Below are 1,003,353 nucleotides of genomic sequence, written 5' to 3'. Positions count from 1 at the left end.
CCTCTCCTGTGGTTCTTGGCAGCAAGGTGAGAAAGGAACTTAGACAAAGGGCACAGAGTTGGATGAAAGGATAGAGAAAGGGCGAGGGGGAGCAGAAGAGTTGTAATACTACACTACAAACTGTCACTGGTTCCATTATAAACCGTTTTTATAGGTGTTTTATTACTTGGTTGTTAGTTTTTAAAACACAAACCTCTTTAGATTAAATCTTGGCATTCACAGGCTCAGCCTAGGGAAACAAAACACAGCAAACCCCGGCCATCCGCTTGGCTACTTTTGAGTTACATTACTGATAAAACAAACAGCAGGTTGGGTTTCCTCAGACTCTGTCCCAGCCTCTTTTATTTAGTATCTTCAGTAGCTTGCTCAAGGTGAATTTTTAAAGACCATTAGTTGGTTCGTAATTCAGTCTAGTTCATTTAGGTGTTTCGAAGAGAAGGACACTTAGAAGATGTGCTTTTTTATAATGCAGGTGTTGGGATTTTTATTCTCCAAGAAGTTACTAAATAAACTTAAGAATCCTGGCCCACTCTTTATTTAGGCTTTCTGTTCTTTTTTCTTTTTTTCTCCTTATGATCTGCCCAGATGCACTTTATTTTGTAAATTACATTTGTGACCCTCAGACTGCATTTTATCTCAAGCAATAAAAATAAACCATGCCTTAATTAAAAACAAGTTTGAAAACCCCAAATCTGTACAAACTAAAGTACGTTAAAAGAAGCAGCTAAAGACAATAAAAGCCAAAAAGTTCACGTTTAAGATGCCTTCAGCCAACGAACTGTGGGTGATTTGTGAGCACCCAACACTCATCACTAATGTATTCTACAAGGATCTCCAGTGCATCAAGAAGTGAAGAGACACCTCAGAGAGAAATGGGTTATATTTGCCTAAACTTGTGCTCTTGTAACCCCAGGAGCTCAGGAATACAAAAGAGAGAAAGGTCTTCATTCAACATCTTGATATGTTTCTTGAGATTCAATTCTTAGCAAGCATAGTTCTGTAACGGGGGTGTGACAAGGAATTCGTAGCTTTCCCATTGATACTCCCCTCTAGGGTTACTTGTCCTTTGAGAAATCTGGTTCTTCAGATAAGTGGGACTGGAAAGGATAATAAGAGACACAGCCAGAGATATTTAATGCTTACTCCTAAACCGCTCTCTTATCTGTGGTATCTCAGGTCCTCTGCTGAGCTAAATAGCTCAATTAAGAAATTAACCTAGAAATAGCCTGAATTGAAAACCAAGCATGGTGCAAATTTTGCAAGCCTACTGGGCTGGAAGATTATGAATGGAGACGCTTATCTGACCTGTCCCCCACCACCCCAAAACAGCTGCCAACCACCACCACAGACCAGAACCACTGACTAGTTATGCTGCTCCATGCAATCTACAGATCACTGGAATCAGAATAATCTGGGAATGAGTGTTTGAAAGACAGGTTCCTTGGCCCAACCCCAGAGATTCTGATTCAGTAAGTCTGAAGCGAGTCTCCCGAAAATATATTTTTAGCTCATGACTAGTCTTGAAGCTTACAGTCACTAAATTTGAGAACCACTGGCCTAGGCTAAATCTTCTTCCTCCCCAGCCGAGGAAGTTACTTCTGTGAGTGTCTTAGCCAGAAGGTTATAGTCCCTAGTACTGGGCTGATTTTGTGATTTGACCTATTTGTCCTTGAGTTCTGAACGAGAATAATAAAGTGCAGAGGAGCTGCAGGAGCCTCTGGGAACCCAGATGGTTTGATCTTTTGGGTTGTTTACTTGCTCTGAGGCAAGTCAGACAAACAGCCTGATAAGAGGTGCCACATCCACAGAGGCACTACCAAGTCCTTTCTAAAGGAAATTGGGTAAGGAGGCACAGGCAGGGACCCTAAATGTATTTGTCCAGGGTCCAGCCCATGTTGAATTCTATTTACATTCAATTAGTCACTTAAAAAACCTTGATCTACACCTCCTTCCAACTGCCACATGGAATCCTCTCCCTTCATTGACTAGAAACTGACCCCACAAGGTCACAATGTCTGATTACTTCAGTCAAGGGCAGAGGGGATGGGGGATGATCAGTCAAAGCATTAAACTGGTTAGGAAATTCTAGCTACAGCTGCCTTTATGACCAGCTGGGGTTATCTCCAATACCAGTATTCTGCACCCACATCTAATTTGTGCATTCCTGCTTTAAAAGCTTTAACGTCTTTTAAATGCATTCTGGACCAAGCCTAAACCCCTTAGTATTCTAAAGGTATGTGTAGCTGCACCTCACCAGTATCTCATCTCCAGCTTCTCCGAGCCTGCCACTTGTCTGTGGCCAGCACACCCTGTCCTCACTGCCATGCCCTCACTCCCTGCCTTATCTGATAAAGACCTTGACTAAGCACTCCTCCAAATTCCTGCTTGGCTGCTGCCTCCTCTGTGAAGTTTTCCTGGTTTTTGCAGGTAGCCCACAGCACTGGCGCTTGTTAAGTGCTTAGCTAGTATTTATTGAATTATGGAATAAATAAAAGTATCTACCCTACTCTGTTGTCATATTTTGCCTATTTTCTTTTTTTTTTTTGTTACTTCTTTTTTTTTATTTTTTTATTTATTTATTTATTTTTTTTTGAGACGGAGTCTCGCTCTGTCGCCCGGGCTGGAGTGCAGTGGCCGGATCTCAGCTCACTGCAAGCTCCGCCTCCCGGGTTTACGCCATTCTCCTGCCTCAGCCTCCCGAGTAGCTGGGACTACAGGCGCCCGCCACCTCGCCCGGCTCGTTTTTTTGTATTTTTTAGTAGAGACGGGGTTTCACTCTTAGCCAGGATGGTCTCGATCTCCTGACCTCGTGATCCGCCCATCTCGGCCTCCCAAAGTGCTGGGATTACAGGCTTGAGCCACCGCGCCCGGCCAATTGCCTATTTTCTAATTAGCTTTTCTACTGCATGGACGAGCTTGTTCATCTGTGTAACTGCCCTAGTGCCATGAAAGCTACTTAATGAAGACACACCATTCATACCTGTGGTTTGCTTCCCTGGCCACATGTAACAATCACCTGAGGAGCTCTTTTTTTTTTTTGAGACGGAGTCTTGCTCTGCCGCCCAGGCTGGAGTGCAGTGGCCGGCTCTCAGCTCACTGCAAGCTCCGCCTCCCGGGTTCACGCCATTCTCCTGTCTCAGCCTCCCGAGTAGCTGGGACTACAGGCGCCCGCCTCGTCGCCCGGCTAGTTTTTTGTATTTTTTAGTAGAGACGGGGTTTCACCATATTAGCCAGGATGGTCTCGATCTCCTGACCTCGTGATCCGCCCGTCTCGGCCTCCCAAAGTGCTGGGATTACAGGCTTGAGCCACCGCGCCCGGCCAACCTGAGGAGCTCTTGAACCAGCCTAGAGCCTAAGTCCCACGTAAGGCCAATTAAATTAGACTATTTGGGGAGAGGGGCCCTTCATCAGCATTTTTCCAAAGCACCCTGTGCAGTCAGGGTGAACAACCATTTATTTATTTATTTATTTATTTATTTATTTAAAGACAGGGTCTTGTTCCTGTTGCCCACGCTGGAGTGCAGTGGCACGATCATGCCTCACTGCAGCCTCAACTTCCCAGGCTCAGGAGATTCTCCCACCTCAGCCTCTGGTTAGCTGGGACTAAAGGAATATGCCTTCACATCTGGTTAATTTTTTGTATTTTTAATAGAGACGAGGTTTCACCATGTTGCCCAGGCTGGTCTTAAACTCCTGGGTACAAACAGCCTCCCAAAGTGCTGGCATTACAGGGCCCGTAATCCCAGCACTTTGGGAGGCCGCTTGAGCCCAGGAGTTCAAGACCAGCCCGGCCATTGATTTCTATAAAACAGAAACATGCCGCAGCCTCAAGCGAGAGATTCTGAGGAAGACAGGAGAGTGGTAAGAGATTGTAGAATTAGTTAAAGATTGTTGAAGAACAAAATTCTCAGGGATCTTTTGGTTTTTGTTTTGAGACTCAAAGGTGAGGTGGCCTTTCACTAATCATCATATTGATTAGTGATATCCAAATAGTCTTAATAAATACACAGTTTTTAGCACCAGGCTATAGCAAAGAAAATTTGGACAGGATATGGTGGCTCACACCTGTATTCCCAGTGCTTTGGGAGGCTGAGATGGGAGGATGGCTGGAGGCCAGGAGTTTGACACCAGCCTAGGCAAGATAGCCAGACCCCTATCTCTATAAAAAATTTAAATATTAGACAGACATGGTGACACACACCCATAGTCCTAGCTACTGGGGAGGCTGAGGTGGGAGGATCACTTGAGCCTAGGAATTGGAGGCTACAGTGAGCTATGACTCCATCACTGCACTCCAGCCTGGGTGACAGAGTAGAACCCCGTCTCTTAAAAAAAAAAAAAAATTTTTGAACCACCCCAGTGTTTAATGTGATTCACAGTCTTTTGGATTTTGTAGGAGAGTAACACTTCAAAAAGAATTGAGGAAACTGACAGTTGCCAACTTTTTTTTTTTTTTGAGATGGAGTTTCGCTCTTGTTGCCCAGGCTGGAGTACAATGGCACAATCTTGGCTCACTGCAACCTCTGCCTCCTGGGTTCAAGTGATTCTAATGCCTCAGCCTCCCAAGTAGCTGGGATTACAGGCATGCACCACCATGCCTTGCTAATTTTTTATTTTTAGTAGAAACGGGGTTTCTCCATGTTAGGCTGATCTCGAACTCCTGACATCAGGTGATCTGCCCGCCTTGGCCTCCCAAAGTGCTGGGATTACAGGAGTGAGCCACTGTCCCCAGCCACCAACTTTAAATTTTGATAATAAGGACATTTTTAAAAAGAACTAACAGCTATCTCCTCTCAGCATCATTTCATAGAATAAAGGACATTTTATCCCCCAAAATAGTAAGAAGAACATACTCCCTGAATAAAGGATAGCCCTTCCCATAAAAGAAGAGTGGGCGACTTTATATCAACATGTTCATTTTCTCACTTTTTTCTTCTTTTTTTATTTTCCATTTCAATATAGACAAACTATCTTCATGTCTGGTTAACTGACCAGAGTACATTTAAGAATGACTGGACTACTTTATAATTTTCCAAGGGTGGCCGGGCGCGGTGGCTCAAGCCTGTAATCCCAGCACTTTGGGAGGCCAAGACGGGCGGATCACGAGGTCAGGAGATCGAGACCATCCTGGCTAACACGGTGAAACCCCATCTCTACTAAAAATACAAAAACTAGCCGGGCGAGGTGGCGGGCGCCTGTAGTCCCAGCTACTCGGGAGGCTGAGGCAGGAGAATGGCGTAAACCCGGGAGGCGGAGCTTGCAGTGAGCTGAGATCTGGCCACTGCACTCCAGTCCGGGCGACAGAGCGAGACTCTGCCTCAAAAAAAAAAAAAATTTTCCAAGGGTAAGGAAGTATAAATCAAGTTTAACTTAACTACTAACAATTTTCTCCAGTTTGCACAACCTAATGTGCTCATCTAACTGAAAAGCGTTTTTTTTTTTCTTGTTTTTTTTTTTTGAGGTGGAGTCTCACTTTGTCGCCCAGGCTGGAATGCAGTGGCGCGATCTCAGCTCACTGCGACCTCCGCCTCCTGGGTTCGAGTGATTCTCCTGCCTCAGGCCCCCGAGGAGCTGGGACTACAGGCCCATGTCACCACGTCTGGCTAATTTTTGTATTGTTAGTAGAGATGAGGTTTCTCCATGTTGCCCAGGCTGGTCTCAAACTCCTGAGCTCAAAGTGATCCACCTGCCTCGGCCTCCCAAAGCGCTGGGATTATAGGCGTGAGCCACTGTGCCCAGCCTCTTGTTCTGTCTTCAGTACAGAAGGAAAACACACAGCTCAGAAGGCTAGTAGCAAAGGAATGTGGAACAGAGTGCCAAATTAATAGTAGGACACTCAGATTTATTTTTATCCATCTCTGTAACCAACTAATGTGTGTAAGCCTTGAGCAAATCACTGAGTGGCCTTGTCTTACAGCTGGGTTTTCTACGAAGCAGGAAGCCCTATGCAGACAGCTATATCCTCAGAGCCCAGTACAGTGCCTGATATGTAGTCAATGTAGTCAATAAGCAACTGTTAATGACTAGATTTAATCAAGGGAATTGTTTCGTATCATCTTAGCCAGGCCTCAAATCCTACAACGTATTTAAATGGTAAACCACAAATCTCTGCCCTAAGTAATTTATTAATTTACCCTTGGTTCTCAAAAGGTCAATATTTTTGTACTGTGCCTAAAGAATTGATGGTAGAAAACAAAAGAATTGATGAAACAGTGAAACTTCTGAATAACTTCCTTTTCTTATTGCCGCATTTTTTTCTTATTTATTTATTTATTTGTACATGAATACTTTTTTAGTGATGATATCTGAGATTTTGGTGCACCCAACACCTGAGCAGCGTACACTGTACTGATACATAGTCTTTTATCCCTCACCCCCCAACCCTTTCCCCTGAGTCATCAAAGCCATACTGCATTTTATTTTATTTTATTACTATTATTTTTTTTGAGACAGAGTCTCACTCTGTCACCCAGGCTGGAGTGCAGCGGCACAATCTCAGCCCACTGCAAGCTCCACCTCCCGGGTTCACGCCATTCTCCTGCCTCAGCCTCCCAAGTAACTGGGACTACAGGCACCCACCACGTCGCCTGGCTAATTTTTTGTATATTTAGTAGAGACGGGGTTTCACCGTGTTAGCCAGGATGGTCTCGATCTCCTGACCTCGTGATCCACCTGCCTCGGCCTCCCCAAATGCTGGGATTACAGGCATGAGCCACCGTGCCTGATCTGCATTTTTTTTTAATTATAAAATGTTCAAACTTGGCCGGGCACAGTGGCTCACACCTGTAATCCCAGCACTTTGGGAGGCCGAGGTGGGTGGATCATCTGAGGTCAGGAGATCAAGATCAGCCTGGCCAACATGGTGAAACCCTGTCTCTATTAAAATTACAAAATTAGCCAGGCATGGTGGCGCATGCCTGTAATCCCAGCTACTCGGGAGGCTGAGGAAGGAGAATTGCTTGAACCCAGGAGGCGGAGGTTGCAGTGAGTCAAGATGGAGCCATTACACTCCAGCCTGGGCAACAAGAGTGAAACTGTCTCAAAAAAAAAAAAAAAGAAACAAATTTCAAACATATTTGTCATTGAAAGTTTGTATAGCTGGGCACAGTGGCCCATGCCTATAATGCAAGCATTTTGAGAGGCCAAGGCAAGGCAGATCACTTGAGTCCAGGAGCTCAAGACCAGCCTGGGAAACATGGCAAGACCTGATCTCTGCAAAAACTAAAACATTAGCTGAGCATGGTGGCCTATGCCTATAATCTCAGCTACTTGGGAGGCTAAGGTCAGGAATATGGCTTGAGCCCAGGAGTTCAAGACTGCATTGAACTATGATCACACCACTGTACTCCAGCCTTGGACACAGAGCAAGACCCCATATTAAAAAGAAAAAAAAAGTTTGTATAATAAAAAGAAAAGAGGCCAGGCACGGTGGCTCATGCCTGTAATGCCAGCACTTTGGGAGGCCGAGGTGGGTGGATCACCTGAGGTCAAGAGTTTAAGTCCAGCCTGGCCAACATGGTGAAACCCCATCTCTACTAAAAATACAAAAATGAGCCAGCTGTGGTGGCACACACCTGTAATCTCAGCTATTTGGGAGGCTGAGGCAGGAGAATCATTTGAACCCAGAGGCAGAGGTTGCAGTGAGCCGAGATCATGCCACTGCACTCCAGCCTGGGTGACAAGAGCCAGACTCCATCTCAAAAAAAAGAGAGAAGAAGTAGTTGTAGGTACTAATACTGAATGATAATATTTTAGCATGTATTCCAGTTTTTTGCCTCAGTTAATATCTCTCTTGTGGCTGAAGGTTGAACTAAATTTTTCTTTTTTTTTTTTTTTTTTTTTTTTTTTTTTTGAGACGGAGTCTTGCTCTTTCGCCCGGGCTGGAGTGCAGTGGCCGGATCTCAGCTCACTGCAAGCTCCGCCTCCCGGGTTTTTACGCCATTCTCCTGCCTCAGCCTCCGGAGTAGCTGGGACTACAGGCGCCCGCCACCTCGCCCGGCTAGTTTTTTGTATTTTTAGTAGAGACGGGGTTTCACCCTGTTAGCCAGGATGGTCTCGATCTCCTGACCTCGTGATCCGCCCGTCTCGGCCTCCCAAAGTGCTGGGATTACAGGCTTGAGCCACCGCGCCCGGCCTAAATTTTTCAACTAAGGAAACTAGAGTAGTAAAAAAGTAACTTACTAGAACTTACAAGAATGTCAAGTCTCCTTAGATGGTTTGCATGAATTATAATCATTCCACGTCTGGAAATATTCCAATTTTTCTTTCTTTTTTGAAACAGAGTCTCACTCTGTCGCCCAGGCTGGAGTGCAGTGGCGTGATCTCGCTCACTGCAACCTCTGCCTCCCAGATTCAAGTGATCCTCCTGCCTCAGCCTCACGAGTAGCTTTCAGGGATTTCAGGCGTGTGCCACCACACCCAGCTAATTTTTTTGTATTTTTAGTAGAGACCGGGTTTTGCTATGTTGGCTAGGCTGGTCTCAAACTCCTGACCTCAGGTGATCCGCCCGCCTCAGCCTCCCAAAGTGCTGGGATTACAGGCGTGAGCCACCGCGCCTGGCCAATTTTTCACCATAATTGCAGACAGGGGCCCTGAATTTGCCTTTGCAGCTATAAGGTAACCAATGCAGACAGCATCAGGTCATTCAAGTTGGCAAATTCATTATTTCCTCTTTAAATATATATATATATTTTTTTTTTTTTTTTTTTTTTTTTAGGCGGAGTCTCGCGCTCTGTCACCCGGACTGGAGTGCAGTGGCCGGATCTCAGCTCACTGCAAGCTCCGCCTCCCGGGTTCACGCCATTCTCCTGCCTCAGCCTCCTGAGTAGCTGGGACTACAGGCGCCCGCCACCTCGCCGGGCTCGTTTTTTGTATTTTTTGTATTTTTAGTAACACGGTTTCACCGTGTTAGCCAGGATGGTCTCGATCTCCTGACCTCGTGATCCGCCCATCTCGGCCTCCCAAAGTGCTGGGATTACAGGCTTGAGCCACCGCGCCCGGCCAAATATATTTTTTTAAAATGAGATAAGGTTGGCTGAGACAGGAGGATCATGAGGGCAGGAGATCGAGACTATCCTGGCTAACACGGTGAAACCCCATCTCTACTAAAAATACAAAAAAAATTAGCCAGGCGTGATGGCGGGCACCTGTAGTCCCAGTTACTTGGGAGGCTGAGGCAGGAGAATGGCGTGAACCCAGGAGGCGGAGCTTGCAGTGAGCTGAAATCATGCCACTGCACTCCAGCCTGGGCGACAGACCAAGACTCCGGCAAAACAAAAATGAGATAAGGTCTCATTATATTACCCAGGCTGGTCTTGAACTCCTGAGCTCAAGCGATCTTCCTGCCTTGGCCTCCCAAAGTGGCAGGTTCATTATTGAACTTCAGGTTAAAATTCATCTTTCAAGTTGCACCCCAAGGAAGGCCAAGGGGATCAGGCTGGCGAACCATCTCACCAGCTTGATACCTCTCTGATACCTACTGGTATCAGTAACAAGAGACTGCTTGTAGGAGGACATAGCTCAGTTTCATACAACCTTGTCTTTTTTTTTTTTTGAGACTGAGTCTCGCTCTGTTGCCCAGGCTGGAGTGCAGTGGCACAATCTCAGCTCAGTGCAACCTCCACCTCCCGGGTTCAAGCAGTTCTCTGCCTCAGCCTCCCAAGTAGCTGGGACTACAGGTATGCACCACCATACCTGGCTAATTTTTGTGTTTTTAGTAGAGACGGTGTTTCACCATGCTGGCCAGGCTGGTCTTGAACTCCTGACCTTAAGTGATCCGCCCACCTCAGCCTCCCAAAGTGCTGGTATTACAGGAGTGAGCCACTGCACCCAGCCTACAACCTTGTCTATAAATTGCTTCAGGGTTGGAATTGGGGTTGGTTCATCTTTATATTCTCCAAAGTGCCTCGCACATAGTAGTAATAAATAATGTTAAGTAAAATAAAAGGTTAAGGATCTGTTATGTGTTTATCTAAGATCTATCTTTCTAAATTCAGAAACTAGACTGTAAACTTCATATGCTTACAGATTTCTTGTAAGTGTCAAACACATCGTAGACATTCATTAAATACATGAAGATTGGATGAAAACGTTTCCTAACCACTGTACAGTAGTACTTCTGTTACCCAGTCTAAAACCACTTTTTCTACTTTGTGTGTGTTTGTTGAAGAGTGACTTTAAACACGTAACATCTTAGCATTTGACCAATGGAGTGTTCCATTTTTATTACATGTACTACATTTGCTATTTTTTTCTGTGGTATATATGTACATACACACTCTTGGAACTGTTCCCATTGTACCTTTTCTCTTTCCAAGATCAAGTATGATATTTTGAGGACCTCTTATATGAGATGCCCCTTCCGGTGTTTGCAGCCTATTCATCTGCTCCATGTGCCTCACTTCCGTGGCAGATGTGACTTGGCATATCTGTTACTTGAGACTGAGATCTGTTTTCTTCTGATTCCAATGCCACACATGGAGCCATAACCTGTGGTAAACGGTCTGTAATAATTCCTAGATTTCGTTTCTTGAATAGCAACTGATGACACGAAATAACTCTAAGTTCGGCTTATTTGTAATTTGTAATCTTTCTCTGTAGCAGAAAAATTAGTGTTCACCAAATAGTCCCTGTGCACCCCTGCATTTCACAGCCTTCTCCTCCATTAGGTTAGAACTATGTGGCTAGTTTCAGCCAATGGATGAGAAGCTGAAATGATATGTGTTACTTCTGGTTCAAAGAGTTAAGAACCAGAGCGAGTCATTCTCCATTCCTCTCTTCCCCTTTGGTAGCATCTCAGAAGCCATGTGTTCCAGATGACAAGCTACAAGTTAGCAGAGCTGCCATTAGCCTGGACCCCTGAGTAACTACATGGAGCAGACTCCCCCAACTTGTTCTGATATGTAACAGGAGAAATACACCTTATTGTGTTAAGACAAAGAGATGCTGAAGTTTTTCTGCTATAGCAGGTGGTATTACTTAACCTAAATTAATAGACAGTGGCATTCAGGGGCTGTGTTCCAAGGTTCCCAGCGGATGCCTGAAACCACAGATAGTACTGAATCCTACATATACTATTTTTTTCTATATATACATATCTATGATAAAGTTTAATCTATATATTAGGCACAGTAAAAGATTAGCAACAACAATTAATAATAAAATAGAGCCTGGGTAAAAAAATTTCTTGTAGCATCTCTACAAAAAATTTAAAAATTACTTGGTCACATGCCTGTAATCCCAGCTACTTAGCAGGCTGAATTGGGAGAACAGCTTGAGCCTGGAAAGTTGAGGCTGCAGTGAGCATGATCATGTCACTGCACTCCAGCCCAGGTGACAGAGTGAGACTCTATCTCAAAATAATAATAATTAATAATTTAAAAACAGCAAAAATATAATAATATACTGTACTAAAAGTTATGGGAATGTAGTCTCCCTCTCAAAATAGCTTATTGTATTCTTCTTGTGATGAAGAAAGGATGGCGGGGTGGTGTGAGATTTCATCATGCTACTCAAAACAGTGTGTAATTTAAAACATACGAATTGTTTATTTCTGGAATTTTTCATTTAATATTTTTAGAACATGTTGACTTTAGGTAACTGAAACTGCAGAAAGCAAAGCCATGGATGGCAGGGAGAACCACTGTGTTCCCCAAATGCAATATGACCCAAATATATTTCTTTTTCTTTTTTTTGAGATGCAGTCTCGCTCTGTCACCCAGGCTGGAGTGCAGTGGTGTGATCTCGACTCACTGAAACCTCCGCCTCCCAGGTTCCAGTGATTCTCCTGCCTCGGCCTCCCAAGTAGTTGGGATTACAGGCACCCTCCACCACACCCAGCTAATTTTTTGTATTTTCAGTAGAGACAGAGTTTCACCAGTTTGGTCAGGCTGGTATTGAACTCCTGACCTCAGGTAATCCATTTGCCTCAGCCTCCCAAAGTGCTGGGATTACAGGGGTGAACCCCTGCACCTGGCCCAAATATTTTTCTTAAAGCCATACCTTTCTGCCCTTCTGCCTTCTGCCATGTGAGGATGTAGTGCTCCTCCCTGCAGAAGTTGCAGCATTCAAGGTTTCATCTTTATTTTATTTTAGAGATGGAGTCTTGCTCTGTTTCCTAGGCTGGAGTGCAGTGGTGTAATCTTGGCTCACTGTAACCTCTGCCTCCCAGGTTGAAGTGATTCTCCTGCCTCAGCCTCCCGAGTAACTGGGATTACAGGCATGTACCACCATGCCCGGGTAATTTTTGTGTTTTTAGTAGAGACAGGGTTTCACCATGTTTGTCAGGCTGGTCTCAAACTCCTGACCTCAGGTGATCCGCTGGCCTTGGCCTTCCAAAGTGCTGGAATTACAGGCATGAGCCACCTCACCCGGCCAAGGCTTCATCTTGGAAGCAGAGAGCAGTCCTCACCAGATGCCAGCACCTTGATCTTTGACTTCCCAGCCTCTAGAACTGTGAGAAATAAATTTCTGTTCTGTATAAATTACCCAATCCTGGATATTTTGTTATAGCAACACAAAATGGCCTAAGACAGAAATTGGCTTATTGGCTTCCAAATAATTAGCTTTCTCATCAGTGTAAGTTGAATTTTTTGGAAATACAAATGTTGCTTGGGAGTACAGATATATCTGAAGAGAAAGAAATTCTGCCCAGTATCTGTTCAGTGGCCTCTTTGCAGCTTCCTCAGCCTAGTCTGGAGCTCTTAGAAACAGTTAATGACCTATAAGCTGATTTACAGGGTGGCTAGGGAAAGAGCACTATTCCCGCCAATTCAAGGAGTTGGGGACTGATATTGGGGATGGTGTTGTGTAATTCTGTGACTCCACTCAAAACCTCTGAAGAAGATAGTGTGGGACCTCGAGATGCTGAAGTGGACTGAGGTAGCATGTTTGCTGAACATGCCTTTAGTGTTTGGTAGAACAATGTTATTAATAATAGCTAACATTTTTGGATCACTTACAACCTAAGTGAGTTCCCTGATTTGGCTCATGTAATCCTCATAACCATTCTCTTTAAATATTGCTATTATAACCCATTTTACAGACAAGGAAACTGTGCTCTGAGATGTTAAGCAGTTTCAGGGAGGTCAGAAATCCCAACTAGGCAGTTGATCGTTGCACTGCACTTGCCCTTCAGTGAGGTCTGAATTCAGAGTTCAGGCCTGAAGCCACCGTTCTGTGAGGATGGCCCTTGGGGCAGTTCAGGAGTCCAGGCTGGCACTGCCAGGACAGGCCTGTGGAGCCCATGACCTCTCCCAGGCTGGAGAGGAAGCTGGCACCACCAAGGAGGCACAAAGATGGGGAAGCCAGGGAGGGTGAAGTGGCCTTGGGGACAGAAGGCAGGAGTCCTGGCACTTAATGGATGAGAGAGAGAGAAGGTGCTACTAGCAGCGACAGAAAAAGAACTGTCAGGGCCAGGACTTGCAGAAGTCTGCGACCCAACCACCTCCAGCCTGTGAGGACACTGGAAGTACCACTTTTTGGACTGCAAAAGTCTCTCACTTAATTCATAGAAGCATTATATTTAGAGAGAGGTGGAGTGGGCGAGTGGGCACCTCAGGCGGCTGCTGGATGGGGGGGTCCTCAGGGCTGCAAGACTCAGCCATCCCTTGCCATCCCCTGCTGCCACCGGGCCTCCAATGCTCTGCGCCTTTGTCATTCCGCATCCCATGGAGCCAGCTAAGTCACTCAGCTGTCACAATGAGGCCTGGAGCTGCAGGATACAAAATAACTCCGGGAAGACCTCTCAGGCGAGGCGGGGGCGGGAGAAGCGGAAGACAGGGCCCCAGGGGCGCGGAAAGGAGCACCAGCTGGCTCTTCCAAGTTGCTAAGTAAGTCGGGCTGTTGTTTGTCCTTTAGTATTTGTGTGAATTCAAGAATAGGTCGCGGATGTCTTGGAAGCGTGTGAATGAGACCCTTCCTCAAAGAATTCACCTTGCTGAAGGGCTGCTGTCAGGCGCACAAAACTGAGGGAAGCGGGCTTTGCCGGCCGCCTCCTGCTCGCCCTCCCGGCCTGCGCGCTCGGCCTCCTTCCCCGCGCCTGCCTCCCGGACCCCGCACGTCAAGCCGGCTACCCTACCCCGCGGGCCGTGCCCAGCCTGCCCGCTCCCTCCCGGCCTCACCCTGCCGGAGCAGCGACCTGAGCAGGAGGCAGGGGAGGCGGGCGGAGGGCTCTAGAAGCTGCCAGACTCTCTCCTGGCCCCGCGTCTCAGTGGCGAGCCCCGAGGCCACCTTAGGCGCGGACGAGAAGAGGGGCTTTCTGGTGACGGTGGCCCCAGACATTTGTTACCCTTACAGAAGGCAGTGCACAGATGTGAGTATTAGCGTTGGTTTTTGTCTCAGTGGCACATCCAACTCCTTGCTGCCACCGTTCTCCATCTGAGTGCACCCAAGGCCTCCTGGACTTGGGTCTCCAGGGTAAAGCCAAGGACCCGGATCCTCGACAACCCATCTGACGGCCTCAGCTGGTGCTTTTGCCCACGCAAGCGCGCGTTTCTACTGAGATTCATTAAGAATCAACAGGTTACCGGGCACAGTGGCCCGTGCCTGTAATCCTAGCACTTTGGGAGGCCAAGGCAGGAGGATTGCTGGAGCTCAGGAGTTCGAGACCAGCCTGGCCAACATGGTGAAACCCCCCTCTCTACTAAAAATACAAAAATTAGCCAGGCGTGGTGGTGCACACCTGTAGTCCCAGCTACTCAGAAGGCTGAGACACAATAATTGCTTGAACCCGGGAAGCGGAGACTGCAGTGAGCGAGATCGCACAACTGCACTCCAGCCTGGGCGACAGAGCAAGAGTCTGTCTGGGGAGGGGAGGGGAGGGAAGTGGAGGGGAGGGGAATCGACATGTTACAGTTTTCAGAATGTTTTGCATATTTTAAAAATACATAGTCCAACACGAACAGTTAATAAAAGTACAAACATTAAATAAACATATGAAAAATGGTCATATTCATTTGTTACCAAAGACATGATCATCAAAACTATGAAAGGCTATTTTTTTCCCCTCCCAGGTTGGCAGAATGAAAATATTGCCATTCTCCACACTGACCTGAGTGTGGAGAGTTTGGGAATCTCAGTGGGAGTGTCAGGAGCATAAACTGATAACTAGGTTTCTGGAGAGTAATTTGACATTGTTTATGAAGAGCCCCCTACCGGCCTTTTTTTTTTTTTTTTTTTTGAGACGGAGTTTTACTCTTGTTGCCCAGGATGGAGTGTAGTGGCCCACACAATCTTGGCTCACTGCAACCTCCACCACCCAAGTTCAAGTGATTCTCCTGCCTCAGCCTCCTGAGTAGCTGGGATTACAGGCGCGTGCCACTATGCCCAGCTAATTTTGGTGTGTTTTTTTGTTTGTTTGGTTGGTTTTTGAGACCGAGTCTCGCTCTGTTGCCCAGGCTGGAGTGTAGTGTGCGATTCTGGCTCACCACAACCTCTGCCTCCCAAATTCAAGCGATGCAATTCTGCTGCCTCAACCTCCCAAGTAGCTAGGACTACAGGGTCACGCCACCATGCTCGGCTAATTTTTGTATTTTAAGTAGAGACAAGGTTTCACTATGTTGACCAGGCTGGTCTCGAACTCCTGACCTCGTGATCTGCCCACCTCGCCCTCCCAAAGTGCTGGGATTACAGGTGTGAGCCACGGAGCCCGGCCAATTTTTTGTATTTTTAGTAGAGACGGGGTTTCATCATGTTGACCAGGCTGGTGTCAATCTCCTGCCCTCAGGTGATCCACCCACCACGGCCTCCCAAAGTGCAGGGATTACAGTCATGAGCCACCATGTTTGGCCACCAAGAACTTTAAATATACACCAAGTAGGCCCAGTGTGGTGGCTTATGCCAGTAATCCCAGCACTTTGGGAGGCCCAGGTGGGAGGAATGCTTGAGCTCAGCAGACAGAGGCTGCAGTGAGCTGTCATCGCCACTGCACTCCAACCTGTGCAACAGAGCCAGACCCTCTTTCTCTCAAAAAAAGATGAAGGGTCTCTAAAGCAGGGGTTTGGGAACTGTAAACCAAAAATAATTTTTTTTTTTTTTGAGACGGAATTTTTGCTCTTGTTGCCCAGGCTGGAGTGCAATGGTGTGATATCGGCTCACCATAACCTCTGCCTCCTGGATTCAAACAATTCTCCTGCCTCACCCTCCCAAGTAGCTGGGATTACAGGCATGCACCACCATGCCCGGCTAATTTTGTATTTTTAGTAGAGATGGTATTTCTCAATGTTGGTCAGGCTGGTCTGGAACTCCAACCTCAGGTGATCCACCCACCTCAGCCTCCCAAAGTGCTGGATTACAGGCATGAACCATCATGCTTGGCCTCTTTTTTTTTTTTTTTTTTCCTTTTATACAGAGTCGCTCTGTCACTCAGGCTGGAGTGCAAGGGTGCTATCTCCGCTCACTGCAACCTCCACCTCCCGGATCTAAGCCATTCTCCTGCCTCAGCCTCTCGAGTAGCTGGGATCACAGGCATCCACTACCACGCCTGACTAATTTTTGTATTTTTAGTAGAGATGGGGTTTCATCATATTGGCCAGGCTGGTCTCGAACTCCTGACCTCAGGTGATCCACCCGTCTCAGCCTCCCAAAGTGCTGGGATTATAGATGTGAGCCACTACACCTGGCCTGATCCCAGGCCTTCAGACAAACTCAACCAATTGTCAACCAGAAAATGTTTAAATTTACCTACAGCCTGGAAGTACCCCCTCTCCTCCCACCTCTCGCTTCGAATTGTCTGGCCTTTCTGGACCAAATCAATGTATTTCTTAAATGTATTTGATTGATGTCTCATGCCTCCCTAAAATGTATTAAACCAAACTGCGCCCTGACCACCTTGGGCACATGTTCTCAGGACCTCCTGAGGGCTGTGTCATGGACCATGGTCACTCATATTTGGCTCAGAATAAATCCAAATATTTTAAGGAATTTGACTCATTTCATCAACAGAGCCAAGCAGATCTGGGTCTGCTATCACCATTCCAGCTGTGTGCCCTGGAACAAGTCACTTCACCTCCTTTAAACCCCTTTCCTCGACTACAAAATGGAGGTGCTTCTCCGTACCTCACAGGACTGTTGAGAAGATGAAGAGAAAAACAAAACAAAACAAAACAGCCTGCTTAACAGATGGTGATGGTTGCTGCAATGGTTGCTATCGTAAATTCATTTTGCTATCTCCTTGGCCCAGTAATCTGGACTGTCCCAAGTAAACAGCTTTGGGTGTAGACAGAAATTCATGCACAAAAGATGTCTATCACAGCATTGTAATATAATCACAAAAACATGAAAACAACATACCCAACAACAGGAGAAAGTTAAGAAAATTATGACATAACCACAGGATTTTACATATAAATTCAATGGATAGCATATGATATACACTGCTTTGTAGCTTGCTTTTTTCACTTAACAGTGTGACCTGTTGCAAGTTTTTACTGTGTCTGTAGGATAAGTTCCTAGCATTGGAGTTGTTGGGTCATAAGATGTGCATTTTAGATCTTGACAGCTATGGCCAACTCGCCCTGTATGGAGGCTGGCCCAATGCACACTTCCCTCAGTTATAGGGCAGAGCCTGTTTCCCCAGCCCTCCGCAAACATTATCAACATTTTGCTCTTGGCCAATGTGAAAGTAGTATCTTGTTGAAATTTCAATTTGCATTTTTCTTTTCTTCTTTCTTTCTTTCTTTCTTTTTGAGATAGTTTCACTATCCTTGCACAGACTGGAGTGCAATGGCACAATTTGGGCTCACTGCAACCTCCGCCTGCCAGTTCAAGTGATTCTCCTGCCTCAGCCTCCTGAGTAGCTGGGATTACAGGCACCTACCACCATGCCCAGCTAATTTTTGTATTTTTAGTAGAGATGGGGTTTCGCCATGTTGGCCGGGCTGGTCTCAAACTCCTGACCTCAGATGATCTGTCTGCCTTGGCCTCCCGAAGTGCTGGGATTACAGGTGGGAGCCCCCGCACCCGGCTGAATCTAATTTTTAATTGACTTAGCCCTTCAGCTAACACATATGCAATTTTTTTTCCCCACTTGAGCACTTGTCTTTTGACTTTTTGGTCAATTTTTACCAAGGTTTTTTTTTCCCTTTTTTTCTGAGATGGAGTCTTACTCTCACCCAGGCTGGAGTGCAGTGGCGTGATCTCAGCTCACTGCAACCTCCGCCTCCCGGGTTCAAGCAATACTCCTGCCTCAGTCTTCCAAGTAGCTGGGATTACAGGCATGCGCCACCATGCCCGGCTAATTTTTGTATTTTTTAGTAGAGACGGGGTTTCACCATGTTGGACAGGCTGGTCTTGAACTCCTGACCTGAGGTGATCCGCCCACCTCAGCCTCCCAAAGTGCTGGGATTACAGGCATGAGCCACCATGCCCGGCCGCCAAGGTTTTTTTATCAAGAAAAAAATACATATTTTTTCTTTTTTCTTTTATTTATTTATTTTTAAGTGGAGACGAGGTATCACTATGTTGCCCAGGCTGGTCTAGAACTCCTGGGCTCAAGCAATACTCCCACCTCAGCCTCCCAAAGTGCTGGAATTACAGGCATGAGCCACCAGGCGTGGCCAAGAAAAAAATTTCAACTCAAAATACTGTTGTCTAGGGCCTAGGTAATTTCTATTTCTGTCCTTAGAACCTATTGTTGCAATCCATTGACCTTTCTTGCTCTCTACCTCCTTGAGGGGCAGGAACCTTGACGACCTAGTTTACCATTTGAACTCCAGCAGGCACCCAACAGATACTTCACGACTGCACTTCCGTTTTGTAAGTGAGTGCCAAGAACTTCTGGTCTCCTAGGCAAATCTGCATAGTACACAAGGAGAAAACATTCTTGTATTCTATCAAGTTCTGCCACGAAACAGTCATGTTCAGCTGGTGACAAAATGTAGTGAATTTTTGAAGTATTACCCTAGCCTTATGTAATAGGTTTCAAGGGTACATGAGTGAGTGTGGACAAGTTCACCCCCAACCTTGGCCGGGCCCAACCCTACTTCCTAGCCCCATATTCAACACACTCTTCCTGGACTGCCACACCTCCAACCCCTGAGACTCGCTGGGCTCCAGCTCCCCACTGGTGGGCTGACAGGCACGTCCCCACCCATAGGGCCTGGGCAGCTTCAAAAGACCCTCAACTTATCCTCTCAGGAGCCAAGAAAAGTCCCTTTCCAACAGGAAAGAACAGGGTCGCCCAGATTGTTACGCAAATATTAACTTATCTATGGAAACTTTAGAGTATTCCTGGCCTCACCAGCAAGAAACAAAAAAACAAACCAAAAAAAGGTAAAGCGAGAAGGTACAGAATAACTTCCAGCTTCTAACAGAGGAGGATCAGGCCAGGCATTGCTGACATGGTCTCATATGTTCTCATATGTTGCTGGCTATTTAGGGGCAAATTTGGGACAAAGTACAAGGTGAACCCTTGTCCCCCAAACTGATTTCGTTTTGGAGCCCAGCCATTGGCATCATCTAATTTTTTTTGAGACAGAGTTTCGATCTTGTTGCCCAGGCTGGAGTGCAATAGCAATCTTGGTTCACTGCAACCTCCCCCTCCTGGGTTCAAGCCATTCTATCTCAGCCTCCCGAGTAGCTGGGACTACAGGTATGCACCACCATGCCCAGCTAATTTTGTATTTTTAGTAGAAACAAGGTTTCTCCAAGTTGGTCAGGCTGGTCTTGAACTCCCGACCTCAGGTTATCGGCCTGCCTCAGCCTCCCAAAATGCTGGGATTACAGGAGGGAGCCACTGCACCTGGTCCAGTATCATCTTCGAAAGAGGCCCTTTAGGAGTGAGGGACATCAGTGTGGCACTGGAGGGACATCAGTGTGGCTGTGTTCTGGCATACAGTACCACTCTACCGGCATGGTTAGTCCTCGATGGAGCCCCTTTCAACAATCACCCTTACCCTTCCTTTACATATCTTAATGGGCTTTCTTAATTTTAAATTTTTATTTTGAAAAGCACGTCAAATTTACAGAAAAGTTGCAAAAACAGCTTAAGGAACTCCCATACGCACCTCACCTAGGTTCACCATTTCGTATTTTTGCTGCATTTACTTTAGCATTCTATATACAATATATATTGCTATTATCTTTTTTTATCAATCTGCTTACCAAATTATTTTTTATTTTTTACTCTTTTTTTGAAATGGAGTTTCACTCTTGTTGCCTAGGCTGGAGTGCAATGGCACGATCTCTGCTCACTGCAACCTCCACCTCCTGGGTTCAAGTGATTCTCCTGCCTCAGCCTCCTGAGTAGCTGGGTATACAGGTGCCTGCCACCATGCTCGGGTAATTTTTGGGTTTTTTTTGAGACAGAGTCTTACTCTCTCCCAGGCTGGAATGCAGTGGCAGGATCTCGGCTCTCTGCAACCTCTGCCTCCCGGGTTCAAGCTATTCTCCTACCTCAGCCTCCCAAGTAGCTGGGATTACAGGCGTGTGCCACCACATCCGGCTAATTTTTGTATTTTTAGTAGAGACGTGGTTTCACCATGTTGGCCAGACTGGTCTCGAACTCCTGACCCCATGATCCGCCCGCCTCGGGCTCCCAAAGTGATGGGATTACAGGTGTGAGCCACCGCACCTGGCCAATTTTTGTATTTTTTAGTAGAGATGGGGTTTCACCATGTTGACTAGGCTGGTCTCAAACTCCTGATCTCAGGTGATCTGCCCACCTCGGCCTCCCAAAGTATTGGGATTACAGGCATGAACCACTGTGCCCAGCCTAAAATTATAGTTTAAATGAACATTTGAGAGCAAATCATAAATTTTTACCCTTAAATATTTCCATCTTCACTGCTAACACGAAGGACATCCTCTTAAATAATCACTGTACAATTATCAAATGCAGAAAATTTAACATTGTTAAATTGCTGTTATCTAAGCTGAAATTCATATTCAAATTTCACTAATTGTCCAATTAAAGGCCTTTATAGCTTTCTCATTTCCAGACCAGGAGCTGGTCCAGGATCACATGGTGCATTTATTTGTCCTGTTTGCTTAATTTCCTTCTTAATCTGGAAGAATTCCTCAGGCTTTCCTACTCTTTATGAACTTGATGTTTTTAAAGATTTCAGGCGAGTCGTTTTGTAGAATTCCCTTTAGTTTGGGTTTGTCCAATGTTTCCTTATGATTTGATTTAGCTTATGCAATTTTTTTTTTTTTTTTTTGAGACAGGGTCTCCCTCTATCACCCAGGCTGGAGTGTAGTGGCGTGATCTCAGCTCACTGCACCCTCTAACTCCCAGATTCAAGTGATTCTGGTGCCTCAGCCTCCCAAGTAGCTGGGATTACAGGCATACACCACAATGCCTGGCTAATTTCTGTATTTTTAGTAGAGACGGGGTTTTGCCACGTTGGCCAGGGTGGTCTCAAACTCCTGGCCTCAAGTGATCTGCCTGTCTCATCTTCCCAAAGTGGTAGGATTACAGGCTCACGTGAGTCACTATACCTGGTCATGCTTTTGTGTTTTTTTTGAATTGAGGTCTTATTCAGGGAATAATTTAGGTTAATATTACTGTACATACTGAGAAGTATAGGAATTCAGGTATTACTTTGTTTTTTTTTTTTTTTTTTTTTGAGACAGAGTTGTTGCCCAGGATGGAGTGCAGTGGTGTGATCTTGGCTCACTGCAACCTCCTCCTCCTGGGTTTAAGCCATTCTCCTGCCTCAGCCCCCTGAGTAGCTGGGATTACAGGCGCGCACCAGCATGCCCGGCTAATTTTTGTATTTTTAGTAGAGACGGGGTTTCACCGTGTTTGTCAGACTGGTCTCGAACTGCTGACCTCGTGGTCTGCCCGCCTCGGCCTCCCAAAGTGCTGGGATTACAGATGTGAGCCTCTGCGCCAGACCACGTTATTTATTTATTTATTCATTCATTCATTCATTTTTTGAGACAGAGTTTCGCTTTCATTGCCCAGGCTGGAGTGCAATAGTGCAATCTCGGCTCACCGCAACCTCCACCTCCCTGGTTCAAGCGATTCTCCCGTCTCAGCCTCCCGAGTAAACTGGGATTACAGGGATATGCCACCACACCTGTCTAAATTTTGTATTTTTAGTAGAGACGGGGTTTCTCCATGTTGGTCAGGCTGATCTTGAACTCCAGACCTTAGGTGATCCCTCCGCCTCTGCCTCCCAAAGTGCTGGGATTACAGGCATGAGCCACTGCGCCTGGCCATTTTTTATTTATTTTTTTGAGACAGAGTCTCACTCTGTCAGTCAGGCTGGAGAGCAGTGGCGTGATCTCGGCTCACTGTAACCTCTGCCTACTGCAACCTCTGCCACCCGGGTTCAAGTGATTCTCCTACCCCAGCCTCCCAAGTACCTGGGATTACAGACACCCGCCACCACGCCCGGCTAAGTTTTGTATTTTTAGTACAGAGGGGGTTTCACCATGTTGGCCAGGCTGGTCTCAAACTCCTGGCCTTAAGTGATCTGCCCACCTTGGCCTTCCAAAGTGCTGGGATTACAGACGTGAATCACTGCGCCCGGCCCAGGTATTATATTTTTACCAAAAAAAAATTTTTTTTTTTTTTTAAGGCAGGGTTTCGCTTTAACACTCGGTCTGGAGTGCTGGAGTGCAGTGGCATGATCACAGCTTACGGCAGCCTCAACCTCCCTGCCTCAAGTGATCCTCCCACCTCAGCCTCCCAAGTATGTGAGACCACAGGCACGCGTCACTACACCCAGCTAATTTTTATTCTTTTTTTTCAAGTTTTTCTTTTTTTAAAAAAATATATATATTTATAGATTTTTAAATTGAGACAGGGCCTGGCCCTGTTGCCCAGGCTGGTCTTGAACTCTTGGTCCCAAGCGATTCTCCTGCATCTGCAGGAGAGCCACCATGCCCAACCCTGTTTTTATTTTTTTGATAGTAACCATCCAAATGGGGATGCTGTGGTAGGATCGTTTTAAAATACAAAAGTTACAACTATATTGCTCAGTTTGAATTGACTTTCAATTCCAAAGGTTTCCCCCATCTGAAACAGAAAGCATCCGGAAGAACCAGGGTTTGAATTACCTTCTTCCCAGGGGTCTTGTTCCACCATCCTGAATGTAACACATCCAGAGGCTTCAGTTCACTCAGTCCAGGGCTGCTCCTCATCTCAGTTCTTCATCTGTAAAATGATAATAATAATAGTATCTACCTCGTAGAGTTGTTATGAAGATTAAATGAGTTAATATAAAGCACTTACAGTAGGGCCTGACCTGTAAGCCCTGTATAAACACCTGTTAAATAAAATGATCGAAAATATTTTTCCAGTTTTGTAGGTTCTTTGGAGACACTGATGGATTGTGAGAATTGTGTCCTGCAATGGAAAGAACATGGATTTACCAAACCTTTACAGAATGTCCAATACTGTTCTAGGCATTGGGAAAAAACATGGGAGATGCCCCAGGAATCTTTCAGATTCTCCAGAATTAAAAACACAACTGCTCAGCTTCCACAGTCTCTTGTAGTGATACTGCATTCTGGCACTGTCCTGGGCATTTATATGCCACTTCAATCCTTACAACAACCTTGTAATGCAATGACTGTTTGTTTGTTTGTTTGTTTTGCGACAGGGTCTCACTCTGTCACCCAGGCTGGACTGCAGTGGCGCAGTCATGGCTCATTGCAGCCTTGACCTCCTGGGTTCAAGTGATCCTTCCACTTCACCTTCTGCAGTGGCTGGGACTACAGATGTGCACCACCACACTTTGCTAATTTTTTAAAGTTTTTTGTAGAGATAGCGTCTCATTATGTTGCCCAGGCTGGTCTCAAACCCCTGGGCTCAAGCAATCCTCCAGCCTCAGCCTCCCAAAGTGCTGGGATTATAGATGTGAACCACTGTGCCCAGCCAGCAAATTAATGAGTTTACAGATGATGACACTGAGGCTGTGAGGGGTAATGGGACTTGCCCAAGTTCAGGGCACAGTGAGAGACGGTCTAGGAGGGAGGCAGGGCTGGCTCAACCCAGAGCTTGGGACCTCAGGGGTTAAGGAAGGTCCACCGTTTACTGAGTGCCTGACGCATGCAAGGCAGGCTAAACTTTTATATGTGAGAGTCATCGCACTCATCATGGGACTCCCCATTTCCCAGGAGGGACTTTGGCCATCCACTTTTACCAAAGAGGAACCAAGGCAGAGCGAGGCTCAATCACCAGCCAACAAAGAGTAGGTTCATTTTCAAGTTGCCGGACACCTGAGAAGATGGCTTCAGCACTATCAATAATTTAAAAGGAAACCTCTTTCACCTGGGTTTCAAATAAAGCTGCAAGTGCTTGGGTCCTACCACTGGTCCATTAAATAAAAATCTGCCTAGGATTTGGACATTTCAATAAAGCTTTCCTTGCAACCTGTAAATAAGGAGAATAGGACTATCTACAGAGTTAAGCCATGAAGTCAACACCAAAGAATCCCAGTAAGATATGCAAAGCCACCTCTAAAGAGACAGATCAGACTTCCCCTTCCCTCTCGACATAATCCAGATTGATCGTATTAACAAGTTTAAAGGAAGAATGAATATGAGAAAATGTTATGACCTTGATGTAGAGGAACATTTCTTAAACAAAACGCAAAAATCACAAGCCTTGAAAGAAAAAGATTCAAATATTCAACGGCATAAAAAAAGGAAGGGTTCTGTGCAATAAAATATGTCAGTTTTAAAAAATGAAGACGGCCGGGCACGGTGGCTCACGCTTGCAATCCCAGCGCTTTGGGAGACCAAGGCAGGTGGATCATTTGAGGCCAGGAGTTCAAGACCAGCCTGGCCAACATGGTGAAACCCCATATCTGTTAAAAATACAAAAATTAGCCAGGCGTGGTGATGCACGCCTGTAGTCCCAGCTACTTGGGAGGCTGAGACAGAATTGCTTGAACCCGGGAAGCAGAGGATGCAGTGAACCGAGATTGTGCCATTGCGCTTGAGCCTGGGCAATAGGGTGAGACTCCGTCTCAAAAAAAAAAAAAGACAAGCCAGAGAAGGGGAGATGTTTGTATTACATATAATCAACAACGGATTGTGTATAATTAACAAAATATCAGTGTCTAGAATATACACAGAACTTCTAAAAATCAACTTTTAGGCTGGGTGAGGTGGCTCATGCCTGAAATCCCAGCACTTTGGGAAATCCAAGGGGAGTGGATCACTTGAGGCCAGCAGTTCAAGACTAGCCTGGCCAACTTGGTGAAACCCTGTCTCTACTAAAAATACAAAAATTAGCCAGGCGCGGTGGCTCACGCCTGTAATCCCAGCTCTCAGGGAGGCAGAGGCGGGAGGATAGCTTGAGCCCAGGAGTTCGAGACCTGCCTGGGTAATACAGCGAGACCCCGTTCTCCACAAAAAGGAAAAAAAAAAAAAAAAAGACAAAAATTAGTCAGGCGTGGTGGTGCACACTTGTAATCGCAGCTACTCAAGAGGCTAAGGTGGGAGGATCGCTTGAACCAGGGAAAGGGAGGTTGCAGTGAGCTGAGATCGTGCCATTGCACTCCAGCCTGGGCAACAGAGCTCCCGTCTTAAAAAAAAAAAAATTTTTTTTTATTTTTTATTTTTTTTTTTATTTTTTTTTTTATTTTATTTTTTTTTTTTGAGGCGGAGTCTCGCTCTGCCGCCCAGGCTGGAGTGCTGTGGCCGGATCTCGCTCACTGCAAGCTCCGCCTCCCGGGTTCACGCCATTCTCCTGCTCAGCCTCTGAGTAGCTGGGACTACAGGCGCCCGCAACCGCACCCGGCTAATTTTTTTGTATTTTTAGTAGAGACGGGGTTTCACCATGGTCTCGATCTCCTGACTTGTGATCCGCCGCCTCGGCCTCCCAAAGTGCTGGGATTACAGGCGTGAGCCACCGCGCCCGGCCAAAAATTTTTTTTTTTTTTTAAAGTGAGAAATAGTTCAAGACCAGCTTGGCCAACATGGCAAAACCCTGTCTCTACTAAAAATACAAAAATTAGCCAGGCTTAGTCAGGCGTGGTAGCACAGGCTTGTAAGCCCAACTACTAGGGAGGATGAAACATTAGAACTGCTTGAACCTGGGAGATGGAGGTTGCCGTAAGCAGAGATTACACCACTGCACTCTAGCCTATGAGACAGAGGAGGACTCTGTCTCCAAAAAAAGGGGGATGGTGGAGAAATAGCTCCATAGAATAATGATAAAGAACATCAAGAGGCAATCAGAGAAGAAAAGGCCAAACCACAAATACACAAGATAAAGGTGCTCAACTTTACCAGGGATGGGGAAATGCAAATTAAAACCACAAAGAGCTATTTCAAGGTCTGGTGAGGGGCGGGCCGGTGGCTCAAGCCTGTAATCCCAGCACTTTGGTTTTGTTTTTGTTTGTTTTTTATTGTAAAGGAGCCTCGCTACTTTATCGCCTAGGCTGGAGTGCAGTGGCGCGATCTTGGCTCATTGCAACCTCCGCCTCCTGGTTCAAGCAATTCTCCTGCCTCAGCCTCCCGAGCAGTTGGAATTACAGGTGCCTGCCACAGGCACCTGTAGAGACGGGGTTTCACCATATTGGTCAGGCTGGTCTTGAACTCCTGACCCCAAGTGATCTGCCCACCTTGGCCTCCCAAAGCGCTGGGATTGAAATCACTTGAGGTCATGAGTTTGAGACCAGCCTGGCCAACATGGCAAAACCCCGTCTCTACTAAAAATATAAAAATTAGCCGGGCATGGTGGTGCGAGCCTGTAATTCCAGCTACTTGGGAGGTTGAGACAGGAGAATTACTTGAACCTGGGAGGTAGGAGGTTGCAGTGAGCCAAGATCACGCCACTGCACTCCAGCCAGGGTGACAGAGCGAGACCCTGTCTCAAAAAAAAAAGGGCTGGTGAGGCTAGGCAGCAAATGAAACTTCTGTAAATGCTGGTGCCAGTGCAAAGTGGGACATCCTCTTTCTAGAGCAGTTTGGCAATTATCAGTTATTACTAATAATATTACTAATAATTAGTAATAATAGTTATTACAAATAATATTAAAAAGGCACATACCCTCCAATCCAAAGATTCCCTTCTTAGGAAAATTCTCCCACAAGTGCCCTAAAGGACAAATACAAAAGTGTCCACTGCAGCGTTATATATAATGAATATGGAAATAATTGACCACTAATAGGAGAATGAATCAATACTTCAATGTATGATCCTACAATAGAACACTATGCAAAAGTTAAAATTAGTGAACCAGAGCTACATGTATCAGCATTTCAAAAATGTAAGTCAGGTCATATCTCTACTCTGCTCAAAACTCTGCATTTCATTTCAGTGAAAACAAAATCCTCACAATGGCCTACAACCCTCTCTGTGGTCAACATCCCCTAACCCACCCCCACCTACCCAATTATTTTTCTGACATTTCCTGACACACACTTTGATCATAGTCGCAAAGGCTCCTTCTCTTGATGGTCACTAGCTCACTTACCTGGTCCGGTTTTCCTTTTTTTCTAGCCTGATCTCCTTTCAATGAAGGCAGGGATCTTTTTCAGCTTTGTTTATTGTTGCATTCCAAATGCTCAGAGTGAACAAACATGACTAAATCTCAAAATCATAATGTTAACCAGATAAATCATGTTGCAGAAGGATGTTTACGGCATGATATCATCTATGTAAAGTTTTAAGATGTAAAACAATAACATATATATGTTTATATATAACCATTCCCTTATTTTTTTAAATTTATTTATTTACTTACTTATTTTTGAGATGGAGTCTTAGTCTGTTGTCCAAGCTGGAGTGCAGTGGTACCTTCTCAGCTCACTGCAACCTCCGCCTCCTAGGTTCAAGCTATTCTCCTGCCTCAGCCTCCCAAGTAGCTGGGACTACAGGCACATGCCACTACGCCTGGCTAACTTTTGTAATTTTAGTAGAGACAGGGTTGCACCATGTTGACCAGGCTGGTCTTGAACTCTTAACCTCAGGTAATCCACCCGCCTTGGCCTTTCAAAGTGCTGGGATTACAGGTGTGAGCCATTATGCCCGGCCCCCTTATGTTTTTATACTTTTACTACATATAAAGTATAAAAAACTTTTACTATATGTAAAATATATATACTATATAGTATTTTATATAGTATAATTACAAATATTTAATATATATTTTTTTTTTTCTTGAGATGGAGTCTCACTTTGGAGTACAGTGGCGCGATCTCGGCTCACTGCAACCTCTGCCTTCCAGGTCCAAGCAATTCTCTGCCTCAGCCTCCCAAGTAGCTGAAACTACAGGCACCTGCCACCACGTCCAGCTAATTTTTATATTTTTAGTAGAGACAGGGTTTCACCATGTTGGCTAGGCTGGTCTTAAACTCCTGACCTCGTGATACACCCGCCTTGGCCTCCCAAAGTGCTGAGATTACAGGCGTGAGCCACCGTATCCGGCCCACAAATATAATATATTTTATAATATAATATATAATATAAAGTATAATTACAAATACAATATATAGTATTATATATTATATATAGTAAAAAAATATATTATATATAGTAAAAGTATAAAAACATAAGGGAATGGCCAACACCAAATTATCTCTGGCTATTGGGAGTGAGTGGGATAGATTACGATAAATCTTTCATGTTTTGTTTTAAAAAACTGATCTGAGACAAATGAAAAAATCATGAGACTTGGCAAAGCTGAAAGGTTCAATTCTATTGTCTTCAATTCTTTTTTTTTTTAGAGATGGAATCTCCCTCTGTCACCCAGACTGGAGTGCAGTGATGTAATCAGAGCTCACTGCAGCCTCCAACTCCTGGGCTCAATGAATCCTCCTGCCTCAGCCTCTTGAGTAGCTAAGACTACAGGCACACACCATCTTGCCTGGCCAATTTTTGTATTTTTTGTAGAGACAGGGTTTCATCGTGTTGCCCAGGCTGGTCTTGAACTCCTGGGCTCAAGCAATCTGCCTGTCTTGGCCTCCCAAAGGGCTGGGATTACAGGCATGAACCACCACACCTGGACCATCTCTAGTCTTTTAACTCTATTTGTGTCTTTGAATCTGAATTTTGTCTCTTGTAAATAGCACGTAGTTTTATTTTTTAAATCCATTCTGGCCGGGCGCGGTGGCTCATGCCTGTAATCCCAGCATTCTGGGAGGCCGAGGCGGGTGGATCACGAGTTCAGGAGATCGAGACCATCCTGGCTAATACAGTGAAACCCCTTCTCTACTAAAAAATACAAAAAATTAGCCGGGCGTGGTGGTGGGCACCTGTAGTCCCAGCTAATCGGGAGGCTGAGGCAGGAGAATGGCGTGAACCCGGGAGGCGGAGCTTGCAGTGAGCCGAGATCGTGCCACTGCACTCCAGCCTGGGCGACACAGTGAGACTCTGTCTCAAAAAAAAAAAAAAAAAAAATTCCATTCTGAAAATCTCTGCCTATTGGTTGAAGTGTTTAGTCCATTTACATTTAATTACTGATAACATAGGATATATATCTGCCATTTTGCTATTTTAAAATATATTTTAAGTCTTATTTAATACTCCATTACTGCCTTCTTTTCTGTTAAGTAGATATTTTCTAGCATACTATAGTTATTGCCTTGTCATTCTTTTACTGTATATTTTTAGTTATTTTCTTAGTGGTTCCCTGGAGATTGCAATTAACATCTTAACTTAAAACAATAGTTTGGAACCATGCCAATTTAGTTTCAATAGTGTACAAAACTTGCTCCTATAAAGGACCATTCCCTCGACCTTCCTTTGTACTATTATTGACAAGCAAATGCAAGTTTATAGAATATATGACCCTCAATATATATTTCATGTTTTATATTAGTGCTTTATGCAGTTGTCTGAAGTAAGACAGGAGAAAAGAGTCACAAACAAAACATACATGTATACCGTTTTTTATATTTGCCTTTATTTAGTTACCTTTTCCAATGCTCTTCACTTCATGTGGATTTGAGGTAGTGTCACCTGTTCTTTCATTTCAGCCTGAAAGATGGATGTACTAGAGATAAATTATCTTCAGTTGCTGCTTTTATTTAACATTTTATCTTTTCTTGTTGTGGTAAAATATACATAACAGAACATCTACCATTTTAACTTTTTAAAATTTCTTTTTTTTTTTTATTTTGAGCAAAGTCTCATTCTGTCATTCAGGCTGGAGTACAGTGACATGATCTTGGCTCACTGCAACCTCTGCCTCCCAGGTTCAAGCAATTCTTGCGCCTTAGCCTCCTAAGTAGCTGGGACTACAGGTGCATGCCACCATACTTGGTTAATTTTTTGTATTTTTAGTAGAGATGGGGTTTCGCCATGTTGGCTAGGCTGGTATTGAACTAGCCTCAAGTGATTCACCTGCCTTGGCTTCTCAAAGTGCTGGGATTACAAGCGTGAGCCACCGTGCCTGGCCTATCTACTTCTTTATTGATACGTATTACATGTACATATTTTTGGGGTATATGTGATAATTTAATACATTTAATTGAGCTATCCATTGCATTAACTACTTATTTTTATTTATTTATTTATTTATTTTTTGAGATGGAGTCTCACTCTGTTTCCCAGGCTGGAGTGCAGTGTCATGATCTTGGCTCACCACAACCTCTGCTTCAAACGATTATCCTGCCTCAACCTCCAAAGTAACTGGGACTAGAGGCATGCACCACTATGCCTGGCTAATTTTTGTATTTTTAGTAGAGATGGGGTTTCACTATGTTGGCCAGGCTGGTCTTGAACTCCTGACCTCATGATCTGCCCGCCTTGGCCTCCCAAAGTGGTGGGATTACAGGTGTGAGCCACCGTGCCTGGCCTTTTTTTTTTTTTTTGAGACCGAGTTTTCCTCTTATTGCCCAGGGTGAAGCGCAATGGTTTGATCTTGGCATACCACAACTTCCACCTCCCGGGTTCAAGCGATTCTCCTGCCTCAGCCTCCCAAGTAGATGGGATTACAGGCATGCACCACCATGGCCCACTAGGTATGTATTTTTAGTAGAGACCGGGTTTCTCCATGTTGGTCAGGCTGGTCTCGAACTCCTTCAAGTGATCCACCCGCCTCCACCTCCTAAAGTGCTGGAATTACAGGCATAGGTCATCATGCCCGGTGGTCTTGTGTCTTCGTGTGTGCATGTGTGTGTGTGTGTGTGTTTTTGGTAGAGACAGGGTTTCACCATATTGGCCAGGCTGATCTTGAACTTCATGATCTGCTGGCCTCCGCCTCCCAAAGTGCTGGGATAACAGGCGTGAGCCACCAGGCCCGGGCAGGTCTTGTGTCTTCTAAGTGTATATTTGTATGACTCATTTCAACCAGTTTCAAATGTACAGGCATTGAGTACATTCATATTGTTGTGCTACCATTACTGCCTTCCATCCCTAGAAATTTTTCATCTTCTCTAATTAAAAACCCCATACCCATCAAAGATTAGCTTCCTAGTTCTCTCTCCCCTGAGCCCTGGCAATCCCATTCTACTTTCTATCTCTATGAATTTAACTACTCTAGGTACCCCATATAAGTGGGCAGTATTTGTCTTTTTGTGACAGGCTTATTTCACTTAGCATAATGTTCTCAAGGTTCATTCATGTTGTAGCATGTCTCAGAATATCATTCATTTTTACAGCTGAATAATATTCCAGTATATCAATATATCACATTTTGTTTGTCCATTCGTCTGTTGATAGACACTCTGGTTGCTTCCACCTTTTGGCTATTGTAAATAATGCTGCTATGAATATTGGTGCACAAATATCTGTTTAGTTCTCGTGATCATGGTTCACTGTAGCCCCAACCTCTTGGGTTCAAATATCTTCCCACCTCAGCCTACCAAGATGCTGGGACTACAGATGCATGCCACCATGCCCAGCTAATTTTTAAGCTGTTTATAGAGATAGGGTCTCATCTATGTTAACCAGACTAGTCTTGAACTCCTGGACTTAAACCTCCTGCCTTGGCCTTCCAAAGTGCTGGGATTACAGGTGTCAGCCACCACATCTAACCCTTTTTACCATGTTGCCCAGGCTGGTCTCAAACTCCTGAGCTCAAGAAATCTGCCCACCTCAGCCTCCCAAAGTGCTAGGTTTACAGGCCTGAGCCATCATGCCTGGCTCCTGCCCTTAGTTTTTAAAGAATTGCTTTGCTGGATGTAGAAATTTTGGTCGTCAGTTTTGCCCCACTGCTTTTGAACCTCTATAATTTCTTTTCTTTCTTTCTTTCTTTTTTTTTTTGAGACAGAGTCTCCCTCTGTCACCTAGGCTGGAGTACAGTGGCACAATCTCGGCTCACTGCAACCCCTGCCTCCCAGGTTCAAGCAATTCTCCTACCTCAGCCTCCCAAGTAGCTGGGATTACAGGCATGCACCACCATGCCCGGCTAATCTTTGTATTTTTAGTAGAGACGGGGTTTCACCATGTTAGCCAGGCTGGTCTGAAACTCCTGACCTCAGGTGATCTGCAAGTCTCAGCCTCCTAAAGTGCTGGGATTACAGGCATGAGCCACCATGCTGGCCTGTTTTTTGTTTTGTTTTGTTTTGTTTTTGTTTCGCTTTCCTTTTGAGGCAGGGTCTCACTGTGTCATCCAAGCTGGAGTGCAGTGGTGTAATCTCAGTTCACTGGAGCCTTGACCTCCCGGGCTCAAGCAATCCTCCCAGCTCAGCCTCCTCAGTAGCTGGGACTACAGGTGCATGCTAATTTTTAAAAATTATTTTTTGTAGAGACAAGGTCTCACTATGTTGCCCAGGCTGGTCTTGAACTCCTGGACTCAGGCAATCCTCCTGCCTTCGCCTCCCAAAGTGCTGGGATTACCAGCATGAGGCACTGTGCCCGGCTGCCTCTATGATTTCTGATAAATTAGCTGTTAATTTTATTGAGGATCTCTTGTATGTGATGAGTTGCTTCTGTCTTACTGCTTTCCAGATTTTCTTTTTTTTTCTTTCTTTCTTTTTTTGAAACAGAGTTTCCCTCTTGTTGCCCTGGCTGGAATGCAATAACAGGATCTTGGCTCACCACAACCTCTGTCTCCCGGGTTCAAGTGATTCTCCTGCCTCAGCCTCCCGAGTAGCTGGGATTATAGGTATGTACCACCACGCCTGGCTAATTTTGTATTTTTAGTAGAGACGGGGGTTTCTCCATGTTGATCAGGCTGGTCTCGAACTCCTGACCTCAGGTGATCTGCCTGCCTTGGCCTCCCAAAGTGCTGGGATTACAGGTGTGAGCCACCGCGCCCGGCCCAGATTTTCTTTTTGTCTTTGACTTCCAGCAGTTTGATAATGATATGTTTACATTTTGGATCCTTTTGAATTTAACCTTACTGTTAGTTTTTAAGCTTCCTGGATATGTAGATTGGTTTCTCTTCCAAAGTTTGGAAATTTTTGGCCATTATGGATTCAAATTTCTTTCTCTATTTTTCTCTCTGTCCTCTCCTTCTTGTTATGCATCGTTGGTATGTTTGAAGGTTTCCCACAGATCTCTGAGATTCCGTTCCTTATTTTCACCTTTTTTCTTTTTGTTCTGGAAAGAGAGACTGGATAATCTCAATTGACCTATCTTCAAATTCAGTGATGAAAAAAAATTTTTTTTTGGCTGGGTGCAGTGGCTGGGACTATAGACACATGCCACCATGCCCAGCTAATTTTTAAATTTTTTGTAGAGATAGTGTTTCACTATGTTGCCCAACTAGTCTGGGCATACATAGATTGCAGGCATGCAATCCCAGCACTTTGGGAGGCCAGGGCAGGTGGATCACTTGAGGCCAAGAGTTCAAGACCAACCTGGCCAACATGGCAAAACCTTGTCTCTACTAAAAACACAGAACAATTAGCCAACTGTAGCACTCCAGCCTGGGTAACATGGTGAGACTCTGTCTCAAAAAATAAATAAATAAATATTTATATTGACACATAATGATTGTAATATGTATGGGGCACACAGTGATGTTATAACACATAGAATGTATAGTGAGCAAATTAGGTAATTATCATATTCACCATCTGAAACATTTATCATTTCTTTGTGTTGGAAACAATCAATACCCCCTTGGTTTTTAAATTAGCAACTTTATTAAGATATAATTCACATATGTACAATTAATCCACTCCAATTATGCAATTCAGTGGTTTTTAGTATATTCACAAAGTTGTGAAACACTTATATTTGATTATAAAATATTTTCATCACTGAAAAATAAACCCTGTACCCATCAGCAGTCACTACACATTTACTTATAAATCCCCAGTTGTGGACAATCACAAATCTATTCTCTTTCTCGCTATGTTTTTCTATTGTTAACACTCCATGTTTTCTTTATTTTTTTTAGACAGGGTCTTGCTCTGTCACTCAGGCTGGAGTGTAGTCATGCAATCATAGCTCACTGCAGCCTCAGCCTCCTGGGTTCAAGTTATTCTCCTGCCTCAGCCTCCAGAGTAGCCAGAACTACAGGTGCACACCATCATGCCCAGCTAAATATTTACATTTTTTAACAGAAATGGGATTGCACTATGTTGCCCAGGCTGGTCTGGAACTCCTGGCCTCAAGTGATCCTTCCACCATAGCTTTCGAAAGTGCTGGGATTACAGGTGTGAGCCATCATGCCCAACCCCATGTTTTCAATTTAAGGGTTTCTAAGGAATAGATTTATCCTAATCACCAAACCCAGATCATCTGCTGCTCAAACAGAACCAGTTAGCCCACTTTGTGACACCATCTCAAAGACACAAGCTTCTTTTCCCTTCCTTGTTCTCCTTCCTCACCTGCTTCCCTATTAATCTCATCTGTCCCCTCACTTTTTCCTTCTCTCTCTCCCTTCTCTTTACACTTTGCTCCACTTCTCTTTTCTCCCCTTCTCTTCCCGCATCTGCTTCAGTGACACATGCTCAGGCCTTGGCACCAGGAGATCTCAGTTTGAATCCCAGAACTGTTATGTGCATTTGAGCATGTCTTTATGTTTGCTCACCTGTAAAATGGATTTAATAACAATTAGCTTTAGTATTGTAGCGAGGATTAAATGAAATAATATACACAGGCCGGGCATGGTGGCTCACACCTGTAATCCCAGCACTTTGGAAGGCCGAGGCGGGTGGATCACTTGAGGTCAGGAGTTTGAGATCAGCCTGGCCAATATGGAGAAACCCCGTCTCTACCAAAAACACAAAAATAATTAAACGGGCATGGTGGCACCCGCCTGTAGTCCAAGGTACTCAGGAGGCTGAGGCAGGAGAATTGCTGGAACCCGGGAGATGGAGGGTGCAACGAGCCGAGATCATGCCACTGTACTCCAGCCTGGGTGGCAGAGCAAGACTCTGCCTCAAAAAAAAAAAAAAAAGAAAAGAAAAGAAACAAGAAATAACATAAGCAAAGATCAACACATGGTAAATGCTCAATCATTGAAAACTATTATTAATAAAGATATTATACAACATTATTTCTGCGGACTATGTGTTTTGACGAACGGAGGCAAGATGGTGCATTTCCGGGTTTTTCATCACCAACTTTTCCCCGTGTGCGCGAGGATGCAGCTGGCGCCCGGGAAGGTGCAGACCAACCAGGCATGCGCCAGGTGATGTCAATCCGAAGATATCAAGATTTACCTGGTGGCACCTGCGGCGCCTTCCCCCCCTCCCCTGACGCCTCCGTGCCCCGCCTATTGCCCTTCCACTCCTAGAAAAGCCACTCCCGGCAGATGCACGGGGCGGGCTTCCTCAGCCCCTACCTTTGTCGGGACTGCATTAGGAACTGTGCCCGAGAGCTCTACTGGGTGATTCTCTCGGCCTCCTTTGCCGGAGGCCAACAGACTTCACCCCCATACCTTTTTCTCTGGAGCTAGATGACCAAAGAATAAATTTGCAGTTTTGCTTTTAGCCTTGCCTACTCGCTGGTTCTTTTGTGCTCGCTCTGGTGGTCTTAGAAAAACAAATCACTATGTTATTAGTTTTTGTTTGTTTTACAAATATGTGTATAATTTGCTATCCTGTGGGGGGGCAGTGGGGGAGGGGGTGTGTTTTGTTTGTTTGTTTGTTGAGACAGAGTCTCGCTCTGTCCCCCAGGCTGGAGTGCAGTGGCATGATCACTGCAACCTCCACCTTCCGGGCTCAAGCCATCCTTTCACATCAGCCTCCCGTGTAGCTGGAACTACATGCATGTGCCACCATGCCTGGCTAATTTTTGTATTTTTAGTAGAGATGGGGTTTCACTGTGTTGGCCAGGCTGGTCTCGAACTCCTGACCTCATGTCATCTGCCCGCCTCGGCCTCCCAAAGTGTTGGCATTACATGCATGAGCCACTGCACCCAACCCATCTATTGTTTTTAGCCATCTATTTCTTCTGTTGCTTCATGTCTTCGTTTACCATGGTATACCTTTCTTTGTTTACCATGGTATATTGCCTTGTTTCTTGAATTGTCTATATCCCTAGGGCCTTGGACAGTGTCTTGCATAAGACAGAGACCCAATTAAACAGTGGCTAAAAATCAAATAAATGAATGGTTAAATTAAATTTAGCTTAAAGATGCCTCCTTAGATATTTTAAGTTCAGCCTAAAGGTTTCTTCGTACATGGTGATCTGTAACCTAACTGGATGTGTAAACAGGCTGTAACTTACTCTTCTACCAAGCATTCAGTTCCAGCCAATCAAAGGTAGCCACTGTTCAAACTGTGTTTAAATAAGGCAAACACTCAGCTGTAACCAATCCAGCTATTTCTGCACCTTTCTTCCTTCCATTTTCTATACATCACTTGGCTTTTTCTGTTCCTAAATCTTCGGCCACGTGGCAGCACCAGAGTCTCTCTGAACCTATTCTTGTTTCAGGGGCTGTCCAATTTGTGAATTGCTCTTTGGTTAACTAAACTCTTTAAATTCAATTTGTCTAAGGTTTTTCCACTAACAGAATGAACTTCTTCGCATCCTGGGACAGAAGGAAGTGCCCAGCAGGCTTAGAACACCCACCACTGTTTATTGTTTCCTCAACTTCACGACAAAGCATCAGCTTCACTATGTTAGCATTAGCTGAGGTTCAACAGTGCTAGTAGTAGTAGTAGTATTAGTATTAGTAGTAGTAGTAGTAGTAGTATTTTGAGATGGCATCTCACTCTGTCACCTAGGCTGAAGTGCAGTGGCGCTATCTCAGCACACCGCAACCTCCGCCTCCTGGGTTCAAGCGATTCTCCCGCCTCAGCTTCCTGAGTAGCTGGGATTACAGGCGTGCGTCACTATACCTGGCTAATTTTTTTGTATTTTTAGTAGAGACGGGGTTTCACCACGTTGGCCCGGCTGGTCACAAACTCTCGACCTCAGGTGATCTGCCTGCCTCGGTCTCCAAAAGTCCTGGGATTGCAGGAGTGAGCCACTGCACCTGGCCTGTGCTATTATTTTTTAAAAATATGCGGTTAGTTAGGATGAATAAGTGTAGAGATGTAAAGTATAGCTTGAGGACTATAGTTAATAATGTTGTATACTAAATATTTGCAAAGATAGGAGATTTTAGATGCTGTTATCACACAAACACATATACACAAAAAGTAACTACAGAAGGTGATTGTTTGGAAAAACTCGAGCTGTGCTTTCCCTCTGCTCTCACACAACCATGAGAATAACAAACATCAACATGGAAGAAGACTTTTATGACCAAATGTGTATGGGGGGGTCTCCCCACCACCAAGTGAGCAATTAGTCCTGCAGGGAATACCAGTGGAGTGTCCTCCAATTCGATTCTGACATCATGTACCTGGAGATAGTGTCAGATCCCACAGGTTGGGGGCTCAGTCTTCAAAATTGCCCCCCTTCAGACACTAGTGGCAAGTCCAGGCCTCTGCAATTTCTGACTTACTGGCTTCGAGTTGGGGCTCCCATGACCCCATCTTTGGGTTCAATTAATTTGCTAGAGTGGCTGACAGAACTCAGGGAAACACATTTACTGGTTTATTATATAGTATATTACAAATAATGCAGATGAAGAGATGTGTACATTGAGGTGTGAGGGAAGGAGCTTGGAGCCTCCATGCCCTCTCCAGGAGCCTCCATGTGTTCAGCTATCCAGAAGCTCTCTGAAACCTGTCCTCTTGGGGTTTTATGGAGGCTTCATTACACAGGCATGACTGATTAAACCATTGGCCATTGATGATTAACTTGAGCTTCAGCCCCTCTCTTCTTCCTGGAGGTTGAGGGTAGAGCTGAAAGTCCCACCTCTCTAATTATGCTTTGGTCTTCCATCCTGAAACTATCAGTCAACATTAGCATACAGAAAGACAGCACTTCATAGCTGAGCATGGTGTCTCCCACTTGCAGTCCCAGCTATCAGGGAGGCTAAGGCAGGAGGATCCCTTGAGTCCAGGAATTGGAGGCTGCAGTGAGCTATAATCACACCCCTGCACTCTAGCCTGGGCAACAGACTAAGAGTCCATCTTAAAAAAAAAAAAAAAAAGACAGCACTTTGGGGATTTATTTATTTATTTATTTTTCTGAGACGGAGTTTCACTCTTGTTGCCCAGGCTGGAGTGCAATGGCGTGATCTCAGCTCACTGCAACCTCCACCTCCTGAGTTCAAGCAATTCTCCTGCCTCAGCCTCCCAAGTAGCTGGGATTACAGGCAAGCACCACCATGCCCAGCTGATTTTGTATTTTTAGTAGAGACGGGGTTTCAGCATGTTGGTCAGGCTGGTCTCAAACTCCTGACCTCATGTGATTCGCCCTCCTCGGGCTCCCAAAGTGCTGGGATTACAGGTGTGAGCCACTGCGCCCGGCCCACTCACTTTGGGGATTTCAAGGATTGTAAGATTGTATGCCAGGAAATGGGGATGAAGACTGTGAAAGGAAAATAAATCTTAGGCCCCCCCAAATTACTAAACTAAAGGGAAAAGTCAAACTGGGAACTGCTTAAGGCCAACCTGCCTCCCATTCTATTCAAAGTCACCCCTCTGCTCACGGAGAGAAGTGCGTATCTCATTGCTTCGTTTGGAGAGGCTATTCAGAAACTCAAAAGAATGCAGCCATTTGTCACTTATCTACCTATGGCTTGGAAGCCCCTCCCCTCCCTACTTCACATCTTCCTACCTTTGCTTCTAGTTGCCCTGCCTTCCCAGACCAAACCAATGTTCATCTTACATATATTTGACTGATGTCTCATGTCTCCCTAAAATGTGTAAAACCAAACTCTGTTCTAACCACCTTGGGCACATGTCATCAGAACCTCCTGAGGCTGTGTCATGGGCACACATCTTCAACATTGGGAAAATAACCTCTCTAAATTAACCGAGACCTGTCTCCGATTTTCAGGGTTCACATTTTGGTAATCACAAAGGTATTCTGAGTGGAGATGTCCCTGACTTTTGACAAATCTCCTATCGGTGCTTGATACCAGCACAAGCTAATTTTATGACTCAAACCAATAGGACAATTTGCTGAGGTGTGGGAGCATTCCCTCCAGATAATTCCCTTATATCCCAAAATTTGGTCAAGATCTAAAGTTTATTTTGCTATACAACTCCTCTTTTTTTTTCTTTTTTTTCTTTTTTTTCTTTTTCTTTTTTAGTTTTACTTGCTTCCAACAAGAAAGGCAAGATTTCCTGTTTCCATGACGATGGAAGGCAGGTAACTTCTTTATGGAGTTTGAGCTCGCTCCCAGCAGGGAAGACGAGTTCGGGTTTTTTTTTTTTTTTTCCTGCTTCTAGGATGGCAGAGTGCAGTCTTCAGCCTGACACCCATCCCTAAGTAAATATGTGAATTGAGGTTTTGTCTTGGCTAAAGTTTAACAATCAGCTGATCTTAATTTCTCCTTAGATTAGAGGCTCAGTAATCATATAAGTTACGCAGTTAGTTTCTTTTGCTTAACTGTTTTTTTGTTGTTGTTTCTGTTTTTGTTGTTGTTACTGTCTCTTTTTTTGAGACAGAGTCTCGTTCTGTCTCCCAGGTTAGAGTGCAATTGTAGCAGAACGAGCGGCAGACAAAACTCCTCAGACACCGAGTTAAAGAAGGAAGGGGTTAATTTGGGCGGGGGCAACGGCAAGACTCCTGTCTCAAGAGCCCAGCTCCCCCAGTGAGCAATTCCTGTCCCTTTTTAAGGGCTCACAACGCTAAGGGGATGCGTGTGAGAGGGCCGTGATTGACTGAGCAAGCAGAGGGTACGTGACTGGGGGCTGCATACACTGGTAATTAGATCGGAACAAAACAAGATAGGGATTTTCACAGTGCATTTCTATACAATGTCTGTAATCTATAGATAAGATAACTGATTAGATCAGGGGTCGATCTTTAACTACCAGGCCCAGGGTGCGGCGCCGGCTGTCTGCCTGTGGATTTCATTTCTGCCTTTTAGTTTTTACTTCTTCTTTCTTTGGAGGCAGAAATTGGGCATAAGATGATATGAGGGGTGGTCTCCTCCCTTACAATGGTGCGATCTCGGCTCACTGCAACCTCTGCTTCCCGAAGTCAAGCAGTTTTCCTACCTCAGCCTCCCAAGTAGCTGGGATTATAGGCGCCCACCACCACACCCAGCTAATTTTTGTATTTTTAGTAGGGACGGGGTTTCACCGTGTTGGCCAGACTGGTCTTGAACTCCTGACCTCAGGCGATCCATCTGCCTCGGCCTCCCAAAGTGCCGGGATTACAGGCATGAGCCACCTCGCCCGGCTGTTTGGGTCTTTTTCCCACTGGGTTTAACCAACTCTATCCAACTTGATCAAATCTGAAGGAAAGTTCCAAATTATTGTTACAGGAAGTGGGTCCCGATCCAGATCCCAAGAGGGGGTTCTTGGATCTCGCGCAAGAAAGAATTCAGGGTGAGTCCGTAATGCAAAGCAAAAGCAAGTTTATTAAGAAAGTGGGCCGGGTGCGGTGGCTCAGGCCTGTAATCCCAGCACTTTGGGAGTCCCAGGCGGGTGGATCATGAGGTCAGGAGATCAAGACCATCCTGGCTAACATGGTGAAACCCTGTCTCTACTTAAAATATAAAAAATTAGCCGGGCGTGGTGGCAGGCGCCTGTAGTCCCAGCTGCTCGGGAGGCTGAGGCAGGAGAATGGCGTGAACCTGAGAGGTGGAGCTTGCAGTGAGCCGAGATCGCACCACTGCACTCCAGCCTGGGCCACGGAGGGAGATTCCGTCTCAAAAAAAAAAAAAAAAAAAAAGCGAAGTGGTGAAAGGACAGTTACTCCATAGACAGAGCAGGACGTTCCTGAAAGTAAGAGAAGGAACGCATCCACTCCAGGTGCAAAGCCTGTATATGTGGGGAGATGTGCTCTGCTACAAGGGTTTGTGATAAAGGATTACTTTTCTTAATTACTAGATTTTGCAAGAATCAATATAATGATCTTTAAATCAAAATTAGGAATGCCTTTGTTTTCCACATATTGGGGTATCTGGACATCTCCAAGTCTGGGTCTGTTTAGTAAACATTATTAATTTGTTCCCTTAACCATAAACATCTAGAGGCTGGGAAGGCCTAATTTTCTGGGAATGCAGCCCAGCAAATCTCAGCCTTGTTTTCTTAGCCCTCAGTCAAAATGGAGTCGCTCTGGTTCAAATGCCTCCGACATATCTCCCCCTCCCTTTACAAGAGGACCCTTAATCCTAAGGATTGCACAGGGATGAAGATCTATTTTCTGTAACTTCTTCAGGTTGAATGGGGTGATGTCACTCCTAACTATTAGGATCTCTTGCATTCAGGGTAGAGCAAAGCTCAGGCAGAGAACATTGGTATGGTGAAGGTTGTTTATAACTCCGAGTTCTGACAAAAGGTGATATCTATCCCTTTCATTTCTTCTGAACAGGAGTCGGAGGTCACTGATTGGCTCACAGGAATAAACAGGATCAGTCTCTTGTGTTCCATCAGCCTGTTAATTTGAGATAAGTGGACCCAGCTGTTTATTCCCAGAAGTTTAACTGCAGTTGGGGTACTAAGGAGAACTTGATAGGGTCCCTTCCATTTGGGGGGAAGTTGATCTGCTGGGGACCCTTCCTTCCAAGTTTTTAATAGGACCCAGTCTCCTGCTGGGTTGTAACAAGATTCTCTTCCTTAGAAGGGGAAGGGAGTCTTAGATTTCCATATTCAAGGAGTGTGTTTTGCATTTGTCCTAAGTTAATCACATAATTCTTTTTTTTTTTTTTAGACAGAGTGTTACTCTTATTGTCCAGGCTGGAGTGCAATGATGCAATCTCGGCTCACTGCAACCTCCACCTCCTGGGTTCATGCGATTTTCCTGCCTCATCCTCCTGAGCAGCTGGGGTTACAGGTGCCCACCACCACGCCTGGCTAATTTTTGTATTTTTAGTAGAGAAGGGGTTTTGCCATGTTGGCCAGGCTGGTCTCGAACTCCTGACCTTAGGCGATCCACCTGCCTCAGCCTCCCAAAGTGCTGGGATTACAGGTGTGAACCACTGAGTCCAGCCTGATTACGTAATTCTGTAGCTTGAAAGTATCTATCTCTATTAGGAGGTCTGTAGTTAAGAAAGGCCTTCTGTACATTATTTCAAAAGGGCTGAGCTGCAAATTTCTCTCAGGGGCCACTTGAACCCGTAATAAGGCTACAGGTAATAAAGGCAGCCAGGTTTCTGATGTCTCTTGGTATAGTTTAGCAAGGGTCCCTTTTAGAATTTGATTAACTCTTTCTATTTTCCCTGAAGACTGTGGCCTCCATGCCAAGTTAAGCGGTACTGAATTCCTAGGTTGAAGATGTGTTTTGGTTTGGTCATTGTCGCTGTGAAAGATGGGCCATTATTGCTCTGTAAGCTCTTAGGCAACCCCAATCTAGGAGTTATTTCCTTTAGTAGGAGTTTAGAAACTTCAATTGCCTTTTCAGACTGGGTAGGAAAAGCCTCAATCCAACCCCTAAAGGTGTCAACGAATACTAGTAAATATTTAAACCCTTTACATGGGGGCATCTGAGTATAATCTATTAACCAGGGTACGTTCCCCTATGCTGAACAGGCCTTACTAGAGAAGGAGGTAAAGATGGGTTATTTGGGTTATTCCGGGCACATAGTTCACAGGCTCGAGTTACCTGCTTTACTGTTTTAAGTAAGCCGTTTCCAATAAAAAAGCCAAGACTAATTGAAACAGGGAATCTCTTCCCCAGTAAGTAGAGTCATGCAAATGATTAACTATTTCCCACTGATTAGCACCTGGTAGTAACAGTTTGTTGTCCTGCTTCCCTGGTGCACAAAGCTACTTCCATCTGTAATTCATAGACCTCAGGATTATCTAGAGGCTCATCCTTTAAATCTAGAAGGTTGGAGTAAACTTGCTCCATAACTTGGATACAAGAATAATCTGGGTTGCCTGTGGGTTCAGGCAAATGGGTTGCTGGATTCAAAGTTTGGCATACTTTAAGTATTTTTTATTTTAATTAATTAATTCATTAATTGAGACTGAGTTTCACTCTTGTATCCCAGGCTGCAGTGCAATGGCATGATCTCGGCTCACTGCAACCTCTGCCTCCTGGGTTCAAGTAATTCTTCTGCCTCAGCCTCCTAAGCAGCTGGGATTACAGGTGCCCACTACCACATCCAGCTAATTATTGTATTTTTAGTAGAGATGGGGTTTCACCATGTTGGCCAGGCTGGCTTGAACTCCCGATCTCAGGTGATCCACCTGCCTCGGCCTCCCAAAGTACTGGGATTATAGGCGTGAGCCACTGTGCCCAGCCATACTTTAAGTATTATATCAGGATGTTTAGCAACAAAACCTGATAGTGATTCACAGGAGAGGGAGCAATTTTTGTCTGCCTTGTGATTTCCAAAAGATACTACTGTTTGCAGCTGAGTTAACAAATCCCTTCCCAACAAGCGTGGGGCATTCAGGAGAAAACCAAAGTCCCCAAAGAGCTCTTAGAGGAATAGGTAAAATGTCTATGGGCTTGTCCATCTGTCCCTTTGATCATACATTTTTGGGGTGACAGAAGCCCATTATAATGAGCCAAAACAGAGTAAGCATTCCAGAAAGAAGTATATATATATATATATTTTTTTTTTTTTTTTTTTTTTTTTTGAGACAGAGTCTCTCTCTGTTGCCAGTCTGGAGTGCAGTGGCATGATCTCAGCTCAATGCAACCTCTGCCTCCAGGGTTCAAGCGATTCTATTGCCTCAGCCTTCTGAGTAGCTGAGGGCTTACAGGCACGCGCCACCTTGCCCAGCTAATTTTTTTGTATTTTTAGTAGAGATGGGGTTTCACCATGTTGGCCAGGATGATCTCAATCTCTTGACCTTGTGATCCGCCCGCCTCGACCTCCCAAAGAGCTGGGATTACAGGCGTAAGCCATTGCACCCAGCCCAGAAGTTAATATTCTTACCTGCCATGTCATGTTTACCCGAGGCTCCCCTGGAGATACAACTAGTTGTTTGATGGGAGTGTGGTGGAAGGTCTTGAGCCCTGTCACTCTTGAGCTCACCTGGCTATTTTGGCCATCATTGGTTCAGGTGCTGATGGCCCCCTTTGGAACACTGGACAATCCCTCTTCCAATGGCCAGTTTTCTTACAGTGTTCACACTGATTGATGCCCGAGGCACGTTGACTCAGATGCCCAGCTTTGGGCTTCCCACCTTTCAGCTTCCCTTGTTCAGGTCAAGAGCCAGGAGGGCAGCCCCACATGGGAGGTGAGCTTAAGGCTGCAGCCAAGACCTGCACCTTTTGGGAGGTCCTTCTTGCTCTTCCTGCTTCCTCTGCTTTGTCCCTGTTATTAAAACCTAAAAATGTCATATCCAAAAGCTGTTCCTTAGGGGTCTGGGGACCCATAGCTGCTATTTGTAGTTTGCTGCAGATATCAGGGGCAGACTGGGTTACAAAATGTACTCCCAAAAGGGTTCGTCCTTCCCTTGAGGCAGGATCAGTGTTAGTATACTTCCTGATTGCCTCAACAAAAGCTGGATTCTCATCTCTTTGCCCTGAGAAACTTCCTTAACCTTTTCATAGTTAACCGGCTTTTTCATACATTTCTTCATCCCTTCCAACAAACAAGTGACCATATGATCTGTCCTTCCCAAGTCCTCACTACCCCTTTGATCATTGTTAGGTTCATGACTATGCCAAATGTCATGTCCAGGGCTAGGTTCCAGACCCATCTGAGGTCTGAGGGGAGTGAGTCGACAGGGGATAGGGAGCTGAAAGAACATTCGAAGGGCCGTAGGCCGGTGAAATGTAGTTTTATTCAGCAACTCTCTCATGAGCAGCTTTCTCAGACTAGCTCTCACACTGTTCTCTCATCAGCAGCTTACTTACACTGTCCGCCCTGTCTCGGCTGCTTTAGCTGGGCGCTCCCCCAAACAGCTGTGTGGCCAGCCCTCCCTTGCCTTGAGGGTCAGCAGCTTAACTCTTTCTCTCTTTGGGCATGGGCATGAGCATGAGCCGTGCTGTGCCGTGCCGAGCTGTGCCCTGGCTCCCCTCTGTCTTCCAGATGGACAGCTCTGGTTCTTTCTCTGTCTCTCTGGGCGCCAGCACGCCTATCAAGTCGTGCCCAAGAGTGCCTGTACAGTGTTAACAGGGCAGTTACACCTTTCACAGACAATAGTGGCTCCAAGGCAAGTATGAATTTACACAAACAGGTTATATAACAAGTGGAGTATGTGCCTGCACCCTAAACTTGCTGAGTTACTTTGACCCGGATGTCTGCCTCAGCCTATTGCTGACCAAAGCACATCCATGTACCTTACAGTAGTTCCACTCTGGATCTTGATCTGGAACTGCTATACCTCCTGCCTGATATATATTATGGTTTCGGTTGTGAGCCAATACCACATCTCCATGGGTCCTAGCTGTCCCTAGAATGCGTTGTTTCTCTTCCACTGTACAACACAGAGACAACAAAACATGAAGATCCTGCCAAGTTAAACTGTTGGTCAGAGTTAACTTCTCAAACTCATCTGTGAATTTTCCTGGATCTTCAGAGAAATGACCAAACTTCTCTTTACATAGAACCAAATCAGACATAGAAAAGGGGACATGTACTCTCACAGTGCCTTCTTCCCCATTTGCCACCTCTCTAAGTGGACAAAGATTTCCCTTTGGAGGTTGATGGGAGGCTCCACTGTGAGTAGTCCTCACTGGGCTAAGTTCCTCAGGGAGTGGTGGGTATAGAATGGGACTAGACTGGTAAGGAGGAGGAGACGAAGGGTTCTCAATAGAACTTTCAGGTGGACTGAAGGGAGAAAGGACTGACACATCTGAGCCTTCAGAGCTGATTGAAGGAGGTTCTGCTCCACCCAAAACTCCTGGCTGAACCGGGGGACGGCGGGGGCGGTCTTGCATTAAAGGATCATCTAGTATGACTAGCTCTTTTTCCTCTTTTCCTCTCATCAAACATGCACATGGCCTGCTGCAGGGTTTTATCCTGACTGAGCTGCAAAAATGCTTGAACCTGTGGTATTTCATACCATTTTCCTCCCGTTTACAAAAAAATAAGTTGAAGTGTAGTATTAAAGGCCATAGTTCCAGTAGGAGGCAACTTCTCTTGTTTTTCCAAATAGTGCTGAGGCTAAACAGTATTACATAGAAACAACAGTTTTCACCAGGCGTGGTGGCTCACGCCTGTAATCCCAGCACTTTGGGAGGCCGAGGCGGGCGGACCACCTGAGGTCAGGAGTTTGAGACCAGCCTGACTAACATGGTGAAACCCCATCTCTACTAAAAATACAAAAATTAGCTGCGTGTGGTGGTGCATGCCTATAATCCCAGCTATTCAGGAGACTGAGGCAGGAGAATTGTTTGAATCCAGGAGTTGGAGTTTGTGGTGAGCCGAGATTGCGCCATTGTACTCCAGCCTCGGCAACAAGAACAAAACTCCGTCTCAAGACAAACAAACAAACAAACAAAACCACCAGTTTTCTCTTCTTAAGCCCATTCAGTTTAAACTGGTCCCAGTGTTCAAGAATACATCCTAGTGGTGAGTTCTTTGGAATCAATGCCATGGTTCCCACGAAGGAGGCAGGTGATGTTGAAAGAAAAGTTCCAAGCCTGCGAGATTGTATTGCCACTGGCAGAGTTCCACTAAAAAGAGGTTATTAAGGCCAGCTGCATTAATGAGGGGATCCTTGCCGAAAATTGAATTCTCTTATTCACATTTTCCAAATAACATATGTGAGCCGAGCCATGAATCTTAGATAAACCACAACATGGACTTAGACAAAAGTGTCAAATAAGGGAAAGGAAATGAAGAGCATTTAGATGGGAATGACCAGAGCAAACAGGTTCTGGGCAATAGCAGCAGTGTGGATTGGACAAGCAAAGCCAGTTTGCCCAAATCCAAGAAAGGAAAGAAGTTTTTTAGTGTGAAACGAAACAGCAAGGATAAAATTCCCTTGATTTTCATCCTGGTGCTTCTCAATCACAAGCAGATGGATGGAAATTGGGAGGCGTTTAGGAAAAGAGTAAGTTAAAATCCCTAAGACTACTTAAATAAAGTCTGCTGAAAATGACAGTGAAACAGAGACAGCAATTAAGGAATTGATTTATGCAGCAAAGAGGACAAGGCAGATTGATACAAAGAGCATAGCCTGTGGTGCCAAACACATTTTTAGCCAAGAGGGACTTTATTGAGTGGGGCCTCTAACCCCCAAATCATAGAAGGGACTCTAACCCTCCTAAGTCGGGCCTCTAACCTGAGGTTGGTCAAGCGTCCTTGCCTTTTATTGAGAAGGGTTTCTAACCCACTCTTAGGAGAGACTCTAACTCCCCTAAGTTGGGCCTCTAACCCAATCCCATTCTTTACCCAGGTACTCCACCACTTACTCGAAGTCCCCCAATCAGTGCTGCAGTCTATTCCTTTGGATTGGAGGGTTTCTTCAGTATCGTCCCTTCAGGGTTCACCAGAAAGATGTTACAGGACCCCAACACTTACCCAAAGTTAGCCACTGGGTCAGGGTTTCTGCACTATAGTCCCTTCTGTGATCACCAGAAATATGTTACAGGAGAGGGGTCCCAATCCAGACCCCAAGAGAGGGTTATTGGAATGCAAGAAAGAATTCAGGGCAAGCCTGCTGTACAAAGCAAAAGCAAGTTTATTAAGCAAGTGAAGTGGTGAAAGAACAGCTACTCCATAGCTATAGTTACTTGAGGACATTCCTGAAAGTAAGAGGAGGAATGCACCCACCCTAGGTACAATGCTGGTATATATGGGGAGATGTGTTCTGCTACAAGGGTTTGTGATAAAAGATTAATTTTCTGTTTTCTTTTTTGAGATGGAGTCTCACTCTGTCACCCAGGTTCGAGTGCAGTGACGTGATCTTGGCTCACTACAACCTCCGCCTCCTGGGTTCAAGTGGTTCTCTTGCCTCAACTTCCTGAGTAGCTGAGATTACAGGCATATGCCACCATGCCTGGCTAATTTTTTTGTATTTTTAGTAGAGACGGGATTTCTCCATGTTGGTCAGACTGGTCTCGAACTCCTCACCTTGTGATCCACCCGCCTCGGCCTCCCAAAGTGCTGGGATTACAGGCGTGAGCCACTATGCCCAGCCAATTTTCTTAATTACTGTATTTTGCAAGAATCAATATTATTATCTTTAACACTTTTGTCATCCATGGACAATTGTTGTTTTGGTCCTCTTTAGATGGTGGTTTTATAATCATCTATGAAACTCTAACAGGTGCTCTTGAATGCAGGTTTCTGATAACTCTGGAGATTGTGACATCAGAATAGAGGAAAAACTGTAGGACTCATGGAGAGCTGAAATGTTCACGAATATCAAGCAGAATAGGAATTAACTGTATGGACTGAGGTAATAGAAAACTGAAGTAATTTTTTGACTTTTTGCTTAGAATGTTGCTAATCCTTAATTTTTTCAGAGTCAAGAAAACTGCTTTGGAGCCATTGATGGCCTTTAACGATTTAGTATACTGCTATAAACAAAATTTGGAGCATATTTTTTTTCTCTCTACCTGATTTCTACAGAATTTCTAAACTATTTGTGAGTATTCTTAATTTACAGCAATGCAGCTATTTGCATACGTGCCGTAAGAATCTGTTTTCATTTGTAACAGGACACAATTGAAGAAACTAGTTATTTTACCAAAGCTTTGATTGGAATGGTGTGCTTGCCTTTAAGGAACCAAAGTTGACTTATGGAGCCAATAAAAGCCCCTTGAGAAAACTGGCCTCATACCTTGTCTCCACAGTCCCTGTACAGGGTCCCTGACCTGTGCTAAGTAAAGAATGTCTCTTTCTGATAGGCCCAGGAGCCCCAAGTTTGTCTTGGAACCTCTAGAGGAGAGGAATTCACCCAACTCGTAGGTATTTGATGATACAAATCCATCACTGGGCTTTAAAAGTCTTATCTAAGATTCTTTCTGTGGAACAAAGTTCCACTAAAGCCCATTTAAAAGCCTACGTAAAAGAAAACAATTATTCTCGCTGCACTGTTATACAAATAATCAGGCCGAGTACAATAAAGCAAATTAGTCCTAGCATGATTTATCTTTAGTAAAAATGAGAAACTGGAGAAAGAAAAATTATGTTTCAAAAACTATAGTATACTTGTTGTTAGATTCTGGTCTTGCCTAATGTTTTTCAGTTTTTATTATTTTCTACAGTTTGGACCGAATTCTAATTTTTTTTCTTGGCTACAAGTCTGCAAAATAATGCTTTCAATTTTTTTTCCTTCTTTTTTTCCATTTTTCCTAATTTGGAGTCACCAAAAACTCAGCTCTGCTTTTGTAAAGCCCTGTGAACCAAAGCCGGATAACTTAAACTTCAGAAGAAAATAATAGCAACAAATTTTATATATATACATAAGCCGCTTTCATACCTGCCTACTGATGTATGGACTTCAGAGTAATGTGGCCTATATTGATTTTCCAGGATTATTATTTTGTTTGTTGTTGTTTTTCTCTCTTCCTCCCCCTATTTTCTCTTCATAGGACATGAGACTTCACAACCTGCTGAAAAATGAGCTTTCTTAACCCATTTAACTGGGGATCTAGGAATAAACCATCCTAGCCATGAGAAATCAGACAAAACCTGAGATCAGAGACTCATTTTCTTCTAAAATGCTTCAAAAGATTTTTGAAAAGAAAAGGGGGGAAATGTGAAAGGAAAATAAATATTGAGGCTTCTAAATCACTAAGCTAAAGGGAAAAGTCAAGCTAGGAACTGCTTAGGGCCAACCTGCCTCCCATTTTATACAAAGTCACCCTTCTGCTCACTGAGATAAATGCATATCTGATTGCCCACCTTGGAGAGGCTAATCAGAAACTCAAAAGAATGCAACCATTTGTTTCTTATGTACCTATGACCTGGAAGCCCCCTCTCTCACCTTTGCTGTGAGTTGTGCTGCCTTTCCAGACTGAACCAATGTTCATTTTACATATGTTGATTGATGTCTCATGTCTACCTAAAATGTATAAAACCAAACTGCTCTAACCACCTTGGGCACATGTCATCAGAACCTGCTGAGGCTGTGTTATGGGTGCATGTCCTCAATCTTGGCAAAATAAACTTTCTAAATTAACTGCGACCTGTCTCAGATTTCTGGGGTTCACAAGACAAAATATATATGTTTTTCACAGCATCACAGTGATGGATATGTTAACTTTTTTGACTGTAGTAGCCATTTCACTATGTATATGTATATCAAAATGTAATTGCCCAATGAGTTCTTCCTGCCTGCTGCACAGACAAAAATCAATACACTGAGACCATGGCATTGCAGTAAAGAAAGAGTTTAATTGAAGCAAGGCCAGCCACACTACATTACTCAAGGCAATCTCTTCAAAAATTTGAAGGGTAGGGTTTTTCAAGGATAGCAGGTAAGGGGGCTACGGAGTAGGGGCATGCTGATTGGTTGGGGATGCAGTCATACGGGTGTGGAAAATGTTCCTTCTGTGCTGAGCCTGCTTCTAAGTGGGAGCCACCGAAGAGGCCGCTGGTCCTGGTCATGCAGTCTGGTGGGGCCATCTAATCATCAGAAATGCAAAAGACATCTCAAAAGATTCTACAATAGCAATGTTAATTACAAGAGTCATTGGGGAAGTTGTAAATCTTATGATCTCTGGAACAATAAAAAATAATTTGGCCAGGTGCAGTGGATCACGCTTGTAATCCCAGCACTTTGCAAGGCTGAGGGACGCAGATCACTTGAGGTCAGGAGTTCGAGACCAGCCTGGCCAACATGGCGAAACCCTGTTTCTCCTAAAAATATGAAAACTAGCCGGGTGTGTTGGTGTACCTGTAATCCCAGCTACTTAGGAGGCTGAGGCAGGAGAATCACTTGAGCTCGGGAGGCAGAGGTTGCAGTGAGCTGAGATTGTGCCACTGCACTCCAGCCTGGGCAACAGAGCAAGACTCTGTCTCAAAAAAAAAATAAAATCATTTGGCCTGGCTCAGTGTCTCACACCTGTAATGCCAGCACTTTGGGAAGCTGAGGGGGTGGGCAGATGGCTTATCTCAGGAGTTCAAGACCAGCTTGGGCAACATAACAAGACCCCATCTCTACTAAAAGTACAAAGGTTAGCCAAGTGTGGTGGCATATGTCTGTAGTCCCTTTTCTCAGGAGGCTGTGGTGGGAGAATTGCTTGAGCCTGGGGAGCTCAAGGCTGCAGTGAGCCATGATTAAGCCACTGCACTCCAGCCTGGGCAGCAGAGTGAGATCCTGACTTAAAAAAAAAAAAAAATCAGCCGGGCTTGGTGGCTCACTCCTGTAATCCCAGCACTTTTGGAGGCCGAGGTGGGTGGATCATGAGGTCAGGAGTTCAAGACCAGCCTGGCCAACGTAGTGAAACCACATCTCTACTAAAAATACAAAAAATAGCCAGGTGTGGTGGTGGGCGCCTGTAGTCCCAGCTACTTGGAAGGCTGAGGCAGGAGAATTGCTTGAACCCAGGAGGCAGAGGTTGCAGTGAGCTGAGATCATGCCACTGCACTCCAGCCTGGGTGACACAGAAAGATTCTGTCTCAAAAAAAAAAAAAAAAATTATTTATGCCTACATCTTAGCAGAATTCAGGCCCCTCTCACTCTCCTAACCTGGTGGGCTTTCATTAGTTTTATGAAGGCAGCCTAGTTTTGGGGAAGGGTTATTAATTATCATTAAACTAGAAACTAAATTTCAAGGCCTGGCAAGGTGGCTCATGCCTGTAATCCCAACACATTTGGTTGGCAGGCTGAGGTGGGTGCATCACATGAGGCCAGGAGTTCGAGACCAGCTTGGGAAACATGGTGAAACCCCATCTCTATAAAACAGACAGAAATTAACTGAATGTGGTGACGGTGCATGCCTGTAGTCCCAGTTACTCAGGAGGCTGAAGTGGGAAGATGGCTTGAACCCCAGAGACAGAGGCTGTAGTGAGCCACAGTCAAACCACTGCAATCCAGCCTGGACAACTAAGCCAGACCCATTCTCAAAAAACAAAACAAAAAATGGCCAGGCATGGTGGCTCATGTCTGTAATCCAAGGCATGGGGTAGGTGGATCACTTCAGCCTTGGGAGGCTGGGGCAGGTGGATCACTTGAGCTCAGGTGTTTGAGACCAACCTAGCCAACAAGGTCAGATCTCTACTGAAAACACAAAAATTAGCCAGGACTGGTGGCATGCACCTGTGGTCCCAGCTACTCAGCAGGCTGAGGTGGGAAGATCACCTGGGCCTGGGGAGATCAAGGCCACAGTGAACCACGATCACACCCCTGCATTCTAGCCTGGGTGACAGAGTGAGACCCCCTTCTCAAAAAAAAAAAAAAAAAGGCTGGGTGCAGTGGCCCATGCTTTTAATCCCGGCATTTTTTGATTGCTTGTGTCCAGGAGTTCAAGACCAGCCTGGGCAACATAGCAAGACTCCCATCACTCCACAAAAGAAAATTAGCTGGTTGTGGTGGAACATGACTATAGTTCCAGCTACTCAGGAAGCAGAGGTGAGAGGATCTCTTGAGCCTGCCAGTAGAGGCTTCAGTGAGCAATAATTGCACTAATGCACTCTGCCTAGGCAACAGAGAAAGACCCTGTCTCATTAAAAAAAAAAAAAAAAAAAAAAAATATATATATATATATATATATAGTTTTTAAAATGGCTGGATGCAGTGGTTCACACCTATAATCCCAACATTTTGGGAGGATCACTTGATCCCAGGAGTTCAGGACCAGCCTGGGTAAAATAGCGAGGCCTTGTCTTGAAACTGCCTTTGCAAAAGAATTATAACTGAGGAAGTTATGACAGTGAAAGGGATCTGACCTAACCAACTCCACCTTGTCTCTGGCCTCACTGGTTGGCTGTCTGCTCATTCCTGGGCATGGGCCAAGCTCACTTTGGGAGAAATTTAGTTTATAGTTTAAATAATAGCCCTTCCCTAAAACTAAACTGTTCTGGTAAAACTAATGAAAGGCCACCAAATTAGGATGAGAAAAGCTTGAATTCTAAATAATTACCAGTCATTATTCCAGATGTCATAAGATTTACAACTTCTCCAATTACTCTTGAAGATGACATGGTAGAACCTAGGATTGGCCTTTTAAAATGTCTCTTTAGGTTTTTGCATTCCTGACAGCCTGATGGCCCCACCTGGACCTGCCAATCAGTCCTGTGATCCCCACTCAGGAACTGACTCAGCGTAAGAGGACAGCTTTGACTCCCTGTGATTTCATCTGTGAGCCAACCAGTCAGTGCTCCCAAATCACTGGTCCCCTACCCACCAAATTATTAAAAATTGGAATCCCCGAATTCTCAGGGACACTTACTTGAATAATAATAAAACTCCAGTCTTTCATACAGCTGGCTCTGCGTAAATTAAACTCTTTCTCTATTGCAATTAACCTGTCTTAATAAATTGGCTGTGTCTAGGCAGTAGGCAAAGAGAACTCGATGGACAGTTACAGTCTCTACAAATTTTTTTTTTTTTAATTAGCCGGGTATGGTGGCATGTGGCTATAGTCCCAGGTCCTCAGGAAGGTAAGGTGGGAGGATCACTTGGGCCCAGGAGTTCTAGGCTGCAGTGAGTTATGATGATGCTACTGTACTCTAGCCTAGGACAGAGCAAGGCTCTATCTCTAAAAAATTTTGTTTTAATTAAAATAAATTTAATTTAAAAAATTAAAAATTTTATTTAGGCTGGACATGGTGATTTACCCCTGTAATCCCAGCACTTTGGAAGGCTGAGGCAGGCAGATTGCCTGAGGTCGGGAGTTCGAGACCAGTCTGACCAACATGGAGAAACCCCGTCTTTACTAAAAATACAAAAAAAAAAAAAAAAAGCCGGGCATGGTGGCGGCGCATGACTGTAATTCTATCTACTTGGGAGGCTGAGGCAGGAGAATCACTTGAACCCAGTAGGAGGAGGTTGCGGTGAGCCAAGATTGTGCCATTGCACTCCTGCCTGGGCAACAAGAGTGAAACTCTGTCTCAAAAAAAAAAAAAAAAAATTAAAGAAACTTGCTGTTTTACTTAAATGTAATCAAAAGGGAAATTTTTATTCTTTCTTTCTCTCTTTCTTTCTTTATTTATTTTTTGAGATGGAATTTCACTCTTGTTGCCCAGGCTGGAGTGCAACGGCTCCATCTCAGTTCACCGCAACCTCCACCTCCCGGGTTCAAGCAATTCTCCTGTCTCAGCCTCCCACATAGCTGGGATTACAGGCATGTGTCACTATGCCCAGTTGATTTTGTATTTTTAGTAGAGACAGAGTTTCTCCATGTTGGTCAAGCTGGTCTCCAACTCCTGACCTCAGTTGATCCTTCTGCCTCAGCCTCCCAAAGTGCTGGGATTACAGGCATGAGCCACCGTGCCCGGCCCAAAAGGGAAATTTTATATCCATGTTATAAATGGAAAAACCATTGTCACTTGCCTTTATTGACTGAACTAAGCATATTAATATTCCAAATACAAAATATTGTTTTGTGTATCCTTTAGTATGATCTTGGGAACCATATTTTGGGAAACATTACTTCTCATTCAGCACTTTCTTCACCTAATACACTGGCCATTTGCTTGGCATACAGGAATTTCTGATTCTTCCTGTCCTTCCCTTTCTCAAGGGCTGAGATGCTGTGTCCTATGGAAAATGAAATTCCTTCAGTTCTGTTTTTTTGTTTTTTTTTTTTCAGACGGAGTCTCGCTCTGTCGCCCAGGCTGGAGTGCAGTGGCCGGATCTCAGCTCACTGCAAGCTCCACCTCCCGGGTTCACGCCATTCTCCTGCCTCAGCCTACCGAGTAGCTGGGACCACAGGCGCCCGCCACCTCGCCTGGCTAATTTTTTTTTTTTTTTTTTGTATTTTTAGTAGAGACGGGGTTTCACCGTGTTAGGCAGGATGGTCTCGATCTCCTGACTTCGTGATCTGCCCGCCTCGGCCTCCCAAAGTGCTGGGATTACAGGTGTGAGCCACCGCGCCCGGCCCCTTCAGTTCTGTTAAAGCAAACGAAATATGGCCTGAGAAGGACTCCATACTTCTATATGTAAGTCCTTGTGGATGAACTGCAACCTAATTTAATAGGTAGACAAGATTGAAAACCTAACTTAGGAGTATGCCCCTGTAACAATCGCTGAATCTTGTCCAGTCCCAGTGGCCATACTTTAACCAGTCATACACTGATGACTGCTCAAACTGTGTTCAAATAAGGCAAACGCTGAGCTGTAACCAATCCAGCTGTTTCTGCACCTCACTTCCGATTTCTGTCTGTCGCTTTACTTTTTCTATCTGTAAATTTGTTCTGACCATGAGGCACCCCTAGAGTCACTCTGAATCTGCTGTGATTCTGGGGGCTGCCCAATACACCAGTGGTTCATTGTTCAATTAAACTCCTTTAATTCCGCTGAAGTTTTTATTTTAACAGTCCTGGTTAAAATTCACCTTTGGTCAGCTCAGAACGCTCCAGCAGAGCCCATCAGGTTTGGGTACCCAGGTGTGCCCTGGGCTGCTCTTGGGGTGGGGCCTGTGATTGTTCTTATTCCATTGCATTGCTTGGGTGCCCACCCCAGTGTGAGTCCATCATAACCTACCTCTGAGCATAGGCATTCAATTTTTTTCTTTTTTCTTTTAAGATGGAGTCTCGCTCTGTCACACAGGCTGGAGTGCAATGGCTTGATCTTGGCTCACTGCAACCTCTGCCTCCCAGGTTCAAGTGATTCACCCACTTCAGCTTCCCGAGTAGCTGGGACTACAGGTGTTCACCACCATGCCTGGCTAATTTTTGTATTTTTTGGTAGAGACAGGGTTTCACCATGCTGGCCAGGCTGGTCTTGAACTCCTGACCTCTAGTGATTTGCCCGCCTCGGCCTCCCAAAATGCTGGGATTACAGATGTGAGCCATTGCAACCGGTCAGCATTCAATTTTTATTATTTGTAAATTTAACTACCCAGAATACTAGGATAATGACTCAGGTGAATACTCAGACCCATCGGTAAAAGAAAAACACACTGAAACATTTTGTTATTATATACCATGCAATTGTTTCCAATTAGTCCAGGATTCATGTTTCATGTTATAGAACACAAAGTATCTCTAAACAGTCTAGAAAGACTTTTCGTACAATATACTGCATAATTACATCATTGCTGCTGATTTGTGATTTTCATTATAAACAAGTTTGCTGAGAGGTTCACAACTCCGCTTTAGCTTCCATAAAGCGTCTTTTTGGCAGGTACGAGTAGAATTGGATGCAAATCCTCACTCTAAATTAAGTGAGAACTTGTTAAGTCACTTTATTTAGATCAAGGAGGGATTTTGATGAGTTTTTGGAGAGAGTACAGACGCTTTTTGGTCCTGCCACTTCCCATAACTATAGACAGCTATTTTATCAGGAGAAACTGGTTCCCAGGGGTAAGCCCTGCTGAAAACTGGAGGGTGCCTATCCTCTGGGATGCTGAGAGCAGAGCTGCCAGGTGACTGGGAACCTGCTATTCTGCACTCTGCCTGGGGAGAGCTGAAGCTGAGATGTGCCTCGGGCTCCTCCCTGCTCCCTGGCAAGCTCACTGCCGTTCCGTGCTAACATGGGGTGGTCTGAAATGTCAGCAGGCCTGGGTCTCTTGGCCACACACCCTCCAGACTTCCACATCTTTGGTCCTCGACTCCTGCAGAGTTTGGCTAGAAGGATTTTAGGGGCCCTTGTGAGAGGGACACATCATCCCATCCTGGATCCCCCGCAAGGAGCTGAGTTTATCATTTGTGAATTAAACCAAATTGCATTCACTTTTGCTTACTTATTGTTTCCCCATTTGAACCTTCGTTTTGATCGTCACCACTCTGGACTTTCTATTCATTCATTTCTTCATTCATGAAACATGTATTGAATGCTTTCCAAGGGTCAGGCACTGGTCTAGGCACTGGGGAGTTTCCAGTGAACAAAACTCCCAGGTGCCAAGCAGACCCCAGTGCAAGGGGAGCGCCAGGTAGGAGTACAGGGCCCACTGTGGGAGGGGCTGCAGATCCACTGGGAGAAGGCGGGAGGCTTTCCAGGGCAGGCAGTGTCCATGCTGTGACTCCTGGAAGCTGGAGTCTGATCCCCGAGAGGTCCTGTGCCCTCCTGCTCTCCTCTCTCACCCTCCTGCTCTTCTTGGTCTTTTTCAGTGTCAATGACATTGGCAAGGTTTTGTCCTGGACCTTGTCTTCCTCCCCAGCTGGACTCTCACCTCGTTGCAGGTGACTTCTCGCTGTGTCTCTAAGCTCCAGGCTTCTCTTGTAAGGGCCAGGGGTACATTCTACCTGGATCCAGCCGCCTCCAGACGTTCTGCTGTTTCCTCAGAATTCAGCACATCTGAAACAGACTGTGGCATTTCCCTTCTGAGTTCTTGCTCCTGAGACATTCAGGTAACCGTGGTTACGTTCCGGAGCCTGGGTCTGGAATCAGGTAGAAGGCACTGCCACTGGCTTCTGTCTTTTTACACAACCCAGTACAAAGTCTACCTGAGCCATATTCTCTCTATTCACAGACATTCCTTGGTAATAAACATAACCATAGTGTTTGATTATTTGTCTCTGTTTTTCTTGTTTGTTTGTTTTGTTTTTAGGGACAGGGTCTTGCTCTGTCACCCAGGCTGGAGTACAGTGGCGCCATTGTAGCTCACTGTATCCTCCAACCCATGAGCTCAAGCCATTCTCCCATCTCAGCCTCCTGAGCAGCTGGGATCACAGGTGCATGCCACTACACCTGGCTAACATTTTAATTTTTTGTGGAGGTGAGAATCTCACTATGTTGCCCAGGCTGGTCTCAAACGCCTGGTGTCAGGTAATCCTCCCACCTCGTCATCCCAAAGTGCTGGGATTATAGGCTGAGCCACCACACCTGGCCTATTTGTCTCTGTTCTTAGGTCATGGTTTCTATCACGTTATATCAAGAAGTAACCTACTTCTCAGAGCTGGTCTGACAACTGCATGGAGGTGCTGTGGCTGAGCCCTGTTGTCTGGACACCAGTTGCCTATGGCAGTTTAGGAGAGTTGTTCAGATTATTCACCAAGTACTTCCAGCCCCCCGCATCTCCTGGGACGTGGTAGAATTGCATTTTCGACCCTCTTATGGTTGGGTGGAGTGCATCACTTGTTCTGGCCAATGAGTCCTGTGTGGAAGGAAGTACTGTGTGTCCCTGGGCTGTGGCATTTAATTTGCATGCAAGAGCCTTCCAAGACTCCCTTTTCCATGGCGACTGGCAGTGTTTGAGATGACAGCTGCTTCCCCAGCCTGGGTCTCAGAATGAGGAGACGTGACACTGTGGCCCCAGCCAACCAGGATACACACAGAGCTTGAGTGAGAAACAAACCTTTGTTGTTACAAACCACTGAGGCTGGGGCTGTTTGCACCTGACTCCTGCGAAGTGAAGCTCTATTGAGCAACTTTTATATTTCAAGTAGGCATGAGTTTTTATAAGTAAATAGCTGACATACCCATTTCCATAAACATTGTAAATGAAATGCCTGAAAGCAATAGGTTTCTCTTCAAACAATGGTTGAAAATATACGCACATCGATAGCATATTTTACACAAACCTAACCTGGGTGAAAGCAATGTGTGTTCCATACTTAATGAGTAAATAAGTTAGGTTTATTTAAGGGAACACACTGATTGTTCAGTTCACCTTAAGCTCAAGCTGCCTCTGCTGAGACACTGCACTGACTTGACCTACTGAGCCAGTGGGGGGTGGCTGCCCCCAGCCCCATCGTCCCAGGGTCACTCACTCTGATAATTCAGCAGCCTGTTTCAACTGATGTCACCTCTCTGATCTTTCATCTTTCTCTTCCCCGTGCCAGTGTGCCACTGGAGTTTCCAGTTAGAAGGGCCCCTTGCTGTCACATACCCAGAACAGAGGAAGGGAAACTTGTGTGGCCATCATTTAGGGGCAGAGAACAGATGCCTGGAATCTGGGCAAGGAGAGTCTTTGTAGATACTAACATGGACCAGGCCTCATCCCCTCAGCCTGGAGTGTGGCCCCGGCTGCCTGGGCTTCCCCTACCCTTGGGGCTTTGCTCAAATGCAGCCCTTTCTCCCAGCGAGGCCTCCCCTGACCCCCAGATTTAAAACTGCAACTGCTCCCTCACACTGCTTAAGGCTCTGCATCCCCTGCCTTGTGTCTCCTACACAGCACTGTCTCCTGAGCACACACCGTCTCATTTCCTAATTTATTATGATTAGTGTTTCTTTCCCTCCCTCCTAGAACATGAGCACTACAAAAGCAAAAGGAAATTTTGTGGTTTTGTGTCTTGGACCCCAACAGCCTGTGCAGGCTGTTGTCCAAAACAGTGCCTGACACAAAAGAGACACTTAACAAATATTTGTTGAGGCCGGGCACAGTGGCTCATGCCTGTAATCCCAGCACTTTGGGAGGTTGAGGCAGGTGGATCACCTGAGGTCAGGAGTTCAAGACCAGCTTAGCCAACATGGTGAAACCCCATCTCTACTAAAAATACAAAAATTAGCCAGGTATTGTGGCAGGTGCCTGTAATCCCAGCTACTTGGGAGGCTGAGGCAGAAAAAGTGCGTGAACCTGGGAGGCAGAGGCTGTGGTGAGCCAAGATCACGCCATTGCACTCCAACCTGGGTAACGAGAGCGAAACTCCATCCCAAAAATAAATAAATAACATACATACATACATACATACATACATAATAAATATTTGTTGAATGAATAAATAGGGTGGAGCCCAGGCACTGGTGATTTTGATGGGCTCCCCAGGTGGTTCCAGGCAGAGCAGGGTGGAGAGCCACTGCCCCACAGTCCCTCCATCACCTGCAGTGTGCGGAGTGCTTGCTCTTTTCTCGATTTGATCTAAGTGGCCAAGCATTTTCTGGTTTATTCCTGCCAAGCAGGGACAATAACCCTGCCACAGCCTTAGTAGAGCAAGACGATGGAGTCTTTGGGAGGCCCTGAGGGCTTCTGTCTATGTGCTCATACTTTAAATGGACATACACCAAAAAGAAACACAAATTGTGGTGATACGAAACAATTTTTAGTGACTATTAAATTTGGCATTGAAAGTGGAGGACACTTTTCTTTCTCTTTTCTTTCTTTCTTTTTTTTTTTTGAGACAGAGTCTCCTCTGTGGCCCAGGCTGGAGTGCAGTGGTGCGATCTTGGCTCACTGCAACCTCAGCCTCCTGGGTTCAAGTGATTCTCCTGCCTCAGCCTCCCAAGTAGCTGGGACTACAGGCACGTGCCACCACGCCCGGCTAATTTTTGTATTTTTAGTAGAGATGGGGTTTCACCATATTGGCCAGTCTGGTTTCAATCTCCTGACATCATGATCTACCCACTTCGCTTCCCAAAGTTCTGGGATTATAGGTGTGAGCCACCATGCCCAGCTGTGGACACATTTTTTATCTATTATTGCATCTCCAGAGTAGAGGTCTCCCTGGCTGCCCATGGTTGTCAGGGCAGCATCGGATGCCTGGTCTTGTTCTGAACCTTGGAGTAGCAACAGGGAGACACAGCGTCATGACACAGTTTGTCCTTTGGAAGAGAGGACAGACACATCACTGTTGGAAAGCACACAGACTCTTTGCTAAATTTTTATTTTAAAATTTCTTTTATTTAAAGCGTACCATTTGCTGCAGGGCACAGTGGCTCATACCTGTAATCTCAGTACTTTGGGAGGCTGAGGCAAGCAGATCACCTGAGGTCAGGAGTTCGAGACCAGCCTGATCAACATGGTGAAACCTCATCTCTACTAAAAATACAGAATTAGCCAGGTGTGTTGGTGGAAGCTGTAACCCCAGCTACCTGGGAGGCTGAGGCAGGAGAATTACTTGAACCCAGGAGGCAGAGGTTGCAGTGAGCCAAGATCGCACCACTGCACTCCAGCCTGAATAACAGAGTGAGACCCTGTCTCTAAATAAATAAATAAATAAATAAATAGTACCATTTGCTAATAATTTTTTGCCTGATTATGTCACAGTGTTTTATACATATATATATATATATATATATGATTTTTTTGTTTTTTTTTTTTTAGACAGAGTCTTGCTCTATCACCCAGGCTGGAATTTAGTGGTGTGATCTCAGATCACCTGCAATCTCCGGCTCCTGGGTTCAAGCAATTCTCGTGCCTCAGCCTCCCTGAGTAGCTGGGATTACAGGTGTTAGCCACCATGCCCAGGCTGAATCTCATTACTTTCTAAGTAATGTATTTGATTAGTGGATGGCTTGGTAATAATAATAATAACAATTATAACCACTATATTTTGAGCCCTTACATTGTGGTAAGAATATCATCTTCTCCTAACTCTTAACTATCAGAGGGAGTCATTGTTACTCCATTTCGCAGAGAAGCACAGATAAGTTATTTTCTGAAATTCACACAGTTATTTTAACCATGGGATCTAGGTTCAAACTACATCTTCTGACTTCAAAATCTGTGTTACTAATTGCTCTACACTTTCCAGAGATGCTGTTGTCAATAGAGAACAGATTTGGGTCTGGGTGCGGTGACTCATGCCTGTAATCACAGCACTTTGGGAGGCCGAGGCTGGCAGATCACCTGAAGTCAGGAGTTTGAGACCAGCCTGACCAACATGGAAAAACCCCATCTCTACTAAATACAAAATTAGCCGGGCGTGGTGGCACATGCCTGTAATCCCAGCTACTTGGGAGGCTGAGGTAGGAGAATTGCTTGAACCTGGCAGGCAGAGGTTGCGGTGAGCCAAGATGGCACCATTGCACTCCAGCCTGGGCAACAAGAGTGAAACTCCGTACTCAAAACAAAACAAAACAAAACAAAAAACAAAACGAAACAAAAAAACCAGATTTGGTTCTCTTCTTTTCCCTGGTCACAAAGGAGGAACTGCCCTTGTGGGACTATGTTACCATTTCTGGGACTATGCTACCATTTGTAACCAATGGGCTGTGAGTAGAACTTCCAGGCTGAGGCATTTAAAAGCAAGTATGAGTTCTCTATTCTCTCTTTTTCCCTGTTGTAGTAGTTTGAAAGCAGTAATCAGAGATGGTGAAGTTATAAGATGAAAGGTGAGTCGGGTGTGGTGGCTCACGCCTGTAATCCCAGCACTTTGGGAGGCCAAGGCGGGCTGATCACCTGAGGTCAGGAGTTCAAGACCAGCCTGGCCAACGTGGTGAAACCCTGTCTCTACCAAAAATACAAAAAAATTAGTTGGGCGAGGTGGTGGGCACCTGTAATCCCAGCTACTTGGGAGGCTGAGGCAGGAGAATCACTTGAACCTAGGAAGCAGAGGTTGCAGTGAGCTGAGATCCCGCCATTGCACTTCAGCCTGGGTGACAGAGCGAGACTCCGTCTCAAAAAAAAAAAAAAGATGAAAGGTGCCTGAATCCCTGAGTCACCATATGCACCATATGGCAAATAGCTGTCCTGGCCTCTGGCCTGCATTGAAATTTGAATGAACAAGATACACACTTTTATGTGCTAAGCTGCTGAGAGTTCAAGCTCTGTTTGTTCTTGTGGTGTAGACTACCCCATCCTATGAAAGCTGAATATCAGTGCTTCCATTTATTATTATTATTTTTTTCATGTTTATATAGTTTTATTTATTTATTTTTTCTTCAACTTTTCTTTTAAGTTCAGGGGTACGTGTGCAGGATATGCAGGGTTGTTACCTAGGTAAATGTGCGCCATGGTGGTTTGCTGCACAGATGAACCCATCACCTAGGTGTTAAGCCCAGCATCCGTTAGCTGTTCTTCTTGATGCTCTCCCTCTTCCCAACCCCATAGGTGCCCAGTGTGTGTCGTTGCCCCCATGTGTCCATGTGTTCTTATCATTCAGCTCCCACTTATAAGTGAGAACATGCGGTGTTTGGTTCTTTTCTTCCTGCGTTAGTTTGCTGCAGACAATGACTTCCAACTCCATCCGTGTCCCTGCAAAGGACATGATCTCATTCCTTTGTATGGCTACAGTGTCTTCATTTATTTTCCTCTGGATTGGAGTTCTGCCCTCTAGGGCTATACATAAGGATATGCCACATTGTCTTACTGTCAGACACTTGCCAGATTGTTTTATTTGCTGTTATCTCCCATGTGTTAGTCTTGTGGCATCGATTCGTTATGATCTCCTTAGCTGGCCAGATATTTCCTTTCCCTCCCTCCCTCCCTTCCTCCTTCTCTTTCTTTCTTTCTTTCTTCTTTCTTTTTCTTTCTTTCTTTCTTTCTTCTTCTTTCTTTCTCTCTTTCTCTCTTTCTCTCTTTCTCTCTTCTTTCTCTCTTTCTCTCTCTCTCTCTCTTTCTTTCTTGATAGAGTTTTGCTCTTGTTGCCCAGACTGGAGTGCAATGGCGTGATCTCGGCTCTCTGTAACCTCCACCTCCTGAGTTCAAGCAATTCTCCTGCCTCAGCCTCCCGAGTAGCTGGGATTACAGGCATTCACCACCACACCCAGCTAATTTTGTATTTTTAGTAGAGACAGGGTTTCTCCATGTTGGTCAGGCTGGTCTTGAACTCCCGACCTCAGGTGATCCGCCTGCCTCAGCCTCCCAAAGTGCTGGGATTACAGGTGTGAGCCACCGCTCCTGGCTGTGTTTTATATTTCTTTGTTGTTGTTGTATTTATTTATTTATTGAGACATAGTCTCATCTGCCGCCCAGTCTGGAGTGCAGTGGTGTGATCTTAGCTCACTTCAATCTCTGTCTCCCAGGCTCAAGGGATCCTCCCACTTCAGTCTTTAGAGTAGCTAAGACTAGACTGCAGAGGCATGCCACCACACTTGGCTAATTTTTTTTTTAGAGATGGGATCTCACTATGTTACCCAGGCTGGTCGTTAGCCCCTGGCCTCAAGCAATCCTCCTGCCTCAGCCTCTCAAAGATCTGGGATTATAGGCATGAGCCACCATGCCTGGCCTATATTTGTTCTTTATCTTAGAAGCTCTAAGCACAAAGTTAGTGCTATAGCAATGCTGGTGAATTATTGAATCTACATTAGCCAGAAAAAAACTCCAGCCTGGCGCAGTGGCTCATGCCTGTAATTCCAGCACTTTGGGAGGCCGAGGTGGGTGGATCACCTGCGGTCAGGAATTTGAGACCATCCTGGCCAAAATTATGAAACTCTGTCTCTGCTAAAAATACAAAAAATTAGCTGGGCATGGTGGCATGTGCCTGTAATCCCAGCTACTCAGGAGGCTGAGGCAGGAGAATCACTTGAACCTGGGAGGCTGGGGTTGCAGTGAGCCAAGATCGCACCACTGCACCTTGGTCTGGGCAACAAGAGCAAAACCCCATCTCAAAAACAAACAAACAAACAAACAAACAAAAAAAACCAAACCAACCAAACAAACAAAAAAACCCCACAAAACTATTTGGACTTACTCTGATTTTAAAATGTTAATATTCAGTAGACTTTTAAGTTCAGTTGAAAACCATACTCTATTTATAAGTCTAGGTAATTTTAGCAATTACTTTTATCCCATTTACACATTCAGTTAAATGCCTTCAATCATGTAAAACTTCATTTATAAAAGTAATATATTCTATTTCCTTTTAAAAGTACATACTTCAATACAAAAATTAGCCGGGTGTGGTGGCGCATGTCTGTAATCCCAGCTCCTCAGGAGGCTGAGGCAGGAGAATCACTTGAACCCGTGAGTCAGAGGTTGCAGTGAGCCGAGATTGCACCACTGCACTCCAGCCTGGGCGACCGAGCAAGACTCTGTCTTTAAAAAAATAAAATAAAAGGACAAACTTCAGTTGTCTAACTGATAAATGCTCCCAAATACCCAATTTTTATAAATCCAATAAATTAAACATATAGCAGTGTGGTGAACCTAATTTCCCTGAAATGTTTCACTACTGTATATAAATTTAGTAAGGTTTTTACTTAAAAACCACAAATCAATTACTTGGTGACATGTTTTTGATACAAACACAAGCTCATAGAAAAGTTGAAAGTACAATACAAATAACTTTTTTTTGTGAGACAGAATCTCGCTTTGGGCAGTGCATCTTGGCTCATTGCAGCCTCCACTTCCCAAGTTCAAGCAATTCTCCTGCCTCAGCCTCCTGAGTAGCTAGGATTACAGGTGCCCGCCATCACACACAGCTCATTTTTGTATTTTTAGTAGAGATGGGGGTTTCACCATATTGCCTGGGCTGGTCTCGAACTCCTGGACTCAAGTGATCCTCCCACCTCGGCCTCCCAAAATGCTGGGATTACAGGTGTGAGCCACCACGTCCAACCTAGAAAGAACTTTTTATCTGAACCATTTGAGAGGATTGCTTACCTAATACTCCATCACCTGTGACTATATAGTGTGTGTTTTCCTGGAAACAAGGACATTCTCCTGTATAACCACAACACAACCATTAAAATCAGGAGATTAACATGATACGTTACTATCATTAGATCCTAATACCACATCCAAGTTTTACCAGTAGTCCTAACAATGCCCTGTACAGCAGGCAGGTCCAGCTCAGAATCCTATGTAGCATTTAGTTGTCACGTCTCTCCCTTCTCTTTCAGTCTGGAATAGTTCCTCAGCCTCTTGTCCTTGATATTTTTGAAAGTTACAGGCCAATTATTTTGCAGAATATTTCTTGCTTTGGGTATGTCTGATCCTCATGATCAGATTCAGGTTATTCATCGGGCAGAAAAATGACAGAAATGATGCTGTATTCTTTATTGCATCTTATCAACTGGTGCATGATTTCAGTTTTTCTGATTATTAATGATGTTGACTTAGATGATTTAGGATGGTGTCTGTCAGTTCTTTCTGCTGTAAACTTAACTTTTTATTCTCTTTGTAACTAATCAGTATTTTGCAAAGATGTATTTTGAAGTCATGCAAATATCCCATTTTTACTAAAAATTCGAATGAAACTTTCAATGAATTAATCTATGTTTGAGTTATAATCTACTACTATCATTATTTTGAATCTCATATTGTCTCTCATCAAGCTGGCTTGTTCCTTTTTTTCTGAGACAAAGTCTTGCTCTCTCATCCAGGGTGAAGTGTGCTGACATGATCTCGGCTCACTGCAACCTCCGCCTCCCGGTTCCAGCGATTCTTGTGCCTCAGCCTCCTGAGTAGCTGGGATGACAGACGCATGCCACTACGACTGGCTAATTTTTGTATTTTCAGTAGAGACCGTGTTGGCCAGGCTGGTCTTCAACTCCTGACCTCAAGTGATTTACCCGCCTCGGCCTCTCAAAGTGCTGGGATTACAGGTGTGAGCCCCCACACCCAGCTTAGATTGTTCCTTTTGACATGCCCCCATAATTCTTTCTTTTCTAGTCATGGTGTGCTTTCTGGAAAAATAAGGTATTTCAGGTTTATATTGCACTTTGCCTGCCTTAACCCTGGAAGCATCAATTTCTCCGAGGAGCTGTGGAAAATAGGATTTAAAGCCAAGACCTGCGCTCTACAGGGGCCCGTTGTTGTTGGAGTGACAGAAACAGACAGCACCCCGGCTTCCATTGCCCTCAATATGTTTACTTCTTTCTTTTTTTCTTTCCCTTTCTTTTTTCTTTTTTTTTGGGGGGGAAGGAGTTTTGCCATTGTTGCCCAGGCTGGAGTGCAATGGCATGATCTCGGCTTACCACAACCTCTGCCTCCTGGGTTCAAGCGATTCTCCTGCCTCAGCCTCCTGAGTAGCTGGGATTACAGGCGCACCCCACCATGCCCAGCTAATTTTTGTATTTTTAGTAGAGATGGGGTTTCACCATGTTGGCCAGGCTAGTCTCGAACTCCTGACCTCAGGTGATCCGCCCGCCTTGACTTCCCAAAGTGCTGGAGTTACAGGCGTGAGCCACCGTGCCAGGCCATGTTTACTACTTATTTCATCACCACCGATGCCTGTGATGAATCTCCCACCTAGGCTGCCACTGGCTTTTCCCTGTGTGCACTCTGACTCCGTCCCCTGAACCACTGCTGCATGGATTCCCTCCTCCGCTCTTTACCCTGCTTGGGACCTGACACTCTGGGCTGGGCCATGGCAGTTCCTCACTCCCCTTCTGCAGATACAATAGATTTCCATTACTCATAGCAACTGCATTTGATAAGCTCACCATGGACACTGAATTAGTGAATACTGAACCATTGCGCCTAGGGGAGATACAGGACTAGCTTCCTGAGAGCCTCTGGTCACAAGAGTTTTGTCAACTGATTAATATATAACTTTATTTTATGTGTATTTATGATTTTTTTGGTTTTGTTTTACTTTGTGTTTTATTTTTGGAGAAGCAGGGTCTTGCTCTGCTCAGGCTAGAATGCAGTGGTGGCACAATTATGTTCCACTGCCGCCTCAACCGCCCAGGCTCAAATGATTCTCCCACCTCAGCCTCCCGAGTCACTGGGACCACAGGTATGCACCACCATACTCAGCTAATTTTTAAAATTTTTTTGTAGTGATGGAGTCTTTATGTTGCCCAGGCTGGTCCCAAACTCCTGGTCTCAAATAATCCTCTTGCCTTGGCCTCCCGAAATGCTGGCATTAGCGGCATAAGCCATTGCTCCCAGCTGTGTACTTCTGTTTAAAGATGCCTTGTGAATAAACATTGTGGATTCATTAACATTGAATTAAGTCAACCGCACTGTAGCTCTTGCCGAACAAAGTTCATCTAACACATGAATTTTCTCCAGAAGGTACATCACAGTCTTTCTGCACTTAAGATCACTAGACAGCACTTCAGCTGTGTGCGTGGGGACCATTTTAAACAGCACGACCCCCAAGAAAAAGGACAAAAATATGAAAAACCTGGCACTAAATGGACTGTGAAAAGGACATTTCTTCATCAAATGACAGTCGAAACAGGAAGTCAGAGTGTTGCCTTGTTCAGCCTCTGCTGGAAATGTGCTTGTTGGTTGACTCAAATTTTTTGCCACTCTGTGCATGTTGGTGAATATCCGCAAAAGCAGGGTGGGTCGGGCGCAGTGATTCATGCCTATAATCTCAGCACTCGGAGAGGCTGAGGCGAGAGGATTGATTGAGGCCAGGAGTTCAAGACCAGCCTGGTCAACATAGTAAGATTACATTTCTACAAAAAATAAAAAGCTAGCTGGGCATGTTGGCATGAGCCTGTAATCCCTGCTTCCCGGGAGGCTGATGAGGTAGAAACCCTTGAGCCCAGGAGTTTGAGGCTGCAGTGAGCTATGACTGCACCACTGCACTCCAGCCTGGGACAGAGCAAGACCCTGTCTCAAAAAATTAAAATAAATAAATAAATAGGGCATGGTGGCTTATGCCTGTAATCCCAACACTGTGGGAAGCTGAGGCAGGAGGATTGTTTAAGCCCAGGAGTCTGAGACCCGCTTGGATAACGTAGTGAGACCTGTTCTCTATAAAACATAAAAATAAAAAATAAAATAAATAGTAGCAAGTTTGAAAAATGCTTACCCAGTAAGGGAATTATTATATGATCTCACACAATTTTGGGGGTTATTGTCTCATATTATCTTTGAGGTTGCCTCATAGACTTGCACTGCTTGAGGTTGCAAAACTACCAAAGAAGTGGGCTACTGGTAGGATTCTTGCTGGTGACGCTGACAGGCTGCTGGAAATCAGCGTGTACGGGAGCTGGCTTGCCCAGGCTCACAAGAGCTGGCTGTGCTATCTCTTCCCAGCTCTACATTCTGGGCCTAACTTCTGGGTAGTTTGAAATTGGCCATGGTCGGTGTATTTACACCACAGAAATGTGCACATGCCGAAAGACAGGGTTTTCAGTACGCCATTACCGTGAACTCTATTATAGATGCTGCACCAGTAACTTCGTAACCCAAGAAGGGAACGCTCATACAGCCAGAGACCCTTCCAGCCTCTCCTCACATGAGTCTTCACGCCTTATATCACTTGTTTGGATACTGCATTTCTTTGGCTCTTAAGATATGTAACCCCAGCTCTAAAAGCTTAAATTTGATGGCTTCCTGCATGCTTCCTAGGACCACACAACTCTTACAGCTATAGAAATAAAATCTGTCTGAATCTAGGCCCTCTAAGCTTTGTTCAGTTGAATCATGACCCTGAAGGTCACTCTATGTTCCACAGCCCCTACCCCCAACCTCCAAGCCAGCACGCATCCCCCTGCAGCACCCAGCGCCGGATCCTCATGCTGTAAACTTTCATCACCTCTTTTTTTCTGTTTAGGGTCCAGACAAGGGCTTCTTTTGCAGACAAGTCCCCTGGCCTCCCAGCCTGGGGTGCAGGCACCCCTCTCCCCCGCCTGCAGGTCTCCTTGAGCCGGGTAAGTCACTGCAGCCCGTTCCTTCAACACCTGGCAGCAGCATGCGGACAGAGAACTCACGCTGTTGTGCTGAGCCTGGTGATTCAGGCTGTAAAACTGCAGGCCAAGTTGTTAAACCCAGATTCAGGTAGACAGCCAAGCAGGGCCAAGGCTGTCCTACATCTGGGTTTTGGCAGACAGAGCAGTTTCCCCATCTGTGGAGGCCTTGGTGTGGCCTTTCCCTCCAAGAGGCAATGTCGGTATAATTTATTGGGCCATAATTGTTGAAAGGAGCAGTCCTTCAGGCCATTCATTCAAGCCAAAAATATTTCTTTATTGAGCATTCCCAGTGCTCTCAGCCTTGTGCTATGCGGTGGGGGTGGGGTGGGTGTGTGTTGGGGAAGTCACGAAAGGGACCAAGTCCCACTCATTCTGCAGCAACGGAGTGGCAGTGGCAGGCAGGGCTTGCTACAGGCCCCACGCAGAGGCGGCAAGTCCTGCTGGAAAGTCTCAAAGGAAGAGCTCCTCCAGTGGCCTTGAATTTCACCAGGTTTTGCAGGATGAGTGGGATTTAGTCAGTGAAGAGTCTGGCAAGGGCGCCTCCCCTGGGGAATCAAAGCACGGGATGGGTGGGGAAGGGCCCAGGCTGGCCCAGGGAGTGGTGAGTCCTATGTGTGGACAGGCAGGGCCCTGGAGAGGGTCTCCTGAGAGACAAGCTGGAGATGTGGCACGGCCACCTGGGAGAGGACTCTTCAATGACAGCAGAGAGTTTGGACTTCGTTCTGTAAGATACAAGGGACCTCACTGAACGTTTTTGAGGAGAGGAGTGGCATGACACGCTCCATGTCACGCGAAGGCAAGCTGGTGTTTCCACTCTCAGCGCGGGAGGAGTGTTCTCCAAGAAGATCGTAGCGATGTGCCGACGATACCAGGCCGGGGGGCGTGAATGAAGGAAGAGGGTGGGGTGTGTGTTCAGGAGCATCTCTTTTGTACTCACTGGGCTGTTTCCATTGTCCTGCTGCCACCATCTGTAGGTGTCAGAGATAACAGTGTGATTCCTAATAATCACTGTAGCAATGATAATAGTAACCACAAAAACCATCAGTATAGGTGAATTGTATTAAGTAATCCCTATGTGCTAGGCCCTGAGCTAAACACACTACATGAATGATTTTGTAAAATACTTACATCAACCCTATGAAGTAGACATTATTATTTCCCCCATTTTAAAGATGAGAAAAACCAGAGAACAGAGAAGTAAATGCACTTGTGCAATGTCACACAGCCAGGGAGTGGAAAAGAGAGAACCCAGCACTGACTCCAGAGCCTGAGCTCTGTTCCCTCCACTATAGCCCTTTCTGAGATGTAGCACTTCCTCTAGAAAGCACTCCCCAGTGTATCTGGGCAGGATGGGCAGTGAGAGGCTGGATGTCAACCCAGGGAGGTGGTTGAGTAAGGGGTTGGAGGACTGTGTCCAGAGGGTGCTGAAGAAGCCCTCGGGCTTGTCCACCCAGCCCTGGGGGTCTACTTACGTTACTTCCATGGTTTCTATAGGTATTTGATTTTGAGATCCCATCAACACATGCTTCCCTGGCTGGGTGTGGTGGCTCACACCTGTAATCCCAGCACTTTGGGAGGCCAAAGTGGGCTGATCACCTGAGGTCAGAAGTTCGAGACCAGCCTGGCAAACATGGTGAAACCCTTATCTCTACTAAAACTATAAAAATTAGCCGGGCATGGTGGTGGGTGCCTGTAATCCCAGCTACTTGGGAGGTTGTGGTGAGAGAATTGCTTGAGCCTGGAGATGGAGGTTGCAGTGAGCTGAGATTGCACCATTGCACTCCACCTGGGTGACAGAGCGAGACTCTGTCTCGAAACAAAAATAAAGTAAAACACATGCTTCCCTGACTACTCACAGGTAAAGTGAAGGTGAGAGGGATAAAGCAGATGGATCACAGCAACAAGATCCAGGAAGATCCAGTCAACTGATGAGCATCTAGTGAAAGTTTAATAGGAATAATGCGAAATATTGTAATGGTCCATGAAATCACCACTGTAGTAGTGTGGACACAGGGGTATGGCTTAATACTAATTTGACACCAAAAAAAAAAAAAAAAAGAAAAGGAAACAAACTCTTAAGTTTTGGTTGATGAAAATCTCAATATGAATCAACAGTGTTATATGAGTATCAAAAAAAGCTGTGACTGGCACTTTGGGAGGCCGAGGCGGGCAGACACATGAGGTCAGGAGTTTGAGGCCAGCCTGGCCAACATGGTGAAACCCCGTCTCTACTAAAAATACAAAAATTAGCCATGTGTGGTGGCACGTGCCTGTAATCCCAGCTACTCAGTAGGCCAAGGCAGGAGGATCACTTGAATCCAGGAGGTGGAGGTTGCAGTGAGCCAAGATGGCACCACTGTACTCCAGCCTGGGCAACAGAGCAAGACTCCATCAAAAAAAAAAAAAAAAAAAGCTATGACTGCAGGCAATATTATATTAATAGAATTATAAAGCAATTGTTTGGCTTCCACATAGAAGGTATTCGAGGTGTGCTATGCAGCCTCCCACTGTACTCACACTACTCTCACCGAGTAGAGACGAAGGGAAGACAGACTTTGGCACAGGGTAGAGAAGCTGCTCGGAGCTGCCCAGATGAAATAGCAGAAAGAATAGCTGGTGGGAGCCGGTGTGTTCCCTGGAAACTGGAGTGTTTAGGCTCGAACAGGATGGCCCTTGGCAGAAAGATGGAGTAGTGAGGGAACCATCGGAAGACAATTGGGCTCAAAGAACTTCATGTCCATTTTGACCCTCATGTTCTATGATTCCATGTACTAGGATTCTTTTTGGGGAAAGGAAAGTGATAACCTCTGTGTGTCGTTTCAGCTGTGAGAGCTACACCTCCAGTGCTAGTGCAGAAGTGAAGCCTCTGGAGAGAAAGCATTGGTTGATGGTGAAAGCACACGGGGGTATCTCCAAAAGCTGGGGAACCCCACCTCAGTCTCACCATCTGAGCGCCCACCGTGGCATTTCAGACATGGAGAGGGCTGAGGGTGAGGCAGCGAGCCACCCCCTAGGTTTGTGGTTCCACCAAACTTGTAACAGAGACATGGAAATGTAGGCTTTACCGAATTAAGTGACAGCCACTCTGTATAAACAAATTGCCAGCTATTGGGAGTCCCCATGCAGCCACAAACCAAGGCTGGTAGACAGGGCTCCCAGACAGGGTTCTGTAAGCTGGGTTAGCAACGGTTCCATGGTACTGGATGCACATCATCGTGATGCACAGGGGCGATGCTCTGCCATGGAAAGAATACAAGCTCCAGAATCAGGCAGCCTAGGTTCAAATCTCAATTCACCTTTTTTTTTTTTGAGACAGGTTCTCTCTCACTTTGTTACCCAGGCTGGAGTGCAGTGGCACGATCTCGGCTCACTGCAGACTCAACCTCCTGGGCTCAAGCAATCCTCCTGCCTCAGTTCCGGAAGTAGCTGGGGCGATTCACAGCTTCTTAGCACCATGTGGCCTAGAGCCATTTGCTTTCTCTCTTTGAGGCTCAGGTGACTCCTGTGTAAAATGAGGATAATCACATCTACATAAAAGCTAATATACATGAAGTGTTCATGATGGTAGGTGATCGACACAGAAAGCAATCAAAGACCTATTTTTCTTCACAAATATTTTAAAGACCAGACCTTTATATATATATATATATAAATTTTACATTGCCCAGGCTGGCCTTGAACTCCAGGTTCAAGTGATCCTGCCTCCTCAGCTTCCTGAGTAGCTGGGACTACAGGTGCGCACTGCTGTGCCTGGCTCAGACATTTCTTTCTTTCTTTTTTTTGAGACGGAGTTTCGCTCTTGCTGCCCAGGCTGGAGTGCAATGGCACGATCTCGGGTCACCGCAACCTCCGCTTCCCAGGTTCAAGTGATTCTCCTGCCTCAGCCTCCCAACTAGCTAGGATTACAGGCACCTGCCACCACGCCCAGCTAGTTCTGTATTTTAGTAGAGACGGGATTTCTCCGTGTTGGTCAGGCTGGTCTCGAACTCCGGACCTCAGGTGATCTGCCAGCCTCAGCCTCCCAAAGTGCTGGGATTACAGGCGTGAGCCACCGCGCCGGGCCCATTTCTTCCTTTCATCCTGTTGTGGCTTTGCCTGTGGGGCTGCTTGGATTTCAGCAGCTTTGGCCTCTAAGAAAACACATGTGAGCAGACCCCGGGGGAGGGCTTAGAAGACATGAGCTCTAATTATAGGCAGGATCAACAAGTTGTTCACATGGAATGATCATCCCTGGCAGGTTTGTTTTGTTTTGTTTTGTTTGTTTGTTTTTGGAGACAAGGTTTCATTCTGTTGTCCAGGCTGGAGTGCGGTGGTAGGATCACAGCTCACTGAAATCTTGAACTCCTGGGCTGAAGCGATCCTCCTGGTTGGCCTCCCAAAGTACTGGGATTACAGGCATGAACCACCATGTGTGGCCTTCACTAGCAGTTTTATTAGAAAAGCCTCTCATTTGCCATCTCACTCAGTGTCTCCTGGAAGAGGAATTGCTGTCACCAGCTCCTTAAAATGCCACCTGGAGGTCCTTCAAGATGCCGGGCACACCCCAAACCAGGGCCTTTGCATTGCTGTTTCTCCTGCCTGAAGCCCTCCTGCCTCAGGTATTTGTGGGACTCAATCTCTTTCTTCATTCAAATATGGCCTCATCGGAGGAACTGTCCTGAGCAGCCCGTCTAGAACAGCATCTCTCGCTGCCCTGATCACTTCTTCCTCCTTGCCACTTGACATTCCAGGTATTTATCTGCATGTTATCATCATGCCTCGTGGACAGTGAGCTCCAGGAGAGCAGGGACTTGGCTATAAGCAGAGCTCTTTCCTCAGGGCCTAGAATGTGCTGGCGCGTGGTGGGTCTCAATAAACCTTTTTGGATCATGTGATTCACAATGCCTTCCTGGACGGCTCTACTGCTTCCCAGGAAAACTACATCCCAAACATCCTGAGTTCATTCTGAGGAATGGGTCTGTGGCCAGTGGACAACTTCTAGAGAGGTAATGCCTCCCCACCGGGCACTGAGATGGGCAGGTTTTGTGGCTGACTCCCTCTGCCTCTGGCTTCTCTCCTGCCAATAAGGTTAAACAATAACAGCAAGAGACAGAGCAGGAACGGGGGCTCCTAGAATAAAAAGACATTTACTCACACAAAGGGGAAGCAGGACAAAGCACCCTACTTCTACTGAGACACACAGAATAATCCCTGAAAGTGGGGAGCCTTACCAGTCCTGTCTTTCAATGGTGCAATTGTCTGGCACCACAGAGCTGTGAAAGCTGTTTATAGATGGGCTTTCACACTTGAGCAAGGAAAGAGTCTGCTATTGACTGGTGCTGCCCAAGGTAAACCTTTCATACGTCTTCTCTCTGCACAACCATTGCATTTTACTCACATGGAAGATCATGTTTACTCCTTGGGCCCTTAAAGGGCCGATGCTGTTGAAGCAATTATTCACTGACCAGTTCTCATGCTGTCTAAACCTGTATTTCAAAGCTGTGTCTGGCGTTAGAAATAAACTCCATTGGCTTGTGGGGTTTTTTCGTGTTGGCATTTGGCCTTGTTGGGCAGTGGGAATTTTCGGGCTGACAATTCAAACAGTATCTTGTGATGGAAAGTGACCAAATGGATATGGCCATGGATCTGAAATGAGGAATTGGAATACTAGGAATATAATTATGTTTTGCATGACATCAATTTTTAAAAACTTAACTGATAAAATTAAACAACTCATGGGGTGGAGAGCGAGGGCTGAAAAACATTTAGACTTGAGTAAGATAATTAACACAGCAGTTAGCTATATTTTATATTCTGCATTTGTCCTTTGTCACATGCATTGTTTGGCCCTATTGCCAGAGCTTGCCCTATGCAAAGTCTGGCCACATAGGATGACCAGACGCTCCCCCTTGAAACAAACCCCTTAGGGTTAGGGGTGGAAATATGGTGGAAATATGTGTTTGATGATACCTACTATATTCACTGCCCATTTAAAGTCTACAAAAATGGCGTAGGCCCAAATGAGAGCCAGGTGGAGATCATGGCCTGAGTAAAAGGTCTTCAGGCACGTCCAGCTCTGGAACAAGCCCACACATCCCCATCTCCATCTCTGTGCTTCCTGTGCTGGCTCACTCAGTCAGATGGTGGGTCCTTCAATGGTGGGGTCTATGAGTCATTCCCCTTTGCAGCCCCTGGGCCTAGAAAGTGCCTGGCACACGTGCTCAATATAGGACCATTGGCCGGGCGCGGTGGCTCAAGGCCGGGCGCGGTGGCTCAAGCCTGTAATCCCAGCACTTTGGGAGGCCGAGACGGGCGGATCACGAGGTCAGGAGATCGAGACCATCCTGGCTAACACTGTGAAACCCCGTCTCTACTAAAAAAATACAAAAAACTAGCCGGGCGAGGTGGCGGGCGCCTGTAGTCCCAGCTACTCGGGAGGCTGAGGCAGGAGAATGGCGTGAACCCGGGAGGCGGAGCTTGCAGTGAGCTGAGATCCGGCCACTGTACTCCAGCCCGGGCGACAGAGCGAGACTCCGTCTCAAAAAAAAAAAAAAAAAAAAAAAAAAAAAAAAAAAAAATATAGGACCATTGAATGGAATGGAATGATTATAAAACAGAATTTTAGCAATGGAGGGACTTCAGAGATCGTTAGGCCAGAAGCCTGACATTACAGCAAAGGGCCTACAGAGGTGATGCAATTTGCCTGAGATCCCGTAAGCCTGGCAGCCACCAACAACCAGGGCCTTTGCTTCCTCATCAGACCTTTTTCCACTAGAAAAACAGGTGTTTCAGGCCGGGCGCAGTGGCTCACCTCTGTCATCCCAGCACTTTGGGAGGCCAAGGCAGGAGCATCCCTTGAGCCCAGGAGTTTGAGAGCAGCCTGGGCAACATGGCAAGACCTTGTCTCTACTTAAAAGAAATCAAAAGTTAGCTGAGAGCATAGCATCCTGTGCCTGTGGTCCCAGCTATTTGGGAGGCTGAGGTGGGAGAATTCTTGATCCTAGGAGATCAAGGTTGCAGTGAGCTGTGATTGAGCCACTGCACTCCAGCCTGGGTGACAGAGCAATAATTTGTCTCCAAAAAAAAAAAAAAAGACAAAACAACCAAAATCTCCCATGTGTTTCAGGGCGGGAGTGGCCTTGGCATTCGTGAGCAAGTTTTCCAGTTGTGTCCATGTGCGTGTGTTCATGTGTGTGTGTGTGTTTGGTCACAGTGAATTTCTTTCTGGTCACAGGATTAAAAAAAACAAAACCCTAAAGTCATCTGTGTAATGCTCTCATTTCGCAGATGAAGAGCTGAGGCCCAGAACCTCAGCGTAGGTGCCCAGGCTTCACAATTGGGTATGCAGTAGGCACAGCCCGAAGATGCCTCCTTTTCCGGGAGCTGAGCTCAGGGCTGTCCTGGGTGTTTCCAGACCATTAGGAACCTCCCGAGTCGTCCACAGTAGGTGAGACTGCATCACTGTCCCCCATCACAGCCCAGCACTGTCCACAGCGGCAGCTCCGTGGAAGTGCTTAGCCCATCCTACGGGCTCAGAGAGCCTTTGCTGAATAAAGGAAAGGCTGCTCCCAGGGCTGTTTTGAAGTGGGCCACGTAGAGAATGACTGTAAAGTTACCACATAGAAAACAACATACGTTTTGGCTGGGCACGGTGGCTCACACCTGTAATCCCAGCACTTTGGGAGGCTGAGGTGGGTGGATCACCTGAGGTCAGGATTTCAAGACCAGCCTGGCCAACCTGGTGAAACCCCATCTCTACTAAAAATAAAAAAATAAAAAAAATAGCTGGGCGTGGTGGCGGGTGCTTGTAACCGCAGCTACTCGGGAGGCTGAGGCAGGAGAATCACTTGAACTCAGGAGGCAGAGGTTGCAGTGAGACGAGATTGCGCCATTGCACTCCAGCCTGGGCAACAGAGCGAGACTCCATCTAAAAAAAAAAAAAGAAAGAAAAAAAAAAGAAAACAACATACATACTAATAGAACAGTTACATCTATATGCATTTTGTCTTCCAAAGAATTCACCTTGTGAGGCTATATACGTTTATTTCAGTTTGCTGTTACTGTCCAAAACACTTGTAAAAGACATCCTTTGGCATTCCCTCCTGAGTTCATTAATCAGTCATAGAAAACCAGTCTCTTTACTTAATGGTCAAATTTTCTTTTTGACCTAAACACAATTTTCTCAGTGTAATCTCCTATCATATTCATTGTATTTTTTTATTCAAAGATGTTTATTAAATGTCTTTTGCGTGCCAGCATCACTGACTTCAAGATTTAGTATTCTATCATTGTATATATATGCAGTGAATATTTATTGAATGCCGGGCACTGTGTTTATAAGCACACCATAGAAACTGATTTATTTAATCCCACAACTTTAAAAGGTAGCTGGGCAAGGTGGTGCGAGCTGGTGGTCCCAGCTACTCAGAAGGCTGAGGTGGAGAACCGCCAAGGGCAATGTAGCAAACCTTGCCTCTGAAATAAATAAATAAATAAAATAGGTAGGTATGGAAACTGAGGCTTAGAGGGTTAAACGGATTGTTTCACAATACACAGCTAAGAAGAGATGGGTTTAAATCCAGCTCTGACTTCATAGCCTAATAGCTTAAATATTCTAATATTTACCAAGTTAGAACACACTTTTTTTTTTTCTTTAGAGACAAGGTCTTGGCATGTTACCCAGGCTGGAGTGCAGTGGCACAATCATGGCTCACTGTGGCCTCAACCTTGTGGGCTCCAGTGATCCTCCCACCTCAGCCTCCCGAGTAGGTGGGACTACAAGTGCATGCCATCATTCCTTGCTAATTTTCTAGTTTTCCATTTTTCGTAGAGATGGGATCTAATTATATTGCCCAGGCTGGTCTTGAACTCCTGGGCTCAAGTGATCCCCCCAACCTCTGCCTCCAAAAGTGCTGGGATTACATATGGACTATAACCTACCAAAGTAGTCTTCTATTGCCAAACATTTATATATATGTATGCATTGCTTTGAGACAGAGTCTTGCTCTGTCACCCAGCCTGGAGCTCAGTGGTGCAATCTGGACTCACAGCAACCTCTGCCTTCAGGGTTAAAGTGATTCTCGTGCCTCAGCCTCCCAAGTAGCTAGGATTACAGGCATATGCCACCGTGCCCGCTAATTTTAGCATTTTTAGGAGAGACGGGGTTTCGCCATGTTGGAGAACATTTAAGTATTTCCATAAAAAATAAAAAATAAAAAACAATCAGCAGATACATGTAATGAAAAACATAAAAATTTAAAAATGTATTTTAAGGGACAGGTGCTGTGGCTCATGCCTGTAATTCCAGAGTTTTGGGAGGTCAAAGCAGGATGATCGCTTGAGGCCAGGAGTTTGAGATCAGCCTGGCTAACATAGTAAGGCCTCATCTCTCTACAAAAAAAATTAAAAACTTGGCCGGGGATGGTAGTACACACCTATAGTCTCAGCTGCTTAGGAGGCTGAAGCAAGAGAATTGCTTGAGCCCAGGAGTTTGGGCCTGCACTCCAGCCTGGGCAACATAGTGGGATTCTGCCTCTCTCTCTCTCTCTCTCTTTCTCTCTCTCTCTCTCTCTATATATAAAATTCCTGAAAAAAAAATATATTTTTCAGGAATTCTATGATGCACATCCTTGGACATAAATCTTCACATACGTTGCTTGACCTTTTCTCCAGAAAAAAATTCTGCTGCCTACCGAACTGCAGGCTAGTGACCTGGGGGCCTACAAGCAGGTCCAGAAGGGACCCCTGAAGGCAAAAGGCATCGCAGAGCTTGGAGTGACCAAGCAGAAGAAGAAAAAGAAGCACAAAAACAAGGCACAACTCAGGAAGCGATGGGAACAAGCAAAAAGAATGAGGAGGAGAAGTGGTGCGACCTGGACAGGCTGACCCCAGCCCAGGAGAAAGTGCAGGAGAAGCGACAGATGGAAAGGATCCCGAAGAAAGCATCCCAGACCCAGCAGCAGAGAGAGGAAGGCTTCAGCAGACACCCAGACGCACACACGGAGCATCGTAACACCCCAGAGTCAGCTGGACCCCGCAACCACCCACCGCTGGGACAGAGCAGCATCCAGGGGACGCAAAGGCCAAGTCGGGTTGTGTCTGTTTCCTCTGGTGTATTCTAGAAACTTTGCTTTACACACACCCCTGCATCTTCTGCTACAAAGTGCTTTTCAAAGACATGCACCCCATTCTGGAACTTGATTAAAGTAAGCCTGTCCTTTTTGTTTAGGTTCCTTGGTAACACCTAGAAGATATATCCTTTTGGTTTGGATTGGAAGTTTCTAAAAGTCTATCCAGAGGTACAGCCCATTTCTGCATCCGGGCCATGTAAAAATATTTTACCTGCTAGTGGCACCTATAATAATGCTCTGAGGCCAACCAGCTGTCTTTGCCTGGATGAGACGGACCCCAAAGGATTGGGGCTAATGCCAGCGTGGCCGGCAGTGTGCAGACCCCCACGGGACCTAGCATGGGCACCCTTCCAAGCTCCATCCAGCTTGGGGCTTATGCTGTTCCCTGCAGGCCACAGGGAAGCCACTTGCAACTTTGTGGCCTTGACTTCCTCCTCAGCCACCTGGCCAGTGGGACAGCACAGCCGGGGTAGCAGAACAACCATCTAAGGCAAGGATGGGCCACACACCTTGTCCCTTTCTGAGCCCATTCCCCGCAAACACCACACCCTTCCAGGCACCTCTAATGGGCATTGTCAAGGCAGGCATCACTCATGGGTCACGGCATTCTTTGCATTGGAAGCCAGACGTAGATTGTCTCTCAACCCTCAGCCCAGGGCTCCAGGCAGCCTCTTGTATTTACCCAGAGCTGGTACATCACATGGAGCCCGTTTGGCATTCCTGCCCTAAGGACACCTCAGGGTGACAGGACCAGGGCAGAGCCCCAGCACAAACAGGCATGGGTGTGGTCACCTGGGAGGCCCAGGTGGCAGTGCTAGAGGGCTAGGATTTTGAGGGCCTGTGTGTCCTGGATGAGGCTGCATATGCTGTTGGGAGAAACGGTCTCTGTTGACATAGATATTGAAAGAATAACAAAGACAGAAGGAAAACCAAGTGTGGAATTTGGGGTTGTCCTATGTGAACTACAGAATAAAGCAAAAACCAGTTATTGAAAAGAAAAAAAAAAGACAAAAGAAAAAAAGAAAAAATTCTAGACACAGTATTTCCAGGTCATATTTTTAAAGCCTTGACTGTCCTCTACATATATGAAGTCCTTGTTTACAGTGTTTATGTTACCATTATTTAAATTGTTGATAATCTGACCAGGCACAGTGGCTCTCGCCTGTAATCCCAGCACTTAGGGAGGCAGAGGTGGGAGGCTACTTTGAGTCCAGGAGTTTGAGACCTGCCTGGGCAACATGGCGAGATCCCATTCTCCGCAAAAAGGAAAAAGAAAAGACACACAAAAAAGTAAATTGTTGGTAACCCAGGAGATATTAAAAGGTATTTAATTTTTTTCTTATTTTATCTGCATTTCTAGGCTTATTATTGAAAGTAAACCTTTTGGCCGGGTGTGGTGGCTCATGCCTGTAATCCGAGCAGTTTGGGAGGCTGAGGTGGGTGGATCATTTGGGTCAGGAGTTCGAGACCAGCCTAGCCAACATGGTGAAACCCTGTCTCCACCAAAAATACAAAAATTAGCTGGGTGTGGTTGTGCACACCTGTAATCACAGCTACTGGGGCAGCTGAGGCAGGAGAATCACTTGAGCCTGGGAGGCAGAGTTTGCAGTGAGCCAAGATGGAGCCACTATACTCCAGCCTGGGCAACAGAGTGAGATCCTGTCTCAAAAAAGAAAAGAAAAGAAAAGAAAAGAAACATTTCTTTTTTTATTCGTATTCTTCTTTTGTGAATTGCCTTTGTCCATTTTCCAAATGGAATGTATGCCTTTTTCCTTCTGCTTTGCAAGGGTGTTTTCTAAATTAAGGATATTAGGCCAGGTGTGGTGGCTCACACCTATAATCCCACCACTTTGAGAGGCCAAGACAGGTGGATCACCGGAGGTCAGGGGTTCAAAACCAGCCTGGCCAACATGATGAAACCCAGTCTCTACTAAAAATACAAAAATTAGCCAGGCGTGATGGTACATGCCTGTAATTCCAGCTTCTTGGGAGGCCGAGGCAGGAGAATCGCTTGAACTCAGGAGGCAGAAGTTGCAGTGAGCTGAGATCATGCCACTGCACTCCAGCCTGGGCAACAGGAACAAGACTCCATCTCAAAAAAATAAAAAATAAAATTAAGGCTATTAATCTTTTGTCAGGCGTTTACACTGCCAACATCTTGTCCCTGTTTGTGGTTTGCCTTGTTATTTTTTTAAAAATCAAATTTAAGTTTTAAATCTTTATGTAGGCAAATCTATGCATCTCTTATAATTTTTCTTTAGGTATTATGTTTTGAAAAATCTTTACCACTCAAGATTATAGAAACACTTTCTATATTTTCTCGTTATTTTGTTTACAGTATTTCAAAAAATAACTGATCTATTTGGAACTTTACCTTGATGATTGGCATGCAGTGGGGACTCCAGCTTAATTTTCCCCAACAGAGACCAATATTCCAGCACGATTTGCTTGCATAATATTTCCCCTCTCTGATTTTAAATTCTAACTTTATCATATGCAAAATACTGGTGTATATGTGAGTCTGCTTCCAGGTTTTAAATTTTATTTTACTGATCTGTCTATTCTATGCCAAATCTGTTTTAATTACTGTGGTTTTATAACAGATTTTAATAATTAGGCAAAATCCCCTCATATTTCTTTTCTTTCCCAACAATTTACTGACTCTCCCAAAATCGCTTTGAGATTTTAATGGACATTGCACTTCATTTATTAGTTTGAAAAGAACTGACATCTTTTATTATTGCCTTTTCTCACACAGGTATGTGACATGTTTCCCATTTATTTATCTTCTTTTATGTACCTTGGCAAACTTTTGCTCTATTCTTCATTCAGATTTTATATACATTTTTAAAAGTTTATTCCTGGGTGAAATATGTGTGTGTGTGCATACACACACACATAAACATATGTGTGCACACATGTATATATGTATGCACACATGTGTGCGCACACATGCATATGTACATATATGCACCCATGTATGCATATATGCATACATACACATTTATATGCACATGTATGCACACATGTGTATACACACATATATATGCAAATACACATGTGTATGTGTATTTATGTATATGTGCATGCATATGCATATATACATGAATACATATGTGCATATGTATGAATATATATGATGTGTGTATACATACATAGCACACAAACACATGTGTATTAGCTATAATTTCTACTTGCATCAGATCTTTTTCTTCTTATTTTCAAACTGATTATTAACAGTAATATTCAGTCACTCAACAAATACTTACATGCTACTGTGTGCCAGGCACTGTGGCAGACACAAGGACCATGCTAGTGTACAAAACAGACACGGTCTATATATAGTATTGATCATTTATAAAATATTGATCATCCTTGCATTTCTGGAACAGGATCTGCTTGGGTATGAAATATTATCTTAATATATTGTACTAATGAATTAAATTTGCTAGTATTCCATTTAGGATGTGTGTTTATAAATTCCATATAAATAGCCTAAGTGAGACTAACATGCTCTAGCTTGAGTTTGTGTGTGTGTGTGTGCGCGCGTGTGTGCGTGCATGTGGCTGGTTTTGGTAGAAGGGTTATGTTAGCTTGTGAAATAAACTGGAAACTTGCCGTTATTTCTGTATTTTATGTAGCATTGGAATTGTTTCATTCTTACTCCTTAACAATCACATTAAATTATAATGTTCAAACTAGAAGACTCAAACTGAGAAAAGGCCCCAGTTGTTCTACATCTCAAACCTTTGAAAGAATTTACGGAAATGGGATAGAATGGAGGTTTACACAACAAGACACCAGATGACAAGACATGTCTTTCTTGTTTTGGTCCTGTCCCCTCAAAGGGGACCAGCGGCCTTCTATGTTCACTTCTTGAAAGGACTGACTTTTTTCCCAGGGAGGAGAAGTGTGCCCTTGTCTTCCAGCTGTTTAATACTCCTGGAGAATGCAGGACTGGACTGGTGCTGCGAGACAGGGGATAACGGATTGGCTTTGCACAAGGTAGGTAGGAAACTCCAGTGACAGCAAGCTGAGGGCAAGACACAGCACCATTACTGTTCCCGTCTCATAGAACCTGCAGATAGCTGACACAAATGAGAGTCCCATGTCTCCCACTTGTCTTCAGCCTTTGTGTATTTCTGAATTTCTGTAACTACAGCTGAATCTGTCAGGCCAGTTCCATGTCCACGGCAGAGTGCAACGTCAGGGCCAACGTGTGAGCCCCAAAGTCCTGATTCTGTGATCTAATATAATACCTCCCATAATGTTTTTATTTATGTCCCTAAATGTGTCTTCCAATGTTTTTTTTTCCAAGACCAGTTCTTACTCTGTCGCCCAGGCTGGAGTGCAGTGGTGCAATCTCGGCTCACTGAGACCTCTGCCTTTGGGATTCAAGCAATCCTCTTGTCTCAGCCCCCAGAGTAGCTGAGGTTATAGGTGTACACCACCACTCCTGGCTAATTTTTGTATTTTTTGCAGAGATGGGGTTTAGCCATGTTGGCCAGGCTGGTTTTGAACCCCTGGGCTCAAGTGATCTGTCTGCCTCAGCCTTCCAAAGTGCTGGGATTACAGATGTGAGCCACTGTGCCCAGCCCTAATTTTAAAATTTAAGAACCATGCCTCTTACTTCTCTAAGAACCTTTTAAGTATATGGGGTTCCTAGATCTCTACTTGTAAGCAGCTCATATATTAGTTTTCTACTGCTGTGTAACAGATTGCCACAAACTTAGTAGCTTAAAACAGCATCCATTTATTATCTCACAGTTCTACACGCAAAAATGATTTTTATAAATAGAGACAGGTTGTCCAAGCTGGTTTCAAAGTCCTGACCTCAAGTGATTCCCCTACTTTGTCCTCCGAAAATGCAAAATGCAGGGGTTACAGGCGTGAGCCACCGCACCTGGCCTCTCACATTTCTGTAGTCAGAAGTCTGGTGGGTGGGCTTGGCAAGGTACTGTCCTTAGGGTCTCTAAATCCTGAAATCAAGGTGGCAGCAGGGCTTTGTTATTTCCTGGAGGCTCTGGGAAGGAAGCTTATTCAGGCTGTTGGTCAAATTCAGCTCCTTGTGGTGCTAGGGCTGAGGTCCCGTTTCCTTTCTGTTGGCCTCGAGCCTCTTGAGGTTTCCTGTGTGCCTCGTCACATTGCCCCTTCACCTTCAAAGCCAGCAATGGCTCACTGACTCCTTCTCAAGCATCGAATCTCTCCTGCCTCCTGCAGGAGAAAGTTCTCTGCTTTTAAAGGCTCATGTGATTAGACTGGACTCACCAGATCACCCAGAACAATATCTATATTTTAAAAACTGTCACCTTAATTACATCTGCAATGGCCCTTTTGCATGTTACATAATGTACTTACAGGTTTCAGGGATTGGGACATGGATATCTTTGTGGGACCATCATGCCTATCAGATCTTTTATTTCTTTGTTTTCCATATAGAATATTTTAGGATAATTTTTTTCCCTTTATGTTTTTATTTTATTTTTGAAACAGGATTTCCCTCTGTCACCCATCTGGAGTGTAGTGTTACAATCACGGCTCACTGTAACCTCTTCCTTCCAGGCTCAAGAGACCCTCCCACCTCAGCCTCCCAAGTAGCTAGGACTAATACAGGCACATGACACCACGCCTGGCTAATTTTTGTGTTTTTTGTAGAGACGGGGTCTCTCTATGCTGCCCAGGCTAGTCTTGAACTCCTGGGCTCAAGGAATCTGCCAGCCAAAGTGTTGGGATTACTGGCATGAGCCATCGTGCCTGGCCAATTTTTTCCGTTTAAGAGGAAGTAGAAGACAGCTCCATCCTTTTGGAAAAAATGAACTGCCAGACACCATCAGGCCCCAAATTCACACAGCCGTCATGCATTCAGCTTATGACCACAAGTCCTTGATTCTGGCCTCAAACTCAGTAAAATTCATTTGTGCATTTAAGACTTGAGGCAGCCAAATTTTGACACACCATTAGGTGGCACTTGATTAGAAAGCTTGATGCTCTCTGAACTTTCTCAAGGCAGCAATCCAACAAGAGGGCAAGGAAACTGTGACGTCAAGGGGCAGAGTAGGGCTGGGGTTCTTAGTGATCATGGGGAAGTCCTCACAGGCAAAAACTGTCCAAGACTTGAAAGTAATTTGTACTTTCAAGTTAACTTTAGAGAACTTAAATATTACTTAGCAACTGTAAATAGAGCATTTAAAAGCTTTTACACATGATAATTTAAGAAAGCATGGCATCAGCCTGGTGTGGTGGCTCACACCTGTAATCCCAGCACTTTGGGAGGCTGAAGCAGGTCGATTTCCTGAGGTCAGGAGTTCGAGACCAGCTTGGCCAACATGGTGAAACTCCATCTCTACTAAAAATACAAAAAATTAGCTGGGCATGGTGGTGGGCACCTGTAATCCCAGCTACTAGAGAGGCTGAGGCAGGACAATCACTTGAACCCAGGAGGCAGGGGTCGCAGTGAGCTGAGATCTCCAGCCTGGGCAACAAGAGCGAAACTCTGTCTCAAAAAAAAAAGCATGGCATCAAAAAAATCACCATATGTATGTGTGTGTGTTTGTGTGTGTGTGTGTGTATTTTTTTTTTTTTTTTGAGACAGAGTCTTGATCTGTTGCCCAGTCTGGAGGGCACTGGTGCAATCACAGTTCACTGCAGCCTCAACCTCCTGGGCTCAGGTGATCCTCCCACTTCAGTCTCCTGAGTAGCTGGGACTACAGGCACACACCACCACATCTGGCTAATTATTGTATTTTTTGTAGAGACAGTGTTTCACCATGCTCCCTGGGCTGGTTTTGAACTCCTGGGCTCAAGCAATTTACCTGTCTCAGCCTCCCACAGTGCTGCGATTACAGGTGTGAGCCACCATGCCAAGCCACAACATTTCTCCTGTGTTTAAAATGAGCAAATATTCAGGCCGGACGCAGTGGCTCACGCCTGTAATCCCAGCACTTTGGGAGGCCGAAGCGGGCAGATTACCTGAGGTCGGAAGTTTGAGACCAGCCTGACCAACATGGAGAAACCCCGTCTCTAATAAGAATACAAAATTAGCCTGGTGTGGTGGCTCATGCCTGTAATCTCAGTTACTCAGGAGGCTGAGGCAGAAGAATTGCTTGAACCTGGGAGACGGAGGTGGAGACGGAAGTTGCAGTGATCTGAGATCACACCACTGTACTCCAGCCTGGGTGACAGAGCGAGACTCTGTCTCAAAAAAAAGCTGTTATGGAGATTCACGCATGAGTTTATTCTGTGTGTGCACATATGTTTTTATTTCTTCTGAGCCAATATGGAAAGGTGGAATTTCTGGGTTAGATGGCAACTCCACATTTAGCTTTTTGAGGAACCGCTCAACTGTTTGCCAAAGTGGCTGCACCATTTTACATGATCAACACATATGTAATTTTAAAAATGTCTTCATTAGCTTATGATATTAGCATACAATAAAATATACGTATATTCAGTATGTGATTTGGTAAGTTTTGGCTTATGAATACACCCATAAAACCATCACCACAATCGCTTCAAAGTCATCTATCACTCCAAAATTCTCCTTGTACTGATAGAAGTTCCTTGTATTGATACAAGTTTTTTTTTATCAAATATGTACTTTGCAAAAATGTTCTCCTATTCTGTGGCTTATGTTTTCATATTCTTAACAGTTTCTTTTGAATAGCAGAGATTTTTAATTTTTATGAAGTCCAAAATGTCAGTTCATCCTTTTTAGGATTGCATTTTGGTGTCATATCTAAATTTTTTTTTTTTTTTTTGCCTGACGGACAACCAAAATTTTCTCCTGTTTTTGTTTTTGTAGTTTTATAGTTTTAGATTTTTAACAATCAATTGCCACATAATTAAAATTTCAGAAATAAACCCATATATTTACGATCAATTGTTTTTCAAACAGGGTGCCAGGAAATAACCTTTTCAACAAATAATGATGGAAAACTTAGATATTCACATACGAAAGGACTGTGGACCTCTAACTCATAGTATACACAAAAACGAACTCAAAATTACTTATAGATCTAAATTTAAGAGCTAAAACTATAAAACACTTAGAAGAAAATGCAGAATATTTGTGACCTTGGGCTAGGCAATGATTTCTTAGATATGACAAAAACACAAATAACGAAAGAAAAAATGGGTTTATAGCTAAGTTAGAAACTTTTGTGCTACAAATGACACCATCAAAAAACTGAAAAGGCAACTTACAGAACTGGAGAAAACAGTTGCAGATCATATGAAAGAATTGCATCTAGAACATACAAAAATACAATTCAACAATTAAAAGACAAAAAAACCAATTTAAAAATGAGCAAAGGATTTGAAAGTACCTCTGAAGAAGTTATATAAATGGTGAATAACACATGAAATGATGCTCAACGCCATTAGTCATTAGGGAAATGCAAATCATAACCACAATGAGTTACTACTTCATATCCACTATGATGGCTATAATAATTTTTAAAACACAGAAAATTACAAGTGTTTGTTAATGAGGATGTGGAGAAACTGGAAACCTTGTACACTGCTGGGAATGTAAAATGGTGCAGCCATTGTGGAAAACCATTTGGTAGTTCCTCAAAAAGTTAGACATAAAATTACAAGATGACTCTTCAACTCTACTCCTAGACATGTAATCAAAAGAACTGAAAAGAGACTCAAGCAGATATTTATATGCTAATGGTCATTGTAGCACTGTTCACAACAGCCGAACAGTGGAAACAACCCAGTGTCCATCAGCTGATAAATAAACAAAATGTAGTGCGTGCATACAGTGGAATAGTATTCAGCCATAAAAAAGGAATGGCATTCTGATACATGCTACACCATGGGTGAATCTTGAAAACATTATGCTAAGTGAAATAAGCTAGACAATATTGTATTATTTCACTTATAATATCTATAATAGGCAAATTTATAGCAACAGAAAGTAAATAATAGGTTATCAGGGGTTGGGAGTGAGGAAAGATGTGTAGTTAATAGGCACAGAGTTTCTGTTTGGGGTGTTGGAAAAGTCTTGGAAATGGAAATAGTGATGATGATGGCAAAATATTGTGAATGTAATTAGTGCCACTAAATTGTGCTCTTAAAATGGTTAAAATGATGGCCGGGCACGGTAGCTCACGCCTGTAATCCCAGCACTTTGGGAAGCTGAGGCGGGCAGATCACGAGGTCAGGAGATGGAGATCATCCTGACTAACACGGTGAAATCCCATCTGTACTAAAAATACAAAAATTTAGCCAGGCGGCTGAGGCAGGAAAATGGCGTGAACCCAGGAAGTGGAGCTTGCAGTGAGCCAAGATTGCTCCACTGCACTCTAGCCTGGGTGACAGAGCGAGATTCCATCTCAAAAAAAAAAAGAAAAAAGAGGTTAAAATGATATATTTTATGTAACATTTATTTTACCACAATAAGCATATTGACAAACGCATGATGAGATACCATTTCATGTTCACTAGCATGGCTATAATAAAAAAGACAGGCAATAATGAGTGTTGGCAAGGATCTGGAGAAATTGAAAGCTTAGTGAACTTCTGGTGGGAATGTAGCCTTTTGTAGCTGTTTTGAAAAATAGTTTTGCAGTTTCTTAAAAAGTTAAACACGTCATTTTCATACAATCCAGCAATTCCACTCCTACTTATCAACCCAAGAGAAATGAAAACATATGTTCACACAAAAACTTGTACACAAACGTCCCTAGCAGCATTACTGTAATAGACCCAAAGTGGAAATAACCCCAGTATTTATCGACCAATGAATGAATAAACAAAATGTGATATATCCTTACAAAGGAATATTATTTGGCAAGTGAAAGGAATGAAGCACTGATGCACACTACAACATAGATGCATCTTGAACAAATTATACTAAGAGTAAGAAGCCAGTTATAGAAGACTAAATATTGGATGCTTTCATTTTATAAAATATCCGTAAGAACCAAATCTGTAAAGACAGAAAGATTGGCTGTTGCTTAGGGAAATGAGGAGTTATTGTTAATAAGTATAAGGTTTCTTTCTGGGTGGACAAAAATTTTCTATAGATTGTGGTGATGTTTGTCCAACTCAGGGAACTTATTTAAAAAATTTGACTTAGGTTGGGCGAGGTGGCTCATGCTACCTGTAATCCCAGCACTACAGGAGGCAGAGGAGGGAGGATCACTACAAGTCAAGAGTTGGAGACTAGCCTGGCCAACACAGTGAGACCATGTCTCTATTGAAAAATTCAAAAACTAGCTGGGCATGATGGTGCACATGTGTAGTCCTAGCTACACGGGAGGCTGAAGCAAGAGGATCCCTTAAGCCCAGGAGTTTGAGGTTGCAGCAAACTATGATCATGCCACTGCACTCCATTCTGGGCAACAGAGAAAGACCCTGTCTCTAAGGAAAAAAATAAATTAAATAAAATTAAAAATGTAAAAAGTGTACATTTTAAATGGGTGAATAGTTTGGTTTGTAAATTATATCTCATAAAGCTCTTGAAGAGTCACTTGTGCATATTTATGTGGGTCTATTTCTGAACTCTCTATTCTGTTCCACTTCTCTGTTTCTAACTTTATGCTAATGCCACACTGTTTTGATTACTGTGGCTTTATATGTCTTGAATCAAGTAATGTAAATCCTCTGACTTTGCTCTTCTTTTTCAAAGCTGTTTTGGTTATTCTAGGTCCTATGTATTTTCATATGAATTTGAGAATCAGTAGCTTGTCAGTTTTCACAAAAATGCCAGCTAGAATTTTGATTGTGATTGCATAGCATCTGTATTAGTCCATTTTGTGCTGCTACAAAGGAATATTCAAGGCTGGGTAATTTACAGACAGAAGAGGTTTATTTGGCTCACAGTTCTGTAGGCTGTCCAAGCATGGCACCAGCATCCACTTGGCTTCTGGTGAGACCTCAGGAAGCTTTTCATTCATGGTGGAAGGTGAAGGGGGAGCAGGTGTGTTACATGGCAAAAAAAGGAAGCAAATGAGAGATGCCAGACTCCTATAAACAACCAGCTCTCACATGAACGAGAACTCACTCATTACCATAGGAGGATGCCAAGCCATTCATGCAGGGTCTGCCCCATGACCCAAACACCTCCCACCAGGCCCCACCTCCAACAGTGGAAATCACATTTCAACATGAGATATGGAGGGACAGATATCCAAACCAGATAATTCCACCCCTGGCCCCCCAGATCTCATGTCCTTATCATACTGCAAAACATGTCACTCCTCCTTAATAGTCCCCCAAAGTCTTAAGCCATTCTAACATCAACTCAAAAGTCCAAAGTCCAAAGTCTTATCTGAGACTCAAGACAAGTCCCTTCCACCCATGAGCCTGTAAGACCAATAACACGTTATTTACTTCCAAGATACAATGATGGTATAGGCATTGGCAAACATTCCCATTCCAAAAGGGAGAAATTGGCCAAAAGAAGTGGGCAACAGGCCTCATGTGGGTCTGAAACCCAGCAGGGCAAACGTTAAATCTTAAAGCTCCAAAATAATCTCCTTTGGCTCCATGTCCCACATTCTGGGCACACTGGTGTGAAGCATGAACTCCCAAGGTCTCGGGTAGCCCTGGCCCTGGCCCTGGCCCTGTGGCTTTGCTGGGCACAGCCCAAGTGGCTGCTCTCACAGGTTGGAGTTGAGTGCCTGCAGCTTTTCCAGGCTGAGGGTGCAAGCTGCCAGTGACTCTACCATTCTTGGGCCTGGAGGGTGGTAGTTCCATTCCCACAGCTCTACTGCGCAGTGCCTCACTGGGGACTCTCCATGGGGGTTCCAACCCCACATTTTCCCTCAGCACTGCCCTAGTTGTGGCTCTCTGTGGGGGCTCTGCCCCTGTGGCAGGCTTCCGCCTGGGCACCCAGGCTTTCCCACACATCTTCTGAAATCTGGGTGGAAGCTGCCAAGAGTACTTCACTCTTGCATTCTGTGTGCCTACAGACCTAACACCATGTGGAAGTTGCCAAGGTTTACAGCTTGTGCCCTCTGGAGCTGCAGCCTCAGCTGTCCCTGAACCCCTCTGAACCAAGGCTAGAGCTGGAGTGGCTAGAATTGGGGGAGCAGTGTCTTGAGGCAGTACAGGGCAGCAGCGCCCTAGCCTGATCTCTAAAACCAGTTTGCCTGTCTAGGCCACCGGGGCTGTGATGGGAGAAGTGTCCTGGAAGATTTCCGAAATGCCTTCTGAGCCTTTTTCCCATTGTCTCTTGAATATTAGCACCTGGCTCCCTTTTAGACGTGCTAATTGCTTTAGCAAGCAGCCTGCCTGGATTCCCCTCCTGGAAACTCCCTTTCCTCCTCTACCTCATGGCCAGGCTGTGGATTATCCAAACTTTATGCTCTGCTTCCCTTTTAATTGTAAGTTGCAACCTTAGGTCATTCCTCTGCTCCCATATCTGATCACAGGCTTTTAAAAGCAGCCATGGCACTTCTTGAACGCTTAGAAATTTCTTCTGCCAGTTACCCTAAGTCATCACTCTCAAGTTCAGCCCTCCACAAAGCTCTAGGACACGGACACAATGCAGCCAGGTTCTTTGATAGGTGTAACAAGGGTGACTTTTACTCCAGTTCCCACTAAGTTCTTCATTTCTTTTATTTTTTTCTTTTTTCTTTTTGAGACGGAGTCTTACCCTGTTGCCCAGGCTGGAGTGCAGTGGCGCCATCTCAGCTCACTACAGCCTCCGCCTCTCAGGTTCAAGCAATTCTCCTGCCTCAGCCTTCCGAGTAGCTGGGGTTACAGGCACCCACCACCGTGCCTGGCTAATTTTTGTATTTTTAGTAGAGGTGGGGTTTCATCATGTTGGCCAGGCTGGTCTTGAACTCCTGACCTCAGGTGATCCGCCCATCTTGGCCTCCCAAAGTGCTGAGATTACAGGCGTAAGCCACTGCTCCCAGACAAGTTCTTCATTTCTATATGATACCTCCTCAGCCTGGCCTTCACAGTCTGCATTTCTGTCAGCATTTTAGACACAATCATTTCACTAATCTCTAATAAGTTCCAAACTTTCCCTTGTCTTTCTGTCTTCTTCTGAGCCCTCCAAACTCTTCCAACTTCTGCTCATTACCCAGTTCTAAAGCCACTTCCACATCTTCAGGTATCTTTATAGCCAAAAGCACACTGCTGGTATCAATGTTCTGTGTTAGTCTGTTTTGCATTGCTAGGGAGGAAATGCCTTCAGAGTCTTTTCCCTGTTGTCTTGAATTAGCACCTGGCTCCCTTTATTACAAATTTATAAAGACTGGGTAATTTGGCCAGGTGTGGCGGCTCACATCTGTAATCCCAGCACTTTGGGAGGCTGAGGTGGGTGGATCACTTGAGGTCAGGAGTTTGAGGCCACCCTGGCCAATATGGCGAAACTCCTTCTCTATTAAAAATACAAAAATTAGCCAGGCGTGGTGGCTCACACCTGTAGCCGCAACTACTCAAGAGGTTGAGAGGCAGGAGAATCGCTTGAACCCACTGAGTGCAGTGGTGCTGAGATCGTGCAGAACTGTGAGATGGCTCACAGTTCTGTAGGCTGTACAAACATGGCACATCATCTGCTCAGCTTGTGGTGAAGCCTCTGGAAAGTTTTTTTTTTTTTTTTTGAAACAGAGTCTCACTGTGTCACCCAGGCTGGAGTGCAGTGGTACAATCTTGGCTCACTGCAACCTCTGCCTCCTGGATTCAAGCAATTCTCCTGCCTCAGCTTCCCAAGTAGCTGAGACTATCCATGCATGCCACAATGCCTAGCTAATTTTCGTACGGGTCTCACCATGTTGGCCAGGCTGGTCTCAAACTCCTGACCTCAAGTGATCTGCCCACTGTGGCCTCCCAAAGTGCTGGGATTAAAGGTGTGAACCACCATGGTTGGCCAGCCTCAGGAAGATTTTACTCATGGCAGGAGGCAAAGAGGGAGTAGGTGTCTCACGTAGTGACAGAGAGAGCAAGAGAGAGATGGCAAGCTCTTTTAAACAACCAGCTCTTGTGTGACCTAATACAGCAAAAACTCACTCATTACTGCAGAAGGGTGCCAAGCCACTCAGGAGGGATCCACCCCTGTGACCCAAACACCTTTCACTAGGCCCCACCTCCAACATTGGGGATCACATTTCAACATGAGATTGAGAGGGAATAAATATCCAAACCATATCAGCATCTATAGATCAATTCAGGGACAATCGATATCTTAACATTGCTGAGTCTTCTGACCCATGAACAAGGCGTATCTATTGTTTTTTTTTTTTTTAATACAGAGTTTCACTCTGTCACCCAAGCTGGAGTGCAGTGGGATGATCATGGCTCACTGCAGTCTCGACCTCCCACACGCCTGTAGTCCCAGATACTTGGGAGGCTGAGATGGGCTCAGGTGATCCTCCCATCTCAGTAGCTGGGGCCACAGGCGTGTGTCACTGTCAGGCCTTTGAGCCCAAGCCAAGCCATCGCATCCCCTGTGACTTGCACGTATAGGCCCAGATGGCCTGAAGTAACTGAAGAATCACAAAAGAAGTGCAAATGTCCTGCCCCACCTTAACTGATGACATTCCACCACAAAAGAAGTGAAAATGGCTGGTCCTTGCCTTAAGCGATGACATTATCTTCTGCCTGGCTTATCCTGGCTCAAAAAGCTCCCCCACTGATCACCTTGTGACCTCCACTCCTGCCCGCCAGAGAACAACTCCCCCTTTGACAGTAATTTTCCTTTACCTCCCCAAATCCTATAAAACGGCCCCACCCTTATCTCCCTTCGCTGACTCAGCCCGCCTGCGCCCAGGTGAAATAAACAGCCATGTTGCTCACACAAAGCCTGTTTGGTGGTCTTTTCACACGGACGCACATGACAGTCACCATACCTGGCTAATTAAAAAAAATTTTTTTCTGTAGAGACGGGGTTTGCCATGTTGCCCAGGCTGGTCTTGAACTCCTGAGCTCAAGAGATCTGCCCACCTCAGCCTCCTAAGGTGTGGGATTACAGGCATGAGCCACTGTGCTCAGACTATTTATTTCTTTAGATATTATTTAATTTCTTTTAGCAATATTTTATGGTTTCCAGTTAGAGGACTTTACGTATTTTGTCAGATTTATTCCTAAGTATTTTATATTTTTGATGCTATTACAAATGGCATTTTACTAATTTGATAAGTTAGTAAATTTATGACTTTTCACTGTTAGCATATAGAAATACAATTAATTTTTGTGTATTATCTTGTATCCTTCAGCCTTGCTAAACTTGCCTATTAGTTCTAGTTGCTTTTTTCTGGGTTCCATTAGATTTCTACATAGACAGTCATGTTGTCTGAAAATTGAGACAATTTTACTTCTTCAATTTGGCTGTTTGTTTTTTTTTTTTCCCTTTCTTTTTCTGCCTGATTGAGTGGCCAGGACTTCCAGCACAATGTTGAATAGAAAAGGGGAGAGAAGGTGTCTTGTTTCTGATCTTAGGGGAAACTATTCAGTCTTTCACCACCAAGTGTGATGGTAGCTGTGGGGCTTTTGTAGATGCCCATTATTATGTTGAGGACATCCCTTTCTATTCCAGATTTATTTAGTTTTTATCAGGAATGAATATTGGATTTTTTCAAATGCTTTTCTGTGTTTATCAAGATAATCATATGGTTTTCTTTTTTTTACTTTTTTAATAGGATGAATTATAATGAACAATTTTTCCTTTAGAGATGGTATCTTGTGTTGTTGCCCAGGCTGGCCTTAGACTCCTGGGCTCAAATGATCCTCCCACCTTAGCCTCCTGAGTAGCTTGGACTACAGGCATAAATGACTGCAACTTGCTCAATTATTGATTTTGAATATTTTATTTATTTGGAAATGGGGTCTTGCTACATTGCTTAGGCTGATCTTAAACTCTCAGCCTCAAGAGACCCTCCCAGCTTGGCCTCCCAGTGTTGGGATTGCAAGTGACAGCTGCCACGTCTGACCTGATTTTGAAGATTAAACTAGCCCTGTATTCCTGGGATAAACTCCACTTGATCATGATATGTTAACTTCTTTTTTTTGAGACAGGGTCTCGCTCTGTTGTTCAGGCTGGAGTGCAGTAGCACGATCATGGATCACTGCAGCCTTGACCTCCTGGGCTCAAGTGATCTTCCCATCTCAGCCTCCTAAGTAGCCATGACTTACAGGCACACACTACCATGCCCGGTTATTTTTCATATATATTTAATTTAACATTTTTTTGAGATGGAGTCTCATTCTGTCACCCAGGCTGGAGTGTAGTGGAGCAATCTTTGCTCACTGCAACCTCCACATCCTGGGCTCAAGCAATTCTTGTGCCTCAGACTCCCGAGTAGCTGGGATTACAGGCGCCTGCCATCACAGCTGGCCAATTCTTGTATTTTTAATAAAGATGGGATTTCACCATGTTGGCTAGGCTGTTCTCAAACTCCTGACCTCAGATGATCCACCTACCTTGGCCTCCCAAAGTGCTAGGATTACAGGTGTGAGCCACAGTGCTCAGCCAACTTTTTAATATATTGTTGGATTTGGTTTGCTGAGAATTATTTTGAATTTTTAATTACGTTTGTGAGAGATATTGATTTACTTTCTTCTAAATTTTTTTTTTGTTTGAGACAGTCTGTAGTAGCTGGAGTGCAGTGGTGAGATCTCAGCTCATTACAAACTCCGTCTCCTGGGTTCAAGCAATTCTCCTGCCTCAGCCTCCTGAGTAGCTGGGATTACAGGTGTGTGCCACCATACCTGGCTAATTTTTGTATTTTTAGTAGAGACAGGGTTTTGCCATGTTGGCCAGGCTGGTCTGGAACTCCTGACCTCAGGTGATCCACCCGCCTCGACTCCCAAAGTGCTGGAATTCCAGGGTATTTTCTTCTAATGTTTTAATCCGGTTTTGGTTCTAGCCTCAAATAATGAGTTGGAAAGATTTATGTTTTCTTTAATTTATTTTGGAAGAGTGTATGTAGAATTGGATTCTTTCTTCTTTAAATGTTTGGTAGACTTCATGACTAAAGCCATATGGGCCTGAAGGTGTTTTTGTAGGAATGTTTTCAACTTTACAAATTCAGTTTCTTTAATACATACAGGGCAACTCCTGCCATCTTTTTATTTGTTTCAAAGTAATTGCTATTGAGATATAATTCACATACCATAAAACTCAACTTTTAAAGTGTACAATTTAGTTGTTTTTAATATATTCAGGTTGTACAACCACCACCACTAATTCCAGAATATTTCACTACTATCAACTCACCAAGAAGAAACTCCATAACCATTAATAGTCCTCATTTCTCCCATTCTCCCAGTTCCTGGTAATCACTCATCTGCACTTTCTCTGTGATTCAGATTAATACCAATGTAGTTCCGGTAGTATATAAAATATTTGCTCCTATATTGCTTCACCTCCCTCTTTATGCTTTTATTGTCACAAATTATATATTTGTAGGTTATATGCAAATATTTATAATTATTGCTTTATGCAGTTGTCTTTTAAACCAGATAAGAAGAATTACAATAATAATATGTTAACATTGTCTTCTATATTTACTTGTGTGGTTACCCTGACTAGTGATCTTTTCTATTTTTTTTTTTTTTGAGACAGGTTTTTGCTCTTTCGCCCAGGCTGGAGTGCAGTGGTGTGATCTCAGCTCGCTGCAACCTCGGCCCGGCAACCTCGGATCTCAGCTCGCTGCAATCTCGCCCCCTCTCGCAACCTCCGCCCGGCAGGTTCAAGCGATTCTCCTGCCTCCGCCTCCTGAGTAGCTGGGATTATAGGCCTGCACCACCACGCCCGACTGATTTTTGTATTTTTAGTAGAGATGGGTTTCGCCATGTTGGCCAGGCTCGTCTCAAACTCGTGGCCTCAGGTATCTGCCTGCCTCGGCCTCCCAAAGTGCTAGGATTACAGGTGTGAGCCATTGCGCCCCACCTGACTAGTGTTCTTTATTTCTCTGTGTGGATTTGAATTCGTGTCTAACGTCCTTTCCTTTCAGCCCAGAGGATGCCACTTAGCATATGTTTTAGGGAAGTTTCTTCAATAAACTCCTTCTGCTTTTATTTATCTGGGAATATCTCAATTTCTTCATTTTTGAAGGATATTTTAGTTGGAATCTTGGTTTTTTTTCCTGTCAGAGCTTTAAATATGACACCCCACAGCCTTCTTTTAAAATAGACTTGATTTTTTAGAGCAGTTTTACAATTTTTTTTTTTTTTTGAGACGGAGTCTCGCTCTGTCACCCAAGCTGGAGTGCAGTGGCCGGATCTGAGCTCACTGCAAGCTCCGCCTCCTGGGTTTAAGCAATTCTCCTGCCTCAGCCTCCCAAGCAGCTGGTACTACAGGTGTGCACCACCATGCCTGGCTAATTTTTGCATATTTAGTAGAGATGGGGTTTCACCATGTTGGTCAGGCTGGTCTTGACCTCCTGACCTCAGGTGATCTGCCCACCTCAGCCTCTCAAAGTGCTGGGATTACAGGCATGAGCCACCGCACCCAGCCTTTTAGTTGATGTTCTTTAGACGTGTTTTGTTTAGCTGTTTAAACATACTTAAAATAGCTGATTTAACATCTTTGTCTAGTAAGTCTAATGTCTGAGCTACCCCAGTGACAATTTTTTGTTGATTTTTTCCCCCCACATATAGGCCATACTTTCTTGTTTCTTGCATTTCTTGGAAAGTGAGGCATGGAACTAGGGCAGGTTAAAATGCCACAATGCCACTGCACCTGGCTAAGGGACAGACTTCTAAGAATGAAGCTAAATTGAGAAGAAGGAAGAGTTTCAGTACAGAGGATGTGAGCAGAAGTAAAGCCAGATAATACAAAGAGCTAGTTTTTCTGACAGCCAAAATCCCTGGTGACTCTGCCTTTCCTAAGTCTCTAACTCACTACAGAAATCTGGAGAAGTGAGAAAGGTCTTCATTGAGCAAACATTTATTTAGCATCTACTATGTGACAGCAGACAGTTCTGCCTTAGAAGAAGACATATACATTAACAAAAATTATATGATACAATACAATTGCATAAACTATGATAAGGAAATATGCAATGTACTATGAGAGAAAAACAGATGAAGCAGCAACTAACTGCCTGGGTATTATAGAATAAAACATTACAGACGACCTGACTTTTGAACAGCATCTTTAAATATGAGTAGTTGTAGAGGAAAAATGGTAATCCAGTTAGAAGCATGAGTGTAGTTATAAGGTATGTTTAGGTTGAAGGAGGGATGGCTGTAGGAAAGCTGTTAAAGTGGTTAAGGGGTGGATGGTCAAGGGGTTTCAACAGACCAGTGAATGTGACTGAGTTTCCTCTTTAACAAGGCATCTCCATGGTGAGGGAGGACTTACTGGTGATGGGGAAGAATGAGCGTTGGGGAAATATATATGATAATGCTCTAAATTACACCAAAGGAGATGGAGACATGAGGAAGAGATTTAAGAGAGGTATTGCTGACCGAACTTGGTGATCAATTAGATATATAGGAATGAATGATGTCAGCAACATGGTGGAATAGGAATTTCCAGACTCTCCTCCACTCACAGATACACGAAATCAACATCTATTTACAGATCAATTCCCTTTGAGAGAAAGTCAGGGACCAGTTGAGAGACACCCACTGGGCAACTGAGAAAACATCCATATTGAGTGGGTAGGAGAAGCCAAGCCACACTCAGGCACGGATACCATTCTGGGCACTGTGCTATAAAACTGGGAAAGGAATCTCCAACATGTATCTTCTCCATAGTTGGTTTCTTAATCCACGAACTCTGAGAGTAGAGGGAATCAGGCATACACAAGTCTCTCTAGACCACAGGAGAAAAGTGGCAGTTTTATAGATGCACAAGCACTTCTAGAGGCTGCATCTTCCGGGAAGAATACAGAGAAGGGGCTTAAAAAGTGCATCGCTCTTTCTCCCCAGAAGGGGTTTATGACACAGTCTTTCAGTGGCTACTTGACAGCCTTATTTTTAACTAACTTGCATCAGGGAGTTAAAGAGGCAGACAAAATAGAAGCCTGCCGGCAGCCTGATAAGCAGATTGGCACTTCCCAAGCCTTCTTTCCTGGTTTACTCCAGCAATAACTCCAGGTCTATTAATCCCTTCTGGAAGGAGACTGTCCACACAAGCACCCCAGCGTTTACAGTTTCCATCTGAGGAACTGCATCCTAATTTACTAGAGCTAAATCTTCTAGCTCTAGTAACAGAGGGGATCTAAGCATATTTGAGTCTCTCTAGTCCACAGAAAAAAGTAGTGGTTTAATATACAGGCATTACCAGGGGCTTTATCCCCTGGAAGCCGTGCAGAGAAGGGGCTATAGAAATGCAGCTCCGGCTGGGCGCGGTGGCTCAAGCCTGTAATCCCAGCACTTTGGGAGGCCGAGATGGGCGGATCACGAGGTCAGGAGATCGAGACCATCCTGGCTAACACGTTGAAACCCCGTCTCTACTAAAAAAAATACAAAAAACTAGCCGGGCGAGGTGGTGGGCGCCTGTAGTCCCAGCTACTCAGGAGGCTGAGGCAGGAGAATGGCGTAAACCCGGAGGCGGAGCTTGCAGTGAGCTGAGATCCGGCCACTGCACTCCAACCTGGGCGACAGAGCCAGACTCTGTCTCAAAAAAAAAAAAAAAAAAAAAAAAAAAGAAATGCAGCTCCCTGTTTCTCCCCAGAAGAGGCTTATGCCAAGCATCAAGTGCTCCAGTTTTTTACAGTTATCTCCCAAAGGATTCCATCCTAAACCCTCTTAGACCTGGGAGCAGAAGGGACTAGGCATATGTGAGTCTCTGTAGATCACAGAACAAAGAGATGGTTTTAAACAGGTGCACAAACACTTCCAGGGGTTAGACCTGCTTTCGGTAGTGCACAAAATGGGTTGGAATGTACAGTTTCCATTTTCTTTCCAGAGGAGGTTTATGGCACACACTTCCTGTGGCTAATTGATGGCCTGTCTTCTAATGAACTCGACTAGAGAGTTAACGGGGCAGACAAACAGTAGCTCTACAGCAACCTGAGCCAGAGCTTGGCACTTCCTGAGCCTTTCTTTTGGCTCACCCCAGTGATAAATTCAGGCCTATCCAGTCTTCTTGGGAAGGAGTTTTTACATGCACTGAGTGTCAAAAATTCTACGTCTCCTATCAAAGGGACTATCTCCTTAAGAACCTCACTCTAGGCTGGGCACAGTGGCTCGTGGCTATAATCCCAACACTTTGGGAGGTTGAGGTGGGTGGATCACCTGAGGTCATGAATTCAAGACCTGGCCAATATGGTGAAAACCTGTCTCTACTAAAAATCCAAAAATTAGCCAGGTATGGTGGCAGGTGCCTGTAATCCCAGCTACTCAGGAGGCTGAGGCAGGAGAATCGCTTGAACCTGGGAGGTGGAGGTTGCAATGAGCTGAGATGGCACCATTGCACTTCAGCCTGGGCAGCAAGAGCGAAACTCTGTCTCCGAAAAAACAAAACAACAACAACAACAACAAATCCTTACTCTAGGAATTGATGGGACTTTGCATTCCTGGGTGGCCTAGATCACAATAAACAAAGAGGCAGATATACAATGGGCCCACTTCCAGCAGCTATTTCCCCAGGAACAGAAGGGTGCTGCCTGAATGTGAAGACAGACATTTACCACAGATTCTCTCCCCAGTTTTGTGCAGAGAAGGTGGGAGAAAATGCTTGCACTAAGCTTCACTGTGAAGATAGAAGGAACTGGAACACATATGCAACACCTCAACCTTTCCAGCTATATCAAGAGAGTCTGCTTCTACCTTACCAATCTTGGGGTATGGAGAGGACATAGCATATTCTTTTTTTCTCTCTTTATTTTTATGTAATATATTAATATAGAGATAGAGCCTTATTATGTTGTCCAGGCTGGTCTCAAACTCTTGGGCTCAAGTGATCCTCCTGTCTTGGCCTCCCAAAGTACTGGGATTACAGGTGTAAGCTACTGTGCCTGGCCAGGACATGGCACATTCTAATCTCCAAGGGGCCACCAAAACCAGAAAGAGCCATTTGGATGAACATAAAGGTTTCAGAGAAAATTTAAAGTCTCTGGCCAGATGGATTGGTGAGATTCTCTACATGAGGCCAGTCTGACAAGACTAGGAAAGGTGGTTCCTATCTAATGTACAGAAAAAAAGGCAAGGTAAATGGAAAAAATAGGAGAGTATATTTCCAAAAAAAGAACAAGATAAATCTCTAGAATTGATGTGAAGTGGAGATGCACTTTACCCAACAGGGAATAGAAAATAATGGTCATAAAGATGCTCACTGAGGTCAGGAGAGCAATGTAAGAACTCAGAATTTCAACAAAGAGAGAATATTAAAAAGTACCAATCAGGGTGTGGGAGCAGTGGCTCATGCCTGTAATCCCAGCACTTTTGGAGGCTAAGGTGAGAGGATTGCTTGAGCCCAGGAGTTTGAGACCAGCCTGGGCAACACAGGGAGATGTATCTCCATAAAAACTTTTATTAAAAAATTAGCTAGGTGTGGTGGTGCATGCCTTTGTTTCCAGCTACTCAAGGGGCTGAGGTGGGAAGATTGCTTGAACTTAAGAGGTCATGGCTTCAGTGAGCCATGATTGTGCCACTGCACTTCAGCCTGGGCAAAAGAGCAAGAGCCTATCTCAAAAACAAAACAAAACAAAAACCAAAAGAAAACAAAGTACCAAACAGAAATCATAGAGCTGAATAATACTATGACTGAACTGAAAAATTAAATAGAGGGATTCAACAGCCAACTAGATCAAGCAGAAGAAAGGATCATTTAACTTAAAGACGGATCATTAGAAATCATCCAATCTGAGGAACAAAAACAAAAAGAACTTAAAAGAGTAACGATAGCTTAAAAGACTTACGGAACACCACCAAATGTAACAACATAAACATTATTGGTATACCTGAAGGAGAAGGGAGAGAAAAAAGGAGAGAAAACATTTTCTTTTTTTTTTTTTTTTGAGACGGAGTCTGGCTCTGTCACCCAGGCTGGAGTGCAGTGGCGCAATCTCGGCTCACTGCAAGCTCCGCCTCCTGGGTTCCCGCCATTCTCCTGCCTCAGCCTCCTGAGTAGCTGGGACTACAGGCGCCGCCATCACACCCAGCTAATTTTTGTAATTTTTGTAGAGACGGGGTTTCACCATGTTGGTCAGGATGGTCTTGATCTCCTGACCCTGTGATCCGCCCACCTCAGCCTCCCAAAGTGCTGGGATTATAGGCATGAACCACCGCATCCGGCCAGAAAACATTTTCAAAGTAATAATGGCAGAAAACTTCCTAAGCCTGGGTAAAGAACATAGAAATTCAGATTCAGGAAGCCCAAAAGAAACCAAATAGGATGAATCAAAAAGAGAGCCATGTTGAGACACATCATAATCAAACTGGTAAAAGTTAAAATAAAGAGAGAGTTTGGGAAGCAGCAAAGGCAGGCTAGAAGGAAGCAGTATGATACATTCAAAAACCTCAAAGAAAAAAAAACCCGTCAACCCATGATACTATACCCAGCAATCTTGTCTTTCAATAAAGAAGGAGTGATAAACATGTTCTCAGACAAATAAAAGCTGAGAGAGTTTATCACCACTAGACCTGGCTTACAAGAAATGCTAAAGGAACTTCTTCAAGCTGAAGGAAAAGGATGTATTTAGTAACATTAAAACATATAAAAGCATAAAAGTCATTGGTAAAATAAGTATGTTGTGAAATCCAAAACACTCTAATATGGTAAGGGCAGTGAGTAAATCAACTATATCTGTAGTATAAAAGTTAAGAAGCAAAAGTATGAACAATTAGAGTTACAATAATTTGTTAAGATTCAAATAATAAAAGATGTAAATTTTGACAAAAACATAAAACATGGGAGGAGGGGGAGTACAAGTATAGAGTTTATATAAATAATCAAAGTTAAATAGTCAGTAGCTTAAAGTAGCCAGTTATAAGATGTTTTATGTAAGCTTCAGGGTAACTACAAAGCAAAAACTTATAGTAGATACAAAAGAGATAAAAAGAAAAGACTCAGCATACCACTACAGAAAGCCATCAAACCAAAAAGGAAGAAAGCAACAGAGGAAGAAAGGAACAAAGCATCTACAAAGCAATAAGAAAACAATGATCAGTATATATATAAATGGATAAAAGTAAAATAAATGGATTAATTTATCCAATCAAAAGGCACAGAGTGGCTGAATGGATTTTAAAAAACAAAAAACCAAGACCCAACTATATGCAGCCTATGAGAGATTCATATCACCTTAATGGACACTCACAGATGAAAAGTGAAGACATGGGAAAAATATTCTATGCAAATGGAAACCAAAAGAAAGCAGGGGTAGCTACACTTATTTCAGATAAAATATGCTTTTTTTTTGTTTGTTTTTGAGATGGAGTCTTGCTCTGTCCTTCAGGCTGGAGTGTACTGGCATGATCTTGGCTCACTACAACCTCCACCTCCCAGGTTCAGGCAATTCTCTGGCCTCAGCCTCCCGAGTAGCTGGGACTACAGGCATACACCACCATGCCTGGCTAATTTTTGTATTTTAGTAGAGCTGGGGTTTTACTATGTTGGCCAGGTTGATCTCGAATTCCTGACTCAGATGATTCACCTGCCTTGGCCTCCCAAAGTGCTGGGATTATAGATGTGAGCCACCATGCTCAGCCCTGATAAAACAGACTTTAGATAAAAAACTGTAAATAGAGACAAAGAAGGTCATTATATGGTAATAAGGGGTCAATTAATCAAGAGAATATTACAATTGTAAATACATATACACCCAACATCATAGCACCTAAATATATAAAGCAAACATTAAGCGATCTGAAGGAACACATAGACTGGAGGAACACCATAATAGTAGGGGATTTTAATATCTCAATTCCAACAACAGACAGATCATTCAGACAGATAATCAATAAGGAAGCATTCTACTTGAACTATACTTCAGACCAAATAAACCTAACTGACACAAAAAGAACATTCCACCTATTCTTTAAGTCAAATAATACATTACAGGGGAAATTTAAAAAAGTCTTGAGACAAAAATGAAAACAAAACATACCAAAATTTGTGCAATACAGTTCTAAGAGTAAAGTTTATAGGAAAAAATGCCTACCTTCAAAATGAGAAAAGTTATCAAATAAACAAATGTGACACCTCAAGGAACTAGAAGAAGAACAAACTAAGCCCAAAGTTAGCAGAAGGAAGGAAGAAATAAATGATTAGAGACTAGACAATCAATAGAAAAGATCAACAAAATTGGTTTTTGAAAAGCTAAATGAAATGGACTCTTTTTTTTTTTTCTTTTGAGATGGATTCTCACTCTGTCACCCAGGCTGGAGTGCAATGGCACGATCTCAGCTCACTGCAACCTCTGCCTCCCAGGCTCAAGCCATTCTCCTTCCTCAGCCCAAGTAGCTGGGATTACAGTGTCTGCCACCACACCTGGCTAATTTTTGTATTTTTAGTAGAGATGGGGTTTCGCCATGTTGGCCAGGCTGGTCTCAAACTCCTGACGTCAGTTGATCCACCCATCTTGGCCTCCCAGAATGCTGGGATTACAGGCGTGAGCCAGGCATGGTGGCTCATGCCTGTTATTACAGCACTTTGGGAGGTCAAGGTGGGAAGATGAGTTTGAGTTCAGCCTGGGAAACATAGCAGGACCCTGCCTCTAAAAAACAAAAAAAAAAAAAAGGAAAAAAAAAGTTAGCTGGGTGTGGTAGTGAGCACCTGTAGTCCTAGCTGACTGGGAAGCTAATGAAGGGCAGAGGATCACTTGAGCCTAGGAGTTTGAGGTTACAGTGAGTTGTGTCACATCACTCCACTCCAGTCTGGGTGACAAAAAGGAAAATAAAAGTGGAAGAGGAGACATTACAACTGATAACAGACACAGAAATATGAAAGATCATAAAAAAGTACTACGAAACCAAAAAAACTGAACAACCTGGAAGAAATGGTACATTCCTGGAAACATATAACCTACCAAGACCGAATCATGAAGAAATTGGAAATCTGAACAGACCAATAATGAGTAAGTAGATCGAGTCTGTAATTAAAAGTCTCCCATAAAAAAAGCCCAGGATCAGAAGACTTCGTGGCTGAATTCTACCATTTACAGAAGAACTAATACCAATCCTCAAATTCTTCCACCAAATTGAAGAGGAGGGAATATTTCTAAACAAGGTCATTATTAACCTAATACCAATGCCAGTTAAAGACACTACAAGTAAATAAAACTACCAGCCAATATCAATGATGAACATAAATGTAAAAAATCCTCAACAAAATACTAGCAAAGCCTATTCAATAGTATATTCAAGGATTATTTACCATGATCAAATGGGATTTATCCCTGGGATGTAAGGCTGATTAAACATATTCAAATCAATAAATGTGATTCATCATATTAACAGAATGAAAGATAAAAACCATGTGATCATCTCAATAGATGCAGAAAAAAATTTGACAAAATTCAAGATCTATTTATGATAAAAACTCTCAGCAAGTTAGGTATAGAAAGAATGTTCCTCAATACAGTTAAGGCCATATATGACAGGGCCACAGCTAATATTATACTCAGTGACGAAAAGTTGAAGGATTTTTCTCTAAGATCAAGAATAAGACAAAGATGCCCATTCCCACCACTTTGGCTCAAAATATTACTAGAAGTGTCAGCCAGAGGAATTAGGCAAAAAAAGAAAATAAAGGGCATCCAAATAGGAAAGGAAAAAGTGAAATTGTCTGTGTGGATGATAGAATTTTATATACACAAAATCCAAAAGATTCCGCCAAAAAAATATTAGAACTGATAAACGAATGAACTAGTGTTGCAGGATACAAAATCAACATACAAAAGAGTAGTGCTTTCATACACTAACAGTGATCTATCTGAAAAAAAAAAAAAAGAAAACAATCCCATTTACAATAGCAGCAAAAGAACAAATTACTTAGGAGTAAATTTAACCAAGGAAGTAAAAGATCTGTATACTAAAAACTATAAACATTGATGAAAGAAATTTAAGAATCAGTTGGATACATCAAATATATTAAAAAAGAGGACATAAATAAGTGGAAAGATATCCTTTGTTCATGCATTGAAGAATTAATATTTTTAAAATGTCCAACTACCCAAAGTGATGCAATCCCTATCAAAAGTCCAAAAGTCCAGTGGCATTCTTTTTCTTTTTTTTTTTTGAGACAGGGTCTGGCTCTGTTGCCCAGGCAGGAGTGCTCACTGCAATTTCTGCCTCTCAAGCTCAAGCCATTCTCCCACCTCCACCTCCTGAGTAGCTGGGAATATAGGTACATGCCACTACATCTGGCTAATTTTTGTATGTTTTATAGACACGGGGTCTTACTTTGTTGCCCAGGCTGGTCTCAAACTCCTGAGCTCAAGCAATCTGCCTGCCTCAGCTTCCCAAAGTGCCGAGATTACAGGTGTGAATCACTACACCTGGCCTCCAATACCGTTCTTCACAGAAAGAGAAAAAAAGACCTAAAATTTATATAGAAGCACCTAAGACCTGAATAACCAAAGCAATCTTGACTACCAAGAACAAAGGAGGAGGCATCACAATACTGGATTTCAAAATCTATTAGAAAGCCATAGTAACCAAACTGTATGGTACTGGCATTAAAAACAGACATATTGACCAATGGAATAGGATAGAGATTCCAGAAATAAATCCATATATCTATGGTCAATTGATTTATGACAAAGGTGCCAAGAACACACAAAGGGGAAAGGACAGTTTTTTCAATAAATGGTGCTGAAAAAACTTCCATTCTTCCATATGTGGATATCCATAAATGGAAGGATGAAAATAGCTCCTTATCTCACCTCATACAATAAACAACTTTGCCAGGTGCTGTGTAATGCCAGCACTTTGGGGGGCTGAGGTGGGAGGATCACTTGAGCCTAGGAGTTTGAGACCAGCCTGGGAAACATAGGGCGACCCCATCTATACAAAAAAAAAGTAAATTAGCTGGGTGTGGTAGTGCATGCCTGTGGTCTCAGCTACTTGGGAGGCTAAGGTGGGAGGACTGTTTGAGCTTGGGAGGTTGGGGTTGCAGTGAGCCGTGATTGCACTATTGCCCTTCAACCTAGGCAACAGAGTGTAAAGAGTTAAATGTAACATCTGAAACTATAAAACTACTAGAACAGGAGAAAAACTTCATGACACTGATCTGGACAACAGTTTCCTGAATATGACTCCAAAAGCACAGGCAATGAAAACAAAAATAGGATTACATCGAACTAAAAAGCTTCTGCATAGTAAAGAATTAATAAAGTGAAAATACCCCCACGGATTGGAAGAAAATATTTGTAAATCATACATTGCATGAGGGGCTAATATTCAAAATATATAAGGAGCTCAAACTACTCGATAATAAGAAAACAAATAACCCTATTTAAAATGTGAAAAAGACATGAATAGACATTTCGCAAAAGAAGACATATGAATGGCCAACAAATATGTGAAAAAATGTTCAAGATCTCTAGTCATCAGAGAAGTGCAAATTAAAACCACAATGAGGTATCACCTCTCACCTGTTGGATTGGCTATTATCAAAAACACGAAAGATAAGAAATGCTGGTGAGGAGTTGGAGAAAAGGAAACCCTTGCATACTGTTGGTGATACTGTAAATTAGTACAGTCATTTTGGAAAACAGCATGGCGGTTCCTCAAAAAACTAAAAACATAATTACCACATGATCCAACAATCCCACTTCTTGGCATATACCCAAAGGAAATGGAATTGGTATGTCACAGATATGTCTGTTCTCTCATGCTCCCAGCAACATTATTCACAATAGCCAAGATATGGAAACAACTAAAGTGCCCATCAATGGATAAATGAATTTTTAGAATGTGATCTATATACACAATTGAATACTATTCAGCCCTTTAAAAATAGGAAATTGGCTGGGTGCAGTGGCTCTTATCTTTAATCCCGGCACTTTGGGAGGCTGAGGCAGGAGGATCGCTTGAGGCCAGGAGTGAGACCAGCCTGGCCAGCATGGCAAAACCCCATCTCTACTAAAAATAGGAAAATTAGCCAGGCATGGTGACACATGCCTATAATGCCAGCTACTAGGGTGGCTGAGGCATGAGAATTGCTTGAGCCCAGGAGGTGGAAGTTGTGTAGGGAGCTGAGATGGTGCCATTGCACTCCAGCCTGGGCAACAGAGTAAGACCCCGTCTCAAAAAACTTTTTGTTATATTTACCTTATGTATTATTCATCTACTCATCTCCCTCTTTATGTTTCTTATTTCTTGATGCACTTTACCATAGGTTGAAAACCTCAGTACACTTTATCTCTATCAGTATGTATTTTATTTAACTAGAATTCATTATTTGCATATAATTTTTTTTTTTTTTTTTTTTTTGAGGCAGGCTTTCCCTCAGGCTGGAATACAGTTGTGCAATCAAGGCTCACGGCATCCTCAACCTCCGGGAATCAAGTGATCCTCCTATCTCAGCCTCCTGAGTAGCTGGGATCATAGGCATGCACAACCATGCCCAGTTAATTTTTGTATTTTTTTTTTTGGTAGAGATGGGGTTCCACCATGTTGCCCGGCTGGTCTCGAACTCCTGGGCTGAAGTGATCCAACCACCTTGGCCTCCCAAAGTGCTGGGGTAACAGGTGTGAGTCACCACGGCCAGCCTATAATTCTTTTTGTGTGTGTGAGGTAAAACCTAAATATAATGAAATCACAACTTAAGTGGGCTATTTCCTGAGCATTGACAAATGTATATACCCGTGTAATCCTATTATGATGCAGCACATCATCAGCAGTTCAGAAAGTCCCCTCATGACCCTTTCTAGTCAGTTTCCACTTTCCTTCTCCCCTGCAAAAGCAACCACTGCTCTTTTTCACTATAGGTTGGTTTTGCTTGTTATAGACTTTCAAATACATGGAATCTCAGTTTGTATGCTTTTGTATCTGGTTTCCTCAGTAAGGTTTTTTTTTTTTTTTTTTTTTTTTTTTTAATTGTTGAACTGATTCCTGTTGTTTTATCAGCAGTTAATTTCTTCCTTTTGCTATTTTTTCTTTTTGAGACAGGGTCTCCCTCTGTCACCCAGGTTAGAGTGCAGTGACCCAAACATGGCTCACTGCAGTCTTGACCTTCTGGGCTCAAGCAACTCCTACCTCAGCCTCCTGGGTAGCAAATACAGGTGTGCACCACCATATCCAGCTAATTTTGCTTTTCTCTGTAGAGATGGGGGCCTCACTATATTGTCCAGGCTGGTCTTAACTCCTGGGTTCAGGTGATCCTCCCACTTCAGCCTCCCAAATTGCTGGGATTATAGGCATGGGCCACCACACTCAGTCCTCTTTTGCTAAGTATTATTCCACTGTTTGAATATATCAGTTTATCTGCTCTCCTGCTGATGGACAACTATCCCTTTCCAGTTTTTGGCAATGATGAATAAAACTGCTACAAGTCCTTTGGTGGACATATACTTTCACTTCTGTAGGTAAATACCCAGAAGTGAAACAACTGGATGAAAGAATAGGTGTATGTTTACTTTTTTATAAAAAACTTAAGGGCCTTTTCCCAAAGTGGTTGTTCAAGTTTACATCGGCAATGTTCAGTGGTTGTTCAGTCCATCAGCAATGTTGCTGGATGTCCTCTCCAACATTTGGTGTTGCCATTTTAATTTTAGTCATTCTAGTGTAGTAGTACTCTCAATGAGGTCTTTTTTGTTTGTTTGTTTGTTTTTTGAGACGGAGTCTCGCTCCGTCACCCAGGCTGGAGTGCAGTGGCCGGATCTCAGCTCACTGCAAGCTCCGCCTCCCGGGTTTAGGCCATTCTCCTGGCTCAGCCTCCCGAGTAGCTGGGACTACAGGCGCCCGCCACCTCACCCGGCTAGTTTTTTGTACTTTTTAGTAGAGACGGGGTTTCACCGTGTTCGCCAGAATGGTCTCGATCTCCTGATCTCGTGATCTGCCCGTCTCGGCCTCCCAAAGTGCTGGGATTACAGGGTTGAGCCACCACGCCCTGCCTCAATGAGGTCTTAAAATTCATTTCTCCCATGATAACAATGTTGAATACTTTGTCATGTACTTATTAGTGACTCATATATCTTCTTTTGTAAAGTATCTGTATTTTTGAGTATAAGAGTATTAAGATATATTCTGCATATAAATTCAGATATATGTGTTGTGATTATTGTATCCTGGCCTGTGGGGTATCTTAAGAGTGTCTTTTGATGAACATAAAGTTTTTATTTTTTGAAATCTAATTTATCAATATTTTTGTTATATGGTTAGTGCTCTCATGGTTCCTTCCAAGAACTTTTGCTTACCCCAACTTGTGAAAATATTCTCCTGTTTTCTTCTATAAGTCTAATAGTTTTAGCTTTTCTGTTGTGACCATGATTTATCTCTAATTTTTTGTATGGTATGAGGTCAGGGTCAAAGATTCATTTTTTTCCTTATGCATATCGGTTTTTTTTTTTTTTTTTTTTTGAGACGGAGTCTCGCTCTGTCACCCAGGCTGGAGTGCAGTGGCCGGATCTCAGCTCACTGCAAGCTCCGTCTCCCGGGTTCACGCCATTCTCCTGCCTCAGCCTCCCAAGTAGCTGGGACTACAGGCGCCCGCCAACGCGCCCGGCTAGTTTTTTTTTGTATTTTTTAGTAGAGACGGGGTTTCACCATGTTAGCCAGGATGGTCTCGATCTCCTGACCTCGTGATCCGCCCGCCTCGGCCTCCCAAAGTGCTGGGATTACAGGCTTGAGCCACCGCGCCCGGCCTGCATATCAAGTTTTTATAGCATCATCTATTGAAAAGATTTTCCTTTCCCCACTGGATCGCTTTGGCACCACTGTAAAATATCAAACTACTTTATATTTAAATTAATTGCACTACAGATAGTCCTCAACTTTCTATAGGTCAACATACAAGTTTTTGACTTTATATATTTATTCATTTGAGACAAGGTCTTGCTCTGTTGCCCAGGCTGGAGTACAGTGGTGTGATCATGGCTCACTATAGCCTCAGACTCCTGGGCTCAAGCGATCCTCCCAACTCAGCCTCCTGAGTAGCTGAGCCTACAGGTGCAAACCACCATAGCTAATTTTTTTTTTTTTTTTGAGATGGAGTCTCACTCTGTTGCCCAGGCTGGAGTGCAGTGGTGCGATCTTGGCTCACTGCAACCTCCGCCTCCTGGGTTCAAGCAATTCTCCTGTGTCAGCCTCCCAAGTAGTTGGAATTACAGGCACCCACCACCATGCCTGGCTAATTTTTGTGTTTTTAATAGAGATGGAGTTTTACCAACATCGTGGCCGGGCTGGTCTTGAACTCTTGACCTCAAGTGATACCTGCCTCATCCCAAAGTGGTGGAATTACAGGTGTAAGCCACTGTGCCCAGCCTGTGGCTGGATAATTTAAAAAACTTTTTGTAGAGGTGGGGCCTCACTTTGTTACCCAGGCTGGTCTTGAACTCCTGGGCTCAAGTGATCCTCCCACCTTGGCCTCCCAAAGTGTTGGGATTACAGGCGTGAGCCACAGCGCCTGGCCAAATTTTTTCCTATGATTTGAATTCAGTTTTACAAACATTATCTTTTTTTCTTAAAAAAGAAAATAATCATAATGATAATAAGAGCAGCTACTTATTAAGCATTTACAAGGCATTAAAACAAATATCTTATACTTGGTAATCTCTCTCAAATCATCTCAATGACCTTCTATGTAAGGGTTATTATCCCATTTTATGAAAAGGAAACTGAGGTCACATAAAGGTAACTAAGTCTGACTCCAGAAGTCCAATTATACCATTTTGTCTTCCTTTAAAAAATGATTTATTGGTCTCTGATACTAAGTTATTCTTCAGTGTATTATGTTGCTGTTCTTCATAATTCCATTAACAAATTGGGTAACATTTCAGGGCCCAGTATTAAATAATGATCTTTCTTCCTCAGTTTGCTGTACACAGGGAAAAGACAGAAAAAAATTCCTATATGACAAGTTTTTGTTTGTATCAAATTACAGAGTTCCATAAGACTATGACTTGAATATTGTAATACAACTTAAATTTGGCACATTATTTAATTATCCAAAGTTTATTACATGTTTGAGTGCACATTAAAGAGATTATTTGGCATAATTTGACAAGATAAAATTTCTGTACCTTATTTGACTATCAGGTATATATGTGGTATATTTATGTATGTATGTGTATACACACATATACTCCTAAATTAAATATATTTGTATAAAAAGCTAAAGATTACTATGTTAAGATTAATTCATTAAAAAATCTATTATATTAAATTGCATCTGCATTCAAAGCAGAAATGTAAAAAAAGAATCAGTGTACTAAATACACATGAATTTATAAAGTAATTGAAAATGAAATAAAAATTTATATTGAAATGTTATAGTTTTGCTTAATTGGCATTTAAGTGGCACTATCAAACTATGGAAATAAACATCATTTTTTAGATTGTTGAGATAATAAAGATTCTACAAGCATTACCGTACCCTTGAACCCTCTAAATTAAGATTCAGCATTATTATAGTAGGAAAAAATGGCAGATAATTTTCTTCTTTATTAATATGGGAATTCTCAGGAAGCAATCAGGGCAGTGTCTGCACTCCTGGGCTTGAGCTTTTGGCTCTTCCATCAGTGGAAATCTGGCTTCTCAGGAAAGGTGCAGCCAGTCCGTCTAATTATGACGCTTGCTGCATAGTGGCCAGCACGGATACATTCAGTCAGAGGCTTGTCAGAGACCAGTTGAGACAGAAAACCTAGAACACAGGCAAAAAAGAACGTGAGTGTTGTGTGACAGCAGCAGAAATGTCATACTGGGTCAGACCAATATATGATCTAAGCACCTATCTCATTCTTTAGCCTTGACAGTAAGAGAAAGTCTTGAGTGTTGCTGTTAGGGAGGTCTTTTTTTTTTTTTTTCCTCCGAGATGGAATCTTGCTCTGTCACCCAGGCTAGAGTGCAGTGGTATCATCTTGGCCACTGCAACCTCCGCCTCCCAGGTTCAAGCAATTCTCCTGCCTCAGCCTCCTGAGTAGCTGGGACTACAGGCACATACCACCATGCCCGGCTAATTTTTGTAGTTTTAGTAGAGATGGGGTTTCACCATGCTGGCCAGGCTTGTCTTAAACTCCTGACCTCGTCATCTGCCTGCCTCGGCCTGGGATTACAGGCGTGAGCCATTGTGCCTGGCCGGGAGGCCTCTTCCCAAACATCATGAGCTTCCCCTAATATTTATTCTAAAGAGCTCAAGTTGAGACACAACAACTTGCCATCAAGTCAATCTGGTCTTTTTTTTTTTTGAGATGGAGTTTCACTCTTGTTGCCCAGGCTAAAGTGCAATGGCATGACCTCGGCTCACTGCAATCTCTGCCTCCCAGGTTCAAGCGATTCTTCTGCCTCAGCCTCCCGAGTAGCTGAGATTACAGGTGCCTGCCACCACACCCGGCTAATTTTTGTATTTTTAGTAGAGATGGGGGGTTTCACCATGTTGGTCAGGCTAGTCTCAAACTCCTGACCTCGGGTGATCCACCTGCCTTGGCCTCCCAAAGTGCTGGGATTACAGGCGTGAACCACTGCACCTGGACAGGGAAGCATGTGTTGATAGTGTCTCAAAATCAACATGGTGAAACCCCGTCTCCACTAAAAATACAAAAATAAATTATCTATACTGGTAATGTGTATATATAATTATACATACGAGCAATGAACAATTAGAAGTTACTAAGAATAAGCCAGGCATCGTGGCTCATGCCTATAATCCCAGCACTTTGAGAGGCCAAGACAGGTGAGTTGCTTGAGCTCAGGAGTTTGAGACCAACATGGGCAACATGGCGAAATCCTGTCTCTACAAAAAATACAAAAATTAGCCAGGTGTTGTGGTGCATGCCTGTAAACCTAGCTACTCAGGAGGCTGAGGTGAGAGGATTGCTTAAGCCTGGAAGGTTGAGGCTGCGGTCAGCTATGATCACATCACTGCACCCCAACCTGGGCAACAGAGTAGGACCCTGTCTCAACAACGAAAAAATTAACTAAAATTAATATTAAGAATATTTATCCATATTTATTCTAAGGTACTTCACATACTTCAAATATGTGAAGTACCTTAGAATAAATCTGACAGAAGTTGTATAGGGCCTGCACATTGAAAATGACAAAACAATGCTGAGAAATATAAAAGAAGCCTAAATAAATAGAGAGACATAAAGTATTCAAAGGTCAGAAGATTCAATATTATCAGTTCTGCAGGATTTTTTCTATTAATTCATTGGAATACCAATAACAATTCTAGCAGGTTTTTCTTATTGAAACTGACCAGCTGCTTCTAAAATTTATATGAAAATTCAAAGGACCTAGGTTAGTGAAAACTCAACTCTGAAAAAGAAGAATCAGGCCAGAGGATTTATACTATCTGATTTCAAAATTTATTATAGAATGATAATAACGAAGACACTATGGTATTAACATATAGACAAATAGATCAATGGAACTGAACAGAGTCCAGAAATAAACCTACTTCTGTATAGCCAACTGATTTTTGACACAGGTGCCCAAACAATCCCATGGAGAAAGGATACTCTAACAAATTGTATTAGAACAATGGATACCATGTGTGGAAAAAAAAGCATTTCAACCTTTACCTTACACTATCTACAAAAATTCACCTGAAATGAATCACATACATAAATGTAAGGAATAACATTCTAAAACTCTTGAGGAGAAAACATAGGAAAAAATCTTAGTGATCTTGAGTTTGCTAAAGATCACTTAGTAAGATGTAAAAAGTACAAATTTTTCTTTTTTAAAAATTTATTTATTTTTGAGACAGTGTCTCACTATCATTTAGGCTGGAGTACAGTGGCACAGTCATGGCTCACCGTAGCCTCAACCTTCTGGACTGAAAGCTCTTCTCCCACCTCAGCTTTCCTAGTAGCTGGGACTACAGGCGTGTGCCACCATGCCTGGCTGATTCTTGCATTTTTTGTAGAGATGGGGTTTTGCCTAGTTGCTCAGGCTGGCCTTGAACTCGTGAGCTCAAGTCATCTGCCTGCCTTGGCCTCCTAAAGCTCTGGGATTACAGGTGTGAGCTACCGCACCTGGCTAAGGATACAACTTTTATAGAAGAAAAAATAATTTGAACTTTGTCACAATACTTGGTACCTCAATAACAAGAAACAACTCAATACAAAGTAGGCAAAAGTATTTAACATTTTAGCAAAGAAGATAGATGCCAAATACGCACATGAAAAAATGTTTAATATCATTATCCATTTAAAAATGCAAATTAAAATCACAATTAGATACCACTGCACACCCACAGAATGGCTAAAACTGAAAAGACTGACTATAACAAGTGTTAGCAAGGGTGCGATCAACTCTCATACACTAATTGTGGGAATGTAAAATGGTGAGACCACTTTGCAAAACCACTTGTCAGTCTTAAAAAGCTAAACATATGCATATCATATGACCCATTCTATTTCTAGGTATTTACCCAAGGTAGATGAAAGTACACATCCACACAAAGACTTGTAAATGAATGTTCACAGCAGCTTTATTTGTAATAGCCCCAAACTGGAAACAATCCAAAAGGGGATGAGAAGGAGCAGGAAGGCATGATTAGAAAAGGCCATGGGAGCAGTGGCTATGTCCATAGTGATGGTTTCATGGGTGTACACATATGTCCAAAGTTATACAATTGTACACTTTAGATATGTACAGTTTATTGTATGTCTATTATGCCACAATAAAACTGTGAAAGAAGAAAAAAAGGATAATTGCAAATAAGGCAGGTCAAGAGCAGAAGAATCTGGGCTACCTTCCCCTTAGGGGAAACCTGAGCTGCTGCAGTAACTCTCAAATACTCAGAAGAGCAGATGATAATGAGCAACTGTGCTGCAGCTAGGCTTCTGGGCCTTCCCTGAAGCCCTGGGCAGCCTGAGGGGAATGAAGGTTAATTGAGAAGCTGTGGTATAATGACCTGTAGAGAACGTTATAAGTGATTTATGTCCTCCTTCTTCTACCATTCTGACCACACAGACTTTTCCCAGTCAGATTTAGGGAATGCTCTGTATTAGATGAAATAAATAAGTATTCCCAACCAAAGAATAAAATTAATATGGTTAATGGAATGATGTATTTTAAAGACATTTGCTGAGACTGTAAAAATCACTCTCTCGAGAGGTTTAGTAAGAGTATTTTATCACTGAGTTTTCAGGTAACAGTCAAAAGTCAATATTAACTTTTCTGCCAAACTGTGAGGCTAAAATGCTCAGTCCACACAGTGAATGGAGCAGATGCCAAATTCAGAGTCAGATCAGCTTACAATGCAAACATGTCTATTAGACGCCTTATAAGCAACATCTGTTTTCTTCATTCCCCCTGGTATGATCATTGTGAGAAAAAGAAAAAGCTTATGTTTATGAAATATTTTTGTGAAGCAAAACCACCAGCATCCTTTTTCTAAGAAAACTAGATGATGAATGAAGTAAATATTCTGAAGAGTGTTTTGCTTTGACAAGTGGAGAACCTGGATGCTGAAAAAAGCTAAGATCTTTGCCCAAGGTGAATGTCAGTTTTTCAATAATCTATTTTAAAAAACCAACTAAAATGAAATACAGATACTACATAATCAGTTATAAGTGGAGTCTTCAAAAAGGAGCTGATGTGAATCTTGAAAGTTGTATAAAATTGTTTAAATAAACAAAGGGAGCTTATATTTAAAGAATTGTAGGGAATCCTTTTATAATGTAAGTAAACATCCCCAAGATACTTTTATTGTGGAAAAGATACATAACATAAAATTTACTATTTTAACAAATTTTGAATGCACAATTCAGTGACAGTAAGTACATTCAGAATGTGCAACTATTACCTCTATGCATTTTTAGAACTTTTTCATCACCCCAAAAGAAACTCTGTACCCATTAAACAATAACTCCCCACTCCTCTTTACCTCCAGCCCCTGGTAACTGCTACTCTACTTTTTGTCTCTATAAATTTGCCTATTCTAACAATATTTGTCTTTTTGTGTCTAGCTTATTTCACTTAGCATAATGTTTCCCAATATAATTTTAGTTTAGATTTTTAATTATTAGCCTGCTTAAAGTGTATTTTATTTGAAAATAATTCCAAATTCAGAAAAAGTTTGCAGGAATAAAAATAGTACAAAAAGCATCTGTATATCCTTTACCCAGGTGCACAATATTGTTAACATTTTGCACCATTTGCATGTACTCTTTCTCTTTATACAATTTTATTTCCCTGAACTATTTGAGAGCAAGTTACATTTATCATATCTTTTTACTTCTAAAAACTTCAGTGTATCTTTTCTGAGAATAAGGATATTCTCTTACATAGCTACAGTGTGGACATCAACATCAACTTCAGTAACACTGTTATCTAATCTACTGTCCATATTTCAATTTAGTCAATTACCCAATAATGTCCTATATAGAAATTTTCTCCTCTAGAACAGAATCTAGTTTAGGATTTAACTGATGTACCTTTATAGTTTTTAAAAAACTGAAACATTTCCTCAGATTTTGACTTTTGAGATATGGACACTTTTGAAGAATATAGTCATCCCCTACCTCATTTTTAATTTATTTGTTCATTTATTTGAGACAGGGTCTTACTCCAATTGCCCAGGCTGGAGTGCAGTGGTATAATTTTTTTTTGGCTCACTGCAGCCTCAACCTCCCTAGGCTCAGGTGATTCTCCCACCTCTACCTCCCGAGTAGCTGGGACCACAGGTGCACACCACAATGCCTGGCTAATTTTTTTTGTACTTTTAGTAGATGGGGTTTTGCCATGTTGCCCAGCCTGGTCTTGAACTCCTGGACTCAAGCAATCCACCCGCCTCAGTCTCCTAAAGTGCTGGGATTACAGGTGTGAGCCACTGTGTCCGACGCACTTATCCCCTTATTTATTTATTTATTTTCCCATTTTTAATAGACTGATTCTGATTTTGGGTTTGTCTAACATATTCTCATGATTATGCATTCCCAGGCAGACTACTACACATATTATAATGGATCCTTCTCAAAGTGTCCCATTTAGAGGCACATCATGTCCATCTGCTGTTCACTGGTGATAGGAATTTTGATCACCCGATCAAGGTGTTGTCCTGCTTCTCCATTGTATAGTACCTATTTTTTCCCTTGCATCTAACAAGTAGTTTGTGAATAGAGAATTTAAGATCACATAGGCCAGGCGTGTTGGCTCACACGTGTAATCCCAACACTTTGGGAGGCTGAGGCAGGCAGATCATGAGGTCAGGAATTTGAGACCAGCCTGGCCAACATGGTGAAACCCCGTCTCTACTAGCAGTATAAAAATTAGCCAGGTGTGATGTCACGTGCCTGCAATCCCAGCTACTTGGGAGGCTGAGGCAGGAGAATTGCTTGAACCCAGGAGATGGAGGTCGCAGTGAGCCAAGATCATGTCACTGCACACCAGCCTGGGCAACAAATGTGAAACTCCATCTCAAAAAAAAAGAAAGGAAGGGAGGGAGGAAGGGAGGGAGGGAGGGAGGGAGGGAGGAAGGAAGGAAGGAAGGAAGGAAGGAAGGAAGGAAGGAACCAGAGAGAGAGAGAAAGGAAGAAAGAAAGAAAGACTGAGCAAATCCTCAAATCAAATTTGGCTGGGCATGGTGGCTCATGCCTGTAATCTCAGCACTTTGGGAGGCCAAGTGTGGTGGATCACAAGGTCAGGAATTCGAGACCAGCCTGGCCAATATGGTGAAACCTCGTCTCTACTAAAAATACAAAAGTTAGTCAGGCATGGTGGCGGGCGCCTGTAGTCTCAGCTACTTGGGAGGCTGAGGCAGGAGAATCGCTTGAACCTGGGAGGCAGAGGTTACAGTGAGCCAAGTATCACGCCACTGCACTCCAGCCTGGGCGACAGAGTGAGACTCCGTCTCAAAAAAAAAAAGTCACATAAATATTCTGTTCTTTATCAGAAGTTCCAACCTCCTCCCACTCCAGGTGTGAAATGATTTTCACATTTACCAGTCAGCCCTCACCATTCTACCATAAACAAAAGCTTACCTCTTCTCCCATTTATGATTTTAAATCTATTTATTATCAATAAGAATGCACAATTATTTATATTTTATTTGTTTGGTGGAGTCTGGAGCTCCATCACCAAGGCTGGAGTGCAGTGGTATGATCTCAGTTCACTGCAACCTCCACCTCCCAGGATCAAGTGACTCTCCTGCCTCAGTTTCCCAAGTAGCAGCTGGGACTACATGAGCCACCATGTCTGGCTAATTTTTGTATTTTGAGTAGAGATGGGGTTTCACCATGTTGGACAGGCTGGTCTCAAACCCCCGACCTAAGGTGGTCCGCCCACCTCAGCCTCCCAAAGTGCTGGGATTACAGGTGCGAGCCACCACACTCAGTCCACAATTCTTTTTAAATCAATGGTTCAATTCTTTTTAAATCAATGGTTTATAATCCCTTACAGCCCTTAATTAATTTGATCCTTAAAATATTCCAGTTTTTGCCAGTGGGAGCCATTCAGGCTGGTGGCTCCTGTGTCCTTGAATATGCCATCACATTATTTTTGATCACTTCTTTATGTTCTGCCATAATGTTCTGGGCTCTACTATGCCCTGGAATTAGTCATTTATCTGAGGATAACTGGTTCTTTTTAGCATAGAATGGTATTAGGGACTAAGATCTGGGAGGCAGGTGTGCTCTTTGCTTCCAGACTCTGTAAATGAACAGAGCTAGGAAGTATGCATGTATACATAGTCACGCACACACACACTTATATCCCTAACTGTATGTATATATGTGTACAGAGACCTATTTTAGAAATTGAGCTGAAACCAGTACTCCCAATTCTAGTCCATCTCCACAGCGTTCTTTTTTTTTTTATTTATTTTTATTTTTTTATTTTTTTATTATACTTTAAGTTCTAGGGTACATGTGCATAACGTTTATATCATGTATAACTCCCCAATGCAATCCCTCCCTCCTCCCTCCACAGGGTTCTTTCTTGCCTTTCCTCATCCCATTATTTGTATGTTCCTTCTTCTATAGTGAGAATCTATTTCCCAACAATATCAACAAATTTATTTATTTACTTACTTTTGTAATATATCTCAAATAGTTTCAAAGCCACTTTGAAAGTGGCTACTTTCAAAGCCACTTTGAAATCCCTAACTTTAAAAGAAAAAAAAATCCAAATCTACTAAAAAGAGTTTAGGGTTAATTTTCTGTTCTCTGATGTAGTCAAATACTGTGTTCAGCATGTTACTCAGATTGGTTCTCTTTTTTACCCCCTTTGGGGAGCTCATTTTACTTAAGAAAAGATTGGAAAAAGTTGGGTTCATGTTTTTCAGTTTGCTTTCAGTTTTAGTCCCATTTCTTACATTCTATCCTTACTGATTTAATATTTAAAAAATATGTAGAACATTAACATGTTTGTAAAAGTAAAAGCAAAAATTCTATAAAAGATATGCTCAAAGAAGTGTCACTTTCTTTACCATGTCCTCCTCCCCATCCTTTGTAAGTAACCACTTTCATTGTTTTCTGGTTTATCTTCCTGTATTCTTTTAGTAAAGGTAAGCAGATGTATGTATGTTTTCTTCCTTTTTTTCTTTTCTTTTCTTTTTTTTTTTTTTAAACACAAAAGGAGGTAATACAGTATATATGCTCTCTTACCCTTTGCTCTTTTTTTTCACTTAAAACTATCTCTTGGAGGCTGGGTGCCATGGATCACACCTGTAATCCCAGCACTTTGGGAGGCTGAGGCAGGCGGATCACCTGAGGCTGGGAGTTTGAGACCTGCCTGGCCAACATGGTGAAACCCCATCTCTACTAAAAATACAAAAATTAGCCGGGCGTGGTGGCAGGTGCCTGTAATCCCAGTCACTTGGGAGGCTGAGGCAGAAGAATCGCCTGAGCCCAGGAAGCAGAGGTTGCAGTGAGCTGAGATCGTGCCACTGCACTCCAGCCCGGGCGACAGAGCGAGACTCTATCTCAAATAAACAAACAAAGCAAAACAAAAACAAAATCTCCTGGAAATCATTCTACATCAATTGGTAGAGATATTCTTCATTCTTTTTTACAGCTACATAGTACCTCCATGTATAAATACACTGTAGTTTAATCTATCTCCTATGTGTGGACATTTACATGGTTTCCAATGTTTTAAAAATATAAACAATGCTGCAATGAATAACCTTTTACATATGTATTTTTGTGTTGTTAGGGGCGTATCTTCAGGATAAATTTTAGAAGTAGAACTGCTAGGTTAATGAGTAACTATATGGATATATAGTTTTATTAGTGATTCTCCTTCATAGAGGTTTAAGGATTTTATATTTCTACTAGTAATGTAAGAGTGCCCATTTCCCCACAACTTCACCAATATAGTATACTGTCCAGCTTTTGAATTTTTGCCAGTCTGATGGGTTAGAAATATTTCAGTATAATTTTAATCTGGATTTCTCTTATTAAGTGAAGCTGAACATCTTTTTATATATCTTTAAAGAACAAATCTCTCTGTGAATTAATTTTTATCTTTTGTTTATTTTTCTATAGGATGTTTGGTCCTTCACCCTCTATTTTATTATTACTATTTTTGAGACAGAGTCTCCTCTGTCACCCAGGCTGGAGTACAGTGGTGTGATCTTGGCTCACTGCAACCTCCGCCTCCAGCATTCAAGTGATTCTCCTGCTTCAGCCTCCTGAGTAGCTGGGATCACAGATGTGCGCCACCATACCCAGCTAGTTTTTGTATTTTCAGTAGAGACGGGTTTCACCATGTTGGCAAGGCTGGTCTTGAACTCCTGACTGCAGGTGATCCACCTGCTTCAGCCTCCCAAAGTGCTGGGATTACAGGTGTGAGCCACCATGCTTGGCCTCACTCTCTATTTTTAAAAGCTCCCTGCATTTTAGGTATATTATTCAAATAAAGTGTTTTTCAAAAAAAAAAAAATACCAACAATAACAATATGCTATTAATAGATACAAATACTGTACTGTGTCAGCAAGTAAAGAAAGTCCTTTTTAATATTTCATTCACTGAAACACAGCCTCAGGCCCCAGAGTGTTGTTGGTAAACACAATAGCAGATAAATGCGGCTTGCAGGTATTTAAAAAAAAAAAAAAAAAGGCTAGGTGGGGTGGCTCATGCCTCACCTCTAATCTGAGCACTTTGGGAGGCTGAGATGGGAGAATCATCTGAGCTCAGGAAACCAGCCTGGGCAACATAGGGAGACTCATCTCTATAGAAAAAAAAAAAAAATTAGTTGGGTGTGGTGGCACGCACCTGCAATCCCAGCTACCTGAGCTTGAGCTGGGAGGTTGAGGCTGCACTGAGCTGTGATTGAGCCTACTGTACTCTAGTTTGGGCAACAACAACAAAAAAAAACAAAAACAGGTCAGGCATGGTACTTAGTGGGGCTGAGGCATGCAGATCATTTGAGGCCAGGAGTTTGAGACCAGCCTGGGCAATGTGGCAAAATTCTGTCTCTACAGAAAAATTCAAAAATTTAGCCAGGCATGGTGGTGCATACCTGTAGTCTCAGCTACTTACTCAGGAGGCTGAGGTGGGAGGATCACCCAAGCCTGGGAGGTTGGGGCTGCAGTGAGCCGTATTGCACCACTGCACTCCAGCATGGGAGACAGAGTGAGACACTATCTAAAACAAAACAAAACAAAACAAAAACAAAAATATCTGCTCTTTTTAGAACAAGATTTGGGCTTACCAAGAGTCCAAAAAGCGACCATCCTGGCTAACACGGTGAAACCCCGTCTCTACTAAAAAAATACAAAAAATTAGCCGGGCGAGATGGCGGGCGCCTGTAGTCCCAGCTACTCGGGAGGCTGAGGCGAGAGAATGGCGTAAACCCGGGAGGCGGAGCTTGCAGTGAGCTGAGATCCGGCCACTGCACTCCAGCCTGGGCGACAGAGCGAGACTCCGTCTCAACAACAACAACAACAACAACAACAAAAAGAGTCCAAAAAGCAAAATCTTAAAAAATTGACTTTGAATGTGTGTTCAACATGAAAAAGTCTCTTAGGATCCCTTTTTCCCAGTGCCACTGGCATGTGGTCCTCATCAGTACATCATCTTGAAAATGAAGAGCACAGGTCTGTATGTATGCTTTTCAACATAGCCAAGAGAGCGGGCATAGGAGGCATTACACCAGAGAACAAAAACCATCAATGCGGGTTTTGCCAAATCAACAACTCATATGCTGAGGCCGTTGTTGTTGACTTTTTACTTTGGTTCCTTCTCTCTATCCTTTTACAGATAGGCGTATCAAGCTGGACCTCTCAGGCTTTTCCCAGCTTTAGGAGACGTTATAGACTTTAGGTCCTCTAGCTGTCGAGGCATAAAAGGTGAGAATCTCTCATTGACAATAAATTGGGTTCCTAGGGTTATTGTTAGCCGGCTCTGAATCTTGGAACAATCTTTCCAAATGAACCTCTGTTCATTAACAATTGGTATTATCTTCTGGTTGATTTTATTTAGACTTTTACTGATGTTACGAAGTGTGATCAATAAATTGACAAATTATATCTAGTATTTGACATGAGACCTGAAACATATGTTTAAGTTGTACAAAAAGAGGAGATGCTACATTAGTTTCCTCAAAGCACACAGAGGTGGGATTGCTGGTGTGGTCAAAAGGCAATGTAACTTAAGCTGTCTATTCCATGTAGTTACTGTAGAAGAGATATAACATGGAGAATTTTCTTAGTGTCGTTTATAGAGAACTGAGAAATATTGTCAGTGGGTATGGAAGCCTTAATGGAGACACTTAATAAGAGCTAGGGATATTTTAGAAGGAAATGAACAAAGTCTTTATGAGTCCATTTTCTCTTTTCCATTTATAATTCCTTAACAGTTTTTCATGGTAGCTGGAACTTAAAACCCAGTAGACTGTGTACTGTTCATTCTACATTCAGCAGCTTGTCAACAAGTAAGCAAGCTGCACTTAAGAAACTTGGAAGAATAAAGTTTTTTTTGTTTTTGTTTTTGTTTGTACTCCTGGGCTCAAGCAATCCTCCCACTTCAGCTTCCTGCGTAGCTAGAACTACAGGTGTGTGCCATTATGCCTGGCTAACTTTTCTATTTTTTGTAGAAATGGAGGAGTCTCACTATGTGGCCCAGGCTGGTCTGAACTCCTGGGCTCAAGCAATCCTTCTACTTCAGCCTCCCAAAGTGCTGGGATTACAGGTGTGAGCCTCTGTGCCCATTCAGAATACAGTTTTACTAATTCACTTTTTACAAGTATGTATTATGCTGAAATTGTTTTCCCAAGGATACAGTACAAATACATGTCAGTGGCTCTATATTTATCTTCTTAAATAGCTCCCAGAAACCTTTTATATATAGTAGACCACCATATGCCTATGTAGAGTTTAAACATTTTAAAGTTTTTGGAAATATATATATACACACACACACACACACACACACACACACACACACACATATATATATAATTCGTTCTAAAAAAACTCATTTTACACTAAATTTAAGTTATTATACATCTAGGTAGTACACTCTTCACCTGGAAAAATATACAAATGTTTATGTGTTGAAAATATATTTTAAGCCACATAAATTTAAAGGTCAGAGAATACTGTGAATAGATAGCAATACCTCATATATATAAAGCCTGAAGCCATAGCAGTTCCATGGCCATCCATATTACACCTACAAGGACCCCCCAGGCCTTCACTAAGATATTATTTATTTTTAAGAAAGCAAGTAAAAAATTGTTTTTCTGATTATAAAAGTCATACCCAATAACTGTAGAAAATGTGGAAAAAGTGAAACAGTAAAATTAGGAATAAATAGAAAACATACACAGTCCCATTAAAAATAATAATCAGGGCCAGGCGCAGTGGCTCACGTCTGTAATCCCAGCACTTTGGACCCCAGTCACAAAAAAAGCAGGCAGATCACAAGGTCAGGAGATTGAGACCATCCTGGCTAACACGGTGAAACCCTGTCTCTACTAAAAATACAAAACCAAAATTAGTCTGGTATGGTGGCGGGCGCCTGTAGTCCTAACTACTCGGGAGGCTGAGGCAGGAGAATGGCGTGAACCTGGGAAGTGGAGCTTGCAGTGAGCTGAGATTGGGCCACTGCACTCCAGCCTGGGCGACAGAGACTCTGTTTCAAAAAAAAAAAAAACATAATAAACAAAACATAAAATAATAATAATAATAATCAGGCCAGGGGTGATGGCTTGCACCTGTAATCCCAGCACTTTCGGAGGCCGAGATAGGTGGATCACTTGAGGTCAGGAGTTCGAGACCAGCCTGGCCAACATGGTGAAACCCCATTTCTATTAAAAATACAAAAATTAGCCAGGTATGGTGGTGTGCGCCCATAATCCTAGCTATTCGGTTGGCTGAGGGATGAGAATTGCTTGAACCTGGGAGGTGGAGGTTGTGTTGAGCTGAGATTGTGCCACTGTAGTCCAGCCTGAGTGACAGAGTGAGACTCTGTCTCAAAAAATAAAATAAAATAAAATAAAAAATCAATACTATTTAACATAGTATTGGGGAAGTCCTAACAAGAGTAATAAGACTAAAATAATTTAAGAATTGTAAAGGGAGGTTGGGTGCAGTAGTTTGTGCCTGTAATTCCAGCACTTTGGGAGGCTGAGGTGGGCAGATTGCTTGAGCCCAAGAGTTCAAGACCAGCCTGGGTAAGAAGGTGAAACCTCGGCTCTAGAAAAAATACAGAAATTATCTGGGCGTGGTGGCACGTGACTGTAGTCCCAGTTACTTGGGAGGCTGAGGTGGGAGGATTGCTTGAGCCCAGAAGGTCGAGGCTGTAGTGAGCTGTGAACATGCCAATGCACTCATTCTATCCTGGGCAACAGTGCGAGATCTTGACACACACACACAAACACACACACACACACCACATACACAGGAACTGTAAAGGAAGAAATAAATTTGTAAATATTTTCATTGAGAGCAGCTTTGTATATAGACTATACACACACACACACACACACTATATATATATATATATATATATGAGAACAACAGTTTTAAAAATGTAATTTGGTAAAAATACAAATGTGATGCAAGTTATGCCAGCCTCTAATAAAGAAAACTATAGATCTTTATGGAAAGATATTACAAAGGACCTAAATGGAGAGATAAGTTGAGTTATTGGAGAAGAAGATAACATTCAATACAAATTCAATCACAGTCTCAACAATGTTTTGGGGAACCTGAGAAGTTGATTCTAAAATTTATATGAAAAAGCAAAGGATCAAGAACAGGCATATATACTTACTGAAGATAAAAAAGTTAGGAGAGACTAGCCTTACCAGATTAAGCACTTCTAAAAATCTATAATGATAAATGCAATGTTTGTTGGCATAGCTACAAATAAATAGGGAAAAGGTGGAAATTTGAGCTACAACAGAGATGTCACTGCAAATTCATGGGGAAAAGATGGCTTCTTAGAAAAGTAGTGTTTAGGCAACTAGTTTTCAATTTGGAAAAATAACATTACCTCACTCTAAAAAAAAGAATTCCAGATGTGTCAATGAGTTAAATGTAAATGGCAAAATAGTAAGACTTTTAGAAGAAAATAAAAACTATCTTTATGTCCTAGAGGTAGAAAACATTTCTTAAATAAGTCACAAAAAAAGCAGAAAGCAGAAAGTGAAAGATTGATTAAACTGTGCTAAAATGAAAACTTCTGGCCGGGCACAGCAGCTCATGCCTGTAATCCTAGCACTTTGTGAGGCTGAGGCAGGGGAATTGCCTGAGCCCAGGAGTTTTGAGACCAACCCTGGCAACATAGCAAGACCCTGTCTCTACAAAAAATAGGAAAATTAGCTGGGCATGGTGGTGCAAAGCTTTAGTCCTAGCTACTTGGGAGGCTAAGGTAGCAGGGACTGCTTGAGCCCAGGAGTTTGAGGCTGCAATGAGCTATGACTGTGCCACTGTACTCTAGCCTGGACTACAAGTGAGATCCTGTCTCAAAAAAACAAACAAAAAACCCCAAAACCCCCAAACCTTCTGTTTTGCATATGATACCTTTAAAGGGAGGAAATTTAAACAAATAAGTTTCTTTCTTTTCTTTTTTTTTTGGTACAGATGGGGCCTTACTAGGTTGCCCAGGCTGGTCTCCAACTCCTGGTCTCAAGTGATTCTCCCACCTCAGCCTCCCAAGGTTTTCGAATTACAGGCATGAGATACCACACTGGCCTGATCTTGATTTTATAGTTTCTACTTGTGTTTCCTTCCATTTTTAGTCTTTAGTCAGATTCATACAGTACATTTAGAAACATGTTTAGTCAAAATAGTAAACAAACAAACAAACAAAAAAAGGTGTGTTGAAAAAAGTTGTTTTCTAGAGTTGGGATGACTTTTTTCTTGTTTGTTTTCCTTATATAATTATATAATAAGCTACATTACACTTTTAAAATCAGATCTAAGTAATACACCTTTAAAAAAAAAAACATGGGAACTTTATTCAGAAAAATGGTTATTAAGAGCAACCATTCAAGAGTTGCAGCTAAGTGATGTTTTATTTTAATAGTTTCCCACTCATGCCTTTGGATTTAGTTAGTAATTGCAGCCACTGGATGAGTTTTCCACAAGGTAAATCAGTACAAGTATCAGTATAAGTAGAATGAAATTTGTCACTCTTCTTAGGAGATTCCTCAAGCACATAAAAATCATCACTATTTCCTGTATTTTACCCTTAGGCTTAGGGAAACACAAGCAATTTTAGAGAAGGCAATTTAGAAAGTTTCTGAAGGAACTTTAGCACAATCTTTCTTTCCCAAATGAAACTTCCTCTTACAGAAGCTATATCAGTACGCATACAGTATACAGTATACAGAAGTAAATCAGTACGCATCTTTTGAAACGGAAATTCAAGGACTAATACTTCCCTCACAGGGAATGCCGGGGGGATTTCTAACAGAATTAAGAAGGATAATCACACTTAGAATGCCTATCACGTGATAGTAACGAAAACAAGTATTTTGGTAAAAACTGTGAGGTCACTGGCCATCGGGCACATGTCTAAGCCATAGTACTTAAGGCAGTGAAATTGATGCCACTGGGAAACACAGACCATACATACACACCCAAGATGTTGGTAGAATAACATGGATGGAAGAAAGGTTTTTCCACCTGGGTTTTTTTTTTAAAAAAAAATAGACTTTATATTTTTGGGCAGTTTTAGGTTTACAAAACAATTAAGCAGAAAATACAGAGAGTTCCCAAATCTTCCCTCATCCCCTTACTCCCCAGTTCCCCCTATGATTACAATTTTGCATTAGGCAGTGGGTATATTTGTTACAACTGATGAGCCATTATTGACATATTATCATTAAATAATGCCTATAGTTTACATTAGGGCTTACTCTTTGTGTTGTATATTCTGTGGGATTTGACAAATATAATAATATACACCATTAGAGTATCACACAAAACAGTTTTGCTGCTCTAAAAATCCTCAGTGCTCTCTACCTATTCTTCCCTCTCTCCTTGCACCACAGCTCCAGTCCATGGTAGCTACTTACTTTTTTACAGTCTCCATAGTTTTGCCTTTTCCAGAATGTGATATACAGTCATGAGTTGCTTAACAGTGGGTATATGTTCTGAGAAATGGATCACTAGGTGATTCTGTCATTGTGCAAACATCAGAGTGTACTTACACAAACCTAGACGGTATAGCCTATTGTTCCTAGGTTACAATCCTGTATAGCCTGTTACTCTACTGAATACTATAGGTAATTGTAACAAAATGTTAAGTACTTGCGTATCTATACATATCTAAACATAGAAAAGGTACAGTAAAAATAAGGTATTATAATCTTATGAGAGCACTGCCATATATGTGGTCTGTCAATGACCAAAATGTTATGTGGTGCATGACTGTAGTTAGAATCACACAGTATGTAGCCTTTCAGACTGCCTACTGCCTTCTTTCATTTAGCAACATGCATTTAAGGTTCCTTCATGTCTTTTCTTGGCTTAATAGCTCATTTCTTTCTTTCTTTTTTTTTTTTTTTTTGAGACACAGTTTTGCTCTTGTTGCCTAGGCTGGAGTACAATGGCACAATCTCAGCTCACTGCAACCTCTGCCTCCTGGGTTCAAGCAATTCTCCTGCCTCAGCCTCCTGAGTAGCTGGGACTATAGGCGCCTGCCACCACGCCCAGCTAATTTTTGTACTTTTAATAGAGACAGAGTTTCACCATGTTGGCCAGGCTGGTCTTGAACTCCTGGCCTCAAGTGATCTGCTTGCCTTGGCTTCCTAAGTGCTGGTGAATACAGGTGTGAGCCACCATGCCCAGCTGATAGCTCATTACTTTTTGTTGGTTGAATCATATTTCATTGTATGGATAATGTTTATCCATTCACCTAGTGAAAGATATCTAGCTGCTTCCAAGTTTTGTCAATTATGAATAAAACTGCTATCAACATATGCGTGCAGGTTTTTTTTAAGACATAAGTTTTTAAATCATTTGGGCAACCAAGGAGCCTGATTCCTAGATCATATGGTAAGAGTATGTTTAGTTTTGTAAGAGATTGTCAAATTGTCTTCCAAAGTGGTTGTTTACCATTTTGCTTTTTTTTTTTTTTTTTTTACCAGCAATGAATGAGAGTTCCTGGTGCTACACATCCTCGCCACATAGGTTGCACTGGTTGCACAGATAACCTCAGGATGTTGGAAAATAAGATGAGTGAAATATTTTTCAATTAAAAATTTCTTAATATTTACTTAAAAGAAAAACCTCCCCAAATAACAGGAACTGTTTAAAATTACATGCATTATATCCCAAACTCATTGATCTATTCCAGTGCTTTATCAACTTACTCACTTTGTTGTGTGCTTATGGTCTTCAGAAGGCACTGTGACAAGCCATGGAGAATTCACCTTAGACTTGTTTGGTATTCTCCATGGCTTTGGCTCAGATCCCCAAGGACTGGGTGCAATGATCTAATTAACCATTTGCATTCCTGATTGCAATAATCCTATGATTTCCCTGCTGCCTCCATCCCTCACCCCACCCTCGCTCATTCACTTAAATTACCAATGTTCTTTATCCATGAGTAATATCAAACTTCACACTGTATAGTAGTGACAAGCTAATTATATAGTTATTAAGAGATAATATGGGAGTAGTAACATAAGTTATCATGTAATTACCTTTGTTTTTAGAAGCATTACCGTGTAATTAAAGCAAACCTGATATATTTTACAGCAACTAACATTACTAAACTCAATTCTCCCTGCACAAACTTTGTTCTTGGTCATTTCTGGGTCAATCTGGTTTTTCAATTCTTTGTTTATTTTCCATCTTTCTTAGCTATCTGTCCTTTAGTGATGATTTATATGTTGTCTTAAGCTGGCCTGTTCGACTTACTTCCTATACCAGTGATTACCAGATATATGCTGCCACATTATACACGAGGCAGTCAACTTAAAGGTGCTACATTCTTTTTAAAGGTTTTATTTTCATTATCTCTAGCTGATTTAGGAAAGGGAATAAGATACAAATTATAACTTTGGCTAATCTGAATCCTCAATTTACTAGACTCATGCCATGACTGCTTCTATAATACGTTTTTATTATAAGAAACAAAAGAAAGTAAAAACCTGGAATCTATCAGAAGTACCTGGACTCATTCCATCAACCAACAGCTATTGAATGTCTAGGTACTGGGCTTTGGGTGCACCAGAGGAGTCAAAGATGGATAAAACACAGTGTTTGTCCTTGAGGGTTTTATAGCTTTAGGAGAGAAAGCCACATACGCACTTTAAAAATAACATAACACCTCAATTTGGGGACATTTACAAACGCATCTTGGAGAAGGTGACATGAGCTGGGTGTTGAAGGAATAACATTTTGCAGAGATAGACATTATAAGCAGAAAAAAAAAGCTGCTGTTGACAGGACAAAGTTTATTTTGCAATATAGTCAAAGGTCAGCTGAGTTGGGGACACACCGGGAAAGACAAAATGGGGACATATTGTCAAGGATCTTCTATGATGTGATATGGACTTTTTTTGAGACAGGGTCTTATTCTATCACCCAGGTTGGAGAATAGTGGCATGATCTCAGCTCACTGCAACCTCTGCCTTCCAGGCTCAAGCAATCCTCCCACCTCAGCCTCCTGAGTAGCTCGGACCACAGGTGTGTGCCACCATGCCTGGCTAATTTTTTGTATTCTTGGTAGAGATGGGGCTTCCCCATGTTGCCCAGGCTGGTCACAAACTCCTGAGTTCAAGTGATCCACCCATCTCAGCTTCCCAAAATGCTGGGATTACAGGTGTGAGCCACCACACCCGGGCTGATTTGGATTTTATACTATAATAAATGGAGAGCCAACAAAACTCTGATACAGGGGAGGAATATTACATTGCTTTTGGGCAGCTAACCCTGGCAGAAGTGTGGAATATGAACTTACTAGGAAAGAGACTGCTTGCGGAGAGATCAAATGGGAATCTACTGCAAAATTCTTTCCAGAAATGGTTCTCAAAGTGTGTTCCCCGAACCAGCTGCTTCAGTATCACTGAAGCCCCATCACGGACCTACTAAATCTGAAACCCTGGGAGAGGGTCCAGCAATAGATCTTTTAACAAGTGTTCCAGATGATTCTGATGCACACTCAAGTTTCAGAACCACTATTCTGGGTGATAGATAGTAAGGAAAGAAGAAAAATAAGCAAGTTTGTTGATTTGATGTGGGTGTTGACAAAAGTTAAACAGCTAAGAACGATTGTGTGGCTTGAGGTAAAGAAGCTGTGGAAAATGAAACATAGGTTATGTCCCAGGCTCAGTGCCTTCACTAGAGATTTTCACTGCCTCCTTTGTGGAGGAGCTACTTTTATCCCACTCACACCTATAAATGAAGGAATGGCAGCAAAGATCCTAGGTAGGACAGGGCAAGGTTCTATTATCTGCTGAATTAAACCCTTCCCACTGGACATTTTGGCGAACCAAATCTGTAAGTTTGAGAGTGTGATGTGTGTATTAGGGGACTTGAGAGTGATGTCAGCTATCAACTTGGAGATCTACTAGATAACTTTAACACATCTTATGAAATCTTGACTGGAGCCTCTGACCTGTATGTTATTGCCTATTACAGCAGGAACTGTTGTTCAGGATTATGATCCTGAGAATAAATTTTTCATATCTGTACTATAACAACTTAGTGCAATTGTTATTAAATACCACCTTCTTTCCTAACACATGTATTCTCTCCATATAGCATGCTTTATTTTAAGTGATAATAAAGGTAGTATGATCAGTCTCTCTGTTTCTGGATTAGTCACGTACACACCTAGGCTGGAGTGCAGTGGCACGATTACGGCTCATTGTTGCCTTGACCTCCTGGGATCAACAGATCCTCCCATCTCACCAACCTGAGTAACCGGGACTATGGATGTTTGCCACCAGTCTGGCTAATTTTTAATTTTTGATAGAGATAGGGGTCTCACTATATTGCTCTGGTTGGTCTTGAACTCCTGGGCTCAAGTTATTGTCTCATCTCAGTCTCCCAAAGTGCTGGGATTATAGGCGTAAGCCACTGCATCTGGCCTAGCATGGGTTACTCTTAAACCAAGTTGACCTGATCCTCAAGTATGGCCTACTCTATTTCCTGACTCATTCTAACCCCTTCTTATAATATAACTCAATAACCAAATTCCTAGAAATATTGACTAAATGGTCTTTGCTTGATGGTAGGGGCAAATCGGTTTGCAGCTGTACATGTGATTGATATATTCATTTATTTAACTAATATTTACTGAGTGCTCTATTCCAGGAACTGTGCTGGGTCCTGGGGATATGCTGGTGAATAAGACACATAAAGTTCCTGTTCTCCTGAAACATACATTGTAATGGGGGAGATAAACAAAAACAAGTAAACAAATAAGTAAATAAGACAATTCCAGAGTGTTAAGTGCTACTATGAAAAAGAACTGGGTAACAGGAGAGAATAATAGTCAAGGGACCCATTTTAGATAGGATGATTAGAGAAGAGTTGACTTTTAATGAGTAGGGGAGGAACATTCTAGGCAAAGTAAACTCCACTGTACAAAGTGTCTAAGGCCTGAAAGAAGACTGACAGTATAGCTACAGCATGCAGGCAAAGGTGAAAATGGAATGAAATAAAGATACAAGCATAGCAGATCATATAGATTCTTTTAAATCACCATAGGAGCTTGGATTTTTAGGCTAAGTGCAGTGAGAAGCAACAGCAAGGCTGTAAGCAGGGAAATGAAATAATTCAACTTCTTCCTAAAGTGATTATTTTGGCTGCTGTATAGAAAATGGAATGAAGTTCTAGAAAGAGTGAAGGCACAGACATCAGTTAGGAAACTACTACAGTAAGTGGAAAACAGGCCTAAGCTAAAGTCATGACAGAGAAATACAAGTGGACAAATTTGAGATACATCCTTAAAATGGAATCAAAAGAACTCACTGACGGTTTGGAGAGAGGGAATGGAAGGACTCAGGAAGGACGTCTAGGTTTCTAGCTTGAGATACAAGCTGTTTGATGTTCCATGTATTGTATGATAGATGGATCACGTTATAGGGAACATTTTCAGAACTATAAATATGGGAAGAAGGTAGTAGACAAGGCATGCTAGCACAATGTTTACAGAGCCCATCCACGTATTACCCTTTTAAGAAAAACCACTTCCAGCACTGTGGAATGTTTTGTGCACATAAATTCAACCGTTACTATTAAATGGACCAAAAGGTAGGCATCTCGTTCAAGGGCAAACAACTTATGGTTCTCCTAGTGTCCTACTTATGACATTGTATAAAAAGTGAATTGAGTTAATAACCCCATGTCCACTTTTAGGAGCCAGAATGGAAAACAAAGGCTGGGAAGCTGACTGTGAGACAGGAAGATGCAGATACGTAATGCAGCTCAGTAGCATTAATTAGTGAAGCACTGGAGTGAAGATCCAGTATCTGCTGCTGAGGTCTCTAGAACTGACTTGAACCTACAATCACCATCTGGCTATACTCTCAGTGAAAACTTGTCATTCTGGCTCTCGCTTCAGACTTCTTTGAGACCCCTCTTATAATACGTAACACTTAATGAATCCTTATTATGTATCAGGTGTTGTGCTTTATATATATTACTTCATTTAACTTTCATAATAACCCAAATGAGATAGGTACTCATTATCTTCATTTTTATAAATGAGGAAACTGAGGCTTAGAGATATTAAGTAATGACCGGGCGGGGTGGCTGACGTTTATAATCCCAGCACTTTGGGAGGACGAGGCGGGAGGATCATGAGGTCAGGATATAGAGACCATCCTGGCCAACATGGCAAAACCCTGTCTCTACTAAAATACAAAAAATTAGTTGGGTGTGGTGGTGCATGCCTGTAGTCACCAGCTACTTGGGAGGCTGAGGCAGGGGAATCTCTTGAACCCAGGAGGTGGAGGTTGCAGTGAGCCGAGATCGTGCCACTGTACTCCAGCCTGGTGACAGAGCAAGACTCCATCTAAAAAAACCCCCCAAAAAACAAAAAAATAAACAAACAAACAAAAAAGAGAAGTAACTTGTCCATAGTCTCTCTCATAGTCTGTGCTGCTATAACAGAATACTTGAGACTGGGTAATATATAAAGAGCAAAAATTTATTGTCTCACAATTATGGCAGCTTTGAAGTTCAAGATCAAGCTGTTGGCATTTGGTAACTTGTGAGGGTGGAAGGGTAAACCAGAGTGGAAGAGCAAGCTAGCCAAATGCTGCATGAAGCCTCTTCTATAAGGGCCTTAATCCCATTAATGAGAGAGGAGCCATCATGGCCTAATCACCTCTTAAAGTCCCCACTCTTAATACTATTACATTGACAATGCTAGAATTTTACAGGGGACACATTCAAACCACACCAGTCCCACAATTAGTTAATGGTGGTACCAGATTTAAAACCATATCTTTTGACCCAATGTCTTAACCACTATAATATCTTCCTTACAAAAAAAAAAATTCCTTAACCTGAACTAGGTGAAATGGGTTTATGCTCCTTTTGACTGAAGGAGTCAGAGGAAACAGTGCCTTGAAGTTCAAATATGGCTGCCCTACTATATCCTGTCCCTCCTCATCCAACAAGCTCTCTCACATACTGTCATTCTCAAGAAAATTGCATAGAATAAAATAAATTACTGTACTGTGGGCATTTTGAGATGCACATAAAAATGATATAATCATAAATCCATATTCTTTTTGTTTTCTATTTTTGAATACCTTAATATGGAAGAATGATCTAAATACAACCGTGAAAAGTCAATTTCTTCTACCTTTTGAAAAATTAGAAGAGCAAGTTCTAGAGGTGCTCTCTTATGGAACAATGTTTTACAACCTGCAACTTTGTGGCTTAAAGATTCAATTCAGGGTAGAATTTGGCTTAGAACTACAGGCACAGATAAACATGTGACATAGCATTTCAAAGACAAAGAAAACCCAACATCTTTTGCTGTTCTTTCAGACAGAGTCTGTTACCCTTAGGCTTTAGAACTGGTCATTTCAGAGATATCATAATTTTTATTAGTCATTTAGACAGGCCGAGGCAGTAGTGCAAGAAGACATAAAAACTTTACCATAAAGCACTAAATGAATTATTACAGATATGGGAAGATGGACTTTAAATATAATGGTCAAACTTATTTTTCATTTTTGCTTGACTGCAGCATCATGAGAGAAGGTCAAACTTATTTTTAATAAATTTTCAGTTTTCTGTTCATTACCTAGGTGGGAGATTTTTTTCAATTGTGATTTGTTTTTCTAGACATTTGCAAGAGGTCAGGTAGTGTTCATATGAATACTTTTCATGAAGTTCAGTAGCTAATGCAGTTCCTACAGAAGGTAAGCAACTCCTTATTCTGACGCTTGCCTTTTGCACAATGTGCATCAACTTTTATTGTTAAGACAATGACTAACTTAAAGCAAGCCAGAATACTTTAGAATCTGCTTTAATCAAGGTATTTAGAAACAAGGGTGGCATTGACAGTTTTATGTGTTTAGATCACGTTGTGTTACAAAAACATTTAAGTGTAATAAAGATGCAAACTTGATTTTTCTACAAAGACATGTTTTATTTTTATTTTTTGAAACAGGGCTTTGTTTTGTCACTCAGACTGGAGTGCAGTGGTGTGATCACGGCTCACTGCAGCCTTGACCTCCTGAGCTCAAGTGATCCTCCCACTTTGGCCTCCTGAGTAGCTGGAACTACAGGTGTGCACAACCATGCCGGGCTAATTTTTAAATTTTTTGTAGAGACGGGAGTCTCACTATGTTGTCCAGACTCATTTTGAACTCTTAGGCTCACGTGATCTTCCTGCCTTGGCCTCCCAAAGTGCTGAGCTTACAGGTATGAACCACTGCGCCTGGCTTAAATTATTTTATAATTGCTTTACTACTTCTTTTGATTTTTTGGAAAAAAAAATCATGCATTTATTCTGCTGGTATAAGTATATATCACTGTATCTTTACATTGGTTTTGGTTCTAATTGTGTTCTAGTGGTAGCCTAATTATCAGAGTGAGAAAAAGTCTGAAAAACCCTTAGCCATTCAATTCATATATTTAACAAGTCACAACCTTGATATCCTGATCTACCTGGAAATGCCATTAAAAGTGCTTGGCTATTAATACTAGGGAAAGTTTTAATAAAAGCTAATTAAGCTACAAAACTCCCAAGTGGTTAACTGATTTTAGGGGCTAAATTTCTGGTACTTCTAATTATCCTCTGATGGCTTTACTTAGTGTTTCACAACCATGACAGATGACAATGAAAAACTGCAGTGAAATTCATCCACCCTGACACTGTGCTAAGAACTGGCTTCTCCCTCTCCAAGTAAAATCAATACTCTGTTTGAGTAAACACGTTTACAGCTTTATTAGGATGTCTTGCTTGTTCTGTAACAGCTACTTGAAGCTGTGGTAACAAATCGACTCAACTCAGTTAAACCTAGAGAGCTGGGTAAGAGGCTCATCGATAAGGTTGTTATAAAAATAAACTGCAGGAGATCAGAAAGCTGGAGCAAACAGTCTGGTAAATGTCAATATTTTCCCTTACAGAGGACAACAAAACCAGTGAGATCATGTAGAAAGTCTTTTATCCCCCTTAAAAATGTTACTTGTTTCAATTGAATAATGCAGTTCCACTTTTTGTGCACAGCTCTTCTGAATGAAATTTTCACTTCCTAATTCCCATGTGCATCTAGAACAGGAGGTGGATAGAAATACTTGGTCTTTTTCATGTCATTTCAGATTCTTTATTTCCCTCATATTTAGAGACATATTTTGGTCTACACTGACTTTACAAAACGACCCTATCCAAATTATCTGGAATACCTGTGGTGGTTCAGTCTTACCTTCTTTCTATTAATGAAACAAAATTTTTGTCATCTACATTTGGGAGACATTTCAATGCAATGTTCACCCTGGATATAATATCTGTAAGACTGATGTTGTACATTCAAGATGAGGCCTTCAATGTTTTTACATTGAACAAGAGCACATCATATTGACTTCAAATAGGTTGCACAACCTCCTGACTGGTGGTAGTACATATAAAATGTCTGCTGCCTGTTAGGAGCAAGCCTTCAGAGTGGGTATAGCTCTACCCAACAAGGACTCATAACCCCTCACTTACTTAGATGTTCACAGGTTGCTCAAAGAACTTACATCTGGCAGGAAATTCCCACTTCAATTTGGCTAGCTTAAAATATCCAGATGTGACAAAGTAATGGATTCCCCCTGCTGAAAAATGCTCAGATGTAAACTTTTTGTGTTTTCTACATAGTCTAGTTAGTAAAATTTTGTTTTGACTTCATATTGACTACCAAGTAGTCCTGAACTCAAACAACAACTTGTGACCCAAATTTTAGAAAACTGATTTTTCAGGGAAAATAATAAACATTAAATTTTGAAATAACTGAAAAAGCTACTGTGCCTGCCAGGGTAAGGTCTGACCTAGCAGATATTTGCATAATGAAAACCAGGCTGGGCGCAGTGGCTTATGCCTGTAATCTCAGCACTTTGGGAGGCCAAGGTGGGTGGATCATCTGAGGTCAGGAGTTCGAGACCATTCTGGCCAATATGACAAAACCTTGTCTCTACTAAAAATACAAAAATTGGCCAGGTGTGGTGGTGCACACCTGTAGTAGGAGGCTGGAGAATCGCTCGAACCTGGGAGGCAGAGGTTGCAGTGAGCTGAGATTACACTACTACACTCCATCCTGGGTGACACAGCAAGACTCCGTCTCAAAAAAAAAAAAAAAAAAAAGAAAACCAGAGCTTAAGTGGTGTCAGATGGTGTTAATTGTTGACATGTACAGGAAGTCAATTTAGAGTAAAGTTTCCTTTCAGATAGTTCAGCACAACACACCCTCCCACATAAAGTGAGCAACTGAAAAGCAATGTGTAATATACAGGCAAGTGGTCAGTACTGTAGCTATAAGAAAGAATAACTTTATTGTCCTATAGCTACAGCTATGAGAATAACTTCTTACTCCTTTGTGGTGGCTAAAAATGGAAACTTACTGAGTTCCGTTAACATGGTATGGGACATTGTATTTGAATTAAAAACAAAACCAAAAGCCCTTCAATTAAAAAATGATCTTAATTTCAGAAGAAAGCTCTTGAAGAGTACTGCTAAGAGGTATTTTGTACTCATATAGGTAAGATGCCCTTTCACTCCAATCCCTTTCAAAACACTGCTTTAAAAGTCATTCTTCTTCATGGAACATAGATGTACAACATTGAGTCAGAATTTGATTTTAAAGCTAATGTGTGATCTTTTGACATGGTCCCCAAAATAAAAGTTTACCATATACTTCTGTTTAAAGTCAAACATCAAGACAAAAAAAGAAAACAAAACAAAAAACCCCTCCTTCTATGCATTTGGGATATTGACTCTTGACCTATGTATTTCCAAGAGGACTAAATAACAGACGGCTTAACTGACAACTTTTTTTTTTTTGAAATGGGAGTCTCACTCTGTTGCCCAGGCTAGAGTGCAGTGGCACGATCCTGGGTCACTGCAACCTCTGCCTCCCAGGTTCAAGCAATTCTCCCGTCTCAGCCTCTCGAGTAGCCGGGATTACAGGTGTCTACCATCATGCTCGGCTAATTTTTTTGTATTTTTAGTAGAGGTGGGGTTTCACCATGTTGTGTTGCCCGGGCTGGTCTCGAACTCCTGACCTCAAGTGATTTGTCCACCTCGGCCTCTTAAAGTGCTGGGATTACAGGCATGAGCCACCGTGCTCAGCCTTAACCGACAACTTTCGTTTGGATTATGAACATAAGTAACTGCTGTGTCATGAATTCAGTAATCTGGCTTCTAGTCTCGTATTTGCAATTAACTCCCTTGGACAACTCATTTTTTACCTTTCTTTGGGCCTTACTTGCTTCATTCATCAAATGGGGGCTTTTGAATAGATCATGGTTTTCCTACCTGACATCATGAGTCACCAAATAAAATGTGGATAGGGACAAATGGGAGTTTGTTTAATCTCATTTCATTCTTTCTTAAAAACTTTTTAATTTTTAATTTTTTGGGTTCATTTCATTCTGATTCAGATAAGACCTCATTTGAAAAGAGTTTCACTACAGGAAATTGTTTGAAAACCAGAAAATATGATTTTTAAAAATTTTCCTTTCAGCGCGAACACTCTAAACAATATAGTTAAAAACAAAAGATTCATTGGGGCAAAGTAATAGCTGCTGGGATAAGATGATGGTAACATTGTTTATGTGAAGCTGTGCTTATGCCCTAATTCATCAGCAAGATAACTTTGTTATTAAATTTTGTTATTATTTAATTCAATCAAAAATCTGCATTTGATCAACTAAAAATTTATCATAGGATGGTTCTAAAATTTTAAGAGCATTTGATGACAGGAATCAGTTTTTAATTTGCCATTTACTTTGTGGGTGAGAAATATATCTAAACTCTATAAAATGTCAATGTTAACTGGATAATTTAAATGAAAAATAAATTAAAAGACTGTGTTTATACCCCTGGTTTCAGAACTTACATATCTGAAGAGAGAGTAGCTGTTAATTTGACAATCATTCTGCTAATTTTGTTTTATTCAGACCTCTGCTGATAAGTTGCCTTAAAACATCAGAGGTTACGTTTCATATAAATTATCATATAGCTTGAAATGTTGTGTCTGATGACTTATTTACCACAGTGAAGATTTCTGCTAGGTACTAAGGCTGGCTGGGCTCTGCATCAGTGCTACACACATGTGATTTTATTTATTTATTTATTTATTTATTTATTTATTTTTGAGACGGAGTCTCGCTCTGTCGCCCGGGCTGGAGTGCAGTGGCCCGATCTCAGCTCACTGCAAGCTCCGCCTCCTGGGTTTACGCCATTCTCCTGCCTCAGCCTCCCGAGTAGCTGGGACTACAGGCGCCTGCCACCTCGCCCGGCTAGTTTTTTGTAATTTTTAGTAGAGGCAGGGTTTCACCATGTTAGCCAGGATGGTCTTGATCTCCTGACCTCGTGATCCTCCCGTCTTGGCCTCCCAAAGTGCTGGGATTACAGGCTTGAGCCACCGCGCCCGGCCCATGTGATTTTATTTATTTAAAGATTACATTAATTACAAAGCCAACAAGGGCACATTGTAAAAAAAAAATTCAGACATACAGAGTGGAAAGTGATTATTTCATTTATCCACCTCCAAGTACATCCACTGTTAGCTGTTTGGAGTGTTTCTTCTTGGAACTTTTATATGCTTTTATAAGTATACATTCAACATACACACATAAGACCATTTTTAACAAAATACAAATCACATCATATTATACTTATTGCTCTGTACTCATCTGTCAACAGCAAGTATAGAACTTACAGTTCTATACTTGTCTTCTTTACTTTTTATTTTATTTTGTTTTTTGGGATGGAGTCTTGCTCTGTTGCCCAGGCTAGAGTGTAGTGGCACCATCCCAGCTCACTGCAACCTCCACCTCCTGGGTTCAAGCGATTCTCTAGCCTCAGCCTCCCGAGTAGCTGGGATTATAGGCACTCACCACCACACCTTGGTAATTTTTGTATTTTAGTAGAGATAGGATTTCACCATGTTCGTCAGGCTGGTCTTGAACTCCTGACCTCAAGTGATCCACCTGCCTCAGCCTCCCAAAGAGCTGGGATTACAGGCATGAGCCACTGCATCTAGCCTACACTCGTCTTCTTTATATGAAGAAATGGGCCAGATATTAGAAAAACCCAACATGAACAGCATTCAAGTCATCACTAATCTTTTAGTGGCATAAAGAAAAAAAAACTGGCCAAATAATTTTGTAGAATTTATGAAAAAATATGGTTGATCAGTGAATCCCAGACTTTGGGATTTCACAGAACATTGAAACTTGTCCAAAAGATTTTAGGGATAAACACAGAGCTGGCAGACTTTAATTCTGCTAGATAAGAACATTTTTTAAAAATCCAGGCCGGATGTGGTGGCTCACGCCTGTAATCTCAGCACTTTGGGAGGCCAAGGTGGGTGGATCACGAGGTCAGGAGTTCAAGACCAGCCTGGCCCACATGGTGAAACCCTGTCTCTACTAAAAAAATAAGCCGGGCGTGATGGCGGGCGCCTATAATCCCAGCTACTTGGGAGGCTGAGGCAGGAGAATTGCTTGAACCCAGGAGGTGGAGGTTGCAGTGAGCTGAGATTGCACCACTGCACTCCAGCCTGAGTGACAGAGCGGAGACTCAGTCTCAAAAAAAAAAAAAAAATAAATAAATCCACTATTACCAACATTATTCATAAAAAAAGAAAATATAACTCCCTCAAAGTAGGAAGGGCAAGATTTAAAACTGAATATATTTAGTTTTACAGAAGTTTACTTTCTTGCCCCTGCCTTTTTACATTTTGATATTGACTGATGAAAACTCTTATGTCATAGACTGGTACCAGTCTACAGACCAGTGTTTATAAACCCACTTTGGCTATTTCTCCTCCTTTAGAGAGGAAGGTAAGATGATGTAGTAATAAAAGGGAGTATAGCAAAATGGCTAGGGCTAAGAACTTTGAGGCCAAATTTTGAGTTTGAATCTTAGCTTTCAATATGACCTTGGGCAAATTACTTCATCTCTCAACACTCTAAGGCCAGAGGAACTGTCCAGGTAAGCACAGGCCCAGCTGTCAACCCACAGATTTGTGGAGCTAAATAAGTGAGTTGTTATTTTAGGTAACTAGGTTTTGAAAGTTGTTAGTTATGCAGTAAAAGCTAACTGATACATGTTGGATGTGTCAGACAGATATGAGAGGTAAAACTGACCAGATTTATGTAATAGCAGCTGAGAGAATTATACGATTCAAATTACTTCCAATTGGCTCACCAATATTCTAGGTCAGGCAACTAACACACATATATTTTGTTATGTCACAATTCTGTTTAAGAAAATGAACTTCAGAAATTTTACTTATGACATTTCCTGTGGACCTCTGCAACTAAATAAAAATTTCCATATCAACATCATTTTCTTAGAATAAATATTTCTAAAAAATCATCAAATATAAGAAACCTAAGGTTCACATCCAAGCTTTAGAGTCTGATAGCCTACATGGTTCAGACTGTTTGTATCTTATCCACATTCCCAGAAGATAAAGTCCTTTCAATTCCATTATCTATTTACAATTGCTTCTAGATGGAAGTCATTCAGGATATTAGGTCTTTGAGGGAACATTTGTGTTGATGAGAAATTACAGGCTTCACTCTAAAATCATCCTGTATTTCACATGAACTAAAGTGATTTCTCTCTCTCTTTTTTTAAATCATGGCTGGAGAGGATAATCTTTACATTTTTTAACTAATGAAGGCTCAAATAATCATAGACAGTGTTTATGAAATTTGGTGCTGGTCTAGCTTCAGCTTGACTAAGACTTTGGAGGTATAACACTAGTGTAGCATGTAATAAAGCATCCTATCACTGTGCAAGGGCATAGCTCTCTCTTCCTTTCTCTTGCATGAACTTGAACTACTATCTGTGGTGAATGTTTCATATCCTTTTTCTTTTTCTTTTTTTTTGTAGAGACAGGGTCTCCCCCTGTTGCCCAGACTGTATGTAGTGCAGTGGCGTGACCTCAGCTCACTGTAGCCTCAACCTTCTGGGCTCAAGTGATCCTCTCACCTCAGCCTCTTGAGTAGTTGGGACTACAGGCACATGCCACCCTGCTTGGCTATTTATTTATTTGTTTTTGTAGAGACTGTACTGTCCAGGCTGGTCTTGAAATCCTGGCCTCATGTGATCCTTCTGCTTTTGTCTCCCAAAGTGTTGGGATTACAGGTGTGAGCCACCACGCCTGGCCTGTTTCATATTCCTAATGACCAAGCCAATTCCACAGTTCATTTGATGGTTTTAAGAAAAATTTCTGCTCAAGAAATAAAACAGAGGAGATGTCCCATTAGAGCAGAAAGACAAGAAAAAGAGTTGTTGACATCAGGTTGTTTAGCAGTGGGGAGCTGTCATCTTGGTCACCATCAAGTAAATCCTCAGCAGATGTGGGTCATATGAAGGTTTTGGTTTTTGAGTGAAGAAGTGTGAGAAACGATATATTCAACAGTTACCAAGTTGTCTTCTAGTCTTCTGAGATGGAGAGCAAAGGAAGCGTGTAGTGAAAAAAAAAAAAAAAATCCCAAGAATTCTGCACCACTTCTATGCATAGCACAATGAAGCAGCAATTAAGAAGAAGGGGGGAGGAAGCTATAAATGTTTGGGACGAAAAAAACAAGGTGAGGATAGAAAATATGAAGATAATTAGGGAGTCTTTATGGTCCTCAGAAGTATAGATAGGTGCCACATCAAGAGGAAGTGGCATCCTTGTTCTGAAAACAACTCTTTAAAAAAATTTTTTAAACCAATGTTCTTTTCTAAACATGAATTAGAGAATGAAGTTGTTTTTGGTTTGTTTTTGAGACAAGGTCTCACTCTGTCACCCAGTCTGGAGTGCAGGGGTGCAATCACAGTGCACTGCAGCCTCGACTTCCCAGGCTCCAGCAATCCTCCCACCTCAGCCTCCTGAGTAGCTGGAACCACAGTCTCATGCCACCATGCCCAGCTAATTTTTTTATTATTGGTAGAAATGGGGTTTTGCCACGTTGTCCAGGCTGGTCTTGAACTGTTGAGCTCAAGCTATCCACTTGCCTTGGCCTCCCAAAGTGCTGGAATTACAGGTATGAGCCACTGCTCCCAGCCTAGAGAATGAAATTAGTGTTCCTTTTTATTAGATGGGAAACAGGAGAATTATTTGCATTGTGATTGCTAAGTGGTTTTCAGAGTCATTTGCATATTATAGGTAATATTTTTAAGGGTAATACATTTTCCCTGCTGAAGCTGTTGTGAGGATTTTTAAAATAAAGAGTATTCTGGCTGGGGGTGGTGGCTCATGTCTGTAATCCCAAATGAATTGTCATTTTAATGAAATGTAATCCAGCACTTTGGGAGTCCTAGGCAGGAGGACTGCTTGAGGCCAAGAGTTCAAGACCAGACTGGGTAACAGAGTGAGACTCTGTCTCTATAAAAATTTTAAAAAAACCCTATAGTCCCAGCTACTCAGGAGACTGAGGTGGGAGGATGGCTTGAGCCCAGGAGTTTGAGGCTGCAATGAGCTATGATCGTGCTATTGCACTCCAGCCTAGGTGACAGAGTGAGACCCCATCTCCCCCTCCAAAAAATGTATTATGAGGCAGCACAATTACTTTATTATCATTCCAAATAAAATATTCTGGTTAGATGCAGTGGCTCATGCCTGTAAATCCCAGGACTTTGGGAGGCTGAGGCAGGTGGATCACCTTAGGTCAGGAGTTCGAGACCAGCCTGTTCAACATGGCAAAACTCCATCTTTACTAAAAATACAAAAATTAGCCAGGTGTGGTGGCAGATGCCTGTAATTCTAGCTATTTGGGAGGATGAGGCAGGAGAATTGCTTGAACCTGGGAGGCAGAGGTTGCAGTGAGTCAAGATTGTGTCACTGCACTCCAGCCTGGGCGACAGAGCAAGACTCCATCTCAAAACAAAAACAAAACAAAAAAAACCAACAAAATAAAGTTTCCTAATCTGTATGTGGCTCTTAACCATACTTAATGAAGGTTTTTTTTTTTTTTTTTTTAATTCTAAGAATGTTGGTTCTTGGGTGAAGTCTAGTCTTCTATCTGAGAGTTGTATATAAGTGTCTACACATCATCTGTCAAAGGTGTACTCACTTTCAGTCTAAAGATGATTTGTAGGTCCTGTCCATATTCCTACAGCTGCCATAAAACATATGACTAAATCATATTAGATTAACACAGGCTGGTATTGACAGCCCAGTGGGAACATATTGATTAGGTCCTTTTTCATGTTATTTGTTATGATTTTTCTTCTCAGTTTCATTTATCGGGAAGACACAGGGGAAGAGATTTCACTGGGAAAAATGACAGTGCCTGTCACAAAATGTTCTCAATGTTTCCATTTGTTACTATGGCAGTGACAAAGAGGGTTCCAAATGAAAAGGCAGACCTGCTGTGACAAAGCACAGCAGGACAACAGGAAGAAATTTTCTCTTGACCTAGGAAATTAGGAAATCATCCTTAGAGATTATAGAATTGTCTCCATTTCCAAGAGTACAATCCTAGCACTTGGGCTTTTGAGGAAGAATGTGAAAAGATTAGTTCTATCAGGGCTGGCTGGTGACAAAGAGCAAATATCACAAAGCGCTTAAGACCTCCAAATAGAATAGGGAGTGATGCTTGTAGAGGCTGGAGGGATTTGTTACTGTCACTAAACTCGTGAGATGGAACTATGAATTTAATTTAATTTAATTTATGTACATTTGGGTTACTCATTTTTAAATTATACATGAAAATCCATGATGTAGTCATATATCTTTTTAGCTGGCTAAAGGAACACATGGCACTCTGCTACTGATATAGATAATTAGCACATGGTAGCTGGAGTGATACTTTATCCAAAATCTGAAATTTATGCAAAGAAAATTATTGTCCTTCAGAGAGTTAAATTACCACAAAGTGGACTAAAATATAGATATGCAAAGTCACAAAAGACAGAAATACTCTTAGGCCAGCAAAACTTGAAAGTTACAGGATGAATATATTAACCATCCAAAGATAGAATATGTCAATCAGAAAGAAGATATGTTAATTGGGCAAGGAGGCAAAGAAAAATAAACTACATAGTAAATGTAAAAGTTGCCACTGCCTGAGATTCATTTCCAAGGTGGAAGTAGTCAGTGCCTATTATTTTATTAATTAATTAATTAATTTTTTTGAGACAAGGTCTCACTCTGTCACCCAGACTGCAGTGCAGTAGTAAGATCTTGGCTCACTGCAACCTCTGCCTCCTGGGTTCAAGTGATCCTCCTGCCTCAGCCACCCAAGTTGCTGGGACTTTAGGCATGCAACGCCAAGCCCAGCTAATTTTTCTATTTTTAGTAGAGATGGGGTTTTGCTATGCTGGCCAGGCTGGTCTCAAACTCCTGGCCTCAAGTGATCCACCTGCTTCGGCCTCCCAAAGTGCTGGGATTACAGGGATGAGCCACCACACCTGGCTGATTTAGTACTTACATTTAAGTCTTTGATCTATTTTGTTAATTTTTCCATATGGGCAGGGCCTCAGCCTCCTGAGTAGCTGGGACTACAAGTGCATGTTACCTTGCCTGGCTAATTTTTTGTATTTTTAGTAGAGACAGAGTTTTGCCATGTTGGCCAGGCTGGTCTCAAATTCCTGGCCTCAAGTGATCCGCCTGCCTTGGCCTCTCAAAGTGCTAGGATTTCAGGTGTGAGTCACTGTGTGGTGCCAACAGCTGTTGTTTCTAATCCCAGTAGAAAGGCTCTTGCTGGTGTGGAGAGGGAGCAGGGGGTTTTAACCAATGGATCTTTTAGTACTTCCAACTAACAAGAACATTTCTATTGTAAGATGGATGCATCAGTTTGTTAGATGGGTGCTATTGATAGGGACAGGAGGCAGGCAAATTCTGGGCAGAAGAGGGTGGGTCTCTGGTGAGGGCCCCACCCTAAAGCCAAAAAGCCTAATACCACGGCCCAAAGTAAGAACTTACATCCTTGTTTTTCTGCTCAAATGTTGCCTTTTCCAAAACTACCCATGGCCCACCCCACCCACAATCCTGTGCCCATAAAAAACCCAGCCTCAGCTGACAGAGAAAGGAGAAGAGGAGAAGCAGCTGGATGTTGGAGACCACGATTGGACACTGGAGAGAAGCGGCTTGACTTCAGAGGGACAGCTTGATGGCATAGCTTTGGAGAGGAGTCTGACTGGGGACGACCGGACTCCAGGGGATTATCTTCCTGCTCCATCCCCCTTTCAGCTCCCCTTCCTGCTGAGAGCCACTTTCATCAGCAATAAAATCCCCTGCATTTACCATCTCCAATTCGTTTGTGTGACCCCATTTATCCTGGACGCCAGACAAGAACTCAGGTGCCAAGAACTCAGCCCTTTGTGGGTGCAAAGGGCTGTCACACTGGTGACAAAGGAGGGTCACTCCACTGAGCTGTTAATGCTTAAGCTGTCTACGGACAGCAAAGCTAAAAGGGCACTGTAGCGCTTCCTCTGGGGAACCAGAGGTCAAGGGCACCTTCCCTTAGATGCTGCCACTGGGCTGGTATGGAGTTCACTCTTACCAGTGCCCAAAAGTGCTTCGCCCAGTTCCTGCACCTGCTCACCTATGCTCCCCCTCCTGTGAGGGGTGGAGCAGCGAGTGAGTGAAGTTCCCTCCTGCTGGCATCAAAGTGGCCGGCTAGTTCCAGTGCCCATACACTGCAGTTACTGCCTGAGAAGGGCTTAGGGAAATATCTTGCTTCACTATTAAACAGCTGATTCATATAACTCTCTTATTTGGAGTCCATGCTAACCAAGCAAGTTTATCATCTGGCTTTCTGTATCTCTGTAGTGCAATCGATGCTACAGCTTAGCAAAAAGCTCTTGGTTCAAACTCACCAGGGACTACAGTTCTTGGATTTTCTTCCCTTTCAGTTTTTCTTTCTTTTCCTCAACAATCTTACCTTAGAGTCCTCAGAACCCTGTCAGATTACAAAAGATCCTCTTCAATAAATGAAGTCATCTACTCAGATAACAGGAAGATTCTCTGGCAAAACCAGCTTTTGTCAGGAAGGCTGGTCTGTGATTCTCAGTTATAATGGTGAGATTTACATAAATGTTTAGAGAAGCAGTGTTAGTGTGGTCAGTAAAAGCACTGATTTTGGAGACAGACTTTCTGGGTTTGAATCCTGGCTCTGCTACTCTCTAGCCATGAGACTATGGGCACATTATCTCACCTTTCTTTGTCTCTGTTTTTTTCATCAGTAAAATAGGGGTAAAAATAATCTACTCCAAGAAGCTTTTGTGAACACTAAATTAGTTAATATATATAAAGTATTTAAGATATTGGTTGGTTAGTAGGTACCGTATAAAGGTTATCTATTGCTGTTACTTTGTAGCTTGACTCACATTTGACAGAATGTGCTAAAGATGGCAACATAAGTATTCCATTAATAAATTGACATTAGGATTTTCATCTCATTGCATGACCCACTGTTCTGGGATCTGATTACCCTGGGAACTGAGTAGGTTCAAAGTGAGAAAATTGGCTATGTAATTGTATTACCAGTAAAGTCCTGCCTAGTGTCTACTTGCCTTACACTTTCTCTATTCTGATTTCGACAATGTGTAGTGAAATCTAGTGTTTGGAGCTTTGAAATGCTAGAAATGAAGAAAGTGAGGAAGCTGCCTATGAGTAAAAAAGGGTTTGGCAAACTATAGTCTGTAGGCCAACACTGGCCTATGGCATGTTTTTGTACAGCTACAGAGCTAGGAAAGGTTTTTACATATTAAAAGTGCTATTAAAAAAAAAAAAAACAAAGCAAAACCCAAGCAAGCAAACAAAGATATGCAATACAGCCTGTATATGACTTGCAAAGCCTAAAACAGTCACCATTTGGCCTTTTACAAAAAAAAAAAAAAAAAAAAAAAAAAGTTGTGGATCCCTGTTCTATATTTTTCTGTTTTACTTACCTAACTATACCCCAACAATAAATATAATGAAGTAGGATAAAAAGAGGCTGAAAAATCCTCTAACAAAAAATCCCAATTGCTTTGATGAAGTAGTTTATTTATCACTCTAACGACAATACAAATGGTAGCTAGTTGTTCCTACCTGAGTATCCTAAGACTGGCCTCTCCCTCCCTCAAAAAGTCTATATATTCTCACCTAGTATCGGTAGCATTACAGATAGTTAGGTGACTGTAATGGAATCTGCTGTTGCAGGGCCAGGAAGCGTAGTAACTCAAGGCCAGAGGTAGTGGCTATTTAGGTCACCATCAAATCTATGATGCCCTCATTATGCGTCCTACTGAATGTCAAAGAAATAGAAGACTTCGTGTTTTAAAGATTTTAAAGTACTTAAGTAATGTACATACAGTGTATAAGTTTAAAAGTTTCTAGACTAAGATTCCTGGTTTGACCAATTTCTAACCAAGAAATCACTAGGGTTTTCTTAATGTATTACAGAATATGGCTAAATTCAGAATAAAATATTTTTAGCCTACATACATCTATAGCTCTAAAGAGTAAAAAATAGGAAAATTGGCTAAGTACTCTAATATTACCAATAATGAAGACTTTCCAAGCAAGGAAATAAAAAACATAATCATAACAGTGAAGTAGAATGTTGTCTGTGGTACAGACTCTTTCCAAAGAATACAGGGCATGGGGCATCCTAATGGTTAATAGTTCATTTAAGACTGGGCATGACCAGCCTGCCCAACATGGCAAAACCCCATCTCCACTAAAAGTACAAAAATTAGCCAGGTGTGGTGGCATGCGCCTGTGGTCCCAGCTGCTCAGGAGGCCGAGGCAGAAGAATCACTTGAACTGGGAGGCAGAGGTTGCAGTGAGCTGAGATTGCAACACTGCACACCAGCCTGGGAGACAGAGTGAGACTCCATATCAAAAGAAAACAAACAAAAAACTGGGCATGAATAGTTTTAGAGAAAGAAAAATAAAAATTTATGTTGGTAAAAGACCATTAAAATAAAATATTAAGTTAAAACCATCACACAAACTTAAATAAGTTTCCCATGATTCAAATTATCCTCCAGAGAAAAAGGGACAATGATCAGCTCCACTTGCTTGCTTTTTTTTTTTTTTTTTTAATTAACCTGGTCTGACTGGGAAAGACCCCTTTGGGGTATCTTTGAGGAAGCTAAAGTGTTCTAGAGACTATAAACTAGCCTAATTAACTACACTTAGCTAGAAGGAATTTAGACTTATCAAAAGAATTTTTGAATCAGATTTTAGATCAATCTAAGTCACTGAGCCAAAAATCTTCTATTATCTTGATTTTATTTTTGAGTATTCATTACCAAAATCATTAGTTCATATAAAATTTGCCAGTTCTTATAGAGCCTAAAATAGGCAAAAATTGAATTCTTCCTAGTATAACAAACAACCACTATTGTGTTTGAAACAGATGTTTTAACCAAAGGATATCATCCAAAGACATCATCCTTAGTTATTAGCATACTGTTTAATATTCATCACAACTTGTTTTAAAGAACAAAAACGTGTTAACATTTAAGCCTGAAGGGCTACGAATATACTATATACTGTACTTGATGCAGCTTGTTTATGCAATTTTCTGACAGATACAATTAATCTTGTGAAAATGACTGGGGTATAGCACAGTAGCAAATTATCTTTTCCAAACACAGTTTTTCCTGTGGTAAAACCCCTTTATAATACTGACAATGATAGAAGTATACAGAAAGAACTTCATAAGTGAATTACTTAAAAGAAGAAATTAAAAGTTATTAAATGAATAAATCTTGGTTATATGGTAGAAACAAGGGTTAAAATGTTCAACTTGAAAGTAAGAATGAAATAAATTAGTCTGTACCTCCAACAAATGCATCTCCAGCTCCATTGGTATCAATAATTTCTTTCTGGTCTTGATCCAAGACAGCAAAAGCAGTGACTTCACTTTCTGCAATTAGAGCCAAAGAAAGGCAGGCTGACTTCTCTTTGTAACACTCAATACAAGCTCACCCAGTAATGTCTGAAGCTCCTTCATCACTCATCATTCAAAGAGCGACAGGACATAAGCTCCATATTCTGTACAGGGGCACTTGGGAACTATGGTGTAAAATCATATGCAAGTAACACTTTTTTGGTAACTTTCAGCATACAGATGCTGCTGTATATGTCTTATGAGAGTTATACCTAGGTAGTTCACATTTTTTTTTTTTTTTGGAATGACTACAAATAGTAGCAGTACATTTTTGGACAGTGCAAATGAACAGAAGCCATAAACTAAAAGAAGTGTTGGTATGGATTGGATCATGGGTTTCTAATAAAGCTTCAAGCCTGACTATATTCCTAGCAGTGAAATGTTGGGTACAGTTAAAGAGTTGTAAATTAAAAAAAAAAAAAAAAAATGAATATTGGGTGTTTCTTTACAGAAAATCACAATGGCACAATAAAAACATTACTATCATTCTGTTAAAATACTTCATCCCAATGTCAATAATTTTTTTATTTTAGTTGGTTTATTAAAAACAACCTAATCTGGTTATGTTTTGCAAAGAAGTCACTATCTGTCAACTGGCAAAAGGGAAAGCTACTACCGAATGCATGGGCAGAACAAAAGGGACAGTGCAATGGGGTCTTGCCTTAGAGCAGTCTGGACCAGGGCTTGTTTTGACTACAGAGTAACCTAATTTAGTACTTTAAATGTGGCACATGACAGTGGAATGGACTTATCTGTGATGAAATCTGGCTTACAAGACACATCTGCACATGATTGGACAGTGCTTCTTACTGGGGACTGGAACTTCTGAAATCATAAATTTGCATCCCTATGGGGACAGACATGGCTAAAGACTCGTAAACTTCAGTCTCATTTAAGACCAAGAGGGAGGCAAGAGGAGATCTTGAGAAACTTAAGAAAGGTATTAATAAAGAACATAGAGAATCTTCAAAAGCATATTCTGTCTAGCTTTTGCTACCTGCTCTTAATGGAAACTTTCAACAACAGACATAAATATGTTAATGAAAAAGCTCTCCTGGAAAGATTGATATTCAAGAAGAGGACTCAATTACTTAGTCAATCTTTTTAAAAATCTTTTTTTTTTTAGGTCTTGCTCTGTCATCCAGGCTGGAGTGCAGTTGTGAAATCATAACATACTCCAGCCTTGACCTCAAGGGATCAAGGGATTCTCCTGTCTCAGCCTCCCGTGTAGTTGGGACCACAGACACACAGCACCACAGCTGGTTAATTTTTTGCTTTTTTGTGGGGTGGGGGGGGGACAGGGGGGCAGGTGGGTAGATACATGGTCTCGCTTTGCTGCCCAGGCTAGTTTCAAACTCCTGGGCTCAAGCAATCCCCTGTCTTGGTCTCCCAAAGTGCTAGGATTATAGGCATGAGCCACTGCATCTCGCTTAAACTTTTTTTTTTTTGAGACAGAGTCTCATTCTGTTGTCCCAGCTGGAGTGCAGTGGCGTGATCTCAGCTCATTGCAACCTCCGCCTCCTGGTTCAAGTTATTCTCAAGATTTAAGCCTCCCAAGTAGCTGGGATTATAGTCATGCGCCACCACGCCTAGCTAATTTTTGTACTTTTAGTAGAGACAGGATTTTGCCATATTGGCCAGGCTGGTCTCGAACTCCTGACCTCAAGTGATCTGACTGCCTTAGCCTCCCAAAGTGCTGGGATTAGGTGTGAGCCACCATGCCTGGCCAAACTCTTTAAGTAACTGAACTTTCCACTTTTTGTAACATGAGGGCCTACATGGCAGTTGACAAGATTTTGGTTAATTGAAAGTTATGGCACAAATATCCAGACTTATATTTTCTAGAGAGTATATATAGTACATACTACTACACAGGCCAAAAAAAAAAGTAAGCAGACTTTATTAGAAATACTTGGGAAAGGTCTGCAGTCTGATTTAGGAAAAGGTCTGTACCATAAATACTTATAAAGAAATCTGATTTTACTACTTTCAAGTACAAGCTACACTACACAGGGAAATAACAACTATAAACTAAAACCAAACAGGTACTAAAATAAGTAAAATGAGCTAAGTTAATGACACCATTACTATTTATAATACATTTACATTATGTAATAATCTAACATGCCTATAAAACATTTTAGGTAATATAAGAATTAATTACTAGATTTACAGATTGGAAAATAATTATATATAAATGGTAAGTAAACCAAAATTATACAGAATTCCTTGAGCTCCTTGTTTGAAAACAATTATTTATTTTTGACTGCATAAATCTTTATTTATGAACAGAATCTAATCGACAATGGAAGAGATTATTTTGAATTTTATTCTTAAGAATGATGACTTCTGGCCGGGCATTGTGGCTCACACCTGTAATCTCAGCACTTTGGGAGGTGGAGGCGGGTGGATCATGAGGTCAGGAGTTCAACCAGTCTGGGCAACATGGTAAAATCCCGGCTCCACTAAAAATACAAAAAAAAATTAGCTGGGCATGGTGGCGTGTGCCTGAAATCCCAGCTACTCTGGAGGCTGAGGCAGGAGAATTGTTTAAACCCAGGAAGTGGAGGTTGCAGTGAGCCAAGATTGCACCACTGCACTCCTGCCTGGGGATAGAGTGAGACTCCCTCTCGGGAAAAAGAAAAAAAAAAAAAAAAATCATGACTTCTTGATCTAAATTGCTGAAAATTCTACATAAATGCAGCTTTTTTTTTTTTTTTTGAGACAGAGTCTCGCCCTGTCACCCGGGCTGGAGTGCAGTGGCCGGATCTCAGCTCACTGCAAGCTCCGCCTCCTGGGTTTACGCCATTCTCCTGCCTCAGCCTCCGGAGTAGCTGGGATTACAGGCACCCGCCACCTTGCCCAGCTAGTTTTTTGTATTTTTTTTTAGTAGAGACGGGGTTTCACCGTGTTAGCCAGGATGGTCTCGATCTCCTGACCTCGTGATCCGCCCGTCTCGGCCTCCCAAAGTGCTGGGATTACAGGCTTGAGCCACCGCGCCTGGCCTATAAATGCAGCTTTATAATGCTTTTTCTAGATCTATATATACACATACACACACATCATTGAGATACTTTATCCTTAGTTGTCATATGAAGTTCAATTTCCTGAAATACAAAGTATAATCATTTTCTACCTTTTTATACTTATCAGTATAGATAAGTATATAAGAATATCACATATGCAAAAGATGTGTCATAAACTCAGTTTTCATTATTTTCTATTATCTAAAGAACTACAAGAACTCCTTTCAAAATGATGACACTGAAAAATCTTTAAGATCCCAAAATGTGCTCCTTATCACAGAAGACTAAAAAATATTTAATAATATTTATGTTTTATTACGTTTTTAGTATGCTCTGATTTTCAAATGACTTAAGCTGGTTTACAGAGCTATTATGAAAAGTCACGGCCAGGCAGTGTCTCACGCCTGTAATCCCAGCACTTTGGGAGGCCGAGGCGGGTGGATCACTTGAGGTCAGGAATTCAAGACTAGCCTCAGCAACATGGTAAAACCCTGTGTCTATTAAAAATACAAAAATTAGCAGGGCATGGTGGCATGTGCCTGTAATTCTAGCTACTTGGGAGGCTGAGGCACGAGAATCGCTGGAATCTGGGAGGCGGAGGTTGCAGTGAGCAGAGATCATGCCACTGCACTCCAGCCTGGGCGACAGTGAAATTCAGTCTCAAAAAAAAAAAAAGTCACAAAACTAACAGTTTTCACCAGCATGACCTATTCCATGGCTATTCTAGGAAATTTATTATATGAACACAGAAGTACATTCACTAAATCTGAATATACACTTACAGGTATGGATGTTATTCAACCAATGAAGCCTAAGACACTCACATGACTCTCACTGGGTCCTAGTTTTCTTAGGCATGAAATGAGCCTGGAGTAGCTGTCGGAACAATTAGTAAAAACTAGCTTTCTGCCCTAATTGTAAAAAAATGACCCGGTTAGTTTTGATCAAGTACTTCTACCTAAGAGCTTAAGATTATTCATAGCATTTATTTCTCAATTCTTCACAAACTTTTTGTAAAGTGAGAAGGAAAAGGGTTGGGAATAATTATTATTCCTATTTTCTGGATTTCTAAAAAACCACTAAATCGTAAGTTTCCCCAAGTAGACAGGAAACAAACATTAACAATTCAGTTGAAAATAGATTTGTTTTGTGTCATTTATTAGATAAGACTGCAGCATGCCTTCATTCAAAACAATAAAATTTAGCTTACCTAGAATACAAAATAATCAATTTTAGGCATTCTCTAGACACTTCATACAAATAATTTACTCTTCACTTAAATATGAGACAAGCTTCACTATCTAATCACTTAAAAGGCCAATCTAGTTAGAATAAAAACATCTTCATGCATCTATAATGAAAGTCAACTATAGTAGAGATGGTTAAGTTTCTAAAAATGCCACAATATCTAACCGAACAATAATAAAAATCCAGTCATTCAAGTCCAAACAATTAAATGTTTCCTCAGGTTTACCTCCACCAAATTAACTATATATTTCACACAATCTCACAATATCCTTAGAAAATTTTGTTCAAAGTATTTTTTTTTTTTTTTTTTTGTTGAGACGGAGTCTCACTCTGTCCCCGGGGCTGGAGTGCAGTGGCCGGATCTCAGCTCACTGCAAGCTCCGCCTCCCGGGTTCACGCCATTCTCCTGCCTCAGCCTCCCGAGTAGCTGGGACTACAGGCGCCCGCCACCTCGCCCGGCTAGTTTTTTGTAGTTTTTAGTAGAGACGGGGTTTCACCGTGTTAGCCAGGATGGTCTCGATCTCCTGACCTCCTGATCCGCCCGTCTCGGCCTCCCAAAGTGCTGGGATTACAGGCTTGAGCCACCGCGCCCGGCCCAAAGTATTTTTAAAATGCCACATTGTTACTGTTTTGTTAATGTCCTAAACTGTTGAAAAGATACAACTGAAGCTGATCCAGCAGGTTGAAAGGCAGGTAGGCAGGTGTTTTTCTTTCTTTTCTCTTTCTCTTGCTTTTCCTTCCTTTCTTCTCCCTCTCCCTCTCTCTCTCCCTCTCCCTCTCCCTCTCCCTCTCCCTCTCCCTCTCCTCCTCCCCCTCCCCCTCCCTCTCCCTCTCTGTTTTTCAAGAGCTAAGGTCTTGCTCTGCCTCCCAGGCTGGAGTGCAGTGGTGTGATCATGGCTCACTGCAGCCTCAAACTCCTGGGCTAAAATGATCCTCCTGTCTCAGCCTCCTGAGCAGCTAGGACTACAAGTAAAAGCCAACATGCCTGGCTAATTAAAAAAAATCTTTTTTTGTAGAGATGGGGTCTTGCTTTGCTCTCCGGGCTGGTCTTGAGCCCTCGGTTTCAAGTGATCCTCCTGCCTCAGCCTCCTGAACACCAGACATGAGTCACCACACTTGGCCTGGTGTTTTTCAACCTCAAGGTAAAATGCAGTCACTACCCCTGCCACTGCCTCTGACCCAGCATCAATAGGCATGGAAGAAACAGAAAAGTGATGGTAAAAACTTCTCCAGAAAGTGAAAAGTATGACTATGTAAAAACCAGAACACTTCACATTCTTTTAAGAGGCTCCTGTATCTTGGCCATTGTTTATAATAAGGTAATCTCCATAGTATTAAAATGTTTTTGTTTGCTTGTTTTTAAAAACTATTTAGAAATAATTTTACATTAACAGAAAAGTTCCCAGAAAAATACAGACAACATCTATGCAACATTTATCCAGATTTACCATTTTTTAACATTTTGCCACATTTAGTTGATCATTCCTCCCATATATATATATATATATAACATTATTTATTCTTTGAAACTTTTTTAGCATTTGTGGTATATATTATGCCTTTTACCCCTTAATACTTCAGTGTGTATTTCCTAAGAGTAATGATATTCTGTTAGCCAGGTTATAGTTGATAAACACAGAACACAACATTTTAATCTAATCTATAGTCCAGTCCAATTTTCTTAATTGTCCTAATGTATTTTATAGCAGTATTTTTAATCTGGTAGAGAATTCAGTACAGAATCGCATATTACTTTTTTTTTTTTTGAGATGGAGTTGCACTGTGTTGCCCAGGCTGGAGTGCAGTGGCGCGATCCCGGCTCACTGCAACCTTCACCTCCCAGGTTCGAGCGATATTTTTCCTCAGCCTCCTGAGTAGCTGGGACTACAGGTGCGTGCCACAATGCCCGGCTAATTTTTGTATTTTTAGTAGAGACTGGGTTTCACCATGTTGGCCAGGCTGGTCTTGAACTCCTGACCTCAAGTGATCTGCCCACCTTGGCCTCCCAAAGTGCTGGGATTACAGGGCTGAGGTACCACACCTGGCCACATATTACTTTTAGCTGTGCTTGTTTTTAATTTAACTTTTTGAGTAGGTAATGCATTCATATGATTCAAAAATATAAAACATATGAAAAGCTATACTATAAAATCTCTCTCTGCTCATCTCTCCCATTCAGCTGGTTTCTGCTCCTCTACTTCCCAATCTGTTTATCACTGTTATTGCTTTCTTATATATCCTTCCAGAATTTTTCTATGCATATACAATAAACTACATTCTTATTTTTTTCCTCCCCTCACCTACACAAAAAAAGGTATCATACTATCTAGGCTACTCTGGATTATATTTTCAAATACTGGATATCTTTCTATATTGGTAAACAGAGAATGTCCTCATTATTTTTTATTGCAGCATAATAGTCCACTACATGGATATACTATAATTTATTTAACCAATCCTTTACTAATGGACTTTTAGGCTATTTTCAATCTTCTGTTATAAACAACATCACAAAGCACTAATGCTTTTAAGCAGACCTTAAATTTAATTATTTTGCTTAATAGCCAGGTCAATAATATCATTCCAGTTTTATATAGAGAACTGATAGAAGGAAACTAAATTGTTACACTAACAGCATGAAGTACGCCTATATCAAGGAATAGGGAAAAAACGAGAATCCGGAAATGCTTTTCTTTTCACTAGGACACACATATCAGGATATGAGCAAAGACACCCTGCTCAGGCTGCCCTAATAAACAGGGCAATAAAACAGATGATGAACTCTGCTAATAATAGAGATTTATAGAACAATCCTAATTAACAAGGACTTTTGGGGAATAAAGAGCTCTGAGTTAATTTAATTTTCTAGTTAACTAAAGAAAAAGCAGAAAGTCTTTTTATTTGGAAATCTTTCTAAATGTATTAATATAATAATATGCCATGATATCCCTGCTTTAATTAGTTTAGGTTATTGAACTGAATAAAATTTTTCTTTGATAATAGAGAATCCTCCAGCACATCTTAATGTCATTGTTCTGAACATCAATTCTTACTGTAGTTCCAAACGTATAAGTGCTTTCACAAAAAGTAGGAAAAATTAAATGTTCATGGGAAGTACACTGGATTAGGAACAAAAAAGCCATAGTTTTAGTCTAGTTTGGGTTTAGCTATTTTATTTAATAAATATTTATTAAGACTCTACCATGTGTCAGGTACTTTATTAGGGACTGGGAATACAGATGTGAATAGGATAAAAACTCTGGTTGTATGAGACCAACATTCTACCGGGGATAGACAATATACAAGTAACAAATATATAAACAAGCTAATTTGATATAGATATATATTTTTTGAGATAGAATCTTGCTCTGTTGCACAGGCTGGGGTACAGTGGTGCGATCTTGGCTCACTTCAACCTCCACCTCCTGGGTTCAAGCTATTCTTGTGCCTCAGCCTCCAGAGTAGCTGGGATTACAGGCGTGCACCACTACGCCCAGCTAACTTTTTGTACTTTTAGCAGAGATAGGGTTTCATCATGTTGGCCAGGCTTACCTTAAAATTGTGAGCTCAAGTGATCCATGATCCACCTGCCTTGGCCTCCCAAAGTGCTGGGATTATAGGCATGCGCTACCATGTCCGGCCTAACTTGAGATATTAATAGGTGCCATAGAGAAAATAAAACAGGATGATATGATGAAGTGTGACAAGGGAGGAGAGTTAATTTACATAGGTGTTACTTTCTCACTCAGGAGGTGATATTTGAGTTGAGATTTCAAGGGCAAGAAGGAGCAAGCCATGTAAAGTTCCAGGGGTAGAACATTCAAGTGCAGAGGCCCCAGACTAGCAACAAGCTTGGCAAACTAAGACTGCTGAAGCTCAAGAAGGCCACTGTACCTGGAGTATGGTGAATGTGGGGGTTTTGCAGGATTTCATTCTATGTAAAATGGGAAAGTGTTGGAAGGTTTTAAAAAAGGGAGTGATGCAATCTCATCTTTGATTTGAAAATATTACTGGCACACTGGCTCATGTCTGTAATTCCAGCACTTTGGGAGGCTGAGGCGGGAGGACTGGTTGAGTCCAGGAGTTTGAGACCAGACTGGGAACATGGCGAAACTTCGTCTCTACCCAAAATGGAAAAATTAGCTGGGTGTGGTGGTGCATATCTATATTCCCAGCTACTCAGTAGGCTGAGGTGGACTTGAGCCCAGGTGGTCGAGGCTGCAGTGAGCTATGATTGTGCCACTGCTCTCCAGCCTGCGTGACAGAGCAACACCCTGTCTCAAAAGGAAAAAAAAAATATTTTGGCAGCCTGATAGAGAATGGACAATGGACTGGAATGGCAGGGGTTGGGGGTGGGGTCAATAATGCTACTTATCAAGAATCCTTGGGCAAGCCACAATGTAATTTAAACTCAGTGTTATTACCTAAAAAATGAAGATAATATCTGTTCTACCTATTTTCTATGACTATAATATGGATTAAGTATTAACAGTGTTATAAAAACACACTGACAATATAAAGACCTATATAATATTATAAGGTATTTTTAGGAGCTTATTTTCTTCAATCAGGTAATAAGTATTTGTTGAACAATAGCTATGAGCTCATTAGATCTCATAGAACAATAGTTATGATACTCTGTTAGATCCTCTGGGGGAGACACAGGAAAATATTAAGACATGATCTGTCTTCTCAAGGAGCTTAGAATCTAGATGGAAAGAGAAACCTAGCATATATCAAAGAATCTGTGAAATGTCACACAATGTAATATCTATTATAACTTCAACAGGAGTTCAAAAAAGGGAAGAAACAATATGAGTTTAACTGGAGATGCTTTCACGGAGAAGACTGAACTTAAACTAGGTCTTAAAGATGTGGATAATGAAGAAGAGAGGAAAAGAAAGGTGTGTATGTCCCAAGAGGAACAGAGACAGAAGAAAGTTTATATATCAAGTAAGGCAAGAAATAAATCAAGATGAGTGGGATCTAGCCATTTCTAGGGAGACTTTGAAAGCTAGGCAAAAGTTTGGATTTGATACATCAGGCAATGGAATGCAACAGTAGTTATCTGAGTGAAAAAGCACTGCACCAAATGCTTTGTATATTTTATCTCATCTAATTCTCAAATGAGTAAGGTATCACTAATCTTATTTTATAAATGATGACACTGAGGCTCACAGTTTGTCAACTGCTTAGGGTCCCATGGCAAAGGCAGGAATTTGGGACAAATCAATGAAAGAGAAGTAGTAAAATGTGATCCCAAAGTTGTCATTCAAGTAATGTTGCAACTACTTTTCTGAAAAAAAGGTGATCATGGAATAAATAGATTTTGATTCATCGTTATACAGCAGTTAACTGACATTTAAATTTCCATAAGCCTGGTACTGATAACCAAATTTGACTAAATTAAGTTGATAAATTCTCCATAGAGAATAGAGGGAGTATAACCGTGGTTAAGAATATAAGTCAGAATGCTTGGGTTCACATTCCAGATTTGCCATTTACAATCTGGTAATCAAATTAAATTCTCCTTTTTTTCCTTTTATTTTTTTCTTTGAGATGGAGTCTCACTCTGTCACCCAGGCTGGAGTGCAGTGGCACGATCTCGGCTCACTGCAACCTCTGCCTCCTGAGTTGAAGCGATTCTTCTGCCTCAGCCTCCTGAGCAGCTGGGACTATAGGTGTGCACCACCACACCTGGATAATTTTTGTATTTTTAGTAGGGATGGGGTTTCACCATATTGGCCAGGCTGGTCTTGAACTTCTGACCTCATGATCCGCCCGCCTTGGCCTCCCAAAGTGCTGGGATTACAGGCATAAGCCACCGTGCCTGCCCCCCTTTTTTTTTGAAACAGGGTCTCACTTTGTCACCCTGGCTGGAGTGCAGTGGTGCGATCTCGGCTCACTACAGCCTCAACTTCCCTGGCTCAAGTGATCCTCCTACCTCAGCCTCCCAGGTAGTTGGGATTACAGGTGCATGCCACCATGCCCAGCTAATTTTTTGTAGAGATGAGTTTTCGCCATGTTGCCCAGGCTGGTCTCAAACTCCTAGGCTCAAGTAATCTTCCTACCTCGGCCTCCCAAAGTGTTGGGATTATAGGCATGAGCCACTGTGCCAGGCCAATTTTCTCATATTTAAAATAGGAGGCTAGACACGGTGGCGCATGTCTGTAATCCCAGCATTTTGGGAGTCTGAGATGGGCAGATCGTTTGAGCTAACAAGTTCGAGACCAGCCTGGGTAGCATGGCAAAACCCCATCTCTGCAAAAAATACAAAAAAACTAGCTGGATGTGGTAGTGTATTCCTGTAGTCCCAGCTACTCGGGAGGCTGAGGTGGGAGGATGGTTAGAGCCCAGGAGCAGGAAATTGCAGTGAGCCGAGATCATGCCGCTGCACTCCGGCCTGGGTGACAGAGCCAGATGTTATCTCAGAAAGAAAGAAAAAAGGAACAATAATAGCATTTATAGGTACTTATAGGATTTTTGTGAGGAGTAAATCAGTTAATACATATAAAGCACTTAGAGTAAAAGTTGACAGATAATAAGCATTCTTTTTAATGATTAAATGGACAAGGATATTATTAATCTTGAAATGAAACTTGTGATGGTTGATATTGAGTATCAACTTGATTGGCTTGAAGGATGCAAAATATTGACCCTGGGTGTGGCTGTGAGGATGTTGCCAAAGGAGATTAACATTTGAGTCAGTGGGCTGGGGAAGGCAGACCCGCCCTTAATCTGGGTGGGCACCATCTAATCAGCTGTCAGAGAATATAAAGAAGGCAGAAAAACCTGAGAAGTCCAGACTGGCTTAGCCTCCCAGCCTATATCTTTCTCCTGTGCTGGATGCTTCCTGCCCTCGAATATCGGACTCCAGGTTCTTCAGCTTTGAGACTCGGACTGGCTTCCTTGCTCCTAGCTTGTAGATGGTCTATTGTGGGACCTTGTGATTGTATGAGTTAACACTAGTTAATAAACTCATATATATATATGTATGTATGTGTGTGTGTGTGTATATGTATGTATATGTGTATACATACATATGTATATGTATATATACTATTAGTTCTATCCCTCTAGAGAATGCTGACTAATGCGAGACCTTTGAGTATAGGAGATTCAGGTCTCACTTAAAATTGCTGCTTCTGAAGGCATGATTCTGACCTTGCAGACTACCTGCCTCTACATCATTATTTGTGGTAAAATCTCTTAGTTTGTTTATGGTTGCATCTAATTTTCTATAAATGTTTCAAGTTAATTCCAGTTAAGGTCTTCACTTTTGAATGTAAATATATAAGAGAATGAGTGTTCACTTTGAATACAAAAATAGTTTTCCATGGAAAAATGACCAAGAAAACAATGATAGATGGAATTACTGCTCTAAAACCTTATTTCCCCTTGGTTTAGTGTATGTGAGTGCATTTAAGAAATTTTTTAGAGACAGGATCTCTCTCTGTCACCCAGGCTTGGGTGCAGTGGTGCCATCACAGCTCACAGCAGCCTTGAGCTCCGGGTTCAAATGATCTTCCTGCCTCAACCTCCTATGTAGCTGGGACCACAGGCATGTGCCACCATGCCTAGTTAATTTTTTTTTTTTTAATAGAGATAGGGCCTCCCTATGTTGCCTAGGCTGGTTTCAAACTCTTAGACTCAAGTGATCCTCCCACCTTGGCTTCCCGAAGTACTGGGATTATAGGTGTGGGCCACTGTACCTGACTCTCTCTCTCTCTCTAGCTTAGTTTAGTAAACCACGTAAGCAAATAAACTCAAGTTTCTAGTTGTCAATGATCCTGCCATTGGGATTTAATAATTTAGCATTTCAGATGCGCTCTCTCTCTATATAAAATATGAATTAATGAGGTTTCTGTTATTTTTAGTAAGTTCACTAAATGAAGCATATCACTTTAATCTTACTATAAAGCTGTTCATTTCAACCTGGTCTCTACTTCTTTAAATGTTATCTGCTGCACTCTCTTATCTGAAGAACTGGTTACCAGTCAGGCATGGTGGTTCATGCCTGTAATCCCAGAGCCTTGGGAGGCTGAAATGGGAGAATCACTTGAGCCCAGGAGTTTGAGACCAGCCTGCACAACAGGCTGTCTCTACAAAAAAAAAAAAAAAGTCAGCTGGGCATGGTGGTGTGTGCCTATAGTCCCAGTTACTTGGGAGGCTAACTAAGGTAGATGGATTGCTTGAACCCAGGAGGATGGGGCTGTAGTGAGCCACGATAGCACCACTGCACTCCCGCCTGGGTGACAGAGGGACATCCTATCTCAAAAACAGACAAACAAAAAACTGGTTTCCTCTGCTATATTAGCTCATAGTTCACTGACCATCTATGGACTGTCTACCTTTGGTGAGGTTCCTAACCCTGATTCACTCAGTTGAGCACAGGAAAGGAGCTAGGGCTCAGGGCACAAAACTTGGCTGCCTAGGTAAGAGGAGTTATAGAAAAGGCAATACTTTTTTCTGATGATCGCTAGCATTCAGAACTATGCCTGGTATATTATAGGGGCTCAATAAATATATGATGAATAAATGGAGTAATTTTTCATGAATACAAATCTGATATTATTCCCCTGTTAAAAACTCTTCAATGGTTCTATATTGAATAAACTCTTAACTCTAGGATATGAATCCAGCCTATTGTTCAAACTTTACCTTTCTCTGACCAAAAGAGTAACTTTAGTCAAACAGTTACTCTTTGGTCATACTCATGATTTCCCAAATGTGCCATGGTCTTTTATTCTTGTGTATATATCAAGTCTACATTTCAAATTGTTTTTCACTCTTAGTTCCAAATAAGGCACGTCTTCTTGGCTATAGTCCTTGGCCTCCAAGCAGAACTGATTATTCTCTTTTATGCCATCACTTATAACCTTCACATACTTCCAGGAAAGTATCTATCATAGTTATAATTACTTCTTTACAAATGTCTTCTCAACTAAACTTTGAGGTCCTTATGGGTAAGAATTATGACTTAATCTTATTCCCAGCTCTTAGTACTGTATCTGGTAGAGAGTAGGTGCTCAATTAACATTTATTGCTGAATATAATGATTATTCCTACTAGATTTTAAGTTCCTTGAGACTGGTGTATGTTTTACATTTGATTCTCTCTCAGAATCTAGTATAGTATGAACTCATTATACATTTTCTGGTTGATATTAAGTAGTAAATAACTGTACTATATTTCTCTAGCTTAGTTTAGTAAACCACGTAAGCAAATAAACTCAAGTTTCTAGTTGTCAATGATCCTGCCACTGGGATTTCATAATTTAGCATTTCAGATGCTTGTATAAAAGTAAATCATACAATTGCTTGAAATTTAGAAGGAATGAATAAATTCAACCTTGCACAACCTTTCCCAAAAACCTTTCCAGACCTAACTGTGCTGAACACATTCTGGAAATAATGAAAATATGATTGGATTGTTGCTTTCACTTTCTATCATTCCATCATTGTAAAATGAGGACATATTTATGAGTTGATGAATCTAGATTCACACCCTGTTTAAAGATAGAAGGCTGACCAGGTGCAGTGGCTCACACCTGTCGTCTCAGCCAAGGTGGGAGGAACACTTGAGGCCAGGAACTCAAGACTAGCCTGGGCAACAAAGCATGATCCCGTTTTGACAAAAAATTTAAAAAACTGTCCACAGAGGCAGTCTACAGATTAAAAAAAATTAACTAGGTATGGTAGCACATGCTCATAGTTCCAGCTACTCAGGAGGCTGAGGCAGGAGGATCCTTTGAGTCCAGGAATTCGAGGATGCAGTGAGCTGTGATTGTGCCACCGCACTCCAGTCTAGGTGAAATAATGAGACCCTATCTCTAAAACAAAACAAAATGAAAACCCCAAAACATAGAATGCTCTCGTGGAGACTTTGAATTAACACTTGATATTTATTTATTTACTTAAAAGGAAATTAACATTTGTTGAGTGGCTACTGGTTCTGGCCTTGTGCAAGGAGTTTTCATCTATAATATCCCATGTAATCCTCACGTCAACCCTGCGAAGTAGGTATCATCCCCATTTTTGTTAGATGAGGAACAGGAGGCTCAGAAAGGTTAGGTAGTTTGTCCGAGGACACAGAACCAGAAACTGATGAGCTGGGACCCCATGCTTAAGTCTCAGACTCAATCCTTGCTCTCTCTCCTACGCTGCCTCTAGGAGGAAGAAGGGAGCACCAACAAAAGCTGCAGTCCTCACACTTCCTGCCTGATGCCCCAACAGCCACCAAAAGCCTGCACCTTCCCACAGATCCTCCCCCCTCCCTTGGGAGGATGCAGTCAGTTGAAGAGATTAAGACACAAATACAAAAATAAATAGCATGGACAAGTCCCCAGCAGCAAGGATGTGCCATCTCCACACTGTGGGAAGGTCACTGTGCCATTCACAGTTGCTGTGGGATGAAGCCCCGTGGGCCCTGGGGGAAACTGGGACAATGGCTGCCAAACGCTGGAGTGGGTGGGCTCAACTGGCCTCTCCTGGGTTGCAGAGATTCAAGAACAAAATATCTAGAGCAGACAGCAGCCGCCCGCCATCCTCCTCCATCTGATCATTTTACCAGTGTTTGTGATCTAAGAAGGATTCAAAATCAGGGGAACACACAAATTTGTGCTTCACATGTCTCTCTGTTCCTACTTCCAAGGCCCACAGACACCCTCTCCTGCAGGAAAGAGCAGGCGGTTCCCGTGGTCACGTCCAGAGTAACCTTGCCCAGGAGGAGTTGCACTCTTTTGGATCTGTGGATGGGCAGCTTGCCAACCTGACCCTCAGGTCAGCTAGGATAGAAGCAATCTCTGCCAGCCTGGCTTCCTTCTCTTTCTCCTGCTTGATGAGTACCACCGGTCCATCCTCGCCCTGCACCTCTGCCTTGATGGACTGGGTGGTGGGTGGCCAGGGAGAGTTGTCAGGCAGCTGTAGGAACAGCAGTTCCTCCTCCTTGGTGAGGCTCAGCTCCCTGAGCAGCTCTGCCACGGGTATGTCCTTCGGGAGGCCCGGGAGTCTTCCTGGCTGCTCTGGGAGGAGCCTTCATCTTGGCCTCCTCCCCCTCATCTTGTGGCTCCTCTTTCAGTTTCACAGTAGGTACACCTACCTCTTCCTTGGGGCCAGCCAGCCAAGGTTTAACATCTGGTTCATCATTTTCTTCCTTAAAAACCCACCCCGAGTGAGCCAATGACAGCTGCACGGGCATGTTTCGAGTGTCATTCCTCAGCCTGGGGTCATCGATGAAATCGTCCTTCTCCAGCATGGTGAGATGTTTCGTGTCCTCGTCCATCTCTTTCTTCTCTTTTTTGATGATGATACGAGAAGGTCCCATGTCTGACACATCCACTGTCTTATCCCAGTTCCCTTTTTTCTTCATTATTTCAGCTGGGCCTTGCTCAAAGATGGAGTGGGACTGGATCACTTCTGGGCGGCCTCATCCCTGCCCATGAACCTCTCTCTGTCCATCTCTGTCCCTTTCACGTTTCTCCTTCTTGACAGCTACTTCTTCCTTGGGTTCTTCTGATTGATGATATTTGGGGTGAAGGTTTACTTCTTGACCCCCAACTGCAACCCCCAGAGTAAGGTTCCCAGAGTTGATGAAGGGAAGGCGGCCCAGGGTGAAGGGGGTGCCGGTCACTGCCTGTTGAGCTCCTGGGTCCCAGTCAGGAGGGGTCAGGGCCCTAACAGAGTGCTGGGTTCGCTCACCGCATTTCCTTCACCTGTGACTAACCTGCCACCAGCCCTTGGTCTCCACAATAAGTGGAAGTCTGAATGGCAGGCTCTAGGCCCATATTGGCCCTCCCCCCCCCTTTTTTTTTCTATTGAGACAGGGTCTCGCTCTTGTCACCCAGGCTGGAGTGCAGTGGTGCGATCTTGGCTTACTCACTGCAACCTCTGTCTCCCGGGTTCCAGCAATCCTCCTGCCTCAGCCTCCTAAGTTGCTAGAACTACAGGTGCCTGCCATCACATCTGGCTAATTTTTGTATTTTTAGTAGAGATGGGGGTTTCCCCATGTTGGCCAGGCTGGCCTCAAACTCCTGAACTCAGGTGATCTGCCCACCTCAGCCTCCCAAAGTGCGGGGATTATAGGCATGTGCCATTGCACCTGGCCTGAATTAACACTTGAATTGGATCAAACTAGGGCAATCAAATGAATCCTAGTGACATATGTGGGATTCACCTCATGAGGATGCCATATAAATTCAGGTAATATCTATATGTTTATGACTCTTCTTTATAAAGAGACCATGGACTCTTAGCGCTGGGAGAATAGGAAGAAGCATTTATTAGATAATTTGGACCAAGGCATCATAGTTATAGAAAATACTGAAAGGCCAAACATCAGTTGCTTTCTTTTTAGTGGTCTGGTCCCAATTATTGCAGGAGTAGGACATTATTGGTATTCTAAATGTGACCCTTGTTAAAATCATGTATCTTCTTCTGAGCACAATGGTCAAGATTTTCAAAGTGGATATGTACATACAAAGTTCTTTATTTTTGAAGAAGCAGCTATTTCTAATCATGGACTTTCCCTCAGTAAGACTGTTATTTGAATTGTTGATGGTGGCAATGGAAAATATTTAGAGTTTACAAAAAACAAAACAAAACAAAACAAAACAAAAAAACCCAAAACTGCATTAGATAGGAGGGAACCAAAAGTTCCTTTTTTCTCTATGGCATAGAAGAAATCTTAGAGCAAGAAAGCATTTCAGGGATAATAATGCCACAAGGCAATGTCATAGGTTTATACTGAAAGACAAAGATTTTTTTTTTTTTTAACAGGGTATACTGTACAATAAAATTAAAGTTCCCTAAAGTATGAAGTCAATTTCAATGGGCACCCTGACAATCAAACACTGATAAAAGTTCTCAATACTATTTATTGTCCAATAAACTAAACTGGATTCACAGATTACTTGTCTACTTGGAATACAGCAATAAACACCAGTAAACAACCATTTTATCCAATTTAAGCAGAAGTCTTTTCTTTATTGAGTCATTTGCCAATCTCTCTTGCACTTAAAAGCAGATTAAAATGTGTAACATATGGTTAATTACCTGTAAAAACAACAACAACAAAACCTCTCAAGTACAGCAATTTTAAAGCTTGGTTGTATTCCTCACCATTCTTTATGAATAGAAGCTGCAGCACCAGGGGGAAAAAAAAGTTGCAGAAATACTTGAAGGATAATACTCATGTTATTCCTTTTTTTTTTTTTTGGAGACAGATTCTAGATCTGTCACTCAGGCTGGAGAGCAGTGGCATAATCTTGGCTCACTACAACCTCTGCCTCCTAGGTTCAAGCAATTCTCCTGCCTTACCCTCCCATGTAGCTGGGATTACAGGTGCCCACCACCATGCCCAACTAATTTTTGTATTTTTCGTAGAGATAGGGTTTCATCATGTGGTCCAGGCTGGTCTTGAACTCCTGACCTCAAGTGATCTGCCAACCTCAGCCTCCCAAAGTGCTAGGATTATAGGCGTGAGCCACCGCACCCAGGTCCTCATGTTCTTCCTTCTGTTAAAGGATCTAAAGTTGAGGTATAGCTTAGTCAGACATCTGAGGTTCAATAAAGTCTCTGGGCAAAGACACAGCTCTGGGAAAGATTGAATAATCTAAAGAATTAAACTAAAACCAAGAAAATTTAGTCCCTCAATAATAGTGATTGGTAGAAGCAGTTCAGAAATTGAGTTCACACCGGCTTTCGAATTGATCGTACATTTCTCTTCCCAACTCACCATTCAATGCCTTCATCTTGGTAGTTTGAACGGTGAGTCATGGTGGGAGTATTTACACCATGGAAATTAGAAAACACAACAAACTAGGGCTTGGTTTGCTATGAACTGACTGTTAAAAATATACACTAGCATACCGGGTTCCATCTTATAATTAGGCTTTTTTTTTTTTTTGAGACTAAGTCTCACTCTGTCACCCAGGCTGGAGTGCAGTGGCATGATCTCAGCTCACTGCAACCTCTGCCACCCCGGTTCAAGTGATTCTCCTGCCTCAGCCTCCCAAGTAGCCTAGATTGTAGGCACCTGTCACTACAGCTGGCTTATTTTTGTATTTTTAGTAGAGATGGGGTTTCACCATGCTGGCCAGGCTGGTCTCGAACTCCTGACCTCAAGTGATCTGCCCGCCTCGGCCTCCCAAAATGCTAGGATTACAGGTGTGAGCCACTACACCTGGCCTACTAGACTATCTTTAAATTGCTGTTTGGTTTTTTATTTTTCCCAAGCAAGGACTGAAAATACAATTGTTACGTTGATAGTTCTGTAGAAAGTTCTATTGGGTAATGCTGCTATGAATATTTTTATCTAAGAAAGTTCCCGGCCAGGTGCGCTGGCTCATACCTGTTATCTCAGCACTTTGGGAGGCCAAGGTGGGTGGATCATCTGAGGTCCTGAGTTCGAGACCAGCCTGGCCAACATGGTGAAACCCTGTCTCCATTAAAAATACAAAAAGATTAGTTGGGCGTGGTCGTGGGCACCTGTAATACCAGGTACTTGGGAGGCTGAGGCAGGAGAATTGCTTGAACCCGGAGGCAGAGGTTGCAGTGAAACGAGATGGCACTATTGCACTCCAGTCTGGGTGACAAGACCGAGACTCTGTCTCAAAAAAAAAAAAAAAAAAAAAAAAAAAAAAAAAAAAAAAAGAAAGTTCCTTCATATCCCTTCATAGCCAAATTATTTCTCAATAAAACAAAAACCAAAAAGCTACTGATCTGATTTATATCACTGTAAATTAATATTGCCTGTTCTAAATTCAAATAAATGTAAACATACAGTATATGTTCTTTTATATCTGGCTTCTTACCTCAGCACTTTTTTTAGCATAACGTTTTTGACATTCATTCACATGGTTGCTCACATCAGTCATCCACCGCTTTTAACTGTCAGTGGTGTGCTGGAGCCAGATTGGCTAATGAGAATTAATTCTGCATATACAAAGCTCTTCTCAAATCTGCCTTCAGTGACCTCACATTGATGGTGGGAGTATTTAAACCATGACACAATTGCTACTAATCTACGTTATTTTTTCCTGAAAGCCAGTCATAAAACATTTGCTACCACACCACTGATTCTCTTTTAAATAACCTGCATCAACAGTGATAAAAACAGAAAGAAATGTTGGTTTGCAGCATCAGGATCTGTTTAGGCAGGAAAGAACAGGGAAGGCTAACTGTTATCAGTTAAAAAATGTAGCTGCATAATAAAATCCCTTAAGTTTTCTCCTTTGGCTTACAACTAGCTGAAAGGGACAATTTTCCAAACAAGAGAGTAGAATGTCCTTTCTGAAATTTTTCATCTGGGATTTCTTCATTTGACTCAAGTGTCTATCAAAAAATTTTAAAGAAGGAAACATTCTTCCTATAACGTACGGGATGTCACTAGACAAACCAGTTCTCCATAATTCAGGATAGGCAATGCCTATTAGATTAAGAAGAATGGCACAATCTATTAAAAAAAATTCAAGACCCTGTGTCAAAATAGGCCATATTTATTTTCTAATACTATACCTAATTTTGGCAATTCCATTCAGAACTGGTTCTAAACTATTACTAGCTGATGACTCCATTTCCCCTTCACTGCCCTAAATATCATTCTAAATGCCTACAGCTCTTCTTAAGCTACATACTAATTCTAACTCTCAGAGAAAAAAGAAGTCATTAGGTGTCAAGTCTTTATACTTTGCTAGTTATGTTGAACAATTAATAGTGTTCCATCAAACAATACAAGAATCAGTATTTTTGTTTCTGAGAATGAAAGAAGATGGGAGATAATTCATTTTAGGGACATTACATCATATAGCTTTAGAGGATACTATTTATACTCTAGTCTATGCAAATGGCACCTGCTAGACTTGGCCTGTTCACAGATCACAATACTATTTTTACTTCCTCAGATGACCCAGACACCATATACAAACTGGGCATAATATCGCTGTCAGTACTACAAGGTTGGTGTCTTTAATTGTGTGTGGTATGCGAAGTCTCAACACTGGTTACACCTAGGCACAAGAAATTTGTGCTGTGCTAGTTAATCTTGGAAAAACAAAGTAATGCCAAAAAGTCTCTATTTTTAATGTACTGACAAGCTGTGCTAGTGGTACCCCAAGAAATAAAAGAAGAAACAACTCCCTCCCAGTCCAGATATCAGTTTGTTCATCTATTTTAATACCTCATTTTAGATAATACAAGTAAATGTTCTATGTGAGCTGTAAAGTGCAACATTAGACATTGGCAATTACTTTTTTCCTTTTTTTTGAGACAGAGTCTCACTCTGTCGCCCAGACTGGAGTGCAGTGGCGAGATCTTGGCAGCCTCTACCTCCTGGGTTCAAGTGATTCTCCTGTCTCAGCTTCCTGAGTAGCTGGGACTATAAACGCTGGCCACCACACCCGGCTAATTTTTGTATTTTTAGTAGAAGCAGGGTTTCACCATGTTGGCCAGGGTGGTCTCGAACTCCTGACCTCAAACGATCTGCCCGCCTCAGCCTCCCAAAGTGTTGGGACTACAGGCCTGAGCCACTGTGCCTGGCCAACAATTACTTTCCATAATATTTTACCACAGTGGCCTCTGATAAGGAAGGGGAAAAGCCTAAATTCTGATTCGCTCAATCTGAAAATCTAGGATCTGAGGGGCAAGTTCACATTTCTGATAGCAATGGCAATACTCTAAACATGCTTTGAGATTGAAGACAACATACACTGGACCATATAGGAGTTTTCTCCTCCTCACAATCAGGTATCTTGGTTTTGAAGAGATGGAGACAGAAATATCTTTTCGACCTTCAGGAAAGTCACGGGGACAAGTTTTCACATTTTTTGAGTTTAAATGTGGCTGGGGAATCTGAAAATATGAACATTTTATCCAGCATTTCCCAACACTAGAATGTCACTCTAGACTTCAGATAGTTCTTCTTTCTTGACTATACATTAAAAAATTTAGTGGGAAGAAATGGAGACAATTGTTGAAACTTAGCAGGAAGTCTACCATATTAAATACTTAAGTATTAGTTGATTGACTGACAGATTTTTTTTTTTTTTCCCTTTAATAGAGTCTCATTCTGTCGCCCCGGTTGGACTGGTGTAATCAGGACTCACTGCAGCCTCAATCTTTCAGTCTCAAGCGGTCCTCCCACCTCAGCATCCTGAGTACCTAGGACAATAGGTGAATGCCATCATACCTGGCTAATTGTTTTAATTTTTTCTAGACAGGGTTTCCCTATGTTACAGAGGCTGGTCTTGAACTCCAGGGCCCAAGTGATCCTCCTGCCTTGTCCTTCCAAAGTGTTGGAAATATAGGTGTGAGACACTGTGCCTGGCTGAGAGTAGAATTTAAAAGACTTCTAAGCTAGCAATTAAGTATATTTTCTAATAATCTAATTTTTATGTACTACTTTAACAAAAATAGAGAAAACTTCATTATTTCTTATTTTCTTTCTTTTTTTTTATTTTTTGAGAGTCTTTTTTTTTTTTTTTTTGGTCTGTCACCCAGGCTGGAGTGCAGTAGTGCGATCTTGACTCACTGCAACCTCCGCCTCCCGGGTTCAAGTGATTCTCTTGCCTCAGCCTCCTAAGTAGCTGGGACTACAGGCAGTGCTCCACCATGCCCAGCTAATTTTTGCATTTTTAGTAGAGACGGGGTTTCACCATGTTGGCCAGGATGGTCTTGATCTCTTGACCTTGTGATCTGCCTGCCTTGGCCTCCCAAAGTGCTGGGATTATAGGCGTGAGCCACCGTGCCTGACCTATTTCTTATTTTCTTAGTGGTTACTACGGGAATTACAATTAAAATCCTAAATTCATAACAATCTAGTTTGAATTAATACCAACTTAGCCTGGAGAGTATTAAAAGCCTTGCTCTTATACAGTTCTGTTCCCCTCTTTATGTTGTTGTCATAAATTACATATTTTACACGTCTTTCCATTAACATATAATAATTTTTTTAGGCATTTTTCTTCTTTTTTTTTGAGGTGGAGTCTTGCTTTGTCACCAGGCTGGAGTGCAGTGGTGCGATCTCGGCTCACTGCAACCTCCACCTCCCAGGTTCAAGTGATTCTCCTGCCTCAGCCTCCCGAGTAGCTGGGACTACAGGAGCGTGCCACCATGCCCACCTAATTTTTGTATTTTTAGTAGAGATGGGGTTTCACCATGTTGGCCAGGAATGGTCTTGATCTCTTGACCTCATGATCTGCCTGCCTCGGCCTCCCAAAGTGCTGGGATTACAGGAGTGAGCCACTGCACCCAGCCTAGGCATTTTCCTTTCATGAATGAAAGAAGAGTTACAAACCAGCAATACTGGTTTTTATATTTACTTATGTAGATACCTTTACAGGAGTTCTTTATTTCTTCATATGGCTTTGAGTTACTGTCCAGCATTCTTTCATTTAATCCTGAAACATTCCCTTTTAGCATTTCTTGTAGGACAGGTCTATTAGCAATAAACCTCTTTATCTTTTATCTGGAAATGTCTTAATTTCTCCTTCACTTCTTAAGGACAGTTTTGCCAGATTATAGAATTTCTGTATTCTTAAGCCTGTTTTTTCACATGGCAAGATACATACATACATACATACATATATGTGTATATATACATATATGTATTTTTTAAACAAAGAAGCTAACTTACCTAGTAGATTCTCCACAATTCACAATGCATTTTAATCTACTGAAGATGCAAGAAGATAAATTGTAGTGTGGGCTGAGATCAGTGTTGAACTGAAGATAGGAAAGCTTTTCAAGAAATTAGTTGCTGATTGTACCTTGATAATTAAATACACAAACCTATGATCCTTTTAGGCTTATTTAATTAGTATCAAATGAGCTTACTTAATTACAGCTGTAAATTAAATGCATAGGGTTCGCCTCATCTCAAAATAATTATATGTGCATTATAATGTGAATTATGGAACATTAATTTGTAGTTTATCGATTACTCCCTAAACAGAGACTGAAACTCATTAGGACAAAGTTATTATCATAGCAGTTTTGATAAATAGCTCCTAGAAGAGGTTCCTGAATAACGTTTGCATACAAGTTCTTTAAAGGAGAACTATACATGTGTCAGAGTTAGTAGTACACACATTTATTGCAAAGCCCTGGTTCAGAAAAGTGTGCTCCCTGAGGTATTCAGATAACAGGCATATATGCTTATATGTATGTATACAGTAATATCTCCCTGCTCATTCTGCACAGAGTTAGAACAACTTTTTCAAGTTTATAGTAGAGGCTATAATTACCTTTTAAAAAAATCTTTTAACATAAATAACTACAGATCAAACTATTACCTCTAGTAAACCAGTTCTTAGCATTCCCCAATAGAAAAAATAATAGATTATCATATTAAGAAAGCTTCTGTTACGTCTATTATACCCAAGAACCACACAAAGAGGGACATAACTCTATATCATCTGTGGATAGTATACTGTGGGTAGCTATCTTTTTTTTTTCTTCCTTCTGCAATTTAATCTGAGAACAAATATTTGCTGCTAGAAAATGAACAGATAATTATTAAAGGCATAAATACAGACTAATTAGGGAGAGAAAACATTCTAACTCTAGAGGTTGTTTTTTTTTTTTTTTTTTTAAAAAGGAAATGACTATGTTTATCAATTGGGGAGAGCTGAGTACAAACGGAGCTCACTCAATATGCAATTTAATACCTTTTAATTTGGGAAGGAGACTCTAACCGTAAATTAAAATATTTCAAGTGTAATTTCATGAACAGGCCTTAGATTTTTCCTTAAACATAAAATGGATTTAAGTCGAAATGTGAGATTTTCATGATTAAAATAGACAAACTTTTCAGACTAGCCAGTCCTTATCTTACATGCTTTAAATGTACCCACCGGTTTTCACATTTTCCTTTTCCTGCTCTCTGGTGAGACAATTCCCACTGACCACACCAATAACCGTGGCTGAGCTTATATTGTTTTCCTTCATTTTTTCTTCAATATTTTGCACTATGAAACTGCTGCCACAAAGCCTGAAGACTGCACTTGATTGCTTACTGTAATACTAACATTTGCTAATTAGGAGTAGTGGCATTATCAGGCTTCAAAAGCAACAGCAGTGAAGGCTGAGCAGCTATGTCAAGGCTTTCCTCAGCATGTGGTATTTTTAACTTTGGCCACCATAGCTTTTTCCTCACTATATTTGTAGTTTTCTGCCATTTTCTCTTTAACTGCAGAGACTGAAGGGAAGACCTAAGCATAATAATCCTGTTTTAATTCAGCTCAATTTGGGCCTAAAGTAAACACTGAATTACTCATGATTAATTCTAAGGAACATAACCTACTCTCATGTTCAATGGGTCTATGTTTGAATCTAACTAGTGGCTTCCCCTCATCTTTCACTGCCTTTCAGTCTTTCATTTCCCTGTGTTAATCCCCAAAGTGAAAGAAAAATCATAACTTGTCATTCTCCTACTATACAAAACTTTTGTATTCTGCAACTCACATTTCAAGGAACTTATTATCCTTGTATCATGTGTTCAAATTCAAATTAAATTCAGACCACTCTATAATAAGTGACAAGATGCATGAGGGCACTGTGATCTAGGCAACCATAATTATACAATTATTGATAAAGTTGCTGTTGATAAACAATGCAAAAATTAGGAAATACTATTTTGCAATTAAGTGATGAAGAAAGCTGTTTACTGCCTTCCATTCTATCCTCTGTTAATAAGATTGAAGTTGCAGATGTTCATGTATGCTGCATTGATGTTAAATGGTGCATGATGCTCTAGGTGGTTCCCATAACCTTGCTTTGTCTACTCTGAACTGACTCAATTGATATGATAATATAGAAAAATGCGGGGCTGAACTGGCACAGTTTGCATAGCCTTGAAATCTGCCATTAATGGACAGCCAACTGCTTCTAAAAGTTCTTGTTCAGTTGTCACTGACAACAATGTATTAGACAAACAATATTTTGAAATTAACCACACAGGTAGTGATATCACTTACTGAAGCTTTTATCTCATCAAACAAGGTACACATCAATGTATTTACAAAGCTAGCAAATGGGGACTTTGTGATCTTTTTGGGAGTTCAATTACTATTAGAGTAAGTATTAACATAAAGCAAGCAGAAATCATTCAGGGGTCATAAACAGTGGTAGTAGCACTTGCAGCTTTTTGACACAGGTATATATTTAGAGAAATACCTTTCTCCCTTTCACAAATCCTGTATTTCCATCTCATTATTAAATAAACACTATGTTTTAGATTAAGAAATAAAATCTTCAATGTTGCTCAATATTGCACTTTACTCATAAAAAAATCATCATGTAAGAGACTCCACCAATTCTTTCACTTAAGTCAAAGTATGAACAATAAGCTTGTTTTAACTTTTTGTTTATACTTGGCTTAAATCCTAAATTGAGACCTTTCATTCTGAGCATTAGTTTTATTACAAGACTAGAATACAAACATAAAGGAAAATGGGGCCACTGTACACTGTATCCATCGCCCCTCTGAACTGCACTCATCTCTGTGGGAAGACTGAATCTGTTCATAAGGACTGTACTTCCTATCTGATTAATATCAGATTAAACCTTCAAGAGGAGCTCTTAAAGAACATCTGGTTGAATGTGGTACAGACACCCCGGTCAGGGTTATCCCTGCTCTCTAACAGTTTCCCAAGCAATCCAGAAGGACAGAAAAATATTAATATGGATTTAAGTAGGTTGCAGGGACTAATGACAGCCTAGGTAATACAGACCAAGTGTCTTATCAAGAATTAGAACATCTGGACATATTTAAAAAAAATTTGTTTGAAGGCATTGAAGTCCTAACAAAAGAATGAAGAATTACCAGGCTATAATACAGAGGATGACAGAAACCTAGAGAAGTGAGTCTGGTGTTTGATGCTATGAAGACAAAGTCTGGAACTCAGAGTCTGTCAAGAGAAATGGGCCTAGTTAAAATCTCTTTATCTCAGGGTGGGAATCAAAAGGATTAAGGGTGTGTGAACAGGCAGTAGAAAGACCTAGACAAGGGATTGTAGCTTAGCCACTAATAATCTAAATCCTTAAACTTAAGATTAAGATAAATACAGTGTGCCAATGTCCCCATGCCTGCCAAAAGCAAACATGAATCATCCTATACCTCAAATTATTTCTATAAGCAATTTCGCAAATACAACATATCACCCACAATAAAAAATAAACAGTAATATAAAGAGGCAAGCAGGAAGTTAAAACCAGCAGAAATTACAGCTTAATAAAGCAGTTCCAGATATTGAACTTAACAAACAGAAACTTTGAAATAACTATGCTTACTGATCAAGAGTTAAAGATAAAATCGAGAATTTTAACAGAGTACTAGAATATAACAGACAGGTTTAAATGGAAATTGAAAATAAAAATTTAGTGGATAGTTTTAATAGAAGCTTAGACACAACTTAAAAAAGAATTAGTGAACTGGAAGATAGAACAGAAGACAATACCCACAATGAAGCCCAGTGAAGACAGATAAGATGCATTCTATATAGTTCCCCAAAGTAGAACTAGAACCTGTGGGTAAAAGTGATCAAGAAGGCAAATTTATATCCGAGAGAAGGAAAAAGTTTCTAACAATTTAGGGTTTATAAAACCAAATGAAATGGACCTCTCAGGTTATGAATGTTTGAGAGAGGGTTTCTGACTTGAGTTGCGAATGGGATAGATGATCCCTCTGTCCCTTTCAATTTTAAGACCTTAGGATTTAGGTTAAGCATGGTGACTCATGCCTGTAATCCCAGCACCTTAGGAGGCTGAGGTGGGTGGAATGCTTGAGGCCAGGAATTTGAGACCAGCCTGAGCAACATAGTGACATAGTGAGACGCCTGTCTCTACTAAAAATAAAAAAATTAGCCAGGTATGGTGGCACATACGTGTTTAGCTACTTAGGAGGCTGAGGTGAGAGGATCCTTTGAACCCAGGAGTTTGAGGCTGCAGTGAGCTATGATCATGCTACTGTACTCCAGCCTGGGTGATAGTGACAGAGTGAGACCCTGCCTTTAAAAAAAAAAAAACAGAACTTAAGATTTTATAAGAATTCGGAGAGTGATCAGGTAGAAAAATTAAACTCAGGAGAATAAGTTTTGAAAGACCATAGTATGATCCAATGAATGTAAAATTATATAATATGTGTGAATGTAAGCATTCAGTAGAGATGTCTAGAAGTAATCACTAAATTGTTAACAAGTGTTATCTCTGGGGAGAATTTTAGTAAATATTTTATAAGAGGGAATATGGTGAAGATGATATCAGTAACCGTGAGATCAGAGTATTGCAACTAGGGGTATTACATTAGAGGAGGGGTTCTCAAACTTTTTCTCTTAAAAAATTATTGAGGCCAAGTGCAGTGGCTCATACCTGTAATACCAGTACTTTGGAAGGCCAAGGCAGGAGGATTGCTTGAACCCAGAAGTTTGAAACCAGCCTGGGCAACATAGTGAGACCCTCTTTTTAAGTTAAAAAAAAAAAATTGAGTCCATCAAAAAATGTAAGCCAGGAAAAAAAAAAAAAGAAAAAAAAATTGAGGACTCCAAATAGATTTTGTGAGTCATATTTATTAATATTTACTTTATTAGAAATTAAAATGATATTAAAAAATTTCTGAATAAACCTACGTTTTACATATTTTAATAACTATATATTCCAAACAAAAATGTTAGTAAAAAGTATGGCATTTAAGTTTTTGCTTATCTCTTTAATATCCAGTTAACAGAAGTCAGCTGGATTCCTATGTCTTTTTCAGCATTCAATCTGTTGTGATATCATACATTATGTAGTCTCTGGAAAACTCTACTGCCATTGAGAGTCAAAAAGGCAAATAATATATTTGAATTACTGTGAAGTAGTTTTGACTTCATAGAAGAGATTCCTTGAAAAAGCCTCAGAGAGGGCACCCCCAATGAGTCTATACTTTGAGAACCACTGCATTAGATTAAGTGCTGTAGCTGTCACTATGCTGGGAAGGTGGCCTTGTTCACTCTAGATAAGGTATAATTACTAGGAATGTGTCAGTTCTGTTGTGCTCACAGCTGTGGCTAGTGGGATAGGCCAATAAGGAATTCATGTTCTGCAACTTAGAAAAGATCCCAAACACGCCAGGCGCGGTGGCTCACGCCTGTAATCCCAGCATTTTGGGAGGCCGAGGTAGGCGGATCATGAGGTCAGGAGATCAAGACCATCCTGGCTAACACGGTAAAACCCTGTTTCTACTAAAAAAAATACAAAAAATTAGCCGGGCGTGGTGGCGGGTGCCTGTAGTCCCAGCTACTTGGGAGGCTGAGGCAGGAGAATGGCGTGAACCTGGGAGGTGGAGCTTGCAGTGAGCTGAGATAGCACCACTGCAGTCCAGCCTGGGCGACACAGCGAGACTCCGTCTCGGAAAAAAAAAAAGTGAAAGCAAGCTGGCCAACAAACAATATTTTAGACTTCCGTAGTCAGATAAAGTACCACTGTGCTGATCCTTTTATGTAATAATGGGCCTGAATTACATACATACCCCAACCTGTAATTTCTTTTTCATTGTTAGAAACAAGTTTTATATAAATGCATTAGACAAACTATACTAGCTGAAGCCTGACATAGAAGAACCAATAAAGGTCTCCAAAGTGAAGACAGACTTATCTCCATATTAGAATACTAATAACTTAAGACCAAGATAGAAACCCAACCCAAGACAGATGGTCTGAAACCTGCAGAGCATGGCAGCTACCCCTTTCTGGACCACCAAAAAATTATTTATTTATTTTTAATTTTTAAAAAGCTATTTTTTTTTAGTAGAGATGGAATCTTGCTATGTTGCCCAGGGTCGTCTCAAACTCCTGGGCTCAAGGGATCCTTCTGCCTCAGCCTGGGATTTTCGGCATGGGCCATTATGCCTAGCCAACAGAAATTTTAAAAAATAAAATAGTAAAGGGTCCACAGCCTACCTTCTACTATGAAAGGCATGATTTAGCCTATTTGATCACAAAGAAAATTAACAGGCCCTTGAGACTCTCTCCCTAACTTTTGAAGACTTAAAAGAACCCAGTCACAGGTGTTGCAGACACCATTTTCTTCCTTAATTGGGAAGTCAAAGGCTCTATTTCAGATAATTTACTACAACAGTTTGGTGCCAGAGTATTTTTAATCTTTTTCCCATGGTATTACATCCTAGCAGTGAAATAATATTTTATATTTGCCTAGTCTTTAAAAATAAAAAGTCTGAGAGAATGGTCTCTATGAAATAAGAATTATATCCTATTCATCCAATAATTCTTTTAATACGACATTCCTATTACATTAACATCTAGACCTGGGCTTGTTAAAATATGGCCTGTGGGCTACATCTGGCTAGCTGCCTATTTTTATAAATAGAGTTTTATTGGAATACAGCCACACCCATTTGTTTATATAGGGCTATTTTCACGCTACAGAGGGAGAGTTGAGCACTTGGAACAGAGGTAGTATGCCCTGCAAAGCAGACAATAATTACTATTTGTCTCTTTACAAAAAGTTTGCCGACTCTTGATTTAAACATGTAGTCTATTAGAACTGAAAGATACATTAGAGATTCTTTAGCTACTCCTTTCACTTTACAGTTGAATAAAATGAGACCCAGAGAATTGAAAAACGGAGCACACAGAAGACAAGTGGAAGCTTCCTAGCACATGGGATTCCCTCTTTGTTATTTTCCAGCTTACTCATTCCACACAAGGAATGCTCTGCCTAAAGCAAGAGTCCTGCCGAGTCTCTTAAAAGCCACATATGGTGTTGGCACAGAAATTGTTTTTTCAACACCTGGGTAACCAGGCTGTGTGGGTCCCAGGAGTGCACCAGTGCCCTCAGCTTCAGCTTTAGCCAATCCCTGAGGAGTTAGATCTGAGAGAGAGCCACTTTCAAGGCCCTGCCTCATTAGTTCCTGCTGCTACCGATCTAACTCAGAGAAAACTGGTCCTTCCCTCATGGCTACTGCACCAAGGCCAGTCTTGGGTAAAGAGGCTTTGTTCATAGAGGATTTGTTAATTAAGTCATCACTGTACTAATAAAACCCCAGAGCTTCAGCCAGTAGTAGTCTATGCTACTTAAGGGTTGCTGAATTTGTATGTTTGTAACTAAAAGGAATATATTATTTTAGAAACAACTGATATGTTTTTTCAAGTATGAAAATAAGATATGGAAAATACAAGAGTATCTAATATCTTACCCCCAGCACACTGGCATACTCACTCTTGCTACTTTGTTTTTGTTTTTGAGATGGAGTCTCGCTTACTTGCTTGCTCGCTCTGTGGCACAGGCTGGAGTGTAGTCGCAAGATCTCGGCTCACTGCAACCTCTACCTCCCAGGTTCAAGCTATTGTCCTGCCTCAGTCTCCCATGTAGCTGGGATTACAAGCACATGCCACTACGCCTGGCTAATTTTTGTAATTTTAGTGGAGATGGGTTTTACTGTATTGGCCAGGCTGGTCTCGAACTCCTGACCACTCAAGTGATCCACCCGCCTCGGCCTCCCAAAGTGTTGAAATTACAGGTGTGAGCCACTGTGCCCAGACTCTCTTGCTACTTTGTAATAGCAGGTAATTTTATATTCTGATTTGTTTATACTTAAAGTCCTCAAATCCTAAGTAATGAAGTTTCACCATGTTGGTTTATTTTTCATGTAACGTAATATATACAGTTTCAAGTTGCTACATTATTTTTAATGATGGCTTGAGTAAACAACACACTTTACCTATTATTTTTAGTTTTCTTTCATTTTTTTCACTATTATACATAAAAGTGACATGAATATCTTCACATGTAGATGCTCCCAGATTTTTGATTATTTAGATTAAATTCCAAGAGCTGAAATTGCTGGATAAAAGGATATGAAAAGTTTTACCAATTTATACTGTAGCAATATTAAGAGTATATGACTATACCCTAAGCATCAAATAACAATTCTTTTAAAAGATTCTCCTATCTCACATATTCCAATTTGAACTTCTTTATGAAAGTCCCCTATGTCTTCTAACATATCCAGGTTCAACCTATAGAGTAATCTTCAGTAAGTAGAGCTCTGCTGAGTGTGGTGGTTCACGCCTATAATCCCAGCACTTTGGGAGGCTGAGGTGAGTGGATCACTTGAGTCCAGTAGTTCAAGACCAGCTTGGGCAACATGGTGAAACTCTGTTTCTACAAAAAAATAAAAAAATTAGCCAGGTGTGGTGGCGTGCACCTGTAGTCCCAGCTACTCAGAAGGCTGAGGTGGGAGGATCGCTTGAGTCTGGGAGGAAGAAGGGGTTGCAGTGAGCTGTGACTGTGCCACTGTACTCCAGACTTGGCAACAGAGAGAGACCCTGTCTCAAAAAAACAAACAAAAACAATAACAAAAAACACTAACTAGAGCTCATATTAGTCTCACCCACAAGCAGGATGACACTGCCAGAAAGCCATTAAAAGTCTGATTTTAAAAGAAAAGCTCACTAATAAAAGCAAAAATGTACAAAGGTTCAAATAAGTTTGATTGATTGAGACATGGTTTCACTCTACTGCCCAGGCTACAGTGCAAGTGGTATGATCATAGCTCACTGTAACCTCAAGCTCCTCGCCTCATGTGATCAACTGCCTCAGCCTCCTGGGTAGCCAAGACTACAGGTGTGTGCTACCATACCTGGCTAATTTCCATATTTTTTTTTTTGCAGGGTCTCACTATGTTCCCAGGCTGGTCTTGAACTCCTGGTCTCAAGTGATTCTCCAGCCTCAGCCTCTCAAAGTGTTGAGGTTACAGGTGTGAGTCACCCTGCCAGGCCAAAAAAGCTTTATTGAAAGTATTTACTAATGATATGGAGCATGTAAGATATTGATCTTTCTGCATCTCTTACAAAAAAAAAAAAAATCAAGCTAACATGGTATTGATACGTTATATAAAACCTGCTTAAAACCCACTTTAACATTCAGTCCATAGAAATCAACTCAAGAAAAATAATCATTCAGAATTAGCATAAATTTACAAATCTATATCTTAATACAGTGTTTAACGTCAAGACTCTACTTTAAATATCATGACACTCAATTTATTATACCTCAGGTAACCTACATTGCTTCAAGTCCTGTATACATATTTTTAAATGGCCATCTCTCCTTTATATGGATAATGGTGTAGGACTTAAAATAGTATATCTGACCATTCCAAGATGAAAGTCATCTCTTTTGCTAACATCTTTATTGAAGCATGATTGACATAAAATAAACTGTACTATCTAAGTGTACAACTGGAAAAGTTTGAATAGGTATTACTCATGAAGCCATCACCACAATCAAAATAACAAACATACACATCAATTCTAAAAGTTTCTTCTTGTGTCTTTTGTAGGGTCTCATCCCTTCCTGCCCTCTATCCCTAGGCAGTCACTCATCTAGATTCAGCAGTCTCAAGGTTTGATTTGGATTTCTAATCAATTATCCTTTAGTGATTCAGGTAATACTGCCTATACCCAGTGGGTTTTGTCTCCACAAATGACCATCTAATTTGAATGACAGAGGTTACTTTCTAGGAAAATTTCTGAGCTACAGATTCCCTAAACTAAAAGCAGCCTCAACTATTCTGCTAAGCACTGCACCAGTCTTCTGTAGAGACTGACAGCCTTCTCATATATCAATGCATAATTATAGACTTCCAGCATAGCTGATGGTTGGCGGTTCTTGGATCAACAATATTTTAAAACAAATGAAAGAGGAATTAACTTGATTATTTAGAACCAGGTCTTTAGAACATTCACAGCAATTCTGTTTCTTCTTCAGTTATGCTATACGTATTTAAAGATTTTTCTTTTCTTCTGAGTTAAGAAAAACATTCGTTCAAGTCATTTTTTTTCTTTTAAAGTTTGTCATTTTTGAAAAAAAACTGTGCCAATGGTCAGTATCAATTCTTGGTTGTTGACTGGCTTTAAGAAGTTATCATGATTATTTTATATTCAGAATTTCATTGATGAAACACATCTAGTGCTATTCTTCACACACACACACAAAGACCTCCTAAGTATTTTATGTCCAGAGATGAAAAGTGTCTATAAGTTATATAATTCTTAATATTGGGTTTATCATTCTTCTTCTAGTCACTTAAATTCAAAATATTAAGGTCATCCTTGTCTTCTTATAAAGTCACTAAATCCTGTTTCATCTCATATAGTCAACATATCTTTCACGTCTTTTGCCCTTAGTGATGTGATCCTTATCTTTCTAGCTTCTGTACCTATGCTTATCTTGCACATACAGACATACTGAACTATGTCCCCCAACTCACCATGCTCTACTCTTCTTTGCCTATAACTTTATATGTGCTGTTTCTTCTGGCTAGAATGTTGTTCTTTGCCTTCTTTGTTTGGTAAACTGTAATTACTCATGTAAGGTTAAATCTTATCTAAAGCATGTCTTAGACTCCTCTATATTATTGGCTGTTTCCACTTCTTGTGTCCTTAACACCCTAAACATTCATCTATTATAGTTCTTATTACAACAAATTGTCATTATTTTTTCACACTTCTATATTTCATATATTGTGAGTTCCTTGAATACAAAGACAAAAATGTATAGTCCTTTACCAAGTACATAGAACACAGTAGGCCCTCAATCTCTGTAGATGTAGAATCAATAAATTTTATTATCTTTTTTTTTCCATGAGCTTGCTATCATTTTAATTCAATTCCTATTGGTGCTTATCTAAATTGTTTCCAAATTGATCCATTTGATAACAGTCTCTACCTCCTCTAGTCTAATTTGTACACTAGCATGGGATGATATTCCTAAACCACTGTTTTGAACATATCATTCCTCTGCTCAAAACCTTTCAATAGTTTCCCACTTCCCTTCAAATAAGACCCAGCTCTGTAGCCAAGCACTCAAATCTCACTGTAATCTAACCTTAAGTTATCTTTTTTACTTTATCACCTATTAATGTTTCTTATATTAATTCTACACTAGTCACATAGAAATACTTACTTTTCTGGAACACTTTATAATTTCTATTATTATTATTCTATTTTTGTTGGATTTTAACTAAAAAATAATTATCTATTGCCCTTTGAAAGTAGACTTTTCTTTTTTTTTTTGAAACAGGGTCTCACTCTGTTGCCCAGGCTGGAGTGTAATGGTGTGATCACAGTTGACTGTTGCTGCGTTGAACTCCAGGGCTCCACGAACCCCCTTGCCTCAGTCTTCTGAGTAGCTAGGACTACAGGCATGTGCCACTGTGCTCAGTAATTTTTTTTTTTTTTGGTAGAGATGGGGTCTTGCTGTGTTGCCCAGGTTGGTCTCAAACCCCTGGCCTCATACAATTCTTCTGCCTTGGCCACCCAAAGTATTGGGATTACAGGTGTGAACTACTGCACCTGGTCTGAAAGCAGACTTTTAATTGAAATATGACATATACAGAGAAGAGTACAAATTGGAAGTCTGACCTTGGAAGTGTTGGCCTTTAGACTAAATAGAGAGTTCTAGACACCCCTAATGAGTCTAGCTTGCAGCCAACTTACTACCTTAATGTAGCCAAAAAGTGACCACTGTCAAGACCAGTAGAACTACTCAGCTGAGCCTAGCCTTGATTGGAGAATCATGAGAAAATAAACTGCTGTTTTTTATGTTACAAATTTATGGAGTAGTTCATTACGGTGAAAAAGGCCCTCCTTGCAATTACTAATCACCATCAAAAGTAACTTGAGGCCTATTTCCATTGACTTTATACAAATGGAATCACATAGTACATACTCTTATGTTTATATAAAATGTTTTAATGTCACCTTCATCACTGAAGGAAAATATTGCTGGAGATAGAATTCTGGGTTGGCAGTTTCCTTTCAGCATTTCAAAGATGTTCCACTTTCTTTTGATTTCCACTGTTACTGATAAGGAATCTGTAGTTGTTCATATAATTTCCCATTCTATGCAATGTGCTATTTTGCTCTTCAATATCTTCTCTTTATCTTTTGGTTTCAGCAGTAGTCTAACTATATGTTTAGGTGTGGTTCTCTTTGTATTTATTCTGCCTGTGGTTCACAGGGCTTCCCAAATCTGTAAGTTCATGTCTTTCACCAGAAGAGGGAAACCTTACAGCCATTATTCATCAAATATTTATCTTGCCTCATTCTCTAGCTCCTTTCCTTTTAAGACTCCAATTATGGACATGTTAGGCCCTTTGTTACTGTCCTAAAGGTTACAGAAGCTCTGTTCACTGTTTTTTTTTTTTTTTTTCTGAGATGGAGTCTTGCTCTGTTGTTTAGTCTGGAGTGCAGTGGCACTATCTCGGCTTACTGCAACCTCAGCCTGCCAGGTTCAAGTGATTTTCCTGCCTCAGCCTACCAAGTAGCTGGGACTACAGGCGTGTGCCACCATGCCCAGCTAATTTTTGTATTTTTAGTAGAGACAGCATTTCACCATGTTGGCCAAACTGGTCTTGAACTCCTGACGTCAGGAGATCCACCCACCCTGACCTCCAAAAGTGCTGGGATTACAGGTGTGAGCCACTGCATCCTGCCATGTTCATTGTTTTTTCCTCTTCATTTTCCACACTTGATAATTTCTACATACCTTTATTCAAGTTTGCTTCTTGTCATATTTAAATTACTGAAAGAGTACCTAATCTTTTATTTCAAAAATACTTTCAGTTCTACAATTTTCATTTTTTAAAGTTTCTATTTGTCTGATGAGATTTTTCTAATTGTTTATCCATTATGAGCATACTTTCCTCTACATCTTGGAGTATAGTTAAAATGACTATACAGAATTGCTTTAAAGTCCTTGTCTGCTAATTCATACATGAGCATCATTTCAGAGTTAATGTCTATTGATTGCTTTTGTTCTTCAGTATGTGTATTTGTTTGTCTCATAATTTTTGATTGTACCCTGGATACTGTAATTGAGATGCTATAGAGCAGGAACTGTCGAACTATAGCCTGTGGGCTAATCACTTGTTTTTCTAAATAAAGTTTTAATGCTATGCAGCTATGCAGCTACCCCCATTTGTTTACATATTGCCTGTGGATGTTTTTACACTACAACTGCATTGTTGAGTAGTTAGAACAGAGACCACATGCCCTGTGAACCTAAACTATTTATTCTCTGGTCCTTTAAGAAAAAAATGGCGGCCGGCACAGTGGCTCACGCCTGTAATCCCAGCACTTTGGGAGGCTGAGGCGGGTGGATCACGAGGTCAGGAGATGGAGACCATCCTGGCTAACACAGTGAAACCCTGCCTCTACTGAAAATACAAAACCAAAATTAGTCTGGCGTGGTGGCGGGCGCCCCTAGTCGCAGTTACTCGGGAGGCTGAGGTGGGAGAATGGTGTGAACCCGGGAGGCAGAGCTTGCAGTGAACCGAGATCCCGCCACTGCACTCCAGCCTGGGCCACAGAGGGAGACTCGGTCTCAAAAAAAAAAAAAAAAAAAAAAAAAAAAAAAAAAAAAAAAAGATGCTGACTCTGTTGTAGAGTCTAGTCAAATATGTTTCTAAGGAGAGATTATTATTTTTTTAAGTAGACAAGTGAACTTGGCTAGAATTAAATTCTAAACTCTGCAGCCCAGCAATGGACAATGAGACATCTTTACTAAGTTCTTTAAGTCTTAGCTGGGCTGCTAGGAATCCACTCTGCATATGCATAATTCAGGGGTCATCCAGAGATTTGGACAAGGTCTGTATGTAGAATTTAGGGCTACCTCTGTATCGTTTTTCTCCTTTCTGAAATTTCCTTACTCCCTTTTTACCTAAACTCTTCCTCTGGATCTTCAAGTCAGTAAGACCACGTATTTTCTACCAAATTTTAGGCATGCTACTTGGTGCCAACTTGGGCTGGCCCTAGAGAAAGAGTCATAAAAATAGGAAATCTGCTCAAAGCCATTCTCCTCCAAGTATAGACTCTCCTTCAGTTTCTGCCCAATTTTCATTCTTCTCCAGTGTCTCCAGGTAGTTGGTTTTGTAATATTTTGTTAAGAGTTATAATTGCTACCTGAAGAAGGACTGGTCTGACATGAGCTATTCCTACCTTATTTAGTTTGGAATTCTGTATATACTCTTTTGGGTCTGACTTTGTTCCACATTATGTTTGTTATATTCATTCATATTGTTGAGTTGAGTGGTAATCCATTCATTCTCTCTTCATTATGAATGCTATCACATAAATATATAATATATTCAGTTTACTCTTTATGGACCTTTGGGGTTGTTTCCAATTATTTTGGTCATTGCAAATAGTGCTGATATATTTGTTGTAGCAAAAGACTAGAAATACCAAGATGTATATCAAAAGAGGGTTAGTAAAATAAAGTATGATGTGTCAAGAAAATGAAATATTATGCAGCTATAAAAAATGGAACCATCTCTAAGATATATTAAGCAAAAAGGCAAGACATGGAACAATATGTATAGCTGACATTCAGTGGAAGCATTGGTTCACTCTGGGAAAGGGCTGATTAGATGGGGAACATCTAGAAGGAAGAATTTCATACTGTGTGAATATAATGCCTTGAAAACACAGATTAAAAAACCTCTAGACGAAAACATTCCCAATATATTGTGTACATCATTCCATGTTCATAAAAATTAAAATACTAAATCAATTTCCGTCTTACGTATATATTAATTAATTCTCTATGGCTGAACATTTAGATTAGGATGAACTAGACCTCTGTGAAGTGATATGAAAAAACTTCCAGAATATATTATAAAGTGAAAAAAGGAAAAAACATATCAACAGTATGTCACTTTTCAAATAAAAAGGAAGGAGAAATAAGAAAATGCTCATGTATCTACTCATCTGGGCATAAATAAATACAGGAATGAAATTCCATTAACTGAAGAACAGGTAAATAAAATGTTATATGTCTATATGTAGAGAGCTGAATAGTGTTGACCCTGAATTCATGTCCATCTGGAACCTCAGAATGTGATCTTATTTGGAAATAAAGCCTTTGCAGATTAATTAGTTAAGATGAGGTCACACTGGATTAGATTAGGCCCTATATCCAATTATTGGTGTCTTTAAAATAAAAGGAGTGAGCACAGAAAGATACACACGGGGAAGAAGGCCATGTGAAGACAGAGGCAAATACTGAAGTGATACAGCTACAAGCCAAGGAATGCCAACGATTGATTGCCAGGAGCCCAGTAGCTAGTAAGAGACAAGGAACAATTTCCTAGAGTTTTCAGAGGGTGCAAGGCCCTGCTGATACCTTTTATTTTGGACTTCTAGTCTTCAGAACTGTGACATAATACATTTCTGTTCTTTTAAGCCACTTACTTTGTGGTAATTTGTTATGGCAGCCCTAGGAAATGAATAAACATGCAATAGAATGTTATATGGCAACAGAAAGAAGTAAAAAACTGACACATGCTATAATATGGATAAACTTTGAAAACATTATGGTAAGTGAAAGAAGCCTAACAAAGAAAACCATATATTATAAGAGTCCATTTATATGCAATTTCCAGAAAAGGCAAATGCATAGAGGCAGAAAGTAGATTAATGGTTGCTTAAGGTTGGAAGAAGATGGGTGAAGCTGGAGAGAGACAGTTTCTGGGATGATGAAAATGTTCTAAAATTGATTGTGGTGATGGTTGCAAAACCTATGAATATACAAAAAAAAGAATTGTATACTTTAAATAAGGAAATTATATAGTGTCTGAATTGTATCTCAGTGAAGCTGTTAGAAAAAAAAAAAAAAAAAAGAAGAAGAAATACAGAAAAGCCAAAAACTGAGATTGGTTACCTACAAGAGGTAGGTGGGAACAGGGTGGGAAGAACATTAAAACAAGAATGGCGAAAAAGTAATGTCAGGGAAGTGACACTTTCTTTACTATATCTTTGTGGATAGTTCTTGACTTTTAGAACCATGGTAATTTTCTATATACTTAAAAAACTTAATTAAAATTAATCATGACGTGTGGTTGTGTGAGTTCCTCATTTTGCTCTGCTTATATCGTTCCCTGGTCTTGATGGTTCAGACTGCACATACAGAGTTGGGGTAACAGCTCTAAGCCAGTCCTGAACTCTGTGGTGTTGGATTACAATAGGTGATACTACTATGTACTCATGTTTTAAAAATATATACACAGGGCCAGGTGCAGTGGCTCACGCCTGTAATCCCAGCACTTTGGGAGGCCGAGACAGGTGGATCACCTGAGGTCAGGAGTTTGAGACCAGCCTGATCAACATGGAGAAACCCTGTCTCTACCAAAAAAAAAAAAGAAAGAAAAAAAAAAATTAGCCAGGCATGGGAGGCGGAGGCAGGACAATCACTTGAACCTGGGAGGCAGAGGTTGCAGTGAGCTGAGGTTGCGCCATTGCACTCCAGCCTGGGCAACAAGAGTGAAACTCCTTCTCAAAAAAAAAAAAAATTATATATATATACACACACACACACACACGTTAAATATAGACATAGATATAGATAGATATAGATATATGTATAAATTCTTAGTATACAATAAAAGAAACCAGGGCTTCTTGGAGAAATTTCTATTTCATAGCTGGGGCAAGGAAAACACAATATGAACCTGGAGATCTTACGGTGTCAGAATGTAAGGAAGTCAGAAAATAACTGTAGTACATTGCAAGTTCACAAGAACCAACCTGAAGGCACTTCCAATGGTCAAATCTAGGACAATCCGAGGAACACAATAAATAGTTGTAGTGATATATTTTAAATAATAGAATAAAATATTCATGAGTCCATATGATATAAATAAGTAAATGAATAAACAAAAAAATGGGGAAGAAAAAGCTCTTTTCTATTAATAAGTGTAGAATTTTGAATTAAGAAGTTTATAAGGAATAATAAAAGTAAAATATAATTCTTTGGCTAATAGCACAGTAATAATTATTTCAGGCAAGATTAATCAATATATGTATGGAAGACATATCTGGAAGTACCTCCTCATGAGGTATTTATTCATTAAGAAGGGAAAAATACTAACTTTACAATGGAGAAAACGGGCAGGCACCACTTTAACCAAGTAAAGTGAATCAATGTCAACATCACTACTCTCGAGGCTAATTGGTATCATATATCTTTGACTATGATTCACTGAGAAGAGCGTAATATTATTTCTGTGGTATTCTTGCCAAAAATGCATCATGTGAATTTTATCACAGGAAAACATTAGTCAAACAAAAATTGAGAGACATTCTATAAAATAACTAGCCAGTACCCTTCAAAAGTGTTAATGTTAAGGAGGAGAAAAAAAGACTGAAGAATTATGCCAGATAGCAACAGAATAAAAGAATATGATTACCTAGTAAGCACAGAGTAGAATCCTAGACTGTATCCTGGACCAAAAAAAAAAAAAAAAAGTGGGATAATTGGGAACATCTGAAAAAGGTCTGTAGCTTCAATAACAGTATCACATCTATAGTAGTTTGCTGGTTTTAAAATTTTATTATTTATTTATTTGAAAAAAATTCTACCTATTTATTAACTCCTTGGTTTTGATAAATGTACTCTGGTTATATAAAATGCTAATGTTTGGGAAAGCTGGATGAAGGATATATGGAAAATATCTACTATTTTTACAACTTTTTTTTTTTGCTGCAAAATGAGAAGTTAAAAAAAATTAAAAAATTTAAGACCAATGCTATGAAGAAAATTCTTGCATGTAAATCTTTGTGCATATGTTAAATTATTCCATAGGATTAATTTGTAAGTAAAGTTACTGAGTCAAAGGATATGCATATTTTAAGGCTTTTGATATGTATTCTCAAGCTGTCACCAAGAAAAACTGTACACCAACATTTATCCCACTAGTAGTGGGTCTTAATGTTTCTCACATTTCTAAGATGTACCTGCTGATATCTAAGGTCATTTCTAGTTATATTTTGCATCAAAATCTCATTTGTGTTTCACAAACCAGTTTACATGTCACTTTTAAAATACACTGTTTCTCTGATCACCAGTGTGATGTGAAGTCATGCATTATTTCTATAGTACATATTTTGGTAAAATTCACATAATCTTTTCTACATACTGTCTTCTAGTGCACACTTCACAAGTAGCAGCTCTTTGAAGTAAGGGCCATATACCTTTGTATCCAATTATTACTTCAAATATGGTATGCATAGCAGTGGTTTAATTTAGCACTGCAGTAGTTAAGTTGCAACTGGCTTCCTATCATAGACATGTTCAGATACCTTATCTGCTGACATTTCAAGTCTTAATTTTGCTTGCGTGAGCTCCTCATTTTGCTTTGCTCATATCTTTCTTGGGTCTTGATAGTTAAGGCTGCACTTACTTACAGAATTGGGGTAACAGCTCTAAGCTAGTCCTGACAAGGGAAGAATACAAATCAAGAATAGGGTGCTCTGTAATCCCAGTGACTCAGGAGGTCAAAGCAGGAGAATCACTTGAGGCCAGGAGTTTGAGACCAGTCTGGACAACACAGCAAGACCGTCTCTAAAAGAATTTTAAAAAATTAGACAATATGGTGGTGTGTGCCTGTAGTCCTAGCTATATGCGAGGCTGAGGCAGGAGGATTGTTTCAGCCCAAGTGTTCCAGGGTGAAGTGAGCTAAGATCACTCCACTCTACTCTAGCCTGGGAGACAGAGTCTCTTTAACTTAAAAAAAAGGAAAAAAAAAAAAGAGTAGGGTGCAGAATTATTTCTGACATCCAGATGTAAGTTGTGATGATCCAACTGTGACTGCAAAGCTTCTGTTCTAGCTTAATAAATTGTATTCTGCACTAATCCTAGGAACTGGGATGAGCTTTGCTCCAGATTCCCTGTCTTTAGCTATGACTGATTATTTCTCCTAGTCTCTGCCTTCTAAAACTAGACTGCTCTAACTCCGAGGTGTTGGTTAGGCATTTTAATGCTTGCCAGTTCCTGACAACCTTTCTTCTCAGAAGACCAATATAACTCCTTTTATATAAGAATAGACTTCTCCAAGTGACACTGGTTGTCTAAGAAAGAGCTTTTTCCAGTTTTCTTCTGCCACTCTCAGCTCACACAATATCTTGGTTGTATTCATACTAGAAGTGATGAGGTTGTTGTATGCCTTTGGAGTTAGATTAGTGCTCCAAAAAGGATGCATAGTGGTTTGGTTGAATAGCAAAGTCAGTAAAGTGGAGCCAGCAGGACCTGAAAAAAACTTAATCTAGGTGAGACAGGTGAGATACAGAACATCTGCCTCACCTGGATTAAGCTTTTTTCAGGTCCTACTGGCTCCACTTTACAGACTTTCCTATTCAACCAAAGCACTATGCCTCGTTTCTGGACCATTAATCTAATTTCCATAATCCTATTTAGTGCAGCTTTGGCTTGTGAACTACTAAAACAGCACAAGAGGTCAACATCCAAGAACCATGACTGGCATGACTCATCTGAAGAGAAATGATCACTCAATAGAAAACAGGTATTTCTATTTTTCCTTATTAGGTAAAATCTAGAAAAACTAGAAGAAAAAAGCTGATGCTTTGAGCCTGAATTGAGACTGTCAAATACATAGTAACACATGGAAAGCTGAGTTGCAAATAGATCCCAGATTAAACGTCAGAACTGTCAATGGTGACAAATGTCTCTATGTATAGACAGTTTACAAGTGGCATGCTGGGTTGGGTTCTTAATATCACCTGTCAAAGAAACCTAATGATCCCCATTATGATCCACCTCATATGCTCAAATACCAACACATAGGCTTCTAAAAGCTTACTGCAGTCAACTGTTCAGTTAAAAAACATTGTGGTAGGCCGGGTGTGGTGGCTTACGCCTGTAATCTGAGCACTTTGGGAGGCTGAGGCAGGGTGGATCACTTGAGGTCAGGAGTTTGGGACCAGCCTGGCCAACATAGTGAAACCCAACCTCTGCTAACAATACAAAAAAAAAAAAAATTAGCCAGGTGAGGTGGTGTATGCCTGTAATCCTAGCTTCTTGGGAGGCTGAGGTGGGAGGACTGCTTGAACCCGGCGGGGTGGAGGTTGCAGTGAGCTGAGATTGCGCCACTGCACACTCCAGCCTGGGTGACAGAGCAAGACTCCATCTCAAAAAACAAAACACAACAACAACAAAAAATTGTGAATTTCTTTCCCCTGCCCAAAACACTCTTTGTACTTAAAAAAAAAAAAAAAAAAAAGTCAACAAAATAAATCTGAATATGTAGAGCAATGTTAAAGTAAAAATCGATAAACCTGAGGCCATTTCAAAAGAAAGCTTTTTTTCTTTAGATGGGGTCTCACTCTGTCACCCAGGCTGGAGTGCAGTAGCACAATCATAGCTCACTGCAGCCTCAAACTCCCTGGCTCAAGTGATCCTCCCACCTCAGCCTCCTGAGTAGTTGGGACTACAGGTGCGCATCACCATGCTGTGCTAATTTTTTACTATTAGTAGAGATGAGGTCTCGCTATGTTGCTCAGGCTGGTCTCGAACTCCTGAGCTCGAGGGATCCTTCTGCCTTAGCCTCCCAAAATGCTGGGATTACAGGCATGAGCCAAGAAAGCTTTTTTTTGATTACCCTGTGTGCCAAATTCTCAAAGTAGTGAAAGCCAAGTCTCCAAAAAGCTTATATATATATATATGCTATAACGGCCTAAGGTCTAAATGCTTTAACAGATCCCTGAATAGTCAACTGCAAAAATACTGTTTATTTGATCATAACAAATAGCAATGTTGATCCTTCATAGTAATCATGTAATGATCTCTAATTTATGGTAGAAATAAAATGATAAATCTTACTACAAGACACAGAAAATCGAGGCCATGGATTATGTTCCACAATTTATGGGAATATTCAGATTAACCAGCAGTACGGACAGAAATATGAACCTTGCTAGGGATCCATATAACTGTTGCAGGAAACTACCCTTGTTCTCCACTCATTTCCCACATGCAATCTTCCTTAAGCCCTAGATACCCTCTAGATATTTAAACAACATCCAGAGGGAATAAGATAATTTTAAAATAATTCCTTCATTAAAATGCAAGCCACTGAAGGAAAAATGTTCCATAGAAAATTCAATCACAAAGATTTATTTAAATGTTCACAAAAGTCACTTTCAATCATATACATCCTATAAATTTAGACTCTTGGGCCAGGCGCAGTGGCTCATGCTTGTAATCCCAGCACTTTGGGAGGCTGAGGCAGGTGGATCACTTGAGGTCAAGAGTGAAGACCAGCTTGGTAAACATGGTAAAACCCCATCTCTACTAAAAATACAAAAAATTAGCCAGGCGTGGTGGCACACACCTGTAGTACCAGCTACTTGGAAGAGATTGAGGCAGGAGAATTGCTTGAACCCAGGAGGTGGAGGTTGCAGTGGGCCGAGATTCTGCCACTGCACTCCAAACTGGGCACAGAGCAAGACTCCTCCAAAAAAAAAAATTTAGACTCTTTAGTGAAGGCATATTTCTACTGCTTTAAATTTCAGGTGATTCTACCATTGATTTCTGAACCCTTAAACCATGACTACCTCCTGGAAGAGGACACAAGTTTTTAATGTTAACTGCTGCTTCTATGTGGATTTAAAATGGGGTGAATATGATTTTCTTTAAAATATTATTTTAAACATCTATTTCAAACATCTATTTCTGGAGTCTATTATCAGAATTTCTAGAATGTAGTATCAGCTACAGTACCTCCTAATTTAGAATCAACTACACATTTTATTAATGAGTTATCCTTTTTCGTTAAATAAAAAAATGCTTAATAAAAATCCCATCTAGTAGTAATTCTTTTAGCAAACACTATAGTATAAACTTTCTCCATGACTGAATTCATTAGCCTTTTGCATTAGTCTTTATTTACCATCTTTAAACCAAGCCAATCTTTATTAATTTTCTAAGACATTTCCCTAGTGCTTTTACCATAATTTTTCTCTACAATTTTTCTAACCCTATCACATTTGTCTCACTATAACCCCATGGGATTGTTCATCACTAATACTTTTTAGAGGGATTATTGCAGCTTTTATTCTTTAGCATTTAATTAAAAAAAGGATTTTCATCTTTAGTATTTGTTGATCCCTTGAAATAGGACTTTATAAACAAATAGAAATGTGATTCCTTTCTTTTTATGGGATTATGGTAAACTGACCACAAAATGTTTCTCAGTCCAAAGGATGTCTTCTCTCTCTATATATTTTAAGCACTTAATAATGTATTGCCCAGCATAGCATTTAAATCCCATCACAATTACCATTTCAGAGATGCTTGCCCCATATCTCCCTTCTGCCATTTCTTGTAACAAATCATAGGAAAGACTCTGCCTTTTGCTCTTATTACCTCATTAACTTTGAATACCTTTGTAATCTCAACTTGCCAAAATTGTAAGGATTCCTCAAGGCCTAGTTCACACATCACTTGCTTTGAAAAGCTTTCCCCAACTTCTTGTTTCTTTTGTTCTATAAAAGTTAGTTCATGAAAGTAATACCATTTTTTCACATCATATTATTTAAGTATATGTCTCTTCTTCTAGATTTCAAGAAATGGAGTTTTTGTTTTGTTCGTCTTTATAACCACAATTCTTGACATACAATAGCACTCGATAAAACCATAATGAATTGAATTTATTTGTGCTATTACATTACTGCATTAAGTGTCTTGCCTCTCCAACTTGTCCTGCTTGAGATTAGAGATTCTCACTTTCTTTTTTAAGTTCTATATTACCTGGTATATACTTAGCACATGATCAAGAATCTTTTCACTGGAAGAAATGTTAGAAATAAACACAGCCCAAAACCTCAACCAATACACAAATTCATTTTACCAAATATTTTTGTTTAAATATCTGTAACGATTAGTGTGACCATATGGGCTGGTTTGCCCAGAACTGTCCTAGTATTATTAATAGCACCCCCGTCTTTCACTCTCAAAAGCATCTGAGTTTTTCTAATAAGTTATATGGTCATTCCAGTAACGAAAAAACTGCTTACTTCCTCACAAGTACTGACAGCTGAACAGCTCTGATAATTGTACTTTTTGCATACTAAACCACGTGAATTACTTACAAAACACCTGTTTTTTAAACTGCCCCTTCATTATGGTAAGGGGTGAAGTTCTAGGACTAGAGGAAATAATTGAGTATAAGCAAAATTTACCATGATAAATAAATTGAGTAGATGGCTAAGTGCCAAATTATTAACAAAAGAATTTGGATATTTTCTTCAGATTTTACAACCAGAAAGGCTTTAAAAACACAGAAAGGTTTAAAAGCACAAAAATTTAAAATTCAAAATACCTTAACAACAGCAGAGAAAAGCTAAACAAATCTTCTGGGCCAAGACTCAGCAAAGTTGGGGTGGAACCTTAGAAATGATGGCTTCTATTGGGATACTTAAAAAAAAAATAAATGAATCAAAAATGATGTGAGTTCTAAAGCAGTTGAAATAGGATAAGCCAGCTTGGTTAAGACTTAAAAGAAATAGGCAATAGTTAACTATTCTTTTAAATACAGTTTTTAATATTTCACGTGTAACCAGTTTATTCCTTTTAAACAAGGAAAATTTTAGCCATTCAGTTATCTGAATCAGAGTTTTCGGCTATATTTCCACAGATTTTTATCTGAGCCAAAAGCTTGCATGCAGTGTTTCAGCCAAAAGAAAATTTTGCCGCCAAGTTGTAATGCTTTGAAAAACGAATTTTAGAGTCTAATTGAATTTCTGAAAGAAATACTCACTGGTACAAACAATTATTCTGAAAAACATTTGGTAATATACCTTTTTAATTAAATATCTATTTGTATTACATTTTCAAGAGCTTTTGATTATAGAAATTGATCAGAATTATAAACCAAAATGAATACATTTCTCTAAGAACCATTAAGACTAACGTGTATATATATACACATACATATACATGCTTAGAATACATATATATTATGTATATATGTGTATATATATAAATAAAATCTATAAATGTGTAGGTAATGTCACTATCATCTAGATATCCATTCATGCATACAAAATGCATTTATAAGATATGCATGCACAATTCTATACCAGAAAGTTTTCCAGCTCTAACAAATTCTAACTAAAGAGAAGTCTTAGAATTGGAGCTTATTTGGCAAAAGCTTTGAGAAACACAGTTAACCAAGTATGGACTAGAGCATATATGGACATTTTCTTGGGTCAAAGGGCCTCTAGATGTATTTCTGCAAGAAGCTTTATACTACTAAAGCCTATTGGTGTTGACCTTATGATTAAGTGTAAAGAGGAATCAGCCAGTGATCCTGTAAATATATACATTTTGAGAGATACTGTAAGACAGGGCTTTTCTAACCTTGATGCAATTAATAATTTGGGCCAGATAAGTCTTTATTGTTAATTGGCTGTCTTGTGCATTATAGGATATATAGCAGCATCCCTGGCTTTTACCCACAAAATGCCAGTGGAAGACCCAACTCTTCCACACCAGCCAGTTGTCGTAACTGAAAGGAAGGGGGAAAGTTGTTTCTGGTTGAAAACCACAGATGTAAGCAAATGAGTTAACATGGTATAGAACAGATTGGACTAGTCTGAGATTAAGAAGCTGGGTTCTTTTTTTTTTTTTTATAGATGGAGTTTCACTCTTGTTGCCCAGGCTTGGCACGATCTCGGCTCACCGCAATCTCCGCTTCCCGGGTTCAAGCGATTCTCCTGCCTCCGCCTCCCGAGTAGCTGGGATTACAGGCATGTGCCACCACACTCAGCTTATTTTGTATTTTTAGTAAAGACAGGGTTTCTCCATGTTGGTCAGGCTGGTCTCGAATTCTCGACCTCAGGTGATCCTCCCACCTTGGTCTCCCAAAGTGCTGGGATTACAGGCATGAGCCACTGCGCCCGGCCAAGGCTGGGTTGTAATCTAGCAGCTTTTGTTTCTAATTTTGAGACCTTGGGAAAGTGACCTAATCCAGCAGTTCCCAAAGTGTGATATGAAGAACAGTATTCCTAAATCACCTAAGTACCTTACATAATACACATATAAGCCCACTTAACTTTCTCTGGCTATGTATCTATTTAATTAAAAAAAAAATGTATTCAATAGGGACTTTTTGGTTAGGCTCTAAAGCCATAGCTTGTAGTAAACCAATTCCCAGACCATAAAAAGGTAAAAAAGCTTAATTTTTTTTTTTTTTTTTTTTAAAGAAAGGATGAGAGAGTTGACAAGGTAGTCAAAATTTGACAGGAGAAGGTCTCAAGAGAAGAGAATCTTAAAGAGCGAAACTGACATTCAAAAAGTCATTTTCCCCCAGGGCATTTACAAATTCTTGTTTTGGGTAAGAGGCTAAGAATCTGAGCAATGGACTACTAAGAGGCAGAGAAGCCAACATAACTTTTTGTAATCTCTAGTGGGTGGTGAGACAAAAATTCGAGTTTGGGACTGTCAAGACAGACAGAACTGAGGGTTATGTTCCTGAAGAGGAGGGGAAAACAATAAAGTAGGCCTGAAACTCAGGAAATACTCTACTCAAGGTATTTGCAAAATTTGTCAGGAAGCAGGACAAGAGGCAAAGACACCAAGTATAAGGCATCCATAAGGCAGAGTGGTGATTTTACTAGTTGTATGGTACACAAAACATAAAATTTGGAGTTCAGAACCCAATAACGAGTAGGGATCTTGTAAACACATCAGGATTTCAGTTGAGATTCCAGGAGGGCCATGGTATAGAAGTGGAAGCAAATGAGAGGTAGACTGGGTCTACCAAAAACTATAACCCAACCTTGAGTTAGCTTAGTCCTAGATCTAATTTTACTCTACACTAACAGAAGCTCTATAATTTATTATGGACAATGTTTAACATTTGATAAAAAATTATCAGGCAAACCAAGAAACAAGCCCCAAAAGGAAATACAACCAAACAAAAACCAAACAAACCAAAACAAAAAAAAGACCTATATACTACACAAAGTGAAGTGCCAATTCAATACAATCCTTATCAAAATACGAAAGACATTCTTCACAGAAATAGAAAAAAAAAATCCTAAAATTTGTATGGAATCAGAAAAGATCCTAAATGGTAAAAACATCCTCAGCAAGAAGAACAAAGCTAGAGGTATCATACTATCAGACTTCAAAATATATGACAAAGCTATAGTAACCAAAACAGCAGGTTACTGGCATAAAAACAGACACAAAGACCAATGGAACAGAATAGAGAACCCAGAAATTAATCCACATATCTACAGTCAACTGATTTTTGACAAAAGCGCCAAGAATAGTCATTGGAGAAAGTACAGTTTCTTCAATAAATGGTGCTGGGAAAACTAAATATGCATCTAGCCATATGCATAAGAATGGAACTAGGCTCCTAGCTCTAACCCTCTGCAAAAATCAACTCAAAATCGATTAAATGTAAGACCCAAAACAATAAAACTACTACAAGAAAACATAAGGGAAATGCTTCAAAACATTGGTCTGGGAAAATGTTTTACGAGTACAACCTTTAGGAGTACAACCTTTTATGAGCACAGGAAACAAAAGCAAAAGTAAACAAATGGGATATGTTAAACTGAAAAGCTTCTGCATAGCAAAGGAAACAATCAACAGAGTGAAAAGACAACCTACGGAATAGAAAAAAAAATTTACAACCTACTCATCTAATCAGACAGGGAATTAATATCCATAATATACAAGGAACTTAAACATCTCAACAGTAAAAACAAACAAACAAAAAACTACTCTGTTTAAAAAATGGGCAAATGACCTGAACAGGCATTTCTCAAAAGAGGATATACAAATGGCCAAAAAAATGGGGAAAAAAGCTCATTATCACTAATCATCAGGAAAATGCAAATCAAAACCAGTGAGGTATCATCTCACCCCAATAAGAATGGCTATTATTTAAAAAACAAACAAACAAAAAAAGCAAATGCTGGTGAGGATGCAGAGAAAAGAAACAAACAGAACTACCATATGATCCAGCAATCCCACTACTGGGTATTTCTCCAAAGGAAAGGAAATCAGTATGTTAAAGAGATATTTGCACCCCCATGTTTACTGCAGCATTATTCACTATAGTCAAGACATGAAATCAACCCAAATGTCCAACAACAGATAAATGGATAAAGAAAATGTGGTATATATACATGATCGAATACTACTTATCCATAAAGAAGAATGAAATCCTGTCATTCACCATAACATGGGTGGAACTGTAAGACATTATGTTACATGAAATAAGCCAGGAACAGAAAGTTAAACACGATGTGTTCTCACTCGAATTTGGAAGCTAAAAAAAGTTGATCTCACAGAAGTGAAAAGTAGAACAGAGGATATTAGAGGCTAGGAAGGGTAAGAAGAAGGAGAAAATAGGGAGAGATTTTTAAAAGTATTCAAAATTAGAGCTAGATAGGAGGAATAAATTCTAGTGTTCTACAGCACTGCGGGATAACTACAGTTAACAATAATATATTACATAGTTTCAAATAGTGAGAAGGAGGATATTGAATGTTCCCAATACAAAGAAATGATAAATGTTTGAGATGATGGATATGCTAATTGCTCTGCTCTGATCACCATACATTATATATATCAAAACATCATGATGGTCAGGGCGTGGGGGTTCATGCCCATAATCCCAGCAATTTGGGAGGCCAAGGTAAGAAGATCGTTTAAGCTCAGGAGTTTGAGACCAGCCTGGGCAACACAGTGAGACCTCATCTTTAATAAAAATAAAAAAAATTAGCCGGGTGTGGTGGCACGTGCCTGTAGTCCCAGCTACTCAGGAGGCCGAGGTGGGAAAATCGTCTGAGCCTGGAAGATACAGGTTGCAGTGAGCTGTGATCATGACACTGGACTCTGGCCCTCTGGCCTGGGTGACAGAGCAAGACCCTATCTCTTAAAACACCAAACCCATCACTATGTACCCCATAAATATTTGCAATTATTATGTGGAAATTAAAAAAATCTTTAAAAGCCAGACCTACAAATGATGAGATATTGTAGTTTTCAGACACAGAATTTATTACTACCATGATTAATATGCTAGATAAAAACAGATGACAAGGTAGAGGATTATACTATAGAACTAGGATGAATAAGAAATAATCAGATACTTTAGAAAATAAAAAAAGGGACTATTGAAATAAAGTATCCACTAGAATTTTTTTTTTTTTTTCTTTTTTTTGAGACAGACTTGCTCTGTCTCCCAGACCGGAGTGCAGTGGCGCGATCTTGGCTCACTGCAACCTCTGCCTCCTGGGCTCAAGCAGTTCTCCTGCCTCAGCCTCCCAAGTAGCTGGGAGTACAGGCACCTGCCACCATGCCCAGGTAATTTTTTCTACTTTTGGTAGAGACAGGGTTTCACCATGTTGGCCAGGCTGGTCTTGAACTCCTGGCCTCAAGTGATCTGCCCGCCTTGGCCTCCCAAAGTGCTGGGATTACAGGCGTGAGCCACTGCACCCAGCCACACTGGATGTTTTGAAATGCAGATGGACAAAGCAGAAGAGAGAATCAGGGAACTAAATGCCAGGTCAGTGCAAAATATACAGCCTGAAGCTTGGAGAGGAAAAGGGGTAAAAATACAAAAAAAAAAAAAAAAGAGCATAAAAGGCATACGAGATACAATGAAAAGACCTAGTATATGTATAACTAGATTCCCAAGTATAAACAATTCTAGTATCTAAAGAGATAATGGCTGAGAATTTTCCAAATCTGATTAAAGTCATCAATCACAGATTCAAGATGCACTAAAAATCCTAGCAGGATAAATAAAAGGAAAACCAGAACTAAGGATAAAGTTAAAGTTTCACAAATTCTAAAAAGCAGCTAGAGAAAATACAAATACTATATACAAAAGAGCAGGTTAGGAGTAACAGCTGACTTCTCAACAAAAATAAGAGAATCCAAAAGATAACGGAAGGCCATTTATACAGAGCTCAAAAAATATAACTCCCAACATAGAGAATTATACTCATTGAAAGGCAAAAGGAAACATTTTCAGACAAACAAAAACTGAGAATTCAGGATGGGCACAGTGGCTCACACCTGTAATCCCAGCACTTTGGGAGGCCAAGGCGGGCAGATCACTTGAAGCCAGGAGTTAGTGACCAGCCTGGCCAACACGGCAAAAATGTCTCTACTAAAAACACAAAAACTAGCTGGGTGTGATGGCGCATGCCTGTAATCCCAGCTACTCAGGAGGCTGAGGCATGAGAATTACTTGAAACTGGAAGGTGGAGGCTGCAGTGAGCTGAGATGACACCACTGCACTCCAGCCTGGGCAACAGGGAGAGACTGACAAGCTAAAAGAGAAGAAAAAGAAAAAAATACTTGATTAATCCAAAAACAGCAGGAAAGGAGAGAAAAAAGAAGGTACTTATGTGAGACAGAACAAAAAGAGTAAGATGTAAGATATGAACACAAATACAATAGTAACTTATATTAAATATAAACAGGCCAATGAAAATATGAAGATTGTCAGAATGAATTAAAAAACCCAGAAAGATTGAAAATAAAGGAATGAAAAAAGATACATCATGTAAATACTAACCAAAAGAAAGCTGGCATAGATATTAAAGCAAGATGCATCATTAGAGATTAAGAAGGACATTTCATAAGGTAAAAGGTTCAATGCATCAGGAAGACATGAGAATTCTAAATTGATATACACTTAGTAAGATAGCTTTAAAATACATAAAGCGAGGCTGGCATGGTGGCTCACGCCTGTAATCCCAGCATTATGGGAGCCCAAGGTGGGTGAATCGTTTGAGCCCAGGAGTTTGAGATCAGTCTGGGCAAGACGGTGAGACCTCATCTCTTCAAAAAATTTAAAAAATTAGTGTAGTGGTACATGCCTGGATTCCTAGCTACTTGGGAGGCTGAAGTGGGAGGACTGCTTGAGCCCAGGAGGTGAAGGCTGCAGTGAGCCTCGATAGCACCTCTGCACTCCAGCCTGGGTGACAGGACGAGACTCTCTCTCAAAAAAACAAACAGAAAACAAAATAGCATCAGATCAAATGCAATAAGATATTAAAAAGATGTGTCAATGTGGGCATTATTCCAAGAATGCAAAGGTGAATTATCTTTCCATAATCAATCTGTAAGTCACGTATTAAAAGAAAAAAGAGAAAAAATCATATAGTAATTTTACATGCAAAAACATCTGATAAATTCAACAACTATTCATGATTTTAAAAAATCTCTCAAGAACAAAACAAAAACTCTAAGCAAACTATTAATGGAAAGAAATTTCCTTTATCTGATAGAGTATCTACAAAGAGACTATAGCAAACATTATCCTTTTTGATAAAATACTGAAGGTTTTTCAAGTGATATTGGGAATAAGACAAAGGTGCTCACTATAACCATTTCAATTTACTTGTATTCTACATGTCTTACTGTGCTAACTAGTGTAGCAAGAAAAAAAAGTGCTGTATGAGAATTGGAAAAGTAGAAATGCAACTATCTTTACTCACAGATGATATAATTATATGTACAGAAAATCCAAAATACTTATCTGATATGTTATTGCAGTTAATATGTGAAAAGGGTCATTATTTAAAAATCTATATACCAGTAAAAAACAAATAGAAACCTAAAAGGATGCCATTTAAAAATAGATAGCATTGAAAACCTAAGAATCTTACAAAAGATATCCAAGACCTGGGGGGCAGAGCAAGATGGCTGAATAGGAACAGCTCCAGTCTCCAGCTCCCAGTGCGAGCGACACAGAAGATGGGTGATTTCTGCATTTTCAACTGAGGTAATGGGTTCATCTCATTAGGGAGTGCTGGACAATCGGTGCTGGTCAACTGTTGCAGCCCGACCAGTGAAAGGTGAAGCAGGGCGAGGCACCGCCTCACCTAGGAAGCACAAGGGGGAAGGGAATCCCTTTTCCTAGCCAAGGGAACTGAGACACACAACACCTGGAAAATCGGGTAACTCCCACTCCAATACTGCGCTTTACCAAGGGTCTTAGCAAACAGCACACCAGGAGATTATATTCCACACCTGGCTGGGAAGGTCCCACGCCCACGGAGGCTCCCTCATTGCTAGCACAGCAGTCTGAGATCTAACTGCAAGGCAGCAGCGAGGCTGGGGGAGGGGCGCCCGCCATTGCTGAGGCTTAAGTAGGTAAACAAAGCCATTGGGAAGCTCTAACTGGGTGGAGCCCACAGCAGCTCAAGGAGGCCTGCCTGTCTCTGTAGACTCCACCTCTGGGGACAGGGCACAGCTAAACAAACAAACAAAAAGCAGCAGAAACCTCTGCAGACGCAGATGACCCCGTCTGACAGCTTTGAAGAGAGCAGTGGATCTCCCAACATGGAGGTTGAGATCTGAGAACTGACAGACTGCCTGCTCAAGTGGGTCCCCGACCCCTAAGTAGCCTAACTGGGAGACATCCCTCACTAGGGGCAGACCGACACCCCACACCTCACATGGTGAGGTACACCCCTGAGACAAAGCTTCCAAAGCAAGAATCAGACAGGTACACTTGCTGTTCAGCAATATTCTATCTTCTGCAGCCTCTGCTGCTGATACCCAGGCAAACAGGGACTGGAGTGGACCTCAAGCAATCTCCAACAGACTTATAGCTGAGGGTCCTGACTGTTAGAAGGAAAATTAACAAACAGGAAGGACACCCACACCAAAACCCCATCAGTACATCACCATCATCAAAGACCAAAGGCAGATAAAACCACAAAGATGGGGAAAAACAGGGCAGAAAAGCTGGAAATTCAAAAAATAAGAGCACATCTCCCCCTCCAAAGGAATGCAGCTCATCGCCAGCAACGGATGAAAGCTGGATGGAGAATGACTTTGACGAGTTGAGAGAAGGCTTCAGTCCATCAAACTTCTCAGAGCTAAAGGAGGAATTATGTACCCAGTGCAAAGAAACTAAAAATCATGAAAAAAGAATGGAAGAATGGATAACTAGAATAATCAATACAGAGAAGGCCATAAACAAACTGACAGAGATAAAAACCATGACAGAAGAAATACGTGACAAATGCACAAGCTTCAGTAACCGACTTGATTGACTGGAAGAAAGAGTATCAGCGATTGAGGATCAAATGAATGAAATGAAGCAAGAAGAGAAGTCTAAAGAAAAAAGAGGAAAAAGAAATGAACAAAGCCTGCAAGAAGTATGGGATTATGTGAAAAGACCAAATCTACGTCTGATTGGGGTGCCTGAAAGTGAGGGGGAAAATGGAACTGAGTTGGAAAACACTCCTCAGGATATCACCCAGGAGAACTTCCCCAACCTAGTAAGGTAGGCCAACATTTAAATTCAGGAAATACAGAGAATGCCACAAAGATACTCCACAGAAGAGCAACCCCAAGACACATAAGTGTCAGATTCACCAAAGTTGAAATGAAGGAAAAACTGTTAAGGGCAGTCAGAGAGAAAGGTCGGGTTACCCACAAAGGGAAGCCCATCAGACTAACAGCAGATCTCTTGGCAGAAACTCTACAAGCCAGAAGGGAGTGGGGGCCAATATTCAACACTCTTAAAGAAAAGAATTTTCAACCCAGAATTCCATATCCAGCCAAATTAAGTTTCATAAGTGAAGGAGATATAAATTCCTTTACAGATAAGCAAATGCTTAGAGATTTTGTTACCACCAGGCCTGCCTTACAAGAGACCCTGAAGGAAGCACTAAACATGGAAAGGAACAACCGGTACCAGCCATTGCAAAAACATGCCAAAATGTAAAGACCATCGAGGATAGGAAGAAACTGCATCAACTAACGAGCAAAATAATCAGTTAATATCATAATGACAGGATCAAGTTCACACACAACAATATTAACCTTAAATGTAAATGGACTAAATGCTCCAATTAAAAGACACAGACTGGCAAACTGGATAAAGAGTCAAGACCTATCAGTTTGCTGTATTCAGGAGATCCATCTCACATGCAGAGACATACATAAGCTCAAAATAAAGGGATGGAGGAAGATCTACCAAGCAAATGGAGAACAAAAAAAAGCAAGGGTTGCAATCTGAGTCTCTGATAAAACAGACTTTAAACCATCAAAGATCAAAAGAGACAAAGAAGGCCATTACATAATGGTAAAGGGATCAATTCAACAGGAAGAGCTAACTATCCTAAATATATATGCACCCAATACAGGAGCACCCAGATTCATCAAGCAAGTCCTTAGAGACTTACAAAGAGACTTAGACTCCCATACAATAATAATGGGAGACTTCAACACCCCACTGGCAACATTAGATCAACGAGACAGAAAGCTAACAAGGATATCCAGGAATTGAACTCATCTCTGCACCAAGCGGACCTAATAGACATCTATAGAACTCTCCACCCCAAATCAACAGAATATACATTCTTCTCAGTACCACATCGCACTTACTCCAAAATTGACCACATAATTGGAAGTAAAGCACTCCTCAGCAAATGTACAAGAACAGAAATTAAAACAAACTGTCTCTCAGACCACAGTGTAATCAAACTAGAACTCAGGACTAAGAAACTCAATCAAAACCGCTCAACTACATGGAAACTGAACAACCTGCTCCTGAATGACTACTAGGTACATAATGAAATGAAGGCAGAAATAAAGATGTTCTTTGAAACCAATGAGAACAAAGATACAACATACCGGAATCTCTGGGACACATTTAAAGCAGTGTGTACAGGGAAATTTATAGCACTAAATGCCCACAAGAGAAAGCCGGAAAGATCTAAAATAGAGACCCTAACATCCAATTAAAAGAACTAGAGAAGCAAGAGCAAACACATTCAAAAGCTAGCAGGAGGCAAGAAATAACTAAGATCAGAGCAGAACTGAAGGAGATAGAGACACAAAAAACCCTCCAAAAAATCAATAAATCCAGGAGTTGGTTTTTTGAAAAAAATCAACAAAATTGATAGACCGCTAGCAAGACTAATAAGGAAGAAAAGAGAGAAGAATCAACTAGATGCAATAAAAAATGATAAAGAGGCTATCACCACCGACCCCACAGAAATACAAACTACCATCAGAGAATACTATAAACACCTCTATGCAAATCAACTAGAAAATCTAGAAGAAATGGATAATTTCGTGGACACTTACACTCTCCCAAGACTAAACCAGGAAGAAGTTGAAACCCTGAATAGACCAATAGCAGGCTCTGAAATTGAGGCAATAATTAATAGCCTACCCACCAAAAAAAGTCCAAGACCAGATGGATTCACAGCTGAATTCTACCAGAGGTACAAGGAGGAGCTGGTACCATTCCTTCGGAAACTATTCCAATCAATAGAAAAAGAGAATCCTCCCTAACTCATTTTATGAGGCCAACATCATCCTAATACCAAATCCTGGCAGAGACACAACAAAAAAAGAGAATTTTAGACCAATATCCCTGATGAACATTGATGCAAAAATCCTCAATAAAATACTGGCAAACCGAATCCAGCAGCACATCAAAAAGCTTATCCACCATGATCAAGTGGGCTTCATCCCTGGGATGCAAGGCTGGTTCAACATACGCAAATCAATAAACGTAATCCAGCATATAAACAGAACCAAAGACAAAAACCACATGATTATCTCAACAGATGCAGAAAAGGCTTTTGACAAAATTCAACAGCCCTTCATGCTAAAAACGCTCAATAAATTCGGTATTGATGGAACGTATCTCAAAATAATAAGAGCTATTTATGACAAACCGGCAGCCAATATCATACTGAATGGGCAAAAACTGGAAAAATTCCCTTTGAAAACTAGCACAAGACAGGGATGCCCTCTCTCACCACTCCTATTCAACACAGTGTTGGAAGTTCTGGCTAGGGCAATCAGGCAAGAGAAAGAAATCAAGGGTATTCAGTTAGGAAAAGAAGAAGTCAAATTGTCCCTGTTTGCAGATGACATGATTGTATATTTAGAAAACCCCATTGTCTCAGCCCAAAATCTCCTTAAGCTGATAAGCAACTTCAGCAAAGTCTCAGGATACAAAATTAATGTGCAAAAATCACAAGCATTCTTATACACCAGTAACAGACAAACAGAGAGCCAAATCATGAATGAACTTCCATTCACAATTGCTTCAAAGAGAATAAAATACCTAGGAATCCAACTTACAAGGGATGTAAAGGACCTCTTCAAGAAGAAGTACAAACGACTGCTCAGTGAAATAAAAGAGGACACAAACAAATGGAAGAACATACCAATGCTCATGGATAGGAAGAATCAATATCGTGAAAATGGCCATACTGCCCAAGGTTATTTATAGATTCAATGCCATCCCCATCAAGCTACCAATGACTTTCTTCACAGAATTGGAAAAAACGGCTTTAAAGTTCATATGGAACCAAAAAAGAGCCTGCATTGCCAAGACAATCCTAAGTCAAAAGAACAAAGCTGGAGGCATCACGCTACCTGACTTCAAACTATACTACAAGGCTACAGTAACCAAAACAGCATGGTACTGGTACCAAAACAGAGATATAGACCAATGGAACAGAACAGAGTCCTCAGAAATAATACCACACATCTACAGCCATCTGATCTTTGACAAACCTGACAAAAACAAGAAATGGGGAAAGGATTCCCTATTTAATAAATGGTACTGGGAAAAGTGGCTAGCCATAAGTAGAAAGCTGAAACTGGATCCTTTCCTTACTCCTTATACGAAAATTAATTCAAGATGGATTAGAGACTTAAATGTTAGACCTAATACCATAAAAACCCTAGAAGAAAACCTAGGTAATACCATTCAGGACATGGGCATGGGCAAGGACTTCATGTCTAAAACACCAAAAGCAACGGCAGCAAAAGCCAAAATTGACAAATGGGATCTAATTAAACTACAGAGCTTCTGCACAGCAAAAGAAACTACCATCAGAGTGAACAGGCAACCTACAGAATGGGAGAAAATTTTTGCAATCTACTCATCTGACAAAGGGCTAATATCCAGAACCTACAAAGAACTCAAACAAAGTTATGAGAAAAAAACAAACAATCCCATCAAAAAGTGGGCAAAGGATATGAACAGACATTTCTCAAAAGAAGACATTCATACAGCCTACAGACACATGAAAAAATGCTCGTCATCACTGGCCATCAGAGAAATGCAAATCAAAACCACAGTGAGATACCATCTCACACCAGTTAGAATGGCAATCATTAAAAAGTCAGGAAACAACAGGTGCTGGAGAGGATGTGGAGAAATAGGAACACTTTTACACTGTTGGTGGATTGTAAACTAGTTCAACCATTATGGAAAACAGTACGGCGATTCCTCAAGGATCTAGAACTAGAAGTACCATATGACCCAGCCATCCCATTATTGGGTATATACCCAAAGGATTATAAATCATGCTGCTATAAAGACACATGCACACGTATGTTTATTGCGACACTATTCCCAATAGCAAAGACTTGGAATCAATCCAAATGTCCATCAGTGACAGACTGGATTAAGAAAATGTGGCACATATACACCATGGAATACTATGCAGCCATAAAAAAGGATGAGTTTGTGTCCTTTGTAGGGACATGGATGCAGCTGGAAACCATCATTCTCAGTAAACTATCGCAAGAACAGAAAACCAAACACCGCATGTTCTCACTCATAGGTGGGAACTGAACAATGAGATCACTTGGACTTGGGAAGGGGAACACCGGGGCCTATTATGGGGAGGGGGGACGGGGGAGGGATTGCATTGGGAGTGATACCTGATGTAAATGACGAGTTGATGGGTGCTGACGAGTTGATGGGTGCAGCACACCAACATGGCACAAGTATATATATGTAACAAAACTGCACGTTCTGCATACGTACCCTAGAACTTAAAAGTATAATAATAAATAAATAAATAAATAAAGGTATAATGATAAAAAAAAAAAGATATACAAGACCTTTACACTGAAAAGAAAAAAAGTCCTGAGAAAAATTAAAGACTGCATAAATAGAGGAAAATATGGATTGGAAGACAAAATCCTGTAAAGAAATAAGTTCTCTCCAAATTGACTTGCAGATTCAATATAATCTGAAAAAATTCTAGAAAGGGATTTAAAAAAAAATTTCTTTGGTGACAATTAACAGGCCAGTTCTAGAATTTAAGTAGAAATGCAAAGAGCCAAGAAAAGCCAGGATAATCTTGAAGAATAAACTCAGAAGACTGACATTGCCAGATAAAAAGACGGATTATAAACCTAAGCTATCAGGAGAGTGTGCAATTGGTAAAGGATAGAGAATAAGGACAATGAAATAGCCTAGAAAAAGACTCACTGATACAAGGTTATCTGAAATACGACAAAGGTGTCAATGTAATGCAGTTAGGGAAAGGATATTCCTGTCAAGGAATGATGTTGGGTCAATTGGTTATTCATATGGGCAAAATAAATGAATAATTCTCCCTATCCTACACCTTATATATATATAAATTAATCTTAGATGAATTGTGCTAGTTGAAAAAAGTAAAAGAAAAGTTTTAGAAAAAAAACAACAGAAGAATATCTTCACAAGTTTGAGATATGCTATGATTTTCTTTAAAGGGATATGAGAAGCACTAATCATAAGGGGAAAACATTATGAATTGTACTATATTAAAATCAAGAACTTTTGTTTATCAAAAGATACCATGAAGAGAGTGAAAAGGCAAGTCACAGAGTAGCAGGAGATATCTACAATACATTTATCTAACAAAAGACTTGCATACAGGCTGTAAAAATAATTCTAAATCAATAAGACAACTCAATATGGGCAAAAGACCCCAACAGCAATACCATCAAAGAAGATATCCAAATGCCAGTAAGCAAGTCCGGGCATGGTGGCTCATGCCTGTTATCCCAGCATTTTGGGAGGCTGAGGCGGGTGGATCACTTGCGGCCAGGGGTTCAAGACCAGCGTGGCCAACAGGGTGGAACACCCATTTCTACTAAAAAAAAAAAAAAAATGAGCCGGGCGTGATGGTGGGTGCCTGCAGTCCCAACTACTCAGGAGGCCGAGGCAAGGGAATCGCTTGAACCCAGGAGGTGGAGATTGCAGTGAGCCAAGATCGTGCCACTGCATTCCAGCCTGGGTGACAGAGTGAGGCTCCATCTCAAAAGACAAAACAACACAAAACAAAACTACACACAAAAAACCAAATGCCAGTAAGCAGATGAAAAGGAGCTCCATCTCACTACAAATCAGAAAAATTCCAATCAAAATCATTATGAGGTCTATTATATACTCATCAGAATGGCTAAAATTAAAAAGACGGATAGTAGCAAATACTGGTAGAGATGTGGAACAATTAGCGCTGTCTCATAAAATTGGGGGAGTATATATTGGTACCAACCTTGCAAATCTGAAACCAAAAAATGTAACTCTTTGGTATCATGACTATGGTGGTGGTTACATGATCTTATGTATTTGTCAAAACCCACAGAACTTGACACTACAAAAAGTGAATTTTATTTATTGAGAAAATAAAACCCCAATCAGGATGTGAAAAGAAACCAAAATGGAATACTCTTAACAAATGACCCTATCTCTATTACAAATGAATAATATAACCACAATAAGTGGATGAAGTAAAAGAGCTAATTTATTTTGGATAACTATATATTGATTGGACACTACTGGGCTACAGAAAAAAAGAACTGTAAGCAAATACTATACTCTAAAGGGTACATCTCTTTCTCATACAAGGGTATGGGTGAGCAATTCAAAACTGCTTTAGGATAAAACAAATAAGTAAATACATTTTAGATAATGAGAGCCAGAATTTTCAATGTCAAAGGAAGAAGTAAAAAAGGAAGAATGAAGGCTAGAATGAACCTTGTGTTGCTGGACTGAAATAAAAGTTATCAGTATGACTTCATGTTTTAAAAATATATAAATATGCCGGGCGCGGTGGCTCAAGCCTGTAATCCCAGCACTTTGGGAGGCCGAGACGGGCGGATCACGAGGTCAGGAGATCGAGACCATCCTGGCTAACACGGTGAAACCCCGTCTCTACTAAAAATTACAAAAAAACTAGCCTGGCGAGGTGGCGGGCGCCTGTAGTCCCAGCTACTCGGGAGGCTGAGGCAGGAGAATGGCGGGAACCCGGGAGGCGGAGCTTGCAGTGAGCTGAGATCCTGCCACTGCACTCCAGCCTGGGCGACAGAGCGAGACTCCGTCTCAAAAAAAAAAAAAAAAAAAAAAAAAAAAAAAATATATATTATATATATATATATATATATAAATATACAGATATAGACACAAATATAGATGAGTGAGTATACATAGGTTATTGCCAAGTTTTGTTTGCTAAGAGGGCCTAGAAGGAAAGACACTCAGGGAACGAAGAGCATATCTAGAGCACAGTTACAGGTTTCTAAAAACTGTTCTTCAATAAAGGGAACCAGGGTTCTGTGGAGAAATCGTTGATTATAGGACTGAAGGGAGAAAATACAACGTGAGCCTGGGGGATCTTATGTTGTCAAAAAGTAAGAAAGTGCACAAAAATGGATGGAGATAGAGCAGATAAAGTCTACATACTGAGTGGTTCCATTTCAAAAACTGGCAAAGCTAATTGTCAGTAGTAGAAGCTAAGACAATGGTTACCTTCGGTGGGGATAATGATTAGGAGGGGGCACAAGGAGAAGCTTCTAAAGTGCTATAAGTATTGTATTTCCTGATCTGGTTATAGCTACATAGGTCCATCCACTTAATGAAAAGTTGTATCAATTTTGTATGCATATTATACTTCAATACCAACTGTACAAGGTGGTCTACAGTCTGTGGTGGTTGTTATGTGTTACTTGGTAACATATTTGTGGATTTTACTATATGTAATCTATATCTCAACAAATCTGACTTAAACATCCCTCCAGAAATCAGTGCTATAATAGGGTTTATATCTGTTTAGGATAGGCTGCCTCTTATTTTGCCTTCTAGAAGGGTCCTTTTCAATAAAAAGGTGGGAGTTGAAAGAAGTCTCATTTCCTCAGGCCTGAGATCACTGAACTAAATGAACCACATCTCAAAGATATTACTTTGTCAAAAATGTGACAGTTCCACATGTTATTCTAAGTTATTTTTGACCTATTAATTAAAGGAATTTATCTTTTGTGATTACAATAATCTAAAAATGGAACATGAGCTAATAACTTAGTAACTTACATTCATAGGTAAGAAATATATTTTCTCTAAGGTCTTATCTGGTAAGAACTTTTTTCTATGAATGCCATACAAGACATTTTAAAAGAATGCCACTTCGTTTATTCTATCCTTACCATCACCAACCTATGCCAACAAGATTATCATTTAAAATTGATTTGGCTGCAGTAGAGACATTTAAAAAATGATTTATATTAATATTTTGAGTTGGGATCATGTGCTGACATTATTCTTCCAGTGCTGAGATTGTTTTCCTTTAGAGTTTGCATTTTCTAATGCACATTTTCTGAACTTTATGTCTACCAGAATTGCAAATCACACTGACCTTTTCTTGCAGAGTAATGGGCATAGAACATGAAAACTTAACCAGCAGATGAAGTAACACGTTTCTTTAAGGACTCAGGAACATGAAGACAAGTAACATCAATACCCCCATTTACTTAAAATAAAATGACAAAGAGCATTGGGATATAACTATGTTAAATTATAAGCACCTCAAAGGTAGGAGACTATTTAAAGTAAACTGTAGATTGCCTGTAAGTGTGGATGGATTTTGAAGGATCGAAAGAAGAAGCATTTCCCAAGGCCTGAGTTATTGAAGAACTAGACCCTTAGCTGTTAAAAGGTTCTGTTTTCGTTATTCCACCAGATCACGGAACTTGCAGCATTATTAAATCACCTAATCCAGTGATTCTCAAAGTGACAGGTGGAGGATAGACAGCATTGCTATATCACCTAAGGGAACATTTTCAACCATACACAATCCTACACTCCCCTTGCCCCAGACTGTACTGCCTGCATTCTCAAACATCTCCTTGAAGATGTATTTTCTAATACTCCTCACAGGGTTGCATCAGATTGAGGGAAAGGTGCTTTTAAGAAGGCAGGGCAGCTGAATAGCCAAAGCCATCCTAAGCAAAAAACGAAGCCAGAGGCATCAATTGCCTGACTTCAAACTATACTACTAGGGTATAGTAACCAAAATAGCATGGTATTGGCACAAAAATAGACACATAGATCAATGGAACAAAAGAGAGAACCAACCCAGAAATAAAGCCACATACCTACAACCAACTGATCTTAAACAAAGTCAACAAAAATAAACAGTGAGGAAAGGACACTCAATTCAATAAATGATATTGGGAAAACTGGCTAGCCATATGCAGAATAATGAAACTGGACCCCTACACCTCTCACCATATACAACAATTAACTCAAGATAGATTAAAGAACTTACACATAAAACCTCAAACTATAAAAATCCTAGAAAAAACCTAGGAGAAACTATTCTGCACATAGGCCTAGCCAAATAATTTATGACTAAGATCTCAAAAGCAAATGCAACAAAAATAAAATTGACGATTGTAACTTAAGAGTTTCTGCACAACAAAAGAAACTATCAACAAAGTAAACAGACAACCTACAGAATGGGAGAAAATATTTGCAAACTATGCAACCAACAAAGGACTAATATCCAGAATCTATAAGGAACCTAAACAAATTAACAAGAAAAACCCAAATAACTCCATTAAAAAGTAGGCAAGGGACATGAACAAACACTTCTCAAAGTAAGGCATGGTGGCTCATGTCTATAATCTCAGCACTTTGGAAGGCTGAGGCAGGAGGACTGCTTGAGCCTCAAGAAGTATGAGATCAGCCTGAGCAACATAGCAAGACCCTTTCTCTATAAAACACAAATAAATAAAAATTTTAAAAATGGGACATACAAGCAGCCAACAAGCATATGAAAAATGTTCGCATCACTAATAATCAGAGAAATGCAAATTAAAACCACAATGAGATATCATCACATTAGTTAGCACAGCTATTATTAAAAAGTTAAAAAATTACATGTTGGCGAGGATACAGAGAAAAGGAAACACATACTGTTGGTGGGAATGTAAGTTAGTTCAGCCCCTGTGGAAAGCAGTTTGGAACTTTCTTAAAGAACTAAAAACAGGCCGGGCGCGGTGGCTCAAGCCTGTAATCCCAGCACTTTGGGAGGCCGAGACGGGCGGATCACGAGGTCAGGAGATCAAGACCATCCTGGCTAACACGGTGAAACCCCGTCTCTACTAAAAAATACAAAAAACTAGCCGGGCGAGGTGGCGGGCGCCTGTAGTCCCAGCTACTCGGGAGGCTGAGGCAGGAGAATGGCGTAAACCCGGGAGGCGGAGCTTGCAGTGAGCTGAGATCCGGCCACTGCACTCCAGCCTGGGCGGCAGAGCGAGACTCCGTCTCAAAAAAAAAAAAAAAAAAAAAGAACTAAAAACAGGATTACCATTCAACCCAACAACCCCACTACTGGGTATCTACCCAAAGGAAAAGAAATTGTTCTGCCAAAAAGATACCTGCGCTCTTATGTTTATTATATCACTATTCATAATGCCAAAGTCATGGAATCAACCTAAGTGTCCATCAACAGTGGACTGGATAAAGAAAGTGTGGTACATATACATCATGGGATACTATGCAGCCATAACAAAGAAGGAAATAATGTCTTCTGCTGCAGCATGGATGCAGCCAGAGGACATTATCCAAAGTGAATTAACACAGAAACAGAAAACCAAATGCTCCACACTCTCACTTATAAGTGGGAGGTAAACAATGGGTATACATGGACATAAAGGGGGAGGCAGGAACTGGGTGGGGGTGAGTTGAAAAACTACTATTGGATACTGTATTCACTATTTGGGTGATGGGTTCAGTAGAAGCCCAAACCCCAGCCTTATGTAATATATCCATGTAACAACCCTGAAAAAGTATTGCACCCTCCCCTAATTCTAAAATTTAAAAAAAAAAAAAAAAGTTAGGACTGTATTTACCAAAAACTCACTAGGTGATTTTGATGTGATAGCACCAGTCTTCCAGTTGAAAATATCTGACTTAGTACATTTTCTCCCTTTGTGAAAAATTACAATTCAAACAAGAATTCTGAGTGTTCAGAAAAGTCTACAATTTAGGTCGGGTGTGGTGGCTCACGCCTATAATCCTAGCATTTTAGGAGGGAGGCCTAGGAAGGCAGATTACTTGAGCTCAAGAGTTTGAGACTAGCCTGGGCAACATGGCAAAACCCAGTCCCCACCAAAGAAAAAATACAAAAATAATTAGCTGGGCAGGGTGGTATGCGCCTATAGTCCCGGCTACTTAGGAGGTTGGGAAGAGAGGATCGCTTGAGCCTGGCTGAGGTTGTAGTGAGCCATGATTGTACTCCAGCTTTGGCAACAGAGCGAGGCCCTGTCTTAAAACAAACAAAACAGAAAAATCTACAATTTATATTTCAGAGAACCTATTTAATTGGAAACACATTATTTCCAGTTCAGAACAAAAGTTGTATTGCTTTCTCCAATTTTTGGTGATTTATTTAGTATAGAAACTTGGGGAAGTTTAAACTTTCTATAAAGCACTATATATGTATTTACATGCATATAGATATATATTTACTTTTTTACTACAATGCTTAATATAATAAGGTGTTATTGTATGAAGATCTCGTTAGTAGTTGCTCTCCAACAGATAAAGAACACTGTTAGTTTTTCCAGTTTATAAATGCAGAAATGATTTCCTTCACCTGACCGCCATGTAATTCAACTGATTCATTCAACATTTATAAAGAGGATCAAAACGAACAGTCATCTTTTCTGCCTTCATCACCAGCATCTTACTCTTTAGTTTATGTTTAATTTTTTAAAATTGAAAAATAAGTTTAAAAAATAAAAATATACATAAAATTTACCATTTTAAGCATTGTTGAATATACAGCTCAGTGCCATTGTACATTCATATTATTGTGCAATTATCACTACCCATCTTTACAACTTTTTCATCCTGCAAAACTGAAACTTTTTACCCATTAAACAATAACTTCCCATTCACCCCTCCCCAATCCCCTGGCTACCATCATTCTACTTTGTCTATAAAGCTAACTACTCTAGGTATGTCACATAAATGGAATCACACAGTAATTACGCCATTGTGTCTGGCTTATTTCACTTAGCATAATGTCTTCAAGGTTCATTCATGTTGCAGCACACGTTAGGATTTCTTTCTTTTTTAAACCTGAATAATATTCCTTTGTATGTATATATCAATTTTTATTTATCTGTTCATCTGTTGATGGACACTTGGATTGCTTCTACCTTTTGGTTATTGTGAATTATGCTGCTATGAAGATGGGTGGACATATATCTGTTTAGGTTCCTGCTTCAATTATTTTGGACATATACTCAGCTGTGGAATTGCCCAGTCTGTTACCCTTAATATTCTTCAGTGTCCAGCACTCCCTTGAAAATTTTTTTGGAACTCAATTAACCTACAAGGACTGAAACAATGATTGGTATGTGACAGAACCTCTAGGGTAGATGGAAACTCAATCTGAAAGAGGTATGACCCATAAAACAGGTGAGTAGAAAATACTTTAGATTCACTGGCAATTTAAAGAATTAAATTTATAAAATAAGAGAAAGTAGTTTATAGATATCATATCTCAAAAGGAGATAGGTCTGTAGAATAAAATTCCAAGGAAACATTTTGATACATTATCGCTAAGTACTGCAAACTTAACAGTGTGATCATTTAAAAATAAGTTTGGGTAGCTGGCAAGATGGCTGAATAGGAACAGCTTTGGTCTGCACCTCCCAGCAAGATCAACGTAGACGGCGGGTGATTTCTACATTTCCAGCTGAGAGACCTGGCTCATCTCACTGGGACTGATTAGACAGTGGATGCAGCCCACGGAGGGCGAGCGGAAGCAGGGTGGGGCGTCGCCTTACCAGGGAAGTGCAAAGGGTCGGGGATCTCCCTCCCCTAGTCAAGGGAAGCCATGAGGGGCTGTGCCGTGAGAAATGGTGCACTCCGGCCCAGATACTATGCTTTTCCCATGCTCTTCACAACTCACAGACCAGGAGATTCCCTCTGGTGCCTACACCACCAGGGCCCTGGGTTTCAGGCACAAAACTGGGCGGCTCTTTGGGCAGACACCGAGCTAGCTGCAGGAGAGCTTGTTCATACCATAGTGGCGCGTGGAACGCCAGTGAGATACAACTGTTCACTGCCCTGGAAAGGGAGCTAAAGCCAGGGAGCCAAGTGGTTTAGATCAGCAGAGCCCACTCCCACGGAGCCCAGCAAGCTAAGATCCACTGGCTTGAAATTCTTGCTGCCAGCACAGCAGCCAGAAGTTGACCTGGGACACTCAAGCTTGGTGGTGGTGGGGGGTGACCACCATTACTGAGGCTTGAGTAGGTGGTTTTCCCCGAACAGTGTAAACAAAGACACAAAGTTCACAAAAAAAGTTTGAACTGGGTGGAGCCCACTGCAGCTTGGAAAAGCTGCTGTAGCCAGACTGCCTCTCTAGATTCCTCCTCTCTGGGCAGGGCATCTCTGAAAGAAAGGCAGCAGCCCCAGTCAGGGGCTTACAGATAAAACTCCCATCTCTCTGGGACAGAGCACCTGAGGGAAGGAACAGCTGTGGGCACAGCTTCAGCAGACTTAAACTTTCCTGCCTACCAGCTCTGAAGAGAGCAGCAAATCTCCTAGCACAGCGCTCGAGCTCTGCTAAGTGACAGACTGCCTCCTCAAGTGTGTCCCTGACCCTAATGCCTCTTGACTGGGAGATACCTCCTAGCAAGGGTCGACAGACCCTTCATAATGGAGAGCTCTGGCTGGCATCTGGCGGGTGCCTCTTTGGGACGAAGCTTCCAGAGGAAGGAACAGGCAGCAATCTTTGCTGTTCTGCAGCCTCTGCTGGTGATACCCAGGCAAACAGGATCTGGAGTGGACCTCCAGCAAACTCCAGCAGACCTGCAGCAGAGGGGCCTGTCCGTTAGAAGGAAAACTAACAAACAGAAAGGAATAGCACCAACATCAACAAAAAGGATGTCAACACAAAAACCCATCTGAAGGTCACCAGCATCAAAGACCAAAGGTAGATAAATCCACAAAGATGAGGGAAAACCAGTGCAAAAAGGCTGAAAATTCCAAAAACCAGAATGACTCTTCTCCTCCAAAGGATCACTACTCCTCGCCAGCAAGGGAACAAAACTGGACAGAGAATGAGTTTGACAAATTGACAAAAGTTGACTTCAGAAGGTGGGTAATAACAAACTCCACCGAGCTAAAGGAGCATGTTCTAAACCAATGCAAGGAAACTAAGAACCTTGATAAAAGGTTAGAGGAATTGCTAACTAGAATAACCAGTTTAGAGAAGAACATAAATAACCTGATGGAGCTGAAAAACACAGCACGAACACTTCGTGAAGCATACACAAGTATCAATAGAAGAAAGGATATCAGAGATTGAAGATCAACGAAACAAAATAAAGCATGAAGACAAGATTAGAGAAAAAAGAATGGAAAGGAATGAACAAACCTCTAAGAAATACGGGACTATATGAAAAGACCAAACCTACATTTGATTGGTGTACCTGAAAGTGATGGGGAGAATGGAACCAAGTTGGAAAACACTCTTCAGAATATTATCCAAGAGAGCTTCCCCAACCTAGCAAGACAGGCCAACATTCACATTCAGGAAATACACAGAACACCACAAAGATACTCCTTGAGAAGAACGACCCCAAAACACATAATCCTCAGATTCACCAAGATTGAAATGAAGGAGAAAACGTTAAGGGCAGCCAGAGAGAAAGGTTGGGTTACCCACAAAGGGAAGCCCATCAGACTAACAGCGGATCCCTCTGCAGAAACCCTATGAGCCAGAAGAGAGTGGGGGTCAATATTTAATATTCTTAAAGAAAAGAATTTTCAACCCAGAATTTCATATCTAGCCAAACTAAGCTTTATAAGCAAAGGAGAAATAAAATCCTTTACAGACAAGCAAATGCTGAGATTTTGTCACCCCCAGGCCTGCCTTACAAGAGCTCCTGAATGAAGCACTAAATATGGAAAGGAAAAACTGGTACCAGCCACTGCAAAAACATACCAAATTGTAAAGACCATCAAGACTATGAAGAAACTGCATCAACTAATGGGCAAAATAACCAGCTAGCATCATAATGACAGGATCAAATTCACACATAATATATTCACCTTAAATGTAAATGGGCTAAATGCCCCAATTAAAAGACACAGACTGGCAAATTGGATAAAGAATCAAGACCCATCGGTGTGCTGTATTCAGGAGCCCCATCTCACGTGTGAAGACGCACATAGGCTCAAAATAAAGGGATGGAGGAATATTTACAAAGCAAGTGGAAAGAAAAAAAAGCAGGGGTTGTAATCTTAGTCTCTGATAAAACAGACTTTAAACCAACAAAGATAAAAAAACACAAAGAAGGGCATTACATAAGGGTGAAGGGATCAATGCAACAAGAAGAGCGAACTATCCTAAATATACATGCACCCAATACAGGAGCACCCAGATTCATAAAGCAAGTTCTTAGAGATCTACAAAGAGACCTAGACTTCCACACAATAATAGTGGGAGACTTCAACACCCCACTGTCAATATTAGATCAATGAGACTGAAAATTAACAATGATATTCAGGACTTAAATTCAGCTCTGGCCAAGCAGACCTAACAGACATCTACAGAACTCTCCACCCCAAATCAACAGAATATACATTCTTCTCAGCACCACATCGCACTTATTCTAAAATTGACCACATAATTGGAAGTAAAACACTCCTCAGCACATGCAAAATAATGGAAATCATAACAAACAGTCTCTCAGACCACAGTGCAATCATATTAGAACTCAGGACTAAGAAACTCACTCAAAACAACTGCATGGTAACTGAACAATCTGCCCCTGAATGACTACTGGGTAAATAATGAAATTAAGGCAGAAATAAATAAGTTCTTTAAAACCAATGAGAACAGAGACACAATGTACCAGAATCTCTGGGACACAGCTAAAGCAGTGTTAAGAGGGACATTTATAGCACTAAATGCCCACAGGAGAAAGCAGGAAAGATCTAAAATCAAAATCCTAATATCACAATTAAAAGAACTAGAGAAGCAAGAGCAAACAAATTCAAAACCTAGCAGAAGGCAAGAAATAACTAAGATCAGAGCAGAACTGAAGGAGATAGACACAAAAAACCCTTCCAAAACTCAATGAATACAGGAGTTGGTTTTTTGAAAAGGTTAACAAAATAGATAGACTGCTAGCAAGACTAATAAAGAAGAAAAGAGAGTAGAATCAAATAGACATAATAAAAAATGATAAAGGGAGATCACCACTGATCCCACAGAAATATAAACTACCATCAGAGGATACTATAAATATCTCTACACAAATAAACTAGAAAAATCTAGAAGAAATGGATAAATTCCTGGACACATACACTCTCCCAAAACTAAACCAGGAAGGAGTTGAATCCCTGAATAGACCAATAACAGGCTCTGAAATAATGAAAAGTGCAGGTGTAGTTGGATTCACAGCTGAATTCTACCAGAGGTACAAAGAGGAGCTGGTACCATTCCTTCTGAAACTATTCCAAAAAATAGAAAAAGAGGGACTCATCTCTAACTTATTTTATGAGGCCAGCATCATCCTGATACCAAAACCTGGCAGAGACAACAAAAAAAGAAAATTTCAGGCCAATATCTCTGATGAACATTGACGCAAAAGTCCTCAATAAAATTCTGGCAAACTGAATCCAGCAGCACATCAAAAAGCTTATCCATCAGGATCAGGTCGGCTTCATCCCTGGGATGCAAGGCTGGTTCAACATACACAAATTAACAAATGTAATCCATCATATAAACAGAACCAATGACAAAAGCTACATGAGTGTCTCAATAGATGGAGAAAAGGCCTTCGATAAAATTCAACACTCCCTCATGCTAAAAACTCTCAAAAAACTAGGTATTGATGGAACATATCTCAAAATAATAAGAACTATTTATGACAAACCCACAGCCAATATCACACCGAATGGGCAAAAGCTGGAAGGATTGCCTTTGAAAACCAGCACAAGACAAGGATGCCAAAAAAAAAAAAAAAAAAAAAAGACAAGGATGCCTTGTCTCACCACTCCTATTCAAGACAGTATTGGAAGTTCTGACCAGGGCAATCAGGCAAGAGAACGAAATAAAGGGTATTCAAATAGGAAAAGAGGAAGTCAAATTGTCTCTCTCTGCAGATGACATGACTCTATATTTAGAAAACCCCATCGTCTCAGCCCAAAATCTCCTTAAGCTGAGAAGCAATTTCAGCAGTCTCAGGACACAAAATCAGTGTGCTAAAATCACCAGCATTCCTATACACCAATAACAGACAGAGCGCCAAATCATGAGTGAACTCCCATTCACAATTGCTTCAAAGAGAATAAAATAACTAAGAATACAACTTACAAGGGATGTGAAGGACCTCTTCAAGGAGAACTACAAACCATTGCTCAAGGAAATAAGAGAGGACACAAACAAATGGAAAAACATTCCATGCTCACGGATAGGAAGAATCAATATTATGAAAAGAGCCATAATACCCAAAGTAATTTACAGATTCAATGCTATCCCCATCAACCTACCACTGACTTTCTTCACAGGATTAGAAAAAAATAAATTTCATATGGAACCAAAAAAGAGCCTGTATAGCCAAGACAATCCTAAGCAAAAAGAACAAAGCTGGAGGCATCATGCTTCCTGACTTCAAACTATACTACAAGGCAACAGTAACCAAAAGAGCATGGTACTGGTACAAAAACAGACATATAGATCAATGGAACAGAACAGAGGCCTCAGAAATAATGCCACACATTTACAACCATCTGATCTTTGAGAAACCTGACAAAAACAAACAATGGGGAAAGGACTCCCTATTTAATAAATGGTTTTGGGAAAACTGACTAGCCATAGGCAGAAAACTGAAACTGGACCCCTTCTTTACACCTTATACAAAAATTAACTCAAGATGGATTAAAGACTTAAATGTAAGACCTACAACCATAAAAACCCTAGAAGAAAACCTAGGAAATACCATTCAGGACATAGGCATGGGCAAAGACTTCATAACTAAAACACCAAAAGCAATGGCAACAAAAACCGATACTGACAAATGTGATCTAATTAAATTAAGAACTTCTACACAGCAAATGAAACTATCATCAGAGTGAACAGGCAACCTATGGAATGGGAGAAAATTTTTGCAATCTATCCATCTGACAAATGGCTAATATCCAGAATCTACAAAGAACTTAAACAAACTTAGAAGAAACAACCCCATCAAAAAGTGGGCAAAGGATATGAACAGACACTCCTCAAAAGAAGATATTTATGCAGCCAACAAACATATGAAAAAAAGCTCATCATCCCTGGTCATTAGAGAAGTGAAAATCAAAACCACAATGAGATACCATATCACATCAGTTAGAATGGTGATCATTAAAAAGTCAGGAAACAGATGCTGGCGAGGATGTGGAGAAACAGGAATGCTTTTACACTGTTGGTGGGAGTGTAAATTAGTTCAACCATTGTGGAAAACAGTGTGGCGATTCCTCAAGGATCTAGAACCAGAAATACCATTTGACCCAGCAATCCCATTACTGGGTATATACCCAAAGGATTATAAATCATTCTGCTATAAAGGCACATACACACGTATATTCACAATAGCAAAGACTTGGAAACAACCCAAATGCCCATCAAAGATAGACTGGATAAAGAAAATGTGGCACATATACACCATGGAATACTATGCAGCCATAAAAAGGATGAGTTCATGTCCTTTGCAGGGACATGGATGAAGCTGGAAACCATCATTCTCAGCAAACTAACACAGGAATAGAAAACCAAACACCGCATGTTCTCACTCATAAGTAGGAGTTGAACGATGAGAACGCACGGACACAGGGAGGGCAACATCACACACCAGGGCGTGTCAGGAGGTGGCAGGGCGGGGGGTTGGGGAGAGATAGCATTAGGAGAAATAGCTAATGTGGATGATGGGTCGATAGATGTAGGAAATCACCATGGCACATGTATACCTATGTAACCAACATGCACATTCTGTACATGTATCCCAGAACGTAAAGTATAATTTTAAAAAATAGGTTTAAGGCACAATGATTCCTAATTAGTCTTTTAATATGTGTGTCAGCACTGCCTTGTGCCATTCTGGAATGTCACTTACGGTAAATTAAGGGACATTTTCTCTCTCTATCTTCCATTAGTATTTTAATGCTAGGAGGTGGGAAAAAGCTGATCCATATTCAAGAGGAAAGGAGGGAAAACAATAACAAATTGGCATCTCTTTTGTGAATTGCCCCACAGGCCAAGCATTTTTATGTTCTTAATCATTATTAAATGGCTTAACATGACACCCAGAGCCTGGCGAATGACTGCATCCTGACATGAGAACGAATTACAAATGAAATGAAAGATCAAGCCGTATTAGAGGACTGCCTCTGGGAAATGAAAATCTTTAATTCTCTTTTATTATTGACATTTATTTGGCTGCAATGAATAACAACATAGCAAAGAGATTCAGCTACGCTTGTGCACTGAATAGCTTATCCCAGGGCTCAAAACTGCATTAACATTTATCATGTTTGCTTTTGTAGCTGACACCACTGAACAGATTCTCTATCCATCTTGTATTTATCATGCATTGCAGATATAGTGCATCCTCTAATTTAAGTTCATTTTCATATGGTAGGAACAGCAAAGATTAGCCAGTGTCTTTCCTCAAATAAATTCCAGCTTGTAAGCATTCCTAAGAATGGCTTAATAGATTTAATAAAGAATAAAATGAGTTCACAGGAAATACAATCACAGGATGGGGAGGTTAATTTTCAATTTTGGGAAAAACTGCAAACTCACAATGAAGAAGACACTTGTACAGTATGTATATCTAGAATATACAAAGACTTAAAATGAATGTCTCCACAAAGAGCAACCAAAGAATATTTTGTAAATCTGAAGGTAGTACTACAATTCCCATAAGAAGCCTGCATGTTTTTCACTTTTCTCAACTGTTTACTGCTAAGACAGGAATAATCCTTATACTATAGGAAGAAAGCAATTCAGATAGTTTGCATCAATGCAGGGATACCTTTTCATGGTTTCTTTTCTCTCTTGTACAAATTAACAACCTGGTTCTTTTTGCCACCACAATAAAATATTGCTAGTACTTATGCCTTTGCTTACTTGATCCTCTTTGACTCCATTGCTCTCCATCCTTTTTTTTTTGTTTTTTGGAGACAGGGTCTTGATCTGTCACCCATGCTAGGATGCAGTGGAGAGATCATAGCTCAACACAGCCTCGAACTTCTGGGCTCAAGTGATCTTCTTGCATCAGCCTCCCAAGTAGCCAGGACTATGGCATGTGTCACTACTCCCTCAGCTAATTTTTTTAAAAAATTATTTTTTCTAGAGATTAGGTCTTGCTGTTACTAAGGCTGCTCTCCAACTCCTGGGATCAAGCAATCCTCCCATCTTGACTTCCCAAAGTGCTAGAGTTACAGGTGTGAACCACTGTGCCCACCTGTCCTCCTTTCTTTAAATCCTTCCTAGAATTTAAGGATTCGCAAGGATATCAATGTATCTTGGGAAAGCCACTCAACATCTCTGAATCTTGTTTGAAATTTTTTTAAAAAAACTTTTCTTTCTTTTTTTAAGGTTTTAATTATAGATAATTTAAAACATATCCATAAGTGGAGATAACAGCATAATGATGCCCCCATATATCCACTGTCTAGCTTCAACAATTAATTCATTACCAGTCTCATTTCATTTATACCCTCACTTTAACACTCACTGAATTACTTTGAAGCAAGTATTTTTTGAAACAAATCTCTGAATCTTGCTTTTGACTATTCTGAAATAAGAAAGTTGATATATATGTATCTATTTATCCTATAACATCATGTTATAAACCTCAAATATAAACAATAAAATTTATTTTAAAAAAGAAAGAAAATATCTTGACAATAATTTCATCTTTGACCAGTTTCAGGCTTTATATTTAATTCAACACAAATGTACTTCATATTCACTATAACATCTTTTTTCAAGATGTACTGATCTCCTGAGTCAATACAATCCATATAGTTTGCACCAATAGATAAGAACTATAATTATATTTTACTTTGTACTTATATTTTATGAATATTATTTTAATTCCCAATTAGGTCTTTAAGGTTCCTATTTTATATTTCAGTGTTCAACAGAGTACTGAACAAACACATAGGTAATACTAAATTGCTCTGGTTTACAATAATAACTAATCAACTGATTGGTTTTAATCTGAATGGTACAGACAGAATTAAAACATTTATATTTTGGTTTTAATAGTGGGTAGTTCCATATTAACACTATTAATCATTTTAATCAATAACATGTTTGCTTACTAGATGAAATTCCTGTTTTATGAGTGCTGTAAAATAGATGGTAAAATAAAACAAAAAATGAGATTTTCTTCTTGAAGGAAAAATGGAAAATGTAACTTAGTTCTGGATTGTTTTTGTTCATAATTGAGTAAATTTATTTTACTCTAGTGCAGGTATTTTATAAATGAAATGTATCCTTTTTTTTAGGAAAGATATTTCTTGATTGACAAAATCCCCAAAATAATTAAGTAAATTATATCCAAGTGGTTTATTTAACTAAATTTTAATAAATTATCTTCTTGAACATGAAATCTTTTCTACTGAGATACAGGGTAGAAATATTTATTAAAGTAAAATACTTTATTTTATATATATTGTACATGTATAGTGTATATATTATAATAGAAAGAAAACAGAATTCTTTTGTAAATGATTAATCTCCGTAATACTAGATTCATCACAAATTTCCCACATGTACCTGTAGCCATTATAGTGTCATCTCTCCCTTGGGTGAAGATCACGATTCGCTGCCTCTTTGAGTTCATCTTTGGCAGGGCTTGTGTCTTTTTGGCTATCTCTTTAATGTCTTTAGTCTATTAACAGAAGGAAGGAAAAAATTCTCATGACCAATAAAATAAAACAAAACTTTATTAGTAGTTTAACAATTTAGCTTCTGTTGATCAAAATAAGAGACCTGCATATCTATTAAGAGACATTACATTTTTTTAAAACCATATACAAAAGTAAATAGAATAGCACAGTGACTTCCAAGGAACCCGTCAATGATCTACACAAATTTAAAATGTATGATGAATCTTATTTCACCTATATCCTCATCCACTTGCTTTTCGGATTATTCTAAAGTAAACCCCAAGAACTATATATAATTTCATCTATAAATGTTTTAGTATATATCTTTGAAAGGTAATGATAAACATAACCATAAAACTATTATCATACTTCAAAAATTATTAATAATGACTAAGTATCAACAAATATCCAGGCAGTTTTCAAATTCCCAATTAAAGAGAGGTTTTTATAAAGAGGAAAATTTAATTATTTTAGAGGGTTAAAGAACATAATTATGCTGACTTTGGAAAAAATACAGGTCTTATAATGCCAATTTTTCAAAGGACTGATTTGAGAGAAAGAAATGCTAATCCTTTCCTACAAAGACTTAATTTTCTTTAAAAAATATAAAGTTTAAAAAATGACAAACTGCCGGGCGCGGTGGCTCAAGTCTGTAATCCCAGCACTTTGGGAGGCCGAGACGGGTGGATCACGAGGTCAGGAGATCGAGACCATCCTGGCTAACACGGTGAAACCCCATCTCTACTAAAAAATACAAAAAACTAGCTGGGCGAGGTGGTGGGCGCCTGTAGTCCCAGCTGCTCGGGAGGCTGAGGCAGGAGAATGGCGTAAACCCAGGAGGCGGAGCTTGCAGTGGGCTGAGATCCGGCCACTGCACTCCAGCCTGGGCGGCAGAGCGAGACTCCGTCTCAAAAAAAAAAAAAAAAAAAAGACAAACTAATTGTCAAACCCTGATGCTGTTTTTCACGCCACACAGGCCATAAAGTTTTACTGAAATCTTTATTGAACTTTACTGAAATCTTGAAACCTAACTCTTGAGCTAAAGGCAGAAGTTTTAGAATCATCTTTTCAACCATTTTGGATAATTTGAAAATCCATGTCTGTATTCAGTGGGCTTCTAAAACGGTCCATCTTTTGGGCTTTGCTAACAAAACTAATTTATTCTATCACTATGCAAAGTTTCAAATAGTTACAGAGAAAGAAACACCTATCAGAGGGGAAATACAGCTGAGTGGCATAAATGAAGGATATATAAGAGAAAAGATAGAATATATGAGAGAGAAACATTTAGGCAAGCAAAGCAGACAGGTCACAATGGTTTGCAATGGTTACAAACATCACCAGAAACTGGTATTTTTAAAGGGATGACAATCTGTAGTGAAATATTTTTATATTGTTTGTTCACTCAATATTTAATAAATTCCAGATAATACATGAAGCTAAGCTTCTAATATACATAGCAGGATGACTTCTAGAGGACAGTTATTTCTGAAAAGAATAGCCATTTGGAGGAGGACAGCGCTGCTGACTTTTCAAACATGCTGACTATTTCGCTTTCGGTTGCTTATTTTAGAACAGAACTAAGCCTGAACTCTGATAAGATGAGAAGAAATTCCCTCAGTTTCAGGAGACAGACTTTTAGAAATGACTAGTAACAGCTGAAAGGACCGAAAAATGCCATGTAATATCTTCACTCACCTAAATAAATGTAAGCATATAATTAAAACAACTCATGTATATTTTGGCAATTTCCTTAGCACATATTTTACTACTATGGGATTTTTGCTTTTGATTAAGTACAGCTCATATTTAATAAAGATAAGAGACAAACACATTCACTTTATCATCCTGAAAGCAGAATCTTATGACTATACTAGATGTTCTTTAAAAGAAAGTCTTTCTTCAAGGTGGTATAAGGAATACATTAAGAATAAGATTCCGGCCGGATGTAGTGGTAATCCCAGCACTTTGGGAGGCCGAGGCAGGCAGATAATGAGGTCAACAGATCAAGACCATCCTGGTCAACATGGTGAAATTCCGTCTCTACTAAAAATACAAAAATTAGTAGGGCGTAGTGGCATGTGCCTGTAGTCCCAGCTACTCCGGAGGGCTGAGGTAGGAGAATTGCTTGAACCCAGGAGGGAAAGGTTGCAGTGTGCAGAGATTGTGCCACTGCACTCCAGCCTGGTGACAGAGCGAGACAGCATCTCAAAAAAGAAAAAAAAAAAAAAAAAAAGATTCCATGGTTGCTTTCTACCAACCCTTTGAGAAGATATATTTTGTTGAGAGCTTTGGTAATTTAATCAAAGAAATGTTTCTTATGTCTCAAATTAAACCTCATAAAATGGCAATTAAAGGACAAAATAAACTTTCCAAGTACAAAACATAATTCTTCCCAGATGTATGTAAAACTTTATTTCTCTTTCTACAGTAATTCCTCTCCTCTGTCCCCAATAGGTTCTTCTCCCTTACAATTAAGCTCACACATCTTAACAAACAATGAAATTACAAGGACTTTTAGAATATGACAGGCTTGGATTTACTATTTGTATGATTTGGGGCAGGTTAATAAACCTCTCGAAGCTCCATTTCCTCATCTACAAAACTAAGAAAATGTTCACATTAAAAGATTTTGGGGGATAAGTATGCTAAGATTAGTGGGCAAAAGGTTAAAGAAAACAGGATATTTAGTCTCAAAGCATGTCCCCCTAAGATATTCATTACAAAAGAAAAAATAAAAATGTTATAGCAGAGAAAATTGACAGACATCACCTTAACCCAGATAAATCAGTTTAGTGATGCTAAAATTAGTGGATAAAACAGAATGCTTTCATAGCCCCAAAGTAGTATCTCCTCCAAGATATTTATTAAATACAATGGGAAAATAGTAACTTTACAGAGGATAAACTAGCAAACACCACCTAAACCTAGTGATCAAAGTTTAGCATCACCAACAATAAGAAACTGTGAGACCGTGTACCTCCTTGATATGATGCACCAAGAAAGGAATATCACTTCTGTGGTTTCGCTGCCAAAAATGCCTAATCTCAATGTAATCATGAGAAAACATCAGACAAACTCAAATGGAAGGACATTCTACAAAAATGACTGACCAGTACTTTTCAAAAGCATAAAGTTCATGAACAACAAGAGTGAGGAACTATCACAGATTAGAAGAGACTAAGGAGACATGACAAATATGCAAAGTGGGATTTGATTCTGAAACAGAAAAAGGAAATTAGAGAAAAAACAGTTGAAACCAGAATAAAGCCTGTATATAGTTCAGTTATTGTAGTTCAATGTTAATTTTCTGTTATTCATTATACTTTGGTTATGTAAGATGTTAATATTAGGGGAAACTGGGTGAAGGGTATGTGGGAATTCTGTACTATTTTTGTAATTTTTCTAAGACTTAAGTTATTTAAAAATAAAAAGTTAAAAATTATGAGGATGAAAGAAGATGAGGTAAGTGAAATAGCTTAATGCAATATTCAGCATATACTAAGAACTTAAATACTAACTTCTTCCCTCTAATTACTCTCATTTTAATACTCTTTAAAATCGTTACATCCTTAGGTTGCCCCAAAATCTCTAGAAAAGGCTTCAAGAGTTTTGAGTATGGAACATTCAATTATAGTAGCTATAAGGGAGAAGACAAAGACAGGGAGGAGTAAGAAGTATGAGTTGAAAGCTCATAAAATTGAGATATGAGCCATGTATATAGCTTTAAAGTGCTCATTAAATCTTAACTTCTCTAGTCAGTAGGTACTATTATTATCCCTATTTTATAGATGAAGAAACTAAAAGCCATGTATAAAGCTCTAAAGTATTCATTAAGGTAAGGCGTGGTGGCTCATGCCTGTAATCCCAGCACTCTGGAAGGTGGAGGTGGGTGAATTGCTTGAGCCTAGGAATTTGAGACTAGCCTGGGCAACATAGTAAAACTTCATCTCTACAAAAAAATGCAAAAATTTGCTGGGTGTGGTGGCATGCACCTATAGTCCCAGCTACTTAGGAGGCTGAGGTAGAAGGATGGCTTGAGCCTGGGAGACAGAGGTTTCAGGGAGCTGAGATCACACCACTGCACTCCAGCATGGGTGACAAAGCCAGATCCTGTCTCAAAAAAAAAAAAAAAAAAAAAAAAAAAAAAAAAAAAAAGAGAGAGAGAGAGAATGACACTGGAATTTTGATAGGGATTGCACTGAATCTACAGACTGCTTGAGCCCAGGAGGCAGAGGGTGCAGTGAGCTGAGATCGTACCATTGCATTCCAGCCGGGGCAACAGAGTGAGGCTGTATCAAAACAATCAATCAATCAATCAATAAAATAAAGTACTCATTAAATCTGAACTACTCTAGGCAGTAGGTACTCATACATATCCCTTTTTATGAATGAAGAAACTGAGTCACAGACGTTAAGTAATGTGCCTAAGGTCATAAATATAAGCAGTGGAGAACAGACTAGCACCCAGAGTCTGACTCCAAGGATAATACACTTAACCATTATTACAGTGCTTCTATAAATGCTAGCAATGTGCTTTTTGTTGTTTTTATCACAAAACTATAGCATGTTCATCCTAAACCATTTTCCTACCACATTCACAAATCATTCCTGATCTTGTGTTTAAGTCTGCTATTTTTTCTTAATTTGGCTGATATTTTTACTCCAGAGAATTTCAGTGTTTTTTTTTCTTTTTGAGATGGAGTTTCACTCTTGTTGCCCAGGCTGGAGTACAATGGTGTGATCTTGGCTCACTGCAACCTCCGCCTCCCGGGTTCAATCGATTCTCCTGCCTCAGCCTCCCGAGTAACTGGGATTACAGGTGCCCGCCACCCCACCCAGCTAATTTTTGTATTTTTAGTAGAGACAGGGTCTCACCATGTTGGCCAGGCTGGTCTCGAACTCCTGACCTCAGGTGATCAGCCCGCCTCGGCCTCTCAAAGTGCTGGGATTACAGGCATGAGCCACCGTGCCTGGCTGAATTTTAGTTTTTGAGTTTCAAGATATTTTTCATTTCTCTCTGGGGGCGGTGGCTCACGTCTGTAATCCCAGCACTTTGGGAGGCTGAGGCAGGCGGATCACGAGGTCAGGAGATTGAGACCATCCTGGCTAACACGGTGAAACCGCATCTCTACTAAAAATACAAAAAATTAGCTGGGCATGGTGGCGGGCGCCTGTAGTCCCAGCTACTCGGGAGGCTGAGGCAGGAGAATGGCTGAACCCAGGAGGTGGAACTTGCAGTGAGCTGAGATCGCGCTACTGCACTCCAGCCTGGGCGACAGAGTGAGACTCCGTGTCAAAAAAAAAAAAAAAAAAATAATAATAATAAAAAGATATTTTTCATTTCTCAAAGTCATTTTGAAATCTAATCTCCCTTTCCAACATGTTACAATGTGTGAGAGAAAGCTGTGTGGTTTATCGTAAACAGCACTAGACAGAAGAGAACTGAGTTTTGGTTCTGGCTACATAATATATTAGCTATGTGACTTTGAATAAGCCATAGAGCCTTTTTTTTTTTTTTGAGATGGAGTTTCCCTCTTGTTGCCCAGGCTGATGTGCAATGGCGCGATTTCAGCTCACTGCAACCTCTACATCTTGGTACAAGCAATTCTGTCTCAGCCTCCCAAGTACCTGGGATTATAGGTGTTTGCCACCACACCTGGCTAATTTTTTGTATTTTAAGTAGAGATGGGGTTTCACCATGTTGGCCAGGCTGGTCTCGAACTCCTGACCTCAGGTGATCCACCCACTTTGGCCTCCCAAAGTGCTGGGATTACAGGCATGGGAGCCACTGTGCCCGGCCATATAGCCTATTTTTTTTTTTATCTGTTGAACTGATATGGCAATACACACCCTATCTCTCTCTCAAGGTTTGTGCAAGTATGAATGTATTAATGATATGTTGGGAAAGGTTTTATAAACTGTGAAGCATTTTATAAATGTAGAATTATGCTTTTATTGTCATTAGTGATCACATTGTATTCCAAGTCAAAGAACATACTGTCTTCATTCTTTTTTTTTTTTTTTTACCTACTTGTATCTTTGAATTGAAGATACATCTCTTTTAGAAAGCATATAGTTAGACCTTAGTTTTTTTATCCAGTCTGAGAATGTCTGCCTTTTTATCATATTTACTCCAGATTAACATTATTATTAATATAGTTGAATTAATATCTGCCATTAGCTATTTGTTTTCCATATGTCGTATTTTAAAAAATATGTTCTATCCCTTCTTTACTGCCTTGTTTTATATGAAATAGGTATTTTCCAATGCAGCATTTTAATTTCTTTTTTTTTATTTTTTCTGTTACACACAACTTTATTATTTTGGTAGAACTACAAAATTCATTTTAATTACTAGTAGTGTTACTATTACTAGAATTTTTTTTTTTAAATCATACTTTAATTTCTGGGACACGTGCAGAATGTGCAGGTTTGTTACAGAGGTGTACACGTGTCATGGTGGTTTGCTGCAGCCATCAACCTGTCATCTACATTAGTTATTTCTCCTAATGATATCCCTCCTCTAACCCCCCACCCCCTGACAGACGCCAGTGTATGATGCTGCCCTCCCTGTGTCCATGTGTTCTCATTGTTCAGTTCCCACTTATGAGTGAGAACATGTGGTGTTTGGTTTTCTGTTCCTGTGTTAGTTTGCTGAGAATGATGGTTTCTAGCTTCATCCATGTCCGTGCAAAGAACATGAACTGGATTCCTCAAGGATCTAGAACAAGAAATACCATTTGACTCAGCAATCCCACTACTGGGTATATACCCATAGGATTATAAATCATTCTAATATAAAGACACAAGCCCACATATGTTTATCGCAGCACTATTCACAATAGCAAAGACTTGCAACCAACCCAAATGCCCATCAATGATAGGCTGGATAAAGAAAAATCTTCATTCTATTTTTAACCAGCTGATTATACAAAGGTTAAGCAATCCTGTCACAGTCTACCTAGTTCTGTAGAAAACCAGTTGTAGTGTTTCCACACATTGAGTCATCTAGCCATACCATTTTGTTTTGTTTTCCAAATAGAAACTCCTTTAATAGTTATGCTGTTTATATGATGTGTCAGTGCCAGCTTGATCTCATATTCCCTCCCCACTCACTCCATTCCAGTCACACTGGCCTTCTGTCAGTTCCTGGAGTACATAGTACATTAAGTACTCTCTCGTTCAGAGGCTTTTATAGTCCTGTTCTTTCTGTTTGAAATTTGTTTTGCTGTTTGTCTTTTTTTTTTTTTTGTCATTGCTAGATATTCATATTTTTAGGGTCATTCCATAGCCATCATACCTAAAATAGGAACCCTTCCCACATTCTCTTTCATGGTACACTCTCTGGTCACTTCCACCTTGTCTTGGGGTCTATCAAAGTGGTATGGTACTAGCTTATCACTTTCCCTTAACTGAACTGTTCTAAAATTGTCCTCTTTTGGGGTTCAGGTACCTACAAAAAAACACTGCACTCTCTTAGCCAGCAGCGCCTGATTTAGGGTCTTATTTTCAGAAACTCTGAAACTCTGGGTGATCATTCATTGCATTATTTATATTTGTGAAGAACACAGGAATCTAAAAATCACCTAAGGTAATTCTTTGGTAATCAACACCACCTGAATACATTCTCTGTAGACTTTGTATCCATGCTGATCAATGAAACTTTCTGTGATGATGTATATGTTCTACCTTGCATTATCCAATAAAGTAGTCACTAGGTACATAGTCTATAGAGTACTCAATATGTGCCTAGTATGACTGAAGGACTGAATTTAAAATTTTACACTTGATCTTAGTCAAAAGGCTGAGAAGCGATGAATTTTAAATGTTATTTAATTTTAATTAATCCTAATTTAAAAAGCCACGTGGCTAGTAGATGCTGTATTGGATAGCATAATTCCATACTTTTCTCTTTCAGCAGTGTAAGATGAAAGAATCCTCATTGGTCAGAGAAAGACTACAAGTCTAAGATCTTTTGGGTAGTCAGGGGTTATGGAAGAAGTGAAAAAAGGGAAAAGGATTGCATTGTTTCCCCTGTGGGCAGAAGTATTATTCTTAGAGATCTAAAATAAAAAAAAAATGAAAATTTGTTACTTGGAGTAAAATGAAATAAATAATCCAATAGACAAGGTATGAATTCTCATCATTTGGCATTTACTCAGTTGCAGAAACAATGAAAATACAGAGAATATATATATATTTAGGTTTTGAGGTATTTTCTTTTTTTTTAATCAATTTTCAATAGTTTAAAAAAGGTTTTATAATGAAACATGCTTTTGAGTATCTTATTTTTATTTATGTTCTAAAAATACGAACATTAATCAGTTCAGTTCAGCTCAGCTCAAGAAAAGCTAGATTTAAAAACACACTCCAGTCTGAACTGATTTTCTAGAATAATAAAAGGCCTTATAAAACTTTTTACCCCAAGAATTGTCATTTTAAATTCTTAGCAGGTCTGTCATTTAAATCAGGCACTATGCAATTTTCCATATATATATATATATATATATATATAAAATCCTCTCTCTTCTGCTTTGTGTTCTGCCCAGCTCCAGTTTTTATCTCATTCTCCAGTGCCCTCCTAAGCTGCTGCTTCTAACTGAAAATTGCCCAATTCAGTTTAAAGATTTTTTTAAAAAATAAAGATTATCTAAAATTTGCAGAGAAGCTAACCAGAATAATAATAAATAAATAAATAAAAACAATGCCACTGAGAATATTTCCTGATGAATAAACACTGGTTATTTTAAGATGCGCTTGGATTGGTCTGTCAGCAGCCAGATCACTAGTGGCAATACTCAGTGGCTTTTGGAACTGACTGGGATTTATAGTAGAAAATGAGGGTAGGACAACGGCACTGATGGAAGGAAAAAATACTCACCTTTCCTTTCTTTTAATCTTTTCACTTCTTTCTTCTCATTCATGCTCCAAATTTAGAGTCAAAATTAAAGTTAGGAGGGATAAACTGCAGATTTTTGTCTAGTTTGTCATACTAGCCAAGAGTATTAATGCATTTTCACACAGAAAACTATGAAGATAAAGTGATTTACTTTTGTTTTATTCCTTAAGAATACCACGTTTCAAACCTATGCTTTCCCATTTCTGTCTAATGGCCTAGGAAACTTTAGTGACATTATAAAATCATTGAATTTCTCTAGATAGTGTTCCATACATGGATTACATTTGATTAAAAATACCTATTTGAGGGTATCCTGCTCATGGTTCAAATATATTCTGCAATGCTTGTGATGGTTTTGGGAATCTACAAAGAGACACATCAAGACACTATGTGTTTTATTTAATCTAACATATCACTGTCAATATCACTGACAGAGCAGTTTTGCTATGTCAGGAGGTAATAAGGTATGTGATTATAATCATTATCATTTTGCTTATATGCTGTAATCAATTATGGCAGATTTATGGCAAAAACAATTCTAGAATCAGTAAGTAAGAACTAATGGAAAGGTTAATACAGTGCTAGTTAGTAGAAAATAGAAAAAGTAGTTTGTTCCTATGACTGAATGTAAACCAGGCATATGAAAAGCAAGTAGCTCAAGGGGGAAATAAAATATTAATCAGGCTTAATAAACTATTTTTAAAAAATTGCTATGTAGACACTACAGGATCATGATTATTTGTTATACAACAAGTTATATTTCTAAGTATCTACAAAATTGGTTATTTTATAGAACCAAAAATACATTTTTTATGGTAACACAGTAAACTGACAGGATACAAATACATGTTCTGAAAGTTTTTTTCTATGGGGAATTCTGATGTATCAACATATAATATAATTTTTTAAATATTAAAACTTAAAATAAATAAAACCTTAAAAAACTCCTGAAAAGTTTTATTTATATTCTTATGATCAAAACATTTGACTTTTTAATTGAATATTCCCGTGATTACATTTTGTTCTACATATAATTGCCATTTTGGGAAATTAAAACGTGAAACTTAAATTAGAAAAAAACCCACCACTTGGAAATCCTTTTTCTGTATGTGACTTAACCCTAGATTTACTATAATATGGTAAAGCACAAAAAAGCAAACTTGTAAGAAACTATCACAGTTCCTAATAATTGAATACTGAGAAGCAAGGTTCCCTACTCTGGAGTAGTTCTTTTATAGGATCTTTCGAATGGAGTATCTGTATCACATGTTCCTTGTCTTTCTCTATGAAGAGGAAGCTCTAGCTCTGGTTTGTCAAGTCTGATGACATGAATAACATGCACATGTATTACTTTGTTGCTTGATAATCTGCCTTTACTACATTTAAACAAGAGTTTCACAAACTCATATAATATCTTTCTCTAGAGTTCAAAGTGAGCTTACTAGTCCTTACCAATACTATCCAGTCACCACTCACCTCTTCCCTACTTGATACACAATACTGAATAAGCAAATAAAAAGAAAGTTCCTACATTTCGGCTGTGGTTAGATTAAATTTTTAAAAATTACTACCCTGTAACATTTTAAGTTGCTGTAAGAACACAGCATTCTACATAGTTCACTCAGTAAATATCATAGTCATAAAAGACTCCAACTTAGTTAATTCTCTGTCAGTTAACCTGGGTTCATATTAGTCAGTGTTTTCTAACAATCAATTGGAAGAGGGGTATTATACAGATAAAAAACATGGTTATCTCAATTTTGCCAACAACGACCACATGGAGTTTTGAATCTTGACAGGATAATACTTGTATCAGGAAAACAGAATTAGGAACTAGACATTAAATACAATTATTGATATTTTATTTCAGAAAATGTGTGTATATTTTATGCTACCTCCCTCTCCCCAGAAAAAAAGAGGGAGAGAGAAGAAAAGATAGGTTCAAACAGTAAGTTTATAAAAGCAGGATTTAAATTAATCAATTCCTAACAACTGTTAAGTACAACCTTTTAGAAATTAATTTGCATAATGATAATCTACATGTGATGGGGCTGAAATCATTTAAACGACATTATATTTCATTATTTGGTCTTGTTCCACCACTGCTTTAGCAGTGAATCCTTATGAAATGTAATGCAGCTAATGAGGTAGCTTTTTAACTGAACAAACTGACAGGCCCCGTATCTGCAGAGGCAGCTTGAAACCGTGCCCAACCTCTTGGCTTCCCAAGAGGCTTTTCAAAATTCAATAAATAACATCTGTAGGCGATGTTGGGTGCAGACCTAGCAGAGTGCGTCATAACACTGTGCTGGCAGAACAAAGAAACCATGACGACTGCCAAGTTTCCATGGCAACTGCTGCGAGGCTCTGAGAGTATAATAGCACATCAATCACTGTCCAAAAGAACTTCATTATCAGCTAGAAAAAACCTTTAGGATCTGTTTAGTGTGCAATTGTGGGTTAACTCACCTCAAAGCCTTGCTCTCTAGCAAAAGTGGCAGCTTCCTGAAATAAAAAAAAAAGAACAGTTAATTATAAAGTGCTCGGTAATGAAGAAATAATCCATTTTTTGAAACTCATTCAGTCTTCTTTTTTACACAATTATCTCAATATACCCACATAGTTCAATTTTTATTCTTACAGCAATAAAGATTTCTTCTTTCCCTTGGAATAATAATAATAATAAAAAGGCAGCCTAATGTCAACACACTTCACAAGTTGGAATAAAGAAGATGTAGTACATGTTTTTACTGTAGCTGCCACAGTGAGTTCAGGTGTTCTGACCTCAGCAAAGAAAGACAATCCAAGGAATACGCTGGTGGTTGTGTTTTTAATTAAAACAATACCTCTCAAAAAGCTCTTATGTAGAGAAGAATGCCTGCTAATAAATGTATAAATTCAGAAAAATCATCTTTTTGCAATCCTCCTAATGAAACTTATGCAGGCAAGGATCCTCAGTAGACGTTAAATTCACTGGGTAAAAAGGATGATAGGGAACTGGGTATTTCCATGGAATCAAAGTATCTCAGATTTTATGCTGGTCACGGGAGCAAAGCATAACTTTATAATGGAAGGATCAAGCTGTCATCACTTTAACCCAGTGATCGATGCTATCACTTATCATCACTAATAGTGGGATCACCAAATATTCTTTGCCTTCTGTTATGATGCAGTGTGAAGTTCACAGCATCACCTATAAAGTATTCTGACCTAAACACTTAAACATGAATTAATCAAAACCTTAGTCCAGTAACTTGCAGCCTATAAGAAATACAGAGGATAGGGGAACAAGTTAAAGTATATACAGCAAAAGCCATTGGAAAAATTCCTAGGGTAGGACATTTTGTAGGACAACTAGCTTAATGTTTTTAACAAGTCAGTGTAATGATAAAGTAAAAAAGGGAAAATGACCAAGAACAATGTATAAACCTTAATTGGTTTATACAAACTAGCTACAAATGATATTTTTGGGACAAGGGGAGAAATCTGAATCTGAAATGGAAATTAGATAATATTAGGAATTATCAGTTTGATTTTAAAAGTCCTTAATTCTTAAGATGAATCCTGAGGTATTTAGGAATGAAATGTCACTATATATATAATTTATTTTAGAATACTGCAGACAAAAATTAAAGTGAAGCAAAAGTGGCAAAATGTTAACAAGTGTTAAATCTAGGTGTGTGTGCTATGTAGGGGTTCAACGTCTCCTTTTTTGTTTAAATTTTAAAATAATAAACAGTCCAAAAATCCTCTTTAATATAAGATGACAGGGTAACAACAGTTGAGCATTAAAAATACATATGGTTAAAAAATTTTAATACACAAAGTTCTTCCAGATTTTAAATATCTTAAGGACACCATCTGATGATTATTATATACCCTAAGGCTCTTATAACAGGTTACTAAATGACAAAAATACGTACGTGTAATGAAATCCTTTCCTTTTCTTTACTCTTTGTGCATATACTTTAATTTTGGGACTGATAGAAAAGGGAGGCAATATTACTTTTCAACTCTACTTCCCTCTTGAAAAAAAAAAAAACTGCAGACAACTGTCAAGAGTCTCTACATCTTAACTTACATTCTTCCAAAATTATCTTTGCCAAGAGATATTAATAGAAGGATGGGATTTGAGCCTGAGTAGTGAGCAGATCCAACTCAACTAAAACGACTGCAGCATCAAGCCATGTAAGGCAGAAAGTATAGTCAATGTCTTCAGCAGAAATTTGGGAAGACATTGGGAAAAAAATACATGTATGCACCTATGGTCCAATGTACTAATAACCTATAGGTTAGAGAACCATTTTGAGGATTTAGAAAGTTCGAAATGTATGATTACAGCTAAACACTGAAGTCAACAGAAAGTGTTAAGTTGAAAGTACAACTCCTTACGCTATTTACTAGAGAAACATAAGCCTGATCAAGTTAGCCTTAGTTCATGTAGACAAAAATAAGCAAATCAATATTGATCTTGACAACTGGTCAATTTGTGCAAGCAAGGTTAGAGCTTTGTACATCACATAGTCAATAACATTTGCTGGCTGCGATATCAAGGAATAGGATAAGGTTCAGAAGCTATTGATGTAGTGCTTCCCAAGCTGTCACTCTGAACCAAGCAAATTCTTATATGAAAAAGACAGCAAAAAAGCTATACTAGAACCACTTATTTATATGAAACTTCATCAGAGACATGAGAGAACCCCAGGGGACTGTAAGACAAAGTTCAAAGGAAGAATCTGTAGGACTAAAATTGTACTAAGCCATAAACACTCAAAATTCACATATAGTAAAATTTTTTTAATGTCCAGTTTTGCTCATACAAATAAATTAACTGTAAAAAAACTATATATGTCTGTGTGTGTGTGTGCATATATATATATATATATATATATATTTATTTTTTTTTTGAGACGGACTTTTGCTCTGGTAGCCCTGGCTGTAGTGCAGTGGTACAATCTTGGCTCACTGCAACCTCTGTCTCCTGGGTTAAAGCAATTCTCCTGCCTCAGCCTCCCGAGTAGCTGGGACTACCCACCATGCCCAGCTAATTTTGTAATTTTAGCAGAGACGGGGTTTCACCATGTTGGTCAGGCTGGTCTCGAACTCCTGACCTCAGGTGATCCGCCTGCCTTGGCCTCCCAAAGTGCTGGGATTACAGGTGTGAGTTACTGTGCCCAGCCCAAAAAAAAATATTTTTAAAAATTAACTGTGATCTGTTATGGTATGGAGCTAACTGCAAGAAGACACATATATAAATGTCAAATTATTATTTTTTAAGGAAACCAGGCCCTAGGACACTTCCATGTCTGTAAACTATTTCAAGCATCAACATATTTCTGACTGAGGAAAGATGTACTTAAGAAAAGTCAACTCAATTTTCTGTCTTAGTGCCCCCTCACACAGGTTTGCTGAGCTGTGCCCTATCACCAGAAAAGCTAAGCTGCTTGTTCTGTGGCTTAAAATGATCTTATCTTCTGACTTCCTCCCACCTTCCTTTGATCTTGGACTGGTGCCCCAAGTCACTCCATTAGAGAAGGCAGCTGGCTCATATCACTGCAGACTTTCCCACAGCTAACCTCTGATCTGAAGGTGTTTGTAGATACAATGATAGAACAACATTTATTTTTCCCTGTCAGCAAAACAAACAAAACAACACGAGGGAACAGTTTGACCCAGTAAGAATTTTAAGCAGAATTTTAGTTGTCAGATTCATGACATGCAGAGGCAGAAAGAAAAGGCATTAGGTCAGAAAGTAAGCAAGAAAGAAGAGGCATAGATGGTGGGCAGAAGAGTAAGACAGGTTCCAAATATCAGAGGTAATTCCAAGTGAACTGATCGCACTAAATTGAAAAGGACCTTTTTAGTGTGCCTTTGCAGTAAAAGTGAGAAAAGAAAACAAGCAAGTTCCCATCTGTGCTGCCCCAGGGCGCCTTGTACTGAGTTTCACAAATCTAATGAAGCAGTCAGGTTAAAATCCAACCACAGAGTGGATGTGACATGTGGAGAACAGCTCGGGTTAGAATAGAAAAGCAGGGCGGTTCCTAATGCAGGTGATTATCCATGTGATAATCATTATATTTACAGGCTTTCCATTTTAGATCTGACATCAAAAATCACAAAGGAGGAGGGATTAAGGAAATAAACAACCGACACAGAGGCTTTCCTGCTCCCGAGAGTATAGCACTTTCATTCATGCATGACAAGCAACAAAAGCAAAACTAAACAGGCCGGGAAAGAGTATTTCTAAGAAGGCTGGATTTCACATTAACACTTTTTTTCAATTTTGATAACTTTCACTATTATTCAGTTTCTCAGTCAGGTCACATTTTCAGAATCAGTTCTCATTGTTGTCTATACTATAATACAGTATCATTTTTGGTTTACAATGAATGATACTCACATAATATGTCCTTTACAACAACAGAGCCATTTCTTCCTTCCTGGAATTGAGTGTTGTGAATAAAATGACATATAATTAAAGTCTTAGACTCTCATCTATACCACACCACTTAGGTTTTGCAGTAGGCTTGCTGCTTCAGCAACCAGGGTAAAAGGGTGCTGGTAAAACAACCAAATATAGTTTTTGAATGGAGGTTAGGGAAAAACTATGTTAATCAGGTTAATGAAAACTATGGAATACTTACATTAAGAGCTAAAGGGATTAGCAAGCCACTATTAAAAAGCACAATCCTGAGATTACACAGGAAAGGAAAGAAACTCAAGTGTATGTTTGTGTATATGAAAGACAACTATGGAGGAGAAAACTTTCTCTGCATTTCGTCTGATAACGCAAGTTCTTCCTTATAAAGTAGAATTATCTATGATCAATATTAAACTAAAACCATAACTTGCCCATACTCACTGCAATTCCAATTGTTGAAACACAAACAATATAGAAACACAATGATTTCTGTATATTGACAAGCCAAGAGGAAATGGAGCCACCAGACCAGGTCTGTTTTTTTACTTTGCTTGTTCATCTCTCCATGCAACAAACATTTACCTCCTAAGTGTAGTTTTAGGCTGCCAGCATCTGTGTACGGTTGTGTCATTGCTACAGCTGTTGCAGGCCTTATAATGATATTAGACTTTGACTCAGTAATACTATAACTCCTAAATGGAGTGGTATAGGTGAGAGTTTAAGACAGGGGGGTGTCCGTCTCTCTTTCTCTCTCTATATAAAAATCTCTGCATAATAAAAATTCATATAATTGTATATAAATTTAGAGGTATAATATTCTCTTTGAATGGCTTTAAGTGCAACGTAGTACTGGTCAGGAGGCAATCATAGCCAATGGAAAGAGTACAGGATCTAGAATCAAAAGGCCTACACTAAGGTCCCAGTTTTACAGATTATTTGCTATGTAATCTTGAGCCAGTCATTCAGTATATCAATTTCTTCATCAATAAAATTGGGGTTAACAATACCTATTTTGTTGCATTGTTGTTAGGAATAAATGAAATACTTTATGTGAAACTGAAATCATTTTGCCTATTGAATTCAAGTACTTGTTAAGATCTCAGGATAAACAAGAGAGTGTCAGAGCACCTAGAGTACATTTAATGATCTGTCCTATCTGTGGATTATATGTGTAGAAGGCAGTCTTCAAAATGGTTGCCAATGATCCTTGAACCCGGTATTCAAATCCTTCTGCATTCTCCTCCCCTTGAATGTGCTCTAGACCTAATGACTTGCTTTAACAAATATATGACAAAAGTGATGGTATGTTTTGCTCATCTTCTTGATAACCATGCCTTCTCTCTCTGAGCCTTCACTCTAGGAGAAATAAATTGCAGTGTTGTAAGGACTATGGAGAGGTGCATGATCAATAACCAGTGAGGATCTGAAGTCTGTGATCAGACACGGGTGGGCTTGGAAGAAGATCCTCCCCTAGCTGAACAGCGAGATGACTACAAACCTGGTTGACACCTTTATTAAAAGTCTTATGAGAGCCAGAGGCACCAAGTTAAGTGAGCAGTGCCTGGATTCCCTATCCCACATTTTATATATGAGGTTAACAAGAAAAATTCAGATGATTTCACATTCAAATTACATTAATAAAATCTTCAAAGTGGCCAGGTGCAGTGGCTCATGCCTGTAATCCCAACATTTTGGGAGGCTAAGGTGGGAGGATTGCTTGTGTCCAGGAATTTGAGACATGCCTGGGCAACATAGCAAGACCCCATCTCTTCAAAACAACAAAAACCGAAACTTCAAAGCAAGTGTGGTTGGCAGATCAGAGGGTAAGCAAATTCTGGAAAGAAAATTTAGATATATGCTATCTCAATGGCTTTGTATACCTGATTGTGGTCAACCATTTCTTCAACACAGATTAACCAGGAGATATTATCCTTTGCATGAAATTTAAGTTTCAATTCATGATGTCTTCTGTTATTCTGAAACAATGATTGTGTTTCTGACACTAAAATATGAGTATTAAATAGTGCTAGAATCCTCAGCTGAGAAAAACAATACTGAGTCAAAGTCTCCTACCACTAGAATGTCTGCAACAGCTGTAGCAGTGACATAACTCTAAGTCATGCTGAAATTTAACAATAAAGAACTATCCACTGTGTATTTATTTTCATACAATATATACAATATATCATAACATAAAGATTTATATTGCTAAAGCCTCTAAATATTTTCTCATGCTGTCCTTCAAACTATGAGTTACCTTTACTTTATGTTATGTATCAAATCATTTATATACTTTCTTATGATACCACATTAGTATTATACTATTTTAACTTACACATTATTTCTGATAAGGAAAAATTTTAATTTGTAAATAAAGTAACTGAAGGCTGGAGAAAATTGTTGCATAAAATGTGAGTCTGGGAACCCCTTTTAAAATAAATTTCATTCACAAAAGTATCTCTACTAGCTTTTCCAAGGAATATACCATATAACTTTTTGGAGATTTTCAACTTGTGCTCTGACATTTATTACCATATGCTTCCCGTCTACAGAATGCTGAATAAAAATATTATTTAACATTTTATTGAGTGCCAAAAACTCTATGGGGCAATGTATAACTATAAAGACACTCCTGCCTCTATCCAATAGGTTTATAATAAAAATTAGATAGACAGTATATAAATTATACCTCAATAAATGTAACTGAAAAAAACATTAAGCAGCCAAAACACAGGCAAAAAAAAAAAAAAAGTTAGTTTACAAGAAACTTAACTGTTTCATAAAGTGATTTATTAACTGACTTGTCTATTCTAGCAAGGAGAGTTGTTCATTCCCACTTTTAAGCATACTTAATCTGGTAACTGAAGAACAAATTAAGTTAGGAAAAAGTGCTTCATCAGAATGTAAGACAGATGAGTTACTTAGACCAACTTCTTTCAGAACAACCCAAGTTTTTGGTATTAAAGAACAAGAAGAAAGAGGCTAGGATAAGAAAAATGTTAGGATAGTAGCCCTATTATTGGGAATTTTATTTCCATTTTTATTTTTATTTTTTGAGATTGGGTCTCACTCTGGTGCCCAGGCTGGAATACAGTGGCAGGATCATGGCTTATTCCAGCCTCAACCTTCCAGGCTCAGGTGCTCCTCACACCTCAGCCTCCCAAATAGTTGGCACTACCGGTATGCACCACCATGCTCAGCTAATTTTTGTATTTTTTTTGTAGAGACAGGGTTTGGCCATGTTGCCCAGACAGGTTATTTCCATTTTTAATGAGATAATATGTAGTTCGTATAAATAAGACAGTCAACAAATGTCAATTCTTTTCTTTTCTATTATTGGATTCTCACAAAACCCCTAAAAATTAGCATCACTTTTATCTTACAGATGAAAATTTGGAAGGTTCAGAGAGATTCAAGTATGTCCAAGACCATACAGCAGGTAATTGTTATTGGCAGCATTTAGATCTGAGGCTTTCTGAATGGTCTCCTGCTGATGAACTCTTTCAGGTTTTGCACGTCTGAAAAAGTATTCTGCTTTTGTTTTTGAAAGGTATTTTCACTGGGTCTAGAATTCTGGGTTAATAATCTCTTTCCTTCTGTGTTCCAAGATCTAGCTTGCATTGTTTCTGTTGAGGAGACTGCTGCTATTCTTATCTTTGTTTCTCTGTATGTAATTTTTTTTGTTGTTGTTGTTGTTTTAGAAACCTAGCTACTTTAAGGTTTTTTTCTTTATTACTGATCTTAAGCAATTTGATTATGTGCCTTCGTGTAGCTTTTCAGTGTTTCTTCTGCTTTTGGTTTGTTAAGCTTTTTGGATCTGTGGGTTTACAGTTATTATCAAATTTTGAAAAATTTCAGCCCTTATGTCTTCAAATATTTTTTCTGTCACCATCCCTAGTCTCTATATATTTGATCAGCTAAAGTTGTCCCACAGCTCACGGCTACACTGCTAGTTTTTCCAGTCTTTTTTCCCTCTAGGTGTTTCATTTTGAATAGTTTCTATTGCTGTCTTCAAGACCCTTAATCTTTTCTTCTGCAGTGCCACATCTTATCCAGTGTACTTTTCACCTCAGACATGGTATTTTTTATTTCTAGAAATTAGGTCTTTTTTACATTTCCCACATCACTCTTTAATAGGATCATGTTTTTATTTACCTTCTTGAAATACAGAATATATTTAGAAATGCTGTTTTAATATTTTTGTCAACAAATCCTAACATCTGTATCATCTCTGAATCCATTTCTATGAATATTTCTCATTATGGGTTGTATTTTCCTGCTTCTTTGCATGAATGGTTATATATACATATGTGTGTGTGTGTGTGTGTGTGTATTTATTATTGATTGACTGAGACAGGGTCTTGCTATGTTGCACAGGCTGGCCTCAAAATCCTGGGCTCAAGCTATCCTCTTGCTTCCGCCTCTTAAGTAGCTAGAAACTACAAGCATTTGTCATTGTGCCTGGCTTACTTATTTATTTTTTAACAATGCCTTTCTCAGGGAATGAAAGGTAATTTTTGATTGGATGACAGACATTATGAATTTTATGTTTTGGATGTTGAATATTGTATTAGTCCATTTTCATGCTGCTGATAAAGACATACCCAACACTGGGCAATTTACAAAAGAAAGCTTTATTTGGACTTACAGTTCCACGTGGCTGAGGAAGCCTCACAGTGATGGTGGAAGGCAAAGAGGAGCACGTCACATCTTTTGTGGATGGCAGCAGGCAAAGAGAGAGAACTTGTGCAGGGGAACTCCTACTTTTTTTTTACATGGAGTTTTGCTCTCGTTGCCCAGGCTGAAGTACAATGGCACGATCTCAGCCCACTGCAACCTCTGCCTTCTGTGTTCAAGCAATTCTCCTGTCTCAGCCTCTCAAGTAGTTGGGATTACAGGCGTGCACCACCATGCCTGGCTAATTTTGTATTTTTAATAGAGATGGGGTTTTACCATGTTGGTCAGGCTGGTTTTGAATTCCTGACCTCAAGTGATCCACCTGCCTCAGACTCCCAAAGTGCTGGGATTACAGGTGTGAGCCACCGTGCCTGGCCGGGAACTCCTCTTTTCAAAACCATCAGATTTCATGAGACTTATACACTATCATGAGAACAGCACGGGAAAGACTTGCCCCCATGATTCAATTACCTCCCACTGGGTCCCTCCCACATGTGGGAATTCAAGGTGAGATGTGGATGGGGACACAGCCAAACCATCTCAAATAATTTCTCATTATATATTTTTGAGGTTTATTCTGAAATTCAGTTGGTTACTCAAAAACAACTTGATTCTTTACAAGCTTATTTATAAGCTTTGCTAGGTGAGATGAGAGCAGCTCTTAATCTAGAGCTAATCTTGTCCCCAACTGATGTAATATTCTTTTGAGTACTAAAAAAGATGTCCAATTTATTAGAGGTTTTTCCACTGTGATTATTGGGGCTGTAAACTATTATTAATCTTATCTGAGTTCAGGAAATATTCTGCTTATTCCTTTCCAGGGGTTTTATCCCTGTACCTGAGTAGTTTCCTAGCATACTTATGCGGGTCAGTACTCGGCTTAAAAATCAAGGGGGAGCCCTCTGCAGATATCCAGTGTGTGTGCTCTATCTCTGTGAAGCTCTGTCTTCTCTGGCACTGTCTTATGCACATTCTAGCCACCTTGACTTTGTCTCCACTCAGTTGGGCCACTGGGTTCTGCTTTGGATCTCCTTCCTGCAGACTGCAGACTGGAAGCTATCTAGGCAGAATGCTATGGAAATTGTATGGATGCCTCATTCATTTTCTCTCAGGGATCACTGCCCAGTATTGTCTAATGTCTAAAAACTCTTGTGTTATATACTTTGTCTGATTTTTGCATTGTTTGAGGAGGGAGGATAAATCTGGCCACTCTTACTCCATTACATCCTGCAGAAGTTCAGTGTGGATCCATTTTAAAGTATAGATGCTAAAAGATCCTGGCATATTCAATGAGTCTGTAATCATTTATTAGTTTAAAAAAATGTATCAGGCCAAAGACAAGACCAGTTGATCAGATATATTAAATGTGTCTTACCTTGTTCTTATGTATTTTTTTTTTTTAGACAGGGTCTCACTCTGTTGCCCAAGCTGGAGTGCAGTGATATGCTCTCAGCTCACTGCAACCTCTGCCTCCCCGGTTCAAGTAATTCTCATGCCCCAGTCTCCCTAGAAGCTGGGACTACAGACACGTGCCACCACACCCGGCTAATTTTTGTATTTTCAGTAGAGATGGGGTTTCGCCATGGTGGCCAGGTCTTTAACTCCTGATCTCAGGTGATCCACTTGCCTCGGCCTCCCAAAATATTGGATTTACATGCTACCATGAGTCTGTACCAAACATGTACATGTAAAACTATGGTGGCTAAGATGTAGCCACTATGTCCAGCTACATTTTATTTTATGAAGGATATAGTTCTTGATGTACTAAACCATAAGCATTCTACTTTACTATAATCTACATTTGATACCCTCTGAAGAATTACCTACTCAGTTCTGAATCCTCCTTTATTTTACATATTCTATATTACTGTAATTTTCTTGCTTTTTGTCTTACCAACTAGAAAGTTCTGCATAGTTAATACATCTTTACTTTTTTTTCCCTCGTCCTCTCTTTCCAACCAACAGAGGGCTCTACCATAATGTATAATCAATACATTATGCTAGGATCAGCAACCTACAGCCTATAGGACAAATTCATCCTGCCACCTGTTTTTATAAATAAAGTCTTATTGGAACACAGCAAATGCTATTTGTTTCCATATTATCTAAGGTGTTTTTATGCTACCACAGACAGAGTTGAAGTAGAGTAGCTTAACAGAGACCATACTACTTGGACTTTCATTAAAAAAAAAGTTTGCTAGGCTGGACGTGGTGGCTGTTAGCCTTAAGATAAGTAAAATGTGTATCTTTTGATAGGACTTCCTTCATTCATTGGCAAAACAATTTAAAAACCAAATAACTTATATTAATAAAAAGGCACTAAAAGACAAGATAACCAATTTTTATAAGTTTAGATACCTGTTTATGTAGAATAATGAGAAATAATTCACCGATCAGTGCTTAGAATTAGATGAAAAGAAGAAAGAAGACCTCAGTTGGGGAGAGATCAGCACCCTTCTTAAGTGCTTTTCTAATAATTCCTTCTACTTTGTTCAAATGTGAACCAATGTCCTTTATATTTTCCACATCCCATGGTCCTTCCCAAGTTGTCAAGGTGTGATAATCATTGCCACTGTAAGTCTCATCCTCCGGGGCTACTCTAATGGCCCTAACTTACTCTACTCTGGAAGTTTTACAAAATTCACTCTTGAAAAAAAAGTAAAAACAAAATGAAAATGATACATAAAACACAAAAATGAACAAATATACACAGAACAGTTTTATTTTTTTAAACTACTGTGAGTAAAGTGGTAAGAGTAAAGTGTGAGATGTGCTAGATGAATATGAACTTTAAAGAGAGAGCCCTAATTTTTAGCTATTTTGACTAGACCATATCACAAAAGGTCTACTACTCTTTGGCTCTTTTGATTTTCAGAGGGAGAAGAGGGAATAGAACTAGAAATCCCAGTAATATTCACAGTCTAAAATAGTACTGGATAAAATAAAAAAAGAAACTTACAGGACTACATTGTAATTTTTTTTTAATGTAACAAAATATAGTAAAAACAGAGCAGCATCTACTTTCCTACATCTAGTGAAAAATAAAGGTAATTTCCCCCAGGTCAGAATTTTTACCTATCGATAGCACAACCCATCTAAATACTACCAAAAGCCTCTTCAGAGGTAACAATAGAAGAAAGAAAATAAGAGAAAAAAAAACTTTAAAAAAGCTAACATATAAAATCAATAGATATTACCAATAACCAATATTATTTTCTTATTTTTTGCCAGCTGATTCATAGTAATTATGTACAGAGTGTATTGTAATGTGGCTGTCTTAGAAACAAATATAGCATTGACAAGATTTTTCACAATGGCCAGTGGGCGTTAGCAAGGACAACCATAGAAATAATCAATACAGGTCTCTTAAGTAAAAAACAAAACTACCCCACAACTACAAAGAAGTCAGAGAGAAAAATCTAACATGCATGAAAAAGAAATTGGTCAAATGTGCAGGTTAGACTATTCATACACACACACACACACACACACGCACACACAGAAATAATACAAATCTACTACATGCTCTACTGAAGGGTTAGGGTTAGGGTTAGGGTTAGGGTCAGGGTTAGGGTCAGGGTTAGGGTTAGGGTTAGGGTTAGGGTCAGGGTTAGGGTTAGGGTCAGTAGAGCATGTAGTAGATGGTGAATAGATACTAAATTAAAAGTAGATACCACTGCTATATGGAAAAGAAATAGGTTTTAGGAGATACTGAATACTTCTGCAAAGTTCATACTGCATTTAATAATGAAATAGGAGCCAATTATCCTAGGAGTCAATTATCCCAAAACAGAATGAAGAAATGTATCTACCACATAGACCCTCCTTTCCGAATGTGAGATAACATATTATCCAACCTTAGTGCTTGCTTGTGGTATTCTGTAGTCTCCAAGACAAATAATGAGTTCTGCTTGGGTATCAACAACACAATGGGAATTGAAGGTAATACACCATATAGGTAGTTACAAAGTAGTGGCACTTCTACTGTACTGAACATTATACAGCAACTGGGCTGACAGATGAGATGTAAAATTAACTTTTTGTTAACAGCCATTTGACTTATGATAAATAACACTGCAAATTCCACCTACACTTATCTCAGAAACTGTTTTCTCATGGGTCACCAATCTCAGTCTTTCTTCTCGATCTTTTTGAATAGGACTTGATCTCGTTTTTTCCAGGGAAGAAGGATTTCTGCATAGTGTAACATTTAGAAATATTTATTTAAGATATAAATTGAGTATTCATTCCCTTTTATTCTTTCAGAGATTTAATTTCAACTCCCATCCAAATTTCTTAGCATCTCCAATTACTTTTCATTTTGTGGCTATATATTTTCTTTCTTTTAAGTTTGGTCAATTTTCCCCATGCACTGTTGCACATTTAAATTCTCTTTTTTGGATCTTCCAACTCCACTGGATAATTTAACACATGAAAAATGAGACTTTATCGATATTTTAGGGCTTGCATTTCCCTACCCTTTCCTAGGAACTCTCTTCCCTTCTTTTCTGTTGAATATCTTTATTCCCATTATCTCACTTTTATGTTGCTTATCTTATTTGCTACACTCCCTAAATGCAGTCTTTTTCTAAAAATTCAGTTTTTAACTTTCCAATCTTTTCTCTTTACTTTTTTTTCTCTGGGATGGGGGGTAATTTCTATTATTTCTTTCCTTTAACATCATAAGATATCCTGCCTCACTTCCTGCATCCTTTTGACACTTTATCTGTCTTCAAGTTCTGTCAAGTCCATTCTATATGCATAAGCCCTATAATACCTAAAACTCTTGTTTCCAATGCTACTCACTCAAAACTAGGTCAGGCCTGTATTAATTCTTACACAGATTATCATGGTAGTCTCTTAACCAGTCTCCAGTACCAGCCTCACTCAATTTGAAGGCATGCTTGCACACAACTGTTCGATTCATCTTCCTAAATATCAATTCTGATTAGCCTTTGCTTGAAAAAACTAACTACTGCTTCCTGATAAAAGTTCCAGTTCCACAGTCTGACTTTCAGAGGTCCTTCATAACCTGCCTCTTCTTTTCCTTTCTAGCCAGATCTTTTACTATTCCCTTATACATGTACCAGGTGCCACTCAAACTAGAATACTTGCTGTTCTCTGAACGTGCCCCAGGCTTTTTTGCCTTCATGCTGCCTAGCACATGTAGGCACTAAATGAATTAGAATATCTTCAACCACTCTTGTCAAAATCCTAGCCATCCCTCCAGGGTTAGTTCAGCCATCTTTTGCATAACGGAAGCCTTCCTGAATTGTTCATGTTTTCTCCTTTCTCTACCTCCAGGAGTGGCTTTCTGTATTGTACAAGAATTTGACTCAAGTTGTAAAGGCTTCTTTTATAACAATTATGTGCGGACTGCAGACACAGTTATTTGTGTAGATAGCTTATCTCCTCTACTAGATTATACATTCTTGGTGCAGAAGCTCATTTAGTATCCTCACAGCATCTAACATACTACTCTGCACAGAATAGATAATAAATCCCTGCTGATTTACCAAATAGTAAGGATAAAGCACTCAACTACATTAAGCAAAGAAGAAAAGAGAAGCCCTCAAATAAATCTGCATTAGATTGACACTGACTTGATTTTTTGTGGTTCATACTTAATTTTGGGGATCAGAGTTGACTGACTTTACTGGTCTGAATATTCTTCTATTATGCTATTTCTTATGTTGCATTATAATTTATTTACAGTCTGTTTCCCACCCTCACCTAGTTTATCAGCTTCTTGAAAACAAAGTTTTCTATCTCATCCTAAAACTGCCTCACCTATAGTATGAATTAAGTACATGTACATTAGAATGAGTTCATTTGATTATTCTAGTAGTAGAATCTTTGCTTACAAAGGTAAAAAATTTTTCTACTCATATGCTTTAAGATTTTCAGGGATGGTAGCAAAGATTTGGCTAAAAACTTTGGAAAGTGCTGGTCTGATGTGTTCTATAAGAGTATTTATGCAATCCATATTTTGTGCCATACCTGCAGTTGTCCTGCTGTGGGAAGTTATCCTCAAGGATTATGGTATTGTTTCATTCCCAATATCAAACAAAATCAGGGAAAGAGATTTTCCCGAAATAATATTTTATTTAAATCTTTAATTACAGTTGTATTTTCAAAGATGTATGCAGTCCAGACATTACTGATAAATACTGGATATCAAAGAGTACAATAAAGCAGAATAACAAAGCCAAAGCCAAATGTTTTGCTATGAAAGTAGCAAGAATGGCCAGGTGCAGTGGCTCATTCCTGTAATCCCAGCACTTTGGGAGGCCGAGGCAGGTGGATCATGAGGTCAAGAGAGCGAGACCATCCTAGCCAACATGGTGAAACCCCGTCTCTACTAAAAATACAAAAATTAGCAGGGCATGGCAGTGCACGCCTGTAGTCCCAGCTACTCGGGAGGCCAAGGCAGGAGAATCGCTTGAATGCGGGAGGTGGAGGTTGCAGTGAGCTGAGATTGCACCACTGTTCTCCAGCCTGGTGACAGAGCGAGAATCTGTCTCAAAAGAAAAAAAAAAAAAAGAAAGTAGCAAAATAGCAAAAACAAAACCAAACCAAAAATAACTAAACAAAAATTATAAAACACCCTACGTACAGACAAAATAATGAAATAATGGGTAAATAATTAAGTCCTGACTCAGTTTGAGCACTTGGTAAATTATCAACAGAGAGCAATTTTATGACAAGCTACTGTTCTACTGTGCTGACATGCAATATAATTAGAAAATCTACAGCATGTGGGATAGAAATATAAATCTAAATAAGCTTATGATCAGCAATAACCTGCTACAATACACTTTCACAGCTTTAAAATGACTCCTTTTTTTTCCGTCTAGTAAATAAATGCTAGTATGTATCCAGCGTAATCTATGTCATTTTTAAATGCCAGTATACACATCATTATAGACACCACCACAGGTGTAGCTCAAGATGGCACTGCTAAATTTTCTTACTTCAGAAGAAGAGATTATACACAATACATTGATCTTACTGGTTAGGTGTTCAAAGGACAAGACCTCATTCACATAGTAAGCCCCTTGGAGAAGCTAGCAGTTTTTACGGTAATAATCCTAAACATCTTGTGAAAGGAATGATCTGAGTTACATTTCTAATGAACATGAACTTAATCTTACAAACAAGGAAAATCAATTCTTGATTAGTTAGAGCAGATTAATGATGGTTTAGACACAATGTGGGGGACTGAGATGTGCTCACTATCCCAGTAAATTCTGGTAATTAGGCAGTATTGGGTTAGCAGTAACAGGACTGAAGGAAAGGAGTCTGGATTTAGGACTGGGTTGTTGGAGGGAAGGGCTCCATGTCCCCCATCATCACTTCTAATGGAAAAACTCACTATTACTCCAACATGGTTAACCTTCACCTGGACAACCAACACTTAAAAGTGGTTTTGTCATTATAGAGATTTTGATTTGTCAGAAACTTCTCTTTCTCCTCTGCTACCTTCACATTATCTTTTGCTAATCAATAGGTGACAGTAACCTATATAATCTACATTTCTTATCTTGGGAAGAAAACAATAAACCATGCATGTGAGAGAATGCCAACAGTCTCAAGGTCTGTTCTAGCCAAGGTTTTCAGAAGCACCGGGAATCTCCAAATGCTAAAAAATATGGCATAGCTTTCTGTGTAATTACCTAAGAAAATATGTACTGTCATTAGTATGTCAAAGCAAAATGTATACACTGTATATTCTGTAGGTAATGCCTAAATGGTGAGATTTGGTAACTGTGCTAGACCCAAGGTAGGTGTTTAATAGTTAATGGATATCTCCAGTCTCCATGAGACCACTGTAACAATATTATTGAGATACTACTCAGTGCTGGATAGGCATGGGAGTACAGGATTTCTCTTGGTTGTGACGACCTGGACAGATTTTTGATTATTTGATGTAGGAAGAAAAGAGGGTAGCAATAATTATCTTTCACCTGCTTCAAGAATCTTAATAACCAATGATCATATCAGACACTATTTCTTCAGTTATGTTACACTCTTTTTTTTCTTGAGACAGAGTTTCGCTCTCGTTGCCCAGGCTGGAGTGCAATGGCGCAATCATGGCTCACCACAACCTCTGCATCCCAGGTTCAAGTAATTCTCCTGCCTCAGCCTCCTAAGTAGCTGGAATTACAGGCATGCACCACCATGCCCAGCTAATTTTGTATTTTTAGTAGAGACAGTGTTTCTCCATATTGGTCAGGGTGGTCGTGAACTCCCAACCTCAGGTGATCTGCCTCCCTCGGCCTTCCAAAGTGCTGGATTACAGGCGTGAGCCACCGTGTCCGGCCTATGTTGCAGTCTTTTAGGCTCATTTGATTAAACAAAAATAAGGTAAAAAAATTAAGGGGAAAGCAAAATTTAAAGTCAGAATATAGTACATCAAGGATGTCCAATCTTTTGGCTTCCCTGGGTCACAACGAAAGAAAAAGAATTGTCTTGGGCCACACATAAAATGTACAAACACTAACAACAGCTGATGAGCTAAACACATACACACACACCCACCAACACCCACCTCATAATGTTTTAATAAAGTTTATGAATTTGTGTTAGGCTGCATTCAAAGCCATCCAGGGCTGCATGCGGCCCATGGGTTATAATTTGGGCAAGCTGGTAGTACACTGTAATTGGAATTAAAAAGAGAGAGAATAGGGCCGGGCGCAGTGGTTCACGCCTGTACTCCCAGCACTTTGGGAGGCTGAGGCAGGCAGATCATGAGGTCAGGAGATCAAGAACATCCTGGCTAACATGGTGAAACTCTGTCTATACTAAAAATACAGAAAAATTAGCCGAGTGTGGTTGTGAGTGCCTGTAGTCCTAGCTACTTGGGAGGCTGAGGCAGGAGAATGGCGTGAACCTGGGAGGCGGAGGTTGCAGAGAGCTGAGATCATGCCACTGCACTCCAGCCTGGGTGACAGAGCGAGACTCCATCTCAAAAAAAAAAAAAAAAAAAAAAAAAGAGAGAGAACAAAAGAAATGGGAAATGTGAAATTTGATCTAAGTCTCAAAGATGGGCACAATTTTAGGCAAAATTGTTATGTAAAGAAGGATAGAGTGGTATGAAAATTGAGACGTGTGTACTGAGAAGAGCAAGTAAGCAGTCCATTTGGCTGGCCCATAAAAGATGAGCAGAGGAGTGGAAAGTACTAAGATTTGAAAGGTAGATTTAGTCTGTAATGGGTTAAATGATTGGATTTAATTTATTTAACTATGTGGCTGATAGAAGGGGTGAGACATATTATGGTTTTTGAGTGACATAATTAGGACTATATTGTAGAAAGATTATTTAGCAGCAGTATGCAGACTCAATGTTAAAGGGAAGACAATAAGTGAAAATTCTTAGATGGCAGATCAAAAAACAGGTAATAAACATAAAATATTTTAATTTAAATAGTGAAGTACAGAAATGACAAATTCCAAGATACAATGTAATGAACTTTAGATGAACAATCAGCTTGCTCTCCATGTTTCATAAAATAATGAAATAAAAAGAAAGAATCCTGAATTTGGAATCTAGAAACCTGAATTCCAGTTCTTCCTTTGCCTCTTACTTCACCCCTAACGTGACTCTGGGCAAGATAGAAATTCTTTTTCAAAAATGAGAGGCTAATAACATTTTCTAAAGTGTTTTCTAACTCTAAAATTCAATGACCATAAAAATGATTTTTTAGGAGGTCTCCTTAAGCAAAACAGAGATTTACAGAAACAGAGATTCCATTACAAAATAATTGGCCCAAGTCAGTGAGCAGACTTAAATACCTGTTATTTTCTACTGCTATCTTTCTATAAAAAGTAGAGCATCTTTTTAAAAGGTAACAGGAAAAGATTAATTACTTCTTTCTAGAAGCCAAAACTCACATAACCTTTCTCCTCATTCATAGATACTTAAACTCTCATCAAGAACAACAAACTGTAAAAGCACAAATAAGAATTTCTGATTTTATAACTGGCATTTAAATGTATTCAGAAATAGAAACAAAAACCATCAGTAGATAAGGGATTATTATTAGAATGAAAAGAAAGAGAAAACAGGCCCAGGTACGGTGGCTCACGCCTGTAATTTCAGCACTTTAGAAGACTGAGGAGGAAGGACTGCTTGAGCCCAGGAGTGCAAGACCAGCCTCTCACATAGCGAGACCCTGTCTCTACAAGACATCAAAAACGTAGCCAGGCATGGTGGCATGTCTGTGGTCCCAGCTACTCAGGAGGCTGAGGTGGGAGGATCACTTGACCCTAGGAGTTGGAGGCTGCAGTAAGCTGTGATGGTGCCACCGCACTCTAGCCTGGGTGACAGAATGAGACTCTGTTTCCAAAAAAAAAAAAAAAGAGAGAGAAAGAGAAAATAAAAACATGAAGAGGCCAGATGTGAAGTAGAGAAGGAACATAGAAACAAGTTAACAAGTTGAAAGTGAACGTACTATGATAATGATTCTGTGGTTAAATAGGGAGGCAAATGCTTATAAATTTATCTTTTGTATCATGCATTGTCTTATTTGATGGGATTTAGAATTAATATCGCAATAAAAGATAAGGCATCTGTCACTTAAGAGTCAGAAATTATTTCAGCAGCACTTGTATCAAGTTCCTAAGGAATTTTCGAACATATGGAAAGATGCAACATGTGTCTCAAAATAACAATTTGGTCTTCATTATACAACCAATTTGTATTTTATTTAATTGTCTTGATTTTTATTCCATCTTAATTTTAATCATATTCATTAATCTGAAAAATAAAATTGCAAGTGGGGTTATAATACATTGCTCTACTTCCTAAAGGAAGGTTGCTGCATTTTTTTTTTTTTTTTGAGATGGAGTTTTGCTCTTGTTGCCCAGGCTGGAGTGCAATGGCAAGATCTTGGCTCACTGCAACCTCCGCTTCCCAGGTTCAAGCGATTCTCCTGCCTCAGCCTCCCCAGTAGCTGGGATTACAGGCATGTGCCACCATGCCCAGCTCATTTTGTAGTTTTAGTAGAGACAGAGTTTCTCCATGTTGGTCTGGCTGGTCTCGAACTCCTGACCTCAGGTGATCTGCCTGCCTCAGCCTCCCAAAGTGCTGGAATTACAGGCATGAACCACCGTGCCCAGCTAGGTTTATTTATTTATTTTATTGATATGACAACTTGTTTAAAAATCATAAGTATCATAGGCAGCAATCTTGAGTTGTTAAAAGCTTTAACTTTCTCATTAACTTGTTAAGAGAACAGTTATGCCAAAATTGTTTCATGAACTAAAAAAGGACATGTTAAAGATATAGTAGTAATGTCTCAGGAGTGCTACCAGAGTTCGGCTGAATTTGAAGATCTGTGACTTGACTAGGCTCCAACTCCTCCTTTCTGAACACATTTTTAACTTTCACCCAACTTTCCCAGGGCTTTAAAACGATCCTTTATATAATTTAGAGTCCCACAAACTCTACATCCTTTTTTTCTCCATGTTACTAATACTTAGCAATTTTCTTGGGGTCCTTGGGCACAGAATAGGGAAAGAAAAGACTAAAAAGTCTATCTGGAGATGCCAGGAGAAAATATCCAACACAGAAAGCTATTGAAGCCTTGGCCAAGATGCTCATGTTGCATCAAGAAGCAACAGAGCCACTGAACTTCAAGGGATTATGTGGTTTAACAGTGGACAACTCAGGACAGCCAACATGGACAGAAGATTAGGGTGGGGTGGGGCAGGGACAATTAATTCTCTGACTGTTTTACTTTGTGTGAGATTCTGGGGGAGGTGAAGGAAAGCACCCCCAAAATGACTTACATTTAATTCCCCAGGAAAGGGGTTTAAAATTGGATTATTTCATTTAAGAAAAATAAGATTAAAGTGACTTTTTGCACATATAAAATGAGGAAGAATGCAAACACACAAAAAACCTACTTCTAACACAAAATAAAGTTATACATGACTGTAATATAGTATTGTATACAAACGTCAAAAAATACTAAAAACTTTAGAAAATTCAAAGAATTTAAAAAAAGGAAATAGGGTTAGTCAGGAAAGATTTGTTGAGAAAAAGGATTTCTGTGTTGGACCTTGAAAGAGAATTCTAGGAAGAAAAACAGAGTAAAAGGATGCTAAGAAAATCATAGGAATTATGGGCTATCAAAGAGAATAGATGGAAATACCATTAGTTTTCCTGGGTTTGAGGTTTTCAGGTTTTGAAAATTAAAAGTAGAATGTAATATAGAGCTTTTCTTTTTTTAAGCAGCCTTCCTCCAAAGTTTGATGGGTGCATTTAACTTAAATAGTCTTTCTGGGGGATTTCTGAGATTCTGGCTATTGACTCTCAGCAAAGAACTCTTAGAAGCCAAAGATGCAGTCAGCAGGGAGATGTTTGGGGAAATTGGTAAGTAAAACAGGTTGTTTTCTAGACGTGCTTATTTGGAGATTATTATACAACAGTATCCACTAACACAGTGGCTTGCAAGGTTTATGACAGCAATCAGGGTATTCATGTTACTTTGCAAATTGCCATATTCAGACATATGTATACATGCATGTATATAATGTACATGCCTATATTCTTAATTCTATTTCATTAAAAAATGCTGATTTTTTTCCCTAAAGTAAAATTAAGAATATTATTAACAACATGGTTCTTTGGAACTCAGATTTTTATTTTTTTATTATTATACTTTAAGTTCTAGGGTACATGTGCATAACATGCAGGTTTCTTACATATGTATACTTGTGACATGTTGGTGTGCTGCACCCATCAACTCGTCAGCACCCATCAATTCATCATTTATATCAGGTATAACTCCCAATGCAATGCCTCCCCCTCCCCCCTCCCCATGATAGGCCCCAGTATGTGATGTTCCCCTTCCCGGGTCCAAGTGATCTCATTGTTCAGTTCCCACCTATGAGTGAGGACATACGGTGTTTGGTTTTCTGTTCTTGTGATAGTTTCCTAAGAATGATGGTTTCCAGCTGCATCGATGTCCCTACAAAGGATGCAAACTCATCCTTTTTTATGGCTGCATAGTATTCCATGGTGTATATGTGCCACATTTTCTTAATCCAGTCTGTCACAGATGGACATTTGGGTTGATTCCAAGTCTTTGCTATTGTGAATAGTGCCGCAATAAACATACGTGTGCATGTGTCTTTATAGCAGCATGATATATAATCCTTTGGGTATATACCCAGTAGTGGGATGGCTGGGTCATATGGTACATCTAGTTCTAGATCCTTGAGGAATCGCCATACTGTTTTCCATAATAGTTGAACTAGTTTACAATCCCACCAACAGTGTAATAGTGTTCCTATTTCTCCACATCCTCTCCAGCACCTGTTGTTTCCTGACTTTTTAATGATTGCCATTCTAACTGGTGTGAGATGGTATCTCATTGTGGTTTTGATTTGCATCTCTCTGATGGCCAGTGATGATGAGCATTTTTTCATGTGTCTGTTGGCTGTATGAATGTCTTCTTTTGAGAAATGTCTGTTCATATCCTTTGCCCACTTTTTGATGGGGTTGTTTGCTTTTTTCTTGTAAATTTGTTTGAGTTCTTTGTAGGTTCTGGATATCAGCCCTTTGTCAGATGAGTAGATTGCAAAAATTTTCTCCCATTCTGTAGGTTGCCTGTTCACTCTGATGGTAGTTTCTTTTGCTGTGTAGAAGCTCTTTAGTTTAATGAGATCCCATTTGTCAATTTTGGCTTTTGCTGCCGTTGCTTTTGGTGTTTTAGACATGAAGTCCTTGCCCATGCCTATGTCCTGAATGGTACTACCTAGGTTTTCTTCTAGGGTTTTTATGATATTAGGTCTAACATTTAAGTCTCTAATCCATCTTGAATTAATTTTTGTATAAGGAGTAAGGAAAGGATCCAGTTTCAGCTTTCTACTTATGGCTAGCCACTTTTCCCAGTACCATTTATTAAATAGGGAATCCTTTCCCCATTTCTTGTTTCTCTCAGGTTTGTCAAAGATCAGAAGGCTGTAGACGTGTGGTATTATTTCTGAGGGCTCTGTTCTGCTCCATTGGTCTATATCTCTGTTTTGGTACCAGTACCATGCTGTTTTGGTTACTGTAGCCTTGTAGTATAGTTTGAAGTCAGGTAGCGTGATGCCTCCAGCTTTGTTCTTTTGACTTAGAATTGTCTTGACAATGCGGGCTCTTTTTTGGTTCCATATGAACTTTAAAGCAGTTTTTTTCAATTCTGTGAAGAAACTCTTGGTAGCTTGATGGGGATGGCATTGAATCTATAAATAACCTTGGGCAGTATGGCCATTTTCACAATATTGATTCTTCCTATCCATGAGCATTGGTATGTTCTTCCATTTGTTTGTGTCCTCTTTTATTTCACTGAGCAGTGGTTTGTAGTTCTCCTTGAAGAGGTCCTTTACATCCCTTGTAAGTTGGATTCCTAGGTATTTTATTCTCTTTGAAGCAATTGTGAATGGAAGTTCATTCATGATTTGGCTCTCTGTTTGTCTGTTACTGGTGTATAAGAATGCTTGTGATTTTTGCACATTAATTTTGTATCCTGAGACTTTGCTGAAGTTGCTTATCAGCTTAAGGAGATTTTGGGCTGAGACAATGGGGTTTTCTAAATATACAATCATGTCATCTGCAAACAGGGACAATTTGACTTCTTCTTTTCCTAACTGAATACCCTTGATTTCTTTCTCTTGCCTCATTGCCCTAGCCAGAACTTCCAACACTATGTTGAATAGGAACAGTGAGAGAGGGCATCCCTGTCTTGTGCTAGTTTTCAAAGGGAATTTTTCCAGTTTTTGCCCATTCAGTATGATATTGGCTGTGGGTTTGTCATAAATAGCTCTTATTATTTTGAGGTACGTTCCATCAATACCGAATTTATTGAGCGTTTTTAGCATGAAGGGCTGTTGCATTTTGTCAAAAGCCTTTTCTGCATCTATTGAGATAATCATGTGGTTCTTGTCTTTGGTTCTGTTTATATGCTGGATTACGTTTATTGATTTGCTAATGTTGAACCAGCCATGCATCCCAGGGATGAAGCCCACTTGATCATGGTGGATAAGCTTTTTGATGTGCTGCTGAATCCAGTTTGCCAGTATTTTATTGAGGATTTTTGCATCGATGTTCATCAGGGATATTGGTCTAAAATTGTCTTTTTTTGTTGTGTCTCTGCCAGGCTTTGGTATCAGGATGATGTTGGCCTCATAAAATGAGTTAGGGAGGATTCCCTCTTTTTCTATTGATTGGAATAGTTTCCGAAGGAATGGTAACAGCTCCTCCTTGTACCTCTGGTAGAATTCAGCTGTGAATCCATCTGGTCCTGGACTTTTTTTGGTTGGTAGGCTATTAATTATTGCCTCAATTTCAGAGCCTGCTACTGGCCTATTTAGGGATTCAACTTCTTCCTGGTTTAGTCTTGGAAGAGTGTAAGTGTCCAGGAAATTATCCATTTCTTCTAGATTTTCTAGTTGGTTTGCGTAGAGGTGTTTATAGTATTCTCTGATGGTAGTTTGTATTTCTGTGGGGTCGGTGGTGACATCCCCTTTATCATTTTTTATTGTGTTATATGATTCCTCTCTCTTTTCTTCTTTATTAGTCTTGCTAGCGGTCTGTCAATTTTGTTGATCTTTTCAAAAAACCAACTCCTGGATTCCCTGATTTTTTGGAGGGTTTTTTGTGTCTCTGTCTCCTTCAGTTCTGCTCTGATCTTAGTTATTTCTTGCCTTCTGCTAGCTTTTGAATGTGTTTGCTCTTGCCTCTCTAGTTCTTTTAATTGTGATGTTAGAGTGTCAGTTTTAGATCTTTCCAGCTTTCTCTTGTGGGCATTTAGTGCTATAAATTTCCCTCTACACACTGCTTTAAATGTGTCCCAGAGATTCCGGTATGTTGTATCTTTGTTCTCATTGGTTTCAAAGAACATCTTTATTTCTGCCTTCATTTCGTTATGTACCCAGTAGTCATTCAGGAGCAGGTTGTTCAGTTTCCATGTCGTTGAGCGGTTTTGATTGAGTTTCTTAGTCCTGAGTTCTAGTTTGATTACACTGTGGTCTGAGAGACAGTTTGTTATAATTTCTGTTCTTTTACATTTGCTGAGGAGTGCTTTACTTCCAATTATGTGGTCAATTTTGGAATAAGTGCGATGTGGTGCTGAGAAGAATGTATATTCTGTTGATTTGGGGTGGAGAGTTCTATAGATGTCTATTAGGTCCGCTTGGTGCAGAGATGAGTTCAATTCCTGGATATCCTTGTTAACTTTCTGTCTCGTTAATCTGTCTAGTGTTGACAGTGGAGTGTTGAAGTCTCCCATTATTATTGTATGGGAGTCTAAGTCTCTTTGTAAGTCTCTAAGGACTTGCTTGATGAATCTGGGTGCTCCTGTATTGGGTGCATATATATTTAGGAGAGTTAGCTCTTCCTGTTGAATTGATCCCTTTACCATTATGTAATGGCCTTCTTTGTCTCTTTTGATCTTTGATGGTTTAAAGTCTGTTTTATCAGAGACTAGGATTGCAACCCTTGCTTTTTTTTTGTTCTCCATTTGCTTGGTAGATCTTCCTCCATCCCTTTATTTTGAGCCTATGTATGTCTCTGCATGTGAGATGGATCTCCTGAATACAGCAGACTGATGGGTCTTGACTCTTTATCCAGTTTGCCAGTCTGTGTCTTTTAATTGGAGCATTTAGTCCATTTACATTTAAGGTTAATATTGTTATGTGTGAACTTGATCCTGCCATTATGATATTAACTGGTTATTTTGCTCGTTAGTTGATGCAGTTTCTTCCTATCCTCGATGGTCTTTACATTTTGGCATGTTTTTGCAATGGCTGGTACCGGTTGTTCCTTGCCATATTTAGGGCTTCCTTCAGGGTCTCTTGTAAGGCAGGCCTGGTGGTGACAAAATCTCTAAGCATTTGCTTATCTGTAAAGGATTTTATTTCTCCTTCACTTATGAAACTTAGTTTGGCTGGATATGAAATTCTGGGTTTAAAATTCTTTTCTTTAAGAATGTTGAATATTGGCCCCCACTCTCTTCTGGCTTGTAGAATTTCTGCCGAGAGATCTGCTGTTAGTCTGATGGGCTTCCCTTTGTGGGTAACCCGACCTTTCTCTCTGGCTGCCCTTAAGATTTTTTCCTTCATTTCAACTTTGGTGAATCTGGCAATTATGTGTCTTGGAGTTGCTCTTCTGGAGGAGTATCTTTGTGGTGTTCTCTGTATTTCCTGAATTTGAATGTTGGCCTGCCCTATTAGGTTGGGGAAGTTCTCCTGGATGATATCCTGAAGAGTGTTTTCCAACTTGGTTCCATTTTCCCCCTCACTTTCAGGCACCCCAATCAGACGTAGATTTAGTCTTTTTATATAATCCCATACTTCTTGCAGGCTTTGTTCATTTCTTTTTCTTCTTTTTTCTTTTGGTTTCTCTTCTCGCTTTGTTTCATTCATTTGATCCTCAATCGCTGATACTCTTTCTTCCAGTTGATTGAGTCGGTTACTGAAGCTTGTGCATTTGTCACGTATTTCTCGTGTCATGGTTTTCATCTCTGTCAGTTCATTTATGACCTTCTCTGCATTAATTAGTCTAGCTGTCAATTCTTCCACTCTTTTTTCAAGATTTTTAGTTTCTTTGCGCTGGGTACATAATTCCTCCTTTAACTCTGAGAAGTGTGATGGACTGAAGTCTTCTTCTCTCATCTCGTCAAAGTCATTCTCTGACCAGCTTCAATCCGTTGCTGGCGATGAGCTGCGCTCCTTTGCAGGGGGAGATGCGTTCTTATTTTTTGAATTTCCAGCTTTTCTGCCCTGCTTTTTCCCCATCTTTGTGGTTTTATCTGCCTCTCGTCTTTGATGATGGTGATGTACTGATGGGGTTTTGGTATAGGTGTCCTTCCTGTTTGATAGTTTTCCTTTTAACAGTCAGGACCCTCAGCTGCAGGTCTACTGGAGATTGCTTGAGGTCCACTCCAGACCCTGTTTGCCTGGGTATCAGCAGCAGAGGTTGCAGAAGATAGAATATTGCTGAACAGCGAGTGTACCTGTCTGATTCTTACTTTGGAAGCTTCCTCTCGGGTGTGTACTCCACCCTGTGAGGTGTGGGGTGTCAGACTGCCCCTAGTGGGGGATGTCTCCCAGTTAGGCTACTCAGGGGTCAGGGACCCACTTGAGCAGGCTGTCTGTCCCTTCTCATATCTCAAGCTCCATGTTGGGAGATCCACTGCTCTCTTCAAAGCTGTCAGACAGAGTCGTTTGCGTCTGCAGAGGTTTCTGCTGCTTTTTTTGTTGTTGTTGTTTAGCTGTGCCCTCTCCCCAGAGGTGGAGTCTACAGAGACAGGCAGGTTTCCTTGAGCTGTTGTGAGCTCCACCCAGTTCGAGCTTCCCAGCAGCTTTGTTTACCTACTTAAGCCTTAGCAATGGCGGGCGCCCCTCCTCCAGCTTCACTGCTGCCTTGCGGTTAGATTGCAGACTGCTGTGCTAGCAATGAGGGAGGCTCTGTGGCCATGGAACCTTCCTGGCCAGGTGTGGGATATAATCTCCTGGTGTGCCCGTTTGCTTAAAGCGCAGTATTGGGGTGGGAGTTACCCGATTTTCCAGGTGTTGTGTGTCTCAATTCCTCTGGCTAGGAAAAGGGATTCCCTTCCCCCTTGTGCTTCCCAGGTGAGGCGATGCCTCGCCCTGCTTCAGCTCTCGCTGGTCGGGCTGCAGCAGCTGACCAGCACCGACTGTCTGGCACTCCCTAGTGAGATGACCCCAGTACCTCAGTTGAAAATGCAGAAATCACCGGTCTTCTGTGTCACTTGCGCTGGGAGATGGAGACTGGAGCTGTTCCTATTCGGCCATCTTGCTCCGCCTCATTGGAACTCAGATTTAAGAAAGTTCCTTGAGGACATTTTATAATGTCTAGAATATAGTATGTGCTCAATGTGTCAATCCATCCTTTCACTTGCCACACATCCACTATATGCTAGGAACTAGTAATACAGAAGAGATTTTTAAGGGAGATCTAACTGAGATATGGAGGCATAGATGAAGAAAGAATCTCTGAGGAAATATTTGCAACTTAATAAATTAGTAAGAGTAAGCTGGGTGAATAACACTGAACGTGGTGTAAAAATAGGTGAAGGTAGAGGATAGAGCATGTACAAAGAGTTTGAGGGGACAAGTGAAAAAGCTCAATTGTCTTAAAAACAGGAAGAAGTCAGGTGTGGAGGTGCAAGTCTGTAGTCCCAGCGACTTGGGAGGCTGAGGCAGGAGGATGTCTTTAGCCCAGGAATTCAAGGCTGTAGTTGTTCTATGATCATGCCTGAGAATAGCCACTGCACTCCAGCCTGGAGAACACAGTGGGATGCCATCTTTTAAAAAAATTAAAAACAAAAAAATACCAAACTGAAGGCAGGCCAGAGTGGCTAGGTAATATTTAGTAGATTTTGAATTTTGTTCCAAGTGAAAACCAAACCAAAATAAAACAAATACCCACAAGACAACATAACACAAAGAAAAAATGGTACTTGTTTAATGTAAAACTAAACACAAAAACCAAATTTAATTTGACCCTTGTCCTTGTTCACAAGGACAGTTTAAAAGTTACAGAGTACAACAGCTGGTACTTGACACAAAAAACACTGGTTTTATTTTTTGACAAAGTAGGCATTTATTGAAAGCACATGTACTATATTAAAAAATCCTAAATATTTTTGTGCCAGATTTGATAAGGGATCTAATTTATATTCTGGCATTTAGCTGGTAGCCTGAATTAGTGATTCAGCAACATAGTAAAGACTTGATTTTCCCTGTTCTTCTATATGTATATCATATTCACTTGGTCACTGGCAATTCCACTTAGTACAAACTGCTGAACTAATCTGAAGCAAAGGTTAAAAGTTAGGACAAGGAGAGTAAGATTATCCTTAAAGGAAATATGCAAACTGCTAATCAGTGAAAGTGTGTCTGCACCCATCCCAATATACTCTTGAATCCATCCCCAAATCAGAAAATTCTTTGCTTTTCTAACCAGCTCCAGTTACCCTAGTTCTGTAGCAAGACTCAGACTCTAGTCTCTCATCGTCTCTTTCCTTCCCCATATATACATATTTTTAAAGAGGTCCTTACTCCTTTAAAAATGCCCTGTGGTCTTATTTATTAAAAAGGCATTGATTAAGCATCTACTATGTGTCAGGCAGTGGGTCATGAAGAAAAAAACATGACTCATGTCCTTCTCCTTCCCCTGTAACTATGTTTTCCACAGTAACGTTGGTGTTTCCCTGTCTCACTTTTCTACTAGATTGTCTTGGTCACCACTCTATCAAGAGAAGTGCTTGGTACATAGCAGGCATTTAAATATTTTTTGAATTAAGAAATGATTTTTAGGGACCTAGAGAAGGCAAGAAGGTTGTATATGTGCTCAAGAGCACCAGATGTAAACAGTTAAGAATACAATCTCACAACCAAATTTCACTTAAATGTAACTCTAGACCATCTTATCAGTGGGTAAACTCTAGGAATCCATTATAGAAAATTATAAGGCAAAGTTAGGTGAGCCCTTTGAAAGGCAGCTTAGGCTTTTCCTGAGCTGAGGGACTCTAAACAGCTTATGTCCATGGGTTTCTAGCCTGCTTTCCTCTTGACTGGGCTTTGGACTTGCTTAGCCAGCCTCCATACTTTCATCAGCCAGTTCCTTGTAACAAATCTCTAAATCTATATTTTCTACTGGTTCTGCTTCTCTGGTTTAACATGAACTCATATAATGATGTTATAAACAGTGAACATCTTAAAATATTGTAACCGTTCGTATTGAAAGTACTTATCAGTTTCAATGAAATGAATAGATTTGGGGATTAGGAACATATACATTAGACAGATAAAGTCTACATTTAAATAAATGCAGGTTATCTTGATGCCTGATCAAGACCGATAAAGTCTACATTTAAATAAATGAAAGGTTATCTTGATGCCTGATCCCTTGATTCATATTCTTCATCATCTTCCCTCACCTCAGATTTCTAGTCTTTTCATTGTCTCTTTCCTTCCCTATCCAAAACAAATGAACAAAGAATCTTAGCCTATCACACTGTGCTATCAGGTTTGACAACATCTAGCAGGCTAAAATTTCCAGGAGTTACCTCTCTTTAATAATGGTGAAAGCTTTAACAAGAAGGAGTAACTGGTGGAATAAGCAAGAAAATAAATATATTCTGGCAAATTCACAAACTCATAGATGGCCACTTGTTCCATTCGACTAGTGAAACTGGCCACTCTCAGTTTTTTGGATGATTTCATTTTACATTCTAGGAATGACTGCAGCCAAAGCTCTTCGACCAGTAACATGTCCTTAGCAGATAATACTGCTCACAGAAGAGACTGACACTTTTGTTGTTCTGTTTTGTTTTGGTTTGGAGAGGGGGTCTTTACACATTGTTGAGCAATTATCATTTGTTTTATTATTTACGTCTGGATGTACTTATGCCAAATATTCCAAACTAGATCATGAGCTCTTTAAAAATAGGATGATAGCGCACACCTTTTATAGATTCAATGCCATCCCCATCAAGCTACCAATGACTTTCTTCACAGAATTGGAAAAAACTGCTTTAAAGTTCATATGGAACCAAAAAAGAGCCCACATTGCCAAGACAATCCTAAGTCAAAAGGACAAAGCTGGAGGCGTCACGCCACCTGACTTCAAACTATACTACAAGGCTACAGTAACCAAAACAGCATGGTACTGGTACCACAACAGAGAAATAGACCAATGGAACAGAGCAGAGTCCTCAGAAATAATACCACACAGCTACAGCCATCTGATCTTTGACAAACCTGAGAGAAACAAGAAATGGGGAAAGGATTCCCTATTTAATAAATGGTGCTGGAAAAATTGGCTAGCCATAAGTAGAGAGCTGAAACTGGATCCTTTCCTTACCCCTTATACGAAAATTAATTCAAGATGGATTAGAGACTTAAATGTTAGACCTAATACCATAAAAACCCTAGAAGAAAATCTAGGTAGTACCATTCAGGACATAGGCATGGGCAAGGACTTCATGTCTAAAACACCAAAAGCAACGGCAGCAAAAGCCAAAATTGACAAATGGGATCTCATTAAACTAAAGAGCTTCTGCACAGCAAAAGAAACTACCATCAGAGTGAACAGGCAACCTACAGAATGGGAGAAAATTTTTGCAATCTACTCATCTGACAAAGGGCTAATATCCAGAATCTACAAAGAACTCAAACAAATATACAAGAAAAAAACAAACAACCCCATCAAAAAGTGGGCAAAGGATATGAACAGACATTTCTCAAAAGAAGACATCCATACAGCCAACAGACACATGAAAAAATGCTCATCATCACTCGCCATCAGAGAAATGCAAATCAAAACCACAATGAGATACCATCTCACACCAGTTAGAATGGCAATCATTAAGAAGTCAGGAAACAACAGGTGTTGGAGAGGATGTGGAGAAATAGGAACACTATTACACTGTTGGTGGGATTGTAAACTAGTTCAACCATTATGGAAAACAGTATGGCGATTCCTCAAGGATCTAGAACTAGATGTACCATATGACCCAGCCATCCCACTACTGGGTATATACCCAAAGGATTATAAATTACTCTACTACAAAGACACATGCACACGTATGTTTATTGCGGCACTATTCACAATAGCAAAGACTTGGAATCAACCCAAATGTCCATCTGTGACAGACTGGATTAAGAAAATGTGGCACATATACACCATGGAATACTATGCAGCCATCAAAAAGGATGAGTTTGCGTCCTTTGTAGGGACATCGATGCAGCTGGAAACCATCATTCTTAGCAAACTATCACAAGAAGAGAAAACCAAACACCGCATGTTCTCACTCATAGGTGGGAACTGAACAATGAGATCACTTGGACTCGGGAAAGGGAACATCACACACTGGGGCCTATCATGGGGAGGGGGGCGGAGGGAGGGATTGCATTGGGGAGTTATACATGATATAAACGTTATGCACATGTACCCTAGAACTTAAAGTATAATAATAATTAAAAAAAAAAGAATACAATTCAAAATTATAAATGACAAAAAAAAAAAAAAATCCCACCACTCTCTCTTTCTCTTGCAAGAGCTTAGCAATAAAACAGGCACCCAATAAACATTTACTGATTTTTTAATTTATAGAACAGTATGTAGAATGAGGCTAATTGTGATTGGCTTTTAGCTAAAGGAATTTTTTCTTTTGGGTGAAATGCCACTTGCTATGTTTCTCACACTACTATAACTTGGAAAGACGTACACATTTTAGCAACAAAACTAATATTTATAAATATAAGAACATATAAAAGACTAAATTAATAAAATTTTAGGAAGGAACTGTTACATGTGTTTACTATTGCTGTACATATTACATGCTACTATGACTTTACAGCAATATTCAGGAGTAGCTGCTAATCATCCTAGAGAATTTGCTCTGTTGCGAGGCTAAAGCATCATTGTTGCAAATAAGATTCTTCTTAGATTGTACAGTCAGCAATGACCCATCATCTAAGATACTTGGTACACTAAGACTCAAATGATTAGCTTCCGTAAGTAAGTGAATGAATGCATAAATTAGACCCATATGAAACACATCATCTGATATTACCAAATAAGGTAAAAGCTAGAAGGGGTAAAGGACAAGACTAATAAATATGACTAAACACTAATAGATAAAGTTTCATGTACAAAAAAAACACCAAAAATAAAATCAACAGATAGGCAACAGACAGAAAATAAAATCATCAGAAGTCCAGCCCGGCCTCACCAGGGTAAAATCAAGGTGTATGCAGGGTTGATTCCTTTTGAAGCTCCAGGGGATAATCTTTTCTTGCCTTTCCAGCTTCTAGAAGTGCCTGCATCCTTTGGCTCATGGCCCATCCCCACTTCAAAGCCAGTCAAATTACTTTTCAGAAACCAGGTGTATTAGCCTGTTTCCACACGCTATAAATAACTACCGGAGACTGAGCAACTTAAAAAGAAAAGGGTTTTAGTTGACTCATAGTTCCACATGACTGGGGAGACCTCAGGAAACTTATAATCATGGTGGAAGGTGAAGGAGAAGCAAGGTATATCTTACATAGTGGCAGGAGAGAGACAGCATGAGTGGGAAACTGCCACACACTTTTAAACTATCAGATCTTGTGAGAATTCACTCTTATTATCACAACAGCATGGGGAAAACTGCCTCCATGATCCAATCACCTCTCACCAGGTCCTCCCCGCAACATGCCAGGACACCCACCAGATAGAAAATGATAAGCTGGGCACAGTGGCATGTGCCTGCAGTCCTAGCTACTCAGGAGGTTGAGGCAGGAGGATTGCTTGAGGCCAGGAGTTTGAGATTGCAGTGAGCTATGAATGTACCACTGCACTCCAGCCTGGGCAATAGAATGAGAGACACTTCTTTTAAATAAATACATTAAAAAAAAAAAAAGAAGAAAAAAGAAAATGTCAACTGCTGTCACACAGACCTTTGATAAGGGGAAACTGAAGACTGAACTCTGACTGCTGTTCTTTGTTCTAAATTGCTTCCTGAGGGGCCTGGAGAGAGTCACACCTGTGGGCTATCAATTTCCTAAACTGGTCACTCTGACCCAGTGCATCATGGCTTGCTCTCATACCTTGACCCTGACATAGCACCCCATAATGATTAACAGGTTTCCTTATCCTAACTAACCTATGTTAAGGCCAAACCTTAACACTCCTTTCTGCTGACCCCAAGTTTTCAGACAAAGCCTTTCTTCCTTAACCAACTGCAAATCAAAGAATCTCCTAATCCATCGATGACCTGTAAGCCCCTACTTCAAGATTTTCCTCCTTTTTGAGCCAACCCATGTATAACCGCCATGTATTGATTAATAATTTTGCCTGTAACTTCTACTTTCCTGAAATGTACCCCTGCCTTTAAAAACCCATGCTTGTAAGCCAGCGGGGAGGTTGGGTCTTAAGCATCAGCTGCCCATCCTCCTTGCTTGGTGTCCTACAATAAATGCCCTTCTCTCTGTTGCTACAATAAAATAAAGTGAGTATTTTAAATACTTTTTACAATAAAATATGTCTAGAAGGACATATTTTAAAACTAATAACAAAAATTGAGATGTGGTGGAATTATGAAATAATTTTCTTTCTGCATTATCTATTTCTATAATGTCCAGATTTTAAACAATGACCAAGAAAAAAGGAGTAACATTCAAGCATAAGATTACAATAACATTTCTGGCCATTTAATCTACTTTGTTGCAAATTATATAGAGATAGAAGTATACAATATTACATAGTTTATGTAGTATATAAATGGTTTTTAAATTATAACTGAGATGAAAGGGTAGATAAAAATATTACACAATCAACATATTGCCCCCATCAGTAGTCAAATATATATGACTTTTTAGCTTCCTAAGTTTACTAATTTGTGTTTGAAGACCTATGAATCACCTCTTACAAGTTTCAGTCAAGAATATACAGCAATAAGAGAATAAAGCACTGGTTTCCTCTACTATATATAAAACAGTTGTTCCTAGTAGTTTCAAGAAAGAATATTTAAAATTTTGAATTTGTAGTGCCACTTGACAATAGGTGTAGTATAGCCAAAAGCTCAAATTGAAATTTATTTTGCTTATTAATGGTTACAAAGGGTTACATAGTAGCACCACTCCCTGATATGCCATAGTGCTTGGAATGTTTCAAATAAATATCTGGTAAGAGTCACAGTAAGAGGGGTATGTTGCTACTTTATTTCTGGAGGTCTGACAGCCTACAACATACTGTAAATGTGACAGTAAGGCATAAATAGGGCCTGATATCACCAGGCACAGAAATCTGAAGTCCTTTTCTACAGATAAACTGCTATACAACCCATGCATTTTAAAATCTTACATGACAATAATGGACCTAAAAGAAACTAATAGCATGCCTCCAGTTGTGCCTGGCATCTTCCTTTCCTCAAATTCTGAAACAGACTCCTATATTTTTAAAAACTTGAAACATTAAGGGAGACAGTAGGAGAAAAGCTAAGATTGGTTAAGAATTGCTCAATAAGACTTACAAAATGTGTCCATGAATGCTATATATGCCTCTCCCACCAATTGTCTAAGTGGCACTGCTATTCCATAGACGATCTATGGCTAAATATACAACAGCAGAGTCCCTGCTGGTCAAAGCTAGTGAAACTGTTCTTTTAGCTCAGTGGCAAAGAACAGTACAAGAGAAGCTAGAGACCTGAAATATACTACTGCCAATTGCTTTTTACTTTGAAAGCTTTCTAAATCAATGATAAGCTATCTGCACTGAGAAGGTTATGGAATAGCCTCAAGTTGTATATGCAGTCCTTACGTAGAAAATAAGCAGAGCTCATATGGCATATTGCTGTTCTCTGTTTTAGAACTAGCACAGGAACCATGTGATGTGTTCATTGCTATGGTAACTACATTTCAATAGTGAACAGGAGAGCAAATGGGCATGTAAAACATGTATAAGTTGTCAATATATAAGTAATTGCTGTCCCAGAGCTGCAATAACAAATTTCATTGATGTATCACTTATTAGAATAAAAATCTACTATTTATATCTTTAAAAGTGGCATTAATAAACCTTCACTCCCTTTAATGCCTTCCCCATTTAAGAAAATAAGTGAATAATGTCTTTCATCCCAGTTTGCTTCTTAGAGAACTGCTATTATTAGAGACCTAAAAAGTATATGCTATGTCTTACGTGACACAAGAATGAATGGAGTCTCAGATGTAGTCAATAGGAAAATTGCTCTGCTCTGCCTAGTCTTTTCTAAGGGATTGAGTCTACTGTTAGGACCAACTCAAGTTTTGAGGTTGTTTACATGGGGGGAAATCTCTGATTTTGCACCAAATTATCTCAACCTTCTAGGTGCCTTCTGCCCCAAAGCAACTGAGAAACAGGATACTCTCAAGACATGATCATCCCTGATTACTTTTAGATCAGTCTCTGATTATCCTGCATTTTAATAAGATATTTATAACAGTATACATTTAATTTTAAACTTTCTGTATGATGCCACTTAGTATTTTTTTTTTTTTTTTTTTTTGAGACAAGGTCTTGCTCTGTATCCCAGGCTGGAGTGCAATGGGATGATCATAGATCACTGCAGCCTCAAACTCCTGGGTTCCAGGGATCCTTCCACCTTGGCCCTCCAAAATGCTGGAATTACAGGTATAAGCCACCACACCTTGCCAGGATAGGAATCTTAGTAAGTTTTTCTGACAATTCTCTCTCTCCCTCACTTCCATCTATAATTCTGACTTATAGGACTGCTAGCTGGATCTGACACCTATGACATAAAAAACCAGCAAACAATTAATCAGTTTAACCGGTTAAATATAGAAAAAGAAAGATCAGCAGTTTACATAAGTTATTATTATTGAGACATGGTCTTGCTCTGTTGCCCAGGCCGGAGCACAGTGGCATGATGATGGCTCACTGCAGCCTCAACCTCTGGAGAGCTGAGACTACAGGCATGGCCCATGCAGGGCTAATTTTCTTTTTTTGTAAAGATGGGGTCTCCTTATGTTGCCCAGGCTGGTCTTGAACTGGGCTCAAGTGATCCTCCTGCCTTGGACTCCCAAAGTGATGGGATTACCAGGCATGAGTCACCGTGCCTAGCCTAACATAAATTATTTTTTAAAAGTTAAAATCTACTCGAAATTTCACATTATTATATCTGAAATCTGTAGTCACATTAACTGAATTGCTTACCACAAAGACTTATTACAGTATGGTTATATGTAAAATAAGCTACATTTGCATGTATACCAAATTGTATTTTTATAAATAAATACTTTGGGGTTCTTTTATGAAGAACCATATTCTGTGGGAAATAAAACACTGCTGCACTGAAACGATTTTTTTTTTTTTTTTTTTAAATAGAGACAAGGTCTTGCCATGTTGCCCAGGCTGGTCTTGAACTCCTGAGCTCAAGCGATCCATCTGTCTTGGCTTCCCAAAGTGCTAGGAGTTCTGGGCACAACAAGAAATATTAATATCAAAATGGACTAGTGAAAAAAGAAACCAAAAATAGAATTGCAGCTATTATTTATAGTGAATGACAATGTTCTAAGCTTTACCATTCTTGTAATTTGGTATTCATTTTGTCCTGGAACATTTTTTAAAATTGTAATAACGTTCTAATTTAGAAAATATTTTATTGGAACTTAAAGAAATATAGGCCGGGCGCGGTGGCTCAAGCCTGTAATCCCAGCACTTTGGGAGGCCGAGGCGGGTGGATCACAAGGTCAGGAGATCGAGACCATCCTGGCTAACACGGTGAAACCCCGTCTCTACTAAAAAATACAAAAAACGGCCGGGCGCGGTGGCTCAAGCCTGTAATCCCAGCACTTTGGGAGGCCGAGACGGGTGGATCACAAGGTCAGGAGATCGAGACCATCCTGGCTAACACGGTGAAACCCCGTCTCTACTAAAAAATACAAAAAACTAGCCGGGCGAGGTGGCGGGCGCCTGTAGTCTCAGCTACTGGGGAGGCTGAGGCAGGAGAATGGCGTGAACCCAGGAGGTGGAGCTTGCAGTGAGCTGAGATCCAGCCACTGCATTCCAGCCTGGGCGACAGAGCGAGACTCCGTCTCAAAAAAAAAAAAAAAATACAAAAAACTAGCCGGGCGAGGTGGCGGGCGCCTGTAGTCCCAGCTACTCGGGAGGCTGAGGCAGGAGAATGGCGTAAACCCGGGAGGCGGAGCTTGCAGTGAGCTGAGATCCGGCCACTGCACTCCAGCCCGGGCGACAGAGCGAGACTCCGTCTCAAAAAAAAAAAAAAAAAAAAAAAAAAAAGAAATATAACCCATTAAATAAACAGGATATATTTGCAATTATTATATATACAACTATTCATGATATACATATGCATACACCTACTAGGGCTACATATATAAGGGATATATGAAAGGAAATGAAAACCCCAAAGTCAGAATAAGCATTAGCTCTGCAGAGGATTGGCAGGATCTTCAAATGAGGAGGGAGGTAGAGGATATACTTTGTAATATACATATGTTAGACATTCTTTGATATATGAAATATTTCATAAAAAAAGGACAGGAGAGAAAAAGAGTACATTAATATATAATTACCCTTTCATGGGAAGAGCATCAGTTTCCATTTTACCACAAGAAAGAATAAGAGAACAGAGTGTAAGAAGCTACCACGGGAAATCACTTCGGTTTTAGTCAATATAAAAGCATATGCAGTAAGGCAAAAGATTCACCTTCTTCATGAAGTTTCTTTAGCCAATTTGTTTAAATGATCTTTTCACAATTTGTATGTCATATATAAGCATATGTTAAATAGCAATAAATAAAATTATAATATTTTATTTTTTCTCAAAATAAAGATGTAGGATTTACTATTCTTTTAAAAATGGTCAGATTTATTAATAGAGATATTGAGTTGACTTGCAATTGGCTTTTGTAGCATTTTCCATTCTTATTACTGGGGTATGATCACATAAAATATGATGCACAGATCTTAAATGATTATCCAAAACAAAACATAGAACATTTCTATTATCCCAGAAAGTTTTCTACTTCTCTTACAGGTAAATCCCTACATCCCCAACAAAAAGGAAACTATTTTCTGATTTCTATTATAGATTGTTTTTGTTTGTTTGAATGGTATAATGCAGAACACAAATACTGTTTTGCACCTGACTCTTCTGGTTCAACATAGTGTTCCTCAGATTTATCCATGTAGTTGGGGGTAGTAGCAGTTCATTTATTTTTATTGCCTAGTAGCATACTATTAAATGAATACACAGGCCAGGCGTGGTGGCTCATGCCTGTAATCCCAGCACTTTGGGAGGCTGAGGTGGGCAGATCATGAGGTCAAGAGATCAAGACCATCCTGGCCAACATGGTGAAACCCCATCTCTACTACAAATACAAAAATTAGCTGGGCATGGTGGCACGTGCCTGTAGTCTTAGCTACTTGGGAGGCTGAGGCAGGAGAACTGCTTGAACCTGGGAGGTGGAGGTTGCAGTGAGCAGAGATCGTGCCACTACACTCCAGCCTGGTGACAGAGTGAGACTCTGTCTCAAAAAAAAAAAAATACACAATGTGCTGAAAACCTGTCTTGTTAATGAACATCTCTGTTTGCTGCTATGAATCTTCTCGTACAGCTCTTTCTGTGGATATTATGTTTTTGTTCTTCTTAGGTAAATGACTTGCTGGATCATAGGGTAGATGTGCAGTTAATTTTTATTGGGAAAAAAATAAAAAAACTACCATACAGTTTTTCAAATGTGTGGTCCCACTGCATGGTCTCACCAGCAAAGAATGAGAGTTCCAGTTGTTCTGCATCCTTGTCAACAATTAGTAGTCCTTTTTATTTTAACTATTCAAGTGGATGAGTGATGGGTCAGTACCCCACTGTGATGTTAATTTGTGTTTCCTAATGATTACTAATGTTCAGCCTCTTTTAGTGTGCTTATTTGGCCATTAGATTATTTCCCTCTATGAAGTGTCTAAGTCTTTTGCCCAATTTTTAAAATTTATGTTATTTGTCTTACTATTGATTTGTCTCATTATTGATTTCTGGATACAATCCTTTGTCAGATACATGAATTGTAAACGTTTTCTCCTAATCTATGGCTGGACGATTCATTATCTTAATGGTATCCTTAAAAAAAAAAAACTTCATTAAGGCATTCATTTACACACTACAAAATTTAATATGCTTTCAGTGTATAGTTCAATGCTTTTGTGCAAAGTTTGTGCAAACATCACCACAATCAAATTTTAGAACATTTACATCACCCCCAAAATATACCTTTAGGCCTATTTACAGTCAATCCGTCTTCTACCCTCAGTCTACTATTTGAACTGCCCTTAACCGTAGGAGACCTTTTGAATTAACAAACCCTTTTAAATGTAAGGTCATTTAAAAATAAAGAACTACAAAATGTTTTAAAATCTCAAATAAGTGCTGACAGCAGTGGCTTATGAAAACTTTTTTTTTTTTTTTGGTTAGGTTTATCCACCACTTTTTAATCTTTTCTATCCGTATAATCAGCAGAAAGGACTAAGACATTTCACTATTTAATCAGGACAAATGTGGCATATTTCATAGTTGGCTGTGAATTAACAGAAACAGTTGGGGAAAACCAAGTTTTACTACCTACTAAAAAGATCCCAAAATATGTATACAGTTGGCCCACTGTATCTGCGTCCACATGCAACCAACTGTGAACTGAAAATATGAAAAAAATCCAACAATAAAAAATAACAGTAATACAAAATAATACAAAAAACCATGGTATAACAACTATTTACATAGCATTTACATTGTATCAGGTATTATAAAGAATCTAGAGATTATTTAGAGTACGTGTGAGTATATGCATAGGTTATATGCAAATACTTTGCCATTTTATGCAAGGGACTTGAGTACTGGTATCCTGTGTATGTGTGAGAGGGGTCCTAAAACCAATCCCCCGAAGATACCAAGGGAGGACTGTATATTATTTGCATGAATCTGTAAGTCTAAGGTATGTACATTTACTAAGTAAATGGCATAAAATGAGAAAAAATATGGCCTCAAAATATTTTCTGCCTTTAGTTAAATACAGGGTTCTCTATTCTTAGTACTGGTTATAGGGAAAAAATTACGTACAAACATATTTCCTTCCACTAGTCCACTGTGCTGAACTTCTCGTAATTCTCAAGCTCACTTTATATTTTGCCTTTTCACTTTCACAATGTCTTCTGGTGAAAGGTTCTCAATTTTGACATGTCCAATTTATTTTTCCTTAAAAATTGTTTTTTCCTAAGGCTAGTCAAGTAAAGCAGTGGAAGCAGAGAAGGAACAAAGAAATCTGTAACTGGTTGTAATCAATTAGTTGTAAATACCACTGCATTTGGACCAGACTATATTTTCTTTTATTGTTAGCATTTTTAAATTCTTTGTAAGAAAAGTTTTGCCTACCCAAGACCATGATATTTTCCTATGATTTCTTCGAGAGGTGTTATTGTTCTATTTTATATTTATGCACAATCATATAGAATTAATTTTGGTGTGTGGTATAAGGTAGTAGTTAATTTTTTCCATATGAATATCCACTGACCCCAATACTATCCTTTCTCCTCTATATCCCAGTGGCATCTTTGCTGTAACTGTATGACTGTATGTGTGTGGGTCTGTTTTCTATCCTTTGTCTATTAGTACATCCTTGAGTCAGTACCACACTGTCTTAACTACTCTTGCGTACAAGCTTGTCTTCATCTAAAAAAAATTTTACTTAAAAAATAGTTCAGAAATGGGTATGATGGTGCATGCCATGCTTGTAGATCCAACTACTTGGGAGGCTGAAACAGGAGGACTGCTTGAACCCAGGAGTTCAAGATCACCCTGGACAACATGGCGAAACCTGCAACATAGCGAGACCTTGTCTCTAAGAAGTAACTCAATTATATTTGAGTATAGCATATGATTATAGCATATTATAAACTAAGATTCAAATTAATAAGTAAATTGATATAAATCAAATAAAATTAAAATTACAAGTAGTGGTAGGCCTATATTCTTTAACTACCAACAAAATGAGAATTGATTGTTGGACTGTCTTTACTACCTACTATACCATGTAAACCCACATTTACTATGCCTCTATTCCAATCTACCAAACACTACATAGCTAGATGTGTCAAAGAACAGATCCAACGAGACTATCATGCTTACTTAAAAACTTCCAATATTTCCTATTACTGTTGTGGGGAATGGCCAAAACCAGAGGCAGGGAGAGCAATGATCAGATTACTGTAATAATCTGGGCAAGTGATAATGGCATCATGAACTAGAAGGGAAGAGGTAGAGGAAGTAGAAGAAGGGAACAAGTAGTTAGGTTTTCAATATATATAGAAAGCAGAGTCAAAAGTGATTGGGTTCTTGGCTAGACTCGGTGGCTCACACCTGTAATCCCAGCACTTTGGGAGGCTGAGGCGGGAGGATTGCCTGAGGTCAGAAGTTCAAGACCAGCCTGGCCAACATAGTGAAACCCTGTCTCTACTAAGAATACAAACATTAGCTGGGTGTGGTGGTGGGTGCCTGTGATCCCAGCTACTTGGGAGGCTTAGGCAGGAGAACCACTTGAACCTGGGAAGTGGAGGTGGCAGTGGGCCAAGATCACGCCACCACTCCAGCCTCGGTGACAGAACGAGACTCCATCTCAAAAAAAAAAAAAGGTGATTGAGTTCTGATTTATCCTAATATGTGACAGTGGTTATCAAAGCTCCCTGACTGTAAATCATTAGACATCTATCCCTGACCTAATATTGCCACACAAGGTCTAAGGACCCAAGAATAACAACATATAGGCATCATAAATTTCTTTAAGAGGGTCAAAGAATCCAGAAATCGTCTTTTATGTGCTCATGGCATATATATAGCTATTAAAAGCCCCATTATAATTTCAATGAATCAACATGCAAATAATTAACACCTGTGCATATTTTACATACATGAAACAATAGAGGCTAAAAGTAAATTGAAATACCCCCTGGATCACTAAAGAACTTACAATCTAGGCTAGGTGCAGGGCTCACGCCTGTAATCCCAGGAGTTCGAAACCAGCCTGGGAAACACGGCGAAACCCCATCTCTACAAAAGATACGAAAAATAAGACAGGAGTGGTGATGTGCACCTGAAGTCCAAGCTACTCAGGAGGTTAAGGTGGGAGGATCACCTGAGCCTGGGAAGTTGAGACTGCCACTGAGTGGTGATTGTGCCACTGTACTCCAGCCTGGGTGATGTGAGTGAGACTCTGTTTCTAAATAAATAAATTAACAATCTAGTAAGTAAACCAAATTGCCCATATAAAAAGATTTTTTAAAATGTATAAGAATAAGTGTCATAGTCCAAAGAGTGTTCTATAAATTCAGAGGGAAAATTAGTGAAAGAATGAAGATTTCAAAGAAAAGATTGGATCTATCCCCAAGCCACAACACCATTCACATTCAGCTTGATCAGGTTCTTTCAAGAATACTCCCTTACTGTGTGTGATTTTAAAACATAAGTATTATATACTTTTCCCTCACAGTATTCATATTTCTAATTATAAATTGAATGATTAAAAATTCAATTTTATAAGTTGCTAAGTTATAATTGAATTGAAATTTATTGAATATTAAATGAATAATTGAATTATAAATTGAATGTCTACCTCTAATACAGACTATAAAATCCATGAGGGTAGAAGCCATGTCTGTTCTTGTTCTCCAAAATATCCTGTGCATATGACATATAACAGTCACTTAATGAATCATTATAAAATAAATAAGGGAAGGTAGGAAGTCCAAATTCTTCTGCCAAGTTTTCCAAGTTCATGGAAAATTTATCTTTATCTACTTAGTTACAACAGGTGATCTTTGTCCCAAGTTGCCTGGTTTTATTTATAGTGCAAATTCATTTACTCATTCAACAAATATTTATTGAGTGACTACAGTGTACAGATTGTTTAAGGGATTGGGGATACAGCAGTGAATGAGACACAAAGTCTTTATCTTTATGGAGACTATTTCACACAAGCTATGTTCACTCTTGTTTTGGAGATAATCTCAACCATTCCTTTTGTGTAAAACATCTTCTTTACTCCCTTCTCTTTATCTCTACCATGAAGTCTTCCTGAATACTCAAACAACTGGTAGAGCTGCCAGATAAAATACATGAGGCTCAGTCATATTTAAGTTTCAGATACGCAATGAATAATTTTTTAGTATAAGTATGTCCCAGATATCATGTGTCCCATCTGAAATTCAAATTTAAATGGACATCTTATATTTTTATTTGCTAAATCTGGCAAACTCTTTATCTGGCAATTTTCCCCTTTTCCAAATTTCCATTCTAATTGTATTCAAAATCAAAAAGATTAACATTTGATTATTCTCTTCTGTAGGATTTTTGTTTTGTTGCTCTATGTTTTAACAAATACTTGATAGATTCAGAAATTAAAATTACAACAAAGATTTACAAAGTTTTTTTCCAATTGTACTTGCAATACTGAAAAAAAAACCCAAATAGTAAAAATTTCCAACACTAGAAGACTAATGAAAATAAATTATACAGCGATCCAAAATTATAACTGACATAATTAAAGACATTGGAAAATGTTGAAAATATATTAAGTGGCTGGGTGTGGTGACTCATGCCTGTAATCCCAGCACTTTGGGAGGCCAAAGGCAAGCAGATCACGAGGTCAGGAGATGGAGACCATCCTGGCCAACATGGTGAAACCCTGTCTCTGCTAAAAATACAAAAATTAGGTCAGGTATGGTGGCTCATGCCTGTAATCCCAGCACTTTGGGAGGCCAAGGTGGGGAGACCAGCCTGACCAACAGGGAGAAACCCTATCTCTACTAAAAATACAAAATTAGCCAGATGTGGTGGCACATACCTGTAATCCCAGCTACTCAGGAGGCTGAGGCAGGAGAATGGCTTGAATCTGGGAGGCGGAGATTGTGGTGAGCCAAGATGGCACCATTGCACTCCAGCCTGGGAAACAAGAGCAAAACTCCATCTCTAAAAAGCCAAAGAAAACAAAACAAAACATTAGCCGGGCATGGTGGTGCACGTCTGTAGTCCCAGCTACTCGGGAGGCTGAGGCAGAGAATCACTTGAATCCAGGAGGTGGAGGTTGCAGTGAGCCAGGATCGCGCCACTGCATTCCAGCCTGGTGACAGAGCAAGGCTTTGTCTAAAAAAAAATATATATATGTGTGTGTATATATATGTATATATATATATTTATATTTAAAATATATATATAAATATATAAGTATATATTTATATATATATATAAAGTGGGAAAAATGATATAAAATCTATTTCAATTGGTTAAGAATTTACATACACAGAATGGTTGACTATACTGTTTAAAAATGCAATGGCATGAAGGAGAAAGACCAAGGAACTCCAGATTAAGGAAACCAAAGAAACATGACAAGTTAAGGCAATGCATGATCCATGATCTTGGAAAACAAAATCACTAGAAAGAACATTCTTGGGACAACTAGACAAATCTGAATATATACTATGTTTAGGCACATATATTTAGAGAGACAGAGAGGGAGAAAAAGCAAAAATGCTCAAAAGCGTAGTAGCAGAGAACTCTGTACTCTTCTTACAATTTTTTCCTAGATTGTCAATCATATCAAAATAAAAAGTGTGTGGAACAAAAATAAATATGATAAAAACAAATAAAAATTTGTGGGAAAAATTCTATAAGGAAACACAGGAAAAATTATAGAGTAGTTAATGCTGGGTGATATGATAAATATTAATTTTAATTTTTTCTTTTGCATATTTTTGTATTTTTAACGCTCCACAATGAGCATCCATTGTTACGGTTGGAATGTTTTTTTAAAAAATCACTTAACGGTACCTTGATGAAACATATAACACATGAATCTTTGTCAATTTTGATGTCTACAAACCTCCAGAATAAGGAATTATTTTTAATGTTTTACTAAATAATCATTATATAAAATATACTCTTCTCAATATTTTTTCCAACTGAATAATTCCCAATTATTTTCCTGAGAAGTACCAAAAATGAATATCAAAGAAGTTTTTCCATCTGCCCTACTGTATAAGACACTCAATAGACTTATAAGTAATTTTTAAATGATCTAACTTAAAATTTAGATACAAGCAACCTTTTCAGATATATTTCCTGTACTCACATTACCTATTATACACAGAAATAAAGCAAATCTGATAACTAAATCAGTGACATCGTGGAGTATTTTTCTCGTTGTTTAAAATAAAAAGAAATGAAAATCTGGAGCTGAGTTAATATAAATCTAAGTGAGAGCAACTAAAAAAACCGATGAGAATATTTCTAGAAAAGGCCTATCTCTTACCATGCCCATGCCACACAGTAATTACTGCATTGAAATCACATTAAGTCGGTCTAGTCTTACAAATCTTCCATTTGTTATTTGAAAAACAGTACTAAGTCCCAGTGAGCTGTGAAAACATTCTTTGGTAAGTTTATATTACTTTCACCCATTTTGCAGTCAACTAAAAATTCTCAGCATCAAGCAAAATTTCTGCTAGTTTATTTTTCATTATTCCTTGTGGTATATTTCTAGGTTCCACATAACAAGAAAGATAAACTCTGACTTCAGCATAACAGATGTGAAGTTTGATTGTAAAGTAAATTGAATTTACCTCCTAATCAGCATTTCCCTTCTGGAAGGTGGCAGGAAATTAAGAGGTCATTTTTGCATTAATATTTTGCTAAGAGAAAGAAAACCTGTCTTTCCTCATGTAAGAAATTATCTTTCTATGAACAATGAATCCAATTGGACTGATGCTGTAATATAAGAATTCTATTTATCAAATTAAGAATTCTATCTTAATTTGAACAAATTAGTACTAATACCCACTGTATTAACTTAACAACTCCATGTTTAACATTTACTTTTATTCAGGTCAATTACTGAAAACATATATTGCCTCTCAGAATGAATTATTCATTACAGCTCAAAAGGAATAATAGTTTAACAATAAAACAGAAATGGGAACATCATATCTAACTGGCCCTGAAAATATCTAACACAAACCCTATGAGAAGTCATTTCCAAATGAAAATTAGAATACCCTTCAAGGACAAGAAGTTAAAGATAGGAGAAACCAAACAACTCTGGAATATAAGACAAAATGATAGATTTAAATCTTCTGTTTCTTAAGTAGCAAAATTTGACAATTTGGGGCTGAAGTTCCTTAGTACTTTCTGTACACTATGGACTGAAACCAGAGAGGATGAGAACAAAATATTTTTGGTGGAAACTGGAGTCCATGGCTTGTTAAATTCGTAAAAGGGTACCACAAATTGAGGCCCTTAAAACTATTCACATTGTCAGGGACCCCTAAGCCTGACCTGAACTCCATATGTGAAAACATACTACAGATTCCTATTTTGAAAACAGTTGAGAGGAAAAGAATGTGATAAGTAACTGACTATGTAACAGCAATGTTAACATTCTTCTTAGAAATCCCTGAATATCTAGGGCAGAGTGCAGTGTCTGACACAGAATATGCTCCCAATAAATTGTGGTCAAATTTAAGTACATAAATCTCCAAGAGAATACCTTAAACAAAAAGGAAAAAGTAGAATCTGTATGACCCTGAACACAGACATAAGTATGGAAGAATAAATATCCTTCACAATTTTGGTGAAACCCCAATTGTTCGTGTTAGCAAAGTGATCAATATGAAAAAAGCATTGTTGGGTGATAGATATTCAAGAGAAGAGAATTGAAAGTTTATTTTAACCTGGCAACAGAGCAAGACTCCATCTCAAAAAAAAAGAAAAAGAAAAAAAAATTTCTCAGTTTTCATTCTATTTTGAGACAGAGTCTTGCTCTGTCCCCAGGCTGGAGTGCGGTGGCACAATCTCAGCTCACTGCAACCTCCACCTCCTGGGTTCAAGTGATTCTCCTGCCTCAGCCTCAGTCTCCTGAGTAGCATTCACCACCATGGCCAGGTAATTTTTGTATTTTTAGTGGAGAAGGGGTTTCACCATGTTGGCCAGGATGGTCTCGATCTCTTGACCTTGTGATCTGCCCGCTTCAGCCTCCCAAAATGCTGGGATTACAAGCGTGAGCCACCGTGGCTGGCCGTCATTCTTATTTCTCTCTTATGATTTCAAATTTTGTTTATCTGTGCTTTCTTTCATTTTTAATAGATTATATTACATGATTCTGTACCACCTCCCACCACATTTATCAAGTTTCTATAAATAGTAATCTACTAATAAAGTTGTTACACGGTATCATTACACTCTTAAAGTGGTATAGTAAAAAATACGTTGAGTCCTTGTCTGGATTCCTAGCACAGAGCTTCAAAAACCCTTAAAATTTCCTGATTGTTAAAAGTGTCTTTGTTATGCTGATGGAGTGACTCACTGTCAGCCCCAGGATGGGAAGTGGTCACCAGAAAGTCTAACCTTGTGATTACATAATTGGAACTTCCAGTCAGAAAATGACCACCTATCAAGTGGGCAGAATATAGTGAAGAATGAAAGTCACTGCTGTGAAGGAACACGTTCTAGTGTAAGAGAAACCATGTCAGCATTATAATTATATACACAAGATCACAGAATCACATTTATAAAATAACCAACTGAATGGGAGTGGAGAAGGGAGGGAAAGGAGGGGAGAATGTGAGGTAGGGAATATATGAAATGAGTATTGATGATAAGAAAACATGAATAGTTAGGCAGTACAGGAGAAAGGAAGTGATGCTTGTAGGAGAGAAGTATAAGATGAAAATATAGGGCCAGAAAATGAAACTAAAGAGTGTATAATGGGGATTAATTCATATTCCTCTAATGTGTCTGATAAAATAAAAAAAAAAAAGAAAGATAAAAGAATCTTTAAAGTCTGTACCTTAAAGAATGATCACTTTTTAGTTCTTGGATTACTTTTACTGTGCTAAAATGAGTTGGCTGGTGCAACTAAGTATTTGAAATAAAGCTAGAATTTTACACTCTTAGAATTCCATTTGATAGCAATGCTTCATAAATAATTGATAACCAAATATTAAAATAACCCCATTAAAAACAGGCATTTACCTACACTGCTGCTGAGAATGAAAACATTTCTAATTATTTTGGAGAGGAATTTAGCAACATCTAACAAAATGCTATATGCACTTATCCTTTGACCCAACAATTCCATTTCTAGGAATTTACTCTGAAGAAATACCTCTAGCAACACAAGAAATATGTATGAACAAGATTATTCATTGAAAGATTGTTTTTAAGTGCGAGACTCAAAACAGTCTTAACGTCCATACATAAGAGAGTGATTGGATAAAATATGGTACATTCACACAATGGGGAAAATCCAACTATAAAAAATGAGGATGATTGTGGCTGGACGTTTGTAATCCCAGCACTTCGGGAGGCCAAGGCAGAAGGATTGCAGGAGGATTGTTTGAGCCCAGGAGTTCAAGACTAGCCTGGGCAACACAGTGAGACCCTGTCTCAGTTTTTTTTAAAAAATGAAATAGGCCAGGCGCGGTGGCTCATGCCTGTAATCCCAGCACTTTGGGAGGATCATGAGGTCAGGAGATCAAGACCAGCCTGGCTAACACAGTGAAACCCCACCTCTACTAAAAATACAAAAATTAGCCAGGCATGGTGGCAGGCACCTATAGTCCCAGCTACTCAGGAGGCTGAGGCAGGAGAATCCCTTGAACCTGGGAGGCAGAAGTTGCAGTGAGCCAAGATCGCACCACTGCACTCTAGCCTGGGTGACACAGCGAGACTCCGTCTCATTAAAAAAAAAAAAAAAAAAAGAAATAAGATTAAAAATGAGGAAGATCTCTGTGAGCTTTTATGGAACGATTTATAAGATATACTTGATTGAAAGAAAGCTAAGTTCAAAGAGGATCTATCTATAGTGTGCTACCTTTCATGTAACAAAGAAGATACAATAAAATATGCATTTAGCTGCTAATTTGTGCTAAAAGAAATTTAGAAATGTGAGCCAGAAACTAAAGAGATTATTTATAGAGGGTAGGTAGGAAGAAACAGGGTAGGAATAGAGAGAGGATGTGGAATGAAGAAGATGAGGGATAAAGGAGGAGTGACACTTCTGAGTAAACCTTTTCATATAGTTCTGATGTTAAGAACCACAAAAATGTTTCACATACTTAAAAAAAATTAAAATACTTAGAGGGGAAACGAACTAACTTTAACTAAAAATTTGTGTTTTGACAACATACACAAAGGCTAAAGACAAAAAGAATTGTACATAGATATTAAGCTCTACTTAGTAAATTTGTTTTTCACAGCATATTAGGTATTACTGCATAACAAATTGCTCCAAAACTTAGTGACTTAAAATGAGAAACACTTATTATCTCCATAGTTTCTGTGGATAAGGAATCCAGGCATGGCTTAGCTGAGTGCCTCTGACTCAATATCTCACAAGACTGCAATTGAGATGTAGACCAGGGCTGCAGTCATCTCGTGTTTGAGGGAGTATTTGCTTCCAAGGTCACTCATGTGACCTTCTGGGCTCAAGTAATCCTCTTACCTAGCCTCCCAAGTAGCTGGGACTACAGGTGCATGCCACTATGTCAAGCTAATTTTTATATTTTTAGTAGAGATAGGGTTACACCAAGTTGCCCAGGCTGGTCTTGAATTCCTAAGCCCAAGGGATCTGTCCTCCTTGGCTCCCCAGAGTGCTGGGATTATAGGCGTGAGCTACTATGCCTGACCAGAAATAGTAACTTTGAAGTGAATAAACTGGGCCAACATTTTCTTAATCATGTGATCAAAGTCAGTATTACCAGTAATGAAACATACTAAAATCTTAATATAAGGCATGAAAAAAGACACAATAGCATTTCTGCGTTGTGGTTTTTTTTTTTTTTTTTTTTTTTGGGTGGGAGGGGTCTCGCTCTGTAACCCAGGCTGGACTCCAGGGTTGCAATTATGGCTTACTGCAGCCTCAAACTCCTGGGCTCAAGCGATCCTCCTGCCTCAGCCTTCCAAGTAGTTGGGACTACAGGAATGTGCCATCATGCCTGGTTAATTTTACTTTTTGTAGAGACAGCATCTTGCTATGTTGCCCAGGCTGTTTCTATGGTATTCCTATCAAAAATGTATTGATAATGAGGAAACTCTACACCAAAGGGCATTCTACAAAAAAACAAGTCAGTACTCTTCAAAATTGTCATGGTCATAAAGACAAACAAAGACTGAAGAACTGTTCTAGATTAAAGAGACTACGGAAATGTGATAACTAAATGCAATGTGAGCATCCTGGACTGGATCTGGATTAGTCAAAAAGGATATTAGGATTGAACCTTCTAACTAAATGTGAACCTTCTATATAGCCATATTAAAATTACCAAAACTAAAAAATTAATGTTAAGCTGGGTGCAGTGACTCATGCCTGTAATCCCAGCACTTTGTAGGCCAACGCAGGTAAATCACCTGAGGCCAGGAGTTCAAGACCAGCCTGGCCAACATGGCGAAACCCCGTCTCTACTAGTAATACAAAAATTAGCCAGGCATGGTGGCAGGTGCTTGTAATTCCAGCTACTCAGGAGGCTGAGGCAGGAGAATCGCTTGAACCCGGGAGGTGGAGGTTGCAGTGAGCTGAGATCATGCCACTGCATTCCAGTCTGGGCGATAGAGTAAGATTCCATATCAAAATAAATAAATAAATAATAAAATAAAAATTAATGTTGATAAAATACCACGGACTAATCGATGGCACCTATTTAAATTTTGCTAATTATTTCCCTCATGTCAGAATTTTGGCTTCTTGGCTTCTGTTTTCTCTGTGAAATACTTAAGAGCTAGGTCAAAAGACAGGTTTTCTAAATTTAGGTCTAGCACTTTTTCTACTGTAATATAAATTTATAGTTTTTATTTATAAGGATAAGTCAATGTAATTAAACGATTTTTAATAAACAATAATTTTTGGCTGGGTGAGGTGTCTCACGCCTGTAACCCCAGCACTTGGGAGGCCAAGGTTGGCAGATCACTTGAGGCCTGGAGTTCAAGATCAGCCTGGTCAACATGGCAGAACCCCGTCTCTACTAAAAATACAAACATTAGCCGAATGTGATGGCGCATTCCTGTAATCCCAGCTATGCGGAAAGCTAAGACTTGAGAATCGCTTGAACCTGGGGGAGGCGGAGTTTGCAGTGAGCTGAGATTGCATCACTGCACTCCAGCTTGGGTGACAGAGTGAGACCTTGTCTCGAGGAAAAAAAAAAAAAAAGTAAAGGCATTAAATAAGAACATTAAATATGTATTTAATATTTTTCAATTTTTTATATTATGGCATACTATATAAATAATACCAAAATCATCACTTACAAATTTATAGTACAGTAACTGAAACAAATAAAGATTAATAGAAATAGTGAATAAAATAGAAAGGCATTACTGCATAAAATATGATTATCTCCATAGTAATTCAAACTATTTCAAATTACACAGTGTTTTTCTTGAGTGTATTTATTTTCTCCTTGCAATTAAAAACATTTAAATACTCTTCTTGATTTTCTTATAATTTTTTTTTAGTTTTTAAAAATCAACACACAATAATTAGACGGCTTTTTACCAGTGATGGATATTAGGTTGGGGATGATTCAAAAGCATTTCATCTTCAGAGAGGCAATATAGTTGACATAAAGAGGGAGAAGAAGGAGTAAGAAAGAAAGGAGAGAGCTATGTAGAAAGGCAGGGAGATGCAGAGCATATAGTTAAATAGCCTTTGCATTTTCTGAATCTTTCCCATAGCACATCTTTACAACATGCCACTGACATTAGAAGTCTCCCTTGTGCTACAGTCAATCTCACTTTTTTCAGATGAGTAAACATATCAGAAAAACCCTAGGGAGAAAGTTAAATCTAGGAGTGAGCAGCAATTTTACGAAGTTACACTCCTGTGTTAACTGAAATTTCATTATCCTCCTCAGAAAATACAACTATGTCAGAATTTCTTCCAAAAAGCACCATAAGTTTTTGTTTCTTTCTGAAGAGGTTATGTTATATCCTCCGAAAAAGTTTCTTTCCCAATTCCTTGATGATTTTATAACCACCTTATATTTTGTCTATATAGCTCCTCTTACTGCTTATAGCAGAAAAATGGGAATAAAGAGATCTATATGCACAGTCTCAGAAAGGTATTTTCCATCTCTCTTAGGAAGAAACAGGGCATTTCTGTATACTTTAAAGGGCAGAATTACCATTTTAGATACAGCCCCATTCCCTCCATTCATGGGGGAAATATTCTGATATGAAGAAGGGAAAGATCATCTCTTTTGTCAGAATACAGATCTAGGTAACAGTCTTGAATCCCTGGGAATACTTGGAAATCACATCCTTTAAAGAATTAGACTTGGCCAGGCTTGGTCGCTCATGCCTGTAATCCCAGAACCTTAGGGAGGCCAAAGCGGGAAGACTGCTTGAGGCCAGGAGTTTGAGAACAGCCTGGACAACACAGTGAGACCCTGTATCTAACTAATTGATAATAAATAAATTAAATAAAAATTAGACTTGACAACATTTAAAAAAAATTCCAACAAGAATTTTCTGTGTATATGGACTTGACAGAAAGTTTCTTTTTTTCCTCCCAAACATGTGCTCCAGTGCACAGAAAAATAGTTCTAAAAATTAAAATAATACCTTTACAAAGAAAAAGAAGTGTCTTAACCAAAAGGAGAATATCTGAAATAAGTTGTATGCATGTACAGCACTATTTGGTGTACATAATTACACATAGATTGACACAGATTTTTTATCTTAAAATAGCAAATGACTTCTATTTTACAGAAGTATGGAAACTGAAAAATTACTTAAGATACCTGTATCAAAGTTATTTACAGTTTAAAGAATTGATGGTTTCCAATTATTAATTCACTATTAGAAACATTAAAATGCATTTAACAGTGTAAACAAAATATCAATAAAGTCTCCTCCTATCCACATGGCAGTAAAATATATAACAGAAGAAAAAGCCAATGTATCCCATCTGGTTTAGTAAAAAGATGATGATAGTTTACTTATAAAGAGATACAAGCGGCCGGGCGCGGTGGCTCAAGCCTGTAATCCCAGCACTTTGGGAGGCCGAGACGGGCGGATCACAAGGTCAGGAGATCGAGACCATCCTGGCTAACACGGTGAAACCCCGTCTCTACTAAAAAATACAAAAATCTAGCCGGGCGAGGTGGCGGGCGCCTGTAGTCCCAGCTACTCGGGAGGCTGAGGCAGGAGAATGGCGTGAACCCAGGAGGCGGAGCTTGCAGTGAGCTGAGATCCGGCCACTGCACTCCAGCCTGGGCGGCAGAGCGAGACTCCATCTCAAAAAAAAAAAAAAAAAAAAAGAGATACAAGCATCATTCAGGCTTAGAAGACATGGATAACAACCTAAAGACATTTTTATATTTTCTTTCAAAATGTCCTGATCTATCTAGTAGTATTTCTGTTTTTGGCACATCCTGTCCAAATATGAGCGAAGCTACTCAATAACAAAAACAACCACAACAAACTGCAGAATTTTGTTCACTGTTTTGTAATTCACTTGTTGATAAACTAGATTTTTAAGCTAAATCAACACTCAGTAAATAAAGTAATTTCAATTTTCTTGGTGTATATTAGAGATTTTTAATATATTGAATCCTCTGTGAGGTTAATAGACAAAATGGCTTTCCCTATAAGAAAATTTGCAATATGGGAACATTGCCAGCAAAAGGACTGATAAAGCAGAGCAATATATTATCTTTTTTTTTTTTTTTTTTTTTTTGACAGAGTCTTGCTCTGTTGCGAGGCTGGAGTGTAGTGGCACGATCTTGGCTTACGGCAACCTCCACCTCCAGGGTTCTCAGGATTCTCCTGTCTCAGCCTCCTGAGTAGCTGGGACTACAGGCACATGCCACCACGCCCAGCTAATTTTTATATTTTTACTAGAGACAGGGTTTTCACCATGCTGGCCAGGCTGGTCTGGAACTCCTGACCTCAGGTGATCTGCCCACATTGGTGTCCCAAAGTGCTGGGATTACAGGTGTGAGCCACTGCACCCGGCCTCTATATCTTTATAAATTGAAATCATTTGTGAGATTCAAAATACTAGATATGAGGGGGAGCTTTGTCTAAAGCATATCATTCTTATCCCTACGAAAAAATTCAACTGAATTCTTCTGCCCCATTTCAAATTGCTGTTTTATTATTGCAACTATCTTAAAGTGCATGGTATGGGTGATTTGACTTTTCACTGTGGAATTAAGCGGTAACTCTTGACAAAGCAGTTATTATCATGAGATAATTGACTGTATTTGAGAGTTAAGCATCCTGAGGCAAAGTTGAGTGTACTTAATCCTGGCAGGTTAATTATCTAGTGATTATGGAGCCTTGAAAGGTATTACTCCTAAGAACCATTTGCAAAATGACATAATTTTAAAAAACTTCTTAATTTAATAAAAATGAAAAACAAGAATAATCAAGTTCTTTAGTCATCTACTGATAGATAATGACTACAAAGCAGCTTGCATTAAGGGGCATCAATGGATTATAATTACCTTCATGTAGAATGTCCTTTATTAAGCTGATTTTGTGTGAGTGTAGCTAACAAATGGTTGTTGCTGAAGGGAAAATTTCAAACTTTGAAGATGTCAGAAACAAATTAAAACTACAACGTAATATTAAAGTGTGTTTATACTGCAGCAATTTTGGAACTACTTTAACAAGGATAACCAATCAATTCAGATGTGTAATCTAAAAGTACAAAATGCAATGTAACAGCTTACCCAAGATTTTAAATTAAAGAAACAGAAATTTGTCACTATGTATTTCTGAACCTTGGCTGAAAGTAAACCACACAAATCAAAACCAAAGTGAGATGCCACCTCATGCCCAGCAGGATGGCTATTACGTTTTAAATGCAAAATAAGCGTTGGTGAGGAGGTGGAGAAATTGGAACCCTTGTATATTGATGGTAGGAATGTAAAATGGTGTACCTGTTGTGGATCCAACAGTTCCACATCTAGGTATATATCCAAAAGAGTTAAAAGCAGGAACTCAAACAGATACTTGTACATTAACATTCACAGTAGCATTGTTCATAATAACCAAAGATGGAAACAAATTAAACGTCTATCAACAGATGAAGCAATAAAACAAAATTTCACACATACAATGAAATATTATTCAGCCTTATAAAAGACAAAATTCTTATAACATACTATAACATGAATGAAGTTTAAAAAGATTATGCTAAGTGAAATTAAGTCAGACAACTTTTGTATGATCCTATTTGTATGAGGTACTAAAACAGACACTTTCATAGACAGACAGTAAAACAGTTACGAAGGGTGAGGGGGGAGGAGGAAATAGGAAATAGCGAGTTATTATTTAATGGGTACAGAGCTTCTGCTTGGGTTGATTAAAAAAAAAAGTTCTGGAGAGGAATAGTGGCAATGGCTACACAACATTGCGAATGTACTTAATGCCACTGATTTGTACACTTAAAAATAGTTAAAATGGTATACATTTTATATTGTGTATTTTTTTTTTTTTTTTGAGACAGAGTCTCGCTCTGTCGCCCAGGCTGGAGTGCAGTGGCGCGATCTCGGCTCACCACAAGCTCCGCTTCCTGGGTTCAAGCGATTCTCCTGCCTCAGCCTCCCGAGTAGCTGGGACTACAGGTGCCCGCCATCACACCAGGCTAATTTTTGTATTTTTAGTAGAGACGGGGTTTCATCATGTTGGCCAGGCTGGTCTCGATCTCCTGACCTCAAGTGATCTGCTCGCCTCTGCCTCCCAAAGTGCTGGGATTACAGGCGTGAGCCACCGTGCCCAGCCTATTGTGTATGTTTTCTACCAGAATTTTAAAAAAGTAAATTGTATCATTTAGTAATTATAATTTGGTTATGTCACAAGAATATAGCAATGGTATTACTGTGGATACTTCACTTTTTGTCCCAGCATGTGTCTAATCAAATATTTCCAGATATTTTTCGGAGAGAAATATCATTTCCCCTGGGTTCACTAACAAAAAAGGCATACTGGGGTCACAAATGGGGAGAATTCAGCTTAAAAGGCACTACAGTTAAGGGTACACTCATAATAAAAAAGAACTACCTAAAAGAAATGTCAGGCATTATTTTAGATTTCAAGAGGAACTTTATTAATTTATAATAAAATCTAACAGTATTAATCTTAGAATGTGGGAAAAAAATGAATCAATTTCATAACATGTTTAAGCTACAAGAAAAAATTTAAAAGATTATCTAGTATTTCTATGCAAATCCCCTCAATTTACAGATGAGGAAACGGAAGAAAAAGTAGTTGATAAATAAGTCAGAGAGATGATTTAAATTAAGAGAACAAAAAATAGCTTTCATAATCTAAACATTTTATTTTAATATATAAAGATACATCATTTGCTAATATTTAAAATAGGGTCAGCTGGGTGCAGTGGCTCACATCTGTAATCTCAGCACATTGGGAGGCAGAGGCGGGCAGTTCAAAATCACTGGAGGTCAGGAGTTCAAAATCAGCCTGGCCAACATGGCAAAACCCATCTCTACTAAAAATACAAAAATTAGCCGGGCATGATTGTGCATGCCTGTAGTCTCAGCTACTCAGGAGGCTGAGGCACGAGAATTGCTTGAACCTGGGAAGTGGAGGCTGCAGTTAGTTGAGACTGCACCACTGCACTCCAGCCAAGGCAAAAAGAGCAAGACTGTGTCTCAAAAAAAAAAAAAAAAAAGGGTCAAAACCTTTTAACATGCCTACAGACTGACATTCTAGAGATTTTCTTGTAGAACCACATCTAGAATTCATAGTTCATGAATTTTCATTTTGCTTTCTTAAAAATTTTATTTTTAGACAGGGTCTTATTCTGTTACCCAGACCAGAGTGCAGTTGCATGACCATGGCTCACTGCAGCCTCAACCTCCCAGGTGCAAATGATCCTCCCACCTCAGCCTCCTGAGTAGCTGGGAATACAGGTGTGTGCCACCATGCCTGGTTAATTAAAAAAATATATTTGTAGAGATGTGGTCCAACTATGCTGCCCAGGCTGGTTTCCAACACCTGTGCTCAAGCGAGTCTCCCACTTCAACTTCCCAAAGTGCTAGGATTACAGGTGTGAGCTATGGTGCCCGGCCTAGTTTCAATTTCTTTAAAGCAGAGAGAAAACATAAAAACACCTGTGAAGCACTCCTGACTACAGATGTTTACAGCTTTTTACTGCCTTTAATCTTTTACACCAAAAATAACTCATATGTATTTAGTTTTAGACCCAAATTTAACTCATTAAACTAATTCTCATTCTAATTGCATTCATATTTCATCAGAATATATAATGTTAAATAAATAATGAACACAAATTTCACAAAGTTTAGGAAAAACAAAATTAACTTTTTGTAAGCAAATAACTTTGTTGGACCAGAAGTAAGGTGATATAGCAGAGAGCAGTCCAATAGCCATGAGTTTTCCCTCATGTACTTCGTACTATTCATTATATTTTAACAGGGATGAATGGAGAGTGTGAGTTATCAAAGCAAGTTAAAGTGAAGTGAAACTTAATAGATAGCATGATCAACACTCCTAACACTACTAACAACATTACCTAACAAAAATTGTGTATATATTCTATGAGCCAAGCTGAAACTATACATGCATTAGAAAAACGACATGGAATTGCCTTGTAGATTACATGATGGCTTTTGTGAACACCCTTTTTAACCTTAAAGCATTATTCAATAGTAGGGTATGATAATTTTTAGTTGTCTATCATGATTAGAATCCAGGACTATCAAAACACTCTTCCTCTGGCTTGACATTGCTACTTAAATATAAGGGGATCTTCCATGGAAATAAAAGATGTTTAATATATGGTGATCAAAAAATAAGAAATTGGCTCTTCTTCATTTTAGCAGTGTATTTTTGGAACTTAATGACTCTAGAATAATGTTTCCTATTTTTAAGCATAAAAATGGAATCATAAAGTTTATATTCATTTTAATACCTTTACTGAGGTATAACTGACATACAATTATCTGCACAAATTAAAAGTGTACAATTAGATAAAACTTGACATATGTATAAAGTTCTGCAACCACAACCTCAATCGGAACACATCTATTACTCCTAAAAGTTTCTTCATGTCCGTTTGCGATCACTGCCTCATAGAATATCCCTGTCCCCAGACAACAATGGATCTGCCAACACTATAAATTTGTTAGCATTTTCTAGAATATAAATAGAATCATATAGAATGTACTTTATAGTATCTTTCACTCAGCATAGGTATTCTAAAATTCTTCTATGCTGTTGGTTCATTTCTTACCAATAGTACAATTCTTTTATAGGTGAGTAGAATTTTATTCTATGGAAATACCACAATTTGTTTATCCAGTTACTAGTTGGTGGATGTTTGGTTTATTTTCCAGACTTTGGCTATTACAAATAAAGCTGCTATAAACACCTGTGTATGTCTTTACATGGACAGATGCTTTCATCTGTCCTGGGTCAATATCTAAGAGTGGGATAGCTAGGTTAGGTCATTTGGAGGATGTATATTTAACTTTGTAAGAAACAAGAACACCATCTCCAAAGTAGTTGTACCATTTTACATTCTAGCAGCTCCATATATCCTTACCAATATTTAGTATGGTCACACTTTTACACATTCTAATAGCTGCGCAGTTGTGTGTTATATGGGTTGAAGTTTGCGTTCTTGGATATGGATATTTAATTGCTCCAGAACAACTTGTCAAAAAGATTGCTTTTTTCCTCCATAAAATAGTCTCTGAAACATTGCTGAAAAATCAATTTAGATCTATTTCTGGACTTTCCCTTCTGTTCCATTGACTATTTGTCTATCATTATACCAATGCCACATTGTCTGGATTACCGTAGCTTTGTAATAAGTCTTCAAATCATGTAACGGTCCTCTGATTTGGTTTTTAAAATCCATATTGGTTTGGCTATTATAGTTCAGTGCTTTTCCATATAAATATTAGAATCAACTTGTTGACTTTAAAAAAAATTCTGAAATTCTGACTGAATTAAACTATAGATTATTTTGAGTAGAATTTATATTTAACAATACAGAATCTTCTAATCCATGAACATGATATATCTCCCATTTGGGTCCCCTTAAATTTTTTCAACAATGTTTTGTAGTGTTCAGTGTATACATCTTTGGTCTGGTTTATCCCAAAGTAAATACTTTGTCATACTTTTTGATGGTATTGGAAATCGTATGTTTAATTTCTGGTTGCTTCTTGCTAATGTAGAAAAATACATTTCAGTTAAAAATTTTTATTCTGTATGCGACAATCTTGCTATGTCACTTAGTTCTAATAGCTTTTTTTTTTTTTTTTTTTGGGACAGAGTCTTGCTCTGTCACCCAGACTGGAGTGCAGGGGCATGATCTCAGCTCATTGCAACCTCCACCTCCTGGGTTCTCCTGCCTCAGCCTCCCAAGTAGCTGGGATTACAGGCGTGTGCCACCATGCCCAGCTAATTTTTGTATTTTTAGTAGAGACGAGGTTTTGCCATGTTGGCCAGACTGGTCTCGAACTCTTGACCTCAAATGATCCACCAGCCTTGGCCTCCCAAAGTGCTGGGATTACAGGCATGATCCACCGTGCCTCGCCAGTTCTAATAGCTTTTTGAAGATTACATCAGATTTTGCATGAAGATGATCATGGTTTTGATAATAGAGACATTTTTACTTCCTTCTTTCTAAATCTGGATGTTTTTCATGCTTTGTTAGCACTAGCTAGAACCCTCAAAACAATGTTGAATAGAAGTGGAAAGAGTGAATATCCTTGATTTTCTGTTTCTCATCTTAGGCAAAAGCATTCAATCTTTCACCATTAGGTATGATGTTAGCTGTATATTCCTGGTGGATGTTCTTTATTGACTCGAAGAAGTTCCCTTCTACTCCTACTATTCTGAGGGCTTTTTTTTTTTTTTTTTTTTTTTTGACACAGTTTCACCCTGTTGCTGAGGCTGGAGTGTGGTGGCATGATCTTGGCTCACTGCAACTTCTGCCTCCCCGGTTCAAGAGATTCTCCTGCCTCAGCCTCCGAAGTAGCTGGAATTACAGGTGCCCACCACCATGCCCTGCTATTTTGTGTATTATTAGTAGAGATGAGGTTTTGCAGTGTTGGCCAGGCTGGTCTCAAACTCCTGACCTCAAGTGATCCTCCCACCCCAGCCTCTGCAAAGTGGTGGGATTACAGGTGTGAGCCACTGCAGCTGGCCTCCAAGGGCTTTTGTGTGTGTGTGTGTGTGTGTATGTGTTTGTGAGATAAAGTCTTGCTCTGTTGCCCAGGCTGGAGTGCAGTGGCACATCTTGGCTCACTGCAACCTCTGTCTCCTTGGTTCAAGTGATTCTCCTGGCTCAGCCTTCTCCTGGCACAGGTGTGTGCCATCATGCCCAGCTAATTTTTTTTGTATTTTTAGTAGAGACAGGGTTGCCTCTGCCTCCCAACAATCCCTGTTGGGACTGCACACAGGAGCCACCATGCCCAGCCTCCGAGGGCTTTTAACAGAAGTAGATATCTGGTTTTTTCAAAAGCTTTTAGGATAATCATGTGATTTTCTTTTTAGTCTTAATACATTTAATTACATTGATAGATTTTAAAATGTTAAACCAATTCTACACTCCTAGTCATGATGAATTTTTCTTTTAATATATTGTTCAGTTTGATTTGCTAAAATTATTTGAAGAATTTTTACATCTGTGTTTATGAGGGATATTGGTCTTTTCTTGCAATACTTTGTTTTGGTATGAAGGTAATACACACCTCATGAAATAAGATAGGTATATTTCTCCCTCTTCAATTTTTTGGGACAGTTTGTATACAATTGGTATTACATCTTTCTGAAATCTGTGTTAAAATTCAACACTGCCAAGTGCAGTGGCTAATCCCAGCACTTTGGGAGACTGAGGTGGGAGGACTTGCTTGAGCGCAGGAGGTTGAAACCAGTCTGGGCAACAAAATGAGACCTCCTCTCTATAAAAATTAAAAATTAGCCAGGCGTGGTGGTTTGCACCTGAGGACTTGCTTGAGCAAAGGAGGTCGAAACCAGCCTGGGCAACAAAATGAGACCTCCTCTCTACAAAAATTAAAAATTGGCCAGGCATGGTGGTTTGCACCTGTCATCCTAGCCGCTCAGGAGGCTGAGGTGAGAGGATCACTTGAACCCAGGAGTTTGAGCTTGCATTGAGACATGATTGTGCCATTGCACTATAGCCTGGGTGACAGAGTAAGACCTTGTCTCAAAACAAACAAACAAACAGAATTAAACACTGAAGCAATTCAGCCTTTGAGGTTTCTTTGTAGCAAGGGTTTTAACTACAAATTCAATTTCTTTAATAATCTAAACAGCCTTTTTCTATTTGTTCTTGAGTATGATTTAGTACTTTGTGTCTTTTAACAAATTTGTCCATTTCATAAAGGTTGTCAAATATATTGTAATAATATTGACAGGAGAGACCAGAACATCTATTCTATAGCTAATTTTACCCTACTAATGAGACAAAATTCCTTATAATACTCTATTTGAAACCTCATGAATTACTAGTCAGGTTATCCACTCTGACTAGTAGGATAGAAATGGTTACAGGTCCTCATGTGTGCACTGAGGACTGTCCTCTACAATCTTTTTGGGTGGTTCTTTTCCTGGTCTTTCTTAATTTCTTCACAAAAATCCACTGATTCATACTCAGCTGAAGACTTGGTGGGATTCTGCAAATGTCCTGAGTGCTCTCTCTATTCAGCTATTTCTTCTCTGGTACTTTTAATTTACAAACACTATCTGTCTTAGACTCCTTGAACTTCCAGCTCCAACTCCTCATTAAAAGAGATTGCAAGGCTCTACTTGAGTTCCTTTTTTTTCTTTTTGAGATAGAGTCTCACTTAGTCACCCTGGCTGGAGTGCAGTGGTGCAATTTTGGCTGACTACCACCTCTGCTTCCTGGGTTCAAGTAATTCTCATGCCTCAGCCACCCAAGTAGCTGGGGTTACAGGCGCATAACCACCCTGCCAGCCTTTTTTTGTATTTTTAGTAGAGACAGGGTTTCACCATGTTGGCAAGTCTGGTCTTGAACTCCTGACCTCAAAGGATCCACCTGCCTCAGCCTCTCAAAGTGCTGGTATTACAGGCGTGACCCACTGTGCCTGGCCTTAGTTACCCTTCTTCTGTTGCCTGGAAATTATCTCCAAGGAGTTAGCTGGGGTAATCATCAGGTTTATCTTATTTATTTCCTGTCTCACAGGGATCACTGATCATTGCCTATGAAGAAATAAACTTTGTGGACAAGGTATTTTTTTTTAATACTGAGGCTATCAGAAGTTTTAAATCATCATTACTACTGTACAATCCTCTGACAAGAGGAAAGTGACATCACGTAGAAAATAAGAGCCAAGTGTGTTTGGTTTTAGCTGAGTTTTGACATTTTGAACATTTATACTAACCATAGTATATTTTTTTTTTGAGGGGGGGAAGATTAAAGAATCCTATATATACTCTCTGAGAACTATATTATATCCTTCATCACATTTTAGAAGTAAAATGTCCCTCTTTTCCTGGAGAACTGAAGATAACTTATTATTATTATAGTATTCAAAGAGAAAAACAATGGATGATGAGATTAAAGGGATAAAGCATTTTACTCCACTTGCTTTTTATAATCAAATATGGTATAATTTTTATCCCTATTCAATTTCATCACTCAACTCATATTTAGAGTCTACTAACATTAAAAAAAATTTTGATTTTGACCTTCAACTTACCTAGTATGTATTAAGGTGTTGTATTATTTGCATTTGAATTATATGCAAATATAGCTTTATCTAAATCACTGTTAGTTTACTTAAGCAAAGGTAGGGTAAACACTGAGGCGTACCCCTAGAAATCGATTTATTTATCAACAGACTTTTTGAGACTGCTTCAATAACATACAAAATACCTCTAATTGTCTTATAGCCAATCTTCATTATTCTATAATCCATGTAATGACAGATGTTCTCAAATATACTATGCATCCACTGCTTATTGGTCTGCCATAATAGGTACTTAGGTACTACATAAATACCTCTTGAAGTGAATTCAAATGAACAATAATCACACAAAAGAGAAAAGATTTTCTTGCCCCATGACTTACAGCCACGCAGCAGCTTACAGTTTTACCATTTCCTCTTCTAGGTGGGGAAAAATGATTCCTTTAATAATCTATACTAAGCTGTGATCCAACTTTTAAGTTTACTGATTTGTAGACTCAATCTTTTTTAAAAAATTGTGGTAAACTATACATATGATAAAGATTTCCATTTTAAGTATGCAATTCATTGGCACTAAGTACATTCACAGCATGGCGCAACTATCACCACTATCCATTTCCAGAACTTTTTCATCATCCCAAACAGAAGCTCTCTGTACTTATAACACAGTAATGCCTCATTCCTCCCTACCCCACTCCCAGGTAACCACTATCCTACTGTGTGTCTCTATGAATTTGCCTATTCTAGGTACTTCTTGTAAGTGGAATTCTTCTCAGAAAATCTAATAATTGTCTGATGTGTCTGGCTTATTTTACTTAACATAGTATTTTCAAAATTCATTCATGTTGTAGCATGTATCAAAATTTCATTTAAGGCTAAATAATACTCCATTGTATATATACGTGAGATTTTGTTTATCTGTTGATGAATATTTGATTTGCTTCTATCTTAGCTATTGTGAATAATGCTGCTGTGGACATTGGTGTACAATGATCTGAGTCCCTGCTTTCAGTTATTTTGGGTAATATACCTAGAAGGAGAACTGCTAGATCATATGGTAATAATTCTATGTTTAACATCTTGAGGAACCACCAAATTGTCTTCTACATTCCCATTTTACATTGCCACCAGCAATACACAAGTGTTTCCGATTTCTCCACATCTTCACCAATACTTGTTAATTTCCATGTTTTAAAATAATTGTCATTCTGATGGGTGGGAAGTGGTATCTAATTTTGGTTTTGATCTGCACTTCTTGACTGGTTATGTTGAGCATCTTTTCACGTGTTTACTGGCCATCTGCATATCTTCTTCAAATAAATGTTTATTAAATTCCTTTGATCATTATTGAATCATGTTGTTAGTTTGCTTATTGTTGAGTTGTTACTGTGATAAATATTCTGAATATGAATCCTTTATCAGATATATTATTTGCAAATATTAACTCCCATTCTACTAGTTGTCTTTTCACATTCTTGATAGTGTCCTTTGATGCACAAAAGTTGTTAATTTTGATGATGTTTAACTTATCTATTTTTTCCATTTGTCGCTTGTACTTTGGAGTCTTTTTTTTTTTTTTTAAGTGAAGATTGTTTTGATATCATCAGCATCTGCTGCAAACCTAAACCACTTTTAGGACTATTCTTTTCTCTTTTGTCTCTAGCAAACTTTTAGCATCATTCCCTGGTTCTAAATACATTTTCCACCTTCTTTTTACATGTCTTTTACAGATTTGGGCTTTTTTTTTTTAAGTTTTAAAACTTTTATAAGTTTAATGTTGTCACTGTATGTTTACATATTCATTGGTACAATTTACATCGAGTTTTTTACTTATCCATTTTTGCAAAGATATGTACACAAAGATACATATTCAATAACTGAGAAACAAGTGAAACTTCTGATCTATACTTTCAGGTTTGTTCGATCATGATACTTCTGATAAGGATCATGGACACACCAGTTTCGCCTCTTCCAGAAGGACGTCGTCATTTTATCTTAAGAGTTTACTCTGGGTTTTATTGCAGAATACAAATTCCCTCAATCGCTTTTTTCTTGCAGGTGTCTTTTTCCATAATTTTTTCTTATAACCAGCCCTTCTCTTTCAAAGGCCACAATGAAGTCTAAGAAACCCATAGATGACAGCTTTCACAATCTTTTTCTTGCCTTTTCGTATACTGACGTATGTTAGAGATCTGACTGGCAGCTTCAAGATACTTGGAAGCAAGGGGACCACTCTATTAAGGATCGCTGAAGTATGCCCATATGTCAGGTTTCTCTCAGATGTGGTAAGTCTGGGAGTGGAGGAAACAACTGGTGTCTGAATATGACTAAAACGTCCAGTGGACAATGCAGAAATAAGAGAGGCATTTTTGACACTGCTTCGGTAGGCTGAAGATGCCAAAATATTCAGAGGCCATAAGATTACTGAAGCTGCTCTCACTGCACCGGCAAAGGCAGAGGCAGCCATCTTGTCATCCTCCAAATTTGAGTTCTTATTAAAGAGTTTTCTGCGTGCTCTGCAATTTTTTTTAAAAGATCCCTCCACATTCTCTCTTTAATTAAGATCATTTGTGACTATAAAGTCCAAATAGCATTTTTTTTATGGCATTCAATCTCCCTAAGCTTTCTTTACTTCCAAAGTCTCATTCCTTGGAATCATATTTATTTTATTTTACTTATTTATTTATTTATTTATTTATTTATTTTTTTGAGACGGAGTCTCGCTCTGTCGCCCAGGCTGGAGTGCAGTGGCGCAATCTCGGCTCACTGCAAGCTCCGCCTCCCGGGTTCACGCCATTCTCCTGCCTCAGTCTCCCGAGTAGCTGGGACTACAGGCACCTGCCACCATGCCCGGCTAATTTTTTGTATTTTTAGTAGAGACGGGGTTTCACCATGTTAGCCAGGATGGTCTCAATCTCCTGACCTTGTGATCCACCTGCCTCTGCCTCCCAAAGTGCTGGGATTACAGACGTGAACCACCGTGCCCGGCCCTTTGGAATCATATTTATCTTTTTAAAAAGTTTTAAGATTTGTCTCTTAAACTCTGGAGAACTTATTTAAGTGCTGCCAGTCTGATCTTTCATGACTAAGAACTCTGAGACCAAGTGTTAACTTCTCCCAGTGATTCTCAAGACTACTGAGACCAATGCTTTAATATTATTCAAAGGGCTTGAGTAGCGCTTTTCCCAGTTACTTCTTTTATCCTTTGGAAAATAAAACTGTTAATAAGGAAAAAACTAAATGGTAGATTTAGACAAATTAGGCTTCTAGCAGCTATCTGGCACTTCATTATTACCACTATTTCTTGCCAGTATCTCAATTTGTGAATTACCAAGAATATAGCATTTCCTTCCAATGTCACCATTTGTTACCAATGTAACCATCACCTTTGCACATATATTATGATATTATTTCTACGGATCATCCTTTAATCTTTACCCAGGTGATCTCATAAATTTCCAGGTCAATTTTTATGTTATTCTAGGCAGACAGCAGTTATTAGATATAAAATTGATGAATATATTCAAAATATGTTAGAACTATGGAATTAGAATCAGAATGAACTTCTGGGATGATTAAGACAGTACCTTCATTGTATACATTAAACTATCAAGTGACATGGCCAAGGCACAGGAAGACACACTGAAGGCTTTTTTCCTCTGTCATGGATTTTCAAAGAGGTATAAACAGTAAATAAGAGGTATAAACAGTAAATAAGCAATCAAAGTAAATAAGCATTTAAGTAAATAAGCATTTCCATAATTTAGAATGGAAGAAAATACATTCTTGGTAGAAAGAAAAAACTGTAATTGTTGAGATGAAATTCCATTTTATCACCTTCAACTATAACAAACAATATTTAAAAAACGATATTGTTAATAAAGAAATATAAATGTAATATATCAAAATTTACTCATAATTCATTAAACAAACATCAAATGGACTTAGACTCTGAAGAGACTTAAAAAAGTGATGAATGTGCTTTTTATCCATTTATTGTGGTCATAGTAACAGGTCAGGTATCCATCTGTAAAAACTCACAGAAATTATAGTAAAAAGGATAACTCTTACTATAGGTAAATTAAATCTCAAACACCTAAACTTTAAAAAATAAATGTTGGGCCGGGCATAGTGGCTCATGCCTGTAATCCTAGCACTTTGGGAGGCTGAGGTGACCAGATCACCTGAGGTCAGGAGTTCGTGACCAGCCTGGCCAACATGGTGAAACCCTGTCTCTACTAAAAATAGTAGAGGGCATGGTGGCAGGCACCTATAACCCCAGCTACTTGGGAGGCTGAGGCAGGAGAATTGCTTGAACCCGGGAAGGAGAGGTTGCAGTGAGCCGAGATCATGCCATTATACTCCAGCCTGGGCGAAGAGAGGGAAACTCCATCTCAAAAAAATAAAAATAAATAAATACACATTTCACTAAGAAAGAAGTTAGTATATACTGAAGGAAATATTGAAAATACTGAGAGCAGTCAATTGACATTGAGGCAATTTTGTTGCACAATTCTCAAGGATATTTACACAAAAATTTAGGATTTCATTTATATATTTCTAAACATATATACACAGATCAGAAATAAACAAACAAAAAACCCCCAGGTTCTTTTGAAAAAGGAAAGGTAACTCACTGTCTCATTTCCAAAAAGTATGTCAACATAAGGCATAACTTTCATCAATGATTCTTTGTAGAACTGGCTAATAAATGGTGCAGACAGATTCAAAGTGAAAATCCTGTTGTTTTCAGAAGCATGGTGAGCCACTTTTAATACTGACTCTGGAGAAACTGTAAGAAAAAAGCCCTGAATGAAGAAAAAAGGAGGGAAAATTAGAAATACCATCTCCACAGTCACTCCTAGAATAAAAGAAACGTAAACAAAATACAAAACTATATAAAATACAATTATAAAATGCAAGGCAGAAAATAGCAACATTTGACTGGAAGGGTATTTGATCATATGAGTACCATATGCTTGATACATGCCATTACTTCAGAGAATAAAGCATTACTTATTTCATATTACGTTTATATGTTCAATACTAAAGAATTCTGGAAATTCATGAAATAAAAAATATTTGAAAGGTCTCATTCAAGACAATAATTACATTTGAATTAGGGAAACTGTACTATGAAGGCAAACTGAATCCTTTTAGCTTCTTATAAACAGTTCAGAATATATATTTTTTGAGATAAGGTTTCACTATATTGTCCAGGCTGGTCCTGAACTCCTGGGATAAAGCATTCCTCCTACCTCAGCCCTCCAAGTAGCTGGGATTACAGGTGCATACCACTGAACCTGGCTAAGTTTGTATTCTTATAAGTGACTTAAAAATAATCTGTTTATTAAGATCATAACTTCTGGCCAGGCACAATGAATCACACCTGGAATTCCAGTGCTTTGGGAGGCCACGGTGGGCTGATCACTTGAGTCCAGGAGTTCCAAACCAGCCTGGGCAACATGGCAGAACTCCGTTTCTACAAAAATTTCAAAAATTAGCTGAGTGTGTTGGTGTGTCCCTGTGGTCCCAGCTACTCATGAGACTGAGATGGGAGGATTGCTATAGCCCAGGAAGTGGAGGTTGAAGTGAGCCGAGATCATACCACTGCACTCCAGACTGGGAGACACAGGGAGACCTTGTCTCAAAATAAATAAATAAACAAATCATAACTTGTTATGTTAAGAAATATCTAAGTTGATTTTTGAGGAAGATTCTGAATTAGAATTTTCAAATAATGAGAAAAGGATTCAGTAATGCAAAATAAAAATATTTAATTAAAATTTCATGTCAGGAAAGCTGCATTTAAAATGCTATTTATCTACCGCTTTAATATTAATGGAAGTCTTATTAAAACACATTTATGCTTTCTAGGTGAAAGTATAAGCAAAGACATACATGTATATATAGGAAATTAGTTTGGATGGTGCACAAACAAGTAAAGGAATACACAAAGGGCAATAATAAAAGACTTGAAAAGGTCAGCAAAGTTAAGAATACAAAGGGCCTTGGGTGGCAGGGTAGGAATCTATTTGGTAGGCAATGTGCGAGACGGGTAGGGATGGATCATGAGTAATGAATATTTCCTTGAAAGGAAGGAATAACAAGCTTATGGGAAAATATAAAGCAAAGTTTACCTGGGCAGCAACAATTCAGCAATGGTTAATAAATGTCTACATTTGGCTGTGTAAAAGAAAACCATACTAGGAGTACTACATACAGGACTTGGCAATTGTTTAATGTGGAAGGCAAAGAAGAAAAGAGTAAACAGATGACTGAGATTTTTGAATTTGGTTCTACCATTAATAAAAGTGGAAAATTCCAGAATAAGATCTGGCTTAGATGGTAAAGAGTGTTTAGTTGTGGTCGTACTGCAGTTGAGGTTCTAAGGGATCTCTAAGTATCTACCAGAAAGTTAGACTTAGAGTAAAGGCCATGAAGAAGGTGAGGTCAAAGAGGTGTTGTGATTCCCAAGGCAGAGAACACAGAACAAAAGAGGACGAAGGAAAGAATGGAGAATAAAAATTAGAGGAAATAAAAAAGGAAAAGGAGAAAAAAAGAGGAGGCCAAATGAGGAGAGTAGAAGTGATGGTGAAGAAACTGAACAAGGGAAATTTTAAGAAGGTGCTATGGGGAAGTAGAGAAAGAAAGGAACGAGTAAAAGTTGTAAGATTTGATGATTAACAGAAAGCACTTAGTATGATGGTAAAAGTAGTTGTTAAAAAAAGGAATGGTGAGAAAGTAAGGTAAGAATAATTATTTTCAAAGCTTCATCAGTAATGATAATAAAACCATTTGAAATGTAATGAGTAATTATTGTGTCCCAGGCACTATACTACATAGCAACTCAGTTACTGTTTTTTCCTTACATCAAACCTATGAGGTGGACACTTATTAGTTTCTTTTGATAAATAAAGCAAGATAGAGAAGTTAAGAGATGTTTCCTAGGACACACAGCTTACATGTGATGAAGCCTGGATTCATATGACTCCAGATATGTTGCTAGTTTGAGCAGATAATAAGAGGAGGAAAAGGCACAAACACTTTTTTGCGGGGTAGGGTGGGCAGGGAAAGGAGGGAATAAGAGATTTGCTTTTAAGGGCAGGGAAAGGTGGAAAGATTTTGCTTTTCAAAGAAAAGGATCTATTGGAGAAACAGAAGAATGAAGAGGCAAGGGAGGGAGGATAATTGGAGCTAAGAACTAGAGTAAGTGGGAGCACTGGAAAGTAGAAGGGGAGAAGAACTGGCTTGTAAATGGAAGAAATAACCTTGAAAATATAAAATAAACTTCTTTTAAAAGTTACAAAAATGCTGAGATATTCACTTATAACTGAGAGACTAACGATTTCCATAATGCAAACTTTAAAAAGTTTAAAAAGAAAAAAAAACTCTTTTAAAATATTACTTTCAAATTTCAAATAGACTACAATAAGACTAAAAAAATTAATTTTGTAGCAGGAGCCATGTGTATTGGGATCCATCTTTGAAGGAAGGGTTTATTGCCCTCATATATTCTGAGACATTAAGAGAGAATCGTCTACTATAATTGTGTCAGGGCCTAGAATACAATACTCCAAAATATGGCCCCCTAGCAATTGAGAAAACCGCAGAAGCAAGGTCACTCTGACCTTCTCCCACCTTTCTGTGTGAAAGCTAGCCATAAAACCCTATTCCAAAGGGGTCCTGCCCTATACCTGGTAGCCAAGAATAATCTAACAGACAGGACTTGCTGGCTTCTATCTCCTCCAACCCTAAGTTTGTTACCATTAGATCATATCCCTTTTGTCTAATCATGTTTCTCTACAACTATCCATGTCTTTCATCAGACTTCGCATAAAAATACAGTTTTTGCTGGTCTTTGGGTCTTAATTTCTGAAGGTTCCTGTGTCATATAAAACTTCGTTAAATAAATTTATTATGCTTTTCTCTTGTTAATCTCTTTTGTTACAGAGGGTTCAGTCATGACTGTTGCGATGGATGAGGAAAATATGTTACTTTTTCTCCCCTACAACTGCCTCTTATCACTTTAAAGTACTGCTAGTGAAATTCTAAATGTTTTAGTATGTTTAGTGAAATACAAAATGTTTTTGTATAATAACAATATTTTCTCATCATTTAAAAATTCAATCCATTAATTCTTTATCAATATCCAAGTGTTCTAAGAGGCAACAAATCTTAGTCTATTATTTTTAAACGTTTTTATCTTTCTTTTTTAACCAAGTATCCTATCACTTGCAAACTATGAGCATCCAAGCTGCTGCTATGCTATTTCTGTCACTTGGAGAATTAAAACGAACAGTTTATACAGCATCTTGTCTCCATAGTAATATGGATGTACTGTCTTGCTTTTTAGTCTTTCATTTAATGAGAAGATTTTAAAACTTTCCCCCTCTATTTCTCCCCTAACTGTTCCAGCATGAAATAAAAACCTCCCATAGCTAGCATTCTGCCAGCTGTGGATTAACCACAGTCAGCCACAGAATGGTCTACATAAATAGTAACCTGGTCAAATAATTAGGCTTCTCACCAACTTCAGACTGAAAATTTGATCTGTGCTAAAATACATCTGATTGTAATTTAAGGTACAGAACACTGTGCCCCTGGAGTCTAAATCTGGCCCCAATCCAAATGTATGTATGCTGTGTGTGTGTGTTTTCCTTTAAAATACAACACAAGAGTCTTGTGATATGGATAGTATGATGTCAATTTTGTTCATTTTATAAATATACAAAACCATCAACTTTAAATAAAAGGCAAATTCACTATTTAAATTAATTCTATTTTTGAATGATCTCATTTTTCTTTAAGCAAATATTTAGTATTTAAACAATTTGGGGTTTGTGCTCTGTTAGATTGTAAAAGACTGTTAAAATTGATGCCATCCATAATTTTTCTTGCTAGATTTATAACCTTTGCTAGGCCACATGTTCCAGACTATAATATCACCAAAAATAAAAACAGTGCCATTACAATTTTTATCTACATGTAAGGTTTGCAATAAAATCAAGTCTATAGTTTAGAAAAATATATAACCAATAAAATCTTGTGCTTTACTAATTAGGGATTTCAGTCTGCACAACAGTTAACCAAAAGCAAAGTAGATGCTAACACTTAGAGGCTGGATAACATTAATTAGAACTGAGAATGAAGTGGGACTGTTGTGTTCATTACAACAGAAAACAAAACAACACAAAATGGTAGCAGTAGGATAGATAGGGAAAGACTAAAGTAGAACCAAAGAACCATTTTAGTGGAGCCAGACTTAATGCTTGGAAATCTAAAAAACTTAAATACGTTACACAACCACTCTAAGGATTTCTCAGAGTAGTTTAAAAGTGAGGGAATGTTAGAAGCAACATTGTTTAATATACTAAAGGAAAAAATTGTCCTTTTTGCTTTTTTTTTTTTTAACCAGTGTTTACCTTAATTCAAGGTAATCATTTGGGGTTCTTTACAAGTGTCCTTGCCTAAGAGCACATTATTATTTTTCATTATTTTTATTAACAATTATGTGAGGAATAGGGGTATGTGTATGTGTGTACGTGCATGCACATCCATATACATTTCAGGGATTTGTAACTCTTAGAAGTATATGTCTACATTAATTCAAAAGGAAATAAACCTATGTAAAATAACCATGACTATAATTAATCAATTGTGGATACATAGTGATAAAGACAAAAAAAGCTTTTGTTTTTTATTGATATATGGTATATATCAATATATATGATATATGTGGTATTATTTTGAAATATTTGAAACAGTGGATTTTAATCTATTTGGGTCCATCTACTTCCTGATTATTCTTATTATTATTATTGAGACGGAGTCTCGGTCTGTCGCCCAGGCTGGAGTGCAGTGGCACGATCTCAGCTCACTGCAAGCTCCGCCTCCCGGGTTCACTCCATTCTCCTGCCTCAGCCTCTCGGAGTAGCTGGGACTACTACTACAGGCGCCCGCCACCACGGCCGGCTAATTTTTTGTATTTTTAGTAGAGACGGGGTTTCACCGTAGTCTCGATCTCCTGACCTCGTGATCCGCCCGCCTTGGCCTCCCAAAGTTCTCGCATTACAAGCGCGAGCCACCGCGCCCTGCCATTTACTTCCTGATTAAATACACATATGCATAAAACTATGCAGTGGCGGTCAGCAACTATACATAATGAGGCTTTACCTAAAAATAATGGGTAAGCACTGGATTCAACTGAAGGTTAAGAACTTGTAATTTAGTTTCTTTTCTCACAATTACATAATCATATATTCCAGTTCGATAAAAACATCTTTTAAAAATACATAGACAATTTATGATAGAAGAAAATATCAAACTTCTAGAGTGGGAATAACTTTCAAGCTTACAGAGGAAGCATTATCTAAAGATTTGCTATGGGAAAAGTAAAGGGTTCAGCCGGGCGCGGTGGCTCAAGCCTGTAATCCCAGCACTTTGGGAGGCCGAGGCGGGTGGATCACGAGGTCAGGAGATCGAGACCATCCTGGCTAACAAGGTGAAACCCCGTCTCTACTAAAAATACAAAAACTAGCCGGGCGAGGTGGCGGGCGCCTGTACTCCCAGCTACTCGGGAGGCTGAGGCACGAGAATGGCGTAAACCCGGGAGGCGGAGCTTGCAGTGAGCTGAGATCCGGCCACTGCACTCCAGTCCGGGCGACAGAGCGCGAGACTCCGCCTCAAAAAAAAAAAAAAAAAGAAAAGTAAAGGGTTCAGTTGGTACTCCCAGAAAGAAAAAAGCAAACAAATAAACAAAAGATGAGGAAAAACATGACAAAGGGTTAGTATCTTTAGTCCACAAAGAAATTTAAAAGTAGACTAAAAATTAAACAAACATTAGGACACCAACAGATAAACAAACCATAACATAAAGAAGTATTCCATTGAAAGAGAAATACATAGTAAATAAATATGTAGAGAAATATTCCTCTCTAGTAACTAAGGAAACAACATGGTAACAATGATGAAGAAAGGTTGATGAAACAAATATTCATACTGCTGATGGTACTGCAACTGACAACAGTCTTTCAGGAAATAATTTGAAAATACACAAGATGAACCATAAACAAATTCATACTCTTTGATCCAATAATTATACTTCTGAGAGTCTACCTTAAGAAAGTAATCCAACACATGAGAAAATACACATTCAAAAACTTATCAGTGTATTTATTTCATTGAAATCAACGTAAAAAATGACAGAGGAACAGTCAAGAATTGGCTATATACTCTAAAGCTCACTAATGATCACTTAAAATGTGACTAGTGCAAAGAGAGACTTGAATTTTAAATTTTTTTTTTTTTTTTGAGACGGAGTCTCGCTCGGTCGCCCAGGCTGGAGTGCAGTGGCCGGATCTCAGCTCACTGCAAGCTCCGCCTCCCGGGTTTAAGCCATTCTCCTGCCTCAGCCTCCCGAGTAGCTGGGACCACAGGCGCCCGCCACCTCGCCCGGCTAGTTTTTTATATTTTTTAGTAGAGACGGGGTTTCACCGGGTTAGCCAGGATGGTCTCGATCTCCTCACCTTGTGATCCGCCCCTCTTGGCCTCCCAAAGTGCTGGGATTACAGACTTGAGCCACCGTGCCCGGCCGAATTTTAAATTTAATTTAAATGAAGAAGATACATGTAGATGATAAGCATACTGTGGCTAGTATGATTGTGAAACTAAATTTTTAATTTCATTAAATGTAAAAATTGAAGCATTTCAAAGTATTTTTCTGCTGGAGCTTTATTGTCTTGGTAGGACTACATTTTGACATTGAAAGTTTAGTGACAGAATTCACTGGTATATATGTAAAAGAGGTACATTTCAAAGATGTAGTATGAAAAGAAGAATGTTAAAATCTAATAATTTTTACATCTAGTACAGTATATAATTTTTACATGTTGAAACAATAAATATTTTAGATATATGAGGTTAAATAAAATACATTATTAATCTTTTTCTTTTTACATTTTTCATGTGGGTCCTGGAAAATTTTAAATTATATTTCTGTTGAACAGCACCACTCCAGATAATATTTTAAAGACATTACAAATGATGATGATGATGAAAACTAAGTAGTAAGGTAGAAAATGTTTATGGCACATAAATATTCAATTAAATAGAAGGTATACAAATAGTGGGTACACAGTATGATTATAACCTACATTAAATCAATAGTAAAAAAGATTAGAAGGGAATAACCAAAAGTAAAACTGGTTAAGGTACAAAAATTGTGGATAATTCTAATATTTTCTTTGCTTTTCAAAATTTGGTAATATGGTTAGATGACTCTTCTGATAAAAAAGTATTGATTACTCATATCTCTTAAACAATTTTTATCAGGAGAGCCATCTAACCACATCACTAAATTTTGAAAAATAAATTGTAAGAAATATCCATAAATTTTCACCCCAATTTAACCATTTTTAGTTTTGGTGTATTTGTTTCTACACAAACAAGAGATGTTTACAAATAGTAAGAAGCTTAACTCAATAAACAGGAGTAAGTGTAGATCATACACAGCTGGGAGTAAGTCTATATTACTTCTTTGAGTAGACAGAAGGCTCAAAAAGGAACAAACTAAATGAGACTAGTGGCTTTAGAAAGCATAAACCACTATTTATAGAAGAAAAGGAAAATAAAGAAGGATGTGTGGTAACAGAAAAATATTTGGACAACCAGAGAGCCCAACCAAGCCTAGACTAGCACTGATGAGGAAAGGGCTAAGAGTACCAGATGCTTGTGTCTCAAGATGTACCACTGTCGTCTGTTCTAAAGAACATAATTAGCTTGTTCTCCATGCCATAACTTAGGTGCCATAGTAACACTAGTCAGAGAACAGGGCTGAGAGAATGAATAAATTACAAGTCAAAAATAAATATAACAACGATATAGCATGCTTTCTTCCTGTTAATGGGTGCTACAGGTTTTGTGAATCTCCCAGAAAGTACAAAATATATTTTGTTCTCAGAGTCGGATCAAATATGAGTTATGACAAAGCACAGTTCCTATCTGCCTGTAAGAAAAATGCTGGCCCTGACAATGATTAAGATAATGTATAAATCATTTATAATTACAATGTTATAATATGCAGTATTTCATACAAAAGACAGCAACAGAATTACTAAAAGAAGAAAGCTAGAACAAATATACTTGTGAATGCCATAAAGGTTATGTTACCAATGACAGAGGCAATGTAAGAGAATTCACCTGGATCTTCTTCCTGCCTATGTAGTTCCTTTTAGAAGCATAAAATCACCAAGTCTACCTATCATTTAATCTTTTTTTTTTTTTTTTTTTGAGACAGAGACTGGCCCTGTTGCCTAGAGTAGAGTGCAGTATTGCAATCACAGCTCAGTGCACCCTTAACCTCCTGGGCTCAGGTGATCCTCCCACCTCTGCCTCCTAAGTAGCTGGGACTATAGGCATGTGCCACACGCCCAACTAGTTTTTGTATTTTTAGTAGAAACAGGATTTTGCCATGTTGCCCAGTCTGGTTTCCAACTCCTGAGCTTAAGCCATCCACCTGCCTTGGCCTCCCAAAGCACTGGGGTTACAGGCATGAGCCACCACACTCAGCTCATTTTAATCTGTTTAACGGTTAAAATACTCCCAACTTCAGGTATGTTATGAATGAAGAAGTCCATTTTCTTCCATCCCACATAACTCCCTCAAAAAAGGAAGTAAAATGAGGAAAAAGATATAGTAGAAAGAAGATGGGCTTTAAGGGAATACATAGGAGCATATTTATTATAGCTCTGTTGAACATAAAAGTGTGAAGAATCCTAGAAGTCTATTTCTAGGGGAAAAGATGAGAATGTGGTGAATGCACACCGATACGGTTTGGCTCTGTGTTTCCACCCAAATCTCATCGTTAATTGTGCTCCCATAATTCCCACATGTTGTGGGAGAGACCGGTGGGAGATAATCTGAATCATGGGGGTGGTCTCCCTCATACTGTTCTCGTGGTAGTGAATAAGTCTCACAAGATCTGATGGTTTTATCAGGGGTTTCTGCTTTTGCCTCCCACCATGATTCTGAGGCCTCCCCAGCCACGTGGACCTGTAAGTCCAATTAAACCTCTTTTGCTTCCCAGTCTTGGGTGTGCCTTTATCAGCAATGTGAAAACTGACTAATACACATACTATTATTATGCAGAGACTGAAAGCAATAAAGGAGTTGGGCACGGTGGCTCAAGCCTGTAATCCCAGCACTTTGGGAGGCTGAGGCAGGCGGATCACTTGAGATCAGAAGTTCAAAACCAGCCTGGCCAACATGGTGAGACCCTGTCTCTACCAAAAATACACAAATTAGTTGGGTGTGGTGGTGGGTGCCTATAGTCCCAGCCACTTGGGAGGCTGACATAGGGGAATCGCTTGAACCAAGGAGGTGGAGGTTGCAGCGAGCTGAGATCACCATTGCACTCCAGCCTGGGCAACAGAGTGAGACTCCATCTCAAAAAAAAAAAAAAAAAAGGCAATAATGGCTGAATAGCGATATCTGGTGCTTGTCTAACCCACAAAAAAAGGATCAAGGCAACAAACAAACAGCTAAGATTTGATTGGAGTGTAAAGGAAGAGTAGAGGGGTGCAGTGATGGAGTGAAGATGCACCTGTGGTGATTGGAAGTCTAGGAAGGCAGCATAGAGGCACTAAAACTCATGGTTCCATCTCCCCCACCTAGATCAGATCTGTCTGGAGACAGGAGGGAATTGCTATTGCAGGGGAAAAAGTCAGCAGAAGATCCCTACCAGCCCTCTTGGACACCACAAATACATGAAGTCCTTACTACACAAGAATCCCGTAGTCCTCACAAACCCTGAGCCCATTTTGGAGAGCTGCCACAAATTCATTTAGCTGTACTGCCCTGGATTAAAGGCACAAGGTATGTACTCCCCATCCCACCACTGTGAGTCAAACTGCTGTAACATGGCGCCATCTTGAGACTAGAGCCACCTGTGGAGTATGCCCTCCTCTTGGGGTCAGTGGCCATTGCACCTCTCCAGAACTGGGGCTCCATCTTCATTATGCCAACCCAAAACAAGTTTCTGAACACAATGATGCCAGCTGGTGAATGTTGGACCCAGGGCTGGCTGCGATTCTGGTCTTGCACAGCAAGAAAACCAAGCCCCATGGCCATACCACCAACAGAGAAACCCGTCTACCAGTCCTACCCACAGCAAGCCTGCTCTTAAGCTGGCCAAACTGCTGGGGTCCCTCCTCTAAGCAGGAGAGTTCCTTGAGCCTCTGAGAAGGTGATATGGTCAGGGCCAGCAGAGTAGGGCTACCTGCAAGCAATCAGAACCTGAGAAACAGACACGCACCTCCCCCACAGGCACACCCTTGGCCTGCCCAACAGTCCTGTACCCCCAATAAGGGCCTGAAAGATAGTTCCACAGACTGTCCCTGTGCCACAGGGAATATCTCCAAGCCAGCCAAGTGGCCAAAAGCCCATGTCCCAGACCTGAAAGCTGCTCCTGGCAGGCATATCCCCAGGTTGCCCAAGCAACCTTATACTTGTATTTCTGGTCAGAGTAACAGCCTTGTGGACCCAAACTCAGCAAGCCAATCTCACCAACCAAGTTGGCTGACCTACTATGTGCACATACATACCCCAGACCTGAGAAACAGTCCAGTGAGCCCACCACTGGCAAAGTGGCATCACCACTGCCACAAACTCTCTCAGCCCATGCCACTGAGAAACTCACAAATGCCACTGGAGTGGATTACAGCTGAAGAAATTACTCAGAGACCACACAACTGCATGCATCTAGATATAAGGCTAATGTACCCCACCAAACCAACACTGCAAGACTCATTCATATGAATAAGTCTTTCCCTATGAAATCTACTCCATAAAATTAAAAGAGGTGACTTTTCCACCAGATGCATAGAAATCAACATAGTGACACATCAACCATGAAAAAGCAAGAGAAAGCCTGGGCAACATGGTGAAACCCTGTCTCTACTAAAACCCACAATAATTAGCAGGGCATATTGGTGAGTGTCTGTACTGGGGAGCTGAGGTGGGAGGATCGCTTGAGCATACGAGGTAGAGGCTGCAGTGAGCCGAGATTGTGCCTCTGCACTTCAGCCTGGGCAACAGAATGAGAACTTGTATTAAAAGAAGAAAAAAAAAAAAAGCAAGAAAACATGTAATATCAAAAAGAAAACAGTAATTATCTAGTAACATACTCCAAACTATAAGGAAATATATGAAATGTGAGAAAAAATCAAAGTAATAATCTTAAAGAAATTCAATGAGATACAAGAGAATACTGATAGATAATTCAATAAAGTCAGGAAAACAGTTTATGATTTGAAAGAGAAATTCGGCTGGGCGCGGTGGCTCATGCCTGTAATCCTAGCACTTTGGGAGGCCGAGACGGGTGGATCATGAGGTCAGGAGATCGAGACCATCCTGGCTAACACGGTGAAACCCCGTCTCTACTAAAAATACAAAGAATTAGCCGGGCGTGGTGGTGGGTGCCTGTAGTCCCAGCTACTTGGGAGGCTGAGGCAGGAGAATGGCGTGAACCTGGGAGGCAGAGCTTGCAGTGAGCCGAGATTGTGCCACTGCACTCCAGCCTGGATGACAGAGAGAGACTCTGTCTCAAAAAAAAAAAAAAAAAAAAAGAAAGAAAGAGAAATTCAACAGAGATAGATATAAAAGAGAATGAAGCAGAAATCCTAGAGCTGAAGAATTCAATGAGTGAAACAAAAAATACAATAAAGAGCTCAACAACAGACTAGATCAAGAAGAATTTCTGAACTTAAAGAATGATCTTTTGAAATAACACAGGCAGAATAACTTTAAAAAAATAAAAGAGAATGAAAAAGCCTAAAGGATTTATGGGATACCATTAAGCACACAAATATCTCCAGAAGGTGAAGGGAAAGGTGAGAAAAACAAATTTAATGAAATAATAATAGAGAGAGAGAGAGACAGAGAGAGAGACATACAAGTCCAGAAAGCTCAAATATATTCACCTCAAACAGGACCTCTGCAAGGCACATTAAAGTTAAATTGTCAAAAGTCAAAGACAAAGAAATAATTCTAAAAGCAGCAAGATAAAAGCATCAAGTCATATAAGGAATCTTCATTAGACCAACAGTGAATTTCTCAGCAGAAACCCTACAGTCCAGGAGAGGACAGGATAATATAGTCAAAGTACTAGAAGAAAAAAATTATTACCCCGAGAATATGCCTAGCAAAGCTAACCTTAAGACATAAAAGACAAATGAAATATTTCACAGACAAGCAAAACTAAGGGAATTCATCACCACAAGTCTGGCCTTGCAAGAAATGCTCAAGCGGGTCTTACAGGTGGAAATGAAAAAATAATAATCACCATCATGAAAATATGTGAAACTATAAAACACACTGATAGAACTGCTGTACAAAGGAGAAAGAGAAAGGAATCAAAGCTTTTCACTAGAGAAAACCATTCAACTGCAAAAATAACATTGAGAGAAAGTAATGAACAAAGGATATAAAAACCACCAGAAAACAATCAACAAAATGACAGGAGTAAGTCCTCACTTATCAATAATAACCCTGATCATAAATATATTAAGTTCCATATTTAAAAGATACAGACTAGCTTAATGGATTTAAAAAAAAAAAAAGACCCAATTATATGCTAGCTATAAGAAATTCATGTCACCTGTATACACATATAGACTGGAAGTGGATGGAAAAAATATTCAACGGAAATGGAAACCAAAAGCAAGCAGGAGCAGCTATACTTATATGAGGTAAAACGCTCTTCAAGTCAAAAGCTGTAAAAGAAGACAGAGGGATAATATATAATTATAAAGGGATTGATCCAACAAGAGAATATAACAACTGTAAATATATATGTACCCAATACTAAAGCACCCAGATATGTAAAGCAAATATTATTAAATCTAAAGTGAAATAATAGATGGGGACTTCAACATCCCACTCTCAACACTGGACAGATGATGTAGACAAAAAGTCAACAAAGAAACATCAGGATTAAACTGCACCACAGACTAAATATAACAGATATTTACAGAACATTTCAGTCAACAATGGCAGAATACACATTCTTTTCATCAGCCCATTCAACAGTCTCAGGATCAATCATATGTAAGGACACAATAGAAGTCTCAAAATATTCTTAAAGAATCAAAATAATATCAAGTACTTATCTGAACACAATGGGCATAAACTTAGATATCTATAACAAGAGAATCATTTAGAAATATACCATTACACGAAAATTAAACAATATGTTCCTGAATGACCAATGGATGAAGAAATAAATTAAGAATAAAATTTAAAAATTCCTTGACACAAAGAAAAACAGAAACAACATATCAAAACCTATGGGACACAGCAAAAACAGTATTCAGAGTCAAGTTTATAGCAATAAATGCTTATATCAAAAAACAAGGAAGATTTCAAGTAAACAACTTAATGATAAACCTCAAAGAACTAGAAAAGAATAAACTAAACCCAAAATTAAAGGAAGGAAAGAAATAATGATCGGTGCAGAAATAAACAAAATTAATACAAAAAAATACAAAAGATCAACAAAACAAAAAGCTGGCTTCTAAACAAAATTGACAAACCATTAGCTAGAATAAGAAAAAAAGAGATCTAAAATAGGAAACAAAAAAGGAGACATCACAAAAGATACCACAGAAATACAAAGGATCACTAGAGACTACTATGAACAACTATATGCCAACAAATTTGAAAACCTAGAAGAAATGGGCACATTCCTGGATACATAAAACCTACCAAGACAGAAACAAGAAGAAACAGAAAGCCTAAACAGGCCAATGACAAGAAACAAGATTGATTTAATAACAAAAAGTCTTTCAACACCAAAAAAGTCCAGAACTGGATGGCTTCACTGTTGAATTAAAACCAATTTGTCCCAAATTATTCCAAAAATGAAGCAGAGGAAATTCTTCCTAATTGATCCTATGAAGCCAACATAACTGTGATACCAAAAACAGATAAGGACAAAACAAAAAAAGAAAATGATAGGCCAATATCCCTGATGAACATAGATGCAAAAGTCTACAACAAAATACTAGCAAACTGGACCCAACAGCACCTCAAAAAGATTATGAGCAAGTGAGATTATCCCAAGAATGCAAAGATGGTCCAACAACATATGTCACTCAATGAATATCTTACATCATATCAAGAGAATGAAGGACAAAAACCATATGATCATCTCAATGAAAAGCAGAAAATGCTTTTGATAAAATTTAATATTCTTTCATAAAAACTCTTAATAAATTAGGTATAGAAGGAAAGTACCTCAACACAGTAACATGATGAAATCACCTCAACATGACAAACCCACAGCTCGCATCTTACTGAAAGCTGAAAGTATTTCCTCTAAGAACTGGAACAGACAATGATGCTCTCTCTCACCACTCTTATTCAACATAGTACTGGAAGTACTAGCCACAGCAATTAGGCAAGAGAAAGAAATAAACCGTATCCAAATTGAGAAGGAGGAAGTTAAATTGTCCCTGTTTGCATATGTAATGATTCTACATACTGAAAAGCCTAAAGACTCTACCAAAAAACTCTTACAACTGATAAATGAATTCCATAAAGTTGCAGGATACAAAATCAATATACAAAAATCAGTAATGTTTCTGTACACAAACAACAAACTAGTTGAACAAGAATTCAAAAAGGCAACCTCATTTACAACAGCGAGAAAAGAAAACAGAACCTTGGGAATAAACTGAACTAAGGCGATAAAAGACCTCTACAAGGAAGATTACAAAACACTGATGAAAGAAATTGAAGTGCATACAAATAAATGGAAAGACATCTATAGATTCAATGCAATCCCTATCAAAATACCAAAGACACTTTTCACAGAAATGGAAAAAAATTCTAAAATTTGTAAGGAAACATGGAATAGCTGAAGCAATCCTGAGTAAAAAGAACAAAGCTGGAGGCACCACACTACCAGACCTCAAAATACACCACAAAGTTATAATAACACAAACAGCATGGCACCAGCATAAAAACAGACATATAGATGAATGGAAAGGCATAGAAGGCCAGAAATTTATCCACATTATCTACAGCAAAATGATTTTTGACGAAAGTGCCAAGAATTATCACTGGGGAATGAATAGTCTGTTCAATAAATGGTCCTGAGCAAACTGGATAGCCATATGCAGAAGAATGAAACTAGACTTCCACCTCTCACTACATGCAAAAATCAACTCAAAGTGGATCAAAGAGGCTGGGCATGGTGGCTCACACCTGTGATCCCAACATCTTGGGAGGTCAAGGCAGGTGGATCTCTTGAGCCCAGGAGTTTGAGATCAGCCTGGACAACATGGTGAAACCCTATCTCTACAAAAAAATACAAAAATTAGCCAGGCATGGTGGCATGTGCCTGTAGTCCCAGCTACTCGGCTGGCTGAGGCGGGAGAACTGCCTAAGCCTAGGAGGTCAAGGCTGCAGTGAGTCATGATTGCACCACTGCACTGCAGCCTGGGCAACAGAGCAAGACCCTGTCTCAAAAAAAAGATCAAAGAACTAAATATAATGACCCAAAAGGATAACCCTCCTAGAAGAAAACACAAGCGAAATGCTTCAGAACATTGATATAGAAAAATATTTTATAAATACAATTTCAAAAGCACAAGCAACAAACGTAAAAATAAACAAATGAGATTATATCAAACTGAAAAGTTTTAGCACAGCAAAGGAAACAATCAACAGAGCGAAAAGACAACCTACAGAATGGGAAAAAATATTTGCAAACGATTCATCCCATCAGATAGGGGATTAATACGAGAATATACAAGGAACTCAAACATCTCAGCAGCAAAAAAACAATCTGATTAAAAAATGGGTAAATGATCTGAACAGACATTTCTCAAAAGACATACAAATGGCCAACGAATATATGAAAAAATGCTCAACATCACTAATCATCAGAGAAATTTGGATCAAAACCACAATGAGGTATCATCTCACCCCAGTTAGGATGGCTATTATCAAAAAGAAAAAAAAATGTTGGTGAGGATGGAGAAAAGGGAACAAGAAATACATTGTTGGTGGAAATAGCCACTATGGAGAACAGTTGGAGTTTCCTAAAAACCACAAGTAGAACTACTACTTGATCCAGCAATCCTACTACTAGGAATTTATCCAAAGGAATGAAAATCATTATATTTAAGGGACATGTGTACCCCTATGTTTATTGCAGCACTATCCACAATAGCCAAGATATGGAACAAACCTAGGTGTCCGGCAACAAATGAATGGATAAAGAAAATGTGTAATATATACACAAAGGAAAACTATTCAGCCATAAAAAAGCATAAAATCTTCTGGTTCACAGCAACATAGATAAAACTGGAGGACATTATGTTAAGTGAAATGTTAGGAACAGAAAGTTAAACATGGTATGTTTTCACTCATAAGTAGAAGATAAAAAAAAAGTTGATCTTATAGAAGTAAAAGGTAGAATAGAGGATATTGGAGCCTGGGAAAAGTAGGGGGAAGGGAGGGATAGGGAAAATTTGCTAAAGGATACAAAATTACAGTTAGATAAGACAAGTAAGTTATAGAATTCTATACCTCTGCAGGATGACTATTTAGTTAACAATAATATATTAAATAGTTTAAATAGGTAGATGGAGGATATTAAATGTTCTTAACACAAAGAAATGATAGATGTTTGAGATGATGGATATGCTATTTATCCCTGTCTGATTACTATACATTACAGGTATCAAAACATCACTATGGGCCGGGCACAGTGGCTTACACCTGTAATCCCAGCACTTTGGGAGGCTGAGGCAGGAGGATCAAGAGGTCAAGAGATCGAGATCATCCTGGCCAACATGGTGAAACCCTGTCTCTACTAAAAATACAAAATTAGCTGGGTATGGTGGTGCACACCTATAGTCCCAGCTGCTCAGGAGGCTGAGGCAGGAGAATCACTTGAACCCGGGAGGTGGAGGTTGAGTGCGGCGAGATCGCACCACTGCACTCCAACCTGGTGACAGAGAGCGAGACTCCGTCTCAAAAAAAAACAACTCACAATATACTCCATGAATATGTACAATTATTATTTGTCAATTATTTTTTAAAAAGCAGTAAACTAAGCCAGGCCCAGTGGCGTGCACTTGTAGTTCCAGCTACTCAGGAGGCTCAACTGGGAGGATAGGTTGAGCCAGGAGTTCAAGGTTATCTGCACAATGATCACACCTGTGAATAACTACTGCATTCCGGTCTTGGTAATAGCAAGACCTTGTTTCTTTAAAAGAAAAATGTTTGTGTGTGTATAAAAGCAATAAAGTAGAAACATATATATCAAATCATACAAGCTATAATTTACCCTTTTATATATCATATATAATTTAAACACATATGCATGCACCTAAAATAACACAATACAGTCTTCAAGGACACATCCAAATGTAAGAGCACATATCAAACACATTAAGAGTACCCATGGTAGGAAGAGATCAGGAGTGATATGAAAAATAAAAAGAGAAACTGGGGGGCGGAGCAAGATGGCCGAATAGGAACAGCTCCAGTCTCCAACTCCCAGCGCGAGCGACACAGAAGATCGGTGATTTCTGCATTTTCAACTGAGGTACTGGGGTCATCTCACTAGGGAGTGCCAGACAATCGGTGCTGGTCAGCTGCTGCAGCCCGACCAGCGTGAGCTGAAGCAGGGCGAGGCATCGCCTCACCTGGAAGCGCAAGGGGGAAGGGAATCCCTTTTCCTAGCGAGGGGAACTGAGACACACAACACCTGGAAAATCGGGTAACTCCCACCCCAATACTGCGCTTTAAGGAAACAGGCACACCAGGAGAATATATCCCACACCTGGCCGGGAGGGTCCCACGCCCAGGGAGCCTCCCTCACTGCTAACACAGCCATCTGCGATCTAACCTCAAGGCAGCAGCGAGGCTGGGGGAGGGGCGCCCGCCATTGCTGAGGCTTAAGTAGGTAAACAAAGCCGCTGGGAAGCTCTAACTGGGTGGAGCTCACAGCAGCTCAAGGAAGCCTGCCTGTCTCTGTAGACTCTACCTCTGCGGACAGCGCACAGCTGCAGTCCAATAGGGGAAAGAGCGGGGGCCGGTGCAGACGCGAACGACTCTGTCTGACAGCTTTGGGGAGAGCCGTGGATCTCCTAACGCGGAGGTTGAGATCTGAGAACGGACAGACTGCCTGCTCAGGTGGGTCCCTGACCCCTGAGTAGCCTAGCTGGGAGACATCCCCCACTAGGGGCAGTCTGACACCCCACACCTCACAGGGTGGAGTCACCCCTGAGAGGAAACTTCCAAAGAAAGAATCAGACAGGTACACTCGCTGTTCAGCAATATTCTATCTTCGGCAACCTCTGCTGCTGATACCCAGGCAAACAGGGTCTGGAGTGGACCTCAAGCAATCTCCAACAGACCAACAGACAGTCCTTCTGACTGTCAGACGGAAAACTATCAAACAGGAAGGACACCTATACCAAAACCCCATCAGTACGTCACCATCATCAAAGACCAGAGACAGATAAAACCACAAAGATGGGGAAGAAGGAGGGCAGAAAAGCTGGAAATTCAAAAATAAGAGCGCATCTCCCCCTGCAAAGGAGCGCAGCCCATCGCCAGCAACGGATCAAAGCTGGTCAGAGAATGACTTTGACGAGATGAGAGAAGAAGGCTTCAGTCCATCAAACCTCTCAGAGCTAAAGGAGGAATTACGTACCCAGCGCAAAGAAACTAAAAATCTTGAAAAAAAAGTGGAAGAATTGACAGCTAGACTAATTAATGCAGAGAAGATCATAAACGAAATGACAGAGATGAAAACCATGACACGAGAAATACGTGACAAATGCACAAGCTTCAGTAACCGACTCGATCAACTGGAAGAAAGAGTATCAGCGATTGAGGATCAAATGAATGAAATGAAGCGAGAAGAGAAACCAAAAGAAAAAAGAAGAAAAAGAAATGAACAAAGCCTGCAAGAAGTATGGGATTATGTAAAAAGACCAAATCTACGTCTGATTGGGGTGCCTGAAAGTGAGGGGGAAAATGGAACCAAGTTGGAAAACACTCTTCAGGATATCATCCAGGAGAACTTCCCCAACCTAGTAGGGCAGGCCAACATTCAAATTCAGGAAATACAGAGAACGCCACAAAGATACTCCTCCAGAAGAGCAACTCCAAGACACATAATTGCCAGATTCACCAAAGTTGAAATGAAGGAAAAATCTTAAGGGCAGCCAGAGAGAAAGGTCGGGTTACCCACAAAGGGAAGCCCATCAGACTAACAGCAGACCTCTCGGCAGAAACTCTACAAGCCAGAAGAGAGTGGGGGCCAATATTCAACATTCTTAAAGAAAAGAATTTTAAACCCAGAATTTCATATCCAGCCAAACTAAGCTTCATCAGTGAAGGAGAAATAAAATCCTTTACAGATAAGCAAATGCTTAGAGATTTTGTCACCACCAGGCCTGCCTTACAAGAGACCCTGAAGGAAGCCCTAAACATGGAAAGGAACAACCGGTACCAGCCATTGCAAAAACATGCCAAAATGTAAAGACCATCGAGGCTAGGAAGAAACTGCATCAACTAACGAGCAAAATAACCAGTTAATATCATAATGACAGGATCAAGTTCACACATAACAATATTAACCTTAAATGTAAATGGACTAAATGCTCCAATTAAAAGACACAGACTGGCAAACTGGATAAAGAGTCAAGACCCATCAGTCTGCTGTATTCAGGAGACCCATCTCACATGCAGAGACATACATAGGCTCAAAATAAAGGGATGGAGGAAGATCTACCAAGCAAATGGAGAACAAAAAAAAGCAGGGGTTGCAATCCTAGTCTCTGATAAAACAGACTTTAAACCATCAAAGATCAAAAGAGACAAAGAAGGCCATTACATAATGGTAAAGGGATCAATTCAACAGGAAGAGCTAACTCTCCTAAATATATATGCACCCAATACAGGAGCACCCAGATTCATCAAGCAAGTCCTTAGAGACCTACAAAGAGACTTAGACTCCCATACAATAATAATGGGAGACTTCAACACTCCACTGTCAACATTAGACAGATCAACGAGACAGAAAGTTAACAAGGATATCCAGGAATTGAACTCATCTCTGCACCAAGCGGACCTAATAGACATCTATAGAACTCTCCACCCCAAATCAACAGAATATACATTCTTCTCAGCACTTATTCCAAAATTGACCACATAATTGGAAGTAAAGCACTCCTCAGCAAATGTCAAAGAACAGAAATTATAACAAACTGTCTCTCAGACCACAGTGCAATCAAACTAGAACTCAGGACTAAGAAACTCAATCAAAACCGCTCAACTACATGGAAACTGAACAACCTGCTCCTGAATGACTACTGGGTACATAACGAAATGAAGGCAGAAATAAAGATGTTCTTTGAAACCAATGAGAACAAAGATACAACATACCGGAATCTCTGGGACACATTTAAAGCAGTGTGTAGAGGGAAATTTATAGCACTAAATGCCCACAAGAGAAAGCAGGAGAGATCTAAAATTGACACTCTAACATCACAATTAAAAGAACTAGAGAGGCAAGAGCAAACACATTCAAAAGCTAGCAGAAGGCAAGAAATAACTAAGATCAGAGCAGAACTGAAGGAGATAGAGACACAAAAAACCCTCCAAAAAATCAATGAATCCAGGAGTTGGTTTTTTGAAAAGATCAACAAAATTGACAGACCGCTAGCTAGACTAATAAAAAAGAAAAGAGAGAAGAATCAAATAGACGCAATAAAAAATGATAAAAGGGATATCACCACCGACCCCACAGAAATACAAACAACCATCAGAGAATACTATAAATGCCTCTACGCAAATCAACTAGAAAATCTAGAAGAAATGGATAATTTCCTGGACACTTACACTCTCCCAAGACTAAACCAGGAAGAAGTTGAATCCCTGAATACACCAATAGCAGGCTCTGAAATTGAGGCAACAATTAATAGCCTACCAACCAAAAAAAGTCCAGGACCAGATGGATTCACAGCTGAATTCTACCAGAGGTACAAGGAGGAGCTGGTACCATTCCTTCGGAAACTATTCCAATCAATAGAAAAAGAGGGAATCCTCCCTAACTCATTTTATGAGGCCAACATCATCCTGATACCAAAGCCTGGCAGAGACACAACAAAAAAAGACAATTTTAGACCAATATCCCTGATGAACATCGATGCAAAAATCCTCAATAAAATACTGGCAAACCGGATTCAGCAGCACATCAAAAAGCTTATCCACCATGATCAAGTGGGCTTCATCCATGGGATGCAAGGCTGGTTCAATATTCACAAATCAATAAACGTAATCCGGCATATAAACAGAACCAAAGACAAGAACCACATGATTATCTCAATAGATGCAGAAAAGGCTTTTGACAAAATTCAACAGCCCTTCATGCTAAAAACGCTCAATAAATTCGGTATTGATGGAACGTACCTCAAAATAATAAGAGCTATTTATGACAAACCCACAGCAATATCATACTGAATGGGCAAAAACTGGAAAAATTCCCTTTGAAAACTGGCACAAGACAGGGATGCCCTCTCTCACCACTCCTATTCAACATAGTGTTGGAAGTTCTGGCTAGGGCAATCAGGCAAGAGAAAGAAATCAAGGGTATCCAGTTAGGAAAAGAAGAAGTCAAATTGTCCCTGTTTGCAGATGACATGATTGTATATTTAGAAAACCCCATTGTCTCAGCCCAAAATCTCCTTAAGCTGATAAGCAACTTCAGCAAAGTCTCAGGATACAAAATTAATGTGCAAAAATCACAAGCATTCTTATACACCAGTAACAGACAAGCAGAGAGCCAAATCAGGAATGAACTTCCATTCACAATTGCTTCAAAGAGAATAAAATACCTAGGAATCCAACTTACAAGGGATGTAAAGGACCTCTTCAAGGAGAACTACAAACCACTGCTCAGTGAAATCAAAGAGGACACAAACAAATGGAAGAACATACCATGCTCATGGATAGGACAAATCAATATCGTGAAAATGGCCATACTGCCCAAGGTTATTTATAGATTCAATGCCATCCCCATCAAGCTACCAATGAGTTTCTTCACAGAATTGGAAAAAACGGCTTTAAAGTTCATATGGAACCAAAAAAGAGCCCGCATTGCCAAGACAATCCTAAGTCAAAAGGACAAAGCTGGAGGCGTCACGCTACCTGACTTCAAACTATACTACAAGGCTACAGTAACCAAAACAGCATGGTACTGGTACCAAAACAGAGATATAGACCAATGGAACAGAGCAGAGTCCTCAGAAATAATACCACACATCTACAGCCATCTGATCTTTGACAAACCTGAGAGAAACAAGAAATGGGGAAAGGATTCCCTATTTAATAAATGGTGCTGGGAAAATTGGCTAGCCATAAGTAGAAAGCTGAAACTGGATCCTTTCCTTACCCCTTATACAAAAATTAATTCAAGATGGATTAGAGACTTAAATGTTAGACCTAATATCATAAAAACCCTAGAAGAAAATCTAGGTAGTACCATTCAGGACATAGGCCTGGGCAAGGACTTCATGTGTAAAACACCAAAAGCAACAGCAGCAAAAGCAAAAATTGACACATGGAATCTCATTAAACTAAAGAGCTTTTGCACAGCAGAAGAAACTACCATCAGAGTGAAAAGGCAACCTACAGAATGGGAGAAAATTTTTGCAACCTACTCATCTGACAAAGGGCTAATATCCAGAATCTACAAAGAACTCAAACAAATATACAAGAAAAAAACAAACAACCCCATCAAAAAGTGGGCAAAGGATATGAACAGACATTTCTCAAAAGAAGACATCCATACAGCCAACAGACACATGAAAAAATGCTCACCATCACTCGCCATCAGAGAAATGCAAATCAAAACCACAATGAGATACCATCTCACACCAGTTAGAATGGCAATCATTAAGAAGTCAGGAAACAACAGGTGTTGGAGAGGATGTGGAGAAATAGGAACACTATTACACTGTTGGTGGGATTGTAAACTAGTTCAACCATTATGGAAAACAGTATGGCGATTCCTCAAGGATCTAGAACTAGATGTACCATATGACCCAGCCATCCCACTACTGGGTATATACCCAAAGGATTATAAATTACTCTACTACAAAGACACATGCACACGTATGTTTATTGCGGCACTATTCACAATAGCAAAGACTTGGAATCAACCCAAATGTCCATCTGTGACAGACTGGATTAAGAAAATGTGGCACATATACACCATGGAATACTATGCAGCCATCAAAAAGGATGAGTTTGCGTCCTTTGTAGGGACATCGATGCAGCTGGAAACCATCATTCTTAGCAAACTATCACAAGAAGAGAAAACCAAACACCGCATGTTCTCACTCATAGGTGGGAAGTGAACAATGAGATCACTTGGACTCGGGAAGGGGAACATCACACACTGGGGCCTATCATGGGGAGGGGGGAGGAGGGAGGGATTGCATTGGGGAGTTATACATGATATAAACGTCATGCACATGTACCCTAGAACTTAAAGTATAATAAAAGAAAAATAAAAAAAAAAAAATAAAAATAAAAATAAAAGATAAAAAGAGAAACTATGCCTAAGTCAGATGAAGATAATCTGACAAGACCCAAGGAGAATTAACTCTTCTCCTTACTTTACATCAACTAGTAAACTTATTTTTAAAAATTTTGCTAATCTGTCTACTTATTAACTATGTGACTCTGGACAACACAACTTTACTAGGCTTTACTGTTCTCACCTGTAAAATGGGAATAATAATGTCTCTCAAGGGTTGTGAGAATTAAATAAATGCTTAATATAGTTCCTGGCCTGTAGTATGCATTCCATACATATTTACATTGTATTAATATTATTCTTGTAGAAATAACAAGAAAGTTAGAAAGTCTTCTGCCTCCCCTCAGAAAAGTGAGTTTTATGTTACAGCTGTTAGTTACAGTGCTGAACAAAAGTATGCTCTTTAAAGATCAACAGTTTGGTATTTCCTTTGAAATACAAATACATAAAGCAAAATCCATCATTCCCTTTTAAAAAGCTATCCCTGCCTCCTTTCTCTCCTTGATTTAATCATCCTATATCCTGCTGACAGATTAATCACTCTAATCACTCTTCTTTTCCTAGTAAATTAAATCCAAATGCTTCACACCCTGGCATTCAAAGTGCTCCACAATAGTACTTTAACTTATAGTAAACCAGCTGTAATCTACCTTACTTCATAACATATGTCCTTGTTTCAGTCATATAGAATAATTTGCTTCTCCCAAAATAAATTTTGGGTTTTTATGTTTTTCCTTCTATCTGAAATGTCCACTACCGCTACATGTTAGAACTTACCAACATGTCAATGCCCATTTAAAATCTAACAAATTCTTTCTTCATTCCCACTAACAGATGTACACATTCTTCTTTGAATGTCCATAATATGTGACATTATGAAATAAATGAGGGTAATTATTTTATTTTACTTAATGATATAAGCAACTTGTATTTGTCTTACCACTCTGACCTGACCATAACCTTAAGGGGAAGAGCACTTCTTACTTTTTTTTGTTTGATACAACAAAAAGCACAGAAAATTTTTAAATATGTGATTAAATTTTTGTTAAGATGTTACACAAAATCCTATGTCACTAGAATGTGTTTTTAAATTTTTTTTTTTTTTTTTTTTTTGCTTTTTTGAGAGAGGATTTCACTGTCACCCAGGCTGGAGTGGAGTGGTGTGATCTCGGCTCACTGCGACCTCTGCCTTCTGGGCTCCCACATCACAGCCTCCACAGAAGCTGAGACTACAGGTGTGCACCACCACATCCAGTCAATTTTTGGGTGTTTTGTAGAGATAGGGTTTCACCATGTTGCCCAGGCTGGTCTCAAACTCCTGGACTCAAGCGATCCATGTACCTCAGCCTCCCAAAACGGTGGGATTACAAGTGTGAGCCACTGTGCCCAGTCTAGAAAGCTATCTTGAAAAAAAGAGAAAAAAGAAAGACTGCTGCCTTTTCACATGCTTATGGAAGAATGTAATCCTTTTAGAGTTGAACAACTCTCTCAAATTCAGAGGTTCTGAAACTTTCTCAGTTTACAATGTTTTTAGTGTTTTTGTTATTTTTTTCATGTTTTCCATGGTATGCTAACAAATGCCTAACAGTTCTGTTTAATGTGAAATCCAAACAATTTAATAAGTACTATCTTCAGAATGTAATACTCAGTTAAGAAAAATATATATAAATTGAAAAAAAGCTTTAAAAATCTCATTAAAAAAATAACTACAACACAGTTGACCCTTGTACAACATGGGTTTGAACTGCGTGGATCCACTTGTGTGTAGATTTTTTCAATAAGTATATTAGAAAATTTTTTGGAAATTTGTGATAGTTTGAAATACTCTACAGACAAACTGTGTAGCCTAGAAATATTGATAAAAATTGTTAAGTACATCATGAATGCATAAAATATATGTAGATACTATTTTATCACTTACGATCATAAAACTACAAAAATCTATTATAAAAAGTAAATATCTATCAAAACTTACGCAGGCAAACACTTACAGACCATACATGGCACCATTTGAGTCAAGAGAAATGTAAACAAATGTAAAAATTCAGTATTAAATCCTAACTGCATAAAATGAACCGTAGTAAATACTGTACTACTGTAACAATTTTGTAACTACCACCTGTTGCTTTTGCAGTGAGCTCAAGTGTTGTGAGTATCCATTTAAAATGCCATGTGATGCTAATCATCTCTGAGTGAACCCTACATCTTACAGTAAGTTGCATATTCCAATAAAAAGTGACCTCTCATGGCTCTTGCATTATTTTTCATCGTGTTTCGTGTAATACTGTAAACCTTGAACATCACCATGGGACCCATATGAAGTGTCACTAGTAATATTGGAAGTGCTCCCAAGAAGCAGAGAAAAATCATTACAAGAAAAAGCTGAATTGCTTGATATGTACCGCAGAATGAGGTCTGCAGCTGTGGTTGCCCACCATTTCAAGATAAACGAATCCAGCCTAAGGCCCATGGTGGTGGGGGGAGGACTTTGTGGAGCCATCACTGTATCTATGACAGCAGGCATGAAAACCTTGAAATTTCTGTAAAATATCTTTTTATCTTATATTTAAAATACAATGTGAGTACAGAATTGCTATAAGAAAGGCATACTCTAGTAAGACTTGAAGTCATTATATGACAACTTAAAGCAAAAGGAAGGTGAAGAATTTAAAGCTGGAGAATTTAATGTCAGCAAAGGATGGCTTGATATTTTTAGAAAGAGGTTTGGCTTCAAAGAATGGATAACAGGAGAAGTAACTTCTGCTGACAAAGAAGTACCTTGTCAATAAGGGACTGTCTTTTAAAGTTCTTTAGATATTGAACAATGCCTGGGGTCACCCAGGTCGGGAGTTCAACAACAAAGGTGTCAAAGTGGTCTACTTGCCCTCAAACACAATATCTCTAATTCAGATCTAGATTAGGGGGTCATAAGGACCTTAAAAGATCATTACACATGGTGATCTATGGAAAACATTGTCAATGCTATGGAAGTGGACCCCAACTCAGAGAACGCCAAGGATATCTGAAAGAATCAAATCATGGAAAATGCCATTGTTACAAAAATAGCCATGAAAGCCATCAAGCCCCAAAAAATAAATTGATGCTAGAGAAAAACTGTGTTCAATGGTGTATATAACTTCATAGGATTTACAAGAGTCAATCAAGGATATAATAAAAGAGACTGTGGATATGGCCAAAAAAAAAAAAAAAAAAAGGCGGGGGTGGGGGAAGTTGAAGAGTTTCAAGATACGGATCTCGGAGAAATTCAAGAGCTAACAGACACCATATCACAGGAATTAACAGAACATGACTTGATGGAGATGAGTGCTTCCAAACTAGTGCCAGATGACGAGAAAGAAGATATAGAATAAGTAGTGCCAGAAACAAGTTGATATTAGACAACAGAAGGATTCCAGTTATTAAAAAGACTGCTTTTAACTTCTTTTACAACATGGACCCTTCATTGATATGGGCACCGAAATAAAAGCAAAAGGTGGAAGGATAGGTACCATACAGAAACATTTTTAGAGTAATGAAAAGACAGAAATTATAATGTATTTCTATAAAGTTACACTGAGTATGCCTACCTCTTCTGCCATCCTTTCCACCTCCCTCATCATTTCTACCCCTGCTACCCCTGAGACAGGAAGACCACTCTTCTCTATCCTCCTCCTCCTCTTTCTCCTCTTCAGCCTGCTCAATGTGAAGACTACTAGGATGAAGATATTTATGATGATCCACTTCCACTTAATGAATAATAAATGTATTAGCCTATTTTCACACTCCTATAAAGAATTGCCCGAGACTGGCTAATTTATAAAGAAAAGAGGTTTAATTGGCTCACAGTTCTGCATGGTTGGGGAGGCCTCAGGAAACTTACAATCATGGCAGAAGGGGAAGTAGGCATGTCATATATGGCAGCAGGTGAGAGAGGGCACATGACGGAGGAACTGTCAAACACTTATAAAACTAATAGGTCCCATGAGAACTCACTCACTATCACAAGAACAGCATGGGGGAAATGGCCCCCATGATCTAATGACCTCCTGACAATTCCCTCCCTTAACATGTGGAGATTATGGGGATTAAAATTCGAGATGAGATTTGAGTGGGGATGCAGAGCCAAACCATATCAATAAATATATTTTCCTTAGGATTTTCTTTTCTCTAGCTTACTGTGTTACAAAAATACACTGTATAATACATATAATATACAAAATACATGTTCATCAACTATTAATGTTACAGGTAAGGCTTCTGGTCAACAGTAGGCTCTTAGTAAAGTTTTTGGGGAGTCAAAAGTTATACATGGATTTTCAACTACCCGGGGAAGGGGAGTACCTCTAAACCCCGCACTGTTCAAGGGTTAACTGTATTTACTAAAGGAATAGGTATGCTTATGGGATATTGCACACTCTTCAAGCCTTGTATTCCAAATGGATACTGCTACCTTCATTTCCCATTCCGCACTGATTTTTCAGGAGGTACACATTTACAAACAACAACAACAACAACAACAATTCTTTAAAAAATGACATCATCCAAAAGGAGTGTATCAAAATGTAATTTTGAAACTGATATAAAATATCCTGTAGCACTCTTGTGAGTCTCCTACAGTACCCTGGGGTGTCAGTGCACAGTTTGGAAACTGTGGCTCTACTTGAATTAAACGCCTTGAGATAAGTCTTTTTATTTGAGAGAGCTAAAGCCCTTCTTGAGCATGGTTCAGGTGACTTGGAAAATGGAAGTACTTTATTCTGCATGAGGTAGCATAAGTAAATCTGTGTATGAGGGTGGGATTCTGGAGAGCAAAGTAAGAGGATTTTATAAAGAGATGGACCCTGACAAGATGATGGCAGCTGGGTGCCCTGGAGATAAAATATGAAGAGTAAAAAATTGTCTTTGCCTGGGATGAATGAACAACTTCAGCAATGGTGATAACTAGTAATCAGTTTTGTTTCTTATCCTATGTAGTGTTATAATCCTTCTCCATCAACTTAAACCTTCCATAAAAATTAGCTCTTTACTTTCCTAATATGTATACAAATAATTTTTCTGCCCAATGAAGTTTTAATCTTAGAACTATTATCTCTTTGTCTCAAAATTCAGTGTCTAATGTCCTTCCAATTTTAATTATACAGCAATTCCTGGAACTATGTCATCCTTCCTATTAATATAATTTTAGTTGATAACTCTCATTACTTTGTAAACACTACTGCAACACTTTCCTGTTCTGGCAAAGTTCCTTTGTTCAAAAAACTTTAAATGACTCATTTCCTAAACAATAGTAGCTCAAGTTCCTGAAGTGGCAATAAAAATCCTCTAAACCTGACAGTAATCTATCTTTCCTATATAATCTCTGATGACTCACATCCACAAAACTCTTACTTTGACCATATGGAGTTTCTAGCTAGCCTAAGTATAAATCCTATACCTTTCTGTATCCTTTCCTTTGCTGGTGATATTTATTCACTCTACAGAATCTGCTCTTTCTTTTCTACTTGGTCAACTAAAGCAAGGGCTGGCAAGTGATTTCTGTAAAATGCCCCAATAAATATTTTAGGTTTGCAGGCCACATGATATCTGTTGCAACCACTCAACTCTGCTATTGTAGCATGTGGTTCACAGGCCATACTTCACTGACCTCTAAACTAAAAGGAAAGAAGGAGATACACACTACCTTAAGTAGAAATGAAAACAACAACCCAGATAAAAATAACATTGGAGATAAATATTAATAGAAAATCCATTTAGTATGGTAATGAGAGTGTAGCTGCCTCTTAGTAACGAAGTACATAAAGAAATTGAAAATTAAAGTGGATTTAGAGAGAAAGAAATGATATAATTACATTTCCTAAAGTTTTCCCTTAAAATGAGGACATCTGACTATTTTCTGAGGCTAGCACTAAATCAATACAAGTCCTTTACATTTGAGTACCCAATTTCCAGGGGGTACTACATTATCTTGCTTTAGTTGCGCTGCTTTCTATCTCTAACTTCCAACCTGACTCAAATGTTTCTCCCTAGATGCCTCTGAGGATAGTTTTGTTGAAAACAAGTCTTCTAGCTTCACCAACAAGACAAGGTCATTTATACAATTTTTTTACAATGTGAGTGCTTTCGTGTATTGAAAGAAACAAAAATTATCAAGTGGTAGAATGTGCTAATAATTACGCAAAAATTATTTTGAAGTTTTTTTAATTTTAAAAAAGTGAATGGTAGTCATAGAAGTTTGCAGTTCATAAGCCAGGCAAATGTAGACTACATTTAAAATATAGATGCCTTCTGTGAATGTGAAAGTACTACAGGGAATGAACCTCTTCTAATTTAAGCTCTGACTTGCTTTTTGGCAAATTACTGCAGTAAACACTCTCTATGTCTACCTTTCTTATATGTGGCACAAAGGAAGTTATGCTTCTTTTTGTCTTTACTTTTATGTTAGTTTACTTTTAAACTAACACTTGTAGTATGTTCCCATAAAAAATTAAAAAAAATAGCAATTGATAATAAAGCAGCATGCAATAGTTTAAAAAGAAATCACTGGACTAAAAATCCAGATACTCAAATTCTGGCCTGGGTTTGGACTAGCTACTAGGCAATCTGAGTGATATATAGTATTTAATCTTGATGAGTTTTAGTTTTTTCATTTGTGCAAAATAGACAGGAGACTGGGTTGGATGACCCTGAGAGACACCTTCATTTCAAAAATTCTAGAATTCAGTTAAGTCTTAAATTAACTGATTTCTTTAAAGAATTGAGATGCAATTCACATAAAAGTATATACACAGTGTTGTGCAACCATTACCTTTATCTACTTCTAAACATTTTTAGCAACCCAAGAAGAAACCCTACCTTCCCATTAAAAAGTTATTCCCCATTTCTCACTACCCACAAGCCCCTGGCAACCACCAGTCTGCTTTTGTTTCTATGGATTTACCTATTATGGATATTTCATATAAATGGAATCATACAATATGTGATCTTTTATGTCTGGCTTCTTCCATTTTCTTGATATTGAGGTTCATTCACATTATATAATGTATCAGTACTTTATTCTTTTTTATGAACGGATGATATTCCATTGTATGGATCTATCACAATGTATCTTCCTGCTTGTGGACATTTGGGTTGTTTCCATAATGATTTTTTTCATAATATTTTCAGAAGCCATAAATAACATAAAAACATGTACACATCAAAGGTGCACTTTAAAAAAAGATTTAAAGGGATATTCTGAATAGGGAGTCCCTTTTCTGGCTCCAGAAATTGGTGAGCCAGAAATGAAACTAATTGTAACTTCTGATTCATGAAACTAATAATTGAGGTTTTAGTGGAAATTTTATAAATACAAAATTTTATATATTATGAAGATGTTTAAGAAATACATGGATCCGGCTCTGAAAGAGCAGCAGAGAATACAAGTTATCTTGAAGTACCTAATTGAAGATGATTGTTCTTTTTGGCCATATTTTATCATAAAGCGATCTTAACTAGTTTTAACTTAACAGAACACAAAACAGTGATTTCTCTCCAGTTACTCCAGACACGGTTGTTTCAAATCTGAGTTTAAAATGGCAAAAATGCAATGATTTTTTTCTGGGTAATTGTTGTGGCTCTCTGAAGTTTGTATTGTTTATTTCTATGAAAGTATCACTTTATAAGTGGAAAATGACTAAGCTGAAAGCTATTGTTTATATCATTCAAAGTGGTCAGTGTTCCTGTTTTTGATAAAAGCTAAATTTGAAATCATTTTCTGTAACATAGGAAAGAGCCAAACTGTCAGTAAATGCATTTCTATTGACCCTGACATTTTCTTCTTAGGTACTGCCAACATGTCAAATGGAAAGGATTGCTTTCAGACATCAATAATTTCTTTATTGCTGAAGTAAATCCTGATTGCTGCAGGATTAATATCTATCCATTTGCACCAGTGGCACAAGAAGTCAAAAAGGGATAGACAGCTCTTGACACTAGATAGCAAACCTTTCCAACCAGTTTCTCACTTGCTCCATGACATTGGAAACTTCGTATGTCATTTAAATATTATTTTTCAAAAACCATATATTACTGAGACATTAATTGTTTTCTGGGCATTAAGAAGTTATATGATTTGATATAATTTTTAAAATAAGAAAAGTGACTAAAATACATTTTTAATACTGACATAGGATAGTAGTTCTCAAAGTATAATTTCTGAATCACTCGGAAAGTTGCTCAAAATGCAAATTCTTGCTCACACCCCAGACTTGCTGAATCAGAAACCTGTGTGGGTAGGACACAGAAACCTGTGTGGGTAGGACACAGCAACCTGTGTTTTCCCAAGCCCTCCAGGTGGTTTTGCAAACCACCAATTAAAAAAACACTGAAATATCCATTTATTATCCTTATGATTTTTATCCATCCAGGAAAATTCAGAATCTTCACAAAGATGGCAAAAAGGAGGCCTACTACAAAATATGAAACTTGGCTGGAGTGGGGGGAAAAAGTAGAGTAGTCAAGGCTGTAATACAGAACACTGTATTGCAGAAACACAGGAGGTAGTATTTCTTTGTTCCAAGAGGCAGTTCTAATATGATCTGGATAAAAAATGAGGCTTAGTTTCCCTGCCACTATGGCACTGGCCTGACCACAACAGTTCTGCTACTACTTGGCTTGTATTTCAGGCTTCCAAATTATTTCCCATGAAAACAGAGTTCTGCAGCTAAAAACATTTGATCTATTAATCCTCTCATTTTGCAGATGAAATTAACAGCACAGAAAGGTTGCCTGACTCACCCAAGCTCATACAACTAATGATTTGAGAAGGCAATAGCATCCGTCTATTGACTTATCTACCTGCTCACTCTTTCATACACATCCCTGCCATCGTTCCATAATTAGTGAGACAACCTAAAAAAAAAAGATCAGAGAAAACCAAACAGTATAAGATTGGGGAGAAAAAGAAATACATGGCAGAGGCATCTTGAATTAGCTCTGAATTTTTTTCTAATTTCTTGACAGTGAAAGCAAAAAGTAAGACATGCCTAGTTTTCTAGTTTTCACTCCTGAAGAGAAGAAAATGTCACTTTCTTATAAGAAACAAGTGATTCTAAAATAAACTTTTCATAGGGTCCTTAATATGTTAAACATTAATACAGAAGACAATGTTGTCCTCAACAACTTCTCAACAGCAAGTTCAGTCTGTTTATTGTAGTATTCCTCAATGAAAGATTAAGGCTTCAATATAAAAAAAACTCAGAAATTAGCCAGGTGTGGTGGCATGTGCCTGCAGTCCCAATTACTAGGGAGGTCGAGGTGGGAGGATTGCTTGAGCCCCAGAGTTTGAGGTTGCAGTGAGCTATGATCATACCACTGCAATTCAGCCTGGGTGACAGAGTGGGACCCTATCTCGAACAACAGAAAGCAGCAAACCAATACACACTGGGGTAAAGAGTTTTTCTGTAAACTGTTTTCAAGTAAACAGTTTTTCTGATGGTCTAAGCATAAAATGTAGAGTTATTAGAGAAAAGGATAGATTACATGTTACTCAAATAATCTTCTATCAATATCAGTTCTCTAAAGTATAATGAGAAGAGCTGAATAGTAGACAGCTTGAGGTTTTACTTTCTGTAAAATTCTTATTTGGTATGAATTCTGTAACACTACATGCCCATTCTACTACAGAAGTTTTAAAACTAAAAAACTTATCATGGAAACCTGATAAGTGGTGAAACCTTAATGATTTACATAAGGTAAATACTAACATAAAAAGATGTACTTACTATCCTATAACAAAACAAAATTTGCTAATGTAACACTTTTTTCAAAGAGGTTTTCCTCGGCCAGGCACGGCTCACACCTGTAATCTCAGCACTTTGGGAGGCCGAGGCGGGTGGATCACGAGGTCAGGAGATCGAGACCATCCTGGCTAACACTGTGAAACCCCATCTCTCCTAAAAATACAAAAAATTAGCCAGGCGTGGTGGTGGGCACCTGTAGTCCCAGCTACTCAGGAGGCTGAGGCAGCAGAATGGCATGGACCCAGAAGGTGGAGGTTGGAGTGAGCCAAGATTGCGCCATCGCATTCCAGCCTGGGCGACAGAATGAGACTCCATCTCAAAAAAAAAAAAAACAAAAGGTCTTCCTCAACTCTTGTAGGTAGCACTAGAACTTCCCCAAGTTCTTGATTAATATATCTATACTTTTAGAGACACAGTCTTGTTTTGTTGCTCAGGCTGAAGTGCAGTGGCTATTCAAACTCCTAGGCTCAAGTGACCATCTGTCTCTGCCTCCAAACAGCTGGGGACTACAGGAGTGTACCACTGCACACATCTTGTTTATTTTTTTAAACATAGCATTAATCACTACCTAACATTATAGTATATATTCACTTTTTTGTTTTACTGTTTGTCTCTACCACTGGAATATAATATTTATGAGGGTAAAGACATTTGTTTCGTTCCTTACTATATCCCTGGAACCATACCTGGCACATAACACTCACTAAACATACTGTGAATGAATGGGTCTGCTCATAATGAAGAGAGTGGTGGGAGAAAAGATGGTGTATAAAGTTAAAATAAATTGAGGAATTCCAAATAGCTGAAGCAATGGTTGCTACTTAAGCCCTGTCTCCCTCCAAAAGAATATAGAAAAAGGACAGAAAAATAAATCTACAAAAACACCATGCCTTCAGCATAATTTGAAGACAGAAAGAATGCCCAAATTTCAAAACAGCTATAAGTGAAAAAAGGAAAAGCACCACATCCCAGTGTAAAACTTCTTATACTCAAGCATCATTCCTACTCCACCATAAAGCCATGAGGAGACTAACGTACAAATGTTCTTTTTTGGGACAAAGCAGAAATAATTTAACTAGGGTAAAGAAGATAAGGCAAGGTGGCGCACGTAGTCCCTGTAGTCCCTGCTACTTGGGAGGCTGAGCAAGGAGGATCACTTGACCGTAGGCATTTGAGTCCAACCTGGGCAACATAGTAAGACTCTGTCTCTTAAAAAAAAGAGAGAAAATGAGAGAGGAGGAGAAAGAAAACAGAATAGGCTCTGTTTGGACTGCTGTAAAGGCAATAAATGAGACTGAAATGATACCAACCAAAACAAATAAACTACACAGTAAAAGGTTAAATAAAGTAACAGAGGACTTAGCTATTTTTAAGTACTGACACATTTTAATGATGGGTCAATGAATGATGTAGAGTTGATTTCAAGATAGTATTTCTGGCTGGGCATGGTGGTTCATGCCTATAATCCCAGCACTACAGGAGGCTGAAGCAAGAGGATCACTTGAGTCAAGGAGTTTGAGACCAGCCTGGGCAACACAGCAAGATTCTGTATCTACAAAAAAAATTTAAAACATAGTGCGGCATGGTGGCTGTATCTGTCCATTCTTACACTGCTATGACATTTGCAGGAATACCTGCGATTGGGTAATTTATAAAGAAAAGAAGTTTAATTGACTCACGGTTCCAAATGGCTGGAAGCCTCAGGAAACGTACAATCATGGCGGAAGGCACCTCTTCACAAGGTGGCAGAGAGAGAATGAATGCAAGCAGCGGAAATGCCAGATGCTTATTAAACCACCAGATCTTGTGAGATTCACTCATTATCAAGAGAACAGCATGGAGGAAACCACCCCCATGATTCAATTACCCCCAACTGGTCCTGCCCTTGACACGTGGGTATTATTACAATTCAAGGTAAGATTGGGTGAGGACACAGAGCCGAACCATATCAGGCGCACATGCCTGTAGTCCAAGTTACTTGAAAGGCTGAGGCGAGAGGATTGCTTGAGGCCAGGAGGTAGAGGCTGAAGTGAGCTGTGATTGCATTACTGCACTCCAGCCTGGGTCAGATCCCCTTGCCCCCTCCAAAGGTGATATTTCTGATGCCAAAATATAAACATTTCTGCACATTCTCCTCTCAAAAATCATCTCAAGACAATAATGAAAAATTAAAACTGGCCGGGCGTGGTGGCTCAAGCCTGTAATCCCAGCACTTTGGGAGGCCGAGACGGGCGGATCACGAGGTCAGGAGATCGAGACTATCCTGGCTAACACGGTGAAACCTCGTCTCTACTAAAAATACAAAAAACTAGCCGGGCGAGGTGGCGGGCGCCTGTAGTCCCAGCTACTCGGGAGGCTGAGGCAGGAGAATGGCGTAAACCCGGGAGGCGGAGCTTGCAGTGAGCTGAGATCCGGCCACTGCTCTCCAGCCTGGGCGACAGAGCGAGACTCTGTCTCAAAAAAAAAAAAAAAAAAATTAAAACTAACCATATTAGTAAACAAACTAGAAGATGTTGATAATCCTGGATTCCAATTTCTGAGGTCAGACAGTATATGGAGAAAAGGTAATTAGATTAGCAGGGGGAAGAAAGCTAAAGTATAAAAGCCTACTAAAAGGAGATTCCAACAAAAATCAGCTGATTCACCTCCCAAACCTTGGAAAATTCAGAAAATGGTGGTACCAGGTAACTAGTAGGGCTGAAAATAGGGAGATAATTAATAGCAGAAGTTTCAGACCCCATTCCCACCTCATATAGCCTGACAAGTATCCTTTTCCTAACTCTGTAGCATAATGGAGGGAAGGTAGGCTAGGAAAGAACTGGAAAGGCTTCAGACTCAGGAACTCCAAGCACAAAGGAAGACAGGGTGAAGTGCTGAACTAAGAACAGGCTGGGCAGGTTATGTGAACACTTACATACCAAACAGCCCTTCTGACCCTTTTCCTGACCAGTACTCAGGCTTACGTTCACCCAAAAAGAAAATTAGAGAATCTAATTTTCCTTGGAGAAATTAAATAGCCCTGGAGAAGGCACATGTAAATTACTTCCCCTATGAAAAAGCTGTCTTTTACTCAAATACCCTAAGAAAGTTGAAAGGTCTCATTTTGTACAGAGTCTAGTGCATCACTCTTAAATACAAATGTACAACCAGCATTACGAGACACTTGAGAAGCATAGCCAAAAAGCTGATTTCCAATGAAATAGAAAAAAAATGGAAAAAAAAATCAAAAAGAAAGAAAAAAAGAAAAATAGAGGATCAATCCAGGAAGTCAAATTTCATTTAAAAATTCTCAGAACTGACTTACTGTCTAAATTTGTAGGGAATAATGTATTAACATAATGAATTAATGAAAAGACCTACATCATTATTATTTATCATGAAACTTTAGAAAACCAGAGAGAGATCATCAATGCTTCTAGAGAAAAGGCAGATCATATATAAAGGCTTAGGAAAAAAAAAATCAGACCTCTCAAAAAGAATATATAAATTTAGAATATAATAGAGCAATGGTTTCAAGAGTCTAAAGAAAATCAATTTTCTCACTGGAATTCCACATGGAGCCCAATTATTAATCTAGAGTGAGTAAATAGAGATACTTGGAGACACTTTGGTTCTCAAAATATTTATCTCCCTTGTATTCTTTCTCAGAAAGTTAATGAAGGATGTGAGCCATCAGAAGAACCTGGCCGGGCATGGTGGCTCACGCCTGTACTCCCAGCTACTTGAGAGGCTGAGGCAAGAGAATTGCTTGAGCCTGGGAGGCAGAGGTTGCAGTGAGCTGAGATCATGCTGTTGCACTCCACCCTGGGCAACAGAGGGACACTATGTCTCAAAAAAAGAAAAAAGAGGAAGAGAAAGAAAAAAATAAGAAAAACAAAGCTTTCAGAGGCACATGGTTTATAATTATCTATACAAATTAAAGCGCAAGGCCATTTTTAAAAAATTGTTCAAGAACACACAACCAAATGGTAAAAGCTAGGAGGAGACTTCATCTCAAAAATAAATAAATAAATAAAAATAAAAAACTAAGGAAGAGAGGGGGGCGGAGCAAGATGGCCGAATAGGAACAGCTCCAGGCTCCAACTCACAGCGCAAGCGACACAGAAGACCGGTGATTTCTGCATTTTCAACTGAGGTACTGGGGTCATCTCACTAGGAAGTGCCGGACAATCGGTGCTGGTCAGCTGCTGCAGCTCGACCAGCTAGAGCTGAAGCAGGGCGAGGCATCGCCTCACCTGGGAAGCGCAAGGGGGAAGGGAATCCCTTTTCCTAGCGAGGGGAACTGAGACACACAACACCTGGAAAATCGGGTAACTCCCACCCCAATACTGCGCTTTAAGCAAATGGGCACACCAGGAGAATATATCCCAAACCTGGCCGGGAGGGTCCCAGGCCCACGGAGCCTCCCTTATTGCTAACACAGCAGTCTGCGATCTAACCTCAAGGCAGCAGCGAGGCTGGGGAGGGGTGACCGACATTGCTGAGGCTTAAGTAGGTAAACAAAGCCACTGGGAAGCTCGAACTGGGTGGCGCTCACAGCAGCTCAAGGAAACCTGCCTGTCTCTGTAGACTCCACCTCTGGGGACGGGGCACAGCTAAACAACAACAACAAAAAAAGCAGCAGGAACCTCTGAAGACGCAAACGACTCTGTCTGACAGCTTTGAAGAGAGCAGTGGATCTCCCAACACGGAGGTTGATATCTGAGAACGGAAAGACTGCCTGCTCAAGTGGGTTCCTGACCCCTGAGTAGCCTAACTGGGAGACATCCCCAACTAGGGGCAGTCTGACACCCCACACCTCACAGGGTGGAGTACACCCCTGAGAGGAAGCTTCCAAAGTAAGAATCAGACAGGTACACTCGCTGTTCAGCAATATTCTATCTTCGGCAGCCTCTGCTGCTGATACCCAGGCAAACAGGGTCTGGAGTGGACCTCAAGCAATCTCCAACAGACCTATAGCTGAGGGTCCTGACTGTTAGAAGGAAAACTATCAAACAGGAAGGACACCTATACCAATACGCCATCAGTACTTCACCATCATCAAAGACGAGAGGCAGATAAAACCACAAAGATGGGGAAAAAAGCAGGGCAGAAAAGCTGGAAATTCAAAAAATAAGAGCGCATCTCCCCCTGCAAAGGAGCGCAGCTCATCGCCAGCAACAGATCAAAGCTGGTCAGAGAATGACTTTGACGGGATGAGAGAAGAAGGCTTCAGTCCATCAAACTTCTCAGAGTTAAAGGAGGAATTATGTACCCAGCGCAAAGAAACTAAAAATCTTGAAAAAAGAGTGGAAGAATTGACAGCTAGACTAATTAATGCAGAGAAGGTCATAAACGAACTGACAGAGATGAAAACCACGACACGAGAAACACGTGACAAAAGCACAAGCTTCAGTAACCGACTCAATCAACTGGAAGAAAGAGTATCAGTGATTGAGGATCAAATGAATGAATGAAGCGAAGAGAAACCAAAAGAAAAAAGAAGAAAAAGAAATGAACAAAGCCTGCAAGAAGTATGGGATTATGTAAAAAGACCAAATCTACGTCTGATTGGGGTGCCTGAAAGTGAGGGGAAAAATGGAACCAAGTTGGAAAACACTCTTCAGGATATCATCCAGGAGAACTTCCCCAACCTAGTAGGGCAGGCCACATTCAAATTCAGGAAATACAGAGAACGCCACAAAGATACTCCTCCAGAAGAGCAACTCCAAGACACATAATTGCCAGATTCACCAAAGTTGAAATGAAGGAAAACATCTTAAGGGCAGCCAGAGAGAAATGTCAGGTTACCCACAAAGGGAAGCCCATCAGACTAACAGCAGATCTCTCGGCAGAAACTCTACAAGCCAGAAGAGAGTGGGGACCAATATTCAACATTCTTAAAGAAAGATTTTAAACCCAGAATTTCATATCCAGCCAAACTAAGTTTCATAAGTGAAGGAGAAATAAAATCCTTTACAGATAAGCAAATGCTTAGAGATTTTGTCACCACCAGGCCTGCCTTACAAAAGACCATGAAGGAAGCCCTAAACATGGAAAGGAAAAACTGGTACCAGCCATTGCAAAAACATGCCAAAATGGAAAGACCGTCGAGGCTAGGAAGAAACTGCATCAACTAACGAGCAACATAACCAGTTAATATCATAATGGCAGGATCAAGTTCACACATAACAATATTAACCTTAAATGTTAATGGACTAAATGCTCCAATTAAAAGACACAGACTGGCAAACTGGATAAAGAGTCAAGACCCATCAGTCTGCTGTATTCAGGAGACCCATCTCACATGCAGAGACATACATAGGCTCAAAATAAAGGGATGGAGGAAGATCTACCAAGCAAATGGAGAACAAAAAAAAGCAGGGGTTGCAATACTAGTCTCTGATAAAACAGTCTTTAAACCATCAAAGATCAAAAGAGACAAAGAAGGCCATTACATAATGGTAAAGGGATCAATTCAACAGGAAGAGCTAACTCTCCTAAATATATATGCACCCAATACAGGAACACCCAGATTCATCAAGCAAGTCCTTAGAGACTTACAAAGAGACTTAGACTCCCATACAATAATAATGGGAGACTTCAACACTCCACTGTCAACATTAGACAGATCAACGAGACAGAAAGTTAACAAGGATATCCAGGAATTGAACTCATCTCTGCACCAAGCGGACCTAATAGACATCTATAGAACTCTCCACCCCAAATCAACAGAATATACATTCTTCTCAGCCCACATCACACTGATTCAAAATTGACCACATAATTGGAAGTAAAGCACTCCTCAGCAAATGTCAAAGAACAGAAATTATAACAAACTGTCTCTCAGACCACAGTGCAATCAAACTAGAACTCAGGACTAAGAAACTCAATCAAAACCGCTCAACTACATGGAAACTGAACAACCTGCTCCTGAATGACTACTGGGTACATAACGAAATGAAGGCAGAAATAAAGATGTTCTTTGAAACCAATGAGAACAAAGATACAACATACCGGAATCTCTGGGACACATTTAAAGCAGTGTGTAGAGGGAAATTTAGAGCACTAAATGCCACAAGAGAAAGCTGGAAAGATCTAAAATTGACACTCTAACATCACAATTAAAAGAACTAGAGAGGCAAGAGCAAACACATTCAAAAGCTAGCAGAAGGCAAGAAATAACTAAGATCAGAGCAGAACTGAAGGAGACAGAGACACAAAAAACCCTCCAAAAAATCAGTGAATCCAGGAGTTGGTTTTTGAAAAGATCAACAAAATTGACAGACCGCTAGCAAGACTAATAAAGAAGAAAAGAGAGAGGAATCATATAACACAATAAAAAATGATAAAGGGGATGTCACCACCGACCCCACAGAAATACAAACTACCATCAGAGAATACTATAAACACCTCTACGCAAATCAACTAGAAAATCTAGAAGAAATGGATAATTTCCTGGACACTTACACTCTCCAAGACTCAACCAGGAAGAAGTTGAATCCCTGAATACACCAATAGCAGGCTCTGAAATTGAGGCAATAATTAATAGCCTACCAACCAAAAAAAGTCCAGGACCAGATGGATTCACAGCTGAATTCTACCAGAGGTACAAGGAGGAGCTGGTACCATTCCTTCGGAAACTATTCAATCAATAGAAAAAGAGGGAATCCTCCCTAACTCATTTTATGAGGCCAACATCATCCTGATACCAAAGCCTGGCAGAGACACAACAAAAATAGAGAATTTTAGACCAATATCCCTGATGAACATCGATGCAAAAATCCTCAATAAAATACTGGCAAACCGGATTCAGCAGCACATCAAAAAGCTTATCCACCATGATCAAGTGGGCTTCATCCCTGGGATGCAAGGCTGGTTCAACATTCGCAAATCAATAAACGTAATCCAGCATATAAACAGAACCAAAGACAGAACCACATGATTATCTCAATAGATGCAGAAAAGGCTTTTGACAAAATTCAACAGCCCTTCATGCTAAAAACGCTCAATAAATTCGGTATTGATGGAACGTACCTCAAAATAATAAGAGCTATTTATGACAAACCCACAGTCAGTATCATACTGATGGGCAAAAACTGGAAAAATTCCCTTTGAAAACTGGCACAAGACAGGGATGCCCTCTCTCACCACTCCTATTCAACATAGTGTTGGAAGTTCTGGCTAGGACAATCAGGCAAGAGAAAGAAATCAAGGGTATCCAGTTAGGAAAAGAGAAGTCAAATTGTCCCTGTTTGCAGATGACATGATTGTATATTTAGAAAACCCCATTGTCTCAGCCCAAAATCTCCTAAGCTGATAAGCAACTTCAGCAAAGTCTCAGGATACAAAATTAATGTGCAAAAAATCAAGCATTCTTATACACCAGTAACAGACAACAGAGAGCCAAATCATGATGAACTTCCATCACAATTGCTTCAAGAGAATAAAATACCTAGGAATCCAGCTTACAAGGGATGTAAAGGACCTCTGCAAGGAGAACTACAAACCACTGCTCAGTGAAATCAAAGAGGACACAAACAAATGGAAGAGCATTCCATGCTCATGGATAGGACGAATCAATATCGTGAAAATGGCCATACTGCCCAAGGTTATTTATAGATTCAATGCCATCCCCATCAAGCTATCAATGAGTTTCTTCACAGAATTGGAAAAAATGGCTTTAAAGTTCATATGGAACCAAAAAGAGCCCGCATTGCCAAGACAATCCTAAGTCAAAAGGACAAAGCTGGAGGCATCACGCTACCTGACTTCAAACTATACTACAAGGCTACAGTAACCAAAACAGCATGGTACTGGTACCAAAACAGAGATATAGACCAATGGAACAGAACAGAGTCCTCAGAAATAATACCACACATCTACAGCCATCTGATCTTTGACAAACCTGAGAGAAACAAGAAATGGGGAAAGGATTCCCTATAGCTGAAACTGGATCCTTTCCTTACTCCTTATACGAAGATTAATTCAAGATGGATTAGAGACTTAAATGTTAGACCTAATATCATAAAAACCCTAGAAGAAAATCTAGGTAGTACCATTCAGGACATAGGCATGGGCAAGGACTTCATGTCTAAAACACCAAAAGCAACGGCAGCAAAAGCCAAAATTGACAAATGGGATCTCATTAAACTAAAGAGCTTCTGCACAGCAAAAGAAACTACCATCAGAGTGAACAGGCAACCTACAGAATGGGAGAAAATTTTTGCAATCTACTCATCTGACAAAGGGCTATATCAGAATCTACAAAGAACTCAAATAAATATACAAGAAAAAAACAACAACCCCATCAAAAAGTGGGCAAAGGATATGAATAGACGTTTCTCAAAAGAAGACATTCATACAGCCAACAGACACATGAAAAAATGCTCATCATCACTCGCCATCAGAGAAATGCAAATCAAAACCACATGAGATACCATCTCACACCAGTTAGAATGGCAATCATTAAAAAGTCAGGAAACAACAGGTGTTGGAGAGGATGTGGAGAAATAGGAACACTTTTACACTGTTGGTGGGAATGTAAACTAGTTCAACCATTATGGAAAACAGTATGGTAACTCCTCAAGGATCTAGAACTAGATGTACCATATGACCCAGCCATCCCACTACTGGGTATATACCCAAAGGATTATAAATCATGCTGCTATAAAGACACATGCACACGTATGTTTATTGCGGCACTATTCACAATAGCAAAGACTTGGAATCAACCCAAATGTCCATCTGTGACAGACTGGATTAAGAAAATGTGGCACATATACACCATGGAATATTATGCAGCCATAAAAAAGGATGAGTTTGCGTCCTTTGTAGGGACATGGATGCAGCTGGAAACCATCATTCTCAGCAAACTGTCACAAGAACAGAAAACCAAACACCGCATGTTCTCACTCATAGGTGGGAACTGAACAATGAGATCACTTGGACTCGGGAAGGGGAACATCACACACCGGGGCCTATCATGGGGAGGGGGGAGGGGGGAGGGATTGCATTGGGAGTTATACCTGATATAAATGATGAATTGATGGGTGCTGATGAGTTGATGGGTGCAGCACACCAACATGGCACAAGTATACATATGTAAGAAACCTGCACGTTATGCACATGTATCCTAGAACTTAAAGTAAAAAAAAAAAAAAAAAAAAAAAAACTAAGGAAGAATATATGGAACTTCAGGAAATGAGGATTTAACATAGGTCAGAGGTGAAGGAATTTCAGGATGATGGTGAAGGGACGTCCCAGGTAAAAGCTTAGCGTAGAAAAACAAAAAGCTTCAGAAGGAAGGTCTTCAGGACAAAGCAACAAAAAATGCTAGTGGTAGGTTTCACTGATAACTCACACTTTTAACTATGCACAAAACAAATGTGAGAAGCTATTGGAAGGTATGTGTATGGAAGTCACCACAGGTATAAAGAAACCTAAGGAAATAAAAAGATGAGGGAATTCTAAACTCCAAGAGAAACTACAAATTGTAAAACACCATAGAATATAATTTGTCTCAGAAATGAATAACATATACATCGGTATAATATTATTTATGCTGACAACTGATTTATCAAAAACTCTACTGGAGAATTAGAGGGGAGGAGAGGACAGAGTCTATGTGTATAAGAGAGATAAATGTTTATTTTATCATAGTAGGAAGTTGGTAAATACATAATATCTAACCTGGATGGATTAGGTGATAAAAATACAGAGGTAGATAAGAAATAGCTAAAAGGGTTGTCAAAGTACAGGCAAGGTATTGCTCTTTTCCACAGTATACCCTTAAGGACAAAATCAGTACACTATGTACATGTATTATTTTAAAATACTAATTTAAAAAATTTTAAAGAATTAAAGTAATCATAAATAATTATATTTCATCATTCAGTATGCTAAATCAAAACTTAATTTACCATGTGTCTATGTTTCTCTCCTATTAAATGACTACATTACAACAAGTATTTAAAGTACTGCATATCATATGAAGTACACTGCAAATGCATTTTCTGCATTAAATAACCAAAAACTGTCTCAGGTAAATAAAAAAAATACACATACATATGATGGCTGTTACATCATCTCACTTCTGACTCTACCAAAGATGAGGTAAACCATTCATGGTAGGTACACATAAAATATCTGATATTTTTAACATTTCCTATGCCCTTTCAAAGATCTTTAAAATGATCTATTTCTTTAACTGTAAAGTAGATACTAGCATAATAAAAATTATAATATCTACTATTTTAAAGAGTTATGTGCTAAGAATTGTCCCAAATCAATGCATTATTTGGGAGGCTAAGGTGGGTGGATCACTTGAGCCCAGGATTTTGAGACCAACCTGGGCAACATAGGAAGACCTCATCTTTACATATATAATGTGCTGGGTGTGTTGGTGCACACCTGTCGTCTCAGCTACTCGGGAGGCCTGAGGTGGGAGGATCACCTGATCGCAGGAATTCCAGGCTGCAGTGATCATTAATCACGTCACTCACTGCACTCCGGTCTGGGTGACAGACTGAGACTCTGTCTCAGTAAAATAAAATAAAATAAAATAAAATAAAATAAAATAAAATAAAATGCATTATCTTATACCCTACATGATTTGGGTGTTATTAATCAATTTTACATTAATTAGGCTCATTTTACAGATGTAAAAATTGAGGCTGAAAACCAACTAACAAATGCAGAAAAAATGATGGAATGAAAAAAAAATTATTATTTGGCAACCTCCATAATAATAACTGTCTCTAGGAAGAATGGAAGTCAAAACTAGCATGTGAACATGTAATAAGAAATAACATAGTTAGGTACTCTCACAAGAGATCCATTACAAAAGGAAAATGGTAACTTTATGGTAGAGAAATTTGAAAATATAATCTTATGATCAAAGGGCAACATCATCAGTAATAGGATAAAACAGGTATCATGTACCTCATAATATGATGCATGAAGGATAGGTCATATCCTTAGTATTTTATGAAAAGGCATAACCTAAATCTAATCATAAGGAAACAAACAAACAAAAAAATTAAGGTACACTCTACAGAATAAACAGCCTATACTTTTCAAAAATATCAAAGTCATGGAAGATAAAGTCAGATGTGTTAACATCACATCATTCCTTGACCGATCATGAAAATTTGTCAGTACTTACGAATAGCTAAGTCCTCTGTTATTTAACCTTTTACTATTTATCTGTTTTGGTTAGCATCCTTTACGTCACATTTATTGCCTTTACAACAGTACATGAGCTTATTCTGTTTTCTTCTCCTTCTCTCTCTTTTCTTTTCTTTCTTTTTTTTAAGAGACAGAGTCTTATCATGCTGCCCAGGTCAGACTCAAACTCTTGGACTCAACTCCCTCCTCAGCCTCCCAAATAGCTAGGACTACCAGCAGTTTCTAGAGATATGACAACTAAATGTAACATGTGATCTTGGATTCAACCTAAGAATAAAGTAATTTTTCTTTTGCCATGAAGGGTATTAGTGGCATAACTGAAAAAATTTGAGTAAGATCTCTAGATAAGACAGTAATACTTTCTCAATGTTAATTTCCTGTTTTGATAAATATACTGTGGTTATGAAACAAAATGTGAATTTTTACTAACTGTACCTCAAGTATTTAGAGGTTAAAAGGCATTATTTTTGCAGCTTACTCTCAAACAGTTGAGGAAAAAAACTATACATACATACATACGATAGCTGTGGTAAATATTAACATATGGGAATTCATTAAACTATTTTTGTTATTTTTCTACAATTATTTCTAAGTTAAAATTTAAAAAACTAAAACAACTCTGAGACTTGTCTTGCCCACATTCAAAAGGTAAAGGAGTAGAACTGAGATTCATACACATTTTCCCCAACTCCATAGCTCCATATTCCTAACCACAATAACACTACCATTTATAGTTTCTATGGGGGGAAAAAGCAACACACACACACAAATTCAAAGAATTCAAATAAGTAAACCTACATACACTCCTACTTATCTACTTAGTTACCAAAGATAAGTTGAAAATGAAAGGTCATTCATCAAATTTTTGGTAAGACAAACGAAAACATAGTCAATTGCTATAAAGATATAACAAAATTTAGCTTGTTGTCTATTGGTTTATGTCACAAATTACTAAAGCTTTCTTTAAAATACAGAGTAAAAGGCCAAGAGGTCAAGTATTTTAAAGTAAATCATTCAGTGGAGAAATTTCTTTAAAGACTAAAGCAAGCGTGGCAAAATCTTAGTAATTATTGAATCTCAGTAATGGGTAGATGGGGTTCATTACATCGCTTTTGCTACTTGAAAACTTTCATAATAAAATAAAAATTAAAGCCATGCATAGTGACATAACTCTGTAGTCCCAGCTGCTTGAAAGGCTGAGGCAGGAGGATTGCTTGGATCTAAAAGTTCAAGTCCAGCCTGGAGAACATAGTGAGATCCTGACTCAAAATAAAGTAAAATAAAAAATAATAAAGTGTAGGCCGGGCGCGGTGGCTCAAGCCTGTAATCCCAGCACTTTGGGAGGCCGAGACGGGCGGATCACGAGGTCAGGAGATCGAGACCATCCTGGCTAACACGGTGAAACCCCGTCTCTACTAAAAAAATACAAAAAACTAGCCGGGCGACGTGGCGGGCGCCTGTAGTCCCAGCTACTCGGGAGGCTGAGGCAGGAGAATGGCGTAAACCCAGTAGGCGGAGCTTGCAGTGAGCTGAGATCCGACCACTGCACTCCAGCCTGGGCGGCAGAGCGCGACTCCGTCTCAAAAAAAAAAAATAAAAATAAAAAAAAAAATAATAATAAAGTGTAAGGAAATGAGATGCAGCAAGTGAAGATATTTTATTCACTCAACAAACACTCATTGTAGGTATCTTCCACCTACAAGGCACTGTGAAAAAAGGCACTGCATAGCTTATGTGGTAGTGTTTTTTTGTGTGTCCATTTTAAGCTGATCCAGTATTTGATATTTAATCGACAAATGACTGTATATAAAACCTAACTATTAAAATTCTGTAGGGCTAGTATTTCAGGTGGCTGATCAATGTACTATATTTTTTGAGAATAAAAAGACATTAAACCCCAGAGAGAAGTACATAATTATTTTTATAAATAACAAGATAAAGTTAAAATAATCACAGATCTGTGAGTACAAATCTGATCTAATACATGTACCTAAATGTGTACACCATTACTTCCAACCTTAGAAGTCATCTGTGAGTTACTATGGGGAAAAAAAATCAATACAATTTTCAAACTAGAGGAAACTTTTGCAAACATCTTGTTCAATCCTACCAGGAACAAATTAAGACAAAGATCAACTGAATGGCTCGTCCAAGGGTAAAAAACAAAAACAAAACACTTTGTCATCAGGCAGAGACGAATGGTATTGAAGTATCTGGACTTTGGGCCACTTTCCTTTAGGAGACGTACACTGAGACATGGGCTCAAAAAGTTTTTTCTCTTATTTACTAGCACCATGGAAATAACCATAACTATTAAAGCTTAAAGTAGGCTCCTAAACTCTGTTCTAATTGCATCAACATATTCTGGGAGAACATATACTGCATAGTGATACAGTATCTCTGGTACCCTCTAGATATAAAGAATGTAAAAAGACATAAGACTGCATTTGTAACTACACTTTTCTTCTATATAATTAAATTTGTGGTTGTTGGTAAATCCCTGGCAATATTTGTGGGTTTAACATCGTTCTCCATTATCATTAATTGCATAACACATACCATATGTTGAATCTATTCAAAGTTAGTATATAGGTATTTTTACAAAAAGACATTGATAAAAATCAGTATCACAATGAATACATAAAGAAGTTTTTATTTCCTCAAACATTTTAATCTAATTTTGAAAATATTTTCTAAAACATTTTAAAAACATGCTTATTTTCTTCCTTATTGAAATTCAGATGTCATGGATTTAGGAAGAAAGAATAAATGGAAGGAATTTTTTTTTTTTTTTTTTTTTTTTTTTTGAGACAGAGTCTCGCTCTGTCGCCCAGGCTGGAGTGCAGTGGCCGGATCTCAGCTCACTGCAAGCTCCGTCTCCCAGGTTTACGCCATTCTCCTGCCTCAGCCTCCCGAGTAGCTGGGACTACAGGCGCCCGCCACCTCGCCCAGCTAGTTTTTTGTATTTTTTAGTAGAGACGAGGTTTCAGCGTGTTAGCCAGGATGGTCTTGATCTCCTGACCTTGTGATCCGCCCGTCTCGGCCTCCCAAAGTGCTGGGATTACAGGCTTGAGCCACCACGACCAGCCAAAGGGAAGGAATTTTAAAGCATATAGACTTATGACTAGAACCATGGTTCATTTTCAGAAATACTGGTTAAATGCTCCAATGCTTTCAAAATGATGGGCTCAAACATTATTAAAGATAAAACTGATATATGCTATTTGTGATTTTTAAAAAATCATAGAAACTCTAACTATTTCACATGATTTTAAAGAATCTCTTAAGAGAACATTCCAAATCCCATTATATTATTCCTACTTACATAAGAATTTTATTTCTTCCCCATGGACAGTTAGTGATTTCAGAAACTAGATATAATAATGTGTTCTATGTCTTAAAAAATCTGTGCATTCTATTTTAACTGGAGAAAATAGATATTGGTTTAATTTTGTGAGTTATCATTAAGTAGTTTTGTACAGAACTTAGGTTGAACCATATTATTCCAGTTGGAATAGTAAAAAAAAAAAAAAAAAAAAAAAAAATTATGACATCCTGCTTTGTATCTGGAACAATAACAGCAGCATTTTCAGGGATAGGTATATGCCTGTTTGAAAGAATCCTTTAGGAAACAGAATGCTAGCAAATATAGGATACAGGGGGAAAATAAATTCTTAAAATCAGAATTTAATTGAAATGCAAACATTTCAATGACTTTTTTCACATATGTACATACACACACAAATGGTCTAGTCCACTGTGTATACTACATGCATCTGTATCCTTGTTCAAGTCATTGAGCTATTATTCTAGCTGGGAATGTCTCCTTTTCTCACTTCTCTATGTTCTGTCCAAAATACATGACATTCCTTTATTTATCCAAATGTCCTGAATTTCTCTAGATAGTATTATTTTGACACTTATATAATCTCTGACAGGTATATTTTTAAGTGTCAGGCTGACATTTCCCTTCCACATTGGAAAACTTATTATCTGATTGAAAAGAAGATGAAGCATATAAGCAAAGTGTTCCATATGAACTTTCTTTTAATATAAAAGGCATAATTACCTTGCCTGCAAGTAAAACATCTTCATTACTCAATGGCTGTCCAGTCTTGTATGCTTACTCATATTTCCTCAGCAAAGATCCACATAAGTAGGTATAATTTTTAGAAAATTACTGTGCACTTAGCTCTTTCCTAAGTGCTCCAAATATATTAACTCATTTAAGCATTACTAAAATCCTAAGAAACTGGTATGTACTATTATTATCCTGTTGAATATTTGAGGAGAATGAGGCACAGATATCTCAAATTACTTGTCCAAGATCACAAAGGTGGTAAGTGATGGGATCAGGACAACCTCAATAGAGAGCCTATAAGATTAGCTACTCAATCTCATCACCTAAATGTTCAATATATAGCTGTTGAACAAAGCTAAACATGAAATCCCACATAGATCAATTAAATGTCTTTAATGTCATAAAAGTCCAGTTTTCATTAGCATTTAGAAATGAAATAGAAAAACAATTTAGATGTCTCTATTTCTGACATCTGAAATTTATGAAAGTTTTATTTAAGAGGAGAAGAATACTGCTATCTACATAAATATGATTTTGAGGAAAAAACTCACAAAAGCTATAAAAAGTTTATCTAGTGTGCTAATTTGTTATTATCATACTTTAAACATATTTTCCCTGAAGGTTTTTCAAATTTTCATTTTGAAACCAAGCCTATAGAAAAAATTGAGAGTAGTACAAATGAACACTCCTATACTATTACCTATATGTATCAATTAGAACATGTTCTTTACACACACACAGACACACAGACACACACACACACACACACACACACACGTCTTTTTCCCCCTTAAACCACTAGAAAATAAGTTGCAGACATTATGACCCTATTATGATACATTCAGTATGTATCTTCTAAGACCAAGGACATTTTCCTATATAAGCACAAAATGTGGCAGTGATGTAGTGTTATCTAACATATAGTCAAAGATCTAGTATTACATTTGCTTAAGTCTCTTTAGTCTCCCTTAATCTGAAACAGTCTCTTTCTATTCTCTTTACTATCTTTCATGACAGTGGCATTTTTGAAGAGTCCAGGCCATTGTCTTATAGAAACGTTCCACAGTGAAGATATGTCTGAACTTGCTTTATGATTAGATTCAGTTAAGTATCTTAGGCAAGAAAGTATACAATGTTCCATACTTCTCATTGTATGCCATTTGGACACATTAAGTCATTATTAGTTAGGATGCTACACTAAATCACTTGGTGAGGGTGGATTCTGTCTCCTTCTTAAAAGATTAAAATAGAATGACTACAAGTACTGATCGGCTGAAAACATATGATTTTTAGATAAGCCAAATAATGCAGGCTTCAATATGCTGTTTTTAACTGTTCTAACATTTTTCCCTAATTTTCTATTGGCATTTCCCTTATTTTCAATATTTAAAGCCTGATACTTTGCATCTTAGGACACAGTACAATACTGTGAGGTCTTTCCCAAAAGCTCTGATGGAAAGCTAAATACAATATTCTGTTGTGATAAGCAAGCTTTGTGACTTATTTATCCTATATTAAATGTGGTATTTAAGAATAAGGTTAAAAAGACAGGAGGAAGTTTCTACAGGTTACACAATTTCAGGATATTGAGAAAAATATTACTAAATTTGTTTTCAAAATAAGATAGGTTAAAAAAAAAAAGCTAAAAAAATAAACCAGCAAATTCTACCATCCTCAGCTCAAAGTGCCCAGAAAAAAACTAAAACGAAATATTTCATAAAATAAATACTAACGATTTTAAGACTATAACTCATAAAGCTTTTTCTGTATAATAAAAAATTAATGTAAGTGCTATATTTCTTGGAGTTGTCCCCTATCAATCATTCATTCTGAACTCAAGCACCAATCCACACACGATTAACAAAATTCTTAATAGCAATTACTAGCAAGTACAAACATTAGGTTCTACTCACTTAGATGAATGACAATAGGGTTAACTACAAAATATCTATGGCTAATCCTTTTCTATATTTAACTGCATTATTTTAAAAAATATTAATGATTTTGGAGGCTTTTAATTTTTCAAAACACTATCATAATGAGTGTTTACAAGACTGCTTTATGAATACAGGGCAGCAATATGGCTCTTCCAAAACTACAAAAACTAATCATGATTAGAAAGCCACTCTGAATAAGGAGTTGTATATATTCCAAAAAAGATCCACTGGCAACCATTACCAAGGATACAATTTGATAACCTTAAATGTAACACATAGTACACAGAGATCTGGGAAACATGAATTCTTACCAAGAATAAACAGAAGTTTTGTGTTCCTAAGAAACATAATAACAAATTCCCCTCATCAAGGGAACAGCATGTGCCAGCAGGATTATATTTGTTATGTCAAATTCTCACTATAATCCTGAGAGGTAATTTTATTATCTTGTGTTATAGATAAAGAAACTAAGAACCACAGACCAGTTGAATAATGACACTCAAACATCTAGTAAGTACAGGACAGAACTGGGACTGGAACACACATTTGGATCATTATTTGGGTAAAACTCACATTACAGCCTCAGAGGCCATAATCTACAACATCACTTTGCTTCTCAAGTAAATAAATTTTGACTAAAAGTACATATTCATTATAAATTTTTAAACATCTAATGAAAGTTAACACGTTTTAAACATTAGCTCCAACACACAATCAAAATGGAAAACTATATCTGTTGGTGTGTTTTTGGGTTTTCTATTCTGTTCCATTATTTATCACTGCACCAATGTCACAATATCTTATTATTTTAACTTTATAAGGTGATTCAATATCCAGTTGTATTAGTCTGTTCTCACATGGTTATAAAGTACTGCCCGAGACTGGGTATTTTCTAAAGAAAAAAGGGTTAATTGATTCACAGTTCCACATGGTTGGGGAGACCTCAGGAAACTTACAATCATGGCAGAAGGGGAAGACACACATCTTACGTGATGGCAGGCGAGAGAGAGAGAGAGAGAGCAAGTGTGTAAAAGAAAACTGTCAGACACTTATAATATCAGATCTCATGAGAACTCACTCACTATCATGAGAACAGTCTGAAGGATACCACCCACATGATCCAATCACCTCCCACCAGGTCTCTCCTTCGACACGTGGGGATTATAGGGATTACAATTCAAGATGAGATTTGGGTGGGAGGAAAAGCCTAAGCATATAACCAGTGAATTAAATTCTCCCATCTTATCTGTCTTGAAGATGGTCTTGGCTATTATTATCCTTTGACTTTCCAAAAACATGTAAAAATTAGTTTGTCAATTTATACTCATATACACCCCTACTTGTTAGGATTTTAATTAGAATTGCATTGAAATTACAGACTAAAATGGACAATAGTAAGTCTTTACAGTATTGAGTCTTCTAATAAACATCTTTAAAACACACCTCCATTTACATTTTAAGTTGTCACAATTATGTTTTAAATGTTCTTGGTAGAAGCCTTGTTCATAGTTTATTAGACTACATTCTAGATATTGGATATAATTAGTGTCCAAAAGCAATAAAATTTTGTGGGGAAAGTAGGGAATTTGTATCTTCAAGTGTGTAAGAGTCAGTAATTCTAATTTTATGCAGCATTTGAAATTGTTAGACTTTAAATTTTTTATCAGCTGGTATAAAATGATACCTCATTGTGGATTACATTTGAATTTCCCTTATTTTTCAAAGGATTATTTATTTATTTATTTATTTATTCTGAGACAGAGTCTCACTCTGTCACCTAGGCTGGAGTGCAGTGGTAAGATCATACCACACTGCAACCTTAACATCCTGGGCTCAAGCAATACTCCCTTCTCAGCCTCCTGAATTGCTGGGAATACAGGCATGTGCCACCATGCCTGGCTAATGCATTTCCCTAATTAATGATGAGGTAGAACAATTTTTCATTCCTCTTTTTTTTTTTTTTGAGACAGAGTTTGGCTTTTGTTGTCCAGGCTGGAGTGCAACAGCGCGATTTCGGTTCACTGCAAACTCCGCCTCCCAGGTTCAAGCAATTCTCCTGTCTCAGCCTCTGGAGTAGCTGGGATTACAGGCACATGCCACCACACCTGGCTAATATTTTGTATTTTTTGTAGAGACGAGGTTTCACCATATTAGTCAAGCTGGTCTCGAACTCCTGACCTCAGGTGATCTCACTGCCTTGGCCTTCCAAAGTGCTGGGATTACAGGTGTGAGCCACCACATCCCGCCAATTTTTCATTCCTTCAATACACATGTGATTTTCTTCTAAGGTAAATTTCCTGTTGGTATCTTTTAACTATTTTTCTTCTGTGTTGTCTTTTCTATACTGATTACTAAAATTTTAAAAATATATTATGGATATTAATTCTTTCTTGGTTATGTGTGTCACATATGTCTTCTCCTACTCAGTGGCTTGCCTTTTAGTCTTTTAAAGGTATCTATTGATAAACAAAGGCTCTTAATTTTAATGTGGTACAACTTAGTAGTCTTTGCCTTTATGCTTTTGTGTCTTGCTCAAGAAATTTTTCCATACCTGAGATCATACAGATATTCTCAAAAGTTACCTTCCAAAAGCTCTGTCATTTTACCTTCATATTTAGATCTATAATCCACCTGAAATTGATTTTTGTGTATAACACAGAAATTTGATTTTATGTTTTTGTTATGAAAAAATAATTATCTCAGCACCATTTATTGAATAATCAACCATTTCCTTATGGAAACGAAGGCATCTGTCTCTGTCCTCTCTGTCCCATTACACTGGTTTACCGCTGTCTTAATAGCAAACTGCTATATTACAAAAATCACAGAATGTTCGGATATATGGTAGGCTACATCTCACTTCTCTGTTGTCCCTCTTCAGTAGTAGTTTGATTATTCTTGCCTTTTTTGCTTTTCCATAGAAATGTATGGCAAAGTTTCACAAAAATCTTGTTTTTTGGTTGGAAAGGCATTGATTCTATGGGTCACTGCAGGGAGAACTGACATTTTAAATAATATCAAAAATTTCAATTTATAAGCAGAGTATATTGGAAAGCTGAGCTTTGTAATAAAATAATAAAAATAAAAAATGTAAACACTGATATGGTTTAGATGAGTGCTTATTTTAATCCCCAATGTTAGAAGAGGGGCCTAGTGGGGCAGATATCCCTCTTGCTGTTCTTGTGATAATGAGTGAGTTCTCAATGAGAGCTGGTTGTTTAACAGTGTGTAGCACCTCCCTCTTGTCTCTCTTCCTTCTGCTCCAGTCATTTAAGATGTGCCTGCTTCCTCTTCTGCCATGGTTGTAAGTTTCCTGAGGCCTCCCCAGTCATGTGTCCTGTAGAGCCTGCGGAACTATGAGCCAATTAAACCTCTTTTCTTTCTAAGGCACCCAGTCTCAGGTAGTTCTTTATAGCAGTACAAGAACAAACTAATATGGAAAATTGGTACCCATGACTTGGGCATGGCTATAAAGAGACCTGAAAATGTGGAAGCAATGTTGGAACAGGGTAACACACAGAGGTTGAAACAGTTTGGAGGGCTCATAAGAATACAGGAAGATAAGGGTAAGTCTGGAACTTCCTAGAGACTTGTTAAATGGTTGTAACCTAAATGCTGATAGTGCTGTGGACAGTGAAGTCCAGACTGAGGAGGTCTCAGATGGAGATGAGGAACTTCTTGGGAACTGAAGTAAAGGTCACTCTTGCTATGCTTTAGCAAAAAGACTAGCAGCACTGTGCTCTTCTCTAGAGAAATGTGGAACTTTGAACTTGAGAGAGATGATTTATGGTATCTGGGAGAAGAAATATCCAAGCAGCAAAGCAAAATGTATCCTGTCTGCTTCTAATAGCGTATGCTTACATATGTGAGCAAAGAGATGATCTGAAACTGGAACTTATATTTAAAAGGGAAACAGAATTTGGAAAGTTAGGAAAATGTACAGCCTGACCATGTGGCAGAAAAGAGAAATTTTCTGGGTAGGAATTTAAGTTGGCTGTAGAAAATTGCATAAGTAAAGAGGAGCCAAATGTTAATAGCCGAGATGGTGGGGAAATGCTGTTAAGGTATTTCAGAGATGTTTGCAGCAGCCCCTCCCATCACCAGCCTAGAATCATAATAGTGAAGAGTGCTTTCCTAGGCCAGGTTCAGGGACTACGTGCCCTGTGCAACCTTGATACTGCTCCCTGTGTCCCAGTCACTCCAGCCATGGAAAAAGGGGCCCCAGACACATCTAAGGCCACTGCTCCAGAGGGTGCAAGCTGAGTGTTCAGCCTGTGGGTATGCAGAGGGCAAGAGTTGACGCTTGGGAGCCTCTGTCTAGGTTTCGGGGGATGTATGGAAACACCTGAGGTCCAGGTAGAAGTTTGCTACAGGGATGAACCTTCATGGAGAACCTCTATTAGGGCAATGCAAAGGAGAAATGTAGGGTTGGAGCCCTCATAGAGAGTCCCCACTGGTGCCTATTTGGAGCTGTGAGAAGAGGGCCACTGTCCTCCAGACCTCAAAATGGTAGGTCCACCGACAGCTTGCATCATGCACCTGGAAAAGCTGCAGGCATTCAACGCCAGCCCTTGAGAGCTGACATGGGAGCTAAGCCTTGCAGATCAACAGATGCAGAACTGCCCAAGCCCTTGGGAGCCTACTCGTTGCATCAGTGTGGTCTGAATGTGAGACACAGAGTCAAAGATTATTTTGGAGCTTTAAGATTTAATGACTGCCCTGCTGGGTTTCGGACTTGCATGGGGCCTGTAGCCCCTCTCTTTTGGTTGATTTATCCCTTTTGGAACAGGAGTATTTACCCAATGCCTGCATCTCCATTGTATCATGGAAGTAACTAACTGTATTTTACAGGCTCAGAGGCAGAAGAGATTGCCTTGTCTCCGATTAGACTTCAGATTGTGGACTTTTGAGTTAATGCTGAGATGAGTTAAGACTTGGGGGGCTGTTGAGAAGGGAGGATTCTATTTTGCACTGTAGGAAGGACATGAGATTTGGGAGAAGCCAGGGGCAGAATGATATGGTTTGGTTCTGTGTCCCCACCTAAGCTGCATGTCAAATTGCAATCGCCAATGTTGGAAGAGAGGCCTGGTGGGAGATGATTGGATCATAAGGGTGGATTTTTCCCGTTGCTGTTCTTGTGATAGTGCATGAGTTCCCAAAGAGCTATATAGTTGTTTAACAGTGTGTAGCATCTCCCCCTTGTCTTACTTCCTTCTGCTCCAGCCATGTAAGATGTGCCTGCTTCCCCTTCTGCCATGATTGAAAGTTTCCTGAGGCCTCCCCAGCCACACTTCCTGCAGAGCCAGCAGAACCATAAACCAATTAAACTTCTTTTCTTTATAAATTACCCAGTTGCAGGTATTTCTTCAAAGTAGTGCAAGAAAGGACTAATACAAACAGTTTAAGAGTGACATTTTTAACAACAGACTTAAAATTTGTTTAAATAACCAAAAGCAGGGCAATTTTCTTAATAGCTGAAAGTGTCTAAAAACTACGATGAATCTTCCCTAGATGTCTCCAAGGGTTAAGGAAAAGAAAATCCGATATAAGGTGCCTAGGGATGGTGGTAGGAAACAATAGTTACTATTTGTATTGTCCTGAGTTAAGACCATTAATTGAACTGATATATGTGTATCATATGGACAGTTCTTCATAGTATGAAATACATGTGTAACCCCGTCCTTAATTAAACCTCATGTAAAATAGCTAGTGTAGGAAAACACCATATGCAAAGATGGGAAATGAAAAAGGAACCAGAACAGAATTTGTATGAGGATAGAAGAAAAAAAAAAAGTAGCAAAGTAAATGACATATACAAGACATTTAACAGAAATATATAGTAATGGAACACACATCAATTACAAGCAAATGCATGGACAAAATTCATGAAGCAATTATCCCTACTAAGCAGAGACACTAAAGGATAGAGAAGTTATAATTAAGCGTATTAACAGATGGTGAAACACAAACTGGCTGGGCTGAAGACAGTGTGAAAGAAAAATATGACCATCAAAGAAATGGAGAAAAGACACTGATAAAATACAGTAAATAAAATGGAGGTCAGGACTATGTAAAGCAAGCAAAATGAAATAGGAACTAACAAAGGTAATACAATAAATTAGTAAGAAAAGGATAGAACAAGAGGAAAATTAAATCTAAGATAATATAAATGACATTCCTAAATTACAGTAATAAAGTAGTAGCACAGAAAAACAGTTCAAAATCTATTTCAGGATAATGGCAATAATCTGAAACCACATTTATCTTCATATTCTGTCAATAAGTCACAAGAAGTACAAATAAAACAAGATATGACCATGTCTTCAACATTACTAGGACAAAGTAATCAGGAAAGAAATGCAACAAAAGGAAAAAAAAAATCCCAGAAATAAATTACAAAGTGTGCAATGCAGAATACATTGATAAAGTGAAAATGTAAAAAGGTACACTGAATAAGTGAAGACAAACAACAAAAAGAATGAAAATGAGATAAGAAAGACATAATAAAGAGAGAAAGCAGATGAAATGGAAGACAGGCAAAGAAGATCCAACATAAACACAGAATCCGTGAGGAAAAAATAACACAATGGAATAGTATATTTAAAATATAGTCTAAGAAAACTTTCCAGAAATAGAAGAAAATTTAAATCTACACATTTAAAAGATGTGCGGCTGGTGTAAAAGCATGGGCAGGCATGAGCTACCATATTACTATATAAGCTGGAAACCATATTTCCAGCTTATTATTGCATACCTGGAAAAACTGACCCCAAACAAGAAAGGTCTAAGACACATCCTGGTAAAATTATTAGACCTTAATGATGAAAAAGTATTTTCAGGCCTACAGGCAAATAGATAAAATTACTAAGAAGGATAAGAAAATTAGGCTAGGGACTGCGTGTGGTGACTCATGCCTATAATCCTAACACTTTGGGAGGCTGAGGTGGGAGGATCATTTGAGGCTAGGAGTTTGAGACTAGCCTGGACAACATAGCAGGATCCCTGTCTCTACAAAAAACAAACAAAAACAAAACAAACAAACAAACAAAACCCAACAAATTAGCCAGGTACAGTGGCACATGCCTATAGTCCCAGCTACTCAGGAGGCTGTGCTTGGATGATTGTTTCAGCTGAGGAGATTGAGGTTGCAGTAAAGTATGATCATACCACACTGCACTTCAGCCTGCATGACAGAGTGAGACGCTGTCTCTTAAAAAAAAAAAAAAAAAGGCCGGGCACGGTGGCTCACGCCTGTAATCCCAGCACTTTGGGAGGCCGAGGTGGGCGGATCACAAGGTCAGGAGATCGAGACCACGGTGAAACCCCGTCTCTACTAAAAATACAAAAAATTAGCCAGGCGCGGTGGCGGGCGCCTGTAATCCCAGCTACTCGGGAGGCTGAGGCAGGAGAATGGCCTAAACCCGGGAGGCGGAGCTTGCAGTGAGTTGAGATCGCGCCACTGCACTCCAGCCTGGGCGACAGAGCGAGACTCCATCTCAAAAAAAAAAAAAGGGGGCAGAGCAAGATGGCTGAATAGGAACAGCTCCAGGCTCCAACTCCCAGCACGAGCGACACAGAAGACCGGTGATTTCTGCATTTTCAACTGAGGTACTGGGGTCATCTCACTGGGGAGAGCGGACAATTGGTGCTGGTCAGCTGCTGCAGCCCCACCAGCGAGAGCTGAAGCAGGGCGAGGCATTGCCTCACCTGGGAAGCACAAGGGGCAAGGGAATCCCTTTTCCTAGCCAGGGGAACTGAGACACACAACACCTGGAAAATCGGGTAATTCCCACCCCAATACTGTGCTTTACGCAAACGGGCACACCAGGAGATTATACCCACACCTGGCTGGCAGGGTCCCACGGCCACGGAGCCTCCCTCATTGCTAGCACAGCAGTCTGCGATCTAACCGAAACGGCAGCAGCGAGGCTGGGGGAGGGGCGCCCGCCATTGCTGAGGCGTAAGTAGGTAAACAAAGCCACTGGGAAGCTTGAACTCGGTGGAGCTCACAGCAGCTCAAGGAAACCTGCCTGTCTCTATAGACTCCACCTCTGGGGATGGGGCACAGCTAAACAACAAAAGGGGAAGCAGCAGAGGCCTGTGCAGACGCGAACGTCTCTGTCTGACAGCTTTGAAGAGAGCAGTGGATCTCCCAACATGGAGGTTGATATCTGAGAACGGAAAGACTGCCTGCTCAAGTGGGTTCCTGACCCCTGAGTAGCCTAACTGGGAGACATCCCCCACTAAGGGCAGTCTGACACCCCACACCTCACAGGGTGGAGTACACCCCTGAGAGGAAGCTTCCAAAGTAAGAATCAGACAGGTACACTCGCTGTTCAGCAATATTCTATCTTCTGGAACCTCTGCTGCTGATACCCAGGCAAACAGGGTCTGGAGTGGATCTCAAGCAATCTCCAACAGACCTACAGCTGAGGGTCCTGACTATTAGAAGGAAAACTATCAAACAGGAAGGACACCTATACCAAAACCCCATCAGTACGTCACCATCATCAAAGACGAGAGGCAGATAAAACCACAAAGATGGGGAAGAAGCAGGGCAGAAAAGCTGGAAATTCAAAAAATAAGAGCGCATCTCCCCCTGCAAAGGAGCGCAGCTCATCGCCAGCAACAAATCAAAGCTGGTCAGAGAATGACTTTGATGAAATGAGAGAAGAAGGCTTCAGTCCATCAAACTTCTCAGAGCTAAAGGAGGAATTACGTACCCAGGGCAAAGAAACTAAAAATCTTGAAAAAAGAGTGGAAGAATTGATAGCTAGAATAATTAATGCAGAGAAGGTCATAAATGAAATGACAGAGATGAAAACCATGACACGAGAAATACGTGACAAATGCACAAGCTTCAGTAACCGACTCAATCAACTGGAAGAAAGAGTATCAGCGATTGAGGATCAAATGAATGAAACGAAGCGAGAAGAGAAACCAAAAGAAAAAAGAAGAAAAAGAAATGAACAAAGCCTGCAAGAAGTATGGGATTATGTAAAAAGACCAAATCTACGTCTGATTGGGGTGCCTGAAAGTGAGGGGGAAAATGGAACCAAGTTGGAAAACACTCTTCAGGATATCATCCAGGAGAACTTCCCCAACCTAGTAGGGCAGGCCAACATTCAAATTCAGGAAATACAGAGAACACCACAAAGATACTCCTCCAGAAGAGCAACTCCAAGACACATAATTGCCAGATTCACCAAAGTTGAAATGAAGGAAAACATCTTAAGGGCAGCCAGAGAGAAATGTCAGGTTACCCACAAAGGGAAGCCCATCAGACTAACAGCAGATCTCTCGGCAGAAACTCTACAAGCCAGAAGAGAGTGGGGACCAATATTCAACATTCTTAAAGAAAAGAATTTTAAACCCAGAATTTCATATCCAGCCAAACTAAGCTTCATCAGTGAAGGAGAAATAAAATCCTTTACAGATAAGCAAATGCTTAGAGATTTTGTCACCATCAGGCCTGCCTTACAAGAGACCCTGAAGGAAGCCCTAAATATGGCAAGGAACAAACGGTACCAGCCATTGCAAAAACATGCCAAACACCGCATGTTCTCACTCGTAGGTGGGAACTGAACAATGAGATCCCTTGGACTCGGGAAGGGGAACATCACACACCGGGGCCTATCATGGGGAGGTGGGAGGGGGGAGGCATTGCATTGGGAGTTATACCTGATATAAATGACAAATTGATGGGTGCTGACGAGTTGATGGGTGCAGCACACCAACATGGCACAAGTATACATATGTAACAAACCTGTATGTTATGCACATGTATCCTAGAACTTAAAGTATAATAAAAAAAAAAAATACTTGTACCTCAATCACATGATTTATCAGCTTTTTAGGATCTCCTTGACCCCTGGCTATAAAAGATGAGGAACTCTTTCTTACCCTCATAGTCTCACACCTTCCCTCTCCCAATTACTCTATTTTATATATTTATTCCCGAGATTTATAACATTTGTATTCTGTTCTGTAACCATACCTATTATCCTCCTCCCTCCTGCAAATTTTTGATCTTATTCATAACAGTTAAAAGGCAATAAACAGAATCAATGTTTATAGCTAAGCCTTTCATAATAGTCATTTTATCTCTTGGTTTGCTGAGGTTTGTTCTGGTGGTTTCTTCAGAAAGTCACATAGAAGCTGTATTTCCCAAATTATTTTATGGTCTAAATTTTGTCTCTTCTTTTATACTTACATGGAAGTTTGACGAGATACAAAATTAACTAGGCTATCTTTCCTTGAGGAGGTAATAGACATTGCTCTTTTATCGTAGGGTTTTTTGGTCTTTTTGCTTTAATGAGATAGGGTCTCAATTTGTTGTCTATGCTGATCTCCAACTCCTGGCTTCAACCAATTCTAATGCCTCAGCCTCCCAAAGCACTGGGATTACAGGCATTAGCCACTATACTTAGCCTATCTTAGAACTGTATTTATTTATTTCTAGAGACAGTGTTTCACTATCACTCCCAGGCTAGAGTGCAATGGAACCATCATAGCTCGTTGCAGGCCCGACCTCTTAGTATTAAATGATCCTCCTGCCTCAGCCTCCTGAGTGTCAGGGACTCCAGGCATGTGCCACCACACCCAGCTATTAAAAAAAGTTTTTTTTGTAGAGAAGGAGTGTTGTTGTGTTGCCCAGGCTGGTCTTGAACTCATTGCCCCAAGCAGTCCTCCCACCTTGGCCTCCCATAATGCTGGGATTAAAGACATGAGTGACTGCACCCAGCAATTCTTTAAATGATACTTTGAAAACTTGAGCACGCACATATATTTCTTCCTTCTTTGTTAGTAACTCTCAGTTCCTTATCTAGCTTTATTTTTCTGTCACTTGGTGTATATATTCCTTGGATTATTTGTTTACTGTCATCTGCATCTATAGAATGCAACTAGCAGTAATAAAGGGATTTGGTCTGATTTGTTCTGTGTTGAATTCCAAATAGCTTAAGTTAGTGTTTAATACTTAGCATATAGCTAATAAACATTTATTGAATTATTGAGGTCAGAATTCATGATTCTGCCCCATTCTCCATCCTTATAAATACTTCGATCGTTTTGATTGCTCACAAAAGGATTCGTTTAAAATTTTGAATTCCTGTGCTTTTACTCAGATATGTCTTGGTCTTCACTACTGTGTGTCAATATTGTGCTCTTTCCAACTGTATTTTTATGTGCAATTTCTAGAAAGTTCTTCCACATGTATCTTTTTTTAAAAAATATTTTTTTGAGACAAAGGCTTATTCTGTCTCCCAGGCTGGAGTGCAGTGGCATGATCTCTGCCCACTGCAACCTCCCCCTCCGGGTCTCAAGCACTTCTCCCGCCTCAGCTTCCCAGGTAGCTGGAACTGCAGGCACGTACCACCATGCCTAGTTGGTTTTTGTGTTTTTTGTAAAGACGTGGTTTCACGTCTTTATATTTCACATATCTTTATATTAGGATTGCAGCTTCTGTTTCCTACTATTCCCACTGGCCTGATTTATCATTCTCTATCTCTGTTAGTCACTTGGTTTTTTGTGGGTTTTTTTTTTTTCTTTTTTTTCTCCCCACCCCTCTCTTTTAGCCACTTTGAATTGGTTTGTTTTAGTGTCTTTTTGCCATACAGCAGAGAATTTTCTTTTGCTTCCTGAGGCAATCTGAATATACTTACGTGTCAATAAGCTGCTGATATATTTGGCCTCAAACCTGTCATGTTATTCTATAATTACTAAATATATATGTGTACTGTTTTTCTGTGTGGTTTATTCTCTTTGCTGTTTTTAAATTTTTTATTCTGGCATTTTGGAAAGGTTTATATTTCTTTTGTAGCCATTGGCTTTTCTTTCAAGTGTGCTTTTTATGGTGGCCTCAATCCCCTTTTTTCTTATAACATTCTACTCTCCAATCAGTTTTAAATGATATCCTTTGATTCTCACCTATTATCTATACAACAGTGATTTTATTCTGCATTTTTCTCTCACTTCTTTGTTTTAAAATCGTATTACTTCTGCTTTGTCAGAATATGCAGTGCTTAAAAACTATCTTCTTTCCATCCTTTTAATTTATAATTATAATTATCTTATTAAATGTAATGAGGTTTACCAACAATACTCCTGTGTTTGAGTTTCCCCAATCATGCTTGGATGAAGCTTATCTTCTAATACATTTCTCAGGAAAGGCATATGTGTACAGTATCCTCTGTGTTCTCTTTTTTCTATTACTTTATACTTTGTCCTACACAAAGACAGCTTGGCTGCATGTAAAATCCTTGACTTTATTTCGTGGAAATAATGTTCTGGTACTGTCTTGCTTTGTGTATTGCTCTTGAAGTCTAAGGCAGCCCTAACTTACTTACTTTCTTTCTTTCTTTTTCTTTTTTTTTAATTATACTTTAAGTTCTAGGGTACATGTGCATAACGTGCAGGTTTGTTACATATGTATACTTGTGCCATGTTGGTGTGCTGCACCCATCAACTCGTCAGCACCCATCAATTCGTCATTTATATCAGGTATAACTCCCAATGCAATGCCTCCCCCCTCCCACCTCCCCATGATAGGCCCCGGTGTGTGATGTTCCCCTTCCCGAGTCCAAGTGATCTCATTGTTCAGTTCCCACCTACGAGTGAGAACATGTGGTGTTTGGTTTTCTGTTCTTGTGATAGTTTGCTAAGAATGATGGTTTCTAGCTGCATCCATGTCCCTACAAAGGACGCAAACTCATCATTTTTTTATGGCTGCATAATATTCCATGGTGGATATGTGCCACATTTTTTTAATCCAGTCTGTCACTGATGGACATTTGGGTTGATTCCAAGTCTTTGCTGTTGTGAATAGTGCCGCAATAAACATACGTGTGCATGTGTCTTTATAGCAGCATGATTTATAATCCTTTGGGTATATACCCAGTAGTGGGATGGCTGGGTCATATGGTACATCTAGTTCTAGATCCTTGAGGAATCGCCATACTGTTTTCCATAATGGTTGAACTAGTTTACAATCCCACCACAGTGTAGAAGTGTTCCTATTTCTCCACATCCTCTCCAGCACCTGTTGTTTCCTGACTTTTTAATGATTGCCATTCTAACTGGTGTGAGATGGTATCTCATTGTGGTTTTGATTGCATCTCTCTGATGGCCAGTGATGATGAGCATTTTTTCATGTGTCTGTTGGCTGTATGAATGTCTTCTTTTGAGAAATGTCTGTTCATATCCTTTGCCCACTTTTTGATGGGGTTGTTTGTTTTCTTCTTGTAAATTTGTTTGAGTTCTTTGTAGATTCTGGATATTAGCCCTTTGTCAGATGAGTAGATTGTAAAAATTTTCTCCCATTCTGTAGGTTGCCTGTTCACTCTGATGGTAGTTTCTTTTGCTGTGCAGAAGCTCTGTAGTTTAATGAGATCCCATTTGTCAATTTTGGCTTTTGATGCCGTTGCTTTTGGTGTTTTAGACATGAAGTCCTTGCCCATGCCTATGTCCTGAATGGTACTACCTAGGTTTTCTTCTAGGGTTTTTATGGTATTAGGTCTAACATTTAAGTCTCTAATCCATCTTGAATTAATTTTCGTACAAGGAGTAAGGAAGGATCCAGTTTCAGCTTTCTACTTATGGCTAGCCAATTTTCCCAGCACCATTTATTAAATAGGGAATCCTTCCCCATTTCTTGTTTCTCTCAGGTTTGTCAAAGATCAGATGGCTGTAGATGTGTGGTATTATTTCTGAGGACTCTGTTCTGTTCCATTGGTCTATATCTCTGTTTTGGTACCAGTACCATGCGTTTTTGGTTACTGTAGCCTTGTAGTGTAGTTTGAAGTCAGGTAGCGTGATGCCTCCAGCTTTGTTCTTATGACTAAGGATTGTCTTGGCAATGCGGGCTCTTTTTTGGTTCCATATGAACTTTAAAGCCGTTTTTTCCAATTCTGTGAAGAAAGTCATTGGTAGCTTGATGGGGATGGCATTGAATCTATAAATAACCTTGGGCAGTATGGCCATTTTCACGATATTGATTTGTCCTATCCATGAGCATGGTATGTTCTTCCATTTGTTTGTGTCCTCTTTGATTTCACTGAGCAGTGGTTTGTAGTTCTCCTTGCAGAGGTCCTTACATCCCTTGTAAGCTGGATTCCTAGGTATTTTATTCTCTTTGAAGCAATTGTGAATGGAAGTTCATTCATGATTTGGCTCTCTGTTTGTCTGTTACTGGTGTATAAGAATGCTTGTGATTTTTGCACATTAATTTTGTATCCTGAGACTTTGCTGAAGTTGCTTATCAGCTTAGGAGATTGTGGGCTGAGACAATGGGGTTTTCTAATATACAATCATGTCATCTGCAAACAGGGACAATTTGACTTCTTCTTTTCCTAACTGGATACCCTTGATTTCTTTCTCTTGCCTGATTGTCCTAGCCAGAACTTCCAACACTATGTTGAATAGGAGTGGTGAGAGAGGGCATCCCTGTCTTGCGCTAGTTTTCAAAGGGAATTTTCCAGTTTTTGCCCATTCAGTATGATATTGACTGTGGGTTTGTCATAAATAGCTCTTATTATTTTGAGGTACGTTCCATCAATACCGAATTTATTGAGCGTTTTTAGCATGAAGGGCTGTTGCATTTTGTCAAAAGCCTTTTGCATCTATTGAGATAATCATGTGGTTCTTGTCTTTGGTTCTGTTTATATGCTGGATTACATTTATTGATTTGCAAATGTTGAACCAGCCTTGCATCCCATGGATGAAGCCCACTTGATCATGGTGGATAAGCTTTTTGATGTGCTGCTGAATTCGGTTTGCCAGTATTTTATTGAGGATTTTTGCATTGATGTTCATCAGGGATATTGGTCTAAAATTGTCTTTTTTTGTTGTGTGTCTCTGCCAGGCTTTGGTATCAGGATGATGTTGGCCTCATAAAATGAGTTAGGGAGGATCCCTCTTTTTCTATTGATTGGAATAGTTTCGAAGGAATGGTACCAGCTCCTCCTTGTACCTCTGGTAGAATTCAGCTGTGAATCCATCTGGTCCTGGACTTTTTGTTGGTAGGCTATTAATTATTGCCTCAATTTCAGAGCCTGCTATTGGTGTATTCAGGGATTCAACTTCTTCCTGGTTTAGTCTTGGAAGAGTGTAAGTGTCCAGGAAATTATCCATTTCTTCTAGATTTTCTAGTTGATTTGCATAGAGGTGTTTATAGTATTCTCTGATGGTAGTTTGTATTTCTGTGGGGTCGGTGGTGATATCCCCTTTACCATTTTTTATTGCGTCTATTTGATTCCTCTCTCTTTTCTTCTTTATTAGTCTTGCTAGCGGTCTGTCAATTTTGTTGATCTTTTCAAAAAACCAACTCCTGGATTCATTGATTTTTTGGAGGGTTTTTTGTGACTCTATCTCCTTCAGTTCTGCTCTGATCTTAGTTATTTCTTGCCTTCTGCTAGCTTTTGAATGTGTTTGCTCTTGCTTCTCCAGTTCTTTTAATTGTGATGTTAGAGTGTCAATTTTAGATCTTTCCAGCTTTCTCTTGTGGGCATTTAGTGCTATAAATTTCCCTCTACACACTGCTTTAAATGTGTCCCAGAGATTCCGGTATGTTGTATCTTTGTTCTCATTGGTTTCAAAGAACATCTTTATTTCTGCCTTCATTTCGTTATGTACCCAGTAGTCATTCAGGAGCAGGTTGTTCAGTTTCCATGTAGTTGAGCGGTTTTGATTGAGTTTCTTAGTCCTGAGTTCTAGTTTGATTGCACTGTGGTCTGAGAGACAGTTTGTTATAATTTCTGTTCTTTGACATTTGCTGAGGAGTGCTTCTGCACTTCCAATTATGTGGTCAATTTTGGAATCAGTGTGATGGGTGCTGAGAAGAATGTATATTCTGTTGATTTGGGGTGGAGAGTTCTATAGATGTCTATTAGGTCCGCTTGGTGCAGAGATGAGTTCAATTCCTGGATATCCTTGTTAACTTTCTGTCTCGTTGATCTGTCTAATGTTGACAGTGGAGTGTTGAAGTCTCCCATTATTATTGTATGGGAGTCTAAGTCTCTTTGTAAGTCTCTAAGGACTTGCTTGATGAATCTGGGTGTTCCTGTATTGGGTGCATATATATTTAGGAGAGTTAGCTCTTCCTGTTGAATTGATCCCTTTACCATTATGTAACGGCCTTCTTTGTCTCTTTTGATCATGATGGTTTACAGTCTATTTTATCGGAGACTAGGATTGCAACCCCTGCTTCTTTTTGTTCTCCATTTGCTTGGTAGATCTTCCTCCATCCCTTTAATTTGAGCCTATGTATGTCTCTGCATGTGAGATGGGTCTCCTGAATACAGCAGACTGATGGGTCTTGACTCTTTATCCAGTTTGCCAGTCTGTGTCTTTTAATTGGAGCATTTAGTCCATTAACATTTAAGGTTAATATTGTTATGTGTGAACTTGATCCTGCCATTATGATATTAACTGGTTATGTTGCTCGTTAGTTGATGCAGTTTCTTCCTAGCCTCGACGGTCTTTACATTTTGGCATGTTTTTGCAAAGGCTGGGTGCAAGTATTCTTAAAAACACTAAGGTAAAGAAAAATTTTCTAGGAAAACAGAATGAAGAATTCCCCAAAAAGGATACTTAATATCTTTTTAAAAATCTTGGCTGGGTGCAGTGGGTGCACTACAATAATCTCAGTACTTTGGGAGGCCAAGGCAGGTAGAATACATCGGCCTAGGAGTTTGAGACCACCCTGGGCAACATGGAAAAACCCTATCTCTAAAAACATGTTTTAAAACAATAGCCAGGCCTGGTGGCGTGCACCTGTAAACCCAGCTACTTCGGAGGCTGAGGTGGATTACTTGCGCCTGGGAAGTCATAGCTGCAGTAAGCTGAGAGTGTGCCACTGTACTCCAGCCTAGGCGACAAGGTGAGACCATGTCTCAGAAAAACTTTTTTTAAATAAAAAAATCTTAATCATGTTACATGAAGTTACAGATCTAAAGGTGGTCACTTGAATAAAAATACAAGTCTCACAAATTATTGGAAGAAACATACACACAAACCAAAGTGGGGGAATATGGCAAAAGACAGAAACAAATTTAAAAATCCTCATAGAGCAGAAAGCATACCATACAATAACAAAAATCAGCCCCAAAATATCTGGTTTAAACTATATATTTTACATAATAAACACAAACTTGATTCATACAGTAAGAATGAATATTAAATGAATTTTGCTAAGTACAAAAAAAAGCCAGAACCACTAGTCTACATATTTTATAATTTCATGTACGTGACATTCTAGAAAATACAAAACTACAGAGATGAAAAACAGATTAACTTTTCCCATGGTTGGCAGGTAGAACGGACCAACTACCATAAAGGAGCAGTATTTCAAATTACTTTTAGTGAATACTAATTTTAATATACCAATTAGAATGTTGAGGAAACCCAAGATGGAATGCAAACTGTGAGAAATTAGTCTAAGTGTATTAAATATGTATGATATAACTTTACCGAAAGTGGTGAATGAAAAGACCCTAAATAACTGTAGCCAACAGTATTTTGTATACACACTATAGGGCTAAAGACAAAAAGAACTATATATGAGCACAGTACTCTGGTAAATTGGTTTATCACAGAGGTATGATTTAGCAATTTTTTTTTTTTTCAATAAGGAGTTTCTCTCTTGTTGCCCAGGCTGGAGTGCAATGGCGTGATCTTGACTTCACTGCAACCTCTGCCTCCCAGGTTCAAGCAATTCTCCTGCCTCTGCCTCCCGAGTAGCTGGGATTACAGGCATGTGTCACTATGACTGGCTAATTTTGTATTTTTGTTAGAGATGGAGTTTCTCCATGTTGGTAAGGCTGGTCTCGAACTCCTGACTTCAGGTGATCTGCCTGCCTCAGCCTCCCAAAGTGCTGAGATTACAGGTGTGAGTCACTGTGCCCAGCCAGCAATTTTTAAACACTTTATATGTATACTAGGCTTGCACAAATAAGTAAATATGTATCAAATAATGAGAGGCAGCTTTCTCACTATCAGAGAAGGAAGTTACAATAAGTCAAAGGGAAATGCTAGCATGAAGTCTGTGGTACTGAATTACAGTCAGAGATACCATTATAAACTCATGATTTTATATATATTATAAACACACATAGATAACAGGATTAAATACAATGTGTGTCTATGTATACATGAGTTAGCAGACATAAGTATATTTCCTAATTCTATCTGCTGAGGGAACCTAGAAGCAATTACTGCCAGTAGCTTACGAGCAAACAGTGCTCAGATGCTGGTTTTGAAACACTTTCTCACCTCCTTCCCTCCCTTCCTCCCTCTCCCTCCTTTCTCTCTCTCTTCTCTTCTCTCTTTTTTCTTTCCTTTCTTTCCTTTCTCTCTTTCTTTCTCTTTCTTTCTCTCTCTCTGTCTTTCCTGCTTCTTCTTTTATTTCTCTCTTTCTCTCTTCTCTCCTCGCTCTCTGTTCCTCTCTCTCTTTTTCTCTCTTTCTCTGTTTAGAGACAGGGCCTTGCTCTGTCACCTAGGTTGGAGTGCAGTGACATGATCATGGCTCACACAAGCTCAACCTCCTGGGCTCATGCAATTCTCCTGCCTAAACCTCCCAAGTAGCTAGGTCTCAGGCACATGTCACCATGCCTGGCTAATTTTTTTTTTTTTTTTTTAGAGATGGGGGTCTCACTACATTGTCCAGGCTGGTCTCAAACTCCTGGCCTCATGTGATTCTTCTGTCTCAGCCTCCCAAAGTGTTAGGATTGTAGAATTGAGTCACAATGCCTGGCCCCTTTCTTTGATAAAAGTGAACCAGTGATCCTTGGAGAAACAAGCTGGGGTCTAGAAAGTCTAGATGATCTTGTAGTGCCAGAAAGTAAGAAAGTAATAAAAATATGAGAGGTCTGTCACAATGATACAGAAGCCAATGTGACAAAGCTCTCAATAGTTAAATCTGGAATTTGAGTAGTAAAAGTGACACAGTTTTAGATTATAACCCAAAGAACTAAATAAATATCCATGAGCCCTATTGATATAAATGACAATTGAGTTTTTTTTTTTTTTAGATGGAGTCTCACTCTGTCACCAGGCTGGGGTGCAGTGGTGTGATCTCAGCTCACTGCAACCTCTGCCTCCCGGGTTCAAGCGATTCTCCTGCTTCAGCCTCCCAAGTAGCTGGGATTACAGGCACACGTGACCAGGCCCAGTTAATTTTGCATTTTCAGTAGAGACGGGGTTTCACCATGTTGGCCAGAATGGTCTCGATCTCCCGACCTCGTGATCTGCCTGCCTCAGCATCCCAAAGTGCTGAGATTACAACAGGTGTGAGCCACCACGCCAGGCAGAATTTATGAAAAATGGAAACAAATCAGGTGTAGTGGCTCATGCCTGTAATTCCAGCACGTTGGGAGGCTGAGGTGGGAGGACTGCTCGAGCCTAGAAGGTTCAAGAACAGCCTGGGCAACACAGTGAAATTCCACACACACACACACACACACACACACACACACAAGGGAGGCTAAGGTGGGAGATCAATTAAGCCCAGGATGCCGAGGTTTCAGTGAGCCATGATCTCGCCACTGCACTCCAGCCTGGATGACACAGAGAGAATGGGCGGGGGGAGGGGGAGAAAGGAGAGAAAGGGAAGGGAGAGAGGGGAAGGGAAGGGGAAGGGGAAGAAGAAGCGAAGGGGATGGGGAAGGGGAGGGGGAGGGGGAGAAAAAGAAAGAAAATAAAGGAAAAGGAAAGAAAGAAAAGACAAGACTACTGAATTTGTAAAAAACGAATACACACTGGGTGTGGTGGGTCACACATGTGATCTCAGCACTTTGGGAAGCTGAGGAGGGAAGATCAGTTGAGTTCAGGCATTTGAGACTAGCCTGGGTAACACACTGAGGCCCTGCCTCTTTTTTTTTTTTTTTTTTTTGAGACAGAGTCTCGCTCTGTCACCCAGGCTGGAGTGCAGTGGAGAGATCTCGGCTCACTGCAAGCTCCGCCTCCCGGGTTCCCGAGTAGCTGGGACTACAGCCGCCCGCCATTACGCCCGGCTAATTTTTTGCATAGTTAGTAGAGACGGGGTTTTACCATGTTAGCCAGGATGGTCTCAATCTCTTGACCTCGTGATCCACCCGCCTTGGCCTCCCAAAGTGCTGGGATTACAGGCGTGAGCCACTGCGCCCGGCCAGGCCCTGCCTCTTAAAAAAAAAAAAAAAAAAATTAGTTATTGGGTGTGGTGGCATATGCCTATTGTCCTAGCTACTCGGATGGATCACTTGAGCCCAGAAGGTTGAAGCAGCAGTGAGCCATGATCACACCATTGCACTCCAACCTGAGCTATATAGAGTGAGAACCCATCTCAAAAAAAAAAAAAAAAAAGTATTAAAAATGGAAGCAAAGAGACACATCATCCTTAAAGAACTTGAATTATTAAATATGAATATAAGAATAAATGAGGGAAATAGAAAATCAACATTAGAACACCATAGTTGTAATTGGTATGGGCAATATCCACTAATAAATGCTATAAATCAGTGGGTAAAACTTTAAAATATTAGAATATTTGCATAGTTTCACAATATCTCTCCAGTAATATTTATTAATTACTCTGGTGGCTATATCCTTCCTCTATGAGGTTTCTAAACACCATTCATTTTGTATTTACCCCCCCACCCCCAAGTGTGGGGTGGGTTTAGTGATTCATTTCTAATGAACTGTATATGGAAAGGAAAAAATAGACAATGGAGAACCCAATGGACACCACCTTAACTTGATGTTCAAGGTTCACACTTACAGTAACAGACTGATACTATGTACACCTTGATGTGATACACTGAGAAAGCAAAATCACCTCAATGGTGGTATTCTCAAAAACCCATAATTTCAGTCTAATTACAAGGAAACAGCAGATAAACTCAAATTGAAAGATATCCTACAAACTATTTGACCTCTACTCTTCATAAGTGTCAAGGCCACAAAAGATAAGGCAAGACAGAGCAACATGACAATGAAATGACAAGTAGTATCCTCCAACAGATCCTGGAAGAGAAAAAGAACATTACTTAAGAAACTGGGAAAATAAACCTGTAGTTTAGTAATGGTATTGTACCAATGTTAATTTAGCTTTGATGAAGATCCTATAGTTATTTAAGGTGTTAATATTAGGAGAAGCTAGGTGAAGAGTACATGGAACTTCTTTTTACTATCTTAGAACACTTCTATAAATCTAAAATTATTTCAAAATAAAACTATTTGGGCCAGGCGCAGTGCCACGCTCTCTCTCTCTCTCTCTATATATATATATGTGTATATATATGTGTGTCTGTGTGTGTGTGTGCATGTGTGTGTGTATATATGTGTGTGTGTATATATATATTATATATATATATATATCCAAAAGACCTGAATATCTATCTATCTACCTATCTATCTATCTATCTATATATTAGGCATGGTGGTGCACACCTGTAGTCCCAGCTACTCAGGAGGTTGAAGTGGGAGAATCACCTGAGCCCAGTAGTTCGAGGTTGCTGTGAGCCATGATCACATCACTGTCCTCCTGCCTGGGCAGCAGAGTTAGACCCTACCTCAAAGAAATGAAAACAAACAAACAAAATCTGCCCCCCAAAACAAACAAAAACTATTGATGAAAAAACAGTCACAATGAGATATCAGTAAGTACCCATTAGTATTGGCTAAAATTCTGACATCTGAAAATAGCCCCAAATAGTGTTGAGATAGCTGGCATGTGGAAAAAGACAAAATTGATTATGGAGAAAACACTGTCCTATCAGTTCTTTATATCAGACCACTGTCTGCAATGATGGAAATGTTCCTTTTCAGTATCCAATATGGTAGCCACTACGCATATTTGGCTACTGAGCACTTGATAGGTGACTACAATGGCTGAAAATGTTAAACTTTAATTTTTAAAAATGTATAGCTAAAGAGCCACATGTAGCTAGTAGCTACCAGACAACAATGCATTTCTAGGTCTTATTAGGAAATTAAGTGATAGAGGAACAACGCTACAAAAGGAAGCACTGAACCTTGTAGAACATTATGTGAGATAAATGTAAGACCTGGCTTCTCTGACAAACCAACAGAAAGCTAAAAAATGGAGGGGAGGGGAGGAAAAAGACTTACAGAAAGAAGAATCTTATCAGACATCACAACTAGATGACATCTCTATTGATGTAGAAAAACTATTTGGCAAAATTCAATACCTTTTTATAATTAAATTTTAAAAAGGCATAGAGGAAATCACCTCAACCCAATAAAGACCATATATGAAAAGCTGATGGGTAATATAATACTCAATGGTAAAAAATGGAAAGCTTTCCCTCGAAGACAATGAATAAAGCAAGGATGCCCCCTCTTGCCACTTTTTTTTTACAGACAAGATCTTGCTCTGTCACCCAGACTGGAGTGCAGTAGTGCGAACACAGCTCACTGTAACCTTGAATTCCTGAACTCGATTCTCCTGCCTTAGCCTTCCAAGTATCTAGGACTACAGGAGCATACCACCATGCCCAACACAGTAGTGCTGGAAGTTGTAGCCAGAGCAGTCAGTCAAAGAAAGAAAGAAAGAAAGAAAAAAAAGAAAAGAAGGGAAAGAGGAAAGAGGAGGCATACAAATTGGAAATAAAGAAGTAGAATTATTTCTTTAGATAACAAATCTTGTATGTATGAAAAGCCTAGAGACTGCACATACAAAAAAATCTGTTAGGAGGAAAAAATAAACTCAGCAAAGTTGCAGGACACAAAATAAACATAAAACAACCAATTGTGTTTGAAAATACTAACAATGAACAACCCAAAAAGAAAATTAAGAAAACAAGTATATTAATAATAGCATTAAAATGAATAAAATACTTATGAATAGCCAAGAAGGCACAAGATTTTTACACTTAAAACCACAAAACATTGCTGAAAGAAATTAAAGAAGACACCAATAAATGAAAAGACATCCTGTGTTCATGGACTGGAAGACTTAATATTGTTAAAATATCCATACTACTGAAAGGAATGTACAGATTCCTTTGTAAATGCAATTCTTATACAAATCCCAATGATATTTTTTTGCAGATATAGAAAAAAATTCTAAAATCCATATAAACTGCAAAGGTCCCAAATAACCGTAACAATCTCAAGAAAGAAAAACAAATATAGAGGCCTCAGAGTTCCTGATTTCAAAACATATTACAAAGCAACAGCAATCAAAACAGTATAGTACTGATAGGCCAGGCACGGTGGCTCAAGCCTGTAATTCCAGCACTTTGGGAGGCTGAGGAGGGTGGATCACGAGGTCAGGAGATCAAGACCATCCTGGCTAACAGGGTGAAACCCAGTCTCTATTAAAAATTGAAAAAAATTAGCTGGGCATGGTGGCAGACACCTGTAGTCCCAGCTACTTGGGAGGCTGAGGCAGGAGAATGGCATGAATCCGGGAGGTGGAGCTTGCAGTGAGCAGAGATCACGCCACTGCACTCCAGCCTGGACAACAGAGTGAGAATCCATCTCAAACAACAACAACAACAACACAACAACAACAACAACAACAACAAAAACAGTATAGTACCAATAATGCATACAGGATAGTTTCTTTGAGAAATGGTGGTGGGAAAAACAAGATATCCACATGCGAAAGAACAAAGTTAGACCCTTACCTCATTGTGTATACAAAAATAAACTCAAAATGAATTAAACAATTAAATTTAAAATGTAAAACTACACAACTCTGAGAAGAAAACACTGGAGAAAAAAGTTTCATAGCAATGAATTTGGTAATAATTTCTTAGATAAGACACCAAAAGCATGGGCAACAAAAGGAAAATAAGATAAATGGGACTACCAAACTTACAAACTACTGTACAGCAAAGGAAACAACAGAGTAAAGAGGCAACTTATGAAGTGAGAGAAAATAGTTACAAACCACATATCCAATAAGGGGTCAATATCCAGAATATATAAGGAACTCCACAACACAGCACCCCCGAAAGAATCCAACTAAAAAAATTGGCAAAGGACTTGAATAGATATTTTTCAAAGAAGATACAGAATGGCCAACAGGTATATGAAAAGATGCTCAACATCACTAATCATTAGGGAAATGAAAATCAAATCCACAATGAGATATCATTGCATACTCATTAAGATGACCACTATTAAAAAAAAAAAAAAACAGAAAAATAACAAGTGCTAGTGAGGATGTGAAGAAATTGAAATTCTTGTGCACTGTTGCTGACAATGTCAGATGACACAGCCACTATGAAAACACTATGAAGTATCCTCAAAAAATTAAAAATGCCAGCAATCTCATTTCTGGAAATATATCCAAAAGATCTGAAAACAAGATGTTGATATTTGCACACCCATATTCATCGCAGAATTATTCAAAATAGCAAAGAGGTGGAAGCAATCTAAATGTTCATCAGCAGATGTATGTATAAAGATGAATGTATAAAGAATGAATGTATAAAGATGAATGTATAAAGAAAATGTGGGTGGGTGCGGTGGCTCACACCTGTAATCCTATCACTTTGGGAGGCCAAGGCAAGCGGATCACCTGAGGTCAGGAGTTTGAGACCAGCCTGGCCAATGTGGTAAAACTCTGTCTCCACTAAAAATATAAAAATTAGTTGTGGTAGCACGCACCTTTAGTCCCAGCTACTCAGGAGGCTGAGGCAGAAGAACTGCTCGAATCCGGGAGGTGGAGGTTGCAGTGAGCCGAAATTGTGCCACTGCACTCCAGCCTGGGTGACAGAGCAAGACTCCATCTCAAAAAAAAAAAAAAAAAGTGCTATATATACAAAATGGAATATTACTTGGCCTAAAAAAAAAAAAGAGAGAGACAAGGAAATCCTGTCATATGCTACAAGAAGGATGAACCTTGAGGACATTATGGTAAGGAAGTGAAATAAGCCAGCCATAAACCATGATTCTCCTTACATGAAATATCTAAAATAGTCAAATTCACAGAATCAGAGTGGAATGGTGGTTGCCTGGGGCTGTATGAAGGGGGCAAAGGGGAGTTACTGTTCAATGGTTACAGAGTTTCCATTTTGCAAGGTGTTTGTACAAGAAATCTATTGTACACAATGTGCATACAATTAACATTACTGTACTTTACACTTTAAAATGGTTAAGATGGACTGGGCACGGTGGCATATGCCTATAATCCCAGCATTTCGGGAGGCTAAGATAGGAGGATCACTTGAGGCTAGGAGTTTGAGAACAGCCTGGGCAACATGACAAAACCCCAGCTCTACAAAAAATTTTAAAAATGAGCTGGGCGTGGTGGTGTGTGCCTATAGTCCTAGCTACTCTGGGAGCTGAAGTAGGAGGATCACTTGAGCTCCAGGAGTTCAAGATTACAGTGAGCTATGCTGTGCACTACTACACTCCAGTTCTGGGTGACACAGCAAGACCCTATCTCTAAAAAATAAATTAAAAGGTTAAAAACTATTTTTCTTTTGAGACAAGGGCTCACTCTGTCACCCAGGCTGGAGTGCAGTGGTGCAATCACAGTTCACTGCAGCATCAAACTCCTGGGCTCAGGTGATTTTCTCACCTTAGTCTCCCGAGTAGCTCCGACTACAAGTGCGCACTATCACGCCCAGCTAATTTTCATATTTTTTTTTGTAGAGACAGGGTTTTGCAACATTGTTCAGGCTGGTCTCAAACTCCTGGGCTCAAGCAATGCTCCTGCCTTGGTCTCCCAGAGTGCTGGGATGACAGGTGTGAGCCATGTACAGCCTAAAGTGAGAAATTTTATGGTATGTATTTTTGACCATAAGTCTTAAAAACACAACTAGATCTCTCTCTCTCTCACATACACACACGCACACCCACACATGCACACATACACATACCCCTTGTCTAGATTACAATTTGAACAAAACAAAGCAACTGGAAACTATTATTACTGAGATGATATTTTAATATGGACTAGATACTTTAATTGAAATTTTAATATGAACTAGGTATTAGAAGATACTAAGGGGTTACTATTGATAACACACGAGGACAGGTAATGAGTACACAGAGATTCATTATGCTATTTATTTTTTTTCTATTTTTGTGTGTATGAATAAAAGTTTTCTATAATAAAATAGATCTTTAGATCTGGATAGACCTTAGAGAGAATCCTATTCATCTTTCCATTTCAGAAGAGGAGAACTTTAGTCCCAGAAAGGTTATTAAACTTGCACATTACACAAATTAGTGGCAAAACTATGCCTAATAATATTTGAGACCCAATTTGCCATCTAATACTCTATCCAGTACATCATACTGACTTCTTCGTAAGAGGCTCTATTGATGAGCACAGAGTATATATAATAAATTTTACTGATTCTAACTAGGTAAAATATTAAAGATCATGCCATTAACAATTATTTAAAACTGGCATGACAGCATGCCATATCTGAAAGGATCACTAGACATCACTTTATGAAGGTTTGGAGAGCACAAACTTATTAAAACTATAAAAGTCAAGGAGGTTTTGGCTTCACTGAATACTTCATCTCAACAATATCAAAAACAATCCCTAATGGGTAGTCTCAAAAATGAGAATGGCGAAAAAGTTAAGGCACAGCCTCTGTCTTTATGAAAACAGTGAGAAGAAAGAGACAAAATTATACATCTATCTACATTGCTAAGGGCCTTTTAATACTACTTGCTACAACACCATCTTCTCCCTCTTGCCCAGTCAGAATCATTGCTCACCCGGGACCCTTACTGAATAGAAAAGGGCACTTGAGAAGAAAAGTACAGTTGTGCTTTAACAGTGTAATAAAATACAAAAAGTTAAGAGGAGGAAATAGCCATACAGTATAGTGAGAACTAATGAGGAAATGTGGTATACAGGAAAAGACCTGGGTTTGAGAATTGGCTGTCAGTGACTAACAAGATTTGTGACCTCTACCTAGTTTCACAAAAATGTTAATTAAAATAGTCAATAGAAATGAATTGAAATTGCAAAATCAACTATAATAAAAAAATAACATTTATATTCATTGTGATTCCAAGGCATAAAAAGATCACTTAATGTTTAATATAGAGATTTAAATGAAAATTAGTATTTTCCTTATGAATTTTTTTGGGAAAATTAAACAGAGAAAAACAGAGACAAGTCTCTCATAATGTGACTTCTTAGAGATAAACTGAATAGCTTTACTATTAATTATCAACTACCATAAAAAAGAAAATATTTCATTTCATATATTATTCTACTATGAAATTATCTGGATAATTTCCACAAAAACTTTTTATTGTATTGCAGCAATGAATGTATTAAGTCAACATTTTTTTGTCTTATTCTTTAGAATTCTAAGTATTAATAACTGGGCAATCTGAACTATGAAATCAGAGACACAAAGAAAGCCCCGGAGATATAAATAATCTATAACTTCACATTAACACATGTGGTGGCTTTCTGTACTATCAACTCAGGATAGAGATGTCCAGAAATGGCAGTTCATTGTTCTTCACTGCATCAAGTCTGGAGTACCCTAGTAACTCACAGTTTCTTAGATATAGGCTTGCACCAGTAACAATGTGTTAAAAGGTTGTTCCAAAAGGTAAAGAGACCACTAAAAGCATCCATGAATTTTGTTTTAATGCTATTACATGCCACCATCTTTTCTTTGAGGTCATTTATCTTCATTGTAATAGTTTAATATAAGAAATAATTTTTTAAAAAGATGGTGATAATTACACTGCTGGATCAATAACCTATACTTTAAAACTACAAAACTTTGATTTTTATCTTTTCCTTCTATATTATACAAAAATATCTTTTTTTTTTTTTTTTGAGACGGAGTCTTGCTCTGCCACCCAGGCTGGAGTGCAGTGGCCGGATCTCAGCTCACTGCAAGCTCCGCCTCCCGAGTTTATGCCATTCTCCTGCCTCAGCCTCCCGAGTAGCTGGGACTACAGGCGCCCGCCACCTCGCCCGGCTAGTTTTTTGTATTTTTAAGTAGAGACAGGGTTTCACCGTATTAGCCAGGATGGTCTCGATCTCCTGACCTCGTGATCCGCCCGTCTCGGCCTCCCAAAGTGCTGGGATTACAGGCTTGAGCCACCGCGCCCGGCCACAAAAATATCTAAAATGTCATTTAGAATACATATATACATGGCAATACAAACATATATATGTACATTATCATCATGCTGTTCTCGGAAAGATCTGCAATTTCATAAATTTATCTAGATTTGTTAAAGTGGATTGAGATTTTTGTTTATTGTATATAAATACCAGTAAATCACTAAATGTTTTAGGTAACAGATATTAAATGAAGACATGACATTTCAGCTAATGAAGCAAAGCCATTTATCTTGAAATTTTCTTGCTACAGAAAGAGAAACCTTTAAAAATGGCCTCAAGTTTGCAAAAATCAGCAACTTTAATCTACCCACTTTCTTTTGACCTTTACATTCAACCTCAAAAAAATGTTCAGCAACATAAATTTGATCTCAAAAGGCTGCTGCAGATCTCATTTTCTGCTGTTTTTCCATTAGGTATTTATGGGACTTGCGAGTGCTACAAGGGACTAGTAAAACACCAGAGTAATCCTGCAGTTCCTGTGTATGAATTCAGCTTTTCCCTTTGAGATGATAACTTTTTCCCGACTCTTGCCAAGGCCTTTTCAGATTCAAATGTAAAACTAAGACCATAGGTGTAATGTTCTTTTCAAGAGGTAGGATAGGTAAGTAGGGACTGAAGGCAGACGGAAAGAAAATTAAACAGATTTAGTAGTTCAACTATTGAAACAAAATAATTTTTTAAGCTATTAAGGTAACTTGTTATATATTTGTACTAATTGAAATCACAGCATGCTTACACAGGATAGAAACTGAATCCAATGAGTTCTGAAGTTTGAAGAGCTCAGCTGTATGCGTGCCTTCTCTTAACTGCATAGGAAACCAGCTGCTTCCATTTATGACACGTATTGAACACACATGCTCCAGTACATCCATGACATAACACGCAACAGTATACTTTCAGACAAGTTTGCCAAGAAGGGGGAAGAGGGATACGAATACATTAGTGAGACAAAAAAACATTATACAGTGTATGTTCATTTTTTTGAATGTTAGGAAGGTAAGAAAATAAATTTTAAGTTGTGTTTTCACTAATATGCTTTAAAATACATTATAAAATACAAATAATAAAATCAATTTAAAAATCCATCTATCATAAACAGAAGTTTATCAAAGTCTAAGTCACAAGTTTGAGACAAAAAAATTATTAGTCAGTAAAACCCATCACTTATACACTACAGAGAAGGTACTACATTAGCCATGGAATACTCAACTATGAGACCAAAACTTTCCCCACAAGTTATACAAAACTAGACCAAATTATCCCCTTTTACCCTCTCTCGGTTAATGAAGCTTCCACCCTTGACTCATTTCCTCATAAACTATTCTTCAATCCAACAGCAATTTCTATTAAATCTACCTACACACTATATCCAGAGCCTGATTGTATCTTAACACTTCCATTGCTAATTCTCTAGTCCAAGTCATCATATCTCTCACTGGATTATTGCAATGACCTCCAAAATGATTTCCCTATTTCTATTTTTGCCCCATTCAGTTTTGCCCATATAACAGTGAGAATAACCCAACTAAAATATTAAGTCATGTTATGTTTCTCCTCCACACAAAACCCTCTAAAGGCTTTTGATCTCGTTCAGAGTCAAAACAAAACAAAAACAACAAAGTCTTTATAATGACCTATAAAGTCTTATTTAATATGCCCCTAGACTCTTCCCCAGTGTAATTATATCTCCTACTTACTTTTCCCATTGCTCATTTTACTCTAGCCATATTAATCTCCTGGCTATTCCTTAACCATGCTATATTTATTCATTGATTGTTTTTCTCCCTAATATGTGCACAACTTGCTTCTTGAAATATTTTTAAACATCACTGTCTTGGGTGAGACTTTCCCTAATGATCAGATTTGAAAGTGTAACCTTTCACGCTAGACCTGAACACTCTTTTCTGTTTTATTTTTCTCCAAGGTTCTTGTTACCATCTAATATACTAGATATTTTGTTTAAAGCATTACCCACTAAAAAGTAAGCACCCTGAGGACAGCAGTATTTACTTGGTCGCTGCTATATATTCACCACCTAGAAAAGTGGCAGGAATGTAGTACTCCTTTAATAGGAATAAATTAACCATGCAAAACAACCTTTACATTAAGTGCATTTCAAAAAGTATCCTTTGAATTTCTGCTTCTATCTCTCTCTCTCTTTCTCTCTCTTTTTTTCGTAAATAGTTGCCCAGACTGTAGTGGGGTGACACGATCATAGCTCACTGTAGCAACAAACTGTTGAGCTCAAGTAACCCACCCACCTTGGCTTCCAAAAGTGTTGGGATTACAGGCATCAGCCACTGTGCCTGCCCTGCTTCTGCATGTCTTGAATAAAAATAATTAAAGTTTTTGAGATATTTGAAGTTATGACAGAAACAAATATACAGTAAAACTATAAAACAATATCATTCCATGAGTTGTGTACAGATTCTTATTTTATTTTTTTAAAGACATGGTCTTGCTATATCACCAAGGCTGGAGTGCAGAGCCACAATTGTGGCTCCCTGCAACCGTGACCTTTCAGGCTCAAGTGATCCTCCTGCCTCAGTCTCCCAAGTAGCTGGGACCAAAGATGCATGCCACCATGCCCAGGAAAATTTTTTTTTTAAATTAATAGAGATGGGGTCTCCCTATGTTGCCCAGGCTGGTCTTGAACTCCTGGGCTCAAATGTTCCTTCTGCCTCAGCCTCTCAAAGTATTGTAACGACAGGCATGAGCTACTGTGCTCAGCCAGATTCTTAGAACAAACCTTGAGCACACTCACATGATATCCTTACAAAGATGAACATTTCTAGAAACTTGAACACAAAGGATATAGAAAAAGGTGAGTATCATGTATAAGATATGTCTTATGTGTACTGCTGAAATTTTTCTTGGTGGTCACTGTTTATTTGTACACTTTACGTATACATATATAGTTTTGGAAAAATACAAGTAACGTGTACAGGAATCTCTGAGTGTCTATAAGAATACCTCGATTCAGCCGGGCGCGGTGGCTCAAGCCTGTAATCCCAGCACTTTGGGAGGCCGAGACGGGCGGATCACGAGGTCAGGAGATCGAGACCATCCTGGCTAACACGGTGAAACCCCGTCTCTACTAAAAATACAAAAAACTAGCCGGGCGAGGTGGCGGGCGCCTGTAGTCCCAGCTACTCGGGAGGCTGAGGCAGGAGAATGGCGGGAACCCGGGAGGCGGAGCTTGCAGTGAGCCGAGATTGCGCCACTGCACTCCAGTCTGGGCGACAGAGCGAGACTCCGCCTCAAAAAAAAAAAAAAAGAATACCTCGATTCAAATTAGTCATAAAATCAAGAGTACTTTCCAATTCAGTAAATTTCCTGTTAAGAAGTTTTGCGGCCGGGCGCGGTGGCTCAAGCCTGTAATCCCAGCACTTTGGGAGGCCGAGGCGGGCGGATCACGAGGTCAGGAGATCGAGACTATCCTGGCTAATACGGTGAAACCCCGTCTCTACTAAAAAAATACAAAAAACTAGCCGGGCGAGGTGGCGGGCGCCTGTAGTCCCAGCTACTGGGGAGGCTGGGGCAGGAGAATGGCGTGAACCCGGGAGGCGGAGCTTGCAGTGAGCCGAGATCTGGCCACTGCACTCCAGCCTGGGCGGCAGAGCGAGACTCCGTCTCAAAAAAAAAAAAAAAAAAAAAGAAGTTTTGCTTATGACATTTCTCTTACACTTAGGCTCTGTACGTTTTCAAATAACAATCTAATTTCTTTCTAAGAACATTTCCTTGCATCTTATTAATTATATTTACACCTTGCCTACTACCTTACAAAGATTAAGGCAGTTTAGAAAGATGTAAAAAAAGGACAAGATACCATGACAAAAATTTGGTGGTAAAGAAGAAGAATCTGCACAAGACAGGTTGTTTTTAGCCTCCTAACAATGAGAAAAAAGAAAAAAGAAATTCAATGATACAATTAGAATTGTATGAAACAAGGGTCCCCAACCCCTCGGACATGGACCAATACGAATCCATGGCCTGTTAGGAACTGGGCCACACAGCAGGAAGTGCAAGTGAAGCTTCATCTGTATTTACAGCCACTCCCCATCGCTCACATTACTGCCTGAGCTCCACCTCCTGTCAGATAAGTGGCGGCATTAGATTCTCATTAGAGTGTGAACCTATTGTGAATTCTGCATGTGAGGGATCTAGGATGCACAATCCTTATGAGAATCTAGTGCCTGATGATCTGTCACTGACTCGCATCACCACCAGATGGGACTGTCTAGTTGCAGGAAAACAAGCTCAGAGCTCCCACCGATTCTACATTATGATGAGTTGTATAATTATTTCATTATATATTATAATGTAATAGTAATAGAAATAAAGTGCACAACAAATACAATGCACTTGAATCATTCTGAAACCACCCCTCACCCACCGCACCCTGTGGAAAAATGATCTTTTACGAAACCAGTCCTTGGTGCCAAAAAGGTTGGGGACCCCCCGTATAAAACACTGATGAATCTAATAAACAGTAGATAAAGATTTTTTGTTTTAAAACTAGAAAAAAAATAATCACTTATTAGATGGCAATTTCTCAAGAACTTTAGTTTATTTTTCCATATTTACTGATGAAATTTGAGTCATCACAATGTTGGAATTCCAGGAGACAGGTTTGAGACCTTCATAAAGCCTAAATCCCTAAAGGTTGGACATGCTAAAACGTTCACGTTTATTCTAAATTTTATATGAGAGTCATCTTTATGTGTATCTCTAAATTTAATCAATAGTGTATCATTAATATACATTTCTGTCCTCATTTAGAATTTATTTTTCATAAAAAGCCCAAGTTCTTATCATTCCAGAGGGTAACTGTTTATTTGATACGTTGTAGGTAACAACAAATGCATGTCACATTGGATGCTAGATAGTTAACAAGAATAATTCACTACCTAACATCACAGCAAACATGAGTTAAAGTATGCTAAATTTTTGAATGCTAAGAGACTATCTTGTTCTTTCATTTTGAAGCTGATGATTCCACTGCGACTAAACTGTAAGACTCTACCTGATGGTCAAAACACAAAAATTATATGGATTTTAAAAACTGAAATATATATCTTATTGAATCACTTTCAGAAACTTCAGTAGTGAGTTCTAGGAGAAAATGTGGCTTGTGTACACATACACACATATATATATATAAATATTTGAAAATACTTTTTATACTTTTTTTCTCTGTAGGTTGATTTACAACATTTTAGAAAAATTTCTTAAAATATACTCTTAGAGGTTTTAGTTTTCCTAGGAGTACCAAAACAAAAAGTTTTTTCTTAATACTCTGTATAACTTCTAATTTTTCTCAAATTTTTCCATGTTCCCTATAATAGGTCAAAAAATCAGAGAAACTATCTAATATAAAAATCTATTAATGATATTATAAAACTATCCTAAGCAATGTTTTAAATTTACTGCTGCTTAGGACATGGTGCTCTGGTATAAAAACAAAACAACAAACAAGAAAGACATATAAAAAGACTATTCTCAAAACCTGCAAGGAATTTGTATAAGATTTGAAACAGACATATGCTTTTAAAGAACTTCTGAATGCAATAGTTAATCCACATAATAATTCAACAACCAACATAGACTCAAAGCTCTAACAGATACCATATGCAAGCTGTAATAAAACCTGAGTTAAGATATTTCAGGCAACAGGATAATTTCATTTTCCATTTTAAATACCCACTTATTTTTAGTTAACTGGCCATAACACAGCACATGAAAATGCTGTCATTATTGTATAATAAAACTCTAGTACAGATAAGATATTTTATTACTAGTCAAGAAACTAAAATTTGGGGAGCATTATTACAAAAATGTTTTTCTATGTTTACTATAGAAGATATGCATACTGAATTTACCATTAATTCTATAAAGTCTAGTACCTGTAAAGATAAATCTAGCTTAGGAAGTAGATGAAATAGTAGGAGAGTTATACTTAGTCTATAAAATATATGAATTCCAAACCATCAATTATATTAAATACCTACTATGTGGAAAGCTCTATGTCAGTTATAAAGGAAATAAATGTCTGTAAGATGTAATGCTATTGTAGCAGAAATACAACATATTAGTATTAGCATTGAGATAGGGAAGGGTCAGAGATATATCTAACATAAGTCACATTTCAAATCAGAATGAAATAATTAATTGAAATGCAAATACTATGACCAGGCTTTTTTCCTTGCCGAAATAATCAAACCCTTTGTTCTGACAATTATAACAATACTGGGCTACATAAGCCATTCAGACTAGTAAGGTAAGAAAGTTTTAAAATTGAAGCAATGTGCAGATAAAATCAGATGTTAGCTGAGTAAAGCAAGAAATATATTTATTGCTTTCTGCTAACGTTTTTGAGACAAAGGAACAAATGTCTAGCAGCTGAACCAAGACAAGTTAGGGACTTAAATGGCATTGTTTTAAAAAAAAGTTCTATTTCTGGTTTCTTAAGTTTATAGTTGGTTTACCCTAAGGACTTGCTCTAAGTATTCCTTACGTTAATCACAGAAGATGTCCTGTAAATTTAAGGACAGAAAACTGGCAACCTCCATTAGCAGTATTTCAATATTACAATAGTGTCTTTTATTAGAAAACTCAGTACTCCTTATTCATTCATCTGCTAGACAGAACTTCCTGGCTAACAGTCCATAGTGATGACATAATTTCTGACAGAGACATTCTGACTAAAATGGATACTACCAGGACTAATCATTACAGTTTTTTACTTTAAACATTTTCTTAAGCTATTTGTAATTCATGAATAAAAGAAACACTTTACTAGAACATACCTATTGTATGCTGTCATCCTAAAGGGAAAACTTAAGAGGAGAGGACACAAACAAAAAAAACCTTGCAAGTCTCATACTTGTTAGGGACAATCTTGCATATACTACAGTTAAATGCAGTATTTAAATTGTCATGGTGGGGGGTCAGGGTAAATAGGAGAATCTGGCCCCAGAAAGACAAAACCATTTACATTGAATATAAAATCATAAGTGAACTATTAGAAAAAACGTTAAGTGTCCTTCAATAGGAATCTCTCCATATTTGCATTATAAAAAATTAATAAAGTTAATAAACACCTGAAAAATGACAATCTTTTTATATTCATACAAGGTATTAAAAGCAATACTACTACACGTGTGTGTAATAAAAAATAAAATCCACAAATTGAACATGTCTGAAATTTCACAGTTGCAGAATAGCAGGCTCATAAGCACAAGAAATGACCCCCAATCTCTGCAACCCAAACGAAGATAATTTGTGTTTGTCTGTGTCATTAGGATAACACAGTCTACGTCAAGAGGACATTTTGGTACACAGAGAAATTACAACAAGAAGTTTATTTTTGACTTCAAAAATGTCTTATCTAGGGTACGACTAGAAGAATGACGTTCAGAGCATGCTCAATAGCAGGTGTTCTTTCACAGTTAGGGTGAAGAAACAGTTTCGCATCTTGGGGCCGAGAAACAGTTGGATAGCCAGAGACAGAAACAAGCTTCCAAACCCAAATCACTTTCTAATTTGAAATTTGAAAATAAACTATAGTGGTTTCTACTTCGTAAAGTGTGAGTATAATTACGGGGAGAAATACCCTTAGAGGAAAGCAAGAAAACAAAAAAGTGATCACAGGTTTGGGTTGGGGTGGGAACACATTTGGATACTTTTTTCTTTTTTAACTCATTGGGAGACAGGAAAGAACCAATACAAGTTGGCATGGCAATTAAGCAAGGAAAAAAAATGCCTTATTTTAGCAGTAAAAATGTTTGACTTTTGACTACAGAGAGGCTGATTTTTTTTCTTTCTTCTCTTTCTTTTTTTTTTTTTGAGATGGAGTCTTGCTCTATTGCCAGGCTGGAGTGCAGTGGCGCCATCTCGGCTCACTGCAACCTCCGCCCCCTGGTTCAAGCGATTTTCCTGCCTCAGCCTCCCGAGTAGGTGGGACTACAGGTGTGCACTACCACGTCCAGGTAATTTTTGTATTTTTAGTAGAGACGGGGTTTCACCATGTTGGCCAGGATGGTCTTGATCTCTTGACCTTGTGATCTGCCCACCTCAGCCTCCCAAAGTGCTGGGATTACCGACGTGAGCCACTGCACCTGGCTGAGCCTAATTTTTTATTCTAGTATTTACCAAATTGTATCCTGCTGAACTCTAATGTCCTCTGAGATGTAAAAAGGTGTTCTAGGAAAAACCCACATTAAAGAAATCTGTTAAATTTTTGCATATTCTTACATCTTCCAACTGATTGGAGATAAAACTTTTTTTTTTTTTTTTTTTTTGAGATGGAGTCTCGCTCTGTTGCCCAGGCTGGAGTGCAATGGTGTGATCTTGGCTCACTGCAACCTCTGCCTCCTGGGTTCAAGCGATTCTCCCTGACTCAGCCTCCCAAGTAACTAGGATTACAGGCACCCACCCCCGTACCCAGCTAATTTTTTGTATTTTTAGTAGAGATGGGGTTTTGCCATGTTGGCCAGGCTGGTCTCAAGCTCCTGACATCAGGTGATCCACCCGCCTCAGCCTCCAAAGTGCTGGGATTATAGGCATCAGTCACTGTGCCCAGCCAAAACTTTTTTTTCATAGAATGTATTTTAGGAAAAATTGCTTTTCACCATATGTTAAGGTAGAGTATATATGTGTATGTTTTAAAAATATTTTGGTAAACTTTTAGCTAATTATTTCTTTTTATTTTCCATATTAAACCTTATCTGATCAAAAGAACTCTCTTGTAAGGGAAGAACTACTAGGTGAGTCTGTGGGCTAGTATTAAAGGTAAGGCAGATTAGTACTATTTCAGAAAGAAACAGCATAGAAAAGAAAGCTATTTTCTTTTATTTATTTCTTTCGGGAGCTGTGAAAAGTGAAAGCTGATAGTACAGATGTAGTGTATGGAATAGTCTGTATCAAACTAGATCTACATTACTTTACAAGAACTATAGGACAATAATAAAATTTCCAAAGCCAAACTGAACAGTAATATATATTTCTTTGGAAAAAGTCTCAGAAAACCCATTCTTGAATGACAAAACAGAGAGATAACTTCCAACTAGGTGATGGTGGTAGTGATCTGAGGGATAAATCTGAAGTTAAATTTTCTTGGTTATCTATTTCAAAAATTCACAACTATTCTGCACTAAAATGTGTCACTGGGTCAGGCACAGTGGCTTATGCCTGTAATCCCAACACGACGGCAAGCTGAGGCAAGAGGATTGTTTGAGGCTGGGAGTTAGAAACCAGACTGGGTAACACAGAAAACCCCCGTCTCTGCAAAAAATAAAAAAATAAAAATAAGCCTGGAGTGGTGATGCACGCCTGTGAGTCCAGATATTTGGGAGCCTGAAGTGAGAGGATCGCTTGGGCCTACTCAAGGCCAAGGACACAGTGAGCTGTGATCATACCGCTGCACTCCAGCCAGGGCGACACAGTGAGACCTTCTTTCAAAAAACGAAAAACAAACAAACAGAAAAAATTTAATGCACATTAAAAAATATTACTTTTCCCCAGTTTTACATTCAAGAAGATGTGAAATATCCAATCTTTTTCTTTTTCAAATTTTATTATTATTTTTTAATTGTATTTTAAGTTCTGGGATACATGTGCAGAACACACAGGTTTGTTACATAGGTATACACGTACCATGGTGGTTTGCTGCACCCATCAACCCATCTGCATTTGGTATTCTCCTAATGCTATACCTCACCTAGTCCCCTACCCCCTGACAGGCCCCGGCGTGCAATGCTCCCCTCCCTGTGTCCATGTGTTCTCATTGTTCAACTCCCACTTATGAGTGAGAACATGCGGTGTTTGGTTTTCTGTTCTTGTGTTAGTTTGCTGAGAATGATGGTTTCCAGATTCATCCATGTCCCTGCAAAGGACATGAATTCATCCTTTTTAATGGCTGCATAGTATTCCATGGTGATTATGTGCCACATTTTCTTTATCCAGTCTATCATTGATGGGCATCTGGATTGGTTCCAAGTCTTTGCTATTGTGAATAGTGCTGTAATAAACATACATGTGCATATGCCTTCATAGTACCATGATTTATAATCCTTTGGGTATATACCCAGTAATGGGATTGCTGGGTCAAATGGTAGTTCTGGTTCTAGTTCCTTGAGGAATTGCCACACTGTCTTCCACAATGATTGAACTAATTTACACTCCCACCAACAGCTGCTCTCTGTACCTGTGGTAGAATTCAGCTGTGAATTCATCTGGTCCTGAGCTTTTTTTTGGTTGGTAGGCTATTAATTACTGTCTCAATTTCAGAACTTGTTATTGGTCTATTCAGGGATTTACTTCCTCCTGGTTTAGTCTTGGGAGGGGGTATGTGTCCAGCAAGGTATCCATTTCTTCTAGATTTTCTAGTTTATTTGTGTAGATGTGTTTATAGTATTCTCAGATGGTAGTTTGTATTTCTGTGGGATCAGTGGTGATACCCCCTTAATCATTTTTTATTGTGTGTATTTGATTCTTCTCTAATAGTCTAGCTAGCGGTCTATCTGCTTAATCTTTTCAAAAAACAACCTCCGGGTTTTTCGTTTCTCTACCTCCTTCAGTTCTGCTATGATCTTAGTTATTTCTTGTCTTATGCTAGCTTTTGAATTTGTTTGCTCTTGTTTCTCTAGATCTTTCCATTGTGATGTTAGTGTGGCTATTTTAGATCTTTCCTGCTTTCTCCTGTGGGCATTTAGTGCTATAAATTTCCTTCTAAACACTGCTTTAGCTGTGTCCAAGAGATTCTGGTATGTTGTGTCTTTGTTCTCTATGGTACCAAAGAGCTGCTTTATTTCTGTCTTAATTTCATTATTCACCCAATATTCATTCAGGAGCAGTAGCTGGGTGGTTTTCAGTGAAATTTTTTTTCTTTTTTCTTTTTTGAGACGGAGTCTCGCTCTGTCGCCCAGGCTGGAGTGCAGTGGTGTGATCTCGGCTCACTGCAGGCTCCGCCTCCCAGGTTCACGCCATTCTCCTGCCTCAGCCTCTCCAGTAGCTGGGACTACAGGCGCCTGACATCACACCCGACTAATTTTTCTATTTTTAGTAGAGATAGGGTTTCACCGTGTTAGCCAGGATGGTCTCGATCTCCTGACCTTGCGATCCGCTCACCTCAGCCTCTCAAAGTGCTGGGATTACAGGCATGAGCCACTGCGCCCAGCCTTGAGTGAATTTCTTAATCCTGAGTTCTAATTTGATTGCACTGTGGTCTGAGAGAGTGTTTTTTATGATTTCCATTATTTTGCTTGTGCTGAGGAGTGATTTACTTTCAATTATGCAGTCAATTTTAGAGTAAGTGTGATGTGGTGCTGAGAAGAATGTATATTCTGTTGATTTGGGGTGGAGAGTTCTGTAGATGTCTGTTAGATCTGCTTGGTCCAGAGCTGAGTTCAAGTCCTGAATATCCTTGTTAATTTTCTGTCTCGTTGATCTAATATTGACAGTGGGGTGTTGAAGTCTTCCACTGTTATTGTGTGGGAGTCTAAGACTCTTTGTAGGTCTCTAAGAACTTGCTTTATGAATCTGGATGTTCCTGTATTGCGTGCATACATATCGAGAAGAGCAACCCCCAGACACATAATCTTCAGATTCACAAAGGTTGAAATGAAGGAAAAAATGTTAAGTGCAGTCAGAGAGAAAGGTCGGGTTACCTACAAAATGAAGCCCGTCAGACTAAAAGCAGATCTCTCTGCAGAAACCCTGTAAGCCAGAAGACAGTAGGGGCCAATATTCAACATTCTTAAACAAAAGAATATTCACGCCTGTAATCCCAGCACTTTGGGAGGCCGAGGCAGGCGGATCACAAGGTCAAGAGATCGAGACCATCCTGGCCAACATGGTGAAACCCTGTCTCTAATAAAAATACAAAAATTAGCTGGGTGTGGTGGCACACCCCTGTGGTCCCAGCTACTCGGGAAGCTGAGGCAGGAGAATTGCTTGAACCTGGGAGGTGGAGGTTGCAGTGAGCTGAGATCATGCCACTGCACTCCAGCCTGGTGACAGAGTGAGACTCTGTCTCAAAAAAAAAAAAAAGAAAAAGAAAAGAATTTTCAACCCATAATTTTATATCCAGTCAAAGTAAACTTCATAAGTGAAGGAGAAATAAAATCCTTTACAGACAAGCATGATCTTCCTGAGGATCAATCACGGCCTCCCAACTAGTTAGGACTATAGGCATGTGTAATTTTTTAATTTTTTTTTTTTTTTTTTAGAGATGGAGTCTTGCTATGTTACCCAAGCTGGTCCTAATCTCCTGGCTCCAAGTGATCCTCCCACCTCAGACTCGCAAAGTGTTGGGATTATAAGCATGAACCACCATGCAAGGTCGAAAATATCTTTATAGCAAACGTTTTGTTATTGTTTCTTGTGGTTCATGCACTGTTCCATACAATTTACACACATTGTCTCATTTTATCCTTATACGGCAGATATTATTATCATTATTCCTATAGGCATGGTTCAGGATATACTACCCTAAAATATAGCACCTTGACATATTGAAAATTTTAAGGTGAAGAAATGTGAGAAAATGGCAGAAGCAGGAAGGTCTCTCTGACCCCTGCCCTTTTCTCTAGAAACAGATAATAAAACCTGGTAACTATTTTTTGACCTTTCCCCAAAGCAGGTCACAAGACCCTTATGTGAGTGGTACCCTCCCTATAAAGAAGCGTCTTTTCTCCAAAGACAAAGAGATAGAGGGCAATCCAAACAAAAAGGCTTTGCCAAGTTTCACCCAGTTTACTCCATTTACTTCATACCCTATCGTTTCACCATTAAACCTAATATAAAAAACACTCAGATTTAGCTGTTTCTTTGGGTCTTCATTTCCTTATGAAGGCTCCCATGTCATGTAAAACTTACACTTAAATTACATGTGTATACTTTTCTCTTGTTAATCTGTTTTTGTTATAGAAGCCCCAGTCATGTATATATAAGGAGAGAATGATATTTTTCCTCTCCTATACCTTTTTGCACATAAAGAGAGATTCAGAAGTTAACTGCTTAAGAAGTTAACTAGTAAGCAGTGAAACTTGGATTTATACCCTGCCTTCAGGGTATATCCTCTTATTCAATATACTATTCTTGCCTTAGTACGGCATAAAGTTACATTCCTACTAAATATTTGCTATTATTGTTATATAATTTTTAAAATAAAAAGTATAAAAAACACCAATATTTTTTGCATAAATGAGTAAGACATTCCATATACTCACTGCAATACTTCAAAACTTTTGCTTGTTATTTCGAATCCTCTCCAGTGATCATTCCTTCAAATCAAGCACACCAATGAAACAAACTGGATCAAGTACTGTAACAAAATACGCCACCAACAAACAGTAGGAAAACCACTGAAACAAATTTTTAAATGGGGAAAGAAAAAAGATATGTCAATGAAGCCAAAAGATTTTACTCTAATCAATGTTGTCACATTCCTTAAGATTTAGGTGGCCTTTATTTAACATTCTTACTTATGACCTGCTGGAGAATGGTCCATTGACTGTAAAAGTTAAGGAAGCAAAAATATCATGGACATATGTTAGCTATGAGAAAATTTTAAGATATTAATGAAACTGTAATTTAGAAAAAGTTCTGTCTCATATACACAAAAAAGTTTACACTATATGCTTTTTGAATTTTTTAGCAATTACTAATAATTTTTAGATTCAATTCTTATTGTTCTCCAAATTATGGCTTCTAGCATGAATGTTTATATGCTTAAAACAAAGCAGCTCTTGAAAACACAAAACCAAGTTTCATTAGTCCTTTAAAAATTGTGGTAATTAAAATATTAAGTTATTGAATTACAATTTTATAAATTATTACTTTTAATGAAATCAATGAAATAATTGTTTCAATCCTTTCTTGTAGAATTTTATAGGATGGGGAGGGTAGAGAAAAGAGAGGGAAAGGAAATAATCATAAAATGATGAAATAATTTTTAAAAGCAAAATCACTGAAATGCCACTAATAACTTCAAGTGAAATGCCATATAAAAGCTTTTAATTGCCCTAAATTTGTGAAAACCTACCCAGGAGATCAACAAATTCACATCAATGAACTGCATTATACTAATAAAAGACCCCTGGCCTCAAGCCAGGGAGAACAAACAAAATGAACCATTCTCACATGGCTGCAAATTATCTGAAAAGAAGAGAAAGATACAAAGTCAAAGTAACATGTTTGCATGGTGGGAAAAAGATCAAATATTGATCAGTCCAAGCTGAGGTAATTAGAGCTATTGTCAAGGAGATAGGATGCATGTTCTTAGTAACACAGAAATACATCTTTGTCTTAAGTGTTGAGTAAATTAACTATTCATTTGGTGGACTTTTATTTTAGAAATTCAATAAAACATCTGGATGGCACCAGGTATATATACATTTTAAATTTAGTATATTCTTAACTGTTTTTAAAAAATCTCATTTGTGAGATTTTTCGGAAAGATTTAAAAGAATTTGCTTGATTTTCTGTTAAATATTTTACTATCACCATGGTTTGCACAAATGACCAAAATGTAAAATTACTGCAAAACGAGGATAATTTAAAAATTAGTACATTTAATTGTATATCATTACAAATCTATAAAGTGTGGAGCTTATATAAGTTGTTCTTATTTTTATTATAGTAAAGCCTACACATTTCCTTTTTTGTGTATACTGCCACTAATCATTGTTGAAAATTTCAGAGATTAAAGTAACATTTAAAAAGTGGAAAAGTCTTAATACTCTATGGCAGAAAGCAAACCAGAAATGTGTTTTACTACTTGTTCACAAAAAATCCTGGAGTTATTCTAGTTATAACCACTAAGTACATCTGGTAGTCCAATAGGGAAATGTTCACCCACAATTAACTTGCCATGAGAAATTCTTAAAAACACCTGAATATTACAGATGACTTTAATCTTTGGTAAAAATAAGAAAGAAAAATTAAAAAACAACAAAAACCAAAGGAAAAAATCACCTGAATATATTTCTAATTATCACATTTCTGGAGCAAAATGAAGCTCCCATTTATAAATTTACTAATACAGATCCAAATGATTGTGTTTTTATATCAATTTACAAATTCATGGCTTCAATGATGTTTAAATGAAAAAGAAAGCTTGTATGCTTAATCTCATTTCTTCCCACTACATTCATGTGTGTCAATCAGAGACAGACTTCCAAAATTCAGAAAAAGCAAATCATTGAGCTCTGAAGGCAGCACCACAAAGTCTCATTCCATAAATTTGGTATTACAGAAGCTGTAGGTGAGTAGAATAAATGCCTATTTTCATGTTCTAGCTAATGAAATAATCCAAATTTAGATAAAATTCTAGGTTACTCTAAAAATTCAAAATTCATTTATTTAAAAGATCTTTCATATTTTTGTTAATCAAGTCTGTTTTCTCTGTTGCAAATTTACTAAAATAACTGTTATTTGTTCAAGGGAGGTATATCTTTTAGTCATGCATTATTATACATGGCTTAATTTCTGTGTAATTTTGTGCACATATGTATACACTGAGAAGTTATAATTTGTCTAACAGGAGCAAATACAACAGGCAATTGAAAATTGAAATGTTTCATCAATGTATCCGTTGTTTTTCAAGCCCACTTTCCCAAAATACCAAATACAGGAAAAAGTGAGCAAATACTTATTAATGCAATCATTATTTTTATATTGAGTTCTGCTACTATTCTATCAAAAAATACAAATTTTGTTTTCTTTAACTTTCTGGTATTTTGTTCCTTCATTTTAGGATGATTTTGTTCTATCATTCACTTCTTTGTAAAAAGAGAATGAATTACATCCATTTATGCCAAATTCTTTATCCCACTGAATCTTTCGACAGATGGAATGAAATACTCAAATAGTCATTTTAGTAGCTTAGCTACATATATGCTTTCCCACCTCCACGTTTCTTTCTGAATTGCTGGCAGAAGTGGATCAGGTGTGATGAAAATGAACCACAAATGTGGATGTCACCTCAGAAAGATAGGCTTCATTTCCAACTTTTTAGTCACATTTCAAAGAATATAAATTATACTCATCTTTCATCATTAGCATTTTCCAAAATATAATCATCTACTACATGCTACCAGTGCTCCTAGGAAAGAACTCAGCAAATTGTTCCACTGGAACCCTGCTTTTATCATACCTTTGGGAAAAAGTGGAAAAGTAAATACACTGCTTTGCCTTTTGTTACCTACTTTGCAAACAATTTTACTGGCTAAAATAACAAGGCAATGTTTATCTTTCTAGTAATAAAATCACTAAAAAGCAATCAGGGCAGAATACTTTTTGCTCTCTCCCTCTCCTCACAACAAAATCTCTGCATGTCATTACTTGACTAGATATTATAAAATCAGAACCTGAAAAAAATCATGAAATAAAAACTATTATTTTTTTCATAGAATCTCAGGCCAAATTCATCTAACTACAACAACAACAACAAAAATAGGCAGCAGAGTCACAATTTTTATAAATTTTAAAAGCGTGAAAACCAGAAAGGAAGCTCAGTTTTATTGTTTTTCCTTGAGCATTTTTCTAATATTTAATTAAGCAATGGAAAGATAGTGGGAAATATAGCAATTTCTATATATTAACAGACCAATGGCCTACAGATAAGATAGGAAGGTAAAAAGAGAGCATAATTAATCTTTAAGCCATTTATCTAATAAATCTTTAATTCCCCAACAAATATTTGTACTCAGAAGGATAAAACTACAGCTGCTTTCTTTCATATTCAACAGAAAAGCTATTAATATGCCTTGTTCTACAGAAAAGCTATAATATGTCTTATTCACTGGAAGATAACAAAGCAGAAGATTTTTATAAAGGTTTTAAAACAAAATAAACATTAACTTCAAATACATAAAAACAGGAACATTAAAAAATCAGTTTACTGTTCCTTATTCAATCAAATGATGTATTTGAAATATTCTGGTTTTCTTATTCTTGGAGGTGATGTATTACAAAATTAAATTTGGATCTCTTCTGTATGCTGTTTTTAATTAATTCGTCAAGCAGTATTTATTATCTTTTTAATGCAAGGAAATAAAACACTGAAGAGCAGACAAGACTGCATAATTCTTACCCTCAAAGAGTTTACAATCTAGTGGAGGAACAGAGGGAGGTGAAATAGAAAATGACTTTCTCTAATTTAGAAATTGGGACTGTATTGCTGTATTGATTCCTTTATTTATTTATTTGAGAAAAAGTCTCGTTCTGTCACACAGGCTGAAGTGCAGAGGTACGATCACAGATCACTGCAGCTTCCACCTCTAGATTCAGGCAATCCTCTACCTGAGCCTCCCAAGTAGCTAGGACTACAGGCACATGCCACCATTTCTGGCAAATTTTTATTTTTTAATTTTTTGTGGAGACAGAGTTTTTCACTATGTTGCCCAGGCTGGTCTCAAACTCCTGGCCTCAAGTGACCTCCCACCTCAGCCTCCCAAAGTGCTGGGATTACAGGTGTCAGACAATGTACCTGGCCCTGAGTCTTAATATTAATTTAGATATGTTGCTTTTGACTCCAAGTATAATCAGATCTGAATGCATATAACAAATCACATTTCAATACAGATAGCTTTTAAGTTATGTTTTTGCTCATTCCTTAATCTACCTAAACAACTAACCATTGTTGAACTTTTTCAATTACTGTGCCAGGCCATGGCAACACAAGGATAAATAACACACAATACCAGCTTTTAGAAAGCTCACTGTCTAGTGTTCTTGAGATCATCATTTCTTATCCTCTTAGTCACCACACATACTTCTGCCTCAATCTAAAGCATATGCATCATCCATGTTCCACCTCTTCTAACAATACTTAATCAATGAATTCAGGGAAAATGCTTGAAACAACTTTAAGATGTTAAGATTTGAAAAAAAAAATCAAGATACCTTTGTTTCCTTTATAATTCTTGGCAAAATACCAGGCACTAAACAGATTCTCAAAAATAAAAAATAAAAAAGATATAATAGGCACAATACACAAAAATAAAGACCAAAATGCCCTGAACTTTCTATTTCTTTTTTCAAAAATTATTTATCCCAAGATGGCTTTTTTGAGGTGACAACTTGACTAGGCTACAGACTCTAGTTATTCAATCAAATTCCAATCTAGGTGTTGCTATACAGGTATTTTTCAGATATAATTAAAACTCCCAGTCAGTTGACTTCTAGTACTGGAGTATCCTGGATAATCTGGAGGGGCCTGATTGAATGAGTTGAAAGGCCTTAAAAGCGTGTGGCTTAAGTTTCCTTGACAGAGAGAATAAATTCCACCTATGAATGGCAGCTTCTGCCCATGCCCAAGAAGTTCAACCCTTTCTCCCCTTTCTGGTTGCCCGCCCTGTGGTTTTTGGACTGCTTAGCCAATCTCCACAATGACATAGGCCAATTCCTCGAAATCGATCAAGCAACAAATAAATCTTATTCTCACTCTGTCTTCCCTAATGAATCTGTTTCTGTGGTGAAATTCTATTAATACAACCTCATTATTTCAAATTATATAATTATTATACTAATACATTTTGAAAGAATGTGTGCCTCTGCTTTTTAATTTGAAAAGTGGGCATTTTTTTTTTAAAAAAGGCAGTATACAATCTGTTATGGGATGAGAGGGAAATAAAGAAAGCCAGCATATATTATTGTATGTGTATATATAACATGTATACACAAGTATACATCTTGTATATAAGCGAGAACTGGTATAAACCTAAATAGGAATTCCTAAGAATTCTTGGCCTAAACGTCAGTTTTTAATTAAAGGAGCCCAGATGTAGAAAAAAGCAGTCTGTCAACATTATACTTTAGTTTTTTGTGTAGCCAGAGCTCTTCATTAAGCATTGAGGAGTCTCATAAAGGAAAAAGAGAACATGGCTTAATGTAAAAGTCACTTATCTTCCTGGGGCAAGGTGAGAGTCTAGAAAGTCTACATAAAATATGAAGTTGCATGTAATAAACACTTATATAGAAGACACTATATGTATATACGCATTTATATATACATACACACACACACACATATACAGGCTGCGTCGTTTAATCCTCATAACAATCTAATGAGGTAAAAACGATTCTTATTTCATAGATAGGAAAATTGAGGCTTACAGTTGTCCAAGGTCATACAGCTAATAGGTGGCATAATCAGCACTGGGAACAATCCCATCCTTTTTTTTTTTTTTTTTTTTTTAAGAGATGGAGTGGAGGGAAGTGCTCACTAGGTTGCCCCGGCTAGACTTGAACTCCTGGGCTCAAGAGACCCTCCCACTTCACCCTCCCAAATAGCTGGGATTACAGGTGCACACCACTGCATGTGGTTTTAAACCTAACTCTTTTGCCTGTGTTTTTGAGACAGAGTCTCGCTCTGTTGCCCAGGCTGGAGTGCAATGGTGCGATCTCAGCTCACTGCAGCCTCCGCCTCCAAGGTTCAAGCAATTCTCCTGCCTCAACCTTCCAAATAGCTGAGATTACTGGCACGCACCACCACACCTGGCTAATTTTTTGAATTTTTAGTAGAGACGGGGTTTCACCATGTTGGCTGACTTGTCTCCAACTCCTGACCTCTGGTGATCCACCCGCCCCGGCCTCCCAAAGTGCTGGGATTACAGGCATGATACACCACACCCAGCCAAGTCTAAATCTTAAGCTCCAACTTTTTCTTTTGCACTATGTACTCTCAGAGGGAAATGACTTTTTTTTTTTTTTTTTTTTTTTTTTTGAGACGGAGTCTGGCTCTGTCGCCCAGGCTGGAGTGCGATGGCACTATCTCGGCTCACTGCAAGCTCCGCCTCCCGGGTTTACGCCATTCTCCTGCCTCAGCCTCCCGAGTAGCTGGGACTACAGGCGCCCGCCTCGTCGCCCGGCTAGTTTTTTGTATTCTTTAGTAGAGACGGGGTTTCACTGTATTAGCCAGGATGGTCTCGATCTCCTGACCTTGTGATCCGCCCGTCTCGGCCTCCCAAAGTGCTGGGATTACAGGGGGAAATGACTTCTTAACAGTATACACATTATTCATTGAGAATTTACTATGTGTCAGACCACTTTATTAAGTATTTTTTGGTGTTTTTTAAATTGACTTATCATTTTTTGAGGTAAGTGCTATCATGATCTCCATTTTACAGATGAGAAAACTAAGATAGGAAATTGACAAAGAGTAGTAGATTATTAGCCAAGCCTTCAGAATTATTTTAACTCAGTACCCTGGTATTAGAGAGTAGTCTATAATGAAGGGGATCAGTGTATGACACCCCGAAATATGCCACTTCAGCATAAGGATTATTTTGAACTACAGGCAATTAAAACAGCAAACATAGGAGGAGCTCTCTGTCCTCCCCTTTACTTCCTAAAAACAGGGCATAAATTTCCCTTTTGTAAAGGAAATTCATATTTGTAATGGTGTCCTCCTCTACAGTACCAGGAAGAGAAGGAGCAGACTCTTTTCACCTGAGTCTGTATAATAAACCTTACTAAACAACCCTTACTTACCACTCATTTCTTAGTCACCTATCGTTAATGCCCACCCTCATCCCACCAGAAGTCCAAACCCCCATTTTGTCTAGTCTCTTCTCCATACTTTATCACTCTTTGTTAAAATGGTATGTAAGCCCCTTGGTCTCACTGGCTTTTGGGGGTTTTCAATTCTTTTCTGTGAGGCTTCTCACGTGCATACAAAATAAACCTTTTATCCTCCTAATTTTTTTTCAGTTTAATTTGCAGGCACCAACTACTGAACATAAGAGGGTAGAGGAAAAGTTTTTCCTCCTACAGTACCTGCTCTACCCCTCTTATGGGGGGATGAGGTAGTGGAGAGATGTTTAAGTAAATATAGCAAATAGTACAGCAGATATAAAAATATATTTGACAGAAATTATTACTGGAGAGTAGAAGATTTAAAATACTTTGGGTAAAGCATTATACAAACAAAACAACTCCCAAAGCTTCCTAAGTGAAAATCAATGAATGAGAACCACGCAGTGATTTATAGACTAATAATATATTTTGGATTTTAAAATCTATGTTAACAGTTTGCTCAAAATCACTGTACTATCTAAATAAGAGCAAATACAATTGATGGAACTAGTTCACATGTCTTTTTAACATATTTCCAAGCTCTAAAACCAATAAGAAATGAGAACACTTGAAGATATTTGTCTCCTATATTTCATTCACTGTATGTACATGGGAATCATTAGCATAAAGGAATAAAATCAAATGTACAATTAACCACCCTCTCACTATTCTTTCAAATTAGTCTTATATCACAATACTTCTTAAAGGATTTTATGGCTCCCAGCTGCTTACCGTATACAGTTTATACTCCTAAGCATGGAATATAAGGTTCTTCTGACCCCATCCTATCTTCTTTCCTATCATCGTCTCTCACTATTCTTCCACAGGCAACCTAGTTTAGTATTTCACAATTTGATCCATAGGAGAGGTTCATAAGCTCTCTTTGAAAAATGGCTTGACTGGCAAATAGGTTTTTTAAAGTTGCATATCATATCTCCCTCTTGGAAATCCAAAATGAACATCAGCATAGTAAGGTGGACAGGGGGCAGGTTGGAAGGGTTCCTGAGAGAGTAAATTAAACAACGGTTACACAATTAGTGACAAGATTGCCCCCTCTCCTTCAACAAAAAGGGTCAAATAATTAGAATAAGAGATAAATTATCAGTCTTAAATCAGTATAAAAGAAAAATTAAAGCCCTTTAAAGTATAGACTATTCATTTCAGCATTCAACTAGCAGAATCTATTCCCAATTTATTTATTGGGTTTTGGCTAACCAACTGTTTATTTGTTCCCAACTATTTACATGTAATAAAAATATGTTTAAGCTGTATGCTTCAGTTAATTCTGAATCACTACTGAAATAATTAAAATCAAAATATTATAACATCCATTTATGTATTTAAATTTAAATAGCTCGATTAAAAAGAGTTAGAGTCATGATAGAAATTCAATGTGTGAACGGCAAGTCTTTTCAAAGTGGAAAACTGTTACAACTGTTTCATTTATACTTGATGTTTTCCATTAGCCTTTCTTAGATTTCTCAGTAAACAATTACTTGCACTCACTTTATGATTTAGGTGAGGCTCAATAGCCACTTCCTTTAAGTAAGGAAGCCAAGGTTAAGAGAGGTTAAATGCCTCAGTGCAGATCAGAGGTTAAACTACCTATGTAACTGTGGGGTTTTTAGGAAATACTTTACTCTTTCCTTCAAGCAGGTGTAAATACGCTAACACATTTGTTATTACAGACATTCCAGTAGCTTCTTTTATATTTCAACCACTTCTCTTCACTTAAAGGCACTTAAAAAGTATTATATAACAGTAAAGGAATATATAAAAGAATGAGTATAAAAGTATGTTATAAGGAATAGGAATTACTATTAATAACATCAGATACAATTTATTGCTTCATTAAATAAAATTGATATAATAATTGCCACTTAGTTATAAATGGAAAAATCCTTCATTTGAGGAATGAATAATAAGAAACATAAGGTGTTAATACTGAAATTAATTATAGGCACATTAATGACATTCACACTTGTTATTAACATGTTAGTCACTAAGAACTCAAGATATGTCAAGCTAAGGGCAGCTGATTTTAACAGAAGGTCTTTTCAACAGAGGCTGTATATAACGTCTATAAATTTTGTTTGAGAATAGGGGGAGAAAAATTTTTTCGGTAAGAAATCTGGGCAAGTATGTAAAAATAAGTGTGCATGTAATGAATTAATTCTTTATTAAAATATTGAATAATCTATTTACAAACCATTGTTTATATTTGTTTTTCTAAATTAGTTATTATGATATTAAAGAAATAAATTCTACCATGTTTTTATTCTTAATGCCTTCTTACTGCTTCTTTTCTAACCTACACCTTTAATCTTCTGCATGTATGTGCCACTAAAATCAGATGTTGTGAAAATTATTATACTGTCACAGGAAAAACGGATTTTGTGATTTCTGGTGGGAAATAAAGCAGTAAGACAAATGGATCATTACGGGGAAAAAAAATCTTATCTTTTAGGAAAAGTAATGGATCAAGATATTAATGACCGTCACCCCTGAACTCACTGCTAGATGCTAAAGAAAAAGAATTTAAACTCCTTAATTCTGAAATAAAAAGAAATGGCTTTATTAAAAGACCAAACGCTCTTTTCCCACATTATAAATTACATGTTTACACTATACTCATAAGAAAGAGAAGCTGTCAGAGAGAAGCTGCCTTAGAGTATACTCCCCCAACCCCTTGCTACAAAATAGTGTCTATCCATGCTTACTTATTTAAATAAACACTTCAAAATACTCTGGAGATGTAGGAACATTTAACTTGTAACAGGGAAGGCCACAGAAAAATTTAAAGATATTTACTCTTTAAAGAAAAAGATTCACATTAGTTAAAAGATCAGTATCAAACAGGAGATGGGCAAGTCTACTTACTCCCAAGTACGTGTTTAACATAAAACGGACAACTCTGCCCCATTAAAATTCAAAACCTAGGGCCAGGATCTAGCTCTAGGAAAGACTTTTCTTCTTCTCTCGCTGCAGGTACTGGGTTTCCTACCTAATTAAGCCTTTATGAAAGAGTAATAATAAATTAGCCAGCATTTGTACAGAATATTAATTTCTATAGGGAAATGCATTTTGCAAATAGACTTTGGACATATTGCTCATTTGGGCATAGTGGATGGTCTGACGGATGAAGCACCATAGAGTTAATCCTCTGAACAGGTAGGTCAGTTGCATATACCTGAAATGGAGGGACAGGAGATAGAACTGGTGATCTATAAAGCTCTGGTATGATTCTTTCTCACTGGCTTACCAACACATGAGCTTTATTCTAAATACTATAATGTATTTATCCAATAGGGGTTACAGTGGAGTGAATAATACTATCTTTATTTTGATTAAAATAAGAAAGAAAATAGCAATAATAACACTTCTACATTATATATTTCTTCAAGAGGTTACATGCCCCTATCTAAATTCACGCCTTTCATACTATAAATTAATGTACATTTAAATATTAATCTCTTTGGATGCTTTGTAGTTAGGTGTGCCAAGTGGTCACAGTAGTCTAAAAGTTTTGTTAATACCATCTATTTTTTAAAATAAAAGCTTTATTGAGATCCAATTCACATGTAAAATGCATCTATTTAAAGCATACAATTCAGTGATTTTTAGTATATTGACAGAGACGTATAACCATCACCACAGTCAATTTTAGAATAGTTGTCGAACTCCCAAAGAAATCCCGTATCTATTAGGAGTGTAGCATTGTCCCACAACATTTTCAGCCTAAGACAACCACCAATATACCTTCTGTCTTTATGGATTTACCTATTCAAGACTTCTCATGAATGAGATCATACAATAGACAGCTATTTATAAATGGTTTCTTTCACTTAGCACAATGTTTTAAAGGTTTATCCATGTTGCAGCATGGATGAAAGTACTTCATCTTACATACTACTAAATAGTATTTCACTGTGTGGATATAATACATTTTTCATTCAATTTTCTCGACTTATAACTGACAAAAATTACATTTATTCACAGCATAAAATATGGTATTTTGATATATGTATACATTGTGAAATGATATCACAATCAAGACAATTAACATATCCATGAACTTACAAATTTATTTTTTGTATGTGGTAGAAGACTTAAGAGCTACTTTAACAAATTTCAAGCATACAATACATAATTATAAACTATAGTTATCATGTTTTACATTAGATCTCCGGAACGTATTCATCCTATAACTAAAAGTTTATACCCCACAACCAAAATCTCTCCATCACTCCACCCACCCTTCTTCCCTCCCCAAACCACACTATCTACCCTGTTTGTATGAGGTTGACTTTTTTTAGATTTCATATATAAGTGAGATCACACAGTATCTATATTTTTGTATCTGGCTTATTTCACTTAGCATAATGTCCTGCAGGTTCACCTGTGTTGTTGCAAATGGCAGGATTTCCTTCTTTTTTAAGGTTGAATAGTACTCCAGTGTTTATATATACATATACTTTCATTATCCATTCATCTGTTGACAGACCCCTAGGGTATCTCCCTATTTTGACTATTATGAATAATGCAGCAATGAACACGGGAGTACAAATATCTCTTCAACTACTGATTTCATTTCCATTTATTTAATTATTTATTTATTTAGAGACAGAATCTTGCTCTGTCACCCAGGCTGGAGTGCAGTGGTACGATCTCGGCTCACTGCAACCTCCACCTCCTGGGTTTGAGTGATTCTCCTGCCTCAGCCTCCCAAGTAGCTGGGCTTATAGGCATGTGCCACCACGCCCGGCTAATTTTTATATTTTTAGTAGAGATGGGGTTTCATCATGTTGGCCAGGCCAGTCCCTAACTCCTGGCCTCAAGTGATCTGCCCACTTCGGCCTTCCACAGTGCTGGGATTACAGGCGTGAGCCACCATGCCTGGCCGATTTCCTTTAGATTTATATCCAAAAATGAGATTGCTGGATTATATAGTAGTTCTGTTTTTAAATGAACTTTCATATTGTTTTTCATAATCTCTGCCAATTTACATTCCCACTAACAAGAGATCCCTTTTCTCCACATGATTTTGACTTTTTGATAACAGTCACAAGTTTAAGGTGGTATCTCATTGTGAGGAAGAGAAAAGTAGGGGTGTAATTTTTTTTCTTTTTTTAAAGAGACAGGGTCTTCCTATGTTGCCCAGGCTGGCCTTGAACTCCTGGGTTCAACTGATCCTCCTATCTTAGTCTCCTAAGTAGCTGGCACTACAGGCATGTACCACCACCACTGGACCTAGCTTCACTATGGTCTTTTGATTTGTATTTCTTTGATGATTAGTGACATTGAACATGTTTTCATATACCTGGGTCATTTGTATGTCTTCCATGGAAAATATCTATTCAGGTCCTGGGCTCATTTTTTAATCAGTTTGCTTTTCTGCTATTGAGTTGTATAAGTTCCTTACATATTTTGGATAATTAACCTTTTATCATATATGGGGTTTACAAATATTTTCTCCCATTCTGTGAGTTGCCTTTTCTTTTGTTGTCTCTTTTGCTGTGCAGAAACTTCTTAGTTTGATATAGATACACCTGTTAATTTTGCTTTTGCTGCCTGTGCTTTTAGTGTCATACATAAAAAATCATTGCAAGACTAATGTCACAAAGCTTTTCTAATATGTTTTCTTCTGAGTTTTAAGGTGTCAGGTTTTATGTTTAAATATTTAATCAATTTTGAGTTAATTTTTGTGTCTCATGTAAAATAATGATCTAATTTTATTTATCCATTCAACAGTTGATAAACATTTCAGTCACTTCTACCTTTTGACTATTATAAATAATGCTGCCATAAACATTCATATACACATTTTTGTGTAAACACAGGTTTTCATTTTTCTTTGGTATAAATCTAAAAGTGGAATTGCTGGGTCATATGGTAACTCTGTGTTTAGCCTTTTGAGGAACTGCCAATATTTCCACCAGTGGTACATGAGGGTTCCAAGTTCTCCACATGCTTGTCAACACTTGGTATTATCTGTCTTCTTGATTATAGACATCGTGGTGCGTGTTAAGACGAAGCTCACTGTGGTTATGCCACTGTCTGATGGCTAACATTAGCATCTTTTCAGGTGCTTATTAAAACTCCTTGCTTTCTGTATTATGTGTTTTCACAAAGTAGAGGTAAGGTCCTGAGTTTGTAAAAACTAAGATTAATACTAAGGTGGTGAAATTACAGTTAGCTTGTTACTTTTTGGAACTTAGCTGAGGAGACCTTCACATATACTAAGCACTTATCATTCTTGTTTATATTACAATAGATCTTATTCTTCCTAGAAGATGGGTGGTTCAGTAAAGACAGCACCCATGTTTTCTTCATCTTTGAATCGGTCACATTGCTTCACAGGATACGTATAGTAGGCAGACTCAATGAATGATGGTTAAATGAGTAAGTTTAACATCTGATGTCATATTAACTTTATAATGCCTCCCTAAGATATACAATGGAAGAATACTATTTAACCTTCTTTGGAAAAATGATGAACATATACAATTATGCGCTGAATTGGTATGGCCATTTGAAAACTCCAAATTTTTTAATCCCAAATTTAGTTCTCAGTGTGCCTTTGACTAGGCCAGAGATTTTTCATGTTTAGATGATCTAAGTTTTAAAACATTAACATCTAGGGGGAGGGATTGCATTGGGAGCTATACCTGATATAAATGACGAATTGATGGGTGCTGACGAGTTGATGGGTGCAGCACACCAACATGGCACAAGTATACATATGTAACAAACCTGCACGTTATGCACATGTACCCTAGAACTTAAAGTATAATAATTAAAAAAAATTAACATCTATAATAAAACAATATCTTTATTTTTATTTATGAACATAATGGTAGATCACTTATTTTAAACAAATAATGAGATATCATCTCATTAGGATAGCTAAAGCCTAACCTAATGTATTAATTGTAAAATAGGCATTCAGTGGAATCTTTTGTTCTTTTCTTTTTTTTTTTTTGAGACGGAGTCTCGCTCTGTCGCCCGGCCTGGAGTGCAGTGGCCGGATCTCAGCTCACTGCAAGCTCCGCCTCCCGGGTTTACGCCATTCTCCTGTCTCAGCCTCCCGAGTAGCTGGGACTACAGGCGCCAGCCACCTCGCCCGGCTAGCTTTTTGTATTTTTTAGTAGAGACGGGGTTTCACCGTTTTAGCCAGGATGGTCTCGAACTCCTGACCTCGTGATTCGCCCGTCTCGGCCTCCCAAAGTGCTGGGATTACAGGCTTGAGCCACCGCGCCCGGCCTCTTTTGTTCTTTTCAAGTATAAAAGGCAGAACTGGGAATAACTTTATTTCTACAATCCTACAGTATGGGCTATGAATATAGGCTGTGGTATTAGAGGACCTGAGTTCCAGCCCAAATCTGTCACTTATCAGCTGGGTGAATTTTAGCCAATTATTTAACCTCTCTAACCTTGAGTTCCTGCATTTTTCAAATGGATAACAGAATTTAACTCAGAAGGCTACTGAGAGAACTAAATATGTAATGTATTACTATGTGGTAAGCTATTATTATTCAAGGAAATATTGTAAATATGTCCAATGTGGAATCAATCTTCAAATAAAAAATTCTTTAAACAATACTAAGCCACTAGGATTAGTCTAAATGCCTTAGCTTAGAGAGGAATTAGGAAATAGGGATAGGAAAAATATATTATAGCTTTTGAATTTTGTATTACTTGTATGTACCATATATTTAAAATAATCAACTAAGTTTAATTATTAACTATTAAGAGAAATACTTTATTATAAGAAAACTATTTCTACATTATAAGTTGTAAGGAGAAATTACATAACCTAATAACAGGGGCTTCTAAAATGAAGCATATATGCCTATTAGAAATTATGCTAGTCTATATGTTAAAATTAAATCAAGTTGGTTTGTAAGGAAAATCTGTGATTATTTCAAATTGAGACAATAATTTAAACATTAAAATAACATAAAATGATTTACATTAGAGATTTAATTATATGTGATATCCCTAGAATGTTTGCTTGATTTATCGTATATTATAAAATGCATATTCAGGAAAATATTTGCTGATTTAACTAAACATTTTCAATATAAAGGTGAACTTTCCTTTGGAAGCCAAGACAGATTATAATCCATTAATATATCTTTCAACAAAAAGGATGAAATCTTCCATTGGGTAGGCTGATAAACTCTTTCGTGTCAAAACTAAGCCTCTTTATCATGATAACCCAGAATAATAGTCGGCTGCTCTAGGCACTTTATCTACTTTACAGATGAAAAATCAGTTCTACTTTCATGGAATTAGATTAATGCCATAACAGGAAATACTTCTGGGGCTGAACTTGCTTCATGTCTTCAAAGCTGCCTGTAAATTTGAAGTACTTCCTGAACTCAAAAGATAAGACAGGAGAAGGAAAAAGAAAAACAGTACAGTGACCCTTTTACTGAAGGAAAATATTGCTTCCTGAAAAAGATGTTGAAAGCTACTTGCTAAGGGCATTATGCTCTAGAAAGCCTAGCGCAAGTCTGTTTTAGTGGAACATAAGGATTCTGGTCATATATCAGACAGTTGCTATAAATCTGTTCTTTCTATAATCCTTTTTGATAAACTTTAAGTCTTTCCAGTGAAAGCTAAAGTAATAACTTTCTCACCTTTTAGTACATACAGAATTGCTTACTCTTTTACATATGACATTTTACAAAGGATTACAGTTTTACACATTTGGAAAAATGCTGACTACAAACTCAAGAATTAAATTTTGGATCAGAATGCAGATCAAAGGCAGCGAATTCAGTTGACAACATATCAGGTAGTCTGACATAAAAAATAGGCCACATTATCTAGAACATATAAAAGAGTTTTTTGAATGGTGATGATACTGAAGATGATATATATAGTAGATAATTAGGAGGAAAAGAATATTAGCTGTATGTATGCATTGGAACATGACCATATAAAATCAGAGATGAAAATAAAACTAATGATACAACCTAAAAAGAGGGGGTAAAGGAGGAAATGATCCCACCATGAAAACAATAAAGAAAATTTAGAGAGAGAGCACCATCTATCAATTTATGCATATTGGGTTGCTCACAACATGCTCATCACTATAGAGTATACAAAATAATAATATTCAACAGATGCATACTGAGCACAATAAATACCAGGCACTATGCTGGTTGCCAGAGGTAATACGGTTATTAAGAGAGGCAAGGCCAGGCGCAGTGGCTCATGCCCATAATCCTAGTACTTTGGGAGGCTGAGGCGGGTGGATCACGAGGTCAGGAGTTCAAGACCACTCTGGCTAACATGGTAATGCCCCATTTCTACTAAAGACACACACACATACACACACACAATTAGCCGGGTGTGGTGGCGGGCACCTGTAATCCCAGTTACTAGGGAGGCTGAGGCAGGAGGATCGCTTGAACTTGGGAGGTGGAGGTTGCAGTGAGCCAAGATGGCACCATTGCACTCCAGCCTAGGTGACAGGGGAGACTCTGTCTCAAAAAAAAAAAAAAAAAAAAAAAGAGAGAGAGAGGCAAGGATCTTACCTTCTTATTAGCCAGCATTCTAGGAGGGTTTAAACAAGTTAATTACCAAATGGAGATAACTGCAACAAAGGAGACAAGCATGGTTATATAAGATGGGGGTTGGGGGTTGGAGGGATATTACGACAATAGCTTATGGAGGAACAGGGAAAGCTATTTTAGATAGCTAACCAGAAAATGATTCTCTAAGAGGATGGCATTTGAGTTGAATGTTGAAGGTTATAAATGAGTCAGCCCTTAGAAAACAGTGAAGAGCATTCCAGGAAGAAGAAATAAGAGTGTAGGACTTTTGAGGGAAAAAGGTTTGGTTGTTAAAGGAATAATCAATGAGAAAGGAACTAGAATAAGATGATATTAGACAGGTAGGAGGAAAGCCATGTAAGACATGTAGGGCTTTATACACCATGGCAGAAAGTTTGGAGTTTATTCTATGAGCAATCACTGGCAGCCATGAGAGGGATTTAAACATCAAAATGTTTTTTGCTGGCTTGCATTTTTAAAGGGCCACTCCAGCTATTCTGTGGAGAATGGTTTGAAAAAAAGTAAAAGGAGATCAGTCAGGAGGCTATAGCAGTAGGGTAGGAGAAAAATACTAATGGTCTGTAATAGAATGGTAATTGCTGATAAAAGAAGAGTAAATGGGTTCCAGATATAAAGATAGGGACTTATTGAAGGAAAAGAAAAAATCAAGGATGACTCCTAGGGTTTGGCTATGGCACATGAGTCAAACCCTACAGTGGTACCATATACAGAGATGTATTAAACATAAGAGAAACAGGAATGATACTTTAGATTAAGATGTCTATTTGCATATACTAATCAAAATAACCAGTTGGATATTAAGCTAAAAATATACATTTGGAAATAGTTTTTTGGATGGTACTTTTGGCCATGAATCTAAGAAACCTATGACAATGAATACATAAATACCAAAAATATATAAACAAATTAGAGAATGTCAAACTTTTATTGGTCCAAATTTCTTCTTAGAATTGTTTACTGATAAACATTGTTTTTCACTTATAATACTGCTTCTATCTTGTCTTTTTTCACTTGCTTAGTGTTATCACCACTTTGACTATGTTGTTAATTTTATTTAAAAAGGCTTTAGATTTAATTCTATTTTCTCGTTTTCTATTTCATTACTTTCTGTTTTTGTATTTATCACTACCTTTATTTTTCTTAGTAGATTCCTTAAGATTTTCTATATGCAAAATGTCATCTACAAACAGGAGTGGTTTCACTTCTTCCCAATCTTAATGCCATTTCTATTTATTGCTTATTTGCTGTGGCTACTACAATTTTCAGTAGAAATTTGATTACCCCTATATCCTGAGATTGTCTCCTATGTTTTTCTTAAGAGTTTTATTGTTTTACATTTAAGTCTGTGATCCATTTACTCGTATCAGGTCAAGGTTCACTTTTTGATCTTTTGACCACTTTTCACTTTTGATGTCAAGTTGCCACAGCAACATTTTGAAAAGGCTATCTTTTCACCAATTAGTTGGCTTTATACCTTTGTCAAAAATCAATTAAGCATATTTATATGGGCCTTTTAATAATTTTTAACTAGAATTTTTTGTTATTTTCTCACTAGTTGTCCTAAGGGTTACAATACACATCTTAATTTATAATAATCTACTTAAGAGTCATGGAAACTTTTTTTTTTTTGAGACGGTAAATGAAGACTAAGAGGATGAAGACCTTTATGATGATTAACTTCCACTTAATGAATAGTAAATATATTTTCTATTCCTTATGATTTCCAGGCTGGAGCGCAGTGGCATGATCTCGGCTCACTGAAACCTCCGCCTCCCAGGTTCAAGTGATTCTCCTGCCTCAGCCTCCCAAGTAGCTGGGACTACAAGCATTTAAAGAGTTTATTTATTAATCTTCTTATTTACCATTCTGGTTTTCTTCATTTCATCTTGTGAATTTAGTTTACCATCTGGTGTCCTTTTCTTACTCCAATAGAGCTTTGTTGCCATGCACCTCCTTTCTGCTGTTATCGTCATATATATTACATTCTAATAAGTCACAGGGCCAAAATACAATTATATACAAATTGTTGTATGCATTTGCTTTTAAATGAGTTGAGAGAATAGTGAAGAAATATGTCATTATACTGTCTTTTGTAATTACTTACATAATTACCTTTATTGATGCTCTTTGTTTTTTTGTGTATAGATTTAAATTGCTATCTGTTGTCATTTAATTTCAGCTTAAAGAATTTTCTTTAGTATTTGTTGGTAAGGCAGATGTTCCAGCAATGAATACTCTTAGATTTGCTTATCCAGGAAAATACTTCATTTTATTTTTGACATATTTTTGCTGGACATAAGGTTATTTGCTGATAATTTTTTTCTTTCTTTCTTTCTTTTTTTTTTTGAGACGGAGTCTCGCTCTGTCGCCCAGGCTGGAGTGCAGTGGCCAGATCTCAGCTCACTGCAAGCTCCGCCTCCCGGGTTTACGCCATTCTCCTGCCTCAGCCTCCGAGTAGCTGGGACTACAGGTGCCCGCCACCTCGCCCGGCTAGTTTTTTTTTTGTATTTTTTAGTAGAGACGGGGTTTCACCGTGTTAGCCAGGATGGTCTCGATCTCCTGACCTCGTGATTCGCCCGTCTCGGCCTCCCAAAGTGCTGGGATTACAGACTTGAGCCACCGCGCCCGGCCTGATAATTTTTTTCTTTCAGCACTTTAAATATGTTATCTTATTACCTTCTGGCTTCATTGGTACTGGTGAGAAGTCAGCTGTTAATTTTGTGTTCCCCTGTTGTGATTTGCTGAGTTTAAGATTTTCCTTCTGTCCTTGTCAAATAGTCAAGATTTTGACTATTATTATGAGTCCAGGTGTGCATCTCTTTGCATTTATCCTACTTGGTGTTCAAAGAGCTTCCTAGATATATAAACAAATGTTTTTCAATAAATTTGGGCTGTTTTTTGCCATTTTTTCTTCAAGTATTTTTTTCTGCCTTTATTTTCAGACATAATAGTAGTTATAGCATAGAACTGGGCATGAAAATATCTCCCCATTTACTAACCACATGACTGTGGATAAGACACAACATTTTTTTGTGTCTCAATTTTCTTACATGTAAAGGGGGAAGAATTATACCAACCATATGTCACCTAATTCATTGGATTCCTGTGAGGCTCAAGTTACATAATATATAATTTAAAAACTAAACATTAAATGAATTTAAAAGTATTTTTCCAAGGATTAAATGAATGTAAATGTATTTTCCTAAAGTGTTCATCTATAAAGTTTTGATCTCAATTCCATCTAGTAGTTATCACTCTTCCACATTGCATTATCAGTCTTCTGTTCTATCATATCTTCCTTAGACAATATACAAACTCAAACCTCTTATATCTTTAAGCAAATCTTCCCTCTCACCCAACACTCTTCATTCGATGTAATCTGCCTACTACTTCCATCTTTCTGGTGCTATAGTGATTCTTAAACTCTCTGAGGTGAAGGCCAAGTTAGTTTTTATCCCCCAGTTCAACACAGACCCATATATGGTGCTACTGTGCATAACTAGTTTACAGATTATATATAAGCAACTCACCACAGGTGCTTTCCAATATTCAAAGTTCTCCATTCCATGTTCAGTGAGAAATCTGATGATCATGCACCAGGATGTTGGCAGTGTTAAATAAAATGTATAGGATCCCATTAATTTGGACTGAGCTCCTGCACTAGGCCCACCAGACCAAACCAAAATGGAGTCACTCAAGCTGAAGTTCCACATCATCAAGCTAAAACATAGTTGTTTATCTTACTTTCCAAGAAATCAGGAGAAACAGATAATAGCCAGATCCCTAAACAGACCAGTTTTAGCTGGTATAAGGAAGTCCCCTCTGCTTTAACCTTTATAAGAAAAGTAACTTTGGAAATGCCAATCCACGTTTTGTTTTCTGCTTTTGCTCTCCTCAGCCCTTTTCTGTCTATAAAGTCAACTTCCTCTGCTCTGGAATATTCATTCTATTTAATAGAATGAGGCTGTTGTCCGATTCTAGAATTGCAAATAAAACCAATTAACATCTTTAAATTTGTTGTAATTTTGTATTTGCTGGAAGGGGGTGTAAACTTATTAAACAGTTTCCAAATAGTCTCAAATTTTATATTTCATTCATTGCAGACTAAGATCAAATAGTTCTCAGACTACACTTTTCTCTGGTAATTTTTTTTCTATCACCAGTGGTGTAATCAAAATCCATTAGTCATTTTAGATAGTGATGACCTCCTGTCTTTCATACCCATCCTTTTCTGTCTCCTCTGTTGATACTAATTTCTTTCTTCACTATTTAGGAAGCATTCCTTAAGTTATTTTTGGCATTCTTCCTGTACTGCAAATTCATTATGTATACAGACAATCATTTCTTCCTCAGGATTTACTAAAGGAGCCATGATTCTCTCAAGTCATGTAAAAGGGTAACCTCTACTTCATTTTACTCCACCACACACAAATATTCAATTCCAAGGGTCTTTGCATCCTTTTCTACTTTCTTACTTATATCAGCCTCAACCTAGACTAATATTAACACCTTTCTTATTAATGTATCTGTAACTAATCTTCCTCACCTCCAATTTAAAGACACATGGTCAAATTAATGTATCCAGCATACTTTTGATCATAGTAATTCCCTCTCTACTCAAAATACTTCATTGTTTTAGCAATCCATACCAATTTCAAATTTTACCACTGTTACTCTCATATGAATCAACTTTGACAAGTCAATGATTCCTTTAACATAGCTGCAACTGTAAACACTGGTAAATAGTTACTGAATGAATGGCTGACTTAAATGATTATTGGATTCAAATAATTTTGAAAATAAAAAATCACTCTATAGTGTTTATATCATAACTATATACTTTTATATTACTATTCTTACTTTACGAAAATTATCCCATAACCAATGCTATTTTCACATCTAATAACACTGCTGCTGGTTTTACTGTTAGAAGAACTACATGCTAACCTCCTGCTGCTACTGAGAAATGCATTAAAGTAGGTCACGTGGTTTTCTTCATGTCAACAAATGATGGCTCAATTAGGCAGATAAGTATCTACAGCCCTCAGCAGAATCTTCAGTCCATTCTTAGCAGTTTAGAAAAGCACTTTAGTTAGCATTAGAGCCAAGGAAAGGAACACTTGTAATTCTCTAAGCATTCAATTAAATTTTTTTAATTCAAGACTGGCTATTGAATGTTTCCAAACAAACAGTGTGGAAGTAGACATTCATCATGAATGAGCACTCTAAAATCTGGTGTGTATGTAAATTTCTTAATGAATGAGATTATGACATTTCTGATACACTGTTTGCAGTATAAACACTTATGGATGATCCATTTTGGTAATTTTGTCATCAACAGATGATTCTATGTTGGTTTGCTAATTAATGGGCAGTGTTTGCTTGCATAGCGCCAAAGGCATTTCCAACTAAAAGATACACAGAGCTTCTGCTGAGTCACTTTGTAAAGTAAAACCTTCCAGTTCATGAAAGGAAATCTCAAGAATGCAAAGTAAAAAAGAAAAATCATGAAGCAAAAAAGATTCCAGAATAGACAAATACCTGAATATTTAGACATCAGTTTATCTGCTCTTTTCTAAAAATTCAATCTACCGAATTAGATATTTCCCACCCTAAGAAATTAGAAGTAATTTTAAAAGGGAGGTTGTTTGAAGATGACACACTACCAGCTCCACAGCTGGTAAAATTATTAAAATGTATAAAAGTACTCAAAATACATAACAATTTGAGTAACTTAAAAGCAAATAAATGTATACACTAGAAGAGACTCACAGGATAGTCCTATAAATAACAGATATTATAGATGATGATCCTGTGTCATGAAGAAAACTGAATTGTATTCATGGAACTGATAAAGAAAGAAAGAATTACATCAATATTTGAAAGAGGAAAATTTAAAGAAGGGTTCACTTTGGCAATAAATGATTACAGATAAATGATACATTCCTAAACTAAGTTTCAATAATACTAACAGCAGTGCTAAATTTATCTCAACAACAAAAAAATACTACAATCATTTCTCTCTATTGCCAATACAAGGATGATTAATGTGAGATATCCCTCAATAACATGGAAATAACAGATATTAATACTGCCTTTTAGTCAACCATCAAACCACTAAGTAGGCTCAGATATGGAATATGGCCTGTCTGAATATATTAACAAATCTACAAAAGGATTATGTTGGGGGTTAGGGTAGTGTTGGTGCATTATGAAAGAGCAACAAAAGCAAATGTTAGTGCTACTATTTTCTTAATTTTAAATAAAAATAAAAATTCTGTTGCTCAGGCTGGAGTGCAGTGGTGCAACCATGGATCACTGCAGGCTTGACCTCCTGGGCTCAAGGGATCCTCCCACCTCAGCCTCTCGAGTAGCTGGGACCTCAGGCACAAGCCACCATGTCTAAATATTATTACTATTGTTATTTTGGTAGAGACAGGGACTTGTTATGTTGATCAGGCTGGTCTTAAATTCTTGGCCTCAGGGATCCTCCCGCCTTGGCCTCCTCAAGTGCTGGAATTATAAGCATGAGCCACTGTGTCTGGCCAACACTAGTTATTAAAGAGCTCAGGAAGCCTTTTGTCTACGGACTTTAATTTTTTCAGGTCCCTACTAAGGAGATAAATATATCTTATTGATTGATTGATTAATTGAGACACAGTCTTGCTCTGTTGCCTAGGCTGGAGTGCAGTGGCACAATCTAGGCTCACTGCAACCTCCACCTCCTGGGTTCAAGCAATTATAGTGCCTCAGCCTCCTGAGCAACTAGGATTGCAGGTGCCAGCCACCACACCTGGCTAATTTTCATATTTTTAGTGGAAATGGGATTTCACCATGTTGGCCACGCTGGTCTCAAACCCCTGACCTCAAGTGATCCACCCACCTCGGCCTCCCAAAGTGTTGGGATTACAGGCGTGAGCTACCATGCCCGGCCTCAGACACATTTAAAGATCGATTTATTCAAGTCCCCTTATCGTGATTCTGCAGTCACCATTACATTCCAATGCAAGTTTGCCTAAAGGAAGAGATATGTGGATTAAGCAAACACAAACATTTGGGCCCATGTGATAACTATATTTCCTACTATAAATAAATAAGGCAATCTATTGGTTTCTGTAATCATTCTCTTGGAAACTGGTAAATGGAATCATTCTTGCCTCCTTTCCTTTTCTCATACCCAACTGTCAGCCCATCAGAAAAATTTTTGTGAGCTCTTCTTCAAAATATATCTAGAATCTGAACCATCTTTAACACTTCCACCATAAGTCTAAGCTACCATCATCTCTCATGTGGGCAGCCTCTTAATAGTTCCCTGTGCTTCAACTCTTGCCCAACTACCATCTGTTTTCTATATAGCAGCCACATCTTATAGACCTTGGCTCATAGCTGCCTTGTAGAACTCATCTCCTTCTACCCGCCTTGCTCTGTCTCAAACACTCCAGGCATATTCCCTTCTCAAGGCCTCTGTGCTTGTCCCCTCTGCTTGAAATGTGCTTTCCCCAAACAGCTGTATGGCTTTTTTCTTCACTTCCTTCAGGCTTCTTCTGAATGTCAACTTAACCATCAAGTCGTTCTCTACTATTTATTCCCTACTATATATTGAGAGGTGGTAGAATGTAAGAATTAAAAGCTTACAGGCAGCCTAAAGAAATGAAAATTGATGTTCCTCTTAAAAAATAATTTTTTATTTTTATAAAATGAGATGGGCTCTTGCTGTGTTGACCAGGCTGGTCATGAACTCCTGGCCTCAAGCAATTCTCCCATCTCGGCCTCCTAAAGTGGTGGGATTACAGGTGCGAGCCATTGCGCCCAGTTAAAAATTGGTGTTCATACAAAAACTTATGTGCAAATATTCACAGCAGCTTTATCTGTAATAGCTCCAAACTGGAAACAACCAAGATATATTTCAATAGGTGAACAGAGGGAAGTGGGTGGGCAACATGAAGGATCATTGTGGTGACAGATATATTTGGAGCCTTGATTATATCAGTGTCAATATGATGGTTATGATATGGTTCTATAGTTTTACAAGGAGTTACCTCAAGGGAAACTGAGTAAAAAGTACATGAGCTCTCTCTGTATTATATTACTATTGCATGTGAATCTACAAACTATCTCAAAATAAAAAAAACAATAAAAAAAAGCTTAGACCCAAGCCAGTCTGATGGATTCAAAATCGTGGGTCTGCTACTTATTAGCTGTGAAACCTGGAGAAAGTTAACACCTCTGTGCCTCTATTTCTTCATCAATAAAATAGAGGTAATAATAGTACCAATCTAATAAGGCTGTTTGAGGTAAAGGAATTACCGGAGTAAGTATCATATGAGTATTAGCTATTATTGTTAATAATTTTAGAGAACAGTGTCTGCTATATTGTCCATTTTAACATATGCTCCCGACTGACAGTATAACAGTATAATAGGCACTGGATAAATATTTGTTGAATGAAAACATGAAAGCTCCTGACAGATGAATTTACTTTTAGTGTACTGATAGAATCACTCTTCTGGATATCCAAGTTTGAGAGTATCACTAGTCAAACATTTTTTCTTTTTATATTTGTATAACTGATTATGGCATACCATAAAATTTTCTGTATTAGACAGTTCCTGCTCCTCTTCTGGCAAACTTTCTTAGCTCAAAGTCTATTAAAATTATACCAGACTTGATTGAAAGAACTGATGGATATTTTTAAAATCTCTTCCTTCCCTACTCCCATGACAGATATGAATTATGATAATAAGACCACTTGACTAAAGAATATGCAAGTGTCTGCAAATAATTCTAACCATCTTTTTCATGCATACAAAAATTGCTCAGAATTAATTGGGATAGTTTGTTGCAAGTTATAACATCACTATATTAAACTACTATCATGTGTTGAATCTCAAATTGATTCCAGGTAACATAATTTAATGTTGTAAGAGACATAAAGTCAATGCAATAATGCATTTCATAATTAGCACAAAATCAGTTTCCTAACTGAATAGTTTGAATAATATTCAACTAAGAAGATTTGCTAAGTGTCTTTTATGACTCTCCACTATTAGTCTACTTTAAGACGTTTTTTCCCCTCAAGTTCTCTGTAACTTCAGGACAATTTATCTAAACTTTTCCATTGGCAATCATTTCAATGTACAAAAAGTTCCAAAAATAAAAACACAGAAAATACCTTTATCCATTTTCATCTGTTGTCACATTTTTACCTCATTTTATTTATCATCTATGTTCAGTTGTATTCTTTCTTTTTCTGTATGTATGCATAATATTCTCTTGTGATTGAGTTGAGATACATTCTGGGCCAGAAACTGCATAGATGATGCTGTGTACTTCTCAGGGACAGATAAACCCATAAGGAGGCAAACAATGTTCATGAGACTCTCACTGGAGGTGATAATTGTGATTGTCCTGTCAATGTGTTGTCTTATTTCTCCACTGCATTGTGGCTGCTTTTCTCTTCTCCCGTACAACATTTCAAGATCATGTAAATATTCTGTTCTTCATTGACATGTCTGTCCTCTTAGATGTTACAACCATTTTAGGATTTTTGCCTGATCTAATCTTTAACATGATGACTGCAAAAAGAGGTTTTCTTGTTTCGTTGTTTCCCAACTCTAGCACAACCTCCACATTTGCTGGTCAACTTTCAGCATGCCACTGTAAGCAAAATATCTTTATTTTCTATCCATCCACCCATCAGTGATTGGAATGGTCTTATAAAGTCCTTTATTTCCAAACAGCCTATAATTCGTTACTGTATTTAATTATTTGATGCTCAAATTGTCCTAGATTTGACCAGTAGGGAACTCTTCAAGCTAGATTCTGTATACTTAACAAACAACTCATCTTACTTTTTAGCATTTCCTTACTTTTTGGCATTACAACATGTTCTAGGTTCACCTTGTACCTACTCTGCCCTGGACAGAAGCCAGCCATTTGAGTGAAGACCTTTGGTTTAGTAGGCATTAGGGACTGAACTGTGCTCCTCAAAAGGTCATAATCAGGTACTAACCCTGTGAATGTGAGCTTATTTAGAAACAGGGTCTTTGGAAGTTAAGATAAGGTCACAGCGAATTAGTGGGCCCTAATGAGTGGATTACTCTGATAAAAAGAGTAAAATTTGGACAGATAAACATAGGGTGAATGCCATATGACAATGAAGGCAGGAATTGAAGTTATACTGTCACAAACCAGTAAGTTCCAAGGATTAAGCACAACCACCAGAAGCTAGGAGAGAGGCATGGACAGATTCTCCCTCTGCCTCCCCAAGAAGGAACCAACCCTGCAAACACCTTTGGTTTGGAGCTCTGGCCTCCTGAGCTATGAAAGAATAAATTTCTCTTAAGTTTGTGGTAATTTGTTACAGCAGCCTTAGGAAACTAATGGTGGGAAATAACGCTAGGTGTGTCACTACAACTTTTGTGACATTGATTCTTTGCTCTTTCAGCAATAGAGCTAAGAAATATAGGAATGTCTCTTCACACAGACGTATATATACATACACATATATAAAAATACATGCACACACATCAACAGATACATACATACACAGAAATGACCATATTTACACAGACACCTCCAATCCAATTCATCTACACAAAGTTCTTACCTGTCTTCCTCCTGTCTATATATTTGTCCTTTCTTCCATAGTGAGAACCCAGGCTCACTCATTTGTTCAAAATAGTCTCTGATTTAGTTTGCCCATACCATTAAAATAAACCTATAAAACTGAGTTCAGGATTTGTTTGCAATTCTTCATTTCTCTCCCACCCACCCCAAGCTAAGGACATATAGTTGAATCTGGTGTTCATAAATTAGTCCTCCCTTTTTCCTTCATTTCTTTCCCCTTCATCCCCCCTTGGTATGGATATAGTATTCATTTTACTTTAAAATTAAGTTTATCATCTGCAAACAGGGACAATTTGACTTCTTCTTTTCCTAACTGAATACCCTTGATTTCTTTCTCTTGCCTGATCGCCCTAGCCAGAACTTCCAACACTATGTTGAATAGGGGTGGTGAGAGAGGGCATCCCTGTCTTGTGCCAGTTTTCAAAGGGAATGCTTCCAGTTTTTGCCCATTCAGTATAATATTGGCTGTGGGTTTGTCATAAATAGCTCTTATTATTTTGAGGTACGTTCCACCAATACCGAATTTATTGAGAGTTTTTAGCATGAAGGGCTGCTGAATTTTGTCAAAGGCCTTTTCTGCATCTATTGAGATAATCATGTGGTTTTTGTCTTTGGTTCTGTTTATATTCTGGATTACATTTATTGATTTGCGTATGTTGAACCAGCCTTGCATCCCAGGGTTGAAGCCTACTTGATCTTGGTGGATAAGCTTTTTGATGTGCTGCTGGATTCAGTTTGCCAGTATTTTATTGAGGAGTTTTGTATCGATGTTCATCAGGGATATTGGTCTAAAATTCTCTTTTTTTGTTGTGTCTCTGCCAGGCTTTGGTATCAGGATGATGTTGGCCTCGTAAAATGAGTTAGGGAGGATTCCCTCTTTTTCTATTGATTGGAACAGTTTCAGAAAGAATGGTACCAGCTCCTCCTTGTATCTCCAGTAGAATTCGGCTGTGAATCCGTCCGGTCCTGGACTTTTTTTGGTTGGTAGGCTATTATTTATTGCCTCAATTTCAGAGCCTGCTATTGGTCTATTCAGGGATTCAACTTCTTCCTGGTTTAGTCTTGGGAGAGTGTAAGTATCCAGGAAATTATCCATTTCTTCTAGTTTTCTAGTTTATTTGCATAGAGGTGTTTATAGTATTCTCTGATGGTAGTCTGTATTTCTGTGGGGTCAGTGGTGATATCCTTATCATTTTTTATTGCATCTATTTGATTCTTCTCTCTTTTCTTCTTTATTAGTCTTGCTAGCGGTCTATCAATTTTGTTGATCTTTTCAAAAAACCAACTCCTGGATTCATTGATTTTTTGGAGGGTTTTTTGTGTCTCTATCTTCTTCAGTTCTGCTCTTAGTAATTTCTTGCCTTCTGCTAGCTTTTGAATGTGTTTGCTCTTGCTTCTCTAGTTCTTTTAATTGTGATGTTAGGGTGTCAATTTTAGATCTTTCCAGCTTTCTCTTGTGAGCATTTAGTGCTATAAATTTCCCTCTACACACTGCTTTAAGTGTGTCCCAGAGATTCTGGTATGTTGTATCTTTGTTCTCGTTGGTTTCAAAGAACATCTTTATTTCTACCTTCATTTCGTTATGTACCCAGTAGTCATTCAGGAGCAGGTTGTTCAGTTTCCATGTAGTTGAGTGGTTTGATTGATTTTCTTAGACCTGAGTTCTAGTTTGATTGCACTGTGGTTTGAGACAGTTTGTTATAATTTCATAATTTCTGTTCTTTTACATTTGCATGCCCCTGTTTGCAGATGACATGATTGTATATTTAGAAAACTCCATTGTCTCAGCCCACAATCTCCTTAAGCTGATAAGCAACTTCAGCAAAGTCTCAGGATACAAAATTAATGTGCAAAAATCACAAGCATTCTTATACACCAGTAACAGACAAACAGAGAGCCAAATCAGGAATGAACTTCCATTCACAACTGCTTCAAAGAGAATAAAATACCTAGGAATCCAACTTACAAGGGATGTAAAGGACCTCTTCAAGGAGAACTACAAACCACCGCTCAGTGAAATCAAAGAGGACACAAACAAATGGAAGAACATACCATGCTCATGGATAGGACGAATCAATATCGTGAAAATGGCCATACTGCCCAAGGTCATTTATAGATTCAATGCCATTCCCATCAAGCTACCAATGAGTTTCTTCACAGAATTGGAAAAAACTGCTTTAAAGTTCATATGGAACAAAAAAAGACCCTGCATTGCCAAGACAATCCTAAGTCAAAAGGACAAAGCTGGAGGCATCACGCTACCTGACTTCAAACTATATTACAAGGCTACAGTAACCAAAACAGCATGGTACTGGTACCAAAACAGGATTATAGACCAATGGTACAGAACCCTCAGAAATAATATCACACATCTACAGTCATCTGATCTTTGACAAACCTAACAAAAACAAACAATGGGGAAAGGATTCCCTATTTAATAAATGGTGCTGGGAAAAGTGGCTAGCCATAAGTAGAAAGCTGAAATTGGATCCTTTCCTTACTCCTTATACGAAAATTAATTCAAGATGGATTAGAGACTTAAATGTTAGACCAAAACCATAAAAACCCTAGAAGAAAACCTAGGTAATACCATTCAGGACATAGGCATGGGCAAGGACTTCATGTCTAAAACACCAAAAGCAACGGCAACAAAAGCCAAAATTGACAAATGGGATCTCATTAAACTACAGAGCTTCTGCACAGCAAAAGAAACTACCATCAGAGTGAACAGGTAACCTACAGAATGGGAGAACATTTTTGCAATCTACTCATCTGACAAAGGGCTAATATCCAGAATCTACAAAGAACTCAAACAAATTTACAAGAAAAAAACAAACAACCCCATCAAAAAGTGGGCAAAGGATATGAACAGATATTTCTCAAAAGAAGACATGCATACAGCCAACAGATACATGAAAAAATGCTTGTCATCACCGGCCATCAGAGAAATGCAAATCAAAACCACAATGAGATACCATCTCATATCAGTTAGAATGGCAATCATTAAAGTCAGGAAACAACAGGTGCTGGAGAGGATATGGAGAAATAGGAATGCTTTTACACTGTTGGTGGGATTGTAAACTGGTTCAACCATTGTGGAAAACAGTATGGCGATTCCTCAAGGATCTAGAACTAGAAATACCATATGACCCAGCCATCCCAGTACTGGGTATATACCCAAAGGATTACAAATCATGCTGCTATAAAGACACATGCACACGTATGTTTACTGCGGCACTATTCACAATAGCAAAGACTTGGAATCAACCCAAATGTCCATCAGTGACAGACTGGATTAAGAAAATGTGGCACATATACACCATGGAATACTATGCAGCCATAAAAAAGGATGAGTTCGTGTCCTTTGTAGGGATATGGATGCAGCTGGAAACCATCATTCTCAGCAAACTATTGCAAGAATAGAAAAGCAAACACCGCATGTTCTCACTCATAGGTGGGAACTGAACAATGAGATCACTTGGACTCTGGAAGGGGAACATCACACACCGGGGCCTATTACGGGGAAGGGGGAAGAGGGATGGCATTGGGAGTTATACCTGATGTAAATGACGAGTTGATGGGTGCTGACGAGTTGATGGGTGCAGCACACCAACATGGCACAAGTATACATATATAACAAACCTGCATGTTGTGCACATGTACCCTAGAACTTAAAGTATAATAAAAAAATAAATAAATAAAATAAAATAAAATTAAGTTTATCAATGAGAACACAAGGACACAGGGAAGGGAACATAACACACAGGGGCCTGTTGAGGGTTGGGGGGGCTAGGGGAGGGATAGCATTAGGTGAAATACCTAACGCAGATGATGGGTTGATGGGTGCAGCAAACCACCATGGCACATGTATACCTATGTAACAAACCTGTACGTTCTGCACATGCATCCCAGAACTTAAAGTATAATAATAAATAAATAAATAAATAAATAAAATTAAAATATAAAAAATGAATTAAGTTCATCTGTTTGTTTACAATTTTAGGTCCCTGTCCCAGTGATATCATTTTTATTTAACTGTTTGAATATGTTGGACATTAACATGCTTTCAAAAGTTGAAACTATGCCAAGAAAGTATACCCCATTATCCAAGTCTCACTCCCCTCCTCATCCCTTCCACTTCACTTTCCCTTCTACCTCTTGTAACTAATTTTATTGTTTTCTGCTTTATCCTTCCTGAACATACGCATTCTTTAATTCTCCCTTTTTCTTGTATGACAAGTAGCACTATGGGTATTTGTTTCTGCTTTTTGTTTCATGTGATATTTCCTGGAAGTTACTCCATATATTTATAAAAACAGATAGCTTTTATCAACATAGTAGTCTATTGTATGTTCCAGAGTATATTCAACCAATCTTCTAGAATGGGTCATTTATATGGTTTCTGATATTTTGCAATTATTAATAATGTGGCATGAATAACTTTGACAAAATTATTTCCAAATGCAATACAGACTCAATTTCTGAATTATACTAATTCCTATCTGTGCAGCATTTTATGTTTACTCTCATATATAATGGGGGCTGTTTTAAAGGAATAGTTATTTAACGGCATGAGCAAACATTCATTATGTATTAACAAAAATCATATTATGAAATAGATACAATGCAAATTATATAAAAAGTACGGAGACATACATGCATGTAAAATGAACATATATGATAGGATTATGGATAATTTTAATATTCTCCGTACCTTTCTCTATTTCTCAAAAAAGAAAAATACATTAAATTTACAAACAAGAACAGAGACATCTATTTCTTTCTATATTTCCCCAAAAAGAAAAATAATACATTATATTTACAAACAAGAACAGAGACTTCTATTTCTGACTAAATAGGTACCCTAACACAGGCCTTTTGCTAAAAATAACAACAAATGCTGGGTTAAAATAAAAAGAAAACAAAAGAATCTTTTTTTGAAGTATATTGCTGAGTTGACACACAATACTCAAAAGGTTAAAACAAAGTAAAAATGGAAATCCAGGGGGGTAGGCAAACACTTAGATGTCTTTCATTCTGAGGGATATGCCAAGCCCTGTGCATTGAGCTTCAGTTTTCACAGCCATGTACAGAACTGGCAGTGATACACTGGAGCCGGCTCGAGAAAGCTAACTGTACATGTCTTTTCCCAACTCCACGTTCAGTGACTTCAGGTTGGTATCGTGAAATCAGCCATAGTGAGAAATAGAAAAATGTGAGAAAGTAGGATTTTTCTTTTTGCCCTGGAGAGCCAGTTTTAAAATATTTACCAGGACACTACTGAACCCAAGGTTTAGGGGATAAATTCCAGGGTATATTAAAGACAGGAAGTCTAATTAGACTCTCCACATGAAGTTGGGATCCTAAAGAGCTACACACATGTTTAGTGTAAGAGCTGAATAGAATGATGTCTACCCTATAGAAAGAATAAGCAAAGAAATTAACCTCTTTCAAACTTGATGCTGGGTGGAGGTAAATACATCTTTTCTGAAAATTTAACCACAAGCCCACCCTCATGAAGGTTTATGGATCTGGAACTCATGTTACCTATGTAGCCACAAAACTTTAAGCTCAACATTTATTTGAATGTGTTCCCAGGTTGACAGTATCCCCGGCTTTTGGCAGATTCAAATGTAAATACTCTCTTTGGAAACATATCTTAATCTCAGTCTCAGAAATCACCACAAATAACGAATACAAGCTAACACACAGGAAAATAAGGCAGTTTGAGTAACAGCCAGAGGAAACAACAGACAGCAAAATCAGAACTGCATAAGCTTTAAATATTAGGCTAGGCACAAAATAGAAAATAAGTTTAATTTATTTAAATAAATAAGAGGATTGTATACATGAGAATGAAGTGAGTCTATCAAAATGATAAAGTAAACTGATTTCAGGGGAAGAAATGAAAATGGAAGTAATGATTATTATATAAAATTCAATGTCAGGTAAAACAGAATATGAGACACTGCTGAAGACACAATTAGCAATATCAGAAGATAGATCTGAAGAAATTATCCAGAACATAGCAAACATGACAAAAAAAGGAAACTATGTAAGAGGTTATGAGATATGATAGAACAGTTAGTGATACACACATGGTTAAGCTATAAAGAAAAGCATGGGAATCATAATCATAAAATGTAGGATAATGGTTACCCTCTGGGGTGGAGAGAGGCAGGGGAATTTTTTTTTTAATTTTTTAATTTTTTTTGAGACGGAGTTTTGCTCTTGTTGCCCAGGCTGGAGTGCAGTGGCAGGGATCTCGGTTCACTGCAACCTCTGCCTCCTGGGTTCAAGCAATTCTCTTGCCTCAGCCTCCCAAGTAGCTGGGAGTGCAGGCGTGTGCTGCCATGCCCGGCTAACTTTATATTTTTAGTAGAGGCAGGATTTCTCCATGTTGGTCAGGCTGGTCATGAACTCCCGACCTCAGGTGATCCACCTGCCTCGGCCTCCCAAAGTGCTGGGATTACAGGCATGAGCTACCATGCCCGGCCATATTTTATTTCTTTAGATAGGTGTTTAAGTACATACATGGTCTTTGTGTTTAAGTAAAATTTTTATTTGGAGAAATCGCTGGGGGTGGGGGGAGAGAAGTGGAGCCTGTCTGAGCCCTAGCCCCAAGTAATGCTACTGCCCTTGAGTTGTCTTGGAGACCCCCTCCCCAACTAAGTGCCTCTTTGCATAGCAATGGCTCCCGTCCGCATGCTCTCTGGTACCATGACAGCTGGACGGGTAGTGGCGAGTCAGTGAGGCACAGCACACAACCTAGTGGACCAGCCACTGGGAACAATGAGTCTGTGGTGGCCAAATCCAGCCTTGTCCTCCACTTTGTCAAGGGACAATTTCAAGAGTACCAGGAGAGCATAATCAGAGCAGCGTTCCTTACAGACTGTCTGCTTAGACAACACAATAGTCAAGTTTGAGATCTGGGGCAGCACTGGACAGGAACAGTATGGTAGCCCAGCCCCGCTGTACTATGAAATCACCAAAAAAGATACATTTGCACCAGCCAAGAAACAGGTGAAGGAGCTAGAAAGACAGGCCAGCCCCAACATCATCACTGTACTTGTGGGTAACAAGGCAGACCTGGCCAGCAAGAGAGCCCTGGAATTCCAGGAAGCACAGGACTATGCAGATGACAACAGTTGACTGCGGAGACATCAGCAAAGACTGCAATGAATGTAAATGAAATTTTCATGGTGATAGCTAAGAAGATTCCTAAAAATAAGCCCCAGAATGCATCTGGTGCTCCAGGCTGAAACCTCCAGGAGAACCATCCAGCAAGCAAGAGCCACTGCTACAGCAACTGAGCCTCTCTTGCCTGCCCACTGCAACTACTTTCTCTGCCTGAACGACTAGACTGGAATCCATTCTAACCAATCGCACTCAGTAACTGGGGCCACCACTGGGGACAGGGGAAGGGGCCCATCATGATTTCTCCACATAATTTTGATCATGGGCCAGAGTGAGTTATTCTACCTGCACCTTTCTGTACAAATACTAATTCAATTTTAAGTCTTCGGTCACTTTTTAAATAATATTGATTTTCTGCTCTTCCCACTTCCTCCCCTTTCTATTGCTCTCCTACTTTTCCTTTGCTAGTAGCAGCCACATGCTCCTGTTCCCCTCACCCTTGTATATGAGGAAGGTGGGGTTGGAGCAACTACCCTTTCTTTGCCTCTTGCAGAACAGACTCAGCAAGAGCATCCACATCCATACCTTATTTGGCGTGGTCTTGGGTTCAGGTGATGGAGCAGCTAGGGAAGGGAGAGGCAGCTCTTACTTCAGCTGGTTGTCATCAGGCTGCAGCCCTCCCCCACTCCTAACTCCCAGCTGGGAAACCACAGAATTGCCACAGCATTATTATGACAGCCATGAACCCATTGCCCACAACTCCTCCACCCTCAGTCACCCTGACCTCTGGCACTAAGCCCTGTTCTGACCAAATCACAATGATGAGTATTGGGAAGTAGGTAGGTAAAGGGGGAGTGGGAAGGGATGGAACTGACTTTTTCTCTGTTTTATATTGGATTTTTTTTTTCAACACGTAACCTATCAGTATCTTGTCAATATAGTCAGCCCATTGATCGACCTCAAATAATTTTTTTTTAATTTGGGAATTTAGATATACAGAAAAATTACAAGTATAATATACAGACTTCCTGTGTACCCCTCATTCAATTTGTTCTAATATCACTATCTTAGCGTCTCACGCGAAGACGCTAAGGCACATTTGTCCAAATCAAGAAACCAATGTTGGTGGATCATTGACTGAAGTTAAGACTTTATTTAGATTTCACCAGTTTTTACACTAATATCCTATTTCTATTCTGGACCCGATCCAGGAAACCATGTAACATTTAGTTTTCATGACTCTGTAGTCTCTTCTTGTCAGTGAGATGTTTGAAGTCTTTCTTCATTGTTCACAATCTTGACAGTTTTCAGGAATGCTCAACTTATGTGGTAGAATGTCCATCAGCTGGGATTTGTCTGATGCTTTCCTGATGATTAGATTGAGGCTACAGGTTTAGGGAAAGAATATCAGAGAGATGAAGTTTCCACCTTTTCACATCAACATGACTTCCCATTTGTGATGTTAACCTTAATCACTTAGTTAACATAACTGTTTACCAGCTTTCTCCAACGGAAACAGTCAAGTCAGTATTTCGCTGTCTTCCAAACTCAATTTTTGGATCTGACTCACTCAATCCAGCTCATACTCTCAAGGAGAAGGGAAGTAGAATCCACCTTCTGGAGGGGGCAATATGTTATTTGGAATTCTTCTGTCAGGGAGATTTATCTGTTCTCTTCCATTTATTTATTTATGCAATTTATACTTAACACCATGAATTCATGTATATTTATTTAATAATTTATCCTTAATCCAATGCTACATGTTTTATTTTGTTGCTCTAATTATTCCAGCTATGGCCATTGGGAGTTCTTTCATGTTGGCTCATGTGTCCCTTTTGGCATGCTTAACCTTTATTATTTTTAAGAAATCTCTTGGTTCTGGCACTACAAGATATTCCATGCTTATGTTGTATTTTCCCATCACCAGCCCCAGAATCAGTCATATTTAAAAGGAGTCCTGGATCCTTTTATTGGATAATAGGATTTACAAACCGGGATATGAGCGTTGGATGTGTTGGATGTGTTGGATATACTGGGATATCACTGCTTCTAGGCCTTCTCAGTGAACACAGCTAGGAAACATATGCATGTATACTAATCCACATATACACATGTATCTATGATTATGTCTGCATCTATCCATCTACATATATTAAGCTAAACATGGGTAAATACTTATATCTCCAACTCTAATTCAGTACCACAGGTTTCATTCTGGCTCTCCCCTCTTGTTTATTTATCTGTAACATCCCTTCCTGATAGTGAGAAATCTAGCTTCCACCATTCATCATCCATTTACTTATTTGTTCAACCCCAGGATACATGTAAAGGGGTTCAGAACTGTTAACCCATATCGTTATGAGAAACAAATTTACCAACTAGAATACAGTGTTTCTATAGTGTTCCTTAGTCATTAGCTTTACATTGTCCAGTCAAAATACCGTTTTCCAAAGTTACTGAGGTCAGCTCCTTTTCCCCCACCTACTCAGTGAAGTTATGCCATACATTTGTAATACAATTAGATTCATTTGTTACAGCTTGCATTCCATCCTGAAATCCCTAACATTTAAAAGACCTGCATACATTAAAATTAACCCTTTGTGATTTACAGTTCTTGGGGCTTTAACAAATGCATAGAATCACATATCCACCACCATAGTACCATACAGAACAGTACATCATCCTAAAAATTGCCTTTTGTATCCCCTTTGTAGTCAACCACTTTTTTTTCCCATCATTTGTAATTTCAATACCTGAAACAACTGAAAAATTAGGATGCAAAATTAAAAATCATGAGTCTTCACAGAATAAAACCTAAAACTGTCAGAAGAGTTAAACTGCTTAACAGTTAAACTGTAGGGAGAGTTACTACTTAAAAGTTATTGAGTTCTAGACAGGAGAACAAACATCTAAATTCTTTAATTAACTTTTTCGTGGTATTATTCCACAACATGCAAGATTATGAGATCAACTTTGAAGTTGTTCATGGTCAACAGAGTTGGATTCCAATTCTAAGCAACTATTTTCTGTATTTATACAATATTTTTTCCAAGGATAGAACCTATAAGCTTTGGTCATAAAAATGTTTTGAATTTTTAATTGTTTAAAATAAAGCCAAAACTATTTATTAAAAACAAAACCACAGTGTAGTAACAACAACAAAAAAAAAATAGAAAACTACCTTACAGTCTATTCATTTGCTATATTAATTATGTGATTATTAGGTCTTAATAGATGTGGTATGACAGCTGCCCAGTTTCATAGATCTAAAGCACTCACTTTCAAGGATAGATCTTCAAGTAGACTAACAGATAAGAAAAAAACAATAAAAATGTCCAGGTTGCTTATTTGTACTGTCTCTTTCCCCTTCCCGACCCCAACCACTAGAGTACGAAAGTTTCCATTTTATTTACAATTAATAGTGTGCTAAGCCTACAGGTTTCACATACTACAGGTTTTGAGAATCATGTCCCAAAAGGCAGTATTATCTGGGGTAAGTAGTTAACTATGTAGGGCTAAAGAATATAATCTACCTACTGGCAGTATCATCATCAGTTAAGAACTTTACGATTTTAGCTTCCTTCCCCTGGTGGCAGTGTCTAGGGTGATAACTTTTAAAAAATATTCAGATAGCATCTTAAGGTTTATAGCTGCCATAGTCAATTATAGGTAAGTAATTTGGGGATAGAAGTAGATTTAAATGAAACAGAAGCAGATTTAAAAACTTCTAATGGAAGCACTTGGCTCCTATAGTTCTCTCTTTTTCTAAAACGCAATTACAACCATTACATCATTGTAAATTACATGCTGAGGTTATCTCAGTAGGTATCTGCCAAATGTAAAACTTACAGAAGGTCTGCAATGTAATAACGATGTTTTATCATTTTAATTACAAACTCTTTAAAAAACTCCCTAAAGTGTACCAATTGGGGTGGTCTAAATTAACAGTATCTTGGTAGCCCAAGGGTAGCAAAAATAGATTGAACTACAAAATTTCATCATACTTATAGCAGCTGTCTTCCTGCCTCTAGGAAGCTAAGTATTTAACAAAGCAGACAGCTTGGCATTGGCATCTGATTAGCAGTGTGTGCATTGTCAGATAGAATGTGCTTGGCTCTTTTGTTCCAGGGTTTGATTAGAAATCTGGAGAGCAGAGGCATCATGTAACTTCATTTTTAAAGCTTTTGAGAAAGGTGAATACACTGTGATGGTTCCTCTGGTATTGTACCTGAAAGACTGATTGATGCTTTTCTAGTAACATGCTTTATCACACCCTAAAAAATTTAAATAAGGGATTTTTTTTGGGGGGGGAAATACTTCAAAGATTGAAATAGGCCAATCTTAAAATCACTTTAAATATTGTACATACCAAAAATATTTTTGCAATAGAGTGCTTTGCATATTGAGTCTTGCACTAAAATACTGTTGTTGGGGAGGAAGAATGGTCATTTTAGAGTGTGTAAATACAAGACTCTATTCCTAAATATATGAATAGTCTAAATGAAGATTCAGAATGTTTTTCTAAAACCACGTGAAAAGCTTACTGGAAAAATAACACTGTCTTATAAGAATTATATTATTTTGATGGAGGTGTCCAAACATTAAACTATAAAAGGGTGACTCTCATTACCTTTTCCTCACAAATTTCTTTGAAAATTTATTACAAATGATTGTGCTTACTGGCAGAGTTCAAAATCAGTAGAGTCCATGCAAACAATCTACTTCAATGAGAAGTACATTCTTTTACTCTATCAAATCCATCGGAGGTAATCAGACTGGATGTTTTATTCAACAGGGCTGAAGAAAATTGTTCTACAATAGGTTAATTCAAAATGGCAGCATAGAAAATGCATCTGTCAGTGGGGATCAAATTACAGGGCAAGCTCCTCTCAATGCTTAGAAAAACAAGTCTGCAGTTCTACAGATTATGTGCCTGTGTGTGTTTAAAGGGGTGGGAAAGGAGCTAAATATCTGAGCTAACCTCCAATTAAAGTCAATCATAAAAACAGCCAATTTAATGAGTGCGGATTTCTTTGGGTAATTATAACACCAACCACTTTTTTCTCTTTTAAATCTGTAATTCTGCCTTCTTGTTATTGCTTGCTTTGTCATTAATCGCCTCAGGACCTTGATTTCCTAGCAACAGACTGCCACCAAACATTTGGCTCCTGTTCAACATTTTCTTTGTGAAAAATGGCACTGCTGTTGCCGCTTGGGCTGCTGCAGCTAGACTGGCTGTGTAAGTGCTCTAATAATGTATTCCACTGGAAAAAAAAATCACATGATACAGGGTGCAATGACTGAGCTCAGTTAATTACTGAGCTGGGAAGTTTATCTATAATCTAAAAGCTGTGTTGGGGGAAAGGGGACTAAGGATTGAAAAGGTGTTCCTTCCATTATCAATAACTTGCAGGTAACAATATACAAAGAAACATTTTATTTTGGGGAGTACAAGTTTAAGTTTATTTGGGAAAGAGTACAAAATACCAATGTTCCCAAAATGTTGCTTGATGAAATTTTCCTCTACAAACAGTCCCAAACACACAGAAGATTCAAAGAATAGTTTGCCAAAATTTTAAAAAGCAAAATAACCTATGTATGTATCTTTCAGCTGTTTCTTTCCTACTTAAGGCAAAATTATTTGTATATATAAATATGCTATGAAGTAACAGAATGAGGTTTTCATTCACAACATGAACACCCAACACTAAGAATACAGAATTCAAAATGTTTTGATATATTGTGCACGTGAGTAAATATTTAATAATCTATAAGAGAAAAATATGCTTATCACTATTTTTGAAATTATTTAAGTGGGACTGAAGCAGTCAGGTCTCGTGATTGGAAACCCAAGAATAAAATAGATACTTTGCTTTTTTTTTTTTTTTAAGTAGATTTACTGAGATTCTCCATGCCTTAGAAATCCTACCACCTCCCAGAAATGATAGTTATGGAAATTAACACGGCATGTCAGATATGGTTCGCTGATGCCTTGCTTTAGTTCTCAGAAATAAGGCTTTATAAGACTGGCATGTTTCAGGATTGCTGTCAGGATATGATAATTTAATATACCCAAGAGTACACTAAGAATTATGGAAGCATCTGTGAAACTAATAAGCCAGTGGACATACTGATTTTTACCAATGTGTCTACATACTATACAAAAAAACTTCCTACAAAGTATTTTCCCAAATCAGTTCATCTGAGGATGTGAAAACACTACAGTTTACCTTAAAACATCACAATCACAACCCTGACAGACTGAAATAAAAATGAAATTAGGGAATATCTATAAAGGAAAACAAAGCCTTAAAAAGTCTTCAGTTATATTAATGTGGTTAAAATGTACTGTTTTTGAAAAAGACAACAAAGGAATAAAAGATATTTGAATGATTTTAAGTAATTCTGCTTATTGCTGACACTAAGTCTACAACGTTTCACCTTGAGTCTGATTCCCCACTTTATTTTTATAAAAACAAATTCTCAGTTAATATAAGAAAGGAAATATATATTTACAATGAGAAAAGTTTTAGAAATGGGCTCAAAACTTGCAAATGATTAAAAACTACCACAAGAAGCCTATCAATCTACCAGGAAAACATCAGTTGACTTTAGTAAGAAAAATATTTTTAAAATTTAACTTAGTTTATTGTAGTTTTCACATTTAAAAAGTTAAACTTACAAGAAGCAACGTGGCTGTGAAAAAAATATTATTAAGAATAAATAATAAAACATATAATGCTCATTTACTTTACTATATGTGTACTTCTCTGGAAAAGATGAAATAAAATATTTTTGGTGGACTAGTCTACATTTGATATTTTATTTGATTTTTACTATTTCTGTAATACAAAATAATCTTAAATAATCTTGTCATTTATAGAATGAAGACAGAAACAAATACTTTGAAAGATGAATACAAAAAATGATTAGTTAGGACAGCAGACCTGGAAGAGTTGAGAGACTGGACAGAAATTAGATATTTGCAGTGAAGGTGTGTTAAGGGAAAATGGGAAACTTATAGAGAAAAGCATCCATGGACTTACTACAATTGAAAAAAAAAAAAAAAAAAAAAACCTTGTGCCAGAAATCTGTATAGAGAACAAGATAAATAAGATTTTAAAAAGCAGCAATATATCTTTCAGAACATCTTCAACTAGTTTGGATTTACTAAGATCCCTAACTGGTAAACCAGGACAATGTTAGTTAATATGAATGTGCTCTAGAAGTCTGGGGTTTCAAGAAGCTATTTCCAAGGTGAAGAAAGAAAACACATGATAGATTTAAGAGGTTAGAGTCAAAAGATCCCTATTATATAGATGAGAAACCAATATTGGTCTGAAAATGGGTAACAGGACATATGGGTTCATACAAGAACTTGCCTTCCTGCTATGTACCAGAAAGGAAAAAGGTTGTTCTCTCATTTTTTCATACCAATTTACCAAATAGTTTTTTTAAGCTTGAGGTACCATGTCATCCAGCCAAATCAGAAAAAAAACTGGTATTTCAAAGAACTGACTCTCATGACCCTCAAACATGGTAGCATTACATACATATATGTGTGTGTGTGTATATGTATGTGTATATATATATTTATATTTATGAACAAAAGCTTAAAAGACTCTTTATAACACTTGTAATAGAGAAACAGGCAAGAGCAAGAGATCAAAGTAGACTTATTATGTCTTCCATTACATGCCAACAATAAAGACATAAATACATTATTTGTGTAATCAGGAACAATTGTATTGTTTGTAGTCATAATAACTAGATATCGCTGAAACTATTACAAGAAATGTGGACATAAGATTAAATCCAGGGGGTATGGAGCATTACTGCTGATGGGTGTAATGTTTCCTTTTGTGGTGATGAGAATGTTCAAAAATTAGATTACAGTGATGGTAGCAGAACTCTTTAAATACACTAACAGCCACTGAATGATATTTTTTAAATGAGTGAACTCAATGGTACATAAATACCTCAATAAAAGCTGTTAAGAAAGATTAAATTCAACTTTATCTGAAAAGACAGCAACAACAGAACATGTGGGGTAAATCACATTAAACTATAAAGATTCTATAATATGTTCAGTAAATATGTTGGAAGACAGATACCCTTCTGCAGACACTCGATTGTTTATGTCCAGTTTACACACAATTTCAAAGATATGACAACTAACACATAAAAATGTACACTGCCATCCGAATGTTTATAAGTTTTTCCACTCTTAAAAATGTTTATTAAAGAGATTTAGTAAACATTTCATTTTCTCAAGCAACTGCTGATTGGTCTAAAATACATAAAGAAAACAGAAGTGAAAATATTTCAGTAGACAATTTGTTAATTCATTTGGGGCTCTGCATAAGTGCCTACTGTCTTAACAACTAAATGCTATACATATGCTTATTTTCTTACCATTCAGAAGCAATTAGCACATAGTGTGGTTTCCAATCTCACATAAAATTCCCAGACTTTGTTATAGTGCCACAAGTCCATAACACAAAATCTACCAATCTTTATCTTTAGGGCTCTAAGCTTCTATAACCAATACTATCCCAATTCTTCATAGTAAAAAGGTTAGTCCATGTAATGAAAAATTACATTACTTTAATATTCCCAAAGATTTCTTCTCAATCTCGGTAGGGAGTTTTACTTTTGGTAGCTGCCAAAAGTAAGACTTAAGAAAAATTATAGGAATAAAGGAGCACATTCTCCAATTTGGAAGAAGTCTTTCTGTATAAAAATCACAGTGTTACACTAAAAAACTAGTATTAGAATTTTACTTACTGAAGAAAACAAATTCTAGAGAAATTAAAAATAAACACAAATAGGATTTCTATAATCACACTCCTTTTTTTTTTTTTTTTTTTTTTTGAGATGGAGACTCTCACTGTCACCTAGGCAGGAGTGCAACCTCTGCCTCCCAGGTTCAAGCCATTCTCCTGCCTCAACTTCTCAAGTAGCTGGGATTACAGGCATGTGCCACCACACTTGGCTAATTTCTATATTTTTGTAGAATGTAGTTACACCATATTGGCCAGGCTGGTCTGGAACTCCTTACCTCAAATGATCTGCCCCCCTTAGCCTCCCAAAGTGCTGGGATTACAGGCATGAGCCACCACGCCCAGCCTATAATCACACTCTTGTTTGAAAATTTATCCAGCAAAAATCAAAGATTCTCCCTACTAAGGTGGAAGTAACAACAGTAAAGAATTTGTGTAACTTAATGAACATCAATAACATATGGAAAATGGAAAACATTAGAAACTGAACTCTAATACTAATGGTAAGAAATAGCAATAATTAAGTCTGTTTTGGTATGAGCATACCTTATTTTATTGCACTTCACAGATATCGTGGGGGGTTTTTTGTTTGTTTTTATTTTTTATTTATTTTTATTTTTATTTTTTTAACAAATTGAAGGTTTATGGCAAGCCTGCCTTGAGTAAGTCTATGGTGTCATTATTTTCCAATAGAATGTGCTCACTTGGATCTCTGTCATATTGTGGTAATTCTTTCAATATTTCAAACTTTTATTATATCTTTTATAGTGATCACTGATCTATGATATTATTATTGTAATTGTTTTGGGATGCCACAAACCACACCCATAGAAGATGGTGAACTTAACTGATAAATGTTGTGTTTTCACTGCTCTACCAGCTGGCCATTACCCCATCTCTCTATCTCTCCTAAGGCCTCCCTATTTCTTGAGACACAACAATAGTGACATTAGGCCAATTAATAATCCTACAATGGTCTCTAATTCTTCAAGTGAAAGGAGAAGTTGCATGTCTCTCACTTTAAATTAAAAGCTAGAAATGATGGAGTTTAGTGAGGAAGGCATATGGAAAGGTGAGACAGGCCGAAAGCTTGACCTCTCACAGCAAACAGGTAAGTTATCAACGGAAAGAAAAAGTTCTTGAAGAAAATTAAAAGTGCTACTCCAGTGAACACAGGAATAAGAGAGTAAAATAAGCTTATTGCTGACATGCAGAAAGTTTTAGTGGTCTGTATAGAAGATCAAACCAGGACAGCATTCTCTTAAGTCAAAACTTAATCCTGAGCATAGCCTTAACTCTTTTCAATTCTATTAAGGCTGAGAGGTGAGGATGCTGTGCAAGAAAAGTCTGAAGCTAAGAGAGGCTGATTTGTGAGGCTGAAAGAAAGAAGCCATCTCCATATTATAAAAGTGCAAGGTAAAATAGCAGGTGCTGATGAGTTACCCAGATCTTGCTAGCATCATTGATGAAGGTGGCTGCACTGAACAACAGATTGTCAACATAGACAAAAGAGTCTTCCACTGGCAGAAGATGCCATTGAAGACTTTTACAGCTAAAAAGAAGTAGATGCTTGGCTTCAAAGCTTCAATCAAAGGATAGGACGATTCTTCTGTTAGGGGCTAATGCAGCTGGTGACTTTCAGTTGAAGTCAATGCTCATTTACCATTCTAAAAATTCTAGAGCCCTTAAGAATTATGCTAAATCTGCTCTGCCTGTGTTCTATCAGTGAAATAACAAAGCCTGGATGAATGCACACCTGTTTGAGTATGGTATGCTGAATTTATTTTTTATTTTTTATTTTTTGAGACAGTGTTTCACTCTTGTCATCCAGGCTGGAGTGCAATGGCGTGATCTTGGCTCACTGCAACCTCCACCTCCTGGGTTCAAGCAATTCTCCTGCTTCAGCCTCCCGAGTAGCTGGGATTACAGGCATGCACCACCATGCCCAGCTAATTTTTGTATTATTAGTAGAGATGGGGTTTCACCATGTCGGCCAGGCTGGTCTCAAATTCCTGACCTCAGATGATCCTCCTGCCTTGGCCTCCCAAAGTGCTGGGATTATAGGCATAAGCCACCACGCCTGGCCGGTATGCTGAATATTTTAAGCCCAGTGTTGAGATCTACTGCTCAGAAAAAAAGATTCCCTTTAAAATATTACTGCTCATTGGCAATGCATCTGGTAACCCAAGGACTCTGATGGAGACGTACAAGAAGATGAATGTTGTTTTCATGGCTGCTAAAACAACATTCATTCTGCAGCCCATGAATCAATGAGTAATTTGTGACTTTCAAATCTTATTTAAGTAATATATTTCATAAGGCTATAGCTGCCATAGTGACTCCTCTGATGGGTTAGGGCAAGGTAATTGAAAACCTTCTGAAAATAATTCATCATTCTAGTTGTCATTAAGAACATTCATGGGCTGGGCATGGTGGCTCACACCTATAATCCCAGCACTTTGGGAGGTCGCAGTGGGAAGATCACTTAAGCACAGGAGTTCGAGACCAGCCTGAGCAATATGGTAAAACCCTCATCTCTACAAAAATAAAATAAATGATGAGGTGGGAGGATTGCTTGAGCCTGCCTGGGAGGTTGAGACTACAATGTGCAGTGATTGTGCCACTGCATTTCTCTGCTTGGGTGACAGGAGTAAAACCCTGTCTAAAAAAAATAAAGAAGCCAGACGCAGTGGCTCACGCCAGTAATCCCAGCACTTTGGCAGGCCGAGGCGGGTGGATCATGAGGTCAGGAGATTGAGACTATCCTGGCTAACACAGTGAAACCCCTGTTTCTACCAAAAATACAAAAAATTAGCCGGGCATGGGGGCACGTGCCTGTAGTCCCAGCTACTCGGGAGGCTGAGGCAGGAGAATGGCGTGAATCCAGGAGGCAGAGCTTGCAGTGAGTCAAGATCGCGCCACTGCACTCCAGCCTGGGTGACAGAGCAAGACTCTGTCTTAAAAAGAACATTCATGATTCATGCGAGGTGGTCAAAATATTAACATTAATAGGAGTTTGGAAGAAGTGGATCCCAACCCTCGTGGATGACTTTGAGGGCTTCAAGACTTCAGTGGAAGAAGTCACTGCACATGTGATGGAAATAGCCAAGAGAACTAGTATTAGAAGTGAAGCCTGAAGACAGGACTGAATTGCTACAAATACATGATAAAACTTGAATGGATGAGAAATTGCTTCTTATAGATGAACATAGAGAGTGGTTTCTTGACATGGAATCTACTCCTGGTGAACACGCTATGAACACTGTTGAAATGACAATGAAAAATTCAGAATACTGCATAAACATAATTGTTAAAGCAACAACAGGGTTAGAGAGGGCTGACTCCAATTTCAAAGAAGTTTTACTATAAGTAAAATGCTATCAAACAGCATTGTATGCTACAGAGAAATCTTTTATGAAAGAAGAGTCAATTGATGTGGCAAACTTCATTGTTATCTTAAGAAATTGTCACAGCTACCCCAACCTTCAGAAGCCACCACCCTGAGCAGTCAGCAGCCATCAACACTAGTGCAAGACCCTCCAATAGCAAAAAGATTATTACTCACTGAAGGCTCAGATGATCATTAGCATTTTTTAGCAACAAAGTATTTTTAATTAAAGTATGTAATTTTTAAAGGTGTAATGCTACTGCACACTTGAGAGTACCATATAGTGTAAATATAACTTTTATATGAATTCAAAAACCAAAATATTCATGTGACTTTCTTTATTATGATATCTGCTTTATTGTGGTGGTCTGGAACTGAATCCACAATATCTCCCAGGCATGCCTGTGTTCACCTCTACATGTTATATTTAAGCAAAGATGTCTTTGCTTAACTCAAATGTTAACACAGTTTGGGCTTCACTTGAAGTGACTGTCAAATAAAACTACTAAACATGAGTGAAAAAGATTCATATGTGTTAAGTGTCAGGAATTTTACACCAACATGAAAAGCTCCAAATAGAACAAACAACTCTACAGATTTTTTTTCATTTTATTCTCTGTATTTATAAATGAAATAGTTAAGGTCACCTGTAAGGACATTGTAAAATAAAGGCTTAAATATTCATAGTTAATCCCTAAAGAAGTTAATTAAGCAGTCCAGAATAGGATAGTCAAAAATTTGAGACAAAAATGCAGGAATAAAGTCATAAGGTGATCATATGGTGATCATCGATTTGACCAATATAATGGGAGTTCTAACACATAAGAGTTCAAAACTGCACTTGGAACAGTGATAAAAGGCGAGACACAGTTTAGCTATCCCACTTCTTTAATAATCTTAGAAGAATATTATAAAGTAATAAATTTCAAAAATACTTTGAACTCTATTTAAATGCTATATATAAAGAGCTGTGACATTATTTAATCAACTGTCATTCACAGACTAGCTTAAATTATAAAAAAACATTAGTTCACTTACTCTGCCCAAGTGTACTTAGTGTAACAGCATAAATTATGTTACAAAGCCTTGTTCCATGGTCTAATAAGGTTTAAAGCTATCACTTTAAGTAAGTTTTTTGTTTGTTTGTTTTCAGACAGAGTCTTGCTCTGTCAGCCAGGCTGGAGTATAGTGGCATGATCTTGGCTTGCTGCAACCTCTGCCTCCTGGGTTCGAGTGAATCTCCTGCCTCAGCCTCCCTCGCAGCTGGAACTAAGGCGTGCACCACCATGCTTGGCTAATTTTCGTATTTTTAGTAGAGATGGGCTGGTCTCTACTAAAAATTTTGGCCAGGCTGGTCTCAAACTCTTGATCTCAGGTGATCCACCCACTTCGGCCTCCCAGAGGGCTAGAATTTCAGGCATGAGCCATTGCACCTGGCCTAAGTAAGTAACACTTGCCTTTTTAAAAAATATATTACTTCAATTTCTATCAGGTGACCATTACAAAACAACTTAATTCACTTTCACTGAAACTTTCTCAAATCTTTTCATGACAGAGCAAAGAATATTAGATGACATGTTCTAAATTCTGAGCATGAAATTTTGAGCAATCTTTTTAAATTTCTAGTCACATTTTAGTTTAACCATATCTTTTGGTAAATACTGCCAAAAGATAACCAAATCCTAAAAAATAGATATTATTTAATTATAAATTCATTCTAACTTGTTAATTCGATGGACACAGACTACATTACTGACACGTAAAATTTCAAATATAGGATTTCTTAGATAAGATGTCTTATAATTTATCACACTGCCTCATTTTAAGGGCTTTGTTGCTTTTAGATTACTGACAAAGATATTTAATTGTAACAGTATAAATGAAAGTTTTACTAAGAAAAATTGTTACTCATGGAATAGGTATGAAAAACCCATAGGGCAAACAAAGCAGGAGATGTAAAACGTAAACATTTGGTAGTGATTCTTACTTGCCTTTAATATACATATACTTCTGTTTCTTTGTAAGTATGAATTCTATTATTTACTGCCAAGGCTGTACATTTCTTCATACCATGTTTCCTCTACTGACCCACAATCATACTTCCCTTACTCCAGAAGCAAACATTAGTGACATCTGAAAACCGTACCCTCACAAAAACCACATTCTCCAAAGCAGTAAAATTCTAGGCTGAAAACAGATAGAAGTGGTCAAGAGAGAGTTATAAATAAATGAAGAGAGGAAAAGAGACATAGGAACTGAAAAAAATAATTTAAAAAAGAAAACAGGCATGAGTGCTAAAGGAAAACTCACAAGTCTCATATTCTCACAAAATTACTGACAAGATATGACATATTATTCTTTCACTTATAGTGTTTAATTTCTAATCCATGAAACAGGGTACAAATTTGGCTGACCTTGTTTACGCAAGGTAAATCACAAGGTACTGAATGTTTGTTAAAATCTATTTCTTAAATATATTTTTAATACCTAAAGTTTAAAATTTTCCCCATTCATAAGCCTAAACTTGCAAGGTAATTAGTTCTTTACAGTGTTATTTGAAACTGGGAACCTTTTTTCCTATCCTAAAGAGATGTTATTTGAAGTAATGAATAGATTTCTAAACAAAATCCCACTGGACTCACAATGTAATTCAAACACTATGCAGAGACGACTAAGTAATTACAAAAAATTACAATACTAGTAATTACACAAAGATGAACAACTATATCTTAGCTGAGAGCTTTCACATTTATTTTTCAGTGATAAAATGGTATCTAGAACATTTTATAGAGTCTAGAATAATATTTGAGGGAATTTTGACATTAAATCAACCTGAAGACGAATTTAAGATTACAATTGATACTATAACAATATGAATTCGAACTGTGCAGGTCAACCTATACATAGATTTTCTTCTGCCTCTGCAAACCTCTGAGACACAAAGGCCAACCCCTCCTCTTCTTCCCCTCCTCAGCCCACTCAACATGAAGATGACTGAGATAAAGATCTTTATGATGATCCATTTCCACTTAATGAATAATAAATATATTTTCATTCCATATATTATAACATTACCTTTTCTTTAGCTTAATTTATTGTAACAATACAGAATATAATACGTATACAAAATACGTGTTAATCAACTATTTACATTATCAGTAAGGCTTCCAATTAACTACTATTAGTAGTTAAGCTTTTGAGGAGGTAAAAGTTGAATGTGGATTTTCAAAGGGGTCAGTGACCACAACCCCCACACTGTTCAAGGGTCTACTGTACTTTCTCACCACAACTTGCAATTTCTGCTTTTACTCAAATATTCCCCATAACACATTTATCAGTGAAGGTTATGGTCATTTTCTGACACTCCAATAGGTCAAGTAAACGAGAAACAATATTTGGGGACAAGAAAGTCAACTGGGAATGAAATCTACAGTTTGAAATGAATACAATGTTCCAGGAAAACTCAGTACAGAATTCCCATAGAGATAAATCATAGTTATTATCAAATTCAAATTCAGGCTGGGGGCGGTGGCTCATGCCTGTAATCCCAGCACTTTGGGAGTCCGAGGTGAGTGGATCACTAGAGGTCAGGAGTTCAAGACCAGCCTGGCCAAAATGGTGAAACCCCATTTCAACTAAAAGAAAAAAAAATACAAAACTCAGTCAGGCATGGTGGTGGGTGCCTGCAATCCCTGCTACTGGGTAGGCTGACACAGGAGAATCATTCAAACCCAGGAGGTGGAGGTTGCAGTGAGCCGAGATTATGTCACTGCACTCCAGCCTGGGCAACAGACCAAGACTCAAATTCAAATAAAAAAAAATTAGGCAATCTTGAAAAAAAAAGCGAGTTACCTGAAAAAGGGAAAAACCAAAATCAACATAGAGATTTACACTTCCAATCACTATGAAGGACCAGGGAGTAGATTTATATTCTCATCTTAAACAACTAACAATGAACAAAATATATGAAAACACAATTTTCAGGCATTGGATAATAAACAAAAAAGGGGCACAATAAGGTAAGTGCTACAATTACTCAAACTTACACCTTGAATAGAGTTCCCAGGCTGCAGAGCAGAAGGAAGAACCTAAATAGAGTCAAGTAGTTTCCATTCAGGGAGGCCAAGCTGGCTACCACCTGCTGGGGCAGAGTACTGAAGAGGAGAGAGCCGCTTGAAGAAGAAAGAGGTGGAAAGTGAGAAATCAAGATATGCAAGGGATTCCTCTGGAGTCTTCAGTACACATGTATGAGGAAAGAACCAATACCCAGGTAATCAGAAAAAAACAATAACGCAGTAATCAGATAAAAAAAGTGATAGAATTAGTAGACATGGATATTAAAACAATTGTTATAACAACATTCCATAAGCACATGACAACATAAGCATACTATGTAGAGCCATAGCATGAGTAAAAGAGGCCCAAATCAAGGTTCAAGAGATGAAAACTATAATGTAAGACATAAAATGTCAACTGGATGAGATTAATGGCAGATTAAACATTGTAGATGAAATAATTAGTAAACTTCAGAGTAATAGAAATTATTCAAGGACGGACGTGGCGGCTCATGCCTGCAATCCCAGCAATTTGAGAGGTCGAGACAGGCAGATCGCTTGAGTTCAGGAGTTTGAGACCAGCCTGAGCAACACAGAAAAACCTGTCTCTAGAAAAAATGCAAAAACTAGCCAGGCATGGTGGTGCACTCAGTCCTGTAGTTCCAGCTACTTGGGAGGCTGAGGCGGGGGTTGCATTGACCCAGTATTGCGCCACTGCACTCCAGCTTGGGAAACAGAATGAGAATTTGACTGGGAAAAAAAAAAAAAAAAAAAAGAGCCCAGGCACAGTGGCCCACACCTGTAATCCCAGCACTTTGGGAGGTCGAGGCAAGAGGATCATGAGGTCAGGAGTTCAGGACCAGCCTAAATATATGATGAAAACCCATCTCAAAAAAAAAAAAAAAAAAAGAAAGAAAACTCATCTCTACTAAAAATACAAAGATTAGCCGGGCATGGTGGCACGTGCCTGCAGTCCCAGCTACTAGGGAGGCTGAGGCAGGAGAATCGCTTGACCTGGGAGGCGGGGGTTGCAGTGAGCCAAGATTGCACTACTGCACTCCAGCCTGGGTGACAGAAAAGACTCCATCTCAAAAAAGAAAAAGAAAAAGGAAAAGAAAAGAAGAAAAAATAGGGGAGAGTAATTATTCAAAATGAAGAACAGATAGAAAAACAAAAATATTGAAAACAGAATCACTGAGACATGGGTCAACTACAAGTGGCTTCTTCTTCTTCTTTTTCTTCTTCTTCTTCTTCTTCTTCTTCTTCTTCTTATTATTATTATATTATTATTTTAATTGGAGTCCCAAAGGTAGACGGAGATGGAAAGAGAAAATATGACTACAAGAGTTTATTGCAAGAGTTTCCAGAATATGGCATAAGGAGGAGAACTGTAGTAGATTCCAGTGAGTTGAGGAAATAGAACTGAGAGTCTGGGAATTTCAGAGCAGTTAAGAGCTGAAAGATCACAATATCAGAGAACAGAAAGATTTACAGAGAAACCTGGAATTCTGTAGAGGGTCTTTTCTTAAATATATACCAGGTCAGTACCTGGGAAAGAAACATCCAAAAGTATTAAGAGGGAAAAAAAAAAAGAGGGAACAGTACCTGAGGCACATATGTATTTGGAAATAGTAGCTATTTCCAAGACCTAGAGCAGAAAATCTCACTATTTTTCTCATCAAAGTCTCCAATGTTTTTGGCACCAGGGACTACTTTTGTGGAAGACAATTTTTCCATGGAAAGGGTAGGAGGCATGGTTTCAGGATGAAACTGTTGCACCTCAGATCATCAGGCATTAGTTAGATTCTCACAAGACACAAACAACCTAGATCCCTCGCTTGTGCAGTTCAGAATAGGGTTTGTGCTCCTATGAGAATCCTCTGCTAATCTGACAGAAGGTGGAGCTCAGGTAGTAATGTTTGCTGGCCCACCACTCACCTCCTGCTGTGTGGCCTGGTTCCTAACAGGAACTGATACAGCCGTAGTACCTGGGATTAGGGACCCCTTAGTGCTCTATGCCATGGAATACTAAGAAAAGTCTTGCCCCAGCAGTAGGAAATATTTAGCTTTATTTATTTGATGAGATTAATAGCAGTTCAGGTATTATAGAAGAAAATATTAGTAAAATGGAAGGCACAGCAAAGGAGGTATGCAAAATAAAACACAGAGAGACAAAATTAAAAAAAGAGTATCAGTGTGTTATGAGACAACTTCAAGTGGCCTGAAAGGGTCAGAAAACCAATTTGAAGATATCTAATGGCTGCAAATATTCCAAAACTTCATAATAAAAACTAAAAACTCATAGCTCTAAGAAGTTAAACAAAACCTATGCATAAGAAACATGAAGAAGAATACACTAAGGCCCATCATAACTAAACTGATCAAAATCAATAATTTTCTCTCTGTGTATTTTTTGTAGGGATGAGGTCTCACTATGTTGCCTAGGCTATTCTTGATCTCCAAGCCTCAAAAGCTATCCTCCCATCTTGACCTCCCAAAGCACTGGAATTACAGGTGTGAGCCACTGCACCTGGCCTCATACAGAAAATCTTAAAAGCAGCAAAATTTGGGGAATTGGGGACGTGAAATATTGAAGAACAAAAGAATGTCAGATTTCTTATCAAGAATTATGCAAGTAAGATGGCAATGGGGTAACATTTTTCATGTACTGAAAAACTGTCAAACTAGAACTGTATATCTGGCACATAAAGATGTTTTCAAACATACAAAAGCTGAAAGAATTTATTACCAACAGATCCAAATACAAGAGATGTTAAAGAATGCCCTTTAGGCAGAAGGAGAATGATACCAGATGGAAATCTAATTCTAATCAAAAGGAATGAAGAGAACTAGAAATGATAAATACATGAGTAAAAATATGCTTTTTCTTATTAAGTCTTTAAAAATATATATTTGACAATTTAAACAAAAATAGCAGCAAGGTTATGATGTTTATAATATATATGTAGAAGTAAAATGTATGTATTGTAAGTTGTGAGACATATATTAACAAAGCTGATTAAAAAAAAACAACAACAATTAGGCTGGGTGCAGTGGCTCATGCCTGTAATCCCAGCACTTTCGGAGACCAAGGCAGGCAGATCACAAGGTCAGGAGATCGAGACCATCCTGGTTAATATGGTGAAACCCCATCTCTACTAAAAACACAAAAAATTAGCCTGGCGTGTTAGCAGGCATGTATAGTCCCAGCCACTTGAGAGGCTGAGGCAGAAGAATGGTGTGAACCCGGGAGGTGGAGGTTGCATTTAACCTTAAATGTAAATGGACTAAATCCCCAATTAAAAGAAAAAGACTAGCAAATTGGACAAAGAGTCAAGACCCATCAGTGTGCTGTATTCAGGAGACCCATCTCACGTGCAGAGACACACATAGGCTCAAAATAAAGGGATGGAGGAAGATCTACCAAGCAAATGGAAACCAAAAAAAGAAAAAGCAGGGGTTGCAATCCTAGTCTCTGATAAAACAGACTTTAAAACAACAAAGATCAAAAGAGACAAAGAAGACCATTACATAATGGTAAAGGGATCAATTCAACAAAAAGAGCTAACTATCCTAAATATATACGCACCCAATACAGGAGCAATCAGATTCATAAAGCAAGTCCTTAGAGACCTACAAACACACTTAGACTCCCACACAATAATAATGGGAGACTTTAACACCCCACTGTCAACATTAGACAGATCAACAAGACAGAAAGGTAACGAGGATACCCAAGACTTGAACTCAGCTCTGCACCAAGCAGACCTAATAGACATCTACAGAACTCTCCAACCCAAATCAACAGAATATACAGTCTTCTCAGCACCACACTGCACTTATTCCAAAACTGACCAAAGAGTTGGAAGCAAAGCACTCCTCAGCAAATGTAAAAGAACAGAAATTATAACAAACTGTCTCTCAGACCACAGTGCAATCAAATTAGAATTTAGGATTAAGAAACTCACTGAAAACCACACAACTACATGGAAAGCGAACAACCTGCTCCTGAATGACTACTGGGTACATAACGAAATGAAGGCAGAAATAAAGATGTTCTTTGAAACCAATCAGAACAAAGACACAACGTATCAGAATCTCTGGGACACATTTAAAGCAGTGTGTATCAGAATCTCTGGGACACATTTAAAGCAGTGTGTAGAGGGAAATTTATAGCACGAAATGCCCACAAGAGAAAGCTGGAAAGATCTAAAACCAACACCCTAACATCACAATTAAAAGAACTGGAGAAGCAAGAGCAAACACATTCAAAAGCTAGCAGAAGGCAAGAAATAACTAAGATCAGAGCAGAACTGAAGGAGATAGGGACACAAAAAACCCTCCAAAAAATCAATGAATCCAGGAGATGGCTTTTTGAAAAGATTAACAAATTGATAGACCACTAGCAAGACTAATAAAGAAGAAAAGAGAGAAGAATCAAATAGATGCAATAAAAAATGATAAAGGGGATATCACCACCGATCCCACAGAAATACAAACTATCATCAGAGAATACTATAAACACCTCTATGCAAATAAACTAGAAAATCTAGAAGAAATGGATAAATTCCAGGACACATACCTCCTCCCAAGACTAAACCAGGAAGAAGTTGAATCCCTGAATACACCAATAACAAGCTCTGAAATTGAGGCAATAATTAATAGCCTACCAACCAAAAAAAGTACAGGACCAGACAGACTCACAACCGAATTCTACCAGAGGTATGAAGAGGAGCTGGTACCATTCCTTCTGAAACTATTTCAATCAACAGAAAAAGAGGGAATCCTCCCTAACTTATTTTATGAGGCCAGCATCATCCTAACACCAAAGCCTGGCAGGGACACAACAAAAAGAGAATTTTAGACCAATATCCGTGATGAACATTGATGCAAAAATCCTCAATAAAATACTGGCAAACCGAACCCAGCAGCACATCAAAAAGCTTATCCACCACAATCAAGTGGGCTTCATCCCTGGGATGCAAGGCTGGTTCAACATATGCAAATCAATAAACATAATCCATCATATAAACAGAACCAAACACAAAAACGATATGAGTATCTCAATAGATGCAGAAAAGGCCTTCGACAAAATTCAACAGCCCTTCATGCTAAAAACTCTCAATAAACTAGGTATTGATGGGACATATCTCAAAATAACAAAAGCTATTTATGACAAACCCACAGCCAAAATCATACTGAATGGGCAAAAACTGGAAGCATTCTCTTTGAAAACTGGCACAAGACAGGGATGCCCTCTCTCACCACTCCTATTCAACATAGTATTGGAAGTTTTGGCCAGGGCAATCAGGCAGGAGAAATAAATAAAAGGTATTCAATTAGGAAAAAAGGAAGTCAAATTGTCCCTGTTTGCAGATGACATGACTGCATATTTAGAAAATCCCATTGTCTCAGCCCAAAATCTCCTTAAGCTGATAAGCAACTTCAGCAAAGTCTCAGGATACAAAATCAATGTGCAAAAATCACAAGCATTCCTATACACCAATAACAGACAAACAGAGAGCCAAATCATGAGTGAACTCTCATTCACAATTGCTTCAAAGAGAATACCTAGGAATCCAACTTACAAGGGATGTGAACGACCTCTTCAAGGAGAACTACAAATCACTGCTCAACGAAATAAAAGAGGACACAAACAAATGGAAGAACATTCCATGCTCATGGATAGTAAGAATCAATATCGTGAAAATGGCTGTACTGCCCAAGGTAATTTATAGATTCAATGCCATCCTCATCAAGCTACCAATGACTTTCTTCACAGAACTGGAAAAAACTACTTTAAAGTTCATATGCAACTCAAAAAGAGCCTGCATTGCCAAGACAATCCTAAGCCAAAAGAACAAACTTGGAGGCTTCATGCTACCTGACTTCAAACTACACTACAAGGCTACAGTAACCAAAACAGCATGGTACTGGTACCAAAACAGAGATATAGACCAATGGTACAGAACAGAGCCCTCAGAAATAATACCACACATCTACAACCATCTGATCTTTGACAAACCTGACAAAAACAAGCAATGGGGAAAGGATTCCGTATTTAATAAATGGTGTTGGGAAAACTGGGTAGCCATATGTAGAAAGCTGAAACTGGATCCCTTCCTTACATCTTATACAAAAAAAATGCAAGATGGATTAAAGACTTAAATGTTAGACCTAAAACCATAAAAAATCCTAGAAGAAAACCTAGGCAATACCATTCAGGACATAGGCATGGGTAAGGACTTCATGACTAAAACACCAAAAGCAATGGCAACAAAAGCCAAAACAGACAAATGGGATCTAATTAAACTAAAGAGCTTCTGCACAGCAAAAGAAACTACCATCAGAGTGAACAGGCAACCTACAGAATGGGAGAAAATTTTTGCAATCTACCCATTTGACAAAGGGCTAATATCCAGAATCTACAAAGAACTTAAACAAATTTACAAGAAAAAATCAAACAACCCCATCAGAGGGTGAAGGATATGAACAGACACTTCTCAAAAGAAGACATCTATGCAGCCAGCAGACACATGAGAAAATGCTCATCACCACTGGTCTTCAGAGAAATTCAAATCAAAACCACAATGAGAGACCATCTCACACCAGTAAGAATGGTGATCATTGAAAAGTCAGGAAACAACAGGTGCTGGAGAGGATGTGGAGAAATAGGAATGCTTTTACACTGTTGGTAGGACTGTAAACTAGTTCAACCATTGTGGAAGACAGTGTGGCGATTCCTCAAGGATCTGGAACTATAAATACCATTTGACCCAGCCATCCCATTACTGGGTACATACTCAAAGGATTATAAATCATGCTGCTATAAAGACACACATACACGTATGTTTATTGTGGTACTATTCACAATAGCAAAGACTTGGAAACAACCGAAATGTCCATCAATGATAGACTGGATTAAGAAAATGTGGCACATATACACCATGGAATACTATGCAGCCATAAAAAAAGATAAGTTCATGTCCTTTGTAGGGACATGGATGAAGCTGGAAACTTCTGAGCAAACTATCGCAAGGACAGAAAACCAAACACTGCATGTTCTCACTTATAAGTGGGAAGTGAACAATGAGAACACTTGGACACAGGTTGGGGAACATCACACAATGGGGCCTGTCGTGGGGTGAGGGGAGGGGGAAGGGATAGCATTAGGAGAAATACCTAATGTAAATGACGAGTTAATGGGTGCAGCACACCAACATGGCACAGGTATACATATGTAACAAACCTGTATATGGTGCACATGTACCCTAGAACTTAAAGTATAAAAAAAAAAAAAAGTAAAAAGTAAAAAAAAAAAAAAAAAAAAAAAAGTCAAGGCACAGTGGGATGCACCTGTATGTAGTTCCAGCACCTCAGGAGGCTGATGTGGGAGTATTGCTTGATCCCAGGCAGTCAAGGCTACAGTGAACCATAAGTGTACCACTGCACTGCAGCCTAGACCACAGGGCAAGATGCTGCCTCAAAGAAAGAAAAAAAAAATTAAGGCCGGGTACAATGGCTCATGCCTGTAATCCTAGCACTTTGGGAGACCAAGGTGGGTGGATCACTTGAGGCCAGGAGTTCGAGACCAGCCTGGCCAACATAGAGAAACCCATCTCTACTAAAAAAACTCACAAAAAACTAGCAGGGCGTGGTGGTGCATGCCTGTAGTCCCAGTTGCTTGGGAGGCTGAGGCACAAGAATTGCTTATACCCGGGAGGCGCAGGTTGCAGCATGCTGCGATTGCACCACTGCACTCCAGCCTGGGCAACACAGCAAGGCGCAGTCACAAAAAAAAAAATTGAAATGTGACAATTATAGCATAAAGGTTAGGAAAGGTAAAATGGAAGTATACCACTATAAGGTACTTTAATACTATATGTGAAAGCAAACTGTAATGAAAGATGTGCACTATAAATCCTAATGCAACCATTAAAGTAAGACAAAAAGAGAGAGATTAAGCCAACAAAAAGGACAAAAACACAGGATTAACCCAAAAGAGGGCAGGAGAGAGAAAAGAGAATGAAGAACACATGAGAGAAATGGAAAACAAATACCAGGATTATGAAATCAAACCTAACTATACTGCTAACTGGAACAGTATAAACATTCCAGTTAAAAGGGAGATACTGTCAGGTTGGACAAAAAATAAGACTCAACTATGTTGTCTATAAGAAATGCACTTTAAAAGATAAAAACATAAATAGGTTAGAAGTGAAAGGGAGGAAAAAGATATAACATGATATCAATAATCAAAAGAAAGTTGGATTGACTATATTAATATTAGACAGTAAATTTAAGACTAAAGTATATTACCAGGGATACATATTTCATAATGAAAAACAGGCCAAATAATCAACCTTGCACCTTATGCACCTAACAAAAGATTTCAACATAAGTAAAAACTAATAGAATATGGGAGATGAATATACCAATTCACAATTATAATGAGAGAAAGATCTCTGCAAAGTCCCCATATCTAGAAATTAAACAACAGACATTTAAATAACCCGTGATTCAAATAAGTAGTTAAAAGAGAAACTAGAGAGTATTTCAAAGTGAATGAAAATGACAACATGACAATATGTGATGCAGCCAAATTAAGCCTTAGAAATGTATAGCACTAAGCAAGCACCTATAGTAGAAAAAAAGTGACAAATCAATAAATTACTCTTCTCCCTTAACAAACAAACTAAAAGAATAAGGCAAAGTAGTGGGAGGCAGAATAAAGAGAACAACAACAAAGGAAACCCAAAGAAGGAACAAAAGGCAATAATAAAGAACAAATAAAAATCAACCTGGCTTAGCTTTCCCAGAAAAGGTATGAGAAGTCAATGAAGCAATAACTACAAAATATTTTGTTCTGAAAAATATTACACCAAATGAGTTGTCATTTATGTAAAAGCAATAGGAGGTAAATAAAAGCTCAAGAAGGGATGCATTTTAAGTCCTTCCTGTAAAAAAAAAAAGTTTGATGATAAAATGGAGCCAATCAAGGGATAATCAAAATTAATAATAAAGGAATGGGAAAACTGTTACAAAGTAGTTGATGATAAGCATTTATCTCATTTAAATATAGAATTAAGACTACAAAAATTATAGTTACAGAATAAAATGAAAACGTTTAAACATTGAAAAATATATTTAAAAAAAGTAAAAATGTAACTACCAAAATTCATGATGAAACATAGTGCTAATTTTCACCTAGCCTTTATGCTATCATTGTCACATTTTAATTTTTTTTACATTTTCCATAGCAGATTAATACACCTTAAAAAGGAAATACAAGCCAGGTGCAGTGGCTTACACCTGTAGCCCCAGCTACTCGGGAGGGTGAGATAGGAGGATCGCCTGAGCCCAGAATTTCAAGGCTGCAGTGAGCTGTGATCACACCACTGCACTCCAGCCTGGGAAACAGAGCAAGACCTTATCTACAAAAAAATCAAAAGTAAAAATAAAAGTTAAGAATATAAAAGAAGGAAATACATAATGTAGAAAAATTAATGGCTCCAGTGTACTATTCTTTTTCATAAGCCTTTCCTGAATAAGTCTTACAGGTCTAATTTAAGAAATATTATTTTTCCTTTTCTTTTCTTTCTTTTTTTTTTTTTTTTTTTTTTGAGACAGGATTTTGCTCTGTCGCCTAGGCTGGAGTATAGTGGTACAATTATAGCTCAATGTAACTTCTTTTTTTTTTTTTTTTTTTTGAGGCGGAGTCTTGCTCTGTCGCCCAGGCTGGAGTGCAGTGGCCGGATCTCAGCTCACTGCAAGCTCCGCCTCCCGGGTTCCCGCCATTCTCCTGCCTCAGCCTCCCAAGTAGCTGGGACTACAGGCGCCCACCACCTCGCCCGGCTAGTTTTTTGTATTTTTAGTAGAGACGGGGTTTCACTGTGTTCGCCAGGATGGTCTCGATCTCCTGACCTTGTGATCCGCCCGTCTTGGCCTCCCAAAGTGCTGGGATTACAGGCTTGAGCCACCGCGCCCGGCCTCAATGTAACTTCTAATTCCTAGGCTCAAGTAATCCTCCCGCCTCAGTCTCCCAAGTAGCTAGATCTACAGGTGAGTGCCACTATGCATCACTAATTTAAAGGAATTTTTTTTTGGCACAGATGGGGTCTCACTATGTTGCCCAAGCTGGACTCAATCTCCTGGCCAAAAGCAATCCACTGGCTTTGGCCTCCCAAAGCACTGGAACTATAGGCATAAACCACCATGCCTAGTCAGGAAATACTATTTAAGTGAGGAAAAACAGATACATCCCTTAGATAATTCTAAGGTGAAGAGAACCTGAGACTTATGTTTTCAAAAACATAATTACCTAGTCACCATAACCAGTGGTCAATAATTACCTGCTAACAAAGAATCTGAGAAGTTGGTTTAAACATGGAAAAACTGAGTTTACATGGCATAAAATGAAACATTTATTATGAAAGATAAAAAATAAATTTTAAAAGATCTTGACACTGTATTTAAACCCAAAGAGGATGCTGGTGTATCCATATTCAATTTTAGCTTTTCAATCAGGAAGGTTTCCAGTGTGAACTTACTCAGTGAATTATATGGTAAAGAAAATGAAGAAGAAGTTTTGCAATTTTCTTAATATTCATTAAACACTGCTAGTTTAGAGACTAGTGTGAAGAAGTAGAGCTGAGTACGTAGATCTGGTTTAGCTTATGTGATGCAGACAGATGTTTTAGTTACAGAAATTTGTTTAATAGATAAACTGAGTTGCTTCCTTAGATCAAAATCATTTTAGAATTAAAGAGCCCCCAGAACTTTAACTTCTTAAACCTCATTAGTTTATGATGATAATGTAATGAGACTGCTGACCTCATAGAACCAGAAAGTATGGGGCAGCCCATTTAATTTATGGTTTGACCATATGCTAAGAAAAAACTAGACTAGACTACATCTCATCTCAGGATGCTCTGAAATCAAAGGGAATTACAGATTTGTAAAACCTGCAGTGTCTTTGTGGAAATAACATTATATTTCAAAAGGAAGTTCACAGATTTCAATGAATACGAATTATGCTCTTAATCACCAAGAAAATATTTGTTAAATGTTCACTAAGAATATACAGCATCCCAGGTATCCAATATGAGTCTACTATTTTCAGAACTATTTTGGAATAAGCCAAGCTATGAGAAGAGTATAGATTTATCTGGCAACGTAAGAGATCATTCTTTTTATGAAACGCTGAAACAGAAGCTACAAGCTAACACCTGCATCACAGATAACAACTGAAATCCATTTTGTTATTTCTTCTAGCTGAATACACCACCCAAATGTCAAAAACAATCCCATTTGCCTTATTAATAATTAGACCAAAGCTGATCACTTTACACTGTACAAAATTGCACATTAGGTATAAATATTTAACACTACTATAAAACTCCGTTCACCCAAATATGGCTAGATACAATATAGTGCATAAATGCTAAAACTATAAGTTGTCTGCAAGTTGAACCTATACTTTCATAAAAGTTCCATTCACCCAAAGTTGACCAGACGTGTTATAATGTATAATCATTATAACTATGAGTTGTTTGCAAGTTGGCGCACAATTCAGGATTGAACAAATATAAACTGAAACACAGAAGACTGTAATTGTCAAGTTAAATATACTTTTTCATCAGAATACACTGTCTTAGTTCATAGTCAACAAATATACATAAATTATGCCAAACTCTAAACATGGTGCTTTTTGAAAATCAGACTTTCACGTGTAAGATGGTTTGAAATAGTACATAAATCCCCCCGAAAGAATCACACTACAAAATATATAGTAACAAGATTTGAAAAATGGAATGAACATGAGACCAATTTGAGAAATAAAATGAAATGGAAATAATAAAGGGGAAAAAATATTTAATCCTTGAAATGTTTTTCTCACATAGTGGCAGAAAAGATAGCATAACTTTCCGTTATATAATCTTCTCAATGTAAGCATTTATTTGACAGTTATAAATAGGGTAGGATTTGGTATACAGAGGAATCAATAACAATGTTGTAAAGCCTAGAACAGTGCACATAAACATGCTGTAGGAGACATTAACATTAGACTGAAAGAAATAATTATATTTTCAATAAACATGTTCCTATTAGTAGGATAATCAATTTTTACGCATCTTACCAGCTATTTCACACAGCTCAGGTAGTGAAATGGCAGCAGCTGTTATACCAAAGCCATATATTACACGCATATGAGATGCTTTTAATTTTTCATAGGTATCTACTTATTTGTGTATAGCCACATTTAACACATATTAAATAAAAACAAGGTAATCATGGGGTGATTAATTCAGAAGAATTTTTGGTACAGTCCTATTTTAGAAATAAATTCTTAACCAATTATTTTTATGTCAGAAGACTTAATAATTCAAATAACACCCTGCCCTTATTCCCAGATTTAAGAGATTTGTCACGATTAATATTTTTGAAATATTAAATTAAGAGGTGTCATGGTAATTACTATGGAATAAATAGCAATTAAGTTTTTTAGGCAAATCAGCTCAAACTATTTGCAGTATATATATATACTACTAATATTTTTCTGCACAATGCAAGTTGCCTACAAATGTAAGATGTAAGTTTGTAGAATTATTTTAAAATATATTAGGAAACTGATTTAATATAGAATTCTGCACTTGGTTGGGAAGCACCTATGCATAATGTATCCAAAAATAAGTAGACATGAAGATAAATACTACAAATTATGTTACCCATAGAAAGATAATTATTTCTGTTCTATACTCACAATAGTGAATCTAACATATGCTTTGAGATAGGTAAATAATTTGCACGGTAAATAAAAGATAATTACTTTAAAATATATATCAGACAACAACTATAATCCATCATGTAAATATGTACCGGAGATTTGAATTAGGTAAGTACTTACTGCTATATAACAAACTCTTGCTTTTTCTACCAACATCCAGTTTTTCTCCAGATCAAGATGTTTTTCCTTTTTATAACAATTGGCAGCAGCAAGATTAGCTACGAGGGACCTAAAACAACCAAAGAATAAGCAAGTAATATTATAGCCAAACTTAGCATATATTTCTATAGATAGTTACCAATATTTTTTGCAAATTTTACAATTTACAGTTTAATTAATTCTTCAAAACTGATGTTATTGATTTTTAAATAAATATAAATACAATTTTGTTTTGAGAACATTCTGAGGCATCTATGATAATTTTTGTTCTAAACAACACCTGGTATTCTGAGAAAGAAATTGGCATTTAAGTTGCCTTTTGATAGTAAAATAGGACCTACTTTTTACACCTTAATAGTTCAAAATGCAGTTAAGAAATAAAGCTAACTTATTATATAAAAAGAAATCTATGCAACTAAAAACATTTTTTATAGTAGAAAAATATCTTGATAAAAATAAATATCAACATACTATAATTGTCTATTTAATCGAAGGCTTTAAAAGCCAAGTATGGAATTAATGTCACAAAAGACGCTTACAAATGTAGACCATATTCACTAAGAGGAATTAATTTGTAAACCATTATATTCTAAGGACTGAAATCAATTAGAATTGTTTTCTATAGTTGAAAAGTCCCTTGACTGGTCCAATTTTAGAAATGGAATATCTAAGCAGGATACTGCATTTAAAATCTTGCTACAGGTGGGTGCAGTAGCTCAAAGTTGAAATCCCAGCTCTTTCAGAGGCCAAGGTGGGAGGATTGCTTGATACCAGGAATTTCAGGTCAGCCTGGGCAACACAGCCAGATCCCATCTCTACAAAATAATTTTCAAAATTAGCTGGGGGTAGTGGTGCACACTTATAGTCCTAGGGACTCAGGAAGCTGAGGTGGGAGGATTGCTTGAGCCCAGGAGTTTGAGGCTGCAATGAGCTATGATCATGCCACCTGCACTCTAGCCTGGGCAACAAGGCAAAACCACATCTCTAAAAAACAAAAAATGAATTAATAAAAAATAAAATCCTGCTACAAGTGTCACTTGGCTTGTTTAATTAAAGATAAAAACAATAATTATTTACATTATAAAATAATAAAAATACTTTCCTTCCTCATACTGCTTCAGAATTTAAAAAATCACTTGCCAATTTTTCTCTTTTTCTTATTAAATTGTAACAGTTATAGCTTATAAAAAAATCTTATCATTTCAGACTTTGGTGAAGTGTTCGATTACACTGTTAAAAAAAAAAAAATCTCAATTCTCTTCCAAAACGTCTTTCCACTCATCCATCTGCCAATTTACTACTAAAGGATACATCTGTTTATGTTCAAGTAAACGAAGGAAGGAAAGAGTAATATGCATCAACATATCCAAATACAAAATAACTATATTACAAACTTAAGAAAATTTAGGCCTAATTTATAAAAATATTTTAGTAATTGTGACTTTAGGAAAATTTTGACAAAATGGCTACTAAATAAAAGCAAACACTTCTGGTACCAGATACTAAACTCTATTTTGATAATACAATGACTTTTTGATGGGAAACTACAGTTTCTCCAAAAGAAAAATAAAAGATTCCTTTTTTATTTTTTTGAGATGGAGTTTCGTTCTTGTCGCCTAGGCTGGAGAGCAATGGCTCCGTCTTGGCTCACTGCAACCTCTGCCTCCAGGTTCAAGCAATTCTCTTGCCTCAGTCTCCCAAGTAGCTGGGATTACAAGTGCCCGCCACAACACTTGGCTAGTTTTTTTGTATTTTTAGTAGAGGTGGGGTTTCATCATGTTGGCCAGGCTGGTCTCGAACTCCTGGCCTCAAAGGATCCACTTGCCTTGGCCTCCCAAAGTGCTGGGATTACAGGCATGAGCCACCACGCCTGACCAGAAAAATATGAGTATTCTTATTATCCCAATGTATTTGATTCTGACTTTGAAGAGGAAGAACCTGGATCAAGAAAGATACTGAATTACCCAAACACTTCGATTTCTGAAATTTTTTGTTTTTTGTTTTTGAGACGGGGCTCACTCTTTTGCCCAGACTGAAGTACAGTGGGTGGCACAACCGCAGTCCACCGCAGCCTCAACCTCCGGGGCTCAAGCGATCCTTCCACCTCAGCCTCTCGAGCAGCTGGGACCGCAGGTACATGCCACCATCCCCAACTAATTTTTGTATTTTTTGTAGAGATGGAGTTTTGCCATGTTGCCCAGGCTGGTCTTAAACTCCTGAGCTCAAGTGATCAGCCTGCTTTGGCCCCCTAAAGTGTTAGGATTACAAGGTGTGACCACCATGCCTGGCCAATTTCTGAGTTTTTGATAGTGGCAGCAAAGGTTACCGGACCTATCCAAAACAATTGATCCAACTGTATTAGCGTCCAGAATTTAGATAATGATTTAGATACTGAAGATTTCTCCCCAATTTTTGATTCCCATATCATCTGAACAATATCACTATAACTATCAAATTAGTATAAAAGTTAAGTTTTTGACATCTAGGAGATCTTATATTATCATAACTGTTCTCTCTCTCTTTGTTGTTGTTTTGTTTTGAGAATCTTGCTCTGTTGCCCAGGGTGGAGTGCAGTAGTGCAATCTCGGCTCACTCCACCTCCCAGGTTCAAGCAATTCTCCTGCCTTAGTCTCCCGAGTAGCTGGGATTACAAGTGCACACCTGGCTAATTTTTGTATTTTTAGTAGAGAGAGAGTTTCACCATGTTGGCCAGGCTGGTCTCGAACTCCTGACCTCAGGTGATCCACCTGACTCGGCCTCCCAAAGTGCTGGGATTACAGGCATGAGCCACCGCACCCAGCCGTAACTGTTCTTTAAGACAGCAATTTAGCATACCAAAACAATTTAGTAATATTACTGTAGCCTAAGTGATCTCAGAAGAAAATTTGACCTACTTCTCACGAATGGTAAAACTTTGCACCTACAGATTAAGGCTGGCCTTGGGAAAACTAAGGGCAATGGTCTAAACAAGCATATTTCAACACTTTTAGTTTTTTTTTTTAATCTCTGAATCCTATATTTCAATGTTTACTGAAGCCTTAAAATCATGAAGTTCTTCTGTATATAAAAAACAAAATTAAAGTCTGAAAATGCCTTACATACCCTAATAATTTTTGAATGCTGTATTTTGGTTATTCAGTAAATATTGTGCTTATTGATCCACAGTCTCCAGAATAGTCCATTCCTTAATATACCTCTGATGAAGGTCAAGTAGTGAGCAATAAAATGGGTAAATAGAAGAAATGGAGCAAGATGGCGGTGGAGAGGAGGAAGGAAATAAAGGAGGATGAAGAGAGAAAAAAGAAAGGAAGGGAAGATGGGAAAAGAAAGGAGATAGGGAATGGAGGAGGACAGACTACATATTTCCAACTATAAGTAATGCAAAATTTCTAGTGAATCACTATTTAAAAAGAGGTCATCTTTGATTATTCCAGCAATATAATAATTGGTAGGGCAGTTATTTTGTTTTTCCCTTGCAAAGGGGGAAAAAGCCTGTGCTGATATGGTAATAACGTCAGCAAAGCATGAATACACTGAAGGAGTAGCTCCATTTGGGAACAAAGGAACAATCAACCAATACATGGAGGGGCCTGAGAGAGATATTTCAAGTTCATATAAAGAATACTTTTCTAATAAGTAAGGGTATATAGAAATATACTTGGTTGTTTCGTTAGTGGTATATTACCCATGACTGAGTTTATTTAATATGAATGAATTACTATTTGCCAGAAATGGTTTAGATGATCATTTAGATAACTAAGTCATATGAGCCTGAATGTAATGTTGTATTTTATATACATAAAATACATACACACACATACACACACACACACACATACACACTCTCTCTCTCTCTCTCTCTCCTCTCTCTCTCTCTCTCATTCTAATATTCCAACCTCAGGATATGGTGAAAAGAATATTCTTTCTAATTCAAGTTTCGCAACAAATTAGCTACAAGGCATTGAGCAAGCTATCTGCCTTTTCTGATTCTAATTATAAAAAGTAGAGACTGGACTAAATAATCTCAAACTTTTATTCCACATGCCTCATGAATTCAACTGCATGTTTAACAAAAGTAAATTTAAAAACAACACAGGAAAACTGATATAAGGAATAAGCATTTATCAAACATTAAAAGGAATTATAAAGTCAAAATTCCAAATTCACATTGGAATTCAGATTTTACCAGTGTTAAAATAGCCAATTAGTATAGTGCTTCCCTTGGAATTACACTGACCTGTTGTCACCAGTGATGCATGCAGCACAAGTTCCTGTGGGCTGCTCATTCTGCTCATAGTAATGAGCATCTACATGGGCTTCAGCAGCTTTTCTCTTCAGGATTTCCCCAAATTTATCTATCCCAATGCATCCAAAAAATGTTGCTGCTTTGTATGGCTGTTGAATCATCCACTGTAAAACAGGAACATAAATAATTTAATGGGTCAAAAAAATGGTACACATAGTTCAGTATTCTGCCACGGATAGTGATGTGAAAAGAATGCTTTGTGAGAAACTGTGACTGTTATGAATGGAATTTCAATTCTGTGCTATCACGATAAAAAAAAAAAACTTAATATAACAACCATGTAATATCTTATACTGCATTGGGGAGAGAAATTAAGTACATAGAGTGGTTAAGGATTCAGCAGCTAAAATCATACAGACCTTAAGACAAATGCTGGCCTGATATAGGAAAATAATAGTGGGTCCCAATATAAGAAGTCTAGCATTGTCATAAAAAGAGCAGAATCCATCTTGATTGCAGACTGTCTGGGTTCAAATCTTGCTTCTGCCACTTACTAACTGCATGAGTTAGAGCATGTTAGAGCATATCACTTAACATTTCTCACTTCACTCATGCTTAAAGTGGAGATATAATTACAAATACATCTCATAAGGTCGTTGAGGATTAATTGAAATGATGTAAATTAATGTACATGCATTGCTGAGCATGGTACCCAGCACATAGCAAACAACATATATTAGCTGTGGCTGTTACTATGATTGTCATACTTATTGTAGTAATTCATACATAAATTAAGCTAAAACATGCTCGTATCTAAAAAATTATTCTAAAAATTCAGAAATAGTGTTATAGTTCTAATTACAAATATCTCATTTTTTCATTAAAGTAATTATTATAAATTTTAATGACAATGGACTTCTTGTAAGATGCATACGTTTCACAGATTTGAACTTTTTACCTTTCATAATTAGCTCAAATCCCTGAGGGTTCTAATATTCTTTAGTGATTCCATAGCTAACACATATTTGGTTTTGAACACTTAGAAGTAGCAAAATAACCTACAAATAATCTACATACAAAGTCAAAAGACATCAAGATAAATTTTTATAAAATCTGTTCTTGAATATTTGGAATAGAAAAGAAATACATGCATATTTGAGAGGTAAAAGGATGAGGAGAGGACAAAAATAACAAAGATAAAACTGTAGGAATGAGATATAGTAATAGCTTGATGACCAGCAATCCCAATTCTAGAGACTCATCCACAATATAAAACAACATGTAAGTATTGAGATGTTATTTGTAATGCAAAATGTTGGAAACAAACTAGAAGTCCACCCGTAGAAGATCAGTCGATTAAACTATGATATATCCATATAATGGAATACCACACAGCCATTCAAAAACCCCAACAAAACAATGGAAAACAAGGAAAAGCTCTAAGGAACACTCCATCTATATAAAGTAATTTCCAGGATATTTTGTTAACTTTAAAAAAAATCAAGTCTCAAAGGTATAAAAGCTTTGTTTAAAAAAGAATAAAACTTAATAATATATATTATTTTCAAATATAGGGGGATAGCTTCAGGACATTGGATTTAGCAATGATTTCATAAATATCGCACAAACACACAGACAACAAAAACAAAAATAGATAAACGTTATTATATCAAGCTTAACTTCTGCATGGCAAAGGAGGCAACCAACAGAGTGAAAAGGCAACTTATTTCCAAACCATATATCCAATGAAAGGTTAATACCCAGAATATATAACAAACTTCTAAATGAACAATAAAAATACAAATAACATGATTTAAAATGGGCAAAGGATTTGAATAGACATTTCTCCAAAAATGATATACAAATGGCCAATAAGCACAAGAAAAAATGTTCAACATCAGTAATCATCAGGGAAATCAAAATCACAATGAGATATCACTTCACACTGATCAGGACGGTCACTACCAAAAACACAGAAAACAAAAAATGCTGGCAAAATGTGGAGAAGTGAATGAACCCTTGTGCAGCGTTGGTGGAAATGTAATATGGTGCAGCCACTACGAAAACAGTATGGAGGTTCCTAAAAGAAATATTAAAAATTAAATTAACAAACAATCAAGCAACCTCAATTCTGGGTATACAGTCAAAAGAATTCAAAGCAGGATCTCAAAGAGATATTTGCATGTCCATGTTCACTGCAGCAATATTCATAAATGCCAAGAGGTACAAGCAATCCAGACGTCCATCAACAATTAAAGGATAAAGAAACAAAAGAAGGAAATCCCATCACATGCTACAACATAGATGAACATCAAGAACTTGCTAAGTTAAATAAGGTCTGTCACAAAAAAGACACATATTGTATGATTCCATTCATAGGAAGTATCTGAAGTAGTCAAAATCATAGAAACGTAAGTAGAAAGTTGGTTACCAAGGACTTGAGGGAGGGAAGTTGGAGAATTAGAGTTTAGCAGGTACAGAGTTTCAGTGTTGCAAGATGAAAAAGTTCTAGAGGTCAACTATGTAACAACATACATATACTAATTGGTACATTTAAAAATGATTAAGATGTTAAAGTTAATGTTATGGTTTTTATTACATAAAAGAGAATGTATGTGTATGTATATACGTGTGTATGTGTGTGTATGTGTATATATATATTTTCTTGCCTCGAACTCCTGAATTCAACAGATCCTACCAGCTCAGTCTTCTGAGTAGTCGGGACTACAGGTGAAAGCCACCTCACTCAGCCATATATATTCTTTTAGTATAGATACTATACTATATACATACATTAGAATGTATATATAATTTTGTGTTTGTTAATTTTATAAAAAGAAACAGAGAAAGAATAGGAATAGAAGAGTTCTCTGAATATAGCATTACATTCAAATTTGACTTCTGAAACGTGAAAATTTTGCCTTTTCAAATAATAACATTTAATTTGAATTTTGAATTCCATTAGAAGAAAAACAAATTATGAAGTTGAATATAACAAGAATGAAAAATCAAAGAAGGTATCAAATTGTAACATAAGTACATAGAAAAAATAATGTAAATAATTTTTCAGTATGCTCTTATAACAATACAGTCTTGATGGAATATATTATAAGGAAAAAACAACAAATAAACTTTACTTAGTAAGTCTATTATTGGTTATGTTATTGGTTAAACTATTTTGTGTGTACTGTAGAATAGAGCAAATGAATATAAAGTTGATGCTGTTGGGAACTAGGTTTCCTGAACATGATACGGAAAATACAAATATGAAATGGGGAAAGGGAAGAAGGTTCTATGCAAGAAACCTGAGGGATGCTATCTTAATCATTATCAATTAGCATTATCAATAAAGCCATAAACTTTATGATGTGATGCAATGGGAAATACACAGTGTCACTTACGTACTATTATTGCTTAAAATAATGAGAATAAGTCCACAAGGTGGCACATGTTACAATCAACTGGGTTGGACCCTTAAAAGAAGAAAATGACCAAAAAGATGAGAGGAAAGTATATTAAAGAAACAGTACTAATACATGTGATGTGTGATTCTTATTGGATCCTGGACTGAGAATAAAATTAAACAGCTATCAAGGACACTATCAGAATAACTGCTACATCTGGAATCTTGATCATACATCAGAAAACAGTACCAATGCTTATTTTTTTGAATAAGGAATAAATACTTCAAAATGATTCTGAGGAAAATATACACACATATATTTATTTAAAGAGAGAACACAAATGTGTTGAAATGTTAACAATTGGTGGATCAATGTGAAGGGTATAGAAAAGTTCATTTTACTATTCTGTAAGTTAGAAAATGTTCAAAATTAAAAGGTGGGACAAACATACTGTAGCTAAACCATTCCTTTAAAGAATAACAATAATTTAAACTTAATTTATTCCATTTTGGATATTATCACTCCATTTATCAAAATGAGTAAATAACATGAAGTAGTTAATATTATAAAATGTCTCAGTATAAATGCCTAACTTAAAATACTTTATTCTACAATTAGTTAAAATATAAATTTAACAGAGAATTTCTAGGTGTTATTAAACTTAGTGAAAGTATAAATTTAGCAGAAAATTTCTATGTTATTCTATAATTTACTTTTATTTATCTATAAGGTATGATTAAATGATCAATCATGTCTATAATATATAGCAAAATAAGTAAAACCAGAGCCAATAGCAACTTTTACTACGATTACTTAAATAATTTGTCATCAAAATAATAGCAAACTTTGTTCAGTGAAAATAAAGTCATTATTATGTAATTTAGCCTAGTTATAATCAGAGAGTCTACATGTTCAAACTACAGTATGAAATAAGGGCTATATCAACTCACAGTCAGGCTTAAACCTGATTTACTAACTACTCCATAATCAGGATTTAAATGAATTGAAATATTTCCATTACAAATAAATATTATTTGAACCTGCGAGGCAAAAATTGATAAATAGTAGAAATATTCAGCAGCTTTGCTATCCTTTTAGTATCGAATATTTCAACATGAGAAACTGCCTGACATTCTATTTCTGGTATTCAGATATTGACAAAATGTGAGAACTTTGCTTTTGATCACTGATTTCCACTCAAAAGTCATTCTAAAACCAGAGTTTAACGAGCCTAAACATACAGGTTTTTAACAGCCATTAAAAAAAAGAAGCCATGTTACCTGCTTCAAAGCATTTAATAATCTGAGTAAAGATGTTATAATTGAGAATGAAATAGAGTTTTAAAAATCACTTTAGGAAAATTTAATAAGTAATTTGCAAAGATTTCTGTTAAAATTTTAGTACATCTGTAAGCATCTAAAACATAATGTTTCACCAACATGTAACTAATCTATTTCCTACCATTTTGATACTCAATCAACACACATTTAATGCATGTCTGCCAGGGAATAAAAATAAAAAAATGATGATATTCCTAATACAAAGTCACAACTACTAGATTTTGATTCTCCAGGATGGAGATTCAACCTTGTTTATAACCTTTGATTATGTTCCTTCTTTTAGCTAAAATAAACTGCCCACCTTCCCTTGGTTCATAAATGTACAGTACACCTTAAAAACTTTAACTTCTGCTCTGGCCATAAGTGATTAGCAGGGTCTGGAATTACTATTGCACTGTAAACTAGAAAACCAGAAGGAAACACCTACAGTATTTTCAGACATTGAATAACAGGCATGGTAGGACTGTGATCTCTGATAGGAAAGAAATAAGGTGTGCCCTGACATCATGCAGGCTCTCTGCCAGGAGGTAAGTTCCACACCATGGAGAGGGAGAAAGAAGGCAAATAGAGCCTGGCATTCTCACTAAAACGAGGGGACAGAGATAAGTATTCAAGGAGAGCCAGAAGACTAGAAATTGTGAAAAAGATTTTCAGAGAAGAATGAGTTGAAATCTACAGAGTAACCCTTGAGGCTATGGCTGGATACCAACCTGTGTATGTTTAAGTAATATATGTAAAATCATAAGGAATCCACATAAATGCTCTAGAATTAAAAGTAAGTTAATCAAGGTCTCAGACCTTAAAATGAATATATAAAAATCTAATGTAGTTCTATAAGTTTTCAAAGAAGAGTTGAAAATTAAAATTAAGAAAACAATATTTACAATACCACCAAAATTGAAATATGTAGGAACACATTTAACCAAATATGTGCAAGACATATACATAGAATACTACAAAAGATTGCTGAGGAAAAATAACAATTTATATAAACAAAGAGCTATATTACGTACATGGATTTGAAAACTCAATATTCTTAAGACATTAATTCTCCCCAAATTGATTCATAAGTTCAATGAAATCCCAACCAAACTCTCAATGGATTTCTGAGGATATCAAAAAGTTGATTCTATAATCAATATTAAAGTAAAAGGAACTAGAATAGCTAAAGACTAGGAGGTATGTGGGTGTGAGAAAAACTAACACTGCTAAACGTCAATTTCTTCAAATATAAAATGTGGATAACATAACCTATGATCTTTTAAGGATGTAGTAAGAATTAGAAATTTACAAACAAGGCCGGTAGCAGTGGCTCACGCCTGTAATCCCAACACTTTGGGAGGCCGAGGCAGGCAGATCACCTGAGGTCAGGAGTTCAAGAACAGCCTGACCAAAATGGAGAAACTCTGTCTCTAAAAATATAAAAAATTAGCCAGGCGTGGTGGCGCATGCCTGTAATCCCAGCTACTCAGGAGGCTGAGGTAAGAAGAATCACTGGAACCCGGGAGGCAGAGGTTGCGGTGAGCCGAGATTGCGCCACTGCACCTCAGCCTGGACAATAAGAGTGAAACTCCCCTCAAGAAAAAAAAGAGGAAAGGAAAGGGAAAGGAAAGGAAAGGGAAAGGAAAAGGAAAGGAAAAAGGAAAGGAAAAAAGAAAAGAAAAGAGAGAAGAGAAGAGAGAAGAGAAGAGAAAGAAGGAAGGAAGGAAGGAGGAAGGAAGGAAGGAAGGAAGGAAGGAAGGAAGGAAGAAGGAAGGAAGGAAGGAAGGAAGGAAAACTAAATAAATAAAAAAGAAATAAAAAGAAATTGACTAATAACCCATGCAGTTTAGTATACTATGGAGTTTCTATTATTATATTTGCATCACTTTTATACAAAGAAGGAAAGGGCTCTCATTATACTTTAAGTAACTATACCTAACTGGAGGAATAGGAAAACCACAGCCACTATTGGTAACTTCAAATAAATACTTAAATTAGTTTAACTTAAACAGCAATAGTAAAAAAGCATATTACTAGAAAATACCATGAGAGAGATTAATTGCAGTGGAGGGGAGGGGATGAGGAAAGGCCTCCAAAGACAGGTAGCAGTATCAACTGGTCTTTGAAGGACAGGTATGATCTTCCAAAATGGTTACAAACTAGAAAGAAAAAAGAGTTGTACAGCATACAGTACATGCCTCCTTTCCTATGTTAGAAATTTTATCATGGTGCCCCTAGGATGGCAGAAAATCCATTTATTAAATAATTAGTTTCAGCCAAAGGTGTTTATTTCCTAACAATTTTGTACCTGTTAGACACTGCAAAATTCTCAAACCTCGGAATCAGACTGGTAACCATCACCCTCATTTGTTTCACACTGATTTGGGGGCAGTATTTGCTTTTTATCACAGAAATCATCAAAGATCCAGTTTTGCAGAGTATAATACCACCAAAAGGAATGTAGTAATCTAATATTAAAACTGAAATATGAAGCTGGGTACAGTGGCTCACACCTGTAATCCCAGCACTTTGGAAGGCCAAGGTGGGTGGATCGCGAGGTCAGGAGTTCAAGACCAGCCTGACCAACATGGTGAAACCCCATCTCTACTAAAAATATGATAATTACCTGGGCATGGTGGCGGGCGCCTGTAATCCCAGCTACTCAGGAGGCTGAGGCAGGAGAATTGCTTGAACTCGGGAGGCGGAGGTTGCAGTGAGCCAGGATCACGCCACTGCACTCCAGCCTGGGTGACACAGCGAGACTCTATCTCAAACAAAACAAAACAAAAACTGAAATATCTAGAGCTAGTGGTTCATGCTGCGTCTGACAGATGTCACTGTCTTTACCCTGAAAATTTGAAATACCCTGAAGACTCTCTGTGTGTTTGCTACAGCACCCTAAGGGGACTTAGTGCATAGATTGGGAAACAAGAATATAATATTAACAAAAACAATGAAAAACAGAAATAAAAGACTATTAGGAGTATAGTGACAGAGTAACTATATGGGAGAGAAGAGACAATTGGGAAAGGTAGATGTAGGCCAGATCATTAAATACCACTTCAAGAAATTTAGGCAACATTCTGAGGGTAGAAAGCAACACATGAAGGTTTTCGAGCAAAGAGTATGATGAGAAGAGATGATGGTTCATTAAGGTAAGGAACCAGAAGGAAAAAATTTACAATTGAATTTAAATAAGGCCTAAATAAATGACATATTAAACTTCATAACAAGAGTCTTTAACAACATATGGAAAGATTTTTATTAATATTAACTTTACCTTCAAGGCAGATTTCCTTTTTATTACCTAAATGCAATATTTAGGACAATATAACTGACAATGATGCCCAAGAGGCAGTCACTTCTGAGATAATGCCATATGCTTTAATTCAATTCATAATAGAATGATGAAGAATGACACCTAGATACTAAAAGAGTTGCAAGATAAGACAAAGACATGAAATTTTATACAGAAAACTCAATGAGGCATCTCAGAAAAACTGTAAAGCACAACTAAAAGAAATTAAACGTCAAAACTGAGAAATAGCAAGAAGCAGACTGCAAAGGATGATGAGGAAATCGAAACTGAAATAGATTGATTAGGAAAATAGCAAATATCACATAACTTACAGGATAGATTCTCAGATGATTACAATACCACCAAGTGAGACAGGGTAAAACACAAGATTTTCATGAATATTAATAATTCATTCTCACTGAATAACTAGTATGTTATGCTTCTTTCCTTTAAAAACTGCTCCATTGCCCCTGCTGGCAAGTATCCTATGAATAAAAATCAATTTCTAATAATCCTATTCTTTCCCCTAAATAGTTCTACTGTTATTTTTGTTAGTAAATATCTGTTAACATTCTCAGAACAGATTTGGGGAATATTAGGCCTAGCAGAAAAAAATAAACGTTAGACTCAGGTATATAAGTTCATCCAGCCATGTGTTGGTAAACAAGCTACTCTTTCAGAGATTATGTTTCTTGTGGAATTATTGTGAGGATTGAATATGATAATGTAAGCAAAGTGTTCAAGGCACTGCCTATTGCAGAATGCAGATGATGATGACAACAGTGCCCTGAGACTATGATAAAATGAAGAATTTTTAGTGTATATTCATTCAATTCATTCCACCAATATTTGTTGCTCACCTATTATTTGTTGGACATTATTGTAATTAATAATGGATAAAGAAGTCTTCTCTATCTCTTTTGTAGGCTTCTTTCCTTCTTCCCATCCCTTAGCGTCTCTCAGGCCTGGATTCCCAGGTTACCTACAATTCTCACCCTATATACTTTCTCCGGATATGATCTAATCTACTCTCATGGTTTCAATTATCATCTATATGCTGAGACCCCCTCATTTTTAGCTTATACTTGTCTTCATATGACTGATCTGAATATCCAAATACCTACTCAACCCTATTTTGCCTATTAAATTGACACATTTTTACTCCTGTCTCTATTAACACCACTTTAGTACAGGCCACCATCTACTCTCAATTAGACTACTATAAAAGTCTATTTTTAAAAATGTATTGAGATATATTCATATAACCATACCATTTGCCACTTTAAAATGTACAATTCAGTTGTTTCCTGTTTATTCATATAGCTGTGCAACCATCAGCACTAACTCCAGAACATTTTCGTTACCTTAAAAAGAAACCTCTATCCAATGGATATCATTTCCCATTCTGTCACTCCATCCTCCCAACCATGCAACCATTTGCAAAAGCTTCTTAAATCATCTCCCTGCTTTTAGTTCTGTTTTTCTCCAATCCACTGCATTTTGAGTGCTCTTCCTAAAATGTCCTTCAATCGTTACCTAAGTATCTTAAGCAAAGTTCAACATAAACAACTTTATGATTGAACCATTAACTTCCTCTCCAAGTTCATCCTAAGCATTAACACTCTTGAATGCAATGTTCCAGTACACTGAATACTTCATTCTGTTTCTGTTTGTTCTTTCTAGCTTCCTACTTAGGTTTCAGGTTTCACTTACTTAGACAAGGTTGTCCTAAACTCTGTTCTGTATGCCCATTGTTATTTATTTTTTATTTTTTTGAGACAGAGTCTTGCTCTGTCACCCAGGCTGGAGAGCAGTGGTGCGATCTCGACTCACCGCAAACCTCTGCCTTCCAGGTTCAAGCAATTCTCCTACCCCAGCCTCCCGAGTAGCTGGGATTACAGGCACACGCCACCATGTCCAGCTAATATTTGCATTTTTAATAGAGATGGGGTTCCATCATGTTGGCCAGGTCTCGAACTCCTGACCTCAAGTCATTCGCCTTGGCCTCCCAAAGTGCTGGGATTACAGGTGTGAACAACCGTGCCCAGTCTATATGCCTGTGTTTTATGTTGCCTCAACAAACTGTATCATTCCTATCATAGAATTAATTCCACTTAATGGTAATTTGCTGTTCAAGACTGTTCTTGGCGTCTTTAAAAGAGTTGTAGGGTGTGTTTCCAAATCTAGAATAATGCCTGCTACATTCTATGCAATTAAATAATTGTCAAATAAGTGAACAGGAAAGCCAGGATTCTATCTTCTTAAAACTTACAATTTAAGGGTACATAAAGCTTACATACAAGATATGTTACTATTTATTATAAGAGATTATATATATAATAGGAATTACTGCAGCACATGCAAGTAGCGCCTAACTCAGTCTTTGCAGAGTGGTCAAAGGAGATTTTCTAAGATAAATATGAGAAACTTTATCCAAGCTGACACTTAACTACGATGGAGATCTGGACACACTACCCCAAAATATGGCACTTGACATACAGAAAATTTTAAGCTAAAGGAATTTGAGAACAGCAGGTGCAGGAAGGACTTTCTGATTTCCTCTGAAGCAAATCATAAGACCATCCATGTAAGAGAATGTTTACTATATGCAGAAAAAAAGAACATCCTTATCTCAGAAGATGGAAGGACATGAGATGAATCTAAGCAAACAGGTCTTGCTAAGGTCCCCTCAGTTTACTACTCTTAGTTCATATCCCTTTTTCTCCTATTGCCTTTCCCTTCCACTCTTCATAAAACCTAATGTAAAAACGCCCAGGTTTAACTGTTTCTTCAAGTCTTCATTTCCCTCCATGTTACATAAAACTTAGAATATAAATTAGTGTATTTAATTTTTGTTAATTTGTCTTTTGTTACAAGGGCCTTACAGCAGAGAACTTAGAAGGAAAATATTTTTCCTCCCTCACAACTACAAACAGGAATTAGGGGATATATGAGCCTTAGGTGGGATAGCTAATTTTCAGAGGAAGAATAATGGCAGAGAGGCCGAGAAAGAGGGAAAGAAAGAGAGAGAAAGAGAGAGACTGACTATTGGAATTAGAAAACTAAAAGTTCAGTATTCCAAAACGTCTTAGAACCAAAATGCATATAATCTCTTACTCAAATCTGTATTCTAAAGATACAGTATTTCCTAAAGTACAGAAGAAAAGTATGCTGAATATACTGAATCTGGAGGTATCATTAACAATATAACCAGTAATAAAGGTTAAAGGTTCAGCATAGAATCTGGCATAAGGTTGGCAGAGAGTAAATTTTATTTTTTATTATTATTATTACTGTTGCAGGTATTGTAGCAGTATGACTAACATTGTTATTGTTACTTCTATGTCAAATTGTTAGATACCTAGAATACTAAGAAGGAGTATGAATCTTATTTTCTTTCTTTTTTTTTTTTGAGACGGAGTCTCGCTCTGTCACCTGGGCTGGAGTGCAGTGGCCGTTCTCAGCTCACTGCAAGCTCCACCTCCCAGGTTTATGCCATTCTCCTGCCTCAGCCTCCAAGTAGCTGGGACTACAGGCGCCCGCCACCTCACCTGGCTAGTTTTTTGTATTTTTTTTTTTTTTGAGACGGAGTCTTGCTCTGTCGCCCAGGCTGGAGTGCAGTGGCCGGATCTCAGCTCACTGCAAGCTCCGCCTCCCGGGTTTACGCCATTCTCCGGCCTCAGCCTCCCGAGTAGCTGGGACTACAGGCGCCACCACCTCGCCCGGCTAGTTTTTTGTATTTTTAGTAGAGACGGGGTTTCACCGTGTAGCCAGGATGGTCTCGATCTCCTGACCTCGTGATCCGCCCGTCTCGGCCTCCCAAAGTGCTGGGATTAAAGGCTTGAGCCACCGCGCCCGGCCCTTTTTGTATTTTTAGTAGAGACGGGGTTTCACCGTGTTCGTCAGGATGGTCTCGATCTCCTGACCTCGTGATCCGCCCGTCTCGGCCTCCAAAGTGCTGGGATTAAAGGCTTGAGCCACCGCGCCCGGCCCTTTTTGTATTTTTAGTAGAGACGGGGTTTCACCGTGTTCGTCAGGATGGTCTCGATCTCCTGACCTCGTGATCCGCCCGTCTCGGCCTCCCAAAGTGCTGGGATTACAGGCTTGAGCCACCGTGCCCGGCCTGAATCTTATTTTCTAAGCTTTGTTAGTCGGCTTGAAGTCCAAGGGTCCCTATCATTGCAGGGTATATGTGGCGTGGGGGGGGCGGGATCCAATGAACATCCTGAAATTTTAAGGAAACTTTGATGTGTTTTTCAAGAAAGGATTCACAGATTTCACTGGATGACTAACAGGGTCTAGGCCACTACACCAAGGAGAGGTGAGGGAAGAGTGTAGGCAGAACCCACATATAGCCAGGGAGGGAGCCTTTTTCTTTTCAAGAAAAAGAGCAAAAAGATTATAGAACTGCATCAAATTAAACAAGAAACTCATTTAATCCAAAGCTATTTACCAAAATTTTAAAATCCTATTATCTTATAATTTTAAAAAAATTATATTACTGAAACTTTCACTCAATTTCTTAAGATTAGCAAAAATGGGTTACAAAATAGCATGGATTTATCTCCAAAGGTCTCCAAAACTAGGGATAAAAAAAATAACGCAGCACCTGGTATGGTGTTACAATAGGTGTCAAATTTTTATTCAATGTGACTTTCATCAAAACAAAAGAATAGGCTGTACATAAAATAAGAAAGAAAAATCTGGCCGGGCGCGGTGGCTCAAGCTGTAATCCAGCACTTTGGGAGGCCGAGACGGGCGGATCACGAGGTCAGGAGATCGAGACCATCCTGGCTAACACGGTGAAACCCCGTCTCTACTAAAAATACAAAAACTAGCCGGGCGACGAGGCGGGCGCCTGTAGTCCCAGCTACTCGGGAGGCTGAGACAGGAGAATGGCGTGAACCCGGGAGGCGGAGCTTGCAGTGAGCTGAGAGCCGGCCACTGCACTCCAGCCTGGGCGGCAGAGCAAGACTCCGTCTCAAAAAAAAAAAAAAAAAAAAAAAGAAAAATCACCAAGGAAGTTTATTGTGGTAACTTAAAACCAGGACAGAATGCCGAGAAAGGGCCAGGTGCGGTGGCTCACACCTACAATCCCAGCATTTTGGGAGGCTGAGGCAGGCAGATGGCTTGAGCTGAGAAGTTTAAGACCAGCCTGGGCAACATGGTAAAACCCCATCTCTAGAAAAAATAAAACATTAGCCAGGCGTGGTGGTGTGTACCTGTAGTTCCAGCTACTAAGGAGGCTGAGGTGAGAGGATTGCTTGAGCCTGGAAGGTAGAAGTTGCAGTGAGCTGAGATTGCATCACTTGCACTCCAGCCTGGGTGACAGAGTGAGACTGTGTCTCAAAAAAAAAAAAAAAAAAAAAAGAGAGAGAAAGAAAAATAAAAAGAAAGGTGAGGAAAGGAAGAAACCTTTAGAGAAACAGTGATCTTTAGACATAAGTGATCTTTAGACATAAGAATGTCACTTAAATGCATCTGCCCAGAAATTCTACAAAATCCACAGAGAAGCATGCCAACTAATAGCCAAAGAATAAGAAAAGAATTGAGAAAATCCTTCTCCTTTACTATTTCTAGTACACACTTTATAAAAAGCAAAATCCCTCAAGGCAGTAAACATCTGCCCATCAACACTTATCAGCAGCAACATCAAAAACATAAGGCAAAGGTCAAGTCAAAGTTTATTGACAATGATGAACTATGACAGCCTCTATTAAATTACCCCTTCCTTCAAGGTGTGTGTGATCAAAGCAGCAAAGATATTTTCACTCAGTCACATAACAAGCCATTTGTTGAGATTGAAACATCTGGTCAATATCTCCTAACACTGCAATTTCATGCACAGTTAGCATTAGGGTACATTTCTTCTACTCTTCTTCCAGGGTCCATAAGGGTGGCACATATGGCTGATCATTTCATTCAAAAAGGATTCAATTCAAGGCATTACACACAATCGTCTGTGCTTTATGGTGTTTTAAGTCTACCTGCCATAGTATTCCATCATCATTGCTGACTGCTGTTCTCTTCCACTATAAAAGCCTGCAAATATGACAGAGCACTTAAAGCTTAACAGCTTTCCTCTACTGGAGTTAGCAAGCATTTAAGGCAAAGGAATCTATAAAGCAGCAGGTCGTTTTCTATTGTCAAGAACTCCCATTACATGAAACGATTTACCATTTTATTTACCATTTAGCAAAAATCTAGTACAGATTAGAAAAGTAATTTTTAATGCCAAATCAAATACTTAACTTTCTGCTTGACAGATCTATGAAAGTACACTCTTTTGGCTATAATTTTAAGTTACAATAAACAATTTGAAAACAATATCATAAAACATTTAAAAATTTAATGTTAACATATATTAACAGATTTTTTTAAACTTGACAACGATTCTATACCAGAGAAAATCAGAGTGTTACAATTTTATCAGTCCCATACACTGAAAATTTTCCACTTGAAATTTATGCATTTGTTGTCATGGTAACACAGCCCTTTCTTAAACACTTAGAGTAGTAAACTTGAACTCACACCATAGATTTCTCTTTTTCCCTTTCTTCCTTTAGTATGATACCTTCAAAAGAAAAACAGGGTGAGGGTGTGGGACAACTTTAAAGCTATTGCTTCATATTTCCTTTGACACGTCTCCCTGACAGGTAGTATGACTATCTGAGTATAATTATTTTCTGAAATTTAAGATTTTGCCTAGAAGCTAATAGCTAAATGAAGAAATATTCTTTTTTTTTTTTTTTTTTTTGAGACAGAGTCTCGCTCTGTCGCCTAGGCTGGAGTGCAGTCACGCAATCTCGGCTCATTGCAACCTCTGCCTCCCGGGTTCAAGCGATTCTCCTGCCTCAGCCTCCCAAGTAGCTGGGACTACAGGCATGCGTCACCACGCCCGGCTAATTTTTTGCATTTTTAGTAGAGACAGGGTTTCACCATGTTAACCAGGATGGTCTCAATCTCCTGACCTTGTGATCCACCCGTCTCAGCCTCCCAAAGTGCGGGGGTTACAGGTGTGAGCCACTGCTCCCGCAGAAGAACTATTCTTTTCATGATAAAGAAACACAACCACCTTACAATAAGGAACATGCAACGACTGATTAAGGAAAGCAAGTATCAAAATAACAAGGTTAAATTAAAATCTAAATTAGGTACAATGTCCAGGACTGCTACTTCAGCATATATTTTGTTTGTTCATTTGTTCATTAATTGAGTCAGTCAATCCAATCTAATGATATTTATAAAGATAGTTCTAAGGGTCAGGTACCATCCTGTTACTTAACCACAAATGTGAACAAGTCAGACTGGTCCTTATTTTCATGGAGATCCCACACAAAATAAAATGCAAAGCAAAGCAAACAAAAACATTACACAGAAATAAAATGTGTAATTATAAGAAATGCTATGAAGAAAAAAATGTTTGAGAAAGACAATGAGTGGGAGTGGGGCAAAGAAGTAACCAATTATTTTGGTGGAATCTCACTCTGTCACTCAGACTAGAGTGCAGTGGTACAATCATAGCTCACTATAACCTTGAACTCCTGGGCTCAAGTGATCCTCCCTGCCTCAGCCTCCTGTGTAGTCAGGACTACATGTGCAAGCCATCACACTCAGCTAATCTTTCAATTTTTCAGAGATCAGGTCTCGCTATGTTGCCAAGGCTGGTCTCTATCTCCTAGCCTCAAGTGATCCTCCTGCCTCAGCCTCCCAAGTAGCTGGGATTAAAGGCACTCAGCTAAAATCTATTTTAAATAGACAAAAGGACATTTAAACTGAGACATGAAATATGCAAACGAGCTGACTGGGTAAAGAGTGACCTTAGGGTTAGGGGAAGTTTCCAGAGGGAGGAGCAATGCAAACCATCTGAGGCAGGAAAAACTTTGGCATATTAAAACAATTCAACACCAGTATGGCTGGAGCTCAGGGAGATGAAAATCGTTAGCAAAATATGCAGGTTCTAGATTATGCAGGCCTTGTTGGTTATATTAAGAAGGATAAATTTTATTCAGTATGCCACTGAAAGATTTTAATCAAGAAGGTGAAATTATCAAACATAAAGTAAGATCACTTTTGCTACTGTGTATAACTGGATTGGAGAGGCAATGAGACCAGTTAGAATAGTGTTATTCACATACCACATCCAGTCCATTTGAAAAGCCTGTCCTCAAAGTATTTCCAGATTTCAACCACTTTTCATTAACTCCACTGCTACCACCTATCCAAGTTACCATAACTGCTTGCCTAGACTTTTGCAATGATTTCCTAACCTCTTTGCTTCCATCCTTGACTCTATGCACATAGAACTGTCCTTTTTAAATGCAAGCTGGAGTATGTCATTCCTTTGTTCAAAACCCTACAATGCTTCCAACAGCACTCATTAAAAAGCAAAAATCTTTACAATAGTCTAGAGGCCCTACAGGTTCAAGCCACTTCCCTTTACCTTTTATTGCCTAACTCCATTGTCTACTATTCTCCATTACTCTGCTCCAACCACTCTGAACTCTCTACAGGATTTTAAACAATTTTTAAATTTTTTATTTTATTTTAGAGATGGGATCTTGCTATGTTGTCCAGGCTACATTTGAACTCCTGGGCTCAAGCAATCCTTCCATCTTAGCCTCCTGAGCAGCTAGGACTACAGAAGCACACCACCGCACCTGGTCCCTACCGGATTTTGAAACACACCAAACATGCTTTCCTTTAGCAAATGCCAACCCCTTTACTGAACTGGATTTCCCCCAGAAAGCCATATGGATCCTCACTCATCTTGAAAGTCTTTACCCAAATCTCACCTTCTCAATAAAACTATTTAACATTGTAAAGTGTTCCTTCTGTTCCAACATTCCCTATGTCACACTCTTCTAATGCATCCCGGAATCTGGCATCATAAGTATTGGATAAACTGTATCTTAAAAGATCAATGGAAAGAAATTATAGTATTATTTCAATAGATACCAAAAATTTATTCTGGTGATATTCAAAACATACCACTAAAACAACATAATTATACAAGAAGAAAATTATACTAAAATAAATATTAGCTATTTGTGTTATTGTAGGATGCATATTATCACTGCTATTTTTAAACTGTTATGGCCTATATAATTACATCCTAAAATTAAATAAAGGCCTAAAATATGAAAAAAGATAAAGCACAATATCACAATCTGCAAAAGATATGGAAAATTAAAAAATAAACATCTGCTTTCTTTCTTTTTTTGAAGCAGAATCTCACTCTGAGTGCATTGGCATGGTCATAGCTCACTATAACCTCAAACTCCTGGGCTCAAGGGATCCTCCCACCTCAGTCTCTCATAGTGCTGGGATTACAGGTGTGAGCCACTGCTCCCAGCCCAAATATGTAGTTTCTGATTATTATGGGAAGTGATTCAATCTTCATTATAAACCTGTGAGGTAGATACATGATCTCCATTTCACAGACTGAAAAAAAATAAAAACAAAAACTGAGGCACAGAAAGACTAAATAACCATCCTGGGGTTTGATTTGAGACACTTCAACCCCAAAGCTCAAGTGTGACTATTCTATACTAGTCACTGAAGAGGATCAACCAAAAAATTATTAGAAACAGTTGTGAGATAAAGTAAAATCCTAAGTGCCCCAACCTACTGAATAGACGTCTATGGGCTAAGGAGGTCCCAGAAAAACTTTAAAAATGAAGTTTCCTGGCCTTGATGAGAGAGGAGGTTGGCCACGTCTTCCTCTTTCTCACTACCTGTCATTAGACTTTTTTTTCCTACGAGTTAAACAAAAACCAGCCCTGGAAAAGAAAGAATGGAAAATTCTTCCACTGACCAACTGCCTGATGTTGTGGCCAGATTCCCCTCCCTTTTCATGGTTTCGACATGACTGCTGACCAACTTACAAAGCAATCCTTCCTGATAAGTGACAACTGACCATGGACTGGTCAGTTTACAGAGAATGTGCACCAAGCACCTTTGAGTCCTAAGTCTCACCTTTGATGTATAGAGTCTGATTTTATCGCATTTTTAATGTTAAGTCTCCATTCCAAAGCGAACATGGGACACATGTAACATGTTATGTTTGCTCATCATGCATACATGTGACCCCTTTCATGAATATTCATAGCTCCTCCTATAACCTGTTAAATATGTATGCAGCTAACCCAGTTAGTGTAAAACTCCTCTCTCACCCATCCTCTTTGAAATGCCTACTTTTGATCTAATCCAGAGGCTGCGCTTCCCAGCCTACAGGTTGCAACCCTTCTCAGAAATTAAGTTCTCTTTTCCAGATTTACAGATCTCATGATTTTTAAGTTGACACAGTAAGGAGAGTTTGGTCAGATGTCCAGTTACTAAAACATATGCTTTAAAAATCTTCTCAGATACCAACAATAACGTATTAGAAAAACAGTAAGGAAAACATTCTATATACAATAGCAGAAAGAAAACCAAACAAACAAAAAACCTACACCTGAACATAGTGATTAATCTCAGCATCATTAAAAGTGGAACAACCAGATATGATGGCTCACAGATGAGATAAAATGGAAATGATGGAGCATCACTTTAAGAAGATTCTTGTCTAAAGAAATGAAACCTGAGTTTAACCAAATCTCTAGCTCTAACTCTCAGCAAATACTAAATATGAAGCAACTAACCAAATTCAGAAAGTGAGATGTTCTCCTGGAAAAATAACCCAGTTTCTTTTTTTAAAAAATGTCAATGACAGGAAAGAAAGAAAGAAAGAAAGAAAAAGAGAGCGAGAGAGAGGGAGGGAGGAGGGAGGGAGGGAGGGAGGGAAGGAAGGGAGGGAAAGGAAGGAAAGAGAGAGAGAGAAAGACAAGAGAGAGAGAAAAGTAGTAATAATAAAAGACACAATGTACAAATATAGTGTTTGAATTCTTCTTTAGATGCTGATTCAAATAAACTTACTGTAAAAGGCTATTTTTGAAACAATTATGAAATGCGAATCTAAATTGGGTATTAATAGCATTAAGAAATGACCATTGTGAATAATATGATGGTGGGTTTTCTGAGACAATTCTCAGGCAATCTGGAGAATTTGAGGATGAAATAAGACATCTGGGACTTGTTTCATAGGAGAGGTACTTAAATCAAGTTTGGCAAATGTAAATAATTACTGAAGCTAGATAGCTGGATAACAGGAACATGGAGTTCATTATACCTATTATTCTTTCTCTGTGTATGTTTGAAACTTTCGATAATAAAAAGCTATGAAATAAAAAATTAAAATGAAAATCTTGATATATGATAAAAAAACAAAAATTTACCCTAAAAATGTTATTTCTTCCCAAAGAACTTACAAATTCCAGTGTGATATTTTGAAAATATCAATATGATTTTTAAATTCACGTGGAAGAATAATAAGAAAGTACCTACCTTCTGAAATAGATGAGTAATAATGATGGGATTAAGAGAGCAGTTTACTACCAGGTATTAAAATGTATTATTTGTTAATTGCTTTTGAAACAATTTGGTACTAATACGGAGATCAACAGAAAAATACAGAGTTCAAACACAGACCCAAGTACCTATGGCAATATAGTATTAAAATAAAGGTGATTTTTTTTTTAGATGGAAATGAGGGAATTAGTACATTAAGCTGGCATAAAAATAGAACCATTTTCAGGGAAAAAAAGAAAAGTTTTTCCTGTCACACTTTAACCAAAAAATCTTTAACCAAAAGTGTAAAAACAACAACAGCAGCAACAACAACAAAAACCCCATACAAATGAAAAAACAAACCAAAACAAAACAGAACCCATAAAGGTATTAGAAAATTCAGCCACTTATTTTAATAACTAAGACAGAGAAAGATTTCCTAATTATGGCACATACACCGAATACTACAAAGAAAAATTTTGATAGCTTAGACTTTGACATAAAGTAAAGATACCGTAAAATCTTTGAAGAAGCCCCCTTTGTCACTCTCCTGGTGCTGCTGAGGTAGCACCAGCAGTTAAAAAAAAAATGGCTCTTGCCATTCTGGCCTCCCTTGTCTGACCCTAATAAGAGACTACAGCTTTGAGCCTGCCTATCGGCCAAGTGTAAATAGGTACTAACAACTGTATCTTGGTCCAAAATGCTCATTGTGAAGACAGGTGAATCAAATGACAATTTCCCAGGCATATCCACATTCTTGGAGAGTCCATATTTTAGCCTGCCTACACCCATTCTTGCATAACTACAATTTTTTTAAAAGAGCAATGATATAAACACTAACAAACAATAAACATATATATTCTCTAGAAGAAGGGCAAATGAAAATAATGAGAAACCATTTTTTATAATTTCACAGGCAAAGTTGTCATTTTTATATGAAAAAAAGCAAAAGGCAATATCACTTATGGGGATGGTAATGCATCATTTTTTAAAAAATCTGGCAACAGACATCTACAAACAATATTGGTAATTAAGTTTTTATAGGATAATTAAAATGAATAGAGTTCTTTTACAAAAAAGATTTACATGCAGAAAGTGTAAGGGGAGTCTGATTCATACCTCAATTATAACACCATCAAAATAAAAGTGTTACTGAGCACCCACAATAAAATCAGGCACTTGTTAATCCAAGAGACTCTTATTATATTTAAAAGTACTCTGTGAGGCAATACAAGCACAAATAAAGTCATCAGAAGTTCATAGCTCTAGTGGAGGAGTAAGCATGAAAACAAAATACAAGCAGTGTTATAATAAAGGTATGAACAAAATACTTGGAAAGCACCAAAGAATATGGGGCATAATGAAAAGGTCAAAGAGTAAATGACAGATATGCTGGTTCCTGAAGTTTGAAGATTTTACCAGGCTGAAAACAAGAAAAATAAGCTAAAGTGAATTATACATAGAGAAACTCATACGCACAAAAATACAGAGACATGGGCAGGCTTTCTCTGAATTTAGTAAAAGATGGGGTCCATAATAGCATATTTTATGAAGGACTAACTGTGCATGACAATGATAAGCAGGCTGGGATCAGAGAGTTACATGATAAATCTGTATTTCAGAAAGACAATTAGGCAACGGAGTATGGAAAACTAACCAAAAAATGGGAGATAATTCTCCCTGGGTCTCTGAAAATTATGATCATGTAAAACTCATATCCACCAGCGAGGTTTCCAATGCTTACAGACTATTTTCTTGTTTAGTAGTGATATTGACAAATAAGACATTTTACATTTGTAGGATATGCATAATTTAAGGAACAAAAACTCTGCAAATGATCAATGTATCATGGTAAAAAATATCACATATGGGTAAAATCCATTTGAAGGGTAAAACAGCCCAATAAATATATATTCTTTATTTATCAGCTTCTTAAGACATAATTCACATACTACACAAGTCATCCCTTTGAAGTGTACAGTTCAATGGTGTTTAGTATATTTCGAGTTGTACAGGCATCACCACATCAATTTTAGAACATTTTTCAACACCCCCCAAAAAAACCAGTTCACTCTTGAGTCACCACTTCCAAACATCTCATCCTCACAAGTCCTAGGCAAACACTAATTTATTTTCTGTCTCTAAAAATATGCATGTTCAGGTCACTTCTCAGACACAGAATCATAAAACGTGTGCTTTTATGACTGGCTTCTTTCATTTAGCATATTTTCAAAATTTGCCCATGTTGTAGCACGTATCAGTACTGCATTTCTTTTTTGTCAAATGATATTCTATTGTATGGATATTCCAAATTTTGTTTATTCATTTATCAGGTAGTAACACACTTGGGGTGTTTCCATGTTTAGGCTATTATACATAATGCTGCTATAAACATTTGTGCAAACATTTTCACTTGTCTTGTGTATACACCTAGGAGCAGAATTGCTGTATATGGCAACTCTTATGTTCAAATATTTAAGGAATTGCAAGATTCTTTTCCAAAAAGACTACACCATTTAACATTCCCACCAGCAATGGCTTAGGGTTCTCCAAATCCTTGCCAAAACTTCTGTCCTTCTGATTATACCCATCATCCTAGCAGGTGTGAAACGGTACCTCATTGTAGTTTTGACTTTAATATACCTGACAGCTAATTATGTTGAGCATCTTTTTATGTGCTCCTTAGTCATTTGTATATCTTCTTTTGGGAAACTGCCTATTCAGATATTCTGCCCATTTTTAAAAGTGAGTTATTTGTCTTTTCATCATTATTGAGTCTAAATAATTCTTTATATATTCAAGATAAAATAGATATGTGAGTGCAATTTTCTCCCATTCTGTGGGTTGTCTTTTCACTTTCTTGATGGTGTCCTTTAAAGCACAAAAGTTTCAAAACTTGACAAAATCTAATTTATGTATTCTTTTCTCTTATTGCTCATGCACGTGACCTACCTAAGAATCATTTGCCAGCCCATATCCTATGCCCGGTCATAAACATGTATCCCTATGTCTTCTTCTAATGGTTGCAGTTTTAATTCTTACAGCTAAGTCTTTAATTCATTTTGAGTTAATTTTTACATATGAGATAGGGGTCCAGCTTCTTTTTTTTTCCATATGGATGCGCAGGTGTTCTAGTACCCTTCATTGAAAAGACTATTCTTTATGCCATGGCACACTTATAGAAAGACAGGTTACCATAAATGTGAAGGTTTATTTCTGTTCTCAATTCTATACCATTAATAGATATGTCTATCATTATGCCAGAACTACATATTGGTATGGCTTCATCATACGTTTTTTAATTGGGAAGTGAGAAACACAATTTTGGTCTTTTTCAAGATTGTTTTGGCTATGTTGGGTCCCTTGAATTTCCATATTAATTTTAAGAGCAGCTTGTCAAATTGTGCAAAGAATTTAGCTGTGATTTTAGTAGGAAATTTAAATTTATTTTAGATCAATTTGGGGGAGAACTGCCATCCTAAAAATATTAAATCTTTTCAAAATATCAACATTTAATGTCTTTCCATTTAGTTTCCTTTAATGTCTTTCAATGTTATTTAGTTTTGAGAGTATAAGTTTCACACTTCTGTTGTTATATTTATACTTAAGTACATTATTTCTTTTTAAGATATTTAAATGAAATTGTTTCATAACTTCATTTTCAGTTTGTCTACTAATATTGTGCAAAAATCCAATAGATTTTTCTATCTTGGTATTTTATCTGTCAACCTAGCTGAACGCATTACTTTTTTTTTCTTTTTTTTAAGAAACTGACGTTTATTTTCCATCAACCTTATTTACATGTTGCTTAACAGTGTCTGCAAGAACAGCTTAAGACCTTTCAGTGGTTGCTCCTACCCATTCAATGGCCTGAGCACTGGGAGCTGCAGACCAGCCTTCTGTGGCAGGCTGAGTGCTCCAGTCTTCAGTAGGGAACTGATGAATAGGTGCAGAGGGCACCTGCACACCTTCAGACCAGTCTGCAACCTCAGGCTGAGTAGCAGTTAACTCAGGAGCTGGAGCAGTCCATTCACCCTGAAATTCCTCCTTGGTCACAGCCTTTTCAGCAGCAGTCTGCTCTGCTTTTTCAATCTCTTCAGGATCTCTGTAGAGATCAGGCATGAACTTCCATGGGTGTTCATGGGAAATGGTGCCACACACGCGCAAAACTTCCTGGGCCGGCATCCACCACAGCAAACCCACTGAGTGAGCTCCCTTTTTGTTGCATGGAATGCCAATGTCCACATCAGAGGAGAATCTGTGTTACACAAATCAGTGGTAGATAGGTTAACGTAACATGCCTCTGTGACAGGTTGGTTGTCAGCCCTGGGGTTAGTAACCACAAGAAGCCGTGGCTCCTGGAAGGCTGCCTGGATGTGGTTAGTGAAGATTCCAGGAGTGAAGTGGCCAGCAACTGGAGTGGCTCCAGTGGCAGCAGCAAACTTCAGCACAGCCCTCTGGCCAATATTCCTGGAGGATAATCTAACACTGACATCAGCAGGGTTTTCAATGGCAACAATGGCACGAGCTGCTAGCAAAAGCTTCTCCCAGGTCCTCTTCAGATTTATGATGTGGATGCCATCACTTTTCCTCATAGAGATGTACTGTTCCATCTGGAAGCCAAGATTGGTACCATCTAAGCGGGTTCCTGCTGCAAGGAACTTAAGGACATCCTCCTCCTTCATTTGCAGGACATGCTCCTCCTTCATTTGCAGGACATCAAGGGCTCCGGACATGGTGAAAAGTTTCGCTTTAAGCCATGATGGGAATCCAGAACGCCATATGGACCCCTATGCCGGTAGTGTGAAAAGCCATTTATTACCTCTAACAGATTTTTAGGGGACTCCTTAAGATTTTTGTTTTGTATATAAGATCATGTTATCTACAAACAGATACAGTTTTACTATTTCCTTTCCAATATAAAAGCCTTTTATTCATCCAGTTAAAGTGTATGATTCAATGATTTTAGGTATAATCATACTTGTGTAACCATCACCACAAATAATTTTAGAACATTTTCTCACCCTAAGAAGAAACCTTGTACCCATTAGCAATTACTCCTAAATCTTCCCATCTTCTTCCAATCCTAGACTGATTTTTCCAACATGTTTCCAACATGTAAACATAGCGCACTTTAATTTTTCCTTTCCAAACCCCGAAGTTGCAGCAGCTAGTAATGCTTATAAATGATTTCATTGAAAACTGATCTTTCATCATAATGTGTTGTTTGAAAAGGAAATATCATGATTAAAAACACAGGAGATGATAAGTAAAGATATCCTGAAACTAACAGTATAAATACATGTCGACAATAAAAACTGCAAAAACCTACTATGAACTCACCGTAAAATTATTCTACGTAATCAAAAATAGTTATCAAAAGTTAACTCTAGCCTGGGTGCAGTGGCTCACATCTGTAATCCCAGCACTTTTGGAGGCCAAGGCAGAAGGATCACTTGAGCCCAGGAGTTCAAGACCTGGGCAACATAATGTGACCCCATCTCTAAATTTTATTTTTTTAAAGAAAAAAATTTATATGATAAAAATATTGATCAAATATTTATAATATTTAAAATACTCTGCATCATAATCACACATATTTCAAACTGCCAACAACGATCTAGAGGGCCAGCTATATATCAGAAAGCCTGTAGAAAGCCTGCTTTCTCAAATTTTCTCAAATTTTAGAGGACTAACTGAAAACATTAAGTTAGTAGTCAAATGTATTTAACAAGGAAAGCAGATGGTCAATGTTATGACTATTTAAGCTAGCTCTGATTTCCTGATAACAATAATTGATATATATGAGGTTATGGGAGAACATCTATACCACATTCGTAACTTTTCAGAGATGTTCAGTACTTTTTAGAGATGGATTCATCCTAGGATTAAAAATCTAAATGACGAGTTAATGGGTGCAGCACACCAACATGGCACACGTATACATATGTAACAAACCTGCACGTTGTGCACATGTACCCTAGAACTTAAAGTATAATAAAAAAAAAATTGTGGTGAGTTCAGACAACTCATTTACTGTCATATGAACATAAATTCCTTTCGTTTGTTTTTCTAATATGTTTTAACAGTAGTATAGGGATTTGAATGAACAAAATTAACTGTACATATTTAAGGTGTACAACTGTTTAAATTTTGGCTTATGTATATAGCTGATGTACAATTAATCAGTTTTAAATGTATCATTCTATTAGTATCATACGTAAGGAAACTGTTCACTTATTTTCATTTAGTAATGTTTTTACAGTTTTCAGAGTAAAGGTCTTCCAGATCTTTTGTCAGATTTGTCCCCAAGTATACCATATTATTTATGTGATAGAAAACATTTCTTTTATTAAATTTCCATTTCAAATTTTTGTTCCTAGTACAGAAAACTACACGAGTTTTAAGTACTGATCTTATATTCTGCAAGTGTGCTAAACTCAATTATTCATTCTAGTACCTTTTTGGAGATTCTACAGAATAATATACATAGATGATCATATCACTGAAGTATAATGATTGATTTACTTCTGTTTTTTAATCTAGAAGCACTTCTTTTTATTGACTAATTGCACTGGCTAGAACCTCCAGTACAATATCGAACAGAAGCAGTGAAAGCAGACATCCTTATCTTATTCTTGATCTTAGTGAGAAAGCATTCAGACTTTCACCAGTAAATATAATGTTACCATTGGTTGTTTATAGATGCTAATCATCAGGTTGAGGAAATTCCTCTCTATCACCAGTTTCAGGAGTGATTTTATGAGGAATGGATGTTGGATTTTATCAAATGCTTGCTCTGTGTCTTAAGAGATAAACACACAAATTTTCTTTAATCATCATTTTAGATGGAGGATAAGTACAGTACTTGTTACTTCATCTTATCAAAAGCAGAGAGCTCCAACTTCCTTTAGATTTAATGAATAAAAAATACTTTGACTTCATGAATGCAATCAACTATGCAAATATACAACTTATATTTGTTAGATAAAGAACTCTTCTAACTTTTTTTGTGATACTGCTCTGTCTCTGAGGCTGGAGCACAGCGGCATGATCATGGCTCATTGCAGCCTCTACCTCCCAGTCTGAAATAATCCTCCCACCTCAGCCTCCTGAGTAGCTGGGACTACAGGCATGCACCACCACACTTGGCTAATATTTGTAATTTTTGTAGAGATAAAATTTGCCATGTTGTCTTGGCTGGTCTTGAGCTCCTAGACTCAAGCGATCCACCTGCCTCGGCCTACCAAAGTGCTGGGATTACAGGTATGCTCCACCATGCCAAACTAGTAACTCTTTATCTACAATGAATTAGTAGACTCTTAAGTAAAATGGCTAAACTCAGCATAAATGGTTATCAACACCCTGGAGCAAAATACAGTACTATAGCTCAATATACTGTATGATGAACAATAAGAATATTTCAGACAGAGGCCAGATGCAGTGGCTCACGCCTGTTAATCCTAGCACTTTGGGAGGCTAAGGCAGGCAGATCATCTGGCCAACATGGTGAAACTCTGTCTTTACTAAAAATATAAAAATTAGCTGGGTGTGGTGGTGTGCACCTATAGTCCCAGCTACTCGGGAGGCTGAGGCAGGAGAATCACTTGAACATGGGAGGCAGAGTTTGCAGTGATCTGAGATGGGGCCACTGCACTACAGCCTGGGCAACAGAGTGAGACTCTGTATAAAAAAAAAAAAAGAAAAGAAAAGAAAAAAGAGAGTATTTCAGACAGAAACCTGAAGCAGATTAGTGAATTCTAGTAGAGCTGGAGTGTAAATAAGACCATGAAACCACTAACATTTATCATGATTATGTTAGAAGTATCTGATGTGTGATACTATGAAGCAGTAAATGACCCACAGTCTCTATGTATTACCCTAGAAGAAATTTCTATGTTTACCCTAGAAGGAATTTAGAAACATTAAGTTAAAAAACAAACAAAAAAACACTGCAAAAGGTTAACTAGAGCTCGGCATGGAGGCTCACATCTCTAATCTGAGCACTTTGCGGGTCCAAGATGGGAGGACTGTTTGAGCCCAGAAATTCAAGACCAGTCTGAGCAAGAGAAACCCTGTCTCTACAAAAAATAAAAAAATTACCAGGCATGGTGACATGTGCCTGTAGTACGAACTACTTTGGAAGCTGGGGCAGAAGAAGCACAGGAGGTCAAAACTGCAGTGAGCCATGTTCATGCCACTGTACTCCAACCTGGAAAACAGGTTCTACCTCCTGCAGAATTATTATTCCTGGGAAAAAGACAGGGTTAGTTTCCTGCAAACCTCTCCAAACAACATCTCTGTCAACCAATGCCAATACATAATTTCTAAAATGTACGTTTCTGTTTAAAGATTCTATATTTTAATGATTTATATGTATATCTATATAAAATTATATTTAACTATTTATACAGATATTGATACTTCATATTTGAGTTATTAACAATGAACTCACAGTCAACAGTAATTTAACTCATGCCTGAACCAAGTTTGTCTATTACAGATTTTTATTCTCTAAGGTGTGTCACAGCCTTCTTATGCTTAGAAACACTGGACAGCATATCTGCACTATGCTCGGGATTTTTTAAACAGAAAAATCAACAACAAAAAAGTGATTAATATGTCACTATATATGCATTGAAAAGGACACTTGTTTACAGTATGACAGCTGAAACAACAAGGCAAATCATTACCTTCTTTGACCTCAGAGAGGAATGAACACATAAGGTGACTCAAATTTTTTGCTTCTCCATTTGTAGACAGTCATATGTCTACAAATGACTACAAAAGCACCCTGAGTACTGGTTTTGGATTTACAAGTATATTTTAGTGAGTAGGTAAACTCACACACGCAAAGCTTCTGAAGAATGAGAATCAAAGTATAATGTGATCTACCATGGCCTTTATCAACATTTTATATCAGTGGCTCTTAACCATTTTTTGAGTTTTAGATTCTTTTGAGAATATGATAAAAATTATGTATCCTCAGAAAAATTCACACGTTAAAAAACTGTAATTTCATGGACTTACAGACCTCCTGAAGTCCATTCCAACTGACAATCCATGAAACATAGTTTTAAAGTGCCAGCTTTAAAGACTCTAGGCAAAGACGTTTTTTAAAGTATTCTTCAAAAACCATTTTAGATATAAGCCACTGCTGAATGTGCTGAATTTGAACTCTTCATATTTACAAAATAGTCACTGCTATACATTTTCTGAATGTATAGTGCAACAATGATCAGGGTTTATCAACTAAATTAAAGGTGGTTTCATAGAGGATATAATGCATTTGCAGTTTTCATGATTTCTAGAGCAAATTTTTCTTATGGAGTGCTAAAGAATCTACAGAACATAAGGAGAAAAGCAAGATATAAACTAATTTAGAGCGCTCTTCTTGCTTCTTAAAATGCTCCAATTTGGGGGAATGAACACATACAATATGAGGTCTCATAGCACATTGATATTTGGGTGTTTTTGTTTTGCTTTCTGAGACAGGGTCTCGCTCTGTTACCTAGGCTGGAGTGCAGAGGCACAATCTTGGCTCGCTGCAACCTCTGCCTACTGAGCTCAAATGATCCACCCACCTCAGCCTCCCAAACGGCTGGGACTACAGGTGTATACCACCACGCTTGGCTAATTTTGTATTTTTTATAGAGATGGGGTTTCACCATGTTGCCCAGGCTAATCTTGAACTCCTAGACTCAAGTGATCCACCTGCCTCGGCCTCCCAAAATGCTGAGATTACAGGCATGAGCCATGTCTGTATGGCACACTGATAATTATATCAGATTTATAATTTCTTTTGGCTCTCTATATATGACATACCTACAAATACTGACTGTAATCCAGTATCTCTTTAGTCTCAATGAAAATTTTATTTGAAAGACTGCTAAAGACAATTTTATTTCACATTTGCAACTGACAAATTAATCTAGCAATTGTTTGGAAGTATCAACAAGAAAGCAAAAAATACTTTTTTTAAAAAAGTAAACATCACAGAAACAAGTATCAGCAATTTGTTCAATATCAACCAATGAAGGCTACTTAATTGGCAGAGGAAATGACACCCTTTTTATAATTGCATTTTAGGATATAAAGAAATGCTAAGTAGAGTGTTCTATATTAAAACTTTCAAGACGTACTGAATATTTCAATATAAAGATTTAAAATACTATGTTTTAAGTACAAAGGGTCCAGAGATGCTGATAATATTTAAGTAATTATGAAAAACAAGACTATAATAATAGATAACTTCAAAAGTCAAAATATGGTTCTGCTTTGATAATCATTAAACCTGGCAAGGTTCCAGGTCTGATCACTTAAAAGGTATTTCTTGGTTAAAAATAAAAATCAAATAAAAAATGGGAAAATAAGTTGAATATACACTTCTCTCAAAAAGATGTATGCATGGACAACAAGCACATGAAAACATTTACAATATCATTAGTCATTAGGAAAAGGCAAATCATAAATACAATGAGATATAACTTTATACCCACTGAGTTAGATATTCATAGTATTTAAAACTGGAAAATAAAATAACAAGGATTAGTGAGGATGTACACAAACTCGAACCCTCATAAGTTGCTGGAGAAAATTTATCTTGTTGCAGATGTTGTGGTAGACAGTTTGGCATTTCCTTAAAAAGTTAAATATAGAATTACCATATGACCCAGCAATTAAACACTCTTCACAGGTATTTGCCCAAAATAAATCAGCCAAAGCATTTAGGTAAGACAAAGAAATAAAGGGCATCCCAATTGAAAGAGAGGAAATTAAATTAGCCTTGTTCCCAGATGAAATGATCTTATACCTAGGAAAACCTAAGGACTCTATAAAAATGAATCAAAATCAGGCATTCAAAAGGCAGAAACAACTCGAATGTCCATTGAATGAATAACAAATGTGGTATAGCTATACAATGGAACATTATTCAATAAAAAAAAAACCGAAGTGCTAATACATGCGACAAAATGGGATGCACCTCCAAGACATTATTCTACGTAAACGAACAGACAGAAAATGTCACATATAGTGATGTTTTCATGCATATGAAAGCTCCAGAATAGGTAAATCCATTGACACAGAAAGTTGATTAATGGATGAAAGGGGCTAGCCAGAGAGGAGAATGATAAATGACTGCTTGATGTGTATGGAGTTTCTCTTTGGGGTGATGAAAACTTAGAACTACTTAGAAATTATGGTTGCACAGCACTGAATGCAGTAAATGCCACTGAATTGTATACTTTAACATGATTTATTTCACATTATATAAATTTTAAATCAGTTTTAAAACTTTCTTAAAGATAAGGCTGTTTTTAACCTAAATGTTAACATTAATTACCGAAGCATTGTAAGGAAATGATACTACAAAATGTGTTTCTTAGTAGGGTTTTCAGTAGCTCCGTGAAACACAGACTGCAGGAGAGCCACACTGGATGTAGGGAGAACAGAGGAAAATTGTTCTGTAATCTAAAAGAGAAGTGAATAAACTGGAGAAAAGGAGAAAAAAAGTGTCAGGAAAAGACTGTAGGAAGTAGTGATCACTAGTGTAGATTCTGTAAAACTCCCAGGAAGCTAAAAGAGAAGAAATCACAAGTAGTACCTGACACTCCAGCTTAGTGTTAGAATCCATCCATTGGAATTCATTTGAAAGAGGCTGCTAGAACACACACACACACACACACACACACACACACACACGCACGCCATAGCCTTTGCCTAAAGATAACGGAAAGGAAAGGAAAACATTAGAAGAGCTGTAAGAGTAGGAATTGCCAGCTGTGGAAAAGGAAGAAGAGGAGCCAGAAAAGAAGAAAAACCTGAGGGAAAAGGTATCACATAAGCTAAGCAAGACAGGGGAAAAGTTTCAGAGTTATGGTAAGGTCAACACTGATAAATGCCAGAAATAAGTCAAACAGACAAGAACTGAAAAGTGTTCACTGGATTTGGCAACTAAAAGTTCATGGGTGACTCCTGCCCACTGGATTTTTAAAACGTGGTGAGAGCAGATGAATGCATCAGAGATAAAGAAGTGTGAACTACACTGTCAAGAAATTCAGCTGAAATGAAGATAAGGCAAAAGTTGGAAAGTTTGCCCATTTGTTTCAATATTGGGATAGGAGCACATTTACAACAAAGTTAGCGAAGATGAAGAAGAGAATAAGGTTTGAGATTAGACTCAAGGCGTGAGAAGAAAATATAGATAAAAGGTTTTAAATATAGAAGGAAAGAAGGGAAAGACCTGTTCCTCAAATATGGGTAGCAATAAGAAAGTACAGGTGTGAATGTAATTAAGTGTGGTTATGTATAATGCACCAAAAATACTTAATGATTCAAATGATTGCTTACTAGAAGAAGTTGAAAAGTTACCTCCTATGGGTGTGTCTCTGAGTCAGTGAGACAAGGGTCTCCAGACTCCGTGCCACAGATCCCAAGGGAGGCCCCAGACTTAGCTCCAGCTCCTCCTGCTGCAATAGGGGATGCATCCTGTCTGTGCAGAAACAGGAATCTGCTGGGAGATGGGTGCAATTTGAGCTAATGAGACAGGCACACCAACCTCCATCCCACAGCAGATCCTCAGGTGGTCCATTCTCTGTTCTGACCCTTCTTGCTGTGGTCTGAAAATAATTCTGTGCAGAGATCTGCTGGAAGAGGGGTATCTGTCTGGGTAAACAAGACGGGCTCTCCAGATTCTGCAACACAGGAGATCCTGAGGGAGCCCAGTCTCAGCTCCAGCCTTTCCTGCTGCAACCAGGAAACTATCTTGTTTACAGGGTCTACCAGCGAGATGCATGCTCAGATCAGGTTCTCCAGCCCCCATCCCACAGCAGATCCTGAGAGGGTCCAGTCTCAGATCCAGACCCTCCTCCTGCTGTTAGGGAACTCTCCTGTCTATGCAGGGACCTGCTGGGAGACACACCCATCTGAGCCAACATGACAAGCACATAAACCTCCATTCAACAGTAGATCCCAGGGTGGTGCAGTTTCAGCTTTGGCTCCTCTCACTGCAGTTGGAGAAGTATCCTATATGTGCAAGAACATTCAGGGCGATGCACACCCCTCTGAGCCAAGACCAGGTTCTCAATCCTCTGTCCCATAGCAAATCCTATGGGGGCACAGTCTCACCTCCAGCCTCTCCTGCTGTAGTCAGGGAATAATTCCATCTATGGAGGGACTTGCTGGGAGACACAGTCCCAACTGGGCCCATGTGACAGGCATATCCATATGAAGGGGCCAGTGCTGGCTCCAATCCCTCTTGCTGCAGTCAAGAAACTGCCCAGATTATACTGGGACCTGATGGGTGATGAATGCCAATCTGAGCCAATGAGGTGAGCCAATCAGCCTCCTTCCCACATTAGATTCCAAAGAGGCAGTGTCTCCAGTCCAGTCACTCTCTTTGTAGTCGGGGACCTATCCCATCTGTGCAGAGATTTGTTGGGAGGCACACCCATCTGGACCATTAGGAGAGTATTCTGGCCTCAGGTGTCTGGACGGCATTCCCACGCAGCCCAAGTACCTTCCTTGGGTCTTTCTGAGGTCCATCTGGGCCAGAAAGCTGCGTCAACCTTGGAGCCCTTGCAGGACTCAGCAAACCTGGGCCTAAAGCATCCTCTAGTACTGAGATGGCTGTAATTGGTCAGAAGCTCAGGGAATGCAATAATCAGTCAGCTTTAGAATCCCTGGAAGGCCTCTTGAAGAAGGACAGGCACAAACAAAGTCAGGCTGGGAAGACTAAAATAAATTACAAATCCTTCAATGCACAGACATCATCACACTTTTAAAGCACTAAGAACATTGAGGGAAATACGATCACACCAAAACAACAAAATAAGGTACTACAGACTAATCCCAAAGTGACAGAGATTTGTGATCTCTCCAAAAATTTAAAATACCTCTTTGAAGGAAGCTCAAATAACTTAAAGAAAACATGAAGAATCAATTCAGAAATTTATGAGAGAAATAGAGACTGAAATAACTTTTTTAAAAAACCAAAAATCCTGCAACTAAAACAAAAATTAATCAAGTGAAAATCGCAATAGAGAGCAACAGAAGCAGAATTAATCAAATAAACAAAAGAATCAGTGAGCTCAAAGAAAAATGATTAAAAATATGGGGAAAAGAAAAAATAAATAAAAGGAAGAACGCTTACAAAATCTATGAGAAGTCAAAGAAGAACTGAGAAAGGCAAAGGGGTAGAAAACTTACAAGGAAATGATAACAGAAAACTTTCCATACCTGAAAAAAGATATAAATATTCAGGTAGAGTAAGGTCAAAGATCACTAATTAGATTGAACACAAAGAAGATGACTCTAGGACACATTATAATCAAACTCACAAAGATCAAAGACACAAAGAAAAAATTCTGAAATCACTGAAAGAAAAAAAGTAAATAACACGTAAGGAAGATCCAATATGCCTGGTAGCAGACTTATCAGCAGAAACCTTATAAGCCAGGAGAATGTGGAACAATATATTTGGAGTGCTGGTGGGGAAGAAACTGTCAACCAAGATTACTGTGCTCAGCACAATTATCCTTCAAAACTGAAGGAGAAATAAAGACTTTCTTAGACAAACAAAAGCTGAGGGAATTTATCATAATGAGACTTGTCCAATAAGAAATGCATTAAAAACTTCTTCAAACTGGTATTATAAAATGAGTGTTATATTAATACTGAATATAAAACGAGTTATATAAAATGAGTGTTATATTAATACTGAATTTGCAGTGTTTAAAACACTAATATCTGTAGTAATATTACTAAAAGACAAAACTATTAAAATAACTACTAAATAACTAATAATGTTTAATAATTTATAATAAATAATTTTAATAATAAATTAAAATGAATAATAAATTTAACATTTAATAATAACTATTAAAAATAATATCAAAGTTAAGTTGATTATCAGTTTTAGATACTTGCTATAACTACAGGATGTTTATTTATAAGCTTCATGGTAACCACAACGCAAAAATGGATAAAAAGCAATAAATTAAAATGTACTCTTAAGAGAAAATCACCTAACCACAAAAAAAGACAGTAAGAAAAGAAGCAGAAGACAAGTTAAAAACAACTAGAAAACAAGTAACAAAATAAGAGCAGTAAAATCTTATCTATCAATAATACTGAATATAAATGAACAAAACACTCCAATTAAGACATAGCGTAGAAAAGGCATGGTGGCTCACGCCTGCAATCCCAGCACTGTGGGAGGCCGAGGTGGATGGATGATGAGGTCAGGAGTTTGAGACCAGCCTGGCCAACATAGTGAAACCTTGTCTCTACTAAAAATACAAAAATTAGCCAGGCATGGTGGCGCATGCCTGTAGTCCCAGCTACTTGGGAGGCTGAGGCAGGAGAATCAGTTGAACGAGGGAGCTGGAGGTTGTAGTGAGCCGAGATCACACCACTGTACTCCAGCGTGGGGGACAGACTGAGGCTCCATCTCAAAAAAAAAAAAAACCCAAATAAAGACACAGGGTGGGTGAACGATTTTAAAAACAAGACCCAAATACATGCTGCCTACAAGAAACTCATTTCACCTAAAAAGACATATAGATACTGAAAGTGAAGAGATGCAGAAAGATATTCTATTCAAATAAAAACCAGAAAAGGGCAGGAATACCTATAATTCTATTAGGCAAAATAGACTTTAAGTCAAAAACTGTAAAAGGGACAAAGGAGATCATTATATAATGATAAAGGGGTCAAGTCAGCAAAAGAATATAACAATAATAAATATATATGCACCCAACAATGGTGTACCCAAATATATAAAGCAAATATTATTAGATATAAAGGGAAAGAGAGAGAGAGCATGAGAGAGAGCGAGTGTGAGTACCCAGGAGCAAGAGCAAGAGATAAATACAGTAATAGTAGGGGATTTCAATTTCCTGCTTTCACCTATGGACAGATCATCCCAACAGAAAATCAACAAACACTGAAGTAAAAAACTATACTCTAGACCAAATAAACCTAAGACATTTACAGAACATTTCATCCAACTGCCTCAGAATACACATTCTTTTCATCAGGACATGAACATTCTCCAGGAGAAATCTTATACATTATTAGACTAGAAATATACATTATTGGACTAGAAATATAAGAACATCAGTGTTCTTATACAAAAGAAACATAAGATGTTCTTATAAGAAATATAAGAACATCAGTGTTTAACTTCAAACAGTGAAGTGAAATTATACTCTAGACCAAATAAACCTAACAGACCTTTACAGAACATTTCATCCAACTGCCACAAAATACACATTATTCTCATCAGTACATGGAACATTCTCCAGGAGAGATCTTATACTTCTAGTCTAATATATTAATTAGACTATATTATATTAGAACTGATAAATGAATTTAGTAAAGTTGTCAGATACAAAATCAACATACAAAAGTCAATAGAATTTCTATACACTTACAGCAACCAACCTGAAAAAGAAATCAAGAAAGCAAATCATTCACAATAGCTACAAAAAAATAAAATAACTAGGAAATAAATTTAACCAGGCAGATGAAAGATCTATACAAGGAAAATTATAAAACACTGATGAAAGAAACTGAAGACAAAAGGAAAAAAGACATCCCATGTTTAGGAATTGAAAGTCTATTGTTAAGATGTTTTTTTCCCTTAATTACAATTTTTTTTTTCTTTTACACAGAGATAAGATCTCTCTCTGTTGCTCAGACTGGAGTGCAGTGCCATGATTATAGCGTACTGCAGCCTTGACAACCTGGGCCCACAGGATCCTCCTGCTTCAGCCTCCCAAGTAGACAGAACTACAAGTGTATGCCTAGCTAATTAAAAAAAAATTTTTTTTAGAGACGGTCTCATCATGTTGCCTAGGCTGGTCTTGAATCCCTGGCCTCAAGCAATTCTCCCACTTCAGCCTCCCAAAGAGCTAGATTACAGACATGAACCACCATGCTCGGCTTTCTTAAAATATCTTTACTAACCAAAGTGAGCTACAGATTAAATTCAATCCCTATGAAAAAAACAAAGGCATTCTTCACAGAAATAGAAAAAACAAATCCTAAAATTCACATGGAACCACAGAAGACCCCAAATAGCTAAAATAATCCTGAGCAAAAAGAGAAAGCTGGAGGCATCACACTACACAAATTCAAATTATATTACCAAGCTACAGTAACCAAAACAGCATGGTACTGTCATATAAATAAATATACAGACCAAAGATATCCATATGGAGAAGAATAAAACTAGATCCTCATGTTATACCATGTATAAAAATCAAGTCAAAATGGATGAAAGACTTAAATGTAAGACTTGAGACTACAAAAGGGAGGCAGAGACAAGAGGATTGCTTGAAGCCAGGAGTCAAGGTTACAGTGAGCTACGATTGCACCAATGCACTCCAGACTGGGCACCATAGACTCCCCAATCTCTTAAAATAAACATGATTTTAGTCACTGTAATTTATTCTGCTATTATCCTAGTCTCTTTTAGCATTATATACAATTTGAAATAATTATGACTCAGAGTATCATTTAAAAACTATTCAATATTTACAAATTATGTATGCTACTAAAAATTTTTCTCAATTAACTATGTTTGATTCACCTGCACTTCCGAAATGTTGCTATATTTATGAATGGATCTGGAAAGATGTAGTATTTGTTGATGATGGCTTATTTAAAACTCTAATACCTTTGTCTTTCCTTTGTGGCCAAACACAAGAATTCCTAGCTCTGAGGATGAAAAGTTTTGTCAGTTTTCTACATCACTATGAGAAAATATCTACTTACGTGGGTATGGAGGAGTTTCTAGTATAAAACTGTATTCATAAAGAAATAATCCATATGCTTTTACATAAACTTTATTCTAGATTTTCAAAACAGAATCATCTATATTACTTTGGTCACAAACTTCTTCACACATAATCTAGTAGGTACCTTTGAGAATAAACTTTGAAATAAATAAGTGGACCACAGTTACTTTGTATTAGACACAGATAACATTAAATCAACTGTTCTACATCATAGTGAATTTTAGAAGTCTATATTAATGCTAAGTTAATGCATTTCCCTTAAAAGTTCCACAAGGTTAACTTACAAAACACAAGGTTAATAATATCAAAAATACAGCCAAAAGCTTGTCACTTGACATAAATATTTTTGGATATGAGGTAATTTCATAACAAGTATAAAGATATGAAATAATTTTGCATCTGCTGCAATTATGAGGTAAATTTAGAATTTTTGAAACTTTATGGGGGGGGCGGGACGGAGGACGACGGCCGAATAGGAATAGCTCCAGTCTCCAACTCCAAGCACGAGCAACACAGAAGACCGGTGATCTCTGCATTTTCAACTGAGGTACTGGGGTCATCTCTCTAGGGAGTGTCGGACAATCGGTGCTGGTCAGCTGCTGCAGCCCGACCAGCGAGAGCTGAAGCAGGGCGAGGCATTGCCTCACCTGCGAAGCGCAAGGGGGAAGGGAATCCCTTTTCCTAGCCAGGGGAACTGAGACACACAACACCTGGAAAATCGGGTAACTCCCACCCCAATATTGCGATTTAAGCAAATGGGCACACCAGGAGAATATATCCCACACCTGGCCGGGAGGGTCCCACGCCCACGGAGCCTCCCTAATTGCTAACACAGCAGTCTGCGATCTAACCGCAAGGCAGCAGTGAGGCTGGGGGAGGGGCGCCCGCCATTGCTGAGGCTTAAGTAGGTAAACAAAGCCGCTGGGAATCTCGAACTGGGTGGAGCTGACAGCAGCTCAAGGAAACCTGCCTGTCTCTGTAGACTCCACCTCTGGGGACAGGGCACAGCTAAAAAATAAAACAACAACAAAAAGGCAGCAGAACGTCTGCAGAGGCAAACATCACTGTCTGACAGCTTTGAAGAGAGCAGTGGATCTCCCAACACGGAGGCTGAGATATGAGAAGGGACAGACAGCCTGCTCAAGTGGGTCCCTGACCTCTGAGTAGCCTAACTGGGAGACATCCCCCACTAGGGCCAGTCTGACACCCCACACCTCACAGGGTGGAGTACACCCCAGAGAGGAAGCTTCCAAAGTAAGAATCAGACAGGTACACTCGCTGTTCAGCAATATTCTATCTTCTGGAACCTCTGCTGCTGATACCCAGGCAAACAGGGTCTGGAGTGAACCTCAAGCAATCTCCAACAGACCTACAGCTGAGGGTCCTGACTGTCAGAAGGAAAACTATCAAACAGGAAGGACACCTATACCAAAACCCCATCAGTATGTCACCATCATCAAAGACCAGAGACAGATAAAACCACAAAGATGGGGAAGAAGCAGGGCAGAAAAGCTGGAAATTCAAGAAATAAGAGCGCATCTCCCCCTGCAAAGGAGCGCAGCTCATCGCCAGCAACGGATCAAAGCTGGTCAGAGAATGACTTTGACGAGATGAGAGAAGAAAGCTTCAGTCCATCAAACTTCTCAGAGCTAAAGGAGGAATTACGTACCCAGCGCAAAGAAACTAAAAATCTTGAAAAAAGACGGGAAGAATTGACAGCAAGACTAATTAATGCAGAGAAGGTCATAAACGAAATGACAGAGATGAAAACCATCACACGAGAAATACGTGACAAATGCACAAGCTTCAGTAACCGACTCAATCAACTGGAAGAAAGAGTATCAGCGATTGAGGATCAAATGAATGAAATGAAGCGAGAAGAGAAACCAAAAGAAAAAAGAAGAAAAAGAAATGAACAAAGCCTGCAAGAAGTATGGGATTATGTAAAAAGACCAAATCTACGTCTGATTGGGGTGCCTGAAAGTGAGGGGGAAAATGGAACCAAGTTGGAAAACACTCTTCAGGATATCATCCAGGAGAACTTCCCCAACCTAGTAGGGCAGGCCAACATTCAAATTCAGGAAATACAGAGAACGCCACAAAGATACTCCTCCAGAAGAGCAACTCCAAGACACATAATTGCCAGATTCACCAAAGTTGAAATGAAGGAAAAAATCTTAAGGGCAGCCAGAGAGAAAGGTCGGGTTACCCATAAAGGGAAGCCCATCAGACTAACAGCAGATCCTCGGCAGAAACTCTACAAGCCAGAAGAGAGTGGGGGCCAATATTCAACGTTCTTAAAGAAAAGAATTTTCAAACCAGAATTTCATATCCAGCCAAACTAAGTTTCATAAGTGAAGGAGAAATAAAATCCTTTACAGATAAGCAAATGCTTAGAGATTCTGTCACCACCAGGCCTGCCTTACAAGAGACCCTGAAGGAAGCCCTAAACATGGAAAGGAACAACTGGGACCAGCCATTGCAAAAACATGCCAAAATGTAAGGACCATCGAGGCTAGGAAGAAACTGCATCAACTAACGAGCAAAATAATCAGTTAGTATCATAATGGCAGGATCAAGTTCACACATAACAATATTAACCTTAAATGTTAATGGACTAAATGCTCCAATTAAAAGACACAGACTGGCAAACTGGATAAAGAGTCAAGACCCATCAGTCTGCTGTATTCAGGAGACCCATCTCACATGCAGAGACATACATAGGCTCAAAATAAAGGGATGGAGGAAGATCTACCAAGCAAATGGAGAACAAAAAAAAGCAGGGGTTGCAATACTGGTTTCTGATAAAACAGACTTTAAACCATCAAAGATCAAAAGAGACAAAGAAGGCCATTACATAATGGTAAAGGGATCAATTCAACAGGAAGAGCTAACTCTCCTAAATATATATGCACCCAATACAGGAGCACCCAGATTCATAAAGCAAGTCCTTAGAGACTTACAAAGAGACTTAGACTCCCATACAATAATAATGGGAGACTTCAACACTCCACTGTCAACATTAGACAGATCAACGAGACAGAAAGTTAACAAGGATATCCAGGAATTGAACTCATCTCTGCACCAAGCAGACCTAATAGACATCTATAGAACTCTCCACCCCAAATCAACAGAATATACATTCTTCTCAGCACCACATCGCGCTTATTCCAAAATTGACCACATAATTGGAAGTAAAGCACTCCTCAGCAAATGTCAAAGAACAGAAATTATAACAAACTGTCTCTCAGACCACAGTGCAATCAAACTAGAACTCAGGACGAAGAAACTCAATCAAAACCACTCAACTACATGGAAACTGAACAACCTGCTCCTGAATGACTACTGGGTACATAACGAAATGAAAGCAGAAATAAAGATGTTCTTTGAAACCAATGAGAGCAAAGATACAATATACCAGAATCTCTGGGACACATTTAAAGCAGTGTGTAGAGGGAAATTTATAGCACTAAATGCCCACAAGAGAAAGCAGGAAAGATCTAAAATGGACACTCTAACATCACAATTAAAAGAACTAGAGAGGCAAGAGCAAACACATTCAAAAGCTAGCAGAAGGCAAGAAATAACTAAGATCAGAGCAGAACTGAAGGAGATAGACACACAAAAAACCCTCCAAAAAAACAATGAATCCAGGAGTTCGTTTTTTGAAAAGATCAACAAAATTGACAGACCGCTAGCAAGACTAATAAAGAAGAAAAGAGAGAGGAATCAAATAGACGCAATAAAAAATGATAAAGGGGATGTCACCACCGACCCCACAGAAATACAGACTACCATTAGAGAATACTATAAACACCTCTACGCAAATCAACTAGAAAATCTAGAAGAAATGGATAATTTCCTGGACACTTACACTCTTCCAAGACTCAACCAGGAAGAAGTTGAATCCCTGAATACACCAATAGCAGGCTCTGAAATTGAGGCAATAATTAATAGCCTACCAACCAAAAAAAGTCCAGGACCAGATGGATTCACAGCTGAATTCTACCAGAGGTACAAGGAGGAGCTGGTACCATTCCTTCGGAAACTATTCCAATCAATTGAAAAAGAGGGAATCCTCCCTAACTCATTTTATGAGGCCAACATCATCCTGATACCAAAGCCTGGCAGAGACACAACAAAAAAAGAGAATTTTAGACCAATATCCCTGATGAACATCGATGCAAAAATCCTCAATAAAATACTGGCAAACCGGATTCAGCAGCACATCAAAAAGCTTATCCACCATGATCAAGTGGGCTTCATCCCTGGGATGCAAGGCTGGTTCAACATTCGCAAATCAATAAACGTAATCCAGCATATAAACAGAACCAAAGACAAGAACCACGTGATTATCTCAATAGATGCAGAAAAGGCTTTTGACAAAATTCAACAGCCCTTCATGCTAAAAACGCTCAATAAATTCGGTATTGATGGAACGTACCTCAAAATAATAAGAGCTATTTATGACAACCCACAGCCAATATCATACTGAATGGGCAAAAACTGGAAAAATTCCCTTTGAAAACTGGCACAAGACAGGGATGCCCTCTCTCACCACTCCTATTCAACATAGTGTTGGAAGTTCTGGCTAGGACAATCAGGCAAGAGAAAGAAATCAAGGGTATCCAGTTAGGAAAAGAAGAAGTCAAATTGTCCCTGTTTGCAGATGACATGATTGTATATTTAGAAAACCCCATTGTCTCAGCCCAAAATCTCCTTAAGCTGATAAGCAACTTCAGCAAAGTCTCAGGATACAAAATTAATGTGCAAAAATCACAAGCATTCTTATACACCAGTAACAGACAAACAGAGAGCCAAATCATGAATGAACTTCCATTCACAATTGCTTCAAAGAGAATAAAATACCTAGGAATCCAACTTACAAGGGATGTAAAGGACCTCTTCAAGGAGAACTACAAACCACTGCTCAGTGAAATCAAAGAGGACACAAACAAATGGAAGAACATACCATGCTCGTGGATAGGAAGAATCAATATCGTGAAAATGGCCATACTGCCCAAGGTTATTTATAGATTCAATGCCATCCCCATCAAGCTACCAATGACTTTCTTCACAGAATTGGAAAAAAAACGGCTTTAAAGTTCATATGGAACCAAAAAAGAGCCCGCATTGCCAAGACAATCCTAAGTCAAAAGGACAAAGCTGGAGGTGTCACCCTACCTGACTTCAAACTATACTACAAGGCTACAGTAACCAAAACAGCATGGTACTGGTACCAAAACAGAGATATAGATCAATGGAACAGAACAGAGTCCTCAGAAATAATACCACACATCTACAGCCATCTGATCTTTGACAAACCTGAGAGAAACAAGAAATGGGGAAAGGATTCCCTATTTAATAAATGGTGCTGGGAAAATTGGCTAGCCGTAAGTAGAAAGCTGAAACTGGATCCTTTCCTTACTCCTTATACGAAGATTAATTCAAGGTGGATTAGAGACTTAAATGTTAGACCTAATACCATAAAAACCCTAGAAGAAAATCTACGTAGTACCATTCAGGACATAGGCATGGGCAAGGACTTCATGTCTAAAACACCAAAAGCAACGGCAGCAAAAGTCAAAATTGACAAATGGGATCTCATTAAACTACAGAGCTTCTACACAGCAAAAGAAACTACCATCAGAGTGAACAGGCAACCTACAGAATGGGAGAAAATTTTTACAATCTACTCATCTGACAAAGGGCTCATATCCAGAATCTACAAAGAACTCAAACAAATTTACAAGAAAAAAACAAACAACCCCATCAAAAAGTGGGCAAAGGATATGAACAGACATTTCTCAAAAGAAGACATTCATACAGCCAACAGACACATGAAAAAATGCTCATCATCACTGGCCATCAGAGAAATGCAAATCAAAACCACAATGAGATACCATCTCACACCAGTTAGAATGGCAATCATTAAAAAGTCAGGAAACAACAGGTGTTGGAGAAGATGTGGAGAAATAGGAACACTTCTACACTGTTGGTGGGATTGTAAACTAGTTCAACCATTATGGAAAACAGTATGGCGATTCCTCAAGGATCTAGAACTAGATGTACCATATGACCCAGCCATCCCACTACTGGGTATTACCCAAAGGATTATAAATTATTCTACTACAAAGACACATGCACACGTATGTTTATTGCGGCACTATTCACAATAGCAAAGACTTGGAATCAACCCAAATGTCCATCTGTGACAGACTGGATTAAGAAAATGTGGCACATATACACCATGGAATACTATGCAGCCATAAAAAAGGATGAGTTTGTGTCCTTTGTAGGGACATGGATGCAGCTGGAAACCATCATTCTTAGCAAACTATCACAAGAAGAGAAAACCAAACACCGCATGTTCTCACTCATAGGTGGGAACTGAACAATGAGATCACTTGGACTCGGGAAGGGGAACATCACACACTGGGGCCTATCATGGGGAGGGGGGAGGAGGGAGGGATTGCATTGGGAGTTATACATGATATAAACGTCATGCACATGTACCCTAGAACTTAAAGTATAATAAAAAAAAAAGAAAAAGAAAAAAAAAAAAAGAAAATATGGCACATATACACCATGGAATACTATGCAGCCATAAAAAAGGATGAGTTTGCATCCTTTGTAGGGACATGGATGCAGCTGGAAACCATCATTCTTAGCAAACTATCACAAGAACAGAAAACCAAACACCGCATGTTCTCACTCATAGGTGGGAACTGAACAATGAGATCACTTGGACTCGGGAAGGGGAACATCACACTGGGGCCTATCATGGGGAGAGGGGAGGGGAGAGGGATTGCATTGGGAGTTATACATTATATAAATGATGAATTGATGGGTGCTGACGAGTTGATGGGTGCAGCACACCAACATGGCACAAGTATACATATGGAACAAACCTGCATGTTATGCACATGTACCCTAGAACTTAAAGTATAATAAAAAAAAAAAAAAACTTTATTATTGTAACTAAATTGTTCACTAAGTCCATTTCTTTAGTTTGCATGACAATTGAAAGTACTGAGAAAAATTATTAATTAAAAAATTCTAGAAGCATTTCTTTCCTGTGGACATTATTAAATGGAGTTTTTAAGTCAATACTTCATTTTTATCAAGGTCATTACACTTTTAATTTTCAATATATTCTGAAATACATATATATATATATATACACACACAAACTCTGTTCATATAAATATAATTTCGTCACTAGATATCCCAGCCTCAATCTATCACTTTTTTTTAGTTTAACATATGAGGATTGAGGGAAAAATATTCAGACTGCTCATTGATCACAGATTATAGGCACATGCAAATGTAAGATAAAACATTTATCTACTTATACCAAATACTAGTCATTAGCACCATATTTTCTACTTATTTTATCTGTCTATGTAAGGAAGGAAGCATAGAAAGGGCTTTAGGTTTACAAACAGACCTACAGTTAAATTGTGTGAGCCAGAGTTAAGTTAACAAACCACAAAGGGCTAGGCATGGTGACTTATGCCCGTAACCCCAGCACTTTGGGAGGCCGAGGTGGGTGGATTGCTTGAGCCCAAGAGCTTGAGACTAGCCTCGGCAACATGTAAAACCCCGTCTCTTAAAAAAGAAAAAAAAAAAAAATTCACTGGGTATGGTGGGATGTGCCTTCAGTCCCAGCCGGGAGGATCACCTGAGCCCATGGAGTTCAAAGGCTGAAATGAGCCTTGATCGCGCCACTGCACGCCAGACTGGGTAACAAAGCAAAACTCCATCTCAAGAACACCACCACCACCACCACCCCACAAAGGTCTGATATTTAACTGTTTTTCAATCTGCTGCTTTCTCTCTGCATACACATACGCACGGACACACAATGACATAAGGACACAAGAACTGTGGATCAGAAACAAAGACAATTTATTACTCGTAGCTAAAGCAGCGGCTAGAACAATATATTTAGGCCAGTTCCCTGAGCTCCAATCTCCATGAGGCAATGCAGTAAGGGATGAATGTTACTAGTGCATACAGTAGAGAGCATCACAGGAGAGTAACCCCCAAATTAAGGAACTCTGATCTTATATTGGTTTGCTACTCTGCTCTGCCCCAGAAAGATTGCTCATTACACTCAAATATTAGCAAATCTCCTCTGGGAAGGGGAAGAGAAGTTATTTTATTTTTATTATCCTTGGATGTCTCCAGGGAGGGACATGTCAGTAGTTTTACTGTCTTGAAATTTCTCCTTATACAATTGGCACTGTAAATGCCTTTCCTTAGAAGACTCAGACTGTGCAGGAACATGAGAAATCCATGAGCTGTCTCCCAACACTCTGGTTCCCATTTGTAAATGGGATTGATAATGTATACATAGAAGTTATACTGAAGCACTGTAACGTTTAGATGTAAGGGTGACTAATGTATAGAAAAATTAATTATTTGAGACATTGGCTGTTGGAATAGACTTGCTAGAGATGTACTGAACAGGAGTGTTTTTGATTCTCTTGGTACAAAATGAAGAAAGGAAAAATCCTACTATCCATTTATAATATACCATCCAATTTATAAAATGGGTATTTTATAAAATAATCCAATAATATCTACTGTACAAACAGAATTTAAAAAGAACCCTTCATTTATTTTAATTAATCTATTTCACAGTGATTTTAATGCTGCAGAGTGTGATCCACTAGTGGAAGATATGAGCTGTAATTGGTCACAATCATCATTTAAAAAGTTAACAGAATATCAAGGTGCAGTGGAGGTATTAACAATATGAATTCTGGCCGGGTGCGGTGGCTCAAGCCTGTAATCCCAGCACTTTGGGAGGCCGAGACGGGCGGATCACGAGGTCAGGAGATCGAGACCATCCTGGCTAACACGGTGAAACCTCGTCTCTACTAAAAATACAAAAACTAGCCAGGCGAGGTGGCGGGCGCCTGTAGTCCCAGCTACTCGGAAGGCTGAGGCAGGAGAATGGCGTAAACCCGGGAGGCGGAGCTTGCAGTGAGCTGAGATCTGGCCACTGCACTCCAGTCCGGGCGACAGAGCGAGACTCCGCCTCAAAAAAAAAAAAAAAACATGAATTCTTCAGTGAAATATTTCAGATACATACACACACATACACACACACAGAGGTATCCTTGGTAGCAACTTAAATTGTGTTTCTTACCATGGATTGATTGGCAAATACACTAATTTGCTTGTATAAATAACATAGATAAGTAGCACTATGCCTGAGAATTGAAAACTTAAAAATAGCACCTAATGTTTACCAACAAACACTTAAGAGGAAACCTGAGTTTTTAAATATAATGAAAATTAGAAAAGATACAGACCAATTGTCCAAATTTCAACTGTAGACAAGATAATAGAAATAAATAACAACAGGAAAATCAAAGCAAATGGTCCTGAATGAAAAGGGCTAAATATCTTAATAAGAAAGTTAAACACTTTTAAAATTTTTCCAAATGACAATATGCTTTTCTGTTCAGTCTCGGAAAATGCTATCTGTAAATCTTCCTCAACTCATATTATCCCACAGACTACATTTCTAGCAGATACTAAGTATTAAAGAAGATAAAAGCCATGTGGAACAACCACTACCCCAAAAGGGCTTACAACAAAATAAAGTTAAATATTACTCCATATACATTATATCATTAATTCTTCATTGCACAAAGCTAAGTATATACTTTATGTACTATGTGAAATATTTTGCTTCTATCCCTTTGGGTCATTTCATTATTCCTCCAGGCAGCAGAGAAGTTTTTAAAAAGTTAACTTAACTTATATATATTTAAGTTTATTTATATATATATATATATATATATATATATATATATATATACAACTTAACTTATATATACACACATACATATTCTGTTAACAATTCCAAGTAATCTTGATTAGGAAGCAAGTACTTTTACTAATAGTTGGTTTATCTTACAAGAATATTAGCAGAAAAACACTTCATGATACATATCTTGCCATGTGAGCTTGGCCAAATAATAAACTCTTCAGATAGACATATAAAATCAGAAAAGAGCAGGTGCAGTGTCTCATGCCTGTAATTCTAGCACATTGGGAGACCAAGACAGGAGAAGACAGAGCAAGACCCTGTCTTTAAAAAGAAGGAAAAAAAATACTGACCCCAGTACAGACAAATATATGGAATGAATACTTGTAATGAAGTTTTAGTGATATACCACACTCTGCTTAATGTATTATAAATGCATACAGCTCCAATAATCATTATCCCAAAGAGTGGAAATAGTGAGTATCAGTGAGAGAAAATAAAATATCCAGCAACTCAAATTTAATTTAAGTGCTAATTGATCTTTCTGTTTAACTTTTTTAAGATAGATAATAAATTAAAGTGGAGTGATGCCATGAAATATTGGAGATATAGTAGACCTTAAGAATCATATAACAGATCAAGTAAGCTGAATCATTTGCCCAAAATGACTTAGTTTCTTGGTTGGCAGAACATGGAGTAGACCCTCCACATCATGAGTTCCCACCAAACCTGGTGGTCACTTGTTATGACTGTTTCTATCATCTAATATGTTGACAAAGTTTTCCTTAAAACTATAACAAATAGATGTATTCCTCTAAATAACCATAAAGGAGTTGGAGTTTATCATGGTTACCTTAAGCAGTATTCCAAAGCTGATATGTATTCAAAACCAATACTTGTTTTAATAATTATTTAAGGACTTCATGAATAATTATCAAAGAATGTTAAGGTTAAAGGAAAGGTTTCACGGGGGAAGTTTCTACTGTTTATGAAGGAATTGTGTAGGGATAACAGAGAAGCAATTTTTCTATGAAAAAATTCAGAGAGTTACTGGAATACTTCTGTGAGAGTCATTGAGGCTGTGCAGGTGATTCTTATCAGGGCAGCATAGGCTCTACTACACTGAAAATAAGATAAAAATTGCTATCTGACCTCAGACAAGAACTTATTCCACATGCTCAAGACAATGAGTTTACTTTCTCCTATTCTTACACACATCTTCTGTTCAACAGTAGTAATCAGTAGAGAGACTAATCAAAGTCAGTGATTTCATTGCTTGTGTTACAATTCGTATACCAATTTGTTGAATACTTATTTTTAAAGGCAGTTTTAAACTGATGCTTATTCTGGACAAAGGAAACCCTTTTTCTTAATTCAGAGTGATTTAGAGCATTTTAAAGCTATACTTCCAATCTATGACTTTCTGTAATTCAGAAAGGATTATTTAAATTCTCAAGGAACTCTATATGCAAAATCAAGTAAACTGAACTTTTTTGTTTCTTTTTTTTCTTTGAAACTGAGTCTTGCTCTGTCACCCAGGCTGGAGCACAGTGGCGCAATCTCAGCTGACCGCAAGCTCCACCTCCTGGGTTCACGCCATTCTCCTGCCTCAGACTCCAGAGTAGCTAGGACTACAGGTGCCTGCCACCAAGCCCGGCTAATTTTTGTATTTTTAGTAGAAACGGGGGTTTCACCATGTTAGCCAGGACGGTCTCGATCTCCTGACTTCGTGATCCACCTGCCTCGGCCTCCCAAAGTGCTGGGATTATAGGCGTGAGCCAGCGTGCCCTGCTTTTTTTTTTTTTTTTTTAACTTTAAGTTCTGGGATACATGTGCAGAACGTGCAGGTTTGTTACATTGGTATACATGGGCCATGGTGGTTTGGTGCAGGTATCAACCCATCATCTAAGTTTTTTTTTTTTTTTTTTTTTGAGACGGAGTCTCGCTCTGTCACCCAGGCTGGAGTGCAGTGGCCGGATCTCAGCTCACTGCAAGCTCCGCCTCCCGGGTTTACGCCATTCTCCTGCCTCAGCCTCCCGAGTAGCTGGGACTACAGGCACCCGCCACCTCGCCCGGCTAGTTTTTTGTACTTTTTTAGTAGAGATGGGGTTTTACCGTGTTAGCCAGGATGGTCTCGATCTCCTGACCTCGTGATCTGCCCGTCTCGGCCTCCCAAAGTGCTGGGATTACAGGCTTGAGCCACCGCGCCCGGCCTCATCTAAGTTTTAAGCCCTGCATGCAATAGGTATTTGTCCAAATCCTCTCCCTCCCCTTGCCCCTTACCCACCAACTGGCCAAGGTATGTTATGCTCCCCTCCCCATGTCCATGTGTTCTCATTGTTCAACTCCCACTTATGAGTGAGAACATGTGATGTCTAGTTTTCTGTTCCTATGTTACTTTGCTAAAAATGATGGTTTCCAGCTTCATCATGTCCCTGCAAAGGACATCAACTCATCCTTTTTTATGGCTGCATAGTATTCCATGGTATCTATGTGCAAGATTTTCTCTATCCAGTCTATCATTGATGGGCATCAGGTTGGTCCTAAGCCTTTGCTATTGTAAATAGTGCTACAATAAACACATGTGTGCATGTGTCTTTATAGTAGAATGATTTATAATCCCTTGGGTACATACCCAGTAATGGGATTGCTGGGTCAAATGGTATGTCTGGTTCTAGATCCTTGAGAAACTGCCACGCTGTCTTCTACAATGGTTGAACTAATTTACACTCCCACCAACAGTGTAAAAGCATTCCTATTTCTCCACAACCTCACCTGCAACTGTTGTTTCCTGACTTTTTAATGACCACCATTCTAACTGGCATGAGATGATATCTCATTGTGGTTTTGATTTGCATCTCTCTAATGACCAATGATGATGAGCAATTTTTCATGCTTGTTGGTTGCATGTCTTCTTTTGAGAAGTGTCCGTTCATATCCTTCACCCAATTTTCGTTGGGGTTGTTATTTTCTTGTAAATTTGTTTAAGTTCCTGTAGATTCTGGATATTAGACCTTTGTCAGATAGATAGATTGCAAAAATTTTCTCCCATTCTGTATGCTGCCTGTTCACTCTAATGATAGTTTCTTTCACTGTGCAGAAGCTCTTTAGTTTAATTAGATCCCATTTGTCAATTTTGGCTTTTGTTGCTATTGCATTGGGTGTTTCAGTCATGAAGTCTTTGCCCATGACTATGTCCTGAATGGTATTGCCCGGGTTTTCTTCTAGGGTTTTTATGGTTTTAGGTTTTACATTTAAGTCCTTAATCCATCTTGGTTACTTTTTGCATAATGTGTAAGGCAGTGATCCAGTTTCAGTTTTCTTCATATGGCTACCCAGTTTTCCCAACACCATTTATTAAATAGGGAATCCTTTCCCCATTGCTTGTTTTTGTCAGGTTTGTCAAAGATCAGATGTTTGTAGATGTGTGGTGTTATTTCTGAGGCCTCTGTTCTGTTTCATTGGTCTATACACCTGTTTTGGTACCAGTACCGTGCTGCCTTGTAGTACAGTTTGAAGTCAGGTAACATGATGCCTCTAGCTTTGTCCTTTTTGCTTAGGATTGTCTTAGCTATACAGGCTCCTTTCTGGTTCCATATGAAATTTAAAGTTGTTTTTTTTTTTTTTTTTTTAACTCTGCGAAGAAAGTCAACAGAAGCTTGAGGTGAATAACATTGGATCTATACATTACTTTGGGCAATATGGCCATTTTCACAGTATTGATTCTTCCTATCCATGAACATTGAATTTTTTTCCATTTGTTTGTGTCCTGTCTTATTTCCTTGGGCAGTGGTTTGTGGTTGTCCTTGAAGAGGTCCTTCATGTCCCTTATAAGTTGTATTCCTAGGTATTTCGTTCTCCTATAGCAATTGTGAATGGGAGTTCACTCATGATTTGGCTTTCTGCTTGTCTGTTATTGATGTATAGAAATGCTTGTGATTTTTGCACATTGATTTTGTATCCTGAGACTGCTGAAGCTGCTTATCAGCTTAAGGAGGCTTTGGACTGAGACAATAGAGTTTTCTAAATACACAATCATGTCATCTGCAAACAGAGACAATCTGACTTCCTCTATTCCTATTTAAATACCCTTTATTTCTTTATCTTGCCAGATTGCTGTAGTCAGAACTTCCAATACCATGTTGAATAGGAGTGGTGAGAGAGGGCATCCCTGTCTTGTGCCAGTTTTCAAAGGGAATTTTTCCAGTTTTTGCCCATTCAGTATGATATTGGCTGTGGGTTTGTCATAAATAGCTCTTATTATTCTGAGGTACGTTCCATCAATACCGAATTTATTGCCCAAATTGAGATATGAACCAGCGTTGCATCCCAAGCCAACTTGATTGTGGTGGATAAGCTTTTTGATGTGCCGCTGGATTTGTTTGTCAGTATTTTATTGAGGATTTTCACGTGGATGTTCATCAGGGATATTGGCCTGAAATTTTCTTTTCTTTTTTTTTTTTAATTAATTTTTTTATTATACTTTAAGTTCTAGGATACATGTGCATAAAGTACAGGTTTGTTACATATGTATACTTGTGCCATGTTGGTGTGCTGCACCCATCAACTCGTCAGCACCCATCAACTTGTCATTTACATCAGGTATAACTCCCAATGCAATCCCTTCCCCCTCCCCCCTCCCTGTGATAGGCCCCGGTGTGTGATGTTCCCCTTCCTGAGTCCAAGTGATCTCATTGTTCAGTTCAGAAATTTTCTTTTTTTGTTGTGTCTCTGTCAAGTTTTGGAATCAGGATGATGCTGGCTTCATAAAATGAGGTAGGGAGGAATCCCTCCTTTTCAATTGTTTGGAATAGTTTCAGAAGGAATGGTACCAGCTCGTCTTTGAACCTCTGGTAGAATTCAGCTGTGAATCTGTATGGTCCTGGGCTTTTTTTGGTTGGTAGACTAGTAATTACTGCCTCAACTTCAGAACTTGTTATTGGTCTATTCAGGGATTCGACTTCTTCCTGGATTAGTCTTGGGAGGGTGTATGTGTCCAGGAATGTATCAGTTTCTTCTAGATTTTCTAGCTTATTTGTATAGAGGTGTTTATAGTATTCTCTGTTGGTAGTTTGTATTTCTCTGAGAATAGTGGTGATATCCACTTTATAATTTTTTATTGCGTCTATTTGATTCTTCTCTCTTTTAATAGTCTAGCTAGCAGTCTATCTATTTGGTTAATCTTTTCAAAACACCACCTGCTGGATTCACTGATTTTTTTCAAGGGTTTTTCATATCTCTACTTCCTTCAGTTCTGCTGTGATCTTAGTTATTTCTTGTCTTCTCCTAGCTTTTGAATTTGTTTGCTATTGCTTCTCTAGTTCTTTTAATTGTGACGTTGGGGTGTTGATTTCAGATCTTTCCAGCTGTCTGAAGTGGGCATTAGTGCTATAAATTTCCCTCTTAACACAGCTTTTTGTGTGTCCTAGATCCTGGTACGTTTTCTCTTTGTTCTCATTGATTTCAAGTAACTTCTTCATTTCTGCCTTAATTTCATTATTTACCCAATATTCATTCAGGAACAGGTTGTTCAATTTCCATGTAGTTGTGTGGTTCTGAGTGAGTTTCTTAATCCTAAATTCTAATTTGATTGCACTGTGGTCTGAAGACTGTTACAATTTCCATTCTTTTGCATTTGTTGAGGAGTGTTTTACTTTGAATTATGTGGCCGATTTGAGAATAAGTGCTATGTGGTACTGAGAAGAATGTATATTCTGTTGATTTGGGGTAGACAGTTCTGTAGCAACCCCGTGTCTATTAGGTCCACTTGGTCCAGGGCTGAGTTTAAATCCTGAATACCCTTGTTAATTTTCTGTCTCATTGATCTAATATTGACAGTGGGGTGTTAAAGTCTCCCACTATTATTGTGTGGAAGTCTAAGTTTCTTTGCAGGTCTCTAAGAACTTGTTTTATGAATCTGGGTGCTCCTGTATTGGGTGCACATATATATTTATGATAGTTAGCTCTTCTTGTTGCATTGATCCCTTTACCATTATGTAATACCCTTGTCTTTTTTGATCTTTGTTAGTTTAAAATCTATTTTATCAGAGACTAGGATTGTAACCCCTGCTTTTTTTTTTTTTTTTTTTTTTTTTTTTGCTTTCCATTTGCTTGGTAAACATTCTTCCATCCCTTTATTTTGAACCTATGTGTGTCTTTGCAAGTGAGATGGGTCTCCTGAATAAAGCACACCAATGGATCTTGACTCTTTATCCAATTTGCTAGTCTGTGTCTTTTAGTTGGGGCATTTAGGCCATGTACAGTTAAGGTTAATATTATTATATATGAATTTGATCCTGTCATCATGATGTTAGCAGGTTATTTTACACATTAGTTGAAGCAATTTCTTCATAGTGTCATTGGTCTTTATATTTTGGTGTGTTTGTGCAGTGGCTAGTACCACTTTTTCCTTTCCACATTTAGTGCTTCCTTCAGGAGCTCTTGTAAAGCAGGCCTGGTGGTAACAAAATCCCTCAGCATTTCCTTCTCTGAGAAGGATTTTATTTCTCCTTAGCTTATGAAGGTTAGTTTGGCTGGATATGAAATTCTGGGTTGAAAATTCTTTAAGAATGTTGAATAATGGCCCCCACTCTCTTCTGGCTTGTAGGGTTTCTGCAGAGAGATCTGCAATTGGTCTGATGGGTTTCCTTTTGTAGGTAACCTGACCTTTCTCTATGGCTGCCCTTCATTTCAACCTTGGAGAATCTGACAATTAGGTGTCTTGGGGTTGCTCTTCTTGAGGAGTATCTTAGTGGTGTTCTCCATATTTCCCGAATTTCAGTGTTGGCCTGTCTTGTTAGATTGGGGAAGTTCTCCTGGATAATATCCTGAAGTGTGTTTTTCAACTTGGTTCTGTTCTCCCTTTCACTTTCAGGTACACCAATCAATCATAGGTTTGGTCTTTTCACATAGTCCCATATTTCTTGAAGTTTTTGTTCGTTCCATTTCATTTCTTTCTCTGATCTTGTCTTCACTCCTTATTTCAGTAAGTTGATATTCAATCTCTGATATCCTTTCTTCTGCTCGATCAATTTGGCTATCGATACTTGTGTATGCTTCATGAAGTGCTTGTGCCGTGTTTTTCAGCTCCATCAGGTCATTTATGTTCCTCTCTAAACTGATTATTCTAGTTAGCAGTTCCTATAACCTTCTATCAAGGTTCTTAGCTTCCTTGAACTGGGTTAGAACATGCTTCTTCAGCTCAGAGGAGTTTGTTATTACCCACCTTCCGAAGCCTACTTCTGTCAATTCATCAATGTCATTCTCCGTCCAGTTTTGTGCCCTTGCTGGAGAGGAGCTGCAATTATTTGGAGGCAAAGAGGCATTCTGGTTTTTGGAATTTTCAGCGTTTTTGCGCTGGTTTTTCCTCATCATCATGGATTTATCTACCTTTGATCTCTGAGGCTGATGACCTTTGGATGGGGTTTTTGTGTGGTGGTCCTTTTTGTTGATGCTAAGGTTGTTGCTATCTGTTTGCTAGTTTTTCTTCTAACAGTCAGGGCCCTCTTCTGCAGGTCTGCTGCAGTTTGCTGTAAGTCCATTCCAGACACTGTTTGCCTGGATATCACCAATGGAGGCTGCAGAACAGCAAAGACTGCTGCCTGGTCCTTCCTCTGGAAGCTTCGTCCCAAAGGGGCACCACCAGCCTGATGCCAGCCAGAGCTCTCCTGTTTGAGGTGTCTGTTGACCCCTGTTGGCAGTTCTCTCCTAGTGAGACAGCACAGGAGTCTTCCCAAGTGGGTCCCTGACCCACTTGAGGAGGCAGTCTGTCCATAAGCAGAGCTCAAGCACTGTGCTGGGAGAATCCTCCTTGTCAGTATTAGTTGTTCTCTTCAGAGCCACCAGGCAGGAAAGTTTATGTCCTCTGAGGCTGCGCCCACAGCCACCTCTTCCCTCAGGTGCTCTGTCCCAGGGAGACAGGAGTTTTATCCATAAGTCCCTGACTAGGTCTGCTGCCTTTCTTTCAGAAATGCCCTGTCCAATGAGGAAGAATCTAGAGAGGGAGTCTGGCCACAGTCGCTTTGCTTCACTGTGGTGAATTCCACCTGATTCAAACCTCCCGGCTGTCTTAGTACTGTCAGGGAAAAACCACCTACTCAAGCCTCAGTAATTGCATATGCCCCTCCCCCTACCAAGCCCAATGGTCCCAGGTCAATTTCAGACTGCTGTGCTGGCAGTGAGAATGTTAAGCCAGTGGTTCTTAGCTTGCTGGGCTCCGCGAGAGTGGGACCCTCTGAGCAAGACCACTTGGCTCCCTGGCTTCAGCCCCCTTTCCAGGGGAGTTAACAGTCTCACTGGGGTTCCAGGTGCCACTGGAGTACGAAAAAAAAACTCCTGCAACTAGCTCAGTGTCTGCCTAAACTGCCACCCAGTTTTGTGCTTGAAACCCAAGGCCCTGGTGGTATAGGCACACGAGGGAATCTCCTGATCTGCGGATTGCAAAAACCATAGGAAAAGCATAGTATCTGGGTCGGATAGCACAGTCCCTCATGGCTTCCCTCGGCTGGGGGAGGGAGGTCCCCCGACTCCTTGCACCTCCCAGGTGAGGTGATGCCCCACCCTGCTTCTGCTCAACCTCTGTGGGCTGCAACCACTGCCTAACTAGTCCCAGTGAGATGAACTGGGTATCTTAGTTGGAAATGCAGAAAACACCCACCTTCTGTGTTGGTCTTGCTGGGAGCTGCTGACCACAGCTCTTCTTATTCAGCCATCTTTTTTTTGAGACAGAGTCTCACTCTGTCACCCAGGCTGGAGTACAGTGGCGTGATCACAGCTCACTGCAAGCTCCTGCCTCAGCCTCCCGAGTAGCTGGGACTACAGGTGCCCACCACGCCTGGCTAATTTTTTGTATTTTTAGTAGAGGTGGGGTTTCACCGTGCTACCCAGGATGGTCTCGATCTCCTAACCTCGTGATCCACCTGCCTCGGCCTCCTATTACAGGCTTGGCCATCTTAAGTATTGAAAATAAATGGTTTTTCTCTTCACTGCTTGTCTTTACTTTGTGAGGTTCCTGACTCCACTGCTTCTCTTCTTCAGTTCACTCCTGTTATGGAAGTGTCGTGGCACTCCAAAGTCTGTGTCCTTAACTAGCCAGCTTCAGGGCTAAAATAGCCTTTAAGTGCAAGGGGAAAAAAACCTCAGGTATTTCCCAAATTGGTAGCTGCAGAGGGGCTCGATCCTTACTGTAAACTGAACATTTCAAAAACAAGATTGCTTTTTCACATTATGAAACCCTTTCAATCTTGCATTTAATTGATTCTAGTGTTCTCTTTCCAGTTTTAAAATATTTTTATAGAAAAAAATCAAAATATAAGAAATGTAACTCAAAAGTTCAACTGTTAAAACTGAAAATATGAAAATTTAGATTAGCTTACATTAATTACAAGCTAATTAATTAATTACAAAGGATGAGGCCTACATACATTGTAAGTACACTGTACGATAAGTGTAAAACCCTGATTGATATAGGCATTCTATCAATAATATTAAAATTCAGTGTCCACTGAAGCAAAATCACTACTTTTTTTGGTGATGATATGTACCATGGCATTGGGAAAAATATATATATATGAACTTTGGATTCATTAAAAAACAGAAATTTTGGACAGGTGCTGTACTTCCAGCACTTTGGGAGGCTAAATCAGGTAGATCACCTGAGGTCAGGAGTTTGAGACCAGCTTGCCCAACAGGGCGAAACCCCATCTCTACTAAAAATACAAAATTAGCTAGGTCATGGCATGCACCTATAGTCCCAGTTATTCCAGGGGCTGAGGCACAAGAATCGTTTGAACCTGGGAGGTAGAAGTTGCAGTGAGCCAAGATTACACCATTGCACTTCAGCCTGGGCAACAGAGACAGACTGTGTCTCCAAAAAAAAAAAAAACCAGAAATTTTAAATGCAATGAAATGTAAGCTCATTCAAATGTTTTTCTCGAAAGCCATGAAAAACAAACTATTCTAATATACAAACTAGAATACATTTTATGAAATAGTGAAATAGTCTATTGATTCCACTCAAATAAGATAATGGGACTATACTTTCACATTTTATTATCAATAGTTCTAATAATTATACATAAAAGACAATTATGTGGGTCAACAGGGGACACACTGTAGATACAAAGTTACTAACAGATTGAAAGTACAAGGGTGGAAAAATATATCATGCAGGCTGGATGTGGTGGCTCGCACCTGTAAACCCAACAATTTGAGAGGCCAAGGCAGGGGTTTAACTTTGAGCCAGGAGTTCAAGATCAGCCTGGACAATATAATGAGACCTTGTCTCTGCAAAAATTTAAAAATTAGCCAAGCATGATGGTATGCACCTGTAATCCCAGCTACTCAAGAGACTGAGGTGGGAGGATCACTTAAGCCTGGGAATCAGAGGTTCCAGTGAGTGGTAACCTCTGCTTGCCAGTGCACTCCAGCCTGGGCAACAAAGCAAGACCCTATCTGGGGAAAAAAAAAAAAAAAAAAAAAGGCCTATTATGCAAACAACACCGACAAGAAAGATAAAGTGGTTTTATTAATGTCAGAAAGAATAGCCATTAAACAAATTAGATTATTTATTAGATGAAATGGACAAACACTTAGAAAGGCACAAATGACTAAAAAATTCAAGAAAAAATAGGTAACTTGAACAGACCTATATAACAAGAGATTAAATTAGTAATCAAGAAACTACCCACAAAGAAAAGCCTAGCCCCAAATGGCTTCACTGTTGAATTCTAATGAATGTTTAAAGAAGAATTAGATAAAGCGGCTGCAACACTTGCCCTGATCCTGATCCTCCATCCTCAGACTCGACTGGCAGTGTAGGCCTACAGCCTTGTACTGATGTCAGATGTGAGAGCCTGTGCTTAAGAAATCACATCTCACTGAAGACATTCAAACAAAGGTTGGAACACTACTTTACCAGAACAGAAAGGAAACTCATGCATCAGAAAAGGTGACTAATAAATGTACCAAAAGAATATGGGTGCACAAATACCAGAACCTGATCAGATTAAACGGTTTAAGGAATTTCTTTGGACTGACAATAAACTTACAGAAATCTGCTTTTTGGACTGTGTTAAGACTGCACAAGAGATGTAAAACCTGAAGAGACCAGCTGTTCAGAACGCTTTATGGAAATATTTTTAAATGACAAAAAGAATATCCATGAGACTTCAGGAATATCATATTTAGCAGAATGAAGCTCTGGCAGCCAAAGCAGGACTCCTTGGCCAACCATGATAGAGAAGTACTAGATTGCCAACAGCTGCTGTACTGGAAATGAGTATGCATCTGATACAACCCCCTGAAAGCAGTAGCCACCTTGTTAAGCCATCTGTCATGAGTTTTTGGCAAATGGAAACCACTGGAGAAACCAGTGATCATTCCTATTTACCAGGAATAATCAGAATAGAAGGTCTTATTGTTCAATGAAATAGTAAGATGCAACATTTGTTGAGGCCTTAAGATTCAGCAGCATGGTCACTTGATTAGAAAAATAAACAATTGCTGCTTCTTTTAAAAAAAAAAATACCAATTCTCCACAAACTCTTCCAAAAATTAGAAGAGGGAAGACATCTTTCAATTCATATTATGAGGCCAGTATTACTATGATACTCTAAAATCAGACAAAGTCACAAGAAAATAAAACTACAGACCAATACTCATGAGAATGATGTAAAAATCCTCAACAAAATACTAGCAAAACAAATCCAGCAACATTTAAAAATTATATATAACATAACCAAGTGCAGTTTGTCTCAGGAATGCAAGGTTGGTTTAAGATCCAAAAATCAATTAATTCAATGCATCATATCAATAGAATAGAAAACAAAATTACATGATCATCTCAACAGACATAGAAAAAGCATCTGGCAGCCAGGCATGGTGGCCCACACCTGTAATCTCACACTTTGGGAGGCCTAGGCGGGTGGATCACAAGAGGTCAGGAGTTCGGGTGGATCACAAGAGGTAAGGAGTTTGAGACCAGCCTGGCCAACATGGTGAAACCCTTTATCTACTAAAAATACAAAAATTAGTTAGGCGTGGTGCTGGACACCTGAAATCCCAGCTACTCAGGAGGCTGAGGCAGGAGAATTGCTTGAACCTGGGAGGCAGAAGTTGCCATGAGCCAAGATTATGCCATTGCACTCTAACCTGGGCCACAAGAGCAAAACTCCATCTCAAAAAACAAGCAAACCAAAAGCATTTGGCAAAATCCACTACAATTGACTCTTGAACAACGCTGGTTTGAACTTCACAAATCCACTGACACCAGTATTTTCTTCCACATCTGCCACCCTTGAGACAGCAAAACCAACTCCTCCTCTGCCTCCTCAGCCTACCCAACATGAAGACAATGATGACTTTTATCATGAAATATTTCCACTTAATAAAGAGTACATATATTTTCTCTCATGATTTTCTTAATAACGTATTCTTTATATGATACATATATAAAATATGTGGTAATTGACTTTATGTTACTGGTAAGGCTTCTGGTTAACAGTAGGCTATTAGTTGACAAGTTTTGGGAGACTCAAAAGTTATACATGGATTTAAGACTATGCAGTGGGTCAGCACCCACAATCCCCATGTTGTGCAAGGGTTAACTGTACTGTTTCAAGATAAAAACACTACGGTGGCTCAAGCCTGTAATCCCAGCACTTTGGGAGGCCGAGACGGGCGGATCACGAGGTCAGGAGATCGAGACCATCCTGGCTAACACAGTGAAACCCCGTCTCTACTAAAAATTACAAAAAACTAGCCGGGCGTGGCGGCGGGCGCCTGTAGTCCCAGCTACTCGGGAGGCTGAGGCAGGAGAATGGCGTAAACCCGGGAGGCGGAGCTTGCAGTGAGCTGAGATCCGGCCACTGCACTCCAGCCTGGGCGATAGAGCGAGACTCCGTCTCAAAAAAAAAAAAAAAAAAAAAAAGATAAAAACACTAAAAAAACTAGAAATAGAAGGTACCTTCCTCAATCTGATAAAGGGCATCTAAGAAAACTGCAGAGAAACATCAAACTTAATGGTGAATGATTAGATATTTTCCCCCTCTATGAGAAACAATACTAGGGACATCTCTTCTTGTCACTTCTGTTCAGTGTTACACTACAAGTACTGGTCACAGCAATTAAGGAAAGGGAAAAAAAGTTAAACGTTTCCAAATTAGAAAGAAAGAAGGAAACAAAACTATATTCACAGATGACATGGTTTTGTACATACAAAATCGTAAAGAACCTACTAAAAAATATTACAGCTAAAAAAGTTCAGAAAGGCTGCAGGATACAAGATCAATATTAACACACACACACGCACACACACACACACACAACTGGGCCAAGCACAGTGGCTCATGCCTACAATCCTAAAACTTTGGGAGGCTAAGGCCAGAGGATTTGCTTGAGTCCAAGAGTTTGAGACCAGCCTGGGCAACATGGCAAGACTCTGTCTCTACAAAAAAATTAAAAATTAGCCAGGCATTGTGGCACGTGTCTGGTGGTCTCAGCTACTTGGGAGGCTGAGGCAGGAAAATCAGGTGAGCCCAGGAGGTCGTGGCTGCAGTGAGCCATGTTTGTGCCACTGCACTTCAGCCTGGGCAACAGAGCATGAGCCTGTCTCAAAAACAAAACAACAACAACAAAAACCACACACAATTGTATCTCTAAGCCATCTGCAATGAATAATCTGAACATAAAATTAAGAAAATAATTCCACTTACAATAGCATCAAAAATAAAGTAATATTTGGGAATAAGTTTTCTTTACAGTGTAAAATTTATACTCTGAAAACTACAAAACATTGTTGCAACAAATTAAAGGTGATCTAAATAAATGGAAAAATGTCCCACATTCATGGAAATTTTTATTAAGATTGGCAATATTACCCATTATGGATGTAGAGATTCAACACAATCCCTATCAGAATCCAAGCTATACTCATTGTGTAAACTGACAAACTGACTCTAAAATTCACTTGGAATTGCAATGGACCAAAAACAGTCAAGGAGGGAGAATTGAGTGGGTGATAGCTAATGTATATGGGGCTCTTTTTGAGGTGATGAAAATGCTCTAAATTTGATTTATCTCAATAAAGCTTTTTTTTTTTTTTAAGTACCAAGAAAACAAAGAATAATTTAATTTCCTGATGGGAAGAAAGACTCACAGAAAGGTACCAAGAAGTGATATCATTTGTACTAAGTATATGTTTTACTATTCTCTAAGTCTTTAAAAATTTGAAAATACACACATAGCAATAATCAACCAGAATAGTACAAACTTGAGCATGCTGGTTTTGAATTATGTATTGCTGTACTAAGGATGTTCGTAAATGAATTGTCAAGACAATTTTCAATACAATGGCAGCCAAATAAATAAATACACAAAATACCAAGAACAGGGATTTTTATTATACAAGCAAGTACATGAAATAGAAAACTACCATGAGAGCCAACATACAGTGGATTTAGGATTAAGGAGGTATAAACATATTAGAAATCTTTGAAGAAGTTAAGAAGGACAGCAAAAGAAAACAAAAACAGACAGCAAGAAGTAAGTTAATGATTGCAAAAATCCTTTTTTTTTGAGATGGAGTCTCGCTCTTGTTGCCCAGGCTGGAGTAGAGTGGCACAATCTCGGCTCACTGCAACCTCTGCCTTCCTGGGTCCAAGCGATTGTCCTGCCCCAGCCTCCTGAGTAGCTGGGATTACAGGTGCCCACCACCACGCCCAGCTAATTTTTTTTTTTTTGTATTTTTAGTAGAGACAGGGTTTCACCATGTTGGCCAGGCTGGTCTCAAATTCCTGACCTCATGATCCACCCACCTGGGCCTCCTTAAGTGCTGGGATTACAGGGGTAAGCCACCACACAGATATACTATGGCAAGTGTAATAAACTTTAGTACAAACATTGTAAAAATGCAAGTCTAAATGTGAAGGAAACAAATCTAGAGCACCACTTTGAATATACTTGCTATAGTATACCATTAAGGAGAAGAAAAATAACTTTAACTTTGAATGTAACTGTAGCATAATGAAATGAGAACAAGTGTTCTTCAATCAAGCTAATAATAAAATTTTACTCTAAGTTTCTGACATAAAGGATAATGATAGATGTCTAATGAATAGTTAATATTGAAATCATTAAGAAGTATTTTAATATTTTATGAGGTTTTTAAAAAAGTATGGTAGAGACAATGTTCCAATGTTCCAATAACATTCTACACATTGTACTATTCCTGATATAAATGTACTTGCAAATGGGCAATAAATTTGCCAGCCATTTTAATCTTTCAAAATTAAGTATTTAAAATTGGTAATACGCAGCATGCTATATAGATAATTAAAACAGTTAAAAATAAAAGTACACTGAATGAAAAACAAGTCTCTCACAAATAGCAATTCCTCAGTTTTCCTCCACTGGTTTCCAGTTTCACATGTGTTCTTACTGAATTTCTATTTACGTTATTTCTTGACTCTATTCTGATGCCCAGATCTGTCAATATATAAACACATAATATACACACACTGAAATATACACTGAATTTTCCAAAACAATCTAGGTTTCTATTCTTTTTAATCAAAGCAAATGCTATGTATGGCTTCATTTTAATTTCTACTTGCTTACAAGTTTGAATAGTAATATTCAGAGTTGTCAAGTTAGGAAGCAAGATATATCACCTGAAACCTGGTTTAGACAACATTTTAAAAATTAAAAGTCATCAGGTATATAAATCAAGATTGTCATACTACTCAAAAATTATATGGGAATGTAAGGAAACAACTGACTTTTTCTCATATAAACAATACTAAATGCAGACACACAATGAAACAATAAACACAGTTCTTTAGATTTGTAACTGGAATTTCACACCTTTTCCTTACCCTAATCAGAGTTGAATACTAAAATTAAATAAATGTAAATTAATATGCTATTTTAAAATCAAACTAAAACCAATTTATAGTAACAGAATATATTAATATTAACTCAAACAGTTTAAATTCCCTCCTATGTACATGAAAAATGGCCCTTCAAAATGGAAGGGAATTTCATCATCTGGTTTAAAAATAACAATGAAATAAAGAGCAGCATAGACAAGACTACTTTTGGCCTCTGGCTTCTTTCAATATAGAAGTATTATAAAGAAAAGAGTAAGCCAGTGTTGATATAGTAAAGAAACCTCCACTTTAATAACTCATTTTTTTCAGGAAAGAAGTAGTCTGCAAAATCTGTGAAAGTGATTTATCTTCAGGTGAATAAAATGAACAGCAATTGATCTTGTACCTAGGGAGTGACTCTTCTTCCACCAGTTACAAACATATCTCTGTTAAATATCACTAGAATAGGTTGGGTAATTTCATGTTTTGAATAATTTATTTGCACACTTAAGATTTAGGATTGATTCTAAAGTTTTATGTCCAACACCACAGTTTCAATTGGGCCATTAACTTGTTCATTATTCAACACTTTTTGCATCTGTAAAATGAGTCCACTTTTGTATGGGACCATCACAGAAATGACACCAAACACAGATTTGGTGGGTGAAAGAGGTATGTCAGAGGTAAGATGACCATGAAAAAGAGATATATAAGTTGAGATATGTGAAATGGGCACAAATTGGTAAAGTGAAGGAAAAGAATGTTATATGCAGAGGAATCTGTATGTTTATGTCAACGAGATATATGATCACCAAACATTTCACTTTATAGCAAAGAATTTTGAAGAAATCAAGACTGTCTTCTAACTTAGTGTATAAAGTGGATCATTTTGAAAATAAAATCTACTTTACTTATATTGGTTATCCTAGAAATTCTGTGAAGAGGCTAAAAAAGGAATTTAGGCCAGGCAGTGGCTCACCCCTGTAATCCTAGCACTTCAGAAGGCCAAGGCAGCTTGAAGCCAGGAGATTGAGACCAGCCTGGGCAACATGGCCAGGCCCTCATCTCTACAAAAAATAAAAATAAAAAAATTAGTCAGGCACGGTGGCATGCACCTATAGTCCTAGCTACTTGGGAAGCTGAAGCAGGAGAATCCCTTGAGCCCAGGTATCTGAGGCTACAGTGAGCTATGACTGTGCCACTGCACTCCAGCCTGGGAAATGGAACAAGACACTGTCTCTGAAATTTAAAAAAAAAAAAAAAAAAAAAACTCCCCAAAGTAGACATTACATGCATTCTTCTTAGTGTGTGTGTACTATTCTGTAAAATCTTATCAGCTGTAAAGATTCATGTACTCACCAGCACAATTAAGACACAGAACTATTCCACCAACACAAAGAAGCCCTCTCCTGCAACTCCCTTATAGTCATACCTATCCCCTTTTTCCACATTATCTCTAACTCCTGAAACAGGTCAATTTTCCAAAACTAATTTTTTTTTATTTAAGTAATACTATATAATTGGAATCATACAGTATGTAACATTTTGAGTTTAGCTTTTTTTACTTAGTGTGATGCCCTTAAGATCTATGGAAACTGCTGACTGTACCAGTAATTTATTCCTTTACAAAGCTTAGCATTCCATTGGATAGATACCTCACAGTTTGTTTATTCACCTGTTGAAGGTTATCTGGATTGTTTCCAGTTTGAGGCAAATACAAATTAAGTTGATATAAATATTTGTGAAGCAAGTTTTTACATATACATAAATTTCCATTTCTCTATGTTAAATACTCAGGAATATGATTGCTGAGTCATATGGAATATTTATCTTTAATTTTATAAAAAAATGCCAAACTGTTTTCCAGAGTGGCTGTGTCATTTTCTTATCAGCAACAGATGAGAAATCCATTCATTCTGTATTCTCACCATTTTTTACTTTCGCTATCCACATATGTATGCAGCGGTATCTTGTAGTTTTAATTTGCACCTCTCTAATGGCTAAGAATATTGAAAATATTTTACATGGCTTACTTGCTATTACATATTCACTTTTATCATTTAAGTTTTCGTTGTTGTTGTTGCTGTTGTTATCCTAGAAATTCTGTATAAAGGCTAGAAAAGGAATTTAGGCCAGGGGCAGTGGCTCATGCCTGTAATCCCAGCACTTTAGGAAGCTGAGGCAGGAGGACCCCTTGAAGCTAGGGTCTCGCTCTGTCACCCAGACTGGAGTGTAGTGGTGCAATCATGGCTCATTTAAGATTCTTAAATACATCTGCGGCCCAGCGTGGTGGCAGGCACCTATAATCCCAGCTACTCGGGAGGCTGAGGCATGACAATCCCTTGAACCCGGGAGGCGGAGGCTGTGGTGAGCAGAGATTGCATCATTGTACTCCAGCCTGGGCTACAAGACTCCGACTCAAAAAAAAAAAAAAATCATCTGAAGAGGGAATATACAATAATATCTTCAAGTTCACAGTTAGTAAGCTCTTCTAGCTAATAGTAGGACAACACAGATTAATATACAAAAAGCGAATGAAGCCAGCTATAGTAATAAAAAGTAGAGGAGTGTGAGTATAGAAAATTTAATTTACTTAGAAACGTCATTATAGAGATGATTTGATTAAAGCTATTCACTTTGATAACCCAGGAAAGGCACTTAAAATTCACAAGGCATGAGTGAGATAATGTCAGTGCCCCTGCAATATCCTTTGGACCTAACCCTTTCCCATCACTCCAAATTACTTCCAACAGCCAGTATCTTCCTCTGTATGCCTCAGGGCTTTCCTCGGAATGGCTGAATGCTACTATGCCCACCATAGCACCAGGCGGGTGCACTGTCCTCTGTATGGCAGTCCACAACCAGTAACAGGAAATACACTCACTCTCTCACACTTCAGGTGAGTTCATTCTGAAACTAAATTTGACACTGACTTTCCCAGAATTATCCCACAAGATAAAGCTCCAGCAACCTATTGTGGTAGTTTAGTTAGTAAGTCTTCATTAGCTGCCTTGCTTTCCTTGCATCAGTTCTTGCCTGTTACATACATCTCCAAAGTAGGCATTGTTCTAAAATCCTTGCTTCAGGTTCTGCTGCTGGAAAAACTTATGTATGTTAAACCACCCACCACAATAAAATAACTCTCATCAAAAATAAAAAATACTTGGAAGCAAAAGGTAGTGACAATAAATAAGACATATATATAGTAGGCCCACCATATCCACGGGTTCTGCATCTGCAGAACAACCAACAGCAGATCAAAAATACTTGGAAGTGGGGGAAATGGATAGTTGCTGAGTCTGTACTGAACATGTACAGACTTTTTTCTTTATTATTCCCTAAACAATACAGTCATTATTCCCTAAACAATACAGTATAACAAGTATTTACTTAGCATTTACAGTGTATTAGGTATTATAAGTAATCTAGGGATTAAAGTATATGGGAGGATACGCATAGGTTATGTGCAAATATTATGCCATTTAAGGGACTTGAGTATCCATGGATTTGGTATCCACAGAGGGTCCTAGAACCAATCCCTTATGGGCACCAAGGGATGACTGTACTTTCCTTTCTCTATTTACTTTTTCTATTTATTATTATTTCATAACTCTCTTCAATTATAAATTAAAAGCATTTCCCCTGCATATTGAAAACCTAATTTCTAATATGTCCATTACATTAAAATTAACAGTGCAAAATTACAGATGTCTACGACTACAAAAAATATCGACCTGTAAAATGCAATAACTTCAACTTCCATGATTAGACAGCAAAACAAAAAAACCAAACACATTAAGCTACATTAATCAGAGAAGTATGATACTGGACAAAGAAGAGACATATATCAATGAAACAGAATATGGAATATAGATACACAACCACATAATTGATTTTCAAAAAAGTACAAAGGCAATTAAAGAGATTTAAATAGACTTCGGGAAAGAGTAATGGATCAACTGGATATCCATATGCCAAAGCAAAAAACAATAACCAAAGACTCTGTTATAGACCTCACTGAATATACACAAAAATTAACTCAAAATGGATCACAGATCTACATGTAAAAAGTAAAACTACGAAATTTCTAGTAGAAAATACAGGAGAAAATCTTTCTGACCCCGGATTAGGCAAAGAGCTCTTACATGACACAAAAGCATAATCCTTTTTTTTTTTTTTTTTTGAGGCGGAGTCTCGCTCTGTCGCCCGGACTGGAGTGCAGTGGCCAGATCTCAGCTCACTGCAAGCTCCACCTCCCGGGTTTACGCCATTCTCCTGCCTCAGTCTCCCGAGTAGCTGGGACTACAGGCGCCCGCCACCTTGCCCGGCTAGTTTTTGTATTTTTAGTAGAGACGGGGTTTCACCGTGTTAGCCAGGATGGTCTCGATCTCCTGACCTCGTGATCCGCCCGCCTCGGCCTCCCAAAGTGCTGGGATTACAGGCTTGAGCCACCGCGCCCGGCCTTATTTTTAAAGTACATAAATTTGTAAGAACTTCTGCTCACTGAAAGATATTGTTAGGAAAATGAAAACACAAGCCACTCACTAGGAGAAAATATTTGCAAATCACACATCTGATAAAAGTCTTGTCTGCAGAACAGGTAAAGAATTCTCAAAACCCTGTAACAAAAATAAACACAATTTTTTTTTTTTAAAAAGGCAAACAGTTTGAAGAGATACTTCTTCAAAGAACATATACAGATAGCAAATAAGCATATAAAAACGTGCTTCACATAATTAGGGAAGTAGAAACAAACAATGAGATACTCCTCTCCCCCTCATAATTGATATAGTAATAAAAATTGACAATATCAAGTGCTGAAAGGATGTGGAACCACTAGACTTCTCATATATTACTAGTGGGAATGTGAAATGGCACAGATACTTTGGAAAGGAGTTTAGCAATACATCTAGTAAAATGAAAATTTATGTTAACACAAAAATGTATAAATATTTTTAGCAGCTTTATTCATAATCACCAGAAACAATTCAAATATTTCTCTAGAGTGGACAGAGATACAAGGTGTAGTACATCACGATGATAGAAAACTACTCAGCCATTAAAATTTAAAAACTATTGACAAAGCAGGCCAGGTGCGGTGGCTCAAGCCTATAATCCCAGCACTTTGGGAGGCTGAGACGGGTGGATCACGAGGTCAGGAGATCGAGACCATCCTGGCTAACATGGTGAAACCCCGTCTCTACTAAAAAAATACAAAAAACCTGTAGTCCCAGCTACTCGGGAGGCTGAGGCAGGAGAATGGTGTAAACCCGGGAGGCAGAGCTTGCAGTGAGCTGAGATCCGGCCACTGCACTCCAGCCTGGGTGACAGAGCGAGACTCCGTCTCAAAAAAAAAAAAAAAAAATTGACAAAGCAAAATGGATGAATCTAAGATGAACTTATATCAAATAAGGTCAGATTCAAAGGCTATGCACAACATGATTCCATTTGTGCGTATCAGTACCTCAGGAGAGCTGGAGAAAGCTGGGCTGCCACGTTCTGGCACAGCCAATGGCAACAAGCCAAAAAAATAAATAAAATAAAATAAAGAATAGGTCTGTAATCACTTACTGTGATAGTATAAGAGGCTAAACTGGAGAAAGTGCCAGTTACCCCCCATTCCATTTTCCCCTGTGGCATGGCACATTGGTCCACAGGGCAGGTAGACCAGCACAGATGTGAGGGCTGCCTCACTGCCAAAGGGAACCCCCAACAAAAGACTCTGGTAGTTTTACAGACCCAGGAGTCGAGTGAAGGCTAGAGAGGGAAGGGTTAGAAACAGAAAAGTGCAAGTCATAGTAGAGAAAGAATTGGTGTCTTGCCTCTTTTCCCCAATGAAGTCTTGACAGAGACACTTAAGGAAAGCTTCCCCAAAAGAACCACATAAAGAGGCCTCTGAATGATGGCACCTAGGCTAGGAATGCAGTTATGTGTAAGAGGATGACTGGATCCTTGACTGCAATTCCCCTCAGAGACTATAAAAGTTTTGCACCAAGTCTGCTCTGGAGACCAGTCTTCCCCCTATGAAGCCTGCCAGGAAAACCTCTGTAAATGCTTTATGATTGGACCTAAAAAATTACTCATAGGTTGTTGACTAGAAGCAGGAACCCTCAATACAAGTCACTGGAAAAGGTAAAACTATACAAACAGAAAATTATGGAGAATGGGATTTGATTTTACCCTATTTAATAAAGCTAACACAAAAGGCTCTTAACTAATTCATGGATGCAGGCAGAAGACACAAGACTCCTCAAAGAAAAAATACTTCATTACTTATGACAAAGCAGAAGAACATCAGCATTTTTGCATCAGTTCCCCTCATTCCAAGTCCTTTGGGGATGCTCAGATGGATGCTATGCATGAAGTGAGTTTGCATCAGCAAATGAGAAGCACTGAACTTGGGGAATCCACCAATTTTATAGCAAGCAGTAAATAAGCTTGCTCTTTGTCTGGGAAGAGATGTTATCTCATGTCTCAAGTTTATCAGCTGCACATATAATCCTAAGAAATCTCCCAGGAAAAAGGGAAATCTGAGCCTTACAGTCTTCACAAGCAAGTGAGGAGAACTGTCTCTGTCAACAAAAACAGAGCAGGGATTGCTAAGGGCTGAAGTAGGGGAAAGGAAGACTACAAAGGGGACACAAGGAAAGTTTTGGGGTGATGAAACTATTCTCTATCTTACTTCTGATACTGGTAGCAAGATTGTGTGCATGTGTCACAACTTGCAGAAACATACACTACAAAGATCACTTTTTTATATATAAATTATAACTTAAAGGGGAAAAAATACTTTTTTGGAAAAAAAGTATTTTTTTTTTATAAATAAGTTTTTTTAAAAGAATTTCTTCTCTAGAAAAAAGTAAATCTTCCCTAAAAAAAACCCAAAAATATATCCAGGACCCTGTGGTACCATCCCTGGTGTCCCTTTCTGCATATGTCTACTTTCAGTTGCCAACTACTTAATGTTTACAGTATTCATTTAAAGTTAATTAATTATACTTTCAGATATGCTTCAATACCTATTCAAGCATTAAATCAAGACTTATCATTTCTAAATCTTTTCTTTTTTTCTTTTTTTTTTTTTTTGAGATGGAGTCTCGCTCTGTCGCCCAGGCTGGAGAGCAGTGGCACGATCTAGGCTCACCACAAGCTCTGCCTCCTGGGTTCATGCCATTCTCCTGCCTTAGCCTCCCAAGTAGCTGGGACTACAGGCACCCGCCACCATGCCTGGCTAATTTTTTTTTTTTTTTTGTATTTTTGGTAGAGACGGTGTTTCATTGTGTTAGCCAGGATGGTCTCAATCTCCTGACCTCGTGATCCTCCCACCTTAGCCTCCCAAAGTGCTGGGATTACAGGCGCGAGCCACCGTGCCTGGCCAATCTTTTGTTTCTTACAATAGTTTTTGAGAAAGAAAACAGACAAAATTTGCAAAACAATAAATTAAAAATTAGTATAGTTTACTGCTGCCTTTCAGCTCTCTAAATCAAGATATCAAAAATAAAACAACAATTGGCAGGCATCCCTTCATACTCCCCACCATGGATATTAACCCACAAATAAGATAAACCCTCAAAATTATTAAATTGCCATTGTTCATGTTTCTCCTATTGACCGATGATCTAAACTCTCATTTTAGTAAGGTTCTAATAGAATGGAACATCTGTTTTATGTTACATGGGAGACAGCAAAATTCTTCCTCTCTGACCGGATTATTAATGCTCATACCGTCTATGGTGTTAGACTTCTCATTTGTATCCCTGCACTAGCTCTCTAAGGTACAACATACCCCCTAATGTAAAACATTTTCCTTTTAACTGTACAATACTGTAGATGCCATATTTTTAATGTGACATGCTGGTATTTCTTTTTTAAAACCACAAATGCATTTCTTATTCTCAATCACAAATTTAAATTTCCTGTGTATTCCCAGCCCACTAGGCCTTTTTCTTTTAAAATAGCTGAAAAAATAGATGATTTCAATTTTTTGATTTGTCATCACATTTTTATAGACCTCTCTCCAAGTAACTGTTAGAATGGAAAGTGAAAAGATATTTAGCTTTTAATCCGTTTTCTATAAAATCAATGTAAGCTTAAGAAAGACTGTAAAATATTTCTACTTCTTAAGACGAATAGTAGTAAGTCCATGCTACATCTAAAATGATCTAAAATAATACATTATATTCAATTTAAGAAAAATAACCTTAATAAGGCATTCTTCCAGTGTTCAAGCTTAAAATTATTTTAACATGAGTGTTTTCATTTTTAAAAGCCATCAAAATCTGACATATATTCCTTATGTTATTTCACAGATTTACACAAATACTTAGCTGAAACCATCTTACATTTCATTGGTTAAATTACGATAAAGTAATACTCTTCAAATGGAGTTGTATTTCTAATACCTTCAGTTTTTCTTGTTGTGCAATATTTTGTTCATTATGAACAGATTCTGACAAAATTGAGACAAATTGCATCACTACTGATGACTCTCAATTAGGTCTTCAGTTCATTTCCCTTGCCTAACTCTAAAAAAGCTACATATGGTTTAAACCACTGGTACTTTTTACTTTCTGCCAATACACAAACCATGCTTTTTTGTGTTGAAAACATTCCCATGAATAATTATACTAGTCTCCAAAGAGACCAGATGGTAATAAATTCTAGAGCAGATCTGGAAGCTTTCTCTAAATTTACCTTTTTATAGTCTCACTATCATAATACAGTTCTTTGTGCTATAGCTTAGAATAGCTATGGCTAGACATAGAAATGTGAGTAAACTTTGTACATAAATAAAAAAGCAATCATTTCAGGGTCTTTCATAACTACATACACCTCTCATCTAATATTATCATCAACAACTTTTAAGAGAGCATCACCTTGATAGAGTATGACATTACTAATCAAATTATAAAATTTTTACATTTGCAAAATGTTACTATGAAAGTAAAATTTGTCTGGGCACAGTGGCCCATGGCCGTAATCCCAGCACTTTGGGAGGCCTAGGTGGGTGGATCACTTTAGGTCAGGAGTTTAATACTAGCCTGGTCAATAGGGTGAAACTCTGTCTCTACAAAAAAATACAAAAAAAAAAAAATTAGTTGGGCACGGTGGCAGAAGCCTGTAATCCAGCTACTTAGGAGACTGAGGCAGGAGGATTGCTCAAACCCAGGAGGCAGAATTTGCAGTGAGCCAAGATCACAACACTGAGCTTCAGCCTGGGCGACAGAGCATGACTCTATCTCAAAAATAAAACAAATAAAGTAAAATTTAAGAAATACGATCCAGCTAGCTACAGCAAATGGTATGAAGTTAAAGAAATAGAAACGTTGGCTGGGTGCAGTAGCTCACGCCTACAATCCCTGCACTCTGGGAGGCCGAGGCAGGTGGATCACCTGAGGTCAGGAGTTTGAGACCAACCTGGCCAACATGATGAAACCCCGTCTCTACTAAAAATACAAATAATTAGCCGGGTGTGGTGGCGGGCACCTGTAATCCCAGCTACTCGGGAGGCCTGAGATGGGAGAACCACTTGAACCCGGGAGGTGCAAGTTGCAGTGAGCTGAGATCGTACCACTGCACTCCAGCCTGGGCAACAAAGGCGAAACTCCATCTAAAAAAATAATAATAATTAATAAATAAATAAATAGAAATGTAGACTAATGTTTACTAGTATTGCCACTGATTCTATTTTGTTATTCTTCTGGAAAATATGAATAAATTATTCTGGCCTTGCTATTTCAACTGAAGTAAAATAACTTGCACAATCTTCATTATTTATATTAATCATAGATCACTCCATTTTACTTAAGAGTATCATGTTTGTGACAAAAAAAATCAAAAGAGGTTTTCAAAACCAGAAGCATTATTCAAAACTTTCAAAACACATTGTGGTATATAAAATTAAATTTGGCCGGGCGCGGTGGCTCACGCCTGTAATCCCAGCACTTTGGGAGGCCGAGGCGGGCGGATCACAAGGTCAGGAAATCGAGACCATGGTGAAACCCCGTCTCTACTAAAAATACAAAAAAAATTAGCTGGGCACGGTGGCGGGCACCTGTAGTCCCAGCTACTCAGGAGGCTGAGGCAGGAGAATGGCGTGAACCCGGGAGGCGGAGCTTGCAGTGAGCCGAGATCGCGCCACTGCACTCCAGCGTGGGCAACAGAGCGAGACTCCGCCTCAAAAAAATAAATAAATAAAAATAAAAATAAATAAATAAATAAATAAAATTAAATTTTAGGCATTTCCTTCCATCTGTAAGAAGCAAAACACAGCCATAGTAGTTTATTTTCTACTTTTATAACCAGTGTACTGGTTACAATACTGGTGTAAAATATTAGCTGAATAATTTTTGGCATAAATTATTCTTATAGCTCAAAACAACTATGTATAAAAGAAATGAAAACAAAAAAGAAAAAAGTTCAAATAGAAACAGGAAATACAAATTGGGGTGGGAAGGTACAGGGACTACTGAAAACAGGGATTAAAAACAATGTCTAAAAGTTATTGTATTATTTTAATAGTCATTGTTGCTTCAAAACATGGTGGCTATAAATAAGAAATACTATCTCACATAGTTTTGGTGGGTCAGGAATTTAGGAGCAGCTTAGTGGAACAGTTCTCTCTTGGGGTGTCTCATCAGGTTGTAGTCGGTTAAGTAAGGCAGAGCTCCAGTAATCTGATGATTTGACGGGCTGGCTCGCTCATATGGCCAGCATATTGGTGTTGGTTGCCGTTGGAAGGCTTATGTTCCTGCCCATGTGGACCTCTTCATAGGTTGACTGCGTATCCTCAAGACATAGCAGTTGAATTCCCCATTATGGGTGTCCCAAGAAAAAATAATATGGAAGTATTTGTGCCTTTAATGATCTAGCCTCAGAAATAGCACACCATCATTACATACACTCTACTTATTAGAAGCAAGTCGCTAAGTCTGGGCCATATTCAAGAGAGGGGAAATTAGGTTCTACCTTTTCAATGGAGAAGTATTAAAGAACTTGTGAACATGCTTTTAAAGAATTTTTTTTAGGAGACAGGGTGCCACTGTGTTTCCCAGGCTAGAGTACAATGGCTATTCACAGGAGCAATCATAGCATACTGCAGCCTCAAACTCCTGGCCTCAAATGATCCTCCCATCTCAGCCTCCTGAGTAGCAGGGACTACAGGTATGCACCACCACACCTGGCTTTCACTTTTCATATTAGAGTAGGTGACAACTGTTACATAAAGCAAAAACCCACATTAGATTAAAAAAAAAATATATATATATATATATATATAATTATTATTTGGTTTTGTGACAACGTCTAGCTCTGTTGCCTAGGCTGGAGTGCAGTGGCAGAATCATGGCTCACTACAGCCTCAACCTCCTAGGCTCAAGCAATTCTTGCACCTCAGCTTCCTGACTAGCTGGGATGACAGGCATGCACCACTGTGCCCTGCTAATTTTTTTTATTATTATTTGTAGAGATAGGGTTTTGTTATGTTGCCCAGGCTGGTCTTGAACTCCTGAGCTCAACTGATCCTTTGGCCTTGGCTTCTCAAAGTGCTGGGATTATAAGCATGAGCCACCACACTTGGCCTATTATTCTTAAAAGAACGAAAAATTTATCTGATCTACTTAATGATACATATAATTGTTCATATATACATAAATCATATGCCATCTTCATAAAGGAAAGTCATTAGTACTGCTTTTATAAAATTAAATCTAAGTTTTTCTCTTATTTTGACAGAGCTCTAATTTCTAAAATGCTCATAAATTTTCAGTTTTCTGCTACATATATTAAAATACATGCCACCTGCAACCCACTAGGTACTCGTTCTAAAACCATAGTTTCCCAGTGGTCACCTAACATCTATCCATCCAACCAATCTTCTTCCTTGTTTGAAAATTCCACTGCATACCTACTAATTTTCATGCAGAGATTTTTAAATGAAAATTCTGGTTAATAGATGGGCAACAGTTACTACCAAGTGAAGTCTATAAGCCAAGGTGTATGGACCTCTACATAGTGGGTTGTAAATGCTTGATATGGGAAGAATTCAAGAAGGAGAAAAGAATGAGAAAAAGTTTTGTGATAGTCCCAAGTTCATACTTGCCCAGCTTGGCTTAATTCTACTGCACATCCTTCTTGCTGCAAATCACTGTAGTATGTTACAATCTAGACTATTTGGTTTTTTACTTTGTTATCCCAAGTATCTCAGCAGCAAAAGTACCAAAGAACACAAATACTCTAAAAACATTTTTCTTTAAAAAACATGGCAGAGTGATGTTAGCAAAATGCAAGGGTAGAAATTTTTGTCTGGTTCTCTATACTCTATAGAGTTTCAATTAGTGACTTCTCAGTGGCAAGACGACTACCCTGGATCTCTTGGAACTCAGGATGATGTCTCATTGTACCACAGAGCTGAGAAAAATCAGGGAACAGTGTATTAGTCCATTTTCACACTGCTATAAAGAAATATACAAGACTGGGCAATTTATAAAGAAAAGAGGTTTAATTGACTCACAGCTCCATATGACTGGGGAGGCCTTGGAAAACTTACAACCACGCTGGAACACAAAGGGGAAGTAATGACCTTCTTCACATGGTAGCAGGAGAAAAAGACAGAGAGTGAAGGAGGACTTGCCAAACACTTATAAAACCATCAGATTCATAAGAACTTACTCACTATCATGAGAACAGCATGGGGGGAACCACCCCCATGATCCAATCACCTCCCACCAGATCCCTCCCTCAACATGTGGGGATTATGGGGATTACAACTGGAGATGAGGTTTGGGGCGGGGGACACAGAGCCAAACCATATCCGATAGTAAGGGAAATGGTGCTTTGACTGCAACACCCTTCCCCTAAGCACGCATATGCAGAAGTCCCCTGGATGCAAGTTTCTATGGTAGAAAAAATGAGTGGGAAGTGGGTATTCGGCCTATTGTAAGCATAGTATATAAACCTCTTATATCTTTAATATGAAGATTAAAGACAAAACTATTAAAAATAATTATAACTACAACAATTGATAGTGGGATATGCAGTTTTAAAAGCTGTAAGTTGTAACATCAAAAATTCAAAATATGTGGTTGGACGAGTTGGCTCATGCTTGTAATCCCAGCACTTTGGGAGGCCGAGGCAGGCAGATCACTTGAGGTCAGGAGTTCAAGACCAGCCTGGGCAACATGGTGAAACCCTGTCTCTACTAAAAATACAAAAATTGCCTGAGCAAGGTGGTACACCCCTGTAATCCCAGCTACCCGGGAGGCTGAGGCATGAGAATTGCTTGAACTCAGGAGGTGGAGGTTGCAGTGAGCTGAGATTGTGCCACTGCACGCCAGCCTGGGTGACAGAGAAAGACTATCTCAAAAAAATTCAAAATACGAGAGAAAAAGAGGAGTTAAAGTACAAGGTGTTTATTAAACATTTTTAGCAATCAAAGTTAAGTTGTTACTAGTTTAAAATAACGTGATATAAGCAAATATCAATAAATCTAAAGGGAAAGATAGTGCACAAAATAATCATAGTAGACAACTTTTTTTTTAACTTTTATTTTAGGTTCAGGGGTACATGTGCAGGTATGTTACATGTGCAGGTTGTGTCATGGGGGTTTGTTGTACACATTACTTCATCACCCAGATACTAAGCCGAGAACGTAATTGTTATTTTTTCCGATCTTCTACCTAGTAGGAAACTTCAGCACCCCACTTAAGCAATAGAAACAATATCCAGACAGAAAACCAAAAAAGAAACATTAGGTTTAAACTGTATTCTCGACCAAATAGGCCTAACAGACATTTACAGAACATTCTATCCAGCGGCTGAAGATTACACATTCTTCTCAACTGAACATGAAACATGCTTCAGGATAGAGTGCATATTACGCCACAGCATAAGTCTTAACAAATTTTAGTTCAAAATCATAGATTATCTTTTCTGATCACAATGGCATAAAACTAGAAGTCAATAATAAGAGGAAAATCAGAAACTCTACAAGTACATGGAAATTAAACAACATGGTCAATGAAAATATTAAAGAGAAACAAAAAGATTTTTTGAAACAATGCCAATGGAAACAAAGCATAACCTATCTGATACAGCAAAAGCAGGTCTAAGAGGGATGTTTATAGTAATTAACACATAAATCCCCAAAAAGGAAAGATACAAACCTAATGCTGCACCTCAAGGGACTAGAAAAACAAGAACAAGCCAAATCCCAAATTAGCAGAAAAAAATAAATAATAAAGAGAAGAAATAAATGAAATAGAGACCTAAAAACCGTACAAAAGATAAATACAACAAATAATTAGGTTTTTGAAAAGATAACCAAAAGCAACAAACCTTTAGCTAGACTAAGAAAAAAAGGAGAAGATACAAATAAAAAAGTGAGAAACAAAAAAGGAGACACTACAATTGGTCCCAGAGAAATACAAAGAATTATAAGAGACTCTCATTAACAATTATATACCAACAAACTAGAAAATCTAGAAGAAATAAATTTCTGAATACATATAATCTACCAAAATTTAATTATGAAGATATAAAAAATTAGAACAGACCAATAAGTAAAGAGATTAAATCGGTGATAAAAAGTGTCCCATCAAAGAAAAAAGAAAAAATGCCTAGGACCTGTTGGCTTCACTGCTGTATTCTACCAAAATTTTTGTTTTGTTTTTTTAAAGAGACAGGGTCTTGCTCTGTTGCCCAGGTTGCAGTACAGTGGCATGATCAGAGTTCACTGCAGCCTCCACCTCCTAAGCTCAAGCAATCTTCCTGCCTCAGCCTCCCAAGAGGCCTCCCAAGTAGCTGAGACTACAGGTGTGTACCAGCACACCAAGTTAATTTTTTTTTTTTGGGGGGGGGGTAGAAACAAGGTCTTACTATGTTGCCCAGGTTGACCTCGAATTCCTGGCCTCTTGCAGTTCTGCCTCAGCCTCCCAAAGTGCTGGGGTACTGGTGTAAGCCAACACACACCCAGCCCTACCAAATATTCAAAGCAAAACTAATACCAATTCTTCTCAAATTATTTTTAACAATTAAAGAGGAAGGAATTCTTCTAAACTCATTCTACAAAATCAGCAATACCCTGATACCAAAACCTAACAAGGACACAACAAAAATAAGAAAACTACAGGCCAATGTCTCTAATGAACCTCGATGGAAAAATCCTGAACAAAATACCAGCAAACCAAATTCAATAGCACATTAATTTTGGGAGGCCAAGTAAATAACTTGAAGTCAGGAGTTCAAGATCACCCTGGCCAACATGGTGAAACCCTTCTCTACTAAAAACACAAAAATTAGCCAGGCATGGTGGTGGGCACCTGTAATCCCAGCTACTCGGGAGGCTGAGGCAGGAGAATCGCTTGAATCCAGGAGGTGGAGCACCTCTGCACCCCAGCCTAGGTGACAGAGTGAGACTCCGTCTTAAAAAAGAAAAAAAAAAAGCCAGCACATTAACAAGATAATTCACCAGGATTAAGTAGATTCGTCCTATGGATATATGAATGGTTCAACATATACAAATCAATAACTGTGATATATCACATCAAATGCAGGAAAAAAACATATAATCATTTCAATAGATGCAGAAAATGCATTTGACAAAATTCAACATTCCTTCATGTTACAATTATCAACAAATTGGAAATAGAAGGAATGTAGCTCAGCACAATAAAGGCCATATATGAAAAATCCAAAGCTATCATTCTGAATGGGAAAAAAGTGAAAGCTTTTCCTCTGAAATCTGGAACGAGACAAGGATGTATACTTTCACCTTTTCTATTCATCATAGTCTAGAAGACCCAGCCAGAACAATTAGGCAAGAGAAAGAAATAAAAGGCATCCAAATTGGAAAGGTGGAAATTAAACTGTTCTTGTTTGCAGACAACATGATCTCATACACAGAAAACCCTAAAGAATGTACCAAAATACTGTCAGAATAATCACATTCAGTAAAGTTGTAGGATACAAAACAAACATACAAAAGCATTTCTATACATCAACCACAAACGACCTGAAAAAACAAAAATCAAGTAAACAATTCCTCTTAAAATAGTTATAAAAATAGCTAAAATACCTAGGGATAAATTCAACAAAGGAGGTAAAAGATCTCTAAGATGAAAGGTATAAAACACCGATGAAAGAAATTAAAGAAGACACAAATAAATGAAAAGATAGCCTGCATTCATGTAATGAAAGAATTAATAACGCTAAAATGTTCATACTATCCAAAGTGATCTACAGATTCAAAGTAAACTCTCTCAAAACGCCAATGACAATCTTCACAGAAATAGAAAAAAAATTCTAAAATTCATATAGAACCACAAAACATCCCAAATAGCAAAAGCAATCTTGAGCAAAAATGACAAAGACACATCATGCTATCTGACTTCAAAATGATCCAGCAATTCCACTTTTGGGTACATACTCAGTGGAAATGATTAAGATATATCTGCACTTCCATATTTATTGCTTCATTATTCACAACAGCCAAGATACGTAATCAACCTAAGAGTTCATCAGGCAATGAATGAATAAATAAAATGCGGTATATATACGCAATGGAATACTATTTATCCACAAAAAAAAAAAAGAACAAAATTCTCTCATTTGTGGTAACATAGAGGAAGCTGGAGAATATCATGTTAAAAGAAATAAGCCAGGTACAAAAAACAAATGCTACATAATCTCAACTCACATGTGAACTATAAAAAAGCTGATCTCATAGGAGAGTAAAATGGTGTTTATCAGAGGCCTGGGTAATTAGAGGGGTAGAAGGATGGAGAGATATTGGTGAAAGAATCTAGAATCACAGATATGAACAGGTTTTCGATAACTGGTTAAAGGCTGTGCACAGTGGCTCACACCTGTAATCCCAGCACTTCGGGAGGCAGAGGTGGGAGGGTTGCTTGAGGTCAGGAAATCAACATCAGCCTGGGCAACAAAGCAAGATTCCATTTCCACAGAAAATTTACAAGTTAAAAATTAGCTGAGCATGGTGGCACAGGCCGGTGGACCCAGCTACTCAGGAGGCAGAGGTGGGAGGATCACTTGCGCTTAGGAGTTGGAGGCTGCAGTGAGCCATGATTGTGCCACTGCACTCCAGCCTCGAAGATGGAGCAAACTGCCATCTCCAAAAACAAAAATAATTGTCTAGAATAGGCAAACATATAGAAACAAAACTAGATAAGTGACTGTCTGGGGCCGAGGGGTTGAATGGAAAGAAGATCAGGGGGTGAGAGAGAAATGGGGAATGGCTACTAATGATTATAGAGTTTCTTCATTTGATAATGAAAATATTGTGAAACTGACTGTGGTGATGGTTGCACAGCTAGCTAAATCTGTGAACACACTAAGAGCCACAGGATCATACATTTTAAACAGGTGAATTGTATGTGAACTATATTCCAATAAAGTTATTTAAAGAAGAAGGAAATGTGTATTAATTGGAATGTAAGTTAGAAAATCAATACAATTAAATATTTTCTTTGCTTTCAAAAACAATGGCAGCTGACAGTACCACTGTATAATTTAAATGGCAAAGACCATCCTTGTGAACCAATTAACAAATGAGACTCTTTCAGAAAAACCTGAGTTCAATTTTCATTTCAAATAAATGAATATACCATCCATAGGACAAAAAAGTTTCTGAATTCCAATTCCAAAATAGAATAAAAAGGAACAGAGTTTTATCCCCTTGATGAAATTATGTCCCATTGCTTGTAGTATTTCTTACTGAAGGTTTATTTATTTTGCTTTTAGACAGAAAAATACAATTTCAAATTGTACCCATGTTTAATATCATACCCAGGAACACTGCATGACATTAAGGTCCACAAGAGTAGAGATATGTCATTCTTTTATGAAGTGGGTAACTGTGATATGTGTAGATTTATATTAGACAACTGCAGAGCACAACCATAACTGCTGAGACAGAACTAAAAGCATGTCATCACAAATAGTAGTAAAATAATTTCTTAATATAATACATAAAAAAACGTAGGAAGAAAGGAAGAAGGGGGAGGGAGGAGGAAGGGTAGGAAGAGAAGGGAAGGAGATGTAAGGAAGGGAGGAGGAGGAAAAAGAAGGGAAGGGGAGAGGAGGGATAAAGGGGAAAAGAGAGAGAAAGGAAAGGAGAGAGACAAGGAAAGGAGAGAGGGAGAAAAGGCAGGAAGGAAAAATGAAATACTGATTTTTCTTTACATTAAAGAATCTAAGTTAGAATAATTTCACAAACACATCAAAAGTATTGTAATTGAGGACAGCAAGCCACTGCTTCCTTCATCTTATTTTAGCTATGAAAAGTTTACAACCTAATTTGAAAAGGGAAGAGCTCAGAAAGGCAAACAAAGAGGAGTATTAATTCGTATTTAAAGTTTAAAAATTATAAGGAGGTATCACAATTTGAATAGTCAACCTTATTTGTAGGGCTTATGTTACTTAAAATTATTCATTAATCATAAAATTGACAGAATTAGTACTTACTACTTTCTTAAATGACAGAAAGAATTGAGAGACTGTATTGCATCACCTTCTGCCACATCCTGCTACAATTATAAATACAGTTGTACTGCTGACATTTCTGCAACTGCTCCAGGTGAAAGCATTTGAACAGAGAATTCTCTTTGATCACTTCATTGTCATTTCTTCTTTTTAAATTTACATCTGGACTGTTCCAATGCACAGAAGTACATCTCATAAAAAACCTTTTTACCTCTAACTAGCTTTTCTAGGTAAAATAGGTCACAAAAGAGATAATCAGATTTTTTTTTAATACAGAAAAACTTTAGATTTTTTTCAAAAAAGATCTCGAAATAGATAAACAACATGAGTCCTTTGATTTAAATCAGTTTTAACTTCTAAATACCATAACTCAATTAGTAATGTTACACCAATTGGTAGTTCTTGAAATATCAGCTTTACAATTTTGAGTTCAATGTTTCTATTTCATTCAAACATAATTCCTAAATCTTTTGCTCAGTGTTTTTAGAAACTCATTTTACATAGTATTTTGGAAAGCTTTAAAATACAATTATGAACACTAGTTTATTATGTGATGTTTTACATCAAGAAAACAATTAAAAGCATCCCCCTGAGATGTATAAAACATAAAACACACTGGCATTTAGGCAGTCCTCTCAAATTTTAATTAAAAATGAAACAACAACATGGTTAAAATTTTACTGGAAGTTAAATACAAATATGGAGGCTTATCTAACTGGAAGAGACATGAAAAACTGCGAGACTGAATGTAAGTCAATAATCATAAAAGCAGATTAGAAATTATAAGACAGAAATAAGGATCTGCTAATTTGAGAGGAGACCAAGCTAATGTCTTGAGGATCGTTTGAGCCCAGGAATGCAGGACCAGCCTGGTTAATACAGCAAAACCCCATCTGTACAAAAAAGTTAAAAACAAGGCGGGTGTGATGGTGTGCACCTATAGTCCCAACTACTCAAGAGGCTGAGGTAGGAGAATTCCTTGAGCCCAGGAGGTCAAGGATGCGGTGAGCCGTGATCGCGCCACTGCACTCCAGCCTGGGTGACAGAGCGAGACTCTGTCTCAAAAAAATAAAAAATAAAATAAAATAAAATAAAAATCTATATAGCCTCAATATTATAATAATTACAGGGAAAAAGTCATTCAAATGATTACCTGCTTATATTCCAGTTAACAAAGGATAAGATGGTATTTAAAATTTTTGAGATGCCCAGAATATACCCCAAGATGGCATTTAAAAAATAAATTTTAAAATACTATAGATAAATTAAATTCAAGGAAGTTTAAAAACAAGTGAACCTAGAACTTAAATAGAAATACCTCATGTAGCTCACCATCAGGCTTCTGAAAAATTCAATGAGTCACATAACACTATAAATCTCCAAAGAACAAAAAGGCATCTAGGCACCAAGGAAAACTGTCATCCCTGGGAAGCATGAATGAAAGAGTCCATTTACTGATAGCTGTATTTAAAGTGATGCATATTCGACACTCTCTGTGACAACCTACAATTACTCCCAAATTGAAGAAGACAGTAAGAAGTGAAGAAAACAAGTGAAACACTACTCAAAATCTCTCACATTTAGAGAAGTAAAAATTGAAGTCTTCTCAGGATGAGAGAAAAATCTCCAGTAAAAAAAGCAAGCTGAGGTTACTAGTTAGAACAGTAGGGTTCTATTTCTGCTTTGTTTACTCACCATGGTGTTTTTTTCTATCTTATTTAGTCAGAATCCTTATCATTAAACAATCATCACAGACCAACATATTAATTATGAGAATGCCAGAAAAAAAATAGAGAGAAAATAAAAGAAAAAAATGTTTGAAGATGTAATGTTCCAAAACTTCCCGACTTTGATAAAATGAATGAATCTACACATCCAAGCATGAACTTGAAGCATGAATTTAATAAGCTCTAAACATGATAAACACAAAAAGATTCACACCAAGACACATTATAGTCAAACTGTTGAAAGACAAAGAAAAGGAAATAATTTTGAAATCAGTGAGAGAAAAGCAACTGGTCCCAAGTCAGGATTCTCAATAAGATTAAGAACTAATTCTCATCAGAAACCATGTAGGCCAAAAAGCAGTGAGTTGACATATTTAATGTATTAAACGAAAGGCACTATTAACCAAGAATTACATATCCAACAAAACTACCCTACAATAAAGGGGCTATTTAGGACATTCCCAGATAAACAAAAGCTAAGACAGTTTGTTAACAATAGACCTGCCCTACACAAAATGCTAAAGAGAGTCCTGCAGGCTGAAATGAAAGGACATAGTAAATATAAATGCCAGTATCACTGAACTTTTGGTTTGTAATTCCTTTTATTCTATATGATTTAAAAGGCAAATGAATAAAAGAATAATTATAAATCTATGTTAATGGGCATGCAATATACAAAGACATAATCAATGAGAGTAATAATATATAAGAAGAGGATGGAGATGTAAAGGAGTAGAGTGTTTGTATATTACTGAAACTACATTGATATTATCCAAATCAGGTTGTTATGAGTTTACAATGTTAACTGTAATTTAAATGGTAAATAATAAAAGTAACTAAAACATATACAGGAAAGAAAAGGAAGACGGTATCAAAAAAGAAAACTACCAAAAATTAACTTATTGATGTTTTATTACTTAGACACAAAAATTTAAAAACACATAGTTGTTATGGGCTGAACTATAAACATCCCTCCACGGACCCTCCTGCCACTATTCATATGTTGAAGCCCTAAACTCCAGTATCTCACAATGTGACTATATTTGAAGATAGGGTCTTTAACAAGGTAATTAAATTAATGGAGGGCAGTAAGGTAGGCCTTAATCCAATCTGACTGGTGTCCTTATAAGAAGACATTAGGACACGTAGACACACTCCAGGGGTACATATGTACACAGAAACCACTACGCAAAGAGGCAGAAAGAGGGTAGCCATCTGCAGGCCAAGAAGCAAGGCCTCTGAAGGAATCAAGGTGTCAATACTTTGATCTGGGACTCCAACACTGTGAGAAAATAAATCTTTGTTGTTTAAGCCACCTAGTCTCTGAAATTGTTAAGACTGCTCTAGCTAACTAATATTGAACTTATTCATAATCATATATTATTCTGCATTATTTATTTCTGTCACACTTTAAAAAAAAATGTAACTATAGTTGGATTAAACACTTTACCAATATTGAATTAAAAAGAACAATGGCATGCTTCTTTTTGCCTATGAAATAATAAAATAGTTTTACTTTTATGTTTCCTTTCTATACTTCACTAGAGCCATTAGGTCAATCCTTCTTGTATGTGTGGTAAAACTTAACACAGTCAAAGGTAAAATCCACTGTGACTTACACCTCTGATGCATCAAGCCCACATTCTTGGTATCAATCCAATGCGATGACATTAAGCTAAATATCCTCTCAACAAAAGCATGTAAACAGAATACTTAGGATTTTAATTACTATCAATAATAGGTGTTTAGATATAGGAATTAGTTTATAGTTCTATAAAAATATCTATCTATCTTTTAGCTAAATGCATGTTTTGGCATTCCAGCTCCTTATGAATCACATCCCTTGTGTTTACAGATTCATTATATAGGCTTATCAGTGTTCAAAATGTCCATCACTTTAAAACACTCTGAAAGACATTGGCTATCATCCTAAGTTAAATTTCTCTTTCTTGCAGAAATGGTTTTAAAACACCTGAATTTGAATTTGTGATGTCAAAACTGGATTCCAAATAAGTTACAGTTTTAGTAAAGAAACTGAAAAAAAGTTTTATTTAACCTCATTGCTCTTTTCTGTGACTTTTTTACTTGAGTTCTGAAGCACTCTTAATATAAAAATGAGACATTTGGGCCAGGTACAATGGTTCACACCTATAATCCTAGCACTTTGGGAGACTAAGGCAGGAGGATCACTTGAGGCCAAAAGTTCAAGACCAATCTGGGCAACATACAGAGACCCTGTCTCTACAACAAATAAATTAGCCAGGTATGGCACGGTATGACTGTAGTCCTAGCTACTCAGGAGATGGAGGAAGAAGGACTCTTTGAGCCCAGCAGTTCGAGGCTGGAGTGAGCTATGATCACACCACTACATTCCAGCCTAGGCAACAGAGCGAGAGACAGTGTCTCAAAAAAAATAATAATAATAATAAATAAATAAAATTATTTGTGTGGTTTTTTTTTTTTTTGGTATGTGTTTTTTCTAGCCTACTTGTGGCCTCTTCAAAAACAGAAACAAGCTGGGTGTGGTGGCTCACGCCTTCAATTCCAGCACTTTGGGAGGCCGAGGTAGGTGGATCACGAGGTCAAGAGATCAAGACCATCCAGTCCAACATGGTGAAACCCCGTCTCTACTAAAAATACAGAAATTGTCTGGGCATGGTGGCACATGCCTATAGTCTCAGCTACTTGGGAAGCTGAGGCAGGAGAATCACTTGAACCCGGGAGGCAGAAGTTGCAGTGAGCAGAGATTGTGCCACTGCACTCCAGCCTGGCAACAGAGTGAGACTCTGTCTCAAAACAAACAAACAAACAAAAGAAACAGAAACCTCATAAAAATACTTTTTTCTATAATCTTGTTTTTCCATTCTCATTCTCAATGTACTGCCAAATCAGAGAAAGGCATTCCTTTGGTCCCATATTTTGTTAATATTGTACTGCAAAGTATCTATGTCCAGCAACAAAAATAGCCATCTTTTAGGCACATATTCAAGGAGGTCATTTTCTTCCATTTATTTTTCTTTTTGTAGAGACAGGGTCTCAAACTACTGGAATCAAGCGATCCTCCTGACTTAGCCTCTCAAAATGCTGGGATTACAGGCATGAGTCACAATGCCAGCCTTTTTCCATTTCTTTCAAGTCAAAAATCACAGTAAGTGCTTCTACAAATTTTTTAAAAACTGACAACATAACCAAAAGTGTTCATTAAGAAAGCATCAATTATCAAACTTAAGCAAGTCACACCCCTCTTTAGCAGTGTTGTATATATGCTGTGCAGGATATTGAGCAGATAAGAACTTTTCACTTTCATTAGTAAGAAGTTCAGACCAAATGAAATTTACCAAAATTTACATTTGTACTGTATATCAAATAAGTCTAGAATTCTATTTGGACAAGATATCAACAATATTTGTTTTTGTTGCCTATGGTTTCATTAAAATCTTCAAGAACATGATTTGACATATCAAAATACCTAAGAGCTTTGGGGACATTTTCTTGTTGACATAATTTGTCATATAACTTGATATATGAAAGTATGATTACTAGTAAGATCTCACATAGTAAGTTACCCAAAACTTCAAATTCCTTTTATTACCTTGCAAAAGACAAGAACAAATAAACCATTACTAGAATACATTGTTAGAATGAATGTGAAATACTGTAAAAAGTGCAAAAGAATAAAAGTAGGCAATGACTGTTTTATTATGAGACCAGTATCAGGGAGAAAGCTGAGGGAGAACTTAATTACATAATTAATGAACTTTTAGAAGGCAGAAACTGATGAAGATCCTCAAGGAAGGAGACAATCAGTGAACAGCTAATAGTCTCCCGGTATTAGTCCATTTTCACACTATTGTAAAGAACTGCCTGAGACTGGGTTGGTTATTTATTTATTTATTTATTTATGAGACAGAGTCTCGCTCTGTCGCCCAGGCTGGAGTGCAGTGGCACGATCTCCACTCACTGCAAGCTCCGCCCCCTGGGTTCACACCATTCTCCTGCCTCAGCCTCCCGTGTAGCTGGGACTATAGGTGCCCACCACCGTGCCCGGCTAAGTTTTTGGCCATCTCGGCCTCCCAAAGTGCTGGGATTACAGGTGTGAGCCACCGCGCCCAGCCAGAGACTGGGTAATTTATAAAGAAAAAAGGGCCGAGGCGGGCGGATCACGAGGTCAGGAGATCCAGACCATCCTGGCTAACACGGTGAAACTCCATCTCTACAAAAAATAGAAAAAATTAGCCAGGCGTGGTGGCCGGCGCCTGTAGTCCCAGTTACTCGGGAGGCTGAGGCAGGAGAATGGCGTGAACCCGGGAGGCAGAGCTTGCAGTGAGCTGAGATCCAGCCACTGCACTCCAGCCCGGGCGACAGAGCGAGACTCTGTCTCAAAAAAAAAAAAAAAGAAAAGAAAAAAGGTTTAGTTGACTCACAGTTTAGCATGGCTGGAAAGGCCTCTGAAAACTTATAATCATGGCAGAAGGCAAAGAAGAAGAAAGGCACCTTCTTTACAAGGCAGCAAGAATGAGAAATGCGGAGCAAAGGAGTAAGAAGAGCCCCTTATAAAGCCATCAGATCTTGTGAGAACTCACTCACTATCATGAGAACAACATGAAGGAAACTGCCTCCATGATTCAATTACCTCCACCTGGTCTCTTCCTTGGCATGTGGGGATTACAATTCAAGATGAGATTTGGGCGGGGACACAAAGCCTAACCATATCACCCCCAGTTCTAGTAGGAGAAAAGACTGAAAACTGTAAAATGCAAAACGTGCCTTGATAAATTAAGGCTTTAGTAAATCATCTTTTTTTTTTTTTTTTTTTTTTTTTTTTGAGATGGAGTCTCACTCTGTTGCCCAGGCTGGAGTGCAGTGGCATGATCTCGGCTCACTGCAACCTCTACTGCCCAGGTTCAAGCTATTCTCTGGCCTCAGCCTCCCAAGTAGCTGGGATGACAGGCAAACGCCACCACACCTGGCTAATTTTTGTATTTTTTTAGTAGAGACGGGGTTTCACCATGTTGGTCAGGCTGATCTGGATCTCCTGACCTCAAGTGATCTGTCCACCTCAGCTTCCCAAAGTGCTGGGATTACAGGTGTGAGCCACTGCGCCTGGCCGTAAATCATCCTTTTTCTATTACTCTGGAAGTTCATAAAGTGACCACCTGGATGTTTTACCAAAAACAATACAAATCAATTGACCAACAGAAAGACTCAGGCCACTTCATATTAATGACCACCTTAAAGATTCATTTTTATAAAAGATTTGAAAACTATGATTAAATCTGAGCTTGGAAGTATGTGGAATAATCATACTATATGTCTAAATCAACTAAGAGTTACTTGAAAAGAAATCATTCTGGATTTTATTTGTCAATTTTCCACTTTTCCAGTTCTTGAAGTTAATTAGAATTCAAAGGGAAAGCATTAATCAATAAAAAAGAAAAAGAAATCTAGTATAGCAGAACTGACACATGATTGCAACGAGCAGAATTTTGAGCTAGCTTCAAACTGCAAAGGTAAGAACCAGTGGTATGTAAAACTTGTTTATATCTTTCAAAGCTGGAAGATTAAGCAGATCACTAACTCTCTCAATCAAGATTAGGTTAAACTGGTAACTCAAAGAGTATATGCCTAATGAGTTTATTCAATTACTCATTGGAAGATATGGGAATAGAGACAGACATACAGATATATTAAAGATATACCCAGGTATAGATATATAGATGTATATACATATCTACCAACATATATGTCTATACATATTTAGGTATGAACATATCCATGTATATTTATGTATATAGATATCTATATATAATACAGAGCAATTTCTACTATCTTGTGGCAGAAACGTCCTTCCTGAGGAGGACATGCAGAAAATGAAGAAGCCATAAAGTTTAATTACATTAAAAACTTTGAAAGTTACATTAAGAACTAAGGCACCGTAAAAGACATTGTAAGAGTTAATGTACACATGACAAAAAATACATACTTTCAACTTATGAAATAAAAAGGAATACTATCTATAAAATATGAAGAATTTCTATAAATCTGTAACATATGAAAAATTATAAAATGATAGTGAAAGGAAACAAGTAATTTAAGAAGAAATGCAAATGAACAATAAACATATTAAAAGGTCAAGCTTACCAATAGCCAAAGAAATAGCAATTAAAGTAACTTTTGATTAGATGTGCAATGACTACTAAAATCCCAATTCAAATGAACAAAAGTATATTCTACAGCAACACAATATAAATGGAAACAATTATGCAAAATAGACATGGGTCTAGAATCATTTTGAATCCCTTTAACTTTTAAAATAAGTAACCAACCTGAGCCACTTTAATTGAGTTCTGGGTAGAGCCACCAGCATGATATTCGACTTTGAATTTTTTCACGAGTTCATCAAACCTATAAGGAAATCACAGTAGAAAAAAGTAAGTTACCTTCTGTGAGTTGCCACAATGTAAACTTTTCTGAGCAGAAGAGTATTAAAACACAAATAGTAAAATATTTTAATTGTTTAAGTATGTTGAATAAATGAATTGAAATATCTTATAACAAAAATACTGAATTTCCACATTTAAGAAATGTTTTCCATAAGTGTGTAACTATAAGAATTTAAGAATTTAAAACACAGACTGTCCATAATTAGCCATTAAACTAAACAGAAAGTAAAAGTAATAATTAATAGATTGCCAAATGGAGGTCACATGTGGCAAATTGGTTAAGTCAAAATCAGAATCCCAGTCTCAGAATTACTTGTTACTACAAACTACAGAAATCAGTGTGTATTTCTCCTCATTCCAGACAACTAAGCGAGTTTTCTATAGAAACTAAACAAAATTTCACTTAATGTTACCCTTGGAATCAGTTCAAGAAGTATGAAAATTATAAGACCTTACACTTCAAAAGAGATGATGAAGCATATGTTCATTTCCTCTTCCACATCTTACTAAATGTCAAAAAATATATTTTATATATAAAAACAAACAAAAGCATAACAGCACTGCCTGTAAAGCAAGGAAAGAAAGATGCCACAAACAGACCTATCTAATTATATGAAAAGATGCAGCTAAAGAATGACACAGTTTCTATACACTAACAATTATTGAAAAATTTTTGAAAAATCAATAGTTGGATGGATTACCTGAGCAATCAAAATATGCATGGGTAAAAACTAAGATAAAAATAGGAAAGTTGAAATTTTTAAAAATACCAAAAAAGTAGATAGAAAATATAAGAGATTAAAAATATGAAATAAAAATTAAAAGGTGCAGAGAATTTATTAGGTGGTCCGAGATCTATTTAACAGGAAATACAGAAAGGGAAAATAAACATTATGAAGAGTAAGAGAGAAATGTTGGGGGGAAAAAAGGTGAAACATAAATATGGTCAGATTTTTCCAAACATCAAACAGTTTTACAAGGGATTAGGGACGAGGACCCCATACTTGGACACATCTTGTGTAATCTCTCATATTAAGATAAAACCCTAAAAGCATATAAAGTGAAAAATAATAATTACCTTAAAAGGAATAAAAATCAGACTAATACTAAACTTCTCAAAGAATACCAGATGCTAAAAATATAATGGAGTAATGTATTCTATGCTGAGAAGGGAGGAAATTTTTGAAACTAGAAATTTTCAATATGCACTCAAATTATCAGGTTAATAAGGCAAAGCAATACTTAATAATCCTTTATCCTATGTGGAAAAAATTACTAAGGAGATGTGCCAAACTCTCCCCCCCCAAAAAAAAAGAAGAAAGATGGAATGAGGTTAAAAGAAAAGGAGGGTGGTGTACGACTTTGAAAAAGAAAGCCATAAAAAAGTTAAAAGTGCCCATCATACATTATTGCAAGCAAAATTCTCCCTTTTATGGAGAAGACTCCATAAATATCTCAAATGTTAAAAATCAAGTTTTTAAAAAGGTTTTAAATATATTGTTGAAGTCATAAAGTTAATCAATAAAAAAATCAAACCAAAGCAAATATAAGGAAGAATAAAAAGGCAAAACAGTGTAAGTGCACTACATTCTTCATCTTCCACTATAGAGTTCACATTGTATAAACTTAATTAAAAGTAAGCATAAATTCATTATTTGATTTATAATGTTAAGCTAAAAACATTACCTTTTTTTTTTTTTTTTTGAGACAGAATCTTCCTTTGTCACCCAGGCTGGAGTGCAGTGGCGCAAACATAGCTCAATGCAGCCTCCATCTCCTGGGCTCAAAGGATCCTCCCACTTCAGTCCCCCAAATAGCTGGGAATACAGGTATGCGCCACCATACTTGGCTAATTTTTTTTATATTTTATTTTGTAAAAACGGGCTTCACCATGTTGCCCCGGCAGATATTGAACTCCTGAGCTCAGGCGATCCTCCCACCTCAGCCTCCCAAAGTGCTAGGATTACAGGTGTGAGCCATGGAGCTAGGGCCTAAAAACATTAACTTTTAACAGTATTTGCATCTCTATGGAGTTGATATAAAAGGATTTTTTTTTTCCACTGGTGTTTATAGTTTACTTTTGTTTTTCATAAATTTCTCTAGGGTAAGTAAAAAAAATGTGCAAAATTTAAGAAGTGTCTGTGTAACTACTACTCAAGTTAAGGAAAAAAACACTGAACTGACTTAGAAATCCCAGTATCTTATACATATCTCTCATATATAATATATACATATATATACACACATATATACACACACACATACTCTCTCTCTCTCTACAAGTGTCCTTACCCTGTTGTTCTTCATGAGTACTTTGGCCGTTCTTGGTTCTTTGTACTTCATATAAATTTACAACTAGTTGTCAAACTCTAAAAACCAACTTGTTAGGATTTTTTTTTTTTTTTTTTTTTTTGAGACTGAGTCTCGCTCTGTTGCCAGACTGGAGTGCACTGGCGCAATCTCAGCTCACTGCAGCCTCCAACTCCCTCGTTCAAGCAATACTCCTGCCTCAGCCTCCCAAGTAGCTGGGACTACAGGCGCATCCCACCACGTCCATCTAATTTTTCTATTTTTAGTAGAGACGGGGTTTCACTATGTTGGCCAGGATGGTCTCCATCTCTTGACCTCGTGATCCACCCACCTCAGCTTCCCAAAGTGCTGGGATTACAGGCGTGAGCCACCGCACCCAACTTGTTAGAAAATTAGTGATTGCACTAATTTTCTATATCTATGCTGGGAAAAGTGATATATTTCCAATATTACATCATCTAATCCATGGTTACAGTATCTCTCAAAGTTTCATGTTTGCCACAAAGCCCCCACATCTTTTATTCTGATCACTACTTCATACTTCCTATGTTTTAATACTATTATGATATTGTTTAAACTTAATTTTTATTTGTGGCTGATATTTATAAACACTCTTTATATCCATTTTTTCCAGCCAAGTTTCTAATATTTAATTAACTCCAAAGATTTATGTGTTTTTAATAAATTAAACATAATTATCATTTGTGAATAAGGACAATTTTTTCCTCCCCTTTCTTGCGTTAGTACAAAGACTACAAGCTCTAGCATAATATAAATAGAGAATAAACAATAGTAGGTGGAAATGGGCAAATTTAGTCTTGTCTGAATTTTGGTCTGAGAAATCCTGATGAATAGCAGAATTAGTCGATTTCCCAAAATTAGAAGTCTTCAAATAAGCATTTAATTTTCTACCTTGTTGTAGTTTTAACTATGTGTATGTGTTGCTTCTATTAAAGTATTAAGCCTTTTTAAATGTTACAGATTTAAAATAGATTTATGTCTATTGATAGGTATTTTCCATGTTATTTCAAATGAGAAATGTTAATTTACAAAAACTTATGTGCAATATAATCCTTTTTTTGTGTAAACAAAATTATCCAATATACATGTCTACTGAAAAGAACCTGGAAGAATACAACCAAAGTATTAACAGTAGTTATCGCCAAATTAGGAACAATTATGGCTCTTTTATACATCTGTTTAAATTGTGCAATAAGCATATAAACTGTTTTGTAATGAAAAATCAACTTCATTTTATAATAAAAGAACATAGCAATTTTCCATACAATTATTTTAAAAGAACTATATATAGAACAAAGCTGAATAGAAAGCAAGAGCAGAGAAAGAAGTGATTCTGAACAAAAAAGGCAGGGAAAGTTTAACATCTGAATTGAAATTTGACACTTAAGGGAAAAAAATATTCAGGGTTGAGTATGAAACAATAAACATGATGTATTCAGAAAAACCAGTTAAACACAAACAAAATGCAGGTCAAAATCAAAGTAGTAAAAATTGACAAAAAAAAGTAGTAACTATCAGGCTAATAAGTGTAGACACTATTCTGAAAGCTACTAGAAATTATTAAACTCTATTTAGCAATAGTGCGAGAAGTGGACTTTTTAAAAATGATCATAACACTGGAGGATAGAGTAAAGAGAAGCAGACCACCTGCCTTTAGAATAGCTCATATGAAAGACCGGATAGAGAGACAAGACCAAACTAAGGAATCATTCCGAAGTTGAAGATATAGGATGTGATGAAGTGTAAGATGTGGAAGAGGGATGATAATTCTGAGGTTGCTAGTTTGGATAACGAGTTGGATGGTGTTAGAAAAGAAATGCAGGAGAGAAGAAAATCTTAAGAAGGAAAAGGAACTCCTAAGTAGCCAACTAACAAACCAAGAAATATTTATCTTCAGGGAACTGATTGTACTGTGGCAAGACTAACAGGTGTTTAAGGATGAAAGAGTTTATGGTATCATTACATTTTATGGGAAACTTCTATATATTTTCCTTACAGGACTTTTTCCATAGGGAATAAAGTATGGGAATATCAGGAATTTATAGATTCCTTCTTACTTTCTCCTTTTGGTTGACATTCTTTGTTTGAATGGGGTGGCCATATAAACACCTCAATCAAAAGCCTGACAGAATTGGAAGGACAGTACCTGATCCATTTTTCTACCACAAGCCTATTATAGTAATTATCATTGGAAGAAATTTAATAAACCTGGTAATATTATCATTATTTATAAGTTACATTATTACAGGAAAAAAATTATAACATAAAGATATGAATATGGTAATATTAAACAAATGTACAAAATGACACTAAAAATAAGAGAAGCAAATTAAGATAAAGTTGAAAGAACACAAAATGTAAGACATAAACATTTATAGTTTATAAAAGCTGAAATATAATATGGGATGTCCTTATAATAATTGTTCAACAAAATGATCAATAAATTCATTCAATATAATTATTTTGTCTTTAAAAATTAACATACTGTCCTCCTACCTGTCTAAAACACAGGTCTAGGATGTCTGTTGGACTTTTTCTTTTCAAGAGTGACGGTGTTTGTTACCGATCCACACTTCATACACCCCTCTCCTTTTTTTCAGTCTCTTAAACCTCCCAGCTACCTCTGCTCTCCAAATGTACAGACAAAGCAGCAGAATGAATACTGGAATATGATGTTTATAACTCCGTTTATAAGAGACTTGAATTCTTACTATGTTCTGTCTCCTCGCAATTCTGAAGGTACATCTTATTTGTGACTTTAATTGTATCTGTTGTTTTGAGGAAGATGAGAAAATTTAGATTCATTATCCTCTAAGTCCAGTTTAAATGGCTTTTGATGGTATAAGTGGCAGACTAAAAACTGGAAGATCAACACAGTAATCAAGGATATATTAAGACCATGTAAAATAAAAATAGAAATATGTAGAATTAAATACCTTGTGGTTGGAAACTAAATGAATTACTTTTAAATAAAAGGCAACTATTGTCAGTTATATTTAGGATGCATCTAGAAAATCTATCCTGAAAAGCAAGAAAAACAATAGAAAAAGTGAAGAGAACAATAAGGAATACAAAAGGGAGAGGAGAAATTTTAAAACACAAATAGCACTGTAATTTCTATTGTGTCTTTTTTCTCCTTACCTAACATGAAGAAATAAAAAAGACTCCATGATTATACCCTTCAACACAGCATCCTATATGAATAAAAGTACTTATAAATAAGAAATAAGAAGAATTATGAACAGGAAAATGTCCACAAAACCAACACTTTACAATTTCTAGTTCTATCTAAGGGCAATTGCTTTCCATTTTCACAGAAACTAAAGCGACTAAGTTATTTCAAACTCGGGGGAAGGGGGAGTGGGAGGGAAGGAGAGAGAGGGAGCAAGCATATGAGAGTGTGCATGTGCTCAGCATATTATCAGGAGAAGAAGACCTCACATTGTGTTAACATCAGCACAGCGTAAAAACAACATTAACAATTTTTGAACACTTCATAGATTGACATATGAAGAATAGGACATGTGATTAAAATCTTTACAATGAAATTCCAAAAATTTAACTTTCTTAAGAAAGCATTCATAACTGCCAATTAGAATTTCTAATGAAGTTCTTCCTTAAACTTCTCATCTAAACAAATAATAAGTTAAAAACATAAGTAATTCTAAACAGGTTATACTTATTAAGATCAAATGTTAATAGAATAACACAGGCAAGGGAATCGATAGGCAAACTGTAAAATTCAAAGCTTTGAAATCTTTTACTGCAAATGTTTGGTGAGGTTTTAAAAAACTCAAATGTCAGTTTGCTAAAAGCCAAACTAACATTTTCCACATGTGTTTATATTTAAGCATATTTTTACAAGATGGAAAACGTAACAGTTATTCAAAACTAAGGTTAAGCTATTAGTTCATAAGGATTATAATTTGAAGACATTTCTTGAACCTCCAATTTTATTTTCTTTGATAAGAAAGCAATTTTAAGCATGTATTGCTTAGATAAGTCCTTATTCAACTCTAACATGTTTAAAGGTTTAATTATTCCCATTTATAACTCTGAACATGAAGATCATTGTACCTAAGATAATCAAATATACTGCTGAAAAGCACTTTGTATATAAGTATAGATGATTAAAATAAAATGAATTATTCCTAAATTTAGATGCAAGATATGTGCATTAGGTTTCTACCCACTGTAAGAACACAACAAAATTTCTCTAAACCAATTTATGATTTTCATTAACTAGTAACTGGTTGACATTTAGTTTTAAATCACAAAAAGAAAAAGTCATATGTAAGAAAAAGAAAAATACTGCAGGACAGTGGTTCTCAAAATTAGATGGGTAATCTCATGGTAAACCTAGAGCATCACCCACACGTCCACAGACGGGTACTTCCAAAACACAAATTATACACTCCACCTCCCTTACTGGTTTGCTTTCAGCTGTTATTTCTACCAGAGTCCGTGGTTTATAATGGGTCTGAGTTTCTCTGATTATAGAAATATTCCAGAAACATATGTAATAGATATGGAGAGAGAGTAGTTAAGCAATAACTAGCTAATCATTTCTCTCTACCAAACTTCAAAAAAATATCACTCATCAGAAATACTCAAACAGCTAAAATCTCTAATCAAAACATAACATATGGAACTTCCGATTCTGGGTAGCATATACTGCATCACAGCCAACATTCGTACTGATGACACCTAGGAAGGCCATATAAATTATAAGTCACATTGTTAATGGTACCAAAGAGCTCTGAAGCAACAAGCACAAAGTGGACAAATTTCCAGAGAGGTGAGACCTGTTCACAGGGGCAGGCCAGAACTAGCAGTTTTTTGTTCCACCTGCCAACATTTGCAGCCAGAAGCATGAAGACAGAGAAACAAAATTTGACATTTCCCAAACCTAAAACACACAGCTAGTTTGCCCCAAAACACATTTGCTGAATTCTGAAACTGAATGCTAAGTTAAAGAGGTTAACCAAAATAGTTCCAAAAGCAGAAAGTTCTCTGAGTCTAGCAGTGCTTACAAAAGACAGGACAAGAAAAGAGCAACTAAAAACATAATAGGCAAGAAATGAAAGCCCTAAAAGGAGTGGAGAATAAAAATAAGGATCCGTGGCACATTTCCACTGGGGTTTGGGGGGAAGGATATACTTATACTGGTTACATGTGGAACCTCAAAATTCACACTTTGTGCTTAGCAGAAGGTAACAGTAAGGAAGGGGGCAATAGGGGAAAAACAGCAGGGATTTTAGCAATTACTTAAGGCTGAAGTAATAACATTGGAAACTGAAAACCTAAAACAAAAGATCATTTCCCCTTTGACATAATTGTCAAATTTTGAAGGCAGACATAAATTAAGCTAGACGCCTCTGAAATAAGCTGGAAACCTCCAAGGTCAGTTTGGTACCCTCACTCTGGGGGCTGTTTCAGAGCTGAGACCACTGGTATCAATTTAAAGTCCTAGAGGTTCAGGCTCTAGGAATAGAAGCAAACAGGCTTGACTAAACTATCAACACTGAAAAATCAACTTTGACCTAGCTTAACCCTTAATTTTTATTAAGGTAATATGCTCTCCCCTCACTCCGTATCAGCCTCATACAGAGAATAGTGAACACTCTGGTAGAAGATACAATCTGAAGAATCTACAATTTGTATATAAAGTGTTGGTAAATAATAATAAACTGAAAGTTATAACAAGAGGTAAAATAATTTGACTAAAACGCAAGAAAGAAAAAAGCAAGAGAAGAGTATCTGCCTACTACTTAGACCCAGACATGGTTATAGTCACAGGAAGTATGTGCAGAGCTGGGAAAATAAAGCTCCAATTCTCTGGCTGTATTACCAAAGCAGAGAGCTCCAGGGAACCACAAACTACTAGGACTCTTCAGACATCTAGAAAAAGTGAAAAGACTCAGCAAAGAAACAGAAGATAAAGAAGATAAAATAAAAATATTAGAACTTAAAAATTCAATAACTAGAAATTTAAAAATAACCAGATGGGCTTAATAGTAAAATGAAGAAGACTGTTAAGAATCAGTATAGTTAAAAATAAATCAAAAAAATTTTTCCAATCTGCAGGACAGAAAAAGGATTTTTTTTAAAAATGAAAAAAGACTCAGACATATAAGACAATACTAAAAGATCTAAATTTGTGCATGAGAAACAGCGAAAAAAAGTGCAGTGCAGAAAAAGAAAATTGAAAAAATAATGACTTGACCAGGCATGGTGGCTCACAACTATAATCTCAGCACTTTGAGAGGTCAAAGCAGGAGGACTGCTTGAACCCACGAGTTTGAAACCAGCCTAGGCAACATAATGAGACCCTACTTCTACAAAAAAAATAAAAATAGCCAGGCATAGTGATGCATGCCTGTAGGTCTAGCTACTCAGGAGGTTGAGGCAGGAGGATCAATTCAGTCCAAGAATTTGAGGCTGTAGTGAACTAAGATTATGCCACTGCACCGCCTGAACCACAAAGCAAGACCCTGCTTCTAAAAAAGGAAAAGGAAAGAAAGAAAAAAATGGCTTAAAAATTTCCAAATTTGATTAATGACATACTCTTAACAGATTCAAGCTCAGAAACTCCACACAGGATAAGCAAACACAAAATCCACACTCATACACAAGAGAAGAACACAGAGAGTGGAACCAAGGGATACACCAAAATTTAAGTGGAGAAGGTACCAGCAAAGAGGGATGGAAACAGCCCACCTGTCAGAAAAAAGAGCTAAGGGAGGGGAAAAGCTGTGGGGGTAAAGGAGGAAGAAAGGAGCAGAGGCAGAAGGGAAGGGGATAGATCCAACATGGCCAAATTCCTCACTATAGACATATAAGATCAATTTGATATCAATACATGATTTCCTATAGTGGAGTCATCAGGACAGGCAACATTCCTCAGTGGTTAGAAGCAAAGGCTCTGGTGTCAGACAGACCTAGCTTTAATTCCATATTCGTCTAATTGTATGACATGGGGCAAGTACGGCTGGCCCTCCATATCCATAAGTTCCACATCCATGGATTCAACCAACCATCGATTGAAAATATTTGGAAAATATGTACTGAACATGTAAATAGTGTTTTTTCCTTGACATTATTCCCTAAACAACAGAGTATAACAACTACTTACACAGCATTCACGTTACATTAGGTATTATAAGTAATCTAAAAATGATTTAAAGTACATAGGAGGATATGCATATGTTATATACAAATACCACAGAATTTTATATCAGGTACTTGAGAATCCTTGGATTTTGGTATCTGAGGAAGTTCCTGGAACCAATCCCCCATGAATACCAAAGGACAACTATACTTTAAGTTCTCTGAGATTACGTTTCCTCATTTGTAAAACATAGCATTAAAGACTATTTCTTTTTGTGTTCCACAATATTTAAGCATAGTGCCTGATGGATAATGGGTACACAGAAAAAAAAATTGATGAATGAATGGCTGAATGAACAAACTAAAGAAGGATTAAATGAGAATTGCTGCTGCTATTGTTCTTGGATTTTTAAGAACATGTACACTACCAACCTATACAAATTTTAACAAAACTAGATTTTCCTTGAATATTTTTAAAATAATTAAATATTGATTTGGTTTGTGCTTGTATCCCTGTTACAAGCACAATTTTATCCACTGTAAAAAAGAATTTCTATTATCTGATGAAATTCTTTATCTTGTATCCCTGTTACCTACTGCTTTTGAGAGAAATCTCATTCTAAGACACAAATTTTCGATTAACACAGATATGATGTTACCCAGCAAGAAATAACAAAATGAAATTTCTAAACAAGTGAGATGAAATAAGGTGCTTGTACTTGCTTCCCTTGAGAGATTGCGTTGTGTGTATAGCGCACTAGTCCACTCTTTCATTTCATTTACCTTGAACGTAGTAAGCACTCAATAAATGCCATCAACTAAGTTTATAATTGTGGAAAAATAACTTAGTTACTGATTTTGCAGAAAATTTTCAATTGGGCTACCACCTAAAAAAAAAGAAGTAAATGACTGACATCTTTAATATTTTTAATTAAAACTTCCCAACACTTGGAAGACACTTGATACAAAGCATTCTCAATCCCCACTGTGCTAAGTAATGAAGAACAGAATCTATTCAATAACCCACTAAACAATTAACCAAATGTTACAGCTATACAAAACAAATACGAATCACATAACAATGTAAATTCAAAAGTATATAGACATACAATAATATTTTTACATTACTGTTAGTACAATTCTCATTTTGACAATACTTTATTTTTATTTTATTTTATTTTTTTTTTTGAGACAGAGTTTCACTCTTGTTGCCCAGGCTGGCGTGAACTCAGCCACTGCAACCTCCGCCTCCCGGGTTCAAGCGATTCTCCTGCCTCAGCCTCCCTAGTAGCTGGGATTACAGCCACCAGCCACCACACCCAGCTAATTTTTTAAATATTTTTATTAGAGATGGGGTTTCACTCTGTTGGCCAGGCTGGTCTCGAACTCCTGACCTCTGGCGATCCACTCATCTCAGCCTCCCAAAGTGCTGGGATTACAGGCATGAGCCACGGCACCCGGCTTGATATTTTAAAAGTAAGGATTTCGAAAATTTATCAGTATAGAAGCTTTATCTTATGCATGCCTTTCTAGAAAAAAAAATTAAAACCAAAGCGTTTAGATACTGGAGATATTTTCTTTCATCTTCCAAATACTACAAACAAAGATTCCAATAAAGAAAACCACAAGTTTGCTGAAGTTTAAAACATCTGGGCAATATCTTAAGATACTCATTTTTAAGAGATCCATATTAAAGAATAGCCTGAAGGGTAGATGATAAATCTGCTCTAAAACTGAAAGTGTGTTTTTAATCCTATTGAATATAAACAGGTTTTTTCTTTTTTTTTTCTTAAATGGGGGAACTATAATCCAGATGCAAAGTGCCGAAAGACAAAATATTCCATAAAAGGAAACTTTAAAAATACAGACTAGCGTTCAATTTTAAAATAATCACAAGAATATGTTTTTACTGAGATATTAACAACTATAAGTGTCAATAATCCTTTTGTAACTGCTAACTGAAAAATACACAGGTGATTATCTCATTATTGTGTTTCATATCTTCTGAACAGGTTATAAATATACTTTTGTAAAAGATGTACCCAGCTGTAAACTCTCATAAGCTAAACAAAAAACTGAAGATGCATCTTTATTATGCATAAAGTTAATACTAATGTAAAAGTATGTTTCATAACAACATCATTTGCCAAATATACATTATAGAGAAATGATATCAAGGCATGGTACATGAGATCCTTAAACTCATATTTCCCACAGAATCTAAAATAAAACTGCCTGCCCTGCTTATGAATTTGAAGAAATTATTCCGGTTTTTTTGTTGTTTTTTTTTTTAAACAAAAACTCACACTAGACTCAGTAAAATGAGGAATACAAATTCCTCTCCTTTTGTTGAGACAGGGTCTCCCTCTGTAATGGAGGCTGGAGTACAGTGGCATGATTTGGGCTCACTGCAACCTCCGCCTACCAGGCTCAAGCCAACCTCCCACCTCAGTGCCATGAGCTGGGACCATAGGCATGCAGCACTATGACCAGCTAATTTTAAAATATGTATTTTTGTTAGAGACGAGGTTTTGCCACGTTGCTCAGGCTGGTTTTGAACTCCTGGACTCAAGTGGGCCACCTGCCTTGGCCTCCCAAAGTGCCGAGATTATAGGCATGAGCCACTGTGCCCAGCCTGGAATATAAATCCTTTCCAGTACAAACTGGATTTCAAAAGTAAATCACTCTGAGAAAACCATCAACAGTCCATATGAAAGCAAAAATAGGCCAGGGGTGGTGGCTCATGCCTATAATCCCAGCACTTTGGGAGGCGAAGGTGGGCTGATTGCTTGAGCTCAGAAGTTTGAAACCAGCCCAGGGAACATGGTGAAACCCCATCTCTACTAAAATACAAAAAATTAACCAGGCATGGTGGTCCCACCTGTAATTACTCAGGAGGCTGAGGTGGAAGAATCACTTGAACCCGGGAGGTAGAGGTTGCAGTGAGCCAAGATCGTGCCACTGCACCCCAGCCTGGTCAACAGAGCAAGACTCCAACTCAAAAAAAAAAAAAAAACAGCAAACAAAAAAGAAAAGAAAAGAAAGCAAAAACAAGCAAACAAAAAAGGTAAAAATGCAAAGCCCTGAATTCCAAAGTCATTCAGTTACTATAGCAGAAAAGTGTTGCAGGATAAGGGTATACGACACACTCTGCTGATATTTAATTGCAGGTTAATCTCTTTTATAACACTTCAAACATTTAAATTACATTATGAAGACAACTAACTTTTCTAAATTTGAGTATTTTTAGTATTTTCTAAATGCAAGAACTTTAAAATGCTAATAAAGGATAGTCAACCCAATGCATAACTGGTTTCTGATCAGACATCTATTATTCTTTTAGAAGAAGATGAGGGTCTGAAAGCTTTCTTTGTAAAAGGCCAGGTAGTAAACAGTTTGGGCTCCATGGGTAATGAGAAAAAAACCAAGGACATTATTTAGGTACTTATAAAACAAAAAACTTTTACTGACAATTTAGGAATATTAATAGTAATAAATTTTTTGGTTTATCAGTTTAGTAATGAGAACAATGTAATTCTTTTAGGGGAAATAACATTTCATTTAATTGGTGTTTAAAGTTACTTTTTTTTTTTTTTTTTTTTTGAGATGGAGTCTCATTCTGTCACCCGGGCTGGAGTGCAGTGATGCAATCTCAGCTCACCACAACCTCCACCTCCCGAGTTCAAGCAATTCTTCTGCCTTAGCCTCCCGAGCAGCTGGGACTACAGGTGCACGCCACCACACCCAGCTAACTTTTGTATTTTTAGTAGAGATGGTGATTAACCATATTGGCCACACTGGTCTTGAACTCCTGACCTCATGATCCACCCACCTCAGCCTCCAAAAGTGCTGGGATTACAGGTGTGAGACACTGTGCCCAGCCAAAGTTACTGTTACTATCAAAATCGATCACAAATATTCATCTGTTAACACTGATCTATAATAATTTCACATATTTCAACTTTGAATGTCTCCACATACAAATGGATACTCCCAAATGCTGATATAAATCCAATAGCATATGATTCAAATTAAGCATATTTATCACTTAGAAAGCATTTATAGAATTCTGTCAGATCTTTTTCTTGATATTTCCCCTTTAGCATGTAGATTGTAGATTAATCACTTCTACTGCAACATAAGGTAGAAGCTCCTCAATTGCAGTGTTAGATGGGTTTTGAAATAAAGAAGTTATCTCTGCCCTGGCATCGATATTGCTAAAACTATAGTTTAAGCCTACAAACATCTGCTACAAATGTGTGTGGAAATAGAAGTATCACTTTTTGTTTTAACTTTTGACAGAATGGGACATTGTATATAAAGCAGCTTGACATTACTTGTGATTCCAACTACATTAGCTGCTGTAAATAACTTTACCATAGTATAAGTTTTACATATAAGAACTGGTATGCCTTAAAATTAAGAAACCATATAAAGGCTGCTGCAGTGGCTCACACCTGTAATCCCAGCGCTATGGGAAGCCAAAGTGAGTGGATAGCTTGACGTTAGGTGTTTGAGACCAGGCTGGCTGACATGGTGAAATCCTGTCTCTACTAAAAATACAAAAAGCTTAGCTGGGCATGATGGCACGAGGCTGTAGTCCCAGCTACTTGGGAGGCTGACGTAGGAGAATTGCTTGAACCAGGGAGGTGGAGGTTGCAGCGAGCCAAGATAGCACCACTGCACTCCAGCCTGCGTGACAGAGTGAAACCCTGTGGAGAAAAGAGAAAAAAGAAAAAGAAGAAAGAAGAAAAAGAAGAAGGAGGAGGAGGAGGAGGGAAGAAGGAAGAAAGAAGGAAGAAAGAAGGAAGAAGAAGGAAGAAGGAGGAAGAAGAAAGAAGAAGAAACAATAATAATATCAGTATCATTAGAAACAATGTAGTAGCCAGGGGCATGATGGCCCACACCTATAATCCCAATACTTTGGGAGTTTGAGGCAGGAGGATCACTTGAGGCCAGGAGCTCAAGACCAACCTGGAGAACATAGCAAGATCCTGTTTCCACAAAAAAAAAAAAAGAAGAAGAAGAAGAAGAAAGAAGAGAAACAATATAAAGTATTCAGTAAAAGCTAATTTTCAAAGCCATTTCATGTGCAATAATAGTAGCTGATAGAGCTTCTCCTTGTTTAGAAAAATTTGAATCTTGACCATGAGCTCAAACAACTGCAGCAATCAAACCGATGGGCAGTCAGGCAAGTCAAGTCCAGCTTAAATTTCTGATAAAAACTTACAGAACTATCTCTTCATACAGTAAATGAAGTTCACTGTTGATAATACCGGTTCAATAATAAATGATATTCAAATAATAAATGATAGATTCAAATATTGTCTACAAAATAGCTGCTAATAAATAATACAATGAATAGCCATAGGCTTTACAACCTTATATTTTCACAAACTTTGTAGATTTATCCAATTAACCCTTTTTTCTGATCCACATATATACATATATTTAAAATATATATGGAGCAAAAAAGTTAATCGGAGAAATCTACAAAGTTTATAAGTATATATAATATATATTTTAATATTTTATACATATATATATTTTTTTTTTTTTTGAGACAGAGTCTCGCTGTGTTGCCCAGGCTGGAGTGCAGTGGCATAATCTCTGCTCACTGTATCCTCTACCTCCCAGGTTCAAGCAATTCTCCTGCCTCAGCCTCCTAAAGTAGCTGGAATTACAGGCATATGCCACCACATCCCGCTAATTTTTGTTCTGTTCTGTTTTGTTTTGTTTTGTTTTTTAGTAGAGATGGGGTTTCACCATGTTGGTTAGGCTGGTCTCGAACTCCTGACCTCAAGTGATCTGCCCACCTCAGCCTCCCAAAGTGCTGGGATTACAGGCATGAGCCCCTGTGCCCGGCCTCCACATATATTTTTACTACTATCAGTAGCAACACATCTTAACAGATTCTCCTTCAGATTATGCTGAATTAGTGTTTTCTGAAATTTTTTGAAAATATTCATGTCTGCAGATGTTTCATCGACTTTTCATGAAAGATATTTTTCAGTCGCTTCAAACTCAGCATTGGCTCTTTGAATAAACAACTGATCAGTGTCAGTAACATCTGTTGGTTCATCAGAGCCAAGTAAAACCACTATCTTCTTTAATCGACTACTGATGTTACACCCAATGTCCTCAATTCACTTTTTTGTTTTTATTTTAGAGAAGGGGTCTTGCTGTGCTCCCCAGGCTGAACTCAAACTCCTGGGATCAAATGGATCCTCCCATCTCAGCCTCCCAAGAAGCTAGGACTACAAGTGCACACCACCATGCCTGGCTAATGTCCTCAATTCTGTTTTTTTTTGTTTTGGGTTTTTTTTGTTTTTTTTTTTTTTTTGGTAGAGATGGGGTCTTGCCATCTTGTCCAGGCTGAACTTAAACTCCTGGGCTCAAGTGGATCCTCCCACCTTCACCTCTCAAAGTGCTGAGATTACAGGCATGAGCCACCACACCTTGCCTAAAATCCTCAATACTCTTTTTATTTTTATTTTTGTAAAGATAGGGTCTCACTATGTTGCCCAGGCTAGTCTTGAACTCCTGGGCTCATGTGATCCTCTTGCTTCAGCCTCCCAAAATGCTGGGGTTACAGGTGTGAGCCACTGCAACTAGCCTAATGTCCTCAATTCTTAAAGCAATGATGTTCACCAAATGGCTAATGATATTTTAATGTTTTTTTTTCTGAAAATATTCTTTAGCTGCTACAATGAAACACAGCTTAATTAACTTACCATTAGTAAATAGCTCTCCTTGCTTTACTAAAAAATGGGCCACTCAAAATCTTACATTAAGTCCAGCCTCTTTTTCAGTATGACAGTGAGTGAGAGAAAAAGTGAGTGCATGAAAAATTCTGCTGTTATAACATATTATGTTTTAAATTTTTGAATTTTTATGAGAATTATGTTCCCATGAATTTGGAATACTGTAAGTGCTCAGCCCGGTAATGGCAATATATATTCTATTTCTTTAGTAGGGCATAATAAACCTAATGCTTTACCATCTAATTGGATAAAATAATCCCCAGTCCACTGTGCTTTAAAACCATGAGATTTTCTCCTTTTCTTGTTTTGACATATAGGTATGCCCTAGTAACAAAAAAAAAAAAAAAAAAAGTGTTACAGCACAGCAATACATATGGCACTTGAAACACTGTTGAATTATAACTGAATTACTGAGATGTGTAGAATGCCAAGCAGCAGTGTGAAGCAATGAAAATGCCAACTCCAATCTCTGTTGCAACGACTCAATTCTGCCATAGTGGTGGGAAGGCAGCCATAGACAATACATAAAGGAATATGCATCGGTGTCTTCTAATAAACTTTAATTATGAACACTAAACTTTGAATTTCACATAACATTCATGTGTCATAAAATATGTTTTCTTCTCCCAAACATTAAAACATATAAAAACCTTTCTTAACTTCCAGGCCATGAAGAACAAGAGGTGGGACAAATTTAGCCCACAGCTCATAGTTTGCCAGCCCCTACTTTAAATAACTCACTTATTCACTTGGGCGCAGTTCACCCTATGGTAACATGTGAATAAATTAATGATTATTATACCTATCTACTACAGAGAGCTACAATACAGCTCACCAAAGATAATGTGAAAGGTTCTGAAACTGGAAAACAAATAATTAGTGTAAAATTTATTCTTAAATTGTTTTTCAAAACCCAAGTCTGTTTCACACTCAATATACTATGCTAGGCAGTGTGGAGAAAATTATGAAGCAAAAAACACAGTCCATATCTTCTATCTTCTATGAGCTTACAATGTAAGTTAGAAAACAAAACATAACCTAAAGTGATACTGAATAGTAAATAGCAGATGTTGTAAATCCAACTCCATAAATATAATACAACACTCAACTTTTACCTAGTGCGATACACAAAGTTATGCACTTCAGAAACTTACTATGCCCACACAAAATACAAACACTTCACCCACAAACTCGTTTAATAAAACGTGTATTTCTGCAAACAACCTTTCCTGGAGCTTGTTCTGTAACAACCAGTACCAACAGTCTATTGCCTTTTAGTGGCTACATAGCTTTCCATTGGGTACCTACAACATAGTCTCTAGAATAAACATTTCGGTTATGTCTAGTTTTTTGGCTTTTATGGGTAATATGGAAATAAACATCTTTTTACATATAGTTCGTGGATTAAAGAATACTTAAGGGCCAGGTGCGGTAGCTCACGCTTGTAATCTCAGCACTTTGGGAGGCCGAGGCAGGTGGATCATGAGGTCGGGAGATCAAGATCATCCTGGCTAACACGGAGAAATCCCGTCTCTACTAAAAATACAAAAAAAATTAGCCCGGCGTGATGGTGGGCGCCTGTAGTTCCAGCTACTCAGGAGGCTAAGGCAGGAGAGTGGCGTGAACCTGGCAGGCGGAGCTTGCAGTGAGCCAAGATCGCGCCATTGCACTCCAACCTGGGCGACAGAGCAAGACTCCATCTCAAAAAAAAAAGAATACTTAAAATTTTGATAAATAATGTAAATGTCTCCTTCAAAGAGATTGTGGCAATTTATATCCTTACGATAGCTTATAAAAAAAGTGCCTATTCTCTATAACTTTGCCCATGCTACTTATTACTGATTTTTAAAATACTTGCCAATTTATTAGCAGGTTTATTTTGAATGCCTCATGAGAGGATGAACATCCTTTCATATGTTTTACTGCCATTAATATTAATTTTTCTAACATCATCTGTTCACAAACATTGCTCATTTTTAATACATAATTATTTCCTTCTTATTGACTTTTAGAAACTCACTACATATTAAAGAAGTAGGCCTCGGACTTTGATGTAATTGGTATTAAATAATTTTTTAACAAGTTTGTAATTTGTCTTCTGACTTTATGCAAATTTCTTGCCATGCATAAAAAATTGTTTTGTATGTTCCTGTATCCATCTGAAGAATCTTTTTTTAAAAATAACTGTAGGGTTAGGGTAAGGGGAAAACTGCAAAATGAAACCCAAAGAAAGTGAAAAAAGGAGCTAAATATGTAGAAATAGAAAACATGCATCATGATCTACATAGAAACAACAAAGCCAAAGTTAGTTCTTTGAAACGCTAATAAAGAACTCTTACATAGAAGGCACAAATAATCATTAGCAGAAATGATAGGTCATATACATATTTAAAAATTACAGAAAGATACTATAGGGAAAAAATTATGCTAACACATTTTAACACTTAGACAAAATGTACAAATACTTAGAAAAAAATTTTTACCAAAGCTGATTTAAGAAGTGAAAGAAAATCTAAAAAGTCCTTTAACTATTTTTTTTAATGGAACGTTCCTACGAAGAAAACTCCAGGCTTCGAGGGCATCACTAGTGAAGTCCACCAAACATGTAAGAAATAAAACCAACAGAAATAAAACCAATCACAGACAAAATCTTCTAAAAACTAAAAAAAGGGAGGAACACCAAAAAGAGGGTTCATATTAAAATGAAGAACATCAGTTCATCAAAGACACCATTTAAAGAATGAAAGAGCAATTCCAAAAAGGTATATACCAACCAAAAAGTATCATAGCCCTCAGTACAGAGACTTTTCATTTTAAAAGAAAAAAATTTTTTTTGTTTTTTTTGAGACAGAGTCTTGCTCTTGTCACCCAGTCTGGAGTGCAATAAAGTGATCTTGGCTCACTGCCACGTCCACTTCCCAGGTTCAAGCAATTCTCCCCCCTCAGCCTCCCAAGAAGCTGGGATTACAGGCACGTGCCACCATGCCTGGCTAATTTTTGTATTTTTAGTAGAAATGGGGGTTTCACCATGTTGGTCAGGCTGGTCTCGAACTTCTGACTTCAGGTGATCTGCCCGCCTTGGCCTCCCAAAGTGCTGGGATTACAGGTGTGAGCCACTACATCCAACCAAATTCATTAAAAATTCTTAAACAGGCTGGACATGGTGGCTTGCACATGAATCCCAGAACTTTGAGGTGGGCAGATTACCTGAGGTCAGGAGTTCGAGACCAGCCTGGCCAACATGGTGAAACCCCAGTTCCTTCAAAAAATACAAAAATCAGCCGGGCATGATGGCATGCACCTGTAGCCCCAGCTGCTGAGGAGGCTGAGGTGGGAGAATCACTTGAACCCGGGAGGTGGAGGCTGCAGTGAGTCGAGATCATACCACTGCACTCCAGCCTGAGCAACAGAGCAAGACTCTGTCTTAAAAATAAATACATAAATAAATATAAAATAAAAAATTATTAAACACCGAATAGAAAACTGGGTAAAAAAACTTAAGTAATTCACAAAGAAGTATATCTAATTGATCAACATATAAATACATTTTTAAAAGCTTAACTTTATTAGTGGTCATGGTCGAGGAAATACAATTAAAACTGCAATGATATACCACTGCACACTTACCAGTATAACTAAACAGTTGTTTGAAGACGGAAAATAACAGTGGAAAAACTGGAACTCCCATTTCTGCTGTTCTAAAGATAACATTTTGGGCCGGGGGTGGTGGCTCACACCTGTAATCCCAGCACTTTGGGAGGCCAAGGCAGGCAGATCACCTGAAGTCAGGAGTTCAAGACTAGCCTGGCCAACATGGTGACACCCCATTTCTACCAGAAATACAAAAATTATCTGGACATGGTGGCGTGTGTCTATAATCCCGGCAGAGGTTGCAGTGAGCCAAGATTGTGCCATTGCACTCCAGCCTGGGCGACAAGAGCAAGACTCCATCTCAGAAAAAAAAAAAAGAAAGAAAGAAAAGAAACGTGCGCATGAGCACCAAAAGACGCACACAAGAATGTTCACATACCAACATTATTTGTAATATGGCCAAACTAGTAACAACCCAAATATTCATCATCAACAGTAGAATATAAAAATAAACTGAGATAAATTCATATAATGGAATAGGAAGGACGTGGAAAAGAAAATGAACAAAAGTACTGCTATGTTCAACAATGTGGATAAATCTCATAATAATGAGCCAAAGAAGCCAGAGACAAAAAGTACACACTATATGATTCCATGTATTTAAAGTTTAAAACAGCAAAGGTAATCTCCAATGTTAGAAGTCAGAACAGAAGATACCTTTGGGGAAGAAGGGGGGGTGAGGGGTGCTCCTGGGCTGCTGGCCAAGTTCTATTTCTAGAACTAAATGGTAGTTAAGCAAGTATGTTTACTTTGCAGTAATTCTTTCAGCTGTGCACTTTTGATTCGTATACTTTTCTATGTTATACTTTAATTCATAAAAAGTTAATGAAAGAATCAATGATGATTTTGGCAAATGCTCTTCTAGCGTCTACGAAAATAATATAAAAATTTATCCAAAAACCTACTAATATGATACATTAGTCTGTTCTAATCAAAAGTTATAAATCACAGAGTAAGGTAAACAGAAGAAGTTTAGCATAAAGAAGTATTTTAACTCTAACAAAAGAGTAACTATAAGATATAAGAAAGCTCCATATAGCACCCCAAGGCAGATTAAAAGAGTATGCGATGTAAGAGACCTCATTGGAGAAGGTGTAGTTCAGTAACAAGTTAGGAGAGAAGTTCATTAGTTCTAGTGTGGACTTCATTAGTTCTAGTCTGGAGTCACTGAGTGAACAACAAACCCTCTGAGAAGCATCGTAAATTATGTTAATAGATACCCTAATTTTGAACAACTCAGCTTAGAATAAACCCCACTCATGTTTCATTCTTTTTATATTGCTGTTAACATAATTTGTAATTTGTGGCTTTTTTAAACATACAAAAGTATAAGAAATATATTTGTGTGTATCAATTCTGTAACTACCCACCACATAAATGTTCTTGTTTCTAAATACAACTATTTCACCTGCAAATAATATTTCCTTTTTTTTTTTTTAATTTTTATTTTTTGAGACAGGCTCTTGCTCAGTCACTGGGGCTGGAGTGAAGTGATACAATCACAGCTTCACTGCAGCCTCAACCTCCCAGGTTCAATCAATCTTTCTGCCTCAGCTCCTGAGTAGCAGACCACAAGCATGCACCACCACACCCAGCTAGTTTTGTAGAGACGGTGTTTTGCCATGTTACCCAGGCTTCCTATCTTTACTATTTTTATACCTTTCTCATTTTTATTAGAGTGTCATTATCTGACTTACGTTTTTAAAATGTCAACCAATCTATTGTGCTGACAATATATTAAAGGCCCCAAAGGTGGAAGGAAAGAAACTAAGAAGCTACTGCAAAAATCTAGGCAAAGGATGATGGTGACACAAAAGGGAGGTAGGGGTACAGATGACTTTAGCGATGAAGATGGTATAAGTGATCAGATTTCAGGATATATTTCACAAGTGGTGTCAGTATAATTTCCTTAAGGATTAGATGTGGGATATAAGAGAAAGAGGAAAATCGGCCGGGCGCGGTGGCTCAAGCCTGTAATCCCAGCACTTTGGGAGGCCGAGACGGGCGGATCACGAGGTCAGGAGATCGAGACCATCCTGGCTAACACAGTGAAACCCCGTCTCTACTAAAAATACAAAAACTAGCCGGGCGAGGTGGCGGGCGCCTGTAGTCCCAGCTACTCGGGAGGCTGAGGCAGGAGAATGGCGTAAACCCGGGAGGCGGAGCTTGCAGTGAGCTGAGATCTGGCCACTGCACTCCAGTCCGGGCGACAGAGCAAGACTCCGCCTCAAAAAAAAAAAAAAAAAAAAAGAGAAAGAGGAAAATCAAGAATGAGTCTCAGGTTTTTATCCTGAATAACTAGAAGGATAAAACTGCCATCAAGTGAAATGGAGAGGGCTGCAGGTGGAACAGGTTTTAGAGGAAAGATTAGGAGTTCAGTGTTGGGACACATTAGGATATTAAAAATACAAGTGCATTCATTAAATAAATGCTGAAAGAACAAGTCACCTAATTTCTCAAACATGATTGACTCTCCAATCCTCCAATATTGCTATGACTAAGGACACAGAGTGCTATACTATAGGGCAAACTCTGATTCACTCCAAAGAAATGATTCCTTGACATACAAAAAGGATAGAGACTTGACAAAAGATGTCATCTTCCCATCACAGAAACAGGCCTATACACTGACTACCACATGCAGGGAGAAACAAAATGGGCTCTTCTAAGACAGAATCAAAAGACCTAAATTCCCATCCAGTATATTCCATATGATCTTTGTAATGCAAAAAACATGACTAAAGGACTGGTATTCTTGGTGTAGTAGACAATACTGAGCTCCCAAAAGTTTCAAGACAGAGGTAGATAGGTAGGTAGGTAGGTAGGTAGGTAGGTAGATAGGTAGGTAAGTAGACAGAGAGAGAGAGAGATGTTAAATAAACACATTTGAGAAAAAGGAAAAAACAATCCCGCGGCTCATGGTTCTAGTGATGCAGTCATTCTGTGCCCCAGGGAGACCTGACAAATTTACCTCAAAAATGACATCTTGGATTTAAAATCTGAACTCCAATTTCCTGTTTACAATATGATACACTTTTTTCTTTGTTCCATGCTACCTCCTTTCATTCCTGCAAGAAAACTCATGAAGAACAAAATATTGTACAGATGAGAAAACTGAAGCATGAAATCATTATGATACACATAATACAAAGGTAGTCAAAATTAGAATCAATATCACATCCTTTGCCAACTATCTACCCCTCATAGAATATCTAATATGGTAAAGCTATCATACTAAAGTAGATATAAAACAAGATTAAAAAGTTACCGCATGTAACATAACAATATTTGGGAAAAAAAATCAATACTTCAATAATCACAATACTCTCCCCAGTTACTGACCATTATCATTAAGATTTGACCACTGCTGTACATCCTGCATATAAAATAATTTCACATGGTTTATGCTTGCTTTCCACTTACCTATAACTCATAACAATCTATATAATGTTTTGGTAGAAAATGCTTTCTTTTTGTTGTATGTGACATTAGGGTTTTTGTTGTTGTTGTTGTTTTTGTTTTTTTGAGACAGAGTCTCACTCTGTTGCCGAGGCTGGAGTGCAGTGGCGCAATCTCTGCTCACTGCAAGCTCCACCTCCTGGGTTCACAGCATTCTTCTGCCTCAGCCTCCCGAGTAGCTGGGACTACAGGTGCCTGCCACCACACCCAGCTAATTTTTGGTATTTTTTAGTAGAGATAGGGTTTCACCGTGTTAGCCAGGATGGTCTCGATTTCCCGACCTCGTGATCCACCCGCCTTGGCTTCCCAAAGTGCTGGGATTACAGGCATGAGCCACCACGCCCAGCCTCTTTTATTTTTATGAGCTAAAGATAATAATGAGCCAAAAACTTCTATATTCTTTAGTACGTATTTTACATATGGGCAATAAAATATATTATAAAACATTTTCCATTTTAAATTATTTGGCAGAAAATCTCCCATAGCACTTAACTTATTATTATTATTTGCTGCAGACTCTTCCTAAAAGCAAGAAGCAGCCCATTTTCTCCAGATGACTCATAAACTAAAGGCACAGTAGAATGAAGTGCTCCAACTTAAAATACCAATGGCTAAATATAACCTCTTCCACAAGATTAGAAAATTCAGTGTCTCTCTTTATTCTATAAGAGCCATCTTAAAGGGTCACCTTTAAAAAACATAATTAGCAAGCATGGGGAAGGGACAGGAAAATTAAATTAAAAAATTTTTTAAATAACACAATTAGTTGCTAGGGTGATAAGCAAGAAGAAAAACCTAAAACAACATAAACTTTTTTCTTTAAGCACTCAGCAAAAAAGGAGAAAACCTCACAAAAAATAAAATTATGGGTTTTTTTTCTCATTCTTTAGGTAAAACACTTGTCTCTTTCATAAAAGCATTTAATGCCTTACTAGATGAATACTGGTCACAAATAACAAAAGTTATCGATGGTTTGAAGTGTAATTGGAAGACTTCTTCAGTCATTAAACAAATGAGAATCTAGTTCCAGTTGTTTCATTTAAGATTACCCTTTAGAGAAAGACTAGCGAAATACTTAGTAAATATTTTTAAAATATTGTGGATACTTATTTTGCATACAAAATTAAAACACAAAAACATCTGAAATTACTGGTTAATCACAAGTACTAATAGTTTTTCCAAATAAGCAACAAGAAAAACTAGCCCAAGATCATTACAAACACAGTAAGACAGAGTGAAAAACAGAGGAAGAGTATAAGGAGGCAGGCTGACAAAGTGAAGCTAACTCTCAGAGACAAAGAACTGAAGAAAAAAAAATCTGACAGCTTTTGAGACGTTAGATTTAGTCATTCCTAAGGCCCAACTGAACCCCTACGTGAGTGTGTGTGTGAGTAGTTTAGTGGCTTGAGTCACTAAATTCCTTTTTTAACCTAACGTAGCACTAGTTTGGTTTCCCATCACTTGTAACCAAGAATCCTAATTTACTGTAAAAATATTATCTTGAGAAAAGGTAAACTAATTGTTTACATGGCTACGAAAAGGTATGGATTTTCAGGTGTACTACAATACACATTCCATCCTCCCTCCTTTTTCTACAAAGGAGAATTTTCTTTCTTTTTTTTTTTTTTTTTTGGCCCACTAAAAAAGAAAAAATCATCAATTGGATTTACTACAGTAGTCAATGCCAGCACCAACTCTTCAGAAAAGCACATGATTAAGAAAGTAAACTGAGAGCAATTTTCTTAAAGTAGTCAGCTTTTAAAAAACATAGTGCCACTTTTAAGAGAAAAATTACTTGGAAGAGAATACAAAATGATAAGAGGAGTATTAGATTCACAGTGAAATTCCTGATCATCTCTATATTTTTCATTTTGGTTTTATGTAATTTCTAATTTTTCAACAAAAATGTAACACTCCAAATCAGAAAGAAAGATGCTACTTTTTAAATAAGGGTATATATATTTTTTAAGTGTTTTAACTTTCTTCATGGTCCCAGGCTATCTTTGCTTAAGCCAAATAGTCATATAGTTTTGAGAGGTGAAATGCTTATTTAGCCCAATTCAGCAAAGTACCTACTGCATTTAAAGCAGAGTACCAAATCAAAAATGTAGTTCCTTCAGCCAGGTACAGTGGCTCATGCCTGTAATCCCAGCACTTTCGGAGGCGGGCTGATCACTTGAGCCCTGAAGTTCGAGATCAGCCTGGGTAACAAAGTGAGACCCTTTCTCTACAAAAAATAATATTAAAACAAACAAATCAATACATTGTAGTTCCTAGAAGAAGCTATAGACAGACTTCAGTGAATTTATTTGTTTATATAGTTTAAAACATTTTCTTTTTGGTGTGATGTTTGAATTGCAATAAAGTTTAACCAGGCTTTATGCTACATTATGGCCCAATTCAACAATACTGAGAATATACTCTGAAATGTGTGAGCTGCTTCATTCTGTTATTTTTATTTTCTATATGCTGACAATTTTCAAAGTATCCACTCATTCTCCAAATCAGCTGCAATAGAGTTTTCATATAATCTCCAAAAATAATTTTAGGCAAAATACCTTCCACGATTATTAAGAAAGCAAAGTGAAATAATGAAGTTACCCAGTTTAGATCCTATTTTCTACTATAATAAATAGTTATCAAAGTTCCATTCCAGAGATACATAAAGAGATACCTCTAATATAGCTCAACTTCACTGAAACATTTTAAAAGTTTATAAATTTTGGCCAAAAAACCCCAATAAGACTTTTTATTCCGTAATGAAGTTTTAAAAGTTTATGTTCACTTTTCTTTTTGAGATGGAGTCTCGCTCTCGTCACCCAGGCTGGAGTGCAGTGGCACGATCTCAGCTCACTACAATCTCCACCTCCCGGGTTCACGCCATTCCAGTCTCCTGCCTCAGTCTCCTGAGTAGCTGGGATTATAGGTGCCCACCACCACGCCCGGCTAATTTTTTGTATTTTTGGTAGAGACGGGGTTTCGCCATGTTGGCCAGGCTGGTCTCGAACTCCTGATCTCAGCTGATCCTCCTGCCTCAGCCTCCCAAAGTGATGAGATTACAGGCATGAGCCACTGCGCCAACCTATGTTCACTTTCTTTAACATCAACACAGATTTACATGATCTCTACTAAAAGTATCACTTAAGATTCCAATAGGCAACCATTTTGTCTCATCTTCCTACATTTTCTGAGTCATGATTCACTGTACTTCAGGTTGAATTTTATATGTTCCCTCCCCAAATAATGTAAGCCAAACCTTCTGCATTAATTTTATTGTCTGTTATTTACAAATATGCTTTACATTCATGTCTCCTAATTCTTTAAAAAAAAAAAAAAAAGCCATACTGTCTTTGCCCAGGGTTTCTGCATATAAAAACACATAACATGGCATTTGAAAGGTTCTAAGTTAAAAATATATTTCTTTTTTTTTTTTTTTTTTTTTTTTTGAGACAGGGTCTCAGTACATCGCCCCAGGCAGGAGTGTAGTGGCACCATTATGGCTCACTGCAGCCTCAACCTCCCAGGCTCAAGTGATCCTCCCACCATAGCTTCCTGAGTAGTTGGGCTTACAGGCATGTGCCACCATGCCCAGCTAATTTTTTGTAGAGATGGAGTTTCATCATGTTGCCCAGGCTGGTCTCGAACTCCTGAGCTCTTCTACCTCGCCCTCCCAAAGTGCTGGGATTATAGGAAACATCAATGCGAACAACAATCTAGTACTCAAGTTTCATACAGAATATATTTTATAACAGATATATTTTTATATTTTCTTTTCCATGCAGTCAATAAGACTGATATGTTTGCCATTTATATTTCTACTTCAGGTAATAGGATATAACATTCCCCTCGCTCATGATTACTTCTTAATTTTCCTTTATGACTTGTTTTTCTGGCCAGTCCATTAATGTAGATTTCCTTAAATCCTGGGTCTAGTTTTCTCATCCAAGAGATTTTTTTTTTTTTTTTTTTTTTTTCCTGAGACGTAGTCTCACTCTGTCACCCAGGCTGGAGTGCACTGGCGCGATTTCGGCTCACTGCAACCTCTGCCTCCTGGGTTCCAGTGATTCTCATGCCTCAGCCTTCTGAGTAGCTGGGATTACAGGTGTGCACCACCACGCCCCGCTAGTTTTTTGTATTTTTAGTAGACAGGGTTTCACCATGTTAGCCAGGATGGTCTTGATCTCCTGACCTCATGATCTGCCCACCTTAGTCTCCCAAAGTGCTGGGATTACAGGTGTGAACCACTGTGCCTGGCCAAAAGATTTATCTTGAGTGATTATATCCACTCACTCCATTTTTATGTTCATAATTCTTATATTGCTATCTTGAACTTCAGGATAAATGAGACCAGCTAGATTCAAATCTCATCTTTTCAATTCCTACTTATGTCACGGTAAGCAGGTCTCTGTGCCTCAGTTTTCTCATCTGTAAAACAGCAATAATAATGATAAAGACCACTCGCGGTGGCTCATGCTTGTAATCCCAGCACTTTAAGAGGCTGAGGTGGGAGGATCACTTGAGCCCAGGGGTTCGAGACAAGCCTAGGCAACATAATGAGACCCAGTCTCCATAAAAAAAAAAAAAAAAAAACGGTTTTAAATAACTATTTCACGGTAGTATTCTCATGAGCATTAAGTGTAACAATACATGCAAATCATTTGCCACAATGCATAAATGATAGATCTGAGGTCTGGCATTGACCGGCCTTTTCCTACAATTATATAAGAACCATACCCCTGCCCTGGGGCAAGTTAACTTCAAATATCATTGTCTCTAAACCACAATGAACGATTCCTTCCTCAAGAGTCTGTTGTGTCTAGTAAGATTATCAGCTTGTTGTCAATACTAGAGAATGTGAAAACTGGAAGTTCAGGAACTGGCAAAAAATAAATTGTTACACAGTTGTAAAATGAGTAAATCTGTTTAAACTGAAGATACTTAACTAGACAGCTAAGTCCTAGAACTTCCACTGTGCTCCCTCTTCCGGGACTTAGAATGTGTCTGGGCCCTTGAGCACTCAGTAAAGTCTTGATAAATTGATGTCTCAATGCTCACAGTTGGTCAAGATGTTTTAAAAAAACACTCCTCAGGCCAGGCATGGTGACTCACACCTGCAATTCCACTGCTTTGGGAGGCAGGGGCGGGAGGATCGCTTTAGGCCAGGAGTTTGAGGCCAGTTTGAGCAACATAGCAAGAGTCTGTCTCTGCAAAAATTTAAAAATGAGCCAGGTGTGGAGGCACACACCTGTAGTCCTAGCTACTTGGGAAGCTGAGGCAGGAGGATCACTTGAACCCAAGAGTGCGAGGTTACAGTGAGCTATGATCATGCCTCTGCACTCTAGCCTGGGCAACAAAGTGAGATTCAGTCTCTAAATAGATACATAAAAACACCGGTAAATGAATGGGAAATCATTTAGGAAGCAGCTTATACAAATATTTGTTCAGAGACTGTTAAGACCTTAAGGATATGATTTAAGAATATTAAAGGGTATATGCCAATCTGAAATAAAAGATATTAACAATAATATATAGTACAGTAAATTAAAAATAAAGGATATTAATACATAGTACTATACTATGTATTATCATTAATATCCTTTATTTCAGGTTGACAAATACCTTCCCAACCTGACTATAACACCTCTCACTCACTTTTTAAACCACTAAGTCTGTTGACTGCACCTACCAGATAAGCTTCAATTCCACCTCTCTCCTCTTTAATCTCACTGACATGTTTCAAGGCCTCCTGATTTCTCATTTGGACTATTCCAGCAGTCTAACCGGGTTTTTGTTTTGTTTCTTTTTGTTTCGTTTTGTTTTGAGACGGGTCTCTCTCTCTGTCACCCAGGCTGGAGTGCAATGGTGCAATCTCGGCTCAGTGGAGCCTTGATCTCCCAGGCTCAGGTGATCCTCCCACCTCAGCCTCCTTAGTAGCTGGAACCACAGATGCATATATATATATATATGTGTGCGTGTGTGTGTGTGTGTGTGTGTGTGTGTATAGTACAACCTGGTTTAATGTCTTTATATCTAAAACCACTCTAAATTCCCCAACTCACATACTATGCTTCAGTCATATTGAGCTGTTCTCCAACTTTAGTATATGTGTTGCCTAAGTGAGTACCAAGTGTTCTCATAAAATGCTTTTCTCATGTCTCTGTACAAAGACTATTCACAAGTATAACCATGCCACACACTCATTTTCCAATCTATCATTTTGTCTAAGTTCCTACTTGTCTTTAAATACTCAGCTTAATGCATCATCTTCTCTGTGAAGCCTATTCTAACTGTTAATCTTCCAACTCTAAACTAGATATCCCTCCTCTATGCTCTTAGAGGTCCCTTTCAAGAATTTATCGTAAAACTTACCACTTGCCTAATGAATTACTATGTGAGTCCTCAGAATTCTGAGAATGGCTGCTCATCTGTGCAGCGGCTAATAGTATCTACACTGAAGGACTGTTATAAGGATAAATACATGAAGTACCTAGCACTTAAAAAAAGTTCCAGTAAATGATGGCTATACTGCATTATTAGCATTTTTCTCAAAAGTAAGCACCCTAATATTCTCTTTCCTAACTCCAGTAGCTATCCCAATACTTGGCAAAAAATAAGTTGTTACACAGTTGTAAAATGAGTAAATCTATGTTTCACAAAGATGATTCCTATAGCATTGTAAGAGATGAATTTGAGGAAGTCCTGCAAAAGACGCTTTAGGACCTCAGAAGAGAATCACTTTTAGAATTTCTTAAAAACGAAATACACATTCCATACAGACCCAGATTTGGCACCTCATTTGAGAATTACTACTAAAGGGAGTTTCTGTTAATTTATGTGGTAGTAGGAGTAGGGAGTTGGAGAGATGGAATGGGACCCAATCCTTCATGTGCTATTGGTATAGAAGAAACAGAGCCAGAGAGGTGAGTGCTATGGCACCTAATGTAAGAGATGAAGGGCTGGGCGCGTGGCTCACGCCTGTAATCCCAGCACTTTGGGAGGGCGAGGTGGGCAGATCATTTGAGGTTGGGAGTTCCAGGCCAGCCTGACCAACATGGAGAAACCCCATCCTACTAAAAATACAAAATTAGCTGGGCATGGTGACACACGCCTATAATCCCAGCTACTTGGGAGGCTGAGGCAAGAGACTCGCTTGAACCCAGGAGGCAGAGGTTGCAGTGAGCCGAGGTCATGCCATTGCACAGCTTGGGCAACAAGAGCGAAACTCCATCTCAAAAAAAAAAAAGAATTTGCCGGGCACGGTGGCTCACGCCTGTAATCCTAGCACTTTGGGAGGCCAAGGCGGGCGGATCACCTGAGTTCGGGATTTCGAGACCAGCCTGGCCAACATGGAGAAACCCCGTTTCTACTAAAAATACAAAAAATGAGCCGGGCATGGTGGCATGCGCCTGTAATCCCAACTACTCGGGAGGCTGAGGCAAGAGAATCGCTTGAACCCAGGAGGCAGAGGTGGTGGTGAGCCAAGATCAAACCATTGCACTCCAGCCTGGGCAACAGGAAAACAAGAGCAAAACTCCATCTCAAAAACAAAAAAAAGAAGAAGAAGATGTGGGCAACAAACATAAAGGTAAAAAAGAGAGGTGAGATTTGAGAGCCTGATAATGGCAATAAGAGTTGGTGAGCAACCCGGGGAATCAAAGATGACTAAAAATATCTAGTATGACAAAATAAGTGAATTGTAATATCAAGTCAAGAAGCAAGGCACACAAATTTTAGAAACCGGCAAGGTCAAAAGGGAGAGAGAACTGAGTAATGGTAAGATGTAGCTGAAATAACTGAGTATGCCACTCAGGCTGTAGAGAGAGAGTAAAGTCAAACTAGGAGCAAGCTAAACAGGAAGCTAACACAGATAACTTTTTTTAAAGCAGTCCTGGGTAGGAAGTAGGTTCAGAACATAGTTATAAAAGATGATCAAATGGAATGGAGATAAAAGTCGTTACAAAAGAGGAGTCCAAGAAAGTGTGGTAATTAGTATTAGAAATGTCATCTACATGAGAACTAATGGGATAGCAGAAAACAAAATATTTGTAAAAAAGGTACCAAAGTTTTCAAAGAACTTGAAGAGATCTAAAACAGTGACACAGATGAGAACTCCAAAAGCTTTCCAACAATTTTTCCTTAGGCTAATCTAGTGTTTACCTATGACTAAAGTGGCTAACTGAAGCTTGCTTCTACTTCATAAATCAGAACCTACCATTGTCATCCAGAACAACTACTCTCATGGTATTTTTTCAATAGATTTTTTTTTTTTTTTTTTTTTTTGAGACAGAGTCTTGCTCTGCCACCCAGGCTGGAGTGCAGTGGCCGGATCTCAGCTCACTGCAAGCTCCGCCTCCCGGGTTTACGCCATTCTCCTGCCTCAGCCTCTCGAGTAGCTGGGACTACAGGCGCCCGCCTCGTCGCCCGGCTAGTTTTTTGTATTTTTAAGTAGAGACAGGGTTTCACCGTATTAGCCAGGATGGTCTCGATCTCCTGACCTCGTGATCCGCCCGTCTCGGCCTCCCAAAGTGCTGGGATTACAGGCTTGAGCCACCGCGCCCGGCCTCAATAGATTCTTGACAGTTTCTTATGGCAGGAAAAATACATTCTACATCAGGTGATTTTCATATACTATGAGACAAAAATAACAGCAAAAGAAAAATCTGATTTTATATTAAACAATGCTCATTTGATAATCTTATCCTAGAAGATATCATTAAACCTTTCATTCTAAAGGTTCTGGTAAGGGAATGATTCAGATGGGAACAAGAAAAAACTTCATATATCTATATGTCACGACAAAGAACATTTCTGCAGAAATACATGTTTTCTGGGAAGCTTCCACTGTTCTCCTCATCGTGGTTATTCTCATTACTATGCATAGTTCCAAAAGCAACAAAACAATTTCTTATTAAAGTAGTTAAATCCAACAAAGAAATAAAACTAAATCTTACCACTCTCAAAAGCTTAAGGGAATTATTATATTTTATGGCTATTCGTAATATTTTAGTATATTTTAAATGATCCAACTACGGTGTCTTCTCATAAGTACTTTGGTAACATCATGCAATTTTAATCCATATGCTTAAACCCCTTTCACAGTTGACAGGAACAAAGCAGTTTTGATTCACAACAATGCCCTGCAGTCAAATACGCTCATGAGGTATTAATTTACAGCTTCATCTGTGATCAGTTAAACTGCATATGAAATCTTAAACATCCTTAAAAAGTTCACCACAAATAGTTCAATAAGAGATTTTTTGGTAACATTACTTTAACAAAAAATATGTAAGATTAAATTCTATTGTAAAATAAAACCAAATGCCACTTGCTTTTAAGGATAACCCAGTAACAAAACAATCTTTTAAACTGTCACCTTTTACACCTAAAATATTAATTAAAAATGTAACACTGCTATCAAAAACATGTGCTTTGTAAGCTTTTGCAAGAAAAGTCACAGATTAAAAAACCAACTTCATGAAAAAAATGTGCATATTTCAACAAACAAAATGTCTCTTTAATCAGTCCTAGGAGCCAGATTTATTAAAATGTCAGATCAACCTGAATCATACCAAAACAAAAGATTAAAATTATCAGTTTTTCCAAACAACTAAAATGTCAGGTCCATACAAGTTAGGGACAAAGACAGCAATAATTTTTTTACAATGAAATAAATTTCCAATGCAGCTCATATTAGTAAAAAACAATAATAACTAACTTCTCAGAAAACTAGCAACTTCTGAGAAGTTGATCTTCGTATTTACGTAATCCGAACCTTATGGTATTTACTCAGATTTTTTTCTTAGCTAGATAAAGTAATAGTTATTTTGATTGGTATTCTAAGTCAATCCAAGGAATTATTATCTCATATAACAAAAATTCCAGAGCCACAGCAACTCCAGGGATAGGTAATTTATAATGCCTCATCAAGATCAGGGACCTAAGCTCTTTCTATGTTTTTCCTGTGTCATCTTTAGTGTGGTGACTTTTTGTCCCCTAACGGTTTCAAAGTAGTTACACTAGTCGCAAGTAACAATTTAATATCTAAGATCGTAAGAGAGACTGCCTTCCCCTTGCTTATATTTCTTTACCAAAAAAGTGAGGGAAGTACTTGCTCTCAAGGCCATTCATTATTAAATCAATGGGAGAGGGCATAAAATTGCCATTATTGATTTGGATTAATTCAGGCTCAGCCCATGAGCATAAGAAGAACCCAACTTCCCAAAAAGCACATGGGTATCTGATAAGTGATGAAAACCAGGGCATCAGATCAACAGTATCAAAAGTAAAGCATCAAATCAACACTATCTTCACATATTGTGTATAATACAAATAGCCATTATTTCCTTTACGTGCTTCAAATGACTATTATTCAAGTTGAGTATATCTTATTCAAAATTTCTTCTGAGTCTCTTGTCGGCTCACAAAAAGTTTCAGACTTTGGAGCATTATGAATTTCAAATTTTCAAATTATGGATATTTAATCTGTATATACACCAGTGGTAAACGTTTTTGTAACCCTTAATATCTCAAGTTAACTGAGTATCTCACTAGAAAACTTAACTTTGCACCTAAATTAGGAAAGACGAAATAACTACAATTCAAAATATGTATCAAACTTTCCGTAAAACCAAAGGACTCAATACATGCAAGAACTTCTGATTCCTCCTGAAACCTCACTAAAACTCCAAAAGACAAGAAAAAACAAAAAAATAATGGTGACAAAATTTTGGACAGTGGAAAGCAGAGTGAGGTGCAGTGATCAACTCAATAGACCCAAAAAAGCTAAATTCTAAACAGCAGGGAGAAAATCAAATTTACACTGCCATAGCTCCAAAAGCATTACACTGAGTGGCATTAGGAATCTCTACAAATAGAAGTGACAGCATTAAAACTTATTTAGAGGTGGACATAGTGGTGAGCACCCATAATTCAAACTATCTGGGAGGCCGAGGTGGGACAGAAGTACTTGAGGCCCGAAGTTAAGACACCAGCCTGGGCTATAAGGCAAGGTCCCAACTCTAAAACATTTGTGTGTGTGTGTGTGTGTGTGTGTGTGTGTGTGTGTATTTAAACTTGTTTAAGTCAGGGTTCAGTGGCTCCCAAGGTGCCTATAATCCCAGCACCTTGGGAGGCAGAGGCGGACGGATCACTTGAGGTCTGGAGTTCAAGACCAGCCTGGCCAACATGGCAAAATCTTGTCTCTACCAATAATACAAAAATTAGCTGGGCATGATGGTAGGCGCCTATAATCCCAGCTACTCATGAGACTGAGGCACGAGAATCCCTTGAACCCAGGAGGCGGAGGTTGCAGTGGGCCAAGATCACACCACTGCACTCCAGCCTGGGCGACAGAGTGAGATTCTGTCTCAAAAAAAAAAAAATCTTGTTTAAAAAGTAGCTAGTTCTAAGATTCCCCTCTTGTACTCTGCACAAAAGGGCAAATGCCCTTCTTTCCTCATCAAGGCAGAAAATGAAGTGCTACTTTTTAGCAAGAATAATTAGGGAACTGGAAGAATACATTGAAAACATAAGGACTAAAAGAAGACTGACATACTGTGGCAGGGGCCAGTGGCTCACACCTGTAATCCCAGCACTTTGGGAGGCCGAGGTGAGCAAATTACTTGAGTCCAGGAGTTCAAGACCAGCCTGGGCAATATAATGTGACCCCATCTCTACTATAAATAAAAAATTAGCTGGGCATGGTGGTTCTTGCTTATAGTCTCAGCTACTTGGGAGACTAAGGAGGATTACTTGAGCCCAGGAGGTCTAGGCTGCAGTGAGCCATGATGCCGCTGCATTCCAGACTGGGCAACAGAGCAAGACCCTGTCTCAAAAAAGAAAGAAAAGAAAGAAACATAAAAAATAAAAATTAAAAAAAGTGAAAGAAGGAAAAGGACATATTGGTCAAATGTTGACCAAAAGAAAGAAGTCTGACTACATGTAATTGTTATCAGATAAACTTTAAAATAAAAGATGATCAATTAGGAAAGAAAGGGTCATAACAAAATTATTTAAGTTCACATTACCAGTAAGACAAGGTAATTTTAAAAGTATATGCATCTAATAAAATAGTCTCAAAATGCATCGAGCCAAAAGAAAAGAAAAAAGAAAAAGAAAGAAAGAGAGGGAGAGGGAGAGGGGGAAGGGGAGGGAGGGAGGAAGGGAGGAGGGAGGGAGGGAAGGAGGGAGGATGGAAGGGAGGAGGGAGGGAGGGAGGACGGAAGGGAGGAGGGAGGGAGGGAGAGAGGAAGGAAGAAAGGGAGGAGGGAGAGAGGCAGGGAGGGAGGGAGGGAGGAAGGAAGGAAGGATACTAAACTTTGACACTTCTAATTTTATTCTCCTTCTTGACTCTCAGAAGGTAGGAACTTGGAAACAGCATATTCCTATAATCAATCTGGTCTAAGAAATGATCTAATGATACCATGAGCTAATGATACCAGCGTCATGGAAGTCTGTTACAAAGTAGCCCATTCAGATCATATAATAGAGACTTAGACACTAGACAAGTCCTACCCAGACACAATTAATTGTCTTTTAATTTCCTACTCTTACAAATAAGCAGAGGCAAAGATCACCAGACATTTGAAAAAAAACTACAAGTGTGAAAGAGAGCAAAATAAACAGAAATTTTAAATGGCAACTTGGAGAAAAAAGAGACATGCAGGGGGAAAAAGAAAGCCTTGAGAACAAAACCCATCTACCATTAATATCCTCAGAGAAATGAGAGAAGATACTGCATTCATGAGACAAGAACAGATGCTATTTTTTTTTTTTTGAGACGGAGTCTCGCTCTGTCACCCAGGCTGGAGTGCAGTGACCGGATCTCAGCTCACTGCAAGCTCCAGATGCTATTTTTTAAAAGTATCAACAAATACAATTTTTAAAGTATCAGAGAATATGAATCCTTTGAATATTAAAAATGACAGCAAAAATTCTCAGAAAGTAGAATAAAATTAGAAGAGAAAATAAAATTTATATAACTAATCCAATATGTCCAATATCCATATAAACTGGAAGTTTTAAAAGAGAACAAATAGGAAGAAATCAAATAAATGAATAAAGAAAATTTCTAAGAACTGAAGGATATAATACTCCATATCAAAAGAATCCACCACCAATGTGCTGAGCAAAATGGATGAAGAGAAACCCATACAAATTTGTTATAATGACAAAGATAATCCTAAAAGCTTTTGAAGAGAAAAACGTTTCCAACAAAGGATCAAGAATCAGAATGACATCAGATTTTCCCACAGCAACAATGAAAGCTAGAAGATAATGGAACAGCACTTTGAAAATGGAAAGGCAATTTTGACAAAAACCAAAAATGAAACATGCAACTGAGACTTAGAATAGTTTTGCACCAAAAAATGCTCACTTTAAGCTGTATTTACAATAACCGAAACACCAAAAAAGGGAGTAAGATCACTCAAATCTGAGCAACCATGTTATTTCAATTCTATATGGAGACCAAGAAAAACAGAGTTGTAGTTTTCTTCAGAGTGCTTTCAACTGTCATTCTGAGACTTGACTAAAACTTATAATGTTCATGTGCTTTCTTCCTTGTGGTAGAAATCAAGCAAAATGAAGGGTAATGAAAATAGTAACAGCATTTTATTTTCAGTAAAATTAGGAAACAATATAGCCACCAAGTATTGCAAATTAATAGAGAATATATGGAATAATCAATTATTATATGGAAAAATTATAAATGTAGGCTGTAATCTCTGTCAAAACCAGCTCTCTTGGGAGTAGGAAGAAAACACAAAATCCAGTGGTGGAAAGAGAATCCAGTGGCGGAAATTCACTAAACAGAGCCTATAAAAAATACAAAGTGAGAAGAGTACCATCAAATGTAAGACCATATCACTAATCTGCCAAGTTAGCAATAAGACAAAGATGCCCATCCCACTAATACTTAACATTATACTGGAATACTAGCCAATACCATCAAACAATGTAAAGCAAATTAGAAGTATAAATATTTGGAATTAAAAGGTAAATCCTTTACTACTTGAAGTTGTTATTATTGCATAGTTTTAAAAATTGCAAAAAGAAATAATTAAAAACTAGCTGGGCAAACAATGAATACATAAAAGTCAGAACTTTTCACTGACATAAACTTAAGCCAGCTAAAGAAGATCTGGATTCACAAAACCAATAAAAAAGATAGTAAGACATATAATAAAATAAACTTTAAAACCTCTTAAAAACATTAACAGAAGGCTTAAAACAGGAGCAGTGAAAAGACATGCCATGTTCTTGGTTAGGAAGATTCAATGTCAATTTACCTCAGGCTAATTTCTAACTTTAACATAATCCCCATATCAAAGCACAGGATTCAGAGCTTTTTTGTCTTTTGTGGGAAGGATGGTCCAGATGAGACAACAAGATGAAATACTGAAAAATAAAAAGAATAAAGTGGGAAATTTTGAAAAACTGAAGAAATGAGAGAGGGAATAGCCCAATTTGGAATAAAACTATTTTAATATGTCAAAAATAAAACTGGAACATGGACAAAAAGCCACAGCATGGAACATAAAAAGTCAGTCCAAAAATAAAACCAAAATAAGCACAAAAATTTACATATAGTCAAAGTGGCATCTCAAAATAATGAGAAAGAGATGCAATACCTAATAAACAGTATAGAGCAACTGGACGAATAGCTAGCTATAAAAAATAAAGTAGGCCAGGCACGGTGGCTCACATCTGTAATCCCAGCACTTTAGGAGGCCGAGGTGAGCGGATCACAAAGTCAGGAGATCCATACCATCCTGGCTAACACAGTGAAACCCCGTCTCTACTAAAAATACAAAAAATTAGCCAGGCGTGGTGGCACACGCCTGTAGTCCCAGCTACTTGGGAGGCTGAGGCAGGAGAATCGCTTGAAACCAGGAGGCGGAGGTTGCAGTGAGCTGAGATCACATCACTGCACTCCAGTCTGGGTGACAGAGCAAGACCCGGTCTCAAAAAAGAAAAAAAAACACAGATATCACCAAAAAGACACAATTCCACCAAAAAATAAGTGTGGTAGAGATGATATGAACAAATATTTTACAGAAAAGAGAAAAGTAAACTTTTTGTTTGTTTTAAGAGATAGAGTCTAACTCTGTCACCCCCGCTGGGTGCAGTGGTACAATAATAACTCACTGCAGACCTAAACTCCTGGGCTCAAGTGATCCTCCTCCCTGAGCCTTCTGAATAGCTGGGACTACAAGCACATAACACCACACCAGTTTAATTTTTATTTTTTAGAGATGGGGTCTCCCAACATTGCCGGGGCTGATCTCAAATTCCTGGTTTCAAGCAATCCTTCTGCCTCAGCCTCCCAACTTGCTGGGATTACAGGCCTGAGCCACTTCACTGGGTCACAAACGGTTTTTAAACAAGATGCTGAACTTCACTCATGAAAAAAGAAATTGGGAGGTAAGATAAAACATCACTATTTAGTGATCAAACTGGCAAAAAAAAAAGAAAAAAGCAAAAGTTTGGCAAATCTGTTGGTGAGGCTCTGGGTAAAAGCACTCAATTTTTTTTTTTTTTTTTGAGATGAAGTCTCACTCTGTCACCCAAGCCGGAGTGCAGTGGTACAATCTCGGCTCACTGCAACCTCCAGGATCAAGCAATTCTCTGGCCTTAGCCTCCCAAGTAGCTGGGACTACAGGCGTGAGCCACCACGCCCAGCTAATTTTTGTATTTTTAGTAGAGAAAGGGTTTCACTATGTTGGCCAGGCTGGTCTCAAACTCCTAACCATGATCCACCCATCTCGGCCTCCCAAAGTGTTGGGATTACAGGCATGAGCCACCATGCCCTGCCTCAATTTTTATTTTATTTTTTATTTATTTATTTTTTTTAGATGGAGTCTCACTCTGTCACCCATGCTGGAATGCAGTGGCACGATCTTGGCTCACTGCAACCTCCGCCTCCCAGATTCAAGCAATTCTTCCTGCCTCAGCCTCCCAAGTAGCTGGGATTCCAGGCGCCTGCCACCACGCCCAGCTAATTTTTGTATTTTTAGTAGAGATGAGGTTTTGCCATCTTGGCTATGTTGGTCTTGAACTTCTGACCTTGTGATCCACCTGCCTTGGCCTCCCAAAGTGCTGAGATTACAGGCATGAGCCACTGCGCCCAGCCAGCCTCAATTTTTTTTTTTATAAAGCCAAGAACAAGAGGGACAAACAAAAATCAAAAATCATTATGTTAAAAAATAAGGACTACAAGATTAAAGAATCCAACCAATGGCTATTATAAAAGACATATAAAAAGCAAAAGGACTCCTAATGTATAAATGTGAAAGAAGCTGAGTGTGATGGCTCACATCTTTAGTCCCAGCTACTCAGGAGGCTAAGACAAGAAGATCGCTTGATGCCACAAGTTAGAGGATGTAGTGTGCTATCATCATGCTAAGTATTCTTATTAAGGCATGATGTCACTGTACTTCTGCCTGGCAATATATCCAGACCCGAACTCTAAAAATAAAAATAAAAAAAGTGAAAGAAGGAAAAGGATATATTGGTTAAATGCTCACCAAAAGAAATTAACTACACGTAATTGTTATCAGATAAACTTTAAAATAAAAGATAATCAACTAGGAAAGAAAGGATCATAACAAAATTATTTAAGTTCATATTACCAGTAAGACAAAGTAATTTTAAAAGTATGTGCATCTAATAAAATACTCTCAAAATACATCAAGCCAAAAAAATCTGGAAAAAAATGGACAAACCTAACATCACAGTAGATTTGTTTTGTTTCGGGTTTTTTTTTTTTTTTTTTTTGAGATGGGGTCTCACTCTGTCACCCAGACTGGAGTGCAGTGGTGCAATCTCGGCTCACTGCAACTTTCACCTTTCAGGATCAAGCAATTCCCCTGCCTCAGCCTCCCGAATAGCTGGGCTTACAGGTGCCTGCCACTACGCCTTGCTAATTTTTGTATTTTCAGTAGAGATGGGGTTTTGCCATGTTGCCCAGGCTGGTCTCAAACTCCGGAGCTCAAGCAGTCCACCCACCTCAGCCTCCCAAAGTGCTGGGATTACAGGGGTGAGCTACCACGCCCACCCTCACAGTAGATTTTGACACAACATTTTTCTATTACTGACCAGTCAAGCACATAAATAAACAAAGATTATATTCAGGAAATAATAATTAACAAGCTTGAGTATGTATGAATCATATAATGATATATCGAATATATGAGTTTCTGTATCCAATAATTAGGTAATCTATATTTTTATCAAATATACATAAAACATTATGAAAGTAGTCACATACTGGCAAAATATAAATCTCAAAAACTTCTAAGTTTTTGAGCACAGATCTCACATGGAACTTAGTCTCTGACCACAATGTACAATCAAAGAACAAATAGCTTTTTAAAAGCCCGTATTTCTAAACAATTCTCAAACAATCAACGGGTCAAAAAGAAATCATAAAATAAATTTAAAACACTTCAAAATGAAAAACTAAAAAACTATCTCACACAGTCTAGGTCACACAGAAAAGGTATTCTGAGAAAAAATTATAGACTTAAGTGCTCATCTTAGAAATGAAAAAAGCCTGTAAATGAATGAGCTAAGTATTCTTATTAAGATATTTAAAGGCCGGGCGCAGTGGCTCATGCCTGTAATCCCAGCATTTTGGGAGGCTGAGGCAGGCAGATCACCTGAGGTCAGGAGTTCGAGACCAGCCTGGCCAAATGGTGAAACCTTGTCTCTAACTAAAAATAGGAAAATTAGCTGGGCATGATGGCAGGCGCCTGTAATCCCAACTACTTGGGAGGCTGAGGCAGGAGAATCGCTTGAACCGGGGAAGCGGAGGTTGCAATGAGTCAAGATCATGTCACTGTACTGCAGTCTATGCAACAAAGTAAGACTCCATCTCAAAAAAAAAAAAAAAAGAGATATTTGAAAAAGAACAATAGATAAGCCTAAATAAAGTAAAAGGAGATGAAAAAGAACAAAAATCAAAGGAATAGAAAGGAAAGGTACAAAAGAGATCAATTTAAAACACACAATCCCATATAACTACACATACCACTGAGATTAAACTGGTAAACACCACTTCCCAAAAAGCCAGCAAGTAAATGGAAACCTCAGTTCTATAACTGCAAGTAACTGAATTCAGCTAACAACCAGAAAGAGCTTGGAAACATTCACCCCTAGAGCCTCCAAAAAGGAGCACACACTATCCTCCCAGCATCTTGATTTCTGCCTTGTAAAACCTGGAGCTGAGAACCAGCTCAGTGAGACACACTGTATCAGATTTCTGGCCTACAGAACTATGAGATAATAAAAAGGTATTATTTTAAAGCTGCTAAATTTGTGTCAATTTGTTATCTGAAAAACAGAAAATTAATGCACCCTTCTCCTTGCTTACAATGGTTAAGTGCGAAAGCAATACCCCTGTCATCCAAAAGATAACCAGAAGCTACGTAGTAGAAAGGAGAGCTTTACTGGGAATATGGGTTTGCAACCAGGGAAGAGAAAGTCTCCAGCGTGGACCAAAGGTGCTCTATCTTCAAACAGGGGAAGGATAGGTTGGGTTTTATGCCTCACAGGGCCCATATTACACAACAGAATCATATATATTCAGCAGATTTAGGGGGAAAGGTATTCGTATTTATGAGAAGAGCTGAACGCATATGCAATGGGTAAACATATGTGTAATATACATCCTATGTTCACTTTGGGGTGGGGCTTTAGCCCCTTAAAATAAGGTGGAATTTGGATCTTTACATCAAAAGGTAAAAACTAGATGATGCAAAGACAATTTGTGCCCAGGCTCCAAAGCTGGTTGAAACTCAAGGTGTATAAAGCTCATCAGAAAAGAATGTTCTAAGGGCCGGGTACAGTGGCTCATGCCTGTAATCCCAGTACTTTGGGAGGCTGAGGTAGGCAGATCACCTATGGTCAGGAGTTGAAGAACAGCCTGGCCAACATGGTGAAACCCCATCTCCACTAAAAGTACAAAAATTACCCGGGCGTGGTGGTCCACGCTGGAGGCCGAGGCCAGAGAATTGCTTGAACATGGGAGGAGGTCGTTGTAGCAAGCTGAGATCACACCACTGCACTCCAGCCTGGGTGACAGAGTGAGACTCTGTTTCAAAGAAGAGAAAAGAATGTTTCTAAGTTGGGAACTCTGTCCAAAGTTGTGGTGGTCTGGGTTGTAAATCAGAATTGTGATAATTTGTCTGATAGCTCCTATTGTTAGGAAGTTTAATAAGAGTGATTTTTCTTGTAGCCATAGGAATTTAGAAATTTGCCACACCAGCAGGGCCCGGAACTTTCTACCGATAGGTAACTTTGTTTCCTTAACCTTAAAATCTGTCCTAGTTGATAAAGGGGCATCTATTTTGGTCTCTCAAACCACCCCCTCAAAGACTGGCACTTGGACATGCTTAAAGGCCTTAGAAGCTGCCTCACAATCAAGATCCCTCTAACCTTGTCGTGTCCCCCACCCCAGCGAAGAGAGGGGCTCTCTCTGGTATTTCCTCATCAGCCCAAAAAGCTTCTTTCCAAAAGAAATGCAATTGTCTTAAACCCCCTTCCTAGGGAATCTCATCAAATGATCAGGAAAGATCAATCACATGAGAAGAAGCTGCAAGTCATGATCATTACTGCCCAGAAAGACTTCATCTATTCTTCCGAGGACAGCTCCAACAGATTACCGAGGGGGCCTTCATCTGCATAGTAAGACAACCTGTGCTCCTGTGCAGCTTCACCTCTCACCTTCCCATAAGGTCTGCCTCCTACCTAATGATTTACTGGCCCTCAAAAAAAATGTCTACATTCTGCATTTCCCCACTTCCCTATTGTAAAAGGGTGTATAAGCTTCTGTACTGCACTGGGTTCTCTAAGTACCGTATCAAAAATGTAGTTCCTCCAGCCAGGTATAGTGTCTCATGCTGGTAATCCCAGCACTTTTAGGAAGCAGGCTAATCACTTGAGCCCAGGAGTTCGAGACCACCCTGGGCAACAAAGTAAGACCCTGTCTCTACAAAAAATAATATTTAAATAAATAAATAAATAAATAAATCTGAGCTTCTCCCCTGCTATGCACATTAAAATAAAATTTTCTCCTACTAATCACCTCTGCCCCCTCTTAGAAAGCAACCCTCCTCCTCCTTAGCCTACTCAATATGAAAGATGACAAGGATGAAGATCTTTATGATGATCCACTTCCACTCAATGAATAGTAAACAAGTTTTCTCATATGATTTTTTTTTCTAAGATGGAGTCTTGATCTTGTCACCCAGGCTGGAGTGCAATGGCGCGATTTCGACTCACTGCAACCTCTGCCTCACAGGTTCAAGCAATTCTCCTGCCTCAGCCTCCTGAGTAGCTGGGTTTCCAGGCACCTGCCACCACGCCCAGCTAATTTTTGTATTTTTAGTAGAGACAGGGTTTCACCATGTTGGCCAGGCTGGCCTTGAACTCCTGAGCTCAAGTGATCCACCCACCTCGGCCTCCCAAAGTGCTGGGATTACAGGCGTGAGCCATCACGCCCAGTCATGATTTTCTAAATAACACTTTGTTTTCTCTAGCTTTATTGTAAGAATACAGTATATAATACATATACAAAATATGTGTTTATAGACTGTTTATGTTACTGGTAGGGCTTCTGGTCCACAGTAGATTATTAATAGTTAAGTTTGGGGAGAGTAAAAAGTCATATGTCAATTTTCAACTGTGCAAAGGGTCAGCACTACTAAACCCCATATTGTTCAAGGGCCAAGTATATTTAGTTTGACCTTGAGTCAAAAAAAAAAAAATGTAAGCCTTTCCTTCTTAAGTCCTTGATGAGAAAGACCTTTAATTTTCAAGTCTATCTTAAAGAATATAATGGAAGCTATAGACCCCCTAAGAACAATGCAAATTCACACACACACAAAAAAATTGCATAGAACTTTACATAAGGTTTAGGACAACATGAAGCCCATATGCCTGCCTGTTGCAAGCTGGATTCTCTGAAAACGGACACTGAAGTAGTTTTGGGTATATGATGTTTATCAGCAGTCAATCCCTGTGAAAGAAATTCGGGGAGAGGCCAGGCGCAGTGGTTCACGCCTGTAATCCCAACACTTTGGGAGGCCGAGGTGGGTGGATCACTTGAGCTCAGGAGTTCGAGACCAGCCTGGCCAATATGGTGAAGCCCCGTCTCTACTAAAAATACAAAAATTAGCCGGGTGTGGGGGCAGGCACCTGTAATCCCAGTTACTCGGGGGGCCAAGGCAGGAGAATTGCTTGAACTTGGGAGGCGGAGGTTGCAGTGAGCTGAGATCACGCCATCACCCTCCAGCCTGGAGGACAAGAGCAAGACTTTGTCTCAAAGAAAAAAAAAAGAGAGAGAAATTTGGGGAGAAAGCAGAATTGGGCAGAGGGAAAAATCAAATTGCAGTTCAGGCCCAACAAAGCCTCAAGCAACCTGGCAGATCTGTGGTGGTATATCCCCTGTCAGAGTTGTCTCAGCACTGAACAAAACGGCTGGGCCTTTAAACATGTTTTGCTTGGCTACAGGATAAGAGCTGCCCTGGAAAAGATGTGACCTTAAGCAAGGAGGCTCTCCACAACTGAGGCAGAGCCTGAATGAACTGACAGCTGAAGGTGAATTTTTTTTTTTTTTTTTCTAGCTGTCCTCTGTAGGCCAGGACAATTGAAGGCTTTCTGATGACTGACCTCCCCACAACTGGGCTGCAATTCTTCCTTGAAGGAGGATCAGGGCTGCACATCTCCACATCCAACATACTGAAATTTCACAACTCCTGTTACAACCATTTTTAAATCCTCTCATCTCTTATTATTCACCCTTTCTCTTCTTTTCTACTTCTTCTAATTATACCAGTGTGCGTAAGGAAAAAGCCCAAGCATCTGCAGCAGAGAGGATCTGCAGTATAACGATCTTGTGAGAGGTACACTATAGATCATGGGCTGACTGAAGTTGAACAGGGGTAGAAGGAGCCCCCACTCAGAGCAACAGGAAGCTCTACTGACTGAAATGTCTTTGTAAATTGCTGGCCAAAGCTATAAATGAAATAAGTTCATGTGAACAACTGAGAAATTAACAGCAAATTTCTGTAAGCAGACTTTCCACCAAATCGGCTAAACAAATATGTCTTATAATTTATCTATCACAATAAAGAGCAATACAATATCATTATTTGAAGGTTATAAAGTTAAGCATTTATAATACGATCCTTTAAATTATAATCAGACATAGAAAATGAAGCATATTGGCTGTGGTGGCTCATGCCTGTAATCCCAGCATTTTGGGAGGCTGAGGCAGGAGGATTGCTTGCATTCAGGAGTTTGAGACCAGCCTGGGCAACATAGTGAGACCCCATCTCTACAAAAAGTCAAAAGTTAACCCAGCATGGTGGTACACGCCTGTAGTCCCAAACACTCAGGAGGCTGAGGTGGGAGGACTGCTTGACCCCAGGAGGTTGACATGCAGGGAGCCACGATTATGCCACTGCACTCAGCCTAGATGACATTGAGACCCTGTCTCAAAAAAAAAAAAAAGAGAGCAAGAACATATCTGTAATGTTTTCATCACATAGTATTTAAATAAATTAAATCTACATTTTCAAAGAAATAGATGAGAATAAACAGAAATGAGAAGTAAAAAAACTTCTCACATCCCTTACAAGGAAAATTGATTTTATATGTAACATTAAGTAATGCAAAATATATTAGCAACACTTCCCCTTTATGCAAATAACTACACATATTTTGACTCAGTCACATTAAAGACAGTAAACAAATCATCTACACATCATAACATAAGTATATTCAGAGTAATTAAGGTTTCCCTACATGTTAAATCCCTGCAATTAATTTACTATCAATGGGTTTGCAGTACAGTTGGTTTCTACTCAGAAAAAAACTATTTATTTGCTTGACATATCAATGGAAAGTTCAAGCTACTATGAAAATATCAAGCAGCTTTGTCATATCAAATAATTACAATTTTGATAAATACTATTAAAGAAAAAAGATATACTTAAAACAAAAAATACCTTAAAATATACCTGACTATAAATGTGAAGTAGACATACTTTTAATCCCTAAGCATAAAAATGTAAATAACTTAAATGCTTAATCAACAAGGTTAGAGCGAAAATTTCCAACATTAGAACTGACAATTATTGTCAAATATTAATCAAAGTCTGTCCTATCTCCAAGCTTCAGTTGAATAACTGTCAATCTGGGGGTATCAAAAACCCCCACAACTTGATACTAAGGTGAATATATGTTATACTAAGAAAAATTCTCAATACAGAAGCCTCTCTTTGTAAGTAGGTTAAGTTTTATTTGTTGTTTAATCTAAAGTGACTATCCCTATATATATTCCTGCCAAATAGAAGACTACATTACTGCTATATATATTCTATTAAGACATTTTTCTCCAAAATATTTCAGTTTTATCTACACTAAAAATTGGTCATGAGAAATAATTCTCCTCCTCTTAATGATCTATGTCCAAATGCCGTAAGAAACTTTTTAGCAGCTACGGAATCCACAATTGCTGCCTTGCCACTTACTTGGACATTATCTGGATTTAAAGGGCCTTAAGCCTACAGAACAATCTGGTTATGAAAAGTCTGATCAGCATGACTTATAATGTTTTAGCCTTTAAATTCTCAAACTCTTAGTCTTTTAACAAAAGATCAATAGACATCTAATATTGATGCCCAGACTCTACTGTAAATTCAAAAGCTTTTCTACCAGTGTTTCCTACTGTACTTTCAATTGCTAAGGCCAGCAGTTCTCAAAGCACAGTCTAGGGACGACAAAGGTCCGACAAAATCTTTTCAGGGAATCCACAAGGTTAAAACAATTTGCTTTGCTGGGTGCAGTGGCTCACATCTGTAATCCTAGCTCTTTGGGAGACCAAGGTGGGAGGATGGCTTGAGACCAGGAGTTCTGGATCAGTTCAATACACTACAACAGATTGCAGGCAGAAGCAGATGAAAATCCAGCTGTTTTCTACTAAGTCAGACATTAAAGAGATTTGCAAAAAGCAATACTATTCTTTTAACAATTTTTTTCTGGCTTAGAAAATATCATTATTTTCCACAAAAATGTGTTTATGCTAGCAAATTATTATGGTTATCTTTAAATGTATTGAATATTTTCAACCGTTTCCATTTTAATTTCTAATATGGTAAGTATCAGTAGATATAACCCACTAAGCAATAGCACTTTGGTGCATAGATACATTACTTTTCACATGTTTAATTACTTGCTTTATTCTTCAAAATAACTCCTATTGTTGAACAAACCAATTCTTCACCATTTAGCTTATTTAAAACTTTCTCTACTTTTAATTACCATCGGACTAATATCTCTCCCTATTAACATGTCACATTCTTATCACTTTTATTTATTTATTTACTTATTTATTTTTATACATATATATTTTTTTTTTTTGAAGACGAGTCTCGCTCTGTTGCCCAGGCTGGAGTGGAGTGGCATGATCTGGGCTCACTGCAACCTCCGCCTCCTGGGTTCAAGCGATTCTCCTGCCTCAGCCTCCCAAGTAACTGGGATTACAGGCGCATGCCACCACACCCAGCTAATTTTTCATATTTTTAGTAGACACAGGGTTTCCTCATGTTGGCCAGGTTGGTCTGGAACTCCTGAGCTCAAGTGATCCACCTGCCTTGGCCTCCCAAAGATTGGGATTACAGTGAGCCATGACACCCGGCACATTCTTATCACTTTTATACCTACATAACGCAATATTCTTAAAATTAAATAGCAACTAAAGCACAAATACAACAAACATAGTTCAGAATAATAAACACAATAACCAACCACAAAATGACCAGCCATGTCAGTTTACACTATTTTTGGTCTCATATGGTTTGTGTCTATAACATATGGTGAAAATTAGTAAAAATAAGTTCTTTGTATATTACACTGATACTTATCAAATCTGAATAAAAGATGCCAGTATAAAGCTGCTTGTAGCTAACCAAAGTTAAATATGCCATAAGTCAAATAATGATGTATCACTATATTATAAGGAAATGATTAGTTCTATTCCATCACTATCAAGAGTTTCATATGTATTGTTAGTTATTGGAAATGTAGGCTACTAAATCTCTAATGTTCAAACAGTTTAAAAACAATTAAGGAGGCTCTTTTCTTGAGACTACACACACGTTAACCCAAATAGATTATAAGAGTGTTACAGTTGGTGAGAAAAAAATTATGATAAATACATGCAATATTTTCTAATAAAGATGAATGTTAATAGAAAAATTAATGTTACATTTAAAATATAATTTGAATATTGTGTACAATGAAGCACTTTAATTAAAAAACAAGTTTAGGCCGGGCGTGGTGGCTCAAGCCTGTAATCCCAGCACTTTGGGAGGCCAAGACGGGTGGATCACGAGGTCAGGAGATCGAGACCATCCTGACTAACACCGTGAAACCCCGTCTCTACTAAAAAATACAAAAAACTAGCCGGGCGAGGTGGCGGGCGCCTGTAGTCCCAGCTACTCGGGAGGCTGAGGCAGGAGAATGGCGTAAACCCGGGAGGTGGAGCTTGCAGTGAGCTGAGATCCGGCCACTGCACTCCAGCCTGGGCGATAGAGTGAGACTCCGTCTCAAAAAAAAATAAAAAATAAAAAAAAATAAAAAACAAGTTTAAACAGTACTTAATCATTCATCTTTCTCCCTTGCTGCCAACTTCCTTTTATTCTTCAAACACATGAAGCAGTTTATATTATTTCCCCAAACAATAAAACCATTTATCATAATTTCACTATACTTATTGCTACTCCTTAAAGATAATTTATATTTCCTAACATAGATTAATTGTAAAAATCTTGCAGAAGTTAAATCTGCACATTAAGTACTAGGATAAAAACACTGGCAAGTCATGAATAGGACAATATCTACCAACTGTCATTTTCAGCACTGAAAGTGGTAATCAATAAATTAAATTGATAATCTGAAAATTGATCATTCTACATTTACAACATTTGTGACACTTACAGATTATAGATGAATTTAAAACATATAGCAAAGACTGATAAAATCCAAACATGTCTGGGTAATAACCATGCTTATAAGTGGACTAACATGTCTGTAATATCTAATATATGCCAGGCACCAGGCTAGGTATTTTACACACATTCTCGTATTTTGTCATCACAATAACTATATCAACAGTTGTATCAACAATTTTGCCAGTGAGGAAATGGACTCTGAGAAGTCACACAACTAGTAAGTAGCACAGATGAAATTAAAGTAAAAACAAATTCTAGTGAAATAAAATCACTAGCATAAGAACAGACTAGCCAAAAACAAACAAACAAAAAAACAGTTTTTCATGTGTTGGGGTGTGTTGTTGTTTCTTAAAGATATGGTGACTTGCTCTGTTGCTTAGACTGCAGTGCAATGGCGCAATCATAGCTCACTGCAGTCTCGAACTCCTGGGCTCGAGCAATCCTCCTGCCTCAGCCTCCTGAGTAGCTAGAACTACAGGTTCATGCCACTATCTCTGGCTAACTTGTAAATATTTTGTAGAGATGGGATCTCATTATGTTGCCCAGGCTGGTCTCAAACTCCTGGCTTCAAGCAATCCTCCCACCACAGCCTCCTGAAGTGCTGGGATTACAGGTGTGAGCCACCATACCTGGCAAAGAAAAAGAGCTTTAAGATGACTTTCTTAAAGAAATAAGTGCAATTTTACAAACATTCTTTATTTCCCTAATAAGATCCAAATTTTCTTTGGGGAATCATCCCTTCAACACTCTTAATCCATAAATTTCCAGCAGTGTTAACTCCATCTCCAGTTGCAGAGTAGATATGGAACCCAAACAAGCCATATAGGCCTAACATGACATAATCCCACACCTGTGTTTACAGCCACTAAAATACACCCACACACACACAATAAGGATATAAGCCAACAGCTGATGGCAGTACCCCACCTCTAGAAGATGAGGTGAAGAGGGTCCAAATAACATTATTTGAACCACTGCAGCAAGCTTCACCTAAAATCAGTCATACAAACATCTTTTAAGATATGTGATCCAATAAATTTCCATTTACTTAAGCCAGTATGAGTTAGGGTTTCTGTCATCTGCACAATACACATATCAACAAAAATTTAATGGTATAACTCATCTGCAGAAATCAAATAATGCACTTAATTGTTCCCAATCTGGAATCTTAAAAAAAAAAAAAGTAGCAGGAATCAAGGAATCATCTTTAATACAGTCATCCCTCAGTATCTTTAGGGGATCCAGGACCCAACTTGGATACCAAAATGCACACATACTAAAGTACCACAGTTGGCCCTCTTGAACCCATAGATCGGAAAAATTGGCCCTTCTCTCCATATACACGACTTTCACATTCCTTGAATACTGTATTTTCCATCCATTTTTGCTTGTAGATGCCAAACCAACCCATACAGAGGCCCTACTGTATTTAGTGGAAAAACACTACATATAAGTGGGTGCACGCAGTTCAAACCTGTGGTGTTTGAGGGTCAACTGTATTTGCATATAACCTGCATACGTCCTCCCCATACTGTAAATCATCTCTAGATTACTTATAATACCTAATACAATGGAAATGTATGTAAACTTTTATCATATTGTTTACGGAATATTGACAAGGAAAAAAATATACAAGCTCTGTACACATTCAATTTCTTTTTCCCTAATATTTTCTTTCCATAGTTGAATCCACCAATGCGGAACCCATGGATATGTATTTCAAAAAAATTCAATGGAATTGTACATTGACCTAGGAAAAGGCCACTAAAGCTTATTAAAACACCAAGTTCCTTCTGATTATATAATTTCAATATGAAAATTTCAATTATCTTATTTTAATGTGAATTTTAAATGAAAATATGTTTTTATATACAACCTTTAAAATTAGAAAGAAATGCACTATTACTTTTAAAACACAGTTTATTTGGTGGACAAACTTCTTCACAACGCAAATTCCAGAAAATTTTTCAAAATGATCACCGGAGAAGAAAATATCAAGAACTGTAATATTACTATGGGTTATAATCAAAAAGGCAATTCACTCAATTAATATACAAGCAGTGCCTTTTTTTTTTTTTTTTTTTGAGACGGAGTCCCGCTCTGTCACCCAGCCTAAAGTGCAGTGCTGCAATCAATCTCTGCTCACAGCAACCTCTGCCTCCAAGGTTCAAGCAATTCTCTGCCTCAGCCTCCCGAGCAGCTGGGATTACAGGTGCTCACTAACACGCTAGGCTAATTTTTGTATTTTTAGTAGAGACGGGGTTTCATCGTGTTGGCCGGGCTGGTCTTGAATTGCTGACCTCGTGATCCACCCACTGCGGCCTCCCAAGGTGCTGGGATTACAGGCGTGAGCCACCGCGCCCGGCCACCTTTCTATCTTTCTATTCTGAGGCTACTGAGCCTCCAGAGACTTCAAATAAGCAGTCTAAGACTAATGGCACCACCTAGTGTCCTGTACTGGTCACTATCTGACTCACTGTCTTCTACTTCCTTTTGCTGCTGGACATAGGCTAGTCTTCTTCTATTGCTGTTTTTCTTTAGTAATCCTTCCAAAAGTCATTTCTGTCTCATTTATATATACATACACATCAACACATTATCCTTAAGTCTCCTTCTCTCGTCCCTCTCCACAATTGTCCCATTACTTTAGGAAAAACTATTTAGTATGCCCTTGATCTTTGCCAGGTACTTGGTCCTTAACCTATATTATCATCACAAGCACTTTATAAACCTAATAGAACCTCTACTCACACGTCCTAGATCCCCTAAATCTCAGATGATTGAACAGGCAGTGCAAATCTAAAACAAATTTGCCTAATTACTACCCATATGACCCAGGTACATTTTTTAAAATTATTTTCATACAATGGCCACACTACAAATCCAATTTATAAAACTTGGTTGTAAATGAATCAGTTATATCTCAAAAGAAAACAAATGGCATTAAAAGTGAAAATTAGATTTTTTAAAATAAGGCTCAATTCACCACTTGAAAGTGTATATAGAAGTTCTGACTTTGAAAAAGTGATTTTTTTGCACTCTCTTGTAATTAAGTTGAGCTTTTCTCAAATATCATCACAGAAAAAAATGTTATTGTTCACATCTGCTGGTTATAATATTTTCTTTTTTTTTTTTTTTTTTTTTTTTTGAGACGGAGTCTTGCTCTGTCACCCAGGCTGGAGTGCAGTGGCCGGATCTCAGCTCACTGCAAGCTCCGCCTCCCGGGTTCACGCCATTCTCCTGCCTCAGCCTCCCGAGTAGCTGGGACTACAGGCGCCCGCCACCTCGCCCAGCTAATTTTTTGTATTTTTAGTAGAGACGGGGTTTCACCGTGTTAGCCAGGATGGTCTCGATCTCCTGACCTCGTGATCCGCCCGTCTCGGCCTCCCAAAGTGCTGGGATTACAGGCTTGAGCCACCGCGCCCGGCCGGTTATAATATTTTCTAGGCCAGGCGCGGTGGCTCACGCCTGTAATCCCAGTACTTTTGGAGGCCGAGGCAGGTGGATCACGAGGTCAGGAGATCGAGACCATCCTGGCCAACATGGTGAAACTCCGTCTCTACTAAAATAAAAACAATTAACTGGGCGTCGTGGCGCACACCTGTAGTCCTAGCTACTCAGAAGCCAGGAACCGGAGGTTGCAGTGAGCTGAGATTACGCCACTGCACTACAGCCTGGTGACAAAACAAGACTCTGTCTCAAAAAAAAGTTTTTTTTGTAGTATTTTATATTATAAATTCCAATATTATAGCTTATCATCAGCTAAATCAATTTTGGGAAGAGGGCTTCGACCTAAATTATCACTGTTATTTTCATTTTAAGAAAATTTGGCCAGGTGTGGTTGCTCACAACTATAATCCCAGCACTTTGGGAGGCCGAGGCAGGAGAATCATTTGAAGTTCAAGACCAGTCTACTCAACAAAGCAAGATCCCATCTCTACAAAAAACAAAGAAAAAAATAGGTATCTTGTTAAAAAAGAAAATTCAACTGAAACATTGGTGTAGGGACAAATAGACCAATGGAATAGAATTAGAACCCAGAAATTGACCCCCATGCAAACAAAAAACTATTAAGGCAATAAACTTTTCAGAAAATTATGCAAAGATAATTGGTTATCCATATGCAAAAAAACTCATTCTCAAACACTACCTCACACCATACACAAAAATTACATACTACCAGATGAAAGATCTACCTCTGCAAAGCACATATAGGAAACTCTGACCTTAGAGTAGGAAGTAATTTCTTAAATAAGGCATAAGAACATAAAGCATTTTTAAAAATTGATAAATTTGATTACATTTCATTTTAAAACTTGTGTGAGGCAAAAGATACCACAAAATGAAGTCACATACTAGACACAGACATATATGGCAAATATAATCAAAGAATTTGTATCCATAAAATACAAAAAAAAAAAAACTCATACACATCAGTAACTTAAAATATTTCAAAAGAAAAAAATGACTAAAGGACACTAAGAGGAAATCACAAGATGGGAACTGTAAAAGGTAAATACATGTATAAGAAAAAAGGCTCAGCCTCACTACATATTTTTAAAATTCAATTAAAACCACAATGAGATACATTTCACACCTACAAAATAGAAATTAAAACTTCTGTTTATACCAATTCTTAGCAAGACAATTGAGAAAGGGAATGCTCAGATACCACTGGAAAGAACAACTCAGCAACATCTAGTGAAGTGTAACATGTGCAAGCCCAATGACACAACAATTCCACACACAGGTATAAACCCCATGGAGCACTAGCCTATAAAACTTTTTATGATAATGGAATTATTCCATATCTACAATATCCAATACATTAGTCACTAGTTACATGTGGCTATAGAACACTTTAAATGTTGCTAGTGCAACTGAGGAACTGAGTTGATTTTAATTAATTGAAATTTAAATATCCACGTATTTAAAATACAGTCCTCAAGAATCTTTCACATATGCATAAACAGATCAGTACAAGACCCTTAAAGGCAGTAGTGTTTCTAATACTGAAAAACCTGTAATTCCTCAACCAAAGAATAAATTGTAATGTATTCATACAATTCTATACAGGTGAAAATAAATTACATATAAATTACATGCATATAAATAACATGGAAAAATCTAAAAATTCAATGTTACACAAAAAAGCAAGCTGAAGGAAGACATTGTAAAATATGTTTTAGAACATGCAAACCAGTACTTCCTATTGCTTATGAATATATACACATATATTTTAAGCACTAAGAAAAGCATTACAGCTAAAAACAAAACTGGAACACCAGTGAACTTTGAAATAAGACAGAAAATGGACTGAACAAAGGTATACAGAGAGCCCCAGATGTACTTGTAATGTATTCCCCTCTTATCATTTGGGTGGAAGATTCTGCCCACCCAAATCTTCAACAAATCTTAAGTGTTGAGATATTGGGTACATGGGTGTTTGTTTAAGTATTGCTAGTTTGTTCTACATAAAGTATTTCATAAGGAAAAACTAAAAGTAAGAAAATCCATGCTACAAACTGTAGAACATCATTAGCAAGTTTGAGAAGTTCCTGTTTATTCTTTAATTTCTCTTCATCTCACACAGCTTACTAACATCCATCACTAAGTACAATGAAATCAAATTTGTGAAGGCCTAAAACACCCAACTGTATTTTCATGATGAAGCATAGCCTGTCACTAAAAATGTTTTCTATTTCCTGGTAAAAGCGGTAAAAAGCAAAGTTGCTCTTTTTCTTATGGCTTTTGACATCGTATTTAATTCCCCCGTGCAGTATATGTGGAAATCAAATATGTGGGGTGGGAGACGAGGCAGGAAGAAAACTTTGCTATTACCTGTGGGATAATTCATGGATTCCAAAACCAGGCCATTTAGCCATGAGGTCAATATAACATATGTTTTAAATAACATTTAATCTACTCTGCTGAACTCTTTATTAAATGTTTATGTTGTGCAACAATTGAAGAACTCAGAGGATTACATATTAGGTCTTTCTGCCAAACAAGACACTCTGTTCCCTCCTAAGATAAAAAATCAAAAGCTAATAAATGTATTCATGAAAATATAAACAAGCAAGCATCACATTCCATTCAAAGAATGCCTGTCTCCAAAAGTTTTCTTGAGTTAGTCAATATTACTATTGAAAACCTCAAACACGTGTATTATCAATTACACTCCTACTAATCCCTAGAATTGTAAATTCCATGACAGCAAGTACAGTATCACTTTTGTATTCCCAAAGAGTATCACAACATGACTGAATGAATAAATGAATAATGAATGAATAAAACTACCTATTTATTCATCAGTATGAAATGGGTTCTATGGGCCGGGCGCGGTGGCTCAAGCCTGTAATCCCAGCACTTTGGGAGGCCGAGACGGGCGGATCACGAGGTCAGGAGATCGAGACCATCCTGGCTAACACGGTGAAACCCCGTCTCTACTAAAAATACAAAAAACTAGCTGGGCGAGGTGGCGGGCGCCTGTAGTCCCAGCTGCTCGGGAGGCTGAGGCAGGAGAATGGCGTGAACCCGGGAGGCGGAGCTTGCAGTGAGCTGAGATCCGGCCACTGCACTCCAGTCCGGGCGACAGAGCGAGACACCGCCTCAAAAAAAAAAAAAAAAAAAAAAGAAATGGGTTCTATGTTGGTTTGTTGTGCTTCATGACTAAGACAAAAATAATATGAAAAACTGGAAATAAACATGCTTGATAAAGCTATTCTAATTCAATATTGAGGTATCACACCAGAATCTGAAGTTCAGGTAGGAGAATCTCAAAGCTTCTTCCTCTCCCTGCCTTCCCTGCCCCACCCTCTACCTCTCAGAGAAAGTAATAAAATAAAGCCATGTATATCTTACATAAGAACTGGCACAATTTTATAAAAGTACATGCAAAAAAGATAATAAATGTGAGTGTTTTTTTGTTGTTGTTTTTGTTTTTTTCTTGAGATGAAGTCTCACTCTTGTCCAGGCTGGAGTGCAGTAGCGTGATCTCAGCTCACTGCAACCTCCGCCTCCCAGGTTCAAGTGATTCTCCTGCCTCAGTCTCCCATGTAGCTGGGATTTACAGGCGCCTGCCACCACACCCAGCTAATTTTTGTACTTTTAGTAGGGACGGGGTTTCGCCATGTTGGCCAGGCTGGTCTCGAACTCCTGATCAGGTGATCCACCCACCTCGGCCTCCCAAAGTACTCGGATTACAGGCGTGAGCCACTGCACCCAGCCTATGAGTGCTTTTTGTAGTGGAAAACTTGAAAAATCCAGTGTCTATTAATAGAAAACTGACTAATAAAAAGAACTTACAGCTCTAGAGAAAATGGTAGAGAAGAAATTTCAAAAACCTGCATGAATGGCAGGAAAAAACATTTAAGTCTCTGAACTGTAAGGGCCCACTGCATGCTCAGAACAATGAAAAAAAAGAGCCATAATAAGAAAAATCAAATTGAGAAATGCCAGACTACCAGGAGGAAAGAGGAGATTCTAAGAATGTCCAAAGAGAAAAAAAATAGGTCACATATAAAGAATCAGCAATCAGTGTGACATCAAACTTGACATAGGCAACACTGGTTACTAATGGAACGAGGCCTTCAAGTTTTTGAGGAATAATTATTTTCAATCTGCATTTCCATACTTAATTGAAATACCAACCTATGTAAAGGTAGAATAAAGACATTTTAGACTTACACGTACTGAAAAATTTTATTTCTCACATATTCTTTTCTCAGGAAGCTCTGGAGAATGTGCTTAAGCAAAACAAGGGCATAAACTAGTAAGACTAAAAATAATCAAAAAGCAAATTGTCCCCCAAAAGAGCAACAAAAGGAAGTCCCAGGATCAGAGCTGAAAAGAATAAGACAACTCCTTATTAAAGTAGAATAGCGGGCTGAAGGAGAGAAATTTCCAGGAAAAAAAAAATTATTGAGATTTGAACCTATGGTAATCAAAGAAAAATTAATGAGAGGAGAGATCTGCTGAAACACTAAGTGGGGAGATTAGCAAATTAGCCAATAGGAAGCCAAGTAAATGAATAAACAAAGCGATAAATAATGTGGTGGGAAAGGAGGACCGAATATTTGTTTAAGCAAATGAATGTAATGTGCTACATTATAGCACTCAATACTTACATAGTCACTATAATATAAATAACGATTACAGACTTCTTATAGATTGAACCAAAATTATTATATAACTTTTCAGAACTGGGTGCACAGGTACATAATATGATCTGTATCCCAGGCCCCCCAAAAAAGGTCAATAGATAACATCTAAAATTGGTTAATCAGAAAAGCTGAATACACATATTATTTAGGAATAAGCTAGTATTAGAAGGAACAAACTAACAGTATTATAAGTTGCCGCTTCTAGAGAATCCAGGGTAGGGTAGGAGACTGTTATATTTTATTGTAAACTTTTGGCACTAATCAGTTTTTATTCACATGTGAGAATCACCTTAATACAAAAAAGTTCTTAGCATTATCAACTTTGATGATATTTAAATTAACAGAAGTCAAGAAACAATAAGCAGGGAACACAGTTAACAAAACATAAAATATAAATTTCCCTGAATTATTTGAAGTTTAAAAATAACCAATTTAGGAACTAAAACAATGATCACAACTTGGAAGGATGGAGAAAAGGCAGAAGTGGTGTGAGATAAAGAGTCACCTAATCACAGAACACAGAAGAGCAAAAGCATCAATAAATAATTTATAAGGCTGGGCACAGTGGCTCACGCCTATAATCACAGTGGCTCACACCTATAATCACAGGCCAAGGCAGGAGGATCACTTGAGGCCAGGCATTCAAGGGACAACATAGCCAAACCCTGTTTCTGCAAAAAAATTTAAAAATTAGCTGGGCGGAGTGGTGCATGCGGGCAGTCCCAGCTGCTCAGGAAGCTGAGGCAGGAGGATCACTTAAGCCCAAGAGTTCAAGGCTTCAGTGAGCTATGATCGCACCACTGTACTCCAACCTGGTGAGAGGGCAATACCTTGTGTGTAATTTAAAAAGCAAAAAAACAAAACAAAACAAAAAAAACCAACCAAACAAAACATCTATAATTCTACTACAGGTTGAGACAACCACAATAAGCATTGAAAATATCAGCTACAAGTGGCTGATTTTGGGAGAGTGGGAATAGAGAAACGTAGGGCAAGATTTTTCTTGTTTTTCATTATTAGACCATCTGTTCTACTTGATTGTTAACCATGTACACATATTACCTTTGAGGGTTTTTTTTTTTTTTAATGGCCTAAGCTATAATGGGTCAGAGTCCGAGGGGTTCCCTGAAACTTGTTACTAAAACTAACTCTCTCAAAAGGGTAAAATGCACTTAAGATATATAGTCTTCAAATCTTAGAATATCCCTATCTGGAACATTCTTATAAAGGAATACAAGATGGGTGAGCAAAGAAATACTAATTTATTGGAAAGAAAGCTAAGCAGGACAAGAAGTGTTTCCAATAATATGAACATGTATAGAAAGAATGAGCAATGAAATTAAATCTGAGTCATTTAATTCAATGAGCAGATAATTGAGAAAAATGATTACATCGAGTTTATAACTCATTCCCAAGAATTCTAAGGCAAATTTGTCACCACCTCAATCACAGAAAACAAAGATCATTTTGCTAACAAAGATCATTATACTACAAGAGAGTTATATTATACTATAAGAGAGTTAATTATAGTTAATCATCTTATTTAACATAATTCTGAAAAAAAAAATACTTGTGTACATGCTTATACGTTCAAAACAAGCTACTAGTAAATATTCTATGGGCCAGGCACAGTGGCTCACGCCTGTAATCCCAACACTTTGAGAGGCTGAGGCAGGCAGATCAAATGAGGCCAGTAGTTTGAAATCAGCCTGGCCAACACGGCGAAACCTCTTCTCTACTAAAAATACAAAAATTAGCTAGGCATGCTGGAGCATGCCTGTAATTTCAGCTACTTGGGAGGCCAAGGCACAAGAATCGCTTGAACCCAGGATGGAGAGGTTGCAGTGAGCCGAGATCATGCCACTGCACTCCAGCCTGAAAAACAGAACAAGATTGTGTCTCAAAACAAAAAAAAAATCTATGTTTGCCGTGACAAAAACAAGCTTAAAAAGCAACGAACAAAGATATTCACTCAAGGGTCGGGCGCGGTGGCTCACGCCTATAATCCCAGCACTTTGGGAGGCGGGCGGATCACGAGGTTGGGAGATGGGACCATCCTGGCTAACATCATGAAACCTGGTCTCTACTAAAAATACAAAAAATTAGCCGGGCGTGGGGGCAGGCGCCTATAGTCCCAGCTACTCTGGAGGCTGAGGCAGGAGAATGGCGTGTACCCGGCAGGCGGAGCTTGCAGTGAGCCGAGATCAGGCCACTGCACTCCAGACTGGGCGACAGGGCGAGACTCTGTCTCAAAAAAAAAAAAAAAAAAAAACACACAAAAACAACAACAACAACAACAAAAAACATATTCACTCAAGGAATTCTGATACTATGTATACGTTAAACAACCACGTTACAGAAAACAATCCATTTAGTAACATGAATAACAATTTAAAGAAAAAGGTAGAGCACAAAACTATTATGATATTAACATCTAAAGATATTATATAATCACAACTTCAGCCTATGGCACTCAACAATAAACATAACAGCTACATTCCTTCATTTTTAGCAAAGAATATTGATTTTATCAGAATTGATATGTGAATTACTAGATATTATGACCCTTCATTTTTTCCCAGCTAAATAAAATGCTTCAATTTTGATTACTTCTAAATCTGTTGTATTAAGTCTAAAACTGATTAATGATGTACCGTATCCTGCTAAGTAGAATTAAATTAGTGTATAATTGATTAGTGTATAATTGAAGCAGTTGTAGATTTACCAACTTTAATTAAGGTGGCTTATTACAGATAATTTATACTATAAGAGAGAAAATAGAAGCAACAAGTTCATCAAAACCTTAAATTAAGATCAGAGATACAATATTAAAGATCAGAAAAAAGGCTATAGGCTAATACTGAGTACTTTGAAAGTAAATCATCTTAGTACAAGTCCTTTCAGAGGAGAAAACCAATTATTAATATTGATCTTTTAGCTAAGCTAGATTTTCCAAGAAATTACACAATTTGTGACAATTTACTATAATAAGTGATGCCAACTTATGTAAGCAAATAAAAGAATACATCTAATAATATTTTGTCTACTTACAACACTAAACTACACTAAAAAAAACTTAAATATTTCTCATAAGTCCTTTAAAAAGGTATTCAAGCAAGAGAAAAAGCTCATAATTCTCACTATAAAAATAAATAAAAACTAATTTATTAAGAAGCAAGCAAGTGAAGAAAAAGAACATTTCTGAAACAAAACACAGAAGTAGTGTCTGCAGTTCTCTCAATACCCTTGTGGGTGGTAACTACAGCCCAGAAACTTCTACACATAAATTGCTAACTCCCCTGAGTTTAAAGCCATGGTAATTATGCTAATTATCTCACATGTTAATGACACAGAGACAATAAGTTTGCAGTGAATAATTCATATACTATCAGCTCTCACTGTAATGTTCATTGCTAATAGTTTATTTACAGTACAAGTTACACTGCATTTTTTTCTATAGTTTAAATTTATTGCCTACATAAACAGAAATCATTTCATGTGAAAATCTAATTTACTATCAATAAATAATTTCAAGCATGTATTGGCTTGTATATTTGTATAATTTTCACTCATTATTCATAATTAGTTATGATAATCAATAAACCACCATAAGAATGTCATGTAGAAAGATTAAAGTATCTCTAGATTATGTATAGATGATTATTCTAAATTCAAAAACGATATGCTCAATTGATGTAAAATTATAAATTGCTTTAGTAACTCATATTTTTCATTTAAGTATTAACATCACCACACTCACTTTAAAATGTACATACAGATTATTGTGAAACTTTGAATATCAAAGTACCACTTAGATTTCCTTATTATGCAAATACTGACTGTAAAATACAGTTGACCCTTGAATAAAATGGGTTTGAATTGTGCAAGTCCACCTACAGGCTGAAATTTTTCAACCAAATGTGGATTGAAAATACAGTATTCACAGCATACGAAACTTGCGCATACAGAGGGCCAACTTTTCCTTTATGTAGGTTTCACAGCACCCACTGTAGGACTTAAGTATTTGTAGACTTGGGCCCTGGAACCACCCACCCATGTATACTGAAGGATGACTATAATATCATGTACAATATAAAATTCAGTAACCTATAAAATTGCAGTTGTCTTCAATTTTTACCCATTTTTGTAATGGATTTAATATCACACTTTTATTTAACAAATTAAAGATGTCAATTTTAATCTATTTCAAAATGACTCTTAGCTGCAGTAACTCATTTCAGTTTACACATTATGAGAACTTTTATGTTACTATGTTACCTAAGTGATTGTGATTTCAAAAATTTCTCTAAATCAGAGAGGCAAAAATTTTCCTATAAATCTCTGTACTTCTACAATGATTTCTTCAAAAATACTGTTTTGATATATGGTTGCATCAATAAAAACACGTTAGGTTCATGTACCATTTATTAGGTAAGAACTGTAAAATATCAGTGGCTTAAAACAATAAGGTCATTTTCTTGCTTACACTAGCTGTTCATCATAAGTCCTTTGAGGACTCCACCCCACATCTATTCATCTCAGTACCCAAGAAGATGGAGCAGTCGCCATCTCACATTTTACCAGTTATCATGGTAAATGGAAAGAGTAGTCTGGACAGTCCTGCACTGGTAATTAAATGCTCTGGCCTGTAAAAACATTATTTTACTTCTGCTCACAACTAGCACAATTATCTGAGAAAGTTAACCCTTCAAAAAGTTTAAATATTTACAATTTCAAAAAAAAATATTTTTACCTCACTAAGTAGGCCATGAAGATAGGTTATGTAATATTCACTAAAGACAAACAGCATTCCAGGTTCCTTTTTGTATTAAATAACTATCAAATCATAACAATCAGTTCTTGCCAAATCTACTAAACATATAACCAGGATAATGTTAAGTTCTCTTTCAAAACTGCAAATTTGACCACATCACTTGCTTAAAATCCTCTAATCTTCTCAGCATGGCACTCCATGAAATGATCCCTGACTGCCTTTCTGTCAACTCTGAATACTCAATAAAATTTACAAAATGCTCCAAGGGAGACAAAACAAATATGCTGCAAGCAGGCTTTCCGGCCTTTTCACATGTCAGAATGCTTTCTCTGCCACCTCCACTTGAAAGCTTCCTCTTCCTTCAACTAAGCTTAAGCATATCGCCACTGTGAAGCTTTTCTTGACTCTGATTACAACACCCAAAGGATTTTGTACTCCCTCAACACTGATTCCAGATCTGTACTGTGACTGTTCACTGACTAACCACTAGTTATGAGCTTCTCAAAGGCAGACACTATTATTTACAAATATGAGTCCCTGGCATGAGACATTTAGTGGCTAACAAACAAATGTCTAGAAAATGACTAAAGTTCCACAGTGCCAAAGAATGGTCTTAAAGAACAGCAGTATGTTTTAGAAATGAAGAATAGCTGTTCTGACTGTCCATGGAGATATAACTGCAAAAGTTTGCTTGACAAATTCCTTTTAGTATCTAAATGCTAGAGCTAATTTTGTTGGTGGTAATTCTAATAAATTAACTTAAAGTTATAGGACATTGAACTAATTTTCTTTCATTCATCCTCCAGACTTTTTTTTATTCAACTCAGATGTACTAAATAAATGCCAGGTTCTATGAGAAATTCTAAGAATAGCATTAATGTTAGTGGAGCTGTTGTCATCATTATACATATGGGACTGTCAAATTATGCCCCCAGTTAATAGACAAGACAGACTCCTTGTGGCTCAAAAGTAAAAGCAGACCCAAGAGGCAATGACAAGGTAAGGGAGCAATTATACCCTGTGTCCTTAAAGTGTTGCAAAACCTGTTTTTCTGCCACCAAGTCAAAGAACAGTTCCTCGAAACAACTGCGGCTGTGAATTCCCCAAATGATCCCAAAAGACCACCTGGTGCCAACTGACCAATCACGTGGAAACAGCCAATTAAGAGACACTGGTGATTTGGGGATTAAAGGTCATCCAATCAAGACTTTATTCCTTACTTCCCTGATCCCCCTCCCCTGTCCTACAGTTTTTGCCTTTATAATTTCTAAGTCTCCAACCCCCAACTAGGAGCTCGTTTTCATTTTACACCACAGGCTGCATATCCCCAATCTACAGATTGTTCTCTATAGAAAAATAAAGCTCTCCTTTTTTCTTCCATGGAACTCATGGTCTTTTGTTACATGACAACAATAGGCTGTTTAACATTTTACTCATCTACATTTTTAATATCTGACGTTCACTTTGACCATCAACAAAACAAGAAAATACTGTACAGTGTAATTTTATATTAACACAATTCACTGTGGTTATTAAAAAGTTTTAACAATGATTATCCACTAGCCATAAAACTGTCAACAGTTTAATAGCAAATAAACAAAGGAAGGTACCACACTTGGCAAATACGAAATGACTATTTGTCCATTGTGTCTGTGCAACTAAAACAGACTTAGGTTCCCCATTGGGACAAAAGGAAAAACACACAAAAAAGGGAAAGAGATTCCTTTTAAACACAGAGCTCCTTGCTCCCAACTTGCAACAATTTTTTTTCTTTTTACATTCACTACACAAACTCTGTGATTAGGTAAGAAAAGTAACAAGTGCTCTTCTTGACTTTTATTTTTTTAACTGTCAACTTTTTGAAGTATGTTATTGAATAATATTTTCAGGTTTACAATTTTAACATGAAACGTTTTCATCAAAAGCAATCTGACATTAAAATAAATAAATTTCTTTTTAGAAGAAAAAATGAGGAAATAAAAAAAAAGAGTCATGTCTAGATCCAGCAACTGAACCTGAAAGGTAAATATTTAAAATACTGCATTTGGTGTTTTTGGTGAGCTAATTCCTTTTTTACAATTTGGGGGACTCAATTTAAGGAAAGGAATACAAAATTAGGTGTGAAGTAAATATCTGGAATGAGAAAATAAATTACAACTAATCACTAAGTTTAAAAAGCTAATAAATGCCAAAAACATCATGAATTTCAAAAAGAAGAGCGTATCTTTATTAATTGCCTAATCTATCTCTACAATGCTCTTATTTTCTTACATTTCTGGCTGCATTTCTTGATTTCCTCCTCATATAACAATTTTGGAATATTAAGAGAATAGAAAGATAATTTTATCTTTTTACTACTGTGTTTGATCAATTTTTAGTATTGACAGTGTAGGCTGGGCACAGTGGCTCACGCCTGTAATCCCAGCACTTTGGGAGGCTGAGGCGGGCGGATTACCTGAGGTCAACAGTTCAAGACCAGCCTGGCCAACATGGTGAAATCCCGTCTCTACTAAAAATACAAAAATTCGTTAGGCATGATGGTGTGTGCCTGTAGTCCCAGCTGCTCAGGAGGATGAGGCAGAAGAATCACCTGAACCCGGGAGGCAGAGGTTGCAGTGAGCAGAGATCACACCACTGCACTCCAGCCTGGTTGACAGAGGAGACTCCATCATTAAAAAAAAAAAAAAAAAAAAAAAAGGCAATGTAGGGAGGTTTATATCAGCTGTATAACTTCTTTATAACTTATTACTGATAATGTCATATATATTCTTAGGAATATTATCAAACTCAGGAAAACCATAACCAAGTTCCAAGATTTAGAAAAATTTTTCAGAGTAGTTTATGACTCTAAACACCTAAATCATATTTTTCTTCCTCTGCCTCTATCACAAAGAACATATTTATAATGCTCTAAGACCCTTGGCCCTACTGAGTTAGGAGGCAGGATTCGACTCCAGAGGTGGAGTTCAGACATCCAATTAAATTGAGGACTAGCTGAAAGATGGTTGGGCAGAAGAAGCTTTCCATCAGACACACCCACCACTGTGCCATGTTAACACTGCCATGAGAACACCCAGGAGTTACCACCCCTTTCCATGGCAACGACCCAATGACCCAAAAGTTACTATCCCTTCCCTAGAAATTGCTGCGTAAACCACCCCTTAATCTGCATGCTATTAAAAATGGGTATTAATAACTTCCCTGAACTGCTACTCTCTGTCTACGGGGTAGCCCTGCTCTGCAGGAGCAGTCACGGAGCTATAACACCACCAGAGCTATAACACTGCCTGTTCAATAAATCTGTTTTCTTCTACCTCTGGCTTGCCCTTGAATTCTTTCCTGGGCAAAGCCAAGAACCCTCACGGGCTGAGCCCCACTTTGGGGCTCACCTGCCCTGCAAAACTACATCTATGTATCACAAGGCCAGGGAAGTAGACACAGTGGACAGTAATAATATTCCTGGAAGTAATGCCTACAAAATAACAGGACATATAAACAACTGCAAACCATACACTCTCTCTAAATGTATCCTGTAATCAATTTTCCCTTAGCTCAGGCCACTCTAATGCTACCCAATATGAGTGTATGATACAGGGAAAGCCTAAGTGAAAAGGAATAGCAATTTTAACGGATTAAAATACCTAACTTTTGCAAATCTTACCCAGCCCCCACCCCAAAAATATTATGTTAACACATTGCTTGAGATTCTTCCAGAGTCTTGGAAGGACTTGTGTAAGTGAGGGACCCTGGAATGTAGGTTAACTGTCTACAAAGTAAATCCATTTCTATTTCCTAACCTAATCTGAAGACTTACTTTCTATTCCTTTTACCTACAGAAACTGTCAGAATAATCACACTCATTTCCTCAATGACACTTTGCTACCTTTAACATATATAAGATCTATTTTCTAGAGCATGATCATCTCCAACTTCAATACCAATTAAATTAGGTGCAGTGACACAAAAATTGTCTTCTGTTCCTGTTTTAATTGTGTCTCAACAGTAATGTGAGCCCTACAATGCCTTTCTATTTACTTCAGACAAAGATAAACACTGTAGATCCCGGTTAGGTTTCTTTCAGTGATAAGTATCATTTAAAAGAAAAAAACGGTTAATAGCTAAAAGTGTCCTCGTTTTACATAGCCTAATAAATTCCCTCTAATTTCATGTAACACCTAGTCCTGAGGCACAACAGCTTTAGGAATGGGTAATTTAGAAGTTCAACAAGATTATTAAGGATCCAAGTTCTCACCATCTTTTCACTGTGCCATCCAGTGTTTTGGTTTTATCCTGACCTGGGCCCCAAATAATTACAAGATAGCTCCCACAATTCCAAGAACCCATCTAGATAGAAACATTCAGAAATGAGGGGAGAGGAGGTGTTACCTTTCCAAGAAGCCCCTCATCAAACCTCCCCTCATGTCTCATTGGCCACATATGAGTTATTGATCAGATATCAGTCATATGCCCAGGTCTTAATTAATGACCAGCAAGAAAAATGGGATAATCATGAGTGGCCTAGCCTATGCAGAATTTACTCACATCACACGGTAAAGAGGTGACTCGACAAAAAAAAAAAATTATATGCCACAAGGACAACAGCAGTAATGAATGGCTGTGGAGTAAGCTTCTTATTAAGCAAATTGGATAGCTAATTTTGACATTAATTACAGACCTTAGCTATGACATATATTTGATTACAGGGAAGGGCTAGATGATGTTTTAGATTCATTACAACTCTTATGTTCTACAAGACAGGCAAATAATATACTGGTTAAAAGCTTGGGTTTTAAAGGCAGATTGTCCTGGGTTTGAATACCCACCCACCACTTATTTGCTGTAACAATCTTGGTCAAGTTATCTTCCCTCTTCTAAAAATCCAGATAGTAATAAGATTTAACTCATATTGCTAGGAGAATTAAATGCATGATGAATGCCAAATGCTTAGCATTTTACCTAAACTTCACAGGAAGTACTCAATAAATATTATCATCAGTCTATAACATATAAACTATAATTATTATAATTTTGTACTATTAATTTAGAATTTGTGATAACTAAAACACAGGTTATTTCAAAACCAGAAAAATTATTGATTCCACCTCCAATATATTATAAATAACAAACAGGATTTGAGATGTTTAATGACACGCTGAACAGCTACCTCTTCCCCCTACTCCTCCTCTTTTCTCTTGAATAGGCATCTCCTCCACTTACAATTTAAATGCCTCCAACATTCCCTTAGGTTTACTCCTGCCCTCAATATTACAAAACCAAATTCATTGCTTCCCTCAACCATATTGCTTTTCCTTTTGAAGTTAATAGTATCAGCATTTAACTATGCAGACGCCAAATACAAAACTTCAAAATCTTTCTCAATGCCCTCTCTCCACATTGATCACTCACTAAATCCTGTCAATTCTACCTCTGGTCCAGGCATGGTGGCTCATGCTTGTAATCCTAGCAATTTGAGAGACTGAGGTGGAAGAATCGCTTGAGATCAGGAGTTTAAGACCAGCCTGGGCAACATAATGAGACCTTGTCTCTACTACAAATAAAAATGAAAAATTGGCCAGCCATGGTGGCACACATCTGTAGCCCTAGCTGCAGTGAGCCGTGATCATGTCACTGCACTCCAGCATGGGTGACAGAGCAAGACCCTGTCTCAAAAAAATGAAGCAAAACAAAAATATCTCTGAATTTGATTTTTAATCCATCCCTGTGTTCTAAAGTCACTACTACTACTACCACTACCATATAAGAGACCCTCATTATTTCATTCATATCTATTATGAAGTTTTCAAACTGGTATACCTGCCTTTCCACAGCCTCAACTTCTCACTACTTCATCCTGTATTCTATCAACTATCTTGGTAAACTGCAGACTAAGTATGTTTGCCTGCTGAAAAATCTTCCGCAGGTCCCCAACTAACTGTCAAATAAAAAGCCAACTTTAATCTTTTTTTTTTTTTTTTTTTTTTTTTTTTTTGAGACGGAGTCTCGCTCTGTCTCCCAGGCTGGAGTGCAGTGGCCAGATCTCAGCTCACTGTAAGCTCCGCCTCCCGGGTTTACGCCATTCTCCTGCCTCAGCCTCCCGAGTAGCTGGGATTACAGGCGCCGCCACCTCGCCCGGCTAGTTTTTTGTATTTTTAGTAGAGACGGGGTTTCACAGTGTTAGCCAGGATGGTCTCGATCTCCTGACCTCGTGATCCGCCCGTCTCGGCCTCCCAAAGTGCTGGGATTACAGGCTTGAGCCACCGCGCCCGGCAACTTTAATCTTGTATATAAAACTTTTCACAATTCGGCTTGAACCTTCATTGTAGCTTCTTCTTTTACCTCTCCCTCCATGACATACCCAGTGTTTTACTCACACTACACAATATCTCACCATTCTCCTAATAGACCTTGCCTACTTCTCTGTGTTCATGAAGAACCCTCTATTTGGGGAATAGGAGTAACTTCTCCTTTGATCTCCCTATACTTAACTATTTCTACTCATCCTCAAATATTAGTTCTCTATGATAGCTTCTTGCATACCTCACAGCTAGAGAAAATTACTGTTCTTGCAGAATATTATTTGTAATTATATCATAGCCATCATCACACTATATAATAGCTAGTTACTGCCTGTCTATAACCCCAAATAGACTGAATTTTTTTCAGGGCAAGGTTGTATCTACTCATCTCTGCATTTCGAGTACATATAGTAAACATTCAGTAACAACTGGTAAATGGATGAAGAGGGAGAGAGTAGCAGAATAAGTTATCAGAAGCTCTTGAACTTCACATATTACTAAAAATACTTATTGAATAGGAAATTTAAAGCTCAAGTCTACCTTCTCTATTAGAGTATAAACTATGAGTGAAGGAAAATTACTGTCTGGCACTGTATTCAGTGTCTAAAATAAGGCTTTACACATAGTATAAAACAAATATTAGTTAAATGAATAAATACATGAATTGATCAATTGAAGAACTGAATGATCTGGTAATTTGCATATGACAGGATAACTGGAAAGCCCTTTCATTCATTTCTAGTTGAATTTCTCAGCTATTTAAATATCACACATATCTGTGTATCTAAGAGCAAGATTCTACAATGCCACATATCTTATTTGGAAGAAGGTGATAATCTATCAATCAGTATTTATTGCTTCAAGTTGGCTCATTTTACCATTCATTTCCTATTTAAGCCCTACAGTACTTTAACTTTGTAAGACCTATGTCAGGTCTTAAATATATAATAAATAAAACTCTGTGTGTGTGTGTATGCATGCACATGCATATACAATAAAACAATAAAAATTCTCAAATTCTTTTTGAAAGTCTTAAGGATATAAACAATATAAAGAGAAAAATAGATGCATAGACACAGTGACACACGAATGCCCCACTCACAAATGAAAACAAAACCAAATATTTTGCAATAATCCATTTATTTCTAGTGTTTTGGACCTTCAACTCAATAGTCATAAAAAATGTGCAAAACTAATAGTAAGAACACTATTTTCCTCTAGCATGCCTAAAAAAAAAATTAAAGAAAATAAGAAAAGCTAGAGCCTTCCTCCCAATAAATAGTGTTAAATTAAGAAGTAATATGTTTTAGTGCAGTCATCATTTCAGCAATTATATTCCAAAGAACCCTATAACTTATAAAACCAGCAACAACCGAAGAGAATCTCACACAAATTTTGGTCACGGAATACTTTATTGGAAGACATGAAAAATAGATAGTGGCAAAAAAGCAGCAGAATATATTTATAATCATAAAGCAATGAGAAAATACACACCAAAATATCATCAATTCATTTATATCTTCCAAATGGCCTTTGTCCTCCTTTCTAATGTTTATCATCCTTTTCTCTGCCAAATTTCTGCTACCAATACATCATCTCTTCAAAGGGCTTGCAATAAAATGAACAAACAAAACACATGCTCCTTCAAGGAGAGCTGATATCAGTGATCATGGTAAGACCACAGATCCATCAAATCTTTAGGTTAATTGAGCAGCTGATATAAAAGCATAATACATCTGCTAAACCAACTGCCTTTTTAAACTTGTTTAAAAAGTTATTTTGAAGTATACCCAAACACTTAATAAAAGAATTGAAGGCTGGGCGTGGTGGCTCACACCTGCAGTCCCAGCACTTTGGGAGGCCGAGGTGGGCAAATCACGAGGTCAGTAGATCAAAACCATCCTGGCCAACATGATGAAACCCCGCCTCTACTAAAAATACAAAAAGTTAGGTGTGGTGGCACGTGCCTGTAATCCCAGAGCAAGACTCCGTCTAAAAAAAAAAAAAATCTGAAAGGTCATCTAACCGAATTAAGCCTCCATCTACTGATTCATTTACTAATACTCCTACCAAGAGTCAATAATCTGATCTATGCTTTAACACCTCATAACAAAAGGATCTCACTACTTCCAAAACAAGCTGATTCTATTTTTGTGTTCTTTTACTAATAAGAAGTTTTCCTTTATTGGGCAAAAATCATTCAGTCCATGTCTTCTACATGAAGGAAGCCCCTTAAAGGAAGAGGGATATTATGTATATCCTTTTTTTTTTTTTTTTTTTTTTGAGACAGAGTCTCGCTGTGTCGCCCAGGCTGGAGTGCAGTGGCGCGATCTCGGCTCACTGCAAGCTCCGCCTCCCGGGTTCCCGCAATTCTCCCGCCTCAGCCTCCGAGTAGCTGGGACTACAGGCGCCTGCCACCGCGCCCGGCTAGTTTTTTGTATTTTTAGTAGAGACGGGGTTTCACCGTGTTAGCCAGGAGGGTCTCGATCTCCTGACCTCGTGATCCGCCCGCCTCGGCCTCCCAAAGTGCTGGGATTACATATTATGTATATCCTAATCCTCTTTCTTTGAATTAAAATTGTGCAGTTTCTTTATGACATGGTTTTAAATTCCTTCAACAACTAAAAGGAGGGGGTTAGAATCTACCAACCCCACCATGAGGCTCAACCTGAGAAATAATACATATCCATCAAAAAAGCAGCATATGTGTAATTATTATCCTCTTGATAAAGTTTTTAAGATTTTAAAACAGAACACTTGTTCTGTGGGTGGGCTGCCATAAATGCACAGGGAAGCTTGTAACCGATGTTTTATTGTTGAGGAAGCGGGGGAAAAAAGGAAATAAGACAGTAAAAGAGTCTCTAAAACACAAGAACCTACTTCTTTGCCCTCAACATTATTCTTTTTGACGCTAAGATTACACCGTTTCATCTATCAATTCCCTTTTTCTACTAGAAAGTTCATACTTTAAAGCAAGGTTACACTAGACATTTTTTAAGTTTAAAAAAACACCATTTTATTGTTGTTGAAAAAACTAGGTTAATATTCCTAACTTACTCATGTACTTAATAAAATTAGTTAAAATATCAAACAAAGAAAGTGTTAAAGGAGCTGATGGTTGGTATTAAGTTGAAGAATATCTAAACAGCAAAACAGCTAATAAAATATATCAGGCCAGGCAAGGTGGCTCATCTCAACATTTTGGGAGGCCAAGGTTAACTGATCACTTAAGCCCGGGAGTTCGAGACCAGCCTGGGCAACAAAAAATACCCATCTCTACAAACAAACACAAAAATTAGTCAGGCATGGTGGCACGTGCCTGTAGTCTCAGGTATTCAGGAGGCTGAGGTGGGAGGATCACTTGAGTCCAGGCAGTGAAGGCTGCAGTGAGCCATGACTGCACCATTGCACTCCAGCCCTCCAGCCTGGGTGACCAGCCTGGGTGACACAGCAAGACTCTGTCTCAAAAAAAAAAAAAAAACTTTAAAAAAAAAAAATCAAAAAAAGCCAGATGTCAGCGATCCAACAATCAGCTAAGTGAAAAACTGGATGAGTGTACTTAACTAAACTAACCTGTCTGGGCCTCAGAGTATTCTCATCTGTGAAATGAGGATAAAGAATTAGAATCCTAAGTTATCAGACACTTTCATCTCAGGACCCCTTTAAACTTTAAAAAGAGTATCGAGTAGTTCAAGGAGCTTTAATATCTAGCCCTAGTTACAATATTAGAAGTTAAAATATAACTTTTTAAAATATTTATTATTTTAAGAATAAATTCATTAAATGTTAATGTAAGTAACATTTTCTGAAAATAACTATTTCCAAACCAAAAAAAAAAAGTTAGTGACAAAAGAAGCACTGTTTTGTAATCTTTGCAAATCTCCTTAATGTCTGGCTTATGAAGCCAAAATTATAGGCCACTGTTTTGAACAAAACTCCTGCACTAAACTCCAAAAGAAGACCAGACTAAAAATCAAAATGGAGTCATCCATGCTCACCAAACCCAAACTGCGTTGTTATCTTGACTTTCTAAAAAATCAGGAGAGACAGGTAACAGCCTAATTTCCCAAATAAGACAGTTTTCAATATTCAATGCACATGATAATGAAGTATTCAATGGGCATGATAATGAAGTTTCCTCTGTTTTAATCCCTAATCTGAAGTAACCTGATATTAACCAGTCTTTCTATTGTCCTGTCTCCCCATCCGGACCTTACAAGATAATTCACTTTGAAATGACCAATCTGCTTTCTTTAGCCCCTTCTGTCTATAAAACCAACCACCTGCTCAACTCATTAGAACACATACTCTACTTTATGGAATGAAGTATTGCCTGATTCTAGAATTGCAATAAAGCTGATTGAGATGTTTAAACTAAATTTGTTGTAACTTTGTCTTTTGACAGAACTGCTAGAGTCTCATACAACTTGTGCATTCAATCAGTATGGCATGGTATGCAACCTCTAGAAAACTCCACCTACACTCATGAGAGAATGAGAATGAAAAGGGTAGACACAGTCTTAGTATTACTTTGAATACAGTTCTGCCCTCACAGAACTTCTGTCAAGGTCTTAAGGACCCCTGACCCCCGCTCCTACAAGAGGCCCTTGAACCACAATCTGAGAATTCCTGGACCAGACAATCTCTAATACTCATGCAGGCTGACAATAATATTTTAATTTTTTTAACCTGAAAATACACTTATCCTCATCATGATAGAATCCATCATAACTACGATATGAGATTCCAATGAGATGATCCTTTTAAACCCAACTATAAAAAGTCATTTCAGAAAAGCATAAGATAAAAAACTGTAGAACAGAGGCTGGGTGGGGTGGCTTATGCCTGCAATCCCAGTACTTTGGGAGGCCGAGGTGAGTGGATCACCTGAGGTCAGGAGTTCAAGACCAACCTGACCAATATGGTGAAACCCCGTCTCTACTAAAATTACAAAACTTAGCGGGGTGTGATGGTGCATGCCTGTAATCCCAGCTACTAAGAAGGCTGAGGCAGGAGAATTGCTTGAACCTGGGAGGCGGACATTGCAGTGAGCTGAGATTGCACCACTGCACTTCAGCCTGGGTGACAGAACAAGACTCCGTCTCAAAAAAAAAAAAAAAAAAGACTATGGAATAAGGAATACTCATCACTAAGGAAATTCCTTCAAGACAGAAAAGCTATCTAAATCATTTCCTTTGTACTACAATACTAATAACAACACTTGGCATGACAAAAGTATTCATTTATGTAAAAAATATATAAGGTCATCTACTACATGTAAAGTATTGTGATAAGTGGAATAAGAGAAAGCATGAAGAACTTTATGTTTTTGTAGGAGGGATCTGATGTATATTCCAAAACTATAATCCAAAGTTAAAAAAAGACAAATGTTATGAAACAAGTTCAAATAAAGCATTACAGTAGGTCCTAATCTTAAGGGTATGTATGAGGATTATGTTAAAACAATTAGTAAAATATTATTCAAAAACAGTACAGGAATACAATAAAATCTACTATTTATATTTACTGGCCAATAGAGATGCTTCATTCTATTATAAATAATTGAACATTAAATTGAAAGTTATACATGCACCTTTCCAGAAGAAAACTTCAAATGTAAGATTTAAAAGCAAGTTTAATCTCTAATTTCACACATGCCAATAAAATCATTGACAACAATGACTTTGGCAAATACTTATAACAAGCATCTACATGTCTTTTATGGTTCAATCTCATGACCTGAGAAAAATACAGAGCGATAATAAAATCAGGGGGAAAAAGACTACATTAAAATCCTAGAAACACTTTTAAGAGCTGGATAAATCTTTCCAAATTTACTGAAAACTATATTTCATTAGCTAACCATTTTGACTCTAATGGATCGTCATTCAATGGTTGCATCTAAATGAACACTGTACCACAGTTTGACCTCTTCCTAATACAAAAATAAATTTAGAAGAGTCATCTCTTTCCTTTGTAGAAATAGTGAATTTAAGCCTAAGTTTCTCTCTTTTATTTGGGTAATAATTACAAACACATAAATAATCAAAATGTTTCCCTTAATTTGTAAATCACAATGTAACTCAAATGAGATAGTAATATTGTTTACTTAACAATACAAAGAAATCTTTAAACAAATTTTGGTAACATATCTAATAAATAATTTCATTTTTCATGCATATACAGCTATGAAGTTAATAAAATTTGCATATAGGTCAACTTTTTTAAAAATCTACTTAACATATTTAGACTAAATAAAAGGTTATCTGGCATATTAACTCTGGGAATTCATCTTTACCTTTATTAAGATAAACACACAGTACTGAACCCAAGTTTAGAGCATTTTAATGCTTCCTTCCACTGAGCTCATCTACACCCAAAATACAATGCGCAAATATTCTAGATTTTCCATACACTTTTTTGAAGTTCTATATTCATTTTTCCTACTTATTGTCACAGATAAAACAGGCGAAATAGCACCATCTGGTGGGCATCACTTTCGTTTTAAAATAATTTTCTACATTTATCTTATGAATACTTCTTTGAAAAAACTGCAAAACAATTCTAAATCATTTATAAAGTACTATAAATAGTGAAAAGTAACTTGGTTACCAAGAAAAATATATTTGAATATTGAACCAAGGTTGCAGCGTTGCTTTGGTTTTTAATTATTGAGAAGTTAAACATGATTGTATACCATTAAGGCTGAAATCTCCTCAGAGCTTAACCTTGTAGTGGTATTAGTTTTTTTATTTTAATGTGTCAATTTTTAATACAAAAAAATTTACATTCCTTATACACAGGTAATACATCTATAGAGTTCAATGGAGAGAATGAAATGTGAACATAATCTTCAAAAAAGATAGTGTGGTCTGTTATTTATGTTTTTTTTTTTTGTTTTTGTTTTTGTTTTTTTTTTTGAGACAGAGTCTCGCTCTATCGCCCAGGCTGGAGTGCAGTGGCCGGATCTCAGCTCACTGCAAGCTCCGCCTCCCGGGTTTACGCCATTCTCCTGCCTCAGCCTCCCGAGTAGCTGGGACTACAGGCGCCCGCCACCTCGCCCAGCTAGTTTTTTGTATTTTTTAGTAGAGACAGGGTTTCACAGTGTTTGCCAGGATGGTCTCGATCTCCTGACCTCGTGATCCACCCGTCTCGGCCTCCCAAAGTGCTGGGATTACAGGCTTGAGCCACCGCGCCCGGCCTGTTATTTATGTTTTAAAAAAATTTTTTTTTGGAGACAGAATCTCACTCAGGCTGGAATGCAGTGCCGTGTTCTCGGCTCACTGCAACCTCCCACTCCTGGGTTCAAGCGATTCTCGTGCCTCAAAGTCCCGAGTAGCTGGGACGACAAGTGCACATCACCATGCCCAGCTGACTTTTGTATTGTTAGTAGAGACGGTATTTCACCATGTTGCCCAGGCTGGTCTCGAACTCCTGGCCTCAGCCTCCCAAAGTGCTGGGATTAGAGGCAGGAACTACTGCGCCTGGCCTTAAAATGTGCTTTATTTCGATGAGTCTAAATAAGCAACTGAAATTAGTACTGAGTACTAACAGTGTGCTGAATAATGGTCAAAATATAAATTAGGCCAAAATTTTATGAACTAAAACAGACACATAATACCTATGGAAAGGAATATAAACAAACTGAAAACAAAATCAAAAGAAATAAGATGATGTTACTTAATTTGGTTCATTTCATATCAGTAATGCAGGATTTTTCTCGGTCCCTTCATTGGACTCGCAACAAGGGCGACCGTTTACTCACGTCACAGCGCTCAATCCCTTGCAGGAGGGAGCATGTTAGCAAGAGAGTGAAGGACCTGGCCAGCTGCTCCAGGTGCCAGTGAAAGAAAGCTCCATGCAGGGCCCACAGCAGTGCCCAGTGAGGGTGCCCACGACCCCAAAACCCCAGAGAAAGTGTTACAGTGCTCTTTTAGTTCTGCCGTCTGTGTGTGTGTTAACAGCTCAGTTGGTCCCTTACCACATCGCATGGGGCGGCTGCCCTCCGCCGGCGAGGGCAAAGGGCCAGTATGACAGCCTTTTTGGCTGCATTCCATGGGTCCTGAGTTCTTGTCCAGTATCCAAGAAGAAGGAAGTGATGCAGACACTTGAAGGATGGTAAAGGCGGAGAATTTTACTGAAAGGTAGAAATGGTTCTCAGTGGAGAGGGGAGCTGGAGAACGGACGGAAAGGGTAGGTGGTCTTCCTCAAAGTCCAGCAGTCTCTTCTCCAAAGTCAAGCCATCTCTTTTCCCTAAAGTCTGGCAGAATCCTCTCTACCTACCGAGTCTGGGGCTTTACAGGCACAGGATAGGGGTGGGGCAGGCCATAGGTAGCTTTGGAAAAAGCCACATTCAATTGGTAAAAAGACATTGTTCAGAAAGAACCAATCAGGAGAGTGCAGGCAAACGAACAGAAGTTCTCACCTTGGGGCGCTGGTTTCAAGCTTTTCAGCTTGGAGGTGGGGTTTCACCAGGGACCTACCCCTATTTGCCTATAATTTCTCTGCCTCCTGCTTCTATCATCAGCATTTTAAAGGTGAAATGAAGAAGGAGAGTAAGATCAAATTAATAAAGTCAAACAAAAAGTTTGCATATTTCCTAAATGTACTTTTAATTATCTAAAATAACAGATTAAAATATATTTTTCCAATAACTGTTGGTTAATCACATACTATGTTACCCCATGCTAGGCATTGATTGTACAATGGAAAACAAACACAAATAAACAAAGATATAAGCCCATTCCCTTATGGAACTTACAATGCAGCTGTTTTGGTTGTTTTTTTTCCCCCAACTGTCTGAACACCTTCCAGATAATAGCAATTCTCCCTTCTAATTATGATGCTTTTTCCTAAAGGAATTAAACATCTCAACTTGTACAACTTTTATATTTAAAAAATATGCTTGCCATTAGCATGCTTCAACACAAAAGAGTTAAAGCAAAGTTCATCTCTGCTTCTTGCCCTAAAATTACAATGTACTCATAAGAACAATATATTTGGTGGAAAATGTTCATAATATGTTGAAAGCTTTAAAGCAACAGAAACAAGGATAGCTGAACCAGCATGTAAGAGAAAATCAAAAACCAAAGGCTGAGGGGGAAGGGAAGGCAGAAATAAGAAGCAAACAGATTTATTTACAGAACCACCATAAAAACTCAGAAATTTCTAAAGGTATGATCTGTAAATCTATACTTTAAGAGAGACAGATTAAATAAGAGTCTTCTGGGAGCAGCAGCACAAGCCTATAGTCCCAACTACTCAGGAGGCTCAGGCAGGACGATCGGTTGAGACCAGGAGCCGTAGGCTGCTGTGAACTATGATTGCATCACTGCACTCCAGCCTGGGAGACAGAGCAAGGCCTTCTCTCAATCAACCTTGTTTTAAGAGTTTTATGGGCTGGGCGCAGTGTCTCACACCTGTCATCCCAACACTTTGGGAGGCTGAGGCAGGTGGATCACTTGAGGTTGGGAGTTTGAAACCAGCCTGACCAATATGGTGAAACCCCATCTCTACTAAAAATACAAAAATTTGCCAGGTGTGGTGGCGTGTGCCTGTAGTCCCAGCTACTCAGGAGGCTGAGACAAGAGAATTGCTTGAACCCGGGAGGCGGAGGTTGCAGTGAGCTAAGATCACGCCACTGCACTCCAGCCTGGGCAACAGAGAAAGACTCCATCTCCTCCCACCAAAAAAAGAGTTTTATTTGGATGCGTCAATATTGGTTCATCAACTGTATCAAATGTACCAGTCTGTTGTGGGATGCTGAAAATGGGGGAGGCTATGCATGTGTGAGGGCAGGAGGATTATGGGAAAGTTCTGTATCTTTGTTCAATTTTGCTGTGAATGAACCTAAAACAGCTCTAAAAAGTAAACTTTACTAAGAAAAAGTTTAAAATAAAATTCCCACAGATTGACATTACACCACATGCTAAATCATCTCAGGAATTAAACTTAAATAATGGCTTCTTTTATTCTGCTTTACAAATGCGGACAATGGATAATTATTGACAATGATAATGCTGTCAAACAATATGAATTCCAAATCAGTCTTACTGATAAGTTTTGTTTTATAGTATCAATAAAACATTCCAGATAAAACAAAGAAGATAGTTAACAGAGCCTCCACACTGGAGTTTCCCAGATAGTGAAACCTGCAATATAAAGAAGTGCTTCAAATCATATGATACTAATTTTTCTAAATAACTGACAATGGGTTTTAAAGGTTAAGATGTCACAGTTTTAAACTAAATACTTTTCCCAGGCCCAGACAAAATATGAAAATGTGTGTAATTTTCAAATATACTTTATAAGACCACAAGTATATAGTGATCTAAGGTAAGAACAATAAAAAGTCCCTCAATTATATAAGTTGACAGAAACAGTGACACATTATCATATACTAGGTTCTCAGTCAAATCAGTCAGTCAACAAATACAATGGCCTACAAGTCTTAGGAATACAAATTACAGTTTCTACCTCTAAAAAACATTTGCTAATTTCCAAATATCTGATAAAGTTTCCTTTGAGAAACATAATTTTATACTTTGTTAACTCCTGAGAGCATACTTAGGACCAAAAAAGAGAAAGAAATAAGACAGGCATCATAATAACAGTTTAAAAGGAAAATTTCAGGATCTGGGAGAATGTACTAAAACACACAAATACACAAAATAAAAGGAAAACATTGACAGGCTGACAAATTCCTACTTCCCAGGAACATTTTGATAGGATTATATATCATCTTTAAGAAATGGGCCGGGCGCGGTGGCTCAAGCCTGTAATCCCAGCACTTTGGGAGGCCGAGACGGGTGGATCACGAGGTCAGGAGATCGAGACCATCCTGGCTAACATGGTGAAACCCCGTCTCTACTAAAAAAATACAAAAAATTAGCCGGGCGATGTGGCGGGCGCCTGTAGTCCCAGCTACTCGGGAGGCTGAGGCGAGAGAATGGCATAAACCCGGGAGGCGGAGCTTGCAGTGAGCTGAGATCCGGCCACTGCACTCCAGCCTGGGCGACAGAGCGAGACTCCGTCTCAAAAAAAAAAAAAAAAGAAATGACAGCATTATTACTATTATATTACAAGTCTCACACGTCAACAACAAAAGGCTGTGCACCACTCTGGACAACATGGCGAAACCCTGTCTCTGCTAAAAATACAAAAACTAACCAGATATGGTGTTGCACACCTGTAATCCCAGCTACTTGGGAGGCTGATCGACAACAATCACTTGAACCTGGGAGGTGGAAGTTGCAGTGAGCTGAGATCACGCCACTATACTCCAGCCTGAGCAACAGAGTGAGACTCTGTCTTAGGGAAAAAAAAAAAAAGCTGTGCAAACAAATGAAAAGCATAAATACATGCTCACATTCAGATTTATGAAAGTTAAGGCAGGACTTTCTATTTTAAAAGATTTTTACATACAAAGCAAATTGAATTTTCGTGGTTTGGTTATTACAAACTGGTTCAAAGATACCTAAATAGAATATTTTATTAATAATTATACCCACTAATATACTAAACATCCTTACATATTGAGAATTAGAATATGACAGCCTATTTTGTTTTCTCCAGAGATTATACAATTTTACTTTTATTCTGTCTCTTTTTTTTTTGAGACAAGGTCTCACTTCGTCACCCAGGCTGGAGTCCAGGGGCACAATCATGGCTCACTGCATGCAGACTCAACCTCCCCAGGTCAAGAGATCCTCCCACCTCAGCCTTCTGATAGTTAGTACCACAGGTACACACCACCACGCCTGGCTAATTTTTAAAATTTTGTAGAGAGGGGGCTCTCACTATGTTGCCAAGTCTGGTCTCGAACTGCTGGGCTCAAGTGATCCACTGGCTTCAGTCACCCCAAAGTGCTGGGATTACAGGCATGAGTCACTGTGCCCAGCTTATTCTTTCTACAAGGTTGACTGACCCCACAGCCACTGTCTTCATCCACAGCTAACCAATGTCTCTTTGCAAGAGATAATACTTTTCATCTAATGGAGATCTAATCTTACCTTTGCTGAGTGACTGAGTAAAACAACTCCAAACATCAAGTAATAATTTATACTACTCCATAACATGTGTTGATAGTTACAGTCAATTATAACTGAATCTAAAATTCTCAGAACTAGCAAGCTTTAAAGAAAAAAGAAAAAAACATAAGTAACTGCAGGAGAAAAAAGAAACAATATTATATTCAGAAGAAAGTAGAAGTATGACTACCATCCCCATTGTGATTTCCTAAAACTTTACAGCATCTCTTCTCAGTTAAAAAGTACTCCCTACTAAAAATTAGCTGGGCATGGTGCCTGGCCCTTGTAATCCCAGCTACTCAGGAGGCTGAGGCATAAGAATCATTGGAACCCGGGAGGTGGAGATTGCAGTGAGCCGAGATCGTGCCAATACACTCCAGCCTGGGACAGAGCAAGACTCCGAGAAAAAAAAAAAACAAAAAAAACACTAGCTAAAGTGGTAAAGTGGTAGTTTTCAATGTATACTATTCTCCTGAATATATTTTTCTATCTTCTTTGGTTTAGAGACAGTAATTTTGTTTGTTTCCTTTTAAAGATGCCCTGCTGGGTTGCTTAGAATAAAACCAAAGAGCCTGAAAATTATGTCAAGGCAAAAATAAACAATATTTCCCATGAGACCATAACTTTGCAGGTTCCCTTTCAAGTCTGAGGGTAACACAAATCTTCCATGCTTTCAAATATATTCACTCAATTTTATACATTTTTATATCTTGGTTACTGTCAGGAAACATGTTTAAAATTCTAAACTTAAAATTTTTTATTTTTTTTTGTGCACAAGGTAATTAGGAATAATTACGATACCAGAAAATAGTATTAGAAAACCTCTTACTGAGGCTATTTCTAAGTTTGGCCCCAGTTCCTGTGTTCCCAGGAAATCTGACAGGCCATTTCATTTAAACATTGTGAGCAATTCACTATTAGTTGCCAAGTCAACACCCATTTCCCCATTGCCAGTGGAGCTCTAATTTTTGTTCAGTTATAAGGAAGCCTATACTTCAGAATACGCCAATTAATCATGATAATTCTATTTTCTTTGCCAGTAACTGGTTTAGGAATGTGTGTGTGATGAGAGTCTACCAAAGTACTTCTGGGAAACCTTTTCTTGCTCTTAAAAAAGAAGACGGGGCCGGGCGCGGTGGCTCAAGCCTGTAATCCCAGCACTTTGGGAGGCCGAGACGGGCGGATCACGAGGTCAGGAGATCGAGACCATCCTGACTAACACGGTGAAACCCCGTCTCTACTAAAAAATACAAAAAAACTAGCCGGGCGAGGTGGTGGGCGCCTGTAGTCCCAGCTACTCGGGAGGCTGAGGCAGGAGAATGGCGTGAACCCGGGAGGCGGAGCTTGCAGTGAGCTGAGATCCGGCCACTGCACTCCAGCCTGGGCGACAGAGCGAGACTCCGTCTCAAAAAAAAAAAAAAAAAAAAGAAGACGGACGGACAGACAGGGGCAGTGGCTCATGCCTGTAATCCTGGCACTTTGGGAGGGTAGGCTTTTATTTTTTTGAGATGGAGTTTGCCTCCTGTTGCCCAAACTGGAGTGCAATGGTGCGATCTCAGCTCACCACGACCTCCGCCTCCTGGGTTCAAGCGATTCTCCTGCCTCAGCCTCCCAAGTAGCTGGGATTACAGGCATGCACCACCACGCCTGGCTAATTTTCTATTTTTAGTAGAGACGGGGTTTCTCCCTGTTGGTCAGGCTGGTCTCGAACTCCTGACCTCAGGTGATCCGCCCACCTCAGCCTCCCAAAGTCCTGGAATTACAAGTGTGAGCCACCACACCCGGCCCCTTTTAAAATATTTCTGCTCACTGACGATGCACCTGGTCACCCAAGAGCTCTGATAGAGATGTACAAGGAGATGAATGCTGTTTTCCTGGCTGCTAATACAACATTCATTCTGCAGCCCCCAAATCAAGGAGTAATTTTGACTTTCAAGTCTTATTATTTAAGAAATATATTTTGCAAGACTATAGCTGCCATAGACAGTGATTCTTCTGATGGATCAGACAAAGTAAAATGAAAACCTCCTGTAACGTATTCATCATTCTAGATGCCATTAAGAACATTTGTGATTCATGGGAGGAGGCCAAAACATCAACATTAACAGGAGTTTGGAAGAAGTGAATTCCAGCCCTCGTGGATGACTTTGAGGGCTTGAAGACTTCAGGGAAGGAAGTCACTGTAGATGTGGCAGAAGTAGCAAGAGAACTAGAATTGGAAGTGGAGCCTGAAGATGGATACTGAAATGCTGTAATCTCATGATAAAGCTTGAATGGACAGGAAGTTGTTTCTTATAGACGAGAAAAAAAAGGGGTTTCCTGAGATGGAATTTACTCCTGATGAAGATGCTGTGAACACTGCTGAAATGACAACAAAGGATTCTGAATATTCCATAAACTTTAGTTGATAAAGCAGCAGCATGGTTTTGAGAGGACTGACTCCAGTTTTCCAAGTTCTACCGTGGAAATAGGCTATCAGACGGCATTGCATATTACAGATAATAGTGGGTAATAGGCTATCAGACGGCATTGCATATTACAGATAAATTTTTCATGAAGGGAGGGCTCTGACACAGCAACCTTCATTATTGTCTTGTTTTAAGAAATTGCCACAGCCACTCCAACCTTTAGCAACCAACATCCTGATCAGTAAGCAGCCATCAACACTGAGGCAAGACCCTCCACCAGCAAAACGATTATAACTTGCTAAAGGCTCAGATGATTGTTAGCATTTTTATCCATAAAGTATATTTATGGATTAAGGAATATACATTTTTTATATACAATGTTATTGTATACAATAGATTACATTAAATTAAGGCATATACATGTTTTATACACAATGTTATTGCATACAATAGATTACAGTGTGATATCACCACAACTTTTATATGCACTGGGAAAATACAATCTTCATGTATTTCTCTTTACTGTGATATTCACTTTATTGTGATAGTCTGGAACCAAACCCCCAATATCTCCAAGGTGTGCCTGAATAGGAAAACCAGATTACTATTTCAGTGGTTTATGGATAATGAAGGGTAGATTTGTCATACCAATAAAATTGGTCTATCTATTTTTTAAAGCAAATATCTGACATCAAATTTAGTCAAGGCCAACAAACAAAAAGAATAACAATCATTCTTGAATTTCTTTGTGCCACAATACATAGTTACATCTGTTTGAATATACTGTATTATATTTTAACAGAATAAAGATATTTAGTACTAATGAAGGCTTCAAAGATAATTATCCACATAAAATTGTTTAAAAGCCTACTCAAGCATAATCCTAAGAACATCCTTCAATCTACTTAGAAGAAAATACAGTTAAATTTTTAGAAACTGAAAGAGTACATGTACTTCAGTTCTTTCTTATCCTCATTTGTATGTTTTAGTCCCTGGCTTTATGGTTGAAATCAGTTCACTCATTTTTCTCAATTCCATGTTGCAAGTCAATCATATTTCCTCTGCCTTCATGGAGCTTACATTATATCTGAAAAAACATCTTTGAAGAGCTAATTATACAACTTACAATTTAATATAAAATGGTTTAGGGGATTGTGTTAGTTCGATTGCTATGGCTGTTAACAGAAACCTGAGATTGGGTAATTTATAAAGGAAAGAAGTATTAATATGTTTCTCAGTTCTGAAGGCTGGGAAGTCCTAGAGTATGGTGCCAGCTTCTGCTCAGCAACTTCTTGCTGCACTATCCCATGGCAGAAGGCAAACAGCAAGCAAGTGCTTGAGGGACCAGACTCGCTTTATAACAACCCTCTAGAGATAACTAACCCACTCCTGCATTAATGCACTCATGAAGGTAGAGCCCCATGATCTAATTACCTCTTAAAGCCCTCCACCTCTTATTACTGTTACAATGGCAATTAAATTTCAACATGAGCTTTGGAGGGGACATTCAAACCATAGCAGAAAGAAAGGAAAAAAAAGTGGTGGTAAAAGAAGTAAGCTCACTCCCACACAGGAAAATTGGAAGTAGACTTTGATAACAAAGGATTTTCCAACAGCATAAACTCACAGAACTCATATATGTGAGCAGGGTGCAGTGGCTCACGCCTGTAATCCTAACACTTTGGGAGGCTGAGGTAGGCAGACCATTTGAGCCCAGAAGCTTGAGACCAGCCTGGGCAACGTGGCAATACCCAATCTCTACTAAAAATACAAAAAGGAACCACGCGTGATGGCACATGCCTGTAGTCCCAGCTACTTAGGAGGCTGAGGTGGGACGATCACCATGATCATGCCACTGAACTCCAGTGTGGTATGGAGTGCCACATCTCAGAATGTGATGACCACATCTCAGAGTGAGACCACATCTCAAGAAAAAAAAGAAAAAGGAAAAATTTTTTAAACCGTGTATGTAAAGCATTTTTTTCCTGCAATTCTTGGCTAAATTTCTGGATCTTGCTAAGATTTTCTCTTTGCTCTTTCTACCTATTGTAGAAGTTTGCTTTCCCCTTCTCTACAAAACAAACAAACAAACAAAAATCCCTTATGAACATTTTTCCACCCAATTCAAACTGGAAAGTTTCAGGAAAAAAAAAAAAAAAGGATAATTTCAAGTATCCATCTAAACTTCAAAATTTATTTTTCCCCTAGGGCTTCCACCAGGCTTTACGCAACACAGACCTACAGACCTAGAAATCACACCTCTCTCTAGCCTTCCTAAATAAAAAAGCATTAAAGTTACAGGAATGTTTGAAGAAGAAGGTTTTATTTTGTATATGTTATTAAAACTTTGTGTGTACATTTTTATAAAGGTTACATTTATACTTTTAAAAACCCACTTGCAATTGCTTAGAATACAAAGTAAAATTTTACAGGGAAATTTTATACTTATAGATAATGTTTAGATCACTTTTCTAAATCATTGAAAAAGTCCAGTTGCAATCTTATTGAAGTTCTACAGAGGGAGCTAGTATCACAAAGAATAAAGTTAAAATACACCGAACGTCAAAAAAAGACCTAGTCTGTTGGAAATATCAGATTACCATTCATCAATATGAGCTCACTTTATCCTCTAAAGTTTTACCTTAACAATTAGCCAACTCAAAATAAAACATGGTATTACCTACAAACTGTTGACATATTTCCAGTGAACCATACTAAAACTTATAAAATATAATTTCCATCAAAAATATTTTTAAATACTTTTGAAGTAGATATGTCCCTAATGAACAATATCATTCCTCCAAAAAAGTTTTTCTAAAAAGTTTCCTAAGTCACTGAACTTATACAAAATGGAAAGCAATCAAAAAGATCTAAACAATTCTATCCTTTTCTTATATAAGCCAAGTTACGAAGTCTCTTCCTCATCTGTAAAATGGGAATGATTACAGTATCTACTTCACAGAGTTGCTGTGGGGATTAAGTTAGATCATAAAATAATTAAAACAATGCCCTTCTTCCTTGTTCTTTAAAATGTATTATTTAATTGTTCAACACTTTCCAAAAAGAAATCAACATAGTAGAGTTTTCAAGGTTAGATTGGCTGCTAATAAATACTAAAAGTTCACTCAAGAACCCCAAGTCTATATCATTCCTGTTTATTGTAGACCAAGAAGAAAGAGAATTCATCACACCAGCAGCTTCTCTCTCCATTCAGTTACCCTCAATAAAATTCATCCCATAAATATATCTTGTCAAGTAAATTGCAGTTAAGGATCAATGAACTACACTTTGACTAAAAAGCTCTGAATAAAGTTTCTAGGAAACACCTTATCCTTTCCCCTAAAAATTGACAGGGGGATCATTATCCTTTTTTGTTATTGTTGAAGAGTTTTATGCTAGAAATTCAGAAGCTATACCCAGAGGGATCACTGATGAGACTAAAAGAGAAGTAGGTAATGAGAGAAATCATTTGTTTAATGGACAATGACAGAAAAGCACTAATCTAAACCCAAAATGATATTTGAGGAACTTAAGTTTGGAAGACTAAGTGACTAAACAAAGTTAAGGTCTTAAACTATGTCAAGAAGTACACTTCCCCTGATTTCCTCTCCTATATGGTTTCAGCTTAAGATCTGTCATGAATTGAAATTTGCATAAAGTTTAGGGGATGAAATTGAAGGAGTAGCCATTTAATTCCAAAGGCAGTCATTGGCTAGAGGCAAGCAAGGACAAACATAAAGGTATGGGCAGAACTGTGATCTGTCCTTACTCATCCCCACCCTACCTTACGTCTACAACTACCACGACCAAGCCTATCACCAGATATTTCACTAAAAGCCCATAAAGGGGGTAGTTGCAAAGAACCTACAACACACGAACCTCCTTCACAATTTCCCTATAGCAGTAGAACACGCAATTGATTAACCTACACTTACTCCTGGAGATGCAGTCTTACAAGCACAAATGGCAACTCTTATTACAATGAACTATTTAACGCTTACTCCTGGAGAGGCAGCCTTATAAGTACAAATGGTAACTCTTATTACAATGAACTATTTAAACCTTAGTTTAAAAAGCAATACAGTGAAAAGATTACCTTACAAATATTATGACTACATACAAAAATAAACTTTAAAAAAAACATTTCTTGGCCAGGCATGGTGGCTCACACCTGTAATCCCAGCCCTCTGGGAGGCCAAGGCAGACATATCACTTGAGCCCAGCAGTCCAAGACCAGCCTGGACAACATGGCAAGACCCCATCTCTACAAAAAATACAAAAATTAGCCAGGTGTGGTGGTGCACACTGGTAGTCCCAGATACTCAGGAGGCTGATGGGAGGATCGCTTAAGCCCACAAGGTCAAGGCTGCAGTGAATCATGATCATGCCACTGCACTCTAACCTGGGCAACAGAGTTAGACCTTATCTCAGGGAAAAAAAAAAAAAAACTTTTCTTTCATGAGAGGCATTTATAGCTCAGGATAAAATTTCCAGCGAAAATATCATACATGGAAAGAGGCTGATGTGTCCTAGAGAAAAGGACTTCAATGATGACAAAGTTGATAATGACGAAGATTCTGAATATGGCTGTTCAAAGAAATGGGAAGGAAAAAGAAAAAAGTAATTCTATTTAACATAATATGAGGCTGTAAAATGTATACATTTGACTTATTTCATGAGCATACCTAAAAGCTTTTGTATCAAGCTGACCAACAGCTTTGTGTTGCATCCTCTCCTTGGAAGAATGTAAAGTACCTTGTATTTGGAAGTAATTCTCTTCAACTCACTCAATATTGGTTATAGGTATGAAGCGGTTTCCAAAACAACAACACAATACTGTGAAACTGATTTAATTAACTACTGAGTTCTCTGTGATCAGTTACCAAGTCTTGCAATGGATATTAATCCCTTTAAAAAAAAAAAAATTACTGGCGGCCAGGGGAGGTGGCTCACATCTGTAATCCCAGCATTTTGGGAGGCTGAGGCAGGCGGATCACCTGAGGTCAGGAGTTTGAGACCAGCCTGACCAATATGGTGAAACCCTGTCTCTACTAAAAATATAAAAATTCGCCAGTCGTGGTGGCAGTCGCCTGTAGTCCCAGCTACTCGGGAGGCTGAGGCAGGGGAATCACTTGAACCTGGGAGGGGGAGGTTGCAGTAAGCCAAGATCGCGCCACTGTACTCCAGCCTGGCAACAGAGTGAGACTCCGTCTCAAAAAAAAAAAAAATTACTGGCTGGGTATGGTAGATCATGCCTATAATCACAATACTTTGGGAGCAGAGGCAGAAGGACTGCTTGAGCTCAGGAGTTTGAGATCAACCTGAGCAACATAGGGAGACCCCATCTCTAAAAACAAGACTGTAGCGAGCCATGATCACACAACTGCTTTCCAGGCTGGGTGACAAAGCAAGACCCTGTTTCAAAAAAAAAAAAAATAGACTATATACTTAGAGAACTGCTTGGTGTGACAGAAACAGCACTTAAATGGGACTCAGGAGACTTGGTTTCTGGTCTAGTACTGTCCTTAAGTAGCAATGTAAACTATAGCAAGTCATTTTATCACTGTTACTCTCACCTTATTCATGATAAAATATGGATATTGGTTCAAGGGTCCATTTCTAGAATCAAAATACTATAATTTTAAAGATACAAAAAAAAGTGGGCCCTGAGAATAGGATCATAAAAATGTTTATGATATTTTTAAAACTGTACCTTATTTATGAACACTAAAAAAAAATTAAGCATTTAACCTTGCTGTCGGTCCTAACTTCTTTATTTCAATTTTGACTTTTTGCTTCACAAGATTATTTTTTCTATTAGCTTTACAGACATCCAGTTCTTAGATCATTCTTACCAAAAAAGATTCTTTTAACAGGGTCTCATTCTGTCACCCAGGCTGGAGCACAGTGGCACAGATCATAGCTCACTGCAGCCTGAACCTCCTGGTCTCAAGCAATCCTCCCACCTCAGCCTCCCAAGTAGCTGGGACTACAGGCACACACCACCACATCTGGCTACTTTTTTTAAAACTTTTTGTAGGGACAAGAGTCTCACTATATTCTCCACGCTGGTCTCCAACTTAGGCTCAAGCAATCCTCCTGCCTCAGTCTCCCAAAGTGCTGCGATTATAGGCACAAGCCCAGTCTATGATCTTGATGATTTCAAAGAACTGTTAAGGCACAGCATTAATAATTAATTTAAGAGCATACCAGGCCAGGCGCGGTGGCTCACACCTGTAATTCCAGGCCCAGGGGATCACGGGCGGATCACGAGGTCAGGAGATCGAGACCATCCTGGCAACACAGCAAAACCCCGTCTCTACTAAAAATACAAAAAAATTAGCCAGACATAGTGGCGGGCGCCTGTAGTCCCAGCTACTGTGGAGGCTGAGGCAGGAGAATGGCGTGAACCCAGGAGGCGGAGCTTGCAGTGAGCCGAGATCACGCCACTGCACTCCAGCCTGGGCGACAGAGCAAGGCTCCGTCTCATACACACAAAAAAAGCATACCAGATGTTATTGTCTCTAACTTCCCTGACATATCCCTAAACATTCCATTTAAATACTTACAACTCTCCTGCTGGTTTGGAAATTGACACTATTCTCTAAGAAATTACGTTTTTACACTGCACCAAAAATCACAGCCTTAGCACGTCCTAATACCCTTGAAGGTTCATGCTTATTGCAAAATTTATTTTCTTCCATCTCATCATAATCCTAAATTACCAACTATTTAAATACCATAATATAATTAACTTTTATACGACAAAATTTAAAAATTTAAGGGGTTATTCTGACAAAATATTTTTTTTTTCTTTTCAAGACGGACCCTCCGCTCTCTCACCCAGGCTGGAGTGCGGTGGCGCCATCTCGGCTCACTATAAGCGCCACCTCCCGGGTTCACGCCATTCTCCTGACTCAGCCTCCCAAGTAGCTGGGACTACAGGTGCTCGCCACCACTCCCAGTGAATTTTTTGTATTTTTAGTACAGATGGGGTTTCACCGTGGAAGCCAGGATGGTCTTGATCTCCTGACCTTGTGATCCACCCGCCTCGGCCTCCCAAAGTGCCGGGATTACAGGTGTGAGCCACCACGCCCGGCCTCTGACAAAATAATTTAATATTTGACATTAAAAAATCATAAATCAAACTCATTCACTATCAGAAGGGAAAATACACTTCATATTTAGAACAGTATACACTGCTTACAAAAAGTTCACTGTTTACCTTGGTAGCTAAAACTATACTACAAGCCTACAGTAACCAAAACAGCATGGTACTGGTACCAAAACAGATATATATAACGATGGAACAGAACAGAGCCCTCAGAAATAATACCACACATCTACAACCATCTGATCTTTGACAAACCTGGCAAAAACAAGAAATGGGGAAAGGATTCCCTATTTAATAAATGGTGCTGGGAAAACTGGCTAGCCATATGTAGAAAGCTGAAACTGGATCCCTTCCTTACACCTTATACAAAAATTAATTCAAGTTGGATTAGAGACTTAAATGTTAGACCTAAAACCATAAAAACCCTAGAAGAAAACCTAGGCAATACCATTCAGGACATAGGCATGGTCAAGGACTTCATGTCTACAACACCAAAAGCAATGACAACAAAAGCCAAAATTGACAAATGGGATCTAATTAAACTACAGAGCTTCTGCACAGCAAAAGAAACTACCATCAGAGTGAAGAGGCAACCTACAGAATGGGAGAAAATTTTTGCAATCTACTCATCTGACAAAGGGCTAATATCCAGAACCTACAAAGAACTCAAACAAATTTACAAGAAAAAAACAACCCCATCAAAAAGTGGGCAAAGGATGTGAACAGACACTTCTCAAAAGAAGACATTTATGCAGTCAACAGACACATGAAAAAATGCTCATCATCACTAGCCATCAGAGAAATGCAAATCAAAACCACAATGAGATACCATCTCACACCAGTTAGAATGGCAATCATTAAAAAGTCAGGAAACAACAGATGCTGAAGAGGATGTGGAGAAACAGGAACACTTTTACATTATTGGTGGGACTGTAAACTAGTTCAACCACTGTAGAAGACAGTGTGGTGATTCCTCAAGGACCTAGAACTAGAAATATCATTTGGCAAAAACAAGAAATGGGGAAAGGATTCCCTATTTAATAAATGGTGCTGGGAAAACTGGCTAGCCATATGTAGAAAGCTGAAACTGGATCCCTTCCTTACACCTTATACAAAAATTAATTCATTTGTCATTGCTTTTGGTGTTTAGCCATTCCATTATTGGGTACATACCCAAAGGATTATAAATCATGCTGCTATAAAGACACATGCACACGTATGTTTACTGCGGCACTATTCACAATAGCAAAGACTTGGAACCAACCCAAATGTCCATCAATGACAGACTGGATTAAGAAAATGTGGCACATATACACCATGCAATACTATGCAGTCATAAAAAAGGATGAGTTCATGTCCTTTGTAGGGACATGGATGCAGCAGGAAACCATCATTCTCAGCAAACTATCACAAGAACAAAAAACCAAACACCGCATGTTCTCATTCATAAGTGGGGATTGAACAATGAGAACACTTGGATACAGGAAGGGGAACATCGCACACTGGGGCCTGTTGGGGGTAGGGGAAGGCGGGAGGGATAGCATAAGGAGATATACCTAATGTAAATGACGAGTTAATGGGTGCAGCATACCAACATGGCACATGTTTTCATATGTAACAAACCTGCACGTTGTACACATGTACCCTAGAACATGAAGTATAATAATAAAAAAGGTCATAAAAAAAAAAAGCCAAGTAAACAAAGGTGAATCCCTTTTAAAGAGATTTTCCCTTTGGGTATATACCCAGTAGTGGGATGGCTGGGTCATATGGTACATCTAGTTCTAGATCCTTGAGGAATCGCCATACTGTTTTCCATAATGGTTGAACTAGTTTACAATCCCACCAACAGTGTAAAAGTGTTCCTATTTCTCCACATCCTCTCCAACACCTGTTGTTTCCTGACTTCTTAATGATTGCCATTCTAACTGGATAAATTACTCTACTACAAAGACACATGCACACGTATGTTTATTGCGGCACTATTCACAATAGCAAAGACTTGGAATCAACCCAAATGTCCATCTGTGACAGACTGGATTAAGAAAATGTGGCACATATACACCATGGAATACTATGCAGCCATAAAAAGGATGAGTTTGCGTCCTTTGTAGGGACATGGATGCAGCTGGAAACCATCATTCTTAGCAAACTATCACAAGAAGAGAAAACCAAACACCGCATGTTCTCACTCATAGGTGGGAACTGAACAATGAGATCACTTGGACTCGGGAAGGGGAACATCACACACTGGGGCCTATCATGGGGAGGGGGTAGGAGGGAGGGATTGCATTGGGGAGTTATACATGATATAAACGTCATGCACATGTACCCTAGAACTTAAAGTATAATAAAAAAAAAAAAAAAAAGAGATTTTCCCCTTGCCTTATAGCAAACAAACAAAAAAAAAACTTCAGATACCAGGTTACTCTGTGTTAAGTAGTATGGATACTTCTGAATTTATTTATATTTGCATTTGGAATTCACCCCTAACTCCAGACAACTTTTAACCTTCCTTACCTAAATCTTTATGATCAGATCTCAAAATCCAAGGTAATACAAAATTTATATATTCATAAAATAGATATTCACGGAAACAAAATGGTTCTATTTTCGATAACTGCAGATGTGTCCATAGATTTTGAAAAGCCACTATTGGAGAGTAAGATTCCATTTATAATAAAATCAGTATCTTTTCCTTTTTCTTAAACCACTTTATTGAGGTATAATTGACATATAAAAAGCTGCACACGATCTTTTCTTCAATGCCTAACACAATGGAAAGTAGGTGAAAAAACACTTAGTAAAATAGTGATATTTTCTTAATTTATTTTAAATTATTCCATTTACAAAACTAAAACTGAAAAAAACTAGAAAGCTGATTAGACCAGTTCATTACTGGATCATGTATAGAACAAAGTATAAATCTTACAGTTTTAGATAAATCACATCGCAACTTGAATTGCTCAGCTTTCTCTACTTAAAATCATCCCCCAAGGTCTTCAGTATGTAGAATAATGAAAAACAGGAACTTGAGAAAAACCACTTTGCTTAGAAAAACAAGGGTCACTGCTGACCAATATTTCCCTGTTTTCCCATGCCAATCTTCCTCAGACAGAGAAACAAGTATACTTGTGAAGCATCAGTGACTAAGCATATATGAAATCTGAATCACAAAATTTAAGGAACTAAAAATGTTTTAATGAAAACATACTTAATATTTATTAATATCAAGATAATTAGAACTATCATTGTACTCTCTTATTGTTATTCTTTTTTTATTTTTTTAAAGGCAAGGTCTCACTCTGTTGTCCAGTCCAGAACTCAGTGGAATGATCATGGTTCACTGCAGCCTTGATCTCCTAGACCCAAGAGATCCTCCTGCCTCAGCTTCCTGAGCAGCTGGGACTACAGACACACACCACCTCATCAGGCTAATTTTTTTTTTTTTCTTTTTTTTGAGACAGAGTCTCGCTCTGTCACCCAGCCTGGAATGCAGTGGTGCGATCTCAGCTCACTGCAACCTTTGCCTCCCAGATTCAAGCAATTCTCTTGTCTCAGCCTCCCGAGTAGCTGAGATTACAGGCACCCACCACCATGCCTGGCTAATTTTTGTATTTTTAGTAGAGATGGTCTAGTAGACGTTTAGTAGAGACGGTTTAGTAGAGACGGTATTTTAGTAGCGATGACACCATCTTGACCAGGCTAATCTTGAACTCCTGACCTCAGGTGATCCACCCACCTCGGCCTCCCAAAGTGCTGGAATTACAGGCGTCAGCCACCGCGCCTGGCCTTTTTAAAGTTTTTTTGTAGAGATGGGGTCTCACTATGTTTCTCAGGCTGGTCTTGTACTCCTGGCCTCAAGCAATCCTTCCACCTCAGCCTCTCAAAGCGTTGGGATTACACGTGTGAACCACCATGCCAGGCCACTCTTTATTTATTAATACCAAGATCATTAGAGTTATCAGTGCATTCTCTTATTGATACTCTTAGAGAGTTAGGGTTAATTTTCAAAGAGCAGGTCAATGTGATGGTGCCAACACATTTTTTACAAGTTTAATAATGAATCAAGCTTTAACAGACTGAAATTAAGAAGCTGTAATAATGTTTTATGAGAATAAAGCATGGAATTACTGATTAGATAATAAAATTTTGTTTTATAGCCATATCTCTTATATTTTTTAAAGATTGGTCTTGAACACAAAAAGGATTTTTTTGTTTTTAATACAGCAGGTGAGTTGTTACACACTCCTTAGCAGACTCTGACTTCCATGACCACCACCCTACTAAGATTTTGGCTATTTGAGTTGCAAAGACACAAATGAGATTATTTATAAACAGCTTTCATAATTCATGAAATTCAATAATTCAATAACTTGAATTTTTTAAAATTAATACTCTGCTTTTATGGTGCCGTATTCAACTGCAAGTTTTCTTTGGTATGTAGGTCAAAAAGTACAAGGCAGACAGCCAGCAGCCAAAAATATCAAGACCATCAACTAATGACAAATCAAACGAGTGGCAATACTTAGCAATAATAGAACAAACAAACAACAGAATGCTAATCTGCAAAAATAAAAAGGAATTAACTGATACATGCGACAACACTGATGAATTTCAAAACCACGGTGGCAGAAGCCTTATACAAAATAGGACATATATATGACTCAGTTTATAAGAAATTTTAGAACAGGTGAAACCAAAAAAAAGAACTTTGAAATATAAAACTCCAGTTAATGGTATATGTGTTGAAATATTTAGAGAGAAGCATATTGATGCCTACAATTTACTTTGAAATGCATCCAAAAGACAGATGAAGTAATGCATGAACAGAAGAATAAGTAGATAAGTGCAGTAATATGTTAAGGATAAAACCTTGGTGGTAAATACATGGGTGAACACATAACATATGTTTAAAACTTTTCGTAATAAAATGTAGCGGCTGGGCACGGTGGCTCAAGCCTGTATTAATCCTAGCACTTTGGGAGGCTGAAGTGGGTGGATTGCTTGAGGTCAGGAATTCGAGACCAGCCTAGCCAACATGGCAAAAACCCGTCTCTACTAAAACACAAAAATTAGCTTGGCATGGTGGCGGGTGCCTGTAATTCCAGCTACTCAGGAGGCTGACGCAGGAGAATCGCTTGAACCCAGGAGGCAGAGGTTGCAGTGAGCCAAGATCATGTCACTACACTCCAGCCTGGGCGACAGAGCAAAACTCCGTCTCAAAAAAAAAAGAGTAAGAAAACAGTATCAGTTGGCCAAGTTATAGCCATAGGGATGAATTATATCTTGGACAGTTAAAAAACTTTCAAATGAATTAACACATTAAAATGGGTTGCATATTAAATAACATATATTCTTTAAAAGCAGATTTCTGGTATTTTTAATACTGGTCATAGTCTAAGGACTAAAGGAACTTTTAAGGCTCACCAACTACTTAATTCCCAAAGCAAAAGAAGCTCTGTTACCAGACCTACAAATAATAACCAACCAATGCTACAGTAATAATCACCTACCCTCATTGACTATAGTAGGAAATAAAAAAACAGCAAAAAATTTCTTGACAATAAATATATTTGAGAACCCACTATGGAGATTATACTCAAATAAGGATAGACCAAATATAAAAATACGGATGAAAGGTTAGCATAATAATAGAATGTGCAAACAGTAAGAATGCATAAGGAAATCCTTTCCCTGAACATTGGTCCTGCCATTTTATAATTAACAATTTATATGTTATCTTAAATAGGAGAGAAGAAAATAATTTGCAAAAGGTTCAAGACAGTTTTTAAAAAGCAGTTTAAAAGTATTTGGGGCCGGGCACGGTGGCTCAAGCCTGTAATCCCAGCACTTTGGGAGGCCGAGACGGGCGGATCACAAGGTCAGGAGATCGAGACCATCCTGGCTAACACGGTGAAACCCCGTCTCTACTAAAAAATACAAAAAAACTAGCCAGGCGAGGTGGCGGGCACCTGCAGTCCCAGCTACTTGGGAGGCTGAGGCAGGAGAATGGCGTAAACCCGAGAGGCGGAGCTTGCAGTGAGCTGAGATCCGGCCACTGCACTCCAGCCTGGGCGACAGAGCGAGATTCCGTCTCAAAAAAAAAAAAAAAAAACTATTTGGAAAAAAATTATTACTTAATCTCAAGAAGAAAATAATAGTCTTGAAGTCCTCCACAAAAAAAATTACCGTCCCTATACAAGTGAAGGTTACATTAAACTAAACCAAGAGAGACCTGAGTTAGATGTGAAAATAAAATGTCTTCAGCCGGGCATAGTGGCTCACACCTGTAATCCCAGCACTTTGGGAGGCCAAGGCAGGCAGATCACCTGCGGTCAGGAGTTGGAGACCAGCCTAGCCAACATAGGAAAACCCCATCATTTCTACTTAAAATACAAAAATTAGCCAGGTGTGGTGGCGGGCACCTGTAATCCCAGCTACTTGGGAGGCTGAGGCAGGATAATTGCTTGAACCCAGGAATAAGAAGTTGCAATGAGCCAAGATTGCGCCTCCAGCCTGGGCAGCAGAACAAGACTCTGTCTCAAAAAAATAAAAATAAAATAAAATAAATAAAGTGTTTTACATTGTACCAAACAACTGACATTTACTTTTTCATAAACCAGTGACAGAAACAAAATTATATTTCTCCATCATTATCATGAAGGTGGGTGATCCACTGAAATAAGACCCAAAAATTGACAGTGACAATTTATTTTTATTTTTTACTTTTTTCTGGTAGAGCAGTCAGAAAGAAAATAGGAACAATTTAATATTTTATCTGGAAAGAGAAAATGAAATGACATATTTCCCAATAAGACTTTAGTCTAGATGATAGAATACAACACTACATCTTTTAATGTGAATACAGGAGAAATTATGTCCTGTGTAAACTTTATGTAGTATAAATTATATAGTGTAGGTTATCATAATTCTGTTAGGATTAAGGTCATAGTGTTAATTACACTTTGTCATTATATAATTTTGAAAATCAGATTACTTACATATACATATATCAACTTCATAGACAGAGTAAACTATTTACAACCAATGGTTTAATGCACTTACAGTTCCTTGTGTTTGTCTTCAGCCAAGATTTGGTCATTTGGTTTCAGAGAATACCTATATAACAGAAACGAAAATTACACTCTTCATACAAACACAGTATCAACATAAGTTAGTTGACCTCTTCAAAACAAGGACTCCAACACTGTTATAGGTCTCTGACTTAATTGATAAAACACCAAGAATGCCCAAGTAGACGGTTTTTTGCTGTTCTATTAGTCATTTCCAGGAACACCACTCCAGGAACTGAAAAGAGATCACCTTAACCATGCTTTGAAGATCTTCAGTATTCTTCTGTAGTGAATCATCTGTAATGTCACACTTATTCAGCAGTTCAAAACTGATGCAACAACTACAACGTTAAGTATTTTAGACTTCACAAACAATATGTAAATCATTCATTAACTATATAGTAATCATATACTGTGAACCAGGCTATGTACTAAGCAGCATAACACAGGAGGGAAAGAAAAGCTTTGGAGTTTTGTTTTTTGTTTGTTTTTTTTAAAGATAGTCTCACTCTCTCACCAAGGCTGGAGTGCAGTGGCACGATCTTGACTCAGTGCAACCTGTTCAAGCAGTTTTCCTGTCTCAGCCTCCCCAGAAGCTGGGATTACAGGCACGTACCACCATGCCCAGCTAATTTTTGTATTTTTAGTAGAGAAGGGGTTTCACCATGTTGGCCAGGCTGCTCTGGAACTCCTGACCACAAGTGATCCAACCACCTCAGCCTCCCAAAGTGCTGGGATTACTGGCATGAGCCACCACACCTGGCCTCAAGTTTTGGAGTTTTTGATTGACCATTTACTAGCTAAGTGATCATAGGCAAGTACTCTATGTCTTTAAGTCTCAGTTTCTCTGGTCATAAAATACAGGTTGCTATAAATATTAGATCAGGGATCTTTCACAGTACCATGTATTTGTACTGCTGAAGGCAAACAGACTTTCTGAAGGGTACACAGAAACAGATAAACAACAATGGACAATTCCCAGGTCTTCAATTCCCATTCATACTCAACCTTTTCATAAAATTTAAAATTAATCTGCCTGAAAATGGATCATAAGTCCATCTGAAAGGTCATATTGATTTTCCTCTCCAGTCTCCTCTTTCACAAGTGCCTTTAAACCCATTGCTATGGTTTGAATATTTGACCCCCCTCAAATCTCATGTTGAAATTTAATCTCCAATGGGGCAATACTGAGAGGTGGGGCCTTTAAGAAGTAATTGGATCATGAGAGCTCTACCTTCATAAATGGATTAATCAATTCATGGATTAATGGGTTATCATGGGAGGGGAGCTGCTGGCTTTAAAAGAAGAGAAGAGACCTGAGCTACCATATTAGCAGGTTCAGGCCCCTTGCCATGTGATACCCTGCACCACCTCAGGAATCTGTAGAGTCCCTAACAGCAAGAAGGTTCTCACCAAGTGCAGCCCTTTGACCTTGGACTTTTCAACCTCCATAACTGTAAGAAATAAATTCCTTTTCTTATAAAATACCCAGTTTCAGGTATTCCAAGTAACAGAAAATGGCCTAAAATTCACTTTTTATTAATATAAAAAGGATGACATACTCCTCACCTATTCTGAATGAAACTATACACTATTGTATTGCCTGAGTATAAAACCCTTCTAAGTGTTAAACAAGGAATGATTCATATTTTTTGTCTGCAAAACTTTTTATTTTATTTTATTTTTATTTTTTTTTGAGATAGAGTTAGGCTGAAGTACAGTGGTGCCATCTCAGCTCACCGCAACCTCTGCTTGCTGGGTTCAAGCAGTTCTCGTGCCTCAGCCCCCAAAGTAGCTGGGACTACAGGCACGCAGCACCACGCCCGGCTAATTTTTGTACTTTAAGTAGAAATGAAGTTTCACCATGTTGGCAAGGCTGGTCACGAACTCCTCACCTCAAGTGATCATCCCACCTCATCCTCCCAAAGTAGTGGGATTACAGGTGTAAGCCACTGCACCCAGCCTATTTTCATCTGTTTAATAATTTAGCAACATTTTGAAGGAAGAGAAGCAACATTTTGAAGGCAGAGAAGGAGAAAAAAAAATTTTTTTTTTTTTTTTTTTTTTTTGAGATGAGTCTCGCTGTATCACCCAGGCTGGAGTGCAGTGGCCGGATCTCAGCTCACTGCAAGCTCCACCTCCCAGGTTCACGCCATTCTCCTGCCTCAGCCTCCCCAGTAGCTGGGACTACAGGCACCCGCCACCTCGCCCAGCTAGTTTTTTGCATTTTTTAATAGAGACGGGGTTTCACTGTGTTAGCCAGGATGGTCTCAATCTCCTGACCTCGTGATCCGCCCGTCTCGGCCTCCCAAAGTGCTGGGATTACAGGCTTAAGCCACCGCGCCCGGCCAAAAAAATTTTTGTAATAAATAAAAAATACTTTAGCAACATTTTAATACATTTGTTATTTTACTCTGTGCTAATTACAATTTAATGACTAAGAGATATTTTAAAATTCACATATTTTGGCTGGCTGCAAAGACATATAATAGGGTAATCAATATGCATGAAAGACTAATGCATAAAAATATACTACATAATGTATGCATGTTACATGCAAAATATAACTTATGCATAAAATACATCCTATAAGAATAGAATCTGGTGTGAAAAGTGTAACAGAAATGCAAATTCAAGACAGAAAGGACTATAAAATTTTTAAACGTCAAAAAAGGAAGCTGTTTATGTATTTTTATAAATGAATAAAAGGGGTATCAAATCATGATGGTATTTAGAGTCCACTAAAAAGAGTGATTCATCGGTATTATATAAAGTTATTAAAAATCATTAGTTGGGCACAGTGGCTCATGCCTATAATCCCCACTTTGGGAGGCCAAGGCAGGCGGATCACTTGAGGTCAGGAGTTCAAGACCAGCCTGGCCAACATGGCGAAACCCCATATCTACTAAAAATACAAAAATTAGCCAGGTGTGGTGGCAGGCACCTGTGGTCCCAGCTACTGGGGAGGCTGAGGCAGGAGAATCACTTGAACCTGGGAGACAGAGGTTGCAGTGAGCTGAGATTGTGCCACTGTACTCCAGCCTAGGCGACAGAGCCTACTTTCAACTTAGTAGAAGGCTATAACTCAACTTCCTACCATGTCTTTCATAGAATGATGCAAAGCACAGCCTATATTTTGGATGAGTTTTGTTTCCTAATGGCATAGATAGGTATTCTTTTATAATCAATTCTTAGCATGAACACAGTTCCTAAAAATCAGAGACAGCAAAAAAATGGTACAGTGATAGTCCTCAACATTTTTTCTGCCCTAAACTACCGGAGAAAACTGACATACACTCTAAAGAACAGAAGACGGGGAAGCAAGAGGGAGCACAGGGGAGGGGCCTCTTTATTCTGCCTCTAGCCCCTACAAAGAGAACCACTGAGTGAAAAAATAACTAGATACAAATCAAAAAACGTGCAGTATCATCCTGATTCTACCATTAACTTGTTTTCTGAAATGGACAAGCCACTTAATTTCTCTAATGAGGATAAAACTGCCTATGTCACAGGGTTGCTATCCAGATCAAATAACATTACACAAAAAGTGTCCAGCGCATTATTTAACAATTATAATAAATACTCATCCCTGCCCCCTCTTCTTGGAATCTTGCACCTCTGTAAAATGATGAATTCAATTAGCTCAAAAATGGAGGAAAGGACACTTTTAAATGTTCATAACTTTTATAAAAGCCTTTTATTGAGACTGAAACAAACACTTTTCATTCAAATGTGCTTCTCCTCCGAAGACTAGCATGGCACAGAATTTAGTGCCTTGAAAGGCGCAGGTACAGACTGTGAAGTTCCAAAATAGGACAGTCATAAGAGAGGTGCCCATGCCTAATGTTACACAGTTAACAGATGACAAGAAAATATTCTATAAATACTTGGAACTAAAATTGCCTTCCAAGAATTAAATCACCAAAATTTCTATAAATATACAAATATTGCCACAAAGTCCAAAGAATCCCAACACTATCAAGTAAAGTTTTACAGAATTGACAAAACCAATCAGGTAGACAGTGTGGATATGTCAAGCTTTTAAACAACATAATTAATTGGCTCTTCCAATAAAAAAAAAAGTTGATTAAAATATATTAGAAAGGAAGAAAATGGGGGAGGGGCAAAACCATTAATCGCTACAACACTAAGACTAAAGCTGGACTGAAATTTAAGAAGCTTATAAAGAAATAGATTAAATCACAGGGCTAGAATAAAAAAGCAAAAAGTTATAACGTTTAAGAAAATAATATTTTTGGCCGGGCGCGGTGGCTCAAGCCTGTAATCCCAGCACTTTGGGAGGCCGAGACGGGCGGATCACGAGGTCAGGAGATCGAGACCATCCTGGCTAACATGGTGAAACCCCGTCTCTACTAAAAAATACAAAAAAATTAGCGGGGCGAGGTGACGGGCGCCTGTAGTCCCAGCTACTCGGGAGGCTGAGGCAGGAGAATGGCATGAACCTGGGAGGCGGAGCTTGCAGTGAGCTGAGATCCGGCCACAGCACTCCAGCCTGGGCGGCACAGCGAGACTCCATCTCAAAAAAAAAAGAAAAAATAATAATATTTTTAAATCTCATTAGCAAACTAAATGAAGATTAAAACTCAATTAGAGGGAGGGGCGGAGCAAGATGGCGGAATAGGAACAGCTCTAGTCTCCAACTCCGAGCGCCAGTGACACAGAAGATCGGTGATTTCTGCATTTTCAACTGAGGTACTGGGGTCATCTCACTGGGGAGTGCCAGACAATTGGTGCTGGTCAGCTGCTGCAGCCCGACCAGCGAGAGCTGAAGCAGGGCGAGGCATTGCCTCACCTGGGAAGTGCAAGGGGGAAGGGAATCCCTTTTCCTAGCCAGGGGAACTGAGACACACAACACCTGGAAAATCAGGTAATTCCCACCCCAATACTGCGCTTTAAGCAAACGGGCACACCAGGAGATTATACCCATATCTGGCCGGGAGGGTCCCACGGCCACGGAGCCTCCCTCATTGCTAGCACAGCAGTCTGCAATCTAACCAAAACGGCAGAAGCGAGGCTGGGGGAGGGGCGTCCGCCATTGCTGAGGCTTAAGTAGGTAAACAAAGCCACTGGGAAGCTCGAACGGGGTGGAGCTCACAGCAGCTCAAGGAAACCTGCCTGTCTCTGTAGACTCCACCTCTGGGGACAGGGCACAGCTAAACGACAAAAGGGGAAGCAGCAGAGGTCTGTGCAGACGCGAACGACTCTGTCTGACAGCTTTGAAGAGAGCAGTGGATCTCCCAACATGGAGGTTGAGATCTGAGAACGGACAGACTGCCTGCTCAAGTGGGTCTCTGACCCCTGAGTAGCCTAACTGGGAGACATCCCCCACTAGGGGCGTCTGACACCCCACACCTCACAGGGTGGAGTACACCCCTGAGAGGAAGCTTCCAAAGTAAGAATCAGACAGGTACACTCGCTGTTCAGCAATATTCTATCTTCTGCAACCTCTGCTGCCTGATACCCAGGCAAACAGGGTCTGGAGGGGACCTCAAGCAATCTCCAACAGACCTCCAGCTGAGGGTCCTGACTATTAGAAGGAAAACTATCAAACAGGAAGAACACCTATACCAAAACCCCATCAGTTCGTCACCATCATCAAAGACCAGAGGCAGATAAAACCACAAAGATGGGGAAGAAGGAGGGCAGAAAAGCTGGAAATTCAAGAAATAAGAGCGCATCTCCACCTGCAAAGGAGCGCAGCTCATCGCCAGCAACGGATCAAAGCTGGTCAGAGAATGACTTTGACGAAATGAGAGAAGAAGGCTTCAGTCCATCAAACTTCTCAGAGCTAAAGGAGGAATTAAGTACCCAGCGCAAAGAAACTAAAAATCTTGAAAAAAGAGTGGAAGAATTGATAGCTAGAATAATTAATGCAGAGAAGGTCATAAATGAAATGACAGAGATGAAAACCATGACATAAGAAATACGTGACAAATCCACAAGCTTCAGTAACTGACTCGATCAACTGGAAGAAAGAGTATCAGCGACTGAGGACCAAATGAATGAAATGAAGCGAGAAGAGAAACCAAAAGAAAAAAGAAGAAAAAGAAATGAACAAAGCCTGCAAGAAGTATGGGATTATGTAAAAAGACCAAATCTATGTCTGATTGGGGTGCCTCAAAGTGAGGGGGAAAATGGAACCAAGTTGGAAAACACTCTTCAGGATATCATCCAGGAGAACTTCCCCAACCTAGTAGGGCAGGCCAACATTCAAATTCAGGAAATACAGAGAACGCCACAAAGTTACTCCTCCAGAAGAGCAACTCCAAGACACATAATTGCCAGATTCACCAAAGTTGAAATGAAGGAAAAAATCTTAAGGGCAGCCAGAGAGAAAGGTCGGGTTACCCATAAAGGGAAGCCCATCAGACTAACAGCAGACCTCTCGGCAGAAACTCTACAAGCCAGAAGAGAGTGGGGACCAATATTCAACGTTCTTAAAGAAAAGAATTCTAAACCCAGAATTTCATATCCAGCCAAACTAAGTTTCATAAGTGAAGGAGAAATAAAATCCTTTACAGATAAGCAAATGCTTAGAGATTTTGTCACCACCAGGCCTGCCTTACAAGAGACCATGAAGGAAGCCCTAAACATGGAAAGGAACAACCGGTACCAGCCATTGCAAAAACATGCCAAAATGTAAGGACCATCGAAGCTAGGAAGAAACTGCATCAACTAACGAGCAAAATAACCAGTTACTATCATAATGGCAGGATCAAGTTCACACATAACAATATTAACCTTAAATGTTAATGGACTAAATGCTCCAATTAAAAGACACAGACTGGCAAACTGGATAAAGAGTCAAGACCCATCAGTCTGCTGTATTCAGGAGACCCATCTCACATGCAGAGACATACATAGGCTCAAAATAAAGGGATGGAGGAAGATCTACCAAGCAAATGGAGAACAAAAAAAAGCAGGGGTTGCAATCCTAGTCTCTGATAAAATAGACTTTAAACCATCAAAGATCAAAAGAGACAAAGAAGGCCATTACATAATGGTAAAGGGATCAATTCAACAGGAAGAGCTAACTCTCCTAAATATATATGCACCCAATACAGGAGCACCCAGATTCATCAAGCAAGTCCTTAGAGACTTACAAAGAGACTTAGACTCCCATACAATAATAATGGGAGACTTCAACACTCCACTGTCAACATTAGACAGATCAATGAGACAGAAAGTTAACAAGGATATCCAGGAATTGAACTCATCTCTGCACCAAGCGGACCTAATAGACATCTATAGAACTCTCCACCCCAAATCAACAGAATATACATTCTTCTCAGCACCATATCGCACTGATTCCAAAATTGACCACATAATTGGAAGTAAAGCACTCCTTAGCAAATGTAAAAGAACAGAAATTATAACAAACTGTCTCTCAGACCACAGTGCAATCAAACTAGAACTCAGGACTAAGAAACTCAATCAAAACCGCTCAACTACATGGAAACTGAACAACCTGCTCCTGAATGACTACTGGGTACATAACGAAATGAAGGCAGAAATAAAGATGTTCTTTGAAACCAATGAGAACAAAGATACAACATACCGGAATCTCTGGGACACATTTAAAGCAGTGTGTAGAGGGAAATTTAGAGCACTAAATGCCCACAAGAGAAAGCTGGAAAGATCTAAAATGGACACTCTTTAACATCACAATTAAAAGAACTGGAGAAGCAAGAGCAAACACATTCAAAAGCTAGCAGAAGGCAAGAAATAACTAAGATCAGAGCAGAACTGAAGGAGACAGAGACACAAAAAACCCTCCAAAAAAATCAATGAATCCAGGAGTTGGTTTTTAGAAAAAATCAACAAAATTGACAGACCGCTAGCAAGACTAATAAAGAAGAAAAGAGAGAAGAATCAAATAGACGCAATTAAAAATGATAAAGGGGATGTCACCACCGACCCCACAGAAATACAGACTACCATCAGAGAATACTATAAACACCTCTATGCAAATCAATTAGAAAATCTAGAAGAAATGGATAATTTCCTGGACACTTACACTCTTCCAAGACTCAACCAGGAAGAAGTTGAATCCCTGAATACACCAATAGCAGGCTCTGAAATTGAGGCAATAATTAATAGCCTACCAACCAAAAAAAGTCCAGGACCAGATGGATTCACAGCTGAATTCTACCAGAGGTACAAGGAGGAGCTGGTACCATTCCTTCGGAAACTATTCCAATCAATAGAAAAAGAGGGAATCCTCCCTAACTCATTTTATGAGGCCAACATCATCCTGATACCAAAGCCTGGCAGAGACACAACAAAAAAAGACAATTTTAGACCAATATCCCTGATGAACATCGATGCAAAAATCCTCAATAAAATACTGGCAAACCGGATTCAGCAGCACATCAAAAAGCTTATCCACCATGATCAAGTGGGCTTCATCCCTGGGATGCAAGGCTGGTTCAATATTCACAAATCAATAAACGTAATCCGGCATATAAACAGAACCAAAGACAAGAACCACATGATTATCTCAATAGATGCAGAAAAGGCTTTTGACAAAATTCAACAGCCCTTCATGCTAAAAACGCTCAATAAATTCGGTATTGATGGAACGTACCTCAAAATAATAAGAGCTATTTATGACAAACCCACAGCCAATATCATACTGAATGGGCAAAAACTGGAAAAATTCCCTTTGAAAACTGGCACAAGACAGGGATGCCCTCTCTCACCACTCCTATTCAACATAGTGTTGGAAGTTCTGGCTAGGGCAATCAGGCAAGAGAAAGAAATCAAGGGTATCCAGTTAAGGAAAAGAAGAAGTCAAATTGTCCCTGTTTGCAGATGACATGATTGTATATTTAGAAAACCCCATTGTCTCAGCCCAAAATCTCCTTAAGCTGATAAGCAACTTCAGCAAAGTCTCAGGATACAAAATTAATGTGCAAAAATCACAAGCATTCTTATACACCAGTAACAGACAAACAGAGAGCCAAATCAGGAATGAACTTCCATTCACAATTGCTTCAAAGCGAATAAAATACCTAGGAATCCAACTTACAAGGGATGTAAAGGACCTCTTCAAGGAGAACTACAAACCACTGCTCAGTGAAATAAAAGAGGACACTAACAAATGGAAGAACATACCATGCTCATGGATAGGAAGAATCAATATCGTGAAAATGGCCATACTGCCCAAGGTTATTTATAGATTCAATGCCATCCCCATCAAGCTACCAATGAGTTTCTTCACAGAATTGCAAAAAAAACTGCTTTAAAGTTCATATGGAACCAAAAAAGAGCCTGCATTGCCAAGACAATCCTTAGTCATAAGAACAAAGCTGGAGGCATCACGCTACCTGACTTCAAACTATACTACAAGGCTACAGTAACCAAAACAGCATGGTACTGGTACCAAAACAGAGATATAGACCAATGGAACAGAACAGAGCCCTCAGAAATAATACCACACATCTACAGCCATCTGATTTTTGACAAACCTGAGAGAAACAAGAAATGGGGAAAGGATTCCCTATTTAATAAATGGTGCTGGGAAAAGTGGCTAGCCATAAGTAGAAAGCTGAAACTGGATCCTTTCCTTACTCCTTATACGAAAATTAATTCAAGATGGATTAGAGACTTAAATGTTAGACCTAATACCATAAAAACCCTAAAAGAAAACCTAGGTCGTACCATTCAGGACATAGGCATGGGCAAGGACTTCATGTCTAAAACACCAAAAGCAATGGCAGCAAAAGCCAAAATTGACAAATGGGATCTCATTAAACTAAAGAGCTTCTGCACAGCAAAAGAAACTACCATCAGAGTGAACAGGCAACCTACAGAATGGGAGAAAATTTTTGCAATCTACTCATCTGACAAAGGGCTAATATCCAGAATCTACAAAGAACTCAAACAAATTTACAAGAAAAAAACAAACAACCCCATCAAAAAGTGGGCAAAGGATATGAACAGACATTTCTCAAAAGAAGACATTCATACAGCCAACAGGCACATGAAAAAATGCTCATCATCACTGGCCATCAGAGAGATGCAAATCAAAACCACAATGAGACACCATCTCACACCAGTTAGAATGGCAATCATTAAAAAGTCAGGAAACAACAGATGCTGGAGAGGATGTGGAGAAATAGGAACACTTTTACACTGTTGGTGGATTGTAAACTAGTTCAACCATTATGGAAAACAGTATGGCGATTCCTCAAGGATCTAGAACTAGATGTACCATATGACCCAGCCATCCCACTACTGGATATATACCCAAAGGATTATAAATCATGCTGCTATAAAGACACATGCACACGCATGTTTATTGCGGCACTATTCACAATAGCAAAGACTTGAATCAACCCAAATGTCCATCTGTGACAGACTGGATTAAGAAAATGTGGCACATATACACCATGGAATATTATGCAGCCATAAAAAAGGATGAGTTTGCGTCCTTTGTAGGGACATGGATGCAGCTGGAAACCATCATTCTTAGCAAACTATCACAAGAAGAGAAAACCAAACACCGCATGTTCTCACTCATAGGTGGGAACTGAACAATGAGATCACTTGGACTCGGGAAGGGGAACATCACACACCGGGGCCTATCACGGGGAGGGGGGAGGGGGGAGGGATTGCATTGGGAGTTATACCTGATATAAATGACGAATTGATGGGTGCTGACGAGTTGATGGGTGCAGCACACCAACATGGCACAAGTACACATATGTAACAAACCTGCATGTTATGCACATGTACCCTAGAACTTAAAGTATGATAAAAAAAAAACTCAATTAGAGAAAGCTGAAAGAATTAAACTAGATTTAAACCTAAATACATAAAATAGAACTATACTCTTTGTATTCTTAATTTTTCCTATGCTTTTTATTTTAAAAAATTTATTGATAATTATTCAAAATGACTAACCACATCTTTTTATTAAAGGACATTTTTAAATTGGTACTTGGAAGATACTACTATCACTGCTTAGCTCTTGGGTCACATGAACAAAACGGGCCCATGTTATATCAACCTCCTATTTATTTGCTAATACATTTTATTTCTGGCTTCTCTCTCCATATTTGCACTGTGATTTGCCTGGCAGAGGGCACCACTGACATCCCATTCAAATACAGGGGACCCTTTTAGGCGTTACTTTACTAGATATCTCTGTTGCAGCAGGTATTATTGACTATTCTTATATAAACTCATCATACTTCATCAGACCTTGTCTTAGTTCTGCTTTTTCTTAGTCTCATTCTATACTTATTCTTTATGTATCCATCTATTAAATGTTCTAGCTTCCAGCCCACTTCTCCTTTTACTTTTTACTCTTTCTTTTGGAAATTTTATCTACTGGTTGCTTTAAATACCACCTACATAATAATAAAAATAGTGCTGGTAATAGCTACCATTTATTGAATAATACTGCATCAAACTATGTAAAATTAAATACAATTAAAGAGTCCAGGCGAGGCACTGTAGCTCACACATGTAATCCCAGTACTTTGAGAGAACGAGGTGAGAGGAGTCCAGGACCAGCCTGGGCAACATAGTGAGACCCATCTCTAAAAAATAAATTTTTTTTAATTAGCTGGCCATGGTAGGGCACATGCCTGCTGTCCCAGCTACTTAGGAGGCTGAGGTAAGAGAATCGCTTAAGCCCGGAAGGCTACAATAATTAAACTACATTTAAACAGCACCACTCACTGCACTCCAGACTGGGCAACACTGCAAGACCCTGTCTCCAAAAACAAAAGGAGTCCAGCCATGACTCTTCTATCTACCAAGAAACATAAAACCAACTGTCTCCTGAATATGCCTACCTGGGTATCACAGTCATCTCAAGTTTGAACAATACTCAATTCAGTCTTTCAACCCTCTCTTCCACATCCTCCTCCTATACTCCCTAACTCAGTTGTAAATACCACCATCATTCACTCACCAAAACTAAAAATTCAAACGTTATCTCCGACTCCTTTACCCTCTTCATTAAATCAATCAAGTCTTACCTTGATAACACAAAAGTATCATTGAACTCTCTCTCCCAACCATTGTATAAGTAAAGTGATCAAGTCATCATCTCTCAATAGGTTTATCACTATAGCCACCTCAAATCTATTGATCCACAACAGACAAAGCAATTCATATAATTCTAAAATGTGAATCCCAACCATGTCATCTGCCTGCTTAAATCAACAAGTGCTCTCCATTGCCAATAACAGAGACATGAGAGATTTCAAGCTCCTCAGTAGCCAATAATATTAGCTAACATAAGCCAAACATACAAATAATCTCATTCAATCCTCACAAGAACCCTAATATCCTTATTTTACTCACAAAGAAACTGAGCTTCCATAGATAACCACGGTCACACAGCTCCAGAGCACACTCTTAACCTCTATTCTTAATGCCGCCGTGAAGAAGTGATTTTCTTTCCACATCTGTCTCCTCAATTAGATTACAAGCTGTTTAAAGGCAAAACAGTTATTTAACATTGTATTCTCAGTATTTGGCAAAAACAGTAACCATAAGACACGTGCTCCAAAAAGTGTGTGTTGAACTGTGAAATGAACTGTTAAAAAAGAATCCATGTTTACGTATCCTTAGAAGTACCATTTCCTTCAATATTCAAAGTTAGGTTTGAACAGCAAAGAACACAAAGAACAGCATCTTATATCTAGGCAAAATGAAGGAAAGTAGTCTGTGTTCACTTAGTGTCCATAATTTAGGTTGTTTTTTGAGGAAGCCCCAGAGCAACTCAGGAGCAATCACTCAATATGTGACATGACATAAAGATTCAAATAGCAGTTTATTTCAAATTCTAAGAATTTAGAATTTTGAAAGAGAGAAGCAGAATAACCAAAGACTATCTGTTAATGTAGGTCACAAGGTAGTCAAATAAGAGAAAATATTCAAACTTAAGCATTTCCGAACACCACCAATAATCTAGAATATGTTATAGAAAAATACATACACAATAGATACAACTTTTTTTGAAGATATCTTTTAAAAAATATAAACATATCAAAAGTAATGTAAAATTGTACAATAAACCTAAGCTGTACTGGTTAATATAAATGCTAATTAATATCTATTAAAATTTAATTAACATGAAATAAAATGTTGAAATTCATCAGTTGCACTAGCCACACTTCAAGTGATCAAAGCCAAATGTGACTAGTGGTTACCATGTTGGATAGCACAGATACACATTTCCATAATCATGGAACATTCTAGTGTACAGCACACACTACTGCAAAGATACTGACCCCAGATTTCATTTCTACTTTATTGACTTCTATATGGTCTGAATATTTTTCTAAAAAGCATTTACTTTTATAATTTTTGAATCTAACAAGATTTAACAAATGATCACCGCCACAAGATGTATAAGTTTTTAAAAAACCAGCCTAACCATTTTGTAACCCATATTACATTATTTAAATTTTACGTGTTATTAAAAGATATAGAAGAATACCTAAAATAAAGAAATATTTGTAGGGATAAGAAAATTTGTTGGTAAAGATCTCTTTTTTCCAAATTAATCTATAAATACAATACTGAACAAAATCCCAGACAGAATATTTAGGTCAATTAAAGGCCTAAATATACAAAACATAATGTTGAAAGTTGTAGAAAAAAATATGGCAATAGCTTTATAAATAATTAACTAAAAGGAAGGGCACGGTAGCTCACACCTGTAATCCCAGCACTTTGGGAGGCCAAGGTGGGTGGATCACTTGAGGTCAGGAGTTCAAGACCAGCCTGGCTAACATGGTGAAACCCCGTCTGTATTAAAAATACAAAAATTAGCCAGGCATGGTGGCACATGCCTGTAACCTCAGCTACTCAGGAGACTGATCCATGAGAATAGCTTAAACCCGGGAAGCAGAGGTTACGGTGAGCTGAAATCACGCCACTGCACTCCAGCCTGAGTGACAGTGAAACTTTGTCCGGAAAAAAAAAAATTAAAAGTGTCAGAGCAGTTTACAATACATTTTAAAGCAAAACAATTAAATGTCTAACTTTAAACCTAACACATGCAGTCTCACTTGACACTCCAAATAATTTTTTCACTTTCAAAGCTATAATTCACCCATTAGTAGAAGTAATACATTTTTATTTATAGAAATAATTCAGTTGTAAATTATTGGCACTGAATAATCAGCACTAAAATTTATGGCCAATTACTTTGAGCATTTTCCTTTTTTTAAATTTTTAGAGACAAGGTCTCACACTACATTGCCCAGGATACAGTGGCTATTCACAGGCACAATCATGGTGCACTACAGTTCGAGCCTCCCAAGTAGCTGGCATTACAGGCAAGCACTACCACAGCCAGCTACTTCGGGCATTTTAGGTGTGAACATTAAGTAACATCTTTCATGCATACTTAGATTAATACAAACTTAGATTAATAAAAACTTAGATTAATAAAAATTAATAAAAAATAAGGTTTGTATGTTTATTTTATTAAAGGTTTAGATCTGTGAGAAAAACACGTTTCCTCAAGTATTCTAGCTTCCCGTCATAAAACTGAGTATTTTCTTTTTTTTTTTTTTTTGAGATGGAGTCTCACTCTCTCACCCAGGCTGGAGGGCAGTGGTGCAATCTCGGTTCATTCATTGCAACCTCTGCTCCTGGGTTCAAGCGATTCTCCTGCCTCAGCCTCCTGAGTAGCTGGGACTGCTGACGTGCACCACGATGCCCAGCTAATTTTTTATTTTTAATAGAGACAGGGTTTCACCATGTTAGCCAGGCTGGTCTCTAACTCCTGACTTCAGGTGATCCGTTCACCTCGGCCTCCCAAAGTGCTGGGATTACAGGTGTGAGCCACTGCACCCAGCCAAAACTGAGTATTTTCATTTTTATTGATGGTTTTCTTTTCTCAATTACCATTTCATTACTTCTCTCATTCCTCTTACTTTCATGATATTTATCTAGTGCCAGGAAAAACCAAGGCAAACCTACCTTACACATTCCTTCCCTGCCTTTTTCATCCCTATTAATACATACCTCCATAATTACAGACCAGGGCTCATCTAGAGGTATTCATATGTTCCACATTTCCTATCCCCTCATGTCCACTGTGTCCCTACAGTTTACTAGAAAATATTCTTTTCAATAATGTACTTTCTGCCACAGGTGCTCCCAATAATTTTCAATTCTTTTTTTGGTGGGAGGGACAGGAGTTTGAGGCTGCAGTGAGTAGGCTATGATTGTGCTACTGCACTCCAGTCTGGGAAACAGAAACCTTGTCTCTAAAAAAAAAAGAAAATCAGAATCAGAAAAATATTTTATTAAATGAATTTTGACCATTAGAACTCACTTTCATAGTATAAGATACTAATCAGTATATATCTCATTCATTTGGTATATATCTTAGTCCCCTTGCACTGCTATAACAAAAATACCAGACCAGGCTATTTATTTATTTATTTATTTATTTTCTTATGTTTTGTTGTTGTTGTTTTATTTTTCTTATTTTGTTTGGGGTAATTTGTAAACAATAGAAATTTATTTCTCACATTCATGGAGGCTGGGAAACCCGAGGTTAAGGCACTGGCAAGACTGGTGTCTGGTGAGGCTTTCCTCTGCTTCCAAGATGGCACCTTGTTGCTGCATCCTCCAGAGGGGAGGAACACTGTGTCCTCACATGGCAGAAGGAATGTAAAGGCAGGAGAGCTCTCCCTTCGACCTTGAGCCCTTTCACAAGTGTGCTAATCCCATTCATAAGAGCAGAGCCTTCATAACTTGGTCAACCCCCAAGAGTCACACTTCTTATACTGCGGCACTGGGGATAAGTTTCAACATGAATTTTGGAGAGGATACCATCATTCACACCATAGCAATGTACCACTTATCTAGGTTGGGTGCGGTGGCTCATGCCTGTAATCCCAGCACTTTGGGAGGCCGAGGTGGGCAGATCACCAGAGTCAGGAGTTCGAGAGCAGCCTGCCCAACATGGTAAAACCCTGTCTCTACTAAAAATGCAAAACTCAGCCGGGCATGGTGGCACACACCTATAGTCCCAGCTACTCAGGAAGTTGAGGCACAAGGATCACTTGAACCCAGGAGGCAGAGGTTGTAGTGAGCTGAGATTGCGCCACTGCACTGCAGCTTGGATGATAGAGCAAGACTCCATCTCAAAAATAAAAAATTGAAAAAAAAAAATATATATATACACACACACACATAGTACTTATCTAATGGTGGCTCAAAATGTAGGCTAAACACAATCGGTTTATATTATAAGGTAAATTTTTAAATATATTTGGAAGAAATGGCCAGGAGCAACAATAGAGAAGACTCTTTTATTGTTAGGGTCCAAATACTTGTTTTCTATCTTCAGGTACTTATTTGAAAATCAAGGGTAAATATTAAAACCTTCCAAATATAAAATAAAACTTCAGCTAGCCACTTAGGATCAGCTGCTAGTAAAACATGTAAAACAAAGAGGTTACTCGAGCTCCCAGTAGTGTCATTGATGGCAGCAGCAGGCTGTCTAGAGCAGCTGCTGCAAAGACACTGGCTGCAATAGGGGAGGTGCAGCCAGGGCTGCATGTTCCACAGAGCCCAAGGAAGTTGGGAACAGGTGGGAGCCACACCCACTTCCAAGTTGGCAGGGCTGGGGCCCCACCCTCCTGAATGCAGCTGCAGCCACCCAGCCATGGCTGTGGACCCAGGTATCCCCGCGCTCTCTGGGGCCTGGGAAGTCCCCCTTTCCCCTGCAGGCTCAGAAGTGCCTGCTCCCGTGCCTGGCCTCTCCTCAATCCCAGCACCTGCTCCGAGGTGATAATGTTAATGTGGGTAAGTCATTTTCAACTTTCACTATGAATTTGTATTCAAAGTTGGGAAAACAATTATAGACAGATGACAGAATGAAAACATCACCCTTAAAAACACAGTTAATAGAAGTAAGGAGATAGAAAGATGGAAGAAGTAGCAGAGAAAAGAATAGCGGCACCAGTAATCTCATTCTCCATAATGAGAAGTCAGTGGATTCCATTGAAATTTGGGTTTATTTGTTTTGTTTTGGCTTGGTGTGTGTGTGTGTATATATACATATAAATATACATGTATTTTTTTTTTTTTTTTTTGAGACAGAGTCTTACTCTGTCACCCAGGCTGGAGTGCAATGGTGCAATTTCAGCTCACTGCAACCTCTGCCTCCCGGGTTCAAGTAATTCTCCTGCCTCAGCCACCCGAGTAGCTGGGACTATGGGCACATGCCAATACACCTGGCTAATTTTTGCTATTTTTAGTAGACACAGAGTTTCGCCCTGTTGGCAAGGCTTGAACTTCTGACCTCAAGTGATCCACCTGCCTCAGCCTCCAAAAGTGCTGGAATTACGTGTAAGCCACCACGCCCAGCCTGAAATTTGACAGAACAAGAAATTTTAAGAAATGTAAGCACAGTATATTATTTAAAAGTACAAGGAACCAAAAGAACTAAAATCATTAACATAACTGTATACAGTAGTATTTTCTGACTGGGAAAGTGTGTTTTAAAGTTTGTATCTCAATGTCTTAGGATAAAACACATCTCCCAGTTTATCCTAGGCCCCCAACACATTTCCTATTATATTACCATAAGTCAAATTTACACATTTATAAATTCTTGCCTTACCCTTTGACATTTGAGTTTATTCAAACATAGGGGTAATTCCCAGGATATAAAAAAAGTTTCAAAAAAATTATTGTCCCCCATAATTACTTATATTTCTATATACTATCAATGAACAATAAGAAAAGGAAAGAAAACAATCCCAATTTACAATAGCATCAAAAATAATAAAATTAAATTTAACCAAAGAAGTGTAAGACTTACTCATTGAAAACCTACTAAACACTGCTAAAATTATTTTAAAAAGACCTAAGGCTGGGCGCAGTGGCTTACGCCTATAATCCCAGCACTTTGGGAGGCCAAGGCGGGTGGATCAGAAGGTCAGGAGTTCGAGACAAGCCTGACCAACATGGTGAAACCCCGTCTCTACTAAAAATACAAAAATTAGCCAGGCATGATGGCGCATGCCTGTAATCCCAGCTACTCAGGAGGCTGAGGCAGGAGAATCATTTCAACCCAGGAAATGGAGGTTGTAGTGAGCTGAGATCGTGCCACTACACTCCAGCCTGGGTGAAAGAGCAAGATTCTGTCTCAAAAAAAAAAAAAAAAAGACCTAAATAAATGGAAAGACATTCTGTCTTCATAACTTGGAAGACTTAATAGTGTATTTATCTATATATTCAACGTAATTCCAAGCAAAATTCCAACTGTCTTTTTTACAGAAATGAAAAAGCTATCCCCAAAAATTCATAAGGAATTATGAGGGATCTCGAATTAAAAAATAATAATAATAATAATAATCTTGAAAAACAAAGTTGGAGGACTTACACTTCCTGACTTCAAAATCTACTACAAAGCTACAGTAATCAACACAGGGTTGTACAGGCCAGGCACAGTGGCTAATGCCTATAATCCTAGCACTTTGGGAGGCCAAGGTGGGAAGACAACTTGGGCCTAGGATCAAGCCAGACTTGCGTCTGAGACCAGCCTGGGCAACATAAGCAGACCCCGTTTATATAAAAAAATTTTTAAAATAGCTAGGGATGGTGGTACATGCATATAGTCTCAGTTACTTGGGAGGCTGAAATAGAAGGATCACTTGAACTCAGGAGTTCAAGGTTTCAGTGAGCTATGATTGCACCACTGCATCCCAGCCTGCATGACAGAGCAAGACCCTGTCTCCAAAAAGAAACAAAACACACATAGACAAAAACACCAATGTCATACTGGCATAAGGACAGACATATGTATCAATAGAATAGAATGGAGTCCAGAAATTTACCCATATATCTATGGTCACCTGATTTTGTCAACAGTATCAAAATCACTCAATGGGGAAAAGAATAGTCTCTCCAATAAATGATATTGAGACAATTGGATTTCCGCATGCAAAAGAATAAAGTTGAACCCTTATTTCATACCTTATACAAAAATTAACTCAAAATTGATCAAATGCTTCAATCTAAGATCTTAAACTACAAAACTCTTAAAAGAAAACACAGGCATAAATCTTTGTGATCCTGGATTTAACAACAGATTCTTACATATGACAGCAAAAGCAAAGCATAAGCAACAAAAGAAAAATAAATTGGACATCATCAAAATTTAAAACTTTTGTGCATGAAAGGACACTATCAAAAAATTAAAGTTAATCCCCAGAATGGGAGAAAATGTTTGCAAATCATATGCTAGCTGATAAGGGTCTAATATCCAGAATATAAAAAGAACTTTTACAACTTAACAAAAAGATGACAACCCAATTAAAAAATGGGCAGAGAGCTTCAACATTTTCCCAAAGATATACAAATGTCCAATAAGCATATGAAAAGATGCTAACATCAAAAGTTTTCATTAGAAAAACGCAAATCAAAATCACAATGAGACATCATTTCACACCCACTCATATGGCTATAATTTTTAAAATAAAAAATAAGCTTTGGCAGTAGAGAAACTGGAACCCTTACACACTGCTGGTAGGAATGCAAAACAGTGCAGCTGCTTTGGAAAACAGTTTGGTGGTTTCTCTAGAAGTTAAACACAGAATTATCATGTGACCCAGCAGTTCCACTACTGTGTGTATACCCAAGAGAAATGAAAACACATTCCAACACAAAAGCTTATACATAAATGTTCATAAGAAGCATTGTTCCTAATAGACAAAAAATGAAAACAACATAAGTGTCTATCAATCAATGAATGGATAAACAAAATGTGGTATATCCACACAATGGAATATTCCACTATTAAAAGGAATGAAGGACTGATACATGCTACAACACGGATGAACTCTGAAAGCATTACATAAGTAAAATAAGCCCAAACACAAAAGGTCATATATATAAACACAAAAGATCATATATTATTATATGGTTTCATTTATATAAAATGCTCAGAATAGACAAATTCACAGAAAAACAAAGTATACTGGTAGCTCCCAGGAGACTGGGCTAGCGGAGGGAATAGTGAATGACGACTTAATGGGTATGGTATTTCATTTTAGGGTGATGAAAATGTTCTGAATTAGATAGTGGTGATGGTTGTACAACTTTGTGAATATACTGGCAGTCACTGAATTGTATACTTTATAATGGTTAAAATGATCAATTTTATGTGACATAAATTTTACCTCAATTTTTTAAAAAGTAATTATTCTTGGGTACAGAAATCGGGGTGTGTGAGGAGGGGGGATCTTGCTTTCTCATCATTAATCTTTTTTACTACTTAAATTTTCCAGATAGTAGTCCCCCCATTATCTGAGGTAGATGCATTGTAAGATGCCCCGTGGGTATCTGAAACCGTGGATAGTACTGAACCATATGTATATACATACATATATATACATACACACACACGTGCTATGTTTTTCCTATGCATACATACCTACACATCATACTATGATAAAGTTCCATTTATAAATTAGGCATAATAACAGATTAACAACTAACTAAAAATAGAACAATTATTAAAATATACTGTAATAAAAGTTATGTGGATGTGGTATGTGTCTCTCTCTCAAAATGTCTTATTATACTGTCCTATGGGTAACTGAGACCTCAGAAAGTGAAAACAAGGATGCAAGAGGGGACTTTTGTACCAAATGGCCTCAAATAGGTAGTAAATAAACAAACTGATTTCTCAGCTAAGTTGAAACATTGGAAGTTACTAATAAAGGGGAAACAACAGAGCTTCACGGCCTCTGAATTATATCCTGCATATTCTCTTGTCTTCTCTAATCATCTTTCTTCTCCCATTATAGCTTCTGAGAGGAAACAAGATTGGGCACATTCAGGGTAGAATGTCTCTAGATTATGATACTATTACGGATGTAGTTCACTGACAGTAGTTTAAAATTTGGGGAATTAAATAATTAAGTAAATTATATAAACTTTTCTTTTTCTTTTTTTTTTTTTTTTGAGACGGAGTCTCGCTCTGTCACCCAGGCTGGAGTGCTGTGGCCGGATCCCAGCTCACTGCAAGCTCCGCCTCCCGGGTTCACGCCATTCTCCTGCCTCAGCCTCCCGAGTAGCTGGGACTACAGGCGCCCGCCACCTCGCCCGGCTAGCTTTTTGTATTTTTTAGTAGAGACAGGGTTTCACCGTGTTAGCCAGGATGATCTCGAACTCCTGACCTCGTGATCCGCCCGTCTCGGCGTCCCAAAGTGCTGGGATTACAGGCTTGAGCCACCGCGCCCGGCCTATCCTTCCAAATAATAAGCAAAAAAGTTTTAAGTAAAAATAGCAATGTATATAAGTTTCCCAGGGAAAATTGTACTCAGTTATTCAATAGTTAATGATAGCACACTTGCTATTACCAGACTTAAATTTCTTGAGTTTTCCTTTAATTGAAGACGTTCGGTGATAAAGTCACTTCTGAAGTTTTCATCCATTTTTCTTCAAATATAAGTTCCACAGAGTGCATATGAAGAGTTTAACACTTACTTATCAAGGAAATCTTTGTCCACTACAGCAGAGATGTCAAGCAGAGGATTTCCCATTCCAAAGAGAATATTTTCTCTAAAAAAACACAAAATACAAGTTAGAAATACTTCTAAAAGTAAGTTGATATGTAAAAAGTACACAAAATAAAAATAACTATCTTCATTTCAACCTGAAAATAAACCTAACATACCAGTTTATTAAACATTTGATTTGCCTATTATATGTAGGACATTTTAGAGGTAGCATAAAGACATTTAGAAAAAAAGATGATTATCAGAGAAAGATGCAAATCAAAACTACAATGAGACACCATCTCACACCAATCAGAATAACTATATATATTTTTTTTTGACACGGAGTTTTGCTCTTGTCGCCCAGGCCAGAGTGCAATGGCATGATCTCAGCTCACTGCAACCTCTGCCTCCCAGGTTCAAGTGATTCTCCTGCCTCAGCCTCCTGAGCAGCTGGGATTAAAGGTGCCTGCCACCATGCCCAGCTAATTTTCCTATTTTTAGTTAGAGACAAGGTTTCACCATTTGGCCAGGCTGGTCTCGAACTCCTGACCTCAGCTGATCCACCTGCCTTAGCCTCCCAAAATGCTGGGATTACAGGTGTAAGCCACCATGCCCAGCCCAGAATAACTATTATTGAAGAGTCAAAAAAAAAAAAAAAAAGCCCAGATGTTGTCAAGGTTGCAGAGAAAAGGTAATACTTATAAATTGTTGATGGGAATGCACATTAGCTTAGCCCCTGTGAAAAGAAGTTTAAAGATCTCTCAAAAAACTTAAAATATAATTACCATCCGACCCAGCAATCTCATTATGGGTATATACCCAAAGAAAAATGAATCATTCTAGGCCGGGCACAGTGGCTCATGCCTGTAATCCTAGCACTTTGGGAGGCCGAGGTGGGTGGATCATGTGGTCAGGAGACCAAGACCATCCTGGCCAACATGATGAAACCCTGTCTCTACTAAAAATACAAAATTAGCCAGGCATGGTGGCGCACGCCTGTAGTCCCAGCTACTCAGGAGGCTGATGCAGGAGAATCACTTGAACCCGGGAGGCAGAGGCTGCAGTGAGCCAAGATCGTGCCACTGCACTCCAGCCTGGGTGATGGAGCGAGACTGTGTCTTAAAAAAAAAAAAAAAGAAGAATCATTCTACCAAAAAGACATATGTTTATTACAGCACTCTTCACAATAGCAAAGACATGGAATCAACCTAGGTGCCCATCAATGGTAGAATGGATAAAGAACATTCAAAACATATACACCATGGAATACTATGCAGCCATAAAAAATAACGAAATCATGTCCTTTGCAGCAATATGGATGCTGCTGAATTATCCTAAGTGAATTAACATAGAAACAGAAAACCAAATACCACGTTTTCACTTATAAGTGGGAGCTAAACACTGGGTACACAGGGACACAAAGATGTCAGGACAATAGACACTGGAGATTCCAAAATCAGGGAAGAAGAGAGGAAAGTAAGAGCTGAAAAACTACCTATTGGGTACTATGTTCACTACTTAGATGATGGGGATCATTACAAACCCAAACTTCGGTATCACATGAAACACCCGTGTAACAAACCTGCACATGTACCCCTCAAATGTTATTAGGGAGCCCATGGCACATCCTAGAAGAGTCCAAGCAAGAGCCCTATCTACCCTTGACAAAAAATGACTGTGGTAGGGTCTTCACAATGGATATCAGAACTGATACAATTCTTTTATTATGTATCCAAAAAATTTAAATATATGCTAACTTTTTATAGAATGATTTGTAACTTTCACAAATTTAACTGCACATCTTTTCATCTAAAAATGTCTAGCTAAAACTTTTATTCATGTCTTATGTTTCCTATATTTCTTATATTCATGTCTTCTCATGCATATACTTGTATGTTAAATATATAAGGATTCATTTCAGATGCCTACAACATGAAATAAAGCAAAACAAAAACAAATCAACAAGAAATTATATAATTTTAAATTACATTTAACAGACTTGGAGGAAGTCTGTTTTCCGTAAGAGATCACAGTATGGTTCCAATCCAAATAAAAGAAAGAACTCCACCATAAGTGATGCCATAAACGGAAGCTCATCTAGCAGTAAGAAATGGGCCAGTGAATACTGTTGGATCAGTCTCAATAGGAGACATTCATCTAGTTTATCCAATAAGATTTGTCTCTGTGTAATTTTTCTATTGGTCTCCAGTTTATTGATGATCCGCCTCCCTTTCAGTTGCCTCCAAACCAGCTACCATTCTCACCATTTGGCGACTATCAGTAATATCAATGGACTAGCACACCAGGATTTTTTTAAGAGAATGAGGCATAGCCTATAATTATAATCTGTAATGATTTTTACAGGATAAAATTACAGTCTCTTATTAACACCACAGATTGAGCAACTATGGCTGAATATGCAGTAAAGAGACATTTTTCCCTTTTCTATTTGAAGAAAGCTGAGTGGAGGGTAAGAAAATACACTAACTTATTCACACTTAAATTGCATTTGTGATCAAAGCAAGTTTAATAAAAAGAAAGTACTTTAAGTGCTTAGAAGGTGAAGGATCAATAGACAAATACAGTAAAACCTAACCATGATTTCACTGGGACTACTCTGCCTGATTTGTATATTCTTATCCAAACAATAAAAACTCCTAGAACTTGTTATTTAAGAAAAAAAAAAAAAGGATGGGTACTGTTATTGGGCTACTTGGTTTTTTATTTTTATTCGCCCTTTTTATCACCCTTTGCAAGCATCCAGTTCAATGTATAGAGTCATGTAACCACAAAACTATGGAACATTTCCATCATAGCAACAACAAAAAAGCATCCTTCTACCCCCATATCAATCCCTCTACCCTCAATTTGTTCCCTCTCAGTTTTAAGGAATATAATTGCTACACCTCTTAAGAAGTCAAACCTTTGAACATCTACCGCATTACCAAAATAGTTTATTATACTCCATTTAAAAACTCAGTAAAGATAGTCTTACAGAGAGCCCAATAATTGATTCTAAGAATGAATTACAATTCAAGAGTCAAATAATTCACGTCTGAGTCTCAGTTCTTGAGGTAGCTTGTAGAAAGACTTAAGCAAGCCATCTACCATCTCTGGGCCTAAATGTTAATAATGTTTGACTTGTTCCCAAATAATATTACAAATCAGTTAAGGTCATTTGAAGTCATTCTTATAATAAACTGGAATTGTGTGTCATCTTTTCCTTGCTATCCCCCTTCTTTTACCCCAAATTTCCTCACTCAAGAGAGGAATTTTGGTGGAATTGATCCCTCAGGCAAACCAAAACCTAAGTCAATCAGTCCAATATATTTCTCTAGCCTTAGTGATCAGTTCAGACTGGCATGTAACCTAAGCCAGGAAAATCAGAATGAACTCAAGATTTTTTTCTATGATGCTCAGATACAGAACATATTTTTCCCTAATAGATATAAATGAAGAAGGTGCTAGAAGCCTTAAAAACCTAATGACCTCAAGGTGGCTGCCTTGGGATAAATTTGACACCACAGAAAGCAGAGCGCGAAAACCAAAAGAAACCAGGTCATTAATGAAGTTGTTGGACCACCTAATTAAGCTTTACCTGAAACCTATACTCCATCTGAACTTTTCTGTTTTTTGTTTTGCTTTGGTTTTTTAAGTACAGGGGTACAAGTGCAGGTCTGATACGTAGGCAAACTTGTGTTATGGGGAGGCTGAGGCAAGTAGATGGTTTGAGTCCAGGAGTTCAAGGCCAGCCAGGACAACATGCCAAAACCCCACCTTTACAAAAAATTGGCTGGGCACAGTGGCTCACACATGTAATCTCAGCACTTTGGGAGGCTGAGGCGGGCGCATTGTGCACAGGAGTTTGAGACCAGCCTGGGCAACATGGCAAGACTCCATCTCTACAAAACTACAAAAATTAGCCGGGCGTGATGGCATGTGCCTATAGCCCCAGCTACTAGGGAGGCTGAGGTGGAAGAATCCTTGAGCCCAGGAGGTTGAGGCTATAGTGAGCCATGAGTGTGCTACTACCTCAAAAAAAAAAAGAAAGAAAAAGAAAAATATAAAAAATCGAGCCAGGCATGGTGGTGCACACCCATAATCCCAGCTACCACGGAGGCTGAGGTGAGAGGATCGCTTAAGCCTGGAAGGTCGAGGTTGTAGTAAGCTGTGATTACACCACTGCACTCCAGCCTTGGGTGACAGAGTAAGACCCTGTCTTAAAAATAAATTAACTAAATAAAGTAGCACATAAAAGATATCTTCAAATAGTAAGTTAAGTAAAAAAGATATAATTATTTTCAAAAGCCAATAAAACTTTGCTCATATCACGTTTCTCTCTCCTTCACTGCACATAACTGAGATTATAATGGCTAGTTTCTTACATACAAATACATACAAACTAGTGTCCAGGCCAGTAAATACTATGCGCTTCTTAAATGATGAACATACTATATGAATAAGCATTTATTTTTATCTTGTTCTACTAGAATGTGAACAAGATGACGTTTAGTCTATAGCCAAAAACTATGACTAACCCATACTGGGATTACTTTTTGTTCCAAATGTTAGCAGTATCTTTTTTTTGGAATGGATGCTAGGATGAGAGATACTGAACAATTTTTTTTTTTTCTGGGGGGGAGTCAGTAATTTTATAAATGTCTCATAATTTAGGCTTGCAGCGAACACAAACCTACACTATAATTATTATTTTGTTGGACAGTCAACAAATTTTATACTGACATATATATTAGAGTAAGAGTTCCTGAGAAAATTTTTTCTTGGCTATTGATATATTAATGTTTGAATGTTGATTAGCCCTTTCACTAACAGAAACGTTTAGTTTAGTTATGGTGCCAAAATAAACACTAACAATGACTGCCTTTAACTGTTTACACCAGTCATCTTCTCTTTCAACCCAGAAACTTCAGCTTTATATGTGACTCTTCTCTCTACATCAACTAGCCCCATCTTATTAGTAAGGACATCATCTTGGTTTTATCAAACACTTCTTGTACCTGGATCTCCCACAATATACCCACTAGCACCAGGCCCTCTACAGACATTGCCTGAATTTCTACATTGTCAGCAATTTTTTTAGCCACAATAAATCCTGCACATTATCACCAAAATCATATTATTTTAAACAATTCTAACCATAATATTTTTCCACTGAAAATCTACCTAGCTTCTGATTATTAATAGGATAAAATCCAAAAGCATAATATAAAAGACATTGAATCTAGCTCAAACTTACCATATTTCATCATATCTAAGATGCCATTTATTCATAAAATAATCCCAATTTCCGATGGTGATGCAAAACACCATCAGCTGTAAGATGTATGCCAATTTCAGAGTTGTTAAAATGGGAAGAAATGTGCACATTAAGATCACAATTCAGTAATTCTTTAGCCTTACCTCTCACCATTCTAATATAGACAACCTATTTTAATCATAATGCCTTACTATTATTTGAATAAGACTGCCTGTAAAGTCCTTCTCCTACTTCCTTTGCCTGGAAAACTCCCATTCATCTTTTTAAAATTCCCTATATGCTACCGGTCTTGGGAAATTTTTCCTGATTGACTCCTACCCAAGGGCTTCCACATAAGATTTACAAGCTGCCCCCAACATCACTCAAGAGTGCTGTTAACAATGTAGAAAATGGCTCCTGGTACTGTGTATCAAGGCACTGCACCCTCCCTCCCAAAGATTTATTCATTCCCTCCTGCTCAGTTCTAAAAGTCCTTTGACGAACTTTTTAGTTGATTTTAGGGGTTGCTTTGAACTTTATCTTAATCAACTGATCTTAATAACCTACACAACAAAGGGTAAAGATTTTTTTGAAATCTTATTTACATTTGTATACCCAATGGCTAGCATATGATAATTCCATGGGTTTTGAGTGATTCTGTGATTATAGGTTCTGATCTTTAGTTTCTTTCTCTTTTTGAGACAGGCTCCTGTTCTGTTGCCCAGGCTGGAGGGCAGTGGTACAATCACGGCTCACTGCAGGCTCAACCTCCCAAGCTCCCCCACCTCAGCCTCTCAAGAAGTTGCGACTATAGCCACCATGCCCAGTTAACTTTTTTGTTTTCAGTACAGACTGGGTCTCCCTCTGTTGCCCAGGCTCGTCTCAAACTCTTGGGCTTAAGCTATACTTCTGCCTCAGCCTCCCTAGGTTCTAGGATCACAGGTATGCAACCCAAGAGACACCTTTATAAAGACATAGAAGTTTTGAAAATAAAACATTAGCAAAAAGACACACCGTGAAAACACTAATCATAAATTACAGTGGCTATATTAATATCGGACAAGGTAAGCTTTAAAATACGGAGTATCACCAGATACAAAGGGATTTCATGAAAATAGGTCAAATCATCAAGAAAACATAATAATACTAAAGATAACAATACAAAGTATGTACACACCAAATAAAATGGCTTCAAAATACTTTTTAACATACTTAGAAACAAAAGAAATAGGCAAATACATAATCTTAGTTCAGCACCCTTCTTTCAGTAATTAGTAAAACAGGTAGACACACCAAAAATTAAAGAATCACACTACACATTGTTTATCCTAGAGGAAGAAAAACTTAAGTGCATAGAGAAATCTGTACACAAATGTTTCTAACAGATTTGTTTGTAAAGGGAAAACACTAGGCCAGCCATGGTGGCTCACACCTGTAATCCCAGCACTTTGGGAGGCTGAGGTGGAAGGATCACTTGAGGCCAGGAGTTCAAGACCAGCCTGGGCAACATAGTAAGACCTCATCTCTACAAAAAATAAAAATAATTAGCTGGGTGCAGTTGTGCATGTCTCTAGTCCTAGCTCCTCAGGAGGCGGAGATGGGAGAATTATTTAAGCCCAAGAGGACTGTAGTGTTCAACAATCATGCCAACACACTCTGGCCTGAGTGACAGAGAGAGCAAGACCATATCTCTTTAAAAAAAAAAAAAAAAAATGGCTGGGCACAGTGGCTCACACCTGTAATCCTAGCACTTTGGGAGGCCGAAGAGGGCAGATCATGAGGTCAGGAGTTCGAAACTAGCCTGACCTAGTGAAACTCTGCCTCTACTAAAAATAGAAAAATTAGCCAGGCATGGTAGTGTGCACCTGTAATCCCAGCTACTTGGGAGGCTGAGGCAGGAGAATCACTTGAACCCAGGAGGCGGAGGTTGTGGTGAGCCAAGATCCCGCCACTGCACTCCAGCCTGGGCAACAGAGCAAGACTCCATCACAAAAACAGAAAAAGAGGCCGGGCGCGGTGGCTCAAGCCTGTAATCCCAGCACTTTGGGAGGCCGAGACAGGTGGATCACGAGGTCAGGAGATCGAGACCATCCTGGCTAACACGGTGAAACCCCGTCTCTACTAAAAAATACAAAAAAAAACTAGCCGGGCGAGGTGGTGGGAGCCTATGGTCCCAGCTACTCGGGAGGCTGAGGCAGGAGAATGGCGTAAACCCGGGAAGCGGAGCTTGCAGTGAGCTGAGATCCGGCCACTGCACTCCAGCCTGGGCGACAGAGCGAGACTCCGTCTCAAAAAAAAAAAACAGAAAAAGAAAAAAAAAATGGTAAAAATCTGGAAACGTAATAAATCCCCTTCAACAGGTAAATAGGTAAACAAACTATGGTACACCCATAAAAGAGAAGCAATAAAAAGGAATGAACTATGACACACACAACAGCTTAAACGGATCTCAAAGGCATTGTGCTAAGTGAGAAAAAAGCCGTATCTACGGGTTACATACTATATGATTCCATTTACATAACACTCTCGAAGTTACAAAATTACAGTGATGGAAAACAGATCAGTAGTTGCCTGGGGTTAGGGTTCAGAGAAAAACATAACCATAAAGAAATGATATGAAGAAATTTCTTTGTGATAACAGAACAGTTTAATACCCTGAATGTGGTAATAGCTACATGAATCCAGACATGATAAAATTTTATAGAACTATACACCACCACCTCCTCAGTTAAAAAAAATATATACAAACTGGTGAAATTCTAATAAAGTCTATAGTCAACTTCCAACTATTGTATAACACCGAAATCAGCTTCCTGGTTTTGGTAACACACTACAGTTATGAAAGATACATCATTGGGGGAAGTTGAGTGAACAGGGCACAGGAACTTTCTCTACAATTTTTGCGATTTCTGTGAGTTGTATTTCAAAAGAAAAGGGAGGAAAAGGATATAAAACAGATATATTAAAAATGTTTAGGCCAGGTGTGGTGGCTCACACCTGTAATCTCAGCACTTTGGGAGGCCGAGGCAGGAGAATCACTTGAGCCTAGGAGTTCGAGACCAGTCTGGGCAAGATACTGTCTTTGTATTTTACATAGTGAGACCCTGTCTTTATATTTTAAAATAATGTTTTTAATGCTTAAAAAACAAATTAGGGTGACATCATTGGGAATGGCAGAGTAAGGACCTCCAAAAATCCTCTCTTCCATAAAAGCAACAAGAACACTGGAAAAAAAAAATGTCAAAACTTGGGCCGGGCATGGTGGCTCACACCTATAATCCCAGCACTTTGGGAGGCCGAGGCGGGCAGATCACAAGGTCAGGAGTTCAAGACCAGCCTGGCCAACATGGGGAAACCCCATCACTACTAAAAATACAAAAATTAGCTGGGCGTGGTGGCAGGCGCCTGTAATTCCAGCTACTCTGGAGGCTGAAGCAGGGAAATCGTTTGAACCTGGGTGGCAGAGGTTGCAGTGAGCCAAAATTACACCATTGCACTTCAGCCTGGGCAACAATGCAAGACTACATCTCAAAAAAAAAAAGTCAAAAATATACTTTTTCAAAACTCTGAATACTAACCAAAAAGTCTGCCACAATCCAAGGAGCATTTATTCAAAAAAGATGGCTGAATCTCAGAAAGAATAGCAAGCTCTGTGGCATTTTAACATGCCCTATTCCCATGCCCCTCCTCCCAGCTCCAGGCTACCCCTGAAAAGCAGCAATCCACAAACTATGGAATCCTGGAGCCTAGCAGCCAGTGGAGGTGACAGAACAGGGCTAGAGCTCCTTCAAAGTCCCATTTTCAGAGCAAGTTATTATTTGAGCTGACTAGCAATTCCCTGAAAAACCCCACTCCCAAGACTTCTCCATATTTAACCTGATTCAGAGCTTGCCCATTGCTAACAGCCTTTTCCCCCAAGGTATTTATTTGTCAAAAACGATCAGCTACAATTGCTTAACATTTCAGCAACCTGAAGCAGCTGGGACATACAAGCTAACCAAAAAACACAAAGGGAAAAGAAGAATGAGATGTCCATAGGGAGTTTTGAAAAGTTCTGAAATTCCTACGACTCTGGAAGGCCACAAGAGTGTGCCCAGGCCTATGGGCATGCTCAAGAAAGACCTGAGAAGGCCCTAAGCAATCACCACTTACTGAGCATGAAGCTCAGCAAAAACAGGAAGTCAAGGCTATGGATGAACCGGAAGCCTGGTTGAGTGATGAAAGGGCGCTCCAACAAGCACACAGAGCCTCTCAGCAAAGACCGGAACAGTAACAAGTATTGACAAGAATGTGGAGAAACTGGCATCTTCATACATTGCTGTTGCAAATTATAAAGTGATTCAGCCACTTTGGAAAATACTTTGGCAGTTCCTCAAAAAGTAAACATAAAATTACCACATGCCCCAGCAATTCTACCCTTAGGGGAAACAGAAACACAGAACAACACAAAAACTTGTACATGAATGTTTATAGCACCATTATTCATAATAGCCCAAAAGTGAAAATAACCCAAATATCTCTCAAGTGATAAATGGATAAATCGTGGCATATCTATACAATGAAATATTATTTCAATCGTAAGAAAGAATGAAATACTGATACATGCTGCAACATGGATGAACTTTGAAAACATACTTGGTTAAAAAAAAAAAAAGCCAGCTACAATAAAGGCCAAATATTATATGATTCCACTTAGGAAATGTTCAGAATAGTCAAATTTGTAGGGACAAGGTAGATTAGTAGTTGCCAGGGGTTAGAGGGTAGGGAGATATGAAGAGTAACTGCTAACAGGTATGGATTTTCATTTGGGGGGACAAAAATGTTCCGGAATTAAATAGTGCCGATGGCCATACAACCTTGTGAATATACCAAAAACTACTGAGCTGTGCAATTTTTAAGTGGTGCATTTTACAGTAACTGAATTATATCTCAGTTAAATAGTAACAAACACATAAAACTATCTGACCTAATTGATAAATTATATAGAATACTAAATTCAATAACTGCAGTATACACTGTATTTAATAAAAGATACATAAAATATCTACACTGAAAACCTCAAAATATTGCAGAGCAGAATTAAAGACACGTCACACTCACCAAATCAGACCACAGGGTAGGCCTTAAAACTAATCTCTATAGCTATCGAAGAATTAAAATCATAAACAACTTATCATTTACAGATATATGGTACAAATATGTACACAATATGTCAACAACACATCCCCTGAACACCATGTAAAATTGAAAATAGCTAGAATATCCCAAATATTAAGAAATTAAACAATAAACTTCTAAATGACCTGTGGTCCAGAAAAATCACAATGGAAATAGAAATTTGAATTGCACACATCGAAACTGTATGCTGCAGCTAAAGGAGTACTTAGAAGAAAATGTTAATTATGTAAGAAATGTACATTAGATTAGAATGACTACTGGGGGTTAGCAAAGAAAAAACAATAATAATAAAAGAAATGTGGCTGGGCGTGGTGGCACTTTGGGAGGCCGAGGTGGGTGGATCATGAGGTCAGGAGTTAGAGACCAGCCTGACCGACATGGTGAAACCCTGTCTCTACTAAAAATACAAAAATTAGCCTGGCGTGGTGGTGGGCGCCTATAGTCCCAGCTACTCAGGAGGCTGAGGCAGAAGAATCGCTTGAACTGGGGAGGCGGAGGTTGCAGTAAACCATGATCGTACCACTGCACTCCAGCCTGGTCGACAGAGCGAGACTCTGAATGAATGTATGAATGAATAAATGAAATGAAATGCACATTAGAAAACAAGGAAGGTTTAAAAACAATAAACTTCTAACTCAAAAAAGGTAGAAAAAGGAGAGCAAATCAAAGCCAAAAGAGTAGAGCAAGGTGGCTGGGCGCAGTGACTCACGCCCGTAATCCCAACACTTTAGGAGGCTGAGGCGGGCAGATAATGAGGTCAGGAGATCGAGATCATCCTGGCTAACATGGTGAAACCCCGTCTTTACTAAAAACACACACAAAAAATTAGCAGGGTGTGGTGGTGGGCGACTGTAGTCCCAACTACTCGGGAGGCTGAGGCAGGAGAATGCTGTGAATCCGGGAGACAGAGCTTGCAGTGAGCCGAGATCGCACCACTGCACTCCAGCCTGGGCAACAGAGCAAGACTCCGTCTCAAGGGGGAAAAAAAAAAAAAAAAAAAAAAAGTACAGCAAGGAAATTAAAAGAGCAGAAATACATTAAAATAAAAAATACATAACCAAAATAGAAATTCAACAAAACAAAATCTGGGTTTTTGAAAGATTAATTGCTAAACTCCTAGCAAAGCTGATCCAAAAATTCAAAAGAAGTACCAACATCAAGAATGCAAATGGAGAAATACAGCAGTTCATACAGGCAATAGCAGAATATTAGGAAATTTTATGAACTTTATAACAACTCAATAATTGAGAATAAATTCATTTAAAAATGCAACTTCTCAAAACTGACACAGGAAAAAGTGAAGAACCTGAATGCTTATACATCAGCTAAAGTAATTAAACCTGTAAAAGTAATTAAACTAATTTAAAACCTTCTGCTTTTTTCCGCAGGCCCACACGGCCTCACTGATGAATTCTATCAAAATTTAAAGTAACAATACCAATCTTATAAAGCTACAGTAATTAAGACAGTGTGGCATTGGCATAAGAAGATACAAATATATCAACAGAATAAAACAAATCCAAGAAAAGACCTATAGCTATCTAATCAATTAATTGAGAATTCTTTTGAGAAACCTTTACATGATAACAAAAGATTAGTAAGACAGATCATAGGCCTAAATACAAAAGACAAAAATATAAAGCTTCTAGAAAAAAACCATGAGAGAATAGTTTCACAAGCTTAGCAGAGGGTAAGGAAAGACTTCTTAGAACAGAAAAGGTAATACCATAAAATAAAATAAATCAACAAATTCAACTTGCTCAAAATTTAAAAGTTCTGCTCTCAAAAGACATTAAGAAAATGCAACAACATAGCTCAGACTAGGAGAAAATATTTAGAGAGAGAAAGTGTGTGTGTGTGTGTGTGTCTGTGTGTAAAATCTGAGAAACCTGGCAAATAACTTGCATTCAGATATAAAAAGAACTCCTACAAATCAGCAACAAAAAGACAACCCAATAAAATAGGGTTGTAAATAAAAGTTTAATAAAAACTTGTACATAAGTGTTTATAGCACCATTATTCATAATAGCCCAAAAGTGAAAATAATCCAAATATCTATCAAGTGATAAATGGATAAATTGTGGCATATCTATACAATGAAATATTATTCAGTGATAATATTTCAGAAATGAACTGACACTTCAAAATAAAAGATAAGCAAATGGCCAATAATCACATAACTATTAGCCATCAAGGAAATATAAACTAAAACCATGATGAAATACAAGCACACACTCATGAGAAGGCCTACATTTTAAAATGCCAAACATTGTGAAGAATGTGGAAAACTGAACTCTCATAAAACAACTGGTGGGAATGTAAAATGTGTTAAATTTTCCATTTTGGAAAAGTTTAGTGGTTTCTAAAGTTAAACATAAATCTACCCTAGTACACAGCAATTTCACTCCTAGATATTTACCCAAGTCCACATAAAGATATATACAAAAATGTTCATAGCAACTTTATTCATAGTAACCAAAAACTGGAAATAACCCAAAGCCTATCAATAGGAAACTTGTTGCTACACACATATAATGGACTATTACTTGGCAATAAAAGGGAAAAACTACTGATACACACATCAAAATGGGTAAATCTCAAAAATATTATATTGAACAAAAGTAATCAGACACAAAATACTCCTTGCTATATGATTCCATTTATGTGAAGTTCTAGAATAGGCAAAACTAGTATCTATAGTAAAAGAAGTACAAAAGTGGTTGCCTGGGTGAGAAGGCAGACAGAATTAATTAAAAAGAGGCTGGGTGGGGCACAGTGGCTCACACCTGTAATCTCAGCACTTTGGGAGGCCGAGGTGGGTGGATCACTTGAGCTCAGGAGTTCAAGACCAGCCTGGGCAACAGAGTAAGACCCCACCCCCACCCCCACCCCACTCCCCCAGCATTGTTACAAAAAAATACAAAAAAAAAAAAAGCCAGGCATGGTGGTGCACATCTGTAGTCCCAGCTACTTCGGGGACTGAGGCAAGTAGATGGCTTGGGCTGGGGAGTCACGGTTGCAGTGAGACATGTTTGCACCACTGCACTCAAGCCTGGGTGACAAAGTAAGACCCTGGGGAAGGGAAAGGGGAAAGGGGAAGGGGGAGGGAAGGAAGGGAAGGTTGATTTGACTTTATGTAAATTATACTGAGAGAGCCAGGCACAGTGGCTCATGCCTGTAATCCCAGCACTTCGGGAGCTGAGATAGGCGGATCACTTGAGGTCAGGAATTCCAGAGCAGCCTGGCCAACATGGTGAAACTCCGTCTCTACCAAAAAATACAAAAATTAGCCTGGCACGGTGGCATGCACCTATAATCCCAGCTACTCAGGTAGCTGAGGCAGGAGTATCCCTTGACCCCGAGAGAGGTAGGTTGCAGTAAGCCGAGATCAGGCAGCTGCACTCCAGTCTGGGCAACAGAGAGAGACTCTGTTTATTAAATAAAATAAAATAAAATAAATTATATTGTTGGCATTTTTTTTTAAGTGAACAGACTAGGGAAATGTGTCTCTTGGTTATGTAAAGCCAATCCTTCCATATGTATTCTAGATTCTATCCTTCTTTCCTACTCAACATTGATTTCTTCCTTCTGTCAAGCATCATCTATTTTTTCTGCTTTCTATTGGACCACTCTTTTCAGCACATAAATGTGAAAATCTCAAACCCTCCCCACAGAAAACCTCAGCCTAGCATATACTTCCAACTACCATTATTTCCCTGCTCTCCTTTACAGCAAAACACTACCAGTGCTCTATCAAATAGTAAGTTCCTCTAAACTGGGTAAAATTACTCATTTTAAATTCAATTGCAGAAAAGCACATGTGTGACATGACTAACACTTACATAACAATTTTCAACTTAAAATGCATTTTTTGATATGTCACTTCTTTAATATCTTCAAAACACCTATGTAGGATAGGTATTGCTATTATCTCTTTTTAACAGATGAGGAAACAAGAGGTTCCTCAAGGTTATGTAATCGCCCAAAAGTAAGATAAATAATCCCTAATTTCAAATCATGTGCATTACTGTTCAATATATATTTGTATATTCAGAACTCTCCATACAATAAAAATGTCTGACCAATGAAAAACATCCAAATGTACCCAAAATAGGCCAAAATTCCATTATCTTATGGTCCTAGTTCAAATAGCATTTCAACAAACAAAACTTAGTACAACAAAATGATTATAATGCATATGTAGGTGACCAGATAATTTATTATCCAAATGGGACACTTTTGAGAGTAAATGAGACACATTTATGTGTCTATTAATAATTATGTCAGGATAGCCGGGGACAATGGCTCATGCCTATAATCTCAGCACTTTAGGTGGCTGAGGTGGGAGGATCACTTGACCAAGAGTTTGAGGCCAGGAGGTTCAAGACCAGACTGGGCAACATGGTAAGATCCCATCTTTACCCACATCCCCCGCCCCCACATACACACACAAAATATAGCCAGACATGGTGGTGTGTGTTTATAGTCCCAGCCTCTCTGGAGGGCTGAGGTGGGAGGATCACTTGAGCCCAGGAGTTCAAGGTTACAGTGAGCCATGATTGCACTATTGCACTCCAGCTGGGCAGCAGAGCAAGCCCCTGTGTCTACCAAAGAAAAAATAAATAAATAATAATGTCACGATAACAGGCATGATCCAGAATTGTCCTGGGCAAACTGGAACATATGGTCATCCTATTCATAACCTAGCTTTGGTATTTAAAAAATAAAAATCTCCGCCGGGCGCAGTGGCTCAGACCTATAGTCCCAGCATTTCTGGGGGCCGAGGTGGGTGGATCACCTGAGGTCAAGAGTTCAAGACCAGCCTGGCCAATATGGTTAAACCCCATCTCTACTAAAAATACAAAAATTAGCTGGGTGTGGTGGTGGGCACCTGTAATCCCAGCTACTCGGGAGACTGAGGCAGGGAGAATTGCTTGAATCCAAGAGGTGGAGGTTGCAGTGAGCTGAGATTGTGCCACTGCACTCCAGCCTGGATGACAGAGCGAGACTCCATCTCAAATAAAATAAAAATAAAATAAAATAATCTCAGACCAGAATGCCAGTTAAAAAAGTAAAAAGTAAAAAATAGAAATGTATATTTATGTTTTATTACAGTATTTTATTAATAATATATTTCATGGCCAGGTGCAGTGGCTCATGCCTATAATCCCAGCACTTAGGGAGGCTGAGGTGGGTAGGTAACCTGAGGTTGGGCTCAAGACCAACCTGACCAACATGGAGAAACCCCATCTCTACTAAAAATGCAAAATTAGCCAGGTGTGGTGGCACATGCTTGTAATCCCAGCTACTCGGGAGGCTGAGGCAGGTGAATCGCTTGAACCTGGGTGGTGGAGGTTGCAGTGAGCTGAGATGGTGCCATTGTACTCCAGCCTGGTCAGCAAGAGCAAAACTCCGTCTCAAAAAAAAAAAGATAGTATATTTCATTACAGGATCAAGGGATCTTCCTGAGTCAGCTTCTCCAGTAACTGGGACTACAGGCACATACCACACACCCTGCAAATTTTCCTATTTTTTGTAGAGACAGGGTTTTACCATATTGCCCAGGCTGGCCTTGAACTCCTGGCCTCAAAGCGATCCTCCCACCTCGGCCTCCTGGAGTGCTGAGATTACAGGCATGTGCCACCGTGCCCATCAACAGTATTTTTTAAATAACAATTTAAAACCAAGGATGTGGATGGGCACTGTGGCTCATGCCTGTAATCCCAGCATTTTGGGAGGCCCAGCACTTTGAGAGGTCAAAGCAAGTGGATCACTTGAGCTCAGGAGTTCAAAACCAGCCTGGGCAATATGGTTAAACCCCGTCTCTACAAATAATACAAACGTGGGACTACAGGACTACATGTGGGACTGTAGGGACTACAAGTGGGAATACTCCCAGCTACTCAGGAGGCTTGAGGTGGGAGGATCACTTAAGCCCAGAGGTTGAGGTTGCAGTGAACTGTGTTCATACTACCACACTCCAGCAAGGGCAACAGGGCAAGACCCTATTTCAAAAAATAAAAAAATAAAATAAAGCCAAGGAGGTATGAAGAAGTAGGGAGACGTGACTGTTAACCAATATTGCAGGAAAGGGTTAACATTCAAACAGTCGAGAAAATCATTTTGGTTCAAGTTTTATCTTTGACAATTCTGCTTAATGTAGCAATATTGTGGCTGCAAAGATTTGGAGTTAGAAAACCTTATATGCTTTTTTCAAACAAAGATGACCTATTTATAAATAGGACCATTAACAGCTGACAATGTTGCACATAAAAGATTCCTGGCCGGGCACGGTGGCTCACGTCTGTGATCCCAGCACTTTGGGTGGCTGAGGCAGGAGTTTGAGACCAGCCTGACCAATATGATGAAACCCTATCTCTGCTAAAAATATAAAAATTAGCCGGGCGTGGTGGCATGCGCCTGTAATTCCAGCTACTCAGGAGGCTGAGACAAGAGAATTGCTTGAACCCGGGAGGCGGAGGTTGCAGTGAGCAGAGATCGTGCCATTGCACTCCAGCCTGGGCAATAAGAGTATAACTGTGTCTCAAAAATAAATAAATAAATAAATAATAAAGATTCCTGTTTTAGTTCTTCAAAATATCCCATAAATGAAACAATTTCATTTTATTTTCAAAGCTCACCTCTCTAAAAAAATCCCACAGCATAAAAAAAAAAATTGTGCAGTAATGTGAATTTACAATTCTTATTTTAAAAACACAGGTAAAAATGAGTTTGAAAACTCTGTTTTAAGGCTCTAAAGAAACCAACTCAACAAAGACAGTTTCAATCTTAGCCAGATTTTAGTCTCCATATGAATGTTCTGAGTGGCTTGGCAGATTCTATTGGACATACCTCAAAAAGTTTTGTGTTAGAAGGAAAATACCCCACGACCCCACCCACTGCCCACATAAATTTTCCAATGTAGGCTTTAACCCACAAAAGTGGGTTCCAGAATCATCATGTAAGGCACAGTAATGTCCAGAGTCCCAGAATAGTTGAAGACCAAACCTGACCCATCTGGGCAGACCAAAGAACAGGACTCCTTAGCTCTACAGCAAATACTCCCCAACTCCATTTCCTAGTCTTCCCTGGCACAAACCCAAGCTGTAAGCAATGGCCAAAACCAGACTAGACACTGATGTTAGGAAAACAAGGCAATATTCAGAGGGGAATTTTGAAATAGTGTTGCTCAGTGAAAAATACATAAAGTAGGAGTCAGAAGATCTACATTCTATCTTAGGCTCTACCACTAGGTCTAAGTAGGACATTTCACTTCACTTTGGACACAAGGTCCAGTATAGAAAAGGAAAAAAAGTAAAATGCTAAGATCCTCTTTGAATCCTGACATTCTACATCTTCTTCTGTCTCCTGAATTTAACTCAGGCACCAACTTCACTATTGGGCCATTTAAAATGACAAAAGCATCAATTTATCAAATCTGTTCTATCATTTCCCAAATGAAGACCAGTAGGAATCTGATATATATAACAAAAGATATAAGTTGTTCTCCAAGGACACCTGGCTTCAGAGCCTGTACATTTAGACTCTTAATCAGTAATTAAGTAGTAGAATAGAATACAAATGATGAAATACTATCTCCAGCCAAATTCAAAGATCTTAAGTTAAAAAAAAAAAAGTTTTCATTTAAAATCATTATTTAGGAATTCCTAAAGAGACCCAAAAAAAAAAAAATCATTATTTAGGAATTCCTCAGAGTTGAATGCTACACTAGAAAGGGAACTGAACAAGGTATCCAGAGATCTCATATCTAGTTCAAGATATGTAACTGTGTGAACTTAAACACATCACACTATCTCTGGGCTTTAATTCAACTGTAAAATGATAAAATTAGGTAAGTTTGTTTCCTGTCTAAAAATTTAAGATTTAAACATTTTTTCTCACATGACACCATTCTCTAGAGGGCTCAAAGTGCTTTTATTCTATTTTTTAAATGCTTTAAAATTTAAAAGCACTTTTACACTTATCCAGCAACACTGGTAGGATGCATATTAGTATCTCTACTGAGTTACTTCATCAAACAAATGTACAGAATAGAAAAGAGAAATGGGGCTGGGCATGGTAGCTCACACCTGTAATCCCAGCACTTTGGAAGGCTGGGGTGGGTGGATCACGAGGTCAGGAATTCAAGACCAGCATGGCCAGCCGGGCACAGTGGCTCACGCCTGTAATCCCAGTACTTTGGGAGGCCAAGGCGGACAGATCATGAGGTCAAGAGATCAAGACCATCCTGGCTAACAGGTGAAACCCCGTCTCTACTAAAAATACAAAAAGTTAGCCTGGCATGGTGGCAGGCACCTGTAGTCCCAGTTACTAGGGAGGCTGAGGCAGGAGAATCGTGTGAACCTGGCAGGCAGAGCTTCAAGTGAGCTGAGATCCCATCACTGCACTCCAGCCTGGGCGACAGAGCGAGACTCCGTCTCAAAAAAAAAAAAAAAAGACTAGCCTGGCCAACATGATGAAACCCGTCTCTACTAAAAATACAAAAATTAGCTGGGCATGGTGGTGGGCATCAGCTAGTCGGGAGGCTGAGGCAGGTGAATCACTTCAATCTGGGAGGTGGAGGTTGCAGTGAGCCGAGATCCCGCCACTGCACTCCACCCTGGGCGACAGAGCAAGACTCCGTCTCAAAAAATGAGAAAGAGAGAAAGAGAGAGAGAGGTGGGGGGAGAGGGGGAGGAGGGGAGAGGGGGAGAGGGGGAGAGGGGGAGAGGGGGAGAGGGGGAGGGAGAGGGAGAGGGAGAGGGAGAGGGGGAGAGGGAGAGGGAGAGGGAGAGGGAGGGAGGGAGGGAGGGAGAGAGAGAGAGAGAGAGAGAGAGAAAGGAGAAATGGAAGATCAGTAACTCAAAAAAGGCTCTCAATTGGGCCCAAGATATTCTAGCCATTGGTCGTCATTGATTTTCAATCCTATATTCTTTCATAGCCATTGCTATGAAAAGAGTCACATAATACTATATTTAGCAACAATTAAGGGTGGTGTAAAAACAAGAACATTGGACACAAAGTCAGAGTTGGATATCTTGTAATCATTCAGTTTATCAGTAAAAGGGAGTCAATAATACCTACCTTTTAGGCTACTGTTAGACTGAGCACAAAATGGGAATGTTAACAGAAAGGGGTCCCGATCTAGACCCCAAGAGGGTTCTTAGACATCATGCAAGAAAGAATTCAGGGCAAGTCCATAGAGTGAAAGCAAGTCTATTAGAGAACTAAAGAAACAAAAGGATGATAATTCCAAAGAGAGAGCAGGGGTATGGGCTGCTCAACTAAGTATATTGTTATTTCTTGATTGTATGCTAAACAAGGGGTGGATTAATCACGAGTTTTCCAGGAAAGGGGTGGTGATTTCTCAGAACTGAGGGTCTCTCACCTTTTTAGACTATATAGGGTAAGGTCTGAACGTTGCCATGCCATTTGTAAATTGTCGTGGCACTGGTGGAAGAGTATTTTATCATGCTAATACATTATAATTAGTGTATAATAAGCAGTGAGTATGACCAGATGTCACTCTCATCACCATCTTGGTTTTGGTGAGTTTTTGCTGGCTTCTTTACTGCATCCTGTTGTAGGGTCTTTGTGACCTGTGTCTTCTGCCAATCTCCTATCTCATCCTGTGACTAAGAATGCCTAATCTCCTAGGAATGCACCCCAGCAGGTCTCAGCCTTATTTTACCCAGCCCCTATTCAAGATGGAGTCGCTCTGGCTCCATCTTGAGCTCTGGCTCAAATGCCCTCTGACAGGAACATGTCTGACATCATAATTGCAAAAACTAAAGATATGACATAATTGCATTAAATGTAGTGTTCACCAGGAAATGGCTGGTATCTGTAGGATGACCAGCTCATTGAAAACTATCACTATATAGAGTCACTTCACTTTCAGTGGCCTCCCTGCTCTTTCCCCCAACATCCAGCAGTTGTGTTCTCTTGGTTAACCCTGCCTACTTCTGAACCCCAGTTATCAAGTTCATTGCAGGATAAGAAGAAAGTAAAAGAGTTACTATAGTTGTCTCTCATGATACTTTACAATTTCTGTCCACAGAAACAGCTTTTTAAGGAAATTTAAGTAGTATATTGTTTTCCATAAAGGCACCATGCAGAGCACTAGATTATGGAAATCTGGATTCAATTCCTAACTTTGCCAATGATTTTGCACAAGGCACTCAACTTTTCTTTGTCTCAGTTTCCTCAGGTGTAAAATGTAATAGCTAGTTTAAATAACATCTAAAAGAGCTTTTTCAAGCCATGTTACTATAGTTCAAGAGTATGTAAAATACAGACTGACATCTCAAGAAACAAGCATAAATAAATTTTATTATCAGTTATCCATCCTTTCAAAACATGTAAGGATGGTGTCAACTTTTACATCAGTCTTTTAAAAACAACTATCAACCCCTACATTAAAAGATACATGCTGCTGTCACTTATTAAACAGCAGAAGCTTTAGATTTGGATGTTTCTCCAATGAGACAGGGTCAGGAAGATGATAGTCAATTAAAACTGAATCCACATAACAACTGATTCTTAACACAGAAAGTATTTGACCCCTACACCTAATTAGTAGCTAATTAGTGGGGGGGGTCTCCATGTTTCAGCACCTGAATCTCCTTCTGCATAATGAGATAAGTACGTTGTCTATGTTAGTACAGAATTAGGCAATTTAGGCCGGTGGCGGTGGCTCACACCTGTAATCCCAGCACTTCGGGAGGCCGAGGCGGGTGGATCACTTGAGGTCAGGAGTTCGAGACCAGCCTGGCCAATATGGTGAAACCCCATCTCTACTAAAACTACAAAATTAGCCTGGTGTGGTGGTGGACACCTATAATTCCAGCTACTCGGGAGGCTGAGGCAGGAGAATCGTTTGAACCAGGGAGGCGGAAGTTGCAGTGAGCAGAGATCTTGCCATTGCACTCCAGTCTGGGCAACAAGAGCAAAACTCCGTCTCAAAAAAATATATATATATATATAATTATGCAATTTAAGAGACAGACTGTGTTCGAGTTTAGCACAGTTAGATCTTACTGATCCTACTGAGGGTTAGGTTCCCAAGCTATCTCTTAAACACAATGTAGTAAAAATTGCCATTGAGAAGCCCTTAAATCACCAGGACGGGTGGAGCCTGGAAAGCTCATAGACTAAAAATGAGCTTATTTTATTTCTCTTCACATTTTTGTGCTGGGGCCTCCCTTTCTCTGGGACAATAAAGCCCAAGTTCTGCTTTTAAAAAGGCCAGTCAGAACACTGGGTACATAAGGCAATTTATCTCTTTTTATAAATAGTTGAACTAGCGTAAATTAAACAGTCAAGGCTACTGGCAGAAAGCGGACAAGCCCATTATCCTGTCCCCATTAACAAAAAAAGAACCTTCCAAACTGGAAGGGCAATTGGGGGAAAGTCTCCAGTTTCATGACTTTCGCTACATGCCCAGTATCTCCCAACTCATTTTACTTGTGACTCTCAGATAAAAGGAGTAAAGAAACAAGATGGTACCTTCGGGAACCAGGGTCCTAATTCCAGTCATGAGCAAACATTTTAGAGACACACAATTTCACAACTTGAGGGCAATATACCTGCATCAGAGAAAGGCCAACTTTGCAGGTCTGCTCCCGGCTAACAATGAAGTTCTGTCAGAGGGCATGACACGCAGACATGACACACACTGTGCACGCCACGCTCCCTCGGGCCCTGGGCCGCCCCCGGGGGCGCGGGTGGGGCACATTTTTCATGGGAAATCCACTACACACCCAAGAACGCTCGCAACCCTGGAATCTGGGCGAGGGTCACCTCAACCAAGCAGCGACACACAGGACTCCCCAATGTGCCACAGACCCGAAAACTTCTGAGGAAAGCAGAAATGCCCAAATGAAAAGTGCGGAGGGAACCCCCAACACCAGGGGGTCCAGCGGCGGAGGCAGGCTCTAGACCACCCGCGAGAAGGAGCGACAGTGCTCAGGCGCTCAGGAGGCTAACGCCCAGCCCGGAGCAGTCGAGGCAGCCGCCCGCTCGTTACCTGACGGACGTCATGGCTTCGCCCTCCTGCCCCACGCCACGGCGCCCGCGTCCGATGCTCTACGTCCGCTCCGGCAGCAGCAGGTACCACAGCAACTGCTTCCCGGCTCAGGCACTCAGCGACTGGGAGCGCGTCCTCACACACCCCGCGCGCGGGCGGCCCCTGGCAAGCCGGCCCCGCGTGCTGATTGGAGGGAGGGCGGGCGCTCCGCCCCAGGCGAAGGGCTGGAGATCGTCCCCAGACGCCGCGGGCCACCGCGTGTCTCGTGCCAGCTCGCTGGCGCGCGGGCTACCGAGCTGACTAGCGGGCGCGGTGGCCATCTTGAGTCCTGGTAACAGCGTCCCCGTCACCCCGCAGTTTACAAGGCGAGAGATTGGGTGCCCGCCCCAAAAATGGCCGCGCCTCTGGCAACCGGTTTAGCAGTCACATGGCCACGGTCTACCTCGGCAAGCTCAGGTCCCTTTAACAGCACTTAAGAAAGAGGCGCTGTCAGGGCAGGTCTTCGGGAATGGGATTTAACAGCCAGCAAAATCCATCTGCAAAGGTGGGGCGGGGCGGGGAAGCAACAGCCTGGGAAGCCTCAGCCTAGGAAAAAATAAAACGCCTGGCAACAGCAGCACGACGTGCTAATTCCAGTCCGCAGCCTTTCAGAGTCAGTTGCTGGATCTGATGGTCCCAAACGTTCCTGAACTTCAGAAACACTTAGAGCAGTTTATTTAATATGGAAAGTGTCACTTTATCAGAATCTAGAAAGGTAAGGCCTGGACATCGGTATTTTTAGCAAGTTGCCAGGTAAATCAGGTACAGACATAAAATTTTACAGCCTCTGGGCCCCACTCAAGACTATCCTATTTGACACACTTAATTACCTCACTTTTCAGAGAAGCATGCGGGCTATAAAAAAAGAATCTAAGACCATAGGGGGGAAAAGTGGATGGCTCCCTAACTCCTGACTCTAATCTTACAGGTTTAATGCAGTTGAAGGGTTAAGAAACTATGAACCAATAAAAGGAAAATTAACTCCAACTATGAAAAGGGGAAATCAGTAAATGCTTTATGATCTAAATTGCTTTTCTTTATTGCTTTATTCTCTGTGCAACAATTTTTTTTTCTTTTTTTATTTTTTTAGAGACAGGGTCTCACTACATTGCCCAGGCTGGTCTTGAACTCCTAGCTTCAAGCAACCCTCCCACTTTGGCCTCCCAAAGCACTGGGAATATAGGTGTGAATGACTGGGCCCTGTTATACAATGTTATTAATAGACTACAATATCCAGTGGCATTCACTTACTGACCATCTAGGATGGTGATCAATTTCATATGTCTGAAATCAGTTACATCAGAAGCAACCCAATACCATCAGATATTGAAATTGGCTGATGGGACTGAAGAACTTAATTTTTAATTTATTTAATTTTAATTCATTTAAATTTTATAACAAACAATATATTTTTCCATTAAACACAATTGTATTGTTTTGGTTGGACTACATTTCACTTTTTTTTTTTTTTTTTTTGAGATGGAGTCTTGGAGTGCAGTGGCATGATCTCCAACCTCCGCCTCCTGGATTCAAGTAATCCTCGTGCCTCAGGCTCCTGAGTAGCTGGGACTACAGGCACGCGCCACCATGCCTGGCTAAATTTTTTTGTATTTTTGGTAGAGATGGAGTTTCACCGTGTTGGCCAGGCTGGTCTCAAACTCCTGGCCTCAAGTGATGTGCCCACCTTAGCCTTCCAGGTGTGAGTCAACACTCCTGGCCTCGTTTTATCTTTTTTAATGTGGCTACTAGAAAATTTAAAATTGGCTGGGCGCGGTGGCTCAAGCCTGTAATCCCAGCACTTTGGGAGGCCGAGACGGGCGGATCACAAGGTCAGGAGATCGAGACCATCCTGGCTAACACGGTGAAACCCCGTCTCTACTAAAAAAAATACAAAAAACTAGCCGGGCGAGGTGGCGAGCGCCTATAGTCCCAGCTACTCGGGAGGCTGAGGCAGGAGAATGGCGTGAACCCAAAAGGCGGAGCTCGCAGTGAGCTGAGATCCGGCCACTGCACTCCAGTTTGGGCGACAGAGCGAGACTCCGTCTCAAAAAAAAAAAAAAAAAAAGGAAATTTAAAATTACAGGAATCTTGCATTATATTTATACAGAACAGTGCTGCTCTACAGTCTAAGTTAGCCTTGCCTATCACTGTCCCTGTCATAGAATAATTAAGTTCACAAAATCAAATTAGTAAGGAAGCCACTTTATACAAATCTGTTTCCTTGCTAGCCATAAAACACATCAAATATTCCAGAAGATTTCAAGTTTCCTTAGAAAATGCTATTTTTAGCACTGTTCTCTTTAATTTGGGAAATGCCTATCCAGAATGAAGCCATGGTCTATAAAACTGATGTGTTCAGTCCATGAGTAAAAGCTGTTAAAACACTGAGCTATACTTGGTGTGGTTAAGACTTTGACCGAAGGTCCACAAGCAAAATTAGTCAGTTGTTCCTCTGGATTAAACAGGATCTGAAACAAAGCAGCAGCTGGATTAGCAATTCAAAGTGGTGGAGACACTGACTAGAGTTACCCACCTTCTCTTGTGGAAAATGTTGATAGATAATCCACATTTCAAACCATCAGTGCTTTTCAAACTTTAACATGCATACAAATCTCGTGGATCTTGTTAAAATGCAGGTTTGGCACTGCAGGTATCAGTAACCAAAACTTTGCATTTCTTTATGTTCCCAGGTCTCACCAACTGCTTCTGGTCTGTGGGCCAGGCTGAGTAGCAAGGCTGTAAAGGTAGCAAGAGATACCTGGTTTGCAACTTCTGCTTGACTTCCTATTACCTGCATGACTTTAAGCTGTTTTTTTGTTTGTTTGTTTTTGTTTTGTTTTTGAGATGGAGTCTCACTCTATCACCCTGGCTGGAGTGCAGTACCATGATCTTGACTCACTACAACCTCCACCCCCATCCCCCCACCCCATCCCCAGGGTTCAAGCATTTCTCCTACCTTAGCCTCCCGAGTAGCTGGGACTAAAGGCACGCACCACTGTGCCTAGCTAATTTTGTGTGTGTGTGTTGTTAGTAGAGACAAGGTTTCACGGTGTTGGCCAGGTTGGGCTTGAACTCCTGACCTCAAGTGATCCACCCACCTCAGCCTCACAAAATGCTGGAAATACAGGCATGAGCCACCACGTCAGGCCTTTAAACTGGTTCATAATCTGTCTGTCCCTCGGTTTACCCATTACATGCTGTTCAGGGCACTGTGAAGATTAAAATTTAATTAACTATAGTAAAGAGTCTAATGGAATCCTTGGCACATGGCATAATTATTACTTTGTTATTATCATAATAGTTAAACTTACATCTCTGGAGGCATGATTCCAAAACTAACATGAACTTGGCCCTCTGAACCATCAAATGCACTTTTGCTCATGCTTAACATACTTTGGTAACACCTACCTTTGATTTGTAACATTAAAATTTTCAAATTAAAGCCACGCGCGGTGGCTCATGCCTGTAATCCCAGCACTTTGGGAGGCTGAGGGGGAAGACCACAAGGTCAGGAGTTCGAGACCAGCCTGGCCAATACGGTGAAACCCCATCTCTACTAAAAATACAAGAATTAGCTGTGCCTGGTGGCACACACCTATAGTCCTAGCTACCTGGGAGGCTGAGGCAGGGGAATCACTTGAACCCGGGAGGCGGAGGTTGCAGTGAGCTGAGATTGCTCCACTGTACTCCAGCCTGGGCAACAAGAGCAAGCCTCCGTCTCAAAAAAAAAAAAATTCAAATTAAAAAAAAACTAGCCAGGCGCGGTGGCTCACACCTGTAATCCCAGCACTTTGGGAGGCCAAGGCAGACGGATCACAAGGTCAGGAGATTGAGACCATCCTGGCTAACATAGTGTAACCCCATCTCTACTAAAAATACAAAAAAAAATTAGCCGGGTGTGGTGGCGGGCACCTGTAGTCCCAGCTACTTGGGAGACTGAGGCAGGAGAATGGCGTGAACCCAAGCTGGAGCTTGCAGTGAGTGGAGATTGCGCCACTGCACTCCAGCCTGGGCCACAGAGCGAGACTGCATCTCAAAAAAAAAAAAAAAAAACTAATTTTGATACCAAAACAGGTAGTCTCAAAACTTTATTTTTTAACAAATATACTAAATTCAGTATAATTAAGGGAAGATATGGGTCTGCAACATTAAAATAGTTAATAAAATTGAAGCCACACCAAAGATTTCTTAAACTCATTTTTGATATTTGCATCTAATTTTTTTTTTTTTTTAAGATGGAGTCTCACTCTGTCACCAAGCTGGTGCAGTGGTGCAATCTCGGCTCACGGCAACCTCTGCCTCCCGGGTTCAAGCGATCCCCTAGGGGTGCGCCACTAGGCCCGGCCAATTTTTTGTGTCTTAGTAGAGATGGGGTTTCACCATGTTGGCCAGGATGGTCTCAATCTCCTGACCTTGTGATCTGCTTTTTTTTTTTTTTTTTTTGAGACGGAGTTTCTCTCTTGTTGCCCAGGCTGGGGTGCAATGGCGCAATCTCGGCTCACTGCAACCTCTGCCTCCCAGGTTCAAGTGATTCTCCTGCCTCAACCTCCCGAGTAGCTGGGATTATAGGCATGTGCCACCATACCCAGCTAATTTTGTATTTTTAATAGAGACGGGGTTTTTCCATGTTAGTCAGATTGGTCTTGAACTCCCGACCTCAGGTGATCCACCTGCCTCGGCCTCCCAAAGTGCTGGGATTACAGGTGAGCCACTGCACCTGGCCAATCAGCTGTCTGGCCAGGAGCAATTGTTCACACCTGTAATCCCAGCACTTAGGGAGACCAAGGCAGGAAGATCACTTGAGCCTAGGGGTTCAAAATCAGCCTGTGCAACATAGGGAGACCGCTCACCTGTAGTCCCAGCTACCTGGGAGGCTCAGATGGAAGGATGGCTTGAGCCTAAGAGTTCAAGGCTACAGTGAGCTGTGTTTGCACCACTGCAACCTAGCCTGAGCAACAGAGCGAGACCCTGTCTAAAAAAAATTAAAAAAAAAAAAAAAATCCATGTAGTGTAGGAAATGAAAAAAAAGTTTTTCACTAATGGTCAACAAAACTTTCAAAAAGTTTATTCTCTCAAAATTTAAGTACCAGTCATTTCAGCAGTTACAAACACAAAAATATTATTTCAAGAAAGAGGACTCGTGATCTTTCAGAGTCAATAATGGAGGGACAAAAGTAAAGATATATTTTTCCAGGTAGAGGCAGAAGTTCTTTTATTCACAGCAACTTCCCTTCCCCAGACTTTCATGCTCTATTATTAATCTTTCCATTCCACCTAGTCTTCTTCTAAATACACACACACACACACACGGAGACAGAGAGAGAGAGAGAGAAGAGAAAGCGAGCTGAGAGAATACTGAATAACTACTACTTTTGATCAATTTTCTAAACAATTTATTTCAACCCTATTCTTTCCCTAAAAGCCTAGCTTATCCTACTTTAGGAGAAAATAATCAATTGAAATTTTTAACCTTCAGTAGCCTTTTTACAATTAGAATAGTTGAATCAAGATAAGTGGGTCTGAATAGTTTGCCCTTCGTAAGACTGGTATGTAAATATTCCATATATTTTATCTAATCTTGTGGTTAGTCTGGCCCTATAAAAGCACTCAGATACATAATCCAAAATAGCTAAGTGCCTCCAGATAGCATAACAAAAATGTGGACCCATCCACTAATCTCTTCAACAAATGCTTCAGGCCCCAAAATAATAGCAAAGTTCCCTTCAAACACAACCAGTTTGTTAAGGGTGTGATAAAACAAGCACTCTCATATAAAATTAACAGGAGTATACATTAGTACATTTCTACTACAAAGATTTTTGGCAATATGTGTCAGTAATTCCAATTTTTAGGCAACTATCATTAAAAGAGAGACCAATGTGTATAAATATTTATATATCCAGTTATTCATTTCAGCCTCATTAACAATAGCAAAAATTTATTATATGCTAAGTAACCAGAAATAGGGTAATAGTTAAATAAATTACAGAATGTTATGGAACTATTATAAAATGTTTCCATAGACTTTTTAAGGACATAAGAAAATACTCATGATATAATGTTAAATGAAAAAAGTAAAACAAAAGGGAGTATGAACTCAACTGTGTTTAAAAAAATACACACCATATATGCATATATGCATAGAAAAAAAGATTGGAAAGAAACACACCTAAATGTTATTATTAGTTATCTCTGGAAAATAGGATTATGCATAATTTTATTTTATTTACATTCATCTATCTTATTAATTTTCTAATACTGGTTTTATAGTCATAAATTTTATAATTATTATTAAATTTTAACTCTCATTTTTAAATGGCTTAAAAATACAAAACTTAATCCTGCCCTTTTTGAAAACTTGCATTTTTAAAATCATAACCTTATTCCTGAGTTTTTTTAAAAAAATAAATTCACAACCGTCAAAACTACCCTTATTTTTAGACAAATTGGGCTAATTTTATAAATGTTTCATTTTTTCATGTGTAAAGATTCTTTAAGACAGGAATAACAAAAACAAGATGTCCTTATGATTTTTTCGATTAATTTTAAATCACAACTTGACAAAAGTTAAAAGTGTATATCCTACTTTTAGAGCTTTGCAAAGCCTTGACGAGCCAGCCCAGCTGTCATAACATGAATGTGGAATGTTTTCCCTGCATGTTACTTAAAAATACATACTCTCATTTAATATGAATTTAAAAATCAGTAAAATAATATTATTTAAAGAATCTATTTCATATCCAAAAAGAGAAACTTCTTAAAACTTGTCCCCCTAAAATAGTGTGCAGCCACGTAAAGGTCAGGAGCCTGGGAATGAGAAGGGATTCGAATCCTGGACTTACCAATAACTTTATTACTTTTGACAAATCATTACCTCTGTGACCATCAGTTTCCTTTTCTGAAACACAAAGGAGTTTGTTATAGGTGACATCTCAGGTTCCTTTAAGTTCTTATTATACAACGAAAGAAAATATTTGTGCCTACTTGTGTCTCAATACACATTGAATTTTTTTTAAGGAGTTGATAAATTTTAATGCGATTTTAGTTAGCTTTCATTATGGACAAGTTTATTCAAAGAAACACTGCTAAATGTATTAATTCTCTCCTGCAAAAGACATTGTAAGAATGCTATTATGTTTATTTGCTTTTAATTATCATCTTTAGATTCTTATATGTCACATTTCACTTTAACATCACATATTCAAACAAAATACAATCTTTAAATGGAAGCTGACAATTTATTTCCCTGGAGAATTTGAAGAGTACAATAACATTTGACTGATTGAACTTTATTTAGTAAGAATTCTTAGCAAAACTCCCTTCCAGGCACACCCACACAGTACTTCTTTATTTTCTCTGAGCTATAAATCTTTGACTCTCAAAGACAACTCCAATCTAAAAGTACAAGACAACACTGCTTATCAATTATTTATGCTGCACAGAACATATTTTTAAACTATAGAAGTGAGTATCACTACCATTTCACAACAGAAAAGGGATTTGAATACAAAAATATAGAAAGTACATCACAGAAATAAGGAATAGCCCTTCTCAAAAGCTTGTTGCTAACCTTATGAAATATATTTTCTTTTTCCTTTTTATTTTTAAGACAGGGTCCCACTGTCACGCAGGCTGGAGTGTACTGGTGCAATCTTGGTTCACTGCAACTTCCGCCTCCCAGACTCAAGCAATCCTCCCACCCCAGCCTCCTGAGTAGCTGGGACCACAGATGCACGCCACCATGCCCAGCTAATTTTTTGTATTTTTGGTAGAGATGCGGTCTCATGATGTTGCCCAGACTGATCTCAAACTCCTGAGCTCAAGGGATCCACCTGCCTCAGTCTCCCAGTGTGCTGGGATTACAGACATGAGCCACTGCACTGGTCCTATATTTTCTATCTAAAAGATTTTCCTTATTTTAGCCAGGCACGGTGGCTCACATCTGTAATCACAGCACTTTGGAAAGCCAAGGCAGGTAGATAACAAGGTCAGGAGTTCGAGACCAGCCTGACCAACATGGAAAAACCCCGTCTCTACTAAAAATATAAAAATTAGCCGGATATGGTGGCATGCGCCTGTAATTCCAGCTACTCAGGAGGCTGAGGCAGGACAATCGCTTGAACCAGGGAGGCGGAGGTTGCAGTGGGCCGAGATCATGCCACTGCACTACAGCCTGGACGACAGAGTGAGACTCTGTCTCAAAAAAAGATTTTCCTTATCATTTCAACATAGATCTAATCTATGATACTTCAAATCTTTTTTTTCTTTCTTTTTTTTTTTTTTTTTTTTGAGACAGAGTCTCACTCTGTCGCCCAGGCTGGAGTGCAGTGGCGCGATTTCGGCTCACTGCAAGCTCCGCCTCCCGGGTTCACGCCATTCTCCTGCCCCAGCCTCCTGAGTAGCTGGGACTACAGGCGCCTGCCACCACACCTGGCTAATTTTTTTGTATTTTTAGTAGAGAGGGGGTTTAACTGTGTTAGACAGGATGGTCTCGATCTCCTGACCTCGTGATCCGCCTGCCTCAGCCTCCCAAAGTGCTGGATTACAGGCGTGAGCCACCGCGCCCAGCTCACAATCTTTTAAATTGTTCATTCATTAACTCAACAAATATTTATCGAGCATCTGTTCTACTACAGGAGACACTAGAAATTCAGCAAAGATCAAGAACATGTGCTACCCTTTTAGAACTTACATTCTAAGGACAGAAAGATGAAAAATCGAGTAACAAACAAGGACAGCATCAAATGATCATAAGTGCTATTCAAATAATTAAAACCGGCAGGTCAATGTAGAGAAAGACATTTTAAACTTTAAATCATTTCTTCAAAAGCATAAATCCCTCAGTATTCCATGAAAAAACAATATACATATTCAAATTGAACTATGAAAATTTACCAAAAGCAGACAAATTTCCCAATGGAGGAAAAAACACTTTAATCATCTTTCAAAGGGCAATAACAGAATTAAAAGCTTGGATATGCAATTCAGTCATGTTTTTCTAAATTATTTTACATAATTGTGGCAGACTTAAAATAGGAACAATATCTTACAGACAAGAAGTCTGTGTTCCCCTCTCTTAAATCTGGGCTAGCCTGGAACTCCTCTGACCAGTAGTGTATAGTGAAAGTGATGCTATGCCAGATTCTAAGCTAGCCTTTGAGAGGGCTGCCATCTCCTGCTTTGGTCTCTTGGAGCTGCCACATGAGAAGTCCAACTACTCAGCTGAAGAAACCACACAGAGGATCTCAAACTACACTAAGAGAAGCCCAGTTGAGCCAAGCCTCCAGTTATCCTAAGGCACAAGGTGAATGAATAAAGACAAGATGGACCCTCCAGACCAGACCTGTTATCAGCTAAACACCTCCAAGTGATCCTATTTACCATATGGAACAGAATCAACAGGCCAAGTTGTGTCTGAATTCCTAATCCAAAAATCACGACATCTAATAAAGTAGTTATTTTAAGCCACCAAATTTTGAAATAGAAAATCAAACTGTGTGAAAAATACAGTTTTTGGCCAGATGCAGTGGCTCACGCCTGTTATCCTAACATTTTGGGAGGCTGAAGCAGGAGGATCACTTGAGCTTAAGAGTTCAAGACCAGCCTGGGCAACATAGTGAGATCTCATCTCTATTATATTTTTCGATATTTATATATTTTTTAATTAAAAATACATTTTTTACATTGTAACCCAGTACCCTGTACATATAACTGAAACAATGATTCACAGAGCAATACTTACCTCTTATATACTCAATGCACAATATTTTTTATTCTATTTCTCATTTATAAAATGCCACTTGTGCAATACTCAAAAAGGCTCATGAAGTAGTTTGGAAAACATTTTAGTCTATACAACTCACTTCACAGGTGCATTCACAAATCCAAACAGAAACCTTAATAGGACCCAGGTGTCCATATCCCTAATTCAAAGCTCTTTTCCTTACACCATGCTAAAAGCCAATAGGTATTATAGTTTGTAACCAGAAGTTCCTCACAAGCTCATATACACATCTCAGAACTGAGTGAAAGCTTAAAAAGCTTCATGGAAGTCATGTAGCAATTAGAAATAGCTAAGAGGAACTGAGACTTTTCCTATTTTTTTTTTTTTTTTTTTTTTGAGACAGAGTCTTGCTTTATCACCCAGGCTGGAGTGCAGTGGCGCAATCTCGGCCCATTGCAACTTCCACCTTCCAAGTTCAAGCGATTCTCCTGACTCAGCCTCCTGAGTAGCCAACGTGGGCAGAGCACTTGAGGCCAGGAGTTCCAGACCAGCCTGGGTGACATGACAAAACCCCATCTCTACAAAAAATACAAAAATTAGTCGGGCGTGGTGATACAAGCCTGTGGTCTCAGCTACTTGGGAGGCTGCAGTGGGAAGATGTCTTGAGCCCAGAGGCGAATGTTACAGTGAGCTAAGATCGTTCAACTGCACTACAGCCTCTGCAACCGAGTAAGACCCCATCTCAAAAAATAGTACTAATAAATTGTTCTTAACTAGAACATTTTAATTAAACACAGGCAAAATTGGTTTGTCTAAAGTTTTAATTAGAAAATACAATCTACTGGCCGGGCGTGGTGGCTCATGCCTGTAATCCCAGCACTTTGGGAGGCCGAGGTAGGCAGATCACTTGAGGCTGGGAGTTCGAGACCAGCCTGGCCAACACAGTGAAACTCCGCCTCTGCTAAAAATACAAAAATTCACTGGGTGTGGTGGCGCAGGCTTGTAATCCCAGCAACTTGGGAGGCTAAGTCAGGAGAATCACTTGAACCCAGGAGGTAGAGGTGTACCCAGGAGGCCACTGCACTCCCATCTGGGGCAACAGAGTGACTCTGTCTCAAAAAAAAAACAAGAAAAAAGAAAATATAATCTACTAAAAATTCTAGTTCAATGAGTTAATCCATTTGCAAACCATACCACTAAGTAGATCCCACAAGAAAATAATTATTTTGGGGGGGATAAAAATACATATGCATAAATAAGAAAACTTGAGAGACACAAGTCTAGACAAGATTATAAAACACAATTGACAATTGCCACAGAATTTCTTTAAACGGTGTGCTTAACTAGCACATACATAATTTACTTTGACAACTTCTCAATTTCTATCTTCATACCTAATATACATAGCAAGACACATGAGTCAGAGGTCCTGAATGTGAGATGAATGTTTACTACTTAGGGACTCTTAACCTCTTTGGGTCTGTTCCCTCAGCTAAAAACAGATTGCCTGGTTGTCTTACTGTGAAGATCAATAAGAAAATGTAAGTGAAAGTACTTGACATTTTCTTCAAATATGTTATTCTTATCTTTAAAAAAATTACATTAAATTTTTTAAAAAAAGCTCCCCAGTAAATTGATGCTTCATTTCTTGTTCCAGAGCCTAGAGCAATGGTAACTTATAAGACTCAGGATCAAATCTCACCTTGGATACTTAGTAGCTATAACTTACTGTGTTACCTTACTGATACCACCCAGCCTCTCTGGGTTTTAATACCCTAAAATGTACAACCCAAATATTACACTCTGATTTTAAGTACCTCATCAAGCACTAACAATCTAAAAAGTCTAAAATATATTCAGAAAAAATAAAAAAAAGAATAAATAAATAAATAATAAAATAAAATATATTCAGAGTTTTCAAAAATCACAAGAAACTGTGAACCACCATTTTAAAGCCACATCTGGCTGATACTGAAATCTGCTGCTGCTTCACACCCCAACTCCATGTCTTGCAGGAAATCTCAGCTCTAGGAGGGAACATTTCCAAATCTACCTGTGAATTTGCACTCTTAGGCATCTTCTCCCTCCGCTGCTCCTATCCCAACTCCCACCAGCATTCCCAAGCAGTCTTTGGAAATAGTAGTTTCTCAAAGGGAAAGGCTGAGAGAGGCTGCTTTAACCTGTTTCATGAGAGTAAAGAATCAACATGTTGGCCAACAAAGAAAACATTTAAAGATCTCTGAGTTTGACTTGGTATCTACAAGAAACTAACATTTCTTCTCAGGAATGTAATTTATTGAAACTTCACAGAGAACTGAGGTCAAAGGTCTCTGATGTGGTGTTTTTTCACATTGAAAAATGTAGGAATGCTGCACAAATATGGGGGAGACAGTGCTAAAGAAGAGATTCTTGTCTTCCAGAGGAAACTAGGCAAAGATAAGAATCTACGAGTGTAAGTCTAGAAATGTATCTATTTCTCTACAGAACACGCTTAGGATATTCAAACACAGAGATGAATACACCTAAGGAAGTCAATGTATTATGTAGAGACGCACATACACGCCCCCTCCCAAAAAAAAGGACAAATTTTTCCTTTTTTAAAAAAAAAAAATTATTTTTTTTTAAGATGGAGTCTCACTCTGTCGCCCAGGCTTTGGTGCAGTGAAGCGATCTGGGCTCACTGCAACCTCTGCCTCCCAGGTTCAAGCAATTCTCCTGCCTCGGCCTCCCGAGTAACTGGGACTACAGCTGCCCACCACCATGCCCGGCTAATTTTTGTATTTTTAGTAGAGACAGGGTTTCACTATGTTGGCCAGGCTGGTTTCGAACTCCTGACCTCAAGTGATCTGCCTGCCTCGGCCTCCCAAACTGCTGGGATTATAGGCATGAGCCAACATACCCAGCCTAAAATACTATTTTTAGTAAACATTTTATACTATGTACTAAATTTAATTATGTAACCAAGTTTTATTATAATATCTCAAAGCTAAACAATCAAATTTAATACATTTGAAGGAACAAGCACTTAAGAAAAACAAGACAAAGTAGAATTTCATCACTATATTTTATATGCATCAACATGCTATCCCATGATAAAATGTAGTATAATCAATTCATCCTGAGTGGGTGAGAACAGATATAGCCAGCAGCATAAATCTGCATCACTTCTATAGCTTAATGGCTTCAGTCTTCAACAAAACTAAGAACTAAAAATGATAACTAAGGTCTCAGCTGGGCTGAGAAAAAACTATTTTAAAAAATTCTATTTTAGGAGAAGACTTCCTCAGTCAAACAACAAACTGTTTAAATCTCTATGTGGTTAAGTTCAAAGACAAACATGAGAACTGTTTATTTTTAAAGGAAATAATTTTCTTGTATTTCAATTTGTTTCCTCAAAAACTTAGATAGTTTTTCAGACTGCCGTTCTAGGGCTGAGAAGGAAACACTTTCTTTTGCTAAATCAAGATTAAAGGAATTTGAGAAAACCTAAGATATCTGAATTTGATTTTTTTGCCCTATTTTGTTTTCAAGGGACCCCTCCTGGATGAGTCAATAGAGACAAACTGCTTTAAAAAAAATTTTGTGGTATTATGGATTCGTTTCACAGTACGTTATGTTACACCGTACATTATGAAATTCTGAACAGTATTACTGACCTTCCATGCTTGTGCAGTTCTAATTACACTGCAAACAGCCTTACTAATTAAGGGCTTGCTAACCCAGAGAAAACAGATTCATCATTCTGACAGGTCACTGGGATCTTCTTTGTACATTCTCTCTTTCAGAAACTCTACTCCTCCCCCAGATAAGCAATTCTACTATATTAAAAGAAGAAAGAATGAGTGAAGATATCAACCACATGGCCTTAAGAAAATGTTACTGTTGGCCGGGCGCGGTGGCTCAAGCCTGTAATCCCAGCACTTTGGGAGGCCGAGACGGGTGGATCATGAGGTCAGGAGATCGAGACCATCCTGGTCTACACGGTGAAACCCCGTCTCTACTAAAAAATACAAAAAACTAGCCGGGCGAGATGGCGGGCGCCTGTAGTCCCAGCTACTCGGGAGGCTGAGGCAGGAGAATGGCGTAAACCCGGGAGGCGGAGTTTGCAGTGAGCCGAGATTGCGCCACTGCACTCCAGCTTGGGCGACAGAGCGAGACTCCGTCTCAAAAAAAAAAAAAAAAAGAAAATGTTACTGTTGGTCGGGCACAGTGGCTCACGCCTGTAATCCCAACACTTTGGGATGCCAAGGCGGGTGGATCATGAGGTCAGGAGATCGAGACTATCCTGGCTACCCCGGTAAAACCCTGTCTCTACTAAATATACAAAAAATTAGCTGGGTGTGGTGGCAGGTGCCTGTAGTCCCACCTACTCAGAGGCTGAGGCAGGAGAATCACTTAAACCTGGAAGGCAGAGGTTATTACAGTGAGCCGAGATCGCGCCACTGCACTCCAGCCTGGGTGACAGAGCAAGACTCATCTCAAAAAAAAAAAAAAAAGAAAAAAAGAAAGAAAATGTTTATGTAGGAGAAGTGTATTTATTCTGAGAGAATTTTCCCCATAGACAAATATAAGAAATGACTATTATAATCGAGCTGATGGTCACAGAAAGAACAGAAACACAATCTGGGGCCAGGCGAGGTGGCTCATGCCTGTAATCCCAGAACTTTGGGAGGCCAAGGCAGGCAGATCACTTGAGGTCAGGAGTTCAAGACCAGCCTGGCCAACATGGTGAAACCTAAAAACACAAAAATACAAAAACGAGCTGGGCATGGTGGCGCATGATTGTAATCCCAGTTACTCGGGAGGCTGAGGAAGGAGAACAGTTTGAACCCGGGAGGTAGAGGTTGCAGTGAGGTGAGATCACACCCCTGCACTCTAGCCTGGGCGACTGAGCAAGACTCTGTCTCACAAAAAAAAAAAAAAAAAAGAAATGCAATCGGGAGTACATTTCTTATCCTTTAGTAGCACGTTGATTTTGCATACAAGCTCACTCCATTTAACAAAAAAATGAAAGGCCAAAGAACCATGAAGTATTTTCAGGTAATAGTTCTCTCCATCAACTCCCATTATTGGTAAGAATTTACAGGCAATACATGAATCCATTTTGCACCATTAAACGCTACAAGCAGCCGGGCACAGTGGCTTACACCTGTAATCCCAGCACTTTGGGAGGCCAAGGTGGGCGGATCACGAGGTCTGGAATTCGAGACTAGCCTGGCCAACATGGTGAAACCCCGTCTCTACTAAAAATACAAAATTTAGCCAGGGGTGGTAGCGGGCACCTGTAATCCCAGGTACTCAGGAGGCTGAGGCAGGAGAATCGCTTGAAACCGTAAGGCGGAGGTTGCAGCGAGCCAAGATAGCACCACTACACTCCAGCCTGGTCAACAAGAGTGAAACTCTGTCTAAAAAAAAAAACAAAAAAAATATTTAAAGGGTTAAGAGGCCAGACATGCAGCTCATGCTTGTAATCCTACCACTTTAGGAGGCCAAGGCAGTAGGGCTGCCTGAGTTCAGGAGTTCAAGACCAGTCTGGGCAATAGAGTGAGACCCTGTTTCTACAAAAAATAAAAATTTTTTTTAAATTAGTTTGGCACAGTGATACATCCCTGTAGTTCCAGCTACTCTGGAGGCTGAGATAGGAGGATCGCTTGAGCCTGGGAGGTTGAAGCTATAGTGAGCCATGATTGTACCACTGCACTCCAGCCTAGGCGACACAGCAAGACCCCCCATCTCAAAAAAACAAACAAAAAAACAAAAAACAAAAAACAAAAAAAAAGTTAAGAATTCCCTGATTCTGCCAGGCATGGTGGCTCACACCTATATATAATCCCAGCACTTTGGGAGGCTGAGGGGGAAGATCACTTGAGGCCAGGAGTTCAAGGCAGGCATGGGCAAGACCAGCATGGGCAACATAGTGAAACCCTGTCTCTACAAAAAAAAAAAATTAATTAAAATTTTAAAATAAATAGGCCAGGCATGGTGGCTCACGCCTGTAATCCCAGCATTTTGGGAGGCTGAGGCAGGCAGATCACAAGGTCAGGAGATCGAGACCATACTGGCTAACATAGTGAAACCCCGTCTCTACTAAAAATACAAAAAATATATATATATATATATATTTAGCCAGGTGTGGTGGTGTGCACTTGTAGTCCCAGCTACTCGGGAGGCTGAGGCAGGAGATTTGCTTGAACCCGGGAGGTGAAGGTTGCAGTGAGCCAAGATCATGCCACTGAACTCCAGCCTGGACGGCAGAGCGAGACTTCATCTCAAAAAAATAAATAAATAGAAATTCATTGATTCAACAGAAATTCAGAGCCTGTTATATTGCAATAAAGTGATCAATTATGAGGAACTAAGAGTTATTCAACTAGTTTCCCAACTTCAAGTAGCAATAGGTGAGATAAAACATGCACATACTGTACATTGCAATAATGCAAAGTATAAAGTACAAACAGTCAGAGGAGAAGCCATTTCTAGGTTTGGTGAGTAGAATAGTTTTATAGAGAAGAGATAATTTGGCTAGACCTTAAAGACTGAGGTTGTTGGGTTTCTTGGAAGGGGAGAAGAAGAAGATTGTTTTAATCAATAATGTACATGCTAAAATGGATTTTTCTCTTGCTGAGGGAATGACACTACCTCCCTCACTTTACAAGGTCCTGTCCAAGTTGTTGATTACAGTGTACCCCTCAACACCCATCCATTTCCCCCCCATATACGAACAACGCCTACACTCACTGGCTCCCCATATACACTAGTACTACCTACACACACACACACACACACACCCCACCTGCATGCATGCATACAACAGACAGGCAGACAGTGAGAATGTATCCAAGGCCATCCCAAATCTCCACCTCTGATACAGTGATTGTAATGCAGGACAGGTAAGCCCCAGAACTGGGGCTTAGCCCAGGACGGTGCTTGGCTTCATCCAGGAAAAAATTCAAGAGTCGGCCAGTGGTGTGTTAGCAACTTTTATTGAAGCAGCAGCATAAAGCATCGGCAAAGGTATTGCCCCTTGCAGAGCAGGGCTACCCCATAGGCAGTATGCCCAGAATAGCAGCTCAGAAGCAGTTCTGTGGTCATATTTATACTCAATTTTAATTATATACAAGTTAAGAGGCAGATTATGCAGAAATTTCTAGGAAAAGGGTGGTAACTTCCAGGACATTGTCATGGAAAGGGATGCTAACTTCCAGGTGTTGCCATGGCAATGGTAAACTGACATGGCACATTAGTGGACGTGACTTACGGAAAGCTGCTTCCAATCTGTCCCTGTTTTAGCTAGCCCTCAATTTGGTCCAGTGTCTGAGCCCCACCTCCAGAGTTAAGTCCCACCTCCTACCTCAACTGGTTCAAGGTAGTGTGTAACACAGGCAGAACCAAATTTCTCTCAAAACTCATACAAGGATATAGAAAAACTCTCTTCTTTGGACTCATGAGATTTTGGCTTGGAGTTGAGAACTGCCATCTTGTTACACTGAAATGGCCTATGTAAGAGATAAATTGAATCTAAAGGACAACAGAGACAAGCAGTGAACTCCTAGATTGAGTCATATTTAGATGGACTTTAGGCTGGGTGTGGTGGCTCACACCTGTAATCCCAGCACAATGGGAGGCCAAGGCAGGCAGATCACCTGAGGTCAGGTGTTTGAGACCAGCCTGGCCAACATTGTGAAACCTAGTCTGTACTAAAAATACAAAAATTAGCTGGGCGTGGTGGTGCATGCCTGTAATCCCAGCTACTAGGGAGGCTGAGGCAGGAGAATTGCTTGAACCCAGGAGGCAGAGGTTGCAGTGAGCTGAGATCGTGCCACTGCACTCCAGCCTGGGTGACAGAGCAAGACTTGAGTCAACTGAGTCTCTCAGAGACTTTGAAATGGTTCTAAGTATGAACCAAAGTCTAGTCTAAGCATGTAGAAGGCAAGTAGCCAAGTGACTACTTCGATATAATTTCTGATAATCCCTAATTCAGTGAGTGACCAATGATCACACGAGCTACCTTGACATCTGCAATCCTGTTTGCAGGTAACATAGCAAAATATTAGGACTCGCTACTAACCATGTGGCTTGCTGACAAAATAGTGAGACTGTGTTAATACAGTAAGGAAACTGTTGTGCCTGCAGAAGGCAAGAATTTCTTACATAATTGCTATACATATATATCTTCTAAATTGTAAAGAAAATACTAAAGTCAGCACGCATGCAATGAAAGTAAAAATGCAAATAGAAATTCAGATGTTCTTATATTGAAGGCTAATCACACTGCTTCTAGATCTGAAGTTTATGAACTAAATTTTTAAAGAAATGGTATGAAACCAAAAGTACAAACGATATCAGAAATAATACACATAAATGAGAGCAACAACTCTAAATCTGCTTTGAAAAATCATCAGAATATCTTCTTCAAGCCTTCCAAATCTTCAAGTTCAAACGGTGAAGAGAAGTCTGTCTTTTCTGTTACTACTGGAGAGAAAGAAAAGCCCTAATAACTCAGTGATATCAACTGTACTGGTATTATGGTAGAGCTAGCCACAAAGTATCTTCGAAATGAGCATCTACTTAGTATCATAGAAGTGCAGAACAGTGACTAGAGAAAAAAATCTAGGAACTGACTCTGATGAGAAATGATTGTTCCTGCATAGTAGCCAAATTTTAAAAGTAAACTATAAATAAGTAACAAGAGTCCACAATCCCTTTCTTAAATCCTTGGGGCAGGGTATGTTTTGGAATTCAGAATTTTATGGATTTTAGGAAGGTAACACAGCACTATATGTTTTGTAGAACACCCAGGAGGAATTCATGTGGCATGTCATTAACAGTCTAATAGTTCCATAGCAAAGCATATACATTTGTCAGACAAATAAATACTACTCACACCTTTACATCAGTTTAAATTTTGCTGCTAAATTAATTCATCTCAAACTTTTTAAACAACTTCCAGCTTCCAGAGCTTTGGGATTTCAGAAATACAGATTAAAAGATTATAGCCTATAATAAAGTCATAATAATTATTTTACCAAGTTTCAGATGTATTTGGTATCCCAGAGGTGTATTCTGTAAAGGTGATACTTAGCCACTCAGCACTTGGCCACTTATATATTCAGCGTACTTCAAGTTTCTCCAGCTTAAAAGCAAGAGTCCTAATATGTTCAGTGTAGAAACAATGGAAAATACAAGATTCTTTTTTAAACCTCCTAATTCTTCTACCTAAAGATGCTCACTATTAAATTTGGAGTGTCTAAATTTTCACATTCTTTCTATAATAGATACATAAATATAATTAGCAAGAAAATCTCTGTAGTTTTAGTGCAAATTTTTGTTTCCATCTTACTAGATACATATAATGCCCTTTCAAGCTGAGAACTGGTCTTTCTGAAATTTTGGTAAATTCTCAGCCATCAGCTCTTCTAACCTGGCTTCTCCACCATTCACATTATTTCCTCTTTTTGGAACTCCCAGTTAGATGTAAGTTGGTGCCTCTCAATCTATGGAGTTGTGCTGTTGCCCAGGCTGAAGTGCAATGGCACGATCTCGGCTCACCCCAACCTCTGCTTCCCAGGTTCAAGAGATTCTCCTGCCTCTCAGCCTCCTAAGTAGCTGGGATTATAGGCATGGACCACCATATCCAGCTAATTTTGCGGTTTTTTTTTTTTTTTTTTAGTAAAGATGGAGTTTCTCCATGTTGGTCAGGCTGGTCTCAAACTCCCAACCTCAGGTGATCCGCCCGCCTTGGCCTCCCAAAGTGCTGGGATTATAGGCATGAGCCACCACACCCAGCTCATATTTGTTAATTCCTATTTATTTCTGTGTGATACATCTGGGTACTTTCTTCCAATTCATTACGTTTCCCTTCAAATTTTTCTGGTCTAGAGTTTAACTGACCTATGTTTTTTTATTTCAATAATTCCATTTTTTCTTTAACATAGCCATCTATTTCATATCTACGTATTTTTGATTCATGCTTTTTTTATGACCATTATTTCTTTTATCTTTTTTAAGGATCTTTAAAATACTTACAATTGTTTTGAAATTACCCATATTTCCATCAGATTTTTTGTGCATTTATCTCCTAGTAATTGTGTTAATTTTCTAAGTAATAGTCTTCCTCGTGTGTTTATAGGCTTAGACTTTCCCTCTTTTCCCAGGGGTTCTGTGATAGGCCATCAATCTTCCAGAGTCCACGACCTCCAAGCTCGGTGCTCTTGTACTAGGTGATAGTGGGGAAACCACAGTTCCTGACTCTGAGCCATCTGGCAGCTTAGCCACTTCTGTATCTTCACTCCAGGTCCACAGCTTTTTGAAACAACAGCCAAGAGCAGATGTTTTCAGCCTTCTTTCATCCAGTCTCAGCCCAGCTTCAGTTTCATACAGAGTATCTGACCCCAGTTCCCCTACATGTTATTTCTACCAGCTCCTGAACCCAGAGTCTAACTGCATTTTTCTTTTCTGTTCTTGGTCCCTGGAGATGTTTATCTCGTTCTTGAGTATATCTATATCTTTTCCTCTCCTTTTTAAATTTTTAATTGCTGCATTTGCCTCTCAATATCCTTATGAGGTTCGTACTATCACTATACCCATTTTACAGGTGAGAAAAGAGAGGTATGGGGCAAGTAGGCAATCTTCCCAAGAGCACTAGCTAATAAGGATTAAGAGTCAAACCAGACTGCTGATGCCAGAGACCATGCTCTTAACCACTGCCCTATTGGGATCCATTCTGACCAGATGGCTCTTTAAAATTTTGATTCTTTTTCCCCCCACCTAACTGTAAACACTTTGTTCACAGGTAAGATATTTTGTTTTCTTTTTTTGAGACAGGGTCTTGCTGTTACCCAGGCTGGAATGTAGTAGTGCCAGTGCCTCAGCTTCCAGAGTGGCTGGGACTACAGGAACCTGCTGCCATGCCTGGCTAAGTTTATTTTTGTAGAGACAGGGCCTCACTATGTTGCCTAGGCCAGTCTAGAACTCCTGGCCTCAAGCAATCCTCCCACTTGGCCTCCCAAAGTGCTGGGATTAAAGGCATGAGCCACTCCATGTGGCCAGGATTTTAAATGATGGAAGTAAAGCGAAGACACATTCCAGGTAAAAAGCAGCACATCAGCCATGTTTTATTTGAGGCTGAATATTCAGTCTAGGCCTATACTCAAAATAAGAAACATAGTCTTCAATGCCCTCGTTTTCCTAAGGCCCTTCCCACTTTCCCTGAGTTTCAAGCACTTCCATGATTGTCCCTGGATACCCAGAACTATCCATGCAGGGCTTTCCTCTGGCTCTCTCTACCACTCTCATGCTGCACTAGAATATATTGCCCAGGAAAGGATCTTATTGAGGCATTCATACTAAGTGTGTCGGGGACTTTTGTTTTCCATTCTTCCATAGCCCAAAGCCTTAATCCTAAAGGATTAAATTTGTGAATATAAGTAAAAGGCATGCAATATTATCCAAAAATAACCAAACTCTTTCAATAGTAGATTATCATGATGGAAAAAGAAAATGGTAGTCAAGCTCAATTTTAGGCTGCATTATTAAAAGTATAGGGTCTAGAAAAATGAAAGTTATCAGTGCCACTCTATGTAATAAAGCTGGGACCACAGGCATATGCTACCATGTCCAGCTAGTTTTTTTTTTTTTTTAAGATTCGAGGGTCTCATTTTGTTGCCCAGACTGGTCTTAAACTTCTGGATTCAAGTGAACCTCCCACCTAGGCCTCCCAAAGTGCTGGAGTATAGGCATAAGCCACTACGCCCAGCTCCTGGGTTTAATTTTAGAACACAGGGTCCATAATGAGGTAGGAGATAGAGGAAAATAATAAAAGGGGTCCATGGAAGTAAAATAGTTAGGAAGCAATATTTGAGAAAAGCTCAATATTTGCTGATTACAGAACTGTAGTTTGTTTCCTTTTTAGTACTATTAAAAGTCATGATCCTTAATAATCCTTAATTGCTAATGTCAGATGGAGTAATGATGTGGGCTTTCAGGATTCAACGTTTCCTAACATCAACTTCAGAGCTTACAAATATTTGCTGTGATGAATAAGTAGAGCTATGCCTAAAGAAAATTAGGCAGAACTTGAGGCTGAAGGTAAGGACACTGCTTAGGAAGTCAAAACAAAATCTAAGCAAAAGATCAAGTCTAAACGTAAGTTGCAGCAGCAGGAATGGAAAAGGAAAGACATTATAATGTGGATGTAAAATGAATCAAATATCTAGGTCTCAGATTTTGGAGTAAAAGAGGTTACTGGTGCCATTAACAGATGCAGGAAATATGGAAAAATGCACAGATTCAGGACAACAGATAATTTAGTTTGGTATATATGACTTCAAAATGTCAGAAAGTCACTCAGAAGCACATATTCAGCAGACAGTTAAAATTAAGGTCTGGGAAGGCCGGGCGCGGTGGCTCACATCTGTAATCCCAACACTTTGGGAGGCTGAGGCAGGCGGATTGCTTGAGGTCAGAAGTTCAAGACCAGCCTGGCCAACATGGCGAAATCCCATCTTTACTAAAAATACAAAAATTAGCCAGGCATAGTGGTGCACGCCTGTAATCCCAGGAGGCGGACACAGCAGAATTGCTTGAATCCAGGAGTTGGAGGTTGCAGTGAGCCAAGATGGTGCCACTGTACTCCAACCTGTGCACCAGAGTGAGACTCCGTCTCAAAAATATATATTAAATTAAGAGCTGAGAACTGAGAGGCATAGAGATAGAAAGGACATATGTGAGAGTGTCTAATACAAAGCCTGGACCCCCTACATCTCTGCTTCAGTCAGACTATCTGCACTTCCCCAACAGAGGCAGCTCTCTCCCAGTTCTGCCACCAAACAAACTTTCCTAGAAGGCAGATACCCTACTTCACAGATACCCTACAGTCAACAGATGACTGGTTAACTCCTAGTCATCTTTAAGAATACTCAAGTGTCATTTTCACAAACCCCACTTATTTCCCACCAAGAGGATGGTACCTGTGCCTTACCTCTTTCTCTATACATATATCCAGTTTTTAACACCATGTCTAGAATAGCATGTACTTGAAAGACAAACTGAAGTTAAAGATTTGGCATGTGCTCAACAAGCCTTGGAAGGCACTGTATCCTCTTAAGAGGTGATCGCTAAAGAAACGAACTTGGAGGAGATTTCCAAAGGAGAGAAAAGAAAACTAAGTTGTCTTAAATATAAGTGATCATCATGGAACACTTTAATCTAGGGAGCAGTTCCCAAAAATGTTTCTCCACTTCTTTCATCACAAAATACCTCATCTGTAACACAGGAATCATTGCTCCTACCTCATGGGTCACTGGGAGGGTTAAAAGAGATAACATATATACAGCACATAATATAATGTCTAGCACTCAAGTAATGTTCCCTTCTTTCCCCTAATCCCACCTGAAAACATGTTAGAGCCTGATTCTTTCTTTGTAAGCAACTGTTATACACTGAAAAGCAACCGAGCCCAGAAAAATAATAGATATTTGAGAAAGGCAGACTAGCCTTGTCAGATGCTCCCTCTAGAACGGATTTCTCAACCTCAACACCGTTGACATATTCAGCCAGATAATTCTTTGTTGTGGGGGTTGTCCTACATAGGATGTTTAGCAGTATCCCTGAATTCCATCCACTAGGTGCCAATAGCTCTCCCTACCAAAAATACCTTTCTAGACCATGCCAAATGTCCCCTGGAGGGCAAAATTTCCCCTGATGGAGAATTACTGTCCCAGAGCTGACCAAATTCTCACAAATCCCTAAATCTCCTAAATATTTTCCCTGACATCTACAAATATATCTCATTATCTGTTCCCACTGATGCTGAACATTAAATTATGCTTAGTCTTTTTTTTTTTTTTTTTTGAGGCGGAGTCTCGCTCTGTCGCCCGGACTGGAGTGCAGTGGCCAGATCTCAGCTCACTGCAAGCTCCGCCTCCCGGGTTTACGCCATTCTCCTGCCTCAGCCTCCTGAGTAGCTGGGACTACAGGCGCCCGCCGCCTCGCCCGGCTAGTTTTTGTATTTTTAGTAGAGACGGGGTTTCACCGTGTTAGCCAGGATGGTCTCAATCTCCTGACCTCGTGATCCGCCCGTCTCGGCCTCCCAAAGTGCTGGGATTACAGGCTTGAGCCACCGCGCCCGGCCTTATGCTTAGTCTTTATAACCCATTCTCCTTAACCAAAACTAGTAGCAATCCCCTGTCAAGCAAGTCATCATAAATTAATTCAGTGTAAATACTCAATGCATTCTCACACTTTGAGTCTGAAAGTCAAACTAATATAATAAAATAATAGCCAATCCTAAAATGTCTCCCCACAAAATTAGAGATTTGTCCCAGTACTCGAGTGTCTAAGCTTTTAACTTCATGTCTACAGGTGGCACTAAGTTCATATTGTATAAAGTGAATTTTGGTTGCCTAAGGAATGCTCTCACCCCAGCCTCACAAAGCACCAGGACTGCAGGTATGAGAAAGGATGCTCAGCTAGTTCTTATTTCTGTTCCTGTACTAATTGTTTTATTTGGACTTCAATATCTTCAATTGTAAAATAGGCATAATTCTTGCCTTCCTTTGATCACAGAACTGTCCAACTGTCCAAGATAATAGGAAAACACAGTGAAAATGGATCAGCATTATATATAATTATTTTTATTAAAGAAAAACCTAAGGAAATCTGAGGGTTGTATGTTTAGTAGGATGGTAGGGAAAAGTTGCATCTGTCTTCCAGTTTGGCGAAGGAGGTGCCTTATAAAGGAAATACTCTAATAAAGGGCAGAGTAGGGAAAGCACATGCCTTGAACTCAGGTAGGTCTGATTCAATAGCCCTTGGTCTTTATTCTGCATATAGCTTCAATATTTAAAATAAAAATAGAATATCCAGAGGGTTTTTATTTTAAAGTTTATGTTCTTGGTATAAGGTAGACACGCTAACCCTTTGAGGGTAGTAGGAATACATTAAAAGCACTGGCAGGGATTTGTTCACCCTCCAAAGCAGATGAACACACCACCCGGCCCCTAAGTGTTCTTTTCTTTTCAATTGTGATTCCTTCTTTTGGAGGTGAAGAAAAGTGATACAGGAAGAAATGGGATACGTCTTGTATAATCAGGAGTGTCCCAATACTTTTAAATCAGTTTGATATGCCTATTTTAAGATGGAAAAAAAAATCGCTGCCTTTCAACGAACATTTTCAAATCATCAAAGACTGCCTGCTTCACTTTATACTTATTAGGAAGGGATATTTTAACAAATGACTCTTTATAAGTAAAAGTTGCAACATCAATCACATGTGAAGCAGGTGTTAGGGGCAGCACTGTCTCCGTTGCTGCCAAAAAGTGCAAATAAAAAAGAAAAATCAACCTTTCCTATCCATTCATCCAAATTTTGCCCCTGCAAAGCCTCGGAGGGGTCTGTGTCACTGGTAGAGGGTCCTCAAAGGTGCGGGCTTTCAGAATGTGTACGAAAAGGAAGGTCAACGTGCCCTTCCGCAACACTTTCCGAAAAATTCCCAAAAATTCTGACTTCGCCCCAGAATAGAGCAGTTGCCGAGCCTCCTCCCCGCCATCCCCCAGGAAGAGAAGGCGGCTGCGTAAAGACGCTGCTCCGGTCCGGCCCTCCGGGGTCGCACCAGCCCAGCCTGGGCTTGCTCGCAGGTGGCGCGGGCAGCCGACTCGCCCCCCCTCCGCCGGCCACGATTGGCCAAGGGCTGCTGGAGCCGGAGCTGCACCAAACAGGCGGCGACTCGGCCAAACTGAGAGAACGTCCGGCAAGGGGTCGCGGCCAAATAGACAGCTCCCCGCGCGGCAGGTCTTGCGGGTTGGCCCCAAGCGGGCAGTGAGAGACACCACCCAGCGCCGGAGCCGCGAAACCCCACGTGGGCCCTGGCTTGCTTGCAGCAGGCGCTGTCACCCTCCTCCCCAAGTCGGGCAGCGCTCACCTCAGCGCTTGCGGCGCCTCCACCTTCAGCTTTTTGGGCTTCGGCTCCTCCTCAGCAGCTGCCATCTTTGCGCTCCCACCCTACTTTGGTTCTACACCCCACCTCTGCCATACACTCTCTGGCCCCCCAACGTCTTCGCATCACCGCCTTCTCTTCTCCAAATCCCGCCCCTCCAGACTCCGCCCATTCTGTGCCGCTGTCATCCACAATCATTGGCTCTATCCCTCACCACCGACAGCGAATGCTCCGCCCATTCCTGACCCCGCCTCCCCTGCCATAGGGGACCCCAGACTGAGTTAGGCCGCGGATAACCGCCTGAATCTAGATGGTGAGAAACCCACCATTTTTCTAGGTTCTGGGTGATGTAGAAAATTTAGATACTAAACCTCAAGAGACGTCTTTCCTCTCATTTACAGTCTTCTGGCATATTTAATCTTTCTAATATGATAGAGTCGGTGTCTTTGAAGCTGTTAATCAGGCAATCTCCTGGGCACTCCGGCTGCGGGTCCTCGCGGCCTTATCAGCTTCCTCAGCTTCGGTCCGGAGAGGACCCGGCGCCGAATCACTGACTGGCACAGGTGTCGGGGTGAGTGTGAGGGGCGGGAAATCTGTGGATTGGGGACAGCTCCAAAACCCGGGAGTAGGCTGAATAGCTGGGGCCCCCGACTCCGATCTGGGCTCTAGGAGCGTCTTTGGTGCCGTGGGCCAGGGCCTCGCTTCCCCCCACTCCCGGCCTTCCGGGCTTTCTCGCCAGCAAGGCCGGAAGGGAGCGGTCCACCTGCAGCCTAGTGTTCTCAGGCGCCTGAGCCCCGGAGGTCGAGCTTCCTGGGTTCCCCCTCTGTAGTGAGCTGGAGTACAGACGGCAGGAATCTCAGTCCCAGGTTTCTGCTCTGGAGGACAAAACCCCAAACGGACCTGAGCGGACGTCCTGTTGGTGGGTGGTGCCTGGAAGAGCCTGGGGTGAGGAATGCAGTGAGAAGGGTGTTGCAGTTCTTCAGGAGAGAGTGTTGTGCCCGAAGTCGCGAGACCCCAGTAAGTGACCACCAGAGTCCAGAGTCAAAGCCAAATAGCCGGGGTCGCTTTATTACGAGTTCGAACCCGGACCTCTCCGCTTTATACAATGGCAGGTAAAGAGAAAGGCCCCGGCTGCTGTTTTAGGGTTTCTTTTATAGCGAGGTACAAACAAGTCACAGAGAAATAGTAGTTACAAGCTTATTGTTGGTTAACATTTAAAGTTGAACATTCGGCAGTTTCTGGCTGGTTCCCGCCTTTTTCGCAACCTCAAAAGGCTGGGGGTTTTCCAGATAAGTTGTTTGTGTAAGCCCGGGGGGTGGTCGCATGCATGTATGTTGCAACCTCAAACGGCTAGGGGTTTTCTAGATAAGTTGTTTGTGTAAGCCCGGGGGGGTGGTCACATGCATGTATGTTTAGAATTTTTCCCTTAGGGGCTTTCTATCTCAAGAGGTAACGGGGTTCTAAACTGAGCAGGTGGCAGTGAGTATGGAAAAGTGACGGGCGATGTGGCTGTTGGTATTTGGTAAATTTGAACCCGAAGCTTACAGCCTTATGTGATTAAGAAGATGGTGTCACTGACAGGAGGAGGAATTTTATGGAGTTTGAGTTTTACCGAATTTGAAACAGTGGTTTACATGGAGATTGTAGAAAGACTTTAAAAAAAAATTGTGAGAATTAAGCCCGAAAGACTTTCAAGGTGAAACCCAAAGCAGATGAAGTTTCATAGAAAAGGTAAGAAGTATTTTTGTTTAGGAGAAAGTTATCAATGACATAAAATGCTGCAATGGCCAGAGGAGGAAGCTGATCAGAATAGATCGTTGGATTTTATAATTAGAAAGTCTTTGAGCTATTTGAGAGAGATGCTTTAATAGTAACTGAGGACAGACTGCAAGTGTAGACTAATCCTTCATCATTTGGTGCATGAAGCAAGATTATTGAGAGTGGCAAGGTGGGGGAAAGTTTGGGGTTTGTTTTAAAGAATACATGGTATCTATTTGGGGGCAGGAAGCAAGCAACTATTTGAAGATTCAAGAAAAAGTCTTACCTCCCAGAAGAGAAGGAAAGGAATGGGATCAAGTTACGAGTGAAAGGATTAATTTGGGAAAGATAGAGTGACAGTTTCTATTGACACTATAGGAGAAATGACGAATTATCTTAAATTTACGTATCTTGGCTAGGCACGGTGGCTCACGCCTGTAATCTCAGCACTTTAGGAGGCTGAGGCGGGCAGATCACGATGTCAGGAGTTCGAGACCAGCCTGGCCAACATAGTGAAACCCTGTCTCTACTAAAAATACAAAAATTAGCCAGATGTGGTGGCACGCGCCTGTAGTCCCAGCTACTTGGGAGGTTGAGGCAGGAGAATCCCTTGAACCTGGGAGGCGGAAGTTGCAGTAAGCTGAGACCTCACTACTGCACTCTACCCTGAGCAACAGAGTGAGACTCTGCCTCGGGAAAAAAAAAAAAAAAAAACCTTACGTATCTTTAGGAAAGCTCTCTTTGCAACAAGATTAGGTTTTCTTAATCTTATGATTTTTATTTCTAACCATTTAATATATTATATAGCCAGGCACAGTATGGCTCATGCCTGTAATCCCAGCACTTTGGGAGGCTGAGGCAGGTGGATCACGAGGTCAAGAGATTGAGACCATCCTGGCAAACATGGAGAAACCCTGTCACTACTAAAAATACAAAAATTATATGGGCATGGTGGCATGTGCCTGTAGTCCCAGCTACTCAGGAGGCTGAGGCAGGAGAATCGCTTGAACCCGGGAGACGGAGGTTGTGGTAAGCTGAGATCGCGCCACTGCACTCCGTCTCAAAAAAACAAACAAAAAAAAAACCAAAAAACAATATACTGTTGGCAGACAGAGTGCAGTGGCTTACACCTGTAATCCTAGCACTTTGGGTGGGTGAGGCAGGAAAATCACTTGAGGCCAGGAGTTGGAGATCAGCCTGGGCAACATAGCGAGACTCCATCTCTACAAAAAATTTAAACATTAGCCAGGCTTGGTGGCACACGGTTGTAGTCCTGACTACTCAGGAGGCAGAGGCAGAATGAGGCAGAAGGATGACTTGAGCCCAGGAGTTCGAAGTAATAGTGAGCTATGCACTTCAGCCTGGGCAACAAAGCAAGACCCTAACTCTTAAAAAAAAATACATATATACATATATACATACTCTATTGGAGTTCTTTGCAGGCTAAATATTTTTAAGTAGCTCAGTACTATGTCAATTCACGAGTAGCACATGGTATTTACAGAGAAGAGGATTTCTCTCTCCCTTTGGAAATGACCTCTCTCCCATTACACAGAGGAGGAGAGCCATCATCTGCCTGCAGTCAAGTATACAAACCTTCCCTTCAATCTAAAGAGTAGAAAGTGTTCCTTCTCCTTAGAGAAGGCAAACCCTTTCACCTAGTCTCCCAGTAGCATCCTATCCTGCTGTGTCAGGGTCTGCTTTCCATTTTTCCCTCTCTCCTATGTCAGCTTTTCCCCCTCTATTCACACCTTTCCTTTAGCATTTAAATGTATTCTTCCTTCACTTTATGAACTGCTGCATTTATTTTCCTGTCTTTTCATCCTCTTCACAGCTAGACTTCTTGAATCTACTCTACATATCTCTATTTTTTTTTTACACTTCTTGCTGTTTATTTCCCAGCCCACTTATTTCTAGCATTCCACTGAACTACCACCAAAACTACTTTTTTTTTTTTTTGAGACAGAGTCTTGCTCTTGTCACCCAGGCTGAAGTGCAATGATAGAATCTCAGCTCACTGCAACCTCCACCTCCTGAGTTCAAGTGATTCTTCTGCCTCAGCCTCCTGAGTAGCTGGGATTACAGGCGCCTGCCACCACGCCCAGCTAACTTTTGTATTTTTAGTAGAGACAGGGTTTCGCCATGTTGGCCAGGCTGGTCTTGAACTCCTGACCTCATGATCCACCCGCCTCAGCCTCCCAAAGTGCTGGATTACAGGTGTGAGCCACCACGCCTAGCCCACCAAAACTACTTTTACCAAGATCACCAATGTCCTCTGTGTGTTAAATCATGCAATCTCAAAGCAGATAAAAACCGCTTCTTGTGAGGTGAAAAAAATATATATACTCTTTTTATGTATAGAACACAAATACATTACATAAACAGAGAATATTCTTTGGTATTAAAATTTTATGGTGATATTAATTAGCTTCAGTTAATTATTCCACATTTTATTCATCAATCATAACATCTGGTACCCCTAAATATATACAACTATAATTTGTCAATTTACAATTAAAAAAGAAAGAATAATAAAAAGTTTTACGGGTTAGGAATTTGATTGGCAGGGTAGTAAGAAGATGGAGTCTAAAAGGGCTCCTTAGCAGGCGTTAAGGAAAAGAAAGTTAAAAAACACTCTTAAATCAACAGGCATTTTCAATTATTTTTTGTTGAGATGGATTCTCGCTCTGTCATCCAGGCTAGAGTGCAGTGGCACCATCTCGACTCACTGCAACCTCTGCCTCCTGGGTTCAAGCGATTCTTCTGCCTCAGCCTCCAGAGCAGCTGGGATTACGGGCACCCACCACCACACCCAGCTAATTTTTTTGTATTTTTATTTAGTAGAGATGGGATTTCACCATGTTGGCCAGGCTAGTCTCAAACTTCCGAGCTCAGGTGATCTCCCCACCTCGGCCTCCCAAAGTGCTGGGATTACAGGTGTGAGCCACCGTGCCCAGCTGACATTTTCAATTCTCGTAGCTTAACCTCTTTGTGCCATGTAACAGTATTTACCCCTCCATTCTTCTGGAAATACACTAATATACTATAGTTACTAAAAACCACCCTGCTTTTTTTTCTTTTGCCTCTTCAGTCACATTTTGGGCATTCTTTAGGTCCACTTCCTTGACCCACCTGCTACTCAAATGTTGGAGTTCCTGCCATGATTATGCTCTCTTCATACTATGCACATTCTTTCTTTTGTTTCAATTCTCCTTGTGGTTAATTACCATTAACAAAAAATCCTGATTACTTACAATTCTGATTCCAATCTGGCTTCTCTAAAGCACCAGAAGTGTATATATAATAGTTTTTTGAATATATTTATTTGGGTCAGATATATCCAGAACTGGTCAAATTACACAGGACCAGGCTAAGTGACACATCTCTCTCATCTCCACACACACCCTCGTCGAAGCCTAAATGTTTTTTAACACAAAACCTAAATGTTTATCTTATCTTTTCACTGTACCCCATCCCCATAGTCAAGACTCTAGTCCAGGCCATCACCACTCATCTCCCAACCGGTGTCACAGTGTTCAGTTACCAGCTATCCAGTTTCCACAGTGTAATTAGTATAATCTTTCTCAAAATGTAAATCGAATTGCATGATTACCAAAAAAAATTATAAAATGACTTTACATTGCACTAAGAATAAAGTCCAAACTCCTTAACAAGTTTAGCATGCTCCATGAACCAATAAGTCTCTGCTTCCCTCCTTCTCCAGTTTCATCTCCCCTCTTCCCTCCAGCTTCCAAATTTGCTAAATTTATGCTGGATTTTTTTGTCTTGTGTTCTCTCTCACTTCTAAGCCTTGTAGATTCCCATAGCACACTATATTTCCTGTATCATTTTAGGAATTACATCCTACTGTATTAGTTGTCTTCTCTGCTGACCTCTAAATGCTGAGAGTATAGGAACTCTAATTTTGTTTGTTCTTATATACCCAGTGCCTCAAAACTCTGTGTTGAATGAATATGTGGTCAAGATATTGACTGAGAATCAGAAGAGTAGATGCTTTTCTGGTCTCGTTCTCTCATATTCAGTATAGGCCCTTCTGTGCCTCTATCCTATTATATATAGAAGGAACACATTTTTGTTTTTAGACACTGACTTCCAAGAATATTTTGCTATTGTAAATGCATTGCTTGTGAATTTCCCAGGGTGATTATAAAATGTTTAGTAAAAAGGATTTATGATGTATTTAAGCTGCAGTCAAAGCTCTGATGGGTCTGCCTCTGAACACAGTTTCTTCTAGTGTCTTTGAAATAAGCAAGGAGAATTCTGTTTTATGACTCAAAAGCCACTAGGAACAAAAAGATGGTTGTGGTGATAATGAGTATGGAGTTTTCCCAGAAAGTGTATTAAAATAATAATTTAAAAATAACTGCAGCGACTAAAAGGATGATAAATAGTTAAAGAAACAGGCTAATTTACACTGCAACATGTGGTATTATTTAATTGTTATATGCATTAAACCCTTGATCATAATATGGATAGAAGAAGTAAGCTCTCTTTTCCTATTATAGAAGGTTAAGATGGGTTTTAAAGCTAAGCACAGTCGAGAACTTATAAGTGTTATGCTTTCATCTCAGCACTAAGGATAACAACAATAAATCTAGAAGGCTGGTTTAACTTTCTGTATTCTGAGACCTGAACTACTGCCAATAAAAACAACTTCGGTGGAAACTTTCCTGGAAAGAATTTTTCACCAGCTTAAGAGGATGAGTAGAGATCTGGCCCTAAAATAAAGAAACTACAAAATCACTTGCTTCCAGAACAAGCAACTCTTTTAGAGTGTATTGTGGCAATGGAGCACTATAAATCCTTGTGAACTATACCTTCCATAGGATGGATGATTTTAGATAACCTGTGTCAGTGCTTTTAAATGTAACTTCCACTCTAAATAATTTATTAAACTTCCTCAGCATAAAAACTAGAATGTGTTTTGGCTCCTAACTAAACAAGAAATGTCTTTTATCTCCTCCTCTTAAATCGTAAGCTAGGCTGGGTGCGGTGGCTCACGCCTGTAATCTCAGCACTTTGGGAGGCTGAGGCGGGTGGATCACGAGGTCAGGAGTTTGAGACCAGCCTGGCCAACATGGTGAAACCCCATTTTTACTAAAAATACAAAAAATTAGCCGGGCATGGTGGCACATGCCTATAATCCTAGCTACTCGGGAAGCTGAGGCAGGAGAATCGCTTGAACTCAGCAGGCAGTGGGTGTGGTGAGCAGAGATCGCACCATTGCACTCCAGCCTGGGCAACACAGCGAAACTCCATCTGAAAAAAGAAATAAATAAATCATAAGCTGAAGCAGCACACTCATGCACTGTTCAATATATTGACTACTAACCACATATGGTTATTTAAATTTAAATTAATTAAAATTAAAACTTCAGGCTAGGCTTGATGGCTTGCACCTGTAATCCCAGAACTTTGGGAGATCAAGGTGGGAAGATCACTTGAGCCCAAGAGTCCAAGACCAGCCTGGGCAATATAGGCAGACCTTGTCTCTACAAAACAAAACTTTGAAAATCAGCTGAGTGTGGTGATGCACGTCTGTAAGCCCCGCTACTCAGGAGACTGAAGCGGGAGGATCACTTGAGCTCTGGAGGTGGGGATTGGAGTGAACCCAGATGACACAGTTGCATTCCAGCCTGGGCAACAGAGCAAGACCCTATCTCAAAAAAAAAAAAAATTAAAATTTCAGTATTGGGTGCATTAGCCACATTTCAAGTGCTCAATAGCCAGTATGTAGTAGCTACCATATTAGCACAGATAAAGGACATTTCCATCATTGCAGAAAGCCCTGTTGGACAGTGCTATATTAGAATGTGTTCCTAATAATTAGTCTCTACGAGGCAGATAAGAGCAGGAGCTCAGAATTCAGCTGGATTTAGGTTTGAATCCTAGCTTACTGCGTGATCTTAGGTAACTGACCTAACTTTTCTGAGATGACATTGTCTTGTCTGTAAAATGGAGATAAGAGTAGTATTTATAGCATAGCATTGTGAAAATAAGATGAGATAAAGTGTCTAGAATAGTGTCTGGCCCATAATAAGTACTCAATACATTTTAGATAGTATTAATTCATGTATAGTATTATTCATTATCTTTAATGAATAAAACACTTTGAATGGGGACCGAGTACAGTAGCTTCACTTTGGGAGGCCGAAGCAGGCGGATCACTTGAGGCCAACATGGTGAAACCCCGTTTCTACTAAAAACAGAAAAATTAGCTGGGCATGGTGGCCCACACCTGTAATCCCAGCTACTGAGGAGGCTGAGGCACGAGAATTGCTTGACCCTGGGAGACGGAGGTTGCAGTAAGCAGAGATCACACCACTGCATTCCAGCCTAGGTGACAGAGGGAGACTGTGCTCAAACAAACAAACAAAAAAAGCTTGTTCCCAAGTAGCTGGGATTACAGGTGCACACCACCATTCCCGACTAATTTTTGTATTTTTAGTAGAGACAGGGTTTTGCCATGTTGGCCAGGATGGTCTTGAACTCCTGACCTCAGGTAATCCTCCGGTCTTGGCCTCCCAAAGTGCTGGGATTACAGGCGTGAGCCACTGTGCCTGGCCAAAAATAACCACATTGAATGGAGCCGAAAGATTAATTTTTGCCAAGAATGCTGTGTTCCATATGTGACTCACCTGAAGTGCTCAAATCTGAGTCTCCTTGTGGATTATAGTGCTCCTCTTGAAGTCATACTTCATATTTCAGATGCTGATTTTATTCCAAGAAAAAGGTGTAATAATAAAAATTTAGTTGCATATCCTATGGTTGGATATTCTTGTTTCATTTAAAAAATGAAAGTGAAAATTTATCAGCTAAGATTATAGTTAAAATCAGCAGTTTCTATATAGCAAGTCTGAGTATTCTAATGGCACTTACATTAATACCCAGACAGAAATATAAGACACCAAGCAAGCCTACTAAGCAAATCATCTGACTAGATAAAGTAGAAAAATTTGGCAGGTTCCAATCCTGAGGTGTCAGAGTTTATTGCTAATAACTCAAGTTGATTGCTTGGCTAAACGAGGGCTTTAAACAAAGAAACTTTTTTGTTTCTAATTAAATGGGAACCCTAAACGGTTAACAGTGTTCATACTTTATTGAGATAATAATTACTAAAACATGTCTTAGTAATTAGTATTATTTACTTGATAACTACTGAACATGTGTCCAATGGGAAGGGGAGATCATCACCACATATTCTTTAAATGTCAGCTGCTTTCATAAAAGAAAGAGTTGATGTTATTTTCTATGTCAGCGGAATCAAATGAATCAATTTGGGAAAGTCTTTCCTCTTTGGAATTTATCTTCATTCATAGAAACTGTATTCATAGGTTTTAAATTCTTTCTTCTTAGACTGCATTTATCATATAGTACTATTACTTGGAATGATTGAGCCACTAGACTAAACACCTGACACTGTGCTTATACACGTAAAAGATAGGAACAAGGTAAGATAATTAGACATTTTTCCATTGTCCCCTATATTGCAGAAACAATATGCTTTTTTTTTTTTTTTTTTTTTTTTTTTTTTTTTTGAGACGGAGTCTCACTCTGTCGCCCAGGCTGGAGTGCAGTGGCCGGATCTCAGCTCACTGCAAGCTCCGCTTCCTGGGTTTACGCCATTCTCCTGCCTCAGCCTCCCAAGTAGCTGGGACTACAGGCGCCTGCCACCTCGCCCAGCTAGTTTTTTGTATATTTTAGTAGAGACGGGGTTTCACCGTGTTAGCCAGGATGGTCTCGATCTCCTGACCTCGTGATCCGCCCGTCTCGGCCTCCCAAAGTGCTGGGATTACAGGCTTGAGCCACCGCGCCCGGCCTACAATATACTTTTTATAAGAAGCATAACTAACAAAAAGTATTCAAATCATAATGTAAAACCTAATGAGTTATCATAAAAGGAACACAGCTTGTAAACATCATGCAGATCAAGACATAAAACATTGGCCGGGTGTAGTGTCTCACTCCTGTAATCCTAGCACTTTGGGAGGCCAAGGCAGGTGGATCTCGAGGTCAGGAGTTCGAGACCAGCCTGGCCAACATAGTAAAACCTCCTCTCTAGTAAAAATACAAAAAAAAAACAAATTAGCTCGGCGTGGCAGTGTGTGCCTGTAATCCCAGCTACTAGGGAGGCTGAGGCAGGAGAATCTCGTGAACTCGGGAGGCGGAGGTTTCAGTGAGCCAAGATAACACCATTGCATTCCAGCCTGGGCCACAGTGCAAGACTCCATCCCAAAAAAAAAGGAAAAAAAAAAAAAAAGAAAGAAAACATTACCAGCACCCTAGGAGATCATCCCCATGGCCCTCCACTCTCCATAAAGGAAACCATTTGATTTAACATAGATTAGTTTTGCCTATTCTACAACTTCATATAAATGAAATCATACTGGGTATATTCTTTTGCATCTGGCTTCATTTATTCAACATCATATTTGTAAGATTCGTTTGTATGTATATATTCTTTAGATAAATGTCTTTTCAAATCCTTTGCCCATTTTTTAAGTGGCTTGTTTATGTATTTGTTTATGTTTTAGAGGCAAGGTCTCCCTCTGTCACCCAGGCTGGAGTGCAGTGGTGGGATTATAGTTCACTGCAGCCTCAAACTCCTGGACTCAGGCGATCCTCCCACCTCAGCCTCCCAAGTAGCAGGGACTACAGATGTAAGCCACTATGCCTGGCTAATTTTTAAATTTTTTTTGTAGAGAGGGGGTCTGAAACTCCTGGTCTCAAGCAGTCCTCCCTCCTCAGCCTCTCAGAGTACTAGGATTACAGTTGTGAATCACCGCACCTGCCCCTTCTTATTATTGAGTAAAAGTTCTTTATATTTTCCAGATAGGGGTCCCTTTAAGATACATGGTTTCAAATATTTACTCTCATTTTGTGGATTTTTGTTTTCTTGATAATGTCCTTTGAAGCACTAAAGTTTTAATTTTGATGGACTCTAGGTTATCTATTTTTTATTTTTCTTGCCTGTACTTTTGGTATCATATCTTTAAAAACATTGTCTAATGCAGAGTCAAAATCTATGCATATTTTTTTCTAAGAGTTTTATCATTTTGGCTTTTCCAAGTAGGTCTCTGATACATTTTGTGTTGCTTTTTGTATCCAATTTCATTCTTTTGTATGTGGAAATCCAGTTGTTCCAGTACCATTTGTTGAAAAGGTTGTTCTCTCTCCAACTGGTCACCCAGGTCTTGGCACCCTTGTTGAAAATCAGTTGACCATAAATGTAAGGGTTAATGTTCTGTTGATCTATATGTCTGTCCTTGTGCCAATACCACACAGTAGTTTTGTAGTAAGTTTTGAAATCAGGAAGCACGAGTTATCTTTGTCGTTCCTTTTCTTTTTTTTTTTAAATGCAAATATATATTTTTTCAATCTTTTTACATTCTACATATTTTTGTAAGCATCCCCCCAATTCTTTTTCCATAGTAAATCAGACTATAGATGAAGCATTTCAGACCTTTTCTCAATCATGTCAAGTGTGAGGGAAAGTCTTTTGTAAGTCAGCCAAATATTTCAAAATAAAAAGGTTTTCCAAAAGTAAAGGCAGAAGACCCCGCTTTGAAGGCTCTGGTCGGCACAGAAAGGCTTGCAAAGGTGTGTAGGAAAGTCCACCCGTTACAGGTGTAAGGTGACTTTAACCTACCGCGACCAGCTGGCCAGGAGCGCCCCAAGGCAGACGAGGACGTAGGGCTTGAGCGCCCCGTCTTGCCCCAGATCCTGGCTCAGGAAACGCAGGCTCCGACTGGGATGGATGTGTGCGCCCCAGGGCCCCAGCCCCCGGGGAACCGAGGGCTCCTCCCAGGTCCCTGGAACAGCAGAGTGGCTCCACGGCAGAGTGGCCCCCAGGAAGGATGCTCAGCTGCAGGCCTGAGTCCCTGCTCCCAAGCGCCCTGGCCCGGGAGGGAGGGCGCACCCCGCCCCCTTCGCCCCTGTTGTTCCTTTTCAAGATTGTTTTGGCTGTTGATCTTTCTCAATTCCATATGAATTTTAGGATTAGCCTGTCAAATTCCACAAAAAGGCAGCTGGGAAATTTTTTTTTTTTTTTTTTTTTTTTTGACATGGAGTCTCGCGCTGTAGCCCAGGCTGGAGTGCAGTGGTGCAATCTTGGGTGTCAGCTCACTGCAACCTCCGCCTCCTGCTTTCAAGCTATTCTCCTGCCTCAGCCTCCCGAGTAGCTGGGACTACAGGCGCGTGCCACTACGGCCGGCTAATTTTAGTAGAGACGGGGTTTCACCGTGTTAGCCAGGATGGTCTCGATCTCCTGACCTCGTGATCCACCCACCTGGGCCTCCCCAAGTGCTGGAATTACAACCGTGAGCCACCGCACCCAGCCAAGATTGTTTTGGCTGTTGATCTTTTTCATTTCCATATGAATTTTAGGATTAGCCTGTCCAATTCCACAAAAAGGCAGCTGGGATTTTAATAGGGATGCATTGAAAGTGTAGATAAGTTTGGTAAATGTTGCCATCTTAAAAATATCAGGTCTTCCAATCCATGAACATGGAATGACTTTCAATTTTTTAGGTCTTTTTCATGTATTTCACTGACGTTTTGTAATATTTGGTATACAAGTCTTGTATTTCTCTTGTTAAATTTATTTTCTACATATTTAAATTTTTTGATGCTATTGTAAATGAAATTTTTTTTTGTCTTTTTTTTTTTTCCTTCCTTTTTGTGGAGAACGGGGTCTCTTGATATTGCCCAGGCAGGTCTCAAACTCCTGGACTCAAGCTATCCTCCCGCCTCTGCCTCCCTGACAGCTGGAATTACAAGCATTTTCTTTTTTTTTTTTCTTTCTTTCCTTTTTTTTTTTTTTTTTTTTTTTTGTGACGGAGTTTCGCTCTTGCTGCCCAGGCTGCAGTAATCGCGCCATCTCAGCTCACTGCAACCTCCACCTCCCAGGTTCAAGTGATTCTCCTACCTCAGCCTCCCTAGTAGCTGGGATTACAGGCATGCACCACCACACCCAGCTAATTTTGTTTTTTGTTTGTTTTCCTTTTGTTTTTGAGAGGGAGTCCCGCTCTGTCACCTAGGTTGGAGTGCAGTGGTGCGATCTCAGTTCGCTGCAAGCTCCGCCTCTGGGTTCACGCCGTTCTCCTGCCTCAGTCTCCCAAGTGGCTGGGACTACAGGCGCCCGCCACCACGCCTGGCTTTTTTATTTTTTTTTGTATTTTTAGTAGAGACAGGGTTTCACCTTGTTAGGCAGGATGGTCTCGATCTCCTGACCTCGCAATCCGCCCTCCTCGGCCTCACAAAGTGCTGGGATTACAGGCGTGAGCCACAGCGCCCCGTGTTTTTTTTTTTTTTTTTTTTTTTAGTAGAGACAGAGTTTGTCCATGTTGGCCAGTGGTCTTGAACTCCCGACCTCAGGTGATCCACCTGCCTCAGCCTCCCAAAGTGCTGGGATTATAGGCATGAGCCGCTGTGCCGGGCCTGAAATTGTTTTCTTAATTTCATTTTCAGTTTTGTTTTGTTTTGTTTTGTTTTTTTCAATAGAGATGAGGTCTCACTATGTTGCCCAGACTGGTCTTAAACTCCTGAGCTCAAGCAATCCTCCTTCCTCAGCGTCCCACAGTGCTGGGTTTACAGGCCTGAGCTACAATGCCCAGCCCATTTTTAGTATTTTATAGCTATAGTGGATAGAAATATAATTGATTTGTATATTGACTTGTATCCTGCAAGCTTACTGAACTAAATTTATTAGCTCTAATAAGTGTGTGTGTGTGTGTGTGTGTGTGTGTGTATGTGTGTGTGTGTGTATTCCTTATGATTTTCTATATACAAGATTGTATCTTCTAATTTGGAAGCCTTTTGTTTTATTTTCTTGCTTAATTGCCATGGTTCAAACCTCCAGTACCATGTTGAATAGAAATTATGGGACTGGACATCCTTGTTTGGTTTTGTTATTAAAGAGGAAGTGTTCAGTCTTTCACCATTTAATATTAGCTTTGGGGTTTTCATCAGATGAAGGAATTTTTTTTTTTTTTTTTTTTTTTTTTTTTTTTTAGATAGTGTCTCACTTGGTCACCCAGGCTGGAGTGCAATGACACAATCTTAGCTCTCTACAGCCTCAACCTTCCTCCTGGGCTCAAGCAATTCTCCTGCTTCACCCTCCTGAGTATCTAGGACTACAGGCAAGCGCCACCATGCTTAGCTAATTTTTGTATTTTTTGTAAAGATGGTGTTTTGCCCTGTTGCCCAGGCTGGTCTCAAACTCCTGAGCTCAAGCAATCCACCCACCTCAGCCTCCCAAAGTGCTGCATACAGACATGTGCCACCGAGCCTGGCTGAGGAAGGAAGTTTCTTTTTGTTCTTAAGTGGCTTGGGTTTTTTTTTTTTTTTTTTTCGTAAAATGATGTTGGATTTTGTCAAATGCAATTTCTGCACCTTTTGAAATGATTGTTTTAGTTCTAATTGTTTAGTTCTAATTGTATATCATGTTGATTCATTTTTGCATTCTTGGAATAAGTCCCACTTGGTCAAAGTGTATAATCTTTTTGTATATGTTAAATGATATTTAATGTATAATAAATTTAAACCTTTCTTTGCCCCAACAGAAAATGATCCACAGTCTATTTCTCATAAACTGTTCCGGTGACATATTTCTAGAGAAGCACTGGAAGAGCGTTGTGAGCCAGTCTGTCTGTGATTATTTCTTTGAAGCTCAAGAGAAAGCTGCTGATGTTGAAAATGTACCACCTGTCATTTCAACACCTCACCACTACCTCATCAGTATCTACCGGGATAAGCTCTTCTTTGTATCTGTCATACAGACTGAAGTGCCACCTCTCTTTGTAATTGAGTTCCTACATCGAGTTGCTGACACTTTTCAGGTTTGTTATCTATCATACCTTTCTAACTTAAATGACCCAAGTTAGCTGGAGGTGAGACATGATTATATTATTTAATTACCTAGGTTTTGATGTTTACTGTCTGTTTCTCTCTGTTTAACTAAGCATAAATTCATAAACCCTTTTCTATGTGGTGTACAGTTGCACACATGGCTGCTCTATTCACTATTTTTTATATGTACTACAAATTACAGTTGGCTCTCCATATACATGGGTTCTGCATCCGTGAATTCACCAAACCTTACGTGGCAAATATTTGAACAAAAAAATTGAACTGAACATGTACAAACTTCTTCTCCTCATTATTACTTAAACAATGCAGTATAACAAATAGTTACATAGCATTTACATTGTGTTAGATATTACAAGTAATCTAGAGGTGATTTAAAGTATATAGGGGGATGTGTATAAGTTATGTGCAAATACTATGCCATTTTATGTCAGGGACTTGAGCATTGTGAGTTTTGGTATCCACAGGGGATCCTGGAACTAATTCCCCACAACTACCAAGGGATGACTGTATATCATCAGGAAACAATAATGCCCTCCACATACAGTTCTCTCAATGGTCTCAAGATTTTCATTAGTTATGAACTCTTCTGTATTTACATTTTATTATTTTCTCTTGTCTTGCTGAATATACCAAACAATTTAAGCTTATCTATGTGTATGTTGGGATAGTTAATCAGGGTGAATGAAGTTTATAGCTCCAATTCCAATTTAATGTCTCAATACTTTCTGGTATAATGTGTAATAGGAATTAAATTCAGGCTAGAAATATCAAGAAAATACTGAGGAATAATGTTAGGACTATAGAGGGGGTTTTTTTGTTTGCTTGTTTTGTTTTGTTTTGTTTGAGACGGAGTCTCACTCTGTCGCCTAGGCTGGAGTGCAGTGGCATGATCTTGGCTCACCGCAACCTCCGCCTCCTGGGTTCAAGCTGTCCTCCCTCCTCGGCCTCCCAAGTAGCTGGGACCACAGGTGTGCACCATCACACTCAGCTAATTTTTGTATTTTTAGTAGAGACAGGGTTTCACCATGTTGGCCAGGCTGGTCTTGAACTCCTGACCTCAAGTAATCCACACGCCTCAGCCTCCCAAATTGCTGGGATTGCAGGCATAAGCCACCGTGCCCAGCCTATAGAGGGTTTTTTCCCCGGCTCTGTTTTACATATGTTCAGCATCTTAAGCAATGAATAATGCTACTGTAAGTTTATTCTTCAGAACAAAAAGTATTTAGCGAGCCTTTCTTTGTGCCTTCCATTGTGTGATATTGTGTATTTTGTCAGGACTACTTTGGTGAGTGTTCAGAGGCTGCAATTAAGGATAATGTGGTCATAGTATATGAACTCTTAGAAGAAATGTTAGACAATGGATTTCCACTGGCTACCGAATCTAACATTTTGAAAGAATTAATTAAACCGCCAACAATTCTACGGTCTGTTGTCAACTCTATTACAGGTAAGATGAAAACATACTTTACTAGTAACTGAGCAATTAAAACTTGATAAATAACTCATTATTGCTCATGATCTGACATACTATGAAGGTAGTACAATTCAGCCATAATTAAAGTTACTGGTAAAGTTAAAATGGATGTACTATATATTTATTTTCATGGAAAGAGGCTAGACCTTAAGTGATAAAGAACTTTTGGTTATTACTCTTTTTTTTTTTTCTAAAACACCACAACAGTATTATTACCATTGTTTAACACTAAATACTAAGACTGAATAAATTGTTCCAGTTAGTCCTAAAGAAGCCAGTATATGAGCCCACTTAGAAGAGAATTTAGTCCATTTATAGACTGGCATTTTAATGTTTAAAATAACATAACTGGTATGCTGCTACTCCACAATTACTAGAGAATAGAAAATTTAAGACTCTTAACCACACAGTACTACAATATCCTCCGAGTGTTTTGTTTTTATGCATGCAGAAGATGTATTAAGAAAAAATAGGAAAATAGTTTACTTGTGAGATCGCATGCATTGTGGGCCTGTACTTATGTTGTAAGCTGCCAGTTGGGTTTAATTCTTGAGTGTAGCTAGAAATTAGGCACACCCAGATGCCAATGTTCTTTCGAAAGCTTTAAAGTCTTTTAGAGAAAGATTCCTATGAAATGTTATATGCCACTCCAACTCCACTGTCCACCATTGTAAACCCCTCTCTAGTGCCTTGACCTAAAAATGAGATGAGAGAGGCCTGTAAGAAAAAGATCATTCAGCAGTTCTTTATTCATCCTCTGTGTAAGGGTGAATGTTGAGAGAAATTCAAAGAAAGATAAGATGGCATGTCTGTGCTCCTAAAACTTATACTCTGAATGGGACGTTGGAAAAAAAATTAAGTAAATAACTATATAAGACTAAAAAGCAATTCCATACTTCACAGATAATGTAATAGCATTGGAAAATACACGATATAATGTTAAATTGAAAAGTCAGCACAAAACTGAAAAAATTATTCTTATATATAAATATTCACTCAGACAAAAAAGTTCTAAATATTTACAATGATTATACCCAGCTAAAGAAATACAGATTATCTTTATTTTTGCTTTATACTTTCTAATTTTCCAAAATAAACATGTATTTTATAGTCAGAGAAAAGTTACTAAAATATAGAATGCAAAACAGAACAGATTCATAAGGCAGTATATTACAAAGTTCAAGAGAATGGTTCTATTAATGAAGTAATCCCTCCTGAACTGTGGTGGGCAGCCACCTTGGAGAATCAGTAGAATTCAGGAAGTGAGGGAGGAGTAAGAGCATTCTCCATAGGTGGAACTGTATGAGAAAAAAACACACATGAAAGAGAAAAACCTAAAGTTTTATTAATGCAGAAGCAGAACTGTTTTTCAGTTGAGAAGTTAGAGATTAGATTAAAAAGTAGAGAAAGCCCTTCAAAGCTAGGCTAAATATTTAGCTTTTATCATAAAGTCAGTGAGCAACCATTGAAGGTTTTTGAGCAGGAAGATAACATGATTGTAGGTTGCATGTAGGAACACCAATCATAAGTAGACTGCAAAATTATAGATACAGTATGATTGCGACTATATTTTAAAGTGCAATTAAAAACCAAAATTATCACAATAGAAAAAAATGCAACCTTCTGGTGGTGGAAATGTTTAAAGAAATATACCAAAATGTTAATATTATATTAAAACATTAATACCATAATATTGACAAAAATGTTAATGGTAGATGTATTTTGTTAGTAAGAAGTCTAGTGTTTTTCTTTAAACCACCTTTCTGAACTCCACCTTTTTGTTGTTGTTTTTAAGTATGTAGTACTTTCAAATTGGAAATATAAATTAACCAAAATGTTAAGTAAGTCACAGCTCAAAGATATGTGTTATGGACAACCACACTTATTTTTAGACATGTGTCAGTTTACCAGGAAATTAGCCGGATACTGAACACTAGCTATATTGCAGCCATATGGGTATGCCGACCTTAAAATAGGAAAAGCCCAGATTCCATTTACTCCACTGAGGCCTGCTTGGCAGCATCTCGTGTAAAATAAAGTTGAATACTGAAGGGCCTAGTTATAACTCTGTATTCTCAGTGGAGACATTTTATTGGCAGAAGATTTTGAAACAAGCAGCCTCTTTTTTCATCAGTGGTAGAGAATCTGTTTTTGAGCCCCTGGAATTAGATTAGGTTACTGTTAACACACAGGAAGCAAAAGATAAGTAAATAAATTTAACCTGGTTTGGCAGGTAAACAGAGGGCCACATGGCCTATTTTTCTCTTCTAGAAATTTGATCATGTTGGTATGGAAATGTCTGACAATTCTAGAGACCATCCACAAGTTCATTAAGAAAAATCCAAACATTAAAGAAGCAGCTTTCTTTTTCCCAATAGTACATTTTCTCATGACTGTTTTACACATCAGCTTTGCCTTCTTTTTGGGTTTCTAGGCAGTAGTAATGTTGGGGACACACTCCCCACTGGGCAGCTGTCCAACATACCATGGCGTCGGGCAGGGGTAAAGTACACAAACAATGAAGCCTATTTTGATGTCGTTGAAGAAATAGACGCAATTATAGATAAATCAGGTAATTGTGTGCATGTCATCTTATTTGGGGAAAAACAATTCATCTGACACAGATGAATAGAAAACTGAAGTCCTGTCCAGGCACAGTGGCTCACGCCTGTAATCCCAGCACTTTGGGAGGCCAAGACAGGCGGAACACGAGGTCAGCGTTTGAGACCAGCCTGGCCAACATGGTGAAACTCCGTCTCTACTAAAGATATGAAAAATTAGCGGGGTGTGGTGGCACACACCTGTAATCCCAGCGACTTAGGAGGCTGAGGCAGAACTGCTTGAACCTGGGAGGCGGAGATTGCAATGAGACAAGATCACACCATTGCACTCCAGCCTGGCTCTGTCTCAATTTAAAAAAAAGAAGAAAGAAAAGAAAATTGAAGTCCTTTGGCAGTATGGTTTCAGTAGAAAGGCACTCATTATCTGATGATTTTTAAATCTGTTTGTTAGTTTGTTTATTTATTTATTTATTTGAGATGGGATCTCACTGTTGCCCAGGCTGGAGTGCAGTGACATGATCTTGGCTCACTGGAACCTTCACCTCCTGGGTTCAAGGGATCCTGCTGCCTCAGCTTCCCAAGTAGCTGAGATTACAGGCATGAGCCACCACACCTGGCTAATTTTTTTTTTTTTTTTTTTTTGAGATGCAGTTTTGCTCTCATTGCCTAGGCTGGAGTGCAATGGTGCAGTCTTGGCTCACCGCAACCTCTGCCTCCCAGGTTCAAGCGATTCTTCTGCCTCAGCCTCCCATGTACCTGGGATTACAGGCATACACCACCACGCCCAGCTAATTTTGTGTTTTTAGTAAAGATAGGGTTTCTCCATGTTGGTCAGGGCTGGTCTCGAACTCCTGACCTCAGGTGATCCGCCTGTTTCAGTCTCCCAAAGTGCTAGAATTACAGGCGTGAGCCACTGCTCCTGGCCCTGGCTAATTTTTTGTATTTTTACTAGAGACGCGGTTTCACAATGTTGGCGAGGCTGGTCTCGAGCTCCGGACCTCAAGTGATCCATCTGCCTTGGCCTCCCAAAGTGCTGGGATAACAGGCGTGAGCCACTGTACCTGGCCCATAAATCCATTTATTTTGCCCATAGGTTACATATAGTTTTCATAACCACTAGTTGAGGTCTGCCGAACATGTAAATCAGAACTGATAATGCCTTACTTTAAGCTAATTATTACCCTATGTAACTCTACCTCTTGCTATTTATTCCTTCTAAAATTTATTGAAAATCTACCATATACCATGCTTTTGCTACTACATTATGTGCAGTACTTCTGATAAAAGCCCCTATCTTTTCACGTTCTTTCTTTTTTTTTTAAATACAGGGTCTTGCTCCTTTGCCCAGGCTGGAGTGCATTGGTGCAGTCCCTACTTTACTGCAGCCTTGACCTCCAGCTCATGCGATCTTCCTACCTCAGACTCCTGAGTAGCCTATAGTCCCAGCCAATCAGGAGGTACATGCCACACGCCACCATGCCTGGCTAGCTTTTATTTTATTTTTTTGTACAGACAGAGTCTCACCATGTTGCCCAGGCTGGTCTTGAACTCCTGGGCTCAAGCAGTTTACCTACCTCAGCCTCCCAAAGTGCTGAGATTACAGGCATCAGCCACCACACCCAATCTAATTATCTTTTTAACCAGACAAAACAATGGTACTCTATAAGAATCGTAAAATTTTATTATTAAAAATAGCGGCCAGACACGGTGGATCACGCCTGTAGTTCCAGCTCTTTGGGAGGCCGTGGCAGGCAGATCACTTGAGGTCAGGAGTTCAAGACCAGCCTGGCCAACATGGTAAAACCCCGTCTCTACTGTAAGTACAAAAAGTAACCGGGCATGGTGGCAGGCGCCTGTAATCCCAGCTACTCGGGAGGCCGAGGCAGGAGAATTGCTTGACCCCAGGAGGTGGAGGTTGCAGTGAGCCAAGATTGCACTACTGCACTCCAGCCTGGGTGACAGAGCGATACTCCATCTCAAAAAAAAAAAAATTAGTCCTTCCCTTACATTTATTTTATACATAAGGAAAGCCCAGAAGGGTTAAGTGAACTGTTCCAGGTCATACAACTTGTTAACATGTAGTGATGGCTTATTGTGAATTATAGTCAATGTCTTCTCTTCCACGAGTGCCCTTTTCATTATAACATTCCATCTTATAGAATAACAGATTTTTGCCAGGCACGGTGGCTCACACCCATAATCCCAGCACTTTGGGAGGCTTAGGCAGTAAGATCACTTGAGTCCAGGAGTTCAAGACCAGCCTAGGCAACATAGCGAGACCCCGTATCTATCAAAAATTTAAAAGGTTAGCTAGGCATGGGTTCCTTAATCCCACCTATTCAGGAGGCTGAGGCAGGAGGATTGCTCGAGCTTGAGTCCAGGAGTTCAATGCTGTAGTGAGCTATGTTCACACCACTGTACTCCAGCCTGGATGGCAGAGGGAGACCCTATCTCTAAAAGAAAGAGAGCTCTTTCTACTATGGATCCTATTTCTTAAAAGTTGACTTAGTCCATTTCATAATACCCTTGCCTCATTTTAAAATTCTATTGAAAATGTTTTTGGTTTGTTTTATTTTGTTTTTGAGACAGAGTCTCACATTGTCGCCCAGGCTGTAGTGCAGTGTTGCGGTCTCGGCTCACTGCAACCTCCGCCTTCTGGGTTCAAGCAATTCTCCTGCCTCAGCCTCTCGAGTAGGTGGGACTACAAGCACACACCACCACGCCTGGCTAATTTTTTGTATTTTTAGTAGAGATGGGGTTTCGCCATGTTACCCAGGCTGGTCCCAAACTCCTGAGCTCAGATAACCTACCCACTTCGGCTTCCCTAAACGCTGGGATTACAGGCATGAGCCACTGTGCCTGGCCTCATATGTTTTAAACTCATATCCAGTCATCTTACAGGGTTGGCTCCATAAAGGAGACAAGTTTAATTTTCCTTAGAATTAGCATATTCTGGCTGGGTATGGTAGTTCACACCTGTAATCCCAGCACTTTGGGAGGCTGAGGTAGGCGGATTGCTTGAGCCCAGGAGTTCGAGACCAACCTGGGCAATGTAACAAGACCCTGTCTCTACAAAAAAATACAAAAATTAGCCGGGCATGCCTGTAATACAAGCTGCTTGGGAGACTGAGGTGGGAGGATTGCTTGAGCCCAGGAGGTTGAGGCTGCAGTGAGCTGTCATAGCACTACTACACTCCAACCTGGGTGACAGAGAAAGACCCTGTCTCAAAAAAAAAAAAAATTATATTCTACGGTGGCATACCTTTAGTCCCAGTTACTCTGGGGGCCAGCTGGGACTAGCTAGTAAGACCTCATCTCTTAAAAAAAAAAAGAAAAATTATCATATTCCAACCAGAGTTAGGTATGGACCTTGTCCCCTGACCTGTTAATAGAGATGTAAAGCTTCAGTAAGTCTGACACCCAGAGGGTATGTCCATTATTCTAAATGTAGTGATTGTTGGGCTAGGTGTCATGGCACGCGCCTATATTCCCAGCTATTCAGGAGGCTAGGGCGGGAGGATTACTTGAGCCCAGCAGTGAGGCTGCAGTGAGCTGTGATCGTGCCACTGCACTCCAACCTTGGCAACAGAGCAAGACTCTGTCTCTAAAAACAATAAATAAATAAAAATAAAAAGATATGGTGATAGCTCTAGTTAAGACTCATATTCCGTTGATGTTATCTTCCTTTTTCTTTCTTTCTTCAGGATCTACAGTCTTTGCAGAAATTCAGGGGGTCATTGATGCTTGCATTAAACTATCTGGAATGCCCGATCTCTCCCTTTCTTTCATGGTAAGTTTTATTCTGTTTTATAGCCCCTTGAATGCCTAATACATGTGAAGTACTAAATGAAATAATAAATATTGAGATAAGTTTGCATCTTAGATTGCAAAGGATTGTCTCAGAAATATTCCTAGCAGTTTCCTAAGATAGTCACTTACATGATGAGCGTGGTCTTTATGGAAAGGCTAAGGGAGGTCTTTGCCTGAGTGTGCTAGAAGGGGCTTGAAATTGGCTGGCTGGCTTCTGCAAATATCCAATATCATTTTTACTGAGTAATTACTTGCTTTGCTGATATGAAAGGACATTGGTCTTTTGTATCATTTTAGAGTCAGCATGACATACTGCTAGGAACAATTAAGAGAACTGACTTCTGGTGTTGTCACCAGTTTGTTCTGACCTTAAGTCCTCTGAACCTCAGTTTTTTAATCTGTTAAAGGGAAATAATACTACTTGCCTTTTCTCCTTTATAGTTATTGAAATTCAACAAAATAATGTACATAAAATATTTACAAACTTTAAAGCATTGTGAAACTATAAGGTCGTGTAGATGTGGTCATAAACTCTTCCATGACTGCTTTATCTTCAGGGAACATATTGATTTGTCAAGGTATCTAAGTACAGTTCCCATATTCATTATGCTCTATGAACACGGCTGTCTTCTGTTTTCTTGACAGAACCCTAGGCTTCTGGATGACGTCAGCTTCCACCCCTGCATCCGGTTCAAGCGCTGGGAATCTGAAAGAGTTTTGTCATTTATTCCTCCAGATGGAAATTTCCGACTCATATCATACCGTGTCAGCTCACAAAAGTATGTTGATGCATCAGCCAGAATCTGCCATCACACATATCAAGCAGAACTCACCTTTCCCTGTTCCTTTATGACAATTGAGTACTTGAGGTTGTCATTGCTCACTTGAACCATAGCTCACCAGGAGACCCAGTGAGAACTGGTGAAAATATGCACCTAAAATATCAGTATACTTTGAATGTATGAGTGTAGAGTGGTACTAAGTGAGACTAGAGTAAAACCTATAGCCAAGGGCAAGCAAACCATGCATAACCTGGGCAAAAGGTTATGGTACTGGTTCTTTGCAAGGTTACGCATTGTCAAATTATGGCGCTGGTTCTTTGCTCAGGTTATGCATGGTCCATTTTGCTCTGCTTCTGACAGCTGAGTACTTTGCAAGCAGAGCAAAATGGACTGTGCATAACCTGGGCAAAACCATGAACCACTGCCATAATCTTACCATAGTCTGTAGACTTTGTGGCTAACAAGGAGACAGACCTACCTGTAGTTTGTGAGGACATTCCCAAACTTACCTGCTTCAAGTCAGTCTTCTCTGCATTGAGGTTTTAAGGAACTGTTTAGCATTGAGAGCCGGGTGCAGTGGTTCACTCCTGTAATCCCAACACTTTGGGAGGCCAGTGTGGGCAGATCGCTTGAGGTCAGGAGTTCTAGACCAGTCTGGTCAACATGGTGAAACCCTGTCTCTACTAAAAATACAAAATTAGCCAGGCATGATAGCGTGTGCCTATAATCTCAACTACTTGGGAGGCTGAGGCATGAGAATCACTTGAACCTGGAAGGCAGAGGTTGCAATGACAGACCATGCCACTGCACTCCAGCCTGGCCAAGAGGGTGAAATTCCATTTCAAAAAAATATAAAAAAATTTAGCATTGGGGATCGTAGTTTTATAGCTAGTTTGTTTCTTGAAAACACCAGAAGTTATTGGAGTAACATTATGACAGGACTCAAAAGCAGAGAAATTATTTCTTGGCTCTTTTTTTCTTTGAACCGGAGTTCGGCTCTTGTTGCTCAGACTGGAGTGCAATGGTGAAATCTTGGCTTACCTCAGCCTCCACCTCCAGGGTTCAAGTGATTCTCTGCCTCAGCCTCCTGAGTAGCTGGGATTACATGCATGCACCACCACGCCCGGCTAATTTTGTGTTTTTAGTAAAGACGGGGTTTCTGCATGTTGGTCAGGCTGGTCTCGAACTCCCGACCTCGGGTGATCCGCCCACCTCAGCCTCCCAAAGTACTAGGATTACAGGCGTGAGCCACCGCACCCGGCCTGTTTCTTGACTTATCACATAGGAACTGTTTTCATTTATATAAAACATATTTTACATTATTTTTCAGTGAGATCGTAATTCATTTTTTTAAACTAGGGCCCTTTGCCCCAATTGTTTTTTGTTTGTTTGTTTGTTTGTTTGATTTTTTTTGGGTTTTTGTTTGTTTGTTTTGAGATGGAGTTTCACTATTGTCGCCCAGGCTGGAGTGCAATTCTGTGATCTTGGCTTATGGCAACCTCTACCTCCTGGGTTCAAGTGATTCTCCTGCCTCAGCCTCCCAAGTAGCTGGGATTACAGGCGCCCGCCACCGTGCCCAGCTAATTTTTGTTTCTTGTTACTTTTTTTAGTAGAGAGGGGGTTTCACCATGTTGGCCAGGCTGGTCTCAAACTCCTGACCTCCAGTGATCTGCCTGCCTTGGCCTCCCAAAGTGCTGGGATTACAGGCATGAGCCACTGCACCCAGCCACCCCAATTGTTTATACTGTTATTAAACTTCAGATTTCTGTCTTGATTTGTATACAGTTCCCAGCACAGTGGTACCAGAACATTATGCTGTACTCAGCTCCCCCTTGTGTAGATGCTGAATCTGCAGTTCTGGAGGTACCGCCATCTTGGTATCCTTGGAGGATTGGTTGCAAAAATCAGCAGATGCTCAAGTCCCTTATATAAAATGGTGTAGTATTTGCATATAACCTATGCACATCCTCCTGTGTACTTTAAATCATCTCCAAGTTACTTCTGATAGTACACTGTAAACACTGTGTAAATAATTGTTACACTAGGTTGACTTTTTATTTTTATTACTTTTTGTAGTTGTATTGTTATTTTTTACTTTTTTTTTTTTTTTTTTTTGAGATAGAGTCTCGCTCCGTTGTCCAGGCTGGAGTGCAGAGGTGCAATCTCAGCTCACTGCAATCTCCGCTTCCCAGGTTCAAGTGATTCTCCTGCCTCAGCCTTCTGAGTAGCTGGGACTACAGGCACAAGCCACCACACCCAGCTAATTTTTGTATTTTTAGTAGAGACGAGGTTTCACCATGTTGGCCAGGCTGGTCTTGAACTCCTCACCTCGGCCTCCCAAAGTACTGGGATTACAGGTGTGAGCCACCGCACCCAGCCTCAGCTAATTTTTGTATTTTTGTAGAGATGAGGTTTCACTATGTTGGCCAGGCTGGTCTCAAACTCCTGACCTCAGGTAATCCCCTCCCACCGCTGGTCTCGGCCTCCCAAAGTGCCGGGATTACAGGCATGAGCCACCACGCCGGGCCGATAGTGTTAAATAATATTTTCAATCCTTAGCTGGTCAAATTCAAGGATGCATAACTGTGGCTACAGAGAGCCAACTCTGTAGCACCTTATTGTGGAGTTAAAAGTATGGTAGGATACTCTGGACAGAGGTTTTCAGAATACCTCTGGTGCTGTCCCCACACCATTAATTGTGTTTGTGCTTTTGTATCTTTCTCTGTTTCTCTTTTTAGTCTAGTGGCAATACCAGTGTATGTGAAACATAGTATCAGCTTTAAGGAGAACAGTTCTTGTGGCAGATTTGATATAACAATTGGACCAAAGCAGAATATGGGGAAAACTATTGAAGGAATTACAGTGACAGTTCACATGCCAAAAGTTGTGCTGAACATGAACCTGACAACCACACAAGGCAGCTATACATTTGATCCAGTCACCAAGGTACAGCCACTTCAAATCAAGAGTGAGCAAGTGTTTCTGCAATCTATTTTGTGATTTGTGGGGAGGAATGGAGGGAAAGGTTTAGTGCCTTGTTTAAAACTAAAGTTCATATCAAAACCTAGAGAGCATACTGTGCTGTGCTTTTGCCACCGACTGCCGAAGGAATCCTGCAGCTGCTACTGAGCAGATGAACAGAAAAGTGTGTCATTCTATCCTTTTTCAGAATGTGCCTTCACTCATCCATTATTAATCCAGAGCCTCACTCTGCTATCTAATAAGAAAGAAGTAAAAGCTTTTTTAAAAAGAGAAAACATTATGTAGATAGAAGAAGATATTATGATGGTATATGAATTATTAAGTTTTCTATATAAATTGATCATTAAGACCTTTTTCTTCCTTTTTAATTTAAAAGCATCATTTCATACTCTTTCACAGGGCTAGGAAAGCTGCTTCCTCACCCTACTTAAATTTTCCTGTAGCAGAGGGTTTTCAGAGAAACTGTAGCAGATGATTTTCTCTCAGCTTCCTGATTAGCTAGTAAATATGATTGTTTTCAATAGCAGAGTCATTGAGCTACCTGATAAATGAAAAGACATGTTTTTTTTAATAACATCATAGAACGTTAAAGATTATTTAACGCAGTTGTAAGGATTCAGAGAACCTCCTGGAGACCACACAGGGCTGAGAAAGGGAGCTTCAGATTCCTGGCCCTTTACCACAGCTTCAACTATGACAGCTTTGCTTTCTTTCTCATCTGCTGCTGAGCTTCCACACCGAAGATTTCATTTGAACAATGGGTTTCACAGCTAAAAGTTTTAAAAACACCATCTTAAGTCAATCTAATTATTTTACAGAAAAATAAACAGAGGCCGTGCACAGTGGCTTATGCCTGTAATCCCAACACTTTGGGAGGCCAAGGCGGGCAGATCACCTGAGGTCAGGAGTTCGAGACCAGCCTGACCAACATGGAGAAAGCCCATCTCTACTAAAGCTACAAAATTAACTGGGCATAGTGGCGCATGCCTGTATCCCAGCTGCTTGGGATGCTGAGGCAGGAGTATCGCTTGAACCCGAGAGGCGGAGGTTGTGGTGAGCCAAGATTGCGCCATTGCACTCCATCCTGGGCAACAAGAGCGAAACTCCATCTCAAAAAAAAAAAAAAAGAAAAAGAAACAGGCCCAGAGAAAAGTAGTGAAGATGGTATGATGGAGAACATTTGAAATCAGAGAGCCTTAGGTTCAAATCCCAGCCTTACCTCTGACTAGCTGTGTGACCTTGAGTAAGTCATTTGATCTCTGAGCCTTAATTTCCTCATTTGTAAATAGAAGACAAAAGCTACTTCACAGCCCTCAATGAAATAACATATGAATAGTGCTAAGCACGGTGCTAATACAAAAGAAAATGCTCAACAAATGTAGATTCTCCGTCCTCACTCCCCATTGAAAGTCACAGAGCTAATCAGAGGTAAACTCACTGTAGATCCCAGATCTCTTGTTTTCAAGAGACTGCACTTCATTTTGTACAGAAGTTTATGATGTCTTTGAACCTTGTTTTTGAGGGTTTGTCTTTAATAAATGGTTCTATTTGTTTTTCATTTTTTGTCTTTTTAAGGTACTAACATGGGATGTGGGAAAAATCACTCCACAAAAGCTCCCAAGTCTTAAAGGACTGGTAAATTTACAGTCTGGAGCCCCTAAACCAGAAGAGAATCCGAGCCTCAATATACAGTTTAAGATCCAGCAGCTTGCTATTTCAGGTAAAGATAAGGTTGACTTGTAGTTAAGGGTAATTGAGTTTTGCAAGCTCAATTATTAGGCACTTAGAAGAGTAACAAAAGTTTCCCTCTCTAGAAAGAGCAGTAGCCCATTTGCCTTTTACACTGTGCTTGGTGGGGCCATCTCCCAGGCATCAACCAAATGATTTTGGAGAACACCTTATTTCACACAGCTTCCCCTCACCTCTGCCCTCATTCAAGCACCAAAAAAGGAGTTATTCATATTTACAGAAAGCAGAATTATACTTCACAGACATTCCCTGCCTGTGTGGGAATCTTAACCAAAACCATACCATCAAAGTGCAATAATTTGTAAATGATAGAAGAGACATTTCTTCCAAATGGTGGAAGGGACACTGGTTAATGTCAGATTTACCATATAGTGCTCATTGCTAACATTGATTGGGATGATGATAATTTATTCTTTTTCATTCTTTTTGACACAGGCTTAAAAGTGAACCGTTTGGACATGTATGGGGAGAAATATAAGCCATTTAAAGGAGTCAAATACGTCACGAAAGCTGGAAAGTTCCAAGTGAGGACATGAGAAGAGGCCAAAATTTCTCAAGACCAGTTTGTTTTCCAAGTGTCATTATGATGTATTACTATTAGGTACCAAGTGGGTGGGAATAGATATTCTAGTTAAAGCATTTGTGTCTAGCTACACACCGCTAACAAAGTTGCTTAGTTATCAATGTAGGATTCTTAAGGAGCTTTAAGCTAAGGAAACCTTTTAGTGACTTAGCTTATTTTGTATCTTTTCACTTAGGAAGATGTTGGAGGTGATTTTTTTTCCATAGGAGAATACCATCTGACGGCTGCACATTGTAACAGTAAAGGCAGAAAGCTACAGTGATAACCTCTCTCCTAAAAGGAGTTAACTGGTCTCATCCAACAGAAGCTATCTTAAATCTGTGATGTGTCAGGTGCAGCCAAATATCACACCTGATCTTAGCCATCCCAAACCAGTGTCCCAAGAGAGGAAATTCCCCCCACCCCCAGAAGTTTACAGAAAACTGCCTCTTCAAGTGTTTGCCTTATTCAGCTTTTCACTTGTGCCATTAAGCAAGCACTGTAGCAAAAGCCACTTCCACATGGCCCTGGCAGGGAGCACTGCTACTCCATGCTCCATTCTCTCTGTACTTGGTATTGTATTTTTTATAAATAAGATTTTTATGTAAAGCTTATTTGATTTACAGGGACCTTGCTGCAGTAAATACCATCTCAATTTTGTGCCACTGGTTCAGCTGTTAGCACAGTAAAAAAATCATTTGTATCACAGGGGCAAATGCTTTATTAAGGTAGTAAAAGGGAACATTACTTCTGCTTTCAGGAAGTTACTGCAAGCACAAGCATTTGTGCTTTTAAGCAAATTAAAGTAGTAAAAGAAAAACGTAAGTGACACCTTTGCCATCTTCATGTTTTATAATATAAAGCTTACCCAACACCAGTTAAGCCATGGTTAACCTAAATGTCTCATGCCCCAGTTCAGCAAAAGGAGGAAAATGTGCCTGCCTCACTGTCATCAGTCTTTTTAAATCTTTTACCTTTTTTGTTGTTGTTCTTAAGGGGTTGAATTTGCCTGCATTCCTTGTCTTTAGGGGAAATTCCCTTTTCATATTGTGTGCTTCCCAAAGCTATAGTCATAGATTTCTTCCAGAAACTGTTGTCATAATTGTCACTGGAGTGCTTAAATATACCTACTATACCGACAAAATACATGGAAGTGAGTTATAATGAGGCAGAAACAAAATCCTCGGTAACATTGATGATACTGTACTGATCACCATGGTTTTGGAAAGTCTAGTCAACAGTTGTATTATTGCACTCAACTTCATTGTGTCAATTTATGTAACTTCTTCATCTTGGTGTCCTTGCCCAGTTATTTTGCCTCATTAGACATCAAGAAATGGAGAAAGACTGAAAGTTAAGATATTCTTCATGTTTCCTTCTTATTTATGCTATTTTCTTCTTTTTATAGCTCCATTCTCCTTTCAGTCTTCTCAGCTTATAATCGTCTTTTCCTTATGCTAAGGATAGCCCTTACACTCATGCCATCTATGCTGTCAAGGGCTGCTGGTTGGTGCTGGTGCAAGGAGCCCACGGAGCAGCTTTCTTACTTTTGTCTGCCCTGCCTTTCATAAGAAAGGCAACGTTTTGCAGCTTCCAAATTTCAGAAGAAACTAATCTCAGATTGGCAGTTATTTTACAGAACTGCTAAATAGTCAAAATGTTGCCAAATATTTATTCCGTTTGCCTAAGTTTAGCTACCCAGTTCAATTGCTTTTTAATGTCTTGACTCTTCAGAGTTCGTACCTCAAAAGAACAATCAGAACATTTGCTTTGCTTTCTGCTGAATCCCTAATCTCAACAGTCTATACCTGGACTGTCTTCTATCCAAGTAGATTGTATGCCAGGAGCTCCTTCCTTCTAGCAATTTCTACTAAAATGTCCAAATAGAATGTTTTATTTTACAATCAGATTACTGTATTTATTAATTTGCTAGAATCCAGTAAATCATTTCGGTAGCTCTGGCTATGCTATCAATAAAAAGATGAAAGCAACAAGTTGATTTTTTTTTAGGTCTACTATTGATTGAACATTCTCCAATGGGCAAGGCTCATTGTCAAAGCAGGATGAACATCATCAGATTTTCTTCTGCATCATCACACAAGCTGTGAGTGTTGCTGCAAAACACTTCTCAGTACTCCTTCCCTAACCTCGTTATGTTAATAGCCACTCCTACTTGGCTTAAGCATCACCATTCTGGCCACAGTCTGAGAGATTAGTGATCAAAGCTCCCTTCTCTATCACTACCACCACCTACTGATAACAAAGATTCCTGAATACTTAGTAGTAGTAAAATATTTTTCAAGCAGAGTTACAGCTAATCCTGGATCCATTAGTTCTCAATTCACAAGGGAGCATATCAAGAACAAATGAAGTAGATGATTATTTCCAGTGTGTGGGAGTCACATTATTTTATCCAAAGGGAGTTCCTGTGATAGGTTCATTTCTTAAGTGGTGCTACAGTAGAAAATCAGGAACAAATACAGAACAAGATGAGGAAAATGCTGATCTTGTCCTGAGCGGCAAGTGATTTAAGAAAATGATTATACTGCAGCAGGAAGGCAGCACCAGTGAACATATGGTAAATGGCAAAAACAAGACAGTTCTGCTAATTCGGTAGCCTTGAACTTTCCTTTAACTCAAACAGGCTGGAATCTGTCTTTATAGTCAGCAACTTTCCAAGATAAAGCAGTGATAATAGCAGTTGGCAACACTAAATATCAATATCATCACCCTTTAATGACATGTTACCCCTTTCAGATCTAGAAAATCAGGCAAAAACAGTGATGTCCCAACTCTACTCTAAAAACCTGCTCCTACTATTTTAGTCAGTGTTTCTTTAAGGAAGAAGAGGACTATGTCCCCCAAAGCCATCTCTGCCTTATAGCTCTGGTGGATCCCTGAAAACCCTATTTATTCTATACTGGGCTTTGGAATATGAAAAACAGACCTGTGTGGCTGGGCATGGTGGATCACACCTGTAATCCCAGCACTTTGGGAGGTCAAGGTGGGTGGATCACTTGAGGTCAGGAGTTCAAGACCAGCCTGGCCAACGTGGTGAAACCGCATCTCTACTAAAAATACAAAAATTAGCCAGGCATGGTGGTGCACACCTGTAATCCCAGCTACATGGGAGGCTGAGGCAGGAGAATTGCTTGAACCCGGGAGGCAGAGGTTGCAGTGAGCCAAGATTGCACCACTGCACTGCAGCCTGGGCAACAGAGCAAGACTCTGTCTTGCAGCGGGGGAAGGACCTGTGGTACTCCTACAAACTTAACGACTTTAGCTTTTCAGGGAACAGTGATGGTCTCCACAGGTAGCTAGAATCTTCTAAGATGAAAACAAACTGTTTCATCCAGCTGCTTTCTGCCTACTGTTAACCTTTGCACTTCCCATTCCTTCAAGTGTATAATCCCCAGAGTTGTCTTGTATCACACACATCCTTGTTAGGTAAATATACCACCGTTGATTTCTTCTTCCAGTACAACATTTGGATTAAATAAAAATCTTTAGTTTCCAGATCTTGAGGATTAGTTTCATTGGCTGTTCATCAAAACGAAGGAGAAACTGACCTAAAAGTTCTTGCTAAAATAACATACCCATCATTGAAAGCATTATTTATACAAATGCATTTTATTGTTTTAAACAGAACAAAAGAAGAGGCAGAAAATATTTGCATATAACAAATCCTAGCTTATAAATGTAGTTTTTTAGCAGTGATTCTCTAATCATTCAGGGATGGTGTGTTTTTTTTTGTTGTTTTTTTTTGTTGTTTTTTTTAAATTTGCTGCACTGTGTCTTGAGCACTGATATTGGAGAAAAGCACATCCGGCATAAAGTGTAAACCAGTGTCTCAAACCACTGGAAGAACCGGGAGAGCAAACATGATTTTTCTTATTTCCTCTAAGTAAATCTTTAGTAAAACAACAAGTGATCTTTGGCATAGATTCATACTTTAAAGGCATTAATATTGCATTTATATCAGGCAAGCAACTATACAAATATGCTGACGGCCTTGAAAATAATCATCCTCATTTTAAAGGAAATAGTGAAAGCCTGAGTGTACAGGACCAACTTAAGTTTTACACATTCGATGTTGGGAACTAACACACAGTGATGGGTGACACGGAAGGATGTTCAGGCAGAGGTTCTTACTCCTTTACTCATCTGGTTCTGGCTTTGGGGAAAAATAAGGTTTCACGTGCTGGGAAATACTTAGCAGTAGTAAGTACCAACAAGGAAGCATTGCCCTCTCATTTTGCCTAGTGGGAACTTAGTGTGGTGATAAGAAATATGAAACCCATTACTCTCTTGAACCCCGTACTTGGGAGTGGATGCAGCAGAGAGCTTGGTTGTAGTTGGTTGCAGGGAGGTAGGAATTACAGGAGTAGTATTTCCCATTGATTCATCTTCAGCAGCACTAGAATTCTAGTCTGCAAATACCACTCTCCTTTAGGCAGGAGGTGTCCTTCAGACAAGGCTGCCTTGCCATTAAACACTATTAGGGGACAAGCACTCATTCTTAAGACTGAATTTTAAAAGGATAAAAAGGATCTTTTAGAGTTACAGATGAACAAACACCTACATGTCTTTAAAATCTTGTTTAGAAAGGGTGTGGAGGAAGGCTACAAAAACCAGGATAGGAGACATGTTTTGGTTAAAATTAAAATGCAGCATTTCAGCTCAAAATGAACAATTAAGAGCTAAGAATGAATGATAAGGCCTCAGCACAGACCTCTGCAGGCAGTGACTAAGCATGGAGTGCCAGGAGTGGCCCTGCTGAGAAGATGGCAGGGCCACACCCTGGCTACTCTGCCCTTCCAGCAGGAGAGAGCACCAGGACACAGTGTGTTCATGGGATGGCTACCTTGGCGGGCTGAGGCAGGATATGGGATGGAAGTTTCCCTAGCACAGACATTGCTCAGGGGCATGGTAAAGGCAAAATCATATGATTCTGTGATTTCTTCCTGACAGTGAAATACGGTTTTATATTGTGGGAAACTAAAAGGATTAAACTGAGGAAGGGCAGGAAATGAATCCCGGCCCCATATGCTGGGGCTCCACAGAGGCAACCTTCCCCTGTAGCAGCGAAGCTCACTTCTGAAAAGGACCCAGGTAGCACAGCCCGGAGAAGGCAGGCATGGTTGGCAGCAACATGGAAAGCTCAAAACAATTTTTGGAGGCACAGCAATTTTCCTCTTAGTAACTGACTTGCCTGGGCCCTGGGTCTCGGGAGTCTGGAAGAGTGAATGGGAGCCAAGGAAAGAGAAATAGAGAGAAGTGTCCCCTAGGGAACAAGGGGACAGAGCAGGGTGTCTGGCTAGTGTTCACTTGGATTCTGAGCTTATGTGAAGTCCATGGGCTAGAAACCCAGTCTGCCTATTGGGACAGAGGGTGCACAAGTATAACTGTGTTTGAGAATACAGGGTTTATACAGAAACACATTTCAAAGTGTCCATGAAAAAAGAGTATAAATGTTTTCTAATTTGAAGAGGCCCCCATTCCTTTCTGATGTGTCAGGCCAGGATGTGATTTTCAGCTCCCAGCAACTCTGGGCAGCTCCTGGGACTCAGGTTTCCGTGCCAGCCAGGCTCAGCCAGGTGCCTACTGGTACCAGGGAGTCTTTCTAACCCAGCGCAGTGTAAATCCAGCATCTGTTCGAATTTTGATTGAAGCAGCTTCTGCTTCCCGCACAGTCTCCTTCACAGACTGCATGAGGTTCTGGGCATTGTGAACCAGCATCTCTGTGGCCTGCAAGGAAAGAGGTACCGTCTGTTACCCAGAGTCCCTGATGTAGGCCTGTCTCTAAAATAGGTTTCAGCCAGGAGTAGGATGCAGTTAACCCCACTGGTAGCTGGCATCCCCCATACTTGCTTGCATCACTAGGGGTTTTCCCAGATCACCAAAAAGAACCCAAAACTGGCCATCGCTGATTGTGTACTGTGGCTTCAGATAGCCTACAGCATGTCCTCTTTCTTGGTCTTCAAACATGCTTCTCCCTCAGGACTTATTGTTTCCTCTACCTGGACTGCTTTTTCCTCAGGGATCCACTGCATCTTCAGATCTTTGCTCACTTGTCACGTTGGTGAGGATTTCCCTACTCATTCTTTTTTTGAGATGGGGTCTTTCTCTATCATCCAGGCTGGAGTGCAGTGGTGGGATCTTGGCCACTGAAGCCTCTGCCTCCTGCACTCAAGGATCCTCCTGCCTCAGCCTTTGAGCAGCTGGGACAATAGGTACATGCTGCCACATCTGGGTAATTTTTTTATTTTTTGTAGAGATGGGGTTCCGCCATGTTGCCCAGATTGGACTCGAACTCCTGGGCTCAAGTGATCTGCCCACCTCAGCCTCCCAAAGTGCTAAGACTATAGGCATGAGCCACCGCATCTGGCCTTATTTTTTCCATTGAACCTATCATCACTAACTGATACACTACATATTTTACCTAGGTTGTTTGGGAGTTTTGAGGTTTTTTTCTGTCTTCACACTAAAATTTAAGTTATACAGAGTAGATTTTTGTCAGTGTTGTTCACTGTTATACCCCCAGTATTTAGGATGGTACCTGGCACACAGGAGGTATTTCATAAATATTTAATTAACGAATTTTAAAAACAACCAAATTAACAAACCAAGCAGCCAACCACTTTAAACCCATGAAAATCTAAATACGTTAATCTTTCAAACACACAAACTTAGAGGACTGAAATCACATTGGTATTCTACCATAGAAAGTCAAGGATCTTGGCAATTCATCAGCCCAGTAATTCTTAGCTATTTTTGAGTCATATATCATTTGAGGATTTAATGAAGGCGGGGAATTCTCCCCCAGAAAAAATGCGCACATGCATAAAATTTGTACACTCAGTTTCACAGGCTCTGGTAAGTGTAATTGTGGACTGGAATTCCTCATCAGTTGTTCTTTTCACTTGGTCAGCAATGGGACTCAGGCCCAGAGACATTCATAAAGTGAGGATTAGGACTCAAGATTTCTGACTTACGTCGTATGGGTTTTGTTTTTTGTTTTTGTTTTTGTTTTTTTTGAGATGGAGTTTCGCTCTTGTTGCCCAGGCTGGAGTGCAATGGTGCAATCTCAGCTCACGGCAACTTCCGCCTCCCAGGTTCAAGCAATTCTCCTGCCTCAGCCTCCCGAACAGTCCTGTGTTTTTTCCATTCTACCATACTGTCAATTTCTACCCTTTTTAAAACTGGAATATTTAATGGCACATAATAGATATTCTCAAGGCATATTTTTAGTGGTTAATTAATTAAGTCTGTGATTAGGCCTGAATCTCAGTCTTATCCTTCCTTCCCCATTTTTTTCCATCTTTCTTTGGACAGAAGAGATCACATGACATAGAAACAGCCAAGTGTGCAAACCCTATATAGAATATATGGAAGTTAGGTGTGAAGATACAGTTCCCATGGTTTGGGAGAAGAGAGGATTAGGGTGAGAGTTGTTGGATTAGAATATGGTAGCAGAAGCAACAATAATGGCACCAAAAAGAATGGCCACCTTATTTCTTCTAAAGTGCCCCAGGACCCTATCTCCTGGCCTAGAGATCAGAAACAGTTGTTCTTTCAAACTATTTTTGAGTTCCCCAAGGGGCATGGGGGGGAATTGTGTCTTTTAATTTTTTAAACTCCCTTAACACCTAATACAGTGCTTCACCTTACACCATGTATGATGAGCCCTGTGTGGCTAGTCCAACAAAACTGTACCTCATGTGTGATGAGCCCTGTGTGGGTAGTCCATCTGGGAATCTGGTTCAGAGCAGGGCCTCCCAGAGGGGAAATAAGGAGAGTAAGGGGTGCTCAAATGAGGGTTTCCTGAAAGACCTGGGCCAAGATTCTGGGAAGGAGGACAAACTTCAGGAGGTAATTGCCAAGGTATATGCAGGAAGCAGTGGTTAAGAGAACCTTCTCAGCATCCTTATTTCTATCTCTATCAGAGAAACCTAAAGAGAATATAAGAGAAGCACCTCCTTTGAGCTGTCATTTCAGTTTCAGCACAGGCCTAACTACCTCATGCCCCTGAAAAGCCTGCACTATTCATTCTCCCTGAGGCACTAACACCCAGAGAGCTGAAAAGCAGACATTCTCTCCAGCCAGAAACATACAGTGAGTTGAAATGAACAGGCACTGGAGGCCTCAAAAGAGCCAAACTTATTCCAAGGGTAAGGAACTGAGTGGAGTCCTAACTGCCACTGATCCACAGTATTATTTTAGACACTTAACCTCTCTAGACCTCAGTTTCCTATCTGTAAAATGACAATAGTTGCCCAAGAGCAATTCCAAATTCCTTTTATTTATTTATTTATTTATTTATTTATTTATTTATTTTTGAGATGGGCTATTGATTGCTATCTTGCCCAAGCTAGTCTTGAACTCCTGGTTTCAAATGATCCTACTGCCTTAGCCTCCTAAGTAGCTGGGACTACAGGTGCACACCACCACACCTGGTTCCCAATTCCTGGTTTGTTTTTTTGTTTTGTTTTGTTTTGTTTTTTCAAGACAGGGTCTCACTCTGTCACCCAGGCTGGAGTGCAGTGGTGCAGTCACAGCTTACTGCAGCCTTGACCTCCTAGGCTTAAGCAATCCTCCTGCCTCAGCCTCCCAAAATGCTAGGATTACCTGCATGTGCCACTGCACCTGGCCCTAATTCCAAATTTCTGATGTATCTATCCAACACAGACTTTCCCCTCCTGAGAGAGTCTGAGTGCATCCCACATACTGAATACTCGATACTTGATTCAGAGGTAAAAATTTCTCCGAAGTGGAATTACTGCAAAACGGCACAGAAGCTGCCAGCCAGAAACCAAAAACAGCTGCCACATACCTGCTCCGACTCCTCATCACTGATGTTGGTCCGGCCCAGCATGGTGGCCTTCACTGTGGACAGGATTTTGAGCTGGGTGCTTATGGTTGGTATTCGCTCACATACCTAAAGAGAAAGTTTAATTTGGTATGTTTCTCTGTTTGCCTCACCCAGGTTGGAATGCAGTGGTGCAATCACAGCTTACTGCAGCCTTGACCTCCTGGGCTTAAGCAATCCTCCCACAAGCTCCTTGAAGGCAAGACTTACCTACCTCTGTATTCCCAGTGGCTGGCACAGAGAAGGCACTCGATAAATAAGCAGCAGAATTCACTTGTTTTTTTCCCTAGGGTCAGTACAATCCCTTTCTCCAGAAATGGAAGCATTCATTTGATTAGGAAGTAACCTTTCCTGAATCTTTCTTTCCCAGTACATTTGTGTTTTTTCCTTTCTGCTATTTCTGTCCCCAGTGAAGTGCCCCTTTCTCCCTTACCTAGTTCTTCTCTCCTGCTTTTCTCCCTCTCATACCCTCCCACTCCAACACACACACACACACACATACACACACACACACACACGCACGCAGCCTCTTTCCCCAAATACCTGTAAGAGGTTGGTTCTAATCCGTTTATCTGTGCACTGCTTGGCAACCTCCTTGGCCAACCGAGTCACCTCGTCTGAGGCCTTGGCGATGTCCTTGGCACACTGAATGAGCGCCCGCTTGGTACCACTGCCCCCTCTTACCAGCCGAGACATCTCAGCCATCAGCAGAGCCATGCGCTTGGCTGCTGCAATGATGTCATTGCCCTACAGGGAAGCAAAGATACAGTGTGAGCTCTGCCCACGCTCTGGCCATGTTAAGGAAGGAAGGAGAAGCGCAGAGAAGAGGAGGGAGCTTGCCACCTTAGCATCCCTCCGGAAGGGTGAGGACGAGAAAAGGGCCGTTCTTGAGTGATACAGATAGCACTGGAGGAAAAAAAAGAATGAGACAGGGCACGCGCCCAAGCGCGCAGTGTGAGAAACAGAGAGGGGGAAGAGAGGAGAGAGGAGGGGGAAAGAAGGAGAGGGAGAGAGACATTTCCTGACTAAAAAAAAGGAAGACCCAGATATTAGTCTGAAAGGGCAAGATGTGCACCCCAGGCACAGCACTGAACAAGCACTTTGGCATCTCTAGGTTAATCATATCAATAAACTGGGGACAGGGCCAAGTAGCTGGTTAAATAGGCACTTTCATTTCTATAGGGAGAAAGCAGTAGAGCTGGCCTGAGGGGAAAAATACAGAGGAGCCTTTCCAAATGCTGAAATCACCCTCTTCATGCTTACCCTTGTTGCAAATAGCAGCCAAGGGCTCTTGCTAAAGAATGTCAAACCCCAAGTAACTATTCTCAGCCTGGGTGAGGGGGGAAAATAAAAAGATATTTTCTGATCTAGCCTGCTCTGGCTAGCCCTCTGGTTTGTTTTTGTTTTTGTTTTGTTTTGTTTTGTTTAAGACAGGGTCTCACTCTGTCACCCAGGCCGGAGTGCAGTGGTGCAATCACAGCTTACTGCAGCCTTGACCTCCTGGGCTTAAGCAATCCTCCTGCCTTATTTGTCCCATCAACCTGAACGAACATGTTGCTTTAATTTTTCCCATGTAAAAGGGTAAAGAATCAATTCTTCAGTCCCCTCAGCTAAGTGAAGACTCCATTTAAAGGAACTTTCAGCAAAGAGGATGCAAGGGAAGGCATCAGGAAAATAAAAGTCGTGATTCAGGCTATAAATGGAACCCTCACTCCAAGGAATGGCAGTTTATCTTAGACTTGGCATTTTAGTTTACTAAAACCCTCATGGGTCATAAAAAAGAAACATACAAATTATTTATTCTGTGCCCATCTCATGAAAGCTCCCCTTTTGGCTGCTGACAACCCCAAGTCATAGCAACTGCAATGTTCAAAACTAGCTGAAAGGCCAGGCCCTCGTCATTTTTCCCCTCATGCCCTTCATTTCTCTGCACTGCAGTGAGGCATACACAAACCATACCACTGCAGGGTGCTCTGCAAGAGGCCTCCACAGGCACCGTGAAGCAGTTCATCATTTATGCTGGGAGGGTGTAACATCTCAGGCAGTAATTGAGGCCGGAGAGAACGCAGGTATGGGAAGAAGTCAAGAAGCAAAGGGCATGTTAGACAAGGTCCTCTGCGTCTACCTCTTCTCGTGCAGACCTAGGATCATTCCAGGACCCCATGACCTTGGTTAGAAGATAGCATAGTGCCATGGTTAGTTACTACCTATCACTCTTCAAAGCCTTTCTTCTTGCAGCATGCCACCTTTAAAGGGAAAAGTGATCATCCCAATCCCCCTACTCTCCAAACTAGCTTTGGTTCATTCCTCAAGGCCAAAGTTCTATGGAGGCCTGTCTTGTGGCCTTGAGTACTCCGTTTCCCACTCCCACTCCCTCCCACTGAGACACCTGGACAGGCAGGCAGTGAGGCCCCATTCTCTGTGGACTCCCATCAAGGCCAGCATCTGCCACATAGCCAAGTGCAGGGCAGCATGCAGTCCTCCCCCAGAGACCCCGCCATATAAAGCTGCCTCTCACCCTCATCAGCTCTCCCTGAGCCATCAGTGAGGGGTCAGTCGGGAGCAGGCAAAGCTCAATGGTCAGGCCAGGTGTCCTCATAATGGTCCACCATGGTTCCTGACCTGGAAGTCATTGAGAGATGCATCCACGGCTTCCCAAGCGGTTTAAAGTTCCAACGATGGCCACAAACTCAGTAAGAAAAGGAATCCTTTCAAAAAGTGGCCCCCCCCATCTCTCTTCATTCCCCAAACATAAATGCAGTCCAATTAATCTGGCATTAGCAGACCTATCAAACTTGTGAAGCCAGTCCTAACAACATGGTGCAGACAGACAGATGCCCGCCCTGCTCAGACTCACAGGACCAGCACAGATCATGAGTGATGCAATGTGTCAAGGCTGCACATGGCCGGATGCATATGGAGCGGCCCCCAACTGGGGGTGCTGATCAGTACCTTACTAGACCACTTGGTAGCTTCCCGATGCAAGGACTGAGCCGCGGCCAGAATGGGCTGGTTGACCGGCTGATTGGATGGCATTAACAGCAGCTCAGGTTCGTAATCGTCTTCCATGTCAGGGGGGACAGGGAACCCAGCAGCATCGGCCGCATCTGCCTCAGCTACAACACCTATACCCACCTCAGCGGCTGGGATGCCCGGCTTTGTCGATGGCGGGAAGGATGAGAAACAGGGATAGTGTTAGTAAGAGCAATAGGACTTGGGAAACTGGGCTTCAGCTGGTTTAGTGACCAAAGCCTGCCTAAGATGAGAAAGAAATATGTTCTCTAGGAGCCTTGTGTACCAAGCTTCACAGAAGGGGGAATTCTCAGCCTCCAGCGCTACTCAGCCCAAGCCACCATATGGTGAGAGAAGAAAAGGGATTCACTCCGATGGCAAAGGGCTTCCGGAGAAATCTTTACACCAAGAAAGCAAGTGGCATCCATTTCTTTAATATACTTGATACTAAAGTTAAACCTGACAAGAGTGATTCTCACATCAGAATATTTCTGAGGAGCCAAACAACCAAACGATAGTAGCAAATTACCTTTAAAAGGAATCCAGAGAGAAAAAGTAAATGCAACCACACTAGTTACTTTGAACGGAACAAACTGAACACTGCTGGATCATGTGGTCACTGTTGTACATTTTCCTGGGACACAGGAGGCAACTTGGGTCATCTCTGCAGCTGCCAGACACAGATTATTTCCTTCATGAGTTAAAAGCCCCAGAATTAAAAATGATACATCAGAGGTAGTGAATACCAAACTAGGAAAGAGGCAGGAAAAACAAACACAATGGTGAGTGAAGAGAACTTAAGTACCCCACCGTCACCCAGCTGTAAGAAGCCTCAAGAAGCCACCTCGTCAGCCACCCATCTCAGGGAATACCCACACATCATATCCCCTCAAGGTCTTCCAAGGCAAAGCTTCTACCATCTCTTTTTGCATCCATTGCTAGTACCAACTCAGAAAGCTTCTCCTTGGGTACAACCTAAACTTCTTGCAAAATAGGTTCTCACTCACACCAAACTGCTTATCTAGTTCACAGATAGAATAATACGTGAACTTGGCAAGTGACTGCAGCTGAGCTCGCAGAAGCCAAAATTGGTGCTCATTTGAGAATGAGAATCATGATGGAGAGAATATGAATTTAGAACCAGGGATGGGGATTATAAAAGCCAGATGCTGAAAATAGACTAACGTGGAAAGAAAATTAAAAACTGCCACAACGAAGCCAAACTATACGAAGAATAGTGAACACAGGTTCTTTACATCAAACATCTGTACTCAAGAGGAAGTAGTTTATATGGAATTTTCTTTGAGGTTGTTATCACTCCTAAAAGTCTTATCCTGCACACGAAACCTGACTCCAAAGGGTGACGATGTTGGAGGATTCAGGGCCAACAAGGGGTTCAGGTACCATCTAAACTCTTGCCTAAACTCAGCCAAGACCCATCTCTGCTGCTCAAAAGAAAAGCCAGCTCACTGCTGCTAAGGCTCAGAGTCCCACAGTGTACAGACACAGATAGGTTGACAGACACACAAACAGATATTCCTCCCCAGCCCATAGGTTGACAGACACACAAACAGATATTCCTCCCCAGCCCAGTACATACATGGTTCAAGTAGCGTCTGACTTCACACAACTCAAAGTCAGCAAACTCCTTATGTTCCACGCTTCAGGAGACAGACCTCAGGACTTCTAGCCACAAATGGCAGAGTGGGGCAAGTAATGTGGGCCAATACTGTCTGCTTTTAAGTTTGTTTGTTTGTTTGTTTCAAATAATTCATGTATATTTTTTGTTCTGCATAGTGTATCTTGGTTCATTGTAATGAAATTTAAATTTCCTTTAACATTTTCACTGTCACCTCCCCCACTCCCCATGCACAGTGGGACTCTGCCACATGCAGTTGGAGAGATACCATTATAAATAATTCTACAGGTCAGGTCGAACACCAGCAAAGTCTCCCTTCCTTCTTAGAACCTGGGCTCACAGCTAACAGTTCAGCAAAATACAGTGTTAAAAACCAATGTGAATTTCCCAGCCTGAAAAAAATCCAAGATCAGCTGCAGGTGCAGGAGGTCCCTGAGGAAGTACAGTTGGCACAAGTGCTTGAAAGCTTTGAGGATGTGCAAAGAATAAAGGCAAATAGGTGGTGGGAATAAAGATCTAGGGTCATAAAAACATTAAAGAAAAAGGATCTAGGGTCATATTAGAAACAGTTTAGAACTAAGAGCTACCTTTCACTGCAAGGTTAGCAATAGTATTCCTCTTATCTAGAAAAGCTACTGCTCACTTTTCATCATTTAGGGGAAAATAGGCAAAAGTTATTCATAGGGCAAGACTGCTGTAGCATCCATATTTTTACCAACCACATAAATATTTACACCTTCAGATTTGCTGAGTAAGAGACAGCCTGGAGCTGTCTTGAGTTGAGAGGTAAAATGATTCTGAGAAAGGACAAAAGCACATGGCTTCTAAGATACCAATCTACTTGCTTCTGTGAAAAAAAAAAAAACAAAGAAAATGCAAACATTTCATCTAGCTTTAGCACAGCCCACAGAATTCATATTTGGAGCTCTAATAATTAGCAACGTAGCATCTAAAAACATTTGCAGTTACAAGAAAGATAAGCAATTTCTAAAAGACCCCAAATGCCAAAGTCAAGGCAGCTGGCACTCTAATGGACAAAGAGGACAGGAACCCTCTTCTCAAATCACAGGCACCCTGGCTCTGGCTTTTGCAGCTTGAAGGAGAAACCATCAGGCACCAGAAACATCTCACTAAACCACAGGTAAGAAGAGGAACATGCTATTGGCAACACAGGAACCAAAGGAGAGAGAGAGGGTGACTCCAAATAGACTCTTCTTTCTGGGCTGTGCACATGGTCCTTCATCCTTTCTGAGAAGACATCCTTTCTCAACAAGAAAAGCTTCACTACTTACCTTGCTGGACCATTTGCGAGCTTCATCATGGAGCTGTCTGGCAGCCATCATCATTGGCTGGTTAATCACCTCCCCAGCCTTCTGCTCAGGGAACTCTTCATCCTTTTCCTCTGGTGGTGGGGGCCTAGGTGGAGGGACCTCACCTTCAGGCAGAGGTGGTTTGGGAGGAGCAAGCTCATCTGTTAGCTAAAAAAGAGAAAACAAGTTGTAAGTAAAGTCCTAAAATTACCCCCCGCCCCTGGAATTCTTTCGTTTCTTCTAAAAAGTATCCCTAGAAAATCCACCCACATTCACTCCATGTAAGACCACCCGCATTGAGCCACAAGGACCACCTGCTTTAATCTCAACAGAAGCAGGTTTCTCTACAAAAAGCTAGCAGTGGCCGGGCACAGTGGCTCACACCTGTAATCCCAGCACTTTGGGAGGCCGAGGCAGGTGGATTACAGAGGTCAGGAGTTTGAGACCAGCTTGGCCAACATGGCAACACCCCATCTCTACTAAAAACACAAAAATGAGCCAGGCATGGTGGCATGTGCCTGTAATCCAAGCTACTCGAGAAGCGGAGGCAAGACAATCACTTGGACCCGGGAGGCAGAGGTTGCCATAAGCTAAGATCATGTCACTGTGCTCCAGCCTGGGCGACAGAGCAAGACTCTGTCTCAAAAAAGGAAAAAAAAGAAAAAAAAAGGCTTGCAGCTGCTGTTTTGGTCGCATCCCAGGGAGATATACACAGTGCTACCAGATGAAGGATTCTCAAAAAATCCCTACAAAAGATGTAAGTTCTGTTCCTCATTCTACCAAAAAGCAGCTACATAGGCAAGTAACTTCTCCCCTTGGCCTAAGGTTCCTCATCTGTCAGTGAGGGGTAGCTAGACCAAATGACCTCTAAGATCCAGATTCTAAATGGCATGACTCTGTTGCTCACATAAGAAGCCATTCCCCAGGAATAGCCCTCTCTCCCAGCTCTAAACACCCACCAAGAGCCCAGCTGGAAAGAATCTAAGCAGCGTTGAAGGCTGGGAAACACTGTTCCTTAGCTGTGTGCGCAATGACCCAATTTTGTACTCAACCAACTTAGAAACTTAACATCTTTTAATGACATTAAATATGGGAAAGTAAATCAGATTATTGCCTTGATAGGTTATTTACAAAGTCAAGGTATTGCTAATACTGTTAGTTAGAATAAGTGTCTAAAAATAATCACTATTTCTGTTTCTGGAATTTGTATCTGCAACATATTGCCTAGCTAGTTTCTTCCTACACCATGTAAAAATATATTCACAGTACTTGCGGGGGGTAGTGGGGAAGGTATCTACATATCTTAAATTATAGTTGAGGAAAAAAAATTTTTAAAGCATGTATTTTGTTACTTAAGAAAAAGAAGTCAAAGGAAAGAACCAACACAAGATTTCAACCACCTCAGTTCTACCATTATCAACTAAGAACACACCAAATCTCCTTACTGCAAGCTGTACAGATTATTTTACCACAATACACTACCTCATCACTCATCACATCCACACTAACCAAAGCCAGCTCCTCTGCTGCAGCCACTCCCCATCACAGCAAGCCACTACCACACACACCAGTACTACACACACACACACACAACCCATGCATTTAAGCACTAGGTTATAACTCCACTGGATTTAGAAATGAAAATCAAGATCTGCCTCCCACTAAGCTTCAAATGAAAGCTAAACGAAGCCACCTAGTGATGGAGGCTCTAAAACACAATCTACCTCTCTCTTGCTGCAGTCTCAACACCTTCCTGCTCAGTTCTTTGCATCTCTGAATTTACTTACTCGGAGTTGTTCAAGGTCTGGTGGAGGAGGCGGGAAGTCAGGCTCCTGAGGTTGGAAGGCTTCTCTGACCTTGGCCACGGCTCCCAGGATCCGATATCCCGAGTCCAGGAAGCTCTTTTGCAGTCCTAAACACAAGACACCCTCACTTTCAGCTGGGTGGATTAGTGCCCCAAAGCACTGTCTGTGCAGCAGCAGAACTGGTTCCATGAACAAAAGCTGGATGTGAAGCTGCCAGTAAACATCACAGGCAGTGATTGAAGAGGGAGGGAGGCAGGACAAGGCAGATGTCCTGAGGCCTGCAGAGCGTTGGAAGCATCACAAACCAGCTGTTCTTTTAGTGTTCAGGGTGCCTTCTTGGCTGTACAACTAACAAGTACGCAGGAGATCCCTGGGCGTGAACACTTTGGGCTCAGGTGGCGTCCATCGCCTCTCTTATGATGAGGCAGTCAAGAGATAAGTCTGCCCAACTCAGAACATGGGAGATGTCAGTTTCAGATTGGACATACATTCCCTGAAGTACTTCTCACCTTTCTCTCTACTCCTTTGCTCTACTTGGCATTCAGTATGTTAACCCTTATGCTAAGCTGCGCTACTCTGTCCAGTTGCCTGGAATTCAAGAATCTACTCAAACTATTAGAAACTCCAGTTTTGGAAACCAAGCATGTCTTTAGTGATAATGGGTTGAGGATATTAGAAAGATTCTGCCTGAACCAGAGATAGATAGGGGAGCCCCTCCTTCCTACTCTCTTGCATTGACTACATCCTACTCATAGACAAGATTGAAAACATCAGATGTTCAAAACAGGAAGAAATTCAGATGATTTCAACCAAAGGAGCGACTCTCATTATGATCTGCCATGGTAGTACCAAAAATATGATCCAAATTCACCTAAAGAAAACCCAGATTTTTTTTAGGTGTAGGGCCTAGGAGACCCACAGATCACCTTAAGCCCTCCAGATTTGATAGAAATTGAGAATGCTTTACAGAGAAAAAATGCATTTTAAGAAAAGCCCAAGAGAAGTTAACGCCACTTACATAAACTAAATGGACGGTAAATTGGTTATCATGCATCTTTTGAAAATTTTCCAAAATAATGACTGAACAAGGCGAGGAGCTATTTAGCCAGACCATATTAAGAAAGCACAGGCTGGGCACCTGTAATCCCAGCACTTTGGGAGGCCGAGGCGAGTGGATCACCTGAGGTCTGGAGTTTGAGACCAGCCTGGCCAACATGGTGAAACTCTGTCTCTACTGAAACTACAAAAAATTAGCTGGGTGTAATGGTGGGAGCCTGTAATCCCAGCTACTCGGGAGGCTGGGGCAGGAGAATCACTTGAATCCGGGTGAGGGGCGGAGGTTACAGTGAGGTGAGATTGCGCCATTTTACTCCAGCCTGGGCAACAAGAGTGAAACTCCGTCTAAAAAAAAAGCACAGAGGCTGGGCGCAGTGGCTCACACCTGTAATCCCAGCACTTTAACAGGCCAAGGCGGGTGGATCACATGAGGTCAGGAGTTCAAGACCAGCCTGGCCAACATGGCAAAACCCTGTCTCTACTAAAAACACAAAAATTAGCTGGGCATGGTGGCACACACCTGTAATCTCAGCTACTCGGGAGGCTGAAGTAGGAGAATTGCTGGAACCCAGGAGGCAGAGGTTGCAGTGAGCTGATATCACACCACTGCCCTCTGTCCTGGGTGAGAAAGCAGAACTCAGTCTCAAAAAAAAAAAAAAACAGAAAGCACAGAGAAGTTGGTCCAGAAAAATTAACATACAACAAGCCTGCTGATACTGCAGAGATTTGGATGGAAAAAGATTAATCTAGCATTCTCGAACTAAGTGTCTATAGCTTTTGCCCCCAGACTTTGTATGTGGTGGTTGTGGGGTACATATTCCCTGACTATCTTTCCTGAGTTAACCTCTCAGTGGAGGTGAGCCATAGTGCCATGCATTGCTTACCAGGGTCAGAAATGTTTCCAGCCACAGCTTTTGCATCCATCACCATTGGGGAGATGGTTTTGCTCAACTCATCAGAGGCAGCTTTCACAGCCTCACGGAACTTGGGATCCTCGGAATTCTCCACCTCCCTCTTAGCCACCAGCAGGATCCGGTTGGCCCGACGAGCAATGCTGGTTGCCCCAGCAACCAGCATCTGAGGCTGAATGTTGGCCATAGCTACCTTGCACTTGTCCAGGTCTTTTTTAATTGCTTCTTCTGAAGCATCCAACAGAGATTTGGTATCAATGGCTTCGTCCACCAGCCCTGTTAGGAAAACAGAAATGGAACTTAGTTTCAGTTTAGAAGAACAGAAACTCCAAAACACTGTTATCCACTCAAGTTTCTCATGAGAAAGTATAACATCCAGAATTCTCTTCTTCAGCTCAAAGTTCTTCCTACATAATCAAAAGCTTCCAGGTAAACACCACAGTAAAAAAAAAAAAAAAAAAAAGCGAGGACATAGTCCAAAAGCCCATCTGGATTTGCAGCATTTATACCAACCGTGGTTGCCAGCCTTCTTGTATCCACCCCAGACAACCAGAAATGCAACATCGGGAGGAAACAAGGAATACGTCTGAAACCATCACTGCATCACCACCACGTTATCTGTGAATAATATTTTCTCCCTGTCCGTCTCACTCCCCAGCCATCTGTTGCTTGTTGGCAGCTTGTAGTGCTCAAGATGAGCCATGCGGAAGCTTCCAATAACCCTAACAGCCTGTTTCTTATTCCTATTACCTCTCTTCAGACACCTCAGGAGTTCCACTTTCATCTCGGGCTGCCATGGACCCCAGTCACAACAGGTTCTGCAGGGACAGCGAAAAGCCTACATTCCTCATTCCTTCTTTCCTATCTCTCCCTTTACAGAGAATGAAGACGATTCAGAGGTGCCACTTCAGTTGCACAGACACAGGTTTGCTGGTGGTTGGTTTCTCCTTTTTAAAAAAAACTACGTAGTTGATAAGTTGGAGGAAACTCTGAGACAAGTTGTATTAAATGGTAGCTATTGTGGTTCCTTGAAATGTGAAACCACTGTAAATGACAGGGACACTTACTGTATCCACAAATACCGCCTCCCAGCCTCTGAAACCAAACTCGGGCTCAGACTGGGCAAAGACACTATTCAAAGAGAAGATAGGAGCAGTGACAATAAACATCACGCCAGGAGGGCAGCATTAAAATAAAAGAGACTCAAAGAGCCTCTCTTCTGACAAAGTTGCAAGGCTTGAATGAGAAGCCGCCACTGCTCAGCAGCCTTAACAGGGCCAAGTACACTGCTGAGCACATGACCGGCCCTTTATCCAATGGCAGCTGAGTAACAGAACCAGTCCCGCTCCAATTTCTCAGAACTCATTCTTCATGGATTAGACAACAAGAACTTTATAGAAAACTGTACCTGTCATTTTTTCAACATTATCGATCCACTGGTTCTTCATGGTCTCAAAATGTTCATAAGCAGCTTGATTTCCAGGGTTCCTAAGTAAGATACGCGCAGCCGAGACCACCTGACAATGACAAAACACCTTTAAACACCAGAGCACCCTCGCTCTCCAAATACAAACCTTCAGCTAAGCTTTCTCCTTTTTACCTACAGATGGCACTGTAAAGCCAGAAAGTGGCAAGTCTCTTTTTAGGCTGAACATAGGAGGTTTGGTCTCAATAGCTCCCCAGAATGGGCCCTCACAGGAAGGTTTTACCATCACAGACTTATTTCAAGAAGGTAATAAAGTGACAAAGTAAATGAGTGTCCACTTGATACTTCAGAAGAACATACACAAAACTGGCATATGTTTAAACACTTGATATCAACCCATCTTAAAAATCACCATTAAGAAAGATACCAAAAAGTACTCAAAACTGATTTAACAGCATTTGGGAAAAAAAAGGATTAATATTTGCTACATATCAAGTAAGATACAGGCTGTACATGCATATTCTTAATCCAAATAGAGTCCATTAGGAAGGAGTTAGCTCCATTTTACAGATGAGAGACGAAGCATCAAGAACACAGAGGACTCGGCTGGGCGCAGCGGCTCACACCTGTAATCCCAGCACTTTGGGAGGCCGAGGCGGGTGGATCACTTGAGGTCAGGAGTTTGAGACCAGCCTGGCCAACATGGTGAAACCCAATCTCTACTAAAAATACAAAAAATTAGCCGAGTGTGGTGGCATATGTCTGTAACCCTAGCTAGTGGGGAGGCTGAGGCAAGAGAATCGCTTGAACCCGGGAGGCGGAGGTTGCAGTGAGCCGAGATCATGCCACTGCACTCCAGCCTGAGCAACAAAGCGAGACTCCGTCTCAAAAAAAAAAAAGAAAAGATCACAGAGGACTCAAGTCCAGATCTGTCTCCAGAGTCCTCATTTTTTCTATAATTGAAAAAAGCCTAGATTATAAGTCTAGATTCCTGTTTCTCTTTTTTAGGAATCTCAGTTTCATATTGAAATTGTGTTTTATGTTCCATGTTTTATGGGAGCTTTTAAAGAGTGTTAGACATGCTTGTAGCTTTTAAAAAATTGTTTAAAAGTTGGACAAGTTAAAAAGCTGAACAAGAGGATCTAATTTATTAACATACCACATGGGCAAAAGTTTAATGATTAAGAGACACGCTCATTTCCCCCATATCTCCTCACAAGTTCACAGTATCACAAATTTGTAAAGTCTAGCATAGTTCTGACTATATCACAGGCACTCAATAAATGTCTGAATAAATAAATGAAAAAATAATGAATTTTCTATAATTTGAATAGAAGAAAAATTGTACAAACATTGCACTAGTGTTGAGCTAATATTTTTAAGAAAACCTATCACATAGTAGACTTTTCATAACTGTCCAATTTGTTTTTTTCCCAATCTTCTTTTGCTCCCAAACTTACTAGCCATGCCTTGTTACACAATAAGTAGAAAAAAGAAAGTAAGTTGTAGAAACAGCTCAATATAAAAAAAAAAAATTAATTAATTAAAAAAAAACTCTCGGGCCGGGCGCGGTGGCTCAAGCCTGTAATCCCAGCACTTTGGGAGGCCGAGACGGGCGGATCACGAGGTCAGGAGATCGAGACCATCCTGGCTAACATGGTGAAACCCCATCTCTACTAAAAAATACAAAAAAGCTAGCCGGGCGAGGTGGCGGGCGCCTGTAGTCCCAGCTACTCGGGAGGCTGAGGCAGGAGAATGGCGGGAACCTGGGAGGCAGAGCTTGCAGTGAGCTGAGAGCCAGCCACTGCACTCCAGCCCGGGGGACAGAGTGAGACTCCGTCTCAAAAAAAACAAACAAACAAACAAACAAACAAAAAAAACTCTCACAAAGATGTGGAGAAAATATATAAACCCTAAATTAAAACAAAGTTGCCTCTTAAGATTATCCAAGCCAGCCACGGTAGCTCATGCCTGTAATCTCAGCACTTGGGAGGTCGAGGTGGGCAGATCACGAGGTCAGGAGTTCGAGACCAGCCTGGCCAACATGGAGAAACCCCATCTCTACTAAAAATACAAAAATTAGCCAGGCCTGGTGGCGGGTGCCTGTAATCCCAGCTACTCGGGAGGCTGAGTCAGGAGAATCACTTGAACCCAGGAAGTGGAGGTTGCAGTGAGCTGAGATTGCGCCATTGCACCCCAGCCTGGGCAACAAGAGCGAAACTCTGTCTCAAAAAAAAGATAATCCAAATATTTTCCTAGTTATGCGTATATGTGGCAAGGGGATTGCTTTACTAATTTTTTCTACTTTCAAAACTAATAAATAGTCTTTGGAAAAAAAAATTCAAACGTTATGAAAATGTATAAAGACAGTGACAGGGTCTTGCTCTGTCACCCCAGGCTGGAGTGCAGTGGGGCAGTTTGGCAGCCTCAACCTTGGGAGTTCAAATAATCCTCCCACCTCAGCCTCACAAGTAGCTGGGTTCACAGGCATGCACCACCACACCCAGCTAATTTTTCTTTTGGTAGAGTCGGGGTCTCACTATATTGCCCAGGCTGGTCTCAAATTCCCAAGCTCAAGCAGTCCTCCTGCCTCACCCTCCCAAAGTGCCGGAATTGTAAGTGTGAGCTACTGTGCTGGCCTGTATATGTTTTCTTATGCCATCTTACATTAAGTATTCAAAAATGTATAGGAACTATTCTGTAATTAACTTTCTTTACTGAACACTGTATGAGGAGTGAGCAAAACCCAACCTGGGGTGTGAGTTCTCGGGCCGTCTTCACTGAGGCCTGAATGCCTTCCACTGTTGATTTATTAGCAGTACCAACCGCAGCTGCCTTCTCAGCCGTGGCACCAAGCTTTCCTGAATGGTTTTCAAAGTTAGCTGCCCTCTCATCAAATACCTTGAAGAAAAAACAGACATTAAGAACATTTATTTCAATCAAATGGGTCAGGCAGCCTAAGAAAAAGTCTCTTCCTTTAAGCAGGGGCAGCAACTGCTCGAAGACTTTAGAGATGACATCAAACCCTAGTTAATAAAACAACAGTCAAACTCCAAATCCTGGCCTTGATGGATCTCCTCAAACGTTTAGCCATCACCATCATCTGCAAATGCACACAAACACACTCACACACACACATGCACATACCCTTCATTTCCAGTTCAACCAGTGCTTACCAGGTACAAGCAAGAGCATTATATACTCTACAGTAATTTGCTGAATGTGAAGACTAAACAACCCCCATTCTCAAAAGCTTATCTTCTAGTTTGAAGAAGATAGTCAAACCCACTCCAGACTCTATTGTAGGTGGCTGGGTACGTTAAAAGCCAAGAACATCCACACCTTCCTAAACTAAGCTCCAGCCTCCCCAGAGCAGCATCCTTCATATATCCCATTACCATTAATGTTGTAAAAACTCTGCCCTTGACCTCCAAGGGAAAAATGATAGCTGGTGCTCACGCTTAGGCCTAGGGCAAGGATGACTGACTTTTATTAACCCCAGATGCAAAACCATCTACTTAATTGTTCATTCAGTTCTCAAATTTTAAAAAAGTTAACGTTTCCTTTCACTGTGCAAGGTTGCATACCATGGAGGGGACTATTTAACTTACCTAAAATAGCAAGAGATCTTTGGTCATTTGTTAGAATAGATTCTTGCAAAAGCTTATCTTCTTCAAACTAGAAGATAAGCTTTTGAGAATGGGGGTTATTTAGTCTTCACATTCAGTTAATTACTTACCGCACTATTACAACTGATGCTTCCAAACAGCACTGGGTCAGGTTTATACATTACACGAACATGTCTGCAGCTGCCTGGTGGAATGCATCCTCTCTTTTGTCTCCTTCTGCCTAACTTGGAGACCACTTCTGGCTCTAGACAATCTCTAAAGGTCTCTTGGTTCAACAGCAAGTTCCAATATCATTGCTATTGTTCTGTGTCTATCCTCTCAAGTCTCTTACCCACACTGGCCTCTTGTTTGGATTCAGCTACATGGGTTCCTGCCATTTAATGCTGAGAATCTCTGCCTAAAATCCCTGATCTCCTAGCCTCCTTCTCATAGCCTCAGTTCTTTCACCCTAGCTGGTCTCCCACACTCTGGATCTCCTGGGCTTTTACCTACCTAATATCCTTGGTTGACCATCTCAATGCCAGACCATGACTGCTGCTCCTTCTGATTTAACTAACTGCTTAACTTGCTTTTCTCGTCACTCAACCAAAATTTACTGAGTACCTACTATGTGCCAGACCCTGAGACAAGTGCTGAGGATACAAAAATGAGGAAGACACAATATCCTCATCTCAAGGAACTCACAGCCCAGTGAGAAAAAAGCACTCGAAAACAGATTTACAATACAGTGTGCTATGTACAATAATAAAGCTAAGCACTGATATTACAGGAGCAAAGAAAAAGCACTTAACCTCTCTAGGAAGCAAAGGATAGTAGGATAAAGGATAAATAGTAATTCACCAAAAAATAAGGGGAAGATAATTACACAGAAAAAACAAAGACATGGAAAAGACAGACTATGCAGGAAACCACAAGCAACTAGGTATAGCTAGGGCCAGAAATGAGAGGGAGCAGTTTGTAGGAAACAGGTATCGGAAGTGTCAGAGCTAGATCACAGAGCTCTGGCCTTATCTTCTGTGAAAGGGCAGGCACCACTGAAGGGTTTAAGCAGAATGTCAGAGTTAGGTTGTATTTTTATTTGACTGATGGCCTAGTGAAGGAGTCAAAGAAGACCAGTTAGAGCTATGCAATCATATAGGCAGCGGGGGACTAGGAACAGAATTAGAGCTATGGCAACATGAACAGAAAATGGATGTGAGATTAAATGAGCATACCTTAGTTGTTTATTTGTATGAACAGGTGCGGGGAAGGGAAAAGTCAATGACAACTCACAAATTTCCAAGACAGAACAGAAGGACAACATATGCTGAGGTAACTAGGAAGCCTATAGGTGTAGAGGCCCACCTAGATGTATCTACTAGCATGAAAGAGAAGTCTAGAATGAAAAAAAATAGCAAATCATCTCAGCCTAAGGGAGCAATTAGCTGAAATGCCTAGTAACTCAGGTTATAGAAAGAAAACTGGGGTAATCGTCACATAATAACAAAAACCTCCACCTACCAGTTCTACACTGTCTTGGGTACCTGACCCAAACCCCTTCTCCTTCGCTGCCAATACTATAAAGGCTGGAAAACCAAATACTCGCTTTCCTGAACTCCTTTGCAGTTGATGGTCATGAGACAGAGTTCAAGCCAATGAGGTATAGCAAAGCTCTCCTAGACAATTTCTAGGAAAGCCTCTATTTTCACTCATTCAGCACCAACAATGTGGCAGGCACTGTTCCAAGAAGGGGGAATAAGGTAATGACAGAATAAAGTCCCTACCTGTATGGAGTTTTCATGGTAATGGTAGGAAGACAGACAAACCAAAAATGAAAAATGGGTAAATACATTAAATGTTGATAAATGCTAAGGAAAAAAGTAGGATATAGAGATGAAGAAATCCATGGAGATAGTAGCTGGGGTGGGGTTGTTATCTTAGTGGTCACCCAAAAGTGGTATTTCAGTAGAAAGCTGAAGAAAGACAGTAACTAATAGATATAGTTATCTGGAGAAGACTGGAACAAACAAGTGCAAAGGCCCCAAGGTTAGAACATATAAACACACACTAGGAATACAATTCAAGGAGGTATATACAGATGTAGCCTGAGGGGGAAGCGTGGTACCACACAAGGGCAAAGAAGTGGATGGGGACCAGATCCAGTGGTGTGCTGAAGCCACTTATACAGACTCATGGCAGCTCACAGGAGCCAAATATGTCCATCTCTTCCCAACTTAGGTTTCAGTGACTTCATGTTGAAACAGCCACCGTGGGAATATTTACATAAGGGAAATCAACAAACATTACAAATCAAGGTTTTTTGTTTTCCTGGAGAGCTGGCTTACCAGCACATCACTGGCAATTCTCTTCATTGTTAGCACTCTGGTTTTACTCTGGGATAGTGGGAAGTCATTGGAAGGGTTTGAGTGTAAGAATGACATCAATTGATTTAAAAAGATCATCCTAACTCAAAAGGCACAGTTGTGACTGGAGTACCCCCATTCTTCATTTCTTTCTGCCTTTAACATGATGCCATCCCACACCCTGAGAAAATGACCTAGAAAATCACAGAAATGCCAGCTTTCATGATATTTAGTTGCTGAACCAATGCCAAAGCTACCAACTTCCATGTTTCTTGGTTTGTGATGAAAACAAACCTGGTTGTTTTCATCTCTGATGGTCAGGCCTTCTCTTGCTTGCAACTAAAGATATTCCCAACTGATACATGTGGAGACTAAAAGTAGAGATGGTAGGGCTTTCCCTGTTCGGCTCTTCCACCCCTCATCTATAGTTTCCCAACCACTGATCCTGATGTACACTGTAATCACATTTCAACTTTACATATACCTATAGCGCAGGCCAACAGAAAAATGGAAGACCTCAGATACCCACCTCTTCCCTGTTAGGTGCGTCAGGAGGGGCCGTGGCTGCCACTGCCAACAGCTTGATGGGAGTTGTGGTATCACTGAAAACATCTGACACTTCCTGAGTCATGGCCTCCTGCATCCGAGCTTTTAGATCCTTAAAAACATTGTTTACATATGAAAATGTCCAGATATATCCTCAAAGCATATCTACTAATGCCCTTACTTCACTGACATTCATTCATCTATTCAGTCTTTCATTCAATAAATATTTATTGTTAACTGTGTACAAAGCACTGAGCTATTACAGAACAGATGTAATTTATGAATCCTGCCCTCTAAGACATTAGTGGTGTAGAAGAAATAAGACATGACCCACATGTCCCTAGAGATTGTTCTACTCAATCAAGGAATCCTATTTCCTTTCTTGGTGGCCTCTATGAAATGATACTGAGAATCATGAGGTTGAGCCCAAAGAAGGCCCAGAGATGAGCTAGAGTTCCATACCATTACCAGTGCTGGCAGGGCCTGATAATGATCACAGTAACTGTAAGGATTGTTCGGTGGATGTAGTGTCAAATTTCTAAGCAATTTATTATCTTAAGAGGAAAGAAATCAAGAATGGGAACTTTTTTAATCCAGGTTTTTTCAATTATGTTTTCTAGAAAAACTCAATAACAAATATCTGTATCAATTTCTAAACATGGGTCTAAATAAGAGTATTCTTAGAAGCCATGAACAAGCTCTTTTCATAGTCATCACATTTAGTCCAATTTAAGTTTTCTGGATTTATACAAAGAAGTCTCCATCACCCTCATTGTTTCCCAAGGTGGGCAGCATAAATTAGCTGGTGATACCTGAGATAATTTTAGGTGTTACATGGGCAAATGTTTTTATTTTAATAATTATGTGTTTCTTTTAAAGGATAATAGAAAAAATACAACTAGTTTACCAAACCCAAGATTTCAGGATTATTACAAAGTTTTATTTTACTTATTTATTTATTTGAAACAGAGTCTCGCTCTGTCACTCAGGCTGGAGTGCAATGACGTGATCTTCAACCTCTGCCTCCCAGGTTCAAGTGATTCTCCCACCTCAGCCTCCCAAGTAGCTGGGATTACAGGCATGCACCACCATGCCCCGGCCACAGAGTTTTCTCTTAAATAAATTTAAGTTTTAAAAAGAAGTCCATTTTAAGAAAAATATTGGCTAAATAAAAGTACAGATGATATGTGGATAGAGCAAAAATCACAACAGGGCTCTTGACTGAGTGGAATTTGGAAAACAAATTTAGTTGCTACTATATACCAGCAAGCTTTTTCCTAATAAGCTCTAGATTTCCTTGTATCTTTGCTCACACTCTTTTCATTTTCCCTAGACGCCAGAAATTATGTATTTTTCAAACCTCTCTCTTCCTTCCCTCGTCTTTCAATAATAGAAAGCATAAAAAGTAAAATGATATGTGCCCCTGACTTCTACCTTTAAGGAGTCTTGGAGTTGAGATGCAAGTGCTCGCGCCTGAGGACTCTCCCCTTCCCCTCTGGCAGCCAGGTCAGCCAGCTGGGCTGTCAGCTGGTCCACTCGGTCACACTTGGCGAGAAGATCTTGCCGATAAGGCCCCATCATTACATTAGCCAGACGATGCCCTTCAGCCACAAGCCCCCGGATGGCAGCCTGACCTGGACCAAGAGAAAAACAATGAAACTCACAAGACCTAGAGGAGACAATTACAATGCCATTCTGCAGTGTGTTGCAGTGTGGTGTCTTGCTCTATCACCCAGGCTGGAGTGCAGTGGCATAACAACAGCTCACTGCAGCCCTGACCTCCTGGCTCAAGCAATCCCTCCCACTACAGCCTCTCAAGTAGCTGGGACTACAAGTGTGCACCACCATACCTGGCTAATTGGTTTTTTTAGAGAGACAAGGTCTCATTATATTACCCAGGCTGGTCTCGAACCCCTGAGCTCAGGCGATCCACCCACCTCGGCCTCCCAAAATGCTGGGATTACAGGCATGAGCCACCACACCCAGCCAGTTCTTTTTATTTAACACTTTATTTTTATTTCACTATCTTTTAAAATCATGATCTAAAATCTATGTAATATTTTATCATATTAACCATAATTATTTCACAAGTCAGTTGTTATTAAACATTTATGATGTATACAACTTAATATGTTTATTAAACATATATTCCTGTATGCAACTTCTTAGAAAGATCTCTAATTTTTGTTAGAAAAAAAATCCCTTAATTTCCTGAGTCAATAGGTATGAACTTTGTTTAAAGCTCTTGACATCTTATACCAAATTTAGAAAGTTTGTACTAATTTATTTCTCCAGTAAATTATACATGTGCCCAATTCTCCACAACACTGGGTATAACTAACTTAGAATTTTGTCTTTTTTTTTTTTTAAGAGACATGGTCTCTCTCTGTCACTGAGGTTAGAATGCAGTAGTGTGATCATAGCTTACTACAGCCTGGAACTCCTGGTCTCAAGTGATCCTCCCACCTCAGCCTCCCAAGTAGCTGGGAAGGTGTGACTACAGGTGAGCATCACTATGCCCAGCTAATTCTTTATTTTTTTTATTTTTGAGGAGAGGGGGTCTTGCTATGTTGCTCAGCTGGTCTCAAACTGCTGGGCACAAGTGATCCTCCCACCTTAGCCTCCCAAAGCACTGGGATTACAAACATGAGCCACCATGCCTGGCCCACTTCTTGATTACATCACAGGAATTTTACTGGCTGCATTTGGAAATGTAATCACAGTTACTTATCAGCAGCTAAAGAACCCTTACCTAATTACAGATGTTACAGGACCCCTATCAACAACTTGCTTATTTGCACTGAGACCAATCTAATGGGGTTTAGTGCACTGCTGCCCTTACCGACTCCACGGTCATCCACTGTGGGATTATCAATCCACCGCTGTGCTTGCTCAATCTTGCCCTCAAGGTGTACAGCTGCTTTAGCGGGTCTGCTGTTGGCCACAGCCCGGTTGGTTTTGGTCTGCAGGTTCTGCAGGGCCGTGGCCACCTGTTTGGCCAAGGCTCGAGCCTCTGGGGAATCTCCTTTCCCCCTGCAGAGAAAAAGACAGCCATCCTGTCACACATAAACACTATTTACATTGAGATCACTTAGCTGCAAATGACAAATGCTAATAAGATGACAAATTGCTCGTGATTGTGATTACTATTAATTTGGTTTGAAAGGAGTGGTTTATTTATTTGGCCCTTACATAAAAAATTAATAATTTACATTTAGATTATTTTGTCCTAGTTAAGACATTAAATATGAGTTTGCATCAGTGAAGCTCAAATCAATCATTTGGTTAGCTGAGCTCAATCAATCATCACTAGGTTAGCTGCACCCTCTGCCTGCCACCTCTGAAAGCACTAGTTCCCTCTGGAACTGGGTGGGCCCAGGCAGCCATGTTTGTTGTAGGAGCGGCTGAGGTAGTTATAATCTAACTAATAGTAGTACTGTCTATCTTTTGAGTCCTAATTCTGCCAAGTACTGTTGCAAGTAATTTTTTGTTGTTGTTTGTTGTTTTGAGAGGGGTTTCGCCCCATCACCCCAGCTGGAATGCAGTGGTGAGATCATGGCTCACAGCAGGCTTGACCTCCCAGGGCTCACTGCAGCAATCCTCCTACCTCAGCCTTCCATGTAGCTGGGACTACAGGCATACACCACCACACCTGGCTAATTTTTTAAAAAACATTTCTTAGAGAAAGGAAACATTCTCCCGATGTTTCCCAAGCTGGTCTTGAACTCCTGGGCTTAAGTGATCCTACCACCTGGGCCTCCCAAAGTCCTGTGCTGGGATTACAGGCATGACCTACCACACTCGGTCATAAGCAGTTGTCTTATATTATTTAATCCTTACAACAACCCTATGATGTAAATAACAGTATTATCCTCATTACTAAAGAAACGAAGGTACGAGATTGGATAACTTGCCCAATGTCCCATTACTTACTTTGATAGAGTCAGGATTCAAACCCAGCACTGTGACTTCAGAGTCTCCACTCTGTTTTGTTTTGTTTTGTTTTGTTTTGTTTTGTTTTGTTTTGAGATGGAGTCTCGCTGTGTCACCCAGACTGGAGTGCAATGGCACGACCTCGGCTCACTGCAACCTCCACCTCTCGGGTTCAAGCCATTCTCTTGTCTCAGCCTCCTGAGTAGCTAGGATTATAGGTGCCCACCACCACACTCAGCAATTTTTTTTATTTTTAGTAGAAATGGGATTTCACCATGTTGACTGGGCTGCTCTCGAACTCCTGACCTTGGGTGATCCGCCCACCTCAGCCTCCCAAAGCGCTAGAATTACAGGCATGAGCCACCACGCCCAGCCTTCATTCTTAAAATACTATACATTTGGTATCACATAATCCCCAGTCCTTGCCATAACTGATTAAACTGCGTGGTTATCTACCTCAAGGACAAGATATCCACAGTCAGGCAAGGCACTCAATTAGATTCTGGGGGTTCTCAAAGTCCAGTATGGATAAAAGTCACTGGAGATCCTATTTTTAAATACAGATTGTTAAACCTACCATCCAAAGAGATTTGGATTAAGTATGTCTGGGGTGGGGTCAAGGGGTCTGCATTTTTAACAACCTTCTCAGATGATTCCTAGGCAGGTAATCCTGGGTCCATACTTCAAAAACACTGCATAGTCAACCAGTGATGGGATCTGGAGCTGGAAGGTGATTAAGCCTGGGCCATGGTTAACTCACAGCCGTAGACAAAACCCCCAGATAAATAAACTAAGTCAACACACAGGGTGAAACAGACATAGAGGATCCCACACAGTGACTAAGAGGTGGAGGGAGGGGCTTCCCGTTGCCACAAGATCTGGCCACGTTCAAGCTATTGGGTTTGATGAGGTGCCTCTATTTTCAATAATCCTCTACTTTTTACTTGACCAGGTCCTTCCAACCAAAGAACCTCAACCAAGTACCAACACAGAAATAAAAAGACAACCACAATTATATCACAAAGAAAAAAACTGCCCCCAAAACCTTATTCCAAAGACTTCAGATTCTAACCATTATAAAAATACAAAGAATGTGACTCATTTTCCATCTCAGGTCCTCTCAGCCATAGAAAGGTAACTTTCTGGTTAACTTTATCTGTCTCATCTGTAAAAATAAAAATAATTGGCTGGGTGTGGTAGCTCACGCCTGTAATCCCAGGACTTTGGGAGGCCAAGGCGGGTAGATCATGAGGTCAAGAGATCAAGATCATCCTGGCCAACATGGTGAAACCCCATCTCTACTAAAAATACAAAAATTTAGCTGGCCATGGTGGTGCATGCCTGTGGTCCCAGCTACTCGAGAGGCTGAGGCAGGAGACTCACTTGACCTCAGCAGGCAGAGGATGCAGTGAGCCAAGATCGCACCACTGAACTCCAGCCTGGCAGCAGAGTGAGACTCCATCTCAAAAACAAATAAATAAATAAAATAAACACATAAATAAAAATAATAGCCCATCTGCCAGAACAGCTAATTTAGATTCTCTCTCTCTCTCTTTTTTTTTTCTGAGACAGAGTCTCGCTCTGTCACCCAGGCACGATCTCAGCTCAATGCAACCTCCACTTCCTGGGTTCAAGCTATTTTCTTGCCTCAGCCTCTGAGTAGCTGGGATTATAGGTACCCACCACCAGGCCTGGCTAATTTTTGTATTTTTTTAGTAGAGACGGGGTTTCACCATGTTGGCCAAGCTGGCAGACTGATCTTGAACTCCTGACCTCAAGTGATCCACACACCCTCAGCCTCCCCAAGTGCTGAGATTACAGGCCTGAGCTACCTTGCCCAGCTTAGATACTCTCTTTTTTTTTGAGATCAGGGTCTCGCTCTGTCGCCCAGGCTGGAGTGCAGTGGCCGGATCTCAGCTCACTGCAAGCTCCGCCTTGCGGGTTCACGCCATTCTCCTGCCTCAGCCTCCCGAGTAGCTGGGACTACAGGCGCCCTCCACCTCGCCCGGCTAGTTTTTTGTATTTTTTTAGTAGAGACGGGGTTTCACCTTGTTAGCCAGGATGGTCTCGATCTCCTGACCTCGTGATCCGCCCGTCTCGGCCTCCCAAAGTGCTGGGATTACAGGCTTGAGCCACTGCGCCCGGCCAGGGGTTTTATTCTTAAGAGTGAAAAATATCTATTGAAAGAAGAAAGCAGTTAGGTGTAGTGGCTCATGCCTGTAATCCCAAAACTTTGGAAAGCTGAAGTGGGAGGATTGCTTGAGCCCTTGAGTTTGAGACTAGCCCTGACAACATAGTGACACCCCATCTCTACAAAAAATAAAAAAATTAGCCAGGCGTGGTGGCACGTGCCTGGCTGAGGTGGAACGATGGCTTGAGCCTGGGAGTTCAAAGCTGCAGTGAGGCACGGTCATGCCGCTGCACTCCAGCGTGGGTGGCGGAGTGAGACCATATCTCAAAAAAAAAAAAGGAAATATCCCTTTTCCATATCATCAAAGTAGGTGCCATGAGAGCCTTTAGGAGAGAAGGTTGTGGAGAGGCTGTTGTTACAAGAAAAATCATCCAGGAAATGTAATTTAAGTATCTTCTATACTTACTACTTACAAAATAACATTGCTGGGGAAGGAGGAAAGTACCTTCTTATGCTTCTTCCCTTCCACATACACATAGGAGTCTTTTCATAGCTAGCCACAAAAATTATTTTCCTCTTATGCATGAGAAACAGATAGGTCATAAACATGATGTATCAAAGCAAGCCCTAGCTTAGAAATTTAAAAAGCATCTCAAAAAAGGAGTTTTTATCTTCCTAAATTTATCAATTTATAACTATGTGACCAGCAATAAGTCATTAAACCTCAGTTACATCAGTGATACAACAAATTAACATCTGACCTAGAATCGATGAGAATATAGTGGAGAAGCATCGTCAGTGCATTTAACCGGGGAATTGAAATATGTATGAAGAAAGAACGATAGGGAGAGGGAAGGGAGAGAGAAAGAGAGAGAAGATATAAAAAGACAATTTAAGGGTTAAATACATACTGTCTTCGCAGATCTGCTAATTTAGAAGTCAGAGCAGATATTTCTCCAAGGGAACGTAGAATGTCGTCTCTTTCTTTAGGATCATCACATAATTCTGCTATTTTCCGAGCTTCAGCCAAAGCCCCTCGAATCTGCTCTTCTCCTTCCGGTCCACCATTTGGATCTGCAAGCCAGTTCTACACACAGAAACAGAGAAGCAGCACACTGTGATCTACTCACAAACTCCACTCTACTAAACTTAACAAGGCCAGAAGAAGGATTTCAAAAGTAATACAGCAGTAATCATTTTTATAATGCTGGTCTTAATTATTGTACAGAGGTTCTTAGATAAGATGAACTCAATCTCTCATCTTTTTAAAATAAATTTTTTCATGCCCATTAGCATAAAATATCTTCCCAAGCTTTATCTCATCTCTGAATTAACCACACCTTATTAGTTCCTCAGTTCCTCAAACATGTGTGTTTGTGAAATGCTTGAAAATCATTTTACAGTAGAGCAGTATCAGAAAACTTTAACCCCTAAACATTACAATGACCAAAGAGTTGTGAATTCTAGGACAAGGAAGAGTTTTAATGTACTGCAATCTATATCAGGAACTAGGATTCCCTTGGTACTCTGAGTGCTTACTTTTAGCTAATTGAAGTGCTGTAAATTAAGATCTTTATTTCAAAATACAAATAAATATTTGTCTAAACCTGTGGTGGTAAAGGAGGTGTTAACATTGGTAAGTGCTAGAAGTCACTCACACTTAGAAACCATTATCCAACCACAGTAAATGATAAAAGACAGAGAAGAAAGATAGGATATTTATAATTTAGGATATTTATGAAACATTTCTCTTTCTCTTTTATTTCCCACCCCTTCTTGAAAATCACCATCATTACCTGAGCAGCATCAATCTTCTTAGCAATGCTCTGCTTTGAGTTGGTCATGGCTTCCAGCTTGCGAGCTGCATTTTCCACTTTTGCTGTGAGCACATCAAGACCCTGAGATACCTGCTGAGCTTTCTGCATGGCCACCGGTGAGGATCCTTGTCCTCTGCTCAAAACAGACACATGCTGTCATTGTACACCCTCAAATACTTAATGACAGAATATTCCCAATAGCACAGTACATGTGGTTTTCGTGAACATGCTTGGCTTTTTCCTTTTCCCCAGTAAATCTGGGACAGCACAAGAAAACAGACATAAACAAAGCAAGATGCCCAAATCACGTACTTTTTATTCTAAAAATGTACATTAGCTTCATGGAACTGCATAACCACTTTGAAGACCAGGCCAGCAAATTTCGATAATGATTCTCCTCTTGGTAGTGATTACATAATCAAATCTAAACTTGAGTGGGAAAATGTGCCGGTGATCTTATTGCTAAGGAGGGCTTTGTTACCATAGTAACGTGTGCTTCTGAAATAAATAGTCCATTAAATTGTCTTCTTATGGGCAAGTATACATTGAAAATATTTCAGGAGGCAGCATGCATAGTGTTAATGAAAGTGTACCATAGTGGGAACAAGCAGATCTGTGTTCAAATCTTGATTCTTGGTACCTGTGGAACCTTGTTTATGATGTTTAACCTCCCTGGGTTTCCGTTTTCTAACTTATATAATGAAGGTAAAATATAATGAAGGTGGGTAATACATTTTCCCCACTTATCTTATGGAGTGGCTTCAAGCATCAAAATAATATACTTGAAAACACTGGCAATAAAGCTATACAAATATACAACCTACTAATATTACTGAATTATCATCATTTTTATAATGAACCTAATGATAATCTTAAACGCCTACCTTCCACTCCTAGGCAATCCATAAATATATAAATATCAAAACTAGCTAATACTGAGCACATGTTGATAGGAAACCACTGTTTCCCATCAAGTTCTTAAAGAACTGATTTCACTATTTTCCTCTCTCAGAAATGATATGCTATTCCTACCAAAAATGATATGAGTTCATGGAAACTTGTTTCTCTATTTACTTTCCCTATTTCTTTGTTTTGCCCTCATTTTACAATTCGGATTGTTTTAATCCAAGCAGCCTGGTAATCCCAATGATAGGGACAGTAACTTTACCATTTGGTAGAATGGCATGGCTGATTATCCTAATCAGAACTTCTAATTTTAGGATAAACTCCAAAATACCTTTGCTTCCCTTCATAATAGTATTGATCTGTCATTCATCTATCTAGCCTCTGTGGGTTTTTTCTTTGAGACGGAGTCTCACTGTTGCCCAGGCTGGAATGAAGTGGCGCGATCTTGGGAGGCAGTGGTTGCAATGAGCCAAGACGGCAATTCTCTTACCTCAGCCTCCCAAGCAGTTCAAGTAATTCTTCTGCCTCGGCCTCCCGAGTAGCTGAGATTACAGGCATGTGCCACCATACCTGGCTAATTCTTGTATTTTTAGTAGAGACGGGGTTTCACAATGCTGGCCAAGTTGGTCTCAAACTCCCGACTTCAAGAGATCCACCTGCTTCAGCCTCCCAAAGTGCTGGGATTACAGGTGTGAGCCACTGTGCCCAGTCTATCTAGCCTCTTTTTAAAATTCTTCTGTTTTTTATCTATACCAAAACTTGAGGTAATGAATTCATTCATTTACTGCTGGGTATATAAAAGGTATATATACACCTTTTCCTTGAAGTTGAGGCCTTCCTTTTATGTGGCAGAAGAGGGAAGACTTTTAGGAAACATAGTCTTTAGGATTTAATTTGCTTTTTTTCTTCAAATCTACTACTTTATGATGAGAGATCTTTTTGGTAAAAGAGTCCAACTGTATATTACAAAGTAATAACTTCTCTGAGGCTGGAAATTCAGAAATTCTTTTTTTTAAAAAAAAGAGTCCAATTGTGAAAAAGTAAAACTATTTATGGGCTACACAGTTTTTTCATTCAAAATAGAAGGTTTTTATTGAGTCCCATGGGGGTAAAAATATATACTAGTAACGTAGATACCTGTGTGACTTAACAGAATATCAAGAAGAAATTCTTACTGTATTTCAGCCACTAAAATATTAAATAGCTGGGTACACTTAAGAAAGGACTACAGGGAGATAACTTTCTAATCTTTCACCAGGAAAGAATACTGCAGGCTCCACTGTGAAGCAGGCCCATAGTTACCGTTCACTGTTCTAGCCTTTTCTATTTACAGATTAACGGTGGAACCCCTACAATAGCTACCTCATTCTCTTACTCATACTCATCTTTCTCTACACACATACAACTGTGTATTTGAGAATTCCAAGTGAAAACTGGTGACCACACTGGGAAAAGGCTGCAGACAAAAGACGCAAAAGTGAGAAATCAGAAGAGCCAAGAATCCTGTCAAACAGCACTGGCATTTCTCTGAATGAGAACAAAACTTCTTTTTGTCTTTTTGCTAAGTTCTTGCCATGCTCATGACAGAGGAGACTGCTTCTCAGCAGGAGAAAAGATTCACTGAATTCAATGAGATCACATTTATTTAAGCTGTTTCTTTCCCCTTCAACATAGAGACTCAACCTGAAATTCCTGGAGCTTCCAGGGCTACAGGGAATCCATGAACCTCTAGAAATTATACGTAACATTGCATGGGCATGTTTATATGCATCTTTTTAGGTTAAGGATGAATGTTTTCATCAGATGATAGAAGTGATCTTGGTCCAAAAAAGGTTAGGAACCGCTCCTTTAAGATCTGCATTCTTGGCCAGGCACAGTGGCTCACACCCGTAATCCCAGCACTTTGGGAGGCCGCAGCAGGTGGATCACCTGAGGTCAGGAGTTCAAGACCAGCCTGACCAACATAGTGAAACCATGTCTCTATTAAAATACAAAAATTAGCCAGGCATGGTAGCACATGCCTGTAATCCCAGGTACTCAGGAGGCTGAGGCAGGAGAATCACTTGAACCCAGGAGGCGGAAGTTGCAGTGAGCTGATATCATGCCATTGCACTCCAGCCTGGGCAACAAGAGCGAAACTCTATCTCAAAGAAATAAAATAAAATAAAATAAAAATAAATAAGATCTGCACTTATGCCTATTGCACTAATATTGGAGACCAGGTATAACAGTGCACTGCATGTAGAGGAGTGTTTCTGGGCCCTGTTTGTATGCAGACCCTGTGTATCCCAATTATCTCATGATGTTTCGTGAGTGTCTCATCCTATTCCAAGTTTTCATAATGTCCATACCATAAAATTCTATAAAAATGAGGATCTTTTAGAACTTCATTATCACTATGGATGAGTTCATTTGTATAAATTCCAAACAAATTTATATTATATTGAGTTTTCACAATAGCAAACTATGTGTATTTAGTTTATGGGGAGAAAAGCTCTAAAGGCCAAGGCTTTAGGAGGGTAAAAGGACGGTAAATAATTATGAAACCAAATAAATAATCATGAAAAGGAAACTCAAAAAAGCCCAGAAATTACCAACTTAGAGGATAACCGAGTTAAATGATGTTTTTATGAGGTGAAATAATTCCAGTGTTTTCACTCTATGTTTCTTTCTCCCCACCCTTCGTAAATTGTATTTACCCAAGCCAGACTTCACCACTGCCCCTTATTTTTCATAAGCCTATGGCTAGAAAATTAAAAACTAGCTTTGTGTTTCAGTTTCAATTATGGAACAAGTTTAAACTTTGTTATTAGGCATTTGTATATTTTAAAAGCTCAAGCCAGGAGTGGTGGCTCACGCCTTTAATTTCAACACTTTGGGAGGATCACTTGAGGCCAGGAGTTTGAGACCACAAAACATAGCAAGACCTTATCTCTACAAAATATTTAAAAACTAGCCAAGCATAGTGGCATATGCCTATAGTTCTATCTACTCAGGAGGCTGAAGAAGGAATATTGCTTCAGCCCAGGAGTTCAAAGTTACAGTGAACTATGATCATACCACTGCACTTCAGCCTGGGTGACAGAGCAAGACCATGTCATTAAAAATAAAAAATTTGGCTGGGCATGGTGGCTCACACCTATAATCTCAGCACTTTGGGAGGCCGAGGCGGGCAGATCACCTAAAGCCAGAAGTTCAAGACCAGCCTGACCAAAATGGAGAAACCCCGTCTCTACTAAAAATGCAAACTTAGTCGGGCATGGTGGCGCATTCCTGAAATCCCAGCTACTCAGGAGGCTGAGGCAGGAGAATCGCTGGAACCCAGGAGGCGAAGGTTGCAGTGAGCCAAGATCGCACCATTGCACTCCAGCCTGGGCAACAAGAGCGAAACTCTTATCTCAAAAAAATAAAAAATAAAAATAAAAAGTTTGGCAGGTCATGGTGGCTCATGCCTATAATCCCAACACTTTTGGAAGCCAAGGCAGGTGGATCACCGGAGAATTTCAGGCCATCCTGGCCAACACGGTAAAACCCTGTCTCTACTAAAATTACAAAAAATTAGCCGGGTGTGGCAGCACATGCCTGTAATCCCAGCTACTTGGGAGGTTAAGGCAGGAGAATTGCTTGAGCCTGGGAGGCAGGGGTTGCAGTGAGCTGAGATCGTACCACTGCACGCCAGCCTGGGTGACAGAGTGAGACTCCATCTCAAAATAAATAAATAAATAAATGAATAATTTAAAACATGTTTTAAATAAAGTCAGGCCAGGCATGCTGGCTCACACCTATAATCCCAGCACTTTGGGAGGCCGAGGCAGGCGGATCACTTGAGATCAGGGGTTCGAGACCAGCCTGGCCAAGATGGTGAAACCCCGTCTCTACTAAAAATACAAAAATTAGCTGGGCGTGCTGGTGGGCACCTGTAATCCCAGCTACTCGGGAGGCTGAGGCAGCGTACTACTTGAACCATGGAGTCACAGGTTGCAGTGACCCAAGATCCTGCCACTGCACTCCAAACCGAAGATAGAGTGAGACTGTCTCAAACAAACAAACAAACAAAATTATCCGGGTGTGATGGCGGGCGCCTATAATCTCAGCTACCCGGGAGGCTGAGGCAGGAGAATCTCTTGAACCCAGGAGGTGGAGGTTGCGGTGAGCCAAGATCACACCACCACACTCCAGTCTGGGTGTCAGTGAGACTCCGTCTCAAAAAATAATAAATAAATAAATAAATAAATAAATAAAGTCAGCAAAGGGAGAGATCACCTCCATCTTGAAAGAATTTAATAGACTATATTATGTCTGTTATTTACTAGCCAAAGAAATAACTCAAAACTGGCAGAGGCTTGTTTTCTGAATTACCCTGTTAGGAGTGAGTTACCCACTACTGCTCTGTAAGGACAGAGGAACTTTACCTGGCACGGAGGTCAGCCACTTGATCAGTCATCTGCCCTAGCATTTTGCAGGTTCCCAGAATCTCCCTGCGTTCTTTGCCTGCACAGAGTTCACCAACTTTTCCAGCTTCATCTAAGATCTGTCTGATGGCCTGCTCACCAGCATCCCCTAAAATAAACAGATATTCAATATCTACACTGTTGACACATTCATTATTTAGAGAGGATACTTTACAAGTCATTTTATTCACCAAGGAATAGATGATTTTAAACAAGAGGAGTGAATAGAAGGCAACATATCTGATAGCTAACAGCCAAGCAGTGCCCTTAAACCACAGGGTGAGGTTTCAACTACAGACACTGCGAAAAAAGATACTTGGAACCATATCTATTTGGAGATACTAAGTAGCTTGTGGTAAGAATATGGACGATGAAAACAGACTCTAACAATTTAATAGTATTTAGCACCTCCAACCTCCTTTAGGTTTTTCACATTCATTCAAATATTAATCTGAAACAGAATAAATATTATATTAGAAAATCAATAAAGCCTAGTTCAATAACCTATTTGGGTCTTATCTTTATACAGTCAACTTCACTTTCCAATTCTCATTGGCATCATGATTTGATCTGCTTAATTAAGTAGTCTATTGAGATAAATGGAAGTCTGCTCAATGGGAACTGGAAGAGAAGAATTTTTATTGAAAATAATTACCTTTTGGATTCAGGGAAGGGGAGGACCAATAATTTTGCAAAGAATGCCCAGCTCAGTGTGACTTACTCCTCCATGATTAGAGATGATCAAATCTATTTCCTTCATCCTTTTAAGGCCTACTACTTGTTTCAGTTACTCAAAACTATCAGATAATGGGGTATTCCCCATAATGTTACAGTAGTTCTCTCAGATGATGAGATTATGGGAGAATTTCTTTCTTTCTTTCATTTGCTTGGTTTTTAGCTTATCATTGTATCTATCAGAAAAGCAGAACTAGAGGGGTACCTGGGAAGGCACTAGGGTCATGGAGCCAACCTTTGGCCTGGTTCAGTTTGGAGTCTATGGAGGCCAATGCTCTCTTCATGGCTTCAGTGTCCTTTTGGAAAGAAATCCCACAATTACTTTATTTGCAAAAGTTGAGATACCATGATACAAAGTAAGACAGAGAAGAAGTTACAGCATTAACATACATAGCTAAGGCAGTCAGTCCTACAAAGGCCTTAAAAATATTGTCACCACACCACAATTCTCATTTCTGTCAAAATGCAGCATCTTGCATGCAAATCTTCAGTTAATTCTACTCTGTTGCTAAACAGAGTAGAATTGGGTTCCCTATTGCTAAAACTGTGAAAACTGGTAAAATTGCTCAAGCCAGAATATGTTTAATGTCTTCAGCAGGAAAAAGCCCTGTTGTCACATGCCTCATTATCAGCCTTTCCACTAGTCAACATTCATCTACTGCAGCCTTGCCAAAGCCCTTCCCACTTCAGGGAAGCCTCATTAGTATGTGGTGCCACAAATCACAGTTCTTTTACATCTTGTTTTGAAATGCACACGCTGGATGATGTTTCACTATATTCAATTAACCTGAAAAACTTGGAATTACTGGTTGGAAGAAACAATTGAAAATGTTAATCTAGCAATTTAATTTTAATTCTACAAATAAACCCCTCAAAGTAATATAATTTAGAAGTGTTTTCTGACCTTCCCTGCTATTCTTCATTCTTAGTTCCCTTACCATCCCTCACCTGGAAGAAGATGCAGGATAGAAAAATGGGTCTCAGCTTATTGTTTACAACCAGGATTCATGAGGACTATCAGGAAACTAGCATAAAATCTCCCAGGATACACCAGGAGAAGCTGAAACAACAGACTAATCACTTTAAATATATATAAGTATTTCAGTAAATGTTTTAAAATACATAAAAACACAGAGAACAATATAACACCAGCCATCTCTTAAGTCTCTATTTAGCATCTTTGAAGACCATCTATCTTCCTTTTTGCTGTAGGAAACTGACTCTTACAGAGTTAAGCGATCAAAGCACAAAGTTAACCTCTAAAATTCTAGACCATGTTCTAGCTTCAGTTTCCAATCCTGCACAAGTGGGGTTCTTAAAGGTGTTGCACCACTAGTTTTCCACACGGGGGCACCAGGAGCACCGCCACTTCCAATTCAAAAAAGACCCAGCACTATCACAAATAAGCATTGGCAGCACCCATAGTTAGGCTCAAGGTCCACAACTGTTCCAAAGCAGCTATTCAAAAGATAGATCTCTCAACTGTAGGAATCCCTCCTTCCCCTTCTGAACAGACACAGATTATTCTCCTGTTGAATCCTTAGCTATCGGAGGCTCTAAATAGCAAATTCTCAGCTATAGCAATGAAAAAGAAGTGAACTAAATTACCGACAAAATTGAAAATAAAATATTTTTATTATCAAGTTATATGTAACTATGGTAGCTGTCAATAAAAGGCACAGTCATAAGAAGATTCATTTCAAAATCTACTTGTAATTAGAAGAAGATACGTGGTATTTTTTAAGTGCTTTGATTCTCAAATGGCTTGAATATCAGCAAATCTCTCCTATCGTGTCTTACATTAATTTGTGCAGAAAACCTTGCCTTCAAAATTAATGCAAAGGTCAGCTTTAGCTTAATTCCAAATTAGCAAGACCTGAATCAATAACTTTTTAAAAGAATCTGAGGCCAGGCAACTCCTAACCTCAGAGAACTGGGTAGCCTTCAGGATCTAACACAGGTTATCTAGGTTTTCTTTTAATCACAAACTCTTACTTAGGAAGTGTGTGCACATCCTGGAGAATAATTGTGTCAGTGTAAAAATATTTCACTTAAAACCCGTTAAACCATTTTCCTAACACACTTTTATTTTCAGTGAGAAAAGCAATAGGTATTTATTACATTTCAAAAATCTAAATTCAAAGGGAAACGAAGGTCAGAAATTTTTATGTCTACTCTAGCATTAAAGGCTACTAGTTTAGAAACTAAATTCAACTGACATGCATTGAATGTAATATGCCTTCCCTGCATGTTAGGTTCTGTTTTAGCTACTTTCCCCCTCCTTACCTCATTGAATCTCAAATTTAAATGTCATTTAAATAATACTACAAATTAAGAAACAGGAACTCACTCCTACAAACCTAATTTGATCTCAGGTTTGTTGACTCCAAACCTCATTGCTTATCAAATGAAACAAGATTTTTTTTTTCTTTTACCAAGGAGAGTTGCTAAAGATTCTACTAATCTCCTACAATACTCAGCAAATCTCTGCCTTGTCGGTTTTGACTTTGGTTAATACTGCAGAGAAAATAAGCTCCAGAAATCAAATGCATAATCTACACTAACAAAAATGACTGCTTTTATTCTCCAATGCCCAAAAATGATTTGAAACACAATTGAAAAAAGTGGTTTTTGTCTATTCAGCATCCTCAAAAATCTTTTCTTTTTTTCTCCTTAATAAAGCTCTAATGGCCAGTACTGCAAGGAAAGAATGTAATTCTCAGGAAGTGAGTAATTTACTGCTCAGTGGGAGGTGTGACACCATCAAGAAGTTAAAATTAAGAGATGTTCATTTTCCCCTAAAAGAAACCAATAGCCAATTTTGAATGAAGCTGCATTTAATAACTGGGACTTTCAATAAGTTACCAAAGTTTTTAACAGCATTAATTTTAGATAATTTTGGAGATTTAAAACAATAACTGAAAGAGCCATCTTAAATTCTTGATGGAACACAGTAGGTTATAAGTAATCATTTTATTTGAGTCATATCTAGTAAAAACAAATGTGTTTAAGGTAATTTTTTTCCTCCTAAGACTTTCACATATATTTCTTTTGAAAGGCAGTCTTTATGATAGAATTGACAGAATTCTGTCATAAGCATGTAAGTATACAAACAATGAATATGACATAAACAAATTCGCTGGACAACTAGGACAGAAGTCAATTTGGGGATATATTTATAAAGGGTGAAAATAATCATAACCCTTGTGGTCAGCCATGCTATGTATCACAAAGCATTTTGCTAAACCTTGTCATGTAGGTCTGTAAGTATCCACAGTATAATTCAGATATGAAATAGAGGAGAGAAAAACTGCACCTTCATTTGAGTATTCTTCTCTATAAAAACTCAACTTTGGGAAAAAGAAAAGTCTCTACCAATTTCTTATCTGTTTTTGCTTTTTCAGGGAGGTTGTGGGTGTTGAAAGAGTGAAGTCTAAAGAGACCAGGTCTAGTCATGTGGCTTCGGGGACAGCTGGCCTGAATCTATCTGGCTACTCCCCCCCCATGTTATTCTCCTTCTTACCATAAAATTCTTATGAATTTATGTTTTAACTGAAAAAAATACAGTGCCTTGGCACTCTTCCCTACATACCAAAAGATGGAACGACAACCTAAACCATTTGTACATGCTTTCCTAGGAACTGAAACACTGCTAAAATTAAATAGATTTAGGCCTCAGAACACCTGTGAATAATAATGACCTCCTTCTATGAACAGTCAAGAGGAACTTCAGTTAAAAAAGTGAAGTCCTGCAATCCTAAGCTCTTGAAAATTTTAAATATGGGGAATAAGGATGCCTCTCCGTGACTGCCCACCATACTCTCCCTTCTCCCTCCACTAACACCTCCCTTCCCACTCCATCCCCTTTCTGACCTCATTTCCACCCACAAGTCAATGTTTTAAACCAGATGTTTCTGGTTTAAGATGTTTCTGGAAAGTATAGGTTGTGCAGTAGAACAAAATCTTACAAACTACATTTAAACAAAAGAAAGCTGTCTGGTCCTGAGACTTCATGCAAGTTACCTTCTCTGGGTCTCAATTCCTCATCTCTAAGAATACCTTCCCGGCTCTAAAAATCTATGCTGCCTATGACTGCACGATCAGATGTACCAACCAAAGATAACTGAGATCAGAAGGGAAACATCAATTTATTGGGATTTTCTCCTCATGGGAGCAGGGAGATAAAATATCATAAATGCCTGAATTAACAATTTATCTCAAGCTCTTAGAGATATTTCATTCTACTAGCTGCTAAAAACAAAACACTAGAACACTTGCTCATAGAAAGCCCACAAATGACCTTTTTATTTTTTATTTATTTATTTTTTTTAACAAATCAACTCTTAAATCCCAATGGTCTGCAAGTAAGGGGTAGTATTACGCGATCACAAGTTCTAACCAACATTTCCTGCCTTTGTTAAGTTTGGCATTTTTATTTTTATTTTTTTAACAAATCAACTCTTAAATCCCAATGGTCTGCAAGTAAGGGGTAGTATTATGCAATCACAAGTTCTGACCAACATTTCCTGCCTTTGTTAAGTTTGGTAATCTTCTGTATAAGGGATCTGAATCAGTCACTACTTTTACCCACCACCAGCCCAGGACCACAGTGGCGAGAAACCCACCACATAAACTAATTCTGAATAACAGAATTTAATGATTCAAGGTGCAAAGCTGCAGGAGTGCCTATGTAGGGTTCAAAGTCTTAGCAGAGAAAATTTTTTTTAAATTTTTTATCTCACTTCCTCTTAATTCTCAGCATGCATCAAGATACAAGTAATATAAATACCAAAAAAATTAAATGTAGAGCACTAAATTTACAAAGGGTAGAATTAGAATTGTGTTTAACTCAAATTCTTTTAATAAATAATGTATTCTCAGAAAAAAATGCTAATTTGATTTTTAATGATCACTATAAAATGATTGTTGATTTAAGAAAAGGAAACTTTTTACTTTTAAAATAAGTGAAGTGTTTAAAGTCAAAGTTACTTTTAAATTTGTAAATGTGCAATTTGAATATAGGTATAAAAGGTAAAATAATCAGTTAATTGCATTGCCTCTTTAAAATCTTAACTTATTCGGCAAGAAGCACTTTTACCAAGAATTTTTTCCACTTACTTTCTTCCCCCACTTTTCTAGAGGAATCATCACTTTCCAGAAGAATACTGCACCAATGGGGAGGCATGAAACAAGTATGGTAAGACAAAGTTAATTATTTATTGGTAGGTGCGAGAAGAGTTGAAAGACACTGTATGCATTAAACAGAATGGGAACCCAGCAGTCACAGTCAGACAGAAGGTCTGATTAATTCACTGCTTACAGTGGAGCAATGAAAGATGCATAATGCTACAAAACTGAAAAAGAGTCAAAATCCTAATTACCAATTTCTATTTTCAGGGTAAAATTTTTTTCTATTTTTTTCTATTTTTTTTTTTTTTTCTGAGACGGAGTCTCGCTCTGTCACCCAGGCTGGAGTGCAGTGGCTGGATCTCAGCTCACTGCAAGCTCTGCCTCCCGGGTTTACGCCATTCTCCTGCCTCAGCCTCCCGAGTAGCTGGGACTATAGGCGCCCGCCACCTCGCCCGGCTAGTTTTTTGTATTTTTTTAGTAGAGACGGGGTTTCACCATGTTAGCCAGGATGGTCTCGATCTCCTGACCTCGTGATCCGCCCGTCTCGGCCTCCCAAAGTGCTGGGATTACAGGCTTGAGCCACCGCGCCCGGCCAATTTTTTTCTATTTTTGTAACCAATAGAAATGATTACTTTTAGAGGGTGAGGAAAGGTAGAGTGGATGGGAACCAGGTTAGGAGGAAGACTTATCAAGTACATCTTTTTGCAGCACTTTGATTTTTGAACCACATAAATGTATAACAAAAGCAAAATTAGGTTAAAAATAAACCTCTTTTTTTTATTCTGATGTCATTAGGTTAAAAAATAAGCATCTCTTGCTCATTCTGATGGTCAGTAGATTAAAAAATAAACATCTCTTGTTCATTCTGATGTCATCATGTACTTGAGTTGAGCTAATTTAATTTACCTTCTTTCATTTCAGATGAAGTTAGTTTTGTAGCATCCTAACAAATTGGTTTTCCTCAGCATAAAACTGGGACCAGCTACAAGACTGTGCACGGTGAGTACCGGGTCTATTTCCCTTGTATCCCCAAGTGCCTAATCCTGGCCCTGAAAAACTCAACTGCCTACATTTTTTTAATGAAAGAAGCAGCTCTTGATGGTACTTGCACAAAATAAAGCTCAATAACATTTATTCACTAAATGATGGATAGCTTTTCCCTTCTGAAAATAGAGAAACATTAACGTTAAAATGCCTGTTCCTCCTTATTTCTCAGTTGCTAGAAGCAAAAGAAAGAAAATAAGCAAAGAGCTTGTGTTAGGGGAACATGAGGTCATGGACAACTACAGCTAATTCAGTTTGGACAGCAGAACATGCAGTGAGCCATGGAATGAAGTTAGGAAGACCTTTAGATACACTTCACTTCTGTTTTCCTTTGGATTTTGAAGGCTAGGATCATTATGAAGGACAGGTGCCTCATCTAAGCTCTCTAGCCTACCCTTTTTCATTATGGCTCAAAACCTCAACGATGCATCTCCAAAAGCAAAATTTCAGAGCCCGCAAGGAAAACTGGTGGGAGAGGCAGATACAGAGATAGCATCGCTGGAAGTCTCCTTTCCCAACAGCAGGGTCCACAGGTAACTCAGGGGTCACCCCGCCACCTGGGGAATCCTGCTCCTCAAATGAAGACCAGGCCAAAAAAGATCCCAGGAGCCTACTCAAAGAAATGAAAGCACCCACCAAATATAGGCAGCCTATAGCCCATAGTAATGTCTTTCCTTTAGCTTTCCCCAAAGAAATCACTCAATATGAGCCAGAGTCAGTCTCCCTAGCACTGCCTAGAGTCCCATATTAAATCACATTCTGACGCACATTCAAGCACAGTGTTACACACAGAATAAGGCACGGCACACGGCACAAGAAAACCTCACAGACATGCTTTTTCTCTTTTTAAGCGAAAAAGAAACTAGAGGGCAAGAGAAAGCTTACCTTCTAAACGTGAGAAAAAGAATAAAACAAAAGAACAAAAAAAGATGCATAAAGAAGTCATAACAGGGAAGTGAAAGTTGTCAACTATGCAAAAGCAAAATTAAATAAAATATCAGAGTTAAAATGATTTTACCACATAGATTTAAAATACAGTCTTAGAGTCTATTCAAGAACTTCATATCAATGAGAAAATGTCTCTGTGAATAAATCCATAGTTAAAATAAGTTTATTTTTTCTATATAATTAAATTAGCTTTCTGGGCAACAAGAGAGAGGGCTGGTGATTTCAGGCCCCAGCTTTTACATTACCTTATAGAGGTCCTGGAGAACCTACTGCTCTACTGAGCACCCAATGGAAGTCATACTACAACATCCCTTCTTTAGTTGACTACCAGCCTTCTGGGTGGCCCTGGAGACACTGGGGTCACACATGGGAAAGCTAGATCTTTGGGACAGTGTGTTCCCCCCACTGCCTACATCTTGGGCTCCTACAAGGAAAGTATAAACCTAAGTATCTCTGTTCCCCTAGACTTGAAAGCTTGGTTGACAGTCATTAAACAGGGAGCAGCAGACCAGAGCAGCAGCAGCAACACAAAACCACTGCTGACGAGCTCTAGAAGGAATCTGCTAGCCCCTCTGGGGTCCTAAAAGAGATTCCCGACAAAGGGTGAAGGGATCTCTCAAACTAACTGACCAATGTGAAGACTAATAAAATTAAACCTTCCTTGGGGAAAATGGAATGATCAAGGGACATATTTAGAAATGCCAAGAGTTTCCTCTGTAGATTTCTCTGGATCGAAGATTGGTTAAAGAACAATTTTCCATAAAGTTCAGAATTACTGACATATCTATACCTTACTTAGTCAGCTGGGAACAACCACCCATATACAAGGCAGAGCTCCCATCCACAGGAATATACTCTTCCACCAGTCCAACCAGTGAGACTCCAGCCTGATGGAAAAGTTATAAATCTCAGCCTTAAACCAGTATTTATCCCACATGCCTATTTACTTGTTCTATCTTAGAACAAAGGAAATTAGCAAAGATAGCAAGTAACCTATGAAACAAAAATGAAGAAGAAATTACTTTCACAATTTCTGAGTACTCTTATGCTACAAAAATTACCAGATAAAGTATGAGACGGGTGCCAATCAAAACCCACAGTGGGGTAGAGTTAGGGATTTTGCTTATTTCTCCACTAAGAACACTTACCTTGCTGGCCCAGGCATCTTCATCCCAAGAGGTGAGTTGTAACACACGAATTATCTCATTAATTTCAGCACTCATTTTTTCTACAGTAAAATTGCGATTTTTTAAAGCTTCCTCTATGCCTTGGTTTTTTGAGTTTTTAGTTGTTACGAAAATCTTCATAGCTGTAAAAATAAAAGATCAGAATCTAGGCTTGGAATTTAATCTTGTTGTGTAACAATATTCACAAAAGATGTTCTACACTTTGGATGTTTTGGGCTTTTAAGGTCCTAAAGTGAATATACAAAACACACACTACAAGTCTGACAATAAAGTTCCAACATTAGCAACCTTTATTGTAAAAATAAAAAAGAAAAAGAAAACTCAAGGTACAAAGACACCATTACAACATGATTAAGTAACTAATTTAACCTGCATATGCTGATGACCTGCAATCACAAAATATCTAATATCCTTCTAAATCAGTTATCATCCTGGTCCTCACCCTGGCTCCATCCACTACAAATCTAATGGGACAATATGAAAACTGTTAGTAATACTCTGAATGGCATATCCTGCTGCCCCTGATCCCAGCAAAAGATCCCAAAATGTCAAGTTTATCATCCAAGATTTTTCTCAACATGTAGCTTGGACTTGCTAACCCCCAAACATAAAAAAGAAAAAAATAATGTCTGGGCGTGGTGGCTCACACCTGTAATCCCACCCCTTTTGGCGTGATCTCAGCTCACTGCAACCTCCGCCTCCTGGGTTCGAACAATTCCCCTGCCTCAATCTCCTGAGTAGCTGGGATTATAGGCGTCCACCACCATTCCTGGCTAATTTTTGTTTTGTTTTGTTTTGTTTTTAGTAGAGACGGGTTTTGCCATGCTGGCCAGGCTGGTCTTGAACTCCTGACCTCAGGTGATCCACCCGCCTCAGCCTCCCAAAGTGCTGGGATTACAGGAGTGAGCCACCGCACCTGGCCTCCTGAACTCTTACACTCATGTCCTTTTTTAGCTACCACCTGAAACACCAAAGCAGGTAGTTGGAAGTCACAATGACATGAGTCACCAGATTTTTATAATAAAATTGCCTTCTGAGAATTAACTAATTAACCCACAACTTGACTAAGATAATTCATATAAACCATGAGATGTCTGGCATATACTAGACACTCAATAAGTGCAACTCCCTTTTGCTAGTCGAGACAGCAGCTACCATGTTTGCATTTCAGGGTGCTGCCCAGTGGGAAGGTGGTCCCAGCTGGTGACTAAAGAACTGATCTACTCATGATGTAAAGAACAGTTAAATATCTTTTAGGAAAAACTGTATTAATACACACTAAAAAGGGCTCTGAGTTCATGTCTTTATCATATGGCGCTCTATAATATCCATTCCAGCTCCTAATTATTTTTCTATAACACAAATAAAGGTGTGAAAATTTTATATCCCAGACTAGAGTTTATAGAGGAGAGTCCACCTCCCAGGAAAGGGGCTTGTTAGAGCTTTAAGAGAACAGAATTAGGCCACAGGAAGGCAATTTCAAACAAAGAACAGGAGAAGGACAGTGTTAGAGAAGAAGACTGGTTCTCAGCCAATCAGCTACAGCCATCATGTGATAACCAATCAATCAGGCCTCATTTTTACCTAGGCTGAAGGATATGCAGTGAAGCCACAAAAGAAAATGAATCTCATGCCAGGAGCCATAGCTCACGCCTGTAATCCCAGCACTTTGGGAGGCCGAGGCAGGCAGATCACGAGGTCAAGAGATCAAGACCATCCTGGCCAACATGGTGAAACCCCGTCTCTACTGAAAATACAAAAATTAGCTAGGTGTGGCAGTGCACACCTGTATCCCAGCTACTAGGGAGGCTGAGGCAGCAGAATCACTTGAACACAGGAGGCAGAGGTTGCAGTGAGCTGAGATAGCACCTCTGCACTCCAGCCTGGCGACAGAGTGAGACTTCGTCTCAATAAATAAATAAATAAATGAATAAAAGAAAATGAACCTCAGAGTTTAGAACACGCTAACATTTTTTTCCCCGTATAAAATAATGTACAGGCAGGAAGTACCTGAAATGAGAACTGGCAGCAACTCTTTCACGGTGTTCATTGAGTTCACCAACATCACTCGGTGCTCCTGGTGAGTCAGCTCCTGCTGTCTCTCATCAATCATCTTGGCCATCTTAGTCATTCCTGGGGCACAAAGAAGAAACTGTGCAGGGTGAGTAGTGAAACAATCCAGGGTCTGGCTTTCCCAGCCAGACCACTCTAAATCCATTATGAAATACTATGAAAATTCAAACCGATTGCTCACTTATTTAAACAACAGACACCATCACTGAACTCTAATATTTATGCAACATTACTCTTTTCAATGAAAGTAATGTATGAAATGTAAACCCTAAATGTGATAAACATTTTCACATTTTGATATAAATACGTTCACAAATATTAAACATCTAAATGAATAAATATATATTTATTAAAAAGAAATTCACAGGTAAGGGAAAAAACGTTTTTCCAGGCTTCTATGCATACAGGTTTCATGTCATGTCTCTGAACTCTCTACTATGTTATGTAAAAATCTCACATGAGCCTAGTACTGAATCTAGTGGCTGAAAAAAGGTCTAAGAATGACAATGATATGTTTTGTTTTCATCTTTCTATTTTTCTGTACTTTCCAATTTGTCCAAAATAAGCATGTACTAGTTTTATAATTAGAAACAAATAGAAATATTATAAAAATAATTATAGGGATGACAGTGTTTGAAAGCATCTGGTGTTTTGGAATCAGTCTGCTAGCACTTTTTGTTTACGTTGGTTGTTATTCAAAGGCACTATGTGATTCTCCAAAGCTTTGATTTTCAAATTCCTCCTAGGATTTCTCAAGTTGTCTCATAGACCATCAAGGCCAAAGAGAAGCAGAGATGCGTCTGCTCCTGCTTCACCCAAAGTAGCTCCATTTTGTCTTTTATGTTTGGGGATTCTGCATAAGATTCCATTTGGGGAAATACATTTTTGCCAGTATTACAAGAAATTTTAAGACTACTATAAAGCCACCAGAGAAACCTATTTCCAGGTGATCTTCAGTGATGGCTCAAATTCTTAACTGCCATTAAGTTTTATAGAACACCTACACTAGAATCTCATAAAAATGTTGTTAATTAAAAATCAACATTTCACATAAAACAAATGAATTTTATAAAGTGGTAAAAATCAAGTTAAGAAGATTAAACATCTAACATACCTTGTCACTGGTCTCATTCATACTTTAAAGACCCTCAAGTTCATGTTATATGTCTGTAACATCAAAAGCTGGTATCCGTTTATATATTTTGAATATTTAATGCTCAGATGCCTGAATAATCATTTCAAAATAAAATTTAACCACAATAGCTCTTCTCTCCTTCTAGGTCTGATTATATTATGCAGCCTTTGGTTAGGGCATGAGTTCATAATAGTAGGCAGGCTAATTAGCAAGCTAAGAGGTCATAAAGAACTACAGGCCAGCTGGCAGACAGTGAAGGAATGCTGTGTAATGTGGAATGAAGAGATCAGGATGCAGGATGGCCTTCAGCATTACAGTAATAGATAACTATTTCCTACATTCTCCAGTAGCAGTATTTGCAATGTTTGGTTTAATTCGTTTGACAAGGCCAGGATATATAGAAAGCAGATTCAGATACCAGAGACAATGACATCACTTCAAAGCACAGCATCAGCTCCATCAACAGAGCAGACACCTGAAAGTCCAATTCATCTTCACCTATCTTCTGCAAAAAGTAGGAAGAGGGTACCCTTTCCTTTGGCTCCAACATGAACAACCCTTCAAAAATGTTATAGAAATTGGATATAACTAACCTGGCCCAAGATTCTTTGTGTAAGTGACCAAATCTTCCATAGTCTCCACCACCTCTGCCACTGTAAGATATTCCAAAATTCCTTTGCAAACTCTAATAATTTTACGGACCTGAAAATATATTTCAGAGTATTCAATCACATGAGTGGACAACCAGCAAACACAGTAACACAGATGTGCAGCATTCAACATATTTTCGTTCTAAACAATCATCAATCTTCCATTATTATCTTTAAGAGTAGGCTTTTTGTCTCAGATTGCCTACCTCAGCCTCGTCGAAAGTAAGGAGCAGGTCTGATGTTCCAGAGAGGATGCCCCTTGACCCATCAATTAGATAGTCTCGAGCAGGCACTGAATAAGGGTCTGACTGAAGCATCTGAGCTGCCTGGACAAGCTTGGTGCAAGCATTCTCCACCCTATAGGGAAGAACACAGGTTAAGACATTGGCAGAACTACACAGAAGAACACTATATGCAAATGCAAAGACAGAATATGCATGGAAATTCACACTTTTTTTCCCTACATGAAAAATAGCCAAGACCAATTGATAATAGGACCTAAGTTTTTAGATTTTACAATTTAGGCAGGGCGCAGTGGCTCACGCCTGTCATCCTAGCATTTTGAGAGACCCTGTTTCAAATAGAAAATTACAAAATTACAGGTAAAAGCAGCACATTCATTCAGTGCACTGCCCTTATTCTTTATTTCCTGACAACAAAAAATAATGAGAAAACATCTGGGCTCCTTGACTTTAGGTTGCTCTATCTCTGTAATGCCTCTGTTTCCTTATTCCCCCCCACCCCACCCTACACACACTGTCATTAAAAGACACTGAGCAAAGAACTGAAATCCTTGGCATCATTTTCAGATCTAACATCCGGAAATAAAATGCCAAAGTATGGTGTTAAGTGAAATTTAATAACTAAACAAAGCAAAGGAATAGGAAGAAACACACAAAAAAAGTATGAAGCAATGCATAAATTTCTCACTCATTCATCTAGCTAAATAAATTTGTTTGACAAATCCATTGGACCATTTGAAAATAGATTGTTAAGAGAAAATAAAAACAAAAATGAAAATGAAAATATATTGTTAATTAAAGGTCAGTAGTATTAGTAACTAAGTCAGTTATTAATAGTTTAATATTAATATAAGCAAGCAGGTCAGCCAAAGGTTGAGTGGCAGGAGGGGAACTGGGGAGGGATTCATTTAAAAGAGGAACCCAAAATGCATACACCAAGTATTCTCTTTGCCTTCCTTGTACTAATAAAATGTATTCATTCATTCAATTATTCATCCACACAAAGTTGAAAATAACCTAATAGATCATCTCCTCTAGTCTCATATTCAATATAGCCATTATGTTGTGACTGAGTAACTTATAAAGATAAGGAACAAACTGCTTAAAGTTAAATAAAATGCTTAGCCAAAATTATACATTCTCATTTGAAAACACAGAAAATGTCACCTGCAAATAAAAGCCTACCTCACAGGGTTGTTTTGAGGATAAATGAAGTAATACAGAAACTCCACAAGTATAAAGCAGTATTACATTGTTAACAGGTAGAATTAAACCAACTTATGAATTTCAACTACATAAGAAGCACTGGGCTGTGGACACTGTAGGTATGTATATAAGGATGTAAAAAGCACTATTCTAACTCTCAAGGAGCATATTTTACTAAGGCAAGACACAAACATTGGCAGAATAAGCCAATACATGGCAGGGCGTGGTGGCTCATGCCTGTAATCCCAGCACTTTGAGAGGCCAAGGTGGGCGGATCACTTGAGGTCGGGAATTCGAGACCAGCCTGGCCAATATGGTGAAACCCCATCTCCACTAAAAATACAAAAATTAGCCAGGTATAGTGGTGGACATCTGGAATCCCAGCTACTTAGAAGGCTGAGGCAGGAGAATCAGAGGCGGAGGTTGCAGTGAGCCGAGATCACGCCACCGCACTTCAGCCTGGGTAACAGAGTAGGACTCTGTCTCCAAGATAAACAAACAAGCAACAACAAAAAAACATAAGGCAGTACATAATAAATATCAGTGAAGGGCAAGACCTGTTTGATGTGGCATTTGATCGGGCTTAGAGGACTGGATATTTTGTTCTTTTTATTTTTAAAATTAAAATTTTAATTTGATTTTAAATATATAATATATATTCATACATATTACACAAGTATATACACATACTTAAAACCAAAAGGGCATATATTGAAAAATCTCCTTCCCTTCACTATCTTCCATGCACTCATTCCATCCCACTTGCAACCAATATAGAGTTTCCTCCAATGTTGTATTTCCTCTGTATGTAAATGTCTTCACAAAACATTTCAGGCCTAAATGAAGCAAAAATGTACATTTCCCCCTTTTTTACACAAATAGGATCATACTATGTACACTCGCTGTATTCTGCTTTTTTCACTTAGGTGTTGTTCTATTAAGAGTACATAAGAAGGGCAGCTGGGCGTGGTGGCTCACACCTGTAATCCCAGCACTTTGGGAGGCCATGGCGGGTGGATTACTTTAGGTCAGGAGTTTGAGATCAGCCTGGCCAACATGGTGAAACCCCATCTCTACTAAAAGTACAAAAATTAGCCGGGCATGGTGGTGGACATCTGGAATCCCAGCTACTTAGAAGGCTGAGGCAGGAGAATCAGAGGCGGAGGTTGCAGTGAGCCGAGATCACGCCACCGCACTTCAGCCTGGGTAACAGAGTAGGACTCTGTCTCCAAGATAAACAAACAAGCAACAACAAAAAAACATAAGGCAGTACATAATAAATATCAGTGAAGGGCAAGACCTGTTTGATGTGGCATTTGATCGGGCTTAGAGGACTGGATATTTTGTTCTTTTTATTTTTAAAATTAAAATTTTAATTTGATTTTAAATATATAATATATATTCATACATATTACACAAGTATACACATACTTAAAACCAAAAGGGCATATATTGAAAAATCTCCTTCCCTTCACTATCTTCCATGCACTCATTCCATCCCACTTGCAACCAATATAGAGTTTCCTCCAATGTTGTATTTCCTCTGTATGTAAATGTCTTCACAAAACATTTCAGGCCTAAATGAAGCAAAAATGTACATTTCCCCCTTTTTTACACAAATAGGATCATACTATGTACACTCGCTGTATTCTGCTTTTTTCACTTAGGTGTTGTTCTATTAAGAGTACATAAGAAGGGCAGCTGGGCGTGGTGGCTCACACCTGTAATCCCAGCACTTTGGGAGGCCATGGCGGGTGGATTACTTTAGGTCAGGAGTTTGAGATCAGCCTGGCCAACATGGTGAAACCCCATCTCTACTAAAAGTACAAAAATTAGCCGGGCATGGTGGCAGGGACCTGTAATCCCAGCTACTGGGGAGGCTGAGGCAGGAGAATCACTTGAACCCATTAGCTGGGTGTGGTGGCAGGCACCCGTAATCCCAGCTACACAGGAGGCTGAGGCAAGAGAATCGGTAGAACCCAGGAGGCAGAGGTTGCAGTGAGCCAGGATCATGCCACTGCACTCCAGCCTGGGCAATAGAGTGAGACTCAGTCTAAAAAGAAAAAAAAATCATTTTACAAAATAGTACCAGGTACTTTAGAACCCCACCTTAACCAAATCCTCCTTCCTATTCTCCAGAGATAATTATTACTCTGAATGTTGTTAATTATTTTCTTGATTTTCTTTATACTTTTACCACCTATATATGTATACATACCTAAGCAACATTTTGTTGAGTTCTGCCTATATTGGAACTTAAGCAGAATCATACTGTTATGCATGCTTCTGTGACTGTTCTTTTTGTTCAACACTATAATGTTCAGTCCATCATGTTAACAACTGTAGCTACTGTGTTGTATTCCCTGTAAGAATATACCAAAGTTGGCCAGGCATGGTAGCTTACGCCTGTAATCTCACTCTGCACTTTGGGAGGCTGAGGCGGGCAGATCACCTGAGGTCACAAGTTCAAGACCTGCCTGACCAACATGGAGAAACCCCGTCTCTATTAAAAATACAAAATGAGCTGGGCATGGTGGCACATGCCTGTAATCCCAGCTACTTGGGAGGCTGAGGCAGGAGAATTACTTGAACCCGGGAGGCGGAGGTTGTGGTGAGCTGAGATCACGCCATTGCACTCCAGCTTGTGCAACAAGAGCGAAACTCCGTCTCAAAAAGCAAAAAAGAATATACCAAAATTAATTTATCCATTCTACCTCTGCTGGATGTTAGAGGTGTTCTAGGTTCTTGTTTCTGTTATTAGTGTTAATATGAATAATAGTGTTATGAAAATTTTTATTCTGGCTCCTGGCACACATGAACAGAGTTTAGATTATATATCTAGTAACGGAAATACTACATTACAGAAAATGTATATACTCAACTTTACCAGGGAATGACAATCTGCTTTCCAAAATGACTGTATCAATTGAATACTTCTACCAGCAGTATACAAACTTGATCCTCAATGTCTGAACTTTTAATATGCCATTCTAGTCAATGTGAAATGATAAATTATTGTGAATTTAATTTGCCTTTTTTTTTTTTTTTTTTTTTTTGAGACAGGGTCTCAGTCTGTTGCCCAGGCGACAGGTGCAGTGGTGCAATCATGGCTCACTGCAGCCTCAACCTCCTGGTCACCTCCCACTTCAGCCTCTCAAGTAGCTGGGACTATAGGCACACACCATCATGCCCAGCTAATTATGTTTATTTCTTTAGAGGTGGAGTGTTGCCATGTTGCCCAGGCAGGTCATGAACTTCTGGGCACAAGCAATTCATCCATATCAGACTCCTAAAGTGCTGGGGGCCAGGCACAGTGGCTCACATCTGTAATCCCAGCACTTTGGGAGGCTGAGGTAGGTGGCTCACTTGAGGTCAGGAGTTGGAGACTAGCCTGGCCATCATGGTGAAACACTGTCCCTACTAAAAATACAAACATTAACCAGGCATGGTGGCAAGTGCCTGTAATCCCAGCTACTTGGGAGGCTGAGGCAGGAGAATTGCTTGAACCTGGGAGGCGGAGGTTGCATTAAGCCAAGATCACGCCACTGCACTCCAGCCTGAGCGACAGAGTAAGATTCAGTCTGGGGAAAAAAAAAAAAAGTGCTGGGATTATAGATTTGAACCCACTGTGCCCAGCCCTGCATTTTTCTTTTATTAATAAAACTGAGGATTGTTTGCTTGTTTCACTGTTTACTGGCCCCATGAGTTTTGATAGGTAGTGTTTTTGTCATTCATTTCTAACTGTCACTGTGATTTATTTAACAATAAATTGTTCAAGAATTTTAAAATATACTTCTACATATAAAGTACTCTTCCACTTACTTTCTCATCATTGATTTATCATTCAAATGAGTTGTGTAGAAAATGTGGTCTTAAGACACTAAAATGTATTTAGGTTAGCTTCATGGCTTAACATATGATTCATTTTTATAAATTTTCTATGTGTTCTTAAAAAGAATGAGTGATCCAAATTTTAGGAAAAACATTTTCCCTAAAAATGTCTTTTGACACTTAAGAGTGTCTTTGTGGACAGGCACAGTGGCTCATGCCTGTAATCCCAGTACTTTGGGAGCCCAAGGCAGGAGGATCACTTGAGCTCAGGAGTTCCAGACCAGTCTGGGTAACAGAGCAAGACCCTCTACTAAAAATTAAAAAAAAATAAAAATAAAATAGGCAGGCACAGTGGTTCACAACTGTAGTCCTAGCTACTCAGGAGGCTGAGGCAGGAGGATTGCTTGAGTCCAGGATATCAAGGTTGTAGAGAGCTATGATCATATCACTGCACTCCAGTATGGGTGACAGAGCTGGACCCTGTCTCAAAAAAAAAAAAAGTGTCTTTTGTATGCTAATAAGATGACTAGTGGCTAGGGGACCCTAGATAGCTTCAAAATGGAAACTAGTTCCAGAAACATCAAGGCATGGTGAGAGAGTTTCTGGGTTGGTGAACACATCCGGGTGCTGGGAGGTGGTGCACTCAGACATCATTAAAGCTTCCTCATCATATCTTGCCCTACGCATCTCTTCCATTTGGCTGTTCCTGGGTTGTATCCTTTATAATAAACTGATAACTATTTGAGTAAAGTATTTCCATGAGTTACATGAGACATTCTAGCGAATTATCAAACCCGAAAGCTGGGAGATGCAGGAGCTCCCATTTTTGTAGTAAAGTCAGACAGAAGTGTGGGTACACCAGGCACCCAATACTTGTGACTGGTATCTGCAGTGAGGAAAGTTTTATGGGACTAAGCACTTAAACCTGTGGAGTCTGACAGTAACTCTGGATAGTTAGTGTCAGAATTGAATTGAGTTGCTGAATACCAAGTTGGTGTCTGAAGAGCTGGAAGACTGGTTGTTGGTGTGGAAAAAAAAAACCCATACATCTAGTATCAGAAACATTGAGTAAAAACATCCCATTATTATATACATCAACGCTTGTCTACATTTACCAACAAACTGTCCAGTATCTTGGCTCATCATTCCCTCTTGTATTTCAGGCTTACGTCTGGGATCAGCTGACTTGTCTGAAGTACGTTCTTTAGGATTTCCTCTAGTAAAAGTCTGCTGGTGACAAAATGTATCCGTTTTTGTTTGATAATGTCTATTTTGTCCTCATTCTTCAAGGACTATTATAGTAGTACAGAATTCTAAGTTGACAGTTATTTTATCAGCAAACTGAGGGCATTAATTCACTGGCATGGTAATGAAAGCAGGAGAGAAGGAGGTATGATGATGAAAGCAGAGACTGGAGTAATGTGGGGCTACAAGCGGCGAGGAGAGCAGGCAGCCTCTAGAAGCTGGAAAAGGCAAAGAAACAGAGTCTTTTCTAGAGTTTCCAGAAAGAATGTGGCCCTGCTGACTCACTTTGGACTTCTGGCTTCCAGAACTGTAAGATAATAAATTTGTGTTGTTTTAAACCACAAATTTTGTGGTGACTTGTCACAGCAGTAAGAGGAAACTCTCATCCAATCAAAAATTATCAGGTATACAAAAAGGCATGAAAATACCACCAATAACGAAAAGTCAATCATTCAAAACCAACCTAGGCCTGGTGTCATGGCTCACGCCTGTAATTCCAACACTTTTGGAGGCTGAGGTGAGAGGAGGACTGCTTGAGGCCAGGAGTTCAAGACCAGCCTGGACAACACAGGGAGACCCTGTCTTCTTTTTTTTAGACAAAGTCAGGCTGTGTTGCCCAGGCTGGAGTGCAGTGGCGTGATAGCTCAATGCAACCTCCACCTGCTGGGTTCAAAGGATTCTTGTGCCTCAGCCTCCCAGGTAGCTGGGATTACAAGTTTGTGCTACCACACCGCAGCTGGCTAATTTTTATATTTTTAGTAGAGATGGGGTTTTACCATGATGGCCAGGCTGGTCTCGAACTCCTGGCCTCAAGTGATCCACCCGCCTCAGCCTCCCAAAGTGTTGGGATTATAGGTGTAAGCCACTGCTCCTGGCTAAGGAAGACCTTGTCTCTACAAAAAATTTAAAAATTAGCCAGGCACAGTGGCAAGTGCCCGTGGTCCCAGCTACTCGGGAGGCTAAGATGGGAGGATCACTTGAGCCCAAGAGGCCAAGGCTGCAGTGAACCATTATTGCACCACCACACCCCATCTTGGGTGACAGAATAAAATCCTGTCTCAAAACAAAACCCACCTAGAAATGACAAAGATGACAGAATCAGTAGATAAGAACATTAAAATGGTTACAACTATATTCCACATGTTCAAAAAACAAAAGTAAAGATTGAGCTGGGCACAGTGCCATGGTCTGGGAGGCTGAAGCAGAAGGATTGCTTGAGGCCAGGAGTTCAAGGCCAGCCTGGGCAATATAGCAAGACTCCATCTCTACAAAAAAAAAAAAAAAAAAATCAGGCCAGGCATGGTGGCTCACACCTGTAATCCTAGCACTTTGAGAGGCTGGGGCAGGAGGATCTGTTGAGCTCAGGAGTTCAAGACCAGCCTGGGCAGCATGGCAAAACCCCATTTTTACAAAAAATTAGCCATGTGTGGTGGTGCATGCCTATAGTCCCAGCTACTCAGGAGGCTGAGGTGGCTGGATCACCTAAGCCCAGGGAATTCGAGGATGCAGTGAGCCATGATTGCACCACTGCACTCCAGCCTAGGCAACAGAGTAAGACCCCATCTGAAAAAAATAAAAATAAAAAATGTAATGGCACGGTGTCGCGCGCCTGTAGCCCCAGCTACTCTTGAGGCTGAGGTGGGAGGATCACTTGGGCCCAGGAGGTTGAGGCTGCAGTGGGCCATGATTGCACTCCATCCTGGGTGACACAGCAAGATCCTGTCTCAAAAGAAAAAAAAAAAAAAAGTAGATTGGTTACACTAGTTACATAAATGGAAGATAGAGAAAAAGACCCAAATAGAACAACTAGATAACGAAAGATATGTCTGGGATCTAAAAATACACTGTGAATTACTAGCAGATTAGATATTGCTGGGAAAAAAAATAGTGAAACTGAAGTCATAGCAATAAAGACTATCCAAAATAAAACAGGGTGAAAAAAGATTTTAAAAAACAAACGGCATCAGTGAGCTGTGGGACAACTCCAAGCAACCTAATACATGTGTAATTAAAGTTTCCAAAGAAGAGAAAGTAGTGGGAGGGTAATATTTAAATTGTTTCCAGGGAACTTGAACATTTACGAAATTATAGCCAACAAACAAAAGCATCACCAACTACAAGTCTTGTGATATATCCATTCATGAAATCCAGTTACTGTATAAGTTTTTCAAATTTGGGGGAAAAATGACAGGAATAACCATTATGGAGAAAGGAAACCGAAAAAGAAAAGATGAAATGGAAAAGGTTTACAGGAATAAAATTGATTAACACTAATGGTTCCCTTGTGTGGTAAAATGAAAGGTCCAAAACAGAGACTGCACCATTTTTTAATACAATAAGACATCTGATCTGCACATTAAAATTTAATGGCATTCATAAAAGCCAAACAAATCCCACTAAGACTAACCAGCAGTCAGAAACAGGAAGAAGTCTGTCTTATGTATGGAAAATTGGATTTTATTTAAACATTCAAGCTCCCTAGCTTCTTAAAGTGATCTTGTATATTTTAATAGAAATCTGAATTTCTAAAAAGTATTTAAAGAATGAAAGTAGGGATAAGGTCAGTTTCCTAAATAATTGTATATCTTAACTATATACTAATAATATTTAATTAGATAATTTAAATCAATCAACTAGTACTTCTCTCTCCCTTTGAATCTTCAACCTAAATTGCTAGAAAAAAATCTTATGCTATATCAAATGGACCAATGACAGCCTTATGGGATCCCTAAATATGCTTACTCATGACCCTCTAATACATTCTTCCCAGAATTACCACCTACTATAATTTGAGACAATTTAGGAGAAGACCTTGAGTATGAGTAATTATTTTGTAAGAAAAAAAGAGCACAAATTCCTCAGTTCCATGTGATTTCAATTATCACTAACCAAGAAGATTAAATGTATGCCGAATAAGAGGAAAATACACTTAGAGATTATAAAAAGACTACCACAAGTCTTTTTTTTTTTTTTTTGGAGACAGAGTCTCGCTCTGTTGCCCAGGCTGGGGTGCAGTGGCATGATCTCAACTCACGGCAACCTCCATTTCCTGGGCTTAAGCAATCCTCCTGCCTCAGCCTCCCAAGTAGCTGGAACTACAGGAATGTACCACTATGCCCAGCTAATTTTTTTTTTGTATTTTGTGTAGAGATGAGGTTTAATCGTATTGCCCAGGCTGGTCTCCAACTCCTGACCTCAAGTGACCAACCCCCTTTGGCCTTCCAAAATGCTGGGATTGCAGGTGTGAGCCACCACGTCCTGCCTACAAGTCCTTATTAAGGGTTCTTTTAGACTGTATGCAGAAAAAGTGAGTTACTAAATTTTTTTTCTAGACAGGGTCTCGCTCTGTTACCCAGGGTGGAGTGCAGTGGTACTATCACAGCTCACTGCAGTGTCAACCTCCCAGACTCAAGTGATCCTCACACCTCAGCCTATCAAGTAACTGAGACCACAGGCACATGCCACCATGCCCAGATAATTTTTTATTTTTTATATTTTTTTGTAGAGACAGGATCTCACTGTATTGCCCAGAATGATCTTGAACTCCTGGGCTCAAGTGATCCTCCCACCTCAGCCTCTCAAGTAGCTGAGACTATAGGCGCACATCACCACACCCAGCTAATTTTTTATGTTTTGTACAGACAAGGTCTCCTTATGTTGCCCAGACCGGTCTTGAACTCCTGGACTCAAGTAATCCTCCTGCCTTGGCTTCCCAAAGTGCCAGAATTATAGGCATGAGCCACTGTGCCCAGCAGAGTCACTAATCTTAAATTCCTTTAGTTAAATTCTTTAATATATTTATTCATCTAATATATTGAGGAACTGTTATATGCTAGGATTCCTAGAAATGGGAATATTTTTTTAAAGTCCCTACCTAAGAGGAACCTTGGTAGGAGGAGACAAATACAAATCAGTCTTTAGAAGTATGTCCAGCGGGCTAGATGCGGTGGCTCATGCCTGTAATCCCAGCACTTTGGGAGGCCAAGGCGGGCAGATCACAAGGTCAGGAGTTCGAGACCAGCCTGACCAACATGGTGAAACTCCATCTCTACTAAAAAAAAATACAAAAATTAGCCGGGCATGGTGGCACACACCTGTAATCCCAGCTACTCAGGAAGCTGAGGCAGGAAAATCACTTGAACCCAGGAGGTGGAGGTTGCAATGAGCCGAGATGGCACCACTGCACTCCAGCCTGGGCAACAGGGGAAGACTCCGTCTCAAAAAAAAAAAAAAGAAAGAAAGAAAAAGTATGGGTGCAAAAGCAGGAGGAGATTTTTTTCTTTTTTCTTTTTTTTGAAATGGAGTCTTGCTCTGTCACCCAGGCTGGAGTGCAGTGGTACAATCTCAGCCCACTGCAACCTCTGCCTCCCACATTCAAGTGATTCTCAAGCTTCAGTCTCCCAGCAGCTGGGATTACAGGCATGCACCACCACACCCAACTAATTTTTGTATTTTTAGTAGAGATGGGGTTTCACCATGTTGGCCAGCTGGTCTCGAACTCCCAACCTCAGGTGATCCCAAAGTGCTAGGATTACAGGTGTGAGCCACCGTGCCTGGCCAGGAGGAGTCATTTTTACCTAAGAGGTTAGGAATGTTGTGATGGAGAAGGTAACAACTACATTACTGCTGCCTTCAGAAGCTCAGCACTACTTATAAAGATGATTCTCTTTGCAGCATCTCTTTGAGCTCTTTTTCCAGTAGATCTCTCTCTCTCTTTCTCTCTCTCACGCATACGCACATGCACACACACGCACACACACACATCCTTTCTGTGAGAAATAACCTGCACTTGCAATAGGCCTAGTTGGACTAGGGAGGGCAGTCTACCATCACAAAGTGCAGGTAGCTCACTCTAAAGCCAAACAATCTCAATCTACTTCTGTAAAAAGCAGTCATCCTATGTCAACTCACTGGTTTGGCCGTGGAAGGAGAGCTTTAGACAAAATAATATAAAGGAAATGGTGTGATTAAGTCTATTTAGACATATGGTCCATAAGTTAAAACTGGAAAGCACTTGAAAACATTCAAGTTCAACTTTCACTCCCACCAAAAAAAAAAAAAAGTTGGGGAGGAGTGGAAGTAACTCATATCACATTCACTGTTTTAATAAAAACAAAAAAATTAAAACTGATCTTAGACAGTATAGCCATTTAGGTTACAAATATTGTCAAAAAGATGCATTGTTTGCCTAAGAGTGAAGTACTATGGAACAGAACACCTGAAAATTTGATTTCACGGAGGTCGCAGTTCCTGGAGCACACCCAAGGAAACAGGTGTTTACATCCCACGATCCCTGTTTTAGAGAGAGAGCTTGTTGCAGAGCCCACAAACATATCTGATCAAACAACGCTATGATGACACTTGGGAGATGGGAAGGAAACAGGTGGAGGGAAGGAAGTCAGAACATGAGAAGCTGGTCAGTGAGGTTTTCTCCATCTGGCCAATGCACCCAGCACCTCCCTCGCTGTCATCTCCAACCAGTTTGGCCCTGGTATAATTATGTAGCAGGCAAAATCAATTGTCAGGGCTTTTCTTCCTCTTTTCTTAGCCCTTGTTGAGATCTTCCCTTCCCTTCCCATCCTGTCAGGGTCTTTCAGACATCAAGAAAGGCCTAGATCGCTTCCCAGTCTAAGAAGCCCATCATATTTAAACATGAAGAAATGCCAAAACAGGTTCATAAAAATGGTGGTCTATTTAAGTGCTTACATTTAATATTTTAATTGCATGATCAACTTTTGTCTGGGCTGGAGTGCAGTGGCACAATCACGGCTCACCACAGTCTTGACCTCCTGGGCTCAAGTGATCCTCCTACCTTAGCCTCCCGAGTAACTGGGACTACAGGTGCATGCCACCATGCCCAACTAATTTTTTGTATTTTTAGTAGAGGTAGGGTTTTGCCATGTTGCCCAGGCTGGTCTTGAACTCCTGGGCTCAAGCAATCTGGCCACCTCAGCCTCCCAGAGTGCTGGGATTACAACGTGAGCCACCACACCTGGCCATGGACAACATCTTTTAAGACTTCTCTTTTTCCTGTGACTACATACAGGGCCTTGTTTGAAGATAATATTAAAGTCCAGACCCTTCATAATATAAGGCCTGAGTGAGAAGACAGGGGTTTGGGGTACAGGCAGGCCCTCAAGCTCTCTCTGCCTTCCCGCATATTAAGAGCCTACCTTCAGCCACAGCCCTAAGTGAAAATGACTAAGGCCCCCCAAATTATCCCTTCATTAGATATTTAAGATTTAAATTGTTAACCTAAGGAATGAACTCCAATATAAAATTTCAGGCATCAGCAACTGAGAGTCCAGCCATTCTAGTATCCTTCAAATAGGAAGTACTGCCTCTATCAATTCATTCCCTCCTTGAAATGTGTATATACATATGTTTTTTTTTTTAATAATAAAAATAGAGCCAGGGATGGTGGCTCACACATATAACCCCAGCACTTTGGGAGGCTGAGGTAGGAGGATTGCTTGAGCCCAGGAATTTGAGAACACCCTAGACTACATAGCGAGACCCCATCTCTATGAAAAATTTTAAAAAATCAGCCATGCATGATGGCATGTGCCTGTAGCCCTAGCTATTCAGGAGGCTGAGGGGAGAATTGTTTCAGCCCAGAAGTTTGAGGTTACCATGAGCTATGATCATGCCACTGTATTCCATCCAGCCTGGGAGACAGAGCAAGACTCCATCTTTAAGAAAATGTTAAATAATAATAATTTAGGCCAGGCGCGGTGGCTCAAGCCTGTAATCCCAGCACTTTGGGAGGCCGAGACGGGCGGATCACAAGGTCAGGAGATCAAGACCATCCTGGCTAACACAGTGAAACCCCGTCTCTACTAAAAAAAAAAAATACAAAAAAACTAGCCGGGCGAGGTGGCGGGCGCCTGTAGTCCCAGCTACTCGGGAGGCTGAGGCAGGAGAATGGCGTAAACCCAGGAGGCGGAGCTTGCAGTGAGCTGAGATCCAGCCACTGCACTCCAGCCTGGGCGGCAGAGCGAGACTCCGTCTCAAAAAATAATAATAATAATAATAATTTAGAAAATAATATATGTGAAGATTTCAAGACTCAGCAGAAAGGTGAAGAAAGTTTTCTTTTCTATATTAATATGAAGCATTTGTCACAGGTTTTACTTTAAAACAGTAGAGATGAACGCATTCTGTGGCATACCAGTAATAGCCAATATGCTTTGCTCCTGGAGTTGCCATTTTGAGAAAGGTCAAGGATCCTCAGCTATTAGTCACCTAGAGACCTGACTGAAGACCACAAGCACAGTTACAGTTTTTAGGAGGGAGTCAGGAACACAGGAACACAGAGTACAATGACAAGCTTTAATCTAATTCAAGTAGCAAGTATGCAGCATCAACTCACCCAGGTGTACACTGTGTTGATAATACTAAAACATGCTGCTCCAACCCTGTACTCCTACATTTAAAGATCCTACAGACCTCATCCACAAAGTATTCATTTCCCTGTCCCAACTCTCTTAAAGTACAACATAATGCAAAGTGGCCTTCTTGTTCTTATCAAGGCCAAACACTGATAGTACAGGACACTGCACGAGTACACCCAAAACTAAAAATAAAACCACAAGGAGGCAGCTTAAATATATACAATTTCCATTTGTAAATTATATCTCAATAAAGCTAAGGGGAAAATGAATTCTAAAAAATAACCCACAATGAGTCATATTGAAAACATTCAAAACATTTCAAGGGAAACACCAAACCCTTTGCTAGAGGATGTACACTAGATAACAAAGCCTAAACATACACACATACACACACACACACACACACACATCCAACACGAGCACACGCACACAAAAAACCCACAGGCTCACTAAATTCTCTTGTTTCAGATTATTGAGATTATAAGGGTATGCAGCCAGTTTTGACTTCACTTCAAATAAAACAGGACTCTGTCCAAGTCAAGAGATAATTGAAGGGGAAGCAGAATGTTGAGAATGAATGGGAGAGGAACAAACGTTACAGCTGCCCAAGCTATATGTTTCTCATGTCTTGGTAAGTAGTTTATTTGAAAGATAGCGGATGAGTCACAATCTTTAAATTCTTTAAAACCTGAATAACTAGTCCTGCTCTTTCTCCCCTCTTCCCTTACTCTCTTGTCAAATCTAGCGTCAGTGCAGATTCTGAGTGTGCAGAGTTCAGTCAAGAACTCTGCTACCTCCTGGTCCATCAGCTCCACAATCCTTCCTCCATCTTATACTAGGGTTACAGCAGAAATTGAGTATACAAGCAAGAGTGTCTTACAGATACCAGTAGTTTTCAAATGTATGTTGATTCTGTTATGATGAATAAAATTTTTAAATTATCTTAAAATATTGCTAAACTGTCCAGGCATGGTGGCTAACCCCTAGAATCCCAGTATTCTGGGAGGATTGACTGAATCCAGGAGTTCTAGACCCACCTGTAACATAGTAAGATCCTATCTCTAAAAGAAAAAAAAAATTTCTTTTAATTAGCCAAGCATGGTAGCATGCATGCCTATAGTCCCAGGTACTTGGGAGGCTGAAACGAGAGGATCACCCGAGCCCAGGAGGCTGTGCCTACAATGAGTTGTGATCACACCACTACATTCCAGCCTAGGTGACATAGTAAGATCCTGTCTCAAAAAATTATATAAAATAAAATAAAACATTATGAAATTCACGGTATCATTTGTTTGTTTGTTTGTTTGAAATAGTCTCACTTTGTCACTCAGACTAGGGTGCAGTGATGTGATCTCCACTCACTGCAATCTCCGCCTCCTAGGTTCAAGCCATTCTCCCACCTCAGACTCCCAAGTAGCTGGGATTACAGGCACTTATCACCATGCCCAGCTGATTTCTATATTTTTAGTAGAGAGGGGATTCCACCATGTTAGCCAGACTGGTCTCAAACTCCTGACCTCAAGTGATCCACCCACCTTAGCCTCCCAAAGTGCTGGAATTACAGGTGTGAGCCATCACACCCGGCCTGTATCTTTTCATTTTTATGCATTTCTTAATCAACAAATAATTTAAAATCTCACCATTATTATTTTGTTGTTGGTTTTTTTGTTTTGTTTTGTTTCTTTGTTGTTTATTTTTTTGAGACATAGTCTCGCTCTGTCACCCAGGCTGGAGTGCAATGGCATGATCTCAGATCACTGCAATCTCCCCTCCCAGGCTCAAGCAATTATCCTGCCTCAGTCACCCGAGTAGTTGGACCTACAGATGTGCACCATCACGCCCAGCTAATTTTTGTATTTTAAATGAGACGGGGTTTCACCATGTTTGCCACACTGGTCTTGAACTCCTGGCCTCAAGTAATCCACCTGCCTTGGCCTCCCGAAGTGCTGGGATTACAGGCGTGAGCCACCGCGCCCAGCCTAAAATCTCACTATTATTATTTAAAGGTCCTTATGCTGAAAAAAGTAGGCAATCACTGTTCTACAGTAGAATGTAATAAAAGAGTTACAGGTGTGGCTACCTAAACACAAAATGAAGTAGAATAGATACAATAAGAGGATATTTTCACTTATGAAGAAAGCTGGCAAAAACTAGGATGTAGGTGTTTTTTTTGAGACGGAGTCTCACTCTGTCGCCCAGGCTGGAGTGCAGTGGCGCGCAGTCTCTGCTCACTGCAAGCTCCGCCTCCTGGGTTCATGCCATTCTCCAGCCTCAGCCTCCTGAGTAGCTGGGACTACAGGTGCCCGCCACCACGCCCAGCTAATTTTTATTTTATTTTATTTTTTTTTAGTAGAGACGGGGTTTCACCATGTTAGCCAGGATGGTCTCCATCTCCTGAACTCATGATCCGCCCACCTCGGCCTCCCAAAGTGCTGGGATTACAGGCGTGAACCACTACGCCTGACCAACTAAGATGTAGATTAAAAGAAAAAGAACAAAATCTGGAGAAACAAGCCAACAGTAGGCTAAGGTCTATCAACAGTCATTCTAAAAAAAGATAATTAGCAACAAATAATTAACAGAATTCAGAACCTAGGAGAATCACGAACTTGTAACCACCTAACAATGTTGCTTTGAAATATATAGAGCTAACACTGACAATTATAAGAAAAATAGACAGGTCTACAATTAGTATAGGAGATTTTTAACATATAGCAATCATAAGCTGATAGTTGAAACAGACAAATTAGGCTATAAAAAATTGAACCAGTAATATTTACATAGTGACCTAATTAATATAAATAGAACTCTATACCCAAGCAAAAGAGAATATACTTTCTTTTCAAGCACACATAAAAACTCACTAGAACTGAGCTCTATGTAACAAAAGAATTTCCAAGAATTGATATTATACCAACCATGTCTTTGGGTACAATACAATTATATTAGAAATATAACAAAAGATAATAAAAAGAACTTTGAAAACTTTAAAAATTATTTTAAATAATTTTTAAATTCTCTAATTTAAAAATTAAAGCAGTACATGCCTGTAGTCCCAGCACTTTGGGAGGCGGAGGTGAGTAGATCACCTGAGGTCAGGAGTTCGAGACCAGCCTGACCAACATAGTGAAACCCCGTCGCTACTAAAAATACAAAAATTAGCCAGGCATGGTGGCGGGCACCTATAATCCCAGCTACTCAGGAGGCTGAGGCAGCAGAATCACTTGAACCCAGGAGGCAGAGGGTGCAGTGAGCTGAGATCACACCATTGCACTCCAGCCCAGGTGACACAGCAAGACTATCTCAAAAAAAAAAAAAAAAAAGAAAAGAAAAGAAAGATGAACATAAAGACTGAAATATTAAAAATAAGGTATTCAAATAATAAACTTGAGAAAAGTAAATAATAAATATGAGAAAAGAATTTAATGAAATAGATCTTCGTGGGAAAAGCTAGTAAGACAGATAAATCTCTAACAAGAGTGATAAGAAAAAAAGAGAAGGGCCGGGCACGGTGGCTCAAGCCTGTAATCCCAGCACTTTGGGAGGCCGAGACGGACGGATCACGAGGTCAGGAGATAGAGACCATCCTGGCTAACACGGTGAAACCCCGTCTCTACTAAAAATACAAAAAACTAGCCGGGCGAGGTGGCGGCGCCTGTAGTCCCAGCTACTCGGGAGGCTGAGGCAGGAGAATGGCGTAAACCTGGGAGGCGGAACTTGCAGTGAGCTGAGATCCGGCCACTGCACTCCAGCCTGGGCGACAGAGCGAGACTCCGTCTCAGAAAAAAAAAGATAAAGAAAAAAAGACAAAAGGCAGAAATAAGCAATACTGAATAGGAAATGTGATATAACTAGATACAACAGAGATTTTTAAAAGAATAGATTATTATGAATTTTATGCTAATAAATTTGGAAGGTTGGATAAAATTGGCAATTTCTTAGAAAAGTATCAGATTACCACAGTTGACTAACAATGAATTTAGAACCTGATTTAGATAATAAAACAAAACTGAGTTTATTTTTAGTCATATCTCTTCCTCCCAAAGACACCACCAGATACAGAGTTTTAGATGCAAGTTTTGACAAACTTTCAAGAGCAGATAATCTTTATCTTACATAACCTGTTTCAAAAACTAGAAAAGACCTTATTTTATGAAGCTAAAATAACCTTGATACCCAAACTAGACAAGAATATAAGAAAAGAAAATTACAGATAAAGGTCCCTCATGAGCAAAAATGCAAAATCCTTTTAAAATATTAGCAAATTAAATTCAGCACTATATATATATGTTCTTCATCACAGCCAGGTAGGGTTTATCCTAGAAATGCAAGAATGGTTCATTATCAGCAAATCTATATTCATGTGGTAAACCATAGACTATCTCAACAGAGTAAAGGATAAAAAAATATGTAATCCACTCAACAGATACAGAAAGGGCATTAAATAAAAACAAGCAATCATGGTCCAATTTAAACAAAAAAAAAAGTCTTACTACAGAAGACTACAAATTAGATTTTTAAAATCTCTGAGAAAAGCCTAAAAAGTAACTGAAGGGCCAGGCACGGTGGCTCATGCCTGGAATTTCAGCACTTTGGTAGGCCAAGATGAGCAGATCACCTGAACTCAGGAGTTTGAGACCACCCTGGGCAAAATGGTGAAACCCCGTCTCTACTAAAATACAAAAAATCAGCGGGGAGTAGTGGCGCACACCTGTAGCCCCAGCTACTTGGGGGCCTGAGGCATGAGAATCGCTTGAGCCCTTGATGGGGAGGTTGCAGTGAGCCGAGATCATGCTACTACACTCTAGCTTGCGGTACAGAGTGAGACACCGTCTCAGAAAAAAAAGGAACTGAAGAATAGAATCATTTATTTGGAGAAAACTATTAAGAAACAAAAATTAAGAAGCTACAGAAGAAAAAAAGAAGCTATAGAAGGAAACTAATATGTAACTGAAGCAGGAGTCAGTACTCAATTCCAAAGGCAGGGCTTGGACACTGGACCACATAGAGGACTAGCTAAAGCAGATCCAGGGTAGAAGCACCTCCCCATAAGACATGCCCACCAGGGTGTCAGGTCAGTTTACCACTGTCATGGCAACACCCAGATGTTACTGCCCCTTTCCATGGCAACGAGCCAACAACCTAGAAGCTACCACTTGCATTCTAGAAATTTCTGCATAAATCATCCCTTAATTGGAATATAATTAAAAGTGGGTATAAATATGAGTGTGCAGAACTGCCTCTGAGCTGCTACTCTGGGCACCCTGCCTCTAGGGTAGCCCTGCTCCACCAGGAGCAGTGCGTCTGCTGCTGCTGCTGTACACCGCTGCTTCAATAAAAGTTGCTAACACCACCAGCTAGCTCTTGAATTCTTTCCTAGGAAAAGTCAAGAAACCTCTTGGGCTAAGCCTCAATTTTGGGGTTTGCCTGTCCTGCATCATAATCACCAAATGTTTCTTTTTGTTTGTTTTAGGCATTTTCACATATTTCATTTCACTCATTTAAATCTCACAATAACTATTATGTTAGAAGAAAAGACTATTGTAAAGAAGAATGAGAAAGTACCTTAGCATACTGGAATGAGCATACTCGGAATCAAACAGTTCAGGGTTAGAATCCTACCTCTGCCATGTATGAACTGAGAAACTTTCAACACCTTACTGAGCTTCTCTTCATCTGAAAAATGAAGTAGATTAAATAACACAACTTAAAATACCCAGCTCATAGAAGGTATTGAAGAAATTGAGCAGAGTTCAAGACCAGGCTGGCCAACATGGTGAAACCCCGTCTCTACTAAAAATACCAAAAGTAGCCGGGCGTGGTGGCACGTGCCTGTAGTCCCAGCTAATTGGGAGGCTGAGGCAGGAGAATTGCTTGAACCTGGGAGGCAGAAGTTGCAGTGAGCCAAGATCACGCCACTGCACTCCAGCCTGGACAACAGAGCGAGACTCTGTCTCAAAAGAAAAAAAAAAAAAACAGTAGTGCTAGGTCAGGCACGGTAGCTCATGCCTGTAATCCCAGCACTTTGGGAGGCCGAGGCAGATGGATCACTTGAGGCCAGGAGTTCGAGACCAGCCTGGCCAACATGATGAAACTCATCTCCACTAAAAATGCAAAAATTGACTAGTCATGGTGGCATATGCCTATAGTCCCAGCTACTCGGGAGGCTGAGTCAGGAGAATCTCTTGAACCTGGGAGATGGAGGTTGCAGTGAGCCGAAATGGCGCCATTGCACTCCAGCCAGGGCAGCAGAGCGAGATTCTGTCTCTAAATAAATAAATAAATAAATAACAGTAGTGCTAAATTATGTTTTATGTAGCAAGTCCAAAGGTGAACTATTTAAAGTTTGAGTGCTTGCTCTAGGTCAAAAATGCAGCAAGGCAGCTAGCTGGCAGAGGTCAATGATTACATCACAGAAACTTGGACATCCACATTAAGAGACAAAAATCTTCTAATACTGTAGCAACAGAAAGGACCACAAAACTCAGTACACACACACACACACACACACACACAAATCACACATTAGCCCCAGGCAAACAAAGGGCATTAAGTGATATGATTAAATAATTAATTGTTAAAAAAAGATATTCTGGGCACTTTCACCCACAAGTGTGTTTAAAAATACAAATTTCATCACAAATTACTTTGAGTGTTCAAGATCACAAGCAAAGAAAAAGCTACAAGGCCTGATGACCTAAAAATATCATTACTTTAGGTCAAAAGAGATCTAAATTAAGTATAAAGCATATTTTAATCCTTCTCAAATTTCTTGTTTGTGCATGAATATAAATTATGGTAAATTTGTACAAGTAAATAACATAACTGTTCTTAACTAATAAAGTTTAAGGGTTAAAACAAAAAATTCCCAAGAAATGTGATTAATGGCAATCATGTAGCAGTAGTACATCCTTTCACATGGTATTTTGGGAACATTCTTTTATTCAGTCAGCCTAGACATTACAATATGCTTCAAAAATAGTCCAAGTTGGTGAACCAATCCAAGTTTTGACTCAAGCAGACTGTCAGAGCAGCACTGAGGCAGAAAGTGACAACACTGTCCAGTTCGAAATGAAGCTGTCATTTGCCTGCCAACAGATAATGCACACCATGCCCTTTTCAAGTTCGTATCACAAGACCACCTCAGAAGTGATGCTTTTTGATCCATTCAGTACTGAACATCCTTGGATCAGGTCCAAGAATTCCCTTCCTTATTCATTTCTGCTCCATTGCAGAAATAAGAATGAAATTCCATTGTATACAGCAATGACAATTTTTCCAAGGCAAATAAAATAGTTTGCTATAAACATTTCTCACCTATAATAAGGAGTCAATCTGAAGCAAATCTACACTAACAGAAAATAAATCTGGTCAGTTTGACATCCAGCTTATTCTGTTACAACACTAGCACCTACTATTCCTTCTGTATTTGGTTATGAATCTTCCTAAAGTTGCTTTCATATTGTCCTCCTACTGTTCTGCAGCTACAAAGCTTCCCTGCTGCCCAATTCTAAATTCCTTTGCCTGGCTTTTAAGGACCTTCACTATTTCCCAACCTACCTACCTAAGCTTAATTTTTACCACCCCCACCATGTGCCCCTCTCCCCACAGGCCCTCATGACTTGGTCAGGCCATTCATTGCATCTAGAGTATTTTCCTTCCTCCCTACATCTAACCATCCTCCCAAGCCCCACTTCCTACATAAATGCTCTTTCTACTATTCCTGCTTACAATGAGAGAGCTCTGTCTCTGAATTCCTATCATAAAGTCAGTCTGTATTATAACTCTTTAATTGGAAACTTCTTAAAATATTTCTTTTTTACAAAATTTCTCTGCAGTAGCGTTTCCACCTTTGCTCCACCATCATATATAGAAAAATAAAACTCACGTTTATAGCATAGCCCCATGGGTCTACTTGGGATTATGCACACTTTCCAGTCACAATAGCTGTAGTTCCACTAATTTCACTCCCACTAAAGAAAACATAATAACAAGCACATTATATTTCAATTAAAGTTTAAAAAAAAAAACTCATAATGAGCAGAAATGAGAGGGATATTATTATACATGTGAACTTAAATATGTTCAATTCGGTTTTTTTTTTTTTTTGAGATGGAGTCTCACTCTGTCACCCAGGCTGGAGTGTAGTGGTACAATCTTGGCTCACTGCAAACTCCACCTCCCGGGTTCACGCCATTCTCCTGCCTCAGTCTCCCGAGTAGCTGGGACTACAGGAGCCCATCACCGCGCCCGGCTAATTTTTTGTATTTTTAGTAGAGCCAGGGTTTCACCGCGGTCTCGCTCTCCTGACCTCGTGATCCCCCAGCCTCGACTTCCCAAAGTGCTGGGATTACAGGCATGAGCCAGTGCGCCCAGCCTCTCAATTCAGTTTTTTTTTTTAAAGCAAAACATTAGTACCCTCTGGCACTTTATTACTGTTAACATATTATTTGCAATATATCTCACAAGTGACCATTCATTACACACTGGTAAGAACTACTATTCTATAAACAGCACTGAGCACACTAGGCACATAGAAGGCAATCAGTAAATAATTAACTAAGGAACATATCTAGCCCATTAATCAATTATACATAAAACATTACTGCCACAGCAGTCTGATGATGATGATGACAAAGAAGAAAATGACAACTGGCAGTGATACAAAATGTAAACATGGAGTATAGTAGCTGACTCCCTTGCTGACAGTCTCAAAAGGAACAAATGATTTCTTTTTTTTTTTTTTTTTTTTGAGACAGAGTTTTGCTCTCGTCACCCAGGCTGGAATGCATGGCATGATCTCGGCTCACTGAAACCTCTACCACCCGGGTTCAAGTGATTCTCCTATCTCAGCCTCCCAAGTAGCTGGGATCACAGGCATGTGCCATCACGCCCAGCTAATTTAGAATTTTTAGTAGAGACGGGTTTCACCATGTTGGCCAGGCTGGTTTTGAACTCTTGACCTCAAGTGATCCGCCTGCCTCAGCCTCCCAAAGTGCTGGGATTACAGGCGTCAGCCACCGGACTCAGCCAGGAACAAATGATTTCTTACAGGGTTATAAGGTTAGTCTAACCAATATTTCAACAATGCAGCATAGCTGCTGCACTCCTGAAGTTTATGACAGTCTGGGCAGTTTCTATGGCAATTGCCATGCAACCCTACACCTCTTATGCAACACCGTGGCTATTACTGCAATCTTGGGTAAAATTAGCAAATTGTGAGCTCGATCTGCCAGTGCAGCCAGGGATCAAATAACTTTTGCTCCACCCAAGAGAAAGGCTGTGACCATGCAAATCTTGTTCTATATAAAATGGTTCTCACGTTTACAATAAGGAATTGCATGAGCACTGGAAGTTCCTCATCGACAATTACATCATTTTAAACATATTAAACCCATTTTTCAATATGCCTTTAATTGTCAATCACACAAATAGACTATGATAGGATCTTGAGATTCCCAAATCCTAAAAGTATCATATCTTTCCCTGAAAAATCTTTAAATATATATCAGATAGCTTAGGTATAAATCTATCTACAGGCCAAGTATCTCGTTTTCTCTAGCCTTGACATCTTAACATTCTAGGAGTATAGACTGATCTAACAATAAATTTTTAAATATTTTAGCCTTTAGTGTTGCTTAAGCAGTCACTTGAGAAATCCTTGCAAAAGTAGACTACAGAGGAAGTTTCAGTCGGTCATGCCCTAGAAATTTCTAAACATCAACCAAGCAGCTCAAAAGAACGTCCTACTCAGTAGTTCCAAGGATGTCATTAATTGCTTCCATCTGTTTCCCCCCTCCCTATCCCTGTCTTTTCCAAGTCAAGACTTACTATTTTCTGCTTCATTTTGCATTCTATAGAAAAACAAGAAAAGCAAAGCATGAAAATCCATCACAGTTTATTTTGTTTTGTTTTAGACAGGGTCTCACTCCAGGCTGGAGTGCAGTGGCATGACGACAGTTCACTGCAGCCTCGACCTTCTGGGCTTAAGCAATCTTCCCACCTTGGCCTCCCAAAGTGCAGGGACTACAAGTGTGAGCCATCATGCCTAGTCCTCCACCATGTTTTCAATTATAGAATATTTATTTGCCCCCAAATTTGTTGGACAACCACAGCCATACTGTTGTTTGTACTCAAGGCTATTTTCAAGTAACATTTCAAAGTGTGGCATATTAAATTATATACTTTTAAAAAACTGCTCAGTAAAGTTTTCAGTTGGTCATAACACATGACTTTTCCCTGATTAACCATGGAGACCGGAGTTTTTCCCCATGGCAAAATAAAAGTTCAAACTTCTGAATGGTTTCATCCATTGACTATCCTTACCTAAGTCAACAATTACACGATCAATGATAGACTTTTGCTCTTGTTGCCCAGGCTGGGGTGCAATGGTGTGTGATCTCGGCTCACCGCAACCTCCACTTTCCAGATTCAAGCGATTCTCCTGCCTCAGCCTCCTGAGTGCTGGGATTACAGGCATGCGCCACCATGCCTGGCTAATTTTGTATTTTTATAGAGATGGGGTTTCTCCATGTTGGTCAGGCTGGTCTTGAACTCCCGACCTCAGGTGATCCGCCTGCCTCGGCCTCCCAAAGTGCTGAGATTACAGGTGTGAGCCACCATGCCCAGTGATCAATGATTTTTAATTCTGTCATGTCTTCCACATTTATTGGTTAGAATTCACCTTACAACTAGGGCTATTGGGCTACTCTAAAAATTTTGTACAGGAAAGGCAAGATAAATGCTTAATTTCCTTTAAATTACCAATTATTAGAGTAAGGGGTTGATGCCCTAGTTACCACACAGGGTGATAAATGAAGTTTTATTTTATTTTAAAGTGACCAAATTTTTTGAAATTTTTATCACAACTAGGGTGTGCTCATTTTTAATTTTTCTAAGTCCCCAAGGAAGCCTGTGAGAGCACATAGCATATTTCAGCATATGTCTCTGGGGATTAGCAAAAATAAGTTTCCTGACAAAATCCATTTACCAATCAAATCATATTCACAGACTAGAATGTCATGGTTGGAAGCAACTGTTTGCAGGGTCTTCTAGTCAAACTACCTACCTGATAGTGAAATCCCTACTCACTCATTCCCCATGGTCTGTACCTTCCAAGGTGTGAGGGGCAACTTGCTACAAGCTAGAGCTATGTTTTCAATGCAAGGTAAATGCAAGTTTAATTATAATATGTTTAGTTGACAGCAAAAGATTCCTCTTAATATTAACAGCCTAAGACCAGGGCACAGTGGCTCATGTCTGTACTCCCAACACTTTGAGAGGCCAATGCAGGAGGATCGCTTGAGCCCAGGAGTTCAAGACCAGCCTGGGCAACAGGGAGACCTTGCCTCTACAAATGATTTAACAATTGTCTGGGCATGGTGGCACACACCTGTAGTCTCAGCTATTCAGGAGGCTGGGGCAGGAGAATCACTTAAGCCTGGGTGATCGAGGCTGCAGTGAGCCATGACTGCACCATTGCACTTCAACCTGCGAGACAGAGTAAGAGCCTGCCTCAAATATATATATAAAACCAGGCTGATCGGATGGCATGTGAACAAAATAGGCTCCTGTTGGTCAGAGCTAGAAGAAACCTTGAGATCACCAAGTCCAAAGAAGGTAGGACAAAAAAGATACTCCCACAAAATAGGCTCTACAGAAAAAAAAAAAAGATGCTTCTAGCACCTTACTTCCTGACACATGAAGACATTTTATGGAATTAACAGAAACACGTTTGCATAAAGCACCCACTCAAGTTAGTTAGAAATAAGAAGACTTCAATATGGGTGAAAATTTTACATCTGTTGAATGAAAATAATAGAACATAAGGAGGATAAAAATAAAGGAACACTTTTAGCTTTATTTAAAGTTGTGATATATAACATACATAGAGAAAATAAACATATGTATAATATAATGAATAAATATAAAACAACCACCCATGTGACTCATCACTTAAATCAAAAATAGAACATTATTACCACTTTTAGATGCCCCTGTGTGCTTCTCCCTAGCATAAACCTCTTCCTCCCTCCCAGAGAGAGTACCTACCCTGGCTATAGTGACCATTATTCCTTACTCATCTTCATCTTTTTACCATATAAATAGGCATGTCTAAACAACATAGTTTATTTCTGCATGTTTTTGAACTTTTTTTTTCTTTTTTTTTTTTTTTTTCAGACAGAGTCTTACTCTGTCACCCAGGCTGGAGTACAGTCGCTTGATCTCAGCTCACTGCAACCTCCACCTCCTGGGTTCAAGCAATTCTCCCATCTCAGCCTCCCAAGTAGCTGGGATTACAGGTGTGAACCACCACGCCCAGCTAATTTTCATATTTTTAGTATAGATGGGGTTTCACCATGTTGGCCAGGCTGGTCTTGAACTCCTTACCTCAAGTGATCCACCTGCCTTGGCCTCCCAAAGTACTGGGATTACAGGTGTGAGTCACCACACCTGGCCATTTTTGAACTTTAAATAAGTGGAACCTACATATCTATCTATCTGTCTATCTATCTATCTGACTTTCATTTCCCTCAATTATTTTTGAGATTCATTCATTCCACTTTTTTTGTCTTTTTATTTATTTATTTATTTTTAGATACAGGGTTTCACTCTGTCACCCAAGCTGGAGTGCAGTGGTGCAGTCACAGCTCACTGCAGCCTCAACTTCCCCAGCTCAGGTGATCCTCCCACTTCAGCCTCCTGGGTGGCTGGGACTACCGGCTCACACTACCACATGCAGTTAATGCTTTGTAGAGATGAGTTTTCACTACATTGCCCAGGCTGGTCTCAAACTCCTAGGCTCAAGTGATCTTCCCTCCTCGGCCTCCCAAAGTGCTGGGATTACAGGTGTGAGCCACTGCACCCAGCCTCATTGTTTTTTTCAATTGAAATGAAACTCATATAGCATAAAATTAACCATTTTTAAGTGAAAATTCCTCATTCCTTTTCATTACTGATTAATATTACAATTTCTGACTATACCATGATTATTTTTACCCATTCTACTCCAGATAGACCAGTGGAGTCATCATGAACAATGCTGATAGAAATGTTTTTTATATGGATGCTGGTGTGCATGTGGACAAGTATCTTTAGGGAACACACCTGGGAGTGGAACTGCTTATCCTCTACTTTACTAATGTCAAATTGTTTTCCAAAGTGGCTGCACCAATTTACATTCCCAACAGCAGTGTAAGAACATTCCAGTTGCTCCATAGCTTATCAACAACTGATATTATCAGGCTTCTTAATTTAGGGTGTATAATAGAATAATTTGCACTTCTGTGATGACTGAGATAAAATATTGGCCACTTACATTTCCTCTTTTGAGGTGCTATTCAAGTCCTTCACACACCTTCTTTTTGAAAAGTCTTATGCTATTCTTACTAACTTCTATGAGTTCTACTTTTTCTGTCCTATACATCAGCTTTTACTTTTGCTTACAACTTGACTGCCATATAGAACAAAACCACTAATCAAAGACAATATAAGAACCTAAAAAGCTTTAAGTATTCAAAAATTAGTATGTCTGCTTGTTTTATGTAGAATAGCCCAAAAAGCCTGGAAATTATTTTTAGGAGTACTAGGAGATATATAAATATAACTTAAATTTAAAACATAACTGAAAATATGAAACAACAAATTCTTTTTTTTTTTGAGACAGAGTCTCCCTCTGTCACCCAAGCTGGAGTGCAGTGGCGTGATCTCCACTCACTGCAAGCTCTGCCCTCTGAGTTCACGCCATTCTCCTGCCTCAGCCTCCCGAGTAGCTGGGACTACAGGCACCCGCCACCACATTTGACTAATTTTTTTTCTGTATTTTTAGTAGAGATGGGGTTTCACCATGTTAGCCAGGAAGGTCTCGATCTCCTGACCTCAGGTGACCCACCTGCCTCGGCCTCCCAAAGTGTTAGGATTACAGGCATGAGACACCATGCCTGGCCAAAACAATAATTTTTTAAAGTTTATATCTACCATTATTCCCTTATCTCCAAGCAAAGGTGCCTAGCATACAATGCAGATTCATGCATGCTATAGTCACAACGGGTCTTTAATACTTTTCATCCTAGAAAGAAAAACTCAAAAGTCATGGTCTTATGTCTTATGTCAAAAATCGGCCAGGTACGGTTAGCCAGACATGGTGGTACGTGCCTATAATCCAAGCTATTCCGGAGGCTGAGACAGGCAAATCATTTGAACCCAAGAGGCAGAGTTGCAGTGAGCTGACATCGCGCCATTGCACTCCTCCCTGGGTGACGAGGGTGAAACTCCGTCTCAAAAAAAAGAAAAAAAAAAATTATTATGTCAAAAATGCCTAATATCAAAGACTAAAATGAAGTGTTTCTTAAAAAGAAGACAAAAAAGTTGAAATTTCAATTGTAAACAAAAGTTTTATACCAAAAAAAAAGTTGTTACTGAAATCAGCTACTTTTTCTTCCTAACAAAAGCATTATTTTGCTTAGCAACAGAAGAATATTTTAATTACTCACTTAATAAATGCTGGTGGCATATCTCTCTTCAAAATCTGATCCTCAGTGGTTTGAACAGTCTCTTTTCCAACCTACAAGAGGAAAAAAAAATTCATAATTCAAATATAAATTCTCAGACCTTAAAAAACTATTACTGAAGCATATTTGAAACATATACTTAAACATAATCTATCATTAAAATTTCTGGATTTAAGGGAGATTTCTGGATTTAAAAATTTTTTTAGGATTACTCACATAATATGCTTTATACCAGAATAACAATATAGAATACAAACATAATGTTGTATTACTCCTCCAGAGTAACTAATTTGAAAGCATTATTGAGAATAGGAGAAATTCATCATTGAGAATACGTGTGTGTGTGTTTAGCCAAAAAACTCTGCCACATCTCTAACATGTTACCTGAAGTATATGAATCAAGTTAGACAGACAAAAACATCTATATAGAAAAAAAAGTTATTGGAACTGGGGAAAATATTTGAAACTATTATGATTCTGACACTAGAAACCAAACATGAAAATATACGGCCGGGCGCGGTGGCTCAAGCCTGTAATCCCAGCACTTTGGGAGGCCGAGACGGGCGGATCACGAGGTCAGGAGATCGAGACCATCCTGGCTAACACGGTGAAACCCCGTCTCTACTAAAAAATACAAAAAAATTAGCCGGGCGAGGTGGCGAGCGCCTGTAGTCCCAGCTACTCGGGAGGCTGAGGCAGGAGAATGGCGTGAACCCGGGAGGCGGAGCTTGCAGTGAGCTGAGATCTGGCCACAGTACTCCAGCCTGGGCGGCAGAGCGAGACTCCGTCTCAAAAAAAAAAAAAAAAAGAAAATATACAACTTTTACTAGTAATCAAAAAAACTGAAATTAAAACAACATGATATTTTTCCCTAATTATAGTGCAAGTTAAAAAGGAAGAAAATATAATGCTGAATGCAACAATGGAATAGATAGTTTTACACCCTGCAGGTGGTGATATAAACTGACATATTCTCTTTGGAAAATCATTTGTTAGAATGTGTTAGGAGACATAAAAAAAGTCATACCTAGAAATTCCACTTTTGATGATATACCTTATAAGCAGTAATACCAAACGTGGTGATAAAAACAATATTCACAAAAGTATTCACTATGATGATAGTTATAAAAGCTAAAACACTTCATAAATAACTCCTCCAACAAAGGGGAATAGTTAAGTAAATTAAGATATATTGTTAGGTTGAGTACTATGGGGCCATTAAAACAATGGTTATAAAAACTTAGCATTATGGGAAAATGTTTATGACATTATATTTCACTTAAAAGAAGAAATATAAATAACAAGTACATTATGAGTACAACACCAAAAAAAACCCCGCATGTATAAATAAAGCAACAACACTGAAAGAATATTTTTAAAATATTCCAGTGGTTGTACTAATGCTTAGGAAATTGAGCGAATTTGTATTTGCATTTCCTATTTTCTAATTTCCTGAAATGTAAATTTTAAAGTAATTTTTGTAATTTAAAAATGCAAAAATGTTACTGTAAGCTGTTTTGTTATTTTTTGTTTGTGTTTTTGAAATAGAGTCTCACTCTATCACCCAGGCTGAAGCACAGTGGTACAGTCTCGGCTCACTGAAACCTTGGCCTCCCAGGTTCAAGTGATTCTCGTGCCTCAGCATCCCAAGTAGCTGGGACTACAGGCATGTGCCACCACACCCAGCTAATTTTTTTTTTTTTTTTTGATTTTTAGTAGAAATGGGGTTTCACCATGTTGGCCAGGCTGGTCTCGAACTCCTGACCTCAAGTGATCCACTCACCTTGGCCTCCCAAAGTGCTGGGGTTACAGGCATGAGCCACCACTCCCAGCCTAAGTTATTTAGTTGTAATTATTTCCTACCTAATAATCTTAGTACATAATTATCTGTCATTTTATATAAATCTTCCAAATAGTAATGGTCAGAAATTTTCTTAAATTATCAAAATATTAAATGTCACACAACAAATTATGTATGTATTATACCACTAATCATAACACATATTCACTTTCTTCAAAATTATCTCTGTGCAGGTCTTGAATGTCAATTTTTCTTCCACTATATTCATGTATTATAAAATATTAAGAGTAAACTTTAATATAGTAAATGGCGAAATTCATCCATTTTAACAATATAAAGCCACCTAGGAGTACTAAATCATAATTATAAACCATATTTTAATGTAGAAATCTGTGAAATTAAAAAACTCCAGAATGCAAAATATGTCAGTCCTACTATTTAACCATGTAACTTTTGATTGAATTTAAGGAAAAAAAAAAAATGGAGTAAGAAAAACCCTGGCCAGCACAGTGGTGCACACTTATTCCCAGCACTTTGGAAGACCGAGGTGAGAGGATTACTTGAAACCAGGAGTTTGGGACCAGCCTGGGCAACACAGTGAGACCCCATCTCTACAAAAAATTAGTCAGGTGTGGTGGCTCACACCTGTGGTCCCAGCTGCTTGGGAGACTGAGATGGGAGGATCACTTAAGCCCAGGAGGTCGAGGCTGTGGTGAGCAGTGTTTTACACCACTGCACTCCAGCCTGAACAGGGCAAGACCCTGTATCAAAAATTCTCTAAATGCACAGTAAATCAGCTAAAGAAAATAACACAATAAACTATTCTCAGAGAATATAATTCATGCATAAATTATGAATACAAGTTTTTTTCTCTCAAGTTAATAGCTAGAAAAAGTAACACATATCTACCACTGTGTAACAGCCAGTGCTTCTGTAGACAATAGACTGTCTGTATCATAATAAAAGGCTTTTAAATCAGCAGCTGGTTCTCTAGAGTTTCTCAGCTCAAAACATGACAGTATATTTCCAGATGTATTGTTCACTATGTTTTCCAACTGAAACCAACCATTTAAAAAGCTGTGGCCATGATTTCATGAAGTAAAAGATGAAGTTCAGCCACAAAGTCACTGGTTCACATTCAGTATAAAGGGCCTAAAAAGATATTCACATTTAAGACACAGAGAGATTCCTTTTATATATGTGGGGAGAAGGAGGGACACAGACACAGAGAGCAAGGGTGGGAGGGAGAACTAGGTGAGTTCCTCTTATATCCCCTTTAGAAAATAGTAAGTTATTCAGTGTTATTAAACATTGTTTTTAGCACAACAATATGTACCAGGTACTGTTTAGGTAGTAGAGATAGAGAATAAAAATAAGTTTCCTGCTTTCATGGAACTTATAGTCTAGTAGGGAGAGACAGAGAGTCAAGTAAATAAACAAGTATGATTCCAGATAATGGTAAAAATGATGCTATAAAGAGTACAGGCTGGAAACAGAGGAGCCTACTTTGGAAAGAGTAGACAAAGAAGCAACATTGGAGCTGAGACTTGGAAACTAAGAAGGAGCCACTCATGAAAGAGCTAGGCAAGAACAATCCAGGAGGAGTAGCCAGAAAAAGGCCCTAACGTAGGAAAAGACTGCGTGTATTTTAGGAACTGGAAAGAGGCCAGAGTGGCTGAAGAAGTGTGGTGTGGTGATGAGGCTGGGTAAGAAGGCAAGGGCCAGATCATAAAGAGCCTTTTAGGCCAGCTTAAAATATTTGGAATCGTTTATCAGTATAATAGGAGGCAGGAGTTCTAAACAAGAGATTAATCTGACTTTTTCTTTTCTTTTTTTCTTTTTTTTAAGAGACATGATCTGGCTCCATAGCCCAGACTTGAGTGCAGTGGCGCAATCGTAGCTCAAGTGATTGGGGGCTCAAGAGATCCTCCGTCCGGAGCAGCTAGGACTCCAGGCATGAGCCACCATGCCTAGCTAATTTTTTTTTTTTTTCTTTTGTAGAGATAGGGTCTCACACTATGTTTCCCAGACTGGTCTCAAACTCCCATGCTCCAGCGATCCTCCTGCCTTGGTCTCCCAAACTGCTGGACTTATAGTCATGAGCCACCATGCCTGGCCTGATTTTCTTTTTAAAAGGTCATTTTGCCTATTTTTAGGGGGTGAGGGGAAAGCAGGGTAACCAGTATCACTCTCGAAGATGATTGCAGGGAGGCTACTGCAGTCAGCAGGGAGAGTGATAGTAGTGACTTAAAGTAACCTTAAGTTACTTACTCCATTTCTATTTTCACTACTAAGTGAAATATGTCAATCCTACTATTTAACCATGTAACTTTTTTTTTTTTTTTTTTTGAGACAGAGTCTCACTCTGTCGCCCAGGCTGGAGTGCAGTGGCCAGATCTCAGCTCACTAGAAGCTCTCCCTCCCGGGTTCACGCCATTCTCCTGCCTCAGCCTCCCGAGTAGCTGGGATTACAGGTGCGCCCGCCACCATGCCTGGCTAATTTTTGTATTTTTAGTAGAGACGGGGTTTCACCGTGTTGGCCAGGATGGTCTCTATCTCCTGACCTTGTGATCCGCCCGCCTCAGCCTCCCAAAGTGGTGGGATTACAGGCGTGAGCCACCACGCCTGGCTAACCATGTAACTTTTGATTGAGTTTAAAGAAAAAAAAAATGGAGTAAGAAAAATCCTGGCTGGCACAGTGGTGCACACTTATTCCCAGCACTTTGGAAGACCGAGGTGAGAGGATTACTTGAAACCAGGAGTTTGGGACCAGCCTGGGCAACACAGTGAGACCCTGTCTCTGCAAAAAATTAGTCGGGTGTGGTGGCTCACACCTGTGGTCCCAGCTGCTTGGGAGGCTGAGATGGGAGGATCACTTAAGTAGTGAAAATAGAAATGGAGAAAAGAACAGAATTGTGTTACCTTTTGAAGGAAGAACTATTTTTAGGACTTGCTCTTGGACTGGGTGGGGTGGGGGATGAAGACTACACTGAGGTAAAGAAAGAAAACCATGTGGCCGGGCATGGTGGCTTATGCCTATAAATCCCAGCACTTTGGGAGTCCGAGGTGGGTGGGTCACCTGAGGTCAGGAGTTCGCAACCAAGACTGGCCAACATAGTGAAACCCTGTCTCTACTAAAAATACAAAAATTAGCTGGGCATGGTGGCAGATGCCTATAATCCCAGCTATTCTGGAGGCTGATGCAAGAGAATCGCTTTAACCTGGGAGGCGGAGGTTACAGTGAGCCAAGATCGCGCCACTGTACTCCAGCCTGGGCGACAAGAGCAAAACGCCACCTCAAAAAAAGGAAAAAAGAAAAAAAATCACTTCTAAATCAATGAAATAAAAAGCCTTCAAAGGCAGCAATGCTAGAAGGCTGATATATGACAAACAGTTATTATCCAAAGATAAAGCAATCAAGGCTATACCAGACGAAAACATTAAAACAGTTTTGCAAATAGCAAATATTCTGACCCCAGTAGAGGTAATTACTAAAAACTGAATGGCATGTAATTAATTGACGCCTCTTTGTAAGAGTAGGAGTAGGTAAGGAAAGATAAATAATTAAAAATATATTCAAGGGCATTTATTTAAATGCTATTTTTGAATACTTAAGTGATAAACACTAAATGTGATTTTGTTATTCTAAGCTGCATTCATACTTGAAGCAATAGTATTCATAACTGCTCAATACACTCTGCCTAGAATTAGATTAGGGACAATGAATGGCACTGTTTTTAAGGTACAACACATAAAACATGACTATGTAGAATGAATGCCATTTTTTCTTGGGGAATTGATTTTTGGCAGTGCTCTCCAAAGAATTTTCTGTTATGATGGAAATATTCTATTTAATCTGTGCCACCCAATACAATACCCATTAGCCACATGTGAGTATTGACCACTTGAAATGTTCCCAGCATAGGCAGGGTGCAGTGGCTCATGCCTGTAATCCCAGCACTTTGGGAGGCCAAGGCGGTTGGATCACCTGACGTCAGGAATTCAAGACCACCCTGGTCAACATGGCGAAACCCCGTCTCTACTAAAAATACAAAAATTAGCCGGGTGTGTGGCAGGCGCCTGTAATCCCAGCTACTCGAGAGGCTGAGGCAGGAGAATTGCTTGAACCTGGGAGGCGGAGGCTGCAGTGAGCTGAGATTGCACCACTGCACTCCAGCCTAGGTGACAGAGCAAAACTCCGTCTCAAAAAAAAAAGAAAGAAAGAAAGAAAAGAAAGAAAGAAATGTGGCCAGTATAACTGAAGAACTGAATTTTTACCTTTATTTCATTTTAATTGCCACATGCGGCTAGTGGCTACCATATCAGGCAGCACAGATCCATGAGACCTTCACTGTCTCCTAAAATTGGTCTCGTTGGTCCAGACTCTTCCTTCCAATTCATTCTTCACACAGCTACTAAATTAACCTTCATTTATGCCTTTGCTATGTGGTCTTTTAGAAGAAAGGAGCCAGGCCTGGAAAGGAGAAGCTGCCCAGTAGAGAATAATCAGGCAGCCCAACCAAAAAGAGGATCACAGGCAAAGAAGGTCAGTCAGATATGCCAGTACAAGGAGGCCAGGGCTAGAAAGACAGGCTGGTGTGGCTTCAACAGAGGAAATGAGGCTAGAAAGGAAAGCTCAGTTAGTTCAGGAAGGACTCTGTATGCTAAGTGAAGGCAGAGAGGATTATGTTACCTTGACCTGCCCATTTATTCAAAGATTGTCATCCTCTGTTCTAGATCTTTACAATTCACTGTTCTAACACCGAAGTAACAAGTCGAGAACTTCCAAAGAACCAGTTTCTAAAGATCTACAGAAGCAGAAAGGTATATCCTGTTTGGGAACAACTGGCAAAACCTGTCTAGGAGAACCAAAGACAAATCTTTTATTTTTAAGCCATTAATCCATTGATGACAGAAAATGCATTTTCCTGTCCTCTCCTGTCACCATCAAAACAGAAAATTTCCATTGCACCCAACTTTTCCAAATAAAAATAGAGTAGAACGGCCAGGCGCAGTGGCTCACACATGCCTGTAATCCCAGCACTTTAGGAGGCCGAGGCAGGCAGATCACGAGGTCAGGAGATCGAGACCATCCTGGCTAACACAGTGAAAACCCGTCTCGACTAAAAAGACAAAAAATTTGCCGGGTGTGGTGGCGATGCCTGTAGTCCCAGCTACTCAAGGGGCTGAGGCAGGAGAATGGCATGAAACCGGGAGGTGGAGCTTGCAGTGATCCAAGATCATGCCACTGCACTCCAGCCTGGGCAACAGAGCGAGACTCTGTCTCAAAAAAAAAAAAAAAAATAGAGTAGAACAAACAAGAAAGGGATTAATTCACAAAATGTCTTTTGTTAACTAACAGGAATCTTCATGGCTGGTGGGAAAATGTTATTCTTGGAGGTCAGCTTAGTATGGGGAAACATGATTCCCAATACAGACTACAACTTTGCAAACAGGTCAGTAAGAATCAACAAATGCTTCTTTTTTAATTTTTTTTTTTTTAAGATGGGTTATTGCTATATTGCCCAGTTCCTTGAACTGCTGGGATCAAGGAATCCTTCCACCTCAGCCTCCCAAGTAGCTGGGAGTACGGGTGCATGCCACCACACCTGTCTGATGCCTGATTTTTTAATGCCTTAAAATAAATCTGATTCCTTCTGAAAAAAGCCCTATGGATTAAAGATCTAAAAAAAAAAAAAAAAAAAAACAGAGCAGCTGGGTGGGCACAGTGACTCACGCCTGTAATCCAGCACTTTGGGAGGCCGAGGTGGGTGGATCACCTGAGATCAGAAGTTTGAGACCAGCCTGGCCAACATGGTGAAACCCTGTCTCTACTAAATATACAAAAATTGGTTGGGCATGATGGCAGGTGCCTGGAATCCCAACTACTCAGGAGGCTGAGGCAGGAGTATCACTTGAACCCGGGAGATAGAGGTTGCAGTGAGCCGAGATTGTGCCATGGCACTTCAGCCTGGGTGACAAGAGCAAACTCCATCTAAAGAAAACAAAAAACAAAAACAAAAACAGAGAAAAGAACAAACAGATCTTAGTTATAGTCTGAATAGGTTTCTCTGGGTCAGTATTTTAAAACAACCCTTTTGGAATAATCTAACCTTATAAGACATATAGTCATGTCTCTTGGTATCTATGGAGAATTGGTTCCATGACCTGCTTCAAATACCAAAACCCACAGATGCTCGTCTCTTATATAAAACAGCATAGCGTTTGCATGTAGCTACACACATCCTCCCACATACTTTAAATTATCTCTGGATTATTTGTAATACCTAATATAATATAAATGCTATGTAAATAGTTGTTATACTGTATTGTTTAAGGAATAAAGACAAGGAAAAAAATCTGTACATGTGCAACACAGATGCAACCATCCTTGTTTTCTGAATATTTTCAGTCCACAGTTGGTTAAATGCACAAGTGTGGAACCCACAGATACAGAGAGCTAATTGTACGTGTTATCCCTTCCTAACTTTATTCCACTGCTGAGAGAAACTCAGACTTGTTAGTTCTATTCACTGACAAAATTATTTCTCTTTTATTTTCTTCTTCAGAGAATAGCCTTTAACTCTTGGGGCTTGATTCCATTCAATTCAATAAACAAGCAATAAGTGCCAACTATGTGTCCACTAGGTGGTAGGAAGAGAATGAGATAAGAAATAAAACATCTTTAGTCATAAACTGAAATAATGGTAGTGAATGAATAAGAGGCCTGGGGGCATTTTTAGGGGGCTTGGCAGGAAGCCCTGTTTCTTTTGAAGAGTTCTTACTTTGTTCAGTAGTTAATTTAAATATCTTTTGTTCAATATGTGACTTTAGTTCAAAATTCTATGTGAGAGGCCTTTTGTCTTCTGCTGTTGTTATTATTACTCCTTTCATCACAATGTACTCGATTTGGTTTAGTAATGTAGAGAGATTTGGTTTCTTTCCAGCAAAAAAAAAAGAAAGAGAGAAAAAAAAAGGCTGGCTGGTTCAAGTCACTACCTAGACTGAAAAATATGTTAATGTAGATGTCTCCTCTAGCTAGACTAAGTACAAGAAAACAGAAAGACGAAACAAAGCTGGGAAGACTTTTGTTACTGATTTGTACAGTGTAAGTCATAACTAAAGAGCATTACATTAAAAAAGTGGTAGGAAGATGTTCTTAATTATTTAATTATTTAGACAATAGGTTGTGACCAACTGACTGTGACCAGTATTAAGAATGTGTACCCATTTGCCTGTACTTACTGTGGCTCAAATCAATGTCTTATGGCATAAGAGTTAGCCTAAACAATCCATTATACTGAACAACCATTCTGATTGCAGCTGTGTCCAGTACCAGCCCTCCGTCATACAAGGATAATAATAATGTATGTGACCCATCGTCAGCAATGTTTTTGATTGTTTTTCTGGGGCGGTGATGGACTTCTGATCCATCCACCCCTCACTGATATCCTTTGTACATCATTCACAGATGGCCAGCCAGAGTTCACTGTTGAAGAGGCCACATCCAGAAAAACTGAAACTCTCTAATCTACTCTGATTTCCAACTTACTCATTTAATCAAGCACGTAATGAGTACTTCCCATGTGGGAGGCACTGTGTCTGTCACCGTGTGATGGGGATACAAAAGTGAGACTCAGTCCTTGTTCATAGACAAATGCTTAAACAAATAATGTAATGCAATGTAATGCATGCTCTAGTAGAGTTACATCCAAGTTTCCGCTCTGCATAGGTGAGGTACAGGAAGTTTCACAGAGGAAGATAAATTCTAGGAAGGCAGAATAAGAGTTATCCAGAAGTGATAGGATTCAAGGTAAAAAAGAGGGCTTTCCAGTTAATAGGGCAGGATATGGGAAAGAATGGCCAGTTCATGAAACACAGCTGGAAAACGGGGTACTGTGTAGAGAGGAGGTACGGAAAGGACAGGATATTGGAAAAGCAGAAAGGGGCCACATCATGAAGGGCCTTGTATGCAAAGCAATAGACTTATCCTCTAAGCAATGGGAAATTATTTAATTATTCTAAGTAAAAGACACTGTTAGGTCTGCATTTCAAACAGAAAAATTCAGCAGCAAGAATGGATCAGAACAAAGAAAACTAGGAAGACAAGTTCATTTGTGAATTCATTTCTTCAATCAACAAATACTACTTATATAACATGCAATGCACCAAGCATTACAGACAGTGATGAAGAAAACACACATGGCCCCAGATCTCACAGAGCTTACTTACAGTCTTAGTGAAAGATAAACTACAGATTAACTGTAGCAGAAGCAGCAGCAGTGTGAATGGAGATGAGAGGGCAGGTGTAAAAAAGGCAGCTACATGACACTCCATGCGGAGGGTGAGAGAGAAATCTAGGATGGCTCCCAGCCCCTGGCTCAAGTGACTGGGTCAATTGGTAACATAGGAAGAAAATCAGATCTGAGAGGGAAACTAATTAGCACTGGGATATTCAGAGGGAGTTGTCCAATTAGCAACAGAAAAGATGGTTCCTCAGTTCACTTACCTGGACTAGAAAAATTGATTCACAAGTAACGGGCAAATCAGATGTTCTAAAAGCCATGGATAATGGATGAAATTATGACCCAACACCACCAACAGATAAGTAGCTGGTGGAAGAACAAGCTGGTGAAAAGAGCTAGGAAGAAAATATCAGAGATAGGGGCAGGGGGGATCAGTAGAACTGTGTCATAAAAGCCAAAAGAGTTTCAGGAACAGTCAACAATGTCAACTGCCATAGAGAGGTTAATTCACAGAGTTGTGTGACCATCACAATTGATTTGTGAACATTTTCATCACTCCGAAAAGAGACCTAGTACCACTAGCCATCAACACCACCCCCATTTAGCCCTAACCCTTCCTCACCACCACCTAGTCTTAGGTAATCACTAATCTACTTTTTCTCTACAGATTTACTTATTCTAAATATCTGATATAAATAGAATCACATAAGATGTGCTCTTTAGTGACTAGCTTCTTTCATGCTGTGCCATGAATCAGTACTTCATTTCTTTTTATTGCCAAATCATATTTCATTGTATGGTTACACCACATTTTTGTCTGTCCATTCATCAGTTGATGGACACCTGAGTTGTTTTCATTTTTTGGCTATTATGAATAATGCTGCTATAAACATTAGTGTACAAGGTTTTATATGAACATGATTTCATTTCTCTTGGTTATAAACCTAGGTATTGAATTGCTGGGTCATATGGTATCTCTATGTTTAACCATTTGAGGAAATGCCAGACTATTTTCCAAAGAGGCTAAACCATTTAACATTCACAGCAGCTACATGAGAGGGTTCCAACTTCTCAACATCCCTGGCAACACTTGTTATTATCTTTTTAATTGCAGCCCTCCTAGTGAAGTAGTATCTCATTGTGGTTTTGACCTGATGGCTAATGATGCTGAGCATCTTTTTATGTGTTTATTGACAATTTATATATCTACTTTTGAGAAATGTCTATTCAAATCCCTTGCCAATTTTTATTTTTTATTTTATTTATTTATTTATTTATTTTTGAGACCGAGCCTTACTCTGTCACCCAGGCCGGAGGTGCAGTGGTGCAATCTGGGCTCACTGCAACCTCCACCTCCTGGGTTCAAGCAATTCTCCTGCTTCAGCCTCCCAAGTAGCTGGGACTACAGGCATGAGTCACCACGCCTGGCTAATTTTTGTATTTTTTGGGTAGAGACCAGGTTTCATCATGTTGGCCAGGCAGGTCTCGAACTCCTGACCTCAGGTGATCTGCCTGCTTCGGCCTCCCAAAGTGCTGGGATTATAGGCATGAGCCACTGTGCCTGGCTCCTTGCCAATATTTTGAGTTATTTATCTTTTGCAAATATTTTTCCCAGTCTGTGGGTTGTCTTTCCCTTTCTTGATAGTGTCCTTTGCAGCACAAGCTTTTAATTTTGATAAAGGCCAATTTAAGACTAAAATATAGCTTGACTTTTTCTTTTCTTTTTTTTATTCTGAGATGGAGTCTCTGTTGCCCAGACTAGACTGCACTGGCATGATCATAGCTCACGACAGCCTCTACCTCTTTGGGCCCAGGTGGTCCTCCCACCTCAGCCCCCTGAGTAGCTAGATGTACAGGTGTATACAACCACACCAGGCGTTTTTTTTTTTTTTTGAGATGGAGTTTCACTCTTGTTACCCAGGTTGGAGTGCAATGGCGTGATCTCGGCTCACTGCAACCTCTGCCTCCCAGGTTCAAGTGATTCTCCTGCCTCAGCCGCCCGAGTAGCTGGGATTACAGGCATGCGCCACCACGCCCAGCTAATTTTGTATTTTTAGCAGAGATAGGGTTTCTCCCTGTTGGTCAGGCTAGTCTGGAACTCTTGACAACAGGTGATCCGCCGGCCTCGGCTTTCCAAAGAGCTGGAATTACAGGTGTGAGCCACCGCACCCGGCCACACCCAGCTAATTTTTAGTATTTTTTGTAGAGACAGGGTTTCACCATGGTGGCCAGGCTGGTCTCGTACTTCTGGGCTCAAGTAATCTACCCGTGGGGCCTCCCAAAATGCTGGGATTATAGCCTAACTTGTCTTCTTTTGTTGCTCGTGATTTTGGTTGTTTGTGCTTTTTTCCTGTTGTTTTGTGTTGTCTTTTGCTACTTGTGCGTTTGGTGTAACACCTAAGAAGGCTTCATCTAACCTGAGGTCATGAAGATTTACTCCCAGCTCTTACAGTTAGGTCTGTGATCCATTTGGAGTCAATTTTTGTGTATGGTAAAAGAAAAGGTGGTCATTTTTTTTAAACTGGAGAAAACCAAGCACACCGATGGCTACAGGAAAAGAGGCAGGAAACAGATTTCTTCTGAAGTCAGATCCCTGGAGAGGGCAAGAATCTGGAGAGAGATACAGAGACTAACCTTTACCAGGAGAAAGGCCACCCTTACCCTAGACAAGGGGGTTGGTGGGGGAAGCAAGTGGAGATGGAGACCTAATTGTAACTATAGGGTAATGGGCTATATCTTCTTAGGAATTTACAAGGCACATTAGCATAATTGAGGATCTATGATAACCTTCAGTCAGGAAATGTGTTCAGTTTTGTTTAAGCCTCTATTTTCCAAATTCATTTGACCAAGAATTCCTTATTTTTTACACCTATTAATATATGATGGAATTAGGATTTCTAGGACATATGTAGGAAACAGTAATCTAGGCCAGGAGCTGCAAATTAGTGGACTTTGTGTAGAATTTGGGACAAGGATGGTTTTTGTTTGATCCACACAGTATTTTTAACCCATTTATGCCAGAAATTGCAAATTTTTTGTGTGAAAAATCAGACCTTGGCAATGACCTTGAGCAGTAGGATATAAGTAACTCCCACAAGCCTAGCGTTCCAATAATGGAACACTATGCATAAATGGGTTAAAAATCAAGAAATTTCACAAAGATCCAAATTTCTGACATCTCTTAAATATTAGAAGGTCTGGCAGCAATTTGGATCCGCATTCCGTCAGGGAAAAACATTGCTGAAACCCAAATGTCCCAAACAGGGCATTTTCGCCATGTCCACACTCATAATCTTAATCCCAATTCATTTTACTCATTTATGTCACCACCTGATTCCTGTAACTGAGTTTATCATTTCTATACTAAGCAACCCTCTCAGAGGGAAAAGTTCCTGAAGTCATTCTCAGAAACTCCTTATCCAACATTTTCTTTAATAAATGTGCTCTTCTTGTGAGAGCTATGAGAAAGATTGAGAAGCATTTATGTCAGGAGTGACAAAAAATGCCAGTGTATGGGCCAAGTGCAACACACAGACTATTTTGTTTCACCTGCACAGTATTTTTTAACATGGGAAATTTCACATTAAAAAGAAACAGACTTGGCCGGGCGCGGTGGCTCAAGCCTGTAATCTCAGCACTTTGGGAGGCCGAGACGGGCCGATCACGAGGTCAGGAGATCGAGACCATCCTGGCTAACACGGTGAGACCCCCGTCTCTACCAAAAAATACAAAACAAACTAGCTGGGCGAGGTGGCAGGCGCCTGTAGTCCCAGCTACTCGGGAGGCTGAGGCAGGAGAATGGCGGGAACCTGGGAGGCGGAGCTTGCAGGGAGCTGAGATCCGGCCACCGCACTCCAGCCTGGGCGACAGAGCGAGACTCCGTCTCAAAAAAAAAAAAAAAGAAACAGACTTCTGGGACTTTCTTGACAATTAGGAAGATTTGGTAACATTAGCCCTTGTTTCCACGTGAGAACAGTAAGTTGAAGATGGTAGTAACTTCTTAGTTAGGGCCGGCATTTTCTAATTAACCACGGTTGCTATCACTCTCCAATGCTTATAACTGGCCTGATACGCTCATTGCCTATTTATTTGGCTCCTAAGGCATCAGAGTTTGTACCACCTGATTAAACAAACAACCTTAATTAGCACAGTGCATTAGGCAAACATCTCAATATCATGAGTGTTAAGTGAAATTTTACTGAAGCCTCAGCTATTTCACTGAGGAAACATCCCACTCTCTCCCAAACGTATATCCACATTAAGAAAATAACTGGAAGCAAACACACCATGGGAAGTAGAATTTCAGGTGATTTTTATTTTCTCCTTAATCCTTTTCTATACTTTTTCCAGAGTTTTTTTTTTTTAAATCAACTATGTATTGCCTTTATAATCAGAAAAAAACACAGATTAAATTCTAAAGTGCATCAACAACATTCTTCATAAATAATCTATAAAGTCATGAGAAACCTCTAGGGCCTAAAGGTTAAAATTTTAACCAGTTGCCCAAAATATTAATTTAAATGTGCATCAATGAGAACACAATCATATAGGCTAGGCAGCAGATGAACCATGTCAGTGTCAAGTTCTGATGTCAAGCAAGCTTATCTGATTCTACACAGTTTCCTTAGAACCAATGTTAAGCTTCCTTGGCAGCAGCTGTTTATTCTAACCCAGCATGAGACTCAGTCTGTCAGTTAAGGCTACATAAATGTTAGCAGATCAGTCTTGCTCACCAGATCCCCATTTATGAAGATACCATGACTAAGCTTCCAATGTGCAAACACTTCATCCTCCCCCTCAACTCAAATTCTTCTGGCCAGGCACAGTGGCTCACAGCTGTAATCCCAGCACTTTGGGAGGCTGAGGCGGGCGGATCATGAGGTCAGGAGATCGAGACCATCCTGGCTAACAGAGTGAAATCCCGTCTCTACCAAAAATACAAAAAATTAGCGTGGTGGCGGGCGCCTATAGTCCCAGCTACTCAGGAGGCTGAGGCAGGAGAATGGCATGCACCCGGGAGGCAGAGCTTGCAGTGAGCTGAGATCATGCCACTGCACTCCAGCCTGGGTGATAGAGCAAGACTCCGTCTCAAAAAAAAAAAAAAAAAAGAGGTTCTTCTGTATGGAGGCACGCCTGTAATCCCAGCACTTTGGGAGGCCAAGATGGGTGGATCACTTGAGACCAGGAGTTTGAGACCAGCCTAGCCAACATGGTAAAACCCCATCTCTACTCAAAATACAAAAATCAGCTGGGCGTGGTGGCACCTAGCTGTAGTCCCAACTACTCCAGAGGCCTCCCAAAGTGCTGGGATTACAGGCATGAGCCACTGTGCCCGGCCTAAAGTTTCCATTTTAGTTGCAAACATACATAAGCAAATGCTACATAACAAAACTCAAAGGTCCCACATCTCCCATCTTTTAGTCCTGACTAGTGACAGGAAATCAAGCAATAATTATGGGAAAATAAAATGAACACTTTTTACGAATAATCTCCTCTAGTTTTTCCAGTGTTTTAGTTATTAAAAAGATTACTTGCCAGGCGCGGTAGCTCACGCCTGTAATCCTAGCACTTTGGGAGGCCGAGGTGAGTGGATCACCTGAGGTCAGGAGTTCGAGACCAGCCTGGCCAACATGGTAAAACACCGTCTCTACAAAAAATACAAAAATTAGTTGGGCATGGTGGCAGATGCTTGTATTCCCAGTTACTTGGGAGGCTGAGGCAGGAGAACTGCTTGAACCCAGGAGGCAGAGGTTGCAGTGAGACAAGATCACGCCATTGCACTCCAGTCTGGGTGACAAGAGCGAAACTCTGTCTCAAAATAAAGAAAAAAAAAGATTACTTAAGGCTGGGAGCAGTGGCTCACACCTGTAATTCCAGCATTTTGGGAAGCCAAGGCTGGAAGATCACTTGAAGCCATGAGTTTGAGACCAGCCTGGACAACATAGCAAGACCCTGTCTCTATAAAAAATTTAAAAAATAGCCGGGCACGGTGGCTCAAGCCTGTAATCCCAGCACTTTGGGAGGCCAAGACGGGCGGATCACGAGGTCAGGAGATCGAGGCCATCCTGGCTAACACGGTGAAACCCCGTCTCTACTAAAAACTACAAAACAAAAAAACTAGCCGGGCAAGGTGGCGGCGCCTGTAGTCTCAGCTACCCGGGAGGCTGAGGCAGGAGAATGTCATGAACCCGGGAGGCAGAGCTTGCAGTGAGCTGAGATCCGGCCACAGCACTCCAGCCTGGGTGACAGAGCGAGACTCCGTCTCAAAAAAAAAAAAAAATTTAAAAATTAAAAATTAACTGGGTGTGGTGGTTCTTGCCTGTAGCCCTAGCTACTTGGGAGGCTGACGCAGGAGAATCACTTGAGCCCAGGAGATCGAGGCTGTAGTAAGCTATGACTGCACCACTGCACTCTGGCTTGGGCAACAGGGGGAGATCCTGCCTTAAAAAACAAAAACAACCATCCTGGCTAACACGGTGAAACCCCGTCTCTACTAAAAAAATACGAAAAAAAAAACTAGCGGGGCGAGGTGGCGGGCGCCTGTAGTCCCAGCTACTCCGGAGGCTGAGGCAGGAGAATGGCCGTAAACCCGGGAGGCGGAGCTTGCAGTGAGCCGAGATCCGGCAACCGCACTCCAGCCTGGGCGACAGAGCGAGACTCCGTCTCAAAAAAAAAAAAAAAAACCTCAGTCTTATTCCCACTAGTTATAATTAAGTAATCTTTACATATTCATAAATACTGATGAGAAGGAAAACATCATTGGATGATCTGAATATAGTCTCTAGTAGATGCTTCAAGTACAAAGCAAATTCTTTTGCAAATTTGTGACTTAGGGTCTGTGACTGTTTTTTTCCCTCATAGCCACGACACATGGTGACTGGCACATAGCATATGCTCAGAAATTAAGTGCCAACTGAAGCAAAATGATGAAGATTTAAGATGAAATGAAAATTTAATCTTATCATTTTCATATCTGTGCACACATGCTCTTTAGCTCCTCAATTCCTTCAAATGCCTACATGATTCGCTCAGGAAAGCATTCTTTTATCTTCATTCTTTCTTCAACACATCCATAAACTTTATTTATTTTTATTTTATTTTTTATTTTTATTTTTTTGAGACAGTCTCACTCTTGCCCAGGCTGGAGCACAGTGGCTGCAACCTCCGCTCCCTGGGTTCAAGCGATTCTCCTGCCTCAGCCTCCTGAGTAGCTGGGACTACAGGCGCCTGCCACCATGCCTGGCTAATTTTTGTATTTTTAGTAGAGGTGGGGTTTCACCATGTTGGCCAGGCTGGTCTTGAACTCCTGACCTCAAATGATTCACTTACCTCGGCCTCCCAAAGTGCTGGGATTACAGGCATGATATCTATAAACTTTAATACTCTATGACTGTATGAGGGTGACTAGCTGGGCTCTCACGTCATTACTAAAAAAAAAAAATGGGTAAATATATTTAAAAAGGAAAGCTAAATATTTCCAACAGAAATTAGGTCAACACTACCACCTGTCCTATCTCTCTCATACGTAATTATTTTTTAAAAGGAAATATGTGTGAATATCCCGTCCATGAAAGTATTCCAGAGTCCCACCAGAATCAAAACAGTCCCCATCTTCTCCCTCACTGCCCTCTAACCGAACGTACTTTTCTCATTCCATAGAATTTCAAATGCATTCTTATTTTTTCTTTTTCTGCTTATAGCTAGAACTGCAATGCATTTTTTTTTCCTTAATAGTTTCAGTTCACAAATGTGCAGAATTTCAGTTACGTTATAGCTTTTGCAGATAAGCCTGGGCATGTAACCATGTAACATTGTCTCCACGGAAAAGTAACTCCAAACAACCAACTTGTAAATGAATTTTTGAAATGCATCCCATTTTCATGTTAGGAAAACAAGGTCCTACTTCTCATCTTAGAAGGTAACAGAATAGTGGAAAAAGAACTGGGGCTTTGGAATGCAGCAATCTGAATCTCACCTCACTCTGCTATTACCAGATCTGTGTCCTTTGGCAAGTAACTTAATCTCTTTGAGCCTCAGTCTCCTTATCAGTGAAAAGGAAAAAGTAACATCTCTCTCAGAGCTAAATGATGTAATACATATGTAAATCACCTAGAATAGGGCCTGGTAGATAATAAGGGCTAAATAAACATTAGTCCCTTTTTCCTTTTCTCTGCCATTGCAATATTCATTTGTGATTTCAGTTTTCTCCTTCAAAAAAAAAATTATTTTTCATTGAGCACATGCTGTAAGTCAGGAGCTCTTTATGATCTCATTAAATCTCTACAACTCCCCTGTGCGGTAGGTTCCATTTACTGTCCCATGCCACAGATGAGGAACAGAGTCACAGAGAAGTTTGTCAATTTGCTTAATAGTGATGCAGAAGCTAGAAAGAAATTATTTAGGCAGTTAGTGAGGGTAAGAGAGTTCTCGGCAAGGTTTCCCTTTTAATAAAAAGTAGCCCCCAAATCATTTCTTTTCTAACAAAGACCACCCTGAAAAATCGAGCTGCAGACATAGAAAAGCATGCTAGAAGCTTGCATGGGTGAATGCCAGCAGCTATGCCAACAGGAAAAGGCCACCTGGGGGCCAGGCATGTTCAACATGGAGGCTCCATCTTCCCTTTTCTTTGTCAACCATGTGTACAGTAAGGGAACAGGCAACACGATGCAGGCCAGGTAGAGAACATCTGCATAATAAAAGATTAGGGTGGGGTGGCCAGCTTCTTTGCATGCTATGTAAATGGCACACCTGGTCCAACCAATCCTTTGGGCCCTTTGTAAATCAGACACTGCCTCCTCAAGCTCATTTATAAAACTCCGTGCATTTCATCATGGAACTGGCAACTCATTTTTCTCCAGGATCCCTCTCTGGGCTGAGAGCTCTTCTCTTTCTTTTGCCTATTAAACTTCTACTCTTAACCTCACTGTGGTGTGTTCACATCCTTGATTTCCAGCAGTGAACCTCGGGTATTACCCAAGATAAGTGACACTGCTTCAATTATCAGTCGAACAGTGATGATGACCTCAGCAACACCTATACTCTAATCCTAAACCACTGGACTGCACCCTCCCTCCCTCCCTCCCTCCTCCCTCCCTCTCTCCCACCTCTCTCCCTCCCTTCTTTCTTTCTTTCCCCCTCCCCTTTCTTTTTTTTTTTTTTTGACAGGGTTTTGCTCTGTCACCCAGGCTGAACTGCAGTGGGGCGATCTCAGCTCACTGCAACCTTGACCTTCCAAGCTCAATCAATCCTCCCACCTTAGCCTCCTGACTAGCTGGAACTGTAGACGCACACCACCACATTCGATTAATTTTTGTATTTTCAGTAGAGGTGGGGTTTCATCATGTTGCCTAGGCTGGTCTCAAACTCCTGGCCTCAAGCAATTCTCCCACCTCCACCTCCCAAAGTGCTAAGTACAGGCGTGAGCCACCACACCCAGCCATACTGTGTCTTTTTAAAATAAGAAGAGTGGAGCCGGGCACTGTAGCTCACACCTGTATTCCCAGCATTTTGGGAGGCTGAGATGGGCGGATCACCTGTGGTCAGGAGTTTGAACCAGCCAGGCCAAAATGGTGAAACCCCATCTCTACTAAAAATACAAAAAATTAGCCAGGCATGGTGGTGCACACCTGTAATTCCAGCTACTTGGGAGGCTGAGACAGGAGAATGGCTTGAACCCAGGAAGCAAAGATTGCAGTGAGCTGAGCTCATGCCATGCCTGGGTGACAGAGCAAGACTTTGTCTCAAAAAATAAAGAAAATAAAGTGAGAGTGGGATTCAATGATGTCTAATATTTTCGGCTGTTATATTGTGTGATTCTATAACTCTACAGCACTTTCAGATGGCAAGAAGGACAAGAAAAACTTCAAGTACACAATGGGGACATATAAACCATCAAGATGCAATCTAACCAACTGATGTCCCATTGTCCTGGTTCTTCCCAGAAGCTGGAAGGTTTCTACAGCCAAGATCAGTTAGGCTTAACTAGGGCTTCAGCTTCCTTAACAGTTATTTGCTTAGGCATGATCAACTGAGTCAGCCTGGCCTTAAGTAACTTTTAAAAGTGAACCAGTACTGACCAAGAATGTAGATCTCCCCTCCCATTTTTTTTCAATTACAGGTGCGATGACAACTTGAAATAGTAGCACAATGGCAAAAGTTTTTTGTTTTTTTTTTGAGACGGAGTATCATGTTGCTCTTGTCGCCCAGGCTGGAGTGCAATGGCGCAATCTCAGCTCACTGCAACCTCTGCCTCCCGAGTTCAAGCGATTCTCCTGCCTCAGCCTCCCGAGTACCTCATATTACCGAGTACCAGGCGCCTGCCACCATGCCCGGCTAATTTTTGTATTTTTAGTAGGGACAGGGTTTCACCACGTTGGCCAGGCTGGTCTTGAACTCCTGACCTCAAATGATCTGCCCACCTCAGCCTCCCAAAATGCTGGGATTACAGGCGTGAGCCACTGCACCCAGTCGGCAAAAGTCTTTAAATGCATTTACTAACGCTGACCATCCCGCTTGCTAATTGGAGATTATTCAGTCACTTTTACAACACAGTAATTGAATTTGGCTCCAGGCCATAATAAACATTCTGACCAATTAAATTAGGGCTACAAGCAACATCACTCCTTTGCTCAAGCTACAAACACATTTCTCACAGGCAGCCACAGGCAGAATATTATAAGTTTTATAATATTCATGTGTCAAATGGCAAGACTGCCAATTAAAATGCTCATAGAAAAGAGTCTTAAGATATCTATACTTCCAAAGTTATACCTTTAGGCTTTTTTTTCTTAAGGTTTTCATCTTTCCTTTTCTTTCTTTTTTTTTTTGAGACAGAGTCTCGCTCTGTCGCCCAGGCTGGAGTGCAATGACACGATTTTGGCTCACTGCAAACTCCGCCTCCCGGGTTTACGCCATTCTCCTGCCTCAGCCTCCCGAGTAGCTGGGACTACAGGCGCCTGCCACCTCGCCCGGCTAGTTTTTTGTATTTTTTAGTAGAGACGGGGTTTCACCGGGTTAGCCAGGATGGTCTCGATCTCCTGACCTCGTGATCCGCCTGTCTCGGCCTCCCAAAGTGCTGGGATTACAGGCTTGAGCCACCGCGCCCGGCCTCATCTTTCCTTTTCAACTGCTGCAAACACAATTTAGTGTGACTACCTATGAGCTGGGCATGGACTCAGTTCTAAAGTTGCAGAAAAGTGAAAGAAGAGAACAGCTGCAGCACTTCCAGAGCATGCTGGCTGAGATGTATTGATAGAAAATAAGCTGTAAACCAGCTCCAGCAATATTATTTGTGTTTGTGCCTTTTGCAGATTGTATTTCATCACTGCTCTTCATAGAACATTAATAGATTAGACACAGCCTTTGGTCTAAAACAAGAAAAAGACTTTTATAGAAATGTTAACTTCATTTCCTTTTGTTTCACTTGCTTGCCAATATAAAACATCAATACCACAGCCTAGATATTGAAAAGCTGCCACAGACAACCAAACTCATTAGTAAATTAGGCTATACCATCTCAGATAACTTATTCCCAGTTAGGCAAAAGGAATAATCAGAATTAGTCAGAATGGAGAGAATTACAGTATACTAGAGAGTTCATTGGTTTATCCAATTTGTTACTTGTTTTAAGTACAGTCATGCATTGCTTAATGACAGGGATATGCTCTGAGAAATGTGCTTTTAGACAATTTTGTCATTGTGTGAACATCACAGAGTATACTTACACAAACCTAGACAGTATAGCCTACTACATGCCGAGGCTTTATGGCATAGCCACTGCTCCTAGGCTACAAACCTATACAGCATGTTACTGTTTTGAATACTGTAGACAACTGTAACACAATTGTAAGTATTGGTGTATCTAAACACAGAAAAGGTACAGTGAAAATATCATATTTTTTTATGGTACCATCATCACATATGCAGCCTTTTGTTGAAATTTCATTATGCATGACTGCATTAAAGACAGTGCTGGCAAAACACCTACACACTAAGCTACAATCCTTTTATCTTCATTCCTCAATAAATATCAAGTTCACTTCTAACGATTCATTAAAGAACAACACAAGTCTATATTTGGTTCATAAATGAAAACCATCTGAAACTAAGAGTTTAGGTGGAAGATATATAATAGCAGAGAGTTCCTGGATATCTAGAGACAATGTGGGCCAGACACAGTGGCTCACATCTGTAATCCCAGCACTTTGGGAGGCCGAGGCAGGTGGGTCACCTGGGGTCAGGAGTTTAAGACCAGCCTGGCCAACATGGCGAAACCCCGTCTCTACTAAAAATACAAAAAGAATTAGCTGGGTGTGGTGGCACGCACCTGTAATCCCAGCTACTCAGGAGGCTGAGGCAGGAGAATCGCCTGAACCTGGGAGACGGAGGTTGCAGTGAGCCAAAATCGTGTCATTGCACTCTAGCCTGGGCAACAAGAATGAACTCCGTCTCAAAAAAAAAAAAAAGACCTTATGGACACTGAAGTTTTATTTATTTATACATTTATTTTTATTGTATTTAATTTTTTCTTGAGACAGAGTCTCGCTCTGTCACCCAAGCTGGAGTGCAATGGTGCAATCTTGGCTCACTGTAACTGCTGCCTCCTGGGTTCAAGCAATCCTCCTGCCTTAGCCTCTGGAGTAGCTGGAACTACAGGCGCGTGCCACCATGCCCAACTAATTTTTGTATTTTTAGTAGAGATGGGGTTTCACCATGTTGACCAGGCTGGTCTTGAACTCCTGACCCCAGGTGATCCACCCACCTCAGCCTCCCAAAGTGCTGGATTACAGGCGTGAGTCACAGTGCCCGGCCTGAAGCTTTAATTTTGAATAACTTCTTATGTCTCAAAATATTGATCTTCTGTTTTTTCCCCCAAATATTTTAAAATGCAAATACTATTCTTAGCTCCTGGACAGTAAAAACACAGGCTATAGTTTGCTGACTTCTGCTCTCCATAGAGAAATAATAAAATCAGAAAAGGGTTAGGGATGTGATAGCCCTGAAGAGCTAGAATAAGGAATTTAAATTAATCTGGAAGACAATGGGGACGAGGCATAGGTTCTGAGCAAGAAACTGTTGAGATCAGAGCTATACTTAAGAAAGATTTACTTGGCAGTAATGGAAAGGAAGGAGAGATTAGAAGATAACAATCAGCCTAATCCAGACTGGTTGCTTTAAGAAAGGAAAAGAAGAAAAAAGTTATGAAAAGAAAGATCAACGGAACATTTGTTGGAGAAAAAAAAAAGAAGAGGAATGGTTTATTTATCTGGCAAGAATAAGTAAAAGGTTCCATTTCTAGACAAGGAGAAAAAAGGAGATTTTTGCCCTCTCATTCTCTAGTGCCATCATTATAGTATGTAGTAACTTCAGCAGACTAATTGAGGAATTTGCCTTTTTACGGAAGATTTAGAACAGCCCAAGTTGGAACTTCCAGTTCAGAGACAGAGTCTTCTGGTATATGTCAGTTGAAATGTAGCAATCAAGTTTTGGTTTTACAGATGCAATAGGTATGGCAGTTTCAAGGATGGTTTATCTCTTTATGGCCCTTTTTACTCCAGAAACTTTCCAAATTAGGAAAGAGTATTCATCTGGCTTACATAGATATATCATTTGCCTTCGGAATTTTTAAGTCATTCTTCTATGACTCAGTATTTTTATCTATCTTTTCTTGTTCTGACAGGGGAAAAAAACTGCAGTGCTGAAAATGCAACCAATTCAAAATTAAAGTATGTAACTACTCTCATTCTATGGACTCAAATTTGGAAGCTGGGTAGGGGGGGTCAAGAGAAAGGAGGGGTGGAAACAGACACGAACACTGTTAGTTCTAATTCATGATAAAAACCATAGTCAAATATTTTAGGAACACAGGGAAGAGCTTCATGAAGAGAATGACATCTGTACTGGGCCCATTCTAATGAGAGAGGAAGGGCAACTCCAGGCAGTGGGAAGAGTACAAACAATAAAAACAAAAAGATGGGGGGGAAATACAGAACTTATTTCTCTTGTTTCCAAAGTGGCCATGTTCATTGTAAGGGTAAAAGCATAAACTATGGTAAAAAAAAAAAAAAAAAGTTTTTCATTAAAACAATTTTTTTAGCTGGGCACGGTGGCTCACGCCTGTAATCCCAACACTTTGGGAGGCCAAGCGGGGGCAGATCACCTGAGGTTGGGAATTCAAGACCAGCCTGACCAACATGGAGAAACCCCGTCTCTACTAAAAATACAAAATTAGCTGGGGTGGTGGTGTATGCCTGTAATCCCAGCTACTCAGGAGGCTGAGGCAGGAGAATCGCTTGAACCCAGGAGACAGAGTTTGTGGTAAGCCAAGATCACGTCACCGCACTTCAGCCTGGGCAACAAGAGCGAAACTCCGTCTCAAAAAAAATAAAAATAAAAATAAAACCAATTTTTTAACCTGAAATCCTACCATTCAATCCCGCCACCATTTTAGTATGTACTCTTCCACACTTATATCATAAATATATTACCCTACTGTTTTCTCTCTCTCTCTCTCTCTTTTTTTTTTTCTTTTGAGACAAGGTCTTGCTCTGTTGCCCAGGCCAGAATGCAGTGGGGCAATCATGGTTCACTGCAGACTCAAGCTCCAGGGCTCAAGTGACCCTTCTGCCTCAGCCTCCTGAGCAGCTGGGATTACAGGTGTGCACCACCATGCCCAGCTAATTTTTATATTTTTTGTAGAGACAGGGTTTCGCCATGTTGCCCAAGCTGCTCTCAAACTCCTGAGCTCAAGTGATCCACCCACCTCAGTCTCCCAAGGTGTTGGGATTACAGGCATGAGCCACCAAGTGATTGACCCTGTTTTTTCTTAACGTCTTACCAGCATAGATATCTGTCCCTCCCAGCTTGGAATACATATCAGAGTCATTAAAAAACATTGGCATTCCTGAATTCAAGCCCTTTCCTTAAGTGCCATCCTTTGAGCTCTCACTTCAACTAGATTGTTTGTGTTTTCTTGCAGCATCTCTCTAGGTGGATCCATGCTACCAGCTATTGTATTTAGCTTTTCTTTTTCCAAGTGAGATCAAAAAGGTTAAGGCATGACTTCTTTCATATTCAACTTCAATAAAATCATTGATGAGGTCTTTTAGATTTAATAAGAATTCTAGGTTTTCTGCCCTGCATCTCAAAGTAAGCTCATTTGCATAATTAAAATATTTGCACTCCGACACCACCAATTACTGGCTCTGGACAAGTTACTCAAATTCTTTGAGCCTTAGTTTCCTTACCTGTAAAATAGAGATAATAACCACATAGTGCTCCCCTGAAAATAAATTAGTAATTTTTTTCTTTTTTTTTTTTTTTTGAGACGGAATGTCACTCTTGTTGCCCAGGTTGGAGTGCAATATTGCGATCTCAGCTCACTGCAACCTCCGCCTCCTGGGTTCAAGTGATTCTCCAGCCTCAGCTTCTCGAGTAGCTGGGATTACAGGCGCCTGCCACCATGCCCGGCTAATTTTTGTATTTTTAGTAGAGACGGGGTTTCACCATTTTGGCCAGGCTGGTCTCGAACTCCTGACCTCAGGTGATCTGACCATCTCAACCTCCTAAAGTGCGGAGATTACAGGCGTGAGCCACCATGCCGGGCCAATTAGTTATTTTTAAAACATTTACTTTACTGATTCATTCTCAAAATTGAGAACACTATGAATCCAAATATAAATTAAGTAATAACGAGTCTATCTCTAGAATTGATCCTTTTGTTTTCTCCCTCTCCCTCTTGTATTCTACACATGCTGCAGATGTGTCTTTTCTCTATCTGCACTCCTACCACTGCTTGAAGGCAGCTCTTACTATCTCTTGCTTGAATGGATGGCTCTCCAACCCCAGTGTCTCACTAGTGCTCCAATCTATCTTTCTCGCTGCTACCAGGATTATTTTACCAAAATTTTATATGTCAGCTTAAACACCTCTGTTTCGGGAGGGGAACATCACACACCGCGGCCTGTCGGGGTATGGGGGACAAGGGGAGGGAGAGCATTAGGACAAATACCTAATGCATGCAGGGCTTAAAACCTAGATGATGGGTTGACAGGTGCAGCAAACTACCATGGCACATGTATACCTATGTAACAAACCTGCACATTCTGCACGTGCATCCCAGAACTTAAAATAAAATAAAGTAAAAATAATAATAATAATAATAAAAGATTTCTGTTTTTTAACATCCAATGCTTAGTATGTTCCTCTTCTAGAAATTATCCTGTAGGCCGGGCATGGTGGCTCAAGCCTGTAATCCCAGCACTTTGGGAGGCCGAGACGGGCAGATCACAAGGTCAGGAGATCAAGACCATCCTGGCTAACACTGTGAAACCCCCTCTCTACTAAAAAATACAAAAAACTAGCCGGGCGAGGTGGCGGGCGCCTGTAGTCCCAGCTACTCGGGAGGCTGAGGCAGGAGAATGGCGGGAACCCGGGAGGCGGAGCTTGCAGTGAGCTGAGATCCGGCCACTGCACTCCAGCCCGGGCGACACAGCAAGACTCGTCTCAAAAAAAAAAAAAAAAAAAAAAATTATCCTGTAAATGTACTTGCACACGCATAAAATGACATATTTGTGTCATTCTTTGCCATATTGTCTGAAACAGCAACAGATCACAAATAACCAAAGATCCTTCCATAAGGGTCTAGTTAAATAAATTATCTACAACTATCAAAGGACTGTTATTTAACTGTCAAAAGAAAAGAAAGTTCTGTAGGTACAAACAAGAAATGTTCCCCAAAACATGCAAAGGATGAAAAAAAAAACAAGAAACAGAACAAGCCAGTATAACAGGTCTTCATTTGTAGGAAAGGGGACTAGTTACTGCCAGATTATGCACAAACTATCTCTAGAAGCATATCCAAGACATTGGGTTTCCTAAGTGCATCAGTTTCCTATGAGGAGAGAAACTGGGTGGCTGGAGTTCAATGGGGAAAGGGAGACTTTTCACTGTATACCTTTACCTTTTAAATTTTGAATGAGGTGAATCCTATACCTATTCAAAAACTGAAGTTAGTTTTGTTTTGTTTTTTAATGACTTATGTCATCTGAGTCCCTTCACAAGGGACACAATCCACCTTAACAGTCTTGTTACTAAAGCTTCCCCATTCCTAACTGCACACTCACACCCTTGTATCTTTGTATTCACTCTGCACAGAAGGTATTCCCATTTTCTCTGGCTGGCAAACTTCCTTGTGCTTCAAACACTGCCTCTCTAAACTGGAATGAACTTCCCTTCCTGCCTTCCTGCCACATTATGCAAAAGAGCCTTTGGCCTGCTTTCATTCCATGTTTGCTCCTTGGCATCAGAGGCTAAGTTCACAGTTCCAGCCCAAGTCCATCAGAAGTTTACATTCCAGCTGGACACGGTGGCTTACACCTGTAATCCCAGCACTTTGGAAGGTCAAGGTGGGTAGATCACATGAGCCCAGGAGTTTAAGACTAGCCTGAGCAACATGGTAAAACCCCATCCTATAAATTAGCCAGACATGGTGGCATGCACCTGTAGTAGTCCCAGCTACTTGGGAGGCTGAGGTGGGAGGATGGCTTCAGCCTGGGAGGCTGAGGTTGTAGAGAGCTGAGATCACGCCACTGCACTGCAGCCTGGGCAAAAAAAAACAGACCCTGTCATAAAAAAAAAAAAAGAAAAAGAAGCAGCAGCTTACACCTGTCAGAGACAGAGTTCAGGCCTCTTAAGGTATTAAATGTATGATGAAATAGCAGCATTATAGCAGCATTATTCACAATAGCCAAAAGGTGGAAGCAATCCAAATGTCCATCAATGGATGAATGGGTAAACAAATGTGGTATGCACATACAATGGAATATAATTTAGCCTTAAAAAGGAAATAAATTCTGACACATGCTACAACTTGGATGAACCTTGATGACATTATTCTAAGCAAAATAAATCAATCACAAAAGGACAAATACTATATGATTTCACATATATAGAGCATATCATATACTGTATGTTATACAGTATATACAAACATTGTATAATTCCACTTACATAGAGTAGTCAAATTCAGAGACAGAAAGAATGGTGGTTGCTGGGCTAGGAGGAATGAGAAATGGGGAGTCTAGTTGGGGAAAATAAAAAGGTTCTGGAGATATGTGATGGTAATTGTTGTGCAACAATGTAAATGTACTTAATGCCACAGATCTAAACACTTAAAAATAGTTAAAATTGCAAAGCTAATATTATGTACATTTTACCAAAATTTAAAAATTAAGAGTGAGAGACTCCTGCAGTCTCAAAACAATAGGATTATCCTGACATTTTACCATATTTTTTTCTCTTTTTGAGACAGAGTCTCGCTCTGTTGCCCAAGCTAGAGGGCAGTGGCACGATCTCCAATCCTCTCCACCTCAGCCTCCCAAGTAGCTGGGACTACAGGTGTACACCACCATACCTAGTTAATTTTTGTACTTTTTGTAGGGAAGGAGTTTCGTCATGTTGCCCAGGCTGGTCTCAGACTTCTACACTCAAGCAATCTGCCTGCCTCAGCCTCCCGAAGTGCTGGGATTACAGGCATGAGCCACCTTACCCAGGCTTCACCAGATTTTAAAGAGGCCTTGCTATTCTTGCTCTGGTATTAAGCTCTTATAGTTTCTATACTCCAAGAAAAACAACAAGAACAATAAGAAAAGACAATTTTAAGTATAATAAAAGAACAAGAGACTATCAAAACTGAAGCAGATTTTGAAAAAGATCTAAAGGGAATCATAGAAGGGAAAAGACTGTCGTTTAGGCTGGATGTGGTGGCTCATGCCTGTAATCCTAAGACTTTGGGAAGCCCAGGCAGGAGGATCGCTTGAGCTCAGGAATTCAAGACCAGCCTGGGAAACACAGGGAGACCCCATTATTTACAAAAGCAAATAAATAAAAAGAAAAAAGGCCAAGCATAGTGGCTCATGCCTATAATTCCAACACATTGGGAGGCTGAGATGGGCAGATCACTTGAGGTCAGGAGTTCATGATCAGCCTGACCAACATGGTGAAACCCTGTCTCTACTAAAACTACAAAAATTAGCCTGATGTGGTGGTGGATGACTGTAATCCCAGATACTTGGGAGGCTGAGGCAGGAGAATCGCTTGAACCTGGAAGGCAGTGATTGCAGTGAGCCAAGATCGCACCACTGCACTCCAGCCTGGGCAACAGAGTGAGACTCCCTCTCAAAAGAAAAAAGAAACAGAAAGAAAGAAAAAAAGGGAAAGACTGCCATTTAAATTAAAAATTCGGTGAGTGGATTAAATGGCATATTAGAAACTACTACACAAGAATTAGCAAACTGGAAGAACTGAAGAAATTACTAAGTGAGAAACAAACTTTTTTTTTTGGAGACAGTTTCCCTCTGTCACCCAGGCTGGAGTGCAATGGTGCGATCTCGACTTGCTGCAATCTCCGCCTCCTGGGCTCAAGCAAGTCTCCTGCCTCCGCCTCTAGAGTAGCTGGGATTACAGGCATGCACTACCACGCCCAGCTAATTTCTTCTTTTTTTGGGGGGTATTTTTACTAGAAATGGGTTTTTGCCATCTGGGCCAGGTTAGTCTTGAACCGGACTCAACCTCCCAAAGTGCTGGGATTACAGGCATGAGCCACCACACCCAGCCAGTAAATATAAACTTTTAAGAGACATGGAGGACAGAGTGAGAAAGGCCAACATATCTCTAATTAGAGTTCCAAAGGGACAGAATAAAATGAAGAAAGAGGCAAAAATTCCAAGAGACAATGGCTAAGAATTTTCCAGGAGTGACAAATCAGTCCTCAAAATCAGGGAAGCCCAGCAGTTCAGGTGCAGTGGCACACCCCTGTAATCGCAGCACTTTGGGAGGCCAAGGTGGGTGGATCACTTGAGGTCAGGAGTTCGAGACCAGCCTAGCCAACATAGTGAAACCCCATTCCTACTAAAAATACAAAAATTGACCTGGCGCGGTGGCTCACACCTGTAATCCCAGCACTCTGGGAGGCTGAGGCGGGCAGATCACAAGGTCAAGAGATTGAGAACATCTTGGCCAACATGGTGAAACCCCGTCTCTACTAAAAATACAAAAATGAGCTGGGTATGGTGGCACGCGTCTGTAGTCCCAGCTACTCTGGAGGCTGAGACATGAGAATCATTTGAACCCGGAAGGCGGAGGTTGCAGTGAGCTGAGATTGCGCCACTGCACTCCCAGCCTGGGTGACAAGAGCAAAACTCCATCAAAAAAAAAAAAAAATTAGCTGGGTGTGGTGGTGAGTACCTGTAGTCCCAGTAACTCTTGGCAGGCTGAGATAGGAGAATCACTTGAACCCAGGAGGCGGAGGTGCAGTGAGCCAATATCACGCCACTGTACTCCAGCCTGGGTGACAGAGTCTCAAAAAAAATGTCTCAAAAAAAAAGTGTCTCAAAAAAAAAAAGACAAAGAAAAAAAAAATCAGAGGCCGGGCGCGGTGGCTCAAGTCTGTAATCCCAGCACTTTGGGAGGCCGAGATGGGCGGATCACGAGGTCAGGAGATCGAGACCATCCTGGTCTACACGGTGAAACCCCGTCTCTACTAAAAAATACAAAAAAAACTAGCCGGGCGAGGTGGCGGGCGCGTGTAGTCCCAGCTACTCGGGAGGCTGAGGGAGGAGAATGGCGTGAACCCAGGAGGCGGAGCTTGCAGTGAGCTGAGATCCGGCCACTGCACTCCAGCCTGGGCGACAGAGCGTGACTCCGTCTCAAAAAAAAAAAAAAATCAGGAGCCCAAAATAATCCCAAGAAAGATAAGTAAGATATTTTTTTTTTTTTTTTTTTTTGAGACGGAGTCTTGCTCTGCCACCCAGGCTGGAGTGCAGTGGCCGGATCTCAGCTCACTGCATGCTCTGCCTCCCGGGTTTACGCCATTCTCCTGCCTCAGCCTCCAAAGTAGCTGGGACTACAGGCGCCCGCCACCTCGCCCGGCTAGTTTTTTGTATTTTTTAGTAGAGACGGGGTTTCACCGTGTTAGCCAGGATAGTCTCGATCTCCTGACCTCTTGATCCGCCCGTCTCGGCCTCCCAAAGTGCTGGGATTACAGGCTTGAGCCACCGCGCCCGGCCGATAAGTAAGATATTAAAAACCCCGGGGAAGGCGGGACACGGTGGATCACGCCTGTAATCCCAGCACTTTTGGAAGCCGAGGTGAGTGGATCACCTGAGGTCAGGAGTGAGACCAGCTGGCCAACATGGTGAAACCCCATCTCTACTAAAAATACAAAAAATTAGCCGGGCGTGGTGCCAAGTGCCGGTAGTCCCAGCTACTCTGGAGGCTGAGGCACAAGAATTGTTTAAGCCCTGGAGATGGAGGTTGCAATGAGCCGAGATCACACCATTGCACTACAGCCTGGGCAAAAAGAGAGAAACTCCATCTCTAAATAAATAAATAAACCCCAGAGAAAAGTGACATAACCAACAGAGAAATTACAATTAGACTGATGACTGATCTGAAGGCAGAAGACATTGGAATAATATCTTCCAGTGTCCGAAAATGCTGGGAAAAAAAATTACTATCAGCCTAGATTTTTATTATAGGCAATTAAATTATCTTTCAAAAAAGACTGCAAAATAAGCGAGGGCAAAATAAGGATTTTTCTGAGAAATAAAAAGGATGTTTTCTGCCCTAAAACCCCACTAAAGATATTAGTGAAGGATGGACCTCAAGAAGGGAAATGTACCGGAAAAAAGGTTATTTATCATTTCCCTTACATCTCAAAGAAAGTTGTAAATGTGGGTAAATGGGGGGCAAAACTGTATAAGGCAACAATCATGTCTAATTTGTGGGTTGAAAAAAGCCAAGACAAATGAAATCTGAGGCAACAGTATATAAGAGGGCAATGGGATTAAAAGTGTTTTTTGTTTGTTTGTTTGTTTTTTGTGGTTTTTTTCTTGTTTTCTATTTTGAGATGGAGTATGGCTCTGTCTCCCAGGCAGGAGTGCAGTGGCACAATCTCGGCTCACAGAACCTCCACCTCCCACGTTCCAGCGATTCTCCCACCTCAGCCTCCCAAGTAGCTGGGATTACAGGCACACACCACCATGCCCGGCTACTTTTTTGTATTTTTTGTAGAGATGGGGTTTCACCATGTTGGCCAGGCTAGTCTCAAACTCCTGACCTCAAGTGATCCACCCGCCTCAGCCCCCCAAAGTGCTGGGATTACAGGTGTGAGCCACAGGGCCCGGCCAAAAATTGTTTTAATATCCTTTTATCACTCAGGAGAATAGTAAAGATGCTAATTGAGACTTTGAAATTAAATACGCATGGCAAAAAAATTCTTGAAAGACTAGAAATACTGAGTATAACCTCTAAACTAGTAGCTAAGGTCTCCTAATCTCACTTTTCAACTCTATTACCCCTATATTTGACAGGAATCTGAAAGCTATTCTATCCCTTTTTTCAGGTAAGAGATATTAAGCTAGTCTAGTATCTGGCATAGAATGTACTCATTAAATATTTGATAAACTACTGGGCACGGTGACATGCCTATAATCCCAGCACTCTGGGAGGCTAAGGTGGGAGGATCGCTTAAGCCCAGGAGTTCAAGACCAGCCTGGGCAACATGGGAGAAACCCCATCTCTACAAAAAATACAAAAATTAGCCAGGTATGGTGGTGCACGCCTGTAATCCCAACTACTCAGGAGACTAATGCGGGCTTGAGCCTGGGAGGTGGAGATTGCGGTGGGCTGAGATCACATCACTGCACTTCAGCCTGAACAACAGAGTGAGACCCTGTCTCAAAACTAAATTGGCTGTTCCAGAATATGATGAATTGTATTTCACAAATGCATAATATTTCTCAGCTCTACCTGGAAAGCTGGTTCTATCTTATTATTTCAGTGAATGGCCTGGGTACCTCTTTGGGATTTTTGTTTTGCTTTTTTTTAAAAAAAAAAAAAAAGAAGGCCGGGTGCGGTGGCTCAAGCCTGTAATCCCAGCACTTTGGGAGGCCGAGACGGGCGGATCACGAGGTCAGGAGATCGAGACCATCCTGGCTAACATGGTGAAACCCCATCTCTACTAAAAAAACAAAAAACTAGCCGGGCAAGGTGGCGGGCGCCTGTAGTCCCAGCTACTCGGGAGGCTGAGGCAGGAGAATGGCGTGAACCCGGGAGGCGGAGCTTGCAGTGAGGAGAGATTGTGCCACTGCACTCCAGTCTGGGCAACAGAGCGAGACTCCGCCTCAAAAAAAAAAAAAAAAGAAAAGAAAATAGGACACTGGCCGGGTATGGTGGCTCATGCCTGTAATCCCAGTACTTCCGGAGGCTGAGGTGGGTGGATTGCTTGAGTCCAGGAGTTCAAGACCAGCCTAGGCAACATGGCAAAACCCCGTCTCTGCTAAAAATACAAAATTAGCCAGGCACGGTTGCGCATGCCTGTAGTCCTAGCTACTGGGGAGGCTGATGTGGGAGAATCACCTGAGCTCAGGAGATTGAGGCTGCAATGAGCCGAGATCAAGCCACTGCACTCCAGACTGGGTGACAGAGTGAGATCCTGTCTCCAAAAAAAAAAAGGAAAAGAAAAGAAAAAAAGAAATAAAAGAAAATAAGACAATGAATGTTTGAGTTAAAATCCTAAATCCTAAACCCTAATTCTTGTTTCAAATTGGAAAATATATATACTTTTTCCCTCACTACTGCTTCTAACAAAAGAAATATAAATTAAAAATTTGCATGTCTATCTTTAATCATGGGAAACTGGCAATCAAAGGTTCAAGCACCTAAAACTGTGAGTGATATTTTCCCCACAGTTGGTAAAACTGTATATTCCACAACATATGGAATTCTACTGAAAGCTTTCATTGGCATTTTGCCTTGTTGAATAAAAGTTAGAAACTATCTTAGACATTTTTTTTTAAATCAACACTGCCTTTTCATTAGACTAACGTTTAAAATATGACTTAAAATCATGGGAAAACATAGTAATGATAAAATCTAACACTCATTGAGCTCTTAGCTCTGTGTCGGGAATAGTTCTAATCATTTTAATGAACTAATTTAACCCACACAACAACAACATTATGAGCCAGGTACTATCTTTAGCTTTGTTTTACATAGGAGGATCACGAGAAATGGAGATTAAATAACTCCCCCAATGTTACCTATCTCAAAGGTGTCAACAGTGGGATTTAAAACTAAAGAGTTTAATGCTTAACCATTATACTACTCTACTGCTTCCCAAAATTTTTATCATGTGCTGATTATCACATGCTGATTTATCTAGTATCTATATCTAAAGTGTGACTTTGGTATTTGCTAACTCATACTACCTGCACTTTGCCAAAGATGGCTATTCTGCTCATTTGCAAATGATCCAAACTAATAGAGAATTCTAAATCCATGTTTATTTTTTTACTTACACTTACATATTCTGTGTTATCTTGTGTTGGGCTGTGCAGGATTATCCCCATCTGCACCCCAGGACTCTGTGCCTAGATTTTTTTCACTCAGAGAACATGAATTAGATGGTCCTTTTGCATGCGATGCCCTGTGTTAAGCAATGATTTACAGCTATTTTCCTAATTGGCAGTTAAATTTCACCAAGATTCAACCACAGCCTGATATATATTTCTCCAAAGAAGCTTAAAACAGTTTTTGGTCGGAGCAGAAAATGGCCTTCCTGTTTGTTTATTCAACAAATATTTTACTCCACAAGGCAAGATCCTACTATATGCCAAGCACCATGATGGATACTAAAACTTCAGGGACAAACACAGCAGAGCCAATATTTGCCCCTGAGACTCTGGTGGGGAGAGATGTTAAACAGTGAATAATCACACAAATAATTAATTACAACTGTGATAAGCATAATAAGGAAAAAATATAGAAAGTACATGATAAAAAGACCTAACCTAGCTTAGAGGTAGTCAGGTAAAGTGTCCCTGAAAACTGGACATTTCATATGAAAACGAGGATTAGTAGAAATTATCCAAGTAAAGAAGTACAGAAAAGTACATCAGGCAGAAGGAAGGCCAACAAGAAGCACTGTGCTTTGGAGGAAACAAAATCCCAATGAGTTTGGGTAGCCACAAGCAGAAATCAGCTGAGGTCAATGCTCAAAGGTCTCTTCCTAAGTAGGTGGCCTGCCACCTCCTCACTCCTCTCATACCGTACCAGTCTCGATCCGCTGCTGGCCCACTGTGTGTGTGTCACTCTTCCCCGACGTCACTACCGCTTCACATTTTCTCTGTGACTCCAAAGAATAAAAACCACTGTATTTGTAGTAGTTACCACACAACTCTTTAAGAAGAATATAAATTCTGCAACAATTATGTTGGTGGACAGAATGTGAATAAATCGTTTTTATAAGAGTATTGATTTCATGTGTGTTTTAGGCAACTTGAGGCCAGAGACCATATCTTACATATCCCACACCTAGCATTGTGCATAGCTGGAGTTTGACAAGTAATTTTACTATTTGGGGAGAATTGTAGAATGAGAAATTTAAGTGTTGCTGATCTACATTTTTTCTTATATAAGATTTACTAGCCTATTCATATATCCTTATCTATTTTAATTGCAAGAATAAAAACATGTCGTCCACCTGGTAGATAAAACATGAGCCAGTTCTCCAGGGATAGAGAGAGGACAAAGAGAAGGCTGGAAACACAAGGAACGGAGGTCCCTCAACTCTCAACTTTCACAACTGTGCCATTTCTTTCTTCACAGAAAGCTTACTCATGGGGATAACTTAAGCTTATTTCAAAAGAAGGACTGACTTTGACTTGGATTGTGGCCAGCTGTGGTAAGAAGTGCAGTGAAATTCAGCCACTTTCCCCTTAAAAGTCATTCAACCGGAAATTTTATCAGTGGGAAATTCTCTAAGGGCCAAAGACTCTATTTTCTGCAGCTTAACAACATTTGTAAAACATTTTGAGTTCTAAGATTCACCACCTCTCTCCTCTATACACACCCCACACTCATGCCAATTCAGCGTGCTAACTTCTGATAGAAGCGACATGGAATTTTTTGGAATCTAAAAGTTGAAAATATGTACCCAACACAATATAATATCATTTATGAATCTGTTTATCTTTGAGATTGTGTAAAGATGTGGTACATAGCAACACTTGAGGGCAGGAAAAGAGAAACACCATGCCTTCCTGTAGAGGCAAGAGATAATCAGCTATCCTTATTGTCATGAAATAACCTAAAATGACTAGTTGGTATATTAAATATCAGAACATACCGCACTTAACTGAAGAACTATCATGAGCAAGGGACTATGGTAAACACAGAACCAATAATATGAAGAATATAACCCAGTCCTTGCCCTTCAGAAACCAACAGTCTAAAGGGAGACACTCTAGGACAGTAGGGAGGGGAGGGGGAAGAAAATTTGATATGAAATCCGTCATCCAAGGACTGATGATCCAGTATATGAGGACACAAAATCTACAGATTTACCAAGGGACTTGAAAGAAGGCAGTGAGTTCCCCATTTCCTATGTCTAATTATACAAGTTCCCTTTCACCTAACACTCTATCCCACTGTAACTCTTTGCATACATGCAATGCACATACTTAATTTAATCAATGGTTATTTGACCCCAGGTTTTTTTTTTTGGAGACAGAGTTTCACACTTATCACCCACGCTGGAGTAAAATGGCACGGCTAACTGCAACCTCTGCCTCCTAGGTTCAAACAATTCTCCTGCCTCAGCCTCCCAAGTAAGTAGCTAGGATTACAGGCACCGGCCACCATGCCCAGATAATTCTTTGTATTTTTAATAGAGACAGGGTTTCACCGTGTTAGCCAGGATGGTCTCGATCTCCAGACTTCGTGATCCGCCTGCCTCGGTCTCCCAAAGTGCTGGGATTACAGGCGTGAGCCACCGTGCTCAGCCCCCATATCTTAATAAGTATGTTGAGACCAGAAGTTCTTTCGGGATGAGGTTCATTATCTTGAAGTTATTTCATTTCATACTTTCTGAAACAGCAGTTTCCTATCTAGAGCACAGCTCCCCAAATGGCAGAGAAAATCTTGGGGTATTTTAAGACAGTAGGTTTCCTCACCTTGCTTTGAAATTCACCAGCAGGAAAGTGAACTAGAGATGGGTTTTGTTTTTGTTTGCTTGTTTGTTTGTTTTAAACAGTGAAAAGGATAAGAGCTAGTGCATCTATATATAGTTAAATTTATGGGCCGGGCATGGTGGCTCAAGCCTGTAATCCCAGCACTTTGGGAGGCCGAGACGGGCGGACCACGAGGTCAGGAGATCGAGACCATCCTGGCTAACACGGTGAAACCCCGTCTCTACTAAAAAAAATACAAAGAACTAGCCGGGCGAGGTAGCGGGCGCCTGTAGTCCCAGCTACTCGGGAGGCTGAGGCAGGAGGATGGCGTGAACCCGGGAGGCGGAGCTTGCAGTGAGCTGAGATCTGGCCACTGCACTCCAGCCTGGGCAACAGAGCGAGACTCCGTCTCAAAAAAAAAAAAAAAATTATATTTATACCCAGAGAAACATAAATTGGTTTGGAGTAACAAGAAAAAATGATGTAAATCAAGTTCAAGTAGACAGAAATGAAAAAGTCTGAGAAACACTGAGAGAAGATTGCGAATAAAGATAGATTTTCTAAATTTTCAATAATAAAAATGTATTATTTTGTAAAAAGAAAAATTATTCTTTTAGACTATATGAAGACACAGCATGATAAAAAGTGATTACTAATAGTATACTGTTCAATAGTATTATTTTAGGCTGGGCACGGTGGCTCAAGCCTGTAATCCCAGCACTTTGGGAGGCCGAGACGGGCGGATCACAAGGTCAGGAGATCGAGACCATCCTGGCTAACACAGTGAAACACCGTCTCTACTAAAAAATACAAAAACCTAGCCGGGCGAGGTGGCGGGCGCTTGTAGTCCCAACTACTCGGGAGGCTGAGGCAGGAGAATGGCGTAAAGCCGGGAGGCGGAGCTTGCAGTGAGCTGAGATCTGGCCACTGTACTCCAGCCTGGGTGACAGAGCGAGACTCCGTGTGAAAAAAAAAAAAAAGTATTATTTTTAGTGCGATATGAAAACTAAAATACTTCAATTATGATAAAAATACAAAATAACAAAATTCCATACTTACATATTCTCAACTTCCTTCCCTAATAAATCTTTTTGTAACTTGTTAAGAAGAAAAAGGTAGGCTGCTGCAGTGGCTCATGGCCTGTAATCTCAACACTTTGGGAATCCGAAGCAGATAGATCACTTGAAGTCTGGAATTTGAGACCAGCCTGGCCAACATGGTGAAACTCTGTCTCTACAAAAAATACAAAAAATTAGCCGGGTGTGTGGCATATGCTTGTAATCTCAGCTACTTGGGAGGCTGAAGAGGAAGGATCACTTGAACCCGGGAAGCGGAGGTTGCAGTGAGTTGAGATCTCACCGCTGCACTCCAGTCTGGGCAACAGAGCAAGACTCCATCTCAAAAAAGTAAAGAAAAAGAAAAAGGTGGCTGGGCACGGTGGTTCATGCCTATAATCCCAACACTTTGGGAGGCCAAGGGGGCTGGTTCATCTGAGGTCAGGAGTTCAAAGCCAGCCTGGCCAATAGGTGAAACCCTGTCTCTTCTAAAAATACAAAAATTAGCCAGGTGTGGTGATGCATGCCTGTAGTCCCAGCTACTTGGGAGGCTGAAACAGGAGAACTGCTTGAACCCGTGAGGTGGAGGTTGCAGTGAGTCAAGATCATGCCATTGCACTCCAGCGTGGGCAACAGAGTGAAATTCCATCTCAAAATAGTAATAATAATAATAATAAATAAGGTAAGACAGCTTTCCTTTCCATAACAATTCCCAATACAAACAGACTTAAATACTAAAATGGCTAGGGGGAAAAAAAAAAGCAGCAGCAGCCACCTAGACAATTTGAAAATTATGTTACCTGAACTTATGTGGTTCAATATAGTCAAACACATACTGCAAGACTTCTACAGATCCAAGGTACAAGGAAAAGAATGACAGATGAAAGCATTCAATGGGAGGTCCTTCCTCCAATATATCAAATTTCTTCTCCATGTTTCAGTCTTACTACAGACTTGAATTCCCCCCCCAAAAGTTAACTCTGAAGGATTTACATTATATAGCACTGAAAGTTGTTGAAGTTTAAAAATGCCAAGGCAGAAGTTTGTTTTTTATTCTAGTTCTATCTATATGGAAAGCTTTAAGGGCTGACCTGCCTGAGAGCAACAAGAACTGACTGAATGGACCTTCCTCATCAAGAATTCTGACCAAACAGCATATTCTAGAAAGAAACCTCTACAAAAAAAGCAGCTAATCTCTGATATTTGCTCATTAAGGACCACTACTTCTTTTGATACTGCCCTAATGCTGGTTTATTATGTAAAAATACACCCCGCTGTCAGAACCATGACCTAAAGGTTTAATGAAAAGGCTGGGCCCAAATCAGCCAGGAAGCAAAAAAGCAGCAGATCAACTTTATGATATCTTTGTCTCTTGCCATATGGTTCAGGGAAATAAAGATCCTTTAATGAGGAATTCTGACTCATAGTATGAGACTGCATTGTAACCAGCAAGGCTCCAAATAATATATCAACATCTGGTCTAAATCATTAAATTTTAAAAAGGCACTCCCAAGAAGAGAATGCAAAATACCAATGCCACTTTCAGATAGAAGGCAACATACTCTCATGTTATGAATTTAGTAAGTGATCTGCATAGCTGAAATGACTCTGAAACAGAAAAACCACAACCCAAAATAGCCTGAACACTTTTGTTATCTCAAACAATGGGCAGTTAGCCATTCATTCCTTTCTCTTAGTATATATTTCACTTGTTTCAGTCAAAGCCCATTATAAATTCCATGAGATGGTTCAAATTTGGCTATACCAGATATTTGAAAGCCGGGGATGGGAAATATTCATTGTACAATAATTCCTAATACTATATGTTATAAATAAAAATAAATGATAGGCATATGTTCATTTAATTTAAAATTTTAGGCCGGGCGTGGTGCCTCATGCCTGTAATCCCAGCACTTTGGGAAGCCAAGGTGGGTAGATCCCCTGAGGTCAGGAGTTCGAGACCAGACTGGCCAACATGGTGAAACCCCATTTCTACTAAAAATACAAAAAAGTAGCCAGCCATGGTGGTGGGTGCCTGTAATCCCAGCTACTTGGGAGGCTGAGGCAGAAGAATCACTTGAACCCAGAAGGCAGAGGTTGTAGTGAGCGGAGACTGTGCCACTGAACTCCAGCCCGGGCAACAAGAGTGAAACTCCATCTCAAAAAAAAAAAAAAAAATGTAGGCTGAGTGCAGTGGCTCATGCCTGTAATCCCAGCACTTTGGGAGGCCAAGGCAGGTGGATCACTTGAGGTCAGGAGTTCGAGACCTACCTGACCAACATGGTAAAACCCTGTCTTTATTAAAAATACAAAAATTAGCTAGGTGTGGTGGAGCGTGCCTGTAATCCCAGGTACTCAGGAGGCTGAGGCAGGAGAATCGCTTGAACCCGGGAGGCGGAGGTTGCAGTAAGCCAAGATCGCCCCACTGCACTCTAGACTGAGCAACAGAACGAGACTCCGTCTCAAAAAAAAAGAAAAAAAAGTATATTGCATACCTATAACCCAGACAGGCATATCGTCCCTGCCACTGAGGAACCTACGACTTAGTGAGATGACAAACACTGAACCAGTATGAGTGTAATAACAGAGCATCTCCATGCTATGCTGAACTATAGGCTGCAGATAATGAGGATATTCCTATCCTACCCATTTCCTAAGGGTGCAGTGAAAGACTGGGAAGTTGTCAAAAGGCTCTTAAAATGACAATCCTGGCCAGGCACACTGGCTCACATCTGTAATCACAGCACTTTGGGAGGCCAAGGCAGGTGGATCACTTGAGCCCAGGAGTTCAAGAACAGCCTGGGCAACATGGCAAAACCCCAGTTGGATATTTGTTTAAATACTACTAAAAATACAAAAATAGTCAGGTGTGAAGGTGTAAGCCTGTAGTCCCAACTACTCGGGAGACTGCGGTAGTAGGATCAATGCCCAGTGGGTTGACGCTACAGTGAGCCCAGATCGTGCCACTACACTCCAGCGTGGGCAGCAGAGCGAGACCCTATCTCAAAATAAATAAATATAAATAAAAATAAAATGACTATATATAAAACATAAACACTTCATAACTATATAAATGATGAGTACTTAAATAAGTACAGGTTGAATATCCCTTATCTGAAATGCTTCAGATCAGAAGTGTCTCGTATTTCAGATTTTTTGGATTTGGGAATTTTTGCATATATATCATGAGCTATATTGGAGATAGGACTGAAGGTTAAACACAAAATTCATTTATGTTTCATATACACTTTATACACATAGCGTGAAGGTAGTTTTATATAGTAGTTTTAATAATTTGTGCATGAAACAAGTTTTGACTTCTACCCATCACATGAGGTCAGATGTGGAATTTTCCACAAGTGGTGTCATGTCAATACCCAAAAAGTTAGATTTTGGAGCATTTCAGATTTCAGATTTTCAGATTAGAGATACTCAACCTGTGTATGAAATAACCAGGCTAGTTTGTTTTTAAACAAATATCCAATAAATAGTAAAATTCAAATGAGTCCTATAAAAGTAGTTTGTCCTACTGTTGTCCTTACTTCAGGACTGTAACAGGAGGACCCAATCTAAGCTATTGTTGCTGATACCAGAAATACCAGAAGACTTTTGCCCTCTTACTTTGTCCATTTAGAGTTATACGAGCTCTATTTATAGAAAAGCTTTAGAAAAGCCAAATTTTCCACTGTGTGGATGTAAACAAACATTTAAGTTGTGGTTCCATTAAAATTTAAACATAGTTGTAGAAACATATACAGTCAGCCCTGCATATCCTTGTGAGTTCCACATATATGAATTCAACCAACTGGAGATCAAAAATATTCAAATAAAAATAAAAATAGGCTGGGCGTCGTGGCTCATACCTGTAATCCCGGCACTTTGGGAGGCCGAGGCCAGCGGATCACCTGAGGTCAGAAGCAGCCTGGATAACAAGGTGAAACCCCATCTCTACTAAAAATACAAAAATTAGCCGGGCATTATGGTGGGTGCCTATAATCCCAGCTACTCAGGACGCTGAGGTGAGAGAATCTCTTGAACCTGGGAGGCAGAGGTTGCAATGAGCCGAGATCGTGCAATTGCACTCCAGCCTGGGTGACAGAGCGAGACTCCTTCTCAAAAAAATAAATAAAAATAAAAAACAATACAACAATAAAAATAAAAATGTAAAACAATACAGTATAACTATTTATAACATTTACATTGTATTAGGTATTACAGTATAAGTAATCTAGAGATGACTTAGATGCATTGGAGAAAGCAAAGTATCTGAAGCCCCATTAATAAAACTTGCATGACTTTAACGTCACATCACAGACTGACACATTTCAATGGGCCACTTTAATGAAAAAAAGAAAAATTTATATACCATGTTACAAAGTACTCAGTCTAAGACTTGTGACTTTTTCACACTGCCTGCTGAATCTAAGCCTTCTTAGAATTTCTTGTGCCCCTCCCTATTTTTCCTTTCCCACCCTTCCCTTGACTACCTCCTCTTCCTTGTTTCATTATTGAATTGGATTCACTCTCTGTGTTTAAAACTGCCTTAGATAGAGTTTTAAGTGGTACATGCCTGTAATCCCTGCTACTTGAGAGGCTGAGGCAGGAGAATCACTTGAACCCAGGAGGCAGAAGTTGCAGTGAGCTGAGGTCACACCATTGCACTCCAGCTTGGGCTACAGAGACTCCAGCTTGGGCTACAGAGACTCCATCTCAAGATAAATAAATAAATAAACACTCCCACCCTACCCCCTCCCTAAGTGTGGAGTAAAAGTGATGACACAGTTGCAATATTTTTATTTATATATATATATATCATATATATATATCAGTGACCAGACTACTTTGCTTAACAAATATACATGAAATTACAAATCCTAATGAGTCCTGCCCCCATAAAAGTAAGTAATGTCTTTTTTTTTTTTTTTTTTTTTGAGACGGAGTCTTGCTCTATGGCCTAGGCTAGAGTGCAGTGGCACGATCTCGGCTCAGTGCAACCTCTGCCTCCCGGGTTCAAGCGATTCTCCTGCCTCAGCCTCCCGAGTAGCTCGGACTACAGGCGCATGCCACCATGCCCAGCTAATTTTCGTATTTTTAGTAGAGACGGGGTTTCACCATGTTGGCCACGATGGTCTCAATCTCTTGACCTCGTGATCAGCCCACCTCAGCCTCCCAAAGTGCTGGGATTACAGGCATGAGCCACTAAGCCTGACCAAGTAATGCCTTTCTTACCACATCTCTAAACATTCAAATCCCATGTCTTTAAGACCCAACTCAATGTTATATCCTCCATGAAGCCTTCCCTGATTCTCTAATCAAAAGTAATCTGGTCTTCCTCTGACTTTCCATCATACTCTGTTTCCTCAGTGCCACTTAAGATTTCCAATTCAGTATCATATTGATTGTGTCAGGCATCACACTTATTGTTTTGACATTTGAAGGGGTCTCAATAAATACCTGCTTGATAAGTTAATGACTATGTACAACAATTGAGAATTTCATCTTCATCTAGTAAATTTTAATTATGGAAATATCCAAAAGTCATTTAGTCTCAAGAACAGTAAATGAAGTAGTTGAGCTCAAGAATGCCTACTTCAGTCAAAATGTACATTTTATGACCAAAATAAGACTAATTTGGCATTCGTATGTAAATAATCTGAAAGAAATTACCAAAGAAAAGCACTGGAATAAGGATATAACCTCCCAAAATAACTCCAAATAAATACTCAGATTATATAAATTCCAGAAGATTTGTTCTAAAATCAGTTTCATTATTTTACAGTAATACTATGTTTCTTTCCTAGCAAATTCAGAGTTCATTTATCCAGTTCTATTATTTCTTCTTCTAATATATTTCTGATTAATTCCTTCTCTATTTTCCCTGCCACTCCCAAGTCCAGACGTTCATTTTCTTCATAACCAACCAATTTTAAAAACTTCCCAATTTGTCTCCCTTCCCATAGTTCCTTCAACAATATTTACTGAGTGATCCCATGTGCCAATTTTGAGGGCAGGAACTGAGGACCATATAAAGAAATATCAGGCCAGGCACAGTAGCTTACAACTGTAATCCAGCACTTTGAGAGGCCAAGGCGGGAGAACTGCTTGAGCCCAGGGATTCGAGACCAGCCTGGGCAACATAGCAAGACCCTGTCTCTATTTAAAACCAAAATAAAATTTTTAAAAAAGAGAGAAATATCCAACAAGGCCTGACCTCCAGGAACAATCTTGAAGCATGTACAGAATCCACATATTTAACGGTCACTCACAATTGGCACCAAGGATGTGAAGCAATGGGTAGGTCCTCTGGCCTCCCCAAAACACACTATACTATTCCCACACGCCATTCTCACGCAGTCTTTCTCATACACTATTCTCATCCTCCTCCCCCTCCTGCTGTCTTTGTTCATCCTATTGGATAAGGCCTGTGTTACACTGCCCATATGTCACACACCAACTTCATCTCCAATTTCTCTCCAACTTGTCTCCTGAGCTGCAATGAAGATAATCTACTTGCTATAACCTGGAAGTGACTTATTCACAAGTACCTTTGTTCATGATTAACTATTTATCAGCACAATCCTCCCTACTTTGTCTCTGCTAACCCATAGCTACCATCAATCTCAAGTCCCCTCTTTTGTATGTGTTGGAAAGTATATAACTTAACTACATATCATTGTTTTCATCTTATAACCTTATTTCTTTTGTATTTGTCTCACAGTGTGTATTACAGTGTTTCCTAACTAAGGGCGTATATCACAATCACCTATGGAGCTTCTTAAAAAATACAAAGGCCTGGCCGGGCACAGTGACTCACGCCTGTAATCTCAGCACTTTGGGAGGCCGAGGCAGGCAAATCACAAGGTCAAGAGATGGAGACTATCCTGGCCAACATGATGAAACCCCGTCTCTACTAAAAATACAAAAATTAGCTGGGCACGGTGGTGCACACCTGTAGTCCCAGCTACTCCAGAGGCTGAGGCAGGAGAATTGCTTCAATCTGGGAGGAGGACGTTGCAGTGAGCCCAGATCATGTCACTGCGCTCCAGCCTCATGACAGAGGAAGGCTCCATCTCAAAAACAAACAAACAAACAAAGGCCTTTAGCTACTTGGGAGGCCGAGGTGGGAGGAATTTTCTCAGCCCAGGAGATGAAGGCTGCAGTGAGCTATGATCACGCCATTGCACTCCAGTGCCTGCATGACAGTGAGAGCCAGTCTCAAAAAAAAAAAAAAAAAAAAAGCAAAATACAAAGGCCTTGACCCTTGGAAGCTGTACATCTTTATTTCTAAAAAGCCCCACTGATGATTTTCATGCACACTCTAAGCTGAGAACCACTGATTTATTGCAATGTTTTCCATATAGCAGACATTCAATGCTTATTAATTCATGGCATGGACGTCCATAAATAACTTTTCTCTAAATAGCCTAACCAGATATCAACCCCTAGACTACACTAGCTCTGTTCCAAGTGCAACATGTGGTTTTAAGATTTCATTTCCTGAAGTACTACATGGAGAGACACTATTACCTTGTCTCTTTACATTGTTTCCTATTTGTTGAAAAATGGAGGCCTGGAATGCAGCCATGTTAGACAACACTACATAAGAATGTACTCTGGAGTGTTCTGTTCAAATTAGTTATAAAAAGAACAACGTACAAGTAGACATTGTGAATGAATACAGCATTCTTACTGAATGAATAGATTCTTACTAAAGCTATACAGAAGAAAGATCAGGAATTTGGACGGTGGTGTCACCCTGTCTTCCTAGCTATCAGTCTCCTAAATTGCTTGAGACAGTCCAGGGACCCCTGAAGACCGAGGAAGACTTTCAGCTGCTAAAGAGCCTCTAAGTGTACGGAAGAGCTCAAATCAGATAAGTAACCCAAGCCCCACCCAGACAGACCCACAGTTGCCTCCCAATTGCCCTGACACACACTATTTACACAGCTCAGTGGGGGAGCAGTATGAACTTTTTCCAAAGTTGTTCCTCACATGCAGGACCAGTCTGAGTCACCCACCCAGGGTGGGAAAGAAAAGTGTGACATTAGCCAGGGGAGTGTTGGGAGACTGGTCTCAGCACCTCTTTTTTCCCATTTCAGACATGGGCTCCTCCTCCTCCAGGAATCACCTCCGTTATGAGTCACAGCTGTGGGTTACAGGGGTCTGCAGAGCCACCAGGAAAGTTGTGGATGGGGAGGGGATGCCCCAGCCTTCTCTCCGGTAGGGGCGGCAGATCCCAGATTCCACAGGCCTCTCCCAACAGCTCCATCTTGCTTCCTGCCAGGAGGAGGGGCCAAGGAGAGCCCCCGAGTCTAGAAAGGCCCCAGTGGGAGGAGGCCGTTTGACAGCAGCTAAAGCCAGGTGGAAATGTCCACAGGAGGGAATGAAAGGAAGGGCAGCAGAGCTGAGCGGAAGGAAAAACAGGGCTTGTGGTCACGAATAACTGCATAAAGGTGTGAGGGTGACAGAGGAGTGAGCGTTAGTAAAATGCCCAGGAGGGAGGAGGAGGCGACGGAGAGTGAGGCAAGTGAATCAAAGGGCGGAATATAGGGAGCTCTGGGGAGCGGGGGTGGGCGAGGCGGATCTCAGGGTGAGGGGCAGAAGTATTAGAAAGGAGGACAACGTGGCTCAAATAAGGATCCCTGGAAGAGAAGGCAAGGGATCCGTGGGAGGGCCCGCTCTCCCTCCCCCACAGCCAGATCGAGGCCTAAAAAGGCGCTGAGAGCGAGGAAGTCAACGTGGGGGCGAAGCCTGCGCGGGGCAGGGACCCTCGGACATCCCAGCAACTCTCATTTATTGGGTGCCTGCTGTGGGCCATACGCCGCGCGAGGCACTCCACAAATAAGACCTCGCCGGATCTTCACGACAAGCCCGCCAGGCAGCCTTTTCCATGACTGCTCCCATTTTATAGATGAGGACACTGAGGCCAAGAGAGGCTCAGGACTCGCTCAAGGTCACAGGCGGAGAAGAGGCCATTCGAACCCTCGGCGCCTGGCAACGGAACCCACGCGGAAAGTCACGGCCAGCGAGCCGGCTGCAGGCAGCCGCGACGCGGGCCGGGACCCCGGGGACACCTCCCGCGCCCGTTCCCGCGCCAGGCCCTGCGCGCTCACCCGGACGAGGTTGCTGACGGCCGCCTGCACGGCAGCCACGGGCGCGGTGAGGTCAGGAATGGCTTTGCCGTCCACCTCGCCCTCCTCGTGCATTATCACCAGGTGGGAGATCTGCTGTGCCACCGGCTCCAGGATGCTCTCGATCGTGCGCGTATGAAACACCGGCATCGCGGCGGCGAGCGGGGCGGCGAACCGCGGGCGACAGAGAAGTAAGATCCACCGGGCCGGGAACCGGCGAAGAGACAGACTCTGAGCAGCGACTACAGAGTCGGGGCTTCCCTCGGCGTAACCAGCCTCACGGACTCTCCGCCCCCTCTCGTCGCCGCGCCCAATGGCAGCACCGCTCAGACCTGGGCCGCCACTCCTACTGGTCCCTTTTCGAGATGCTCCACCCCAGCCACCGCGCCGCCAAACCCCGCCCCTCCCCCATTCCCAAGGGAGGGGCCTGGGATTGGGGCTGAGCCGCCGGGATTGCTACCGGATTCCCGAGCCCTAACGCCGGGCGCTCCTTATAAGGGCATGGTGGGAGCGGAGCGGACGGCTGCGGCCAGCTGGCCCCGCCCCCGGGCCGCCTCCCGCCTCGGATCTGGGGAGCCCCGCCCCTCTGCAGAATCACCTCAGCTGGGCGGGGTCTCCTCACCTCAGGCGGTGCTTGAGTCTCAGGAGACCAAGGAGTCGCCCACGTCCCCTCCTCAACTTTTCCCTTCACACGAAACCCTCAAAATACTCCTTCCATTCCCTCCCAGTAATGCATGGGAACGTTTTTAGTGAAAGATTCAAACAGCAGAGGTGCACTGAGAAACAGCAGCGTCCCATTCATGTAAACGCAGGCTCCGCCCCCTGCCCGCCTCAGAGACATTCTGTTTAACAGCTGGGTGTGTAGCCTTCTAGACTTGTCTGTAGATTCACCTCTACATATATCTTTTCTAAGTAAATGAGATTAATAAACATTTTCCTGAAACTAGGTATGATTGCCCTTGATGAAAATGCCCTTATCTTTCACTGTTGATAAAGGGCTACCTCATTCTTCTTAATGACTGCATGGTATTCCATTGCATGAAATAAAATTATTTACAGAACCAATGTTCCTAGTCATGGACTTGGGTTGGGTTCTGGTTTTCACTATTAAAAAACAATGCTGATCCTGGCCAACATGGTGAAACCCCGTCTCTACTAAAAAAGAAAAAAAAAAATACAAAAAATTAGCCGGGCATGGTGGTGGGCGCCTGTAGTCCCAGCTACTCGGGAGGCTGAGGTAGGAGAACGGTGTGAACCCGGGAGGCGGGGCTTGCAGTGAGCGAGATCGCGCCACTGCACTCCAGCCTGGGCGACGGAGCCAGACTCTGTCTAAAAAAAAACTGCATTAATTGTACTTGCCCTTGTGCTGTGCATCTGTGTATTTATCTAGGACAAATGCCTACCAGGGAAGTGAAAAATGCAAAAGGGTGTGCATTTTATATTTTGATAGGTAAGACCAAATTAACCAGTTCCCTCATGCTTTGTATAAGACATCTTCCAAATTCACTTTTGCCCAAGCTTTCCCATTCTGAGGGAAAACACTTTCAGTAATGCCTCCAACCAAAAGATCCTCACGTCAAATAAAAAGTTTTGTCTAGGCCGGGCGCGGTGGCTCAAGCCTGCAATCCCAGCACTTTAGGAGGCCGAGACGGGTGGATCACGAGGTCAGGAGATCGAGACCATCCTGGCTAACACGGTGAAACCCCGTCTCTAATAAAAAAAAATACAAAAAAAAAGTTTTGTCTAGTCCTACCACAACCACCAGAGCTGTTTTCTCTGCCCATTGCTCTATGTTCATAGTATAAATATTTGTGTGATGGGGCCAGGCACAGTGGCTCACGCCTGTAATCCCAGCACTTTGGGAGGCCGAGGCGGACAGATCACCTGATGTCAGGAGTTCAAGACCAGCCTGGCCAACCTGGGGAAACCCCCGTCTCTACTAAAAATACAAAAATTAGCCAGGCGTGGTGGCAGGTACCTGTAATCCCAGCTAATTGGGAGGCTGAGTCAGGAGACTTGCTTGAACCCAGGAGGTGGAGGTTGCAGTAAGCTGATACCACGCCACTGCACTCTAGCCTGAGCAACAGAGTGAGACTCCCTCTCCAAAAACAAAAAAAAAGAAAAATTGAGTGATGGAACTATATGATTTTTTTGTTTTAAAAATTATTTTATTTTATTTTTATTTATTATTTATTTTTTGAGACAGGGTGTCACACCAATTGCCCAGCCTGGAGTGCAGTGGTATGATTTCGGCTCACTGCAGCCTTGGCCTCCCCAAGCTCAGGTTATTCTCCCACCTCAGCATCCAAGTAGCTGGGACCACAGGTGCATGCCACCACGCCTGGCTAATTTTTGTATTTTTGGTACAGACAAGGTTTTGCCATGTTGTCCAGGCTGATCTCAAACTCCTGGACTCAAGAAATCCACTTGCCTTGGCCTCCCGAAGTATATATGGCCTCCCAAAAAGTATATGATTTTTTAAATCCTCATCCTGTCCCCACTTTGCTGATTGTATATTTATGTGCAGTTTAACCTGTTCTTCTGTCCTATGTATTTCCTACAGATTGGCAGGAAGACTCAGAGGATTGATCATGTAATCGTCTTTAATGCCTGACTGGCCATATTAACCTCCCAAAAAGAACACCACTTTGCACATCCAGCCCATTGCTCCCCCACATCCAAAATCATACTCACTTCCATCCCCCTCATTTCCACATTCACTGGCTCCCTCTAAAATCTTTCTTGGTGCCCAGTAGCATGTGTTAACACCAATGCCCTCCACAATCTGGATCCAGACCAACCTTACTGCCTTCAGCTCCCCCCCAGACCCACAGACAAGCAGGTTAAACAGCACAAACAGCATAAATTCAGAGCCATCCAGAGCTCAAGCCAGAACCCCAGCTTTACAACTTGATGGGGATATAACTCTGGCAAATGGCTTTTCTTCTCTCTGCTGGAACTTCTTTCTTTATAAAAGTGGGATAATAGCACCCTCATAGAGCTGATGTAAGAATTGGTGAATGAATTTGTAAAGCATCCAGGATACCTTCAGTAAAAGAAACCATTATCATTGTTAGAGTGGTCACAAACTGACATATTCACAGTCTCCAGAAATTCCTAGTAGAGTTTCACTTTTGAGCTTTTCTCCACATTTCTTTCCCACCTAGAAAGCTATCTGTGCTTGTCTAACTCAAACCTAGTGCAGTAGACAGAATTCTAAGATGTCCCCCGGGATTTCTCACTCCGAGTATACACACTGTCTGTAATCCCCAGGCTGTGACTATAACGAATTTTACTTTCATAATCAGATTACATTATATAGCACAGTTGGTCTTAAAATAGGGGGATTATCAAAGTGGGCTTGACCTAATCACATGAGCTCTTTTAAAGCAGAGAGTTTTCGGGCCGGGCGGGGTGGCTCAAGCCTGTAATCCCAGCACTTTGGGAGGCCGAGGAGGGCGGATCACGAGGTCAGGAGATCGAGACCCTCCTGGCTAACACGGTGAAACCCCGTCTCTACTAAAAATACAAAAAACTAGCCGGGCGCGGTGGCGGGCGCCTGTAGTCCCAGCTACTCGGAGGCTGAGGCGGGAGAATGGCGGGAACCTGGGAGGCGGAGCTTGCAGTGAGCCGAGATCGCACCACTGCACTCCAGCCTGGGCGACACAGCGAGACTCCGTCTCAAACAAACAAACAACAAACAAACAAACAAAAAAAGCAGAGAGTTTTCTCCAGCCAGTTACAACAAATGAACTCAAAAGCACAAGAGGATTTGATGAGCTGTTGCTAGATTAAAAACGTGGGAGGCCATGGGTCAAGGAATGTGGGCAGCCTCTAGGAGCTAAGAGTGGCCCCTGACTGACAGCCAGCAAGGAAACAGGGAACTTGGTCCCACAGTTACAAGGAACTAAACTCTACCAACAAGAAGAATGATCTTGGAAACAGATTTTTCCTCCAGCTGAGAGCTCCAACCTTGATTTCAGTCCAGTAGACACCTTTATTTCAGCTTTGCGACACTGAGCAGAGAACCCAGTCACACCATGTAGGACTTCCGACCTACACAGTTGTGAGATAATAAATGAGTTGTGGCTAGGCACCGTGGCTCACGCCTGTAATTCCAGCACTTTGGGAGGCTAAGGTGGGCAGATTACGAGGTCAAAAGGTAGAAACAATCTGGCCAACATGGTGAAACCCCATCTCTACTAAAAATACAAAAATTAGCTGGGCATGTTGGTGTGTGCCTGTAGTCCTAGTTACTCGGGAGGCTGAGGCAGAAGAATCGCTTGAACCCAGGAGGCAGAGACTGCAGTGAGCCGAGATCATGCCACTGCACTCCAGCCTGGCGACAGAGCGAGACTCTGTCTCAAAAAATAATAACAATAAAATAAAATAAATGAGTGTTGTTTTAAGCCTCTAGGTTTGTGGTGATTTGTTCATAGCAATAGATCACTAATATACCTACCTTGAAGGTCCACTTTCAGTTCTTTCTTTATGATTTCTCACACCAAGGCCCTGGCATGAGCTGTTAAGTAGTAACCTTTGTAATTGTTTAACCCTTTTAATTGATCAGTTTACATTTCTCTCCTATGACACAGGCTGCTAGATGTCCTCCAATATATCTGTTCTGCTCTTCCTCTACAGTAATAGAACCCCAGATGTATGTGAGCACTTAGCCATATGATTCTCATTTGACACTTGAAAAATTACAAATCTGGTTTCTAATGTCTAAAGTGGGGATAATAAAGTTTTCAGTCTCACTAAACATAGCACAGATATTAAGGACTGAAATGTTACCACAGAAAGAGAGAGGTCAGTACATTGCATGGGCTAGACTAAGGAATCATCATGAAACTAAGTTGCAAATATGTGGCAAAGAGTGTGTGATGCTCAGATTCCAAGCAGGAGGAGATCCCCATGGGCCTAAGGGTAAAAAACAGTCTATGGGACAGTGGAACTAAATCTGCCCTCAAAGGAAGAATAATGTTTGGTTAGGCAGGCAAGAGGGCAAACATTTCAGAATGAACAAGGCAGGAGGTGGGTGAATGTTCCAGATCAGTGATTAGTCAGACTGAAGTGAATGTTCATGCAACTCAAAGATAAGGAAGAAAAGGGAAATTGCTACAGGATTATAAGCTACAGAGGTAAAGGACTGTCTGACATTTGCTCTTGATTGTGGCTAGCTCGACATTACTCTTTACCATGTAATTAGTTTGGAGACCACTAATGATAGGGAACATTGTAAGATATGTAAAAAAAAAAATTCACGTTTCTTTTTTTCTTTTTTTGAGACAAGGTCTAGCTCTGTCACCTAGGCTGGAGTAAACAATGGTGTGACCACAGCTCATTGCAGCCTTGACCTCTTGGGCTTAAGCAATCCTCCCACCTCAGCCTCCCGAGTAGCTGGGACTACAGGTGTGGGCTGCCATCACACCCAGCTAATTTTTTTTTTTTTAATAGACACAAGGGTTCCCTATGTTGCCCAGGCTGGTCTCAAACCCCTGGGCTAAAGCAGTGCTTCCATCTCAGCCTCCTAAAGTGTTGGGATTATAGGTGTGAGCCTCCAAATTTAGCATTTCTAAATTAGAAATCATTGGGGAAGGCCGGGCACGGTGGCTCATGCCTGTAATCCCAGCATTTTGGGAGGCCGAGGCGGGCAGATCAGGAGGTCAGGAGATCGAGACCATCCTGGCTAACACAGTGAAACCCTGTCTCTGCTAAAAAATACAAAAAATTAGCCGGGCGTGGTGGCGGGTGCCTGTAGTCCCAGCTACTCAGGAGGCTGAGGCAGGAGAATTGCGTGAATCCAGGAGGCGGAGCTTGCAGTGAGCCAAGACAGTGCCACTGCACTCCAGCCTGGGTGACAGAGCGAGACTCCGTCTCAAAAAAAAAAAAAAAAAATCACTGGGGAAGAATTTTTGATGGCAGCAACTCTATTACACATGGCTTCATGACGTGGGTAACTTTCTATTGTTTTAGTCTGTAGCGATTCTCTGAGGTAGGTAGAAAACAAGAAGTACAGCTCTTTCATTTACAGACTGGGAAATTGAGACACAGTAGCCACTGTCAGTTGTAAGTACAATTTGTGAATTTTTTTTTCTTTGAAATGGAGTCTTGCTCTGTCACCCAGACTGGAATGCAATGACATGATCTCAGCTCACTGCAACCTCTGCCTCCCAGGTTCAAGAGATTCTCGTGACTCACCTCTCGAGTAGCTGGGATTACAGGCACCCACCATCATGTCTGGCTAATTTTTGTATTTTTGTAGAGACAGGGTTTCACCATGTTGGCCAGGCTGGTCTTGAACTTCTGACCTCAGGTGATCCGCCCACCTCAGCCTCCCAAAGTGCTGGGATTACAGGCGTGAGCCACTGGGCCCAGTCCAATTTATGAAAATTTTAATCCAGGATAGAGCTGATTATAAAACCTGAGACTTCTATATTTAGTTAGGATGCTCAGTGTCCCTCCAGGTTTTGGGGCTCTCCTCCTGCCTCGTTTTTGGACTGCTGAGTATTGATTATATGGCTAGATTTACTTACATCTTTCCATACACTCCAATACACTTTGTGCCCACACGAGTGAACCTGTAACATACACACACACACACACACACTGCATTCTCCAGCTCATTAGAGATGAACCTTGTCTATCTAAACCACTACGGCAGCCTCTTCCCCATGTGAACCACACAGCGGCTTCATTAGTAGCTCTTCCTTCCTTTCTGCAAATACTGACGTGTACACCACGCCCCACCCTCCACCTCCACCCAAAACCACAACCATTTCCCCCATCACTTTGAATTGTGGTTCTTCTCTTTTCTTGACCAATTTTTTAAAATTCAACGTGGATTTAAGTAATGTTCAACTTCATACATTTTCCATTTTTTTTAATTATACACTTTTTTATTGTACTTTAATCTGTGTTGTGTGAGAAAGTTACAAATAAGACTATTAACATTATGTAAAATTCCAGCTCCTAGAGATGGCTACTATTAGCATTTTAATGTATTCTCTTTCAGCCTTTTTTCTATTCATCTGTATTTTGTGTATGTGTTCAACTTTTTTCCCGTGTGATTTTTATTGAGATCATTCACATACCATAAAATTCACCCCTTAGAAGTATAGTGTTCAATTTTTATTCTTGCTATTTTCACCTAAATATATCAATAGCATATCCTGTAATTGCAGCTACTTGGGAGGTTGAGGCAGGAGGATTGCATGGTAGTCACAGTTCTCCAGAGAAACAGAACCAACTGGAGATTACATCTATCCTATTGAATTGTGTGTGTGTCTGTGTGTCTGTGTGTGTGTGTGTGTGTGTGTATGTATGTAAAATAAGGAATTGGTGTACACAATTATGGAGGAAAGCAAGCCCTAGACCTGCAAGGTAAGTTGGCAAGGTGGAGACCCAGTAGAACAGAGATTTAGCTCCAGTCTGAAGGCTAGCAGTGTCAAGAATAAAGGAAAGCTACTGTTTCAGTTCAAGTCTGAAGGCAGAGAAAAAACCCAATTCAAACATACACAATCAGGCAGGAAAGAATTATCTTACTTGGAGGAAGTTCACTCTTTTCCTTATATTCAGGCTTTTTAAATTATTCAGTGAGGCCCAACTACACTAAGGAGCGAGGACCATCTTATTTACTCAGTCTATCAATCTAATAATTAGTCTTGTTCAAGAATACCCTCACAGAAACACCCAGAATAATGTTTGACCAAATATGTGGGCACCCCATAGCCCAGTTAACACAAAATTAACCAGCATGCTGAGCAAATAAATCCCCCTATTTTTTAGTCCAGTTTGGCTTGGGTTTTCCTTCACTTGCTGGCCAAAGAGGCATAATTATGTTGATAAAATTGTGTATGATATTTATGATAATACAATTATATATTGATTATGTATGACAAAATAGAAATCAATATTTCCTGTTTTAGAAAAAAATGATAACTTTAAAACATATTGATTAAATTATTTGAAAATAATAAACTCATCACATTTTAACATAACATTTTGTTTTGAGATGGAGTTTCACTCGTTGCCCAGGCTGGAGTGCAAAGGCGCAATCTTGGCTAACCCAAACCTCTGCCTCCTGGGTTCAAGCGATTCTCCTGAGTAGCTGGGGTTGCACCTGCAACCCCAGCTACTCAGGAGGCTAAGACAGGAGAATCGCTTGAGCACGGGAGGCGGAAATTGCAGTGAGCCAAAGTTGCACCATTGCACTCCAGCCTGGGCGACAGAGCAAAACCCTGTCTCAAAAGAAAGAGAGAAAATAATAAGAGAAATCATCGGATAACATCGTTTTGGCCGGGCATGATGGCTCATGCCTGTAATCCCAGCACTTTGGGGGGCTGAAGTGGGTGGATCATGAGGTCAAGAGTTCAAGACCAGCCTGGCCAAGATGGTGAGACTCCATCTCTACTAAAAATACAAACATTAGCCAGGCATGGTGGTGGATGCCTATAATCCCAGCTACTCGGAAGGCTGAGGCAGGGAATTGCTTGAACCCAGGAGGCAGAGGTTGCAGTGAGCCAAGATTGTGCCACTGCACTCCAGCCTGGATGACAGAGCGAGACTGTCTCAAAAAAAACAAAAAAAGGAAAAAAGAAAAAAAATTAGCTGGATGTGATAGTGTGCACCTGTAGTTTCAGCTACTTGGAGGCTGCGGCAGGAAAATCGCTGGAACCCAGGAGGTGGAGGTTACAGTGAGCTGAGATCATGTCATTGCACTCTAGCCCGGGTGACAGAGCAAGACTCTGTCTCAAAAAAAAAAGAATGTTTTTAGCTGCAAATAGCAGATAATCTAATTAAAACTGGCATAATCAAATAGGAATTTGACTTCCAATCTTGACCAAGACAGAGTAACAGAAACTAGATTTACTCTCTTGTCTAAAAACTTTTTAAAAGGCAAATATACCAACAAACATTGATCAACAGGCAGTGCATGATGAAAATCCCTGAGGAGAGGAAAACTAGTGAAGCAAGCATTCAATTTGCCCTGACTTAATGTCAGCTCAGAGAAGAGGAACCCAGAGTCCACAGTCTTCCTGAGCTGACGAGGTGTTGCTAAAAGTACTAAGCATTCAACAAGAGCATAATTCACAGAAAAGAGTACCAGAAGGAGGGAGCGCTGTACATGAAGAGTGCTCTGAAGATTTTCAGAGGATCACACTGGGTTTTCAACTGACCACTCTTTAGAATATGCATGTGAGAAAACTACCCAAGACTAGGAAAAGAACCATGTGAAAGGAGCAGGTGGAATAACTCACAGAGAGGAAATATTTCATGTTCTCTAGAGCTAGAATGGAAAAAACTTTTACTACATGGGGGATCAAGCAGCATATTTGTACTAGTGATAGTTTTCTAGAGAAGCAGAACAAATAGGAGATAGATAGATAGATAGATAGATAGATAATTATTATATAGGTATGTATCTGTACACATATATAGAGAGAGGTTTATTATGAGAATTGACTTACATAATTATAAAAGCCAAGAAGGTAAGAGTAACAGCAGACTTCTCATGGGAAACAACGAAACCAAGAAGTCAGTGGAGTGACGTCTTTAAAGGACAGGCATGCATCACTTAACAATGGGGACATGTTTTGATAAATACTTTGTAAGGCAATTTCTTCATTGTGCAAACATTATAAAACATACTTACACAAATCTGGATGGTATAGCCTACTACACTTCTAGGCCTTATGGTATGGCCATTGCTCCTAGGCTACAAACCTGTATAGCATGTTACTGTACTGAATACTGTAGGCAAGTATAAGACAATGATAAATATTTGTGTATCTAAGCATATCTAAACATAGAAAAGGTACAGTGAAAATATTGTATTGTAATCTTACACGACCACCGTTGTATATGTGGTTTTTCATTGACTGAAATGTTGTCTTGCAGTGCATGATTGTACTCAAAGAAAAATCAAAAACAAAACAAAACAAAGCTGCTAACCTAGAATTCTGTGCACATTTTACCTTTCAAAAATGAAGGTATCAACACCTTTGAAAAAGAAGGGGGAAAAAGTGAAGGCAAAGAAAATTTTTTCAGACATAGCTGAAAAACTTTGTAACTAGTGTGCATGCATTATAAGTAATGTTGGCCGGGCGCAGTGGCTCAAGCCTGTAATCCCAGCACTTTGGGAGGCTGAGACGGGCGGATCACGAGGTCAGGAGATCGAGACCATCCTGGCTAACACGGTGAAACCCTGTCTCTACTAAAAAATACAAAAAAAACTAGCCGGGCGAGGTGGCAGGCGCCTGTAGTCCCAGCTACTCGGGAGGCTGAGGCAGGAGAATGGCGTAAACCCGGGAGGCGGAGCTTGCAGTGAGCTGAGATCCCGCCACTGCACTCCAGCCCGGGCGACAGAGCAAGATTCCGTCTCAAAAAAAAAAAAAAAAAAAAAAGTAATGTTAAAGGAAATCTTTCAGACAGAAGGAAAATGATATCTACACAAAGGAATGAACTGTACTGTAAATGGGAAATATGCATGAAAGTATAAATAAATAAGGATTTATTGTCCTCACATAGGAGAAAGATTGGAGATTGACAATGGGTGACTTTAATTCAACTGATTGGTCTTCAAGGATTCTAGCTCTTTTTAATCTTCATTCTGCCCAATTGGGCTTTTCAATGGCATGTGTGTTGCTTCAAAGAGGCCTTATCTTAAAATTGTTCTATTCACTGGCCAGTAAGGTATAGGTATAACTATAATATTTGCATAAATATTACTGAGCAAAGGGGTCTAGAAAGCAAGTTCAAATGCTGTGGAAAGAAAAAGCAAGAGGATATTATCATGCAATTTGGAGCTAAAGAAAAAATACTCACAAACTTAAACAAATTATAGTTATTAGCCCAACAAACTGAGGCATAGAAAAGGCCAAAGGTAAACAATTCTAGATTGATGCCTTGCAAAGCCAAAGCAGGAGGATCATTTGAGGCCAGGAGTTCGAGAACAGCCTGGATAACATAGTGAGACCCCATCAGTACAAAACAGTTTAAAAATTAGCCAGGTTGGCCAGGCGCGGTGGCTCAAGCCTGTAATCCCAGCACTTTGGGAGGCCGAGACGGGCGGATCACGAGGTCAGGAGATCGAGACCATCCTGGCTAACATGGTGAAACCCCATCTCTACTAAAAATACAAAAAACTAGCCGGGCGAGGTGGTGGGCGCCTGTAGTCCCAGCTACTCGGGAGGCTGAGGCAGGAGAATGGCGTGAACCCGGGAGGCGGAGCTTGCAGTGAGCTGAGATCTGGCCACAGCACTCCAGCCTGGGCAACAGAGCGAGACTCCGTCTCAAAAAAAAAAAAAAAAAAATTAGCCAGGTGTGGTGATACATGCCTGTAGTCCTAGCTACTAAGAGGGCTAAGGCAGTAGGACAGACATCCTCTCGTACTTCATATGACTTTGTAGGGCTCCTAATTACAGGTATCTCTTTTCTCTAACCACCTCCCCTGCAACATTATCAAAGTGGAATGAATATGACCCAGGATTAGCCAATCATAGTATCTTACCTCCTTGGTAACAGTCAACCATTCAAGAATAGACATGTAACTCTAGAAGAGCCCATCAGAATCCTTCCCTGAAATTAATATACGGGTATTAAGAAAGAATAATTATCTATTGGAGTTACTAACCTTGAAAGATGTGAAATTGGAACTGTTGGAGCCACTTTCCCCAGAAGTCTGGAGTAAGAAAAAAATGAGACCAAACGACTGTGAGAAGCAGGGCACAGAGATTGGGAGAGAGGGATAGATTTGAACCATTGTTTGAGCTCCTGAGTCCAATTATGCTCAAAGTCAGAGACTGCCCTGAACCACCCAAATATAGAAACCAATAAATTCCCTCTGGCTTTAATTAGGTTAAGTTAGGATTCCCTCATTTGCAGTCTAAAGAGCTCTGGTTAATGCACGTTGCTGTTTCCCAGTCTTGGCTATGTTCCTCCCCTGAGTATCTAGAACTGGGCATGGTGGCAGGTACCTGTAGTCCCAGCTACTTGGGAAGCTGAGGTGGGAGGATTGCTTGAGCCTAGGAGTTTGAAACCATCCTGGACAATATAGTGAGACCCTATCTCTAAAAATAAATAGATAAATAATAAATAAAAATTAGGAGGAGGAGGAGAAGGAAAAAAATTTAAATTTAATTTAATTTTTAAAAAGAAGAAGAAAAAGAAAACCCAGAGTATACTAGATGGTTTGTACCAGCTTAGGAAGAAGAAAAAGGCATTAAAATCACCCAAGAAAGAGGGATATTGCTTTCTTTTACCCATCACACCAACATACCCCCTCTAGCATCAGGTACACATCTAGTATTTGTATTCAGGAACTCATTTTGAGGACAGCACAGCACTGTAATTTGGGATACTATGATAAATACATTACACAATTTTCTAATTTTCTAAACAGTAGACTTTTGATGTGTATCCAAATATTCAGTTCTTAGTAGGGAGGAACTGCTTGTAACTTCTAAATAACACTTTTTATTCTGCTTTTAAAATCTCAAGGTCCAGTGTCTATCAGAAACAATCCATTGCACATACATGGTCTCATTTAATCCTAAAAACAATTATGTCTTTCATTAATCTCCATTTTCCAAAAGGAAACTGTATTTCAGAGAAATTAGGGAATTTGCCCAAGGTTGCTACCCTAAGTGTTAGACACAGAAATTAAAACCAGTTCAAAGGAGTTTTTGTTTTCCTTCCGGTATGTGATCTATACGAAATTTGCTTTTTTTAAAAAAGCTTTTATTTTTATTTTATTACATCTTCTAAATACATTTATAATTGGAGTGCTTTAGAACCCCATGATCTAATAATTTTTAATGGGAGTTAATGACAGACCATAAACCACCTAGCAATACTCCTAAAATGTGATTTATTCTTCTAAGTAAGGGGGACCTTTGCATTACACTACGTGTGCTCAGGAATGATTGCTCCAAAAATTAGAGTGGATTTATAAATAAAGTCACCCTGGAGCATGGTATTTTATAGAATGACAGAGAATCTTGGAAAGTGGGCGAGAAATAATTAGTGTTCCCTGTAGTCTTGTTGTCAAGCAAGTATTTTACCTGGGCAACCAAAATGCCTGGCTTCAGTCTAATACTGCAAATTTCAGTCATATTTTCATTAATACTAAAACAATGACTCAATACTCATTCGTCTAATTGCCAAAAGTCACCACTCAGTGTAACCTGCTGGGAGAGGCTGTCTATTGAGGGGTCAGGAATAAATCTGTAAGACTCTGCCTCTCTGGCCTCCTCTCCTTGTGGACTCTCTCAGTGACCCTCATGAGATGACCACTGCAGGGGACCTCACTGTTTCCCACTGGTTCTCTCCATGGTTACCCACACTCTGGTGTCAGTAAATGGTATGTTGCTCTCCCCATAGCTGCTCTATCCCACATGTGGCAGTCTTAGTCAGAAATAAGATTACTTTAAACAAAAAGCCAAGTATTGCACAGAAAGAAGAGTATCTCGCACCATTCAAGGAGTTGCAGCCCAGCCTCGTAAGAGTCAGAACAAAAAGAATTAGGAAGTGGTCAAGTGCTAAGGCATATACCTTCTATTTCAGCATCTTCTGCTGGGGCCTCTTGCTCTCATGGACACCTGCTTGATTCCCTGTCTCTATAGAGTCTAACTGTCTTTATTTTTTCATCCATAGCATGAAAAATGACTAGCTTGGTCTGTCTTGGTTCCCTCCCCATTTTCTCTCACAGGCATATTCCCTAATACATTCCTTGCACTTTTAATACCATCTTGATTCTGTCTTTTAAGAGGACTCAGACTGGCCGGGCGCGGTGGCTCAAGCCTGTAATCCCAGCACTTTGGGAGGCCGAGACGGGCGGATCGCGAGGTCAGGAGATCGAGACCTTCCTGGCTAACACGGTGAAACCCCGTCTCTACTAAAAATACAAAAACTAGCCGGGCGAGATGGCGGGCGCCTGTAGTCCCAGCTACTCGGGAGGCTGAGGCAGGAGAATGGCGTAAACCCGGGAGGCGGAGCTTGCAGTGAGCTGAGATCCGGCCACTGCACTCCAGTCCGGGCAACAGAGCGAGATTCCGCCTCAAAAACAAAAAAAAGAGGACTCAGACTAACACACACAGCATCAATACATTCTGGATTATTTAATCTTTAAAAAAAAAAAAAAAATACCACGCGAAGGGAATAGCCCAGAGCAGTCACTGTGTACAGCCTCCCTCCACCATGAAGTGAAATTCATGCCTGTGGCCCCTCTTACAGTCCTCAGGGTTCCTTCATAAATAATAGGGGGAAAAAACTCTGCAAGAAGAAGCACCAATGTAGGGGCATAACAGCCTAAATTCATAGAGGAAAGAACAGATTCCCCTTCAAAGTTGTGAAAAGATACACCCAATTTATATGATCAAACACGTAATTTCTTGACCTAAAACAACTGTATTTGAGTTATCTTATTGTATTCAATTTTCTCTCAGGAACAATGAGTGGACACTTCATGTATATTTGCATAATTTAAACACAAAGTGGTGGTTCTCCCAGAACAGAGAACAGTGGACTTTTGATGTGTATCCAAATCTTTACTTCTTAGTAGGGAGGAACTGCTTGTAACTTCTAAATAACACTTTTTATTCTGCTTCTAAAATCTCAAGGTCCAGTGTCTATCCAAAACAATCCATTGCACATACATGGTCTCATTTAATCCTAAAAACAATTATGTCTTTCATTAATCTCCATTTTCCAAAAGGAAACTGTATTTCAGAGAAATGAGGAAATTTGCCCAAGGTTGCTACCCTAAGTGTTAGACACAGAAATTAAAACCAGCTCATTCCAACTCGCAATCACATCTTTCCACTGCTTTCAGAGATGCTGCTAGAAATCTAGTTTACTAAGCTTTAAGTAAATGATAATACACAGAGCATTTAAACAAACTTGCTTCCACTTTCTTTTTTCCCTTTTTTTTTTTTTTTTTAGACGAAGTCTTGCTCTGTCACCCAGGCTGGAGTGCAGTGGCATGATTGTGGCTCACTGCAAGTTCTGCCTTCCCCGGTTCATGCCATTCTCCTGCCTCAGCCTCCCAAGTAGCTGGGACTACAGGTGCCCACCACCACGCCCAGCTAATTTTTTTGTAATTTTAGCAGAAACAGGGTTTCACCATGTTGGCCAGGCTGGTCTTGAACTCCTGACCTCGTGATCCACCTGCCTTGGTCTCCCAAAGTGCTGGGATTACAGACGTGAGCCACCGCGCCTGGCCTACTTTCTATTACTTAAGAATGAATGGGCCGGGTGTGGTGGCTCATGCCTGTAATCCCAGCACTTTCAGAGGCCAAGGCAGGTGGATTATGAGGTCAGAAGTTCAAGACCAGCCTGGCCAACATGGGGAAACCCCGTGTCTCCTAAAAATACAAAAATTAGCCAGTGTGGTGGCAGATACCTGTAATCCCAGCTACTCGGGAGGTTGAGGCAGGAAAATTGCTTGAACCAGAGGCAGAGGTTGCAGTGAGCCAAGATCATGCCACTGCACTGCAGCCTGGGTGACAGAGCGAGACTCCATCTCAAAAAGAAAAGAATGAATGGTCTGCGAACAACTTCGTCAAAATAGTTGAATAAACATAAATGTTTGCCAACATATATGCATATATTGCTTAAGTTTCTGACACATTGAAGTGGGAAAAAGCCCCTTTTTTCCCTCTTCCCCATCATTGGTGCTGAGCTTTCACTTGGTGCCCAGTGAGGGATGGAGGTCAGCATTTCCAGGATGAAACAAATAAATGAATACATGTTTCTCACTGTCAAAGAAAGGAGGTACAAATATGGAAACTGGGAAACCTAGAATATATCCTCTAGTGTTGCATAGGGATTAGAGGTACCAGTATCAGAGTCTGATTAGATAGACAACAAATATAGGTGTGTGTGTGTGTGTGTGTGCACATGCTAGCTCTGTCCACTGAGATGGCCTAGAAGCAATGACATTCTGATAACAACAAACATATTAAGATCTTGGTTTCTAAATACCATTATCTGCTAAAAGGAACCAGGGCTCCTTAAAGAAATGGCTGACTCCAGGGCTGAAGTAAGGAGAATACAAGGATGGGCTTGGAACATTTTATGACACCAGAAAGTAAAGAAATGCTCAAGGAATGAAGGGCACATATCTATGAGATAGTAACCAGCTTAAAAGGACTCCCACTAGCGAAGTCTGGGACAATTTCAATATCAAGATAAATAATAATAACAGATTATAACTCTGTGAATAACAAAAGATTCTTGAGTCCATACTGATATCAATAATTAATAGGAGAGAAAGGAAACTCTATCCCACCTAATAAATCTAGAAGGAATAAGATAGAAAATTCCCATTTGATAATCATCAGAGTAATAATATTCAGGTTAGAATCATTAATCAATGCTAAAACTGGTGAACATTTGATGAGAAACTTACATGATTGCACTCAAAGATTCTTGTCATAAAATAATTACTAATTACTTAAAAATGGAGAACCTGGCAAACACCATCTTATCTAAATGATAAAAGTTAGCATCACCATTAGCGGAACAAGTCAACATCATGTGCCTTCTGGTATGCTGCACTGAGACTAGCACAGTATTATTCCTGTGATATTGCTGCCAAATGCATCAATTATAAACATTAAACAATCCCCACCCCCCAAATTGAAGGAAATTCTCAAAAGTAACTGCCTGGGCTCTTCAAAACTATCAAGGTCATGAAAGAGAACTCAGAAATGAGAAATGGCCGGGCACAGTGGCTCACACCTGTAATCACAGCACTTTGGGAGGCTGAGGTGGGTGGATCACCTAAGGTCAGGGGTTTGAGACCAGCCTGACCGACATGGTGAAACCCCATCTCTACTAAAAATACAAAATTAGTTGGGCATGGTGGTGCAGGCCTGTAATCCCAGCTACTTGGGAGGCTGAGGTAGGAGAATCACTTGAACTCGGAAGGTGGAGGTTGCAGTTCACAAGAGTGAAACACCATCTCCAAAAAAAAAAAAAGGGCTGGGCATGGTGGCTCACGCCTGTAATCCCAGCACTTTGGGAGGCCGAGGCGGGTGGATCACGAGGTCAGGAGATGGAGACCATCCTGGCTAACACGGTGAAACCCCATCTCTACTAAAAATACAAAAAATCAGCCAGGCGTGGTGGTGGGCGCCTGTAGTCCCAGCTACTCGGGAGGCTGAGGCAGGACAGTGGCGTGAACTCGGGAGGCGGAGCTTGCAGTGAACCGAGATCACGCCACTGCACTCCAGCCTGGGCGACAGAGTGGGACTCCACCTCAGAAAAAAAAAGAAAAGAAAAGAAAAAGTGAGAAACAGTTCCAGACTGAGGAAGACTAAAGAGATGTGACAACTAAATGCAACGTGTGATCCTAGACTGGATCCTGGACCTGTAAGGGACTCTTTTGGTACAATGGGTGAGATTTAAATTGGGTCTGCAGATTAGATGGCATTATCAGATCAATGTTAATTTATCAATCTTAATTGTTGTACTATAGCCTTGCACTCAAGAAATGCAAATTGAAATATTAAAAGGTAATGGGGCATCATGTCTACAATTTATTTTCCAATGACTCAGAAAAAATAATAAATGGAGGATCTAGGTGAAGGATGTGTAGAAGGTCTGTGTTCTATTTTGCAGCTTTTTTTGTAAGTTTGAAATTATTTCCAAATAAAAAGTTTTAAGGATAAAAATTTGTGACAGTTGAAGAGCCCTAAGAACAGCAAAGCCCACAAACACCTGTGGATTAGGAGATTTAGAGAAAACAAAACAAAAATATACATTTCAGTTATTCATAGCTGCATAATAAACCACTCCAAAATTCAGTGGCTTAAAACAACACCATTGTATTGTCTCTCATGATTCTCTGGATTGACTGGGCTCAGCTGGGCAGTTCTGTTCCATGTGATGCCAGATGGGGCCGCAGCCATTTGGGAGAACATGCACAAAGGCATACTCCCACATCTGGTGTCTTGGTTAGGATGACTGGAAGGTTGGGCCTTTCTCCATGCAGTCTCAGGGCCTCTTCCATTTTGCATGGTTTCTCCAAGTCACTTCTCCACATGATCTCTCCAGTAGGATAGCCAGACTTTTTTTTTTTTTTTTTTAGATGGAGTCTCACTTTTGTTGTCTAGGCTGGAGTGCAATGGCGCAATCTCGGCTCACTGCAACCTCAGCCTCCCAGGTTCAAGCAATTCTTCTGCCTCAGCCTACTGACTAGCTGGAATTACAGGTGTCCACCACCACGTCTGACTAATTTTTATTTTGTATTCTTAGTAGAGACAGGGTTTCACCATGTTGGCCAGGCTGGTCTTGAACTCTTGACCTCCTGATCCTCCTGCCTCAGCCTCCCAAAGTGCTGGGATTACAGGCGTGAGCCGCCATGCCTGACAGTCAGACTTCTTACATGGCAGTTCAGGACTGTTTTCAAAAGTACAAAAGCGAAAATTATCAGGTAGTCTTAAAGCTTCGGTCCAGAACTGGTACTGTGTCACTTTCACTGTATTCTATTGGTTAAAACAAAACAAAAGCATACAGAAATGTTCAAATATACAAAAAGTGCATAAGCCTTTTATATGTATCTAGCTCCAAATTTTGTGTGACATCTTAAATCTCATTACAATTCTTAGTAATTTTAAAAAATGAGTTACAGGATCAATCCAAAGTCTATATGGGAGAGGGTTACATAAGGACATGAACAACAGGAAGTATATCAGGTACCACGGCCATTTTCAAAGAGTAGCTACCATACTGTCATAGCTAATTTGCTTGTCTCCTTGCCAGAAATATGTTATATTCCAAAATCATGTTAAATAAGTAATATTTAAAAGCCAAATATGGATCAAAGCAAAATAAAGATTTTTTTAGAGGCATGCTATAGGTTCTTGCTCACATTATCTCTTCTACCCTCGATCTGACCAGCATGTAACTTTGTGGTTGTTTCTTGTGGTTTTCAAAAATCTGCTTTCTCTTCTCATTATAACTTGTCATTTCTGAGCAGCAAACTACCTACCTTGATTTATGAAGTTTTCTTGTTTATATGTGTATTATTTAGATTTCAAAGACTGGTTGAAATAATCAGATGTATTTTGATCACGTTCTTTCACTATCATGAATTGAAATGTTAACAGCTGGCCGGGCGTGGTGGCTCAAGCCTGTAATCCCAGCACTTTGGGAGGCCGAGACGGGCGGATCACAAGGTCAGGAGATCGAGACCATCCTGGCTAACCCGGTGAAACCCCGTCTCTACTAAAAAATATAAAAAACTAGCCGGGCGAGGTGGCGGGCGCTTGTAGTCCCAGCTACTCGGGAGGCTGAGGCAGGAGAATGGCGTAAACCCAGGAGGCGGAGCTTGCAGTGAGCTAAGATCCGGCCACTGCACTCCAGCCTGGGCGACAGAGCGAGACTCCGTCTCAAAAAAAAAAAAAAAGAAAAAAGAAAAAAGAAAAAAAAGAAATGTTAACAGCTTTATTGAGATATAATTTATATACTATAAAATGTATACATTTAAAGTATAAGGTTCAGTGATTTTTAGCATGTTTACAGAGATTTGCAACCATCACCACAATCAATTTGGGATTTTTTTTTTTTTTTTTTTTGAGACAGAGTCTCACTCTGTTGCACAGGCTGGAGTGCAGTGGTGCAATCATGGCTAACTGCAGCCTCTGCCTCCTGGGCTCAAGCAATCCTCCTACCTAAGCCTCCTAAGTAGCTGGGACTACAGGATTGTGTCACCATGCCACAGTAATTTTTTGTATTTTTTCTAGTGTCGGGGTTCACCATGTTGTCCAGGCTGGTCTTGAACTCCTGGGCTCAAGCAATCTGCCCGCCTCAGCCTCCTAAAGTGCTGGGATTACAGGCATGAGTCACCATGCCCAGCCAATTTTGGAATATTTTTATCACCCCAAAAGAAACCTCCTACTCATTTGCAATCCTCCTACTCATTTGCACCATCCCTACCCCTTGTCCTAGGTACCACTAATCTACTTTCTGTGACAATAGATTTGCATACTCTGGACATTTCATATAAATGGAATCATATACTATGTGGTCCTTTGTAACCAGCTTCTTTCACTTAGCAAAATGTTTTCAAGGTTATTAATGTTGTAGCATGTATCAGTACTTCATACTTTTTTATGGCCAAATAATATTCCATATCTGACTATATTGCATTTTGCTGATTTATCACCAGTTAATAGGGCATTTGGATGGTTTCTACTTTTTGGCTATTATGAAAAATGTTACTATGAAAATTCATGTTTTTTGTTTGTTTGTTTTTTGAGACAGACTCTCACTCTGTGGCCCAGGCTGGAGTTCATGGCTCGATCTCAGCTCACTGTATCCTCCGCCTCTTGAGTTCAAGCGATTCTTGTGCCTCAGCCTCCTGAGTAACTGGGATTACAGGCATGCACCACCACACCCAGCTAATTTATGTATTTTTAGTGGAGATGGGGTTTCACCACATTGGCCAGGATGGTCTCCATCTCCCGACCTCGTGATCTGCCCACCTCGCCCTCCCAAAGTGCTGGGATTACAGGCATGAGCCACTGCGCCCAGCCATTCATGCACATGTTTTTGTATGGACATGTGTTTTCATTCCTCTTTGGTATGTACATAGGTCCATGAATTGATTTTTATTTATTTTTATTTTATTTATTTATTTTTTTTTTTTGAGACGGAGTTTCCCTCTTGTTGCCCAGGCTGGAGTCCAACGGCGCAATCTCAGTTCACCACAACCTCCACCTCCCAGGTTCAAGTGATTCTCCTGCCTCAGCCTCCCAAGTAGCTGGGATTACAGGCATGTGCCACCATGCCCTGCTAACTTTATACTTTTAGTAGAGACGGGTTTCCTCCATATTGGACAGGCTAGTCTCCAACTCCCGACCTCAGGTGATCTGCCTGCCTAGGCCTCCCAAAGTGCTGGGATTACAGGCGTGAGCCACTGTGCCCAGCCGAATTGATATTTTTATGAGAAAGTCAATGATTATTTTCCAATCATTAAACTTTTATCTTTCTGATATACGGAGAACTGTAAGTAATAATGTGGGAGAGGAAAGTGGAGAAGAAGTTAATAGGAGCTTTCACTCAAGATATAAAGGAATTTAAGAGCTTAGATGGTGAAGTGAAACTGCATGGTTTAAAATCCTGATTCTACTTTGAGAGGCCGAGACGGGTGGATCACGAGGTCAGGAGTTCAAGACCAGCCTGACCAATATGGTGAAACCCTCTCTCTACTAAAAATACAAAAATTTGCTGGTGTGGTGGCACGCACCTGTAATCCCAGCTACTAGGGAGGCAGAGACAGGAGAATCGCTTGAACCCGGGAGGCAGAGGTTGCAGTGAGCCGAGATCGCGCCACTGCACTACAGCCCGGGTGACAGAGCGAGACTCTGTCTCAAACAAAACAAAACAAATCCTGATTCTACCTCTTACAAGATATTTGCCTTAGGCAATTTATTTAACTCTCTAAGCTTCAGTTTTCCTTGTCTATAAAATGGAGAAAAATATAACTACCTCATAAGATTGTTGTGAGGATTGAATCAGATAGCACCAAACCCAGTGTCCAGCACATTGTAATGTTCATTAATAGTAATTATTGGCTAGCCACAATGGCTCATGCCTATAATCCCAACACTGAGAGGCTGAGGTGGGAGAACTGCTTGAGTCCAAGAGTTCAAGGCTGCTGTGATCCATGATTGTACCACTGCACGTCAGCCTGGGCAACAGAGCAAGACCTTGTCTCTGAAAAAAAAAAAAAGTAATTATTATTAATAATTTACACACTGCTGCATTTTTATAATGAGCATGCATTGCTTTTGTAATTTAAAAATAATTTTAAGATGCATGAAATCAACCTTAATTCTGTGTTTACTAATGTAAATGCAGTAAATGCAGTCTTACATTATCAAATCGTGCTTTAAACTGGAAAATAGTGCTTTGACCCTATTTCTTTGCTGTCTGTGCTTTAGATTAACTGAGGAAATGGAGACTGCCTACTTAAAGCCTGTATCATGCTTTTGTTATTCTTTTCCATTTTACAAATCAGGAGGGAGAATTTCCTGGGCAAAAAAATAGCTCATGAAGTAGTGGTGCCATTTTTCACCAAAATTGATCCTGAGATGGATATTAATTGTGTAGTCTACAAAGAGTTAATTTTATTTTTCCATTGATAATTTGGACCTTTGAAGTGAAGCAATTCTAACTGGACTCCTTTCTGACCCTTAAACCTTTTTGTTTTCGTGCAAAAGAAATCTGTTAGTCATCTAGCATCTTGCCAAAGATTCTGTCTCATTTCTCCATAGCTGATTTGAGTATTCCATTTTAATTAACTGCCTGTGGAATTACTAATTATATGATTTCTCTAGTGACTCCAATCTTAAATAATGAGATCCTTCTAATAAGGCTTGTTCTATTTATAGGGCTTAAAGAGAAATTAGATTGTTAGGAAGAAACAGCAGAAACACTAGAAATAACTATTAAAATATACTCAAATCTATTTTCTGGCCTGTTTTCTCATGCTTTATTTATATTTCTGGCCAAAAGAACAGGAGTACAAATGATGAGCATGTGAAGCCCTTACCCTGGCTCCTCTCACCCATGCTTGGCCCCAACAGTGGCCACTCACCAGGAGCTCCAAACGGGGTACCAGGGCCATTTTCCATTCCTAGGGAGGGGAGACCTGCAGCCTTTTAACCAATCAACTTGTAAGTACCTACAAGGTAATAAGTACTGTGTTCCAGATTATCTTTTTGTGTTATATGTGTGTGTAACAGCTTTATTGACATGTAGTTTATATGCCCTACAATTCACTCATTTAAAGTATACAATTTAATGATTTTTAGTATATTCACAGAGTTGTGCAACCAACACCACAATTTTAAAATATTTTCACTACCAGCAACAGAAATTTCATACCAATTAGCAATAATTCCCCTTTTCTTCCCAGGCCCTACAGCCACTAATCTATTTTCTTTATCTATGAATTTACTTATTCTGGACATTTCATATAAATGGCATTATATGCTAAGTGGCTTTTTGTGCCAGACTTCTTTCACTTAGCATGAAGTTTTCAAGGATTGTCCATGTTGTAGCATGTAATCAGTACTTCATCCCTCTTAAGACTGAATAAAGCCCGGGCGTGGTGGCTCACACCTGTAATCCCAGCACTTTGGAGAGGCCAAGGTGGGCAGATCACGAGATCAGGAGTTTGAGACCAGCCTAACCAACATGGTGAAACCCCATCTCTACTAAAAATACAAAAATTAGCCAGGCATGGTGGCGCATACCTGTAATCCCAGCTACTCAGGAGGCTCAGGCAGGAGAATCACTTGAACCTGGGAGGTGGAGGTTGCAGTGAGCCGAGATTGCACCATTGCATCTGGGCAACAGAGCGAGACTCTGTCTCAAAAAAAAAAAAGACTGAATAATATTCCATTGTATGGATGGATCACATTTTGTTTATTCATTCATCAGTTGATGGGCATTTGGATGTTTCCATTTTTTGGCTATTGTGAATAATGCTGGCATGAACATTTGTGTGAAAGTTTTTGTGTGGACATGTTTTCATTTCTTTTGGGTATACATGTAGGAGTAGAATTGTTAAGTTACATGATAACTCTACATTTAACGTTTTGAAGAACTGTCAGACTGTTTTCAAAAATGGCTGCACCATTTTACATCAAGGCTAATTATAAGATTTACTTGGTCTGGGGTTAATTGATGTTGCATTTGGCTATGGACTTGGGAACAGGCTTTTGCTGTTCAGGTAAGAAACTTCTGTCAAAGTCAAAGTTTCTCTCTATATCACGATCCAAATTTAGCAGTCTAAAAGAGTATGTGTTTTTCAACAGTTTTAAAAAATAAGACTATTATTATTCTGTCTAGAAAGAAGAGTAATTCTGCTTATCAAGTTTCCAGATTTCCTTAGCCTTTTATGGAACATTTGTCTCTTCTCACCCTAAGAGACTGTGTAGGCCTCAGGGGTAGATGGAGTTAGGCACAGTGGTATAAATGAAAGGGGATTGCAATATGTCCCCCCGTCATAGACCTATGCAGTCCCTGGCTGCCTGCCATAACACAATACCAAAGACTGGGTGGCTCAAGCAATAGGAACTTATTTATCACACTTCTAGAGGTGGGGAAGACCACCATCAAGGTGTTGGCTAATTCAGTTCCCTGGTGAGGGCTCTCTTCCTCGCCTCTTACAGATGTCCACCTTCTCAATGTATCCTCACATGTTGTGGGCTGCGGGGGAGCGGTTGCCAGGGAGCAAGTTCTGTTCTCTCTTCCTCTTGTTATAAAGGACACTAATCTCATCATGGGAGCCCTATCTTCATGACCTCATCTAAACCTAATTACCATCAAAAAGCCTCACTTCCAACCAAATACCATCACATTGGGGGTTAAGGCTGTGACATATGAATTTTGAGGAAATATAAACATTTAGTCCATAACCCCTCCATGTTGCAACAAAGTTTTCCATTTCACTTACAATAGCATCCTTGTTCACAGCAGTTAGAAGTACACATGGGCTAATAAATGTCTTATTTTAGTCACTCACATCTAAGCATAAATTAGTTTTCTTTTTTTTTTATTCTGTTTTTCATTTTTTGAGATGGAGTTTCACTCTTGTTGCCCAGGCTGGAGTGCAATGGCACCATCTTGGCTCACTGCAACCTCTGCCTCCCAGGTTCAAGTAATTCTCCTGCCTCAGCCTCCCAAGTAGCTGGGATTACAGGCGCCCGCCACCACGACCAGCTAATTTTTTGTAATTTTAGTAAAGACAGGGTTTCACCGTGTTGGCTAGGCTGGTATTGAACTCTTGACCTCAGGTGATCCACCCACTTCAGACTCCCAAAGTGCTGGGATTACAGGCGTGAGCCACCGCACCTGGCCTCTGAGCATAAATTAATACAAGCTTTCCTTTTCCTCTTAATCTCTGTTTAAGTACAATCAGCTCAAACTAAGGTGTTCTGATTGTAAAGAAGGTACTAAAAAAGGATAGGAAAGGAGTAATTTTAGGGTCAATGTAGAATGTGCTACACGCATTACTTTGATTAGGTTATTTACTCATAACAACTACATGGGTTAAGCACTATTATTTTACTCAGAAAGAAAGGAAAAGGCTCAAAAAGTAGCTTACTGAAGGCCATTTAGCAAATTGTATGTGTAGTGTTGGGATTTTACCCTAAATTTACTTGATTCTAGATAATCAGAACATCCTCCTTCTATCCTGAATTGAGAGCCGACTCGTGCTGGGAAGGAGGTGGAGAGGGTAGGGGTTTATGCAAAAGCCAAACTTTATCTTCTCTACACATTTTTTTTTCATGTCCCTGGTTGTCACAACCACTTGTTGGCAGCACCCCCGCCCCTCAACGGTTTGGCTGTGCAGAAGTGCTAATGAGTCCCTAAATGCTTCCCAGCTTAGTGGAGCTACTGTACTCCCCTAAGTGAGGAAGGCGGCAATAGCTGCTAACTGGGCCACACACACTCCGGCAAAACTTCCTTATTTGGAAAAGTCTTTTGCATCCTATTTGGGCAGAAAGAATACAATCTCACATTTAAGATAAACAAAATGCCTTGACCTACATCAGAAGGGGCACTCAAAAACACGAAAACACAGCCAAACACCAAAAAGATCCAGTGTATTCCTAGCTACTTCCCTTCAGGTGGAAGGTGGTGGGGGCAGGGGAATGCTCAGAAAGATAAAAGAACATTCACGAATTCCTTTTTCTTTAACCACAGAAGCTATTCTAGTTAGCAATTAGCTTTGAATCTCAGTTATATGGAATTTAGCACACTTTTTACTAGAGTTAAGAAAATACACATTTTAAGATTGTTCATATTGTTGAAGTTGGGAGAAGCCTGAGCGGCAAGACAGTATACTTCCTCAAGTATGATTTAGCGTTGCTTTTAATACCCTGAGCAGAGGTTACATTTGAAAATACAAGACCAAGTAAGTATTTGCAGGGTGGGCCAGTGGAGTCGACCTGAGTGTCCACTCCTGTCATTTTTGGAAACTGTGCCCAGGAGCAGCTTGTTAGAAAGATGAAAAGAGAAAATTAAGTCTCAACTTTCCCCTTGCAGGGTGAACTTGGGCAAATGACTTAACCTCTCTGGGCCTCAGTGTGCTGGTGTCTGAAGAGGAGTTGACTAAATGATCACCAAGGGCCTTCCCTATATCGGGGCATTCTTTTTATTTTTGAAACGGGGTCTCGCCCAGGCTGGAGTGCAGTGGTGCAATCTCAGCTTACTCCAACCTCTGCCTCCTGGGTTCAAGCGATTCTTCTGTCTCAGCCTCCCAAGTAGCTGGAATTCAGGCATGCACCACCATACCTGGCTAATTTTTGTATTTTTTTTTTTTTTTTAATAGAGATGGGGTTTCACCATGTTACCCAGGCTGGTCTTGAACCCTGATCTCAGGCAACCCGCCTGCCTCGGCTTCCCAAAATGCTGGTATTACAGTTATGAGTCACCATGCCTGGCGTCTTCCCAGTATGGGCATTTTCTGATTTCCATGATTGTGGAAAGGGCTTGTCTAGGCTTGGGTGTGCAATAGAAGACACGGGTTTCCAGTGCCCTCTAGACCCACCCTGACTTCCCTCTTGGTCCTTTTGCTCCCTCAGCACTTCCAGAGCTCAGCCCTTCCTGGGTCAAACCCTTAAAAGCCCCATTGGTATGCAAAGCATAAGAAGCCTAATACCCTCCATACCTGAAGTCTGCTGTCACCACCTGGCCCCAGGTGATGATGATGAATTGAATCAGATAAAATAACTCTTATTGGTATTAGCTAACATGTAACCCCCTTCCCCACAAAAATACCTTAAGAATAATTTGAATATATGTGCTTCCCCGTGAAAGGTCCTAAAATCTGCATTCTTCATTTCTTTTTTCTTGAGATGGGATCTCCTTCTGTCGCCCAGGCTGAGGTGTAATGGCGCCATCTCAGCTCACTGCAGCATACACCTCCTGGGTTCAAATGATTCTCCCGCCTCAGCCTCCTGAGTACCTGAGATTACAGGCATGCACCACCACAGCCCAGATAATTTTTGTATTTTTAGTAGAGATGGGATTTCACTATATTGGTCAGGCTGGTCTTGAACTCCCGACCTCAGGTGATCCACCCACTTCGGCCTCCCAAAGTGCTGGGATTACAGGCGTGAGCTACTGCGCCCAGCCTGCATTCTTCATTTCTGTGGGAAGGAGAGTGTTGATTGAATGGTTTCCTGTGCCCCTCAAATTGCGTGAAGGTTAGGCTGCTTTCTCGAGATCAGGGAGACTTGGAGAAGTCGTGTTATCTTGGCAGGAATATTGCAAAGTCAAGATGGATATTTTGTTTTCCTCTGCATTAATCTGCAGCTAATGCCAGTGAACATTATCTGTGTTTAATTACATTCGCTAACCAACTGACACAACCTCCCCTGGGAAGAAGCTTATCCGACTCTGACTCATGCTTTACAGCATGTTGGATTTGAGGAAATGGATAATATACGCCCTGCTGGCTTTGGAATTTTAAACAGAAACCCACATGCCGCCGAGTCTCCGGCTTACTCCCAAATATGGGAGAATCTGTGCCCCAGCAAGGGTGCAGGAGGCAGGCTCATTGTGACAAAAGGCAAAACCTGTGGTGTGTGCAGGGCAGGCCAGAGCCAGCAGCCACTTAAAGGAGAAGGAGCAACTGCAAGGAAGGGAAGGGAGGCCAACATCCCAAGGCCCTTTTCTAGAGTTAGCTTGATTATGTCATGGTGGTGAATGTCTTATTAAAAGTAAAACGTATCTCCAACATCAGGGGCCAAAGAGGGGCTGACCTTTAGAGGCATTTAGAGCAGTACTCACAGGCACAGCACGTCCGAACTGGACGAGATGATACAAGCCTTGTGCTGGGCTAGCTGGGTCACCCTGAGCCAGATGATAGTGAGAAACTTCCGGGTAGCCAGGGTGCCCCAGGATTCCCTAAGAAATGGAGCTGTCCCAGGGCACAGCAGTTGGGGTCATTTTTCTTGTGTCTGAGCCACGAGGGAGGGGGCAGTCTCCCAGAGCAGAAGGAGATAGTAGCGGCTCACATTCCACCTCCCGTTCCTGCTATGGCTGAGCCCCTCCACCCCCACAAACTCTCTTCCCTTCCGTGTGGTCCTTGCGCTGCTTCTCCTTAAAAAAACCTTTATTGGGGCTGGGCACAGTGGCTCATGTCTGTAATCCCAGCACTTTGGGAGGCTGAGGCAGGTGGATCACCTGAGGTCAGGAGTTTGAGAGCAGCCTGGCCAACATGGTGAAACCCCATCTCTACTAAAAATTAAAAAATTAACTGGGCATGGTGGTGCGGTTGCCTATAATCCCAGCTACTTGGGAGACTGGGGCAGGAGAATTGCTTGAACCCAGGAGGCGGAGGTTGCAGTGAGTCAAGATTGTTCTACTGCACTCCAGCCTGGGCAACAGAGCGAGACTCTGTCTCAAAAAAAAAAAAAAGGCCGGGCTCAGTGGCTCATGCCTGTAATCCCAGCACTTTGAGAGGCCGAGGCACGCGGATCACCTGAGTTCGTGAGTTCGAGATCAGCCTGACCAACAAGGAGAAACCCCGTCCCCACTAAAAATACAAAATTAGCTGGGCGTGATGGCGCATGGCTGTAATCCCAGCTACTTGGGAGGCTGAGGCAGGAGAATCGCTTGAACCCGGGAGGTGGAGGTTGTGTAGAGCTGAGATTGCTCCATTGCACTCCAGCCTGGGCAACAAGAACAAAACTCCATCTCAAAAAGAAAATAAAAGAAAAACAACCCAATGATATAAAAATATAATAATAATCATTCCCAGTGAGAGCATTTTCTTTGCATCAGACACCATACTAAAGCACTTAATGTGCATCATTTTGGCCAGGCGCCATGGCTTGTGCCTATGATCCCAAAGCTTTGGGAGGCCAAGGCAACAGGATGGCTTGAGGCTAGGAGGTTGGGACCATCCTGGGCAACACAGTGAGACCCCATCTCTACACAAAGCAGAAAAAATTAGCCAGGCTTGGTGGCACATGTCTATAATCCCGGCTACTCAAGAGGATGAAGCAGGAGGATGGCTTGAACCCAGGGATTCAAGACTGCAGTGAGTTATGACGGGGCATACCACTCAAGCCTGGGTGACAGAGCCAGACCCTGACTCTTTAAAAAAAATGCATAATTTAATTCAAACTTCTCAAAATCCCTATGAAGTAAGTATATTATCATCCCCATTTACAGGTAAGAACATTAAAATTCATACAGGTGAAGTAAGTTGCCACACAGCTAGTACATGCAAAGCTGAGATTTAAACTCAGATGATAGGCCAGGTGTGGTGGCTCATGCCTGTAATCCCAGCACTTTGGGAGGCCAAGACGGGCGGATCACTCGAGGTCAGGAGTTCAAGACCAATCTGGCCAACATGGTGAAACCCCATCTCTACTAAAAATACAAAAGCATTAACCGGGCATGGTGGTGGGTGCCTGTAATCCCCACTACTCAGAAGACTGAGGTGGGAGAATTGCTTGAACCAGGAGGCGGAGGTTGCAGTGAGCTGAAATCATGCCACTGTACTCCAGCCTGGGTGACAGAGCAAGACTGCATCTCAATACAAAATAAAAATAAATAAGTAAAATAAACCCAGGTGGTTGCTCTCCAAAGGTTGTGTGTGTCAGCTACATGTGGTGCCTTGAGAGGTACAAGTAATAAAGGAATATCAACTGCAACCCATCACTTAAAGATAATCATTGTTATCATGCTTCCAGACCTCTCTTTATACACATATGACTGGTTTTATCCTGATTTCAGTAGAATAAAATCTAGGGTTGGCTGAACTTCTGGAAAGAGAGTGAACGAATTGCCCAGTGCAATTTATCCAGATTTCTCTTCTCCTTTAAAAGCTCTAGCTCAATGAACCTGCACTTGGGACTGAGTCCACTCTCCTGGTCTCCAGGAGGCTCAGGTGTCTTGCTGGGTGCATCATCCCAAGCACACAGTAAGCACTCAATAAATTCTCTCCAGTTGTGTTGTCAGGGACAGGTTCTTCTGTCAGGGAGCAAAGCCTCTGCTCCCACGAGCATACTTAAGAGTTGCAAGGCTGAGGCCGGGCGCGGTGGCTCAAGCCTGTAATCCCAGCACTTTGGGAGGCCGAGACGGGCGGATCACGAGGTCAGGAGATCGACACCATCCTGGCTAACACGGTGAAACCCCGTCTCTACTAAAAAAATACAAAAAACTAGCCGGGCGAGGTGGCTGGTGCCTGTAGTCCCAGCTACTCGGGAGGCTGAGGCAGGAGAATGGTGTAAACCCAGGAGGCGGAGCTTGCGGTGAGCTGAGATCCGGCCACTGTGCTCCAGCCTGGGCGACAGAGCGAGACTCCGTCTCAAAAAAAAAAAAAAAAAAAAAGAGTTGTAAGGCTGGACACGATGGCTCACACCTGTATTCCCAGCACTCTGGGAGGACGAGGTGGGCGGATCACCTGAGGCCAGGAATTCGAGACCAGCCTGGCCAACATTGTGAAACCCCATCTCTACTAAAAATACAAAAATTGGCCAGGTGCGGTGGCTCACACCTGTAATCCCATGATTTTGGGAAACCGAGGCAGGTGGATCGCCTGAGGTTGGGAGTTCCAGACCAGCCTGACCAACATGGGGAAACCCTGTCTCTACTAAAAATACAAAATTAGCAGGGCGTGGTGGTGCACACCTGTAATCCCAGCTACTTGGGAGACTGAGGCAGGAGAATAGCTTGAACCTGGGAGGCGGAGGTTGCAGTGAGCCAAGATCGTGCCATTGCACTCTAGCCTGGGTGACAAGAGCGAAACCCCATCTCAAAAACAGACAATAACAACAAAAAAAATTATCCAGCTGGGTGGCCTGTAATCCCAGCTACTTGGGAGGCTGAGGCAGGAGAATCGCTTGAACCCGGGAGGCGGAGGTTGCAGTGAGACCAGATGACGCCACTGCACTCTAGCCTGGGCAATAAAGTGAGACTCTGTCTCAAAAAAAAAAAAAAAAAAAAGAAAGGAGTTGTGGGTTCTTTTGCCCCTCCAGATGGTGCTAGTTCTAGAGCCAAGTAAAGAATCACTTGGCTGGGCGTGGTGGCTCACGTCTGTAAACCCAGCACTCTGGGAGGCCGAGGCGGGCAGATCACGAGGTCAAGAGATTGAGACCATCCTGGCTAACATGGTGAAACCCCGTCTCTACTAAAAATAGAAAAACTTAGCCAGGCGTGGTGGCAGGTGCCTGTAGTCCCAGCTACTCGGGAGGCTGAGGCAGGAGAATGGCATGAACCCCGGGTGGTGGAGCTGGCAGTGAGCTGAGATCGCGCCACTGTAGTCTAACGTGGGCAATAGAGTGAGACTCCATCTCAAAAAAAAAAAAAAAAAAAGAATCACTTGCCCCAGTGAGCCTAGAAGACACAGGCATGCCATCACTCAGAGAGCAAAACTGATCCTACTACTGTGGTCCCATTTAAAGCCCTTGGTGCATTTAGAATCCTGGCTTTCTCATGGCTGCTGATGAGGAGGGAAGCTTTGGGGACAAAGACGGACACAGGCCAGGTTGTATGTGTGTGTTCTGGGAGTGGGGGGGAGTGGAGTTACTGTAGCAAAACCTGGATTCAGTGGCACTTCTGGACCTCACAGGAGCACCTGTCATCTGGGCCAGCCTAGCTTCAGGGGGATGGAGAACCACCTGTAGCTAATGGAGGGGCTGACTTTAAAGGGCAGTGACATTTCCCTGCCTGGTCATGAAACCTGAACTGAGCAAGCAGAGCGAATGCTTGTCACATCATGGCAGGCAATGACAGAAGCTAGTTAGGGACTCAGGGAAATCCATCTTTCCTTCCCACTCCCCACTAATCAGCACTTCCCTGCCACACACACACAACCACATACTTTCTCTGAAAAAAAAAAAAAAGATATCACAAAATGGTAAATTTTGTTATGTATATTTTACTACAATTTTTAAAAACCAGGTTCAAGGTAGGCTGCAGTGGCTCACGCCTGTAATCACAGCATTTTGGGAGGCCAAGGTGGGCAGATCACAAGGTCAGGAGTTCGAGACCAGCCTGGCCAATGTGGTGAAATCTCGTCTGTACTAAAAATACAAGAAAATTAGCCGGGCATGGTGGTGCATGCCTGTAGTCCCAGCTACTCAGGAGACTGAGGCAGGAGAATCACTTGAACCCAGGAGGTGGAGGTTGCAGTGAGCTCAGATCATGCCACGGCACTCCAGCCTGGGCAACAGAGCAAGACTCTGTCTCAAAAAAAAAAAAACAAACACAAAAAAACCAGGTTCAATACAAACCACGTTCACCATTCTATTTTCTTTCCTTATCCCTACATCTATGTATTCCCCAGTTGTTTCGCCAAACACTTAATACACATTTTTGTATTTGACCCCCTCAACTTGTGGTATAATGAGTAGTTATTGTTAGTTACCAGAACCAGGGACTACTAATTTTTTCTTTTAATTAACTTTTTGTTGGTATAACATATATACAGAAAAGTGCATAAACCATATAAAAATTATATAAATAACTATAAATTTGCAAAAGGCAAAACACTCCCAAGTGACTAACATCTAAAGGAAGGAACAGAATATCACGAGTACCCCAAAAGCCCCCTGTTGACCCCTTCTAGTCACTAATCTCCCAAGGGTAATTCTTATCCATAGGTGAACAGCATAGATTAATTTCACCTATTTTTGAACTTGACATAAATGGAATCATCAGTATATGCTCTTCTGTGTCTGGTATCTTCCACGTAATATTATGGTTGTGACAGTCATCCATGTGGTTGTGCTTCGTGATACATTAATTATTCCCATTGCTGTGTAACACTCCATTGTGTGAATTCACCATGATTTATTTATCCATTCTATTGTAGGTGGACGTTTGAATTGTTTCTATTCTTAGCTTTTACAAACAGTGCACTATGAACATTCTTTTATTATTATTATTATTTTTTTGAGACGGAGTCTCGCTCTGTCACCTAGGCTGGAGTGCAGTGGCCCCAATCTCGACTCACTGCAAGTTCCGCCTCCCAGGTTCACGCCATTCTCCTGCCTCAGCCTCCTGAGTAGCTGGGACCACAGGCGCCCGCCACCACACCCAGCTAATTTTTTGTATTTTTTAGTAGAGACAGGGTTTCACCGTGTTAGCCAGGATGGTCTTGATCTCCTGACCTCATGATCCGCCTGCCTCGGCCTCCCAAAGTGCTGGGATTACAGGCGTGAGCCACTGCACCCAGCCGAACATTCTTATAGCTGTTTTTATGTATGTGAACATGCATCTTTTTAGAAATGTAATTGCTTATCACACTTTTTGCATATGTTCCACTTTGACAGTTGTTGCCAAAAGGTTTTCTAAACTGGCAATTTACATTCTCACTAGCCACATGCGAAAGTTCCAATTGCTCTATATCCTCACCAATACTCAGTGTTGTCTTTTTCATTTTAACCATTCTGGTGAATGTGCAAGGATATCTTATTGTATTTTAATTTGCATTTTCTTGCCAATTAATGAATTGGTGTCTTTTTGTATGTTTATTAGCCATTTGGATATTTTGAGACATTTTAAAGGGTATTCTTTCTCCTGGTTATGAAAATAATACATGCTGAGGCGGGTGAATCACTTGAGGTCAGGAGTTTGAGACAAGCCTGGCCCACATGGTGAAACCCCATCTCTACTAAAAAATACAAAAATTAGCTGGGTGTGGTGGCATGCACCTGTAATCCCACTACCTGGGAGGCTGAGGCAGGAGAATCACTTGAACCTGGGAGGTGGAGGTTGCAGGGAGCCCAGATAGTGCCACTGCACTCCAGCCTGGGTGACAGAGTGAGATTCTGTCTCAAAAACAAAAACAAAAACAAACAAACAAACAAAACCATGCTAATTGAAGAAGCTTTGGCAAATACATAGTGGCTTTGTACTATGTCAGTTTAGCTAAACTGAAACCATGTTTTTCAGAATTTCTTTCTCTGTATGGCTCTGGGCTAGGGTTGGCCACAGAAAATTTGCACAAGATTGGAGGGCAGAGGTGAAGCAAACATGCTTATGCTCAGAAGGTCAGTGTAGAAACAGGTGCTGTTCTAACTTATGGTGTTTCAGATCTGCTAGCTCACCCTGTGGCCATGGGATAGACTTGAGCCTACATCTCCTTCGGCCCCCATAACAGCTCTTCCTTCAGCATTTTCAGTCCCTGAGTCAGGTCTGTGTTCAGATTTATGACAAAGAGTTCAGCGATTCCTGCGGGTCGCCCACATAGTTGAAGTAGGATGTTTTAGAGGCAGTGAGACATTGATACAGGTTCCAATTCATCCTGTGGGTGCCCCCTGGTTCTTTTGGACTCCCACTGGTCCTTACTCTCCCATACTTCATGTCTACCTGCTCTTTCTGACTTCAGTCCCAGCACCAGAAACAGAAGCAACAGTTGTATACAAACTGCTTAACAAGTTCCCACATTGCATAACATCAAAACCCCACAAGAAACATCTTACTCCATGCCACGCCTGATAGTTCTGCTTCTCTAATTAAGCCTTGACCAATAATAGGCATTAAGAAGAAAACCATGGCCAGGCGCAGTGACTCACAGCTGGAATCCCAGCACTTTGGGAGACCAAGGCGCGTGGATCACCTGAGGTCAGGAGTTTTGAGACCAGCCTGACCAACATGGTGAAACCCCACCTCCACTAAACATACAAAAATTAGCCAGGTGTGGTGGTGCATGCCTGTAGTCCCAGCTACTCAAGACGTTGAGGCAGGAGAATCACTTGAACCTGGGAGGCAGAGGCTGCAGTGAGCTGAGATCACACCACTGCACTCCCATCTGCGGTGAAAGAGCCAGACTCCGTCTCAAAAAAAAAGGAAACCAGGCCAGGCACAGTGGCTTACATCCGTAATCCCAGCACTCTGGGAGGCCGAGGAGGGAGGATCACCTGAGCCTATGAGTCCAAGACCAGCCTGGGCAATATAGCAAGACCTTATCTCTACAAAAAGTTAAAAAATTAGCCAGGCATAGCAGCATATGCCTATAGTCTCAGCTACTTGGAAGGCTGAGGTGGAAGGATCACTTGAGCCCAGAAGGTCAGGGCTGCAGTGAGCTGTGATCACACCGCTGCACGCCAGCCTGGACAACAGAGCAAGACCCTGCCCCCCATTCCAAAAAAAGTAAACCAAACTCACCCATAATTCTACACCCAGAGAGGACCACTATCAACATCTTAGTGTGTATTCTTCCTGCCTGAGGTATTTTAAGTGAAGAGAATGAGCCTGAGACAGGTTAGACGATTGCTCAGCTTTCAACTAGCTGGCGGCAGAGCTGTGCCTTCAGAAGTCTGGTTTCATCCTTGCTCAACTAGCGTCACTTCCACTGTGTCTCAGAATCCCTAAGTGACCCTTTACTCCTCTGACCTTCCTGGGAGGACTTCTTGCTCTGAGTACAAGCTCTGGGGCATGTGAAAGCAGCCATCATCCATATCTTCCCAAGCTCTGCAGCCACCTGCTTTGACAGCTTCCCCATTTTGTTCTAACCAAACTGCAGGAGTTTCACCTTCCTGTTCCTCTTCAGGAAACAAACAAAACATTATCTTTTCTCTTTTGAGACGGAGTCTCACTCTGTCGCCCAGGCTGAAAGCGCCGTGGCACGATGGCTCACTGCAACCTCCGTGCCCCCCCGGGTTCAAGCAATTCTCCTGCCTCAGCCTCCCGAGTAGCTGGGATTACAGGCACCCACTGCCACGCTCAGCTAATTTTTTGTATTTTTAGTAGAGACGGGGTTTCACCATACTGGCCAGGCTGGTCTCGAACTCCTGACTTCACGTGATCCATCCACCTTGGCCTCCCAAAGTGCTGGGATTATAGGTGTGAGCCACCGTGCCTGGCCTTGTAAAAAAAAAAAAAAAAAAAAAAAAGATCTTTATCTTTACAAGATCTTTTAGGTGGGCGCAGTGGCTCACACCTATAATCCTAGCATTTTGGGAGGCTGAGACAGGCAAATTGCTTGAGTCCAGGAGTTCAAGACCAGCCTGGGCAACATACTGAGACCCCCGTCTCTACAAAACATACAAAAAAAAAAATCAGCCGGGTGTGGTGTGTGTGCCTATAGTCCCAGCTACTTGGGAGGCTGAGGCAGGAGGATCACCTGAGCCCTGGAGGTTGAGGCTGCAGTGAGTCGTGATGGTGCTACTGCACTCGAGCCTGGGCAACAGAGTAAGAGTGAGATCTTGTCTCAAAAAAAAAAGAAAAGAAAAAAAAAAAAAAAAAGAAAGAAAAAAACTACGGCCAGGCATGATGGCTCATGCCTGTAATCCCAGCACTTTGGGAGGCCGAGGTGGGCAGATCATGAGGTCAGGAGTTCAGGACCAGCCTGGCCAACATGGGGAAACCTCGTCTCTACTAAAAATACAAAAATTAGCCAGGCGTGGTGGTGCACCTGTAGTCCCAGCTACTGGGGAGGCTGAGGCGGGAGAATCACTTGAACCTGGTAGGTGGAGGTTGCAGTGAGCCGAGATCACACTACTGCACTCTAACCTGGGCGACACAGTGAGACTCCATCTCAAAAAAAAAAAAGAAAGAAAAAGAAAAGTCATGCCATGTCATCCACATATCCACATCTGGAGCAGTGGTAGCCACCAGGGGGCCAGAGAGAGCCCAAAGCCCTCCTCTCCCTACCAAACACAGGTGTCAGTTAGAGACAGTCCTCTAAGTAAGCATTACTATCTCAAGGTTTCTCTTAAAATATAAGTACTCCTGAGAGGGGGAACACAGGAAATCCTGAATTCTTCAGAATGAATAATCCGGAAGATGCAGTGATAAGTGATACGATGTCATCAAAGCTTTGGTAGACAACAGTGAGCAGGGGGTGGCCAGGGAACAGAAGGCAAAAACAAACTTTGCCTACATTGGCTGGAAGCCTCTTGGACTCTGGGTTTTACAATAACAAGAATTCACAGGGCTTTTCTGCCAAACCTGTGTCCTGGGCCTGTTCATTTGGAGGTAGCTCTTCAAATGGAGGTAGAGGTAGCTCTTCATTTGGAGGTAGAGGAACCAGGAGGACAGATTTGTTTTCCTGAGAACAGAACCAGAGAGAAGCAATTGGGAATGGAGCGTAATTTAGAAACTAGTGATGGTGAGAAGCAGCTGGTGGCTCACTCACAGCATGTCAGTCCTGCCTGCCTGGTTTCTTGAAGAGGAACAAGAAGTAGATGCTGTATTTAAAGTTTCTTGCTTTTTTTCCCCCCCTCTTTCCAATGGCTGCAGATACGAGTGGCCTCTTTCCTGGTCTGTTCCTGTCACTGCCCACTGAGTGGAAGGGATGGTTGCCCCACAGGTTGGCTGAAGAGCTGGAGCCTCAGGCTGGCAGGGAGGCCACAGCCCAAAGCACAGGGGCACCCAGGGGTAACATTATCCTGCCAAAGCCAAACAAGGAACTGAGTGTTTAGAATAACTTCAAGAAAGTTGTGGGCGTTTCCTCTGCCAGGGAAACCAGAAACCACAGTGAGATAGTGGATAGCTATATTCGGGTCACAGATTATCAGCTGCCACTGCTGCTTCCCATTCAAATTTGATGAAACTTCTTTCTAGTCACTGGAGCCTCCTGGATTCTGTGGGCATGACAGCATTTAGTGATGTGGGGCTCAGAGTTCCACCTAAGGACCTGACATAACCCGGGGGCAGAAACCATTCTTTGGGGTGAGGTTTCAGGGGCCAGCTCCTGGTGGAGGAGACGGTAGGTAAGGGGCCAACAGTAAGAATACATTTTCCTGAACTTTTACTGTGTTTCAGGCTCTTGGGCTAAGAGATTTTTGTGCATTATCTCATTTGACTCTCAAACAACCCTATGAGAGAGGTACTATTAGGATCCCTTTTTATTTATTTTATTTTATTTTATTTTATTTTAGAGACAGGGACTTGCTCTGTTGCCCACACTGAAGTCCAGTGAGGCAATCAGGGCTCACTGCAGCCTTGACCTCCTGTGCTCAAGGGATCCTCCCACCCCAGCTTCCTGAGTAGCTAGGACTATAGGCTAATGCCACCACACCTGGCTAATTTAAAAAAAATTTTATTTTGTAGAGACAGGCCTCACTTTGTTGCCCAGGCTGGTCACAAACTCCTGACTTCGAGCGATCCTCCCGCTTTGGCCTCCCAAATTACTGAGATTATAGGTGTGAGCCCCCTAGCCCGGCCTGTGATCCTCATTTTATGGGTGAGGAAAGGGGCTCAGAAATGTTGTCAATTGTCCAAGGGTCACAGGGGCAGAACTAGAAACCAAAATCAAAATCAGGATTTCTTTTACTTTCTTTCCCTCTCTTTCTTCCTTTCTTTCTCCTCTTCCTCCTCCTCCTTTCTCTCTCACATAGTACTTTATTGAGCTATAACTTACATATGCCTACTATGTAACATATTAGGCCATGTCCACATAATTGTCCACATAACATGTGGTACACACTTATACCATATACGTGCATGTAGCCACCACCCAGATCAAAATGAGACTATTTTCATCACACTCCAAAGTTCCTTCATGCCCCTTTCCAGCAAATACTCACTCCCCTTAACCTCCAATGTAACCAATATTCTGACCTCTATTCTCATAGATTAATTTTACCTATTCTCGAACTTCGTATAAATAGAATCCTATTGTCCAGGCGTGGTGGCTCACGCCTATAATCCTAACATGTTGGGAGGCCCAGGCAGGCAGATTGCCTGAGGACAGGAGTTCGAGACCAGCCTGGCCAACATGGTGAAACCCCATCTCTACCAAAAATACAAAAAATTAGCTGGGCATGGTGGTGCACACCTGTAGTCCCAGCTACTCAGGAGGCTAAGGCATGAGCATCACTTGAACCTGGGAGACAGAGGTTGCAGTGAGCTGAGATTGTACCACTGCACTCCAGCCTGGGCAACAGAGCTAGACTGTCTCCCCCCAAAAAAGAAAAAGAAAAAACAGAATCATATTCTTGCATGTGGTTTTTTCCGTTCTGTATAGTATGTCTGTGGATTTTCCCACCTTGTTTTACCAGCAGTATGTTCCTTTTTTATGCTGAATTGTATTCCGTTTTATGAATCTACCACCCAATTTATTTATCCATCCTCCTGTTGATGAATATGTGGATTTTTTTTTTTCCAGTTTTAGGCTATTTCAAATAACACTGCCATGAACATTCTTATTAGGGAGAAATATGTTTAACTTTATTAAGTACACCAAACAATTTTCCAAAGAGATTGGGCCGTTTTATATTCCCAGTAGCCCTGTACGAGAGTTTTAGTTGTTCTACATCCTTGTCAACCCATGGAATTGTCAGTCTTTTCATTAGCCATTAGAGTGAGGGTGAGAAATCAGGTCTTTCCTATCCCAGAGTCTATGCAGCATCATAAAACACTCAATCTAGCTGGGCATGGTGGCTCATGCCCGTAATCCCAGCACTTTGCAAGGCTAAAGGGGGTGGATCACCTGAGGTCAGGAGTTCGAGACCAGCCTGGCCAACATGGGGAAGCCCTGTCTCTACTAAAAATACAAAAACAAAAAAAAATTAGCCAGTCATGGTGGTGCACACCTGTAATCCCTACTGAGGCAGAAGAATCACTTGAACCTGGGAGGTGAGGTTGCAGTAAGCCAATATCGTACCACTGCACTCCAGCCTGGGCGACAGAGTGAGACTCTGTCTCAAATAAATAAGGCTGGGCATAGTGGCTTATGCCTGTAATCCCAACAGTTTGGGAGGCTGAAGTGCGTGGATCACCTGGGGTCAGGAGTGACCAGCCTGGCCAACATGGTGAAACCTCGTCTCTACTAAAAATATAAATATTAATCGGGCGTGGTGGCAGGTGCCTGTAATCCCAGCTACTCAGGAGACTGAGATAGGAGAATTGCTTAAACCCAGAAGGCGGAGGTTGCGGTGAGCTGAGATCGAGCCACGGCACTGCAGCCTGGGCGACAGAGTAAGACTCTGTCTCAATAAATAAATAAAATAAAATAAAATAAAAAATAAATAAATCACTCAATCTGAGCTCCTGCCACATCCATGACTCCCTGTTCTGGGGAATAAGAGGCCTAAGTGCCACTTAATTCTGGCAGCAAGGATGGGAAGCAGCTCCCCAGCAAGGCAGGATGCCAGGAAACCCACCTCCTTCATCATTTCTGAAGGTTACCCACCAACTTCAAGGTTGGATGTGTACATGCCATTTTCTGGGAAAGACTCTCAGAAAACGCTCTCTTGTGGCTGTGGGTACAAGAGTGCGCCAAGTGTGTGGCCAGTGTGGTCAGAGCCTAGTGGGGTAAGCCCTCTTCTTCTTTCCTAACAGCTTTGAAGTGGTTCAAGCCAGAACATCAGAGGGATCTCAAGGACAGGGCCTGGCCCAGCACTGTGGTTGGAAGCATAAAAACTTTCAAGTTACATTCCAGCTTGGTCTCATCTCCTAACATGACCTTAGGCAAGTCATTTAACCTGTGACTCAGTTTTCTCAACTCTTAAATGGGGCAACAATGCCTGCACTCCATTCCATATAAGGTCTCTCAAAGGTTCCTTACTGTTTCCAGGGTGTCTGTTTCTCAGCTCTTCTTCCCCTCATGTCCCCTGTGCTTCTGCCTCATTGACCAACTGAATGTTTCACTCCTCTGTATTGTTATAAAAGGTACTTTATGCAAGATGGTCTCTTTTTTCTGCAATGCCCTTTCTCACCCAGTCCAACTGGCAAACTCCTCCTCATTCCTCAAGACTCAGCTTAAGCAGCACCTCCTCTGTGAAGCTTTCCCTGGTCATCCCTGGACCCTCCTGGTAGATAGATGACTCCATAGTATTTGGTATTATACATCCTCACAAACCACGTTATTTTCTTGTGAGTCTTCCCACCAGACTATGAGCTTAAGAAAAAGCACCATGTCAGGCACATAGCAGATGCTCAATGAACATTTATTGAATGCATGAGTGAATCTTAAATAAAAAGAAATATGGAAATAGTCAAAAAGGAAAATTAAGCCATCATCATTGTCTCTGATAGTTAAAGAAATATATACATATTGTAGGGCCGGGCATGATAGCTCACACTTGTAATCCCAGCATTTTGGGAGGCCAAGGTGGGTGGATCACTTGAGGCCAGGAGTTCGAGACCAGCCTGGCCAATACGGTGAAACACTATTTCTGCCAAAAACACAAAAATTAGCCAGGCATGATGTGGCATGTCTGTAGTACCAACTACTTGGGAGGCTGAGGCAGGTGAATTGCTTGATTATGGGAGGTGGAGGTTGCAGTGAGCCAAGCCAAGATCCTGCCACTGTACTCCAGCCTGGGCAACAGAGTGAAATTCTGTCTCAAAAAAACAGCATGCATATATATGTATTTTTCACCAAAATATAAATGTATATAAATTTTTTTCCCATAACTGGGGTTATACTGTTCTGAATCTATTTTTTTATCATATCACAAACATCTTTTCAAAAATAAATTGAGGCCTGGCACGGTCAATTATTCCTATACTCCCAGTACTTTGGGAGACCAAGGCAGGAAGATTGCTTGAGGTCAGGTATTCCAGACTAGCAACATAGCAAGATCCCATCTCTACAAAAATTTTAAAAATTAGCTGGGCGTGGTGGTGCATGCCTGTAATTCTAACTACTTGGGAGGCTGAGAAAGGAGGATTGCTTGAGCCCCAGAATTCAAGGCTGCAGTGAGCTCTGATTGCATCACTGCACTCCAGCCTGGCTGACAGAGCAAGATCCTGTCACAAAATAAAATAAAATATGTCCAGCCTGGGCAACATAGCAAAACCCCATCTTTATTAAAAATACAAAAATTAGCAGTGCGTAGTGGCACGTGCCTGTAGTCTCAGCTACTTGGGGGACTGAGGCAGGAAGATTGCTTGAACTTGGGAGGTAGAGGCTGCAGTGAGCCGAGATGGTGCCACTGCACTCCAGCCTGGGCAACAGAGCGAGACCCTGTCTCAAAAATAAAAATAAAATAAAAAGTTGAAAGCACAGGTCCAAAACTTGGTAAATAGGTTGGAGAGAAAAGCTTAAGGACTGAATTTTCTTCTCAATTCACCACTCTGAGAACCCTAAAAAAAAAAATCCCTTATTTATTTATGAATTCAATCACTCATTTATTCATTTTAATTACAGAGGTTATGCCTGTGTACTGTGACAAATTCAAATACCACAGAAATGTGTAAATAAAAAAGTAGATGTCTCTCATATATGTGTGTGTGTGTGTGTATTTTTTTATATACACACACACACACACACACACATATATACACACACACGCACATACTTTTTTTTTTTTTTTTGAGATGGAGTCTCACCCTGTTCCCCAGGCTGGAGTTCAATGGTGCGATCTTGGCTCACTGCAACCTCTGCCTCCCAGGTCCAAGTGATTCTCCTGCCTCAGCCTCCTGAGTAGCTGGGATTACAGGCGCCCACCACCATGCCCGGCTAATTTTTTTGTATCTTTAGTAGAGACGGGGTTTCACCATGTTGGCCAGGCTGGTCTCGAACCCCCGACCTTGTAATCTGCCCGCCTCAGCCTCCCAAAGTGTTGGGATTACAGGCGTGAGCCACTGCGCCTGGCCATATATATACTTTTTAAAAAGAAAAATAACAGTGTACTATATATGTTCCATAACTTTCTCTTTTTACTTAACAGCTCATGGACATCTTTCTTTTTTAGAGTTGGAGTCTCACTCTGTCACCCAGGCTGGAGTGCAGTGGCATCATCATAGCTCATTGCATCCTCGAACTCTTGGGTTCAAACAATCCTCCCTCCTCAGCCTTCTGAGTATCTAGGACAACAGGCATGCACCATCATGCCTGGCTAATTTTTTTATTTTTTATTTTTTGTAGAGACAGAGTCTCACTATATTGCTCAGACTGGTCTCAAACTCCTGGGCTCAAGCAATCCTCCTATTTCAGCCTCCCAAAGTGCTGGGATTACAGGCATGAGCCACCATGCCCTGCCCTCATGGGCATCTTTCTATATCTGCAAATATATATCAATTATAATTATATATCAAATATATATGAAAAGAACAATATACATTGTTCTTTTTATGGTTGCCTAGTATTTCACTGAATGATGTACTATAATTTAGATGTCGTCTAACCCTGTCCTAATACAATATATCCATTAAATAAGTACTTATTGAGCACCAGTAGGAGAAATCAAATGACAGCATGGGGCTTGCAATAACAGGTTTACCCCAGGATGCTATGGGAGCCCAGAGGAGACACAGACTGCGGGACCTGTGCTTGGCAGCATCGGCAGCACTGTAGAGAGAACTGGGAAGCGTGGCTGGAAAGACCATGTGCCCAGCCCAGTGCTCTGCCTCCCACCAGGACTTGCATTTTATTGGCCAGGACAAGGCAGGATCCAGGACCCCCAGAGGGAGCATCCAGGAACGCAAGCTGAACAGAGCAAGTACAATTTGCTTTACAAGAACAAACTAGTTTTGCAGAAACAGGAAATTTCTCTCATACTTTAGGTCCTAAAATAGAAGAAATATGCTGGGATGCACAGGGATCTGGGGAATTTGGTTAACATCGTAAAGTAAATTTGATGTGCATTTTGAATCTGATCATCTTAATGTGAGCTGTTACACTCTTCTCAAAAAGGCTTTCATCGAAAATCAAGGAGTGTTCACACAGTGATAAAATGGAACAAAGAAAGCACTTCTAAGTATTGCTGGTTCCAAAGGTGCAGGTTCCTTCGCGCACTGTTGGGGAAACTAAATCCGCAGCCTACGGAGCTTGGCCTGGCCCAGTCTTCCTCTTCAGTCTGGCTTCCCAGATTCTCTCCCCGCACACTGGGCGCGATACTCCTCCACCTCAGCACACTCTGTCCCACCTCAGGGCCTCCACACAGACCTACCCTTTGTCTGGAAGGCTCTTTCCCCTTCAGGCTTCCCCCCAGGGCCCCAGTCTTCCTTGTCTAGACCACGCACGGCTAATTTTTTCCTTTTATTTAGTAGAGACGGGGTTTCACCATGTTGGTCAGGCTGGTCTCAAACTCCTGACCTCAAATGATCCACTTGCCTACCAAAGTGTTGGGATTACAGACGTGAGCCACCGCGCGGGGCCCATTACTTTTGTAATTAAGAAATACTGCCGGGCGCGGTGGCTCAAGCCTGTAATCCCAGCACTTTGGGAGGCCGAGACGGGCGGATCACCAGGTCAGGAGATAGAGACCATCCTGGCTAACACGGTGAAACCCGTCTCTACTAAAAAATACAAAAAACTAGCCGGGCGAGGTGGCGGGCGCCTCTAGTCCCAGCTACTCGGGAGGCTGAGGCAGGAGAATGGCGTAAACCGGCAGGCGAAGCTTGCAGTGAGCTGAGATCCGGCCACTGCACTCCAGCTCGGGCGACAGAGCAAGACTCCGTCTCAAAAAAAAAAAAAAAGAAAAGAAATACCAGGCTAGGGCTGGGCGCAGTGGTTCACGCCTGTAATCCCAACATTTTGGGAGACCGAGGTGGGTGGATTACCTGAGGTCAGGAGTTCAAGACCAGCCTGGCCAACATGGCAAAACCCTGTCTCTACTAAAAATACAAAAATTCGCTGGGTTTGGTGGTATGTGCCTGTAGTTCCAGCTACTCCAGAGACTGAGGCAGAAGAATCTCTTGAACTCTGGAAGCGGAGATTGCAGTCAGCCGAGATGGCACCACTGCACTCCAGCCTGGGGGACAGAGTGAGACTCCGTCTCAAAAACAAAGAAACAAAAAAGAAATACTAGGCTGGGTGCGGTGGTTTATATTGGTAAACTCAGCACTTTAGGAGACTGAGACAGGTGGATCACATGAGCCCAGGAATTCGAGACCAGCCTGGGCAACATGGTGAAATCTCGTCTCCACAAAAAATACAAAATATTAGCCAGGCATAGTGGTGCGCACCTGTAGTCTCAGCTGCCCAGAAGACTAAAATGGAAGGATCACCTGAGCCTGGGAGTTTGAGGCTGTGGTGAGCCATGATTATGCCATTGTACTTCAGCCTGGGTGACAGAATGTGACCGTGTCTTAAAATAAATAAATAAATAAAAGGTGCAGCGCCTCACACCTATAATCCCAGCTATTCGAGAGGCTGAGGCGTGAGAATCGCTTGAACTCGGGAGGCAGAGGTTGCAGTGAGCTGAGATCATGCCACTGTACTCCAGCAGCCTGGGCGACAGAGCAAGACAGTCTCAAAAAAAAAAAACAAGAGAGAGAGAAATACTAAAGACCGAGAAGAAAGGAAGAATAAATAAGAATAAATACAAATAGTGTTGGACCACACATAAATTTCATACTGTACATCTGAATACATGCACAGTAACAGGTAGACATGTTCATAGCTCTCTGACCAACAATAAGAGCATACACACTTTCCCCTGAACACCCCCAGAAGCCGACACTTTTTCTTTGACTTGTGGATCCTGCCGAAGGAGAAGAAAATTGCTTGTCTCCAAGAGATTTACTCAAACCTGACCTTGGGAGAGGGTAAGCCTAGGTCCCAGAGGGTGTCAGAATCTTTTCAAGACATCCAGAGAAGTCTCTTCTGAACATGCCACTGTTCTTTCAGGCAGGCCCAAATGAGTTCTTTCTTTCTTTCTTTTTTTTTTTTTTTGGGTAAGTCTCGCTCTATGGCCCAGGCTGGAGTGCAGTGGTGGGATCTTGGCTCACTGCAACCTCCGCCTCCTGAGTTCAGGCTGTTCTCCTGCCTCAGTCTCCCAAGTAGCTGGGATTACAGGAGCCCAACACCACACCCGGCTAATTTTCGTATTTTTAGTAGAGACGAGGTTCCATCATGTTGGCCAGGCTGGTCTCGAACTCCTGATCTAAAGTGATCCGCCTGCCTCGGCCTCCCAAAATGCTGAGATTACAGGTGTGAACCACTGTGCCAGGACAGATTTTTTCTTCCAATTAAAAAAATTTACACGTTTTTGTTTTTGTTTTTGAGATGGAATCTCGCTCTGTCGCCCAGGCTGGAGTGCAGTGGCGCGATCTCGGCTCACTGTAAGCTCCGCCTCCTGGGTTCACGCCACTCTCCTGCCTCAGCCTCCCGAGTAGCTGGGACTACAGGCACCCACCACCATGCCCCGCTAATTTTTTTTGTATTTTAGTAGCGACGGGGTTTCACCGTGTTAGCCAGGATGGTCTCGATCTCCTGACCTCGTGATCCGCCCATCTCGGCCTCCCAAAGTGCTGGGATTACAGGTGTGAGCCACTGTGCCCGGTCAAAAGTTACACATTTTTATAGTGAATATTCAAACAATACAGAAAAGCACAAAGAAGAGGATTAGTAACTTATAGTTCTACATCCTAGTAATAATATGATTTAGAAATAATAGTACTTTGGTATAAATTCTTTCAAACTTTAAAATTCACACACATATAAAGACATATGTGGCGGGCGAGGTGGCTCAAGCCTGTAATCCCAGCACTTTGGGAGGCCGAGACGGGCGGATCACAAGGTCGGGAGATCGAGACCATCCTGGCTAATACGGTGAAACCCCGTCTCTACTAAAAATACAAAAACTAGCCGGGCGAGGTGGCGGGCGCCTGTAGTCCCAGCTACTCGGGAGGCTGAGGCAGGAGAATGGCGGAAACCCGGGAGACGGAGCTTGCAGTGAGCTGAGATCTGGCCACTGCACTCCAGTCCGGGCGACAGAGCGAGACTCCGCCTCAAAAAAAAAAAAAAAAAAAAAAAAAAGACATATGTACACACACATCTTTTTTTTTTTTTTTTGAGACGGAGTCTCACTCTGTCGCCCAGGCTGGAGTGCAGTGGCCGGTTCTCAGCTCACTGCAAGCTCCGCCTCCGGGGTTTATGCCATTCTCCTGCCTCAGCCTCCGAGTAGCTGGGACTACAGGCACCCGCCACCACGCCCGCCTAGTTTTTTGTATTTTTTAGTAGAGACGGGGTTTCACCGTGTTAGCCAGGATGGTCTCGATCTCCTGACCTCGTGATCCGCCCTTCTCGGCCTCCCAAAGCGCTGGGATTACAGGCTTGAGCCACCCCGCCCGGCCAATACACACACATCTTATGTTAATATATAAGATTCCTGACTGATATATTTGCCTATTTTAATTTATTTTATACACTTTTCAGCTGCAACTTTTCCTTTTTAAAAATTTTTTTTTAATTTTAATTTTAATTTTAATTTTTTGAGACAGAGTCTTGCTCTGTCTCCAGGCTTGAGTGCAGTGGCGTGATCTCGGCTCACTGCAATCTCTGCCTTCCAGGTTCAAGCGATTCCCCTGCCTCAGCCTCCTGAGTAGCCGGGACTACAGGCCGGCTAATTTGTTGTATTTTAGTAGAGACGGGGTTTCACCATGTTGGCCAGTATGGTCTTGATCTCCTAACCTCGTGATCCGCCCTCCTCACCCTCCCAAAGTGCTGGGATTACAGGCATGAGCCACCATGCCTGGCCTTTTTTTTTTTTCTTTTTCTTTTGGAATAAGTTTCAGTTTACAGAAAAGTTGCAGGGATAGTAGAGAAAGTTCTTGTATACCTTTCACTCAGCTTGCCTTATTATTAACACATGACATACTATAGCACATTTGTCAAAACTAAGAAATTAGCAGTGTTACAGTACGATTAACTAAACTACAGATATTCAGATTCTACCAGTTTTCCACTTATGTCCTGTTTCTTTTTCTTTCTTTCTTTTTTTTTTTTTTCTTTGAGATGGAGTCTCACTCTGTCGCCCAGGCTGGAGGGCAGTGGCATGATCTGGCGTCACTGCAATCTCCACCTCCCAGGTTCAAGCAATTCTCCTGCCTCAGCCTCCCGGGTAGCTGGGATTACAGGCGCCCACCACCATGCCTGGCTAACTTTTTGTATTTTTAGTAGAGATGGGTTTTCACCATGTTGTCCAGGCTGGTCTCGAACTTCTGACCTCAGGTAATCCACCTGCTTTAGCCTCCCAAACTGCTGGGATTATAGGTGTAAGCCACTGCACCCAGCCTATGTCCTGTTCCTGTTCCAGGATACCACACATTGTGTTTAGACACATACTTTTTTTGTTTTTGTTTTTTGAGACAGTCTCACTCTGTCACCCAGGCTGGAGTGCAGTGGCATGATCTTGGCTCATTGCAACCTCCACCTCCCTGGTTCAAGCAGTTCTCATGCCTCAGCCTCCTGAGTAGCTGGGACTACAGGCATGCGCCACCACACTCAGCTAATTTTTGAGATTTTTAGGAGAGACAGGATTTCACCATATTGTCCAGGCTGGTCTTGAACTCCTGACCTCAGACGATCCACCCAACTCGGCCTCCCAAAGTGCTGGGATTACAGCCATGAGCCACCGCGCCCAGCCTAGACACATAGGTTTCTACACATTTCAACCATTTCTGTGTTTCTTTCCTTTCCCCACCATATGCATCAGAGTGCCTTCCTGCATTTTTCCATCTCCTTGCCTTCGGGCCAAATGTTTGCTCTCCCTGCATGTTTCTCCATATACTGCTTTTGGGACTCATCAGTGTGAAGTCTCCCCAAAGACTCCTTTGATCAAACAAATCCTGCTCCTGGTCCCCTCTCCGAGTAGGGTCATTCTAGTCAGGAGATCTGGCCATCATGGGACACTTTCCCCAGGACTGGACAGGATCCACTGCATTCTGCTTCCTTTCAGTGGGCTCTGCCCTGTAGTTGCCACTGTAATGCCAGCCCCACAACGCCCCGACCTGTCCTCTGTGAGTCCAAGCCTTTACCTGTTATCTCATCCACATAATTTCCTGTGCCACCCTGGAATTCCCCTAAGTTGCCTGAAGCATCTTTGTGGTCCTTCCTTTGAAATAGCTACCCAAGTTTTATATAGCCACCAACTATTCCAGTCATTAAGGAGACTCTCCTGATGTCCTTATATTGACCATCTGTGTGAAACTTTTCAAGGGCAATTTTCCTTCCCTCCAGTAGAGAGAGTTGGAGAAATCTCTTCAGCTCAGGTATACCATTTTTCATCTCTGGTAAGGAGGTATCCTCTTTTATTTTTTCCCCCATTCATACCCTATTTATTCATCCTTCTCCCTATCCCATAAGAGACTCACTATAATGTGTTTAATGCATGTCCTTGGGAATATAGACATTCCTAAAAGATATACAGTGCTCTTTTATGGGTAGGTGTGACTTTAGCTTACATAAATGGTGTTATACCCTAGATCTTACTGTATTTCTTCTTTATGTGACACCCGTTTTTAAGATTGTTGTGGGGGTCTAAGTACCTTTAGTTCACTGTGGCTGACTGCTGCACAGTACAGCAGAGTATGCATTTATACATTTTACTTCCCCATTTCTCTAGCGATGGCCCCCCTAGGTTGCCTCCATGTATAATCCTCTGATGAATGTGCTTGTTTATGTTCCTCTGGGGACATGAGATTGCTGGTTCATTGGCTATATGCATATATGAATTCATGAAATAGAGTCAGATGGCTTCCAGAACGGCTCTACAAGTTTATAATCCCACCAACAACTGTCCCTTTTTCCCCACATCCTTTCCAACACTTGAAAGGCATTATCGGACTTGCCTAACTTTCGTCAATTGAGGTGACACCGAGTGATATCATGTTTTAATTTGCATTGCTCACAGTACTTCTAAGACTGAGCTTTCTTTTTTTGAGACAGGGTCTCACTCTGTCACCCAGGCTGGAGTGCATCCTTCACCTCCTGGGCTCAAGCAAGCCTTCCACCTCAGCCTTCTGAGTAGCTGAGACTGCAGGTGCACATCACCACGCCCGGCCTTTTGTTGTTGTTGTTGTTGTAGACATGTGGTCTCGTTATGTTGTTGAGGCTGGTCTGGATCTCCTGGGCTCAAGCAATCCTGCCTCAGTCTCCCAAAATGCTGGGATTACAGATGCGAGCCACTGTGCCCAGCCAAGGTTGGGCATCTCTTCACACACTTGCCAGCCATTCTGATTTCCCTTCTGTGATTTCTGACTTTATTATTTGCTCACTTTTCCATCGGATTTCTGGCCTTTTTCTTGTTGATCCACAAGAGTTTCTTGAGCATTCCAGATATTAATCTTGTGTAGTTTTAGACATTGCAAACCTCTTCTTCTATGTGGAGGAAGTCTGCTTGGAGGAGGTTTGAGCTCACTATCAGGGAATTAAAATAATTCATTTGCTGAGATCCAGCTTCTCTTGCTAAATCTCTTGAGTCCCAGTCACCCTCCCTAATCCAAGAACAATTAAACTATTCCCCATTTTTCTAACCCATTTATTGAAAGTAGTGTTTGTTGCCAGGTGCGGTGGCTCACACCTGTAATCCCAGCACTTTGGGAGGCTGAGGCAGGGGGATCTCCTGAGGTCAGGAATTTGAGACCAGCCTGGACAACATGGTGAAACCCCATCTCCACTAAAAGTACAAAAATTAGCCAGGCGTGGGGGCACACACCTGCAATCTCAGCTACTTTGGCAGGCTGAGGCAGGAGAATTGCTTGATCCTGGGAGGCAGAGGTTGCAGTGAGCCGAGATTGTGCCACTGTACTCCAGCCTGGGCGACAGAATGAGACTCAGTCTAAAAAATAAAATAAAATAACAGTAGTTAGTTTGGGTTTATATGTCTAAGCTGGCCTCCAAAATATCCATCTTGATTGCTGTATTACTCAGGATAGCGATGGTTTGTGGGAGGAGGGAGGGTTGTGATTTGAACAGTGCACACAGAAGGTTTTCTGGGGAGGCTGGAAAAATTTTTTAATTTTTTTCTTCTTTGAGACAGGGTCTCACTCCAGTTGCCCAGGCTAGAGTGCAATGGCATAATCTTGGCTCACCACAGCCTCAAGCTCCTGAGCTCAGATGATTCTCCTACCTCAGCCTCCTGAGTAGCTGGGACTACAGGTGCACACCACCACACCTGGCTAGTTTTTTATATTTTTAGTAGAGATGGGGTTTCGCCATGTTGCCCAGGCTGGTCTCAAACTCCTGGACTCAAGTGATCCACCCGCCTCGGCCTCCCAAAGTGCTGGGATTACAGACATGAGCCACCTCGCCTGGCCTTATTTCTTAATCTGGGTGGTTTTACCTTATAATAATAAATTAAGTTATACATTTGATTTGTGTGGTTTTCTTTTCTATGCCATGTTTTACAATAAAAGATTAAAATATGTCCTTCAGTTACCTTTCATTTTCCATTGCTCTTTAGTTTGCAAGACTAAAATTCATTTTTCTTTTGAGACAGAGTCTCGCTCTGTCACCCAGGCTGGAGTACAGTGGTGCGATCTTGGCTCACTGCAACCTCCGACTCCCAGGTTCAAGTGATTCTCCTGCCTCCGCCTCCTGAGTACCTGGGATTACAGGCGCGCACCACCACGCCTGCCTAAATTTTTGTATTTTTAGTAGAGATGGGGTTTCACCGTGTTGGTCAGGCTGGTCTTGAACTCCTGACCTCGTGATCCACCCGCCTCAGCCTCCCAAAGTGCTGGGATTACAGGCGTGAGCCACCGCACCCAGTCCTAAAATTCATTTTTCAAAACAATCTAGTTTCTCCCTGAGTCAAAGCAAACCTGATTCCCAGATATAGACTGCTCTGAAAATGGACTTTTTCAATCACTACAAATCGGATATTCCTCTTTATTGTCCACCGATAAAACTGACCACCCTCTGGTGGCTGAATCCACAGCCATGGCAAGGATCTGTGCAGTCAACCTGTCAGGCCAATGCTGGGCCTGAGAATGGAGGAGGGTAGGACTCAGGAACCTCTGAACCTGCTTCATGAGCCTAAGGGCTTAGCTTGACCAAGGTTTCCTATTAATAGACTCTGGGTCTTGTACAAAACAAGAGAAAGATGACAGAATCTGAGAAGGTTGCTACCACTAGTGACCTAAGGACTCAAATCTTCACACAAAAATATGAAGAACCATATATAAAGAAGTGGCTGTGCTGGATGTGGTGGCTCAAGCCTATAATCCCAGCACTTTGGGAGGCTGAGGTGGGCAGATCACTTGAGCACAGAAGTTTAAGATCAGCCAGGGCAACATGGCGAAACCCCACCTCTGCTAAAAATAGTAAATATTAGTCAGGCATGGTGGCGCACATCTGTAATTCCAGCTACTTGGGAGGCTGAGGTGGGAGGATCACCTGTGCCCAGGAGGCGGAGGTTGAAGTGAGCCGAGATGGTGCCATGGCACTGCAGCCTGGCTGACAGAGGAAGACCCTGTCTCAAAAAAGAATTAAAAAAAAAAAAAAGTGGTCACATATAAAGAAGCTGCTTTTTCCACAAAGTTTTCATTTGCAATATTGGATAAGAATGGGTGAAGGGGCGCCAGCAAGCTGTGGTGGCATAAATTGCTTGACTCACAGTGACTAAAACCTCTGTCTATTTGAAGTGAGCTTCTGCCAGACCCAAAAGGCTCTATTTTCCCAATAACCTGATACCAGCTTTGGTCAAGGCACTAGCCATGGCAGCTGCACTAAGCCAGGAGCTCCCACAAGCTATTTTTGTCTCAAATACTCACTAGGACCCACTGGGTCACCAGTATGCTGAGGGAAAGGTTTGGGGCCCTGAATCCTACCTTCCACCCTACAGGGATAAAGACCATGAGGACGATGAGGAAGCTTTTTAATTAACTGGTTGATTGAGGCTCCCGAATGCCCTCAGAACAATTTTTTTCAGTAAAAGCAGGTCAGAGAACTTGACTTTGGCCAGGAGGTCTTAGCAAGAAATCCTGCTCCCTATTTCTGAATCTGAGAGTTCATGACCCCAACCAGCTGCACAGAGGAGAATGGCTGCCCTGGTCAGAGAGGCCAGGCCCTTTACGGTCACCACGTGGAGCCGGGAAGGAGAAGAGAAGAAATGGGGCGATGAATTCCCACCCAGGAATCGGACACTTCCCTCCCTGGGCTCAGCAGTCTTGCTCTCAGACCTGGACTTGCCCCTTTCCTCAGCCGCACTTTCAGAACAATCCCTGAGCCCACAGCGTGGCATACACAACCGTGCGGTAAACAGAGCTTGTCTTCTTTGAGTCCCCTCGACCCTACGCAGTCTCTCCTTCCCCAGCTCGAGCTAGGGGCACCGCCCTATCCCGGGTCGTCTTTCACCGCCAGCCCAGCAGGGGCCGCCAGAGCGATGCAGATGAAGGCAGAGCCGCGCCAGGGCCGCGAAAGCAATGCTCCCACGGGCCGCGCCCAGTTCTTGACGTTCGGTCCAAGTGCCCAGCGAGGACAGGCGCTCTCAGGCTCTGGTTTGGAGCTCTCCTTACCCGACAGGCGCTCTCAGGCTCTGGTTTGGAGCTCTCCTTACCCTTCTCAGAGGTGAAGACTGAGCCAGACTCCTTCCGTTTTATTTTAAATTTATTTTTATTTTGTATTTTTTGCAGAGACAAAGTCTCACTTTTTTGCCCAGGCTGGTCTCGAACTCCTGGGCTCAAGCGATCTTCCCGCGTCGGCCTCCCAAATTGTTGGGATTTCAGGCGTGAGCCACCGCCCCTGGCCCCATTTTATTATTTTAAAAAATGTTGGCTGGGCGCGGTGGCTCACGCCTGTAATCCCAACACTCTGGGAGGCTGAGGTGGGCGGATCACGAAGTCAGGAGTTCAACACCATCCTGGCTAACACGGTGAAACCCCGTCTCTACTAAAAAATACAAAAACTTAGCTGGGCGTGGTGGCGAGATCGTGCCACTGCACTCCAGCCTGGGCGACAGAGCAAGACTCCGTCTCAAAAAAAAAAAAAGTTTATTACTTCCCTTTAAAAGCTCCAGATATAGATAGATACAGATTTTTAATGCCAAAACAAAGTTACTGAAAGTGTGGTATATCTCAAATGTTTATACTTAGCAAGTCAAAGTTGTGACCCCCACACCCAAATAAATAAATAAATGAGTAAAAGAAAGCCAGGCATGGTGGCTCATGCCTATAAATCCCAGCACTTGGAGAGGCTGAGGCAGGAGGATCACTTGAGCTGAGGAGTTCGAGACCAACCTGGGCAACAAAATGAGACACCATCTTCACAAAAAATACAAAAATTAGCTGGGCATGGTGGTACATGCCTGTAGTCTCAGCTACTTGGGAGGCTGAGGTGGGAGGATCACTTCAGCCAAGTAGGTCCAGGCTGCAGTGAGTGGTGATGCCCCACTGCACTCCAGCCTGGGTGACAAAGCCAGACCCTATCTCAAAAAAAAAAAAAAACCCAAATCTGTGACTCCGCCCGACACACACACACACACACACCCACCCAGAGAGAGAGAGACAGTGGACAAAAAGAGTCACATTGTGTAAAATATTTGAAGAGATTTATTCTGAGCCAAATATGGGTGACCATAGCTTGTGACACAGCCCTCAGGAGACCCTGAGAACATGTGCCCAAGGTGATTGGGGCACAGCTTAGCTTTATACATTTTAGGGAGGCGTGAGGCATCAATCAACACATTTAAGATGTACATTGGTTAGATCCAGAAAGGGGGGACAACTCAAAATGGGGAATGGGGGTACAGAGGGCTTCAAGGTTATAGGTAGATTAAAAAATTTTCTGGGCCGGGTGCAGTGGCTCATGCCTGTAATCCCAGCACTTCGGGAGGCTGAGGTGGGCAGATCACCTGAGATCAGGAGTTTGAGACCAGCCTGGCCAACATGGCAAAACCCTGTCTCTACTAAAAATTTAAAAAATTAGCCAGGCATAGTGGCAGGCACCTGTAATCCTAGCTACTCAGGAGGCTGAGGCAGGAGAATCATTTGAAGCTGGGAGGCAGAGGTTGCAGTGAGCCAAGATTGCACCACTGCACTCAAGCCTGCACTCAGGACTCCGTCTCAAACAAAAAAAAATTCTCACTGGTGATGGTTAAAAGAGTTAACAATAGAATGAAATATCTAGGTTATGATAAGAGGTTATGGAGACCAAAGTTTTATCATGCAAATGAAGCCTCCAGGTAGCAGGCTTCAGGAGAGAATAGATTGTAAAGGTTTTTTTTTTTTTTATCAGACTTAAGGTCTATGTTGATGCTAAATGCTGGTCAGCTTTTCCTGAATTCCAAAAGGCAGGAGGGCATTATAAGGCAGGTCCAACACCCACTTCCCCTCATGGCCTGAAACAGTTGTTCAGGTTAACTTTGGAGTGCCCTGGCCAAGAGGATGGAGTCTATTCATATGGTGGGGGGAGCCTTAGATTTTTATTTTTGATTTACAGCAAACACACACACAGAGTCCCATACACACACATGTGTATATATGCATATATAATGCAACGTAACAGAACAATTCACAAGCCATATGAAGATAATGAGTTTACAGCACACCACAGGGCTGGTAATGGGAGCAAGTTTAGGATGCATGTCTTCTGCTGATCCCGCAGAGCGAGGCTGAGTGTAGCTCTGACAGGTATGTGACCCCACACATTTAAGGTCTGTATCTGAGGCCCTACATAATCTGAGGCCTTAGCCAAATGCGCCCCCTCCAGGCCACTGCCTACTCTCCACCCCCATCCTCATGGTCCAGGCCACCAAGCAATATTATATCAATGAAGAGTGGAGAAGAAGCCAGGGAGTCCAAAGTTACTGGGCCTCTTCCTCCAGTTCCCAACCTGCCACCACAGTGGAGAAAGAGTCTCAGCTGGCTTGGGGAACAGAGCTGGACAGTGAGGAGGCAGCTTCTCTATTCCTGGGCTGCTCTCTGTATCAGCCTCCACCCCAAAGTCTCCACCTTGGTCCATTATCCCCTCTCCTTAGGCCCCAGAGCCTTTTCCTGTGTTTGTGTTGTTTTTGTCAGAGCAGGAAGCCTTCCTGGAAATCCACCAGAAATCCAACATCCTCCTCCTTCCCCAGGGGACCCTGACCTTAGGCGTGCACCCCACCCCACCTCAGCTCTGGCTGAGGCACAAGGCCAGAATCACAAGAATCCATCTTCCCAGGAACCTGCCTTGCCCTCAGGCTCTGCATCAGCCCCGGTCCTGCCTCCCCACACAGCAACACTAAGAGCAGCAACTCCCTGCAGTAGAAAACAGCAATAAGGGAGAAAAAGCTCATCATTTCTAGAGGAAATGTGAAAAACACAGCAGTGCACACAGAAGAAAACCACCATAACCTGGATGTCCACCATGCTGCTCTTTTTGGTGTCCCTTTTCCACCAGACGCTGACAGTTGAACCAGGACTCCCAACCACATCTGCAGACATGCACAGGCTTTCCAGCTTCTCCTCCTTGTTTGGCTGTCAGAATCCTCACCTCATCTAGTCGGTGTGGGAGAGGATAAGGCTAAAGTGAGAATGACCGACTGTGTTCACTCTTCTGTGTTATAGACTAACAGCTCAGGGTGTCCTTGGAGTCCATGAAATACCTGTCCTGCTAGATGCTCCTGGAAGAGGGAGTTCTGAGATCATCTATGTTGGGAACACCATCTACACGGCCCCATCCCGTATCCACCAGGTTGAAGTCCAAAAAGTGCTAAAGACTAAGTTTTTATTTATTTATTTATTTATTTATTTTTTGTTGAGACGGAGTCTTGCTCTGTCGCCCAGGCTGGAGTGCAGTGGCCGGATCTCAGCTCACTGCAAGCTCCGCCTCCCGGGTTTACGCCATTCTCCTGCCTCAGCCACCCGAGTAGCTGGGACTACAGGCGCCCGCCACCTCGCCCGGCTAGTTTTTTGTATTTTTAGTAGAGACGGGGTTTCACTGTGTTCGCCAGGATGGTCTCGGTCTCCTGACCTCGTGATCCGCCCGTCTCGGCCTCCCAAAGTGCTGGGATTACAGGCTTGAGCCACCGCGCCCGGCCAAGACTAAGTTTTTAAAAATAACAGTCTGGGTGCAGTGGCTTATGCCTGTAATCCCAGTACTTTGGGAGGCCGAGGTGGATGGATCACTTGAGGTCAGAAGTTTGAGACCAGTCTGGCCAACGTGGTGAAACCCCATGTCTACTAAAAATACAAAAATTAGCTGGTTGTGGTGGGATGCACCTACAATCCCAGTTACTCAGGAGGCTAAGATGGGAGAATCGCTTGAACCCAGGAGGCGAAGGTTGCAGTAAGCCGAGATCATGCCACTGCACTCCAGCCTGGGCGACAAAGCAAGACTCCGTCTCAAAGAACAAAACAAAATTTAGGGGTAAAACCTGACCTAAATTGATGTTGTGGCTTTTCAGATTTTTTACTTAGCCTGCTTAGTATGAAGATCCATATGTTTTGCTGCAGAAGTATGGCTTAATTACAGGGCCTGCTGGCTCTTCTGGGTGCAATGGAATAATAGTGGAATAAATAGCATATTCACCATTAAACCTGAAATATTCTGAAATCCAAATACATCTGGTTCCAAGGGGTTTGGGTACTGGATTGTGAGCTGAGTAAGTTCATTGTATGGACGTTTAATCTGTTCAAAGCATATTAAGCCTTGTAGACAAGAAACTAACCTCACATAATGTTCTCCAAATTTATTTGGCTACGAACTGCTTTGTTCCACTTGCTACCTATTAGTATATCACAAAATTGCCATGTGGACCCTTGAGAAACATGGAATGTTTCGAAGACTTTAACTCTGTAAGAGTGAGTTTTCAGATGTAGAAAAAGGGTAGATCTTCCAGAGGGCTCTTAGATCCCAGGCCCTAAGACTGTGCAAGGTGAGAAGCTGGTATAGGGATGACTGAGGCAAGACTTTGATGGTTTACATGGGCCTGGGACAGGGCCACGACCTGGTGGAGAACCTAATTAAGACAGACACATATATCAAACCAGAGAATCAAAGCAGAAAGTCAAACAAAAATCAGGAGGGAAACAGTTAAAAGTTGAGCTAAAGATCAGAAACTAGAAGATATTCAGGACTTAAAGCACTCAGGGCTCTCTGTTCCCAACAACAATGAATCTCTGAGACTAAGCCGACTTTTGCCCTATCCTGTGAGCTTTTATAAGCTTCCTGGAAACATCTGCACCCATTCTGTAGTTTACAGGTAGAAAGAAAGCAGGAGCTCCTGGTTAGTGTGTTAAATCCCTGAAGAGGCAGCTGGGACCCACCTAATGTCCTCTCTTGACGCAGGCGAAGGAATTATATTCAGGCACGATATTGAGGGACTTGTGAGAAGAGCAGATTCAGGCAACAAGCATTTGAATCCATTCTTTGGGTCTCTGGTTTCTCAGCTGCTGATGTTACAATTCTTTGAAATCAGGCATTGATCAAACCTGTTGGGCTTGGGTCCCATGACTCAGCATGATCAGAGCTGGGTGCCCTGGCCTGGCAGAATACGCTGGTGAGGAATTGGACATCTTGGCTGGTACCCCTTAACAGTCCTGGACTGAGAGGTGGCAGGAAACCCTTCAGAGTTAGTTCTGGGTAACTCTAGGGTAATTAATCAGCAGTTTCCTCCGAGCTCTTAAGGCTGATGCTTGGAAGCAGCACATCAGGAAAGGATGTGCTATGTCCATCCCACGCCTTGCTGGAGCTGATTCCTGTCTCTTGCTGCTATAAGTACAGTATTTAAAAGGCCTTTAAAAAATGTCTCTTCCTGCCTGGGCATGGCAGCTCACACCTGTAATCCCAGCATTTTGGGAGGCTAAGGTGGGTAGACCACTTGAGCCTAGGAGTTTGAGAACAGCCTGGGCAACATAGTGAGACCCTGTCTCTATTAAAAATATAAAAATTAGCCAGGCATGGTGGTACACACCTGTGGTCCTAGCTACTCAAGAGGCTGACATGGGAGAATTGCTCCAGCCAAGGAGATCGAGGCTGCAGTGAGCTATGATTGCAGCACTGCACTCCAGCCTGGGCAACAAACAGGCAAGACCCCATCTCAAAAAAGAAAAAACTCCCTTCCAAAATTCTCACGCTCACCCCTTGGCTACCTCTCTGTGCCTGCCTTCTACACTTATTCTCTAGGATTTCTCAGCTGTGACACTGTTGTTATTTTGAGCATCCTACATTGTAGGATATTAGCTACCTATGAGATGACAGTAGCAGCTTCCCAGTTGTGACAACCAAAAATGTTTCCAGACACTTTCAAATGTCTCCTGAGGGCAAAATCACCGCCCTCATTGATAACAACCACTGCTCTGCCTGAATGGGGAGGTCACATGGCAGACAGTGCATATCTGGCTGAGATCTCCACTCTCCCTGGGCTAGCTGTGCCCCTAGACATTTATATTATTCCATTTGTGACCCTGTAAGATTTTCTGCTAAATTTAACCCCTTTGAGCTTCACTTTCCTCACTTACAAAACATTAAATAGAAAAAAATGATAGTAGGCCAGGTGCGGTGGCTCACGCCTGTAATCCCAGCACTTTGGGAGGCTGAGGCGGGAGGATTACCTGAGGTCAAGAGTTCAAGACTAGCCTGGCCAACATGGTGAAACCCTGTCTCTACTAAATAAACAAAACATTAGCCGGGTGCAGTGGCATGCACCTGTAATCCCAGCTACTCAGGAGGCTGAGGCAGGAGAATCGCTTGAACCCAGGAGGCGGAGGTTGTGGTGAGCTGAGTTAACGCCACTGCACTACAGCCTGGGCGACAGAGTGAGACTTTGTCTAAACAAAAAAAAAAAAAAAAAGAAAGAAAGAAAAACATGATAGTAAAAATCTCAGGCACTTTTTGGAAGTATTAAATGAGCTCATGCATAAAAAGATTACAGTGCTTGGCACAACAGAGCACTCCAATACGGGTGGATTATTAACCCCTGTCCCCCAGGGCTCCATACCTGTTCAAGGTGACCACTAACTGACCTTACAGTAGCTTACAAAATACTCCATGGTCTGACCTTACCTCTGTGGCTTCATTCTTCCACACACCCTCTCCAAACTCAACACACCAGACATGTTGACTACTTGCAGTTCCAAGGAGGCAGTCAAGTTTATATGACTCCTGCAGTCTTTGCGTATGTTGTGCTGTCCTCTGTGCCTGGAGCTCTCTTCCCCTCCGACTAACTCCTGGTCTCAGCTTGGATATCACTGGGTCCAGAAAGGTTTTGTCTCCCCAGGACTAGGCAGAGGAGCCTCCTTTGCAATTCCCTGGCGTCTGCACTTCTCATCATCACGCTTCTGACACTGCGTGGTCATTGCCTGCCTGTCTGTCTGAATTGCTCTCCCAACTGGGATCGCTGTGAGGCAAGGGATGCTGTTTTGTGGATGCCGAGTCTACAGAATCCAGCACAGCTCCTGACATCATCCTATAGAGATTCCGTAATTCTTGTCCAGTTAATGACTAACTGTATGAAGTGCTTAGCACTAATATGGAAAAGGACTCTCTTTTTATCTTCCTTCCTAGGTAACCATGTTTTATTCTTTCCATTTGAGTAGATAGTACTTGCAAATGGAACACAATTTAAAAGTGATCAAAGGATATGTGGAAAACAGTAGTAGCAATTTTCCTTCCTGGAGGTCATTACATTTCTTGTTCTTCCGCAACCTTCCAGAGAGAGTCCAACTGTGCATTTTATTTTTATTTTTATTTATTTATTTGAGATGGAGTCTCGCTCTGTCACCCAGGCTGAAGTGCAGTGGCGTGATCTCGGCTCGCTGCAAACTCTGCCCCTTAAGTTCAAGTGATTCTCGTGCCTCAACTTCCTGAGTAGCTGGGATTACAGGTGCACACCACCACACCCAACTAATTTTTGTGTTTTTAGTAGAGACGGGGTTTTGCCATGTTGGCCAGGCTGGTCTCTAACTCCTGGTCTCAAGGGATCCATCACCTAGGCCTCCCAGAATGCTGGGATTACAGGCGTGAGCCACTACGCCTAGCCCTAACTGTGCATTTTAAATGGAGCTTTTGTGATCTAGCGACTGGACTCTCCTAAGCACTACCCCACTGTCAGGTCTCCAGTCTGGGCAATCAGCAAAAGTCCTCCCTATTGCCCAAATCCCACCTTCCCTAGTCAAAAAAAAAAAAAAAAGAATTCACTGGGGCAAGAAATAAACTCTCAACTCTCCCTAAAGGGCAGCAGGGTAGCAAGTGGCAGGCAACAGGGGTGAAGGCTGGGGGAAGTCTTGTAGATTCCAGCATGCCCACCCTCAAGTGTCCTAGACTGTCTACACACACACACACACACACACACACACACACACACACAGAGTGTAAAAGCAGAAGCTGTAGGAAGAAGATGCTCTAGGGGGACACCCCACCCCGACTTTTTTTTTTTTTGAGACGGATTCTTGCTCTGTAGCCCAGACTGGAGTGGCGCAATGGCATGGTCTCGGCTGACTGCAACCTCCACCTCCTGGTTCAGGCGATTCTCCTGCCTCAGTCTCCCGAGTAGCTGGGACTGCAGGTGCCCACCACCACACCCAGCAAGTTTTTGTATTTTTAGTAGACACGGGGTTTCACCATGTTGGCCAGGCAAAATTCCCCTGCAAATCTCCCCTTCCCCCCTCACTACCTTGAGAAATCAAAGGGGAGCGTCGGGCCCAGCTTTAGACTTCCTGCTCCCTCCCCAATGAGGGGAAGAGAACTTCAATGCTGAGTCATTTCCCATCGGGTTGGGCTTTACCTGGGAGTTTGAGTCACCATGCAGGTGTCCGGGAGGGAGAGGTGCTGCCCAGCATGACACATCTGCCTGCTCAGGAAGGAGGTTAGCCACTGGGGGTAAGGCATTGAGGGTTCCAGGGACCACTCCATGTCTGACCCTGAGGCTAAGAACCCCTGCTACTCTGTGAGGGGTTTTACAGTCCCAGGCCAAAACCAAGGCCTTAGGGGTGAAAATCAAGAGCCCAGGGCTCCTTTGCTTGTCTAACACCTCTTCCTTTCGCTCTGCTTTCTCCCCTCCGAGCCACAGGCACCCAGCCATCCTGGGGTGCATCTCCCAGCATCTCAGCTGGTGAAACCACAACTCTCCTGACAGGTCTTGGGTAAAGGCCCCATAGCTCCAGACACAATAAACAATGTCACTTCCCTTCTCCTCCCTGAGTTGAGAAGAAAATCCCAGACCTGAGGAGCACCAATGAGGGTCTGATCCCAAGGCAGCTTCAGGGGCTGCCCAAACCTTGTAGCCACACCAGGGACTTCCTGGAGCTGACCAGCCCAGCCCCAGGAGGCCGAACTCTAGACAGGGGATCTCCACCCAACTTTCTTTTTTTTAGAGACAGAGTCTCGCTCTGTCACCCAGGCTGGAGTGGTGCAATGGCACAATCTCAGCTCACTGCAACCTCCACCTCCCTGTTCAAGCGATTCTCCTGCCTCCACCTCCCAAGTAGCTGGGACTACAGGTACCCACCACCACGCCAAGCAAATTTCTGTATTTTTAGTAGAGATGGGGTTTCATCATGTTGATCTCAAACTCCTGACTTCAGGTGATCTGCCCACCTTTTCTGCCCAAAGTGCTGGGATTACAGGTGTGGGTGAAAGATTACCTAGGTGCCAAGGCAAGAGATTGAAGGCACAAACTGTTTCAGTATAATAAAGAAAATAGTTAGAATAAGAATAGTCATAATATAAATTAGATATAGAGATGATCATGGACAATTATCAATCATTATTATAAACATTATTAATAATTCGCTTTTAATATTACTCTTTGTTGCATTACTAATATAACCTAGGAATAACCGGCGGGCATAGGGTCAGGTGCTGAAGGGACATTGTGAGAAGTGACCTAGAAAGCAAGAGGTGAGCCTTCTGCCACGCCCACATAAGGGCCGCTTGAGGGCTCCTTGGTCAAGTGCTAACGCCAGTGTCTGAGAAGGCACCCGTTACTTAGCAGACTGCGAAAGGGAGTCTCCTTTCCTTAGAGGAGTCAGGGAATGCTCTGCTCCACCAGCTTCATGTGGAAGGCTGGATATTATCCAGGCCTGCCTGCAGTCATCTGGAGGCCTAAACCACTCCCTATGGTGCAGTGCTTCAATGGTCACACTACTTGTCCACTTTCATGCTCCTCCCGTACTCCTGGTTCCTCTTTGAAGTTCGTAGTAGATAGTGGTAGAAGAAATAGTGAAAATCTTAAAGTCTTGATCTTTCTTACAAGTGCAGAGAACAAAACGCTGACATATGCTGCCTTCCTTCTCTGCTTCAGCTACCTAAAAGGGAAGGTCCCCATATCCTGTAATCACGTGCCTTGCTTCACCTTGTCAATCACTTAGAAGATTCACCCTCCTTACCCTGTCCCCTTATCTTGTATGCAATAAATATTAGCGAGCCCAGCCATTCGGGGCCACTACCGGTCTCCACGTCTTGATGGTAGTGGTCCTCTGGGCCCAGCTGCTTTCTCTGTATCTCTTTTTCTTGCGTCTTTATTAATTACAATCTCTTGTCTCCGCACATGGGGAGAACACCCGCTAAGCCCCATAGGGCTGAACCCTACATACAGGCATGAGCCACCTGGCCTTGTAGCTTTATTTTTAATTGACAAAAAATAAATATATATATTTATGGGGTACAATGTCATATTTCAATAATGCATATGTTGTGGAATGATTATATCAGCCTAATTAGCATACTATCACCTCACCTCAAATATTTCTTTATGGCGATAACGTTTAAAATCCTGTTTTAGCTATTTTGAAATATACAATACCTTCTTACAAACTCTAGTCACTGTGCTGTGCAGTAGAACACAAGAGCTTTTCTTCCTATCTAACTGTAACTTTGACCTATTGACTGCCTCCCCTTTACCCTTCCACCCCTACTGCTTGACTTTCATGGTCCTTCCACTTTCCATTCTCATTAGTTAAACCATGCTAACTGTGGAAGGCTAAATAATATCCTCCCAAAGATGTCCACATCCTAATCCCTGGGGCCAATGATTCTGCTCCCTTACATGGCAAAGATGACTTTGCAGATGTGATTAAGGATTTTTTGTTTGTTTGTTTGTTTGTTTTAGAGACAGAGTCTCTGTCATCCAGGCTGGAGTGCAGTGGCATGAACTCAGCTGACTGCAATCTCCACCTCCCAGGATCAAGTGATTCTCCTGCCTCAGCCTCCCGAGTAGTTGGGACTACAGGCATGCGCCACCACACCCGGCTAATTTTTTTTTTTTCTTTTTTTTTTTAATTTTTAGTAGAGACAAGGTTTCACCTTGTTGTCCAGGCTGATTTCAAACTCCTGACCTCAGGCCCTCCCTGGCCTCCCAAAGTGCTGGGATTACAGGCTTAAGCCACCACACCTGGCCTAAGTTAAGGATCTTGAGATGGGAAGATTATCCTGATGGACCCAATGCAATCCTCAGGGTCCTTCTAAGAGGGAAACAGAAGGACCAGAGTGGGTGAAGATGATGTCATGATGGAAGCAGAGGTCAGAGTGATGTGGGGTCATGAGCCAAGAAATGCAGGCAGCCTCTAGACTAGAAAAGGCAGGGAAATGGATTCTTCCCTGGAGCCTTTGGAAGGAACCCAGCCATTTTGCATTTCTGACCCGGGGAATTGTAAAATAATATATATGTTGTTTTAAGCCATTAAGTTTGTTACAGTAGCAGCAGGAAATTAATACATTAACCTGTTTATACAGTGAGCTTTACATCTTCCAAGCCACCCTGCCCACTCTCCCACCTGAGGCCCCTTCCACCTTCCCAATCAACCTCCCCTGGATTTCCCACATGGAAACCATAATTAGCCTTGCCCTCAGGCTTCCACCAAATTGTTTCCTTGGCATTCCTTGCCTTCTCCTGTTTCCTGACCCTTCCCGGATCTGCATCTCCCTTTAACCTGATCGGTTTTTTGTTTTTTGTATCTTGTTTTGAGACAGACAGAGTCTTGATCTGTTGCCCAGGCTGGAGTGCAGTGGCGCGATTTCAGCACACTACAACCTGCACTTCCCATGTTCAAGTGAAGCTTGTGCCTCAACCTCCCGAGTAACTGAGACTATAGGGACCACACCCAGCTAATTTTTGTATTTTTAGTAGAAACAGGGTTTCACCATGTTGGCCAGGCTGGTTTCAAACTCCTGGCCTCAAGTGATCCGTCTGCCCTGGCCTCCCAAAGTACTGGGATTACACGCATGAACCACCATGCCAAGCCTAACCTGATAGGTTTTTTGTTTCATTTTGGTTTTTTTTTTTTTTTTTTTTTTTTTTGAGACGGAGTCTCGCTCTGTCGCCCGGGCTGCAGTGCAGTGGCCGGATCTCAGCTCACTGCAAGCTCCGCATCCCGGGTTCACGCCATTCTCCTGCCTCAGCCTCCCAAGTAGCTGGGACTACAGGCGCCCGCCACCTCGCCCGGCTAGTTTTTTGTATTTTTTTTTAGTAGAGACAGGGTTTCACCGTGTTAGACAGGATGGTCTCGATCTCCTGACCTTGTGATCCGCCCGTCTTGGCCTCCCAAAGTGCTGGGATTACAGGCTTGAGCCACCACGCCCGGCCTTCATTTTGGTTTTTAAGAGCTCAGGCTGGAGTGGTCATAGCTCACTGCAACCTTGACCTCCTGGCCTGAAGCAGTCCTCCTACCTCAGCCTCCCAAGTAGCTGGGACTACTGGCATATACCACTGTGCTCAGCTACTTTTTAAAACAATTTTATTTTGTAGAAATGGGGGTCTCATTCTGTTGCCAAGGCTGGTCTCAACCTCCTGGACTCAAGAGATCCTCCCACCTCAGCTTCCCAAAGTCATGGGATTAAGGCATGACCCCCACATCCAACCAAACCTGATAGTTTTTAACTCTACCTATTAAAATAATCCGGTGTGAGACATTTAAAACATCGAGGTCCCAGCCCAGACCAATTAAGTCAGACTCTATGGAGATGGAGCTCAGGTTATCACATAATTGTATACATCTCCTCAGGTGATTCTAGTGCGCATCCAGCATTGAGAACACCTGCCAACGTGTTGCTCTGTGGTATGTGCACTTTAGTATGCACAAGAATCACCTGGAGAGCTCTGAATTTAGATGCCAGGACCCCCACGCCCAGAGAGTCTGGGTCAATACCTCTGATGGGGGCTCAAGATCCTGCTTTTCCAACAAGCTCTCCAGAGGTTCAGATGCAGGTAACATTTGGAATGTGAAGAGACACTTCCATTGCCCTTCTGTCTGCTCCCTCTCCAGGAGACTCAGCTAATCAGAGAGCTCCTTAGATCAATGATCCTCAGTCTTCGGTGAATATCAGAATCGTCTAGGGAGCTTACTAAAAATACAGTTGCCCAGACACCAGTCCAATTTGTTTAACTAGATCCCACATAACCAGCTGCCCCAGGCGTTAGGAAGCATCCTGAAGTTTGAGAATCAACGCCTAGAACAGTGGTCCTCAAACCTGAGCAGGCCACGTAATCCCCTGGAGAGCTTGTGAAAACACAGATTACTAGGCCCCACCTCTAGAATTTCTGATTCAATCTATCTGGGGTGGGGCCTGAGAATTTGCACTTCTAACAATATGCCAGGTAATACAGAATTGCTGCTTTGGGGACCCTAATTGCTTTAGATTGATGTACTAGGCCGGGTGCGGTGACTCACACCTGTAATCCTAGCACTTTGGGAGGCCAAGGTGGGCGGATCACTTGAGGTCAGGAGTTCGAGACCAGCCTGGCCAACATGGCAAAACCCCGTCTGTACTAAAAATACAAAAATTTAGCTGGGCATGGTGATGCACACCTGTAATCCCAGCTACTTGGGAAGCTAAGGCAGGAGAACCACTTGAACTGGGAGACAGAGGTTGCAGTGAACCAAGATCACGCCACTACACTCCAGCCTGGGTGACAGAGCAAGACTCTGTCTCAAAAAAACAAAGATTGATGTTCTAAGCAAAGTGTTTATCCCACTCTGTTTCCAGTTCATCATTTCTCTTCATTCCCTCAGCCAGCACAGAATTCAGTCGACAAGACAGAAAGGGCAGAGGGAAGTACTCAAAGAGGTCTTGACTTGAAGGGACTTTCAGAGGATTTCTGGTGAGCTCACCACTAGGGAAACTGGCAAAATTCTAATAACTCTCTACAGCCAAAGATGGTGGCCAAATGCCAGTGGGAAATAGCTATTAACTTCACAGATATGTCCAGTTCCAATGGGACTCAAGAGCTTAGAGCTTCCCTGGCAGAATCTCTCAGCCTGTGGTGGTAAGGAGTGTGTAGGTATAGTGAGAAATCAGAGAAAGTTTGAGGCCGGGCACGGTGGCTTATGCCTGTAATCCCAGCACTTTGGGAGGCTGAGGCAGGCGGATCACAAGGTCAGGAGTTCGAGACCAGCCTGGCCAATATGGTGAAACCCCGTCTCTACTAAAAATACAAAAATTAGCTGGGCGTGGTGGCACGCGCCTGTAGTCCCAGCTACTCGGGAGGCTGAGGCAGAAGAATCGCTTGAACCCGGGAGGCGGAGGTTGTGGTGAGCCGAGATCATGCCACTGCACTCCAGCCCGGGTGACACAAAGAGACTCCATCTCAAAAAACAAAAAAAAAAAAGAAAAGGAAAGGAAAAGAAAATTTGAGGCTGGGGCTGACACTTGTTACATTCATTCATTCATTCATTTAGAAATAAGGTCTCACTATGTTGCCCAGGCTGGTCTTGAACTTCTGGCCTCAAGCAATCCTCACCCCTGAGCCTCCCAAGTAGGTGGGATTACAGGCGGGCACCACCGTGGCTGGCTTCGCCAAGACAATTAAATGGAAAAGCCAAGCTGGAGCTACAGAGTCCTCCCTCCAATGGCATTAACCCCAGCTTATACAGTGCCCTGGAGAGAGAGCTAAAAAGACAGTAGGGTGAGGATGGGAAGAGCCAGGTGAGGGAGAAAGTAATTTTCTTTCCTTTATATGAAAAGGGATTAAGAAATTAAGGGTTGGGAGGCCGAGACGGGCGGATCACGAGGTCAGGAGATCAAGACCATCCTGGCTAACACGGTGAAACCCTGTCTCTACTAAAAAATACAAAAAACTAGCCGGGCAAGGTGGCGGGCGCCTGTAGTCCCAGCTACTTGGGAGGCTGAGGCAGGAGAATGGCGTAAACCTGGGAGGCGGAGCTTGCAGTGAGCTGAGATCCAGCCACTGCACTCCAGCCTAGGTGACAGAGCGAGACTCTGTCTCAAAACAAAAAAAAAAAAAAAAAGAAATTAAGGGCAACTGAAGAATCACCAAAAAGAGGGAAGCAGAGACTGGGCTAGGAATCCCACCAGCTGGAGTCCTTACAAAATCTGCTCCATCACCACACCCTCGTGCCAGAATTTGGTGATGTGCTAAGGGCATGTGATCTGTTGAAACACCAGAAGTCACATTTTTAGGAAGTCAGAAGGCAGACAGCTAGATCCAGCATCTGCTGATTTCCTTACACATGCCACGAACCTATCCACTAACTCACCGCCAGTGCATCACATGACCAGGAGGTTTGGGAGAAACTCCAGGTGTTAGAACCATAGTCACGGGACTGAACAGGCCCAGGGTATTTAGGAAACAAGCATCAGCCTGTGCAGGCTTGGATATCAGCACTGCATGGTGATTATGGTGATAGGGAAGTTCTCCAGTTGGGTGGACAGAGTCAGGGAGGTCATTAGCAGGACTAGCTGCCCTGAGCTACTGATCCTCAAAGTTCTACAAGTGGTAACTCTAGCTTGGTCAGCTACCTACTCTAAATCTCTTATAGTGGAGCCTCAGTTTCTCACCTGTAAAATTAAGCTGTTGCCTTATCTACCGGAAAGCAGGAGACTAAATCAAGTGATACCTCCTTTTCTTCCCACCCCCAGCCAGGCACCAAGTCTATTCTATCCCCACCAGTCTTCCACATCTATATCCTCTGCTCATATCCTGCTGCCACAGCCCTGGCTCAGACACTCTTCAGCTCCTACCTCGCTGATTGCAATAGTCTCCAAACTGGTTTTCCCTGCTTGTAGTCTCAACCAGGCCCAAGAATCTTCTTTTGATCAATTTTTCACACTGCTCCAAAATCTTTAACAATTCCACATCACAAGAAAGTTCAAAGTCCTTCATGTGGCAGGCAGCGTCCTCTAGGCCCATAGGTTCCAGCTCTTGCCAATCCTTCCGGTCAAATCACTTCAATGCCAGCCCCTACTCCAGCGGCTGGAACCACCTGCAGTCCCTCCAGTGCCCTGGGCTTCCTCCCCCCTCTTCACGTTTGCATGTGCTGTTTCCTCTGTTCAGAGAAGCATTTCTTCCTCCTGTATTTGCCCTTCAAGATTCTCCCCAAGGTCACCTCCTCCACCTTGCTGTCTTAGCCCTCCCTGCCCATCTTGTAAATCTTCCTCACCCTGTACTCTATTCATTTGCAATGTGTCTCTTCCCCAACTTGACCCTTATCTCACTGAAGTTGAGACTGGGGCTCTCATCTTTATACCCAATACATAGCACAATGCCAGGCCCATGGCCAACTCCCAATAAGTGTTTGTTATATTAATGAGTGAAGGATGAATCAGTGAATAAATGAACCTTTTGGGTTCTATTCTAGCCCCTAATCCTCACCAACCTGTGCTAAGAGTGCCCTTCTTAGGCCAGCCATGGTGGCCCATGCTTATAATCTCAGCACATTGGAAGGCCAAGGCAGGAGGATCACTTGAGCCCTGGAGTTTGAGACCAGCCAGCCTGGGCAACATGGTAAGACCCTGTCTCTACAAAAGAATTAAAAAAAAAAAAAATTAGCCAGGTGTGGTGGTGCATACCTGTAGTTCCAGTTACTTGGGAGACTGAGGCAGGAGGATCATTTAAACCCAGGAGGTCAAGGCTGCAGTGAACTAGGATCATGCCACTGCACTCCAGCCTGGGCAACAGAGCAAGACTGTGTCTCAAAAAAGAAAAAAAAGAGTGCTCTTCTTTTAGTGGTCCTTTGGTCCTTTTTTTTGAGACTGAGTTTTGCTCTTGTCACTCAGGCTGTAGTGCAGTGGTGTCAAACTGGGAAGCTATTGTAGGGTAGACTGGGTTCAACTAATGGTGATGGTGGGGAGGGAGAGAAATGGATGACTTCAAGAGATATCAATCAAATCCCCAGGATTTGGTGATGCAGGGGATGAAAGAAACCAGGAGAGAAGCATCAGGATGGCCCCCAGGTTTCTGGCTTTCATAATTGAATGGATGTGGTGCCATCACCTGAGACAGAAGTGATGGGAGATGTCTCCACACTGGGGCATGAAGACTGGGCCAGTTTGGGGCAGGTTGACTTTGAGGTCCCCTGTGAGTGACAACCGAAAGTGATGTCAAGTAGACAACAGAAAATGAGTTTGGAGTGCAGAAGAGAGGTCTGGCTAGAGATCAGCCTTGTAAGTCATCTGTTTATTGGTGGTCATTTAAGCCTGGGTGCTAACGAGATCCAAAGGGAGAAAGCTTAGGGTGGGAAGAGGAGATTTAATATCAGGCTTTGGGAAACTTAACATTTAAGACTGAGTCAAAGAGGTCGAGATTACAAAGGAAACCCAAGAAGCCAGAGATGTTAACAACGGCTGTGGAATGCTATGAAAGTATTTTACATTTGTAGCTACTTTTACAATTGAATAAAAATGTTTAGTTTAAAAACCAAACTTTTTATGAATTCTAGAACTTAATTCACTTTCTGGATTTTGAAAAATAGTGCCTGAGGGCAAGAGGTGATAGTCAAAATATTTAACTAGCAAGATACCCCAGTAGGACAATTTCACCTGAGCCAGCTGGACAGAGGATCTCAGAGGCCTTTGCTATGCCACAGGCATTAACCCTGTGGTTGCTGGATCATGAAGAAGTGGAGGGAGGCTGATGGCAGGGGCCACGCGGAGAGGATCTCAGGACAGCATCTGTTTAGTCATTGAGCAGAACCAGTGCCTGATGCTGAGAATCAGTCCTGCTGCAGGGTCCTCACCCGCTGGGTCCCACCAGATTCTTCCCCACCATCTCCACCTGCTCATTGTCCCCCAGAGTTCTCCACCACAATGGACTATTCCTCATTTCCTGAGAACACCTCACCTTTTCATGCCCCCATGAACTTCCCTATGCCTACAATGCCTTTCTTCTAGTTGGGCAAATTTCTGTGAATATTTGAAAGTCCAGGTAAAACATCACCTCTTCTGTAAAGTCGTCATTGACTTCCCCAGGCAGAAACAATTGCTTCTTCATTATTGTTCCATGCATTTTATGCAGACTTACTATAGCACTTTGCAAAGTGGTAAGCTCCTTGAGGACTAGGACTGCCTCATTTGTATCTAAAATAATGTCCTGTGTATGGGTACTTTTAAAAAATGACAAAGGACCGGGGCGGTGACTCATGCCTGTAATCCCAGCACTTTGGGAGGCTGAAGCAGGTGGATCATGAGGTCAGGAATTTAAGATCAGCCTGGCCAAGATGGCGAAACCCCATCTTATTGAAAATAGAAAAAAATCAGCAGGGCATGGTGGCAGGTGCCACTAATCCCAGCTACTCGGGAGGCTGAGGCGGAGAATTGCTTGAACCTGGGAGGTAGGGATTGCGGTGAGCCGAGATGACGCCACTACACTTCAGCCTGGGCAACAGAGTGAGAGAAAGAAAAGAAACAAAGAAAGAAAGAAAGAAAGAAAGAGGGAGGAGAGAGAGAGAGAGAGGAAAGAAGGGACAAAGATTGTTGAATGAATCTCAATGTGACTGCAACCTCAAAAAAGAGACCTAGAACTTTTTTGTTTTTGTTGTTGCTGTTTTTGAGATAGGGCCTCTCTGTTGCCCCAGGCTCATCTGAATCTTCTGAACTTAAGGGATCCTTCTGCTTTGGCCTCCCAAAGTGCTGGAATTTACAGATGTGAGCCACTGCACCTCACCTAGACCATCTTTTCCCTCAATTTGTTGTTTAAAACTTAGCAACCTCATTGACACATGCTATGACATGGATAAAACTTGAAAACATCATGTTAAGTGAAAGAGGCCAGTCACAAAGAATCACATATTATAGGATTCTATTGATATGAAATGCCCAGAATTGGCAAACCCACAGAGAGGACAGAAAGTAAATTAGTGATTGCCTAGGGCTGAGGGGGTTAGGGAGAAAAAGGAAGTGATTGTTAGTGGGTACAGGATTTCTTTGTGAGGTGATGAAGTGTTCTAAAATTGGTTGTGATGTCTCACAATTCTGTGAATCTACTAAAAACCATTGCATTGTACACTTTAAATGGTGCCAGACATGGTGGTATGAGCCTATAATCCCAGCTACTCAGGAGGCTGAGGTAGGAGCATCACTCTGGCCTAGGAGTTTGCAATCAGCCTGGGCGAGAGAGCAAGACCCTGTCTCTGGAAAAGAGAAAGAATAAATGGGTAAGTTGTATGATATATGAATTATATCTCAATAGAACTGATTTTTTTTTTCTTTAGCGACAGGGTCTTGCTCTGTCGCCCAGGCTGGAGTGCGGTGGTGCAATCATAGCTCACTGTAGCCTCGAGCTCCTGGGCTCAAGCAATCCTCCCATCTAGGCCTCCCACAGTATTAGGATTACAGGTGTGAGTCACTGTACCCGGCCCAGAAATAATTTTAAAAAAACACCTCAGCAACTCCTCTTACTTCATCTAATTCAAAGGGAGGGCTTAAATGTTTCCTGCTGGGAAGGATGGTGGACCCAATGGGAGTGAGTATGGAGGGGTATAGGCCGGGGTACAGCTGCTGCTGGCTTGGGAAAGATAGGGCATACGTGGAAAGCAGGCTGAGTCCTGTTAATATAATGGGCTGAGAATACTTCAGAAAGAGGGGTTCTGGTGAAAACGGAAACCACTTCAATGAAACCAGGTTGCAGCAGAAATGCTGAGGTTACGGTGAGAACAGTGAAGCTTTACTTTGAAACCAGTGGCTGAGTGTGGTCTCCTCACCTGGTCTGGGAATCTTCTAGGAGGAAAGAATTGTTATCTAGGAGAGGGTTAAAATTCTGATAGACGAGGCTGGGTGCGGTGGCTCACACCTGTAATCCCAGCACTTTGGGAGGCCAAGGTGGGTGAACCACGAGGTCAGAAGTTCGAGACCAGCCTGGCCAACATGGTGAGACCACCCCCGTCTCTACTAAAAATACAAAAATTATCCAGGTGTGGTGGTGCACGCCTGTAATCCCAGCTACTGAGGAGGCTGAGGCAGGAGAATCGCTTGAACCTGGAAGGCAGAGGTTGCAGTGAGCTGAGATTGAGCTACTGCACTCCAGCCTGGGTGACAGCGAGACTCCATCTCGAAGAGAAGAAGAGAAGAGAAGAGAAAAGAAAAAGCACAGTGCTTGATCATGGAGGGACTAGTAAGAGGCAGTCTCTGGAGTGAGAATCTGGAGCTGTGAAACTGGTTGCTGGAGAAGTGGCTGATGCCTGCTCGCCTGGGGTGACATCTAATATTAGGCAAAGAGACAGCAGCTGACTGGGGGTCGGGGTGTTGGCTGGGAAATGGCCTGAAGATTGTTAACAGCCTCATTGCTTAACCCTGCCAGTAGGGCTCATACTTCCTGTTTTCAGTGTCTCTGAGCCCTGATGCTGGAGCTGCTCAAGTTTGAACAAGATCTTTCTTGGCCCCTGAGGGGAAGGCAGAAGCTGAGCAGCCACTCGGCCTGGGCAGCTTCCTAGCAAGTTTCCACTCCCACAAAATAGTGCAGTTCTGAGGTGGGAGAAGGGAGAGGGTTCCCATCTGATCTGATGCTACAAGAATTTACTTAGCTTTGTAATAATAACCACCGTTTTTATGCTTTTTTAAGGTGCCAGTATTATGCCAAGGGACTTATGAACTCATGAATCCTTATTGTTGTTGTTGCTGAGATGGAGTCTTGCTCTGTTGCCCAGGCTAGATTGCAGTGGTGTGATCTCTGCTCACTGCAAATTCCACCTCCCAGGTTCAAGTAATTCTTGTGCCTCAAACTCTCAAGTAGCTGGGATTACAGGCATGTGCCACCACGCCTGGCTAATTTTTTTTTTTTTTTTTTTTCCAGTAGAGACAGGGTTTTACCTTGTTGGTCAGGCTGGTCTCAAAATCCTGACCTCAGGTGATCCGCCCGCCTCGGCCTCCCGAAGCACTGGGATTACAGGCCTGAGCCACTGCATCCAGCCTTCATGAATCCTTATAAAAACCCAGGGAGGTAGATTGTATCATCTCTTTTGTACAGATGAGGAAACTGAGGTGCAGAGAGGCTAATAATTTTTCTCAAGTCACACAGCTGGTGTTAGATTCTAGTTCAGGCCACCGGACTCCAAAATCCATGCTCTGAACCACTGCATCAACCTGTGTAAAACAGCACACTAGATGATGGAGGTCAAAAGTCGAATACTAATCCTAGCATTCTGGGAGGCTGAGGCAGGCAGATCACCTGAGGTCAGGAGTTCAACACCAGTCTGACCAATATAGTGAAACCCTGTCTCGACCAAAAACACAAAAATGAGACAGGTAGTGGTGGTGCATGCTTATAATCCCAGCTACTTGGGAGGCTGAGGCAGGAGAATCGCTTGAACCTGGGAGGCAGAAGCTGCAGTGAGCTGATATTGCGCCACTGTACTCCAGCCTGGTGACAGAGAGAGACCCTGCCTCAAAAAAAAAGAAAAAGCCAGTATTTGGGGTTCTTGCCCTCTAGGGAAGCATGGTCCAGAAGGCCTCAACCAGGAAATCCAGGAGACCTTGTGCCACCAAACCGCGCTCAGAAAACAGGCCGTTCATGCAGAAAACTCATGCTGACCATATATTGAATTTTTCTGGGCCCTTCATATATTCTGACCAATTGTCCCCAAAGGCTGTTAATCAGTGGTGCATGTCAGTAACACCCAGGGAGCTTTTCTAAAACCACGAGACCTGGCACCAGCCCTGACCTGAATCACAATCTCTACAGGTGGAGTGTAGGTGTGCATATTTTAAAAGGTCCTCAGCTGACTCGATTAAGAAACGCTGCCCAAACCCATTAACACAGCTTGGAAATTCTAATTTTTGATACCCAATTATCTCCTAACCTGCATTCTATACCCCAGTTTTTCAGAACTTGATGTTTTGTTCAAAATATATGGTCATCCCCATTAGGACATCATCCTGCTTTGAGATTCTGGGCCTCCTAATCATAGGCATAGCAATGGCTGCTCACAAGGTCTGTCAACACACTGGGAAAATTCCAGCATCAGCCCCACACACAGATGATGGGGAATTATGTTTTCTATTTCCTGAATGCCACAGACTCAAGTTGGTATTCTGGATAAGCAATTTTCTTCCTTCCTTCCTTCCTTCCTTCCTTCCTTCCTTCCTTCCTTCCTCCCGGATAAGCAATTTCCCCCTTTCCCTTTCCTTCCTTCCTGCCTGCCTGCCTGCCTGCCTGCCTCCCTCCCTCCCTCCCTCCTTTCTCTTTTCTTTTTTTTTGAGGCAAAGTCTTCCCTCTGTCGCCCAGGCTGGAGTACAGTGGTGCGATCTCGGCTCACTGAAACCTCTGCCTCCAGGGGTTCAAATGATTCTCCTGCCTCAGCCTCAGCTCAGCCTGTACCTGGGATTACAGGCGCCCACCACCACACTCGGCTAATTTTTTTGTATTTTTAGCAGAGATGGGGTTTCACTATGTTGGTCAGGCTGGTCTCAAACTCCTGACCTCAGGTGATCCACACACCTCGGCTTCCCAAAGTTCTGGATTACAGGCATGAGCCACCGAGCCCAGCCAGCAATTTTCACTTACAGGTCTTCTTCTTCTTCTTCTTTTTTTTTTTGAGACGGGGTCTTGCTCTGTCGCCTAGGCTGGAGTGCAGTGGCACAATCATAGCTGACTGTAAACTTGAACTCCTTGGCTTATGATCCTCCTGCCTCAGCCTTCCAGGTAGCTAGGACTACAGATGTGTGATACCACACCTGGCTAATTTTTTTATTTTTTGCAGAGACAGGGTCTCACTAAGTTTCCCAGGCTGGTCTCAAACTCCTGGGCTCAAGCGATTCTCCCACCTCAGCCTCTCAAAATGTTGGGATTACAGGCATTAGCCACTGCACCTGGCCACAGGTGTTCCCCTTGGTTGAGGTCAGCTCAAGGATTGTTGGGGGCAGAGTGAAGAGAATGTTGTGGAGTTAACCCTAAAGAAGACCACAATGTACAGCTGTACAAGATGTGCACTGCACAAAGGTATCAGGCTAAGGAGGCAATTGGGAGCTGACACTAAGCCTGCACACTACTTACACAGCCATGGGATTGTGGTTTGGGGAAACTTCATATACCTTAAGTGCTGTGGTGGCCCTGCCCTACAGCTCTCCTAACTTATACCTCCCAAAGCTCCATTAAGTCCAGAGATGCAGTCTCATAAGAAACTCTGGGGTGCAGTCCACCTTTGTTATTTTCTCCTTTTTATGTACTCCAACGCCTTCCCATACAAGCACCAGGGAGATTTGTCATCAGAAAAATCACATTTTATTGATCACTTTTCTTTAAAATTACAAAAATATAAATAAAAATAGTGAAATATAAATATTCAGTGTACAGGAGTGGTCCTCACCCCACCCAGTGAGGATTGGATGAACTAGGCTAAAAGGAAGGGATAACTGGCCAAGAAAGGAACATCTATGTGAAAGTGAAACTGAGACAGTGCTGGTCACAAGTCATACTGCAGAATAATACATTCCCAGGCACTATCATGTGGGGGACCCAAGGGGCCCCAGGAGTGACCTGTAACCTCTCCAGACAGACCACTCTGTGTGGCATCACAGTCCACACAATTTAAGGAAATATCTAGACTTGCAATCAGATACCAGCTCTTACTCACACTTACACTCACAGCCCACACACAAGTGTGCAAACATACACACACATATGTATTTCCTGATACATTCATGGAATGTCAGAGCCCTGCCCTGAAATCATTAGTGTCTCTACTCCCCAAACTGCTGCTCCCATATTGGCTAAGCGCCCTCAAGACCTCAGCTGTTACACTTCCTAATTGGGAAATTATTTGTTTCTCAATCATGGGCCTTATGAATGCCCACCATCAGGGGAGCTGGCTCTCCCTTCACCCATGCACAGGAGATGCCCTGCCTTTTTTAACTCCTGCAGGCTTCAGTCCAGAAAAAGACAAGTTGCTGGTCAGTAACATCTTGAGTCAGGACCACCCCTCCATCCTGGCCAGAGGGGTCTGGGCGGCCAGCACCCAGGCCTATGCCTGAGGGTAAAGCTATTGTTGTTCGCCCTGGTGGGTGGCACAGGCAAATACATCTGTGCAGAGCCTGTCTTCCCAGTCTCTTCTTACAGCTGATGGAGATGACTCTACTCCAAAAATGACAGCCAGCAAGAAAGCGGGTGGTGCCCGTTTCCTCCCTAGGGACCCTCAGAGGGCTAGGCCATTCTCTTCCCTGGTGTGACTGTGAATCCAGGGCAAGAAGCGTGAGACTCTCGTGTAGACACCTGGCTTGTCCTTCAGGGCACATCCACGGCCCCAGCTCACAATTCCAGTCAAAGTCATGTGGCCTTGGATGGAACAGACAAGGGGTCCCCCTGAGTCTCCCTGTGAAGCCAAAGACACAAAAGATGAGCCCTAGAGAAGTGAGAAGGGGGTTTCTGATCCCACCACCCAACCATACCTGAGAGAGGGAAGAGTTTCCCAGTCGAAGTCCTTAGTGACTTCCCATTTTCTTTCTTTTTTGGGGGGGTGGGGGGAACAATCTCCCTCTGTCGCCCAGACTGGAGTGCAATGACACGATCTCGGCTCACTGCAAACTTGCCTCCTGTGCTCATGCAATTCCCACATCTCAGCCTCCTGATTAGCTGGGATTACAGGCATGCACCACCACACCTGGCTAGTTTTTTTTTTTTTTGTATTTTTAGTAGAGACAGGGTTTCACCATGTTGACCAGGCTGGTCTCAAACTCCTGGCCTCAAGTGATCCACCCACCTCAGCCTCCCAAAGTGCTGGGATTACATGCATGAGCCACTGTGCCCGGCGCAGCCCCATTTTCTACCACATCAAGTTTAAAATCCCCTGCTTGGCTTTAAAACCCCTGTCGTCTGCTGCTATTCCATCCACACTCCCAGACCCTACTTTTCCTCCCCACCCGGAATATGCCAGCCTCCTTCTCAGTTTTGTCTCTTTCACCTGAAACACCCTTCTTTCTTTCTTCTGCCTCTTCAAATGCCTATCAAGTCACATTTCCTTTAAAGCCTCCCCTCCCTGACCCTCAAGTTGACACTCACCTCCCTCTCCTGAACACCTGATCATTTGTAGTTCACAATGCACCCTGGGCACTGAGTTACATTGTCTTTTACTGTTTCCTCTTTCTAGGATCTCGAGCCCCCAGTCTTAAGTGACTAGCACAGAGCTGGGATTTTTTTGGTAATGTTTGGTAAACACACAAGGATTGGTTTAAACCCTCAAAGACCTGAGCTCCTGATTCTGGCTACTTAGGGCTTTGGTTAGAGAGAGACACCCCAAAGCTGGCTAGGAAAAGCCCAGGAGTTCTGGGGAGATATGGAAGAGATGGAGAGAGATGCTTAGAACTCTCACCTGGCAGGAATCTGTTTCCCACTGTGGGTCAGCAGCACACAGCATTTTGGTGGTGACTTCAGAGCCGTAGTAGTGGGGCTGCTGACACTTCTGGTGGGAAACCAGCTTCACAACAGTCATTTTCAGCTGCTCCGGATAGAGATAGTCGGCTAAGTGGAGAAAATAGGGAGGCGTTTGCATCAAGATGTATCTGTCCACTGGGAGTCTGCCAGGGAGGGGAACCATAAAGTGTCCCAGGGAAGGCCCTTATTCTTTTCCATGCAAATCTGAGCCTTTACTCCACCTATAGCCCCTACCATCTATTCCCCTTTGCAGCCCATCACTCCCTAAACAACACTCCTCATCCATCCCTGGACCCATCTGCCACCTCCTCAGTGCTCCCATCTCTAACTCTGCAGTCTTCCCTTGATCATGCTGGGCTTGCTTTCAGGTCAAAACACTCCCCAGAACCTCCTAAGTCAGTCCCAATTTTCACTTACTAGAATTCTCTTTTCCAAAGCCAGTGATCTCACAACTTGTGCCAAAAGGGGGATCATTATACATCGAGGGCAGGCAGATGGTCTGTATAGTCCGGGATGGCTGCGCACACCTGCCCTCCTTAGAACGGATCTTCAGCAAGGCTAGGGGAGGACAGAGGGTCAGAAGAGAAAGATCACTACTGGTTAGGCGGTCCCCATCTGTCCCCTTCAAGTACCAAGGGAGTAGCTATGTCTATCCCTAGGTCAGTCATCCAGGGAGGTCTGCTGGTGGCTTATCACCTGGAAACTTCCCCTGCCCCATGCCCCAAGGGCTTTGTTACAGGTGTTGAAAAAGTCTTGGATGGCCAGAGCCACTGCATACACCTTTATAGGTAGTTTCTGCAAAAAGTCCCAGGTGAGGTAGTTAGGCTGGAATCCAGCCCAAGGCTCCATTCTCCAAGTTCTATATCCCAACACAGACAGAGGCTACATCCCACAAAGGAAGGGCATCTTTTTCTAATTCATATAAACAGGGCATTCCCAGCCCAAGCCATATACCCACAGGGCCATTTCCACTCGCAAGAGGCTACTTGTTGGGGAAATTCAGGGTCTCTCCAGAGGAGCACTGGACCCCTCAGACTTTATGGAACTCTTCCTCACCACTACTCCCTTTTTCATGTATATTGAGGCTTCAAGGTCCCCTACCCCACCCCTGCCCCACCAGCCAGCTTCAACCTCAGCTCCGATCTCTCCCTGGGTCCCACTCTCCCCAAGCCATCATGGCCACAGCAGTCGCGGGGTTTCCCCCTCACCAATGTCATTGTGGTGAGCAAGCGTGTCAGCACTGTAGTCCTCATGTAGGATGAGGTTTTCCACCTCAAACTTCATCTCCCCTTGCGTGTTGGAGTTAAGCCTTGAGCGACCCAGGTAGACGATGTAGTCCTCCTTCTTTGGGTAATTACTGTGGGAGAAGAAATCCATCAGACAGTCCCATGAAATCCTGCCACTTCCTCTTCCCTCCCTAGAGGCCTCAAAGCATGACTTGTCCCTAAGGCCATGGGCTGCAAGGAGAGGGGCAGATAAGGGAGAAATGAGGCAGAACCCTTTGCTGGGAAGGAGAAAGGGATGTGTTTGGGGTGGGGCAGAAGAGTCAAAGAGGAGAAACCCAGGGCCGTACATGAAGCAGTGTGTGGCGCTGACCACCCAGCAAGGGCTGATGAGGCTGCCTCCACACACGTAGGTGACAGAGCCCCCCCGGTGCCTCCTGTAGATGGCCGCAAACCAGGGCTGGTTCTCGATGGTGGTGAATTCTCCCCCAATAATCTTAAAGCGGGGCCTCAGAGTCTTTTGGCCACACTGAAACTGTAATTCTTCTGGAGGAGAGGAGGGCTTTTTTCCTGGAGGACAAACAGAGGGATGTCTTGGGGAGGTGGTTAGGAGAAAGCATCCCTCTTGGGCGCCCCTCACCTCCTCAGCCCTCCTGTGATGGAATAAGGGGACATGCAAGTTTGTCCCCTTCCACCCCACTGTCATCAGCAGGTCAGTGATGCTCACCATCTGCGCAGTTATGCACCATGCACTCTTGGACAAGCTGCTTTAGGCCGACCTGCACATAGCACCAGGGTTGCCTCCGGTTGTCTGGGTTCCTGGCAACACAGAAAGATAGGGGATGTCATTCCAACCCAGAAGGCCTTCCCTGCCTCCTCCCCTCAGGGAAGACTCAACCAGAGGCTGCGCTTCTCTCATGCTATGGCCGGCCCTCTGGGAGAAGGGGATGGTAACAAGGTTTCTGGGAAGCTGTGGGGAGGACTCTTGGTCCTTGTTGCCCCCACCTCACCTGCAGTAATTGTGCTTTCCCAGGCCCAGCTGAAGAGCATCAGATCTGTGGGCATGGTATATTTGCTGAAGGACAGTGGCAGAGTTCCAGGCCAGGCAGGACCGGCCCATGGTGTCAGTGCTGGCCTTTCCTCGGTAAAAGTGACCATTCCCCTCATAGCAGGTTTTTGACTTATCTACGAGGGAACAGGAGGATGAGAGAATGTGAGAAAGAGAAGGATGTTCCAATGAGCTTTTTTTTTTTTTGAGACGAAGTCTTGCTCTGTCGCCCAGCAGGAGTGCAGTGGTGTGATCTCAGCTCACTGCAACCTCTGCCTCCCAGGTTCAAGCGATTCTCCTGCCTCAGCCTCCCAAGTAGCTGGAACTACAGACATCCACCACCATGCTGGGCTGATTTTTGTATTTTTAATAGAGGCAGGGTTACACCATGTTGGCCAGGCTGGTCTTGAACTCCTGACCTCAAATGATCCAGTCACCTTGGCCTCCCAAAATGCTGGGATTACAAGCGTGAGCCACCATGCTCAGCTGCCAACGGACATTTTAAAGATGATGTGGTTTCAGATCTGCCAGAAGACTGGACAGGGTCTCCTTCCAACCGCACCTCACATTTGTGTGGCCATTGCTTCACAGGAGTGTGTGTGTTTATGCTTGTCACATAGGGATGAAGATGTCATCCACCCCACCTCCAGCTCCTAACTCCTGCCTGCTCTTGCCTCCCACCCATCCCTCCCTCTCCCCAAATTTTTGGTGCCCCCTCACTCCCAGTTGCAGTGGAGATCCCCATACCTATCTCACAGTGCTGCCCTCCGAATTTCTTTGGACAGTTGCACCAGTGAATGCTGGAGAAGTACTTGTTGGACATACATGTTCCTCCATTTAGACAGCCACAGTCTGCTGGAGAGAACAAAGGTGGGGTAAGCGAGGGGGAGTGGAAGCGGTAAGGGCTGGGGCAGCCCTGCAGCAGGGGCAGGGAGGGGATGTCCCCAGAAGCTTTCCCAAGATGTCTGTACAGCCAATTGTTGTAGGGGTGGATACTCACATGGAACTTGATGAAGTTCACGGCTGCCCTGGAAGAGATTCGGGAGGCGGCTTCATCAAAGGTCCCATGCTCCAGGGACTCCAGGGTGAGGGTAAACTGGACCCAGTCCCAAAACCCACTCTTCCTTCCCTCTGCCTCTCGCCTCACCCTGTTCGTATCTAGTTCTCACATGGAAGACCATGGGTTTCCAGCAAGGAGAAATGGATTGACCCAAGCAAGCTTCATCTACTAGATGCCCCCAGGCTGGGGCAGTCCTGGCGGCTTCTTCCTCCCTTGCCGGCCAGTGCCAACCCCTGTGGTTCTCAAGCCTCCGCTGCCACCCTGTCCCATTTCCTGGGGAGAGCCTGGACCTGCTATGGATGGAAGCCGGAGGGACCCTGCTATGGATGGAAGCCGGAGGACCCCCGCTCCCTGAGCAGCCCCTCCTCTCCCCTGGTGCTGATCAGAGGTCCTCGGGCGGCATCGGTCAAAGCAAGGGAGCACTCACTTTGGAGTCGCTCACGACCAGGACGCAGAGAAGCAGGTGTGCCAGCAGGGCTCTCATGGTGGCGAGGTCGGGGCGCTAGACGGCTGTTCTGCAAAGGAAAGAGAAGTCAGGGCAAGAGGCGGAGGAGCGGGAAGGCGGGCCAGGCTGGCGACTGCAGCGCAAGGGAGGTGCCCGCGGTGACCGGGCTCCCCGGCCCCGGCTGTCTCTCTCCACTCTGGGCTCCGGACTCCCGGGCAGACTGGGCCGGCACCCGCGGGGGACGCCCGGGACCGGGCGCGGTGACTCCATGCAGCCGCCAGGGAGCCGGGGCAGCCCGGAGCGGGGGAGGCAGATGCTCGGGAGCTGGGGCCGCCGCGCATCCGGCCCGGGGATCTCGATACCGCGACACTCACTGGTGGCTGCGGCAGGAAGGCGCGAGCCGGCGCTGCGGGGATAGGTGGACCCTGAGCCGGGCTCCGGGGCTGCGGTCTCCGCGCTGTCCGGCGACCCGCGGCGCCTGCTCTATATCAGGGCCCGCCCCGGCGCCGCCCCGCCCTCTCCCGCCTGGCTCCCTCCCCTGCCCTGCAGCGCTCAGCGACCCGGACCCCGCGTGCTTCCGCAACGCTCACAAAGATTTGGGGGCAGCGCGATCTCCAGCGGAGGGGACCCAACACCGTCTGGACTGAGGAATCGAGAGGCTTGTAAATTCTCCGTGTTTCCTCCCATGAACCTGGCCCGGGGCCCGCCCCAGTGCACGGAGTCCCCGAATTGCAGAGAGGAGAGAAGGCGCACGGGAGACTCTCTACCTTGCCCAGCTCTGAAGCCTCCTGGGGTCCCCTAATCAGTTCTTCTCCATCCTCTCCCCGCTGGGCCCCAACTTGCCTAAGACGGCCTCAGACCCCCTTGCCCGCAGCTGATGGAGCTGTGAAGTCTTCATCAACGCGACAAATGTAGGAGACACACTCTCCCAGAAACACAGAGACAAAAACCCCTGCCTGCAGGGGCTCCCTCTGTGCCTCTCTGTTCAGTGGCAGTCCCCAGATATCACCAACACAACCAGTGGATGGAACAAAGCCGGGCTTACTGCTTTCGGCAGTAAGAGAGTTTGATGATGCTATCAGAGAGGAGGAAAGCCAAGGCCAGATTACTGAAAATGTGCAGTTTGGTTTAAAGTCCGTTTTTGACAGGGCTTGATAAGGATTGGATTAGGTGTCGTGATATGATGTTACAGGATTGTGGGAACAAAGTCCTACGGCATAAACTGTTGGTGCTTCCTATTGAAGTGTTAACGGGTCTTTTGGGAAGTTTTCATAACGAACAGCTCATTTATTTGTGCGGGCAAGAATAAAAGTAAAGACAATGGAAACATGTAGACAGTTAACTGTGGAGGTTCTGGAGGGTGTGGAAGTTCTGTTCTCACCTCTGAGTAGAGGAATTGGAAAACTGGAGGACAAAATAAGAGAAAGATTTATTTTTCACTGTATGTCCTTTTACACTCTTTACATTTTAAAAAACACATCCCTGTATAGCCCATTCCAAAGATAATTACACATTTTTAAATGCATGTGTATTTAGTGTTTTACTTCATCATAGAGCCTTGTTTATTCTATTCGGATAGAAACAATTGTTTATCAAATAAAATTGTCCTCCAGAAAAACAGACCATGTGTAAACGACTGCATGCACCCCTCCTGCCTAAGGATAAGCAGACATTTGTGTACACACACACACACACACGCATCTTTGGGCATACTTGGAGGAGTATAGTAGGGATTCTGTGATTCTGTCACCCCCATCTCTTTCCCCTAGTGTCAGGAACCAGGGCTTGGGGTCATTTTGAACCCAGTAGGACTTGCTCTCTTAGTGGGAGGGAGGAGGCTGAGTCCCAGCAATCCACTAGGGGCCCAAGCTTTGGTCCCTTTCCCAGCCTAGGCCTGCAGCATTTTCCTGCCTTGCAAATCTGGACCTTGGGTCTGGGTCCACTTGAGAATGACAGAAGGCAGGCAGGGAGAGTGCCAGGAGGGTAGGAAGGAAGAAGGCTCCTTTGCTCCGCTGCAGCCGAGGGCTCAGGATGCCAGCTGGTAGCTGGGGAAAGTACAAGTTAGCCTTTCAGCTTTTGGGAGGCAGGTGACCCACTGTCTTCTGGAGAGACTTCTGTGCTTGCTGAGCTGCCAGCCTTCCAGGGGACACACTGAGTCAGAGATGCTATAGGTCTCAGAGCCAACCTTGCTACTTCCTCTAGAAGACTGTGGTCAGTTTTGTTTGGATTTGAGAACCCACTAATTGTAAATAAACGTGACCAGAATGTAAACAGAGATGTTGCAGCCTGAGGACTTACCCCGAAACTCCTAGGTTAGTTATCAGGAAATTCCCAGAGGCCGTCATGATTCATGCTGCTCCCCTAGCAGCTCTCATGACTCCGGATTACTTGGCTGGAGGCTGTCATGCTGATTGTTGAGAGCGGATGACTTCATTTCCTCCTGCACAAAGAGGTTTGGAGACCGTTATAAAGCCTGACACCCTTTCCCCTCACCGCCCACCCCCTCCTCACCCCTGCGCCTCCAACTCTTTATCCATGCGCTCTTCTTTTTTTTGTTTTTGAGACGGAGTCTCGCCAGGCTGGAGTGCAGTGGCACGATCTGGACTCACTGCAAGCTCCGCCTCCCAGGTTCACACCATTCTCCTGCCTCAGCCTCCCGAGTAGCTGGGACTACAGGCTCCCGCCACCACCTCCAGCTAAATTTTTTGTATTTTTAGTAGAGAGCGGGTTTCACCGTGTTAACCAGGATGGTCTCTATCTTCTGACCTCGTGATCCGCCCGCCTCAGCCTCCCAAAGTGCTGGGATTACTGGCGTGAGCCACCGCGCCTGGCCAATGCGCTAATCTTTAGCACTCTCTGAAATCTTTGTGCATAGCATGTGCTAGACTTTCAGTTCTTTTTTTTTTTTTCTTTAAAAACAAGGTTTTGCTGGGCTTCTGGGTTCAAGGGGTCCTCCCACCTCATCCTTCCAAAGCGCTGAGATTACAGGCATGAGCCACCACACCCAGCCATATATTTTATATTGTATTTCTGTCTTGTGCTTAAAGGCACATTAATGTAAACCATTTCTCTTTAAACTCATAACTGCCTGTGATATAGACTGGTACTGTTGTTCCCATTTTGCAGACATGGAAAATGAAATGGAGAGAAGATACACAGTTGATGAGCAGCAAAGCCAGCACTAAAACCCAGCGTCTTCTGATCCTTGTTCCTATGTGCTATACCTCACTGTCTTCATGAAAGACAGAAGGCTGTGAAGGGAGGGGCCAGTGAGCTAAGATGATCCAGCTCAGGGGAGCCCTCCTCCTGACTTTGGAGACCTCCTTCCAGAAAGACTGCTCGGACTATGGACTCTGAGCTCTTAAGTTGCACCCACTGTAATACAAGTTAGTTGCTTGCCTGAATTCCAAGAACTGCCTCTGTGGTCTAGGCTGTCTGAAATTTCTACTGAGGGTAAGAGAATAAGGAACTGAATGTGTATGATTTCATTCTTTTCCTGACTCCTAGAGTGAAGCCACCAACCCCTGCCGCTGTGTCTCAAGGGTACCGAGCTCCTGAGTCAGATGTGGCAACAGAGACTGATGGAGAAGCCCTTTCCAGGAGATTCTCATAAAAGGGAAGGCAGATGCCAGATGCGCAGGGAGGGGCAGGGTATCCAAACCTGGCCCTGAGACTAAGTCCAGGAAACTCAGCCCCTAAGGACTTTCTGACCCAAAAGGAAGTTCCCATGGAGTCATAGGATGCAGTTCTGTGTTGTATAGGAAGAATGCTCAGCATGGCACTATAGAAAGACCACAGTGTCTAGCCTTGAGTCTGCTACGTCAGAGTTGAATGATCTTAGGCAAGTTGCTTAACTCTTTTTTTTTTTTTTTTTCCTGACAAGGAGTCTCGCTCTTGTCACCCAGGCTGGAGTGTAATGGTACCATCTCAGCTCACTGCACCCTCCGCCTTCTGGGTTCAGGCAATTCTCCTGCCTCAGTCTCCCAAGTAGCTGGGATGACAGGTCCCTGCCACTATGCTCGGCTAATTTTGTATTTTTAGTAGAGATGGGGTTTCACCATGCTGGCCAGGCTGGTCTCGAACTCCTGACCTCAAGTGATCTGCCCACCTCGGCCTCCCAAAGTGCTGGGATTATGCTTAACTCTTTTATCTAGTTCTCCCATCTGCAAAATGAAGCAGCATCTGTCCAGCCTGCGCCTCACTCTGCAGATTGGCTGAGATCATGCTTGCATGTGAAAGTATTCATTCATTCCATATTCATCATGGACCTACTATGTGCTGGGCACAGTTCTGGATGCTAGAGATAGGAAGATGAACTGTGTAAACTATAATTCCTACATCGAGTGCCTGCCTCCCCTTTTTGACTGCATCTGGATTGACTCAGAAGACCAAGTCAGGCTGAAGTCCATTCCAGGATTCCAGGCCAATGGGGGTGCTGTATCCTTGGCCAGCAGTTCCCAGCAACCAGGCAGCTGGGCCCACAGCTGCATGTGCTGTTCACTCCCACATTCCCTATGCTCACTCCCTCTCTCTCTTGTCTGTTCCTATGTGTCCCGAAGCGCCTCTTTCCCTCCTACACATGGGGCAGACGGACTCTTCAACAGTTCTGGGAAGGAGGTATGGAATGCTGGTCACATAGCTTCCTTGAGTCTAAGGACCCCTTCTTCCTGAGTGTCTAGTGTGAAGGGTGAAGCCGGCCGGCAACATCAGGCACTGAAAGCCACTTCTGGGCCTGTAACATGATAGGGGGATTGCTGGAGCTGCAGGCCCCCAGCAGGCTGTGGAAGGGGTGGAGGGAGGCAGCATTCTTGCTTCCTTACTCATGGAAAGCAAAGAGCCCAGAAGTTGAACACTGAGGTTACACTGTGCTCAGTAGCACCATGAAAGGGGAACTAAAGCTGGTCCCTCCAGCATCAGGCTATGACCCCCCCTAACCTTCCTCACTCTTTTTCTGCCTTACCAGCTCTGGCCTGCTTCCTAGGCCTACCTAGGCCAGTCAGCTCAGACTTCTGCATGTATGTCATGAGTCTTGGCCAAATTTTTCTTTGTCCTCCCTGACCCAAACCCAATTATTACCTAAGTCAGGAACTTAACTGCTCTAAAGGAGTTTGCCAGGCGCGGTGGCCCATGCCTGTAATCCCAGCACTTTGGGAGGCTGAGGCGGGTGGATCACTTGAGGTCAGGAGTTCAAGACTGGCCTGGCTAACTTGGTGAAACCCCATCTCTACTAAAAATACAAAACTTAGCCAGCGTGGTATTGCGCGCCTGTAATCCCAGCTCCTCAGGAGACTGAGGTGGAAGAATCGCTTGAACCTGGGAGGCAGAGGGTGCAGTGAGCCAAGATCAGGCCACTGCACTCCAGCCTGGGTGACTAAGTGAGACTCCATAAAAAAAAAAAAAAAAAAAAAAGTAGCGTTGGTCATGGCTTACCAGACCTTCTGGATTCTGAGCCCCTCACCAGGAACCAAAGTTAGGCCCTGGTCCTAAAACTTCTGCTCAGAGTTCCGGTTACCATGTTGGGTGGCAACAGATGCTTCACTAGAAGCAAAGGGGCATGCCCAGGAACAAAGGACTGGGATGACTAACCAGCAACTGGTGGGCTTGCTGAAGACTGCCAAAACATCAATCATGTTTAGGGATATATGTTCAGCCAGAAGCTGAAATACTGAAAAAAATCCAATTCAGAAGAAAACTAACATAATATTCATAACCCATATGATGTCTAATTCCACATGCTATAGCTCTCCCAAGCTGGATTCTATATGCTGGATTCTATATGCATCTTTGTCTTCAAAGCAAGCACTTCCCCTTCCATTACACAGAGAGGAAAATAGAGGCTAATGAAGGGAAGTGAATCATCTGAGTTCATTCACTAAAAATGATGAGATTCAGGATTCATAGATTTTGAGGAACTTCATGACACATTTCCACCCTCTCCTTTCTTATTCTGAATCCTCAGCTCCTCCCTTTCCCCGATCACCATCCATCCCCATCCTCAATCTGTCTTGCCTACCCTTCTGCAGAAGGTGCCTCTTTTCTCTGATTTGCTGAGCCTCTGAGGAGGGTTTGGAGGCAACCAAGTCCTGCAGAGGGGACAGTCTCCTTTGAGAAGCTGCTAGAGGACTAAATGTGTGAATATCTGTGGGAAGAGGGAGCAGGGATCCCCGGAGGCAGGTGTGTGTGCAGAGTGAGTGGGAGGAACAGTATGTGGATAATCTCCTACATGGGCGTTCCTTGTTTACTCTGGAGACAGTGATGGTGGGGAATGTGGCAGGGACTAAAGGAAAGGAAGAGTACCAGATGCAGCGGCTCACACCTGTAATCCCAACATTTTGGGAGGCCAAGGCGGGAGGATGGCTTGAGCCCAGGAGTATCAGACCAGTTTGGACAACATAGTGAGACCTTATCTCTATAAAATATTTTTTTTAAATTAGCCAGACATGGTGGCACACACCTGTGGTCCCAGCTACTCAGGAGGCTGAGGTGGGAGGATTGCTTGAGCTTGGGAGATTGAGGTGGCGATGAACCTTGATCACACCACTACACTCCAGCTTGGGCAATGAGACCCTGTCTCAAAAAATAAAAATAAAAAAGACATCTGTTGTCTCCAGGAGAACAATATAATCTTACAATCTATCCCTTGTTAAAGATAGATGATAATAATAATAATAACCAACTTTTATTTGCATTATATTCATTTTCTTTTTACATCTTAACACTTTAAGGAAGGTACTATTAATGTCACCATTTTATGGATGAGAAAATGAAGGCTCACTGGGCTTAAGCAATTTCCACAAGGTTAAACTCCAGGGAAATAGAAGCACTGAGACTCACATGCAGACCTGGTTGACTCCAGGGTTTGGAGAACTATCTCTGAGGCAGTATCAAACTCAATCAGGCAAATGGAGGTGCTTATCCCTATAACTGGGAATCTTCCTACTTCTAACCCATGGTGACATCCCAGGATAGCTGTAGCTGTCCGTCCAAGTCATGTCTGCCTTGGTTCCTGCCTGCCCACCTTGAACCAGACTTTGATTAAAGTGTTCTTCCTTTTGTCTAATGTAGCCAGCCACAGTTGTGTCTGCTGGGTCTAGTCAGGGAAGTGATCACTGGGCCTTCTGGCTGTGCTTATATATCTGTGTGGTCCCCTGGAACCACCCATAGCCAGTCTTCCTTTTCCACAATTATTCACCCATATTTATATGATGGAGATACTCTAGGGTTCTTCTATGGGGAAATAACAATAGCATCTATTTATTGACCATGCCTTTTATTTAGCAGGCACTGGGCTAACAGTTCTGTATGCATTATTTCATTTGATCCTCACTGAAGGAGATGCAATATCATCCCCACTTTATGGATAAAGAAACTGAAGCACTGAGAGGTTAAATAATTTGTCCAAGATCATACAGCCTGGCAGGTCAAACCCAGGTTTCCTGCTCCAAAGCCTGTGTTGATAATCATCACTAAGATGGCATTGTCTCTTTACCCTTCCCTAAAGGGGGGGGGGAAAAAGCCCTGTTGAGTAGATGCCCAGGTATCTGAAATAATAAATATTCACTAATGTTATCTTTGCCAAACTTCTCTGATGATAAGAGTCACCTGGCTTGAAGGTTGAAGAAGTACAGATATTCAGGTTACCCCTTTGTAAATTCTGATTCTTTAGATGGGGCCTAGAAATCTGATTTTTTTTTTTAAAGAGAGACAGGGTGTCAGTCTGTTACAGAGACTAGAGCACAGTGATGCAATCATGCCTTACTGCAGCCTTAAACCCCTAGGCTCAAGCAGTCCTCCTACCTCAGCCTCCCTAGTAGCTGGGACCACAGGTATGTACCATTATGCCCTGTTAATTTTTTAATTTTTGTAGAGATGGGGGTCTTTCTATGTTGTCCAGGCTAGTCTTGAACTCCTGGCCTCAAGTGAAGGAATCTGATAGGAGGGAATCTGAAGGAATCTTAATAGGTGCCCCAGAGGATTCTCATCACCAAACAAGTTTGGGGAAAATGTCAGCCAATGCATCATATATCTAGAGAGTGTTGTTTTATTTTTTTCACCCAACTAAACTACAAACTTTCTATCTACTGGGGATTCTACTTCAACCCATCCTTTGAGATGAGGGCTGGAGGAGAACACAGAGGTGGGGAAGGCCCGGGACTACAAGGCAGGTCTTTGGGCAGCATTCCCCAGGCAGGGATGAATCAAGGAAAGGGATGTACACCTGAGAGCCTTGTGCGAACCAAGCCACCCTGAAGTGACTTTTCTAGAGAATCTGTTCTCAGAAAGTGAATTGCTTCAGCACTTTTGTACTTGTTCTTTTTTTAGGTTCCTAGTGATAGTTTTATTTTTTAAATGCCAAACAAATGGTTAAATGGAGGGACTTTTCCATATAGACTAAAAGAGCTTGGAGGCCAGGTGCAGTGGCTCAACTGTAATCCTAGCACTTTGGGAGGCCAAGGCAGAGGGATCACCTGAGCTCAGGAGTTTAAGACTGCCTGGGCAACATGGTGAAACCCTGTCTCTACTAACTTAAAAAAAAAAATCAGCTGGGCATGGTGGTATGTGTCTGTGGTCCCAGCTACTCAGGAGGCTGAGGCGTAAGAAATGCTTGAACCCAGGAGGCAGAGGTTGCAGTGAGCCAAGAGCACGCCACTGCACTCTAGCCTGGGTGACACAGTAAGACTGTGTCTCCAAAAAAAAAAGAGGAATTGGAAACTCAGAGGAACCCTCAAAGTCATATCAGTGAATAAAAAATTGACTCCCCGGCCGGGCGCGGTGGCTCAAGCCTGTAATCCCAGCACTTTGGGAGGCCGAGACGGGCGGATCACGAGGTCAGGAGATCAAGACCATCCTGGCTAACACGGTGAAACCCCGTCTCTACTAAAAAATACAAAAAACTAGCCGGGCGAGGTGGCGGGCGCCTGTAGTCCCAGCTACTCGGGAGGCTGAGGCAGGAGAATGGCGTGAACCCGGGAGGCGGAGCTTGCAGTGAGCTGAGATCCGGCCACTGCACTCCAGCCTGGGCCACAGAGCGAGACTCCGTCTCAAAAAAAAAAAAAAAAAATTGACTCCCCAAGACCTTGGGAAAATGAAGGGAAATTAAGTAGTGGTTAGAACAAAGCAGAGGTGAGAAAAGCTGTACCGACTAGTACCTGTCTATCTGTGACGCCTCCTCTCAGTTCCTGTACTGGCCCCTCTTCTGAGCTTCTCAAGGTCAGTTTTTGGTTTTGTTTTTATTTCTAAGGTCTTCTGGTTCTACCTGCATAGAATTGGGTTTCCAGAGCATTATGCTTTGCAGGGAGAGTAGACCCAGTAGCTTGTGTGATGACCACAATATTGCATCTTCAGTCAAAGAGGAAGTGACAGTGACACTGTCCCCAAGCAGACTTCGCTCCACAGTGCAGCAGTGTCCTGAAGATTCGTTCAGTCTGTATCATAGCAGTCAGCTTGTTCTGTTTGTAAAGGGAATTCTACCCTAGTTCTCAAAAGGATTAAGCTCAACTCAAACTGTTCATTTCATCCAATCAACCAGAAAGGACTTTCAGACACCTAAGGACATGCCTCACACTGTGCTAGGCACTGAGTGTACACAGGAGAACAGGGCGAGATTCCTGCCCTGAAGACACCTGAAATCTGTTAGGAAGACAAAGTGAATTTACATGAAACGATGAAAAAGCCTTTAAACAGGATGGCAACTCTAAAGAAAAAAAAAACAGAAAATAACAAGTGTTGGTGATGATGTGGAGAGAGTGGAATCCCTGTGTACTGTTGGTGGGATTGTAAAACTGTGCAGCTGCTATATGGCAGTTCCTCAAAAAATCAGAACTACCAAATGATCCAGCAACTCCACTTCTCGATATAGAAGTAAAAGCAGGGTCTTGATGAAATATTTGCATACCCTTGTTCGTAGCAGCACTGTTCACAATAGCCAAGAGGGGGAAGCAACCCAAATGTCCATGCAGATAAATGGATAAACAAAATGCAGCATATATACACAATGGAATATTAGTCAGCCTTCAAAAGGAAGGAAATCCTATCACATGCTAAAACTTCAATAAACCCTGAAGACAGCAGAGTAAGTGAAATAAGCCGGTCACAAAAAGACAAATACTGTAGGATTCCACTTAAATCTACTTATATTTTACATAATAGTCAAATTCATAGAAACAGAAAGTAGAATGGTGGTTGCCAGAGGCTGAGGAAGGGGGAAATGATGAGTTATTGTTCAGTTTTGCAAAACGTAAAAGTTCTGGACCAGACGCGGTGGCTCACGCCTGTAATCCTAGCACTTTGGGAGGCCGAGTGAGACCCTGTCTTAAAAAAAAGTTCTGGAGATTGGTTGCACAACAAGTGAAATGTACTAAACACTACTGAACTGCACACATAAAAAACTGGAATAAAAAATTGTAAAGATGGTAAATATTATGTTATGTAATTTTTACCAAGATTTTTGTAAAAGTTGTTAATCATTAAGCAGCCTAACTATCAGTCATAAACGCAGCAGAAGATTAGAGACTGGAGACACTAAAGTTAGAGATTTCCTGGACTAATCTTTTTTGTGGGGGAGGAGGATAGGGTCTCACACTGTCACCCAGGTTGGTGTGCAATGGCGTGATCTTGGCTCACTGCAACCTCTGCCTCCCAGGATCAAGCAATTCTCCTGCTCAGCCTCTTGAGTAGCTGGGACTACAGGCGCCCACCACCACACCTGGCTAGTTTTTGTATTTTTGGTAGAGACCAAGGGGTTTCACCATGTTGCCCAGGCTGGTCTTGAACTCCTGAGCTCAAGCAATCTGCCCACCTTGGCCTCTCAAAGTGCTGGGATTACAGGCATGAGCCACCATGCCTGGCCTCCTGAACAAATCTTTTTTTTTTGAGACAGAGTCTTGCTCTGTCACCCAGGCTGCAGTGCATGATCTCAGCTCACTGCAACCTCTGCCTCCCAGGTTCAAGCATTTCTCCTGCCTCAGCCTCCCAAGTAGCTGGAATTACAGACTCATATCACCACATCCAGCCAATTTTTGTATTTTTAGTAGAGACAGGGGTTTCACCATGTTGGCCAGGCTGGTCTCAAACTCCTGACCTCAAGTAATCCACCCACCTCAGCCTCCCAAAGTGCTGGGATTACAGGCATGAGCTATCGCACTCATCCATGAACAAATCTTAAAAGATGGGTGAGGTTGGGATTGGCAGAGGGCAGGAAACAAGAATTGCAGGTAAGACTCCTGGAAAGAGACAGGAGCTAGGAATAAACATTTTTACATGTTATGGAGAATAAACCTGTATGTATTTAAGTCTGTGTGTGTGTGTGTATGTGTGTGTGTGTGTGTAGATGTATGCACAAGCAGTGAGAAGTCTGACTTGATTAGGGAAAGTTTACATTGCATGAGAGCTAAGTACAAATAGTTAGAGCGAGGTCAGATTATAAAAGGTCTTATTGCAGCTAGAAGTGTGCACTTGATTCCATGGACTCCAGAAAGGTACTGCAGGTTCTTAAGCAAGGGTGTGCATAAGTTTAGTAAAGCTGAAAATCCCCATCAATCTCAGTTGAAATATAGGAAGCGAAAAACAGTGATTTGAAATTTGTCTGTGCTTGGGCTGTTGGGGGAATAAACCCCAGAAGCTTGGTGCAGTAGGCTGGGCACGGTGGCTCAAGCCTGTAATCCCAGCACTTTGGGAGACCAAGACGGGCGGATCACGAGGTCAGGAGATCGAGACCATCCTGGCTAGTACAGTGAAACCCCGTCTCTACTAAAAAATATAAAAAACTAGCCAGGCGAGGTGGCGGGCACCTGTAGTCCCAGCTACTTGGGAGGCTGAGGCAGGAGAATGGCATCAACCCGGGAGGCGGAACTTGCAGTGAGCTGAGATCCAGCCACTGCACTCCAGCCTGGGCGACAGAGAGAGACTCCATCTCAAAAAAAAAAAAAAAGAAGCTTGGTGCAGTAATGGATTTGGGAATTGAAATGAGAGGACTCCAAGAGAGGAAGTGAGACTGCAAGTCAAGGCATGAGGACTTGTACAGCTGTCATCTTTCCTATCTTTAGGGGCTTTGATTTTCCAAACTTGGAAAGTCATGTGCTCTGCTTTAGAAAGAGTCTCTGAGGCCAGGCGCGGTGGCTCACACCTATAATCCCAGCACTGTGGGAGGCCAAGGCGGGCAGATCACCTGAGGTTAGGAGCTCGAGACCAGCCTGACCAACATGGTGAAACCCCGTCTCTACTAAAAATACAAAAAATTAGCTGGCTATGGTGGTAGGTGCCTGTAGTCCCAGCTACTCAGGAGGCTGAGGCATGAGAATCACTTGAAATGGGGAGGCAGAGGTTGCCATGAGCTGAGATGGTACCACTGCACTCCAGCCTGGGAAACAGAGCAAGACTCTGTCTCAAAAAAAAAAAAAAAGAAGAAGAAGAAGAGTCTTAGAAAGTTCCTTGAAAGGGCTGTACCATGAAAGCCATATTTGAAGGCCAGAGTAGTCTCCTGGATTGGAGTGGGAAGAGCCGGGGGTAGAAAACCCCGCCCAATGCCAGCAACACCTGTTGAGTCCAAAGGCCATATCTGCGAGCATGACCTGAAGCTTCCTCTTGAGGAAAGAAGTGACTGCCGTGGTGAAGGCTGTGGTTTCAGAGTCAGAGGATAGAGCCCCATTCCTGGCTTGGTGGCTGACTCCATCCATGAACCTGGCTGAGTCACTTCCCTCCATATGCCTGTTTTCCCTTCTGTGGAATGCAGCAGAACGTCTTTTCCACCTGCTTTAACAGAAGACAGAATCAGCTAAAAGAAAAAGAAGTTTTCCTCAGGTACCTGTAAGCAAAGGGATGAGGCCTGGGCTGAAGCAAAACCTGGGACGTCTGTAGCCCATGGGGGCCATGTTTGACGTGGACATGGGGGCCAGGTTTGACGTGGCCTGCTCTTGACATCAGAAGGCCATGGGGAGGATGTAACTATTAAACAACATAAACAAATGTTACCCCAGAGAGCCTGAGTTCTGGGAATATGAACAGGGACTCCTGACCAAAATTCCAGGTCTCCAAGTTCCCCTTGAGGAGTCATGAGGATCAGACAGGGTGAATCACCACACCCAGTGTCTGTCTTGGAGACCTAAACCCAGATATGAGCTTCAGCAAAGGATGGGGCTGATTCAAATAGCATGGGGATTGTAGCCAGAGCAATATAAGATGTTCCCCTGGGTCCTGATGGGACCAAGAAACAGTTTTGCCCAAGACTTTGGATGTTGTTCTAGTTCTGAGGTCAGTGGCAGGTCAAAGCCATAGCCGGCCCCCATGGAGTCAGCACAGTTGCCTCTGGTCTGGAAGACTATGTGGAAAAAGAAGCTCAGAAGATTGTGGGCTCAGAAATAGAGTTAGTTTCTCCCTAGAGCCCGTATTATTTCTCAGTCCAACTCTACATAAATGAAAGGCAGAGAGATGGCTAGTTCTTCAGAGCTTGGAAGAAACCTGAGGGTGCAGGAGAAAGAAGCATGTTGGCTGTTCAGCTGCAAGGGTGGTTTTGCCACCACAGGGAAATGCCACTTCTCAGAGCTGGGAGAGGTGGGGTCTCAGGGGGAGGAGCAGACCCTGGAGCCTGAAACACTCAGACATCTGGAGTATTGTGTTCAAAAACGATCTCACATGTGATCTCACACCCATTAGGATGGCGATTATCAAAAGAAAAAAGAAAAGAAAAAGTGTTGGTGGTCAGGCTTAGTGGCTCACACCTGTAATCCCAGTACTTTATTTTATTTTTGAGACAGAGTCTCGCTCTCTCACCCAGGCTGGAGTGCAGTGGCACAATCTCAGCTAATTGGAACCTCCACCTCCCAGGATCAAGTGATTCTCATGCCTCAGCCTCCGAAGTAGCTGGGATTACAGATGCGCACCACCACACCCAGCTACTTTTTTGATTTTTAGTAGAGACGGGGTTTCACCATGTTGGCCAGGCTGGTCTTGAGCTCCTGACCTCAGGTGATCTGCCCACCTTGACCTCCCAAAGTGCTGGGATTACAGGTGTGTGCCACTGCACCTGGCCCCAATCCCAGTACTTAAGGAGGCCAAGGTAGGAGGATCGCTTGAGCCTAGGAGTTTGAAGCTGCAGTGAACTATGATCGTGCCACTGCACTCCAACTTGGGTGACAGAGTGAGACCCCCATCTCAAAAAAAAAAAGAAAAAAAAGGGCGCTGGTGAGGATGTGGAGAAATTGGAACTCTTGTGGATTGCTGGTGGGAATGTAAAATAATGCAGCCACTGTTGAAAACATTTTGGTTGTTTCTAAAAAAGTTAAACATAGAGTTACCATATGATCAAGCAATTCTGCTTCTAGGTATCTACCCAAAAGAACTGAAAACAGGAACTGAAAGAGATACTTGTATACCCATGTTCATAGCAGCATTATTCACAACAGCCAAAAGGTGGAAGCAACCCAAGTGTCCATTGATGGATGAACGGATAAGTAAAATGTGACACATCCATACAAGGAATATTATTTAGTCTTAAAAAGGGGCCGGGCGCGGTGGCTCAAGCCTGTAATCCCAGCACTTTGGGAGGCCGAGACGGGCAGATCACGAGGTCAGGAGATCGAGACCATCCTGGCTAACACGGTGAAACCCCATCTCTACTAAAAATACAAAAAAATTAGCCGGGCGAGGTGGCGGGCGCCTGTAGTCCCAGCTACTCCGGAGGCTGAGGCAGGAGAATGGCGTAAACCCGGGAGGCGGAACTTGCAGCAGTGAGCTGAGATCCAGCCACTGCACTCCAGCCTGGGCGACAGAGCGAGACTCCGTCTCAAAAAAAAAAAAAAAGGAAGGAAATTCTGGGCTGGGCACAGTGGCTCATGCCTGTAATCCCAATACTTTGGGAAGCCAAGGCAGGCGGATCACTTGAGGTCAGGAGTTCAAGACCAGCCTGGCCAACATAGTAAAACCCCATCTCTACCGAAAATACAAAAATTAGCCAGGCGTGGTGGTGCACACCTGTAATCCCAGCTATTCGGGAGGCTGAGGCAGGAGAACCACTTGAACCTGGAAGGCAGAGATTGCAGTGAGCCAAGATCACGCTACTGCACTTCAGTCTACGTGACAGAGCAAGACTCTGTCTCAAAAAACAAACAACAACAGCAACAGAAAAAACAGGAAATTCTGATACCTGCTGATACATGCTACAACGTGGATTACCCTTAAAACATTATGCTAAGTGCAATAAGCCAGACACAGAAGGTCACGTATTGTATAATTCCACTTACATGAGGTAATTAACATAGGCAAATTTATAGAGACAGAAAATAGAATGGTGGTTAGAGGGGATGAGGATGAAGGGAATGGAAGTTATTATTTATAGGTAGAGGTTCTGTTTGGGATAATGAAAAAATTCTGGAAATGTATACCAGTGATTGTTACACAACAATGTGAATGTATTTAATGTCACTGAACTATACATTTAAAAATAGTTAAAAAGGTAATAGTTTAAAAGGTAAATTTTGGCTAGGTGTGGTGGCTTACATATGTAATCCCAGCACTTTGGGAGGCTGAGATGGGAGGATTGCTTGAGGCCATGAGTTCAAAACCATCCTGGGCAACATAGTGAGCAAGACCCTGTCTTTACAAAAAATTTAAAAAATTAGCCAGATGTGGAGGATTGTTTGAGCCCAGGAGTTTTTGTTTGTTTGTTTGGTTGGTTGGTTGGTTTTTGTTTTGTTCTGTTTTGTTTTTGAGACAGAGTCTCATTCTGTAGCCCAAGCTGGAGTGCAGTGGCACGATCTCGTCTCACTGCAACCTCCACCTCCTGGGCTCAAGCAATTCTCGTGCCTCAGCCTCCCGAGTAGCTGGGACTACAGGCGCATGCCACCACGCCCAGCTAATTTTTTGTATTTTAGTAGAGAAATACATGTTTCACCATGTTGCCCAGGGTGATCTCGAACTCCTGTGCTCAGGCGATAGACCCGCCTTGGCCTCCCAAAGTGCTGGGATTACAGGTGTGAGCCACTGCGACCAGCCAAGCCCAGGAGTTTGAGGCTTGATTGCACCACTGCACTCCAGCCTAGGCAACAGAGTGAGATCCTGTCTAAAAAATAATAATAATAATTAATAAATAAAAAGCAGGGCAGGGTGGGTGGCAGGCACGGTGGCTCATCCCTGTAATCCCAGCACTTTGGGAGGCTGAGGTAGGTGGGTTGCTTGAGCCCAGGAGTTCGAGACCAGCCTGGGCAATATAGTGAAACCCCATTTCTACAAAAAATTAGCCAGGCATGGTGCACATGCTTGTGGTCCCAGCTACCCAGGAGACTGAGGTGGGAGGATCACTTGACCTCTGGAGTTTGAGGCTTCAGTGAGCCATGATCATGGCATTGCACTCCAGCCTGGATGACAGAGTGAGAACCTGTCTGAAAAAAAGTAAATTTTATGTTGTGTATAATTTACCACAATAAAATAAATAATAATTTTTAAAATGGTAAATTTTGGCTGGACACAACGGCTCACACCTGTAATCCCAGCACTTTGGAAGGCCGAGGTGGGTGGATCATCTAAGGTCAGGAGTTCAAGACTAGCCTGGCCAACATGGTGAAACCCTGTCTCTACTAAAATTACAAAAATTAGCCGAGCGTGGTGGTGGATGCTGTAATTCCAGCTACTTGGGAGGCTGAGGCAGGAGAATCACTTGAACCTGGGAGGCAGAGGTTGTAGTGAGTCAAGATGGCATCACTGTGCTCCAGCCTGGGTGACAGTGCGTGAGACTTCATCTCAAAAGATAAAAATAAAATAAAATAAAATGGTAAATTTTATGTTGCATATATTTTGCTACAAAAAAAGTTGCCCAAAACAGAAGGATCCCACAACAGAAGGATCTAGCAGACTCTGAGACTGAGACTCAGAGACATGAGAAGACAGCAGCAATGACATTCAGTGATGTGAACTGAGATGGGGGTAGGGACTGGGATGAAGATAAAGAACCTGCCGGCAAGGGACAAAGATCAAGTGTGAGTGTCAGAGATGAAAGAGAAGTTGACCCGGCTGGGCATGATGGCTCACACCTGTAATCTCAGCACTTTGGGAGGCTGAGATGGGCGGATCACGAGGTCAGGAGATCGAGACCATCCTGACTAACACAGTGAAACCTTGTCTCTACCTAAACTACAAAAAATTAGCCAGGCATGGTGGCAGGCGCCTGTAGTCCCAGCTACTCGGAGGTTGAACCAGGAGAATGGCGAGAACCCGGGAGGCAGAACTTGCAGTGAGCCGAGATTGCACCACTGCATTCCAGCCTGGGGGACAAAACAAGATTTCATCTCAAAAAAAAAAAAAAAAAAAAGAAAGAAGAGAAGTTGACTCAAATGGAGTTCTGCTGGGGATAGTGCTGACAATTTTAACCTTTTTTCATAATTGCATTCTCTCTCTCCTGCCCTCTCCACACGGGGTAGCCATGTGTATGCACCTCGTTTAAATTATTTTTTCCTTAACAATTTGAGGCCGGGCGCGGTGGCTCAAGCCTGTAATCCCAGTACTTTGGGAGGCCGAGCGGGCGGATCACGAGGTCAGGAGATCGAGACCATCCTGGCTAACACGGTGAAACCCCGTCTCTACTAAAAAAAAAATACAAAAAGCTAGCCGGGCGAGGTGGCGGGCGCCTGTAGTCCCAGCTACTCCGGAGGCTGAGGCAGGAGAATGGCGTGAACCCGGGAGGCGGAGCTTGCAGTGAGCTGAGATCCGGCCACTGCACTCCAGCCTGGGTGGCAGAGCGAGACTCCGTCTCAAAAAAAAAAAAAAAAAAAAAAAAAAAAAACAATTTGAAAGCGAGACATTGAGATGCTTCACCCCAAACACTTCAGTTTATATCTGTAAGAACAAAAAATTTCACATAAATAACACAAAATTATCACATCTAATACAATTTAACATTGAGTATGGAGAAAGAAATGGGGACTGGCAGATCTAATTTTAAAAATGAACTTTGAGTCTGAGTCCTTTTTCTTTGGCAGGCACGTGGATTTCTGTGTTTATCGCCCACAGGGCTTGCGGTAGGATGCTTCTGAGACTTTCATCCACTGGCCACTGGTCAGCCCGCAGTTGCCCTCTGAGGCTTCCTGTCTCCTTTTAGAGCTGACAGACACCACAGTGAGTCAGTTCTGCCAAGGCTTGACTCATTTTTAACCCAGTTTTGGTGATCAAACATAATACCCTGGAATTTGGCACTACAGCTCAAAAGGTATGGCGGGCCCATGGTTAGAAGACTGGGCTCCAGCTGCTTCCTGTTGCCCCATTCCCATTTCTTTATAAAGATTGGAGTGAACTGCAATTAAAGTCAGAGAAACTTGGGTTGAAGCTCTGGCTCAAACTCTTGTTAGCTGTGCTACCTTAAGCAAGTGATTTAACCTCCATAAGCCATGGTTTCCTCTATGAGATGGTGCTTCCGAGCTCCATAGCATTGCTGTGGGGGATTAGATAGCTAGTGCATGAAGAGCTTCTTGGCACTCTGCTTGTCACAAAGGAATTCCCCAGTAAGCTAAGGTTATTGTTATCACCACTACTATTAGGATCCTGAGATCCTTGGTTTTGCTCACTCTGTTACCCATACTGGTTTTGAATTCATGGCTTCACAAGGGCAACGGAGACCTATATGGGGAGCCTCAGCCACTCAGGCGCCTCTAGTGCTGGATTTAAAGCTAGAAGACCTGAATCTGATCTAGGTTCCCCCATTTACTAGCTGTGTAGCCTTGGGCATTTTTCACGTGTCTCAGTTTTCTCATATATAAAATGGGATGATTATGTAAAGTTGTAAATGTCAAATGAAATAATGTGTGCTAAAGCTTTATAAATAGCCAAAAATAGTAATTAAAAAAAGGCATAGATGCACAGATGTACAAGGTACTCAGGATCAGAAGAAAAGACATACCTGGGCCAAGGTTAGGGCCAAGATGGGAATCAAAGCCAGGCATGGTGGCACATCTGTAGTCCCAGCTACTCAGGAGGCTGAGGCAGGAGGATCACTTGGGGACAGGAGTTTGAGACTGGCCTGAGCAACATAGCAAGATCCAGTTTCTAAACATTTTTAAAAAATATGTATGTATAGGAATCAAGGTTGGGATTGCTGGGATTGGCACCAGGGCTGTAAAAGCAATTGTGATCAAGATCGGGGCTGGCACTGGGATCAAACAAAGCTTTGGGTGAGAACAGGGAAAGTATAAGGAGCAAGGTCACAGCAGGGGTTGGGTGGGGTTTTTGGGTCAGGATAGGAATCTAAGCTGGGAGGTGCACACTGTCTGAGCCCTGAGGGGGTACAGGAGTGCTGTGCAGTGACTCAGAGGCAGCTCCACTGCCTTGGTTAAGGATCTAATCCAATGATCTTAGTTTGGGGGAAAGTAGAGTGTGGGATTTAAAAAATCCTTGGAGATCTGCAAAAGTACAGGCCTTTGGCAAGTCAGTTCCATTGGAGTAGTGCAACCATCTCATTTCCTTCATCCTCCTTCCCCACCCCCAGTAGTTAAGTTGGATCAAGTATTAGCCTATCTCCAGGGATATCCTGCACTGTGCTGGTCCTCATGGCTCTGACCATCCCTTTTCCATCCATCATCCATCATCCACCTAGCATCATTTATCCATCAACCCACGATGTACTGAGTACTTGCTATGTGTTCAGCGCTGTGCTAGACCCTGGGGATTCAGCAATGATAGAGGTAAGCCCATAACCTGTCCTCGTGGAGCTTCAGTCCGGAGGGGAGACAGATAATACAATGGATTTCCGACTTCTGCATTTATAGGAATAGTGGCAGATTCTAAAATCTGTCTGGGAGATAAAGATTGCCAACTTATTCTTGAAAATCCCTTACATTACCAGGACCTAGGCATTCAGAAGCACAAAAGCCGAGAAACAACATCTATTTCTCTTTGTACTTTGGTTGTGACCCTGGGGCAGTAGCTGTCAAGATCTGGCTTTAATGGTGGCATGTGACTTTAAATAAAGGAATTTCTTTGTTTCGGGCTTTTTCAGCTGAGTGTGTGGTAGGGTGTGAGTAAGTGAACTGCATTCATGATGGAACTACAGTGTAAATACAAATTAAACCAATATGTAAGTAATGATTGTGAACATGTTAAGAAGGAATACAATGGCCTGTGTGAATGTACAGTAGAGGGACATAACCTGGTGAGGGGCGGAGGAGTGGATGAAGTGGAAGACCCCACTGAGGAGGTGACATTGACACTGAATACTGAAGAATGGCCGTGAGGGAGCCTGTTGTAAGGGGAAAAAGAACTTTCTGGCCGGGCGCGGTGGCTCAAGACTGTAATCCCAGCACTTTGGGAGGCCAAGATGGGCGGATCATGAGGTCAGGAGATCGAGACCATCCTGGCTAACACGGTGAAACCCTGTCTCTACTTAAAAATACAAAAAACCATCCGGGCGAGGTGGTGGGTGCCTGTAGTCCCAGCTACTCGGGAGGCTGAGGCAGGAGAATGGCGTAAACCCGGGAGGCGGAGCTTGCAGTGAGCTGAGATCCGGCCACTGCACTCCAGCCTGGGCGACAGAGCGAGTCTCCGTCTCAAAAAAAAAAAAAAAGAACTTCCCAGGCAAAGTAGTTGATATGAGGCAGAAAGGAACATAGAGCATCGTAGGAACTGAAAGCCAGTCAGGTACAAGACATCAAAGAGATAATGAAGGGCCTCCCTTCATCAGTCCTCAAAGTGAGGATCTATTTCACATGCTCTGACACAGTGCACTTAACTGCATAGAGGGAAGGCAGTCTGATATTCAGGGAGTTAAATAATTCAGTTGCAGGGCTAGAGAAACAGAAATAACCAGTCAACATTTTTTCTTTTTTTTTTTTTTTGGTGGGGGGACAAGGTCTCACTGTGTCATCCAGGCTAGAGTGCAATCTAGCCTGTTGACCAACAGACCATCAGTTTGGGATTCTGACGTAAACTAAGATTTCATCTGTCTTTCTCATAGTAACCACCCAGCAAAGGAACACACATACTGCAGCCTTGACCTCCCAGGCAGGTGATCCTCCCACCTCAGCCTCCCGAGTAGCTGGGACTACAGGAATGCACCACTATGTCTGGCTAGTTTTGTATTTTTTTTCTTCTTCTTTTTGTAGAGATGGTTTCACCACATTGCCCAGGCTGGTCTTGAACTCCTGGACTCAAGCAATCCTCCGAATTAGCCTCCCAAAGTACTGGGATTACAGGCATGAGCCACCGTGCCCAGCAAGTCAACATCTTTTGGAATCACTGAGCTAGCTATATCATGTAATGCATAGAAGAATAGGAAACTATTGGAAACAGAGACAGTGGGATTCAGAGCTGTAATGGAGTAGACTACACACAGGCATAAACCAAGCGTGGTGAATGTGAGCACCCACGAAGCTGTATAGGTAACATAAAGAGGAAAGCAGGCTGAGTGCAGTTCTTGCCTTTCCTAAAGGAGCAACTGCTGCTCAGCTCCCACTGATTATTGCCACGTGGGAACTGAAGACCAGTTTTGCTAGATCTTCTGTATTGTAGCGGATCCTGTCAGTGCCAGCTTCCTCTGACCTCTGAAGCCCACTCTTCCCTCCTGCACAGTAGCCTGGAAGTTCCCCAGGAGCTACCACTGCCATTACCCTTCCTCCCCTACACCACATCAGCGCCCAACCAGTGACTGATGAGTTTGGTGGATAAATACCCTAATGCCCTTGCCTCTCAGGTGAGAAAACTTTGAGATACATGTTGGACACTTTTCCCAGAGTTCTCCAGGAGAATTAAGCTCCAGTTGCCCATATATATAGTACTTCCTTGAAACCTCACCCTTATTGACTGTCTCAATTCCTTTCTGTATTTTTTTTTCTTTCTTGAAATGGAGTCTTGCTCTGTCATCCAGACTGGAGTGCAGTGGTGCGATCTCAGCTTGCTGCCACCTCCATCTCCCTGATTCGAGCAATTAACCTGACTCAGCCTCTGAAGTAACTGGGATTACAGGTGCCCGCCACTAGACCTGACTAACCTTTGTATTTTTTATAGAGACAGTGTTTTGCCATGTTGGCCAGGCTGCTCTCAAACTCCTGACCTCAAATGATCTGCCCACCTTGGTCTCCCAAAGTGCTGGGATTACAGGAGTGAGCCACCACACTTGGCCTTTTTTATTTTTTTGAGGCATGTTCTCACTCTGTTGCCCAGGCTGGAGTGCAGTGGTGCAATCACAGCTCCCAGGCTCAAGCAATCCTCCTACCTCAGCCTCCTAAGTAGCTGGAACTACAAGCATGTGCTACCACGCCCAGCTAATTTTTAAATATTTTTGTAGAGACAGGGTCTCACTATGTTGCCCAGCTGGTCTCAAACTCCTGGGCTCAAGCGATCCTCCTGCCTTGGCCTCTCAAAGTGCTGGGATTATAGGCATGAACCTCTGTGCCCAGCTCCTGCTTCCTTTCTCTGTCTCACTTCCCCAGTCCCTTACTGCAGTTTCCTGTAATTAACTCCCAAATAAACTGCTTGGTACTGAAGCCTTATAGCAGGGTTTGCTTCTGAGAAAAACCAACCTAAGGACACTAAATGTTAAGATATCTCATTTCCTTCATCCTCCTTCCCCACCCCCAGTAGTTAAGTTGGATCAAGTATTAGCCTATCTCCAGGGATATCCTGCACTGTGCTGGTCCTCATGGCTCTGACCATCCCTTTTCCATCCATCATCCATCATCCACCTAGCATCATTTATCCATCAACCCACGATGTACTGAGTACTTGCTATGTGTTCAGCACTGTGCTAGACCCTGGGGATCCAGCAACGATAGAGGTAAGCCCATAACCTGTCCTCGTGGAGCTTCAGTCCGGAGGGGAGACAGATAATACAATGGATTTCCAACTTCTGCATTATCTGAGTTTGTTTTGTTTTGGTTTTGGTTTTGTTAGAGACAGGGGCTCACTCTGTCACGAAGGCGGAGTGTAGTGGCACAATCACAGCTTACTATAGCCTCAACCTCCTGGATCAAGGGATGCTCCTCCCAAGTAGCTAGAATTATAGGCACGCACTACTGCACTTGGCTAATTTTGTTTTTTTGGTAGAGGTGGGGTCTTGCTATGTTGCCCAGGCTGGTCTTGAACTCCTCACCTCAAGCAATATTTCTGCCTCGGCCTCCCAAAGTCCTGGAAGTGCAGGTATGAGCTGCCATGCCCAGCTGAAACCTGGATTTTTTAATGTTAAATTTTCCCAATTAAAATAGTCCATGTTAACAAAATCAGGTCTGGGGACTACATTTGACCAACAGACCATCAGTTTGGGATTCTGACATAAACTAAGACTTCATCTATCTTTCTTATAGTAACCACCCAACAAAGAAACACACGTACTAAAGGAAGTGTTTTAGAAAAAGCTGGAGGAGGCCGGGTGCTGTGGCTCACGCCAGTAATCCCAGCAATTTGGGAGCCCGAGGTGGATGGATCATCTGAGGTCAGGAGTTCGAGACCAGCCTGGCCAACATGGTGAAACCCTATTTCTACTAAAAAATACAAATATTAGCTGGGTGTGGTGGTGGGCGCCTGTAGTCCTAGCTACTCAAGAGGCTGAGGCATGAGAATCACTTGAGCCTGGGAAGAGGAGGTTGCAGTGAGCCAAGATCACACCATTGCACTCCAGCCTAGGCAACAGAGTGAGACTGTCTCAAAAAAGAAGGAAGGAAGGAAGGAAGGAAGGAAGGAAGGAAGGAAAGAATGGAGGGAGGGAGAGAAGGAGGAGGGAAAGAGAGAAAGAAAGAAAAGAAAGAAAGAAAGAGAGAGAAAGAGCGAGCGAGTTGGATGAGGCCAGGCATGGTGACTCACGCCTGTAATCCCAGCACTTTGGGAGGACAAAGCAGGAGGATCATTTGAGGTCAGGAGTTCAAGACCAGCCTGGCCAACATAGTGAAACCCTGTCTCTACTAAAAATACAAAAAAAAATCAGCCAGGCATGGTGGCGCATGCCTGTAATCCCAGCTCCTCGGAAGGCTGAGGAGAATCACAAGAATCGCATGAGCCTGGGAAGCAGAGGTTGCAGTTAGCCAAGATCATACCACTGCATTCCAGTCTGGGCGACAGAGTGAGATGATGAGACAAAGAAAAAGGAAGGGGAGGGGAGGGGAGGGGAGGAAAGGTAAAGAAAAGAAAGGAAAAGAAAAAGAGAGAGAAAGAAAGAAGGAAAGAAAAGAAAACAAAAGAAAAAAGAAAAGAAGAGGAAAGGAAAAGAGTTGTATGAGAAAGTTCTAAAGATAGAGACTTGTGCCACATGGAAATGGCAGCTTCACATCGGGTCAGTTAGAGAAGGGCTCAGCAATGATGAGTGTTCCTGCTAGAACGGCATTTCTTGCCCATGGCTCCCTGCTGCAAGCTTCCTCATTTGAATCAGGCCTTGGCAGCCACCACTCCCACCAGGGTAAGTCATATGAAGGCCCCATGGGAAATCCTAGAGCCTAGCCAGGCCCAGTGGCCCACAGGCAGGCACTCCAGCAGCTGCACACCAAACTGGTTCTGTAGCTACAGTGACAAGCCAGGGCCTGCTGGCCACAGGGTCCTCAGAATCAGACTTTTCTGGTACCCAGTCCACAACCTTCCCTGGGGCCACAGTTGCAGCTGCTGTTCCCTGTGATATTAGCTCAGCTCACCTGGCCTCTTGGCACGAGGAAAGTTCCCAAGAGCGCAGGGGTGAGGACCTGGTTGAGGGAGCAGTAAGCCCCCTCCTCTGGCACCTCTAGCCAAGCCAGCTTTCTAGGTAGTCATCCAATTCAGCCACCCAAAGTGCTGACAGGAGGAACTGTCATCCTGGGGCTGCATAAAGGAAGACAGTCCAGACCCTGGAGGGCAGAGGGCTGTACCTGGCTGGGATGCCCAGACAGGCCCATGGGTGACAGACAGCACCTTATGCCCCAAGCCCAGTTTCTAGCGGTGTTTGCACAGCCTGTGCTATTTTAGGTTTCTTTGTCATCGCTGCAGGCAAACTGGGCTGGAGGAGTCTGATTAGAAGAGAAAGAACCGGTTTAACAGAGCTAGGGTGATGGGGGTTGCTTCCCAGAGCTGGCCCCATAGCACCAGGTAGAAGAGCGGGTGTCAATGCTTCCGAGGCTCACAGCTGGGTTAAGATTATGGCACTGGGTTTCAGAGCAACTTGTCAGAATAAAGGAGGAAAAGGGGGAACTTTGAGCTTCAGGAGCCAGAGGCTATAATTTCTGTCTCAGGAATAATGATGACAACAATAATACCCTTATTATAAATGTGCTTTATAATATACAAGATACCTTCATAGACATTATCTCATTTGATCCTTACTGCAGCCCTATGAGGCAGGCAGATATTCTTCACCCCACTTTAAATATAAGGAATCTAAATCTCACCCAAGTAAGTGACTTGTCCAAGGTCACAGTCTTAAGAAAGTGGCAATGGCAGGGCCTGCATCAACGTAGAAGGGGGTTTGGGGAACCTAGACCTGCATAGCTAGAGGTCTTTGCAGGAAGAAAGGAACTCAGAGAATGAATGGGGAGCCCTGCCCTTCTGCTGATGGCCCTGGGAAATACGGGGCTTCATGGCTCTATGGCCTGATAAGTGACCCTATACACAGAGCCTGCTGGTGATCTGGGCATGTAGGGCCATCACAGCAGGCCCCTGGGCAGCTTCATCTCCTCTCTTGGCTGGCGGGTGGGAAGGGTTTTTCTGTTCCCCTTATGCCGCCCCCTGAGTCAGCTCTCTGGCATTGCCCTGGCATGTCCTGGGCCCCACGCCCAGGCAGTGAGGAGGCATTGGCAGATTGCCCAGGGAATGCTGCTGTCTTAACTTAAGCCAAATCCTAATTACGACCCCCTTCCCGGAGGCAACCCAATAATAGCTGCATTGGGGGCTGCAACTTGTAGGCACAAGGTGAGTCTCCCCTGCCCCTTGGGCTTTCTGGCACAGGTGTCACTGGGCACCCACCTTTACCTGACGGCTGCAGCCCTGGAGGGAATGCAGGGAACAAATCCATTTTATAGACTTTGGCTCAGCCAGGCTGCCACCCCAGGGCCCTGCTTGGGTTTCTGGTCACATCCAAATAGCTACGGAGGGAGTTGCTTTTGGACAGAATGGAGGAAAACAGAGCCAAGACTCCAGCCTGAAGCCGCCTCAGCTGTTTCTGGGGCTCTGACTCAGAAGCTGCTTCTCAGGAATGTGGAGCACTGGGGCCTCTGAGACCCTTGTCCAGGCACAGTGGAATGAACAACTGGGTGGAGGGGATGTTTCACTCTTCTCTGTCTTTTCTGAAAACACCCACACACAGAAATCCACCACTGGGCAGGCTGAGAGCTCCTCCAGGAAGGAAGCCTTCCCAGACCCCCTCAGACCCCAGGGATCTATCCCTAGAAATGGCCACGGGCAGCCACAACTTGCACTTACAAAAATGCTGCACTGCATGGGAGTCTGTCTCTATCCCTCTATATCTTATCTCCCCAGCTCTGTTGTGACTTCCTTGACCTCATGCTTCTGAGTGAAAAAGAGTGCCCTGAATATCACATTCATTTGACAAACATATTGACTGACAGATAATCTGAGAAAAAGGAAGAAATAAATAAACAAAAAGAGACAAAGATAAATCAGTAAGAAAGCAAGCAGGCAGATCGCAACACAAAGTCTGGGGAATCTGCTTTCCTTTCCAAGCAAAGCTCCCAGGTCACCTGGAGAAGGGAGAGTAGGAAGGCTGTGTTGAGGTGGCCTGGGGCTTCCTCGTCCCTAGCACCCACTCCAGCCCCAGATGCCCTCAGATCTACCAGAAGACACTGGAGATCCTTCTACCTCCAGAAAGGAGGGTTTCTGCAGTGATTCTCCAAATGTGGATGATTTTCTTTTCTCTGCTTCTGGCCTTACTTCCTTGCCCTAAAGCAAGTAGGTGTCCCATGGGATAATTCACAGTGAAATGAGACAGAGAGAGAACTAACCCTGGAGGAGAAATCACGTCAGCAGTTTATCACACAATGCATTGATTTTAGGTTTGTCTGTGTACGTCATTAGATCATAAGAGCTGGGAGGGTAGGAAGGTAGGTCTTGTTCACCAAGCTAGTCCCAGAGTATAGCATCCTGCCTAGTACACAGAAGGTGCTCAGTTGGGCGCCCCATATATATTTGTTGATTTGGCTCATGAGGGGCACCTGGAACCTGCCAGAACACTCCTGTTATCTAGCTGGCATCAGCAACTTTTATTCTGGAGCTCATTCCATGTCTGAGATGTAGTGATCTACTGGAAGAAACCAAAGCTGGAGGCACCAATAGACTGTGGGGCCTTAGGTGCTAAGACAGACTTGGTGCTGGAAATGACTCCTGGGCTGGAGTGGGCTGAGTAAGCTGGTGGCTCGCTGGCTCTCTAAAACTGGGTCTAAGGCGGCCTCTAGTGGACAAGCAGAGTCACTGCCCGTTTGGAGTGGAGGCCCAGCCTCCTCACTTCTTTTACTTTTTTTTGTTAATAGCATTTCCTCCTTTTTTTTTTTTTTTTAACTATACTTTATGTTCTAGGGTACATGTGCACAACGTGCAGGTTTGTTACATGGGCCATGTTGGTGTGCTGCACCCATTAACTCGTCATTTACATTAGGTACATCTCCTAATGCTATCCCTCCCCGCTACCCCCTACCCCACAATAGGACCCGGTGTGTGATGTTCCCCTTCCTGTGTCCAGGTGATCTCATTGTTCAGTTCCTACCTATGAGTGAGAACATGCGGTGTTTGGTTTTCCGTTCTTGCGACAGTTTGCTGAGAATGATGGTTTCCAGCTGCATCCATGTGCCTACAAAGGACAGGAACTCATCCTTTTTTATGGTTGCATAGTATTCTATGGTGTATATGTGCCACATTTTCTTAATCCAGTCTGTCAGTGATGGACATTTGGGTTGGTTCCAAGTCTTTGCTGTTGTGAATAGTGCTGCAGTAAACATACATGTGCATGTGTCTTTATAGCAGCATGATTTATAATGCTTTGGGTTTATATCCAGCAATGGGATGGCTAGGTCAAATGGTATTTTTAGTTCTAGATCCTTGAGGGATTGCCACACTGTCTTCCACAATGGTATACCATCTCACACCAGTTAGAATGGTGATCATTAAAAAGTTAGGAAACGCCGGGCACGGTGGCTCACGCCTGTAATCCCAACACTTTGGGAGGCCAAGGAGGGCAGATCACGAGGTCAGGAGATCGAGACCATGGTAAAACCCTGTCTCTACTAAAAAAATACAAAAAATTAGTCAGGTGTGGTGGCAGGTGCCTGTAGTCCCAGCTACTTGGGAGGCTGAGGCAGGAGAATGGTGTGAACCTGGGAGGTGGAGCTTGCAGTGAACCAAGATCGCGCCACTGCACTCAAGCCTGGGCCACAGAGCAAGACTCGTCTTGTCTGTTGTTGTTGTTTTTTGAGATGGAGTCTAGCTCTGTCACCCAGCCTGGAGTGCAGTGGCGCAATCTCAGCTCACTGCAACTTCTGCCTCCTGGGTTCAAGCAATTCTCCTGCCTCAGCCTCCCAAGTAGCTGGGATTACAGACACGTGCCACCATGCCCAGCAAATTTCTTTTCCTTTTTCTTTCTTTCTTTTTTTTTTTTTTTGAGACGGAGTCTGGCTGTGTCACCAGGCTGGAGTGCAGTGTTGCAATCTCGGCTCACTGTAACCTCCGCCTCCCGGGTTCAAGCTATTCTCCTGCCTCAGCCTCCTAAGTAACCGGGATTACAGGCATGAGCTACCATGCCTGGCTAATTTTTGTGTTTTTAGTAGAGACGAGGTTTCACCATGTTGGCCAGGATGGTCTCGATCTCTTGGCCTCGTGATCCGCCCACCTCGGCCTCCCAAAGTGCTGATTACAGGTGTGAGCCACTGCGCCCGGCCGCTAATTTTCGTATCTTTAGTAGAGATGGGGTTTCACCATGTTGGCAAGGCTGGTCTCAAACTCCTGACCTCAAGTGCTGGGACCTCAAGTGCCTCCCAAAGTGCTGGGATTACAGGCATGAGTCACCGTACCCGGACTCAACATAAGAAATTTAGAAAGCACATTCAAGGAAGAAAAAAAGTTCACATTGATACCACTATCAGAGATAGGAACTATTAACCTAATGATGCACATCCTTCAGCACGTGGAGCCTGTCCACAAAAGCAGGGCAGTGTGGGAGTGGAACAAAACCACAAGACTGACCAGAAGTATGCAGGTTCTGGAGAGTTCTACATGGGCATTCATACTTAATGCTGAAGGAAACAGCATTTCAGCAAAGAAGTAGCCTATTGAAAGTGATCTTATTTTCTGCAGAACTCTGCCTATGTGTTCATTTCAGCAGAGGGGCTTTCCCTGACCACATTATATCAAATAGCACCCCTCTGCCACTCTCTATCCCTTTCCCTGCTTTAATTTTTTGGTAAGACTTATCACCACCTGATGTATTAAATATTTATTTGTTCATTTGTTTATTGTTTTTTCCTCTCACCAGAAGGTAGGCTTCCTGAGGGCAGAGATATCATCTTTTTCTTTCACTACTTTTTTTTTTTTTTTTTTTTGAGACAGAGTCTTGCTCTGTCACCCAGGCTGGAGTGCACTGGTGTGATCTCTGCTCACTGCAACTTCCACCTCCTGGGTTCAAGCAATTCTCCTGTAGCTGGGACTACAGGCGCGTGCCACCATACCCAGCTAATTTTTGTATTTTTAGTAGAGATGGGGTTTCACTATATTGGTCAGGTGGTCTTAAACTCCTGACCTCAGGTGATCCACCTGCCTCGGCCTCCTAAAGTGCTGGAATTACAGGGGTGAGCCACCGCAACCGGGCTTGTTCACTACTATATACCCAGCACTGAGACAATGTCCCATTAATATTTCTTTTCTTTTCTTTTCTTTTTTTTTTTTTTGAGACAGGGTTTTGCTCTTCTTGCCCAAGCTGGAGTGCAATGGCGCAATCTCGGCTCACTGCAACCTCCGCCTCCCGGGTTCAAGCGATTCTCCTGCCTCAGCCTTCTGAGTAACTGAGATTACAGGCATGTGCTACCATGCCCGGCTAATTTTGTATTTTTAGTAGAGACAGGGTTTCTCCATGTTGGTCAGGCTGGTCTTGAACTCCCAACCTCAGGTGATCCACCCACCTCGGCCTCCCAAAGTGCTGGGATTACAGGCATGAGCCACTGCGCTTGGCCAATATTTCTTAGAAAGAAAGAAAAAGAGATAGAGAAGGAAGGAAGGAAGGAAGGAAGGAAGGAAGGAAGGAAGGAAGGAAGGAGAAGGGAAGGAAAGGAAGGAAAGGAGGGAAGGAGGGAGGAAGGAAAGAAAAAAGGTAGAGAAAGAAAGAGAAAAAGAAAGAGGAAAATAAATAAAATGGGTCAGCAAAGTTAGAAGGAGGGCTACTGCAGAAACTCAGGAGTCTGAGGAAGGCCTAGTCCAGGATGGTGGGAGGGAAATAAAAAAGAAGAGATGGATACAAGGACATGTAAAGGGAAAAATATATGGGTGTCAGTTCCTAATGATATACAGGATGATAATAATAATAAGTATCATTTATTTAGCATCAGGCATCGAGCCATTCACCTACAAATACTATCATTAAATTATTATAACAACCCTACAGTGAAAGTTACAACATCTTTATTTTACCAATGAGGAACACGGAGCTCAGGGAGCTTAAGTACCTTGCCCAAGGTCGCACAAGTATTAATAGTAAGCAGCAATCCCAGAATTCAAACCCAGCTCTGTCCCCTAAGTGAGATAAGGGATGAATCAAGATTGACTCCAAGATTCTGAACCTAAGTCATTGGCAAACTAGTCATGTCACTGTCAGAGCCAAGGGATCCTGAGAAGAAAACCAGTCAAGGGTGGCAAGAGGTATATACTTCTAATGGCTAATATTTATTGAGCCCTGACTATTCCAGGCACTGTTTTGCCCTTCACTTATACTGATCATTTATTCCTCATAAAATCCTATCAATAGCTAGGAGGAATAAGTTCAAGAGATCTATCAGGAGATATAGCACTGTGATTGGCCGGGTGCAGTGGCCTGTAATCCCAGCATTTTGGGAGGCTGGGGTGGGTGGATCACTTGAGGTCAGGAGTTTGAGACCAGCCTGGCCAACATGGCAAAACCCTGTCTCCACTAAAATTACAAAAATAAATAAATAAACAAATAAAAATTAGCTAGGTCTGGTGGCACGTACCTGTAATACCAACTTGAACATGGGAGGCCAAGGTTGCAGTGAGCCGAGATCATGCCACTGCACCCCATCCTGGGTGACAGAGTGGGTCCTTGTCTCAAAAAAAAAAGTTAGCATGGTGACTATAGTTAATAACAATGTACTGTATTCTTGAAAATAACTAAGAAAGTTGATTTTAAAGTGTTCTCAACACAAAAAAACAGTATGTGAGATAATGCATATGTTAATCAGCTGGATTTAGCCATTCCATAATGTATACATATTTCAAAACAACATGTTGTATATGATAAAGATATACATTTTTTTGCCAGTGAAAATAAATAAGATGCTAATTAAAAAAAAAAAGTCTATGAAGTGAATACTAGTATTATTCCTATTTTGCCAGTAAGAAAACTGAGGCACAGACAAGTCATAAAACACAGGCCAGGCGCGGTGGTTCACGCCTGTAATCCCAGCACTTTGGGAGGCCAAGGCGGACAGATCACTGAGGTCAGGAGTTTGAGACCAGCCTGGGCAACATGGTGAAACTCTGTCTCTACAAAAAATACAAAAAGAAAATAGCTGGGCATAGTGGCGCACACCTGTAGAACCAGTTACTCAGGAGGCCGAGATAGGTGGATAGATTGAGCTTGGGAAGTCTAGGCTGCAGTGAGCTGTGATTGCACCACCACACTCCAGCCTGGGCAACAGAACGAAATAATGTCTCAAAAACAAAAAACAAAAGAAACGCTCACAGGCTCCCACGGCTAGTGTGTTCTCGACCATCATGTTATCCAGTCTCTCAATGTGGTTAATTTAGAGAAGGATCATGTCGAATTTGGGTGGATAGTGTGACATTCAAGTGGGAATGTCTAGAAGGGGATCATCTGTAGCTCAGGTCTGGGACCTAGCAGCCTCTGGACCCTGCCTGGAGTCCAGAGAGTTGGACATGGGTCCTTCCTGTTTTTTTTTTTTTTTTTTGAGATGGAGTCTCACTCTATCACCCAGGCTAAAGGGCACTGGCACGATCTTGGCCCACTGCAACCTCCCCCTTCCAGGTTCAAGTGATTCTCCTGTCTCAGCCTCCGAAGTAGCTGGGATTACAGGCGTGCACTTGCACGCCTGGCTAATTTTTGTACTTTTGGTACAGACAGGGTTTTGCTATGTTGGTCTCGAACTCCTGACCTCTCAGGTGATCCTCCTGCCTTGGCCTCCCAAAGTGTTGGGATTACAGGCATGAGCCACCGTGCCCAGCCTGACATGGGTCCTTCCTGAGGCACATCCCTGCCTGGCCTGTTAGCCCACCCACAGCCAGGCATGATTTCCACGTGGCTGGTCCCAGCTTTATGGCCTGTTTCTCTCCTCTTCACACCCTCCCCTCCTTTTCTCCTGACCACCTCGTGTCCCAAACACCTGTCAAGCCTTCATCACCTCAACACTGTGTTTTCCACTGGCATTGCCACCTCAACTCCACTTCTATCCACCAACATCCTTCCTCTCCTTCCTTTCTGTTAAGTCACTTCTGATGGTTCCAACTGATTCCATTACTCCCATTTACACCATGCTTTGCTTTTACTTTCCAAGCATTTGTTGAGTACCTACTACAGCCGAGGCACTTTAGATCCTGGAGATGCCAGGATGAACATAAACAGGCGTAGACCCTACCCTCTTGAGGCCTGTAGTCATAGAAACACCTGTATACACTTGGGACGAGTGCTTTGAAGAAGTGGCAGATGGTACTTTTGGGGCTGCCAAGACACGAATTTGATCTGGTCAAGAGGCCAGGGAAAGTTACCCTGAGAAAATGCTGCTTGGGCAGAAAACGGGAGGACAGACAGGTAAAGAGGGGAGGGAAGAGTGAGTCAGGCAGCCACTTGTGCAAAGACCCAGAGGCTGCCTGTGGTGCTAATCTTGGGGCTTGTATCCTTGTTTTATTATCATGTTTATCTTCTTGTCCCCAGTGAGTAAAGCTCTTTAAGGTAGGGCCTATTTCTGGCCTCTTGCTGTCCTCTGCAGGGGTTAAGACTAAAGCTTGCCCAGGACAGGGAGACAGTTGTTTGAATGGACTAAGTGGACACTGTCTGTTTCTGCAGAGACCCCCAGTGCACCACCCCCAGAACCCCTGAAGTGCAGACAGGTCATCCTGTGGCCATCTCTACCACCCTTCTTTGTGGTGGCCAAGGGCCAAGAAACAGCGTCACTTCTAGCTCCAGACCCAGATTTATGTCTGTCCTTGATGAAGGTGTCTTCTTGCACTGAGCTGAGATTTCAGGTCTCCTTTGTTTGTGAGCATGGAGGTAGCCTGCCCCTGTGGGCTCCCTGCGAGTTATAGAGTTTGAGACCACAGAAGGAACGTCAGGGTGGTTGTACCAGGATGGTGGGGTTTATTAGGGCCTCTGGGCCCTACTCTCCCACTGCTGCCCCCTGGCCCACTCTGGCCACACCAGTCTTCTTTCCACCCCTCAAATACTCCATGACCTTTTTAAAAATTTTATTTTATTTGAGACAGGGTCTCGCTTTGTTGTCCAGGCTAGAGTGCAGTGGCATGATCACGGCTCACTGCATCCTCTGCCTCCCAGGCTTAAGTGATCCTCAGGCCTCAGTCTCCCGAGTAGCTGGGACCATCACCGCTTTTTATCTCAGGACTTTGTCACTGCCCCTTCCACCAGGAATGCTGTTGTTTGGATCTTCAAACAACTACCTCCTTATCATCATTTCTAAATGTTATTCCTAAATGTCTCCCTCAAAAGTTGCATTCAGAGAGCACCCAGGTCTGAGTACCTCGGTTAAAGGCGCCCTGTATGTTCCCTACCCCATCACTCTCTATCCTCATTACTTGATTTTACTTACTCTGTAGTAGGACCTAACTTCAGTCCAAAATGACCTCTTTCCAGGTACACTGCCTGCCTACAGGGATGTAAGCGCCAAGAGGCAGAGTTTTGCTGGATTCTTCCCTTCTGTTTCCTAAATGACTGGAACAGAGGAGCTACTCAATAAAATGAATGAATGAATGAATGAATGAACAAACGAACGAACAAATGTCCCCTGTGGGTACATGCCTGGATTCAGGGGGCTGGGACTAGATTGAGATAAATCCACAGAGTTTAAGATTCCAACCTAGATGGTATTGGTGGTGTGAGCCTGTCTGAATTGCCCCCCATTCAATTTACAGGCCCCCCTATCTCTTTCTATTCACTGCCCTTCAATCATATTCTCCCAGCTCCACCATAAACTGTGTTAGCTATTTGCCCTGGGGCATGCTACTTTACCTTTCTAAACTTCAGTTTCCTCCTCTAAACTTCCATACTTGCAGGGTGATGGCGAGAGTTAAATGGAGTAGATTATTTAGAGTGCTTAGTGCACGAGCCTTGCAAGTAGCAAGCCTTCTCTAGACGTTAGCTTCCCTGGTGAGTTTTGTCATCCTCACCACACCTCCCTTTGTCATTTTTTTTTTTTTTTTTTTTTTTTGACGCTCCCCTTCCCATCCCTCCCTGTGCGCCTCACATTTGCCCACCAGGGGGCCCCGCATGCCGCTCTTCCTGCCCTGGTCGTCCACGTTGACGCATGCGGCCCGCCTGTCGTGGCATCAGTACCTCACTGGTGCCTCTGATGACAGCTCTGTCACTGGCTCTGATGACAGATTTGTCCACTGGTTCTGCCTCTTCATTCCAAGTATCTCAGCCCTTTGCACCCAATACTTCATTCATTCCAAATGACTGAGCACCTACTATGTGCCAGGCTTCAATGGTAGGTGTTGGGGATACAAGGAGAAAGATCAGCCATGCCCTGCCTTCAAGAAGCTCACAGTCTATAAGAGGATGGCAGAGGGGTCAAGAGGCAGAGGGGGCCACACCCTGGACTGGATGGATGAGAAGGCCAGGATCACATTGCTCTTTGGAACTAACCCGCTGGCTGGAAAACGTGTGGCAGCTCCCCGCCATCAGGCCCTCAGCTCCTCATGTTACATATTTCTACACTTACCTGAATTTCTCAGCTCAGCTCTTCATCCCTAGTGCCTCAAACCCTATTCCAGATACCTCTGTTCCTTACACCAGATGCTGCAGCCCTTGCCTCAAACACCTCAGCCTCTCATTCCAAAATCTCCTATGTCCCAAACTTCAGGAGCTCAGCCACTCACCTCAAATATATCAGCCCCTCCTCTAAGAAATACTGCAGTCAGGCCAGGTGCGGTGGCTCATGTCTGTAACCCCAGCACTTAGGGAGGCTGAGGCAGGAGGGCTGCTTGAGTTCAGGAGTTCAAGACCAGCTCAGGCGACATAGCAAGACCTTGTCTCTACTATAAATTTAAAAAATTAGCTGGACATGGTGGCTCGTGCTTGTAGTCCCAGCTACTCAGGAGACTGAGGTAGGAGGATGGCCTGAGCCCAGGAGATAGAAGCTGCAGTGAGCTGGGATCATTTCACTGCACTTCAGTCTAGGCGACATGGTGAGACTCTATCTTAAAAAAAAAAAAAAAAAAAGAAGAAGAAGAAAAACAAAATGCTGCAGTCATTGACATAATCTGTGGTTCTCAGTCCCTTGTTTTTTTGTTTTTGTTTTTTTTTTTTCAGCTTTTAGATTCAGGAGGGATGGGAAAAAGTAGTGATTTGGAGAAGCCCACTGGTAGGCTTTTTCTGATGTGTCTTCCAGGGCAGAGAGGGGCATCCTTCACTCCCTCCCAGTGCGAGGATTGCTTATTTAAATATTGTGTTTGCAGTGACTCATGCCTGTAATCACAGCACTTTGAGAGGCCAAAGCAGGAGGACAGCCTGATGTCTGGAGTTCATGACCAATCTGGGTAACATAGCAAGACACTCATTTCTACCAAAAAAAAATTAAGCTGGGTATAGTGTCATGGACCTGTAGTCCTAGCCATTCCGGAGGCTGAGGCAGGAGAGCGGCTTGAGCCCAGGAGTTCAAGGCTGCAGTGAATTAGGATCACACCACTGCACCCCAGCCTGGGTGAGAGAGTGAGACACTGTCTCAAAACAAAACAAATGTTTTATTTGCTTTCTCACTCTTTCCTATCTCCATGATCACATCTTCTCTCCAGTTTTAAATGCCTCACCATTAATAATTCTCTGAGAGTTCCTTGGAGAGAGGTCATGATCTCATCACTCCTAATTCTCCAAAACTAATCATAGAATCTTAGAGTTGGAAAGGACCCAGAAGTCCAAAGGGTTCCAAACTTCTTTTTAGTTAGGGAGTCTTAACTGCAACCAAATCTTATGTGGAACATCAATATATATGTTGATTAGCTGTTGGGGCCTGGCCATGTAACCCCATGGATTCTGCTTAGAATATGGATTGAAAACCCCTCATGGACATGAGACTTTGCAGGCTTCAAAGAGAAAGATCTGAATGATGGAGGGTCCCACCCAGTGGGTGCCTCTCGTGATTATCAGGGTATTGATACTTTTGTCATTCCCTGTTCTCCGAGCTCTGAGCACAGCCTGAGTGCTGGTGCTGCCCAGGGGACTGACTACAACAGGAGCAACCCAGCCCGAAGACCCCAGGAGGTTGCCATAGATACTGAGGTGGAGGGAGCTGTTGAGCTTGTTATTATTTGTGTGTATCTTCCCTCTAATTGCTGTGGGATAGCTGGATGTTGTGTGGGCGCTACATCAGTGGGGATAGAGGAGGGTGTATGTGCGAGGGTGTGTGTTTGTGTGTGCACACAGAAGTGTCTATAGGCTCCAAACCACCACCATGGATGCGTCAGAGGCTGCGCTGTTGAGAGAAGTAGTGAGGGAGGAAGGGAGAGGTAGAGATACAAAGGAAAAAGGAGGCTGGACAAGGTGGCTCATGCCTGTAATCCCAGCACTTTGGGAGGCCAAGACAGGATGATTGCTTGAGTCTAGGAGTTTGAGACCAGCCTGGTCAAAATTGTGAGATCTCATCTCCACAAAAAAAATTTAAAACTAGCTAAGTGTGGTGGCACATGCCTGTAGTCCTAGTTACTTGGGAGGCTGAAGTTGCAGTGAGCCGTGACGGCACCGCTGTACTCCAGCCCGGGCGACAGAGCGAGACCCTGTCTCAGGGGGAAAATAAAAAAAAAGACAATGGATTAAGTTTTCTTCTAATTGTGTGAATTCTAATTTTCTACTTTATTTGGATGTTTCAAAAAGTAAAAGGCAGTGACAAACCTGTGGTAGGGAGTGATATTTGTTGAAAAGCAGCTAGCTCCACTTATATAGTACTGTGAGTCACCCCTGAGGCTTCACCCCAGTATTTTTCTCATCACTTTACCTTTTAGAGATACAGTGCAAAATGCTTTATATGGTTACCCTGAAACAACTAGTGTTGAACCCTCCCCTCAGTCGGGATGCTGTTCCTCTCCCAGCAGGCATGTGAGACTGGTCAGGGTTGTAGTCCTGTTTTACATTTGCCCGGGGATACTCCTAGGGGACCCCATGGCAGCCCTCTTCTGTGCTTGTTCTGACCTCTCCTCCTCTCCTCATTCCACCTTCCATTCATGAATAGAAAGTTTCAAGTATCAGCCTGGAGGTCAGGAAGCAAGTTGCCTTGAGCACTTGGGAAGGGCACATTGATGATCAACTGATATTCGCGGTTGCTTCTGCTTTGAAGATGGATGACAGAAACTCAACACTTACTGGCATCTCCACGTACGCAATCTCATTGCCCTACCCCACACTGGGACTTGGGACCTGGCTCTCACCCAGGTGCTTTGAGGTAGGAAGTGGCCTTACTCTCCACTTTACTTCCTGTTGCCCTGGGGAGGGGTGGGGCATGGTGTTCTGGCACTGCTACCCTTTCCCTTGGCCCTCTCTACCCTTCTCCCTAGAGAACTGCTGATGCTTTTCCTTTAGGGCTTCACGCCCTCCCATTCCCTAATCACCCCTACTGGGCAGTCTGGTTCCCAAAGCGGCTCCCAGGGCTGTTGGGTCAGGACAGGAGGGGAGCACTCCTGGAGAGCTCTGCCCCACCCACCCCTCAGGGAGGCAGCTTGGGAGGCTGGGACACCTCTCAGCCCCCTACTCTGGCAGAGCGAGCCTGCTCAAGACGGAGGCCCAACTCCCAGTGGGCGTCCTGCTGTAATCAAGACTGTGCGGCAGCCTCTGGCTAAGCTCCACCCTGCCCAGTTAGGGCTGGCCTCAGCCTCAGGGGACAGCTGCCCAGGCAGGTCAGGAACCTGCCCAGCCAGTTTGTCCCCCATTGAGACAGTTATGTGCCTCTGTCCCACCAACTTGTGATAGTGGGGACAGGAGAAGGGGTGGTATCTCCCTCTGCCATCCCACAAATATTTACTGAGGGTCTGGGGCTGAGTGTACAATGGTGAACAAAAGGTGCAGAGGCCCCACCTTATTGGAGCCTACAATTCAGTGGGAAGGCAAATATTAAACAAATAATAACAGCAAACATAGTTATTTCTTTTCTTTTCTTTTTTGAGACAAAGTCTCATCCTGTCGAGTGCAGGCTAGAGTGCAATGGTGCAATCTCAGCTCTCTGCGACCTCTGCCTCCTAGGTTCAAGCGATTCTCCTGCCTCAGCCTCCTGAGTAGTTGGGATTATGGGCGCGCGCCTCCATGCCCAGCTAATTTTCCTATTTTCAGTAGAGACGGGGCTTCACTATGTTGACCAGGCTGGTCTCAAACTCCTGACCTTGTGATCCACTCGCCTCAGCCTCCCAAAGTACTGGGATTACAGGCATGAGCTACCGCGCCCCACCCAGCAAACGTAGTTCTAATTAGGTACCAAGTACTATTCTAAGTGCCTTAGCCCATTTAGTGCTCACAGGCCTATGAGGTACGTAATATTATTATTCCCAGCCGGGCGAAGTGGCTCACGCCTGTAATCCCAGCACTTTGGAGGCTGAGGCGGGTGGATCATGAGGTCAGGCGTTCAAGACCAGCCTGGTCAACATAGTGAAGCCCCGTCTCTACTAAAAATACAAAAAAATTAGCCGAGCGCGGTGGCGGGGCCTGTAATCCCAGCTACTCGGGAGGCTGAGGCAGGAGAATCACTTGAACCTGGGAGGTGGAGGCTGCAGTGAGCCAAGATTGCGCCACTGCACTCCAGCCCCGGCGACAGTGCAAGACTCTGTCTAAAAAAAAAAAAAAAAAAAGATTAAGTGACTTACCCAAGGTCACGGAGCTCATCAGT

The 1,003,353-nt window shown here is 40.2% G+C and overlaps 5 protein-coding genes, 4 long non-coding RNA genes and 5 pseudogenes across 17 annotated transcripts; 5 read left to right on the top strand and 9 right to left on the bottom strand.

Annotated features, from left to right (window-relative positions):
• Positions 1–21,878: 21,878 nt before the first annotated feature.
• On the bottom strand, positions 21,879–30,856 carry LOC117082571. The gene is made up of 2 exons (XR_004436679.1): positions 30,789–30,856; positions 21,879–21,947 (listed from the first exon to the last, which is right to left on the bottom strand). It is a non-coding gene; the product is annotated as an uncharacterized LOC117082571 (long non-coding RNA).
• A 38,994-nt stretch (positions 30,857–69,850) lies between these two features.
• On the bottom strand, positions 69,851–70,610 carry LOC117082521. Its single transcript, XR_004436643.1, has 2 exons — positions 70,555–70,610; positions 69,851–70,394 (listed from the first exon to the last, which is right to left on the bottom strand). It is a non-coding gene; the product is annotated as an uncharacterized LOC117082521 (long non-coding RNA).
• A 4,233-nt stretch (positions 70,611–74,843) lies between these two features.
• Positions 74,844–79,526, top strand: LOC117082239 (annotated as a pseudogene).
• Positions 79,527–112,236: 32,710 nt separating this feature from the next.
• On the bottom strand, positions 112,237–725,430 carry ADK (adenosine kinase). Of its 2 annotated transcripts, none has more exons than XM_033209675.1 (11): positions 725,309–725,430; positions 677,150–677,224; positions 655,632–655,685; positions 558,328–558,406; positions 468,899–469,071; positions 464,623–464,731; positions 307,533–307,703; positions 239,969–240,004; positions 228,485–228,599; positions 151,370–151,456; positions 112,237–113,202 (listed from the first exon to the last, which is right to left on the bottom strand). In XM_033209675.1, the coding sequence occupies exons 1-11, from the start codon at positions 725,371–725,373 to the stop codon at positions 113,078–113,080; spliced, it is 1,089 nt and encodes a 362-aa protein (XP_033065566.1). In that variant the 5' UTR covers positions 725,374–725,430; the 3' UTR covers positions 112,237–113,077. The 2 variants fall into 2 exon arrangements, with proteins under 2 accessions (XP_033065566.1, XP_033065567.1); XM_033209676.1 differs by lacking the exon at positions 725,309–725,430 and adding an exon at positions 699,627–700,025.
• On the bottom strand, positions 166,397–167,594 carry LOC117082721 (DNA-directed RNA polymerase III subunit RPC4-like). Its single transcript, XM_033209678.1, has one exon. The coding sequence runs from the start codon at positions 167,122–167,124 to the stop codon at positions 166,669–166,671; it is 456 nt and encodes a 151-aa protein (XP_033065569.1). The 5' UTR covers positions 167,125–167,594; the 3' UTR covers positions 166,397–166,668.
• LOC117082720 lies at positions 304,427–305,659 on the bottom strand (annotated as a pseudogene). Its single transcript, XR_004436742.1, has one exon. The product of XR_004436742.1 is annotated as a 39S ribosomal protein L35, mitochondrial-like (transcript).
• LOC117082778 lies at positions 411,332–436,562 on the top strand (annotated as a pseudogene).
• LOC117082719 lies at positions 492,040–558,400 on the bottom strand (annotated as a pseudogene).
• Positions 526,842–527,145, top strand: LOC117082722 (annotated as a pseudogene).
• A 157-nt stretch (positions 725,431–725,587) lies between the features above and the next one.
• Positions 725,588–755,886, top strand: AP3M1 (adaptor related protein complex 3 subunit mu 1). Of its 5 annotated transcripts, none has more exons than XR_004436741.1 (9): positions 725,588–725,894; positions 739,666–739,941; positions 741,248–741,419; positions 743,881–744,018; positions 747,712–747,797; positions 748,463–748,596; positions 751,338–751,567; positions 753,157–753,301; positions 753,766–755,886. XR_004436741.1 is itself a non-coding variant. In XM_033209671.1 (9 exons), the coding sequence occupies exons 2-9, from the start codon at positions 739,669–739,671 to the stop codon at positions 753,864–753,866; spliced, it is 1,257 nt and encodes a 418-aa protein (XP_033065562.1). In that variant the 5' UTR covers positions 725,588–725,894; positions 739,666–739,668; the 3' UTR covers positions 753,867–755,886. The 5 variants fall into 5 exon arrangements, 4 of the variants coding, with proteins under 4 accessions (XP_033065562.1, XP_033065565.1, XP_033065563.1 ...); XM_033209671.1 differs by having other exon boundaries at positions 751,338–751,545; XM_033209672.1 differs by lacking the exon at positions 725,588–725,894 and adding an exon at positions 725,910–726,340 and having other exon boundaries at positions 751,338–751,545; positions 753,766–754,700.
• A 1,617-nt stretch (positions 755,887–757,503) lies between these two features.
• VCL (vinculin) lies at positions 757,504–882,530 on the bottom strand. Of its 2 annotated transcripts, XM_033209668.1 has the most exons (22): positions 882,232–882,530; positions 834,988–835,058; positions 806,784–806,934; positions 806,521–806,629; positions 804,730–804,852; positions 802,681–802,841; positions 794,616–794,706; positions 793,637–793,784; positions 788,298–788,451; positions 787,413–787,588; positions 783,280–783,470; positions 781,872–782,071; positions 780,421–780,549; positions 776,672–776,821; positions 773,903–774,011; positions 772,468–772,770; positions 770,510–770,634; positions 768,705–768,890; positions 765,714–765,917; positions 763,305–763,508; positions 762,726–762,830; positions 757,504–759,640 (listed from the first exon to the last, which is right to left on the bottom strand). In XM_033209668.1, exons 1-22 carry the CDS (start codon positions 882,397–882,399, stop codon positions 759,494–759,496), a joined length of 3,405 nt encoding a protein of 1,134 aa, XP_033065559.1. In that variant the 5' UTR covers positions 882,400–882,530; the 3' UTR covers positions 757,504–759,493. The 2 variants fall into 2 exon arrangements, with proteins under 2 accessions (XP_033065559.1, XP_033065560.1); XM_033209669.1 differs by lacking the exon at positions 765,714–765,917 and having other exon boundaries at positions 882,232–882,527.
• On the top strand, positions 765,917–768,304 carry LOC117082723. Its single transcript, XR_004436743.1, has 2 exons — positions 765,917–767,286; positions 767,328–768,304. It is a non-coding gene; the product is annotated as an uncharacterized LOC117082723 (long non-coding RNA).
• Positions 882,531–900,536: 18,006 nt separating the features above from the next.
• LOC117082127 lies at positions 900,537–917,769 on the bottom strand. The gene is made up of 3 exons (XR_004436482.1): positions 917,404–917,769; positions 916,344–916,467; positions 900,537–900,740 (listed from the first exon to the last, which is right to left on the bottom strand). It is a non-coding gene; the product is annotated as an uncharacterized LOC117082127 (long non-coding RNA).
• A 40,434-nt stretch (positions 917,770–958,203) lies between these two features.
• Positions 958,204–964,664, bottom strand: PLAU (plasminogen activator, urokinase). Of its 2 annotated transcripts, none has more exons than XM_033208665.1 (11): positions 964,522–964,664; positions 964,130–964,217; positions 963,643–963,670; positions 963,390–963,497; positions 962,605–962,779; positions 962,322–962,413; positions 961,945–962,164; positions 961,580–961,728; positions 960,789–960,929; positions 960,310–960,458; positions 958,204–959,313 (listed from the first exon to the last, which is right to left on the bottom strand). In XM_033208665.1, exons 2-11 carry the CDS (start codon positions 964,184–964,186, stop codon positions 959,137–959,139), a joined length of 1,296 nt encoding a protein of 431 aa, XP_033064556.1. In that variant the 5' UTR covers positions 964,187–964,217; positions 964,522–964,664; the 3' UTR covers positions 958,204–959,136. The 2 variants fall into 2 exon arrangements, with proteins under 2 accessions (XP_033064556.1, XP_033064557.1); XM_033208666.1 differs by having other exon boundaries at positions 963,390–963,494.
• Positions 964,665–1,003,353: the final 38,689 nt, after the last annotated feature.

This window comes from Trachypithecus francoisi, unplaced genomic scaffold, assembly GCF_009764315.1.
Source record: "Trachypithecus francoisi isolate TF-2019V2 unplaced genomic scaffold, Tfra_2.0 Lachesis_group9, whole genome shotgun sequence".
In the NCBI taxonomy this organism is placed as follows: Eukaryota; Metazoa; Chordata; class Mammalia; order Primates; family Cercopithecidae; genus Trachypithecus; species Trachypithecus francoisi.
This window is presented reverse-complemented; position numbering and strand designations above follow the sequence as displayed.

Bases quoted from the DNA above. Each gene is read 5' to 3' on its own strand.
- ADK (XM_033209675.1), bottom strand. From the start codon at position 725,373: ATGGCAGCTGCTGAGGAGGAGCCGAAGCCCAAAAAGCTGAAGGTGGAG. The intron at 558,407-655,631 runs GTAAGTGCATTA...ATTTCCTTATAG, and splicing joins GAAGACAAACACAAGGAACT to GTTTGATGAACTCGTGAAAA. The intron at 464,732-468,898 runs GTCAGTGTAATT...TGGTTGTTTTAG, and splicing joins TGCATCACTGGTGACAACAG to GTCCCTCGTAGCTAATCTTG.
- PLAU (XM_033208665.1), bottom strand. From the start codon at position 964,186: ATGAGAGCCCTGCTGGCACACCTGCTTCTCTGCGTCCTGGTCGTGAGC. The intron at 962,780-963,389 runs GTATGGGGATCT...GTTCCCTCGTAG, and splicing joins AGGGCAGCACTGTGAGATAG to ATAAGTCAAAAACCTGCTAT. The intron at 962,414-962,604 runs GTGAGGTGGGGG...CTGTGTTGCCAG, and splicing joins GGAAAGCACAATTACTGCAG to GAACCCAGACAACCGGAGGC.
- AP3M1 (XM_033209671.1), top strand. From the start codon at position 739,669: ATGATCCACAGTCTATTTCTCATAAACTGTTCCGGTGACATATTTCTA. The intron at 748,597-751,337 runs GTATGTTGATGC...TTCTCTTTTTAG, and splicing joins TACCGTGTCAGCTCACAAAA to TCTAGTGGCAATACCAGTGT. The intron at 753,302-753,765 runs GTAAAGATAAGG...TTTTTGACACAG, and splicing joins CCAGCAGCTTGCTATTTCAG to GCTTAAAAGTGAACCGTTTG.
- LOC117082721 (XM_033209678.1), bottom strand. From the start codon at position 167,124: ATGAAGAAAAAAGGGAACTGGGATAAGACAGTGGATGTGTCAGACATG.
- VCL (XM_033209668.1), bottom strand. From the start codon at position 882,399: ATGCCGGTGTTTCATACGCGCACGATCGAGAGCATCCTGGAGCCGGTG. The intron at 804,853-806,520 runs GTTAGTTATATC...TTTGTGCCCCAG, and splicing joins CACAAAGAATCTTGGGCCAG to GAATGACTAAGATGGCCAAG. The intron at 759,641-762,725 runs GTATGTGGCAGC...CTTTCCTTGCAG, and splicing joins GTGATGAGGAGTCGGAGCAG to GCCACAGAGATGCTGGTTCA.